General features: G+C 35.4%; 2 protein-coding genes and 1 non-coding gene across 3 annotated transcripts; 2 read left to right on the top strand and 1 right to left on the bottom strand.

Moving 5' to 3' along the window:
• Window positions 1-94672: 94672 nt before the first annotated feature.
• On the bottom strand, window positions 94673-179876 carry LOC150102884 (HUWE1-associated protein modifying stress responses). The gene is made up of 4 exons (XM_090397504.1): window positions 179417-179876; window positions 141944-142015; window positions 122846-123166; window positions 94673-95857 (listed from the first exon to the last, which is right to left on the bottom strand). The coding sequence occupies exons 1-4, from the start codon at window positions 179610-179612 to the stop codon at window positions 95622-95624; spliced, it is 825 nt and encodes a 274-aa protein (XP_090253630.1). The 5' UTR covers window positions 179613-179876; the 3' UTR covers window positions 94673-95621.
• Window positions 179877-180082: 206 nt separating this feature from the next.
• Usp7 (Ubiquitin-specific protease 7) lies at window positions 180083-927776 on the top strand. Its single transcript, XM_090397965.1, has 33 exons — window positions 180083-180478; window positions 246688-246798; window positions 260848-260950; window positions 300386-300484; window positions 325753-325843; window positions 354020-354108; window positions 364350-364458; window positions 394563-394693; window positions 426322-426376; window positions 438902-438982; window positions 457150-457240; window positions 465245-465437; window positions 492708-492861; window positions 511140-511284; window positions 520258-520327; window positions 538676-538807; window positions 559881-559944; window positions 601719-601820; window positions 635374-635473; window positions 653129-653221; window positions 653333-653400; window positions 680571-680725; window positions 695045-695144; window positions 723365-723432; window positions 756714-756822; window positions 768339-768416; window positions 791548-791651; window positions 833780-833948; window positions 862800-862847; window positions 870293-870364; window positions 900366-900465; window positions 911179-911318; window positions 924944-927776. The coding sequence occupies exons 1-32, from the start codon at window positions 180400-180402 to the stop codon at window positions 911283-911285; spliced, it is 3270 nt and encodes a 1089-aa protein (XP_090254091.1). The 5' UTR covers window positions 180083-180399; the 3' UTR covers window positions 911286-911318; window positions 924944-927776.
• Window positions 752083-752193, top strand: LOC150102883 (U6 spliceosomal RNA). The gene has a single exon (XR_016548899.1). It is a non-coding gene; the product is annotated as a U6 spliceosomal RNA (small nuclear RNA).
• Window positions 927777-977059: the final 49283 nt, after the last annotated feature.

The following is a 977059-nucleotide window of genomic DNA, read 5'->3' as shown; positions in this document are numbered from 1 at the left end:
GTTGAAAAAGACACCAATCGCACTTCCAGTAATACAAAAGCCCAGTTAATGGATAAAATTAAAACAGTTTTTGCGGCCCTTCCCAGGGAGACTGTAGCATCAGCTTGTTCGAAGTTCCGAAGCAGAATTGAAGCTGTGATCGATGCTAATGGTGGTTATTTTGAGTAAATCTTGTTGATAGTATTGTAATTAACTCTGCCTGTAATGTTTTTTTGTCAATTCATTAAATTTAATAGATACAAAGAAGATTTTCTTTTTCCTTACGAAACTGTCAAATTTATCCCGAACACCCTGTATGTGTGTAATGTATAATTAGAGTACATGCTTTTTTTACTGAATAAAATAAGAAAATGTGTGAAAATGTGATAAAAGAATAAGCACAAAGTTTATTGTGATAAACATCAAAAAATCAGATATTTTACTGTTTTAAAATTACTAATATAGCTATAATTTCAATTTGAAACCACCTAAATATTTATAAGTGCTCTAAATGGGTAGTTTCAGATCATTTATTGGTGTAGCCAGCATTTTCTGAACTAGAAGGTTTGACTACTTTTTTGGTGACTGCCAGAAGTGATTAATGTTTGTCATTTTAATGACAAACATTTTAATGTGGTGGTAATGTATGTAAGTTAAAAAAAAAGTTGTGTTCTGAGTACGTCAGCATTTTTTTAATCAACTGTATGATGAAAATTCCCACATGACCTGTTTGATATATCTTCTGTTAATTTATTAGATCTAATAGCCTATTACAGCTAATCTTGGCTTTTATGCTATATTAGACTGATTAACCGAAGTATGCTGTATCTGTTGGAGCACGTTTTCTCTGGTCTGTTTTGTTTGTGGTGGGGGCGAGGGAGGAGTTTCCAACTCAGCTGAAAAGCTGTTAAAACTGTCCTTGCATTCTAAATTGGATTTGAACCTAAAACTTTCCAACTAAACAGTGTATCATCACTCAGGTGCTAATTAGCCTGTGCTGATATTTTTTTAAATCAGTATAAGGGACCAAATAAAATTATTCAGGTTAAAAAAAAAAAAAAGATTTTTTCAGGGAGTGCTTTTCCTTGCTTGATAAGATTTTAGTTTTTTAATTTGTTTTTAAAAAAAGGAAAGAGAGAGAGAAAGAGAGAGACTGGATTTGTTGCTGATAATAAAAAACCTTTTCCCCACTTTTTAATAATAAACAATTTGGTTTATTATAAAAGAAAATCAAGAGAAGCAATTTTTGTTTAATTACAAATGTTAATAAGTGGTATTTCACATTTAAAAAAAAAAAAAATACATGCCATTACTTCAATTTTCTCTTAGATGTACATTTTCTGAGTGGCAGGTCAGCAATATTGCAGAAATATCTCCATATGCAAAAATTAACTAAAATACTCAATCTCATATTATTATTAAATCTCCATGGATTCGAAAGACTTATTGTGGGACTTCCCACTGTTACACACACACAGTGTATCATACTGTGCCTTAAATATATTCACTGTCACTGCACTCACCACACTCTCAGGTAATGCATTCCACTCACTCTCCATGCAAAATATCTGCTCCTCATCCCCCCCCCCTTGCTAACATTCTTCTTATACAGCTTCCAGGAATGACCTCTTTCTCCCTGTCTTCATCCATTCTATGCAACCCCCCCCATATTAATCTGGTAATAATCACTTAACAGCTTATATGTCTCTATCATATCCCCCTCTCCTCCTCCTGTCCATGAATTTCTGCAAATTACATTTTCTTAATCTTTCTTCATACTCAACCTTACAGAGACCAGAAAGTATCTTAATCAATCATCTCTGAACCTTTTCCAATACATCTTCATCTTATTGAAAACCAGTGACCAAATCTGTATGCAGTAATCCATATGTAGCCTGATTAAATCCTTATAAAAGGAAACAATAACATCCTTACTTCTAGAAGGCAGTGCCCTCTACATCATTCCTATTATCTGCTGTGCTGTTCTCACAATTTTAGCAATATGTCCCAAAAATTTCAGGTTCTTGTCCACAATCACTCCCAGATCTCTCATCTCTTCTACCTCTTCCAAGGTATTTCTATTGATTGTGTACTCTACATTCCATCTCTGCTTCCCAAATTTCAAAACCTTACACTTTGCAACAATGATTGCTAACCTCACTCATTTACCCATTCAGCCAGGGCATTCAAGTCCTCTTGCAAAGTCACAGCAACTGCTCAACTCCTGATAGTTCACCCCAGCTTTGCATCTGCAAACACTGTATATCACCATTCAGACCTCTCCCAATATCATTTACATGCAAATTAACCAGCAATGCCCAAAGACATTTGGGATGTACCACTACTAACATCCCTCTTCTGGAATTTGCTCCTCCACAGACAACTCGCTGATACCTATCAGACAACCAATCTCCAATCCAGCACACTAAGTACTGTTTAGCTTCATCCATTCCATTTAATTACCAGGTTGTTATGTGGCAATTTATCAAAGGCATTTACAAAATCTAAATATACAACTATGTATACATCATCCTTATCCAATGCATTTGTCATCTTATAATAACTAAGCAGATTGCTAAAAACACGATCTTCCTTTAACAAACCCATGCTGGCCACCAAAGAATATTTTTCTGTTGTCAACCCAATTCTAATATTTGTCCTAAGTAACGTCTCAAACACTTTAACTACAACTCCAGACACACAGACTGGCCCATGATTCAAAGTCTTAGTCTTATCACCTCCCTTATGAATCAGAACAATTTTGTCCTCTTTCCCCACTTGCCCTCATTTGGAACATGACCCAATGTAAGACTCATTTAAAAAGATATGTAAAAGCCTGTTTATAACTCCCCAGACCATTCCCTCAAAACATGTGGTGAAATAGCATCAAGTCCTACAGCCTTATTAACATCAAGTTTATTAAATTCTTCATATACCTCCTCCTTTCTCACTGCCTTCAAGTTCTGCATGATGTCACATTCACAAGAATGAAATATCTTTATAAATTGCTCACTAAATATCTCAACAATATCCTCTGCAGCAGTTATCATTCTTCTATTTTCACCAATCATTGCCATCCTTCCATAATCATTCTTTCTTCTACTGGCTGCTTATCTAAAAAATTCCCTAGGAATTCCTTAACTGCTGCTCGTATTGCACTTTTGCTACCCTTACAAAGTGAGTAACCTTCCTCGCCTGCTGTTTGCACTTCTCATGCAACTGCTTATAATTGTTGTTATTTTAGTTATAATTATATAGTTGTAAATATATAATTATATATTTCCACCTTAATTCTCATGTTGAAATGAAAATATAGTAATCCTTAAATTTTCCAACCACAGCAGGAGAGCAGTTGGCATGATTATGCTGAAGGTTGTATAATCATGCATCACAAAAAAAAAAAAACTGTATATAAATATCACTGGCATGGTTGGCCGAGTAGTTAGCATATTTGCTCTCCAGCCAAAAGGCTGCAGATTCGAATCCTGCCGTGGGCATGGATGTTTGTGATTGTCTGTAAAAATACTAGTAGTGGTGGTGGGCAGTAGATAGCACTGGTGTAGTTGCGGTTCATTTGTAGTTGGTGGGTTTGAGTGGTGGAGACAGAGTTGTAGAGTAGGTACCTACCCTCAATGAGTCCTAGGACTCCCTGGAGGTGTCATGTAATAATAATACATATTCAGTAGTTATTGTTTGTTTTATATTTTAAATTTTCTTCCTTTACTGCATTAAAAATGTTCTCCAATGGTTAATCATGAAAAAAAGGGATTGATGATGGATATGGAAAAGTGAAAGTGGCCAAAGCAGCTCAGATTACCTGGTTATTGAAGAGTAATACTGACATGAAGAGATAAGATTATTATCCCCGTTTATAGAGATTTGGTAACAGGATTGTTGTGCACAGATCTAATCAGCTGGGTTTCCTCAGCGATGAGGAAGTGGTGGAGAGCTGAGAGAGATTATAGGTCTTATAGCAGTGTTTCCCAAAGTGCGGTATGCATTTTAATTTGGATTACTTTTATATTTTTGTCATCATATGTTGCAAATAAGTTCAGTTTATTCTATAATTAATTTTTTAATAACTAAAAAAAATCTAAAGGAAGATTTAAACAAAAGTGACTTATCATGTATCGACTGACATCCATTAGGACTTGCGTTTAGTTAAACAATTGTTCCAACCACACAGTTGGAAATCTCTGCTAAATTTTGGAATCATTCTATCTTAAATTGTAATGGTTCAAGCAATTGTTTCACCATCCATAGGTGCATATATATCTTTTTGATGTGGAGTCCCCGTCTATGACTAAAATTGAGAAATACAGAACCGGATTTCACCAAACTTCTTCCCAACAGAAACAATTTCGTCTCATTAAACATTTTTTTATTAATGAAAAATTATGTTGTTTTTTTTATTTCTACCATATATGTATTGATCTATATAATCAAAAATATATTTCATAATTTAAAATATTGTTTCACATGTTTGTAATTTATTATGATGGAAATGTTAAAAAATAAATATCTTTATAATTATTCGTGTTTGAATGAAATATTATTATTATTACAGTGACCTCCATGGAAGCAGTAGACTCATCGTGGGAGATCCTCAACCAGCAGCATGTCTTTCATATTGAACTTTGAAATCATTTACATTCCCTGCATTCACTATGCACTCTAGCAGTTCATTCCACTCACTAACAACTCTCCATGAAAAAATTACTCTTCACCATATCTTTATACAACTTCCAGGAATGTCTTCTTGTTCTTACCATCCATTCTTTTTATAATTCCTTCTATATTGATCTGGTAGAATCCTTTAACTTGAATGTTGCTATCATATCTCCTCTTTTTTTCTCCTATTCACTAAATCTGTAAGCCCCATTTCCTCAACTGTTCTGCATAACTAATGTTCCAGAGTCTCAATATCACTTTGATCATTTGTCTTTGGACTCTCTCCTGTTTCCACATCACAATGAAAACTAGATGACCAAATTTGAACACACATAGAGGCATCACCACCTTCTTATCCCTACGTGTCAATGTATTTTTTATGATAGCAGCAATACAATGTGCAGTCTTTACAACACTTGCATTGTGCCCTCGGAACTTTAGTCCGCTGTCTACCATTACCAGAAGATCCCGAATCTCATCTATTTCCTAAAGTACAGCTGCACTGTATTGGCGGATGCTTGAACAGATGAGTGGGGTTCTAGTTTTATATTAATAAATGCAAGGTGTTACACTTTGGGGTAACACCTTGCATAACACCACACTCACTATGCTCTAGGTGATGAATTCTGGTGGCCAGCCACTCCATGCATAGAACCTGTTCCTGACTCTCTTGCTTATATCTGCTTTATATAGCTTCCAGGAATGACCTCCAGTTATACTTCTATTTCTCTACTATATTAAGACTTTTGACATTAATTTGTTAACAGCCTCTCACAAACTCATGTGTCTTTATCATATTCCATCTCCATCTGCTATTCACAATTATCTGCAAATTGCATTCCCTCAATTTGTGTTCATATTCCAGATTCTAAAAACCCAGCACTGACTTATTGAATCTTCCCTGGATGCTCTTAAGCTACCCTTTGAAAAACCAGATGACCAGATCAGTGTATACTAGCTCATGTGTGGCCTGATCAATGCCTTATATAAGGAGACTATAACATCTTTACTTCTACATGTTAGTCCTTCTCATTGTTGCCATAATCCACTGTAATGTTCTCACAATTTTATCACTAATTTCCCCATTAACAGTTGCATATTATCCTATCCTTGCCTAGCAGAGTACCTAGACCTTACACTTTGCAACATTAAACTGGTAGTGCTACTCACTTGTCCATACAGTTTCTTATCAACCTGAAAAGCTACACATCGAATCTATTCCTGAGTTCTTCCCAACTTTGGATCATCTGCAAACAGCAGCATATCACTAGTTAAGCCTGTCCCCATATCATTAACATGATTTTTAAACAATAATGGTTAGTAAGACAACACCTCTCCCTTGGCATACTGCTAGTTACTTTCCTTTTTTGGGATAATGTTCCCTTCTGCCGATGCCTATCCAATCCCATCCATTTACAATTTGGTTATGAGCTTGTCATATTACAACTTTTGGAAAATCCAAGTATACACCACTGTACAGGAATCTCTCTGATCCAGTGATTTGTCTCCTTGTTGTGATAAACAGATTGCTGATGCATGACTCCTCTTTACTGAACTCATTCTGACCATCACAGAGAATGCTGCTATTATAAATCCAGTTTTCAATCCCACTCCTCACTAACTTCAGCACCTTAACACAGTGCCATTTGGCCTGTAATTTGTAGCTTCAGTCTTGTGTCTTTGTGAAGTTGAATAATTTTACCCTCTTTCTGCTCCTTTAGGACTTGCCATTTTGCAAGACTTGAAATGAATAGTTATGCCAAGGATGCCACTACTACCTGAAACATTCCTTTAAGAGACATGCAGTGATATCTTGTAGTCTTACCACCTTATTAGTAACTGGAGGTATGTGAGCAGAATATTCTAGCTGCGCACTGATGAAATACCCTGATAAATGGCTATCATTTTCATCCACTAACATTATCCTCCCATAATCACTCTTTCTTCTACTTGCTACAAATTGAAAGAACTCTCTAGAATTTTTCTTAGCTAATTTCTACTAATACTGCACTCCTCAAAACCACTGTCACTATTTCCCCTTGTATGGGCATAATTTTCTTGCTATCAACAGTAGCCCCACCCACTCTGTTCTTACTCTTCCTGTCTTCACTAAAAACATTCTTCCATTTCTGTTCTATTCAGGATATCATCCTTGTACATGTTTCATTTATTGCAACAATTTCATATTTTTTCTGATAAACTTCTGGCATTTGTAAAACTATCGATTCACTTCTTAGTCTATAAAGGGTGCAAAGAAGAGTTACAAAGATGGGATTTAGATTATGAAGACAGATTGTGAGTAGATTAGACTCTGGTTAACAGTAGAAAGAGGGGTGATATGATGCAGGTCTATAAACTTTTGAGTGGGTGTTATAGAATATCGTCTGATGAAATTTTTATTTATATGGAAGGTGGGGAGAGAACACATGGACATCCATGGAAGTTTGTTCACAGTCAAGAAGGGATAAGAGCTAGGTTTTTCTCTCACACAGCAGTGAGTGAAACAGTCTGCCTTTAGGAGTAGTGAATGCAACTAGTGTGAATGAATTTAAGGTAAGGTATGACAGCTGGTTTGGGTAATTCATAGCCTCACTCAATGAGTCCTTGATTCCATGGGGGTTTCAGATAATAATAATAACCAGTCCTACCCATTGCACCCATCATCTGTGACTTTTCCACACCTATTTCTATCTCCTTTACAACCTATTATCCCCCATATGTACAGTTTTAAAATTTGGAAAACAGATGGAATGTAGAATTCACTTTTGGAGAGAACACACTGTTGGAAGAAATAAGAAATCTTGGGGTGATGGTGGATAAGAATCTGAAATTTAGAGGACATATTGCCAAAATTGTGAGGAGAACACAACAAATTCTGGGAATGATGCACAGGACACTGACTTGTGGAGATAAGGAGATTCTGGTTCCATTGTATAAAGCTCTGATTATGCCACATATGGACTGCTCTGCAAAGATTTGGTCACCTGGTTTTCAAAAGGATGAAGAGATGTTGGAGAGGGTCCAAAGGCAATTGACCAAAATAGTTTCTGATCTCTGGAATGTTGAGATGATGCAACTTGCAGAGTCTAGTAGATAGGAGGAAGAGGGGTGATATGATAGAGATGTACGAGTTAGTAAGGGGTTGTTATAGGAGTTATGATACACTTTGTTAGACGTTAGAGGTTTTTCATAAAATGGTGGGAAACTGGGGGAGAACAAAGTCATCTCTAGAAACTTTATAAGGAGGATATGAGCAAGAAAATGAGAAGCAGATTTTTTGCATGGAGAGTTGTGAGTGATTGGAATGCATTGCCTGAGAACGTGGTGTCTGCATAGAATTTGAATATGTTTAAGATGTATGATGAGCTGTGTGTATGACAAAAGGGACCTCCTAGGTGAGTCTGTGACTCCATGAGGTCTTGGGATGATAATAATAATGTATCATCACACAGTCAACTACTCCTCATGCATTCAAGTCTAACCCATTCCTGTGTTGACCTTCCCCACATATACATTCAGTTACTGCTTCCAGAATCCACTCTTAGTTCACACTGTATCTCCCTGTTTATTTTGCATTACTTTTTCTCACATTCTCTCCATTCAGAAATACTTTGGTCATACCTATTCCAGTTTTTTTATCTTTCACATCACTTCTGATGTCCTGTGATCTTTCTAGCAATATTCTTTTCTCTCTCAATGACATTCACGAATTCCATTTAAATTTGACCCATTTCTTTTTTACAGTTCTGTCTATCTCTCAAATGCATCCCTTTCTCCTCACAGCCTTAGTAGCATGCCATTCATGACTATTGTTATTATTTTTATTTCTTTTTATTGTCTCTCTCTTTCCACAATAGTGTACTAATATCCATTCCTCAAGTTCTCCCTGTGTCCATCCAAACCATATATGTTCACAACCACTATTTTCTTGCACACTTCATTCTCATATCCAAAGTATTAATCATCTTGTTTATCCTCCCTCACAGAAAACACTTCAACCCTCTCATCTGCCACAGCTTTAATAATGGAATCTCCATCCAGTGCCATTCTGTATCTCCTGCCTCTGTTTCCTATCTTTCTTTTAATTCTTTTGCATCCTTCCATTCATATCACCAAACATCTAATCTCATTTACATATGTAATTACAAGATTGATAAGTATATGACAAACAGGAGAGATTGCTTGGAGCAATGCCATGACATGAGAAATGTCAAGGAGTGGATTTTGATAATAAGTGCATGATAGGTGGTAAAGGAGCGTTTGGGGGGAGTAATAGCAGACTGCATACATAGAGTTAGGAAGATAAATCGAATAACATTAAATAGGAGCTACAAGAAAAATTTGTGGAGGGAATTTAAAGAGCATGGTGGCCAGCAGGCACATGAGTAGTGCAAACAATAGGCTAGAAGGGCGACCAGTATGGTATGGAAGGTAAAACCAGAGTATGAGAGGAAATTAGTGGTGCATGGCCAAATGCAATCCCAAAGAGTTCTTTTGGTAAGTGGCAAGTAAAAAGGAAGAGTGATTATGGAAGAATAGTAATGGTAGGGAGGTAACCAAAGCAGATGACATAGTTAAATTATTAATGATCAGTTTGACAGGGTATATCATCCATGTGAAGATATTGCATTAACAAGAAAGGCAAGGGCTTATATAGAAATAGATAGATGATATTGAGCTGCATAGGATATTATAGAATATTGATGTGAATACAGCTATGGAATTAGATGGTATACTAGCTTGAGCATTTTTAAAAGGTGCTAGAGAATTGGCAGCACCTTTGACCACATTACTGCAGAAAATAGTTCCACTGCATAAAAGAGGTTCCAAGACTGAGGTAGCAAATTATCAACATCTCATCAGTGGTGGTGGTCAAGGTATTGGAGAAGTTGGTTAATAGAAAAATCCAGGAATGGGATACTATATGGAAATAAGTGTGGTTGTGTGAAGAGTAGGACATGATATCACATGGAATTCTGATAAATATACTGGATATGAATTTAGTGAAGTAAGAGGATGGTTAATAGAGAGATACCAGAAAATATCTATTATTAAGGAGCAGAAGGCCTGCGACTCTAGTGACATGCCACAGGGCTGCTACTATTTAAGTATATTAATGGTATAGTAGGAAATGACCTGAGGAGAAATATTCAGTTGTTTGCCAATGATGCAAACTGAACTGGATAGAGCCTTAGTCAATAAAGATATTAAATTTGCAGGATGATTTAATATACCCAATGAAAATATTTAAATTTATTTTAAATTAAAATTTAAGTTAAAAATATTTAAATATACCAAATAATAATAATGCTAACAGTACTATTATGTATGGGCAAAGAAGAACAGATGTCAATTTAATGTGTATGAGGTTATGCATTTTGGGGTAAAAACACTACCAAGCTGTGTAAACATATTGATGATACTGTATCCCATGAAACTAAGGATTTGAAGTTTAGTGGGCATATTACAAAATTGGCTGAAACAGCTCATCAGATTACATGGTTACTGAAGAACACCCAGATTGGACCTCTTGATAAGACCTCAGCTTGACTACTCTGCACAGATCTGGGTTTCTTTGGGAAGAGGATCTAGAGTCAAGTGACCCAGATAATGGCAGAAATTGGTTGATAGGTGGAAAAGGGATAATATGATTAAGACAATAAATTACTAATAGGTTTTCTAATAGGATTTAGAGGAAATATTTCAGAACATGCCTGGTGGTAAGAGAACTAGGACCATCCTTGAACTTGAGCAAGAATGTGGTTAGCAAGGGTCCGAGGATTTAATTTTTTTTTTCTTTGCATGGAGTGAGTTAAATGTATGGCATAGGATGGCAGTAGGATTGCATGCTTGGAATCCTACTGCCTTTTGTATTAGCAGTTATGGTCAGTCAGTCATGATCTCTTCCTTTCCCACAGTCATGCTCGCTTTTCCTCTTTCCATCTTGTCCATATAATCATATTCTTGGTACTCATATTCCATCAGTCACCATTCTAGTCGATATTATTCCTAATGTTAGGTTTCTCACTGGCTTTTGCCCTTTATCTAAATATTCCCTCCTTAGTTGCAACTCTCATTTAACACTCACTTTACATTCGATCGATATCTTCCAACTTCACTTGTTCAATCTCTCCATAAACACATTTTCTGTATTCCCCAAAGCATGCATACTACACTCATAACAGTGAATCATCTTCAAAAAAAATTATACACATTGTACGGTTCTAGTTCTCACTCCAATATGATCTTTGTTTACCATAAGCTGCAACTACACAAAAACCGTGACCAAACATACCACTAAGACAAAGTCCATCTCATCTATTACTAATAAATAAAATTTCACAGAAATGTGAACAGCCTCACTAATATTATATTGGTGTTATTGTATAGGGATTTGAAGTTGAGAGAGCATATTGCAAAAAAGTGGCAAAGACAGTTCATCGGATTACATGGTTACTAAAGAGCACTGATAAGCCAGGCATAAGCAGGTTATTATATCTCTTTATAGGGCCTTGATAAGACCTTATCTTGACTAGTATGCACAGATCTGATCACTTGGGGGGGGGGGGGGGTTTCTTGGAGATGAGGAAAGGCAGAGGTAAGTGACCAAGATGGTGGCAGGTTTATGAAATACACTTTATTGAGGATAAGTTGAAGATTTGTATATTACAGTAATTGGTTGGTATGCAGAAAAGGGCTGATGTGATTGAGACATACATATTAGTAAAACGTTTTTACAGAATTAATATTGAAGAAATTTTTCAGAAAAGGTCTGGTGGTGGGAGAGTTGAAAGGGTTTTTTTTTTTTTTTTTTTTTTTTGAGATTTGTGAATGAGTAGAATAGGTTCCCAGAATCTGTTATAAACACCATGACTATGATTGAATTCTAAGCAAAGTGTGATAGATATTGCATAGTGCTTGCCATAATATTTAGGACCTCCTTTGATTAGTCCATGGAGTTGCTTGAGTAATAATATTGCAACGAAGACAAATTTATGCTGGTTTTAGCATTTTTACCAGTTGTTCTCCAATGTCACCTCTTTGGCACTTTGTCTTTTCTAGATTGTTATTTCTACTTAAAATACAAATCCTTGATGAGCCTGATGCTAAGTAGGTGTGGAGATATTTTAATTTTCACCTTCCACTTATCCATTTACGTTTGTATTTAATTATATCCATGGTATGTCTTCCATTTGTTATATATATTCTTCCCTATTCTTTTAATGTTCTTTAGTTTTAAATTTTTTTCTACCAATTCAGCTTTCTGGAACTTATAAAATTGTACTTGTTTAGTCTTGGCATTGTTCATCTTACAGAAATAATGTACTTTATTACAGTGGTGTAGCTACAGCTTTTGCTGCCTGGGACGGTCCCTGAGTTTGCCACCGCTCTCAATACACACCAAAAATACTACAAAAAGTTAAAACGATGTACAGTGAAATAAATTAAAACATTGTTTATTTTTGAAGTAAAACTTTAATTCCAACATTCTAAAATGTTATTTTTCTTGCTCTTCTGTTAGCAAAATCATCGATGACATTGTCGAAGTCTATCACTCAGTTGCTGTTCTATAGTCAGCATGGCAAGATTTCTTAAATGCAAAGTGCCACCCGGGGTGGACCGCCCCCTCCCCCTTATCTATGCCACTGAGTCTACATCATTATCAGTTCAAACATTGACTGTTCTTGTTCTCACCGCTATGAGTTCAAGGAGTGGTATGATAGACTTTGCGCTTCCTAGGAAGGACCTCCTGCGATAAGTCTCTTGACACCATGAAGGCCCGAATAATAATAATAAATGCTATGTCACATTGAAAATGTGTTGTTGTTGTTTTTTTTTTTTGGTTTTTAATTAGTGTTGTTGTAAAGGATGCTTATCCCAAAATGCCACCATAGTTTTAGTTTTCTATAATGAAAATTGTGAGTGGTAAATGAATTCTGCATACAGCATATGAATTTTGTTTAACAGTCTTATAAAGTAATTACTCCAGACATTCAGGATATCTTTATCTTCAGATTTTATGCTACCTTTGCAAATGACAAAAGATGCATAAAAACTTATTCCTCTTACAGTATTACTCCTTTCTCATCTTTCCCTTACATGCTAGGCTCAGTGGCCTGTAATGGTCGAATTTGACACCCTGTAAACCTAATTAATGCTATCTGCCTTAATTACGTATGAAAAATTTATGCATTCTCAGAAAGAGTGTGCAACTTGGAGGGAAAGTTTAGGAAATGCTGGTTTATGCCACAGAAATTAACCAATTTTTAATTCCAAACTTAATTTTTACATGATAATTTGTATTTTATTAGGGAAAAGTTTTATTGTAAACAGATCTTTAAATAAACAAGAATTGCAGCTACTCACAGAGAGCATGCACATAGACCGCACACACAGAGAGACAACCAAGTATCTGAAAGTGTCTGTTTTGACAATATAAAATTTGCCTTCCCAGATATTTTCTTGGGGATGGGGGAGGATTATGCAGGTCTAAGAAAAGACAGCAGCTATAAGAAAATTATAATTTTGTTTAAAAAGCATTTCACATTTTAGTGTTTTCCTATATCTATAATTAATGCAAATAAATCTGATCTATGAAGTTCCATTTTTGGATTATTTATATATATGTACATCAGTAATTTTCTGTATGTACTGTACATATATAGTGCTCGATGACGGTAATGTGTGAAAATCATATTGAAAGCTTTTTAAAATAAAAGGTTGCAATTCATTTTCATCTTATATTGTTATGATTTTCTTTCTTTTAGAAGTATATAATGGCAGGGGATAGAAAATGCTGGTCACATCTCAGATACACCTGCAAGTTCATCATCCCTTGCTAACAACACATTTAAAAAAACTTCCAGGAATGATTTTTTCCCCTTATGCTCACCACCATCTGCATTCCACAGAAACTTTGTTTATTTAAGTTCTAGTATACTCCTCTCATTAGTTGAAAGTTTTTTTTTTTTCATATAGTTATACTATAAATTAAAGATACCAAGAAATTATATTCTTGGGTTAATCCTTTATCCAAGTGTAAGCAAACAAAGTTTGCATGTGAAGTATCTCATGATTGGGCTATTTGTATATAGAGGCTAATGACTTCACATCAGTTGCCTTAGTATGCATCTGATGTGAAGTCATTAGCCTCTACACACACATCACATCAGTTACCTTGGTATGCCATAATGCAAAACGCACCCGCTTAAAAATGTGTATGATGCTATTGCATTATGGGAAGGGCCACTATGCGGGCTGGTTTCTTGCAACGGCATCTGTTTTGTGAATGCTCTGCTAATTTTCAAACGGGAATCCATTTCTTTTGGTAAACTTTCATCTATATATAATATCCTGTATCCAATTCCATATTAAGAGCCTCCTTAGCTCAGTCGGTATAGATCAAGCCCTTTGGTCGGAAAAACCTGGGTTCGATTCCTGTCAGTGAAGTGAGGAACCTTTATCTAGTCTTTTTTGACTAAAGGTGAGTTAGGGGCTTTTTTCACCCAGAAACTCAGGTTTTTTGTCCCCCAAAACAGGCAAACTGGCCCTGTGAACATACATGGATTACAGTCATGAATATGTCCCAGCCATATGCAGGTCCGGATCCTGGATAAAATTGGGGGAATACTGCGTACACGTGCTGGCCAGTATCTCTGAAGATCCATCCTTCCTCAATGTCTGGTTCTCAGATGAATTGCATTTCCATCTAAGCGGTCATGTAAGCAGACGAACCTACAGGTTTCTTGAGACGTGAGTTTGTCCAAGAGAAACCTCTTCACAGTGAGAATGTCACTATATGGTGTGTGGGTTCTGGCCATTTGATAATTGGGCTCTACTTCAATGAAGAGGGTGGTGTAGATATGACCTTGAATAGCGAATGCTATATTGAGAATGTGTGGGTCTGTTCACCCAGGATTTGCATAGGATGTGTTGTGCAAAAACCATTCCATTTTTCCATGCATCACATGGGTCTAGAGTCTATTTATCTGAACGCTTCCCTCGGAGGCTCAATTTAAGGTTCACAGAATTCCCATACCATTCACATTCTCCTGATTCTTTCATTTTGAATATGTTGAAGCAATGGATATTCCACCATGACCTGCCTTCTAATCTTGTGAACTAAGGGATAAAATTACATGCCGTGTCCAGCAGATGTACCAACCCTTGTTCTTCAAGATAACAGAAAACTTTCACATGTGCTACAAAACCTGTCTTGAAAGACAAGGTGCCCATTTTGAGCACGTAATCTGTTGTCATTAAATGCTTTATTCAACCAAGATTCCACCACTAGTTGTGGATGTACATATCATGTGTAAACATATATCATTGTAGTTAATCAATACTTTTTTCTTTTTCTTTTTTTTTGCACCATGCTGTATAAGGCTTGATCCGACCTTTTATATGGATTATTATGCACAGATTTGGTCACCAGGTTTTCATGGTGACGAAGATTTGTTAGAAAGGGTTCAGAGAAGATTCACAAAGGTGGTCGTAGTCATTGGAATGTGAAGTATGAGGACAGATGGAGAGAATGTAAATTGCAAAGCTTTGTTAATAGGAGGAGTGGGGATATAATTGAGACATAAATTAGTCAGTAGCAGTCTCGCTATTGAATGATTGATTTATGGGGGAAGTATTTAAAGATATACATGCTTGTATGTCCATTCTAAGGTATGATGATTTTCAGCAAAATATTGATCCTCAGCCATGACAGAGAAGAGTAAATTATAGACTAAAAAGTTGAATGAGTATGCTAGCCGACTGAAAAGCATGTTATCAGGTTAACATGGAAAAGATTTATCATAGAATGGGAGAAGGGGATAAAACAAGAGGCCATCCCTGGAACTGTATAAGGAGGGTGTGAGTAGGTTCTTAACATGAGAGTGGTTGGTGAGTGAAATGTATTGACTGAGTGTGTTGTGAATGAATCAGGTTAAGGGACAGTTGGATGAGCTTTGTGTAGGATAGTGTGTACCTCTCATAAGTCTTTTACTCCACAGCAGTCAGATGCTAATAATAACATAATATGTTTACGCATCTTTTCACTGGAAGCAACAACACCCTTACTTTGAATTTTATCTGCCAATAAAATCAAATAATAGTTATAAACAGTTTATCATTCACAGTGAAACATCTGAACACAAAGAGATGTAGCAAGCAACATAGTCATAAACAAACATTCATGAAAACTGTGCATCAGTTGAATTCATAGGAGCATCATATGAAGGAATGCAGTGTCATAAATAGGCACCGGTAATTGAAAAGTGTATGAATGGATTGTCATAAGACAACATATTTACATATATAGTAAAACCTTAAGTATCAATGAGGGCAAAGAGTTTTTAGCATTAGTTAATTCAGTTTGTCAGAAAATTATATAGAATTTAGGATATATTGAGTCCTTGAACTCCTGGGAGGTGTCATAATATTACAAAGGAAAGAAAAATTTCAACTAAGAAGAGCAGAAATGCTGTAGAAACACAGTAGGTAGCAATGCATTTGAAGCTAGTCATGTTACACAAGAGGACAATAGAACAAAACATAGTTGCTATTCACCTCCATAGCATATTTTTGAAAAACAGTGGGACTTTGCCTGAATAATATTATCATAATGAGAGGAATCTTTATAGTGATTTATTGAATTGAAGGTGTGGAATCTAATCATATATGGAGGTGGGAGAGTTTGTGGTTTTTCATCCTGCCTACAGGCAAATCAGAAACATTCAATTAACAGACAAAAAATACATCCCAAGCACTTAGATGAGGGAAAGGTATATACTGCAATTTTCTTAGACTTAGCGAAGGCATTTGACAGGGTGCCACATGGGTCTGGATGTCAGATTGGTCAACTGGATTTAGGATTGGCTGTCTGATAGGTTCAGAGAATTGTGTATAGTGAAACAGTTTCAAGGAGGCAGAGGGTTACAAGTGGGGTCCCACAGGGCTCAGTACTAGGACCTATATTGTTTAACCTTTATATCAATGACATTGCCAGTGGATTGCAAGGGGATATTCAGTTGTTTGCAGATGATGCGAAGCTGGGAAGGATTATTAGTAATAGTGCAGATGTGGTATCCCTGCAAGAGGATTTGAATAAGCTATATAGATGGGCAGATGAATGGGGGTGTCAGTTTAATGCAGCAAAATGTAAGGTCTTGAGGTTTGGAAAACATCGATGGGATGCTGCATTCTCTATGGGAGGAGTTATACTGGAGGAAGTAGGGGAGACAAGAGATCTGGGGTTGATGATTGATAGAAACCTGAAATTTAGGGGACATATTGCAAAGGTGGTGAAGGTAACACAGAGAATTACTGCAATTATGAGAAGGACACTGATCTGCAGAGATAAAAGGGTTATCATTCCGTTGTATAAGTCTCTGATCAGAACACACTCAGATTTGGTCCCCAGGATTTGAAGGGGATAAATTAACTGTGGAAAGGATACAAAGATGGTTTCAGGACTGTACAAGGATAGTTATGAGGATCGGCTGAGGGAATGTGGACTGCAGAGTTTGGTGGATAGAAGAAGGAGAGGTGATATGATTGAGACTTTTAAACTGTTGAGAGGTGGTTACAGGGTTGACACTGGGGAGTTCTTTCGCTTGGTTGAACAGCGGGAAGGAGTGATGACAAGAGGCCATCCCTGGAAGTTACGAATGGAAACTGTGAGCAAGAAAGTGAGGAGTGGTTTCTTTGTGTGGAGGGTGGTTGAACCGTGGAATGCATTGCCTGATGGAGTGGTGAGAGCGAGAACGGTCAATGAGTTTAAGGAGTGGTATGATAGACTTTGTGTTTCTTAAGGGAGACCTCCCCTCGATGAATCTTGACAGACTTTATGTTCTTAGGAAGGACCTCCCACAATGAGTCTTTTGACTCCATGGAGGCCTGAATAATAATAATAACAATGAGAGTGCTCTCTCATGATAAGCGCTTGGAGGTGGCGCGTAATACTAAACCAGCAGGTGCAACAGAAAATGCAGATGGCATATTGGCAAATTAACTCAATGAGTGCAATTAAGTAACTGTTACTGGAGAATTTTAACTATGGGGATAGAGATTGGAAGAAAATGGAATTTATGCAACTACTAAGAGATAATTACTTGAACAGCATGTGATAGAGGGGATCTGGTATTTGAGATTTTGGTGACAGCATCAGATTATTGAGAGATTTTAACACTCCCATTATGATTTTTCTGTCAAAATTTACAAACTTATGCTGTCTTTTTTTTTTTTTTTAATTTCTCCCCACACCAGATTCCCTTGAAACACTTGAACCTGTCTATCGTTCTCTGTTCTAATTAGCAGGCAGTCTTCTCACCATTTATCCCAAACATGCTTATCCTTAAAATGTTCCCATGAGGATATTGTCCTTAAGAACATACCATTCTCCCTTTGTATATTGCTGTTACTAAATTTCTGGTATATATAAACAGCATATTGTTATTCCTCAAGATAAAGGCTATGGAGAATATCGTATGGTGCACACATTGCAGATTTGAAAGGTAGATATATTAAAATTGCATTTGCACATTGAGGCCATCAACTGCATTATATATTTAAACTACATACATACGCTCCCTCACCAGGTTGCACAGCAATGTCAAACATGAAGTACATCCTTGTCTTTAGAAACCTCTACTAGGAGAATCAGAAAATACATTAGATATAACTATATTATTATTATACCCTCCATGGAATCAGCTGTACGAGGTTCATTCAACTGATAACATATTTATCATACCGAATGATATGATAAATATATTTTATCATATCATTCAGGGACCCGGGGCGGCCCCTGAATTCTCCATGTAAAAAATTCACTACACACACACATACACACATAACTTCCAGGAATGGCCTCTGGTTTTCCCCCTCTCATCTGGATTAATCTGATAAAATACTTTTGCTAACTTAAATTTCTCTATCGTATCACCTCTTTTCCTCCTATTCACTAAACACTGAAATCCACATTTCTTCTACCCCTTTCCATAGCCAGCATTCTAAGGTCTTAATATTGTCTTAATCACTCATCTCTGGACCCTCTGCAATGTTTCCACTTCACACAGAAAACCAGGTGACCAGATTTGAGCACAATAGTCCAAGTATGATCTGACCAGTGCTTTATACAGTGTAACAACCACTTATTCCTACATGTTAGAGTACTTATCATAGCTGTGCTACAATGCACACCCTTTGCAAAACTAGCAATATGTCCTCTAAACTCAGTGGCGTAGCTAGAGCTGTTGCCGCCCGGGTGGTCCCCGAGTTCGCCTCCCCTCTCAATACACACCAAAAATACTACGAAAAGTCAAAACGACATACAGGGAAATAAATTAAAACACTATGTTTAGTTCTGAAGTAAAACTTTATTTCAACATTTTAAAATGTTAGTTTTCTTGCTTTTCTGTTAGCAAAATCGTCGATGACATTGGCGAAGTCTATTTCATAGTAATGTAGGTAATTCTTAATCAATTTTATTTAGAAAAAACTCCTCTCACAACTAGCAACACTTCAGCAGTTGTGAGGAAAATGCGCAGTGGTATTGCAATAGTTGGAACTGAGTTCTCGAGACTGTATTTTAGAATTAACTGCAAAAGTTCAAAAAGGTTCAAAGTGCCGTCTGGGGTGGACCACACCCCCCTAGCTACGCCAATGTCTAAACTTCAGTCTACTGTCAACAAATCACTCCCAAATCTCTCATCTCATCCTTCCTGTACTATATTGACAGTACAGCACTGTCAATATAGTACACAACCTTATATTTCTGCACTCCAACATGCAACACCCTGCACTTATTAAAACCACAACCCCACTTCTTTGTCCATGTCAAAAGTCTATTCAAATCTTCCTGAAGGGAATTAACATCAGCACTGCTACTTATAATTCTCACCAGCTTTGCATTCATCAGCAAACAACTGATAGATCCGATCACCACCAACTGTCTTACACCTCCTCCTCAGCATTTTCTTTTCCAGCACAGCTTGCTTGATTTCACTGTTCATTCATTTCACTCCTACTCTATTCATTTGCTTAACCCCTGGTATGCACTTATACATTGGTTGTGTGAAATATTGCCTTGTAAATTCCCATGCATTGTCGACATCTTTTCCACTCAGTTCATCTACCCAACATACCGATGCCAACTGGCTATAGACCTCCTATAATCACCTGCTTTATACTTCCACAAATATGGAAGCCTCCCTTGATGAGTCTAATGACTCCCTGGAGTTGCCTGTAATAATAATAATATCCATTTTTGGCAGTAATCTTTTCTTGTTTCACCACTTCCCAAACGAGTACCTCATGATCTTTCTCGCCAACCGGCAGCAGTGTCAACACCTCATTAACAACTACATCTTGTGAAGTTGTCACCAAATCCAAAACATTAAAGCCTCTAGTTACTGCAGTCACATGCTGCTTAGGATATTTATCTCTCAGAAATTCAACAAACTCACTCTCCTTGTTCCTATACATTATCTCCTCTTTCTTTCTGTATTCCTATAATTAAAGTCTCCCACCTTTTTTACATGCCCAACTAATTTGCCTAAACATTTCATAATCAGTATTCTCTGCATGCTCTGACCTATGACAGCATCCTATCAGATATACTAGCCTGTTAATTTCAACTGCACACACACACATTCAAAATCTGTGCATGCGCTATTAACTTCCACACTTTGTGGACACAATTCGTCTGCAATCATTAACAGCACTCTCCTCCTCTTTTCACCTTTATGTATTTCCGAAAAATTATGTATATATATTCCATTTTTATTCTCAACATCACATCCTCCTCAGACAACCAAGTTTCACTTATTCCAATTATCTTTGGGCATCCTGACTCAATGTAACAAACTCAGCTCTCTTGTTTCAAATACTCCTCACATTTGTGTACAAACGTAACAATCCCTGTGTCTTTGAGGCCATTCTACCAGCACCAACATTCTCTATTCTAGCTGCTATATCACACCTCTCTTCGGTCTGACCACTCCCGTGTTCCTGATTCCATCTCATCCTCACCTTTCACATTCCATTAAATTGTGCTGCTGCAACCACATCTTCCTTGTATTCTTCTTCTTCCTCCTGTCGTGCAGTCCGTTTAATTGTGCTATGCTGCTTCACAAGCAGACCCTGATCGTTTACTACTTAACTCTGTTCCTTCTCAGAAAATAGCCTTTCTAAATTCCCAATGCCAAACCCATTCAAATGCATTCCATCAACTGTGGATTGCATTTGAATGCATAACAAAATTTTTGTTTCTGCTGCACTCAGTAATTTATGGTTGAACTAGCCTAATTATTGGTATAATTACTGAGTGGAGTAGAAACAATAATTTAGATAACCATACTATTAATCACACAGAAAAATATACAACTATCTGAATGAAGAATTCTTAGGAACATTAGAAAAATTAAGAATATGACATGGTGATTCAAATCATGAAATTTGGCTTGCCACCTCCAGCTATACAGGAGCAAGAATTAAAGATATAACTAATGTAATAAATAAAAGTAAAGGAGATGGTAACAATTGTGACAATTAATGATTTAATTAGTGATATGAAAGGATTGCTGGAAGAAACAAAGAAAACACAGAATAAAACTTGTTAGCTCATTACCAAGATATGACAGAACTGAGTTAAGGAAGAGGGCTATGATAGCAAATTATTCAATGTGCAGACCGTGTAGAAGAAATGGATATGAATTTTTGAATGTGTACAGTTGAGTTTGTTGATAGGAAAGATTTGTATAAGAGGGATGGCCTGCACTGGAATGATTTGGCATCAAGAGCCTGGAGAAATTATTAATTGGAGTGAGACCTAGTTTCCCTGATTAGACCTCGAATCAGGGAAACTAGATCATGGGAGACTGCATGTGTGTGTAGTTATGATATGCAAACATAATGCTATGAATGTCATTGAACATGATAATGAATCTGGTGAAGGGATACAAATTTGCTCTTTGGGTTCAGACTTTTTGAAGATGGAAAAGAGAAAGTCGTCCAATTGGACCAAGAAGCTAAAAATTTAAGTATAGGGGAAAAAACAAGAGATAACTTATGTCTATACACAAATGTTAGGAACTTCAGAGATTAAGGGATAGTCTGGCACCTTGGTGAATATATTTTGGTATTAGTAAAACCTGGCTACCAAAGTCAAATGTAATAAATGGGATAGTATTTTTAGAAAGGATAAAAAGCGGGGTGTACTACTCATGATATCAGATGATTTGTGTACATTTAGGTAAAAACTCATGAAAGTGATAATGTCCACATAGTACCAAGTTTGAGGCTATCTGGTGTAAAGTCAAAGCTAACAGGATGAAATATATGGTTGTGTGTTAAAGTGGTTCGGCTATCGATAATTTTGTTCATACAGACCTGTTGTTCAGGATTAGGGGTCTATTGCTTGCAAGGCTGCAAAGAACTAAAAGTAAACTTAGTATTAAACAAAATATGTGAATATTGAAAGAATGGAGAGCATATAAGTTTCTACGCGTTATGGAGCCCTTCTAAGTTGTACCCGTCCTGAGGATAAGGTGACTAGCCCTATGCCTCGTGGTATATTCTATGGCTGTAGCTGCGTGTGTTTACACAGCCAGTTTGCCTGCTTGTGGGAGGAAAAACCCCAGATAAACTGGGGAGAAAAACCCTGCTGTCCATGCCCAAGATCGGCTATGTCTGAGCAAGATCCTTAAACTCCTCACGTCGATGACAGGAAGCGAATCCAGGACACTCCTTTCCCAGACATATGGTTGCAAAGCACACACGCATCCACTAGGCTAACCAGACGGGCATATAAATCAGAGACAACAATGGAAAAGACTAAATGAGGCCCTAAATCCTTGGAAGGTTGATGATAGTAAAGTTTTGCACAAAGAACTAAAATCAAACACCTGTCATATGTGAACTCTAGACTGAAATACATATAAATAAAAAATAAAACAAATCCACTAAAGCTGTTATTCCCCAAAAGGAAAAGGCAAGGCCGTTTTAGGAGACCAAGAAGCAGTGAGTCAGTCTCAACTGTCCAATCAGAAATAGCTGGTCCAAACTCTCAGTTGATTTTATATTATTCAGTGAAGAGAGTACTGCAGACAACTGCCACCACCTTTTGGTCCTAACACAATATATTGTCTGAAAAAGTAGGTTCTTAAACCGGTTGAAGGAAGGTTTAGAAAATGTTTCCCTAGTTGGTGACTAGAATCGAAAAACAAGCAGTTCTTTTCCACTGAGTACAAAGGAGAAAATAGTTTAGTTGACTGCACCAAAGAAGAATGTGATGAGGCTATCTGCAAAAATAGACAAACTGGAATGTATTTCCAGAGGGTATTGTGAATGCAGAAACTGTAGATGAGTTTAAGGTATAATGACATGTTTTAGTAGTTGAAAAGAACCTCCATGAGTCTGTTCACTCACATATGCTAATTGTCTTAAGAGGCTTGAGCAGTGTTTAACCTATAGTATACATTAGTACTACAGAAAGGTGAGTAAAAAGAAGAAACTGGTGAGCTTTGGATTTGAAGACTTAGATTATCTCTTTAAGGAAAAGACTGTTCTAAAAGAGTAGTAGTAGAAAGAGTAAATGAAGAACAATCTGTTTGTCATTTGGGGATACAAATATGGAGGCACGACAAATAAATGCTGTGCGTGTGTAACACTTAAAAGAGAAAACCAACAGTTAAACTGAACTGTGGGAAAGATATGAAATAGAGATGGACCATTAATCAAATGAATTGATCTCTTCTGTACTGAATCAAGTATTTTAGAGGGTTCTTACGATACTCACTACTTCAAATTAAAAAACAGTATTCAATGGTTAGATGGATTTTTATAGAGTTAATGACTGTTCAGAGATAAAGCAAATGAGAAACCTAATTGAAGTTATAGCAAAATTTATTTAACTCGAATTATCGAAACGGAAGGTTACGTTTAAAAAGGTCAGTGAATACAAATTGCTAAAAACTAGGTAGTCATGGAATTATATTTAAATATATTAGGAGTTTTGAACTTTTTCAGAGTTCTAAATCATAAGCAGAACATATAATTTTTGGATACTAAAGAGGTAATACAGTGAAAAGCCAAAACGTGACCAGTACGTCTTCATACAAATCGAAGGAACTTCAGGGAAACGATGCCATGTGTACAGGCCATGAAAGAATATAAATAACCTGATACTGCACTTTGTTAATCAAAGTTATTCTTGTTCTTCAGATGGAAGAGACAGCAGACTTAAGCGAGTTTGGCAAAGTCCCAATTGTGATGGCCAGATGACTTGGTCAGAGCATTTCCAAGACAGCAAGGCTTGTGGGGAGGGGGGTGCTCACAGTCAGCCAGGGTGAGTACCTTTAAAAAATGGTCCGAGGAGAGGAAAAACCATGAACTGCCGGCAAGATGTGAACCAGCCACTGATCATCGCTGCTCGAGGTGAGCAAAAGCTATATCGGATGGTACGAGCCAACAGAAGTTACCGTGGCACAACTCGCCAGTAATTTGAATGCTGATGACGGGTGTAATGTGTCACAATACACGGTACATCGAACCTTGCTGAAAATGGGACTGTGTAGCTGCAGACTGCTCCAAGTATCTGTGCTAATCTCGATTCAAAAGCTCATCAAACACCTCAAATAAACATCATCAAAACGATAATGTTCATCTGAGGTGCTTTCTAGCATCAAAACTGAACTTTGCATGAATAGAAGGTCGTCTGGTCTGATGAATCCCTTTTCCTGTTGCACCATGTTTATGGCCGGTTACATGTATCACGTTACCTTGGGGAAGTACTGGCACAGGAGACACTGTGGGATGAAAACAAGCCAGTCAGGACAGTAATGCTTTGGGCAATGTTCTGCTGGGAAAGTCTGGGTCCAGCCATACTTGTGCAGGAAACTATGATATAATACCACCTACCTAAACATCACTGCAGACCAGGTACATCTGTTTATGGCAACAGTATTCTTCTCTGATAACCATTCTTGCACAATCCAGACAGGATAATGCACAATGTCATACTGCCCGGATTTAGCGAGAATAGTTTGTGAAACATGAGGAAAACTTTGAGGTTTTGCCCTGACCTCCAAATTCTCCTGCCCTCAATGCAATCGAGCATTTGTGGTTTGTGTTAGAACATCACATCCGCTCAACCACGTAACTTACAAGAGTTAAGGATTTGCTGGTTATGTGTTGGTATCAAATACCACAAGAAATCTGGTAGCATCGACGCATTGTAGGATAGCTGTTTTGGCGGCATATGGAGGACTAACATCATATTGGGTAGGTGCAGGGCTGTGCTTATATGGCACACAAGGCCCCAAAAAATTGGGCCAATTAGGGGGCCAATTTTGTAGTGCTTTCTAATTGGGCCAATCAGAGCACTCTAGCACCTTGGGAAAAGGAATTACAGTCCTAGGTATTTGGTCATAATGTTTTGACTCTTTGGTGTATGTTTAAGGAAAAATTAAAACATACTCTGTACAGCTTGGCAGGTAAGAAAAAATGTGACATGACTGAGACATAAAAGATGGTGAGAAGAGCCTACTATAAAGATATAGGGAAAATATAGCATAAGATAAGGTGAGGGAGCACAGAAAGTCATGCCTGCAAATTGTATGAGACATAACTGAAATGGAGATGTCTTACATGTACAGAGGTGAATGAGTTAAACTAAATACTAGATCGCGCAAAGGTGAACAATATTGAAGTTTTCATGGCAAGGTATGGTGTGTCTTGCGGTTTATTAGTTTGGTCTCTGCAATGAGTCATTCGACTCAATAGCACAGCATAGAAAATACTAAATTCATAACTTTTCTACCAAGGCGTACCGGCACCATTCATTCCACATAATGGATTAATGATGCCCTATTAGAAAATCTTTCAGCATTAATTTATATCAAAGGTGATCATTTTAAATTCTTAAAAAAATATGTAAATTTCGTTCCACTGTCTCAGTAAACTGGTGATGGACTGAGATTCTTGAGAGATATAAAACGAGATTTCAAGAAATGGCATAAGTGAAGAAAACATTGTCAAAGACTTATCCAGGGCGATTAAAATAGACAAAATTTTAGGAAATAATAGTAAGAGAGAAACAAATCGGTAGTTGTTTTGTTGTAAAATATCAGTGTCGTACAGGCATGTCAAACGATAAAACAACCTAACCATACAAACAGTAAAAATAAAACCAAAAGCACTACAAGATATACCTAGTTGGAACTCATTATTCATCCTCTTGTAAATTTTGAAAAAGAAAAAAATTTCGAGATACATCCCTATGTGTAGCTCAATGGAAGTAGTGCTTGCATCCTCTGCACTAAACCGCACAAAGACAGACACTAAGTTCAAGTCTAGTCTCCAATTGGAGGCACTTTTCCTAAGCTTTTCTTCGACCTGTTCAAGAGTTAGTCGATCTCTGACACAGACAAGCAGTTTATTTCCTCGAGTAAACTCAACAAAATCGACTGTAAAAGCAACATCACTTCAGGCTAACGTATAATGTTAGGGTTACGTACCAAGAGATAGCAGCCCTTATAATTAGTGATAGTCATGGTCCAACTCTCTCTCTAAATGGCTACTCAGTCTCCGAAAGCTAGATAGAATTAGAAGGCCTCGTCTACTCCCTATAAGGGAATAAAACACGTTAGCTGATTTTTGAGGTCGACTATTCTAAATATCAATAAATGTCTTAATCAAATAATTATCGCAAACCGACGTATTCCTTAAATACAAGTAATTAAAATCAAAGATTTGTATATTCCTAATATGGCATCATTAACAGAATCATTCCACAAAGATCTTTGTTCCACCTTAGATTAACTCCGTTCATATTCTTGAATGCTGAGAAGTGTAGTTCATTCCTGATATCTTTATTTTAATATGTTTTTACCATTAATGCAATTTGTTCTTCCACCATGCTTATTCCCTCTTATCTGGCTTCTCATCTATTTGAACTCAATCCTCTAATTCATAAATGAAAACTAGTTTGAATATTGTTCTGTATTGTAGTTAGGCTAATTTCTCTTTTATTCTATATTAATTTTTTCATCTTGTGTGATGAAATAATTGAACAGCTATATTTCTTCTGTACGAGTACGTTCTCTTGAAATGCGGTTGATTTCCATATTCCTGCCTATTTTCATAACTTTTGTCTTTTTATTGTGGGTTTTCAGGACAAATTTATTACTGTAGTTTTTCAATGTCGTTGAGGAATCTTGAAGACTTCTGATCGTTTTAATTAGGATCATAACATTATTACATGAAGTATATAACTGAGTTGAATATCGCCAAATTTAATATCAAGTTTAATACCACATTTTTTCATAATGTGACATACACAGATTATCAAGAACAGGAGATAGGATGAACCATTGTCTAATACTGGATTGGATTTCACACGAAACCATCTTCATGCACTCCTTCAGTTCTAACTGCTAACTTGCAAATTAAATATAGAATATATATGACTAGTTTTCTCAATTAAATGTAGTATTTTGATAGTTTCCCCTCTTGGCATTTCTTATGCCCTCTATTCATATAAACTTAAATACAGAACCTTGTCACATTCCCTTGATTTCTCAACTATTTTTGTAAAAGTAAAAATCTGGTTCTACCATTCTTATTTAGCTTGAGCCCGTCATTTCTTTTCTAAATTTCTTTATCGGGTTTTCTTAGTCTCTTTTTACGTACACTATGCTTAAATAACTTATACCTGGGGTGCTCCCAACAGAAATATTCCTTTGCAGTTTTAACATTCAGTTTCTTACAAACAGGTATTAAGACAGTTCTTCCTCGGTCATAATAATAAAAATTCAGTTTTATTATTACACCATCTACCGCCCACCACGAACAGTATTTTTGTCTGTAAATTGTCCATGTGTGTCCTCTCAGTCGATATGCCCGTATTCAGAATGAGAAACAATTTCCCGGAGGGAAAGGGGGGGGAGACCTTCTATATCCGTGAGAAATAGGCTAATTCACTTTCAATTGAAAATGTCCATATAAAGATTTTCTCAATGGATTTCTATTCAAAGTGCTTGGTGTATATTTTTCTTGAATAAATTGTTAATCTGAGTGTACATTTAATCTCTGAATGTTATACACAATATATATAAGCCTTTCAAAGTCTGACCAAATTAAAAAATGCTGCGGATGTACTTGATCAGTTGATGACGAGGAAGTGCACCGTGAAATCAACCTCGCAGGCCATTGTAATTATCAGAACATTGATTGGGGAGTAGAGAAATCTCGTGAGAACAATGAATCAGAATTTATTCAGATGTTACGAGCTGTGCATATTCAACAAGCAATGCAATAATTTGAAAGCAAATAACAAACAACCAATAATACTACAGAAGTTATCTTAGCATCGTGCCGTTTGACAATCGTTGCAGAAAAAATTTTGACCACATACTGAAACGTAGTACATGGAACGGCCAATTTATAAGACTATCTACCTAAAAAAAAAAAAAATTTCGACTCCTATAAAGAACGCGAAGCATTTTTATCAGTACTTTTCAATTGAAGGCGAGCTAGTATTATATTATAGGCGAATTTAAGCGATAGCGCGAAATGATTGTGAATAGCGCAGTTGACGGTACGACTGAGTGCTTGAGATAGCGATTTTGGTTGGCGTAGATGATGACCAATTAGCGGCGGTCAGCAAGCAAAAGAGTTGACACGAATGATTTTGCTGGTAACAAAAAAAATGTAGGGAAGAATCTCATGAGGCTGTTAATGATGGATAAGAGATAATGGTGTGGTAGGTGAGGTGGTCGGCATGTTGCCCAGGTATGATAATGATGAGTTAAGAAGGGGAGGGAGATTATGATATGCTAACAAAGTTGTGCGAGGAGAAAGGAGTATATTTTGTAAATAGGTGGGATGAGTTTGAGGGGAGGATACAGCTGTATAAAAGAAATAGCTACATTTTAATGGATATAGTGTAAGTTAGAGAAACTGTTGCCACAAGAGAGAATGACTGAAGACAGTGTAAGACCTGAGAGAGAGCAAGTGGAGGTGTGGAAGAACAGGAGAGTAGGAAAGTTTGCGAATGAAAAGAGAATAAGACAGAAGGAACGCGTGGTGGACAGGGAAACGGGGAAGGTCAGGGGGACACTACAGGAAATGTGTAGATGACGGTTTCAAGAGTAGATGTGTGAGCATGCAAGTCATATGCCTTTTCCAGATCTACAAACTTAAATACAGATCTTTGTTATATTCCCATGATTTCCCAACTATCTGTCGTAAGGTGAAAATGACAGCCTCTATTTGGCCTGAATCCAGGTTGTTCTTCACCAAGCTTCTCAAGCATACTTTGCATAAACCTTACCAGGAACACTCAGAAGGGAAATGCTTCTCTAATTCTCACATTCAGTTTTAATTCCCTTTTTATATATGGGTACTATGAGAGCTCTACTCCAATCATCGGTAATTCGTCCCTCTGCCCAGGCCTTTTGAACTATACAGTGCAGCCACTGTAAGACTTTCATACCTCGATACCTGAGCATTTCTGGGCGAATGTCAAGTACTCCTGTTGCCTTTCCACATTTCATTCTTCTGATGGTTTCTTCTTCAGGTATGAGTGTTTCTTACCACTGTACTATCACTGCTTTGTTTCATTTAGCAATTTTTCGAAGTAATTACTCCATACCTCAAGGATATCTTTTTCTCCTGTTTTCATGTCACCTTTATCATCTCTAATTCCTTTTACAGCATACTCTTTCCTCCATTTCTGAGCATCTTCAACAACCTCCAGAATATCTTGCCACCTTCTTTATATTTATTATCTATGTTCTTACCAAAGTCCTCCCAAGACGATTGTTAGCTAGTTTTATACAGAATTTAGCTTTCTTACAGTTGTCTCTTTATTCTCTAAGAGCACAATCTGACTTATTTGGCAGGAACTTTTGATATGCTTTATTCTTTTCCTTCACTGCCTCTTTAACTTCCTGTGTCCACCATGGAGTTCTGATTTTTCTATCCTTGCAGACAACATCATCACATGCCTGTCTGGTTGAATCAATCAAGGTTTTCCACTGAATCTGTAACGTTTGGTTCATTTTTTCTTGAATAATATTTGTGTATTTTAATCTACAGTTCACATGTGAGAGCTGCTCAACTTTTATTCGCTTTAACACTTTCTTACATGTTCTTCTTTTCAATACGAAATTCAAATTTATCCTGCTCAAGACTAATAGTGATCACTTCCAATTTCAAATCCTCTGTACACTCTGGAGTCCTGCACCAGGGAGAAAACATCACTATTAACAATAACATAGTCTATGAGACTTTTCTTATTCCTTGCCTCTTCTCTCCATGTGGATTTAGGTGCACATTTTTATGTTGGAACATGGTGTTAGTAATAACCAGTCCATGTCCTGAGCAGAAATCCAACAGATATTTACCATTATTATTAGCTTTGCTCTTTTCTCCAAATTTTCCAAAAATATTTTTATATATCTGACAATCACTTCCTACTCTGCTATTTAAATCTCCAACAAGGACCAACTTTTCCTTTTTCATTGTGTCAGTTGCTTTTTCTAAAGCCTCAAAAGATTCCTCAACTTCTACCTTAGCAGAATCTTCTATGAGAAGATTCTGCCAATTACCAATTCTGATATTTGCCCACATCACTGTACTTGATATTGCTTGCCATGCAAGAAGATTAGTCTCGTATTTAGTGTTGAATACTATGGCTACTCCTTCTTTTCCTTGATTGTCATTGCCTGAATATAACATTTTGTATTTATTGCTCAGAAAGATCTCACCAGTTTTTGTCTTTTTTGTTTCAGTCACCCCTGTTATGTCGATCTGGTATTTATTCATTTCCTCAGCTAGCTCCATTTCATTGTCATTCAGGCTTCTTATGTTGATAGTACCGATCTTGACCTCTGGTGATGTTGTGTTGTGGTGAGTTTTAGGATTTGTTCCAGTAGCTGACTCTTCGCTGTTTGCCCTGGTTCCCTGACAAAAACAATGGGGGCCTTGTTTAACCGGACGACGCCCCAGCCAGCATGAAATTCTGTCATGTTGTACCATCATTTGAAATTTTGGTTTAAGCCAATAAGAATACAATTTGGTTGGCTAAATTCCAAATTGCCAGCCCATCCTCGTTTGGCTACTATCCATGTTGATACCTAACAGGGTGTACCATGAGATGAAGATTGGACATTAGGTCAGAAGCCCTGTTCGGTTCTCTGCATTCCTTTAAAGGCTATGTGGAGGTCCCCTCTCAGTTATATAACTTTGACCCTTAAGCACCCCGAAAAGTACTCATGCTGAATTAAATAAATTTTGCTGGTAATGTCATTAAACATTCTGACATTTTTCCTTGTATATAATTTCACTGAAGCAACGGTTCAGGACTAAACGCCAATTGTCTGTATGTGTACATGCGCGCGTGCTTTTAAACTTGAATAAATAATAATTACGTATTTCTATTGCTTTATTTATTTTATAATTTATAGCTTGAAAGATTTAAGTTTCTTCCTTAATGGTACTTCACTTCGAAATGATAAAGAGGTTTTCGTGCACCAGGGACCTCAGTACCTAATTTACTCGTAATGTAGGTACTCCCTAGCTGGGTATCCTATTCGGCAAGGCTGCGAGTTTTGCATAGTTACCTCACCAAGTAAAAATCTCTAACCCAGAAGCCTTAAACGGGAAATTCATCGGACAGAAATAATAGATTACGACCAGGTAAAGCTAAAGATAAGATTAAAAATCTCGGACATTCTAAAAAAGGTTGCTGCGTGGATTGTAAGAAGTATAACAACAAAATAATCGAAATCATGGAGCAAAAATATTAACACAGACAAGATAATTAACAGAAACAAGGGAAAAGAAAGAAAGAGAAGATATGTTATATAGCGGAGTAGACCAACTTATCAGAGCTTCGAGTAGCGTGTCCATTTTAATTGATGATAAATAGAAAAAATAAAATACAAAAATACACTTTTATAAATGATCAAATTAAAAAGAAATGGCATGTACACTGCTTTATGAGAGAATTTAGAGGAGAAAAAAAGAAAAAAAAAAACTTCCGAAATGCTACGCACTCGGTACAGTACGAACCAACGCTACTTAACTTGCTGTGTTGAGTATCATGCCAATACCATCTGGTACACCTGCTTTCACGCGTTCATTGTTTATTTAAAATTTCATCCGCTGTATCTTTTTTTTTATTGCCCTCATGTTAAATAACTTAATCGTTAATGATAAAATTTTTGCCTAAGTGATACGTTCTACATCTCTGTCTGAGTTACCCCTGTCCAGACTTCTGCAGGTCGGAAGTTGATACAAGTGTAAATTGAATTCTCAATCGACTGCTCACGTGCCATTATCTGAATATTTATATTTTTAGAGCAAGTGGGCGCAGATCGCCATTTGGGAAATGCTGATTTGGGTTAAAAGGTGTAATTTACTGTACAATTTAGCGATTGATACTTTGCTATAAATATTTTCATTCTTTACTGATGTTTTACGAAAACAAGGCCAGATCAAGTGATATAACCAGCACAATAACAAACATCAAGCAGTTTTCAATAAACAATTACTGAACACCAGCATGAAGTAAATATTATTATTACTCATATTATTACATGAAACCTCCAGGGAGTCCAAGGACTCATCGTGAGAGGGTACACCACTTCGCTAAACACATCTCATCCTTTCCACTACTATACGACACTACTACCATCAACGCCATCTATCGCCCGTCATCACCAACAAGACCAGTACTTTTTGTCTATAAATTGCGTGTGTTCTGAAGGCCGATTTGTCTGCACGCGGGATGCAAAATCCGAGTTTACGGGAGGGAAAAAACCCTGCTACCACCATATGAGATCGGCTAACTGATCTTCGACTGAAAAAGCTCATATAAGGATTCCCCTCGTCACGACGAGGCCGAACCCAGGTCTTTTCCAATCAAATGCCACTTGCGCTACGGTGGCTATATAATACCGTATTTCCCCGAAAATAAGACTTAACCGGAAAATAAGCCCTAGCATATTTTTTCAGGATGCTCATAATATAAGCCCTACCCCAAACATAAGCCTCAGTTAAGATCGCCAGCCAGACGGACGCATTTAGTACATCTGTTGCAACACACGACGGACGTATTGAATTATAAAATAATAATATTAATATATAATTAAATAATATTATTGACATTAATACTTAAAATAAATGATAATATAAATTATAAGTATTTGTAAATACCCAAGCGGGCGCCTTTGGACGAGAGGTAAACGCCTTTGTAAACAGATGAACTCTAACCTTATTGCCGAATGACCAATCGGAGTACAGACACAACGCACGAATAAAGTGCGCACTTGATAACGAACGGACGTGGTTGTGTCTAATATGAATCTTCATAATTCAATACGTCGTGTGTTGTAACGAACGTACTTAATGCACTCGTGTGAAATAAAGAAACGTTTACTGAATTTTGGTGGCTGCAGCTTTTCATCGCTTTTGTGTGGACCATCATTCTTAACTGTCAGTCATTTTTGTTGCCACTCCTGTCTCGTAAGGCTTCAATTAATACTCGATTTAATGGTAGATTTAAAGGGAATAATTTTTGACCCCCAGACAAGATGAGTGCAAAAAGAAAGACCTATTCCGTCGAGTACAAGAAAGGAACCGTGGAGGGCTCCTGGGGCAAGAATCTTACAGCTTTCTGCAAAGAGAAGAAGTTGGATCTCCGAATGGTTCCGAAAATTGCGAGCGGAGTACGATAACCTCAGTCAACAGGTGAACGAGGGAAATGCTAAGAAGCGCAAGTGTGGATCAGGTCGGCAACCATTATTTTCTGAGCTGGAAGACATCTGTGAATGGATTGCTGACAGGAGAGCAAAGGCTTTGGTTGTGTGCAGGGCTGATATTCAAGCATTTGCCCTTGCAATGGCACCACAGTTAGAAATATCCCCAGAAGAATTCAAAGCATCACAACACTGGTTGGATGGCTTCCTTCAGCGATATGAACTGTCTCTAAGAAGATCGACAACACTGTTCAAGCTGGAAGATACTAAAGCTATTAAACGTGCACTTGCATTCAAGTCCTTTGTTTATGGCATCGGCTTTTCTAAATACCAACTCTCCAACATGATTGCTATGGATGAAACTGCAGTGTTTATGGGCCAAGGATCTCAAACGACAATTGATCAGAGGGATGCCTCTTCAATCTACATTCCCTCCACTGGTTGCGAAAGTGCACGTGTTACCTGTATTTTGGCAATTCGTCTGGATGGAAAGAAAGCCCACCTCTAATCATCACTAAAGGCAAGAAAGATAATATTGAACGTGTCTCAGGCATTCTTGTTCTTGAAATCGAAAAAGCCTGGTGCACACAAGCAGTTATAAAGAAGTGGGTCGATTTAATGTTGCCACTTGTTTTGCGAGCTGCCCAAAGAGGTCTGCTACTCTGGGATTCAACCAGCACTCACCGCATGAAGAACTTCCTTGCAGAGAGAAGAAGAGATCAAATGATTCCTGCAGGAATGACTGCCTATCTCCAAACTCTTGATATTGCAATAAACAAGCCATTCAAGGACCATTTGCGCATGGGAATCAATGACTACATTGAAAATAGAATGGATAGAAATCAGCGTGGAAATTTTGTGAAGCCTAACCTGCAAGAGGTCGTGACTTGGGTGAAGAATTCATGGGATAAAATCACTGACAGCTGTGTTACCAATGCACTACGAGTAGACTACACGGACAAGAGGAGCTCGTTTAAGGAGAGCTCTATTGCTGGACATGAGAGATTGGTGCCAATGGTTCTACCGGAAATGGAGTCGCAAGAAATTCAGGCCGGAATTTGGGGTTTGGAGAGTTATGACGATGTTCCAGAAGAAGATGACATGACTGTATTGGAATAAATGTAGATTGCTGTACATGAAAAAATAAGACAACCACTGAAAATAAGCCCTAATGCGTATTATGGAGCAAAAATGAATATAAAATCCGGTCTTATTTTCGGCGAAATACGGTAGTAATAATATCTTAATTAAACAGAAACCAACATACTTTCCTCGTTTTACTAAGCAGCGTGCTTTTATTTAACTACAATAATAAACTAAACTGATTTTCTAGATATATTGTTGAACTATTATTTCTTTTCCTTCAAGGCGATGAAAACAATGCAATTTAATTTCATTTTGAACAGAACTGAAATATATCTTGAACGCGTTTATTATTTTCGGTTACACAACATGAACCAAGAAAAAATTCAGTTATCAAAAAACTCAATTATATTTATCACACCAATATTTAAATACTTAATTAAAATAGCAGGGACATTCTCCACTGTCTTAAAACAATATGAACAGATCCGGTTGTTTTGGAATACGGCAGAAGAAACTAAAACCATGAGGTCAGCGTATTAAGTCATCTTTTCGATGTTTAGGAGAAGGACTATCTTACTACACGAAAATTTGCATGTGAAAAATTAGCTATTGTAGCATAAGTTATCCAATTTGTAACAACTGAAGATAAAAGTATATATATTACAAAGAAACTTGCAATATCGTTGTAGCCAAAATCCTATTTCACTACAACAATCAACAACCACGAGGATGACACCGAACTAAATATTATGTGGAACAATAATCAAAACGCACCGAAAGCATCTCGTATATCTTATAGTCACTCGTAATCAACTCGAACATTTAAAATACAGGGGCTATCAAAATAATGGAAACACAAATTGATTGGAGAATTTTTTTTATTATTATTAATAAGTCGTATGCCCAACTCGGGCTGTTAGAACACCATGAATTCGACGTGGAACAGACTTCTACCTGAAAAAAATGTCCCAACTGTGCCAGTGATGCTGCAGGCAAAAAATGTGATCGAACCGTGGAGAACCGATTAGAAAATATATATATATAGTGGATGACCATTGGAGAAGTAGACCTAACCCCTCTCCCATGAGACCGTAAGGTCTACTACCAAGAAGCCTTCACCCACCCAGCGGGGAAAATGAAGGCTAAATAATATATATAACAGGGGCGAATATTCAGGGTGTGCTAGGTGCGCATCCATTGAATAGCAATATGACCAATATTGTATTCTTGCATTTATTCCTGGAAAAGACTTCCCTAATGGTTTCCTGGCTTCGCGTGATTCCTAAAAATAAACACAATGCTTCACAAAGAGGACACTTTTTGACGCCTAAACATTGCATCACATACGCGTTAATAGCCCGGGTGTGCTTTCAAAATGCATACACCTTTGCGCCCTTTGAAAAGATATAAAGAGGGCGTAGCGGGTCAATTTCTTAGAGTTCTAGTAAATTTAAACCGCACAGAAGGCGAGGCAGAGTGAACTCTGAGACGATAAGCATCTGGAGGATGTAATTGGTTATTGTGTCAACCAATCCAATTGAACGTTGTCATTTGTCACGAGTTGCTGTTTTTGTTTTCTGAGTTTCATCTGTTTTGCGCGCGTGAAGTGAACTGACGTGGTAGGCAAGTTTTTATATACAATATAGACAAGTTTTTAATATATAATTTTCGATAACTTTATAACTTTTTGCCCATATTTATGATGAGGAAACAGTATATTGTAGTCGAAGTAGGTAACCTCCTCTTCCAAATTTTACACCTCTGAGTAATTCAAATACAACAAATAAAATATGCCATTCTCCTTCATTATTGTTTTCTAATATACAGTACCTTAAAACAAACACGTCCTCCCCACTCTGCGCAGATTTATTTACAATTAATTGATAAATTAAGTATTCCGTTATTGTGCAATTAATTGCATTAGACCAACTAAGATGAGCACTGATGTGCTGCACACTCTTAAAACTTTCACACACCACTAAAAATGCAATCATACGACAAAATTCCGTGAATTTTGTAGCGCTGGTTTCGTAAGCCACAACAGCACACCCAACCGAAATGGACACTCGATGCCACTGATACACACACACAATCTACCAATAATTGTCTGGACATCCCTGTTATTTGAAGTTATTGAATATTCCAGTTTTGCTAATAACATAAAAACCGGTGTACAGATAGCAAGAAGCAGTATTTCATCGTAGCAGTTGAATATAGGTGGTATGACAACACGACGTGAACTCAGTGACTTCGTGAGAGGTGTCATCGTGGACTTCACATTGACACTCAATTGGAGCATCCAAAATTTAGTTGGCGATGTGATCGACATATACAAATGGAGTCGTTTTGGCATCACTAGTGCAGGAAAACACCCGGGGCGGCTGCCAAAATGACTGACAGGAAGGTGTTAAAATGAGTGACACGCAAAAACCAGTTACAACCGACACAAACCATCCTAGATGAGTTCCAGAACGCCATGGTGAGTACTAATACTGTACGAAAAAACTCCATTTACCGGACTTCCAGGAAAGAGCAGTGGCACACAAGCCGAACATCAAAACAATGAACAATGAGGCTCATCTGGCCAAGTGCAAAAAGCATGTGAACTGGACAATTGACCAGTGGAAAATGGTACCGTGGGCCGATGAATCAAGGCTCACCTGATTCCAGTCTGATGGCTGGGTGTGGAGGCACACTGTTAACAAGGATTCATCCTTGTTACCAGTGTGTTGTACCCACAATAAAATTTGGTGGTAGCGGAGTAATGGTGTGGGCTGCATTCAGTTGGTTTGGAGTAGGACCACGAGTCGTTGTCCATAGTTCCATGAAGGCAGCTCAGTACCTTGATATTCTGGATAATCGGGTGTTGCCTACACTGTAGAGTTTTTATGAAACGGACCCATGTTACTATCAAGACAATGCCCATGCCATAAAGCTGCAGCTGTTATGGAATGGTATGAAGAGATGGTTTTTAAACGACTGCCCTGTTATGCACAGAGTCCTGACCTCAACCCCATCGATTACCTGTGGGACGAATTGGAGCGGCGATTCAGGTCCAGAGCAACATGTCCTCGATCCGTCACTGAACGCAGTGCATGCTTGGATGGAGGAATGGAGAAAAATTCAAGCTGATGTCTGTTGCACATTGGTGGAAAACCTCCTTCAAAGCGTGCAGGAGGTGACCAAAACCAAAAGTGGACACACCCAATATTAGGGTTCGCCTGCTGGTATCAACTGTAAATTACTACAGTGTCTGGAGGATTATTAATATTTATCTGAAGAGATTCTCTTAGAAGGTAATCCCATTTATAGAAACCAAATTAGTTTCCATGTTCTGTGAGAAATCATTGATAAATATCTGCATTACTTAGAAAGAACTAACGAGGTCGGGGTGGCGAACCCGTGGTACGAACCAAATTTTTTGAACACACAGAGTTCAGAGCCCTCTAGAAAATCTTTCAACTTCGAAACACATCACATCAGGAACTCGATCCACCTTGAGTCAAGACCCGAGCCCGCATGTTCTCTCTTCGAGGCTGTAGTGGTGTCACACGATTCAATTGGGAGCAGTATTCATGAAGTGATTTGCTTGAAGTTGGCGTAGTGAGACGTACTGAAGAAACTGTGACAAAATTTAATTTGTTTCTTTTTGTGCAGGATTTTATTTAAGTACAGTACCTTTATTTTTATTATAGCATGTTTTTTTAGTGCTTCCTCCGTTTTCTATTTTTTTTTTTTTTCAATCTCCTGTCTAGATTCTGTTTCCGAACATTTTTTGTTAAAAATTCGTCGAATAATGAACTATAAGGCATGTGGAAGGAAAATGTGTGTGGCAAATTTTCGTTTTGCTTTGAGAGGGATATACCTTTCAGGTCACTTATATACTGTAAACTACTGTTTATGCGACTTTGTTCGGAAAGCGATTTTTTTGCTGGGCGATATGAAGGATCGTTAACTAGCTATACATTGCAGTAAATGATATCCACTGAGGCAGATATAGTAGAGATGTTAAATGAACATTTCATAAATGTTATTCATCCTCGTGAAAATAACATCCGGCAGAACTTGAAGTCAATGGGGAGGGAGGAAGAACACTGATGGTGAGTGAGTTGGGGGGGGTACACATGAGAAATTGAGTATAAACTATATCAATCAGCATGCAGAATTTGTTGATATATCACCGTGTGTCTTGAGGCATTCCCTTTGATGAAAATCATGGGTTTACTAAAAGAAAATCGTGTTTCAAATAACAGCAGAGCCTGTGTAGCTCAGTGGATGTGGCGTTTGCACACCACGGCGCTTGACCGCACGAAGGAAGACTTGGTTTCGAGTCTAGTCGCGACTACAGGAAATTTTTCTAAGCCTTTTTTCGACCGGTTCCCGAGTTAGTCGATCTCTGGCACGGGCAAGCAGGTTTTTCTTCCCGGAAACTCGGGTTTTTCATCTTGTAAACTCAAGAAAATCGACCGTAGAACCCACATTATTTCAGACATTAAATATATTGTGTTAGGGTTAGGGACCACGAGATGGCGGCACATTTGAGCCGTCTCTCTTCACTGTGTACCGCTTAATTAGTGATAGCCTTGGGCCATCTATCTCTGATTGGTACCAGTGGAGATTGAACTGCCCACTCAGTCTCCAAAAGTTAGATAGGGCTAAATGGCCTCATCTACTCCCCGTATACGGAAATAAAAAGGCGTTAGCTGATTTTTTTTATTATTATAACAGCAAGACAGGTGAATTGGGAAAACGGGATGCGTACACCGATTTTGCTACATCCTTTGATAGATTGCTAAATAACAACCTGGTATTTAAAGTGGAACAGATGGGATTGGGTAATACAGTACATTAGTGCACTCGACTGGAGATTGGCTGTCCGATAAGTATCGGCAAGTTGGGTATGGGGGGGGGGGGTACGAGTCACTAGTGGTGTGGCCCAAGGACTAGTTGGACATAACAAGCTGTACGAGGACTGAAAAGTTCTGATAAACACCTAGAACAAAAATCATATTCAAGCAACTGATATAAGCCACAAAGAAGAACATATCTTAAAACCCTTTAACACCCATATTTCCTCAAATCTTAATTATTTATTATTTCGGATATGTAAGAAGACATGTTAGAAGTTTTGAAGAAATTCGAAGACACAGAGGTGCGGGATCAAATTTTTCGTGCTGCAAGAAAGGTCTGCTACTGAGATTCAACAAACTTTGTGTGAGACTTTAGGGGACTGTTCCCAGTATAACCAACAATTGCTAGATGGATGGCTAAGTTAAAAACTGGGCATCCTGAGACACAGATGCTCCCAGGTCAGGGAGACCTTCCACAGCGGTCACACCTGAAAACATCGATGAAGTGCATGCCGTGATCCTTGATGAACAAATTATTATTATTACGGGCAGCTCCAAGGAGTCCTTAGACTCATCGAGGGAATACCAACCAAAAGCATCGCAAAGACTCTATAGATATTCAAGGAACGAGTCGCGGTAATTATCCACCAAAATTTGAACATGCAGAAACTCTCAGCGAAGTGGATCCTGAAAGGTTTGAATGCCGACCAAAACAGAAAACGTGTACTGTCATCTCAAGGGATTTTTGATCAATTTGAGAAATTAGGTGCAAATTTTTTGGCTCGTATTCTGACTGTTGATGAAACATGGCTTCGTCACTATGAACCAGAGAACATACAGTCGATGGAGTGGAGACACCAAGGTTCTCCATGGCCAAAGACGCTTCGAACCAAAAAGTCAGCATGGAAGGTTCTTGCCATTGTGTTTTGGGATATGGATGGTATAATCCTTACGAAGTACCTCAAAAAAGGTGAAAGTGTTACAGCAGCTCTGAAGTAATTGAAGGAGGTACTGAAAAATGGGATTGAGCAGAGGATGTCGCTTTTTCAGGATAACGCACCTGCTTATGAAACCAAACAGACAATACAGAACTTGGGCTTTCACTGTCTCCCTCACCCACCATATTCGCATAATACATTATTAGTCTCTTGACTGAAAGTGTTAGAAGCACATTTCAAAACATAGAATGAGTAAAATAATTCCAACATTACGATTTTAAAATTTAACTGTTTGATGGAATGACATTGTTTTCTTGTAAAAGTCCGAATTTTACATAAGTGGACTGTAATTATTATTGGCACAAATTGTAGGAAAATTGCATCAATTGCCACCGATACATTTCTGAAGGCTTGTATTTCGCACTTAACAATCGCGTTTACCAAAATTCACGGTGCTTGCGCTTGCATTTAAAAAATGCAGTATACCGAGAAGTAAATCTAGGTCAGTTTCGCAGAAAAGAACCGCTTTTGTGTAATTTTATGTTAGTGTTGACTGCCATATGTCAGCATCTAATTGACATTATTCAGAAGTGGGGAAAATGTACTTTTTGAAATCTTTTGTCGGCAAATTCAGGATTTTTCTTCCATTACATTTCACACCAGATGTTATTTTAGTTATTAGCAATGAACCTTTCACTTCCCTCATTTATATGTAATACTTAAACACCATTAATTCAATATGAAATTATGAATGAAAATATGAAACTTAATTATGAAAAGCTCAGGAAACAGCTTGCGATAATAAATTGGGAAAAGGAACTGGATGGAAAGGATATCAATGCTGCTTGGGCCCTACTCAAGAACTATGCGGTGGAAGCAATATCAGAATGTATTCCAAAGGTTAAGAGAGTAAATAGAGCAGGTGTGAAATGGATGAATCAAGCGATAAGGTATGCAATCTGGAAGAAGAAGGTATAATGGAAGAAACACAAGGCATTCAAATAATAAATTGGGAAAAGGAACTGGATGGAAAGGATATCAATGCTGCTTGGGCCCTACTCAAGAACTATGCGGTGGAAGCAATATCAGAATGTATTCCAAAGGTTAAGAGAGTAAATAGAGCAGGTGTGAAATGGATGAATCAAGAGATAAGGTATGCAATCTGGAAGAAGAAGAAGGTATAATGGAAGAAACACAAGATGAGTTGCATGAGAAGGCGAGGGAGGTGACTCGCTTGATAAGGGTAGCAAAGGTGTGGTACGAGCAGCAGTTAGCTAAAGTGACCAAAAAAAAAAAAAAATACTAAGAACTTTTTTCGATATGTGGCCAGTAGAAGAAAGAATGATTGTGGAAGGATGCGATTGATTGGTGAAAACGCAGTAATGAAATGATAACTATATCCTATAGTTGAGATATTTAATGATCAATTTATAAAAAGGTATTTCATTCTTATGAATGTGACATCATGCAGAACTTAACAGTTCCTCCTCCTCTTAAGTGAACAGGATGTTTACGACGAATTGAATAGACTCGATGTAATAAGGCTGTGGGACTTGATGCTATTTCACCACGTGTCTTGAGAGAATGTGCCAGAGAGTTAACAACAGCTTTTACATATCTTTTCAACATAAATCTTTCACTGGGTCAAGTTCCAAATGAGTGGAAAGAAGGTAAAATTGTTCCAATTCATAAGGGAGGTGATAAGAGTAGGGCTTTGAATTATAGACCAGTCTGTGTGTCTGGATTTTGGTTCAAGTATTAGGGAAGTAAGTTAGGACCAAGATTCAGAATAGGGCTGACAACAGGAAAATACTCTTTAGCAGCCAGCATGGATTTACTAAAGGAAGATCGTGCTTTAGCAATCTGCTTACTTTTTATAATAAAGTGACAGATACGTTTGATAAGGGTGCAGCTTATACAGTGGTATATTTAGATTAAGCAAACGCGTTTGATAAATTGCCACATGACAAGCTGGTAATTAAATTGGAACTGATGGGGCTGAACAGTAGATTAGTTCGCTGGCTTGGCTGTCTGATAAGTATTAGACAGTTGTCTATGGAGGAGCGATGTCAGAAGAGGAGTCACTAGTGGTATACCCCAATGGTCTGTTTTGGGTACATTGCTGTTTAATTTGTATGTAAGTGATATTTGGAGAGGTCCGAATGGTGATATGCATTTCTTTGCAGATGATGCAAAATTGGGGAGAGCTATCAGAAGTACAGCGGATGCTGCAGCTTTGCAATCCTCGAATACACTGGCTGAATGGGTAAATGGGTGGGGATGTCAATTCAATGTTGCAAAGTGTAAAGTTTTGAAATCTGGGTAGAAGAGATGTGATGTAGAGTGCACAATCGGTGTAAATACCTTGGAAGAGGTAGAGCAGATGAGAGATCTGCGAGTGACTGTGGACAAGGACCTAAAATTTCAGGGACGTGTTTCTAAAATTGTAAGGACAGCACAGCGGATAATGGAAATGATGCGGAGGACACTGAATTATAGAATTATGGATGTTACTATTCTTTTGTATTAGACTTTGATCAGGCCATATATGGATTACTGTACACATATTTGGTCACCTGATTTTCCAAAAAAGATGAAGATTTATTGGAAAAAGTTCACAGACGATTGACTACGGTGGTTTCTGGAATGATGGGAATGAAGACAGATTGACAAAATGCAATTTGCAGAAATTGGTGGATAGAAGGAGGAGAGGGGATTTGATCAAGACATATAAGCTGTTAAGAGGTTATTAGCAGATTAATGTCGGGAAGGTTTTGCACAGAATGGGTGAGGATAGCAGGAGAAGAGGTCATCCCTGGAAGCTGTATAAGAAGGGAGTGAGGAGCAGGATTTTTGCATGGAGAGAGTGGTGAGTGATTGGAATGTATTACCAGAGAGTGTGGTGAGCGTAGAGACAGTGAATATATTTAAGGTGCGGTATGATAAACTGTGCTTATAACAGTGGATCTCCCATGATGAATCTTTGACTCCATGGAGGTTTTTATAATAATAATAATAATAATTTATTAAGTGAAATGTGTGAATTTCAACCCAAGTGTTATTGTTGAAAGGAAGGTATGAAATAGAAAAAAAAAGTTGATTCGGTCTTAGCATATTTACGCGGTAGATATTTACATAGGGAAAGACGTTTAGCTTCTGGTCAAATGATATAAAACCACGTAATCAACTCGAAAACTCCAAAACAGAAAAATCAACTTTAAGAAACATCTCATCTAGAAAATAAAAAAAACTACAAAAAACATGGGTGCGAATGTATAAAAAAAAAAAAGAAAAAAAAAAAAAAAGAAACCACTCCTCCATTTTTAACTTATTTTCTACAAAACTACAGAAACTGAGAAGAGAAAAATTCTACACCACCTCATTTAATGAAACTGCTGAAAATGACTTCAGCATCCTACTTTTATCGAGGCTGCCAAGAGCCTTTATCAGAGCGTTTCACTTGAAAGTGAGTTAGCCTGTCTCATGCAAGGATGGAAGGAAAATCTTCCATCCTCGCATGAGACAGGCTAAAAAGTTTTTACAAGTTTTACACATTTTTGCAAGTTTTTTTTTTTTTTTTTTTTTTTTTTTTAACTAAAAACAGGCTAAAAACAAGTTTTTCTATTCGGTTCACTTGTTTTTCGGCAAGGCTGAAAAACAAGTGAACCGAATAGAAAAACACACACAGTGATTTAAGGCCAGTTGATTCGGCCCGAATTCAAAACAACTGAACCCAATCTCATTTTTCTTGCGTGCTGTGTTTTCTAACTGGGATCCGCCGACCACTGGCATCCGTCAGCAGTTCGAATGCGACTTCCAATCGCTGCTCGTCTAAATATAACAATAGATGAGCATGATTCAAAAAGCTTTGTAAGTTTGTTTGTTTTTTCTGATACTTTATTCATCATTCCTGTTTTATTATTTTCCGAGGGAACTTTTTTTTTTTAACAAACAGCATCGATCACCTCTACAAAACCCAGAAATGTAGCCACCTGTATACTCATCAGTATTCCTACTTTAATCCTCACCTTATTAACTGAAATTACTTGCCTACGAGGAAATTTTGCGAGATATTTTGTCGTTCAGGAATAAGAGAAGCAAGAGTAAATAAGTGAAACATAATTGAAAAAACTTCAGGAATGATGATTTTTTTTTTCAAGTTTTCCAATATTTTTACTCTGAATTCCTGTATATTTTATTATTATATTCTGAGAAATCCTTTACATCAAAGGATTAATTAAAATATTATTATTAGTAGTAGTTGTAGTAGGTACATTAATGACGTTCATAACCTGGCCACACGAAGTCAAATATACAGGGTGTTCGGGATAAATTTGACAGTTTCGTAAGGAAAAAGAAAATCTTCTTTGTATCTATTAAATTTAATGAATTGACAAAAAAACATTACAGGCAGAGTTAATTACAATACTATCAACAAGATTTACTCAAAATAACCACCATTAGCATCGATCACAGCTTCAATTCTGCTTCGGAACCTCGAACAAGCTGATGCTACAGTCTCCCTGGGAAGGGCCGCAAAAACTGTTTTAATTTTATCCATTAACTGGGCTTTTGTATTACTGGAAGTGCGATTGGTGTCTTTTTCAACTGCGCCCCATACAAAATAATCCATGGGGTTAAGGTCTGGGGAGTTTGGAGGCCAAACATTTGGACTGGTGAAGTCGTAGAAATTTTCAGACAACCATTTTTGACTTTTCCCAGAGGTGTGGCAAGGGGCCGAATCCTGCTGCCATACATACGGCCTACCATTGGCTACCCTTGTTATCCAGGGCTTGACTACAGTTAGCAACTCCACGAACAAAGCCCGAATTCCAATGCCAGGGTTCTTCAACACCTGTTCCTGCAGATTTGCGAGGAATTCTGCTGTACGAACGCAATCAGATCGTCTGCTAGGGATCTTTCTTCTTGCTACATCCTCGTAGTCACCATTGCAAGTCTCTAGTTCATGCCTGATTGTTTTTACTGTATTCAGGGAGCATTGGGCAGCAGTCGTAATATCCTTATTTTGATGGCGGGCACGAATCATCATGATACAAGTTATTCTCTTCCATGATTCAGGTGGGTTCCAGCTATCCATCCTTTCTGACATCTTGTATATGAATGAAGAAGGGTCCAAACTTTTAAATGAAGAGAAGTGTGTGTTAATACATGTAACTTACGGAAAAATATACTTAATTATAAATATGTCAAATTTATCACGAACACCCTGTATCAGTACGGATGACACTACGCTACTAGCAGTCCACACAGACATCAACATGGCTCTCTCCAAAGCACAAGATCTAAATGAAATCACAACTTACTTCTACCAAAACTCAGTTATAGTCAACGGCACCAAGATACAGATGCTAATTATACATAATCCGAGAATCATGCGACCCGCACCACTCTCACACATTCCACTGCATCAACAACAAAAATAGCAAATCTCAACTCAGGTACGGTGTATACCGTACCTGAGTAGAGATTTGCAGTCTACACAAACACATCAAACAGCCACCTAACAAAATTAGAAACATTACACAGGAAAATTGTTTCAATAGTGTTTTGGAGGCTTTAGATACAACAGAAAATACCCGATCCACTGTGGCGATACACAGAATCCTGAGCATAAAAAATCTGAAACACTACACAATGTTACTAAAGAATTACTTCAACATCGCCTATCATAACAACGGAGAAACATATCGCATAACACGACCCACAACAACTCTTTACATCCCTAGACCCTTATAAAAAAACTGATATGGTTCTTTTGTGAGATCACATCTGATACCCACGCTACTCAACAACCCACCAAGAAATTTAAAACACATAGACAACTATAGAACATTAAAACAAGAACTCTGGAAGCTATACCAACGTGGTTAATATAACTTTAACACTTATATACACCTCACAAATAATCAGAATTCAATGCCTACATTCCATCCATAAACAGTACCAAACAACATAAATAGTGAAGGCTAATCCCACTCTCTTCATAAAAGCTAACCCTAGCTTCGAAGTAGGCGGGATCATCCTGCCTCGGTCAACTAATCCTCATAATCATAGACTGCAAATTACTGTAATGTATATGCCAATACCATGTATAATAATAAATGATGATACTGATATGGGAAAAAAAATGTATATATTTATTCAAAGAAAAATATATTAAAAGCAATTAAGATTAGAACTGTGTACAGTATTTTGTACAGAGCAGAAAATGCAATGTTTTAATTGATATATGTAAATACTCCGTATGATAATAATAAAAATATTGTAATAAAAAAAGCAGTAGGTGTATTATTAGTAGTAGCAGCAGTACGTGCATTATTATTGTTAGCAGTAGTAGTAGTAATAATAATGATGATGATTAATGCTATTCCCCCTCAACCTAAATGATTGGTGGGATAGCAATGCTACTTTACTACGGAATAATTATAGAACATATGGTTTCTTATTGACTTTCTTGTCCGACAACTGTTTCATGTCTGTGGATAAGTGTGTTGGGAGTGATTTGCCTGTTTCCCGGAGGAAAAGCCCGGGTCTTTCTAACTAAAGGGGCTTCGTTTACAGCGACTGAACTACGAAGACTCCATTATTATTATTATCATTACTAGCAGTAATATGAGAAGTCAATACAGTAATTATTACGAGATGAATTTTACTCAGTTTCAGTACTTGAAACTTTTACGATCCAGTTCAACTAATTCGGGGTTACAAAGAAACAACGTGTCGAAATTATGCATTACAAAAACTCTCTGACTTAGCGGAATTAGTAGAAGTTGCCAGAGCAAGAAGCTGTTTGCACGGTTCAGTTTTTGTTTTAAATGGATCACTTTTATCATAACATTTTCGTAAAAGTTCCGAAATGATATTGGCAACTCCGCTCTGGCTGGATGAAATTTTACAGTTAAGATATATATATTCAAGTTTTAATTTCAGTCTGACTATTGTTGTCGTGACAAACTTTGGTAGAACGAAATTTGTTCTCTACAGATAAATCGCTATATGCACAATGAAGCAGGATGTACACTTATACAAAACGTTCTTCCAAAATGCAATAAAATAATTACTACGTTTCAATGACCTCTTCCATAGGTTGTTTATATCTTGAGTAACGTTGGTATTATTACCGAACACTTTTGAACAGTGGTTTGCAAGAAAAATGACTTTTCGATGAATTATGAAAGATTCATCGAAAATTTTTCGGTGAATTGTTTATTCGGCGAATTGCTTTTTCGATGAATTTTCATGGAACCGTAAATCCTAAGGATACTCAAAACCTATTAGTAAATCAAATATTTAAATCTTTTCCTGATATTATAATGCCACAAGAGACAAAAATTTGTTCTATAGAACCCGTACAACAATTAAAAAAAAAAAGTACAACTGTCCATTATATCCTAATTTGCAAATAAAAATAAAAGGGGTGGTTTAATGACATTAATAAAACGTAACCTGGACATTCAGTTACTTTCTCATGAGATACTCATAAAGTGTTAGAAGTTGATACAGTGTTGGAAAACAAAGTATGAAATCCCATTAATGCAGTCATTCTCAACCCATGGGGGCGCGAAGAAAGTGGAAATCAAAGGAAAAACTACTTTATTGAAACAAAAGCATTTAATGAAACATTTATTGACACAAAAACATAAAATACACTCTGAAAATAAAATAATAAAATGTATAAAATCCACTATATTGAATAAACTAGTTACGCTTACGAGAATATATCAATATTGCAAAATATACCGAGCAACTAATTAAAACTAAACAATAACAATGAATCTAAAAATTAATGACTTGCTTGGTGTTGCGGAGCAAAACTTTTCATATGATGGTGATACATTGGAAATTGACACTCTTAGTTCTCTTTCTATACATATTTAACTGAGATCTATATTTTGTTTTTAAGGCAGCCACTGCAGAAAACCAGATTTCACAAAGATAAGATGTTGGAAATGGCAAAAGTGCACGAAAAGCTCTTGACTTTAGTGCAGAAGATTTATCATCAACACCGGCCCAAAAAAACAGCGTTTTCGATGCAAATTGTCTTTTGATTTCGCCGCTTGACGTGAAGTCTATACATTGTTCCTCTTCTTCAATTGAGAAATCTTCAGGGATAATTTGAAATCGGTTTCTAACCCATTCGTACATTGCCATTACGTTGTCATCAGTTATAAAATAATTTCCAAAATTCTTCGTCAACATTGTTAAATGATTTTCAATAGTTGCAAATAAGACCTATGTGTTGCTCTTCTGCTTTATTAGGTTTTGATAAATTCATCTCCATTTGCAAACATTTCTAATTTTTGTTGCTTTACCTTTTTGTTCCATAACTTTTTTTTTTTTTTTTACAAAAAGCTTTAACTTTGTCACTCATCTCGAAGATATGTGTATTTTTTCCTTGGAGTTGCACGTTTAATATATTTAGTTTCTCGAATTTGTCCACCGAGTAGCTCAATTTCATCACAAATAAGTGGTCTCTAAACTTCTCTGCTTCTTCCTAATTTTCCTCTTCCAAGAAGATTGCTATTTCGTCTCTTAATTCGTAAACACACTCCCTGTGATAATCATCTTGTCTCGCAGTAAAATAGTAACGCTGAATGTTCCGCTCCAGCCATGTCTTTGCAAAGTTCAGAAAACAGTCTTGATTTCAAGGGCCACATTTTTATATAATTCACCACGTTTATAACTGTTGTTAACACAATGTTTACACCAGGACTCATTTCCTTTGCAACAAAAACGTCTGTATGAATCATGCAATGTGTCTAAATACACTGTGGGGATTTTTCCCTCACAAGGGCTTGTAAACGCTTGAGTTATACCTTCCAGATATAACTCAAGCATCATCAGTGCAAATTCCAACACAATTTTCAAACTGTATGTTTGCCTTACATATAAAATCGTCCAATATTTTGAACAATTCAGGTGCTCTTCTTTCTATTGATTTAGAAAATAACTTTTCAACTGCTGATAATCCATCGCAAAATCGAACATAAGTAATTAATCCTTGTTGCTATCTGTTGCCTCGTCAAGCTGAATTGAGAATAATTGGTCACAAAGCTTCGACAAAAGTTGTTGCTGCATATCTTCACATATATCACCAATTCACAGAGCAACAGTATCATTTGATAGAGGTACGCGGTGTAGTTGTTTAGTAAAACGTTCTCCAAGCATAGTTTCCACAATGTCAATCAGCTGGCAGAATTAGGTCTTCTCCGATAGTGTGAGGCTTTTTGCACCTAACTATTTTATATGCTACTATGTAAGACGCTAATAAAGCTTTTTGATTTACATACAAAGCTTTTTTTAATGCTAGAATTTTGCTTTTCAAAAAGTTCAGTTTGACAGCAAAGACCTTTCGAGGTTTGTTAACATACTCCTTATGAAGTGTCTCAAGTTTATTCGGTTTCATGCCATCAGCCGCCAAAATTTTCGAACAAAACACACAGTGGTCTTTCTTCATGATTGTAAAATCGAAATCTATAAATATTCTGCTGCGTACTTTCTTGATTTTAATTTCGAAGTGATATTCTGTGAACTTGAATCTGTTGACGTCGCCGCTCCACAGTCGTCAGATGCCCCGCTTACGTCCAATTAAAAATTTATCCATTTTTCTACACTAGAAAAGATTGTTTTTATACCGTGTATTACAGTCGTTGAGAATAGGAGTAAAATGACGCCGACCATAGACTTCTCACTGTTGCAGTGTTACTGCCGTCTTGCCATTTTAAGCCTTATTTATACTCGCAGAAACATTTCCAGAACATTCGAGACTTCCTGTGATGAAATCGCGAATGTTTTCGAAAGGCCAATACGATTCAACGGTCTGTGCGGTGATACCAGATCTATACAATTTTCGAAAGATTTGATTACGTATTTAAATTTTTATGAGTATTTAAAATTTTTTTATTAATTCCTAGGTTTTTTTGTTTGTTTGTTTTTCCAACTGTTATGGGTTTTGTCAGTGTCTCATCAAAATAATTACAAGGGGGCAGGTGGGGCCGCCACAAAAACTAATATCAAAAAATGGGGAGCACATGAGGCTGAGAAACACTGCATTAATGTATATAGGTCAACAAAACCTAAAGAAAAAAACGTTTTGGGAACAAATAAAACATATGTTGCACAAAAAAATATTGTCAATAGTACAGGGAACATGAATTTCATAGAAAATGAGATAAAAGACCAAGAAAAAAAACAGAATTATCAGAAAATGACTGCATTAGTATCTGTAAAGACTGCAGACTTACTAATCGGTTCAGGTTTTTATATCCGATGAAAACCAAATTCATCCACATTCTACCCTGTCGAGATGTAAGTGTTAAAAGCCTTATTAGACATACTCCTATCGTCTTCAGTAATCACCACACGGTAGAGGGCAAACTTCAGTTTTCCTAAATATATTATTCATTAATCGGAACTTTTCCTTACGGAAATTCAATCAAAGCCTAACCGAGGAAAGTGAAAAATAACAGCTGAAGCAGAGAAACTTAAAAATGCAATAAGGCATGGGGAATGTTTAAACTAAATAGGAAGTAGAAAAAGAACCAGCAGAACAGAGAACAGGAAGTAGATCTAAAAATAAAAATTATGTAGCCTATACTACTCAGACAGAACAAAACGGACAAGTAAAAACAGAAATAATAACATTATTTTACGACATTTCCACAGATTTCCACAGTAAACTACATGAAAAGAGTTGCTCCATTGCTAAATTTCCTAGCAACCGTTTTTCTTCCAGATAATACGTTATCTGTCAAGAAGCCAATATTATCCAAAATTATATTTCTCTTTTCTAAGGAAAGTATTACTGTTTCAATACATGTAGTAACAAAAAACAAAAACAGTATCTGAGTGTTGGATGCATTTTTCTAAAATTTCAACTCAACTTACTTTTTAGTCTTCATTTTTTTTGTGTTCATTTACATATTTTTAATAAGTAAAAAGTATTCGTGCTTTTTAATTAAAAAGCGATATTTCCGAGTAGTAGGTTAATACATAATGAATGGACTTTTCTTTTCCTCTAAACATTTCCATCTAACTACTTTACTGTGTTTCGGAATGTAGAATTAAAATTTAACAAACAGATATTTTTAACGTATTCAGTTTTAGCCATTTCAGCTAGTTTATTATTATTATTATTATTATAAACCTCCATGGAGTGAAAGACTCATCATGAGAGGTCCACTGTTATACGCACAGTTTATCATACCTCACCTTAAATATATTCACTGTCTCTGCGCTCGCCACACTCTCGGGCAATGCATTCCAATCACTCACCACTCTCTCCATGCAAAAATCCTGCTCCTCACTCCCTTGCTCGCACCTTCCTTATAGAGCTTCCAATTGCTTGCTCACAACTCCCCACCATTAATCTGGTAATACCCTTTGCACCAATTTCTGCAAAGTACATTTTGTCAATCTGTCTTCATTCCCATCATTCCGGAAACCACCATAGTCAATTGTCTCTCAACTTTTTCCAATAAATCTTCATCTTTTTGAAAATCAGGTGATGACCAAATCTGTGCAATAATCCATATGTGGCCTGATCAGAGCCTTACACAAAGGGATCCTTACTTCTACAAGTCAGTGCTCACTGCATCATTCCCATTATCCGCTGTGCCGTCCTCACAATTTTAGCAACACGTCCCTGAAATTTTAGGTCCTTGTCCACAGATAACTCATCTCATCTACCTGTTCCAAGGTATTTCCACCGATTGTGCACTCTACATTCCATCTCTGCTTCCCAAATTTAAAAACTTTTCACTTTGCAATACTGAATTGACATCCCCACTCTTTTACCCATTCAGCAAATGTATTCAAGTCCTCTTGGAAAACCAGAGCATCTACTCTACAGCTGATAGCTCCCCCAAACTTTGAACTCTCCTGCAAACAACTGCAAATCACCTGTTTGCTACAGGTGATTTGCAGTTGTAGGACACAGTTGCAGTTGTAGGACTACAGACATAGGACACACCAGGAGGCATGGGACCAACCACCTTATCCTTGAGAAGGTCACAGTTGTGAAGTCCATAGCTAAAGAACTTCAGTGAAAAAGCTCAAGACAAAAGCCAACTGAGACAAAATTGCATTGTAAAAATTGCAAAATATTTAAAAATAACAGGTGTAATTAACTCTATATTTAAACCAAACCTAGTTCAAAAACAATCCAGACTAAAAGTAGACAATACATTAGCCCTACCGGTCTTAATGTATGGAAGCGAAATCTGGACAATAAAACAAAAAGACAAACAAAGATTAACAACAGCAGAAATGAAGTTTATGAGAAAAACTGCAAAGTATACCCTATTTGATCACAAAAGAAACGAAGAAATTATGAAAGAATTAAAGTAGGAATGAGTAATAGAAAAAATTAAAAAATATAAACATAAATGGATGGAACACGTTCAAAGAATGAAAACAGAAAGATTACCAAAACAAGCCTTAAAGTACAAGCCATTAGGAAGAAGAAAACCAGGACGTCCTCTTAAACGATGGCTTCTAAGGCCGGAACAGGCCATGCTAGGCCTAAATTCTTGATACGCATGATGATGTCTAAAGAAATATGGTCAGCCTATTCATAAGTGAGTTCTTAATGTCCATTGCTTTGGTGCTTTCTAACTGAATTAAATCAAAGAATAGTGTTGTAACATCACCACCATTTATTGCACCCTGTATGTACACTGGCAGAACAATTTGATTAGATAAGGATGTACTTTCACCCAGAATAGTACAAATTTTGGTTCTATGGTTTATAATGCTGTCCGCAATTTTGTGTTTCATTTGTTTTGCAATATGATTCACTATCTCAGTGCGTATCACATTACTATAAAGCACGTCCCACATCTAGTCCATTAAGAATCTGAAGATCAATTAATTTTGGATGATCTACAAAAGGATGATTATGCTTTGCAATATGATACGCAGTGCGAAACACACGGCACGTGATTTCGTGAGCTAAAGAGTTCTGTTCTTCTACAATGTGTCGCAACGAATTCTCACCTTCACTTCTAACAATTGCTTCTGCATTCTCTGGGTTCGTCAATTTTCTTTCCGAGTTGCTTTTGTTGGCATTGTTGAGACCCTTCCCCTTTAGTACGTATTAATCCATTTATCCACCCTGATGCTAAGTGGATACCCCTGATGCGAAGAACTTGCACCTAGGGTCTGTACCTCTGCGCGTGTTATACACCCCGAACCTCCGTCCTTACAAAACCGTCTTTATTTACCAGTGAATGCTCTCCACTGGTCGAGTGTCCAGCAAGTCGGCAAATCTTTTCTTTTGTTCAACGCATTAATATTATCGCTTCGCAACTGATGGGAATCCTGTGATTCTGTGGATTCGTTACAGACTTCTTTCTTTCCGAAACCACCCACAAACTGTCATTACAAACTCGTTTTGTATTATCGCTGTCATCCGAGCTATTTTTCCGTTTAAAGAAGGTATTAATGTACTTACCCATAATTGAAATAGTAGGCCTACGTAAACACAAAAATATTACACGATTTTCGTTGTGCTTCTCACAATCGCGAGCTCTGATAAACAACTGCTAATCTGCTGTTCTATTGTTGGTTACTGACTGTTGGTGACAGTGTTGCCAACCAGAAATGACAAAATAGCATTACGAGTCTGTCAAAATTCCGCTACACTACTCTGCAATAATATTTACTTGTCAAACATTACTGCAGCGTAGTGTAGCGGACTTCAAACTTGCCCCTCCCTTTCACATCGCGCATTCATAAACAGGCGACTGTTCATATTGACTTTATATACACATTCAAAACTGTAAACAACTGTTGAATAACAACACAATAATGTAGACCTAATTACTGCAAAAGAAGAAAAATCACAAAACAGGTAAATGTTCCTGCTCCGGTGAATAAAAAAGTTCCGGGGCCAAGCCCGGCTGAATTTAACCACTGCCACCACACAAAAATATTATGCATAGAGAAATCTACATCACCATCTCCCAAAAATAAACGCACCCAGCCAGGAAATCCTCCTGAGGCTAAAGGGATACAAAGACATCCCCCCCCCCAGGGGTCAATGAACAAGTACCTCTTTCATTCCACCACTCCCCCCCCCTCTCCCCCATCAAAGTCATCAGCTCTCTTCCTTCGATTAAACAAAAAAGCACATTGAACGTTCATTGAAATATCTAAGGGATACCGGTTTGTAGAAAAAATTACAACATAGAAAAGTTATCACATGCCAAATCACGAGCAATATATGCAAACGTTTCTAGATTCATTTTCCCAATATCTGAGCACCGAGAACAAAATCGAGGAGAGATCATTCAAAGTGCATCATGCATGTTTCCCGACCAAAATGTGGGTTGTGGAAAAAGTAATATAGTTGGATGGCCCTGTATCTTGTCATTTTTGTAAAGAACAGGAAACACTTTACCACATGATTATTTATTATGAAAAAGCGAAAGAAATCGGGGAATGTTGTGAAACAATGGATGTCACAGTAATAAACGAAACTGTTTTCTTTTCGCTAAATGAGAAGAAGCTAAGCAGGGTACAAATCATAATTATTATAACTATGTTTACTATTTGGTCATACAGATGTAACTATATGTATGAAAGAAATGGCTGTGAAAATATCCTAAAAGTTCTATCAATATCTTCAAGATGCAATGAGGAATAAATATCCTTTCGAAAAAGAGCACAGATGAATAAGAATCCTTAGGAATTCACTTCCCATCAAATTAAGTCAATCACCCAGATAGTGAAACAAGAGGTACTTATATATATACTCTATAATATAAAATGATAAGCCTTTTTTGTAACGTTTTTGTGTCACGTTTTTTGCCAAGTTATTTGAAACGTTTTGAAACTCAGGGGATACCCTGAGTGTTGAGTGTTCAAAATTCGAGTCATCAGAATTCAAGGAGAACAGGCCTACCAGTCCGGAACTCGGGGGGGAGGGGGAGGATTCCCCCTAGTATGTGTGTGTGTGTGTGAGAGAGAGAGAGAGAGAATACCTAAAAAGAATCATGAAATTCAGCTGACAAGACAATTTCTGGAATACTACGTGAACTTACAATGGGTAATCAAGCGACAGTGCACTAAAGTGTTTAACAATTTATATTATCATTAATAATAGTAAACCAAATGGGATAAATGTGCAAAAGTGAATGTAATTATTATGTAACTATTCTTACGTAATTAGAAATTACGTATCGAAAATCCCAAGGGTGTCACAAATGCAATGTCTTAAATATAAAATAAAATAAAGAATTGGTCAAACGAAAAAGCAGGAATGAAATTATATAAAAGCAATGTTGGTTTTTAGACTATAGAATTACGAGAAGTAATTTAACAAAATTAAACAGTTGTAACAAACAGTACCTCTCAGGGTAAAAAGGTATCCGTATACACGGTAAATATTATTTACTATGATGTATACATTTATTGGTGATCCCGCCTAGTTGGCCGAATGATTGGAGTAAATCTCCAGTCAACAGGCTGAGTGTTCGAATCCCGCTGGGGGAACGGATGTTTGGGATTGTCCCACTAACCCTTTGTGGAAAAGGAATCTGCGATCCCATCACTTGTAGTGGATGGTTCACTCCCAAATTCCAATGAGGTGCAGAGTGACTATACAGAGTCAGAATGACTTCACATGAGAATAACTAACTAGTAAAATAGTCCCGGTGGACGTGCCGTGTGCATCCGCAGCACTAAGCCACCTGAAGAAAGACCTAATTTCGATTTTAATCGCAGACTACAATAACTTCTTCCGTGCCTTTCATCCACCACTTCCAAACTTAGTCCAACTCTGGCACGGGCAAGCAGAATTTTTCTCCCTAAAACTCGAGTTTTTCATTCCTAAACTGAAGAAAATCGACCATAGAACTCACACTATTTCTGGAAATAAATATAATGTTAGAATTAGGGATCACGAGATGATAGGGACCTCTCTTCATCGGATGCCGTATATAATTAGTAACAGTGTTGTGTTAGCTTCCTCTGATTGGCTACGACTCAGTCTCCACGAAGTTAGACAGGACTAAACCGGCCTCGTCTACTTGCTATAAGGAAATAAAAGGCGTTGGCAGTTTTGTTACAGCTAGATGAACATAGCATCATAAATTATTAAGTGAAATTAACAAGAAATGAACTTTTTTAATTGTATTAATGCTTATAAGTATCGAAGTGCGACGAATCATCAGTGATGTGTTACTAATACATCACACGAGTTGCGATTTCAGTACAGATATGGTTCGGTTATCGATGTAATTTAGCTTTTGATTAATTTGGAATATTTGTGAATGTTTATATACATTTAACCCTGTTGATCTGAAACAAAGGTGCTTGCGCGATCACTAGTTTTCTTTATTCGTATGCGATTATGAAATCAGCCTGCTACATATTACTACTGGACGAAGGCCTCTCCCAGAGTTGTCTTCCCTCTCAAGGACCATCCTCTTCTATTTGTTTAAAATAATGTTAAATAATACCTAGTTTAAATATCGGAACAATAAATAGCGTAAACATAAATGACAAAGATCAAACAATGAAGATGTGCTCACGAATTGTATCTCACACAAAAGTCCTTGCAAGGACCAGTAACTTGGATTAAATTCTGGCATACAAGTTTAAGCCTGTTATGTCACAAGCCTGTCTTATATGGCTAGGACTGCGTATTATCTGCAGATATACATGCAGATACAAGCTATTCGATTGCTAGAGGAAAAAAAGAAATGTAGATGGAATTGCATTGGCAAATTAGCATGATGAGTAGAGGCTGAGTAATTGTTATGGGGACATAGATTGGGAGAAGGAATAGTCACAAGGAATGAAATGGAGTTTATACACTTGTTAAGAGATAACTACCAGAGACAGCACATAATGGAAGGGAGAAGAAGAAGTTCGAGAGGGTTGGATCTGGTCATAGCATCTTAGAACATATGAATAACCAATTCAGTTACACTGTTTTCACTTGGGGAAAGCGATCATGTGGTCTGGGAGATTGTAAGAACTGCTGAATATATGTGGAATTACAAGACTAATGATTATGACAAGCTGAGAAGTCAGCTTTCAGCAGTGCCATGGCATGAGAATTTAAAGGGGAAAAATGTTGATAGTGCATGGGAGATTATCAAAGACTGGTTAAGGAAAGCATTATTAGACTGTATTCCCAGAGTAAGGAGTAGAAATCAAGTAGAAGTAAGATGGGTGAATAGCATTATCAGGGCAGCGCCATGGGTAGGAGGCGCCCTTGTGCAAAACTTTTTTCAGCGTCCCCACAAAATAAGTTTCCATGAAACATTTTTGCAAAAAATTTTACTTCGTTAAAAGTACAAAACAGTTTATACGCATACATAAAAAGAAATGTTATTTAACAGTAGTAGAACATTGTAATCACTGAAATTCATTAAAAAGGAATTTTTAATAATAAAAATTTTCAAAAATGTTTATTCCCTAATATATAAATACAACAGAGCTTATTTATATATATATTCTGTTGTATTTATATATTAGGGAATATATATACAGTATATATAAGTTTTTTTTTTTTTTACCTTGGGAATAATGTATTATTAGGGTTACCAAGTAATTTTATAAACTTGGTTATTTTACTCCCAATCCCAAGTAAGCAAACAGTTAAGTTTGCGCCTGAACGTAGTTCAAGTCTAAAGGTGGTGCAACACCAGGGCAACTCATTGTAAAGGTGGGTAAAGATCTGATCACTATTCTTAGTATTTTTCGTAATGTAAAGCACATCTCACTAAGAGATGTATACTGCAACACATTATGGGTAATGTATTGCAGTAAAATTATTGGATTAGGAGTAAACTAACCAAGTTTATAAAATTACTTGGTAATCCTAATATACATTATTCCCAAGGTAAAAAAACTTATTTACATCTATATCTCCTCCAGAGATTCTTATTTAAAATAAAAATACCTTGTAGCAACTTCTATATTACTAAAACCTTGGTATTTAGGGTCTAGCTACTCACTGAGGAGACCTCAAAAAAGGTTGAAATCGGTCTGGGTAGTGACCCCACCCATAATGTATTGCAGTATATATCTCTTAGTGAGATGTGCTTTACATTATGGAAAATACTAAGAATGGTGATCAGAGCTTTACCCACGTTTACAATGAGTTGCCCTGGTGTTGCACCACCTTTACACTCGAACTACGTTCAGGCGCAAACTTAACTGTTTGCTTACTTGGGATTGGGAGTAAAATAACCAAGTTTATAAAATTACTTGGTAACCCTAATATATATATATATATATATATATATAAACAAAAATTACATTTATTTTAATATAAAAAGAAATATTACATAACAAAGATAATTTGGAGATATGCTTTTAACTATATAACAATTAGTATAAATGTAGATTTATTTTACATATTTATCCGTCTTGCTTTTGCCGCCACAAAATTTTTAATATCTTCAATGTCTAATGAATCCATAATACTATTTTCAATTGATATATCCTTTAGATGCTCTCCATACTTTATTGACCGCAAATAATTTTTTTTTGTTTGTTTTGAAAAACTTCTTTCCCCTGATGCTACGGATATTGGTAATGTTAAATAAATACGCATCACAACAATCGCAGTATTCGGAAACGTATCAGTTAATTTATTTTTGTATATATAATTTAAAACATCCTGAGGAGCCGACTCTTTTTAATAAAACATTGCAAAGTTTTTAATTCCTCGGATAAAGTCATACCATCAATATCGCGATTGTCGGAATCTTGATTGTCGCTCAGTTTTAAGTGCAAATCTTTACAATGTTTCATTAAATCTTCATCGCTCCAATCTTTTAATTTGCTAATGTCTCTTATAACTTTAAAGTCCTCGCTATGTAGTTTTAAGAGTATGAATCTTTCCGTGACTGAAGTTATTGTCGTGTCTAAAATCGCGAAGATAAAATTTATTTTAAAATTTTGTTTAGGATCATGCGTTGTCTCATCTGATGCTTCGTAACCAAACATTTTTGTTTTTGTTTGCACACCACCGCGCTTGGCCGCACGAAGGAAGACTTGGTTTCGAGTCTAGTCGGCGACTAGAGGAAATTTTTCTAAGCTTTTTTCGACCGGTTCCCGAGTTAGTCGATCTCTGGCACGGGCAAGCAGGTTTTTCCTCCCGGAAACTCGGGTTTTTCGTCCTGTAAACTCAAGAAAATCGACCGTAGAACCCACATTATAGTTAGGGACCACGAGATGGCGGCACATTTGAGCCGTCTCTCTTCACTGCGTACCGCTTAATTAGTGATAGCCTTGGGCCATCTGTCTCTGATTGGGTACCAGTGGAGATTGAACTGCCCACTCAGTCTCCAAAAGTTAGATAGGGCTAAATGGCCTCGCCTACTCCCATATACGGGAATAAAAAGGCGTTAGCTGATTTTTTTTTTTTTTTTTGTTTAGGATCATGCGTTGTCTCATCTGATGCTTCGTAACCAAACATTTTTGTTTTTGTTCTTTTGCGAATGTCTGGAAAAATAGGATCAATATTAAGTTTACTACTTCTTTTGCAGTTCTAATAATATTTTCAAAATATTGGTCTATTCGGCAAGTATTTAATTCTTGTATAACATAATCAAGATTTTCTGTAATTTTTCCTATATCAAATGTCCGATTCTGCATTATTTTGCTTGCAACATTTACGAGACTTAAGATTTCGTACCAAACATGAACAGAGCAAATAAATTAAAACTAATAAATCTTTGAAATTAAGTTGTCTGCCTGAACTCTAGAATCGAAATCTTTAGTTTCACCTTCCGTAATATCAAAAAGGTAAATTTCCTTGATATTATTTTTAAGTGGCTTTATTGCTTCTACTCTACTTTCCCACCTAGTAGCAGAAAGTGGTTTCAAATTTAAAACACGAATATGTTTTTTAATATACGTTTCACATATATTGAAAAATAATTATATAATTCCTGTATTACCCCAAAAAATTTACAGTTTCACAGAATATCTCAGCTGCATCATTAACTACCAAATTTAATGAATGAGCAGCACACGGAATTAAAAAAAAAAAAAACTTCAATTTATTTCAAGGATATTTTCCGCAGTCCATTATGTCTGCCTCGCATATCCGAAATGTTAATATTCAATAATTTTAAATATTTTTTTATAAATTGAAATAGTCCTTGCCCAGTGGTATCTTCTACAGATTGAAAACCCAAAAAATGTTTATGAATTTCTGCTATATTTGCATCTTTATTTTGATTAACAAATCTAATAACAATAGATAATTGTTCTGTGTAGCTTATATCCGGAGCAGTGTCAAGAAATAATGAATAATATTTCGCCTCTTTAACCATTTCTAAATTTTTTTGTTTTATAGCTTCAGAAATTATACGGATAATTTCATTTTGTATTTTATCACCTAAATAATGAGCAATGTTCCTTTTTTTGTGATGTTTGGATGCGATGCAAATGTTCTGCAATTATCGAATCAAATTTGGCGACAGTTTCTACTAACTTTAAAAAAATTGCCGTTATCATTTTCAAAAAGTTTTTGTGAAGAACCTCTAAAAGCTATACACTGTCTTGATAAATATTGTATTATGTAGATTAACCGTTCTATATCAGATTGCCAATATTTTTTCTCAGTTTCGTATAATCTTTGTGTGCAATCAATAATGCATTTCTTAATCAACGACATTTTAAGTTCGCTGAATTTTGAACAGTTTTTAATGTGCGCGGAACTTGTCTCGTGTATTATATGACTCAAATATTGCCAATCGTTACAACCGTATTCGTTAGTAAGTTGGGAATTGTGAATACCAAATATTTTGCAATAATAACAGAAAACAAAATTTCGCGATTCTGAATAAACTAAATAACTTCGCAAAAGTTTTTCTCCATTTGCTGAAATTCGATAATAGTATGAATCGGAAAACTTGCGGCCAGATTCATCTTGGAAATTCTTTATTAATTACTTGACGCGGGCAATGCTCAACTAAACAATCTCTAACTTTGGTAGTTATATGATTCGGCCAAGTACCTGGATCATTAACATTAAAATTTAAAGTAAAATTTGAGGTTTCGTGTTTCGCTGAATCGGAATCCAATATTTCTTCTGCTGCAACTTCTGTAGACAGTCTAGTCAGGCCAGTTTCATTTTCTCATGTAACATTTGTTTCTTCATAGTTATCTTATGTCCTCTCTTTTTCTGTAGTAGAGCTACACGGAGTACTTGCTTCGTCAGAACTTTCTGTTCTTCGTTTTTTATGTGATCCTGAAGTTAAAAATTTATTCAGCGATCCAGCCAATTTACATTCCAGTTGTACTCGTTGCAAGTGTTTTTTCCTGTTTTGTGCACCAGATAACTTCTTTGCCTTTTTTCCCGATATCTAGGGGTTAACACACTTGGTTAGACTTTAAAATAAGAAAAGCGTTAAAAGTTGTCCACCAAAATAATAATAATTTCTAAAATTTTCCCTTAAACTTATTTTTTAACCCCTTAACCGACTATTATTTTTAAGGTGAACGGCCCAAGACCGACTATTTTTTTTTTATTACAGAATTTGATTTTTCAGATGTTTTGAATAATACATATGCTTACATTTTAGGTATTTTTGAAAATTAACATGTAGAGATATTAGCCACTGATTGATTTCTCAGTGATATTTATTTAATAATTAAGAAATTTCTAGAATATTAAAATTATTTATTAAAGAAATTAGTAAAATGACCCCAATGTCTTCCAACCAGAACAAGAACGAATATATAAATAAATCTCTTATTGAAAATTATTTATTTTCTAGACGTCTACCCAACATAAGATAAAAATCTTTTGTTTTCAAAATAAGATAATTAACTAAAATGAAACTTTCAAATTTTCATTGATTTTCAAACTTAGCAAAAATATAATAGATGTACTTACTTTACGTGAATAATAATCCAAATTCACAAAAAATTTACTAAACAACATTAAATATATTTTATAAAACAAAAGGCAAATGCACAGTAACACTGTTACTGTAACGCACAAAATGAAATGATGCAAAAATACACCAAAAAAGTATGAAGAAAGGGCCAATTGCAGTATGTGTAAACAAAGATCATCTAAAGAGTTCTACAGCTCATAAATAACCTATGTTTATTAATTTAATTCGAGCCGCGTCAGCCTGACGCGCTGATAGTCTATCCTGCATATATACGGGAATTTTAGCTATGGTCCCTCAGCTGATTAATATGTTTATAATTTATAAACTATTACACAGTCCAACACAATTTTTGCTGACTTTTATATGAGACTTGTTTTTTACTAATTTGGGTGCGCTGATTTCAAATATCAAACCCATTTTTCTCTATCACGTCAGGTTTTTCCTCTATGGCATTTTCTTTTTGCTAATTTGTAAGTTTTTGATAGTTTTAAGGAGGCAGTACTATTTAGAGGATCAAAAAAATAGATTTTTTAATATTATTTTCTGAAAGTATGTACTTTTAAAAATCTGTTCCTAACTTTTTATCAAGAAATTCGAAAAATTCCCGAAGATATAGCCTATTATTCAAAGCGGTGAGCAGATCAGAATCGGAGCGCTCACCGCTCTCGCTTGTTAGTAAACGAATAAATGTGTAAGAACCTGCAACGGCACGTACTGGCACTTTAAATGCGAGAGAGGCCGATAATTAGATACATAACTACTTAACAATATTCATTAAAAATTACAAGAATATTTATTAAAAAATAACAATTTTACTTACACACGAGTTTCAGGGAATAAATTTTTGTTTGTAGCAATTTCTGCTGTGTGTTCTGTTTTGGCAATCCCTTTGAATACTCCAACAGTAGTCGGCCATCATGTGAGAATCCCATCTTCCTTGGTACCGATCTTCCATAGTTTTTAAGTCTTGATGAAATCTTTCGCCTTGTTCATCGCTTACAGCACCTAAATTCTCGGGAAATCTATCAAGATGACTGTATAGGAAATGAAGCTTTATGTTCATGTTGCAACCTAGGCGCTGGAAATTTTCAAGCATTGTTTCCACTAGATCTTTGTAATTGCACGCTTTTCTGTTTCCAAGAAAATTATTCGCAACCATCGTAAATGAAGTCCAGGCCTCTTTCTCAATTTCGTTCATAGAGTTGATGAAATTTGGATCTCTCATTAAAGTTCTAATTTGCGATCCATCAAATACACCGACTTTAATTTTTTCATAACTAAGTCGTGGAAATTTTTCACATATGTATTGGAAACAGTCACTTTGTAAATCTAAAGCTTTAACATACTGCTTCATAAGACCTAGTTTGATGTGCAGAGGTGGAAAAATGATTTTTTCTCTGTCGATTAAAGGTTGATTTATAACATTCTGTTCTCCAACATTTAAGGATATTCTAAGAGGCCAATGTTTCTGACTCCAGTGTTGGTTTCTAGCTCGACTATCCCAGAAGCATAGAAAACACGGAAACTTTGTATATCCTCTTTGAAAGCCAAGTAAAAAGTTCACCATTTTAAGATCCACACAGATGATCCAGTTATGGTCTGTATATTTTAATAACTTCAGAACCTTTTTAATGTCCTCATATGTTTCCTTTAAGTGGACTGAATAACCAATAGGAATTGAGCCATATACATTCCCATTGTGTAGTAAGACACACTTGAGACTTCTGCTTGAACTGTCGATAAATAAACGCCACTCATTTGGATGATATTGTACAACACTCGTTTCAGTTAATAAACCTGACACATTGTTACAGTAAACAAACCCACACTCGTGTTTAAAATATTGTACAAGATTACTTTCCCCGCTACGATAAAAAGTTATCTTCGTATCTTGCTCCAGTAAGTTTTTTTTCATTTAATCTTGAAGCTAACAATTCCGATGATTCCTTTGATAGGCCCAAATCTCTTACTAAGTCATTCAATTCCACTTGAGTAAAACGTTGCGGTCCAGAACTAGAAATTAAAATTTCGTTGTCTAAATCAACATCCGGGTCTTGCTCCTCAAGAACATCTGGCATATCCCGATCATGCTCGTTCTCAAGTAAAGGAAGTCCTTTATAAATTGGCACGTCTATTTCATTGGAATGAGCAACTGGCCGAATCGAGATTTGGATACACAATTTTTTTCTTATTCTTCTTATTATAACCAGAAGTCTGAACTAAACAAAAATAGCAATCATCTACGTGATTTTTCGGTTCACGCCAAATCATTGGAAAGCCAAAAGCTAATTTTTGGCGTTTTCCCTTGCTCCACTGTCGTAAATTTTCTACACATGACTTACACACTTTATTTGGAGCCCATGACTTGTCCTGATCTGCAATTTGTACGTCAAAGTATGCAAAGTACACTTTATTAACGAAATCAGTGATATTTGTCCTTTGACTGGGAACAGTAAAGCTGCCACAAATGTAGCAGAAGGAATCTACACTATTAACACAATTCCGAGTAGTAGACTTTATGTATTTTCTTCAATGTCAACTAACATGCAATTAACAAGACAAAAAAAAAAAAAAAAAAACAGGGACTTTATTGAAACGTTATAAGCGCTCATCATACTTTCACGATCGATTAACGATTGACTGATTTCGATCGTTCTTTGTCCGCTATGACGCATATAGCATTCATTTGTTTTAGGCAGGTGTCATCGCCTACTTTTCATCACCTAAATGTATCAGGTCGGTTATCGGCCTCTCTCGCATTCAACGCGCCAGTACGTGCCGTTGCAAGTTCTTACGCATTTATTTGTTTACTAACAAGCGAGAGCGGTGAGCGCTCCGATTCTGATCTGCTCACCGCTTTGAAAAATAGGCTATATCTTCGGGAATTTTTCGAATTTCTTGATAAAAAGTTAGGAACAGATTTTTAAAAGTACATACTTTCAAAAAATAATATTAAAAAATCGATTTTTTTTGATCCTCTAAATAGTACTGCCTTCTTAAAACTATCAAAAACTTACAAAAGAAAATGCCATAGAGGAAAAATCTGACGTGATAGAGAAAAATAGGTTTGATACTTGAAATCAGCGCACCCAAATTAGTAAAAAACAAGTGTCAGATCATAATCAGCAGGAAAAAAAAAATTTTGTTGGCCAGTGTTATCTTTAAAATTTTAATTGTCTATCAAAAATCCAAAAAATAAGTACACAATTAAAATCAAAGTCAAATTGTCCAAAGTCACTTAAACACAGAATACACGATACACTCAATATGTTTCACATTCAAAATTGAAATGACGTCGAAAAAATGAAAGTAGTGCATATTTGAATAGACGCTATTTCGTCTATCCAAATTCGAAGCAGAATTTAAGAAAACGAACATTCAGACTAAATAAATTTAGTTTAATCCTTTATCCAAGTGTGAGCAAACAAAGTTTGCGCCTGAAAATATCTTCAGGACTGGGATAAGGTAGTACAACACCAGGCAACTCGCAGCAAAGGTGGACCAAGCTAACATCACTCCTATCTCAGTATCTCCCATAATGCAAAACACATCTCCTTGCGGATATGTATACTGCTATGCATTATGGGAAGGGCCACTACCCAGACAAGTTTCGACCTTTATTGAGGTCTCATCAGTGGGGCCTGCCGCACTGAAGAGCCCTCAATCAATGAGGTCTCTTTTATTATCAAAAGATCGCGCGACACAAACAAAACAAGCTGACAATTGAATTGAAATGCTAATTCTCTTAAACCGATTTCCATAATATGTGAAATGCATTCACTATATATTTCTTAGTTTTAACACGTTCATGACGGCGTAGTGTCAAGCAAAACCATATGTTGCACCTGCTGTATATAGCAGTTTCTGATGGAGGGAAGATGTGATTCATTAGTTCGTGTTTATATTCCCAGTTGTCTGTTATTGCACTATTTGCAGGGCCGCATTTATACTTTTGGAGGCCCTAAGCACAACTTCATTATTAGGCTCAAAAAAAAAGCATTTTTTTAGTTTATTGAAATAAAAAGTCAAGATTTCCATAATAACTCATTTGAATAACACAATACAACATTGGTATACATATATTTGCATTTTAAAAAAAGTATAAAAATAAATCAGTTCAAATTTAAATAAAAAAAATTAATAACCATAAGTTTTTTTTTTCTGGCTCTGGTTTTAGCAAATATATCTATAATGTCATCATAATTGATCGAGTCCATTACATCTGATTCAATGCATAATAACGACAGGTCACTTGTTTCATTTTGGTGCAAGTTCCTTCTTAAATAATTTTTTATTCGTTTCAACACTGAAAACAAGCGTTCAGCACTTGCATTTGAAATAGGCATCGTCAAAAATATTTTTAAAATGTTTCTGAACACATTCGAAAAAGTAGACCATATGTCGCCAAATTGAAGCCTTTGGCTTTTCATATATCTAATATTTTTAAAATGTTTCTGAACACGTTCGGAAAAGTAGACCTTAACCCATAGTATATAAATTTTTTCATATTTTTAATCTTCCTTTATCATTATTAAAAATTGCTTAACTTCATTAATAAATTTTTTGGATCAATATCAGTACCATAAGTTTGTAAAAATTTATTAATACTAGTCTTGTACTTGTCTTGATCCATATGTTTCTTCAAAAAACGTCAAACGTATCTAATATGTCGAAATAGCTTTTTGTACTTTCATTAATTCCAAAATTAGATTATCGCAAATGACATTAAAAGTGTACACAGCGAAATTTTCTTTCCCATGCAATATAATCTCATTGTCATCATCATCAAATTCCTGCCATGTACCCTCAAGGGGTGTACAGGATGTGATAGTATTACATGAAAAAAATTACATCATTACTAACTTCCTATTTACAATTTTCCTCCAAATCAGTCTGTTACTTGTCAAGACTCCAACATTATCAGATCTTATATTTCTATCATCTAAGGCACTTTGTACCGTATCAATCCACCTATATCTTGGTCTCTCTCTGGGTCATTTTCCTGCCAACCTGGCAGAGAACACTTGTTTTGCTAATCTTTCCTCTCCCATTCTGTTTAAGTGACCATACCACCTGAGATTAGCTCTGCTAACGCATTCCTGGATGTTGACAATGTCAAGTTCTTTCCTAACCTCTTAATCTCTAACTTTCTTAATCTCATTGTTAGATTGTGAAACTTCGTCACTCATTTTTTTTCTTTTTCGTGTTTTAACTCTCTCCTTTTCATCTTTAAATTTTGTCTCATCTGTTAATAAATTCACTTCTTCATTTACAGCAAAACTATTTCTTATATCTAAAATAAAACCAACTAAAGACTGTAACAAATTATTAGCTAAAAACAAATCCATGTCGGAATCTTGTAGAGATTTACTAGTAGCATGTATTCGGTGTAAAATTTTGTCCCACATAACTGTTAAAATTGCTGTTTCTGGTTAGTCAAAATGTTCAGCCAATGATGAGCTCTCCAATTTAGAAATTGGTTTTTCATGAGGAGAAATGGATAGTTCAAGTTTTGCGTCTTTAATTTGTTTATATCCACGTTTCAAAGCCAACATAGCGTCAGCTTTTGCGGACCACCTCGTTTCACTTAGTCTTTTAACTGTTAAAGATTTTTTTTTTTCTAAATGTTTTAGGAGTACACCCCATCTTCTTGTTGAAGATGAAAAGTAATTATATACATTTTGAATAAAACAAAAATATTGCACTGCTTTCGGACAAGATTCCGCGGCATAGTTGCCAATTAAATTTAAGGAATGACTAGAGCACGGTATATATGTGCAGAGGGACTACGTTTTTTCAGTCTAGCTTGTAAACCAGTATAGATACAATTCATATTGGCAACATTATCCTAGCTTTGCCCTCTGCACATTATCATATCCAAAGATAATTCTTCTAATTTTTTTAACACTACCTCTTCTAAATATAATATAAGGAATTATGTTGTATAATACTGATTAACCCGAAAAATGTTTCTCTAATTTCAGAATTTGCGGCAACATATCCAAATATCATAGCTAATTGGTCATTATGGGCAATGACTCGCGTTGAATCGAGTATTATTGCAAAATACGCAGCTTCTTTAATTTCTGGTCTTAATATTTCTCTTGTTTCTTTAGCTATTAACGCTATGAATTCATCACAAGTATGGTAAGAAAGATAATTTGATCTGCCAGAACCACAGATGGAGTACAATTTCATGTGATGTTTTAAAAAATCATCAATATATATATATATATATATATATATATATATATATATAGGATTAATTCAGTTCCAACTTTATCGTATAATTATTAAGATTAATTAAACTCCAGCTTTGATTTTTTTAAGTTGCAGTAATAAGCATAATAAAACCAGCTTTAGTTAAAACGAAGAGGCAATAAATAGTAACAATAACTTGCTATGCTCGCTAGCATCCACTGTTTACTCGACATTTTACCCTAAAATAACTAGAATCTTGATGCTCAAAAAAATGAACCGAAAAATCAATTTAATTTATAATTAATAATAAACTTGAAAATCAAATGCTCTGTTTATGTGATATAGAAACTGCTCTTACCCAACTAATTAATACAAATAGCAGTAGCATGCAGAAAAACTTCTGTTGTCTTAGGAAGACGTTTCAATATGATCGCAAATTCAATACTCAGCGATCTGTTCTTTCCTGGCAGGATTCTGGGAAATCACAGGGTGAAATATTTAATCTCTGGATTAAACTGCTAAGTCAGTGATTGGTCAACACAAGCCAAACATTTGGTAAGAGAAAATTTCCAGAGAAGGGGATTGGAATTTAGTAATATTGATAAGAACAATAGTCCAGGTAGTTCAGAAGCGAAAACCATCTGCGACAAAATGAAACTAGTTTATTTAATTAAAAACACAAAAATACAACCAATTTATTAAATATATCTTTATAGAGTTCATAATTAAAAGGACTCTAATAATAATAATAATCATAATAGATTTCTACAGATGTGTCTCATCTTGATTTGGTATTATCAAAATTATCAAGTTATTCTGAAGCATTATGAATTTTGCTATTTTATTATTATGCTGCTAATATTTCTGCAAATGAGACACTTTTTACAACAAAACTGGCTAAGTTATGTTGAATATATCTGTTCGTAATTATCCTCAAAATCCCTTTGACCTAATAAAAAGATAAAATGCTGATGAAACTTCATCAGCATTTTATCTATTAAAATGCAAAAAAGACCAAATTTCATAAATTTGGTCTTTTTTGCATTAATATCTAATCCAAATTCTTTACCTTCAATTAATAGCTGCAGTAATTTGATTAATTTGTTTCGTTTTCTGCTATTAGAATGATATCATCGGCATATCTAAGATTGTTGTATTTTATACCATTGATACTAATTCCTATTTTTTGTTTTTAAATCTTTTTCATCACTATCTCACTATAGATATTAAATAGATTTGGTGAAAGGATACAACCTTGTCTAACTCCTCTTTTTATTTCCACTACAGACGTCTCAGAGTTAAACAGCTGCATTTTCTGTTTGGTGTAAATCATTTTTATAGGCTTAAGTACATGATCTTCTGTGTCTAATTTATCTAATATATTGAACATTTTATCATGCTTTACCCGGTCAAAAGCCTTCTGAAAGTCTATGAAGCATATGTAAATATTCTTATTTCTTTCGAGTGATCTTTCTATTAATATTTTTAGCTCCAGGATAGCATTAATGGTTCCCATTCCTCTTCTGAATGTTGTTCACTCAATTCACCGCCTATGGCTCTTCCTGTTTGTTTGTTAACAATGTTTTTAAATAATTTTAGATGCATGGGATATTAGGCTCACAGTTCTCTAATCCTCGCAATTTCGTGCATTATGTTTCTTTGGAATTGGTATGCAGATAGATGTTGTAAAAACTTCAGGTAATTGTATTGTTTTATAGATCTCCTGAATGGATTACACTAAATAGTTGTTATTATTGCCAGTCAAAGCTTTCAACAGCTCAGCAGGAATATTATCACACCCAGGGGATTTATTATTAGGAAGATTCTTGATTGCGTGTTCTACTTCCATTCTTGTGACTGACTTACTTTCTATAATAAAGTAACAGTGGAGCTGGATAAAGGAAATCCTTACTCAGTGATACTGCAGGACTATGCAAGGCATTTGACAGGATTCGACATGGAACTCCGTTTCATAAATTGGAGCAAATGGGAATAGATCCGAAGCTGGTGATCTGGATTAGAGGATGGCTGATGGGCAGATATCAAAGTGGTTTATGAAGGAACTGAGTCTAGTAGATAGCAAGTGACTAGTCGTGTACGTAGGGCTTGGAACTTGGACCTCTGTTGTTTATTTTGTACATTAATGATATTGGAAATAATATGAAAGTAAATATCGACTTGTTTGCTGATGATACAAAACTAGGAAGGGCGGTAGTCAATTCAAATGATGTAGATATCTTGCAGGATGACTTAAATAGGCTGGCGGTATGGACTAAGGTAAATTGCTATTAGTTTAACGTGGCAAAGTGTGAGGTGATGCACTTCGGGAGGATGAGATCACATGCTGTGTACTATATTAATGGAACTTAAATGCAAGACGATGACGAGGCTGGGGACTTTGGGATTACTGTGGTCAGAGAACTTAAAGTTAGAGGGAATATTTCAAAGGTTGCCAAAATATCACATCAAATTACATGGTTGTTGAAGTACACATTGTGAAGTAGGAACAGAGACAGGGCCGTCGCCAGATTAGATCGCGCTGTGAGGCAAACAATTAAATATCATCCCTGATGGATTATAAGACAAAAATATAAGAAAATCTCCAATTGCTACTTTGTTTTTATTACAAGAGAAACATTAATGCAAAACGATTACATAATAATATTAATTAAATGTTTGCTTTACGGGGATATCACACAATAAAACTGTTTATAAGCTCTTCGAAATTTAAATTATAAGCTATGTCCGCCGCTATCGATATAGTTGCTAGACCAAGCAATCTAACTTGGGTCATTGCTATTCGCAAATAATTTTTGATCATTTTAAGCTTGGAAAAACTTCTTTCCGCATTTGCTACGCTAACAGGAATTGTTAGCATAGCGCAATATGGTTGAATGTTGCTATGCCCTGTCGACGGTACTGGACAGAGAAGTTATTGTTCCACTTTATAAGGCATTAATAAGACCACATCTGGACTGTTGAGCACAGATCTGGTCACCTGCATTTCTTGGTAATGAAAAAATGGTGGAGAGGATCCAGAGGCGAGTTTCGAAGATTGTTGCAGGTCTGTGGAATGTTTCATATGAGGAAAGACTGAAGGTCTGTGGACTCTAAAAAGTAGCTGATAGACGTATGAGAGGAGATATGATAGAAGGATTTAAGTTATTGAAGGGATTTTATACGATTTATACTGATGACCTTTTTTCTGAACAGTGCAGGAAGGGAGAGAACGAGGGATCATCCCTAAAGATTGTGTAAGAGTGTAGTTAACAAGGACGTTAGGACTAGATTATTATTATTTATTTATTTATTGCTTGGAGGGTGGTGAATGTGTGGAATGCGTTTTCAGAGGTGGTCATGAAAGCTTCCTCTGTTACTAAATTTAAGAAGTATGATAGGTATTGTGCGAATAATAGTTAGTGTGTCAATGTAGGGTCTCCCGCAACGAGTCTTCTGACTCCATAAAGACACCGTTATAATAATAACTCGAACTGGGACGTAAATGAAGCACAGTTCATTGCCCCTAATTACGTATAATTAATTAATGAGTTTAGAATATTCGATTAGTAATTTCTTTCTTCTGAAAGGTTTCAGTCGCTACTAATTCACCTATGAAAATGCTTTCTGTTTTTACTATGAATTTTAATTGCTGCTTATTTTAATATGGTTTGGAATAAAACTTCACTATGTGTAATAACGTGAAATCGTAAAATAAAGCTGAGTGAAACAATAAAATTATTCACTCATTCCAGTGCCGTCTCGATCTTGAGGTTGACAGCCATGACACTCCACTAATTCCTGTCTTGTGCCTAAAGATGTAATTCAACAAATTTGAATTTTAAATATCGATAGTCGCAGTCCTAAAATAACTTGCGTATTGACGAACTTAATATGTTCAGACATTTTGAGAAACTCGACTAATGATATGAAATACTTTTAGTGCTTCTTTCAACTGTCTACTACTTTCTCTTGCGATTGATTCATTCTAGTAATTGGTTAAAAAACAAAAAAAAAAAAAAAACGCTAACGACTTTGATTCCTTTGCAGGGAGCAGGCGTGGTGGTTTTAGCCCTATCTAACTTTCTGGAGACTGAGGGACTAATTCGGTCTCCACCGGAGGTCAATTAGAGATAGCTGACCGAAGACTATAACAAGCAATATCCTGCATCCTGTGAAGAGAGGTAGCTGACAAGTGCCATTTCGTGGTCCCTAACACCATATATTTATTGTCTGATATAGAGTGTTTTACGGTCGATTTTCTTGAGCTTACAGGACAAAACAAACAACGTTTCTGAGTGGAAAAACCCGCTTACCCGTGCCAGAGATCGAAGAAATGCTTAGAACACATTTCTCTAGTCGGCGACTAGATTAGAATCTAGGTCTTCCTTCGGACAATCAAGCGCCGTAGAATGCAAATACCACTTACACTGAGCTACAGAGGCTCTATTGGTTTATCATTTTTAATTTATTTGTTTCAATAATGGCTTCTTTAAGTTCATTTCTTTAATTTCATTGAATCTTAATTTCATTACCTTTCACTTATCGGGAAAAGAACTCAAACAGTTTTAACTTGGGATGAAGAATATTAAAGGAAATTAGTGATAGAGTTGGGCAAGCTTTCTCTAATTGGCTACCGGTGGAGAGTTAACTTCCCTCAGTTCCCATAAAGTTAAATGGGTTGAAATAACCTCGCCTACTCCTTATAAGGGAATGAAAAACGCGTTAATGGAGATCAAACGAATACATAGGCCGACAATGTTTGCATACAAACATTGTCGGCCTATGTAACGAACATTTATTTGCTTTTAACGTTGTATTATAGAAATTTTTACTTGCTTGCTCTTCAAATCGAAGTATTGCTGAGGACTGTAACAGCGAGTGATGCTGCATGTCTCAATGGGATTCACTGAAGTTTGATAACAATTGTTGCCATCACAAATTTTCTAATAAAATTTTAAAGAAAATTCACAATTTTCATTTCCAAAAGAAAGGGAATAAACAGCGCCCATTCAGAAATCTGCTGATAAGTCTTTGCCGCTCCGTTTCACATGCTACACAACACTGTTTCTAGTCCAGAATGCTATTCATTTGTACTTGCGAGTGTTCCATTCCAAGGTTCTGCTTGGTTGTAGTTAATTCGAGTTGCTTCAGGAAGAAAAACCTGCTGTCTCACCAAATATCGACTTATTCTGAATAAACATAAAATAAGGCCTACAAGAAGTTCTAGACGACGACATAGAAGGGTCATTCTTCTGAAGCCCATGCGTCATGGAAGATATAAAGCGGCCTGTCTAAAGGTTATGCAGACCAGTTTGTTACGGCATCAGTAACTTTTTCATAATAATAAAGAAGTACAATGATAGAAAAACTTAAAAGGCAACAACATTAACAGTCCGTACATGCAAGTTTGTTCTTTCCCCTTTTAATTTCGATGCAGTTTTACACTTTATGTTAATTATAAGCATTGTGCTGATAGTGCCGACGGCAACTTCAACTGTGGAAACACGTCCTGCCACAGTAGTAGTTAATAGTTACCGCCTCCGATGGTTGAATTGATTGTGCGAACTTCCTCAACACTTCGTAGCTGATCTTTCATCGACTGCAGTATGAACCTATACCAGGGGCGCGCCGGCCATATGTGCAATGTATGCGACGCACACAGGCGCCAGGATAGTAAAGGCACCAAAGAGGAGAAAATACTTTAAAAAGAACGTTTTTTTTAAAGTGATTTTTTTTATTGGAGGGGGGGGGATAGGGGTGCCAACTAAAGTTTTGCACACAGGCGCGTCCCTGACCTATACCTTATTCGGGACGAGTAATGCTACTGAAATCAATGTCAAGAAGAGCAGATGCGTCATAAAAAATAAACGCATTTTTACAAGGCAGATATACCACTCAACCATGTCTCTCCCTAAAAACACGCTTCCAGAAAGCAGTCACCAACGGGACATGGCACCCTTCAACTGGATAGGACCTGCTGACGAGAGGAATATTTATATGGATTTCTTCAAATGAATGCGAGTTAACGAGTCTCATACAGTGATATCACGATTTTCTCTCTCCCTGATTTTTTTTTTTTTTTTTTTTTCTGCATACAGGAAATCGTCAGTGTAAATGAAGCAGTGTAAACGGTGGGGTTTGTGGTATGCAATGCGCTCCCTCAATGAGTCCTTCGACTCCTTGGAGGCGTCACGTAATAATAAGAAATGGCAATCATCGATAGCAATTTCTTGTTTAGGGAGGGCTTACATTATCAAAATGTAAGTGAAATATATATATATGTATATCCTATAGAAACTGTGGCCCAGAGGAAAATAACATCAGCAGGATGGAAGTAGCAGAGATAAGAATGCTCAGGTGGATGTGCGGTGTGACCAGAAAGGATCGTCTGAGAAATGACTATGTGAGGGGAACAGTGAAAGTTACGAACTTAGGAGCGAAGATACAGGAGGCAAGGTTGAGATGGTTTGGTCATGTGATGAGGAGGGAGGACGAATATGCGGAAAGAAGGGTCATGCAGATGGATGTGCAAGGAAGGAGGAAACGTGGGCGGCCAAAGAAGAGATGGAGGGAGCTGGTAGAAGAGGCCTTGAGGATGAAGAACTTGGATGTGGTGACAGCCCAAGACAGGAGGTTGTGGAGGAGACTCATCATCAACAGTGATCCCACTTAAGTGGGAGAAGCTGCAGAAGAAGAAGAAGTGAAATATATCTAATGATTGCTTTATTTTTTGGCTACAGGTAAGAACAATCGAACAGACATGAAATCATTCACATGAGTAAAAAAGACAAACGGTAAGCTATCTTAAGTTTCAACCCAAAACAGTGTCTATTTTTAATTTATTTTTTAATAACAAAAATATATGCTCTTTATATTAAATTAAAATTTTCAGTTAAGAGAAAAAAAAAAGTTCTTTCTCTCTAAATATTTTAAATCGTGTGTACTGCGAGGACTTGCATGGCGTAAAATGCAAACTGCGAAAAAAAAAAAAAACTGCTTTGCTAGGACCAGCTGAGGCCACCACTTCTCAAATCAGCTAACTTATTGTCATTTTTTTTCTTAATGTTCTTTGAGTTAAATACGCGCGCGTGTTGGAGGGTAGATTAATTTTACATGTCAGTCCACTAGGAAACGTTAGTAACCTACTGCTCTACATCACTGACCTTTCTGGTTAAGAGTGTATAACAAGAAACTAAGTGTGCTTTAGTGACTTTATCCGCAATAATAAACGTTGTTCGCATTACCGTGCGCAAACTAAGTAATAAATAATCCACAACCTTCCTCTCCGGAGACTTATGTAAAAATTTTCAAGCGTTCAATAAACGTGGGGGGGGGGGATTAGTCTCCAATCAGATGATGAAAATCGTCTACATTCTCAATTTTAATCGCCCACATGAAACCAACCGTAATTGGGAATGTGAAATAGGAGTTATTTCCATCATAATATTATTTGGTAACTTCCATGGAGTCAGACTCATCGTGGGAGGCCCACTCAACCAGCAACTTGTCTGAACTTTGAAGGTACTTCCAGTGGCAATTGTATCAGCTTCAGAGTATTTTTAGTTATGTCCACTTGAACTCAACAGAGAAGGGGTAAACGAGTTTTGATATTCACCTTGGAGACCATAAAGAAAAACAAAGTAAATGTTTGCTTTGGGAAGGGGGGGGTAACCAACAAGTAATGGTGAACTACTTTAAAAAATAGAAGGCGCTTAAACAGTGATGAATGGCCAACACGAAAGAAATACAATACTATCATAATCATAAATAAAAATTAAAAATTTAAGCGTAATGCAAATTAACCATACTGAGTCATCCTTTTGGGTCTTTCTACTCAAGCCAGTTTAATCAGTGAGAAATGAATATAAATAAATAAGTGCTCTGACTTGCTAATCTAGACAGGGCTGTTACGATTGTGGAGACAGAACACTGTTTTGAATTAATCTCTGCAGGGCCGTTCCGAGAGTACCTGATGCCCCTCGTTAAAGAAAATGTAGTCACCCCTATACATTGTCTCTCTATATATTTTGTCATACTGACACAAGCACATGTACACCTACACACGTGGATATTTATAAAAATAAATAATCTTCCCTAGGTGATTGCCTAGGTTCACCTCATGATAAAATAGGCCCTGAATCTCTGTAATCAAATTTCAAAAAATTACAATAATTATAACACTTAAGACCAGAATGAAAATACGATATTAAACAAAACGAAGGTAAGTTTAGAAGTTTTAAAACTGAGTGCAGTGGAATTCGCCATAAAATAGAATGCCAAACTAACCCTACTCACGCTATTGCTACAATGCTTTCTTAGGAGGATCAGTTAGCTGTCAGGCACGTACAATTCTGAAGTTGGCGCAGGGGAAGATACACTAGCGGTTTGAATTCTGCACGAGGCACAAAGTTGTTTGCAAAAGCCTGCTTAGGGTGGGTTTATGGCGTTTCGACTTTATAACGCTTACCTTTATAATAATCGTGAACAGTGTCCCTGAGGATGAAGCAGCGCATGGTGGGATGAATGCATGTCAACTTGGCAGCCAAAGTTTAAGGAATAGAAGTTCATACCTGTGCACTTCCTTGAGTAGACGGCTGGGATGAATTCACACTCGGTAGACTTATTACATCAGAATTCTGGTGTTCTCCCGTTTCCACATGTGGCAAACTGTCTGTGACACTACAAATTATGAATGACGTGGACTGCGAAAGTTGGACACAGACAACCCTTAGCAATACTGCAAGTTCTCGAACGCACAAGATGATTCGGAAACAGAATGACAGTTAATACACGCACACGGAATAAACCTCTGAAATCTACGTTGCTGTCTGCAGGGAACTTCGCACTAATCTAATCCGCACCGGAGGCATCCGCCACGTTCATTATATGAAATAGGGCATTGTTATTTCCTATAATGCTTGCAGTCGCTGTTTGCAATCTTAGATCTGTTTCCGGATCTAGAATTGCGAACAGAAACATGAACAGTAAGGATGGGCTTCGAACCCCTAAAATAATTAATTAAACTTATGGCAAAAATGAATTAATTTCAAATAATTCAGTGCTTGCAACTGTTTATTATTTTATTTGATTGTTTTTTTTTTTTTTTTTTTTTCAGTTTAACAAATCCCGCAATGTTATTCGGAAACAAGTTTGCGGGATTATTCGGATCTGAACGGAATCGTGATTTCAAATTTTGACATCGTTCATAACATTTCGAGAACAATCATATTTATCTCTCTCTAACAAATTACTTTTCCCTGCGTCACATCCCTTTCTCGTAAACTTATTTCGTCCCATGTGCGAATAGAAGACTTCCAGATTTACCATAAGGGGCATTAGGTGCAGGCTGGGGCCTCACTCTCTATGGGGCCACGTTTTTAAAACTTACATTTGAACAAACATTTGAAAATTCGCGAAAAAAAAAATCTTCTATATTGTTAGTAAAGTGAAAGAACATAAAATTGTCTTGTTCCATTGCACTGATTTAAAGAATAAAAGACAGCAAATTTACTTTTACTAAATATATTCATTGCGAAGGTTGATCTCTGGTCATTTCAGAGTTGATTATTTTCGCACATGTGAAATTCGTTTTTATTTTTGGGAAGCGACACAATAAATAAATTGTGCAGCAAAAAAAGGTCAAATATATTAGGAGATGAATGAAATTCCAAGTAACACAGTACACGTAAGACAAGTGACAAAAAGGTCGCTCCACCTCAGTTAATCCGTTAGAGGCTCTAAAATCGCCGTTCAGTGGTTAACGGCAAGCAGTGTAATTACATGATAAAAGATAGAACTGATGAAGTTTTGATCCATGAAAAATGCTAGGGTGGTCTAGCTATTTCATCCACCTCGGCCAGTAGGGAGGTTAAGTGTCGTTCGTACTCATGCGTAACAGCTGATAGTTTGGTTACCGTTATTTTGCGAGTATTTGTAAAGTAGTATACAAGTGTATATACCTAATTACTGTATATGGTTAAAGTAGTTTCTTAACGCAGTCAGTAAGAATATATTTTTCAATGAATTTATTATTCTTATTTTACTATTACTAGTTTATTTTAACAAAATCAAGATACTACTGTTTCTATTTTTGCATTTTTTTCTAGCTTTTAACTTCATCATCATCATACGTATCAAGGATTTAGTCCTAGTATGGCCTGTTCCGGCCTTAGAAGTCATCGTTGAATCGTTTAAGAGGACGTCCTGGTTTTCTTTTCCCTAATGGCTTGTACTTTAAGGCTTGTTTTGGTAATCTTTCTGTTTTCATTCTTTGAACGTGTTCCATCCATTTATGTTTATATTTTTTAATTTTTTCAATTACTGGTTCTTGGTTTAATTCTTTCATAATATCTTCGTTTCTTTTGTGATCAAATAGGTTATACTTTGCAGTTTTTCTCATAAACTTCATTTCTGCTGTTGTTAATCTTTGTTTGTCTTTTTGTTTTATTGTCCAGATTTCGCTTCCATACATTAAGACTGGTAGGGCTAATGTATTGTATACTTTTGGCCTGGTTTGTTTTTGAACTAGGTTAGGTTTAAATATTTTGCAATTTTTATGTTTATATCTTTTTCATTTTCATAAGTGATCATACATCCTAGGTAGTTAAATGAATTCACCTGTTCTAAGATCTTGTTATCTAATACTATTTTAGTTCTTGCTGGATCTTGTCCTTTAAAGGCCATAGTTTTTGAATTTTCCGTTGATATTATCATACCATAATCTTTGGATATCTCATTTAGATTTAAAATAGCTTTCTGTAAGTTATCTTCAGAATTTGTAATTATTATTTGGTCGTCTGCTAAGAGGAGAGTGTTTAAGTTAACTGTAGGTGAAAGTTTAATTCCTTGATGTAAATTTTTACTCCATTTTATTATTATTTCATTTAAGTAGATATTAAAAAGAGTTGCTGAGAGGGGACATCCCTGTCGGACCCCTTGGTTTATCTCTCTTGTATATGATAGCTCATGATTTAATCTTATTTGTATTTGATTATTTTCATATATACTTATGATAGCTTTTAGGATATTATTTGGTATTTGTCTTTCTTTTAATATGTTAAATAATATGTTTCTTTTAACTTTGTCCAATGCTTTTTCAAAGTCAATAAATGCAGTATGTGTTTCTAAATTATATTCTCTTCTTTTCTCTAATATTAATTTTAGGCAGAAGGCTGCGTCTATACATGATCGTTCCTTTTCTAAATCCATTTTGTACCTCTAGAATAAAGTTTTCGGAATATTTCATTACTTTGTTATTTAAGATTCTGCTGTATATTTTGTAACATTAATTTAGTATACTGATACCCCTCTATAGTTTTTAGGGTCATCTCTATTACCTTTCTTAAAGATAGGAATCACAATTACTTTTTTCCATTCTATTGGTGGGATACCAGATGAGTAAATTTTATTTAAAAATAATAAGAGTCTTCCTTTGAATCTTGTTCCTGCGTATTTATATAGTTCTAAACCTAGCTTATCTTCTCCAGGTGATTTTCCGTTTCTTGTTTCTTTCAGGCTGATTTCTAATTCTTCTTCAGTTATTTCCTTTTCATTTCCGTTAATTGTTTGCCAGTTGTCTTTTTTAAAATATTTGTCTGTCCACAGTTCTGTGTAGTAATTTAGAAATTTAGCTTTTAACTTAATTATTTATTTTATTTATTTATATGTTTTTATTTTGGGTTCAATAAATATTTATTTCGCTTTTGATAGTGTAATACACATAGTAATGCACCAAGAAAGTTTTAATCGGGAGCTAGTAAAACAAAACGACTTAGAGAAAAGAAAAACACCTAAATAGTCAAAAGTGGGCAATTTTGTTTTTCTTACGTTCTTCTGAAAACGAAGGAAGTGAAGAATTTCACAGAACTGAAGTTGTACCTCAAACTTATCGGAATGAAAGCGAAACATTGATATCAGTATCAGGAGGAGACCAAAAATGAAAACCACAAAATAATGTGGTAAACATAGAACAAGAAAAAGAAGTAAAGGAAACAAATCAAGAGGGTTTTGAAGAAAATTTTCAATCGGAGTCTGTACGTACTTACCAGCAAGCAAGCTGTCTCTTATATTACCGATATAGCAGTGTGACCAGTTAGTATTAATAAAAATTTATCGAGCATATTTTAATAAATATGCCTCAGTATGTTTGTTGGTAAAATCAAAAATTTTAATAAAAAATAAATAAAAATACACAGAAACAACAGAATATATCGCAGAAATGTAAATAAATCATATTTTACTGTAAAAAGGCGAATGGAACAAAGAAGAAACGAGAGTGGCTAATTTTTTCAGAAATCAACAAAGCAATTTACTGCTTTGTTTGTAAATTGTTTTTGTAAGTCAAATAATAGCTCAATGAAGGGTTTTATTGACTGGAGAAATATAACACAAACCTTATGTGATCACAAGCGTTCTGCTAAGCATATACGAGCGATGTGAACATATAAAAAAAGAAAATCACGTTCCGTAAATCGTCGAATTGATTCTGAATTGATGGAACAAATACAATCTGAAGAAAATTATTGGAGAGATGTTTTAAAAAGAATAATAGCTAGCATTAAGTTACTGACTGAACTAGGGCTAGCATTCAGAGGCAATACAACTGATTTTTTTTTCCTGATTCTTGTGGAAATTATTTATTATGTTTACATTATTTAAGTGAATTTGATGATTTTTTAAAACATCACATGAAAATGTATGCCAACTGTGGTTCTGACAGATCAGATTATCCTTCTTACCACACTTGTGATGAATTCATAGCGTTAATAGCTAATAAAACAAGAGAAATATTAATATTCAGAAATTAAGGAAGCTGCTTATTTTGCAATAATACTCGATTCAACGCCAGACGTTGCCCATAATGACCAACTAGCTGTTATATTATAGTTACATTTATCTGGTTCATCAGCATTACACAACATAATTCCTTATATTTAGAAGAGAGAGCATTAAAAAATTAGGAGAATTATTTTTGGAAATAAAAATGTGCAGATGGAAAAGCTGCAGTAACTGCCAATATGATAGGTGTCTATACAGGTTTACAAGCTAGGCTGAAAAAACAGTCTCTCTGCACATTATATACCATGCTCTAATCATGCCTTAAATTTAATTGGCAACTATGCCGCGGAATCTTGTCCGAAAGCAGTGCAATATTTTTGTTTTATTCAAAATGTATATAATTACTTTTCCTCTTCAACAAGAAGATGGGGTATACTCCTTAACCATTTAGAAAAAAAAAATTTAACAGTTAAAAGACTAAATGAAACGAGGTGGTCCGCAAGATCTGACGCTATGTTGGCTTCGAAACGTGGATATAAACAAATTAAAGGCGCATTACTTGAACTATCCATTTCTCCTCATGGAAAACCTATTTCTAAATTGGAGAGCTCATCATTGGCTGAACATTTTGACTAACCAGAAACAGCGATTTTAACAGTTATTTGGGACAAAATTTTACACCGAATAAATGCTACTAGTAAATCTCTACAAGATTCCGACATGGATTTGTTTTTAGCTAATAATTTGTTACAGTCTTTAGTTGGTTTTATTTTAGATATAAGAAATAGTTTTGCTGTAAATGAAGAAGTGAATTTATTAACAGATGAGACAAAATTTAAAGATGAAAAGGAAAGAGTTAAAACACGAAAAAGAAAAAAAAATGAGAGACGAAGTTTCACAATCTAACAATGAGATTATACTACATGGGAAAGAAAATTTCGCTGTGAACATAATGTCATTTGCAATGAGCTAATTTTGGAAATTAATGAAAGAACAAAAAGCTATTTCGATATATTAGATACGTTTGACATTTTTTGAAGAAACATATGGATCAAGACAAGTACAAGACTAGTATTAATAAATTTTTACAAACTTATGGTACTGATATTGATCCAGAAAAATTTATTAATGAAGTTAAGCAATTTTTAATTATTATTATTATTATTATTATAAAAACCTCCATGAAGTCAAAGACTCATCGTGGGAGGTCCACTGTTATACACACAGTTTATCGTACTGTGCCTTAAATATATTCACTGTCTCTGCACACACCACACTCTTGGGCAAAGCATTCCAATCACTCACCACTCTCCATGCAAAAAACGTGCTCCTCACTCCTTGCTCACACCCTCCTCATACAGCTTCCAGGAATGACCTCTTGTTCTCCTGCTATCCTCACCCATTCTGTGCAAAACCTCCCCGACGTTAATCTGGTAATAACCACTCAACAGCTTATATGTCTCAATCATATCCCCCCTCCTCCTTCTATCTACCAATTACTGCAAATTGCATTTTGTCAATCTGTCTTCATACTCTACATTCCAGAGACCAGAAACCACCTTAGTCAATCGCTTCTGAACTTTTTCCAACGCAATTTCATCTTTTTGAAAACCAGGTGACCAGATTTGTGCACAGAAATCCATATGTGGCCTGATCAAAGCCTTATACAAAGGAACCATAACATCCTTACTTCTACAAGTCAATGTCCTCCGCATCATTCCCATTATCCGCTGTGTTGTCTTCACTATTTTAGTAACATGTCCCCGATATTTTAGGTCCTTGTCTACAATCACTCCCAGATCTCTCATTTCCTCTACCTCTTCCAAGATATTCGCACCGATTGTGTACTTTACACCCCATCTCTGCTTCCCAACTTTCAAAACCTTACACTTTGAGACATTGAATTGACATCCCCACTTATTTACCCATTCAGACAGTGTATTCAAGTCCTCTTGCAAAGCTACAGCATCCACACTACTCCTGATAGCTCTGCCCAATTTTGCATCATCTGCAAACAATTGCACATCACCATTCAGACCTCTCCAGATATCATTTACATACAAATTAAACAGCAATGGACCCAAAACAGACCCTTGAGGTACACCACTAGTAACTTTCCTCTTCTGGGATATCGCTCCTCCATCGACAACTCGCTGATACCTATCAGACAACCAATCTCCAATCCAGTGAACCAATCTACTGTTCAGCCCCATCCGTTCCAATTTATTTACCAGCTTGTCATGTGGCAATTTATCAAACGCCTTTGCAAAATCTAAATATACTACTGTATATGCAATACCCTTATCCAACACATTTGTCATTTTATTATAAAAAGTAAGCAGGTTGCTAAAGCACGATTTTCCTTTAGTAAATCCATGCTGGCCACCAAATCATATTTTTCTGTTGTCAATCCAATTCTGAACTTTATTCCTAACTTCTCTAATACCTTGACCACAACTCCAGACACACAGACTGGTCTATAATTCAAAGCCTTACTCTTATCACCTCCCTTATGAATTGGAACAATTTTACCCTCTTTCCACTCTTTTGGAACTTGACCCAGTGAGAGACTCATGTTGAAAAGATATACAAAAGCTGTAGTTAACTCTCTGGCATATTCCCTCAAGACACGTGGTGAAATAGCATCAAGTCCCACAGCCTTATTTACATCAAGTCTATTCAATTCCTCATATACCTCCTGTTCACTTACTAACAGTTCCCCCTCCTCTTCTTCTCCCACTACTTTCAAGTTCTGCATGATATCATATTCGCAAGAATGAAATACCTTTAGAAATTGCTCATTAAATATCTCAACTATAACTTCCGCAGCGGTTATCATTCCTCCGTTTTCACCAATCAATCCCATCCTACCATAATCATTCTTTCTTCTACTGGCAACATATCGAAAAAACTCCTTAGGAATTTTTTTGGCCGCTTTAGCTAACTGCTGCTCATACTGCATTTTTGCTACCCTTATCAAGCGAGTCACCTTCCTCGCCTGCTCTTTGTACTTCTCATGCAACTGGTTGTTATATATACTCATTTTGTTTCTTCCATAATACCTTCTTCTTCCATATTGCATACCTTATCTCTTGATTCATCCATTTTACACCCACTCTGTTTACCCTCTTGACCCTTGGAATATACTCTGATATTCCTCCACCAAATAGTTCTTGAGTATGGCCCAAGCAGCATTGATATCTTTTCCATCCAGTCCCTCTTTCCAATTTATTATCGCAAGCTGTTTCCTGAGCTTTTCGTAATTACCAGTCTTATAATTCCACATATATCCCTTTCTAACAGACGTCCTCGAATGACTGGTCACCCTGCATGTGATCACCTCGTGGTTACTCTCACCAACTGGTAGAATATTTGACACCTCATTTATAATAACATCATCTGATGAGATGATCAAATCCAATACGCTTGATCCTCGTGTACCCTCCGTTACGTACTGCCTAAGGTAATTATCTTTCAAAAACTCCAAAAATTCATTTTCTTTGTCGCCAGATGTAGTCTCTTGCTTCCAGTCTATATTACCATAATTAAAGTCACCCATAATGATAACTCGTTTCTTGCAAGCTAGGCCAATTTGCCTATACATTTCCTTATCATTACCCTCCATATTGTTGCTATAGGCCTCCAAGGTCTATAGCAACACCCAACTAAATATTTCCTCCTGTTAACCTCTACCTCACACCATACGGCCTCAAAACCGTGACCACTATTTGCACCTTGCAATTCCACCTTAGATGGGCACAACTCATCTGCTACCATTAACAGTACTCCTCCTCCCTTTCTTCCCTGTCTATCTTCACGAAAAATATCATATCCATTCATCTCTATTCCTATCAGGATGTCATCGTCATCTAAACATGTCTCACTTATACCAACAATTTTGGGGCGAACAGACTCGAGCAAAGCAACAATTTCGTTCCCCTTATTTCGAATATTTCTATCATTAGTGAATAAACATAATAAATCATTACTGCTTCTACAAGTCCTAAGAACATCACTCCTGCGATGTGACTCTTCAATACCTTCCCCTGTCATTTCCTCTATATTACTACCAATTCTACAACTTTCTTCACACCTAAACTCTTTCCACCTATCCCAGGTCATCTCAATTTGTGTTTGTCTGCTTACACATTCACTTCTGAATTAATTATAATACATTCATTAATAATGAATGATATATAATCTAACATATCATTCATTAATAATGATAAAGGAAGATTAAAAATATGTAAAAATTTATATACGATGGGTTAAGGTCTACTTTTCCGAACGTGTTCAGAAACATTTTAAAAATATTTTTGACGATGCCTATTTCAAATGCAAGCGCTGAACGCTTGTTTTCAGTCTTGAAACGAATAAAAAATCATTTAAGAAGGAACTTGCACCAAAATGAAACAAGTGACCTGTCGTTATTATGCATTGAATCAGATGTAATGGACTCGATCAATTATGATGACATTATAGATATATTTGCTAAAACCAGAGCCAGAAAAAAAAACTTATGGTTATTAATTTTTTTATTTAAATTTGAACTGATTTATTTTTATACTTTTTTTAAAATGCAAATATATATGTATACCAATGTTGTATTGTATATTATTTCTTTTATTTCAATAAACTAAAAAATTGCTTATTTTTGAGGCCTAATAATGAAGTTGCGCTTAGGGTCTCCAAAAGTATAAATGTGGCCCTGCATCTCATCCAATAACAGCAGCAGAAAGAAAGGTCGACATCGAGGATTTATATAAAACTTCCTCGAGTGATCCCAATTTTGGTTTCAGTAGGAGGTTGGAATACGATGTGGTGTCCAGTATCACTGATGCTACTTCACAGGAAAAGTGAACATAGAAATATCTATAGATATCGCAAGTTGCTGCGAAAAGAGAGTAGCGAATTTGTGAGGGATTGGTAATTAATCGTTCTTATTACTGTTTAAGTTAAGGGATATTACATCCCATATAGTTTCTCAGCCGAATAAGAAACTCAAAGAGTTTCGTGCCGAAAATAGTAAAAACTATATATATATATAATATATATATATAATATAATATAATATAATAATATATATATAATATATATAATATAATAATATAATAAAGTTAGGCGATTCCAAGCGTAAGCAAATACCTGGATATACTGCAGCAACTGACCCTAAAAGTAGTGCAAGCTGAGGCAACTCGTGTCAAAGGTGGAGCAAGCTCCGATCACTATTCTTGATATTTACCATAATGTGAACTTAGCTCCTAGGAGCTGTATTATTGTTCGACATTATGAGAGAAGGTCACTACCCAGACCGGTTTCAACCTTTATTGAGGTCTCATCAGTGAGTAGGCAGACCTAGTTAATATCAAGTTTGTAGCGAACAGAACTTACAACCTTTCTACGAGTTTTGCCATGAGGTGTCCTAATAAATTATTAGATATATGAAGAGCCAAAGGCTTCAATTCGGCGACATATAACTTGTTTAAGTTAAGGGATATTACATCCCATATAGTTTCTCAGCCGAATAAGAAACTCAAAGAGTTTCGTGCCGAAAATAGTAAAAACTGTATATAAAGTTCGGCGATTCCAAGCGTAAGCAAATACCTGGATACTGCAGCAACTGACCCTAAAGGTAGTGCAAGCTGAGGCAACTCGTGTCAAAGGTGGAGCAAGCTCCGATCACTATTCACCACCACCCCCCCACCCCAGGAGAAAGATTAACCACTCTGTCTCCCCTAGCCACAAAGCTTTCGCTGGCACGGTTTCTTTACTCCAAACAAGGGGGGGGGAGAGCTGAGAACCCGGGCGGCGAAGGCTTACTGCGAGGCGGTGCAGCTCCTCGTGAGCGGCATCTCCCGGGCCAGTCTCTTCCCCATTCTAAGTCCCAGTGGTACCAGGTATACAAGTTCCTCAAAAAGTTCCTATTCACTCCTACTTACCGGACCTTAAGTCCTGTTATTTTAGATTTAAAATAAATATTTAAATAAGTACTATTATTTACATCTTGTCTTAAAAAAAAAAAAAAAAAAAAAAAAAAAAATTACCTGGAATAAAAATAAGGATATTATATCTAGTAACATAAAAAGAACCTCCATTAACACTGGAGTAAATCATTACTTTAGATAAAATAATATGTGAACTATAGACAAAAGTCTATCTTTAACCTTTTTTCTGAACAGATAAATTGAGTTATATGTTACAGACCAATTAGCCATTAAGGCTAAACAGGTTGACTGAGGCCTCTTTTTACCTCCTACTATCCTACTCTATCTTATATCATACTCCTCTTTTACTGTCTGCTGATCCTCAGCATGCTTTATTCTCCAAAGGCCAATGATGAGAGACATAAACTCCCATTCTACCTCAATAAAGGTTGAAACCGGTCTGGGTAGTGACCTTCTCTCATAATGTCGAACAATAATACAGCTCCTAGGAGCTAAGTTCACATTATGGGTAAATATCAAGAATAGTGATCGGAGCTTGCTCCACCTTTGACACGAGTTGCCTCAGCTTGCACTACCTTTAGGGTCAGTTGCTGCAGTATCCAGGTATTTGCTTACGCTTGGAATCGCCGAACTTTATATATAGTTTTTACTATTTTCGGCACGAAACTCTTTGAGTTTCTTATTCGGCTGAGAAACTATATGGGATGTAATATCCCTTAACTTAAACAAGTTATATGTCGCCGAATTGAAGCCTTTGGCTCTTCATATATCTAATAGTTCTTATTACTGTCTTCTATACTGAAAGAATTTTAGGTAGCTCCTAAGAGCACCATCCTTAGATGTAAACAGCTTTCAGTGGTTGACGGATTAGTGATTTGCATTCAAGCATAAAGCAAGTGAAAGTGAAAATCTAATTGCTTACATGTTGACCAGACTTGTATAAATGCTAGTTTTTCAAAAGGAAAACACCTATTCAGTTTCAGCCACACCTTTCTACTGTACGCAGTGATATGAGCAGCAACTGCCAAATAACCATTTACCCTTCAAATATAGCACTATTCTACTGTCCCTGTTCAAAGAAAGCATTCACAGGTTCGTTCCCTTTTTCCTGCCCTCATATGGTAGTATGAGGGCAGGAAAAAGGGAACGACAGATTCTGAAACCTTTCTTGCGAGGGAGTGATATTACAAAAAAGAAGAGAAAAACTCCACGGAGGAGATATTGTAAAAATAGTCATAATTTACAATCTTGAGTCTTTTTACAATCGTTTATGTATGTTAAATATTTTGTTAGTTTTGGTTTCATCACCACTTATAATTAGGCTGACCATATTTTCTTGAGACAAAAACGGGACATTGGGGATGGCAAAAACGGGATGAAGGTTATGTAATATTCTGTATTCATGAAAAAGACTATAAAAAATAGTATTACTCTGTCCAATACGTATAGTGATAAAACATTGGTAATTAGTGCTTCTGATTCGGTATGTGCTGAATAAAATTTTGGTTCATAAATTTTATTTATCAATGTCGACAAGCAGTCATTTACGCGAAAACTTTGGCCTGACCATAGTATGATAAGCAACAAGAGCTTCACTTGCAGCAATTTTATCACTTTCGCTATCACCATCACGTCTCACCATAAACGACTGATGTTTTTAACTGAAGTCAGTCTTTTCAGCATCCATGTTTTTGCCTACGCAGATGTTGGTTAATGTCGCTTCTGCCTCCACGATCAACGGTAAAATGGATATTACAATTTTGGCATACCACTTTTGTTCAATCACTACACAGCTTGTCCAGTTTAATAAATTTGAATTCTTTCTAGAGACCGTCATTAAAACTGCAGTTTCGCCTCTTTGACATTGCAAGGATAGACTTAAAATTTAAAAAAATAAGACATAGAAGTTAAAAAAAACTTTTAAGTTAGCATACAAGCAAAACAAAAACTAACGCTACAGCAGAACAGACGCCTCGTCTGAGACGCGCAAGCGTTGCCAACATGTATTTTTTGTTTTCTCTGAATAATTATGTTGGAGGTTTAATGGATTTTTTACAACACTCAAAAAGAATTAAAATAGAATTTAATACTTCCTATATTTCGCCTAGTCACTAGGACATTACGGGGATTACAAAAACAATTAATGTAACATGCACACAAAAACTTACAATACTAAGCCCAACCATGTGGGTGACACTAAAGTCCTATCTAGGTGGAGCGCCCTCTAAGGGCAGTAGTAGGTGGCCTGGAATGTAAGGTGGGACCTCTGGTGATGAGTGTTTCCCAAATCTTCGGAAGCTTAATGCAACCGTATTTGTTAAGATTTGGTTGGTTTCTGAGAGCTGCTGCTTCTAAGAAGTCTCTCTTTCTTGAATTTGCTGTGGTGGAGCGTGGTGGTTTTCTTCCATGATACTCTGTGGGTGGTGTCCAAAACATGGTCAGCCAAGCCTGAATGTCCATAGTTGTGTTTAACGATGTACGACTTGTGTTCCTCCAGGCGGATGGATGCTGATCTGCCTGTCTGTCCAAAGTATGCAAGTTTACAGGAACAGGGTACTTTGTAAACTCCAGGCAGAGAGAGGGGAGGGAGCTGATCTTTCGTAGAACGGATAAAGGTAGCAAGTTTGTGGTAGGGCTTATATGCTGTGTGTAGGTTATACTTTTTTAGTATCTTGGCTATTTTTTCCGAAGTGCCACGGATGTAGGGTATGGTGATGGCATTTTTAAAATCTTGTTGAAAAAAAAACGTGTTCCAGACATTTGCTAAGAGGTCACCCTCACTCTGCCACAGAGCACAAAAACATATTTTTGAATATAATAACAGCAAAATGTAATCAATGCACCACGACAGGTCAGCTTGAAAATCGGCTACATTCAAGCAGATATCTAGACAAACTGTAGCAAGGTACCTGCAACAAGTAGGCCTGCGTCCCTTTATCCAGCTCATCGTAGAGCACGTTTTCAGTGGTGTTGTATCCATAAAAATTAGACAAGACACCAGGGGCGAATTCTCCATGCTTGCTACGCAAGCTCATTACTTGAGAAAGAAGTAATATTTATTTGTTAATAAATGCATATAAATGTACATAAATTTCTAAATAGTTTTAAACGGTCAGTAATTCATTATTCCACAAATCAGACTTCAATCACACCTCACTCCCTGAATGATAAAAGCGTGAATTTCAAAACCAGCATTCGCTCCTGCAAGACACCCTCCTATTCTAGACTCTTGATATCACAAGAACTTTCTTGAAAGGGATGGATACAACTGTGTTGGAGTCATGGTGTGGGGGTATTATGTTTAATGGAAACTCCAGCTACAAGTACTGGAAAAATGGACTATGACTGGTGAATAATATTGCAGGGAAGTTCTTCAATGTCACAAATGTTCTATGGTACTGTAGTGAAGTCATTTTTATGTATGACAATGCCACACCACATCGTATATGAGTAGCAGAGATGCTTCTTGAGACTTGAGGATATTGAATTGAGTGGCCAGCACACATCCCAGATCTCAACCCTATAAAACACATTAGGGACATTCATTGCTGCTTAAAATTCCCCTTCAGAAAATAGAATCAAAATCCAAACTTTCAGAGCTGCATCGCAGTTCAGGGGAAAAGTATTCCATAGCAAAATGTGTCTCCATATAGTCCTCTAAGCACAATACATTAATTCCTTAACTATGTCCTTATGAAATTAGTAACTTTTGCTAAAAATGTGTTGCAATTTAATTTCTACGAAACACGTTTTTTTTGTAATATAATTTTTATTAGCATGCTGGCAATAAATTTGTCCACATTTGGCTGTAATCATGAAATTTTTTTCATATATACAGGTAAAAATGTAGTTTGTCCTTAGCTTTTGGACATCTGTGTAGTTACACAGACTTAATAATTAATAGCATAATGTTTATTTCCATATAATGGAAATAAGCATTATGCTATTATGCATTAAGCAAGCAATCAAATTCTGCATTTTTGACACGTTCTGAGATGTTTTTTTCTTTAACCCTGCAGAAAAAAAAATAATAAAATTCTAACTTGTAAACAAGTAATAATAATATTTAGGGGAATATCAAGTTGAGGAAGGATGAAAAAAAAATAAATTCATGAACTGCTAGAACAGAAAATAAGGCAATAGTAAAGTATGGAAATCGCCAGCTGTCGTTGAAGTCTACTATGTTGAGAGATCTGATCAGAGATTTCTTTATGTACTTAAAGATGAGATTCTGGTTTCTGTTGAGGGAGCCACTTAAGTAAACGACCAGTGATTGCTCGATTAGAAATGAAAGGAAGTTATCCCCAAGACAGATAGGACATAGTGGTCATATCCAAGTTGATGGCATAATATGTAGTTCCAAATATTTCTGCTCTTGTATTCTACATATATGAGGGTGGTTCTGAGTTACACCATAGATTGTAACACTACTGGCAAGATTCCCCCCCCCCTAAGTTTGTACATCTGTCATAAGCATCCATGTGAAATTGCAAGTTATTCTATCAAGTTTTATACAGCTGTCTGAAGCAAAAGTGTTGTTTGTATCCCTTGAAATGGATAAAATTGAGTCTCGCGTGGTTATAAAATTCTCCGTAAAAGAAGGTTTAACGCCAAAAGAAATTCATGTTTATGGGCACTCTTCTCCTTAGTTTTCGACAATTAAGAAATGGGCTGCCAAGCTTAAAGGTGGCTGTACCAGCCTTGAAGATGATCAGCCTCAAGCACGTCCAAAAAGTGTAACACCACCAGAAATCACTGATCAATTGCACGATATGGTATTGGATTACAGCAAGTCAAAGTGAGCAAAACTGCTGAGACTATAGGCATTTCAAAAGAACGTGTACGATATATTTTGCATGAAGAACTGCAAATGAAAAAGCTTTGTGCAAGATGGGTGTCGTGCTTGCTCACAGCAGATCAAAAACGTACTTGCATGAAAATCTCTGAACAGCGCTGCGTTTTAACAAGAATAAAACTGATTTTTTGCGCTGATTTGTTACTGTGGATGAGACCAGGATTCACCATTACACACCAGAATCCAAACAGCAGTCAAAACTTGCCTGGCAAAGGTTGGTTGATTGGTAGAGCCTCTGCTACTAATGGCTCAGTTAAGTAAGTTTGAACGCGGTTAGTAGTTGGAAGGGGACTAATCATTCGATGCTGTTGGCACACTCTCCCTCGATGAGTCTTTGGACTCCCTGGAGGTGTCAAATAATAATAATAATAAAAACAGTGGATAGAAGCGGTTGTTCAGTGCCAAAGACAAAGTCGGTTCCATCAGTAGGAAAGGTCATGGCATCAGTGTTTTGGGATGCTAAAGCATTTTGTTTATCTTGAAAAGGATAAAACAATAACCAGGGAATATTATTACGATTTTTTTAACCAGACTAGACAAAAAAATTTGAGAAAAGACCCAGTTTGCAGAATTAAAAAATCATCTTTCATCAGGACAATGTATTTGCCCACAATGGTGTTTTGGCAATGGGAAAACTAAATTAAGGGATCTGCACTATGAATTGTTGGAACATCCACCCTATTCCCCAGATTTGGCTCCCTCTGACGTCTATCTCTTCCTCGCTGGTCAGCATTTTTCTTTGAATCAAGAGATGATTGCAGCTGTAGAGGTGTATTTTGCAGATCTCACTGAGAACCACTACAGGGACGGGATAATGGCACTGGAATAAATGTATTAGTGTTAAGGGAGATTATGTTGAAAAATAAAAATAATTTTGAAATTATAAATCCGTTTTTTCATTGTTAGGCTAAGAGCTTTTCAGACCACCCTTGTACATGCTGAGATGTTCATTTTTTCTTATTTCAAATCTCCTAGAATTCTTCAAACACTCAGATGTTTGTAAAGGGTTCTGCTATATTTTGTGAGATCTACAAACAGTTTGGATAGGCTTGTAAGCTACTTGGATATTATGACTCTTGAGAAGGGCAGAAATCCTGACAGGTAAGACAACTGTATAATATAATATATACTGCACTCATTGAGGATATAAATAAAAAAAAAAATTTCGTTGGTTAGAAAAATTCTGATTAAAACAACGTGAATGGGTTTGTTCAATAGCAGAGTAGAGGCAAGTCAAAAGCAAACAGCAACGTACAGCAAGTGATGGAAAAGTAATCAATGCCATTTTAAGTTCACTATTACAAACAGTAAAAAGCTCAAAAACCTTCCCAATAGCACATTTGCTATCATGTGACATAAGGGAGGAAACCGTACACTGACAACAGAACAAAACAAATTGCGTTAAAAAGAATGAAAATCACACAAGAAAGAACACAGAAAATGGTGGGAAATCACACATCGACAAAGAACTAGAGTATGAAAAGAACAAAACTTTTAGTAATGGTTAAAATATTAGAAACATCAGCTTAATGTCAGTGACCTGAAATCACAATGAACTAAACATGTGAAGACTGTACTATTAAAATCAAAAATTCAAATTCTAAATTCAGCAATTGACAATTTTTTATCCTATGGATAAAAAATCTTTCTCACACAAAATAAGCTGTTACCCAAATTTCACAACTTTTAATTTTCAAATTAAAGAAATAATGTATGTTGTGCATTTTATATATGTGTATATTAATTTACATTTCTAAGAGAATAAGTATAATTTGTCAGCTGTATATCACTAGATCTCTATACAAGTAGGAAGCTGACATTCACAATCAGGTTGATTAATGTTCATCAATTCTTGGAGACCAATTATAAAGTCTACTGACTGCTGAAGTTTTTAAGTAATATTTGACTTTAATGGTAGATACTGCATTTATTTAGATTATGAAACTATCAGGAGACAATTTAAGCTAACATATGTTGATTAAATAATTCTGATTTACATAATTTCATACTTTTCTAGTTACTTCTTAACTTTACCATTACTGTATTTGTACTTTTGTATGCTTTTAAGCACGGTCCCTGCCCATGTTCTGTTTCTAGCAATTTCTTTTGTTTCTTTCTCCCCCCCCCCCGCATTGTCCCTATTGCTTTTGTCATGTTCATTTTTCTTTGTTTTATGGGAATAGAGAACAGCCCCCCCCCTCCCCCAAATCATTATAGTGATTATTGTATCTTCTGTACTGAAGCTTTCATCTTTTTAATAATAGTTTTTATTATTGAGAATACCAATTATAATAATAATTAATAATTATTGTAATTACATACGATAATTAATAAGACAAAATATAATTTAAGATTTTGATACAGTTTTAATATTCATAAATACCAAGTAGATAATGTGGCAGAATGAAGATAATGTTCTATTTCTATTAAATAGTCTTGCTCATGTTTTTACCTGTACTGTTTTGTATACTTGTATGAAGAAACAAATGTTTATGCATGTTCCTATTAAAGTTACAACTGTACAAGACTTAAGAAGGAAAAATTTTCGTTTTTAAATATGAATTTTATATTTATTTATCATATTTATTTATCAAAGTCTGCTGCTACTGAGTTTCTGTTCCAAAATGAAGAGCAACTGCAGTCTGTCAAGTGGTTAAACTGCTAGTGCTATACATCTGCAGATGCACTTATGGAAACATAGGAAAAAAATTAAAACCATATCCACCAGGAAGCATTATATTCCACATATCTTACAAATTAAGTATACATTTAATGAAACTACATCATGATATAACTAAGATGTAGTCATATATCTTGAAAAAATTGATAAAAATGTCTACAAAGCATCTGTGTCTTGTGTGCAGTAAATTTTATCTCATGACATACAAAAAGTTATTTTATTGACACCAATTCTGAATAATGGTTGATAGCTAGGATGATGTATTTGTAGCATTTTTCAAGCTTTATACAGTTATTAAAAGTATAGAGAATTTTCACATGCTAACAATTATTTCAGAATATTTTTAAGCTTAAATTCACATGAATCTTAAATTGGACAGGCTTGTTTCATTTTATGCTTTTATAACAGAAATACAACTGTTTGAGGTGGGGGGGGGGGAATTTACAATCCACTGTGAATAAAAATTTAATGATGTATGAGAGCAATTCTAACATATAAAAAGGTCAATTTTAAAATAAAATCTTACATAAGAAATTTTGTTTCATAATTTCAATGCACAAAGTGCATATTTATTTACATTATGAGCAACTTTATGTCTACTATTATAAGAGCATGTTTAGACAGTCTAAACACATTAACCTTCAAGAAATTAAAAAGTATTGTGAAATGACAGCCTTGACCAATAATGCCAGTTTACTCAATAAGAGAAGGTATGGCACTTCTAACATGCAAATATTCAACATTTGGTAAACAAATATTTTAGTGATTATAAATAATTCATGGTAAAAGTGTTCCCCCACCTCGTTTTTCTCTTGTTCTTTCAATCACATAAAGTGATAACAATTTAACCCAACATAATCGAAGGAGTGCAATTACAGAACTTAACTGCAAATTTGTAATCGTGGTGCTATAAAGACAAGTCAAATAAATCAAAAATACAAAGTTCCCCAAAAACTCATAATTAGACATCACCAGTTATGACATGTAATTCATGTCAGTCGGCTGCGTTTATGTGTTGGGGAGTCCATGATAACATCCATTGAAGGTGTTCGTTTTCTGGAGTCCACATGACGAGTAAATTCTTCTGTAATGAAAGCATTGGATTCTGGATGTGAACTAGTGCTCTGATTACAGCTCCGACTTCTAAGGCGACAAAATCCACTAGGTGAACATGAGCCAGATGTATGCTGCCTAGCTCCTCCAGCAGATACTCCACAGTTAAATCCTGATAATAATAAAAAGAATCCACAGTTAAATCCTGATAATAATAAAAAGAATTAAAATTGGACTACAAGGATTACTTTGCGGAAAAAGAAAAAAAAAAAATCCACAACAGAAATCATAAAAGAGAAAATGATTACTGAGGAGAAAAGAAATAAAACCGGAATTCAGAATAGCAAATTACTGTATCAACATGAAAACAATCTCTCATTAGGGCAACAAACATTTACTCCAATTAGTTTTTGTATCTTCTGTAAAATTTTCTATTGAATGCTTTTAGCATATTCCTGCATCTTTGATCAAATATCTTTACTTAAACAATATTTTGTGAATCCCCCACACAAGATTGTAAACCTAAATAGCACTTTCTAGTATACCATGTGGAGTAAGGATTAGATAAGCTGGTTCCAATGGCCTAGACATGAAACTTCCTTTAAAGCTAATTCAGACCGCCAAAAAAAAAGGATGGTAATCCCACACCACGTGATAACAAAAATCTACTACATGGAAACATTCACAAACATCTATGCTTCATCATCATCAAATTCCTGATATGTATCCTCAAGGGGTGTCAGGATATGATAGTATTGCATGAAAAACTTACCTCATTATTAACTTCCCCTCTACAATTTTCCTCCAAATCAATCTGTTACCTGTCAAGATTTCAACATTATCAGATCTCATATTTCTATCTTCTTCCTCTGGGTCTTTTTTCTGTCAATCTGACAAAGAACACTTGTTTTGCTAATCTTTCTTCGCCCATTCTGTTTAAGTGATCATACCACCTGAGATAAACTCTGTTAACACATTCCTGGATGCTAACAATATCAAATTCTTAATTAATATCCTTGTTTTTAAAATGACATTGCCATCTGTTCACCCCTCTAATCTTTCTCAGGATTCTCGTAGCTGTGGTCTCTAGTCTTTGGTCGTGTGTTATTTCTAAGCCAGCACTCAGATCCTTAAGTTAAAATTGGCTTGAACACTGTCTTGTATACAGCTAATTTAGTGTTTTGACTAATTTCTTTCTTATTCCACATAAATTTATTTAGTTGACTTCATACCATAGCAGCTTTGTTGATTCTGTTGTCTATTTACATATTTAATTTGCCATCTTCACTAAAAATTGTGCCCTAAATAGCTGAAATGTTAATTGAAACAACTTGTTCTATAAGTTCTCCATTCACAATGTAGTTGATATTTTCATTGTCTTTGTCTTGTTACACCTGATATCTTAGGAATATAGTATTCTCAGCTATCATGGTGTAACATGAAGAATAAATATCATAAATTAAAACCCCTGCATAAAAAAATGAATTATTTAATGGAAAATTTCTTGCATCCAGTAATATGTATAAAACGTAAGGGTTGTTGTTAAAGTAGCTGATAAAGGAAGGAATGTTTTAATATTGTAATATGACTTAAAATAAGGAATTCTAACTAAATAAGTAGCTAACAAAGGAAAGCATAGATTAATATTGTAATACGATTAAAAATGAGAGAGTTAAGTAAATAAGTAGAAAGGAGTGAGTCATAAAATATATTATGTGAGAGATTAAGTTATTAAGTAGAATTCATAGAAAAAGTTTGAAAGGGGATTAAGTCAGGCTAGCACAAGAAAAGCAAAGCTATCGCTTAGGGCCGATCCCCGGATTGAAACATTGAGAACGGGCTTGCCGATCAAATGACGTTTGGCGAGAAAACGCCACCCTAATTGGTCGATGATACGCCACCCGAATTGGTCGATGATTAAAAAACAAGTAGAAGGAGGAGAAAGGAAGTAAGAAAAGGTGCCGTTAGGGTAGCCCCCCCCCCCCCCAGGACTTTTTTTTGGATAGTCGCTTTTGGCCTTGGAATTTGGTTTCGGTGGAGTTCACAGGGTTTTCCTGAGTGGTGACAGGGATGATATCTCCTCGTCACAACACAGAAACGAAAGTGAGCGGTATTTCGATTCCCGTTTTCCTGAGTAGGAAGCAAAGGAAAAATTGCCATAGGGTCCTAGAAAAGGAGGGATCTTCTTCGTTTCGACGCTAGTGATAACTACGCAAAGCAGAAAGCTGTAAAGAGACCGATGTCCTCGTTGCTGATAGTAGAGCAAATATATGTGTGTTAAAGTATTCCAGAGTTACGAGAAGTTATACCAGAGGTTTTCGTTTGGAAAAGAATAAAGGCCCATACGAAGAGCTCAAGAAAGGTACTGTAAATCATAACCTATGTTAGCTAGAAATTTGTCTGTGAAAAGTATCGTGATTCCAATACAGAACTATTGAAGTTATACTAGGACTTTAGTACAAGATAGAATGTGTTATGTGTAGATTGACTAGTGTCAAAGATTTGAGAATGATTAAGAGTCCTAAGGTATTTTTGCATGTCTATTATATTGCACAAGATATTTAAATGACATAATTGTGTGTTAGTGCAAATAACGGCATAACGGAATAGTGTGAATTAAGTAATTACGTAACCTAAGAATTAAATGCCTAATGTAATGTATAAAATAATTGAAACGTCACAAGTATGTGTTAGCAGTGAATAATTTGTTAATCTACTTCAGTATGAAAAATCAGATAGTGTGAATTGATCTAATTTGTTCACATCAGGTGAATTTATGAACTAATGTGTATGGCGGCATAATCACAAATAGCCATATTGCTTGTAATGATTTAATGTTAGTCCATAAGTATTTTAGTTTAGTATTTGAATTGTACCATGTTTAGAAACTTAATAAACCTTTTGTTCAATGATAAAAGAGTTGTCTGATGTTGCTAATCCAATGCACCGCTTAAACTCATCGTACCTAATCACGCGGGAAAATTTAATGTTGAGGAAAGAGATTAAGTCATGACTGCAATAATATTTAAATACTAAGAGATATATTCGAGATTGACTTTCTCCCTATTTATGACAACATAAATGGTGCAGTTGATAACCACTTGAAAATATTGTACTTAGTCACGTGGAAAATTTAAGTTGAGAATCGAGTTAAGTGTCACGATGCAATAGTTACACTTTCAGATATATTTGAGTTCTTTCTCCTTGTTTATGTATGTAATATCCTAAACTAAATATCCCAAAAGGCGCAGTATAAATACAAATATTAGGGGTACTACGGGGAGCAATAACTTAGATATTGGTATAAGTTTTGGTAAAATCTCGGGCATAGAAGTTAGAAGAATATAGATAAATGTAAATGGAATTTGTAAGATTAGAGTAGAAATCGTAAATTGGGACACAACATTATCCAATTTAAACAGGGAATCTTGCACACTTGTAGATTTATTTAGAAGTATAATATCATCTGCATAGAATAAAGAGTTGAGATTAACATCTCCAATTTTGAGATCAGGTTTAATACGACTTTCCTTCATAATGTGATCAATATAGATAATAAATAACAGAAGAGATAATGTACATCCCATGTCTGACACTAGATTTAACATAAAACCATCTTCCTGTACTTCCTTCAATTCTAACTGCTGACTTACAACTTAAAGAATAAGTATTGCTTGATATAATACTCCATTGACATCATACAACTGTAGCAGCACTTTGAACAACTTCTCTCTTGGCACCCTGTCATATGCTTTTTCCAGATCTACAAAACTTAAATAAGATCTTTGTCATACAGCAATCCCTCGATTAGTATGCTCTTTAAAACGGGTGCATTAATCTAAAATGCACTAATTGAATATAATAACCTATGGAAAAAAGTATAATTTGTTCCTCAAATTTCTTTTTTGAACCTTAATTTTTTATAAAAGAATTAAGGTATGTCTCAGGGCCTAGTAAAAGGAAAACCATAAAACTGAAAGACAATAAAACATATTCAAAATATAAATTTTATTATTCTACTTCTTAAAAAAGAATTGAGCTAACGTAGTCTGGCGGGCATTTTGTTTCTTTTTTTCATACAACCGACGGTATAGACCTATTGCCTCTTCTACTCTTCTGCAAATTTTATTACTTCTCTCTTCATCAGGTCAGCTTCTCAGCATTGCTGCTTAAAAATTTTGATTGTACAAAAAATATTTTCAAATTGTTTCTTTGAAATCTCTTTTGGCTGACCATCAGTGGTTAAATTTTCTTCATATTCTTTGGGATCTTCCTGCTGTGCATCTAAATTTAGCAGGTCAGAATCACTCAATTCTTCAGAATGAGATTTAATTAACTCTTGGACGTTACAATTGAAGGGGAGAAAGAAATGAAGGCCGTACGAATTGGTCGCCAACACGTGAAATCATGTGCTTTATAGATAAAATTTCCCAACTGGTATACAAGCAAAATAGTTACCACTTTAAAAACTACAATGATCATAAAAGAGAAGTTAATTTTCCGACGCGTAATAATAAAAAACTCATCCCAGAAGACGGATTGATTACCCTATTATCGGAATGGATTCTCCTTTTTGTGACATGTGCAGAAGTGTCTCAAATCTGTGAGCGTACTATAGCAGACAACATAAATTTTGACAGTAAAAATTTGGAACACAGTATACATGGAAGTAGTGTAGTATGCCATTAAAAATAATTTTTGTAAAATGTTTTAAACCAGTAACTAAATTATTTCATTATGGTGAGTTATTTTTTAAAATAACTAACCATAAAAATGTATAGATAGAAAATTTTTAAAATCTGTAACATTTATTTTTAAAATGTATATAGGTGCACTAATCGAATTCGGGTATCGAAAAAAAATGACGCACTAATCGAGGGATTACTGTATTCCCATGATTTCTCAACTATTTGTTGTAATGTGAAAATTTGATCCAGCATTTATTTGGCCTGAATCCAGCTTGTTCTTCACCAACCTTTCCTTCCACAATCCTATTTAACCGTTTCTCAAGTACACTTGAATAAATCTTACAATGAACTCTCAGTAGGGAAATTCCTCTGTAATTCACACATTCAGTTTTATTTCCCTTTTTATATATGGGTACTATGAGAACACTACTCCAATCATCTGGAATTTGTCCCAGGCTTTCTGAACTATGCAGTGCAGCCACTGCAAGACTTTTTATACCTCCATACTTGAGCATTTCTGGTCAAATATCATCTACTCCTGCTGCCTTTCCACATTTCAGGCTTTTGATGGCTTTTTCTACTTCAAGCATGGATATGTATTCCTGATTTGAGTGTTTTTTTACTACTGTGCTGTCATCACTGCTCGTTTCATTTAGCAATTTTTCGAAGTCATTACTCCATACATCAAGGATATTTTTTTCACCAGTTTTCATGTCACCTTTATCATCTCCAATTCCTTACAGCACTCTTTCCTCCATTTCTGAGTTTATTCAACAGCCTCCAGAATATTTTGCCACCTTTTTCATACTTATTTTCTATGTTCTTACCAAAGTCTTCCTATGACTTTTGTTTAGCTAGTTTTACACAGTGTTTAGTTTTGTTATATTTGTCTCTGTATTCTCTAAGAGTGCAAGCTGACTTATTTGCCAGGAACTTTTGATATGCTTTCTTCAGGATTTGCCACTGACTCTCCAAGGTTTGGTTCCTGTTCTCAAACTCATTCGTTTTTTCTCGAATAATGTTTGTGTATTTTAGTCAGCAGTTTACATCTGAGAGCTGCTCCACTTTTATTTGTTTTAAAACTTTCTTATATGTTCTTGTTTTCAGTATGAAATTCAATTTTATCCTGCTCAAGATTAAATGGTGATCACTTCTAATTTCAAATCCTCTGTACACTCTAGTGTCCTGCACCAGTGGGGAAACATCACTATCAACAATAACAGTCAATGAGACTTTTCTTATTCCTTGCCTCTTCTCTCCATGTGAATTTGAGCACATTTTTATGTTGGAACATTGTGTTAGTAATAACCAATATGTCCTGAGGAGAAATCCAACAGCTTTTTTGCCATTATTATTAGCTCTGCTCTTTTCTCCAAATTTTCCCAAAATATTTTTGTATGCCTGACAATCATTTCCTACTCTGCTATTCAGATCCCCAACAAGGATCAACTTTTCCATTCTCATTGTGTCAGATGCTTTCTTTCTCTAAAGCCTCAAAAAATTCCTTCACTTCTACCTTAGCAGAACCTTCTGTGGGACCAAAGGCTCATTGTCCAATTACCATTTCTGATATTTGCCCACATCACTGTACTTGATATTGCTTGCCATGCAAGAAGATTAGCCTTGTATTAGCCTGAATATAATACAAAATATTATATTCAGGCAATGACAATCAAGGAAAAGGAGTAGTAGCCATATCCTTGATTGTCATTGCCTGAATATAATATTTTGTATTTATTGCTCAGAATTTTGTCACCAGATTTTGTCTTTTTTGTTTCAGTCACCCCTATTATGTCGATCTGGTACCTATCCATTTCCTCAGCTAGTTCCATTTCTTTGCCATTCAGGCTTCTTATGTTGATAGTATCGATGTTGAACTCTGGTGACAAGTTGGGATGTCTTTTGGGATTTTTTCCAGTAGCTGACTTTTCGCTGTTTGCACTGGTTCCCTGGCCAAAACAACGAGGGCCGATGAATTTCAAGACATCAGAGATGCTATCCACTTGGTCAACTAGGTCGGTAACAATGTTTTTTTTTTTTTTAAACAAAATGCATAAATGAATGTAATAGGTACTATTACATTCATTTTGTCCATCCTGAAATCTACTGGATGGATTTTATTGATGTTTGATATTTCGAATTTAAAAAAAAAAAAAAAAAAAAAAAATATATATATATATATTCAGTTTTCATTTAAAATCAGACTGCAAAACAAAACTTTTCCAGTGTCTAGCATAGAATGATTCTTGCCAGGGCACTAGACAAGAATTTGACAAGTTTTCCCTATGTTTTATTGCTTTCAGGATAAGTAACCAATAATTAAGAGAATTTCTATAATTGGTTATGTTTATATTTCTAAGAGATATACATATTAATTTTAACTTGCATTAATCTGATATGAACTGTTTGTGCATGACTTATTTATTCGTATGATGAAATAACGGTCATGAGGCCCCTTTTACAGTAAAGTATGGCATCATCTCAATCCCCCCAAATTTTATCTGGGCTCGGGATGGGCATAGCTGATGAATCAGGCCTATGGCTGGGTCTTAAGTATTCCTGACTGTAATCCGTGTGTTCACGGGGCCGGTTTGCCTACTTGCAGGAGTTAAACCCTGCTGTTCATGCCCAAGACCTGCTAACTTGGCTATGCCCGAGAAAGATCCTTAAGCTTCTCACGTCAGTGACGAGAATCGAACCCAGGACACTCCTTCACCAGGCATATGGTTGCGAAGCACATAACAACTAGGCTAACTGTACAGATTTGTGCATGACTACTAAGCCTGGTTGGCTGAGTGGTAAGTGTACCTGCTCTCCAATCAACAGTCTGCAGGTTCAAATCCTGCCATGGGCATGGATATTTGTGATTTTTTTAGATGGCAGATGAATTTCATAGTCAGGTGTCAGACCACTGCCCTGAAGGCCTAAAGGCCCACCAACACTGCAAAACATACTCTAGCTTTGCAAATAACTTTTTGTGAGTTGGATCAACATAAAGAAAAAAAAAGCCAAAAGAAAAGAATATACATTAATGCAAATAGATTTCATCATCGTCAAATACCTGGTTTGTACCTTTGTGGGGAGGGCACAGGATATTATGATAGTATTACATGAAAAGTTACACCATTGCAAACTTCTGATCAATAATTTTCCCCGTGGATGAATTGCTTTCATCCACGCATTCAATTCACCGTGGAAAAAGAAAAGGCTGGCTGATACTTTACCATTTTTGGACATCCTTCTTACGCACGCAGCCCCTGGTAATTTATCAACCAGCGTTTATCGAAAACCTACCTTTACTGGCAGATACATTCGTCAAAAGTCTGTTCATCACACCTCTCAAAAAACTGGTGTTATCAAGTCTTTAATTAATAGAGTACATAAGGTGTGCTCCTCTCCCTCACGCTTACAAGAACTTCTCACCATCAAAACATTAATGGAATTTAATGGTTACAACCCTAATTAAATTCAGCAGATAACTGACTCCTATGTATCTCATTCCCACATATTTTCCTATCAACAAAATTTCTCATCTGTTTACCAGATACCTTGTGAATGTAATCTAACATATTTTGGGCAAATAGGCTGTTCTGTGGAAAAAAGAATTAAAGAACATCAATATTATATCGAATACATGAAACTTCAAAGGTCTGATCTTGCACAACATAGTATTGACACTATACACAGTGGGATGAAGCGCGTCTTCTCCACAGAAGCAAGTTTAAATATGAATGGCTTTTTTCATAGAAAGTTGAGAAGCTCTTTCACATTAGCAAAATCTGAATTGGAACGATTGTCTCTCTCCCAAAAGTTTAGGAGATTCTTATCTTATGTAACCATCAAAAATAGTTTTAATAATATTATTTATTAATATTAATTTCTAGCACACAGCAACAGTTTTTAATTGGTAAACCACTGACTCTGTATGTACCTCGTATTCCTGTTCCTTTGATTTGTTTGTTTCCAAACACTGATATTGTGCTGTTATTTTTAGTACGAAATATCTGTACTTCCATTTCATTAAAGTTAATTACTGTGGTTATTGTATAATTTACTGTTCTTAGTAAATGTATAGATTCCATTTCCTTCATGCCATGTGATCTCTCATTCTTCCAATCTACACTCATTGTATTAATACCAATTTGCTAATGCATGTCTTCCAGATCATCCCTGGAACTCCCTGACCTATAGTGGAAACCAAACATATATATTGTCTTCTGGCCTTGATCTCACACCAGACTGCTTTAAATGAACAGCCCCCCCCCCCCACTGATCTCTTATTCATTTTGGCTGCAATTCATCTACTATCATTAGCATTCATATATAAATATATATAGAAACTGCAGCATCACTTTAGGCCACCATCCACTTTTACTTCCTGAATTGACTACTCTATTCAATATTTTTGCTTGAGAGAGACTAGATTCTGCACTTGCTCATTTTCACTCTCATTTGCCTCATGGGTGCCTTCACACACAATCACTTCCATCCACCCTAACTGTTTAGGTTTTCCTTAATTTGTATTTCAGCATGCTTGGTGAACAAAGCTCTCTCTCTCTCTTCATAGACACCCAACACCAAAACCATTTAGATGAAGGTCTGTCAGCTTTATACAAATTCTTCTTTCCATCACACACTGTGTATTAATTTGTTTGCTATTAATGTCCTACTTCTCAATTCACCTCTATCATAGCTCTTCATCCAACAACTCCTTCACATCTTCCCTCATGGAATACCTCTCAGATCATTAGTGCCAACCAAGACGGTTCTTGCACCTTACCTTTTTTGCATCTGGATGGCTTGACTATTATCATTAAAGTTTTGAATCACAAAAACATGATTTTGTTATACTTTCGTTAAGTACTCCTCTGATCACTGAGTTCCCGCACATAAATTTCTCCTTACCATGTTGCACTCCTGATCTAACATTAAACCATCTTCAATTCTAACTGAAGACTTACAGCTTAAATGCAGCCTATGTACTGTTTGATATAATGTCCCATTTACACCATATAACTGCAGAATTTTGAAGGGCTTGTCATAATGCCATTTCCAGGTCTATGGAAGTTAAATACAAATCCTTGTTATATTCTCAAAATTTCTCAGCTATTTGTCTTAAAGTGAAAATTTGATCCTGACAACCTCAGAATCAGATTTGCCCAGAATCCAGGCTTGTTTTTCACCAAGCTTCCCTCCCACAATTTTTTTAAGCTGTTTCTCAAGTCTAGTGCATGAATCTTACCAGGAATAGTCAACAGAGAAATAACTCTGTTATTCTCATATTCAGTTTTATTTCACTTTTTTATAGATGGATACAATGAGAACTACTCCATCTGGAATTCGATTGACCAGGCATTCTGAATTAGGCAGTGCAGCCACGGTAAAACTTTTATGGGCATTTCTGGTCGAATTTTATTTACCCCAGCCGTTTCCATTGTTCAGGTTTATGATGAATTTTTATACTTCAAGTATGGATACACATATTTCTGAATGCATTCCTATTAGGAGTTTTCTAACAGCGCTGCCATTGCTTGCTTCATTTAGCAATCTTTCAAAATAATTACTCCAGACACCTAGAATATCTTTATCTACAGTTTTCATGACACCTTTATCATCTCTGATTCTTTTTACAGCACTCTTTCCTCCATTTCTGAGCTTTTCCAGTAACTCCAGAATTATCATCTTCCTGATATTTTTTTTTATGTTCTTACCAAAGCTTTTGTTTAGCTAGTTTTACAGTGCTTTGCTTTCTTATATTTTTCTCTGTATTCTGTTAGAACACAAGCTGACGTACTTGCCAGGAACTTTCAATATGCTTTCTTTTCTCTGACCACCTCTAACTTCTTGAGTCCACCATGGAGTTACGATTTTCGTAATCTTGCATGCATCACCACATGCCCTTCTTACTGAATCAGTCAGTGTTTTTTTCAGGGTTTGCCACTGAATCTGCAAAGTTTGGTTCTTGTTTACAAAATCCTTTCCTTTTTTTTTTTTTGAATAGTATTTGTATCTTTTAGTCTACAGTTCACCTCTGAACTGTAGACTAAAATATGGTTTGTTTTAAAACTTTTTACACACACTTGTTTTCAATAAGAAATTCAATTTTATTCTGCTAATAACTAAACAATGATCACTTCCTATTTTAAATCCTCTGTATACCATTGTGTCCTGAGCCAGTGAGAAAATATCACCAACTATAACATAATGAATGAGACTTTTCTTATTTCATACAGCTTCTCTCCATGTGAATCTGTGCACATTTTTATGTTGGAATATGGTATTAATAATAATTTGTCCATGTCCCAAACAGAAAACCAGCAGGCACTTACCATTATTCTTAGTTGTGCTCTTTTATCCAAATTTTCCCAAAACATTTCTATATGTCTGGTAATAATTTTCTAACCCATTGTTTAGATCCCAGGCAACTTTTCCTTTATCATTATGTAAGTTGCCTTTTGTAATGCCTGGAAAAATTTACCCCATTTCTCCCTTTGCAGAATTTTCTGTGGCACTATAGGCACAAATAAGTCTCATTATCCAGTTCCTCAATCTGATATTTGCCTGCATTTCAAGATTATCCTCATATTTAGTGTTGAATACTACAGCTACTCTTTTCCCCTGCATGCTATTACCTGAATATAACATTTTGTATTTTTTGCTCAGAATGATCTCACCTGTTTTCATCTTCTTTGTTTCACTCACGTCTATTATGTCAATCTGGTATTTATCCACTTCTTCTGCTAGTTCTATTTCTTTTCCATTGATGATTCTTATGTTGAACTCTGCTGATGTTGAGTTGGAATGTGTGCTGGGATTTGTTTCATTAGCTGACCTTGCGCTGTTTGCCCTGGTTCCCTGATGAAAACAGCCTTGTTTAACCAGGTGATGTCCCAGCCTGCATGAAATTCCCATGTAGCTGGGCTAACATTGTTGTACCATCATTTTACATTGCAGTTTAAGCTAATAAGAATACAATTTGGTTAGTTAAATCCCAAATTGCCAGCACATCCTCGTTCATTCAGCATCCAGGTGGATACCTAACAGAGTGCACCATGAGAAGCTAAAGATTGAACATTAGGTCAGAAGCCCTAGTCAATTCTATGTGTTCCTTAAAAAGCTATGTGGAGGTCTTTTCCCAGTTATACAGCTTTGACCCTTATTTGTTATAGATAAAGCAATATCCAATTTACAGTGTAATAAATTACTATGATAGGGAATGAATTGTACGTCATCCTATAAACTCTAATAGTTATTCATGGGCCCAAGGACTGAACCCTGAGGCACACCACTGGTTACCTTAAATCTGGTAGATTCACACCCACTGTATACCACTTTTTGATATCTGTCTGTTAACCATCCCCTGATCCAAATCAATAGATTATGTTGCAATCCCATTATGATGAGCTTCAATTAAAGAGGGGAGGGATTTGTGAATAAATCCTCACCACTGCACAGCAGAGGAAACAATGGATAAGAGAAAATTTTATAAGAATTTTTAATGAACACACTGTTCTTTAGTACTAAGAAAGAAGTGACTTTAGTTTTTGGAAATGCATGTTTAAATTTCCGTAGCTGTTGCTGTATTTATGTTTATATTGACATCGACATTTCTGGAACATACAGCTCGTAGACATGTCTATGCAGTTTATTTTTTGGAATTTACTTCCAAGAAATCCAACAAAAATCTGGCTAAATCGAAAAAAATTAGCAAGGTTTATCTTGTTTTTGGAAAATATTTTTGTGAGGTATAACAGATGAAATATGGAACTGCAAATCTTAATGTGAAATCAGCATTCTTAAACTTCATGACAAATTTTATCTTACAGGATTTTGAATTTTCTTCCGCATATGATATGATGTTTGATTTATTTTTGTTGGCTGAACTGGAATGCGAATTCAAACTATTCATTATGTAAACCATAATATTCAGTAGTAGTATATAAAATGATTGAAAATTCAAAGCATGAAGTGATAATTCAAATACACATTTTCAAAGCATGTATTTATTAAATTTATAGGGGCCACCTGTGGAAGTTTTGTAAGAGTGTGGTTAGTAGGGGGGGGGGAGTGAATAGATTTTTTTGTATGGAGAGGGTGAGTGAGCAGAATGGATTGCCAGAATTGGTTGTGAGATCCCTGATGGTGAATGCATTTAAGGAGAGGTATGATAGGATATGTATGTAAAATGGTTGATTTGGGTCTTCCGCAATGAGTCTCCAGACTCGATGGAGATACCATAACATAATAATAATTAACCAATGTGCAGCTTTTGTGAAATGTTTGTTTACAGCATTGTTATATACATGTGTTTTGTTGTGAATTATGTACTGTTTATAACTATTATTTTATTTTATCGTTGTTAATAATGACAGATGAAATTCAGAATAAGGGTGCTGTTTGCTTCCAGTGAAAAGAAAGCATGTAAACCTATTACATACTAAGATTAAATCCCATATATGTAACTATCTTATTGCTCAAATGGAAAAGTTTATTGGTGTAATTGATGGCCAAAATGGTTGGCACGTTCCCAAACATATTATTCTAAATTTTTTATTTACATATCTGACATAGTACTTTATTTGCATCATTTACACACATCACTGCTTAAAACAATTACAACATCGTGGCAAACTCTGAAGGAAACATTGATTGATTCTGCCAGAGAGGCATGAAAAATCAGAACTCCCTGGTGGACACAGGAAGTTAAAGAGGCAGTGAAGGAAAAGAAGAAAGCATATCAAAAGTTCCTGGCAAATAAGTCAGCTTTTACTCTTACAGAATACAGAGACAAATGTAAGAAAGCTAAACAGTGTGTAAAACTAGCTAAACAAAAGTCATGGGAGGACTTTGGCAAGAATATAGAAAATAAATATCAAGAAGGTGGCAAAATATTCTGGAGGTTGTTGAAGAAGCTTAGGAATGGAGGAAAGAGTGCTGTAAAAGGAATTAGAGATGATAAAGGTGAAATGAAAACAGGAGAAAAAGATATCCTTGAAGTATGGAGTAATTACTTTGAAAAACTGCTAAATGAAACAAGCAGTGATGACAGCACAGTGATAAAAAACACTGACCAGGCATGCAGTCAGGAATACATATCCATACTTGAAGTAGAAAAAGCCATCAAAGGCTTGAAATGTGGAAAGGCAGCAGGAGTAGATGATATTCGACCAGAAATGCTGAAGTATGGTGGTATAAGAGTCTTACAGTGGCTGCACTGCATAGTTCAGAAAGCCTGGACAGAGGGACGAATTCCCGATGATTGGAGTAGAGCTCTCATAGTACCCATATATAAAAAGGGAAATAAAACTGAATGTGAGAATTACAGAGGTATTTCCCTACTGAGTGTTCCTGGCAAGATCTATGCAAGTATACTTGAAAAACGGTTGAGAAGAATTGTGGAAGAAAAGCTTGGTGAAGAACAAGCTGGATTCAGGCCAAATAGAGGCTGTCAGGATCAGATCTTCACTTTACGACAAATAGTCGAGAAAGCATGGGAATATAACAAAGATCTGTATTTAAGTTTTGTCGATTTGGAAAAGGCATATGACAAGGTGCCAAGAGAGAATCTATTTAAAACACTACAGTTATATGGTGTCAATGGGACATTATATCAAGCAATACTTAGTCTTTATTTGAGTTGTGAGTCAGCAGTTAGAATTGAAGGAAGCAGGAAGATGGTTTAATGTTAAATCTGGTGTGAGACAAGGATGTACATTATCCCCTCTGTTATTCATTATCTATATGGATCACATTATGAAGGAATGTGGTATTAAACCTGATATCAAAATTGGAGATGTTAATGTCAGCTCTTTGCTTTATGCGGATGATGTCATACTTCTAAATAAATCTGCTACAAGTCTGCAAGATTCTCTGACTAAATTGAATAGCTCTTGTAATAGATATGGTATGAAGGTCAGCAATAAAAAGACAAAGACAATGAAAATAGGCAGAATCATTGAAAATGTCAACTGTGTTGTGAATGGTGAACCTGTGGAACAAGTAAAACATTTCAGCTACTTAGGCACAATTTTTACTGAAGATGGTAAACTAAATATAGAAATAGACAACAGAATCAGCAAAGCTGGTATCGTGGGAAGTCAATTGAATAAATTCATATGGAATAAGAAAGAAATTAGTCGGAACACTAAATTAGCTGTATACAAGACTGTGTTCAAACCAATTTTAACTTATGGATCTGAGAGCTGGGTCAGAAGTAAAACACTTGACCAAAGACTAGAGACCGCAGATATGAGAGTCCTGAGAAAGATTAGAGGCATGAACAGATGGCATCAATGGCAATATCATATTAAAAATGAGGATATTAGGAAAGAACTTGACATTGTCAGCATCCAGGAATGCGTTAGCAGAGCTAATCTCAGATGGTAGGTCACTTAAATAGAATGGGAGAGGAAAGATTAGCAAAACAAGTGTTCTCTGCCAGGTTGGCAGGAAAACGACCCAGAGGAAGACCAAGGTATAGGTGGATTGATACGGTACAAAGTGCCTTAGACGATAGAAATATAAGATCTGATAATGTTGGAGTCTTGACAAGTAACAGACTGATTTGGAGGAAAATTGTAGATAGGAAGTTAGTAATGATGTAATTTTTTCATGTAGTACTGTCATATCCTGTACACCCCTTGAGGGTACATGGCAGGAATTTGATGATGATGATGATGATGATATCTTTAAAAAAAAAAAGGGCAGTGATTTGCTATATGATGGTGATGTGGAACCTAACATGTCTTTGACCAGGGTTGCATTCATGAACGTGTAAAAATTTGCTTGCTCAGTGTGGAAAACCAGTACAGTACAGTATGTGAATGTGCTCATAAAATTCTGAATTTTTTTTTTTTATCCACAAACTATTATGATTTGAATCCTCTTCATGGAAGACTACTGGCCTATAGTACATTTGTATTGGTACTATGGATGGATTTGAAGATTAAATAATCAGAAAATCCCCCTAAAGACTAAATATGTCATTTCAGGCCCCACTCCCTTTCCAGGCACTTAGGTCTCCAATGAGTAGGGTATTGACCTTGCATCAAGTTTGTTTGTTTGTTTGGTGTTTTATGGTGTAAGGAAGGAAGTGGTCATACACTGCAGTAAATGATCCAAGTTATACAAGTTAAAAAAATAGTAAAGTACGACAACCTGATATAGATAAATAATAATGTATGCAAGGGAACTCCCATTATATGTGGGGGTTGTGTTCTAGAGAATCTCTTTGTACATGGAAAACATATAAAATAGGAAACTTATAACATGGGATAATAGCGGTTAGGTTTCCAAAAGAGTGAGATTCAGATCTTTTACTAGGATTAATTTAATCAAAATTATACCTATTTTGAATACATATTAAGGCAACATATTAAGGTACGACATGACAAACTTTCATGCCGGCTGGGGCGTTGCCCGGTTAAACAAGGCCCCCGTTGTTTTTGCCAGGGAACCAGGGCGAACAGCGAAAAGTCAGCTACTGGAACAAATCTGAAAACAAACCCCAACTCAACATCACCAGAGTTAAAGATCAGTACAACATAAGAAGCCTGAATGGCAAAGAAATGGAGCTAGATGAGGAATTAGATAAGTACCAGATCGACATAATAGGGGTGATTGAAACAAAAAAGACAAAAACTGGTGAGATCTTTCTGAGCAATAAATAAAAAATGTTATATTCAGGCAATGACAATCAAGGAAAAGAAGAAGTAGCCATAGTATTCAACACAAAATACGAGGCTAATCTTCTTGAATGGCAGTCAGTCTCAAGTAGAGTAATGTGGGCAAATATCAGAATGGGGAACTGGACAATGAGACTTATTTGTGCCTATGGTCCCACAGAAGGTTCTACTAAGGTAGAAGTGGAGGAATTTTTTTGAGGCTTTAGAAAAAGCAACTGACACAATGAAAAAGGAAAAGTTGGTCCTTGTTGGGGATCTAAATAGCAGAGTAGGAAATGATTCTGAGACACAAAAATATTTTGGGAAAATTTGGAGAAAAGAGCAAAGCTAATAATAATGGCAAATATCTGTTGGATTTCTGCTCAGGACATGGACTGGTTGTTACTAACACCATCCAACATAAAAATGTGCACAAATTCACATGGAGAGAAGAGGCAAGGAACAAGAAAAGTCTCATTGACTATGTTATCGTTGATAGTGATGTTTTCTCCTGGTGCAGGACACCAGAGTGTACAGAGGATTTGAAATTGGAAGTGATCACTATTTAGTCTTGAGCAGGATAAAATTGAATTTCATATTGAAAAGAATAACATGTAAGAAAGTTTTAAAGCGAATAAAAGTTGAGCAGCTCTCAGATGTGAACTGTAGACTAAAGTACATAAAGATTATTGAAGAAAAAATGAAAGAGTTTGAGAACAGGAATCAAACCTTGGAGATTCAGTTGCAAACTCTGAAGAAAACATTGATTGATTTTGCCAGAGAGGCATGTGGTGAGGTTGTCTGCAAGGATAAAAAAATCAGAACTCCCTGGTGGACACAGGCAGTGAAGGAAAAGAAGAAAGCATATCAAAAGTTCCTGTCATATAAGTCAGCTATTGTTCTTAGAGAATACAGAGACAAACGTAAGAAAGCTAAACAGTGTGTAAAACTAGCTAAACAAAAGTCATGGGAGGACTTTGGCAAGAAGATAGAAAATAAATATCAAGAAGGTGGCAAAATATTCTGGAGGTTGTTGAAGAAGCTAAGGAATGGAGGAAAGAGTGCTGTAAAAGGAGTTAGAGATGATGAAGGTGACATGAAAATGGGAGAAAAAGATATCCTTGAAGAATGGAGTAATTACTTTGAAAATTTGCTAAATAAAACGAGCAGTGATAGCACAGTGGTAAAAAAACACTGACCAGACATACAGTCAGGAAGACATATCCATACTTGAAGTAGAAAAAGCCATTAAAGGCTTGAAACGTGGAAAGGCAGCAGGAGTAGATGATGTTCGACCAGAAATGCTGAAGTATGGTGGTATAAAATTCTTACAGTGGCTGCACTGCATAGTTCAGAAAGCCTGGACAGAGGGACAAATTCCCAATGATTGGAGCAGAGCTCTAATAGTATCCATATATAAAAAGGGAAATAAAACTGAATGTGAGAATTACAGAGGTATTTCCCTACTGAGTGTTCCTGGCAAGATCTATGCAAGTATACTTGAGAAACGGTTGAGAAGAATTGTGGAAGAAAAGCTTGGTGAAGAACAGGCTGGATTCAGGCCAAATAGAAGCTGTCAGGATCAGATCTTCACTTTACGACAAATAGTCGAGAAAGCATGGGAATATAACAGAGATCTGTATTTAAGTTTTGTCGATTAGGAAAAGGTATATGACAAGGTGCCAAGAGAAAAGCTATTTAATACGCTACAGTTATATGTTGTCAATGGGGCATTATATCAAGCAATACTTAGTCTTTATTTGAGTTGTAAGTCAGCAGTTAGAATTGAAGGAAGTACAGGAAGATGGTTTATTGTTAAATCTGGTGTGAGACAAGGATGTACATTATCCCCTCTGTTATTCATTATCTATATGGATCACATTATGAAGGAAAGTGGTATTAAACATGATATCAAAATTGGAGATGTTAATGTCAGCTCTTTGCTTTATGCGGATGATGTTATACTTCTAAATAAATCCGCTACAAGTCTGCAGGATTCTCTGACTAAATTGAGTAGCTGTTGTAATAGATATGGTATGAAGGTTAGCAATAAAAAGACAAAGACAATGAAAATAGGCAGAATCATTGAAAATGTCAACTGTGTTGTGAATGGAGAACCTGTGGAACAAGTGAAACATTTCAGCTACTTAGGCACGATTTTTACTGAAGATGGTAAATTAAATATAGAAATAGACAACAGAATCAGCAAAGCTGGTATGGTAGGAAGTGAATTGAATAAATTCGTATGGAATAAGAGAGAAATTAGTCGGAACACTAAATTAGCTATATACAAGACAGTGTTGAAACCAGTTTTAACTTATGGATCTGAGAGCTGGCTCAGAAGTAAAACACTTGACCAAAGACTAGAGACCGCAGATATGAGAGTTCTGAGAAAGATTATAGGCGTGAACAGATGACATCAATGGCAGTATCATATTAAAAACGAGGATATTAGGAAAGAACTTGACATTGTCAACATTCAGGAATGCGTTAGCAGAGCTAATCTCAGGTGGTATGGTCACTTAAACAGAATGGGCGAAGAAAGATTAGCAAAACAAGTGTTCTCTGCCAGGTTGGCAGCAAAACGACCCAGAGGAAGACCAAGATATAGGTGGATTGATACGGTACAAAGCGCCTAAGACGATAGAGATATAAGATCTGATAATGTTGGAGTCTTGACAAGTAACAGACTGATTTGGAGGAAATTTGTAGATAGGAAGTTAGTAATGATGTAATTTTTTTCATGTAGTACTATCATATCCCGTACACCCCTTGAAGGCACATGGCAGGAATTTGATGATGATTAAGGCAACAAAAATAAATAAATAAAAAAAAAAAGCAAGAAATTATGACCACTTGAGGGATATGCTGGATTCTGTGTCATGGTATCAGTTATTGGATGGGAAGAATATCAGCAGTGCATGGGAAGTGTTTAAAAAATAAATGATACGATATCAAAATGTGTCCCTAGAGTTCGAAGAATAAGTAGAGTAGGAGTGAAACTGATGTGTAATCTAAATAAGCAAGAGATTCGTAAGAAAAGATGATGTGGAAGGCATAGGATGATGTCAGTTATAGGACGTGTGCATAGGATGATGTCAGTTATGATAATTATAAGCTGCAAATCAGAAGAGTCACAAGTGATGTACGGAAAGCTAAGTCCGAGTATGCAAAGAAACTGGCTCTGCAAGTTAAAGACAACCTAAAAGAATTCTGTCGTTATACTGTAAGTAAATGAAAGAATGAAATTGAAAGAATAACTCTAATGAATGCAGATGTAGAAGAGGCTCAACTAATGAGTGCCCATTTTGCTAAAAGCTATCAACCTGGTGTATGCAACGTTGAGTTCGCTGCTACCTCTTCATTTGATGAAGACTGCACAAACTTAATAAGAATTCTGTAATAGGAACTGATGGGATATCAGCATGGATGCTAAAAGAGTGTTCAGCTGAACTGGCTAATCTCTTGACTAGGCTATATAATTTGAGTCTCAGAACAGGGAAGATTCAACAGCAGTGGAAAGAATGCATGGTAATTCCATTGCACAAGGGTTGTTCAAAGATCCATGTATCCAACTATTATGTTTGAGGCTTAATGGATTTTTTTACAACACCCAGAAAGGATTAAAACAGAATTTAATACTTCCTATGTTTCGTCTCAGTTACTGAGACATCTTCAGGGATTACAAAAAAAAACTAATGTAACATAAGATGTCTCATCAGATGTTGCATACACCAGGTTCATAGCTTTTAGCAAAATGGGCACTCATTAGTTGAACCTCTTCTGCATCCATCACCCTCACATCATCTGCATTCATCAGACTTATTCTTTCATTTACTTGCAGTATAACGATAGAATTCTTTTAGGTTGTCTTTAACTTGCAGAGCCAGTTTCTTTTCACACTCAGACTTAGCTTTCCGTACATCACTTGTGACTCTTCTGGTCTGAGGCTCATAATTATCATAAGATGTCCCCTGAAGATGTCTCAGTGACTTAGACGAAATATAGGAAGTATTAAATTCTGTTTTAATCCTTTCTGAGTGTCGTAAAAAATCCATTAAGCCTCCAACATGTCTGCACTTAAGCCTCTACACACATATCCAACTATCGACCAATTAGTATCTCAGGAGCGGTGGTGAATATTTTGGAAAAGTTGGTTAGGGTTTGGGGTCAGAAACGGGTTGACAGAGAATCTCTACTTTGCAATAAACAGCATGGGTTTACTACGAGAAGGTCATGTTTTAGCAAACTGCTCACATTCTATAATAATGTTACTACTGAGTTAGACAAGGGCCATTGATACACCATGATACTTTTTTTTTTTAAATTTTGCTAAGGCTTTTGGCAGAATACAGCATGGAATACTGTTGCATAAATTGGAGAATATGGGATTGGATTATAAACTATTGGCATGGATAAGAGGATGGATGACTGACATATCAAAAAGTGGTATGTGGGGGAGTGCAAGTTTCAAGGTAACCAGTGGCGTGCCTAAAGGATCAGTCCTTGGTCCATTGTTATTCAATCTATGCATTAATGACACTAGGAAGGATTTGACATGCAACATACAGCTATTTGCTAATGATGCAAAGATAGGTAGGGGTAATCAGGAGTGCTGCTGATGGGGAGTAGTTGCGGAATGATTTGAATAGGTTGGAATTGTGGGAATGAGAAAATGGCTGTCATTTCAATGTTAATAAATGTAAGGTAATGCATTTTGGTGTGATTAGACATCCAATGTCATATTATACTAGAGTGGTCTGAAAAGTGGTCTTGCAGAAAGCTTTTTCATTTGCAATTCTTCATGCAAAATATATCATACACGTTCTTTTGAAATGCCAATAGTCTCAGCAATTTCGTGCACTTTGACTCGCCAGTCATCCAATACCATATCGTGCACTTGATCAATGATTTCTAGTGTTGTTATACTTTTTTAAACGTCCTTCACATGGATCATATTCAAGGCTGGTACAGCCACATTTCAACTCGGCAACCCATTTCTTAATTGTCAAAAACGAAGGAGAAGAGTGCCCGCAAACTTTTATGAACTCCGAATTTCATTAATAAGAATGAACCACGTCATTCTATCAAGTTGTTTGTTTTATACAGCTGTATAAAACAAACTACTTGATAGAATAACGTGCAATTTCACATGGATGCATATGACAGATGTACCAACTTAGAGAAAAAAAAATCTTGCCAATAGTGTTGCCATGTACGGTCGATGCCGAGAACTTTTCAGACCACCCTAGTATTAGTGGGATTATGCTTGAAGAAGCATAATCCCACTGATGAGACTAGGGATCTTGGAGTTTTAGTAGACAGGAAGTTGAAGTTCAATGGTCATATAGCAAAAATTGTAAATATAACTCAGAGAATAATGGTAATGCTGAAACGAACCTTGACATAAGGAAGTCATTTTGCCTCTTTACAAGGTCTTGATAAGACCTCATTTGGACCATTGCACGCAGGTCTGGTCTCCTGGTTTCCATAGTGATTCTGATACAGTGGAGAGAGAGAGAGAGAGAGTGCAAAGAAAAGTGTCAAAAATGATATCAGGATTGTGGAATACAGATTATGAAGACAGATTGAGAATTTGTAGGCTGCAGATACTAGCAAACAAGAAAAAAGAGGGGTGATATGATTGTGACTTACAGACTTCTGAAAGGGTTATACAGAATTTCAGTAGATGAAAATTTTCATTTATGGCAGGGAAAGAATGCAAGAGCATTCTTGGACAAGGATGTTTGGACAGCCTCTAGTCGATAGAGTAATGTAGGTGAAGGAAGATGGATCCATAACCTCGGTACAAGGATTGGCTCTGAGGACCGGGGGTTCGAAGCAGGTATGACGCTGCATTAGGAGTGGGCAAAACTGTCCAGTGATGGAACAGTTGAGCTCGGACCAGTGTTGGTGCCTTCTCGTGGAATGTCTCAGCTGTGCGGCATGCCAGATAGCCCATCTGGCGCAGCCGTTTTAGTGTCTCAGAACTGGTACCGACCAGGGGAATCCGAATGTCTAATTAAAACAAAGCAATTTGATGGTCGTTTGAGAGGTGTTGCCATGATGTGGTTTCTGGCCAGTGGTGTGAATGTTTAAGTGAAAGAATATCAATGAAGGTTTCTGGTAACTAGCAGGAATAAACACGACTCTCAATGAAGCGGACTTTGAGCTAAATGTGGCAGATCAAGCCCTAGATCAAACAGTTCTTAAGCTTGTTTTGAAAATCCTGGTGGAAGACCAGGTCAGGAATGCCCATAAGGAGTCACCCATAGAGAAACATGTGGAATGCTGCTCTTTGAATCGTGGAGTTGGTCACCCACCCATGTGCCATAAATATTGTTACAACTTAAATAGAAAACAAACCTTTAATCTATCAGTAAATCATTTACAGCTTTCAACACACACACGCACGCAATTGCATATAGTAGCACTTAATGTTCGAAATGTCCCACTTTTGCCTTCACACATGTCCGAAGTCTGTGAGGCAACATTTAGATGGTGGCACACAACATCCAATGGAAACAATGCTACTGTTCAATCCAAATTCACATTCACCTTAGCTATACTGGGATGTCATTTCTTGCAGGATACTCTCTCAAACTTCGACCATAATTTGAAGTCCAACAGATTCAGATTGGGACTTCCAGATGGTGATATGCGGTCGGACACATTTGCTCCCAACCACTTTTGTTTGGTCCTAGGACCTTCCAACAGGACACCATGCTGGTACCACAGGTTCCAGCATGGTGTTGTGATACACTTTGACAGAGGTTTCAACCCCTTTCTTGCAGAAATGCAACTTGGGCACACCCACCTCACCAAACCACCACTGATGTGAGGTGATAACATCTCTGAATCCCAGGTTCTATGACATGTGCTGTGTGACATATACCCAGGTATATGTCCCAGTGATCTGGGGTATATACCCAATCATTTTGGCAGTTAAATGGCTCTTCAATGGTGAAAATCTTCTCATTTGTGAAGAGCACATATCTGTGTCTTGTTTGCATACTGCTGGAGAAGTGGCTTTGACCCTTTGCCACATAAGTTGTAGTGTTAGGAAGTGTACAGTAGAACAATGATAGGTTCATTGTTCTACCCCTAGATCATCAGTTAGTATGCGACACTGTCCTCTGTGAAATGTTCATCTCTCACGGCACCACTTTCTGTTCTCACAGAATCACTGGCAAGCCTTCACAGTCATCACAAACTGTTACATCCTAACACAGCATGTTTGACTTGTTCTTTGGTGGTCAAATACACAAACATCGTACTGATACCAATACCTACAGTGTTTTTTTAGCATGTTAGATACAACATGTGGCTGCATTCCAACCTTGTGAATTGTTATTACAGCTACATAGTTCTCATAATCTCCCTATTGCATGTTAACTCATACAGCTAGACAATCTCTCTCTACTGATAAACACGTGAATGTTGGCTGTGCACAGTGCTACTAATGGAACCAGGTTCACACAATTCTGTGGGCAGCTCGGGGTTGTGCAGAAGTTGTAACAGTATTTATGACAAGACCGTGTATTCAGCATCTGGGGAAAAATGCAAGAAATGCATGAGCAAAACTATATACATACTGACAGTTCAGTTAACCAATTGACAGCACTATATGCGAGTAAATACAAGTTCCTAAGACCTCCGAGAGAAGGAATGTATGGGGCAGTCAGTGATATGATGCACAGTCTTCACAGCACCACACATGCAATAGGGAGACTGCAAAATTTCCAAATGAATCCTGGAGGTTTGATTGAAACATGATAAAATAAAATAAACTCTAATTTTGCATAAACTCAGTTTGATTTTCTCAATCCACTCTCACCAAAGTTTTCTTAGCCTCTTCTCAAGTTTGCTTGCATACATCTTACTAAGATCTACAATTTTGTTTCCCAAAGTCTTCATAAGAAGACTCTGAGAACAGAATGGAAGATGAATGCAGTTTGTTTAGCTAATTTCTGTTCAGTTACTTTCACTTAAAACAATTTTCTTATATTTTTCTCTGTATTCTCCTAAAGGCCCATGTCAACTTAATTGCCATTAAGGAATGACATCCAGGACTGCTAATAAGTTCTGATTTTTTTTTTTTTTTTAATCCTTGCAGACTATTTCATCACATACCTACCTGACTAAGTCAGCCAATATACATTTCCTTTTTGATACTTCATCTCATAATTTCTTTTACTTATTTATTTTTAAATGCTCAATTTTCCCCCAGTAATATTTGTACATTCCAGTTTACAGTTCACATTTAAAAACTGACTTTTTACTTTTTAAAATTTTGCTTAATTTTCATGACATCTTTATTCTGATCAAAACTAAATGATGATCCCATCCTTTTTCAAATCCCCCAATATCACTATAAACCATAACATATGACTATTTATTGTGTTTTCTCTCCATGTAAATTCATGCACATCTCATCAGTAATGGCTCATTCATATCATTAGAAAAAATCCAGCAGTTATTATTATGAGCTGACTCTTTAATCCAATTTTCGCAAAAATTGGTTTGTGACTATAGACACAAAAAATGTCACTGTTCTATTTCTGAAATTTGCCCACATCACTACTTGAAATATCTTTGTGTTTGGTATGGCATATACTAATACTCCCATTTCTCCTTGATCACCGTTGTCTGAATAAAACACTATATAGTTATTATTGTATCTCACTGTTTTTGTCTCAGTAATACCTTTTTCCAAATTCTTTTCCATTAATGCTGATGATGCCTATCTTCAATTTTTTTAGTTTCACGGTGTTCTAGTAGCACTTTTCAGTGTTTCGGTTCCTGGACAAAAAAAGCGGTGGTCTTTCTAAACGGGTGATATGATATCACAACTGGCATGACATTTCATCATGATATACCAATCATATCTGTCAATGGTTAAAACTACAGTCTGCCCACTGTTGAGAGAACCATAGCTGGCAGAGTGCCAAGAAGTCACTTCATGTTGAAGGGGAGAAAAGAATAAGGAATGTACGAATTCATCACCAACACACAAAATCACGTGCTTTACATGTAAAATTTTCCAACTGTTATACCAGCAAAATAGTTACTACTTTAAAAACGAGAATGTTCATAAAAGAAAATCTAATTTTCCAACATGTAATAATAAACACTTATCCCAGGAAATGGACTGATTACCCTATTATCAGAATGGATTCGCCTTCTGCTATGCACAGAAGTGTCAAGGGTTATCTCATCTGTGGCCGGACTATAATACAGAATATCATCCAGCTGGCAATTACAAACCCATCCTTGTTTATTCAGTATCCAGTTAGATACTTAATATTTGGGTGCATCATGAAAGAGAAGGAGCAGATATTGGGTCAGAAGCCCTGCTTGTTTCCATGTTCCTTACAAGCTATATGGAGATCTCCCAGTTATCTAGGTTTTAATCTTTAATCAATTCACACATTTTTTAAAATTATTTTTATTTTATTTTTTAATATATAACTGATCATTATGGGAAGCAGAGAAAAAACCCAACATTTATGTTCTCATTATTTCCAATTTAGGTACTTGTCTGGATATGATAAAGTTATGTGAAGTGAGGATTGGTGATGCTGATAACACCTGTTAACAATAATGATCATTTTACAACAATAAATATGTGATCCTTTTAGCGGCTGCTAAGTTGCATACTTAGCAGGTAACTAAATAATAACTTGCATACTTAGCAGGCAACTAAATAATTGCAAACCAGGTAACCTGGTTTGCAATTATTTAGTTGCTACAGCTTTGGAAATGTCATAGACTATATCTTTGGTTTCATACAATTCTTCATTTAGAGCACTGACATTTTTTTTGAGAAAGCCCTGCGTAGGTAGTGCTAATCTGTCACTAATATTACATTCGTGCTCAAGTTTTCAATTTGCAAATGCCAAGGACTCTTGCAACTCTGTTTAAATTCCACATAGGTGGCTATCCTATGATCAAACAGGGAGGTGAAGGGAAATGAATGACAAATCAGCCTTGCTCACAGTATGCAGTTTCTACAATGGAGCATGCAGTCCCTAAATATTCATGGCTACATAAACCTTGTTCTAGGAAGCAGTCCAGAAACTCTTCCAAAACATTCTTGATAGCCTTCTTCCCCATTCCCCAGATATATAATTACTCTTGCTCACTAGACTAATAAATCTCCTTCTATGCATGTACTACTGCAGCATTATAATCGCTTTAATACTACTTTGATTATAGCCATAAGGTGCCGACAACAGCCAAGAAACTTTTGCTTGAAATAAAAGCAATTATGTAAGTAACTGGTTCAGTCTTTATTAAACATCACACATATAAAACAATATACTGAAAAAGTTGAATTGGCACACTTACATCACAATATCGATTTCTAATAAGTGTCTTTTCAAGATAATGCATGTGGGAAAAAAAAAAAAAAAAAACTAATTGATATAAATTAATATGCAATAACCAGATACTTCTTTGAGGAATTTAAATGACCAAAATTTTAGTGAAATAACATGTGTGCAACATTAACTTATTATTCAGCATCTGTTGAGTTGTATAGTTGAGAAATTACCATATTTAATAATATTGAAAGCACCATTATATATATATATATATACACACACACACACAATCGATTCTCATTATAGCAAATGCACAAAAACTAAAGGAATAGTTCAATAAGTTGTTATAACAAGTTTTTTTAGAATAGAAAACTGTTACTACAAGAAGTTTAGGGTGGAATTTTTGACAAGCCCAAGGAAAGAGTTCATTATAACTTCATCTTTCACTGTTACAATACAACTAGCATGGTAAAACAAATCCTACCAGAAAAAGCTAATGCTTCTCGAAATGTTTGAAAATTGCTGTCTGCTGATCCATGTGGAAGTAGAGTATCAGATTCTGGTGTTGGTAACCTGGTATGAACATGATGAGGAGGGGTTCTCATTCCTTCAAGTGAAAGTCTCTGTCTAGGAGAGTTCCAGTTGCGCTGTGCAGGGGAGATCCTTCCAGTTAAAAATGCTATTAAGTCCTCTCTGCGAATGTGGCGTTTTCTCTTTTTAACCCAGGCTAGCAAATCCTTATTTCTCTTTTGATAACCACATTGAAAACCCATATCCACTAAATGCTTATGAGATTCAATACAATCTGCAAAAAAAAAAAAAAAAATGTTCAATAACTTATGTTTTATATACTAAAAGCACAAACAAAACATAGAAGAATAAAATTACTACCCATTACACAAGAGGTATTTATTATTCAGAACCCAAACTAGTAATTAGAACATTCATATTCAAGATGAAATATTTTATTACATCATACACCTATCTTGGGAGCACATCTGAACAGTATATGAAACATTTTTAACTATATAAATGCAAGGACACACGGCTTGTCTTTTTCATAAAAGATTGTATGCATTTGTATACTATTTTTGTCAAGGAAGCAGGGTGAAACAAAACTAAGTCAGAAGAGTAGATAATAAGCACCATAAATGGAAAAAGTGTCAAACTGGCAGTATTATTAGCAGGGGTGGCTCATGCAGAGGCACAGCAGAATCTCCAATTTTTCTTGATATATAAATATATTTATTAATTTATTTATATTTGCTTGTAATATTTAATTTAATCATCAACAATCCCATACAATTCTCTTATTTTGCATAAAAAATAATAAATATCCATCTTATAGCACTTAGGAGGGCAAAGGATGCTAGCAGTACCGTGTTTACCACAGTGTCATATTGCTAGTATTTGCTACGAGCAAGTATATGTACGTCATAGTGAGATGCGAGCTATTAGCGTAATGCGGCACTGTCCATCGTGCAGTTCCACTGTTGTCTATATGCAGTTTGCGCCAGTAGTAGAGTGTTCATAGTGCTTATCATATTTACTGAGTCTCTTCAAATATTTGGACATTACAATTAAAGACATAACATTTGTTATAGTTTTTATTTTAGAACATTATTAGGGTTATGATAATGAACAATATTTTTCATGAAACAAAACAAGAATATATTTTATTTTTAAGTAATTTTGATAATATAATTTTATTGATAATAAACAATATTTTTTCATGTTTAATTTTTACCATAATTTTGATATTTTATACAAACACATATACACCGTACTTACAATGTGTATGTATATTTCGAAAGTTGCAGCACCCCCAAGATTTCAAGCCACTAGCCGCCACTGATTATTAGAGAAGTATTACATTGATGTAGCTGATACTAGAGGCAAGATTGTGCTAAATAAAAATCTTATAGTATGGAAATGGTGATGAAAGAAAGAAGTAGTTACAGCATCATCATCAATTTCCTGACAAGTATCCTCATCAAGGGGTGTACAGGATATGATAGTACTACATGAAAAATTTACATCATTACTAACTTCCTATCTACAATTTTCCTCCAAATCAGTCAGTTACTTGTCAAGACAACAATATTATCAGATCTTATATTTCTATCGTCAAAGGCATTTGTACTGTATCAATCCACCTATATCTTGGGTCTTCCTCTGGGACGTTTCCCTGCCAACCTGGCAGAGAACACTTGTTTTGCTAATCTTTCCTTGCCCATTCTGTTTAATTGACCTTACCACCTGCGATTAGCTCTGCTAACACATTACTGGATGGTGACAATGTCAAGTTCTTTTCTAATATCCTCATTTTTAATATGATACTGCCATTGATGCCATCTGTTCACAGCTCAAATCTTTCTCAGGACTCTCATATCTGCAGTCTCTAGTCTTTGGTCAAGTGTTTTGCTTCTGACCCAGCTCTCAGATGCATAAGTTAAAACTGGTTTGAACCCTGTCTTGTATATAGCTAATTCAGTGTTCCGACTAATTTCTCTTTTATTCCATATGAATTTATTCAATTGACTTCCTACCATAATAGCTTTGTTGATTCTGTTGTCTATTTCCATATTTAATTTACCATCTTCACTAAAAATCATGCATAAGTAGCTGAAATGTTTTACTTGTTCCACAGGTTCCCCATGAATAACACAGTTGACATTTTCAACAATTCTACCTATTTTCATTGTCTCTGTCTTTTTAATGCTGACCTTCATACCATATCTATTACAACAGTTATTCAATTTAGTCAGGGAATCTTGCAAACTTGTAGCGGATTTATTTAGAAGTATAACATCGTCTGCATAAAGCTTAACATCTCCAATTCTGATATCATGTTTAATACCACTTTCCTTCATAATGTGATCCATATAGATAATGAATAACAGAGGGGATAATGTACATCCTTGTCTCACACCAGATCATTAAACCATCTTCCTGTACTTCCTTCAATTCTAACTGCTGACTTACAACTCAAATAAAGACTAAGTATTGCTTGATATAATGCCCCATTGACACCATATAACTGTAGCGCATTGAATAGCTTCTCTCTTGGCACCTTGTCATATGCCTTTTCCAAATCGACAAAACTTAAACACAGATCTCTGTTATATTCCCATGCTTTCTCGACTATTTGTCGTAAAGTGAAGATCTGATCCTGACAGCCTCTATTTGGCCTGAATCCAGCTTGTTCTTCACCAAACTTTTCTTCCACAATTCTTCTCAACCGTTTCTCAAGTATACTTGCATAGATCTTGCCAGGAACACTCAGTAGGGAAATACCTCTGTAATTCTAACATTCAGTTTTATTTCCCTTTTTATATATGGATACTATTAGAGCTCTACTCCAATCATCGGGAATTCGTCCCTCTGTCCAGGCTTTCTGAACTATGCAATGCAGCCACTGTAAGAATTTTATACCACCATACTTCAGCATTTCTGGTTGAACATCATCTACTCCTGCTGCCTTTCCACGTTTCAAGCCTTTAATGGCTTTTTCTACTTCAAGTATGGATATGTCTTCCTGACTGTATGTCTGGTCAGTGTTTTTTTTACCACTGTGCTATCACTGCTCGTTTTATTTAGCAAATTTTCAAAGTAATTACTCCATTCTTCAAGGATATCTTTTTCTCCCATTTTCATGTCACCTTCATCATCTCTAACTCATTTTACAGCACTCTTTCCTCCATTCCTAAGCTTCTTCAACAACCTCCAGAATATTTTGCCACCTTCTTGCCAAAGTCCTCCCATGACTTTTGTTTAGCTAGTTTTACACACTGTTTAGCTTTCTTACGTTTGTCTCTGCATTCTCTAAGAGCAATAGTTGACTTATATGACAGGAACTTTTGATATGCTTGCTACTTTTCCTTCACTGCCTCTTTAACTTCCTGTGTCCACCATGGAGTTCCGATTTTTCTATCCTTGCAGACAACCTCACAACATGCCTCTCTGGATGAATCAATCAGGGTTTTCTTCAAGGCTTGCCACTGAATCTCCAAGGTTTGGTTCCTGTTCTCAAGCTCTTTCATTTTTTCTCGAACAATGTTTGTGTATTTTAGTCAGCAGTTTACATCTGAGAGCTGCTCCACTATTATTTGTTTTAAAACTTTCTTATATGTTCTTGTTTTCAGTATGAAATTCAATTTTATCCTGCTCAAGACTAAATAGTGATCGTGCACTAGTCAATGAGACTTTTCTTATTCCTTGCCTCTTCTCTCCATGTGAATTTGTGCACATTTTTATGTTGGAACATGGTGTTAGTAATAACCAGTGCATGTCCTGAGCAGAAATCCAACAGGTATTTGCCATTATTATTAGCTTTGCTCTTTTCTCCAAATTTTCCCAAAATATTTTTATATGTCTAACAATCATTTCTTACTCTGCTATATAGATCCCCAACAAGGACCAACTTTTCCTTTTTCATTGTGTCAGTTGCTTTTTCTAAAGCATCAAAAAATTCCTCCACTTCTACCTTAGTAGAACCTTCTGCGAGACCATAGGCACAAATAAGTCTCATTGTCCAATTCCCCATTCTGATATTTGTCCACATCACTCTACTTGAGACTGCTGCCTGCCATTCAAGAAGATTAGCCTCGTATTTTGTGTTGAATACTATGACTACTCCTTCTTTTCCTTGATTGTCATTTCCCGAGTATAACATTTTGTATTTATTGCTCAAAAAGATCTCACCAGTTTTTGTCTTTTTTGTTTCAGTCACCCCTATTATGTTGATCTGGTACTTATCTAATTCTTACACTAGCTCCATTTCTTTGCCATTCAGGCTTCTTATGTTGATAGTACCGATCTTTAACTCTGGTGATGTTGAGTTGGGTATGCTAGCATTCAATAGTAAACACAAACTTCTTGACTGGTAGAGAATTTCAAACATTTAGACTTATGTGTCAATTTAAATTCATTATTAGGTTTAATGAATCCTGTATTTTGTTTTGGCCACCAAGAATACAATCTTAAAATTGTAACACTCAAAACAATGTGGAAAAAGTTAGACTAAAAGCTTCAAGTCCTAAGAGGAGGCACCTCTATGGATGCTGTTGGCTAACCTTAGATGTCGAGCAGGAGGCCTAAAGTTTCCCTTATCTGCTGCCAATTCTCAGAGAAGTCTTTCAAGTTTACATTTGCTATGGTGAAGCATAGTAACCCCCCCCCCCAAAATTTGAATCTGTGCAAAGTCTCCATGGCATGGTCAACTAGACCTGACTGACCGTAGTTATGGCAGCTGATGTATTTGTGCTCTTCTACCAAAATCTCTAAAGAAACATAATCTCTGTGCAGCTTTCAAGCCTCTGAAGCTGGCTCTCCAGGGATCCACTCTTCCCCACCCTCTCTTTTCCAGGTATTTACAAAGCTGCTTATATTTGCAAATTATCTTCAATCAACAGCAGATTTGGGAAATTACTTCTTAGGTATCCTTGCCCAACAGCATCTATAGAGGGACTCCCCCCCCACTTATTAGTTTTAAGTGTTTTTGTGTGCACTTTTACAATTTTAAGATTTTTTTTTTGGGGGGGGGGGAGGAGTGCTTAAGGGTCAAAGCTGTATAACTGAGAGGAGACCTCCACACAGCCTGTAAAGGAATGTGGAGAACAGACCAGGGCTTCTGCCCAAATGTCCAATCCTCACCTTCTTGTGGTGCACCCTGTTGTATATCTACCTGGATACTGAACGAACGAGGATGGGTTGGCAATTTGGGATTTAGCTGACCAAATTCTATTCTTATTGGTTAAACCAATCCCAGCATGAGCATGGATGTGTGTGATTGTCTGTGAAAATACTAGCAGTGGTCGGCTGTAGATGATGAAAGTAGTTGCAGTTCATTGTAGTTGGTGGATTGAGTAGTGGAGTTGGAGAGTTGTGAAGTAGGTGCCCTCCCTCGATGAGTCTTTGGACTCCCTGGAGGTGTCATATAATAATATAAAAAAAATACAAAATGATGGTACAACATGACAAAATTTCATGCCGGCTGGGGCATTGCCCGGTTAAACAAAGCCCCCCTTGTTTGCGCCAGGGAACCAAGGTGAACAGCGAAAAGTAAGCTACTGAAACAAATCTGAAAACACACCCCAACTCAACATCACCAGAGTTAAAGATCGGTATTATCAACATAAGAAGCCTCAATGGCAAAGAAATGGAGCTAGCTGAGGAATTAGATAAGTACCAGATCGACATAATAGGGATGACAAACAAAAAAGTCAAAAACTGGCAAGATCTTTCTGAGCAATAAATATAAAATGTTATATTCAGGCAATGACAATCAAGGAAAAGAAGTAGCCATAGTATTCAACACTAAATACGAGGCTAATCTTCTTGAATGGCAGCCAGTCTCAAGTAGAGTAATGTGGGCAAATATGAGAATGGGGAAACTGGACAATGAGACTTATTTGTACCTATGGTCCCACAGAAGTTCTACTAAGGTAGAAGTGGAGGAATTTTTTGAGGCTTTAGAAAAAGCACCTGACACAATGAAAAAGGAAAAACTGGTCCTTGTTGGGGATCTAAATAGCAGAGTAGGAAATGATTATCAGACATATAAAAATATTTTGGGAAAATTTTGGAGAAAAGAGCAAAGCTAATAATAATGGCAAATATCTGTTGGATTTCTGCTCAGGACATGGATTGGTTATTACTAACACCATGTTTCAACATAAAAACGTGCACAAATTCACATGGAGAGAAGAGGCAAGGAATCAGAAAAGTCTTATTGACTATGTTATTGTTGATAGTGATGTTTTCCCCCTGGTGCAGGAACCAGAGTATACAGAGGATTTGAAATTGGAAGTGATCACCATTTAGTCTTGAGGAGGATAAAATTGAATTTCATATTGAAAGAAGAATAAGTAAGAAAGTTTTAAAGCGAATAAAAGTTGAGCATCTCCCAGATGTGAACGGTAGACTAAAATACACAAAGATTATTGAAGAAAAATGAAAGAGTTTGAAAAAATTTGAGAAAAGGAAAATGGGTGGAAAATATGTTGATAGGTGTATAAGTGCCTGTTAGATTATATTTCTTTAGAATTCTCGAAATTGGTTCTGAAATCACAGAAATGTAAGGAATTGGAACTCGACGTATTGAATCTTGGTTGTTCTGTGTTGGTTTGAAAGAATTGAAAAGATGTGTACTCTTTTCGGAGAAGCCATTTAGTTTCATGTGATGTTTGATAGTTGAAAGTTCCTTCCGTAATAAATGAGAATTTGAACAGTTAGTTTTGGCAAGGGCGATGAGCAGATTCTTTGAGAATATAACGACCTGTGAAAGTTGGTTTTCTGTAAACTGTTGTTGTAAGAATACCAGAAGGTGAACGGATGAGAAGGATGTCTAAAAAGGATAACTTGTTGTCTTTTTCAATTTCCATGGTAAACTTTATACGACGATGTAAGGAATTGATACTGCTTAAGAAGGAAGGTAAGGAGTCTCTGTCGTGAGGCCATATAGTAAAGATGTCGTCTATATATCTAACCCAAAAGGATGGTTGAGGGAATATAGATGAGAACAGGACTTCATCTAGATGTTCTAAATAAAAGTTTGTAAGAGCAGGAGAAAGTGGACTTCTCATGGCTGTTCCTTCCACTTGGTTGTAAAATTTATTTTGACATAAGAAATATCCAGTATGGTTGCTTCGATATAGAATCTTTATATACGAATGTACCTCTCAAAGACTCTTTGGAATTACTAGCTGACATCTTCCAACAAGATATTATAAAACTATTTGATTTCGTAATGCACTCTGGATATTTCTTATGTCAAAATAAATTTTACAACCAAGTGGAAGAAACAGCCATGGGAAGTCCACTTTTTCCTGCTCTTGCAAACTTTTATTTAGAACATCTAGAAGAAGTCCTGTTCTCATCTATATTACCTCAACCATCCTTTGAGTTAAATATATAGACGACATCTTTGGCCTCACGACAGACTCCTTACTTTCCTTTTTAAGCAGTATCAATTCCTTACATCCTCGTATAAAGTTTACTATGGGAATTGAAAAAGACAACAAGTTATCCTTTTTAGACATCCTTCTCATCCGTTCACCTTCTGGTATTCTTACAACAACAGTTTACAGAAAAGCAACTTCCACAGGTCATTATATTCTCAAAGAATCTGCTCATCACCCTTGTCAAAAAACAGGAGTCACAAAATGTTTAATCCGACGAGCCAAAACTAACTGTTCAACTTCTCATTTATTACAGAAGGAACTTTCGACTATCAAACATCACATGAAACTAAATGGCTTCTCTGAAAAGAGTACACAACATATTTTCGATTCGTACAAACCAACACAGAACAACCAAGATTCAATACGTCGAGTTCCAATTCCTTGCATTTCTGGGATTTCAGAACCAATTTCGAGAATTCTAAAGAAATGTAATCTGACAGCCACTTATACACCTATCAACAAATTATCCACCCATTTTCCTTCATCTAAAGATAAACGCTCAACCTAGTCTCTACCTGGTGTGTATCAAGATCCTTGTAATTGTAATATTTCTTACGTTGGACAAACTGGACGTTCTATAGAAAAAAGAATTCAAGAGCATCAGTCATCGATTCAACACAACAAACATGAGAAATCTGGATTAGCTCAGCATGGATTAGAAACAAACCACAACATCCTTTGGTCCAAGAATCTCCTCCTACACAGATGTTGCTACAAATTTGAATGTTTATTTAAAGAAAGTGTAGCAATGCCCTAACTTGAATCGTAACGACTGTATATCTATATAAAAATTTGGGAAAGTTTAATCAGGATAACACATTAAATTTTTTATTTTTTAATTTTTATTTTATTTTATTTATTTATTTTTTATCAGTATAATGTTATTTAAGATCATTATAGGAATTTCTGAATTAATATCTTTAATTATGTTTTTTTAAAAAAATGTTTACTCTTCTAATACTTAGCGATATGACATCAGGCGTTGCGTTCTATGTATGAATGATCAATTGTTTATATTCAACTTTGTTTTTTAAAACTATTCCTATGTAGCCACTGAAGATGGTCTGTAATATTCAGACCGAAATATTTGGCAAATTAAACATTATTCTTGTGTTAACGTGTTTAATGTTAAATCTGGGGTGAGACAAGAATGTACATTATCCCTTCTGTTACTCATTATCTATATGGATCACATTATGAAGGAAAGTGGTATTAAACATCAATCAAAATTGGAGATGTCAGCTCTCTGCTTTATGCAGACTATGTTTTACATCTAAATAAATCTGCTACAAGTGTGCAAGATTCTCTGACTAAACTGAATAACTGTTGTAATAGATATGGTATGAAGGTCAGCAATAAAAAGACAAAGACAATGAAAATAGGCAGAATCATTGAAAATGTCAACTGTGTTGTGAATGGAGAACCTGTGGAACATGTAAAACATTTCAGCTGCTTAGCACGATTTTTAGTGAAGATGGTAAATTAAATATAGAAATAGACAACAGAATCAACAAAGCTGGTATGGTAGGAAGTCAACTGAATAAATTCATATGGAATAAGAGAGAAAAATTAGTCGGAACACTAAATTAGCTGTATACAAGACAGTGTTCAAACCAGTTTTAACTTATGGATCTGAGAGCTGGGTCAGAAGTAAAACACTTGACCAAAGACTAGAGACCACAGATATGAGAGCCCTGAGAAAGATTCGAGGCATGAACAGATGGCATCAATGGCAATATCATATTAAAAATGAGGATATTAGGAAAGAACTTGACATTTTCAGCATCCAAGAATGCGTTAGCAGAGCTAATCTCAGGTGGTATGGTCACTTAAACAGAATGGGCAAGGAAAGATTAGCAAAACAAGTGTTCTCCTCCAGTTTGGCAGGAAAACGACCCAGAGGAAGACCAAGATATAGATGGATTGATACGGTACAAAGTGCCTTAGACGATAGAAATATAAGATCTGATAATGTTGGAGTCTTGACAAGTAACAGACTGATTTGGAGGAAAATTGTAGATAGGAAGTTAGTGATGATGTAAATTTTTCATGTAGCACTATCATATCCTGTACACCCTCAAAGGGTGTACAGGATATGTACACCCTCAAATTCATGGCAGGAAATTGATGATGATGATGATAAATTTTTTTGAAAGATTTGAAAAAAGAGCAAAACTAATAAAAATGATAAGTAAGACTGGCTTCCCTTCTTGAACTTTACAAGCTGGAAAAGAAACCAAACTCTTTGTTATCAGTAATGATTTAATACAAATTATTCACCAACCCAACAGAATTCCATAATCCACATCATTCTCGCAACACCCTGGGCTTTTTCTTAACAAGCTCATCCTCCCAATATGCCACAATGTCACCTCTCAGTGTGTTTATTAAGACTTAAGCTGGGAGAAACTAATGTTAAATAGTATTTAATTCTTTCAATATGAGACTTGTAACACACACACACACACGGATGAAAGACTAGTCCTAACTAGGTGGGGGTGCTCTCTGTGCAACCTAGAATGTAAAATGGGATCTTGAAGTGCTAGTGTTTCCCATATTTTGAGAAGTTCTATGCAACCGTATTTATTAAAATTAGGCTGATTTTGTGTGTGTGTTACAAGTCTCCTATTGTACTACCTGATGTCCCAGTGACTGAGATGAAATATTGCAAGAATTAAATACTATTTTTAATCCTTTGTCAATGCTGTTTCACTCCATTAAGCCTTTAACAGTATGGTAGCTCTCTTCTTTGCAAGTCTGATTGTAACCTTGTACGCATCTCCTTTTCTACAAATTACCATCCTCCCAATCATTCTCAGCCTTTTATCCTGTAACACTATGAAGATGCCAATTGAGATGCTTTCAGGACTTCTATGCCTTGTTTTCATAGTTTAATTACTACTTCTGCTCTTCGAATCCTCACATACTTACTAGGATGAGTACTTTTATTCTCCCTATTAAAAACTTACAACCCCCTTTTTTTCTTTTTTTAACAATTGTGCTAAAGCAGGCCAAATCAAAAAACAGCATATGCCCAACAGTGACAGTCAAAACGCCCAGCATTTCACTGTTTGTTTGTTTTTTAAAAAAGAAGCCCAAAGTTGACTTTGTTAGGGCCAAATGTAGTAACCCTGTCTCCTGTCTAGATGGCAGTTAAGCCTTCTGGTCCCTCACCAAGGTTTCAATGTTTCCACCCCGCTCTCAGATCTTGATGGCAACATTTCCCAAAGATACGGCATCAGTTTTATCCTCTAACCCCTATATAAATGACCAATACACTCTACTCCCACTATTCCACAAGTTGTCATAAGTTTGCTGAATGACTGTCCTCTCCATTCCTTATTTTCATTCTCAAATCCTTGGTGCTCAGAGAATTCACACTTCAAGATCTTCTTTAACCAATACCTTAAACATTAATTGACTTGTCATTTATTCTCTAGTACAATGAGGATAACCTCATGAATTTTAATGGAAAACAATTCTGTCTCATTTCACTCATCACTTTTCTCATCTTGGTTTAACTCTCTCATATCTGACTATCCTGGCACGAGGTTCACAGTCTCTTCAGCTTTCCCGTCCCCCTCCCATACAGTACTTCTCTCCTGCTAAACTCCTGATACTTTAGAAAGTGCAAATCTGCCTAACCTCAGAATGCTGTTACTGCATTTTTGGTGTGCAGCTAAGTCCTTCCTCAGAATGCTTGGTTGTATTCAGAAGAAGACAAATTAAACCCTTCCTTTACTGACTCTCTCCAGCTGCTTTCCCATAGATGCTCTGTTACTGCATTATGGATCTTCTATAGATATTTCCGTGGGTTCTGTTCCAATGAACTGGCTGATCCGACCACTTGTCTCTAATCATGTATGAACATGAGCAGCTGCTGACATACATCCTCTGTCCAAAAAATAAACCGAACTTTTGATAGAAAATAAAACACAGGCCAATTATAATTATTCAAATCATTTATTTCAATCAATATACTCTCCCTCAGCTTCGATAGTGTTTGGCACGGTCAATTAATTCGTTAAATGAATTTTTTTATATCATTTTCTGGGATACTGTGGAGGGTCGTGGTTACTGCCGCTTGTATGTTTACAATGGTGTCACATCGCTTTCCTTTCATCAGCAAATGAAGTTGGGAGAAAGAGAAAGAAGTCACAGGGTGCTAAATTAGGTGAATATGGCGAGTAATCGAACACAGAAACTGGGTTTTTGCTCAAAAACTGCCTCACAATGTTCAAATGATGAGATGGTGCATTATCGTGCAAAAGTGACCAGCTGCCTGCATCACTATATTCATGCCATACGTGACGAATTCTCACTATCAATCACTTCAAAACTTCGAGATAAAACTCACCACTGACCGTTTGGCCAGACGGAATGAATTCCTTGTGGATAATGCCCTTGGAATTGTAGAAACAAATCAGAATGCTTGAAAAATAAAGACAATGTCTTTACTTCTAACTTCTCCAAGCGACTTTTTTTTCGGATGCCCCTCTTCTGGTGATCTCCACTCAGCACTCTGGCGCTTTGCTTCAGGCTCATATTCAAAACACCAAGTTTCGTCACCAGTAACGATCATTTCAAGGAAGTTCGAGTCCTTATGAGCGGTTTTAATGAGATCCTTGCAGTGTTCAATTCGATACATTTTTTAGTCGTCGGTCAACTTGTGAGGAACAAATCGCGAATTCAATTTACGAATGCCCAAACTCTCGGTCAAAATGTTGTGCACAGTTGATTTTAGAATCACAAATTCATCTTCAAGCAATCGTAGAGACGATTTCGGGTTTTCTTTGATGAAATCATACACTTTTTGGATGCTGACTTCGCTCAGGCCAGTTTTTGGACGGCCCAGCTTTTTGTCATCTTCAAGCGTCTCGTGACCATTTTGAAATCGCTTAAACCACTCGTAAACTTGAGTACTGGATAAGCATTCATCACCGTATGCTTTTTGAAGCATTTAATGTGTTTCGGTAAAACTTTTACCAAGTTTAACAGAAAAGTCAATCGCAGCTCTCTGTGTGAAACTCATTTTCTGACCGTTCGTCAAAACACTGTCCCTCTTGGCACTATAACTCGGCTACTAATGAAACAAATGTCATAAACAGTTGACAACACTAATGAAGGTTGTCGCTTTCGACAACAAAAAGATACAACAGGTGTCGCCACTAGTTTCTTCTATTTTCGAAAAGTTCGATTTCTTTTTGGGCAGAGGGTGTACAGTTCAAACTCATTGAACTAACTTCTCATCCTCTGCTCTTTGGAAGAGTCTTCCCCATGCTACTTTCCTTAATGATTACAACTCTCAGGTCTTCAAGAAACACATCAAATTCCTTTCACCCTTCTAATCACATGCCCACACACAGCAGCGTTGTGTCATAGGTGTTGAGACTGCTCGTGTGTAGCTGATAAATAAAAAAAGTACGGTACCTGTTGGATTTCTTTGAGACATGGTTTAATCATTACTAATACCATTTTCCAACATAAAGAGAGACAAATATACATGGTGAAGAGATGCAAGACAGTCTTATTGACTATATTATTTTTAATAAAATATAAAAATAGCAGGATAAATATTAATATTATACTGAAAAGCAAAACGTGTTATCAATTTTTAAAAAGAATGAAAGTTGCGCAACTTTAAGAAGTACCCAACTTTTATTCTTTCAACTGTGGAGTCAAATGCACAAATAATTAACAAAAAATTAGTTTGAAAGCAAAAGCCAGATGCTGGAGACTAGAAAAACATGAAAGATTGGCTGATTCTGAAGGAGATTAAAGTTGCAAGAACAAAACATCAGAAGTTCATCAGGCACTCAAGAAGATAAAGAGTGCAGAGAATCAAAAGTTCGCACCATGCAAATCAACACATTCTTGAGAGATACAAAGGAAAATGTCAGGAAACTATGTAAAAGATCCAAATAAGTCATGGGAAGAGTTTGATAAGAATATAGAAGATAATGTGTATCTTACATATGGAAGCGAAACCTGGAATTATATTCAAAATATGGTTCACAAATTGAAAGTCACTTAGTGAAGAGTGGAAGGGAATATGCTTGTTGTGACACAAATACAGGATACTCTTCCATTTGATAAGATTGAAAGCAGGTGTTATAGTTACATAACACATTTAAAATGGAGATGGGTTAGGCACATTGCAAGATATAACAAAACAAAATGGCTTAAATTATTGACAGAATGGAGATTTATGAATGCTGGAGGAAGAGATGGTAAGATGAAATCATTAGGATTACTGAAATGAAATGGATGAGGGAAAAGAAAAAAAAAAAAAAAGAAGAAAATAGATTGGAATGGAGAAAATTGGGGAAGACCTTTGCCCAGCAATGGATCGATCCAGGTTGAAGAAAAAAATATTATCAATGTGGGCAAATAGTAAAAAAGAATTAGATTAAGTAACCAGACCATAACAGTGAAAAGGGAGTTGCCATCATTGTTAATAAAAACATAAGTAAAGCAGTAAAAGGATACAACGCAGTAAGTGACACAATCATAACAGTAAGATTAAACACCAACCCAATTCCAACAACGCAGATACAAGTTTATGCACCCACATCAAATGCAGAGATGAAGTAAGTGAGGAATTCTACAAAGACCTAAATGAAACTATGGATATAATACCAAGAAAGGACATTTGAATAGTTCTAGGAGACTTCAATGCACATGATGATCACTTATATGGAATCACTGGAAAATACGGACTGGGAATTCGAAATGAACGAGGTGAAAAACTATTGGAGTTCTGCATTGAAAGGGAATTAGCAATCACTAACACTATGTACAAACAGCACAAGAGGAGACTATACACATGGGTAGCACCTGGGAATCTATGTAAGAATCAATGTGACTACATTTTAATTGACAGAAGATGGAAGACACTAATCAATAACACCAAAACATTGCTAGGTACAGATTGTGGATCAGACCATCTATTATTAATATCTAATTTAAAGATCCATCTGAAAGCAAACAAGAATAACAGCAACAAAAGATATGACTTTTCACAAATGAACAACAAATTTACAATGGACATTGAATCAGAGCTCAAGAAACAAAAAAGGACACCTCAGAAACAAAGCACTGAATCATACTGGACACACACACCTAAAACAAACCATTGCAAAATCTGCAGCCAAAAACATCCCAATAAAAAAGAAGAATGGTAGTCCATGGATTACAAAAGAAACCCTAGAACTAATTGAAAAAAGGAAACAAATTAAAATAACAGATTGGCAAAACCCAAATTACCTGAACCTGAATAAAGCTATTAAGAAATTTTGTCAAAAAGATAAAAATAGTTATATCCAAAACATCTGTAAAGAAATAGAAAGACACTCCAACTCTAACGAAACAACAAATTTATTCAAGAAGGTTAAGACTCTAACCAAAAAATTCAAACCAAAACTTAATATAATTGCAGAGGAAAATGGCAACATCTTAAATGACACAGCCAGAAGATGGAAAGAGTATTGTGCCGAGCTTCTGACCCAGCTATTCAAAGAAGACTAAGGAGCTAAGGAAAACATGGAAACAGAACTGGAGATCCTCAAAAGTGAAGTAGAACAAGCAATCAAAAAATTAAAGAAAAACAAAGCCCAAGGAGCTGATTCAATACCAGCTGAAATGTTGAAAAACCTTGGAGAGAATGCAGTCAACTGGATACATGATTTATGCAACAAAATCTGGAAGACTGGACCAATTCCACCATTATCCCAATCTACAAAAAAGGCAATCACAACAACTGTGAAAACTACTGCACCATTGCCCTCATCTTACTACACATTATTAAGGAGAAATTACAAAGTTTTATAGACCATCAGATCTCAGAAGAACAAGCAGGATTCAGAAAAGGTCGAGGGACTAGAGATCATATATCTAACATCAGACAAATAATTGAAAAAGCAAGGGAATCCAACTTAAGCCTTTATCTATGCTTTATAGATTACTCCAAGACCTTTGACTACATGAGGTGGGATATCTTATGGGATATCATGCAAGAATCAGGAATACCAAATCATCTAATAATCATCACAAAGAACTTATATCAACAAAATCAAGCAACAGTAAGAACTGAAAACTCACTGTCCCCTGCACTCCAATTTGAAAAAGGATCAAGACAAGGATTCATACTCCCACCATTACTATTCAGCCTTTACAGCAAAACTATAATAAAAAGATCTCTAGAAAAGTGGAATGGAGGCATTAAATTAGGTGGCCGAACAATCACTAACCTACGATATGCAGATAATAGCAACAAGCAAACAGGAATTAAAATCCATCCTAAATCAAGTAGAATGGGAAAGCCTAAGCCCCGGTTTACGAATAAATCAAGATAAAACCAAAATAATGATTTTAAACAATGCAGAAGAGATAGATATAGAAGGAATTGAAATTGTTGAACATTTCAACTACCTTGGAGTGATAATAACAAAAAAAGATGGATGTAAAAAAGAGATAAGAAGAAGAATAGCACTTGCTAAAAAGCAATGACTGATTTAACCAAGATCTGGAAAGACAGGCACATCTCCAAAAAGACGAAAATTAAGATTGTGGAAGCCTTAGTTTATTCAATCTATACTTCTGAATCTTGGACAATGACAAAAGATGACAGAAGAAGAATTGAGGCATTCGAACTCTGGTGCTGCAGAATATTGTTAATAGTGTCTTGGACAGAAAAGCGAACAAACAAAAGCTCTAGAAGAACTGAATATCCACACAAGACTGATAAACATAACTGAAAAGAGAATACTGCAATATTTTGAACACATATGTAGAAGGGAAGGCAACTGCCTGGAAAAAGTAATCAACCAGGGTAAACCGTGTGGGAAAAGAAAAAGAGGAAAACTCCCCAACAGGTGGACTGACCAAATATCAGGAATCAGTGGACTTAAACTAGAACAAGCAATAAGAGAAACATAAGAGAGAAAGAAATGGTGAAGCATCAACAGGGAGGTCACGAGTCCTGAGACATGAAGAGATTCGAGAGAGAGATAAGTTTCATGACTTGTAATGGACTGAATTTCAAATGAAAATCAGCAATAGACAAAAACTAGGAAAACAAACAGAAATATGGAAAATTTAAGGTATCCTGAATGAAGAACCCATAGAACAAGCAAAATATTTCAGCTTTTAGGCATGCACCGATTTTAGTGAAGATGGCAAATATAGAAACTAACAAATGATCAAAGCTGATATAGTGGGAGATTAGACAAATAAATTTATATGGAATAATAGAGAAATGAGTCAAAACTTAGTTAAAATAACTGTATACAAAACTGTGTTCAAACCAATTTAAATGAATGAATCTGCAAGTTCAGTTAGAAATAAGTCGAAAGCCTAGACCAGAAATGAGAATTCTGAAAAAAATTATGGGAATGAACAGATAGCATTAATGACACAATCATATTAAATGTAAAGATATTAGGTAAAAACTTGACATTGTTAGAAACTTAGGAATTTGTGAGAAAAGCTATCTGAAGTGATATGCTCACTTAAATTTACAGAATAGGAAAAGAAAGGTTATCAAAACAAATGTTTGATATTATGATGGTAGGGAAAAAAAAGGATCATAAGGACAACCAACATATAGGTAGAAAGAATGATGTAGTCAGAAATGCCTTAAGATCTGACAATATCAGATCTCAGAAACTGTGCAACACAGACACCAACACAACAAAACAATACATTCAGCAACATTTAATGTTGAAGTTCCTGCCTCATTCCACCTTGCCTATTCAGCACATAAAAGGCATGATATGAATTTTTATGCTAACCAATATTGTGCAGATATGATTTTACACAAACTATATATTTAAGATATGAAAAATATTTCACGACTACGGCCAAATGTGATCAATTTATTACCAGTATACTAATACTCGTAAATTATATTATGCAAAAAAAAAATGTGTTATAAATTTACTAAGGATGTAGTTAAGGAATTAATGCACAGTGCTTTACAGAAAACAATGCAGACACATTCCACTCCTCCTTCAGAGCAAGGATAAGGCCTCTTGTTTGTTTCCTGGAGAGGAATTTTGAGTAGCAATGCATCTCCCAATTGTACCCCAAATGTATTTTATGAGGTTGAGATCAGAGATTGAGAGAAACTCAATATCCTCAGTGTCCAGAAGCATATCCACTGCTCGTGTATGATGTGGTATGGCAATGTTATCCATAAAAATGAAGTCTTTGCCTACAGCACTAGAGCAATTGAACATGACATTGAAGGACTCCATTGCAATATCGTTCACTAGTCATGGTCCCTTTTTTCAGCATTTGTAGTTTGGGACATCCATTAAGCATAATGACTCCCTACACAATGACTCCAGAACTGCCATATTTATCTCTTTCAAGAACATTCTCGCAATGGTAAGCAGTACCACTTTCACATCAGATCAAGTGTCATCTAGAATCAGAGGAAAGACTGAATGACTTATCTGTAAAGGGTACATTAACCTATTGGTGTCTTGTCCAATTCTTATGGATATAACACGACTGAAAAGGTGCTTTATGATGAATGCAGATAAAGGGATGCAGACAGCAAGCCTTCAGACATATAGGTCTAGTTGTCACAATTTGTCAAGATATCTGCGTACCTGTACCTGAATGGAGCCAACTTGCAAGTGGACTACCTACTGTGGTGTGTCGATTACATGTTGCTGTTATAACCAAAATTCTGTCTTCATGCTCCATGGTAGAGGATGTTCCACAAATGTTCCACACATTTGCTAAGAGGGTAACCTCTTAGCAAATGTGTGGAACACATTCCCTTGGTTTGAAATGCAGCTCAGAGAATGGATACAACACTTTGCGAAACTTCAAAAATCTTTGGCAATATCAGTAATTCTGCAGCCTTCAAGCTTTCAAATAATTTTTTCCCATGTGAAACCATCTAGATGATGTCCTTGAGATGTTCAAGAGACAAGACATCCAAGTTTGCAACTTTATTCCTGTACGAAAACAGCTTCCTTCAAACAAAATTTGCTAAGCGCAGCCTTTTGTCTTTTATCCTGTTGAGTGCTACTATGTGACCCCTTTTGCATGCAATTCAAATATTTCCATGCGTACTAGCTTTCTACTCGAAATCATCAATTATACAAATTGCCACAAGCTGATTTGTCATAATCTTCAGAAATAGTGTTCATCCTTAGATTTTGGATACCAGTGTATTTGTCCAAGGTCCAAAGATTAGGAGGATTAGTTCATTCCATTTTACTGCCACAAACACCTATGACTTGTGGATCACACTTTGTATATCACCTATATTTAAGGTGCACACATCATTCATGTATTTCAATGTTCCTGCTTTTAAGCATTAGTAATGTGCACCTGTGTGTATGTATATAACTGCAAGAAAAATAAATAAATAAACTACTCCTCCCCATTCAAGGATTTTATTTATTTATTTATTTTTAAGAAACTCAATTACATCTTCATCAGATGCACTAGCAGATGTCTGTGAGGTATTCAGAAAAGATTTAGCATTTATTAATTTACTGTTCTGTTCTTATGTACACAATGACCAGAAACTACAGATTAGCAAAATATTATAAAGCCAGATTGATGTTAACTTAGAGCTAGCTGCATTCATATCTTACCTTTATAAAGAGTTGTTACACTGCTTGCTGCATTTTGAAAGGGAATCCATAAGGAAATACCATTCTGACGATCTAAAAAATAAGTGAAAAAAAAAAAAAGTTTCCCCTTTATAAATAACCAGAAAAAAAAACATTAATACATTGCATGTCTCAATAGAGAATACTTGCTTGCAAACAAGAAACACAGGTAACAAATTTGCCATTTGTTGGCCAAGTGGATAGAATTCACACTCTTCAACCAACAGGCTGCTAGTTTGAATTTTACAGTTGGTTGGTTGGTTGATATAAGGGTTTATTAGCATAAGGACAGCAAAGCTCATACTGCACCAAACCAAAGGTTACAGCCGTACTGAAGGTCATGGTAAACAGTAATAACAAGATAAATTAGTAAATATCGTGTTATGTACAAAAAGCAATCTGATAAAATTTAGTTAAGCAAAACAGTATTCATATATAAATAGAATATTTATATAACCAAATATGGTTGTATAAATGAATTCTTTTCAAAAATTTAAAAATTTCATGCAATTTGCCAAGTCTGATAAACTCTGTATGAAGGTAATATGGCTCAGCTAGATTAGTAAATGCCAACAGTAATGTTAATAGCTTGCATTGTCTCTTTAACATGGCATACCAAAGGAATGTGTGTAATATTGAGTCTCCCAATGCAGAGGAAAGATACTAGTTCATATAGGATGTTCTAGAAGAGTATTTTTAGGACATAGCTGAGAGAATATATGATATTCTGATGATCGATGAGGCTCAACCATCGCAGGCTGCTCTGCCTTGCAGAATCAACCATAGCCCTGAGATCAATAATCCAGCTTCGAACACAATAGAGATGAAGCAATGAATACTGATCTGCATGCCATTCATCAGAGGACAGAGTACAAAGGAGATTCAATGTTCTCTTGCACTTTTCTCTTAGTTTATGAATGTGTGCAAGTAATGTAAGCTTTTTGTTCAAGATGAGTCCTAAGAAATTGGCTTCTGTTGCTATTTGAATAATAGTTTGTCGCATTCTTAACTCGGGATCTGGATAAAGAGTAGATTTTTGGCACAAAGACTTTTTTCTGCTGAAAGTCTAAACCTATTACTAAGGGCCTACGAAAAGCATTATCGACTGCTTGCTGAAGTTGTCAACATAAACAGCATTCCTTGATGTGGGAGGAAGCTGTTCACTGATTGAATTAACTTTGATAACAAAGAGTGTCACACCTAAGACAGAGCCTTGAGGAACACTCTTTTCCTGATGATGTGGCAAAGATAATGTGTTTTCCACTCAGACTTGGCTGGAGAGTTCCTTTCTAATAAAAAAGGAAGGTGTATGCAGTGACCAAGATTAAAGAGGTCTTTTAATATTCAGTATCTCCAGGCTGTGTCATAAGATTTCTCTATGTCACTGAAGACAAACTACATGTTCTTGTTTCAGGAAACCATCTCTCATACAATACAATACAATGGCAACTGACTTATGCCAAGAATCTGCAAACACTTTCTCTGCAAGTATTTGGTTGTATAATAAGAGAAGGAAATCCAGTGAAGGTGACAGAAGATGTTTTACCATCTCAAAACGGATGTCATCAGGTCCTACTGCACTGGTATAAAAAAAAGAGTAACGAAGTTCTTATTAGTTCCTCCTTAATATTAAGAATGGCTGACTGTTTGTATCTAAACCATTTGAAGAAAAGTTTAGGTACTGTTTCTCTTATGGTACTTTCAATATTAAAAATTCAGGAGGTTATGAAGCCGTTTTGAAACTAGCAAAACTTTCTCCCAAAATGTCGACAATGGCTTTGGGTTCATCAACAACACATCCATTATGATCTAAAGGTAAATAAATAGTGTTGTATATCTATCTTTTATTTTCTGGTTTTATCTTATACAATTTTTTGAAACTTCTTGTATGATTAACAGATAAAATAAATAGATTCCAAGAATGATTTTGACTCGGACGTCTAACATAATGTGCTTTGGATCCCAAGCATGTTTGAAACAATAAGATTTTAATGCAGTGTGATATCTACAAAATATCAGCCATTCTCTGCCCTGATCTCTTTTGGATGCTTGCCACTTCGGGTTCCACCAAGACTTTGGAATCAATGGAAATTGGGATAATGTTTTTGGAATTACAGCTGTTGCTGCCTAAACAATATAATCTGTCTTCAGTGATATGTTTGACTGCTTCCACATTAAATTCTGCAAGATGGGAAAAAGTATTCCAGTTAGTTTGTCCATTTCCAGATGGCAATTTATGTAGGAACATGATTCATGTAAGGACAGAGCGCAAATAAAATTCTCTCTTCCATGTATGTTTTCTTTGACATTCCAAATGAGAAGTGGAAAAATTGTAAGGGAGCAGATTTTGTCTATTACAAAATATAAGCAGGTAGGCATATAAAAGAAAGTACTGAGTCTATTATTCAGAAAGGAAGGTCATTCTTGTCACGCATCCTCAATGATATGACTTTGTTAATTTCTGTTGGCATCACCCCACAGAGTGTTGTGCCCATTAAAGTCACTCATCAAACATACAGGCTCAGGAATTACAAAATAAGGTTATCACGATTGATTTCATTTAACTCCGAACCCGGTGGGAGATGAATGGAACATACTGCAATAAGAAATCTCATAGATAGGCAAATCACTACTGCTTCTAGAGCAGTATTACGTTGAACCTATTTGAAGTGTGACTGCCCACTAGGTATACCAACTCTACCATGAGTAGGACCATCCGAGAGTGAAATTCCTTAAGGTGAGGTCCTGACTGTTTTAAATATGTTTCATGCACACAAAAACAGAATAGCTTGTGTTTCTGCAAAAGGATCTTGGTATCAATATTTTTCCAAAACTCACACTAAAATTTTCCTTGTTTTGGTTTTGAATTTGTCTAATTTCCAGGAGGGCGAGGGATTATCATTATCAACTGATTTTGAGAAGTATAGATGTCTCCATCTATAGTGTCCATCTATTCCTCTGGAAAAATGTTCATTACATCATCTGATGTGTAAAGTTCATTTCTGTATGAATAACAGAAAAATATTAATACAATGCATAGAGAATATTTGTTTTCTTGCTCATTTAAGAATTAGCAGAACTCTGAAGTTAGCAATGGGATATATAAAAACAATCTTGGCCAGCTCAGAAACCAGAAGCTATTTGTAAAGATGTTCTTTTCCCCCTCTTTTTTTTAAATTTAATGCTTTGTATATAACATATCCTCGTCACTCCCCGTTGACATATTTTCAGTCTTCTCCCGGTTAATTTTCACGCCTCTCTCCACTCTTCCAGGGTATTTTCAAGCTTCTCTCGGGATGATTCGCATAGAACAATGTCGTCGGCAAACAGCATGCTCCATGGTGCCTCCTTGACATCCTCCACTAGTACATCCATGACCTAGTCAAAGAGGTAGGGGCTCAGAACTGACCCTTGGTGTAGCCCTACGACAATGGGGAATCCTTCTGTCATGCCGACACTAGACCTGACCTGAGTTTCTGTTCCCTCATACATTTCCTTCACCATCCTCACATACTTCTCCGACACCCCCTTCTTCCTCATACACCTCCATACCTCCTGCCTGGCCACTCTGTCGTATGCCTTTTCCCAGGTCTATAAACACCATGTGCAGCTCCACTTGCATCTCTCTATATTTCTCCATCAATCGCCTTAGTGCAAATATCGCATCCGTTGTCCCTCTTCCTGGCATAAATCCAAACTGCTCCTCACCAATTTTCGCTTCCTGCCATATCCTCCCTTCAATTACTCTTTCCCATATCTTCAATGTGTGTGACATCAGCTTGATCCCTCTATAGTTGCCAGTCTTGAACATCTCTTCCTTTGTAGATTGGGACAAGAATACTTTTCCTCCATTCCTCTGGTATCTTTTCCTGTTGGGCTATTTTCCTCATCAGATCCCATAACATATCCATGCCTTCACTGCCCAAACTTTTCCACACTTCCCCAGGTATCTGGTCTGCCGCCACAGCCTTTCCATTCTTCATTTTTCTCAGTACCCAACCCACTTCCTCTCTACTTATGTCTTGCACCGGTCTCTCGTTTTCCTCTCCATCCTCACACCTCTCTCTCGGATTCTCATCATTTAGCAGTTTACGGAAATATTCTTTCCATCTTCCTCTGATTTTGTCCTCTTGTAATACTACTACTTTATCTGCTTGACTGATGTTATGTCTTTCGAGGTCTTATCTCTGGCTTTCAGGGTGAAAGGCTAATTTCAGGGAAGAAATTCAAGTACCTTGTGTCGGTCGTCGAGAGGAATGGTAACCTGGATGAGGAAATACAGCACTGAATAACATGCGGCTGGATGAACTGGAGGAAGATGAGCGGGGTCCTGTGCGACAAGAGAGTGAGTTGTAAGAGGAAAGGAAAGCTGTATAAGATGCTGGTGAGGCTGGCGATGCTTCATGGTGCGGAGACGTGGCCTATAACAAAGGCACAGGAGAGGAAGATGGAGGTAGCGGAGATGTGGATGTTGAGATGGATGAGTGGTGTGACAAAGAAGGACAGGATAAGGAATGACTACATCAGAGGGACGGTTAAGGTGGGACCAATTGGCAAGAAGATACAAGAAAGTAGGCTGAGGTGGGTCAGACATGTAGAGAGGAAGGGTGAGGAGTATGTTGGTAAACGAGTGGAGTATATGGAGTTGGAGGGAAGGAGGAAAAGAGGCAGGCCCAAGCTCAGGTGGAGGGATAAGGTGACAGAGGATCTTAGGGAGAAAGGATGGAGTCCAAAGGATGCCCTGGACTGGAGAACTTGGAAGAGGAAGGTTAAAGATCGGTGCACCGACCCTGTTTAACATAGGATAAGGCATAGTGAAAGAAGAAGAAGATATAACATACGGTGTCTGCTTAATGGTAAAAGCTAGTAGATGACTGGGATACATCCTCCACATAATATGGAGAACTGACTAGGGCATCAGACCTTATGTACAATTCTCACCTTCTGGTGTGCCTTGCTAGTAGTTATCCATTGAATACCAAATGAACAAGGATAGTTTGGCAATTTGGGACCAGACTTTGCAAGTTGTATTATCTGGTATGGCTTAAACCAATAACAAACATGATTGTACAACATGAAATTTCTTGCTGGTTGTGCTAGTGCCCAATTTAAAAAAAATACCTTGCTATTTTCATCTGGGGAACTCAGGTAAACAGTGAAAAGGTAAGCCACTACAGCAAACTCAATGTCAAGAGAACTGAAGACAGGCAGACACCATCAGCACAAGTATCAGCAATAAAGAAGCTGGAGTGGCAGAACAACTAAAAAAGTACAACATAATGTGTTACTATTACAAAGAATATTGTAATAGGCAAGATCCTGCTAAATAAATATAAGATGGTATACTTGAAGAGTAGTGTTGAAGGAAAGGAAGGAGCAGCAACAGCACTTCCCACCAAACACAAAGATAAATTTCTTGATTGACAAGCAATTTCAAAATGGGAAAAAAGGAAGAAGTGAAGGAATTTTTCAGATTATTAGAGATGGCAGATGCACAAAGAAAATGAGACAAGCTGGCCCCTTTCGGAGATTTCAGCAGCAAGGTAGGAAACGAATCTCATGCACATAGAAATGTTTTTGAAAAATTTGGTGAAAGGGACAAAGCTAATAAAAATGGTAAGTGCCTGCTGGATTTCTGTTCAAGACAGACTAGTCGTCATTAATGCCACGTTTCAATAAAAAAGATGAGTATAAATCCACTTGCAGAGGCAGAGAAGACAAAGTCTTACTGACAATATTATTTTTAATATCTTCACACTGATTTAGAATAGGAGTATACACTACTTGGAAAGAAGCGAATGGATACCTTCCACGGGCAAGGTGCATTGTGCCATGTAATGAATCGTGTGTTTGTAGCCAATATAAATTGAAGGAATATGATGCTTCCAAGTAAGTGCAACTGTGTTTGGGTGAAATGGCTGTGGGAAGAAAACTGACTATGATAGGATGACATGTTGCAGGCATATCTGTTTGAAAAACTGTTGACAAATTGGCCATTCCAGGCCAACAATCAGTTATAACATAATGAGATGGAATAGCAGGGAGTCAATTGCAAGTGCTATTGACTATTGATACCACACTTACCAAACATAACCATAGGGTGCTATGCAGGACATGTAAAAACCACCATTCGCCAGCTGACATGTTGAATGTAGAGTTCTGGGCATCTACTGGAACACAAATCTGCACAAAAGCATTCAGAAATGAGGCTCACAATATGCAAGCACTACATTACCCGAACCGACATGCAGCATTGTCTTCAGTGATGCGAAGAGCATGTACAGCGGGATGTGGAAGTGTTATGGAGCAAATGAATCATGCTACAACCTCTATCGAGCAGATAGACAGGTGTGGTGGAACGTCTTTTACTAGAGTATGTAACCCCAACTATGAAATTCAAAGGTGGTACTGTGATGGTATGGTCCAGTATTTGCTGGTTTAGCCTCGGACTTCTGTTTGAAATGCCACGAACATTGAAATCCAAAAGGTATCTGAACATTCTGGAAAATACAATGCTTCCTACTTTGTGGCATTTCTATAGAAATGACCATTGTCTTAGCAAGACAAAGTACTCTGTCATAAGACTACTGCTATAACTGCATGGTTTGTGGACATGAATGTCATCAGACTTGACTGGCCTCCACAGTCTTGATATCAATCCTACTGAACATTTGTGGGATGAACTGGAGCATCAGGTGAGGTTAAGGGATATCCACCTCACCACAGTCCAGGACCTCATTCCATAGCTACAGGAAGAATGATCCAAAATTCTGTGATTACTATTGTATACGTGGAAAGCATGCCCTACATCTTATTAAGGTGGATGCCATGGTGGTTTGTTCCTCACACTATGGTGTCCACTGACTTCTTTCCAAGGTGTGCATACACAGAAGATAAGAAATCGATCGGAATCATCTCTTAATTTTAAGCAGGATAAAAATGAATATCACACTGAAAATAAAAATTACGATTGCATTCACACTATACAGCTTGGACATTACAGCCGGTCACATACTTTACTGGTCCAATGATAGTCATTTGATAGCTTCAGCATTATATTTTGTAAGATGGGATAAAATATTCTGGTCAGCCTGTTTCCTTTCAGGATGGTGCAAATAACAGGAAAAGGATTGCTTCCATATATGTTCTCTTCAACATCCCACATGAGAGGAAAAATACGGAACAAGGTATTGAGTCAATTATTAGAAGGGAGAAGTCATGATTGTCAAGCATTTACTCAATGACATGACCTTGTCCATTCTTATTGGTACTACCCAACAGAGTGCTCAGTTCATTAAAGTCCCATGTGAGAGGTATGGGCTGAGGCAGTTGCAATAACATTATCAAGTTCGACCTCATTTAACTCACAATCTGGTGGTAAATAAATGGAACATAACGTAAAAGGTCAAAAATAAAAACCCCTTAGATAAAACAAAAAATTTGCTGCCGAAAAGAAGACAACTAACTCATTGGAGAAGAAAAGAAATAAAATAGAACTTACAGAAATAAATAAAACAATCAGAAAAAAATAGTGAAGATAAAAAATACAAGAAACAATAGACAACAACAAAAATACGAAAGTAGTATGAAACAATCTCACAATAGGGAAAAAAAAAAGAGAGAAAGAAATAACACTAGAAAATGAAAGCGGACGAGATACTAAAAGATAAGGCATAGTAGAAATGATGGTTGGCTGTAAAAGACTGGTGAGAAGGAGAATATGAGAAGTGAAGAATATGGGAATAAAAGCAACATAAAAAGAGGAAGCATGAAACAGAACAGTAACACCACTGGGAGTCCCCTCCACAAAACTGTTCAAGCTATATCAACATTACTATCATGAATAGACAGAAAGGTAAGGAGAAAGAACTTGCACTAAAATTAAAGCTTCCTGGGCTGAATGAATAAGAATGACTTTAAAGACACTTGTGGTATTCGATAAATAATTTTTAACTCCCAAATGATACATTCATATTAAAATGTTCTGGTTTAGAAAATACAGAGGTGAGATTGTTAGCAATCATAAACCTGTCAAAGAATAGTCTGAAGATTAGAATTTGGGGTTGCAGAAAGTGGTTGTGGAAATTTTGTGCATTTCAGAAGTGCAAAGTAATGAATGGATTTGCAATTAACTGGAAAAGAATACTGAAACAAGGAAGTAAGTGAAAGAAGTCACATGACTTTGCATTCTTGTTTAGGATAAAATTATTTATTGTTTTATAATGATTTTTTCAGCCTTTGGATATCTATTTTTACATCCTTTTTTGTCCCAGTTAGGAACCCACAGGTAGTCTAGCAGAGCATGAAGCTGACAAACATCACAGGATCTTCTGGTCTATGATTTGACTGCTATATACCATTGCTTCTTCAAACATGAACTTTTGTTTAACTAGAGTGCTGATGCACATTCGGTGCTTGGAGGCAGTATTGGGCCATGTTACGCAAGGAGACCAGGTGCTCCCTGTATGGTTTACATAAAGAGTATCTTATCTCCTCTCTCAATGCATCGGTCATACTCTCATAATCAACTATGAAAAGTACAATCACAGCATTGCTGCAATTTAAATTAAAAAATTCCCAAGTACAAAAAAATCCAACAAACTCATAAAACAATTCTAACCAAAAAACTATAAATGTGAAAAATACCAAATCTCAAAATTTGAAATTTTGTTTATTCCTTATGGAAATAGATAAAATGACATTTTAAAGGAAATTTACTAAGTGAATTTCCTTTGGAAATAAGCACTGTAGGAACTAACCACTATAATTAGCCATAGCACCTATGTAGTACAATTGGAAGAATGATGGTATGTTGTGCCCTTTGATTGGAAAAGGCCTAATTCTTGTTGTGACAAGAGGAATCGTTACGTTTTTTTTTTTTTATTTTATTTTCAATTGAAGGAGAGTTAGCTGATCTCATATGGAAAACCCATTAGCAGGGATTTTCCATCCTCAATGAGACAAATTGGCCTTGAGAATACATGCAATTTACAGACAAAATTGGTGGTGGTGTGTGGTAGATGGCACTGGTGATTCGTTGCTGTTGGTAGAGATGGAGAGTTGTAGAGTAGGTGCCCTCCCTCAATGAGTCTTTGGACTCCTTGGGGGGTCATGTAATAATAATTAACTATTCTGAAGTTCCTTAAGTTTGGCATAGTGAGAGTCAATTGTATATGATTTTCATCACTCAGTGTGAGACTGCTACTCTGCTTATGCAAGCAAAGCGATTCTCATTCAAGTTTTAAAGTAGCTTGAAAAAGTACATTTAGTCTCTAAGGATTTTTCAATAATTTACAGACCACCAATGGTATTAAATGTTGCATCAGGGGTTCTCTCAGAACAATTCAAAAAGAACTACCCCCCCCCCCCAATCACACGAATTAATAATCCCAGATAGAAATTTTTTCTGTTATGATTTTTTTTTAATCTATTCTAATTGGAACAATTTATTTGCCCCTCTGAATATACATTCTGGTTAGGAGCAAAAAAAATGTTCTCTTTTGCTCAGACCATATGATATATATAACATATGGTCATAACAACAGGAATAGAAGTCGCTGGGTATAGCATTTTTCGTCAGGATAGGAGGGGAAAGCGTGGTGGTGGGGTACTGCCTATGATAAGTGATGACCTATGTCCTCTAAGAGTGGAGGCTTTGGAAAGAAGTGAGACAAATGATTTTGACAGCGTATGGTGTGAGGTAGAGGTAGGCAAGACAGGATATTTAGTGGGGTGTTGCTACAGACCCAGGAGCACAGAGGATGGGTACTAGGAGATGTTTAGACAGCTAAGTTTGGCAAGTGCAAGAAGAATGATTGTTATGGGAGATTTTAACTACAGTAGTATAAATTGGAGAGAGGAAGATGCATGTAGCAATAGGGAAATGGAATTTCTAGAATTCTTGAGGGACAAATGTCTTAGGCAACACGTAACAGAGGGAACAAGAGGTTCAAGAGTTTTGGATTTGGTTATAGCATCAGAAGAGTTGATAATAACTGAGTTGACATCTCTCCCACCAGTTGGAGAGAGTGACCATATGGTTTTGACTTGGAAAATGAATAGACATGCAGGAGTATCAAAGTAAATGGGAACTTATGTGGAATTATAATGCAGGTGATTATAATAGTCTTAGACGTCAACTTCGGGAAGTTTCATGGAGGGAGGGATTTCATGGAGGGAGGACGTGGGTGACACTAAAGTCCTGGATAGGACTTTAGTGTCACCCACGTGGTTGGGCTTAGTATTGTTTGTTATTTGTGCATATGTTACATTAATTTTTTTGTAATCCCCGTAGATGTCCTAGTGACTAGGACGAAATATAGGAAGTATTAAAGTCTATTTTAATTCTTTTTGAGTGTTGTTAAAAAATCCATTAAGCCTCCAACATGATTACAAGAACATTAGATGAGGGAAAAGCATATACTGCAATTTTCTTAGACTTAGCGAAGGCATTTGACAGGGTGCCACATGATAAGCTGATATTTAAGTTGCAGCACATGGGTCTGGATGTCAGATTGGTCAACTGGATTCAGGATTGGCTGTCTGATAGGTATCAGAGAGTTGTATATGGTGGAGCAGTTTCAAGGAGGCAGAGGGTTACAAGTGGGGTCCCACAGGGCTCAGTACTAGGACCTATATTGTTTAACCTTTATATCAATGACATTGCCAGTGGATTGCAAGGGGATATTCAATTGTTTGTGGATGATGCGAAGCTGGGAATTATTAGTAATAGTGCAGATGTGGTAGCCCTACAAGAAGATTTAAATAAGCTAGATAGATGGGCAAATGAATGGGGGTGTCAGTTTAATGCAGCAAAATGTAAGGTCTTGAGGTTTGGAAAACATCGATGGGATGCTGCATTCTCCATGGGAGGAGTTATACTGTAGGAAGTTGGGGAGACAAGAGATCTGGGGTTGATGATTGATAGAAACCTGAAATTTAGCGGACATATTGCAAAGGTGGTGAACGTAACACAGAGAATTGCTGCAATTATGAGAAGGACACTGATCTGCAGAGATAAAAGGGTTATCATTCCGTTGTATAAATCTCTGATCAGAACACACTTAGACTATTGTTCTCAGATTTGGTCCCCAGGATTTGAAGGGGATAAATTAACTGTGGAAAGGATACAAAGATGGTTTCAGGACTGTACAAGGATAGTTATGAGGATCGGCTGAGGGAATGTGGACTGCAGAGTTTGTGGATAGAAGGAGAGGTGATATGATTGAGACTTTTAAATTGTTGAGAGGTGGTTACAGGGTTGACACTGGTTTTGCTTGGTTGAGCAGTGGGAAGGAGTGATGACAAGAGGCCATCCCTGGAAGTTACGAAAGGAAATTGTGAGCAAGAGGGTAAGGAGCGGTTTCTTTGTGGGGAGGGTGGTTGAACCGTGGAATGCATTGCTTGATGGAGTGGTGGGAGCGAGAACCGTCAATGAGTTTAAGGAGTGGTATGATAGACTTTGTGTTTCTTAAGAGGGTCCTCCCCTCGATGAATCTCGACAGACTTTATGTTCTTAGGAAGGACCTCCCACAATGAGTCTTTTGACTCCATGGAGGCCTGAATAATAATAATACCTTTTAATCCTGCACATTAGGAAATTGTTTTAACATTGTACTGAAGTCAAACATTGAAAATTTATTATTGTAATTCTGCAAATCATATTACCATAGGTAGACTGAGCTTTTGAGCCTCCGTAGCTCAGTCAGTATAGACAAAGCCTGATATATATATATATATCTTTTAATCCTGCACAATAGGAAATTGTTTTAACATTGTACTGAAGTGAAACATTGAACATTTATTACTATAATTCTGCACATGAAAGTTTGCACATCATATTACCATAGGTAGACTGAGCTTTTGAGCTTCAGTAGCTCAGTCAGTATAGACAAAGCTCTTTGGTTGGAAAGACCTGGGTTCGATTCCCGTCAGTGATGTGAAGAACCTTTATCTGGTCGCTTTCGACTAAAGACGAGTTAGCCGGTCTCATATGGAAGTAAAGGGTATTTTCACCTGGAAACTCTGGTTTTTCGTCCTCCAGAACAGGCAAACCAGCCCCGTGAACACACATGGATTACAGGTCATGAATACATCCCAGCCAGATGCTGGTCCTGAGCCCGGATAAAATTGGGGGTTGGGGAAAGCAATGGTGAACTACCCTGTAAAAATCTCACCAGGAATACTTTGTGGGCAATGCCTACAAAGTCACCTAAGGTCAGAAACGACTGAAAGGGAAAATCAGATCAAATCATATACACATATATATATATTTATTGACTATTGAAGATTAACTCAAGAAATATGATAGTGAAAGGAAAAAAAATGATGCAAACATACTATTTCTTTATTTATTGTTACTATTAACAAGGAAAAAAGAATACTGCTAATTTACATTTATTGAAATACAAAATAGAAATAAAAGAAAAGTTTTTATTCATAGAGAAGATAAGCAGCATGTGTGTGTTTTGTCATTTTTTTTTTTTTTTTTAAATAAATGTATATATGTTTTTTCAGATGGGGAAAGATTTTTGCTCCAAACTGAAATGATTTACCAGTGCAAAAATTGCTCCTCTGGATTAAATCCTCAAAGTTAGATATCCTAGAATCTAAACATCAATTATTTCAGTAGAATAGAATAACTGTGAGGATTTAAAAGGATTCGTTCCTTGGATATATATTGCATCCCTTAGTATGCATGGTACTAAATGTATATTTTTATGGCTAGGAATGATATAAAACTGATTTAAATCTGACAGGCCAGGCCACACTGCATGCATGTATTTTATGTATAAGCCTGAAGATTGCTTATTACATTTGTTCAATAATGTCAGAAGTCTAAGGAACCAAAGGAAGTAGTTGGTTATTACTTGTACATGCACTGTAATAACAATAATAAATAAAGATTATTGATTAGTGGACTCGGCTAATGGACAAGAAATAGAATGCGAAGAGGACAGACAGCATTTTCGGGATGGCAGAAGAACTAAGCCAGACAAGAGTGATATGAAGGCAAAGCAAACAAACATAAAATTATAAAACAGTTGGGCATTGAATGAAAAGATTATCAAGTTATTAGAAAATTACTTCAATGGGTATAATGTAAGTAATCATCATGGGTGATTAATTATGAAGACAGTAACCAGAAGAGAAAGAATTCACCGAGTTGTTGAGAGAGAGAGAATAATCTGGTTATAGCACTGAAGAATGCCGATAAATGGCTTCCCCATACTAAAGCATTTACAGAACCGACTGCCTTTCAGAACAGAACTGCATGTAGGAGTTTCACAAAACTGCAAAGAAAAGAAGTCAGAAAGAAATGCACAGGTCAAGAGGTGATTGGAGAATACATTCCATAAGTCAGGTTAAATAGAGGAGTTAAATGGATGTGTAAACTTGTTAGCACTAGCTTTACAAAAAAAATGTGGAGGACTGAACAGTATAAAGTGGGTTAGATGAGCCACAATAAAGTAAGGAAGACAAAACTGGATTACGAGATTTGGACAAGCGGGTCAAAAACTCCAAGAGAATGACTGCAAAAGAATAACTATAATGAATATAAATGATATTCTACCAGAGATTGCAAATTCATACCACCAGAAATGAAAACCACTAATTTAGAATGGAAAGATATTGACTATCAAAAAGAGATGGATAAATATAGACCAAAGGGAAAGGGAGGGAGAAAGAGTGGAAGATCAGTTGCAAGATGGAAAGACAAGTGAAGCTGGAACAGGCAAATGTCTAATCCTTGAAGAGAAGAATATATATATATGTTGACAGATTTCAAAGAAATTGAACTATTAAGTGAACATTTTGTGAAGGTCTATCACATAGGTAGAAATAACATGGTACCATGTACTATGGCAGGAACAGCACAGACAAATACAATAAGTGGGCAGGAGTTAAGATGAGAAATTTGGATTTTTATTGAATGCCATTAAGATTACAATTAGTAAGAAAGGCTGAAACTAGTAGTCTATTCCACCACAGCAGTAAGATGAATGAATAAATGAAGATAAATTCTAATGTTTCTCTGTGTTAGAGATGAAATGAATCTGTCACAGAAACATTGAATGTTCTCTGATAAATACTACCTACAATTTTTTAAGTTTTAGAACACCCATTCAAATAGAAATACTCCATTCTTTAGGTGGATTTGGAAGTTAAAAAGGCCCTTCTTTTTTTTTTGGATACTTTATTTTTCTTTATACAGGAGAAAAGGATTTCTTTCTTTCTTTTTTTTTTTTTTTTTTTGTGAAATAATCCAAAATTAGCTTGTAAAAAGATTAAAAATTGACTAGCTATTGATTTAAAGAGTACTGAGTTGGCATTCATACAATCTTAATGGGTTTGTATATTAAGAACTTTGAGGAATGATCAGGAGACATGAGCATACTGACACTACAAAGCTATGAATCAAGTTGGTACTGAAAAAAAAAAAAAAAAAAACACTGGGTAGAGAAGCAAGAGAGCAGACTACCAGACTGCAAAATCATAGTCTGGTATAGTATGAGTTCAAAGATGTAAGTTCAAATTTAATCACCAATGAGAGGAACTTTTTCTAGGTCTTTCTTTGACTGGTTCCTCGAGTTAGTCGATCTCTGGCACAGACAACCAGGTTTTTTTCCCTCCTGGAAATTTGGGTTTTTCATCCTGTAAACTCAAATTCTACCACAGACGTACACTATTTCAGACAAATATAGTGTTAGGATTAGGGACCACGAGATGGTGGCATTTGTCAGCTGCTTCTCATCACTGGATGCAGTTTATAATTAGTGACAGTCTTGGGTCAGCTATTTCTGATTGGCTACTGGTGGAGGGTTAACTTCCCACTTAGTCTCCAAAAGTTATATAGGGCTAAAATAGCCTTGTCTACTCCCTGAAGGGAAATGAAAGGCATTAGCAGATTTTTATTTTGCAATCAAATCCACACAGATGCAAAACCTATCGCACATCACTGTCATCTGGGCAAAAAGGTCAAGGAGAAAGAAGGAATCTCAACGTTTCTTGAACAGCTGAAGCTTGCAATCTTTAGGGAAGAGAATCAGAAAGGACAGAGACAAACAGAAAGGAGGAGGAATTGATTCTGAAGTTTAGAAGCAGGTCAGTAAATAGATATTTACCTGTAGCTGCTTGTATTCTTAATGTTGCAAGAGTGGTAATGGTTCAGCAGAATGCTGCCTGAAAATACCTATAGAAGAGGCATGGAACACACTATCTGAGATAGTGAATGGAGTGGATCACTGAGAGAGTATATGGTCATGTTAATCAGACTGCCCACCTAGTACCATTATCATGCTTAAAAAGGGCCCTAATGACCAATTCTACACACAAACAATTTTCTAAGATTAGGAGGATTTGGTATTTATACACAGCAGTTCTGCAGGTGAGCAGTAGTGCACCAAGTGTACTTTTAGGTGAGATGAGTTTGTGCCAGGAAAGGCAAAATGTGGGAGTAAGCCTTTGTAGAGAAATCTGATCATGTTTGGAGAATACTTTATTTCCTTTTGCTGAAAAACATAAAGGAGATTAGAGTTTAAGTAAATAATTATGAAATATCTTGAAGCGTTGAATGATTGCACTCTACAAGGTTTTTCAAATGAACAGGAATGTAGTGTACTTTATTATTGGATAGGATTTAACATCAATGAGACAAGACTTCTAGATAGGAAGAAGAGTGGGTTAAAGTAGAAAAGTTATGGGCTATTTGACATTATGAGGATATCTGAGGACAGGAAGTCATCTACCATGACATGTAGCAGGCAACCAGAGAGGTCACTGGCAATCCAGTGGCGCAGGATAGAAGGTAGATCATACGATAGTAGCTTGGTCAGCTATCCTAAATTTTTTCCATTTCCTTTCAATCATATCTTATGGGCTATCTTCTTTCTAGTTTCTTGTTCTCCAAAATTTGAAATTGATTTTTTTTATCATAACAGAAAAAAAATCTCCTTTACTTCATTCATTTTTAACTTATGCACACCATATCTTATCCTTACATTTTGATTTTTAATTTATTTTTTACTCATATGCCATTCTCATTAAAGTGTGGCTCTTGTTAAGTAATGATCAGATCCAACATCAGCTCCTTACCTTAACATGTATTAGAAGAGTGGACTCTTAAATTTACCCTTGATTGCAAATATGACCAATTTGGTTTTTATTCTAAATCTGATGATATCCAGACATGTCTTTATAATAAACTTCCTTTCACAAAATGCTACCACTAAGTCACCATTCTCATTTCTTTGACCACATACTTCATCTAACTGTTCTTTATCCTCAATATTTCTTTTACCAACTTTAGCATTTGTGTAACCAATGAGAATAATCATGTCATGGTTTTGTATTTGTTCTAACACGCTTCTGTAACTTATCATAAAAGATCTCTTTTTCTCCAGGATCCTTCACATTTGTTGGTGCATAAGCCTATTATTATGGTTTATGTAATACACCTTACATATAATATTATTTGGTCATTTATGGGCTTCTAATTTATCTAGCTTTTACTTGTCTTGCCACTCAACACATGATTTTCATTGGCTGCTGAATACAGTATTTCATATCTATCTGCATTTCTCACTCTTCTCAATCCTGTCTATCTTAGGTCACTTATTCCCAAAACTATTTTATACTTTCTTATTTAATTATTATCTTCTTTAACATCTCCTCCTTTTTCCTAACAGAATTCAGTGGCTACCTTTGAAAATTTACTTGTTTTTAGTGGCTCCGATTAAGAGCCCTGTGTTCAGTTTAGTCAAGTTTTTTTATATTGTCTAGCCATATTTTTCTTCTTCCAAGTTTTCTCTTCTCATTAATTTTACCTTTTTTATGTTGAGCCCATACATGAGAGATTGGTAGATCAACCTATAACACATTATTACCGTGTATGGGTTGAAAGTTTTGGAGGCGTCAGGTATCGATCCTGGTACCTCTTGCATGCTAAGCGAGCACTCTACCATCTGAACTATGCCTCCCCAAGAGAATATTATATTTATGGTTTCTCATTTCGATGTCATACGTAGGCAGTTTTTCTTCTTTTCACAATATTGATTAATTATCAATTTTTTTTTTAATTCTTCCCAGTACCTCTTCATTCTTCACCTTTTCTGTCCACAGGATCTTGAACATCCTAAATATCCTCATTTCAAAGGCTTCCAGTTATTTGATTGCATTAGCCTAAAGTCCATGTTTCAACTCCTTATAGTAAACTACCCATATGTAGCACTTCATCATTTGAACTCAAATTTCAATGTTTAAGCCATTGTTACAAAAAATGGGTTTCTTGTTGATAAAGGACTATCTTGCAATTTCAATTCTTGATCTTACCTCCATTTCAGTTTGCACTTTCATTTAGCCAGGATCCCAGGTATTTGAATTTGTTCACTTGTTTGTTTTTATTTCAGTTTAGAATTAAGTCATCTGTTATCGAAGAGTTGTTGCTTATCATAAGTTTTGTTTTTTTGGTGTTAATTTTTAGGCCCATTTCTGTGCTGTTTTTGTTGACATATTCTAGGAGTAGTTGAAGATCTTGTTGTAATTAAAGCATCATCATCTACATTGTGCAAGCTATTTATTAACTGGCAGTTTATGATCATTCCTTCCTTTCTTCCTTCTAAGGCATTGAGTAGATGTTAAACAGAAGTGGAGATAGTACACATCCTTGTCTCTCACCTCTTTCAACTTTGCTATTGATTGTCCTGATGTTGTCTGTTAGGACAGACACAGTCTGGCCACAGTAGAAGTTTTTAATGATTCTAACATCCTTATTATCTAGGCCCAGTTGTTCTAAGATGAGTTTATTATGTTTGACCTATCAAAAGCCTTTCTGAAATCAATAAAATAAAACAAATATAAAGGTCATTTTGTTGTTCTCTGCATCTTTGTGCTAAGATATGGGGAGAAAAGTGCTTCTCTTGTTTCTAGGCCATTTCTCAAACCCAACTAAGTTACACTAATGAGACCATCACATTTTTGGTATATTCTGTTATGAATGATTTTTAACAATATTTCGAGTCCGTCTCATTAGGCTAATCAATCTAAAATCTTACAAGTTTTTGTATTACATTTTTTAGGCAATGCAATGAAGATTGAGTTCATCCAGTCAGAGGGTAGTTTATCAGTATCATAAATTCTGTTCAATAATTTTACAATTTTATCAATATTACTGTCATTGATTAGTTTAATAATTTCTGCTGGTAATTCATCATGTGGACCCGATGAATTACCAGCAGAATACTATTTCTTGATAATTTGATCATCTTTACTACTTCAGATTTCAAGATAGGTGGGCCTGTGACTATATTCCTTGAATTTCTTAAGTCTTGTATTATCAGAAAGTAATGCCTTAATGTACACCTAAACCTCTTTTTACACGATTGATACGTTCCTAAAAATTACACGTAAAAAGAACTACTGACTCCATAGAAAAAGTGAAGATTAGTTCCAAACCTGAAATATAAGCAAAATAATGAAAAAAACAAACAAACATTAAATTCGTTAGGATCATAAGATTTTTATTTACATTTCATGGAGAAAACACATACATACAATGAATTTTAATAACTTTAAAAAAAAAACATATCCATTTCAGTTGTTTGCTAAGGATTCTATAAAAAAATTATGTTATTCACTATCAGTTTCTGACAATAAACGCGAAAGCTTTCGTTTTCGAGAGCCTGTAATATCACTAGAACTACTAGATATGGTATTATCGTCATCGACCTCCACATCAACTTGTGAAATTCTTCTTGTCATGTCTTGAACAAAACTACCACTGGTTGTTTCAGTAGTTTTAGGCATGAACTTAGTTATTAATTGCTGTGCTGATGCTTTAGATAAGTTGGGATATAATTCTCTGTATGAAGACATTAACAACTTAAGCTCACGTGAAAACTTTCCAGCACGTTCTTCATTTGGATCATGTCGGGCAAAATAATTGCCTAAATTAGTGGCGCCAGTTTAAGACCTCCTTTAATAATATCAGCAGTAAAAGTAGGATTATCTTGATCATTATCATTAACTTCTTCGCTTTCAGGAGTCACAGAAACAATCTCCACTATTTCGTCTTTGCTAAGAGGTTTATCGATTAACAATCCTTCGATATCTGCCAACATAAGATCATCGAATCCTTCTCTGCCAATTTCACATGCAAAATTTATTGGATTGGGGAACAGGAGCATTCTCTTTAACACATGCGGGCCAAATAGCTTTCCAACACGTATTCATAGTTTCTGGTCTCAATTCAGATAACGATAATCGAACCTGATCAATACAATCCATAATTGAAAATGTTTTCCGCACATCCATAACTGACAGTGTTTCATCATCATTTAGCTTGTTCAAAACGTACTGAAATGTTCGTCTGACATAATATGTTTTAAAAGTCGCAATTATACCCTGTTCTAGAGGTTGTAGCAATGATGTGGTATTGGACAACGAAAAAAAAATTGCACATTTCGGTGTTCTATGGCAGGATGACTGGGTGCATTATCAAGAATCAAAAGCACCTTAAATTCGAGACCCTTTTCATTCAAATAACGTCTAACTTCTGGCACAAAATGTTTGTGGAACCACTCAGTGAAAATATCAATGGTCACCCAAGCTTTTTTGTTGGCCATGAACTGGCAATTTTTGAAAATTTATGCCTTTCATTGGCTGTGGTCTTAATGATCGTTTATGAGCAGTGGTTTTAACATCCGATCTCCTAAAGCGTTCGAACAAAATAGGAGTGTTATGCGATCCTTTGCTGCTTTAAACCCACCAACAGTTTTTCGCATTTTTGATACGTAAGTACCGTTTGGCATTTTTTTCCAGAAAAGGCCGGTTTCATCCATATTCCGAACTTGTTCACGACTATAACCTACATTTTCAATTATTTTAGTAAGTTTTTGTGGAAATGCTTTAGCAACTATTTCATCAGCAGAAGCCGTTTCACCTTTAATTTTTATATTATGAAGAGCATGTCTTTTAATAAACTTAGCCAGCCAACCATTGCTTGCATGAAATTCATATTTTGTCCTCGATTGTGATGAAGTATCTGGCTGCAGTTTTTTAATCTGTCCATAAAATCTTAATGCTGATTGCTTGATGGAATTTCCGTCAACTGGCATTCTTTTTTGTACATTATCTTCTTTCCACATCACTAAAGCTTTTTCGGCCTTTTCTAGAAAAACATCTCTTGTGTATGATGATAATTTCTCACTCAATTTTGTACCAGAACATACTGCTTTTCTAATAGCCTCTTCATTTTTCTTTATACATCTGACAGTTGATTCATGGACTCCAAAATGCTCACCCACAGCCATCGCACCTTCCCCAGTTTGTAGATGATTTGAATTTTTATATCCAAGGAAACGGCTTTCCTTTTTTTTTTTTTTTTTTTTTTGGTTATCGGCAACATCATGTGAGGGCTGGATTAAAATCTTTGGTTAATGAAATGAAAGTTTTGAAAATTACATATAGCTTACCATTTATTATTTCTTGGCAAAATTATTAATTTCATAATGCGATTTTTATTTTAATTTCACTTAAAAAATGCGGTAACTGTGTTGTCTACTCAAACAGCTAAGAACTTCTTTTTTATGCGCAGTCAGTTATGTAATTCGGGGAAGTCCCAATAAATGAAATTCGTAAGGATTTAGAATTTTCTTAATTGAAACGAGAATGCAAAAAAATATAAAAAAATTCTCAGAATTTTCTTTAATTACGGATTTTTTTCTAACTTAGACTTTAGGTTGGTCATGTAAAAGTAAAAAAAAATCATTTTTGATATCCCAATTCGCGTAACTCCGAATTCGTGTAAAAAAAATTCGCATGAAAAGAGGTTTAGGTGTATTTATTCTAAGCTTGTTCTTTCTTTCTTAAATATTTCTAGGATTATCTCTCCTTCATTAGTCCTAAGTAGCATAGGATTTTTTCATCAATCTTGAGAATTCTTTAAATTTTTTTTTGTGAAGATTGAAGTCATGTTTTTTTTTTTTTTTTTTGTAGATCCTCAATTTCCTTACTTTTTTCTTTCATCCAGTTTTCATTGGCTTTTTTTAATTTAGATTTTATCCTGACCTATAACTCTTTATACTTTCTAGTATCTTTATCTTTATGCAATCTGCACTAGTCTATAAGGATTAAGATCTCAGCAGTCACTCAATCCTTCTGCTTGTGAGTTGTACTATAACCCAATATTCCTGTACTTATTTTTAATAATTCTTCTTTTAGTTTCTTCCATAATTCATTCACTTCTAATTAATACTCATTGGAGTTCCAAGTAATTTTTCTATTTTCATGTTCTTTAAGTTTTTAAAATTATTATATATTATCTGCTGGCTGAAAATAGTCATTCAGATTTGAAAAGAAGAACACAGCATCTTACATAAGAATCTGTATCAAATCTAAATATATACCTCCTCCCCAAACTTCTTTAATCCTAAGTATGGCTATATCAAGTTACCATCAAAAATTTAAGAGAGTAATATCTTTTAGCCTAACAGTCTAGGGGTCAAAATTAACTCTTAGTGCAGTCACTCAGTGGGTTTAAACAGTTCTTGTTTATTCCATTACAATTTGAATTTCACCACTGTATAACCAGCTGTAGATCCTCTGCTGTCTCTGTTTAATGTCTTGAGGTGGGAGATCAATTTCATTGAATCGTTTGAGATGCCTATACTATGGCTTGAAAAACTTTCCTGTTTGGTCTCTAGCGCAAGGTTTCTGAATTATGTAAAAAATAGTCTACCAATGGTATGGGCTTTACTATAGGTTTACAACCTTTTGTAGGTGACAAAAAATTAAATTAATAAAAACAATTAAAAAATCTGCCCAGCTCAGTTGTTTGCCAGTTTTGTTATCAATTTTGATTAAATAGGAACTATATGCTATTTTCACAATGATGTTCTAGACTATGTGAAGTTCTTGGAATAGTTCGTAAGATGAAGATTACTATGCATGATAGGGCAGAATTATTTTCCTCACACTTAACCATATAGTTTGAGATATACAGAAAGAAAACAACAGGTTTGTGTGTGATGAGAAACTACAGGAATTAAAACCTCCTACTGGCCTCTTTTATAAAGATGATTAAATTCTTTATTATTGGTTGAAATTATGTTAATAGCATCAGTTAAAAGACTGGCAAGTGGCAATGAGACTAGAGCTGCATACATGGCAAAGAGATTATGTCCAAAGGTAGTTACAAAACTAATTCTTCATGTAACAAATCCAGGTACAATTACTCTGTACAGCTGCTTCTCTCTATCACAAGTGTATATCAAGTTTCAAACCACTGTGAGGTAACATGTACTACACAACAGGATGACTACTTTTCATTCTCGGAAATTCAAGAATGATGAAATTTCCTGTAAATATAGTGTATCATCAAAATAATCCAAACTATATCACATATCTGAGCAGCTCTAAGATGTGGGTTAACTACTTTCAAAATTATTTTAAGATTTGATGTAGTATTAATAGATAATTATTTAAATGGAATTTTATTCTTAGAATTATCTATCATGGCAAACCAACTATAAATATGAGAGCAATGTTTGGCTATCTGAAGTTTATTTTTTTTTCAATTCCTCACCTACCTAGTGCAATATCCCACTAGGTAGGTGCAATCAATCCTAACATCAAATAATCATTCACATGAAACCAAAAACAAACCATTTTTTTGTGAATTAAAGAATGCTCTTAATTCTATTACATGATCAACACCGCCACTTTTAGCTTTAACTTATTCTGTTTAGGTTAACTTTAGAACAGTACTGCCTAACTTTTTTTCTGAATTCAGAGAGCCTTAGTATGAAAGCTGTATGAAGGGCGTGCAGGGAAGTGAGGAGTAGGTTTTAGCATCGAGCGGTAGTGGATTGAAATGCAATGCTTGGGAGTTTGGTGAGTGCAGAGACAGTTAATGCATTTAAAGCATGGTATGATGAGTTGTGTGTCAGTTGGACCTCCAATGATGAGTCTTGCCTTCATAGAGGTCTGATGATACAGCAATATATAAGAGTGTGTATGTGTGCATATGCGTATACACACACACCTCTTAATACATCTATATATTGATAATATGCTCATGTTATCTATATATATTAAATATACAAGGTATTGCTCAGTTATATAAGACACATCGAGATGTGAGATTCAAAAGAGGTTAACTGATGAACTGAAGGAAACATCCCATGATGAGATCAATGTGAAGATACTGAAATATGGTGGCAAGGAAATGACAGATGAATTGAACCGGTTGTGTAACAATGCATGGGATGAAGGGAAAGCACCAAAGAGAATGGGCAATGATTCTAATACCAAATTAAAAAAAGCAAAATGGACTGCAAAAACCAAAGAACAACTGCTCTAACGGAAGAAACTATAAATGATGAGCAAGCAGGATTCAGATGAAACAGGAATACAATGCCCCAAATATTAATGTTAAGATTAATTGTGGAAAAAGCTATATATAAAAAAAAAAAAAAATATTCAATTTCACATGGATGCTTATGACAGATGTACCAACTTAGAAAAAAAAAAATCTTGCCGATAGTGTTGCCATCTATGGTCCGACCACCACTTTTCAGACCACCCTCATATACATAAGATATACAGAAATGTATCAGAAAACAATAATGAATGAGAATGCTATATTTGGTTGGCTTATTTGAATTACTCAAAGGTGTAAATATGTGAACGATAATTAATATGTCACGTGAGAGCAGAAAATGTACAATACTTTCATCAATAGCAAACGAATTATTAATACTTGACATTTGTGATATGAGTGTCCTGTAAGTAGCTGGGTAGAGCAAGTAGTATGTGATTCTATTAAGACTATACATGAGTAAGTGAATTTATGATCACTATTTAAAAAAAAAAAAAAAAGGCAAGAAGAGATTTGCTTGCAAAGTATAAATAAGTAACCAATAATAAACAGCCACTATAGGGAAAGACTAATCCAATGAACTAATAATGTTGATCAGTCAATTCCTTCAGGCGTGGCAGGAATACACATGGTTTGATGGAGCAGCAAATCATTTCGTAAAATTTGTTGTGCATGTTATGTGTATTTCTCTGGTTTATGAATATTTCGCTTCGTTTTCTAAGAATTTCATTTTGTTTACTGAGATTCGGTATACATTTCATGCAATAATAGGATACATAATATCCAATGATCGGAATTAAACACTGTTGGGAATCCTACATTCATTAGTTTTATTTTATTTTATTTAGTGTCAGCGACCCTTCTGTCTGATCGATAATAGATATCTCACACATGCTGGTAGTTTTTTATCGATCAACAATTTTTCATAATACAGAAGTATTCATTTTTATTCAGGAATAGATCAATTTTTACTACATCTGTTGTTTCCGAAAACTAGAATAAAAATATCCCTATACCCTTAAAAAAATATTTTCCAACTTTAACAGATGCTATACTGAACAAGTAAGATAAACATGTAGCTTTGTTTACCACAAAATACAGTAAACAGACATTTAACATCTGTCTCCTATATTTAGGCCAATTAGTGTAATTAGAGACAACTCGAACGACACACTTAATGAAAAAACACTCAAGTCTTAAAGAAAATATTCCACAGGGCCAATATCATTTTGGTAATCCATCTCTGAATCAACTTCCAAATTCCAAGAACACAGTGGTGCAGTATCAAACACTATATCAAAACTTAAATCATAACCATGCTTGGTTTCACCAAGTTGCTGTAGTGCAATCTTGCCATCATTTACTACTGCCCTCCCTAACTTAGCATTTTCAGCAAACGACTTGGTAATTGTTTCTCTTCATTATTTCCAATATAATTAATATACAAATTAAACACTGATGGATCAACTGTCTTATCTATGTCACTAAGCTTTATATCAGTTCTCATTTGCTCAGTTTACTTTAAGATTTCTATGCATTATTCATCAAATGCCTTTTTAAAGTCCAACATCAATATGGCCATTCCCTTTAACTAAACTGTCTATTACAGAATGTAAATTACTAAGGTAAGACATCCCCTACAAAATATATGTTGCCACTTAGAGTAGTAATTCCTGTCTTTTCAATTCATCACACACTCATACACCCACAAAAATCAATTTCCATTTTTTAATAGACCTCTCCTCATTTTTCTGATTCTGGACAATATATTATTATTAGTAGTAGTAACAGATCCCCATGGAGTCAGTGATTCACTGTAGGAGGTCCTCCATCACCCACACCTCATTATACTGTGATTTGAATGCATTCAACTCCTCCATACTTCCAGGCTATGTATTCAAACCTACTCCTTATAGAGCCTCCAAGGATGGTTCTGTCTCCACCTATTCCATGAAAAATCTGATCCACATTAATCCAATAATAATCATTACCAACTTATTTGTCTCGATCATGTCTTGCCTTATCCTTCTATCCACTAGACTCTGCAATTTGCATTCCCTCAATCTGTCTTCATACTCTACATTCCAGAGACCAGAAATCACCTTAGTCAATTGTCTTTGAGCCTGTTTCAACATTGCTTTATCCTTTTGAAAACCTTGTCACCAAATCTGTGTACAGTAATCCATATGTAGTACAGTCTAATCAAAGCCTTATAGAAAGAAAACCATTACATTCTTACTCCTGAATATCAGTGTTCTACACATCACTCCCATAGTGAGCAGTGCTGTCCTAACAATTTTAGCAAATTGTCCCCACAATTTCAGGTTCTTATCCATCAACACCCAGAGCTCCTTCATTTCCTCTAAGATATCCTCAGAAATCTTATACTTTGCATCCCATCTGTCCTTCCCAAACTTTAAAACCTTGCACTTTGTTATGTTGAACTGGCAGCCCATTCAAAAAGCCTATTCAAGACTCTTGCAAGGCTACAACATTCACTGTACTCCTCATAGTTCTTTCCAATTTTGCATAATCTGTAAAGAGCTGTATATCATGATTCAAACTTTTCCAATATCATTTACATACAAATAAACAACAATTGACCCAAAACAGATCCCTTCAACACATCACTAGTGACCTTCCCCTCTGTGATGTTGCTCCCACATATGCAACTTGATACCTATCAGACAGCCAATCTCTAATTCAATGCATTAATCTACTATCCAACCATATCTGCTCCAGTTTAATTACCAGCTTGTCACATGGCAATCTATTAAAGGCTTCAGCAAAATCTAAATATGCCACTGTATATGTTTCCCCTTTATCCAATGCACCTGCCACTCTGTTCTAGTAGTTCTAGTAAATCTAGTAGACTGTTAAAACACAGCATGAGTTTCCTTTAGCAAACTCATGCTGTCCATCAAAGAGAATGTTGTCATCAACTCAATTCTGAATCCTGGTTCTCACTAGATTCTCTAACACCTTTAGCATAACTCCAGACAATCTGATTGGTCTGCAATTCAAAGCCTTAGTCTTATAACCCTCTTTATGAGGCAGAACAATTTTGCTCCATTTCCACTCCTTTGGAGCTTGGGAAAATCTAACAAATCAATTTAAAGAGGTATGTTAAATCAGTTAACTTCCTGGAACATTCTCTCAAGACGTGGTGATATACCATTAATTCCTACGGCTTTACAGATATCAAGTTTACTCAATTCCTCATATATCTCCTGCTCACTCACCATTAGTGGCTCCTCCTTTCCCACTTTTCAAGTTTTGCATGATGTTACTTTCCTGAAAATGAAATACTTTTATGAACTGCTCATTTAGCACCTCTCTTGCTCAAAAGCTCCCATATAAAAGTTAACAATGGGGGGGGGGGGGAGTAACTTCATTTAAAAATAAAAAATAAACTCAATTACAACAATGCTATAGCCATTCCATACATTAAAGGGATATCAAATAAAAGAAACAAAATACAGAAATACAACCTTAATGCTACCTTTAAACTTCCTGCAAAATTAAAGAAATTATTCAACTAATCCAAGGATCCACTTCCTCTACTAGCTCACCCTGGAGTATTCCGTATTCATTGTACCTGTAATCTGCCCTATATAGATGAAATAGGATTAATAATTCCTATCAGAAAAACAGGCACATAAACGGCAGATTAAATTTAACAACTATGGTAAATCTGGCCTTTCTGATCATGCCCTGAATACTCTACATAGAATTAACTGAACTGAATTAGCAAAACAAGTGTTCTCTGCCAGGTTGGCAGGAAAAAAAAACCAGAGGAAGACCAAGATATAGATGGACTGATACGGCACAAAGTGCCTTAGACGATAGAAATATCATCATCATCAAATTCCTGACATGTACCCTCAAGGGGAGTACAGGATATGATAGTACTACATGAAAAATTTACATCATTACTAACTTCCTATCTACAATTTTCCTCCAAATCAGCCTGTTACTTGTCAAGACTCCAACATTATCAGATCTTATATTTCTATTGTCTAAGGCACTTTGTACCGTATCAATCCACCTATATCTTGGTCTTCCTCTGGGCCGTTTTCCTGCCAAACTGGCAGAGAACACTTGTTTTGCTAATCTTTCCTCGCCCATTCTGTTCAAGTGACCATACCACCTGAGATTAGCTCTGCTAACGCATTCCTGGATGCTGACAATGTCAAGTTCTTTCCTAATATCCCCGTTTTTAATATGATACTGCCATTGATGCCTGTTCACACCTCTCTCAGGACTCTCATATCTGCAGTCTCTAGTCTTTGATCAAGTGTTTTACTTCTGACCCAGCTCTCAGATCCATAAGTTAAAACTGGTTTGATCACTGTCTTGCATATAGCTAATTTAGTGTTCCGACTAATTTCTCTCTTATTCCATATGAATTTATTCAACTGACTGTCTACTATACCAGCTTTGTCGATTCTGTTGTCTATTTCTATATTTAATTTACCATCTTCAGTAAAAATCATGCCTAAGTAGCTGAAATGTTTTACTTGTTCCACAGGTTCTCCATTCACAACACAGTTGACATTTTCAATGATTCTACCTATTATCATTATCTTTGTCTTTTTAATGCTGAGCTTCATACCATATCTATTACAACAGTTATTCAATTTGGTCAGGGAATCTTGCAAACTTGTAGTAGATTTATTTAGAAGTATAACATCGTCTGCATAAAGCAAAGAGCTGAGATTAACATCTCCAATTTTGATATGATGTTTAATACCACTTTCCTTCATGTGATCCATATAGATAATGAGTAACAGAAGGGATAATGTACATCCTTGTCTCACACCAGATTTAACATTAAACCATCTTCCTGTACTTCCTTCAATTCTAACTGCTGACTAACAACTCAAATAAAGACTAAGTATTGCTTTATATAATGCCCCATTGACACCATATAACTGTAGCGTATTTAAGTTTTTAAGTAGCGTATTTAAGTTTTGTCGATCTGGAAAAGGCATATGACAAGGTGCCTTTTCCAGATCGACAAAACTTAAATACAGATCTTTGTTATATTCTCATGCTTTCTTAACTATTTGTCGTATAAGATCTGATAATGTTGGAGTCTTGGCAAGTAACAGACTGATTTGGAGGAAAATTGTAGATAGGAAGCTAGTAATGATGTAAATTTTTCATGTAGTACCATCATATCCTGTATACCCCTTGAGGGTATATGGCAGGAATTTGATGATAATGATGATGAATTGACTGAAAAGGACCTGTTGTTTACATCATACCAAAACATGGAATGAGCATAAATTTAAGGAGGCTGTGAAATTCTTATCAACCATCCTAATCTTAACAATAATGGTGACCTAAAAACCCCAGAATATGGATGGCGCATATTCTATCCACATAACCTTTTGGTCAAAGAGTTAATTATAGTTAGGACTATAAGTAATCTAGGATCTTAACTCTAATATAACATCATTCATGTTAAATTATGGATTAGGTCACCACTTTTGCTGTATTATAACTAACTATCTATATCTATCCGCGCGGTTAGCCTAGTGGCTTTCTGCTTCGCAACCATATGCCTGGGGAAGGAGTGTTCTAGGTTCGATTCCCGTCGGTGACGTGAGGAGCTAAAGGATCTTCCTTAGCCATAGCCAAGTTAGCCAGTCTTGGCCGTGGATAGCAGGGTTTTTTCCTCAGTTTATTCTGGGGTTTTTCATCCTGCAAAGCAGGCAAACTGGCCTTGAGAACTTAACACTACAGGCCATAGGATATACCGGGGCATAGGGCTGACCACCTTATCCTGTAAACGGATTGAGGTCCGATGATCAATGGACAATCGACACCGCAAGGTAAAAGAGGGTATAAAGAAGATGCGATGAGATGAGATATCTATATGAATTTGTTCTCTGATGATGTTAAAAATAGAATGTAACTTTGATGTAGTTTTTCTGTCTTTCTTTTTTTTTTTTTTCTCCACTAGAGGTCAAGCCAGTAGAATAATGGTTGATTAAATCATTGTCACTTTATCACACTGTTTTTGAAATGTAATATAGCTTGTCTTTGTATGTATATATATATATATGTGTGTGTGTGTGTGTCATCTTGTAAACTCAAGATTACCTTAACCTGGTGTTAGTAAGGTGGGGTGTCACAGACCCCCAAAGATATAGAAAGAAATAACTGACACTGCCACCTTACTAATGCCGAGTTAACATAAAGGTCAAAACGTCAGGAAATTAAAGTAATGATTCCTAACATGGTTGTAGTCTCCATAATTTTACTGAAATGAATGCTGATCATTGTGTAACACCAAAGGAAAGGTTGTGTAAACCATTCCTTTGGGTGTCTAAGCTATGAGCTTATCTGAAAAGTTTCTGCATACTGCACAATACTTATGTGCTGGTCTGGCTGGTTAAGTGGTTAGTGTGTATTAGCTTTCCAATCAACAGGCTGCAGGTTTTCATCCTGTCATGGGAATGGATGTGTACAATTGTCTTATTGGAGACCTGAGGTGTCTAAATGTGGCATGCTTAGTCTCTAGAGCAGGGTTTATAAATTATCTAAAAAAAAAAAAAAAAAAATTAATTAAAAAAATGCTTACTTCATTTAAAGTATTAATGCACTATAGCATCGGTTCCAAACCGGTGGTATGCGTACCCCCGAGGGTATACAAGAAATTATCAGTAATGGCGGAAAAACAATCATTTCCACTATTTTACATTAAGATGGGCATTGAACAAAAGTGTCAGTATTTAAAAACAACGGGTACAATTTATAGAAATTTAAAAGGGGGTACACAAGTGGAAAAAAGGTTGGGAACCACTGCACTATAGGTTTACAATGTTTTGTGGGTGGGAGCCACAATGACCTTTTATCAAATTTGCCCAAATGTATTTGAGTATGTTCATAAGACCAAAAAATAATTTTTCCCTAATTTCAAGAATTTAAACAAAAATATGCATAATTGCTACTTCCATTTATCTATTTCATGTCATGGGTGTGGCTTTGATGGAATTTTAATTTTTATTCATGAGGTGATGTGCGGGTGGCATAATACACTACAAAAACAAATTAAAGTACATCTTTTGGGAAATTTTATCTCAGAAAATTAGTTAAGACGTTTAAAAAACAAAACAAAAAATGCATAAAACTATTTAATGATGACTAATAAACTTGAGTAGTGGGAAACAAAATAGGCTGAGTTCAACCATTAATAAAACTGGGGGGGGGGGGGGGGGAAGAGATATAAGACTGTGAGAAACAGCAAGTGCAGTTTATGGTTAAGAAATATTCTTCTCTATTTACCCCCCCCCCCCCACCTCTCTTCATCCAAAGAAAATTTCAAAATTTCATTCCTGTCCAATACCTCATTTTCTTAGCCAGCACAATTCTACCCACGCCTAGATAATATACAGCCTTATCTTTTAATATTAGTTAAATATCGAGTTTGAATTTGCTGTTCTGAAATAACAGTCAGTGCTTCAAATTCATACCTGATAATATACTCCATTAATCTTATTTGACAAGCCATGCAATGTTCAGACAGCAAGCTTTAATATCATCTGCAACCAATTTCTTAAACATCTCCATACATCTTTCAGTGGGACAAGGATAACTTGATCACTTTTAATATCATCAAAATGCAGTCCTGCCTTTTTCTCTCACAAAAGAAGTCTCAGGTCACCTATCCCTACAATTTTGTAATATACAGTCATGATCTCTTTTCTCAGACTAGCATTTATCTCCAGTCTCTCTTGATATAAAGAGATCACATCAGCTTCCCTAGCATCCAAAAACCTAAGCATTCCCTTCCACCATTTTATACTTGCTCTGCTACTGTTTTGTTTATATGATATCCAGTTATTTTTGACTTTTGGTGATCTTATGAAAAAAGGCTTTTCATTCGACTCGGCCTCTTGTCCTTTCTTTTAGTAACTAAGTTCAAGTTGGCAAGTTCTTTTATGTTGTCCATCCAACTTTTTTGTGGTCTTCCTCTTCTTCTCATTCCCTCAATCTTCCCCAACATAATTGCCTTTTCCAATAATTTGTCTGCTTGCATAATATATCCAAAGTATATCAACATTTAGCAATCATTGACTTGGTGATCTTATGAAAAAAGGCTTTTCATTTGACTTGGCCTCTTGTCCTTTCTTTTAGTAACTAAGTTCAAGTTGGCAAGTTCTTTTATGTTGTCCATCCAACTCTTTTGTGGTCTTCCTCTTCTTCTCATTCCCTCAATCTTCCCCAACATAACTGCCTTTTCCAATGATTTGTCTGCTTGCATAATATATCCAAAGTATATCAACGTTTAGCAATCATTGACTCCAAGGAGCATCCTTGAAAGCAATGATCGCTCAATTTTTTTTTGGTTATTCTTGCAGTCCATGAGATTCTTAGTAGTCTCCTCCACAGCCATAATTCAAATAAATCAATTTACTTTCTATCTTTCTTCTTAATAATTCAGCTTTCACATCCATACATTACTACTCAAAATATCACTGCTATGATAATTCTCTTACTTACACCTCTATCTTTCATAATTTGTTAGGTTTAATATAGCTTTTTTTTTTTTTTTTTATTTCTCATAACTATCCTTTTAATTTCATCTTCACATTTATCATTATTTCTGGACCCCAGTAAATCATAACTTACAACAATTTCTATTTTATCTCCCTCTATTATAAATTCATTTAAATTGCAAAAGCCATCACTTTTGTTTTGCTGATGTTTAAATTAAGCCTGTCTTTGTTACTTTCTGTTATGAGGGTTGTATTATCTGCATATCTTAAATTATTTATTTTTCTGCCACCAATCTTAATTCTAGTTGGATCTTTGTCTAAATCAGCCACTCATAACACATTCACTATACATATTAAAAAGGTAGGGTGACAATATACAACCCTGCTACACCCCTTCTTCCACTCAAACTGTCTGTTTCTCCGAAGACTTTTTTTTACTGAAGCTTATTGGTTGTCATGCAGCTGTTATCAAGAGAATTAAATGTTGGGGTAATCTCACTGACCTCATTACAATCCACAGTCTGTTGTGATCCACACAATCAAAAGCTTTCTTATAATCAATAAAATGGATGAATACCTCTTTCTAAAATCCTCTTGTTCTTTCCATAATCCATCTCATGTTTGCTATTTGGTCTCTAGTTCCTCTACCTCGCCTAAAACCTGCCTGTTCCTGTAGCATTTCTCTATTCACATATGACTCCAACCTTTGATGGATCATTTTCAGCATAACTTTACTTGTATGTGAAATTAAAACAATGGTTCTATAATTCTAACAATTTCTAACATTTGATTTTTTTTTGAGATTGGAATGAATACTGATGTTTTCCAATCTCTAGGTCACTATATTTTCTTCCAACCTGTTGACAAATTTCATTCAATATATTCACTACATCTGACGGTTAGCCTAGTGGCTATGTGCTTCGCAACCATATGCCTGGGGAAGGAGTGTCATAGGTTCAATTCCCGTCGATGACATGAGAGGCTTAAGGATCTTCCTCAGCCATAGCGAAGTTAAACAGTCTTGGGTGTAGACAGCAGGGTTTTTCATCTGGCAAACAGGCCCCATGAACACACACAGATACAGTCACGAATATCACCATTAGGGGATGCAGCAGAGGAGTGGCAAACCTGCTGCATTAATACGCCGGTAACCCCTCATTAGGAGGGGATCAATCCATCCTAGACAGAGGAGAAGGATAGGATGGATATTCACTACTTCATCCCCAGCTGCTTTCAATAATTCCACTGATACCATTAGCCCCAGGAGCTTTTCCTTTTGGTAGCTGTTCTATTGCTAGTATCACTTACTTTTCATTATCATGGGTTCCCTTAAAAATTTTCTCCTTCAATATTATTATCTTTCTTGTACAAATCCTCTACATACTCTTTCCATCTTTTTTTTCACTGCTTTTTCCATCAGATTTACCTGAATTACTTTTTACAACTCCTAATCTAGGGATAACTTCTCTGTAACATCATTTATTTTTCTAAACGGATCTCTTGTTCTACCCATAATATTGCTTTCTTCAAATTTCTTGCACTTTTTGTTTACTCCAGGCATGGGCAACCTTTCCTAGTTCGGGGGCCAAATTAACATTGTCTCCGAGTCAAGGGTCGGACCAAATTATTAAATAAAATAAATTAATATTAAATGAATTAAAACAAGTTGCTACTTCATATTTCATTTATTTATAATATAATGCTTTAGTATAAAGCTCTACATAAATTTTATAATATCATGAACGACATAACAATTGTACTTCAACTATGAGACTATCAATATTGACGTTAATATTACTCAAGGATAATTGCATAGAATTTTCGAGGTTTTCATCTGTTATTCTTGTCCGAATTTTTGATTTATCGTATTTCATCCTCAAAAAAAAAAAAAAACTGTTCACACATATATGTGCTGCCGAAAAGACAAATGATTTTTCTTGAAAAGGCGCGTAAATTTGTATATTTTTCTTCCACCAAATAAAATTTATAAACATCCATCAAAGCAATGTTATTAAATTGTGATTTTAGCACTAAATCTGCCTGAAGCTCAAAAAGTTCCACCTGTAAGTTTTCTGGCACATTATTTACAGCAGCATCCATCGGACGAGCAAATGTAGCGAATGTAGAGTCTTTGTTTTTGAAGTCGGCAAACCTTGTATCAAATTGCTCTATTCAGTTCAGTGCCTTCAGTTCATCTCCATAACAATTATAAGAGATATTTTTATGAGTTGCTAGAGAAAATGATAACAATTTTTAGCTCTTATCTGACTTTCCAACAATCTTAGTTTATTACAAAAAGCTTTGACACGTCCATGCAGTTAATGAACCAATTGTCCTTGTTTTTGCAATTTAAGACTCAGTTTGTTTAGGTATCTGGTGACATCTACAAGGAATGCTAAATTACACACCCACCCATCATCTTTTATTTGGTTAATTGTGTTTCCTTTTATGTCCATAAAATAAGCAATGTCTTGTCTCAGATCATAAAATCGTTTTAACATTTTAACCTTTACTCAACCACCTCACTTCACAATAAGACAAATCTTCATAATCTGAAAATAGGTCTGCCAAATACTCCTTAAATTGGTGGTGATTAAGTGCACGTGACTTAATAAAGTTAATACTGGCTACTACTATACCATAACATTTGTGAATTTAATCAATTTCACACAGATTTTGTTGGTGGATAATGCAGTGAAAATTTGTTAAATTTTCTGGATGGATCTGTAGTTCTATTGCTCTTTCATGAACTATTCCAATAAATCCCTTCTGTGCACCAACCATTGCAGGGGCTCCATCAGTGCATATACCAGATAGTGAACTCCATTTAAGCCCAAATCTCTCGAAGACTGTGTTGACTCTTTCAAATATATCTTCACCGGTAGTTGTTCCTTTTAACAGCTGAAGTGCCAATAATTCTTCTGTGATGTTGAAATCTGCATCCTCGAATAAATAAAGCAATTGAAAATGCTTCCAATCTAGCAATCTTCTCTTTTAAACTTTTTTTGATATCATCAGCCATAATTTCTATCCATTGGACAACAGTACATCTCGACAAACGAATATTCTCAAAGTCTTTTTTCTTTTCAGGACATATTATACTTGCAACATCCAGCAGACATTCTTTGATAAATTCTCCTTCAAATGACTTAGAATGCTTAGCGATTTTTTTTGCCACAAAGCTGGCTTTGACAATGCTGAGGTGCTGCGTTCTTTGCTTGTTGAACATTTGCTGCTGGGTATCCAAGTTCTTCAACTTTTGTATTTCATCTTTTTGTAGTTGTCCATCAATTTTTGGGTGATCCGCATGTCTCGAAGTAAAGTGTCTCTTCAAGTTGTATTCTTTGTTGACGGATATGGATTCGTTGCACAGCAAACATACAAGCAAACCTTTATTCAGAATAAAATAATAATTCTCCGTCCAGTTGTCTTGAAATTGACGATTCTCTGCATCTACTTTTTTTTTTTTTTTTTGCAATAACCCCTGACATTGTCCCAAATTTATAAGCAATATTCAGAACTGTCAAACAAAACTGTCTTCTACACCGCAGGCACTGAACAGAACACAACATCAACGCAGGCGCTGAACAAAGCACAACACCAACGCAAGTACCGACCTGACATGTTCACACACGCAGCTAGTCAAAGTGAGAAAGAGACCTTGGTTGTAGAAAACATAGTGTGTTTTGCGCAAATCATATGATGGCAGCTTAATGTGAGTTAGTAGAACACATCATGTTTTCTCCCACCATGAATTAGACAAACTTTGCTGAAATAGATTAAGGCCAGATCCAGCCTGCCCATATGCTTTTCTATTTCTCTTCCTGTCTTCTCCAAACTTTTTAATTTCTTTCCGACTTCTACTTTAAATGCTTCATTTATAGGATCTAAATCAAATCTGATACTGTCCGTTTGTTTCTTCTTAGCCCTCGATTTCAATTTAACTTCAGCTAACAATAATTCATGATCTACTCTGCTATCAACTCTATTGAAATCCCAAATCCACCCATCCTCAGAATTCTGCTCACATGTTTGGGGCAGTGTCCCTAAAACCTTCCTAAAAATTCTCGATGCCATTCCTTGAGAACAATTCGGTTCATGGATGATATCCCTTTATTAGACTCACTTCTATCACGGATGCAATGTTTAGCAGTATCTATTCTACAGATAGTTCCATAATCGCTGCTCCACTAAATGGTAACACCATTTCTTCACTTTGATGGGTTATTAAAACAAGAGTAGCCAAATGCTCAGCATCCCTTTTCAGTGAAATTGCAAATACAATGAAAGTGCTTCACACATTCCTTTTTTGTACCACTTGTCTCAGCCTTACAAAGTATCCCCAAACAACAACTAGCAACTCTTAAAGAAAAGCATCAATAAACTTTCTCAATATTCACATGTACTCCACACATGGCACTGACATGCTTATAAGTTCTTCAATCTCTTGTTTATTATAATAAAATATTATTTTTTTTGGTAGGAAAATTGTCTTTCATATGAATTTTAATGGAGCACAAACATGCAATGCTATATTCAAAAGATATATGTCTGAACATTAACAAGTTACTTTGTCAATTGCTACTTATTTGCCAAGTGACAGTTTGCTTTTTCCATACCTGAGAGATTCTGGCATGGATGGGAAAATAAGTTGTAAACTTTTTGTTTAAATTTTATTGGTTCATCAGTAATGTTAAAACTTAGTTCTATTCTCCTTCCTCACAGCTCAATAAAACATAAACCATAATCTGGTTTATTGCATGATATATGATCAAAATTTTAATACAATCAAGATGATGAATGCACATAGCATGTGACATTTATAATGTTATAACTCAGTGAATGAATTTCATATACTTCATAATTTAATAAATATATCATGGTCATATTTTATTAAAAAACTTCCTACTGGAATCTTCTCTTTATCTGAAAAATAGGGAAGTAAAAATTTATTCTGTGCGGAATAGTTCACGTTTAGTTGGTATATGATTATGTGGGACATAATCATTTACCATCAACAGTGAGAAATAACACCCATCCTCCGCACCAGGAAAGGGTTTGGACCAGCAATTTAGCTTCAGATAAAGCAATAATAGTATATAACAGAATATAATATAATAAAACGAAGGCTGATTTTTTTAGCATTTTTAGTAACAACTTATAGACTGTATTGGATAACTATTAAAATATGGTCATATAGAAGCGAATAAAAACAATATGTATAATTTCAAATTATTGGACTACCTTCTTCACAAATCCAACCTTCTGTTCATCCGCACCATATGCGAAACAAGCATGTCGGATCAGCTGAATAAGAATTCTACTAAAATACTGATTTGATCACGGGCTTCATTATGTGCACAATAATTTAAGCCTAATGAATGAAACGTAAGAGGGACGGTTATACACTCACGGATTCAAAATTTTTCACGCTTCTATCGATTATGTACAATACAGTCAAGAAATGTTTATTATCTCTAGAAAAATAACTGTTTCATATTTACGGGCAGTTCGCGAAGCGGTATTCTTCATCCTTCCAAAATGAGGTACTTAAGTACATATACTCACCTTTGTACAATTGGGCTATACAAGTTGCAGCATTTTGAAATAACAGCCACAGTTTCTGAACTACGCAGTCTTTTTCATTCCGAATTTCATTTTCCATATCTGGAGTGCTTTCTACTTCTTCAATGCATTGCTGTTCCCAATTCGATAAACTTATCCACGGTTCAAACCCTTCATCTTGCTCGTGTTCTTCACTCATTCTGAATACTTGTAATGGGAATGCGCAGTTACCATACAAACTCGAATTCTTAATATCATATATTCCTATACTCAGTAACAAGCGGATTTTTCAAGTTGGGATTTTCATGTTTCTTTTTCCGGCCGACTAAGCGTAATTTCAACTGATTAACCATGAAAGTTAATTCTTCATATATAATCAACAAAAAGACAAACGACAAACTAGTCGCCTAAATAAAACAGAAGTAAACTAGCTGCGCAGCTTCCGAAATATTCACTAGGCTGTTCCCAGTTTCCATGTACTGAAAAGAATTATGGGAATTTTTCATTATTGACAAAATTTGATAAAAATAACTCAGAAATATTTTAATATAATATAAATATATTTATTTATAGAAAATATAACAAATTTTGTGCACATTTTTATTCATGCAACTGTTTACGGGAGTTCCCATCATTCACCGTAAAGTATAATCCGCCATTTTGTTTATTTTCATAGCAAGATGCTGTATTGAAGGGTAAGGTGAAAGTGATCGTCGGTTACGTTCTGAGTTGAGAATTTTCTTTTTTTTTTATCTCTCGTTTAGTACTTATTTGTTTTCTGGATTTGAACTGTGGTGTTTGGGTGTTAATGCCTTCCCCTTTCTGGGGGGTTGACACCAGCAGACATTGGGCGAATAGCGAGCAAGCACTTCAAAGTGAGCGTGTCCGGAAAGAATTTAGCGACAGGATCGGGGAAGGAGCGTGGAGGCTTAACTCCTGTAAAATCGAAGAAATCTCGACAAACTAATTCTCCTGTCGGTTTAAATATGAATCATTTGACTCAAGGAAGAATACACGAAAAGGACAATCATCTTTCAGAATCAGAGGATATGGATACTCGAGAAGGTAAATTTTATTCCTGTAGGTTAATAATTAGGCTTATGTTATTTTTGTTGTAGTGTTCTTTATTAATATACCGAACGGAGAATATATGCGTTTTAAAGTTCACTTTATTGAGCGGGAGAATATGGGTTCTTAAAAAGGAATGGTGTTTTTAAGGGTTACATGAAGTTATGTCAGGACAATAAAACAAAACAAAAAACCCCGGCTTAATTTTTTAATTCATGTCAATATACAGGGAAAGAGATAAAGTCAAGAAAGAATTTGAATAACAACTTGGTGTTGAAAATATAATTAACAGTTCTGTAATTTTATATAATAAAAGGTTTCTTTTTCCCCCTCAAAATATTGGAAATATTTTTTTCTTCCCAGAGTCTTTCAGAACACAAATGACCTGATTTGCAGTGGTCACAAATAAGTTATTACTTCTGACTTGTAGACAGGTAATATTTATTTAGGTTTAATGTCAATCTTGATAAACTAAAAAAATCACCTGGATTGGGAAGAATACAATCCCAATGCTGAAAATAAATTTAATCATGATTGTTTATATTAATAAACAGAATATATAATTTTGGTGAATTACCCCAAAAATTAAGTTAACATCAGACCTCCATGGAGTCATTGTTGTGGGAGGTCCACTCTTTCATGCATAAAGATCATTGAGCTGTGTGAAAATTAAATGTGCAGTTCCTGCACTCACCATACTTGCAGACAATGCATTCCACTGCCAGAAAACCCACTCTTTACTACCTGCTCACACCCTTATACATCTTCCAGGGATGGCCTTTTTGTCCTACCCATGTCTCTCTCTCTCTACTGTATGAAAAATCTCCTCCTCATTAATCTGGTAACAATCCCTCACCAACTTAGGTGTCAATCATATCTCACTCTCCACCTGTTCAAAAGTTGCATTCCTGTAATCTGCACTGTTATTCCACCTTCTATAGACATGAAACCTGGCTTTGTGAACTTTCTGTAGTCTAATAAATCCTTATCTCCTTGAAAACCAGGCAACTAAATCTGTGCACAATAGTCCATATGTGGACTGATCAAGGTCTCATACAAGGAAACTATAGTCTCTTTGCTTCTACATATCAAGGTCCTCCTCATCATTGCCATAATTCATTGTTAATGTTTTTAGTTTTTGCAATATGACCAGTAAACTTCAAGTCTAATTATACTATTGCATATGCTCCTTGCTTATCCATTTAATTTGTCACCTTGTAGTACATACGGAGATTGATAAAACATGACCCCCCCAACAAACCCATGCTAACCACAATAGAAAATACTTCTCTCATCAACCCAATTCCGAATTCTAGTGCTAACTTCTCTAACACCTTAACAACAACCCCAGACACACATCTGTTTATAATTTGTAGCCTGTCTTATTCCTCTCCTCCCTTGTGAAGTTGAACAATTTTATTCACATTCCACTTCTTTTGGTCTTGCCATGTTGCAAGAAATGCTGTGATATGGTTAGCATCACAGTTTACTTAATTCCTCTTATACCTTCTGCTCACTCACCATCAATCCCTCCTCCACCATGCCCTCTACACTCCAGCTTCTCATGTCACCTTGCCAAGAATGAAATACCCTGATAAATTGCTTATTGAATATCTCATCCATATCCTCTGCATCAGTTACCAATCTACTATTGCCATCAACTAACGCCCTCCTTCCATAGTTATTTTTTCTTTTACTTGCCACATATCAAAAGAACTCCCTAGGATTTTTCTTGGCTTGATTGTCTAATTTCTGCTTATGTTGCACTTTTGCTGTCTTCTTTGCAACTGAGTTATTTCTCTGGCTTGCCCTTTGTATTCTTCATGCAATTGATTATTACCAACATTCATCTTGTGTTGCTTTGACAATGCTGCCATCCTTCAGATTTCATGCTTAATTTCTTCATTCATCCATTTTTTATGGTTAGACTATAATAAATTTAGTTTAATCCTTTATCCAAGTGTAAGCAAACAAAGTTTGCACTTGAAGTATCTTCAGGACTGAGGCAACTCGTGGTAAAGGTGGACCAAGCTCTCATCACTCCTTGTTTCAGTATCTCCCATAATGCAAAGCATACTCCTTTCAGATATGTATAATGCTATGCCTTAAGGGAAGGGCCACTACCCAGACAGGTTTCAACCTTTATTGATGTTCAAGTACAGGTCAAACTCAGCATTGTTCTGCTCAGTAACAGGCTCACCCTGCCACTTAGAAGAACTCTCAGAACCGGTTGACTCTACACTGTGGCAGGCTCACCCCACCACCGAGCAGAACCGCTGATTTGCTCATATCTCATCCGAGGGGTAAAAGCAACAGCCGTGCCTCAGTTAACTTAAAGGGCTACAGCATTGCCTTTCATTATCCCCCCCCCCCACCCAGGACCTGGGTGACAGCAACAGCCAAGCCTCAGTTAAAACTTCATGGGCTACAGCATTGCCATTCATCACCCAAGCTTCTAACTGGTTTCGACCTTTATTGAGGTCTCATCAGTGGGAGCCAGTCTCAGAAGTGGCGATACTAAGGTAGAATCAATGGAGAAGTCATATTTACCTATACGAGTTGCCAAAAGGTGTACCACCTTTTGGCAGCTTTTGTTACACTTGGATAAAGGATTAAACTAAAATTATTATAGTCTAACCAAGTGATAAAAAACTTCCAACATCTTTATCTAAATCCAGAGTAATTTAATAATAAGATGGTACACCTTTTGGCAACTCGTATAGGTAAATATGAATTCTCCATTGCTTCTGCCTTAGTATCACCACTTCTGGTTCTGGCTCCCAGTGACGAGACCTCAATAAAGGTCGAAACCGGTCTGGGTAGCCTTTCCTTAATGCATAGCATTATACATATCTGCAAGGAGATATGCTTTGCATTATGGGAGATACTGACACAAGGAGTGATGAGAGCTTGGTCCATGAGCTGCCTCAGTCCTGAAGATACTTCAGGTGCAAACTTTGTTTGTTTACACTTGGATAAAGGATTAAACTAAATTTATTATAGTCTAACCAAGTGAAAAAATAAACTTCCAACATCTTTCTCTAAATCCAGAGTAATTTAATAATAAGGTGGTACACCTTATTATTAAATATTATTAAATAAATAATTAATAGTAATTAATATTATTAAATAAGTTTTACAGATTATGTTATGACTGATGAGCAGCTCATATCCTTCAATGTTTTAATGCTATAATCATTTACCAAAGCATAAGCAAAAACAGGTTTGTATGTGAAGTATTGGCATGACTGTAGTACTTGCATATAAAAGCTTTGACTTTCATTCCATTTATTCATTTTTGCTTCAATTCATCAATCTGTTGACGTCACATTAGTATTGCATTATGGGATATTGAGGTAATTGATGTGAAGTCAGCATCTTCTTTATACAAGTAGACTGGTCATGAAGATACTTCATGCACAGGGTTTGTTTACATTTAGGTAAAGGATTAAAACAAGAATAATTTCTTGCCAAGTACAATATAAAACCATGGAAAATGACTATCAGAAGTAGAATGGTTATAGGTAACAAAATAATTGAACAGGTCCACTCTGCTAATGCCTTTAATTCTTTTGTTATGGAGTGGATGAGACCGTTTTACCCTATCTAACTTTTGGGGAATGATGGGCCAGTTCAATCTCCACTGGTAGCCAATCAGAGATAGCTGGTCCAAAATTATCACTAATTATAGAGAGCATCCAGTGAAGAGACTACCAAATGCTGCCATCTTGTGATCCCTAATCCTAACACCATATTATTTTCTGAGATAGTGTGAGTTTTTTGGTCAATTTTCTTGAGTTTATGGGACAAAAAAACTGAGTTTCCGGGAGATAAAACCTACTTGCCTACTTGGAACCGGTCAAAGAAAGGCTTAGAAAATTTTCCTCTAGTTGGCGACTAGAATTGAACCTAGGTCTTTAATTGGGCATTCAAATGCCTTGGATTTAATTATTTCGACTCTAAAATGTTACAGTAAAGCATAATCCAACCAAATAAATTACTAAAGTAAATGGGATAATAAACAAAACAGTATGACCAGTAATAGTCATTAAAAAAAAAGTGGACTAAGAATGTAGAATATTTTAACAAAACTAACATTATATGAAAGACAAGACTAGGTAATGAAATGATAACAAAATGAAAGTACATGGAAACAACTAAACCAGACACCAGTAATGGAAATAATACAAGAACATGAAGTAAATGGAGAGGTGGGGGGGGGGAATCAAGCAAGAATACAATATGAAATGTCATCCAGGAAGGGATGAATTACATGTCATTAATGGTAAACTTATGAAATATTGGACTGAGAGTGAAATTGGCCCAATTTCATGAAAGGAAGCCATTCCTTTCATTTGAATTTTTAAAGGATTTTTCAGCTGTACTTTTTAGTAATTTTCATGATGTAATTCACAACAAAAAGAACTGTTTTTTCAAGACATTTTTACCATCAGTGAATAATCCATGTACTGATGCTAATAGCTTTTAGCTTCTCATATTGATCTCATAACTGATCATGTTTGCAATATATAATTTGTTGTAGTTCCCTGAGTTGTCAGCTATGAAGATAGAATTATTGATGGCAGTGGTAGTTCATCTTTTATTGTCAATAGATTTAGCTCCATTAATAGCAGTTCCTCCTCTAAAGAGATTTTTTCCAGTTTGAGAATCTTTTTTTATTCCATTCTGCATTGAAGATTTTTTTTACAAAAAATGTGAATGTTGTGCATAGTTTCTTTCAGAACTCTCAGACAAGTTTTATGCCAGCCTTACTATCAATCATCATCATCATGCTGTTTCTTCTAGGTCTTCTTCCCTAGGTAAGTCAATTATTCCATCATCTGAAAGATACTTTGTAAATTTGGGATAGTTGGGAGTTTTTCTGGATTGAAAACAAGATGTTATCCTTAGGCTCTGTATAAGAAAGGTGTGAACAAAAGAATAAGAAACAGGTTCTTTGCAGAGGGGGTTGGTGAGTGAAATTCATTGCGATAGTGTTGTGAATTGGACACATGGAATGAGTTTAAGACATGATTTGATGAACTTTGTGTGTCATAGCGTGTACTTCCCGTTATAATTCTTTGACTCCATAGAGGTCTGATGTTAATAATAATAATTGCACAGTAATAAATGGTGAAAAGTATTCTGGTGGTTGTGGATTTATTTCACAACCACCAGAATAACTATTTTAAAACAGAATTTTGGTAATTTTACTTTTGATACGTTTTGTGTTGTCTCCATCAGTTGTATGCACATGTTGAAACAGTTGATTAATATGCTGACATAAACACCAGTGTTTGGCAAACCTGTTCTCTACAGATCTGCAAAAAGCAGTACAGCAGACATCAAGTCAAGATCTCCTAATTGTAATGGGGGACTTAAACTCAAAAGTAGGCAAAGACAAGTAGGATACCAAAGTTGGACGCCTGGCCAAGAGTAATCGGACTGTTTGGGTATGGAGAAAGCAATGAATGTGGCAAAAGACTGCTAAACTTCTGCTTAAATAATAGACTAACAATAACCACACTCTCTTTAAACAACCAAAACCTCAAAGAAAATGGACATGGATATTACGACAGACAAAAACCAACATTATGATAGACTATATTCATGTAAACCAAAGATGGAAATCAAGTATCCTAAATTGCAGATCAGACCATAAGCTAGTACTAGCAAATAAAGTTAAAATCTGAAAGGACTTTTAGTCAAAAGGAGACTGAATGTAAATAAACTACTAGACAATAATATTATAAGAAAATATCGACTAGAACTAGATTAAAACCTGAAGGAACTATTCAAAACAGAATATAAGCATCAAAGAACATTTGGTGCAAATTAAAGGAAATAGTATTAAAATCGGCAGAAAATACAATAGTTTTCATAGAAAGAGAAAGTAAAAAGGATTGGATCACTAATGAAGTAAAAAGACCAAAGGAAAAACATGAAATTAAAACTGAACTGTAACAGAAATGTAATAGATTAACCAGAGAAATTAAAAAACTAGTTAAAAGAGACGAGAATAACTGGTTGGAAGAAAAATGCAAAATGGCAGAGAAGCTGTCAAAAGAAAATAACCTCCATGGATTATATAAACAAATAATCACATTAGTAAGACACTGACAACAAAAATGATAATGATCAAAAACAATAAAGAACAACTAATTGAACATAAAACAAAAAGAATGGGAAAAATACTTGAGAGGTTTATATAATAAAAACAGCTCTCAGGGTATTATTATTCCAGCCACTGAAATGGAAGAGGAAACAAATATCTTTACTAAAGAAACAGTAGCACACAGCATAGATAAGCTTAAAACTAGGAAAGCACTTGGTATTGATCAGATACATGCAGAATTCTTAAAAGCAGGAAAGGAACAATTTCTGGAACCATTAAAAACATTATTTGAAAGGATCTACAAAAGAAATAGGTAATGAAGCATTACCTACTGATTGGACCAAATCAGTTATAACTCCTATATACAGAAAAAGGAGATGAAACAGAATTAGCTTCCTCAGTATTCCAAGTAAGGTTTTTATGAAAGTACTCCAAAAACAAATTAAGCCATGTATAGAACTAACATTAGGAGAAGAAGAAGCAGGTTTCAGACCAGGACGAAGTACAATTGATCAGTTATTCACCTTAAGAGAGCTAATAGAAAAGACTAGAGTACAATCAAAGTTGCTATATAAATTTCATAGACTTTCATCAGGCATTTGATTCAATCCGTAGAAGAGAGCTATGGAAGAATTTGGAATTCCCAACAAACCTATTAGAATAATAAAGAATCTGTACGAGAAATCTGAAAGTGGAGGACACCTTAACCAACTGGTTCTACACAGAGAGTGGAGTAAGACAGGGATGCAATCTGTCACCAGATCTGTTCAGTCTTACACTGGAAGAAGCAAGTAAGGTATATGGGAAATTATATGGGAAAAATATAACAAACTTGAAATTTGCAGATGACATTGCATTACTTACAAACACAGAAGATCTACAATGAATTTCTGATATAATAAAGGAAGAATGTATGAAATTTGGATTAAACCTAAATATAGACAATACAAAAATTATGCAAATAGGAAAAAGAAACACCAATCGGAAAATTGAAGTTCATAGTAAGAATCTAGAGCAGGTAGAAAACTTCACCTACCTCAGAGGAATAATTGAATACAATGGTGAAATTACAAAAGATATAAACAAACGAATTAGCCAAGAATCCCAAACTTTTGGATGACTAAATAAAATATGGAAGTCAAGAGACATCGAATAAGTAACAAAAGTAAGAATCTATGAGACAATGCTCCTTCCAATACTTCTCTATGGAAGTGAATGCTGGAATCTCAAAAAAGCGAAGAGAAAAAATTATTAACTACTGAAATGGGTTGGCTGGAAGTGGAAAGAATTCATTCGGCCTCATCATCATCCGCAACCGATGATGGAAGAGAGAAGTTTGGCAAACCTGTCCTCGTCAAGAAACCCTTACTACCTAGAATCATCTATAATGGAAGGGGGAAGGGATATTTGAAAAATTTGTCATCAGTTTCCTGATATGCACCCTCAAGGGGTGTTCAGGCTACTATGAGAGCACCACATGAACATTATTTACTACATGACACCTCCAGGGAGTGCAAAAACTAATCAAGGGAGGACATCCACTCCTCAACTCTCCAATTATTATTATTATTATCAATAATAATTAATGGAGATTATTAATTATCTCATTTCAGAAAATTTCCAAAATTAGTCTATTATTTGTCAGCACTCCAATATTGTCATATCTAACATTTCCTACCTTTAAGGCACTTATTACTGAACCGGTTCACCTAGACCTTGATCTTCCCTCTGGGTCTTTTTCCTGCCATATTATCATCAAATACCTGTTTTGCTACCCCCCCCCCTCACTCTGTTTAAGTGACCATAATACCTTAGGTTTAGTTGGTGCTTTTTTTCTGGAAAAAAGGTGCCGGTACTCACCATGAAGATATTATTACAGCAACTTTCACACTTTTAACATATCCTCTGATATGCCCTCGTCGTCTCGCTTTGTGCACTGCACTCTCCTTATGATTGTAAATCTTTTTTCTTAATGACATTAACTGTTGTTTGTGAGATTCCCCAAAATGACTGATTTTACCATTTGACCACTCTGCTGAAATTTTCTTTCCCATGTGTTTATCGACGACAAGACTTCCAACATCACAGCACGCTTTTGCAGCCCAACATTTTATTTTTGACATACAGCCACTCATTTCTCTTGCAGAAGTCATTTTCTGCAAAAATGTCCAACATTCAGGCCAATCATTATCAGAAGCTGCTTCCTTTTGACCACGTGGATCTTCATCTTGGTTTCGTGTTCCTCTTCACCAAGTGTATTTTCGATGCTAGTGTTCTGTTTTACAGGATCACAAGTAGATTCAACAATTTCTGCTTCTTTAGCCTTACTTTTTTCCTCATTGGCATAAAGTAACTACTTATTTTACTCATTTTGAACAATGATTGCACTGATTTAACTTAGATTAATTCAAAACTCACATGAACACCTACTTGTTGCAGAGTGAATATAGAATTGATAAACCGATATTGGAAGCAATCGGAAGTGAAAACAACTTCCTCTTTCCGGTTACGTACCAACCTATGAAACAGGAAAGCAGGGTACCAATGTATGAGTAATCAAAACTGAAAATTCAATTCACGAACACAGTACCACCTGCCAGAATATTTAAAATACATTTTGCTGTCAGTAAATCGCAAATTTTTAAAAACTTAAGGAAAAAGGTGCCGGTACTGCTTACCACCAGGAAAAAAGCACTGGGTTTAGTCATGCTCACACTTTCTTGGTTGCTAACATGACTTCATTTTTAATGATTCTGCCATTGATGCCATTTGTTCACTCCTCTAATTTTTCTCAGAACCCTCATGTCTGTGGTCTCAAATCTTTGAAGTGTTTTATTTCTAACCCTCCTCTCAGATCCATAACTTAAAACTGGTTTAAACATTGTCTTGTATACTGCTAGTTTAGTGTTTTGGATAATTTCTCTCTTATTCTGTATAAATTTATTCTGTTGGCTCTCCAGCATACCAGTTTTGCTTATTCTGTTGTCTATTTCTAAATTTAATGTGCTATCTTCACTAAAAGTTATGCCTAAATAGTTGAAATTCAGCAGGAGGTTTCTCTGTTCCTGCATATTTTCATAGTTTTGGTCATTTTATTGCTAATTTTCATACCACTCTCAGAATCATAACTTAAAACTGGTTTGAACATTGTCTTGTATACTACTAGTTTAGTGTTTTGGCTAATTTCTTTCGTATTCTGTATAAATTTATTCTGTTGGCTCTCCACCATACCAGTTTTGCTTATTCTGTTGTCTATTTCTAAATTTAATGTGCTATCTTCACTAAACGTTATGCCTAAATAGTCGAAATTCAGTAGGAGGTTTCTATGTTCCTGCATATTTTCATAGTTTTGGTCATTTTCATGCCAAGTTTGTTACAGCTGTGACAAACGAGGTTATTACAGCTGAAAAAATTCAGCTGTAATAACCTTGCACTGGATGTATAGGATGATCAAAATTAAAGTATCCCTGGTTTTAAGCCCTTGTTGAGCACCACCGTGAAACCTTGCAGGAATGGATTGTGCATCATGCAGAAGCAATATCTGAGAAAAAAAAGTTCAAAAATCCACCACCAGAGTCACTATATGTTGTACCAAATGTAGATGTAATTTTTCTATACACATAGTATACTATATACTACGTGTGTAAGGAGAAGAAAAGCGACACTGACATAACACATTTTTAATCACTTCCATAATTCATTCATGGGCTGTACTGTTGAATGTGCTGTCCTTTCTGGTATGCCACAAACTTCATCCTTTGCACAGTGTATTCAATGGCAGAACACAGCTTGTGAAGACTGCTGTTGTGCGTATGCTGCATTATGCTGTCTTTCAGCGCTGGCAAGTTGTTACGATGATCCCGATATTGAAGAAATCCCCAGAAGTCATAGGAGTCAGATGAGATGATCGAGGCAACCATGCAGTATGAAATGCATTGCTGATCACTCTGGCTTCCATATCATGTTCTCGAAGAACCTCCTGTACAGATCAACAGTGTATAGAGGGCCCATCCTGTAGGAAAATGACTGAATCCACGAACAGGCACTGCTGTAGCACAACAAAATTGTTTATGATATCACAATACCGCTTGGCAGTAACCGAGCAGGTTACAGGACCAAGACTGGCGAATGTTTACGAAACTGTAAATCCTCACCAGACAGTAACTTTGAGTGAATACAAAGGAATTTGTTGGATTGCATACAGGTTTTGCATAACCCATACTTGGCAATTATGGGTATTGACAACTCTGTTCAGGTGAAAGCGAATCCCACAATCATCCTCGGCCATGCAGCATCAAACTTCACTCATGCAAGGAATGTTCAAGCAAATGTCAGTTGACTTTCATTGTCCTATGGGTGCAACTCCTATGTCAGGGGTTATCTTGAATGGGTAGAAATGCAGAATCTTCCATGGAATTTTCCAGACATTTTTGTAAGGCACATCCATGTGTCTTGATACATCACATTCACTGCAGGAACCAACAATGTTATTCTTGGCCTGCTCCACCCCACAACTGTAGTAGCAACTTCATTCACTTGTGAACTGAGGTTTGTGACCTCTGTTCTAAAGATCTAACTCCAAACATTCCTGTTTCTTCAAAATGATTAATCGTCACAGAGCATGTGGAGATAGTGGATCTTGTTGACATTTTTTCAATGCATGAAATTAGAGGAGTGCAGCAACAGCATTGCAATTGTTTAGGTCGTACACCTTCACAAGCAGAGTATGTTGGGGCAAGGTTAGTGCCATTACTGTGGACAGTAAAAACATAATGAAAGGAAAAATCCTGTGTCCATCCTTTTAAACCCTCCTGGAACCTCCCGAGTATTGCTGTTTACATTGCTCCCTGGTAGTGAACGATTACTTTTTTTTTTTATTTATCAGAAATTGCTTTTGCATCGCACACAATGTAATCAGCATTTGGATCACTGGATGGCACTCCACAAGGCCTAAAACAAAGGTACGTTCATTTTAATCATGCTGTATTTAGAAAGAATACAATATCATCTGCATAAAGCAAAGAGCTAAATTTGCTAACTCCAATTCCGATTAAAAATAAATGGCATTAATATCTTGTTTAATGCCGCATTTCTTTCATAATATGCATCTTTTTCTCACATCTGATTTAACATCGAACCATCTTCCTGAATTAAATTCAAGCCCTGTGTTATTCTGTATAATGTTCCATTTACCCCATATTATTGTAGTGTTTCAATCTTTGGGCACTTTGACATATGCCTTTTCCAGATGTATAAAATGTAAGTATAGATCCTTGTCATATTTTATGATTTCTCAACTATTTGTTGTAAAGTAAAAATGTGATCCTGATGATCTCTATTTGGCCCAAATCCAGCTTGTTCTCCCAGTTTCTCTTCCACAATTTTCTCAATTTCTTTTTTAGTATGCTTGCATAAATCTTACCTGGAACACTTAGTAAAGAAATTACTCTGCAAGTCTTGCATTCAGCTTAATTTTCTTTTTTATGAACTATGAGAGCTTACTCCAATCATCTAGAATTTAACTTTCTGACCAGATCCTCTGAGTTATGCAGTTCAGCTACTCCATATTTAAGCATTTCTGGTGAAATATCTACTCCGTATGCCTTTCCTTATTTCAAGTTTTTAACAGCTTTTTTATCTTAAGTTTTGATATGTATTCCTGTTTGCATTCCTCATGAAAATTTTCTACTATGATTCTGTCACTGCTTGGTTCATTTAAGTCTTTAATTGCTAAGACATCTAGGATATCTTAATCTTCAGTTTTTATATACCATTATCATCTTTGATTTCTTTTTACAGTACTCTTTCCTCTATTTCTAAGCTTTTTTTTTTTTTTCAATAGTCTCCAGAACACTTTGCCACCTGCCTGATATTTATTTTTCTATGTTCTTACCAATGTTTAGCTACTCTTACACACATACCTAAGCTTTTTTACATTTTTCGTTGTATTCTTTTAGGGCATGTGCCGATTTATTTGCTAGGAACTTTCGGTATGCTTTCTTCTCTTCTAGGATTGCTTCTTTAATTTCTTGCGTCTACCATGGTGTTTTTTTGTTTTTTTTTTCAGAATTTTCTGCTGAAACTCCAAGGTTTGGTTCTTGTTTTCGAACTGTTTCATTCTTTCTTTGATAATGTTTGTATAGTTAAGTCTACAGTTTACCTGGAAAAGCTGCTCAACTTATAATTCTTTTAAAACTTTCTTACATGCTGTTGTTTATAATGTGAATGGTTACTTCCAATTTTAAATCCTCTGTACACCCTTGTATCTTGAACAAGCATGAAGATTATCACTATCAGCAATAAGTCAATGAGGCTTTTTCTCCTATTTCTTGTCTTCTCTTCATGTGAACTTTTGCACATCTATTTGTTTGGAGATGGTGTTATTAATCACTAGTCCATCTTCTGACCAGTAATCTAGCATTATTACCATTATTATTAGCCTTGCTCTGTTCTACAAATTTTCCCAGAACAGTTCTTTATGTCTAGTGGGATTCACTCCTACTCTGCTTTAGATCTTCAACCAACCAATATCACTTTTTCCATTTTCTTTTTGTCAGCCACCTACTCTAATTCCTCAGAAACTTCCTGCACTTCTTCTTTTGGGAAACCTTCAGTGGGACCATTGGCACAAATAATTTTCATTGTCCATTTCTCCATTTTGAAGTTTGCCTGCATAATTACTTGAAACTGCCTCCAGTCAAGAGGTTTATATTCATGGTGTTGAATGCTAAAAATCCATCATTGTCAAAAATCACTTCTTTATGATGGTTAATTACTTTATGTTAGAATTCAATGATTAATAGAAAAAGCACTGTAATTTCACTTAAAAAATATTTTGCTTACAGTAGCTAATAAATACTTTTCATATTAAAGCTTTTTTATGAAGCATTTGTATGATTGGAAATTCCACAGTTGTTCCACTGGTAATTTCAACCTTATTATTATTATTTTGTTTGTCATTGTGCAGCTTAAGTTACAATTGATTTGACACATTTTGTTTCCTTAATGATTTTACATTTGTTACATTGTCACTGACATTGTTTCATAATTCTGATGTCAAAGTGATAGTAAATGAATATTCAACAACATTTGTAACTGTCAATACCCAGCATGGAAAATCTCTTAATCATCTATAATCATGCCAAATTTCAACTTTTGCAATATTGCAAAGTACCATAGTTATTTTTGACATATAAGTTATTTATAAATAAACTATAACTGATGTTAGTATTATTTTAGTTTATACCTACCCACTGCATCCTGAACATTCTGTGATTTATTGTGTAGAATTATAGAGACAAATTACCTTGCTAGATCACTTACTTTACTTAAACTAAGATAAAATAACATGACATTTTGACCTTCATCATCATCATCATCAGGAATACATGTACATTGGAACACAATTTGGGATTTGTCAACCAAATTGTACGAGAATTCTAGTTTGGTCAGCAGAACCAAAAATACTGATGATTGTACAGTATGATGAGATTTCATGCTAGCTGTGGCATTGCCTATTTAACCTTTTCTCTGTGTACAAATATTTTAACGTTAACCGTGTACAGGGGTGTAATTACACCCCAAGCATTTTCAGTGCAAAATGTAAAGAAAAAACTTTTGCATAAAAGTTCCAATATATATTAGATTGCCAATCATAGTATAGATTTCATCAGAATCATACCAAATACAGGGTCGTTTGTATTGCTGTGGATTTCTGAATGCATCATTATGATCTCTGGCTTTTCTGTTAGTTTCACACACAGTCACGTTTATAATTGTTTGAAACAGTTCGTTGCGGAACGTAGATTTTGAGTTAGTATTGCTCCAGCAATTCCTTCTCTTTATTGAATTACTTGAAAGTCAGGAACTTTATGTACATCAGGAGGAACATTGGTCCATCTTCTGTTCATTTTTGAGTTTCTATTTGGATACAGAACATTTTCCAGGATATTCTCAGCAGAAGAACCAGCAGCTGAAGCGTCCACAGTAGCTATAGATTCCGCCTTTGCTTCTTCTTCTCTTAATTCTTCATCTAATTGTGGTATATATTCTTCAGCAACATTGTCAAAAGCTGAGAAATCGCCATCAAAAATATCGTTTTCTAATTCCACATCTGAATCATCTTTATCGCTTGGCATATCTGATGAAGCAACTGTCGACACTTCCTCTAAAAGATCTCTCAACTCTGAACTGGTATGACGTCTTTATCTTCCTGTCATAATTATCTAAAATATCCACAGAAAAAAAAAATTCTATGAGAACTAGAACAAAAAATAAACATCACAAAACAAACTTACAAATTTAGTAGCAATAAGTAGTAGTAAAATAAGCAATAATGAAAAACAGCAATAAACACAGCAGATAATAGTTCGTAATTTGCAAGACAATATGAAATATGAAAACCATAAACGCTTATCACTACTAATTCTATAAAAAAAGATATCTTACTTTTTGAAACGCAAGTAAAGACTAAACTGAAACTGCATCAAATCATTCTAGAGATAATGAAATTACGCTACAGTCAACACTGGTAAGCTGAACAAAAAATGACTAAAAACGAAGAAAAATATACATGCTCATGCAAGAATCATACATAGTTCCCGAGCGAATATGGTAGCAAAGCAAAAAATATATATTTCAGGCAACAGGAATGTAAATACAAAACAAACTATGGAAAAACACCAATGCAGCTGCTTACAAAAACCGGTTTTTGTATGGAGAATATTGGGGTGCATATTCACCTTTGTACACAGTTAAGAACTCAATTGCCTTTTGAAGCCTTACTACTACATTCAGATTCACCGATTTCAACGAAATTTTTTCAAATTGTGTGTGAAACATATCACAGATAGCATTCCTAAGAAAACTTTGGAAATTTTCCATTTGGCAACTTTTTATTTACGTTTTTATTAGCCTGGGGTGTGTTTACACTCCTGTACACAGAGAGAAGGTTAAAAAAATGATTATTATTACATAACACCTCCAGGGAGTCCAAAGACTCATTGAGGGATGGTATCTACTGTACAAGTTTCCATCTCCACCAACCACAACTACCTTCATATCTACAACAACATGATCTACCACCAACCAGTACCACTAGTATTTTCACAAACATCCATGCCCACGGAGGGATTCGAACCTGCAGCCTTTTGGCTGGAGAGCGGATATGCTAACCACCCGGCCAACCAGGCTGGCTGAACAAGTCTCAACCGTTTTTTTTTTCAGGGAACTAGGGCAAACAGTGAAAAGTTAGCTACTATAACAAACTCCAATTCAACATCTAGAACAACAAACCCAATGTCAGAAGAATTGAAAATAGTAACCATCATCATCTTAAGAAGAATTAATGGAAATAAAATCTAACTTGCAGAATAACTGGGAAAAGTGCCATTGGTGTTACAGAGCTAGAAGACAAGAGCAGGTGAGATCCTATTAAATAATAATTATATGATGTTATATTCAGACAATAACAATCAAGGAAAGGAAGTAGTAGTGATATTTCTGGAGTTCATCACAAACATGAAGATGAACTTCTTGAATGGAAGGCAGTTTCAGGTAGAGTTAAAAAGGCAGGCTTCAGAAAGCATTGATTGCAAAGGAGATGATATGAGATTATGCAAGCCTAATCTCATATCATTACTTTACTATCACCAACAAATGACAGCTTAATCTAGACTTTAACTTAGCCATCTGGGCATTAGCACAAGCAGATATAAGGCTTCCTTTCCGAGCTTTCATCATGTCTGAAAAATCCTGTGACTCAGCTAAAGGACAATGGCAGAAAATCAGTACCTTGGTGGAATGACAAACTAACAGTCTGAAGAAAAGCTACAACAATCAGAATTTAAGGCAGAATAGACAATAGAAGTATAGACCCAAATGCACTTATCAATCCAAAATTACAATGTCAGAACAGAATAGAAAAAAAAATTTTTTTTCTTTTGCACTGAATCCTTGGAACTGTATATATAAATTAGCAGCAGGCCAAAATAAACAACACTCATATTATCAACTAATAACAAATGGCTCTTATGCAAGGCGGTCCATGTCATGAAGGGGTTTAAACACATTTAATAACTTTTTTTTATAATTTTTTTCTTTTTTTGTTATGATGAAATACAGAACCTGGAGATTTTTTTTAAAAATTAGTTATCGGTTATTCACATTTTAAACCCTTTCATGACATATGGGCCACCCTGTACTAAAAACCTTTGCAAAAACCACTGCTATTATGATTTTTATGGTGCTATTATTAAGTTTATTCCTGATGATGCCCAATCAGTTCACTAAACATACAGACAAAGAATAGAAACATATAGATACTATTAATGACGATGACTTTGAATCTAATAAAAGTGGTCCAGTGGATCCAAGAAAACCCCGGGGAATTCAAGAATGTTTCTTGAATTCCCTGAATTTATAGCAACAGTTTACAATGAATGCCTTAACAAAGGATGATTTCCCTTATCATCAAATACTCTAAAATTGTATTGATAATCAAAAACTCTAGGAAAAGAAGCATCTGTTAAAATTATTAAATACAGGCCAATTAGTCTCATAAATATTGCTGATAAGGTACTAGAAAAACTTCTTATAAATTGGATAATGCATTTTGACTATTCAAGAGGCCTATTAAGCAGCAATCATTATGCATTTAGACCTCAATCAAGGGCAGTAGACACCATTATGGAGGTTAAAAACTTCACACAACACAGTCTACAGCTAAAAGATTACGTACTATTGATATCACTCGATGCACAAAGTTCCAAAATACCTAAGAGTAACAATAGACGACAAATATAACTTCAACAAGCACATCTCATATATTGATGGAAGAAACTTACAAATTGTAAACCTAGCTAAGTCAACAAGGATAAACTGGGAACTATGCCATCGAGTGCAGAAAACAATATATACCGGAGCTATGCTGCCTTTATTGATGCTGTATACGCTTGGAAAGATTCACTCAAATCTAAGAAAACAACAAAAGTTAGAGTTCAATGCCTTATAGCCATACGAATAATTAAAGGATACAGGACATTGAAACAGCTTGTGTTATTGCTGGTCCAAAACTGTTGAAAGTTTTTTCCCACTTGGTTAGACTATAATAAATTTAGTTTAATCATTTATCCAAGTGTAAGCAAAGCAAGTTTGCGCCTGAAGTATCTTCAGGACCGAGGCAACTCGTGGTAAAGGTGGACCAAGCTCTCATCTCTCCTTGTCTTAGTATCTCCCATAATGCAAAGCACATCTCCTTGCAGACATGTATAATGCTGTGCATTAAGGGAAGGGCCACTATCCAGACCTGTTTCGACCTTTATTGAGGTCTCGTCAGTGGGTGCCAGACCCAGAGGTGGTGATACTAAGGCAGAAGCAATTGGAGGTCATATTTACCTATAGTATCACCACCTCTGGGTGTGGCTCCCACTGACGAGACCTCAATAAAGGCCGAAACCGGTCTGGTTAGTGGCCCTTCCCTTAATGCATAGCATTATACATGCCCGCAAGGAGATGTGCTTTGCAATATGGGAGATACTAAGATAAGGACTGATGAGAACTTGGTTCACCTTTACCACGAGTTGCCTCTGTCCTGAAGATACTTCAGGTGCAAACTTTGTTTGCCTACATTTGGATAAAGGATTAAACTAAATTTATTATGGTCCAAAACTGATCTGTCTGTAGAGGTAGGAGCTCTATCTTATATATGAATTCACTTCTGGAAGTTTTAGTGGAAATGCTAATATTGATCCAAACCATTATGGACTTCCACTTCACACTACACTAAGTGGCCTCACCTAATATAGAAAACATATATTAAAGAGAAGGAAAGCACTAAAAAGTAAAGAATGCACGTATATATTGATGGGAGTAAAACAGAAGGAAACTCCAATTATTCCTTCATAGAATATTACAGATAGTCCATTATACGAGAACACTGTTTTAGACTGCATCCCTCTGCTCAAACAGAACAACCTGCTATAGTTAATCCACTCGCATATCTCTGGGAATTAGAACTGAATACTTGTGATCAAAAGAACTTCAATAATTTACAATGAGTAGAAGCACCATTGATGGCACAAAAAACTAGAACACCCACCTATCCTTGATAGAGCAGACACGAAAGTTCTGCTAGGTGAGGGTGCATATACTGGGGTAACAGGAAATTAGAGGCGATCATCTGGCTTAAGTGGAATGGTTAGAAATAAGCTACCAAAAGTACCCAAAATCAGCTATAAAAACATTGACAGAAGAAATAAATCTAAACTTGTGGTAATAAAACTGTAAAACATCTAAAAATGGATCAACAACAAAAGAATTTGTGCCAAGTATCAGAAGCAGACTCCAGTTGAAAATGGACACCATCTTTCCAGTTTTAACCATGCTAATAATTGCCATAGAAAATTAAGACATTATCTAAATAAAATTCCATATTCTGGAATCATCATTTTTCATATGTTGTCCACACCTTCAACAAACTGTTGATCACTTTATGACTGTTAGGGGCATTCGGATGAAATCCGGAAGTTAATACAACACATTTGTATTGTATGGCCAGATTGTAGATGAGTGGCCAGTGTCAAAACAGAGACTTATCCAAAAGCATTGCTCAAAATTATTTCATTTTTCCAATAGGATCAACTTCCAATCACTGTAATGTAATACAAACTACTCATAATGTTTCGATTATATAGTGCAAAATATGCAGATTATATATTTAACATATAAGTAAAACATACATCTAAAAATCTAAAAGTAAATATGAATATTGATACAAAAATATAAATGTTAATCAGTTATTTACAAGCTACTTTTTTTTTTTTTAATATTAATCTCGTACATGAAAGGTTGAGTGACCTGTAGGCACATCAAATGCCATGTATATGTGAGATGCCGATGATTACTGAGATAAAAGTTTATTTTTTTATTATTATTTTATTTATTTATCTTTTTTTTTTTTGAAGAATTGCAGGTTGTAGTTGGTTGGGAATAATTCTTCAGGAAGGCTGTTCCAGAGGAAAGAGGTAGAAAATAAAAGAGGACGAATATAAGCAGGTTTGGAATGGTTTGCAGTTGCATAGTAAAGGGATACTGGGCAGCTGCAGCTCATGTATTAACAGGTGCAACAGAAAGTGTAGAAATTATGGTTGCCAGTTTACTGGAGTAGTGACTATGGAAATACCTGCAGAATAGGCACAGTGCTGAATTATTGTGCCTGTGAGATAGAGGTTGAAGAAAGTCTGTAAGACAGGGATCATCTGTGAGCCTAATTGCATGCCTTTGGATAGTGTTAAGGAATTTAAGGGAAGTTTTAGGTGCACCATCCCGAACATGTGAGCAGTATTCTAAACATGGACAGATTTGGGATTTGTATATAGTGATGAGTTGTTTGGGTGTAAAATAGGCACTCGAGCAAAAGAGAATGCGAAGTTTCCTGGATGCTGAGGAGATTATTGATGTGGTGTGTTTATGCAGGAAAGTCTGGAAGTAAATATCTTGTCTGGTGATTTGTGTATTACCGAGGGCTAAGGGTAGGTGAGCTGGGATCTATCTTGCATGAGAAAAGGCAAGACTTTGTTTTGATGGCATTGAACAAAAGGAGGTTGTTCTCGCTGCATAAGAGATAGTATGTAAATCAATATTTAAGGCACCGTAGTGTTGGGTCCCATTTTACGATTTTTATTCTATTTTATAATTTCTGCTTATCTATGTTCAACTATTATCTACGCACGAGATATTACCAAAATTTTTACTAATACTTAAGTTATTTCTCCCCTTAGTACCCCTAATATTTGTATTTATACTGCACCTTTTGGGATATTTAGTTCGAGATATTATATACAAAAACAAGGAGAAAGAACTCAAATATGTCTGAAAGTGAAACAATGTTGCAGTCGTGACACTTTATCTCATTTCTTAACACATTAATTTCCCGCGTGATTAGGTTCGTATTTTTCAAGTGGTGCATTGGACAGCAATTTCAGACAACTCTTTTTATCATTGAACAAAGGTTTATTAAATTCCTTAACATGGTACAATTCAATTTTTGTGATTACTCATACTTATAAACTAACATTAGCTTATTACAAGTAATTAAGCTATGATCCTATAATGGGTATTACGATCATGCCGCCATAACAATTCAACACATAAATTCATTTGACATGGACAAATAAGATTAATTCACACTATTTAACTATTCAAACTTAAGTAGATTAACTAAACCTTTTTCTGCACTAACACACAACTATGATATTTTAACTTTCCTATACATTACAATAGACATGCAAAATTCTCAGGACACTTAATTATTCACATAACATTAACACTAGCCAGCTTACTTTTAATATATTCTGTCAGATACTAAAGTCCTAGTATAAATTTTCCTTGGTCACTTCAACAGTTCCGTATTAGAATAATGATACTTATTACAGACAAATTTTAGTTAACATTAGATATATTTTACAGTACCTTTTCCTTCTTGAGTTTTTCATATGGGCCTTTACCTTTTTCTGATTGAACTAGCTTGGTATAACCTCTCCGATAATCTGCTACTCCTACGTTCCTTTTGGAGTTGAACTATGCTTACACGGTCTTAAACTTTCGTAATTCAGGACACACTTTGAATCATCTATATGACAGCTGTGCGACTCGCGACGTGGATATCGATATCTTTATAGCTTTCCCTTTCTCGTGGTTGTCACTGAAGTTGAAACACAAAGAATATGTTTCCTTTTCTTTGACTCTATGGCATTCTTCGCTTCTTGCATAGGAAATCTGGAATCGAAATCCCGCTCACTTTTGTTTCCATGTTGTGACGACGGAGATATAACCCCAATCTCCACTCAGGAAAACAGCGTGAAACCTATGCCACGGAGCTCATAGAGAACTCCTCGGGAACAGAACCAAAACAAAAACCAAAAAGCCCTGGGGGGGGGTCCAACCCTTTTATACCTGCTCTCCTAACGGCACCTTTTTTTTTTTCCTTCTTTTCTCCGCCCCCTTCTTGATTTTACTTCACCGACCAATTAGAGTGCCGTTTTTCTGCCAAACGATGTCTCAATCTGGGAATCGGCCCTGAGCGATAGTCTGTTGTTTTTCTTTTGCTAGCCTCTCATTTAATCCCCTTTCCAAATTTTTTCTATGAATTTACTTAATAACTTAATCTCTAGCCTCTCACATACCATCTCTTATGACTAATCCTTTTCTGTCTTATTTATTTAAATTTTCTCATTTAAATCATATCACAATATTAATATATTCTTTCTTTTGTTAGTTAGTTTAACAAAAACCTTTATTTTATATATATTTTATTGGATGCAAGAATCTTTCTTTTTCTTTTAATTAATTCAACTATTATCTTTTATGCAGGGTTTTTAATTTATTTTATTTATTCTTCATGTTACACCATGATAGCTGAGAATTCTACATTCTTAAGATATCAGGTGTAACAGTAGATATCTTGTAGCCTGGGATGTCAGAGTCATGGTATGTCAAATGAGTAGGATGAGTGGAGAGTTCTGTTGTCTACAAAGCTGCGTAGGATTAGTAGTTATTGTGAGTAGGTTATTTATGTACAGGAGAAAGAGTAGCTGATAGGACAGAGCCTTGAGTCCCTCCAGCATTGGTGGTGACTCGAAGAGGAAGAGCCATCTACCATGACTTGCAGAGAGAAAACTGGCTACTCATTTATAGGGTAACAGGGAAACCGAAGGATGGCAATTTGTTTAGTAGGCCTTGATGTCACACACACATATAAGCTTTGGAAATGTCAAGGGTGACAGCAGAAGTTTCTCTGTACCTTTCGATGGTATGTGTCCAGTTGGTGTTGATGTAAGCTACAAGGTCAGCTGTGAATCGAGTGGTGAAATTCATATGTGTTGTAGCTGATTAATTCATGTGCCTCTGAGTAGTGGAGGAGTTGGCTATTGATGACTTTTTCGATTATTTTGGAGAGGAGGACAGAGGTGGTAGCAGTTGATCAGTAGTTTGATGGTTGACTTTTATCACCCTTTTTTTGGAATAGGATTTGCTCCATTCATTGGGATAAGGACCAGATATGTATAATAAATTATAGAGATGATGATGCAGGATGAGTGTTAGCTATGGAGCACAATTTATGAAAACAATTGGGGAGATGCCATCAGGACCAGAAGACTTCACTATCGAAGTTATTTAGATGACTTTTTGTTGAAAAACTATAGGAGTCATAAAGTGCTTAGAGGGATGATCTTGGTCATCTTTGCAGGAGTTTGAGGAAAAGACTGATGCCAGGTCAGCTTTACTTTGGATGAAGTAATAGTGGTGCCATCAAGATAAGACAGAAGTGGAAGTGCAGGTGAACAGAAGTTGCAACTAATGGCCTTAGCAAGCAACCAAAAGGTACAGCTTCCATTTGGACAGGAAGCGAGTTTTCTGCTGGGGACCTTTATGATTTGGATCTGCTGATGACTGATTTGTATATGTTGCATGCTTTGGTATAGGCAGAGTATGAAGCTGCAGGTCTTGATGCTAGCTACATGCTGTAAGCTAATTTTTTTTTTCTTCAACTGATTTGATATATTTTTGGTTAAACACCAGTGCTTGAAAAGAAGCAAGGATTATGGCTTTAATGGGGAATGAAGGCCTTCATACCAGTAAGAATAATTTCTGTGACTTGTTCACAGCAGGTGTTGGGCTTAGGTGACTGGAAGCAGTTATTAGACCAAGGAAGGAGGAGTTGAAGTTCTGCAGTTTATCCCAGCTGGCTCCTTTGTGGTGTCAGAGGATGCGAGGTCAGGAGGAGGGGCTTTCTGTGGGAGATGAGACTTGTATGAGATTGTTGTCTTAGTTGCTGAGAGGAGAGTTGACCTCTACAGTATATCTGGAAAGATAACCAGTCAAAAAGAGATCCAGAGCATTTGGAGAGTAAAGAGGGTTATCCTGGATTTTGTTAGGTCATTACTTATAGCAAAGACTTCTGCTTCTCGTCCTGCTGATTGGTTATGTTGGAGTAGGGAGAGCCAGTTGGAATTGTGGACATTGAGGTCATGCAGGAAGATGACTTCACTATTTGGATAGCTGGATTGCAGGTGGTTGAGTTTTGTGGAAAGGAATGTGAAAAGATTTGAGTGGTTATCAATGTTGGGAAACTGGTAAATGCAGCCAATTGAATATTACTAAATGGGGAAAGGAAACCTTGAGCCAGAGAAGGTCAAAAGTAGGGGATTTTAAATGAACCATTCTCTGGCATCCTTCATCAGATTTTACAAAAGTGCTGGTTCCACCCTTGCGATGAAAAAAATTGTGAAGTGTATAGTTTTGGCACTGTTAGGGCTTGTAGTGTCCGGTGCCTGTGTTCAAAACTTTAGTTGGCACCCCTATACACCCCCCTCCCCCCAATTAAAAACACTTTATAAAAACGTTATTTTTAATATTTGATGCCAATAAAGTGAGTACTTCATTTTGAATTTCATTTCTTAAATAGGAGGGCATATTTTTAAAGTCAGGATCATTAGCTACATGTCGCGTGTGTTCTGATATAAAAGGATCAAACTTTTCTAACATCTCAATGCATTTTAAAAAATTGTCATTGTTGTGATCCTAAAGTTTATTACTTTTACCACGAAGAGCTAGATTTTGTTTGCCTAAAAACTGTACTACAAAAATTATTCTTTTTATAACTTCATACCAATGTTTTCTTTCATTATCTAAATTGTTTGTTGCAAATGATCAATACAAGTTTTATTTTTTAAGGATGTAATTAATTCTGTCCATTTTTTGTAATTGTTCAAATGATTTAAATTTTTCTCATGACGATTCAGGTATATTGCAAGATGTTGCCTATATTCTGCTGATAACAGCAGAATATAGAATAAAGTTAAAAACTGCAGCAGATTTTCTTGTATATGTTTAGAGCAAATGCGAGTGTGAACAAGATTAAACAAATTCAAACGCGCGTCATCCTGTAAACAGTAAACTCAGGCAAGTTAAAGTTTTTACTTGTTTACCCTAAATTACTTGATAGAACTAGGATCAGAATAAACTAAGATCTTAAGGAATAAATAATTTGTTTAAGACAAATCTATAAAATATAATTAAAATTTAAACAAAAATGTAATTTATTTTGATATAATTAATTAATAATTTTTTAAAAGTATTTCCTCCTCGCCTGAAATCTTTGGCGCCTTTACTATCCTGCCGCCTGTGTGCCTTGCACATATTGTCGGTGCACCCTTGGTGGTTGGGGCCACATTTGATGTAGCTGCGATTTGGATTTTTGTCAGCAATGAGGTATTTGGTCTGAAAGACTGCAAGTGATGATGAATTTATTTTTTTCTTTGCCATCTGGTTCTATCTGGTCATTTCTGTCATAAAAAATAGAATAAAGAATGTTATTTGTTTGTGTTAATGCTACAGATGTTAGTCAAGTGGATGCGAACATACAAAAAGTCAAAACATACAGAACATGATTTGTATGTTTTGACTGGTTGTGATGTGACATTTTGGATGGGATTAGTTTAAGAGGGAGATTTGCTTTTGTCACAGTGTCACTGTTATTGTTTGTGAGAGTCTCCATAAGTTTGATTAGATTGAAGGATATAGTGGGAATGTGCAGTGAGAGAAGATAGACGCTTGAACACGACATCCATACAGAGAGAAACCAGATTCCATGCCATGATGTCGCCCCAACAGTGTCCTCCACACATCACTATTTTGACTCCCTCTCCAAGCACTACCTGGCAGTGTGTGGTAGCAGGATTATGTATCATTTGATCTTGAAGCCCCCCTGACTGGTTACTTTCAGGTTCAGGCCCAAGCACCAACTAGTGGGTGGCTTGTGGCACCACCATGTTAACTGATGTAACCTTGAAATGGAGGAATTTCTGGGTCTCTAAGTATGTTTATCTTGACCTTGAAGGGTATCACACTGCACGGAGAAGAGGGAAGTTGGGGACAGAAACCAGAATCCCTGCTCTGGAGATCAAACATCACATTTACTACTTCAAACCTCCAATAAGCTCTGCAGTGATATTTCACTGAGCAATGAATAACATCTACCACCTAGTGTCTGGTTGACATTTCCTCCAAATAAGGTATCCCTTTGTAGCAGGAATACTTGCTGGTTTCTCTAGAGCCCATTTTGTGTGGCCTGTTGATAGATGGTGTTGACTCAACAGAGAGAGAGGCTGTATATTGTTCATCCCTGCCCATTTGTGGCCCACATATTATATACATGTAATATATGCATTGTATGCAATATAGCATGTAGGAAATAAATTATACCCTGGTAGGGTTACTATTGGGAGGACCAAAAAATTAAAAAACACTTGAAAATGGGTAAATGGATAATGAATGTTACTTGTGCCCATGACCCCCACAGAAAGTTCTTATAAGGAAGAAGGGAGGAATTTTTTTTTACGTCATTAAAACAGGAAGCTGACGGAAAAAGTGGCCGTTGTTAGCGATCCAGACAATAGAGTAGGGAAAACGAATCCACCCAGCGGTGTTACCTCTAATCTACATGGGTATGTGGCCTTGCAGTGATGAGATACTTCCTGTCACACCGACCAGATTGTTGTTGCACAGCTGAAATTTTCTTTTAAAAACACTGATAGTTCTAAGTCACTATTTACATGATTGTTTTTGCTTTTTTTTTTGTGAGGCTCTATGTATTCTAATTGGTTCATCAACTACTGTAGGATTGGTCCAGTTCATGTGATCTTGGCTGGCTGACGCACCTCGTTATGGATGAATTAGTGGCCTTTTTATTTTCAAGTGGATGTGAAAGCAATGACTGGCCGGAGCGACTGCTTTACTAGAATTAAATCTATCTAGACTAAAATCTAGCTGCAGAAATCTGAAGTTATGTGAGATAGATTCAAAGCCCAATACGAAAACATCATTTTGTAATGTTGTAACAACACACACACACACACACAAAGTGTTACACAGTCATCAGGTTGTGTAAAAATTTTCACCTTAGAGCAGTAGTAGGTCTGCATGGCTGTAAAAAGAAATATTAGAGTAAATGTTGTTCATCAGACATATAGGAATGTTTTGGGAAAATTTGGAGAACAGGGCAAGGCTAGTAATAAGTACCTGCAGAATTTCCATTCAGGATATAGGATAGTCATTACTAATGCCATATTCCAACATTAAAGATGTGCACAAGTTCATGAAAAGAGAAGACATGGGAAATAAAAGCTACATGGGATGTGTTATTGTTGATAGCAATATCTTCGTGCTAATTCTGAATGCTAAAATACAGAGGATTTGAAATTGTAAATGATCATCACTTAGTTTTAAGTAGGATAAAAATAAATATCACATTGAAAAGAACAATATATGAGAAAATTTTAAAAAGAATGAAAGTTGAGCAGCTTTTACAGAGAAACTGTAGACTCAGCAATACAAACATTATTGAAGAAAGAATGAAACAGTTTGAAAATAAGAACCAAACCTTGGAGTCTAAATGGCCAACTGAAGAAAACATTGGTTGATTCAATGAAACAGTTTGAAAATAAGAACCAAACCTTGGAGTCTAAATGGCCAACTGAAGAAAACATTGGTTGATTCATCTAGGGAGGCATGTGATAAATTGTCTGCAAGGATTGAAAAATAATTCTGGAAAAATACAAATGCCAAAAGCTCCTAGCAAAGAAGTTGTCACGCACCCTAAAAGCATACAGAAGAGATGTAAGCTATGTGTTAGTAAGAATATAGAAGATAAATATCAGGAATGTGGTAGTATGTTCCGGAGGCTCTACTATAGAAGAAATCGAAGATAATAATTGCCTCTAATTATATATTGGGTTTTATCCTTTATCCAAGTGTTAGTTAGCAAACAAAGTTTGCACCTGAAGTACTTTCAGGACTGGACAACTCATCGTAAAGGTGGTATAAGTTCTCATCACTTGCCTTAGTATCTCCCATAATGCAAAGCAATCTCCTTGCAGACATGTATAATGCTATGTATTAAGGGAAGGGTGACTACCCAGACCGGTTTCGACCTTTATTGAGGTCTCATCAGTGGGAGCCAGACCCAGAGGTGGTGATACTAAGGTGGAAGTAATGGAGAAGTCATATTTACCGTAGTTGTCAAAGAGTGGCAAGTGATGAGAACTTATACCACCTTTACCATGAGTTTGCCCCAGTCCTGAAAGTACTTCAGACGCAAACTTTGTTTGCTAACTTGGATATAGGATAAAACCCAATATATAATTAGTAGCATAGCCAAGTGAAAAAACTTCCATAATAATTGCCTCTTTATAAGACCTGACTTGGACTATTATGCGCAGGTCTGTTTTCCGTTGTGATTCTGATATATTGGAAAGAGTGGAAAGGAAAGTGTTAAAAATGATATCAGGATTATGGAATATGGATTATGAAGACAGATTGAGAATTTGTAGACTGCAGACACTAGCACACAGGAGGGTAATATGATTGAGACTTACAAGAGGGCATCCTTGGAAGCTGAGAAGGAATGCTGCTAAGAAGGGGGGGGGAGTGCTAGATTTTTCTCTCATAGGGTGGTGCATGATTGGAATGGATTGCCATTGGAGTTGAATACAAGCAGTGTGAATGAATTCAAGAATAAGTATGATAACTGGCGTGTGTGTGTAGTATGTGGCCTCCTCTTACTCCCTGGAAGTGTCTCTTAATAATAATAATAATAATAAGTGGCATAGAAACTGAAGATAAAGATGTTCTGGATGTCTGGAATAATGCCAAGGAGTACATATCAAGCAAAGCTATCAAAAGCCTAAAATTGGGAAAGGCAGCTTGAGCAGATGAAGTAGATGATGGAGGTATGAAAGTTTTGCAGGGATTACACTGTTTAATTCAGAAGATTGAATTCCGCAGCTGTTGTAGGTCCGATCTATGAAAAAGGAGAATAAAGCTGATTGTGAGAATTACAGAGTAATTTCTCTATTAATTGTTCTAGGTAAGATTTATGGAAGCATACTTGAAAAGTTGAGTTCAGGCCAGAAGTTGTCAAGATCAGATTTTCACTTTACGACAGTTAGTTGAGAAATCATGGGAGCATAACAAGGATCTGTGCTTAAATTTTGTAAATCTGGAAAAGGCATGTGACAAGGTGCCCAGGAAAAGCTTTTCCAAACTGCAATTCTTCTTCTTCTTTCTTCGTCTATGATCTCTTATGCTTTTAAGCGTCGAGATTTTGCCAAAGAGATTTCCGTGCCATCCTGTTCAAGGTTTGTTGTTTTGCTACTTTCCAGCAAATTCCCTTCTTTTCCAATTTTTCTTTAATTTCCTTTTGCCAACCTTTCCTGGGTCTGCCTATGTTTCTTTTTTCTATTTTCTGGCTTTCATATACAGTTTTTGCTATTCTTTCATTCGATTAAGATGTCCAAACCATCTCATTTGGGCTTGTGTTATGAATTGATTCAGAAGTGCAACTTGAAGGCAGTCTCTTATGGTTTGATTTCTTATTCGGTCTAGTCTTGTTTTTTGTTCCACTTTCCTGAGATATTTCATTTCAATTGTATGTAGTTTATTTGTATTTCCTGGTTTTAAACACCAAGACTCATAACTGTATGTTAATATTGGTAGAAACACTGAACGGTACACTGCCATTTTGGTATTCTGGGTGACTTCTTTCTTATCTAAGAGTGGGCCTTTCATTGCATAGAATAGATTTGTTCCCCCTCTTATCCTGTTGTTAATTTCTGTGTCTAGTCTACCATCTTCTTGTATATATGATCCCAAGCATTTAAAGGAGTGGACTTGTTCCAGTTGTGTTTTTGTTGGTTTCATTTGGTATGAAGAAACAAAGAAAAGGAATATGACCATAAATATAAATAAAACTAAAACAATGATCATATCTAGAAACCAACAAAAACACAACTGGAACAAGTCCACTCCTTTAAATGCTTGGGATCATATATACAAGAAGATGGTAGACTAGACACAGAAATTAACAACAGGATAAGAGGGGGAACAAATCTATTCTATGCAATGAAAGGCCCACTCCTAGATAAGAAAGAAGTCACCCAGAATACCAAAATGGCAGTGTTTCTACCAACAATCTATAAAACATGAATGTAGTTCTTTTCCATATTCCAATGTTTTCTCTGATATTTGTCTATGACTGAAGATAAGATCCTGCATGCTTCTATTTTTTCAAAAGCCATATTGCATTTCATCCAGTGTATCTTCTATTTGATTCCTAAGCCTCACTTCTAAAATACGGGCATATAATTTTGCTGGAACGCTTAAAAACGAAATTCCTCTATGGTTTTCACATTTGCGGTTGTCTCCTTACTTAAATATAGGGATTATTATAGCTACTTCCCAGTCTTTGGGAATAATTTTCTTTTTCCATACGACATTGAATAGGTGTAAAAGAAATTTTATGGCTTTCGTTCCTAAATTCTTTACCATTTCTGGTGTTATTTGGTCATGGCCTGCTGATTTGCCCAGTTTTATTTTATTTATTGCTGCTAACAGTTCATTTGCATGAATTTCTTCACTCTGATCTTCTATTTTGCTTGTGTGTTCTATTTTAGGGTTCTATTTTTTCCATGTTCTGCATCTTCCAATAATTCATGAAAGTACTGTTTCCATCTTTCCATGATGTCTTCGGAATTTGTGAGTAACTTTCCATTCTTATTTTTGATAAACTTTATGGGGCATTCTTCTTAAAACATTATAGAAGAGTTTTTGGTTTACTTTAAAATTTTGTTTTAAAATATGTCCGAAGTCTTCCCAGCATTTTCTTTTCTCTTCTTTCACTAAGGTTTTAACTTTATTTCTTTGGTTGTTGTATAGTTCTCTATACAACAACCAAAACTATACAATCAACCTGCAGCTTTGATGTTATATATCTCTTCCATAATTGCTTTTTCTTTTTAATTTCTTCTTTTAGTTCTTCTGTCCACCAGGGTGTTTTATGTTTCTTCTATTTATTATTTAATGATACACCACAAATTTCTTTGCTTGTTTCTAGAAGTGTTTTGAACCTGTACCATAGGTTTTCTACATCTTGGTCTTCATATATCTATTTTTCTACTTCTTTCATCTTCTCTTCTATTTTACTTTTATACTCAATGGCTGTTTCTTCTTTCTTTAGTTTGTAGGTCTTTATCTTAACATTTATTTCCTTGCTACTTTTTCTACATTTTTCAACTTTTCATCATCATCATCATACGTATCAAAGATTTAGGCCTAGCATGGCCTGTTCCGGCCTTAGAAGTCATCGTTTAAGAGGACATCCTGGTTTTCTTTTTCCTAATGGCTTGTACTTTAAGGCTTGTTTTAATCTTTCTGTTTTCATTCTTTGAACGTGTTCCATCCATTTATGTTTATATTTTTTAATTTTTTCTATTACTGGTTCTTGGTTTAATTCTTTCATAATATCTTCGTTTCTTTTGTGATCAAATAGGGTATACTTTGCAGTTTTTCTCATAAACTTCATTTCTGCTGTTGTTAATCTTTGTTTGTCTTTTTGTTTTATTGTCCAGATTTCGCTTCCATGCATTAAGACCGGTAAGGCTAATGTATTGTATACTTTTAGCCTGGTTTGTTTTTGAACTAGGTTTGGTTTAAATATAGAGTTAATTACACCTATTATTTTTAAATATTTTGCAATTTTTACGTTTATATCTTTTTCATTTTCATATGTGATCATACATCCTAGGTAGTTAAATGAATTCACCTGTTCTAAGATCTTGTTATCTATTACTATTTTAGTTCTTGCTGGATCTTGTCCTTTAAAGGCATAGTTTTTGATTATTCTGTTGATATTATCATACCATAATCTTTGGATATCTCATTTAGATTTAAAATAGCTTTCTGCAAGTTATCTTCAGAATTTGTAATTATTATTTGGTTGTCTGCAAAGAGGAGAGTGTTTAAGTTAACTGTAGGTGAAAGTTTAATTCCTTGGTGTAAATTTTTACTCCATTTTATTATTATTTCATTTAAGTAGATATTAAAAAGAGTTGCTGAGAGGGGACATACCTGTCGGATCCCTTGGTTTATCTCTCTTGTATATGATAGCTCGTGATTTAATCTTATTTGTATTTGATTATTTTCATATATACTTGTGATAGCTTTTAAGATATTATTTGGTATTTGTCTTTCTTTTAATATGTTAAATAATATGTTTCTTTTAACTTTGTCAAATGCTTTTTCAAAGTCAATAAATGCAATATGTGTTTCCAAATTATATTCTCTTCTTTTCTCTACTGTTAATTTTAGGCAAAAGGCTGGGTCTATACATGATCGTCCTTTTCTAAATCCATTCTGTACCTCTAGAATAAAGTTTTCTGAATATTTCATTGGTTTGCTATTTAAGATTCTGCTATATATTTTGTAATAGGAATTTAGTATACTGATACCTCTATAGTTTTTAGGGTCATCTCTATTACCTTTCTTAAATATAGGAATCACAATTGCTTTTTTCCATTCTATTGGGGGGATACCAGTTGAGTAAATTTTATTTAAAAATAGTAAGAGTCTTTTTTTGATTCTTGTTCCTGCATTTATATAGTTCTGAACCTAGCTTTTTCAACTTTTATTTTATGAATTGTTTCCAATACTAATAAGTAGTGGTCACTGCCTATTTCAGGACCTCTATACTCTCGCATTTTTTGTATGCTTCCAGTACGATCTGCTTGTGATGGCGTAGTCGATTATAGATTTTTCATTTCTACTGGGCTCTTCCCTGGTAAACTTATGGATTTCTTTATGCTTGAACATAGTATTTGCTATTACTAAATTATTTGTAAGGCAAAGATTTATTATTCTTTCTCCATTATCATTCCGGGTTATTTCTCCTTGTGATCCCAACACTTGTTTCGTTTCCTCATCTACTTGATTTCCTACCCGGCCATTAAGGTCTCCTAGTAGTATGATATGCCCTGAACTTCTTCAATTTTTTTTTGTAAGAGTTTGAAGAATTCATCTTTAATTTCTTTATTAGCATTATCGTTTGGGCCATATACAACAATTATAGTGAATACTTGGTTGTCTGATTTAAAATCTATAGTGATTGTCAACAACCTTTCGTTTATTAGTTGCTATTTAGTAATATATTCTTTGAGATCTGGTTTAATTATGCAAGCTACCCCTTGTTTTCCCCATTCTCTTGGGTTTACCCCTGAATAGAAAAGTATATACCCATCTTTCATTTTCTGGCAACCTTGACTTTTTTTTTTTTGTGACTGCTAGCAGATCCAATCTTGATTTTTTTTAAATTCATCTATTAATTCGTTTTCTTTTCCATGTAGACTTTTAATGTTCTTCCATGTTTCGTATCTCATGTACCTTTTTCCTCGCTTTGTCGTTAACCATTTAGGCAGTTTGGCTATCTCTTTGTTATTTCTTTTAATGGGTGAAATTTTAAGGTGTGCAGGGGATTAGCCTTCAGCACCTGAGTCTGGTGGTGGGGCTGCCACCTTCGAGGCCCCAGACCGGCCTATGAGGGAAGTGCTATCCTGTTGGTCCGCAGGAGGTATTTTATTTCCCTCCTACCTTCATAGTAAACTATGACAAGAATTCCCCGATCTGCCACCAGGGGATGTGCCCGATGGGGGTTACAGGTGTCCCCACACGGGCAAACTGCAATTATATGGCTGAATGGAACATTATATAGAGTAATGTATAATGTTCAACTTAAATCTAACATAGGTTAGATTTAAGTTGTCAGTCAGCAGTTAGAATTGAAGGAAATACAAGAAGATGGTTTGATGTATAATCAGGTGTAGACAAGATTGCACACTATCTTCACTCATATTCATCAAAATGGATTGCATGATAAAAGAAAGTGCCATTAAACCTGATATTAGAATCAGATATCAAACTTAGCTCTTTGCTTTTATGCAGATGATGCAGATATAACACATTCAGTGCAAGTCTCTAGAATTCTGAAATTAAATTGAATAACAGCTGCAAGAAATTTGGACTTGAAAATCAGCAACCAAAACTGTGAAAATGGGTAGGACCACATGAAACTTCAGCCACATTCTAAATGGAGAACCTATACAAGTAAAATCAGAAGAAGGTACCAAGCATAAAGTTGTATTTACATCTGCTCCTGTGTGTAGAGTTGATTTAAAAAGTTTCTTTTAAATAAATTATAATACTCGAATCAACTCATATAAAAAAAAAATTAAAAAAGTTTCAGTGTTTAAGTTCTTTTAAATTAATTGTTCTACTTGTGAAGTTGGAAAAAAAGTTGACACGTGGTTCAGTTACTGATTCTCAAAAAAGCTGGTAATTAAAAATCTCCATTGTTTCAGCAGATTTGTTTCACAACTGCGCTCCATTGTGAGCACAGCGGTGAGACAAATCTTCTGAAGATGTGCAGTTGACTTTGTAGTTCATTTATTTAATTTACTAGTTTTTGGAAAGCTGGTAATTAAAAATCTCCATTGTGAGCACAATGGTGAGATATCTGCTGAATGGAGATCGTGGAGGGAGGGGTGTGTATAAGCCCTTTAATGTTCATGTGCCCTACCTGCTGACAGTATTCCCAGTAATCTGCTTGAAGGTCATTACCAAGAGCCATGCTTGCCCAAAACTGCAAGGGCTGTATAGGTGCGGCTTATGAAAAAAACAAATTGCTACAATGCTCACTGGATATCACAATTACTTTCACTCTCTGTGCATTGATATGTTTGAAACTAACTTTCAGAAGATGTTTAAAGATGAGAATGAAATGGAAACGATATATGCACCGGTAGTTATTCCCCTCCCCCCTTATGTGATATACTCTGTAGGAGAAAAAAATATTCACAAATGCAATTCTACCAGAGCTTTAAATAGGGATGAAAGGGAAATTATGGCAGAATTAAAAGAACTCTTAAGAAAACCGTGAGAGCAAATACAAGAAGACATTGGTATGAAGTAAGAAATTAAAGTACACAGTTCTGCAATAAGAAATGGAGAAGCTTCTCAAATCTAAAATTAATTATCTGAAATCATCGATTCAATTTTGACTGTATTCAAGATTTAAAGAGTAAATATGATATTGAAAAATTAAAGAATAGCCAAAACAAATGCATATCTTCTTCTTCTTCTGCAGCTTCTCCCACTTAAGTGGGGTCGCTGTTTGTTATGAGTCTCCTCCACACCTTCCTGTCTTGGGCTGTCACCACATCCAAGTTCTTCATCTTCAAGTCCTCTTCTACCAGCTCCCTCCATCTCTTCTTTGGCCGCCCACGCTTCCGCCTTCCTTGCACATCCATCTGCATGACCCTTCTTCCCACATATTCGTCCTCCCTCCTCATCACATGACCAAACCATCTCAACCTTGCCTCCTGTATTTTCGCTCCTAAGTTCGTAACTTTCACTGTTCCCCTGACATAGTCATTTCTCAGATGATCCTTTCTGGTCACGCCGCACATCCACCTAAGCATTCTCATCTCTGCTACTTCCATCCTGCTAATGTTATTTTTCCTCAGGGCCACAGTTTCTATAGCATATGTCATAGCTGGCCTCACTACTGTCCTATAAATTTTGCCTTTCAGATTGATCGGCACCCTCTTATCACATAACACTCCAGCCATCTCCCTCCAGTTCCTCCAACCTGCTTGTATCCTGCATCCCACTTCCTTCTCACCTCCTCCATCTTCTTCCACTGTCGAACCTAAGTATCTAAAGTCTCTCACCTTCCTGATGACATTTCCTTCCAGCTCCAGGTCTGTCTCCTGGCCACCGCCCACTGCGCAACACATATACTCTGTCTTACTTCTGCTCAGTCTCATACCTCTCTCTTCCAGTACTTTTCTCCATCTTTCCAGTTTAGTTTCCGCTTCTTCTCTTGAATCTACACACAGCAAGATGTCATCTGCATACAACATTGTCCAAGGTGCATCTGCTCTCACCTCCTCTGTTACCACCTCCATCACAATATTAAACAGAAACGGACTTAATGCTGACCCTTGATGCAAGCCAACTGTTACTTGAAAACTTTCTGTCTGTCCCAAACAGGTCCGAACACTTGTCTTCACATTTCTGTACATTTCCTGCACCAACCTGACATATTTCTCCGGCACCTTCTTCTCCCTCAGACACCTCCAGACTTCTTGCCTTGGCACTCTATCGTATGCTTTCTCCAGATCAATAAATACCAGATGTAGCTCCCTTTGTTTCTCTCGATATTTTTCCATCATCTGTCGTAACCCAAAGATAGCATCTGTTGTTGATCTACCAGGCATGAAGCCAAATTGTTCCTTTGCAATCTCCACCTCCTCCCTCAATCTACCATCAAGAACCCTTTCTAGGATCTTCATTGTGTGGGACATCAACTTTATTCCTCTGTAATTTTTACAGTCTTGTGCATCCCCTTTACCCTTGTAGATGGGAACAAGAGTACTCTCCCTCCATTCCTCGGGTATATTTTCCTGTTGGCAAACTTTCATGAACAGGTCCCACAGCAGGTCAATTCCCTCTTCCCCCAGTGCCTTCCATGCCTCCACTGGAATTCTGTCGGGGCCCACCGCTTTTCCATTCCTCATCCTCTTCATGGCCTCCGTCACTTCCATTCTACTGATGTTCTGCACCATCCCCTCAGAAGGCTGCCCATTTCCTCTGTGAGTCCTTGCATTTTCCTCATTCAGAAGTCCCTCGAAGTATATTTTCCATCTGTTTCTTAGGTCCACATCCCTCCATAATACTCTTCCTTCAGCATCTTTGATCTGCCTCACATGTAAGATGTCCTTAGCTGCTTTATTTCTACATTTCGCTAGTTGGTAAATTTTTCTCTGTCCTTCCTTTGTTTCTAATTGATCATACAGATCTTGATATGCCATGGCCTTCGCCTGTGCCACAACTCTCTTGGCTTCTTGCTTTCTCTCTTTGTACACCTCTCTGTCCTCTTCCACTCTTGACTCATCCCACTTCTGCTTTGCCTTCCTCTTAGCTGTCACTGCCACTTGTACATCATTATTCCACCACCAACCCTCCTTCTGCTCTCTAATCTTTCCAGATGTCTCACCAAGCACCTCGATTGCACAGCTCAGGATTACTTTTGAATTATGTTTCCACCAATCTTGTACACTTTCCAGTCCATCCGAAATCCTCTCTAACACTCTCTCCCTAAAACGATTCCTCACACTCTCTTCTTTTAAGCGAAACCACTTAATTGTCTTCATCCCATGGCAACCAGAAGTTCTTATCTTTGATCTTAATTTAAAGTCTGCGCACAGCAGTCGGTGTTGTTGTGCTACTTGATCTGTTGGAATTACCTTACAATTTGTCACAACCTTAAGATGTTTTCTTCTAGTCAAAATGTCAATTTGTGAGCTGTTGTTACCACTTCTAAATGTTATCAAATGTTCTTCCCTCTTGAAGAAAAACGAGTTCACAATTGCCAGATCAAACGCTACTGCAAAGTCCACAACCCTCTCTCCTTCCTGGTTCATCATTCCCACTCCGTGGCCACCATGCACCCTTTCACAGTCTCTATTCTGTCTTCCTATGTGCCCGTTCAAGTCTCCTCCGACAATCACCATCTCATTTTCTTCCAATTCCCTCATTTCTTCATCTAACACGTTCCAGAACTCATCTTTTTCCTCTGCTGTACAACCAACTTGCGGGGCATATACACATAATACAACCACCCGCTCTTCTCCAAGACCCAATTTCATTCGCATGATCCTGTCGTTCCTTCTACCCACGTCCAGTACTTCTCCCTTCATTCTGCCACACACCACAATTCCTACACCATTTCTTCCCTCATTATTCGTTCCAGAGTAGAACAATTTATATCCATCTCCCAGTTCCTTTGCCTTTCCACCTTGTCTCCTGCACACATAAAATGTCCAACTTCCTCTTCCTCATCATGTCTGCTACCTCTCTTCCCCTTCCAGTCATGCAATAAGAAATGGAGAAGCTTCTCAAATCTAAAATTAATTATCTGAAATCATCGATTCAATTTTGACTGTATTCAAGATTTAAAGAGTAAATATGATAATGAAAAATTAAAGAATAGCCAAAACAAATGCATATCTGATGAATGAGAATAAACTGTTTAAAACAACAGATACACAATCCAAAATGGGAAATAATGATATATAGCAATGCCCCAAAGTCATCAAATGAAAATGCGTCATAAATGTTAAGCTAGGTATCATGGTATTGTTACTGGGAGTAGCAAATATGGATATAGTGCATACACATGAATTCCAACCAACAGGAAATCAGACATTAAATTACTTATTATCCAACTACACAATAAAAATGCCAAAACAAAATGGATGGAGGAGGCTAAGAAGCTACAGAAAAGATTACAAAATATACTTTACTTCCAATTCTTCATAGCTTACATAGATATCAATATGAGGGAAGTGAATAACAAGGTAAATTGTATAGATCATACATTTGTAAGAAAAATGTTGTTCCTATATTGTTGGCAGTATATTTTAGCAACATCTCACACCATCATTCTGTATTACTGATCCTCTCATTGCCACATGCTGCCAGATCAAACTGTGCTGATCATCATGAAGAGACACAAATTGGGTTCATTTACAACAGTTTTTGACAAATGTATGAAACGGTACACAATAAATAAAGGAAAAAACTCGCGTAGAAAGATTATTTATTAGTATAATTTTCGCCTGTGTGTCACAGGCATCTTCAGTACATTAAGCTCAAAATTAAACACTAACTGACAATTCCAAAAAGCGCCACCTAAGTAGCTGGTGTAAGATAACTAAAAAAGTCAATAACTTTCCTAAAAAAAAAAAAAATTAATACAATAAAAAGTTAGGAAAGATTAGCTGATTTGTAAAGTACTATCTCCCATAAAGGGGATAGACGTAAGCCGTCGGATCTGTTTAAGTTAGGAGAATGAAGTAGAGTTTCACATGTTTCTTTATAAAGGCGTTCCATGAGAAACTGACTTTTGTGAAGAACTCTTGTCTTTCTCCAGTGAACTCTGTGTCTAGTGAAGATGGCATATTCAGAAAGTCCAGACTTTTCAGGTTTAAAGTATTCAATATAAGATTGGTATTCTTCTAGCCGAATAGAGGCAGATCTTCCCGTTTGTCCGAAATAAGATAATCCACAAGAGCACGGAATCTGGTAGACACCTGGATGATTAAGATGTGGAAGCTTGTCCTTAGGAGAAGTGAGAAAGGTGGAGATTTTTCTAAACGGTCGAAAGGCAACAAAAATATTCAGTGGTTTTAAAACTTTTGCTATACGTTCACTGATGCCTTGTACATAAGGGATAGTAATGCGCGTTATTTCCTCTGTGTTTGAAGAGGAAGACATATTAAAACTACTCAAAGTTCTTTTAATGAAGCAATTCTTATAACCATTAGATAGAAAGGAAGAAGGTTTTTTTTTTTTTTTTTAAGGAAAGTTATTGACCTTTTTAGTTATCTTACACCAGCTACTTAGGTGGCGCTTTTTGGAATTGTCAGTTAGTGTTTAATTTTGAGCTTAATGTACTGAAGATGCCTGTGACACACAGGCGAAAATTATACTAATGAATAATCTTTCTACGTGAGTTTTTTCCGTTATTTATTGTGTACCGATATGTCTACTCACGGTTTACCTCTTTTAAAACTTAAATGTATGAAACATTACCATCGATGACATGATGAGCAATGTAGATCAATTATATAATTGACTGTGCTAATGATAAATTAAAATACTACAAAAAAATAGTGAAAAGATACATAATTTTTGGATAAATGACTAATTAAAAATATAAGGATGAAAGAAAAACTACTATAAGAATAGAAAGAATCCATATAATCTAGCATGGTCAAGATCCTGTCATACTGAAAAACTTGATCCAGCATTGAATGAAAGCTGCCGCTTAATTACAGGATGCCTGAAACCAACACCACTAAAAGACCTGTATACTTTGGCTGGTATTGCACCCCCCCCCCCCCTTTTTCAATTCGAAGATTTGTATTCTTAGCTGATGAAAGAAGCAGACAAATGAATGCCACCCGCTACACGGCCAGACTGCAGTGCCCCAAAGACTAAGATCCCGACATAGCTTCCTGGCAACTGTTGAACCACCTAAAAACCTCCCAGAGACAAGACTTCAACAATGGCTTCCACTATATCCTGAAAATAACACTGGTATTTCAACAGCCGAACATCTTCCATGTGGTGCCCACTTGGACTGGAATACTTGGAAAAGTCTCAACAGACTTCGAACGACAGGACGCTGCAAACAAAACCTCATCAGATGGGGCTACCTCACTGGCCCACACAATTGTGAGTGTGGGACAACCCAGTCCATGGAAAACACCTTCTTTCTTGCCCCTTTCTTCCATCACCTTGCACAAAAGAGGACCTTATATCCTGCACAGAAGGAGCAGTTGATTGTGTAAGATACTGGAGGAACATCTGACCATATTTATTGTATATAAGTTATGTATAGCTTCCTTTTTTCATATTTAATTATTATTTCCCTGTATAATTCGCCTACCAAATCTAAGCTGATCTCATTGTAATGTATCCTAATTTGTTGTAAATCATGTTGTACCCACCTACTACTGTACAACTTGTGTTTAGATATGAAATAAAATAATCTAGTTTGTGAAAATGAATATAGGAATTTTTATGAAAACTTTAGAGGAAAAGATGAAATGTGCAAAATAAAACCTTCTAAGGAAATTCCTACTGTTTGAATGACAAGAGTACAAATTTGGAAATTAGTTAATTCTGTAATTGGAGAATAAAATGCCAATATAATTTCAAAACAGATGTCACAATAGTGGAATCACCACTTTGCCAGTTATGGTAGTTGCAACTTTGATCTTATGGACAGGACAAGTTACAAGTCATCTTTCCTGGATAAGTAACTATGTACTTATGCACAGTCAACGAGGAAGAGGGAAGAGAATATTAAACACCTTAAAGGTAAAAAGACAGGTTATGATCAAATTAACATTAAAAAAAAAAACTACAAATTATAACTAAATACAAGTTCAAGTTTTTAGCAAATATTATAAATAAAGCAATTGAAATTGGAAAATTTATTAACATTTAAAAGTTGCTATAGTAACACCACTATTTAAAGGTGGAGATAGTATAGGTATATGACTGTCATTTTTCGTTTCATTACTATAGATGTTCTCTAAGGTTATTAAGATTTATTAAAATAATTAAGCATTATTTTAATTAAATAATGCTTAAACCACTATCTGAATACTATTTTTTTTTTATCAACTTGCTCAGTACAGTCTTAGACCTGATGTAAACATAAAAAGAGCACTGTTGATTTTTATGGAATCAGTATATAACAGAATAAGCAATGGGAAATATTAGACACCTGAAGCATTTGACTGTCCATCATCTGCTCTTACAGAAAATGTGTAGATATGGTATCAGAGAAGTTGTAAATTATTGGTTTTAATCGGTGATTTTCAACCTTTTTCATAATATTGCACATCTAGACTAATTATTAAAATTCTGCAGCACACTAAAAATATATTCTTTTAATTTTTTTGAAGATCTGGCAAAGAATAGACATAATTTTGATTGATTCATGAACCGTAAGTTTCGTAAATTTTAATTAGGGAGCTTCAGGTGCAGATGGAAGACCAGACACTAATAAATAAATGCGCAAATAATGTGCCACGAAATTTGTGAAAATCTTGTGGCACACCGGTTGAAAATCTCTGGTTTAAATCATATTAAGCTAACAGAAAACAGTTCATTAACTTTGGCAAACACAGTAGTGAAATACAAAATATGACATACTGCAAGGATCAATATTAGGACCTGTTCTGGTTTTAATCTATGTAAATAATCTGTATGGCTGCATCTTATTTGACAAAATACTGTCTCTCTGATGTCACAGTTATGATTTACAGTGGAGTTAATATCGATGCATTAGAAAACCCACATTGATTGTTCTGTGGTGCTGTGGGCAAAGAATTCATTTTTTGGCTGACAGTGCCATACTGCATTGTACAAGAGCATCATCAAATTCCTGATATATACCCTCAAGGGGTGTACAGGATATGATAGTACTACATGAAAAATTACATCATTACTAACTTCCTATCTACAATTTTCGACCAAAATTGTAGATAGGTCTGTTACCTGTCAAGACTCCAACATTATCAGATCTTATATTTCTATCTTCTAAGGTCTTTTTCCTGCCAACCTGGCAGACAACACTTGTTTTGCTAATCTTTCCTCGCCCATTCTGTTTAAGTGACCATACCACCTGAGATTAGCTCTGCCATTGCATTCCTGGATGCCAACAATGTCAAGTTCTTTCTTAATATCCTCGTTTTTAATATCATATTGGCATTGATGCCATCTGTTCATGCCCCTAATCTTTCTCAGGACTCTCATATCTGCAGTCTATAATCTTTGGTCAGGTGTTTTACTTCTGACCCAGCTCTCAGATCCATGAGTCAAAATTGGCTTGAATACTGTCTTGTATATAGCTAATTTAGTGTTTTGGCTAATTTCCCCACCCTATTTCATATCAATTTATTCACCTGACTTCCTACCATACCAGCTTTGTTGATTCTGTTGTCTATTTCCATATTTAATTTACCATCTTCACTAAAAATTGTGCCTAAGTAGCTGAAATGTTTTACTTGTTCTGTACTCGACTGATTCCCTTGCAAAATCGTCACTCAGTAGCTTAACAACTTTGATGGTAGCTCTCTACCATCATCGGTCTTCCTTCTACTTGCCATATAATGAAAGACACTCTTTGGAATTTCCTTTTGCCTGCTTGGCTAAGTTCCTCTCATAATCTGATTTTGTCTTCCTTACCATGCTGGTTGTCTTTTTTGCCTGGTCTTTGTACTGTTCATGAGTTAGCTGGTCACCTTTCTTATATATATATATATATATATAAACCCTCCGCAACATTTTTGCAGTTCATACTTAGTGATACTACTCATCCATCTAACTTCTACCCAATTTACCCTCTTGACCATGGGTATACTCTGTGATATTGCTTCCTTCAGATATCCATTAACTATCCTCCATGGATGTATGAACATCTTTCCTTTGGGGATCGCTATGCTATGTTACTGCTTCAAGCTGTCCCCTAAGTATATCATAATTGCTTCAAGCTGTTCCCTAAGTATATTACGATCACCTTGCCTTTTACTACCTCCCAAGTCTAGACCACATGGTCACTTTCTGCAATTGGAGACAATGAATTATGAAGTACAGTGGCATTCAACCTAATGTTGTTATCAGAGATATCAAATTCAGCTCTTTATGTAGATCATGTATTGCTAAACCAATCCATTGCACGTGTCCCGTATTCGCTAACTGGAATTGAATAACAGCTGTAACAAATTTGGCATGAATATCAGCAGTAAAAGACCAAAACTATGAAAATAGGCAGAAATATAGAAAACGTAGTCTTAGAACCTATAGAACAAGTAAAATATTTCAGCTGTTTAGGCACAGTTTTTAGTGATGATAGCAAATTAAATTTGGAAATAGACAACAGAATATGCATAGCTGGGATGGTGGGGAGCCAGTTGAATAAATTGGTATGGAATAAGAGGCACAATAGCCAAAATATTAAGCTAGCAGTATACAAGACAGTTTACCAGCTTTGCTAGTATGTTGTCTGTCATATTACCTCTCCTATCTACCACACTTTGCAGTCCACATACCTTCAGTCTGTCCTTATAACTGTTCAGTCTTGATACCATTTTTGTTATCTGCTTCTGTACTTTTGCTAAAGTTAATTTGTCCCCTACAAATCCTGGAGACCAAATCTGAGCACAGCAGTCCAAGTGTAGTCTGGTCAGCATCATTCCTACTGTTGCATGAATCCTATGGGCTACCTTTACTTTTGCAGTATGTCCCCTAAACTTCTAGTTTCTATCAGTCATCATCCCAAGATTTCCTCCAGTACAGTTCCTCCAACAGAGTATGCAGCCTATCATCGATGTATCCCAAACTTCAAGAATTTATATTTAGTTGAATTTAACTGACAGCCCCATTGATTTGCCTATTTGTCCAGCTTTTTCCAATCCTCCTGAAAGGCTACTATTACTAATAATCATTCCATCTTCAGATCATCTTCAAACAGCTGAATATCCTCTGCAATCCATTGTCAGCATCATTGATATAAAAGTTAAACAATACAGATCCCAATATCAGCCATGTGGTATCCCACTTGTAATTTTCTGCTTCCTTCATACACAACTGATATATATATCAGACTATATGATATATGATATCAGATATATGAGATATATACCAATCCAGTTCACTAACCCAATATAAACCCATGTGCTGCAACTTAACTATCAGCTTATCGTGTGGCACCCTGTCAGATGACTTTGTGAAATCAAAAAAATGGCAGCATGTGCCTATCTCTCTTGTTACTTTATTATGAAAAGCAGTCAGGTTACTAAACATGAGTGCCCTTTTACAAATCCATGCTGACTCTCATAGATAACATTACCCTCATCTGCTGAACATTGTATATGATTTCTCACTCATGTCTCCAAAATCTTAGGATGAAATACAAACTGGTCTATAGTTTGACACTTTCATTCTACTATCATCCTTATGTGATGCCTCTATCTTACCTTAATACCCCCTTGGCACCTTTTCCATAGACTCTCATTGAAAAACCAGGTCAACAGATATTGTGTTTCCTCAAAACCTCTGGCAAAATCCCATCCAGTACCATTGCTTTATTGATGTCTAGAGTACTCGATATTTAAAACACAATCTCCTCTTTCACTTCTGAACTTTGAACTGGCCTCACTCCTCTAGTATTAAGTGTTCATCAAACACCACTATGTTTTCTGCATCAGTTGCTCTACTCCTATCTTTGTCTAACAGTGTCATGTTAGAGGCATAATGGAGTGAAACAGTGTTGAGAAGGGATTAAAAATATTTAATTCTAATATTTCATGTCAATCACTGAGATGAAATTTTTTTTTTTGCTGCTGCTCACAGAAATCAGCCTAATTTAAATAAGTATGATTGCATTGAAATTCCTAAAATATGGGAAACACCAAAACTTTGAGATCGCAGTTTGCATCCTGGTCTGCCAACAGATACCCACAGAGGGTGCCACATTAGTTACGACTCTAGTCTTTCATCCATGTGTTTCACTTAGTTTTGTATCGTGTCTCTCTCTCTCTCTCTGTGTATGTGTGTGTGTGTTGCAAGTCTCATATTGTACTTCCTGACAATATCTCAGTGACTAAGATACTGACTCAGTGCTGTTTCAGTACATTAAGCCTCTAACATCAGTTTTCTTAGAACTCAAGCCTTAACACAGATTATGACTGTTCATAGTGAAGATATAACATGCAAGGGAAACATTGCGGTAAGTTGAAATGTTGACTATCTAGGGAATTAAACACGCTAGACTTTCTCAAAAGATGTTGGGATTCAAAAATATTACCCAACTATATGAAATTTAAAGTTAAGTTCAAATCTAAAATGGCCCTCCATATTCACAAGTGTGTTAGCGTTACTGTACTATGGAAACAGATCGCTGCTATGCATACCGTTCTTGCTGCTAACAATGCAGCCATTAGTTTATTGCTCTGAGCTCACAGCTATTCTGAGCATTGAACTCTGTACAATTTTCTTTTATGTTTCAGAAGCCTCTGCATAGAATTCTAAGAAAAAAAAAGTACAGCACTTGTTTGAATTCTAATCTTTTACCTCTAGTTCACCCTCTTCATACAGTAGGTTAACATGTCAAAAAGGCTTATCGGTGCTGCCATCAGTGCCTTAGTTATAATTTTGCAGTTGCTCTGAAACAAGTACCAGCACTAGTCCTAATGTTCAACATCAAATATGATATCTGTAATTATCTCCAGAAATAGCAAACAACATTAGACTTGATGTCGCCATCATTCTTTCTCAAGCTTCTCATCCTAAAAGAAATTTGTCATTTCCAATGGACAGAAAGAAGATCAGTCACCATTTGCATGGAAGAATACAAAAAATCCATCCACAGTTATGACTAGGATCAATTGGACTTTGTGGACCATGTTTTAGATATGACTAGTAGAATCGTTTGGAGAAAGAAGACCATCATGCTCTATCATAGTAAATTTAGATGAAAAAGTCTATTTTTGGAATCTGCTGCTGCTCTCAGAAATCAGCCTAATTTAAATAAATATGGTTGCATTAAACTTCCCAAAATATGGGAAACACTAATATTTCAAGATCCTAGTTTACATCCTAGACACCAGCAGGTGCTCACAGAGGGGCACCACCTAGTTAGGACTCTAGCCCTTCGTCAACGTGTTTCACTTTGTTTTGTGTTGCATTGTGTTGTTGTTGTGCATGTTACGTCTCATGTATTCTTCGATGATCTCTCAGTGACTGAGATGAAATAACAGAAGAATTAAATCCTTTATCTGAATAAAGGATTTAATTAAATATTTAATCCTTCAATGCTATTTCACTCCATGAAGTTTCTAACATGAGTTTTTCCCAGCACTGAAACTCTAACATGTATAACAATGTCATCCTTCCACAATCATTACCTCTCTTGCTGGCTATATAGCAAAATAATTCTGTAGGATTTTCTTTGGATTCCAGCAGGGCCAGTTTGTTCTCATATTCCAGTTTTGCCTTCTTCACTACACTAGTCATTCTCCTAATCTGAGTCTTATATTCTTCATGCTTCTGCTCTCTAGTCATCTTGTTATCTCTTCCATAACTTCTTTTTGAATGATAAATGCACGTAAACACAAGAAAGATATTTAATTAACCAAATATTTCAGTCTGGAAATAGCAGACCATCTTCAGTGGTATTACAAGAACAGTTTTAAAAAATACAAGCTAGAATACTAACAATAGATCGTTAAAAATAGAACACCCCACGTGATGTTATATCACTAAGTATTAAGTATAAAACGGAACATTTTGAAGTAGAGACATGATTGAAAAAAAAATTAATGAGTAATCTTGATTAGACTTTCCCAGATTTTTGATATAGATATACAGTCATTACGATTCAGGTTGGGACAATGGAGTTAAGGCCTCCACGCTTTCCTTGAACAAACGTTCGAACCTATAACGGGATCTATGTAAGAGGCGAGTCCTGGACCAAAAGATGCTGTGGTCAGTTTCAATCCCATGTTGAGCCAATCCAGACTTTTCAGGTTTGTTGTGAAGAATGGAGGATTGATGTTCTTGGATTCTTTTTTCAAGAGAACGTCCAGTCTGTCCAAAATAGGAAAGATCACAGTTGCAAGGAATTTGATAAACAAAATGAGAAGACAATTTGTTAATAGGTGAATACGTAGTTGTTAAATCATATTTCTTTGAAACTGTATATCTATATCAAAAATCTGGGAAAGTCTAATCAAGATTACTCATTAATTTTTTTATTTTTTTTATTTTATTTATTTTTTTTCAATCATCTCTCTACTTCAAAATGTTCCGTTTTATACTTAATACTTAGTGATATAACATCACGCGGCGTGTTCTATTTTTAACGATCTATTGTTAGTATTCTAGCTTGTATTTTTTAAAACTGTACTTGTAATGCCACTGAAGATGGTCTGCTATTTCCAGACCGAAATATTTGATTAATTAAATATCTTTCTTGTGTTTACGTGTATTTATCATTCAGTCTTATGTCACAAGTATCCTTAAAACAGTAACTTCTTTTTCACTTTCAGTTCCTGTTTAGTATAATTTTTCATCAAGTTTACACCAAATTATGTTCTCTTTTTCACTTGAGTTATATAACTTACCATTGCTGCTAATAAATAATTCTTCACCAGTTCCCATGCACTTCTGAAATCTCCAGCCTTCCATTTCCTCCATCCATGGAACTTTCCCAAGTTGATTTCTAAGATTATTATAATCACCTGCCCTATAGTTCCACATAAATTAATTTCTTTTTGATACTCTTGCATGTCTTTTCATCCAAAACCACATGGCTACTCTCCGTTGGAGGCAGAGATAGCATATAAGTTAGATACAATTCCTCTGATTCTGTGCCCATATCCAAAACTTTTGAACTTCATGTTCCTTCTACTACATGGTACCTAAAACATTTTTCCCTCAAGAATTCCAAAAATTCCATTCCATTACTATATGCAGTTTTCCTCTTTCCAATTTATATTGCTATAGTTAAAATCTATCGTAATGATCTTTTTTCTTTTCTTTTTTTTTTCACTTACTAAGCTCAAATGCCTAAACATCTCCTGCTCTTCTCACTCTATGCTTCCTGGCTTATAGCAATATCCCACTAAATATCTTGTCCTGTCCACCACCACTCCTAATATGCTCTCAAAACCATCAGTGCTAGTGTCCCACAGTCTGAGAGGACACAACTCATCATAAGCAATATTCCACCACTATGTTTGCTCTTCCTATTCTTCCAAAAAATGCTCTACCCTGCTGCTTCTATTCCTGTCAGTATATTATATTATCAGCAATGTCTCACTGATCCCTACAATCCTTGGAGAGGCTGAGGCTATCAGACTGCCAGTTTGTTTCCTTTATTTAGAACACTCCTGGCATTAGTAACAAGAAAAATCAACACATTGTCTGTTTCTGTACCTAACATTTTTCCCTTCAAAGTCCAATGAATGTTGCATTACACCATGTTTTTAATATATGGTTCCCACCATTGAAAGGTTATTAGTAAACCAATGGTACATTTGTACCATGGGAGAATTCAGATTTTTTTTTTTTTTCCCTCTCGTCTGCTCTTGAGGCTAAACACAACTTTTTCAAGCCACTTCAGGACTCCAGTAAGCATGGCTGGGATCTCACAGTGCATGATAAAATTCATCTCTTACATAAAGACAATCACGAATATCCATGGCCACAGTGGAATTCAAACCTGCAACCTGTTGGTTGGAGATCGGCTATGCTAACCATTCAGCCAACATTGTCTTGTCTGTACAGACAAGACAATGAAACAATGCTCAGAATATCGGAAACAATAGCTATAAAGTGTGACGCGAACTCGATCAACATACACAGGCCCTACATAATCTCCGAGGTTTGGAAGCTTCACAACATTAAATTGAGGTCACAATCCCGACCAATAGGAGACAACACAAACACCTCTGAAGCACCCACCCGACCTGACATAGCTTCCACTTTCCCAATATGTTCCGATGATGACCACGAATAGTCGAAACGGTCCACACCCCATCAACTACCTTTCCCCTTCCCCCTCCCTATTTTAAAAAATTAACCCTTTCACTTTTTCCCCACCCTATATAAAAATATATGTTTCTATATATTACGAAAAAAACCCGGGTTTTTCTAACTTATTCTACCAAGCTGCCTACCCCCCCACACACACACACTCTGCAGTTCTCGACATCGCAGACAGAGGAAAAGCCACAACACCCAGAAAAAGGTATGTGCAATTTTCTATTCCTTAAGCTACATATACTTTTTAGTACATCTACACTCATAATGCCCTAAGAACCCATGAGTAAATAGCCAATGACATTTAAACAGGGGTACTCCTAAACTGAAGCAGGCAAAATAGCTGTAATTATAATAGTTTATAATGAGGAGTAACATGGGAGTTTTCCCAGAAATAATATACATAATACATCATAAAAAAAATTGCACTACTGTCCTACTACAGATGCGAGAACCCTGGCTGACAGATTGCCAAGAAGAGTCATTTCATGTTGAAGGGGAGAAAGGAATAAGGCAATGTGTGAATTTGTCACCAACATGCAAAATCTCATGCTTTTTACGTAAAATTTTCAAACTGTTGTACAAGCAAAATAGTTACCACTTTATAAAACTAGAATATTTATAAAAGAAAAAGCTAAAAACACTCATCTCACAAAACAGATTGATTACTCTATTATTAGAATGGATTCGCCTTCTTCTGCCATTTGCAGAAGTGTCGAGGGATCTTGCACCGAACAGTAATTTCATCAACAAAATAAAAATGGAACTTTTATTTTAAATTGTGAAATAGATAGAATAATTATAAAATTAATAATCAAAATGAATTTGAGATAAATTATGATATAGAAAAAGGAATTTTTTAGCATTTCTGAGAGTTGTCTGCCTGGTTTCTTCAAAAACATTGCTAGCTTCTGATAAAAAAGCTTAATGAATATTAATAATAATAATATGCCGTTACCTAGTCACCGTAATATGCTGAAAGAAATTTTCTCTGAGAAATTGTACTGTGGAATAAGTTTACTCGTTAGCCTTAGAAATCCTCCTCCTTGAATAGTTGAGCATGGCCTGTTGTTATCAAATTTAATTATTTTAGCCATACCATACATAATACAAAGATTTTTCCTATTTCATGTACATCCTTTTTTTTTTTTTTTTTAAGATTCTTTGATTTTAGATTTTTTTTCTCTTTACATTTTGTAGTTTGATGAGCAAGTTTCTCACATCTTCATTATCCAGTTCATTAAATTCAAGTTCTTTTCCGATTGTGCTGATTTCTTCAATAATGTTAAAACTTGGATTTTGTCCACAAAAAACTCACATAGGCTTGAGTTTAAAGTCGCATTTTGTATTGCTTCCTAATAAAAGTGTAAGACGATCTTTAGACATTTTGTATCCTGGATGAGATGCTTTAGTTTTAGCTAATACGAAGGTCGAATTAGCTTCCAAAACAGACCAGTTTCTTCGACGTTGAATATTTGACGATCGTCATAATCAGCCTCCTGAATTATTCTTAATCAAGCACATTGCTGCTTGAAATTCCCCTCCAGATAACAAAGGCTAATCCTTTCTTAGAAGAAGGATTGGGAGGTTGCCTCAAGAACTCCTGTATCACTTGGTGCTAAGCATGGTACAACATTGTGAGAGCTGCATCGTAGTGTGGGGTGGACATATTCCATAGTGAAATGTCTCTCTGTATAGTGTTTTGTAATTACTGTACATTAATTCCTTAACTGCGTACTTAGGAAATTTGTAACATTTTGCCAAGAAAATGTTACAATTTAATTTGTATGAAATTATATTTTTTGCATAATGTAATATATAATTTGTGTAATGTAATATTAGTTTGCTTGCAATTAATTCATGTCCACATTTGGTTATGGTGATGAAAATTTTTTCATATACAGGTAAAAGAATAGTTTGTACTTAGCTTTTGGACACCAGTGAACTTTAATTTCCTGATGTTTCGACCTTCGTATTAAGTTCATCTGTAGTACACACATGTATACAGTGACAAAAGTACATTACATTGCAAACAGTATGCCAAAGCATCAATGATTTAATAGTTCTCTAGTGGGGGAAAAAACTACATCAAAGCTATATCCTATTTATTTATAACGTGGCCATAGAACAAATTCATATTAATACTTTTAATACAGCAATAGTTGTGGCCAATGTTCCCCCTAATTTTTTGCTGTGAGTGTGTGCAAAATTTGCCTTCTTTTGAAAAGTATGTGCGCACCCATACGAATCACCATACTGATCATTTAAGCAAAAAAGTTAAAAGATTTTAGTTCACTCTTTACCTTCTGGTGTCAATGGGACGTCAGCCAGGTCACCCCAACTCCCCACCATGTTCCCACACACGGCAGTAGCCTCCCCAGTAAACAGTCGGAAATCACAATTCACAAGCCTTGGGCTGGACTCGAACCTGGGACGTCGCGCATGTGAGGCCATCATGATACCGACTGTACTAGATAGGATTCTAAGTATGTATTATTACCATCACCAAGTAATTTGTGTGACATCAATCACAGAGCTAACATAAATATTTTATATGTATTTAATATTGATCTGATTAGAAGTAAGAAATGAAGTAAAAAAAAAAAAAAAGATAACACTAGTGACTAATTGCCTTTAATTAAATTTTCTAACTTTGCAAATAACTCTAAACATACATAATAAAATTTTCCCATTACTAATTCTCACCTTGTTAAACATTCATAATAAGTCCATTACTAATTCTCATCTTGTTTTACACACTATCTAAATTAATTGAATTTCCATATAATTGGTAACTTTTTACTATTAGCATATCCAAATGACATTCCCCTAAACCGTTTCTAAGTTGGTTTTTTATTTGATTCATTAGACTAAAACCTCGCTCACAGTCTGCACTAGATGCAAGGAAGATTCCTCTAATATCCATCAACTTTGCCAAATCACAAAACTGCTCATTTTGAAGAGCAAATACAACCATTTGTGTAAAATTTGATATCATTTTGCATTTCATTTTTTCTTGTACAGAAAATTTGAAATCATTAAACTGACAAATTATTTCTTTAGTATCATCCAGAAAATCATGATATTTAAGACAAAGGGCATTAACATGTTCACTACCAAATGAGAAATCACAATGTGAAATAGAGGAGATATCAAACACTGACCATTCTTGTATATCATTCTCAGGGAATCTCCCCTCCAAATGTGCACATAAACAATTTATAAAATTTAACAGGGCCTAGTATCTACTAGTTCAGTCTCTTCTTTGTTTAAGTAAAGCATTTATTCTATCACTCCAGCAAGCGTCACCTTCTAAATACTGATTCCTGATTTTGTTAATCTTCCCTCCTGTAAAATGATGACTGTCTAGTGGTGTAAGGTTACTCCTTTGTAAGATTTTGCACAGGGAAGCCATTTCTCGAAAACATCACCTAAAACATTAACAGCTACTTTGAATGTTAGTTAATTTATTGTGACAATAATTAACCACGGGATCATTTGATTTGTCTTTTTCAAAATATGTGATCAGTCCCTCATAGTTTCTTATTATTGCCTGTAATGCAAAATGTCTGGATAGCCACCGCACTTCATTGAGTGGTCTGAAGGCAATAGTTTCATTTTCAGATGCCTCGACAATTTCTTTAAATTCATGTCTTTTCACTGTGGAACGAGAAAAGAGTGTGTACACTGTTCTCATTAATGTATCAATATCTCTGATTAGTTTAATTTCCTTCCATGTATCACAGATCCTCACGGTGAGCTACACAGTGTTGCTGGACAAGATGTGGAACTTCTAATTTAAGTTTTGCAGCGATACCATTAACTTTGCCCAGCATCACTGCGGCTCCATCAGAGGTAAACATCACCATTTTTTGGAGATCAAGTTTCTTTTACTGATAAAACTGTTTAATAGCTAACACAATGGAGGAGGCATCACATGCCTGCAACTGAATTATTCTGCCAAAATATGTTTTATATTCATTACAATCTTTAGGTCTAAACTTAAAATAGAGAATGAGACATTTGTTAACAGTTATATCAGTGCTTTCATCAATGGTTATGATGTGGAAATTTGCAGATGCAATTTGCTCAAACATGTAATTTTCAACAATTAAATTGATTGTTTCCAGAAATTCAAACACAATTTTTGCTTCGCCAGCTGTCTAGGAGTTGAACATACTTTTCCATATGTTCATTAATATGTTGAACTGAAAGTAAAGAGTATTCATCTTAACAACTAATAAGACACTGTCAATAAGAACTTTGATCTGCTCTGGGTTTGATCGTTTTCTCTCTTGGTCATCTGAACTTTCACGTAGCATACGCAGTACTGCTGTAACTGGCAATGAACAATTTTGTTGCCTAAGTTTGTGTACACCATCCAGATGCATTTTACTTGTCAAATGGCGTTTCAAAAAGTCCAACTTCCAAGTGACATCAGACTTCTTCCCATTAGCAAAATCCCCAGCAACCTTTGCATCACAACAATAAATACAAACAACACCAATTGTAGCATCATACATAAATATTTCATGCAGCTGAATGTTTATCAACTCATGATCTTTTGGCATAGCAGTTTTCACTATTTCATCCAGCCATTCACTTTTAAAAGCAGCTAGCAGTTTGTTTTCGCTTCACACCTTTTGCTTCCTTTGAATTTGACATGGTGCATCAGTTTTTTGCAATTTTGTTATTTGAAGAATGTTTTTTTGTTTTTATAAATTTACAAATGTACACTATTCACTGAATAACTTGGCAAGGCAAAAGCTGAACCAACACTAAACATTGCCGAGGGCAACACAAGAGCTGAAAGATATGCCTAGAGGCTAGATTTAATTAACTTGGTTGTATCTCAATGCATGTGCACATCATCAAATTCCTGACATGTACCCTCAAGGGGTGTACAGGATATAATAGTACTACATGAAAAATTTACATTATTACTAACTTCCTATCTACAATTTTCCTCCAAATCAGTCTGTTACTTGTCAAGACTCCAACATTATCAGATCTTATATTTCTATCGTCTAAGGCACTTTGTACCATATCAATCCACCTATATCTTGGTCTTCCTCTGGGCCGTTTTCATGCCAACCTGGCAGAGAACACTTGTTTTGCTGTTGCATGTACACGAATGTTATTATTTAGTCTACTATTTTAAAATTCCTTTTAAAAATTAGAGAATTTTGAAACACTACAATATTTTTAATTGTACTCTAATTTAAGTTTTTAAAAGTATTTAATTATTTTTATTAAAATTATGAAACCATTGTTTTAATTTGTCATGATCTTGAACTAATTTGATCAGCCAATCACGTTTGGGAATTTTTCATGAGTCAGACCTGAGATATAAACAAACCGTGTGCCATTCTATATGCTACTTAAAAATTACACATTTAAGCCATACCCCTTTCACTTTGGCATCAAATCGCTAGCCTCAAATAGGGTGACTGTTAATAATTTTTAAGTTTTGTGTAACTTCGAGAATGTAATAAAAAATGCGAGGTTATAGGCTTGAGCATTGCCGAGTTACCGTATGTTTTAAAGAATTTGTAGGTTAATGTTTAGGTGGAACTTCTTTAATTAATAAATTTTAATTTCATCTTGAAAATCTAGTGTGCGCATATTTTTTGCTTTGCTAGTTGTAAAACGTGCATGCGTGCACACATGCACACAGCTTAGAGGGAACATTGGTTGTGGCCTTAATCAATAATTTAGCTATTATATTCAATTATAGTTAACATAATTAAATTATTGATTAGGCCACCACTATTACTGTATTAATAGTTTTTATTAAATAAAGTTTTTTTATTTTAAAATTTATTAAATAAAGATTTTATTCTATTACTGTATTAAAAGTTTTTATTAAAAGTAAGGGTTTTTTCACTAAAGGTCAGGCCAGTAGAATAAATGTTCAAATCATTGTCACTTTGGCATATAATGTTTGCAATGTAATGCAGCATGTCTTTGTATTTATATGTGTATTGTCTAGATGGTGATCTTAATATGAAGGTTGAAATGTCGGGAAATTAAAGTAATGATTCTTAACACAGTTGTGGTCTCATAATTTATCAAAATGAATGCTAATCACCATGTAACATTAAAGGAAAGCATGCCCACAGCAGAATTCAAACATATAGCCTGTTGGAGAGCAGATACACCTCCAGGCTAACCAGGATAGACAATATAATGATGACCTATTTATATTACCTTCTTTCATTGTTTAATGACTAGCATAAAGAGACAGTATTAATGTCACATTAATCATAGATGGATCATTAAAAAGCTACTTCATCTCAATAATGCTGTGAGATGTTTTTCTCAGAATTCTCATATATATGGTCTCAACTCTTTGATAGCTGTTTTATTTCTAACATACTCTCAATCCCTAAGTTCAAATGGTTTCAAAACTTGATTCCGTATAAATCTATTATACCGGTTCCCCACTATACCAGCTTTCTTATTATATTATATATTTCTATATTTACATTTTACCATTTTCACTTTAGGTTGTGCCTGAATTGTTCAGTTGCTTCTTGTTTCCTTGTTTTTATGCAACTCCCACAGAAGGTTATAAACCTCTAGTACATTAGTAATCTAGATGGGCTAAGATTTTTTTTATATTATTATTAAATTTTATAATTTTTTTTTATTTTATTCATTTATTACCTGAACCAGAAACCGTGCTCTAGAAACAAAACATGAAACTTTTCAAGCCACTTCAGTCCTCTGATAAGTGGAATAGCAGTCTCCCACCAAGTGATGAGAATGATGTAGATGTTTTTTTATTGCTTATATTCATGTCAAATTTTTTATAGCAGTTATTCAATTTAGCTAAGTAATTCGGAAGACTTGAGCTGGATTTAATTTGTGGTATGTCATTATTGCATAAAGAGCTGATTGACAAGACCTGGTAGCCTGTCTTGTATACAGTGAACCTTTATAATCAGTATTTTTTGTTTAATGGAACAAAGATAGTACAAGAAATGAATTTAGCATTGGTTTAATGACTAGTATTTCATCTGTCAGGGACGGAATCTGGAATACAGTATAAGAATTGTAATATGCCCACAAACAATATGAAATCAAAATATGATTAGACCCAAGCTGAATGTCCTGGGAGGGATGTCTTCTATAGATTCTGTTAGGCAGTCTAACATTGTTGTTTGTATATACAGTGAATTCTTATGTATAATGTAAAAGATGAAATATTACACCCATTAAACTGTTTAATTCCTTCCACATATTGTCTTCACTCCATTAAACCAAAAAAATTAGCTTTGGCTGACACTTAAGCCTAACAATATGACACAATCTTTACATCGATTTTTCAGCTGAAAGTGAATTTCCAAGATTTTTAATTCTTGGAAACTTATTTTTCAACTCTGCAAACCAGCTAGAAGAACACAGAATTTAAAACAAGAAGGTAATGCCTTCTAAATAAAAAATAAATTACATGATAACCACAGTAATTAACTTTAATGTAGTAAAGGTATAGATATTTTGTACTGAAATTTAACAGTACATCATCAGTGTAGACAACAAGCAATTCAAAGAAATGGAATATAAAGTTCATAACAGTCGGCAGATTACCGATTAAAAACGTTGCTGCGTGCTAGAAATTAATATTAAAAAATAATATTCATTTTATTCTTACAAAAAAATGCACATTTGACGTTCGTAGATGCTGTACCTCACATGGTTTTCGCAATGATGTCTTCTGCTAGAATAAGTGGTAGAGTCGCAGATTCTCTTTCTACAAAAAGTTTGTAGGGCAATCACAAACCTCCATGCCCACGGCAGGATTCGAACCCTCAGTCTCTTGGCTGGACAGTGGACACACTAACCAGGCCGGCTTTAAATTTTCGCATTTGATGTCCATAGATGCCGTATGGTCACTGCCATACCTCATGGTTTTTTAGCAATGATGTCTTCTGCTAGAATAAGTGGTAGGGTTGCAGATTCCTTTTCCATACAAAGTTTGTAGGACAATCATAAACATCCATGCCCATGGCGGGATCCAAACCCACGGCCTCTTGGCTGGAGAGTGGACACGCTAACCACTCGGCCAAACAGACCGTCAATTTTATTCTTAAAATCTTCTTTTTTTTTTTTTTTTAAATCTTATGCAACCATAAAAAAAAAAAATCCTTTTTTTTTTATGGTTAAAAAAAAAGTGATGGTTACATACGATAAGCATCCCCCAAACTTTTGGGAGAGAGAGAGAGAGAGAGACGATCGTTGCGATTCAGATGTGGCTGATGTAAAAGAATGCCTTCTATGTACAAGTAGCCTACACACACACACACACACAAAAAGCACATCCTTTCAGGTGTGTATAACACTATACATTATGGGAAGGTCTACTATCCAGACTAGTTTTGACCTTTACCGAGGTCTCATCAGTGGGAGCCAGAACCTGAAGAGATACCAAGATTGAAGTAACGAAGAAATTATATGTTTCCGATATGCAAGTAGTTAAAAGATGCAACACCTTATTAAAACATTCTGGATTCGAGTCAGTTGTTGAAAGATTTTTCACTTGGTTACAAATTAAACATGCCAAGAAATTATATTCTTGTTTAATCCTTTTATACAAGTGTAAGCAAACAAAGTTTGCACATGAAGTATCTTTATGACTAGGCTACTTCTATATAGAAGCTAATGACTTCACTTTAATTGCCTTAGTATCCCACAATGCAAAGCACACATCCTGTTCGGTGTGTACAAGTAAGGCAATTAATACTGTGTATAACTATAACTGTATAAATTAATATCGTATTGCTAAGGGCACTGATTTACTAAGGCAATTAATGTGAAGTCATTATCTTCTATATACAAGTAGCTTGTATATAGAAGATATACAATCTTGATGATACTTCAAGACTAGGATTAAACAAGAATATAATTTCTTGGCATCTTGAATTTTACCACCCTATTCTAGTAAATTAAGATTAGGTTACAGAAACTGATATTTGGCAGATGAGTATTTAAAGGTCCCGAAAAGACTACATTAGTAATCTAGTATTAATGAATACTCATTATTCCATTCCTCTTGAATATTTTGTACTACTGTTTATTCATTGAAGACACTTTCAAAATAATTAGTCCAGACATCTAGAATATCTAACTTTAGTCTTTATGTCACCTTTATCATCACTAATTGCTTTTACAGTATCCCTTCCTCCAATTTGAAGCATTTTCAATAATTTTGAGAATATATTTCCACCTTCCTCATCAATATTTCCTCTAATTTTTGCTGGCCTATGTGCACATGTAAAACTTTTGTGCACAAGTAATTTGAATGAATTTGCTGTTCTTTTCCACTGTAATTTCACAGTAACATTTTGAGAATTTAACACAATAAATCCACTAATCTAATATTTCTCATATTAATGTTGTGCCCTTTCTTCGTTTAGCTATAACCTGTAAAATTGTGATTACTAAATTAAGGTGCTTAAATCTGCATAGCTACAAAACTCAATACCCATTTGCATGTGATTATACTGTCTAGACCAGTGATTCTCAACCACTGTGCCGCGAGATTTTTTAAGTGTGCCACTACTGCGAATACCCATACATAAGCAGCGTCAGACAAGTGTTTCAGTCAGTTCTAGTGGGGACTGGCTGAACCAATGCACATGGCTATTATAGTTCTGGCTACTGGCTAACAAAGCTACATATTAGTTTAGTGTACTAGTCGCCCGCTTGATGTGTGCATATGGTTAGTTACAACTTATATATTCGTTTTTGTACGTGCAATACCACAATATTGTGTAGTCAAACTTAATTAAAACGGATTCAAAGGCAATATACAATATGTCGTTTTTAATAATTTTTTGACAAAATTATTTTTATTTTCAATGAACCCCCTAAAATGGATAAATGGATAAAAAAAAAGAAAGCTTGATAATGATGATACTAGCGATCATGTTAACGAGCCCAGTACAAGTAAAGATGTTTCCTCTGTCAAAAAATGTAATGTTCATCGTAAGTATAATGATGACTTCTTAAAATTTTGATTTACATCTACAATGGAAAATGATAAAACTGTTCCCGAGTCTGTGGTATGTGGTTGTAAATTATCAAACAGTGCTGTGGTTCCGAGCAAGCTCCAACGTCACCTGCTCACTAATCATCCTTCGCTAGCATCAAAAGACAAAGCCTCCTTTCAAAATTCATTACCTGCAAGATCCAAACAATTAAAGATTTTTATAAAGTAAATTAGTGTGTCTGAAAAAGCTCAGATAGCTTCTTATGAAGTGGCTGAAATATTTGACTATAAAAGATTACTTGAAAGGTTATATTCTCACAACCGAAATAAACCATTTCAGAGGACTTCCCTTATGTCCCAAAAGATAGACAAGCTTTCTTGTCCCTTGCTAAAGACTACTGGATAATAAAACTCATGCACTTTAATATACTTCCACCTCTCACATCCAGATGACAGCATGATATCATCCAAAAATTAGGTTGACCTCTTGACATCAGTCCTCTCCTTCAAAGCTTGTACAGGTGAACAAGAAGTCATATCTCTCTCTCTCTCTCTCTATATATATATATATAGTAAATGATTCACTAAAGAAGACTTGTGTCTTCATTAATTTTTACATGAAAAGCAAGTTCTGAGATTGAATACAACTGCCTTCCAGTCCAGATGGGGCTTGTAATTTTGCTCAAAATTTGAACTCCAGAATTAACACCTATCCTGCTTTGCCTATATATAAATTGGCATAATCATCTGTCAATATACAAGTGGCAATCTTTTTTCCCAGAGAAATCAATTATTAATCCTACAAAACAATAAAACCAGTTAGAATATGCACAATTAACAGATATCATACACTGCCCTTGCAGTGTTGCATGCTCAGGCTGTAATTCCAACTCAACTAAGTCATTACACATCCACTGCATCACCAAAAAAGGGAAATAAAAATCAAACTATCATCCCACTACTCATACCCCAATCTTCTAGAAAACAATGAAGTCATCAAAAGCCAATCTCTTCACTACATAGAGGCCCAACAATTAAATGATGAGTGATCCCAGTATGGATTCTGCCACTCAATGTCCAAGTAGTCTCAGTTCTCACAAAAATCATGGAGAAGGTTCATCAATAGCTACTAGAGGCAAAGCAGCTAATTAGTGACTAGCACATGGAATTTTCCATTCTCAATATCCATAGCAGATCTACTGGCCGACCTCTTCTACATTCTGACAAAAGCCATTCAAAGGTCTGGAAAAACTGCTCCTCTCTTAGCATTTGACCATAGAAGTCCAATTTCTTCTATGGTCAATTCACTGCATACTGTGGTGGACAGTTTCCTCTCTGGATTTCTCTGCAAATGCCAAAGTACCCAAACTTCAGTACTTTCATTCATGACCTTCTTCTACTAACCTAAAATTCTGGCCATGGCTTTTGCTCTGGTAGTAGCCTCCACTCCATTCTTTCAACAAACTTGCAGTGCTCAAATGATTCAAGTTTGAAGATATATATTAAACCTAATATACAATTGGTAGCATAGCCAAGTGAAAAAACTTCCAACATCTCTCTCTTTCTAAATCCAGAGTAATTTAATAATAAGGTGAGACACCTTTTGGCAACTCGTATAGGTAAATATGATCTCTCCATTGCTTCCACCTTAGTATCACCACTTCTGGGTCTGGCTGCCACTGATGAGATCCCAACAAAGGTCGAAAACGGTCTGGATAGTGGCCCTTCCCTTAATGCATAACATTATACATGTCTGCAAGGATATGTGCTTTGCATTATGGGAGATACTAATGCAAGTAATCAGAACTTATTCCACCTTTACCACGAGTTGCCCCAGTCCTGAAAATATTCAGGTGCAAACTTTGTTTGCTTACACTTGAATAAAGGATTAAACCTAATATATAATTGGTATATAAACCAATGTCTTAAACAGAGATCACCTTGATCTCCTGTGGAGTTAGGCTATAATAGTATCTACTTCATGGCTGAATCAACACTATGAGGCCAATGTATTATGTAGTCTGTTAATTGCAAAAGTTCTTCTGGCCAGTTTACCTGTTTTGTGGGCTGAAAACCCCTTAGTTTTAGAGAGGAAAACCATGTCACCACTGTACAAGACTGCCAACCCATCTTTCATGGGCTAAGATAATTTACAGAACTTCAATGCTACTAAAATACACCCCTATCATGTTTCTCAAAAAAAAAAATTTCACTTTATTGCTATTGATACTCTTTAGATTTGCAGTCAAGAGATTTCTCTTCCTGGACCGGCTTTCACTTCTTATCCTTTGCTAGCACAAACACATCATACCAACAGCTTCTCAATCTCAAAAAACTGTGTACTTCCACTTTTCAAGGCACCACTTCTTCTCTGCACAACTAGCATTATATAAATCCAAATTTGTCCAACCTCAGACTATTATTCTCATATTAATTATGGAAAGTAAAAACCTTCCTGAAAATGCTTTATTCTACCCAGAAAAGTCCAAGGTGCTTAAGAGATGAGCTTTCTCATCTTACACACACAACTTTTTCTCAAATTATTTTCGCAAATAGTTTTTTCTTCATTTTGTCTTTTCTATAGGTATTTGAGAGGGGCTTCACCACCATGCTGGCTGCCTCCACTCTCTATTCTCCTCTAAATATGTAACAACATGAGAAATGGCTGGTCAGTATCCATACACCATTCTTCGAACATATCCAATCAACATAAGGACTTGATAATGTCAGTTGCCCAAGCTCCAGTCCAAGTGTGGGCTTGACTTGGACAGTGTCCCTACACGAGCATGATCATAACCTGAAAGGATGCATGAACATCAGAAACAGCCTTTTGCTAAAGATAATTTTCAGCCATTCAATAAACACACAATACTGGTGTGCAAGTTCTGCAATTTCTCTTCTCATGTGGTGTGGAAATGATATTAAAAAACAAATTTGGTGGGTTTGCTCATTATATTAGAACTTAGCTGTCTGTGTTGTTGATAGGTTTTTATACTGCAACAATGCTAAAAGATAAAGTCAGACGGTATTTTCATTAAACTCATTAAAAGGGAATGTTCATAGACAAAATAGTACATTTCATAATAGCATTCTAGTACTGTAAAAAAACCTACATCTTAAAGTGAATAATGTATGACAGTTTTGCTTTGCTTAATTTTCCCACTAAAATGGTGTGGCTGAAACCAAAACTGAAATGATTCAAAATTTTGTTAGAGAGCCAATATAAAATTTCATTAAATTCCATCAAGCAAGGAGAATTATTTCACACAGATTGTTTTACTGATAAAAACCAGTACAATTACTGGGGAAAAGGTATTGTTAATCAATTTGTCTTCAATTAGACTGTTCAATTGTAGATTGAAATTACTGTGCTGTGAAAATTACTGTACAATATATGCATACAGTATTCTTAAAACACTAAACAGATAAAATACTGCATGCATTTTCTTGACTCGCAAATAATCACAGCAAAATTAGTCCTATCTTTAATGTCCAAAGTTTGAAAGATAGCTAAAGTGCTAAATAATTTGATCTTCACAATACTTTTAAACCACACAAACTAGCAACTGATGCTTTCTTGTAAGGCTAAAATCCATCCTTGGACATATCCTGGAGAGTGGTTTATGACTGCAGGTAAGCCTAAAACATACAGACAAAAACTGCTGGCATGTGATCTGAAGAACATGACGGTCATCATCATCATAAATCAGGATTGGCAGGCCACATGCCAGACATTTCTTTGGATAAAATTAGATGGAAGAAAACTACAATACTACATTGAAGCCATTACAAGCCTGGTAATGGCTTCTGTTTTTAGTCAGCATCAGCAATGTAATAATCCCTGAACATGTACAGCTGCATTACTTCATGTAAAAGTTGGAAGATAATAATTTTGAAAACATATTCAGATGCATTCAGGATACCACAAGATGCAGTTCTTTTCTCCATTACAATTCTTTTGGTTTACATGCCTTGTGTGATAAAAATTTTTCTGAGAATGATGGTTTTAAATACACTGAAATATCAGTGGGCTTCGATTTATATTTCAGTGCATAGGCTTCCGTGGAGATAGGACATTCAAGGATTTTTTTTTTCTTCCCAGTATTTTTACACAAAAATAAAGTATCACAAAGGGGAAAAAACTATTTTTATTATTTTTTCAACTAGTTTCACTTCATCAGGATAATTACATGAATAAACTAAAAAACAAGTAATAACAGTTAACAACCCCTGGCAAAAATATTTGAACATGAATAACTATGGAAAGTATGCATTAGCTATGCTTTGGCTGTTCATTCGTGGATTGCTGTATATTACTGGTAGATACAAGTGTATAATGATGAATTAGTGAAGGCTCCGTGCAGTTAGCCTAGTGGCTGTGCGCTTCGCAACCATATGCCTGGGGAAGGAGTGTCCTAGGTTCGATTCCCGTCGCCAACGTGAGGAGCTTAAGGATCTTCCTCAGCCATAACCAAGTTAGCCGGTCTTGGGCGTGGACAGCAGGGTTTTCCCCAAGTTTATCTGGGGTTTTTCATCCCGCAAGAAGGCAAACCGGCCCCGTGAACACACATGGATCTACAGCCATAAATACTTAACCCCCCCATGAGGGGGCTCAACTCGCCCCAATAGGGACAGGGGAGAAAAAGGGAGGAAACTCCATACGAATAAATAAATAGTGAAGGCTGAACTTGAGATGAAATCCTTTTTTTTGTTGTTGCACTGTAGAAGATGTTTCATCATTTCAACTGATTCTATGTCTTGAGAGAAAATGATAATCCATGTGGAGCATTTTTGTTTGCCATACTACAGGATGTTTTATTTCAGTTGTATGTACTGACAGTCAAGTAGTATGAGATGATTTTACATCAAGTTTGGTCTTCCCTAATTCATTCATCATGACACACTCGTATCTAAAGAAAAAATTTAATAAATTTTGGAAGCACATAAGGTAAGGAGCTGAATTTTATAGTCTGACTGATATTGTTCTGATTTATTCACATGAGCTTCATTTTAAGTCTGGTTTATATATTGCCTTTTTTATTTCATTCTGCTATTGAATTGCTTGATAGAGCTGCCCATATGTAATTAAGTTCTAGGCCTTGTTTCTTCTTGTACTGCATATAAGTGAGAATCGTTTTGACTACTGCTAGATTACAAAATTTTCTCTTGCTAAACCAGATTTATTTGCCCATTTTCTTATACATCTTTGATATTTTCATGCATTCTTGATTTCTCCCAAGCATTCTATCCTACTACTCTGCAGATCCTGTGTATCCTAAAGTTGCTTTCTGATTAAATTATAAATGAAACTTTTAAGGATAACTGTGGTTCAGATATATATATAGAAACACCTAAACTCAAATTATTATTTATTGACTATTTCATCAAATATTTTAGAAATATCCATCTGCTGTGAAATAAAGACAACAAGCCAGTGTAATTAAGAATGTGTAATGGTCTGCAACTATTAAGATAGAGATGATGTGTATAACAGAAAGGAAGATAAAATGAAACTTAGCATGTGAAAGCTAGTGGTAGAGATTAAAAAAAGATAACTAATTACAGCTACTTAAAATCAGAATCTGCCACATATTCATTCATTTCATTTCAAGTTATTCAGTCCAATTCCATACAGCCTCAGAACTTTTCTTGAAGAAAGCATTCATGTGTAAAATGGTATCTGTGCCATGTTGAGCTATACATACATATGTGTGTGTAGTTCAGTTAACTAATCCTCTTCTCAGAACATCTGATTTGCGCAAAGTGTGAGACAAGCACAGGTAACCTGATACACACCAAGTAAAGAAAGGGACAGCAGCTTGATGTTCATGATGGATGAAAATCCCAAAAATTGTTATAATATATGAAGATGAAGGAAGCTGAAAATTCTTCATTTTGGCAGACAAACACAGGAGTGTCCCAATTACATGTATGCTATATATATATATAAATGACAGAATGATCATTGACTCGGTTAACATACATAGTTTTATGAAAAAGTTGAATGACTAGAATGACTGTCTATGTTGTTCATAGTCTTTTAACCCTCAATGTTTAGTGTTTTTTCTTTTATAATGTCACCTGAAGAAGGCTGTTACAGGCCGAAACTAGTAGTGTGTTTATATTAAAACCTTTTTAATTAAATCTTGGTTCTAGTCATTCAATTTTTTCATAAATATATATATATATATAAATTTATTTATTATTTTTTTAATAAATAAATTAGAATCCTACTCAAACACCTGAAATGTACAAAGTTAGAAATATTTCTCAGTGGAAATCATACAAGAAAAAGGGCTGTTAATTAGAGCAAATATGCAAGGTACTGCATATGAGTGATCATTCATTTCTGGTACCCTGCACTTTTGCTCTTGTGCCTGGTACAATAAATGAGTGCAGCTCATGCTTGTTTATTAATAGACAGCTGCTGGTTTGAATAACTTGTCTCTGCTGTTTAGCACATCACTCATAACTTAAATGCACTAGTTTCTTTCTACTAAATATGATATGCATTATTGGGAGGTACAGAAGCTAATTCACCATTCCACCACCTGTATAACTTATACTTGAAAGATTCTGTTCTAGTATGAACTTACATTAATTCATGTTACAAATTGTCTGATTTTTATCCAAGGAATATAATAAATCAGCATGTTTACAATAAAAGATAAATTTAGTGTATGATGAATGAAGGGAGAGAAGTATGAGCACAGACACAGTAATTTATTAGGTAACTTTCTTTCACCTTCTGTACTTTTAGAATACTCTTTATACTCTTGTTTTCACACACAAAAAAAAAAAAAACCCTTTCAGAACTACTTCCAGGAAAGATGTCTGCAAACTGTTACTTTGCAGAAAAACTGTTAGGGAAAGAAGTCTCAGATAAGAGTGTAAAGGGGAAGTCTTTAAATTTTATGCTAGCAATAATAACAATAGTAAAACTTCTTTTTTGTTATTCTTTTATATTATACTGTTTCACTGTGCCTCCTGAAAATATAATTTTCAGGAGGCATCTTATTTATGTTGTTTATTAAATGCTAAACATCATCGTGAATAAGAATTGTGAAATTTTGTTTGATATAATCTCATTATTATTATTATTGAGTCAAAATTTAAATTACTTCATGGGATGTTCTTGTTGCTCTCACATTTTTGAAGTAATATATAATTACATTAAAAAGACAAATCATCACTTTAGTGTGCAATAGAGGAACTTGCTTGAGTAAAATATCTTGCAGGTGATTGTTCATTGTGAATGAAAATTTTAATAGGAATTCTGCCAATAAAGAAATACACTGGTTTCCACAAATTAAGGAATAAAGAGAAAAACACTGTAACTCAAAAATTTTTCAATGAATTTTTATGCAGTTCAGTGAAAAGACTGTATAAAATGTGAAAAATAGAAATTAGTTGACAGACAGAAAAGGGATGATATGATTGAGACATACAAATTACTGAAGGATTTTTAGAAGACTAATACAGAGGAAAGTTTTCAGAACAACCCATACATGATACTAATGTACTATAGGTTGATCTACCAACCTCTCATGTATGAGTTCAATATAAGAACATGTCTGGCAGTGGGAGAACTAGGGTCCATCCTTGGAAATTGAGCAATAGTGTAGTTAGCAGGGGTGTCAGGACTAAATCTTTTGCTTGGAGAGTGGTGAATGTGTGGAATAGGTTGTCAGAGTCTGCTGTGGGTGCCATGACTGTGAATGAGTTCAAAGCAAGGTATTATAGTTATTGCATGAATGTTGGATAGTGCTTGGTATGATGTTTAGGGCATTTTACTGATGTACCATAATTAAGACTCAGCTACTTTATTGAAGAAGGAAGCAGTTTTGAGTTTGAAATTTCTGATTAAATGTGTGAAATTTTATTTAAAAGAATGCCTAAAAATGCTTCTTCTCTAATATAGTTTGAATTTAAAGATTAAAACTTTTATCAGTTTTTTAAGAGCTGATTTCATGTTTTTTTCTGTGATACTTGTTTTTTTTACTGATACCACATATTTTTCACAAGATGAAAATGGCCAAAACCAAACTGATGGTGGTAGAGGTGACGACAAGTATGTGAACGGAGATATTCAAGATAGTGGACAAGGTGATCAGGATGAGACAATGGATGATGAAGGTACTATTTGTTTAATTATGTTAACCATATGTGTGTAATTTAGTGTATAAATAAAATTTTTTGCAGTTAATTGAATAATGCTACTGATCCATTTTATTATTGTGAATTCCATGTATAAATTTGAGTGATTTTCTGAAATGGAATACAGTTTAAAATAAATGAAAATTCCTAAATAAAAGGTATTTGCAACTCAGCATTTATTGAACATTTTGAGCATTAGGTAAGGAAAATAGTTTAAAAAGTGTACTCTCACACACCATTAATTTTTGTTTAAAGACATTGAAAATAAGTTAATTGTGAAATAACTTATAAAATTATTAAAAAATAATTACTTATTAAAGTAAAATTTTTCAAAATTGTATATATTACACATACCATACTTGTTACAAAAAATATTTTTCAATACAATTTTTATGTAATGTCAAAATACTGTACCTTCGTATTATTACAGTAAATAAGTACACTGCTTGGAAAGAAGTCAACAGACATCGCCATTGGCAAGCTGCATTGTGCCATTTAATCAGTTGTGTTTGTAGCTGATATAAATTGGAGGAATATGATGCTTACAAGTCAGTGCAATTGTGTCTGGGTGAAATGGCTGCAAAAAGGAAACTGACTGAGTTTGAAAGAGGCATTATGATAGGATGCCACATTGCAGCCCTATCTATTTGGCAAATTTTTGACATGTTAGGCCATCCTAGGTCAAAATCAGTGATACCATACTGAGATGGAAGCCCAGGGATTCAACTACAAGTGCTACAAATGATAGTATGTAAAAACCGTCAACATGTAGGCTGACGTGTTGAATGCAGTGTTCTGGGTATCGACTAGAACATGAATCTGCACAAAAACAGAGAGTCACAACATTAGTTATCATTGTAGGCAAGCAAGCTGCACGTTACCTGAACCAGCGTTGTCTTCAGTGATGCAAAGAGCTTGTACAGCAGGATGTGGAAGCTTGGAAAGCTAAGTTATGGAGCAGCAAATCACACTACACTCTCTCTCTCTCTCTCTCTACCGAGCAGATGGACAGGTGTGGGTGTGGTGGATGTCCAGTGAACTTCTCTTACCAGGTTGCGTGATCCCAACTAGGAGATGGTGGTGTGATGGTATGGTCTTGTTTTTCCTAGTTTGGCCTCGGACCTCTGTTTGTAGTGCCATGAACATTGAACTCAGAGAGGTATCTAAACATTCTGGACAATGCAATGCTTGCTACTTTGTGGCATTTCTACAGAACTGACCATTGTCTCTTTCAGCAAGACGATATACCGTGTCATAAGGCTGCTTCCCAGAGCCCTGATCCCAATCCTATTGAATATTTGTGGGATAAATTGGAGCATTGGGTGAAATCAAGGGACATCTGCCCCATAATAGCCCAGGACCTCATTACATGCTTACAGGAAAAATGATCCGAAATTCCCATTGTCACTATTGTATGCTTGTGGAAAGTGTGCCCTACAGGATTGCTGCAGTCATTTTTCCTCAAACTATGGTGTACATTGGTTGAAGTATAAGCATTACTTTAATAAATTAGAATTAAATTAGATTAAAATTAAATCAAAAGATATAGAACTTGACATTTCACTAGATTTTTACAGTTCACATTATTACAGCTATTCTTGTAAATTGTGTGATCAGTAGTTAAATACTTGCATCCTAAGGATGGTTATCGCTGTTGCACTTGGAGAGGAATGACCTTGAATAGCAAACCGAAATTGATCAGTATTCTGCATGTAGTACAAATTATCATATTCTTGATAATTACTTCTCATCTTTTTACTTGTGTTACCAGAATGTTTAATGTTTCTGTAACTCTCAAGAAAGAGTATTTTGGATTGGAATTTTGTTCTTTGCAATCATTTAATACTGTACTGAGTGACAGTGATCATCTTGAAACATCTTAGTAAATAAATATGACAGGATGAAATTACCAATAATGTGATGATCATTATTACTGATTATAAATAAGTAAATTACAAGTTATAACTCACCATCCAAGAGCACTTCTCCAAAGAAGCTAATCACTGCACAACAGTTTTGCACGTCTCTTGAAAACATGTTTTACTGCTCATCATCCCATTATAAACAAACCATTATTGCATAGCTGTTATTGGGTCAGTGTGTATTGGTGTGTGTAAATTGTTGATGATGATAGTTGTAAAAATCGATAAAATCTAGTGAGCTGTATACTATTTAATCTGTTATTAAATTAATCTTATCACTTAATTTGTTTAAGTGATTCAAATTCATAGTCACTGTAAAGAGTCTGTCCTGCAAGCTTAAGTTTGCATTGAGTGCATTCTTTTTTAAGCTAAAGACTCATTTATTTATTATTATTTTATTTTATTTTTTTAAACTAATTTTTATCTATAGCAAAATGATAAACCCTCTTATTGGCATGACTGCCTTCTGGCTTTCAATGAAATTTGTTAACAAAATTTTAATTATAGTTAAAAAAATGTTTCCCCATTTAGTCATTTCAATAAGACTACATATTTTAAGATTTACTTATGTATTTTATTAAATAATAAATTTTTACTTGTTTCACTGTAATGTTTTCAGAGAGTTAACAAGACTAGAAAAATGCATAATAAAAACTCTGGGAACCTCTAACAAACCGCCACTTTCCAAAATAGTATTTAAGAATTTCCACAGAGACACTCATTGTGGGTGGTCAAACTCCCACAGTCCATAATAACTATCTTACTTGGCCTTGAAAGCATTCTGCATTGGAGCATTTATTATCCACTCTTGCAATGCATTCCACTCATTTTATACTTGCCATGAAAAGAGGGAAAAAAAATTCTCCTTTACACTTCCATATATGACCTTTGTACAGTTTCTAGTGATGACTTCTTATTATTTCATTACCTATTACTCTGTGTAATAATTTCCCTATATATCTATAGGCTCCTCTCACCATATGAATCAATTATATCATCTCTCCTGTCTTCCAGGTTCTGTTTACCACATTTCCATAATCTGTTTTCATAATAAACATTCCATATTTCTGAGATTTAGTTATTTTCCTCTGCTCTCTTACTCTAATGCTTCCTCATCACCCATTTAACCAGCTCACCAGATCTCTTCACAGAAATCCAATCATGTCTTGATCAGTGCCTTATACAGTGAAACAGTTCCTAATCCCTGCTTGTCAGGATTCTTTTATTATAGCAGGCAATTTTTTGGGTAACCACTGCAACTTGCACTTTTTCTCCTGAATATCAGCTCCCTTGCCTCCTTCAATCATATTGCCTTGAGCAAAGTTCCTCTAGTATAATAAACGTGATTTATTTTTTCTGACCGAAGGGGATAACTTTATACTTAGTAACATTGAAGCATTGTCCCTGTTCTTCAGCCAAAGCACCAACATATTCAAATCCTCTTGCAACATAATATTAGAACTTCCTGACATTGCTCTTCCTAATTAAGCATTGTCAGCAAACAACTGAATATATTTTCAAGCCTTGATCTGTATTATTGATACTGTATTCACTTATGTATAATATGTATTCACTTATGTAATTTGCCCTTTTAAGCTTTGGCACTGTATTGTGCAAATTCAATATGGACTTAGTATGTTTTTATTTATTATACTTTTTTTTATTAGGGATGACAATTCATTAAAGCAAAAAAAAAAAAAAAAAAAAAATACAAGTTTTACAAATTTTAATGTTGTAATAAAATCTAAAAACCAATATAGATATTAAAACATACTAACAAAGAGCATTTATTGCTTTTAAAGTTGTTCAACTGTTCTCTATCTCCATAATATTCTGGTCATCTTCTGGTAGTTTTGGGCAATACTAGTGGATATTACAATAATGGATGGATATTTGATTTCATTTCATAAAATTTGAAATGTCAATCTTTTGTCCTCCTCCAAACTGTAGACCCAGTTTAACTCCTTGAACCTGTGAATATTCATTTTCTGCTACCATATCTTAGCTTGAATATGAATTGCCACTGTTCACGTCGAGATTCCTTGTTTTATTTTGTATATGATCCACTCAATGAGAATTTTCTGCATCTGGATATTGAGTTACTATTCTTTGAATAGCGTATTTTCTTATGGTTGGCTCTTTCAGGATATTTCTGTTTCTCCAGAGATGAATGTTGGTTTCCTTGATACTGAATTCTGAACTGCTATCCTGTTACCATTGGATGAAGCTGAGTTTGTTTCTTTCTGTACATGATTCTAACTGCTGTCCCATGGTGGCAGTATATGTTACCATTTGACCAATGGTATTCAGATTTGCAGTAATTCGAAATTTGAATCTCAAATCTTGTATAGTAATTTTAACAACTTCATAACATTTGTTTGCTAACAGCTTGTTAACAAACAAAATGTAATGAAGTTGTTAAAATTACTATACAAGATTTGAGATTCAAATTTCGAATTACTGCAAATCTGAATACCATCAGTCAAATGTAACAATCTATACTGTCACCATGGGACAGCAGTTAGAATCATGTACAGTAATCATTGTATAGTAATTTTAACAGCTTGTTAACAAACAAAATGTTTAGTATCCATTTTGACTGGCTAACGTCTCATGAAAAATATGTTTATATGGGACGGCTGACAAACTGTCTTGCAAAAATTGCATATTACGTTGAAGTCTCCCAGGAATTACACTTGCTATATAGCAAATAGGGCCAATTCAGTTTTCCTGCTTGGTAAACCATCTCTAGTTCACTGTATCTAGGTGACAGTGCTTGTGACTGAGTAACATCCTTTAGTGTTAATTAAATTGACATTTTTTATTTTTACTTCCGTTATGTTTTTTAATGACAATTTCACCATTTTCTTGAAAATTTTCAGATTTTGTGGATAATATGCATCCAGTTTTTGAACTCCTTAGGGAAGTAACGTGCACATTATACATAAGGTGAGGATTATATATAAATGAAAACACCAGTGGTCTTGGAAAAGAACCCTGGTTCCTATCAGTCAGCTATTCCTATAACCAAGCTACCAATTAATTGCCCATCATGCACGAATTCAACAGTAGTTAATTTTTGGTACTTTTATCAAACCCTTCAGCACAGTCCAGAAAAATGACTGTGTAAGCATCTCCTATATGCAATACACTAGTCACCCTGTTATAAAATATAACAAAGTTATTGAAGCAAAGCGAGACTTCTGCTTAACAAACCCATGCTGCTCTCTTGAAGGATTTCCAATCTCATGAATCTGTGTTTGTATTCTCTCTCTCTCTCTCTCTAACCAGCTTCTCTAACATCTTCACCATATACATACTGGCCTATAGTTATGAACACTATTGACTTTGGAAGTGATCACTATTTAGTCTTGAGCAGGATAAAATTGAATTTCATATTGAAAAGAATAACATGTAAGAAAGTTTTAAAGCGAATAAAAGTTGAGCAGCTCTCAGATATGAACTGTAGACTAAAATACACAAAGATTATTGAAGAAAAAATGAAAGAGTTTGAGAACAGGAACCAAACCTTGGAGATTCAGTGGCAAACCTTGAAGAAAACACTGATTGATTCAGCCAGATAGGCATGTGGTGAGGTTGTCTGCAAGGATAGAAAAATCAGAACTCCATGGTGGACACAGGAAGTAAAAGAGGCAGTGAAGGAAAAGAAAAAAGCATATCAAAAATTCCTGGCAAATAAGTAAGCTGGTGCTCTTAGAGAATACAGAGACAAATGTAAGAAAGCTAAACACTGTGTAAAACAAGCTAAAGAAAAGTTATGGGAGGACTTTGGCAAGAATATAGAAAATAAATATCAAGAAGGTGGCAAAATATTCTAGAGGTTGTTGAAGAAGCTCAGAAATGGATGAAGAGAGCTGTGAAAGGAATTGGAGATGATAAAGGTGACATGAAAACTGGAGAAAAAGATATCCTTGAAGTATGGAGTAATTACTTTGAAAAATTGCTAAATGAAACAAGCAGTGATAGCACAATAGTAAAAAAACACTCAACAGGCATACAGTCAGGAATACATATCCATACTTGAAGTAGAAAAAGCCATCAAAGGCTTGAAATGTGGAAAGGCAGCAGGAGTAGATGATATTCGACCAGAAATGCTGAAGTATTGCGGTATAAGTCTTACAGTGACTGCACTGCATAGTTAAGGAGGTGTGGACACAGGGACGAATTCCCGATGATTGGTGTAAAGCTCTCATAGTACCCATATATAAAAAGGGAAATAAAACTGAATGTGAGAATTATAGAGGTATTTTCCTACTGAGTGTACCTGGTAAGATTTATGCTAGTATACTTTAGACGGTTGAGAAGAATTCTGGAAGAAAAGCTCGGCTAAGAACAAGCTGGATTCAGGCCAAATAGAGGCTGTCAGGATTAGATCTTCACTTTACGACAAATAGTCAATAAATCATGGGAATATAACAAAGATCTGTATTTTAGTTTTGTCGATCTGAAAAAGGAATATGACAAGGTGCCAAGAGAGAAGCTATTCAATATGCTACAGTTATATGGTGTCAATGGGGGCATTATATCAATCAATATTTAGTCTGTATTTGAGTTGTAAGTTGGCAGTTAGGATTGAAGGAAGTACAGGAAGATGGTTTAATGTTAAATTTGGTGTGAGACAAGGATGTACATTATCCCCTCTGTTATTCATTAGCTATATGAATCATATGAAGGAAAGTGGTATTAAACCTGATATCAAAATTGGAGATGTTAATGTCAGCTCTTTGCTTTATGCAGATGATGTTATACTTCTAAATAAATCTGCTACAAGTCTGCAAGATTCCCTGACTAAATTGAGTAACTCTTGTAATAGATATGGTATGAAGGTCAGCGATACAAAGACAATGAAAATAGGCAGAATCATTGAAAATGTCAACTGCGTTGTGAATGGAGAACCTGTGGAACAAGTAAAACATTTCAGCTACTTAGGCATGATTTTTAGTTAAGATGGTAAATTAAATATGGAAATAGACAACAGAATCAACAAAGCTGGTATGGTAGGAAGTCAATTGAATAAATTCATATGGAATAAGAGAGAAATTAGTAAGAACACTAAATTAGCTGTATACAAGACAGTGTTCGAACCAGTTTTAACTTATGAATCTGAGAGCTGGGGCAGAAGTGAAGCACTTAACCAAAGACTAGAGACTACAGATATGAGAGTCCTGAGAAAGATTAGAGGCGCGAACAGATGGCATCAATGGCAATATCATATTAAAAACAAGGACATTAGGAAAGAACTTGACATTGTCAACATCCAGGAATGCGTTAGCAGAGCTAATCTTAGGTGGTATGGTCACTTAAACAGAATGGGTGAGGAAAGATTAGCAAAACAAGTGTTCTCCTCCAGTTTGGCAGGAAAACGACCCAGAGGAAGACCAAGATATAGATGGATTGATATGGTACAAAGTGGTTTAAATGATAGAAATATAAGATCTGATAATGTTGGAGTCTTGACAAGTAACAGACTGATTTGGAGGAAAATTGTAGATAGGAAGTTAGTAATGATATAAATTTTTCATGTAGTACTATCATATCCTGTATACCCCTTGAGGGCTTGGCAGGAATTTGATGATGATGATGTCAGTTCTTTTACATGTTTCCTTAATATATGTGGCAATATCCTCATTCAGTCACACACAGCCTTATGAACATTAAGGTTAATAAAAATTCAAAAACACTTATCATTCTTGAAATGTCGATCCTTTGTTCTCCTTCCTATTGTTATTAAATACTACTCCTAACTCCCCTGCCTCTCTTCTACATGATATACACTAATGAAATATTAAATGAACATTTCTGCTCTGTGCTTAGCAGATGTGACTTGTTTTCCATATCTATGCTTTCTTCTACTGTCAACATAATTGTAGAATTCTGTAGAGTTTTACTTTACTATTTTACCCAGTCTTTTTTCAAATGCCAATTTCTCTTCCCTTACTACACTTTTCATCACCTTCCTTGTCTGCACCCTATACACCTCATGCTGTTGATGGGTGTCCTCTTCTTTATACCTCCTCCATAACATCCTCTGAATCTTAAGAATACAATCTAACATTGCATAAGTAATTCATTCCAGACCAAATCTCAGTTACTGCTGATTTCTGTCCCTTTCAGTTGATCAAGTCACTACACAATTTATCATAATCCCCCCCCCCCCCCCAATCTATAATTCTACACAACTGTTTTGTGAAGCTTCTACCTGCCCAGCCACTTCCCACATTCAAACCACATGATCCTTTCTCCCAGTTGGTGGTATCATGGTAACATCTTCTGTTATCACTGTATGGGACAATATCGTTAAATCCAACACTTGTGTCCCATGTATCACTTCAAATTCATGTTAGAGGCAAAATTCATGTTAGAGGCTTAATGAAGTAAAATAGCTGAGAAAGGGTTAAAAAATATTCAATATTTTCGTTTGTCACTGAAACATAATCAGGGAATACAATATGAGACTTGTAACACATACATACAGGCAACACAAAACTAAATGAAACAGATGGACTACAGGCTAGAGTCCTAACTAGGTGGGGGTGCCATCTGTAAGCACCTGTTGGTAGCCCAGGATAGTAACTAAGATCTTGAGATATTAGTGTTTCCCCTGTTTTGGAAAGTTTAATGCAACCATATTTATTTAAATTAGGCTGATTTCTGAGAGCAGCTTCAGATTCCAAAAATATTCTTGATCATATAAATTTACTTTGATGGAGCATGGTGGTCTTTTTCCAGCTGATTTGTGAGCCATAACTAAAGCATGGTCTACAGTTCACTATGGAAATAAAGTAATAAGTCTGCCCTTCATAGATACCCTAGTTACAAGGAGACCAGGTAGATCCTTAGCCTTCACTGTCTATAGAAAATCCATTCACCACACATAAGGGTGAGTCACCCCCCCCCCCCCAAAAAAAAGTACTGCATTATCAAAACCCAGGGCAGGGCAGAATTGATTTACTCTAATAACACTGCACTCACTATTGAACTTAGCCATATACAAAACATCTTTTTCAGCCAGTGGTTACACTTCCCACCACATAATGTGTGGAATGAGTTCGATGGGCGAAAGGACTTATATAAGATGGATGGGTTACATTTGAATGGAGTTGGTGTACGGAGACTTGAAAGAGTGTTGATGAATGATGTGGAAGTGGATGTACAGACTCAGGGAAACTAGATTTATTAAGAGGGGGGGAGTAGATATGCAGACTTTAGGGGGGGAAGTTAAGTGTATGAATGAGTATATTATGCCCGGGCGAGTACGACGGACAACAAATCAGAATGGGATAATTAGTATAAGGAATCAAAGTAGGGATGGGACAAATGGGCTTCTGCGATTCATGTACACTAATGCCAGGAGTATTAGGAACAAGAAGGAAGAGTTTTTGGCCATGGTTGGCACTTCCAGGCCACAGGTTGTCGGTATTAGTGAAACATGGCTGACAGAAGATGATAAAGCTAGTGGGATTGAATGCGATGGGTATAGCGTGTTCAGGAGTGACAGGGTGAATAAAAAGGGGGGAGGAGTGTTATTGATGATAGCTGATGAGCTTCAGCCAAGGAGTATAGAAGTTGAACTGCAGGATGGGGAAAAAAGCACATTTGAGGCTGTTTGGTGTGAGATACAATCTAGCAGAACAAAATATACAATTGGGTGCTGCTATAGACCGGGTGATGGAGTGGATGGTGGGAATAGTATGCATAAGCAAATAGAAGAAATGAATGGAAGGAGGGTAATTATTATGGGTGATTTCAATTATGGTAATATTGACTGGAAAGAGGAGAGGGCACATGGGAGGAAGGAATTGGATTTTATGCAGTTATTAAGGGACAACTATCTACGGCAACATGTATTGGAAAATACCAGGGGGCAGAGAGTGCTGGACCTAGTAATTGCAACTGAGAATGTGGCTGTAACGAACATGACCTTGTTGCCACCAATTGGTGAGAGTGACCATAAGGTCATGACTTGGGAGGTGGCTAAAGGAGTCGAATTTACAATTAAGACAGGGTATATGTGGAATTACCGGGCTGGTAAGTATGACAAGCTTAGGTGTGTGCTTGGCTCAATGCCATGGCATGTAAAACTGCAAGGGCTGGATGTTGATGGTGCATGGGAGGTGGTCAAGAACTGTTTGCAGGAGGCAATGGTTGACTGTATACCAAGAGTCCGAATAATAAATCAGGTAGGGGTTAAATGGATGAATAACACTATTAAGCTTGAGCTGCAAAAAAAGAAACAATTGTGGAGGGAATTTAAGGAGAAGGGTGACCATCAGGTGCATGAACAGTATAAAGCTCAGGCCAGGATGGTAACAAGGGTGGTAAGAAAAGCAAAAGCAGACTACGAAAGGAAATTGGCCATGCAGGCTAAAGAGAATCCCAAACAGTTTTTTCAATATGTTGCAAGTAAAAGGAAAAATGCTCATGGTAGAATGATCTTAAAAAATGCTGAGGGTAGGGAGGTAACTGAATCAGTCGATGTTGTGGAATTACTGAGCGAACACTTTGCAAGAGTATATCATCCAGGTGGTGGCTTTGCGGAAATGGAGGAACCAACAGCTTATACTGGAATTGTGATGAATGAGGTAGAGGTAACTAGTCTATTACAGAACCTCAATGTCAATACATCTGTGGGATTGGATGGTATACCAGCTCGTGTCGTACGTGAAGCGGCCAAAGAATTGTCAGTGCCCTTGACCATTATGTTTAATTTGAGCCTCAGGACTGGGTCAGTCCCAAGGGGGTGGAAAGAGGGGAAAATAGTTCCACTGCACAAAGGTGGTTCCAAGGCTGCTGTTGAAAATTACCGGCCAATCAGCATAACAGGAATCATTATCAAGGTCTTAGAGAAAATAGTCAAGAGGAAAATACAAGATTGGATAGAAGAAAATGGGATACTGTATCGGGGACAGCATGGTTTTGTGAAGGGTAGGTCATGCCTCAGTAACTTGCTCACGTATTATAACACAGTGACGGCTGAACTGGATAAGGGTAATGGGTTTACAGTGATTCTGCTGGACCTTGCTAAGGCCTTTGACAGGATACCACATGGAATTCTAATCAGTAAATTGCAGCATATGGGAATGGACATAGGGTTGGTGAGATGGATAGGAGGGTGGTTGACGGAGAGATATCAGAGAGTGGTTTACTCAGGAGTAGAGTCCACAAGACGGCCTGTGACTAGTGGTGTACCACAAGGATCTGTTCTTGGACCACTGCTGTTTAATTTGTTCATAAATGATATAGGAAAGGATCTGAGAGGAACAGTTCATTTGTTTGCTGATGATGCGAAGTTGGGTAGGGCAATAGTGAATGCAGATGACGTCAAAATTTTGCAGGATGATTTGGATAGATTGGAGGTCTGGGCTAGGGAGAATGGATGTCAATTTAATGTGGCAAAATGTAAGGTTATGCATTTTGGGGTGAAAAGATGGGAGGCAGTTTACTGCATTGGTGGAACCGTGCTCCAGGAAATTGATGAGGCACGAGATTTAGGAGTGTTGGTGGATAAGGAATTGAAATTTAGGGGACACATTGCAAAAGTGGCCAAATCAGCTCATCAAATCACTTGGTTGCTGAAGAATACGTTGACAAGCAGAGACAAGCAGGTTATTGTTCCTCTGTATCGAGCCTTGATAAGACCTCATCTCGACTACTGTGCTCAGATTTGGTCACCTAGGTTTCTTCTTGATGGGGAGGAGGTGGAGAGGATCCAGAGGCGAGTGACCAAGATGATAGCAGGTCTGTGGAATGAACCGTATGAGAACAGGTTGAGGATTTGTGGGTTGCAAAAATTGGTTGATAGGCGGAGGAGGGGAGATATGATTGAGACATTCAAATTACTGAAGGGTTTCTATAAAATTAATTCAGAAGATATTTTTGAGAACAGGGCTGGTTGTGGGAGGACTAGGGGACATCCATGGAAACTGGGCAAAAGTGTGGTTAGTAAAGGTGTTAGAGCTGGGTTCTTTACTTTTAGAGTAGTGAATGAGTGGAATGCGCTCCCTGAGTCTGTGGTGGATGCTGTGACAGTGAATGAGTTTAAGGCGAGGTATGATAGATACTGTATGAATGTCGAATAGTTGTGATGAATATGATTTGGGGCCTCCCTCGATGAGTCTAATGACTCCCTGGAGTTGCCCGTAATAATAATAATAATAATAATAACAATAATAAAAAGAATATTAACATCTCATAGCCACCCACCTCTCTATAACCTCTGGATTTTCGTAAGGTCTACCAGGTACCCTGCAGTTGCAAACTTTCCTGTTGTGGCTAAACAGGCAAGACAACCAACATTAGGGTACTTATTTATTTATTTATCATATGATGTACAGGTCTCAGGATATTACATAAAACAGCATAAAAACAATTGTAAAAATCATATTAAAAGGAGTACAATAGGTTGAAATGATTAAACATCAAAATTAAGAATCAGGAGTCAGAGGTTAATCCTTAAATCCCAGATCCACTCCAAGGATTCTGGGGTCAGTTTAAAAAAGTCCTCTTTAGTACCTGAGAATGAGTAGAGAGGGCACACAAGCAAAATGTGATTGATAGTCTGGATCCCTTTTCTACATTCACAGTTTGGAGTATTGGACCAGTTCCATTCATTTATGCAAGAGATGCTTACATGTCCTGTTCTGATCCGCATTAAAGTGGTCGATACATGTCTAGGGAGATTGAAGTCCTCCAGACGAGATGCTGGATTTGGAAGTACATTGAAGCCAATACTCGCCCCATGACTCGCATAGGTTGAAATTCTGGTCGTTCATTTGTATTGCACTCCTCCAGGCAGGGCATCTGGATTTCAGTCTTTGTGAAGTATGTAAGGAAATGTCTAGGTGGATAGGCAAGGGAACTATTTCCAATTATTTTTGTCCATAATTTGCTTAAGGCTTAGTTCCTGCAAAGTGAGAGAGGAGCTATATTACTGAGAGTTGGGAGCCAGTAGCCACTGGAGCACCATGACTACATATGTTTCCACCACTACAGTAGCTCAGATTCAGCAGACTATGCCTTGGATACCTGCCACAATATCTGCTGTAAAAAAAGCCACATTATTCATTCAAAAGAAATTTCAGTTTGAGAGCTTTTCCTTGAATCTGCTTTTGCTCTCACTAACTATCCTAACCTCATCAAATATTGTTACATTAAAGTGCTTCTTATCTGGGGAACTCACCTGCAGAAAATCAGGCCAGTGACCAGGAACATTTGATCAAAGTCACTAGTGATGTAATTCAGGATTATAGGCCTCCTGTATTTCTCCTGTTCATCATACTCACTCACTTATGTAGTGCATATAATGCATATATTGATACTAGTGTATTATTCCCCTTACGATGCCAATTTAATTTTGGCAAAATATTGGAAATAATAAGTACATTTATTTAGTTTTTATATTATTTGTATTGTTAATTTCCTTAACATTGAGTAATAATCAGTGTATATGCTTGAATGCCAGAATTGAAAACTAATAGCCTAAAGATTTGCATGTTACTTTTTAATTTAATTTGTAAAAGAAAATTTGATGTTAACTCAGCAAGGAGAGTTTGGCCTGACTGCTTTTCTGTCGACAATGAAAAGGTTAATTATGTTAAACCAAAAATAACAGCTAATGTCTAAGTTTGCCTGTAATATTTAACCTACTTGAATTTCCTCATGGAAATATAATTGTACGTAACTTAAGCCTTGGGGAATCTTGGGCTAAATTTAAAAAAAAAAGGGAAAAAAAAAGAGGCAAATTCTTGCTTCCCAGTTATCTTGAAAATCAGACACTTTCAACCATTGTATCTTGGAGTTCTTGCCATATTTAAATTTTTATTGACTTGTTACAATTGCCTTATTTTTGTAGAAGTAGTTAAATTTTTTTAATATACACGATGGCTCCAACTTTGGTGCAAGTTGTTTTTGAGTAGTATTTAACATTTGTTTATTAGGTTTTTCTAACAAATATTTGCATAACTATTACAAAAATGTGCTTTAATTACTTTTCATTATTTGCAGGAAAAACATTTAGAATTGTTATGTATTGTGCACATAAATTTAATGAATGTTTCAGTAATGTATTAAAACTGATTATTTACAGATGAAGCAAGATCAGAAGCAACTTTCCGATTTGTAGTGCCTAATTTTAGTAAGCTTAGGGAGACGTTGCTCAGTTCTCCAACCTATGTTAGAAATCTTCCATGGTAATATAGTTTTTGTCTTTTTTATATATATATATATATATATCATGTAAAGTATGTTTATGTTCAATAAGAAATGAATTATAACAGTGTTCTTTCCCTCCCACCCAATCAGCAAGAATATTTTTTAAGGTTTGCATTTTTTTTGTGTTAACACATGCATGGCTGATTAGAGAACTTCCAGAAGTATTGGCAGGTTTGTAATTGGCTTCAAACAGTAATGCGTTTTGTCATCATGTATTACAAACTATTATCTGAACTATAATTACAAAAGAGTTTTAAGAAAGGCTATTTCATAGCTTTAGTTTAAAAGTTGTATGGGTTATTCTGAACTTCCTAAAGAATAAATGTAAACCACAACTGAGTATTTCAGAAATCAGGGAAAGGTCACAGTTTAATTTAGTAAAGAATAATTATTATACAGGAAAATTTTGAAATAGTTTTGAAAAATTTTATAGTTCAATTTTATGATTTTAGTATATATACTTAAAATATTGACATGTTCATAAGCTTGCAGGTTGTCTGTTTTAAACTGATCAAAGCTGTCACATATTTGATGTTTTTAATATATTTTTGAGAAATTTGTTCACCTTTCTAGGTGATATTTAGAGAGCAAGCAGATGGCATCAGTGGCAGAATTATTATATTAAAAATGAAAATATTAGAAAGGAACTCGGCATCATTAGTATTCAAGAACTAATCTTTGCTGGAATGGTCCTTTAATCAGAAAGGGAGAAAAAAATTGAAACAAAATAGAAGAGATCCTCTATGGGTTGGATTACCATAAAGTTAATTTTGAGAAGTCAGAATATAAGGTCTTAAAATAATAGTCTCCCAGATCTTTGGTAAACTAATACAACTATTCTTGTTGAGGTTAGGAGAGTGCTGATTTATAGCTGTTGCAGATTATAAAAATAGTCATCAAATAAAATAGCCAAAGTTCTCTGCAGATATGATCTCTCTGCTACCTTCATGCATTCTCCTAAAGATCAGCTGCATCCTCTTGAACATCTGAAGGGCACAAAAACTGTGTCTGTGATCATCTTTATGGCAAGTCAGAATTGGCAGACCATCTGGATGCTCCTTCACATAGAATCAAATGAATGAAAGCATCTTTATTACATAGTCATTATAGCTATGAGAGACTATTTTTAGAATCAGCTATGAAGCACTCTCCTAACCTCAACAAGTATGGTTACGTTAATTTACCAAAGATCTGGGAGACTGTTCTTTTACGATCTGATAGCCTGACTTCTTTAAATCAACTGTATGGTTATCTAACCCATACAGAGTGCTATCTAAGGACGTTAGTTCTGTTCAATTTATTGCTATGCCTATCACAGTTATAATTGCACTCTGATGATGCTGGTTAGAAAACCAGCAAAATATTAGTGACTTTAATAAATATATTTTTCCCCTTCTTTTCTTCTTCTTTCACTGCACGTTATTCCCACTTCCTATGCAGGGTCCACGTATTACTTAAATGTGATTACTTGTTAGTACCACTCCCAACCAAGCTGTTGCCTAGTCTGCCGCTGGAGGGGGATATATTTTTGGCTGTAGAAGCATATGTTCACGGGGCCGTTTGCCTGCTTGCGGGATGAAAAACGGCAGATAAACTGGCGGAAAAAACCCTACTGCCTGCTCACAAGACCGGCTAACTTGGCTATGCCCGAGGAAGATCCTCAAGTTCCTTATGTCTTCGATGGGAATAGAACCTGGGACACTCCTTCCCCAGGCATATGGTTGTGAAGTGCAAAGCCAGTAGGCTAACCATGCAGATCCTTTCCCCTTCTTTTGGTATTGTTTATACTGCCAAACATATTAGGGATCTGGATAGATTTAGTTAGTAATTTGTTGGAAAACTAAAATATGAGTCACAGAGTAACAAATAACATGAGTTTGGAAGAAAATTTTTGATAGGAAGCTGGTAATAATGTAATCTTAATCACATAATGTTTTGTCTTAGCTTTTCGCAAACCATTGAGGTTCTTTAGCTGTGGACTTCAAAACTGCAACCGTCTTGAGGATAAGGTGGTTGGCCCTATACCTCCCAATGTGTCCTATGTCTGTAGATGAGTGCGTTCATGGGCTAGGTTTGCCTGTTTTGGGGAACGAAAAAGCCAAGTTTTCAGGTGAAAATACCCCTAACTCCATATGAGACCAGCTAACTCTCCGTGAGTCGAAAGAGGCCAGATGAAGATTCCTCACGTCACTGACGGGAATCAAACCCAGGTCTTTCCAACCAAAGGACTTCGTCTATACTGACTGAGCTATGGAGGTTCTTTTAATTACATAATACTTTAATAATATCAGACTAAAGAAGGTGATATTTTGATAAATAAATGATGTTATCTTAACAATAGTGATTGTTAAGATAACATCATAATATAAACATGAAGATTACTTCAATTACAGACAATTTCAGCTACTTAGGAGTTTGAGAACATGAATCAAACCTGGAAACTCACTGGCCAAATTTGAAGATGACACTGATTGATTCAGCTGGATAAGTGAAGTGAAGTTGTTTGCATAGTCAAACAACTTCACTTATCATTATTATTCTGTACACCCCCCCCTGAAGGGGGTGTACAGAATAATAATGATAGTACTACATGAAAAAGTTACTCCTTTACTAACTTTCAATCATTAATTTTCCTCCAAATTTATCTATTATCTTCAATATTATTAGATCTTATATTTCTATCTTTTAAGGCACTTTTTACTGTATCAATCAATCTACATCTTGGGCTTCCTCTGGGACTTTTACCTGGCAAAGGACACTTGTTTTGTTAATCTTTCCTCTCTCCCATTCTGTTTTAAGTGACCATAATCACCTCAGATTAGCTTTACTAACACATTCCTGAATACTAACAATGGTGAGTTCTTTCCTAATATCCTTATTTTTTATTTGATACTGCCATTGATTCTATCTGTTTACTCCATTAATCTTTCTCAGAACTCTCATATCAGAGGTCTCCAGTCTTTGATCAAGTTTTATTTCTTACCCAGCTTTCAGATCCATAAGTTTGAACACTGTCTTGTATACAGCTAATTTGGTGTTTTAACTAATTTTTTTCTTATTCCATGTGAATTCATTCAGCTGACTTCCCACCATACCAACTTTACTAATTCTTTTGTCTATTTCCATTTTTAATTTTCCATCTTCACTAAAAACTGTGCCTAAATAGCTGAAATGTTTTACTTGTTCTGTAGGTTCACCATTCAGGATACATTTGATGTTTTTAATGTTTCTGCCTATTTTCATTGTCTTTGTCTTTTTATTGCTGATTTTAACACTAGTTATTCAATAGTAGTTATTTAACACAGTAGTTATTCAATTTAGTCAGGGAATGCTGACTTGTATTATATTTATTCAGAAGTATGAGATCATCTGCATAAAGTAAAGAGCTAAGATTAGCATCACCAATTTTGATATCAGATTTAATACCACTTTCCTTATAATGTGATCCATGTAGTTAATGAATAACAGTGGAGATAATGTGCACCCTTGTCGCACAGCTGCTTTTACCATGAACTATCTTCCTGTGCATTCTTCAATTCTAACTGCTGACTTACAGCTTAAATAGAGACTACATATTCCTCAATAATGTCCCATTAACACCATATAACTGTAGCATTTTGAAGTGCTTTTCTTGTCACCTTGTCATATGCCTTTTCCATATCAACAAAACTTAAATACTGATCCTTGTTATATTCCCCAGATTTGTTAGCCATTTGTCTTATAGTGAAAATCTGATTCTGGCAACTTCTGTTTTTTGGCCTGAATTTTCTTATTCAAACTTTCAAATTTTCTTAGCCATTTCTCAAGTATACTTAAGGAATTGGACAAAATGTAGGTGAAATGGGTTAAAGAAAGCTGATGTTCTCTTCATCAGCCTGAGTGTTTGGATCTAGAGAATGGAAACAGTAATCAAATCAGAGAAATTTAGGGTAAAAGTCATGGGGGGGGGGTTGTCCCATTTGGTAATTTATAATGGAAGAAGGCATGAGACTGAAAATGGCTGAGTCTCAGTTTCATAGTGAAGGAAATTTTGATGAGGTTATCTCAAATACCAAGAGAACTGGCAACTGTTATTGTATTAGTAAGGATAGCTTGTTAAACAGAGGTAGTAAGGTGTTGCATGATGAAGAAGGTGATCTGATATTCTGATGTATAATGGACTGTATGTTAAGTTAGCGTGAATGGCAAATATGGCATTGTTGTGTGCTTGAATACTGGAATTATTTATTTATTTTTATTTTATCCACGGTAAAACTTTTGTTGCATTGTCTTTATTTTTTTTTGGTTTGGCGAAAGAGTAAGGGCATACACTGAGAAGAAGTGAATGACTCAAAACATGATGCCCACACAGGAGGAAATCCAGTCTCCTGTCCACACATGGCCTCATCAGTTCCCCCTTCATACTGCCATATTTGGGCCCCACCTCCCCAGCCATGAACTGGCAGTATAAGTGGCAAAAGGATTGTTTGATAGCATCAGGAAGCCAGCCTAAGTGTACTCGAAGTAGCAGTTTTTCCATTTTTCCTTTTCTTGGGGAGTGGGTCTGTTGGAATGTTACTAATTGCCTGTAATATCCTCTTTTTTTAGTACTTGAAGGTGTTATTTGTTCTTCTTTGTGATGAGAATTCTTGCCTGTCTGGATATGGTTCTGTAGTATTATGATGTGTTTGCCTTTTCACCACTGTGGTTTTGGCCTGTGAACATTTTGTACTCTTAGCCAGTACTGGCACATTTCTTGGGAGGGGGGTGTACTGTTTGTGTGAGCTTAATTACCTGCAGAATTTTCTCTACTGAAAGCATTGTTGTGTCCCAATTTACTATTTCTACTCTAATCTTACAAATTCCTTTTATCTATATTCTTCTAACTTCTATGCCCGAGATTTTACCAAAACTTATACCAATATTTAAGTTATTGCTCCCCATAGTACTCCTAATATTTGTATTTATACTGCGCCTTTTGGGATATTTAGTTTAGGATATTTCATACATAAACAAGGAGAAAGAACTCAAATATATCTGAAAGTGTAACTATTGCAGTCGTGACACTTAACTCGATTCTCAACTTAAATTTTCCGCGTGACTAAGTACAATATTTTCAAGTGGTTATCAACTGCACCATTTATGTTGTCATAAATAGGGAGAAAGTCAATCTCGTATATATCTCTTAGTATTTAAATATTATTGCAGTCGTGACTCTTAATCTCTTTCCTCAACATTAAATTTTCCCGCATGATTAGGTACAATGATTTTAAGCGGTGCATTGGATTAGCAACATCAGACAACTCTTTTATCATTGAACAAAAGGTTTATTAAGTTTCTAAACATGGTACAATTCAAGTACTAAAATAAAATACTTATAGACTAACATTAAATTATTACAAGCAATATGGCTATTTGTGATTATGCCGCCATACACATTAATTCATAAATTCACCTGATGTGAACAAATTAGATCAATTCACACTATCTGATTATTCATACTGAAGTAGATTAACAAATTATTCACTGCTAACACATACTTGTGACATTTCAATTATTTTATACATTACATTAGGCATTCAATTCTTAGGATACGTAATTACTTAATTCACATTATTTCGTTATACCGTTATTTGCACTAACACACAATTATGTCATTTAAATATCTTGTGCAATATAACAGACGTGCAAAAATACCTTAGGACTCTTAATCATTCACAAATCTTTGACACTAGTCAATCTACACATAACACATTCTATCATATACTAAAGTCCTAGTATAACTTCAACAGTTCTATATTGGAATAATGATACTTTTCACAGACAAATTTCTAGCTAACATAGGTTATGATTTACAGTACCTTTCTTGAGCTTTTCGTATGGGCCTTTATTCTTTTCCAAACGAACCTCTGGTATAACTTCTCATAACTCTGGAATACTTTAACACACATATGTTTGCTCTACTATTAGCAACGAGGACATCGATCTCTTTACAGCTTTCTGCTTTGTGTAGTTATCACTAGCGTCGAAACGAAGAAGATCCCTCCTCTTCTAGGACTCTATGGCAATTTTTTCTTTGCTTCCTACTCGGGAAAACGGGAATCGAAATCCTGCTCACTTTCGTTTCCGCGTTGTGACGAGGAGATATCACCCCTGTCGCCACTCAGAAAACCCCGTGAACTCCACCGGAACCAAAACCAAATTCCAAGGCCAAAAGCGACTATCCAAAAAAAAGTCATCGGGGGGGGGGTTGTTACCGACCCTTTTATAGCTGCTACCCTAATGGCACCTTTTCTTACTTCCTTTCTCCTCCTCCTACTTGTTTTTTTTAATCATCGACCAATTAGGGTGGCATTTTCCTGCCAAACGTCATTTGATCGGCAAGCCCGTTCTCGATGTTTCAATCCGGGGATCGGCCCTAAGCGATAGCTTTGCTTTTCTTGTGCTAGCCTGACTTAATCCCCTTTCAAACTTCTTCTATGAATTCTACTTAATAACTTAATCTCTCACATAACGTATTTTATGACTCACCCCTTTCTACTTATTTACTTAACTCTCTCATTTTTAATCGTATTACAATATTAATCTATACTTTCCTTTGTTAGCTACTTATTTAGTTAGAATTCCTTATTTTAAGTCATATTACAATATTAATACATTCCTTCCTTTATCAGCTACTTTAACAACAACCCTTACGTTTTATACATTTTACTGGATGCAAGAAATTTTCCATTAAATAATTCATTTTTTTATGCAGGGGTTTTAATTTATGATATTTATTCTTCATGTTACACCATGATGGCTGAGAATACTATATTCCTAAGATATCAGGTGTAGCAGCATATCTGTAATTCTTGGAATCTTCAGAACCTCTTGTTCCTTTTTTTTTTTTTTAGCCAATTTGTCTTTACTAACTTTTGCCTTTTTATTATTCCAGAAGAAGCTGTAAATAATGTCTTCTCCAGCCTTTTAATTTGTAGTTTGCTGAGTGGAAATGAAGCTGTGTAGTATTTTATCAAGGGGATCATTAACTGTTTTGATGATTTGTGCTTTTCCAGTGGCAGTTAGATGTACAGATTGCCATGTTTCTTTTATACAGGTGATTTTTTCTTAATTATTTCTTCTTCATTTTCAAGTTGGCCTAGGTGGTTGAAAGGAATTCCTCGTTGGTGCTGGATGCTATGTTGTGCCATCTCCTAATACTTTTATTTTTGTTTTTGCTTTGTTGATCTATGATCTTGTTATTCTGTTGTACTTTTCTGTTGTCTGGAAGAGAGTCCTAAGGGCTGTGTTGTTGGTTATGATACAAGTGACATCAGCATGTATAACACATTTTATTTTGTTGGGGTTATAAATCCTTTAATTTCTGAGTTCTCTCTGATCATTTTTTGCAAGCAGCTCAATTTGTGTTTGTGTTATCTATAAAGCTGGTGAAACAGGGCAACCTTGCTTTACACCTTGCATTATGTTGATGTTTTCGGAGAGATTGCCATTGATGTATACTTTACTAATTATGTTGTTGTAAAGGCAGTTTATCATGTGTAGGAAGTGTGGGCCATAATTATGTGCTGTTAGGGTTGCTGTTAAGAGTTTGTGGTTAACACTGTCAAATGCTTTGCTTTGATCAAGGGAAACCAATTTGCATTTATTTTTTCTTTCTGGGTGTACTGGATGATATCTCTGATTAAATTGGAAGGTATATCTGTCTAGTATAGCACAGGTTTGATTTGTGTGGATTATCGCTTTTAGTGTTGGGCTCAATCTGTTAGTTATTATTTTGGCTAATATTTTGTAATCAGTGTTTAGTTAGGTGATAGGCCTCCAATTGCTGACCTGCAATGTGTCTGTTAAGTTTTGGGATTAGGGTTATGATTCCTAGTTTCTGTGAGGGTGTTAACTCATCATCTTTGATGACTGTGTTGTAGACTTGTGTCAGGATGGGAGCTAGGTTGTTTTTAAATGTTTTATAAAAAGTGCTTCCCAGTTCATCTGAGCCTGGTGATTTATTTACTCTCGGTGTGGAGATTGCCTGCTTTACTTCTATTTCTTTAATTTCTCTTTCCAGATCCTCTGTCTTCTTGTGGTATCTTAGGTAGGTTGCTGATTATTTCTTCCCATTTCTTCTTGTTTGATTGTTTTGTGGTATGTAGTTCTCTGTAGTAAGCTGTGAAAATTCTACTTATTTCTATAGGACCTGTAACTGTTAGGCCTAGGTGTTGTATTTTGTCTATTTCCTGTTCCTGTCATTTTTTAATTTGGTTGTAGAAAGGCTTGGTGAATTTGATCTGTTGATATCTTTAACTTTAGAGTGCTTAGTTGTGTTTCTTTAATTCTTTCTATTTCTAATTCATACTTTTTGATCATGTCCTTCATTCTAGACATGTTGTGGTTATTTGAACCAGCTTTTATTATGTTGATTTTCTTGTAGAGTATGGAAGTCATCTGTCTTTGTTCTTTCTTTTTGTTTTTTTCCCATTCCATTATGATTTTATGACATTCTTCCTTCAGGTTTTCCCACAATTCCATTAGTGGTCTTTGTGTTTTACTTAGTTCTGTTTTTCCTGTTTTCCACTTTGCACTTACTGTCTCTTCCAGTGTTACTAGTAAGTCTGGCTCTTTCATTAGTGTTTGGTTCATGCTCCAGAATCCGGGCCCATGATTTGGGGGTTTGTACTTTATGTTGATGATTACCATCATGTGGTCTGATAGATTTTTAGTGTTATTTACTGAGACTATATCTGTTGAGTCTAGGAGATGATGTAGATTTTTAATGAGATAAAACCTGTATTCTTGTGGATACTCTTCCATTGGTCCAAGTATGTGTGGGGGTTGGGTTGTATTCAGGATTTTGTGTGGTTCTTCCAGGCTGTATTGCTCACATAGTGTATAAGTTGGTTCTGCCTTGTATTCCTATATGGGTGTTGACTCCTGTTTTATCTGATTCATCTGTTAAGCAGTTGAAGTCACAAAAATGTGCTCATATGACCCTTCCATGTAAGTGTTAAGGTTCTTGAAGAAAAGTGATTTTTGGTGTCCATTGTTGGATGCATATATATTTGTGAAATTTACTCTTTGGTTTCCCAGTTTGGTTATTACAGATATTATCCTTCCTTCTTGGTCTCTTGTGCTGGAAATGGTTTTTCCTTTCCTGAGAAGTTTGCTGCCAGGATTATGGCTGTTCCCACAGTAATGTTGCTTCCTCTGCTCCAGTGCACTGTGATGTTGTGTATTTTCTCCATTTTCTTGATTTCTGAGAGTTTGGTGAAGTGGGTTTCCTGAGAGAACAACACATGGATGCCTTTTATTTTCATTTGATTGGTCATTGCCTGTTGTTTTTGTAGAGTTATACAGTCCCTTGTGTTTACGATGCCTATTCTAAGAAGTGATCTAACCATTGTTAATTGTTAGGGCTTTTGACATTCTATTTCATATGGCATATCTAGAATGTCAATTTCTGCCATGTTTTTTCTGTGTGTTGGGCAGTTTTCCAGGCTGCCGTCTTTTGTTTCTGAATGGCGGCTTCTGCTCTGCTATTAGTTTTAGTGTGATCCTTTGTTTCTTGGTATGAAGATTGTTCAACATTCTGTGTTGCTCTGTTCTGTTTCTTTATATGATATACAGGGGTTGCTTTAGGGTTTAGGTGTGCTTCTGTTCTGCTTTGGGTTGTATTATTTTGTTTTGAGGATTCTCCTGGCTTGCTGTTGATCGTTGTAATGTGTAGCTAGCTTGGGAGTAGTGGATGAGTTGGACTGTGAGATAGGCAGTGATTGTGTTTCACTGCTTCTCTTGGTTTTAATTTTATCATTAAGTAGGTCAGTTCCCCCCCTTTTTTTTCCATCAGTGTTATTGTATTCTATTGATTTTGGAGTTATCAGCTGCATAGAGCTATTTCTATAATTTCCTACTGTATGATCCACATTATCTTGAATTTCTCCTCTATTTGTTATTGGCATTCCTTCTTCTGAATTTGGTTCTTTTTCTGATTCTTTATATTAGGTGATAGCATTTGTAGGTTTAGGTGCTGGTGGGTTTTTGGTTGTTTGAGTGCCTTGGATTTCCCTGTATCGACATATTTTTTAATAAAATGTCACTTTCTGTTTCTGAGGTTGCTGAATTTTCTGGATAACACTGATGATCTTGTCTCTGTGTTATTGAGGTTTCCTGACATACGTTTGTGGTTGTCTTTGTTTTCTCACTATCTGTAGGTAGGTGTGTAGGTTTGTGGTTGTCTTTGTTTTCTCACTATCTGTAGGTAGGTGTGTAGTACTTCTTGTTAATTTTTCATTTTGTGCCTCCTGTGTTTCATCACTTGTTGTCAGGGTGGTATTTGGTATGCTATTTTCAATTTTGTTTTCTCTGGACGTCTTTTCCTACTACATTTGGCTAAGGTTTGCTTGAAATATAAAAATTAAAATGTTGAAAATGGCACCAAATTTTTTAGACATCCTAGGCTACATCGCTACCATAACTTACCCAGGAATGATAAAAGTATGTAGTAGATGTTACCAAGAAGGTAACATCTACTATAACATCTATTATTCAGGGTGGTTGATTTCTAGCTGATTGCATCAGCAAAGGTTTGGATTTGGCACTGATATGCCCTATGATCTTGAGTGCCACATTTCCTGCATGATGCAGTGCATGTTGGCTGGGTATGGCCAATGAGAGAACAGTTCCCACAGTGTGAATTTGGGCACGCTTTTGCGAGATGACCTTCTTGGTAACATCTACTACATACTTTTATCATTCCTGGGTAAGTTATGGTAGCGATGTAGTCTAGGATGTCTAAAAAATTTGGTGCCATTTTCAACATTTTAATTTTTATATTTAAGATCCCATTTTCTACTGTGGGGAAATTCTTGGATACTAGCCTCTTAATACTGAGTACCTGTCTATATTTTTGAAGACAGTTTGCAAATTGTCATCACTAATTTCTACTGGTAGCCTTCTGATTTGTCACGGTTACAATGCTTGTGGCAACTGAACTGATGGTGTAATTTTTCTGGTTGTAATTTATTCCATTATCTATCAATATCTCTTCAGCTGACATGTTCCTAACTGTAATTTCAAACCTTCCACGTGCTTCATCCCAACAATTTAAAGCCTTCATATTATCGATTCCCACTATTTCCGCAACAGTTGACAATAAAACATCTTCATCTACACGTTGTTCAGAGGAACCCGAGCAATAAAACCGCAACTTATTTTTGATTGTGCCATGGTAAAGTGTTACCAGATATGGCAGAGATAATGTTCATGGAGCTAGATTATGCACTCAGGAATATGTTCAATGCAAGGAAAGGAATATGAATGCATATATATATATATACAGGGTGTTCGGGATAAATTTGACATATTTATAATTAATTATATTTTTCCGTAAGTTACATGTATTAACACACACTTCTCTTCATTTAAAAGTTTGGACCCTTCTTCATTCATATACAAGATGTCAGAAAGGATGGATAGCTGGAACCCACCTGAATCATGGAAGAGAATAACTTGTATCATGATGATTCGTGCCCGCCATCAAAATAAGGATATTACGACTGCTGCCCAATGCTCCCTGAATACAGTAAAAACAATCAGGCATGAACTAGAGACTTGCAATGGTGACTACGAGGATGTAGCAAGAAGAAAGATCCCTAGCAGACGATCTGATTGCGTTCGTACAGCAGAATTCCTCGCAAATCTGCAGGAACAGGTGTTGAAGAACCCTGGCATTGGAATTCGGGCTTTGTTCGTGGAGTTGCTAACTGTAGTCAAGCCCTGGATAACAAGGGTAGCCAATGGTAGGCCGTATGTATGGCAGCAGGATTCGGCCCCTTGCCACACCTCTGGGAAAAGTCAAAAATGGTTGTCTGAAAATTTCTACGACTTCACCAGTCCAAATGTTTGGCCTCCAAACTCCCCAGACCTTAACCCCATGGATTATTTTGTATGGGGCGCAGTTGAAAAAGACACCAATCGCACTTCCAGTAATACAAAAGCCCAGTTAATGGATAAAATTAAAACAGTTTTTGCGGCCCTTCCCAGGGAGACTGTAGCATCAGCTTGTTCGAGGTTCTGAAGCAGAATTGAAGCTGTGATCGATGCTAATGGTGGTTATTTTGAGTAAATCTTGTTGATAGTATTGTAATTAACTCTGCCTGTAATGTTTTTTTGTCAATTCATTAAATTTAATAGATACAAAGAAGATTTTCTTTTTCCTTACGAAACTGTCAAATTTATCCCGAACACCCTGTATATATATATATAACTGGCGGTCAAGAACGTAGCACGATAGTAGACTTCCCAAGAGCTTCACATTTACATATGCACAAAGGATTGAGATAACATTAAACAGTCGCAATTATGCTGAACATACTCCATGTGGTTGCCAAGCAAGAGAGGATGTTAAAAGGAATAATGGACTAAAAAAACAGTTTTTGGTATTTTCCAGTATTGCTCACAATCGGCCAGCAGATTGATGCCGAAAAGTTATTATTACACGGAAAATTTTAGGAAAACTACTTACTTTTAGAAGAGCACTCAAATCAGCACAACAGCACCTGGTGGTATGACTACAGAAATGTACAGAAAAATCTGAATATCAACTCTGAATATGAACATGTCAGCCAGCCACTTTAGGCCTCAGTAAGGCAATGGTTTTTTCACCATGCTGTTAAAGACATCTAACACTTAAAAATTATACATAGCTGTTCTGGTATATTTAAGCTTAATATACCATTTATTTCTGTAGTAAGTTTTTTCTGTAAATTGTGATCTTCTTCTTCTTCCTAACATGGAATTTTGGCCAAGTGGCCTGTTCCGATCTCATGCCATCTCTTTCTTGGTCTTCCAATTCTTCTTTTTCCACTTATTTTGTATCTGTATAATATTTTTGGTAATCTGCTGTTGTCCATTCGATTTAAATGTTCTAGCCATTTTTGTTTATACTATTTTATATGATAAATTATATTTTTGTTTATATCCTTTAGTATAAGCAAGTCTGACTTCATGATTGGCAATTAACTTCTCAAAATGCGCAGCATCCTTTTTTCAGATGTGACCTCCATATGAGGTTTCATCTATGGAGACCTCAGTATTTTCATTATGTTGTACTGGATATTGTATGTCACTGTCTTAAAGATGAGTAACTTCTAACTTTCCATAAAAACCAATTTTCCAACCCATCTGATATTGTGCAGCTGCGTGGTTCATGCCTGGAAAATGCTGCACTAATCAAAGACAGTTATCCAAAACAAAATTATTTGTAATAGGTGTATGCTATGTGCTTTAATGAACTATAGAAAAATCTCAGCCAAGTCCAATAGAACCAGTATCATTTTAAGCACACTATTACAAATAGTAAATGATCAATCTTCACAATAGCAGACTGAATTTCCTAGCAAATGACACCACAAACCATGGACAAAGGAAATGGTGGGAAATTATACATTAATGAGAGAACAGTCGTTATGTATACAGGAGGAATCATCATCATCATCATCATCATACGTATCAAGGATTTAGGCCTAGCATGGCCTGTTCCGGCCTTAGAAGTCATCGTTTAAGAGGATGTCCTGGTTTTTTTTTTTCCTAATGGCTTGTACTTTGAGGCTTGTTTTGGTAATCTTTCTGTTTTCATTCTTTGAATGTGTTCCATCCATTTATGTTTATATTTTTTAAAATTTTTTCTATTACTGGTTCTTGGTTTAATTCTTTCATAATATCTTCATTTCTTTTGTGATCAAATAGGGTATACTTTGCAGTTTTTCTCATAAACTTCATTTCTGCTGTTGTTAATCTTTGTTTGTCTTTTTGTTTTATTGTCCAGATTTCGCTTCCATACATTAAGACTAGTAAGGCTAATGTATTGTATACTTTTAGCCTGGTTTGTTTTTGAACTAGGTTTGGTTTAAATATAGAGTTACTTACACCTGTTATTTTTAAATATTTTGCAATTTTTACATTTATATCTTTTTCATTTTCATATGTGATCATACATCCTAGGTAGTTAAATGAATTCACCTGTTCTAAGATCTTGTTATCTATTACTATTTTAGTTCTTGCTGGATCTTGTCATTTAAAGGCCATAGTTTTTGATTTTTCCGTTGCTATTATCATACCATAATCTTTGGATATCTCATTTAGATTTAAAATAGCTTTCTGTAAGTTATCTTCAGAATTTGTAATTATTATTTGGTCACCTGCAAAGAGGAGAGTGTTTAAGTTAACTGTAGGTGAAAGTTTAATTCCTTGATGTAAATTTTTACTCCATTTTATTATTATTTCATTTAAGTAGATATTAAAAAGAGTTGCTGAGAGGGGACATCCCTGTCGGACCCCTTGGTTTATCTCTCGTGTATATGATAGCTCGTGATTTAATCTTATTTGTATTTGATTATTTTCATATATACTTGTGACAGCTTTTAGGATATTATTTGGTATTTGTCTTTCTTTTAATATGTTTCTTTTAACTTTGTCAAATGCTTTTTCAAAGTCAATAAATGCAATATGTGTTTCCAAATTATATTCTCTTCTTTTCTCTATTATTAATTTTAGGCAAAAGGCTGGGTCTATACATGATCGTCCTTTTCTAAATCCATTCTGTACCTCTAGAATAAAGTTTTCGGAATATTTCATTAGTTTGTTATTTAAGATTCTGGTATATATTTTGTAACAGGAATTTAGTATACTGATTATATGATATATGATACAGGAGGAATGATACATAAAAAAGGAAGTCATGGGAAATCATGCATTGTTGACAGAATACAAAGGATTGGCAGAAGCGAAACATAAAGAACACAAAACTACAACATTAAAAAAAAAAAAAAAAAAAAAAACTGCGAATGCGAACAATAATGGGAGAACAACATGGAATTATGAAAATGTAGAATTAATGTTAAATTTCAAAATGTTACCTTAGTTTAATGTCGCTTATCTGAAATCTTCATAATGAATTAAATATGTGCAGACCTAACCATTCAAATCAAGAGTTTAGCTTAAAAAAGTCAATTCTAAGTCAGAATAATTTTTTACCTTATTAATAAAGAATCTTACAAATAATAAAATGAACTGTTATTCAAAGAAACATCTAATTTAAGAAATATTCTATATTGTGCCATACATTTTTAATTTAAAGGTTTAATTTACAAAGATCCAATGATGGGTGTTATTTAAGGCCTTTAAGCTGACTTAATGCAGGCTAACATTTATCGTGTCCTCCTTTTAACTTGCCATACAGCTTAATTTACCATCTTATCTTATTTATACTTAAAGAAGTGTTTTGACAGCGAGTGCCAGTTAGGTGGTGAGAACAAATCTAATCTTAATTGAGTAGATAGTATCGGCAGTAAAATGTTAATGTCAGAATTAATATTGAACATGCTGTGGTAGAAATACAGAACAAAATAGACCTAAATAAGGAAATGGTGCACTTACATGTTATTATTATTATTATATAACACCTCCAGGGAGTCCAAAGACTTATCGAGGGAGGGTACCTACTCTACAACATCAGTCTCCACCACTCCACCAGCTGCAACTACTTTCATCATCTATACCAATGCCATCTACCGCTGACTACCACCACTAGTATTTTCACAAACAAACATCCATTCCCACTGCGAGATTTGAACCTGCAACCTTATGGCTGGAGAGCTGATATGCTAACCACTTGGCCAACCAGTCCTTTATCCTTCAGGACAAAGCGCGACATCAAAAAGTTGCAAAAGTGTCTTTCTCTTCTGAACCCTGCTAAGAGATTAGCAGGGTTCAGAAGAGAAAGAAGGATTTGATCCCGGGTAAAAATTGAGATCAAGTCAACAGACGAAAAAATCAAGGTAAGGGGAAAATTATGTATGAGGGATCTATAAACAGAGGAGTACTTAACAAAAGTGTAACAATCGTGTTTTCCAAGCAGAAAACTTAATGATATTGTTATGCAATATTGTTATGCAAAAACTGAATGCAAAAAAGGTAAGGTAAAAGAATTAATTATCTTGTTGGCACTAATGATTTGAGAGGTTAAATGTAAGGAGACAAAAGAGATTGCAGAAATTACAGACCAATCAGTTTACTCTCTCACACACTTATAAAATATTCATAAGAGTTATGCAAAATAGATTAAAAAGCACCTATGAAGAACTGATAGGCACAGAACAAGCTGGTTTTCGAGGAAACTATTCAACAATAAACCAATTTTTCACGTTGCACCAACTAGCAGAACTCGGCTTTGCAGACCAAAAAATACTATATTGTTGTTTTGTGAACTTTAAACAAGCTTTTGATAGCATCAACAGAGAAATTCTTCTTAAAGTTCTACTAGAAAAACAGTAGATTAATATATAATACAGTTTCTGATAAAATATTACTCAAAGACCAATGCAATAATTAAAAAGGACACACACTCACAACAGAACCCATAGAGATCCAAAAAGGAGTAATATAAGGATGTCCACTATCCCCATGCCTATTCAACATATATCTAAAAGAAGTAAAGAATGCAGTAGATAATGAGACTGGAATCAGTATCAATGATTTAAATATAAATAATATCAATACAGATGATCTTGTTCTTATCACATGAACCACAAATGAACTACAAAGATTGATAAACAAACTAAACAAAACCTGTAAAATATATGACATGATAATAAATATGCAAAAATAAATATGCAAAACTAACACCTCAGTCACCCTAAATGGAGAACAAGTAGATAACCTTATATATCTTGAATCAAAACTAACTGAAACAGTAGATGCACTCAAAACAATAAAACACAGAATAGCAATAGGATGTTCCACCATGGGAAAATTACAGAAAATCTGGAAAACAAACAAGATATCTAAACAAGCCAAAATCAAATTATATGAATCAATAATTATACCAACAATTATGGCAAATGATTCGATGCGTAGGCTGTAGAAGGAATGGATGCAAGTTTTTGGATGTGTGGAGTGAGTGTGAGGGAAGATTGGATTTGTATAAGAAAAACAGCCTACACCTGAATGCGTTTGGTATCAGGATTCTAGAAAAACTAAAAACTGGTATGAGACGTAACACAGAGTCAGGGAAACTAAATTATAAAGGAAGGAATGGTGAGAATGTAAGTATAAGAGCGACTATGTTATATATCTGTGTTAATGATGGGAATGGGCTTTGTCTTGGAAATGTTGACGAGGATAGAATGATTTTGACTTTGTGTTCGTCCAGTTCGAACCCATCAAACGTGTGCAAAGATGTATAAGGCACTAGAGAAGAATAGAGATCTGTAAGTTGTCCAACGGCGTCATGCAGACTTCACACAAGAGTATACGAAAGAACATGCAGGTAGATTATTATGTCTGTATTCGAATGTTATAAGTATCAGAAACAAAGAGGTATAGTTTGTCACCTTAGTCAATATGTTGGGACTTCAGATTGTGGGCATGAGTGAGACCTGGTTAACAGAATCAGACATACTAACTCGTATCGAGTGTAAAGAGTATACTATTTTTAAGAAGAATAGAGAGGAGGGCATGCTGCTAATGATATCAGATAATTTGAATCCAGTTAGAGTTGAGACCTATGAATGTAGGCACCCCACTATGTAATCTCGTTAGATGCCACTTCACACCAAATGGCTTCAAACTCAAATCTAACGAGATCAATTACATAGTGGGGTATTGTTACAAACCTGTTGGATCGGTTGCTAGTGATGAAGAAATGCATCACAAAATAAACAAGAACAAGATAAGTGCAAAAAGAGAAATCATAATGGGAGACTAATTATCCAGATATTGATTGGGTCGCAGTAGAATCTCATGAGAAGAATGCATTAATTGAGCTGTTGCCAGGACAACTTTCTCAAGCAACATGTGAGAGAAGGAACTCAAGGTCAAAGAGTGTTAGATTTGATTATAGTGTCAGAGGGCTTTTTAATTACAGATGTAACTATTCTGTCTTTGGTTGGTGACAGTGATCATGCATTACTCACTTGGGAAGTGGTTAAGTTTATAAATGTTCCATTCAGAAAAGATTACATGCTGAACTACAAAGCAGGAAATTATGACAACCTGAAGGGTATGTTGGGTTCTGTACCAAGCTATCAGTTGTTCGATGGGAAGGATATCGACAGCATGTGGGAAGTGTATAAAAAATAATTAATCTCATCTCATTCTCATTTTCCTTTTACCCTCTTTCACCTTGTAGTGTCAAGGGTTTATTAATCATCGTACCTCAAACCATTCACAGGATAGGGTGGTCACCCTACGCCCCAGTATATTCTATGTCCGTAGGGTTGAGTTCTCAAGGCCAGTTTGCCTGCTTTGTGGAATGAAAAAAACCCCAGGATAAACTGGGGAAAAAACCCTACTGTCCAAGCCCAGGACAGGCTAACTTGGCTATGGCCGAGGAAGATCCTTCAGCTCCACACGTCACTGATGGAATCGAACCTAGGAGACTCCTTCACCAGGCATATAGTTGCAAAGCGCATAGCCACGAGGCTAACTGCTCGGACTGAAAAATAATTAAATGATGCAATATTAAAATGTTTCCTTAGAGTTCGAAGAATAAATACAGTAGGGGTCAAATGGATGTGTAATCTTATTATGCAAGAGAGTGGTGTATCACAAAGATCGGTGCTTGGTCTGCTGTTATCCAATCTGTGCATTAATGATATTGGGAAGGATTTGACAAGCGACATGCAGCTATTTGCAGATAATGCAAAGCTCGGCAACAAATTCCTGATATATATACCCTGAAGGGGTGTACAGGATATGATAGTATACTACATAAAAAATTTACATCATTACTAACTTCCTATCTACAATTTTCCTCCAAATTAGTCTGTTACCTGTCAAGACTCCAATATTATCAGATCTTATATTTCTGTCTTCTAAGGCACTTTTTACTGTATCAACCCACCTATATCTTAGTCTTCCTCTGGGTCTTTTTTTCCTGCCAACCTAGCAGAGAACACTTCTTTTGCTAATCTTTCCTCTCCCATTCTGTTTAAGTGACCATACCACCTGAGATGAGATTAGCTCTAGTAATGCATTCCTGGATGCTGACAATGTCAAGTTCTTTGTGTCTAGTGTTTTACTTCTGACCTAGCTCTCAGATCCATAATTCAGAATAGACTTGAATACTTCATATACAGCTAATTTAGTGTTTTGGCTAATTTCTCTCTTATTCCATACAAATTTATTCAGTTGACTTCCTACCATACTAGCTTTGTTGACTGTTATCTATTTCCATATTTAATTTACCATCTTAACTAAAAATCATGCCTAAGTAGCTGAAATGTTTTACTTGTTATATAGTTTCTCCATTCACACAGTTGATATTATCAGTGTTTCTGTTTATTTTCATTGTCTTTGTCTTTTTAATGTGGTCCTTCATACCATATCTATTACAACAGTTATTCAATTTAGTCCAGGAATCTTGCAGACTTAGAGTCGATTTATTTAGAAGTATAACATTATCCACATAAAGCAAAGAGCTGACATTAACATCTCCAATTTTGATATGATGTTTAATACCACTTTCATTCATAATGTGATCCATATATATAATGAATAAGAGAGGGGATAATGTACATCCTTGTCTGACACCAGATTTAACATTAAAACCACCTTCCTGTACTTCCTTCAATTCTAACTGCTGACTTACAACTCAAATACAGACTAAGTATTGCTTGATATAATGCCCCATTGACACCATATAACTGTAGCGTATTGAATAGCTTCTCTCTTGGCACCTTGTCATATGCCTTTTCCAGATCGACAAAACTTAAATACAGATCTTTGTTATATTCCCATGTTTTCTCAACTATTTGTTGTAAAGTGAAGTTCTGATCCTGTCAGCCTCTATTTGGCCTGAATCCAGCTTATTTTTCACCATGCTTCTCTTCCACAATCCTACTCTACCGTTTCTCAAGTATACTTGCATATATCTTACCAGGAATGCTCACTAGCGAAATACCTCTATAATTCTCACATTCAGTTTTATTTCCCTTTTTAAATATGAGTACTATGAGAGCTCTACTCCATTCATCTGGAATTCGGCCCTCTTTCCAGGCCTTCTGAACTATGCAGTGCAGCCACTGTAAGACTTTTATACCTCCATACTTGAGAATTTATGGTTGAATATCATCTATTCCTGCTGACTTTCCACATTTCAGGCTTTTTCTACTTCAAGTATCGATATGTATTCCTGACTGCATGCCCGGGCAGTTTTTGTTTTACAACTGTGTTATCATCACTGCAATTTTTCGAAATAATTACTCCATACTTCAAGTATATCCTTTTCTGGTGTTTTCATGTCTACTTTATCATCTCTAATTCCTTTTACAGCACTCTTTCATCCATTTCTGAACTTCTTCAACAACCTCCAGAATATCTTGCCACCTTCTTGATATTTATTTTCTATGTTCTTACCAAGGTACTCCCATGAATTTTGTTTAGCTAGTTTTACACAGAGTTTAGCTTTCTTACAGTTGTCCCTGTATTCTCTAAGAGCACAAGCTGACTTATTTGCCAGGAACTTTTGATTTGCTTTCCTCTTTTCTTTCACTGTCTCTTTAACTTCCTGTGTCCTCTATGGAGTTCTGATTTTTCTATCCTTGTAGACAACCATACCACATGCCTCTATTGCTGAATCAATCAGTGTTTTCTTCAGGGTTTGCCACTGAATCTCTGAGGTTTGGTTCCTGTTCTCAAACTCTCATTTTTTCTTGAATAATATTTGTGCATTTTAGTCTTCAGTTTACATCTGAGAGCTGCTCAACATTTATTTGCTTTAAAGCTTTCTTACATATTCTTCTTTAAAGATGATATTCAATTTTATCTCGCTCAAGACTAAATGGTGATCACTTCCAAATGCATAGATAGGTAGGGTAATCAGGAATGCTGCTGATATGCCGTACTTGCAGAATGATTTCAATAGGCTGGAATTGTGGGCATGGGAAAATGGATGTCAGTTCAATGTCAGTAAATGTAAAGTCATTCAGTTTGGTGTGATTAGATATCCAGTGTTGTATTATGTTGGTTTGATTATGCTTGAAGCAAATGATGAGTCCTGGGAACTTGGAGTGTTAGTAGATAGGAAGTTGAAGTTCAGGGTTCATGTAGCAAAGCTTGCAAATACAACTTAAATGATAATTGCAATGCTGAAGTGAATGTTCACAAGATAAGGATGTCATTTTGCCTCTTTACAACACCTTGATAAGACCTCACTTGGGCTATTGTATCCAGGGATGGTCTCCTGGTTTCTGTTGTGATTCTGATATATTGGAGAGAGTGCAAAGAAGAGTGTTAAAATGATATCAGGATTATGTAATACTGATTAAGAACACAGATTGAGAATTTGTAGAATGCAGACACTAGCAAACAGGAGAAAGAGGGGTGATATGATCGAGACTTATAAACTTCTGAATGGTCATATAGGATTTCAATTGATGGAATTTTTCAATTTATAAAGGGTGGGTGAAAGGACAAGAAGACATCCTTGAAAGTTGAGAATGAATGCTTTTAAGAAGGGGTGAGGGATAGATGTTTCTCTCATAGGGTGGTGTGTAATTGGAATGGATTGCCATTGGATGTTGTGAGTGCAGGCAGTGTGAATGAATTCAAGAATAAGTATGATAGCTGGTGCGTCAAGTATGTCGCCTCTGTCAATGTGTCTCTGACTCTCTGGAGGTCTCTCTTAATAATAGTAATAATATGGTTGATTGCTGATTTAGGCCAGGCTGTTCCATGGATGACCTGGAAGACATTCATCAGCAAATTAATACGAGTGCAGGTCAATTGATTATTACAGTGAACTTTAACAATGGAGATATAGATTGGAAGGAGGATAAATCACATGGCAGAAGAAATGGAATTTATACAATTAGTGAGAGATAATTACTTGAGGCTGAGGAATTAGATAAGTACCAGATCGACATAATACGGGTGACTGAAACAAAAAAGACAAAAACTGGTGAGATCTTTCTGAACAATAAATACAAAATGTTATATTCAGGAAATGACAATCAAGGAAAAGAAGGAGTAGCCATAGTATTCAACACAAAATACAAGACTAATCTTCTTGAATGGCAGGCAGTCTCAAGTAGAGTGATGTGGGCAAATATCAGAATGGGGAATTGGACAATGACTTATTTGTGCCTATGGTCCCACAGAAGGTTCTACTAAGGTAGAAGTGGAGGAATTTTTTGATGCTTTAGAAAAAGCAACTGACACAATGAAAAAGAAAAGTTGGTCCTTGTTGGGGATCTAAATAGCAGAGTAGGAAATGATTGTCAGACATACAAAAATATTTTGGGAAAATTTGGAGAAAAGAGCAAAGCCAATAATAATGGCAAATACTTGTTGGATTTTTGCTCAGGTCATCGACTGGGTATTACTAACACCATGTTCCAACATAAAAATGTGCACAAATTCACATGTAGAGAAGATTCAAGGAATAAGAAAAGTTTCATTGACTATGTTATTGTTGATAGTGATGTTTTCTCCCTGGTGCACAAAGGATTTGAAATTGGAAGCGATCACTATTTAGTCTTGAGCAGGATAAAATTGAATTTCGTATTGAAAAGAATAATGTGTAAGAAAGTTGTAAAGCGAATAAAAGTTGAGCAGCTCTCAGATGTGAACTGTAGACTAAAATACAGAAAGATTATTGAAGATAAAATGAAAGAATTTGAGAACAGGAACCAAACACTTGGAGATTCAGTGGCAAGCCTTGAAGAAAACCCTGATTGAATCAGTCAGAGAGGCATGTGGTGAGGTTGTCTGCAAGGATAGAAAAATCAGAACTCCATGATGGACACAGGAAGCTAAAGAGGCAGTGAAGGAAAAGAAGAAACTATATCAAAAGTTTCTGGCAAATAAGTCAGCTTGTGCTCTTAGAGAATACAGGGACAAATGTAAGAAAGCTAAACATTGTGTAAAACTAGCTAAACAAAAGTCATGGGAGGACTTTGGCAAGAACATAGAATATAAATATCAAGAAGGTGGTAAGATATTCTGGAGGTTGTTGAAGAAGCTTAGAAATGGAGGAAAGAGTGCTGTAAAAGGAGTTAGAGATGATAAAGGTTACATGAAAACAGGAGAAAAAAATATCCTTTAAGTATGGTGTAATTACTTAGAAAAATTGCTAAATGAAACAAGCAGTGATAGCACAGTGGTAAAAAACACACAGCAGACACAGTCAGGAATACATATCCATACTTGAAGTAGAAAAAGCCATCAAAGGCTTGAAATGTGGAAAGGCAGCAGATATTCGAAATGATATTCGACCAGAAATGCTGAAATATGGTGGTATAAAAGTCTTACAGTGGCTGCATAGTTCAGAAAGCCTGGACAGAGGGACGAATTCCCGATAATTGGAATAGAGCTCTAATAGTACCCATATATAAAAAGGGAAATAAATCTGAATGTGAGAATTACAGAGGTATTTCACTACTGAGTGTTCCTGGCAAGATCTATGCAAGCATACTTGAGAAACAGTTGAGAAGGATTGTGGAAGAAAAGCTTGGTGAAGAACAAGCTGGATTCAGGCCAAATAGAGGCTGTCAGGATCAGATCTTCACTTTAAGACAAATAGTTGAGAAAGCATGGGAATATAACAAAGATCTGTATTTAAGTTTTGTCGATCTGGAAAAGGCATATGACAAGGTGCCAAGAGAGAGAAGCTATTCAATGTGCTACAGTTGTATGGTGTCAATGGGGCATTATATCAAGCAATACTTAGTCTGTATTTGAGTTTTAAGTCTGCAGTTAGAATTGAAGAAAGTACAGGAAGGTGGTTTTAATGTTAAATCTGGTGTGAGACAAGGATGTGCATTATCCCCTCTGTTATTCATTATCTATATGGATCACATTATGAAGGAAAGCGGTATTAAACATGATATCAGAATTGGAGATGTTAATGTCAGCTCTTTTGCGGACGATGTTATACTTCTAAATAAATCCGCTACAAGTTTGCAAGAATCCCTGACTAAATTGAATAACTGTTGTGATAGATATGGTATGAAGGTGAGCATTAAAAAGACAAAGACAATGGAAATAAGTAGAATTGTTGAAAATGTCAACTGTGTTGTGAATGGGGAACCTGTGGAACAAGTAAAACGTTTCAGCTACTTAGGCACGATTTTTAGTTAAGATGGTAAATTAAATATGGAAATAGACAACAGAATCAACAAAGCTGGTATGGTAGGAAGTCAATTGAATAAATTCATTTGGAATAAGAGAGAAATTAGCCGGATCACTAAATTAGCTGTATATAAGACAGTGTTCAAACCAGTTTTAACTTATGGATCTGAGAGCTGGGTCAGAAGTAAAACACTAGACCAAAGACTAGAGACTGCAGATATGAGAGTCCTGAGAAAGATTAGAGGCATGAACAGATGGCATCAATGCCAGTATATCAAAAACGATGATATTAAGAAAACTTGACATTGTTGGCATCCAGGAATGCATTAGCAGAGCTAATCTCAAGTGCTATGGTCACTTAAACAGAATGGGCGAGGAAAGATTAGTAAAACAAGTGTTCTCTGCCAGGTTGGCAGGAAAACGACCCAGAGGAAGACCAAGATATAGGTGGATTGATACGGTACAGTGTGCCTTAGATGATAGAAATATAAGATCTGATAATGATAAGATTGGAGTCTTGACAAGTGACAGACTGATTTGGAGGAAAATTGTAGATAGGAAGTTAGTAATGATGTAAATTTTTCATGTAGTACTATCATATCCTGTACACCCCTTGAGGGTACATGTCAGGAATTTGATGATGATGAATTACTTGAGACAGCATGTGATGGAGGTGGACTTGAGGTGAAAGAGTTTTGGACTTGGTCTTAGGATCAGAAGAGCTGTCTGTAACTAATGTGGCTAAGTTGCCCCTGATTGGAGAAAGTGACCATACAGCCTTTGACTTGGGAGATTATAAAAAATGAGGAATATTCTGTTAAGAAAAAGTATATGTAGAACCAAATGCCAGTGATTATGACAAGCTTGAAGCTGTACCATGACATGATATTGCATGAGATTGCTAGGGACTATCTAGGGGAAGCCGTATTAAACTGTATACCTAATTTAAGGAAAGTTAATCAGGTAGGAGTTAGATAAGAAATATCATTAAGCATGAGCTGAAAAAAAAAAGTTCTATAGGATATCTAAGGAGACAGGTGAGCAGCAAACTCATGAACAGTACAAGGGTCAGGCAAGAAAGGTGACCAGCATGGTAAGGAATGAAAAATCAGATTATGAGAACAAGCTAACCCAGCAGGCCAAGGGAAATCCCAAAGAGTTGTAATGTGGCAAGTAAGAGGAAAAATGACTATAGAAGAATAATCTTAAGTGTTGAGAGTCACATAGTGACAGAAGTAGATAAAATAGTTGAGTTACTGAGTGACCACTTTGCAAGGGTATATTATCCAAGTGAGGTTAATTCTGTTATATATGTGACAGACTTATGCGGGTACAGTGGTGGCTGAATTGGAGGTTCTTAGGATAAGCAGAATCTCAATGTAAATGTAGTTGTTGGATTAAGTGATATATTACCTTGCTATTTTTTGGTGCGAATGTGCAAGAGAACTAGGAATGCCTCTGACTAGGCTCTTTAAGTCTCAGTTCTAGCAGACTTCTAAAGGAGTGAAAAGAGGGAAAAATCATTCCATTGCATAAAGGAGATTCTAAGACTGTGGTTGCACATTATAAACCAATCGGTATCTCAGGAGTGGTGTTAAAAGTACTGGAAAAATTAGTCATAAAGAGAATTCAAGAATGGGTGAGTTAGAATGATACTCTGTGAGGTGCAATATGACTTTGTGAAGTGGTGGTCATGCCTTAGTAATTTACTCACTTTTTATAATAGTCTGTATTAAATTTGTCAGCCAGCAGTTAAAATTCAAGGGAATATAGGAAGTGGTTTGTTGTAAAATCAGGTGTAAGACAAGGATGCACATTATCTCCGCTCTTATTCATCATTATATGGATCACATTATGAAAGAAAGTGGCATTGCCAGCCTGGTTGGCCGAGTGGTTAGCATATCGGCTCTCCAGCCAAAAGGCTGTGGGTTCGAATCCCACCACGGGCATGGATGTTTGTGATTGTCTGTGAAAATACTAGTGGTGGTGGGCAGTAGATGGCACTGGTGTAGATGATGACAGAGACGGAGAGATGTAGAGTAGGTATCCTCCCTGGCGGTGTCGTGTAATAATAATAATTAGACCTGATATTAGAATTAGAGATGTTAAACTTATCGCTTTGCTTTATGCAGATGTACTTCTAAACACTGCAAGTCTCCAGGATTCTTTAACTATAACAATTTGGCATGAAATTCAGCAATGAAGGACCTAAAAAGACCAAAACTACAGGGTGATTGTAAAGTTGTGCAATCGAAAGTTTGAATTTGTACCAATTGTTTCCAAATTATTCTTTAAACTACTAGATGCCACTTCCATCATATTATTACAAATTATTGGAGATGCCGAGTTCACTGTGACACATATAGGTTCTCAGTGTAGCTTTGTTCATTGTGGAAGTGAAATGTCTTTTTTTCCAGCTGCAATAAGTTTTCATTTTGGAATTGCTAATTGCTCTTGCACATGTGTTGTTGAGAAAGTTTGCGAGAAAAATCTGGGTACAGCAGTCCCTCAAAAGTCAACGATAACAAGATCAGTGCAGCATTTTCAGGAAACTGGATCTGTTGCAGATACAAATAGCTCTGAAAGAAATCTGCCATGCAATCATCATTGTCATATGGTAGTGCTCAGAAAGCTGCAAGATTGTTACATTTTCATCCATATCGTATGCACTCAGTCCATGAACTGAAGGACCTAGATAAAGGTAAATGTATTATCTTATGCAGATGGTTATGCTTATTCATTGAAGAATGTAGTTTAGAGATGTTTGATACAGTTTTCTTCAGTGATGGGGCCTGGTTTCACCTCAGTGGGTATGAGAATAGTCAAACAATAGGATTTTTGGTCATATGAAAATCCACATCCTTTTTATGAAAAAGTTCTGCATTCTCAAAAAATTGAAGTTTTATGTGCGATATCATACCATCATATAGTGGGACCCATTTTCTTTGAAACTATGGTGAATAGTACCATCTGCCAAAACATCATCACACAGTTTCTGGCACTGCTTGATGTCATTGATTGCCATTATTGGTTCTAGCAAGATAGTGCCACATGTTCTATAGTACTGTACATTTTTTGCTAGAATTTTTCGATGACCATCTCATTTCGAAAGAATTGTGGCCTCTAAGATCCCCAAATTTATCACCAGCAGATTTTTTTTCCTCGGGGGAGGGGGGGGGGAATCTCAAAGGTGTTGTTTATCGAAATAATCCTCACACTGCATGAACTAAAATGAACATTTTAAAAGCGATAGAAAACATCTGTGTGCAGGTGCTTCATAATGATAAAAAGGCATCCTGGTAAAAAGAGCATGAGTTTGTATTCATGAAAGAGGTGGCCACTTTCAACATATACTATAATGAAGTTCCTATTCTTCTTTTGTTATAAAAATCCAATTATAACTTGTATTTGTAGCTGTTTAATTTTTCATATACCTGTAATTAACCTTGAAATGTGTTATTTTTGGGTTGCACGACTTTGCGATCACCCTGTATGACAATAGGCAACAATATTAAATACATCAGTTGCATTCTGAATGGAGAGCCTGTTGAAGAATTAAAATATTTCAGCTGTTTAGGCACGGTTTTTAGTGAAGATGGCAAGTTATATCTGGAATAGACAACAGAAAAAGCAAAGCTGGTATGGTGAGTAGCCAACTGAATAAATTTATATGGATTAAGAGAAATTAGCTAAAACATGAAACTAGCAGTATACAAGGCTGAGTTCAAACCAGTTTTAAGTTATAGATCTGAGAGTTGGGTTAGAAATAAAGCACTTGAAACTAAAGCATTTGTTCTGAAAAAATTAAGGGAGTGAACAGATGGCATCAATGGCAGAATCATATTCAAAATAAAGATATTAGAAATGAACTTAATATTGATAGCAGTGTGATGCTGAGATGTCAGGAAAGAGACCCAGAGGAATACCAAGGTCTAGGTGAATTGATGCAGTCAGAAGTGTCTTAGAAGCACAAAATGTTAGATATGATAATATTGAGTGCTAACAAGTAATAGACCAGTTTGGAGGAAAATTGTGAATAGGAGATCAACAATAATGTAAACTTAATCATGTAGCTGTCATAGTAGCCTGTATACTTCTTGAGGGTACATATCTGGAAAATGATGATGATTTATAATAGTGACTTTTTATAATGGAGCGATAGCTTAGTTGAATAAAAGAAATGGCTACATGATGATTCTGCTGGATTTTTCAAAGGCATTTGGCTGGATTCCACATGGAACTGTTATGGGAATGGATGTGACACTTATGTGGATGAGAGAGAGTGGTTGCTGAACAGATATCAAAAAGTAGTATGCTGAGCTCAAGGCAAAGCTAATGACTAGTTGTCACTGCAAGGTTCATTGCTAGGATTGCTATGGTTTAATTTGTACATAAATGATATAGGAAATAGCCTGAAAGGAAATATTTAGTTCTGTGCAGATGAGGCAAAATTAGGTAGAGCAGTAGTGAATCAAGGTGGATTTTATATGGTGATTTAAATAGGCTGTCAGTATTGGCAAAACATAATGGGTGTCAGTTTAATGTGCAGAAATGTAAAGCTATGCATTTTGGGATAAACTGATTACATGCTGTGTACCACATTAATGGAAGTGTATTCCAGGAAATAGATGAAGCTAGGGATTTAGGGGTGTTGGTAGAGAGAGAATTTAGAGGACATTTTGCTACGGTAGTTCATAAGATTACTTGGGTGTTGAAGAACACACTAAGTAGAGATAAGAAAGTTATTATTCCTCTTTATAAGGCCTTCATATATTCACATCTGGATTACTGTGGGTTTCATCTCCTGGGTTTCTTGGGGATGATGAAGTTGTGGAAAGGATTCAAAGGTGAGCAACCAAGATGATTCGTGGTCTGTGTAATGTTCGCTATAAGGGTAGATTGAGGGTGTGTGGAGACCTCAGAAAGTGGATTGATAGGCATAAAAGATTCGATATGATAGAAACATTTAAGGTACTTAAAGGTTTTATACGACTGATGCAGGGGAAATGTTTCAGCACTTGGCTATAGGTTGCAGAATAAGCTGTCATCCCTGGAAGTTGAGTAAGGGTGTGAGAACTAGATTTTTCGCTTAGAGTTGTGAATGAATGGGATGGGTTGCCAGAGTCAGTTGTTAGTGGTTTGTTCAAGGAGAGGTATTATAGATTTTGTGGGTAGTTTGGATTTCCCATGATGATTCTTTGATCTCCACAGAGGTGCCTGCACAATAATAATAGTAATAATAATATAGCAATTACCTGATTAGTGTGGTTAATGCATACCTGGAAAGTGTTAATTCAAGCTGAATTTTCAGGTTATTTTTGATTTTAATGGTACAGTCTGTAAACATTTTGCTTGTTGTGAGGATTTCACCTAAGTGAAATCCTCACAACAAGCTAATATAACATTTTGGAATTTGAACATTAATTCTGCATTTTCATTTTTATATTCTTTTACTATATTTACTCGAATCTCACTCGTCCTCACATATATCTTGCACCTCTGATTTTTCTTTATGAAAAAAGAAATTAAAAAGTTTTGCAGATATCTCGCACAGGATAAAAAAGTTTCTCATATTCTCAACTCACAAGCTTCTGCTTGTGAGCTGAAAATAGGATCTGCAAACATATCCCATCTTTGTTTCTTTATTTATATTTTTATCTAAGTCGTTTAAGTAGATGGAAAAAAAAGAGTGGGCTCAAAATGCTGCCTTGAGGGAATCCCTGCCTTATTTTCACTTTCTTGGAAAAGATATTATTTATTCTAACTCGAATTATTCGGTTTCTTAGAAAGTCATAAATCCAGTAGAACTTTCCCTTCCATGACAAAGTTTGGAAAAGAGTTTCTGCCTTCACACCTTGTCAAAGGCATTGCTAAAATCTATAAAAGCTGCAGTGGTGGATTTGGTAAGTTTGTTATGAAAGTTATCTTGAATTGACTGGGTTAAGTGGAAAAGTTGATCAGTTTGTTGAGTGATTTCTTCTGAAGGCAGCCTGAAAATGTGGTAGTATATTATTTTTGTTTAGATAGTAATTCAAACGTTGGAGTATCATTTTTTCCATCAAGTTGCCTGGAATTCGAGGTCAGTGAAATTAGTCAATAACTTCCTGGTTGGTTTTGAGATTTGTTAGGCTTCAAAATTGGTATGATTGTGGCTGTTTTCCAGTCTTTTGGAGCCTTTCCTTGTTTTAGGCTATTGTTGTATATTTGAAGCAGCCAGTCTAGGGCTAGAGGAGGAAGATGCTTGATCATAATTCCTTGTATGTTATCTGGTCCACATGATTTATTTATATCTAGTCTCCAAGGCATCTCTCAATTCAGAGATTGTAAATGGGTCTGAGAATAATTTGTGTTTATATTTTGGGGAATTTGTAGCGTTTTTCTGCTGTTGAGCCTGTTTTGATATTTGATGGTCTTTGCTAGTATTCATCTCTAGTTTGCTTATATTTTGAAAATGAAAGGCCAGGGTATTTGTGATCTCCCTGTCTCCAATTTTAATATTTCCATCTGGATCTTTTAGCGTGTTAGTCTCACTTGCCTTTGGTAGGTCTCTTTGTAAATTAGTAGTCAAAGTTTGGTATCAGAAGTGTTTGAATTTAAGTTATGGCAAAATTCTTGCCAACTGGTTCTTTGTAATATATTTTTGTTTAATTGTCAGCATTTATTGTGTACTTAATCCTGGTTTCTGTAGGGTTTCCGATTTTTAAGATGTTAAATAATTCATTTCTGTTAGTTATTTTAAAGGCAAGTTCCTGGTGAACCTTTGTATAGTTTGAAATAACTTTTCTCCTGCAGCCCTTTGGAATATTTTTCTTTGCTGCATTTAGGATAATATTCTTCCAAGTTATGTAGTCTTTATCTAGGTAATCATGGTATGTGTGATCTTTCAGCATTTTGTTTACTTCATACATATTTCTCCCAATTTGTCTTTTGGAAGTTCCAGTGATATTTTCTTTTTTGGGTGGGTTTGGTCATTTTTAGGTTTAGGTTAGTTAATATTGGGGTATGGTCGATTCCTAGTGGTTCCAAAACAGACCAAATAGCTTTGTCATAAAGATCTGGAGACACCGCAGTAATATCTATGGCATCTTTTGTATCATAAGAATGAGACAGATAAGTGGGTTTTCCTCTGTTGAGAGTTATTAGTCCTGTTTCATCTGAGAGATTAATCAGGTTTTCTCCTCTTAAGTTTATTTCCTCAGAATCCCATAACAGGTGTTTGCTATTCATGTTTCCTAAGAAAATGGAGTTTTCTTCAATGAGTTGGGATAGGCTGGAAAGATTTGGGCCAGGTTTGTTAGGAGGATAATAACAATTGAATATGTTTAATGGTCTTTTAGTTGGTTCCAGTACTTGGATTCCTTGTATTTCAGTTCCTTCTGCTACTATGTCTAGTTCAACAACTTTATATCACAAGTTTCAGATTAGTGTCAGAAGCCCTCCTCCATTTTGGTCAGTAGGCCTATATTGTCGTATGATATCATAGTTTTTAATGTTTTGTCTGCTGGTTTGTCAAAGTTTGGTTTCCTGGAAGCAAATAATATCAGCATCATGTTTGTCAGCTAGTAGTAATAGTTCATTTAGTTTTTATTTGCTTGCTGGAGTAACAGTACCATTTAAATTACATTGGATTATATTAATATTTCTTGTAATGGGTAGAATGATTTGCTCATTTCTCAACTCTGACATAATTTCCAAATCAAGAGTTGTATCGGCTGCCCCGTACGCGGTAGCATAGTTATAACCAGTGAGATTTGTCTCCATGATGGAGGAAAAAAGAAATTGTTATTTTTTTATTACTATATTATATATTCCCTCTATAGTATATTAACTTTTTTGTCTACCGGCTGTGCCTTTGTTAATAATTATACTATATACTTATGAGGTGATTTATTATATAAATCTCTTTTACTAACAATTATTTTTATTTTGACTCCGAGTGTCCCTATATGTTATTATATTGCACAAAAGTTCACTCCAATTGGTGCAATGACTTTAACTATCTCCTTCAGAATCCAACTAATCATTGATTCAATACCAAGTACAAAATAAACACATTTAATAAAACTAAAACAATATATATACACTTCTAGCAATAATACATAACTATAACTACAGATTATATGGATCCAAGGCCTTATTTAAAAATATAAACTTACTCTTAAGACTAAACACTTTTTCTTTCACAATCACAAAAAAAAATGTTCATAGTCTTTTTCTCTTTCTGTTAAGGCTCTTTTCCAGAAGTTACAAGGTTCTGTACTTCATTTTCAGGATCCTTTTCATCAATCAATGTAACATAAAGTCTTCTTGACTATATCCTGTTTTCCTTTTAGTAGTAATACTCATCAGATCAGGCACCTTTAATACCTAAAAATCTTCTTAATCAATATATTTTCTAAACTTTCACTTTCAGGCATTCTTAATACTTATAAAACTTCCTTATCATTATTTTCTCTAAGAAAAACATTCACTTTAGAATGTAAGCAACAAGTTCTCCTTTCATTCACAATACTAAATTGACAGTCTTAACTTATTCCACCTTAAAAACTTACAGTTTCAAGATTTCCTTTTTATTCTTTACTTATTCCTGCTTGAAACCTATTATTTTCACTATTCCCTTTTCGGAATACATTATGAAATTTCCTTTTGACTGCTGCACAAAAAAAATCAAGTTCCTTCCAACTTGAATATATCTCGGCCAGTTTATAAAAACTTATAGTTTCAAGATTTCCTTTTTATTCTTTACTTATTCCTGCTTGAAACCTATTATTTTCACTATTCCCTTTTCGGAATACATTATGAAATTTCCTTTTGACTGTCGCACAAAAAAATCAAGTTCCTTCCAACTTGAATATATCTCGGCCAGTGTTCTAAAAACTTTCCGAACGCTCTCTTGTTTACAACTGTAACTTGGATACGCAACGCTTTCCTTGTCAGCTGTCAATCACACATCAAATTCTCTCCGGGAGCATGCGCACTTCACAAAAGTCAGAAACTACGCACTGCAATAAAATGGCTGACTCGCTATATCCATCAGCGCTAAAGAAAGTCTTTCACAAACACAAAATTCAACATTTTAAAATACAACAAACTTTCTTATAAGTAACACAAATAATCAGTTTAGTAAGTACTTCAATATTTTTACTTCTTTATATATTACCTCTAATATAACATTTTCATAACGAGCACATCACAAGTGCAGACACTGCGTGTATGAAAACAAAAACTAACAAGCATAATTAATACGTAAAAATATTCAGAATTTTTCCTCCATGATGGAGGAAAAAAGAAATGCTGCTATCGTTAGATTATCCAGAGGGCACCACGAAGAGGTGACAGTCAGATTTTGCGCTCCACCCTAAAATTATGGTTATAGAAACCAATCTGGGTAGTTCATAGGCCTTAAAGGCCTGTAAATACCACGGATTATGTTACTATTATGAGGTGAGGGAAATCAGTCAGTTATTTGATGGCAAACCATTATATTCCTTTCTTGAAGTTGGTTGAATATATGATTGCTTCCATTCTTTGCATAGGTGCCATCATATAAAAAATTGTGAAGATGATATAGGAGTGTGTGTTAGTTTGAACACAACATTTGGGAAGATATAGAGTGTACCAGAAGAATCTTCAGTGTCTAAGTTATTTTGTATTTTTCTGTCTTTTTGCCAAAATCTGTGAGAAGCATATATATGGGAAGCAATTGAGTCTGGGGAGGTATTTTGAGTAAAAGATTATAAAGATGATCGAAGAGGAGGTGTGGGGAAGTCATAGATGAGAGAGGTGTCATGGGTTATAAACCAAGAAATTAATTATTATACTTATTGAGCAAATGCAATTTGCAGAGCCTTGTGAATTAGATAGAGAGGGTACATGATTGAGACAAGTTGGTGAGGGGTTTTTATCAGATTAATATGGAGGAGAATTTGCTTAGAGTAGATTGAGGCAAAGTTAGAACAAGAGGTTTTCCCTGGAAATTGTTGAAGAAGGGTGTAAGCAAGGGAGTGATGAGTAGATTTTTTGCTGGAGAGTAATTGGTATGTGGAATACTTTACTTTTTAATTGGTGAGCGCAGAAACAATGGGTTTAATGCACTATTCATTGATCTTTTAGTGCAAGAGTATGAACTTCCTATGATGAGTATTTTAACTTGATGTAGACCTGATGTTAATAATAATGATATGGTTCTATCTCTTATTGTGGATGTGGTACGAGGTAATTTACCTTGGTCATTTGTGCAGGAGTTGGAGACATGATACCAGGAAGTATCACTTCTCCTTTAGATTTATCTTCAGGTGCTAAATGGTTCCATATGGAGAAGATAGGAGGAGGGAAGTGCAGGTGAGCAGAAGTTGTATTCGCTGGTCTTTGCAGGCAGCCAGAAGGCATGAATTCCTCTGGACAGGAGGTGTTTTCTGCTATTGGCCAACAGTCCAATTTGGATTTGCTGATGGCTTTTGCATTTACTGTATGCTTCAGTATAATTTTGAATTCTTGCAGTATTATTATTATTATTATTTGACACCTCCAGAGAATCCAAAGACTCATCGAGGGAGAGTGTGTGCCAACAGCATCGAATGATTGATCCCCTTCACTACTAACTGTCCGTTCTTGCAGTATGTTTTGGTTGTTAAGTGGGTGGGATTTTTTCCATGGAATGAAGCAAACCTTCATATGGGTGCATATAATTTCTATGTCCAGAGCAGATGTTTGGATTAGAAGAGTGGAAGTGGTAATCTGACCATGGAAAAAAAAAAAAAAAAAAAAAAATTCTGAACATCATCCCATGTGGTACTTTTATAGCATCAAAGTACATTAGGTGGAAAATTGCAGGAGGAAGTTCATTCAGTAAGAGTCGAAACTTGCTCAAAATTATAGTCTGAGTTACTGAGAGGAGAGGTTAGTTGTTGTTCTGGAGGGAGAACTGAATAAGAAAAGATAACGAATATTGGGTGAGTGGAGAGGGGTTATGAGGTATTTTGATTGGTATATGTGCAGTTTGCATTAGATCATTGCTTATGGCATATACTTTTGCATCTTGTTCTGCTGGTCAGTAAGGTTACCTAGGAAGATGACTTTACTGTTTAGTTAGATGAATTGCAGGAAGTTGAGCTTCAGGGATAAGAAGGTGAAGATGTTTAAGTGGTTTCAGAATTTGAAGAGCAGTCAATATGGCAGATGAATGTTACTGAATAGAGAAAGGAAACCTTAAAACTGAAGAGGTCAAAAGCAGTGGATTACTTCAATATAAAATGATACCTTTAAGATAAAATACTCAACATTTCACCTTTTGTGTTAAGGTCGTGATCATCTGCAACACACGCACACACATATATATGAAGAAAGGTATCATTACAATTCACTATTGTATGTTACAGTGTTATTTAATTTGTCAAGCCCAACCATTTATCTTAGGGTGATCTTCTTGGGGGGAAAAAAATAATAAAAAAATTTTTTTTTTTAACATGATCTCAATTACCTCACCTTCACATGATCAAACGTAAGTTAAATTCTGGAATGGCTTAGCACAGTGGTTCCCAAACTTTTTCGATTCTCGGCGCCCTTGTTGAATCCAGGTTTTCCCAAGGTGCCCATGTCAAATTCTAACAAGTACACTTTGCGAAATAGTGAATAATTTTTTTTTAATTAAAGGGTTAGATAAAAATAAATAAAACACATTTAAGATCACAAAAAAAGTAATTGAGCAAATCCAACTAATTATCATTAGTGGGATGGATGAGCCTGTTGATCACCACACATTTTTCTCAAATCTGGGAATCAAACTGGACACAGCCACCTTCATTTCCTTCTCCACATTGATTTTTGCGCGATTCTTAGTTTTTATGACAGCGACTGCCGAAAATCCAGCCTCGCACAAATAAGAAGTCGCAAATTGAGTTAAAATTCTCTGAGATTTTTCACTCAAAAGGGGATAATCATCTTTTACTGATATCCAACAACACAACTCAGTAAAATTCTCTTCTTCTGCAGCAGTAAATTCAGATGGAGCACTGGCATTAAATGGATCTTGAATCCATGCAAATTTATCGATATTATCATTTTGAAAATATTTCTCAAACCAAAGTAATAAGTGTTCTTCAGAAATGGATGTCATACTTCGAGAGAAATCAACTCCATTGGAGGTCAAAAACTGTTGCAACAAGGGGAAACATTCTTTGCCTCTGTCTTCATTCATTTTTCTTTTCCATAGTTTTAGTTTTTTTATAAAAGCTGAAATTTTCTGAATCGACTTTAAAAGGTGCATGTTGCATCCCTGCAGGGTGAGATTCAGAGCATTCATCTTTTCAAAAATATCACATAAGTATGCTAATTTACCAAAAAATCTTCATTCACAAAATTTTTGGTATACTTGTGGTCTTCCTCTTTAAGAAAAATATAAATTTCCTGTCGCAGTTCAAACGTACGAGACAAAACATTACCACGAGAGAGCCATCGCAAAATGCTGTAGTACAACAAAGACGTGTGCTCGGATCCCATATCCTCACATAGTTTTTTGAAAAACCTTGCTTTCAACAGCTGAGTTTTTATAAAGTTTACTACATTCACTACATATTCTAAGACCTGGTTCAATGTAGGACTCAGATATTTTGATGTGAGTGCTTCCCTGTGAATAATGCAATGGGTCCACAGTGCATCATGGGCTTTGCTTCGAATAAGTGCCTGCAATCCTCCATAACAGCCGAACATAGAACGAGTACCATCAGTACAGACACTTAGTCCACTTCAAATTATTTTCGGATATAATAGTCTCGGGCATCTCGAACAACTCTTGAGCCTTAGCATTAGCAGTGATACTTTTACTAAAGAGAAGGTCTTCTACAATGTTATTACCATCTATAAGCTGTACATAGCAATCTACCAAAATCTCCCAATACATGAATTTATTCCAGATGCTTTATCTAATAGACTAAAATCCAGAAGACCTACCATAAAAACTGCCCATAATCTTCTTAGCCAGAATGACAGTATGGTGAGTAGTTGGGATGTACTGTGATCCCAAGCAGTATCACCTGAAGTTCGCAATCACATAAACATCTTCCAAAAACCATCTGGATTTGACCTGCCCAAGAATATATGGATGACGGCTCATAGAATTCGTATGGGCCATGGTGTATGTGGAGACTTACTTTCAAAGTGGGGTAAGATACCAAATCCCCACTGTCCCTGCGGAGCCAAGACCCAAACCATTTACCATATAGTACAGGAATGCGAGCTGACAGCATATCCAGGTGACTTTAAGGATATCTTTGACCTATTCCCAGAGGTGATGAACTGGATCAAAAACCTAAAAGTTAAAATATGACTAATCTTCTGTCTGATGCTTGTCATAAATTTCATATTTGTATTTGCCTGAATGTAGACTTTTTATTTTTTATCATATATGTGTATCTTATCTATACTCGTGTATTATATCTTATTGTCTTTTAACCATGTGTACAAGCCATATGATAAATAAATAAATAAATACATAGCAAATCAAGTGAGCATCATCATTATTATCTGTGGCCTCATCCAGCTGCCATCCAAATTCCTTCACTTTTATTTTTTCAATTAATTGATCATTGAGGTCCTCCACTATGTGCTGCATTCTGTGACTGATTGTGTTATTGGACAAAGGCACTTTTGAAAGCAGCTTCTCAGCAGACTCACCGATCATAATGTTCACCATATCTACAGCAGCCAGTAGAATGAGTTCTTCTTCGATGGTATGAAGCTTCTTATATTTTGCGATTCTATGTGACGCCTTGTAAGATGCTGGCAAAGCATTGCTTAGTATTGACGCCTGCTTATAAAAACCACCTTTTTGTTGATTTAACTCTTTTAACTTTCTGGTAAAGTAGTCACGAGATGTACTAACCATGCTGGGATGATTGGTTTCTAAATGCCATTTCAACTTGCTTGGTAGCATGCACTCTGGTGCCAAAACTGTCATACACAGTACACACTGCGGCCTCCCTTCACTGTTGACGTAAAACCAAAGTCCAAATAACTGTCATCATATTTTCGATATTTACACTTCTTCACACTCTTGCCACTATTTGACTGTGTGTCTTCTTTATTTTCTCTCTCACAATGCTTATTACTGTTTAGTAAAATCCGATCCATTTTTAAAAATACATACGAGAAGAAATACTTCAAAAACTTCACTTGACTAAATCACAACAATATTCAGTTGATACAATCTCCGAAAACTAATTCAACACTAGGACCACACGAAACCGACAGCTGTTTATATATGAACACAAAATACCGAGAAAGTTCGAGAAACTACTAAAACAATCGAGAAATTTAATTATTGTATAGCTCCATCAGTAACCATTTGTAGAGACTTCTCCGAACAGTTATTACTAAATGAGTTACTGGTTTGCACAAGGTCTGCCAGATGTCGCGTCCTATCACATTGAATTGAAAATGGAAATAAAATTATGAAAATTTTGTAACTGCGGTGCCCCTGTGAGGAAGCCGCAGCTCCCCAGGGCGTCGCGGTGCATACTTTGGGAACCACTGGCTTAGCCTGTCAATTATTTGCTTGTCAGTTATCAATCAGGATATTAATAGCCAAAGGTGCAGTTACAAGGTCCTGTACACATGCACTTACAAATGTATGTATACATTTTATGATTAAAAATAAAGAGTTCAGACTAGAATAAGTAATTAGCCAAATTAGTAAATCTGTAATATACGCTGGCAAATTATAATATAGCTTGTTTTGTTTGTGCATATATATGGATGTAATGTACTCCTGATGGGTAATTAATTTATCCAAAATTCAAGTTAATACTCTGACATGTAGTTCTTAATAATTTTGCCATAATGAGTACTGATCAGTGTGTAACAAGGAATGAAAGGATTAATAGAATTAATTTCCAGTTTTTGGGAAGTAACAAAAAATATTAAAGTTATAAATTAAACCTTAAATTAGCATTGTTAATGTTGATTACATTGTTTAGTTATGTTGATGTTAAAAATCGCATAATACATGCATTCTCAGACTGTCTCTTTACAAATGTGATCGATATGCAGGAAGACGTTTTGTATTATATATGTAAAGAAAATTATGAAGTGACAAATAATGATAATTCAAGTATTTTACTTGCAATCTGGTACAAATAAACTCAGTATAGTTTCCTGTTATTTCATTTAGTAAAGTAATTACTATCATGTTAATAATTTAATTAAATGCATTGAGATTTCTTTAAATAATTTTCTCCTTGAAATCTGTAATTTTTCTGTTTCAATTTAGATATTAATGAACTCTACTTATATCTTTGGTAAATATATATATATAGGAAAATTATGGTCATGCCAAGAACAAATCAAGGACAAGATAGGCAGCCTACCAAGAGCCTTGGATTTTTCTTGCAGTGCAATGGAGAATCTGAATCTTCGTATGTATCTTTTTGATTAATTTTGTTGACTTGATAATTTCAGTGTAGTAACAAATCAGTCATCTTGTGTTAATTGAATAAAAAGAACATAATCCATAGTCATTCTACTAAACAAATGTAATGTTGTGACTAATTCAAGATTTATCCAGATCTTTTAGGTGGAAGTTGAATTTTATTGCATGGTGTTGAGACCACTGCCATGCTTATTTGGAGACCTTCCAGATTATGTAAAAATAAAAAACTATATTTTATCAGCTCTCCATACAATCAAGACTCGTCATGGGAGGTCCTTCCCCCCTCCCCCATCACAAGCTGCTCTCGAAATGCAACATACACTATGTTGCTAAAAGTGTATGGACAGCAATTGTTTATTTCCCGGTAGTGTTGCTGTCAATACAAGGTCAGGCAGCCTTTTGCTGTTGTTACCACCATTACCATCTGGAGTAGGCTCTCCACTAAGTTCTGGTAAACTTCTGCTGGAATTGTTTCCATTCACCCCCCTGTAGTATGGCAAACAGCTGATGGGTATTAGTTGGACAAGTAGGTCTGGCATGCCACCTTTGCTTCAGCTCATCCCAAAGATGTTAAATAGGGTTGAGGTCAAGGCTTTGAGCTGGTCAGTTTAGTTCTTCCACCTCCGTGTCTTCAAACCACATAGCTAGGGCTTTTGCATTTTAAGCAGGGTGTTATTGTGCTGATATAGAAAAGGGCTTATCCAAACTGTTGCCACAGTGTGAGAAGAATGGAATTATCCAAAATGGCATTTAAAGATCCAGATGCAGAAACCAGTGGACCCAGTCCAAACCAGGAAAAACAACCCCAGACCATTATGCTACCACCACCAAATTTCACAGTCGATACAAGACATTCCTGTAATTATCATTCACCAAGTATCCTCAGAGCCAGACATCTCCATTGGATTGCCAGATTGTATACTGCGATTCATTGCTCTGCAGGATCCTCTTCCATTGATCCACAGTCCAATGATGATGATGATGATGATGTTTGCACCATTCCAGACAATGCTGGGCATTGGTTGGGTTTGTGAGGGTTTGTGAGCTGCATCATGACCATGAAACCCAAGAGCAAACACCTCTTGGATAATTATTTTGTCACTGGCATCCATTCCAGACCTCGTGCAGAAGTTGTTTGCAATGGTTACTGAGACTGCCTTGACGATTTAGTAGGATAGCATGTTTGAGAGTTTGCCGATTTTGATTGTTCAGATCCTTGGGCCTACTGGTTTGGGGAAGGGGATTTGGTGGTTCCATCACGTTTCCATTTCACTATAACCTCGCTGACAGTAAACTGATGTATGTGCAATGTGGCAGAAATCTTTTGGATTGAATGACCAAACTTGTGGACTCAACTCTTTCTTTCACTCTTCTTGATGGCAGAGAATGTCTACACTGCTAATGCCCACATGTCTGTGCTTTTATAGCATTGCGGACATGTATCTGCATCATAAGAGTGAGGCAATGTAGAGTTATGGGGATGTTCAGACGCTTTTGGAAACATAGTGTAAACTACTAGCCACAAAAATATTTTACTCACCCAAGTTATTGGTCTGGTTTATATACATATTGTTATAGAGCAGCAGTTCTTAACCTTTTAGTAGTTGCAGCCCCCTAGTTTGTAGTAACATAATAATAATGATAATTAAACTTTTTAAAAAAATAGTGATTTTATTTTCTGATTGTAATGACAAAAAAATCAGAAAACAGTAATCAACTTTACTTAAATATTACTGTAAAAACTTTACTGTATTTATATTTAGGAAATCAAATAATGTTCTTTGTTTGCTCATTTTATAAGGGGGTAAATTTTGAGAAATAACAAATCAGTATTACAGCACTGAAAGTTTCGAAAAGTAAGTGCACTCAAGTAGCACTTAACAGTGTTATGTTCTATGCATTTTTATTATTATTATTATTATTATTATTATTACCATGGGCTACTCCAGGAGTCCTTAGACTCATCATCTAAGGACTCCTGGAGGGAGGCCCTAAACATCATGTTCACGCAGCTGTTCAACATTCTCACAGTATCTATCATACCTTGCCTTGAACTCGCTCACTGTCATAGCACCCACAACAGACTCTGGCAGCTTATTCCACTCATTTACCACTCTAAAAGTAAAGAACCCAGCTCTAACACCCCTGCTAACCAAGCTCTTTCCCAGCTTCCATGGGTATCCCCTAGTTCTCCCACCACCAGTCCTGATCTCAAAAATATCATCTGAATTAATCCTATAGAATCCTTTTAGCAATTTGAATGTCTCAATCACGTCTCCCCTTTTCCGCCTATCAACTAGTTTCTGCAACCCACAAATCTTCAACCTGTTCTCATATGGTTCATTCCATAGACCTGCTATCATCTTAGTCACTCGCCTCTGGATCCTCTCAACCTCCTCCCCATCAAGAAGGAACCGAGGTGACCAAATCTGGGCACAGTAGTCGAGATGAGGTCTTATCAGGGCTCGGTACAGAGGTACAATAACTTGTTTTTCTCTGCTCGTCAAGGTATTTTTCAACAACCAAGTGAGTTGATGAGCTGATTTAGCTACTTTCGCAATGTGCCCCCTAAACTTCATCTACCTATCCACCAACACTCCCAAGTCCCTGGCCTCATCAATCTCCTGGAGTACAGTTCCACCAATGTGGTACACTGCTGCCAATCTTTTCACTCTGAAATGCATAACCTTACATTTTGTCACATTAAATTGACATCCATTCTCCTTAGTTCAGAACTCCAATCTATCTAAGTCATCTTGCAAGACTTTGACATCTTCTGCATTCACTATCGCCCTACCCAACTTTGCATCATCAGCGAACAAATGAACTGTCCCACTTAGACCCTTCCCTATATCGTTAATGAACAGATTAAACAGCAGTGGTCCAAGAACAGAACCCTGTGGCTCACCACTAGTCACAGGCCGTTTTTTGGACTCTACTCCTGAATAAACTACTCTTTGATATCTCTCCATGAACCACCCAGCTATCCATCTCACCAACCCTATATCCATTCCCATATGTTGTAGTTTACGGATTAGAATTCCATGTGGTATCCTGTCAAACGCCTTTGCCAGGTCCAGCAGTATCACTGTAAACCCATTTCCCTTATCCAGTTCAGCCGTCACCTTGTTATAAAACTTGAGCAAGTTACTGAGGCATGATCTACCCTTCACAAAGCCATGCTGTCCTCTGTACAGTATCTCATTTTCATCAATCCATTCCTGTATTTTTTCCTTGACAACGACTCCTGATATGCTGATCGGTCGGTAATTTGCAACCATAGTCTTGGATCCTCCTTTATGCAGTGAAACTATTTTCCCCTCTTTCCTATGATCTACCCTTCACAAAGCCATGCTGTCCTCTGTACAGTATCTCATTTTCATCAATCCATTCCTGTATTTTTTCCTTGACAACGACTCCTGATATGCTGATCGGTCGGTAATTTGCAACCATAGTCTTGGATCCTCCTTTATGCAGTGAAACTATTTTCCCCTCTTTCCACGCCTTCGGGACTAAGCCAGACCTGAGACTCAGATTAAACAACATGGTCAAGGGCACTGATAATTCATTAGCCGCTTCATGCAAGACCCGTGCCGGTATACCATCCAATCCCACAGATGTATTCACATTAAGGTTCTGTAATAGACTATTCACCTCCACTTCATTCATCACAGTTCCCATATAAACTAATGGTTCCTTCATTTTTTCAACGTCACTACCTGGATGATATACTTTTGCAAAGTGCACGCTCAGTAACTCCACTATATCGACTGGTTCAGTGAACTCTTTACCATCGTCATTCCTTAAAATCATTTTGCCATGTACAGTTTTTTTCTTGCTTGCAGCATATTGAAAGAACTGTTTGGGATTCTCTTTTGCTTGCATAGCTAGTTTCCTTTCATAATCGGCTTTTGCTGTTTTTACCACACTCGTTACCCTTCTGGCCTGTACTTTATACCATTCATGTGCCTGCAGGTCACCCCTTTCTTTAAATTCCCTCCATAGTTGTTTCTTTTTTTGCAGCTCAAGCTTAATGGTGTTATTCATCCATTTAACCCCTCCTTGTTTCACTATTCGGACCTTAGGTATACAATCAGCCATAACCTCCTGTAAATGCTCTTTGATCGCTTCCCATGCTCTATCGACGTCCAGCCCTTGCAGTTGTACATGCCATGGCACTGATCCAAGCAATCTCCTAAGCTTGTCATACTTGCCAGCACGGTAATTCCACATATACCCTGTCTTAATCACAAATTTCACACCTTTAGCCACCTCCCAGGTCAAGACCTTATGATCACTCTCACCAATAGGTGGCAACATGGTCATATTCATTACAGTCAAATTCTCAGATACTATTACCAGGTCAAGCACTCTCACACCCCTAGTATTTTCAATTACATGCTGTTTCAGATAGTTATCCCTTAATAATTGAATAAAATCCATTTCCTTCCTCACATGTGTCCTCTCCTCCTTCCAATCAATGTTACCATAGTTGAAATCCCCCATAATAATTACCCTCCTTCCACTCATTTCATCAATTTGTTTATGCATACCATCTCCACCATCTATTCCATCACCTGGTCTATAGCAGCACCCAACTGTATATTTTATTCTGCCAGTATCAATCTCACACCAAATAGCCTCAAATGAGCTCCTTTCACTATCCTGCAATACTTCAATTCTCCTTGGCTGCAGTTCATCAGCTATCATCAATAACACCCCTCCCCCAATTTTATTCTCTCTGTCCCTCCTAAACCTACTATAACCTACACATTCTATCCCACTAACTATATCATCTTCCGTCAGCCATGTTTCACTAATGCCAATAACCTGTGGCCACGAAGAGCCAATCAAGGCCAAAAATTCTTCCTTCTTGTTCCTAATACTCCTGGCATTAGTATACATGAATTGCAGTGTTCCCTTTGTCCCACCCCTATCTTGATGCGTTATTCTAAATATCCCATTCCCATTTTTTGTCCTTTTTGCTGGCTCAGGTACATTATATACATTTTTACACTCAACTGTCTCACTGATGTCTGGATATCCACTTCCCCCCCTCCTTGGTAGTTCTAGTTTCCCTGGTTCTGCACATCCATTTTCACTTCATTCAGCAACACTTTTTCCAGTCTCCGCACACCAAGTCCATTCAAATGCAGGCCATCCATCTTGTATAAGTCCTTTCGCCCATCAAACTCATTCCACACGTCCACAAATTCCACACCACACCATCCGCATAACCTGCGCATAATATCATTTGCGATTATGGCCCTCCTTCTAAACTCCTCTCTGTCATACCGCTGTAACAGACTCACCATTCTAACTCTGTCACTCTTTTCTTTCGCTACCTTTAACAATACTTTCAAGTCCTCTCTCATAAAAAATTTATCACCTTTCAATTCATTCGTACCAGCCACAATTGTTATTTCTTTCACCCTCTGTTTTTGCACTCTAATGCTCTCACTTACATCCTTAAATTTCGCACCCGGTAAGTACGATTTAGTTACACTCCCATCTATTACTCCTTTTTTTTGTACTAGTATTGTTTAAAACTTCAGAGAATCACTTCTATCACACGTCCAGTAGGCAGACATCACGACTAGCAGCAGTAAAAAGTCGACTTGTGGCACCACCACAAAAGGAACTACGACATTAAACTGCATAATTCAAGATTACTAATACAAATCGATACAAGTTTGAAACAAATTTAAATAAAAAGAAAAAAATAATAATTATTTTAAGAGATTTCAAAATTTTAAAAAAAATCAGAACTCCCTGGTGGACACAGGAAGTTAAAGAGGCAGTGAAGGAAAAGAAGAAAGCATATCAAAAGTTCCTGGCAAATAAGTCAGCTTTTACTCTTACAGAATACAGAGACAAATGTAAGAAAGCTAAACAGTGTGTAAAACTAGCTAAACAAAAGTCATGGGAGGACTTTGGCAAGAATATAGAAAATAAATATCAAGAAGGTGGCAAAATATTCTGGAGGTTGTTGAAGAAGCTTAGGAATGGAGGAAAGAGTGCTGTAAAAGGAATTAGAGATGATAAAGGTGAAATGAAAACAGGAGAAAAAGATATCCTTGAAGTATGGAGTAATTACTTTGAAAAACTGCTAAATGAAACAAGCAGTGATGACAGCACAGTGATAAAAAACACTGACCAGGCATGCAGTCAGGAATACATATCCATACTTGAAGTAGAAAAAGCCATCAAAGGCCTGAAATGTGGAAAGGCAGCAGGAGTAGATGATATTCGACCAGAAATGCTGAAGTATGGTGGTATAAGAGTCTTACAGTGGCTGCACTGCATAGTTCAGAAAGCCTGGACAGAGGGACGAATTCCCGATGATTGGAGTAGAGCTCTCATAGTACCCATATATAAAAAGGGAAATAAAACTGAATGTGAGAATTACAGAGGTATTTCCCTACTGAGTGTTCCTGGCAAGATCTATGCAAGTATACTTGAGAAACGGTTGAGAAGAATTGTGGAAGAAAAGCTTGGTGAAGAACAAGCTGGATTCAGGCCAAATAGAGGCTGTCAGGATCAGATCTTCACTTTACGACAAACAGTCGAGAAAGCATGGGAATATAACAAAGATCTGTATTTAAGTTTTGTCGATTTGGAAAAGGCATATGACAAGGTGCCAAGAGAGAAGCTATTCAATACGCTGCAGTTATATGGTGTCAATGGGGCATTATATCAAGCAATACTTAGTCTTTATTTGAGTTGTGAGTCAGCAGTTAGAATTGAAGGAAGTACAGGAAGATGGTTTAATGTTAAATCTGGTGTGAGACAAGGATGTACATTATCCCCTCTGTTATTCATTATCTATATGGATCGCATTGTGAAGGAATGTGGTATTAAACCTGATATCAAAATTGGAGATGTTAATGTCAGCTCTTTGCTTTATGCGGATGATGTTATACTTCTAAATAAATCCGCTACAAGTCTGCAAGATTCTCTGACTAAATTGAATAGCTGTTGTAATAGATATGGTATGAAGGTCAGCAATAAAAAGACAAAGACAATGAAAATAGGCAGAATCATTGAAAATATCAACTGTGTTGTGAATGGAGAACCTGTGGAACAAGTAAAACATTTCAGCTACTTGGGCGCAATTTTTACTGAAGATGGTAAACTAAATATAGAAATAGACAACAGAATCAGCAAAGCTGGTATCGTGGGAAGTCAATTGAATAAATTCATATGGAATAAGAAAGAAATTAGTCGGAACACTAAATTAGCTGTATACAAGACTGTGTTCAAACCAATTCTAACTTATGGATCTGAGAGCTGGGTCAGAAGTAAAACACTTGACCAAAGACTAGAGACCGCAGATATGAGAGTCCTGAGAAAGATTAGAGGCGTGAACAGATGGCATCAATGGCAATATCATATTAAAAATGAGGATATTAGGAAAGAACTTGACATTGTCAGCATCCAGGAATGCGTTAGCAGAGCTAATCTCAGATGGTATGGTCACTTAAATAGAATGGGAGAGGAAAGATTAGCAAAACAAGTGTTCTCTGCCAGGTTGGCAGGAAAACGACCCAGAGGAAGACCAAGATATAGGTGGATTGATACGGTACAAAGTGCCTTAGACGATAGAAATATAAGATCTGATAATGTTGGAGTCTTGACAAGTAACAGACTGATTTGGAGGAAAATTGTAGATAGAAAGTTAGTAATGATGTAATTTTTTCATGTAGTACTGTCATATCCTGTACACCCCTTGAGGGTACATGACAGGAATTTGATGATGATGATGATGATTTGATGATGATGAAAATTTTAAAAACTAGAAACATTTATAAATTTTTTGCATCATCCCAGTTAAGAATCACTGTTATAGAGGATATTTTTAAAAACTAAATATTATAAAGGGAAATAATAAAATTAACTAAAACAACAAGAAAGTAGGTAGCACCTGCTATGGAGCTGGAATCACTTTTGACACACACACGTTGACTTCACTTTGCAGTATAATTTATTTTTTAAATAACAGTATTAAAAACCCTTTTTATAAGTACTGTAGTACATCTATACGTTTTATTTCTCCAACACCTTTAAGTTGGTCACAATTGTAATATAGTAATGTCCAAAGCTTATTTTCACAGCTCATAACAAGAATTAGCTTAGTAATTAAATACTTGAACATTTTTTAAAAAATTATAATCATAAAAAATTATAAAAAAAGGTTCAAGTTTAAAAAATTATAATCATAAAAAATTATAAAAAAAGGTTCAAGTATTTAATTACTAAGCTAATTCTTGTTATGAGCTGTGAAAATAAGCTTTGGACATTACTATATTACAATTGTGACCAACTTAAAGGTGTTGGAAAAATAAAACATATAGATGTACTACAGTACTTAAACAAATTGATCTAATTTTAATTCTTGTGTATGTAATAACTTTTTTTAAAGAAATTATATTGTGAGAAAAGTACAATGATTATTATTTTTTTAAATAATAGATTTAAATAATCTATTACATGTCAAGAGATTGTTTGTTACATTGTATAAGATTGTCTATTACACATTTTTCACTTGTGTGAATGAATGTATGAAGATAGAAGACATTCATAAACATCCACGCCTAGGTGGAATTCAAACCCGCAGCGTCTTTTGGCTGGAGATCGGCTACGCTAACCACTCAGTCAACTAGGCCAGTGGTTCCATTTAATAAGATTTTTAGCATTGAGAATGTAGTACAGAAAATAATGGAAATCAAAACTAACAGATTATTAATTCATCTCTTTATTTCACTGAAACTTCCAAATGAAATAAAAAGCAATGATTTTAGTGCTTAGACCAATTCTTTTTACTTAATCTCTAGTGCTAATTAGCTGCCATAATGCAGTAGTTTTTCCCTCAGTAGATGACAACATAAAATTCATGATATATATATATATATCATCATAATCATCAAATTCCTGCCATGTACCCTCAAGGGGTGTACAGGATATGATAGTACTACACAAAAAATTTACATCATTACTAACTTCCTATCTACAATTTTCCTCCAAATTAGTCTGTTACTTGTCAAGACTCCAACATTATCAGATCTTATATTTCTATCGTCTAAGGCACTTCATACCGTATCAATCCACGTATATCTTGGTCTTCCTGTGGGAATGTAGTCAACCTTTTCCTGCCAACCTGGCAGAGAACACTTGTTTTGCTAATATTTCCTCGCCCATTCTGTTTAAGTGACCATACCACCTGAGATTAGCTCTGCTAACGCATTCCTGGATGCTGACAATGTCAAGTTCTTTCCTGGTATCTTCTTTTTTAATATGATATTGCCATTGATGCTATCTGTTCACGCTTCGAGTCTTTCTCAGGACTCTCATATCTGCGGTCTCTAGTCTTTGGTCAAGTGTTTTACTTCTGACCCAGCTCTCAGCTCCATAAGTTAAAGCTGGTTTGAGCACTGTCTGTATACAGCTAATTTAGTGTTCCGACTAATTTCTCTCTTATTCCATATGAATTTATTCAATTGACTTTCTACCATACCAGCTTTGTTGATTCTGTTGTCTATTTCTATATTTAATTTACCATCTTCACTAAAAATCGTGCCTAAGTAGCTGAAATGTTTCACTTGTTCCACAGGTTCTCCATTCACAACACAGTTGACATTTTCAATGATTCTATCTATTTTCATTGTCTTTGTCCTTTTATTGCTGACCTTCATACCATATCTATCACAACAGTTATTCAATTTAGTCAGAGAATCTTGCAGACTTGTAGCGGATAGAAGTATAACATCATCCGCATAAAGCAAAGAGCTGACATTAACATCTCCAATTTTGATATCATGTTTAATACCACTTTCCTTCATAATGTGATCCATATAGATAATGAATAACAGAGGGGATAATGTACATCCTTGTCTCACACCAGATTTAACATTAAACCATTTTCCTGTATTTCCTTCAATTCTAACTGCTGACTTACAACTGAAATAAAGACTAAGTGTTGTTTGATATAATGTCCCATTGACACCATATAACTGTAGCATATTGAATAGCTTCTCCCTTGGCACCTTGTCATATGCCTTTTCCAAATCGACAAAACTTAAATAAATATTTTTGTTATATTCCCATGATTTCTCCACTATTTGTCGTAAAGTGAAGATCTGATCCTGACAGCCTCTATTTGACCTGAACCCAGCTTATGCTTCAAGCTTTTCTTCCACAATTCTTCTCAACCGTTTCTCAAGTATACTTGCATATATCTTACCAGGAACACTCAGTAGGGAAATACCTCTGTAATTGTCACATTCAGTTTTATATCCCTTTTTATTTATGGGTACTATGTGAGCTGTACTCCAATCATCGAGAATTCGTTCCTCTGTCCAGGCATTCTGAACTATGCAGTGCAGCCACTGTAAGATTTTTATACCACCATACTTCAGAATTTATGGTCGCATATCATCTACTCCTGCTGCCTTTCTACATTTCAAGCCTTTGATGGCTTTTTCTACTTCAAGTATGGATATGTATTCCTTACTGCATGCCTGGTCTGTGTTTTTTATCACTGTGCTGTCATCACTGCTTGTTTCATTTAGCAGTTTATCAAAGTAATTACTCCATACTTCAAGGATATCTTTTTCTCCCTTTTTTATGTCACTTTTATCATCTCTAACTCCTTTCACAGCACTCTTTCCTCCATTTCTGAGCTTCTTCTACAACCTCCAGAATATTTTGATATTTGTTTTCTATGTTCCTGCTAAAGTCCTCCCATGACGTTTGTTTAGCTAGTTTTACACAGTGTTTGGCTTTCTTACACTTCTCTAAGAGCACAAGCTGATTTATTTGCCAGGAACTTTTGATATGGTTTCTTCTTTTCCTTCACTGCCTCTTTAACTTCCTGTGTCCACCATTTAGTTCTGATTTTTCTATCCTTGCTGACAACGTCACCACATACCTCCCTGGCTGATTCAATTAGGGTTTTCTTCAAGGCTTGCCACTGAATCTCCAAGGTTTGGTTGCTGTTCTCAAATTCTTTTATTTTTTTGTCAATAATCTTTGTGTATTTTAATCTACAGTTCACATCTGAGAGCTGCTCAACTTTTATTCGCTTTAAAACTTTCTTGCATGTTCTTCTTTTCAAAATTAAATTCAATTTTATCCTGCTCAAGACTAAATAGTGATCACTTCCAGTTTCAAATCCTCTGTACACTTTGGTGTCCTGCACCAGGGAGAAAACATCACTATCAACAATAACATAGTCAATGACACTTTTCTTATTCCTTGCCTCTTCTCTCCATGTGGATTTGTGCACGTTTTTATGCTGGAACATGGTGTTAGTAATAACCAGTAATGTCCTGAGCAGAAATCCAACAGATATTTACCATGGAAAGACTTTTATTAGGATTATATTGATCAAGTGCATATAATAAACTTAGTTGTTTATTATATGCACTTGATCAATATAATCCCAATAAAAGTCTTTCCAGAACTTTTTGGTGAAGAAAATTAAACATTTTTTTAAGATATTTACCATTATTATTAGCTTCGCTCTTTACTCCAAATTTTCCCCAGATATTTTTGTATGTCTGACAATCACTTGCTACTCTGCTATTTAGATCCCCAACAAGGACCAACTTTTCCTTTTTCATTGTGTCTGTTGCTTTTTCTAAAGCCTCAAAAAATTCCTCCATTTCTACCTTAGTAGAACCTTCTGTGGGACCATAGGCACAAATAAGTCTCATTGTCTAGTTCCCCATTCTCATTTTTGCCCATATTACTCTACTTGAGATTGCCTGCCATTAAAGAAGATTAGACTCATATTTTCTGTGGAATACTATGGCTGCTCCTTCTTTTCCTTGATTGTCATTGCCTGAATATAACATTCTGTATTTATTGCTCATAAAGATCTCACCAGTTTTTGTCTTTTTCGTTTCAGTCACCCCTATTATGTCGATCTGGTACTTATCTAATTCCTCAGCTAGCTCCATTTCTTTGCGATTAGGCTTCTTATGTTGATAGTACCGATCTTTAACTCTGGTGATGTTGAGTTGGGGTGTGTTTTCAGATTTATTGCAGTAGCTGACTGTTAGCTGTTCGTCCTGGTGAAAAATGGGGGGGGAGCCTTGTTTAATCGGGCGATGCCCCATTCGGCATGAAGTTTTGTCATGTTGTACCATCATTTTTATTTTGGTTTAACCAATAAGAATACAATTTGGTCTGCTAAACCCCAAATTGCCAGCCCATTCTCGTTCGTTCAGTATCCAGGTATATACCGAACAGGGTGCACCACAAGAAGGTGAGGATTGGACATCAGGTCAGAATCCCTGGTCGGTTCTCGTTCTCTGCATTCCTTTAAAAGCTATGTGGAGGTCTCCTCTCAGTTATACAGCTTTGACCCTTAAGCACCCCATTATATATATATATATATATATATATATATATATTCTCAAATGATATACAGGATACTTCATAGTATTATAGGATTAGGTTTACCACTAGATTTCTTATCATTAGTTTTTTTTCTCAAATTAATCATTTGTCAAGGCAGGGATATCTTCGTTACTGTTATTACCAGCTACCACCTCACCCTGCTATCTATGTTGGTGACATCAACTCTCATCACACCGTGTGGGGCTATTCCTCTAACAACCGGGACAGTAATAATATAGTTAACTGGATGGGTACATATAACCTGTATTTGATTTACAATGCCAAGCAGGAAGGCACTCTCCACTCAGCCAGATTGAACAGAACCTACACCCCTGACCTGTGCATAGTTTCTAAAGACTCTGAAGACCACCCTTTGCCAACAACAAAAACGACCTCAACAGATTCCCTAATAGTCAGCATTGTCCTACACTAATAGAGACAGGCACATCAATCCCAGTCATCAGCAGAACACCAATCTCTAGATGGAACCTTCGTAGGTCCAACTGGAATGCATTTCAGAAACAAATCGAGCAATTCCATTCTCCCCTAATTGCTATTCAACATTTGTCAAACTAATCAAAACTGCAGCCAAAGCCTCTATTCCTAGAGGTTACAGAAAACAATACATTCCATGCTGGAGTAGAGAAACTGAGGAATTTTAGCCAAATATGAAGAGACTGAAGACCCATCTGTTGCTAAGGAGCTCATAGCAATGCTGGATAAAAACAGAAAGGAAAGGTGGATCTCAACCATCCATGAACTCAATTTCACCACATCTAGCCAGAAAAGCTGATCTCTTCTGAGAAAATTAGGTGGGGGCAGAGCCAACAACACACAAAACAACAGAGATAACTCCTGATCAAATGGCTAATCATTTATTGAAAACCTCCAAGATATGTTCCAACTCTATCAGGAAAATTACTGTGCAATCTTCCATCAAACCAATCCTGAAGACAGGCCCCGAGCTTCCTGAACTTGTACGCACAGTATCTTGGGAAGAGGTACAGGTAGCCTTAAAACTCACCAAGAATGGTAAGGCTGCAGGAATGGATGGTATCCTCCTTGAGTTTCTAAATCATCTTGGTGAACAAGACCAAATATGGCTATCCACCCTTTTCTCAAAAATTATTATGACTGGAAAACTACCAAATCTGTGGTTGGAAGCTGAAATAATTGCTGTGCCCAAACCAGGTAAATATCCAAATGATATCAAAAATCTATGACCTATCTCCTTGCTTTGCTCCATTTTTAAGCTCTTTGAAAGAATTCTCTTTATAGGAATTTCACCACTCATCAAAAGAGCACTCCCGATTGAACAAGCTGGCTTCATCCCGGGAAGAAGTTGCTGTGACCAGGTCCTGGCCCTGACAACACAGATTGAAGCAGGCTTCCAGAAGAAACTTAAATCTGGAGCCACTTTCATTGACCTAATATCAGCTTATGACACAGTCTGAATCACCTTATCACATTTCCTCCTAAAGCTAGGAAATGTTATAAGGTGCAAAAAAACTTTCCAGCTTTTTCAATCTATTCTCTCCAACAGAAAGATCCTGGTCCATATTTGCAGAAAGAAGAGCAGGCCCAGATTCCTTCACAATGGCCTCCCACAGGGCTCTGTGTTATCCCCTTTACTCTTTAACATCTACGTGCATGACTTACCACATACCAGCTCAAGCAAGTATACGTATGCTGATGACCTAGCGATCCTACATCAATCTACCTCCTTTGCCAACCTGGAATCAACCTTGCAGACCTGAACATCCTGGAAGAGTATTTCAAGCAGTGGTACTTGAAGCCAAATCCAACAAAGACTGTGTCCACAGTATTTCACCTGAGCAATGCTGAGGTGAATCGACACCTCAACCTTTCTTTCTGTGGACAAATGGTAGAATAAGAGCCTCACCCGAAATACCTTGGAGTGTGAGCCTGTCCAACAAAATTAAAACGAGAAACAATATCATTTCAAGGCTTGCTGGAACAACCTGGGGTTGTGGTGCAGAAGTCCTAAGGTTGTCTGCACTAGCCTTCACATTCTCTGCAGCAGAATATTGTGCCCCTGTCTGGGAAAGAAGTGCACACTCTAACATTATAGACACCCAGCTAAACTCTGCCATGCACACAATTAGTGGCACAGTGAGAAGCACCCCTCTCTCCTGGCTGCCTGTCCTATCTAACATTGCCCCACCAAACATACGGAGAAGACAAGCCTCAATTATAGAATTTAATAAAGCAATGAGCGACTCACTTCTGCCCCTGCACCAGACTCTCATAAATCCACCTAGTCTTTGCCTAAAATCTAGAAAGCCTTTCTGGTCCATGGACGAACTCTCTTCAGCTGCCCTGCCGTCATTCTGTTTCCACCCAATCCACCAACTATAACTAACCACATCTATACCAGTGGCATTTACTGGCCACCACCGCCACTAGTATTTTCACAGACAATCATAAACATCCTTGCCCCCAGTGGGATTCGAACCCGCAGTCTTTTGGTTGGAGAGCAGATACGCTAACCGTTCGGCTAACCAGGCCGAGTTGGCCTTGGATTAGAGAAATAATCCCCATATTATAATAAAACTGAAATAAAGATTTTCAATAATAATTTCATGCCATGTTATGAAATAATAGCATGAAAATTGTATGCTATCTAAAGATTGCCATCAGCATACATCCCCAGAGTGGAATTTGAGTCTGCATACTCTAGGTGGGAAACGATGAGATGCTATTCACTTCTTTACTGCCTAATTACTTCCAAAAGCATACATGCCCGAGTTGGATTTGAACCTATATTGCAGTTTGGAGAGAGATAGATGCTAATTTGTTGTCTAAGCCAGCAAGCTATTACAAAGAAATGGTGTATTGTTGAAGTTGATAAAATAGGGCGACTATCATTTGCTTTCATTGTAAAGCATTGAATACTATGGGAAATTAAAATATAAATTTAATAATGTTGCCTTTTATTTTGTGGAAGGGGAAGACTAAAGGAATTAAATGAAGGAGGATACTTCATTTATCTTTAAAATTTTATATAGATTTGATATATTTAAAACAGTTCAAAAATTGATGTTATCAAGAAAGTTTACAAATTAAGTAAGCATACATCATAGAGTATTTGATCTGATAAACATTTGCCTAATCAAATTTCACGAAAAGTATATGTTTACAGAATTCAGATATTTTCACAGCTCTCCAACAAAATCATTATTTGTTTGTGTTTATCACTTGTTAAGAATCACTTTTTATTTGTTAATTGCCAAGGGAAAACGTTAGAAGAAATTGCACTCACTGAAACAACTTTACAGCAGAGCTGTATGTAATAGAGCTTGCACTAAAATACATCATCCACCAAAGCTGCATAATATATTCGGATTTATTTAGAAGTATAACATCGTCCGCATAAAGCAAAGAGCTGACATTAACATCTCCAATTTTGAAATCAGGTTTGATACCACTTTCCTTCATAATGTGATCCATATAGATAATGAATAATAACAGAGGGGATAATGTACATCCCTGTCTGACACCAGATTTAACATTAAACCATCTTCCTGTACTTCCTTCAATTCTAACTGCTGACTTACAGCTTAAAGACTAAGTATTGCTCGATATAATACCCCATTGACACCATATAACCGTAACATTTTGAATAGCTTCTCTCTCTTGGCATCTTGTCATATGCCTTTTCCAAATCTACAAAACACAACTTATATAGCATATAATTTTTAGTTTAAGTGTCATTTAAATTTTTATGTACTAATGTCATCATCAAATTCCTGCCATGTACCCTCAAGGGGTATGCAGGATATGATAGTACTACATGAAAAATTTACATCAATACTAACTTCCTATCTACAATTTTCCTCCAAATCAGTCTGTTACTTGTCAAGACTATAATATTATCAGATTTTATATTTTTATCATATAAGGCACTTTTTATCGTATCAATCCACCTATATTTTGATCTTCTTTTGGGTCGTTTTCATGCCAACCTTGAAGATTAGGAAAACACTTGTTTTCCTAATCTTTCTTTGCCCATTCTGTTTAAGTGACCACACCACCTGAGATTAGCTCTGCTAATGCATTCCTGTATGTTCACAATGTCAAGTTCTTTCCTAATATCCTCATTTTTAATATCATATTACCATTAATGCCATCTGTCATCATCATCAAATTCTTGCCGTGTACCCTCAAGTGGGTGTACAGGATATGATATTACTACATGAAAAATTTACATCATTACTAACTTCCTATATACAATTTTCCTCCAAATCAGTCTGTTACTTGTCAAGACTATAATATTATCAGATTTTATATTTCTATCATATAAGGCACTTTTTACCTTATCAATCCACCTATATTTTGGTCTTCTTTTGGGTCGTTTTCCTGCCAACCTTGAAGAGAACACTTGTTTTCCTAATCTTTCTTTGCCCATTCTGTTTAAGTGACCATACCACTTGAGATTAGCTCTGCTAATGCATTCCTGTATGTTGACAATGTTAGGTTCTTTCCTAATATCCTCATTTTTAATATCATATTACCATTAATGCCATCTGTCATCATCATCAAATTTTTGCCATGTACCCTCAAGGGGTGTACAGGATATGATATTACTACATGAAAAATTTACATCATTACTAACTTCTTATCTACAATTTTCCTCCAAATCAGTCTGTTACTTGTCAAGACTATAATATTATCAGATTTTATATTTCTATCATATAAGGCACTTTTTACCTTATCAATCCACCTATATTTTGGTCTTCTTTTGGGTCGTTTTCCTGCCAACCTTGAAGAGAACACTTGTTTTCCTGATCTTTCTTTGCCCATTCTGTTTAAGTGACCATACCACTTGAGATTAGCTCTGCTAATGCATTCCTGTATGTTCACAATGTCAAGTTCTTTCCTAATATCCTCATTTTTAATATCATATTACCATTAATGCCATCTGTCATCATCATCAAATTCTTGCCGTGTACCCTCAAGGGGTGTACAGGATATGATATTACTACATGAAAAATTTACATCATTACTAACTTCTTATCTACAATTTTCCTCCAAATCAGTCTGTTACTTGTCAAGACTATAATATTATCAGATTTTATATTTCTATCATATAAGGCACTTTTTACCTTATCAATCCACCTATATTTTGGTCTTCTTTTGGGTCGTTTTCCTGCCAACCTTGAAGAGAACACTTGTTTTCCTAATCTTTCTTTGCCCATTCTGTTTAAGTGACCATACCACTTGAGATTAGCTCTGCTAATGCATTCCTGTATGTTGACAATGTTAGGTTCTTTCCTAATATCCTCATTTTTAATATCATATTACCATTAATGCCATCTGTCATCATCATCAAATTTTTGCCATGTACCCTCAAGGGGTGTACAGGATATGATATTACTACATGAAAAATTTACATCATTACTAACTTCTTATCTACAATTTTCCTCCAAATCAGTCTGTTACTTGTCAAGACTATAATATTATCAGATTTTATATTTCTATCATATAAGGCACTTTTTACCTTATCAATCCACCTATATTTTGGTCTTCTTTTGGGTCGTTTTCCTGCCAACCTTGAAGAGAACACTTGTTTTCCTGATCTTTCTTTGCCCATTCTGTTTAAGTGACCATACCACTTGAGATTAGCTCTGCTAATGCATTCCTGTATGTTCACAATGTCAAGTTCTTTCCTAATATCCTCATTTTTAATATCATATTACCATTAATGCCATCTGTCATCATCATCAAATTCTTGCCGTGTACCCTCAAGGGGTGTACAGGATATGATATTACTACATGAAAAATTTACATCATTACTAACTTCTTATCTACAATTTTCCTCCAAATCAGTCTGTTACTTGTCAAGACTATAATATTATCAGATTTTATATTTCTATCATATAAGGCACTTTTTACCTTATCAATCCACCTATATTTTGGTCTTCTTTTGGGTCGTTTTCCTGCCAACCTTGAAGAGAACACTTGTTTTCCTAATCTTTCTTTGCCCATTCTGTTTAAGTGACCATACCACTTGAGATTAGCTCTGCTAATGCATTCCTGTATGTTGACAATGTCAGGTTCTTTACTAATATCCTCATTTTTAATATGATATTGCCATTAATGCCATCTGTCATCATCATCAAATTCCTGCCATGTAACCTCAAGGAGTGTACAGGATATGATATTACTACATGAAAAATTTACATCATTACTAACTTCCTATCTACAATTTTCCTCCAAATCAGTCTGTTACTTGTCAAGACTATAATATTTTCAGATTTTATATTTCTATCATATAAGGCACTTTTTACCTTATCAATCCACCTATATTTTGGTCTTCTTTTGGGTCGTTTTCCTGCCAACCTTGAAGAGAACACTTGTTTTGCTAATCTTTCCTCGCCCATTCTGTTTAAGTGACTACCACCTGAGATTAGCTCTGCTGATGCATTCCTGGATGCTGACAATGTCAAGTTCTTTCCTAATATTCTCGATTTTAATATGATATTGCCATTGATGCCATCTGTTCACGCCTCTAATCTTTCTCAGGACTCTCATATCTGCGGTCTCTAGTCTTTGGTCAAGTGCACTGTCTTGTATACTTAAATATTTAGTGTTTTTGCTAATTTCTCTCTTATTTCATATATAAATTTATTCAGTTGACTTCCTACCATACTAGTTTTGTTGATTCTGTTGTCTATTTCCATATTTAATTTACCATCTTCACTAAAAATCATGCCTAAGTAGTTGAAAGGTTTTACTTGTTCCACAGGTTCTCCATTCACAACGAGTTGACATTTTCAATGCTTCTGCCTATTTTCATTGTCTTTGTCTTGTTATTGCTGACCTTCATACCATATCTATTCCAACAGCGATTCAATTTCTGTCAGAAAGTGAAGAATTACAAGAGATAACCATTTTTCTTCTAATTATACACATTTGTATATAATTAATACAAATCATATTTGTATTAATTATATATAATTAAAAATTATATATAATTTTAATTTAAAAAAATTGGATTATGCACAGTGGTGAGCTATGAAAATTTTAACGAAGGGCTCACATCGTTGAGCAAAAAAAAAAAAAAAAAAAAGCCGTATTTCACAAAAAGTTTTATTAATACAGCTTGTGTACAAATTCCAATCAAAAAGTGTGAGAGGACAATCAACCTCTAAAGATTATCATATTTAAACAAATATTTCATGATCTAAACATGAAATATTTGCACACAACTGTGCTAATTTATCTTATATGAGAAAAACATTTTTTAACTATCAAAATATAATAAGAATGAAATGTTTTATAAGGTACCTGAGGCAAATAAAGCCCAGCGTCTAATAAAGCCAGTTCAAAAAAAATCACATTTACGGTAAGTTGTGCCAGTTTAGTTTCTTACACACACACACACACACACACACACAGAGGACATAATAAGCAATGGCAAATCAGTGGCGCCATATTGATACAATACAATCTAGCGACTGTATTGTATCAGTTTGACCTAGACCTTTGTGGGAGGTGTTTGTGTCTTCCTCTTTAATAATATTACGCCGCAATAATTTGTAAGTTTTAATTAAAAATATTGTTTCTTTTCGCATTGTTTTTATATTTAAATTGTTATTTCAACATTCAGTTTTATAATAAAAAATGTTTTAATTGATTTGAATTCATATTTTACGTGAAAATAGATGTGATCTAATCTAGTTCGCGGTGGTTAATAAGGTCCTGTAAATTTGTTGATGGGCCTTATTAAACTTCTGGGTTGAATGTTAGCAGGCGTCTAATTATCTACGACTCCGATTCTTCTAACACGAGCCCAAGTCTTATGTCTCTCAGCTAAGACATCAACATCGTCCGTTTCGACTCTACTTCTCAACATCTTTGGATTCCGACAATGAAACTATCGAGCCAGTACCAAGATGGGAACAAACAGCAGAAGAGGCCGCATCAATAACAGTACCTGTAAGAACATGTCCTAATCCTCCATCTTGTGATTCAGATAACTCCAATGATGATATTCCATTGGCAAATCTAAAAACAACGAACTCTTTGAAGTCATCGTTTCAGGAGTTAATGCCAACGCCAAATTTTGCAGTTGCAAAGGCAACACCACGAAGAAAAGCGTTAAATTATAAGGGCCAGAGAGTGACCAAAGATCTTTTCAAAGAAAAGGATAGTAAGAAAGTGAAGGCTGCCACTAAAAAACAGGAAGAACCAAAAAATAAAAAATAAAGGAACAAACAGAGTGTCAAAACAGGGATGGTATTGCCATGGATGCAGAGAAGAAAAGGTTGCTGATATGAGGCAATGCACATGGTGTCTTAAATGATACCATGAAGAGTGTGTTGGTCTCACCAAAGAAGAATGTGGCATATTTGTATGCCCTTATGACTGTTTTTAAGCTAATAGTTATGATTAAAATTAATAATAATTGTTATATTCTTTTTTAAATATTTAATTTTGTTCAAAGACTTTATTAAACTACTATGGTTTAATAAGGCCCACACAAGGTGTTTTTTTGAAGGCTTGATTAAAATATAAATTACTGCAAGAATTGTTCTTATTTGTGTTTTTTTTAATTAGTGATAATACAAACTTTAATATGAACACAGTTGTTTCAATTAATCTAAACAATTGTCTAACTTATTCAAATTTTAAATAAGGTCGGCCTTATTTGTCTCATGTACTTTAATCTTTTATAAAACATTTGATTGGCTACTGGTTTTACCATACGATTGGCTACGCGAAGGGTAAAGATAGCGCATGTGCTTATTTTATTTTCAGACTTGGGGGGCATTCATTTTAGAGGAGTTGAAACAATAATTCCAAATAATATATACACTGCCGAAAAGACTAATTTTTGTTAGGTTACCGTATGAGTTTGTCACTTAATATGTTTCAAAAAAAAATTTTTTTTTTTTGAAAAAATAATGGAAACAGGAAGAACAATGGTCTCGCAAATTTGAGAAAAATTTAACAAAGACTCTCTCGAGCCCCTTATAGCTCACCACTGATTATACATAAACCTGCAAAAAACAAAAATAATGATAACCTCAAAATCAGACATTGAAACCTTAAAGATACAAATCGACAATAAACAAATTGAGAATGTAAACAAGTTCACTTACCTTGGAAGCATGCTGAGTCAAGATGGTCGTTCAAAATCCGACATTAAATACCGAATTGCTAAGGCAACTGTGGCCCTACAAAAGTTAAAACCATTGTGGAGAGATAACAGAATAGCAATCACAACCAGACGACACTTTGGTGAATTCTATCCTCTTGTATAGTTGTGAGGCCTGGGATTTATTGAGGGAAGATGAGAGGAGACTCCTGGCTTTTGAAATGAAAACCTACAGAAGACTTTTGTGAATTCCAATGAAAGACCAATGAAAATGTTCGGAAACTGATTAATTTAATAGACGGAGAAAAAGGGAAATTATTCTGACAGCCAGAAGAATACAGATGAAATGGTTTGGACATGTGGAGATGGCTAATCGCATTCCAAAGCAAACACTAGGAGGAATCGTTCCGGGATTAAGGGTTAGGGGCCCAACCTCGATTAAAATGCACTGACAACATCAAAAAATGGACAAAATCCTCCCTTTCTCGACTGATATCATGATCAACAGACCGAGATGATTTGAGGAGGATAACAAAGAACATCATCTACCAGCTCTGAATGACCCAACGGTCCATTTAGGCTATGGGAGAGAAGAAGACTCAATTTAGTCAGGGAATCTTTTTAGAAGTATAACATCATCCGCATAAATCAAAGAACTGACATTAGCATCTCCAATTTTGATATTAGATTTAATACCCCTTTCCTTCATAATGTGATCCATATAGATAATGAATAACAGAGGGGATAATGTACATTTGGCCTGAATCCAGCTTGTTCTTCACCAAGCTTTTCTTCCAAAATTCTTCTCAACCGTTTCTCAAGTATACTTGCATAAATCTTACCAGGAACACTCAGTGGGAAATACCGCTGTAATTCTCACATTCAGTTTTATTTTCCTTTTTATATATGGGTACTATGAGAGCTCTACTGAAATCATTGGGAATTCGTCCCTCTGTCCAGGCCATCTGAACTATGCAGTGCAACCACTGTAAGACTTATACTTCAGCATTTCTGGTCGAATATCATCTACTCCAGCTGCCTTTCCATATTTCAAGCCTTTGATTGTTTTTTCTACTTCAAGAATGGATATGTATTCCTGACTGTATGCCTGTTGAGTGTTTTTTACCACTGTGCTATCACTACAAGTTTCATTTAGCAATTTTTCAAAGAAATTATTTGATACTTCAAGCATATCTTTTTCTCCCGTTTTCATGTCACCTTTATGATCTCTAATTCCATTTACAACACTCTTTCCTCAATTTCTGAGCTTCAACAACATCCAGAATATCTTGAAACATTCTTGATATTTATTTTCTATGTTCTTACCAAAGTCTTCCCATGACTTTTGTTTAGCTAGTTTTACACAGTGTTTGGCTTTCTTACACTTGTCTCTGTATTCTCTAAGAGCACAAGCTGACTTATTTGCTAGGAACTTTTGATATGGTTTCTTCTTTTCCTTCACTGCCTCTTTAACTTCCTGTGTCCACCATTTAGTTCTGATTTTTCTATCCTTGCTGACAAAGTCACCATATACCCCCCACTGGCTGAATCAATTAGGGTTTTCTTCAGGGCTTGCCACTGAATCTCCAAAGTTTGGTTGCTGTTCTCAAACTCTTTCATTTTCTTTTCAATAATCTTTCTGTATTTTAGTCTACAGTTCACATCTGAGAGCTGCTCAACTTTTATTCGCTTTAAGAATTTCTTACATGTTCTTCTTTTCAAAATTAAATTCAATTTTATCCTGCTCACGACTAAATAGTGATCACTTCCAATTTGAAATCCTGTGTACACTCTGGTGTCCTGCACCAGGGAGAAAACATCACTATTGACAATAACATAGTCAATGAGACCTTTCTTATTCCATGTCTCTTCTCTCCATGTGAATTTGTGCACATTGTTATGTTGGAACATGGTGTTAGTAATAACCATTCCATGTCCTGAGGAGAATTCCAAAAGGTATTTGCCATTATTATTAGCTTTGTACTTTTCTCCAAATTTTCCCAAAATATTTTTTGTATGTCTGACCATCATCTCCTTCTCTGCTATTTAGATCCCCAACAAGGACCAACTTTTCCTTTTTCATTGTGTCAGTTTCTTTTTCTAAAGCATCAAAAGATTCCTCCACTTCTACCTTAGTAGAACCTTCTGTGGGACCATAAGCACAAATAAGTCTCATTGTCCAGTTCCCCATTCTGATATTTGCCCACATCATTCTACTTGAGACTGCCTGCCATTCAAGAAGATTAGCCTCATATTTAGTGTTGAATACTATGGCTACTCCTTTTCCTTGATTGTCATTGCCTGAATATAGCATTTTGTATTTATTGCTCAGAAAGATCTCGCCAGTCTTTATCGTTTTTGTTTCAATCACGCCTATTATGTCGATCTGGTAGTTATCTAATTCCTCAGCTAACTCAATTTCTTTGCCATTCAGGCTTCTTATGTTGATAGTACCGATCTTTAACTCTGGTGATGTTGAGTTGGGGGTGTGTTTTAAGATTTGTTTCGGTAGCTGACTTTTCGCTGTTTGCCCATGTTTCCTGGCGAAAACAACGGAGGCTTTGTTTAACCAGGCGACTCCAGCTGGCATGAAATTCTGTCATGTTGTACTATCATTTATGTTTTGGTTTAAGTCAATAAGAATACAATTTGGTCGGCTAAATCCCAAATTGCCAGCCCATCTTCATTTATTCAGTATCCAAGTAGATACCTAACAGGGTGCATCACGAGAAGGTGAGGATTGGACATTAGGTCAGAAGCCCTGGTCGGTTCTCCACATTCCTTTAAAGGGTATGTGGCAGTCTCCTTTCAGTTATCCCGCTTTGACCCTTAAGCATCCCATGTAGTAATGTATATATGATTATTTTGTGCGCCACTGTGGCCTCTGACCTTATGTGCAGAGGCCACAGTGTCCTCTTTTATTTTATTTTTTATATTTTATTTATATACAGTGTCCTGCATATAAATAAAATTACGACAAAGTTTTGCTGTAATTTTATTTATATGCAGGACACTGTATAACTTTGTACATGTTTGTATATATCTTTATTTACTAATGTATCTTTGACTATCTGTGTGCAGTTGTTGCCTTTGCTGTCATTTTGTCTATTTGTAAATACTATTTTGCTTAATTTTTTGTAACTTTCTATAACCCTTGTATTGTTGCAAACTTTGTTATGATGCAATATGACTGTTGTAGTCTTTGTATCAATAACCAAACAGACCAGTCTTTTTTGTGGTTATATCAGTTGCTTTAATATCATTTTTGTTCTAGGTGTTAATCAGAACTTTGCAGCCTCTACCCCTGTGTATATAGTTTTTAACTTATAATTCTCTTATTTATTAAATGTGTTTTTTGTTCAGTATGACCAAAGCTTTTCTTGCACCATTAAACTCAAAAACAAATAAGCAAGCACTTGATGAAATTTAAAATATTTTTTAAAAGATTCTCAACAACATTTACACACACACATGCACACACCAAAGGTATTTCAGTATTAAATGGCAGGCAGTGTTGTTTACAGACATCTGTTGCATTATTATAGCCAAGTTACATTTAATTTTCTTCCTATGTTTTTTTTACTGAAGTTAATTTACTTATGATTTTGTATTGTTTTAGATTTTTTTTCATATGATTGAAATTTAATGAAGCTTCCATGTTTTGACTGTTAAATATTGAATAACCTTTGAGTGAAATGTGTTCATTAAAAAAAAATGCTTAATTTCAGAACTTGGTCATGCAATGCTGTAGCAGAATTAAGAATTATCAGTCAAACAGAAGGAATAGAAAATTTTACTCGAAGTAAGAGATTTTCTATGGTTAATTTTTAAGTTATGGTTTCTTAAAAATAAAAATTCATGTTCATTTATATTTAATGAGTTCACAGTAAAATATAGAAAATTGCTGTTTATTGTCAAGATTAACTGTACAAAAATATTTCAGATAAGCAATTTTATTGATGGAGCAAATTTCTTTTTATTATTATTATTTTTTTTTTAGCAATTTAAATTGCATGTAACTGTATCACTTTTTTTTTTTTTTTTTTTTTTTGTAAAAACTAGTATTCTGGCTATAAAATCAGTATTGCTATTAAAAAAAAAAAAATGTGGAGGAAGAAAGTATTTTTACAAGCAATCTAAAGTATACGAGCTTTTCGCTCCTTACATTAAAAGACCAATATTATTATCACAAAGGATGACAAACGTAATGCCAATGTTGTTATTGATACTACCGAGTATAATAATAGCATATATTATTAATGGTGTGCTCCATTTTTAGGTGTCCACTTGCTACCGAACAAATGAGAAGGACTGGCTATTTGGGACTTAGCCAACCAAATTGTACTTTCTATTGGCTTATACCAGAAATACATTTGATGTTACAACATGATGAGATTTCAACTTGGGTGTTGCCTGGTTAAACAAAGCACCTGCTATTTTTGTTAGGGAACCTAGCAAAAACATCGAGTTTTGTTGAAAAGTCAGCTACTGGAACAAACTGTGACTAAGATGATGAAATAAACCCAATGTCAAAATAACTGAAGATAGGAATCAATATAAGGAGTATTAATGGAAAGGAAAATTAGACTTGTGGAAGAACTAAAAAAGTATCACTTGGACATATTTGGCATTAAAGACAAAAAATAGGTGAGATCTTACTAAATGATAAGTATTGGATGTAATATTCTGTCAATAATAATCAAGGAAAGGGAGGAGTAGCGATAGCATTCAACACCAAACACAAAGATACAGTTTGATTGGAAGGCAGTTTCAAGTAGAGTTGTGGGCAACATCAAAATGAAGAAATGGACAATGACACTTATTTGTGATTATTTTATAGGCATTTATCAGAACTTTCTAGACCTCCCCATATGCAAGAAAGTTTTAAAAAGGATTGAAGGCGAACAACTTTTATGGGTAAACTGTAGTCTCAACTCTGTAAACATCATTAAAGAAAAAAACAAAATGAAAGCAAGAATAAACCTTGGAGTGTCAGTGACAAACTCTGAAGAAAACATTGATCATTTCAGTTAGGAATGTATGTGGTGAAGTTTTGTGCAAGGATAGCAAAGTAAGGACAACATCGTGAACTCAAGATGTTAAAGAAGAAGCAGTCCTGGAAAAGAAGAAATCATAAAGAAAGTTTTTAGCAAATATACATTGGCAGATGTCCTACAAGAATAAAGAGAAGAATGAGAGAGCTAACTTTGTGTAAAAGTAGCTAAACAAAAGTCGTGGAAAGACTTCAGGAAAGTGACAAAATGTTCTGCAGGCTATTTAAAAAGCTTAGAAATGGAGGAAAGAGCAATATAAATGGAATCAAAGGTAATAGAAGTGACATGAAAATTGAAGGTAAGGATACCCTAGATGTCTGGAGAAATTACTGGACGTGCCCAGAGAAAAGCTTTCTAGATTATAATTATATGGCGGTAAATGAAATATTATACAGAGCAATACATAGTCTATATTTACGTTGTCAATCAGCAGTTAGTATTGAAGGAAATACTTGAAGATGGTTTGATATAAAATCAGAGGTAAGACAAGGATTCATATTATCTCCACTCTTATTCGTCATTTATATGGATCACATTATGAAAGAAAGTAGTGTTAAACCTAGTATTAGAATCGGAGATATCAAACTTTGCTGTTTGGTTTTTGCAGATGATTTAATCATAAACACATCCAGTGCAAGTCTCCAGGATTCTCTAACTAAATTGCATAACAGCTGTAACAAATTTGGCATAAAATTCAGCAACAAAAAAACCCCCAAAACTATGAAAATAGATATTAGCATAGAAGATATCAGCTGCATTCCCAATGGATAACTTATAAGCAAAATATTTCTGCTATTTAGGCACAACTTTCAGCGAAAATGGCAAATCAAATTTGGAAATAGACAACAGAATATGCAAAACTGGTATGGTACGTAGCCAGTTGAATAAATTTTTATGGAATAAAGGAGAATTAGCCAAAACACCAAACTAACAGTATACAAGACAATGTGCAAACCACTTTTAGATTAGGGATCTGAGAGTTGGGTTAGACCTTTAATCAAAGACTAAGATCACAGATAAGAGAGTTCTAAGAAAGATTAGGGCAGTGAACCGCTGGCAGCAATGGCAGAATCATATTAAAAATAAAGATATTAGAAAGGAATGTGATACTATTAGCATTCAAGAATTTGTGAGCAGAGCTAATCTAAGTGTTATTGACTATCTGCTGCACTCAGTAGTAGACTACTGGCTCTCACTTACCGCCTTACAAAACATTTTTCTTATCATCTTTGGAATCTCACTGGCCACACATTGACTTTAAAGAAAAAAGTAGCCTGTCTAGCTAATGAAATTATGGTTTTGATGTAATCTTCCTGCTCACCAACATCATGCTAGAAGATTTCAATTTTTGCAATCTAATATTCTTGAAGATATTTTAAAAATTATTTAAATTCACCATCATTGTAACTATAAATTCACACGTATACCACAGCAATTAAATTTTATAATATGTAAATATTTCATCTTAAGTATCTTAAGATATCATCAGTATAGTTATTACTGTTCAAAAGCATGCGCACTAACTGTTCCTTTGAATTATATTCAAAGGAATAGTTAGTGCTTACATTGGAATCCCTCTATGCATACAGTAGCGTGTTTGATGACCCCCACCCCCAAATAATTTGGCTGTAATTAAAATTAAATTTAAATATATCTGATAAATTTATTTTATACAATTGAGGATAATAATTTCCCAGACTTTTGGGATAGTGAGACAATCATTATGGTTCAGATTGGGTCTGTGATGTAAGGCTTCAATCCTTTTTTTTTATATAACCGCTCATGTTTTTATTTAAGGATCTATATAGCAGCTTGGTATTTTTCCATTGGATCCTATGGTTAGGGTTTTCAACTCCATGTTGTGCAAGGCCGGATTTTTGCAGTTTGATAAGATGGATGTGGTCTTGATGTTCAGAGATGTGTTTACTTATAGATCTTCCTGTTTGTCCATAGTAAGATATTTTACAAGAACATGGAACTTTGTATATGCCAGGTAGCATCATAGGTGAGAGTTTGTCTTTTGGAGAAGGTAGCAAATTGTAGATCTGATTTATAGGTAGTGGCGAGATTGTATTTCTTCATAATTTTTGACAGACATTCCAAGATGTCTTTAATATATGGTATAGGAGTCCTATGGGTTTCTTCTTGTTGGGGTTGATGTATAGGGAAGTGGCTGATGATTTTTTGAGTTGGAATTTTGGATTGTATCCATTTAATAAGGCCGTATCTTTAATAATTTCCAATTCTTGTCTTAAAGATTCTTCAGAGGAAAACAAAACTGTATCCTTCGCACAGTGTGTTCAACAGCAGAATTCAGCTGGTTGGGACTGATGTTGCATTATGCTGTCTTTCAGCACTGGCAAGTTATCAGAATGACCCCAATAAACCCTGTCTTTGAGAAATTCCCAGAGCCAGAAGTCACAGGTGGTCAGATCTGGTGAACGATGCAGCCATGCATTGGGAACCACATGGCTGATTACTTTGGCTTCCCTGAAATGTTCTTGAAGTGCTTGTACAGATCAACCAATGTGTGGAGGGGCACTATCTTGCATGAAAATGACTGAATCCACGCACAGGTGCTGTGTGGCAAAAAAAAAATTGTTTATCATGCCACGATACCTCTCAGAAGTAACTGAGCAGTTCACAGCACCTGACTGTTACCTTAACATCCTTAACAAAGAATGGTCCAATGATAAACGAAGCTGTAAACCTGTACCAGACAGTAATTTTTGGTGAATACAAAGGAATCATCTCAAGTCCTGCAGGCACATTCCTGTGTCATGAATGGGTAGGAATGCAGAATCTTCTGTACAATTTTCTTGACAGTTGTGTAAGGCACATCCATGTGTCTTGGTACAGCACATGCACTGCACAAACCAATGCTGTTATTCATGACCTGCTTCACAACGGCAATAGCAAGTCATTCACTTGTTGGGAACTGATTAGTTTGCGACCCCTGCCAGGCCTAACTCCTAATGATCCCATTCCTTAAAAATGACTAATCATTCACCACAGAGCACATCCTGATAGTGGACCTTATCGATGTTCATTTAGGTGACGAAACTTGCATCGTACAGCAACAGCATTGCAGTTGTTTTGGTAGGACAGCTTCATGAGGAAACAAGTTGTGGTAAGGTTAGTTCCATCACAGTAGATGGTATTAACAACCAGAATGTAGGAAAAAATCCCATGTGTATCTTTTTAAACCCTGTTGGCACCTGCCAAGTTGTATGATATGCAAATTCTATGCATTTGGTATGTACCACTCCCTTGATGCTGAATTCAGAACTGCTTTTTTTTTTCTTCCTTCTCAGATATCGCTTCTTTCATGACACACAATGTATTCTTGCAATGTTTTGCAATATGTGGATCACTGGATGGCACTCTGCACGGCCTTAAACAGGGATACCTTAATTTTGATCACCCTGTGTATAAAAAAAAAATTTAAAATGAATTCAATTTAAACAGCATGTACAAGTGAACTGTAGAATGAACTACAAATATTATTCAAGAGAAAATAAAGCATTTGAAAATGAGAACTAAACCTTGGAGTCTTAGTATATACTCGGAAGAAAGCATTAATTCAAGTATGGAGAGATGTGGTGAGTTGTCTGTAAGGGCAGAAAATTGGAACCCCATGGTGGATGCAAGACATTAAAGAAAAAAGCTCTTAGCAAGCAAGTCGACAAATGCCCTAAGAGAGTACAAAGACAAATGTAATAGCTAATCTGCATAAAAATAGCTAAACAGAAGTCATGGGATGACTTCGACCAGAATATAGAAGATATGTATGAGGAAGGGAGCAAAACATTATGGAGTTTATTAAAAAAAAAAACTTGGAAATGTAGGAAAAAAGTACAAAAAAGGATTCAGGTGATAGATACGACATGAAACTGAAACTAAAGATTTTTTTAAAATGAAACAAGCACTGACAGAATAGAAAAAAGCATTCAAGAAGAAGGTAATCAGCAGCAGCATGTATCAATACTTTAAGTAAAAAAAGTCCCCAGACACCTTGAAATGTGGATGTTTGATAATGCTGAACCAGAAATGATAAAATTTTGAGGTATAACAGATTTGTGGTGGCTACACTGCATAATTCAGATGGTTGAATTAGACTGGAGTAGAACTCTCGTAGTTCCCATCTATAAAAAAGGAAGATAAAACAATGTGAGAATTACAGAAGAATTTCTTTACTAAGTGTTCCAGGTAAGATTTATGCATGCATACTTGAAAAGAGGTTGAGAAAGATTGTAGAACAAAATCTTGGAGAAGAAGAAATATATAAAATTAAAGAAAGGAAGAAAAAGAAAATAGAAAAAAAATCTTAAGCCAACTCTTGGTACAAATGTGCTATAGGTTTAGAAGAACCTTACATTGGTGGTAGCCACATGAGGAAAAAACAGATATACACTGAGTTAGCTTTGCATTAGGAACACCCACCCTGATTTACATATTCAGCACAATAATGAAGTGCTACAGATATCAGTGTCATGTGCAGCTACTATAAATGGGAACACCTATCCTCTATATGTAATCAGTAAACATTTGCCAGTAATGAGGAAATGTGGTAATATAATTCAATTTGACCATAGGCAGATAGTTGGGGCCCAGAGGACAGGTGTCAGTATTATGTAAACAGCCACACTTCTTGGTTTCTTCCATATTATTGTATCAAGGATGTACCAGGACTGCGATTAACCATGAACAAACATCCAGCAGAAGGGCTCACATTGGTCAGCCATGCGTGGTTGATCCTAGAGGTGAGCATTAGGTGTCATGACTGGTATCTCAGCAATGATTTGCAACAGTCACGCAGCTCACCCACCAGTACAATAGTAGGGCAGTTTGGCCATTTCCACATGCACCATGCACCGTACCTTGCTTCGCCTGGGCCACAGCTGGAGACAAACAAGAGTACCCGTTGATGACAGCCAGGCATCGACATTGTCTCACATGGGCAGTGGACCTTCAGCAGATGGAAGAAGGCCATCTGGGGTGATGAGTCTCATTTCCTGCTGCACCATGCTGATGGCTGGGTTTGCATTTGGCATTATCAGCATGAAGCCCTATTCCCTGGTTGCACAGTTGGGGTTCAGCAAGCCCATGGAGGTGGTGTTATGGTCTGGAGATCTTGTTTCTGGCATGCCCTAGGTCCGTTGGTTGTCATCCTACAAACACTGAATGGTGAACACTACAGGAACCTGTAAGCTACCCATCTCCATCCATACCTGCTGGAGTTCTACCCTGACTACAGTGCCATCTTTCAACAGGACAACACCTTGTCATTGGGCTTGTACAACTACTGAGTGGTTGGAGGAACTTGACAATGAATTTGCCACATTGCTTTGGCCTCCAAACTCCCCTGACTGAAATCCAATTGAACTGGTATGGGGTATGCTAGAATGGGATGTGAGAACTGCTGATCCTCCTCCATGGAATGAGCACGAACTAATGGAGGTGCTTCAGCAGACCTGGAGTTATGCATGGAGGAAGTTCAACACCTTGTGGAATCTCTTCCTAGGTGTCTGCGAGCTGTGATTATTACAGAGAAGTGGACAAACGCACTATTAGGTGGGTGTAATTTGATACCTCTCACTAATTCATCTCAGTCACCCCCTTATAGATGTTCTCCTTCCTTATGCCTATTTAGGTGTTTTCTTAGCTATTGTTCTTGGTGTTCTTGTTACCTGGCCAACATTATTCCACTCTCTACAAAAGCTATGAGAACATTAGCAACAAATTGTCAATATTCACATACTATCCAGTTTTAAAACCAATAAAGCAAGTGTTTGCCCTCCTTTTTTATTTCACTGACTTTCATTCTTTGATTCAGTTTTCCCCTGTCTTCTCTGAATATTACAACTCGGCTATTCAAGAAATGAAGAAACATATCAACAGAATCCTTCACCTTTATTCCCCCACCACCTCCACAGGACTGATGTATTGAAGATACCTTTTGTGGTGGTGGGGGGTCACATAAAAAGAAATAAACTTATCTTCCAACTTCTATTAATAACTTTCTAATTCTTTTTGAAAGCTATACAAATTCACTGCTTCAATAAGAAGTACAGGACATTTTTGACATTTTATTGTTGTTCTCCCCCCCCCCCCCCCCCCAGAAAGGAACGAGGGAGATAAATAAATATAAGGATATTCTGTATGTGTGAATTAGTTACTTGGAAAAATTATTAAATGAAACAAGCAGCAGCAGAGAGCAGTGTAGAAAATATCTGTGAGGTGTGTGGGAGTACATATCGATACCTGAAGTAGAAAAAGCCATTAGAAAAATCTGAAATGTGGAAATGCAGCTGGAGTTGATATTTGACCAGAAATGCTCAAATATGGAGGTATAAATTTTTATAAGATTGTCACTGCATAAGTACAACATCACTGAAGTACTTAACAATTTTTTTTTTTAAAGAGACTCTCATAAGAACATCTATGTAGTAATTTGGTGTTATTTCAAATGATCCTGTGGCTCTAACGCTTCATTTGATTAGTAATCCCATGTCTACGAGAACTGATTTGTTCTCTTTCTTAAAAGAAATCTAGGATTGTTGTTGAGAGAGGTGTATAGAAACAGATCATCCTGTTTTTCTTTTAAAACAACAAGCTGATCTTGATTATTTTTTTCTTTGAATTAATCCAAAACCTTTGATATGGCTTCACTGTATGAATGATATCTTTGATGTTTGGAATAATTCATGTGAACAACTAAATATATTCAAAAAATCAATAATCTTCATCACAGAATCAATTTCACTATGGAACTTGAATCAAATGGAATTATATCTTTTCTTGATGTTCATATAAAAAGAGTATAGGATGGTTCCTTATCAAGATCTGTTTTTTGCAAACCAGGTTACATCCAGGGGCAAATATTCCGGGCATGCTAGGCGTGTGATGCTCATCCATTGAATAGCAATATGACCAACATTATATTTTTGCATTTATAATGTTGGTTAATTGTTTCCAGTCTTCACCCGATTCCTAAAAATAAATACAATATTCTAATGCTTTATGAAGAGGACACCTTTTGACATGTAAACATTGCATCACCTTCACGTTAATAGTCTGGGTGTGTGCTTTCAAAATGCATACATCTTTGAGCCCTTTGAAAAGATGTACAGATGGCAAATGGGTCAGATTCTTAGCATTCTAGTAGTTTTAAACCACTCAGAAGGTGAGGCAGGGTGAGCTCTGAGACAGGTAGCACTTAGAGGCTGTGATTGGTTATTGTGTCAACTAATCAAAATGAATGTTGTCATTTGTCATGAGTTGCTGTTTTTGTTTTTTGAGTTTCATCTGTTTTGCGTGCATGAAGTGTGAATTGACGTGGTAGGCAAATTTTTATATATAATAAAGACAAGTTTTTAATATATAATTTTCAATAAATTTATAACTTTCCCCCCATATTTACGATGGGAAACAGTAGTATTATAGTCGAAGTAGGTAAGCTTCATCTTCCTATTCCAAATTTTACATCTTTGAGTAATTTAAATATAACAACCAAATTCCCCTTCATTATAGTTTTCTAATATACAGTATTTTAAAATAAACACATTGTCAAAGTTATCCTACAATTAATTGCTTTAGACCAATTAAGATGAGCACTGATGTGCTATGCAAAACTTTCATACATCGATAAAAATGCAATCATATGTCGAACTGACATGAATTTTGTAGCGCTGGTTGCATAAGCCATGACAACACATCATCATCATGCATATCAAGGATTTAGGCCTAGCATGGCCTGTTCCGGCCTTAGAAGTCATCTTTGAATCGTTTAAGAGGACGTCCTGGTTTTCTTTTTCCTAATGGCTTGTACTTTAAGGCTTGTTTTGGTAATCTTTCTGTTTTCATTCTTTGAACATGTTCCATCCATTTATGTTTATATTTTTTAATTTTTTCTATTACTGGTTCTTGGTTTAATTCTTTCATAATTTCTTCGTTTCTTTTGTGATCAAATGGGGTATACTTTGCAGTTTTTCTCATAAACTTCATTTCTGCTGTTGTTAATCTTTGTTTGTCTTTTTGTTTTATTGTCCAGATTTCGCTTCCATACATTAAGGCTGGTAGGGCTAATGTATTGTATACTTTTAGTCTGGTTTGTTTTTGAACTAGGTTTGGTTTAAATATAGAGTTAATTACACCTGTTATTTTTAAATATTTTGCAATTTTTACAATGCAATTTTGTCTCAGTTGGCTTTTGTCTTGAGCTTTTTCACTGAAGTTCTTTAGCTATGGACTTCACAACTGTGACCTTCTCAAGGATAAGGTGGTTGGTCCCATGCCTCCTGGTGTGTCCTATGTCTGTAGTTGGCAACACACCCAATCGAAATGGGCATGCGATGCCACTGTTGCAGGCATTCCTTTTTGGGTCAATATATCCATCAGTCTTCGGCTTATATCCTTCACAAAAATATGGCATTATTCAATGCATTCTTATTTTCATAGCTCTCACCATCTGTGTTCTGATCTACTTCAAAAAGAAATTTCTAATAAAGTAACTGCCATTCTCAGTTGGCTTTTGTCTTAAGCTTTTTCACAAACCACTGAAGTTCTTTAGCTATGGACTTCACAACTGTGACCTTCTCAAGGATAAGGTGGTTGGTCCCATGCCTCCTGGTGTGTCCTATGTCTGTAGTTGCATGTGTTCACGGGACTGGTTTTCCTGTTCTGGGAGACAAAAAACCTGAGTTTCCAGGTTAAAAAAAACCCCTCTCTTTGTATGAGACTGGCACTCACCTTTAGTCAAAAGAGACCAGATAAAGGTTCCTCACGTCACTGATGGGGATCAAACCTAGGTCTTTCCAACCAAAGGACTTCGTGTATACTGACTGAGCTACGTATGCTCGCATTCTCAGTGGTTATGATCCCATAACAGTAGAGAAGATTATCAATAGTTTTTTCCTTCCACCTTTTAGTAGAAGAGAAGATTCAAACAGAATTGCCATCCTATACATTAAACACATTTCAGAGTGTGTTTCTTGTATGTTAGAGAGGTAATATTTCTACAAATTTGAAGCTCTTAAATTCAATTAGCTCATTGATACCATCTCCAAATGATAAAATTCCATCCCTTCTGCTGCCTGGAGTCTAATCAGTTACACCTAACTGCAAGTTATTTTACTTTGGACAAACTGGCTGGTGTTGTATGTGTCCTACAGATAAGTATTTTATTTTATTTAATATTAATAATTTTAGTAATTATTTTTGGTTATAACTTACTTTGGACTGTAAAGGTGTGTGTGTGTGTATATTTGAAATTTAATACAGGATATTGTTTAGAAAGCATTTTTTCATGCTACTGATGCATACTAGGAAAATACGGGCCAAGGCATCCTTTCTTCATCAAGTTCCTTCATCAAGATGGAGGATTTTGGACAATGCAGAATATGTTTTAGGTATTCATTGCCAAAAGTGAATTGGTTATGGTACTAAAGCAAGAGTGGAGAGAAAGAGTGTGTTGTAAATGTTTCGTGTGCGAGTTTAAGAAATGAAAGTCATATGGAAAGCAGGAAAATGAAATAGTAAATATTAATGATGTAAGGATAGCAAAAGTGTTCTGGAGAATGTGACAATATATGAATAAGAGCATGAAAGAAGTGACTGAAAGTAATGTGGATGATGAGGTGACAGTAAGGAGTGAAATAGCATGTTCACGCAGCATCCTTCACCAGACAAAATGGGCACTTGAGAGATTGCAGGAATGATTGCCGTGTGGTACAGCAGGGAGGTGAATTAGAGGGGAAAAAGTGAATGGGGAAAATATGAAAGGGTGAGAAACTGGAAATAAGGAGAAGGTGATGAAAGTATGTTTCCCAGGTTCAAAGATCAAGTATGTTAGTGAAGCTGATAGTTTGCAGAAGGGAGAAATGAAATAGTTCATTGTTTTGGCAGGAACAAATAATTTGAAAGGGAAGAAATGATAGAGGATATGAAAGAGTTGTTGAAAGAAGCAAAAATTGTGAGTCTACTTTCTCTGTGTGATAGGACAGAGTTGAGAAGAGCCATGATTGCTAATGAGTCAATGAGAAGATTGTGCAGAAGGAATGGTGTGCAGTTTATTGTTGTATAGAGTGAATTTGATGGATGAAAAGACATATACCTGATGGACTATATTTAAATAGTGTAGAAGTTAGATGTTTGGTGAAAGTATAATAAATTTAGTTTAATCCTTTATCCAAGTGTGAGCAAACAAAGTTTGCGCTTGAAAGTATCTTCAGGACTGGGGTAAGGTGGTACAACACCAGGGCAACTCGTTGCAAAGGTGGAGCAAGCTACCAACACTCCTGTCTCAGTATCTCCTATAATGTAATGCAAAACACATCTCCTTGCGGATATGTCTAATGTTATGCATTAAGGGAAGGGCCACTACCCAGACTAGTTTTGACCTTTATTGAGGTCTCTTCAATGGGAGCCAGGCCCAAGCTGAGATACCAGGCAGAAGCATTCGCAGGTCATCTCTACCTATAGGAGTTGCCAAATGGTGTGCCATCCTTTTTTAATAAATTACTCTGGATTTAGAGAAAGATGTTGAAAGTTTATTTTTCACTTGGTTAGAGTATAATAAATTTAGTTTAATCCTTTATCCAAGTGTGAGCAAACAAAGTTTGCACCTGAAAGTATCTTCAGGACTGGGGTAAGATGGTACAACACCAGGGCAACTCGTTGCAAAGGTGGAACAAGCTTCCAATACTCCTTTCAGTGGGAGCCAGGCACAAACTGAGATACCAGGCAGAAGCATTCGCAGGTCATCTCTACCTATAGGAGTTGCCAAATGGTGTGCCACTCTTTTTATTAAAAAAGGGTGGCACACCATTTGGCAACTCCTATAGGTAGAGATGAAGAGACCTCGATAAAGGTCGAAACTAGTCTGGGTAGTGGCCCTTCCCTTAATGCATAACATTAGACATATCCGCAAGGAGATTTGTTTTGCATTATAGGAGATACTGAGACAGGAGTGTTGGTAGCTTGCTCCACCTTTGCAACGAGTTTCCCTGGTGTTGTACCACCTTACCCCAGTCCTGAAGATACTTTCAGGCACAAACTTTGTTCGCTCACACTTGGATAAAGAATTAAACTAAATTTATTATACTCTAACCAAGTGAAAAATAAACTTTCAACACGTTTGGTGAAAGTGTTGTTTTAATGAGGGTTTAGAAGTGTAAAACCAGACAAAATAGATATTAGAGGAGATGCAATCAAGCATCTGTCTGGCCACCTCTGGAATAAATGTGTGTACAGAAATAATTTCACAGGTTTCCGATTCAAATGGGTTGGTTATGACCATGCAAAAGTAATTGTGCATCTAAAGTAGATGTTGAAATGCATGTATGAATTCAATAAGTATCAGAAGTTTTTGGCATTGGTCAGCTCGACTAGGTCAAAAATTATAGGTATCAGTTAGAACTGTTTGACTTAAAATGATATAGTTACAGGAATAGAATGTAAAGGGTATTGTAGTTTCATGGTGGAAAGAGGGAATAGCACAGGAGGTGGGGTATTGCTGATGAAAGCTGAAAAACTTCAACCAGAAAAATTAGAAGTTAAATAGAATTTTAAGTTTAGTAGAGATGATTTATTTGAGACTATCTGGTGTGAGATAGAGGCCAGTAGGACAAAATATATTGTTAGTTGTTGTTGTAGACTATGAGGACCACAGAATATTCCTTGGAAAAGAGACACTTTAAGGAAAATACTTCATGAAATCGGATTTTGTTTTAAAAAGTCCCAGAATAAAAGGAAACTTATCATGGAGCGAAATGACATTGTTTTATCTAGAACGCAGCATTTGAGAGCAATAAGACGTTTCAGGGAGGAGAAAATACTGATTGTGTATCTAGATGAAACTTGGATTGATAGTAATTTAATTTATGGAAAAGGTTGGCAGTCTAAAGAAGAATGTGGAATGCTACAAACCGGAAATGCCTCGCGGTGCATAATAATTTTGTGTGCGGGTGGAGAAATGTTTTTTTTTTTTTTTTTACAGAATTCAAAGTTACTATACAAAGCCAATTCAACTACTGGAGATTACCATGGGCAAATGAATAAAACGATCTTCGAAAAGTGGGCAGAAGAAAAACTGATTCCAAAGCTTCCTAAAAAGGCTGTTGTTATAATTGATAACGCTTCATATCATCACTCTATTTGATTAAACAAAGTTCCAAATTGGTCTAATAAGAAGCAAGTTCTTATGGATTGGTTCTCTGCAAATAACATTTCTCTCGTTCCCCAGATATGCGAAAAATTGAATTGCTTAATTTGGTTAAAAGAAACTCGCCCACAACTAAACTATTTAAATTCGACACGATGCTCAAAGAGCATGGATTTCTAGCTTTGAGGCTGCCACCATATCATTGCGATATTAATGCTATTGAGTATGTTTGGGCAGAAGTGAAAATTTCATTCGCCATCGCAACATAACTGGGGATATTGACATGTCGAAACTTTTTAAGCTTTCAGAACAGGCGATTGAAAGTATTACAGTTCAAAACTGTGGAAAATATTGCTCTCATGTCACCTCATTGGAAAATATGTATTGGGACAGAGACGGAATTATCGAATAATTATGCAATCCTTTGGTGATTAGTTTAAGTGATGCCGATTTGGACACCGATTCAGATGACTGAAGATTAAAAGGATTTGATAATGGTATTTTTTTTCAACATTTTTTTTTTGCATGGGTTTGTTAAAAGAGTCGCAACAAGTCATAAATAATTAATCGGTTTAGGACATTAAAGTGTCTCGGTTCTCTCAACTGTAAGTTTAGAATATCTAAGTTCATTTGAAAAAATTTCTGTTTTTCTGTATAATTATTTTTATTTTATAGAAAACTTTCTTAAAAATAAACTTAGTTAAATTTTTGTTTTATGCTATACCTTTTTAATTTTGTTAATACTCTATGTACATTTTTCCAAGTGTTATACAAGCAAAATAGTTTAAAAACAGCAACGTTCGTAAAAGAAAAGCTAAATTTTCTGACTTGTAATAATAAACAAACTCATCCCAGAAGACAGATTGATTACCCTATTATTGGAATGGATTCTCCTTTTTCTGACATGCGCAGAAGTGTCGAGGGATCTCTAATCGGTGGGCGAACTATACCGTGCCAACAAGAAGGGGTGGGTTACCACTGATATTACATTGGATTGGTTTCAAAACTGTTTTGTTCCTGAGGCTAGAGCTCACTGTAACTCGGTTGGATTAGACCCTAATTGCAAGATACTTCTTATTTTAGACAATTGTTCGGCACATCCAAAAGCCGATCTTCTAGTGAAAGATAATGTTTTTGTTGTCTACCTCCCACCCAACTGCACATCACTAATTCAACCACAGGACAATGGTATTATACGTTCTATGAAATGTAAGTATCGATCCCTGTTAATGAGGCACCTAGTGAGTTCAGTTAATTCAGGCACCTTAGTACAGAAGTTCATAAAAGAATTCAACATTAAGGATGCAGTGCACTGTGTTGCCAATGTGTGGAAGTCTGTGAAAACATCAACACTGAAAAATGGATGGCATAAATTATGGCCAAGTTTAATGTTTACTTCTCATTCTAACGAAGACTCTGAAAATAATATTGCAGGGTTTATGGTTCCCAAAGAAAAGCAGCTTGTACAGAAACTTCTTGCTTATGTTAAAGATGTGGGGGGGGGGTGGGGGGGGGGGGGGGTGGGGGGGGGGGGGGGTGGGGGGGGGGGGGGGTGGGGGGGGGGGGGGGTGGGGGGGGGGGGGGGTGGGGGGGGGGGGGGGTGGGGGGGGGGGGGGGTGGGGGGGGGGGGGGGTGGGGGGGGGGGGGGGTGGGGGGGGGGGGGGGTGGGGGGGGGGGGGGGTGGGGGGGGGGGGGGGTGGGGGGGGGGGGGGGTGGGGGGGGGGGGGGGTGGGGGGGGGGGGGGGTGGGGGGGGGGGGGGGTGGGGGGGGGGGGGGGTGGGGGGGGGGGGGGGTGGGGGGGGGGGGGGGTGGGGGGGGGGGGGGGTGGGGGGGGGGGGGGGTGGGGGGGGGGGGGGGTGGGGGGGGGGGGGGGTGGGGGGGGGGGGGGGTGGGGGGGGGGGGGGGTGGGGGGGGGGGGGGGTGGGGGGGGGGGGGGGTGGGGGGGGGGGGGGGTGGGGGGGGGGGGGGGTGGGGGGGGGGGGGGGTGGGGGGGGGATTATCTAAAAGAAGCCCAAATTGGTGCAGAAATAGAAGAAGAGTGAAAAACTTTAATAAAGATCATTCAAAAGATATTAAACACTGGAACAGAGATGTAGAAAATGCAATAAAAGATAATCAAATTGCATACAAATCATTCCTTCAAAAACATATAAAGGAACAGAAGAAATATAGTTAAAACCATAGTATAGAAAGTTCACCAAGATTCTGAGGACAGATTTATTAATAAAATAGAAGGCATACATGAAAGACAAGACATAACCTACAAAATATTTAGGAAATTAAACATTGAAGAAAGAGATACAGCCCAAATCAACATAATACAAGAGAAACAATGGATAGTACATTATAAGAATTTATGGTGTGACCCATATTTAATAACAGAAGCTTCTTTTAGTTCTTCCCATAAAATTTGAAGAACTAAAAGAAGCAATAAAGGTATCAAAAATAGAAAATCAACCAGATTAGATGGCATGAATACAGAGCTTTGGAAATATGGCTGAGAATATTTACATCACTGATTCTTAAAATTAATAAATAACTCTTGGAGGAAATGTGAGGTTCCATCAGTTTGGTTAAAAGCTAAGGTTATATCTATATTTAAGAAAGGAGACAGAGATGATTTTGGAAATTACAGCCTGAATAAAAGACTTAGAAGAAATATTGCAAACAATCTACTCTCAGAAGAACAAACTGGCTTCAGACATTTAAGATCATGTATAGACAGTATTTATGTATAAAAAAAAAATTAATTTAAGACTTTATAGATTGAGAAAGCTTTTGATAAAATATACAGAGAAAAACAATAGAATATAATGAAAAACAAGGATAGCATTATATCTGGTACAAGCTATCTTCTTCTTCTTTCACTATGTCTTATCCCATGTTAAACGGGGTTGGTGCTCCGATTTTTAACCTTCCTCTTCCAAGTTCTCCGGTCCAGGGCGTCCTTCGGACTCCATCCTTTCTCCCTAAGATCCTCTGTCACCTTATCCCTCCACCTGAGCTTGAGCCTGCCTCTTTTCCTCCTTCCCTCCAACTCCATATACTCCACTCATTTACCAACATACTCCCTCACCCTTCCTCTCTACATGTCCAAACCACCTCAGCCTACTTTCTTGTATCTTCTTGCCAATTGGTCCCACCTTAACCGTCCCTCTGATGTAGTCATTCCTTATCCTGTCCTTCTTTGTCACACCACTCATCCATCTCAACATCTGCATCTCCACTACCTCCATCTTCCTCTTCTGTGCCTCGGTTATAGGCCATGTCTCCGCACCATGGAGCATCGCCAGCCTCACCACCATCTTATACAGCTTTCCTTTCCTCTTACAACTCACTCTCTTGTCACACAGGACCCCGCTATCTTCTTCCAATTCATCCAACCGCATGTTATTCGGTGCTGTATTTCTTCATCCAAGTCACCATTCCTCTTGACAACTGACCCAAGGTACTTGAATTTCTTCCCTGAAATTAGCCTTTCACCCTGGAGCCGTATGGCCATATCCTCGTCACTCCCCGTTGACATATATTCAGTCTTCACCCGGTTAATTCTCATGCCTCTCTCCTCCAATGCCTTTCTCCACTCTCCAGGGTATTTTCAAGCTTCTCTTGGGATGATTCACATAGAACAATGTCATCGGCAAACAGCATGCTCCATGGTGCCTCCTTCTTGACATCCTCCACTAGTACATCCATGACCAGGTCAAAGAGGTAGGGGGCTCAGAGCTGACCCTTGGTGTAGCCCTACGACAATGGGGAACCCTTCTGTCATGCCTGACACTAGACCTGACCTGAGTTTCTGTTCCCTCATACATCTCCTTCACCAACCTCACGTACTTCTCCGACACACCCTTCTTCCTCATATACCTCCTGCCTGGCCACTCTGTCTATGCCTTTTCCAGGTCTATAAACACCATGTGCAGATCCACTTGCATCTCTCTATATTTCTCCATCAATCGCCTTAGCGCAAATATCGCATCCGTTGTCCCTCTTCCTGACATAAATCCAAACTGCTCCTCACCAATTTTCGTTTCCTGCCTGGTATATCTAGTACAAGCTATATAAAGTTACAAAAATATAGTTATAGTTAGGTAATAAAGTAACAGAGGACATTGAAATAAATCAGGGTGTCAGACAGGGATATAGCTTATCTCCACCTTTATTCAATATATATCGATCAGATTATTGAAATGTGGAAAACTATAAAACAAGGTATCCATTTAATCAGAACTGTTATTAATGTGATGCTGTATGTAAATGATCAGATTACAAGACAATGGAGATGACCTTCAAAAATTAGTTTTATGAATTAAACATAAGCCAACAATACAATTCAAAAATCTCACAAAAGAAAAAAGTCATATCATCTCAAGGTCGAGATCATGTTAGATCAAAAATAGTTTTAGAAAATAAAATAATAGAACAGATGACACCGTTTAATTATTTAGGCTGCATAATAATATATCTAAAAGATTAAGATATAGACGAAGAAATAAATCGATTTCAGAAAGTCTGTGGAACAATTAAAAAGGACACTGAATAAAAAAACAAGACAAGAAAGAAACTCAGCTAAAATTTTATAAAAGGATGCACAAAATTAGACCCTATAAGAAATGAAGACATCAGAAAATAACTAGATATTTATAATATAAATGAACAAGGAATGTATAGACAAATAGAAAGAACATCTATTTAGGATGGAAAGACTTTGGCTACCAAAAGGAGTGGAGAGATATAGACCAAAGGGAAACAGGCAAATATCTAATGCTTGAAGACAAGCAGTATAAATAACAGATCCAGTAAAGATTCATTTACTCCTGAATAAAAATGAATCAGCAAAATATTTACTAATTCAATTCCGGTATGAAGAAATGACTGCTCTTACATAGCATACCAGAGGTACATAGGTTAAAATACCTGAGAGCTACCTAATCACATGTTATCAAGAGTCACTGTGCTTTATCATTTAAAGAAATTGTCAGTAATAATTTCAAATTATCAGTATTTCAGTTGCTATTAACAGACTGTATGTCTTTGCCTTTCTTAATGAAACGTATATTTTTATTCCATAACACATTGTGCCGGGCAGCATTTGCATGTGCGTAAACCACTTGTGTGAACTAGCTTTAGAATATGTATGCCTTTTCTGCATTGAGTGGTCTCATTTCCACAAATCTTATATGGCACATTAGTTGCAACTTTTTGGTAGAATTTTATTTGTAAAATTAACATTTGTGAATTGTCTTAATGATATCAAATCTCAAATGCAACTCTGATTTCAAGTTTCTCTCTCCCTGTACCCAATGACTACATTATAAACATCTGATACATGTATTTTCTGCAACTGAAAATTTCAAAGAGGATGTTAGGGCAAAATGTTTGATTAGATGGTATGTTTATTCCTACAATAAATCTGTTTTGCTTGCATGCATGCACATAGTGTCTGTGGGAGAGGAGTGTTTTTCATTACGATAAAGAGCCAAGAGGCTGTTTTTTTCCGGTGGCGTAAATTAAGCTAAGGGGATAATTAATCCCTCATTATTTTTAAAGCCCGATACAAAACTCGGAGATCAAAATCTAAGAGTTTCATGCTGAAATTGGTATTATCTACCTACTCACTGATGAGACCTCAATAAAGATTGAAACTGGTCTGGGTAGTGACTTCTCCTCATAATGTAAAACAGTAATACATCTCCTAGGAGCTGCATTTTACATTATGAGAAAATATTAAGGATGGTGAGGCAGCTTGCTCCACCTTTGCTCCGAGTTACCCTAGTGTTGTACTACCAGGTGTTGACTTACGCTTGGACTCACCGATAGTTCTTCGGCATGAAACTTTTAGATTTCGATCTCCGAGTTTCGTATCCGGCTTTAAAAATAATGAGGGATTTATTATCCCCTTAACTTAGTGTTTTTCATTATTGAAGTTTCATTCCAGTTGAATCTAATTGCACAAATTGTCAAATATTGTGCATAGACTGTAAATGTCTCTACTTTATTTGGTGAAACAATAAAATCACTCGTGTTTCTTGCTTCTGCAGTATACAGTGTTGGTATGTCATGAGTTTCACAACACTATAGGAACATTTTTATTCCAGTTTTCATAAATAACAGATCCAGTAAAGATTCATCTACTCCTGAATAAAAATGAATATTTCTATGTATTATAAGAAGTGGTTTATCTACAGCAAAATACTAGTATATGCTAGATATCTGTTATTGATAAGACAAAGAACTGCTGGAAAAATTAAAAAAAAAAATGTTGGAAGTTTATTTTGCACTTGGTTAGACTATAATAAATTTAGTTTAATCCTTTATCCAAGTGTAAGCAAACAAAAATTGCGCCTGAGGTGTCTTTAGGACTGAGGCAACTCATAGTGAAGGTGGACAAGCTCTCATCACCCCTTGTCTCAGTATCTCCCATAATGCAAAGCACATATCCTTGCAGACATGTATAATGCTATGCATTAAGGGAAGGGCCACTATCCACACCAATTTCGACCTTTATTGAGGTCGCGTCAGTGGGAGCCAGACCCAGAAGTGGTGATACTAAAGCAGAAGCAATGGAGAGGTCATATTTACTTATACAAGTTGCCAAAAGGTGTACCACCTCATTATTAAATTACTCTGGATTTAGAGAAAGATGCTGGAAGTTTATTTCACTTGGTTAGACTATAATAAATTTAGTTTAATCCTTTATCCAAGTATAAGCAAAGTTTGCGCCTGACCTCTCCATTGTTTCTGCCTTATTCGAAACCGGTCTGAGTAGTGGTCCTTCCCTTAATGCATAGTATCATACATGTCCGCAAGGAGGTGTGCTTTGCATTATGGGAGATACTGAGACAAGGAGTGATGAGAGCTTGGTCCACCTTTACTATGAGTTGCCTCAGTCCTGAAGATACTTCAGACTCAAACTTTGTTTGCTTACACTTGAATAAAGGATTAAATTAAATTTCTTATAAAAAAAAAAGTAATGAATGGGGGAGGGGGGTAATTCTGATGATGACCAGAAATTATTTCATCTGTTGCTATGTTAAAAAAAAAAAAAAAAAATGCTGATCATCAGTGAACAAAAGAAAATTTTTAGAAAACCAGGCAAAAATATAATTTTATTTCCTGCGACACCTAAGTGGCAGGTTTTAGTCTTGCGATAGTTATTTACTGAACTACAAAATGCATACAGCAGCTGTTTATTTTTGGCTAGCTTTTATATTTCACAAAAGAAAAAAAACTCTTTCCCTTTCCTCAATACTTATATTTATTTTTTATTATTATTTTTAAATTATGCATTCATACATGTGCATAAGCATGCCTATTTGCTCCACCCAGCAACTTATAGGACACTATCACAAATGTTAATAAATAATAATTAACATTTGTGATATTGTGTCCTATAAGTTGCAGGTTTTTTTTTTTTTTTTTTTTTTTTTTTTTTGTTTTTTAATTATTGTTTTCTAATACATCCTAAAACACATTAGACCACCCATCCCAACTCTATACGGGTTTGTTTGCAACCGAAGAGCTGTCATGATAAGTAGCATGTCTGAAGCAAGCACGAAATTGATACTGGTCATGGTGTTTTCTCTCACTCCACCAGATATCTAGGGTGGTGGCGAGACAGGTCTAATCACCTTGACATGAATCTGTTAATTTTATGGAAGGTTTTAGTCAGTATTATTTCACGACTTTGAATTTTCCTCCATTTCTATCCCCCTCTAAATTACATAACTTCTTGGCAACAGTATTCATTTAAAAATATATATTTTATAAATAATTAATGCTGTGTATGTGTTTGTTTTTCACTTGAAGAAACATTTAAGAAATAAACAATTGCCCATAACATAAATGTTGTGATATATGATTTTTTCCTTATAGAGAAAAAACGTAAGTGTAGAAATTAATCATTTATTTTGTATGGTAATTTTGATTGTTGACTAGGATTATAAATAATATTAGAAAACAATTTCACGAAACTCCAGATATATACGTGATTCTTCAAGAACATAGAGTGCATATTTAGCTAAGCATAATTAGGCAACTTTAACATGCACATAAATCTCACACGTAGCCTTATCTACAATCTGATATACTACTATGGTATGAAAGGTTTTGTCTGTAGTCCGCGCGGTTAGCCTAGTGGCTATGCGCTTCGCAACCATATGCCTGGGGAAGGAGTGTCCTAGGTTCGATTCCCGTCGGTGACGTGAGGAGCTGAAGGATCTTCCTCAGCCATAGCCGGGTTAGCCAGTCTTGGGCGTGGACAGCAGGGTTTTTTCCCCAGTTTATTCTGGGGTTTTTCATTCCGCACAGCAGGCAAACTGGCCTTGAGAACTCAACACTACAGGCCATAGGATACACCGGGGCATAAGGCTGACCACCTTATCCTGTAAATGGAGTGAGGTCCGATGATCAATGGACCCTCGACACCGCAAGGTAAAAGAGGGTATAAGGAAGATGATGATGATAAGGTTTTGTCTTGCTGTGAACAATAATAAAAATATATGAGACACTGAATAATTTTAGAGTATCTCATATCTCTGCTTAATAGAGCCACCCAGCATACTGGGAGGAATTGTGCATTTTTTGCTTTTAGTTGCAATGTCTCTGAGATGCAGTTATGAATGAGAGTTAATAACTGCATCTCAGAGTTAAGTTTTTTCATGAGTGTGAATGATTATCACAGCTAGTTCATGCCAGGCAGTGCCTGAATGTTCATAAACAGTTGACAGGAATTAGCTTTAGCATATGTATGCCAATTCCACATTGGCCTATAATAAATTTAGTTTAATCCTTTATCCAAGTGTGAGCAAACAAAGTTTGCGCCTGAAAGTATCTTCAGGACTGGGTTAAGGTGGTACACACCAGGGCAACTCGTTGTAAAGGTGGAGCAAGCTACTAACACTCCTATCTTAGTATCTCCTATAATGCAAAACACATCTCCTTGCGGATATGTCTAATGTTATGCATTAAGGGAAGGGCCACTACCCAGACCGGTTTCGACCTTTATTGAGGTCTCTTCAGTGGGAGCCAGGCCCAAGTCGAGATATCAGGCAGAAGCATTAGCAGGTCATCTCCACCTATAGGAATTGCCAATTGGTGTGCCACCCTTTTTTAATAAATTACTCTGGATTTAGAGAAAGATGTTGAAAGTTTATTTTCCACTTGGTTAGAGTATAATAAATTTAGTTTAATCCTTTATCCAAGTGTGAGCAAACAAAGTTTGCGCCTGAAAGTATCTTCAGGACTGGGTTAAGGTGGTACACACCAGGGCAACTCGTTGTAAAGGTGGAGCAAGCTACCAACACTCCTATCTTAGTATCTCCTATAATGCAAAACACATCTCCTTGCGGATATGTCTAATGTTATGCATTAAGGGAAGGGCCACTACCCAGACCGGTTTCGACCTTTATTGAGGTCTCTTCAGTGGGAGCCAGGCCCAAGTCGAGATATCAGGCAGAAGCATTAGCAGGTCATCTCCACCTATAGGTGTACCACCTTAACCCAGTCCTGAAGATACTTTCAGGCGCAAACTTTGTTTGCTCACACTTGGATAAAGGATTAAACTAAATTTATTATACTCTAACCAAGTGGAAAATAAACTTTCAACATCTTTCTCTAAATCCAGAGTAATTTATTAAAAAAGGGTGGCACACCAATTGGCAATTCCTATAGGTGGAGATGACCTGCTAATGCTTCTGCCTGATATCTCGACTTGGGCCTGGCTCCCACTGAAGAGACCTCAATAAAGGTCGAAACCGGTCTGGGTAGTGGCCCTTCCCTTAATGCATAACATTAGACATATCCGCAAGGAGATGTGTTTTGCATTATAGGAGATACTAAGATAGGAGTGTTGGTAGCTTGCTCCACCTTTACAACGAGTTCCCCTGGTGTGTACCACCTTAACCCAGTCCTGAAGATACTTTCAGGCGCAAACTTTGTTTGCTCACACTTGGATAAAGGATTAAACTAAATTTATTATACTCTAACCAAGTGGAAAATAAACTTTCAACATCTTTCTCTAAATCCAGAGTAATTTATTAAAAAAGGGTGGCACACCAATTGGCAATTCCTATAGGTGGAGATGACCTGCTAATGCTTCTGCCTGATATCTCGACTTGGGCCTGGCTCCCACTGAAGAGACCTCAATAAAGGTCGAAACCGGTCTGGGTAGTGGCCCTTCCCTTAATGCATAACATTAGACATATCCGCAAGGAGATGTGTTTTGCATTATAGGAGATACTAAGATAGGAGTGTTGGTAGCTTGCTCCACCTTTACAACGAGTTGCCCTGGTGTGTACCACCTTAACCCAGTCCTGAAGATACTTTCAGGCGCAAACTTTGTTTGCTCACACTTGGATAAAGGATTAAACTAAATTTATTATACTCTAACCAAGTGGAAAATAAACTTTCAACATCTTTCTCTAAATCCAGAGTAATTTATTAAAAAAGGGTGGCACACCAATTGGCAATTCCTATAGGTGGAGATGACCTGCTAATGCTTCTGCCTGATATCTCGACTTGGGCCTGGCTCCCACTGAAGAGACCTCAATAAATGTCGAAACCGGTCTGGGTAGTGGCCCTTCCCTTAATGCATAACATTAGACATATCCGCAAGGAGATGTGTTTTGCATTATAGGAGATACTAAGATAGGAGTGTTGGTAGCTTGCTCCACCTTTACAACGAGTTGCCCTGGTGTGTACCACCTTAACCCAGTCCTGAAGATACTTTCAGGCGCAAACTTTGTTTGCTCACACTTGGATAAAGGATTAAACTAAATTTATTATACTCTAACCAAGTGGAAAATAAACTTTCAACCACATTGGCCTGTCACATTTTCACAAAGCTTATATACAGGGTGTTCGGGATAAATTTGACAGTTTCGTAAGGAAAAAGAAAATCTTCTTTGTATCTATTAAATTTAATGAATTGACAAAAAAACATTACAGGCAGAGTTAATTACAATACTATCAACAAGATTTACTCAAAATAACCACCATTAGCATCGATCACAGCTTCAATTCTGCTTCGGAACCTCGAACAAGCTGATGCTACAGTCTCCCTGGGAAGGGCCGCAAAAACTGTTTTAATTTTATCCATTAACTGGGCTTTTGTATTACTGGAAGTGCGATTGGTGTCTTTTTCAACTGCGCCCCATACAAAATAATCCATGGGGTTAAGGTCTGGGGAGTTTGGAGGCCAAACATTTGGACTGGTGAAGTCGTAGAAATTTTCAGACAACCATTTTTGACTTTTCCCAGAGGTGTGGCAAGGGGCCGAATCCTGCTGCCATACATACGGCCTACCATTGGCTACCCTTGTTATCCAGGGCTTGACTACAGTTAGCAACTCCACGAACAAAGCCCGAATTCCAATGCCAGGGTTCTTCAACACCTGTTCCTGCAGATTTGCGAGGAATTCTGCTGTACGAACGCAATCAGATCGTCTGCTAGGGATCTTTCTTCTTGCTACATCCTCGTAGTCACCATTGCAAGTCTCTAGTTCATGCCTGATTGTTTTTACTGTATTCAGGGAGCATTGGGCAGCAGTCGTAATATCCTTATTTTGATGGCGGGCACGAATCATCATGATACAAGTTATTCTCTTCCATGATTCAGGTGGGTTCCAGCTATCCATCCTTCTGACATCTTGTATATGAATGAAGAAGGGTCCAAACTTTTAAATGAAGAGAAGTGTGTGTTAATACATGTAACTTACGGAAAAATATAATTAATTATAAATATGTCAAATTTATCCCGAACACCCTGTAGTATGTTAGTTTTATTTTTTTCAGTAGAATTTTATTTGTAGAATTTGCATTTATGAAATGTCTTCAATTTTTTACGCACACACACACACACACACCTGCATTTACATCTTTGTTTGCTTTAGAAAATTTGACAATTTTACATAAATTGTGTGCTTTCTGCACCCAATAGCTGCATTAAAAACAGCTGTTACACATATTTTCTGTGACTGAAAATTTAAAAGAGGATGTTAGGACATATATTTAATTATGTACTGTGTTTGACAGCACAATAAAATTGTTTCAGACATGCATGTAGCATACTGTTTGTAGGAGAGACGCATTTTTCATTACAATGTGTCATTGTAATGAAAAATTACACAAATTGTTGCTAATAGTGCACAGATAATACACAGACTGTAAATGTCTGTACTGTGTTTAGTGATACAATAAAACTAATTTTTCTTATGTCTGCAGTGTAGTGTCTGTTAGGAAAGAAATGTTTCCATGTGTTACAGGTAAATATGAAAGTGTGTAAATGATCAGCCAGCACAATTTGAAGTTCACAGCATTTAAGGACTATTAAATGGGACCTAATGTGTCACATGAGAAGGCTCCCCAAATCATCACACAGCCACCAGCTCCTTGAACAGAGCCGACATGGCACATAATGGGATCATAGCCTTATGCTGTAGATGCCACACCTGCACCCAACTGTCAGCTTGATACAACCAATAACGGGATTCATCAGACCACATGACTGATCCACTCTGCAGAGGTCCAGATTTGATAGTCGAATCACACCAGGCGAGGTGCAGTGTCCAGTGACGAGCTGTCAACTGTGTATACGATTAGGTTGTCGGCTCCCATAGCCCATGGTATTCAGGATACAGCGTATCCTGAATGCCATGTAACCTGACTGTCAGAGTGTACCCCCTTGCTTGCTGATGCTTCTTGGATCTCCAACATTGAAACTGGATGTGATTTGTACAGACCACCATTGCACTGCAGTTGGTTTTTACAAGCCTGGACAGTATACACCATCGATGGCATGTGGTCAGCCACTACTTGTTCAATGGGCGCTGGTATATCCATTGATGGTATATTCACTGTAGACCCTTGATGGATATGGTTGCCCTCAAGAACCCTAGGGTTCTTACCACTTGGGCGATAGAATGTGACCCATCTCTCTCTCTCTCTCTCTCTCACACCAATAATACATCCACAAAGTTGCTAAGTTTGGCACATTTACCCATGTTCGTCAGTTGCGATACTTGGAAGCTTCAATGTCTGTCTAATTACTGTCTGCATTTGGTTTGGGTCGGTTTCACTCTGTGTTTGGGATGCCAATGTCAACTTCCCATCACTCCTATCTGTAATGTTTTGTCCATTGAAAAGTGTATACTGATCACCAGTGAATGAAAGAAAATTCTTAGACAACCAATTGAAATATAAATGAAACATAGAAATAAATACATACAACAAATTTTACAAGATTTTGTCCAAGAACCCACACGTATTCCTTCCATACCTAGATGAATCACCTGATTACTAGTCTTTTGCTCTAATTATTTACTGAGCTATCAAATGTATACAGTCACTGTTTATCAGTGGTTATTTATTTATATTTCACAAACAAATCTCTTTCACTGTCCTCATAAGTATTTTTGCCATCATTATGTTTATAGTTTATTACAAGATTGTTATTCATGTTATTCACTCCACCCAGCATCTTATAGGACACATATATCACAAATGTTAATTAATAATTTGTTTCCAGTAATGGTTCACATATTTGCACCATTTAGCAATTCAAATATACCCACCAGATATAGCATTATTCTTGATTATTATTTTTGAATACATCTCAAAACAAACACATTAGTCCCCTCCATGCAGATTTGGTTAGGTTAGAGTGGCAGTGAGAGCATCCAAATAGCCTCAATGTGAAAAGAGTGTTAGAGATAATTGATAACTTGCAATTTTGTCATTGTTACTAAGCCTCTGTAGTTCACTTTGCATTCATGTTTTGATGTACATGAAACTCATCAAGTTGATTAATCCCATTCAGGTTAGTTGAAGCAAATGGACTTTGGTTAGAAACAATCCAGGCACATGTACATGACTTTTTTTTTATGCTTGGGTAAAATTAAATGACACGACTATAATAATCTTATTTTTATTTTACGAAAGCAGAAAAGAAAAAAAAAAAAATATATATATATATATATATATATATTCTTCTGCATGATATAATTTTCAAACTAGTGAAAAGCCTGCTACAACTATCTTTCATTTGTGGTGTGATAATAAAATGGCAGTATGTTACTATACTACTGGTATGTGGAAAAATGACTTCTGCATCAGAATAGCTTCATTTCCCTTAGAGACAACAAGTGATGAAACCATTCTAGATAGTGACAGATCATAATGTATGGCATTATATATATATATATATATTTTTTTTTTTTATATTTTTTATAAAGAGATTTAATGACTAAAACCGAGAATAATTGTAAGGCTTTAATGATATAAAACACTACTAGTTTCGGCTTTCGACAGCCTTCAGGTATCTTCTAAAAATAGGAAACAGCAATAAAAACACTGAAGTTTAAAACTGAGAAGCACAGGAAAATTGCAGTACATAATTGACATAAAAACGTATTTACATTTAAGTTGTTCTTTCAAACGTGGCATTGTTTGTTGAGTGAGTGCTTGCAGACTCTCGTGAACGCCAGTACTGAACAACAGCAGAGTGGCTATCAGGGATATTGTAGCTCAAATTGTTATTTAAATGTTCACGTTTTATGTACAAGTCTTTGCTCATACTTCAGATAAATAGATGGAAACAAGAAGATAATTTCTTGTTTAATATGATATACTTTCAACTCAGCAAATAATTTCAGTATATGATAAATGTAGACAAGTATTGAATTAATGGTTTCATTACTGATAAGAGGAATGAAGTATGATTTAAATTTCAATCATTGTGTGTTGGTATGATTGAACTTTTGAAATGTGTATGTTTATTTAGGAAGTTCTTGATATTGAAAAAGGTTACATCAAAGATGATACTATCATTTTAGAGGTATGGGTTTGTGCTGATGCACCACATGGAGTAAGGTAAGTTACTTTATATAATGCTCTGAAAATAAAATATGTTATAGTTGTCATAAATTAATTTGAGATGCAATTTTATTTAAAACATCATTAATGGACAGTTGGAAGTAAATAAGTCAACTCATAAACAGTGAATTTGAATAGAAATTTGTTACATTTCAGAGGTTACAAATTTTTAATACATTGCAGTATGTTTTGAGGAAGGTGTAGAGTATGCATTGCATAAACAGTAAAATTTTTTACCTAGTGCATTGTAATTCAATTTTAGGATACCATAGATATTTTAGGCGAAATATGTGAGGTTTGAGAATTCATCCTACAAGTTTGATTTTTAGAAAGTAACTTTAAATATGATCATCAGTCATAAAAAAGTTTGGGTGTAACAAACATGAATTCAAAATAAACACTTATAGGGTAGAAGCAAAATGAAATATTTAATATGTTCACATATTAAATTAAATATGTTCACAAAAGCTCATATATAGTGTACTTAAAGGCAAAACTTTTATTAAAGTAGCATCTATCCTTCAGCAAGCAAAAATAAATACTTAACATTAAAATTCAATCATTAGTGATAAACTACCAGGCAGCTAAAAATTTTAGGCTGATACATTCATAAAAGAAGAAGTCATTGCAGCAGTTAGCTCCTCAAAACTAGGAAAATCACTGGGAATTGATGGTGTTACAATGGAACTGATACATGAAGGAGGTGAAATCATCATAGACACCTTGCTAAATTTATTCCAGGATGTATGGAACACAGGGACTTGACCTTCTGATTGGCGGAGTCCTTGTACCTATTCCTAAAAAGGAAAACAGCAATAAATGTAACAACTACAGAATAATAAAGCCTTATTAGTCATCCAAGTAAAATTCTTAAAAATACTATTGTCAAGAATCGAAAAGAAAATAGAAAGCAGACTATCAGATGAACAAGCAGGTTTCCGGAAGTCCTGAAGTGCAATCTATTATATTTTATACATACTTTTCACATGCTAGGCGAAAAATACATAGAACTTAACAAAATAATCTGTCACAACTTTTTAGACCTTCAAAAAGCTTTTGATTCAATATGGCACAAGGCATTATGGAAAATTTTAGAACATTATGGTATTGACAACAAAATCATTAGGATTATTAAATCTCTTTATTCCTCATCTGATATGAAAATTAAAAATTACAGCAGTGAACCGTTCCAGGCAGAATGAGGGGTAAGACAGGGATGCATCTTGTCCCCTCTTCTTTTTAATTGTTTTCTGGAATATGTCATAGATGAAGCTCTTCATGATTATGACACTGGAATAGTAGTTGGCAGGCTAAGAATAAATAACTTACATTTTGCAGACGATATCTATCTTCTGGCAGAAAGTGAAGAAGAATTACAAGAGATAACCAGCAGCGTTTTCGGAACGTTAAAAAAATGGATTATTCATAAACCTACAAAAAACAATGATAACCTCAAAATAAGACATTGAATTCTTAAAGATAGAAATTGGCAATAAACTAATTGAGAATGTAAATAAGTTCACTTATCTAGGAAGCACATTGAATCAAGATGGTAGTTGAAAAACCGATACCGAATTGCTAAGGCAACCGTGGACCTACAGAAGTTAAAACCATTGTGGGTAGATAACAGAATAGCAATCACAACCAGACTAAGACTAATTGACACCTTGGTGAATCCTATCCTCTTGTATGGTTGTGAGGCCTGGACTTTATTGAGGGAAGATGAGAGGAGACTCCTGTCTTTTGAAATGAAAACTTACGGAAGACTTTTGAGAATTCCTTATACCGCTCACGAAACCAGTGAAAATCTCCTGAAAACTGATTGATTCACAGATGGGAGAAGAAGGGAAAATATTCTGACAGTCATCAGAAGAAGACAGATGAAATGGTTTGGACATGTGGAGAGGGCTAATGGCATTCCAAAGCAAACACTAGAAGGAATCGTTCTGGGATTAAGGGTTAGGGCCCGACCTCGATTAAAATGGACTGACAACATCAAAAAATGGACAAATTCCTCCCTTTCTCAACTGACATCAAGAACAAAAACCGAGATGATTGGAGGAGGCTAACAAAGAATATCACCTACCAGCCATGAATGATCCAGCAGTCCATTTAGGACTATGGGAGAGAAGAAGACATTCAATCAAATTTTTGACAATTTGATTTTAAGCCAAAGTTTAGCCAAACAAGTATTTCAAAATTTGACAGGATGGCAACCATTGTTAAAGATGAAATTCTTTTATCTTTCATAATATAATTTCATTCCTTCTTCATCTTAGAGTTTTGACTTCAAAATCCCTCTTGAAGATATTCCAACCAGAATGAAGACAATTCTTGATCCTCGAAAATATGCTGTAGCAAAATTTACAACACTAGAATGTTTCACAATGAAATGTTCGTTGTGAAACAGTCTAGTGTCATAAATGCTTTGCACAAATCAGTTGGTTTCAACACCAGCTGACTGCATTATGAACAGATATGACCACATATTTTCTCACTGACTGAAAAATTTGAAAAATGTTGTCAGTACAATATATTCATCTGGATAGTTAAGATAGTATATGTTTGTCACTGCAATTAAGCTATTTTGCTTGCTAGTATGTAGTATAGTGTCTGTGGTAGAGGAGTTATTTTTCATTATGCAGGGTCATTTATATTTGTTATTTCTAATGACCCTGATTGTCACTAAATATAGTACAAACTCCAATTGTCACTGTTCTCTATTTAGCTATAAAATAAAACTACTTGCTTCTGCAGTGTTGGTTGTGGGAATGGAATGTTTATTTACTATTTCATTCATTATAAATTTTATGAGAAGGCGCAAGGGAACTGGTGATACCTTTGATTTGGTGGTGTAATTTAATTCTCACCTCTGGTCAAGTCCCAAGGATGTGGAAGAAGGGAAATATAATTCCTTTGCATAAAAAAGTCTGCAGTAGCAAATTATAGACCAATCAGTATCTCTTAAGAGATGGTAAAAGTACTGGGAAAGTTGGTGAAAAATAGCATTCAGGAATACATACATACAGACATACAAAAATAATTTGGGAAAATTTGGAGAAAAGAACAAAGCTAATAATAATGGCAAATACCTGTTGGATTTCTGCTCAGGACATGGACTGGTTATTACTAACACCATGTTCCAACATAAAAATGTGCACAAATTCACATGGACAGAACAGGCAAGGAATAAGAAAAGTGTCATTGACTATGTTATTGTTGATAGTGATATTTTCTCCCTGGTGCAGGGCGCCAGAGTGTATGGAGGATTTGAAATTGGAAGTGATCACTATTTAGTCTTGAGCAGGATAAAATTGAATTTCATATTGAAAAGAATAACATGTAAGAAAGTTTTAAAGCGAATAAAAGATGAGCAGCTCTCAGATATGAACTGTAGACTAAAATACAGAAAGATTATTGAAAAGAAAATGAAAGAGTTTGAGAACAGGAATCAAACCTTGGAGATTCAGTGGCAAACTCTGAAGAAAACATTGATTGATTCTGCCAGAGAGGCATGTGGTGAGGTAGTCTGCAAAGATAGAAAAATCAGAACTCCATGGTGGACACAGGAAGTTAAAGAGGCAGTGAAGGAAAAGAAGAAATCATATCAAAAGTTCCTGGCAAATAAGTTCGGCTTTTGCTCTTAGAGAATACAGAGACAAATGTAAGAAAGCGAAACACTGTGTAAAACTAGCTAAACGAAAGTCATGGGAGGACTTTGGCAAGAATATAGAAAATAAATATCAAGAAGGTGGTAAGATATTCTGAAGGTTGTCGAAGAATCTTAGGAATGGAGGAAAGAGTGCTGTAAAAGGAGTTGGAGATGATAAAGGTGACATGAAAACAGGACAAAAAGATATCCTTGAAGTATGGAGTAATTACTTCGAAAAGTTGCTAAATGAAACAAGCAGTGATAGCACAGTGGTAAAAAACACTCAACAGGCATACAGTCAGGAATACATATCCATACTTGAAGTAGAAAAAGCCATCAAAGGCTTGAAATGTGGAAAGGGAGCAGGAGTAGATGATATTCGACCAGAAATGCTGACATATGGTGGTATAAAAGAGGAACGAATTCCTGATGATTGGAGTAGAGCTCTAATAGTGCCCATATATTATAAATGTTTTTGGTCGTAAAATGTTACAAAATATAAGACTTATTGTTAAACTGACCATAGATTTTTAATTCGTACGTATGTTGGTACAATATTGCCTACCAGTTTCACTAGTAGCTGACTAGCTTTTTCAAGGCTTGCACAGTACAAAAAATGCGAAAAAGGTTTCAGAATACAAAACAACGTTAGTACCTGGTAGGTAGCTAAGGTAACACGTTCGCATGGCATTTCAGTATCATGAACATACGTTACATGCAAACGCGTAATATGATTATTCGCGTACTGTCATTCTGTTGAACTGAGGGAATTAATTAGATTTTTCCAAGTATTGTCCAGTATGGTCCCTTGATTTCTGTTTAGGTTGCTGCCTGTACGTAGCACTACTGCTACATCTTTAAATAAATGATGTCTATAATCTTTGTCTACGTAGGGCATAGAGCTGTTATTCCAGTCTATAATGTGGTTCGAAGTCGAAAAGTGATGTGCTAACCCTGAGGTGATCGTTCTGTTGTGATTTACATCGCCAACATGTTCTTTCTGTCTTATTTCCAGGCTTCTCGAAGTTTGTCCAATGTAGGAAAGACTGCACAAAAGAAATGTAGGAAAGAAATCAGCAGTAGTGCTACGTACAGGCAGCAACCTAAACAGAAATCAAGGGACTATACTGGATGTGTTACCTTAGCTACCTAACAGGTACTAACGTTTTTTTTTTTTTATTCTGAAACCTTTTTTGCATTTTTTTGTACTGTGCAAGCCTTGAAAAAGCTAGTCAGTAACTAGCGAAAACGGAAGGCGATATTGTACGAACATACGTACGAATTAAAAATCTATGGTCAGTTTAACAATTAGTCTTATATTTTAGTGCCCATATATAAAAAGGGAAATAAAACTGAATGTGAGAATTACAGAGGTATTTCTCTACTGAGTGTTCCTGGCAAGATCTATGCAAGTATACTTGAGAAACGGTTGAGAAGAATTGTGGAAGAAAAGCTTGGTGAAGAACAAGCTGGATTCAGGCCAAAGAGAGGCGGTCAGGATCAGATCTTCACTTTACGACAAATAGTCAATAAATCATGGGAATATAATAAAGATCTGTATTTAAGTTTTGTAGATCTGGAAAAGGCATATGACAAGGTGCCAAGAGAGAAGCTATTCAATACGCTACAGTTATATCGTGTCAATGGGGCATTATATCAATCAATACTTAGTCTGTATTTGAGTTGTAAGTCGGCAGTTAGAATTGAAGGATGTACAGGAAGATGGTTTAATGTTAAATCTGGTGTGAGACAAGGATGTTCATTATCCCCTCTGTTATTCATTATCTATATGGATCACATTATGAAGGAAAGTGGTATTAAACATGATATCAAAATTGGAGATGTTAATGTCAGCTCTTTGCTTTATGCGGACAATGTTATACTTCTAAATAAATCCGCTAGAAGTTTGCAAGATTCCCTGACTAAATTGAATAACTGTTGTAATAGATATGGTATGAAAGTCAGCATTAAAAAGACAAAGACAATGAAAATAGGTAGAATTGTTAAAAATGTCACCTGTGTTGTGAACGGGGAACCTGTAGAACAAGTTAAACATTTCAGCTACTTATGCACGATTTTTAGTGAAGGTGGTAAATTAAATATGGAAATAGTCAACAGAATCAACAAAGCTGGTATGGTAGGAAGTCATTTGAATAAATTCATATGGAATAAGAGAAAAATTAGTCGAAACACTAAATTAGCTGTATACAGTTTTAATTTATGGATCTGAGAGCTGGATCAGAAGTAACACACTTGACCAAAGACTGGAGACCGCAGATATGAGAGTCCTGAGAAAGATTAGAGGCATGAACAGATGGCGTCAATGGCAATATCATATTAAAAACGAGGATATTAGGAAAGAACTTGAAATTGTCAGCATCTAGGAATGAATTAGCATTGCTAATCTCAGGTGGTATGGTCACTTAAACAGAATGGGCAAGAAAAGATTAGCAAAAAAATGTTTTCTGACAGGTTTGCAGGAAAACCACTGAGAGGAGGACCAAGATATTGGTGGATTGATACGGTACAATGTGCCTTAGACCAGTGCTTCCCAAACTTCTGGATGTCACGGCCCCTTTTGCAAAAATTAAAATATTTCACGGTCCCCCTCGAAAAAAAATCGTAATAGAGAGATATATTATTATAATATTTATTGTATTTATATTCAATACAAAACATACACAGCAAATATTGCAAAAATCAAATGCATATATTACATTTTTTGCTTCTTACCGTTTGGTTCTGAGGACGATGCAGGCTGTTCTGGTAAAATATGAAATAATGTCTTTTGAGTCTTTCTGCTTCTTCTGATTGTTCGCGGGATTTTTTTAAATTTTTTATCAGCCACTTATCCATCTCAGTGTTAAATTTTTTAATGTAGAATAGATCAAATAATATCACCACTTACCGATACTGGTACACCACAGACTGATAACATGAAATTAGTGAATATTACCTGAATAAGGGAATCCCCGAACAAGGAATATTTTTATTTTTTGTGATTTTTCTCCCTTTAGGGTAATTAAGCCTAACGCGAAACAGACAGCAAAGGCAGGTTATTAAAACGTGCATATGATTGGTGCTGTATTTACAAAAGATCGCACAACCGAAAGATAAAAGCATAACTGACAATTGAGTTGAAATGCTAACTCTCTTCAACCGAATTCCATATGAAACTGCCATAACATTCATTATGTATATATATTACTTAGTTTTAACACGTTCGGTTGAATTTTATTGCTGCCTTGGGAAATCGAACTCACACACATCTAATTAATAACAATAGTTTTTACTTAGATACTGTGTTTGCCCATGCAACATATGGTTTTGTTTCAGTCTATATATATACAGCATAGTTTCTGTATGAGGGGACATGTGATTCATTAATGAGTGTGTTTTTATCCCAGTTGTCTCTAATTGCACTATTTCTTGAGAAATATATTACACAGACTGCTCATACCTTATTCACTGGCATAATAAAAGTACTTGTTTTTATTGCCTCTGCAGTATAGTGGCTGTTAGGGAGGGGTGTTGTTTACCACTGCAAGCGAGTTACTATCTCCCCACATGAACTTGTTTAAGCTTTTTTCATGTGTGAAGTATATGCAAAACTTTTATTGTAACAGAAAACTAGCTCGGATGACAGTGATAATATAAAACGAGTTTTGATATATATAAAGTCAATATCAATAGTGCCTGATTACGAACGCATGATGAAAGGGACAGGAAGATTTGGAGCTTCCTTGTAGAGCATTCGAAGTAAATACAATTAACCACTGCTTTGAAATGAAACATATGAATAAGCAATATTTACTAATATTCATTAAGCGCCGAAATACGCAGAAAGCAAAGTTTGTGAACCAACACCGATGTGTGAATTTTTCCATTAAAATATAAAAAATAATGAAATAGAAATAATAAATAATAAAAGTTAAATACGTTTCTTTTAAAATAAAAAAAAATCTACTTAGTCTTTAAAACATTTTAAATTTGTTTTCATTATTTCACGCCCCCCCACCTTCAACAAAACCTACTGCCCACAGTTTGGGAAACGCTGCCTTAGACGATAAAAATATAAGATCTGATAATGATAATATTTGAGTCTTGACAAGTGATAGACTGGTTTGGAGGAAAATTGTAGATAGAAAGTTAGTAATTATGTAAATTTTTCATCTAGTACTATCATATCCTGTACACCCCTTGAGGGTATATGTCAGGAATTTGATGATGATGAAAAAAATCACTAACCATAGAGCCTATCACCTTTGTTCCAATAACACCTCTCTTGCAACAAAACTCAGTCATATATACCACAGTTTTAAATCTAATTTCTACATCTCCAATAGCATCTAAAAAATAATCAGTCCTTCTCCCATTCACCATCCTCTATATCTGAGGCACATCAGAAAAAGTATTCAGAATGTTAAATACAATCTTTGCTGAACTTTCACGTCCCATTTAAAAGTAGCTACCCTGATCCCCTCCACTAAGGATGAACTCCCTCCCTTCTCATTTCTAGGTTTATATATAGATTTCCTTGTTCTTATAAGTTGGCCTACAATGGACAGATAGGAAGATCAACTACCAAACCCTCTATCCAAAAAAGGAACTGAACTTTTCGAAAGTAGAAGAAACTGGTGGTGCCACGTGTTGTATATTTTTGCTGTTGAAAGCAGCAACCTTCATTAGTGTTGTCTCAACTGTTTATGACATTTGTTTCATTAGAAGCCAAGTTATAGTGCCAAGAGTGACAGTGTGTTTTGACCAACAGTCAGGAAATGAGTTTCAAACGAGCTGCGATTGACTTTTCTATTAAACTTGGTAAAAGTTTTACCAAAATGCTTAAAAAAAAGCATACGATGATGAATGCTTATCCCGTATTCAGGTTTACGAGTGGTTTAAGCGATTTCAAAGTGATAGTGAGATGCTTCAGGATGACAAAAAGCCAGGCCGTCCATAAACTGCACTGAGCAAAGTTAACATCCAAAAAGTGCTTGATTTCATCAAAGAAAACCCGAAATCGCCTGTGAGATTGATTGAAGATGAACTGGGGATTCCAAAATCAACTGTGCACAACATATTGACCGTGATTTGTTCCCCACAAGTTGACTGACTACCAAAAAAGTAACGAATTAAACACTGCAAGGACCTCATTAAAACCACTCGTAAGGACTCAAACTTCCTTGAAACGATCGTTAATGGTGACAAATGTCATGTTTTGAGTATGAGCCCAAAACAAAGCACCAGAGTGCCTGAGTGGAGACCACCAGAAGAAGGGCATCCAATAAAAAGTAAAGACAATGCTGATTTGTTTCCATGATTCCAAGGGCATTATCCACAAAGAGTTCGTTCTGCCTGGCGAATCGGTCAATGGGGAGTTTTATCTCGAAGTTTTGAAGCGATTGATAGCGAGGATTCGTTGCATATGGCATGAATATCGTGATGCAGGCAGCTGGTTACTTTTGTACGATATTGCACCATTTCATTGTTCGAACATTGTGAGACAGTTTTTGAGCAAAAACCAAGTTTGTGTGTTGGATTACTCGCCGTATTCACCTGATTTAGCACCCTGTGAGTCTTTCTCTTTCCCCCGACTTCTTTTGACAATGAAAGGAAAGTGATACGACACCATTGAAAATGTTCAATCGGCAGTAACCACGACTCTCAACAGTATCCTAAAAACCAATATAAAAACTCATTTAACGAATTAATTGACTGTGCAAAATGCTGTATCGAAGCTGAGTTAGTAAAACGCTGTATCGCAAAATGAACATCCTGATCCATCACATTAAATTTAGAAGATAAAGATTGTTTTTAGAATCTGATGCAGCTCTTAAAAATCAGCCTAATTTGAATAAGTATAGTTGCATAAAACTTCCGAAAATATGGGAAACAGTAATAGTTTGAAATCAGTTTATATCCTAGTCCTCTGATAGGTGTCCATATACATGGTGCTCCACCTAACATTTCATCCAGGTGCTTCAGTTAGTTTTGTGTGTGTGTGTCACAAGTTTCATTTTGTACAATGTCTTCCTGACAATGTCTGTGTAATTGTGCTGAAATATGGAAGAATTAAGTACTATTTTTAATCCTTTCCTAGTGCTGTTTCATTCCATAAAACTTCTAACATGTCTTGTCATCTGTGTTTCTTGAGAATGAGGAAATGGGGAAGAGGATCCAGAGGCAAGTGACCAAGATGGTGAGTTGTGTTTGGAATGCTCACTGTGAAGATGGATTCAGGGTTTGTGGGTTGCAAAAGTTGGTTGATAAGCAAAAAAGTGGGATATGATAGAAACATTTCAGGTACTTAAAGGATTTTATAAGATTAATGCCCAGAAAATATTTCAAAACTTGGCTAAATGAGAAAGAACAAGAGGTCATCCCTGGAAGTTGGGTAAAGTTTGGTTAGCAAGGGTGTAAGACCTAGATTTTTCTGTTGGAGAGTGGTGAATGAATGGAATGGATTGCCTGAGTCAGTTGTGAATGCTTTCTCTCTTAATAGTTTTAATAATAAAAATGTTAATAAAATTACCTCTTTCTAGTATGCTTTATTTATTATTACTATTATTTATTTATATATTTTAAGCTGGGATTCTAAGAAACACACAGGTTATGTTGGATTGAAGAATCAAGGTGCTACCTGTTACATGAATTCCTTGCTGCAGACACTATTTTTCACTAACAAGCTAAGAAAGGTAAATATTTTGAACTTTTCAGTAACCATTGCAATTTTTCTGGTTTTAACCCTGACAGTACTTTTATTTATTATTTTTTGTGAACCATACCTCATAAATATTGCTAACCTATAGTATTATTAGGGTGAGCAAGCATCTAAGGATTTTTTTTTTTTTTTTTTTTTTTTTGTCAATGGCTCATTTAAAGTCACTTCAGGTCTCCAAGGGCTGGAATCTCACACTAGGGAATAAATTTCATCGACCTAAAGACAACCATGAATTAAATTCCAGCACATGCCTTTGCTGGAATTTAAACCTGCAACCTCTGTTGGGTTTACAATGACATGCTATCCACTCATTCAACCAGGTTAACAATAGTTTGTGGAAACCATATAAAAGGTATGTGTTTTATACTTATGACTGGATTTGTTATAAGATGCAGTGGGTAGCAAAGAATCTTTATCAGGGTTTTACAATTAAAGGTGAGTTATCTGGTCTCATATGGTGTAGGCCAGGAGTTCTCAGTCTGGTTGTGTTTGCAGGTGCATTTGAGATTCGGAAGAGAGTGGTGGGCACCAGTAATATTTTCTATGAAAATTTATACTTGCTTATCATATTAAAATGATAACAATTAACAAATTAATTAACTATGAAAGTAGGATAAATACACATGTAGCATTTATTATAGAACTAAATTAAACTATCGCATAAGCAAAAATATTTCTCTTTACTTTGGATAAAACAATATTCTTCTTCCCATCATTGAATTTATAGATTCATTGTGTTTTATTTGGATTACTCATTTTGGGGCAAATTTTTTCAACATGAGAAAAACAATGTATGATCAAAGTGTACCGACAACACCGGTGAAGTGGTGATACGTCCCTCAAGCACACATTTGCTTTTAGACTAAATACATAAAACATACACAAAAAATTGCCACTGGTAACACTCACACTCAAAGACAGAGGAATTACAAAATGTTTGTAACATAATATAAATGTTAACAATTTTTATGATTTCAATAAAAATAGTATTACTAGGAGAAGACTTATGTTTTCCAGTTTTAATTTTTTTTTTTTTTTCTCTTATTTAATAATTGATGGCAGGCACATGCAAATAGCTCTGCTGGTGCAAATGTGCCTGTGGGCACAGGTTTGAAAACTTCTGGTGCAGGCAATGATTTTCCTCCCAGAATCTTTTATTTTTCATACTGTAAGACAGGCAAAATGGCGAGAATTTACAGCCATAGCAGACACTGCAGTTAACAGGATTAAACAATGCTATCAAAAGCACTAATCATGTTTCTAAATGTTAAGTTACTTGGCTCTGACAGGTCACTGAACCTAACAGGAGAGGAAGATGAGTTAGATTACAAAATTTTTATAATTTTATTTCCATTTTCAATTCATTGTGATAGGACGTGACATCTAGCGGACTTAGTGCAAACCAGTAACTCACTTAGTGATAACTGTTTGCAGAAGCATCTACAAATGGTTACTAGATGGCACTCTACAATAATTAAGTTTCTCGAACTTTCTCGGTACTTTGTGTTCGTATATAAATAGCTGACAGTTTCACATGGTCTTAGTGTTGAATTAGTTTTCAGAAATTGTATCAACTGAATATTTTTGTGATTTAGTCAAGTGAAGTTTTTGAAGTATTCTCGTATGTATTTTTAAAAATGGATCGGTTTTTACTAAACAGTAATAAGCGCTGTGAGAGAGAAAATAAAGAGAGCACACCGTCAAATAGTGGCAAGAGTGTGAAGAAGCATAAATATCGAAAATGTGGTGACAGTTATTTGGACGTTGGTTTTACTTTGACAGAAGTCAATGGTGAAGGGAGGTCGCCGTGTGTACTGTGTATGACAGTTTTGGCACCAGAGTGCATGCTACCAAGTAAGTTGAAATGCCATTTAGAAACCAATCATCCCAGCATGGTTAGTACATCTCGTGACTACTTTACCTGAAAGTTAAAAGCGTTAAATCAACAAGGTGGCACATCATCATCATCAGCCATTATCGATCCACTGCTGGATGAAGGCCTTTCCAAGATTACTCCAACAATCTCTGTCCATGGCTCTCCTCTTCCATGCCACTATTGCAAATCTGATGATATCATCAGTCCACCGTGATTTAGGTTGGCATCATGGTCGTTTTTCCTCTCATGGAATCCAGTCCAGTACTTCTTTTGTACATCGCTGATCTTGTCTTCGGACAATATGCCCAGCCCATTGCCACTTCAGATGTTTCACTCTTCCTATGATGTCAGAGACTTTGGTTTGATTTCTTATCCATGTATTCCTTTTGTGATCCAATCTTGTGATACCAAGCATACTTCTTTCCATACTAAATTGTGTTGTTCTTAATTTTTGAATTTCCTTTGCATTCAGTGTCCATGTTTCACAGCCATATGTCAGTATAGGAAGAATACACTGGTTAAAAACCTTTCTATTCAGGCATAATGGTAGTTGTCTTTTGATTTTTTCCAAATGCTTTCCACCCAAACATCGCATGCCTTTTAATTTCATCCATAATATTTTGTTCCATTGATATCTGTTGTCCTAAGTATATGTAGTGATTACTTGCTTAATTTCTTCATTATTGATTTTTATTATTTCTGGTTGGACATAACTATTGAACATAACTTGGGTCTTCTTTAGGTTTATCTTTAGGCCTGCTGTTCTGCTAGCAATTTGGAGCTCATGGATACGAGTCTGTAATTCATGTGCAGTTGAAGTAAAGATAAACTGTCATCTGCAAAGCGTAAATGGCTTAAATATCTTCCATTTATCTTCATACCTTTCCCTTCCCAATCAAGAAGTTTGAATATTTCTTCTAGTCACACTGTGAATAATTTTGGAGATATTGTGTCACTCTGTCTTATACCTTTCTGTATTCCCACAGTAGAGATGCTTCCATTGAAATGAATTGCTGCTGTGGCATTGGTGTATGCTGATTTGATGGTTCTAATGTAGGGCTCCTCCACTAGTTGGTTTTGTAATGCTTTAAGTATTGCACAAGTTTCAAGTGAATCAAAGACTTTCTCATAGTCAATTAAACCAAGACATAGTGGTAATTGATATTCATTACACCATTCAATAATCTGTTGTACAACTTGAATATGGACCATTGTACTAAAGCCCCTTCAAAAGCCTGTCTGTTCTTTTGGTTGTGCACAAAGTCTATTAGCTAAGACTTTTGTAAACCACTAATAGTAGACTGATAGGTCGGTAGTTCGTCAAGTCTTCTGTCTCACCTTTTTTATGTAACTAGGGTAGGAATTAGGGTAGCCTTCTTCCATGTTGTTGGTACATCATTTTTCTTCAGGCATAAAGTAAATAGTTTTGCTAAGAGTTCGTAGATTATTTCTCCATCTGTTTTTAGAAGTTCAGCTATAACTCCATCCTCACCTGCAGCTTTACCATTTTGGAAGCTTTGGATGCTCTGCATAACTTCTTCTGGTAGAATCTGTGATACTTCAGCTGTGTTGTAGTTGTCTTCTTCTTCATTTAATTCATCATCCTGGTATAATATTGAGTAGAATTCTTCAATTCTTTTTGCTATGGCATATCTATCTCTGGTGATGGTCCCGTCTTGTAGTTTGACTGCAACCATCTGCTGTTCATCAATTGCTGTTTGGCTTTTTTGAGACTATGGTTGTTTTCAATTGTTTGTTGTATGAATTTACAATTGAATTTTCTTATTTCTTCTGTGATACGTTTTCTGATTGTTTTACACAATTCCATGTATTCAATTTTATTCTGTAGGTTAATTGATTGTTTCATAAGCTGTTTTGTTTCTTCAGAAATTTTGTCTTGTTTCTGTTCTGTGGTACCAGCTATTTCAGGTGAGCATTGTAAAAGGTTTTGGATAATAATGTCATTACTTTCTGATAGATCAGCATTGTCATCTACAGTAAGATGTTTAAATCTATTGTTTATTTCGTGTTGGAATACATCTTTTTTAATGTTGAGTTTGTGTACATCTATGTTTTGCTTTGATTTCCGAAACATTTTTCTTCTTTCTTTTTGGCAGTTTATTTGAATCTTACTGCATACCATACGATGGTCACTTCCAATGTTGAAGGTGTTTATAACAGAGCAGTCTTGAAAGATGTTTTTCTTATTGCTGAGGATAAAGTCAATTTCACTAGCTTTTCCATGTCCACTTTCTATTTGTTTTTTTCTTGAAGAAGGAATTCATGATATACAGGGTTTTTTTTTCTGCAAATTCTATTAACCTTGCTCCTCTGTCATCTCTCATGCCATATCCAAAATTTCCCATTGAGCTTTCATTGGAATGTTGAATACCAATTCTAGCATTAAAGTCTCCCATTACAATTCGGAAATGAAGTTTTCCTTTATTGTACAGCTGGGATATATCATGATAGAAGGCTTCAATTTCTTCGTCAGTATGACTTATTGTTGTGCATAGACTTGGTGGTTTACATAAAACAGTGCAATGATATAACTGAGGAAATACTGATAATTCATTAGTTATTTTTAAAAAAAAATGAAAATTATTGATGTATGATTAAAATAACTTTCTCATATCTCAGAGAGAGACAGTCATTCTGATTTAAATTCAGACACTGAAGTAAGGCCTCGGTGCTTTCTTTAAACAAGTATTCAAATTTTTACCGACATCAATGAACTAAGCTTGTTTCAGACCATAGAATGTTGTGGTCTGTATTTATTCCATGCTGTGCCAAGCAGGATTTTTTAGATTTGCTGTTGCTAATGTAAGATTGTTGTTATTATATTCTCTTCTCTCTAGCTGTCCACCAAGTTCCTTCTGACTTATCATTGTTACTTTCGACAAATTGGATACTCTGTAGAAAAGAGAATATAACAACAACAATCTTACATTAGCAACAGCAAATCTCATAGTAGCCACTAAAGTGTATTTCTTAAGAATTCTGGAAATGGGTTCTGAGATGCCAGAAATGCAAGGAATTGGAACTCGATGTACTGTTTCTTTATTATGTATCCAATACATGGCCTGCAAGGCCAGATTGACTGTATTTGGATTCAACCCACAGAATTTCCTCAAAGAAACCACCATGCTTGGCCATAGTAAATTTCAAAAGGAAAGACCAATTTTAGAATCTACAGCTGCACTCAGGATTCATCATCATCACATTCCTGCATTTACCCTCAATGGGTGTACAGGATATGATAGTACTTCATGAAAAATTTCCATCATTACTAACTTCTTATCTCCAATTTTCCTCCAAATCAGCCTGTTGCTTGTCAAGACTCTAACATTATCAGATCTTATATTTCTATCGTCTAAGGTACTTTGTACCGTATCAATCCACCTATATCTTGGTCTTCCTCTGGGTCGTTTTGCTGCCAACCTGGCAGAGAACACTTGTTTTGCTAATCTTTCTTCACCCATTCTGTTTAAGTGACCATACCACCTGAGATTAGCTCTGCTAACGCATTCCTGGACACTACTGCTAACAAAACCTCGAAGCAATTGTAATAATTTGTTATTAAATACTACAGTGGGAATAACTCCAAATGCAATTTATTGACGAGAAATTGCATGTGGAAAGAAACATGATTGTGACATTAATCGCATGAACGTAAACATGCAGAGTCTTAGTAAAAGTTTAATTCAACGCTAGGAAGAAATAGTCTAATTTCATATTCCACCGTATGATTAAATAATGCAATCAGGCAGATGGGCCAAAGTAAATAGCATTGCGGGACGCATATTGTGCATGCCTGATATAGATAATGAATAACAGAGGGGATAATGTACATCCTTGTCTCACACCAGATTTAACATTAAATCATCTTCCTGTACTTCCTTCAGTCCTAACTGCTGATTTTCAACTCAAATAAAGACTAAGTATTGCTTGATATAATGCTGCATTGACACCATATAACTGTAGCGTATTGATAGCTTCTCTCTTGGCACCTTGTCATATTCCTTTTGCAGGTCTGCAAAACTTAAATACAGATCTTTGTTATATTCCCATGCTTTCTCGACTATTTGTTGCAAAGTGAAGATCTGATCCTGACAGCCTCTATTTGGCCTGAATCCAGCTTGTTCTTAGCCAAGCTGTTCTTCCACAATTCTTCTCAACCGTTTCTCAAGTATACTAGCATAAATCTTACCAGGAACACTCAGTAGGGAAATACCTCTGTAATTCTCACATTCAGTTTTATTTCCCTTTTTATATATTGGTACTATGAACTTTACTGCAATCATCGGGAATTCGTCCCTGTGTCCACACCTCCTTAACTATGCAGTGCAGCCACTGTAAGACTTTTATACCGCCATACTTAAGCATTTCTGGTCGAATATCATCTACTCCTGCTGCCTTTCCACATTTCAAGCCTTTGATGGCTTTTTCTATTTCAAGTGTGGGATATGTATTCCTGACTATGCCTGTTGAGTGTTTTTTACCACTGTGCTATCACTGCATGTTTCATTTAGCAATTTTTCAAAGTAATTACTCCATACTTCAAGCATATCTTTTTCTCCAGTTTTCATGTCACCTTCATCATCCCTAATTCCTTCTACTTTTACAGCACTCTTTCCTCCATTTCTAAGCTTCTTCAACAACCTCCAGAATATCTTACCACCTTCTTGATATTTATTTTCTATGTTCTTGCCAAAGTCCTCCCATGACTTTTGTTTAGCTAGTTTTATGCAGTGTTTCGCTTTCTTACATTGGTCTCTGTATTCTCTAAGAGCAAAAGCCGACTTATTTGCCAGCAACTTTTGATATGCTTTCTTCTTTTCCTTCACTGCCTCTTTAACTTCCTGTGTCCACCATGGAGTTCTGATTTTTCTATCTTTCAGACTACCTCACCACATGCCTCTCTTGCTGAATCAATGAGGGTTTTTCTTCAAAGCTTGCCACTGAATCTCCAAGGTTTGGTTCCTGTTCTCAAACTCTTTCATTTTTTCTTCAATAATCTTTGCGTATTTTAGTCTACAGTTCACATCTGAGAGCTACTCAACTTTTATTTGCTTTAAAACTTTCTTACATGTTATTCTTTTCAATATGAAATTCAATTTTATCCTGCTCAAGACTAAATAGTGATCACTTCCAATTTCAAATCCTCTGTACACGCTAGTGTCCTACACCAGGGAGAAAACATCAATATCAACAATAACATAGTCAATGAGACTTTTCTTATTCCTTGCTTCTTCTGTCCATGTGAATTTGTGCACATTTTTATGTTGGAACATGGTGTTAGTAATAACCAGTACATGCCTTGAGCAGAAATCCAACAGGTATTTGCCCTTCAACCTAACTTAAATAATACTGTTGCATAAAACTTCCAAAATTTGGGAAACAATAATTGTTAGAGGTCCCACTTTATATCCTAGGCTTCCTACCAATGTCCATAGATAGCACACTACCTAAATGGGACTTAAGAGTCACCCACATGTTTCATTTAGTATTGTGTTATCATTTGTAACACACGCACACAGTTATTTCTAATCCCTGAAGATATCTCAGTGACTTATACAAAATATTAGAAGCATTAAAATCAGGTTTTAATCCTTTCCTAGTGCTGTACATACACCACCTTTACCACGACTTGCCGCAGTCCTGAAAATATTTCAAGGATTAAACCAAATATGCAATCTGTACATATTCCATTTTTTAAAATTTTTTTATTTCCTATCCAAACACAAGTAGTACAGTAGTAAGTGGTACAACATGATTCACACCAAATTAGGATACATTACAATGAGATCAGCTTAGATTTGGTAGGTGAATTATATAGTGAAATAATAATTAAATATGAAAAAAGGAAACTATACATAACTTATATACAATAGTTATAGTCAAATATTCCTCCAGTATCTTGCACAATCAGCTGCTCTTTCTGTGCAGGATATACAGTCCTCTTTTGTGCAAGGTGATGGAAGAAAGGGGCAAGAAAGAAGGTGTTCCATGGACTGAGTTGTCCCACACTCACAATTGTCTGGGCCAGTGAGGTATCCCCATCTGATGAGGTTTTGTTTGCAGCGTCCTGTCGTTCGCAGTCTGTTGAGGCTTTTCCAAGTGGGCATCACGTGTAAGATGTTCGTCTATTGGAATACCAGCATTATTTTCAGGATACAGTGCAAGCCATTGTTGAAGTCTTGTCTCTGGGAGGTATTTAGGTGGTTCAACAGTTGCCAGGAAGCTATGTCGGGATCTTAGTCTTTGGGGCACTGCGGTCGGGCCGTATAGTGGGTGGCGTTCATCATTCATTTGTCTGCTTCTTTCATCAGCTGAGAATGCAGATCTTCGAATTGAAGGGGATGCAATACCAGCCAAAGTACTGGTCTTTTAGGGGTGTTAGTTCAGGTTTCATTAAACCTTCAACATGCTGTCCTCTCAGAACTTAAGCCTTAACACATGAATTAAAAAACTATTGCATAGTTCTTTCTTCATTTGGGACCAGATAGCAAAAATGTCATCTATATAATGAACCCAAAATGAAGGACGAGGGTGTATGGATGAGAAAAGGATGTCTTCAAACATTCTAAATAAACATTAGCAAGTGCGGAGAGTGTGAACTTCCCATTGCGCTTCCTTCATCTGGGCTTGTAAACCTTATTCTGACAAATAAAATATCTGATAAAATATTCTACTCCTTTGTTCACTATCAAGTGAATTAATTATGTGAATTGAAGCCTACTTTCACTGGATGCTACATTCAACAGCAATCAGCTCACCATCCATAACAGAAGACTGGAATTATAAAAACCTTATTGTGATGTGGTGTGCTCATATTATTTGTTGTACACCTCAACTATTACAGCAGAAACTCTTAAACATCAAATGGTATATGAAACTCTGTGACTTCTCAGAAAGGACTATTCAACAGCTTTTTGATTCCTATAATTCTAGCTCAAATAACAAAGAAACAGTACATTGAGTTTCAATTCCTCACATTTCTGGTATCTCAGAACCCATTTCTGAGAAATGGGAGAATTCTTGAGAAATGCAGGTTAGTTGCTACTTTTCTTCCTGTCAACAAATTTTCAGCATTGTTTCCATCTTCAAAAGACAAATGGCTCCTAGCTCTCTCTCTGGTGTGTACCAAGTTCCTTGTGACTGTCATCATTCCTACTTTGGACAAATTGGATACTATGTAGAAAAGTGAATACAAGACTGCTAATCTCACATTAGCAACAGTAAATCTGAAAAATCAAGCTTGGCACAGCATGGAATAAATACTGACCACAACATCCTATGGTTCTGAAACACACTTATTTAAAGAAATCACTGAGGCTTTACTTCATCATCCAAACTTAAATCAGAACAACTGCCTCTCTCTATCTAAGATATAGAAAAGTCTTAATTAAAAGAAACGCACGTATTAACCACAGCGAAAATTATTTAATTCTAAATATTTCATCCTAAGTATCTTAGGACATCATCAGTACAGTAGTTTTAAACAATAATAGGAATAACATACAGTTATTCCTATTATTTATAGTGTGTTTCTTTTAATTATGATCGCACCACAGGTTTTGTTATTTAAAAAAAAAGGAAAATCTTTTAATCTGACATCAATAATTTTTAATTTATTTTTTAGTAGCTGATTAATTATTATATTGCAATATTTCCTCGTTTATACTATTGTGTTGTTTTATGTATAACATCATGTCTCTTACTTTTTCAAATCGATTCATTATTCCTGTTCTACTTTGTAATTTATTTTGTAATTAACTATTGGCACTGATGATGGCCTGTAATATTCAGGCCTTAAATGAATAGTATTACTTATCCCTTTGTTTTGTGTTAATTGAAGAAACCTCTCATGGCACAAGTATCTGTTAAACAACAATAAGATAACATTTTATGTGAAAAATACTATTTCTACCAGAACACCTAAGCCTTTCAATGGTGGTAAGCATTAACTCTGATGTACTTCAGAAAGTATTCCAGGCTGGTGTCCAGCTTTTGAGGGAAAAATTGGAGCACCTGTAGACAAACTTAATCCCAAATACCAATGGTTAAACCATATAATTGCTTGCTAATTGTCTTGCTAAATTCTCAGATTTGAATATGATGGTTTGCTCTTTCTCACATTGACCATCCCTTTATCTTGTCTTTCTTCCTTATGTACAACAGGAACAGGATTATTTGATGCATTTTATTTAAAACTCAGTGTACAAAATTACAGCCATGTTTGAGTTTGCTTGAAATGGGTAATTCCTAATTATTCATTATATTAAAGATATTATGCAGATTATATGACAGACTCAAATCCCTGGATAAACAATGAGATACTAAATAGCATTTCTTTAAAGAATAATCTCTGAAAGTGATTAAAAAATATCACCTAATTATGCCCAGTTAAAATATTTTATAAACTTACAAGAACATTTTATAAACAGCCAAAAATACACTCTGCCGAAAGACACTACTTCCTGAAATTTTCTTCAGACACTAGCAGTATGAAACAAACAGTTGACATTCAAAGCATTGTTAAACAGAAAACTTTAAGCCCCTCCATGAGACATCAGCCTTTTTGGCCAAGGCACTGAATTACAGAATCCTTCAACCAAAACTTTGTAAACAACATTACTCTACTCAAGAGAGAGACATCAGTCAAATCACACCCAGTACAAAACTAATTCACCACAGTCAACAGCAAACTATATTCTTTCAACTGTTTCCAAACTCGAAAGATTCTCTACATTAACTTAATCCTAAAACTTGCCCGGCGATAGACATTAGGTTAACCGACCTTATAACACATTTTGATCAGTTATATCTTGCACTTTTGAAACTAATCAATGCAATTCTCTATAAGGGTATTATCTCCCAACAAATTGAAAACAGCAGTAATTATACCTCTCTACAAACACAGTAAAAAATGACATAGAAAACGACAGACCTATTGCCAGTCTACCTATCATCTCAAAAATTCTAGAAAAATAATACACACTAGATGAGAAAATTACTTCAGTCAGTTAAAAATGCAACATAATCTCACAAAAACATTAAAAACATTAATCATCATCATCATCATCATCATCAAATTCCTGCCATGTACCCTCAAGGGGTGTACAGGATATGACAGTACTACATGAAAAAATTACATCATTACTAACTTCCTATCTACAATTTTCCTCCAAATCAGTCTGTTACTTGTCAAGACTCCAACATTATCAGATCTTATATTTCTATCATCTAAGGCACTTTGTACCGTATCAATCCACCTATATCTTGGTCTTCCTCTGGGTCGTTTTCCTGCCAACCTGGCAGAGAACACTTGTTTTGCTGATCTTTCCTCTCCCATTCTATTTAAGTGACCATACCATCTGAGATTAGCTCTGCTAACGCATTCCTGGATGCTGACAATGTCAAGTTCTTTTCTAATATCCTCATTTTTAATATGATATTGCCATTGATGCCATCTGTTCACGCCTCTAATCTTTCTCAGGACTCTCATATCTGCGGTCTCTAGTCTTTGGTCAAGTGTTTTACTTCTGACCCAGCTCTCAGATCCATAAGTTAAAATTGGTTTGAACACAGTCTTGTATACAGCTAATTTAGTGTTCCGACTAATTTCTTTCTTATTCCATATGAATTTATTCAGTTGACTTCCCACGATACCAGCTTTGCTGATTCTGTTGTCTATTTCTATATTTAGTTTACCATCTTCAGTAAAAATTGTGCCTAAGTAGCTGAAATGGTTTACTTGTTCCACAGGTTCTCCATTCACAACACAGTTGACATTTTCAATGATTCTGCCTATTTTCATTGTCTTTGTCTTTTTATTGCTGACCTTCATACCATATCTATTACAACAGCAATTGAATTTAGTCAGAGAATCTTGCAGACTTGTAGCGGATTTATTTAGAAGTATAACATCATCCGCATAAAGCAAAGAGCTGACATTAACATCTCCAATTTTGATATCAGGTTTAATACCACATTCCTTCATAATGTGATCCATATAGATAATGAATAACAGAGGGGATAATGTACATCCTTGTCTCACACCAGATTTAACATTAAACCATCTTCCTGTACTTCCTTCAATTCTAACTGCTGACTCACAACTCAAATAAAGACTAAGTGTTGCTTGATATAATGCCCCATTGACACCATATAACTGCAGCGTATTGAATAGCTTCTCTCTTGGCACCTTATCATATGCCTTTTCCAAATCGACAAAACTTAAATACAGATCTTTGTTATATTCCCATGCTTTCTCGACTATTTGTCGTAAAGTGAAGATCTGATCCTGACAGCCTCTATTTGCCCTGAATCCAGCTTGTTCTTCACCAAGCTTTTCTTCCACAATTCTTCTCAACCGTTTCTCAAGTATACTTGCATAGATCTTACCAGGAACACTAAGTAGGGAAATACCTCTGTAATTCTCACATTCAGTTTTATTTCCCTTTTTATATATGGGTACTATGAGAGCTCTACTCCAATCATTGGGAATTCGTCCCTCCGTCCAGGCTTTCTGAACTATGCAGTGCAGCCACTGTAAGACTCTTATACCACCATACTTTAGCATTTCTGGTCGAATGTCATCTACTCCTTCTGCCTTTCCACATTTCAAGCCTTTGATGGCTTTTTCTACTTCAAGTATGGATATGTATTCCTGACTGCATGCCTGGTCAGTGTTTTTTATCACTGTGCTGTCATCACTGCTTGTTTCATTTAGCAGTTTTTCGAAGTAATTACTCCATACTTCAAGGATATCTTTTTCTCCTGTTTTCATTTCACCTTTATCATCTCTAATTCCTTTTACAGCACTCTTTCCTCCATTCCTAAGCTTCTTCAACAACCTCCAGAATATTTTGCCACCTTCTTGATATTTATTTTCTATATTCTTGCCAAAGTCCTCCCATGACTTTTGTTTAGCTAGTTTTACACACTGTTTAGCTTTCTTACATTTGTCTCTGTATTCTGTAAGAGTAAAAGCTGACTTATTTGCCAGGAACTTTTGATATGCTTTCTTCTTTTCCTTCACTGCCTCTTTAACTTCTTGTGTCCACCAGGGAGTTCTGATTTTTTTTATCCTTGCACACAACCTCACCACATGCCTCTCTGGCAGAATCAATCAATGTTTCCTTCAGAGTTTGCCACTGACTCTCCAAGGTTTGATTCCTGTTCTCAAACTCTTTCATTTTTTTTTCAATAATATTTCTGTATTTTAGTCTACAGTTCATATCTGAGAGCTGCTCAACTTTTATTCGCTTTAAAACTTTCTTACATGTTATTCTTTTCAATATGAAATTCAATTTTATCCTGCTCAAGACTAAATAGTGATCACTTCCAATTTCAAATCCTCTGTACACTCTGGTGTCCTGCACCAATGAGAAAACATCACTATCAACAATAACATAGTCAATGAGACTTTTCTTATTCCTAGCCTCTTCTCTCCGTGTGAATTTGTGCACATTTTTATGTTGGAACATGGTGTTAGTAATAACCAGTCCATGTCCTGAGCAGAAATCCAACAGATATTTGCCATTATTATTAGCTTTGCTCTTTTCTCCAAATTTTCCCAAAATATTTTTGTATGTCTCAAAATCATTTCCTACTCTACTATTTAGATCCCCAACAAGGACCAACTTTTCCTTTTTCATTGTGTCAGTTGCTTTTTCTAAAGCCTCAAAAAATTCCTCCACTTCTACCTTAGTAGAACCTTCTGTGGGACCATAGGCACAAATAAGTCTCATTGTCCAGTTCCCCATTCTCATATTTGCCCACATTACTCTACTTGAGACTGACTGCCATTCAAGAAGATTAGCCTCGTATTTTGTGTTGAATACCCATCTGACACTCTTGCCCACCAAATATTACTGGACAAATTACACTCCATTGGAGTCTTCGGGAAACAATATGCCAGGTTCAGGAATTACCTGTCAAGGTCAGCAATAAAAAGACAAAGACAATGAAAATAGGCAGAATCATTGAAAATGTCAACTGTGTTCAAACCAGTTTTAATTTATGGATCTGAGAGCTGGGTCAGAAGTAAAACACTTGACCAAAGACTTTCATATCTGTGGTCTCTAGACCACAGATATGAAAGTCCTGAGAAAGATTATAGGCGTGAACAGATGGCATCAATGGCAATATCATATTAAAAACGAGGATATTAGGAAAGAACTTGACATTGTGAACATCCAGGAACGCGTTAGCAGAGCTAATCTCAGGTGGTATGGTCACTTAAACAGAATGGGTGAAGAAAGATTAGCAAAACAAGTGTTCTCTGCCAGGTTGGCAGCAAAATTACCCAGAGGAAGACCAAGATATAGGTGGATTGATACGGTGCAAAGTGCCTTAGACGATAGAAATATAAGATCTGATAACGTTGGAGTCTTGACAAGTAACAGACTGATTTGGAGGAAAATTGTAGATAGGAAGTTAGTAATGATTAATTTTTTTTCATGTAGTACTATCATATCCTGTACACCCCTTGAGGGTACATGGCAGGAATTTGATGATGATGACAAAATTCAGTTAACAAAAATAAAAACCATAGTGCAGGTTTTCAAACCAAACACAGACTCCCTCAAGGTGTAATACTACCCCACCCCTTCCTCTAATATATACATAAACGACATTCACAACCTCCACATACAGAGCCAGATACATTAGTATGCAGAAGATGCTGCACTACTAACAATCCACAAAGATATTAACATAGTGCTCTCCAAATCACAACAAGACCTTAATGAATCAATGAGATATTTTCATAACAATTCGGTCATAATTAACAATACCAAAACCCAAATTTTGGGTATTAAAAATCCAAGAGTTGCCTCCTTCTGCTCAGTCTTGTGCAAGAGTTGCGTATCTGATACCAGTTACACTACACAATCACATATCATTGTGTTATCAATTCTAACACTTGCCATTGTCCTGAAACTACATCCATTACACGTTAAATACCTGGCCCTTTTTATTGACTGTCAGTTAAAATTGATTAAACACATTGAATAACTGGAAAAAAAACAACAAAACAATCAAACAAAAAAAAAAACTGCATTATTAGTGGGAAATTGGTTCAAGTAAAGGACTCGAACCAATCAACACAAGTATTTACCATAGCATCTGTGAAACAATACTAAGATATGGCATAACAGTATGTGAGCACAGCAAAAAGTCATCTGTCCTAATTAGAATCATTGCACCAAATAATAATAATAATAATAAAAATGATTATTATTAAGAGAGACCTCAAGGGAGTCAGGGACTCATTAAAGGATGCCACATACTACATGCATCAGCTATTATACTTATTCTTAAATTCATTCAAACTGCTTGCACTCATGACTTCCAATGGCAATCCATTCCAATCACGCACCACTCTATTAGAGAAAAATATAGCCCTCACCCCCTTCTTAGCAGCATTCATTCTCAGCTTCCAAGGAATGCCCTCTTGTCCCACCCCTCCATCATTCGAAATCTTGTCCCTTTAAGAAGTTTGTAAGTCTCAATCATATCACCCCTCTTTCTCCTGTTTGCTAGTGTCTGCAGTCTACAAATTTTCAGTCTGTCTTCATAATTAGTATTCCACAATCCTGATATGATTTTTAACACTCTCCTTTGCACTCTCTCCAATATGGCAGAATCACAACAGAAACCAGGAGACCAGACCTGTGCACAACAGTCCAAGTGAGGTTTTATCAACGCTTTGTAAAGAGGCAAAATGACATCAATATCTCTACATGTGAACATTCGTTTCAGCATTTCAGTTATCTTTTGAGTTGTATTTGCAATCTTTGCTACATGGCCTGTTCACTTCAACTTCCTATCGACTAATACTCGAAGATCCTTATCCTCATCAGTTTCTTCAAGCATAGCCCCACCAATATAATATGACATTTGATATCTAATCATGCCGAAGTGAATGACTTTACATTTACTCGGATTGAACTGATACCCATTTTCCCTTGCCCACAATTCAAGCCTATTCAAATCATTCCACAAGTACTGCATATTAGCAGCATTCCTGATTACTCGACCTATCTTTGCATCATCAGCAAATAGCTGTATGTTGCTTGTCAAATCCTTCCCAGTATCATTAATGTATAGATTGAATAACAGTGGATCAATCACTGATCCTTGTGGAACACCACTGGTTATCTTAAATCTTGCAGACTCACATTCCTCTTATACCACTTTTTGATATCTATCAGTCAGCCATCCTCTTATCCACACTGATATTCTATAACCCAAATCCAGATTCTCCAATTTATGCACCAGTCTGCTATTATATTAAATTATTTCAGGAAATTACAACATACACCGAATATTAATTAAAAGAAAACTTTAATCAATACTTCCTATATTTCGACAATATCACATTGACGTCTTCATGGGAACATAAAACTATGATATGTGTCCACAGGCACTAACAACGAGCAAATGAGGCCCAAGAGAGGAACTAACTTTGTTCCTAGAGTCCAAATGTTACCACCTAGTGGGCTAAATTGGGTTGACTTGGCTGTTGGGCTGATGTTCTCATGATGCAAGCTTCCCAAATTTGGGGCAGTCTCATGCACCGGATGTAGTCTTTGTGTTCTGATATCTTGATATTAGGTGTCCTGCCTGTTTTTCGCCATAGTAGGACAATTACAGGTGCAAGTGACCTGGTATACTCTAGGTAGGTCTAGGGGAATTGGCTGGTCTTTGGTGGAGTGGATAAGGGATGCTAATTTCTTATATGGTTTGTAACAGGTCGGCAGGTTATGTTTTTTTAGAATTTTGGTTAACTTTTCAGAGGTGCCTTGGATGTAAGGAAAGATGATACTTTTAGAGTAATCTCTGTTATGAAGGCGGCGGCGGCGGCGGGGGGGGGGGGGGTTGTGGTTAATTGATTTTAATATTTTTTGCCGGGTTTAGCCATTGGCTACGAAGATGTTGAGAATATGGTTAACTTTGGTAGTTATGGCATTATCATCTGAACTGATTGATTTTGCTTGGTTATATAGGGTTTTTATAATCCCATATTGTTGGGGGGGGGGTTGTGATTGCTGGTGAATGTTTTTCTGTAAACAGAGAAAGCCAAGGATCCCTCAAGCTGGCATGTAATCAGAGTGTCTAGGAAAGGAAGACTGTTGTTATTTTCCTTTTCAAAGTTAAGCTGGATCCTGGTGTATTGATTGTTTATGAGTGTTAAGAAGTTGTAGAATGTATCCAAGTGTATCTTTGGACACCTGCCACAAAATACGCTGGAAAAGAATCACTTTACTACACCGCAGCAAGTATAAATATGCGTGATTATTCAGCCTCAGCTCTAAAAAAAACTCCCTAAACCTCAACAAATTTGGATGCATGAGACACCCCCCCCAATGGGAAGCTTGCATTCTAAGAACATCAGCCCAGCAGCCAATACAACCCATTTGGCTCACTAGGGGGCACCTTTAGAATTCTAGGACCGACCTCAGTTGTTTTCTGCAGCCATATTTGCTTCGTGTTAGTGCCTGTGTGCACATATCATAGTTTTATGTTCCCATGAAGATGGCAATGTAACATTGCCGAAATATAGGAAGTATTGATTAAAGTTTTCTTTTAATTAATAGTTAGTATACGTTGTAATTTCCTGAAATAATTTAATAGTCATGTGTTACCAACGTATAGCTTATTTACAAGAATTACTATCATCCACGGAGATTCTATTGCATGCAAGGCCCGCCAATAAAACAAATTAAAGCTAAATATATCAAGACAACTAAATCATTTGACCTTCTTAAAATGCTGCCAGGATAATAAGGTAATCCCAAATCACAGAAGGCTCTCCACATTTATGAGCGTGCAAGCTTCTCCCTACTACGCGAGCAAATTGCCTCTATCCACGTTCTATTGGCTGACATCAACAAGGCTATTCAAGCGTTAGAGGAAGAGCTTGCTGCTATTCTGAACCACGACCTTTGGACGATTCTCTACGATGTCTCGTGTACTTCAGCAGAGAAATAATTTATAAAAATACAATGTCGGCACATTGAAAAATTTGAAAATCTGAAAAAGAACTCTACCTTTGATCCTCAACTACCACTCAGCATGGTAATTAACCTGTCTTCCCTTACCTTGAAGCCTGAAGCATTCAGTGCACTTACATGTGGCCACAATTTCACCATAGCACCAAAGAAACTGCCTTCCGAAGAAATAATGATACAGGTGGAATGTTGAATCCACAACCTTCCCGACCATACTTCCAACAATATCAGACTAGATGTAGCCAGTGTTCTTACCAAAGCAAAACCACTAAAAACCAACCTACCACAGAAGAATATAAAGCTCTACAAGAAATGAAGAACAACAAAGAAATAGTAATCACCAGAGTGGATAAGGGAAATGTCACTGTGGTTCTCAACCAAACAGACTATACAGATAAGCTTACTTCTTTATTGTTAGATCAATCTACCTACCTCCCTATTGAATATGATCCCACCAACTTCCAAATCAGAACACTCCAAAGGCTCCTTAAGAAGGTTACTTCTTGGCCTGTGGAAGTTACTAACAAACTAAAGTCTTTTAACTCTAGACCCTCTCCCCCGAATATATGGACTACCAAAAAGCCATAAACGAAATGTGCCATTCCGTCCCATTGTAGATGGCATTGATTTCCCCACATACAAATTAACCAAACATTTATCCAAAGCACTCACACACTATACTGGCAACACACCATCACAAAAAAGCTCAGCACACTAACATAATGGTCAGTTTTGATGTTCCCTCCCTATTCACGAATGTCCCACTCAAATATACCTTAGAGCTCATCCAAGCCAAATTTCCTTCCAATATCTCAGCCCTATTTCAGTTCACAATGAACTCAGGCTATTTTGTTTGGCAAGGAAAAGTCTACAAACAGATAGAGGGAACAGCCATTGGTTCATCACTCTCTCCACCCTGGCCAAATTCTTTATAGAGACTTTTGAAGAAAAAGCCTTAAACTCAGCCCCCCAAAAACTCACTGTTTGGCTGTGCAACGTGGATGATGTGTTTGCTATTTGGCCACATGGCTCAGATACACACCACATCTTCTTAACACCCTTAAACAACCAACACCCCCCCAGAATCCAATTCACCTTGGAAAAGGGAAAAAACAACCGTCTTCCTTTCCTAGACACTGATTACATGCCAGGCTGATGGATCCTTGGCTTTCTCTGTTTACAGAAAACCTTCACATATCGGTAGATACATTCACTAGCAATCACAACCCCCGTCTCCAACATTATGGGATTACAAAACCCTATATAACAGAGCAAAATTAATCAGTTCAGATAACAATGCCCTAACTACTGAAGTTAACCATATTCTTAACACCTTCGTAGCCAATGGCTACAACCCCCCCCCCCCCAATATTAAAATCAATTACTCCCCTTCATAACAGAGATTATTCTAAAACTATCACCTTTCCTTACATCCAGGACACCTCTGAAAAGTTAACCAATATTCTTAAAAATGCAAGCTTCCCATTGGGGCAGTCTCGTGCATCCAAATTTGTTGAGGTTTAGATAGTTTTTCATAGCTGAGGCTGATTCCAGGAATAATCTCTCATATTTATACTTGCTGCGGTGTAATCTTTCTTTAGCATATTTTGTGGCGGGTGTCTGAAGATGCACTTGGATACACCCTACAACTAATTAACACACTTAAACAACCAACACCCCAGAATCCAGTTCACCTTGGAAAAGGGAAAAAACAACAGTCTTCCTTTCCTAGACACTCTGATTACATGCCAGCTTGATAGATCCTCGGTAGATACATTCACCAGCAATCACAAACCCCCCCCCCCCCCCTTCCAACAATATGAGATTACAAAAACCTTATATAACAGAGCAAAATTAATCAGTTCAGATAACAGTGCCCTAACCACTGAAGTTAACCATATTCTTAACACCTTTGTAGTCAATGGCTTCAACCCCCCCCCCAAATATTAAAATCAATTACCCCCCCCCCCCTTCATAACAGAGATTCCTCTAAAACTGACCTTTCCTTACATCCGGAGCACCTCTGGGGGGGGGGGGGGGGCAGAATAGTTTAATCTTTAACTGAAATGCCCTCTGACATTATAATCAAACCAACACTCTTTGACCTCAAGTTCCTTCTGTCACATTCTGCTTGAGGAAATTTTCCCGCAACAGCTGAATAAATATATTTTCATTCTTCTCATGAGATTTTAGTGCTACCCAGTCAATATTTGGATAATTAAAGGCTCCATTATGATTACTCTTTTCGTGTTCATCTTTTTTATTTGGTGATGCATTTCTTCATCACCAGCAACCGATCTGCCAGGTCTGTAACAACACCCCTGCTATGTAATATATGGGCTTGAGACATGGAGATGCAATCAGAAAGAAAGACAGAAGTCAGCGTATTTGATATGAAATGCTTAAGAAATGACTCAGCTGGTCAGAACACCAAACAAATGATTAAGTCAAAAATGAACAAAACCACAGAGAAAATATAACAGATGCTCGTGTAATTCTTAAACATCAATTCAAATGGTTTTGGACACCTCCAGAGAATGTCTTCTCAGAAATTACCAGTCATAGCCTTAAATGGAATAATTGGAAGATGATGATGAAGAAGGAGACTACAGTCTTTGATGGAAAGGTCAGAATTATCCAGCTTCAGAGAGTTGAAGAAATGGCTATAGATAGAGCCAGATAGCTATAATTTGTTCATAGAGGATTCCTCTCACCATCCTGTAGTTTAGAACAAAGACTTTTACACTTAGCTTTCTTGATTGTCCTGGGAAAAAAAAGTATGTAAAAATTTTTTAGTAGGTAAATCAGTATATTAATAGGAAAATACAGAATTCTCTCATGACATATGTTGATATACTTGTGAAGACTCTGTAACTCTCCTTACTGTCTATCCTTCCTTTCATTTCATGACTTGAAAGGCATCGTCCCCTCAAAGATACAGATATTATGCTCAGTTTAAATATAGCCCCCATTTCATGCATCCCTTCCCAAGAAACCACTTCTTATTTAGACTCTTTTTCATACAATTTATCCTTTATTCACCTTTAGGAATGGTGGGGGGGACTACAAATAGATTGCAGAGATATAGCTATGAACTCCCATCTTGTTAAACATTTCATAGAACACTGAAAAAATTACGCCAACCATTCCACTCAAATGAACACCACCTATGTAACACAGAATATTGTGATATGATATGATAAACATTTTCAGCACACCTTTTGATCTAGAATCTGTTTTACCATTGAAAAAGGAAAGAATTCTCTGCAATTCTTTCATACCTGGCTATACAGTGGATCCTTAAACTTTCTTTGCTAACAAAAAAAAAAATCTGATAAACCTTTTGCGTCTTACCAGTATCTCTGCTAAAATCAGTGAAAATCTCCTTGATCATTTGTTTTTTTAGCTTTTAGCTAATGCTTTTCCCCCAAAAGAACCACCAAAACTTTGCATTCTCTCCCAAACCAAATCCTACCCAACAACCAGATCACAAAATAATTTGTCATCTGTCACGGCTAGGCTATCTTAGAAAAAATTGCACATTTGTGAAGAATATTTGCACTTTTTATGAGTTACCACAAAGTACCACTATCCATTCAAAAGATCTTCTCCATTACCTAGATAATCCTGACATGGTCCCTTGCTGATGCAAAATGACGTATTTTTACAAAATGAAAGAGCAGATAATATTCCAATGATGAACATGAAAATATATCCAGCATCTACGTTATAACTGCTCTAGGGTTATCTGGGATCATCAGATTCTCTGTGGGGAAAAATTCTTCTGTACAGATGTAAAGACAAACATGAGAGATACGTTCTAAAATATGCAAGAGCTCTACAATACTTCCCTAATCTAAACAAATTTGGCTGCCCTCAGTCTACCAGAAACCTCAGAGACTTAGCACCTGTCAGCTGAATGAACAAGATTCCCCCCCCCCCCTCCCCCATTGTGTCCATAAAGGATAGTAGGATTGTGCCATTTTGCATTCAGTTTGCTTTCTTGTGGTTGTTCCTGAATCATGTACATCTTACCTTCATGCCTATGAAAATATCAGTTATTTATTTAATAAAAAATTTATGAAAGTTAATAATCAAGGTAAAATAACTAAAGAATAAAATAATTAAAATAAAAACTTGAATAAGTTTTAATGATAATTTAATGATTTTCCTTAGATATCAGTTTTGTGTCTGAAGCAAAAACAAACCAGTGTCAGAATGTCTGTAGTATGAGAGTTTATCACATTTGAGAAATCCATACTACTGTTATTGTAGTAATAAATGAATGGAAGAAACTTATATATCTATAACATTCTGAAGTCCTGCATTAAGTTTGAGATTTTGCTAGTCCACAGCATATATTAAATTAACATGGTACTTTAGAAGAACCATGTAAGTTACTTGGACTACCATGAGCTGGCATCTTAAACAAATGACAAATTGTCCTACATATATAGTCAGTTAAAAAAATAATAATAATAAATTTTTTCTGACACCAGTCACCTGTTTTGCTAAACCTTTCTTTTACCATTCTGTTTAAGTGATCATTACACCTGAGATTAGCTGTGCTCACACATTCTTGAATGGTAACAGTATCAAGTTTCTTCCTAATATCTTTTTCATTATGATTCTACCATCGATGCCATCTGTTCACTTGCATCATTTTTCTCAGCATATATTAAATTAACATGGTACTTTAGAAGAACCATGTAAGTTACTTGGACTACCATGAGCTGGCATCTTAAACAAATGACAAATTGTCCTACATATATAGTCAGTTAAAAAAATAATAATAATAAATTTTTTCTGACACCAGTCACCTGTTTTGCTAAACCTTTCTTTTACCATTCTGTTTAAGTGATCATTACACCTGAGATTAGCTGTGCTCACACATTCTTGAATGGTAACAGTATCAAGTTTCTTCCTAATATCTTTTTCATTATGATTCTACCATCGATGCCATCTGTTCACTTGCATCATTTTTCTCAGAATCCCTATATATGTAGCCTCTATGTGTTAATCAACTGTATTTCTAACCCAGCTCTCAGATCCATAAATTAACATTGGTTTGAATACTGTGTTGTGACCTGCTATTTTAGATAATTTCTCTCTTATTCCGTATTTAATTTGCCATCTTCACTAAAAATTGTGCCTAAATAGGTGTAATGTTTTACACTTTCTTTGTTCTTCTTTTAGATGGTATATCAAGTTATCCATGTTCATGCCTATTCTCATAGATCTGATCTTTTTTTTTGTTTCCAATTTTCATGCTATGTTTGTTATGGCCACTATTCATTTTTGTTGGAGAATCCTGGAGACTTAGACTGGATTTGTGTAGGAGTTTAACATCATTGGCATAAAGTAAAGAGATGATTTTGATATCGGAGTTTGACATCAGGTTTAATGCCACTTTCTTTCATAATAGGATCAACATAGATGATGAATAAGAGTGGAGACTGTGTGCATATTTGTCACATGCCTGATTTTACATCAAACATTGTCCTTTCTCCATCTCTTGAGGTTGCTGTAGACTCAGCTGAAAAAATTTCCAGTGAGATGTTAGTAAGAAGACACAAATTCAAGAGGACTTGATGCAGTGAAGCCAGTGGTTTGTATCCCATTATCCAGAAAATGGGACTCATCAGAGAACAACTATTTTAGTCTACAAATGGATTCTGTACATCATTTGATCTGGAGAGAATGAGGTGTGCAGTACCATCCCTGCAATATCTGCAGAAGGAACAATGATGGAGGCAGTGTTCTCCTGTGGAGCAGAATAATGAAGATACCATAACTGTGCAGAGGTACTGGGAACAGATCCTTGAATCCCTATGTGCAACTTTGTAGGGTTGCAGTTGCCCCAGATTTTCGTTTTATTGCACGACATTGGCACTGCCTGTAGAGCTCAAATAGTGAAAGAGTATCTTGAAACTGAAGATCTATTTACTGCCATGGCCATTAAATAACCAGACTTAAATCTATAATAGTTCTTCACAGTACAAATAACAAGAGAAGAAATAATTAATTACATTTTTTGTGTCAAGAAATCTGAGTATTCTACCACAGAAGACTCGGATTTATTGCTACAGAATCATAGATATCCTTATGTCAAACTTGGTTCACCACTATGAACTCCTTCGAGAACCATAGGCACAGATATGTTTCATTGTCCAATTCTACATTTTAAGAATTGCCCGTATAACTATTTGAAAGTCTGCTCGTTCAAGAAGTTCATCTTTGCATTTAATAATAGTATTTTTTAAAGAAAGTACAGTGTAGATTTAATATTAATTAATACTTCTGATATTTTGACAAAGTTATTTGATTGCATGAAAGTGCTCCAAATTTGGGAAAATAATGCTTCCCAAATTTGGAACACTTTCATCCAATCATGTTGAGGTTTGGGTAGTTCCTTAAGACTGAGGCAGAATCAGGGAATGGCATCTGTATTTATATTTACTCTGATGGATTAAGGTGGACTTTTTCCATGATATCCCCTGCTGGGTGTTCAAAGCATGTTACAAGTCCTGATTGATAAGTGGTAGTAATAGATGTATTCGTTATGCTTGCTGATTCTGATGTTGACTGTCCTGCCATGTTAGTAATAGGACAGTATACAACTGTATGATACCTGATAAACATCTGGTTGCTGTAGGTACTGTGCTAGTTTTTAGAGCAGTAGATAAGGGATGCCAGTTATTTTGTATGGTCTAATTCAAACCTGCTGATTGGAGAGCAGGTATGCTAATCACTCGGCCAACCAGCACCGCAAATGGTTGCTGGGTTTTATTTTTTTATTTTATTTTATTTTTTTATAGGATTTATGCTGGGGTGCTTAAGGGTCAAAGCTGTATAACTGAGAAGAGACCTCCACATAGCCGTTAAAGGAATGCGGAGAACTGACCAGGGCTTCTGACCTAATATCCAATCCTCACCTTCTCGTGGTGCACCCTGTTGGGTATCTACTTTGATACTGAATGAACGAGGATGGGCTGGCAATTTGGGATTTAGCCGACCAAATTGTATTCTTATTGGTTAAACCAAAATAAAAAATGATGGTACAACATGACAAAATTTCATGCCGACTGGGGCGTCGCCCGGTTAAACAAGGCCCCCGTTGTTTTCGCCAGGGAACCAGGGCGAACAGCGAAAAGTCAGCTACTGGAACAAATCTGAAAACAAACCCCAACTCAACATCACCACAGTTAAAGATCGGTACTATCAACATAAGAAGCCTGAATGGCAAAGAAATGGAGCTAGCTGAGGAATTAGATAAGTACCAGATCGACATAATAGGGGTGACTGAAACAAAAAAGACCAAAACTGGTGAGATCTTTCTGAGCAATAAATACAAAATGTTATATTCAGGCAATGACAATCAAGGAAAAGAAGGAGTAGCCATAGTATTCAACACAAAATACGAGGCTAATCTTCTTGAGTGGCAGTCAGTCTCAAGTAGAGTAATGTGGGCAAATATGAGAATGGGGAACTGGACAATGAGACTTATTTGTGCCTATGGTCCCACAGAAGGTTCTACTAAGGTAGAAGTGGAGGAATTTTTTGACTCTTTAGAAAAAGCAACTGACACAATGAAAAAGGAAAAGTTGGTCCTTGTTGGGGATCTAAATAGCAGAGTAGGAAATGATTATGAGACATACAAAAAATATTTTGGGAAAATTTGGAGTAAAGAGCAAAGCTAATAATAATGGCAAATATCTGTTGGATTTCTGCTCAGGACATGGACTGGTTATTACTAACACCATGTTCCAACATAAAAGTGTGCACAAATTCACATGGAGAGAAGAGGCTAGGAATAAGAAAAGTCTCATTGACTATGTTATAGTTGATAGTGATGTTTTCTCCCTGGTGCAGGACACCAGAGTGTACAGAGGATTTGAAATTGGAAGTGATCACTATTTAGTCTTGAGCAGAATAAAATTGAATTTCATATTGAAAAGAATAACATGTAAGAAAGTTTTAAAGCGAATAAAAGTTGAGCAGCTCTCAGATGTGAACGGTAGACTAAAATACAGAAAGATTATTGAAAAGAAAATGAAAGAGTTTGAGAACAGGAATCAAACCTTGGAGATTCAGTGGCAAATTCTGAAGAAAACATTGATTGATTCTGCCAGAGAGGCATGTGGTGAGGTTGTGTGCAAGGATAAAAAAATCAGAACTCCCTGGTGGACACAGGAAGTTAAAGAGGCAGTGAAGGAAAAGAAGAAAGCATATCAAAAGTTCCTGGCAAATAAGTCAGCTTTTACTCTTACAGAATACAGAGACAAATGTAAGAAAGCTAAACAGTGTGTAAAACTAGCTAAACAAAAGTCATGGGAGGACTTTGGCAAGAATATAGAAAATAAATATCAAGAAGGTGGCAAAATATTCTGGAGATTGTTGAAGAAGCTTAGGAATGGAGGAAGGAGTACTGTAAAAGGAGTTAGAGATGATAAAGGTGACATGAAAACAGGAGAAAAAGATATCCTTGAAGTATGGAGTAATTACTTTGAAAAACTGCTAAATGAAACAAGCAGTGATGACAGCACAGTGATAAAAAACACTGACCAGGCATGCAGTCAGGAATACATATCCATACTTGAAGTAGAAAAAGCCATCAAAGGCTTGAAATGTGGAAAGGCAGCAGGAGTAGATGATATTCGACCAGAAATGCTGAAGTATGGTGGTATAAAAGTCTTACAGTGGCTGCACTGCATAGTTCAGAAAGCCTGGACAGAGGGACGAATTCCTGATGATTGGGGTAGAGCTCTCATAGTACCCATATATAAAAAGGGAAATAAAACTGAATGTGAGAATTACAGAGGTATTTCCCTACTGAGTGTTCCTGGCAAGATCTATGCAAGTATACTTGAGAAACGGTTGAGAAGAATTGTGGAAGAAAAGCTTGGTGAAGAACAAGCTGGATTCAGGCCAAATAGAGGCTGTCAGGATCAGATCTTCACTTTACGACAAATAGTCGAGAAAGCATGGGAATACAACAAAGATCTGTATTTAAGTTTTGTCGATTTGGAAAAGGCATATGACAAGGTGCCAAGAGAGAAGCTATTCAATACGCTACAGTTACATGGTGTCAATGGGGCATTATATCAAGCAATACTTAGTCTTTATTTGAGTTGTAAGTCAGCAGTTAGAATTGAAGGAAGTACAGGAAGATGGTTTAATGTTAAATCTGGTGTGAGACAAGGATGTACATTATCCCCTCTGTTAATCATTATCTGTATGGATCACAATATGAAGGGATGTGGTATTAAACCTGATATCAAAATTGGAGATGTTAATGTCAGCTCTTTGCTTTATGCAGATGATGTTATACTTCTAAATAAATCCGCTTCAAGTCTGCAAGATTCTCTGACTAAATTGAATAGCTGTTGTAATAGACATAGTATGAAGGTCAGCAATAAAAAGACAAAGACAGTGAAAATAGGTATAATCATTGAAAATGTCAACTGTGTTGTGAATAGAGAACCTGTGGAACAAGTGAAACATTTCAGCTACTTGGCACGATTTTTACTGAAGATGGTAGATTAAATATAGAAATAGACAACAGAATCAGCAAAGCTGGTATGGTGGGAAGTCAATTGAATAAATTCATATGGAATAAGAGAGAAATTAGTCGGAACACTAAATTAGCTGTATACAAGACAGTGTTCAAACCAGTTTTAACTTATGGATCTGAGAGCTGGGTCAGAAGTAAAACACTTGACCAAAGACTAGAGACCGCAGATATGAGAGTCCTGAGAAAGATTAGAGGCGTGAACAGATGGCATCAATGGCAAAATCATATTAAAAATGAGGATATTAGGAAAGAACTTGACATTGTCAGCATCCAGGAATGCATTAGCAGAGCTAATCTCAGTTGGTATGGTCACTTAAATAGAATGGGAGAGGAAAGATTAGCATAACAAGTGTTCTCTGCCAAGTTGGCAGGAAAACGACCCAGAGGAAGACCAAGATATAGGTGGATTGATACGGTACAAAGTGCCTTAGACGATAGAAATATAAGATCTGATAATGTTGGAGTCTTGACAAGTAACAGACTGATTTGGAGGAAAATTGTAGATAGGAAGTTAGTAATGATGTAAATTTTTCATGTAGTACTGTCATATGCTGTACACCCCTTGAGGGTACATCGCAGGAATTTGATGATGATGATGTTGAGGATTTATGCTAGAGTGTGGGAATGGTCAGTCGATTTGGTGTAGTGTCTGTTCCAGATGTTTTTTGTATGTGGGTGTGTGTGGGGGGAGTTCATTGTTTGGTGTGGATTGTAGCATTGTATAAGGTGTTGCGAATGTGACCAAATTCAGAGGTGATGGCATAGTTATCAGAACTATTATTTTGCTCTGTTATATAGAGTTTTTTATAATATCATATTATGGTGAATTTAGCTCCTCTTGTGTGTGTGTTGGTTTTCTATGAATTGATTATTCCAAGTATCTCTCACGTTAGCACTTTGCACGTAATTAAAGTATCTAAGATGGGGAGACTCTTGTTTTCTTCTTCTTCTAAGGTGAACTGGATCTTGGGATGTTGATTGTTTAGGTATGCTAAAAAAAAGCATTGAGAATGATGTGGCCAAATGGCAAAAATGTCATGCATGTATCATAGCCGGACAGTGCATCTCTGTGGAGTACAGTTCATAGGCTTTTTCATCAGACTCTATATTGATTACTATGGTTAGTCTTTCCTTTTCCTGATCCCTGTTGATCAAATATAACATTCTCTATTTACTGTATGTCAGGATTTTACCTGTTTTAGTCTTTACTGTTTACATAGAAGTACAATGTTCATATTATTATTATAATTATGTGACATCTCCAGGGAGTCCAAAGACTCATCGAGGGAGGACACCTACTCTACAACTGTCTCCACCATTCAGTCCACCGACTACAATGAACTACAACTACAGCAACGGCGTCTACTGCCAACCACCACCACCAATATTTTCACAGACAATCACAAACATCCATCCCCACAGCGGGATTCGAACCTGTAGCCTTTTGGCTGGAGAGCGAATATGCTAACCACTCAGCCAACCAAGCTGGCCTTCTAGTGCTTCTGCCAGCTCAACTTCTTTTCTGTTAATGATACTTTGTTTAAATTCTGCTGATGCTGAGATTGTTTGAACAGTAGTGGACAGTTCATTAACTGAGCAGTGCCATAGTCAGCATGACGTTATGTTGTATGCTGAAGTCATGTCTCTGGTTTAATCCAATGTAAAATGCTATTTGGTTGGATTCCAGTTCCAAGTTGCCAGCCCATCTTGTGTTTATTATCCATTGGAAATATCTACTAATGGGATGAGCTGTGTTATGGTGAGGATCAGAGATTAGTTCAAAAGCCCCTGTTCAGTTCCCAGCATTCTTACAGGCTGTGTGGCGTTCTCCCATTGCTTTATCCCTTAAGCGACTTCTTTCAGATAATCACATTTTGAATGTCATTTAAAATTCTCACATTGTTCTTACTTAAAGGAAAAGGAGCATATGAATTTATTTGGATTTAATCAAAATTCTCAAAATTACATCATTATTCATCATAAATGTGAATATTGATGTAAGCTGACATATCTTTGTTAGAGAAAGAACAAATGTGCAATTGTCCTATCTGTATCTATAGAGTGTATTTCTTCTACCTTCATGAAAATCACTTAACTTATTATTATTTATTTGTTTGTTCAAAACAAACAAATGGGTGGCATAACCAAGTGGGTAGCATATCAACTCTCTAGTCATTCGGGTGCAGTTTAAATCCTGCCATGGATGTTTGTAGTTGTCTTTAGGTGGAAATGAATTTCATTGCCTGGTGTGACATCACCAATAAATAATATTGGAGGAGACCTGAAATGGTTTAAGAAACTTCCATGTTTGGTCTCTGTTTTTTAAAAAGTGAATTAAAAATACCAAAATTATTAGAAATAATAAATAAAAAAATCCTTAATCCACGCATTGCTCTGCACTATAGGTTTGCAAACTTTCGTGGGTGAGTCGCATAAAAAATATTTAATTTTTCTCTCCCCTTATGATCAAGTAACTCAATTATATACTGTTGAATGAAACTGTGGTGAAGCATTATTGAATGTGATTTTCACATAGCTTATTTTTCATTTTTTAAAACCAGTGTGCATATTCTCATTTTTTATTTTTCATTTTTTAATTACAGGCAGTTTATCAGATACCTACTGAAAGTGACGATTCCTCTCGCAGTGTAGCATTAGCATTGCAACGTGTATTTTATGAATTACAGTTTTCTGACAAACCTGTTGGCACAAAAAAACTTACTAAATCATTTGGGTAAGCTTATCTTGGATGCTTTTTATAAAATTTAATCATGAAATCTCTCTCTCTTTTCTGTATATATAGCATACTTAAGTATAATTTTCTTACTTGAAGAAGAATTTTTCTTTATTGTGCATTAATGCTCTGAAAGTTCACTGCACCAATTATTTGCTGGCCTGGTTGGCCAACTTTCCAACTAGCAGCCTGTGGGTCAGAATCCCCAATGTTGTCATGGTTGACAAAGAGTGTCTTTAGGTGGGACATAATTTTCATTGCTTAGTGCAAGACTATCACCAATGTTATTGAAGTATTTAATTCAAAAATAATTTTCACTGTTTGGTCTCAACAGCGGGGTGTCCAGATTATTCTGCTCTGTTGGTTTCAGCTTTTCATGAGTATGATTCACATTTAAAAACAAAATAAAGATATAAATGACATTAGTCTTACACAAGAATTCTATCCAAATTACTGATATAATATTGATTATTCTCACCATAGTAAACCTGTGGCGACTAAAGGAGTAGTTTCTACAAGGATGTTTAGTGAATTTCCTATAATATAGCTTTGATGGTATGAGGTTTGGGCTGGCACAGTAACAATAATTTGAGTACATGAATTCACCATAATGATGTTTTATATTTATCTAGTGAGTTTACTGTCATTCTTCAGTGTTTCCAATTCATAGTATTAGAATTCAGTAGATGAACTCTAATACTGTGGATGTAATTGACATGCATCAGAATTCTCTCTCTCCCTCCCTCTCTGCCTGTGTGTGTGTGTGTGTCAGAGTGTATATCAGATATTATGATAGTCCAGCGCAATATGTTATGACTAGTTAGTTATCAATAATTTTCTCTTAAATTAGTTTGTGATTTGTGAGGTAGACGTCTGATTTGATCTAATTTTTAATTCTTTTGATCTTAAAGCACATGGTAATTAAATCAAATTGCCTGTGTCTTTTGATGATCAAGTACTTGTTTTGATAACTTTTCATCTCTCATTCGAAATGATTTTGTTGTATTTGCTCTGTTGAAAAATTTTTGATTGCTAATAATGTCAAGTTCTTTCTGATATCTGCATTTTTAGTGTTTCTACCGGTGATGCCTTCTGCTCATTCCCTTACTTTCCACCAGAAGTATCAATGACCTGCATTCTCCACTAAGTTTTTATATTTAACCCAACATTCATATCGATAATATAATATTGGTTTGAAAATTATCTTCTGATTCGAATGCCTTCCCACTATCATCTTTACACTACTTTTCTGTACATTCTTTAATTATGTTTCCTATTTATAAATTTAAGTTATAATCTTTGCGATTCCTTTGATGTGAGATCATATTTACACTGACTTAGTGTTTAGACCTTCTAAAGTTTCCTTTAGAAGCTCATTGTTATGCTTTTCAAGAACAAAAAGCTTAAATAAGTCTCCTTGCTTGATATGCATGATTCTTGATTTATGAATTAAGTATAATCTACGTAAATTTATCTTTATTCTCAAGCAATTTTTCTTTTCTTGCATAATCCTTTCCTAAAATGCCTATTAAGGAAATTCTTCTAACTATCACATTTTATTTTCCTTTTTTTATAAGCTGGAGAATAAAAGACATCAGCTGATTTATTTATGCTTGGAGACAACTTTATTGTTTTTGTGGCAGGATGTCACCTGCATCTTTACACTACTTTACAGAAAGTCACCTTTTGTTTCAGAATTTGCCACTCTCTTAGATTTTGTTCTCCAATTCCGTGTGAGTTTGTATTGTGGATCAAGCTGAAGATATTAAGCTACTTCAACATTAACATAACTGGTGATTCTTGGAGGGTTGAGGATTTTGCTGTTTTAGCCATGCAAATTTATAATATTTATGTTGAAATATTGTGTTAATTAATAACACAGTCCAACACAATTTTTGCTGACTTTTATATGAGATTGTTTTTTACTAATTTGGGTGCACTGATTTCAAATATCAAACCCATTTTTCTCTATCACGTCAGGTTTTTCCTCTATGGCATTTTCTTTTTGCTAATTTGTAAGTTTTTGATAGTTTTAAGGAGGCAGTACTATTTAGAGGATCAAAAAAATCCATTTTTTAATATTATTTTCTGAAAGTATGTACTTTTAAAAAAACCCGTTTCTGACTTTTTATCAAGAAATTCGAAAAATTCCCGAAGATATAGCCTATTATTCAAAGCGGTGCACAGATCAGAATCGGAGCGATCACTGCTCTCGCTTGTTAGTAAACGAATAAATGCGTAAGAACCTGCAACGGCACGTACTGGCGCTTTGAATGCGAGAGAGGCCGATAAGTAGATACATAACTACTTAACAATATTCATTAAAAATTATAAGAATATTTATAAAAAAAATAACAATTTTACTTACACATGAGGTTCAGGGAATAAATTTTTGTTTGTAGCAATTTCTGCTGTGTGTTCTGTTTTGGCAATCCCTTTGAATACTCCCACAGTAGTCGGCCATCATGTGAGAATCCCATCTTCCTTAGTACCGATCTTCCATAGTTTTTAAGTCTTGATGAAATCTTTCACTTTGTTCATTGCTTACAGCACCTAAATTCTCGGGAAATCTATCAAGATGACTGTATAGGAAATGAAGCTTTATGCTCATGTTGCAACCTAGGCGCTGGAAATTTTCAAGCATTGTTTCCACTAGATCTTTGTAATTGCACGCTTTTTTGTTTCCAAGAAAATTATTCGCAACCATCATAAATGAAGTCCAGGCCTCTTTCTCAATTTTTCATAGAGTTCATAGAGTTGATGAAATTTGGGTCTCTCATTAAAGTTCTAATTTGCGATCCATCAAATACACCGGCTTTAATTTTTTCATAACTAAGTCGTGGAAATTTTTCACATATGTATTGGAAACAGTCACCTTGTAAATCTAAAGTTTTAACATGCTGCTTCATAAGACCTAGTTTGATGTGTAGAGGTGGAAAAATGATTTTTTCTCTGTCGATTAAAGGTTGATTTATAACATTCTGTTCTCCAACATTTAAGGATATTCTAAGAGGCCAATGTTTCTGACTCCAGTGTTGGTTTCTAGCTCGACTATCCCAGAAGCATAGAAAACACGGAAACTTTGTATATCCTCTTTGAAAGCCAAGTAAAAAGTTCACCATTTTAAGATCCACACAGATGATCCAGTTATGGTCTGTATATTTTAATAACTTCAGAACCTTTTTAATGTCCTCATATGTTTCCTTTAAGTGGACTGAATAGCCAATAGGAATTGAGCCATATGCATTCTCATTGTGTAGTAAGAAACACTTGAGACTTCTGCTTGAACTGTCGATAAATAAACGCCATTCATTTGGATGATATTGTACAACACTCATTTCAGTTAGTAAACCTGACACATTGTTACAGTAAACAAACTCACACTCATGTTTAAAACATTGTACTAGATTACTTTCCCTGCTACGATAAAAAGTTATTTTTGTATCTTGCTTCAGTAAGTTTTTTTCATTTAATCTTGAAGCTAACAATTCCGATGATTCCTTTGATAGGCCCAAATCTCTTACCAAGTCATTCAATTCCACTTGAGTAAAACTTTGCGGTCCAGAACTAGAAATTAAATTTTCATTGTCTAAATCAACATCTGGGTCTTGCTCCTCAAGAACATCTGACATATCCCGATCATGCTCGTTCTCAAGTAAAGGAAGTCCTTTATAAATTGGCACGGCTATTACATTGGAATGAGCAACTGGCCGAATTGCTGAGTCGAGATTTGGATACACAATTTTTTTTCTTATTCTTTTTATTATAACCAGAAGTGTGAACTAAACAAAAATAGCAATCATCTAAATGATTTTTCAGTTCACGCCAAATCATTGGAATGCCAAAAGCTAATTTTTGGCGTTTTCCCTTGCTCCACTGTCGTAAATTTTCTACACATGACTTACACACTTTATTTGGAGCCCATGACTTGTCCTTATGTGCAATTTGTATGTCAAAGTATGCAAAGTACACTTTCTTAACAAAATCAGTGATATTTGTCCTTTGACTGGGAACAGTAAAGCTGCCACAAATGTAGCAGAAGGAATCTACACTCTTGACACAATTTCGAGTAGTAGACATGATGTATTTTCTTCACTGCCGACTAACATGCAATTAACAAGACAAAAAAAAACAAGAGACTTTATGGAAATGTTATAAGCGCTCATCATACTTTCACGATCGATTAACGATTGACTGATTTCGATCGTTCTTTGTCCGCTATGACGCATGTAGCATTCATTTGTTTTAGGCAGTTGTCATCGCCTACTTTTCATCACCTAAATGTATTAGGTCGGTTATCGGCCTCTCTCGCATTCAAAGCACCAGTACGTGCCGTTGCAGGTTCTTACGCATTTATTCGTTTACTAACAAGCGAGAGCGGTGATCGCTCCGATTCTGATCTGCGCACCGCTTTGAATAATAGGCTATATCTTCGGGAATTTTTCAAATTTCTTGATAAAAAGTTAGGAACAGATTTTTAAAAGTACATACTTTTAGAAAATAATATTAAAAAATTGATTTTTTTGATCGTCTAAATAGTACTGCCTCCTTAAAACTATCAAAAACTTACAAATTAGCAAAAAGAAAATGCCATAGAGAAAAAACCTGACATGATAGAGAAAAATGGGTTTGATATTTGAAATCAGCGCACCCAAATTAGTAAAAAACATGTGTCAGATCATAATCAGCAGGAAAAAAAATTTTTTTGTTGGCCAGTGTAATTAGTCTGTTTCCTGAAGAGCAATCTAGCAAGTATTGTTATTTGTCCTGCCACTTTCTCTAAATTCTCCCTAAGTGAACATTGAGTTGGTATAACACCTCTCACCATTTCCGAGTTCCTGTATCTAAATAAATAATCTTATTATTTAGAAATACTTTATTTTTTGTCTTTTTAGACTCAGTACACCATTTCTGTTGATATGGTATATTTTAAAATTCTCCTACCAGCTCTGTTTCTTTTCCTTTATACTGATGGTACCTATTTCATGTAGTGTTATAACACATCATGTATATGTCATAAAAATACACAGGCCAGCAATTTTGAGCAGATTGAGGTAAATAAATTTTGAAAAAAGTATATTGGAGAGTCAAATGTATTTGTGCTTATAGTCTCACCAGTGGTTCTATGAAAGAAGAAGTTGAAGGATTTTTGGAGTCATAAGAAATATTCATTTCCTGTTCTAAACAGCAGAGTAGGAAATGAATATCACACATATACAAGTTTTTTGGAAAAAATTGGCAAAAACGGCAGAGATAATGATAAGTACTTGCTGGATTTCTGTTTAGGAAATGGATTAGTTATTACGAACACTCTTCCAATATAAATTTAACTATGTATAATGCATTGCATTATTGGGAAGATAACTACACCACTGGTTTTAACCTTTATTGGAGTGGCATTAATAAGAGCTAAACCTACGGAGATATTGATAGTACATGGTGTTTTAAAAAGAATGTCCCGATTTGAAAATTGTATATCTCTGTTTTCATTATTAATTTTCATTATTTGTTAAAAATAAAGAGGATATTATAGCACAGCCTATGATATAATATAATATATAATATATATATATATATATATATATATATATATATTATGATATAATATTATATATATTATATTATATCATAGGCTGTGCTATAATATCCTCTTTATTTTTAACAAATAATGAAAATTAATAATGAAACAGAGATATACAATTTTCAAATCTGGACATACTTTTTGAAACAATCTCCATTTCTTCTGCATAAAAAACATGTTTAAGTAATGTTTGTCATTATTTGAAGTAATATGAAGGTCTTGTAATATAAGCTTTTTTTATTGTTATGTATTTTATTATTGGAGATGTTAATGTCAGCTCTTTGCTTTATGCAGACGATGTTATACTTCTAAATAAATCTGCTACAAGTCTGCAAGATTCTCTGACTAAATTGAATAGCTGTTGTAATAGATATGGTATGAAGGTCAGCAATAAAAACACAAAGACGATGAAAATAGGCAGAATCATTGAAAATGTCAACTGTGTTGTGAATGGAGAACCTGTGGAACAAGTAAAACATTTCAGCTATTTAGGCACGATTTTTACGGAAGATGGTAAATTAAATATAGAAATAGACAACAGAATCGGCAAAGCTGGTATGGTGGGAAGTCAATTGAATAAATTCATATGGAATAAGAGAGAAATTAGTCAGAACACTAAATTAGCTGTATACAAGACAGTGTTCAAACCAGTTTTAACTTATGAATGTGAGAGCAGGGTCAGAAGTAAAACACTTGACCAAAGACTAGAGACCACAGATATGCGAGTCCTCAGAAAGATTCGAGGCATGAACAGATGGCATCAACGGCAATATCATATTAAAAATGAGGATATTAGGAAAGAACTTGACATTGTCAGCATCCAGGAATGTGTTAGCAGAGCTAATCTCAGGTGGTATGGTCACTTAAACAGAATGTGCGAGAAAAGATTAGCAAAACAAGTGTTCTCTGCCAGGTTGGCAGCAAAACGACCCAGAGGAAGACCAAGATATGGGTGGATTGATACGGTACAAAGTGCTTTAGACGATAGAAATATAAGATCTGATAATGTTGGAGTCTTGACAAGTAACAGACTGATTTGGATAGGAAAATTGTGGATAGGAAATTGATAATGATGTAATTTTTTTCATGTAGTACTATCATATCCTGTATACCCCTTGAGGGTACACGGCAGGAATTTGATGATGATGATGATGATGTATTTTATTATTAATAAAATATTAATTTTATTTAAATTTTAAAATACTAATTATTTTAAGACATATTGTTAAATTAAGGTATTTTTAAAAATTGTCCCAAATTCTTACAGTACAACATAGAGCAGCACTAATGTAGAACTTAGAAACAAGAATCTTTATATTAATGATATAAATGAAGAAAAATTAAGATATGCAATTTCCAGATTAAAAGTGATTATTTGAAAATCAACCAGAGAGTTAGAGAAAGTGACATAAACGTTGTGACAAAAGTAATTTTAAAACAGAAAAGAAAAGTAAAAGAGATGGTAGTGCCTTTTTGCAACTAATGATTCAAGTGGTGATGCATGTATTATGAGCAAGGATATGGAAGGCTTGATAGAAGAAGCAAGAAAGAAAAGTGAAAAAGTAATGAGTTAAGCAGGAAGGCTATGATATAGCAAATGATTCAATGTGCAGGCCATATCAAAAATATGGTGTGGGTTTTTGGATGTGTGAAGTAAGTTTGATGGTAGAAAATACTTACAGCAGAGGGATTTACTGCACTTCAGAAATGAATTATTGGTAATGACAGCTAATGCACAGAGTCAGGGAAACTAGATCATCTTAGGAGGAAAACTGAACACGTGTAAATTTCACTAGGGTGTGCAGATGTAATTGGGATATGAATGTAAATGAGCTTAGTCACAAATTTGCTGAAGGGATGGACTTATGCTTGTGTTTGAGCATTTTTAGTGTGTCTATTATATGGGAATGGAAAAGAAATTGTTTTCCAGCCAAACTAAGCAGACTGCAGATGTAAGTATAAGTATACAAAAACAATAAGAAGGTAACTTTTATGTCTATACACAAATGCCAGGAGCATTACAAACAAAGTTGTTGAGTTCATTGCTTTGTTGAATATAGTATATTGTGGCATAAAATTGTTGGCTTCAGTGAAACCTGTGTTCCTTCAGTACTCACCGTCATGTGCAGTAACTGTAGAATTGAGTGTAAAGGGTATAGTATTTTTAGGAATGATAGAATATATAGGAGAGAAGTGGAAGTAGTGATATCAGGTTACTGGAGTCCAGTTGTGGTAGAAACTCATAAAAGAAATAATTTCCCATTTAGTACTGAGTTTGAATGGTGGGGTATTGCTACAGACTTGGTAGTTCATTTGCTAGGGGCAAAAATACCCTGATTGTATACTAAATGGGAATTTTTTGTGAGTGACTTAAATTATCTATATATTAATTAGGTAGCAGAGAAAACTCATAAGGAAAATGAAGGAGACTTTATGAGCTGTTGCAAGACAGCTCCTCGAGCAACACATGAAAGAAGCATCTCAAGGACAAAGAGAGCTAAATTTGATCATAGTGTCAGAAAGTGTCTTGTTTAAGGATGTGACTGTTTTGCCACCAGTTGGTGACACCATCTTCCATAAATGAGCCCGAGCCAGTACAAAGGCCAGGATATCAGAATGGGATAGTTAGGGGTGGGACAAATGGACCACTGCATTTCATGTATACTAATGCCAGGAGTATTAGGAACAAGAGGGAAGAATTTTTGGCCTTGGTTGGCTCTTCCTGGACACAGGTTATTGGCATTAGTGAAACATGGCTGACAGAAGATGATATAGTTAGTGGAATAGAATGTGTAGGGTATAGTGTGTTCAGGAACGACAGAGAGAATAAAATGGGTGGAGGTGTGTTATTGATGATAGCTGATGAACTATAGCCAAGGAGAATAGAAGTTGTATTGCAGGATAGTGAAAAGAGTTCATTTGAGGCTATTTGGTGTGAGATTGAGACTAACGGAACAAAATGTACAGTTGGGTGCTGCTATAGACCAGGTGATGGAATAGATTGTGGAGATAGTATGCATAGACAAATTGATGAAATGAGTGGAAGGAGGGTAATTATTATGAGGGATATCAACTATGGTAACATTGATTAGAAGGAGGAGAGGACACATGTGAGGAAGAAACTATAACATTGATAATTAATATTTAAATGCATTCATTTTATAAATAATGTGAGCAGTTATAATAAATTATAATGAATACTGAGGATTTAATTATAATCATCAGTTTAGTTTTTTTCTGAAAATCCCTGCATTTATAAACACGATTTTTTAACTTTAAATTTGGGGAAAAAAGTGCGAGTTATATTTCAGTAAATACAGTATACTATTTAAGATTACATAATATGACCTCTAAACCATCTCTCAAATTTTGAAGTGAAACTTGGAATTCTAAAACAAAGACTGGTCAGTTACTAAGGGATAACTATCTGAGACAGCATGTAATGGAAAATACTAGAGGTTCGCGAGTGCTTGACCTAGTAATAGCAGCTGAGAATTTGACGTAATGAATATGACCATGTTGCCACCTATTGGTGAGAGTGATCATAGGGTCTTGACCTGGGTGGTGGCTAAATGTGGGAAATTTTCGATTAAGACAGGGTACATGTGGAATTACCGTGCTGGCAAGTATGACAAGCTTAGGAGATTGCTTGGGACAGTGCCATGACATGTTAAACTGCAAGGGCTGGATGTTGATAGTGCATGGGAAGAGGTCAAGGAGCATTTACAGGAGGTTATGGCTGATTGTATACCTAGAGTCTGAATAGTAAATCACATAGGGATTAAATGGATGAATAACACCATTAAACTTGAGTTGCAAAAAAAGAAACAACTGTGGATGGAATTTAAGGAGAAAGGTGACCTGCAGGCACATTACCGGTATAAAGTGCAGGCCAGAAGGGTAACGAGTGTGGTAAGAAAAGCGGATTATGAAAGGAAATTAGCCATGCAAGCTAAAGAGAATCCCAAACAGTTCTTTCAGTATGCTGCAAGTAAAAGAAAAACTGTACATGGCAGAATGATTTTAAGGCATGCTGATGGTAGGGAGGTCACTGAATCAGTCGATATAGTGGAATTACTGAGTGAGCACTTTGCAAGAGTATATCATCCAGGTGGTGACATTGAAGGCATGATGGAACCATTAGTTTTTATGGGAATTGCGGTAAATGAAGTGGAGGTGAATAGTCTATTACAGAACCTTAATGTGTATCTATCTGTGGGATTGGATGGTATACCAGCACGGGTCTTACATGAAGTGACTAAAGTATTGTTAGTGCCCTTGACCATATTGTTTAATCTGAGTCTCGGGTCTGGTTTAGTCCCGAAGGGGTGGAAAGAGGGGAAAATAGTTTCACTGCATAAAGGAAGATCCAAGACTACTGTTGCAAATTACCGACCGATCAGCATATCAGGAGTCGTTGTCAAGGTCTTGGAGAAAGTAGTCAAGGGAAAAATAGAGGAATGGATTGATGAAAATGAGATACTGTATGGGGGGCATCATGGTTTTGTGAAGGATAGATCATGCCTCATTAACTTGCTCAGGTTTAATAAGACAGTGACGGCTGAACTGGATAAGGGTAAAGGGTTTACAGTGATACTGCTGGACCTGGCTAAGGCCTTTGACAGGATGTCACATGGAATTCTAATCCATAAACTGCAACATATGGGAATGGATATAGGTTTGGTGAGATGGATAGGAGGGTGGTTGATGGAGAGATACCAGAAAGTAGTTTACTCAGGAGTAGAGTCCAAAAGACAGCCTGTGACTAGTGGTATGCCGCAGGGTTCTGTTTTTGGACCACTGCTGTTTAATTTGTTCATTAACAATATAGGGAAGGAACTGAGAGGAATGGTTCATTTGTTCGCTGATGATGCAAAGTTGGGTAGGGCAATAGTGAATACAGAAGATGTCAAAATTTTGCAGGATGATTTGGATAGATTGGAGGTCTGTGCTAAGGAGAATGGATGTCATTTTAATGTGGCAGAATGTAAGGTTATGCATTTTGGGGTGAAAAGATTATCAGCAGTATATCACATTGGTGGAACTGTACTCCAAGAGATTGATGAGGCCAGGGACTTGGGAGTGTTGGTGGATAGGGAGTTGAAGTTTAGGAGGCACATTGCAAAAGTGGCTAAATCAGCTCATCAAATCACTTGGATGCTGAAGAATACTTTGACGAGCAGAGACAAGCAAGTTATTGTTCTTCTGTATTGAGCCTTGATAAGACCCCATCCATACTACTGTGCCCAGATCTGGTCACCTAGGTTTCTTCTTGATGGGGAGGAGGTTGAGAGGATCCAGAGGTGAGTGACCAAGATGATAGCAGGTCTATGGAATGAACCTTATGAAAACTGGGTGAAGATTTGTGGGTTGCAGAAATTGGTTGATAGGCAGAAAAGGGGGAGATATGATTGAGACATTCAAATTGCTGAAGGGTTTCTGTAGGATTAATTCAGAGGATATTTTTGAGAACAGGACTGGTGGTGGTGGTAGGACTAGGGGACACCGATGGAAGCTGGGCAAGAGTGTGGTTAGTAAGGGTGTAGAGATGGTTTTTTTACTTTTAGAGTGGTGAATGAGTGGAATAAGCTGCCAGAATCTGTTGTGGGTGCTATGACAGTGAATGAGTTCAAGGTAAAGTATGATAGATACTGTGTGAATGTCGAATAGTTGTGATGGACATGATGTTTGGGGCCTCGCTTGATGAGTCTAAGGACTGCTTGGAGTCGCCTGTAATAATAAATAATAATAATAATAACCTGGATATGAATTTGGCAGTAATTTGGTGACAGGTGTTATATCCACTTTTTTAGCTAAAGGAATGTGCAGCAGAACTGGTAAGGTCTTTTGACATATTTGTGTAATTTGAATCCTAGCTCAAGAAACGTCCCTGAATAGGAATGGAAAATCTGCATTACAAGCCCCATTATGTAAAGGTGGTGCAAAGATTGGTGGAGTGATTTCAAGATTTTAGAAACTTGGTAGGAAGTTGCATATAGCAATGGGTGGATTAACAAGCTAATACTCTGCAAGGAATAGCAGGATTCACTGACGGGAGTACGAGCAGTTTGCTCGTATTTTTTAATGTTATGGCTGAATAGCATAGAGGAAATGGATACGCTATGATACTGTAGCACTTTGCTAAGACATTTGAGAAGATACCAGATGAAATGCTATTGCATAAACTAAAGAATATGGAATTTGAATATAAGCTGTTGTCTTGGATAAGTGGATGTTTGATGGACAGTAATATATTGGGCAGAGGGTGGGGGGTTGAATCTTCTAGATTTAAGGTTACCAGGGAGCAATCCTAGCACCGTTGTTGTTTAATCTATATATTAAGGATGCTGGGAAGGGTATTACCAGAGATCTTCCATTGTTTGCTGATGATGCAAAGATAGGCAAGGCAGTCAATCAGAGATACTACTGATATACAGCATTCTATAGGCTGGAAGTGTGGGCAAGTGATAATAGCCGCTAATTTGATGTTAGTCAGTGTAAGGTTATGTACGTTGATATGATGAGATATTCAATGGCATATTATATTGATGGGATTATGCGTGTAGTAAATGGTGAAACTAGAGATCTTGGAGTTATGATGGTAGATAGGAAGATGAAGTTCAAGATCACATAGCAAAAAGTGCGGATACTACTCAAAGGATAAATGTAATATTAAAACAGACATTGGCATATAAGGATATGGAAGTAATTTTGCCTCATTACAAGGTTCATGCAACCGCATATAAATTACGATGTGCATATTTAGTCTTCTGGGTTGCAGAATGGTCACGAACTATGGAAAGACCTAATGCAAGAATTACAAATATTATATTGCGATTATGGAAATGTAGATTACCAGGATAGCTTGAGAGTATGTGAAATGCACACTATTAGACAAGAAAAAGAGGGATAATATACTAGAGATCTATGAACTGCTAAACGATTGTTACAGAATATTAGTTAAAATTTTTCATTATATAGAAGGTGGGGAGAGGACCCACTCTAGGGCTCACTCTAGTGAGTATGGGAGTGGCAGCTGATGCTGGACCATGTTCCTCCTCCCCAGTGAGGGCAGTTTGATTGCTAGGGGTAAATCTTTCCTATTTTACTATTTCTTTTTGCTTTATGCAGTGGGAGTCTGCCTTCTCTCCCAGGTATTTACTTCACTTTATAGGCTTAAGTCAAACCCCACCTGGTCAACGTGGGATGATTTGGACCTTCCCCACCATATGTGAGAAGGGCTTCTGCAACCCTACGACTTTTTTTCTTACAGTGACTCACTGCAAGAAAATAAAGTAGTAGGGTTGAAAAAAAGTACTAATTACAATACATCTTGTGCTCATGTTGTGCAGCATGATGAAAGCCACTTTCGGGGCTTAGGCAGAGGGTCTTGTTCAAGAAATAGTTACAGTGTCCAACACAAGTTATTGTGAATGAGGAATACAGAAGATATGGAATTAATCTCAGAGGTGAACTTTATATCGGCACTTGGAATATGGGGTCTACAGGTGGGTACCTTTGATATTGTCTGTAAAGAAATGGAAAGATATAAAATTGACACCCTGGGAATTACAGACATCAGATGGAATAGGGCAGGTCATTTCAAAAGACAGGATAATAAACTAGTTATTTATTTTGAAGGTTTTTTTCCCTATTCTCCAACTCTTTCATTTTTTCTTGAATAATGTTTGTGCATTTTTAGTCTACAGTTCATATCTGAGAGCTGTTCAACTTTAATTTGCTTCATAACTTTCTTATATGTTCTTCTTTTCAATATGAAATTCACTTTTATCCTGTTCAAGACTAAATAGTGATCACTTACAATTTCAAATCCTCTGTAAACTCTGTTCTGCATCAGGGAGAAAACATCACTATCAACAATAACATAGTCCAGAGTTTCTCAAAATAATATTTATATATTATATTAAGAAACCCTTATAATATTTATATTATAAGTACTTAGGATGGAATGCAGACTTTTTAATCTCTTATTGAAGAACACCTTCAATAAGAGATTTCTTAATACCAAAATTAAACAAAGTGCCTTGTCTCTTATTCATATTAGAATTTAAATCTGTATTCCTATTACTTTAAAAAAAAATCACAGCACTCCGGTTTCAGAACAAGCATTAACCCACTGCAATACGAACTTGTGAAGAAAGTATTCAGTATTAATAGATTTGAGAACTGGATACAGACTACCTTGATCTTCAATTTCAGTGGAAAATTTTTCTTTATACTTCCTTGCTGATTGGTCACTGACATTTGCAACACAGATGTTATTTCGATCAGTTTTGAGAACATGCCGCTCATTGTTGTAATCGGCTTGCAGTCAGTTTTTACGATCGGTCATAAATGGCGGTATTCTCTCTCTCTCCCGATTGTTGAAAGATTTCGATGTGTGAAAATTAACGATAATTCTTGATCATCATCATCAAATTCCTGACATGTACCCTCAAGGAGTGTACAGGATATGATAGTACTACATGAAAAATATACATCATTACTAACTTCCTATCTACAATTATCCTCCAAATCAGTCTGTTACTTGTCAAGACTCCAACATTATCAGATCTTATATTTCTATCATCTAAGGCACTTTGTACTGTATCAATCCACCTATATCTTGGTCTTCCTCTGGGTCTTTTTCCTGTCAACCTCGCAGAGAACACTTGTTTTGCTAATCTTTCCTCGCACCATTCTGTTTAAGTGACCATACCACCAGAGATTAGCTCTGCTAACGCATTCCTGGATGCTGACAATTCAAGTTCTTTCCTAATATCCTCATTTTTAATATGATATTGCCATTGATGCCATCTATTCACGTCTCTGATCTTTCTCAGGACTCTCAGATCCATAAGTTAAAACTGGTTTGAATACTGTTCTATACAGCTAATTTAGTGTTCCAACTAATTTCTCTGATATTCCATATGAATTTATTCAATTGACTTCCTACCATACCAGCTTTGTTGATTGTGTTGTCTATTTCCATATTTACCATCTTCACTAAAAATCGTACCTAAGTAGCTGAAATGTTTTACTTGTTCCACAGGTTCTCCATTCACAACGCAGTTGACATTTTCAACGATTTTACCTATTTTCATTGTCTTTGTGTTTTTATTGCTGACCTTCATACCATATCTATTTACAACAGTTATTCAATTTAGTCAGGGAATCTTTCTAACTTGTAGTGGATTTATTTAGAAGTTTAACATCGTCCGCATAAAGCAAAGAGCTAACATTAACATCTCCAATTCTGATATCATTTTTAATACCACTTTCCTTTCCTTCATAATGTGATCCATACTGAGGGGATAATGTACATCCTTGTCTCACACCAGATTTAACATTAACCTCCCAAACGGCCAGGACGTCTATAGACATCCAGCTAAATCTTGATATGATTCAGCCCACCTGTTGAAAGGACAGGGATAAGAAGTACAATTTGACCGTCATGTCCATTAGAAGGTGTGATAAATCCTCAAGCTGAAGAGAACAGTTAATCGGATTATCTCATGTTCGTAGCTGGCTCTCAGTTGCCATATAACAAGAAATGAACTTCCTTGTTCTATGCTGGGTAACTGGATCTTAGTTATATAGGATAGACTAAAAATATCGAAATTATTTATATTTTTGTTTTCTTTTTTTATTGTACAATCTAATTTTAATGTCTGGACAAAATAAAGATCTTGCATTATTTCTTCACTGAAATATAGCCTTACCTTGGAGAATTAATTTTAATCTTAATTTTTTTGCGCAAATTTTTTTCTAATCGCTTACTCGACAAAATGTTTAATTTGTTCTCGAAGAAATTCACGATAATTATTTGAAATATTATTTTAAAAAAAAGAAAACTAGCTGCCGACGTTTCAGATTATATTATTTTTATTGTTATTCTAAATCATCGAAATCGAATAATACTTCACAGATTTCCTTTAGGACATGCTTGAGTAACTTTGCTTTATAGATAATAACATGAAATTCTTTAATCATATCACTAATTTTTTTTCTTTAGAGGTGTCATGAATAATAATACTAATTCTCGAGTTCTTTGTACTTTCACTTTCTTGGTTTCCTTGTATAATTGGTCATTACAAAATGAAATCAACAGTTATGATTTAAATTTATATGTATATATTTTCTGTATAATTCAGATATTATACTCCAGTTTTTAAAGTATGCTATACATTTGCTTATATTTTATCATTCAAAATATGTATATCAAATGTGAAATTTCATTTTCATATTTTTACAATGGAATTGAACTTTATTTCGCCTTTGATGGTTTAACCCCCCCCCCCCATTGCATCACTATCACACACCCGAAAACTGTTATGAAACGTAGATGCAGTTTTTATTTAATTCATTATTTCTCTCTAGTAATTGCCACATAACTTTAATTTTTCGATACAGAAACTATGTGGTGATTATTATAAATTAGCAAATTATAAATCAGACAATATACATATTATTTCCTGATTATTATAAATCAGGAAATTATGTAATATTCAGTTATAGGCAAAATTAATATTTAAAATCACTGTCATCCTTCAAATGCAATATCAGAATAAAGAAAGATGGAAAACCCAAACAAGTAATTTCTGCCTGTAAAATATTCAGATATTGCTTGAGGCTCTTTAGTGCGCTTCGTGTTCTATTGTTCTGCTTCTCGGCGGGGGTGGGTTAGTAATCTCTGTTAGCTTAGAGCTGGGCAGAAAGGAATAATTAGTAAGTATACCCAAGACACAATTCATTTACGAGATGGCAAGCAGCAGTAACATTTAGGCTAAGCAAAGGAAACTTCGTGCGATGCAGAAAAGTTGGAGCCTTTGCCTTCAGCTGCTGTCATTCTACTCTGTAATGAGGAAACAGCATAAAAAATATTACAAAAAAGTGTTTAGACATATATCGGATTATGTTATTTGGAACAGTTTCCTCCTGCACAAGAAAATATGTTTGTCTACCATAACATATCTAGAATACAGAATAGAAATTGCGAAAGCAATGCTTCATGCATACGCACATTCTTCAGCAAGCAGAGAAACAGGCAATCCTGTCAGGCATCTGAGGTTGAACGCTGCTAACTCCAACCATTATCCCAAAAATCTACCATCAAATCTAATAAAAAAATAAATAAAAATTCTGCATGAAAATTTTATGTATGTAATAAAAAAAATATCAGAAAGGAAACTAAAATCTGGTGCCCTGAGTGTAAAACTGCTTTGTGTGTTTGCCCTTGCTTTAGGGTGTTCCACAGTGTTCAAGAATTTTAAATTCTGAAGAGTATGAAATAAAAAATGTTTCTTTTCAGGACTACAAATATTGATGGAGGGATACATGAATGTACTGTTTCCTTTTCATCTTGAAGGTGAATTTTTAAGTTCTTTTTATAACACAGAATTATATTTTCGTATTTTCGAAGGAATAAAATATAAGAGGAACTGGAATACTCTTTACAGTTCCTATTAAACTGGAAAGAGTATACCAGGTAAACTATTTCACCAAAAAAATAAATAAAATATATAAATAATAACGCGAATATTTTTCACCTTGCCAACACTCAACAGCGATGTTATATGGGATCCAAATTTCTTGTTTTGGAGATATATATATATATATATATATATATATATATATATATTACAAAGTTTTGTAATAAAAATTTCTGCTACAATGAAGTTTGTCAGAATCAACAATATTATTACTACCTTATTTCTGTTTCTCGTGTGGGAGAAAAACGGTAAAATGTCACTCTTATAATTATATCAGATGTTATAATGGCAAAAATAGTGAGAAAAAAATCATTTGCACTTTCTCTTCAAAACACAAAGAAAGAGCATTGTAAATTCACCCAGTGGAAAAGAAAATACTACATATTTTTCTTCCGTTATCTGATTTTTTTTTTTCTTTTAGTACAAAGAACACTGCATATAACATGTAGTATGCAGGAGGGAAAAAATCCGGAAATTGGTTTCATTATAATGAATGGAGAAATCATGTCTGAAAAAATTATTCACGTAACATTCTAATATCAGCTGACATAACATTTTCTTCTAGGTTAGATATCTGAAGTAACTAAACCTTTGCTACTATTTTACACTAAAATGAATGGGTATGTGGTATGTTCCCCAAGTGATTTAGGTTTGTAACAGTTGTCTTTCAACGATTTATGAAATATAAATTCTCTGAAATATCTGCAAATTGAAAAGGTCTCTTCCCCCCCCCCCCCCCCCCAATTAAAAAAAAAAAAGATTATGAAATGCATATGCACCTTTTCTTTGAAAATAATTCAAATAATCTTTTTCAAGATAATTGTATGAAATAATTTATAATTTTTTGATAATAAACGTGAAACTAATCATAAATTAAGAAATTATTTCGGCATAAATAATGTATCATTATAATTAAAATAAAAACTGATCATTATAATTTAAGAAGTTTACGGAATTAACAATGCAAATGAAGTATATTAATTAAAGGTAACTTTAATGAATCACTTCTATATTTCGGCAACGTCACATTGCCATCTTCAGGAGCATAAAGATATGGTATGTGCTGCAGGCACTAACACAAAGCAAATGAGGAAGAAAGCAAGAAACTAATATTGTTCCTAAAGTCCTGATGGTGCCCTCTTGCGGGCTAATTTGGTAGTCTTGGCTGTTGGGCTGAAGTTCTCATAATGTAAGTCTCCCAAATTTGGGGTAGTTTCATGCACCCAAATTTGTTGAGGTTAGGAACGTTTTTTAGAGCTGCTGAAGATTCTTTGAATAATCTTTCGTATTTAAACTTGCTGCGATGAATTATTTTTGTTTTTTTTTCCAACGAATTTTATGGTGGGTATCTAAGGCATGGTCTGCCAGCCCAGAGCGGCTGTACTGGTGAAACCGGATGTAGTCTTTGTGTTCTGAAATCCTGATATTAGTTGTTCTGCCTGTTTGGCCAAAGTAGGACAATTTGCAGCTGCAAGGGACCTGGTATACACCAGGTAGGTCTAGGGGAAGTGGTTGGTCTTTGGTAGAGCGGATAAAGGATGCCAACTTTTTATATGGTCTGTAACAGGAAGTAAGGTCATATTTTTTGAGGATATTGGTTATTTTCTCAGAGGTGCCCTGGATGTAGAGGATGGTGATAGACTTGGTGTAATCTTTATTGTGGAGGGGGGGGAGGGGGGTTGTGGTTTACTGGTTTTAGTATTTTTTTGGGGTTATAGCCATTGGCTAAGAAAGTGTTGAGGATGTGGTTTAGTTCAGTAGTCAGGGCCTTGTCATCTGAGCAGATTAATTTTGCCCTGTTATATAGTGTTTTTATAACCCCATATTGTTGTGAGGGGGGGGGGGATTGCTGGTGAATGTATCAGCCAGTATGGGTGGGTTTTCTGTAAACAGAGAAAACCAAAGATCCATTAAGCTGGCGGGTGATTAAAGTGTCTAGGAAGGGGAGGGTGTTGTTTTCCTCTTTTTCTAAGGTGAACTGGACTCTGGGGTGTTGGTTGTTTAAGTGTGTTAGGAAGGAGTGGAGTGTGTCTGAGCCATGTGGCCAAATAGTGGGTTTTTGTGGGGCAGAGTTTAAGGCTTTCTCTGCAAATGTCTCCATAAAGAAATTGGTGGGGAAAGTGGTGAACCCACGGCTGTCCCCTCTATCTGTTTGTAGAACTTTCCTTGCCAAACGAAATAGCCTGAGTTCATTGTGAACTGAAATCGGGCTGAGATAAATCTCAGCCCTATTTAGATAATATCTAAATAGGGCTAAATAGGGTTAATCAGCCCTAAGATAATATCTCAGCCCTATTTCAGTTCACAATGAACTCAGGCTATTTCCTGAATTAATTTTCTCCTTTGCTGTGTATTTGAATTACTAAGTTTTTAACTATTTTCCTTCTACTATCTGATTGTGAGTGAGATGCGCAATTAGTATCAGGAAAACAGCCCTCATCCTTCAATATTTTATTCATATTCTATTCATCTTGATTCAAATGATTATCCCTAGATGATTCATCATCACCAGATCCTAGAGATCTAGATAAGTAATCAGCTACTATAATTCTTTTTCATGACAATATAAGCCACATTAATATTATAGTCCTGCAGTTCCAGTGACCATCTAATTATACGTTGATTTTATCCTTCATAGTACTTAGGAATGACAGAGGCTCGTGATCAGATCTTATATTGATAGGTTGTCCTGACAACACGTATGTAAATTTTCTCAAGGGAAACATTATTGCTAGTGCTTCCTTTTCTAAGGTCAAATAGTTCAATTCTGGACCTGATAATTTCCTGCTAATAAAAGCTACTATCTTTCTCCTTTCTGTTCTAATACAGCAGCAATGCAGCCATTTGAAGCATCAGCAGAAAAATAAAAAATTTCACCAAATTTAGGATTAACAAGAACTGGAGCTCTAGTTAATGCCAGTTTTAAGTTGTGAAATGCTTCTTGTTGAGCTTTACTCCAATTGAGTCTAACACCTTTTCTTATCTAGTACACTATGGACCTCAATAGCTGCAAACAATTAAGAATAAATTTTCTATAGAAATTTAACATGCCAATGAATTTACAAATTTGCCTAACTGTTTTTGGAGGTTTGGCTGATAATATACCTTCTACATTTGGCTGAGTTGACATAATTCCTTTGTTGCTGATTTTATGGCCTAAATACTCAACTTCTTTTAACTTTCTTTTAAGAAAAATTAGCATTTAGAGCACTTTAAAGATAGATATGCGTCATCTAATCTCTTTAAATCATTCCACAAGATTTTACAATGGCTATCTAGATCCTTTGAATAAATTACATTATCTGATATATAAATTATCTGATAACACAGAATTCATTAAAGACTGGAATGACATGGCAGAATTTCTTGCACCTTGTGGTAATCTACATGGCTGATATTTTTGCCATCTAGTAGTAAATGCAAAGTATTTTCTATCTTCTTTCTTCCAAAGGATCTGAGGGTACCCAGAATTGAAATCCAGTTTTGTAAAAATGTTGTGCTCCTTCCAAGCAGATCAATAATTCCTCAATCTTACAACAGAGGGAAATGATTGAGTAATAGGCTTTGTAATCTTATTGATGGCTCTCAAGTCAAAGACAAACCTTAGGCTTCCATTTGTTTTTTTAATTAAGATGTATGGGCTATTCCACTGAGAATTTGACTTCTTAATTATTCCTGCCTTTTCATATTCCTGCATTAGTTTCTGAAAATGCCCCATATATTTCAGTGGAGTTTGATATTGCCTGTTGTAAATAGGAGATTGAGTACAAATCTGCACTGAGTGTTCTACTGCATTAATGCAAGACATTGAAACAATATCCTCTTGTGAAAACACCAAAGAAAAATTAAAGGAAGATTTAAAGAATTTCAGAATTCTTTTCCTTTTTTTCAATAGTGTCTGATATCATTGAATTCTGCACTAGGTTCTCTTTTAATTCTTCAATGTTTTCCTACTCATCTTTTTGTAGAGTCGTAATATTAAATACTTGATCTTTATCATCAGTGTTTAAAAAATTCAGGAGACTGCTCTAATTTTTCTTTGTCACCTGATGTCCTGTCAAAACAGTATTCTAATCCATACAAGGACACTATACCATCAACAGAATTGCATGCAAAAGCATGCCGTTTCAGAAAGTCAATTCCAATTATTACTTGTACATTTGGATTAGAGGATTCTGGAAAAATTATTAATGGATGAAAAACTTTCAAAGGAAAACAAGGAATTGAAATAAAAGCATTTATTCGCTTATCAGCCAAAATTTCTGATTCAAATACACCCTTCTGCTTAATTGGATAATTTAAAACTGATATGTCATTTGGAATTAAGATTTTTAATTCTGTTAAACAAACTATAAGAAATGAGTGAAATATGTGCACCTGTGTCAAGTAAGATTGCAGAAGGCATATTTTCAATAAATCCTTGTAAAACTATCAAAGGATAATCTCTATTGGCATAAGTAGCTAATGGCACATCAAACTCTTTCATTGTTTGATGTGCCACTACTATAGCTGCAATGTCTAATGAGTAGTTTATTTCTGTCCTTGCCAATATGATATTGGAATAATAAATTTTTCCAAAATTTTCTATATTCTCGATTTCTTATGTTTAAAAGAAAGTTTATCCCTAACATAACAGTCTTTAGCATTATGACCAGGTTTATTCCATCCAAAACATCTTAGAACAGACCTCTTTTGAGATGTTTTATTCCTGTCAAGACCAGTGGATTTGCAAGAGAAAGACTAATTATCTGTAGGACTCTCTGCTATTATTAAATCAGATATTTTAAACAAAAGTTCCTGTCCTTTCACTATTGGTCTCTGCCATCTTTCTATCTCTTCACTAAGAAATATTTTTAATTCCTCCAATTTCCCCAAATCGTGTGATTGTACCTTGGACTCAGATTCTGGAACGTATTCAATTAAATTCACAGAAATTTCCTTAGACTGTTTTGTTTAATTTTTGAAACTTCCATTCTCTCACCTTATCTGCAGCCACAGTGTTAGGAGAATAAGTTTCATTATACTGAAAAGAGTTTACCTGTTTAGTGTTTGTGGAATGAAATATATTTCTAAGTCTCTCTTCCTTTTCTCTAACAAGTTGAAAACAGTGTTCAGCATTTTAAACATTTTTCTTGTATGCTGTTTCAAATTATCTTTAAGGCCAAGCCTAAATTGATTAAACAGTAACCATTCTACGAAAGATCTGTCTTCAGTTGAAACATTCAATTTATAAGCAGTGCTCTAAAGTCTATGGTAATATTCTGAAAGAAATTCTCTATTACCTTGAATGCACTGATGAATTTTCCAAATGTTAGGCCCTAATTCTCCTACACTTGAAAATTCTGATAGTAGCAAACTTTTAAAGGTTGCATAATTGTCACAGTTCTCTCAATAAAAGGGACATGTTTAAGAATGTTTTGGCTTTTCCCAATAATTTATTATGAAGTATAATTAACAAATGGAAATCTGACCATTTTACTAAATATAACATTTTCTGCATATCAAAAAAAAAAAAAAAAATGTTTCTCTGCTTTCGTGACTATCACTTGAGAATGAAGATATAAGATATTACAAAGTTTGGATTAACTAACTGAAATTTCTCATTCTTAACTGAAGAAACTTCACTACTATAGTCACAACTGTTGTACAGAAAGTAAAGTCTGAGTATGAAAGGAAGCTGGCTCTGCATGCTGAAGACAACTGACAAGAATTCTATCGATATACTGCATGTAAAAGAAAGAATGAATATGAAAGGATAATTCTTCTAAATGCAGATGGCTAGAGGGTTGCAAAGCATAAGAGATTGTTCAACTAACGAGTGCCCATTTTGTTAAAAGCTTTCAACCCGGTATACACGACATTAAGCTCACTGCTACCTCTTCACCGGATGAAGAAACTCAGGTCTATGAGGACGAGGTATTAGAGCTGTTGCACAAATTAAATAAGAATTCAGCAATAGGGACTGATGGGATATCAGCACGTGTGCTAAAAGAGCATTCAGCTAAACTGGCTATTTCTTTGACACCAGGCTGTTTAATATGAGATTTCAGAACAGGGAAGATTCTTCAGGAATAGAAAGAATGTATTGGCAATTCCATTGCACAAGGGTAGTGCAAAGACTGACGTATCCAAGTATTGACTAATCGGTATCTCAGGAACAGTGTTTACTAAGGAAAACTTTTAACTTTTGAACAACACGTGTTTACTAAGGGAAGGTCATATTTAGACAAGGGGAATGGATAGACCATGATACTTTTAGATTTTGCTAAGGCTTTTGATGCAATACAGGATAGTAGACTGTTGCATATATTGGAAAATATAGGATTGGATTATGGACTATTGGCATGGATAAGAGGGTGACTGACTAACATATCAACAAGTTGTGTATCTGCATGTGAATCTGCAATATTCAAGGTAACAAGTGGTGTTCCTCAAGGATCTGTCCTTGATCCATTATTATTCAATCTGTATATTAATGACATTGGGAAGGATTTGACATGTGACACACAGCTGATGAAGCAGAGATAGGGTAATTAGGAGTGCTGCTGATTATGCAGTACTTGTAGAATGATTTCAATAGGCTAGAATTGTGGTCATTTGAAAATGGCTATCAGTTTAATGTTAGTAAATCTTGGTGGGATTATTCTAGAAGAAACTGATCACACAAGGATTCTTGGAATTTTATTTAGTAGACAGGAAGTTAAAGTTCAAGGGTCATATAGCAAAAATTGTTAATATAACTCAAAGAATAATTGCAATACTGAAATGAACCTTGACATGTAATGATAAGGAAGTCATTTTGTCTCTTTACAAGGCCTTGATAAGACCTCACTTGGACTATTGCATGCAAGTCTGGTCTCCTGGTTTACGTGGTGATTCTGATACAGTGGAGAGAGTGCAAAGGAGAGTGTCAAAAATGACACAGGATTGTGGAATACTGATTATGAAGCCAGATTGAGAATTTGTAGGCTGCAGACAACAGCAAGTAGGAGAAATTGGAGTGATTGACCAATATGATTGAGTTACAAACTTCTGAAATGGTTATACAGGATTTCAGTTGATGGAATTTTTAAATTTATATCGGGTGGGGAAAGGATGCAAGGGCATCTTCAGCAATGGGGTGAAGGCTCGATTTTTCTCTTGCAGAGTGGTGTTTGACTGGAATGGATTGCCTTTGGATGTTGTGTGCACAAGTATCATTAATGAATTCAAGAACAGGTATGAGAGCTGATGCAAATAGTCTAGCATTCCTCAATGAGTTCCTGACTCTCTGGAAACCCCTTTCATAATAATAATAATATCTTTTGCTTGAGTATTTTTTACTGTCTTATTTTCCAGACTGCAATCATTGAGTTCTAGCAGTCTGCTGCAATGTTAGCTGTACAGTATGACCATTGAACCATCTTGAAGGAGGATCCTAGTGGCTCATACACATGTTTTGACATGTCTTGTCAGTTTATCAAAAAATACGGTTCTTCTGGACATGGTTAGGATTGTTCAGATAGTGGGCTTGCCTGAAATGAGCAGTGATCCTACAGTAAGCCTTCTTTCCAATGGACAGAGTCAAAAGTTTTGCTTGTGATACTAGTATCCCCCTGGGATAGCCCTTCTGTTCCAAGTACAGTCATTGCTTCCAGACAGTTAAATGTTGTCCAATGTGTATGCGTGTTTGTGTGGAGAACTCTGGAACTGAAGCTGAGTGAGTCTTTAATTCTCAAGTTCATCAGATCCCTTAAACCCATCTAAGCTCCGGATCCATTGCTACTTCTACTAATAGCAAAAAGAATAGTAGAAATATCTCGATTAAAAGAAATTATTAGAAAATTCAACCAGAGAATTGGAAAAATGGAAAAACGTTTGACTAAACTTAGACATGATAAGAACCTGTTCTTGTTCTGATCCTTTTCTGAAGGATCAGAACAAGGAGGAGGAGGAGGGCAATGTTAGCAAATGATTTCACTTGCAGGCTGTGTAACAGAAATGCGAGTTTTTAGATGTGTGGAGTGTGTTTTATGGCAGAAACGACTTCAGAAGAGCGTTGGAGTTGCTCATAGCATCGAACATGGCTATTTTATCCCAATTGGTGACAGTGATCATGTTGTTCTTTCTTGGGAAGTATCTAATTGTATTAATGCTCCGATTAAAACGGTGCATGCTGAACTACGAAGCTGGAAATTATGATCAACTTAGGAGAATACTATCTTTGGGCCCATGCTATCGGTTACTGAAGAGGAAAAATGTCAGCAATGCATGGGAATGTTTGAAAAAGTGCTTAAATGAGGTGGTATCTGAATAAATGTATCCCTAGTATTCAAAGAATAAATACATAGTGAGTGAAATGGATGCTCAACCCTGTTAAGTAAGAGATCCACAAGAAGAAGATGTGGAAGAAATATCATGAGAATAACAGTGAGAGCAATTATAAAATATATAAAGCTCAGGCAGAAAAATAATGAGTATTGTGTGAAAAGCTAAATTGGAGTATGAAAAGAAATGCAATCTAAAAGAATTTTATTGTTACACTACAAACAAAAGAAAGAACGAATATGAAAGAATAACTTTATTGAATGTAGATAGGACTCGAGTGTCGGAAGCTAATGAGATTGTTCATTTAATGAGTGCTCACTTTGCTAAGATATATCAACCAGGTGTATGTAACAGGGTGCATAGTGCTACATTGGATGAAGAGTTAGAGGTTCATGAAAATGAGGTTGAAGAGCTGTTGCATAACCTGGATAAGAATTTCTCTATAAGGACAGATGGAATATCAGCCTGTTTGCTAAAGAAATGTTCAGCCGAATTGGCTAGGCCTTTCACGTGTTTGTATAACTTGAGTCTCAGCTCAGGAACGATACTGCAGTAATGGTAGGAATGTATGATATTTCCATTGTATAAAGGTGGTGCAAAAATTGAAGTCTAATTAACTAACCAATCAGTATTTCTGGTGTGGTAGTGAAGATTTTAGAGGAGCTTGTAAGAACTCGCATACAGAAATGGTTAGACAAACAATCCATAAATGAAGGGCTGTTGCATAAACTGGAGAATACGGGATTGGAATATAAACTCTTGACTTGGATCAGGGATGGTTGACAGATAGATATCAAAAAGTTGTATACAGTGAATGTAAATCTGACAGATTTAAGGTGACCAGTGGTGTACCTCGGGATTCAATCCTTGTGCCATTATTGTTCAATCTATGCATTAATGACATAAGGCTGGGGTCTAACATTAGATGTGCAATTGTTTGATGATGATGCAAAGATAGGCAGGGCAATCAGGGATGCTGCTGATATTCAGCACTTACAAAATGAATTGAATAGGCTGGAAATTTGGGCAAACGAAAAGGGGTTGTCAGTTTAATGTTAGTAAGCATAAAGTTAATCACTTCCAGTGGCATACTATATTAGCCAGGTTATGCTACAAAAATCTGTAGAGGCAAGGGATCTTTGCGTGCTGGTGGATTGGAATTTAAAGTTCAAAGTTCACATAGTGAAAGTTGCAAATACAACTCAGGGGATAATTGCAATGTTGAAGTGAACCTTGTCATGTAAGGATAAGGAAGTCATTTTGCCTCTTTATAAAGCTTTGATAAGAGTACACCTGGTCTTATCACACCTGTGTGCAGATTTGGTCTCTCGGGTTCCAAGTGGATAAAGAAGCTGTGGAAAGGGTGCAAACAAGAGATCCAAAGATTATATCCAGATTATAGGATTTAGATTATGAGGACAGATTGTGAGTATGTGGACTGCATATTGCAGAATTGCAGATTAACAGGAGAAAGAGGGTGATGTTATAGAGGTCTATAAACTTTTGAATGGGTGTTATAGGATATCATCTGATGAAATTTTTCATAATATGGAACGTTGGAAGATAATACAGGGGCATACATGGAAGTTAAATTTATTTACAGTCAAGAAAGTGGTGAGAGCTAGGTTTTTCTCCCAGAGAACAGTGAGTGGAATAGTTTGCCTTTAGGGGTATTAAGTGCATCTAGTGTGAATGAATTTAAGGGATGGTATGACAGCTGTGTTGGGTGATTTATAGACTCCCTCGATGAATCCTTTACTCCCTGGAGGTGTCAAATAATAATAATGTGATTGTCTTGTTGAGAAAACTGCCACTTATCTTTATCTCAAGGAGTTTAGAAGCGTTCAGAGCATCTCCAAAATCCATTAAAAAAAAACTTTGTTCAGAGATAGTTTAGTTGAAATATCTTGTGAGAAATATTTCTAGTGACTTTTTTATGCAAAATTAGTACTGGTAAATTACCATTTATGTCCACACCTGCACCCCAGACACAAAAAGTTATGCACTTTTTCAGAGGAGTTTTGTTATCTGCTGAATCTCTTTGATGTTCAGGAATCAACAGATTAAAGAGTCATAGCTACAAGAAGAATTTGCATATATAGGAAAATGCCATCCTTACACCTAACGTTCAAAACCTCCAGTAAAAGCAGCATATGTGAACTGCTCTGTCAATTTTCTATCTCAAATGTTTGTGCATTTTCAAATGCTAGAAGTACAGGCATGCTCAAACTGTATTTTGCATCTCTGTCATCTGTGCTTAGTTCAGCAGTAAAGAGCATGCCAAAGGTTGGATCAGTACATTTTCTCTTTACCTCCTGATATTGAATCGAACTGTCTTGATCTTTCAAATTGCCGTTACATCCTTTCATTGTTTTCCCTTGTTTAGCAAAGATTAAAAAATAAAATTTAAAATAACCCATCTTCTGTGGATCATTTGCTTTGCCTCTTCAGCAGAATTTTATGTTAGCATGGGTTTCTGAATTTCTGACAAAAGACAGTTGACATTGACTTTCCAAAGCTTATCCCAAAACTTTTTGATCCATTCTCCCCAAAAGAAAGATCTAGGTCCATATTGGTGGAAAAAAGAGCAGGCCCAGATTCCTCCTCAACAGTTTTCCACAGGGCTCTGCGTTATCTTCTTTACTATTTAACATCTACGTCTGACTTACCACATACCAGCTCAAGCAAATATATATACACCGATGCTCTCGCTATCCTACACCAGTCTACTTGCTTTGCCAAACTGGAAACAATCTTGAACAGAGACCTGAACATCCTGGAGGTGTACTTCAAGTAGTGGTACCTGAAGCCAAATCCAATAAAAACTGTGTCCACAGCATTCCACCTGAACAATGCAGAGGTGAATTGACACCTCAACCTATCTTTCTGTGACAAAACGGTAGAACACGAGTCTCACCCAAAATACCTTGCAGTGAGCCTGGACAGAGCCTAACTTATAAAAGGCAAATACCAACCTGTCCAACAAAGTTAAAATGAGAAATGATATCATCTCATAGCTTGCTGGAACAACATGGGGTTGTGGTGCTGATATCTTAAGGTCGTCTGCACTAGCCCTCGCATTCTCTGCAGCAGAATACTGTGCCCCTGTCTGGGAAAGAAATGCGCACACTAACATTATAGACACCTAACTAAACTCTACCATACGTACAATTAGCAGAACACCGAGAAGCACCCCTGGCTGCCTGTTTATCTAACATTGCTCCACCAAATATATGGAGAAGACAAGCCTCGATTAAAGTATTTAATTAAATAATGAATAACCCACCCCTGCACCAGAGTCTTATAAATCCAACTAGTATTCACCTAAAATCACGAATCCCTTTCTGGTCCATGGATGAACTCTCTTCAGCTGCTTTACTGTCAACACCTGACATCTGAAGAGAACACTGGTCCGGCAATCTTCCAACAAATGGTTTCCTGGTTGAAGATCCCTGTGCTCCACAGCCTTGTTTTTCCCTTCCTAGGAAGATTTGGTCATCTATCAACAGGATCAGAACTAACCAGAGCAGATGTGGCTACCTACTGCATAAGTGGAGACTATTAGACCACCCTTATTGTGACTGTTCCCCTGCGGCCCAGACGATCACTCATATTGTGAATGACTGCCCAAGGTGCCAATTTCATGGTGGTGGCCTCCAGGACATCCACGAGGTGGCAGATGAGGCGCTGGATTGGCTTTCTGGTCTGAACATTGACCTGTAGCCGCTTTTGCCATAAGAATAAATAAATCCCAAAACTTACACAAATTACTATCCTGTTTCTTTTACTAGTTGCTGTGCAGTATCTTGAAGAAAATGGTTTGCTCTCTTATGGTTTCTAGAGCAGTGCTTCCCAAACTTCTGGATGTCATGGCCCCCTTTGGAAAAATTAAAATATTTCACGGTCTCCCCTCAAAAAAAAATCGTAATATAGATATATGTTGTTATAATATTGTTATATTTATATTCAATACAAAACATACACAGCAAATATTGCAAAAATCAAATGCAAATATTACATTTTTAGCATCTTACATACACATTTGACATAGCACATTATCTCATATTTTTATATAGATAGATATATTGTTATTGTACATTTGCAGTACGAGCACATGAAATGTAAAACGATTAGTAATAACAATTTAATGTGATGGATGTGTTTCAATATTGCTACACAAAAAATAAATATCAGGTGAAATATTTGAAACTGCAACTCTTAGATTTCTGCTTTGAAATGAAACTTATATGAATAAGCATATATTTACTAATATTCATTAAGCGCCAAAATGCACAGGAAGCAAAATTTGTGAACCCGCACCAATGTGCGATTTTTTTCCATTAAAATATAAAAAAAAATAACAAAAAAGAAATATTAAATAATAAAATTAAATACGTTTCTTTTAAGATAAAAAAAAACTACTTAGTCTTAAAATATTTGAAATTTGTTTTCATTATTTTGCCCCCCACCCCCCCCCCCCCCCCCCCCCCCCCTTCAACAAAACCTACGGTCCCCAAGATGGCCACGGCCCAAAGTTTGGGAAGCTGTGTTCTAGAACATACTAACTTTTTTTTTTCTCACAAATCATATTCTGACTTTGTGAAAACATTATCCAACTTTAGATCATATCATTTGACTGGAAGCATTTATCAGAGATGCTTTCCTTAAAAATTAGCATCTGATATTAGTTTAATTTGATACGGGAAAATGTCGATGAGACAGCTTGGAGGTTAGGCTTACTGAAATATCTATACAACTTAATTCTTAGATAGGACTCTCATTCTGTCAAAAAAAATTTTCTCTTATACTAAATCTTGCAAATATGCTTGGGGAATCTCCCCCCCCCCCCGAATTTCTCCAAGAGAAGGGTGTCCCACATTGGCTCAGTTTTTTTATGCCACTTGCATTCAAATGGAACAGTACAACTTTCTTTTGCCATTCAAGCGATATTGGAGTTATAGGTAGATAGTTGCAGCAAGCCATTTTCTGCCTTTCCATTTGGGTGCTTGAATTGAGTTTAGGTTTTCATCACAAAAAAATGTTTGTATACACTTTGCTGTAAATGCAAACAGTGCCTATTTGACATCTTTGTTTATGGTTTTATACCAAAGAAATAGTTCTAAAAATGTCCTGTCCCTCACAAGAAGCCTACATAATGAGATAGGAAAGAACGAGAAGAGCATGAAATTATAAAAATTAAAATCCAACATTAACATTTAAATTTAAAATGTTAAGTACCTGCAAAATCTTCATAATGTACTAAATATGCAAAGAGTGTCTTATCAAAATGAGAAATTTAGGTGAAATTTTTAAATAAAAAATCTGGAATTTGTTACATTGTAAATAATGAATCTTTCAAACACAAAATGTGCTGCCAGCCAAACACACTTCCCCAATTTTACTTAAAATTAAAGAAATTATGTATATTGTGCAATATTTTTCTATAATGTATAGAGTATGCATAAATTGATACTATTCTCTTAGAACTGTAAATGTTTAGAGAAATATTGTACAATATTTAAGAACCTGACATTTGCACCTGCTGTGTCAATCACTTTTCCATTAGCTTTTAGGTTGACAATGCAGATCTTCATTACTTGTGGTGACTAATTATCAAGTTTACTGACAGCTGAAGATTTCAGGTTATTTTTAACTTTAATGGTATTGACTGCATATGCAGTTTTCAGGGCATCTCCACATTAAGCCTATATAACATTTTGAAATTTAAAGCTTAATTCATGATTTTCATTTTTGTAATTTCATACTCTTCTATTATTTCTTATGTCTTTTATCATTATTTATACTTTGTTCATTTTATGTGCTTTATATTTATATATAGTTCTGGCTCTGTCATGAGTGTATGATTACCTTCAATTTCTTTTGTACCCTCTCCTGGTGTCTTTTTTTTTAAATCTCTTTATTTCCATTGTTGTTTGTTGCATTTTCATCTGTAATTTTTTGATTAATTTCCCACGATTTCCTTTGTTCCATTTCCTGCAATTTTTTTGTTATGTTTTCTTATGGTTATCCTATTAAGCTCTCTTTTTTGTCATTTCCTTTCTTTTATGGGAATCAAGTTGGAGTTATCAGTATTTTATTTATTTTTTTTTTGCTAAATTCACTCTCTGGTCCTTAGGTATTTACCAGTGTCTACTGCATAACAGAATTTTTATGATATTCAAAAATAAGATTGTTCACTTGACTGCTATCCATATGCTTATTTATATAAAAACAATTTATTTTTTTAGATGGGAAACATTGGATTCCTTCATGCAGCATGACGTTCAAGAATTATGTCGTGTGGTATGTAATTTTTTCTTTATTAATGGTTAGGACGTTATTATTTCATAAAAATCATAATTTACATGGTTTTTTCAGTGTGTGCATGTGCACTTGAATGCGCATCCAAAAAAAATGATAAATCAGTGCCTCATCTCAGTTTACTTGTTTGTTTTATTTTCGAAAAGGCATTTTTTCCCTCAGATTTTGTTAAATGTTCTTATCAACATGAATTTTAAGTAAAGCATTCTATTTTATCACTCTTCATTTTACTTTAGTTATGTTGAATATTTCTGTTAAAAATGACAATATCGACAACATGACATTGTGTATAACATGTTCACCCAATATGGAAATATGTTTATTTATTGTGTGCATATGTGTATGTCCGAGTTATTATACAAGATGATATTTATGAAGTTAATGAAAGTTAATACTGACCATTTAGTGAATAGACAATTTTGTCCATGATTTAATTAAGAAAGCTAGTAAATCGAAGATTGAGCTAAGATTTATTAAGTGGCAAACCATAACAAATCCAGATTTGTTATATGCTTGAGGGATAGCATTATTTGAAGCCACAGGTTCAAGAGGTTTCTCAGCTCAGAGAACTTGTCTCAATATTTTATTTTTTGAAAGTGCACATTTGCAAGAATGCACGGAAATAATGCTTTATTATTTACTATCACAAAACTTTTTTACAAGGTATATGTTCAATAGGTTTCCAGATTGTCTTGCAGAACATTCTTTCTGCATTGCATTGATGAAGTGATGAAAAAATTTATTGACATAACAGCATTTTGAGAAAGGTCAGTTTCTCTATCTCTTGTTTTAGTGACAAGGTAAATATTCACTTCCCCATGACATGGCAGTGGAATCTAATAACTCAGACATACACATATGCACACAATAAATACACATATTTCCACATTGGGTGAACATGCTATACACAATGTTATGTTGTTGATATTGTCATTTTTAATAGAAATATTCAACATAATTAAAGTGAAATGAAGAGTGATAAAATAGAATGCTTTACTTAAAATTCATGTTCATAAGAACATTTAACAAAATCTGAGGGAAAAAATGCATTTTTGAAAATGAAACAAAACAAAGTGCACATGTGCAAGAATGCACGGAAATCATGCTTTATTATTCACTATCACAAAACTTTAATACAAGGTATATGTTCAATAGGTTTCCAGATTGTCTTGCAGAACATTTTTTCTGCATTGCATTGATGAAATGATGAAAAAATTATTGACGTAACAGTATTTTGAGAAAGGTCAGTTTCTCTATCTCTTGTTTTAGTGACAAGGTAAATCCGTGTGTAAAGGCTTAAGTGCTGTGAGGACATCATATTGGAGGCGTAATGGATTGTATAGAGCACTCAGAAAGGATTAAAACAGAATTTAATACTTCCTATATATTTCATCTCAGTAAATGAGACATCTTCAGGGATTACAAAAAAACTAATGTAACATAAAAACAAATAACACACAATACTAAGCCCAACCACGTGGATGCCACTAAAGTCCTATCTAGGTGGAGCGCCCTCTAAGGGCTTTCATAGGTGGCCTGGAATGTAAAGTGGGACCTCTGGTGATAAGTGTTTCCCAAATCTTGGGAAGTTTAATGCAACCATATTTGTTGAGATTCAGTTGATTTCTGAGAGCTGCTGCTGATTCTAAGAACAGTCTCTCTTTTTTGAATTTTCTGTGGTGGAGTATGGTGGTTTTTTTCCATGAGATCCTGTGGGTTGTATCCAAGACATGGTCAGTCAGGCCTGACTGACCATAGTCATGTTTGCGGATGTATGACTTGTGTTCCTCCAGGCGGATAGTGCCTGATCTGCCTGTCTGTCCAAAGTATGCCAGTTTACAGGAACAGGGTACTTTATAGACTCCAGGCACTGAGAGAGGAGGGAGCAGATAAGGGTAGCAAGTTTGCAGTGGGGCTTAAATGCTGTGTGTAGGTTGTACTTTTTTAAAATCTTGACTATTTTTTCGTATGTGCCATGGATGTAGGATATGATGATGGCATTTCTAAACTCTTTCTGAAGAGAAGACCGAGGAAAGGGGGAGGACCTGATTATTTTTTTAATGCTGTGATTGCTGTAGCCATTGGAGAGGAAAGTGTTGTGTATGTGGTCAAGCTCAGTTGTAAGGGCGGTTGCACTGGAACAAAGATTGTGGGCTCTCTTGGTAAGAGTTTTAATAATGCCATATAGTTGAGCGGGGTGGTGGTGGGAGAGATTGTGAATGTATTTGCCTGTGTGCGTGGGTTTTCTATATATAGTGAAAGAAAGTGTACCGTTGGGAAGGCGTGTAACTAAGGTGTCTAGGAAGGGTAAACAATTGTTCTTTTCCTTTTCCATTGTTCTTGGATGTAGGCTGTTCAGGTGACTGAGGAAAGAGTCTAGTGTGTCTGAGCTATGAGGCCAAATAGAGAACACATCATCTACATATCTTAGCCAGATAGAAGGTTTGAGAGGGGCTGAGTCTGTGACTCTTTTTTCAAATTCTTCCATATAAAAATTGGCAAGAGGAGGTGAGAGGGGAGGGGGAACCCATGGTAGTTCCCTCTATCTGCTTGTAGATTTTGTTCTTCCAAGAAAAGTAACCAGAATTGATGGCAAAGGAAAAGAGATCTAAGATGTCAGAAGGAAAAACGTTTTTTAAGAGTGTTAAGGTATCAATTAAGGGAATATTGGTAAACAATGAGGAGATGTCAAACTTACCAATATGTCTGTGTTATTTAAGATTAAATTTTCTATGAGGGTTTTAAAATGAGTAGTTTTTTATATAGGATGTGGAAAGTCCAGTGAGGGGGGGGGGGGTCAGAGAGCTGGCCAGCTGTTTTGACAGCTTGTACCAAGGTGGGTTAGTGGCATCTACTATAGGTCTTAGTGGGGAATAGGGTTTGTGGATTTTTGGTAGACCGTATATTTGGGAGGGATGGGTACGGAAAGGTTTGAATTTTGTTGTGATTTCCGGGGGGCAGGAAGACACTTTTTTAAGTAAGTTTTTTAATTTTTTTAAACGACTGTGGCATTACCCTTATCTGCTCTGGTGATGACGATACTTGTTTCTTTTCGTAATTTCATGAGAGCAGTGCATTGGGCGGACGATAAATTACTTTTTGGTGGCAGAGACTGGGCAAGGATCTTGGTGACATCAAGTTTGATGTTATTTGCTATCTCTGGCGCTAAATGACAGATACCGCGTTCGAGAATTTGAAAAACGAGCCATAGACTCAGCCCCACTCAAACCTTCTATCTGGCTAAGATATGTAGATGATGTGTTCTCTATATGGCCTCATGGCCCAGACACACTAGACTCTTTCCTCAGTCACCTGAACAGCCTACATCCAAGAACAATGGAAAAGGAAAAGAACAATTGTTTACCCTTCCTAGACACCTTAGTTACACGCCTTCCCAACGCTATGCTTTCCTTCACTGTATATAGAAAACCCACGCACACAGGCAGATACATTCACAAACTCTCCTGCCACCACCCCGCTCAACAATATGGCATTATTAAAACTCTTACCAAGAGAGCCCACAATCTTTGTTCCAGTGCAACCGCCCTTACAACTGAGCTTGACCACATACACAACACTTTCCTCTCCAATGGCTACAGCGATCACAGTATTAAAAAAATAATCAGGTCCTCCCCCTTTCCTCGGTCTTCTCTTCAGAAAGAGTTTAGAAATGCCATCACCATATCCTACATCCGTGGCACATACGAAAAAATAGCCAAGATTTTAAAAAGTACAACCTACACACAGCATTTAACCCCCACTGCAAACTTGCTACCCTTATCCGCTCTACTAAAAATCAGCTCCCTCCTCTCTCAGTGCCTGGAGTCTATAAAGTACCCTGTTCCTGTAAACTGGCATACTTTGGACAGACAGGCAGATCAGCCACTATCTGCCTGGAGGAACATAAGTCATACATCTGCAAACATGACTATGGTCAGTCAGGCCTGGCTGACCATGTCTTGGATACAACCCACAGAAGGTGGAGCATGGTGGGAAAAAACCACCATGCTCCACCACAGAAAATTCAAAAAAGAGAGACTGTTCTTAGAATCAGCAGCAGCTCTCAGAAATCAACCGAATCTCAACAAATATGGTTGCATTAAACTTCCCAAGATTTGGGAAATGCTTATCACCAGAGGTCCCACTTTACATTCCAGGCCACCCTACGACCACCCTTAGAGGGCGCTCCACCTAGATAGGACTTTAGAGTCACCAACGTGGTTGGGCCTAGTATTGTGTGTTATTTGTATGTTACATTAGTTTTTTTGTAATCCCTGAAGATATCTCATTTACAGAGACGAAATATATAGGAAGTATTAAATTCTGTTTTAATCCTTTCTGAGTGCTGTATACAATCCATTAAGCCTCCAATACGATGACAAGGTAAATGTTCACTTCGCCATGACATGGCAGTGGAATAGGATGGAATGGAAACCTACCACATTTATATAAATAAAAAGAAAGTTACAACACTTGTTCAGAATGATGGAGAAAGTTTTTAGGGATACAGAAATGTTTTACTACTGATTTTTCACAGTGAGCATCAAATAGTACTGCTTGTTATATTGCTGCTTAGTCAAATTTGTATTCTACAGGGAGAGCCAAAAGTTCCTAGGTGATTTGAAATAGTAATAACTCTTGCACATGAACTTTCCGAAATTTTAATTACACAAAAAAAAAAAAAATAAATAAATAAAATAAAATTACAAAGAATTAAGATTTTTTTTTACATCAAGTGCGAAAAATTACATCACATAAATGTCTTACGTTTTCAGCTTCCCATGACTGCTCGATGTAGGGTATTCTCTCTAACAGTTCTGAGAGTCTGTCGTGGTAAGGATTGGATGTTGTTCTGCAACTGCTGAATGGTTCCGGATTTGTTTCGGTACACCTTCCCATTCAAATAACCCCATAAGAAGTCAGGCACTGTTAAATCTGGAGGCTGTGCTGGAATTTCAATAATTATTGAACGATTATAAGTATTTTCATTCTCTGGTTCAAGTGAACCTCTTCAAAAATCTCTCAGGGTTGGTAGTTTTACAATCTGGGGGGTGGGGGGAGCCTAAACGTCTTGAAAAAGAGTAATTACTTTTTAAAATCACCTAGGGACACCCTGTACATGCTAAAATAAAAATAAATAAATAAAAATAAATTCTGCATCTTGCATCAAGGATTTCTTTTGTACAGTAATGTGGACTTGTACATTGGAAATAGTTTTAGTCAGATGGATGAGTTGGTGTGTGCATTGTTACTAGGTGTTCAAAAAATCAACCTCTCAAGAAAAGAATTTTAAGCTCTGCAATCAGTTGAAAACAACAGAATAATAATTACCAAGGGCAGATAAGGGAAATGCCACTGTAGTTTTAAACCAATTAGATTACACAGTTAAGCTTGCCTCCTTACTTCTAGATTGTTGTAGAACAATCTACCCACCTTCCTGGTTTTATTTTTAAAACCAGGTTTTGTGGGAGATATAAACAACAAAGTTGGATGTGAATCCATACAGAAATTATATGCAAAAAAATGGATTAAAGAGAAGACCTAACAATAATGCGATTTCTGTTTAAGACATGGCTCAAGGCATAATTTACATGAAAAGAGCAGTCATGATATAAGAAGGTACATGAGATATGCAATAGGAAGCAACCTCACCTCTTGTTGAGCAGGATAACAGAGAGTTTTCTGATGAAAAGAGACATATATACTAAAGTGCTAGAAAGAATCAAAGATGAATACCTTTTATATAATAGTAGTTTTTTAATTTTCAAATATAACTGAGAATAGAGCTACCATAGCTCAGTTTATAATGCTGTTATCCTTTGGTTGGAAAGAATTCGATTCTAGTCCAGTCTAAGATTCTAGAGAGTTAGCGAGTATCATGTGATGCAAAGCATGCAGGATTCTCATTTGTTCAGTATTCAGGTAGATATCTAATAGGGCTTTTTATCTAACGTATCTGTAACATTACTATAAAATATGAGCAAATTGCTGATACATGACCTTCCTTTGGTAAACTCATGCTGTTCCTTGCAGTGTGTAACTTGTCTTTCAACACAGTTCTGTATGGCAGGTCTTACATACCTTTTTAAAATCTTCACAACCAGTCCAGAGATATTGATGGGTTGAGAGTTATATGCATCAATGTTGCCATACCTTTGTGAAATGGGATTATCATACATTATATCCATTTCTGTGGGATCTTTCCAGAGCTGAGATTTGTATCACCTAACCAGTTCGGCTGAGAATTCCTCTAGTATGCTTACTGATATTCCCATTGCAAATTCTTAATCAGGTTATGCAACATATGTAGAACCTCCTTCTAATGCACCTCTATCTCTGTTGAGAGATCTTAGCGAAGATTATTGGAACAATCACATGGGAGTTCAAATAATCAGATTTTGAAATTAAGGTAATCTGCATTTATTACAGTTATTTTTCCACATTCATTCTTTATTCATTCTTATATTTGCAGCATCACAGAAAAATTCTTTTGAGTTGCTCTTAGCCTACACAGGATTTTTTTTTTTTTTTTCTTTTTTCCATAGGCTAACTTAGCTTTTCATACAATACTTGTGACTTTTCTTACCTGCACTTGATATATATATATATATATATATATATATATATATATATATATATATATATAATCATCATCAAATTCCTGCCATGTAACCTCAAGGGGTGTACAGGATATGATAGTACTACATGAAAAAAATTACATCATTATTAATTTCCTATCTACAATTTTCCTCCAAATCAGTCTGTTACTTGTTAAGACTCCAACATTATCAGATCTTATATTTCTATCGTCTAAGGCACTTTGTACCGTATCAATCCACCTATATCTTGGTCTTCCTCTGGGTCATTTTGCTGCCAACCTGGCACAGAACACTTGTTTTGCTAATCTTTCCTCGCCCATTCTGTTTAAGTGATCATACCACCTGAGATTAGCTCTGCTAACGCATTCTTGGATGCTGACAATGTCAAGTTCTTTCCTAATATCCTTGTTTTTAATATGATATTGCCATTGATGCCATTGGTTCACGCCTATAATCTTTCTCGGGACTCTCAGATCTGTGGTCTCTAGTCTTTGGTCAAGTGTTTTACTTCTGACCCAGCTCTCAGATCCATAAGTTAAAACTGGTTTGAACACTGTCTTGTATACAGCTAATTTAGTGTTCCGACTAATTTCTCTCTTATTCCATATGAATTTATTCAATTGACTTCCCACCATACCAGCTTTGCTGATTCTGTTGTTTATTTCTATATTTAATTTGCCATCTTCAGTAAAAATCATGCCTAAATAGCTGAAATGTTTTACTTGTTCCACAGGTCCTCCATTCACAACACAGTTGACATTTTCAATGATTCTACCTATTTTCGTCTTTGTCTTTTTATTGCTGACCTTCATACCATATCTGTTACAACAGCTATTCAATTTAGTCAGAGAATCTTGCAGACTTGTAGTGGATTTATTTAGAAGTATAACATCATCCGCATAAAGCAAAGAACTGACAATAACATCTCCAATTTTGATATCATGTTTAATACCACTTTCCTTCATAATGTGATCCATATAGCTAATGAATAACAGAGGGGATAATGTACATCCTTGTCTCACACCAGATTTAACATTAAACCATCTTCCTGAACATCCTTCAATTCTAACTGCTGACTTAAAACTCAAATAAAGACTACGTATTGATTGATATAATGCCCCGTTGACACCATATAACTGTAGCGTGTTGAATCGCTTCTCTCTTGGCACCTTGTCATATGCCTTTTCCAAATCGACAAAACTTAAATACAGATCTTTGTTATATTCCCATGCTTTCTCGACTATTTGTCGTAAAGTGAAGATCTGATCCTGACAGCCTCTATTTGGCCTGAATCCAGCTTATCCTTCACCAAGCTTTTCTTCCACAATTCTTCTCAACCGTTTCTCAAGTATACTTGCATAGATTTTGCCAGGAACACTCATTAGGGAAATATCTCTGTAATTCTCACATTCAGTTTTATTTCCCTTTTTATATATGGGTACTATGAGAGCTCTACTCCAATCATCTGGAATTCGTCCCTCTGTCCAGGCTTTCTGAACTATGCAGTGCAGCCACTGTAAGACTTTTAACCACCATATTTCAGCATTTCTGGTCGAATATCATCTACTCCTGCTGCCTTTCCACATTTCAAGCCTTTGATGGCTTTTTCTACTTCAAGTATGGATATGTATTCCTGACTGCATGCCTGGTCAGTGTTTTTTACCACTGTGCTGTCATCACTGCTTGTTTCATTTAGCATTCTACTTCAAGTATGGATATGTATTCCTGACTGCATGCCTGGTCAGTGTTTTTTACCACTGTGCTGTCATCACTGCTTGTTTCATTTAGCAGTTTTTCAAAGTAATTACTCCATACTTCAAGGATATCTTTTTCTCCCATTTTCATGTTGTCATCTTTATCATCTCTAATTCCTTTTACAGCACTTTTTCCTCCATTCCTAAGCTTCTTCAACAGCCTCCAGAATATTTTGCCACCTTCTTGATATTTATTTTCTATATTCTTGCCAAAGTCCTCCCATGACTTTTGTTTAGCTAGTTTTACACAGTGTTTAGCATTCTTGCATTTGTCTTTATATTCTCTAAGAGCACAAGCTGACTTATTTGATTGGAACTTTTGATATGCTTTCTTCTTTTCCTTCACTGCCTCTTTAACTTCCTGTGTCCACCACGGAGTTCTCATTTTTTTATCCTTACAGACAACCTCACCACATGCCTCTCTGGCAGAATCAATCAATGTTTTCTTCAGAGTTTGTCACTGGATCTCCAAGGTTTGATTCCTGTTCTCAAACTCTTTCATTTTTTCTTCAATAATCTTTGTGTATTTTAGTCTACAGTTCACATCTGAGAGCTGCTCAACTTTTATTCGCTTTAAAACTTTCCTACATGTTATTCTTTTCAATATAAAATTCAATTTTATCCTGCTCAAGACTAAATAGTGATCACTTCCAATTTCAAATCCTCTGTACACTCTGGTGTCCTTCACCAGGGAGAAAACATCACTATCAACAATAACATAGTCAATGAGACTCTTCTTATTCCTAGCCTCTTCTCTCCATGTGAATTTGTGCACATTTTTATGTTGGAACATGGTCTTAGTAATAACCAGTCCATGTCCTGAGCAGAAATCCAACAGATATTTGCCATTATTATTAGCTTTGCTCTTTTCTCCAAATTTTCTCAAAATATTTTTGTATGTCTCACAGTCATTTCCTACTCTGCTATTTAGATCCCCAACAAGGACCAACTTTTCATTTTTCATTGTGTGAGTTGCTTTTTCTAAAGCCTCAAAAAATTCCTCCACTTCTACCTTACTAGAACCTTCTGTGGGACCATAGGCACAAATAAGTCTCATTGTCCAGTTCCCCATTCTCATATTTGCCCACATTACTCAAGACTGACTGCCATTCAAGAAGATTAGCCTCGTATTTTGTGTTGAATACTATGGCTACTCCTTCTTTTCCTTGATTGTCATTGCCTGAATATAACATTTTGTATTTATTGCTCAGAAAGATCTCACCAGTTTTGGTCTTTTTTGTTTCAGTCACCCCTATTATGTCGATCTGGTACTTATCTAATTCCTCAGCTAGCTCCATTTCTTTGCCATTCAGGCTTCTTACGTTGATAGTACCGATCTTTAACTTTGGTGATGTTGAGTTGGGGTTTGTTTTCAGATTTGTTCCAGTAGCTGACTTTTTGCTGTTCGCCCTGGTTCCCTGGCGAAAACAATGGGGTCCTTTTTTAACCGGGCGACGCCCCAGCCGGCATGAAATTTTGTCATGTTGTACCATCATTTTTTTATTTTGGTTTAACCAATAAGAATACAATTTGGTCGGCTAAATCCCAAATTGCCAGTTCATCCTCGTTCGTTCAGTATCCAGGTAGATACCCAACAGGGTGCACCACGAGAAGGTGAGGATTGGACATTAGGTCAGAAGCCCTGGTTGGTTCTCCGCATTCCTTTAAGGCTATGTGGAGGTCTCCTCTCAGTTATACAGCTTTGACCCTTAAGCACTCTATATACATATATATGTATTTATATATATATATATATATCATAATTCATCTCTCTCTCTTTCCCCCTTATGATATTCCTTCCTCACCATCCTCTTCTTATGGATCTCTTGCTTAAAGTTGCACATCCATTTCAGATTGCGCATCATTTCTGCATTTTTTTTTTTTTTAGAGCTTCCCCTTCCCTCATGATATCTTTCTCATCCATTATCTGATTCTAATGGATGAGAAAGTTAGATGTTAGAAATTTCATCAGTTAGATGAGTTCCTCTAACCGATGAACTGAACATACTATTTTCCTTTGTTTGTCATAATTTTCTGCAAAAATTCAACATGTAACCTGTCCTAATTGGAACATCCATATATAGCTATTTTCCTTGTCATTACTGCATGATTGCCACTGCCGGCTGCTCTGTCTCTAATGGAGAACCCATCCATGAAAAGTTGGTCAGCCAACAGTATGTTAGTACAGGGAATGGATAATAAAGAACTGGTGGCAAAATGGTCACATCCTTAAGTGAAACCTTCAGGTTGCTTATTTTCACATACTGCTTTAGAAAGTTGTCTCATAGCAGCTCTATAAATTCTTCTTTTTATTCTTATTATGAGTTTTTTTGTTACTCACTCAGTATTCAGATAGTTAAATCCACCCGTAATGATTATTTGTTTAGTATTCATCAGGGTAATTTGCTGATACGGTTCTTCATCCCCAGCAGCTGAACCACCAGGTTCAGCAACACCCACAACACTTTTAACCTTTTTTAGTCTCCACTTGACACCAGCAGCCTCAGACTCACTGCTGTATATATCATCAATATCATTAGTTTTACCCCTCAATTGCCAGTCTCATCTCTCCTTCCTAAAAATGGCCTTTACCTCTAATCAAAATATTGGATTCAATCCCTTTGTTCCTGATGCACCTGCCATTTGTGTATAGACATAAGTTAACTCCTAGTTTTCTTTGTCTACTAAAATCTGTAGTCTGTGGTTGGCTTGATTGGGCAACTCTTCCACCCCCAGATACATCTAGAAATTCCAAAGCACAGAGATTCATCCCTTCAGTTGATTCACAGGCATTTTCATTGATATTCATATCATTATCATATTTGCATATTTAACTGAAATTACAATTTTAGCTGAACTACAAATTTTCAGCATTCCTTCCAAAACAATCTAGCCTTCCTCACTTGCTGCATTAGGTCTCATTCAGTAAGAATAACTCGCTTCACACATAAAAAAATACACACCTATTTCTTCTACGCAGTCTGCATGTTAAATCATTTGCTGCCATATTTCTCTTTCTTAACTGAGTACTATTGTATCTAGGTTATAAACTAACACTTTTCAATATCTCACTTTTCTTTATCACTTCTTCTAGCAATTCTTTCATATTTTCTTGCATCACTATTTAAATAATTTGCTCCTGCGAGCACTACCATCTCTTTTCTTCTCTGTTCCATTGGTCATACACTTTGTCTTTTCTCCCTGAGAGCTTTACATAGTGATTCCATCAACAAGTGCAAATTTATTTAGGAGATCACCAAACCATGTTACTTCTTTTTTCTATTCTAATTACCTCATTATCATATTGTTCATTGATAATTTACCAACTTCTGTGCTTCAAACTCCTTATTATTCTCCTTATTTTGATTATCATCATCATCATCAGACCTCCATGGAGTTCAGTAACTCATCATGGAATGAGTGACACTAAAACACATGTGGACCATCATACTAATCCTTGAATGCATTCACTGTCTCTGCACTCACCACACTCTTGTGCATTGCATTCCAACCAACCTTCACTATTCATGCAAATAACCTATTCCTACTCATATCATCCCTACACAAATTCCAGAGATGACCCTCTCCCCTTTGTTATCCATTCCCATTCTATGGGAGGAAAAAAAAAAGTCATCTACACTGATTTGGAACAACCCCTCACGAGGTTATTTGTCTTAATCAAATCTACCCACCCCTCCATCAATTCTGTAAATTGCATTCATTCTGTCCCCATACTCGGCATTCCAGAAGAGATCAGCAACTATCTTAGTCTGACTCTGGATCTTTTCCAAAGCTTATAAATGGTACAATATCAAAGGCACTTGGCAAAAGATTCTCATCATCCATTATTACATCAGATTTATATAGTGCAGCATGGATATGTGCAAGTTATTCCACTTTGGGAAACACACTTTAGTGGTTCTTGTAGCTTGTTGTGTGTGTGCCTATAAAATATTTTTTTTGCGGGCTGCTGAGAAAGACTGGAATAAAGGAAACTGGAAAGTTACCTAAACTACTGTTTGAATATTTGACATACCCACTCCCTTCTAGATGCAGCAAAAATAAATTCTTATTATTAGTATGAAACTATATTTTTGTACCATGTCATGTAATAAATTTTGTTGCAGCAACTTTTTCCCTCTTTCCTTAAATAGCTTCTGGATAACATGGAAAGCAAAATGAAAGGGACTTGTGTTGAAGGAACAATACCTCAGTTATTTGAAGGAAAGATGACTGTAAGTGACTCATTTTGTGTAATCAGTTTTTTCCTGTGCATGTGTAAATGATAATCAATTATGGACGTTCGTCCAGCCAATTCTCATAAGAGTTGACTGTATAAGCAATTATATCTGTTATTAGTGATATATTGTAGACCATCAGATATGAATGCAGATGGTTCTACACTATTTTTATTTTATTAAATCTGTATGCAATATTTTGTTTTTAATTGCAGTTTCTATTGTTAGTTGCATACAGATATTGTGACAAAAAAATTGCTGGAGCCTCTGCTACTAATGGCTCACACAAAAAGTTAAGCAAGTTCGAGCACGGTTAGTAGTTGGAGGGGTTCATTTGTTCGATGCTGTTGGAACACTCGCCCTTGATTTGGACTCCCTGGAGATGTCACATAATAATAATAAATGTGCAATTGACATATTGTTATCCATTATTTATATATATATCCTTTAGTAGCAATAAATTTTAATGAAGTGAACTCACTTGATTCATTATTCAGAATAAGGATTACAGTTTGATCTTTGCATATGCTTAAAATCATAAGTTAGACTTATTTATTTCACTGAAATTGCATTTTTACTGCTTTCAAGTAAAGTGCTGTGACTATAACATAAAGGTATGCCTTGGGTCTCTCACTTGACTGATGCAGAAACTGGTAATATTGTGTGCTGGAGCATGTGAAAAAGTATGGTAACTAGTAAACAGCTACGAGAGCTATGAGAGAGAGATACACAATGGGAAAAATATGGAGTAACTTTTTTTTGACCAAGTTAGTGGAAAGTCCTGTTAGCAGTAATCTTTCATAAACAAAGCAAGAGATTTGAAGTTTTAGCTGCTATAATACAAAAGTAACTAGAATGACAGCTGTGAAAAAATTTAATGAAGTTTTTTTTTTTCATATAGAATAGGAAACATTCATCAGTTGTTAAATGTTCCCAATCAGTAACAATTTAATGGCAGAAATTAGATCTGGCAAGTTAATTTCTAAATGGTTAATTATTTTTCCTTTGAAATCTTTGTAGAGAAGAGAAAAATAGTTTGTGCACATAGAAATAAGGCAGAAAGAAGGTACATATTATGTCACTTTTTAGAAGGCATTAAAACAGGAATGGTGGAGCATTTGAAATTGAGGATTTATTGACCAAGCCTGAACATTTAATTATATGTTACTGTAAGTAGGAATTTTGGTCATCAAGATTTTCCAAAAAAGAATTGTTTCTGATGAAGAATTAAAGAGATTGCTTCATTCAACTTTTATTTGAAGTGCAACTAAATTTAATATACAGTCATACCCCGAAGTTACGTAGTAGGTGGGACCAACAAAAAACGTGTAAGTCGAATTCGCGTAACTCGGTATAATTTTGCATGTAATTTATATATACAAACACACAAAATATTAGTTAATTCGGACCAAAGATTTACCAGAACACCTATATTTTTTAAGAAATATAATCATAATTGTAGTTTTTCGTATATAAAAAAAAAAGTTATTTCGATGTCGACGGTTTCATAAAATCTAATAGATTCGTCTGACAGCATAATGTCTTTTTCTTGTCACGCAAAATTTCTTCATAGCAAACTAATGATTTTTTTATTCCTTGCATTGTGGCTACAATTCGTTCCTCCTTAGAATCTATGTCCTCCAAAATCTGTAAACCTTTCTTTTATGATTGTTCTTACTGTGGATTCCTGTAGATTGAACTTCTTTACTAGCTCACAAATTTTCATTCTGCCTTCAAAATCCTTAATAATGTTGAGTTTTGTTTCCAAAGTCAATGTTTTTCTTTTCTTGCTTGCTGTAGAAGAATCGAACTTGCTTCCTTTGGACGACATTATTATTTTTTATGTGATAAAATTTTTATCAAGAACATAACATTAAACAATCGCAAGGATTGTAGTCTATAAAAATCATGTATGAATGGAGACCGCACGAAACACGTCTGTGCTTGTTCACAGCATGTGTGACACTGGTGAATGCGGCTGGTGCCAGAAAGATACAACTAGAGGTGAAGCAGGACAGGAATACGTACATATAAGAAACCGTGTAACTTCGGATTCGCTTAAGTCGGGGTATGACTGTATATATATATATATTTAAAAATATTTTAATGACTAGAATCGAGGTTTAAAGAAAAACTTCAATTACACTACTAGTTTCATCTAAACCTAGACTTCATGAGGTGTGAGATGAACATATAAATACCAGTAACCAATCTAAAGGAATTGTTTTTTTTAAAAAAAAAAAAAAAACATGGAGTAACATATCTAACATTAAAGAGAATAAAGGCTAGAGTTTAAATAGAAGAATGAACTCTATGTCATTATGCACATGCATGCATATAAGGTCTCAAGAGTGCCAATATTGAATAGTTAAGCTGTGAGAGTCTGGTAGGCTGTAGCTTAGGTTGTTATTAATATGAACGGGATCGATAACTATCTCCTTAGACTCTAAAATTCTTCTCTCTAATTCGTCACAACATTGGTGTACATTAACAGTTTGATTCTAGAGTATCTGATGTGGAAAACCTACATCATTTGAGTTTGCTGAAAATAACAACACATGATTGGACAAGGCACTGGCTTGAGTTCTGTTGTAGATAATGAGTTCCATTTTCCCATTTATCTATAAGTTCTTTCTTGAGTTCAATAATTGGTCTGGGTGCTCTCTTTTTCTGTTTATTTTCATCACTGCACTCTTTAGGAGCCATATTAACTAATTATTAAATAAACACAAATATAAAAAAAACAATACTTTGAATTAGAGAGTAAATTTATCAAAATTACGATATACACAGAGTGGATTCACGGCACTTGAATGGAACCAAACACACTGATGGAATGATCAGCAACTGCGGAGATAATGTTGTATCACGTGGGCAGTGGTGCATTTGTAAAATGAACAATGTTCGCCATTCGGTACAATTATTTTTCAATGGAAAAGTTCGTAAAACGATTTGTTCATAATTGGAGGCATTCGTATAAGAAGGTTTTACTTCTTATATAATTTATAATATGATGTCGGTTATATTATTATATTAGATTGTGGTACAAATTTGAATTACTATTTAAGGAGAGTGTTGAGGCCTTACTTCACGGCCCTAACTTATATCAGAATGACTGCCTATCCTTATCAAAAATATAGGAAAGTTTGATTCAAATAACACATTATTAAAGTTTTTAACTAATTAAGACTAATAATGAAATTTTATAAAGACATAAGGTCTTAAGAAACCAACTAGATAATACATCTATCTGATAAGTTTAGTATGATATATATATATACATATATATTGGCAATTTAACATCACATGGCCCGTTCTATTTTGAATAAATCAATTGTTTGCATTCTACCTTGTAAAACTGTTTCTAAGCCACTGACAATAGTTGTTAATTTCAGACTGAAATATATGGCAGTATATTTAATAAATAATACTTTTACCTTGTGTTTTCGTGTATATATTGTATAGTACTATGGCACACTTCCCCCAGGATCGATTAAAAAATTCCACAAATTATAATCATAAAATTGATTGAGATATGTAATCTTACACCCTTGGAACGCTTTTTCACTCTTAAAATTTTATTATGGGTTGGCCTGTTTCTGCCCACGGCGGGGTAGCCATAGAGCACGTGTTTTATTGCAGCATTAAAAAACACATGTTCCTGTTTTTGGTTCATCTTTTTCTGATTTGTTAACAGTGACCGGTTAGTTTGCCCTCTGTGTCTAGTTAGTTATTGAGTGTGAATTGTAAATTTATAGTGAAACAAATTTAAACAGAAAAATACATTTTTAAAAGGTAAGTGTATGTAATTTAATATTATTTGGCTTGTTAGTTTTATTATTTTTTTGCTTTTAAACCGAAATAATTTAGGATTAATTAATGAGTTGATTTTTAATAAAATATGCTGGTCAGTTTTTTTTATATATATGAAATTGTGCTAAAAACTATTAATTCTGAATACCTTTTTACCCCCCAAGAATTAAAGATCATTAAAATTGATGCAAAATGAAAATAATGTATTTATACTTTACATCGACAAATAATTACATTAAAAAAAAGCTAAAAGACGTTTATTGATGTAATTATTTTATTAAATCAATAATTATAAAAATTTATCGATGTAATTATTTCTCCAAGCCATCCCCCCACCCCCGAGGAAAATTTTCTGTGGGTGCACTTGCATGCATTCGGTCAAATTGACGTGAAATTTGTAGTGAGGGTTGCATAACCCACATGACAGCACACCCAACCAAAATGAGCACGCGACACCACAGATGTTGTAAAAGCAGCTAAGAATTAATGCATATGTATGTACTACTTGGCACTTACCATTGATGACATTGGATTGGAGTGATTCCAAAACTGAAACTAAATTTCTTCAGTTTGTGTGGAGGATTATTAGATGCATAAAGCGAGAAAATACTGAATAAAAATGTGAATAAATAATCTTTTAGTAAAGTTTTTAGAGGATATTTGTCATTGTCTGGGAAAAAGCATGTGTTAACAGAACTATCACCATGCATATAGTGAGGAACCTGGATGTGATGACGGACACAATCTGAATGATGTCATGCAGCATGTGGTTTGATTAGCAACAGGAATAATAGTTGGGTAGCTGAGAAAGGAGAACGTAGCAGAGGAAAGTAAATGCTAAGTATGGAATAATATTGATACAGAATTCCATGAATTAAAGGAATAAATTGAAGGTTTTGTTTAAGAAGTACACAGACATACAGTCTGTTAGGGACAACTGATATATGCTGATATTTTCAAGGAACTTTTTACAGGAATCTGTTCAGTTGATTAAAGTAAAAGAAACTGATAATTCTTGCTGTGATTGGTGCAGAAGGACTAATATATGTACTTCCATTATGTTATGCAAGAACTTGTATTTCTTTATTCGATATGGATGCAGTTTTTGAATATTCTCACAACTACTGGTATGTAGGACTGTTTTGTTCCTTCAGGTAGATTGAAGTGGAATGAACGGATACTAATAAACTTTGAATTCTGGATGCAGAACTGGTTTGATTTAATTTATCTGCTGTGTGTATATTTTAAGTAAAGTCAGTTTGATGAATTAGTATGATGCTGTATCTTGGCTTGCATATGTTGTGAATTTGTTAAATTTTCATCGAATTCAGTGTACAATTATGGTCATTTGTTTGTACTGTTTAATTTGAAAGTGTCTGAGAATGACGTAATATTTTTTTCACAATATAAGATTTGTCCATAGATGTTACTAGATGAGGCATGTATTATAATTACTGCAATTAATGTGATTTATTGAATTATTTTAAATAAACTTGGAGTAAATACTGATCTCAGCTGTAATAGATAATGATTATAGATTTAATTGAATAGAGTTAATACTTGAGTGAAATAAGTAATAGCATTTACATAGGAGACAAACCTGGATAGCATTATGTCAATTAAAATAGATGGAGTACAAGAAAATCATAATAATTTAAGAAGCATTATAATAATAGGAGACAAACCAGGATAGCATTATGTCAATTAAAATAGATGGAGTACAAGAAAATCATAATAATTTAAGAAGCAAATAGCTTCATGCTTTCTTTTAATTGTTAGAGTATCTGTGTAAGAACCGAGGTACGGATAGTCTTACATTTTTCAAGATTGTCATTGTTTAGCATATTTCTTTCTATTCTGTCTTTAGGATTGTAGTTTTTTATTGCTATCAACTACTGGACTAGTTAGTGATGTATTGCTACATTTAGATATCTTCATAAAAATAAACATTTTATTACAATTTCATTTCATTTTTGTTGGGTCAGGTTTTACTATTATGTGTACTACTTTGCTGAATTGCAGCAGGTATACTGAAAGACATAAAAAGAAATTTAATGGACAGTCCTGGACTAAAATATATGAAAAATATATAACTATTTTCTTTTAGAGAAACTTATGCCATAGTTACATGAATTATTTACATGAAAACACAAGGCAAAGGCAATATATTTCGGTTTGAAACTTACAGACCATTTTCAGTGGCAAAAAACAGGAACATTGTGAACATTGTAAATGAAATGTTAGTCATAACTGTAAATATATGTGTGTATGCATAATTTATGTCATACTCTAGAGATCACCCAATAGGTACATCATCTTGTTAATTTCTTGAGACCTTATGTGACTTCATAAAATACCACTTTTGGTTTTAATAGCAAGTATTTAAAAAAAAAACTTAATGATGTGTTATTCTAATTGTACTTTTCCATATTTTTGATCATGATAGGCAGTCATTCCAATTCAAGTTTGGGCAGTGAAGCAAGTCTTCAGCACTCTCCTTAAATAAACATTCAAATTTGTATTAACAGTTATGTAGTAGGCATGCTTCAGGCCAGAGAATGTTGTGATCTGTGTCTTTTCCATGTTGAGCCAATCCAGATTTATTGGATTTCCTGTGGTAAATATATGATTGTTGAGCATCCAATTTGCCCGAAGTAGGATAGATGGCAGTCACAAGGAACCTGGGAGAGGCATTGGAGAGGTTTTATATTTTGTAGAGGAGAAATAACTTGAGACTTTATTGATAGTATAAAAATAGCCACTAAATCATATTTCTTCAGAATTTTGGAATTCTGAAATGCCTGAGATGTATGGGAGTGGAACTCGATGTACTGTTTCTTTGTTGTTTAAGTTATGGGATTGGAACTCGTTAAATCTGGATAAATTTTTGCTGTACGGCCTCACAATAAAGAAACATTAACAACATCTTTAGCTACTATAAATATTTTACAACCTTGGATCAAATTTACTATGGAAATTGAATGAGACAATGATTTAGTCTTAGCTCGTCTTTAATTTGACGAACTAAGACTAAATGTTCGATTCCTCATTAACTACAGGAAGAACTCACAAATATCAAACAATATATGAAATTAAATGGCTTCTCTGAAAGAAATACACATCTGTTTCACTCCTACAAACCTAAACAATAAGGAAAGAGTACATCGAGTTCGAATCCCATATATTTCTGGCGTTTCTGAACTGATATCCAGAATTCTGAAGAAATATGATTTAGTCGCTACTTTTATACTCATCAACAAACTCAATTTATTTCCTCTCTTCAAAAGATGTCTCTCCCAGATGTGTACCAAGTTTACTGTAACTGCATCTCTCCTACATTGGACAAACTGGACACTCAATAGAAAAGAGAATACAAGAACATCAATCATATATTTACCACAGGAAATCCGATAGATCTGGATTGGCTCAATACGGAATAGACACGGATCACAATATTCTTTAGTCTGAAACGCCTACTACATAGCTGTTGATACAAATTTTGAATGTTTATTTAAGCAGAGTGCTAAAGCAAGGCTTCAGCACTCTGCTTGAACTGACTGGAACGACTGCCTGTTGTTATTAAAAATATGGGAATGTCTCATTACAATAATGCATCATTAAGGTTTATTTTTTTTAAACACTTGCTATTAAAACCAAAAATTGTGTTTTATGAAGTCATAAGGTCTTAAGAAACTAACAAAATGCTGTACCTGTCGGGTGATATGTAGAATATGACATAATCACACATACAATACACACACATTATATATATATATATATATATATATATTTACTCTTACGATTAATCTCTTTTCCTCAGTTATAACATAACATTACTGGAAATATAACCTCCCATGGCTCATTCAATTTCAAATAAATCCATTGTTTTCATTCTACCGTGTATCAACTGTTTTTGCAACCACAGATGATCTTTAAGTTTCAAACCTAAATATATGGCCTTATAAAGTGAGTGAGTGGTCTGTGGAATGTTCCTTAAGGATAGATTGAGGATGTGTGAAAGATTTTGCAAACAAGACTCAAACCATGGAGATTCATTCGCAAGAAGGAAACATTGATTGATTCAGCCAGAAAAGCAACTGGTGAGATTATTTGCACGATTAGGAAATTGAAATTTTTCATGTATTGATAGGTTCCGTAACTTTAAGTAAATTATTATTATTATCTGAGACATCCCGGGAGTCAAGGGCTCATTGAGAGAGGCTATAAATCAACCAAACCAGCTGTCATACCTTTCCTTAAATTCATTCATACTAGGTGCACTCACTACCCCCTAAAGGCAAACTATTCCACTCACTCTCTGAGAGAAAAACCTAGCTTTTATCCCTTTCTTGACTGTGAACAAACTTAACTTCCATGGATACCCTCATGTTCTCTCTGCACCTTCCATATAATGCAAAGTTTATCATCAGATGATACCCTATAACATTCAATCAGACGTTTCTAGACCTCGATCATGTGACCCCTCTTTCTCCTGTTAACCAGTCTATAATCCACATAATTGCAATCTGTCCTTATAATGTAAATCCCATATTCCTAATATAAACTTTGTAATTCTTCTTAGCACCCTTTCCATTGCTTCTTTATCCCCTTAGAATGTGGTAAACCAAATCTGCACACAGTAATCAAGGTGCATTCTTATCAAGGCCTTATAAAGAGCAAAATGTGACTTCCTCATCCTTACATGTCAAGGTTCATAATATGGCACTGGAAATATCATCACACCAAAGTGCATAACTTTACACTTACTGACATTAAACGTGGTTATTTTTGTTTGCCTAAATTTCCAGCCTATTCAAATCATTTTGTAAGTGCTGGATATTAGTAGCATCCCTGTCTACCTTTGCATCATGGGTAAACAATTGCACATCTCCTGTTACACCCTTTCTAATGTCATTAATGTATAGATTGAACAACAACTCTTCAAGAACTGAATCCTGAGGTACACCATTGTCACCTTAAATCTGGCAAATTCACACCTACGGTATATCACATTTTATATCTGTCTGTCAACCATATACTGATCCAAGTCAGGAGTTTATGCAACAGCCTTTTCTGTGGTATCCTATCAAGTGCCTTAACAAAGTCCAACATTATCATAGCGTATTCATTCCCTTTATCCTACTCGGTTGTAATGTTATTAAATATGAGTAAATTGCTAAAACATGACCTTCAAACCCAGACTGCTACTTGCAGAGCATACCTTGTTTGCCTACCTATTTCTGAGAATTCTTACCAACTTCTCTAAAATCTTCACCACCATAGCAGAGATACTGATAGGTCAGTAGTTAGACATATCAGTTTTTGCACCATCCTTATACCAGGAACTATCATACATTCTTGTGGTATCATTCCTGAGTTGAGACTCAAGTGATACAAACATGTGAAAGGCCTAGCCAATTCGGCTGGATATTCTTTCTGTCCCTATTGACAGATTCTTATACAGGTTATGCAACAGTTCTTTCATCTCATTTTCATGCACGCCTAACTCATCACACGATGTAGCAGTAGCACTGTCCACCATGTTACATACACCTGATTTATATATCTTAGTAAAGTGATCTAACAGATAAGCTTAGATGTTGACGGTTATTCGTGACTTAACCTAACAACACCAAACTATTTTATAAACATAATAAATTTAGTTTAATCCTTTATCCAAGTGTGAGCAAACAAAGTTTGCACCTGAAAGTATCTTCAGGACTGGGGTAAGGTGGTACAACCAGGGCACTCCTTGCAAAGGTGGAGCAAGCTACCAACACTGCTATCTCAGTATCTCCCATAATGCAAAACACATCTCCTTGCAGATATGTCTAGTGTTATGCATTAAGGGAAGGGCCACAACCCAGAATAGGTAGAGATGACCTGCTAATGCTTCTGCCTGGCTCCCACTGAAGAGACCTCAATAAAGGTCGAAACTTAGTCTGGGTAGTGGCCCTTCCCTTAATGCATAACATTATACATATCCACAAGGAGATGTGTTTTGCATTATGGGAGATACTGAGATAGGATTGATGTTGGCTTGGTCCACCTTTGCAACGAGTTGCCCAGCGTTGTACCTACCACCTTACCCCAGTCCTGAAGATACTTTCAGGTGCAAACTTTGTTTGCTCACACTTGGATAAAGGATTAAACTAAATTTATTATACTCTAACCAAGTGAAAAATAAACTTTCAATATTTGATAAACAGATGTTTTATTAACTTGCTTATATTTTGCTGAGTTTCAAATCAGCATCATCAGAGCACAACACAACATTGCATATGTGACAGTGAGTAAGTGAAGCAGTACAATTGTAATGGACAAAAGATCTAGATTCCTATTTTGATGCCCTGTAATGTTGTAGGAAAAAATACAGCTATGTGGGAGTTGCTCTTAAGATAACAGTCTCCCAAATTTTTGGCAAATTAATACCAACGATACTTGTCCAGATTAGGACAATTCTTCATAGCATGGCTTACTCAAAATAATCTTTTGGATCTGTTACATCTAAATGGCATATTGTTTTCTTCCATCTAATCCTATGTGAAGTGGTGTCAAATGTCCATGGTCTGCCAGTCCTGACTTGCCATAATAATGGTAATGAATGTATTTTTTATGTTCTTCCAGACGGATGTTAACAGTTCTTCCTGTCTGCCCATAGTAGGCCAAGTCACAATCACAAGAAACTTTATACACTCCAGGGTGTACTAGAGGGTGAACTTAATCCGTAGGCAAGCGGATCAGAGTTGTTAATTTTACATGAGGTTTGAATGTGATGCGAAGGCCATGTTTCATTAGTACTTTGGCTGTCTTTTCTGATATTTGATATAGGGAATAGAAATGGTAATGTTGTGTTCCTGTGTATTAGCGGAGGGAAAAGTAATGGGGCTGTGTAGGAATTATCGCCAATGGCCAAGAAAGTATGGCACAGATATTTGAGTTCTGTGGATAGAGCTGTATCATTAGAACAAATGGCTCTGGCTCCATGTGTAAGTTTTAAAATGCCATACTGTTGGACTCAATGAAAATGTGATTATTTATGTAGATATCTTCCTGTGAGTGTTGCCTTTCTGTAAATGGAAAAAGATAGTGATCCATGTGAAAGGCAGATGAGTAATGTGTCAAGAAAATGTAAACAGTTACTGGATTCTTTCATTGGAATGTTGGCTGTTTAGGTAGGTGACAAATTGCATCCAGTCTTGTCCATGGGGCCAGATGGCAAACACATCATCAGTATAGTGTAACCATACTAGGGGTTTGTGTGTAGCTGTGGTAAGTATTTTGTTTTCAAAGTGTTCCCTTAAAAGTTTGCTGGGCATAGCAGTACCATTAATCTGTTTGTAGATTTTTTTTCCCCATGTAAAGTAACCTCCATACATAGTAAATTTGAATAATTCAAAGATATCAGGGGGAAATGTGTCAGGTGATTAATTTTGACTACTTGATCAAATCAAGAGTGTCTATAAGTGGTATGTTGGTAAATAAAGAGGTGACATCAAAATGAACCATCATGTCTGAATTTTTATGTATATGATTTTTAACTAATGATTTGAAATGGACTGAATTTTTTACAAAAGTAGAGAAGTTGCCAGTAAGGGTGGCAAGAGACTTTGCTTACTGTTGGGCAAGTTTATATGTGGGACTATGTATTCTATCGACTATAGGACATGGGGGATATTAGATTTGTGAATTTTTGGTAATCCATAAATGTGGAGTTGTTTTAACATGAAATGATTTTATTATTTTGATAACTTTTTTCAGTAATTTGCAGACTTTTTTCATTTGAGACATAGTCGGAGTCTCAATCTATAATTTGATATGTAGAACCATCACATAGAAGACCTTGCATTTTTTGTTATAATCATCTTGATCCTTGATAACTGCTGCATCTCTTATCAGCTTTTGTAATAATATTTTTATTCAGATACAAATTTTTTAAGACAGCTATTTCATTATGTGGTGTATTGCTTTTTGGTGGTTCAGCCTTGCAGGTGAAAGATTGTACACCCTCTGTCCAAAAAGAAACTGAACTTTCCGAAAATAGAAGAAACTAGTGGCTCCACCTGTTGTATCTTTTTGTTGTCGAAAGCGACAACCTTCACTAGTGTTGTGTCAACTGTTTATAACATTTGTTTCATTAGAAACAGAGTTATAGTGCTAAGAGTGACAGTGTGTTTTGACGAATGGTCAGAAAATGAGTTTCAAACAGAGAGCCGCAATTGACTTTTGTGTTAAACTTGGTAAATGTTTTACCAAAACGCATCAAATGCTTCAAAAAGCATATCATGATGAATTCTTACCCTGTACTCAAGTTTACGAGTGGTTTAAGAAATTTTAAAGTGATCGTGAGACACTTGAGGACGACGAAAGGCTGGGCCATCCAAAAACTGAACTGAGCGAAGTTAGCATCCAAAAAGTGCGTGATTTCATCAAAGAAAACCCAAAATCGTCCAAGGGATTGATTGAAGATGAATTCGGGATTCCGAAATCTACTGTGCACAACATTTAGATCGAGAGTTTGGGCCTTTGTAAATTCAATTCGCGATTTGTTCCCCACAAGTTGACCGACAACCAAAAATGTATCGAATTAAACACATTGTTACTGGTGATGAAATGTGGGGTTTTGAGTATGAGCCCGAAACAGAGTGCTGAGTTGAGGCCACCAGAAGAGGGGCATCCGGAAAATAGTCGCTTAGAGAAGTCCAAAGTAAAGACACTGCTGATTTGTTTCTATGATTCCAAGGGCATTATCCACAAAGAATTTGTTCCGCTTGACTAACCGGTCAATGGGGAGTTTTATATAGAAGTTTTGAAGCGATTGATAGCGAGAATTCATTGTATGGCATGAATATCATGATGTAAGCAGCTGGTCATTTTTGCACGATAATGCACCATCTCATCGTTCAAACATTGTGAGACAGTTTTTTTTGGACAAAAACCAAGTTTGCGTGTTAGATCACTCGTTGTATTCACCTGATTTAGCACCCTGTGACTTCTTTCTCTTCCTCCGACTTCATTTACCGATGGAAGGAAAGCGACACCACCATTGAAAATGTTGAATCGGCAGTGACCACGACCCTCAACAGTATCCCAAAAACTGATATAAAAAACTCATTTAACGAATTAATTGACCGTGTCAAACGCTGTATCGAAGCTGAGGGAGAGTATATTGATTGAAATAAATGATTTGAATAATTATAATTGGCCTGTTTTATTTTCTATCAAAAGTTTGGTTTCTTTTTGGACAGAGAGTGTAGATGCCCTGTTCTACCTTCATCATAATTTCTAATTTTTGAATTTGTTTGGATATGATAGCAAAGTTATCCACCAGGCTGAAAGCATTCTTGACTTCTTCAGTGAGCACTTGTGACCATAAATTTATGAGTATGTGGTCTCGTCGAAGTTGCTATTGGAACGTAGTATGTTGGCGCTGATGTGGGATTTCATATTTTCTCAGGCGTCTGCTTTTTACTTTTGTGAATTATTTATTTATTTATTTTTTTTTTTGCTGCAACTTCGAAGATATGATGTAGGACATTCCGCATTTCAGAATTTAAAACATTAATTAGTTCCTCATGTAGCACAGTGATAGAGCTGTTTAACTAAATATTCTTGGCTTCTTCAGTGAGCACTTGTGACCAAAATTTATGACCACGTGATTTTGTCGAAGTTGCAGTTGGAACATAGTATGCTGGCGCTGATGTAGGATTTCATATTTTCTCAGGTGTCTGCTTTTTTTCTCTCTTCAACTTCGGAGATATGATGTAGGATATTCTGCATTTCAGAATTTAAAACATTAATTAGTTCCTCATGTTGTGCAGTGATAGAGCTGTTGAACTAACTAAGCTCTATGCAACAGCGGCAATTTGTTCTCGGAGAAGTGCTAAACTCACCCGTCAGTAAATACGATGTGCCTTTGCTAAATTTAACTTTTCTTTAAATTAGAAAAAAAAAAAAAGCTGGGATAGTATCACTGTTATGGCATCATTTGAGGAAGGCTAACCACTTCAGTTTTCTTGAAAGTTTCAGTTTCAACTTACTGAACCATGTGCTTTGTATACAATATCTTTTCCATGCAGAATCATCAATCTAATAAATCAAACACCAGGCTTCACACAGGATTAGACAGATGAAAACTAATGTGCTATTTAGAAGTCATTACAGATCCAAAAGATTAGTTTTTGAGTCGGCCATGGCTATGAAGAATCCTCCTAATCTGAACAAACATGGTTGCATTAATTTGACAAAAATTTGGCAGACTGTATATCCTAAGAGCAACTCCCACATAGCTGTATTTTTTTTTTTTTTTTTTTTTTCCCTACAACATTAGAGTGTGTCAAAATAGGACTTGAGATCTTTTGTCTATTACAAATGTATTGTTTCACTTACTCACTGTCGCATATACATGTTGTGTGGTGCTCTGATGATGCTGATTTGAAATAAAGCAAAATATAAGCAAGTTAATAAAACATCTGTTTATAAAATAGTTTGGTGTTGTTAGCAAAGTGAGCACTCATTAATTGAACAATGTCATTAGCTTCTGACACTAGAGTACCATCTGCATTCAGTGAAGTTATTCTTCTACATTCAATCTTTCTTTTGCTAGTGGCATAGCAATACAATTCTTTTGAATTGTCTTTAGCCTTCATAGCCAAATTTTTCCATACTCTGATTTAGCTTTCCACACAATACTCCTTATATTTCTAGCCTGCACTATGTATATTTCAAGACATCTCTCAATCTTTTTCTCATGATATTTTACCACATCATCTTCTTGTGGATCTCTTGCTTTATATGATTGCACATCAATTTCATTCCCAACCTATTTATTCTTTTAACTCTAAGGAATACATTCATATACCACCTCATTTAAGCACTTTTTCAAAGATTCCCATCCATTGGCATGCCCACACAAATTAGCTTGTTCACTTAGCAAAAAAACAGAAAAATATAATTCTTGTAGATAAGTTGGAAATACATAACTGTCAGATTTTAGAGAAAGACTGCATATACTAGAATATTAATTAAAAACTTTAATTAATACTTCGTATATTTCAGTAATGTTACATTACTATCTTCAAGGATCCCAAAATAATAAGTGCATGCAGGCACTAACACTAAGCAAATATGGCTGAAGAAAACAACTGAAGTCGGTCTTATCATTATTTTGTGATCCCTGGCGATGGTAATGTAACATTGCCGAAATATAGAAAGTATTAAAGTTTTTAATTAATATTCTAATATATATTCTGTCTTTCCCTAAAATCTGACAGAGAAAAATGTAAAACAGCGAAACACTCTGTAAAAGTAGTTAAACAAAACTGATGGCAAGACTTTGGTAAGAATATCGAAAATAAACATCAGGAAGGTGGCAACATATTGTGGAGACTACTGAAAAAGTTTAGAAATAGAGAAGAGAGTACTGTAAAAGAAATCATAGATGATAAAGGATACAGGAAAACTAAAGATACAGATCTTCTAGATGTCTGAAAAGGTTGCTAAATGAAAAACAAGCAGTGATAGCACATGCTAGAAAATGCTTAATAGAAATACAATTAGGAATACATGCCAGCCATCAGAAATGTGAAATGTTGAAAGGCAGCTGCAGTAGATAATATTCAACCAGAAATACTTTAATATGGAGGTATAAAGATTTTATGGTGACTACACCTGTATTATTCAGAAGGCTGGTGAGAGAATCAAATTCCAGATGATTGCCGTAGATCTCTAATAATGGTACCCATCTATAAAAAGGGAAATAAAAAAACAATGTTAAAATTCATGATGATTCTATGTTATTTTTGTCCATCTAAACATACGAAAATTGACATAAACTGAGTTTTATTGGCTGAAGGATTTTAATTGATACTAAGTAAGAAATACCAACAAGTTTCGCCAACTGTTTGGCTTCTTCAGGATGAATAAAAGAGATACAAAACAACTTTTCATGAAGGAATGAATTGAACACAATTGTATTTTTTACAAATACAGAAGAACATGTACATCAAACGTATGGAGCATGTATAATGTCAACTGTTGTTATGCAGGAACGTTCTGTAATTAGCAGTGAAATTTAACTCTGGCATGCCTAATGATGTTATGAGGGTCTTCCAAATATCAGCTAGAATTAATCCTTGGTTTCTATTAAGGTTGTGTTAAAACGGATGATTGTTATGGCTTCTTTTATGTATCGTGAGCGGTAATCTTCCTCTAAATAGGGCATGGAGCTTTTGTCCCATTCAGTGGTATGGTTGGTCCTCGAGAAATGAAGGGCTAACCCAGAATTGTCTTCTCTGTTGTTGCTTACATCTCCTACGTGTTCTTTTTTTCTAATTTCCAAACTTCCTGAGGTCTGACTAATGTAATTTAATTCACATGAACAGGGGATGTTATAGACACTGGCATATTTGAAGAAGGCATGACTGTCTTTTGGAGATCTTAAAAAATGGCGAATAGTCTTAAAAGGTTTAAGTCACTCATATTTCATGTGGCTTGAGGAGTGTAGCAATCTTTTTAGAAACTGTTGCAAACAGTCTATCGCAAACCAACCAACACAGATCGTTACTTGCACTTCACATCTTCGCACCACATTTCTCAAAAACTAAATATCGTACATATGCTAAAAAATAGGGCCTCTCACATCACTACAGATGATAAAGATCTCAAAGATCAACTATCCCACATATCAAAAACCCTGATAGACAATGGTTATCCAAAAAAATTGATCCATGAGATACTTTTCTGTGAACCCCCCCTACAACAACAATCTGAGGAAATACGTTACAAATTCACCATCGCCATTCCTTATGCTTGGACTTCATGAACAGTTTAAGTTGTTTACTTTTATTCACCCTGAAGAAGCCAAACAGCTAAGTTGGCAAAACTTGTTGGTATTTCTTACTTAGTATCAATTTAAAACCTTCGACCAATAAAACTCAGTTTATGTCAATTTTCTTAATGTGAAAATTACCAACATTTAGAGGAATTTCCCTACCAAATGTTCCTGGTAAGTATTATGCAAGTATACTTGAAAAAATGAAAAGAGAACAAAAATTGGTGAAATGAAGTATAAAGAAGATCAGACTGGATTCATGCCAAATAGAGGTTATAATCAGTTTCATTTTAAGACAAATGGGTAATAAATCATGGGAATTTAACAAGAATCTGAGCTAAGTTTTGTTGATCTTGTTGAACTGTGATAGAGAAACAGGAAGATGGTTAAATGTTAAATCAGATGTGAAGCAAGGGGGCATATTAACTCCACTCAAGATGTTATTCATCTATATGGATTATATTATGAAAGAATGTGATATTAAACCTAATATCAAAATTGGATATGTTGATCTCAGTGCTCTACTTTATGCAGATTTATTTATTTATTTATTCGTATGATGATATAACGGCCGTGAGGCCCCTTTTTACGGGGAAGTACAGCACCATCTCAGTCTCCCCAATGATTTTATACAATAAAGAACAGGTTTGCAGGATTCCATAACTAAATTGTGAATAAATAGTGTAATAAATTTGGTATGAAAATTGGCAACTATAAGCAAAGACAGTGAAAATAGGTGGAAACATTGAAAACATCGACTGCATCATCCTGAGCGGAGAACCTATGGGTGAGTTGTGCCTAAATAGAATTTCTGCTATTTAGTGAAGATTTTGAATTAAATATATGAATAGACACCAGAATTAGAAAATCTGGTATGGTAGGAAGTCAACTGAGTAAATTCATGTAATGTGTTAGCAGAGCTAATCTGAGGTAGTAACCTTTTTTCTTTCTCCCCCCCCCCCCTTCTTAAACAGAAGGAGAGAGAGAAAAGGTTAGCAAAATTAGTGATTTTTCCAGAATTGAAAGAAAAAAGACCCAGACAAGTTTGAGATCTGTGTCAGTGGGTAAAGTAAGAAGTGCCTTAGCGATCAAAAATGGTTAGATATAATAGTATTGTAGTGCTGAATGATCCTGTTGTACTTTCTTTCAAAATATGACAGAAACACATAATTGTGGAAAGTGCAAACATGAAAATTAGCTGATCCTTTGTAAAATTCCTAGAACTAGACCAGTAGCAGGCTTACCATGTCCTTCTACCTTTGCATAATACTTTTAAAACTGAAATTAATTTGAAAATTGTGCCTTTTTTGTATTCTTATAAATTTATTTGCTTTATTTTATTAGTTTTCTGATGTAGATGCTTGTTTTCATATTTTTAGTCATTCATCCGTTGCAAACGTGGATTATACTTCAAGTAGAGTGGAGCCTTTCTACGACATTCACCTTTTTTTGTATTCTTATAAATTTATTTGCTATTTTATTAGTTTTCTGATGTAGATGCTTGTTTTCATATTTTTAGTCATTCATCCGTTGCAAACATGTGGATTACACTTCAAGTAGAGTGGAGCCTTTCTACGACGTTCAGCTGAATGTTAAAGGGAAAAAAAATAGTGAGTATCTAGTTCATCACAATTGTATAATTGGTTTCTGAATTTATTTCTCTAATGACACACACCGAATTTTTATATAAAAACATTAATAAATGTGTTTAATAATAGATCATAGTGTTCTTAAAGTTTGAAGGTAAGTATAAAAAGTCCGTTTTATACCTGATCCTGGTTTTGTTAATCCTTTGTATAAGTGTAACTATATGGTCCCAGTTTGACTATACTGGATTATATTCATTCATATATCAATATCTAAATTCATTTATGCATCATTATGCAAATTTCAGAGTGAATCCAATGGTTTGAAGAAAGTAAATTGACCTTTTCATGAAAACTGTAACATCATTATAATGCTCTCATATAGTGTCAACTTTCAATTTTGAATTACTGTCTGTAACAGAAGATGAGAAAAAATTGCATTAATGCCTTCTGTTATGTTGAGTGCAGAGAGAGAGAGAATTACAATTTTGTATATTCTTGAGGAGGAGTTTTCCTTAGGATTCCTGAGGAGGTATACTTGTGTCTCTTTGAGTTTTTTAGAATTTCATATTCTACAAAATTAAATATATTCTTGAATAGTCATCTAAATTAAGAAACAAAATACAAATGTGGTCCATTGAATTTCCTTGCAATTTTTGGGCTTTAATTTTTTAAAGACCAAGCTAGCTGCAGATTTTTGCATGTATAAAACTACAACACCCACTATTTAGTTTTAAAGAATTTATGTCTGAAATGTTTTTTTTATTTGTAATTTTGTTGAAGTGAGCTTAGAATTTTTAGTTTATAGTTTTGGAAAGGTATTTATTATTTTATATCCTAACTATCAACATTTATGATTACTTTTTATCTTTGTCATATGCAGTCAGAGTTTCAGGAATTTAAAATTTGTTAAATATCAAATCTTTCATTGTGAATCCTCACAAAAGATAAACCTATTGTACATTGTACTGTGGGTAGATCAAGAGTTAGACACTCAAAAAATCTTGGTGGGAAGACAACCACTTTAGCCTTTCAGAAACTAGATATTGGTCTAACAGTGAGTGATAAATCATAAATCAATCAGACATCCATGTCTAGATGTGAATGTCAAATTGCAGAATTACAACACACACACATACATACATACATACAGTTCTGTATAAAGTTTCATTAAACCATACCATATAATTATGCTATGTTCTCCCCAGGACCATTTGAATGGGCAAACCACCCAGCTGGTTTTACTGACCACCAGGCTAATTAATGTTGTGAATTAACATGGCTAAATAATGTGCAAGAATGGAATAATAATTTGATATTTTTTTAATTAAGTGATGAGAAATCGAACCGGAGAGTCTCGATACTCGTGAGACCAGGTCAATTTCTTGCATTGCAAGCCAATCTCAAGAACTTCGGATATTCACTTTTGATGCACACCAATCTGTATGCGGAAGAAGGCAAAAATAGGGATCTCGAATACAACAGTATCAGTTAAAAAGATCTTTTACGAAAGATACATAATTTTGATGTTTGAAAGAAATAAATTGTGAAAAATGAGCGAATTCGAATTGAAGGCAAAAATTGATGTTAAAAATTACATTTATTTTTCTTAATAATGGTTTTTCTCTGAAGATTGTGAGTCAAGTATTTAATATTTTATTTTGTAAAAGAAAATAGACCTGCACATCAAATATAGTTGTGATCTCAGGGAATTCTCGAAACTCTCGATGACTATTCCATCAGTCTTGTGATACCAATTCCCATTCCTAGTAATTAATACTTATAAATAGTAAAATTGTCTCGGGTATTACTGTCAGTGCACAATTCAGTGATTTGTTCTGATTAATTTAATAATAATGATATTTTGTATTTATTAAATTACCCCATAATGAGTAAAAAGTTAAGTCAGAAAACCACACTCCTAAGTTATTTTAAGAAGGTTGAAACCGATAAGCATAGTAGCGAAGACGCCAAACCAACAACAGAATTGTCTATTTTTATGAATAGGCAAATGAGACTGAAGCTAGGCTATTCATGGAATCAGCCTCGGCCCTTAGGAACATGCCAAACCTCAACAAATTTGGATGCATGAGACTGCCCCAAATTTGGGAAACTTTTATCAGAAGAACTTCAGCCCAAAGGCCAAGACCTACCAATATAGCCTGCCAGGGGGCACCATCAGGACTTTAGGAAAATGCTAGCTTCCTAGCTTCAGTCTCATTTGCTGTTATTAGTACTTGTGTGCACTTGGGAACTTACTTTGTAGTAAGTTCCCAAGAAGATGGCAACGTGACGTTCGCCGAAATATCGGAAAGTATATATTAAAGTTTATTTAATCTATATTTCTAGTATACGCTGTCAATTCCTTAAATATTAGTTATCTTAATGTTGGTAAAAATGCACATTATACCTCAGAAAGAATAATGCAAGAGTTGATTGATATTTTAGCATCAGAAATTAGATCTGAAATACTGAAAAATATACATTCTGCAGATTATTTCAGTGTTTTATGTGCTGAAACTACAGACATTTCAGTTTTAAAACAGCTGATTGTGCACATTAAATATGTTTATCAACTTAGAAAAGAGGTCAGGGTTAGTTTTGTATCAACTTGCAATATTATTGATGGGAAAGCTGAGACTATAACTAACAAAGTAATTGAAACCCTTGACAGTCTAGGCTTAAAAACTTGTAATCTGGTGGGCCTAGGATCTGATGGAGCAGCTGTCATGATTGAAAAGCAAAAGGAAGTTGCAAAACTGCTCAAAGATAAAACAGATGGACTCATGGTCAACTGCCATTGTGTAAACCACCTACTGGCTCTTACTGGTGCCCAAGCAGCTGCTGAAGTGCCTTATTTAGTCATGTTTAATGATATCTTAAGGCAATTGTTTTTCTTCTTCCAAAATTCCTCAGTCAGGATGGCTGTTTTAACCAAATCCAAAATATACTGAACAGTTTTCATGTTAAACTTAAAATGGCTAGTGACACTAGCTGGCTCTCTCATGATTGTGCAATACAGTCTCTAACAGAATGTATGGTGAGTGTTATAGCTGCATTGGAAAGAAAGGCAACCGAATGAAATGATATCACAGCTGAAGGTTTAAGTAAATATATCAGAACATACAATTTCGTAGCTTCACATACAATTTCGTAGCTTCACTAATGATGCTTTCAGATGTGTTACTGCATTTATCTAACTTGTCTAGATCATGGCAAAGGCAAGATGACCTAACTGAAATAGAGCCAGTCTTAGAAGCCAGAACACTATCCATCATGGAATTGAAAGATACTCCTTGTAGTCATTTTCAAAATCTTCATCAGCATTTTTCAGGAATGGTCAGACCTTCACATTGATTATTCAGATTCTAATGTTATTACGTCTAAGGATACAATATATGATAAATATATAGGCACAGTTATTAAACACCTAGAAGCAAGATTTCTAGATATGCCAATCATTTCATGCTTTTCAAGACACTTTTTCAATGCAGAAAGTCATGATCAACGTGAGACTTCTGAGATTCTTTTTGATTATTATTGTAGAAATGAAAGTTCTGCAATTTTAAACTATGAAACTACTAAATTAGAATGGGCAGTTGCATCAAAAATGATTAATGGACAGTCATACAAAAATCTAGATCCAAGACAAATACTGCTGAAATTAGCAACAACATCTGAGCTCAAAGAGTCTTTTCCAAATTTAGCAAAACTAGCTGCTGTTGAACTGGCCATCCCTGTGAGCACATCTGAACGTGAAAGGGGTTTCTCTGCATTAAAAAGGATATAATCCTGTATGAGGAATCTCATCAATCAGAACACTCTAAATAATCTGATGCTGATTTCACTGGAGGGACCAGATCCTACATTTTAATTATGAAAAAGCTGCTGACAACTGAGATTTTAAGAAGAAGAGAAGAATTAATGCATAGAATTTTAAGCTGTGAGCATTACAAGGTTTTTCATTATTTAATGAGAAAATAAGAAAAATCCTAGTTGTGTTTGTTATAATTACTATATAAAATATTATCCTTGTTTGGAGTAATTTCTAATATAATTACTGTTTTAAATTGTAATGAAAAGGGGTCTTTCTTAACTCATTCAAAATTTTTGCATGCCTGGCTAATGCTTCATTCCACCCTGCTGGTAAAAATTTCTGGGGAGAACACTAGCATTCTGAACAACTTTTTCCAGTGGCACCTTATCATATGCTTTTCCTCATATTCAAGATGGATCTGTTACATTCTTGTGATTTCTCAGCCATTTCCCATAAAGTAAAAATCTGTTCATTACAATTGGTATGTAGCCTGAACACAGCTTATTTATTGTCATGTTTCTCATTCACAATTTTTCTTAACCGCATATTAAGTAGGTCTACATAAATCTTACCTGGAACACTCAGTAGAGAAATTCCTCTGTAATGCCTACCTACAGTTTCATTTATTTCACTTTTTTAGAAATTGGTACTATAATAGGTCTACTTGAATCATCATACCTTCTAAATTAAACCGCTGGGAAGTTTAACCTCCCTCTTTGAGTATTTCTGGTTGAATGCTGTTTACTTGCTTTCCTCTGTTTCATGTCTTTGATGGATTTTCTACATCATGTTCATGGGCACTCCTGATTTCCTACTGAAAATTTTTTGCCACTCTTCTAGCAATGTTTCTGAAACTTCTTGAATGTGAAATTTAGATTTTGAGTCTTCGTGGTCTGGTTTTTGTTCAAACCATGGCCACTGGTGTTACCATTTCATTTTCTTGTTCATCTGCAGTTAGAGGATGACAATCAGATGAATTTCAAACTATCTAAAAAACACTCCTGTCTTCTGGAACAGATGCACTTAATTTCCTGTTATACCACAAACCCCTCTCAATTTAATTCCATTTCTTTTCCTGGCAGACATTTATACACCTCCAAATCAAAAAGTTAGAATAATCAAAGAAAACGTGTTGAATGATTCGAAATTCTAATTTATTGCATATAAAATTATTACCAAATATGAATTAGCATAATCTAAATCTACATACTTTGTAGATTATATAACCATGTAGACACATAAAAATGTAATATAAATTATAAAATGTTATTTTGAAACATTCACGAAATTAGAATAATTTTTAATGTGGTTTAAAATATTAGAATAATGCGATAATAAATGCACTAAAATTACAGTCAAAAGGAAACAACATTGAAATTAGTACTTTGTTACATCCCCTTTAGCCTTTATGGCAGTTCATAAATGGTTGGGCATACTATTTACTAGCGGTTCAGTCTTTTTTTATCAAAAACATGCCATAGGGTCTGCAAAGTAGAAAAAACAAGTTCATTGTTATCTCTTGGGGCAACTTCTTGAAGATGTTTCTTCATAATTTCCCACAAAATCTCAAAGGGGTTTAAATATGGTGAGTTTGCCAGCCAAGGAATTATATTGATTTGCCTTTCTTTGAATCATCTAGTAGTAGTCTTGGAAGTGTAACAAGAAGCTGAATCTTGCTGAAAAAGGAAATCATCGTCACATAAATCTTCCGATGCCAGTAACATATAGTAGTCAAGAATTTCTTGATACACTTTGGAATTTTTCCTAATTTTTCTCAGAACTATCATACCTGTGAACCCCTGTCTTTGATCAGATATTTTATTTCTAACCCAACTCTCAGATTGATGAGTTAAAATTGGTTTTGAAAGCTGTTGTTTTGGCTAATTTCTTTCATTCCATATAAATTTATTCAACGTACTCCACACATAACAGCATTGTTTATTCTTTTATCTGACCATTTAAGGATTTTTTTTTTTTCTTGCATGAAAAATTGTCTTAAAATTGCTTGATATACAAAAAGGATTTTCTTTCTTTTTATTGATGTGATGCTTCCTCAAAATCTAAAAAACTAGGCATTCTCAAGAAAAACCTCTTTCTTTCCTCTGAACAGCTGTGTCTGTTCTACAGGTACTTCCATTGTCAACTCCATTTAATGTACCATTCCTTTCTCTTCTGTTGAGTCTGTTAAAATAAGAGTAGCAGCAGCTGCTTTAGCATCCCTATGAAGTGCAACTGCAAACATATTGAATTTAGTTTTCCTTTTCCCCCTATTCCATCTACAGTAGCAAACAAACTAATCCAAACATGCTGAATTTTCAAGTTTTTGGTTTACTATTTTTGGTTTTGGTTTCAGTACATCATTTTGGTTGAGTGTTGTGTGTTTTAACTGTCTCTGTGAAGTTTATTAATAGTGTTTTTATTTTTTTAATAGCGTAAACAAGTTGACATTCATAGTGTTTTGTTCATTTTGTGTAGCTATAAGGATACATCTACAAGAAAGCATTCAATAATATGTACCTTTTCTCAGCACACATTCATGACTCAAAGACAAATTGCCTATGAGTGTTAATACGATTTTAAAGAGGTTTAGGGAGACCAGATACCTTTTCTCTTAATGGGAAAGGAAAATTACACTTAATCAAGATCATTTACTAGTTAGGAAAAGCAAAATGAATTCAAGATTGCATGACTTAAATAGAGACTTAGCAGCGAGTGGGATTAATGTTTCTGACATGACAGTCCATCGAAGATTGCTGTAGGTAGGGAGGATTGCCCACAGATTTAAAAAAAAAAAAAAAAAAAAAAGGCTCCAATGTGCAAAAGTGTACAAAGATTGGACTGATAAGAAGTGGAAGAAGGTCATATTCTCAGATTAGAGCTATTTCGTTTTTTTTTCAAGTAGAATGAGTACCCTATGCTTGCAAATCAGCTACTGAGAAGACTTTTCCTGCCCACTTTTAACAAACTTCTAAACACCCAGCTAAAAAAGATGTTCTGGAGTTGTTTTACATGGGATGGTCCAGGATCACTTGTACCTGTTGACGGTATGATGAAAAGTAACCATTTAATAAAAATATTGGAGAAAAGAGTAGTCCCACACATCCAGATAGACAAAGAACTCATCTTCCAACAGGATCTTGCTCGTGCCACACTTCAAAAAAAAGTGAAAGAAGGCCTCACTTCCAATTGGCCAGGCAACTCTCCTGACATTAATCCAATAGAAAATTTGTGGGTCATAGGAAAAAGAGACTTGTAAAATTAACATGTGATACAAAGGATAACTTAGTTCAATCTGTTCTATGTTGGTAGAGTCCATGGCTAAGTGAATTAATGAACTTATTAGGAACAGAGGAGCACATATAAATGATTAGATAAAGGTGGAGGTTAATTTTTGTACTTATTTTCTTGTGTGATTAAAATTTTCTTTAAAATGTGAGTTTTTGAATTAATTTGTTCATTAATGTATTTCTGTTTTCTTGAACAGCCTTCGTCTTGAAGTGTTCCCAAACAACCACATGTAAATATTCAAGAGAAATATCAATATACTACTTTATCAATTCTTACCCCACACATGTAACACTGATATGTTATAGGTTCTTTGACATCTTGTGCATGAGATTTAAAGACACATACTTCAAGTTTCGTGTTAATTCTCAAATCAATGAATTATCATACCTACATTCCCAGAGTAAGTTATTTATTGATTACGATTGCTACAAATAATACAAGTAACAAATTTAGAAATCGCATGACAGTTGCAAATAAACCTTTTCTATAAAACATGACAAGAAACTTCTCAGTTTTAACGTAATGATAGATTAAAGTTTGTATTCCATTCTTGAGTTATCAAAATGCAAAATATTTGAACATAGTCTGTAATTTTTGGGGATTGTTCATGAAGAACATTTTGAAACTCTTCACATTTAATGACAAAGCAGGCATGCAGAATTTTAGTGACTAAAACAACCAGTTCAGAGCTAAAACTAAGCCCAATTTGAGGCTTAGTGATACAACTAACTAATCACTAACCATTTAGAGGCTTGATGTTACTTATGCTATTGTATCTATAAAATTTTAATTCATTATGCTGATAGTTATAATGGATTTGGATATGTTTTACTTACTCTGTTTTCCTTAGTTAATTTTTCTTGTTAGCTATTAATAAATAAAACTGCATATCAATTTCTAAATATTTTATGTATATCTAATAGTATATGAGTCCTTCAAGGATTACTGTGCAGTTGAAACACTTGATGGTGAAAACAAATATGATGCTGGAGAATATGGTTTACAAGAAGCTGAAAAGGGGATTATCTTTGCCTCACTTCCACCTGTTCTACATCTTCATCTATTGCGATTCCAGTATGACCCAGTAACAGATACAAATATAAAAATAAATGATAGGTGAGCAAAAAATAATTTTAGCGTTTGTTGCAATTTTTGATTTCCACACAAATCAAAGTGTTTGATTTGTGTGGAAATAAGAACTGATCACACCATGCTTTCCCCCCCCCCCCCCCAATTTTCCAACAACCCTCATATATTATAGTTTAAAAGATATTTTTACCTCATCTTTAGGGGCTTTGCATGATAATTGGGCGAGTTTTCTTTTTTTACAATGTACTGTTGCATGTCTTTACTTTAAGCCACATATTAAGTCAGTTTGCGTAAGCATTAAATTAATGCCAGATAAAAAAATAGCATATACAGAAATCAGTTTTAGAATGAATATAATCATCAACTTCTATTTACTTTTTTTTAAAAAAAAAATTTTATTCACTTCTTTTACTTTAATTCATTTCTGTTTATTTTTTGTTGGTGTGTGTAATTATTTTTCTTTTTATTTATTTATTTTAATTTTGTTGATTAATTTAAAACTATGAAGAGTATTTTTCTAAACTTTACTTTTTATGTGTGGTGTATTATTTACAAAGTAAATAACATAATGCTGATCTCAGGTGAATCATTAGCAGTACAAATTGCATGGAGGAGGCACAAATACAAAGAGCATGTATCAGATCTGACCCTAATGCCTTATTATATTAACCACCTTACTGGCCATTATGGATCAAATACGCATCCGCATATGCTTCGTATCCATCATATATTTCAATGTAATATTAATGATGTTACAATTTTAATATGCACTTCACATCGATGATAAGTCTTGGCCGGTAGCGTGGTTAAACATTTTTTTTTTTTTCATTATATACGTAGAAAGTTTTATACCTTGAGTATACTATACATTAAAGATACCAAGCAATTTTATAAACTTGATTTTAATCCTTTTTTCCCAAGTAAGCAAACAGACAAGTAAGTCAAGTTTGTGCCTGAACTATGTTCAGGTCTGAGGCAATTCGTGGTAAAGGTGGATAAGCTCTGATCACTTTTCCTGAGTATCTCCCCTAATGCACAGGACATCCTCTTGTGGAGATGTATGATGCTATGCATTAAAGGAAGGGACCACTACCTAGACCGGTTTCGACCTTTATTGAGGTCTCGTCAGTGGGAGCCAGACCCAGAGATGCCAAGGTTGAAGTAATGCAGAGCTTATAAATTTTACCTAAACAAGTTGTCACAAGGTGCTTTGACCTTATTAAATAAAAATCTCAGGATGAGAAAGATGTAGACCTTATTAAATAAAAATCTCAGGATGAGAAAGATGTAGAAAGTTTTTTACCTTTGGGTATACTATACGTTAAAGATACCAAGAAATTTTATAAACTGCAAGGTTATTAGTTGGAAGGGGGACCAGTTTTTCGATGCTGTTGGCACTCTGCTGAGGACTGGCCATTCTCAGTGGTTAACTTTGGCCTGTAAACTGACGTATGTCAGACCTCTGTACCCTCGAGGGCACATGTGGATATGACAACATATCAGAAATTGGCTGAAAGCATGTCCTTAAGGGTAGTTGCTGTCATTCAGGCCAAAGGTGGTTCCACTCGGTACTAGAAATATAATTATAATGTGTGTGTTTATATAAATATATAATATTAATATGTTTGTATATAATATGATTTGCTTGTAAAAATATTATTCATTACACAAATGCTAAATGAAGTATATATGAATATCTAGCTTTATTTCTGTTTTATGATTATACGTGATTGTTATCCACATAAACTTCAAAAGAAATCATATCAGTCTGTAGTCCCCACCATGTGCCAGTGAGATAAACATTGTGCAGGAAAGTGGTATTAAACCTGATTTTAAAATTGGTAATGTAATCTCAGTTCTTCACTCTATGCGGATGATATACTTCTAAATAAATCCAGTACTAGTTTGCAATATTCCCTGACTAAACTTAATAACTCTAGTAATAAATTTGGTATGAAAATGGGCAATAAAAATACAAAGTCGGTGAAAGTAGGCAGAGACATTGAACACATCAACTGCATCCTGAAGGGAGAACTCACAGTAGTAAAATATTTCAGCTATTTAATTGCAGTTTTTAGTGAAGATGGCAAATTAAATATGGAAATAGACAACAAACTTAGGAAAGCTAGTATGGTAGGAAGTCATCTGAATAAATTATATAAAATTAGAGAAAAATTAGTCATAACACGAAATTAGCTGTTTACAAGAAATAAAACTCTTGATCAAAGATCAGAATCCACATATATGAGAAAGCTTAGGGGAGTTAATGTATAGCATCAATAGTAGTATCATATTAAAAATTGAGGATATTAGTAAAGAACTTTCCATCGTTAGTAGAGTTTATCTCAGGTATGTGGGAGCGGAAAGAATAGCAAAACAAGTGTACGTTGCCAAGTTGGTAGACAAAATACCCAGATGAAGACGGAACTGTAAGTGGATTGATACAGTAAAAGAGACTTAGAGAAGAATGAAATATAAGATCTGATTATGTTGGAGTCTTAACAGATAACAGTTTAATTTGGAGAAACATTGTGGATATGAAATTAGTTAGTAATGATATAATTTTTCATGTAGTACTATCATAATATCTGAAGAGTTACTTCATCTCTGAACAGCTGCTAAGCTTATGCAAATTAAACATCTACCTAACTATTACATACTGTTATTGGGGCCAACTCACATTTGGAGTTGGCCCCTAAGAGTGCACTCAAAATGCTTTAGTCAATACAGAGGAAGTTAATTATATTGATTGATAACCCATATCTTACCAGCTCACTCTTCTCACTTTTGCACATTAGTTTGGTTTCTGCAGTGTATGTATTCTATAAATATTCCACGGCAAATGTTCATCTGAAATAGCATCAATATTTTCTCCACTCGCTACTAAGTTTGCTGAAACATGTGCCCTGCATCCCTTCACAATACATCTTGAGACCCACAGAACAAGTTCCTTTTCCTCCTCCATCCCTGGCACTGCTGTATTGTAGAACAGTCTTCACCCTGATATGTTTCCATGGAATATAATATACAGGCTTTTAAATCAAATGTAAACAAGTTTCTCATATCCCAACCCATACACAGTACTAATGTACTATAGGTTGATTAACCAACCTCTTGTGCATGAGCTCGACGTAAAACACTGCTGAAGGTACATATCAGAAATTTGATAATGGTGATTGTGGTATATAATTTTGATTGTCATTTTATTTTATAGTGTATAGCAGACAAAGATATTCAAGAAAAATAACACATCTTATTTTATGTAAATAGCACTGTAAAATGTTAATTTTGCTTTTTGTTTAGGAGAAAGGATTAAAGCATAGGAGAGATTATGAAAATGAAGTGCACAATTGAAGGTCAAGAATTCACGTATTTGAACATCCCCCCCCCCCCCCCCCCCCCCAACAAAAGTGAATCTAGTCTAGAATATTTTTTTTTTAAAAGTAGTTAATAGTTAATGCTATTGCTATCCTTGATAGACACAGGTGTCTGAACGGAAAACTGATACTGCATAAAAGAATTTGGGGACGGGGGTGTAGCCTCAGATTTTTCTGTTTTGAATTGAATTTTGTTGGCACCTATAAGAATTAGGAAGCAGTGTGAGTGGGATGTTTTTGAATCCTTCAGAGAAAGGGGAGAAAAATCACATTTATGTATTTTGGATGGTTCTGGAGTCACTATTGATGAAGAAGTTAAACGTCAAAGCAAATTGGTTAGTCCCCAGTTGTGATTACTCACTAATTCAGCATCCAAACTGAATTAGTGTTGCATTAGGCTAATGTGATGAAATGGTTTCGTCCTTAAAAACTTATCTCGCACACATTTATAGTTCTCTAATTGAGGTGCGGGTGAGAGAGATTTGAGAATTTTGTGCCATAACCACCATAGACTTAATATTACTTGTTGCAGATCGGAAATAATATTAGAGAAAATTTTTGTTGTATGATATAAAAAAAGAAAAGAATACTTATTGTAATTACATGGATTTTTGCCTTCAAAATTTGCAATAGAAACAAAAAAAATTGTGATCCTTTTCTTAAAAGTTCAATTGTTATAGATATCCCCATGCTACATTTTGAAATCATAAGATAATTGCAGGATTGTGTGTCTTCTTCTTATGGTGTCGAGCCATGCCTATGGATTTGTTGCCTCCAACCATGTCTGTCCAGAAATGTACTTCTCCAGTCTGAACAATATAATACATGGGGATGCCTAGGCTCTATTTGGACTGCAGAGCCATAAGAAGACATACAATCCCATGATTATCTTAAGATTTCAAAATGTAGCATAGAGATATTTGTAATTGAAGTTTCAAGAATCTTCTGACTACTGGTGTCTATCTGTTGTGCTCTAGATTTTTCTTTTTGGTCTTTTATCAAGAATATTACTATTTATTCTCTTACAAATGCTGTAATTTTCCATATAAAAACCATGACCTTCCCACTGAATTTTTCAAATTTGATTATATTGGATATTGTGGGTTCTTTATAAAGTTGCTATAACTTCATTGTTGTATCTGAACCTCCAAAGACCATTATCATTCAGTGAGTCAAATATTTTTCTGAGGATATTTCTTTCTAAAGCTGAAATCAGATTCTCTACTCTTGACATTCATAGGTAGTAACTGGATGGATCGTTGACTTATATATTTTTACTTGATCATTCTAATGAATATCTTTTGAACTGTGTGCATGAGAGAGAATAAAAAGCCTGATTACATATCTTTATTCAGTTTTTTTACTTCAGCCATCTCATTTTGTTGGCTAGAAATCATTACACCTAAATATTTAATTTAAAAAGTATTGGAATTAGGCCATTGTCTCTTTAATTCTTCAATTATTGGAATGAGATCTGTTATCATTTTGTATTTTAACCTGTGTTTCTGAATTTTCTGTATTAACCTTGTGTTACTAGCTTATCTGATATTCCAAAGTATATCATCACCGCATATACTTATTGAGAATTAATGAAAATTTTATGAATGTTTACTTTAGATTCCAAAAGTTCTGTGATAATTGTTTAAATATGTGTATCTGAACGATTCTGGATTTGCCTTTGATGACACCTTCTTGGTAGACACCAGCTATGTTCTTCATAATGGGTTTAATCCATTCTTCAATAACAGAGAAGTGCTTCTGTAATTTTCACAATTGTTATCCTTATTATCTGTCAATTGGATCAATTTTTTTCTGTTCTTGTTGCATATGCTTTATGAAAAATTATGCAGACAACTATCGTTTTAGAGCAAAAGTTTAGTTTAATATAAACCAAAATGAACCCTCGACGTTTCGACCATCATATCAAGGTCATCATCTGGAGCATATACAACGAAACAAGCTCCACTACAATCTACATAGTTTTGCTAAAGTTACTGACCAACCGTTACAACAATTATTAGCCTGACCGCTGGTTCAAAAAAAAAAAACCTTTACTGCATCAAAGCTAGAGTCCTATTATTATTATTATCTATTAGATTACAAAATTAAATTGGCTTGGAGAGCAACATGTTTATATATATATATATATATATATATATATATATATATATATATATATATATATAAAACTATGCAAGTATAGTTCGCCCACCATTTGTAGATCTCTCCTTGGCATTTTGCTAAGAATAGTCGATTCATGCTGAAGGGGAGAAAGAAATGAAGGATGTATGAATTGGTCGCCAACATGCGAAATCACCTGCTTTCTTGTCTATCGCTGTACTAGTACTAGCTTGATTTTTGTTGTCGCTTTTTTGCATTATTTTTTTGTTATTAATTTCTGTGATGGATCCAGTACAGTCAACAAGTTCTGTTGTTAAATGTTTCAGTAGCTCTTGCAAAAGAATATTGAATAATGTGTTGACATTCTGCGAAAAAGAATCGTCTCCTTGTTCCCCTTTCTCAAGTCATAAAACATGCAATTGCGAGCGTATCAGGGTCGACTGTTAAGAAAATTCGTAGGGAATCAAAAGGTGAAGGTAAGCCAAAATTTAAATCTCCTAAAAAAAAGCGCCAGAGTAAAGAAAACTATTGAAACCATAGCTTTGAATGATTTTGATGTAGATGTTATAAGAAGAACTATTCACGAATTTTATGTGGTCGAGAAAAGAGTGCCAACTGTTCCGAAATTGATTCCTGTGCTTAAAGAATAAATTAATTTTCCTTGGAAAAGAGAAACTTTAATGAAAATACTTCATGAAATCGGATTTTGTTTTAATAAGTCCCAGAATAAAAGGAAACTTATGGAGCGAAGTGACATTGTCTTATCTGGAACGCAGTATTTGAGAGCAATAAGACATTTCAGGGAGGAAAAAAATCAATCGTGTACCTAGATGAAACTTGGATCGATAGTAATTGAAATTATGGAAAATGTTGGCAGTCTAAAGAAGAATGTAGAGTGCTACAAACCGGAAATGCCTCGCAGCGCATAATAATTTTGTGTGCAGGTGGAGAAATGTGTTTTTTACCGAATTCGAACTTACTATACAAAGCCAATTACCATAGGCAAATGAATTCTACGATCTTCGAAAAGTGGACAGAAGAAAAACTGATTCCAAACCTTCCTAAAAATGCTGTTGTTATAATTGATAACACTTCATATCACTATTCAATCAAACAAAGTTCCAAATTGGTCCAATAAGAATCAAGTTCTTCTGGATTGGCTCTCTGCAAATAACATTTTTCTCATTCCCTAGATATGCAAAAAATTGAATTGCTTAATTTGGTCAAAAGAAACTCGCCCACAACTAAACTATTTAAATTCGACACGATGCTCAAAGAGCATGGATTTCTAGCTTTGAGGCTACCACTATATCATTGCGATATTTATACTATTGAGTATGTTTGGACAGAAGTGAAAACTTTCATTCGCCATCGCAATGTAACTGGAGATATTGACATGTCAAAACTTTTTAAGCTTTCAGAACAGGCGATTGAAAGTATTACAGTTCAAAACTGGGGAAAATATTGCTTTCATGTCACCTCATTGGAAAATATGTATTGGGACAGAGACGAAATTATCGAAGAATTATGCGAACCTTTGGTGATCAGTTTAAGTGAAAGTGATGGCGATTCGGACACCGATTCAGATGACTATGAAGATTAAAAGGATTTGATAATGGTATTTTTTTCCAACCTTTTTTTGCATGGGTTTGTTAAAAGAGTCACAACAAGTCATAAATAATTAATCGGTTTAGGACATTAAAGTGTCTCAGTTCTCTCAACTGTAAGTTTAGAATATCCAAGTTCATTTGAAAAAATTTCTGTTTTTCTGTATAATTATTTTTATTTTATAGAAAACTTTCTTAAAAATAAACTTAGTTAAATTTTTGTTTTATGCTATACCTTTTTTAATTTTGTTAATACTCTATGTACTTTTTTCCAAACACTTTAAAAACTACAATGTTCGTAAAAGAAAAGCTAAATTTTCTGACCTGTAATAATAAACAAACACATCTCAGAAGACAGATTGATTACCCTATAATCGGAATGGATTCTCCTTTTTCTGACATGCGCAGAAGTGTCTAGGGACCTCTAATCGGTGGGTTAACTATATATATATATATAAATTACAACGAACTGGTATGGAATAGTTTCCAATAAAAGCTGAAAATTGCTTCATGTCCTAAAGTCAGGGTATGCTGGAAACTAAGTAGGCTGAATATGTGCCATCCAAATTCTTGGAATTTTTATGCCACCGTTATTGATGAGATTAGGGTGGTTAATCAGAATTTCGCAGGCTTTTTTAAATTTTTGTTCATACCAGGTTTTTGTATGATGTAAAGAGCAGATACTTTTCCAATCACTTTGGTATAGGGTGTTGAGAGCGTGATCTGAGAGGCCTGCTTCACCATAATTGTTATATTTAATATGTCTTTTGAGTTATTTTTTACATATAGGGATTGTATGTCCAGTTTCATCAATATAAGGTAATGCAATAAACTCCAGGATGTGCCAATAGGAGAAGAGTTGAAGGAGTTGAATATGTTTTATAATTTTATAGGTGGTTTTTGTAGTTTTTATTTTTTCACCAGAGGTCAGGCCAGTAATTATTATAACGGTTCATCAGTAACTTTAGCAAACCATGTAGACTGTAGTGCAGCTTGTTTCTTTGTATATATGTATATGCTCCAGATGAGGACCTTGATATGAAGGTCGAAACGTCGAGTGTTCGTTTTGGTTAATATTTAACTAAAGTTTTGCTCTAACACGGTAGTTGTCTTCATAATGTATTCTGATAACCATGTAAGCATGAAGGAAAGGATTGTGGCATATTCTCTTTCTTCCATACAGTTAAAATTAATTCATATTTTTTATTTAGTTTTCTTTCCTTTTGCATTCGGTAACTCTGCAGTGACTTTATCCATTTCTGATTATGTGTTTTTCATGGATGTATGTAATAAAGCTCTTGCTTTATTACATTATATAAAAAAAATAAATTTAGCCCTTGCATTGATGGTAGCTCTATAGAATCATCCTCTAGAAAAGTAGTTGGTATATATTTTGAGTTGCAGAGGTAAGTTCCTTATTAAGCTACTTTGCCAGTATTCCCTCCATCTGTTTTTACTTTTACTTTTTTGTCAGCATGTTTCCTTGTCCATCACTGCATATAACTAGCCCAGGTTTATGTCCTTTAATTTGATTAATCGTATTATAAGGTTGTGTATGATTGCCCTTGTTTGTGCATGCCATTTAATCAAGAGCTTGTTTTTTTTTTTTGTTTTTTTTCATCAACAGATTTTATCTGCCTCTTTTTTCAGCTCTTTATATTTTCCATCTGTAATTCTATAATTGATCTCACAGTAAATTCTTTGTATGCTTTATTTATTTTATTTTTTATTTATTTATTTTTTTCACTGCTTGAGTACATTTTTCATCAAACCAAACTCTCTTATTTTAATATCCCACAGTTGCTGCAGTATTCTGAATATATTGTTTAGTGCAGCCTTTCCCAGATTTTTCTTACGACGGAACACTTCACAAATCTGGAAAAAATCGTGAACATTCTACAGAAACAATTTTCACGGAACACCTTGGTTATTTTGTAATGTATTAATAATTAATTATGGCATAATCATAAAGAATATTAGTATACTTATGTATACGGTGTGACATGTTGACAAATATAAAATTACATTTAAATCAGTTATCAGTCACTGAACTAATGAAATCTTGTAGCATATTGTAGTTTCCTCAGGCCAACATCATTAAATTAATTTTAAATTAAATTAAATTTCCTCCCGATATCTCAGCCCTATTTCAGTTTACAATGAACTCAGGTTATTTCGTTTGGCAGGAAAAATTCTACAAACAGATAGAGGGGACAGCCATGGGTTCACCACTTTCCCCACCCTTGACTAACTTCTTTATGGAGACTTTTGAAGAGAAAGCCTTAAACTCAGCCCCACAAAAACCTACCATATGGCTTCGCTACATTGATGATGTGTTTGCTATTTGGCCACATGACCCAGATTCACTCCTCTCCTTCCTAACACACTTAAACAACCAACACCCTAGAATCAAGTTCACCCTGGAAAAAGAGGAAAACAATAACCTCCCCTTCCTAGACACACTAGTCACCCACCAACCTGATGGAACCTTGGTTTTCTCAGTTTCTAGAAAACCCACCCATACAGGCAGATACATTCACCAACAATCCCATCACTCCCCCCTCACAACAATATGGAGTTATTAAGACACTATTCAACAGGGCAAAAATAATCTGTTCAAATGATCAAGCCCTAACCACTGAACTAAATCACATCCGTGACACTTTCTCAGCCAACGGCTACCCCCCCCCCCCTCCAAAAAAAGAATCCAAAAAATACTTAATCCAGTTATCCACAACCCACCATCCCCCCCCCCCCTTCACAAAAAAGATTACTCTAAATCCATCACCATTCCCTACATCCGAGGCACCTCGGAAAAAAATCAACAAAATTTTAAAAAAACATGCCTTGACCACCTGTTACAGACCACATAGAAAATTGGCATCCCTTATCTGCTCCACTAAAGACCAACCACTTCCCCTAGACCTACCTGGTGTATACCAGGTCCCTTGAAGCTGTAAACTGTCTTACTTTGGCCAAACAGGCAGGATAGCAAATATCAGAATCTCAGAACACAAGGATTACATCCGATTTCACAAGTACAGCCACTCAGGGCTTGCAGACCACATTCTGGATACTCGCCACAGAATAAGATGGAAGAAAGCCACAGTAATACACCACAGCAAGTTCAAATATGAAAGACTATTCATGGAATCAGCCTCAGCCCTTAGGAACATGCCCAACCTCAACAAATTTGGATGCATGAGACTGCCCCAAATTTGGGAAACATTTATCAAAGAATTTCAGTCCAAAGGCCAAGAACTACCAATATAGCCTTCAGGGCACCATCAGGACTTTAGGAAAACGTTAGCTTCCTAGCTTCTGTTCTCATTTGCTGTTATGTAGTACTTGTGTGCACTTGTCTTTGTAATAAGTTCCCAAGAAGATGGCAACGTGATGTTTGCCGAAATATCGGAAAGTATATATTAAAGTTTATTTAATTTATATTTCCAGTGTACGCTGTCAATTCCTTAATTATTAGTTATCATGAAAACATTAAGCTACCTTTTTTGTTTCTCATAATCAAATTCCTATTATATACCCTCAAGAAGTGTATAGGATACTGAGATAGTGCCACATGATTACATTTATATATTATCACTAACTTCCTAACAACTTTTTAATTATCTATTTCACATGATGGTCAGTTTTTATTTATTAGTCTTCTAAGGCTGATAAATAAAGGAACAGTCCATTTAGATATTGGTGTTTTCTGGTGTCGTAGCAGCAAACACTCATTTCATTCACCTCCTCCACCCTTTTTGTTTAAGTTATAATACCACTCATTAGCTCACCTCTCACATTCTTGGATGATGACAATGTCATATACTTTCTTGATATATTGATGAGTATCTTTCCTTTTTTTTATATATATATATATACAATTCTTTTATTACTGCTCTCTGTTCACCCTCCTAATTTTCTCAGAAAACACTTGTGTATCTATGTTTGAAGATTGTCTTGTATACTGATAGGTTAGTTTTTGACTAATTTCTCTGTTATTTCATATAAATTTATTCATCTGACTCCCTATCATACCAGTCTTGCATATTCTAAAAATTAAAGATGCCAAGAAATTCTGTTCTTGGTTTAATCCTTTATCCAAGTGTAAGCAAACATGGTTTGCATCTGAAGTATTTTCAGGACTGGGCAACTCGTAAATAGAAGCTAATTGACTTCACATTACTTGCCTTAGTATCCCATAATGTGAAGCACATATCCTAATGGAAATGTATAATGCTATGCATTATGGGAAGGATCACTAGTTTTGACCTTTATTGAGGTCACATTAGTGGGAGCCAGACTCAGATATGATACCAAGGTTAAAGTAATGCAGAAGTCATATTTTCATATACAAATAGCCAAAAGGTGTCATACCTTATTAAATTACTCTGGATTAGAGATAGCTGTTGGAAGTTTTTTCACTTGGTTATACTATAAATTAAAGATACCAAGAAATTATATTATTGGTTTAATCCTTTATCCAAGTATAAGCAAACAAAGTTTGCACCTGATGTATTTTCAGGACCGGGTAAGATGTGACACCTTTTGGTTACTCCTATATGAAAATATGACTTCTGCATTACTTCAAGTTTGATATCACCTTTGGGTCTGGCTGCCACCAATGAAACCACAATAAAGTTTGAAACTGGTCTGGGTAGTGACCCTTCCCATAATGCACAGCATTATACATATCCGTAAGGCAGTGTTTTCCAAACTTTTCATGTTGGTGACACACTTTTTAGTCGAACATAATTTCACGGCACAGTAATTCAGTCTGATGTGCCTCTCATGGGGCACGTGGCCAGATCAGATGTAGTTTAAGTATATGCTTTTACAATTATATTTTGTATAACTTTTAGAAGGTTTATTTAAAAATCTCTTCCTGTTCATCCGATCCCGGGTTAATAAAAATTCACTATTTATAGTAAGTGATTAATCACTTACTCCTTTTAAAACTGATCCCATCATTACTATAACAAGCAACTCCTTTTGATATTTGATAAGATCAAATATCATATAATTCCTTTAAAGGTTGCGTGATATAGTTAGACTATACTCTTGTCTTGAGGGCATGACACATTCTATTATCAAACCAGAGGTTAAACTTGTTTCACGACACACCCTATCTCATGAAAACCTTTCATTTTTATTAAAAATATATAATACAGTATGATCGAATAAAAAACACATCAAGTCAGCTGAAATGATTCTCTCTTCTTAATTTTTCAATGTATTTAATATAGGGAAAACAGATTTCATAGCTCACTTGTTGAGTTTTTTTGATCATACTGTATTTTTATATAAAATAAAATATACAAAATAAAAATATATAATATATTTATATTTATTTCCAAGATTAATGTCATTGTTATAAGAAATAGAAAGAAAAGAAAGAAATATATAATAATAGAATTTTAATGAGATATATGAGCTTCATGGGATGAACACAGCTTTTCAATATTTGATGGAATAGTAGATAAAGACACTCTCATTTCATCATCAAGCATTCTTAAACTTCTACGTTTCAATGTATTCAAGTTTGCCATCGTTGAAAAGGATACTTCACATATGTATGTAGTGGAAAACTGCAAAAGAATTTTTAATGCTTTTTTACCTATGTTTGGATGCATTTTTGAAACACGAATCCAAAAGTTGTCAAAATCACCCTCTTCATACATCATTAACAGACTTCGATCATTTTTTATTTCATCTAATTCATCTTCTTCATTAAGTGACAAGTTAATCGTTGCAATTGAAAAAATGGATTTCTGATCCAGTCATAGTCTTGTATTTCAATATTTGGGAAGTAGTGATGAATTTTCTCTCCAAGCATTGTTAAATGGTCAACAATTAGCGAGCTGATATCACATTTTAGTTCACAGTCTGCAGTTTTATAAAACATTTCAAAATTTCCTTCTTTCACTTTCCTTTTCCAAATTTCTATCTTGTCTCTCATAGCACAAATTTTATCCACCATCTTGATTCATCTCTTTCTTTGCTAAAGCTGTGAAACATTTTGTTGAACCAACCATTGAAGGAGCGCCATATGTGCATATTCCTACATAAGTTAACCATAGCAAATTATTTTCCTTCATGAAGCAATCTATTGTTTTAAATATATCTTCACCTCTAGTTTTCATTGGAAGCTCTAGACAACACAAGAATTGCTCAATAATTCTGTTAGTATGAATGAAACGTATAAAAACGAGTAATTGCGTTAACTCACTGACATCTCTTGATTCATCTCCTTTTCCTTGCATACTGGTGTTTATTTTATTCAAGTGTTCAAATATGTCAGCAAGATATGCCAATTTTGTGCAGCATAATTTGTTTTGAATTATATCGCAGAATTCATTTTGTTGATTTTCCTCAAAAAGTTTAAGCATCATTTCCCATGATATAAACGACAAAGCACTCGACCTGTCGACAGCCAACGAACTTCTGAATGTAGTATAAGTTTTTTAAATTTTGTCCCCATATCTTCACAAATTTTAGCAAATAATCTTGATTTAAGAGGTCTACTTTTAATGTAATTGACCATTTGAACAACTTTGTCCATAACCTTTTTTAATTCATTACCAGTGGTTTGTGAGACTAGTGCTTCGCGATGTAAAAAGCAATGAGTAATTATAATATTTTCATTCTCTTTCTTTGTTAAAGCTGTGAAACCTTTTGTTGAACCAACCATTGAAGGAGCGCCATATGTGCATATTCCTACATAAGTTAACCATAGCAAAATATTTTCCTTCATGAAGCAATCTATTGTTTTAAATATATCTTCACCTCTAGTTTTCATTGGAAGCTCTAGACAACACAAGAATTGCTCAATAATTCTGTTAGTATGAATGAAACGTATAAAAACGAGTAATTGCGTTAACTCACTGACATCTCTTGATTCATCTAACTGCAATGTAAAAATCATATCGTCTTGAAAAATATCTTTTATATGCAGCTTAATGTCAGCAGACAACTTTTGAATATGTCTTCCAATCGTGTAATCTGCCAAAGGGATTTTATTAACTTCTATCTCAAATTCGGACCCAAACATTGTTCAAACAATAGCACAGCAAGATTCCAACAGTGTGGCTCCTTGTTTTTGGCAATTATTTGAGCAACCAAGTAACTTTCCTTTTGAGCTTTCTCTGATGTCTTCATTCTTTTGGTGAATGTATAGACTGCTTCTTTATAGATTTTGAAAGTTTGATAAAGTATTCTACTGACTTTTCTGACAAATGACTGTGTTTTGAGGTAAAATGGCGCTTTAATTTGTTTGGTACCATACTTTCATTTGCAAGTATCACCCCACAAACTAAACAACTGAGGACAAGGATGGTTTTCATTACCAGAAAATGTGAACCCCAATTTCATATAATCTTTATTGTATAAACGAGGCGTGGAAAATTTTCCTTTACACTTCTTCCGTATTAATGCAGATCGTTCAACAGTTGATTCTTGTGTAGTTTCCTCTATAGTCGATACATTTTGTTCATAACAAACTTCACCTTCAGCTTTTCTTTTATTAATTAGAAACTTATCCATTTTACAGGTAATTCAAGACCAATTTGATAAATAAAACTGTGCGAATTTATTGTAAAGCTTTAACAGTAACTAAACATAAAATAAAAGCACCAGCTCTTCATTTATTCATGTTGCAGTTAGAATAAACATCAATAATAATATTTGTATGAATAAGTGGGACGCTTTATTTTTATTGGTCGAACGATAATGAAACCAAGCAACTACTACGTGATAAAACCACAGGGATGAATTCGGCTGCATTTATTCTCCATTATTTATCAAAATATATTGATATGAAATGTTCTTAAAGGTTAAAAATAATTAAAAGATAGTTTGTATATATAATTTTGAAAGTGAAATTTAAATTCTAGAATGTAAAACATCTTGCAATTACATTCTATTTAAAGTAAAGTATTTAGGGGACTCCTTACTGCGGCTTTGCACAATTTAGCTTCTGTTTATATTTACTGTCACTCATACTTGAATGAACTGTAGAAAACCCCAACGAAAACGAAACTGATAGTGATGGTTGCATGCAAGTTGGTATAGACTTGGGGAGGGGGTTCCGAGCGGCTGACCAAATAGATTCTTTAATAGTGCTAACTGAAAGTCATATCGGTACTTTGCGAAATGGATTCTGCTGTGGAAATTTTCAACAATTATTCTGTTTAACACTTTATGTTCGCACGACACACCTTCACACTGCAGCCGACACACTAACGTGTCGCAACACATAGTTTAGAAATCTCTGCCGTAAGGATATGTGCTTTACATTATGGGATACTAAGGCAAGTGATGTGAAGTCATTATCTTCTCTGTATGAGTTGTCCAGTCCTGAAAATGCTTCAGGCACAAACTTTGCTTACACTTGGATAAAGGATTAAACCAAGAGTATAATTTCTTGGCATCTTTAATTTATAGTATAACTAAGTGGAAAAACTTCCAACAACTTACATATTCTGTTGGCAAAACCTATATTTAATTTGCGATCTTCACTAAAAATTGTGCCTAAATTGAAATTTTTTTTGCTCTGTAGGCTCTCCACTGAGCATAGAGATGTTTTTATATTCCTGCATATTTTCTACATTCTTTTGCCTTCTCTTATTCACTTTGTTTAATTACTCAGCCCTTTACTCCCTACTGGCATAGGAGGATGAAATAAGCTGACTACCATAGCATTTTTCATGAATCAAAACATCATCTGCATTCTACCTTTTATCATGTAATTACCCTCTTTTGCTGTTAATCCCTTAATGGTAATTATAGATTCATTTCCTAACAATTAACGAATTATCTGTATCGGGGTGACCTTTGAGATACTTGAAGTCTACAGTTTTTCTTGGAATTTCCCTCACTCTCCTTTGACACATTTGACCATTTTACTACACAATTTATTTATTGCATCTCTTCTCAAAAATAAAAATGAATTTCACATGTGTGAAAATAAATAATTATCCAATAAATTCAATGAGCATTAGCCTGATTGAATTTATTGAGGTAGTAATAAATTTGCTGTCTTTTATTCTTCAGATCAGTGCAATGGAACAAGAAAATTTATTTTCTTTAATTTGATTTGCACTGAAAATCATTGTTAAATATTTATAAATGTTTTCAAAAAACATTTGTTTAAAGTATTTGTTTAATTTGACAGTGGTAATGAAGGCATGACAGCAAACTATGTGACATGGTCCAGGCACACTCCAGGACAAAACAGTGATGTGGCCAGTCACCGTGGAAGAGACAGGAACCTCACCACATAACCTTCCATAGTAAACCATGAAACTATGTTGGATTTAAGCAATAGAGACAAGGTTGGACCCTCTGCAACTTTTGTATCTTGTAAACATTACAGGGAAGAAGAGAAAGGAACTCAGGAACGTAAGATGGATACTGTGAAAATAGCATATGACAAAGATATCTTAAACCCCCCAGGGAGGGTATCTCCTGATCCTTCATGTCTGAAAACCAAGAATTTTCTCTTAAGGCTTGCAACTTGGAATGTAAGGACCTTATATGAAGCTGGGAAGTTAGATAAACTTATACAAGAACTTGAAGCAATGAAAATAGACATTGCTGGTATCAGTGAAGTCAAATGGACTAATAGTGGAAAAAGAAACAGAAAGAGCCATTCAATTATATACTCATGTGGAGACAGTCATAGGAATGGAGTAGCATTTGCACTAAAAAATAAGATTGCACAATCCTTACTTGGATTTTGGCCCATAAGAGACAGGATAATTGCATTAAAAATTACAGCTCAACCTTTTAATATTTTTATTGCCCAAATATATGCACCTACTTCTGATTACCCAGATGAAGATGTAGAATGTTTCTATGAAGGCATTCAAAATGCACTTAACAACGCTAAATCAGATGAGACAACTATCGTTATGGGAGATCTAAATGCTAAAGTTGGCTCAGAAAAGATCTCTTCCTGCATGGGAAAGCCTGGGACAGAGAAATCAAACAGAAGAAAGATTAATACAGTTCTGTGAAGAAAACTGTAATAGGAAATATTTTATTTAGCCACTCTCCTAGAAGACTTTACACATGGAAAAGTCCTGGAGACTGCTGGACCAGATTGATTATTATAATGATTAAAAAAGATTTTGGAATAACATCTTACAAGCCAAAGTATGCACGGTTTGATATTAGATCAGACCACAACCCTTTGGTCATCACAGCAGCAGCAATAAAATTAAAGAAAACATTGGCTCCCTTAAAAATCAAGAAATACAAGATAAATTTTTAAAGGAACTGGCACAATCCACTGCTGTTAATGCTGTTAATGTTCCTGATCCCACCAAGTATCCTTACCCTAAACATGAGATTGAGGATAGATGGCAGAAATTTAAAGAGGGGCATAAAAAAGGCACTAAAACAAACAGTTCCCAAATTTGAGAAGTAAATGAGTAAACCCTAGATGAATAACAAGATACTGAAAAGGATGGAGGAAAGAAAGAAACACAACAATTGTCCTGAATACAAGAACTTAAACAAGGAGAACAGGAAAGAATGCAGGATTGCAAAAGAACTATGGCTCAACAACAAATGCAAGGAAATTGAACTTCTGGACAAAAAGCAACCAGAGAACTTCATGAAAAAGTTAGGGAGCTTACCAGCAAATCTTGCAAAAGGGTAGGCTCTCATTGCATTGAAGATACCAGTGGAAACATCTTAATGGAGAAAGACAAAATAAGGGATAAATAGGTAAAGTATTCAAAGGAACTCTGCAATCATGATAGAATACATAAGCCAATGCAAGAAGATTTGGAGGGGCATACTATTCTTACCTGGGAAGTAACAAATGCCATTAGGAAACTGAGACCAGAAAAGCTCCAGCAATGAATAGAATTATGGCAGAATATCTAAAGGCTTTAGATGATAAGGCTATAAGATCACTGACATGTAACAAAATATACGAAACTGGACACCTGCCAAAAGATTTTCAGCACTCAACATTCCTACCAATACCTAAAAAAAGAAAAAGACAATCAAATGTGAAGAGTACAGAACAATCAGTTAAATAGGAAAAGTTATGTTATATATCATCCTAGAAAGAAATAAACATAAAATCAAAATGGAAATTAATGAAACACAATCTGGTTTTCAGGAAAATAAAGGAACTAGGGAAGGACTCTTCAACATTAGAACTATTATAGAAAGATATCTGGAGAAGCAGAAAGAAGTCTACTTATGTTTTATTGACTACACAAGGCCTTTGACAATATACAACATGAACAACTAATTAAATGCATCAGAAATTTAGGAGTAGATGGTAAAATACCAGATTACTGATAAATCTATATTGGGAGCAAATTGCCTCAATAAAAATATCAGGAGAAATCTTGGAGGAATTCCCAGTAAAGAAGGGTTTCAGACAGGGCTGTGTTCTTTTTTCCTACATTGTTTAACGTCTATACTGAAAATATCTTCCAGTAATTAGAAGAATTTAAAGGAGGCACGAATATAAACAACTTAAGATATGCAGACGATACAGTACTGCTAGGTGAAAATAACCTACTAGAAGAGACGCTGAAGCTAAGTGAAAATTGTGGACTTAATTTAAACTTCAAAAAAAACTAAAACCATGCTGGTAACAAGAGAAAAATGGAAAATACCCAATATAAATATTAAGATCAGAGGAAATACTTTAGATCAAGTAGATAGTTATATATATTTGGGTCAAATAATTACAGAGAATGGAAAGTGTGATAAGGAAATATTAAGAAGAATAGAAATTGCTAGATAAACCTTCATTAGCATGAAAAACATTCTGACCTGAAGGGAAATTCACACAAAAATAACAATTAGGATGTCCAAATGCTATGTATGGTCAACACCACTATATGGAACAGAAACCTGGACAATATCAAAATATTGTGAAAATAAACTAAAAGCCTTTGAGATGTGGATCCTCAGAAGAATTCTTAGAGTCCCATGGACTGCCAAAAAAACTAATTTAGAAATGTTAGAGATGACTGGAGAAGATAGGAATCTGTTGAAAACCATTAAGAATATTAAGATCAGAGGAAATACTTTAGATCAAGTAGATAGTTATATATATTTGGGTCAAATAATTGCAGAGAATGGAAAGTGTGATAAGGAAATATTAAGAAGAATAGAAATTGCTAGATAAACCTTCATTAGCATGAAAAACATTCTGACCTGAAGGGAAATTCACACAAAAATAACAATTAGGCTAAATGCTATGTATGGTCAACACCACTATATGGAACAGAAACCTGGACAATATCAAAATATTGTGAAAATAAACTAAAAGCCTTTGAGATGTGGATCCTCAGAAGAATTCTTAGAGTCCCATGGACTGCCAAAAAAACTAATTTAGAACAAAAGAACTAATTTAAACTAAAAGCCTTTGAGATGTGGATCCTCAGAAGAATTCTTAGAGTTCCATGGACTGCCAAAAAAACTAATTTAGAAATGTTAGAGATGACTGGAGAAGATAGAAATCTGTTGAAAACCATTAAGAAAAGGAAAACGACCTACCTTGGCCACATACTAAGGCATGAATCCCCACAGAAACACTTCTAGAAGGAAAAAGAAGAAGAGGAAGACAAAGAACAGATTGGACGACAAATATTAAGGACTGGACCTTTTTGTCCTATGAAGAATGCAAAAGAGAAGCACAACACCGTACATGGTGGAATCTCATGGTAGTAAACCTCCTGGAAGGAGATGACATCTGACAAGACATATTCAGGGAATAGAAGTAGCTATGATATAGGGAGCTGGTCAGTGAGACTTATTTGTGCTCATGCTCTCACAGAACGTTCTAATAAGTAGCAGTGAGGAATTTTTTTTAGGCATTAGAGAAGACAGCTGACACAATGAGAAAGGAAAAGTTGGTCTTTGTTGGAGACCTGAACAGTAGAGTAGGAAATGATTGTCAGACATACAAAAGTATTTTGGGAAAATTTGATAAAAAGAGCAAAGTTAATAATAATGGCAAATACCTACTAGATTTCTGCTCAGAACATGCACTAGTTATTACTCACACTCTGTGCCAACATAAACATTTTTCTAAATTGGCATGGAAGGAAGATGCAAGGATAAGAAAAGTCTCATTGGTTACACTGGCCAACAAAAAAAAATTTTTTTTCCTGCTGATTATGATCTGACACTTGTTTTTTACTAATTTGGGTGCGCTGATTTGAAATATCAAACCCATTTTTCTCTATCACGTCAGGTTTTTCCTCTATGGCATTTTATTTTTGCTAATTTGTAAGTTTTTGATAGTTTTAAGGAGGCAGTACTATTTAGAGAATCAAAAAAATCAATTTTTTAATATTATTTTCTGAAAGTATGTACTTTTAAAAATCTGTTCCTAACTTTTTATCTAGAAATTCGAAAAATTCCCGAGGATATAGCCTATTATTCAAAGTGGTGCGCAGATCAGAATCGGAGCGCTCACCGCTCTCGCTTGTTAGTAAACGAATAAATGCATAAGAACCTGCAACGGCACGTACTGGTGCTTTGAATGCGAGAGAGGCCGATAATTGACCTAATACATGTAGGTGATGAAAAGTAGGCGATGACAACTGATGACAAATGAATGCTATATGCGTCATAGCGGACAAAGAACGATCGAAATCAGTCAATCGTTAATCGTTCATGAAAGTATGATGAGCGCTTATAACGTTTCAATAAAGTCACTTGTTTTTTTTTGTCTTGTTAATTGCATGTTAGTCGGCAGTGAAGAAAATACATCATGTCTACTACTCGAAATTGTGTCAAGAGTGTAGATTCCTTCTGCTACATTTGTGGCAGCTTTACTGTTCCCAGTCAAAGGACAAATATCACTGATTTTGTTAAGAAAGTGTACTTTGCATACTTTGACTTAAAAATTGCAGATCAGGACAAGTCATGGACTCCAAATAAAGTGTGTAAGTCATGTGTAGAAAAACGCCAAAAATTAGCTTTTGGCATTCCACTGATTTGGCATGAACCGAAAAATCACGTAGACGATTGCTATTTTTGTTTAGTTCAGACTTCTGGTTATAATAAGAAGAATAAGAAAAAATTGTGTATCCAAATCTCGACTCAGCAATTCGGCCAGTTGCTCATTCCAATGAAATAGCCATGCCAATTTATAAAGGACGTTTACTAACAAGCGAGAGCGGTGAGCGCTCCGATTCTGATCTGCGGACCGCTTTGAATAATAAGCTATATCTTCGGGAATTTTTCAAATTTCTTGATAAATAGTTAGGAACAGATTTTTAAAAGTACATACTTTCAGAAAATAATATTAAAAAATCGATTTTTTGATTCTCTGAATAGTACTGCCTCCTTAAAACTATCAAAAACTTACAAATTAACAAAAAGAAAATGCCATAGAGGAAAAACCTGATGTGATAGAGAAAAATGGGTTTGATATTTGAAATCAGCGTGCCCAAATTAGTAAAAAAACAAGTCTCATATAAAAGTCAGCAAAAATTGTGTTGGCAAGTGTTATGTTATTGTTGACAGAGATGTTTTCCTACTGTTCCAGACACAACAGTGTACAGAGGATTTAAAAAAAGGAAGTGATTACCATCTAGTATTAAGGAGGATAATTGAACTCCATATTGAAAAGAAGAGTGTGTAAAAAAAGTTTTGAAACAAATTAAAGTTGGTTAGCTATTACATGTCAACTGTAGACTCAGATGCACCAACATGATACGAGCAAAACTGAAACAGTTTGAAAACAACAACCACACTTTGGAAATTCACTGGCAAACCCTAAAGAAAACTTTGATTTAGTGGGAAAGTAATCTGCAGAGATATAAAAATCAGAACCCAGTGGTGGTCTCAGGAAGTTAAAGAGGCAGTGAAGGAAAAGAAGAATGCATATCAAAAGTTCCTGGTTATAATCCACCTTTTGCTCTTAGAGAATACAGAGACAAATCTAAGAAAATTAAACGCCGTGTAAAACTAACTAAGCAAGACACTTTGGTAAGAACATAGAAAATAAATATCAGGAAGGTGGCAAAATATTCTGAAGACTGTTGGAAAAGCTCAGAAATGGAGGAAAGAGTGCTCTAAAAGAAATTAGAGATGATAAAGAGCACAGGAAAATGAGAAAAACAGGAAAGAGATATTCTTGATGTATGGAGTAATTACTTTGAAAGATTGCTAAATGAAACAAGCAGTGGCATGGAGATAGAAAGCACTGAACAGGAATGTTATCTGGAATATATATCTATACTTCAAGAAGAAAAAGCTATCACAAACCTGAAATGTGGGTAGTCAACTGGAGTAGATAATATTCTACCAGAAATGATAAATTTTGAGTTATAAAAGTTTTACAGTGGCTACACTGCATAATTCAGAGGGCCTGGTCAGAGGATCGAATTCCAGATAATTGGAGTAGAGCAGCACACATAGTACCCATCTATAAAAAAAGAGAATAAACCTGAATGTGAGAATTAGAGGAATTTCTCTACTTAGTGTTTCTGGTAAGATTTATGCAAGTGCATTTAAGAAATGACTAAGAAAAATTGTGGAGGAGAAGTTTGGAGACAAATAAGCCGTGTTCAGGCTAAACAAAGTTTGTCAAGATCAGATTATCATTTTAAGACAAATAGTTGAGAAAACTTGGAAATATAACAGCAATTTGAATTTAATTTTTGATCTGGAAAAGGCATATGACAAGAGGAAAGCTCTTCAAAACACTATAGTTATATGGTGTAAATGGGACATCATATCGAACAACAGTCTCGATTTCAGTTGTAAATCAGCAATTAGAATTGAAGGATACACAGGTAGATGGTTTGATATTAAGTCAGGTACATCCTTCTTGTGCACCTGAATTACATTATCTTTACTCTTATTCATTTAGCTATATGGATCACATTGTGAAGGCAAGTGGTATTAAATGTGTTATGAAAATTGGAGATGTTAATCTTCAGCTCTTTGTTTTATGCAGATGATGTTGTTATACTCTTAAATAAATCTAGGGACAAGTCTACAGGAGTCCCTGACCAAATTGAATAACTGCTATGATAAATTTGATATGATAATCAGCATTAAAAAGACGAAGACAGTGAAAATAAATAAACATTGAATACATTAACTGCATCCTGAAATATAGAACAAGTAAGACATTTTAGTTATTTAGGACTTTACAAAAAAATTATTTAGACAATTTTTTTGTAAAGTTGGCAAATTTGAAAATAGACAGCAGAATTTTCAAGCTGGTATAGTAGGAAATCAATTGAACAAATTTATATGGATTAAGAGAGAGATTAGTTGAAACACTAAACTAGCTGTATACAAGATATTGTTCTAACCAAATTTATCTTATGAATCTGAGAGCTGAGTTAGAAATAAAATTCTTGATCAACAACTGGAGACCACAGATATTGAGAGTCTTATGAATGATTACAGTACTGAACAGATGGCATCAATTTCAGTATCATATTAAAAACAAGGATATTAGGATAGAACTAGACATTAATAGCATTCAGGAATGTGCTAGCAGAGCTAATCTCAGGTGGTATGGTCACTTAAATAGAATGGGAGAGGAAAGATTAGCAAACAAGTGTTCTCTGCCAGGTGGTTGGTAAAAGACTTAGAGAAAGACCAAGATATAAGTGGATTGATACAGTAAAAAGTGCCTTAGAAAACAGAAATATAACATCTGATAATATTGGGATGTTGACAGATAAAAGGTAATTTGGAGGAAAATTGTTGGTAGGAAGTTAGTAATGATATAACTGTTCGTGTACTGCCAGCATAAGATCCTGTACTCCCCCTCCACTCCCAAGGGTGTATGACAGGTATTTCATGCTGATGATAATGATATTTATGGAAATAAATATGAACTTTGTGTTCTTCCCTTGTGACCATTATATTGATCATAATGCTTCACTTTTAGAAATAGGTTGCTCTGTTTTCATGAACAATGAATTATGTTAAATTGCATTACTTGCTTTCTGATTGTAAGACTTCTTTTAAATATTGAAAATTTATATCCAGTGATATTTCAGCAGGAACTCCTTTTATATAAGTTCTCTCCAATTCGTTTGGAGTTCTTTTATTCTGTCATTTATTGCTTGTATTTGTAATTCTTTCCTGATTTCATATTCTGTCTATTCTTGTATATTCTTTTACTGCTCTAAGAAATCTCATTTCAGCTGCTTGTATTTTACTTTCAACCTTTTTGTCTCTATCCATCTTTCTGACACATATAATATTCGTACTATCATCAGTTTGCAAAATTTTGTGTTTCCTTCCTTGTTATGCCTTTTTTGTTATTAGTCTATTTACACAGTTTTCAAGCAGATTGCTTGAAAACTGTGTAAATTATTGTGTATATCAAATGTTATGTCATATCCTAAATATTTAAAATGTGTTAAGGTTTTATATTATGACTTGGTTTTATTATTTTCATTTTATATTTAGTGACTATTTTTGATCATATAGAATATTTACCCAGAATGCCATAGTTTTATTTAATTAGATTTGTAAATTGTATTGACTAGTTAATTGCTGTAGAAGCCAAACGGATCTCTGTAGATTGTTTTCTGATTTTTGTATAATTATTTGATCATCTGCAAAAAAAAGTATTTACTATATTGTGATTTATATTCCTGGCTTTGCTGCAGATTTTCACTTTCTTATTAGATTATCTACATATATATATTAAATAAGGTATGAGAAAGGCTACATCCCTTTCTAATTCCCTGATTAGTTTATATTTCTTCTGCTTTGCATTCATTGATATTTATAATTGCAGTTGTATTGTTACACAGGCTCTTAATTGTATTTAGTAACTGTTTTTGATAGCCCAGATCTTCTATTATATTCCATGATTTCTTTCCTGTTAACTCAGTCAAAGGCTTTACATAATCTATGAATGCTAGATGAGTCATAAATTAAATTTTCCTCTTTTTTTTCTTTGAGTATTTTTAGTGTGAATATATCATTGCAACTTCTGCCATTCCTAAATCCAGCCTCTAATAACAAGTGGGAAGTCTTTAGTTTAAAATTTTACTGTGTAATTTATATGCTATATTTAATTAACTAATACCTCTGTTTTCAAAAGCTTCTGTTTCCCTTCTTAAAAACGGATATTATTTTAGCCTTTTTCCATTCTTGGGATATAGGTTGAGGAAACTTATTTTAGAAGAGATATCACTATACTTAATTAACTCTGAGATGATTCCATCTGTTCCTGCTGCTTTTCTAGTTTTTGTTGATAAAGCTTCTTCCAATTCCATCATCTCAAATAAGTATATTCTTGTATTACTTACATTGTGTTCTATTTCTTTATTACTATGGGATGGATGTATCATAGTTTGTAATGCTCTATCCATTCTTTTGAGATTTCAGAAATTTCTGCTATATCTTTTTCTGATTTAACTATAGAGTAATGTATAAACAGTAAATACCTTTTTTATTATATAAATATTTAATTTAAATTTAATGTTTTATTAATTTATAAGTAATTTTTTTTTATTTATTTTATTTTAGAACCCTGAAAACTCAAAATAGTCACGTGTTGCTTGTTTTATGATTGAATCTCCATACCAAATATCCTTATTATTATAGTTGATTTTACCCACTGGATTATCCCAGTTACATGAAATATTAATGATTCATTGCTTGTTTGTTTCTCCTTTTGGTGCTCACCCTTCTTGTCCTTTCGATGCCTGTATAATCACTTTTCCAACTTTTTCCAATTCCCTCATTACCAATCTAACAATTTGCTTTAGTCTGGATATTTCTAAAGTTAATTGATACTCAGTATCCTTATTAGTTTCTAAAATGGCATGATACTGTGCATTGTGACAAGTCACTTTGTCTTTGCTGCTCTGTGGTTCTTGCAAGGTAATGACACCATTTTATATTATTTTAATATTGTATTCCAACAATATATGAAATATATTAAATACTATACATACATGAAAACCAGCAGTAATATTACTAATATTACTCTAAAAATACTAATTATTATAAGAAAATAAAATTAAAATAGAAGGAAAGTCACTAATTTCAGAAGAGTTTTAAACACGCCAACCCATTCACACTATATAGCCTCCAGTTTTTTTGTAAAAAAAAAAGAATATAGAATAATTATGACAAACATAGATGTTTACTTATATTACCACTGAGTTTTTTAGATGTTGATAAGCTCTTTATTCAGTCACAGCTCGTTTTATCCCCATCACTCGAATTTATTTTTTCAAATGGATGAAAAATGAGTTATCTATATGTAATAACTCTTAACAGTACATTTCATTCTAATTTATTATATTGTGCATTCATTTTTATTGTGACTTATATTGGCACTGTGGTTTTATAGTTAATGAATAGTTGCTTTCATTGTGATAAGATCTCATCCTGATATGGGATGTGGGCTTCAGTTATGAAATAATTTTAATTGTGAAATTATCCTTGTAGAAACTACTAAATGAATAGATATTGTGGTTTCATATGTATGTAGTAGAATCTGTTAATTTGCACCATTGATTATAGAAGTATAGGGATAGGTGAACTTTCACAGTTCACTCAATTTTTCACTGTAATCAGCTGTTTTAAAGTCTGGGTTAAATCCCCAGTAATGTGGATATCTGAGATAAAGAAAATTCACTAATATATTGAATGTTAGCTGCATTCAGTAGGTTTTCTTGCTCTTATATTGAGATTTCTCTCCCCCCCCTCTCTCTCTCTCTCTCTCTCTCAAGGTTATAACGTTTCTTTCATTAGAACTAGGTTACGTAGGTAACCTAGTTCTAACTAATTACTAAATTTTCAATTAATAATATTTGATAATTCATTATATTTAAAAAATGTAATGTGTTAATTAAAAAAAGTGTTCATTTTTGAGAAAAAAATGTAATTTAAATTTAAATAATTTACTTCTTTTGGAAATGAATGATTTTATAAAGTATGTTATTGAAATTTTCAAATTGTTTATGATCAAATGGTTTATGCCATTAGTTTAGTGTGTTTATACAATAGTGACTCTCATAAAAAAATAAATAAATAAATAAAAACTTTCAAATAAAGGGGTAGACTCCCCCAAGCCCCCCCTTCCTCTTCACAGGAACAAAACTTCCATAATGTCTTACACTTTTTAGATGAGCACATTTAATTATTATTACTATATATATACACATATATATCGTATGAAAAATAATCTTAACATATTTTTATTTCTTCAGGTTTGAATTTCCTGAAAAATTGAATTTAGAACAGTTTCTTCAAGAAGGAGAATCAACCCCTGCTAACTATCTTTTACATGCTGTATTGGTGCATAGTGGAGATAATCACGGAGGGCATTATGTAGTTTTCATTAATCCTAAAGGAGATGGCAAGGTAAAGAGAACTGAAAAGCTAATAAAATAATTTATGAAAATGAAATATTTCCATTTTATAATGAAATTTTTAGAAGTTCTAATCATGAAACGTTTTTGTTTTAACTTCAGTTGCTTTATAATTTATCATCATCATCAAATTCCTGCTATCTACCCTCAAGGGGTGTACAGGATATGATAGTACTACATGAAAAAAATTACATCATTATTAATTTCCTATCTACAATTTTCCTCCAAATCAGTCTGTTACTTGTCAAGACTCCAACATTATCAGATCTTATATTTCTATCGTCTAAGGCACTTTGTACCATATCAATCGACCTATATCTTGGTCTTCCTCTGTATCATTTTGCTGCCAACCTGGCAGAGAACACTTGTTTTGCTAATCTTTCCTCGCCCATTCTGTTTAAGTGACCATACCACCTTAGATTACCTCTGTTAATGCATTCCTGGATGCTGACAATGTCAAGTTCTTTCCTAATATCCTCGTTTTTTATATGATATTGCCATTGATGCCATCTGTTCACGCGTATAATCTTTCTCAGGACTCTCATATCTGTGGTCTCTAGTCTTTGGTCAAGTGTTTCACTTCTGACCCAGCTCTCAGATCCATAAGTTAAAACTGGTTTGAACACTATCTTGTATACAGCTAATTTAGTGTTCCTACTAATTTCTCTCGGGGTGCTTAAGGGTCAAAGCTGTATAACTGAGAGGAGACCTCCACATAGCTTTTAAAGGAATTCGGAGAACCGACCAGGGCTTCTGGCCTAATGTCCAATCCTCACCATCTCGTGGTGCACCCTGTTGGGTATCTACTTGGATACTGAACGGACGAGGATCGGCTGGCAATTTGGGATTTAGCCGACCAAATTGTATTCTTATTGGTTAAACCAAAATATAGAATGATGGTACAACATGACAAAATTTCATGCCGCTGGGACGTCGCCTGGTTAAACAAGGCCCCATTGTTTTCGCCAGGGAACCAGGGCGAACAGCGAAATGTCAGCTACTGGAACAAATCTGAAAATAAACCCCAACTCAACATCACCAGAGTTAAAGATCGGTACTATCAACGTAAGAAGCCTGAATGGCAAAGAAATGGAGCTAGCTGAGGAATTAGATAAGTACCAGATCGACATAATAGGAGTGACTGAAACAAAAAAGACCAAAATTGGTGAGATCTTTCTGAGCAATAAATACAGAATGTTATATTCAGGCAATGACAATCAAGGAAAAGAAGGAGTAGCCATAGTATTCAACACAAAATACGAGGCTAATCTTCTTGAATGGCAGTCAGTCTCAAGTAGAGTAATGTGGGCAAATACGAGAATGGGGAACTGGACAATGAGACTTATTTGTGCCTATGGTCCCACAGAAGGTTCTACTAAGGTAGAAGTGGAGGAATTTTTTGAGGCTTTAGTAAAAGCAACTGACACAATGAAAAATGAAGAGTTGGTCCTTGTTGGGGATCTAAATAGCAGAGTAGGAAATGATTGTGAGACATACAAAAATATTTTGGGAAAATTTGGAGAAAAGAGAAAAGCTAATAATAATGGCAAATATCTGTTGGATTTCTGCTCAGGACATGGACTGATTATTACTAACACCACGTTCCAACATAAAAATGTGCACAAATTCACATGGAGAGAAGAGGCTAGGAATAAGAAAAGTCTCATTGACTATGTTATTGTTGATAGTGATGTTTTCTCCCTGGTGCAGGACACCAGAGTGTACAGAGGATTTGAAATTGGAAGTGATCACTATTTAGTCTTGAGCAGGATAAAATTGAATTTCATATTGAAAAGAATAACATGTAAGAAAGTTTTAAAGCGAATAAAAGTTGAGCAGCTCTTAGATGTGAGCTGTAGACTAAAATACACAAAGATTATTGAAGAAAAAATGAAAGAGTTTGAGAACAGGAATCAAACCTTGGAGATTCAGTGGCAAACTCTGAAGAAAAAGTGATTGATTCTGCCAGAGAGGCATGCGGTGAGGTTGTCTGTAAGGATAAAAAAATCAGAACTCCTTGGTGGGCACAGGACGTTAAAGAGGCAGTGAAGGAAAAGAAAAATGCATATCAAAAGTTCCTCTCAAATAAGTCAGCTTTTACTCTTAGAGAATATAGAGACAAATGTAAGAAAGCTAAACAGTGTGTAAAACTAGCTAAACCAAAGTCATGGGATGACTTTGGCAAGAATATAGACAATAAATATCAAGAAGCTGGCAAAATATTCTGGAGGTTGTTGAAGAAGCCTAGGAATGGAGGAAAGAGTGCTATAAAAGAAATTAGAGATGATAAAGGTGACATGAAAACGGGAGAAAAAGATATCCTTGAAGTATGGTGTAATTACTTCGAAAAACTGCTAAATGAAACAAGCAGTGATGACAGCACATTTTTAAAAAGCACTGACCAGGCATGCAGTCAAGAATACATATCCATACTTGAAGTAGAAAAAGCCATCAAAGGCTTGAAATGTGGAAAGGCAGCAGGAGTAGATGATATCCGACCAGAAATGCTGAAGTATGGTGGTATAAGAGTCTTACAGTGGCTGCACTGCATATTTCAGAAAGCCTGGACAGAGGGACGAATTCCCGATGATTGGAGTAGAGCTCTCATAGTACCCATATATAAAAAGGGAAATAAGACTGAATGTGAGAATTACAGAGGTATTTCCCTACTGAGTGTTCCTGGCAAGATCTATGCAAGTATACTTGAGAAACGGTTGGGAAGAATTGTGGAAGAAAAGCTTGGTGAAGAACAAGCTGGATTCAGGCCAAATAGAGGCTGCCAGGATCAGATCTTCACTTTACGACAAATAGTCTAGAAAGCATGGGAATATAACAAAGATCTGTATTTAAGTTTTGTCGATCTGGAATAGGCATATGACAAGGTGCCAAGAGAGAAGCTATTCAGTACGCTGCAGTTATATGGTGTCAGTGGGGCATTATATCAAGCAATACTTCGTCTTTATTTGAGTTGTAAGTCAGCAGTTAGAATTGAAGGAAGTACAGGAAGATGGTTTAATGTTAAATCTGGTGTGAGACAAGGATGTACATTATCCCCTCTGTTATTCTTTATCTATATGAATCACATTATGAAGGAAAGTGGTATTAAACATGATGTCAAAATTGGAGATGTTAATGTCAGCTCTTTGCTTTATGCGGATGATGTTATACTTCTAAATAAATCTGCTACAAGTCTGCAAGATTCTCTGACTAAATTGAATAGCTCTTGTAATAGATATGGTATGAAGGTCAGCAATAAAAAGACAAAGACAATGAAAATAGGCAGAATCATTGAAAATGTCAAACTGTGTTGTGAATGGAGAACCTGTGGAACAAGTAAAATATTTCAGCTATTTAGGCACGATTTTTAGTGAAGATGGTAAATTAAATATAGAAATAGACAACAGAATCAGCAAAGCTGGTATTTTAGTCTACAGTTCACATCTGAGAGCTGCTCAACTTTTATTCGCTTTAAAACTTTCTTACATGTTATTCTTTTCAATATGAAATTCAATTTTATCTTGCTCAAGACTAGATAGTGATCACTTCCAATTTCAAATCCTCTGTACACTCTGGTGTCCTGTACCAGGGAGAAAACATCACTATCAACAATAACATAGTCAATGAGACTTTTCTTATTCCTAGCCTCTTCTCTCCATGTGAATTTGTGCACATTTTTATGTTGGAAATGGTGTTAGTAATAACCAGTCCATGTCCTCAGCAGAAATCCAACAGATATTTGCCATTATTATTAGCTTTGCTCTTTTCTCCAAATTTTCCCAAAATATTTTTGTATGTCTCACAATCATTTCCTACTCTGCTATTTAGATCCCCAACAAGGACCAGCTTTTCCTTTTTCATTGTGTCAGTTGCTTTTTCTAATGCCTCAAAAGGTTCTTCCACTTCTACCTTAGTAGAACCTTCTGTGGGACCATAGGCACAAATAAGTCCCATTGTCCAGTTCCCCATTCTCATATTTGCCCACATTACTCTACTTGAGACTGCTTCCATTCCAGAAGATTAGCCTCGTATTTTGTTTTGAATACTATGGCTACTCCTTCTTTTCCTTGATTGTCATTGCCGGAATATAACATTTTGTATTTATTGCTCAGAAAGATCTCACCAGTTTTGGTCTTTTTTGTTTCAGTTACCCCTATTATGTCGATCTGGTACTTATCTAATTCCTCAGCTTGCTCCATTTCTTTGCCATTCAGGCTTCTTACGTTGATAGTACCGATCTTTAACTCTGGTGATGTTGAGTTGGGGTTTGTTTTCAGATTTGTTCCAGTAGCTGACTTTTCGCTGTTCGCCCTTTTTCCCTGGCAAAAAGCAATGGGGGCCTTGTTTAACCGGGCGATGCCCAAGCCAGCATGAAATTTTGTTATGTTGTACCATCATTTTTTATTTTGGTTTAACCAATAATAATACAATTTGGTCGGCTAAATCCCAAATTTCCAGCCCATCCTCGTTCATTCAGCATCAAAGTAGATACCCCACAGGGTGCACCACGAGAAGGTGAGGATTGGACATTAGGTCAGAAGCCCTGTTCGGTTCTCTGCATTCCTTTAAAGGCTATGTGGAGGTCTCCTCTCAGTTATAAAGCTTTGACCCTTAAGCACCCCTATAAGTCTTTCAAAGAGTTTATAACAACAGCTGAGGAGAGTAATAGGTCGGTAACTTTCCGGTTTATGATTAGGCTTACCAGGCTTTAAAATTGAAAGTACTTTTGCTTTTTTAAAAATTGTGGGAAGTTTACCAATTGTAAGAATGTCAGTGTAGAACTTTGTTAACCATAATCTTGCATTTCTTCCCAGATTAATCAAAAATTCTGGATGAATGTTATCAAAACCAGGAGCCTTACCAGGCTTTAATTCCTTTAAGGCTGCTTCAACTTCTTGCTGCGTAAAAGGATGTGCAAAATTTGAAGTTATAGGTGAAGACTTGCTAAATTCTTTTAATTTTCTCTTTATATATCTTGTATGCTTTTTATTGATTGGGATACGTGATAGATTAACAATATGTATAGCTAGTTGATCTGGGGTGATTCTTGGTTGTTCTTTATTCAAAGGAGCACTACCACCTAGTTTCCTAAGAAGGCTCCAAGCTTTACGGATGGAATAGACAGCTAATAGACCTCCGAAGGTCTAATAGCTGCCATGTGTTGCTCGGGTCATCCTTCGTTGGCTGGCTCTGAGTCAGGTCTCGTGACTGAGTTGTTCCGTTCTCTGCTATCAGATACAAATCAGGAAATGGCTGGAACTATGAGCCTTCTCCGCTCGCTCGGGTGGGTCATTCAGCATTTGGCACCATTCTGCATGAGCTGCCGATTTTCATACGGATATCCGTGGAATACCTCTCAGCGCAAGTCATGAATATGGCCGGCTGTCCGTCGACATAGCCCCCTCGGCTTGTCCTATCTCCAATCACTTGTCAAGAGTCCTCGATCTCCAAAATCCCGGAAGAAACAGAAAAAAGCCTAGAGCTTGGCGCGTATTGCCTTAATTATTCTTTCTCGGTGCCCTCTTTTTCTGTATTGTTTTTTCACACGATCCATAACTTACATCGCTCTTAGGTTGATCCCTTTGCTTTCCCTCCTTGCTATTAGGTGTTGTTTTTGAGGAACGGCACTTTTGTCAGCCTTCGGCATTATGACAGGCACTTGCGGCTTAGATGTGACCATTGATCCTATTAGTCATTTCTTACCCGACGACTTACGATTGTTTTGATACCTTAATATCCTTCGTTTGTTTGATACCTTAATATCCTTCGTTTGTTTGATACCTTAATATCCCGTCTACGAGAATGATACCTTAATAATACATAAATTAAGCCATTATTCCGTTACATGAATTGCTAATCTGACATAATTCTTGATTTTAGCTTTCCGTTTGGCAATAAATAATTCCAATACATTACACATACTGATATACACATTCACACACAACAACTTAGGTGTTTCTCACCTTCCGCTGGTAAGAAGGTACCATGCAAATTTCTTTGTTATTTTGTAAAGCTTCCAAGTTAGTTCCTGAATGAATAACTTGTCAAGAAGTTCTCCATTCAATATCTAACACTAGGCTTCTTTTCCATATTAATACAACCTCTTGCTTCTCTTTCCTGTTCTTGCATTAAGCTGTTTTTAATTTTGTTTTTTAGTTTTATCTTCTGCTTTAATTTCTAGAAATATATATTTCTCCTCTCATTGTACTTTATTTCTTGCAACCATTTCAGAATTTCTATACAACTGTATGCTGCCAATACCTTGCCATGTAATTGAATGTGGACAAACAATATACTGTCTCTTGAAAGGGACCAACACTATTCATTCTGAGAAGATCTGAGTTATGGTTCCCATATGTCAAGAGAAGTAGCGAGAGAAAGTGGATGCTTAAAGTTATGCTGGATAACTACAGATACAGCTCAACAAAGTCACACGTTATAATGTGTGTATTTATGTTAGTGAAGAAAAGATTATTTCAAGCTACTAGAAATCAAGTATTACTTTAATAAAATACACAGATAGCCAGACGTAGCACATTGGCAATATCTTCTTGCTAAACAGCACTTTTCTTGTCAAACAATATGTGATGTTATGCATTCTTCACTAGCAGAAAAATTTGATAAATAAAACCATACTGCATCCATAGTCACACATCACTATTAATAAAGGTGTCGGAATGCCATACCATCCCAAAAAAATCACTGATGATAAGTAATCACTGAACAAAATGGTTTTAATAATGACTTTCATATGTGTGTGTACACATGCACAAACAATTTAAAAACTGCTTCAGATCTTTAATAGAGGCAATTATAAAGCAATTATAAAAATAAAAACTGGTGAGATCTTTCTGAGCAATAAATGCAAAATGTTATATTCCGGCAATGACAATCAAGGAAAAGAAGGAGTAGCCATAGTATTCAACACAAAATACGAAGCTAATCTTCTGGAATGGAAGCAGTCTCAAGTAGAGTAATGTGGGCAAATATGAGAATGGGGAACTGGACAATGAGACTTATTTTTGCCTATGGTCCCACAGAAGGTTCTACTAAGATAGAAGTGGAGGAACTTTTTGAGGCTTTAGAAAAAGCAACTGACACAATGAAAAAGGAAAAGCTGGTCCTTGTTGGGGATCTAAATAGCACAGTAGGAAATGATTGTGAGACATACAAAAATATTTTGGGAAAATTTGGAGAAAAGAGCAAAGCTAATAATAATGGCAAATACTTGTTGGATTTTTGCTCAGGTCATCGACTGGGTATTACTAACACCATGTTCCAACATAAAAATGTGCACAAATTCACATGGAGAGAAGAGGCTAGGAATAAGAAAAGTCTCATTGACTATGTTATTGTTGATAGTGATGTTTTCTCCCTGGTACAGGACACCAGAGTGTACAGAGGATTTGAAATTGGAAGTGATCACTATCTAGTCTTGAGCAAGATAAAATTGAATTTCATATTGAAAAGAATAACATGTAAGAAAGTTTTAAAGCGAATAAAAGTTGAGCAGCTCTCAGATGTGAACTGTAGACAAAAATACACACAGATTATTCAAGAAAAAATGAAAGAGTTTGAGAACAGGGATCAAACCTTGGAGATTCAGTGGCAAACTCGGAAGAAAACATTGATTGATTTTGCCAGAGAGGCATGCGGTGAGGCAGTCTGTAAGGATTAAAAAATCAGAACTCCCTGGTGGACACAGGAAGTTAAAGAGGCAGTGAAGGAAAAGAAAAAAGCATATCAAAAGTTCCTGTCAAATAAGTCAGCTTGTGCTCTTAGAGAATATAGAGACAAATGCAAGAATTCATATGGAATAAGAGAGAAATTAGTCGGTACATTAAATTAGCTGTATGCAAGACAGTGTTCAAACCAGTTTTAACTTATGGATCTGAGAGCTGGGTCAGAAGTAAAACACTTGACCAAAGACTACAGACCGCAGATATGAGACTCCTGAGAAAGATTAGAGGCATGAACAGATGGCATCAATGGCAATATCATATTAAAAATGAGGATATTAGGAAAGAACTTGACATTGTCAGCATCCAGGAATGCGTTAGCAGAGCTAATCTCAGGTGGTATGGTCACTTAATTAGAATTGGCAAGGAAATATTAGCAAAACAGGTGTTCTCTGCCAGGTTGGCAGGAAAACAACCCAGAGGAATACCAAGATATAGGTGGATTGATACGGTACAAAGTGCCTTAGATGATAGAAATATAAGATCTGATAATGTTGGAGTCTTGACAAGTAACAAACTGATGTGGAGGAAAATTGTAGATAGGAAGTTAGTAATGATGTAATTTTTTCATGTAGTACTGTCATATCCTGTACACCCCTTGAGGGTACATGGCAGGAATTCGATGATCATGATGAAAGACTTATAATAGAATGAACTCCACAATTTTTAAAAATGTCCCAATAGAACAAGCTGGTTTCATACCAAATCGTGGGTGATGTGACCAGGTTCTCTCTTTGGTAACTCACATAGAAGCTGGTTTTCAAAAAGGTTTAAAACATCAGCAGCATTTATTGATTTGTCAACAGCCTTCGACACCGTTTGGAGACAAGGCCTTCTATATAAATTATATAAAATTATTCCATGTAAAACAGTAGTCCATATTATTAACAATATGCTAAGAGATAGAATATTTATAGTGACTATAGGTAATAAAACTAGCAGCGAAAGGAAGTTAAATAATGGACTGCCAGAGGGATCTATTTTATCTCCGTTATTATTCAATCTGTATATATATATGTATATGATCTTCCCGTCACTACATCAAGGAAATTTTGTTATGCTGACAATATAGCAATAACTACACAGAATAAATGCATAAGTCGTACAGAAGAAATTCTAAAAGCTGACTTAACTATTCTGGATGAATATTTTAAAAGATGGAGACTCTGTTTAAATAGGAGCAAAACGGTAATATCTTGTTTTCATCTAAATAATAACTTGGCAAATGTGAAACTAAAAATTGAATTGAACAACACTATACTTCCATATAATACATTCCCTAAGTACTTGGGAGTCACACTTGACCTTTCTCTCACTTTCAGGCAACGTCTTTCAAACTTAGCATATAAACTAAAGACACATAATAATATCCTACAGAGACTCTGTGGCACTACCTGGGGTTCTAGAGCCTCTACTCTTCGGACAACAGCCCTTGCTTTGGTATCCTCAAGTGCTGAATATTGTGCTCCTGTGTGGCTAAATCGCCCTCACACAAGGATTATCAATTCTCAGTTGAACAATACCTTAAGATTAATTACAGGCTCTATTAGATTGACCCCAACATATTGGTTGCCTCTTTTAGGCAGGCATTATTTCTACAGAACTATGTAGATTGATTTCTTTAGTCCGTGAATTTCAAAAAATTGCTGGTAATCCGAACCTACCTATTCATCAGGATCTCTCAACTCTTAACGTCAATAGATTGAAATCTCGTCATCCATCACTACGAGCAGCAGAAGAACTAGTGCTAAATAATTTTAATCCTTTATCAAAGTGGGAAGAAACATGGAAGAAAAATACGAAAGAACATTTGCATAACATCTTTAAAGGTGATCAAATCATTACAGGATCAGATCTACCTCGCAAAACATGATAGTACTAAATAGAATTCGGAAAAATCATGGCCTATGTGGAGATACTCTCTATAAATGGAACAGACAAACATCTCCAGAATGTGACTGTAGTGCTCCACAACAGACTATACAACATATTGTAACAGAATGTACCTTCTGTGCTTATCAGAATTACTAGAATGACCTTTTTCAAGCTGCTCCTGAAGCTGTGACCTGGATTACGAACTTGATCCGAATTTATAATGATATGTTTTTTTTCCTTATTATAACATATTAAGACTTTTAACTCTTATTTTAATTTTCCAACTTCTTGGATTAGATCTGTGTTTTCCTTCAAAGTATTAACTTAAAATATTTTAAATTCTTCAATTCTGTTAATATATAATGACATCATGATTCATGTTTTTGCCATGAGCTATGTATGTATTTATGTCTGCTGATTTTACTGGCCATACAAGTCATTTGCTGTGGACAGGCAATATAAATATGCAACTTTGAAATGCTAACTTGCCATGCTTTTGTTTCTCATGGGTGAATTATTTCTTCACTTGAATTAAATTTGAATCTTTTGATGACATTTGAACGACATTGTCAGTACTAACTGAACTACTTAATTAGCTTCTCATATAGAGAAGGTTATCTGGTCCTTTTTCGATCATTTCATTCAACAAATACCATTGTCTTTTTGTACTCAAGAAGTGGATAGTGTGGTTGTACAAATATTTTCTGAAATGATTCTATATGGGGATTAGTCAACAGTTGTCCATTTTGAAGTTATATGAGAGGGTGTTCAACTATATGTAGTGTATTTATTGGGCAGAGAAAGATGGAAGAAACTTATCGAAGAAACACGTTAGGTTTAAAAATATTCAGATTGCATTTGTTGCAAAATAAACAGGAGAAAGAATGCTGTTAAAAAGGACAGCGGTATGTCCAGAAAAGAGTTACATTTCATTTGCTGTTGGATGCATAGGAAGTTGAATTAAAGCTTCCGTGGTTGTGAGTTATTTATTCATTATGGTAAATCCGGTATTAACGACAAATAATGGACATCAAGAAAAAATTGTTTAATCAACTTGTTTCAACCTTGTCATTGATATATTTAGGAATAAACTATATATATTATATATATATATATATATATATATATATGAAAGAATGATCATTAACTCGGTTAACATACATATTTTTATTAAGAACTTTAATAAACAGACTGATTTCTGAAGTATGTGCCATACATAGATAAACCTAATACTTGTGAACATCACTTCAGTGACTCATTATTGCATTGTGTTGTATGATGGCTAGAGTTTGTTTTAAACAAAAAACCTTGGTTTTATGTTTTAAACCAACTCTAGCCATCCAACTGTGTTGGATAACATATAACATTTTGGTGGCTTCTTTGACTCTATGGTAAACCCTCGATTTAACGGACTAATAGGGGCTAAGGGGTGTCCTTTAAATCATGAATTTTTTAAAATAAAAATATCGGTAACATTATACTGCAATTTTATCAATATTAGCCCTGTAATCACAAAATTGTTTTACACATAATTTTCATACTTTTAGATAAGTTAATGTTCAATGTTTTGGTGCTTAGTTTAGGTAATCCTATTTTGAAAAAAGTATCAAGTTTTTTTTTAACGTTTGAATTTTGCTGTTTTTTTATAATTATCTCCCTGAAATTACGAAAATGTGTAATAAAACTGTCGCAGAAAGTCACGCCACGCTAACCAATTGCAATAACGTCCTAATCATTCGCTGAACATGTTTTATGAGCGGTGACTCATTTATGTCGGCTAAATCTATAGTGTTTTTCCAACATATAATGGCCTATTTGCCAAAATTTGTTAAAAATAACAATTAATAACAAAAAATAACCTGTTAATTTAATTATAAGCAAATCTTGGTTAAAAGCATTTCAAAAGTAACATGGTGCTAATTTTCACACGTGACATATGGACTGCAAATTTTGTCAGTTAAATCGAGGGTTTACTGTATTTACATAGCTATTGAATTTAATATATGATATTTCTTCAGTCAACAAAGTACCTGATGCTTTTTTTTCGTAGTATGAATTGCTATTCCCAATGCATGCACCCACTATTTTCCCATTTTGAGAGTTCTTTCACACAGATCTTTCCATATTGTCCTCTGTGTCCAAAATAGCAGATACTATATGCAAAAAAAAGTTTGTACGTTCCTGGTCACTTGAGAGGAAAAGAGCTTTACGTGTGATTTCAGTACCATGTAAACTTTTTACTTTGGTGTGAAGGCAACTTTTATGTTGTATTGTTTGAGCACTTCAGCAGTCTTATCAGTTATGATTTTTATTAGGAAAAGAAATCGCATCTTTGTAGTTATTTTCTTGTGTTTATTTGTTGAACTATGTAGTGTTTATTATCACTACATGTTGAACTATGTAGTGAACCTTTGTAAAATGCTACTGATGGTTTTAAGACTGAAATCATTTTTAGCTGTACCTCTGTTAATTAATTTCCTATTGCCTTTTGTTGTTATCGCTGGATATTATGTATGCTTTTTTTTTTTTATTGTTTTAATGATACCTCTTACCTGAGCTGAAGTGAGAGAAGGAGCACGAAAGGTCATCATCATCATCATCAAATTCCTGCCATGTACCCTCAAAAGGTGTACAGGATATGATAGTACTACATGAAAAAATTACATCATTACTAACTTCCTATCTACAATTTTCCTCCAAATCAGTCTGTTACTTGTCAAGACTACAACATTATCAGATCTTATATTTCTATCGTCTAAGCCACTTTGTTCTGTATCAATCCACCTATATCTTGGTCTTCCTCTGGGTCATTTTCTGCCAACCTGGCAGAGAACACTTGTTTTGCTAATCTTTCTTCACCCATTCTGTTTAAGTGACCATACCACCTGAGATTAGCTCTGGTAACGCATTCCTGGATGCTGACAATGTCAAGTTCTTTCCTAATATCCTCGTTTTTAATATGATATTGCCATTGATGCCATCTGTTCATGCCTATAATCTTTCTCATGACTCTCATATCTGCGGTCTCTAGTCTTTGGTCAAGTGTTTTACTTCTGACCCAGCTCTCAGATCCATAAGTTAAAACTGGTTTGAACACTGTCTTGTATACAGCTAATTTAGTGTTCCAACTAATTTCTCTCTTATTCCATATGAATTTATTCAATTGACTTCCCACCATACTTCCCAACATACCAGCTTTGCTGATTCTGTTGTCTATTTCCATATTTAATTTACCATCTTCACTAAAAATCGTGCCTAAGTAGCTGAAATGCTTTACTTGTTCCACAGGTTCTCCCTTTACAACACAGTTGACATTTTCAATGATTCTGCCTATTTTCATTGTCTTTGTCTTTTTATTGCTGAAGTTCATACCATATCTATTACAACAGCTATTCAATTTAGTCAGAGAATCTTGCAGACTTGTAGCAGATTTATTTAGAAGTATAACATCATCCGCATAAAGCAAAGAGCTGACATTAACATCTCCAATTTTGACATCATGTTTAATACCACTTTCCTTCATAATGTGATTCATATAGATAAAGAATAACAGAGGGGATAATGTACATCCTTGTCTCTGACCAGATTTAACATTAAACCATCTTCCTGTACTTCCTTCAATTCTAACTGCTGACTTACAACTCAAATAAAGACGAAGTATTGCTTGATATAATGCCCCACTGACACCATATAACTGCAGCGTACTGAATAGCTTCTCTCTTGGCACCTTGTCATATGCCTATTCCAGATCGACAAAACTTAAATACAGATCTTTGTTATATTCCCATGCTTTCTAGACTATTTGTCGTAAAGTGAAGATCTGATCCTGGCAGCCTCTATTTGGCCTGAATCCAGCTTGTTCTTCACCAAGCTTTTCTTCCACAATTCTTCTCAACCGTTTCTCAAGTATACTTGCATAGATCTTGCCAGGAACACTCAGTAGGGAAATACCTCTGTAATTCTCACATTCAGTCTTATTTCCCTTTTTATATATGGGTACTATGAGAGCTCTACTCCAATCATCGGGAATTCGTCCCTCTGTCCAGGCTTTCTGAAATATGCAGTGCAGCCACTGTAAGACTCTTATACCACCATACTTCAGCATTTCTGGTCGAATATCATCTACTCCTGCTGCCTTTCCACATTTCAAGCCTTTGATGGCTTTTTCTACTTCAAGTATGGATATGTATTCCTGACTGCATGCCTGGTCAGTGCTTTTTAAAAATGTGCTGTCATCACTGCTTGTTTCATTTAGCAGTTTTTCAAAGTAATTACTCCATACTTCAAGGATATCCTTTTTCTCCTGTTTTCATGTCACCTTTATCATCTCTAACTCCTTTTACAGCCACTCTTTCCTCCATTCCTAAGCTTCTTCAACAACCTCCAGAATATTTTGCCACCTTCTTGATATTTATTTTCTATATTCTTGCCAAAGTCCTCCCATGACTTTTGTTTAGCTAGTTTTACACAGTGTTTAGCATTCTTGCATATGTCTCTATATTCTCTAAGAGCACAAGCTGACTTATTTGACAGGAACTTTTGATATGCTTTCTTCTTTTCCTTCACTGCCTCTTTAACTTCCTGTGTCCACCAGGTAGTTCTGATTTTTTTATTCTTGCAGACAACTTCACCACATGCCTCTCTTGCGGAATCAATCAATGTTTTCTTCAGAGTTTGCCAATGAATCTCCAGTTTGATTCCTGTTCTCAAACTTTTTTCTTTTTTTCTTCAATAATCTTTGTGTATTTTAGTCTACAGTTCACATCTGAGAGCTGCTCTACTTTTATTCGCTTCAAAACTTTCTTACATGTTATTCTTTTCAATATGAAATTCAATTTTATCCTGCTCAAGACTAAATAGTGATCACTTCCAATTTCAAATCCTCTGTACACTCTGGTGTACAGAGGATTTGAAATTGGAAATCCTCTGTACACTCTGGTGTACAGAAATTTCAAATCAAAATTTGAAATTTCTAATCCTCTGTACGCTCTGGTGTACAGAGGATTTGAAATTGGAAATCCAGGGAGAAAACTCACTATCAACAATAACATACTCAATGAGACTTTTCTTATTCCTTGCCCTCCATGTGAATTTGTGCACATTTTTATGTTGGAACATGGTGTTAGTAATAATCAGTCCATGTCCTGAGCAGATATCCAACAGGTGTTTGCCATTATCATTAGCTTTGCTCTTTTCTCCAAATTTTCCCAAAATATTTTTGTATGTCTCACAATCATTTCCTACTCTGCTATTTAGATCCCCAACAAGGACAAACTTTTCATTTTTCATTGTATCAGTTGCTTTTTCTTAAGCCTCAAAAAGTTCCTCCACTTCTACCTTAGTAGAACCTTCTGTGGGACCATAGGCACAAATAAGTATCATTGTCCAGTTCCCCATTCTCATATTTGCCCACATTACTCTACTTGAGACTTTCTGCCATTCAAGAAGATTAGCCTCGTATTTTGTGTTGAATAATATGGCTACTCCTTCTTTTCCTTGATTGTCATTGCCTGAATATAACATTTTGTATTTATTGCTCAAAAAGATCTCACCAGTTTTTGTCTTTTTTGTTTCAGTCACCCCTATTATATCGATCTGGTACTTATCTAATTCCTCAGCTAGCTCCATTTCTTTGCCATTCAGGCTTCTTATGTTGATAGTACTGATCTTTAACTCTGGTGATGTTGAGTTGGGGTTTGTTTTCAGATTTGTTGCAGTAACTGACTTTTCGCTGTTCGCCCTGGTTCCCTGGCGAAAACAACGGGGGCCTTGTTTAACCGGGCGACTCCCCAGCCGGAATGATTTTTTGTCATGTTGTACCATCATTTTTTATTTTGGTTTAACCAATAAGAATACAATTTGGTCGGCTAAATCCCAAATTTCCAGCCCATCCTCGTTCGTTCAGTATCCAAGTAGATCCCCAACAGGGTGCACCACGAGAAGTTGAAGATTGGACATTAGGTCAGAAGCCCTGGTCGGTTCTCCGCATTCCTTTAAAGGCTATGTGGAGGTCTCCTCTCAGTTATGCAGCTTTGACCCTTAAGCTCCCCTTCTTGATATAATATTTTTCATATTTTACAATCTCACAAGTTAAGGCTGCATGGTCACTTTCACCAACTGGGTGGGCAATGTTGTCACCTTGGTTATGGATGGCTCTTCTGATTCTATGACCAGGTCCTGTACTCTCCCACGCCTAGTTCCCTCCATCACATGCTGCTTTAAATAATCTTAGCAGGTGTATAAATTCTGTTTCCTTCCTGCTGTGTGATCTTTCTTCATTCGAGTCTATATGTCCATAGTTGAAGTCCACCATAATAATGATTCGATCTGTGCTCATTGTACTAATTTGGTGATGCATGTCTTCCAGATCATCTGTGAGAATCCCTGGCCGAGCACAACAACCAACTATGTTTTGTCTTATTGGTCTTAATCTCACACCAGATTGCTTGAAATGAACAGCCACCTCCTGCCTGTCTCCTGTTCTTTTTGGCTGCAATTCATCTGCTATCATCAGCAGTACTCCTCCCCGCATCCTATTTTCTCTACCATCCCTGAAAAATACTAAAACCCTTCACATTCAGTTCCTGTATAACTACATCATCTGCTGTTAGCAAGTCTCTCTTATGCCTATAACTTTTGGTAAGGTTGCACTAACCAATGGCAAAATCTTCTCCCTCTTGTTTCTGGTACTTCTGGCATTAGTAGATGTGGGTGATTCTTCCCACCCACATCTACTTTCCGAATTGACTACCCTGTGGAATATTTTTGCTGGAGAGAGTAGATTTCTCACTTGACCATTTCATGCTCTCGCTTCATGGATATCTTCACACAAGCTCATTTGTTTCTACCCTAAGTGTTTTCTGTGAATTTGCACTTCAGCATGCTTGGTGAACAAAGCTCTCTCCAGATGCCTAACACCAAAACCATTTAGATGTATTCCATCAGCATTGTACAGATCTTTCTCAGAGACCACAGATCCAAAAATTCTACATGATTCCTTTTACACAATCTACGTATAGACTCATTGGCTATCAATGCCCTCCTCCTCCTTAGTTTACCTCTGTGATAGTGTGGTAGGCGACTTACAATCTTAATCTTCCCACTCTTCACTTTTGCCTCTTCTAACAACTCCTTATATCCTCCTCATGGAATACTTCTCGCCTATGAAATCATTTGTACCAACCAAGAGACAATCATTTCCTTCAACTTACCTTTTTTGCAACCAGGAAACCTGATTTTGTCATACTTTTATTAAGTACTCTCCTGATCATTGAATCTCCATGCATAATTTTCTACTTAACTTGTTTTTCTTGTTTGTTCGGTCAGTCTTTATTATTCCTTTGGATCACATGTTTCTTTATTTTTTCAGCTCTGTTTAACTGTTGCAGCTTCTGGAATTTTTCAGTTTCACCCTTTATCCTATGAAGGATAACATTTAAGGATGCTATTTCTTTATTAATGTCTATTTTGTTCTCCTGTATTTCCACGCGTTCGACATTAATAACATCATTTTCCATCTTGCCATCTGTATTTGTTCCATTTTCGTTACCTCACTGACACTCACTTTTGAAACACTTAATACTTGCTCTCTCTCTCTCCAGTTTCAATTTCCTTTGACGTATTGTTTAATTTTGTTGACGAATACATTTCACACACATTGCATTGAATAAAATCCTGCAAATTCAAATCGGCGGACTATATGCTCTTTGCTGCCAAAGATTTGCCTGGATTTCTGTACAGAAATGATCAGTGGGACAGAACACAGTGGGGATCTTTTGGGCATGATTATTTTCAGTGACGAGTGCACTCTTCATGTAAGTGGGCAAATAAAATCAACTGCAAAATTTTGCGAAGCGAAAATCCACACGGCATCATTGAACATGTTCTTGGCACTCCAAAAGGCATATGGTTTTTGCAGAATAAATAAGAAGAAAGTGTATGAGCCACTTTTATTCGGAGTCTACCATTACTGGTAGTTTTTATCTGGACATGCTGCAAAGGTACCTAATGTACCCAGAATTATAGGACGATGACCACAACAGATACATTTCCAGCAAGATGGAGCACCTCCTCGTTACCTGAAGACGTAAGGTCGTACCTTGACTCCTGTTTTCCTGGCAGATGGATTGTTAGAAGGATGCCTGTAGCATGGCCACTGCGTTCCCCTGGCTTTACACTGTTAGATTTTTTTTTTTTGTGGGTATTTGCACCATAGAATTACTCTTGCCATTGCTGAAGTTACACTAGATAAGCTCTGCCTTATCTGACAAGAAATTAATTACAGTGGGACATTTGTAGAATTACTGGAGGCAGTCATATCGAACTTTTACTGTCTGTGTTGAAACTTTAGGTGTTATGATACATTTGCACAGTAATGAAAATTGTTCATCTATGGCTATCTACTTTCTATTGTCATTCAAAGTTGCATATCCCTCTTTTGAAACACCCTGTAGAATTGTGCCTATGTAGATTTGGATATTTTTAGTAGGCTTGTGATAGCATTTCTTATGAGAGTCTAGATACTTGACCTTCTGTACGAGGTCAAGTATTTTATCTTTATTCTGTTATTATTAATTTCTTATTTATTTATTTATTTATTCAACAAGTTTTGATATTTTAATCAGTTAGTAATTGAATTAAATTTATTTGTTATTAGCAGTGGTGCAAGTTTGATGATGATGTTGTTTCACGGTGTAGTAAACAAGAGGCTGTTGACTATAACTTCGGTGGACACGAGGATGATATAACTGTAAAGCATTGCACTAATGCCTACATGTTGGTGTATATCAGAGAGAGTGCCGTTGGTGAGTTTCCTTTTTTTGGAAAATAAAATTTAACTTATTACATATATATGGAGTTGTAAGGTAAGTTTGTGAATCTTATTGTTCAATGATCAGAGTCAAAATTGAAAGTGATATTGTAAACGGGGGGGGGGGGTGTCTCTATTCTATTATTATTATCTTTATATTTTCTGATGTTTTACCTCTTACTTTTATCTATCTCTTATATGAGCTATTGTAATCTTTTGTCTATCTATCTATCTATATATATATATATATTGCTTTATGCTATAAATTCTTTTCTACTTATTCTAACTGCCTTGTCAACTGCGGCATTGTAAACGGAGGGGGGGGGTTCTCTGTCCTATTTTATACTATCTTATATTTACCTCTTATTTTATCTATCTCTTGCATGCGCTATTGTAAACCTTTGTCTTTATATATTACTTTATGCTTTAACTCCCTTTCTACTTATTCTAACTGCCTTCTTATTCCTCGAACACCAGAAAATTTATTTGATAAGCTGCGCCACTGATGTCCGTTTCCTAGTAATAAGAAGTGGTAAGTGCATCCAGTAGTCTTCCCTTTATATGCAAATTTCCCTTGATTAATTAATATCTGCAGTCGCGGTCTACTATGTACCCTTACTATCCTTTCTCCTGGGTTCCTGCTAATAGGCTCTAATATTTTTTTCGGAATATTTTTTTATCGATACTTCCGATACTAAGATGATACTCTAGGCCAGGGGCTCCCAACCTTTTCCAGTGGTGTACCACTATATTGAATTCAAGATATTAGATGTACCAGTAAGCAAATCTGTTTTCGTATCACCTGGCAGTGGTACGCTTACCATAGGTTGAAAATCCCTGCTCTAGGCAAAATGCACTATTAACGAACTGTTACTCTCTGATTATTACACACATAATCTTCTATTACTTATTAAACATTTAAATCCATTCATTAACTTTCTCAAATTCAGCAGCTTAATCTTAACAGTCCACTATTAAAGTTTTTCTATAATTCAGAAAGTTGAAGAGAAAAAAAAATCCAACTCACTTTAGGACTACTACCAACTGTGTATACTTATTCCCTGGCTTCGAATTGGAGTCCTGACCTTTTTCTCCCATATCAGGTTTTCTCTCCCTTCTTACACTGGCGATAGATTTACTGACGGCTTCTGGGATGCTGTCCTCCCAGCACTCGGGCGAAGATTTTCAGCTTGAGGAGTACTTGCATGCATGTTAAACTAACAGAGCAATTCTTTCCCGCTCGGAAATTCCTCTCTTCAGACGATAGCTCCCAGTGTTTGTCATCAGATCAGTGCTCTGCCTGGTGGACCGGCTCCTGTCATCTTTCTTTCAGACCACTGGCATGACTTCTCCTGAAGTCGCATCCTCGATGGCTTACATCCAACGGACAACCGCTGGGGTACCGATGATGACCTATGGATAACCGATACTCGATCTTACGGCCAACGCCTTTTATTCACCTTCTTTCAGATCCCTGCATGAAGATATGGGACCCCAAATATTTTGGTGCGATCCCTTGTTCTTTCCTGGACACTGACCCTTTCTTTGATCTTCTACTACACTCCTTTAATCCTATTTGTTCAGGCTGCGGAAGTGCATCTGTGAAGTTTTTCGGTCTGTCTGACACTGACCTTGAGTGTTTACAATTGGAATTCACAAACAACTTTCATGTATCCTGTCCTTATAAGGAGCTAACATACAAAGTTTTCTGGTGGCAAGGTATTGCCTTTGTGTAATACATTCTAGAATTTTCCTTTTTAGGGCATTAAGTATAGACAGTCCCTATGGGATTATTTACATTAACAAACTGTTTTAACTATATACAGATATACAGGTTATTTTTATGACATTCTTACAGGGCTTGACTTCTATAAAAATTGATGTAAAGCTTTCTGGCATTATTAAGCTGCGTCAAATTTTTACAATATTACATATCATAATACACTTAGATAAGAAGTCATTTTCATATACGAGTAGCCAAAAGGTGTCACACCTTATAGTATAACCAAGTGGAAAAACTTCCAACATCTGTCTCTAATCCAGAGTATTTTAATAATAAGGTGTGACACCTTTTGGCTATTCGTATATGAAGATACGACTTCTGCATCACTTCAACCTTAGTATCACCTCTGGATCTGGCTCTTGCTGATGAGATGTCAATAAAGATCAAAACCGGTCTTGGTAGTGACTCTTCCCATAATGCATAGCATTATACATGTCTAAATGTAGGTTTCTGTGGTTAAGCAGTTCTGTAGGTAGTTGAGACCACATATTAATATAAAGAGTTGATTAACAATTAAAAACCCGGCAAGTTTCGTGTGTCGTAAGACTTACGTCATCAGAGGTAATGGTACATAAAAGTTTTACACAACAAAAGCTTATTGACAATTAATTAAAAACAGAAAAAAAGGTTCTGTGCCTCGTAGTGTAGTTCTTCATTTCTTTTAATACATATACTAGATGTCATTAATAACTTCACAACTGTTAAATAATTGAGAAACCATAATACAAATGATATATTCGTTACTGTATGCATGCTGGGACATTGCTAGTAGTTTTCACATTCTGTGTTCCCATGTGCTATATCCTAGGTCTGTGGCACTTAAATTTTTGACAAAAGCAGGACATTTCAAATATAGGTTTCAAACTCTGCATGGAAAACATTTTTTTTTTTTTTTTTCATTTTTCAAGACAAATATTTGGATGGGACCCCTCCCCCTTTCTCCAGCTCTAGAGAACCTATTTATGGAAAATTTTGAAACAAATGCACTAAAAGCATATCAAAAAAGACCAAAAGTTTAGCTACGTTTCATTGAGGATATTTTCATTATTTGGCTGGGAACGGTAGATGAGCTGATTGCTTTTAAAGATTATCTAAACAACTTGCATCCCAATATAAAATTCACTATTGAACTAGAACAGCACAAAAAATTACCTTTCCTAGATATCCTTGTTGAAGTAAACGAGGAGGAAAAAAGGCTATCCTTCTCCGTATACAGAAAGTGCTCCACAACAGGAAGATTTTTAAATGCCGCTTCACACACAACCACCATCCATGGCAAAAAATAGGCATAATTAAAACTTTGTGAGATAGAGCATACAATATATCTAGCACACCGATTAAAAGAAATGAAGAACTACACTACCAGGCACAGAACCTTGCACTTAATGATTTCGAACCTAAGATAATAAAAAAAAAAAAAAATGTTTAATACAGCTCCTGCAAATCGCTTATTAAACAAGATTTCAAGAATGCAATCCTTCTGCCATACATCAAAAATGTCTTGGACAAAGTGGCTATGATGCTCCACAAGTGCAACATAAAAGTGGTGTTTCTACCTTTACAAAAAATATCAAGATTCCTATATCCACCAAAAACTGCCACATCACCCCCATGAAAAAATAAAGGCATCTGTGAGATTCATTGCTTTTGTGGCATTTGTTACGTAGGCCAGATGGGAAGGTTAGGAGGAATCCGCACGTCTGAGCATGTAAAAGATATCGAAAAAAGAAGGGAGCACAAATCAGGTTTAGCATTCCACACAGCCTGTCAAGTATTCTGGCAACAGACATGTCATATATTGATAATAATTGTTTCACAAGAAAATTTAAAGAAGCCTCACAAATGCTTAGGATCCCTACACAATGCAATAAAAAATCAAGGCTTGATTTTACATCAAGTGTGGTCTGCCTTCATCAAAAATTTAACTGCCAGGATGTAGCACACGGGTACCACAGAACGTGACAACTAGCAATGTTCCAGCACGTATACATTAACGAATATATCATTTGTATTATGGTTTCTCAATTATTTAACAGTTGTGACATTATTAAAAACATCTAATATGTGTAATTAATTATCAATAAGCTTTTGTTGTGTAAAACTTTTATTTATCATTACCCCGATGATGTAAGTCTTACAACACACAAAACTTGTCGGGTTTTTTAATTGTTTATTTTTAATAAACTATATTAATATGTGGTCTGAATACTGAAAACTACCTACTATACATGCCTGCTAGGATATGTGTTTTGTATGGGATACTAAAGCAAGTGATGTGAAGTTATTGGCTTCTATATACGAGTTGCCCCAGTCTTTAAAGTACTTCAGGCACAAACTTTCTTTGCTTACACTTGGATAAAGGATGAAACCAAGAATATAATTTCTTGTTATCTTCAGTTTATGGTATATCCAAGGGATACTTTCAACGAATAATTAGTAACAATATTAGGCTTTTAATTGTTTATAAATTCATATGCTAAAAATAACAAGTTCTGCGGATTTAGTATCTGTAGCTTTTGCAGGATTCATATGTCACTTACAAAGATGATAGTAGGATAATGATACAAATATGCCAGCAACAAACTGTGGGGGAAAAAAAGTCGTGTTCTAAACATAATTGCCATCAGATTTATCGATTACTTTCAAGTCAATGTTATGCGTCACTAACAGTGATGTCTGAAATATCACAAGATTGGATCAAAGACTTCATACTTTGTGCAAAATTCTTCCCTGGTTTCTATTATAGGTGTTTTGTTAGTGAATCACTTGGTTTTAAAGCTCTGAAATACCCCCCCCCCCCTTCCAAATAACTTTGCCTTTAAATCTCTAAATTCGTGGTAGGTCTGTTAATGTCTACCTTGAACATCACAGAAATTGCATCTTCAATCATCTTTAAGGCACATTGAAGAAGACAGCTGTGGTATACAGAAGTCGCTGCAGGTTATAGCTGAATCAGCACTCAGCTACAAAGCACTTCCTATAACCTCATCATGTTTGGCTGTATTGATTTGCAAAAGATCTGAGAGGCATTCTAAGACCATATATAGTACAAATTTCTCTGAATTAACTTTACTATTATCTCATACCCTAGAGCAGGTGTGGGCAAATTCTTCGGTATTAAGAGCCGCATATAATGCATTTTTGAATGTTCAAAAGCTGCAGAAAATATTTTAAAATTTTATTTGTAAATAATAAAAAATACAACTATATAGTAGTCATACTTACCAAAGAAGAATATGTTTAATCTCTACTCGTTGAAGGCTCTGATTGATTTTTCATTTGTGCAGTAAATAGTTTAAATTCTGGATGGTAGGATGTCAAAGCCATTCTAGGAAGGTGTGGTGGCTGTTAATGAGGATAGCACTATGTTTTGACTTGACAAATTTCATTACAGAGAAGAGAGATTCACAGCGGTAAGTTGTCCCAAAAACAGAGAGTAGTTGGAAGCCAGTTTTCTGAAGATTGGGATACTTTGCTTCTGGTATTTGTTTCAAAAAGTCAGTTACAGATGAGATTTTATGTACTAGGCTTCAAACCCACATCTTCCTACAGCTCAATAAGCTCTGTCTCTGTTGAAGCAACATCACGGTAGGCAACAACAGGACATCCATTGTTGATGATATCAATCACAAAAGGATTCACAAGAAATTCAAAACATGGCTGTAACTTTAGTTTCTCAAACCTATTCTCAAAATCATTATAAAGTGTTTCTAAGTTTGCTCAGTTTACTGAAACAATCCTTCGTATTGTTTCAGTTAAAATCCTCCTCCCATTGTTGGTTAAACACTCATTTCTTGTTTGTATTTCCGTTTTATAACTTTCACTAAAATCAATCTTAATTATTTATTAATCAGATAAGTACTTATCTATACTAAAATTCACTAGATTATTAATATAAAAGTTTAGAAAAAATGGCAATGAAAACCAATATTGTCTCGGGAGCCGCACAGAGTAGCTTTGGGAGCTGCAGTTTGCCCACCCCTGCCCTGGAGGGTGTCTCTTAGGGTATTAATCTGTTTTCAGTTACAAGGAATCTAGAATAGACGATGTGAATTGTTTCTGTAATCTCCTAATTGATTGCTGTGTGTATATTCCAATTGTAATTTGTGCTCTGATGATGCTGATTTGAAAAACAGCAAATTAATATTGTCTTTTTGTCTAGTATTGTTTATATAATGAATCACTGTTATGAATTAGCCACTGCATTTTGTCCCTTGCCCATGATATTTGAATCAAAGTTCACATCAGTGTTTTGGTTCTACTTGGATTATTTTCAGAATTTTTAGTACATGCTATGTTTGCTATAGAATAGTTTTTTTTTTTTAATTCAGTTCAATAGTAGGTCGTGAGTGTGGTCATTGTCTACTTTCGATCCTCATGCTTTTGCATCTTGCCTAAAGCTATCACTATCAGTAAAAACATAATAAGACTGTGTGTGTATTTTCTGAATATAAATTGAGTTTTTTTTTTGTTGTTGTTGTAAAAAGTAGTGTGTTATTATTAATGACTAGTCTTGAGCAGAAATTCTTGACTCCAGTTTTTCCCAGAATATTTCTTTTTCTGGAATTGATGTTCTGCTCCATTATTTAAGTCTCTAACAACAACAAAAAAAAAAAAAAAAAAAAAAAAAAGGATGTACTTTGCTATCTTCCTATGGTACTATCCAAACATAAATCACATTGCCCAATTTCCCATTCTGAAATTTGATCATGTTTCTCTAACTGAAATTGCTTGCTGTTTGCTTAGAAGTATCTCACCTTTATATTCTTAGCCTCAGTAAAAACTATTACTTTGGCTTGATATTTGTCATTATTTTGCTACTTATACTAATGTTGCCTATATTCAATTCTGATGTGTTTCAGTTGTCTCTATATCTTGGCATTTAGTTGGTTATTTTAGTTTCCAGTTATTCCGATTCCCAAACATCATGAGCTTGGTATAATTAGGTGACTATGTAGTTAGAATGAATCTGTTTATGTTTTGCCATCATATGCAGTTTCACTAAGCTTGCAGTAAAGTTTTTGTTTTTAGGCTAAGTACTAAATTCTTAGTCCATCCTCATTCACTTCAAAATGGATACCCCATTTGTTGTGTAACCTTACTCTCTCAGAAAGTGAGATTGCACAGTGGGGTAAGAAACCACACTCATTTCTCAAAATACTTTATAGACTATATGGAATTCTTTAATTTGATTAGCTTTGACTAGAAGCAAACCGTGTGTTGAAGCTTGAGTGCTGGAGGAATTTATGTTGGAGGCTTAATGGAATATATACAGCATTTGGAAAGGATTAAAACTGATTTTAATGCTTCTAGTATTTTGTCTGTCACTGAGACATCTTCAGGGATTACAAAAAAAACTATTGTAATTCACACTCAAATACAACAGAATACTAAGTGAATATGTGGGTGACTCTAGGTGGTGCACCCTGTGTGGGAGTTTGTAGGTGGCCTAGGATGTAAGGTGGGATTTCTAATAATTAATGTTTCCCAAATTTTGGGAAATTTTATGCAACTGTATTTATTTAAATTTGGTTGATTTTTGAGTGCCGTTGCAGATTCTAAAATATTCTTTCTTTTTTGAATTTACTATGGTGGAGCATGGTCGTTTTTTTCCAGGAGATCCTGTGGGTTGTATCTAAAACATGGTCTTGCAAGGCCAGATTGACCATTGTCGTGATTGCAGGTGTATAACTTTTGTTGTTCCAAACAGGTGGTTGCTGATCTACCTGTATGTCCAAAGTAAGTCTGCTTTCAGGAACAGGTTCTGTTCCTGGCACTGAGAGAGGAGGGAGCTGATCTTTGGTAGAACAGATTAGGGTAGCATGTCCGACCATAAACTTGTTAAAACTACTGTCCTGACTTCTGGTGAAAAAAAAAAAACAAAAAAAAAAACATCTGTTTGGTTACAAAAAATAAAATAAGCTAGTGAGCAACACTCTCACATAAGTACACATATAATCAATTAGAACCAAACAGTATGAATGGTGGCCAATAAGATCTGAAATTATTGCTTAGTCCTAAAATCAGGGTTTGCTGAAAAACTTGAGGAACTTAAATGTGATGAATGTGTACCATCCAAATTCTTGGGATTTTTATGCCATCATGTTATGATTAGGATGGTTGTTCAAAATTTCACAGGCTTCTTTAAATTTGCGTTTGTACCTGGTTTTTGCATGATGTAAAAAACAGGCACTTTGTTAGTTTGGTTTGGTGTAGGGTGTTAAGTGTGATTTGAGAGGCCTGCCTCACCAAAATTGTTAAATTTAATGTCTCGTTTGTGTTCTTTTTTACAGAATTGTTTCTCTGGTTTCACCATGCAATATATTCTAGGATTGAGCCATTTGGGGGAAAGGATCCTTAGAGGACATTAATGTTTTTTAATTTTATAGGCAGTTCAAAAGTAGTATTAAGATTATAATGGTGTAGAATTCTATTTTATCTGATAACCCTTTAATGTATGGAAGAGCTGTAGTTTTACTGTAGTCTATTTTTGTATTTTGTAATGTATTTTTTGATGAAGTTTTATGAAGAACTTTATTGATAGTATTTTTTGCTATAGCCATTATTTATAAATGATTGCTAATAATTTTTAATTCTCATTTAAGGGTTTTTATTAGAGCAAATTGTAATGGCTCTGTTTTTGAGGGTGTTAATGACTCCAAGTTTTTGTGAAGGGTGGTGATAAGTGTTAACATATATATGTAGGTATCTACATTCATTCATACTGGCCTTGTAACCATGATAGAAATATATATTTTTCTATTGGATGTATTTGCAGAGTAGGTGATGACAAAAATGAAGGAATTTTTTTACAAACATGTGGATATCTGAAACTTAATCTCATTCATAAGAAGAATTTCTTCTGTACCCATGGGTTTTTTAACAAGATCTTGTCTCTATTTTTGAGTCACAAATCTTCATTATTGTCAGCAAAGTTGAAAATACCTCTCTGGATAATATAGTTTATGTGCAAATGCCAAGCTATAAGATAATTCGTTTAAAAGCACTCTCTTTCATATGTATTCATAAAATCACAGAAATTTTGTTTATATGTTAGAATTTCAGTTATATCCACAACATTTGAATTATATATTTTCTCTCTGAAATATTTGTTCTTGTCACATTGTTTATAACTTTACTGATAGGGACTTAGTGAAGTTTACATAATTAAATGTTTTTAACTAGGTGATGTTTTGCAACCTGTAATAGAGAAGGATATACCAGATCAATTGATTGAAAGATTGCAAGAAGAAAGGTAAATTTATCAATTTCTTCATTTATTGTAATAGTGTAATATCTTTCTTCTCTTTTACTCTATAGGTATATATATGTCGTTTTTATAATGATCTTTTCCTGACATATTCTCTCATATAAATTCCTTATCCTAACTTCAATAAAATACCTTGCTCAGTACATCAAGTTGATATACCTAAATCTCTAAGCAGTCTCAATATTCAATCTGGGCCCTTAACCATTCTTAAGAGAAGTGTACATGGATAGAAGACAAAGGGATTGCCATTGGACAACACCAATTCCTTTGTTTTAATACTGGTGCTGATTCCTTTTTCGGATTCAGGGAAATTTTCTATTATACTGCGCCTCCCTGAATCCTAGATTATTGAACAGTGCAAAATCAAGGAACCAAAACTCAGTTTAGCACACTGTCTTAATTCTCTTAAATACTTTTAATAAATACTAAACCTTATCAAACAACTAAAACTTAATTCACAGTCGTAGCCTCCCTTGTAATTCACTTCCTGCCTTGGTTCGAATTTAATGAGCGGTGCAATTGAAAAGGAATCAGGCAAGTCATCAATTAAACTTAAAGAGAAACATTTAATCACAAATCAGACAGTTTGCACTTTACGGACAAATACTGACATATAATTGCACTAACTTTAAGGAATGAGTATAATTATCCAACTTTTCTAATTCTCCCATAGCATGTAAAGACATCAATTCACGTAGGAAATTCTATCTAAGGTCAGTCATGCATTTTATACACTACAATGCTAAAAGTTATTTACTCATAAATAACAAAAATTAGCTCTACGTTCCTCCACACTATTCCTCCATTCAAAACTTATAGTTCCACTACTTTCTTAAACACAATCTCTAAAGTCCTTTCATTAATCGTTGCTTTCAAAACCTAATGTCCCTTTTACAAATACAGATTTTCTTCTTTAACACAATTACTTAACAAATCAAAGTTTCTACATTACCAAAGGCTGGGGAACTAATTGACCTTCACATACACCTCGACAGAACTTCCGATTTTTGGTCCCTTCTTCAGTTGACTTTATCTGCATAATTTACTGATAGGCCTGGACTAGACATATATCTGCCGAAGAAGGTAAGTGCTCGCCGCTCTCTGGTCATCTGGCTAGGCATGGCTTAGCGATCTCCGTGGTGATCGGGAACTCTGCTCCGCTGGGCTATTCGTTGACCGGCAAACTCCCCATAGACACTTCGGCATGCTCCAGCGGCCTCCGAAGGACCTCTACCTCGAAGACCTCTTCGATGCAGGGGGAAGAAAAAAAAAAAGACTTTGAGCCAACTCCGCAATGCCTTTTGAATCCCACACTCGATGCTTCCTTTCTACATCATCATTCTCTCTCCCTTTACACACGACACCTTACTTCACCCAGCACTTAGCGCCACACTCTCCCCTAGCATGCTTTAGGGGGGGAGGGGGGGACCTGCATGCACATCCTACTTGGTGCACGTGTTTAGCTTTTGGCCATCAGTTTCTAATCCGATTATCTTTCTCCCAGCAATACACAAGAATTTACATAAAGTTCACAGTTAACATAGCTTAAACATTAAAAAATTTACAATAATTATTTACAATACGATATACACATAAGTATTTTCTCAAATTATTAGTGTTTCTGATAAATTACAATTAGCTTTATTCATCTGATATATCAATATTGGCCCCGGAAAAGTTAATGCATGTTAAGTCTGAAGGAAACATAAAACGTATTAAATTTCAGTTTCATTCAGAACTTAACAATGGTAAACAAAAGAAGGAATGTATTTCAACGTTAATTTTATTTTCAGTGTATTAGTCATTTCACATACACAACATAAAATTCTTGGTATGTAGCCTCAGGCAGTGGGGAGTCTCTAGGATATACTGATAGTACTACATGAATAGTATACATTATTTTTCTCCAGATTGTTTCTGGGGCCCTAACAAAGTCCCAAGTAAGTGACGATGCTCCTTTCGATAAGAATCAAAAGACATGATACCAATACAAATGTACCAGTTTTTCTAATCATCCTTGCAACAGGTGAAAAGGAATTAGGGAAAATGCCACCATTCTTCATTCAGAAGGGTCTAGAAGTAGTGGCAGGTTTTACCAAAACAGTTGCACAACTTTCTGGTGATTCCTTCATAGAAACAACATACCAACAACTTTCTGAGAGACTACTCAGAGCTACATCAATGGGTAGAATACCAATAACAGTCACACCCCCTTAAACATTTATTTCCTGTAGAGGAGTGATCTCAGAATGGGATCTCCTACATGTCTCTGTTGAGGAGAGGTTCAGAGCTGAAAGATCGGGGGGGGGGGGGTGATGGTATGAGGCACATTCTATCCTCAGGGATGGTCACCTGGTTTCCACCAGAAACAACATCCTTACATTTTCCCATGCCTTCAACATCTGTTAAAGCATGGTATCTCAATTGTCCTGTTCGACTGTACACCCCTAATCTACTAAGATGCTTCAAATGCCAGAAAAATGGACATGCCCATCATGGTTCTACCACCTGTGCCCAATATGATAGTAAAGAGCATGATAACCAATCTTACTCTGCCAAGAAAACTAAACGTGTAAACTGTCATGGAGAACATCCATTATCATAGATGGTCTCTGATGGTAATCATGATAATAGATGGACAGAGGTCATCCATTATCATGGATGATCTCTGTCCATTATCATCTTTACGATCATGACTGTTTCTGTGTTTAGTGCATCAGTGCTCTAAATGTATGGTTCCATTCAATGAGAACCCACTCTATCACCTAAAGACAAACCACCAGACCCTACCACAGGAAAAAATGGATACTTCAGTATCCACTGAAAGCAACTTGAACTTACCCAGTGATCCTGACACATCTGAAGATGTATTAGATATTTGTCCAGAGGAAGAGATCGGCACTGGTCGTCCATACTTCCTAAAATCTAATGACGAATGCAAACCACTGGAGTTATTCCAGAATCTTCATCATAATTTTAACTCCAGCCAAAGCCTTGGAACCGAGAGTGCAAAGCAGCCAAAAAAGAGATATATATATATATATATAATTTTTTTTTTATATAAAGAATTGAATGACTAGAACCGAGATTTAAGTAAAAAGGTTTTAATATAAAAACACAACTAGTTTCGGCTTGTAACAGCCTTCATCAGGTGACATTATAAAAGAAAGAAAAAACAAAAACACTAAACACTGAAGGTTAAAAGATTATGAACAACATAGAGAGTCTCTATACATAATTAGCATGAAAAAACGTTGTAGTTGTATTTAAAGCTGTTCTTTCGTTTGTTGCATTGTTGGGAGAGTGCATGCTTGCAGCATCACGTGAACGGCGGTACATGATTACAGCTGAATGACTATCTGGGAGGTTGTTGCTCAAGTTATTATTTAGATGAACAGGATTGAAGATGATTTCTCTAGATTCCACGATTTTTCTCTCTAGTAGTTCATCATTGCAATGGAAGATGTTAGTAGATTTTTCCCAGCAGACTTTGTGACTTTGGTTTTCATCATTAGGATTAGCCGAGAAAAGAATATGACTTGATAATGCACTGGCTCGGTGTCTCTTATAAGTAATGTGTTCTTCATGTGTTCTTCCATATGCAATTCGACAGATTTGTCTGTCTGCCCAAAATAAGGAATATCACAATCACACAATATTTTATATACACCAGGGTATTTGAGTTGATCATGACAAGGTTTTGGATGGCTTATTAAGAAACGGATCTTTGGAAGTGGAGTGAACAAGGTTCTGATATTGTATTTTCTTAGAACTTTTGCTAATTTATGTGAAACTGTACTTATGTAAGGAATAGATGCCTTCGAATCTATTTGTTTCTTTTGAGTGATGTCTAGGAGGATTAAGAAGGAATTTTTCATTGATTCTCTTGGGATATCCATTAACTTCGAAAGAAGTTTTCAGATGGTTTATTTCTGTAAGAAGTTCATTTGGGTCATCCAGAAAAGAACGGGCTCTATGTCCCACGGTGGAAATTATTCCAAGCTTATGAGGAGGGAAGTGATGGGACTGACTATGCAGATATCTGTTGGTATGTGTAGATTTTCTATATATCGATATTTTGAGTTTACCAGAAGAGCGAGTCAGTTTGACATTTGTTAGACAATCAGTTTGACAAGTGTCAGAGAACACTTGTTTTGCTAATCTTTGCTCTCCTATTCTGCTTAAGTGACCATACCACCTTCTTTTCCACAATTCTTCTCAACCGTTTCTCAAGTATAGTTTCATATATCTTACCAAGAACTTTCAGTAAGGAAATACTCTGTAATTCTGACATTCAATTTTATATCCCTTTTTATATATGAGTACTATGAGAGCTCTACTCCAGTCGTCTGGAATTTGTCCCTCTGTGCAGACTTTCTGAATTATACAGTGCAACCACTGTAAGACTTTTATACCTCCATACTTGACTGTTTCTGGTCGAATATCATCTACTCCTGCTGCCTTTCCGCATTCAGGCCTTTGATGGCTTTTTCTAAGTCAAGTATGATATGTATTCGTGACTGCATCCCTCTTGTGTGTTTTTTTACCACTGTGATATCACTGTTTCATTTAGCAATTTTTTGAAGTAATTACTCCATGCTTCAAGGATATCTTTTTCTCCACTCTTCATGTCACCTTTATCATCTCTAATTCCTTTTACAACATTCTTTCCTCCATTGATGAGCTCTTTCTGCAGCCTTCAGAATATTTTCCCACCTTCTTGATGTTTATTTTCTATGTTCTTACCAAAGTCTTCCCACAATTTTTGTTTAGCTAGTTTTATGAAGTGCTTAGCTTTCTTAGATTTGTCTCGGTATTCTCTAATTGTACAAGCTGTCTTATTTGCCGCATACTTTCAATGTGCTTTTTTATTTTCCTTGACAGCCTCTTTAACTTCCTGCGTCTGCCATGGAGTCCTGATTTTTCTTTCCTTGCAGACAACCTCACCACATTCTTCTCTGGATGAATCAATCAATGTTTCCTTTAGGATTTGCTACTGAACCTTCAAGGTTTGGTTCCTCTTCTGTGTCAAACTCTTTCATATTTTCTTAAATAATGTCTGTGTATTTTAGTCCACAGTTCACATCTGGGAGCTGATCAACTTTTATTCCTTTTAAAACTTTGTTACATGTTCTTTTTTTCATTATAAAATTCAGTTTTATCTTGCTCAAGAATAAATGTTGATCACTTCCAATGCCCTGTAATGTAATGCCCTGCACCACTGAGAAAACATCACTGGTGCAGGAACTTGCTGTATCAATCCACCTATAACTTGGCCTTCACATGGAGACTTTTCTTCTTCCTTTATTCTTCTCTCCATGTGAATTTTTGCACATTTTTTATGTTGGAACATTGTGTTAGTAATAACCAACCCATGTCCTGAGCAGAAATACAACAGGTATTTGCCATTATTAAGTTTTGTTCTTCTCCCAAGAACTGTTCCCAAGATCTCACCAAAATATTTTTGTGTGTCTGACAATCATTTCCTACTCAGCTATTTAGATCCCCAACAAGACCCTATTTTTCCTTTTTCATTGTGCCAGTTGCTTTCTCTAAATCCTCAAAAAATTCCTCCACTTCTGCCTTAGTAGAACCTTCTGTGGGACTATAGGCACAAATAAGTCTATTTGACATTGCTTGCCATTCAAGAAGATTAGCTTTTTGTGTGTGTGTGTGTGTGTGTTCAATACTATAGTTACTACACCTTATTTTCCCTAATTATAATGAATATACACTAGTGGTCAAAATTGTGGAATCCTTTTGGAAAAGTGTATTTTTGAAGTTTGATGGCTCATAACACTACTTTTGTTTTGTGTAATACCATAAAATTATATATCAATGGAAGGATAATTTAATCAAGAATGTAATGCAACAAAGTTTGTTCAATTATCTGTATTCTATGAAAAAGGTATAGCCAAATAACCAGAAAAAAGAAGCACAACTTGCTTAGGTTGATATGAAGTAACTTTCCTTCATTTGAATGTAGCCAATGAGCATGAGTGTTTAGAGAGCCAATCAGGTGTTATCTTGTTTTGGCAATAAGCCAATAAGATCACAGCATGATTCAGCTATTGATGTCATGTATTGGAGCTGAGAGGAGGATATTTGTCACTTTATGTGATTGCTATCAAGTCGGTTAGGTTTTTTTTGTGTTGTTTCATTTAGTGAGCTTGCAAAACGTAATAAAATTAAAGAAATGGCACAAAGAGTTGATTGACTGTTCACCCAGAAAGCGATGTAAAATAGTACTATTAAGTGAACAAGGCTACAGTTATGAAAAAATCAGAACAAAAATTGGTGGAAACTTAACCAAAGGTGGCATTTCTAAATTTTTGAAGAGGTATAGGGAGACTGTTTACTACAAAACCAGACTGGTAAAGGCAGGAAAAGGTGCACAACAGCAAGTGATAATAGAAGAATTGAGAGACTGTGACTACGTGACAGAAGAAAATCATCTTGGTGTGTGTAAGATGAAATGGCGCCATACAATGTGAAGTTGATTGCATGGACTGTTCGGCGCAGACTGCAGGAATTTGGTCTAAATACTTAGAATTCCATGAAAAAAGCCATTTTTATCTCTCAAACAAAGATTGAAAAGATTAAACTAGGCTAAAACCCATGTTAACTGGAGTGGAACAGTGGGACAGTGTTATTTGGAGTGATGAGACCAAAATCTCCCTGTTTGGTAGTGATGGCATAAAATACGTAAGGAGAAGAATCGGAGAAGATTTGCGTCTTAAACCTACCGTGAAACACCCACTTAGCGTTATGATCTGGGGTTGTATGACATCAAAAGGTGTGGGCAGAATTTGCGTGATTAATGGGAATATAAATGCCCCAAAATACATAAATAAAATACTTGAGCCCAAACTGAAACCTTCCGCACTTGATCTTTGCCAAGATAATGAAGCAATTATATTTCAACAGGATTCAGCTCCATGTCTTGTTGCTGCTGTGTGCAAAAAGTGGTTTCAAGATAATCATATTCCACTGCTGGAATGGCCTGGGAATAGCCCAGACCTTAACCCAATCGAAAATATATGGAGCCGACTAAAGAAACTTGTTAGTCAGAAGTCAGTAGAGAGACTAAAACTGTTTTCTGTATCTCCGTGTGTGTGGGGAAAGGGTAGTATTGCTAACTAGTAAAGGGAGGAATTATGTACATTCATAGTAGAGAACAAGATGGAAGAAGTGGAAAAATAAAGTGAACAGTGCAAGAAAGAGACAAGCAGGTCAAGATGCTTAGTAGGGTTGACTTGAAAATGTACAGAGAAAAGAAATTTTTATGTCAATCACCTAATAAGTGCAAGGAAGATAAATCTCCAAGGGAGATTTATCTTCCTTGTACTTTCCCATTATGAGAGTTTTCAATATGATAATAGAAACTCCTGTTTCTATTATCAGAGGATGAGTCTCAATAGATTGCAATATGGTGGCTGCTCTTCTAAGCACGACACCCAGACTAGTACCTAGTCGTCTGCAGACGATTTGGTGCCTGCATGTCACACCTGAATGGAGCAGCATAGGAAATAGCTGCTGCTGCATAGTCTCAACAGCTACCTTGATGCTTCAATTCTAGTGGCCTCATCGCCAGAGCGATTGCACCGTAATAGTACGAAGGCAACTCTGGCTAGCACTGCCTTTTAACACATGCGGCACGAATGGTATCATTGCAGCGGCTAGATGGGATTCTGACTTAGAGGCATTCAGTCATAATCCCATGGATGGTAGCTTCGCACCACTGGTCACCATGTGTCCAAACCTGTGTTTCCTCTCGTACTGAGCAGGATTACTATCGCAATGACTAGTCACCAGTAGGGTTTCCACAATTTTGGCCACTAGTGTAAAAGGAAAATAGGGTAAAAGAAGTCGGCTGAATGAATTTATATGAAATAACAGAGAAATTAGTCAAAACATAAATTAGCTGTATATGGGATGGTGTTCAAACCAATTTTAACTTTTTGATCAGAGCTGGGTTAGAAATAAAACACTTGACTAATGACTAGAGACCACAGATATGAGAATCATGTGAAAGATTAGGGGTGTGAACAGATGGCATCAATGGCAATATCATACTAAAAATGAGGATATCAGGAAAGAAATTGACATTGTTAGCATCCAGGAATGTGTTCACAGAGCTAATCTCAGGTGGTATGGTCACTGAAACAGAATGTGAGAGGAAAGATTAGCAACACAAGTATTCTCTGCCAAAATGTTACTAGTGTAACATTTTGGCATTTTACATTTATTGTTTAAGCCAATAAGAATACAATTTGGTCGGCTGGATCCCAAATTTCCTCCCCATCTTCAGTATCCAGATAGATATCCAACAGGGTGCACCACAAGGAGGTGAGGATTGGACATTAGTTCAAAAGTCTTGGTCGGTTCTCCACATTCCTTTAAAGGCTGTATGGTAGTCTCCTCTCAGTTATACAGCTTTGTCCTTTATTCCACACTCGGTTTAAAATCCTATCAAGTATTCAAGCCATGTATTTCTGGGTAGTCCAATAAAAGAATCTAGTTTTCAGTGTTTAAGAAGTGCTTAATTGACAAAGCTGTATAACTGAGAGGAGACCTCCACAAGCCTTTAAAGGAATGTTGAGAACCAACCAGGGCTTCTGACCTAATGTCCAGTCCTCACCTTCTTGTGGTGCACCCTGTTGGGTATCTTAGTAGATGAATTTGGTTATGAACCAAATAATAGACCTGAAATTCTCAAAATAGCAACAAAATTCTACCAAGAATTATACTCAAATAATCAAGCAAATAGTTTAACAGACAACCAAACAAATGGAATGTGTGATTATACCTATCTTGGAAATCACCGAAGACTGGTGAGTTCTTTCTGATCAATAAATAGAAAATGTTATATTCAGGCAATGACAAGTAAGGAAAAGAAGGAGTAGCCATAGTATTCAACACTAAATACCAGGCTAATCTTCTTGAATGGCAGGCAGTCTCAAGTAGAGTGATGTGGGCAAATATCAGAATGGGGAACTGGACAATGAGACTTATTTGTGCCTATGGTCCCACAGCAGGTTCTACTAAGGTAGAAGTGAAGGAATTTTTTTGAGGCTTTAGAGAAAGCAGCTGACGCGATGAAAAAGGAAAAGGTGATCGTTGTTGGGGATCTAAATAGCAGAGTAGGAAGTGATTGTCAGACATACAAAAATATTTTGGGAAAATTTGGAGAAAAGAGCAAAGCTAATAATAATGGCAAATATCTGTTGGATTTCTGCTCAGGACATGGACTGGTTATTACTAACACCATGTTCCAACATAAAATTGTGCACAAATTCACATGGAGAGAAGAGGCAAGGAATAAGAAAAGTCTCATTGACTATGTTATTATTGATAGTGATGTTTTCTCCCTGGTGCAGGACACCAAACTGTACAGATAATTTGAAATTGGAAGTGATCACTATTTAGTCTTGAGCAGGATAAAAATGAATTTCATATCGAAAAGAAGAACATGTAAGAAAGTTTGAAAGTGAACAAAAGTTGTGTGCAGCTCTCAGATGTGAACTGTAGACTAAAATACACAAACATGATTGAAGAAAAGATGAAAGAGTTTTGAGAACAGGAACCAAACCTTGGAGATTCAGTGGCAAGTCTTGAAGAAAATCCTAATTGATTCAGCCAGAGAGGCATGTGGTGAAGTTGTCTGCAAGGATAGAAAAATCAGAACTCCATGGTGGACACAGGAAGTTAAAGAGGATGAGTCTTCAAATGAACTGGCTGTGTAATTTGAGCCTCAGAACAGAAAAGTTTCCACAGGAATGGAAAGAATATGATACTCCCATTGCACAAGGATGGTGCAAAGATTGATGTGCCTAACTATCTATCTCTCAGTATCTTTGGTGTGGTGGTGAAGATTTTGGAAAAGTGGAGTTGACAAACAATCTGTACTTTGCAATGAGCTGCATGGGTTTACCAAGGGAGGATCATGTTTGAGTAACTTGATCAAATTTTATAATTATAATGTAACAGTTGAGTTAGACAAAGAAATTGCGTGCATGTGATAATTTGGACTTTGTTAAAGCTTTTGACAGGCTTCAGCCTGTAGGGCTGTTACATAAGTTGGAGGAGTGGATTATAAAACACTAGCTTAGTCTGCCTGCTTTGCCAAGGTGAATTTATACTGCCAGAAGTTCACTTCAGGGTATTTACTCGAGTATAATGCTTTCATCATGGTATAGAATTTTGTATATGAGGCTATTGTCTTTTATTACTTTAACAATTTCTCACTATTTTATGCAGTTTATTCTGGAGTGTACAAAGTGCTGCATAAAGCTATAAACACTATTTTTTTCTCTCTCTCTCTCTCTTTCACACACACACACACACACACACACACACAAAGGTTAATTTTTTCTGATTTCAAAAAGAAAACTTCATGTTATTAGTTTTATTTTAAAAATTTATGGAATTTACAACCGTGCTAGAAACTTTTTTTATTATCTCGACGTTTCAATCTTTACACCAAGGTCATCATCTGGAGCATACATCAACATACAACAAGCTGAGTTACATTATTAACTGTAAGCTAAAGAAACAAGGCTTTGATCACATGTTATTCTACTGGCATGACCTCTAGTGAAAAAGAAAAAATACATCAAGCTAAATTCTATTTACAATGACAGGAATAAACATTCTTTCAGAAACAATGATGTCCTATTTTTAGTATTACAATTCTTATTTTTGCTTTTAAGATACTGGATTTTTTACAGTCCTGTTTATAGTTGTTCTTAGTGAGGAACGTTCCGAGGGTCGAATATATACTTTCTATATGTTTGGGATTTTTAGACCATCATTATTGTTCAGATTGGGCTGGTTGATAATGATCTCACAGGCTTCCTTAAATTTCCGTTCATACCACGTTTTAGTGCGATGTAGACAGCAAGTGCTTTTCCAGTCAATTCTGTGTAAGGTATTCAGGGCATGATCAGAAACGCCAGCTTCACCATAATTATTATATTTAATGTGTCGTTTATGTTCTTTTTGTCTGATAGTAATTGTGCGTCCTGTGTCTCCTATATATGGTATGTTGCAAGTACAATAAATCCGGTATACTCCAGGGTGGGCTAGTGGAGGAAGTAGGTCTTTGGATGAGTTGAGCAAGCTTTTTAATTTTGCAGGAGGTTTGATGGTGGCTTTGAGGTTGTATTTTTGTAGTACTCTGTTTATTTTGTCTGATGTTCCTTTAATGTAGGGAATGGTTATAGTTTTACTGTAGTCTGGTTTGTCTTTGTTTTTTATTGTGGTTTTATAGAGAATTTTGTTAATAGTGTTTTGGGCTGTATCCATTTTTTTGTAAAGTATTAATGATAATTTTAAATTCGTGTTTCAGTGCCTGTTCATTGGAACAGATCATCTGAGCCCTGTTTTTTAGCATGTTGATGACACCTAGTTTTTGTGTTGGATGGTGGTAGGAGTTTGTGTATGTATTGTCCCATATGTGTTTGTTTCCGGTAAACAGTGAAGGAAAGATTCCCAGAGGGAAGACGTGACAAGTGTATCCAGAAACGGAAGTATGTTGTGTTTTTCAATTTTAATTGTGAATTGTATGTGTTTGTGTTGTTTGTTTAGGTGGCTAAGGAATGTGTTTAATGTCTGACGACCATGGGACCAGATCGCGAAAACATCGTCAACGTATCTAAGCCAGACTTTGGGTTTTAGAGGGGAGGAACCTATACATTTTAAGCAACTATAGCAAGTTGCTTAAAATGTTCCATGTAAAAGTTAGCAATAGGGGAGGGGGATAATGGCGAGCCCATGGCTGTGCCTTCTTTTTGTAAGTAGAAGGTGTTTTGCCATACAAAATAACCCAACCGTAATACGTGCCTGATATAGCGCCGTGGAGGAATTTTTTCTGTAGGAGAAGGATTGTGTCATTGATTGGGACATTCGTGAAGAGGGGAGATGTCAAAACTGACTAATAAATCATCTTTTTCTAATGTAATGTCTTTGATGGTGTTTATGAAGTGTTGTGTGTTTTTGGATATAGGAGGGGGAATGGAAAAAAAAAAGTTTTTTAACACGGTTGTAAATTCCATAAATTTTTAAAATGAATGCTGATCACCGTGTAACTCTAAAAAGAAAGGATTCATGTTATTAGCAATTCGTCATTGCATCACATATCTTATCTGTTTTCTGTTTATTATATACCAGCCAACTTAAATTTATGTAGCAGATTATGTAAGATAATGACCGTTTGTAGCATAATTAATCTTGACAACTGCCATTTGGTAGGAAAGTCCTAGCTTCAAAACCAAAATCCTGCCTAGGATGCAAAATCCATTTATTTATTTATTTATTTTATGCAGTTCAATTTGGAATATGCAAAGTACTGTACTTGCACTCTGCCAGTTATACACTTACAAACACCGAACATGGTCAGTATTGAAACCAATTTGGCTGGAAAGGTGTGTTTAAATTGAATTTAGGATAAAAATAACCTTTATAAAGACTTTTTAGTAGGCTAATTAACCAGTTTCAAACAAAGGACATCTCTCCCCCTTCCTCCCAAGAAACATTTTTTCCTGCACAAAACAGCAACACTGACCTGAAGTACAAGCAACAGTGAAGTACATTTGGTTTGTAGCCTTAGTTGCTGTTGCTGAAATTCCAAGAAACCAATAATCCAGTAAAACTTAGTTTTCAGCTGGTGACAAAACACTGTTTATTTTTTATTGCAGAATGAATGCTAGGTCTTATTTACTTATTTGACTAAAATGAATACTTTTTTAGATACAGATTTGGTCTGCACATTAATCAGAGCTAATTGCAATTTTAATATAGCACTATTTAATTTTTATGATATCAATTAATTTTATTTCAAATATATGCCTTTCAAATTTTGTGGACAGTATTTTGGGTTATATGTAGTTGCATGTTGCTGCCTCTAAAAATTAGTAAGGTAATTGTTATTATTATTATTAAGAGAGATGACCTTCAGGGAGTGATGGAGGGAGGCTACATACTACACACACCAGCTATCATACTTATTATTGAATTCATTCACACTGCTTGCACTCGTAACATCCAATGGAAATCCATTCCAATCCCACATCACTCTATGAGAGGGGAAATTTAGCCTTCATCTCCTCTTCTTAGCGGCATTCATTCTCAGTTTCCAAGGATACCCTCTTGTCCTTTTCCCCACCCCTCCATAAATTGAAAAATTCCATCAGTCAAAATCCTATATGACCCTTTCAAAAGTTTGTGTATCAATTATATCATCCCTCTTTCTCCTGTTTGCTAGTGTCTGCAGTCTACAAATTCTCAATCTGTCTTCATAACACCAGTATTCCATAATCCTGATATAATTTTTAACACTCTCCTTTGCACTCTTTCCAATATATCAGAATCACAACAGAGACCAGACCTGTGCACAATGGTCCAAGTGAGGTCTTATCAACGCCTTGTAAAGAGGTAAAATGACATCCATATCTTTACTTATGAACATTCGTTTCAGCATTGCAATTATCTTTTGAGTTGTATTTGCAATCTTTGCTACATGGCACCTGAACTTCAACTTCCTATATACTAACACTCCAAGATCCCTAGCCTCATCAGTTTCTTCAAGCATAATCCCACCAATATAATATGACATTGGGTATCTAATCATACCAAAGTGCATGACTTTACATTTACTGAGATTGAAGTGACATCCATTTTCTCATTCCCACAATTCCAGCCTATTCAAATCATTCTGCAAGTACTGCATATCAGCAGAATTTCTGATTACCCTACTTATCTTTACATCATCAGCAAATAGCTGTATGCCACTTGTCAAATCCTTCCCAGTATCATTCTTTGTAGTACACCACTGGTTACCTTAAATCTTGTAGATCCCCCCCCCCCCCCCATTAACACTTTTTGATATCTGTCAGTTAGCCATCCTTTTATCCACACTAATATTCTATAATCCAAAGCCATATTCTCGAATTTATGCAACAACATACCATGCTGTATTCTGTCCAAAAGCTTTAGCAAAATCCAAAAGTATCATGGTGTATCCATTCCCGTTTCTAGTTCAATGTTTACATTGAACATGCTCACATTCTATAATATTGTTATAGAATGTGAGCAAGTTGTAAAAGCATGTCCTTCCCTTAGTAAACTCATGTTGCTCAATGTAAAGTAGAGATTCACTGTCAACCCATTTCTGAATGCAAGCTTTAACCAATTTTTCCAAAATTTTCACCATCACTCTTGAGATACTAATTGATCAATAGTTGGGTACATCAGTCTTTACACCACCATTGTTCAATAGAATTACTATACATTCTTTCCATTCCTGCAGAATCTTCCCTCTTCTGGGACTCATATTAAACAGCCTGGTCAAAGAAATAGCCAGTTCAGCTGAACCCTCTTTTAGCACACACGCTGATATCCCATCAGTCCCTATTGCTGAATTCTTATTTAATTTATGCAACACGTCTAATACCTAGTCCTCGTACACCTGAGTTTCTTCATCCAGTGAAGAGGTAGCAGTGAGCTTAATGTCACGTATACTGGGTTGAAAGCTTTTAACAAAATGGGCACTCATTAGCTGAACAACCTCTTCTGCATCTGTAACCCTCACACTATCTGGATTTAGAAGAATTATTCTTTCATTTTCATTCTTTCTTTTATTTGCAGCATATTGATAGAATTCTTGTGGGTTGTCTTTAGCATACACAGCTAGTTAGTTTCATACTCAGACTTTGCTTTCCATACAACAGTTGACTATTCTAGTCTGCTGCTTATAATATTCATAATGCACATCATTCTTATGCACACGGTATTCCTTCCACATCATCCTTTTCTTATGAATCTCTTGCTTAATAAGATTACACATCCATTTTATGAGGAAATGATATTAATATGAAATCTGTGGCACATATTATATACAGAAACAGTAGTATTCAGCTTGAATTTTTAGTGAAACCTTTTTTTTTTTAAAGAGCTAGTTTTGGGGTTAAGTTGATTTATGTACATTAATTTGTGTAATTTACTGACAGCAGTTTCTTTTCCATTTGATATTTTAGAACCCAACAAAACAAGTCAATAAAAAGCTTCATTTACAAATACAGTCAATCCTGGTCTGAAAATATTAAATGGAAATATCCAGAAATAAGCAATTCATATTGATTGAGCGGGAGATAGTAAATCCTGTTTTATTTGATTATCTTACAAAGATAATCTGCCGAAAGGCAGATTATCTTTGTAAGCAATTCATATGTTTTAAATTGCGTGCCATCTCACCCATGATGCGAATCACCCCTTTGTCCAGCGTATCCATTCTGTATATGCTACACACCTGTTAGTCACTTAGTAGTGGTCTTGATTATCAGATCGACTGTCACAGTATCTCAGTGCTTGTATTCAGTTAACCCTTACAGTATTGTACTGCTTAATTGCCCTAAAGCATAAGAGTGCTGGCAATTCAGATATACCAAAGAGAAGCCTAAAGTGCTTCTTTTATTTGGAAAGGTGAAAGTTCTTAACAAGAAGGGAAAAAAAAATCATATGCTGAGGTTGCTAAGATCTATGGTAAGAATGAATCTTCTATCTGTGAAATTGTGAAGAAAGAAAAAGAAATTTGTACTACTTTTGCTGTTGTACCTCAAACTGCAAAAGTGATGGCCTTAATACTTAAGTACTTAGTTAGGATGGAAAAGGAATTAAATTTGTGAGTGGAAGATATGAAGAGAAAATGTGTTCCAATTGACAGCAACATGTTGCACCTGAAAGCATTGAGCGTATATACAGGAAATTGCTTGGTCACATTCAAAATGAATGATATCAAGCCATTTGCTGCAGGTAAGGGATGGTTACACAGATTCAGGAATAGGTTTGGACTGAAAAATATAAAAATTACTGGAGAGGCTGCCTCTGCCGATGAAGAAGCTCCCATATTTCTGGCAGAGTGTAAGTTGAAACCGGTCTCTTCTGGAAGAAGATGCTCAATAGAACTTACATTCATATAAGTGCAGAGGAGTCACAGGGTCATGGCAGGGCAGATTTACTCTGGTACTATGTGGCAACACTGCTGGACTTATGATAAAGTCAGGCGTAGTGTACAGAGTGAAGAACCCACATGCTCTCAAAAACAAAAATTATCTTCCTGTGTTCTTGCAATGTAATCAGAAAGCATGGATAACAGCCATCTTGTTTATGGAATTGTTCCACCAATGCTTCATCCTGGAAGTGAAAAAAAATACTTGGAAGAAGTAGTGTTGGAATTTGAAGTCCTTTTAATAATAGACAGTGCAGCTGGCCATCCTGAGCTGCTATGAAAATGAAAATGTCAAGGTTGTATTTTTACCTCCAAATTCAACCTCATTGGTTCAGCCTCTTCACCAGGGCATCATTTGGTTTGTCAAGGCTAGCTACATGCCCCCACCTTGTATTTAATTGCATTTGATCAGCAATTGATGCAGATCTTAATCTGGACATAATGCAGTGCATGGAATCGCTCATTATTGCTGATGCAGTAACATTCATCAAAGCTGCAATGGATTAATTAAAACCAGAAACTGTAAATAATTTCCAGAAGAAAACTTATGGGGGTGAAGTTATGAAATAGTTTTAAAGACTTCCTGGGGATTGATGGAGAAGTTAGGAAAATTATTCATCTAGCAAGATAAATTTTTGGAGAAGGGGATTTGCTGACATGCTTGATGAAGAAGTGGAAGAACATATTGAAGGCCACCGAGAAGTGTTAACAAATGAGGAATTGGAAGAACTTGTTGAGTCATCTACAGAAGAAGATGAAGAAACTGAAGCAGAACCAACAGTGTGAACATTACTGGAATTTGCCACAGTGTTCGAATTGCACAAGCATTAAAGGACAAAATTACGGAATATGATCCTCAGCTAGAATTCAGCATTAAAGTTACCCATATGATCACCAAAGATTACAACTTCTGGAGCAACATTGAACGAAAGGACTAAAACTTTCGATTACAATGTTCTTCCAAATGGTTTTGTCAAAAAAAAAAAAACCTTCAGCTATCGAGTGTATTCAACCATCATCATCATATGGCTTGATGATCCTCTTTCTGATGATACGTCAGGTCAGTAGTAGTAGTCTAATGCTACGTCACAGTGCCTATGTCATTTATCTCGTCACAACTTTTATTGTAGTTATTGTTTTCAGTTTTCTTCCAGTCCATTGATTGGATAAGATAGATTGGGATGGTGGGAGCAACTTTTGGGTTCAGATAATTTAAATACTGCAGATGACCAGATGTAGTGAAATATTTAAATTAATAAAACTTTTAATTAAAGGAATACTTTGAATAGGCCTTTACTTCCAAGATAAAACATCAAACAGACCAGTTTTATGAAAAGAGCACAATCATCCATGGTATGCTCTTTGATTGGAAATATGGCAGAGCCTTACTGTCATTCTTAAAAACCCTTTGGGTTTCACTGTAATGGATTAAAAGAGGTATAAGTTTGTCCTGCAACATTTCTGTACTAAAGAAGTAAACATTTTACTGGGTTGATTGTTTTCAGAATGGCTAACTTATATTCCATATCAGTAATTTTATTACTGCTCAACTCATTATCACTTTTCCATTTAGAAGAAATAAGTTTTTTTTGACAAATCTCACAACAAAAAAATTCAAAGATGCAAATAAAATTGAACTAGCATTGAGTTACCTGCGATAATCATGACTGCTGACATGAAAGAAATAAAATCATGATAGACCATAAAGTTGACATGTATAATGATCTATTGGAAATTGTGTATTTGAAAATGAAAGAAATAAAATCATGATAGACCATAAAGTTGACATGTATAATGATCTATTGGAAATTGTGTATTTGAAATGGAATTTTCTCATGGAAACTTTGGTTATAAGCTGGGGTGTGTACTTGTATTAAAATATTTGTTGCTTTTATTTACTTTTCTTGCATTTGTGAATACTTTCTGTTTTAATAAAGAAATGTAATCTTACAGATTATTATGTGTGAAGCAGTGAGCATTAATTTTGAAGAAGTATATTAAAAATTCTCACACAAAATAATTTTCTGTCAGTTTGTACCATACAGAAAATAATGTATTCTGTGTTGTTCATGACAGTTATACTTACTTACTTACTTATGGATATTATTAACCAACAAAATTCTGCATAATTAAATATTACACGGGAGGGACAACAAACCACTTTCTGATTTTTTTTTTTTTTTTTAATATGTAATCTGGAAACACCTGAAATTTAGTAGGTGCAATGTTACCATCCTCTATATAATTTCTTATTGATTAATAGTTATATAATAATACTGGATTTTTCTTTGTTTTTTGTATCATTTTATTCTGCTTAAATATTTAAGACGACAAGAAGCTTTACGACGAAAAGAACGGAATGAGGCTCATTTATATATGAATGTACAAGTTGTCACTGCAGATAACTTTAGTGGTCATCAGGGTACAGATCTCTTTGATTCTGAGAAAGCAAGTTACCGGTAAGTGTATACCGTACCATATGAATATATATATAAAGCAAAATTAAAAAAATATAATAAGAATAGTTGTGTATATGTGTGTGAGAGAGCGCTCATTAAACAGTTTTCATTTATTTGAGAGTAGGATGAATGAGAGATTAGTGTCGTTTTTTCATGTCTGATAATACTCATTTCTGACTTATCAGTAATCTGTGGATTCTCTAAGGTGGGTTCTCTTTTTTACTGTCAAACTGAATTGTCTTGAATGTGCAACATACACTTAAGAAAATGGCAGTGTGTCCAAGCATAATACAAATATGACAATGAATATTCAAAAGTGAAAGACTTTTCTGGAATTAGCATGTGCTCTTCAGAACACTTTAAGTCTAAATAAATTTTGCTGAAGAAAGTGCCAGAGATATGCGAGACATCTTTTTCTTCCAGAGATAAAATAACTGTATCTGTTAACCACACCATTCAGGCTAAACTTGACCTACACTATTAAATCAGATTTACTCAATATATCCAAACTGCAAAAGTCCCAACCAGAACATTCCCCACAAGCACAATATTATTGCAAAAAAAATTTACCATAATTTACCAACAAACCACACTGATTAGCTTTCTATTAGGAACACCTATCTAATAATGCATTGGTCCACCTCTCTGTGCAGTCACGGTTCACAGGTGCCTAGGAACATATTCCACAAGGTGTTGTTGAACATCTTCTATGCGTAACTCAACCCATCTCCACTGCAGCAACTCCATCAGTTCATGTTCATTCCGTGAAAGAGGATACACAGTTCTCACACCCCATTCTAGCATATCCCACATGTGTTCAATTGGTTATACAGGGGAGTTTGGGACCCAAGGCAACATGGTGAATTTGTTGTTGTTCCTCCAACCACTCAGTTGTTGTACAAGCCTGGCAAGGTGCATTGACCTATTGAAAGATGGCTCTGTGGTCAAGGTAGACCTCTTGCAGATATGGATGGAGATGGTCAGCTAACAGGTCCCTGTAGTGTTTGCCATTCCATTCAGTGTTTATGGGATGATAACTTACCGACCTAGGGTATGCCAGGAAAAAGCTCACCAAATCATAACACCACCTCCACTGGCCTGTTGAACTCCAGCTTGCAACCAGAGGATCGGGCTTCATGCTGTTTATACTAAATGTGAACCTGGCCATCAGCATGATGCAGCAGGAAACAGGACTACACTCCAGTTCCCCTTCTTCCGTCTGTTGAGGGCCCATTGCCAACATTCCTTGGCCCATGAGAGATGTTGTTTGCATTGCTTTGCCACCATCATTTTAGTTTCTGGTCATGAAACCCTAGGCATAGCAAATGCAGTACATGATACAAGAGGAAATGGGTTGTACTAGTGGGTGAGCTGTGTGACTGTTGCATATCATTGCTTAGATACCAGTTGTGACACCCAACGCTCACCTATAGGATAAACGACACATGGCTGAGCATCGTAAGCTCTTCTGCTAGATGTCTGTTCAAGGTTAATCCATTCCTGGTACACCCTTGATACAGTATTGCAGGAGACAAATAAGTCTGTTTCCAAAATACTGGCATGTGCCCTCTGGGCCCAACTATCTGACTGTGGTCAAATTGGCTTATGTTGCCACATTTCCCAATTACTGGCAAATATTTACTGATTACGTACAGAGGTTAGGGGTGCTCATTTATAATAGCTACACGTGATGTTGATATTGCGTGGTACTTCATTACCGTGCTAAATAGTAAATGGGGGGGGGTTGTAACGTAAAGCTAATGTAGTGTGTTTATGCAAGTGTGCAAATTTGCTGTAGCGAGAGTTAACTGTATTTGCTGGCTTCATTGCCTGAGTGAATAGCATACCCACTCTCCAACGATTAGGTTGTAGAAATTGCATCCACAAAACACCCCATTTCATTTTCAGAAATGGGTGTTTTGTGGATTTAGCTGATAGATGAACTCAGTGTGAGCCCATTGCTCTATTCATTGGAAGCCAGAGGTGACCTGCAAAAAAAAAAAGGTGTGTTAAATAACCTGGAACAAGGTTTCCAGGTTATTTAAGCCTTTGCTCACTCATGGTGGTACTAGTACTAACTTACTGAGTTTACAGCTTTTCCTGAGTGCATTTTACATATTATGGTTTGGCAATAATTATACATGTTATCTGTTCCACCTGCGTGCTTCTATGAAATTATGTCTGGATTCACAACAGTAATTTGTACCATTTGAAGATTACATATGTATATTTGCACACAAGAAAAGCTGTATATAGAATATACCATGCTATGTATAAAAATTATTAGAATCATTTTCCTGCTTTGCAGTGTTTGCTTTCAAGAAAGCAAAATTGTATCTAAATTGCTAAAAGGTTTTAATGTTTCTCCATTCAGGATGTAGTCAATGTTTTCAATGTTACTGCCTATTTTCATGTCTTTCGTTGTTCCTTGTGCACACCTGATTTAATATGAAACTATCTTTCTGTACTTCCTTCAGTTCTAACTGCTGACACCTGTGGCATTTGAAACAACCTTACTGTTGGCACCCTGTCATACTCCTTTTCCAGATCTACAAAACTTAAAACACAGATTCTTGTAATATTCCGATTATTTTTTGTAAACTGAAAATCTGATGTCGACAACCTGAAATTTGCCTGAATCCAGCTTTTCAAAGTGACCTTCCACAAATTTTCTTGACTCTTTCTTACATAGACTTGATAAAACTTACCAGGAACACAGTACGGAAATTATTGTGTAAATTTCACATTCAGCCTTATCTTCCCCCCACCTTTTTTTTTTTAAATAGATAGTACTATGAGTGCTCTGCACCAATCATCTGGAATTCGGCCCTCTGAATTACACACAGCCACTAAAACTTTTATACCTCAACATTTCAGCATTTGTGGTTGAATATTACCTACCCAAGCTGCCTTTTCACATTTCAGGGTTTTGATGGCTTTTGCAACTTCAAGTATTGATATGTATTGCAGACTGCATTCCTGTTAATTGTTTCATTTATCAATCTTTAAAAGTTTGCTACGGATATCTGGAATATTTTATCTTGAGTCTTTCATGTCACATTTATATCTTTGATTTCTTTTCCATTACTGTTTCTTCCATTTTTAAGCTTTTTCAACAGCCTCCAGAATATTTTATCAACTTTGTGATATTAATTTTCTACGTTCTTACCAAAGTCTTCCCATGAACTTTTTAGCTAATTTTGCACAATGATTGTTTTGCTGCTTTCTTAGATTTTTCTCTGTATTCCCTGAGCACAAGCTGACTCACTTGCTAGTAACTTTCGATATATACTTCCTTATTTTCCTTCACTGTCTCCTTAACTTCCTGAGTCCACCATGGAGTTCAAATTTTTCTCTGCTTGCAGATTACCTTATCAGATGCCACTGGTTAAATAATATCAATCAGAGTTTTGTTTAGGGTTTACCACTGAATCTCCAAGGTTTGTTTTTGGTTTTCTAAGTCTCTCAGTTTTTCTTGAATGATGTTTGTATTTGAGTCTATAGTTCACAGCTGATAGCTGTTTAATGTTGATTCATTTCAAAACTCACACATCCTTCTTATCAATATGAAGTTCAATTTCCCCTGCTGAACACTTCCTATTTCAAATCTTCTGTATATCCTTGTGTCCTGAGGCAGTGGGAAAAAATCACTGTCGACAATAAAATAGTGAGAATTTATTTATTCCTTGCATCCTCTCTCCATGTGAAGTTTTACAAATTTTTATGTTGGTGGAGTTATCATGTTGGAGGCTTAATGGAATATATACAGCACTCAGAAAGGATTAACATAGGTTTAATACTTCCTGTATTTCGTCCTAGTCACTAGGACATCTTTGGGGATTACAAAAACAACTAATGTAAAATGAACACAAATATTATACAATACTAAGCCCAACCATGTGGGTGACACTAAAGTCCTATCTAAGTGGAACACCCTCTAAGGGCGGTTGTAGGTGGCCTGGAAAGTAAGGTGGGACTTCTGGTGATGAGTGTTTCCAAAATCTTTGGAAGCTTAATGCAACCATATTTATTGAGATTTGGTTGATTTCTGAGAGCTGCTGTTGATTCTAAGAATAGTCTCTCTCTTTTTTTTTTTTGAATTTGCTGTGGTGGAGCATGATGGTTTTCTTCCAAGAGACCCTGTGGGTGGTGTCCAAGACATGGTCAGCCAAGCCTGACTGACCATAGTTGTGTTTAGAGATGTAAGACTTGTGTTCCTCCAGGCAGATGGATGCTGATCTGCCTGTCTGTTCCAAAGTATGCCAGCTTACAGGAACAGGGTACTTTGTAAACTCCAGGCAGAGAGAGAGAGGAGGGAGCTGATGTTTTGTAGAATGGATAAGGGTAGCAAGTTTGCGGTGGGGCTTATATGCTGTGTGTAGGTTGTACCTTTTTAGAATCTTGGCTATTTTTTCGGATGTGCCATGGATGAAGGGTATGGTGATGGCATTTTTAAACTCTTGTTGACAAGAAGGATGGGGAATGGGGTAGGAACTGATTATTTTTTGATACTGTGATCGCTGTAGCCATTGGAAAGTGCTGTGTATGTAGTAGTGAGGGCGGTTCCACTGGACCAAAGATTGTGGGCTCTCTTGGTAAGAGTTTTAATAATGCCATATTGTTGAGAGGGGTGGTGGGAGAGTTTGTGAATGTATCTGGCTGTGTGTTTGGGTTTTCTGTATACAGTGAAGCCAAGTGTACCATTAGGCAGGCGTGTAACTAAGGTGTCTAGAAAGGGTAAACAATTGTTCTTTTCCTTTTTCATAGTAAACTGGATTCTTGGATGTAGGCTGTTGAGATGACTGAGGAAAGGAGTCTAACGTGTCTGGGCCATTAGGCCAAATAGAGAACACATCATCTACATATCTTAGCCAGATAGAAGGTTTGAGTGGGGCTGAGTCTATGGCTTGTTTTTCAAAATCTTCCATATAAAAATTGGCAAGAGGGGGGGGGGGGGAACCCATGGCGGTTCTGGTCGATCCTGAATGGACGAATTTAAAGAAACTATTCATTCAGAATCTAACATGAGAATTTGGCTAACTCAGATAATACCTAATTAACAGCACACCGCTCTAAATTTTGTTGTATAGGAAGTTTTGTAATAACATGTAAATCGCAATAGAAAAATCTTGTAGTTGAAAACTAAACTGAAGGATTATCGGATTAATGAATTTGTAATAAGGAAATAGTAGTATAATCTGGTCCCATTAAGCTGTCTTAAACTTAGTAAGTCGCCAAAGAAGTTAAGAGTACCAATGCAAAGGTTGAATTAAATATGCACGAATCGGCCGTAATGCCGCAAGCTACAACATACGAGGAAGATGATGTAAGCACGATTACCTAGAATACAGCACCTAACGGCAGCTAGGACTTTGAGGATCATCTTGAGGGCATGGAAACTAAGGGGCGTGTGGAAAAGAAGGGACAAAATATAAGGCAATGCACACGATAATGGGAGGCTTTTTTCTGGTTGTTCCTGACTAGTCGATGGAGTAGTGACAAGCGAGAGGGTCTCATTATGCCAGATAGTGGACAGGCCTTCTGAGTAAGAAGGCCTGTAAGATTTCATGGCGAGCAGCATGCGAATCATTGGCCTACGCAGAAATTGTGCCAATCGCTGGATGTCCCACTCAAGTAGGAGCAGAGACAACACTGTATCGAGGCAGTTAGAAGTTCAAGTCCGGAAGAATGTAAAACGGACAGCGTAGTCATAAGCCTATTGCAGAAGCAACTGATCAAAGGAGGACCTGAATAACACGTGGCCGTTAACAGACCTTCGGAAAAAGATTGGGTAACGTAAAGACCTTTACTATATGTTTGAATGAGACAGAATTTAATATCAGATTATATTAAGTGGACAATTCATAGTGGACTATAATAAGGATTTGTATTTTGAGATAGAGTAATTCTGCTGAACAAAGGAATGTCAGGAGTGAAATTTTGGCTGCATGTGACTGAGATTATATGTGAATTTGTAATTTTTGTAGATGATCTATACCAGAATAGTAACGGATTGTGAAATGTCTTTAAATGTAGCATGCAATAAGAGTTTGATTTAGAATAACATAGTTAGCTAGTTTTAATGTTTTATAGTTTGTGTGTGATTAGCAATTTGATCTGTGAGTGTTTTGTTAAATTAGCATTGAGTAACTAACTTAGCAAGTGATTTTGAAAAGCTTAGTATCCTATTCCAATTATAGTTGTAAAGTGTAATTTGTTCCAATAAGCATGTTTTGTTGTATATGCCTGACCTCAAGAATTCAAATTACCACTTGCAAAGAAATTTAGAACCATAGAGGGAGGGAACTTAATGAAAGTATTTGAGTAATAGATTATTGGCCATGATTGCAATTAGTACCGATATCTATTTAGTGTATACTAGAATGAATGCCAATTAACCTAGGAATATTCCCTGAATTTGAATAAGCTCATATTATAGGACTCTGGCTTGCACAGCAATAAAAAATAAATTTGCCAGTGTCCGAAAAGGAAGCATTCCTGGGTGGGGTCGAGTTAGGCACACATAAAGAACCAATATAAAAAAATGGAATATTAACAGTTCCCTCTATCTGCTTGTAGATTTTGTTCTTCCAAGAAAAATACCCAGAGTTAATGGCAAAGGAAAAGAGATCTATGATGTCAGATGGAAAAACGTTTTCTAAGAGAGATAAGGTGTCAGTTAAGGGAATATTGGTAAACAAAGAGGAGATATCAAAGCTTACCAATATGTCTGTGTTATTCACGGTTAAATTTTCTATAAGAGCTTTAAAGTGGATAGAGTTTTTTATATAGGATGTGGACCTTCCAGTGTGGAGGGTCAGAGAGTTGGCCAGCTGCTTAGACAGTCTGTAGCAAGATGCGTTGGTGGCATCTACTATAGGTCTAAGTGGGGAATTGGGTTTGTGGATTTTTGGTAAACCGTATATTCGGTGGGGTTAAGTTTTTTCGTGATGTCAGGGGGCCAGGAAGATACTTTTTTAAGTAAGATTTTTAATTTCTTAACTTGTGTTTTTGTGGGGTCATATTCTAGCGGGATGTAGGTAGCACAATCTCGGAGGATAATATTCATTTTACGATTGTATTCACCAGTATTAAGAACGACTGTGGCATTACCCTTATCCGCTCTGGTGATGACGATACTTTTTTCTTTGCATAATTTCAGGAGAGCTGTGCGTTGGGCATACGATAAATTACTTTTTGGAGGCAAAGAATGAGCGAGGATGTTGGCTACGTCAAGTCTGATGTTGTTGACTATCTCTGACGGTATGTGACCGATCCCACATTCAATGTTAAACATTACATCAAGCACTGGCACTTCCTTCGGAGCGACGGCGAAATTAGGGCCGAGGCATAGGGCGCTTACGGCATCGTCGTTGAGCCTTTTGGAAGTAAAGTTTACTACTGTCTTGAATGATTGATTTTGCGGTTGTGGTTTGTCTTTAACCAGGTTGTTATATTTCTTGATGTGTTTATTTTTTATTTTTTGAAATTCTTTCTGTGCAGTAATTTCCAAAATGACAGAGAGAATCGACCAAAGTTCAGGGTTAAGAATCGTGGAGAGCTCTGAATGTAAGGAGCCAATGGCGGCGTTCGTCACTGAGAGGGTGGCACGAGTAGAGGCGAATTGCTCGCATAGTAATGCCAGGCTGGCACGGTTATATATGCAGAGGGCTTTTTTGGAATGGAAATTGGCTTTTAGTTTAACGCAGTTCGGTATCACTCTTGTATCCCGACAGCTTTTTTAAATAGGCCAGCCTATTTAGTTGCCTACGTGGTTGGGCTTAATATTGTATAATATTTGTGTTCATGTTACATTAGTTGTTTTTATAATCCCCAAAGATGTCCTAGTGACCAGGACGAAATATAGAAATTATTAAACCTAGGTTAATCCTTTCTGAGTGCTGTATACATTCCATTAAGCCTCCAACATGATGTCCTCACAGCACTTAAGCCTCTACACACGAAGTTGGTGGAGTTAGTAATAACTCTTCCTTGTCCTGAACAGAAAGCCAACAAGTACTTACCATTATTATTACTTGTGCTGTTTGCTTTAAATCTTCCCAAAACATTTCTGCATGCCTGGTAATCATTTTTCTACTCTCCTGTTCAGATCTTTAACAAGGACTGACTTCTTTTTCATTGTGTCAGTCCTTCTCTCATGCCTCGAAAAATTCCTTTCCATTTATTCTTCACTAGAACCTTCAGTGGGACCATAGGCACAGATAACTCTTATTGTCCAATTCCCCATCTGATTATCCTTGTATTTAATATTGAATTTATATAATTGATGTTTTTACACCTTGTCATGCTATAAATGAAAGATTTCAAGAAATTGTATTCTTGGTTTCATCCTTTATCCAAGTATAAGCAATCAAAATTAGCACATGAAGTCACTTCATGACTGGGCTATTTGTATATAGAGGCTAATGGCTTCACATCATTTACCCGTGTTTCCCGTATTGCAATGTGCACACGTTAATTTAAAGTATAACCAAGTAAAAAAAAAAACTTTCAACCTCTGTCTTTAGTCCAGAGTAATTTATTAATAAAGTGTGGCACCTTTTCGCTACTTCTATGTGGAAATATGACTTCTGCATTACTTCAACCTTGGTATCACTTTTGGGTCTGGCAACCACTGATGAGACTTCAATAAAGTAAAAACAAGTCTGGGTAATGGCCTTTCCCATAATGTATAGCATTATATATGTCTGTAAGGTTTTTTTTTTATGTGATTCCCACACACCAAAGGATTCCAGATATATATATATATATATATATATATTTTTTTTTTTTTTTTTTACATAAACCAAAACCTTTATGTAGAAATCAAATTTGATTTTTTTTTCTTTTTTTCCAAGCCACTTTATGCCTTCACTATGTTTGGAGGTGGTATCATGCAGGTTGATGATATTAATCTCTGACCTAAAAAAAGCTCAGTGTAAGTTTTAATTACACTGCTGCTTAAAGTGGCAGTGTAATTAAAGCCTGATGTGTTCTTTTTTTCAGCAAGAGGTTTAAACCCTCTTGCTGAAAAAAAGTCCTAAACTTCATGTCGTTTACTGCAATTATTAATAATGTACATAAACACTGTTCATTACTAATTATTTTTTTATGTAAAGAATATTTTTCTGTGTACCAGATAATGGAATGAATTACATGTTACCACATAATTCATTCCATTATGAACAGAAACATGAAAATACAAAATAATCTAAATTATTGTGTATTTACATGAGAGATTCATAACTCTACTGTGATGGAGTAGTAACGTTAATGAATAGTAATTAATTCTATTAGATGAATGTTCATCAGTTTGCTGAATAAGTTAACTCACAAGGGCAAGGTATCTGGTAAATACTGGGGCAGTATGGAGGTGGAAGCTTATCCTTTACAGAGCCTAGAGAGGAAGATAGTTTGTTAACCAGATGAAAAGTCACATTGAATTTAGTGGAACTAAATAGTTGGATGATTCTCTTAGAAATATTCTTGATATTAGAAGGTAGTAAAATGGTTGCTGATTTATTTGAGTTCAAGTGATCTAGAACATCCATAACTTTAATGGCCTTGTGTTCCAGATAAGAATTATGTAAGCATACTTGAAAAGAGGTTGGGAAAGATTGTGGAAGAGAAACTTGGAGAAGAACAAGCTAGGTTCAGGCCAAATAGATGTTGTCAAGATCAGATTTCGATTTTAACAAATAATTGAGAAAACAGGAATACGACAAGGATTTATACTTAAGTTTTGTAAATATGGAAAAGGCATACGACAAGGTATCCAGAGAAAAGCTTTTCAAAACTACAGTTATATGAGGTAAATGGAACATTATACAGAGCAATATTTAAGTCCTTATACCTTCAGTTAGAATTGAAGGAAATACACAAAGATGGTTTGATGTAAATTCAGGTGTAAGACAAAGATGTACATTATCTCCACTCTTATTCATCATCTAGATGGATCACAATACAAAAGAAAGTGACTTTAAACTGGATAGTATAATTGGAGTTATCATACATTATCAAAGAGGCTTTTTGCACATGATGATGTACTCCTAACCACATCTAGTACAAGTCTCGATACGAGATACAGTGTTGTCTCGATACGAGACAACACTGTATCGAGGCAGTTAGAAGTTCAAGTCCGGAAGAATGTAAAACGGACAGCGTAGTCATAAGCCTATTGCAGAAGCAACTGATCAAAGGAGGACCTGAATAACACGTGGCCGTTAACAGACCTTCGGAAAAAGATTGGGTAACGTAAAGACCTTTACTATATGTTTGAATGAGACAGAATTTAATATCAGATTATATTAAGTGGACAATTCATAGTGGACTATAATAAGGATTTGTATTTTGAGATAGAGTAATTCTGCTGAACAAAGGAATGTCAGGAGTGAAATTTTGGCTGCATGTGACTGAGATTATATGTGAATTTGTAATTTTTGTAGATGATCTATACCAGAATAGTAACGGATTGTGAAATGTCTTTAAATGTAGCATGCAATAAGAGTTTGATTTAGAATAACATAGTTAGCTAGTTTTAATGTTTTATAGTTTGTGTGTGATTAGCAATTTGATCTGTGAGTGTTTTGTTAAATTAGCATTGAGTAACTAACTTAGCAAGTGATTTTGAAAAGCTTAGTATCCTATTCCAATTATAGTTGTAAAGTGTAATTTGTTCCAATAAGCATGTTTTGTTGTATATGCCTGACCTCAAGAATTCAAATTACCACTTGCAAAGAAATTTAGAACCATAGAGGGAGGGAACTTAATGAAAGTATTTGAGTAATAGATTATTGGCCATGATTGCAATTAGTACCGATATCTATTTAGTGTATACTAGAATGAATGCCAATTAACCTAGGAATATTCCCTGAATTTGAATAAGCTCATATTATAGGACTCTGGCTTGCACAGCAATAAAAAATAAATTTGCCAGTGTCCGAAAAGGAAGCATTCCTGGGTGGGGTCGAGTTAGGCACACATAAAGAACCAATATAAAAAAATGGAATATTAACAGTTCCCTCTATCTGCTTGTAGATTTTGTTCTTCCAAGAAAAATACCCAGAGTTAATGGCAAAGGAAAAGAGATCTATGATGTCAGATGGAAAAACGTTTTCTAAGAGAGATAAGGTGTCAGTTAAGGGAATATTGGTAAACAAAGAGGAGATATCAAAGCTTACCAATATGTCTGTGTTATTCACGGTTAAATTTTCTATAAGAGCTTTAAAGTGGATAGAGTTTTTTATATAGGATGTGGACCTTCCAGTGTGGAGGGTCAGAGAGTTGGCCAGCTGCTTAGACAGTCTGTAGCAAGATGCGTTGGTGGCATCTACTATAGGTCTAAGTGGGGAATTGGGTTTGTGGATTTTTGGTAAACCATATATTCGGTGGGGTTAAGTTTTTTCGTGATGTCAGGGGGCCAGGAAGATACTTTTTTAAGTAAGATTTTTAATTTCTTAACTTGTGTTTTTGTGGGGTCATATTCTAGCGGGATGTAGGTAGCACAATCTCGGAGGATAATATTCATTTTACGATTGTATTCACCAGTATTAAGAACGACTGTGGCATTACCCTTATCCGCTCTGGTGATGACGATACTTTTTTCTTTGCATAATTTCAGGAGAGCTGTGCGTTGGGCATACGATAAATTACTTTTTGGAGGCAAAGAATGAGCGAGGATGTTGGCTACGTCAAGTCTGATGTTGTTGACTATCTCTGACGGTATGTGACCGATCCCACATTCAATGTTAAACATTACATCAAGCACTGGCACTTCCTTCGGAGCGACAGCGAAATTAGGGCCGAGGCATAGGGCGCTTACGGCATCGTCGTTGAGCCTTTTGGAAGTAAAGTTTACTACTGTCTTGAATGATTGATTTTGCGGTTGTGGTTTGTCTTTAACCAGGTTGTTATATTTCTTGATGTGTTTATTTTTTATTTTTTGAAATTCTTTCTGTGCAGTAATTTCCAAAATGACAGAGAGAATCGACCAAAGTTCAGGGTTAAGAATCGTGGAGAGCTCTGAATGTAAGGAGCCAATGGCGGCGTTCGTCACTGAGAGGGTGGCACGAGTAGAGGCGAATTGCTCGCATAGTAATGCCAGGCTGGCACGGTTATATATGCAGAGGGCTTTTTTGGAATGGAAATTGGCTTTTAGTTTAACGCAGTTCGGTATCACTCTTGTATCCCGACAGCTTTTTTAAATAGGCCAGCCTATTTAGTTGCCTACGTGGTTGGGCTTAATATTGTATAATATTTGTGTTCATGTTACATTAGTTGTTTTTATAATCCCCAAAGATGTCCTAGTGACCAGGACGAAATATAGAAATTATTAAACCTAGGTTAATCCTTTCTGAGTGCTGTATACATTCCATTAAGCCTCCAACATGATGTCCTCACAGCACTTAAGCCTCTACACACGAAGTTGGTGGAGTTAGTAATAACTCTTCCTTGTCCTGAACAGAAAGCCAACAAGTACTTACCATTATTATTACTTGTGCTGTTTGCTTTAAATCTTCCCAAAACATTTCTGCATGCCTGGTAATCATTTTTCTACTCTCCTGTTCAGATCTTTAACAAGGACTGACTTCTTTTTCATTGTGTCAGTCCTTCTCTCATGCCTCGAAAAATTCCTTTCCATTTATTCTTCACTAGAACCTTCAGTGGGACCATAGGCACAGATAACTCTTATTGTCCAATTCCCCATCTGATTATCCTTGTATTTAATATTGAATTTATATAATTGATGTTTTTACACCTTGTCATGCTATAAATGAAAGATTTCAAGAAATTGTATTCTTGGTTTCATCCTTTATCCAAGTATAAGCAATCAAAATTAGCACATGAAGTCACTTCATGACTGGGCTATTTGTATATAGAGGCTAATGGCTTCACATCATTTACCCGTGTTTCCCGTATTGCAATGTGCACACGTTAATTTAAAGTATAACCAAGTAAAAAAAAAAACTTTCAACCTCTGTCTTTAGTCCAGAGTAATTTATTAATAAAGTGTGGCACCTTTTCGCTACTTCTATGTGGAAATATGACTTCTGCATTACTTCAACCTTGGTATCACTTTTGGGTCTGGCAACCACTGATGAGACTTCAATAAAGTAAAAACAAGTCTGGGTAATGGCCTTTCCCATAATGTATAGCATTATATATGTCTGTAAGGTTTTTTTTTTATGTGATTCCCACACACCAAAGGATTCCAGATATATATATATATATATATATATTTTTTTTTTTTTTTTTTTACATAAACCAAAACCTTTATGTAGAAATCAAATTTGATTTTTTTTTCTTTTTTTCCAAGCCACTTTATGCCTTCACTATGTTTGGAGGTGGTATCATGCAGGTTGATGATATTAATCTCTGACCTAAAAAAAGCTCAGTGTAAGTTTTAATTACACTGCTGCTTAAAGTGGCAGTGTAATTAAAGCCTGATGTGTTCTTTTTTTCAGCAAGAGGTTTAAACCCTCTTGCTGAAAAAAAGTCCTAAACTTCATGTCGTTTACTGCAATTATTAATAATGTACATAAACACTGTTCATTACTAATTATTTTTTTATGTAAAGAATATTTTTCTGTGTACCAGATAATGGAATGAATTACATGTTACCACATAATTCATTCCATTATGAACAGAAACATGAAAATACAAAATAATCTAAATTATTGTGTATTTACATGAGAGATTCATAACTCTACTGTGATGGAGTAGTAACGTTAATGAATAGTAATTAATTCTATTAGATGAATGTTCATCAGTTTGCTGAATAAGTTAACTCACAAGGGCAAGGTATCTGGTAAATACTGGGGCAGTATGGAGGTGGAAGCTTATCCTTTACAGAGCCTAGAGAGGAAGATAGTTTGTTAACCAGATGAAAAGTCACATTGAATTTAGTGGAACTAAATAGTTGGATGATTCTCTTAGAAATATTCTTGATATTAGAAGGTAGTAAAATGGTTGCTGATTTATTTGAGTTCAAGTGATCTAGAACATCCATAACTTTAATGGCCTTGTGTTCCAGATAAGAATTATGTAAGCATACTTGAAAAGAGGTTGGGAAAGATTGTGGAAGAGAAACTTGGAGAAGAACAAGCTAGGTTCAGGCCAAATAGATGTTGTCAAGATCAGATTTCGATTTTAACAAATAATTGAGAAAACAGGAATACGACAAGGATTTATACTTAAGTTTTGTAAATATGGAAAAGGCATACGACAAGGTATCCAGAGAAAAGCTTTTCAAAACTACAGTTATATGAGGTAAATGGAACATTATACAGAGCAATATTTAAGTCCTTATACCTTCAGTTAGAATTGAAGGAAATACACAAAGATGGTTTGATGTAAATTCAGGTGTAAGACAAAGATGTACATTATCTCCACTCTTATTCATCATCTAGATGGATCACAATACAAAAGAAAGTGACTTTAAACTGGATAGTATAATTGGAGTTATCATACATTATCAAAGAGGCTTTTTGCACATGATGATGTACTCCTAACCACATCTAGTACAAGTCCCCAGGATTCTCTAACTAAATTGAATAACATCTGTGACAAATTTGGCATGAAAATCAGTAATAAAAAGACCAAACTATGAAAATAGGCAGAAGCATAGAAAACTTCAGATGCATTCTGAATGGAGATCTTATATAACATGTAAAATAAACTGGAAATAGAACAGAATAATCAAACCTGGTATTGGCTGGTTACCAGCTGAATAAATTTATATGGAATAAGAGAGAAATTAGTCAAAACACTAAATGAGCTGTATACAAGACAGTGTTCAAACCAGTTTTAAGTTATGGATCTGAGAGTTAGGTCAGAAATCTAACTTTTAAAGCACTTGATTAAATACTAGAGACCACAGATATGAGGGTGCTGAGAAAAATTAGGGAGTGAATCAATGGCAGAATGTTATTAAAAGTGAAGATATTAGAAAGGAACTTGACATTATTAGCATTCAAGCATGTGTCATCTGAGCTAATCTAAGTTGGTATGGCTATTTAAATAGAATGGATGAGGAAAGGTAAGCGAAACAGTATTTGATGCCAAGATGGCAGGAAAGAGATCCAGAGGAAGACCAAGATCTAGATGGGTTGATTCAGTCAGAAGTGCCTTAGAAGCATAAAATGTTAGATATGACAATGTTATCATACTGACAAATAATAGACTAATTTGGAGGAAAATTGTTGATAGGAGATTAATCATAATGTAAACTTAATTCTGTAGTGCTGTCATAGCAACCTGTACTCCCATTGAGGGTACATATCTGGAAACTGATGATGATTTCATATCCTTTGATTTTTTTTAAAAATTATTTATATCTAATTTGTTTAAAAAAATGTTGGGGGTTTGGGGGGAAACTTGAGACTGCATCTGTCATTTATGCCTGACTCACAGGTTTTGATTGTTGTGGTTGAAATTTAAATTTTATACTGCTGATGAAGCCTTGATTGGTGGAAATTCTATAAAATGTAAGTTTCATTATTTTTGTATTAATTATACAACAACGTACATATATTATCAGGAATAGTATCTGCAGTTTGTTGAGTCACATGCATGCCAGTCTCTATGCTTTACTAATTTGTGTGCTACCCAAATTACGGAAATTATCTTAATTGTTGATTAATTACATATCCTGTAACCAAAAAATTCTTTCTCCTTCTATATTATGGCATTTGTTTCTGTAGAATAAGATTAGAGTGCACAATTGTGGAAATTGATATGCTGAAAGTTTTGCAAGTTATGTCAAATGAAAGTGCAGTGCAGTGTGCTGTCATCAAAACTGTACATGGGATTTACTTTGAACACCATTGATTAAGAAGGAAGAGTGGGTGAAAGAATAGAGCCTTATGGAACTCAGTATTAGTTGCACTCATTAAGGATAATGATCATCCTTGAGTATTGGTTGTAGAGTTTAAGGATAATTGTCCATTAACCGTGACTTGTATTTTCCATTCCAACAGAAAACTGATAATTCAGTTCCAGAAGTTAGAAGGCAGGTCATATGATGTGAGCTAACTTAATAGGTCTAGTGCCAAATCCGGTTAAATATCTAAGAGCACTCATTTGAGATTCCTCCCCACATTTATCCAAAGCTGAATGACATAAGAAGGAATCCTCTCTTCATCGCCATTGGGAGCAAACAATACTGGCAATCATTTATTAGCTTATGAGATTTCAAAGTAGTGTATAAATAGAATTTCTTCAGTTAATTCTTCTGATCTGATTCTTATCTAATTAGATAAGAAGTATTCCTTTGTTCAGAATGGGCTGAATATAGGCAAACCTGATGATGTTGGGAGCTCACCTAATAGGTCTAGTGCCAAACCCATTTAAATATAGAAATAGGAAAAAAGTTTTAAAAGTGATATAGGAGTCAACTCAGGCAAACAAAACATAAGGAACAAATGGAGAAATCCTATCAATATTAGGAGACATTTTGGTGTCTAGTTTGGACAAGATTCTTCTAATCTCTTTCTTCTCTTTCTAGTGGAAAATCCGAAGGTGATGAAATATTGCATATTTGTAATGGTGGGATAACAATAAAGATCATCTATACAAGAAATTGAGGAAGAGACACAAGAAGATTAATTTTTCTTTGGGAGAGAGCAAAACTGTTAGAGGAGTATTGGTCAAAAGTTATGCCTAGTACCTTTGGCATGAGACCAGAAAACATCATTGCAATGTGGAAATGATGCAACTTTCCTACTTGTAACTTTTTCAAAATCAGTTATTTAATGCATTGATACTTTGCTCACAACTCTGAGTTTAGTATGAACAGAAAATAACATTGCGATTATGATAAAATTCACTGGTGACTTTCATCACAATCTCTATTTTCTTGGTATCGGAAGAAGGTTGTCGATGTTTCATTCTTGTAGCTTTGACACCCTTCTTCCAGTACCAATAATTTAAACTAGAATGGGGAATAAGAATTGCTTTAGTAATATATAGTGCGAGTGTATGCATCAGAAGACTGAAAGGAATAATTTAACCAAGAAAATGATGCATGAACGTCATAAGCATAATTCCATTTTTCATTCTTGTGATATCAAAAAAATGCTGCCCACATGAGAGGATATCAACCATAAATTGTTGTCCAAATCGCCTAGATGGTATATATTTATTTATTTAGCATATCACGATACAACCTTATTGGTTGTCATATATTTTTATCTGTAAATGGCACATGTTCCATGGCTGGTCTGGATGCAGGACAAAAAACCCGAGTTTCTAGCAAAAAAAAACCCACTTCTGTATGAGGTTGGCTAAACTCACTTTCATTTGATAAATGCTCTTCACAGATGCCTAGATGAGATTTGAACCTACATCTTTATATATTGTACCTATATATATATATATATATATATATATATTTATTTATTTATTTAAAAATGTGGAATGACTAGAAACTGAGAAAAATGAAAACAAAGTTTAATAGTACAACTTGTATCAGCCAGGTGCACATTACAAAAGAAATAACCAGTAAAACATAGAGGAAATAACTGTAAACAGCATGAAAAGTTAGCGTATGCATATTCAATGTAGAAACGTTGAAGTCTGCGCATTCAAAACTGTTCTATTGTTGGGTGTGGGCATGTGTATAGCATCTCGTGAATGCCAGTATTTGACAATGTCAGAAAGGTTGTAACTCAGGTTGTTGTTGAGGTGTAGGGGGTTGAGAATCATTTCTCTTGATTCTATTATCTTTCTTTCTAATTCATCCCACCGGTGAACTCTACAACTGGAACAACAACCTACTGAAAACTACCTCTGAACTACCTATAAACATATAGGTAGTTCAGAGGTATATGTAGGTCGTTCTCTCCATCCACTTATTCCATGATTGACTTCCTAAAATTCATGAAGAAAATACCACACTTCAACCTATCGTAGAAGGAATTGATTCGCCAACATATAAACTTTCAAAATATCTGGCTAAATCTCTCATATGTTTTTCCGGTAAATATACGAAGATGAAATAATGGCTAGTTTTGATATAGTCTCCTTATTTACCAATGTTCCTACGGACGAAGTTCTTTTACTACTCAAAGATAAATTATCTAAAAAGATCATGGCCGTACTTACTCATTGCATCCACTCGGGATATCACCTATAAACAAAATTATGGTCTTGCAATGGGTAATTCGTTGTCGCTTGTACTTGTGAACATCTGTTTAGAAGATCTGGAAGTTAAAGCCATCTCCTCTTATCCTTTAAAACCAGGAATTTGGAAAAGATATATTGATGACATTTTCCTGATTTGGAGCCATGGCTGTGAATCTCTCCTGTAACATCTAAATAATCACCATCCGAACATAAAATTTACGGCTGAGCTTGAAGCTTCCTTTTTTGGACATCAAACTGACCTGTTCCTCAGAGAAATTAAAAATCTCGATTTACAGAAAACCTACCCACACCAACAGATATCTCCACGGTCAATCCCATCATTATCCTCCTCAAATGTTTGGAATCATTTCTACACTATGACATCGTGCTCGCTCTCTTCTTGATGATGAGATAGAACTTAATAAAGAGTTAAATTTTCTCAGGTCTTTTCAACTAAATGACTATTCACAAAAAACAATTGACAAATATCTATTAAATCAATCCACTTGCAATAGAGAAGATACCAATAGGGTGAAAGGTAAAATTTCTATACCATACATAAGCTCTGTCTCACCCAAATTGGCCAAGTTTCTTAGGAAATACAACGTAAGAGCTTTATTTACTCCTCTTCCAAAAATCCGCAGCTTAGTGAGCAGTCCGTAACCTAGACATGACAACCTTAAACATCCCGGTGTTTGCCAGATTTGGTACAACTGCGGTATACCATACTTTGGCCAAACAGAGAAATCAATCGAGCTACGCATTGAAGAACATGAGAGACATCATTTCGAGGAGAATGTGAGCCAGTGCTTTGTCTAGTCATGTTCTGTTCTCGGCTGATTCTAATGAAGAAAACCTTAGCCATACAGTCCTATGGGGCAAGTCTGATAACATTTTCCATTGCCTGGATGAATTAGAAAGAAAGATAATAGAATCAAGAGAAATCATTCTCAACAACAACCTGAGTTACAACCTTTCAGACTGTCATTGTGCTATGGTCAAATACTGGCGTTGGCGAGATGCTATACACATGCATACGCCCAACAATGAAGCCAACGAGAGAACAGTTTTGAATGCGCAGACTTCAGTGTTTTTACATTGAATATGTATATACTAATTTTTTGTGTTGTTTACAGTTATTTCCTCTATGTTTTACTGGTTATTTCTTTTGTAATGTGCACCTGAAGAAGGCTGATACAAGCTGAAACTAGTTGTACTATTAAGCTTTGTATTCATTTTTCTCAATTTCTAGTCATTCAACATTTTTTAATAAATGTATATCAACTGAGTAAATCAATCTTCCTACATATATATATATATATATATATATATATAGAAGGAAGAAAACAGGTGAGGTGAAATAACAGCCTTGTGGGAGATCCCCAGCATTAATTCCAAATGTTACAGATAAAGAACTGTCAACCACCACAAATAATGCATGACTCGAGGGAAACCTGGTAGCAACTCTTTTGCAGAATTTTGAAGAAGACCACATGATATAAACCTGTTTAACAAGCCTTTGTGCTAAACATGGTGAAATGCTTTATGAAGAGACTGCAATTCCAAATAATGTAGCTGTCCTCACATTCACCATTGTCTTCTGACTTCACTATTCAGTGCTGTTTTTTGTGAATTCCATTTTTTCCAATTTTCTTAATGAAGGTTGTGTAAACTTATTGTATAGTATTGGTGATACCATGAATGGTTCTGGATTAAATATATTAGGAAACATGCTCTAGACATCAAATACAGGACCTCCTTCAGGCAACTTCATTCCTTCAGCAAGCAGAGCATCAGTGTCACACATCCGATAGCGAAATTCATCCTATTTCCCCAAACAGCATTCATTCCCAAACCTCCATGATGGGATTTAAACCCACAGTCTGTTTGTTGAATATCTCATTAATTTTTATGTGCATTATTCTCAGTAACATACTGTAGATGTCATTCTTTCCGAATTTACTTCATAACTGGTATTGCAATTTGGATATACGTTGTAAAATGCAGCTGTTGATGACAGTCCTATTGTTCCATTTGCTCCCATCTAATTGCCCGATGGAAATTAATTACCACTTACGGCAGAGCATAAGTCGATATATGAAGTTATTAAAATGGTAGTGAACCTCAATTCATTGACAGAAAGCTGAAATCCTGATCTAAACTATCACAAGCATAGGCTAGTGATAGTTTTAATCAGGATTTCCCAAACTGCGTTCCGCGGAACACCGGTGTTCCGCAGTAATAATAAGTGTTCTGTGAAAAATTATCAGAATTGATATGAGCCTGGAATGGTTTTAAATGCTGTGACAAGTTTAAACATGTTTGAAAATCAGGCACTCCTCACTTTGCATGTGGATTGTGCTATTAAGGCCAGCATGCACTGGCCTTGACTCAGCCGCCCATGGTTGTCGACACCTGTGAGCACAAGTGAAGTATGGAGGTATCTATTCTAGGAAGCATGCGGTCACAAGCAAGGTCAATGCGATGTGTTGCAGCCTGGCATGCCTGTCGTGTGCATTACAGGGAATAGTTTTATGTTAGTTGGTTTTGCCAAATGTTTAGTCTAGAGTTTTGTTGTTGGATTTTTCTCAGGTTTTAGTGAGTGAATTAATTTAGAATTAGTACACAGTTCACTCTCACTAACACGCATTAATGCCTTAAAACATGCATGCATACACTTGTGTTTTAAGGCATCAAAGATTCTTTCCAATTAATGTATTTCATAATTTTATAAAGGCCTTCTGTGTGAAGTATGCTTCAGAAAGGTACTCATATAGTATATTTGAATTCAAACTTCATTATTGATTGAATAAAGTACTATTCATCATGTTGAGGAGTATTTTTTTTTATTGTGAACTAAATCTCTTATTTTGGATGACAAAATCCCATGATTAATACTCATGTTCTAAATAACTTGTTTACAGTTTATAATTATTTCTATCGTTTTCAGAACATTTAAAGTGAAGAAAATGGCCACACTGAGAGAGCTAATGGAATTAATCTCAGAACAAATGGTAAGCAAATGAATAAGTAGCCTGATAACTTTAATAACATATGACAAAAATTATGAATTGTTATTGGCCTAAATGAAAAGCAGATTACATGTTGAAAATCAATAATACAGTTGAATAGACAGTGAACACAGAGCTCCTAGATTACCTTATGGATCCAAGAATTCCTTTCTTGCAAGCTTAACTTTCTCACAACATGGTCTCCACAAGGCACTCAAATTCATCTCTTATCTAAAAGAGTAAAAATAAATGTCCACACCACAGTGGAATTCAAAGCATCATTCTGTTTTGTTTGTAAACAGGCTGTGTGATCTATGCAGAACCTGGGAGGTTGCAAAGTATATGGATGTTGTGCATAGATTACAACATGGCTATTGTACATATCAGAGTAGAGCACATCAATGAATTTTGAAATCTTCTTTTACTTGAAAGTGATATTTGCAAATCTAGGTAAGATTGTTTACATCACAGCAAATGTTTTTGTTCTCTTATGATAAGTAGAATTGGAATGTGAATGCCTTTTGAGTTCTGTATATAAAGATGACATGAGCATTATACATGATAGGAACAAAGAAATGCACTGCCAAATTACCCTGGTGGGTACTTCGTTAATCATTATAGGCAATTAAACTATGCACACATTGATTATGTATTAGCAAAATCTCATGATAAGAATGAAAGAGAATTTATTGATCTGTTATGAGATAACTTTCTCAAGCAGCATGTGTAAATGGAACCTTAAATCAAAGAATGTTAGATTTCATCATAGACTTAGGAGTCTCAGTTATGAATCCAACTATTTTGCCATCGGTGATCATGCCAGACTGACCTAGGAGGTTGCAAATATGGATTTTATTATTAGGGAAGGTTACATGCTAAACTGCAAAGCTGGAAATTATCACAAACTTAGAGAATATCATGTTTGAATACTTGATATCAGTTATTGAATGGGATGAATATTAGCATGGCAGCATGGGAAGCTTTGTGCGAGAGAGAGAAATGCTTAAATGATACAGTATTTGAATATTATCCATGAAGTAGAATAAATATGGTGGCAGCAAAATGAAGGTGCAACTTTATTAAGCAAGAGATCCTTAAAAGATGATATGGTAGGAATATCATGAAAATGAGTGTGGAATGTGGAAAAATAAATATGGAAAGCTAAATGGAAGTATGAAAAATAAGGCATCCCAAAGGAATTTTATTGTGATGTTGCAAGTAAATGAAAGAATCAGTGTGCGAGAATGACTCCACTGCATGCAGACAGTACACTTGTGTCAAAAGTAGATGCAATTGTACACATAATGAGTGCTCACTTCACTAAGATCTCTCAACCTAGTGTATGTAACTAAGTGCACAGTACTACCACTACATTCAATAAAGAGATACAGGTGCATAAGAAGGAATTTCCAGAGCTGTGGCATAACCTGGACAATAATTTGGAAATAAGGGCAGATGAGATATCAGCATAAAGAAATGTTCAGCCAAAATGGCTAGCCCCTTAAGATGCATATATAAATGGAGTCTAACACAGTAACAGAAAGAATGTGGAATAATCCCATTGGAAAGGTCCCAGTCCAGTAGAGTTGTTGTTTAAGGGTGGTGCAAAGACTGATGTGTCTAACTATCAATCTGTTAGTATCTTGAGGGGGTTGTGCAGATTTTAGAGAAACTGATAAGAACTTGCATACAGAAATGGATCGATGGAGAAGCATGCAAAGAACAACATGGGTTGTTTAATGGAGATCATGTTTTAGCAAGTTGCTCATATATTGCAATAATATTACTGCTGAGTTGGCTAAAAGTTATGGATACACTATAGATACATTAAATTGCTAAGGTATTTGATAGGATATCACACGAAAGGCTGTTGCATAAAATGGAGAATATGGGAACTGTTCACTTAGATAAGTTGGTATTGATAATCAGGTATAGGAAAGTGGAAATATGGGATTGTGACTTTGCCATATGTGATGCTACTAGTGGTATTTCCTTGTATTGTTGTTGTTCAATCTATATATCGGTATTGATATTCGGAAGGATCTGAAAGGAGGTCTTCATTTGTTTGCTGATGATGCAAAGATAAAGATGACAATCATACGTGCTAATCGATGCTACTGATATACTGCATGTATAGGTGAATTTGGATAAGTTGGAAGTGTAAACAAATGATAATGGTTGTCAATTCAGTGTAGGTAAGTGTAAAGTTATGTGCTTTACATCATGCAACATCCAGTGCCATATTATATTGGCAAGACTTTGCTTCGAGAAAATGTGACTAGGAATCTTGTAGTTGTGGTTGATAGGAAGTTGGAGTTCAAAGATCACACAGAAAAAATTGCAAATACAACTTAGATGATAAAGATCAGATATTGATGTGTAAGGATAAAGAAGTCATTTTGTATCTTTGTTCTCACTCAACCAGGTTTATCCTGCCATTAGAGTAAGTTCATCTCTCCATCTGGTCTTCTGTCTACTTCGACTTCTCTTTCCCTCTCCAGGTATCCAGTAAGTGGTGGATTTATCCCATGTGTCATCTTGTTTTCTCATCGTGTCCTTCCCATCTCCATTTTAGGAATTTTACTGTTCTTATGATGTCAATTACTTGTGTTCTGTCTTATTTCTAGGGCTCTTATTTTTTTTTTTATCCTTTTGATGTTTAACATGCTTCTTTCCATTGCTCTTTGGCATGTTCTTTGCTTGGTTACTTGTTTAGTTGTGACTAGCTTTGTGATCCATAAGTTAGAATGGGTAGTCTCCCTTCATCCACTCTTTTAAACTCCAATAGCTCATCTAAGATGGAAGGAATACATTCAAGATCTATATGACAAGGAAAATATACCAAATGGGTTGCCATTAGAAGATATAAAGAAGGTAAATGAAGATGATCTAGGCCCACAGATTTGAAGACAGAAGTAGAAATGGCCATTAAAGAACTAAAATGTGGAAAGGCAGAAGGAATAGATGAAATATCTGCAGAATTCCTGAAACAACTTCAGAAGAAAGGAACTGAAGAAATAACCAAAATAATAAATTTAATTTATAACAAAGGAGAATTACCAAAACATTTTCTGCCCTTAATATTTATACGTGTACTAAAGAAAAGTAATGCAGTGAACTGCAAGAATTTTAGAACAATAAGCCTCATTTCCTATACATCGAAAATACTTATGAGAATCTTAACATGAAGAATTACATTTAAGGTGGAAGAATTTCTTGGAGAAGATCAGTTTGGTTTCAGGAAGGGTAGAGGAAAAAGAGATGCGATTGGACTGTTAAGAATAGTAAGTGAAAGAAGTCTAGAAGTGAATAAAGAAGTTAATATCTGTTATGTAGATTTTGAAAAAGCTGTTGACTTAGTAAAATGGGATAAGATGGTGGAAGTAACGGAAAAGATTGGTATAGATCGGAAAGACAGAAGGCTAATTATTTCACTATATATGAGACAAACTGCCATGGTGAGAGAACAGAACCAGGCATCATTGGACAAGGAGTAAGACAAGGCTGTTCTCTGTCACCAATTTTGTTTAAGATGTATTCCGATGCAGTGTTGAAAGAAGCACTGGAGAATTCGGAAGAAGGAATAAAAATTGGAGGTAGACAAATATTTGCAATAAGATGTGTAGATGACAAGGCATTATTATCAAATACTGAAACAGGACTGCAACATCTATTGAACAGATTACTGGAATCCTGTATCAATTATGGAATGAAAATTAACACCAAAAAACAAACAAACAAAGGTAATGAAAATAGCAAGGAAAAGAGGCAAATATGGATATCAGAATAAATGGGGAAAAATTGAATCAAGTAAAGACATTTAAATATCTAGGAAGTGCGATTAACAGTGATGGAAGTTGTAAAAGTGAAGTGACATAAAAGCAAGAATAGCGATGGGAAGAGATGCCTTTAATAGAAAATGGAATTTATTCAGAAGTAAAATGGATAGAAACCTAAAGAAAAGACTAATAGAATGTTATGTGTGGAGTGTTGCCCTCTATGCAGCTGAAACTTGGACATCGAAGAAAGAAGAAATTAAGATTTTGGAAAGGTTTGAGATGTGGATTTGGAGAAGGATAGAAAAAATCAAATGAACAGATAAAATAGCTAATGAAGAGGTCTTTTCAGAAGTAAAATGGATAGAAACCTAAAGAAAAGACTAATAAAATGTTATGTGTGGAGTGTTGCCCTCTATGCAGCTGATACTTGGACATTGAAGAAATTAAGAGTTTGGAAAGGTTTGAGATGTGGATTTGGAGAAGGATGGAAAAAATCAATTGGACAGATAAAATAACTAATGAAGAGGTCTTAAAAAGAACAGAAAAAGAAAGAAGTCTGTTAAGGAGGATAAAAAGAAGAAAGGGAAACTGGATCGGACATATTCTGAGAGGAAATGGAATCATCAGAGATGCCATCGAAGGAAAGATAGACTGAAATAGGTGACATGCTGAATGGACACAGGTACACACAACCTTGAAAGAGAAGGCTCAGAACAGAAGAGAGTGGAAGGAAAGTTTTTGCTACTAAGAGAAGAACCTGCTGAAGAAGAAGCTCCCTCTAAGCATTGGTGATTCTGGCATCTGTTTCTTTTTCCATTTTGTTTTTAAAATAATATCTGGCCCAAATATTTAATATCTTCTTCTTAACTTATTCTGTTTTCAACAGTTATTGGAATTTCTGTGTGGTTAGTCCTAGTTTAGTTTTTCTGTAGTTTATGTTTAATCCATATGCTTTACTTTTATTACTTAGATCTCTAATCATTGTTTCCAGTTCTGAACTATTTTTAGAGAAGAGTGCTATGTCATCAGCAAATCTAAGATTGCTTGAATTTTTGCCTGAGATGTTTAATCTTAATTATCCCAGTTCAGTTCTCTAAATAAGATTTCCAGCAATGAAATGAAAAGCATGGGTGCTATTGGGTGTCCCTGTTTAACTCCTCTTCCTAAGTTGAAGGATGGTCCTGTGGTTTCAAGTTTGATTTCTGCTGTGCTACTATTATAAATATTTTTTAATATTCGGATGTATTTGTTTTCTATACTTTGATTTTGAAGTCCCAGGAAAACAGTGGCTTTTATTCTATTGGGTTGAATGCTTTCACGGAAGTCTATTAATGCTATGTATAGAAGCTTATTATTTTCTTGATGTTTTTTAATAATTTTGTAGAAGAACAATAGTTGAAAAATCTTTACTAAATCCTGTTTATTCATATGGTTGGTTCTGATCTAGTTTAACCACAGCCTTGGTACTGTTTCTGTTTGTAGAATGCCATTGTATAGTTTGAGAAGTTTTGGAAATAGTGATGCAAGTCCTATTTTGAAGAATTCTGCTGGAATTTGATCACGGCCCTGGGGTTTGCTGTTTTTTATTTGTTTGACTGCCTGTTCTGTTTCTTCTTCGGTGATTTCCAAGATAGGTATAATCACACATTCCATTTGTTTGGTTGTCTCTTAAACTATTTGCTTGATTATTTGAGTATAATTCTTGGTTGGTAGAATTTTGTTGCTATTTTGAGAATTTCAGGTCTATTATTTGCTTCATGACCAAATTCATCTACTAAGAAAGGGATCCAGGATTTGCCATTTTTTGCTGTTTTAAAAGATGTGCCTTGTTCTAGAGTTTGTTTGATTTCATTTATGTTGAAATTCCTTAGATGTTTTCTAATTTCATTTTTTTTTTTTTTTTTTTTTTGAATTTCATTAGTTTGTTGAACTAAATTAATTTGTTTAGTTCAACAAACTGTTTTCTTTTGTACTGATTAGAAACCATTTTTTATTTAGTAGTTCTCTTTGTTTTATTCATTTTTTGGTAATGTAGTTATTTTTGACTTTATTTCTCTTGTTGCTACTCGGTGGTTGGTATGCTTACTTCTATATCATCGCAAAGCTCTTGAGTATTATTTAATGTGAATTAAAGTTGAAATTGTTAAAAATTTCAAAGTTACATAGATAAAGTGAATCTTTTAATAATATGGAGCATTTCATTTCTTGTTTTTCTGTCTGGTGAAATCCATGTCCATCTTTTTTTTCTCTTTTCCTAAAGAAGGTATTTCCAATTTTCAGCTGGTGGTTAAAGGCAAATTCTAGGAGTTGCCTTTCTCTTTCATTACTTTTCTAATTTTCATGGTTTCTCAGAGCTAAATTTTCGCCTTTTGTTGCTTAGTGCCTACCAGGACATTAAAGTCTCCCATTACGATTACCCGGGAGTTGTGGGATGTTATTGCTAGTTCAAGTTCATCATAGAACTCTATTTTTTCCTGATCATATCTTGTGGCAGGAGCATAAACCTGTGTTATTGTTAGTGATTTGTTTTTTCCTAATTCTAACCCTAAGAAGGCAATTCTGCTTGTATAACTTTTAAATTCTGCGATTTGCTCTTAATTAAGAAATTAACTCTGTTTTCACCTTCATTATGGTAAAATAGAAGGCTGTTGTCTCTTTCAATAATTTTTTTGGTGTCACGTCTCACCTCTGAAAGTAAGTCCAATGATGTCTCAATTGATTTTTTTCCAGGGCTGCTTCTATTTCTACTAATTTATTCTCCGATTGTAATGCATTCGATGAGGTGATTATTATTGTATACATTTTAGTTATAGTTTTAATAGAAGTTTTTGCGATGTTTTTCCCAGTTCGTTTATTAGAAGTAGACCTGCCTTCAGGGTTTGAGTTTGTATCTTCATTTGCCTGGAGGGATTCGTCAAAATCTGTAAATGACCTTTTTCAGCCTTGGACAGTGTGGCCTTTCTTTTTTCTAAAAATCAAGTGGATATTATACTTTTCTGTTAAGTTTGAAAGTGGTTGCTCCTCTGGAGTCTACAAATAATATAAGAGATCTATGTTATATGAAGTACGATGTGGTCCAGCATCAGGTACCTCAGGTTTGTCGTCACAGTACTCACTAGAGTGATCCCTTGATGTAATACAATTTAAAAAATCATCTGTGTTGAAAATTATATATTAAAACAATGACATATATTTATATTCAACAAAATAAGTACAGACTATGGAATCGGTAATTAAATAAAGAAATAATATAAAAACAAGAAACGGTTATACATAATTCAGTTTTTCAATTTGTATTTGAGTATATCAAAAAGAAAAGGACAAAGCTAATATTAATGGACAGTAAGTGCTGAATTTCTGTTCAGGATATAACTTGATACTTTTGGCAGATCTGTTAATTTGTCAATTTTCTCAGTTATACACATTTTCACTTTTCCTGTGCTAGCAAAAAAAAAAGAAATGAATGAATACATTTGAAAATTTTATATTCATACAGGCTCATTTCAGTAAAATACACACACACACACGAAACCCTCGAATTAATGGACAAAATTTCCAGTCCGTATGTCACGTGAAAATTAACACCCTGTTAATTTTAAAATGCTTTTAAACAAGATTTTTTGTTATTAATTTCCTGTTATTTTTAACAAGCTTTGGCTAACAGGCCATCATATGTTGGAAAAACGCTGTAGTAATTTAGCTGACATAAATGAGTCACCACTCATAAAACATGTTTGACGAATGATTAGGACGTGGTCACACCACTCTCACTGTAAATGCATCTTTGTCACATGATTTGATTTTCTGCAGCAGTTTTATTACACACATTTTAGTAATTTTAGGGAGTTAATTATAAAAAAACATCAGAATTCAAAAGTTCAAAAAAAAAAACTTAGTTGTTTTTTCAAAGCAGGATTACCTAAACGAAACCCCTCAACATTGAACATTAACTTATCTAAAAGTGTGAAAATTGTGTTAAAATTGTGTGTAAAACAATTTTTTTGTTATTACAGTGCTAATATTGATAAAATTGCACATAATCTTGCAGATATTTTTATTTTGAAAAATTCACAATTTAAAGGACTTTCAATTTAATGGACACCGCTTAGCCCCTATTAGTCCGTTAAATCGAGGATTTACTGTATGTATGTATGTGTATATATATATATCATCAAATTCCTGCCATGTACCCTCAAGGGGTGTACAGGATATGACAGTACTGCATGAAAAAATTACATCATTACTAACTTCCTATCTACAATTTTCCTCCAAATCAGTCTGTTACTTGTCAAGACTCCAACATTATCAGATCTTATATTTCTATCGTCTAAGGCACTTTGTACCGTATCAATCCACCTATATCTTGGTATTCCTCTGGGTCGTTTTCCTGCCAACCTGGCAGAGAACACTTGTTTTGCTAATCTTTCCTCTCCCATTCTATTTAAGTGACCATACCACTTGAGATTAGCTCTGCTAACGCATTCCTGGATGCTGACAATGTCAAGTTCTTTCCTAATATCCTCATTTTTAATATGATATTGCCATTGATGCCATCTGTTCATGCCTCGAATCTTTCTCAGGACTCTCATATCTGCGGTCTCTAGTCTTTGGTCAAGTGTTTTACTTCTGACCCAGCTCTCAGATCCATAAGTTAAAACTGGTTTGAACACTGTCTTGTATACAGCTAATTTAGTGTTCCGACTAATTTCTTTCTTATTCCATATGAATTTATTCAATTGACTTCCCACCATACCAGCTTTGCTGATTCTGTTGTCTATTTCTATATTTAATTTACCATCTTCAGTAAAAATCGTGCCTAAGTAGCTGAAATGTTTTACTTGTTCCACAGGTTCTCCATTCACAACACAGTTGACATTTTCAATGATTCTGCCTATTTTCATTGTCTTTGTCTTTTTATTGCTGACCTTCATACCATATCTATTACAACAACTATTCAATTTAGTCATAGAATCTTGCAGACTTGTAGCAGATTTATTTAGAAGTATAACATCATCTGCATGAAGCAAAGAGCTGACATTAACATCTCCAATTTTGATATCAGATTTAATACCACATTCCTTCATAATGTGATCCATATAGATAATGAATAACAGAGGGGGATAATGTACATCCTTGTCTCACACCAGATTTAACATTAAACCATCTTCGTGTACTTCCTTCAATTCTAACTGCTGACTTACAACTCAAATAAAGACTAAGTATTGCTTGATATAATGCCCCATTGACACCATGTAACTGTAGCGTATTGAATAGCTTCTCTCTTGGCACCTTGTCATATGCCTTTTCCAAATCGACAAAACTTAAATACAGATCTTTGTTGTATTCCCATGCTTTCTCGACTATTTGTCGTAAAGTGAAGATCTGATCCTGACAGCCTCTATTTGGCCTGAATCTAGCATGTTCTTCACCAAGCTTTTCTTCCACAATTCTTCTCAACCGTTTCTCAAGTATACTTGCATAGATCTTGCCAGGAACACTCAGTAGGGAAATACCTCTGTAATTCTCACATTCAGTTTTATTTCCCTTTTTATATATGGGTACTATGAGAGCTCTACTCCAATCATCGGGAATTCGTCCCTCTGTCCAGACTTTCTTAACTATGCAGTGCAGCCACTGTAAGACTTTTATACCACCATACTTCAGCATTTCTGGTCGAATATCATCTACTCCTGCTGCCTTTCCACATTTCAAGCCTTTGATGGCTTTTTCTACTTCAAGTATGGATATGTATTCCTGACTGCATGCCTGGTCAGTGTGTTTTATCACTGTGCTGTCATCACTGCTTGTTTCATTTAGCAGTTTTTCAAAGTAATTACTCCATACTTCAAGGATATCTTTTTCTCCTGTTTTCATGTCACCTTTATCATCTCTAACTCCTTTTACAGCACTCTTTCCTCCATTCCTAAACTTCTTCAACAACCTCCAGAAAATTTTGCCACCTTCTTGATATTTATTTTCTATATTCTTGCCAAAGTCCTCCCATGACTTTTGTTTAGCTAGTTTTACACACTGTTTAGCTTTCTTACATTTGTCTCTGTATTCTGTAAGAGTAAAAGCTGACTTATTTGCCAGGAACTTTTGATATGCTTTCTTCTTTTCCTTCACTGCCTCTTTAACTTCCTGCGTCCACCAGGGAGTTCTGATTTTTTTATCCTTGCACACAACCTCACCACATGCCTCTCTGGCAGAATCAATCAATGTTTTCTTCAGAGTTTGCCACTGAATCTCCAAGGTTTGATTCCTGTTCTCAAACTCTCATTTTCTTTTCAATAATCTTTCTGTATTTTAGTCTACAGTTCACATCTGAGAGCTGCTCAACTTTTATTCGCTTTAAAACTTTCTTACATGTTATTCTTTTCAATATGAAATTCAATTTTATCCTGCTCAAGACTAAATAGTGATCACTTCCAATTTCAAATCCTCTGTACACTCTGGTGTCCTGCACCAGGGAGAAAACATCACTATCAACAATAACATAGTCAATGAGACTTTTCTTATTCCTAGCCTCTTCTCTCCATGTGAATTTGTGCACATTTTTATGTTGGAACATGGTGTCAGCAATAACCAGTCCATGTCCTGAGCAGAAATCCAACAGATATTTTCCATTATTATTAGCTTTGCTCTTTTCTCCAAATTTTCCCAAAATATTTTTGTATGTCTCACAATCATTTCCTACTCTGCTATTTAGATCCCCAACAAGGACAAACTTTTCATTTTTCATTGTATCAGTTGCTTTTTCTTAAGCCTCAAAAAATTCCTCCACTTCTACCTTAGTAGAACCTTCTGTGGGACCATAGGCACAAATAAGTCTCATTGTCCAGTTCCCCATTCTCATATTTGCCCACATTACTCTACTTGAGACTGACTGCCATTCAAGAAGATTAGCCTCTTATTTTGTGTTGAATACTATGGCTGCTCCTTCTTTTCCTTGATTGTCGTTGCCTGAATATAACATTTTGTATTTATTGCTCAGAAAGATCTCACCAGTTTTGGTCTTTTTTGTTTCAGTCACCCCTATTATGTCGATCTGGTACTTATCTAATTCCTCAGCTAGCTCCATTTCTTTGCCATTCAGGCTTCTTACGTTGATAGTACCGATCTTTAACTCTGGTGATGTTGAGTTGGGGTTTGTTTTCAGATTTGTTCCAGTAGCTGACTTTTCGCTGTTCGCCCTAGTTCCCTGCCGAAAACAACGGGGGCCTTGTTTAACCGGGCGACGCCCCAGCCAGCATGAAATTTTGTCATGTTGTACCATCATTTTTTATTTTGGTTTAACCAATAAGAATACAATTTGGTCGGCTAAATCCCAAATTGCCACCCCTTCCTCGTTCGTTCAGTATCAAAGTAGATACCCAACAGGGTGCACCACGAGAAGGTGAGGATTGGACATTAGGTCAGAAGCCCTGGTCGGTTCTCCGCATTCCTTTAAAGGCTATGTGGAGGTCTCCTCTCAGTTATACAGCTTTGACCCTTAAGCACCCCATATATATATATATATATATATATATATATATATATATTGTTATTAGGATTGACTCGGGATGTATACATTAATAAAATTAATTTTTAAATGACTAGAATCCGAGAAAGTATAACACAAACTTTAATAAATCACAACTAGTTTCATCGATATCCCGACTTCTTCAGGTGAGTAAGAAATAACACAAAACTTATAAAACTAACAAGGTAAAAAACATGGACTTTCCAGCTTAATAAAAAGAAGAAGAAGAATAGTAACAGTCATATTTGAATAGGTGATCGTGTGCTATTGTTAGCATGAGTTGAATGTGTGTGATAGCTAATTTTATAGCGCCAGTACTGAATTACTCCGCTATGGGAATTCCGCTTTGGATTCTATAATTCGTCCTTCAGATTCATCCTTGCATATATACAAATTGGTTGTGCAGTTCCAATCAACTCGGTGTTGATGTTCTTCGAGGTTAGAGTTGGCGGAGAAAAGAACATTACTGGAAAGGGCTCTCGCTCGTGTTCTACTGTAGGAGATGTCACGTCTATGTTCCTCAAGATGTAGTGAATGAAATAGATTTATCTGTCTGGCCAAAATAAGGTCGACACAGTCGCACATAACTTTATAAACACCAGGAAAATGCAGTTGGTTGTGTTTTGGTTTTGGTCAACTCAGAAAAGAATAAAGTTTTGGCAGAGTTGTATAGTCATCTTTATGTTGAATTTCTTCATAATCCTAGATAGTTTTGCAGTAAGAGAGATAATACATGGTAACTGTATGTGAGTGATAGGGCTGGATTCATTTTCTTGTCGAGGGTGTTGGCGTGGTCTCAAACGTTTAGAGATGTTACGAAATGAATATCCATTATTTAAGAAGGTGTTTTTCAGGAAGTCAAGGTCTGTTTGAAGGTCTTCTTCTGTGGAAGTAAGACATCTTGCACGATGGGCAAGGGTGGAGATGATGCCAAGTTTTTGAGGAGGGAAGTGATGAGAAGAGGCATGCAAATGTCTGTCAGTGTGGGTGGTTTTTCAGAAAATTGAAAATTTAAGACAATCAGGTAATCTACTGATCTTTAGATCCAGAAGAAGAGAAAGCCATTAATCTCTAGTTCTGATGTGAATTTAATGTTCTGATGTTGGTTATTTAAATTGTTTACCCCTTCTTAAATTTTCATTATTTCCAAGTACCCCCTTATCAAAATAATAATAAATAAATGAATAAAGTATATTTCATTGTAAATGTCTATTTTATTTGAATTTAGATGTACAGTACATGCAAACAAAAAATATGATTTATTTTTAATAGAACAAAATTGGTAAAGATACTAGAAATTTTTACTTAATTTAAATAATTTATCATCAATGAGAGGGATACAATATCAACGTTGTCTTGTTGCTTGCAGCTACTTTTATCTGCTATATTGCTCTTTTTTGTGCATTTTATAAATCCAGTCTTTAACCAATGATCCATACTTAAGAATTTGAAAGCTAAAAAAATTACCGTATTTACTCAAATATTACTCGCGTCTTTTTTCCCCAAACTTAAAGCAAAAAAACGTGGTGCAAGATATATGCGAGGATTGTTGGAAACTAAAGTTCTCTGAAAAAAACTGAAAATGAGTATGACTTACCAAGAAGCTCCTATTCGCCATCACTACTTCTGGCCTCGAGAGGTTTCCTTGTGTGCATCGTCAGTCATCTACTCAAATAACGTCATCTTCTTTCCATTATTTCAAGCAAAAATTACCAGTAATTTACAAGACTTGAGATATGTAATGAACAATACTTTACAAATGACTAATGAGAAGTGAAAGCAGAGTGCGAAATGGACAGCATTGGTAGGCCAGTATAGAGAGAGAGAGAGAGAGAGAGAGAGAGAGAGAGCAGCTATGAAGAGGTGCGGTATTAACAAAATGTCGTGCGACCCAAAGACAAAAGCAAGCCGAAAATTGAGTTGCCTCTCATTTCAACAGAACCAAATTGCATAATATCTGAAACACATTCACTACATATTTCTTAGGTTTAACACGTTCACAATGGGGAGTGGTGTCAAACAAAACCATATATTGCACTAGCAACATATGGTTTTGCTTGAGTATACAGCAGTTTCTGTGGGATGGGACATGTGATTCATTACTTAGCGCCGTTTTCATCCCAGTTGTCTCTTATTGCACTATTTGTTCAGAAATATATTAGACGGCCTGCAAATGTTTCTGTACCTTATTCAGGGACTTAATAAAACAAATGATTTTTTGCAGTACATTAGCTGTTTCAGAGGACGTGTTGTTTACCACAGGGAGCAAACTACTATTGCCCCGGCGTGAACGTCGGGCCGTTAGTAACTCGCAATTTGAGTAGAAGAATTCATGTTTAATATAATTTAATTTTTTTTTCCCCCTCTATATATATATAATTTATTAAGAAATATATACGTTTAAATTAATTCTTTTTTTTCTTAGTAATGATTCCATGCGTTAATGATGCATAGCTGAAAATTGCCACATACCCCCTGAAGACCTTTCGCGTACCCCCCCCCCCCCCGGGGGGGGGGTACGCCTACCACACTTTGAGAAACACTGCTCTAAACCATGTTCCCAGATAAGGAAGACATCATCTGTGTAGCGTAACCACAGTTTAGGTTTTAAAGTAGCTATAGAAATGGCTCTCTCTTCAAAATCTTGTAAAAAGGTGTTAGCTAAGACTGGGGGATAGAGAAGTGAGAGCCACTCTTAAAAAACGTTTTTCTTTCTGACATCTTAGATCTCTTTTCCTTTGACATCAATTCTGGTTATTTTTCTTGGAAGAACAAAATCTACAATCGGATAGAGGGAACCGGCATGGATCCCCCCCCTCCTCACCAATTTTTATATGGAAAATTTTGAAAAATGAGCCATAGACTCAGCCCCTCTGAAACCTATGTGGCTAAGATATGTAGACGATGTGTTCCTATTTGGCCTCATGGCCCATTCACATTAGACTCCTTCCTCAGTCACCTCAACAGCCTACATCCATGAATCCCGATTACGATGGAAAAGTAAAAGAATAATTGTTTACCCTTCCTAGACACCTTAGTTACACGCCTTACAAACGGTACACTTTCATTCATTGTATATAAAAAAACTACACACATGGGCAGGTACATTCACAAACTCTCCCACCACCACCCCGTTCAACAATATGACATTATTAAAACTCTAACCAATAGAGCCCACAATCTTTGTTCCAGTGGAACCGCCCTTACAACTGAGCCTTGACCATATACACAACACTTTCCTCTCCAATGGTACAGCGATCACAGTATTAAAAAAATAATCAGTTCCTCTCCCATTCCTGGTCTTCTCTTCAGAAACTGTTCGGAAATGCCATCACCATACCATACATCTGTGGCACATCAGAAAAAATAGCCAAGATTTTAAAAAAGTACAACCTACACAGCATTTAAGCCCCACTGCAAACTTGCTACCCTTATCCGTTCTACAAAAGGTCAGCTTAGTGCCTGGAGTTTATAAAGTACCCTGTTCCTGTAAGCTGGCGTACTTTGGACAGACAGGCAGATCAACAACCATCTGCCTGGAGGAACACAAGTCATGCATCTGCTACCATGACTATGGTCAGTCAGGCCAGGCTGACTTGGATACAACCCAGAGGATCTCATGGAAAAAACCACCATGCTCCATCACATCAAATTCAAAAAAGAGAGACTATTTTTAGAATCAACAGCAGCTCTCAGAAATGGACCAAATCTTAATAAATGCGGTTGCATTAAGCTTCCTAAAATTTGGGACACACTTATCATCAGAGATCCCACCTTACATTCCAGGCCACCTACAACCCCCCTTAGAGAGCGTTCCACTTAGATAGGACTTTAGAGTCACCCACGTGGTTGGGCTTAGTATTGTGTGGTATTAGTGTATATGTTACATTAGTTTTTTTGTAATCCCTGAAGATGTCTCAGTGACTGAGACGAAATATAGAAAGTATTAAATTTTGTTTTAATCCTTTTCTGAGTGCTGTATACAATCCATTAAACTTCTAACATGATCTATTCCTGACACTTGTTGCTAGCATATGGGATTATCCAGGATATCGGTATTGGCATTCACATCATAGATGAGGTATTGGTCAGAAGTTACTACTTTCTAGCCTGGGGCCAATGTAGGTTATTATCATTACCAGAATTGTTCTGTATCTGTACATCTGTTGTCACTTCATAAATCTCAAACCTTCCCAACCTTAGAATAGTGTTTGATGCACTTTGGACCTCCCTCAGAATGCTTGGTTGTGCTCAGAAGCAAGCTAAACACTTAATTGATGACCCACTCTCACCAGTCACTTTCATTGTAAGTTCTCTGTTGCGTGTGTGTTGTCTTATATACAGATATTTCCATGAATGCTGCTCTACCTCACTGACCAGTACCTTTTCTCCACTTTCTTTAAATCATGAATGAACAAACCAGGCACTGGTCAGTACCCGTATACATTTCAGCTCCAAACTTGTGATACCATCTCATCACCCTCTACTTTGTTCATTCCATATACTTCATTCTTTAGAACAGCTTCCTCCATACTATTTGCCCAATGATTACAACTCTCAGCTCCTTGCGTACTGACAATTCTATTATGTCATAGGCCTTGGAGGTCCTCTTGTATGAGGCTGATACTGAAAGAAGAAAAAAAAGCGTCTGTGCCATGCATAGGGAAGTGGTCAAAAATTAAAAACAATCGGTTGTATTTTTAAACAACTGCAGGTTGTAGTTCCTTGGTAAAATTAGGAAGACCATATCACAGCAGTTGACAGTTGAGATAAGAAGCAATGTGAGAGAGGACAAGATTTGATATGTTTGGAGCTGGAACAAATAGTGATTACAGATGCTTGTGTTTTTGTGTTTATGGGTTTAAGTGTGAAATGGAGGAATGGTGCCATCCGGTTTGACTGCACATCATATCACCCATAAGAGGATGAACAACGTAAAAATAGCAGTATGTCTATGACAGGGTAACTGAAATATATCTTTTTGAAAAATCATCAATCACGTGATTCAACTTCTTATGCAGGATGATTAAGTTAATTGTATTAAGCTTTTTTAGAAAGATGTGGTACCAACGAACCCCAAATATAAAAACAGTATTCGAAGATAAGTCAGGTTTTGGATTTATATGGTGTTAGGTGTGTCTGACAGTACTATGACAGTATCAGGTGTTGACTATATATGTAAGTTAGTTCAAAAAGAGATATCTCATATCACATGGAGAGCTGGGTATCATTCTAATTGGCTGCATTGCACGTGACATGGTTGTCTTTGTCCCACTCAAACATGTCATGGAATCAATGGATAAGTCATTGATTGATTGTGGAAGATCTTTTCTCTCAGGAGGTATGTATGCTGAAGGTGTGAGAAGTGGAAAAGAAGTTTAAAGCCTACCATCATTGACAAAACTGTTTGTAGGATCTGAGGTGTCATTTAAATAGGATAAAGAATATAGGCCCAAGTGTAGAGTCCTTGTATACTCTGTATCTTACTAACAATATAGTTAAAGCTCTCCATAACTCATGTTATGGAAAGGTTAACCAAGCTTTTCCATCACTTATGTCCTGTTTGGATGATCTTGGAAAGTGGAAGAATTCATCCTAATGGTCACTGATTAACTTGTAGTCTTGTGGGTAATGAAATTGATTTGTGATGACTGTCTCCATTATTTTTCATAGAACTGGAGTAAGTAATGGATGAAAGGTTGGATGATTGGCTTTTATCTCTTCTGTTGGTACTAAATGTGTATTTAGAAATGAAGGGAACAGATGAGGTACATTTAATGGTATTGATTTACAACACAAAATAATAAGTAAATAATAACTTATCTGCTGATATTTTGCTGGTATTATATCTAGCATCTTCAGAGTACAAGTACAGTGTCACAGTGCACAAAATGATTTGATTTAACAGTGGGACTTAAAATTAGTGGATAACGCAAGGATAAAGCACTAATTGGCACCATTTATTTTTGTATAAAGAGAGCGAAAACAAATATTAATTATCACCATCATCACATTCCTGGCATGTACCCTCAAGGGGTGTACAGGATATCATAATAATACTACATGAAAAACTTACATCATTACTAACCTCCTATCAACAATTTTCCTCCTAATCAACGTGTTATCTGTCAACTTCAACATTATCTGATCTTATATTTCTGTCTTCTAAGGCACATTTCACCGTATCAATCCACTTACATCTTGGTCTTCCTCTTCATCTTTTTACTGCCAACCTGTCAGAGAACACTTGTTTTGATAACCCTTCTTCTCTCATTCTGTTTAAGTGACCATACCACATGAGATTAGCTCTATTAACACATTTCTGGATTCTAACAATGTCAAGTTCTTTCCTAATATCCTCATTTTTAATATATTGCCACTGATTCCATCTGTTCATGCCCCTTATCTTTCTCAGGACTCTCATTTCTGTGGTCTCTAGTCTTTGGTCAAGTGATTTATTTCTAACCCACTCTCAGATCCATAAGTTAAAATTAGTTTGAACACTGTCTTGTATTTACCCCCAACTGGCTGAGGTGGATGAAATAGCCAGACCTCCCTAGCTTTTTTCATGGATCAAAACCTCATCTCCGCCGTTTATCCCATTATGGCTATTCTAGAGCCATTAGTGGCTTAACTGTTGGTGAGTGACATTTGTATCACCTATTTTTACATCTATTGTGTTACTTGGAATTTCCTTTACTGTCCTAAGATATTTGACCTTTTTGCCTTTAAAATGATTTATTGGGTCTCTTCCCAAAAATTGAAACGAATTTCACATGTGCGAAAATAATCAATCCTGAAATGACCACCGATCAGCCTTTGGAATCAATCTATTTGGTGTATTTTATTCTTCAAATCAGTGCACCAGATTGCACTGATTGTTCTTTCACTTATAATATAGAAACAGTTTTTTTTGTGAATTTTCAAAGTTTGCTTTGAAAATATTATGTCAAATATTTATATTTTTAAATAATATTTATGGAAATAAATATGACCGATTGCTTTCTTTCCTAGCAAAATACCATTATATGGATCATAACATTTCAGTTTTAGAAACAATTTTTTTGTTTTGCATTACTCGGTTTCCGATTGTGAGTCTTTTTGGTATCAAAAATTTATATCCAATGATATTTTAGCAGTGATTCTTTACCTTTATTTTTATTTATTTATGATTAAAATTTTTGCTCATTTTGAAGATTTTTTAATGCTTTACCCCCCCCCCCCTTTCCAATCTTCTCCTGGAACTCAATTGCATCTTCTTTTTCTTCTTCTGCAGCTTCTCCCACTTAAGTGCGATCACTGTTTGTAATGAGTCTCCTCCACACCTTCCTGTCTTGGGCTGTCACCACATCCAAGTTCTTCATCTTCAAGTCATCTTCTAAAAGCTCCCTCCATCTCTTCTTTGGCCGCCCACGCTTCTGCCTTCCTTGCACATCCATCTGCATGACCCTTCTTCCCACATATTTGTCCTCCCTCCTCATCACATGACCAAACCATCTCAACCTTGCCTCCTGTATTTTCGCTCCTAAGTTCATAACTTTCACTGTTCCCCTGACAGTCATTTCTCAGATGATCCTTTCTGGTCACACCGCACATCCACCTAAGCATTCTCATCTCTGCTACTTCCATCCTGCTGATGTTATTTTCCTCGGGGCCACAGTTTCTATAGCATATGTCATAGCTGGCCTCACTACTGTCCTATAGATTTTGTCTTTCAGATTGATCGGCACCCTCTTATCGCATAACACTCCAGCCATCTCCCTCCACTTCTTCCATCCCGCTTGTATCCTGCATCCCACTTCCTTCTCAGCTCCTCCATCTTCTTTCACTGTTGAACCTAAGTATCTAAAGTCTCTCACCTTCCTGATGACATTTCCTTCCAGCTCCAGATCTGTCTCCTGTCTGCCGCCCACTGTGCAACACATATACTTTGTCTTACTTCTGCTCAGTTTCATACCTCTCTCTTCCAGTACTTTTCTCCATCTTTCCAGTTTAGTTCCCGCTTCTTCTCTTGAATCTGCACACAGCAGGATGTCATCTGCATACAACATTGTCCAAGGCGCATCTTCTCTCACCTCCTCTGTTACCACCTCCATCACAATATTAAACAGAAACGGACAGAAATGCTGACCCTTGATGCAAGCCAACTGTTACTTGCAAACTTTCTGTCTGTCCCAGACAGGTCCGAACACTTGTCTTCACATTTCTGTACATTTCCCGCACCAACCTGACATATTTCTCCGGCACCTTCTTCTCCCTCAGACACCTCCAGACTTTTTGCCTTGGCACTCTATCGTATGCTTTCTCCAAATCAATAAATACCAGGTGTAGCTCCCTTTGTTTCTCTCGATATTTTTCCATCATCTGTCGTAACCCAAAGATGGCATCTGTTGTTGATCTACCAGGCATGAAGCCAAATTGTTCCTTTGCAATCTCCCATCAAGAACCCTTTCTAGGATCTTCATTGTGTGGGACATCAACTTTATTCCTCTAGTAATTTTTACAGTCTTGTGCATCACCTTTACCCTTGTAGATGGAACAAGAGTACTCTCCCTCCATTCCTCGGGTATATTTTCCTGTTGGCAAACTTTCATGAACAGGTCCCACAGCGGGTCAATTCCCTCTTCCCCCAGTGCCTTCCATGCCTCCACTGGAATTCTGTCGGGGCCCACCGATTTTCCATTCCTCATCCTCTTCATGGCCTCCGTCACTTCCATTCTATTGATGTTCTGCACCATCCCCTCAGAAGGCTGCCCATCTCCTCTGTGAGTCCTTGTATTTTCCTCGTTCATAAGTCCCTCAAAGTATATTTTCCATCTGTTTCTTAGGTCCACATCCCTCCATAATACTCTTCCTTCAGCATCTTTGATCTGCCTCACATGTAAGATGTCCTTAGCTGCTTTATTTCTACATTTCGCTAGTTGGTAAATTTTTCTCTATCCTTCCTTTGTTTCTAATTGATCATACAGATCTTGATATGCCATGGCCTTTGCCTGTGCGACAACTCTCTTGGCTTCTTGCTTTCTCTCTTTGTACACCTCTCTGTCCTCTTCCACTCTTGACTCATCCCACTTCTGCTTTGCCTTCCTCTTAGCTGTCACTGCCACTTGTACATCATTATTCCACCACCAACCCTCCTTCTGCTCTCTAATCTTTCCAGATGTCTCACCAACCACCTCGATTGCACAGCTCAAGATTACTTTTGAATTATGTTTCCACCAATCTTGTACACTTTCCAGTCCATCCGAAATCATCTCTAACACCCTCTCCCTAAAACGATTCCTCACACTCTCCTCTTTTAAGTGAAACCACTTAATTGTCTTCATCCTATAGCATCCAGAAGTTCTTATCTTTGATCTTATTTTAAAGTCTGCGCACAGTAGTCGGTGTTGTTGTGCTACTTGATCTGTTGGAATTACTTTACAATTTGTCATAACCTTAAGATGTTTTCTTCTAGTCAAAATGTAGTCAATTTGTGAGCTGTTGTTACCACTCCTAAATGTTATCAAATGTTCTTCCCTCTTGTAGAAAAACGAGTTCACAATTGCCAGATCAAACGCTACTGCAAAGTCCACAACCCTCTCTCCTTCCTGGTTCATCATTCCCACTCCGTGGCCACCATGCACCCTTTCACGGTCTCTATTCTGTCTTCCTATGTGCCCGTTCAAGTCTCCTCCGACAATCACCATCTCATTTTCTTCCAATTCCCTCATTTCTTCATCTAACACGTTCCAGAACTCATCTTTTTCCTCTGCTGTACAACCAACTTGCGAGGCATATACACATAATACGACCACCCGCTCTTTTCCAAGACCCAATTTCATTCGTATGATCCTGTCGTTCCTTCTACCCGCATCCAGTACTTCACCCTTCATTCTGCCACACACCACAATTCCTACACCATTTCTTCCCTCATTATTCGCTCCAGAATAGAACAATTTATATCCATCTCCCAGTTCCTTTGCCTTTCTGCCTTGTCTCCTGCACACATAAAATGTCCAACTTCCTCTTCCTCATTATGTCTGTCACCTCTCTTCCCCTTCCAGTCATGCTTCCAACATTTCACAGGTTTGAAACTTTTCAAACAGTATTCAAAATCCATTACTTCATTTTACTGTTTTGACAAAAGAAATATACAGCAATAAGATTGTTGTACTGTGAAGTTTCTAATTCTGATCTTAGATTACAATTTCTTTGCAATCTAAAATCAGCTGTTCTACTGTCTGCTGAAATTATTTGAAATTTTAGAAATAATATGCTATATTTTCACCATGCAAAATTGTTTATATGCATACCACACAAAGGAAAGTTCAGTAGTATTATTTTTGTTTGTTTTTCTTAAAAAAATCTAAATATTGCCACTGTTGCTGCTGGTTGCTATTTCTGAAATAATCTACGTCTTAGAAATACGTGATAATATCCTCTTAGCTGGAGGAAAAGCTAAAGGCTTATTACTCTCACTGCTATTGAGAAAGAAAAGAGAGAACACTAAAGTGCCTCAAGCTGTAGCAGAATACATCAAGAATGTCTTGTTTCCTTTTGAATTGTTGATTGGCAGATATCCTAAAAGAAATATTGACATTTCTTTTACATGCTAATACATTATTTATGCCAAAATAATTTCTTAATTTATAATGATCAGTTTCACTTTTATTATCAAAAAAGTATAAATTATTTGATACAATTATCTTGAAAAACAGGATTTGAATTATTTTAAAAGAAAAGGTGCATATGTGTTTCATAATCTATTTTTTTTTTTGTGGGGTGGGGTTATAGACCTAATCAATCTACAGATATTTCAGAGAATTTATTTTATAAATAATTCGCAAGACAACTGTTACAAATGTAAATCACTTGGGGAACGTGTCCATTCATTTTAATGTAAAATAGTACCAAAGGTTTTTAGCTACTTAAACAAACACATAACTAACCTAGAAGAAAATATTGTTATGTCTGCTGATATTAGTACGTGAATTTTTTTTTCTGACATGATTTCTCTATTAGTTATAATGTAATCAATTGACAGATTTTTGCCTCTTGCATTCTCCCATGTTATACACAGTGATTTCTTCTTTGTAGTACAAGAAATCAGATAACAGAAGAAAAATATATGATATTTTCTTTTTTATTGGGTGAATTTACAATGTTCTTTCTTTGTGTTTTGAAAAGCAAGTGCAAATGGTTTTTTCTTACTATTTTTTCCATTATAACATCTGATATAATTATGATTTTGTTCTGCAATAAAGCACACTGAAAGGCCATCACTCAGTTCGCTGGAGGCTTGAAAAAACATTTAGTCTCATCTCTTGATGTTAATTTCCCTACATATAGTAATAACATAGTATTGATACCAAAGTCTTGCAGTTGTTGACATGAAAAAAAGTTTGCACAGAGAAGACATGAGATACTCCCAATGGCTATCCCTATTTTTATTTTATTCCTTCAAAAATGTACTATAAGCCACTTTGAAGGAATAATATGTCATTCTGTATTATAAAAACAACTTAAAAATTTGTCTTCAAGAGGAACTGGAAAGAGTATTCCAATTCCTCTGTCTAATACACTATTAGACATTCCGAAAGAACAATATATCATTCTGTTTATAAAAACAATTCAAACCTTCAAGATGAACTGAAAGCAGTACAGTCAGGTAATGTTCCTTTCTGCTCAGTAATAAGCAGTAAGCTAATGGAGATTACTAACCACCACTGAGAACAGAACAATAGAACATGCCCAGTAGGCAGCACACTAAAGAGCCTCAAGCAATATCTGAATATTTTACAGGCAGAAATTTCTTGTTTGGTTTTTCCATCTTTCTTTATTCTGATATTGCATTTGTAGGATCACAGTGATTTTAAATATTAATTTCTCCTATTATCCAATATCACATAATTTCCTGATTTATAATAATCAGGAAATAATATATATATTCTCCGATTTATAATTTGCTAATTTATAATAATCACCACCCAGTTTCTGTATCGAAAAATTAAAGTTATGTGGAACAATTACTAGAGAAAAATAACGAATCAAATAAAAGCTGTACCAATGTTTCATAACAGTTTTCAGGTGTGTGATAGTGATGCAGTGGGGGGAGGGGGGTTAATCTATCAAAGGCAAAATAAAGTTCAATTCTATTGTGGAAATATGAAAATGAAATTTCACATTTGATGCATATACGTATTTTGAATGATAGAATATAAGCAGAATATCTCATACTTGAAAAATTGGAGCATAATATCTGAATTATGCAGAAAATATATACATATAAATTTAAATCATAACTGTTAATTTCATTTTGTAATGACCAATTATACAGGGAAACTAAGAAAGTGAAAGTGCAAAGAACAGTAGACTACTATATAAAGAAAAAAAAATTAGTGATATGATTAAAGAATTTCATGTTATTCTCTATAAAGGAAAGTCGATCAAATGCATCCTAAAGGAAATCTGTGAAGTATATTTCAATGATTTTGAACAAAAATAAAAATAATATAATTTGGAACACTGACAGTCAGTTTTCTTTCTTTCTTTTTTTTTTTTTAAATAATATTTCATATAATTATCGTGAATTAATTTCTTCGAGAACAAAGGAAATGTTTTGCCGAGAAGCGATTAGCGCAAAAAATTTAAGAATGAAATTGGTTCTCCAAGGTAAGGCAATATTTAAGTGAAGAAATTTTGCAAGGATCTTTATTTTGTCCAGGCATTAAACTTGTATTGTACAATAAAAAGAGAAAACAAAAATAAAAACAATTTCTATATTTTTAGTCTTTCCATTATAACTAAGATCCAGTTACCCAGCATAGAACAAGGAACTACATTTGTTATAGGCAACTGAGACACAGCTATGCATGCGAGGTAATCCGATTAAGTGTTCTCTTCAGCGTGAGTGTTTATCACACCTTCTAAATGGCATCACGGCCATATTGCGCTTCTTATCCATGTTCTTTCAACAGGTGGGCTGAATCATATCCAGATTTAGCTGGATGTCTATAGACGTCCTAGCTGTTTGGCTAGAACATCTGTAGTGTTAATTAGTGTTAAGCTAATTTAGTATTTTGACTAATTTCTCTCTTATTAAATATAAATTTATTCAGTTGACTTCCTACAATACCAGCTCGTTGATTTCCATATTCAATTTACCATCTTCGCTAAAAATCGTGCCTAAGTAGGTGAAATGTTTCACTTGTTCCACAGGTTCTCCATTCACAATGCAATTGGTATTTTCATTGTTTTTGTCTTGTTATTGCTGATTTTTTTACCTAATTTATTACAATGGTTATTCAATTTAGTCAGGGAATCTTCCAGACTTGTAGTGGATTTATTTAGAAATATAAGATCATCTGCATATTGTAAAGAGCTGAGATTAACATCTCCATTGATATCAGGTTTAATACCGCTTTTCTTCATAATGTGATCCATATAGATAATGAATCACATACGGGATAATGTGTACATCCTTGTCTGACACCAGATTTAATATCAAACCATCTTCCTGTATTTCCTTCAATTCTAACTGCTGACTTACAACTCAAATAAAGACTAAGAATTGCTTGATCTAATGCCCCATTAACACCATATAACTGTAGCGTATTGAATAGCTTCTCTCTTGGCACCTTGTCATATGCCTTTTCCAGATCGACAAAACTTAAATACAGATCTTTGTTATATTCCCATGATTTTTCAACTATTTGTCATAAAGTGAAGATCTGATCCTGACAACCTGTATTTGGCCTGAATCCAGCTCATTCTTTACCAAGCTTCCCTTCCACGGTCCTTCTCAATCATTTGTGAAGTATACTTGCATAAATGGAACATTCAATAGAGAAATACCTCTGTAATTGTTATATTCAGTTTTATTTCCCTTTTTATATATGGGTACTATGAGAGCTCTACTCCAGTCATCTGGAATTCGTCCCTCTGTGCAGCCTTTCTAAACTATACAGTGCATTGACTCTTAGACTTCTATACCTCCATACTTCACCATTTCTTATCGAGTACCATCTACTACTGCTGCCTTTCCAGATTTCATGCTTTTGATGGCTTTTTCTAATTCAAGTATGAATATGTATTCCTGACTGCATCTCTGTTGAGTGTTTTTTACCACTGTGCTATCACTGCTTGTTTCATATAGCAATTTTTCAAAGTTATTTCTCCATACATCAAGGATATCTTTTTCATCAAATTTCATTTCACCTTTGCCATCTCTAATTCCTTTTACAACATTTTTTTCTGAGCGTTTTCAATAGCCTCCAGAATATTTTACCACCTTCTTGATATATATTTTCCATGTTCTTACTAAAGTCTTCTCATGACTTTTGTTTAGCTAGTTTTACACAGGGTTTAGCTTTCTTGCGTTTGTGTCTGTATTCTCTAAGAGCACAAGGTGACTTATTTGCTATGAACTTTTGATGTGCTTTCTACTTTTCCTTTACTTTCTAACTTCCAGTGTCAAATATGGAGTTGTGATTTTATATCCATGCCAACAACCTCAACACATGCCTCTCTAGTTGAATCAATCAATGTGTTCTTCTGGGCTTACACTGAATCTCCAAGGATTGGTTTCTGTTTTGAAACTCTTTCATTTTTTCTTGAATAATGTGTGCATATTTTACTCTATAGTTCATATCTGAGAGCTGATCAACTTTTATTTCCTTTAAAACTTTCATACATGTTCTTTTCAATATGAAATTCAGTTTTATTCTGCTCGAGACTAAATGGTGATCACTTCCAATATCAAATCCTCAGTACACTGTAGTGTTCTACACCAATGAGAAAACATCACTATCACCAATAACATAGTCAATGAGACATTTCTTATTCCTTGCCTCTTCTCTCAATGTGAATTTGTGCAAATTTTTATGTTCTAACATTATATTAGTAATAACCAGCCCATGTCCTGATCAGAAATCCAACAGGTAGTTCCCGTTATTATTAGCTTTGCTCTTTTCTCCAAATTTTCCGAAAGTATTTCTGTATGTATGAACATTTCCTACTCTGCTATTTACATCTCCAACAAGGATCAATTTTTCATTGTGTCAGTTGCTTTCTCTAAAGCATCAAAAAAATTCATCCTCTTCTACTTTAATGGAACCTCAAATAAGTCTCATTGTCTAGTTCCCCATTCTGATATTTGCCCACATTACTCTAATCGATATTGTCTTTCATTCAAGAAGATTAACCTTGTATTTAGTGTTGAATACTATGGCTGCTCTTTCTTTTCCCTGAATTGCCTGAATATAACATTTTGTATTTATTGCTTAAAAAGATCTCACCAATTTTTGTCTTTTTTTTGTTTCAGTCACCCCTGTTATGTCGTTCTGGTACTTATCCAATTTCTCAGTCAGCTCCTTTTCTTTGCCATTCAGGATTCTTATGTTGATAATGCCGGCAAAGGTTGGTCGATTGGTAGAGCCTCTGCTACTAATGGCTCAGTTAAATAAGTTTGAGCGCGGTTAGTAGTTGGATGGGGACGAATCGTTCGATGCTGTTGGCACACTCTCCCTCGATGAGTCTTTGGACTCCCTGGAGGTGTCAAATAATAATAATAATAATAATATAATAATAATAATAATACCGATCTTGACCTCTGGTGGTGTTGACTTGGGGTGCGTTTCAGGATTTGTTCCAGTAGCTGAAATTGCTCTGTTAGCCATGGTTCCCTGCCAAAAACAACAGGGGCTGTGTTTAACCAGGCAGTGCCTCAGCTGGCATGAAATTCTGTTATGTTGTACCATCATTTTATTCATGGTTTAAGCCAATAAGAATACAATTTAGTCTGCTAAATCCCAAATTGTCAACCAATCCTCATTTTTTCAATATCCAGGTAGATACCTAACAGGATGCACCATGAAAAGGTGAGGATGGGACATTAGGTCAGAAGCCCTGGTCAGTTATCCAGATTACTTTATTTAAATGCTATTTAGAAGTCTTCCCTCAGTTATATAACTTTGACAGTGATTTTTTGTTAAAATCACTGTCACCCAAATTATATAAATTAAGTGAATATTAAATCCAACATCATTTCAAAGCCAAATACAGAAACTATAAAAGTTTCATGTGAAAATTGACCAGAGAGCTTGCAGGAATACACTCACCACCATACTACACGTTGCCCCAGCCAAACGTTACAGGAGACACGAACACTCAAAGCGCCCGTATATTTGCCTGCTATTGGTCCACTTTGATAAGGTTTCACTGGTCTGACAGCTGTTTTAAACTCATTGGTTTTCATCAGAGACCAGGCAGAAACCTAAGAGAGCAAAAACTTCCAGTGCTAAGGCAATTGACAATTGACATTTATTCTTTAAGGGTGAAGCAAAATGCTTTTCATATTCCCCGCTATCTGTCGTGGTTACAGTGAGGGTAAAATTTACTAGCAGTTTGCTCGCCCTGAATGGGCATGGAGATTATGTATCGCTATAGGAGGCTAATATAGTTTTTGGTCTTCTATATTTAAATATGTCCGTTGGCTCGTATGCTGCAGCTTGTTGAACCAAATCGTTGGGATGTGTGGACGTCTTTAGGAAAAACTTGGATGCTAAGGATTGTAGATAAGAGAGAATATAGGGAATATTTGTGTCTCTGTGGAGTTGGCTGTTTCTAACATACCACGGGGCGTTCAAAATCATTCTCAAGCACTTGTTCTGCACTCGCTGTATCTTAATAATGTTAGTATTAGAGGTGTGGCTCCAGGCTGGAGAGGCATAGGTGATTATAGGACGAATCGTCATCTGGTATAGTTGCAATTTGATTCTGTTGCTGAGTTTGCTATTTCTATTAATTAGCGGGTAGATCTGAGCTATGGCTTTAGATGCTTTTGCACATGCAGACTTGATATGTTGGTTGAAAGATAGCTTTTTGTCGAGAATCACACCCAGGTAATTTGTTTCTCTCTGCCAGGGAATTTTAGTATTGAATAGTAACACATCTCCTGCAGGAGACATTGGCCGTTTTGAGAAGAGAACCGCTGAGCTTTTCAGGGGGTTGACTTCCAATCTCCACTTGGAGAACCAACCCTCCAGCTTTAGAAGATTTTCTTGAAGCTTTCTGGTAACGAAGTGGGGTCTGAGAGATCTGGTTAGTATTGCCGTATCGTCCGCATACAGTGCTAAAATGGAAGTCATCGGATTGTGTGGGATGTCTGACATGTATACAGAAAACAGCAATGGAGTGCTAAGGCACTAGAAGCGTTGGAGAGATGTATTTTCCATAAGCAAATTCTCAGTTGGTGTATAAGGTATTTACTAAAATAAAGAGCCAAAAGGCTTCAGTTCGGCAATGCAAATTTATATAAATCTAGTGGATATTAATCCAACATCATTTCAAAGCTGAATACAGAAACTATAAAAGGTTTATGCAAAAATTGACCAGAGAGCTTGCTTGTTCATGTCTCCTATAAGGTTCAGCTAGGGAAACTCATAGTGTCGCGTGAAGTGTATTCCCGCAAGCTTCCCTAAACGTCTCCCAGATTTTTGGTAAATTGATACAGCCATACTTGTTGAGGTTTGGAGTTGTTTTAAAGATGCACCTGATTCCAGAAACAATTTCTCTGACGTATGACTTTTGTGTAGCAATTTTTTTTTTTTTTTTCCATTTGATCCTAGAACAGTTTGTTATAATGGTTAGTTTGCTATAGTGAATGTCTCTTAACAAAGCATTCTTCCTGTGGAGTTGTTTGTGATATATTATTGCAACTCTTATTAAGGCTTTACCTATTCATGTCAAGCCACCAGCCCATCTTCTCCAGATATATGTGTGAAAAGTTTTTTACCTTGGGGATAATATATATTAAAGATACCAAGTAATTTTATAAACTTTGTTAAACTTGATTTTAACTACGTTCAGGAGCAAACTTAACTGTTTTGCTTACTTGGGAAAAGGGGTAAAAAAACCAAGTTTATAAAATTACTTGGTATCCTTAATATATATATATATATATATATATATATATATATTTTTTTTTTTAAATTTTTTTTTTTTTTTTTTTTCTTCGTATCATTGATATTTCATCAATCCATTTGGCCTATCTCTATGTGCTTATGAGATTTTCCATCTCATAATATACTTTTCACATTATTTTCTGTCATTCTGGCCATGTGAACAGCTTAAAGTTATTATCGTTATTGTTACCATCAGATTCCTCATATGCACTCTTCAGGAGTGTGCAAAATACTGATAGTACTACATGAGGATTTTACATTATTACTGATTTCGTATCAATGGTTATCTTCCAGATAGGCCTTATATACCAGGACTGATGTTGTAGATCCTATATTTTGGTCTTCTAAAGAACCTTGTGATTGCATCATTCCATCTTTATCTTGTCTTCCTCTTGTTCTTTTTTCAGACATTCTGTGATTAAAAACATTTGCTTTCCTAATTTTTCTTGTACTATTGTGTTTAATGATGACCTCACTACCTTGGTTTAGTTCTCCTGGCACATTTTTGTTTGCTAAAATACCATGTTCTTTAATATCTTTATATTTTTGATGCATTTCTGTCATTGGTGCCAAATGTTTACTGTTCTAACTTTCTCAGAACTCTTGTATTTGTGGACTCTCATTTCTGATCATCTGTTATTTCAAGATCAATAAGTTAAGACTAATTTGAACACTTTCTTGCCTACAGTAGTTTAGTGCATTAACTAATTTCTCTTTTAGTTCATATAAATTTACACAGTCAACTCCCCACCATCCCATATAGTTGAAATGTTTTGTCTGTTTTCAATTTGGGATGTAGCTGATTTTCATACCAATTGTTGCAGTAGTTATTCAGCTTAGTTAAGGCATCTTGCAAGCTGGTACTGATTTAAGAGTATAATATCATCTACGTAAACCAAAAAGAAGCTCAGATCAATATCTCCAGTTTTAATAAATAGGTATACATATTTTTCAGATCTATAGAACTCAAAAGCAGTTGGTTTTTATTTTCCCATAATTTCTCAATTATTTGTTCTAAAGTGAAAATCTGATCTGAACACACCTTGTTCTTCAGATTTCTCATTCACATTTTTTTAGCCTTTTATGTTGGAGGAATATAATTAGAGGAGTATAGGTACTAAATCTTAGCTGGAACACTCAGTACCTATATTCCTCTAATTCTCATATTTACTTTTCTTTTCTGTTCTTATATATCAACTCAACTCCACTAATCTGGTATATATTCGACATTCTTGCTAGGTCTTCTAAATTATGCTGTACATCCACTGTAAAAATTTTTATATCCATATATTTAAGCATTTTGGTTGATATCAGTTTTTTGATGAAGTTTTCTAGAAATATTCACATCTTCTGAATGGCACAAAATATTCCTTTGTATATTTTCTCTTGAAAGCTTTATCAGTAGCCTTCAGTTCATTATGCTATCTTACTGGTATTTATCTTGTTTATTCTTACCAAAGCTTTCCGATGATGTTTTTTAGCTACTTTTATGCAGTGTTTTGCTTACTGTCATATTTCTCTGTTCCATCTCTGAGTGCATGCTATCCTTGCTAAGAACTTTCCATACACATTTTTCTTTTTCATGATCCTTTTTCTTTTTCGAGATAGAAAAATATGAAAATTAATATTTTTCTTTCTTTACTGACATCTTTATCACATGCCTCTCTGACTGAATCAGTCGTGTTTTGGAGGTTTCTGCTGAATTTCCATGGTTTGATTCTTGTCAAACTCTAATTTTTTTTATTGATTTATATATGTTTATCTTGATTAATCATATTTTTTTTTATTCTTGATTAATATCTATATATTTGAGTCAACATTTGTCTATATATTTGAATCTTTTTAAAACTTTCTTACATGTCAAATCCTCTGTATACCTTTACAGTGTATTACAGTCAGACTTATTTCTTCTCTTCTCAAAATATGAATTTGTGCACATCTTTATGTTGGAACATGGTGTACATAGTAATATCTCATCCACATCTTGAACAAAAATCCCACAGTCACTTATAATTAGGTTTGCTCTGTTTTCCACCTTTTCCCATTATTTTTTTCACTGGTGTCTGTTTCCTACTATGCTATTTTGATCTTCAGCAAAGGCAAGCTTTTCCATTTTCATGTCACCAGCTTTCTCTATTGACAAAAAATTCCTGCAATTCTTCCTTGGCAGAACCTTCTTTGGGACTATAAGCACAAATAAATCTCATTTCGAATTCTCCATTATGATGTTTACACACACACCACTCTACATGAAATTGCCTACTATTCAAGAAGATTAGTCTAATATTTTGTGTTCAATACTATAGCTACACCTTCTTTTCCCTGATTGTTATTGCCTGAATATAACATTTTGTATTTATTGCTCAGAATTTTGTCTTTTTTCTTTCGGTCAGCCCTAATATGTCGATCTGGTACTTATCCAGTTCCTCTGCTAGCTCCATTTCTTTGCCATTCAGGCTTCTTATGTTAATAGTACGATCTTGAACTCTGGTGACATTGAGTTGGGGTGTGTTTCAGGATTTGTCTCTGTATTGGTCATAGATTTAACTAGTAATCAATAGATTATTATATTTACATTTTTTTTTATAATCCATGAATTGTACAAAGAGCAGACATAACTATGTAATTGAGTGCGCAAAAAAGAATGGAAATAAGGCAGCACAGCAGCACTTTGGGTCTCCACCTACAGAAAAAATTGGACAAACTTGGAGGAAACAAGAGCAGCAATTAATATATGGATATTCTAAAAAACACAAAGAAGACAGGGGAAATGGCCAGGAACTGAAATTGAATTAAAAACTTGGATAGTGGATCAAAGATCAGGTTGCTGCGTATATACAAAGCCGATTATTCAACATGCAAAATTATTGGCAAAATTATACAGGCTCACCATAACGGGCGCTTTAGATTTATGAAGAGAAATGATTTATGCATGCATGAAAAAGGGAAAATATCACAACAAATACCAGACAAATTTGAAAATAAAATTGAGTTTCACAGATTCATCATAAATTATAGAAAAGAAGACAATTTTGAAGATATCTAATATGCATGAAGTGCGTCTGACTTTTGATGTACCCTCGAACAAGACTGTTAATGCTAAAGGTAAAAAAAACGTTATTGTTGAAACTTCTGGTCACAAAAAAAACCCAATATACTGTTGTTTTGTTGTGCTATGTGGATGGAACAAAAGTGCCACCATTTTCAGTTTTTAAAAGAAAAAATTCCCAAAGGAGTTTACTTTCATATTCATCCAAAAGGATGGATAGATGAGGAAGGGGTGAAGTTATTGATAAAGAAGGTGTTATCGGGATGACAGTTTATGTTAAAAATCTGCTTTGTTAGTATGGAATCAATTTAGATGCCATAAAACCAAAGCTGTTAAGAATGAACTTTGTCAAATGAACACAAAAATAGCTGTAATCCCAGGAGGACTCATCTCCACAATTTAACATTTTGATATATCAATAACTAAGCCATTTAAAGGATTTACGAGGGAAAAATGGGTCAGTTGGATGCAATCTCCACATTTTTAGGATGAAAGAAGACCACAGTTTCATAAGTGTGTGAATTTCTTCACTTTATGGAGAAAGGAGGCCACAATTTCATAGGTGTGTGAATGGATAAATAGTTCATGGTAGGAAATGAATCCCAAAATTATTATAAAATCTTTTCAGAAGTGGGGCATTAGTAATTCTCTTGATGGTACAGAGAATGACTTATTATTTCGAGACCAGCGATGACTTTGGTTTCTGATAAAGAATCAAGTTCAGTAAATTTTGAGAGTGAAGATGAAGATGAATAAAGATTTGAAAAGAAGATTAATGAAATTTATAAAATTAGTTTGTTTATATTATGTATTAATTTTTTTAATGATTTAATGATTTCTTAAGAATAATTGTTTTTTGTTTTTTTTTAATCTAATAAACAGATAATACACATTAAATATAAATTAAAGATACCAAGAAATTATTTACTTGGTTTAATCCTTTATTCAAGTGTAGGCCTGAACTATTTTCTGGACTGGGGCAACTCGTATATAGAAGCTTATAACTTCACATCACTTGCCTAAGAATCCCATAATGCATAGCATTATACATCCCCGTAAGGATATGTGCTTTGCATTATGTAATACTAAGGTAAGTGATGTGAAGTTATAAGCTTCTATATACGAGTTGCCCCAGTCCAGAAAATAGTTCAGGCCTACACTTGAATAAAGGATTAAACCAAGTAAATAATTTCTTGGTATCTTTAATTTATATGTTGGAGCTCAGTTTGTTTTCTTTCATATATTACTTAATGGGTGAATTTATATAAATTATTCATAAACAATAAATTAATAGGAAGAGAAATAAAATTCACAAAAGCAAAAAGTAGATAGCACTCAATGCGGAGTGAGATTCACTTTTCATAATATAATCAGTCGCATGATCTTGTTTTTGCACTGCATTTTTTAAATAACAGTATTAAAAAGCATTTTTGTTATATAAAATTTGCAAGCATTTAATTACATTAAGTTAATTTATGATGTGATCTTAAAAAATAAGCTTTAGACAATACTATATTACAGTTATGCACCTACTTAAGAGGTAAAGATGTTGAAAGAATAAGATCTGCATAGATGTACTGCAATATTTAATTAAATTGTACCAATTTTAATTTTTGTGTTTATAATTGCTGGTTTGTTTTGTTAATAAAATTATATTTTAAGAAAAGCACAAATATTATTAATTTTTTAAATAATAGATTGTCTATTGCATATGTCCCAGTCCTGAAAATAGTTAAGGCTCAAACTTGCTTGCCTACACTTGGATAAAGGATTAAACCACCAAGTATATAATTTCTTTGGTATCTTTAATTTATAGTATAACCAAGTGAAAAAACTTCCAACAAATACAATTTTAAAATTAAAAAAAAAAAATTAATATTTGTATGAAAACTTTCTTAATTCATCACTTTCTTTAAATGGGGAACGAATAGAAAGAGTGACAAAGTTTAAATATCTCGGATACTGGTTAAATGAAGAATGCAATCCATTTCTGGATTGCATTCTTCATTTCTGGATTGCATTCGAGCAAAGATCTGTGGACTTAATGCTCTTTGCTGGTTAAATATCTCGGAAATAAAAGTTACAATTGAAATGGCAAGAAAAAAATTTTTTCCTGATGAAATCAACACTGTGTAACTGCAACCTAAACTTAGAGCTTAGAGTATGCATGGTTAAATGCTATGTATGGTCTATACTGCTGTATGGTGCAGAAACCTTGAAGACAACATCAATAAAAAAAAAACTTGAAGCCTTTGAGATGTGGTTATACAGACTAATGTTAAAAATACCATGGACGGCAAAAACGTCCAATCAGGAAGTACTGGATCAAATGAAGAAATCACGTGAGCTTTTAGATACCATAAAAAGAACGAAAACTTCATATCTTGGTCACCTACTTCGTAATGAAAAATATAAAATACTTCAATTGCTTGTCTTCTTCTACATAAAATAGAAGAGGACAAGGAAGACGAAGAAAATCTTGGCTGGCAGACATCAGACAGTGGACTGGCATGAGCTCTGAGGACTGTTTAGAGTGGCTGAGGATCGCTCAAAATTTGCCAAGGTGGTCGCCGACCTCCGATAGGAGATGGCACTCAAAGAAGAAGATGAAAAATTTGATGCATAATTCATGCATGTTATAGTGTGAAGAATATTTTTTTCCTCCCAAAAGGTGAAAAATATGTATTTGCAATGTAAGATAAAAATACAAATATAAGATCAAGTAATATTGGAGTTGTGATAAAGAAGAAACTGATTTTGAACGGAAATTGTCAACACCAATTATGTTGACCTGCTACTTGTTTAATTCTTCTGCCATTTTCACTTCTTTTCATTGATGTTTGTTACATTGATGGGTGCCTATCTTGAAACTCTGTTGAAGTTTGTTACAGTAACTGACTTTTCACTGTTCGTCATTGTGGTTCCCTTATGAGAGCAGCACTATTATACTATATATAGATTTTTTTTTTCTTCCCCCAACATGACTGTCTTTTGATTTAAACTAATACACAGTTCAGTCAGCTATTGTCAGCCTATTCTTTTTGTTCATTATCCGGGTGATTAACCAACTAGTAAGGTGAATTGTGTTGAGGATTAGATATTTGTCAGAAACCCCAATTGGTTCTTTGTATTACTTAAGTCTGTGTGGTGGTCTCTTCCTGGTTATCTACTTTTGATCCTTAAGCATCTTTCCTCTCCCCAAAGTAAAGTAATCTTAATATTTCATTCAGTGTTATAACTTCCGGAAAGAGATCATATAAGTTACATTTTGGAAAATTATGGAGACAACTACCGTGTTTGAGTAAAACTTTAGTTTAATATAAACCAAAATCCACTTTCGACGTTTCGACCTTTATATCAAGGTCATCTTCTGGAGCATATATACTATATACAGGGAAACAAGCTGCACTACAATCTACGTGGTTTGCTAAAGTTACTGACCAACCATTACAACAATTATTGGCCTGATCTCTAGTGAGGGGGAAAAAAAAGACCTTACTACATCAACGCTAGAGTCCTATTATTAATATTATCTATTGGTTGTAAAATTACATTGGGAGCAACAAGTCTATGTATATATATATTAACACCATGATTATACATATAAATTCCAACCAGTGGGTATGAAATGGTTTCTAATACTAGGTTACCTAGAGTCCTGAAGTATGCTAGATACTAAATGTTAAATAGGCTGAATGTGTGCCATCCAGATTCTTGGAATTTTCATGCCACCATTATTGTTGATATTTGGGTGCTTTATCAGAATTTCACAGGCTTTCTTAAATTTTCTTTCATACCAGGTTTTTGTATGGTGTAAAGAGCAGGTACTTTTCCAGTCGATTTGGTGTAAGGTGTTGAGAGCATGATCTAAGAGACTTGCTTCACCAAAATGGTTATATTTAATGTGTCTTCCTGTTTCAGAGCTTGCTGGTTAGAGCAGATTGTTATAGCTCTGTTTTTAAGGGTGTTAATGACTCCATATTTTTGTGATGGGTGGTGGTATGAATCAGAATGTATGTATTGGCCAGTGTGTGTCGGTTTGCGGTAGACCGTGAAGGATAGACTGCCTGAAGGAAGATGTGTGTTCTTGCTTACATATAGGGATTGTACGTCCTGTTTCACCAATGTACGGTAAGTTACAGGTGCAGTGGATGCAATCAACTCCAGGATGTGCCAATGGGACGAGAGGATCCTTAGAGGAGTTGAATATGTTTTTAAGTTTTGTAGGTGGTTTAAAGATGGCATTGGGATTATAATGGTGTAGGATTCTGTTGATTTTTTTCTGATAACCCTTTAATGTATGGGATGGCTATAGTTTTACTGTAATCTAGATTCTTTTTTGATGATGTTTTATGAAGTACTTTATTAATAGTATTTTTGTTTATAGCCATTATTTATAAATGTGTCGCTGATGATTTTTAGTTCCTGTTTCAGAGCTTGCTGGTTAGAGCAGATTGTTATAGCTCTGTTTTTAAGGGTGTTAATGACTCCATATTTTTGTGATGGGTGGTGGTATGAATCAGAATGTATGTATTGGCCAGTGTGTGTCGGTTTGCGGTAGACCGTGAAGGATAGACTGCCTGAAGGAAGATGTGTGACCAGTGTATCCAGGAACGAGAGCAAGTTCTGATTTTCAATTTCGATAGTAAATTGTATGCATTGGTCAGTATCTTTAGCAAACTGTGTAGATTGTAGTGCAGCTTGTTTCTCTGTATATAGTATATATGCTCCAGACGATGACATTGATATAAAGGTCGAAAGTGGATTTTGATTTATGTTAAACTAAAGTTTTACTCCAAAGACGGTAGTTGTCTCCATAATTTTCCAAAATGTATTCTGATTACCATGTAACCCTAAAAGAAAGGAGATCATATAGGGTTTTTATTTCCATCTATTTCGAAGAAACTAGCATTGACAATCTAGGACAATTGTTTCTTCTCCTGTATAAAGAGCAAATATTATCACCAAACAAAATTAAGCCCATCACTCTTAAATAATGATTTATTATTTTATATCTGCCTCTTTTCCGCATATCTTATTAATGGTATTCAATAACAACTGTGTCATTTGGTTGGACAGATCTGGGTCTAATATCAGTGTGTGTATGTATATTTTATATACCACACACAAAAGATCGCAAGACCTTTTGTGTGTGGTATATAAATCAGATTAGTGTCACATGGGTAAGAGGATAAGAAGAAAGGAGGAATCTTTGAATTTTGTTTCTGCAGTTGAAGGTTGTATTCTTTGAGGAAGGCAGAGTGGAGGAGAGACCATTACAAAGAACAGAAGTAGATGGAATGAAAGAGGAAGCAGTGAAGTTAGGTCAGTGAGTTTCAAGAGTATTAGATGGCAGTGGCTCTTTTTCTAATAATTTTAGAGGAATAATAGTGGCCAAGTCCGCAGAGCACTGTCTTTGGAAGCACATCTGTAAAAGAGGCACAAGGCAGAAACTGATCATCTGTGAGAGATGGATTATTAATTAGCTGGACTGCCCTCTTCTGGATAGAATCAAGTGATCTTAGAGAGGATTTTGTTGCATCAGCCAAATATGAGATCAATGTTCCATGTTTGGGCTGATTTGGGATTTGTAAAGAGTTAGCAGCTGTGAAGATCTGAAATAATGTCTTATGTGAAAATGTTAGTTTTTTGGCAGCTGCAGAAGTTATAGTTGAAAAGTGTTTGTTCCAGGAAAGATCAGATGAGTAGGTCAGTAGTTCAAGAAGGGAGATCTGATCGTGTTTGGATATCTTGTTGTTATTGAAGGTAAGAGGGAGGAAGTGAGCTCTTTCTTGCGAGAGATCTGACAGTACTGATTGCATCAAAATCATTCTTTTAAAATCATGATTCTTTTACAGCTGTTGTGAGTTGCAGTTTTAGTCTTGAGCCATTCGCAGTATGCAGAGTTTTTCTTTTACTGTATTGACAGAGTATTTTTGTGATCTTCAGAAAAGTTGCTTTTCTTTGGGTTGTGATCCATTGTATGTGATGAGGAAAAGATAAACAGGAAATGGAGAAAAGCAAACTAACACGCATACCACCCACACAGAATCAGCCTGATGCCTTGTCCATACATGACCTCGACAGGTCTCCTTACAGCCGTTGTACTTGGTCTCCTTCCAGTCATAAACTTGCAAAGTAAGAAGCTCAAGTTTTGAAGCTAGCTCATTAGGAATCCTCCAGATTCATTACTAACTGGTTCATTCCTGTTCACTAACCAGCAGTCTGCCTGCAGAGCCATTTTACTGCTGTACCCTTGAATTGGGGATGGGGGGGGGTCCAGGCCCCCTACAGTATCAGTGGCAAGTCATTGAAGGTATCATTCTTACTGTATGTGGGGAAGGGATACAACAGAACCTTATCTCTGCTGACCAAACATATCTACAGCCACTTCAGATATCTAATAAGCAAGGTCGTGGATTTCACTGGCCGATTAATGACATTTACGACCTAGAGGTCTAGTTGACATTTCTTCTAATTAGGGAACATGTACTTCAGTGGCAGCAGTGCTTGCCAAGTGAGCATCTAATCTTAATTAACGATCTGCCTTGCTCATGCACTTTTGAATGCTAACAATGTAAAATTCCTTCCTGAAAAACATCTTCATTTTTAATATTCTGCCATTGAAGTGATCAGTATATTATCTGCATAAAGCCAAGATCTAAGTTTCATATATCTGATTCCTGCATTAGGTTTAATGTCACTTTCTTTCATAATACAATCCATGTAAATGATGATTAAGAGTAAAGGTAGTGTACACCCTTGTCTTGCACTTAACCATCTTAAATATTAAAATTTTCTTGTGTCTTGGATAGTCACTAATTCAAGCTAAGGAGTGTAATCCTCATTGCTTTATATTTCTTTGAATGTCCTATGTTGTTTTGCTTCAATTTCTTAAAAATCTGCATTTTAATTATAGTATTGAAAACGACTGTTGTTAGATTTAAGTGCTTCACTGTTTCTGATGTGGTTCATGTCTAGTGGGACATCATTGTCATTATTGGTCATTTCTACATGTCCATAGTTGAATACTTAAAACCAGTGCACAAAGCAGTTTTGAATGGCTATGTTGCTTATTCCTCACCAACTGTTAGCAATAAACTCTCTTGTAAAAAATTAACTTGCACTGACCTCCTTAGCAGTTGTCAGAAACCAGTAAAATTTTTCTTGATTTCCATTGTAATTCCATGTCCCAATTCATAAGCCAGTTCTTAAAATATTCAGTTATCAGCCATGCATTTTTGTTCACTTAGTACTGAACTGGTAAACTGTCCATTCTTTTTCCTTTTAAACATCGAGGCCTTGCCCTTTTTCCAATAACTGGCAGCTTTTGTTTACTAGCTCCTGACATATTTGAACAGCATAACACTGTTTAAATAATTGTTTGCTTTCATTGATCCAAACAGCGAAGCTTGTTTATAATACAGGAATTATCCAATGTTCCATGATAAAATAGCCCTGTTTTGACACTATTGCAGGTGTCCCAGCACTGAAATTTTGAATCAAGATTATGCAAATTTTCTAACCCCCCACGGTATGTTAGAAATGCAGATGATGTTGTACTCTTAAATACATTGAGTGGTATCTCCAGTGATCCGTAACTAAATCGCTGGCCTGTTTGGCCGAGTTGTTAGCATATCTCATCTGCAGCCAAAAAAAGCTGCAGGTTCAAATCCCACCATGGGCATGGATGTTTGTGATTGTCTGTGTAAATACTAGTATGACTGGTGGAAGGTAGGTGCAATTGGTATAGTTGTGGTTCGTTGTAGTTGGTGGATTGAGTGGTGAAAACAGTTGTAGAGTAGGTGCCCTCCCTCGATGAGTCTTTGAACTCCCTGGGGTGTCACTTAATAATAATAATAATAAAGGCAAAAACTATGAAAATAGGTAGGGACATAGAGAACTTCAGCTGCATTTTCAAAGGGCAACCTAGAACAAAAATATTTTAGCTATTTGGGCACAGCTTTTAGTGATGATGGTAAATTAAATGTAGAAATTGACAAGATAGTAGCAAAGCAGGTATACTGGGGAGTCAGTTGAATAAACTTATATGAAATAAGAGAGAAATTAGTCTACACAACAAACTAGCAGTTTACAAGACAGTGTTCAAAACCAGTGTTTTAAGTTATGGATCTCAGAGTTTGGGTAGAAATAAATCACTTGATCAAAAACTAGAAACAACAGATATGAGAGTTCTGAGAAAAGTTAGAGGAGTAAGCAGAAGGCACTTTGAACAAGAACCCAGGGGCTTTTCATGTGTAAGCCATACTGTAATGCTATAATTATCAAAAAATAACTTAAAATTTGTCAGTTTTTTGTACATTTCTTTTTGTATATTTTTCCTTCAGGTGTTTATGTATAGTAGTAGTTAGTAAAATGAAGTTTATTTGTTTCTATTAAATATACAAGAGAAATCATGTTGTTTTGTAGTTATATTATTGACTTCTTAATTTTCCTCAAACACACACAACTATTGACATAGTAATTTTTTTTTACAAAATACCACCACCTGATAGAACTGAGACGTTGATAGTGATTTGAACTCTTCTGCTCTCATAAGAGCTGCTATCCCCAATGTCAGTGTCTTGACTACATACCCTACTGAACAGTGGTTTCATATAAACTCCCATCTTCTTGACCTTATTTTATTCATAATATTACTTTTGAGAAAATGTCTTGCTAGAATTATCATATTTTCTTTTCTCATGATATTTGATAATTCAAATGCAGAGTTATCATAAAAAACAGTTTCAGTATATGTGTGAAAAAATGGTCTCAAGTTCAGATATTATACTAGAATATGATTACACTTTTTCTTATGATACTTAAGTGTCTGGTTTTTTATATAGATATCTTAAATCCTGTGCACATTTTTTGTTAAATAAAATTAATTACACACAAGTTTAAGAGAGAGAATATATCAGTACTGTTTTTGAATGGCTAGAATTTGTAGTCTAAAATACTACAACCTCTAGCCCGTTCAAAAAGACATTACTACTTGAGGATTGCTCTTCAACAGTATATATGTTGACAGAGTGAAAGAATGGAAGAAGGTTCAGTGTACTCTCGAAGGATAAGAAGCTTTGTCTCTATATAAATTCTCTCTATTTATTAGTGTCTGACTTACTTGGCATGCTTTTATTACTTACTTTCATTGTTGGCATTTTGGTTGTAGGTATAATTGTTCTGCATGTGACTTAGATAAACTAAATTTGAGATTAATAAAATCTTAAAAGAAAATTAAGTTAATAAAACATATTTGGAAGGTGAGGAAATCAAATGGATCGATTGATGTGGGCTATTGAAACATCTTATAAGTAGGTGCAGTATATTTCATGTTTCATTAAGATGAATTTAGTCCCTAAGATCACTTTGTAATCTGTTGGATAATTAGTTGTATTCTGATTATATTAAAGAGATCAGTCTATCCATGCTCAGTGCTATGTTGCACAGCACTTATTTTATTTTTTACTGTATTTCAGAAATATCCTGTAAGTATGATAAGGCCCTGGCCTATTATTTATCGAAGTAATCAGACTTGTCGTCCTGTTGCCTTAGATGTAGAAGGAGATATAAACAAACCAGTAAGTCAACGTTTTTGTGATTTTTATTCTGATGTACACATACACAAATTCATTTACTTCAGTTTTCTTTCCCTTACTAAATCAGTATCTTCGTTTCTGCATTTTAATTGTTAGTCTTTTCTAAGATTTTTTACTTGGGCATCATATTCACAAATCCTCCCCCCCCCCCCCCCCATTCTCTGCATAGATACTATGTAATTTGACTCTTCCTTATTTGTCCTCTGTACCTTCTCTTATCACACACAACTGTAGATGTTATATTCCCAATTTTGCTTTCACTTTCTGCCATTCCATAGCTCATTTTCATCTTTATTCATTTGCTCTTATATAGTTAATCATCTTTATTCCTAAATTCCTTATTTTGCCTTGCACAACTCATCAATACTTAATTTCCTGCATTATTTTTAATAATATAGAGAGGGGAGAATTCTCTTCTCACTAAATTTTTCTATAGTTCTTGTTTTAATTCTGATGTTATAACTAACTACTCTGCATATACTACACAACTAGAATAAGTATTATAATTGCATTAAACTACAGATGGTGAAATGTTCATGATATTTCTATGAGTTAATATTTTATATTATATAATAATATTATATTATGAGTTAAAATGTTCATGATGTTTCTAAATGAGTTAATGGCTAATGAATTAATTTAAAAGGACAATTTCCGTATGTAATATCTAGGGATACAAATCTGTGTACAAGTGTGTTTGGTAGTTTAGTTTCATGTATTTTCTTTTTATTTAGAAATGCAGGGTTAAATCACTTGGAATGGAGTTCAATTTTACATACAGATTTTTAAAGCAGCCCACTCCTGCTATCACCTCACCTCTACAAATCAGCCTAGGCTCTCCAAAATTATGCATCTGGTGAGCCATCCACAGAGTGCTTCGTTGCAGTTTCTTAATTTGAAATCTGTTGTTATTGGACTAGCTTCCCCTGCCTGCTCTGAGAAATTTTCCACTTAATAAAGCAGTAGTTTTGAAGAATTACTTCTACTCCAAATTTTTTTCTTCACTGTATATAGTAATTTCATATTTTGTACATTTTTTTTTTCAGGATAAACAAAGAATAAAATTAGTTTAACAAAAATACACACATACACCAGGGGTGTGTATGATTCTGGGTGTGCTAGTTGTGTGGTGCGCATCCATGGAATAGCAATATTACTAATGTTATATTTTTTCATTTATTCCCATTAAAGACTCCTCTAATTGTTTCCAGGCTTCGGGTAATTCCTAAAAATAAACACAATATGTTAATGCTTTATGAAGAGGACACTTGACAATCTGCAAACATTGCATTACATTCACGTTAATAGCCCGGGGTGAGCTGTCGCAAATACTGACACCTTTGAGCCCTTTAAAGAGACATGCAGATTGCACAGTGTGTCAAATTCTTGGCATTCCAATGGTTTTAAACAGCCCAGAAGGTGAGGCAGTGTGGTTGCTTAGACACTAGTGCACCCAGAAGTCGTTAGTGGCTGTGATTGATTATTCTGTGAAGCAGTCCAATTGAACATTGTCATTTGTTTCTGTTTTTGTTTTTTGAGTTACATCTATTTTACATGTGTGAAGTGTGAACTGACAAGCTTATGTCACATATAGGCAAGTTTGTTAATCATCATCAAATTCCTGCCATGTAGTCAAGGGGTGTACAGGATATGATAGTACTACATGAAAAAAATTACATCATTACTAACTTCCTGTCTACAATTTTCCTCCAAATCAGTCTGTTACTTGTCAAGACTCCAACATTATCAGTTCTTATATTTCTATTGTCTAAGGCACTTTGTACCGTATCAATCCACCTATATCTTGGTCTTCCTATGGGTCGTTTTCCTGCCAACCTGGCAGAGAACACTTGTTTTGCTAATCTTTCTTCGCCCATTCTGTTTAAGTGACCATACCACCTGAGATTAGCTCTACTAACACATTCCTGGATGTTGACAATGTCAAGTTCTTTCCTAATATCCTCGTTTTTAATATGATATTGCCATTGATTCCATCTGTTCACGCCTATAATCTTTCTCAGGACTCTCATATCTGCAGTCTCTAGTCTTTGGTCAAATGTTTTACTTCTGACCCAGCTCTCAGATCCATAAGTTAAAACTGGTTTGAACACCGTCTTGTATACAGCTAATTTAGTGTTCCGACTAATTTCTCTCTTATTTCATATGAATTTATTCAGTTGACTTCCTACCATACCAGCTTTGCTGATTCTGTTGTCTATTTCTATATTTAATTTACCACCTTCGGTAAAAATCGTGCCTAAGTAGCTGAAATGTTTCATTTGTTCCACAGGTTCTCCATTCACAACACATTTGACATTTTCAATGATTCTGCCTATTTTCATTGTCTTTGTCTTTTTATTGCTGACCTTCATACCATATCTATTACAACAGCTATTCAATTTAGTCAGAGAATCTTGCAGACTTGTAGCGGATTTATTTAGAAGTATAACATCATCCGCATAAAGCAGATAGCTGGTATTAACATCTCCAATTTTGATATCAAAGTTTGTTAATATGTATTTATAATTTTTATAAATAATTTATATCTTTTTTTGACCATATTTAAAATGGGAAGCAGTGTTGACGATGTATTGAATGTCCCATTTTCTGCCAGAGTGCAGATTGTATGATTATAGTCGAATGAGGTTGGACTTGTGCATAATATGTAAGCAAAACTAGTTATTTCAGCCTTTCTTTGGTCCAGAAAAATAATAATTCACCAAGTGATTACTTTTCCCCATTTATGTGCATATTATACGGCTGTATTTAAAAGGTGTATCAAAATTCAAATCATCCGTGTCTCACTTTAGTATTTGCCAGTGATAATCATATCTTACCATGAAGCATAAACCCTTTGTCTTTCTCAAATAATTGGTGTGCATGAAGCATAGCTATTGTCCATTTGACCTTTATCCTTTACATATTTAAAATTATATTAATTGATAAATTAGTTTTCAAAGTTATCCTATAGTTAATTGCATTGGACCAATTAAGATGAGCGCTCACACACTATGCACTCTTAAAAATTTCATACATCAATAAAAATGCAATTGTCATTCAGATTGACATGAATTTTATAGCACAGGGTGCATGAGCCACACAGCAATACACCTAACCTAAATGGGCACTCGATGCCAATGATATACGCTATCTTCCAATAACTGTCCGAACAATTTAGCAATATACCAACAGGTGAACCCCAATATCGGGTGTGTTCACCTTTGGCTTTGATCACCTTCTTCAAGGGAAGCTTTCTGCCAATGTTGGGCAGACATCAGTTGAAATTTGTTTCCATTTCTCCATCAAAGCAGCACTGAGTTCAGTGACAGATTGAGGACGTGCTACTCTGGACATCAATCATCACTCCAATTCATCCCACAGGTGTTTGATGGGGTTAAGGTCAGGACTCTGTGCAGGCCAGGGCAGTTTTTAATACCCATCACTTCATATTCCATAACAGCTGCAGCTTTGTGACATGGTTATTGTCTTCTTGATAGTAACAGGAGTCCATTCCTTTAAAATCACACGATGTAGGCAGGAACTGATTACCTAGAATATCAAGGTACTTAGCTGCCATCATGGAACAATGACCAGTCCCATTCCAAATCAGCTGAATGCACCCTACACCATTACTCCTCTACCAGCAAACTTTACTGTGGGTGCAAAACTGTGGTAACAAGGGTTCACCAGGCTGCCTCCACACCATGTCATCAGACTGGAAACAGGCCAACCTTGATTCATCGCTCCAGAGTACCTTCCACTGGTCAATTGTTTCAGTTCACGTGCTCTTTGCACCAGGCCAGATGAGTCACCTTGTTAGTTGTTGTGCTGTTTGGCTTGTGTGCCCCTGCTCTTCAGGGATGTCTGAACAATTATTAGTAGATAGTATATATACTCGTATGTGTGTGTGTGTGTGTGTGTGTGTGTAGGGGGGTGGGGGGGAGATTGATTTACTCGGTTGATATACATTTTAAAAAAAATTGAATGACTAGAAACCGAGAAAAGTGAAAACAAAGTTTAATAGCACAACTAGTTTCAGCTTGTATCAGCCTTTTTCAGGTGCACATTAAAAAAGAAATAACCAGTAAAAACATAGAGGAAATAACTGTAAACACCACGAAAAGTTAGTGTGTATATTTCAATGTTGAAGTCTGCACATTCAAAACTGTTCTCTCGTTGGCTTTATTGTTGGGCGTATGCATGCGTATAGCATCTCAAGAACGCTAGTATTGGATCGTAGCACAATGACAGTCTGAATGGTTGTAACTCAGGTTGTTGTTGAGATGTAGGTGATTGAGAATGTTTTCTTTAGATTCTATTATCTTCCTTTCTAATTCATGGTAGCAACAGAAAATGTTATTATACTTGTCACGTAGAACTGTATGGCTAAGGTTTTCTTCATTAGAATTGGTCGAGAACAGAACATGAATAGACAGAGTACTGGCTCGCATTCTCCTGTAACTGACATCTCTCATATGTTCTTCAATGCTTAACTCGATTGATTTTTCTGTTTGGCCAAATTATGGTATATCACAGTTGCACCAAATCTGGTAAACAACGGGAAATTAAGGTTGTGATGTCTGGGTTTTGGAAGGGGTGTAAATAAAGTTCTTATGTTGTATTTCCTAAGAACGCATTCTGGCTTTTTTTTATTTAGTAAAAAAACTACATTATCTCAAAAAATTTAACAATCTCTAGATAGTGACAGTTGGAATCTTCTTAAAGTGACAAGTGAATCTCAAGTCACCAGAATTCAAAATGATAATAAACTGAAACTTATTAGAAAATTCAAAGCCCTTAAACAAATTCAACGTAATTTAACCTTGAATAACCTTTCCAAATATCTGGCTAAATTTTTAAAATGTTTTTCCAGTAAGTCATCATCTTTTATTAAAAACTCCGCAGATTTTGTATCATATATAAAAGATATTATTATTAAGGAAGATGAAATCATGGCAAGTTTTGACATAGTCTCCTTATTTACCAATGTTCCTACAGATGAAGTTCTTTTACTACTCAAAGATAAATTATCTAAAAAGATCATGGCCTTACTTACTCATTGCATGCATCCACTCGGGATATTCGGGATATCATCTATAAACAAAATTATGGTCTTCCAATGGGTAATTCATTGTCACCTGTACTTGTGAACATCTGTTTAGAAGATCTGGAAGTTAAAGCCATCTCCTCTTATCCTTTAAAACCAAGAATTTGGAAAAGATATATTGATGACATTTTCCTGATTTGGGGCCATGGCCGTGAATCTCTCCTGAACTTCTTAGAATATCTAAATAATCAACATCTGAACATTAAATTTATGGCTGAGTTTGAAGTTAATGGTTCTCTTCCTTTTTTGGACATACTGTGACCCTCTTCTCGGAGAAATTAAAAATCTCGATTTACAGAAAACCTACCCACACCAACAGATATCTCCATGGTCAATCCCATTATCCTCCTCAAAAGTTTGGAATCATCTCTACACTAGGACATCGTGCTTGCTCTCTTCTTGATGATGAGATAGAACTTAATAAAGAACTCAATTTTCTCAGGACCACTTTTCAGCTGAATGGTTATACACAAAAAAAAATTGACAAATTCCTATTAAATCCACCCACTTGCCATAATGAAGAGACCAATAGTGTGAAAGGTAACATTTCTATACCACACATAAGTTCTGTCTCACCCAAATTGACCATGGTTCTTAGGAAATACAACATAAGAACTTTATTTACACCCCTTTTGAAAATCTGCTCCTTAATGAGCCGTCCAAAACCTAGCCATCACAACCTTAAATATCCCAGTGTTTACCACATTTGTTGCAGCTGTGATATACCATACGTTGGCCAAACAGAAAAATCGATCACATTACACATTGAAGAACATAAGAGAGATGTAAGTTATGGGAGAACGTGAGCCAGTGCTCTGTTTAGCCATGTTCTGTTCTCGGCCAATTTTAATGAAGAAAACCTTAGCCATATAGTTCTATAGGACAAGTCTAATAACATTTTCTGTTGCTACGATGAATTAGAAAGGAAGATAATAGAATATAAAGAAATCCTTCTCAACCCCCTATATCTCAACAACAGCAACCTGACTTACAACCTTTCAGACTGGCATTGCGCCACGATCCAATACTGGCGTTCTCGAGATGCTATACGCATGCATACGCCCAACAATGAAGCCAACGAGAGAACAGTTTTGCATGTACAGACTTCAATGTTGAAATATATACACTAACTTTTCGTGATGTTTACAGTTATTTCCTGTATATTTTTACTTGTTATTTCTTTTTTAATGTGCACCTGAAGAAGGCTGAAACTAGTTGTGCTATTAAACTTTGTTTTCACTTTTCTCGGTTTCTAGTCATTCAATTTTTAAAATACACACACACACACACACACACAGTAAAACCCCGAAGTTATGCGGTAGGTGGGACCAGCAAAAAGCGCGCAAGTCGAATTCGCGTAAATCTGGGTATAATTTTGCATGTAATTTATATATACAAACATACAATTGGGACCAAATTTTACAAAAACACCTATATTTTTTAAGAAATATAATCATAATTGTAGTTTTTCGGACATAAAAAAAAGAAAGTTATTTTGATGTTGATGGTTTCATAAAATCTAATAGATTTGTCTGACGGCATAATGTCTTTTTCCTGTCACGCAAAATTTCTTCATAGCAAGCTAATGATTTTTTTTATTCCTTGCCTTGTGGCTACAATTCATTCCTTCTTAGAATCTATGTCCTCCAAAATCTGTAAACCTTTCTTTTATGATTGTTCTTACTGTGGATTCCTGTAGATCGAACTTCTTTGCTAGCTCACAAATTTTCATCCCGCCTTCAAAATCCTTAACCCCTTAATGTACCAATTAAAAATTAGAAAGCGGTCGTTTTTCTGCCAATTTTTTGGGCGAGGGTGATTTGCTGAATCAAATTCATCATTATTTGAAAAATAATGATGAATTTGTGCAAACTCAAATGAAATAGCTGATACATGCCATTGTCAACTTTTCTCGGCTGAAATGACATAGGCACAAGATTGTCTACCGTCTATATTCGGTTGTCTTTATATGTGAAACCAAAATTCAAAATCAATTTTGGTGCAATAAACAAAAGATGTGTCACAGACGTCTTTGCATGTTAAGGGGTTAATAATGTTGAGTTTTGTTTCCAAAGTCAATGTTTTTCTTTACTTGCTAGCAGCAGAAGAATCGGACTTGCTTCTTTTGGATGACATTATTATTTTTTATGTGATAAAATTTTTATCAAGAACATAACATTAAACAATCGCAAGGTTTGTAGACTATAAAAATCGTGTATGAATGGAGACCGCGCAAAACACATCAGTGCTTGTTCACAGCATGTGGAACACTGGCAAAAAATGCGGCCGGCGCCTGAAAGATACTACTTGTGGTGAAGTGGGACGGGAATACGTACATATAAGAAACTGCGTAACTCCGGATTCGCGTAAGTCGGGGTATGACTGTGTGTGTATATATATATATATATATAAGTAACAAAAAACACCTACACATTTCAGCATTCAGACATGTTAATTTTTAACATATCCTTATGGTTCATATAATGATTTCTGACTTGCAACAGGATGTTGGAACAAGATCCCTCTTTAATTTGACTACTAGCAGTACTCTGTCCTTTACACTCCATGCCAGTTAATGTCTGCCTCTGAGAATCAGGTCTCACTAATATGTATGATCTGACACCACATCATATTTACCAAAGCAACAAACTCTACTCTTTGTACTTAATATTCCTGATATTTGTATGCAGACATAATAATTTATATCTTTTATACCATATAATAGAACCTCTTAGGTTCTTTTATATGCTCGCATCTGTAGTCTGCATGACCGATTTGGACAACTTGTAAATCGCTATTCATATGTAATGCCTCACTTATGCAGATATCTGTGCACATACTAAATAATTCAGTCATATGAGCATGCAACAGTCTATCATAATCACTTCCATTATTAAGCGTGTTTGTCATTAACATAGACGTTCTTACGCACAGATTCTTACCATTCCCCTGATTATGATCTAGTTTACTTGCCCCTCTGTATTAGGTCTCATATCAATAAATAATTTCTCTGGATTGCTTATACCAAACTCATTGAAGTGCAGGCATCCCTCTTATATAAATTCATTCTTCCTTCAGATACACCCAACACTCCACAAATTTCGCAGCCATTCTTTCTTTCTATACAGCCTACACATTGAATTGTTTACCACCATATCTCCCTTTTCTTAATTCATACTATCTCGGTAAGAGATTAATACTTTCAAACTTCATTCTCACATCATCCAGCAATTCCTTTGTATCTTCATGCATATTTATTGCTAGTTGGATGGTTTATACCTGCTAGAACAGTTATTAATTATACTTTTGATATTTTGTTGACAGAAAGTTTAAAGTAGTAGCATAATCATTGGAGAAGAGAATGTTGAAGATAAGAAGGGATACGTCAGAACACAGGAGCAGTATAGAAGAAATTGTAATGAGGTGAAAAAAGCAGTCAGAATGGATAAGATGAAATAATGTCCAATGTAGTAATATAGAACAGCACTATGGAGAGCATAAAACTAGGGAGGTGTACAAAATGATTAGAACCATTAATAGCAGGTGGCAACCAGAACAGACCACAATTAAAGATGAAAAAGGCAAAGTATTGATGAATAAAGATAAAATTGTACAGAGGTGGACAAGATACTGTAGTGAGTTATATGAAGAAAAACTAGATTTATATAGCATTGGGAAACTGACTGAAGAATTGAAGCTGATATCACCATCAAGTAATGAGTATGATGTAGACATTTTAAGAGGAGAGGTAGAAAAAGCAATAGTACGGCTAAAATACAACAAGAATCCTGGTAATGATAACATCACTGGGGAAATTATTAAATATGGTGGTGAAAGTATGGTTACAGGCATGCACAAACTATGTAATATGGTATGGAAAGAAGGGAAAATGCCAGAGGAGTGGATGAAATCAATATTAGTCACATTATACAAGAAAGGAAATAAGCTAGAATGTAAACATTATAGGACAATTGCTTTGACGAGTCACCTTAGTAAGGTGATGATGATGATGATATTGACAGAAAGATTGAGAACACAATTGGAAGCATACCTTGCAGACGAGAAAGCTGGATTTAGGAAAGATAGAAGCACAATAGCAGAGAAAGCTAGGAGAAAAAACAAAAACATATATACCGGCTTTGTTGATTTTCAGAAGGCATTTGACAGTATTGACCAGAAAGTGACATTAGCAGCTAGAATCCTATGGAATTGATAGAAAACTAATAGCTATATTAAGTGATGTTTACAAGAATGCAGTTGCAGCAGTTAGAATAGGTGATGATTTGGAAAAATAGTTTAGAACAAGCAGAGGGATCCAATATCACCAAGCATTTTCATCGCATATTTAGAAAGAGCAATGGATAAAATGAAGGGAGGGTGAAAAGGAATATCGGTACATGGGATGTGAATTAACAATTTGAGATTTGCAGATGACATTGTTATTATGGAAGAAGATGAAAGAAAAATACAGAAAACATTAAAACTGTTAAATGAGGAAGGAAAGAGATTTGGACTTGTTATGAACTTGGAAAAAACAAAGACAATGGTAATTGGTGAGAAGAACATGAAACAAAAGATACAAGTGGATGGAATTGGTATAGAAAATGTAGAACAGTTCACATATTTGGGAAGTAAAATGACATATGATTTAAACTGTAAAAAAGAAATAAAGATCAGGATTGCAAAGGGAAGAACAAATCTGAAAGCCATGGATAACACTGGAAAAGTAAAGTGATCAGCCTGCAAACAAAACTAAGAATGCTGGAAACATGCATCTTTAGTAGTGTACAGTATGGATCTGAAACGTGGGTAATAAATAAGGAATCAAGAAAAAGAATTTTTCTGGGGTGCTTAAGGGTCAAAGCTGTATAACTGAGAGGAGACGTCCACATAGCCTTTAAAGGAATGCGGAGAACCGACCAGGGCTTCTGACGTAATGTCCAATTCTCACCTTCTCGTGGTGCACCCTTTTGGGTATCTACTTTGATACTGAACGAACGAGGATGGGCTGGCAATTTGGGATTTAGCCGACCAAATTGTATTCTTATTGGTTAAACCAAAATAAAAAATGATGGTACAACATGACAAAATTTCATGCCGGCTGGGGCGTTGCCCGGTTAAACAAGGCCCCTGTTGTTTTCGCCAGGGAATCAGGGCGAACAGCGAAAAGTCAGCTACTGGAATAAATCTGAAAACAAACCCCAAATCAACATCACCAGAGTTAAAGATCGGTACTATAAACGTAAGAAGCCTGAATGGCAAAGAAATGGAGCTAGCTGAGGAATTAGATAAGTACCAGATCTATATAACAGGAGTGACTAAAACAAAAAAAGACCAAAACTGGTGAGATCTTTCTGAGCAATAAATACAAAATGTTACATTCAGGCAATGACAATCAAGGAAAAGAAGGAGTAGCCACAGTATTCAACACTAAATACGAGGCTAATCTTCTTGAATGGCAGGCAGTCTCAAGTTGAGTGATGTGGGCAAATAAAAGAATGGGGAACTGGACAATGAGACTTATTTGTGCCTAAGATCCCACAGAAGGCTCTACTAAAGTAGAAGTGGAAGAATTTTTTGAGGCTCTAGAGAAAGCTACTGACACAATGAAAAAGGAAAAGTTGATCCTTGTTGGGGATCTAAATACCAGAGTAGGAAATGATTGTGAGACATATAAAAATATTTTGGGAAAATTTGGAGAAAAGAGCAAAGCTAAATATATTGGCAAATATCTGTTGGATTTCTGCTCAGGACATGGACTGGTTATTACTATCACCATGTTCCAACATAAAAATGTGCACAAATTAACATGGAGAGAAGAGGCTAGGAATAAGAAAAGTCTCATTGGCTATGTTATTGTTGATAGTGATGTTTTTTCCCTGGTGCAGGACACCAGAGTGTACAGAGGATTTGAAATTGGAAGTGATCACTATTTAGTCTTGAGCAGGATAAAATTGAATTTCATATTGAAAAGAATAACATGTAAGAAAGTTTTAAAGCGAATAAAAGTTGAGCAGCTTTCAGATGTGAACTGTAGACTAAAATATAGAAAGATTATTGAAAAGAAAATGAAAGAGTTTGAGAACAGGAATCAAACCTTGGAGATTCAGTGGCAAACTCTGAAGAAAACATTGATTGATTCTGCCTGAGAGGCATGTAGTGAGGTTGTGTGCAAGGATAAAAAAATCAGAACTCCCTGGTGGACACAGGAAGTTAAAGAGGCAGTGAAGGAAAAGAAGAAAGCATATCAAATGTTCCTGGCAAATAAGTCAGCTTTTACTCTTACAGAATACAGAGGCAAATGTAAGAAAGCTAAACAGTGTGTAAAACTAGCTAAACAAACTTGTGGAAGAAAAGCTTGGTGAAGAACAAGCTGGATTCAGGCGAAATAGAGGCTGTCAGGATCAGATCTTCACTTTACGACAAATAGTCGAGAAAGCATGGGAATATAACAAAGATCTGTATTTAAGTTCTGTCAATTTGGAAAAGGCATATGACTAGGTGCCAAGAGAGAAGCTATTCAATACGCTGCAGTTATATTGGTGTGAATGGGGCATTATATCAAGCAATACTTAGTCTTTATTTGAGTTGTAAGTCAGCAGTTAGAATTGAAGGAAGTACAGGAAGATGGTTTAATGTTAAATCTGGTGTGAGACAAGGATGTACATTATCCCCTCTGTTATTCATTATCTATATGGATCACATTATGAAGGAAAGTGGTATTAAACCTGATATCAAAATTGGAGATGTTAATGTCAGCTCTTTGCTTGATGTGGATGATGTTATACTTCTAAATAAATCCGCTACAAGTCTGCAAGATTCTCTGACTAAATTGAATAGCTGTTGTAATAGATATGGTATGAAGGTCAGCAATAAAAAGACAAAGACAATGAAAATAGGCAGAATCATTGAAAATGTCAACTGTGTTGTGAATGGAGAACCTGTGGAACAAGTAAAACATTTCAGCTATTTAGGCACGATTTTTACTGAAGATGGTAAATTAAATATAGAAATAGACAACAGAATCAGCAAAGCTGGTATGGTGGGAAGTCAATTGAATAAATTCATATGGAATAAGAGAGAAATTAGTCGGAACACTAAATTAGCTGTATACAAACCAGTTTTATCTTATGGATCTGAGAGCTGGGTCAGAAGTAAAACACTTGACCAAAGACTAGAGACCGCAGATATGGGAGTCCTGAGAAAGATTAGAGGCGTGAACAGATGGCATCAATGGCAATATCATGTTAAAAATGAGGATATTAGGAAAGAACTTGACATTGTCAGCATCCAGGAATGCATTAACAGAGCTAATCTCTGGTGGTGTGGTCACTTAAATAGAATGGGAGAGGAAAGATTAGCAAAACAAGTGTTCTCTGCCAGGTTGGCAGGAAAACGACCCAGAGGAAGACCAAGATATAGGTGGAATGATACGGTACAAAGTGCCTTAGACGATAGAAATATAAGATCTGATAATGTTGGAGTCTTGACAAGTAACAGACTGATTTGGAGGAAAATTGTAGATAGGAAGTTAGTAAGTATGTAAATTTTTCATGTAGTACTGTCATATCCTGTACACCCCTTGAGGGTACATGGCAGGAATTTGATGATGATGATGATGAAAAAGAATTTTGGCATTTGAAAGAACTTGTTACTAAGAATAGGATGCATACAGAAAATCACAAATGAATAGCTCTATCGGAAGATACAACCAAAGGAGAATCTAATGCAGAAAATCAAAACGGAAGCTGCAATTATTTGGACACATCTGCAGAATGAGTGAGGACCGAATGATAAAGACATTCATGTTTGGTACAGGGAATGGATATTATTATTATTATTATTATTTCGGGTGACTCCAGGAGTCCTTAGACTCATCGAGGAAGGCCCTAAACATCATGTCCACACACAACTATGCGATTACATTCTCACAGTATTTATCATACCTTGTCTTGAACTCGTTCACCGTCATAGCACCCACAACAGACTCTGGCAGCTTATTCCACTCGTTTACCACTCTAAAAGTAAAGAACCCAGCTCTAACACCCCTGCTAACCACACTCTTGCCCAGCTTCCATAGGTGTCCCCTAGTTCTCCCACCACCAGTCCTGATCTCAAAAATATCCTCTGAATTAATCCTATAGAATCCCTTTAGCAATTTGAATGTCTCAATCATATCTCCCCTCCTCCGCCTATCAACTAGTTTCTGCAACCCACAAATCTTCAACCTGTTCTCATATGGTTCATTCCATAGACCCGCTATCATCTTAGTCACTCGCCTCTGGATCCTCTCCACCTCCTCTGCATCTAGATGGAACCGAGGTGACCAAATCTGGGCACAGTAGTCGAGATGAGGTCTTATCAATGCTCGGTACAGAGGTACAATAACTTGCTTGTCTCTGCTCGTCAAGGTATTTTTCAACAACCAAGTGAGTTGATGAGCTGATTTAGCTACTTTTGCAATGTGCCCCCTAAACTTCATCTCCCTATCCACCAACACTCCCAAGTCCCTGGCCTCATCAATCTCTTGGAGTACAGTTCCACCAATGTGATATACTGCTGATAATCTTTTCACCCCAAAATGCATAACCTTACATTTTGTCACATTAAATTGACATCCATTCTCCTTAGCCCAGAACTCCAATCTATCTAAGTCATCCTGCAAGACTTTGACATCTTCTGCATTCACTATTGCCCTACCCAACTTTGCATCATCAGCGAACAAATGAATTGTTCCACTTAGATCCTTCCCTATATCGTTAATGAACAGATTAAACAGCAGTGGTTCAAGAACAGAACCCTGCGGCACACCACTAGTCACAGGCTGTCTTTTGGACTCTACTCCTGAATAAACTACTCTTTGATATCTCTCCATCAACCAACCACCTATCCATCTCGCCAATCCTATATCCATTCCCATATGTTGTAGTTTACGGATTAGTATTCCATGTGGTATCCTGTCAAACTCCTTTGCCAGGTCCAGCAGTATCACTGTAAACCCATTTCCCTTATCCAGTTCAGCCGTCATCTTGTTATAAAACTTGAGCAAGTTACTGAAACATGATCTACCCTTCACAAAGCCATGCTGTCCCCTGTACAGTATCTCGTTTTCATCAATCCATTCCTGTATTTTTCCCTTGACTACTTTCTCTAAGACCTTGACAACGACTCCTGATATGCTGATCGGTCGGTAATTTGCAACCGTAGTCTTGGATCCTCCTTTATGCAGTGAAACTATTTTCCCCTCTGTCGGATAGACGACATAAAGGACTGGTGTGGAATGGATGTACAGAAACTGCAACACTGTCTACTGGACAAAGAAAGGTGGAAGAAGAAGATAGTGAAGGAGGCATCGGACACCAACGGGCAGTGAGCCCATGGTTCGTGTGATGATCATTGGCATATTTCATGTGGATATTTCCATACCATATGACACCCTGCTTTGTATATTCTGCTTTACTTAATGACTTTCATTACACAATATCATACCTGCTTCAGTGATTGACAGCACTATCTTTCTTTTGCTGCTCAACTTTCCTGTCCTTATGTTTCCATAAAAGCATTTTAACTTTCTAATTCCCACAAAGTTGGTCTAATAATTTGTTTCTCTCTTTAGATTTCAAAAGTTAATTAAATTTCAATGCCCTTGTTTGACTACTGGCATGATTTTGTTTATAACTCGTGTATTCAGGTTAGTGTTCCACTCTGTAGCTCACTATTGTTTTTGTGCATCTTTTTTGCTATGGTTTGTGATGATGATGATAATCATTGGCATATTTCATGTGGATATTTCCATACCATACAACATCCTGCTTTGTATATTCTGCTAAAACTAAGAGTGCTGGAAACATGCATCTTTAGTGCCGTACTGTATGGATCTGAAACGTGGGTAATAAATAAAGCTTCAAGAAATAAAAACTCACAGTTTTTTTTTCTCTAAAATTTGATGAATGCTGTAATTGGCTAATTATATTATTCAAGGCATACTGTGAATGCTTAGGAAGTCAGTAACATTATAGAAGGATTTTAATCACCACTAATTTAGCTCCTGTCAGTATTCTAGTGTAAAATCCCTTACTTTGTCATCAACAGCAGAGGTGAAGATTTTTTAATTTTTTATTTATTTATTTTTTTTAGAAGTTATTTATTGTGTTTCTTCTTTATAGTGCCAAATTATTACATATTAATTTGAATTTTTCGACTATTTCTGAACTAATTCCTTTTGCTAAATAAATTATGTTATAATGGGCTTATGAAAAATAAAAAATTGTGTTAATTTAAATGTTATTAAAGTAAATTATTAAGTTATTAAATTAGGGGGATGTACAGTATCTTATGATAGTAAATGTGAAAAGTTAAGTCATTACTAACTTCCTATCAACCATTTTTCTCCAAATAAGCCTGTTATCTGTCACCATTTCAATATTATCAGATCTTATATTTCTGTCTTCTAAGGCACTTTTTACTATATCCATCCACCTACATCTTCGTCTTCCTCGGGGTCTTTTTTAGCTAATCTTTCCTCTCTCATTCTGATTAAGTGACATTAGTTATGCTAACAATTCCTGAATGCTAATGTCATTAACATTCCCGAGAGAGATTTTCGGGCCCGTGACAAGTCTGTGGTCCGGGCCCCACTTAAAAAAGTGCATCACTTTTGTTTAATAAAAAAAGTCACATAAAACATTAAACATTTATTTAAAAAAAGTGTACAATAAATTCAAAATTTGATACATTACATAGGGAACATTAATGTGAATGCAATTACTACCTAACTAGGTAGCATTAACACAGCCGACTGCAACAACCTTGCACGAATGCCTATTGATGTCATCACTTGCTATAACTGCAGCAATCCGCTCCGAGAGAATCGGTGTGTTCCGGACACTCACGGCGAGCTAAAGTGCGTAGCCGTCTGTCTAAAACAAAACACAGTATCATTCTCGATATTCCATTATCCTTTATCATTGTTGTATAATTACGAGAATTAAAACCATGCATTATAAACACAGTTATGTGACACGTCGGGGCCCGACGGTCAGACTCTTTTCGATGCTGAGCCTGTGACAAAAGTCTCGGATGTCACTCCCTCTCAGCTGTCCTGGCTAATGATGTCACATTCTTTCGTAATATCCCTGTTTTTAATATGATTCAGCCATTCATGATATCTGTTCAGTCCCGTAATCTTTCTCAGCACTCTCGTATCTGTGGTTTCCAATCATTGATGAAGTGAATATCATCTAGCTTTCCAAGTGAATATCATCTATCCAGCTGCCTTTCCACATTTCAGGCTTTTAATGGCTTTTTCTACTTCAAGTGTGGATATGTATTCCTGATTGCATGCCTGGTGTGTTTTTTTACCACTATGCTGTCACTGCTTGTTTCATCTATCAATTTTTCGAAATAATTACTCCATACTTCAAGGATATCTTTTTATCCAGTTTTTGTGTCACCTTTATCATCTCTAATTCCTTTCACAGCACTCTTTCCTCTAATTCTGAGCTTCTTCAACAACAACCTCCAGAATATCTTGCCACCTTCTTGATATATACCCTATATAGTCATCCATTGTTACCTAGTATTTCTAAAGCTTGGCTTTTTTTCACAAATGGCAACTGACAGCAGTGAAAGTAGTAATATTTGGATTTATTTTTTAAGAGGGAGAAAGACCCTCAAAACCAAGTTTGACTTTTTATGGAATTAAGTATAAATATTTATTCTTCATCATCAATATCCTGATATAAACTACACATTTCATTACTATGAAATGTGTAGTACCATGACAGCCCTACATGATTAAGTTTACATTATTATTAATCTCCTATCCACTATTTTCCTTCCAATTAGTCTGTTACTTGTGATAACTTAAATATTTTGAGAACTTTAATCTATCCTCCAAATTATCTATCATTTCCTTCTTCTAAGCCACTTTTCACTGAATCAATTAATCAGAAGTGCCTTAGGTGTCTTGCCATCTTTGCATCGTGCACTTGTTTTGCTAACCATTCTTCACCAATTCCATTTAAGTGGCCAATACCAACTTAGATTAGCTTTGCTAATAATGTCAAGTTTTTTACTAATATCTTCATTTTTAATATGATTCTGCCATTGATGCCATCAGTTTATGCCATTCATCTCTGTGATCTCTAGTATTTGATTAAGTACTTTATTTGTCCAAACTTCCAGATCTTTAGCTTAAAACACCATCTTGTATACTGCTAGTTTGGTGTTGTGGCTAATTTCTCTCTTATTCCATATAAATTTATTCATCTGACTACCCAACATACCAGCTTTGCTTATTGTATTGTCTATTTCCAGATTTAATCTGCCATCTTAACCAAAAAACTGTGCCTAAACAGCTGAAATATTTTATTGTTCTGGAGGATCTCTACTCAGTATGCATCTGAAGTTTTCTATGTTCCTGCTTAGTTTTGTAGTTTTGGTCTTTTTCATGCTAATTTTCAAGATAAATTTGATACAGCTATTATCCTGTAATAATCTTGCTTTGTCTTCGATTATTTCTTTAAGTGTTGTGAAATGTCAGCTGCCGCCATTTGTTGCTTTCTGCTATATCTTATTAGTCACACTCTGTTGTCTAACAAATTTATTTATTTTTTCGATTGCGCCAGTTAGATTACGTATTGAGAGCATATTCACCTTTCATTACTCAATCACAAGCAGGTTTGAATTTTTGGTGATAGTGTATTGTCTAAATCAGTCCAGTGTGTTGTTGACAACCATTTAATTAAATCAAGAATTCATATTATACAGCTCGATCCACATTAGCATCATGTTGAAGGCTTAATGAAATGTATACAGCACTTAGAAAGCATTAAAACAAACTTTAATACTTCCAATATTTTGTCTCAGTCACTGAGACATCTTTGTGGATTACAAAAAAATGAATGTAACATACGCTCAAATACCACATAATACTAAGCTAACCACGTGGATGATTCTAAAGCCCTATCTAGCTGGTACGCCTTGTATTTGCAAGCTGCTGCAGATTCTAAAAATAGACTATTTTTTGAATTTACTGTAGTGAAGCATGGTGGTTTTTTTCCAAGAGATCTTGTGGGTCATATCCAAAACATGGTCTGCCAGGTCTGAAAAGCATTAAAACTAACACTAACAACAGTACACTTAATTAAAACATTAAGTGTACTGTTGCTGATCTACCTGTCTGTCCAGAGTATGCCAGTTTACAGGAACAGAGTACTTTATAAACTCCAGGCACTGAGAGAGGAGGGAGCTGATCTTTGTTAGAACGGATAAGGGTAGTAAGTTTGCGGTGGGGCTTAAATGCTGTGTAAAGGTTGTACTTTTTTAAAGTCTTGGCTATTTTTTCTGACATTTCTTCAAGAAATCCAAGCCAAGAATTATCTGAACATTTGGATTTTGAGGTCTCAGGGAGCAATCAATTCCAGAGAAACTGTTCAAGGAAAGCATGGAATGCTTTCCTTGAACAGTTTCTCAGGAAATTTCTCTTGAAGTACTGTTTGTTTTCCTTAACGTGGAAATCTCAGTCTCAGGGATACTTGTCGGACTGATTGGATCACTCAGTCTAATAATGTCATCAGGGATTAAATCCTTAATCTGGTTATAGATATGTGGTCCCATATCCAACAGAATCTCACAAGACATATCTTCTAGATCTTTTATAACTGTTAAGAACTTTTCATTATTATCATTTGCAATTTCAGAATTATCAAGCTGATTATACCAGTTATAATTAAATCTGCTAAGCGGATTATTCAGTTACTAACCTGATATTTGAGTAATCCCTTTCTTTCCCTATAATCTAACCTTTTCTTCTATAATTATATCTAGCTAAATGCCCTATTTTGTTACAGTTAGAACACCTAAGCAGAACTCTTTCCTTTTATACTTCTATAATTACTCATTCTCACTAGATGATTCATCTGACATGTTGTTGGAGTTGTTAGTTAATTTAAGTTCTAACATTTTGATTAGTCTCTATTACCCTTTTAATATCAGTCTTTTTGTTTCTCTACCATTTCTTAATAAAATCTTTTAGCAACTCTAGTTTCAGAGAATCTGATTATCTAGTCTTCAAATTAACATCTAAACTAGCATCTATATTGCAACAAAAATCTTCAACATTTCTTATTATTTCCTTCATTTTTGGTTCACATGCTTTTCTGAATGGACAGAAAATTTCTTATGGACATAGATATACATCGATACACATTGATGTCATATTTCATGCATGACAATGCTTTAACAAAGCTTTGTGATTAAGTTATTACACACAAAAAGATTTATTTTAAGAATACAAACAATGACATTTCTTTTCTGTGTAATTTCTTTAAAAAAAAAAAAAAACTTGAAACGAACATGATAAATTCTTTTGATATGATAACACAATAAAGTAATTAACATATCACATGATAAATCATTTGAGATGTTACAATTCAGTTTAATTAGAGAATTCTAGAGTCTTGTAATAAATATGTTTAGAAGAACATTATCATATGCATAAAGCAAAGAGTTAAGTTTGACATCTTCAATTCTAATATCAAGGCTAACATTCTTTTAATGTGATACATGTAGATGAGGAATAAGAGTGGAGATAATGTGCATTCTTGTCTTACTACGGATTTTGTATCAAACCATCTTCCTGTATTTCCTTCAATTCTAACTGCTGACTGATAACTTAAATATAGACTATGCATTGCTCTGTATAATGTTCCTTTCACCCCATATAATTGTAGTGTTTTGAAGGCACCTTCTTGTATGCCTTTTCCAGATCTACAAACCTTGCTACAGATGCTTCTCATGAAAAGCTTTTCTTTGGGCACCTTGTGAAATGCCATTTTCAGATCTGCAAAACTAAAGTACAAATCCTTGTCCAATTCCCATGATTTCTCAACTATTTGTTAATCATCATCAAATTCCTGAAATGTACCCTCAATGAGTGTACAGGATATGATAGTACTACATGACAAACTAACATCATTACTACTTCCTATGTACAATTTTCCTTCAAATCAATATGCTACCCGTCAAGACTCCAACATTATCAGATCTTATATTTCTGTCTTCTAAGGCACTTTTTACTGTATTAATCCACCTATGTCTTGGTCTTCCTCTAGGTCTTTTTCCTGCCAACCTGGCAGAGAACACTTTTTTTTTTTTTTTCTAATCTTTCCTCTCCCATTCTGTTTAAGTGACTACACTACCTGAGATTAGCACTGCTAACACATTCCTGGATGCTAACAATGTCAAGTTCTTTCCTCATATCCTTATTTTTAATATGATATTGCCATTGATGTCATCTTTTCACACCCCTAATCTTTCTCAGCACTCTCATATCTGTGTTCTCTAGTCTTCAGGTGTTTTATTTTAACCCAGCTCTCAGAGACATAAGTTAAAATTGGTTTGAACACCGTCTTGTAAACAACTAATTTAGTGTTTTGACTTATTTCTCTCTTATTCCATAAAAATTTATTCAGTTGACTTCCTACAATATCAGCTTTGTTGATTCTGTTTTATTTCCATATTCAATTTACCATCTTCACTAAAAACGTGCCAAAGTAGCTGAAATGTTTTACTTGTTCTATAAGTTCTCAGTTCAATGCTTATGTCTATTTTCATTGTTACTATATTCTTAATGCTAATCTTTATATCAAATCTATTACAACAGGTATTCAATTTAGTTGGAGTATCTTGCAGACTTGTAACTGGATTTATACAGAAGTATAAGATCATCTGCATAAAGTAAAGAGCTGAGATCGACGTGCCAAATTTTGATATCAAGTTTAATACTACTTTCCTTCATAATGTGATCCATATAGATAATGAATAACAGAGGGGAATAATGTGTAGACCTGTGTCTACAACACAGGACTACAAAACTTAAATACAGATCTTTGATATTTTCACGATTTCTCAACTATTTGTTGTCAAATGAAAATCTGATCGTGAAGCTCTCTATTTGGCATGAATCCAGCTTGTTCTTCACCAAGCTTCCCTTCCACAGTCTTTCTCAATCATTTCTCAAGTATACTTTGCATAAATTTTATCAGGAATATTCAGTAGGGAAATACTTGTAATTCTCACATTCAGTTTTATTTCCCTTTTTGTATATGGGTACTATTAGAGCTCTACTCCAATCATCTGGAATTTCTCTCTCTGTCCAGGCCTTCTGAACTTTGCAGTGCAGCCACTGCAAGACTTTCATACCTCCATACGAGCATTTCTGGTCAAATAGCATCTACTGTTGCTGCCATTCCACATTTCAGGCTTTTGATGGCTTTTCTACTTTAAGTATGTATATGTATTCCTGACTGCATCCCTATTGAGTATTTTTTTGCCACTGTGCTTTTTCAATTTTTCAAAGTAATTACTCCATGCTTCCAGGATATCTTTTTCTCCAGTTTTCATGTCACCTTTATCATCTCTAATTCCTTTTACAACACTCTTTCCTCCATTTCTGAGCTTTTTCACCAACCTCCAGAATATCTTGGCACCTTCTTCATATTTATTTTCTATGTTCTTGCCAAAGTCTTCCTGTGACTTTTGTTTAGCTAGTTTTACACAGTGTTTAGCTTTCTTACATTTGTCTCTATATTCTCTAAGAGCACAAAGTAACTTATTTGCCAGCAACTTTTGATATGTTTTCTTCTTTTACTTCACTGTCTCTTTAACTTCCTGTGTCCACCATGGAGTTATGATTTTTCTATTCTTGCAAACAACCTCTCCACATGCATCTCTGGTGGAATAAATCAGTGTTTTCTTCAGGGCTTGCCACTTAATCTCCAAAGTTTGGTACCTGTTCTCAAATTCTTTCATTTTTTTCCTGAATAATATTTGTGTATTTTAGAGTGCACTACACATCTGAGAGCTGCTTAACTTGTATTCTCTTTAAAACTTTCTTAGATGTTCTTCTTTTCAATATGAAATTCAATTTTATCCTTCTCAAGACTAAATGGTGATCACTCACAATTTCATATCCTCTCTACACTCTTGTTGCCTTGCACAAGTGAGAAAACAATACTAACAACATTAACCTAGTCAATGAGATTTTTGCCTCTTCTCACCATGTGAAAATGTGCATTCATTTAAAAATTTTATGGAATTTACAACCGTGTTAAAAATTTTTTTTTATTATCCCGACATTTTGATATTCATATCAAGATCATCATCTGGAGCTTGAGATTGAAAAACATAACGCACTTCTGTTTCTAGATACACTTGTTACACGTCTTCCCTCTGGCAATCTTTCCCTCACTGACTACCGGAAACCAACACATATGGGACAATATATACACAAACTCCTCCTACCAGCACCCAACACAAAAACTAGATGTCATCACTCTAAAAAACAGGGCTCTGTCGATCTGTTCCAGTGAACAGGCATTGAAAGGCGAATTTAAAATTATCAGCAATAGTTGCCAAAAAAAGCGGATACAGCCAAAACACTATTAACAAATTTCTCTACAAAACCTCAATAAAAAACAAAGACAAACTAGACTACAGTAAAACTATAACCATTCCCTACATTAAAGGAACATCAGACAAAATAAACAGAGTACTACAAAAATACAACCTCAAAGCCACTATTAAACCTCCTGCAAAATTAAAATGCTTACTCAACTCATCCAAAGACCCACCCCCTCCACTAGCCCACCCTGGAGTATACCGTATTTACTGTACTTGCAACATGCCATATATAGGAGACACAGGACGCACAATTCCTATCAGACAAAAAGAACATAAACGACACATTAAATATAATAATTATGGTGAAGCTGGCCTTTCGGATCATGCTCTGAATACCTTACACAGAATTTACTGGAAAAGCACTAGCTGTCTACATTGCACTAAAATATGGTATGAACAGAAATTTAAGGAAGCCTGTGAGATCATTATCAACCACCCCAATCTGAACAATAATGATGGTCTTAAAATCCCAAACATATGGAAGGCATATATTCGACCAGTGGCGGCCCGTGAAGTTTTAAATGGGGGTGCTGCCTCTACAAAAAAAATTTTTTTTTTTTCATTAGAGGTCATGCCAGTAGAATAACGTGATCAAATCATTGTTTCTCTTGCTTACAGTTAATAATGTAACTCAACTTGTCTTGTATATTTATGTATGTTCCAGATGAAGATTGAAACGTTGGTATAATAAAGTTTTTTTTTTTTTTTTTTTTTTGTTGTTTTTTTTTTAGTGTTACATGGTGATCAGTTTGAATGCTGATCACCATGTAACACTAAAAGAAAGGATGAAAATGTGCACATATTTATGTTGGAACATTGTGTTAGTAATAACCAGTCCATTTCCTGAACAGAATTCATGACTTATTTTTAATGGTATTGACACCATCAAACAATTTTATCAAAAGATTTTTTTATTAATTGCTTATATTTTGCTGAATTTCAAATCAGCATCATCATCAGAGCACAACACAGCTTGTATATGCAAGAGAGAGTAATTGAAACAATAAGATTGTAATGAACCATGGATCTAAAAAAAAAAAACAAAACACAACAGCTATGTGGGAGTTGCTCTTAAGATAATAGTCTCCCAAATTTTTGGCAAATTAATGCAACCTTATTTGTTCAGGTTAGAAGAATTCTTCAAAGCCATGATTGACTCAAAAAATAATCTTTCAGATATGTAATGACTTCCACATAGCACATTCGTTTTGTGTGGACACCCCGTCACACAGTCATGTAATCCTATGTGACGGGGTGTCCAAAGCATGGTCTACCACTCATGACTTGCCATAGTAATAGTAGTGAATGTATTTTTTATGTTCTCAGGCGGATGTTAACCGACCTTCCTGTTTGCTCATAGTAGGCTAAGCCACAGGGAACTTCATGCACCCCAGGTGTATGTGCTAGAGGGTAAAGTTTATCCTTAGGCTAGCGGATCAGATTTGCTGGTTTAACATGAGGATTGAATGTGGTGTGAAGCCCATGTTTCATCAGTACTTTGGCTATCTTTTCTTATGTACCTCAGACATAGGGAATAGAAATGGTAATGTGTTCCTGTGTATTAGGGGAGTGACAGGTAACGAGGCTATGTAGTATTTTATCAATTTTGTAGGAATTGTAGCCGTCGGCCAAGAACGTGTGGTGCAGATATTTGAGTTCTGTGGACAGAGCTGCATCGTTAGAAAAAATGGCTCTGGCTGTGTGTGTAAGTGTTTTTAAATATAAGCAGTTAATAAAACCTCTTTTGATAAAATTATTTGGTGTTGTTAATACCATTAAAAGTTAATACCAATAAAAAAACAACTAAGCTTATCTGTTAGATTCCTGAGCAGAAATTCAACAGGTATTTGCCATTATTATTAGGTTTGCTCTTTTTTCCAAATTTTCTCAAAATATTTTTGTATGTCTGACAATCATTTCCTACTCTGCTATTTTGATCCCCAACAATGACCAGCTTTTCCTTTTTCGTTGTGTCATTTGCTTTCTCTACAGCCTCAAAAAGTTCCTCCACTGCTACCTTTGTAGAACCTTCTGTGGGTCATAAGCACAAATAAGTCTCATTGTCCAGTTCCATGTCACTCTACTTGATAATGCCTGCCATTCAAGAAGATTAGCCTCATTAGTGTTGAATACTATAGCTACTCCTTCTTTTCCCTGATTGTTATTGCTTGAATATAACATTTAGTATTTATTGCTCAGAAAGATCACACCAGTTTTTGTCTTTTTTTTGTTTCACTCACACCTATTATATTGATCTGGTAAAGTCCGACCACAGTAGTGAGAGCTGTCGTTGGCAGGCTGCCAAGAAGAGTCAATTTATGTTGAAGGGGAGAAAGAAATAAGGGCGATGTACGAATTAGTCATCAACATGCGAAATCACATTCTTTATATGTAAAATTTTCCAACTCTTATACAAGCAAAATAGTTACCACTTTAAAAACTGCAATTATAAAAGATAAGTTAATTTTCCGACGTGCAATATTAAATAACTCATCCCACAGTACGGATTGATTACCCTATAATCGGAGTGGATTCTCCTTCTTTTGACTTGCTCAGAAGTGTCGAAGGTTCTCCATCTGTGGGCATACTATACTTATCCAATTCCTCAGCTAGCTCAATTTCTTTGCCATTCAGGCTTCTTTTGTTGAACGTACCGATCTTGAACTCTGGTGATGTTGACTTGGGGGGTGTGTTTCAGGATTTGTTCCAGTAGCTGAATTTTCACTCTTCTACCTGGTTTACTGGCAAAAACAACAAGGGCCTTGTTTAACTGGGCAGTGCCTCAGCTTGCATGAAATTCTTTCATGTTGTACCATCATTTTATATTGTTGTTTAATAGGAATAAGAATACAGTTTGGTTGGCTAAATCCAAAATTGCCAGCTCATCCTTGTTCGATCAGTATTCAGTTAGATAACCTACAGGGTGCACTACAAGACGGTGTGTATTGGACATTAGGTCAGAAGCTCTGATTGGTTCTCCACATTCCTGTAAAGGCTTATGTGGTGGTCTCCTCTCCGTTATACAGCTTTGACTCTTAAGCATCCCCTTTTTACAACTATGTGTTAAGTGTAAATCTGATCTTGGCAACCTGTTTTTTCCTGAACCCAGCTACTTGTTCTCCAATTTTTTCTTCCACAATCTTTCTCAACCTCTTTTCAAGTATGTTTGCATAAATTTTACCTTGAACACTTAATAGAGAAATTTCTCCCTAATTCTCACAGTTTTTTTTTTTGTTTTTTTTTAATAGATGGGCACTATGAGAGTTTTATTCGAATAATTGGGAATTCAACCTTCTAAAATGTGCATTGTAGCCACCGCAAAACTTTTATACCTCCATACATAAGCATTTCTGGTCGAATATCATCTCCTCCAGCTGCCTTTCCACATTTCAAGTTTTCAACAGCTTTTTTACCTCAAGTATTGATATCTACTGCTCTTTGCACTCCTCTGGAAAATTTATTTTAAAGTACTGTTCTGTCACTGCTTGGTTCGTTTAATAGTTTTCAAAGTCATTACTCCAGACATTTAGGTTATCCTTATCTTCAATTTTCATGTCACCTTTATCATCTTTGATTCCCTTTACAGTACTGTTACCTCCATTTCTAAGTTTTTTCAATAGTCTCCAGAACATTTTCTCACCTCCCTGATATTTATTGTCCATACTCTTACCAAAGTCTTCCCATTACTTGTTTAGCTACTTTTACATATATCTTAGCTTACTTACATTTTTCTGTGTATTCTTTTAGGGGACATACTGACTTATTTGCTAGGAACTTTTGGTGTGCTTTCTTCTTTTCTCAGACTTCATCTATAATTGCTCATCTCTGCCATGGGGGTTTTATTTTTCTATCACCACAGCTGAAATAATCAATGTCTTTTTCAGAGTTTGCGACTGAAACTCCAAAGTTTGGTTCTTGTTTCTTTTTCAAATCGCTTCATATTTTCTTCAATAATGTTTGTATAGTCGAGTCTACAATTTACCTTTTAAAGCTGCTCAACTTTAATTATTTTTAAAACTTTCTTACATACTCTTCTTTTCAATGTGATATCCATTTTTATCCTGCTTAGTACTAAGTCAGAGGTCTTCAACCTTTCAGACATTGCGGGCCGCATTAAAAATTTCGGTGGAGCCCACGGGCCACTAAGCTATACTGCGGTATTTAGAATTGTAAGATGCTTTCCAGATTCACAAGGAACACTGTGCATTTGATGCTTTATATATAAAATCCTATAAAAATAAACTCAGCTTTAAGAGCATAGGTAGGAGTTGGGTTCATGATAAGTAAATACAATCGGTACTTGAAAAAAGATAATTTAATGAAGAAAACATTCATTTTTTACAATGTCAATGGGCAACTTGGCAATGTTTTTCCATGACCAGCTTTTCAGTGTTGGAAGTTGCTATACGCAGAGTATTCTCGAGATGTTGATCCGTAATCTGAGTTCTTGTCTTGGACTTCACATGCTTCATTCTGGAGAAGAACTGCTCACATAAGTATGTGGTTGCTAACAAAGCTCACATCTTCAAAACATGCCGGCAAAGATTAGGGAATTCATCTTCAGAAATGTAGTCTTTGTAAAATGTCAGCAAGGGCACATTGAATAATTTTTCTCTCAAAGAAGAGTTGTTTAGGAGTTCAAGCAGCTTCATTTTTACTGAGCCTGGCATTCCGGCAGCATTGACACTGAATGGCTTTGAAAATAAATCTAAAGAAGACTGTTGGTTACGAAAATCACATAATCTCTCTTTGAACTCACTTTGCAACATGGTAATTTTGTAGCTTATTCATCAAGAGATGAACAGTTGGACTCAGCGAGAAGCTGAAAATGAGTTAAGTCTTTTTTTTGCGAGTTGTGCCTCCCAAAGTTTGAGCTTGGCCACAAAAGCTTTGATGTGATCAAAGAGAGTGTGCACCAGTTGAACTTTGGATTGTATCCACATGTTTAGGTCATTCATATGCAATGATATGTCAGTCACAAAGGCAAAGTCTGTCATCCACTTCGGATCATTAAATTCCACAATCGGATTCCCCTTGGTTTGCATGAACTACTGTATTTCGCTCCTTAAAAAAAAGGAAAAACAGTTTTCCTTTTTTTTTTGCGAGTTGTGCCTCCCAAAGTTTGAGCTTGGCCACAAAAGCTTTGATGTGATCAAAGAGAGTGTGCACCAGTTGAACTTTGGATTGTATCCACATGTTTAGGTCATCCATATGCAATGATATGTCAGTCACAAAGGCAAAGTCTGTCATCCACTTCGGATCATTAAATTCCACAATCGGATTCCCCTTGGTTTGCATGAACTACTGTATTTCGCTTCTTAAGTCAAAAACTCTTTTAAGAACCTTTCCCTCTGCTCAACCAATGCATGTCACTATAATAAACCACATCGCCCTGATCCGCTTCACACTCTTGGGTCAAAAACTCTTGGAATTGATCTTGCCCTAATAATGTTGACGACAGTCCCAATAACTTTCATGATATTACCAAATTCAATAGTTTTAGTGCACAAATTCTGATGGATTAAGCAGTGGTAATGGACAAAATCTTTTCCTTCTACTTCCGGTTCTTTCCTTAGCAGGGGCGCCATCAGTTACCACACCCTCGAGGTTGGTTAAGCTGAGGTTGAAACACTGGAGTGTTTTCTTGGCGGCTTCAAGAAAATCGGCGCCTTTCGTTGTTCCCTTCATAAGTATGAGTGCTAGCGGTTCTTCTGTCACATTGAATTGTTGATCAATGCCACGGACAAAGATAGCCTGTTGTGCTATATTCTTCACATCTGTGCTCTCATCTAAAGCAAGTGAATATGACATAAATTCGGGCGACCTTTTTTTTAAAGTTCCTTCAATGTCATTAAGCCGTTAACCCTTAACATTAAGTAGTTAACCCACACAAACTCAATTTTTTAAACACTTCCTTATTATTTGGGCAGAATATCCCCAGCAGCAATGAGACACTCTTTCACAAACTCGCCGTCCAAGAAGACTTTTGATTTTTTAGAAATTTTTTCAGCTATTACATAACTTACTTTGATGCACACTTTGCTCTCTTCCCTCTGCCTTTTAAATGCATGATGACTAACCATATAACAGAATTTTGCAAGAAATCAAAAAAAAAAAAAAAAAAAAAATTAAATTATATTTATATCAATAATTGTTATTTGTAAACCTGTTATTTATAAATATCAACCTAATGATTTTCAGCTTAAGAATTTGAAAACAGCATGAATATAATTTCTTCAGCATTGTCAATTAAATGAGAGAAGTTGATTCATTCATAGTTATGCAAACAAAGCTGACAAGTATTCCAATTGTCAATATATGTACCGCTTGACACATTTCAAAATAGATAACTTATCATCAAATTCCTTACGTACCTTCAGGGAATATACAGGATATTTTGATAAATTAAAAAGTTAGACCTTTGCTAATTTCCTATTAACAGTTTTCCTTTAAATCAATAAGTTATCTGTCATGGCTTCGGTATCATCAGATGTTATGTCTTTTATGGCACATCTTACTATACTATATGAACCAACATAGATCTTGCTCTGGGTGTTTCTTTTTTTCTGCCATATTCTGTCAAAAACACTTTGCTAACTTTTCCTCTCCCATTCTGTTTAAGTGACCATTCCAAATGACCTCTACTAACACATTCCTGAATGATAACAGCATCAAGTTTACTAAAATCTTTCCTTTTAATATGATACTGCTATTGAACATGTGTTCACTACCCTAAATCTTTCTCAGAACTATTACATCTGTGGTCCCAGTCTTTGATAAAGTATTTATTTCTAACACAGTCTTGTAATACAGCAAGTGTAGTGTTTTTGGTAATTTTTCTCATATTTCATAAAAATTTATTCAGTTTGCTTCCTACCATACCAACTTAGCTAAGTATGTTGGGTATTTTCATATTTAATTTTCCATCTTCACTAAAAATTGTGCCTAAGTAGCTGAAAAGTTTTACTTGTTCTATAGGTTCTCCATTCAGGAAGCAGTTTAGATTTTTTAATATTTCTGCCTATTTTCATTGTCTTTTTATTGCTGATTTTCATATCAAATTTATTATAACAGTTATTCAATTTAGTCAGAGAATCCTGCAAACTTGTACTGGATTTATTTAGAAATATAACATCACCTGCATTAAGTAAATAGCTGAGATTAACATCTCCAATTTTCATATCAAGTTTATTAACACTTTTCTTTATAATGTAAGCAATATAAGTGACATATAGCATTGGAGATACATTGTACCCTTTTCTCATATTTAATTTACAAGCTGACTTGCAATTCGAATATAGATTATGTCTTGCTCAAAGTAATGCCCCATTTACTTTAGCATTTTGAACAGCATTTCTCTTGGTACTTTGTTAATACTATTTCCAGATCTACTAAACTTAAATTCAGATTCTTGTTTAATTACAATAATTTCTCAACTAAAGTGAAAATCTGATCCTGATAACTTCTATATGACCTGATGCTATCTTATTGTTCTTAAAACTTCCCTTTAAAGATTTTTCTTTACTTTTTCTGAAATATACTTGCATATATGTTACTGGAAATCGGTATATGTCACATATAGTTTGGTTTTCTTGTTTTAGAAGGGCACCATGAGAGCTCTATTGCAATTACATGGAATATGACCTTCTGACCAGACTGTCTGAATAATGCAATTTATTTTTATGGCCAAGCCACTGTAAAACTTTTAACCTCTGTATTTGAGCATTTTTGGTTGAATATCACCTACCCCAGCTGCCTTTCCACATTTCAGGTTTTTGATGACTTTTTTTGCTTCAAGTACTGATGAGTTTCTTCATTCCTGTTCAGTAATTTCTGCTACTCTCCTCTCACTATTTGTTTCATTGGGCAGTCATTCAAATTAATTACATCACATTTAAACTGTTTAGCACATCCAGTATTTGGATCACTTGTAAGCAAAAGTGAGTAGAACCTCTTCATCATCATCATCATCGTCATCACTTTTTTATTTTTCATCGAGATTCTGAAGGACAGCTTCTATTATTTCATCATCACTAACAGCCTTGTCATCCATCAATTCCTCAATATCTGCAGATGAAAAATCATAAAATCCTTCTCTGCCAACTGCACGTGCTAATCCAATGATATTGGGATATTCAGTTGTATGCAAATATACATGGTTTTTCTTTTTTCACACATTCTAGCCAAGTAGCTTTCCAGCATGCATTTAGAGTTGATGGTTTCAATTCTGATACTGATAATGCCAACATAGCAAGTTATTTGCAATCCAAAATAGAAAATTTCTTCCTCACATCAATAACTATCAGTAAATTATCCTTGTCTAGTTTATCTAAAATATATTGGAATGTTCTTCTTATGTAGGAAGTTTTGAAGGTAGCGATCACACCCTGGTCTAGTGGTTGTTATTGAGTATGTTGTATTATGTGGCAAAAAACAAAATTCCGCCTTCGAGTGTTCTAAAACAGGATGGACAGTCACATTATTTATAATCAATAAAACTTTATAAAGTCCAGACTTTTTTTCCATCAAATAGCCTTTAACTTCTGGAACAAAACATTGATGAAACCATTCATTAAAAATTTCTTTTGTAACCCAACCTTTTTTTTTTTTTTTTAATTTGCCTCCCCCCCACCCCCCCACAATTCAAGTTTTAGTCACATGCACCGTACTAGGAAATGATAATTATAATAGAGGTACCCTTTTTAACAGAACTGAATTCAAACAGAAATTTTAAAAATAAGCGCCATTTGAACCTGTGTTAAATCAAAATATACAGTGTAAAAATAGATTTGTTTTTGTTTTCTCAACCATGTTATTTCAAAATTGTTTAAAAAAAAAAAGCCTTGTAAAAAGAGAATTAACTGTACTTGTATTATCACTACTCATCAGAGCTTTAAGAACGAATACAGAATCCTGAGACCTGCACATCAAATATTTACTGCATTGTATTATTAACTAACAATAATGTATTTTATGAGTTTTAAAATTAGGTATATTCATCACACTCTACTATACTATCCCACTGCACTGCCTTGCTTACTTGAGGTAGGAGTGGTTCCAAAAAACTTTCTGGCTGGATCTGTGCATGGTAATACAGATATGGTCTGATGAGTGTCCTTTGTATTGCAGTAATCCACTGATTTGTCTTCTGCACATATAATACGGCCTTAGAATTTTCAAATTTTCCTCTGTTTCTTTTAGTATTGCTCCATATATAAATTAATCATGCATCTGTCTCTGAATATCATTGAGCAAAACCTTGTATTTATTGTTGGAAGCTTTTATCACATGCCTACTTTCTGGCTTATTCAGATCATCCTGAAGAGCTGGTATGTCAGCATTATAATGCTGATGTATTAGCAGATAAACCTCCTCATCCAAACTGCATCCAGTTACATTAAACTGCACTTTTATTGTTCCTGGAAGATGATGATATTTGACAATAAAATGTTATCCTTCTGTCCTCCTTAAATTCCTAACACTGGATGCAAAGATTTTATGTAATAAAATTATTGCATTCATACCAGCCACATGAAGATATGGCAATTCAGAAATTGTCATATTTCAGGAAATTGAATTAGCATTATTAGCACTCAATTCAGATATGACATGACATTTAGATATTTTTCACAAGTTTAAAATAAGTACGATTAGTAGGGACTTGCCAAGAAGAATTTAAGGGCCCTATTTTAGTTTTTTTTTGTTTGTTTGTTTGTTTGTTTTATACTTATAACATTTTTCCTATAATAGGGCCCTTACATTCTTCTTGGAAAGTCCCTACTAATTGTACTTATTTTAAAATGAGCTGCAACTCTAAATTTTTTATTTCATTTCTTTTTGCATTTGTGATATGACATTTGGATTCATTGCAGCTATATTGGAAAATTACACATCTATTTTTTAACTGATTTTTTTAAATTGATTACAGAAGCTGCTAGGAGAAATTGTGGGGTAACAGGAATATGGTTTCTAACAACATGAGGCAGTGAGACCCAATATCTCTGACCATTTTTATCATGCTTTTGGAATGGGCAGTAAATGTCATAAAGGATAAAATGGAATTTCAATTCAGGGTACAAAAATCAGTAATTTACAATTTGCAGATGATACAGTCAGTATTGAAGTGAAGTGAAGAAGGAAAGAGATAGATTGATGAAAAATATTGAAAGCAAATAAATGATATCTGAAAAGAAGAGAGTCTGTAAAGAAAAGCAAATAAAGGCCAACAAACATGAGCTGGAATCTGTTAGAAACTTCATGCACCTTTTGTTGTCTACATTGTGTGCAACATGACACACAATTTATTCTATAAAAAAAGAGGTGAGATTGTGGATAACAAAAGCTAAAGTAAATCTGCAAGCAGTGCACATGATATGGAAAAGTAAATCAGTGAGCTTTCCGATAAACCTGAGACTTTTAGAACACATGTTCACAAGCACTCTGTATGATTGTGACACATGGGTGATGGTCAGAGACTGTGAGGTGAATATTGGCTTTTGAAAGAATATGTTATGGAAAGATTCTGTGAATTGGATGATTGCAAAAGGTAACAAATGAGAATGCACTGCAGAAAATAATTCAAATTAAACTTATGCATTTTTGAACATACCTTCAGGATGGATAACAGTAGAGAAAGAGATTGAAACCTTAATGTTTGGTACAGTGAATGGTATAAACAGAAGAGGAATGCCAAGAAACAAGAGTAGATAGATGGTGTGAATGAATGATCTGGAAAGAGATTGTAGGATTTGAGTCACCATGCAATGAACAGAAAGAAATGACAAATAATGGTGAAAAAGGCATTGGACACCAATGGGCATTAGAACCCTGGGCACTGATGATGATAAAATACTATAATGTGATCATAATATATGGTGCTCAGTTATTTCATGGTTAAGACTATCCACTTGTATAATTTTTATAACTGTTCTGATAACTTACTGGTTTTACTTTGTTTTAAAGGTAATAGATATTGCAGATAATGCTAATCCATGGACAATCTTTCTTGAGACCGTGGAACCCGATTCTGGTGCAGACTCATTACCAGAGTTTGACAAGGAAAGTAAGCAATATTTATTTGTTTTTTATTTTAAATTAATCTGTTTATTTTCTTTTGCTAAGTTATAATTTTTGGAATAAAAGTAATTTTTATTTTGAAATAATTTAAATATTGAAATGTAAATTTTTTTTAAAATATTGATATTTTAAAATAATAATGGTGCAAAGGTGGATTCAATTAAAATTTTACACTGCACTAACTTTACTATATGGAAGTGAAATTCGGACATTGAAATGAAAAAAATAATCAAAAATTAATAGCAGGTGAAATAAAATTTATGAGGGGGAAAAAAGCAACTTTTTCCCCTCTTTCATCATAAAAGAAATGAACTAATGAAAGAATTAAACCAGAACTCAGTAATAGAGAAAATTTTTAAAATGTAAATGCATTTGGATAGTGCATATTAGAATGATTTCAGAAAATCTGGAATTCACAGCATCCTAGCCATAAATAAATTTGCAATATTTTTAGTCGCTGTTTTTAGTGATTCTCCACATGTCTTGGGCTGTAACCACATCCAAGTTCTTCATTCTCAAGTCCTCCTCCACCAGCTCCCTACATCTCTTCTTTGGCAACCCAAGCTTCCGCCTCCCCTGCACATCCATCTGCATGACCTTTCATCCCACATACTCATCCTCCCTCCTCATCACATAACCAAACCATCTCAACCTTGCCTCCTGTATCTTAGCTTCTAAGTTCATAATTTTCACCATTCCCCTTACATAGTTATTTCTCAGATGATCCTTTCTGGTCACACCACACTTCCACCTAAGCATTCTCATCTTCGCTACCTCCATCCTACTGATGTTATTTTTCCTCAGAGCTGGCTTCACTACTCTCCTGTAGATTTCACCTTTTAGATTGATTGGCACCCTCTTATTGCATAGCACTCCAGCCATCTCTCTCTCCAGTTCCTCCATTCAGCTTGTATCATGCATCCCACTTCCTTCTAGCCTTTCCATTCTTTTTCACTGTTGAACCTAAGTATCCAAAGTCTCTAACTTTCCTGGTGACATTTCCTTGCAACTTCAGATCTGTCTCCTGACTGCAATCCACTTTGCAACACATATACTCTGTCTTACTTTTGCTCACTCTCATGTCTCTCTTCCAGTACTTTCCAGTTTAGCTGCAACTTTTTCTCGTGATTCTGCAAACAGCACGATGTCATCCGCATACAACATTATCAGAGGCACGCCTTGTCTCATCTCTGTTACCACCTCCATCACAATAATAAACAGTTTAATATTCCCAGGTGTACAGGGAATGGGGAATTACACAGTATGTAATGATCATTTAGAACGAGCCTCAGTCACTCACAAGTCTTGGCGACACGAGTGTGTTATTTGTAGTTTTCTTCATTTGCTCAATTTTTTAGTTAATTTCTTTTTAACTATAACCCTTTCACTTTTCCAATAACGTCAAAAAGAAGCAATTATGTTAGAGCAAAAATACCAGCCATCAAGCGAGTAACACTGTTTAAAGCTCATTATTCTGAATTCTGAAACTCAAGCAGTCTTAGGTATGGCTAACCAGTTGCAAATGGAAGTTTCAGAAGGCAATGTTATGAGCTGCTTTAATCTTGCACTATGAAATTTCATCCAATACTTTCCTTGAATTAGAGTAACAAGAAAGAAATGAAGAAGAAAGAGACAAAGAAGATAACAGATATGAAGCTCCAACTCAGTTTCTCACTTTAAAAGACATAGAAGAAGCATTTAAACTTCTTGAAAAAGCTCAAGCAATCTTTGAAACACAAGATTCAGAGTTTGGACGATTTAGTAAATTTCCCTGTGAAATGAATAATGCTTCTGCCTGCTATCGAGCTATTTTAAACAAAAAGAAGCGAAAGTCAACGAAGCAGATGATTCTCGAGGCCTTCTTTGAAAAAAAAAAAAAAAGATGCACTAATATATATCTCCTATTAACACAACGACTGCCGATTCGCTCGGTGATATAGAAATGAGCTAATTTTTTTCAAAGAATCTTTTTTTAATTTAAAATTTTTCTTATATTTTTTTTTATATATGTAAATCTTTGGCCAGTAAAGTCTTTTCTTATCCTTAAATATTCATTTTATATTTTACATATTCCTTCTTACGAATGTAACTCTCACTTATAGCATTATTTCTATTGCAAATAAATTTCCACTTTACGAATAGTCGCCGGGAACTATTTAATTCATAAAGGCGGAAACTACCTGTATATAATTTCTTGGTATCTTTAATTATAGACTCAATGAGTGGAGGACAGGTAATTATTATGGGGGATTTCAATTATGGTAACATTTATTGGAAAGAGGAGAGGGCACATGGGAGGAAAGAAATAGAATTTATGCAGTTACTAAGAGATAATTACCTGAGACAGCATATAATGGAATATACTAGGCGTTCGAGAATGCTCGATCTAGTAATTGCATCTGAGAATTTGTCTATAATGAATATGACCACGTTGCCACCAATTGGTGAGAGAGTGATCATATGGTCTTGATCTGTGAAGTGGCTAAATGTGTGGGATTTTCAGTTGCGACAGGGTATATGTGGAATTACCAGGCTGGTAAGTATGACAAGCTTAGGAGATTGCTTGGATCTAAGGAGAAAGGTGACCTGCAGGCTCGAACAGTACAAGGCAAATGCCAGAAGGGTAATTAACGTGGTAAGAAAAGCAAAAGCAGATTATGAAAGGAAGTTACCAATACAGCTAAAGAAAATCCCAAACAGTTATTTCGATATGCTGCAAGTAAAAGAAAAAACATACACAGCAGAATGATTTTAAGGAATGCTGATGATAGGAAAGTAATTGAATCAGTTGAAATAGTAGAATTACGAAGCAAACACTTTGCAAAAGTATATCATCTCTGCGGTGATGTTGAAGCAATGATGGAACCGATGGCTTATACGGTATTGAAGTGAATGAAATGCAGGTGAATAGCATATTACAGAACCTTAATATGAATACATTAATGTGAATTCACAGATGTATTCACATTAATGAATTAATGTGAATACATCTGTGTGATTGGATGATATACCAGCTCGAATCTTACGTGAAGTGGCAAAGGAATAGTTATTGCCCTTGACCACATTATTTAATCTAAGTCTCAACTCTGGGTTAGTTCCGAGGGAGTGGAAAAAGGGGAAAATAGTTCCATTGCATAAAGGAGGCTCCAAGACTGCTGCGGCAAATTACCGATCAGCATATCAGGAGTCTTTTTCAAGGTATTGCAGAAATTAGTCAAGAACAAAATACAGGAATGGATAGATAGAAATGGGATACTCTATGGAGATGGGGAGCAGCATGGTTTTGTGAAGGGTAAATCATGCCACAGTAACTTGTTCACGTTTTATAATACAATGACGGCTGAATTGGATAAGGGTAATAGGTTTACAGTGATACTGCTGGACTTTGCTAAGGCCTTTGACAGGATACCACATGGAATTCTAATCAGTAAATTGCAGCATATGGGGTTTGATATAAGGTTGGTGAGATGGATAGGAGGGTGATTGATGAAGAGATATCAAAGAGTAGTTTATCTAGGAGTAGAGTCCAAAAGAAGGTCTGTGACGAGTGGTGTTCCACAGGGTTCTGTTCTTGGACTACTGCTATTAATTTGTTCGCTAATGTCATAGGAAAGGATCTGAGAGGAACTGTTCAGTTATTTGCCGATGATGCAAAGTTGGGTAGAGTAATAATGAATATACGTGATGTGAAAATTTTCCACGATGATTTGGATAGATTGGCAGACTGGGCTAAGGAGAATGGATGTCAGTTTAATGTGGCAAAGTATAATTTATCCATTTTCTTCCCCTCATATGACTTGCTCTCCTTAGTCTGGGGGTGTAGATAGATATTACTTCTTGCATTAATTTTTTGAAATGAATCATAACCTGAACCAGTTCTGCAGTATTCTGTAACATATCTTTGGGAATGGGGAGATATCTCTTTAAAATCAAAAATTGAATGTTTTCAAATAAAACATTGTCTAACCCCTAAAATTTTATGAAATGTTACATCAATAATTAACATAAAGAATAACTATATTTACTGTAAGGAGCAAGACCTCCACTCTTCCCTTTCATTTGAATGCTCGCTGATTAGGAGATTTCTTATTAGGAATCTATAGCATTTACATTTATGTGGCTTGTTGGGTGATTTCGAATACTTTGAAACATGGACAAAGACCCACCCATATATTAGAATCTGTTATAGGATATTTACCATTTCTAGAACTTTGGAGGAGCAAGATAATTACAATAGAAAGAAAGTGACATGACCAAAAACAATGATAATAGAGATGAAATAAAAATTGGAATAGGTCTCACATATATTTCATATAAAATGATATTTTTGTTAAGCTATGTTTGGAAGAAAGACATTTTTGAAAAATTATACAAGTTAATATTATAGTAATGAAGATGTTGAATAAAGCTCTTGAACATAATTTAAGAGGGTTGGTTGAAAAGTTTGGTAAATTTCCAATAGACGGTGACACAATTCGTTCATTCATACCAGTGCCTGCATGTATCATCTTTTTCACAACCCCTGGCAAAATTTTAGCGAAGTGCAATGCTTAGTTCTCGTTTGGCAAACATTTAAAATGACCGTGTTCGCATTTTTTTATAAAAATGGAGAACAACGAGTTTCGTGCAGTGATAAAACACTTTTCTTTGAAGAAGTGGATGTCCATTCGGGTCAAAGCCGAGTTAGATGCAGTTCATGAGGACCGCACCAGCATTAAAGACTATTTATTTTTGAATAAATGGGTTTAAATGTGGTCGTAAGTCCATCGAAGATGAAGCACGCTCTGGATGGCAGACTTAGGTCACTATGAAGGAAATGATTGACAAAATCCATGATATTGTTATCGAAGACCGCCAAGTGAAAGTGCGTGACATTGCTGAGATTGTAGGCATCTCAACTGAATGGGTGTATAATATCCTACACGAAAAATTGCACATGAAAATGCTCTGGGCAGGATGGGTGCCGCAATTGTTGACTGTCGATCAAAAACACATGTAAAAAGACATTTCAACGCAGTGTTTGGCGATGTTTATTCGCAGGTGCATCGATTCATGACTGTAGATGAAACTTGGATCCACCACTACACCCCTGATTGCAGCAGTCAAAACAGTGGACAATGCCCGGTGAAAAAGCAAAGACTGTTTTGTCAGTTGGGAAGGTGATGGCTACTGTTTTTCGGGATTCCTAAGGAATTATCATGATAATTCCTTGGGAATCCTTGAGGTTTGAATTGGTTCCACATCCACGGTATTCGCCGGACTTGGCCTTTTCTTGGCTTCTTCTTGTTCCCAAACTTAAAAATTTGCCTCAGTGGGAAAAAAATTTCTTCGAACAAGGATGTCATCAAGGCTGTCAATGACTATTTTCCACAATTTGACAAATCCTACTTTTTAGATAGGATGAAAAAATTGGAAACTCTCTGGACCGAATGTGTAGACCTCAATGAGACTATGTTGAGAAATAAAGGTGATTTTTTTCCAACAAAAGTGTAACTTTTTTTTTTTTTTTTTTTTTTTTTTTTTTTTTTTTAATCAAACAACCCTCATACAGAGAAATGTGTGATTCCCTTTAGATCAAGATATGGGAACCAAATATGCTGTATATATATGTATTGTCTGTGTTGATCTGAAGATGACCTCTCAGTAGTTTGAGTCAGGATATATTCTGAATCTGATTTCTTTAGATTGGGTCTAATGGCTATTATTGGACTTGTGTGATCAATATGTGTATTAGAGAGATTTCTTAAGCAAGCATTTAAATATCTATTTCTATTACAATTCTTTTCTTGTAGAAGATTATAATTCTTTAAATGATCATTTCAATAACTGTCCTGTTTTCCTACTCATGACCACTTCTAATAAACACTTTTGACCAGGCAGAGTATGTTTAAAAGTTTTAGTAATTTCAGCTTCCACAAGACCAAGAAATGGAACAGTTTCAGTAAAAACTGCTGATTAATCATGAATGGTTATTCTACGCATGCCTATAGAGCCTTGTAATAAATCATCAGATCTGCTGAATAAAGACTTGCAGGTTTGATTCTAGTTACCAATGACATGAACTTATTTACAGTCCTTTTTGCAATAGATTCAGAACTAGTTTATTTTTTGCACATTGTTATTGTGAATTTTGCAAACAGTTACAACAGTCCATGGATGTCCTGACCAAAGTTTCATAACACGACATTCTAATTCTCTAGAGCAAATTTCCTACTATAATTATTCCTAGACTCTATAAGTGTCCTAGAGTAAGAGCTAACTGCATATGCAATATTAATGCAGAATTAAATTAATAAACTGTTAGATATACTCTGCCTGGTCAAAAGTGTTTATTAGACACTTTTGACTAAATGACTAATTCATATGTTGCAACTTAATTAGTAACTAGTCGTGGCATTCTGTTCAGCACTTTTGCAAAATCTAGAGTATATTCTTTCCAGTCATCTACTTACCCTGGTATTACAACATAATAATTGATGTAATATTTGAAATTTATTAATTATTACTTTTTAACATCAATTTTAGAAATGTTTTTGATGTTATAAGGTTTATTCTGATTTTATGTGTAATCATCTTTGTGAATAACCTATATATTTCAGAAGTATTCCAAAAGGTATATTAAACTAGTATAATAAAATAATTTTCTGTGTGGTCATACTACTTTATGTTAATTATAGTGCAATTAAAATCAAATGAATAAGTGTCTAATAAACACTTTTGACCAGGCAGAGTATATCTAACAGTTTATTAATTTAATTCTGCATTAATATTGCATATGCAGTTAGCTCTTACTCTAGGACACTTATAGAGTCTAGGAATAATTATAGTAGGAAATTTGCTCTAGAGAATTAGAATGTCGTGAAATATTCCAAAAGGTATATGAAACTAATAGAATAAAAAATCTAATTTTCGGTGTGGTCATATACTTTATGTTAATTATAGCGCAACTAAAATCAAATGAATAAGAGAAGTGCAGTATGCTATCATCAGAATAAGAAAAGTGCAGTATGCTGTCATCAGTACAACTGACTGTGGATAAATTTCCAGTTGTAAAAATTTTCCAATTTTTAATTTAGAAAATTGTAGATATATAGAAGAATGAGATCATTCTGATTTTTTGTGTAATCATCTTTGTGAATAACCTATATATTTCAGAAATATTCCAAAAGGTATATGAAACTAATAGAATAAAAAATCTAATTTTCGGTGTGGTCATATACTTTATGTTAATTATAGCGCAACTAAAATCAAATGAATAAGAGAAGTGCAGTATGCTATCATCAGTAGGACTGTGGATAAATGTTCAGTTGTAGAAATTTCCCAATTTTAATTGTAGAAAATTGTAGATATATAGAAGAATGAGATCACAGAAATTAGAAATAATAGAGCTTTGCAGAACTCCACCTTTAGTTGTAAAGTTTGAGGATATTGCAACAACATGTATCACGTGAAATGTCCATCAAAAGTGAAAACTGGCAACTCATTTGTTGAAGTGAGAATACCAACAGCTTGATGGGAGCATACTTAGTAGGCCGGTGCATCAAAAACAGATGCCTTAAGGACATCGGTATTTATTTGATAAGACTAACTTTCCAGCCATGATATTGATATTTGCCCATTTGGAGAACTACATATAAGTAGAAAGATCCCATGTTGATCAACACTGGTTTGTAATCCCTTCTGTGACAACTTTTGGTATAGAAAGATTTCCAGGTAGTATAGACATTATGTGTTAATGGTTTTGTTTAACACAATTGAAATGAGAGATACTGAGCGCTGATAGATACTAATGGTATATTTCCTTCTTAGGAATGGGGTGAATATGGGCTGATTTTTTGGACTAATAGGTGTATGCACATGAACACACACACACTGATGTAGAAAATAGGAGACGATAGAATAAGAGGCAACTCTAAAATAAATCCTTGAGAAGAATTTAGATATACTATGAGGACAAACCATAAAGGGTTAAAATTGGATATCAGTTTCTGATATCCAATTTTAACCCTTCCATGGAAAAAGCAATCTGTTCTTAGTAGAAGAGACCACCCAGTGATGGTACAGTCCATTTAATCTCTTTCTCCTTTCCACCCCGCCTCTTTTTTTTTTATACTTCAAATATATCCTTGCAGTACTTTTGAGTCTTCCTTACTCTGTTTACCAGACCAACATCATTGGGATCTGATGCCATGTTTGTTCTATGGTGCAAACCATCATGGACATCTAAGAAGGGAGATCCTGGATATCCTAGTCAGTTTGGCTTGCCCTTAAGGATCAGTGGGGTTGCAGTGTCTCCTAGCCCATGATCAGCGGACAGAGTCCAAGGTTTGGTACATTGCTATATAGTGGGCATCTGTTTACAACTCTGTAGTGGATGGGATCTGTGGTGCTGAACCAAAAATCTCTCTGAACGTAAATTCATCCTTTTTCAAAACCGTGTCCAGGCAATTCGAGGGAAAAACTTGATCGCCGACAATTCATCTCGGAGACTATTCATCATGAGAAAATTCATTGCACGAAAATTCTTCGTGGATATATGTGTGTGGGGGGGGGGATTTCCCGTATGAGAAAGATTTTTTTTAAAAAATGAAATATTTTATATATTTAATATTTCGATTATATTTAGTTTTCTGAATATTTTTATTCCATATAAAGTTATTAATATTCTTTCGTACTTCATACTCTGTAAATGGAATATTAATTGTTACAGAATTAGGATAGGATGGTTAGGGAGAAATATTTAAGATTATTTAGGGATAATATTTATAGTTAACTATAACAGTCTCCCTATTAGGGAGAATAAAATATTTAAGAATAGTTAAGGAGAAAGGGCATAATATTTAAGAATATTTATTCTTCTAACCATTTACTATTTTTCTGTTCTGCACATTTAGACATCCATCCAAGTTTGATATATATATATATATATATTTTTTTTTTTTTTATTTCTACTAATTCAGAAGGTGACATGTTTCAGTTATTGAATACAAGTGTATTTTCGACTATTCCTGCATATGAAAGACATGTTGTACACTGCTATTTTTACAGAGCTAGTTTAAGATCATAGGTTCACTTTTGAGTAATTATATTAAACAAAATTATAATAAAATTACATAAATCTTATGTAAATCAGCATAAGCTAAATTGACATCTGCAGGTGGAATATTAGTCTTCTCCTTTTCTTTCAATACTAGTATTTTATAACTCTAAGAAATTAAAAATTTTATATTTAGTATTCTATACTAGGGAAAAAAAAAATATATATATATATATATATATATATTTTTTTTTATATATATATATATATATATATATATATATATAGATGAATTGCTACCAAAGTGAAATAAATAATTAATTACTTGTGAAATGTTCAAATATAAACTGTAATCAGAAATAACATGTCACTAACAACTGGCTAGGTTCTTCCACCAATGAGCTGTGGATTCGAAACTCGCAATGAACATGGATGTTTGTAATTGTTTTTAGGTTAGAGATGAATTTCGTCATCTGATATAAGACCACAGCATTGCTCATTGTAGGCCTGAAGTGGCTTGAATGGTTCCCATGTTTGGTCATGGAATTTGAGCAGGATTTCCGAACCAGGCTAAAATGAATGAAAATTACAACGAAACTGAAATTAGGAAATGCACCGATCAATAAATATATTACTTTCATTTTATAAGAATATAAATATTATGAAAATCTAATTAAAATCTAAACATTCTCTGAACATATTTTGTGAAATTTATCTTGAACTGCATTTACTTTTATATATTAGTATTAATTTTCAGTGAATACTCTTCGCAGTGAATTATCCGTGAATCTTAGGTTCAAATCCTGCTGTGAATTTGTAATTATGTTTATGAATTTCTTTGCACAGTGTGAAATCACCACATCTCTTATTGGAGGCCTGAAGTAGCAGATTTTAGTTTGTGCTTGGTCTCTAGATCAGAGTTTCCAAACAATTTAAAATGTAAGCCGAAAAATGCAAAAAAAAAGAAGTAAAATAAATAAAATTCCTTAGCCTGCCCATGGTGCTGATATATATATATATATATATTTTTTCAACCTTATGTGGGTGGGAGATACATTAAATAAATAAAAAATACAGATACATTAACTGATAGCAGAAGTAAGAAAAGGTATCCGCCAAACATATAAATACCATTGTTTCTCATTATCCTTGCAAGAGATGTAATGCTTATGGAGAAAAAGTTTCCATTTTTTTCATAAGGATTTAGAAGAATTAGAAGGATCTCCAAAAGCAATTACACTATCATTCTTGTGGTAATCATAATATCAAAAATTCTTTTGTTGTTTGATTGTGCTTGGGATGCAACCATGTTGGAATCAAGGGAAATGCAGCTGAAATGTCAGCTCATACGTTTCGTCATGTACTGCTTATCTATCCCCTATGCAAGCAAAAAACATTGAATTAAAACAAAGTTAATTATCAGTGGCAGTAATCCTGTCTGGATATGCACACAAGTAAACAGACAAATAAAGTGAATGATATTAAGACTGAAATTAAGCACTAGGGACGCTTAAGGGTCAAAGCTGTATAACTGAGAGAAGACCTCCACATATCCTTTAAATGAATGTGAAGAACTGATAAGGGCTTCTGAACTAACATCCAATCCTCACCTTCTCATGTGCTCCCTATTAGGTATCTGGATACTGAACGAACGAGGGTGGGCTAGCAATTTAGGATTTAGCTGACATTGTATTCTTATTGGCTTAAACGAAAATATAAAACAATGGTACAACATGACAGAATTTCGTGCCAGCTGTGGCATCACCTGGTTGAACAAGGACCCAGTTGTTTTCGCCAGGGAACCAGGGCGAATAGTGAAAACTCAGCCGCTGGAACAAATCCTAAAACACACCCCAACTCAACATCACCAGAGTTCTGTATTATCGAAATAAGAATCCTGAATGGCAAAGAAATGGAGCTAGCTGAGGAATTGGAGTGGTATTAAACATAATATCAGAATTGGAGATGTTAATGTCTGCTCTTTGCGTTATGCAGACAATGTTATACTTCTGAATAAATCTGCTACAAGTTTGCAAGATTCCCTGACTAAATTGAGTAACTATTGTAATAGATATGGTATGAAGGTCAGCATTAAAAAGACAAAGACAATGAAAATAGACAGAAGCATTGAAAATATGAACTGCATTGTGAATGGAGAACCTATGGAACAAGTAAAAGATTTCAGCTAATTAGGCATGAATTTTAGTGCCGATGATAAATTAAATATGGAAATAGACAACACAATCAACAAAGCTGGTATGGTAGGAAGTCAATTGAATAAATTTATATGGAATAAGAGAGAAATTAGCCAAAACACTAAATTAGCTGTATACAAGACAGTGTTCAAACCAATTTTAACTTTTTTCAATTTTAACTGGATCTGAGAGCTGGGTCAGAAGTAAAACACTTGATCAAAGACTAGAGACTGCAGATATGAGAGTCTTGAGAAAGATTAGGGGCATGAACCGATGGCATCAATGGCAATATCATATTAAAAACAAGTATATTAGGAAAGAACTTGACACTGTCATCATCCAGGAATTCGTTAGCAGAGCTAATCTCAGGTGGTATGGTCACTTAAATGGTATGTCAGGAAAAAGACCCAGAGGAAGCCCAAGATATAGGTGGATTGATATGGTAAAAAGGTAGAAATATAAGATCTGATAATGTTGGAGTCTTGACAGGTAACAGACTGATTTGGAGGAAAATTGTAGATAGGAAGTTAGTAATGCTGTAAAACTGTACGCCCCTTATGTGCACATGGTTGGAATTTGATGATGATGATGGTGATGAATTAAGCACTGCAATGTAGTATACATAGAATAATGAATTGGTACTTGGTTCTGCATTGGTTAAGTCATTTGATGACAGCTAGGCATGAATAATGGAACATTCCTATTCCCATATACCATATTCTGGTACAGTTCTAGGGCTTTACTGAAGAATGCTGTTTTCTGGCTGAGCTATATGCATTTCATAATAAATGCTGTTTATGTTTGGAAATCGCATCTCGTTTTGGTAGGTTTTGGTTTCTTGTTACCTAACATGTTATTTAGTTTTGCTATTTATAATTACCATTTGTACTGCAGTAAACTTTGCTGTGTCTCCGTATGACATTTGCTGTCCTTGTACCAATAAACAAGAAGAGAACTAGGGTGAACAGTGTACTACCAGAAAACTCAGAAGAATTTAAGGAATTCACCATCACTGTAAGAAGTATATCGGTGGAAAGAACTATACCTCTGAACAAAAAATTAGAATAATCAAAGTAAATGTGATGAATGATATGCAATTCTATTTTATTGCATAGGAAACAATTATTACCAAATATGAATTAGCATCATTTAAATCTACATAATATGTATTATGTAACCATGTAATATAGATTATAAAATGTTATTTTGAAACATTCACAAAATTAGAATAATTTTTAATGTGGTTTAAAATATTAGAATAGTATGATAATAAATGGGAAAGAGAAACAACATGAAAATTAGTACTTTGTTGCATCACCCTCAACTTTTATGACAGTTCGTGAACGGTTGGGCATACTATTTACTAGCAGTTCGGGTTTTTTTTAATCAAAACATGCCTATGTGGTCTGCAAAGTAGAAAAAACAAGTTTAATTTTGTCTCTTGGGACAACTTCTTGAAGATGTTTCTTCATAATTCCCCACAAAATCTCAATGGGGTTTAAATCTGGTGAGTTTGCTGGCCAAGGAATTACATTGATTTGCCTTTCTTTGAATCATCTAGTAGCGATCTTAGAAGTGTGACAAGAAGCTGAATCTTGCTTAAAAAGGAAATCACCAGCACATAAATTGTGGCCTCTCTCGATGAGTCTCTGACTCCCTGGAAGTTTCTCTTAATAATAATAATAATTATAAATCTTTGATGCTGGTAACATATAGTAGTCAAGAATTTCTTGGTACACTTTGGAATTGACTCTTTCGTACACAATACACAGCCTACCTGGACTCCCCGCTGTCATACTAACTAATAAGATGACAGAGGTTGCAAATTTCACCAAACATTTTATGCATTCTTTATCAAATGCTTCTTGCTTGAGATGCCAAACATGTGTCCCTTGATGACCATGAGACACACAAAACATACTTTTAACTCTAAAAAGTACCTTTTTCCAGTCCTCTTGATCCCATAACAGTATTGCACTCTAGCTGCCTTTTGCTTGGAAGTCATAAGCTGCTTCGTCTTAGGCACACATTTCAAATCCAATTTGTGAAGTCATCTCAGCATCACAGATTGAGACACACCCATACCTGGTTCTTTTCATCTCCTGTGAAAATACCTCAACTTATTCTTAACTGTGATCATTATAAATGATTTTGTTTTTATATTGTAGATTGTTTATCAGGGAAATATATATATATATATATATATATACACACACACACACACACACATACAGTCATCCCTTGAGTTAGCAAGCAAGTGTATGATAAACATCTACAGTGGTAACAGCACTTTCAGCAACTACCTCCCTTGGTAGTTGGCACATTTCTTCAACAGTTCCTCTGTTGATTTCGCATTTGAGAAATGGGTTATTTGTGTATTTATCGTTAAAAATTTTGCGATGTTTTGTGCAACATGGCCCCTACATGCACAATCAAAAAACCTAATGAAGAATCAGAGGAAAAAGAGACGAGCAATTGATCCTGAAACGAAGTTATAAAGCAACCTAAAGCTAGTAAGCCGGTCAATGTGATCGCACATGACTTTGGATGGTCTCATTCTACAGTGACAACCATTTTGAAAAATAAGGATCAAATCGTAGAGGCTGTCAAAGCATCTGCTTCCATTAAATGGACTATAGTTACGAAGCAATGACAAGGTCCTATCTGCGATATGGAAAAGCTACTTGCATCATGGATGGAGGACCTGAACCAAAAGCGTATATCCCTTAGCACTGAGACCATAACTGCTAAGGCAGTAAGTCTCTTCAGCATGTTGAATGCCTGATTATGACTATGAATTCAATGCTTTTTCTGGTTGGTTCATGAGATTCAAGCAACGTTTTGCGCGCCGTAATGTGGAAATGTATGGAATCTGCAAATGCTGAAAAGGCTTCCAAGGAGTTTGTGGAAAAATTGGATAAAATTATTACAGAGGAAAATTATTTGCCATATAAAATATTTAATATGGATGAGACATCCTTGTTTTGGAAAACAATGCCCGAGCAGACATTCATTCACAAAAAGCTAAAATCTATACCTAGTTTCAAAGCTCTTAATGTCCGTATTACGATTCTGTTACGGATAATATAAACTGAAACCATTTGTGATATGGCACAGTGAGAATCCACAAATCTTCAAAAACATTATGAAGCATACTCCCAGTTCAATATCAGAGCAATAAGAAGTTGTGGATGACTCAAAAATTGTTTGAGGATGCCTTAATCAACTGCTGGGGGGGGGGGGGGGATAAAAGCTATTGTGTGAAAGAAAATGTAGAATTTGAAATTTTACTAATTCTAGATAATGCTCCAGGTCATCTGTCTTATAGCAGTGATCTTCACCAAGTTCAAGGTCATGTTTCTCCCTCCTAGCACTACTTCATTGATCCAACCAATGGGTCCGGGAGTTCTTGCAGTGTTTAAGGCTTATTATCTACAGAGAACTTTTTCACAAACTATTTCTGCTACTGAAGGAAATGATCAGACTCATGCAATTCTGGAAAACATTCAATATTTATCATTTCAAATTTGGGTTACTTCGTCCCAAACTACAGCAATATTAAAAATATTGCTCTAGTTTGGGACAAAGTGACCTTTCAGAGTATGAGTGGCATATGGAAAAAGACATTAAAAAGGTTTGTGTATGATTTTGGAAGTTTGTAATAGTAGGCCTAGCAAACAATCTGAATCTCAAAGTTAAAGATGACGACATAATTCAACTCATAGAAAGTTCCCCTGAAGAGTTAACCAACGAAGAATTTGTTGAACTGGAGGAACAACTGTTGCAGAAGAGGAAAAACGAGAAAAGGAAGAGGGAAAAGAGAAACAGGAAGATTTAGTTAAACAATTTACCTTGAGGAGTCTTGCAGAAATGTTCTTTGCAGTTGGCGATGTTCTCAAAATGACAGAAGACATGGATCCCAATGTTGAACGCTACTTAATAATAGAAACGAAAGGACACGATGCGTTTGCTTGCTATGGACAAATTTATGATGAAAAGAAGAGGAATATGCAAAGCACATTGGACATTTTCATCACAAAAACAAAGGTAACACTTCATTACCTTCACACAGAGAAGGTAATGAAGATGTGATTGTGGGGGAAGATTTGGATGATTATTCTCCTGTTCTATAATGGCAGTAACACACAGTACAGTTTTATAATAAGGTTTAAAATTAAATTGACAGTATACTAATTGCAGTTGTCTCTAACCCAATAACTCTGTTGATTTAATGTATTGACTTATGTCCTGCAGGATGGAACGGAACCCAGACTCAATTCGAGGGATGAGTGTATATACATAAAAAAATAACTCAGTAAATTTTCATACGTATAGGAATGAGTGCTTTGTAATTTGTACTTTAAAATCTACCTGTAATATGCATGAAACTTTGGATGTTAATTGTAGTGTGTGTGTGTGTGTGTGTGTGTGTGTGTATCAAAGAGAGAGAGTGAGAATTAAGCAATGAATTTGTATTCTTATTGATTGCTGCAAAAATGTGAATTCAGTAATTTTTACCCTTTCCCTAATTCTTTTACTTGTTCCCTAATTGTTAGGGAACCAGTAAGAGATATTTGAATATTTCAATGGATATTTCAGCTCTCTCGAAATAAAAGTGGGTGTATTTAATATATTTCTAATGAGGAAAAATTGCTGCATTGCTCAGGGTGCAAAGATGAGTAAAGGAATGAGAATGTTTTTATAGATGCTTGAACAGATTTTGAATGGAGGAGTGCAAATTATGGATGTCAGTTTTGGTGAAACCTGTGAAGAGACTTGGAGTAGAAGGTAAATTGGATTACTGATAATGGCTTCATTAATCTGGTTATTGACCTCTGTTGAAGCAACAAAAAACACAGTCTTCATTGTTTATTTCCATTAATATACACATATTGGCTACTGAATTACAAACCTTTATGCAGATGTACATAAATGACACCTACCCAGTGTATATGCAAAATACAGACACCTTTTTCACCATGTTCTCTAGGCAACTATTTAAGAATGCTGATAGTCAATAATCGTTGGTAGTGTTGATCACAATGGGAAAAAGAAAAGATCTTTCAGAGTTCGATAAAGGATGATTTGTGGGTGTCCATTTGGCTGGAGCCACGAATTTGAAAACAGCAGAGCTGATTTGTATCTAAAATAGTGAGATGTGTTTTAATCATTGGAAAAATAACCCACATTGCTTGTCTAAGAGGCATAAGCATGTCCTAAAACAGTCTGTCGGGTACAAGACTGCCATTGTCTGAGAAGGCTTGTATGGACAAACATAACTTCCTTTGTGCATCAATTAACCAAAGCATTTAATGAAGACTGTTCCTGATCCATATCTCAACAAACTGTGTGCAGGGAATTGAAGAGATCAGTATTGGAAGTCGCATGCCTATGTGGAAACCATTGATTCCTGCAAATAACCAGAAAGTTCAACACTGACTGGACACTGGAAGAATGGAAACAAGCAAGTGATCCAATGAGTCATGGTATACTCCTTGTTCTCTGCCATTGTTAGGCAGAGAGTTTGGTGGGAGCCATATGACACAATGAACCCAGCATGCCTAGTAAATACAACTCAAGATTCTGTCAATATATCATAATAGGCATGGGGCATGTTGTTATTATGGAACAGGTTCATTGATATTGCTGAAAGATTGGGTGTCCTTCAGAGGAATATGTGAACATTGTAGCTGATCAAGTCCATCCTGCAATGCTGACTTTTAATCCAGCAGGTAACAGGTGTTTAATGGATGAAAATGTTACAGTCCATCACACAAGAATCATTCAGCAAGTGACAATGACCTCTGCCATTCTTTCCCATCACAAAGTCCAGATCTGAAACCCATTGAGAATGTATAGGCATTGTTATAAAAATAGATCCGGGCGCAAAGTCCATTTCCATTCATATCAGCCAGTTAAAGGACTGTCTGGTGAATGCCTAATATGTTGTAGGCATAGATGCAATCCAACACTTTGTGGAATCTATATGCCAAATCGCATATCTGCTGGAATTTGGACTAAAGAAGATCCAGCACGGTAAAATAAGTTTATAATTCAGTAATTGTTGCTTTTAGTATAATTGAATGTTTTAATTTATTTTTTTGAAATTCTACTTGATAAATTTCTTTTGTGTTTCTACCTAAGAAAGTTAGGAACTTCGCATTTGATTCTGTCTATAAAGTACCTTACTGAGACCAAAAGAATACTTAACAAATTTTCTTCAGAATAGAAGTGATATTTTTGGACTTGGGCTGGTTTACAGTAGTTGCTGTTCAATATTCTAAAAACATATTGGAGAGAATGTTTACAGTAAATTTTATATTTATATTTCTGAGTATTTGCTAGTGAAAATATTATCAGTAATTATATTAGTTTCAGCATACATCTTCAAATCATGCTGTTTTTCTAGGTGACGTATTGCTCTTTTTCAAACTATATGATCCTAAGAATAAGAGGATTTCCTATTGTGGACATATATATATGCCTATCAGCGCCAAAGCTAGTAAGTAAAGAATTGTTTTGTTTTGTTTATTTATTTTTTTATTTTATTTATTTTTTTTTTTATAAACAGTTTTTTAAAACACATACAGTGTAATTTTTCCATTTATTGCAGAAGAGTTGGTTCCTATATTGAATGAAAGAGCAGGTTTTCAACTTGATACAGATCTTGTACTATATGAGGTAGGAAAGTGATTATAACAATAATGGTAATAATAATTCTGCTTTTTCATACACTAGCAAAAAAATTAATCTGAGTACTCACATTTTAAAGAAAGTTTTTAATTTTGCAAGAAAATCAGTACAAAAAAATTAAACTCCAACTTTACCTAATGATATATGTGCTCCCCTGTTCCTAATAAGTTCATTAATTTGCTTAGGCATGGACCCTACCAATGTAGAACACATTTTTCTTATTTCTGCATCTTGAAATCATATATAAGTTATCCTTTGTATCACAATTTAATTTTCCAAGTCTCTTTTTTACCATGGCCCACAAATTTTCGGTTGTGTTAATGTCAGGAGAGTTAATTTGATGTGATATTTGAGTTACACTTTCACGACATCTGGTATGGAGGGTGATCCTGTTGGGACGCGAGTTCTTTGTCTTTCTAGATCTGTGAGACCAGTTTTTTCTCCAATATTTTTATGTATTGGTTCCTTTTCATCATAGTTGTCATACTGTCAAAAATTATCCTGGACTGTCATGTGTAAAACAACCCCAGATTGTCCTTTTAGCTGGATGTTCAGAAGATGGGAGAGAGAAGTCTTCTCAACCACTGATTTGTGAACATAGGGTACTTGCTCTCTTTGGACAAAGAAATGGCTCGCATCTGAGAATATGACCTTCTTCCACTTCTCAAAAGTCTCAACTAGCTGGCAAGTCTCTATTTATGTCAGACAATCTTGGATTTATTTTCCTTTTATGTCAGGAGAAAAGGTACCCGTCTCCTTAAACCCCTTTAAAATCACATTAACAGTACCCAGACCAACACCACAATCATTGGCATATGTTTTTGAGTCATCTATGTTTCCTGAGAAAGAGTACATATTTTTAATGCCTTCTTGGAAATGTATCCATTTGTAGCTACATAAAATGTAAATTTAAATATAATGTAAATTTGTCTACATTAAATATTCACAATACTATTAATAAACATTATAGAGATAGTTAAAACATGCTACACTCAACAAAAATAGTGAACTAAAACCAAAACCGAAAATTGTAACTGAAACCAAAACCAAAATTATTGTGAACTGAAACAAAAGAACAAAACCAGAACCAAAAACTTGACAAAATTTTGGCTTGTTCTGATTAATTTGTTCGCTATTGTATATTTAGCTGTTGTAAAAATATTAGGTTTTCTGCTAACTGCATAAGATATCCTTATAAAAGAAATCATAATGGTTTATTCTGTTACTGTGTATATGGTTTTTCAGGTCCATGTACTCAGACTTGATAGATCTTTTTATTTTTATTTGGACTCAGTGCTTGAGGTAAAACTTGTTGACTCAGAATCCAATTTTTTTTATACATTAATGATCACAAAAAAAATTAATTTTGGAGATTTTTACTACTTTACTTCTTGTTTACTTTTACCAGTAATGCTCTGATTATTGGCATGTCTACAATTCTAATGCTAAACAATATTTGATTTGGAATTATCAAATATCTAATTTTTTTTATATATTTTGACATGTTTATGGCTGTTGATTTAAAAATTTTTGTTTTCCAGGACTTACATTCACTTAATAAGAATTAATGATTTTCTTGAAATTTAAAATGAAGCTTAACAAAATTAAGCTAATGTATTTGAGAAAAGGTTTGTGATTGCTCCAATCTATATTTTTCAAGTTTGTATGTGTGGTTGTATTTTGTGGTCATGAATGTGTTAATTTTGTTAAACAGTAGTTTCTGTTTTTGTATTAAATTTGAATTTTTTTTTTAATTTATAAAATATATTTTTGAAATATTTTAATATAATATTGTTCTTAATTTAATTTAATAATTAAATTATATTTTAATATTACATTTTTAATGATAAATTATTTTATTAAAATATTTTATATAAAATATAAAAGGACAACTAGATGAAAAAATGAAATATGTCAAAGAAATAAAAAGTTTGGGAATTTCTCAAGACAGTAGCATCTCAGGAGCTCAGTGCATTAAATGTTTAACAAAAGTATCAAATAAACATAAAAACACTTCATTGATATATTATTCAGCAAATTAAACACAAGTTTGCAGAATGGTGAAACACAAATGAAATTCTTCTAAAAGAACATTGGAAATCATTTCATGAAAAATCTTGAGAGCAAATTTTTTTTGAATTGGGCACTGTTGATAATATATAAATAAGAGCCATCACAAAATCAAGTTTTATTTGAGAAGCCATAACAATGTAATAAGGTTATAAGCTTACTAAGGCTGACAAAGATGCAGTGAGGTTGGGGTAAACAGAGATAATGGTGTCATTCAGAAAAAAAAAAAGGTGGGGGGGGGATTCATAGATTTAGTCTTATCCTCAGTGAAGTGGTTAGTACAACGATGAGATGTTACCTCAACATTAATAAGCATGGAAACAATAGTGATACTTACAATCTTGGTTTGATTCGAATTTATAATATCAGCTGGTAGAAATGGTCAGACATCACTGCAGAACTTTTAGTATCAATTATGATAGCATATTGTTGGATCAAGTGGCAGCAATACTAGCATCATGGCCAATTATTATCAGAGACCTCCAGGGGTTGAGGATTCATTGAGGAAGACTGTAGATTACCCACATTAAATAAGCACTTACTACTTGAACAGTCAAATTGTTTCACTCACTGCCCTTTAACACGTTCGCTGCCACAACTCTTTGGCATAGTTTGTTCCTGTACGCCAAGCAATTTCACTTCTTCAAGGTCAGTACAGTAATCGACATACGAGTATACTCATAACTGGCTTGTGTGGCTCATATACCAACTATGAGTATACTCATAGTTGGCAGCGAACGTGTTAAAAGAAAAATCCAGCTCTCCATTTTTCTCCTCTCTCTCCACCTTCCATATAACAAAAAATTTCATCATTTGATAATCTATAACATAAATTCAGAAGTTTATAGACCTCTATCATGTCACCCACCCCTCATCATCATCATCAAATTCCTGCCATGTACCCTCAAGGGGTGTACAGGATATGATAGTACTACATGAAAAAAATTACATCATTATTAATTTCCTATCTACAATTTTCCTCCAAATCAGTCTGTTACTTGTCAACACTCCAATATTATCAGATCTTATATTTCTATCGTCTAAAGCACTTTGTACCGTATCAATCCACCTATATCTTGGTCTTCCTCTCGGTCGTTTTCCTGCCAACCTGGCAGAGAACACTTGTTTTGCTAATCTTTCCTCGCCCATTCTATTTAAGAGACCATACCACCTGAGATTAGCTCTGCTAACGCATTCCTGGATGCTGACAATGTCAAGTTCTTTCCTAATATCCTCGTTTTTAATATGATACTGCCATTGATGCCATCTATCCACGCCTATAATCTTTCTCAGGACTCTCATATCTGCAGTCTCTAGTCTTTGGTCAAGTGTTTTACTTCTGACCCAGCTCTCAGATCCATAAGTTAAAACTGGTTTGAACACTGTCTTGTATACAGCTAATTTAGTGTTCCGACTAATTTCTCTCTTATTCCATATGAATTTATTCAATTGACTTCCCACCATACCAGCTTTGCTGATTCTGTTGTCTATTTCTATATTTAATTTACCATCTTCAGTAAAAATCGTGCCTAAATAGCTGAAATGTTTTACTTGTTCCACAGGTTCTCCATTCACAACACAGTTGACATTTTCAATGATTCTGCCTATTTTCATTGTCTTTGTCTTTTTATTGCTGACCTTCATACCATATCTATTACAAGAGCTATTCAATTTAGTCAGAGAATCTTGCAGACTTGTAGCGGATTTATTTAGAAGTATAACATCATCTGCATAAAGCAAAGAGCTGACATTAACATCTCCAATTTTCATATCATGTTTAATACCACTTTCCTTCATAATGTGATCCATATAGATAATGAATAACAGAGGGGATAATGTACATCCTTGTCTCACACCAGATTTAACATTAAACCATCTTCCTGTACTTCCTTCAATTCGAACTGCTGACTTACAACTCAAATAAAGACTAAGTATTGCTTGATATAATGTCCCATTGACACCATATAACTGCAGCGTATTGAATAGCTTCTCTCTTGGCACCTTGTCATATGACTTTTCCAGATCGACAAAACTTAAATACAGATCTTTGTTATATTCCCATGCTTTCTCGACTATTTGTCGTAAAGTGAAGATCTGATCCTGACAGCCTCTATTTCGCCTGAATCCAGCTTGTTCTTCACCAAGCTTTTCTTCCACAATTCTTCTCAACCGTTTCTCAAGTATACTTGCATAGATCTTGCCAGGAACACTAAGCAGGGAAATACCTCTGTAATTCTCACATGCAGTTTTATTTCCCTTTTTATATATGGGTACTATGAGAGCTCTACTCCAATCATCGGGAATTCGTCCCTCTGTCCAGGCTTTCTGAACTATGCAGTGCAGCCACTGTAAGACTCTTATACCACCATACTTCAGCATTTCTGGTCGAATATCATCTACTCCTGCTGCCTTTCCACATTTCAAGCCTTTGATGGCTTTTTCTACTTCAAGTATGGATATGTATTCCTGACTGCATGCCTGGTCAGTGTTTTTTACCACTGTGCTGTTATCACTGCTTGTTTCATTTAGCAGTTTTTCAAAGTAATTACTCCATACTTCAAGGATATCGTTTTCTCCCGTTTTCATGTCACCTTTATCATCTCTAATTCCTTTTATAGCACTCTTTCCTCCATTCATAAGCTTCTTCAACAACCTCCAGAATATTTTGCCACCTTCTTGATATTTATTTTCTATATTCTTGCCAAAGTCCTGCCATGACTTTTGTTTAGCTAGTTTTACAGAGTGTTTAGCATTCTTGCATTTGTCTCTATATTCTCTAAGAGCACAAGCTGACTTATTTGACAGGAACTTTTGGTATGCTTTCTTCTTTTCCTTCACTGCCTCTTTAACCTCCTGTGTCCACCAAGGAGTTCTGATTTTTTTATCCTTACAAACAACCTCACCACATGCCTCTCTGGCAGAATCAATCAATGTTTTCTTCAGAGTTTGCCACTGAATCTCCAAGGTTTGATTCCTGTTCTCAAACTCTTTCATTTTTCCTTCAATAATCTTTGTGTATTTTAGTCTACAGCTCACATCTGAGAGCTGCTCTACTTTTATTCGCTTTAAAACTTTCTTACATGTTATTCTTTTCAATATGAAATTCAATTTTATCCTGCTCAAGACTAAATAGCGATCACTTCCAATTTCAAATCCTCTGTACACTCTGGTGTCCTGCACCAGGGAGAAAACATCACTATCAACAATAACATAGTAAATGAGACTCTTCTTATTCCTTGCCTCTTCTCTCCATGTGAATTTGTGCACATTTTTATGTTGGAACCTGGTGTTAGTAATAACCAGTCCATGTCCTGAGCAGAAATCCAACAGATATTTGCCATTATTATTAGCTTTGCTCTTTTCTCCAAATTTTCCCAAAATATTTTTGTATGTCTCACAATCATTTCCTACTCTGCTATTTAGATCCCCAACAAGGACCAACTTTTCATTTTTCATTGTGTCAGTTGCTTTTTCTAAAGCCTCAAAAAATTCCTCCACTTCTACCTTAGTAGAACCTTCTGTGGGACCATAGGCACAAATAAGTCTCATTGTCCAGTTCCCCATTCTCATATTTGCCCACATTACTCTACTTGAGACTGACTGCCATTCAAGAAGATTAGCCTCGTATTTTGTGTTGAATACTATGGCTACTCCTTTTCCTTGATTGTCATTGCCTGAATATAACATTTTGTATTTATTGCTCAGAAAGATCTCACCAGTTTTGGTCTTTTTTGTTTCAGTCACCCCTATTATATCGATCTGGTACTTATCTAATTCCTCAGCTAGCTCCATTTCTTTGCCATTCAGGCTTCTTACGTTGATTGTACCGATCTTTAACTCTGGTGATGTTGAGTTGGGGTTTATTATCAGATTTGTTCCAGTAGCTGACTTTTCGCTGTTCGCCCTGGTTCCCTGGCGAAAACAACGGGGGCCTTGTTTAACCGGGCGACGCCCCAGCCGGCATGAACTTTTGTCATGTTGTACCATCATTCTATATTTTGGTTTAACCAATAAGAATACAATTTGGTCGGCTAAATCCCAAATTGCCAGCCCATCCTCGTCCGTTCAGTATCCAAGTAGATACCCAACAGGGTGCACCACGAGAAGGTGAGGATTGGACATTAGGTCAGAAGCCCTGGTCGGTTCTCCACATTCCTTTAAAGGCTATGTGGAGGTCTCCTCTCAGTTATACAGCTTTGACCCTTTACTTCTGTTTACTGTGTCTGCAGTCCATACTTTTAAAGACTTAATTTTAAATCTTTGTAATCTGCATTCCATAATTGTGATATCATCTTCATTGCACCCATTCTATAGCTTCTTTATTTCCTCTGAACCCAGGATAACAAATCTGTGCACCCGTGCTCTCTTGTAACAAAGCCTTGTAATGAGGCAAAATTGCTCCCTTGTCTTTAAATGGTAAGTTCATTCATTGGTTATATTCCAGTTTTCTCTAATTTATGCAACATCCTTTATGTGGTATTATATCAAATGTCTTTGCAAAGTTTAACAGTATCATGGTGTATCCATTACTTTCAGCCAACTCAGCAGTAACATTATTACAAAATATGAGCAAATTCTTAAAAAGTCATGTCACTTTAGTAAATCTATGTTTTGCAAACTATAGTTTGTCTGTAACAACCCACTTCTAGTAACCTTTACGTAAGTTCTTACCAACTTCACTAAAATCTCCAATACCACTCAGAGATAGGTCTGATGAAATTTTTACCATGAACAAGGGAACTATTCTCCTACATTCCATAGCTTCGTCAGTTTTAGTGATGCCCTTTGGTTTGAAATGATTCTCTGCTTTCAGGGATAGAAGCTGACTTACTTACTAGGAATGTTATGATTTATTGTTTTTATGGCTGCCTCTTTAACTTCTGAAACTACCATGAAGTTGTGTCTTTTCTTTGTTTGCAAATAACCTTGCCACAATGGTTGCATCTCTTTTAAGAGTTTACTACTATGACACCTATGTATCATTCTTGTTTCCAAACATATGATTTTATATGGGTCTACAGTTAACCTTCTGAATGGTACTCAGACACTTTTGCATTTTTCTTTTCAGTATGATATATATATATATTTTTATCCAGCTCAAACTAAAAGGTGATCGTTTTCTGTTTCAGATTTCTTGTATATTATATACTCTTGAATGAGCATGTGAAGATATCACATTCAAAAAGATTATCATGAGACTTATTTCTTGCACCCTTCTCTCTGTGGGAATTTGTTCATGTTATATTGGAACATGGTAGTATTGATTTAATGACTGGTTTGTGTCCAGAACAGAAATCCAGCAGGTGCTTACCATTATTGTTAGCTGTCCTTTTTTATAAATTTTCCCAAACATTTCAGCATGTCTGGTATTCATTTTCTATTTTGCTGTTTAAATCTCCAACATAAAATGAAGACCAGCTCTTCATTTTATTCTACGCGAATTGCCTGTTCTAACGACTGAAAATTTTTTCCACTTTCTTAGTAGACTAGAAAATTCCTTAGTAAAATCTTCAGTGAGACTTTAAGTTGAAATCACTTTTTCCCTATTTTGAAATGTGCCGACATAATGTACCCCACTTTGAATTACCTGCCCATCAAGAATTTATCTTCATGTTTAGTATTGCATACTATTGCTTCTCTTTCCTCTCTCCGATTACTGTTGTCTGAATATAATATATTATTTAACAGAGAAAAATGTGTTTCGTAAAAAGCTGATTTAGTCTTCTGTTTCTCAGTAATATTGATTATTTGATACAATATATTTTTAGTTCTTTATCCAGTTTGACTTGCATTGATGGTGCCTGTCTCCAGTTCCGCTGAATTCATGTGTTCTGCATTTTCATCCTCTGTCCTAATTCTCTGATGAAAACACTATGAACTTGTATATATCACTGAGGGAAAAGATATTGATTATGAAGATGTTTATTTTAATGAATGAAGTGGTCTTGTTCTGTTTTGAGCAATGTTTTAACTTTAAAAAAAAAAACATACATTAATTTTATGGTTAACTAATAGTAATAGCCTGTGCATCACCATTTATTCCCAAAAGGGAAAGTTGACTATATTATATAATTTGTTTGTTATGGCAAGTCTCATATTGTCTTATATAACAGGGTTTGATCTAGCACTTATATATCATCCCCATATACACAATGTCACAAGACCCATTATATGGCTGTAGTCTTGTTTGGAGGAGGGGGGAGAGTGGTTAAATAGAAAAGGAAGTTCTTGTATATGTTTCTTGAAGAGCTAATAGTTGTAATTATTGGGAAAATAGTATGGGAAGCCTATTCCAAAAAACAGGGATGTATTAAATGGAGTAAAGGAATAAGATGGTTCGATGAGTTTGAATCTGAACTGTATATGGGTAGTGTACATTTCAGTGGGATGGCATCTGTTTCAAATATCTGGATGAAATCATTGAGAGAGAGCTTTATCTATTAAGCGGTTATCTTTCTCCATGAGGTTTCAAGTGCACCTCTTCAAATCTGAGAACAATATTCTAAGGTCAGACACATTTGAGATTTATGAGTTGCCAGAGATGAGCAGAAAAGAAATATTGTTCTGAACAACAACAACAAAAAAAAAGGAATGCCAAACTTTTTGGATACTGAAGGCTATGGACATGTTTGTGCCATGATAGGTTAGATGTGAATGTCAACCCAGGAAGAGATAAATGATCTTGGTTTGCAATCAAAATATTGTCAGAAGTGAGAAAGAATAAAAAATGGGCTTCTCCTTTTTTTTTTTTTTTTTTTTTTTCGAGACAGATGAGATTTGTATTTTGGTGGCATTAAATGTCACCAGGTTATCTCAAACCACTTGATAATAGCATGGAGATCTGCATTTAACACATTGATCAAAAAAGATCTTGAAGCCTGGATGTTTTATTAAGGAAGAAGAGAAATGGAGAGCTCTGTCATCTACAAAGTTGTCAGTCTGATTGGATGTCAGCGATGATCATTGCTATATAGGAGAAAGAGTGTAGGTGGAAGCAAATGAGCCCTAGGGTACTCCAGCATTGATCTAAAAAATCTGATTGAAAAACTGTCTACCATTATGCACAATGAGTAACTGAAGAAGAATCTGGCAGTCTTCTCACAGAAGTTAAAAGAAATGCCATAAGAAGGTAGCTTGTTAAGTAGGCCACAATATCTGACTCAGTCAATTGCCTGGGAAATATTTAAAGCAGCCATCAGAGTGTCTTCAATATTTTCCATGGCTTGTGTGCAAAGGTGAGCCTGGGGGGGGGGGACTCTTCATCAGGCTTATCTGTGTGGGGTGCATAAACTAACACAATTGATATCCTGTTGTTAATGGGATTATAATCAAGAAGGGCTCTTGTCTGAACTCTCTTCAGTATCACAGCTACCCAATGATGCTTTGAGTCAGCTTCTGAATAAATAACTAACTTACCATCCTGTCTTTTGAAGTGAGCTTCGATCTGGTCTCTCTGTATTTCCCATGATGTCAAGTTTATACCTCTCCATCTCTTTACAGACAATATCAGGAGTGCCCATTTGTAGACCCTGTACATTCCATGTGCCTATGTAGAACCCCACCCCTCCTCCAAGATTAACTTCCATACCTTATGTGTTCCTCATTTACAATATCACTGACTTTTGTTAGTGACTGCAATATACTTCTTGAATATGACCCTCTGTATAAGCCCTAAGCACAGCTGTGATTATTCTGCATGACAACTGATGCAGCCAGAGATGTATTATAAGATTTTGGAATGAAGTCACTGTAAGAAAAAAAAAAAAAAGTGGTAGGGTTGCTGGGACCCTTTCCACATATCTTAAAGTTTTTGTTCTCAGTTCATCTCACATTGGCCAGGTGGGTTAGGATTTCAGACTCCATTGCATAAGACGAAATGAAATAGCAAAGCACGAGGGTTCGCTCCTATACCTTGAATACTCTAATAGCATTGGGGGGGGGGGAAGCAAGAAAAAAGAAAGGGTAAGGACCAGTCTATAGATAATATAACAGATATATATTACATGAAGTAAGGCATTGTCCAGCATCAGGTACGTTGGGTTTGCCACTCCCATATGCAGAGGGATTCAGTATTATATCATTTATTGATGGGTTAGGAGTCTTTTTGAGGTTGAAATCTGTATAACTGCTAGGACACCTTCATATGACTACACATGCAGCTATTTACATATAAAGTACTTGCTTTACAACTGTAGTTTCTTGCATGTAATTAAGCTTCTTGTTAATGTGTCTGATACTCTCCTAGTTAAGATTTGCCTAATAATTAGGTTATCCTTGGGTGCAAAATGAACAGGGATAGGCTGACTGACACTTGAGACTTAGCTGACTAAATGTTATTGCATCATGTGTAGTAAAAACACTGAACTTAAACAAGAGGTCTCAAAATTAATGAGTAATAATTTCAGAATTTAATGGGAATTACAAAGTAAATGAAAGACTATTTAAAATAGAGCAGTGTGAGGCAATTTCATAATGGAAAATTGAACAGTGAAACAGTGTGCTGTGATTTCACAGAATGTTCACATTGGAAAGAAATATAAGAAGTGTACAGCTGATATATATTGCTATCTGTCAGGTGGCATGTTTGATGGTAGGACTGTGTTTGAAGAGCTCCGAGAGATAAGTTACATATTTAAAAAATAGCATTATTAGTTTAAAGGTTATGCTGGAATTAGAGTATATTGCAGAGTTAATTAGTTTAGCTTAAAAAGTTGGTTTTAAATTTTTAAATAGTGTTAATTTAGATACGGTAAGATAGTAGCGCATTGCACCAGTGCGAAGTAGAGCAATGTCGTCCAAATTGCCGTCATTGTTTAAAGAATTTAATCAAAGGGAGTTCGTCCAGTGTAAGGTCTGCAGAATGTATGCTTTGCCGAGAGTGGCTGGAGTTTGGTTTGAGAGCGTTGGTGGTGGGAAAGTGTCATGAAAGCGAAGATCTAAAGTGTGTCTCGGGTTGCGAGATTGACATAGCGGATGAAAGTTACAATGTGGTAGAAAATTGTGATGCAATACCAGATAGCATTGAGAGTGAGTTTAAAAGTGATACAGTTGAAAGTGAGAGTAAAAGTCTAGAGCGAGAGAATTGTTTGACTGATATAAAAAAAATGAAGAGTTAGCTGCAATGAGGGGATAGCTCGATGGCACAGAGTGATACATATGGCGAAGCTGCAGCTAGAGTGATTACAAAAATGTCTACCAAGTGGATAAGCTAACAGAAAGAAGCAAGTGTGAGATAAGAAAAATGAGAACATGATCAGGAGTGAAAGAAAAATTAGGCAGCGAGTGTTATATGGCGATCCAGTAGTAAAAGGTGTAGTAGATGATAGTTTGACAAAATCGTGCTTTCCTGGTGGGAAAATTAATGATGTAAGTGAGGCTATTAAAGCACAGAAACATAGGGTGAAAGAAATGATTGTAGTGGCTGGAACGAATGATTTTGAAAGGTTAAAAGTTTGCTATGAGAGAAGACTTGAGAGTTAAAATAGTGAGTCTGTTGCCACTGTATAACAGAGTAGAGTTGAGAAGGAGGGGCCATAATTGCCAATGACTCTGTGCATAGGTTATGCAGGAGAAGTGGTGTGTAGTTTGTGAATGTGTGGACTGAGTTTGACGGGCAAAAGGACTTATACAAGAGGGATGGTTTGCATCTGAATGGATTTGGTGTACAAAGACTGGAAAAATTGTTGCTGAATGAAGTGAATGTGCAGAATCATGGAAACTAGAGCTTTTAGGGGGAGGGCTGTTGAGCGGATATGCAGACATCAGTGAGGCAGTTGAGTGTCAGAATGTGTATAATATTTCTGAGTTAGTACGAAGGATAACATACCAGAATGAGATAGTTAGTATAAGGCATCAAGATAGGTGTGGGACTAGAGGACTTTTGCACTTTATGTGCACTAATGCCAAGAGTAATTGGAACAGGGAGGAGGAAGGAGGAATTTTTGGCCTTTTGACTCTTCCTGGCTACAAGTAATTGGCATTAGTGAGACATGGCTAACAGAAGATGATATAGTTAGTGGGATAAAATGTGAAGGGTATAGTAAATGTCAGGAAGAGTGTTATTGATGATAGCCGATGAACTGCAGCCAAAGAGAATAGAGGATCAACTGCAGGATAGTGAAAATATCACATTTGAGGCTATCTGGGGTGAGATTGAGGCGAGAAAAACAAAATGCAGTCATCCCTCGACTTACATCGTGGTTTCGTTCCATCTGGCAGGACGTAATTTAATACTTTAAATCAACAGACTTTTAGGGGTTAGGGACTTAGCAGTAATAAGTATAATGCCATTTTAATTTTTAAATCTTATTATAAAACTGTACTGTGCGTTACTGGAGAATAATCAGCCAAAACTTCCTCCACAATCACATCTTCATTACCTTCCCTATGTGAAGGACCAGGCTGCGGCATGTAACTTTTATTATTATTATTATGAACATGTCCAATGTGCTTTGCTTATTCCTCTTCTTCTTTTCATCATAAATTTGTTTATAGCAAGCAAACGCATCATGTACACGTACTTTCCTTTCTACTAAAAAGTAGTGTTCAACATTTGGGTCCATGTCTTCAACCATTTTGAGAATATCGCTAACTGCAGAGAATATTTTTGCAAGGCCCTTCACTGTAAATTGTTTAACTACCTCTCCTTGTTTCTCTTTTTCCTCTTCTGCAACACGTTGTTCCTCCAGTTCCACCAATTCTTTGTTGGTCAATTCTTCAAAGGCATTTTCTATGAGTTGAATTATGTTGTGATCATTCACTTCAAGATTCAGATTGTTTGCTAGTCCCACTGTTTCTTCACTCAGTTTACAAAGGTCTTCATTTTTTTTTCAAAACTTCCAAAATCATGCACAAACCTTTTTAATGTCTTTTTCCATATGCTACTCATACATTGAGAGATCACTTTGTCCCAAACTACAGCAATATTTTTAATACTATGAAAAATATTGAATGCTTTCAGAATTGCATGAGTCTGGTCATTTCCTTCAGTAGCAGAAATTGTTTGTGAAAAAGTTCTCTGTAGATAATAAGCCTTAAACACTACAAGAACTCCTTGATTCATTGGTTGGATTAATGAAGTAGTATTTGGAGGGAGAAACATGACCTTGAACTTGGTGAAGATCACCAATATAAGATGGATGACCTGAAACATTATCTAGAATTAATAAAATTTTAAATTCTACATTTTCTTTCACATAGTAGCTTGCCATTTCACTCACATTACAGTTAATTAAGGCATCCGCAAACAATTTTTGAGTCATCCATGGCTTCTTATATCTCTGCTAATGAACTGGAAGAGTATACATCCTAATGTTTTTCAAGAATCGAGGATTCTTACTGTGCCATATCACAAATGGTTTCAGTTTATATCAGCCACATCACCTACTAACAGAATCAATCATAACATGGTCTTTAAGAGCTTTGAAACCAGACATAGATTTTAGCATATTGTGGATGAATTGTCCGCTCATGCATTTTTTCCAAAACAAGGAGGTCTCATCCATATTAAATAATTTCCCTTCATAATAATTTTATCCAATTTCGTCACAAATTCCTTTTCATTCTTCTCATCAGCACTTTCAGATTCACCATACATTTCTACATTATGCAGTGTAAAACACTGCTTGAATCTCATGAGCCAACCAGAAGAAGCGTTGAATTCATAGTTGTAATCAGATCCTGCTCTCTCCTTCAACATGTTGAAGAGATTTAGTGCCTTAGTAGTTATGGTCATAGTGCTAAGAGGTATGCGCTTTTGGTTCAGGTCTCCTCTATGAATGAATCACCTATAGGGCCTTGTCGTTGCTTCGTCACTATCATTGAACTTGCAACTTCGTTTCATGATCAATTGCTAGTCTCTTTTTCTGAGATTCTTCACTACGTTTTTTAATTGGGCATGTAGGGGCCATGTTGCACAAAACATAGCGAAATATATAACGATAAATACACAAATAACCTATTTTTTAAACACAAAATCAACAGAGAAACTGTTGAAGCCACGTACCGACTGCCGAGGGTCGTTACCACTGAATGCACAGTTGTCACTGTATTTTTGCTAAATAGAAACCTTTTTACTTTACACTCGCTTGCATCTTGTTCGAAAGTATAGTCGAAAATGTTAATTATTCCATTATGGGATCACGGACATCACTTGAATAAACGTAAGACAAGGGATGACTATGTACAGTTGAGTGCTGCTATAGACCAAGTGATGGAATAGATGATGGAGATAGAATGCATAGGCAAATAGATTCAATGAGTGGAGGACAGATAATTATTATGGGAGATTTCAACTATGTAACATTGATTGGAAGGAGGAGAGGACACATGGGAGGAAGGAAATGGATTAAATGCAGTTACTAAGGGATAACTATATGAGAAAGCATGTAATGGAATATACTAGGGGTTCAAGAGTGCTCGATCTAATAATTGCATCTGAGAATTTGACTATAACGAATATAACCACATTGCCACCGATTGTTAAGAGTGATCATAAGGTTTTGACCTTGAAGGTGGCTAAATGTGTAGAATTTTCAATTAAGACAGGGTATACGTGGAATTACCGGGCTGGTAAGTATACAAGCTTAGGAAGTTGCTTGGATCAGTGCCATGGTATGTAAAACTGCAAGGGTCTTGCAGTTGTCGTTAGTGCATGCAAAGTGGGAAAGGAGTGTTTGAAGAAGATATTGGCTGACTATAATAAATCTACTTTAATCCTTTATCCAACTATGAGCAAACAAAGTTTGCGCCTGAAAATATCTTTAGGACTGGGGTAAGGTAGTACAACACCGGGCAAATTGTAGCAAAAATGTACCAAGCTAACATCACTGCTATCTCAGTATCTCCCATAATCCAAAACACATCTCCTTGTGGATTTGTATAATGTTATGCATTTAGGGAAGGGCCACTACCCAGAACTAGTTTCGACCTTTATTGAGGTCTCTTCAGTGGGAGCCAGGCCCAGAGGTGGAGATACCAGGCAGAAGCAATGGCAGGTCATCTTTACCTATAGGAATTTCCAAACAGTGTGCCACCTTTTTTATTAAATTACTCTGGATTTAGAGAAAGATGTTGAAAGTTTATTTTTCACTTGGTTAGACTATAATAAATTTAGTTTAATCCTTTATCCAAGTGTGAGCAAACAAAGTTTGCACCTGAAAATATGTTCAGGATTGGGGTAAGGTAGTACAACACTGGGCAACTTGTTGCAAGGGTGGACCAAGCTAACATCACTCCTATCTCAGTATCTCCCATAATGCAAAACACATCGCCTTTAATAATCAGGGGTAATTTAATAAAAAAAGAAAAGGTGGCACACCATTTGGCAACTTCTATAGGTAAAGATGACCTGCCATTGCTTCTGCCTGGCTCCCACTGAAGAGACCTCAATAAAGGTCAAAACTAATCTGGGTAGTGGACCTTCCCTTAATGCATAACATTATGCATATCTGCAAGGAGATGTGTTTTGCATTATGGGGGAAACTGAGATAGGAGTGATATTAACTTGGTCCACCTTTGCTACAAGTTGCCTGGTGTTGTACTACCTTACCCCAATCCTGAACATATTTTCAGGTGCAAACTTTGTTTGCTCACACTTGGATAAAGGATTAAACTAAATTTATTATAGTCTAACCAAGTGAAAAATAAACTTTCAACATCTTTCTTTAAATCCAGAGTAATTTAATAAAATAGGTGGCACACCGTTTGGCAACTCCTATAGGTAAAGATGACTTGCCATTGCTTCTGCCTGGTATCTCCACCTCTGGGCCTGGCTTCCACTGAAGAGACCTCAATAAAGGTTGAAACTAGTCTGGATAGTGGCCCTTCCCTTAATGCATAACATTATACATATATCAGCAAGGAGATGTGTTTTGTATTATGGGAGATACTGAGATAGGAGGGATGTTGGCTTGGTTCACCTTTGCTACGAGTTGCCCGGTGTTGTACTACCTTACCCCATTCCTGAAGATAATTTCAGGCACAAACTTTGTTTGCTCTCACTTGGATAAAGGATTAAACTAAATTTATTATGGTCTAACCAAGTGAAAAATAAACTTTCAACATAATGGCTGACTGCATACCTCATGTCCAGAGAGTAAATCATGTGAAAGTTAAATTAATGAATAACACCATTAAGCTTGAGCTGCAAAAAAAAAGAAACAATTGTGGAGGGAATTTAAAAAGAAAGGTGACCTGCAGGCACACAAACAGTACAAATCACAAGCCATAAGGGTAACTAGTGTGGTAAGAAAAGCAAAAAGCAGATTATGAAGGAAATTAGCAACGCAAGCTAAAGAGAATCCCAAACAGTTCTTTTGTTATGCTGCAGGTAAAAGAAAAAGTGTATATGGCAGAATGATGTTAAGGAATGCTGATGTTAGGGTGGCAACTGAATCATTCAAAATAGTCGAATTAATAAGCAAACACTTTGCAAGAATATATCATCCGAGTGATGATATTCCAGGAATTATGGTTTAAGCCATTGGTACAATACCACTGTACCAATGGCTTAAACGGGAATGGAGGGGAATAGTATATTACAGAACCTTAATGTGAATACATCTGTGGGATTGGATGGTATACCAGCTCAAGTCTTATGTGAAGCGGCAAAGGAATAGTCATTGACCTCGACCACATTGTTCAATCTAAGTCTCAGCTCTGGGTTAGTCCCGAGGTGGAAAGAGGAGAAAATAGTTGCATTGCATAAAGGAGGCTCTAAGACTGCTGTGGCAAATTACCAACCGATATCAGGAGTCATTGTGAAGGTTTTGGAGAAATTAGTTGAGAGCAAAATAGAGGAATGGATAGAGATGGAAATGGGATACTCTTTGGAGGGGGGGGGGGCATAGTTTTTTGAAGGGTAGGTCATGCCTCAGTACCTTGCTCAAGTTTTATAATACAGTGATGGCTGAACTGGATAAGGGGAATGGATTTACAGTGATATTGCTAGACTTTGCTAAGACCTTTGACAGGATACCAATATTAATATGATATTGGTATCCTGTCAAAGGCCTTAGCAAAGTCCAGCAATATCACTGTACCAATGACATTGCCACCAATACCAATGTGATATTAATAGACTAGAAATGAACCTCAGTTCAACAGTGCAGATCATTCCAAGGAGCTGATATTGATTTGGACCACAGCTTAGTGATTGCGAATATAAAACTGAAACCGAAATACAAGGGAAAGTTCCAAAAAGCTAGAGACATCTCAAAACTAAATGAAGACAGGCTAAGAACAGCATATAATAACATATTGGAAACTAAGCTTAAGACCCCAAGTGAAAAACAAAATATAAATACAAGAGCAGAACAACTGACTACAGTGCTGAAAAAAGCAGTAGAGGAAGTAATTCCCGAAAGAGAAAATCAACAAGAAACGGATAACTCAGGAAACCCATAAATTGGTCGAAGAGAAAAGAGAACTGAAACTTAAAAGAAATAATTCAGAGACAGCAGATGAGTTATACCGTCAAAAATGCAATGAAGTACGTAAAGCAGCAAGATCTGATAAAGCCAAATGGTTGGAGGACCAGTGCAAAGACATTGAACAAAGATATGGAGAACACAAAACTAGAGAGATTTACAAACTTATAAGAAATGTCAATAGGAAGTGGCAAACAAGATCAGTAGCAGTCAAAGATAAAGATGGTAAAGTATTGATGGACAAGATATTGCAGTGAACTATATATACATCAGCTAAATAATACTGCAACAGAAGTAATCAAAGAACTAAAAGCAATCTCTCTACCAGCAGAGATCTTTGAAAATTACATCTTGGAAGAGGAGGTGAATAAGGCTATAAAACATCTCAAGAACAACAAAAGTCCTGGAGATGACAACATAATAGGCGAGACTAAAATATGGGGGAGAATCAGTTGTAAAAGAAATGCATAAGCTATAATGAAATATGGAGATCAGGGTATGCCCCAATTAGTGGAAAAAATCGGTCTTGGTTGTTCTTCATAAGAAAGGCAGTGCTTTAGAATGCACCAATTACAGAACCATTGCATAAATGAGTCATCTTGGCAAAGTGCTGATGAAAATTCTTACAGAACGCCTGAAAGTTCATGTGGAGGCACATCTTCCTGATGACCAAGCCGGATTTCGAAATGATCGAAGTACAGTGCAACAAATACTCGCACTAAGACTAATAGCAGAGAAAGCTCGAAGAAAGAACAAAAAGATATACTGCTGTTTCATGGACTTCCAAAAAGCATTTGATAATATTGACCAAAATATAACATGAGCTGTCTTGGAATCCTATGGTGTGGACAATAAATTGATCTGCCTGCTGAAATATATCAACAGCCAGGCACAAGCAAAAATCATGATAGCAAGTGCGACTGGAGATTGGTTTGCCACTAGTCAAGACACAAGACAACTGGACCAAATATCACCAATCATCTTCATCACACATCTGGGAAGAACACTAGATAAGATTAAAGAAGAAGGTGGAGGCATTTCAATAAATGGCATGAGAATAAACTACCTCTGCTTTGCAAATGACATCATCTTGATTGAAGAAGACTCACCAAGGCTGGAAGGGACATTGCAAACACTATACACAAAAGGAAAAAGATATGGACTAAATGTCAACTTTGAAAAAACTAAAACAATGATATTTGGATAACAGGAGTTACTGAACAGAGTTACTATAAACAGATTTCAACTGGAAAATGTGAAACACTTCACATATCTTGGATGCCACATGACGCATGACTTGGACCCCAAAAAAGAGATAAAAATTAGGATAGCTAGAGCAACAACTATTTCAGAAGCCATTGACAAAATATGGAAGAGCTGAGTTATGAAGATGCAAACTAAACTGTGCATTGTAGAAATCTCTTCAGCAGCATGCTCTATGGATGTGAGGCCAGGGTACTCCTGAGAGAATCTGATAGGAGGATATTAGCATTTGAGAGGAAGTGCTATAGAAAGATCTTGAGAATAAGCTGGATCCAGAAAGTGAACAGTGAGGAAATCTACAGACGAATAAAACCGAAAGAAAACCTGATCCAGAAAATAATCAAAAGGAAACTACATCTATTTGGCCATATATGTAGAATGAATGATGGGAGGAAAATAAAAATGCTGCTGTTTGGGATGATTGAAGGAAAGAACAAAAAAAGGAAGACCAAACAGAGAATGGAGCGATGACATTGTCAAATGGTGTGGAAACTCTATACACAAACTGAGTCATCTTGCACAAAATAGAATGCAATGGAAGAATCATATCAAGATGGCATCAGACACTTACAGGCATTGGACCCATGGTTGTTGATGATGAATTAGAGCATTATGAAACCAAGAAGTGGAGAAGCCATACATCAAAACCATCAAATCAGCTTATGGAAATACAGATAGGTATAAGACAGGTTGACACAATATCTCCAAAATTGTTCCCAGCATGCCTAGAAGAAATATTCAAACTTCTTGACTGGGAAAGGAAAGTGCAACACAGTTTAGTATAGAAAGAAGTATGCTTGGTATCATAAGACTGGATCACAAAATGAATATGTGGATAAGCATTCAAACCAAAGTCTGACATCATAGGAAGAATGAAACATTGTCTGAAGATAAATGGTAGATATTTAAGCCATTTATGCTTTACGGAGACATCTTGCACAAAGATAACAATATCTTTGTGCAAGATGAAGAAGAACAAAGATGACAATATCTTTACTTCAACTGCACACGAATTACAGACTAACTATCCATGAACTTCAAAACAGCTGGCCTAAAGATATAAACCTAAAGAAGACCTGTGTTATGTTCAATAGCTATGTCCAACCAGAAATAATAAAAATCAATAATGATGAAATTAATCAAGTAGATCATTACATATACTTAGGACAACAGATAACAATGGAACTAAATGGACAAAATTAAAAAATGCATGATGCTTGGGTTGGTAGCACTTAAAAAATTACAGTCGGTATTCAAAAGCCAATTTCCGTTATGCCTGAAGAGAAAAGTGTTTAACCAATGTATTCTTCCTATATTGACATATGACTCTCGAATATGGACACTAAACGCAAAGGAAATTAAAAACCACACTATTTAGCATGGAAAGAAGTATGCTTGGTATCACAAAATGAATATGTGGATAAGAAATCAAACCAAAGTCTCTGACACCGTAGGAAGAGTGAAACATTTGAAGTGGCAATGGGCTGGGCATATTGTTCCAAGACAAGATAAACAATGAATAAAGGAAGTACTGGATTGAATTCCACAAGAGGAAAAATGACCACAATGCCAACCTAAATCACAGTGTATTGATGATATCAGATTTACAGGAGAGCCATGGACAGACAGTTTTGGAGTAAACTTGGAGTGACCTTCATCCAGCAATGGATTGACAATGGCTGATGGTTATATATATATATATATATATATATGGGAATAAATTTTTAACTTGGGTATATTGTATATTAGGATAACCAAGCAATTTTATATGCTTGGTTATTTTAGCTCCTAATCCCAAGTGTGCAAACAATTAAGTTTGCGCCTGAAACAAAGTTCAAGTCTAAAGATGGTACAACACCAGGGCAGCTCATTGTAAAGGTGGTTAAAGCTTTGATCACTATTCTTAGTATTTTCCCATAATGTAAAGCACATCTCACTAGAAGATGTATACTGCAATGCATTATGGGTGGGGTCACTACCCAGACCGGTTTCGACCTTTTTTGAGGTCTCCTCAGTGAGTAGCTAGACCCTAAATACCAAGGTTTTAGTAATACAAAGCCTTATCAACTTTAATTATATAAGTTGCAACAAGGTGTATTAAGTTTTAATAAAAATCTCTGGAGGAGATATTGATGGGAATAAATTTTTAACTTGGGTATATTGTATATTAGGATAACCAAGCAATTTTATATGCTTGGTTATTTTAGCTCCTAATCCCAAGTGTGCAAACAATTAAGTTTGCGCCTGAAACAAAGTTCAAGTCTAAAGATGGTACAACACCAGGGCAGCTCATTGTAAAGGTGGTTAAAGCTTTGATCACTATTCTTAGTATTTTCCCATAATGTAAAGCACATCTCACTAGAAGATGTATACTGCAATGCATTATGGGTGGGGTCACTACCCAGACCGGTTTCGACCTTTTTTGAGGTCTCCTCAGTGAGTAGCTAGACCCTAAATACCAAGGTTTTAGTAATACAAAGCCTTATCAACTTTAATTATATAAGTTGCAACAAGGTGTATTAAGTTTTAATAAAAATCTCTGGAGGAGATATTGATGGGAATAAATTTTTAACTTGGGTATATTGTATATTAGGATAACCAAGCAATTTTATAATTTAGGGTCTAGCTACTCACTGAGGAGACCTCAAAAAAGGTCGAAACCGGTCTGGGTAGTGACCCCACCCATAATGCATTGCAGTATACATCTTCTAGTGAGATGTGCTTTACATTATGGGAAAATACTAAGAATAGTGATCAAAGCTTTAACCACCTTTACAATGAGCTGCCCTGGTGTTGTACCATCTTTAGACTTGAACTTTGTTTCAGGCGCAAACTTAATTGTTTGCACACTTGGGATTAGGAGCTAAAATAACCAAGCATATAAAATTGCTTGGTTATCCTAATATATATATATATATATATATATATATAATATTTTTACTTACTGAAATACAGAGACTCCTAAAATTTATAGGCTATCTAAATATTATATAAGGATTCCTTCTCAGCTATCTTGTGATCAAATGAGTATTGGTTAGACCTGTTACTCTGGAGTGCAGAGGATTCCTTACATTTCTGCTGTTTCACAATGGGAAAAACTAGTAATCACCATTTATTAATATTGAACAGAAATCTCAGCCTATAATGAACTTCTCCTGTAATAATAAAAAGTGAACTTCATCTTCTCTCAAGTCATGGAACATGCCAATTGATGGGAGCTTACACTTAATAGACTCTTGTACTGTCGAAAGCCAATTGTAGAAAAATTGTTGAAAGAAAACTAATGATATCCACATGTGCAATTACAAGGCCTCCAAATGAATTTGGAGAATCGATGATTAATCTTTGTAACTTAATGGTTACATTGTAGTTAATTATGATGTTCAATATAACAGGATCTGATTAAGCTTGATTCTAAGGTAAGCTAACACTTAACTTTGGCTACCTTTCGTTTCACTGCATGAAGCCAACTGGAATTCTCCATTCTCTCTTTAGCTAATCATTTAAAGTTTCGCTGAATACATTAAAAAATTATTACCACTTTGTTTTAGCTTTTTTTCAGAAACAACCATAAGCATATATTTTTATACTTTTGCCTCACATGTTATGTCTGTCGAAAGTTGTCACAGCTGCATGTTATCATCTAAACAGCACAGTTGTTAATGGGAAAGAATGCTTTGTGAAGCATGTATAGTGAGGGACTGTAATGAACATTTCTTTGTTTTCTTTATAGATTCAGCATTCATGCTGTCTAGTGAACCATCGTATTCAGTTTGTTAAAAACAAACTGCTGTAATGTTTTGCCACTATAGTCACTATCACTTAGAATCTATACTTAATGACAGTGAAGGATAGATTTAATGGGACTATATAATAATGCTCACAGTGTAAATGTATACTTCAGGAGATTTTAACTGTCAGATTTTTGGAAAAGACAATGTATACTAAAATATTAATTAAAGAACTTTAATTAATACTTCCTATATATTGGTAATATTACATTCCCATCTTCAGGAATAACAAAATAATGATATGTGCATGTAGGCACTAACACTAAGCAAATATGGCTGAAGAAAACAACTGAAGTCGGTCCTAAAGGTGCCTCCAGTGGGCTAAATTGGGGTGTATTGGCTGTTGGGCTGTGTTCTTAGAATTCCAGCTTACCATATTTGGGGCAGTCTCACGTATCCAAATTTGTTGAGATTTGGGGAGTTTTTTTAGAGCTGAGGCTGATTCCAGGAATAATCTCATATTTATACTTGCTGCAGTGTAGTAAAGTGGCTTTCTTCCAGCATATTTTGTGGCGAGTGTTCAAAGCATGGTGAGCAAGTCTTGATTGGCTGTATTGGTGGAACCAGATATAGTCCTTATGTTCAGATATCCTGATATTAGCTCCCATGGTGGATTGATGAGATCCTGATATCATCAATCCACCTTGATTTAGGTCAGCGTTATGGTCATTTTTCCTCTCATGGAATCCAATCCAGCACTTCTTCTGTCCTGCCTGTTTGGCCGTAGTAGGACAATTTGCAACTGCAAGGGACCTGGTATACTCCAGGTAGGTTTAGGGGAAGTGGCTGTTCTTTGGTGGAACAGATAAGAGATGCCAATTTTTTATATGGTTTGTAACAGGTTGTCAGATCATATTTTTTTTTTTAGGATTTTTGTTAGCTTTTCAGAAGTACCCAGAATAGGAATGGTGATAGATTTAGAGTAATCTCTATTATGGAGGGGGGTGGGGGGGGGTAGATTGTTTTAATATTGGGGGGGAGGCATTGTAGCCATTGGCTACAAAGATCTTAAGAATATAGTTAAGTTCACTATTTAGGGCATTGTTATCTTAACTGATTAATTTTGCCTTATATAGGGATTTTATAATCCTGTATTGTTTTTTTTTTGGGGGGGGGGGGGAATTGCTGGTGAATGTATCTACCTGTATGTGTAGGTTTTCTGTAAACAGAGAATGCCAGGGATCCATCAGACCGGCATGTAATTAGAGTGTCTAGGAAAGGGAGATTTTTATTGTTTTCCTTTTCCAAGATAAACTAGATCCTAGGGTGTTGATTGTTTAAGTGTGTTAAGAAGTTGTGGCCATGCAGCCAAATAGCAAACATATCATCTACATAGCTTAGCCTACCTTTCGTTTGTTATGAAATTTACAGATGCTCCACAAAGAGGTTGGCCAGGGGTGGAGAGAGTGGAGAACCCATGGCTGTTTCCTCTATCTGTTTGTAGAATTTTCTTTGCCAAACAAAATATCCTGAGTTCATGGTGAACTGAAATAGGGCTGAGATATTGGGAAGAAATTTGGCTTGGATGAGGTCCAAGTTATCTTTGAGTGGAACATTGGTGAATAAGGAGGAGACATCAAAATTGACCACTATGTCAGTGTGTTGGAGTGAGAGGTTTTCTATACTGGCTTTAAAGTGGGCTGAATTTTTTTTGTGTGAAGGTGTGTTGCCAGTATATTGTCATCAGGAAATTTTAGTAGTTACTAAGTGATATTGCCAGTAGAAATTCTTGATATCTTGATATTTAAATAAATTTATCAAAATCTAAGTGGTTAAAGTGCGTACTTTCCAACAGGCTGCATATTTGAATCTTGGTGTGAGCATTGGTATTTGTGAATGTCTTGAGGTGCAGGATGAACTTTATCCCCCATTGAGAGGTAACCACCCTAATTATTAGAGGTTAGAAGTTGTTTCAGAAAGATATGTGTTAGTTTCTAGAGTATGGTTTCCAGATCAGGTAAAAAAATTAATAATTAATGAATAAATAAAAACTTAGCCTGGCCACGGGTTTACAAATTTTGTAGGTAGAATTCAAATTGGAAAAATAAAAATATATATATATATATATATATATCTATATATATGTATATCATCATCATCCATTGTCGATTCACTGTTGGTTGAAAGCCTTTCCAAGATTACTCCAAAACTGTCTGTCCATGGCTCTCCTTTTCCAAGTCATTTCTGCAAATTTGATGGTATCATTAATCCACCGTGATTTAGGTCAGCGTCGTGGTCGTTTTTCCTCTCTTGGAATTCAATCCAATACTTCTCTTGTCTATCGTTATTCTTGTCTTGGAGCAATTCCCCCAGTAGAGATGTTTCTTGTATGTGTAGGTTTTGAAATGAATTGCTGCTGTGGCATTGGTGTATGCTGATTCGATGGTCCTGATGTATGGCTCGAAAATCGAGAAAACGAGAAAACATTTTCTCGATGTATGGCATCGAGAAAACGACTACAGCACAGCTGAAGTAAATAGTTTTGCTAAAAGTTTGTAGATTATTTCTCCACCTGTTTTTAGAAGTTCATCTATAACTCTATCCTCACCTGCAGCTTTCCCATTTTGCAAGCTTTGGATGCTCCACATACCTTCTTCTGGTAGAATCTTGGTACTTCAGCTGTGCTGTAGTTGTTTTCTTAATTTAATTCATCATCCTGATATAATATCGAGTAAAATTCTTCAACTCTTTTTGCTATAGCATATCTATCTCTGGTGACGGTCCCGTCTTGTAGTTTGACTGCAACCATCTGTTTGTTGCTGTTCATTAATTGCTGTTTGGCTTTTTTGAGACTATGGTTGTTTTCAATTGTTTGTTGTATGAATTTACAATTGAATTTTCTTATTTCTTCTGTGATACGTTTTCTGATTGTTTTACACAATTCCATGTATTCAATTTTATTCTGTAGGTTAATTCATTTCTTCATAAGCTGTTTTGTTTCTTCAGAAATTTTGTCTTGTTTCTGTTCTGTGGTACCAGCTATTTCAAGTGAGCATTGTAAAAGGTTTTGGATAATAATGTCATTACTTTCTGATAGATCAGCATTGTCATCTATAAGATGTTTAAATCTATTGTTTAGTTCATGTTGGAATATATCTTTTTTAATGTTGAGTTTGTGTGCATCTATGTTTTGCTTTGATCTCTGAAACATTTTTCTTCTTTCTTTTTGGTAGTTTATTTGGATTTTACTGCACACCATACGATGGTCTCTTCCAATGTTGAAGGTGTTTATAACAGAGCAGTCTTGAAAGATGTTTTTCTTATTGCTGAGGATAAAGTAAATTTCACTAGTTATTCCATTTTGACTTTTCCATGTCCACGTGTGTTTTTTTCTTGAAAAAGGAGTTCATGATACACAGGTTTTCTTTTTCTGCAAATTCTGTTAACCTTGCTCCTCTGTCATCTCTCATGCCATATCCAAAATTTCCCATTGAGCTTTCATCTAAGTGTTGTATACCAATTCTAGCATTAAAGTCTCCCATTACAATTCTGAAATGATATTTTTCTTTATTGTAGAGTTGGGATACTTCATGATAGAAGGCTTCAATTTCTTCGTCAGTATGAAATTGTTGGTGCACAGACTTGGATGATCTTAAGGGTGTATCTTTTTGAGATTTGAACAACAATACTTGGTATTCCATCAGATACACTGTCAGATTCTATTATGTTGTTCTTCAGTTTTTTGTTGATCAAGAATCCAACTCCACTGATTCTTTCTTTATCTTAGCCTCTATAATATAGTATGTCTCCATTTGTTAATTGAAGAATTTCTTCACTAATTATGTCTAACTTCGCACAGTCCAAGAATGTCCCATTTTAGTTGCTTAAGCTGTTCAGTTGGTTCAATTAGCCGTGCTTCTGCTCATAGTCCTGCAGTTTAATGTTCCAAGGTCTAGTTTCCAATGGCAGCATGATCTGGTTACCTGGGGATTCTTAGCACCCTCTGCCTTCATGTCTGCCTGCTGCCATAGGTGGTAACAATCTGACCTCTAGGGAATGAGGGCCATTTTATTTCTGTTGGCTTCATCTTGGAAGGTTAGGCCATAAATTCACCACGCTGGCCAAGTGCAGGTTAGTGAATGGCAATATTTTCACATGGGATCGGCAGTTCCAAAACCATTGGTCCACCTAGAGGATGCACTCGGTAGCCCATGGGAGCCCCGAGATATATATATATATATATAATAAAATAACTTGCGTCAGGATAGTCCAAGTTTGGAAAGGATATATATTTGTAAACTGTATGTTATTATTCACTGTATATATCTAAATTCCATCCTCACCTAAAAATATTCCTCTACCTACAAAAAAAAAAAAAGGAAAAAAAACCTGTAGTCTTTACTGGCATTAACTTTTTTTAGTAAATTGTCAAAATAGCATATCTTAAAAATGACTTGAATAATTTATTTCATACAGGTTCAAATATGAATTTTCTTGTTTTATAAAAGAAAAATATATCAATTTTGCTACATTTTCCATGAGCAGTTCTTGTCCTTCTAATGAGAAATGCAAAAAAATCCTCTGCAATCAGAGAAGAAAAATCTTTAGAATATGTAGTTGTTTGTTATTTGCGATTTTATTATTTTAATCTATTTCTTTTTTTCAGGAGGTAAAACCTAATATGGTAGAAATGATTGAAGACCTTGAGATGCCTTTGGAAAAAGTATTAGAAGAATTAATGGATGGTGATATAATAGTATTTCAAAGAGCTGATATTAATCTCAGTGATTGTGAACTTCCTACAGTAAAGGAATATTTTAGGTATGGAAATTACTCTTGTCTTGATTTTAATGAGTTAGCCAGTCTTAATTCACAAATACCAAAGTCATCTGTGAAAAGATATCATTATTATTTCTCTGTTATATATTATAATAATATAACTGTGCTGTCTCCTTTTTTTACACGTTTCACATGATGAGTTGAATGCAATATGTATATTGTGGATGATCTACCCTGTGTTTAGGGTGCATAGCATTTTTGATAACTTGTTTAATATGAATTGCAAGTTCATAAATAAATGACAGTTTTTTATTTTTTATTTATGTATTTATTTTTTTTTAAATATAATAATCTATCATCAAATTCCTGAAATTTACCCTCAAGGGGTGTTCAGGATATGATAGTACATATATCACCACTAACTTCTTTTCTACAATTTTCCTCCAAATCAATCTGGTACCTGTCAAAACTCCAACATTATCAGATCTTATATTTCTGTCTTCTAAGGCACTTTTTACTGTATCAGTCCACCTTTATCTTGGTTTATCTCCGAGTCTTTTTCATACCAACCTGACAGAGAACACTCGTTTTGCTAATCTGCCCTCTCCCATTTTGTTTAAGTGACCACATCACCTGAGATTAGATCTGCTAACACATTCCTGGATTCTAACAATGTCAAGTTCTTTAAACTTATCCTCATTTTTAACATGATGTTGCCATTGATGCCATCTGTTCATGCCTCTAATCTTTCATAGGACTCATATCTGTGGTCTCTTTTTATTAGAAATAAAACACTTGACAATAGAGTTTTATTTCTAACCCAGCTTTGAGATCCATAAGAGGCTTGAACACTGTTTTGTATACAGCTAATTTAGTGTTTTGACTAATTTCTCTCTTATTCCATAGAAATTTAATCAATTGACTTCCAACCATACTAGCTTTCTTGATTCTATTTCCATATTTAATTTATCATCTTCAGTAAAAATTGTCCCTAAGTAGCTGAAATGTTTTACTTGTTCTATAGGTTCTCCATTCACAATGCAGTTGAACTTTTCAATGTTTTTGCCTATATTCATTGTAAGAAAATTGACATAAACTGGGTTTTATTGGCTAAGTAAGAAATACCAACAACTTTCACCAACTTAGCTGCTTGGCTTCTTCAGAGTGAATAAAAGAGATACAAAACAACTTAAACACTTAAACTGTTCATGAAGAAATGAACCGAATATGATTGTATTTTTTACAAATACAGAAGAATGCATACATCAAACGAGCATGTATGATGTCAACTGTTGTTATGCAGGAACGTTCTGTAATTAGCAGTGAAATTTTACTCTGGCATGCTTAATGATCTTATGAGGGTCTTCCAAATATCAGGTAGAATTAATCGTTGGTTTCTATTGAGGTTGTGTTTAAAACGGATGACTGTTATGGCTTCTTTTATGTATCAGGAGCAGAAATCTTTCTCTAATAGGGCATGGAGTTTTTGTCCCATTCGATGGTATGGTTTGTCCTCGAGAAATGAAAGGCTAACCCAGAATTGTCTTCTCTTTATTGTTTACATATGTGTTCTTTTTTTCTAATTTCCAAACTTCTTGAGGTCTGAAGAATGTAATTTAATCCACATGAACCAGGGGATGTTATAAACACCAGCATATTTGAAGAAGGCATGACTATCTTTCGGAGATCTTAAAAAATGGTGGATAGTCTTTAAAGGTTTAAAAGTCACTTGTATTTCATGTGGCAAACTGTCCCAGCATAAGGAATTTTTTTGGATAACCATTGTCTGTTAGGGTTTTTGATATGTGGGATAGTTCATCTTTGAGATTTTTATCATCTGTAGTGATGAGATAGGCCTATTTTTTAGCATGTGAACAATGCTCAGTTTTTGAGAAATGTGGTGCAAAGATATGAAGTCCAAATATCGACCTGTGTTGGTTGGTTTGCAAAAGACTGCAAGACTGAGTCCATCCATTTTTTTCTTAATTAAAATATCCGGGAATGTTAATTCCTGCCCATTGTTGGTTCTTCTCAAGTTCCAAGGTGAACTTTATTTTGTGATGGAAGGAGTTGATCTTGGTAAGAAAATCAAAAAGATCCTTTTCAGTGTTTTTCCATACAATAAAGATATCATCCACGTACCTCCACGACACTGTGGGTTTAGGGTCTAATTGAGACAAAATTTTCTTTTCCAGTTTCTCCTTAAAGAGATCTGCACAAGGGGTGAAGGAAAGAGGGCTGTCCATTGCGAGGCCTGTTAATTGTTCGTAAATCATTTCATTCTGTAAGAAAAAATTATATTTTAAGCAATGATGAAAAAGAGAAGTAATATCTTCCTGGAAGAGATTTCTCAAAATGCTGATTACTTCTTTGCATGAATGTCTGTTTCGGAGATCGAGATGTTCTTCAATTTATCAATGAAATGTGAATATTTTATGTAGGTATCCGAATTACGGATGTGTGCCTTAAGGAGATTTGTGAGGTATTTCAATAATAAGTATGTAGGAGAATTAATTCCATCCACTATAAGGTGCAGGAGTATTCTGACATTATTATTATTATTATTATTAGACACGTCCAGGGAGTCCAAAGACTCATCGAGGGAGGGCACCTACTCTTTCTCAACCACTCAATCGACCAACTGACCACAACTACACTAATGCCATCTACCACCAACCACCACTAGTATTTCCACAGACAATTACAAACATCCATGTCCATGGCAGGATTCGAACCTGCAGACTTTTGGCTGGAGAGCTGATATGCTAACCACTCGGTTAGCCAGGCTGACATGTTTGAATACTTACTCTGAAGTGCGATTTCCTACAATCCTTCTAACCAACAGTGCATTTTTCTTCCTTGGTGATTTCAATTAGCATTTTATTTTTATATTTATATATATATATATTTTTTTCTTTTTATGTTGAACCTATACACGAAAGACTGTATGTTGTATTCCTTGGGAAACGCAATGGAAGACTGTTCCACAATACAGCAGTTGTAGGGATGAAGGAGAAAGAAAAGAAACATGTTCTGTGTGTTTCAAGGTGCACTGTGAAGATATGCTGAGCAGCAGCTGCATGTGTTCCAACGAGCTAAGTGTGGGGATTACTGATGCTATTTCTATTTCAGATGAACATTTCCCATGGAAATATTTGTAGAATACACATTGTACAGAAACCAAACATCTGTGTGAAAATGGGGGAGGGGTAAGAGATGAGTCATTAATAAGTCTAATTGCTCTCCTCTGTATTGAGTCAAGCATTTTGAGGGAGCTTGTAGGAGTTCCACCCCATATGTGAGAGCAGTATTCAATTACTGGGCAGATTTGCAATTTGTATAAGGTTAACAGCTGTTTAGGCATGAAGTAATCTTGAGTGAAAGAGAAATAGTAGTTTTTTAGAAGCTTTTCCACAACTTCAATTTGCTCTTTTTTTTGCTGACTAAGCTGGAAGAGATGCTGTACTGTTTGCTATAAGCAGTATCCTAAAGCTAAATTGATCGTCAACCAGCTAGAATACCCAGTACTTTGGATCGTACTCATTTCTCCCTTCTAGGTACACTGCTGAAATGACCCCTCCTCTTGGTAGTTCAGATCATAACTTCATACCCGTGTCATCTCTAGTGCCACACCCTTCATTTGGCCATTTAAAACCTAGAGATAAAACCCAAGCTTCATGTGCAGCCTACTCTGAAGTCTGCAAGGCTTGCAAAACAATCATTAGGAGTGCTGGATCTGATTTGGAAGAATTAAATATAAAAAGATTAAGAAATGTGATGTCTTAAATTTCTTGCAAAAGCTGTTGGCACAATTTCTGCTCATCGATGCGCTCTCTGAAGTTGATCTCCTGGCATCATTCTTCTCATGCATAGATAACAAATGCATATCACCTCCTCCTTTACTTGGAACATTCCATATCCTTCCTGGGGCCTTCTAGTAGAAAGTCATCAGCAGAATCTTGAACAACTGAGATGTCAGACTGGTTTCTGGTCTTGATGATATTCTGGCCTGTTATACTCTGTTGCACTCAAAAGATTTGCTCCTGAAGAAATACCTGCCCATTATCATCTCTACATAACATTATGCTCAGCTGGCATCCCCCCCCCCACACACACACACAGCATGGAAACAAGCCCATATACAAGAAGAAAAGTATTAAAAGTAAGTTTGAAGCAAAACCACCAAAAACCAACATGCCCAATAAGGAAATTAAACTCTGCAAGAATTAAAGAAAAACAAGGAAATAATAATCACCAAAGCAGATAAAGGGAACACCACAGTATTGCTTAACCAAAAGGATTACACGTGTAAGCTGAATGCTCTATTGTTAGATCGGGCTATTTACCTCCCTATCGAATACAATACCATCTACAATTAACCTGTTAACCTGTTGTTTTAACATCATTGCAGTCTAAAATAATAGAGAGGATCATCAATGTCAACTTCCTCATCACCTGGAAAAAACTGTTTAAAAGCTGCACATAAATAAAATAATAGGTTGGATACCATAAGCATTATTTAAATATTTCTAATTTCTTTCCAGGGATGCTTAAGGGTCAAAGCTGTATAACTGGGAGGAGACCACCACATAGCCTTTATGTGGTGGTCTCCTCTGGTCAGAAGCTCTGGTCGGAGAACCGACCAGAGCTTCTGACCTAATGTCCAATCCTCGCCTTCTCATGATGCACCCTGTTGGGTATCTACCTGGATACTGAACGAACGAGGATGGGCTGGCAGTTTGGGATTTAGCCGACCAAATTGTATTCTTATTGGTTAAACCAAAATAAAAAATGATAGTACAACATGACAAAATTTCATGCTGGCTGGGGCGTTGCCTGGTTAAACAAGTCCCCCGTTGTTTTCACCAGGGAACCAGGAGAACAGCAAAAAGTCAGCTACTGGAACAAATCTGAAAACAAACCCCAACTCAACATCACCAGAGTTAAAGATTGGTACTGTCAACATAAGAAGCCTGAATGGCAAAGAAATGGAGCTAGCTGAGGAATTAGATAAGTACCTGATTAACATAATAGGGGCAACTGAAACAAAAAAGACAAAAACTGGTGAGATCTTTCTGAACAATAAATACAAAATGTTATATTCAGGCAATGACAATCAAGGAAAAGGAGGAGTAGCCATAGTATTCAACAAAAAATTCAAGGCTAATCTTCTCGAATGGCAGGCTGTCTCAAGTAGAGTGATGTGGGCAAATATGAGAATGGGGAACTGGACAATGAGACTTATTTGTGTCTATGGTCCCACAGAAGGTTCTACTAAGGTAGAAGTGGAGAAATTTTTTGATGCTTTAGAAAAAGCAACTGACACAATGAAAAAGGAAAAGTTGGTCCTTGTTGGGGATCTGAATAGCAGAGTAGGAAGTGATTCATGACTTATTTTTCACGGTATTAACAACACCACAAACACTTTTATCAACAAGGATGTTTTATTAATGCTAATATATCGCTGATTTTCAACTCAGCATCATCAGAGCACAACACACATGTAAACGCGACAGTGAGTGAGTGAAACAATATAATTGCAAAAGACAAAAGATCTAAAGTCCTATTTTTGGCGCCCTCTAACGAGAAAAAAAAAAAAAAAAAAGCCGCAGTTATCCACGAGTTTTTCTTAGGATAACTGTCTCCCAAATTTTTGGCAAATTAATGCAACCATATTTGTTAAGGTTGGGAGAATTCTTCAAGGCCATTGCTGACTCAAAAAATAATCTTTCAGATCTATAACGACTCCTAAATAGCACATTCGTTTTCCTCCATCTAATCCTGTGTGAAGGAGTGTCCAAAGCGTGGTCTGCCAGTCCCGACTTGCCATAGTAATAGTAGCGAATGTATCTTTCATGTTCTTCCAGGCGGATGTTCATTGATCTTCCTGTTTGCCCATAATAGGCCAAGTCACAGTCACATGGAACTTCATACACTCCTGGGTGTGCTAAAGGGTGAAGTTTATCCTTTGGCGAGCGGATCAGAGTTGCCAGCTTGATATGAGGCTTGAAGGTGGTGCGTGCGAAGGCCATGTTTCAACAATACTTTGGCTATCTTTTCCGATGTACCTCTGATATAGGGAATAGAGATGGTCATGTTGTATTCTTGTGTATTAGGGGGGGGGGGGGGGCAGAGTAATGGGCCTATGTAGTATTTTTTCTATTTTGTAGGGATTGTAGCCGTTGGCTAAGAACGTATGGCGCAGGTACTGGAGTTCAGTGGTCAGAGCTGTATCGTTAGAACAAATGGCTCTGGCGCTGTGTGTAAGTGTTTTTAAAATGCTGTAGTACCGTTGGACTGGATGATGATGTGATTGTTTATGTAGGTATCTTCCTGTGTGTGTGTAGGCTTCCTGTAAATAAAAAAAGATAGTGATCCATCTGAAAGGCGGGTGACTAATGTGTCAAGAAATGGTAAACAGTTATTTGATTCTTTTTCTACTGTGAAGTGAATTTTCGGGTGTTGGCTGTTTAGGTAGGTGACAAAAGCATCCAAAGTGTCTTGTCCATGGGGCCAGATGGCAAACACATCATCTACATAGCGCAACCACACTAGTGGCTTGTATGTAGCTGTGGTAAGTACTTTGTTTTCAAAGTGTTCCATGTAAAAATATGCTAACCGGGGGGGGGAACCCATATCAGTACCATTAATCTGTTTGTAGAATTCCCCCCCCCCCCATGTAAAGTAACCTGCATTCATGGTAAATTGAAATAATTCAAAAATATCTGGGGGAAATTTAGACTTGATTAAATCAAGGAGTGTCTATAAGTGGTACATTGGTAAATAGGGAGGTGACATCGAAACTAACCATTATGTCTGAATTTTTTTATGATTAGATTTTTAACCAGTGTTTTGAAATGGATTGAATTTTTTACAAAAGTAGAGGAGTTGCCAGTAAGAGGGGCAAAGCGACTTAGCTAAATGCCACGCCAGTTTATATGTGGGACTATCTATGCTATCAACTATGGGGGCGTAGGGGAAACATTAGTTTTGTGGATTTTTGGTAATCCATAAATACAGGGTGTTTTAAAACATGAATTGGTTTTATTTTCCTGATGATTTCTTTGGGCCATGATGTCACTTTTTTTAGTAATTTTCGGACTTTTTTCTTTTGCGACATTGTAGGGTCTCGATGTGTAATTTTGATACATGGAACTGTCACATATGAGATCTTGCATTTTTTTGTTATACTCTTCTTTATTCATGATAACTGTTGCATTTCCTTTATCGGGCTTTTGTAATAATAATATTTTTATTATTGTATAACTTTTTTAGGGCAGTTATTTGCTTATGTGGTATATTACTTTTTGGAGGCTTAGCTTTGTTTATAATACTTGCTATGTCTAGTCGCACGTTATTGGCCATTGCTGGCGGAGAAGATCGTGGATACGCCGTTCTACTTTCATCATAATTTCGAGTTTAGGAATTTGTTTGGGCGCGATGGGAAAGCTATGTCCTACCCCCTCTAAGTTATGTCATGTTAAATCTTGAAATATGGACTGTCCTACAGCAGATCTCCGAAGTTGCAGCAAAAAAAGAATTCACAAAAGTTAAAAGCAAGCACCTAAAGAAATTTGAACTACTACAACAGCGGCAACATACGAAGTCCCGACCGCAATTTCGACGAGACCACGTGGTCGTAAACCTATCGTCGGAAACACTCAATGAAGAAGCCAAGAATGCTCTCAGTTTAGGACATAACTTTTCCGTCGCGCCCAAACAAATTCCTAAACTCGAAATTATGATGAAAGTAGAACGGGGTATCCACGATCTTCCGCCAGCAATGGCCAATAACGTGCGACTAGACATAGCAAGTATTATAAACAAAGCTAAGCCTCCAAAAAGTAATATACCACATAAGCAAATAACTGCCCTAAAAAAGTTATACAATAATAAAAATATTATTATTACAAAAGCTGATAAAGGAAATGCAACAGTTATCATGAATAAAGAAGAGCATAAAAAAAAATGCAAGATCTCATATGTGACAGTTCCACGTATCACATTATACATCGAGACCCTACAATGTCGCAGAAGAAAAAAGTCCGAAAATTACTAAAAAAAAGTGACATCATGGCCCAAAGAAATCATCAGGAAAATGAAACCAATTCATGTTAAAACACCCTGTATTTATGGATTACCAAAAATCCAACAAAACTAATGTTCCCCTACTCCCCATAGTTGATAGCATAGATAGTCCCACATATAAACTGGCACGGCATTTATCTAAGTCGCTTGCCCCTCTTACTGGCAACTCCTCTACTTTTGTAAAAAATTCAGACATAATGGTTAGTTTCGATGTTACCTCCCTATTTACCAATGTACCACTTATAGACACTCTTGATTTAATCAAGTCTAAATTTCCCCCAGATATTTTTGAATTATTTCAATTTACCATGAATGCAGGTTACTTTACATGGGGGGGGGGGGGGGGGGGGGGGGGGGAATTCTACAAACAGATTAATGGTACTGCTATGGGTTCCCCCCCGTTAGCATATTTTTACATGGAACACTTTGAAAACAAAGTACTTACCACAGCTACATACAAGCCACTAGTGTGGTTGCGCTATGTAGATGATGTGTTTGCCATCTGGCCCCATGGACAAGACACTTTGGATGCTTTTGTCACCTACCTAAACAGCCAACACCCGAAAATTCACTTCACAGTAGAAAAAGAATCAAATAACTGTTTACCATTTCTTGACACATTAGTCACCCGCCTTTCAGATGGATCACTATCTTTTTTTATTTACAGGAAGCCTACACACACACAGGAAGATACCTACATAAACAATCACATCATCATCCAGTCCAACGGTACTACAGCATTTTAAAAACACTTACACACAGCGCCAGAGCCATTTGTTCTAACGATACAGCTCTGACCACTGAACTCCAGTACCTGCGCCATACGTTCTTAGCCAACGGCTACAATCCCTACAAAATAGAAAAAATACTACATAGGCCCATTACTCTGCCCCCCCCCCCCCTAATACACAAGAATACAACATGACCATCTCTATTCCCTATATCAGAGGTACATCGGAAAAGATAGCCAAAGTATTGTTGAAACATGGCCTTCGCACGCACCACCTTCAAGCCTCATGTCAAGCTGGCAACACTGATCCGCTCGCCAAAGGATAAACTTCACCCTTTAGCACACCCAGGAGTGTATGAAGTTCCATGTGACTGTGACTTGGCCTATTATGGGCAAACAGGAAGATCAGTGAACATCCGCCTGGAAGAACATGAAAGATACATTCGCTACTATTACTATGGCAAGTCGGAACTGGCAGACCACGCTTTGAACACTCCTTCACACAGGATTAGATGGAGGAAAACGAATGTGCTAAGGGAAATAAAACTGAATGTGAGAATTACAGAGGTATTTCCCTACTGAGTGTTCCTGGCAAGTTCTGTTCAAGTTTACTTGAGAAACGGTTGAGAAAAATTGTGAGAGAAAAGCTTTTTGAAGATCAAGGTGGATTCAGGCCAAATAGAGGCTGTCAGGATCAGATCTTCACTTTACGACAAATAGTCGAGAAAGCATGGGAATATAACAGAGATCTGTATTTAAGTTTTGTAGATCTAGAAAAGGCATATGACAAGGTGCCAAGAGAGAAGCTATTCAATACGCTACAGTTATATGGTGTTAATGGGGCATTATATCAAGCAATATTTAGTCTGTATTTGAGTTGTAATCAGCAGTTGAATTGAAGGAGGTACACGGAAAATGTTTAATGTTCAATCTGGTGTGAGACAAGGATGTACATTATCTCTTCTGTTATTCATTATCTGTATGCATCACATTATGAAAGAAAGTGGTATTAAACATGATATCAGAATTGGAGATGTTAACGTCAGCTCTTTGCTTTATGTGGACGATGTTATACTTCTAAATAAATCCACTACAAGTTTGCATTTTTCCCTGACTAAATTGAATAATTGTTGTAATAGATATGGTATTAAGGTCAGCAATAAAAAGACAAAGACAATGAAAATAGGCAGAGCTGTTGAAAATGTCAACTCTGGGTCAGAAGTAAAACACTTGACCAAAGACTGGAGACCGCAGATATGAGAGTCCTGAGAAAGATTAGAGATATGAAGAGATGGCATCAATGGCAATATCATATTAAAAACGAGGATATTAGGGAAGAACTTGGCATTGTCAGCATCCAGGAATGCGTTAGCAGAGCTGATCTCAGGTGGTATGGTCACTTAAACATCAATGGGCGAGGAAAGATTAGCAAAATAAGTGTTCTCTGCCAGGTTGGCAGGAAAATGACCCACAAGAAGACCAAGATATAAGTGGATCGATACGGTACAATGTGCCTTAGACGATAGAAATATAAGATCTGATAATGATAATATTCGCATCTTGACAAGTAATAGACTGATTTGGAAGAAAATTGTAGATAGGAAGTTAGTAATGGTGTAAATTTTTCATGTAGTAGTACTATCATATTGTGTACACCCCTTGAGGGTTCATGTAAGGAATTTGATGATGATGATGATAATTTCTTTCCAATATATTGATCTACTTTAAAAGCAATGCTATTTTCCCCAGACTATTAGAATTCTTATATTACATTCTCTTGTCTTTATCTATTTAATAATATACAAAAGAAACATTATTTAATAAATATAAAAATGTATAATACAGTAATTGACATAAAAATTTCTTTAATTTACACGTTTTCTCTCTCACCCACCCTCCCATTTTAATTTAAGTTCAGGAATAATATATACAGCAATCCCTCGATTAATGCGCCCCCAATTAGTGAGGCTTTTTTTTTTTCGATACCTAAATTCGATTAGTGTGCCTATATGCGTCTTATAGGCATTATTATAAGATGCATATAGGTGTAAAAATAAATGTTACAGTTTTTAAAAATTTTCTATCTATACATTTTTTATAGCGAACTATTTTAAAAAATCACTCACTAGAATGAAATAATTTAGTTACTGATTTAAAACATTTTACAAAATTATTTTTAATTCTCGTGGAAAGGCTTAGATGTTGGTTATGCATTCTTACTAAATAGCTTAAGGAAATTACAACGTACAATAGAATATACATTAAAATAAATTTTAATACCCTTCCAATATTTCGGCAACGTCATGTTGCCATTATCACAGGAACTTAAATACAAGACGTGCACGCAAGCATAACACACAGTAAATGAGGAATGAAGCAGAAAGCTATTCTTTCTCCTAAAAGTCCTGATGGTGTCCCCTATACGACATGTCGTGCACTGCTGCGGACAAAGAATTTAAAAAAGTACGGGAAGGACACATGAAAAAATTTGAGAATTTAAAAAAGAACTCGAACTCCAAACCACAACTTCCTACCGACACGGTAGTCAACCTTTCATCAATTAGTTTGAAACCTGATGCACTTGATGCTCTCTCATGTGGCCACAACTTCGCTATTGTGCCAAGAAGAATACCTACTGAAGACATTATGATACAAATTGAATGCGGGATATGACACCTTCCAAAGCACGTCGCCAACAATATTAGACTGGATGTGGCTTGTGTTCTGACCAAAGCAAAACCACCAAAACCAACATGCCCAATAAGGAAATTAAATATCTGCAAGAATAAAAAAAAAAAAAAAGGAAATAACAATCACCAAAGCAGATTAAGGGACGCCACAGTATTGCTTAACCAAAAGGATTACCCAGGTAAGCTGAATCTCTATTGTTAGATTGGGTTACTTACCTCCCTATCGAGTACAATCCCACCAACTTACAAATTAGAAAGCTCCATGGGCTCCTTAAGAAGGTCACTTCTTGGTTTGTAGAAGTCACTAACAAATGAAACAGTTTAGCTCCATACCCCCCCCCCCCCCCTGTATATATGGACTCCCAAAAATACATAAAGAAAATGTGCCTTACATCCTATAGTGGATGGCATTGATTCCCCCACATAGGCTAAACATTTGGCCAAAGCCCTCACACACTATACTGGCAACACATCTTCACACACAAAAAAACTCAGCCCCCTTCAAAGCCAGCATAGAAAACCTTGCACTCAAACACTGATGTAATGGTCAGTTTTGATTTGTCCTCCCTATTCACAAATGTCCCACTCAAAGAATCCTTAGAATAATCCAAGCTAAATTTCCTCATGATATCACAACCCTATTTCAGTTCACAATGAACTCAGTCTATTTTGTTTGGCAAGGAAAATTCTACAAACAAATAGAGGGGACAGCCATGGGTTCTCCACTCTCCCCACCCTTGGCCAACTTTTATATGGAGACTTTTGAAGAGAAAGCCTTAAACTCTGCCCCAAAAAAACCAACCATATGACTTCGCTATGTTGATGATGTGTTCGCTATTTGGCCACATGGCTCCGATGTACTCCTCTCCTCCTAATACACTTAAATAACCAACACCCTAGAATCAAGTTCACCCTGGAAGATGAAAAAAACAACTTCCTTTCTTAGACACACTAGTCACCCGCCAGCCTGATGGAACCTTGGTTTTCTCAGTTTATAGAAAACCCACCCATACAGGCAGAAACATTCACCAACAATCCTCCCCCCCCCCTCACAACAATATGGAGTCATTAAGACACTACACAACTGGGCTAAACTTATCTGTTCAAATGACAATGCCCTAACCACAGAACTAAACCACATTCTCACTTTCTTAGCCAATGGCTACCCCCCTCAAAAAAAAATATTGAAACCAATAATCCACAACCCATTGGTTGTATGAAAAAAAGAAACAAAATGGCCGTCAAACTATGTTAGCTCAATTCTTTGTTAAGAAGTAGAATAATAAAATTTATATTTTTAATATGTTTTATTGTCATTCAGCTTCGTGGTTTTCCTTTAACTAGGCCCTGAGACATACCTTAATTCTTTTATAAAAAATTAAGGTACAAAAAAGAAATTTGAGGGACGAATTATACTTTTTCCCATATGTTGTTATATTCGATTAGTGCGTTTTCGATTAATGCGCCTGTTTTATAGAACGCATTAGGTGCACTAATTGGGGGATTGCTGTATATATATATATATATATATATATATATATATATAAAACAACAAACAAAGGAAACAAATTCCTTTAGTAATATGTTCTCTATGATTAAACAGCTACAGCATTTTAATACAGTCCTCCAAACTCTGGCTTAAAGTTAATCTTGTCATACCTCTATAGTTTCATTATAAATAATTCTCAGGAAAATTAACCCTACTACAGAGAGTTAGGCATGAAAGGAAAATACTTAAGAGTGAATTGTTTGCTTTACAGTTCTCTAAACAAATCCTCATTACGAGTTCAATTCCTTTCATTGTCTGAATAATAGTTTTATTCTTGTTTCAGTATTCTTTTACACACAGACCAGAAATGCAAATTTAAACACAAACATCAAAGCTAGTAGTATTGGAATTCTATTTATTATTTTTTCCCCCCAACCTTTAGCTACTCTATATTCCTTTACAACAGAAACAATATTTGAGTCTTGTTTCTAGATTTTTTATCTTCTAGTGGTCACACACATCATTTGAAAGAAAAAAAATGAAAAAAAAAATTATAATAAAAATACTTTCAGAGAAATCCGTAGCTCTCTGGATTTATCCTATGACTCTCCACTTTCAAAAATTGTACATGTAACCACATTACCAAACCTTGTTCCATTCACTGTTCAGATTATATCAAACTCCCTTAGGAGGTGTACCAGATAATTATAATAGTATTTCATGAAAAAGTTACAACATTACTAACTTTTGATCAACAATTTTCCTCCAAATTAATCTGCAATCTGTCAGTATTATCAGATTTTATATTTCTGTCTTTTGAGGTGCTTTTTACTGTACCAATCCATCTACATCCCTTCCTCTTGGTCTTTTTTCTGCCAACCTGGTAGAGAACACTTGTTTTGCTGATCTTTCCTCTCACATTCTGTTTCAGTGACCATACCACCTGAGATTAGCTCTGCTAACACATTCCTGGATGCTAACAATGTCAATTTCTTTCCTGAAATCCTCATTTTTAATATGATATTGCCATTGATGCCATCTCTTCATACCCCTAATCTTTCTCAGGACTCTCATATCTGTGGTCTCTAGTCTTTAGTCAAGTGTTTTATTTCTAACACAGCTCTCTGATCAATAAGTTAAAATTGGTTTGAACACCATCCTGTATATAGCTAATTTATGTTTTCACTAATTTCTCTGTTATTTCATATAAATTCATTCAGCCGACTTCTTTTACCCCTGTCCACATGACATCATTTAATAATTAAAAAGTAACTTATGTAACATTGTATTATTTAGTTGATAGAATATTACCTAAAAGATTTGTTATTATGAATATCCATAATATATCAATTTCTCTGTTCTAGGGATCTGTTCTATAGGGTAGAAGTAACATTCTGTGATAAAACTATCTCTAATGACCCTGGATTTAGTATGGAACTGTCCCTGAAAATGAATTATGACCAGGTATGTAGTTAGCTGTAAAGATTTGAAAAAATAATTTTTAAGTCTGTAGGATATCTGCTATATAGCGATATCTGATTATTTTGCATTAATTTTTAGTGGCGGCTGAATTTGATAAAATAAATAAAAGGGTAAAGATTTTTTTTTTTTTTTAAATCATGTAGTTAACAATTTAAAAAAATGTATAAAAATGCATTATTTTTTGCAATTAGTAATGGTAACATGAGAAAACTTTGTTACTTTGTGATATTTTTATTTGTAAAAAGGTCTCACCTCTAGTGTAGTTTTTTCATTTCTGTAACAAATTTGGGAGAAGAAATTATCGACCTTTCTGATGACGTTTTCATGACATTGAAGAACTGCTAACTTGTTTACAAGCTCCTTTCACTTCACTGCAATGTTGCTTAGCATGTAAAGCGGTGCGTTTTTGCTCAAAACATTGTATGCATCCGAAGATCAAGTTGACTGAGTGCAAGAGAGTAAAATAGAACAGTTGTTGCATTCATTAGAACACAGAAGGAGAGGATGTTCAAAAGAAGGAAGTTGGAAGTTTAGGAGATAGTTTAGGATTTCTCTTTAGGAGATAAATTTATTTTAAAATGCAAATTGTATATAGCACTTGCAAAATATAAACATTCTACACATGCCATTGAAGATAATAGAAAAATCTATACTAATACTATTTGTAAATAAATTTTTGCATTTCTTTTGTCTCTTACTCAGTCTCTTAATTTATCATAATAACAATATCCTGGGTACTTATCTGTGGTATTAACCAACCATTTCTCTTATAATAAAAATTAAAAAAAAGTGGAAACACTGAAAACAAGCCTATTATTAATGGAATATTTTGGGGTTCATATTGTTGTTCCTTGCATATGCTTAGTTCTTCAGAAACAAAGTTTTAAATTTTGATATTATTTATCAGTCAGAAAAGGAGATGATAACAGAAAGAAAGAAATGGAAATCGTTTTTGGATTCAAATCTAGTCGAAATAAACTCTTCCCATGGTCAAGTATTAATAACCCATCTCTTACCAGCTCACTCCTCCCACTTTTGCTCAGGCATTTGGTTTCTGCAGTACGTGTATACTATATATGTTTCCACTGCAAATATTCATCTTAAATAGCATCACTAATTCCCTTACTCACTACTAAGTTTGTTAGAACACGTGCAGCTGCTGCCCAACATCCCTTTACAGTATACCTTGAAACTCACAGAACAAGTTTCTTTTCCTCCTGCTTCATCCCTGTTATTGCTATATTATGGAAGAGTTCACCCTGATGTGTTTCCCAAGGAATTCAATATACAGGCTTTTAAATTAAATGTAAACAAGTTTCTCCTTTCCCAACCCACTACCCATACACAGTACTAATGTACTATAGGTTGATTAATCAACCTCTCAGGTATGTGCTCAATATAAAAGTAATGTAGCTATAAAAATTTAATGAAGTGGATGCATGAATTTAGTTTTTTGTGGGGGGATTATAAATTGCTCTTGGACCTCTTAGAATTATTTCATGCTCAAACAGATAGCTCACACGTGAATCATAGATCGAGCAGTGCACATTTTTGTAGTGGAAACAGGCATTCACATTTATATGTATAATATATGGTATATTTACACTAAGTGAGCAGTTTATTTAAAAATCCTAATAGCAAGTTAACTCTGTGACCTTGCAAAATAGTGTTGATAAACCTGGTATTGACCCTCTGTTTGGTTCCAGGACACACTGCTGATATCCATCTGCAACAAGCCCTTGTCATAAATGATCCAATCTCCACATATTTAAAAAAAAAAAAAAGCTTGCCAGATGTGGTGACTACCCTGTCAGTTTAATTTAAAAAAATGACACTTTGCTATTTTGTTTCTGTAACATGGCCTCTTATTCTGTTGCAAATGTCTGCAAATCTGTAATGTGGAAGGTAAATAAGTTGTCGTCACAAATGTGTGTGTGTGTGTTGATTAGAGTGTGCCCAGAAAGGCAACAAATGACCTACAGAATGAAAACAATCTCAGATTAATTTCAGTGAAAAAGTCATTACTAGTACTAAATTCTCTACTGAAAATTGGGTATCTGGTTTCATATGGAGGCGACACAATTCTCTCTTTCTCTCACTAACTCAACTGTTAGGTTTCATCCCACAGAACATCAGACTTACCCAGAAGAACCTACAATTAAGTCATAATCCACCTAGCCTTAGTATCTTGGCTGTAATTCAAAATACCTTAACTACTGACTTGTATTGTGACCATGGTTTCATTTTATTGTTAATATTTTTTTAATTAAGTGCAATGCACATTTTGTTAATTATTTGTAAATATTTAATTTTCATGTATATATGTGTCATAAATTATTGATAATGAACATACTGTATTTACTCACTTTTTCCCCCAAAATTAAAGTGAAAAAAATCGTGGTGCAAGTTATATGCCGGGATTTTCAAAAACTAAAGTTTTTTAGGGAAAAACTAAACTGATGTTTATTATTAAATCCTCAGTATTCATTAGAATTTATAATTGCTCACATTATTAATGAAATGAATGCATTTGTATTTTAATTATCAACGTTATTTAACTGTTGTCAGTTTTTAAAAAAAACTCTTGGCAATTATTTCTGGCGAAATCATGTCCCATGTTGCACAACAGTTCTAATGATGATCTCTTAATCTTTCCTGTCGGAGTCAGGTCGTAACTGCCAGCTGCCATCCACTCTGTGTAGAATTTTTGTACGTAGTCTTTGAATAGTTTGTTGACCGATACATCAGGGCTGTAGACAACGTGTAAGACTACCAGGGATAATGGCCACATTGGTCTTCACGTCAGAAAGTTATTTTACTGCTTCAGGTCCTAATGGTCCCCAGAACCTATTCTATATGAGGAGAGCCAGGCATCAAAATAAGCCCCTGGCCATTTGTCCCAAACTGTTCTAATCCAATCTTAGCCATTGTAGTGTCCATCCACCCTTTTACATGAATTCCAGGGGGAAATTTCCCCTTCAACATCATTTACGTTTTGAATATTATTTAAGGAGGCAACTTTCTTCCATCTGCAGAAACTGCAAGCATGATTGTGCATTGCTATTTTTCACTATTAGTTGTGCAGATTATTGCACTTTTTTTTTTTTTTCCACTGTTTTCTGTTAATGTTGTTTGGTGCAGCATGTCAAAATTGAGGGGTGTTTGGTGGGCATTAGCTACTTGTGATAACATATAGTTATTGCTCTTCCTAAGTTGAATCACATAGTGATGAAAATTCATCACTTAATCCTCAAATTCTTATGGTCGACGATACTTGAGTTGAAATGCTGATTCTCTTCTACAATTTTTGAGTTATTGTGATTTTTTTTCCTCACAGTAATTCAAAAACTATATGATGAATTTTTATGCAATTTGGTGAAAAATAGTATGATATGAGATGTGAAAGAAACAACCACACAATTGTAAATAAATAGTTTAATTCAATAACAAATAGGTAAATGAAGATAACGTTCAAAAAGAAGAGATTAAAGTGCCTCAATATAGATTGTTGCCATTCCTTGAAGTGATATAGTGCTCACAGTGTTTCAAATTGTTTATATTACATACATTTTGTATGGGTTGGATTTGTGCAAATAAAAAGATAGAAACAGAAAAAATGAATACACACACACACACACACACACACACTAAAACTAGATACTAAAAATCACATTTAAGTTCAGATTGTCTCTAATCCATTGGACGGTGTCTGGAGTAGCCTGGAACAGGTCTGTCATTGTATCCTTAAAACCCCAGTGGGCAGTCCTGGATAATATGATTGATTGTCTGTTGATCAGCGCCACAGTCACATGTTGGGGATTGACACAAGCCCCACTTGTACGTCATGGTAGCACAAAAATAGCTCATTTTGACACGCTTGTCCAGAAATCATTTATTGGCAGTTCCTTGTATTTTTGTTTTAAATCGGAGTCACTAATTAAGTCAATTAGATTTTCATAGTCACTTGCACTGAAGCCTGCTGGCTTAGCTGTCACTGTAAATGGATTCAGAACCCAGGAATTGTCCTCACTGGATTTTGGAAAATATTGCAAAAGGGTTGATTGCAAGTCATGCAAGTGTTCTTAAAATTACGTTAGATACTTCTTCATTTACTTGAGAATTTATTTCAGTCAAAAATTCATGCAAGGTGGTAAAACAATCAAAATTATTCTGTTCAACTGTAGAAATTCAGAATTGCAACTTCCTATCAAAAGATGCAATTTTATCTCTTGTATTAAAAATTGTAATATTTTTTCCTTGTAATGATAAGTTAATTTCATTGCACTTTGTAAAAATATCTGCCAGATACGCAAGACTCATCAACCATGAAGAATTTCTTAATAATTCAATAAAATTTTGTCCTAAATTATGTGACATCAAGAAGACCTTTAACTCACTATGAAGTTCAAAAAGCCTCAATAATGCTTTTCATCTGGATAGCCATCTCACTTCAGTATGTAATAAAAGTGCATTATGTGCACTACCCATTTTATCGCACAAAATTTTAAATAATCTGGATTGAAGTAGTCGAGATTTTACATAGTTGATTATTTTTTCAGTTTCATCCAAAATAGTTTTTAAATATGAATTCTTTTTGTTACTAGTGCTTGTCTATGCAAAACACAATGACTTTTGGTGCTCTTGTAGCTACTTGCAGGATACGTCTTACAACTCCCTTCATCTTTCCTACCATTGCTTGAGCACCATCTGTACAAATATCAATACACTTCTCCCAACCGATTTCCTGTTTTGTAATATAATTATTAATGCAGTTGAATATATCTTCTCCAGTAGTTTCTTGTAGATATTCACATGAGTAAATCTTCTTCAATACTTTTATCAAATATGTAACGAACAAACACTAGTAATACAGCGTGTCCTGCGACATCTGTAGATTCATCCATTTGCAATGAATATTCACTGCAGTCTAAGTCGATGAATTAGCTCTTTTTCTATGTCAGCAGAAAGATCTTTGATGTGGCGTGAAACAGTATCATTTGATAATTGTACTGCAGCTATTGTTTTAGCAACCTGCTCGTTTAACATGCATTATACAATGTCTTTCACGAGGCTTAATGAGCATCTCACCAATTGTATGAGCTTCACCATGAAGTGCAATGTGGTAACTCACACAAAAAGACGCCTCTGTTGCATTTTCAGTTGTAGCAATTGTAGCCATTTGAAGTTTAGATTTTTCTAGCGAGTCACGTCGTCTCTTAAAAAAATGTATATCTTTTCCTTTGTAATTAGTGTGTTTCATTTCGAAGTGCCTACGAAATTTAGCTGGAGCCAAAGAACTGTTTACTAGTATTTTATTACATAAAACATCAGGAGCATGTGTATTGCCAATACACGTAAATCCATAATTTAATTAACTTTCATGGTACTTCCGTTTTGGTCTGTTCTTAGATGACTCTTGTTCTTTAATATTAGCTTTTGAAGAAACCACAGTTTGCAATTCCATATCTTCTCCAATCATATGAATAGATGTGTCAGCAGAAGTTCTTGCTCCTCCTTGTGTTAAAGTTCCTGTCTTTAAACAAGAATCCATGGGTATTTTTTCAATAATATTCAAATTCCAATATTTGTTAGAGCTATAATAAAAACAATAGAATTTTGTTGTAAAGGTAACTTTAGTATGAAAAACAATAAGATTATAAATAAGAAATGTCGAATAATATAAAAGTAAATGAATAATGCAAAATAATAAAAAAAGACTGCAACACACAAAAGTAAATATGAATTGTAACAATACTTGTAAGAAAAGTACTAAACTGTATCAAATAATGTAAAAGCAATTGTAATAAGAATGATTTGATAAAATGTTCAGTAACAAAAATTAAATAGTTCAAAATAAATCAGATATTAATTATAAAATTAGTTAAAAGAGTAAGAAGAATTCTTTTTTTAAAAGTTGCCTCGCCTACTCCCTATATACGGGAATAAAAAGGCGTTAGCTGATTTTTTTTTTTTTTCCGACGGCCCGGTCCCAACAAATTTACTCGTAAATACATTTCCAATTTTTTTTAAAAGTTCATACATTAATTACTATAATTATTATTATATATTATTATATACTTTAATTATGGCATAATCATAAAGAGTATTAGTACACTTATGTATACGATGTGGCATGTTGACAAATATAAATTACATTTAAATTAGTTATCAATCACTGGGCTAATGAAATGTTGTAGCATGTCGTAGTTTATTCAGGCAAACATCATTAAATTAATTTATGCTGATTTTCATTTACATATCCCATTCTGATCACGAAATATATTTATAATATTATTATAAGTACTTACGAGTGAATGCAGACTCCTGTGTGCTGGTAGTTCCCCCTCCTTTTGCATCCTGGAGATCTTTGTGGGCTTCAGGTGGATGACTCACTATCTGTTCCGTCACAAACACCTTCAATAAGAGATTTCTTAATATCAAAATTAAACAAAGTGCCTTGTCTCTTATTCATATCAGATTTTAAAAGTAATTCCTTTTACTTTTAAAAAAATCACGGCATTCCGGTTTCAGAACAAGCACTTACACACTGCAATATGAACTTGCGAAGCAAGTATTCAGTAGTAATAGATTTGAGAACCGGATACAGACTACCTCGATCTTCAATTACAGTGGAAAAATTTTCTTTATACTTCCTTGCTGATTGGTCACTGATATTTCCAACGCAGGTGTTATTTCATTCAGTTTTGAGAACACGCTGGCAATTTTTATGATCAGTCATAAACGGTGGTATTCTCTTTCCTGGTCGTTGAAAGATTTCAATGTGTGAAAATTAACGATAATTCATGAATACTTCCATGTTTAAAAATATGTTGCTTGGTCACTGACATTTGCTACACAGATGTCATTTCCTTCAGTTTTGAGAACAGAAGATATGACACCAATTGTTGTAATGGGCTTTCAACCAATTTTTATGACCCGTCATAAACAGCAGCATTCCCTCTCCCAAATGTTGAAAGGTTTCGATGTGTGAAAATTAATGATACACAGATCTGGGTCTGAGCTTTTCGACATATTCACGAATATCATTCTCCTCAGAATATTTTTACTATAAAATATTTATTCATGAAAAATGCTTAGAAAACTAAAATTACAAATTTCAGAACTTCTCGCAGAACACCTATTCACCTTCCGCGGAACACAGTTTGGGAAACCCTGCTTTAGAGATTCAGTGGCAAGCCTTGAAGAAAACCTTGATTGATTCAGTCAGCCAGAGAGGCATATGGTGAGGTTGTCTGCAAGGATAGAAAAATCAGAACTCCGTGGTGGACACAGGAAGTTTAAAGAGGCAGTGAAGGAAAAGAAGAAGAAAGCATATCAAAAGTTCCTGGCAAATAAGTCAGCTTGTGCTCTTAGAGAATGCAGAGACAAATGTAAGAAAGCTAAACACTGTGTAAAACTAGCTAAACAAAAGTCATGGGAGGACTTTGGCATGAAAATGGATAATAAATATCAAGAAGGTGGCAAAATATTTTGGAGGTTTTTGAAGAAGCTTAGAAATGGAGGAAAGAGTACTGTAAAAGGAGTTAGAGATGATAAAGGTGACATGAAAACAGGAAAAAAAGATATCCTTGAAGTATAGAGTAATTACTTCGAGAAATTGCTAAATGAAACAAGCAGTGATAGCACAGTGGTAAAAAACACTCAACAGGCATACAGTCAGGAATACATATCCATACGTGAAGTAGAAAAAGACATCAAAGGCTTGAAATGTGGAAAGGCAGCAGGAGTAGATGAAATTCGACCAGAAATGCTGAAGTATGGTGGTATAAAAGTCTTGCAGTGGATGCACTGCATAGTTCAGAAGGCCTGGTCAGAGGGACGAATTCCTGATGATTGGAGTAGAGCTCTCATAGTACCCATATATAAAAAGGGAAATAAAACTGAATGTGAGAATTACAGAGTTATTTCCCTACTGAGTGTTTCTGGTAAGATCTATGCAAGTATGCTTGAGAAACGGTGTTGAGAAGAATTGTAGAAGAACAAGCTGGATTCAGGCCAAATAGAGGCTGTCAGCATCAGATCTTCACTTTACGACAAATAGTGGAGAAATCATGGGAATATAACAAAGATCTCTATTTGAATTTTGTAGATCTGGAAAAGACATATGATAATGTGCCAAGAGAGAAGCTGTTCAATACACCATAGTTAGATGATGTCAATTGACTTTCTACTATACCAGCTTTATTGATTTATATATAAAACAGCACCCTATTAAGAGCAAATTAAGAAGGAAAAACCTATTTCCTTCATTTAAGGAAAAATTGCTTATTTGAGTGTACATACAAAGAACACTAATAATAAGACCAATCCCTCGATGAATCTATGGACTCCCTGGAGGTGTCACATAATTTTATAATAGTCCCTAACAATATTGAAGAGTTTCTGAAAATTCATCAACTTTATTGGAACTTTTGCATTCGAATTTAAAAAAAAAAAAAAAATCACATTTGACGTTCGTAGATGCTGTATGGTTACTCCTGTACCTCACCGGATTTTGGGAGAGAAGTCTGCCAGAATAAGTGACAGGGTTGCAGATTCCTTTTCCACACAGAGTTTCTAGGATAAACATAAACAATCATAAACATCCATGGCTGGAATCAAACCCTCAGTCTTTTAACTGGCAAGCAGACATGCCAACCTTGTAAATATAAATAAGATTCTATCATCATCATCATCAAATTCCTGCCATGTACCCTCAAGGAGTGTACAGAATATGATAGTACTCCATCAAAAATTTACATCATTACTAACTTCCTATCTACAATTTTCCTCCAAATCACTCTGTTACTTGTCAAGACTCCAACATTATCAGATCTTATATTTCTATCATCTAAGACACTTTGTACCGTATCAATCCACCTATATCTCGGTCTTCCCCTAGGTTGTTTTCCTAACAACTTGGAAGAGAACACTTATTTTTCTAATCTTTCCTCGCCCCTTCTGTTTAAGCGACCATACCACCTAAGATTAGCTATGGTAACAAATTCCTGGATGCTGACAATGTCATGTTCTTTCCTAATATCCTCGTTTTTTAATATGATATTGCCATTGATGCCATCTGTTCACGCTTCTAATCTTTCTCAGGACTCTCATATCTGTGTTCTCCAGTCTTTGGTCAAGTGTTTTACTACTACTGATGTAAAACGCTCTCAGATCCATAAGTTAAATCTGGTTTGAACACTGTCTTGTATACAGCTAATTTAGTGTTCTGACTAATTTCTCTCTTATTCCATATGAATTTATTCAACTGACTTCCTACTATACCAGCTTTGAGTCTGTTGTCCATTTCAATATTTATTTTTCCATTTTCACTAAAAACCATGCCTAAGTAACTGAAATGTTTTACTTGTTCTACAGGTTCTCCATTCACAATGCAGTTGACATTTTCAACTGCATTGTGAATGGAGTTCTGCCTATTTTCATTGGCTTTGTCTTTTTATTGCTGACCTTCATACCATATCTATTACAACAGTTATTCAATTTAGTCAAGGAATCCTGCAGACTTGTAGTGGATTTATTTAGAAGTATAACATCGTCTGCATAAAGCAAAGAGATGATATTAACATGTCCAAGTTTGATATCATGTTTAATACCACTTTCCATCATAATGTGATCCACATAGATAATGAATAACAGAGAGGATAATGTACATCCTTGTCTCACACCAGATTTAACATTAAACCATCTTCCTGTACTTCCTTCAATTCTAACTGCTGACTTACAACTCTAATAAAGACTAAGTATTGCTTGATATAATGCCCCATTGACACCATATAACTGTAGCATATTGAATAGCTTCTCTCTTGGCACCTTGTCATATGCCTTTTCCAGATCGACAAAACTTAAATACAGATCTTTGTGATATTCCCATGCTTTCTCGACTATTTGTAGTAAAGTGAAGATTTGATCCTTACAGCCTCTATTTGGCCTGAATCCAGTTTGTTCTTCACCAAGCTTTTCTTCCACAATTCTTCTCAACCGTTTCTCAAGTATACTTGCATAGATCTTGCCAGGAACACTCAGTAGGGAAATACCTCTGTAATTCTCACATTCAGTTTTATTTCCCTTTTTATATATGGGTACTATGAGAGCTCTACTCCAATCATCGGGAATTCGTCCCTCTGACCAGGCCTTCTGAACTATGCAGTGCATCCACTGCAAGACTTTTATACCACCATACTTCAGCATTTCTGGTCGAATATCATCTACTCCTGCTGCCTTTCCACATTTCAAGCCTTTGATGTCTTTTTCTACTTCACGTATGGATATGTATTCCTGACTGTATGCTTGTTGAGTGTTTTTTACCACTGTGCTATCACTGCTTGTTTCATTTAGCAATTTCTCGAAGTAATTACTCTATACTTCAAGGATATCTTTTTTTCCCGTTTTCATGTCACCTTTATCATCTCTAACTCCTTTTACAGTACTCTTTCCTCCATTTCTAAGCTTCTTCAACAACAACTTCCAGAATATCTTACCACCACCTTGATATTTATTTTCTATCTTCTTGCCAAAGTCCTGCGATGACTTTTGTTTAGCTAGTTTTACCAGTGTTTTGCTTTCTAAAAGGTGACCTATTTGCCAGGAACTTTTGATATGCTTTCTTCTTCTTTTCCTTCCCTGCCTCTTTAACTTAACTTCCTGTGTCCACCATGGAGTCCTGATTTTTCTATCCTTGCAGACAATCTCAGCACATGCCTCTCTGGCTGAATCAGTCAGGGTTTTCTTCAAATTTTGGTTCCTGTTCTCAAACTCTTTCAATTTTTATTCAATAATCTTTGTATTTTAGTCTACATTTCACATCTGAGAGCTGCTCAACTTTTATTTGCTTTAAAACTTTCTTACATGTTATTCTTTTCAATATGAAATTCAATTTTATCCTGATCAAGGCTAAATAGTCATCACTTCCAATTTCAAATCCTCTGTACACTCTGGTGTCCTGCAGCACGGAGAAAACATCACAATCAACAATAACATGGTCAATGATACTTTTCTTATTCCTTGCCTCTTCTCTCCATGTGAATTTGTGCGCATCCTGCCCTTAAAATGATTTATCATGTCAAATGGCTTGACAGTTTTGTAATTAAAAAAAAAAAAAATCAAGAAATTTGGTATTCGGGATCATTCTTCATATTTGTTATCTCAGCTGGATGTTTTTAATGACAAAATTATGTATACAGCACATAAGTAAATAACAGCTTTAGGTTCAGTTGTTGTGATAAAAAATAATGTTGCTGTACAAATGCAGTTATGAAATGTACTTTTTTAAAATTAAGGTTAAGTCTTGTTTTTATAATTAAATTACTTCTTATAGTACTTTCCAATGAACAATGCAGAATTTCATTGTCACATTTTATGATGTTTAAGATTAGTTCAATATTATTATTCAACATTATCACAATAATAGAAAATTAGTATTATAAAATAGCTTAGCCTTTTTTCAGATTAGGATATAAGTTAGCAAATCTTATAGATTAACATTAAAAACTCCCATTCTTATATATTCCAGAGCTCTCACAGTGTCCCAACCTACCAGTCCTTTTGAGAAAATGTTGAAATAACAAATGATAAAAATAACAAAAAAACAGAAACATCTGGCACATATATGAGCCGCTCACTTGCCAAATCGATTAATTCCATAAAACAAAAAGTGGAGAAAAGTGATAAAATAATATACATTGTTTTTTAAAATTCCTTTTAAAATATAAATTCGAATAAACATTGTAGAATGTATTATTGCGGATGTATCTAACATCATATAAAATGTATAAGATAGAATATCCTTGGCGTAATCATTATTATTATTACAATTTTTGCATGGCTAATGGAGTTAATCTGTTTGGCAAGTGAAAAAAAGTAATAACATCAAATTCAGTCTTCAAATTATTTTTTTATTACAGATAAACTTCATTATCATACATTTTTTATTAAAGATTTTTTGCAAAAATGAATAATAACTGTTCTGTTACTGTTACAATTATTATTATTAGTTTGTTTAAATTGATTCATTAGCAGCATAAATGATGTCTTCTTCGTCAGGTGTATTTGAGTTCCCATCATGTTGATTTGTTCTTTAGTTTTTATAGTAATCATGTTTAATAGGAGGAATGAATTTCAACAGGTCCATCATATCTTTTCTCTTGTCACAGTTCTACCTGTAGGATATAACAAAGGCTGGTCTACATTTTTCAGACCTAGTGGTCTACCTGCTACAGATTTTCTTATATTAATGACATGAAATTCTGAATCTTCGTTAAAGTGATATTTGAATTATATGATGTCGGGTTTCGACCTTTCTGATTTTATCCAGTGCATTTTATGCCAATTTACTGGTAATGATAGAATTTTCTAAAGGATTTGTTGAGAAAAAATTCTGATGAGTCATCATTTGAACCACATTAAATGGTGCTTTCTTTTTACTGGTTTCGATTATATTGTACCAATCATCTGGTGAAAAAATGTTTTGAATTTTTTTCGCTTATGACTCGATAATAGCAAAATTTGAATCATTAGGCAAAGAACTATATCCACTTACCAAAAATTTCATTTCAATTTATTCAGCTCTTATTTCTGTACTTTGAACCAATTTCAATAAACTTAAGACAGTTTTGATATTTCTGTTTTGTCCGGTACAAAAATCTGAGTAGATTATTATTTTTTCATAATTTTTGGCATAAGTCTATATATACTTTATTAGGCATGATGAAATTTCCTGAGACCCACAAGATCCTTCAGTTTCTGGAGAAACGAACATGTGGCTTATATTTTTATTAAAATCGTGGCAATCAAAATTATAAACATATAAATTTCGCTTATAATAAGCTACCAATGTAGTAAGTTTAGGAAAGGCTAAAGCTTTTTCTAAGTCGAAAGAAAATACAAAAAGTTCTTCGGATGCTGCCATTCCATCTGCAGCCATATAACTACGAGCCTGTTCAGCCTCTTGTAAGTGAGCGTCCTTTTCAAGTTTTACCATCCGAATTCCCTTACTATCTGAAGACTGAATTTTTACTTGCAAAGAATCACAAGTTTGGCATGTACCTTTAGATGGTTGCTTGAAATGTAAATTAAATTTAGTGGAGCCTTGTAGTCGTATTTTTCTTTCACCGGTACTATATCTTCATCTTCACATTGCACGATGTACAGTTCATACATTTTCTTAATATTTAGGTCTGATTTTAAATATTTTTGTCTTGGATTGTGAGCTCTTGTGTAGTGACTAGTGTAGGCGGGAAATGATTCTATGTGTTTTATAACATGTGTGTCATCGATTTTATTGCCTGAAACATGGCGTCTGCGACGATCAATCAAAGGCGAAACTTGTTCTTTACAGCAACAGTCGTATATTCGTCCGTCACTTATCTGATAAGTATGCTTAAAATATTTTTTGCAAACATGAATATCATTTTTTCGGCTATTTCAAAAATAATATGTGAAAGAACGTGATCTTGGCATTTTACTGTTATTCTTCGGGCACCTTCTTTTTATTTTGTTAACTTTAATACAACCTCTTAAAAAAATATTTTGCTCAAGTTGACTGTCTAAATTATAAAATGCCTCCATGGCAGCTTCTCTTTCATCCGAAGTAATTTTTTCATTGCACTTCTGACGACATTGACATATTACATCTACAAATGTTTTTGCAGGTATTAAATTTCCTCTTCTATTTCTGTATTCCAAACCTTTTATTCTTCTATGCTTTTGGACATTTCGAGCCTATTTATCAAGATTACAACTTCTTTTCCGCCTAATCAAATTATTTGTTGTAATGTATTCACTGCTACAATCAGATGATGAATCCGAAGAAATACATAAACATTTTCTTGAGCTGAGCTTTCTGCTAATAAATCATATTGAAGAACCATCAGATTCATCGTTTTCCACATCCAAATAATTATTATTAGTCTCATCCATCTTGATATTATAACGGTATAATTTCTTTTTTTCTAAAAACAGCTGACACTAAAATTCACAAATACTTACTTCTGTGCCAGTTAGACTGTAACTGATTAATTATTTTACTTTTTTTGTGATGAGACAGCACTAAACAATTTACCGTTATCATCAAGTACTTGCTTCTGTGTTGGAATTGCATTATTGCAACGATTTACATTAGAGTATGGAGTTAATTAGATTGGCTTCTGAAATAAATTATTTATTATTCAATGCCCAACAAAAATTTTGTCATTTAGTGGTGTTAATCCTTAGTATTAAGGAAATTTATTATGAATATAAAAAGTTAGGAGTCAATCAAGTGCTTTGACACTGAAATTTAAAAAAATTCAAAATGTGGAGTTAATCAATTTGGCTTGTGAATGGCTCATATACTAATATACCATTTTTCTTAGTAATACAACAATTAACATCCTGTTGAAGAAATCAGCTTATCCTTTCCAGGTGGGTTAGATAGGATTTAAGAATCTGTTCAAGTGATGTTGTCAAAAATCATTCAGAGCAGTTCTTTTGTGCAATATCTACTGGGGAAGAATATCAGTTATGGTAAACCCAAATAAAACCTTAACTACTCAAAGAGTGAGAAAGTTGACCTTCCTGGTGATTAAATGGAGATTTGCTGAAATATGAATGATCAAGAAGTGACAACTATAAGATGAATCCTCACTTGCAGAAATGGTAATCTTGTTTTCTCTCAAACATGAATGGTATCCTGAGGTTTGACATTCCAAACTTACATCTTCAGTAAAATCTTTTAAGTCATCATCAATATCAGTTTCCTGCTCTACAAATAGTGCAAAATATAAATAGGAGTTGCATTTGTTCTCAGTAAAAGAGGAAGAGAAGCATTATTAAGGTATTAAGTAGTGTTACGGCAGTAAATGAAAGAGTGATTATTCAAGTATTCAAGAAGAAATGGTTATTCTCTAGCGACTTTGAAGTAATCTTGGAATCAGTACTACAGAAAGATGTAGTCATTGGAGGACATCAGAATGCTAAAATTGGGACAATGAGGAATGGAAAAGAATAATTGGGTAAATATGGTTATGCAGAAAGCAATGAAAATGGAGAAAGAATGCTTTTTGTCTTGAAGCATGACATGATAATTTGCAACATAAAATTCCAGCAAAAAAAGATTGAAGAAGAACACACTAGGCTTGATGCTCATAAACAAGAGATGGATCACATTGGTTCAGCTGTGCAAAACGTTTCAAGGAGAGGATTCAGAGCATACTTAGTGATTGCCAGTATCAAGTTGAAACTCAAACTATAAGCGAAGGCACAGTTTCAGAGTCAGAGAGATATAAGGACTCTGAGCAAGAAAATAACAGGGGAAATGTACAAGAAATTGCTTAAAAAGGAATTATAATCTATTACAGGAAAGGAACTGTAAGATAGGAACAATAAAGTGGTGTTGTACAATGAACATGCTCAGAGATTAAGAGAGATTTTTCCATGGAAATGGGGAAAATGGTATAGAGTAAAATGCTCTTGCTCTCTGCATAGTTCAGACCCAACCAGTATTTATGTTTTTGAACCACATGTGTTGCTCTCTTCCTTCCTTTCACTTGCCATCAGTTCTTTCCTCAAGTAAATTTTTTTGAAGACTAGAGGCAAGAATTGGCACTAATTTAGAACTAAATTATTAGTTCTAATTTAGTGCCCATCATATTTAAAACTTCATTTCTCTTCTTTTGAATCCACGAGATCTTCAGCTTTCTTCTGTATATCCACATCTCAAAATTATTATTATTATTCAGGCCTCCGTGGATTCAAAATACTCATCGTGGTAGGTCCTTCCTAGTCTGTCATACCACCCCTTGAGCTCATTGACCATTCTTGCTCTCACCACTCGATCAGGCAATGTATTCCATGGTTCAACCACCCTCCATGCAAAGAAACCACTCTGTACCCTCTTACTCCCAACTTCCTTTCATAACTTTCAGGGATAGGCCCATTGTCAATACTCGTTCCTGCTGTTCCATCAATCGAGAGAACTCCCCAGTGTCAACCCTGTAACTACCTCTCAGCAGTTTAAAAGTCTCAATCATATCATCTCTCCTTCTTCTATCTACCAAACTCTGCGGTCCACATTCCCTCACCTGATCCTCATACTTCCCGCAGAACAGCATTCCTTAAAAGAGCCAACTTAGCCATTACAAGACATTTTTTTATTTGAAAAGTGAATATTTCAGTTTGTTTTTATATTATGTATTTTTCATACTTTCATATTTACAGTATATATATTATTCAAATACAGTTGGTTAATTTTTTTATAAATGAATTTTTTTTTTAATCACCCCAAAAATGAAAAATATTAAAAATGGAAATATCTGATTAATGGCAAAAAAAATTAATGTAAGACAGCTGTGTGAGTAGCCATTGAACATTTTATTGTATGTATGTAATTTACAAATTAGAGTTACGTGAAGGTTTATGGAATGCATTACTTACATAACATCTTACATAACTATACTCAGTATTTGGAACACACTCTCTTCATGCACCTCTAAACCTTGAACCTGCCCTATTATTCCTCTAGTATTAAAACCTACTTCTCCAGGATGAAATACTTCAATAAAGTGTTCATGGACAACTCCACTATGTCTTCTGCATCAATCACTCTATTCCCATTTTTATCATACAATGCCATTCTTCCACAATCATTTTTCCTCCTATTGTCCACATAGCTAAAAAATTCCCTAGGATTTTCTTTGTATCTTAGGGCCAACCTCTTCTCATATTCCAGTTTGCCTTCCTTACCATACCTGTCACTCTCCTGGCCTGAGCCTTATATTCTTCATGCATCTGCTCTCCACCCCTCTTCCTATATCTCTTCCATAACCTCTTTTTCACCTGTAGTTCATTTTTGATATTGTTTCTCATCCACTCTACACCAAATTGTGTGCTCATCTTCACTTGTAGAATGCAGTTTACTGTTGCTGCTAACAAATATTCCTTCACAATTTCCCATAAACTAATGATATCTCAAAGAACCAGTTCTGCCTTGCATGGAAAACTGCCCCCAGTTGATATCTAAGACTTTAAAACCTACTTCTCTAGGATGAAATACTCCAATAAAGTGTTCATTGGACAACTCCACTACGTCTTCTGCATCAGTCACTCTATTCCCATTTTTATCCCACAATGTCATTCGTCCACAATCATTTTTCTTTCTATTGTCCACATAGCTAAAAAATTCCCTAGGATTTTCTTTGTATCTAAGGGCCAACCTCTTCTCATATTCCAGTTTGCCTTCCTTACCATACCTGTCACTCTCCTGGCCTGAGCCTTATATTCTTCATGCATCTGCTCTCCAACCCTCTTCTTATATCTCTTCCATAACCTCTTTTTCACCTGCAATTCATTTTTGATATTGTTTGTCATCCACTCTACACCAAATTGTGTGCTCATCTTCACTTGTAGAATGCAGTTTACTGTTGCTGCTAACAAATATTCCTTCACAATTTCCCATAAACTAATGATAACTCAAAGAACCAATTCTTCCCTGCATGGAACTGCCCCCAGTTGATATCTAATACTATTATAGTCTTAGATATCAACACACCCACCTTATAATTCTACATATGTTCCCTTCTCTTTGATACTCCTGCATGTCTATTCATCTTCCAAGTCAAAACCACATAGTCACTCTCCAACTGGGGGAAAGAGATGTCATCTCAGTTATAATCAGCTCTTCTGATGCTATGACCAAATATAAAACTCTTGAACCTCTTGTTCCCCTCTATTACATGTTGCATAAGACATTTGTCCCTCAAGAATTCTAGAAATTCCATTCCGTTATGAATACATGCATTTTCCTCAATCATTCTTGCACCTGCCAAGCTCACCTGCCTAAACATCTGCTCCTTGACTTGTAGCAACACCCCACTAAATATCCTGTCCTACCCACCTCTGCCTCACACCATATGCTTTCAAAACCATTATCACTGCCCTCCAAAGCCTCCACTCTTAGAGGACATGAGTCATCTCTTATTAAGAGAGACCTCCAGGGAAGCCACATACTATACACACCAGCTATCATACTTATTCTTGAAATCATTCACACTGCTTGCACTCACAACATCCATTCCAATCATGCACCACCACTCTCTCATAGAAAAATCTAGCCTTCACTCCTTAGCAGCCTTCATTCTCAGCTTCCAAGGATGCCCTTTTGTTCTTTCCCCACCCTCCATAAATTGAAAAATTCCATCATTCGAAATACTGTGTGGCCCTTTCAGAAGTTTGTTAGTCTCAATCTGTCTTCATAATCAGTATTCCACAATCCTGATATCATTTTTAACTCTGATTTGTACTCTCTCCAATATATCAGAATCACAATGGAAACCAGGAGAGACCAGACCTGTGCAAAATAGTTTTTACACAGTGTTTAACTTTCTTACATTTGTATCTGTATTCTCTAAGAGCACAAGCTGACCGCCTTGTGAAGAGGCAAAATGAAATCTTTATCATTACATTTGAACATTCGTTTCAGCATTGCAATTATCTTTTGAGTTTTTGCAATTATCTTTTGTATTTGCAATCTTTGCCATATGGCCCCTGAACTTCAACTTCCTATTTACTAACACCTCAAGATCCCTAGTCTCATCAGTTTCTTCTAGCATAATTCCACCAATATAATACGACATTAGATATCTAATTATGCCGAAGTGAATGACTTTACATTTACTGACATTGAACTGATACTCATTTTCCCCTGCCCATAATTCCAGCCTATTCAAATCATTTTGCAAGTATTGCATATCAGCATCATTCCCGGTTACCCTACCTGTCTTTGCATTATCAGCAAATAGCTGTATGTTGCTTGTCAAATCCTTCCCAATATCATTAATGTACAGATTGAATAACAATTGACCAAACACTGATCCTTGTGGTGCACCACTTGTTACCTCAAATCTTGCAGACTCTAATCACCTGTATACCATTTTGTGATATCTGTCTGTCAGCCATCCTCTTATGCATGCTGTATTCTGTCAGAAGCCTTAACAAAATTCAAAAGTATCATGGTGTATCCTTTCCCCTTGTCTACTTCAGTGGTAATATTGTTATAGAATGTGAGCAGGTTCTAAAACATGACCTTTGTTAGATCCTAAATGAAGGAATCTTGGAAAGAAATCATTCATTTAGGGTCTAACATATAAAATTGGAAACATAGAGAAATACCTGCACATCAGTTGTGCAGGTATTTCTGCACAACTTGCTTGCCTTATAAGTTTTAATTAGTTCAAATATGTTAATCTCTTAGTTCGAGTTTTATTTTGTATTGAGCATAATTGAGTGTATGAATTTTGTATTGTGTTTTAGATATTCCAATAAACATGTCATATTTACCTGAACCTGGGTCATGCTTGATTACGATTCCAAATTACCACTTATATAAAAATAGAACTTATTTTGGTGGGAAGGATTTAGACAGTGAATATAAAATATAGATTTAGGTCACGACTGCAATAATCTGAATCTATACGACAGTTAAAATAAGATATTGTGTAGGTAATCTTCAGGCACTAGTATTGTATCCCTGAGCAAGAATCTTTTCTGCTATAGGATACTGGCTGGTGCAGCAAAATATCAATTTGCCAGTATCTGAAGAGGAAACAATCCTAGATATAAAAATAAGATTAAAGCAAGAGGAGAAAGAATAAATAACGAAAGAGAAATATACATTATTAAATGGATAAAAATCCTATGTTTTTATATAGCCAGTAAGTGAAACTCAAGATCGAGAACTACGATCAATGAGTTTCAATGCCGAAAAATATAAGCACACCTTTATGGCATTCGTATAGTGAAGGTATGTAAGTTCTTTTCACTAAGCTTTGATATCTTCCAGGTCTACCTACTCACTGATGAGACCTCAAAAAAGGTTGAAACTGGTCTGGGTAGTGACCTTTTCTCATAATGTAATGACAATATTACATCTCCTAGGAGCTGTGTTTTACATTATGAGAGAATATCAAGATTAGTGAGGGAGCTTGCTCCACCTTTGCTTCGAATTGCCTTCGCCGATAGTTTTTCGGCATTGAAACTCATAGATCATAGTTATCTCATAAATCGTATGTAAGTTCTTTTCACTAAGCTTTAATATCTTCCAGGTCTACCTACTCACTGATGAGACCTCAAAAAAAGGTTGAAACCGGTCTGGGTAGTGATCTCTTCTCATAATGTAATGACAGTATTACATCTCCTAGGAGCTGTGTTTTACATTATGAGAGAATATCAAGAATAGTGAGGGAGCTTGCTCCACCTTGCTTCGAATTGCCTTTGGCAATAGTTTTTCGGCATTGAAACTCATAGATCGTAGTTCTCGATCTTGAGTTTCACTTACTGGCTATATAAAAACATAGGATTTTTATCCATTTAATAACTATTAAGTTGCCAGAAAACTAGCCGTTTGACTTTTCATTTTAATTAGAGAAATATACAACAATAGAGCAGCAGGTAAGATTTTGATTGAGTAAGGTTTTAGTTAAGAAAGGATAGATATAAGTAAAACAACTTAACAAAAAATTAAGTATAAAGTATCAGCTAATTAAGTATATAAATCATATAGTATCATCAATTTAACACCCTCTCATAGTAAACCCATGTTGTTCATTGCAAAGTAGGGATTCACTGTTAACCCATTTCTGAATGCGAGCCCTAACCAATTTTTCCAAAATTTTCACCACTGCTCTTGAGATACTGGATGTTGGAAGTTTATTTTCCACTTGGTTAGACTATAATAAATTTAGTTTAATCCTTTACTTAATTCTTTGTAGGCAAACAAAGTTTGCCCCTGAAGTAGTTCAGGACTGATGCAACTCATAGCAAAGGTGGACCAAGCTCTCGTCGCTCCTTGTCTCAGTATCTCCCATAATGCAAAGCACATCTCCTTACGGACATGTATAATGCTATGCATTAAGGAAAGGGCCATTACCAAGACCGGTTTCGACCTTTATTGAGGTCTCGTCAGTGGGAGGCAGACCCAGAAGTTGTGATACTAAGGCAGAAGCAATGGAGAGGTCATATTTACCTATACGAGTTGCCAAAAGGTGTATCACTTTATTATTAATTTACTCTGGATTTAGAGAAAGATGTTGGAAGTTTATTTTCCACTTGGTTAGACTATAATAATTTAGTTTAATCCTTTACCCAAGTGTAGGCAAACAAAGTTTGCACCTGAAGTAGTTCAGGACTGATGTGCTTTGCATTATGGGAGATACTAAGACAAGGAGTGATGAGAGCTTGGTCCACCTTTGCTATGAGTTGCCTCAGTCCTGAAGGCGCAAACTTTGTTTGCACACACTTGGGTAAAGGATTAAACTAAATTTATTATATCCTGAGATACTAATTGGTTGATAGTTGGATACATCAGTCTTTCCACCACCCTTGTGCATACCTTGTGCATAGGTATGTATGATAATTCCACCCTTGGAATTATCATACATACCTTCCATACCTGAGGATTCTTCCTTGTTTTGAGACTCGTATTAAACAGCCTGCTCGAAGGAACAGCCAGTTCAGCTGAACACTCGTTTAGCACATGTGCTGATATCCCATCAATCCCTATTGCTGAATTCTTATTCAATTTGTACAGCAATTCTAATACCTCGTCCTCATACACCTGCATTTCTTCATCCACTGAAGACTTAACAGTGAGCTCAATGTTGCATACACCAGGTTGGTAGCTTTTAGCAAAATCGGCACTCATTAACTGAACAATCTCTTCTGCATCTGTAACCCTCATGCCATCAGGATTTAGAAGAGTTATTCTTTCATATTCATTCTTTCTTTTTCTTGCAGCATATCGATAGAATTCTTGTGGGTTGTCTTTAGCACACAGAGTCAGTTTCTTTTCATACTCAGACTTTGCTTTCCATACAACAGTTGTGACTATTCTAGCCTACTGCTTATAATGATCATAATGGATATCATTATTCACACAGTATTCCTTCCACATCGTCCTTACAAATCTCTTGCTTAATAAGATTATACATCCATTTGACTCCTACCCTATTTATTCTTCAAACTCTTGGGACACATTCTGATATTGCATCACTTAAGTATTGTTTAAATGCCTCCCATTCCACTGAACTCAGTATACTCCTTAGTCAATCATAATTTCCTAATTTGTAGTTCAGCATGTAACATTTTCTGAATGGAACATTCATAAACTTAGTCACTTCCTAAGTGAGTACCACATGATCTCTGTCACCAACCATAGGCAGAATTGTTACGGCTTTAATGGAAACGCCCTCTGACACTATAATCAAATCTTAACACTCTTTGACCTCGAGTTCCTTCTGTCACATGCTGCTTGAGGAAGTTGTCCCACAGCAGCTCAATAAATGCATTTTCTTCCTTCTCATGAGATTCTACTGCAACTCAATCAATATTTGGATAAGTAAAGTCCCCCATTGTGATTACTCTTATATAATATAATATATATTCTTCTTCTTTCACTATGCCTTATCCCATGTTAAACGGGGTCGGGGCACCGATCTTTAACCTTCCTCTTCCAAGTTCTCCTGTCCAGGGTGTCCTTCAGACTCCATCCTTTCTCCCTAAGATCCTCTTTCACCTTATCCCTCCACCTGAGCTTGAGCCTGCCTCTTTTCCTCCTTCCCTCCAACTCCATATACTCCACTCGTTTACCAACATACTCCTCACTCTTCCTCTCTACATGTCCGAACCACCTCAGCCTACTTTCTTGTATCTTCTTGCCAATTGGTCCCACCTTAACCGTCCCTCTGATGTAGTCATTCCTTATCCTGTCCTTCTTTGTCACACCACTCATCCATCTCAACATCCGCATCTCCGCTACCTCCATCTTCCTCTCCTGTGCCTTTGTTATAGGCCACGTCTTCGCACCATGAAGCATTGACGGCCTTACCACCATCTTATACAGCTTTCCTTTCCTCTTACAACTTACTCTCTTATCGCACAGGACCCCGCTCATCTTCCTCCAGTTCATCCAGCTGCATGTTATTTGGTGCTGTATTTCCTCATCCAGGTCACCATTCCTCTCAACGACTGACCCAAGGTACTTGAATTTCTTCCCTGAAATTAGCCCTTCACCCTGAAATCATATGATCGTATCCTCGTCACTCCCCGTTGACATATATTCAGTCTTTTCCCAGTTAATTTTCATGCCTCTCTCCTCCAATACCTTTCTCCACTCTTCCAAGGTATTTTCAAGCTTCTCTCAAGATGATTCGCATAGAACAATGTCGTTGGCAAACAGCATGCTCCATAGTGCCTCCTTCTTGACATCCTCCACTAGTACATCCATGACCAGGTCAAAGAGGTAGGAGCTCAGAACTGACCCTTGGTGTAGCCCTACGACAATGGGGAACCCTTCTGTCATGCCGACACTAGACCTGACCTGAGTTTCTGTTCCCTCATACATCTCCTTCACCAACCTCATGTACTTCTCTGACACCTCCCTTCTTCCTCATACACCTCCATTCCTCCTGCCTCGCCACTCTGTCGTATATAATATGATATATATAATAGTATATAATTTCTTGGTATCTTTAATTTATAGCATTTCTGTTTGAATGTTATCTTGACACCGGGGCTTTCCTGTCTTTATTTGCTCTATAGCTCTTAATATTTATTCTTTTAGTATTGGAGGACCATCTTCAAGATTAGTAAACTCTGGTATTATTTATCTTTTCTCATCTCTGAAAAGAGCTGAAATGTATTCATCCAGCCTTTTCTTAATTTAAAAGTTGTGTGGATTATTCACTCTCTTATTCGTCATTTCTTTAATTTTTTGGTGTACCTCTCTGGTCTTCCATTAGAGAATGGAAGAAAATCTAAATGATGAGCAAACAAGAGACAGGAGTACTGTTCACCAAATATTGATGTTAAGATTAATCGTGGAGAAAGTACAAAAGAGAAATATTCATGCCTACTTTGTTCACTTTCAGAAAGCATTTGACACTATGGTTCAGATAGTGGCATGGGCTGTACTTGAATCTTATGGAGTGTACAAGAACCTGATGTGTGTAATGCAGAATATCAGTAATAATGCAGATACTGCCTGGAGAAATTGTGGAATAACAGGAATATGGTTCCTGACAAGAAACATGAAATGTTTATCGTGATTTTGAAAAAAAAAAAAAAGAGAGAGAGAGAGAGAAAAACAGTCAATGTCATATAAGAAAATGCAAGTGGAATTTCAATTCAAGGTACAAAAATCAGTAATTTACAATATGCAGATGACATAGTTGTTACTGAAGAAGAACAGTTCTGAAGTGATGAAGGAAAGAGATAGGATGATTGGTAATAAACATTGAAAAAACTAAAACAGTGACTGAGAAAAGAGGATGAAAAAAAGCAATTTAAATTAAAATTTGTTAACTTTCATGTATCTAGGGTGAAACATGACGTATGATTTATACTATAAAAAAGAGAGAATATTTAGAATAACAAAAGTAAACCTATAGGCAATGGGTAAGATATAGAAAAGTAAATAATTCGGCCTTGCCAGCAACTGCTGGGAACACTCACATGTTTATAAGTGCTCTCTGTGATGTGAGACATAGATAATGGTTAAATACTGCGAGATAAATATTAACATTTGAAAGAAACATGGAAGGTTCTATGCAATGAGTTCAAAAGGTAAATGGATAACAACAGAAAGATTAAAACTTTTCTGTTTCTAGTATAATGCATGGTATAAACAGAAGATGAGCCAGGATGAGAGTAGGTTGCAGTGTGGAAAGAGATTGAAGGATATGATCACCTGACAATGGACGGGGGGGGGGGGCAAAGAATGGAAGAAATTCAGAAATATCAATTACAACATCCTTAAATTTGGGGATCTGATCTTTTGTGATCTTTTTTCTTATCATGCATCGTCTTCTAATGTATGACTTTACATCTGAAATATGTTAAGAATGATCCCATTACATAAAAATTCATTGAATGGTGTGGGTAGGGGGTTCAGATAGCACTGCACAAGGTAAAAGGTTTCAGAAACTGCAGTTCAACAAATTAATATCTCTATACCTAGAGTAAAATCAAAATTCCAAGCATCCCGAATGAAGTCAATTCTGAAGATGTTGAATATTTTTCTTAGGAGGAAGATGTGCTTTCAGACATTCGCTTACCTTCGTCATGACCTTTGGGAATATGGCACCGTTTCTGAACCACGAAATTGGGTGGGTGGGGACAAGGTACTAAGACAAACATATTGTATCTAGGATGAAATCCTCTCTCATAATGGGGACTGCATTGGAAGGTGTCTCCCAGTCAGGTACGAGGGTGGTCTGAAAAGTTCTCGACCATATATGGACACTATCGGCAAGATTCTTTTTTTTTCTAAGTTGGTACATCTGTTATAAGCATCCATGTGAAATTGCAAGTCATTCTATCAAGTAGTTTGTTTTATACAGCTGTCTGAAGCAAAAGCGTTGCCTGTATCCCTTGAAATGGATAAAATTCAGTATCGTGTAGTTATAAAATTATTTGTAAAAGAAGGTTTAACGCCAAAAGAAATTCATTTGAAGTTCATAAAAGTTTATGGGCACTCTTCTCCTTCCTCCTTCGACAATTAAGAAATGGGCTGCCAAGTTTAAACATGGCCATAGCAGTCTTGACGATGATCCACGTGAAGGATGTACAAAAAGTGTAACACCAGAAATCATTGATCAAGTGCACGATGTGGTTGGATGACCGACGAGTCAAAGTGCGTGAAATTGCTGAGACTGTAGGCATTTCAAAAGAATGTGTAGGATATATTTTACATGAAGAATTGCAAATGAAAAAGCTTTGCACAAGATGGGTGCTGCATTTGCTCGCAGCAGATCAAAAATGCACTCGCATGAAAATTTCTGTACAGTGCTTGGTGCGTTTTAACAAGAATAAAACTGATTTTGTGCGTTGATTTATTTTTATTACTATGGATGAGACTTGGATTCACCATTACACACTATGATCTCCAAATAGTAGTCAAAGCAGTGGACAGACGCCAGGTGTTCAGTGTCAAAGAAGACAAAGTCGGTACCATCAGCAGGAAAAGTCATGGCACTGGTATTTTGGGATGCTAAAGGCATTTTGTTTATTAATTATCTTGAAAAGGGTAAAACAGTAACCAAGGGAATATTATTCTGATATTTTAACCAGACTAGATGAAAAAATTTATGAGAAAAGACCCGGTTTGCAGAAGAAAAAAAATCATCTTTCATTAGGACAATGCACTTACACACAAAGGTGTTTTGGCAATGGGAAAATTATTGTTGGAACATCCACCTTATTCCCCAGATTTGTCTCCCTCTGACTTCTATCTCTTCCTTGCTGGTCAACATTTTTCTTCGAATCAAGAGTTAATTGCAGCTGTGAAGGGGTATTTTGCAGATCTTACTGAGAACCACTATAGGGATGGGAAAATGGTGCTGGAGCATCACTGGAATAAATGTATTAGTCTTAAGGGAGATTATGCTGAAAAATAAAAATAATTTTGAAATTATAAAATTGTTCATTTTTAGGCCGAGAACTTTTACCAGATGAACATCATCTGTATTGTAGTTTGTCAGTAGTTTCTTTGAATAAGTGTATACAGGACCAACAATTTCTACCTTGTGTGCTTTTCACAGTCAAGGCAGTGTTGACTCTAAATGGTGTTTATAGTTATCACTACAGCCATACTTGGAACAGTCAGATTCCACATATAGTTATTTAGTCAAGATATCAGAGACAGTTTAATAAGATTGTATTTATAGGTTTACAGCACATTTGTGTTAGATCGTATAGATCATATTGCAAAATGTGGTTGAAAACATTTTCTCTATGATGTGATTGCATCACAGAGCTTCACCACACTTCATAAGGTCCTAAAGTATCTTTATCAAAGCTTTCCTGAAAGACGGATTTCTCAAGATGGACCAGTCATGTGTTCTCATCAGTTATCCAACCTAAATACTGTGGTTTGTATTTGTGGGGTTGTTTGAATCGCTTTTGTACCCTATTTCAGTGGGGAATTTTGTGAGCTGTGGGAACATGTTGAATAAGCATGATGTCATTGAACACCAGCATGGAACTTTTTAACCTGTAAGGTTGCCACATCAAATTCCCAAGTGAATCACAATGATTATAATTTTGAACATTTGCTGTGAGGTATGTTTATCTTACTGTGATTCTTTTTCCCAATTATCAAGCGGGTAGAGGTTTATTTTTTTGCTCTTTGCCTTATGTCTGCATTGCAGATTGTTGGAATTTCTGCTGCCACTACTAGAAATAGCTGTATTTCTTAAAGGGAATGTTTGTTGACCCTTGTTTCAATAAGGAATCTGTGCATTTGAACATGCTGTCAGACTGCTTCTTATTCTTAATGAACAGCTGCTAATTCTTCTGAACTGGCCATTGTAGGTTAGATTGGATACAAAAGATCATAAACAGTAAGGAAACTTAAAAATGCAAAAATCTTTCAGGCAAGGCTGAATGCCAGCGAAAGTTTAACTGAAACCATTAAATTAAAATGATATATTTTATGTGTTTACTTTCCTAATGTAGTAAAGAATCAGCAGAGCAGTAATAGGGTTCATTGATAAAAAAATCCTTAACGTAATAGATTTTTGACATAAATGATGGTGAGATGAGACTAAACATAAATATGTCCTGTGTGGGCTTCTTTTGAAAAACTGTGAAACAGCACTCATCCACCTGATTGACAAAAAAAGGGTGAGGGTATACTATGAGTGCTTTCAATCTCAACTAATAGCTTTGCTAAGGATATAGTTATTGCTTATTGAACCTTGCCAAGGAAAAATTGTCATCAGCATATCTTATAATAGCTTATGACTTTAACATGAATGTTGTGAAGAAGATGTACTTTATTCATAATTCCCCATTAAGCAGTTAGCCATTGCAGAGAAAAAAAGCAATTCTTATCACTGTCCCTTCTCTTTAGCAAACTTGTATCTAAACATGATTGCTAAACATTTGACTTCTGAAAGATTTTCAGCTTTAAAGTTATGTCTGATATTTACTTCGTTTGAATTTTCCTAATCCTTATGAAGTTGGCAATATTTGGGCAGAAATGAAATATTCTTTTTAATGTAAACTTAGTTTCACACTAGAAAAAAATAAATAAAAATAAAGTATATGATGATGTGTATCAAGAATGCATTCCCTCTTATCCTACTACTTATAGATCTTTGTTATCATTATTATTATAGCTGAATTTCAATTCAATATTTAACATCTCTTTACAGATGGCACATGCAGTAGCACAAAGATTAGAAACAGATCCATACTTATTACAGTTTTTCCGAGCTCAGAAGTAAGTATTATGAAGATTATTATTTTTTCCTAAAGCACCCACACATATTGTATTATTATATAATAAAAAAACTAGTTTTTGGATGCTGCAGATCCTTTAGTATATATTTTTGTTATGCTTTGTGGGATATATAGATAAACACCTTGTGGTTTTCGTTTAAGTGCTTATATCTTTCTTCACTTGCATGTTACCTTGTGTCTGTGAATAAAGTTACACACTAAAGTGCATTGATTATTTTTTAAAACATTTTTGCATGTGGGTGTCTCCACACACAAACGTTTGTAAACCTGTAGAGTAAATTAGTACCATGATTATTATTGAAGGATTTTTTAATCATTTATTTTATTTTATTTTTTGCATTTTTTTATTTATTTATAAAAATAATAATAATGATGAAAGACCAATTTCCATGTCTCTGGACCAAACTTTTGCAACCCACTTCTCACGTTGAATAAATGGGCAGTGGCCTCACACACCAGTTAATGAATACAATGATAAACTGATGCCCATAGTGGGATTCAAACACTCTGCAGGCCATGCTTATGTTAATGATATAAATAAAATCACTGACTTTGGTATATTAAGCTTATTAAGCAAGAGATCCAGAAGAGGAAGATGATGTGGAAAGAATATCTTGAGAATAAGAGTGAGAGGAGTTATGAAATATATGAAGCTCAGTCCAGAAAAGTAACGAGCATTGTGAGGAAAGCTAAGTCAGAGTATGAAAAGAAATTAGCCATGCAAGCTAAAGGCAATCCAAAAGAATTTTATAGTTCTGCCGCAAGCAAAAGAAAGAATGAATGAATGGGGAAGAATAACTTTATTGACTGTAGATGGTACTCGTGTGTCGGATACTAATGAGATTTTTTAGTTAATGAGTGCTCACTTTACTAAGGTATATCAACCAGGTGTATATAACATCATGCACAGTACTGCTACATTGGATGAACAGTTAGAGATTCATGAAAATGAGGTTGAAGAACTGTTGCATAACCTGGATAAGAATTTATCTATAGGGACAGATGGAATATCAGCCCATTTGCTAAAAGACTGTTCAGCCGAATTGACTACACCTTTCGCATATTTGTATAACTTGAGTCTCAGCTCGAGAACTCTACACAGGAATGGAAGGAATGTGTGATAGTTCTATTGTACAAGCATGGTGCAAAAAATAATGTGTCTAACTACTGACTCTGGTCAGAATCTCTGGTATTGGTAGTGAAGATTTTAGACAAGTTGGTAAGAACTTGCATACAGAAATGGGTAGACAAACATGCTATACTCTGCAAGCAACAGAATGGGTTTACTAAAGGAAGGTCATGTTTTAGCAATTTGCTCATATTTTATAGCAGTGTTAATGCCAAGTTGGATAAAGGGAATGACACACTATAATAATGTTGGATTTTTCTAAAGCATTTGATAGGATACTATGCAAAAGGCTGTTGCATAAACTGGAGAATATGGGATTGGAATATAAACTCTTCACTTGGATCAGGAGATGATTGACAGACAGATAACAAAAAGTGGTACACAGTGGGTGTGAATCTGCCAGATTTAAGGTGACCAGTGGTATACTTCAGGGTTCAGACCTTGGGCCATTATTGTTCAGTCTATACATTAATGGCATCAGGCAGAATCTGACATCAGATGTGCAATTGTTTGCCGATGGTGCAAAGATAGTCAGGGAAAATCAAGGATGCTATTGATATTCAGTAATTACAAAATGATTTCAATAGACTGGAAATTTGGACAAATGAAAATGGCTGTCAATTTAATGGTAGTAAGTGTAAAGTTATGCACTTTGGTGTGATTAGAGTTCCAGCAGCGTATTATATTAGCAGGGTTATGCTACAAGAAACTGAAGAGGCAAGGGATTTTGGCAAAGGTCACATAGCAGAAGTTGCAAATACAACTCAGTGGATAATTGTGATGTTGAAGCAAACCTTGACATGTAAGGATAAGGAAGTCATTTTGTCTCTTTATAAGTCTTTGATAAGACCACACGTGGATTATTGTGTGCAAATTTTGTCTCCCAGGTTCCAAGGGGATAAAGACGCTGTGGAAAGGATGCAAAGATGAGTTACAAAGATAATATCTGGATTATGGGATTTAGATTATGAGGACAGATAGCGAGTATGTGAATTGCAGACTCTAGTTAACAGGAGAAAGAGGGCTGATATGACAGAGGTATGATAGCTGGTTTTGGTGATTTATAGCCTCCTTCAATGAGTCCTTGACTCCCTGGAGGTCTCAGATAATAATAATGATAATTCAAGAAAACTTTGCAAATAGGAGATATATTATGAGCAAATCAAACATTCAGTGAAGAAGTAGAGTTAGTAGAGAAATCACAGACATACTTATTTTGACTGTTTACTATAAAAATTGCTTTTGCATATTTTTTTAAATATCTCCAAGAGAACGACAGTAGGTTAATCAGAATGTCGAGAGGAATGGGAATGCTGAGGGAACCAGTCTGAATTTAAATAGTTCAATTCAGATCGTGGTAGAATCATACCTTAGGTAACTCATAAATTTTTAATTGCTCCCTCTTCCTGTAGATGATAGTATTATTATTGTAAGTGGAGGTTTCTGTGGTTTAGAAGTTCATAAGGCATATTCCAGTAATTGGACCACATTTTTTTTAGTAAGCTAAAAACACAATAAAGAAAACACTTACGAAACTTGTTGGGCTTTATTTCTTTATTGTGTTTTTAGCTTAATAAAAAAAATGTGGTCCAATTATCAGAATATGCCTTAGTAGTATTATTATTATTATTATTACATGACACCTCCAGGGAGTCGAAAAAACTCATCGAGGGAGGACACCTACTCTACAACTCTGTCTACACCATCTACCGCCCACCACCACCACTAGTAATTTCACAGACAATCACAAACATCCATGCCTGCGGTGGGATTCAAACCTGAAGCCTTTTGGCTGGAGAGTGGATACGCTAACCACTCTGCCAAGCAGGCTGGCAATATGATATGAATATAGAACCATATTTTGGGCTTTAAGTGGTAGCTATATAGGGCTCACTTTTCTGAGAACTGAATGAATTACTTTGCTAGAAGTGGAAATGAGCTGATTGCTCTACCCTCTCTTCTGTTCATAATTTTATAAGGGCTTCACAATATAAACAACGCCATCCTCTGTCCAAAAAGAAACCGAACTTTACGAAAATAGAAAAAACTAGTGGCGCCACCTGTTGTATATTTGTGTTGTCGAAAGCAGCAACCTTCATTAGTGTTGTGCCATCTGTTTATGACATTTGTTTCATTAGAAGCCGAGTTATAGTGCCAAGAGTGACAGTGTGTTTTGACGATCAGTTCGTCGTCACGATATTCATGCAGTACGCAATGAATTCTCGCTAACAATTGCTTCAAAACTTTGAGATAAAACTCACCATTGACTGTTTGGCTAGGCTAACCCTTTGTGGATAATGCCATTGGAACCATAGAAACAAATCAGCATTGTCTTTACTTTTGACTTCTCCAAGCGACTTTTTTTCGGATGCCCTCTTCTGGTGGTCTCCACTCAGCACTCTGGCGCTTTATTTCGGGCTCATACTCAAAACCCCACTTTCGTTACCAGTAACGATCGTTTCAAGGAATTTTGAGTCCTTACGAGCGGTTTTAATGAGGTGCTTGCAGTGTTCAATTCGATAACATTTTTTGGTCGTCGGTCAACTTGTGGGGAACAAATCGCAAATTCAATTTACGAAGGCCCAAACTCTCGGTCAAAATGTTGTGCACAGTTGATTTTGGAATCCTCAGTTCATCTTCAATCAATCTCATGGACGATTTCGGGTTTTCTTTGATGAAATCGCACACTTTTTGGATGTTAACTTCGCCCAGTCAAGTTTTTGGACGACCCAGCTTTTCGTTGTCCTCAAGCATCTCACGACCACTTCATAACCTTGAGTACGGAATAAGCATTCATCACCGTATGCTTTTTGAAGCATTTGATACGTTTCGGTAGAACTTTTACCAAGTTTAACACAAAAGTCAATCGCAGCTCTCTGTTTGAAACTCATTTTCTGACTGTTCGTCAAAACACAATAACTCTTGGCACTGTTGCTCGGCTTCTAATGAAACAAATGTTATAACCCGTTTACACAACACTAATGAATTTACCTTTTGGTAAATATTTACCAAAAGATAAATTTGTGTAACCTCTCTTTTGTCATAGAATACATATTCTGCTTTCCTGGTACTTCTGCTCCAGTCGAAAGAATATTTTCAGTGATGAACAGTTTGTGGTCAGAAGAGAAAAGTAGAATATAGAATTAATTGTTAAAAGTTTGTTGTATTGTAGAATTAATATTGAACTCACCTGCACATAGTTCTATGACAAAATTAAAACAACACACAATTTTTAAAGAAGGTTCACTCAAGTGATAAAAAAGAGTAGTATACTACCGCTCAGAAGGAATAAAGACAGTGGATAAAAATATTATAAACATTGTTTAAAATAATCATTAATCTCATCAACATTTATAGACTAAAAACTATTTTTAAAGTTTAACAGTTTCATTTCAAAAAACGAAATAGACATTTAAAACATACATAATTAATAAAATACTTTTAATTTATTTAACGTTAACAGTAAACCTGTTTTGTTTGCTTTTCTTGGAAGAACCATTCTTAAATGTGCAATTATTTTGATACCAATTAAGCAATTTAAAGTTAAAAGTCAATATTAGTATATTTGTCATGCCAGTTATTGTGTTGTATAGAAGCGTCCTGGTTTGGGAAAATCAAAATATGGTCAGCTTATGGATAACCCTAAATACAAACAAGTACTTGAAAGAGCAGATAATAAAAAAAGTTTACTGATTGAGATCAGGGAAAGGAATATGAAATTCTTAGGACATGTGATAAGAGGACTGACAAGCGTTATACTGACATAAAATGAAGAATATAGGAATGGAAAATAAACTCTTGACTTTTAAAATGGATGGTTGATAGACAGGGATCAGAGTTATACAGTGGGTGTGAATCTCCAGATTTTAGGTGACTAGTGATATACTTAAGGGATGATATTAGGAAGCATTTGATAGGATATATTCAGTTGTTTGCTGATGATGCAAAACTGGGCAAGACACTCAGAAATGCTACTGACTTACAGAATGATTAGTCTAGAAAGGTAAGCAAATAACGATGGCTGTCAGTTCAATGTTAGTAAGTGTAAAGCTAAGCACTTTGACATGATGCTATTGCCAATGGCATATTGGTGGGATTATGCCACAAGAAACTGAAGCTAGTGATCTTAAGTTATTGTGGATAGGAAATTGAAGTTCAAAGGTCACATAGCAAAAATTGAAATACAACTCAGAAGATAACTGCAATGTTGAACCGAACCGAATCTCAACATGTAACAATAAATAAGTCATTTTGCCTCTTTACAAGGCCCTACTTGAACTATTATGTGCATATTTTGTCTACTGAGTTCAGAAAGGATAAAAAAAAAAAAGCTATGAAAAGAGTGCAAAGTAGAATTACAAAGATTTATGTCGAGGTTATTGAATATAAGCTATGAGGATTGAGAGTGTGGACAGCAGGTAAAAAGGAGAAAGAGGGGTGCTATATTAGAGGTCTATAAACTTATGAATTGGTGTTATAGGATATCATCTAACATGGAAAGTGGGCAGAGAATATGGCTCCTTCCTGGAAGTTTGTGCTCCATTAAAAAAGGGGTAAGAGCAAGATTTTTCAAGTTGGAACAGTCTCTGTTGTGGTGAATGGGTTTAAGAAAAGGTATGACATCTGGTGTTGTTGTGTGGTCTCCCTCGATCAGTCATTGACTTCCTGTAGATCGCAGATTATTATAATAAACCTACACTTAACTTTAAAAGACCACTCAATCAAGTACCTGAAAGAACAAACCAAATAAAGGTTTGCCAGATAAGATCGAGAACAGAATGCGAAATTCTTTTGAGTGACATGTAACCTGTCTTCTACTGTTTTTTCATCATTGCCCATGTTTCACTTCCATCAGTAACTACTAGAATAATGCACATATTAAACCGTTTTTAAGCAGATAATTTTATACAGCCAAAACATTTTTCCTTACTTCATTCTTCTGTATTTGCTTTTCTTGTAAAGCTGATTGTCAGGTAAACACAGACATCTGCAGTTTCAATAACAGAAAATAATAGAGTACTTGCTAATTTTAGTTCTATTTGATCTGAATATGTCATCAATTTTATTTAATTATGCCAATATTTAAATATTTTATGCTTTCTTGTCAAGCCCATTTTTCATTTCTCAAGCTTCTCTGTTTTTTTGCTAGCAGAACAGCAAAACTTAAGTGATTTAGATTTCTTCTGTTGAGGTTAATTCAATAGTTTTACCATAAGACATTCCTGTTAACTTCTTATCTTGCTCCTGTCACAATGCCAAATTCCTCTACTGGCTTGTTGAGTAATTTTGATATATAGTGTTTAATAATCTAATATATTTTGCTAGGATAGCTTGTTGTTTTAAACTGTTTTCTTTCTGATTGATACATAGAATCAGTGGCTCTTTCAGAATCTATGAATATTCAAGATGATATTCATATACTTTTTTTCATTACTTGGTTAATAATGCGGATATCATCTGCTGAATGGAATCTTGCTTTGAAGCCTTCTTTCATACCTGTTTTACCTTCCGTAATTTCTACATGTCTTGATATATTTCATTGTGTCATGTAATTCACATTTAATACATTTTTAATTAATAATCCTGTTTTATTGATAATAATAAACTTGTGTATTATTTATACATTAGTTCTACAGCTTCACCATTCAGGATATTATTGTTATTTGACACCTCCAGGGAGTCCAAAGACTCATCAAGGGAGGGCACATGCTCTACAACTCTGTCTCCCCCACTCAATCCACCAGCTGACCATAACTTCACCAATGCCATCTACCACCAACACTACTATTTTCACAGACAATCGCAAACGTCCATGCCCAGGGCGGGATTCTAATCCGCAGCTCTTTGGCTGGAGAGCAGATAACCACTCAGCCAGCCTGGCTGGCTGAGTGGTTAGCGATTATGGTTGAGGTTTTCAGTGTTTCTGCCTATTTTCATTGTCTTTTGTCTTTATATTGCTGATTTTCATACCAAATTTATTATAACAATTACTCAAACATAGTCAGGGAATCTTGTAGACTTCTGCTGGATTTATTCAGAAGTATAACATCATCTACATAATGTAAAGAGCTAAGATTAACTTCACCAATTTTGATATCAGATTGAATACCACTTTCCTTTATAATGTTATCCAAATAGATAATGAATAATATTGGAGATAATGTGCACCTTTATCACACACCTGATTTAACATCAAACCATCTTCCTGTATATCCTTCGATTCTAACTACTGATTTACATGTTAAATAGAGACTATGTATTTCTTGATATAATGTTCCATTTACACCATACAAAAGTACTGTTTTGAAGAGCTTTCCTCTTTTCACCATGCCTTTTACAAATTAACAAAACTTAAATACAAATTCTTGTTATATTCCCAATATTTCTCAACTGTTTGTTTTAAAGTGATTATCTGATCCTGACAACCTCTGTTTGGCCTGAATCCAGCTTGTTCTCCACCAAGCTTCCTTTCCACAATTGTTCTTAACTGTTTCTCAGGTATACTTGCATAAATGTTACCAGGAAACTCAGTAGGGAAATACCTCAGTGCCCTGCTTCAATCATCTGGAATTCAACCTTTTTACCAGGCCTTCTGAATTATGCAATGCAGCAACTGTACAACTTTTATACCTTCATATTTGAGCATTTCTGGTCGAATTTCATTTATTCTAGCTGCCCTTTCCACATTTTGGGTTTTTGATAACTTTTTCTGCTTCAAGTATGGATATATATTCCTTTTGGGACTTTCTACTGCCGTGCTGCTTGTTTCATTTACTAGTCTTTAAAAGTAATAATCCAAACATCTAGAATATCTTGATCTACAGTTTTCACGTTACCTTTATCATCTGAAAATCCTTTTTTAGTACTTTTTCCTCAATTTCTAAGCTTTTTCAATAGCCTCCAGAATATTTTACCACCTTCCTGATATTTAATTTCTGTGTTCTTTCCGAAGAACATGATATCCCTACTTTTGCACAGTACTTTGCTTGCTTACATTTTTCTCTGTATTCTCTAAGAGCACAAGCCGACTTACTTGCCAGGAACTTTTCATGTGTTTTCTTCTTTTCTTGATGGCCTCTTTAACTTCATGAGTCCACCATGGAGTTCTGATTTTTCTAGTAGACATCCTCACCACATTCTTTTCTAGCCAAATCAACCAATGTTTTCTTTAAGATATTCTATTGAATCTCTATAAAGTTTGATTCTTGTTTTCAAACTCTTTCATTTTTTCTTTAATGATTGTGTATTCGAGTCTATGGTTCACCTCTGAAAGCTGCTCAACTTTGATTTGTTTTAAAACTTTCTTATACACTTCTTTTCTATATGAAATTCAATTTTATCCTATTCAAAACAAAGCAGTGATCACTTTCTATTTCAAATCCTCTTGTGTCCTGAACTAGTGAGAAAACATTGTTATCAACTTTAATATAGTCAGTGAGACTCTGGGAGCAGGAATATGTGTCGATTGACTGGACAGCCTCCTGACTCATTAACGATTGGTTATCTGGTAGCAGGTCTGCCATACCACTATTTTTACTGATATCCCTTCAAAATTGAGTTGTTGTTTTTTTATTTCTGAGTATTGGTGCCATGCCCTTAAAGGGTATTGCTCGCACTGCCTGAAAGGGTGAAGAAGCAAGTAACACCTCTACAAATGTGAACTGAAAGAGGTAGGAATTTCACATACATATATAGGGACATGACATCATTTAGACTATAAAAAAAGGAAAGAAATGAGATAACAAAAGTAAGCCAAGAAATAATACATAGCGAGGTTAAGGTGTTGTTCGTTATTCATAATGCTAAATGTTATAACCAACACCGAGAGGGGAGAAAATACATTTATTAAACTCACTAATATTTTGCTGCATAGAATCATCAGAGCACAACTGTGTCACTGTTACAGTCATGGGCATACAGCACTGTGTTACAGTGCTGTGTGCCAGTCACAGTTATGATTGTGGTCTGGTGATGCTAGGTAGCAAAATATTGGTGAGTTTAATAAATGTTTTTTTTTTTTTTCTCTTGAAATCTTATACTGTTAAGTAGCAATAAATCTTGAAATAAAACACAGTGTATTGGAAATATGCTTATGCATGAGCGCACTCTGTGAATGCAAGATATAGGTAATGATCAAAGACTATAAGACAAGAAGATTTAAAAAGATCTGGCATTTGAAAGAATATTCTACTCTGTGATAAATCAAATCGGAGATGTAATGGATAAAAAATTATATAGAAAAGTAAATTGGATAATCACACATAAAAAATAATTAGAAGAAATATCAATCTTTTTGGATATGTCTTCTGGCTGGATAGTAGCAGAAAGATGGAAACGTCTATTTTCAGTAGAATGGTTGGTAAATAGAAGGTGATGACCCAGAAGGAAGTGAAGTGAGTATGTGATGTAAACAAGGGTGTGGAAAGAGTTAGTGCAAGCTAAGCCACATAGCAAAAGAAAAAAATAGTGAAAGACTGCATTGGATAGAACAGGCATTAGATCCAAGTGCTTTGCTGATGACGACAAATATGTTTTTTCATTAGATGTGATATTGTTGAAGAAAATCTTCCACCTGTTGAAATCTTGTCCAGCATAATTTTATTTATATTACAAGAAGAACACGGAAGTTTTCCCTGTTTGAAATGCATCAGAAATGCATAAGTAAATACTTCTTTGAGGCTATAAATGTACAAGCCCTTAAGTAAATGGAGTAAACAGTCAAAAATAAATTAATTGATTTTGATTTTGCACTATATGGATGAATTTATTACATAAAATGTACATTTCTTCATCTACATATCATAACAAAAATAAAATTAAAATTGCCCATTTTGAAAAAGAAATTTAATTTACTTTATTAGGTAGCAAACATGCCTTGGAGTAAGTATATATATATTAGAAAGTATATCCATAATGAAACTTAACGGTATAACTAACACCAAGAGGGAAAAATACATTTATTAAACTCCCTAATATTTTGCTGATTTTCTACCCGGTATCATCAGAGCATGATGATAACTGTTACGGGCACACAGCACTGAACCAAGTAATTGTAGAAACAATTTAAATTTTAACCGACACCTAATGTCCTTGCATCGCACTACATTAGAACATGCATGCATGCGCACACACATGAGAGTTCCAGGAGCTATAACATGTATAACTTGACAGTGCCATTGTTAGAAGAAAGAAAGGAATTTGTCAATCTATTTTTGAAGACTGAAGGTCATGGGAAAACAGTTTTGGGTAGAGGTGTACACAATGAAGGCAGAGAATAAGAAGTTGGTTCAATGACTTTGGAGTTGAAATGATGCATGTGTGTTGGTCAGAAGTTGCTCATTTTAGAATATGAGAGGAGAGTGGAGGTATTACAGTGCCATGGGCACCACGAAACCTCATTTTTTGATTTTTTTTTTTTTTTTTTTTTTTTTTTATGGTGTAAAAACATCAAAGATCATACTGCGGCAGGACACGAGTCATAGCAGTACATATGGTGATTGGTTAGTAGGACAATCACAAACATCCATGCCCTTGGCGGTTGAATGCACAGCCTCTTGGCCAGAGAGCAGCTGTACTAACCATTCAGCCAACCAGGCCGGCTGTTGGATAGTGAAAGTCAGTTTGGATGATGTAATCAGTTAAGCAAATTGCTCACTTCTGAATACAGTTAGTCATTCTGATGTAAGCCTTAGGAGCACAATCGCAAAGGTGGGAACAGTACTCTGAGTTTGGGCAGATTTGAACTTTGGGACTAGTGTCAGAAGCTGAGCAGAAGAGAAACACTGTTTGAAAAAAAAGAATACCAGAATTTTTGGAGACTATGGATCTAGTGTGCTTATGCCGGGATACATAAGATGCGATAATTAACCCAACAAGAGGAAACTGATTCTAGTTTGCAAGAATATAGTTGAAACTGAGAGAGAGAGAAAGAGAGAGAGTCTTTCTTTCTGGAAATGATACAGGTTTGCATTTTTGATGGCATTAAAATTCATAAGCTTGTCTTTGGCCTACCTGAGAATGGCTAGGAGATTGGCATTGAAGGCATTTGCTGTAGAGGATCTCGTAGTATCAGTCATCTGATCACTATGAAGTATTGAGAACGTAAAAGAGAAATGGAGAATAGTCTCATCAGTAGAGCTATGAATATGATGAACTGTAGAAAAGAAGACATAGATAAGGTTATGGTCAAATTTGCCTGAAGAAGAGACTAACATCAGTAATGTATTTGGAGGGAAAACTGGTTTAGAAACTGTCCAAGGCATTGGCCGAATTATGAGTATTATCTGGAATTCTTGTGGATTGTTGAACAATTTGTATTAAATGATTACTAACAGTATCAAAACTACTCAGCATCTTTTCTAACTTGGTCTATAAGTTGGAGAAGGGAAGCCTGTCTGAATTGTGGACACTGATATCACCAAGGAAGAGTATTTTGCTGTTAGGGTAATTAGTTGAATAGGTCAGTGAAGTCATCACAGTTGAGACAGTAGAGGCAGCAAATGAAGAAAACAAAATGAGGTAAGGTAATCTTGAGCCAAAGTGGATCATATAATACCAGGTCTTGATAACATTTGGCATGTGATAGCAGACCAGACAAATGAACAGTAAGGTTTTTCTTATGGAAGTTGTTAAAGTTGAGGTGAAAAGTTAGTGCAGAGGATTTATTGGTGATTAACATATTGGTTTTGAATGTCTGTAGGTGGTGGTAGTACACATCATTGATATTAGAATTAAGACCTCCAATATCATTAAAATCAGTCTGAAAGTCTTTCAGACTGATTTTACTGATGGGGGGGGGGGAATCCCATGTGAGGCATATGATCAGTATCATCCAGTACAAGGTACATACATCTTTTTTTGTTTCTTTTTTCTGAGCTGCTAAGAAATCAGTGTCTTCCTGGTGTAGCAATGCAATTTCAATTCCTCTCATTAGGGATCTAATTTGGTTACCTGTAGGTGCACCACCAAATACATTGGTATCTCTAATATATGCAGACTTTCCAAAATCTATGGGTACCTGCTGTATTTGATGTGCACATTCCCTAATAGGTGCTAGTAATAGTGCAATTAGTCCAACTCTGTTTTGAAGTCTTCGCTGATGATGAGTCTTTTGACTCCATGGAAATATCTATATATAGTGTGAATATAGTACAAACACTATTGGGTCTACATACTGTATATAGCAACAAATTTTATTTTATTATATGTAAATGGGAGATATCTTGCATGAAAATTCAGCTGTGCAAAATGATAACTTTCATCTCACAGACACTGTACATGAAGATAATACTAATTTTACAGTTTAAATTAATTGAAAGCATTCAAATTAGTATGCCATATATTTATTTGAAACTTTGTAAAAATAGACCTGTGGAATGTGGAAGGAAAATAATATATTGTCAAGTTAGCTCTTGAAGGAAGATGCAGGATGCTACATCACCTACCATGAATGTGTTGAAGCTACGAAATCCATGAGATACTGTGATATTTTCTGTTATGTTTCATTTTAAAAAATGTTGATTGTGACTCACTGAACTGATTTTAGGGTCCACTAACCAGTAGTAACCTGTAGTTTGAAAGACACTGCTCCAGAACATTTTTCAGCCTTCATTGATATTTATCTTGTATTCTCTTTCCAAAGTTTTGCTGTGGTTTTACCTTGATTTACATTTCTCTTCATTCGCTAAATGTCTAATTACATAATAATGCCATTAAGAACAAATCTTATACATGAAATGTTGCAGACTATGTTGCATTCTATTACTGTGGTTATGCATATGAACTTTTTAAATCACTGCGATGATTTAGGTGATCCATATATCATGTGCAACAAGATAAAAAGCTACTTTATATCAATCTGTTTTAAGATGCATGCTATTCTATCTTTAATTTTCTTGATGACAGAACTTTGTAATATTGCTTCTATAGCATAGTTGGAACAATAGTGGACTTTGCCCCATAACTTGGAAAAGATCTCTTTAATTCTCATTATGATGAAAATGAATCTTTATATGGGCTTTTTCAATCAAAGGTGAGTTAGTGAATCTCATGTGGAGGTAGCAAGGTTTTTTCTCCCTGAAACTTGGATTCTTCATCCTACATAATCATATTTGCCGTAGAACACACAAAGATACTATTAGTATGTGATAGATGGTAGCAGTAGCACATTCTTTGGGGGGGGGGGTACAAGTTGCAACACAAAGGTTTAGTCACAATTAATATAAAGCAGCTACTAATAAATGTACCATGCTGATTTTAGGTTAAACATCAAAGTAGATTCCTTCTAACTGAAGCACTAGTTTATGTTCAGGCAATTTGTAGATGCTATCCAGAAATGCCTTTTTCAGAATGTTGCTTTTCAGCTCCCTTGTAACTGTATTTCAAATCTCATTTAGTGTTTAGAAATGATGGGCCTTTACGAAAAATTTCAGCTTCAAGAAAAGATAATAATCAGCCTGCTCAAGATCTGTTTGGTGAAAAGGGTGGGTGTTGAAAGCAGTGACTTTTCTGATTTACACAACTGCAGTATTGTCATGAAGGAGGAACCAGTCATTGGATTATTACAAAGCCAGTTTCACTCAATTTATCCTTTGCAAAAATTGCATTGATCTTTTGACCATTAGTTAAATGAGTCATGATTAACTCCTTCCACATCAAAATAAACAATGAGAGACATTTTCAGTTGAGATTTTTGAAAATGCAGCTTCTTGGGTTTGGGTGAATTTTTTTCTGCCCACTGTGCACTCTATTGTTGAAAGTTTTTTCACTTGGTTATGCTATAAATTAAAGATGCCAATAAGTTGTATTCTTGGTTTCATCCTTTATCCAGGTGTATAATTGAGGTCTTATCAGTGATACCAAGGTTGAGATAATGCAGAAGTCATATATGGAAATATAACTTCTGTATTACTTCATCCTTGGTATCACTTTTGGATCTGGCTCCCACTGATACTTCAATAAACGGTTGAAACCAGTAGTGGCTCTTCCCATAATGCATAGCATTATACATGCCTGTAAGGATATGTGCATTGAAATATTATGAAATATATTATGGGATACTAAGGCAAGTGATGCGAGGTCATTAGCTTCTATATACAAATAGTTCAGTTGTGAAGTGACTTCACACACAAACTTTGTTTGTTTACACCTGGATAAAGGATGAAACTAAGAAAATAACTTCTTGGCATCTTTAATTTACTGTATCCTATTTCACTATCATATTCAAAACCACATTTCGTTACCAGTAACGATTTTGTTTAAAAGCATTCTTCTTCTGCCATTCTTAAAAAGTCTTGACATGAAGCAACCTGATCTTGTCACTGCACCATCATCAGGGAGTGAAAAACTCTAAATTCCCCACCATCATTCGAATGTAATCTCTTTACCAATATTCAGCATTTCTACGATCACTCTGAGATACATACAACGATCCTCATCTAATAGGCAACAAAGTGATTTAACATTTTTCATCTTTACATGCCATCAAATGGCATCTGCTTTTAGTATCATGTTTTACAGCTATTCCCTCTATTCTATTATCTATTCCCTCACAGAAGTATGATTAGTATGATTCAGTGCTTCACTGCATATGCATTTTGCATCATTTTCAGTGTTAAGCACTTTTACTGGCCTTTAGACAGAACTTTGTCGCTGCTATCTGTTCCTTCATTATGTCAGATTGGTGTGCACAATGTTCTTGAGGTGACATTAGTCTCAGACCTCTTGCCCTGCTTCCTGTAATTGTGATTTTTTACTTAGGTTTTGTGCAAGATCCTATCTTAACATACATCATTATACTTTTGCAATGTGTGCAGCCTTTATCAAAACAAAGTACTATGGAAGAATAGTGGGCACTTGTGAATGTCAAGAGGGATTAGAATATTATGCATAAAGCAGTTATCTTCTTTAACACATTTATATCAGGGAGTGTTTCACATGTTTATTGTTCCCATGGGACTTCTCATTGCCATTTGTGTGTCGCTTCCACGTCCCACGGGCAGTCTCACAAATTAGCATTTGTGATCTGTCTTAGTAACATTGAAAATTTCAAATACAAATAAACAAACTTATTTCATGTAGCTGAAAATTTGGACAAATGTTAGGACAGTTGTTTTTAGTTAGATACTATGTTAAGTGGTACAACAGATGGTTATGCTTGAATCTCTGCAGCATAGTTTCGGTGAGAGGGGACATGTGTTTCATTAGATAGTGCTATTTTTATCCCAGTTCTCTCTGATTGCACTGTTTATTGACAAATATATTACATTGATTTCAAATATCTCTCTACCTTATTCAGTGATATAATAAAACTACTTGTTTTTCTACAGTATACTGTATATCTGCAGTATACTGGCTGTTGTGGGAGAGACATGTTCACTATATAGAGACAGCTACTTCCAGTCTTTGGCCAGTATACACGTAGAGTGTAAAAATTTATCTATTCCTAACTGAATATAAATCCTTCTATCTCATATGACAAGGAATATGTTTCACAAAGTAAGGTTTCTGAATTTTCATTATTAAAAATTATAGAAACACCTACCATGTTATAGAAAAACTTCAGTTTAATATAAACCAATTTAGTCACTCAACATTTCTACCTAACATATCAAGGTCATCATCTGGAGTATACACACACACACACACACACACATATATATATATATATATATAAAGAAACAATCTACATAGTAAGCTGAAATTACACTAATTTGGTCAACTGTTAAAACTGGTGGCCTGACCTGGTGGAGGGGGGTGGGGGGATCCTTACAGCGTCAAAGCTAGAATCCTGTTATCTATTTCTTTCAAGATCCAAAATAGAATTAATGTTAGATGCTAAATCTTTTTTAGTCGCCCGAAGTTGGTTCCTTATCAAGGAAAAACTTGGATGAACGTAAATTGCGTGAGCTCTAGGAGTCTGAATTGTTTCTCTAAATCTAGCAAACGTAGGAATGACATTCGTATCACGGCATTTTTTTTTTTGAGAAAGGCAATCCGTGCGTGACTTTCCTAATTTTCCTGTTTGTTTAGCGAGTTTTTCTCCGTGAAGGATAATAAGGCTAATCTTTAGAGTTACCTGTGGCATAATAAATTAATAATGGAACACGTATAGACCACAGTAATTACCTTAATTAAATAAAGGTACAAATATTTCATACTGAAAGTAACAGTGCATCCTCAGTGTAGAACAAACAGTTAAAGGAATGGAATACAAAGTACAGTACAGTCAGTGGATCACCAAATAAAATTGTTGCCGCGTGCCAGAAGATTAATTACTAAAATATTATTAAATAATTCTTTAAAGATAATTATTTCATTGATGGTTGCATAAAATAAGACTCTCCTAAACTTTTGGGAGAGACAGTCATTTCGATTTAACTTTGGCCGATGTAAGAGGGCTTCGCAACTTTCTTTAAAAAGGCGTTCATATTTAAACCTACATCTGTGGAGAAGACAAGCTTTATCCCACTGGATATTATGATTAGTGTCAATGCTATGTTGTGCTAGACCAGACTTATGAGGTTTCATGTATTCGATATAATATTGATGTTCCTTCATTCTTTTTTCCACAGAATGGCCTGTTTGTCCATAATATGGCAAATTGCATTCACATATATCTGGTAAACTCTAGAAAATGATAAAGGTGACAGTATGTCTTTTGTAGATGGCAACAAGTGAGAAATTTTGTTGATAGGAAAATATTTGGGAATAAGATGATAATTCTTCAAATTTACTTTCGTGCAAGTTTTTCCTTGATACAGAACCAACTTCGGGCGACTAAAAAAGATTTAGCATCTGTTATCTATTTCGTTACAAATCATTAAGAAATATGTTAAGCTAAAGAACAACATAATTACTTGTATAAATTAGAACAAAACAGTATAGATGGTGGCCAATAATAACTGAAATTATTGCTTAGAATCCTTTGCTGGAAAACTTTAAGAACTTAAGTGGGCTGAATGTGTGCTATCCAAATTCTTGGGATTTTTGTCATCACCGTTCTTTAAGATTAGGATGATTGATCAAAATTTCACAGGCTTCTTTAAATTTGTATAATGTAAAAAAAAAAACAGGTACATTTAGATCAGTTTGGTGTAGGATATTAAGAGCATGATATATGTATGTATATATATATATATATATATATATATATATATATATATATATATATATTTATTTATTTATTTTATTAATTTTATAGGTGGTTTAAAAGTTGCATTAAGATTATAATGGTGTGGAATGTTATTTATTTTATCTGATAATCCTTTAATGTGTGAGACAGCTATTGTTTTTCTGTAATCTATATTATATGCATTTTTTATGAAGTTTTATGAATAACTTTATTAATCGTATTTTTGCTATAGCCATTATTAATAAATGTGTTGTTAATAATTTGTAATTCTTGTTTATGAGTTTGTTCATTAGAGCAAGTTGTTATAGCTCTGTTTTTGAGGGTATTAATGACTCCAGATTGTTGTGAAGGGTGGTGATAAGAGGTAGCATGTATATATTTGTCACTGGCATCGCATGCCCATTTCGGTTGGGTGTGCTGTGCAACCTGCTCTACAAATTTCATGTCAAATTGACATGAAATTTGTAGAGATGGATTGTAGTCATGGGCGTCCGCAGAAAATTTTCTGGGGAGCTTGGAGATAAATAATTATATCAATAAATTTTTATAATTATTGATGTAATTACATCAATAAATGTTTTTTTATCGTTTTTTGATGTAATTATTTGTCGATGTAAACTATAAATGCATTATTTTTATTTTGCATCAATTTTAATGATCTTTAATTATTTGAAAAAAAAAAAGTATTTGGAAATAATAGTTTTTAGCACAATTTCATATATAAAAAACATTGACTAGCATATTTTATTAAATATAGACTAATTAATTAATCCCAAAATCCTAAATTAAATTATTTCAGTTATTACCTTTTATATATTTATATATATAGTAATGAATATTTTTTTCACAAATCAGAAAAGGATGAACCAAAAACAGGAACACGTGTTTTATTGCTACAATAAAACACGTGTTCTATGGCTACCCCACCGTGGGCCGAAACAGGCCAACCCATAATAAAAATTTTAAGACAGAAAAAGTGTCCCATAGTTGTGAGGGTGTAAGGTTACATACCTTAATCACTTAACGATTATAATTTGTGGAATTTTTTACTCGATCCTGGAGGCCTGCCTCTTCAGATGCACATGACCATATGATTGCATTTTATCGATGTATGTAAGATTGAGAGTGCATAGCGCATCAGCGCTCATCTTAATTGGTCCAATGCAATTAATTGCAGGATAACTTTGAATACTTCTGCAGTGGGTGAACAATCGTTTTGTTTTAGGATTTATTAGAAAACAACAGTGAAGGAGAATGATATTTGGTAGGTATGTTTGAAATACTCAAAGATGAAAATATGTGAACCACCATTTATAAGACGTGAGACGTGAGACGCCTGCCTCTTCAGATGCACATGACCATATGATTGCATTTTATCGATGTATGTAAGATTGAGAGTGCATAGCGCATCAGCGCTCATCTTAATTGGTCCAATGCAATTAATTGCAGGATAACTTTGAATACTTCTGCAGTGGGTGAACAATCGTTTTGTTTTAGGATTTATTAGAAAACAACAGTGAAGGAGAATGATATTTGGTAGGTATGTTTGAAATACTCAAAGATGAAAATATGTGAACCACCATTTATAAGACGTGAGAATAGGAAATGAAAGGAAAGAATAAGTGTGAGTAGAAATACTTTCATTAATGCTAAACGAATTATTGATAATTAACATTTGTGATAGGAGTTGCTGGGTAGAGAGAATAGCACGAACCTATAAAGTCTAGACATGAATAAGTGAATTTATGATGGCATAATTAAAAAAAAAAAACTTATGAGAAGACAGAGTATGGCAGGAATAAATATGGTTTGATGGAGCAGCCAATCATTTCGTAAAATTTGTTGCCCATGTTATGTATATTTCTCTGGTTTGTGTATATTTCACTCCCTTTTCCAAGAATTTTCTTTTGTTTACTGAGATTTAGTATACATAACATCTGATCATTATTGGAATTATCCACACTTTCGGGAATCCTACATTGATTAGTTTTTTTGGGTTTTTTTTTTTTTAGTATCAGTGCTTTGTCTGTCTTATCATTCTCACATATGCTGGTATTTTTTTGTAGATCAACAATGTCTTATAATACACGGAATATTCATTTTTATTCAGGAATAGATATTTTTTTTACTGTCTGTTGTTTCCGAAGACTAGAATAAAAATGTCTCTATACCATTAAAAAAATTTTTCAACCTCAACAGATGCTATACTGCATAGCAAGAGAAACATTTAGGTTTTTTCTCCTAACATCTACTTTCATATTTTCAGTTCCAGAAAAAATATGTAACAACTGTTTGTAATACAGCCATCGGATACAGAAACGCTCAACTCATGAGAAGTGACAACATTCAATTTGATTGGTTGACACAATAACCAATCACAGCTGCTAGGTGAGCTCACCCAGCCTTGCCTTCTCAGCAGTTTTAAAATACTAGAATGCTAAGGATTTGACCCGCTGCACCCTCTTTACATCTTTTCAAAGGGCACAAAGGTGTATGCATTTTGAAAGCACACCCCGGCTATTAACTCAAATGTGATGCAATGTTTACTTGTCAAAAAGTGCCTCTTCATGAAGCACTAATGCTTCATTATCCTCATGAAGAGGACAAAGAACCATTAATATATTGTGTTTAATTTTAGGAATCACGCAAAAAACAATTAGGGGAGTCTTTAACTGTAATAAATGGAAAAATATAATATCGGTGATACTGATATTTCATGGATGAGCACTGCACACCTAGCACACCCAGAATATTCTCCCCTGATATATATATATATATATATATATATATATGTAGAAAGTTTTTAACTTGGGTATATTATGTATTCAAGATACCAAGTAATTTTATATAAACTTTGTTTTTAATCCTATTTCCCAAGTAAGTAAACAGACAAGTAAGTCAAGTTTGCACCTGCACATAGTGAAAGTCTGAGGCAACTCGTGGTAAAGGACTCGAACTACGTGCAGACGCAAACTGAGACTTACTTGTCTGTTTGCTTACTTGGGAAATCAAGTTTATATAAAATTACTTGGTATCTTGTATGAATACATAATATACCCAAGTTAAAAAACTTTCTACATCTATCTCTCATCCTGAGATTTTATTTAATAAGGTCAAAGCACCCTGTAGCAACTTGTTTAGGTAAAATTCATAAGCTCTGCATTACTTCAACCTTAGCATTTTCAGGTCTGGCTCCCACTGACGAGACCTCAATAAAGGTCAAAACCAGTATGGGTAATGACCATTGCGTTTAATGCATAGCATCATACATCTCTGCAAGGGGGGATGTGCTTTACATTAGGGGAAAAATACTAAGGAAAGTGATCGGAGCTTAATCCAGCTTTACCACGAATTGACTGGCACTATGTACAGGCGTAAACTTGACTTAGTTGTCTGTTTGCTTACTTGGGAAATAGGATTAAAAACCAAGTTTATATAAAATGACTTTGGTATCTTGAATATATATATATATATATATATATATATATTAGGATAACCAAGCAATTTTATATGCTTGGTTATTTTAGCTCCTAATCCCAAGTGTGCAAACAATTAAGTTTGCGCCTGAAACAAAGTTCAAGTCTAAAGATGGTACAACACCAGGGCAACTCATTGTAAAGGTGGTTAAAGCTTTGATCACTATTCTTAGTATTTTCCCATAATGTAAAGCACATCTCACTAGAAGATGTATACTGCTTAAAGCTTTGATCACTAAGAATAGTGATCAAAGCTTTAACCACCTTTACAATGAGTTGCCCTGGTGTTGTACCATCTTTAGACTTGAACTTTGTTTCAGGCGCAAACTTAATTGTTTGCACACTTGGGATTAGGAGCTAAAATAACCAAGCATATAAAATTGCTTGGTTATCCTAATATACAATATACCCAAGTTAAAAATTTATTCCCATATATATATATATATATATATATATATATATATATATATATATATATATATATATATATATATATTGCTGGTGTGTGTAGGCTAGACAGTGAAAGATAGACTGCCTGAGGAACAATGTGTGACCAGTGTATCCAGGAAACGAAGTAGTTTTGATTTTCTATAGTAAATTGTATGTGCTCGTTGTTTGTTCATTTGGCTGTTGTGTGACCAGATAACAAAAAGATCGTCGCTGTATCTAAGCCAAACTGTATGTTGAAAGTAAAGGAATCTAGATGTGTTGCTCAAAAGCTTCCATATTGGAAGAGACAGCAGTGAGTCCGTGGCTGTACTTACTTTGTTTTTGTAGGTAAAAATTATTTTGCCAGATGAAGTAACTTGAACATAGTACGTGGGCAAAATAGTTATAATATTGGACAGAAATTTCTTCTGCAAGAGAAGAATTCTGTTAGTGATTGGGACATTTGTGAAAAGAGCAGAAACATGAAAGCTGACTAATAAATCATCTTTGCCTGTTTCATTATGTTTTAATTTTTTGTTTATGAAGTATTGTATGTTCTTTATATAACATCTTTTAATAACCATGAAGGAAAGGTTTTTGAATTTTAAATAACAAAATTATGTATATATTATACTACCAAAGACTAGAGACCCCAGATATGAGAGTCCTAAGAAAGATTAGAGGCCTAAGCAGATGGCATCAATGGCAATATCATATTAAAATCGAGGATATTAGGAAAGAACTTGACATTGTCAGCATCCAGGAATGCATTAGCAAAGCTAATCTCAGGTGGTATGGTCACTTAAACAGAATGTGCGAGGAAAGATTAGCAAAACAATTGTTCTCTGCCAGGTTGGCAGGAAAATGACCCAGAGGAAGACCAAGATATAGACGGATTGATACGGTACAAAGTGCCTTGGACGACAGAAATATAAGATCTGATAATGTTGGAGTCTTGACAAGTAACGGACTGATTTGGAGGAAAATTGTAGATAGGAAGGTAGTAATGATGCAAATTTATCATGTAGTACTATCATATCCTGTACCCCCCCCCCCCTGAGAGTACATGTCAGGAATTTGATGATAATGATGATGATGATGATTATACTACTACGTAAAAAAAAAAAGAACTGATCATTAGTAAATGAATGAATTATCCGAAAACGAAGTGAAATATATATAAAAAGAAAGAAATAGACATAACAAACACAGTAAATTGTACAAGATTATTTGCTCCTACATCAACCTGTATGTATTCCTGCCACACCCACACAAATCACTAGATCACAGAATAAGCCCCTTCTTTACTGCAGTTATTTACTGAGCTGGCAATGTATACGATCCCCGTTTCTTATTGGTTGTTGATTTATATTTTGCAAATCCCTTTCCATCTATTCGTAGGTTTTTTTTTTTTAATTATGCCAGTGATAAATGCAAATATGGAAGATTAGAGTTCATTTGGATCATGTATTCTTTGCCCACCCCCCCTCCAAATACTTATTACACAATCATACATATATCGCAGATGTAAGTTATTCGTAATGCATTTTACAATAATCAAAACATTTTTATTTATGCCTATTCTTTCTCTTCCTTATATTTGCTATTCTTTACATCTTTTATAAATCAAGTAATAATCAAATATATCGTTCTCTTTAATTATTTTTTTTTAATATATTCTGAAAAGAACATTCCTTCTCAACCTATTTTCCACCCTGCTATGCAGGATTGGTTACAATCGAAGAAAAGTAGCACGCCATATGTCATGCAGGAATGAAATTGCTGGTAATTTCACTCGCGTCGCCAGATGGTTAGGTTCTTGACGAGAAAGCAGTGATCTGTGATGTAACGTGTTAAGCATGATGATAACATGCATAGCTAACATTCAAAATTATAAATGCAAGTTTTATAGCAAAAATGAGTGAGCTGCTGCAGTTCAGGAATGCTGATAATTTTTTTATTCAGACTTCATGTGAACAGTTCACAATAAAACTAGCAACCTCAATCTATTAATATGTTTTCATCTGGCAAAAAAAAAGAAAAAAGTCAGAGCCCAACTTAAATCCAAACGCTCATTTCTTTTTAGACTGTTCTGATTAGACAGAATAATGATAGGAAGGAGTACTCCCCTCCCCCCAAAAAATACACAAGCGCACACGCACACACGCGCGCGCACACACACACACACACACACACACAGTTTATTCCTGTTAAGTGCATAATATATACCTCTATTTAGACATGTTCTCATGTTGAAGTAAACAATCATAAAAATATGGATTAATTTCTTAGAACTGTTTTGTCTCATACTCTTGAAAAGTCATAAAATTGTAGTAGATCTGTCACATGGGTAAACAACTTTTTAATAATGTGTTATTTTATTTAATTGTTTTGTATCTTTAATATATTTTGACATCCGAAAACCCATGCTGTAGAGACCACATATGGAACTTTTTCAAGCTACTCAAGGCCTCCAATAAGAAAGGCAGCGGTCTCAGATTGGACAACAAAATTCCTCTCTCTCACAAATACAATCACAGATACTCATCCACATGGTGTGTATACTTACTGCTTGGCCAACCTGGCTAGTAATTTAAAATATACATCAACATACCTACTTTGCGCAGTTGTTAGGTAAAAACTAAATGAACTAACAAATTATTAAATCGCTCCACTAATTGAAATATAAATATGTTTAAATGTAAAAAAAAAAAATTAATGCAATGGGAGACGACCTTATAAGGTGTGATCAAAAAGTATGGTGAGTGTAGCTGCAGTGCTTGATCTATTAACTCCTTTACGTACCAATTAAAAATCAGAAAGCGGTCGTTTTTCTGCCAATGTTTTGGGCGATGGGGATTTGCTGGATCAAATTCATCATTATTTGAAAAATAATGATGAATTTTTGCAAACGAAATAGCCGATACACGCTATTGGCAACTTTTCTCGGCTGAAAGGATATAGGCACAAGATTGTCTAGCGTCTATATTCAGTGGTATTTATATGTGAAACCAAAATTCAAAATCAATTTTGGTGCAATAAACAAAAGACGTATCACAGATGTCTTTGTATGTTAACAGGTTAAAGGAAGAGAAATGCTAAGAGGAATCATCTATCCATCTGTCAGTCGCATGATGAGTTTCAAATTGATTAATTCAGCTGTTTAGTTTTTTGTAACTGTGTTTTGCATCATTTTTGCAAAAATGGAAAGCGATGATTAGAATTACGTGATCATGTTACTTCAGATCTGAATTACTTCCAAAACGTGATGACAAGAGATGGGATTCAAAATTTGCAATGGGAGGGCCCAACTCACCATGGCCAAAAATCAAAGTCCTGGTGATTGTCTTTTTCAGTCTGGAGAGAATTCTCCAGGCAGAATTCATACCTAGAGGTGCTACATTCTCAATGTATATTATATAAGAATACTGGAACATTTGTGGAACGATATACGTCAAAAAAGACTGCAGAAGTGGGTGAATGGTTACATTTATTTGTTCATGTGCTCCACGTTCCTTGACCGTCCCTTAGGACTGGTTGAGCCTTCCTAGTGAGGGATTCTTAATCTCCTTTGACAGATGTCAAAGGAGATTAAGTATGTATTTTATGACAGTAGAACCATTTGTGTTCATGGGCTGGTTTGCCTGTTCTGAGGAACGAAAAACCCAAGTTTCTAGGTGAAAATGCCCTCTACCTCTGTATGAGACCAGCTAACTCACCTTTAATTAAAAGAGACCAGATAAAGGTTCCTCATGTCATGGACAGGAATCGAACCCAAGTCATTCTGACCAAAGGGCTTTGTCTATACTGACTGAGATATTTCATCATGACAATGCTTTGTGCTACACGTCTCTTTTATTTGACAGTTCTTGTTGGACAAAAAGGAATTTCTGCCTACACTGTATTTGTCCCGTTCAGTACTCTTTGACATCTAGCTCTTTTTAACGTTGAAATCGACAATGGATAGAAGTCATTTTCTATCAATACAAAAAAAATTAAATGGCATAACAATGTGCCTAAAAGAATGAAAGAAAGATGACCTCCATAACTCATTCAAAAAGTGGAATTGAGTATAGTCTAGATCACGGGTGGCCAAACATTTAGACGTTGGGGGCTACTTACCTAGTAAAAATTCTCTGCGGGCGACTATAGATCTGATAGAAAATTGCGGAATATTTTCGAGATTTTTAAAAGTTTATAAGGCAATAAATATAACAAAAAAAAAGAAAATTTATTGTTCATAACTTTATTTAAAAAATAATAACAATAAAACAAAAAACTAAATAAAATTATACAAACAGAATTGAATATTTTAATTTAATTGGACGATACCTGACACATTGCATAGATGCAGCTAAGCGATCATAATCTTGATTGTACAAACTTAAAGAAATTCATAAACATGATCCCAGATGTTGATCACTTAGCTGCGATCTATGCTTTGTCTTAATAGCATTCATACATGAGAATGCCGATTCACACAAATAAGTTGATCCAAAAAATGCGTTAAAATAAGCACCGATTCTCCAAATATTTGGATATTTACTTTTGTGGATCAACTTCCAAAAACTGCTATTTGAAGCAATTGATTTGAGGTGGATATCGCATTTCATATTTATAATTTCTTCTTCCAAATCTACTCTGTTTGTGTCAAGAAATTCATTCAATTTTGAAGCTGTATTCTCAACATTAATATTTTCATTGAAGGGATATGATAAAAAAGTAGTGATATCATTGAGCTTACTGATTCCTACAAATCTTACCTCAGATTCGTTCATTAAAAGTCATGCTTTCAGCATGTTTATTAAATAAAGATGACGTTTTGTATATCCCTTGACTGGTCAGCCAAATTTTTAAAATCTTTCAATTCGCACCACTTTAATTATATTTCAAGCATGTTTAATTTTTCCTTGAATGATTTTAAGGAGCTTATTATATCAATGATTGTTTTATTTTTTCCTTGTAATTCTGAGTATGTTATTTAGTTTTTCTGTAATGTCACAGAAAAAGGTGAGGTCAAGTAGCCATTCTTTATCATTTAATTCTGGATGTGAATCATCTCTGTTTTTCAAAAACGAATTTTTTTTATGCAAGAAGTTCTCTGAATCTTGCTAAAAATGTGGTGTGACTTAACCATCTTACGTCACTATGTAACAATAAGTCACTGTGCTCACTCTTGCATTCTTTTGGCAAAGCCTGAAATTGATGACGCAGCAAGCTATTTGATCTTATGAAATTAACAATTTTGAAAGCAACATTCACAACATGATTGAATTTCAGTACTTTTGAACACAAGGCCTGCTGATGGATGATGCAATGATAGTCCACAAAACTTGGTATATCTTCATCGTTTTTACAAAGAGTGACAAAACCGATTTTATTACCTACCATTGCAGGTGCTCCGTCCATAGTTATTGATACTAGCTTATGAATTGGAAAACTTGTACGTACAATGTAATTCTTAAATAAATCATAGATTACTTGACCTCTTGTTCGTCCTTGAATTTGAATAATGGTTAATAATTCTTCTGTGGCCGACATATCCTCAAAAACCATTCGAATAAAAATACATAATTGTGCAGTACCAGCGTAATCAGTAGACTCGTCAAACTGTAGTGACAAAAAATTGCACTTGCTTATGTTTTCATGCAGAATCTCTTCAAGGTTCCGGCTGATTTCTTCTGCTCTACGCATGATTGTGTTTCGTGATAATGACATATTGTTAATAGCAGTTGTTATTTCTGATTTGTTCTTAAAATTTTGAAATAATATTTCACCAGCTTTGATGAAGGCTTCCTTCCATAATTCTCCATCTTGAAACGGCTTATTACGTTTAATTAAAGTTTCAGCAACTTGGAATGATGCAATTGTAGCAGCCTTTGCACCTGTATTGTACTTGACGAAAATATTTTATTGTGCTGTCAGTAGTGTCTTAATTTGATGTACCTTTGCTTTTCTTAAGGCAGTGCCCTGTGGATAATCTTCTTCATAGTTTTTATGAACAGTTCAATAGTGTCTTTCAACATTTGCTTTTTTAGGTAAAGCCACATTCGCATTGCAAATTATACATACACATTTGTCTTTCATCATAATAAAGAAAATATCTTTTTCCCATTCTTTATGATAGTGATAAGTTTTTATTTTTTTTTTCACACTTGTTTTTGGCTCACTCATTGTTATCCTTTTTTTTTTTTTTTTTTTTTTTAACAATACTAATTGCATTGACTTGCTTAATTTAAAATAATACACACTAAAGATCGATAAACGGAAAACGATTTCATGGGATTACTCGGTACTAAAATACTTGATAATGGGACACTTTGGCTGCAAGTCTTGATCAAGAACAATACACAGATGGACTGTCAACTGCCAGTGTACACATCATCAAACATGTTACCATTGGGCACGTTCAGAATAGTCAAGCGAATGTTTCTGGACGAAGCGAATTCACGTGACTGCTGTAAAGCGATGGCTTTGTTGTTAACCGCTAAATTATAAACTTTACATCAGATTAGAAATAAATTAGTTTGACAATTTTTTTATCAATTAATAATTTTGATTATCGTCTGTCTATTCATTTTTAATCTATTTATTTGTTTAATTTGCTACATTCAGGTGCCTTGCGGTCAACGTCTTGGCCACACCTGGTCTAGATTGTTCATTGCACTATATAGCTGCAGGTGTTGGTTTGGCCAAAGCATAACAAACCACCAGTGTGAGGAATTTTATAGACAACAGAGTTAGCTGAAGGGGAAAGTTTTCCCTTTGCAGAGCTTAGAAAGAGGAAAAGTTTATTAATTGAATAAAAAATCACTTTGTGACCAGTGGATTTAAATAATTTGGAGATTCTTTCATGGTCACCTTTAACATAGGATGACAATATAGTTGACAACTGCTTGGAGACTAGTAGTGTAGAAACTTCATAACTGTTAATAACCTCGTTTACAAAAGATTCACTGAGTTAAGGTGGTTTTTGATGAAAGTGTATTTGTTGTGTTAATAATGTCGAAGCACAGTGAGCAAGCTTATTAAATAACAGATTTAACAGTTTGCGTTTTGACCTGAGCTAGCATGTTAAGTCCAGTGAGGGGTTTCTTTCTAAAGACAAAAAATTGAAGGCTATCTTCTGGCAGAAAGCATTAGCAGGTCTAAAAAGGAACTGTGCTGTTGCTCCTTTTTGACTTTGAAATTTGATATTTGTGAAGTTCAGACGTGATGTCTTTCCCATACTGAAGGATTAGGATGAATGTTAGTTACTGTTCAATCTATTCCATAAAGTAATTCAGAAGGGTAAAAGAAGAGGTTTACCTACAAAAGATATTCTTGATATCTTTCATGAAATTTTCATATATGTCTTCCATTTTATTAACTTTTTTTTATTCTTAAATTATGCATAATGTGGAGTGAAAGAAACAGCCTAACCCATTTGGTATACAAATAAAGATACCACTGCCAAGTTATTTTGTACTTGCTTCAGCAGTACATATACTAAATTGGAACGATACAGAGAAGATTAGCAGAGCCGGCCCCCTGCGCAAGAATGACACTCAAAATCATGAAGCCTTCCACATTTTTATGAGCCTGTGTAGCTCAGTTGATGTGGCGTTTGCACGCACAAATGAAGACTTGGTGTTTTGAATCTAGTCAGCGACTAGATGAAATTTTTCTGAGCCTTTTTTTTTTGCCAGCGTGGCTGGCCGAGTGGTTAGCGTGTTCGCTCTCTAGTCAAGAGGCTGCGGGCTCGAATCCTGCCGTGGGCATGGATGTTTGTGACTGTCTGTGGAAATACCAGTGGTGGTGGTCGGCGGTAGATGGCGTTGGTGTAGTTGTGGTCAGTTGATGGATTCTGAGTGGTGGAAGCAGAATTGTAGAGTGGATGTCCTTCCTCGATGGGTCTTTGGACTCCCTGGAGGTGAGAAATAATAATAATTTTTTAAAAAAATATGCTGTTATTTGCAGATGATCTATTTCCCCAGGAAAATATCAACACAAGCAAACAACCACCAATATGTTGCTCTAATTAGTTGTCTCCGTAGATGCTGAAAGTTAAATGCCATACTTTTATGGGATTAAAAAAAAGAAAGGATCTTTTCTCCAACATCAGAAGATCTACAGAGATCAGTAAAATCATTAAATGAAAGTTCAGAATAATATAATATGAGAACATCAAAAAGTACAGGCAAGAATAATGGCTTTCAAAGGAAAAAACTCAAGAAGTAAAATAGTGATAGATATTAAAATATTAGAACAAATAAATACCTGACATGTGACATCATATGAAGATGAAAAAGAGAGACATTAAAATATCAAATTTTAACAGCATAATAAATAATATATTTAAGCCCTCTCTGGTACAAACACACACCAGAATCAGACTATATTATGTTCTCTCTAAACCAACTTATGGAAATGAAACATGGACAATAATGAAAAACTGATTCCAACAGCAGAAATGAAATTTCTCAGAAAAACAGCTGGATGTACCAAGTTGGACCATAAATGAAAGAAATTTTAAAAAAACAAATGAATTTTTTTACAAAACCTGAATATATAAAAAAAATCATTGTATAAGTAAATATAAACAAAAACGGTTAGAACATCTAAATCGAATGGCTAATAGCAAATTGTTAAAAATAATATACAGATATAAAAATAAATGGAAAAAGAATTTGAAAACCAAGAAAGTGATGGCATGAGACTGGAACTGGCTGGTTGGCCTAAAATCCATGATAGGAAGAACAAAATGTGCATAATCATAATGCATGAAACGTTGCTTCCTCCACCACACACATATAGATATATTAGATGTCTTTGATTGGACAGAGTATGGCGAGTCCCATACCTCAAGTTTTGGAAATGAAATTCCTGTGAGAATTATTGATAGTGTTGTAGATGTTCTTTTATATGCAGAATGAATAAGATGATCACAAACATCCATGTCCACTGCAGGAATTGACCTTGCAGCCAGTTTGTTGTTTAAGTGTTAAATATCCACTCACCCAACCAAGCCGGTGGTTTCTACAGGATATGGGGAATTCACCATAGTTATCTAACTTCTTCTTCTTCTTCTTCTTCTTTCACTATGCGTTATTCCCGCTTCCTCTGCAGGGTCCGCGTGTTACTTAGATGCGACTACTTGTTAGTGCCACTCCCAAACAGACCTGTTGCCTAGTCTGCCGCTGGGAGGGGGGGGGGATATATTTTTGGCTGTATAGGCGTATGTTCACGGGGCCGGTTTGCCTGTTTGTGGGATGAAAAACGTCAGTTAAACTGGCGGAAAAAAACCCACTGCCCATGCCCAAGACCCGCTAACTTGGCTATGGCTGAGGAAGATCCTCAAATTCCTCATGTCTTCGACGGGAATCGAACCTGGGACACTCCTTCCCCAGTCATATGGTTGCGAAGCGCAAAGCCACTAGGCTAACTATGCAGACACCATAGTTATCTAACAGTTTACTGTATTCAGAAATTATAGTTCAGAAGTTAAACACACAAAAAAGTCTCCTTTTAGTTTTGCTCATGGATGAAAATTATAGATATAATTTCGTATATGTGGAATTAGGTATTAGAATTGAATTTTTATTTAAGAAGTATGAGTTTATAGTAAGAATTTCTATAATAAATAAATAATTATATAATGTGTGTAAATGATAAATTAAATACGGAAATAGACAACACAATCAATAAAGCTGGTATGATAGGAAGTCAACCAAATAAATTTATAACTATTATGATTACAGCTATATTGCCTGCTACAGTTTAGGAGTACCCCTGTTTAAATGTCATTGGCTATTTACTCATGGATTCTTAGGGCATTATGAGTGTAGATGTACTAAAAAGTATGTGTAGCCTAAGGAATAGAAAATTGCACATACCTTTTTCTGGGTGTAGTGGCTTCAGTTGACAACTAGCGGAATTATTCCTGGCACATATAGAATCACTTCTACTCCACCCTTCCCTTCCCCCCGGCATCACCTTTTGTGGCAGATACGTAGACGATATTCTGTGCATTGGTAATCCCACACACATCACCACCTTAAAAACATCCCTAAACAGCTACAGCAACAGATTAAAATTCACCACAGAAACCGAACAGAACAAATCCATCAACTTCTTAAACTTGACATTAACCAGAACACACAACAAAATAGCCACGAAAATATACCACAAACCCTCACACATCGGAAACTACCTCCATTTTCACTCATACCATCCGTATTCTGTTAAAAAATCCGTCATCTTATCACAATTCATAAATGCTTACAAATTTTCAACCAATCAAAATAGCCTAAACGCCGAAATAAAAAAACTAACACAGATCTTCCTAAATCGCAACTATCCTACACAACTGATTAACTACGCAAACAAGACGGCAAAAAACCGCCAAAACAACCCAAGTACCAAAACGAACTTCCCTACACAAAAAATTATCAAGCTACCATACACCCAAAACACATACAAAGCCTATAAATACATCTTCAAACATACTGACTACAAACTGGTATTCACCACTAGCCAAAAACTGGCAAACCTCCTAAAATCCACCAAACCTCACACACAGAAAGAAATATTTGAACAGCACAATGTAGTCTATAAATTTCCCTGCCAAAAAGACTGTGACATCACCTACACAGGTTCCACCATCAGGTCTCTATGGGCAAGACTACAAGAACACTTCCGTGACTGTAACATCCCTATTCCAGAACATTTAAACACTAAAAAACGCAACATCAAAAAGAAAAATCGTATACAAAACACAGGAAAAACGGAAATAGCTGTTCACGCCCTTGAACAAAAACACACCCCCGCAGATAGACAAGGCCATCATAATAGACAGACAAGACAATGAAACAATGCTCAGAATATCGGAAACAATAGCTATAAAGTGTGACGCGAACTCTATCAACATACACAGGCCCTACATAATCTCCGAGGTTTGGAAGCTTCACAACATAAAATTGAGGTCACAACCCCGACCAATAGGAGACAACACAAACACCTCTAAAGCAGAAGCACTCACCCGACCTGACATAGCTTCCACTTTCCCAATGTGTTCAGATGACGACCACGAATAGTCGAAACGGTCCACACCCCGTCAACCACCTTTCCCCTTCCCCCTCCCTATTTTAAAAAAATTAACCCTTTCACTTTTTCCCCACCCTATATAAAAGTACATGTTTCTATATGTTACGAAAAAAACCCGGGTTTTTCTAACTTATTCTACCAAACTGCCTACCCCCCCCCCCACACACACACTCTGCAGTTTTCGACATCGCAGACTGAGGAAAAGCCACTACACCCAGAAAAAGGTATGTGCAAATTTCTATTCCTTAGGCTACACATACTTTTTAGTACATCTACACTCATAATGCCCTAAGAATCCATGAGTAAATAGCCAATGACATTTAAACAGGGGTACTCCTAAACTGTAGCAGGCAATATAGCTGTAATCATAATAGTTTACAAAGAGGAGTAACATGGGAGTTTTCCCAGAAATAATATACATATATTTTTTAACTATTTTTTCTATAAATTTATAGAAATTTATAAAAGATGGAGATTAGTCAAAACATTAAATTAGCTGTATACAGGACAGTGTTCAAACCAATTTTAACTTATGGATCTGAAATAAAACACTTGACCAAAGACTAGAGATTATAGATATGAGAGTCCTGCGAAAGATTAGAGGCAGGAACTGATGGCATCAGTGGCAATATCATATAAAAAACGAGGATACTAGGAAAGAACTTAATATTGTTAGCATCTGGGAATGTGTTAGCAGAGCTAATCTCAGATTTAAACTTAAACTTAAAGGTTAGCAAAACAAGTGTTCTCTGCCAGGTTGGCAGGAAAAAGAGCCTGAGGAACACCAAGTTATAGGTGGATTGATACAGTTAAAGTTCCTTAGAAGACATAAATATAAGATCTGATAACGGTTAGTCTTTACATGGTAACAGACTGATTTGGTGGTAAATTGTTGATAGAAAGTTAGTAATTATGTAAATTTTTCATGTAGTACTATCACATCCTGTACACATCTTGAGGGTACATGTCAGGAATTTGATAAAGATTATATAATGTTTAATTTGTTTCAGTTACAGAGATGGTCCAGGTAGTGCCCTACGTTGTACATATGAAGGGACATTAAAAGACTTGCTCGTTTATGTGAAACCAAGGCAACCAAAGAAGATATACTATCAACAGGTTAAGTAACGTTTTTGTTTTAATCGTTTTTTTAGTTTGTCATTTGTTAGTTATCTAAAACTGTTTCATTTAAAATTGTTACATAATACAATTGATTCATGCATTTATGTTATCAGTCCGAATATCTCTCTGTCTCACACACACAATGGAGAGGGATGGAGAAGAAAGACTTGAATTAAATTATTGGTTAATTATGATAGTATTCATTGTGTCATTCTACACATCTCTTCAAAGAAATTTGTCCTTTTCTACTACAACATAAAATGCAAAATTGGTGCACCATACATTGAAACTTTTCTCCATTTATTAACTGTGAGTTTAAAATAAAAAAAACCATGTATTGCCATATTTGTAAAATTCTTTAGTTCAGAGATAGTTGTATAAAGTTTTTTCTTGGTAATCAAGAGAAGTATAATAGATATGAAATTATATTCTGGTTTTAATCCTAACCTAAGCATAAGCAAACTAAGTTTGCAGCACATGCAGATGTTCATGTTCTTCTTGTAATGCAACGTATACATCCGAAACTTGCATTTTAGTATGCTAAGACAATTGATGTGAACTTAACCAGTGCCGTAACGAGGGCGTGGACGCCCTCGTTACGGCGTGGCACCTTAATAAATAAATAGATATAAAAGTCCGCTATTTTATATTGTATTTTTAATTTTCGGCAATGCGCTGCTTTAGACACACAAATTCTGCAACACACTGCAACTCATTTTGTTGGGGTTAATAGCAAGTATTTAACATATTGCATTTAGTAAAATTTAACTTGTGACATTTCAATTTTTCAAACTTTTTGTCATTTTTGGGTTGGGGGGGGGTGCAAGTTAGACACTTGCCACAGGCACTTCATACCCTCATTACTGTACTGAACTTAACAACCTAAAATATATACAAGCAGCTGCCAAAAAATGACTGCAAGAACCCCTGTCTTACATCATCATCATCATCCACAATAAGCCTGAAAATCTTGCCTCACACAGCATGGAGTGGACACTCCATGATATCCTCTGGTCCATTACATGCGTGTTACATTAGTGCCGTTTTAAGTTTGCATTGTTTAATGATAGTGCTGTATCGTTCTACACTGCCCAGACTTAAAATTAAGTACTGTCATACATAGCAAAAATTTGGGCGAGTCTCATCCTGATAAATGGCAAACAGTACTCCCCCCCCCCTTTTTTTTTTTTCATATCGTTTTAATTATTTATGTATTTTTCTTTTTTATCACTATTATTTTAGTTATTTTTATATATGCATCATCTGTTGTCTGGTTGCACACTAGCACATGGCTCATATCTATGAAAGGAGAAAACATCCTTTTTTACATTGATGATGGCTCAATAATTTCAGACCGAAATACTTACTGCAATAAATTATTAATTTTTGTGTCTGCATATTTCTAATAATCATTACAAGTAGCTTGTTTATGAAGATAGTTTACTCCCAAATGTCTTTTGCCTACATTTGAATATAGGATTAAAAACAAGCAGCAGTACTGATGAATAACTATGATATATGTTATGGAGTAAACTGGTTTATTAACAAAAAAATATATATTTACACATGCACGTATGGTGGAATATTGTTCAAATAAAGCATTAATGACACAAGATTACACGCTCGAAATGGGTACCTTGTCGTTCATGTTTTGTAGTGCATGTGAAGGTTCTCTGTCATCTTGGAGAACAAGGGTTGGGATATATGCTGGGCATAACATTGATAGTGTTGTAGATGCTCTTTTATATGCAGAATGAATAAGATGATCACAAACATCCATGTCTACTGCAGGAATTGACCTCGCAGCCAGTTTGTTGTTTAAGTGTTAAATATCTACTCACCCAACCAAGCCGGTGGTTTCTACAGGATATGGGGAATTCACCATAGTTATCTAACTTCTTCTTCTTCTTCTTTTACTATGCGTTATTCCCGCTTCCTCTGCAGGGTCCGCGTGTTACTTAGATGCGACTACTTGTTAGTACCACTCCCAACCGACCTGTCGCCTAGTCTGCCGCTGGGAGGGGGGGGATATATTTTTGGCTGTATAGGCGTATGTTCATGGGGCCGGTTTGCCTGCTTGTGGGATGAAAAACGTCAGATAAACTGGCGGCAAAAACCCTACTGCCCATGCCCAAGACCGGCTAACTTGGCTATGGCTGAGGAAGATCCTCAAATTCCTCACGTCTTCGACGGGAATCGAACCTGGGACACTCCTTCCCCATAATTTTATGCCTTAGTTCATCAAGGTTTGAAGGTAGGTCATGGTGGAATACTCATTCCTTCAACATACCCCCAAACAAAGGCATCAACTGATGTGAGATCAGTAGAATGTGAAAGGTACGGGAATTCTATTAACCTCAGAATGAACCTCTTGAGGAAGTGTTCGGATAAATTAGCTCTAAAACCAGTTATGCGTCACAGGTTGCACCATCCTGTTGGAATACCTGTGTATGAAGTGGAATGTTTATTGCATGATGCATCCTAGCAAATCCTGAGTGAACAGAACCAACACATTCTTGATATAGCATTTACTATTCGAGGTCATGGTTATACCACCCTGTTCACTGAAGTAGGGTCCAATATGCCATGGTCAAAACCTGCACACCATGCAGTGACCTCACTGTGAAGAAGTTTCTCTTGAACAAATTCATGTCTGAATAAATCAAGAAATAGGTGTGTCTGTTTACACGACTGCTTAGATGGAAATGTGCTTTGTCCAAGAACCAGATGTTATTGAAGAAGGATGGATCTTCATAGACATTGGCCAGCTACTGGTCAGTTAAACACTGACCCACCTGAATGACATATAAAAAGGCGCCCATTTCCTTAAGGATTCTCTGTAGTGACCGCCTCGGTATCCGAAGGATGTAATACTTGCTCTAGCACATCCTCTTGATTCTCGTTTGTGTTAACATTCCATGATCTCCTGCTACATAAGAACCTCTCGATTAAGGCAATGGTGACACTATTGCTTGGGGCACACTTATAGAAACAATGAGCAAACCACTAATAAACATATCATAGGCATGGATCATTTGTTCTAATAATTCTGTATGAATGAATAATACTCAATAATCAACATCTTTTCTTCAAACAACAACACCATTGCTACAGTTAAATGTAATGGTGTAGACTCTGTGCATGCCTTGTATTAAGAGCTATTTCAAGCGCTATTTTAAAACCCAAACTGTAGCTGCGATACATGGATGATATCTTCCTCATCTGGGAATATAGTCAAGAGAATTTACAAACCTTCTTAGATCATTTGAACAATCGCCACCATAACATCAAATTCACATTCGGAACTCGAGGTGAACGCCGTCCTCGCCTTTTAAGATCACTAGGATGCCTGATTGTCTGAAATTTTTGATTTTTTTGAAAAATAACTCACACAGATACATACTTACATGCCTCCTCTCATCACTTCCCTCTGCAGAAACTCGGTATTATTTCCACTCTGGCCCATCGAGCGAGATCTCTAATTTCAGAACAAGAAGAAGATCTTCAAATAGAACTTAACCACCTCAAAAGCATCTTCCTAAAGAATGGATACCCACCTCAAAGCATTGCAAACCATCTAGAACCCACATATGCCAACTCAGCAGGAAGATAACTCCAATTCTATTGCACACATTCAATTACCATATGTAAGTTCTCTATCACCAAAATTGGCGAAAATTATGAAGAAATTTAACATTAGAACTTACTTCACTACACTACCCTACCAAAACTTCGTTCTTTTCTAAGTCAACCCAAGCCAAAACATTACCAACTTCAGTTCCCATGAGTTTATAAAATCATCTGCAGTTTCAGAAAACCATATTATGCGTTATCAGTCTCACTATGTCTCGAAGAGCATCAACGTGATATCTCTTACAACAGAACCTGTGCAAGCTCCTCTCCAGTCGTGTCCTTTTCTCTGCCAACTCTAATTTAGAAGAGCGTCAACACCAGATAGACTGGAATCTTACTACAAATATCCATAAATGCCTTGATGAACTAGAAAGATGCATCTTAGAATCAAAAAAAAATAGTTCTGGACCCCTCACACATGAACAGCAATTTAAGTTATAGCTTACCTGACTCACACTGCGCAGTAATTCAGTTCTGGTGCTCTCCAGATAGTTCCCACTCACTAACGCCTCATGCTAGACCTGTCATGCGGATGTCAGTTCAGATTTGACTGTTGGTATTCCTAACTTATTTATATGTGAAGTCCATGTTTTATCTTGCTATTTTCCAAGTTTGTGATAATTTGTACACCTGAAGAAGTTGGCCTTCCGACGAAACTAGTTTAATTAAAGTTTTTATCTTACCTTATCTCAGTGTTCCTAGTCAGTAAAATTATGATTTAAAATGTCTACAATCTGAGTAAATACCAGTTACAATAAATAAATAAATACACACACACACACACAGTAGATATACAACACCTTTAAAGAAGTCAAAGGATACCCCTATGGACAAGGTGCATCATGCCACGTAAAGAATCACATGTTTGTAGTTAGTATAAATTGGAGGATATGGTGCTCCCAAGTCAGTGCAACTGTGTCCGGGTGAAATGATTGCAAGAAGAGAGCTGATGGAGTTTGAAAGAGGTATTGTGATAGATTGCCATGTTGCATGTGTATCTGTTCAGCAAGTTGTTGATAAATTGGACCATCCTAAATCAACAATCAGTGATGCCATACTGAGATGCATAGGGAGTGAACTGCAAGTGCTACCTGCAGTGGGCTACCCACCACACTCACCAAACATGACTGTATGGGCTATGAAAGATAATATGCAAAAACCTCCATTCATGACTGACACGTTGCATGTGGAGTTTCAGGCATCAGCTGGAGCAGGAAACTGCACAAGAACATTCAGAGCTCTCACAACATGAGTTACCATGATAACTGCAATATGCAATCCCCACATTACCCAAACCAACATGCAGCACCATCTTTAGTGGTGCAAAGAGCACATACAGTGAGACGTGGAAGCTTGGAAAGCTGTGTTATGGAACAATGAATCATACTACCCTTTCTACTGAGCAGCTGGATGGATGTAGGTGTGGTGGATTCCTGGAGAACATCTCTTATCGGAGTGCATAACCTTCCCACCCCCACTATGAAACTCGGAAGTGACAGTGCGATGGTATGGTCCTGATTTTTCTGTTTTGGCCTCGGACCTCTGTTTATGATTCCATAAGCATTGAATTGTGAGAGCTATTTGAACATTCTGGGCTTAGGAACTGACCCTTGTCTCTTTCAGCAAGACAATTGCACCGTGTCATGAGGCTACTGCTGTAACTGCATTGTTTGTGGACATGAACATCACCACACTTGACTGGCCTCCACAGAACCCTGATCTCAATCCTATTGAACATCTGTGAGATGAACTGGTGCATTGGGTGAGGTTAAGGGACATCTTCCCCACATCCCTGCAGGACGTCATTACATTCTCTGGAAGAATGGTTCAAAACTTCCAATGATTGCCATTGTACAATGGCAATCATTGGAAGTTATTAATACTAGTCTAATACTGATAAATACTAGTCATTGCAGTGAAAGGAAGTCCTACCTCTTATTAAGGTGGTTGCTGTGGCCACTTGTTCCTTACACTATGCTGTCTGTTGATTTCTTTCCAAACACTACGTGCACGTGTACACAAACACACATTTATCCTCTATGCCATCACAGGGAAGAGAACTGAAAAAATGTCTCAATTCGTTTATAACAATATAGAAACATATCTCTTATCAAAAGTTTCAACATCTATTTTTAATATGTTTAAGACACCGCTTCTTCAAAAAAAAAAAGTGTTAAATTAATGGATGTTCTACTAAAACTTATTTGACTTGTTTGGGATTTGAACACATCATTTTTTATAGAAACTGAAAAAAAGGTCATTAAAAATATTACACAGAGCTATTAATGTGAAAAAATTGATTCTGATTTGATTGTTATCAAAAAAGTAAGGTGAGATAAACTAAGAATACTATCGAGATCGAAATGTTATTATTGTAAAGTTTTGGAGGCTACTACTGTGAATAATAATCTACGTTACAAACAAACAATTGTAAAGCATCACTAATTTGCCAACTAGCATGGCTTGAGATCATATTCGGTCATATTATGTGTTGATGAAAAATACTAGTAAATGCTGCAGCATTAGTGGTAGTATAATCACCGTTTAAGGGCTGATGTTTATTAGTGTTAAATTGTGCCTTTCCTAATTATTATGACCTGTTAGAACAAAAGTTATGTGGGTTGAATGTGTGCTGTCCATATACTTTAGATTTTTAGGCCATTATTATTGTGGAGATTAGGCAGGTTCATTAGTAGTCCCACAGGCTTCACTAAAGTTATACGCATACGTAGTTTTCATATGAGCGTTTTCTGGCATCATAGTGAAATTGAAATCTTAAGTACTACTTTAAAAATTTTCTGTGCCACTTTTCCTCTCAAAAAAATAACAAATAAAATAAAATGATTCCTTTCTTGTGAGTTCCACTATAAAGACTACATAATTTTAAGATAAAATTTTATTAGTTTTCACTTCTCTTCTAGTTTTGTACACTTTTTATGAATTTGTTACATATCAGTCGTCATTTCAGATCATCCTATTTGTCTCATAGCATGCATTTCATTAATATTTGATTTTATAGATCCCCCCCCCCCCCTTTGGTTTTGTAAGTACTGGAGGAGGTGGTTTAGGAAAATGTAAAAACTTGAGATCTTGCATTGTGGGTGGGTGAAAGTTACTTTTATCTCATGTTTTCAAAGGCTCGATGATTCTATTAACATAAGAGATTTTACTCAAATTTACTTATGTAAAAAATGAATAGCTTTTAATGACTGCAAAATTTCTGGTTAAATTTATTGATAATTTTCAGTTATAATGCAACTAAAGAGAAAATATAGAATTACAGTTAATGATAATAAACATGTCAGAATATATGGTATTGTATTCAAATGAACTTGATCTGTAATCATTAGAGTCCAAGGAAAATGAAACTGAAATTACTGTTAAAAAATGAATAAATAAAAATAACACAGTAGTGAGGGATATTAAGTAAGATAACCTACTAAAACTGTGAAAGTTGTACACTGTTATTCTATTTAAATTTAATTGGAGAATAAAGCACTACATAGTTTTCTTTATGTAATCTAATAAACAATGGCTTTTGATGTGACACTTTTGACATTGAAACCTGTGTCCTGTAGAAAGTTCATGACCAGCAAGAACTAATATATCAGCCATGTGGGAAGGCTTATGTGTTCGTTGTACATGCTGATTAATTTTAATGGTATACATGAGAACACAGACTGATAAGAAAATAACTATTTATTAACTTGTTGCTGATATTTTGCTGGTATTCTATCCAGCGAAATAATATCAGCAATATATGTGTTTGTCTTGCATACTGTGACAAAAACAGTTTGTCACACTATGCAAGACAAACACAATCTGGTATAACAATGGGAAATAGCTTGAATAATTGTAATGTACAACACAAAGAGACTGAAGTCCTAATTAAGTGCCATCTGTGTTGAGAGAAGAAAAAAAAAGTGAGAAAGTTGGTTGTTGTTGTTTTTTGGATTAATTTGGTCTTAAGATGACTGTCTCCCAAATTTTTGGCAAGGCAATACTTGTTGAGGTTTGCAGTATATTTCAAGGCTTCTGTCGATTCCAGGAACAACCTCTCTGACTTATAAAAGCTTCAGTGCAGCACTTTTTGGTTTTTTCCAATCAATCCTGTGTGCAGGGGTATCTAAAGCATGGTCTGCGTAATGATAGTGCCAGATGTATTTTTTATGTTCACTGAGGTGGATGTCAACAGTTCTTCCTGTCTGTCCATAGTAAGCTCAATCACATGAACAGGGCACTTCATAGGCTCCTGGATGTGATAAAAGAGAGATTCTGTCCTTGGGGTGAATGGATTAGAGTTACCAATTTCACATACAGTTTAAATACGGTGTTTAATTGATGTTTATTAAAGCACTCTAGATATCTTTTCAGATGTGCCTTTAATATATGGGATGGTGACAGTTTTGTTGTAATCTTATGTGGTAGACAGCGGGGTGGAGGTGATTTCTGGGGAGCATTTAGTATTTTGTCTATCTTATGGGGGTTATAGCCATTGGTCAAGAAAGTGTGACATAAATGAGTTCAGCAGTGAGAGCAGTGTCATTGGAACAAATCCCTCTAGCTCTGTGGGTTAGTGTTTTTAGGATGCCATATTGGTGAGATAGGTGATGGTGTAATTAATTGTGTAAATATCTCCCTGTATGTGTGGGTTTTCTATAAACTGAGAATGGTAAGGAACCACCTGGAAGACATCAATATTACATAGCTAAAGCCTTGGCATGGCTATATTGCTGTTTAATCTATACCGTTAAAATTAATTAACATATAATATATCAGCCTTATGGTTTGAATACAGTCTTGGTGCTTTTCTAAACAAGTGCCAGCCTGGTTGGCTGAGGGGTTAGCATATCTGCTTTTCAACCAGTGTGCTGACGGTTTAAATACTACAGAGAGTGTGGATGTTTATGATTGCCTTTAAGCAGGAGGTGAATATCATCACCCGATGTGCAAGATCCCCCCCCCCAACACACCCATCTTGACCTGAAGTTTACAGATTATGTAAAAATGAATAAATTTATAAAATTAATGAAAACAGTCAAAAATCCTTAGCTCAACCTTAATTCTAATATACTATAAGTTTTTAACCTTTTGTATATAGCAGATACATTAAAAAAATAAAAATGAACCTCTGCAAATCTACCTGTCTGTCTATAATAGAAGAGACTGCTAATCAAATTGTCCTTTAAGCTGCTGGACAAAAGAGAAGGAAGTTGATACTTTTAGGCACACAGAAATGAAGTTGATGTGTGAAGTGGATGAAAACAGACTTGAAGATTTATTCGGCAGAAGTCGGGTGAGATTTTTAGACAATACTCATGACATGGAATATAGACTCTGGAAGTGTCTGCTTGATGAAGATGAAGGCTGTGGGTGTCTTCTATTTTTGAGATAAGAGACGAAAGTAGACATGATAGATGACAGTTCACCTGTAGTGCATAAGGTGAACTGTCAGATGAACCAGTATTGTGATGACGCATCGCTTCTGAGTTTGGAGGATGATGTGAAGAAACATCAGTGTATGTTTGTATTCTTTGGTGCATTCTATGAGAACATCTAAGAAAGGACGGATCTTGATTGTATGCTTTTAGAATAATTTAGAAAATTTGAATTAATTTTGTGAAGAAAAATATCTTAGTCTGTCAAGCATGATTTCCAAACTGTAAAGATATCGACTACTTGAGAGCGATATATAAGGATGCCTCTCATCGTCTATCTCAGAAGTCAGGCATTAACAAAACATCATGCTCACACTTTATATTCCACAGATTGCCTTCTAAAACAAGAACTCATTAAGTCTCCTATTGTCTATTCCTTCCTAATTTTCTCATCTGTCCCTTAGGAAGGGTATAGTCGCAGTCTCCTAATGAGGTGTTTGTGATAAATAATGCAGCTGGCTCGTCATTTCTCTGCTGCATCCCCTAAAGGTAAGTATTCATGACTGTAGATTTGTGTGTGTTCACAGGGCCTGAAGGATGAAAATCCAAAGTTTCTGGTTGGAAGACCCTCTACTATCAGACTAGCTAACTCACCTTTAGTCAAAAGAGACCAGATAAAAGTTCCTCACGTCATGGACAGGAATCGAACCCAGATCATTCTGACCAAAGGGCTTCATATATACTGATTGAGCAATGGAGGACCTGTATTGTCTATCGAAGTTTGATATATCATATTAAAGCAAATGATATAATCGCAAGAAAGAACATATCTTATATCAAACTTTAATCCCCATGATTCATCAAATTATAATAATTTGTTATTTTTATTTTAGAATGCATAAGAAGACATAAAATTAATTTATGTCCTAGGTGTTTATAATCACTTTTCAGGACCCCCCCCCCCTTCATATAATTTGATATATTTTATATATAATTTTCATTATATTTCAGACAATTCTTGTTTATATCTTTATACATTTCCTATTGTATTCCCTACTGTCAGAATGTATATAAAAAAAACATATACAGGTATCCCTTGCTTAACGCAGCGAAATTAATTGCGGCAATCCCTTGATATACGTGGCAAGAGTTTTGATTAACACGCCTTTAACCCTGCAGAGCTCACAGCTGATCTGACAGATACATACAAAATGTTTAATATAAATATTCTTACACAATTCAGTGTATAGCTTGGAGGTCATGAGTAGCTGTGCATTCATATGTTGTGAGTGATGTTCCGCACTGTTGTTTGCTGTCAGTTTGGGTTAACACATGTTATGTAAAGGTTTGTGATATTTGACAGTAAATTGTATCTGAGAGATACCACGACCTCCGATGTCAGTACAGTATGGTTTAGTTTTTTATTATTTTTTATTTTTTTATTCTTTGTTCAATAATTTCTAGATCGTAATTGAAAATAAATATCCCTCATGTATTACTGAAATAGAGAGCCAAAGAGGCTTATTTATCATACATATCCTCTAGGAGATGTGCTTTACATTATGGAAAATACTAAGGAAAGTGTTCTGGAGCTTACTCCATCTTTACTACGAGTTGCCCATAAGTTTGCCTATGCTTGCATCTGCCGAAACTTTTAGTTTCTATATATTCGGCATGAAACTCCTGTAGTTTCTATATTCGGCTATGAAATAATATTGGATTCAATATTCACTTAATTTGTACCATCATGTATTATATTTGCAGTGTTTTTTCTTTATATTTTATTGCTTGTTTGCCGAGGTCTAGAGAGTCATTCTGCTTGTTATTGTAGAATTTATACTGATAAGAAAAAAACTAAAACTGTTCAAACGACTCTTGATAACTTCTTTTGATAAAAAAAAATGCAGTAAATAATGTAGGTACTAGTATTCATTAAACATTTACTTTGCATTCATTTTTTATCTTTCCTTAAAAGAGTACCATATAAAACGAATTATTAATACAGTAATCAATCATGGACAAATTGTACTTTTTACCATTGATTATTATATTTGATTAACGCAATTTTGATATATGCAGTAACATCTAGGGATTAATTAACTGCGTTAATCGAGGGATGACTGTACTATCTAAATAAGTGTTTTTATGTACTTACTTTCATGCTTGAATGTTTTTTTTTTTTTTTTTTTTTTCAATTTTTATCCAGTAAATTGTTTTATATGGGGCATTCATTTCATAAAGTGATGTTTATGAATATTTCCCCTCATCAGTCTAATTTACAGTTATGTATCATCTAGTAATAAAACTTCAGTACTAGTTAACTGAAATATCTGATTGGTGTGTGTAGTAAATTTTGATAATCTGATCTTTCTTAAGAAATGGATAATTGAGATCATCTTGAATCTTCTATTGCAAACTTCCTCGGTTTGTACACAAATGAATACCTATTTTTTTGTTTATTTATTTTGATTTATTTATTTATTTATTATTATTTTTTTGCAGCTTAATATAAGAGTCAATGAATTGGAAAACAAAAAACAGTTTAAGTGTGTTTGGGTAAACAACAAGCTGAAAGAAGATGTAAGTAATGTCTTCTTACTTTTAATTAAATTAATTTGATTATGAAATACTTTTTTGTGTATCCTTTTTGAGAGTGCCTCTTGCTAGTTCATTTTTTTTTTTTTTTTCGAATTCAGAAAAAGAAATTCTTAAAAAAAAAATGTACAACATAACAACTTTAATCTTAAACTTCCTTAATTTCCTGTTTATTAAAAAGAAAAGTGTTAGTACAGAAACAGGCAGTTATTTAGGCCTTTAATGTTACACATTTGTGGGAGTGTTATTTGAAATTCGAGTTTTTCTTACATATATAAGAAAATTAAGGATGTGCAATTATCATCAGTAAAAATTACCATTGACAAAGTTAACATTGACATGTTAAAGCATTATGGAGTGGGTAGGGATAACTAATGAAATTTATTCAGAGCCTCACTTGTTCTCTCTCAATACCATGTTTTTGCGGTGACCTGCCATTTATACACTCTCCAAAACCCTTATCATTCATGGTATTTATTGAGGTGAGAAGTTTGACAGCATAATAATAATTATTATTAAGTTGTTACGTGCATTCTCTGCTGCTTGTCTATATATATGTAGAAATATGCTAAAATATAATGTAACATGAAATAAGTAGCATAAATTGGGGGTGGAGGGAAGGCTGTAAATACAATTTAAGCACCTTAAAATTTTCAGATTCAGAATATGAAGGCTCTTATAATGACATTCAATAATAATAAAAAATTGTCCTTGCGGTTAGCCTAGTGGCTATGCGCTTTGCAACCATATGCCTAGGGAAGAAGTGTCTTGGGTTCGATTCCCATCGCCGGCTGAGGACGATCCTTAAGGAGCTTAAGGATCTTCCTCAGACATAGCCAAGTTAGCCAGTCTTAGGCGTGGACAGCAGGATTTTTTTCTCCCAGTTTATCTGGGATTTTCATCCCGTAAGCAGGCAAACCAGCCCTGTGAACACACGGATCTACAGCTATAAATACTTAACCCCCATGAGGAGGCTCAGCTTGCCTCAATAGTAGGGACAGGGGAGAAAAGAGATGTAACTCTGTAGGAATAAATAAAAATAATAAAATAAGTCATTTTCTAATTATAATATTTCTTAGGGAACTGGTATAGAGTGGTATTATACATACCATGTCTTTCTGCTTTAAGAACTTCATTTTATAGTGGGAATGCTCATTTGCAGTTACTTTACTATGCAGTATTGATGTTTATTCTTCCTTTTATGCATTTAGTTGCTGAACAAATCTATATTCATTCTGCCTTTTTAAAGTATTAAGCAAAATCTATTTATTTGCTGTTACTTGTTTAAAAATATTACTGTTTATTATTCCTTTTAAAAAGATTTCATTAATTTCAGTATTTGCATGAATTAGTTATGTCCTTAGTTAATAACCAGTTTATCACTTGAACTGTGAAACTGAAAGTTTGTGCAAATTGTAATTTTTTCTGAAAGATTACACTTCAGCTTCATGCCTATAGGCAAGAAGTTGAGATATATTTCCATTCATCATCATCATCAAATTCCTGCCATTTACTCTCAAGGGGTGTACGGGATATGATAGTACTACATGAAAAATTTACATCATTACTAACTTCCTATCTACAATTTTCCTCCAAATCAGTCTGTTGTCAAGACTCCAACATTATCAGATCTTATATTTCTATCGTCTAAGGCACTTTGTACCGTATCAATCCACCTATATCTTGGTCTTCCTCTAGTTCATTTTCCTGCCAACCTGGAAGAGAACAATTGTTTTGCTAATCTTTCCTCGCCCATTCTGTTTAAGTGACCATACCACCTGAGATTGGCTTTGCTAATGCATTCCTGGATGCTGACAATGTCAAGTTCTTTCCTAATATCCTCGTTTTTAATATGATATTGCCATTCATGCCATCTATTCACGCCTCTAATCTTTCTCAGGACTCTCATATCTGCAGTCTCTAGTCTTTGGTTAAGTGCTTTACTTCTGACCCAGCTCTCAGATCCATAAGTTAAAATTGGTTTGAACACTGTCTTGTATACAGCTAATTTAGTGTTCTGACATGTTTTGATTCTGTTGTCTATTTCCATATTTAATTTACCATCTTCAATAAAAATCGTGCCTAAGTAGCTGAAATGTTTTATTTATTCCACAGGTTCTCCATTCACAGCACAATTGACATTTTCTACGATTCTACCTATTTTCATTGTCTTAGTCTTTTTATTGCTGACCTTCATACCATATCTATTACAACAGTTATTCAATTTAGTCAGGGAATCTTGCAGACTTGTAGCAGATTTATTTAGAAGTATAACATCGTCTGCATAAAGCAAAGAGATGATATTAACATCTCCAATTTTGATATCATGTTTAATACCACTTTCCTTCATAATGTAATCCATGTAGATAATGAATAACAGAGGGGATAATGTGCATCCTTGTCTCACACCAGATTTAACATTAAACCATCGTCCTGTACTTCCTTCAATCTTAACTGCTGATTTACAACTCAAATAAAGACTAAGTATTGCTTGATATAATGCCCCATTGACACCATATAACTCTAGCGTATTGAATAGCTTCTCTCTTGGCACCTTGTCATATGCCTTTTCCAGATCTACGAAACTTAAATACAGATCTTTGTTATATTCTCATGATTTCTCGATTATTTGTCGTAAAGTGAAGATCTCATCCTTACAGCCTCCATTTGGCCTGAATCCAGCTTGTTCTACACAGCTTTTCTTCCACAATTCTTCCCAACCGTTTCTCAAATATACTGGCATAAATCTTGTTGGGAACACTCAGTAGGGAAATTCCTCTGTAATTCTCACATTCGATTTTATTTCCCTTTTTATATATGGGTACTATGAGAGCTCTACTCCAATCATTGGGAATTCGTCTCTCTGTCTATGCCTTCTGAACTATGCAGTGCAGCCACTGTAAGACTTTTATACCACCATACGTAAGCATTTCTCATCGACTATCATCTACTCCTGCTGCATTTCCACATTTCAAGCCTTTGATGGCTTATTCTACTTCAAGTATGGATATGTATTCCTGACTGCATGCCTTGTTAGTGTTTTTTACCACTGTGCTATCACTGCATGTTTCATTTAGCAATTTTTTGAAGTAATCAAGGATATCTTTTTCTCGTATTTTCATGTCACCTTCATCATCTCTAATTACTTTTACAGCACTCTTTCCTCCATTTCTGAGCATCTTCAACAACCTGCAGGATATTTTGATACCTTCTTGATATTTATTTTCTATGTTCTTGCCAAAGTCCTCCCATGACTTTTGTTTAGCTAGTTTTACACACTGTTTAGCTTTCTTACATTTATCTCTGTATTCTCTAAGAGCACAAGCTGACTTATTTGCCAGGAATTTTTGATATGCTTTCTTCTTTTCCTTCACTGCCTCTTTTACTTCTTGTGTCCACCATAGAGTTCTGATTTTTCTATCCTTGTAGACAACCTCACCACATGCCTCTCTGGCTGAATCAGTCGGGGTTTTCTTCACGGTTTTCCACTGAATCTCCAAGGTTTGGTTCCTGTTCTCAAACTCTTTCATTTCTTCAATAATCTTTGTGTTTACAGTTCACATCTGAGCACCACTCAACTTTTATTTGCTTTAAAACTTTCTTACATGTTATTCTTTTCAGTATGAAATTCAATTTTATCCTGCTCAAGACTAAATAGTGATCACATCCAATTTCAAATCCACTGTACACTCTGGTGTCCTGCACAGGGAGAAAACATCACTATCAACAATAACATAGTCAATGAGACTTTTCTTATTCCTTGCCTCTTCTCTCCATGTGAATTTCTGCACATTTTTATGTTGGAACATTGTGTTAGTAATAACCAGTCCACGTCCTGAGCAGAAATCCAACAGGTATTTGCCATTATTATTACTTTGCTCTTTTCTCCAAATTTTCCCAAAATACTTTTCGATGTCTGACAATCACTTCCTACTCTGCTATTTAGATCCCCAACAAGGACCAACTTTTCCTTTTTCATTGTGTCAGTAGCTTTCTCTAGAGCCTCAAAAAATTCTTCCACTTCTACTTTAGTAGAGCCTTCTGTGGGATCTTAGGCACAAATAAGTCTCATTGTCCAGTTCCCCATTCTTTTATTTGCCCACATCACTCAACTTGAGACTGCCTGCCATTCAAGAAGATTAGTCTCGTATTTAGTGTTGAATACTGTGGCTACTCCTTCTTTTCCTTGATTGTCATTGCCTGAATGTAACATTTTGTATTTATTGCTCAGAAAGATCTCACCAGTTTTGGTCTTTTTTTGTTTTAGTCACTCCTGTTATATAGATCTGGTACTTATCTAATTCCTCAGCTAGCTCCATTTCTTTGCCATTCAGGCTTCTTATGTTGATAATACCAATCTTTAACTCTGGAGATGTTGAGTTGAGGTGTGTTTTCAGATTTGTTCTAGTAGCTGACTTTTCACTGTTTGCTCTTGCCCTGGTTCCCTGGCAAAAACAACGGGGTGACTCCCCAGCCGGCATGAAATTTTGTCATGTTGTACCATCATTTTGTATATTGGTTTAAGCCAATAAGAATACAATTTGGTTGGCTAAATCCCAATTTTCCAGCCCATCCTTGTTTGTTCAGAATCCAGGTAGATACCCAACAGGGTGCACCACCAGGAGGTGAGGATTGGACATTAGGTCAGAAGCCCTGGTCGGATCTCTGCATTCCTTTAACGGCTATGTGGAGGTCTCCTCTCAGTTATACCCTTCTTAAGTGTATAATTTGTGTTTATGTATACATTCAATGTGGATAAAGAAGTCAACAGACACACCCATGTGCAAAGTGCATTGTTCCATGTATTGAGTTAAATGTTTGTAGCTGGTATAAATTGGAGGAATATGATGCTCTCGAGTCAGTGCAACTGTGTCTGGGTGAAATGGCTGTGAGAAGGGAACTGATGGAGTTAGAAAGAGGCATTGAGATAGGCTGCATGTTGCATGCCTATTGGTTTGGCAAATTGTTGACTAATTGGGCCAGCCTGGGTCAACAGTCAGTGACACCATACTAATATGGAAGTGCAGGGACTCTTCTGCAAGTACTCCTTCATTTGATGAGTTACCACACTCATCAAACATGGTGGGTAATCCACTCTGATACAAAGGATAGTATGTAAAAACCACCATTTGTCAGCAGTCACATTGAATGGAATGTGGTGTGTTCCACACATTGACTTGAACATGAATCTGCACAAAAACATTCAGAACTGAGGCTCACAACATTGTTTTCCATGATAGGACCGCAATATGCAAGTCCCACATTGCCTGAACTGAAGTTGAAGATGTACACATACAGTGGAACATGGAAGTTTGGAAAGCTGTGTTATGGAGTGACAAATCATGCCATGATACCCTCTCTACCCAACCAATGGATGGGTGTGGTTTGGCAGATGCCTAGTGAACATCTCTACCAGAATGTATAACCCCCAACTATGAAATTGAGAGGTGATGGTATGGTCCTAGTTTGGCCTTGAAACCTTTGTTTGCGATGCCACGAACATTCATTTCCGAGAGGTATTTGAACATTCTGAACAGTGCACTGTGTCATAAGGCTGCTGCTGTATCTGCATGCTTTGTGGACATGAACGTCACCACACTTGACTAGTCTCCACAGAGCCCTGATTTCAACTCTGTTGAACATCTGTTGAATGATCTGGAGTATCATGATGTCCCATGACCTCAGTCATGGGACATCAGTCTCGCAACATTCTAGCACCTCATTACTTGTATACAGGAAGAATGGTCCAAAATTCCCATTGATCGCTACTGTAACTTGTGGAAAGTATGCTTGTGGGATTTTTGCAGTCATCACAGCAAAAGCAAGTCCTTCATCTTATTAAGGTGGGCATCATGGCTGCTTGATTCTCACACTATGGTGTCTGTTGACTTCTTTCCAAGCATTGTATATACTGTTATATACACACATACCTACCACTGAATTAGACACCTTTATGCAGAATGCTTATTGCTGTTCCTGACTGTGTGTTCTAGGTTATTATTTAATAATGTTGCTGGTCAATAAAGAATCTTTCAGAGTTCAATAAAGGGTGTACTGTGGGTGCCTGTCTGCTGAATCCATTATTTTGAAAACAACATAGCTGACTGGTTTCCCAAAAGGTGAGATATCACTGGTGTTTATTCAGTGGGGAAAAAAAAAAAAAATTGCTCGTCTAAGAGGCATAACTGTGGTTTTGAGACAGTTCTTCAGGAACGAGATCATCATCTGAAAAGGCTTGTACAGACAAATAGCATTTCCTGTGTGCAGCAATTGACCAAACCATTTAATGAAGGCTGTTCCCTCATATCTTACCATACTATGAATAGGGAATTCAAGAGGATTGTTATTTGCAGTTGCATGTCTATATTTATTTATTTATTCTTATGGGGTTACCCCTCCCCATTCCTCCACTGTCCCTTAGGACTGATTGAGCTCTCCTAATGAGGGATTAAGAATCATATATATATAATCAGCGTATAAGACGACTCTCAAATACTACAGAAAACCCCTCAAAATCATGGGTCATCTTATACAGCGAGTATAAAAAGGGAAGCTTAATTTCTTGGATGAACATTTAGGTAGTTACAATACATTGTTATATAAGAAAATAGGCAGCATTTATAAACAAATTAGATTATTTTTTTGTTACATAAATTTATTTAAAATATTACAATAGATCATCATCAAATTCCTGCCATGTACCCTCAAGGGGTGTACAGGATATGATAGTACTACATGAAAAAAAATTACATCATTACTAACTTCCTATCTACAATTTTCCTCCAAATCAGTCTGTTACTTATCAAGACTCCAACATTATCAAATCTTATATTTCTGTCATCTAAGGCACTTTGTACCGTATCAATCCACCTATATCTTGGTCTTCCTCTGGGTCGTTTTGCTGCCAACCTGGCAGAGAACACTTGTTTTGCTAATCTTTCTTCGCCCATTCTGTTCAAGTGACCATACCACCTGAGATTAGCTCTGTTAACGCATTCCTGGATGTTGACAATGTCAAGTTCTTTCCTAATATCCTCATTTTTAATATGATATTGCCATTGATGCCATCTTTTCACGCCTATAATCTTTCTCAGGACTCTCATATCTGCGGTCTCTAGTCTTAGGTCAAGTGTTTTACTTCTGACCCAGCTCTCAGATCCATAAGTTAAAACTGGTTTGAACACTGTCTTGTATACAGCTAATTTAGTGTTCCGACTAATTTCTCTTTTATTCCATATGAATTTATTCAATTGACTTCCCACCATACCAGCTTCGCTGATTCTGTTGTCTATTTCTATATTTAATTTACCATCTTCAGTAAAATTCGTGCCTAAGTAGCTGAAATGTTTTACTTGTTCCACAGGTTCTCCATTCACAACACAGTTGACATTTTCAATGATTCCGCCTATTTTCATTGTCTTTGTCTACAATAGATGTAAGTCTTATAAAACAAATAATAATTATTAACCTCAATTTTCATGTTACTGTTCTTCATCTGTTGAAAATGGTTCTTCAGATTCATTGTTTTAATGATCATCATATGATCTCAACAAATGATCCTGACATATCAGATGATGTATTAAACGTTTTTTCAGAGGAAGAAATGGACACTAGCTATCCATACTTCACAAAGTCAGTTGATAAATATAAGCCTGACTGAGGTAAGCCCTCAACTTCTCAGAAATCAGATAACTTTGCAAAGCTAAAAAAAGTAGATAAATTTTTCCAATTGAACTATTGTGGATTCTCCATGGTGAAGTTGCTGTCTTACTGGGCAACAATACTTGTTTCCAACATGTCTAGTTTAATACTGCTCTGGATGAGATTGCCAGTCATCTGTATCTGGGATTTCTTATTACAACATGATCCATATATTTAACACAATGTTCAGAGTTAAATGACATCAACCTTGATAACTTGATGACCTTAACAGCTGATAACATTAGACTTCAAAACTTCTTACGAGTGACAAACACTCTATTGAACAGTGTCAACACGATGGACTAGTCCAGATCTTTGACTATATGCTCGCTGATAATGGCATCTTTCTCCTTAATAATAGACTTGGTACCTTCTTTCACATGCCTAACCACTCATATTCTTCAGCAGATCTTACAATTTACTCTCCTGCCATTCTTCTAAAATTTTATGGGATATCGAAAAAAAACAGTGATATAGAAGTGATAATTTTCCTGTGATTTGCACTTTGTCCTACATAGATGCTCAGTTAGAAAATTTACCAAGCTAACTGGAATACTTTTTCCCATCTTGCAAAATTTAATGCTGAAGCAGTCAGTCAAACAACACCTATCAGTGAAGTAATGATGTGTGTTAACAGATTGCATTGTCCAGGCAACAATAAATGCACCCAAAAACATCATTTTACCTTCCACTTTATCCAAAGCCTTGGTGAATCCTGAGTATGATGCAACCAAAAAAAGAGATCAAGACGGAGCATGAGGTATGTTTCGTAGCTACACTACTACATCAAATATGCTCGGGCCAAAGCACATTGTGTTAGATATTAGAGTCATAAGCAATCTTGAATCAGATTTACACTATCTGCTAATTAAATGAGTGCAAAAATTGTATTGGATAAAATTTGGTTTATGAAGAGTAGATACACACCATTTGTCTACCTTGGAACCTAATGGATGTGTTCTGGTGAACTCACAGCCATTTCGGATACTTTGAAGAAAATTTTGCTAGAATCTCTGTGTCATATCCTGAATTTTTAATATTGAAAAGATCAACAAGAGAAAAACAGTGGCTAAACTTTACTAGAAAATAGGCTAGAGCTATATAATCAGCCATTCATTGAGAAATTACTAAAGAGGACTCTCTATCTCACACAAGTTCTTGCCTTTGTGTGTATAAAATAAAAGTATCTTAAAAACATTAATAATAATAATTATTATTATATAAATCTTAATATAATATAATCTTAATAATTTTTTCTTTAAAATTAAATCAGTTAGATAATTAATGACATTCTGCAATAAAATAACTTAATCACACTTTTGATAAAACTTGCCGATTTTTTCAGTTGGAATTTCTGGCTCTTATAGCATAAAGATCCACTAGCCATTGTTTTGCTGCATGATCATTCTGATTATTTTATTGAATACTTGTTAATTTGTGCAACTGAACAAATTAAATAAAATAGTAAGCTAGATAACTTGGAGTCATGTATTTAGCCTTGTAATGAATGAAGGGAACCACTGGGCTTTTTACCTTATGTCCACTCCTCACCTTCTTGTGGTTCATCTTGTTATGAGGTTTCTGCTTGGATTCTAAATGCACAAGGATAGGCAGACATTTTTTGGTTTAGCTGAACAAATTGTATTCTTTATTGGCTTAAAACCACACAACAATAATCGAAAGATGAAAAGTCATATACTGGCTGAGGCACCCATCCACTTAAATAAGCCCTACCTCCCCTGCCCAAATGTTTTCTCAAGGAACCAAGACGAGCAGTAAAAAGTCAAATGCTGGATCAAACCCAAAATTTGGCATAAGCAGAATTCAAGATAGTCACAATAAACAAAAGAAATGTCAACAGAAAAGAAGTGGAAACTGGGCAGAAGAATTTTAAAAGTACCATATAAATGCAATTTATGTTGTGTAAACAGAGATGATAAAAATGGGTGAGTCTCTTCAAAATAACAACTAGGAGATGTTATTTTACAGTAAATGATGATAGATCTAAAACAGCAGAGTTTTGCAAAGATTTGGAGAAAAGAGCAAAGCCAGATACCTGCTGGATTTCTGCTAAGGATATGGACTAGTTATCACTAACACAATGTGCACCATAATGTTGTACACAAATTTACATGGAGAGACAATATAGAAATAAAAGTCTCATTGACTGTGTTATTTAGGTCAGTAATATCTTCACACTTCTGCAGGACACAAGGATATATGGGGATCTGAAATAGATAATGATAATCATTTAGTTTTAAGAAGAACACAATTGCATATTGTATTGAAAGGAGAAATATCTAAGAAAGTATTAAATATAGAAAGTTGCAGCTTTCAGGGATGAACTGTAGACTTTAGTATACAAATCTTATTTGAATCAAAATGAAAGAATTTGAAAACAGTAATCAAGCATGTAGACTCAATAGTAGACTGAAGAAAACATCGATTGATATGGTGAAATTGCATGCAAGGACAGAAAACATGGTTTTTCTACCTCCATTGCCTTTCTTTTGAATATTTTCCACCATTGCTCTGTCACTTCTTATCTCATTCAGCAGTCTTTCAAATAAATTATTCCAGACATCCAGGATATATTTATCTTCAGTTTTCATGTCACTTTTATCATTTCCTTCATTTTTGACTTGCCTCCAGAACATTTTACTACCTTCCTGATATTTATCTTGTGTATTCTTATCAAATTTTTCCATAATTTCTGTTTAGCTAATTAATGCATTGAGTCATTTTCTTACTCTTCTCTGTATTCTCTCAGAACACATGCTCACTTACTTTCTAGAAACTTTCAATATACTTTCTACTTTATCTTGACTGCCTCTATAACTTCCTGAGTTCTTTATGGAGTCCTGAGTTTTCTCTCCTTGCAGACAGTTTCACCACATTTATCATAATTTAGTCTGTGTTTTCTTCAGTTTGCCACTGAGTCTCCATGGTTTTGATTATTCTTTTCAAACTCCCTCATTTTTCTTCCACTAATATTTATATACTAAGTTCACCTCTGAGAGGTGCTCAACTTTGATTATTTTTAAGATTTCCTTTTGCACTTTTCTTATGATTTTCAATTTTCTTCTGCTTAAAAATAAATGGTGATTACTCTTGTGTCCTGAACTATTTTGAAGATATCATTATCCTGAATAACAGTCAGTGAGACTTGTTTTTCTTTCTTTTGTTTTAAAAAATTAAATTTGGAAGTGGTGTAAGTAATGACTAGTCCATGTTCTGAAAACAGAAATCCACCATGTACTTATTGTTATTATCTTTGGCATTTTTTTCTAAACATTTCTGTATATGCATTATTCATTTTGTACTCTGCTTTTTAGATCACTAACAAGGACCAGCTTTTTTTATGTCTGCCTTCTCTAATGATGTGAAAAATTCATTTATTTCTTCTTTAGTAGAACTTTCTGTAGGACCAATACTCATTTCCTGATTTGTCATTTTAATATTTGCCCACATAGCTTGATGTTTGTCCTTGATAATGCCTGCCATGCAAGAAAATTATCTTCCAGTTTAATGTTGGATATTACTCTGTATTACCATTCTAGATAGAAAGTGCTGTACTTGGATCAGAACTCGGACTAATTGAGAGACATTTTAACAGAGAAGATTTAACACTCGAAGATGGACAAAATTGCTATCTGAATAGCATCCCAGAGATGGAAGGAGAGCTACATTAGACCAAAGAGACAGTGGGTGGATTAGATTAAAGGGATGGTTGGAATTCAGTGACATAGAAAAACTCAGGACAGAAGTGAATGGAGAACTTTGAGGAAGGTCTTTATCCAGCAGTGGACAGAAAATGGCTGCTGCTGATTATGATTATTTTAGCCACTCTCCTTCTTTCCTTCCTCTGGTCATTTTGGGTTCTTGTAGTTGTTGTTCAATGGTAGACTGAACTTTCTCAGAAGTTTGCCTAGATTCTCTTTTTTGTTTCAGTAACACTAGTTATTTCACCATGGTACTTCTCTAATAAATTATTTACAATTACATTTATGTAAGTCCATTTTGTTTTGTTTCAACCCAATGCAGAATACAATTTTGCTTAGTATCCAGGTGGGTAGGTAAGTACCTATGAAGAGAGTACACCACAAGAAAATTAGGATTGTACATAAGATCAGAAGCCTCCAGTGTGTTCTCTGCATTCCTTAAAATCTTATGTGAGGTCTCCTCCCAGTTATCGAGCTGTGATCCTTAATGCACTCAGAAATTTTTCTTTATGAAGCTATGAAAGGCATTTTAAGAACAAAAATATTTAATGTTCTTGTGATTTTAAATGCAATATATTAATATATAGTCAGATTTGGGAGGCACGAAAAGTCTTTACAAGATTTCTTAAAGGAAATGATATTCGTGGTTTAATATAGTAGTCAGTGTTTGTGCTATGATCATCTAGTCCCAACATACCATGTTTTTGGAAATGGATGTGCTCCACATGTTCTTCATATACAACCAGTTTGAGCAGAGTAATTGACATCATATGAGCAGAGAATTCTCTTTACAACTGGCATGCACTTTCCTTGGTAGAAGGGAAGAAGGAAGAAGTAGAAAAATTATGCTATTATTATTTGACACCTCCAAGGAGTCTAGGGACTCACTGCAAGAGGACTATCTGTAAAATCAACTATCCATATTACATTATCAGCCACCTACTAGTAGTGTTTTTGTGCTAATTGCATCTGTTCTTTCTCAGATTTATGTATGTGTAGGATGTAAAGCTTGAGTCTAAGTAGGAGGCTTACTACTAATCCACCTTCACTTGAAAATGTCTATACAAAGATTCTTCTCATCATGAAGAAAATCAGACTCAATTCTTTTTGTAAACAAAGAGCACATTGTTCCACGAAATGTATATTTACATTGAATGTGAGCATTTCCATCAGTTTTTTTCACATAAAGCAAATAGTAACCTTCAAATTAAATATTAGATGTGTACAAAAAATAAATTAAATTAAGATGAACATTTGTATAGAAAGTGAGGAGATATGTTCCATAACACTCAATTAAATAATTACATATTTTTCAAAAAATAAATTTTTAAAAATTTACAGTTTAAATAATATAGTAATACTCACATTAGCTTGTGGACCAATTATAATAATAGATCATTATTATACCTCGTTGTTCCAGGTATAATAATGATCTATTATCATCATCATCATCATCATCAAATTCCTGCCATGTACCCTCAAGGGGTGTACAGGATATGATAGTACTACATGAAAAAAATTACATCATTATTAATTTCCTATCTACAATTTTCCTCCAAATCAGTCTGTTACTTGTCAAGACTCCAACATTATCAGATCTTATATTTCTATCGTCTAAAGCACTTTGTACCGTATCAATCCACCTATATCGTGGTCTTCCTCTGGGTCGTTTTGCTGCCAACCTGGCAGAGAACACTTGTTTTGCTAATCTTTCCTCACCCATTCTATTTAAGTGACCATACCACCTGAGATTAGCTCTGCTAACACATTCCTGGATGCTGACAATGTCAAGTTCTTTCCTAATATCCTCGTTTTTAATATGATATTGCCATTGATGCCATCTGTTCATGCCTATAATCTTTCTCAGGACTCTCATATCTGTGGTCTCTAGTCTTTGGTCAAGTGTTTTACTTCTGACCCAGCTCTCAGATCCATAAGTTAAAACTGGTTTGAATACTGTCTTGTATACAGCTAATTTAGTATTCCGACTAATTTCTCTCTTATTCCATATGAATTTATTCAATTGACTTCCTACCATACCAGCTTTGCTGATTCTGTTGTCTATTTCTATATTTAATTTACCATCTTCAGTAAAAATCGTGCCTAAATAGCTGAAATGTTTTACTTGTTCCACAGGTTCTCCATTCACAACACAGTTGACATTTTCAATGATTCTGCCTATTTTCATTGTCTTTGTCTTTTTATTGCTGACCTTCATACCATATCTATTACAACAGCTATTCAATTTAGTCAGAGAATCTTGCAGACTTGTAGCAGATTTATTTAGAAGTATAACATCGTCTGCATAAAGCAAAGAGCTGACATTAACATCTCCAGTTTTGATATCATGTTTAATACCAATTTCCTTCATAATGTGATCCATATAAATAATGAATAACAGAGGGGATAATGTACATCCTTGTCTCACACCAGATTCAACATTAAACCATCTTCCTGTACTTCCTTCAATTCTAACTGCTGACTTACAATTCAAAAAAGACTAAGTATTGCTTGATATAATGCCCCATTGACAACATATAACTGCAGCGTATTGAATAGCTTCTCTCTTGGCACCTTGTCATATGCCTTTTCCAAATCGACAAAACTTAAATACAGATCTTTGTTATATTCCCATGCTTTCTCGACTATTTGTCGTAAAGTGAAGATCTGATCCTGACAGCCTCTATTTGGCCTGAATCCAGCTTGTTCTTCACCAAGCTTTTCTTCCACAATTCTTCTCAACCGTTTCTCAAGTATACTTGCATAGATCTTGCCAGGAACACTCAGTAGGTAAATACCTCTGTAATTCTCACATGCAGTTTTATTTCCCTTTTTATATATGGGTACAATGAAAGCTCTACTCCAATCATCTGGAATTCGTGCCACTGTCCAGGCTTTCTGAACTATGCAGTGCAGCCACTGTAAGACTCTTATACCACCATACTTCAGCATTTCTGGTCGAATATCATCTACTCCTGCTGCCTTTCCGCATTTCAAGCCTTTGATGGCTTTTTCTACTTCAAGTATGGATATGTATTCCTGACTGCATGCCTGGTCAGTGTTTTTTACCACTGTGCTGTCATCACTGCTTGTTTCATTTAGCAGTTTTTCAAAGTAATTACTCCATACTTCAAGGATATCTTTTTCTCCCATTTTCATGTCACCTTTATCATCTCTAATTCCTTTTACAGCACTCTTTCCTCCATTCTTAAGCTTCTTCAACAACCTCCAGAATATTTTGCCACCTTCTTGATATTTATTTTCTATATTCTTGCCAAAGTCCTCCCATGACTTTTGTTTAGCTAGTTTTACAGTGTTTAGCATTCTTGCATTTGTCTCTATATTCTCTAAGAGCACAAGCTGACTTATTTGACAGGAACTTTTGATATGCTTTCTTCTTTTCCTTCACTGCCTGTTTAACTTCCTGTGTCCACCAGGGAGTTCTGATTTTTTTATCCTTACAGACAACCTCATCACATGCCTCTCTGGCAGAATCAATCAATGTTTTCTTCAGAGTTTGCCACTGAATCTCCAAGGTTTGATTCCTGTTCTCAAACTCTTTCATTTTTTCTTCAATAATCGTTGTGTAGTTTAGTCTACAGTTCACATCTGAGAGCTGCTCAACTTTTATTCACTTTAAAACTTTCTTACATGTTATTCTTTTCAATATTAAATTCAATTTTATCCTGCTCAAGACTAAATAGTGATCACTTCCAATTTCAAATCCTCTGTACACTCTGGTGTCCTGCACCAGGGAGAAAACATCACTATCAACAATAACATAGTCAATGAGACTTTTCTTATTCCTAGCCTCTTCACTCCATATGAATTTGTGCACATTTTTATGTTGGAACATGGTGTTAGTAATAACCAGTCCATGTCCTGAGCAGAAATCCAACAGATATTTGCCATTATTATTAGCTTTGCTCTTTTCTCCAAATTTTCCCAAAATATTTTGTATTAAGAAAGGTAATAGAGATGACCCTAAAAACTATAGAGGTATCAGTATACTAAATTCATGTTACAAAATATACAGCAAAATCTTAAATAACAAACTAATGAAATATTCCGAAAACTTTATTCTAGAGGTACAAAATGGATTTAGAAAAGGACGATCATGTATAGACCCAGCCTTCTGCCTAAAATTAATAATAGAGAAAAGAAGAGAATATAATTTAGAAACACATATTGCATTTATTGACTTTGAAAAAGCATTTGACAAAGTTAAAAGAAACATATTATTTAACATATTAAAAGAAAGACAAATACCAAATAATATCCTAAAAGTTGTCACAAGTATATATGAAAATAATCAAATACAAATAAGATTAAATCATGAGCTATCATATACAAGAGAGATAAACCAAGGGGTCCGACAGGAATGTCCCCTCTCAGCAACTCTTTTTAATATCTACTTAAATGAAATAACAATAAAACGGAGTAAAAATTTACATCAAGGAATTAAACTTTCACCTACAGTTACACTTACAGTTACACTCTTTGCTGACGACCAAATAATAATTACAAATTCTGAAGATAACTTTCAGAAAGCTATTTTAAATCTAAATGAGATATCCAAAGATTATGGTATGATGATATCAACGGAAAAATCAAAAACTATGGCCTTTAAAGGACAAGATCCAGCAAGAACTAAAATAGTATTAGATAACAAGATCTTAGAACAGGTGAATTCGTTTAACTACGTAGGATGTATGATCACTTATGAAAATGAAAAAGATATAAACATAAAAATTGTAAAATATTTAAAAATAACAGGAGTAATTAACTCTATATTTAAACCAAACCTAGTTCAAAAACAAACCAAGCTAAAAGTATACAATACATTTAGCTCTACCGGTCTTAATGTATGGAAGCGAAATCTGGACAATAAAACAAAAAGACAAACAAAGATTAACAACAGCAGAAATGAAGTTTATGAGAAAAACTGCAAAGTATAACCTATTTGATCACAAAAGAAACGAAGATATTATGAAAGAATTAAACCAAGAACCAGTAATTGAAAAAATTAAAAAATATAAACATAGATGGATGGAACACGTTCAAAGAATGAAAACAGAAAGATTACCAAAACAAGCCTTAAAGTACAAACCATTAGGAAAAAGAAAACCAGGACGTCCTCTTAAACGAATCAACGATTACTTCTAAGGCCGGAACAGGCCATATACGCCTAAATCCTTGATACGTATGATGATGATGATGATGATTTTTGTATGTCTCACAATCATTTCCTACTCTGCTATTTAGATCCCCAACAAGGACCAACTTTTCATTTTTCATTGTGTCTGTTGCTTTTTCTAAAGCCTCAAAAAACTCCTCCACTTCTACCTTAGTAGAACCTTCTGTGGGACCATAGGCACAAATAAGTCTCATTGTCCAGTTCCCCATTCTCATATTTGCCCACATTACTCTACTTGAGACTGACTGCCATTCAAGAAGATTAGCCTCGTATTTTGTGTTGAATACTATGACTACTCCTTCTTTTCCTTGATTGTCATTGCCTGAATATAACATTTTGTATTTATTGCTCAGAAAGATCTCACCAGTTTTGGTCTTTTTTGTTTCAGTCACCCCTATTATGTCGATCTGGTACTTATCTAATTCCTCAGCTAGCTCCATTTCTTTGCCATTCAGGCTTCTTACGTTGATAGTACCGATCTTTAACTCTGGTGATGTTGAGTTGGGGTTTGTTTTCAGATTTGTTCCAGTAGCTGACTTTTTGCTGTTCTCCTGGTTCCCTGGCGAAAACAACGGGGGCCTTGTTTAACTGGGCGACGCCCCAGCCGGCATGAAATTCTGTCATGTTGTACCATCATTTTTTATTTTGGTTTAACCAATAAGAATACAATTTGATCGGCTAAATCCCATCCTCGTTCGTTCAGTATCCAAGTAGATACCCAACAGGGTGCACCATGAGAAGGTGAGGATTGGACATTAGGTCATCAGCCCTAGTCGGTTCTCCGCTTTCCGTTAAAGGCTATGTGGAGGTCTCCTCTCAGTTATACAGCTTTGACCCTTAAGCACCCCCTATTGGAATAATGATCTATTATACCTATTATAACAACTGGCATGAAATACTTAATAGCTGTATACTGCCAATGGATATATGATCCCTGCATAGCTTGTTAATATAACATACATTTTTTGTTATTCTTAACTTGTGTTAAACTGAAATTGTACTATATAAAAGAAAAACTTGTAGTGAATATAATGCAGCAATTCAAACAAAAGTCTGTCTGCATATAACTGCATTTACATACCAACAGTGCTCATTAGATCAAATACACATGCCTGGTTGATAAGCATTGACTCCAAGTTTCTTGTCAGATGGATGATGAATGTCAACATAGACACGTCTTCTAGTAAAAGTAAGTCTTCTGCAAATGAAAAACAAATCGGGAAGATTATGTATGAAATAATCAGAAAAGGTAAGGAATTGTTGCTTTCTATTTCCGTTCTTAATATTTATTAATGTTGATAAAAATATCAACAGTTCTTGATATTTTTATCTAAGTTGAGCAACATGATTAGTTTATGTCATCAATCAACTTATGCTTACTTTTAGTAGATGATTTTTGGATCATCTGATCATCTATTTGTATGTCATCAACAAGCACTCTAAAATCTTTCAGAAGAGAAATATTAATATTGTTTGTGTATATATTATTCAAACTCATTAATATATAGTAAAAGGGATAAGTGTTTGGCTAACACCTATATGTGAGCATGTAGCCTGGGACATGTATAGATATTCTCAATTGCTGCTTTCCTTATCTGTGAGTCAGATAACTTCTCATCCAATTATTATTCTTTCAGTGCATATCATAAGACCTAATTTTTTCAAATAGCAAATCCTGGTTTGGCAATATTGCCTTGGACAAATCTTTACATATCCAGACCATACTGATCCAACTTAAGATTATATTTTGTATGCAGAAAACTCATCTCCTATACAAATAAGTCTTCTGTCATTTGCCAGAAGAATGATTCCAGATCTCCTGACATCATTCTTCTCTTCTATCCATCTCTTTCTCTCCCCTATTGATGACAATGGCAAAATTACCTTCACATTACCAATTATAACTTGTATCATGTCTCCTCTAGTCTTTTGAGAGAATGAGATCAGAAAAATCCTAAATAACTTGGGCACATAAGTCATCTGAGCATGATGCTAAAAGCATGTTCTGTAGATTGAGGCTATTTCATCTATTCATTCTTTCTTACATTACTGGTATTTCTTATATAGCAATAAGCCTATCTTTGTTCCATTCCAAAAGTAGTACTACTACTACTTTTAAATGGTAAATAAAAAACCATTATCCACTTTCTCACCTCAATTCTTTCAAAAATCATGAAAAAGATCATCATCAAATGTTTGATATGGATCATCAGAGGATGTTCATGATGTTATGATAGTATTACATGAAAACGTTATTCATTATTAATTTCCTATCTATAGTTCTCCTTCGAATTAATCTAATATCTGTCAGGACTCTAGTATTATCAAATCTTATATTTGGTCTTCTAAGCACTTCTTGCTAGATCAATTGCTCTTCTTTTGACTTTTTTTTTTCTTTTTTCCCATCATACTGAAAAGTGGGAGAAAGTTGTTTTGTTAACCTTTTCTCACACATTCCTTAATGCTAACGATGTTATGTTCCATCCTAACATCTTCATTTCTAATATGATTCTGTTTACTTACCTAATCTTTCTCAAAACTCTCATAATTGTGATCTCCAGCATTTGATTGAGTGTTTTATTTCTATCCAACTCTCAAGTCGATAAGTTAAAATTGGTTTGAACACTCATATATACAGCTAGTTTAGCTTTTGGCTAATTTCTCATAGTCCATATAAATTTATTCAGATGTCTTCCTATCATACTTCTTTGCTAATTCTGTTGTCTACATCCATATTTAATTTACCATGTTCACTAAAAATTCATTCTGTAAGGTTTTGAGACATGGTGTGAGATAGAGGTGAATAGAATGAAATACTTAGTCAGATGATATTGTTACAGACCTCATAGTGTGGATGGTAGTGACCATGAAATGTATAATCAAATTAGTTAAGCAAATAAGAAAAGGGTGATCATTATGGGTGATTTTAATTGTGGCACTGTTGACTGGGATAATGATAGCAACCAGCAGTAAAGAAAATGAGTCTCTTGTGTTTTTGAGGGAAACTACCTCAGGCAGTATGTAACAGAGGGCACACAAGGATTTCAGGGTCTTGGATTTGATCATCTCATCAGAGGATTTTATTATAAATGAGATATCAAATCACCCTCTAGTTGGTGAGCGTGACCATGAAGTGATTTCCTTGCTGTTTGCCAACAGTGTGAGGAAAGGGTATATGTGGAACTGCAAGGCTGGTGATTACAAGCTCAGCAGACAGCTTGTGTGTAGCATGGAATGTGGAGTTGACTGGAAAGGAGATCAGTGCAGCTTGGATGATATTCAAGAACTATCACAAGGGGTCAGAAGGTTAAATAAGGCAGGTGTAAAATGGATGAATGAAGAGATTAAGCATGCGCTACAGAGAAAATAAGCATTAAAAATAAGAACGATTATAGGAGGATAGCATTGATTGGAGAAAATGGTATAAGGATGCCTGCTGTGGAGGATATAGTTGAGATATTTAATGAGCAGTCCATAAAGGCCTTTCATCCTTGTGAATATGATATCATAGAGAGCTTGAGAGCAGTGGATAATGTGGAAAAACTGACTAAGTGAGCAAGAGATAGGTGAAGAATTGAGCAAACTTTATGTTAATAAGGTTGTGGGACTTGATGCTATATATCACCATGTATTTTGAAGGAATATGAGAAGGAGTTAACATCTGCCTTGACATATTTTTAATATGAGTCTTACTTTGGGTCAAGTTCCTAAGGAGTGGAAGAAAGGCAGGATTGTGCTGCTTCATAAGTGAGGTGACAGATCTCAAGCATCAAACTATAGGCCCATCTGTGTGTGTGTGTCATCATTGTAATTAGTGTTGGAGAGGCTGGTGAGTTCCAGAATCCAGAATTGGGTTGACAACAGTGGTATGATCTTTGATGGCTAGCGTGGATTTGCTAAAGGGAGGTCATGTTGTAGCAATATGCTTAATTATCAATAATTAAGGTGACTACTTCATTGGACAAAGGAGATGGATATACAGGGGTATACTTAGATTTTGCAAGGGCTTTTGTTAGATTACTGCATGATAAGTTGATAGTCAAACTAGAGTGGATAGGGTTGGATATTAGACTAGTGCATTGGATTAGAGATTGACTATGTGATTAGGTGTCAGCAAATTGTGTTTAAGGGAGCAATATCCCAGAAAAGGAAAGTCACTAGTGGTGTGCCTCAGGGGTCTGTTTTATGGCCATTGCTGTTTATCCTGTATATTAAGGATATTGGGAAGATTTGGATCTGGGGATATTGAGTTGTTTGCAGATGATGCAAAGTTGGGATGAACTATGAGGAGTAGAGCAGATATTATGGCCTTTCAAGTAGACTTGAATGGAATTGAGTGGGTGGGTACAGGAGTGGGGATGCCAGTTCAGTGTTGCGAAATGTAAAATTTGGGAAATGAAGAAGGGATGTAGAATTTATGCTTGGTGTGGATATATTATTGGAGGTGGAGGAAATGAAAGATCTTGGGGTGATGGTGGATAAGGATCTAAAATTTAGAGGACACATCACCAAAATTGTGAGACAACACAACAAAAAATTCTGGGAATGATGTGCAGAACACTGACTTTTCGAAGTAAGAAGATTCCCATTGTATAAGACCTTGTTTAGGCCACATATGCTGTGCACAGATTTGTTATCTGGTTTTCAAAAGGATTTAGAGATGTTGGAAAGAGTCCAGAGACAATGGACTAATATAGTTTCTGATCTCTGGAATAGTGAATATGAAGAAAGGTTGCGAAGGTGCAATTTTCAGAGCCTAGTGGGTAGAAGGAAGAGAGGTTATGTGATTGAGATGTACAAGTAAGTAAGGGATTGCTATAGGATTAATATTGAAGAGGTTTTTGATAAAATTCTGGGAGATCAAGAAAGGAAAAGAGGTCACCCGTAGAAGATTTATACGGAGGGTGTGAGCAAGGGAATGAGAAGCAGATTTTTTGCATGCGTAGTTGTGAATGATTTTCCTGAGAGTGTGGTATCTGCAGAAAATGTGTTTAAGGCAAGGTATGATGAGCTGTATGTATGACAAAGGGACCTCCTAGATAAGTCTTTGACTCCATGGAGTCTTAGGATAATAATAAAAAATAAATAAAAAAAATGTTCCTAAATAGCTGAAATGTTTTACTTGTTCTATAGGTTCGCCATTCAGGATACAGTTGAGGTTTTTATTGCTGATTTTCATACCAGAGTTTATTACAAGACTTATTCAATTTAGTCAGAGAATCTTGCATGCTTGTGCTGGATTTATTCAGAAGGATATCATCACTTGCATAAAGTAAAGAGCTAAGATTAACATCATCAATTTTTATATTAGATTGAATACCACTTTCCTATATTTATTCAGTTGCTAATTCTGTTTATTTTCATATTTAAATTGCCATCTAAGCTTATGCTTAAATAACTGAAAAGTTTAACTTGTTCTATTGATTCTTACAGATTTGTTACTACAAGTTATTCAATTTAGTTAGGCATTTCTGCAAACCTCTGCCAGATTTATTTAACAGTGTAACATTATCTGCATATAGTGTAGAGCTGAAATGGATATCTCTGATTTTGATTTCAGGTTTAATACCACTTTCCTTCATAATATGATCCATGTAAATGAAGAATAGCAGTGTAGATAATGTTCACCCTCGTCCCACCTGATCACACTTATCTGTCTGTATCTCCTTCAATATAGACTTCTCACTTAAAACTTTAAAACTGACTGTGGGTCACTGATTTAATGTCTCATTTACATTATATAATTGTAGCATTTTGAAGCTTTTCTTTTGGTACATTTTCATATGCCTTTTCCAGAAAAGGCATATGAAAATGTACCAAATCAAGTATCAAGTGTGCTTTTATAAATCTTACTAGTAACACTCATTAGGGAAACTCCCCTGTAATTCCAACTTTCAGTTTTATTTCCCTTTTATAAATGAATACTGTGAGAGCTCTGCTCCTGTCATCTGGATTACAGCCTTGTTAACAGGCCTGAATTATGCAGTGTAGCCACTGTAAATTTTTTATACCTCTTTATTTTTCAGTATTTCTTGTCACATATCATCTGCTCCAGCTTTCTTACGGTTGTCACTGCTTGTTTCAGTTAAGAATCTTTCAATGTAATTACTCCGGACATCTGTAGCACCTCTATCTTCAGTTTTCATGACACCTACATCATCTCTTCCTTTAACAGTATTCTGCAAATGTGTACATTCAAATAATCACCCTGTCTGTTAACCATTCCTTAGCGTATGTTAGCATGTCATCCGATCTCTTGCACCACATGAATGTACTGTGTTACTTATATTTTTCATTTAACTGAATCTGCAAGTCAATGATCCAACATAATTGGATAATTGAAGGATTACTGTATAATGAAATATTTTACTTATTGCTTTGTGGGTGTTGTATTATCATTCTGTTAATGTACAGATTAACAGAATAAATAATATCGATTTTATACAGGTTTTGCTACAATTTTTGTTTTCTATTTGCATTATTATTTCCCTCCCAGAAGGAGTTGGTGTTATATCCTAGTAAAAATGGTTGTGTAGCTGATCTACTTGAAGAAGCAAAGAGTCAAGTTGATCTCTGTGAAGGTGGTTCTGGAAGACTAAGGTAATTTTCATGTTTTTAAAAACTTTGTCATAAGTTTGTGGTATACCTCTTTCCCTTTTCATTAACATCATAAATTTTCAATTTATATGTTAATGAATTGGCCACATCTTTGATAAAGAGTAATGTTTGTAATGTTACACTGAAAACCAATTTAAATAGGTCACACACACACACACACACACACACACACACTAGGGGGATATATCTACTCTCTATATATAAAAAGATAAGGCGAAATTTGAAACGTTTTTATGTCACGTTTTTTGTCTTACCGGCTTACCAGCCCAGAACTCGGGGGGTTAGACGCTGGGGGGGGGAGCCACCCTAGTGTGTGTGTGTGTATATATATATATATATGAATCTATGGTAACATGCATTGAACATTAATATTTGTAATATATCTCTTCAGTCTTTGCAAATTACAGAAATCTTGTAGAAACTTGGATTTTGCATCTTGGAAACTCAAGAAAATCCACAATAAAACCCACACCCTTCCAGACAATAATAAATAGTGTTAGAGATAAATACCATGAGATGGCAACAGTTGTCTGCTGTACTCCATCCCCAGTGGCAATTAGTTCCATTTAGGAGTCTCACTCATGCTCAAAGTTAACACTCTTCACAGATAAAGAACCTTGTTCTGCCTCAGTGGACTTTACTGTATGCAAGTATCAGAAAATTACCCTGCTCCAAAATGTTATCCATGAAGAGAAAATCCTTACAGTAAACTGTTGGGTTTACAGATCTCTAAGTAGATCTTTATTACATGAATTCATTTCATTTCATTGTCTGAATAATACACTTTTCTTCTCGTATTCAGTATATTATAATTAGTATTGTTGCTTGTCATGGGCCAAGTATTTTGTGATTAGTTGAAGTTTGTGGAAACTCAAGAAAACAACCATAGAACCCGACACTCTTCCAAACAATAATAATATGTAGTGTTAGAAATCATGAATGTCATGGTCTCTAATGTTAAAGACCATGTCAATATTATTGATAGTTGTGGGCCAGATAGTTTGTGACTGGCTAAGGTTGTAGACTATCTGTTCACCAGTCTTCGAAAAGTATGTTAGAACTCAATGGCCTTGCTTACTCGCTTTGTGGAATAAAAGACATTAGCAGTTTTATTTTTGTCAGTATCATTGACAAAATATATATGTTTCCATATATTTCACATCATTCTCTCTACAGCATTATGTTTAAAAATGTATGACATATATGTATGTAATTTTTAATTTTCTGTAATATTTTTGTTTATTCCCACACCTAAAAAAACGTAGGTTAGACTTGTACCATTGGTATTATTTTAGTATTTCTGATTCCTATTTAATATATTTATGTACCTTAAAACAAATCTGGTTTTCTCAAACTTTTAAAATCTCATATATTACATTCAGTTGTCTTATAAATGAACATCCCTTGGGGATACATGTCAAGAAATTGATGATGATAGTCTTATAAATAAGGCAATAATATTGTTTAATAAATATAACTGTGCAAATGTAATTATTTACAAAAAATCTGTTTAAAAAATATTTCATAAGAGATAATTTCTCTCTGCAACTCACCCATTTAAATTTTATTTCAGGAATATAAAAAATCATGAAACAACCAAGAAAAGAAACAAATTGTTTTACTATACTTCTGCATTACCTTAATATCAATTCGGAATCAGGCTCCCACTGAATAGACCTCAATAATGGTCGAAACCAGTCAAGTAGTGACCCTTCCCATAATGCATAGCATTATACATACCCGTAAGGATATGTGCTTTGCATTATGGGATATTAATGCAAGTGATATGAAGTCATCAGCTTCTTTATGTGAGTTGCCCCAGTCTTGAAAATACTTCAGGTGCAAACTTTGTTTACTTGCACTTCGATAAAAGATTAAACCAAGTATATAATTTCTTGGTATCTTTAATTTATAAGTCTCTCTAGGATTAACGACTATAGCTTTTCACTGCAATTAGTTCCAATTTAGGAGTCTCTTTTTCCATTTTCTGCACTTCCTTTCGCTGGAATCTTGTGTTAAAGACCATCACATGGTCCACAGCAAATTCTCACCTCATTCGTTTCTTTCTCCAAAACCATATTTTCCCATGGCGCTTTCCCAACCATGATTTTCTGTTCCAACTTTGGCATTCCACTCTCCTTCTGTAATTAATACATCTTTCTTTTGTATTGTTTCTATTGTCTCTGTCAGGTCTTTGTAAAATAAATCAATATCCTCACCTGTGCTGTCAGATGTGAGTGCTGGACTGTTGATATATTAAATGGTTTTTGCTTGAAATCTTGCTACCACAATTCATTCGTTGACTCGCTTGTATCCTAACATTAATTACTTAGTCATATTTTTAAAAATTCAGCTGCATCTTTGAAATCAGGAACATATATGAAATTTCCTATAAAACAGGGAGATACCATTCCACCTAAATTATTTACAGCAGTTCTAAAAGAAATTTTAAAAACCTAGATTGGAAAAATAGAGGAATGTTTCATGTTCTCTTCATCTGTCAATTCCATGTTCTAGCACTGCAAATGTCACTTTCTGGTCGACACTGTCAAATTCCTTCTGAAAATCTCATTTTGTAAATGAGAAAGTATTAAATCACGATTTGCTGATGATATTGTTCTTTTAGGAAACTGCAGAAGAACTTCGACATATGATCACTGAATTGAATGCAGAAAGTATTTTTAAAAAAAGGATTAAATATAAACAAAGGCAAAACAAAAATAATGTATAATAAATACATTACCAAAAAGCCAGTACAAATGGAATACCAGGAAACAAATATAGCAACTTATGTTTACTTAGGGCAGAAAATCCCAGTAGAGGGTGACTGTAAAGAAGAAATTATATATAGAATTCAACTTGGTTGAATAAAGTGATGGCAAGAACTCAGTGGCATAGAAAAGCTCAAGGATAGGAAAGAATAGAGGACTTTCGACAGGGAGATGCCTTTTGTCCTCCGGCAGACAGAAAATGGCTGATAATGATTAACTAAATATTTTCAACTGTGTCTACACATTACTTATTCAGCATTTGAAAAACAATGTGAAGAAGCACTTGAAGGAAATATCCCAATCTGCTTTAAAAGAAAACTATTCGACAGTTATATAGTTCTGACCATGACATCAAACATGGACATTGACTAAAAAAATTTACCAACAAGTTTAGGATTGATTTCCCAGAGGAAAATGGAAAGATCATTACTCAATATTACCATTCAAGATAGAAAGCTAATTATTGAATCAGAGCTCAGACTAGGATGAGAGACATTATAACAGCCATTAATGGCAATGGGCAAGTCATATTGCAAGAAGTAACATTCAAAAATGAACAAAGTTGATATCAGAATGGTATCCTGGAGATGGAAAGACAGCCAGAGGAAGACTTAGAGATGTTTGGTGGGGGGGGGATTAAAGTTATGGCAAAAACTCAGTGGCATAGAAAAGTTCAAGATAGGAATGAATGGAGGACTTTGGGGCATGTCTTTGTCCTGCAGCAGACAGAAATGGCTGATAATTATTATTATTATTATTATTATTATTATTATTATTATTATCCAGGCCTCCATGTAGTCAAAAGACATATCGTGGGAGGTCGTTTTTAGGAAATACAAAGTCTGTCATACCACTCCTTGAATCCATTAACCGTCCCCACTCCAACCACTCTCTCAGGCAATATATTCCAAGGTTCAACCACCCTCCATGCAAAGAAACCACTCTTCACCCTCTTACGCACAGCCTCCTTTCGTAACTTCCAGGGATTTCCCCTTGTCATCACTCCTTCCTGCTGTTCCACCAAGTGACAGAACAGAACTCTCCAATGTCTACCCTGTAACTGCTTCTCAGAAGTTTAAAAGTCTCGATCATATCACCTCTCCTTCTATCCACCAAACTCTGCAGTCCACATTCCCTCAGTCGATCCCCATAACTCATATTGTACAGTCCTGAAACCATCTTTGTTATCCGCCTCTGTACCCTTTCCACAGTCAATTTATCCCCTTCAAATCCTGGGGACCAAATCTGAGAACAATAGTCTAAGTGTGGTCTGATCAGGGCCTTATACAACAGAATGATAACTCTTATCTCTGCAGGTCAGAATTCTTCTCAGTATTGCAGCAGTCCTCTGAGTTACCCTCACCATCTTTGCAATATGCTCCCTGAATTTCAGTTTTCTATCAATCATCACTCCCAGATCTCTTGTCTCCCCTACCTCCTCCTGTACAGCTCCTCCAATCGAGTACGCATCCTCCCATCGATGGATCCCAAACCTGAAGACTTTACATTTTGTTGCATTGAACTGAAATCCCCATTTATTTGCCCATCTGTCTAGTTTATTCAAATCCTCTTGCAGGGCTGCCACATCTGCACTATTACTGATAACTCTTCCCAACTTCACATCATCCGCAAACAACTGAATGTCCCCTTGCAATCCATTGACAATATCATTGATATAAAGATTGAACAATACAGGTCCCAGTACTGTGGGACCTGTATTGTTCAATACAGGTCCCACAGTACTGGGACCTGTATTAAGGTTAGAAGTGGGGTTCCACTGAGCCCTGTGGAACCCCACTTGTAACCTTCTGCTTCCTTGATATTGCCCCATCGTACACAACTCTCTGATACCTATCAGTCAGCCCATCCTGAATTCATTTGACTAACCTGACATTTAAACCCATGTGCTGCAACTTAAATATCAGCTTATCATGTGGTACCCTGTCAAATGCCTTTGCAAAAAAAAACGGCAGTATATGCCTTTCTCTCATCAACTGCTCTTGTTACTTTATTATAAAAGACAATCATATTACTAAAGCAAGAGAGCCCATTAACAAATCCATGTTGATTCTCACAGATAATATTACCCTCTTCTACCGAACGCTGTATATAGTCCCTCACTAATTTCTCCAAGAACTGACACACAAACAGGCCTATAATTAGACACTTCTAGTCTGCTACCGCCCTTATGTCGCGGCACCATCTTACCTTCCTTCCATTCCCTGGGTTCCTTTCCTTCAGCCAGACTTTTATCGAAAAGCCAGGTCATTGGAGCTGTCAGTTCTTTAGCACATGCTCTCAAAACCCGTGGTGAAATACCATACAGTCCAACAGCTGTATTGGTATCCAGAGTACTCGGTATTTGGAACACACTCTCCTCTTGCACCTCTAAACCCTGATCCTGCCCTATCCTTCTAGTATTAAAACCTCCTCCAGGATGAAATACTCCAACAAAATGCTCATTGAACAACTCCACTATGACCTCTGCATTAGTCACTCTATTCCCATTTTTATCTTGCAATGTCATTCTTCCACAATCGTTTCTCTGCCTACTGGCCACATAGCTAAAAAATTCCCTAGGATTTTCTTTGGATCTTACTGCCAATCTCTTCTCATATTCTAGTTTTGCCTTCCTCACCATTCTGGTCACTCTCCTGGCTTGCATCTTATATTCGTCGTGTATCTGTCCTCCACCCCTCTCCTTGTATATCCTCCATAATCTCTTTTTCAACTGCAGTTTCTGTTTGATATTCTTTGTCATCCACTTTACACCAAATTGTGTCTGCTTCTTCACCTGTGGAATACAGCTTACTATTGCTGCTAACAAATATTCTTTCACAATTTTCCAAACACCAATGATATCCTGGCCTTCCAATTCTGCCCTCCATGGAACTGCCCCTAGTTGATACATAAAACCACTATACTCCAGCCAAAAGGCTGTGGGTCCAAATCCCACTGTGGGCATAGATGTTGTGATTGTCCTTGGAAATGCTAGTGGGGGGGGGGGGTAGATGGCGTTGATGTAGTTGCGGTCAGTTGGTTAGACAGAGTTGTAGAGCAGTTGCCCTCCTTCGATGAGTCTTTGGACTCCCTGGAGGTGTCTAATAATAATGATAATAGTAATCACCCGCCTTATAATTCCACACACGTTCCCTTTTCTTTGATACACTTGCATGTCTGTTCATCTTCCAAGTCAAAATCACACTCTCTCCAACTGGTGGGAGAGATGTCATCTCACTTATTATCAGCTCTTCTGATTCTGTGACCAAATCCAAAACTCTTGAACTTCTTATTCCTTCCATCACATGTTGCCGAAGACATTTGTCCCTCAAGAATTCCAGAAATTCTATCCCCGTCTTACTACTTGCATTTTCTTCTTCCCAGATTATACTGCTGTAGTTAAAATCTCCCATAACAATCATTCTTCTTTCACTTGCCAAGGTCAACTGCCTAAACATCACCTGGTCCCCACCTCTGTGCTCCCTGGTTTATAGCAACACCCCAATAAATATCCTGTCTTGGCCACTTCTACCTCACACCATATGCTTTCAAAACATTTTGTGCCTTCCAAAGCCTCTACTCTAAGAGGATATAAGTGATCACTTATCATAAGCAGTACTCCACCACCACCATGTTTTCCTTTCCTATCCTGCCGAAAAATGCTGTACCCTGCCACTTCAATTCCGGTTATTATATCATCCTCCGTCAACCACGTCTCAGAGATCCCAATAATCTTTGGCCAGGTTGATGCTATCTGCCCTGCCAATTCATTTTGCTTTATTTCAGATACTCCTGGCATTAGCATAGAACATGAAAATGTCACTGCTTCTATACCTATCATTGTCCCCTCTTGACCCCCCCCCCTGGGCTGAATGTTTCCTGACATCGTCCCCCTTCTCCCAAGCACCAGTTCCTACAAGAGGCTATCCCTGCTACCATCCGCCCTGGGAATTCTAGTTCCCTGCATTGACACGCTGACTCATTCAGAAAACAACAATCTTTCCAGATGCCCTCATCCTTCCTCATTCAAATGCAAACAGTCTCTAGCATACAGTTCCCTTCTGTCTTCAAATGCCCTCCAAGCATCCACGTATTCCAACCCTCTCTTCTCACACATTCTGGCTATTATGTGATTCAGTATTGCTGCTCTTCTGCTCAGCTCGTCACTGTCATTCCTGGGCTACACACACACACAATCTTCCCTCTCTGTGTTTTCTTTTGCACAACTTCAAGCAAGAATCTCAGATCTCTCGCTGCCCGATTTACACTTCCTCTTAAGTCATTCGTGCCCACCATCACATTCATCTCATCCATCTTTCACCCCTCTTAATTGCCATAGCCACATTCTCTATTGTTCCTCCAGGCAAACACTCCTCTCGCATCCTATCTTGCACACCACGGATCATTGAGTCACCATACATTACACCTCTCACCATTCCCTCTCTCCTCCTTCATCACTCCCATAATTCTCTCTCATTCCCTCTTCCACTTATCCTGTTCTCTCCTCTTGTGTTATTTCCATAACTCTCTGTCATTCCCTCTCTTCTACTATTCCGATTCTCTCCTCTTCTAGCATTCCCATACCTCTCTCTCTCTCCTACTGTTTCCATTCTCACCTCTTCTATCATTCCCAAAATGCTCTCCTCTCCTATCTTTCCCAAAACTCTCCCTCTCTCCTACTCCAATTCGCCTTGCATTTATCTCTTCCATTCTGCTCGTCTCATCTCATTCACAAGACATTCCACCTCCTCTTTCAACCCATCTATCTCCCTCTGCAAGTCAGTCATTCTAAATTGAAATTCACACTCCCAAACAAAACCATCTCCAAAACTTTCACAGTCACTCACACCTTCCACACTATCGACTATTATTTTCTCATTCATATTTTTTTCTTCATTCTCTCCTATCACACTACTCATCTTCCAATATTCATTTCTTGTTCCTGGAGCAACTAGGTCAGTTATTGATATATCTATTTCATTTATTTCCTCCCATTGCCAGCATTTCGCGCGCACACGCACTTCCTCCCCCTCTCACCAGCCACATATCCAACTCTCAAGACGCATACATGCTGCAAGTACTGCATGTCACAAAGTCCCTTATTATATTACTTATAATGGAGTTCTTAAATGGCAGAGGACTTGGTGAAATGCCTTTGCAACTGCAGCTGACACCAATGATGGCAGTCGCAAACGGCAACTATAAACGGTAAATTTATATATACATATATAACTTATCTTTTCTTCCGCTGCCAATACTCCTGACTGTGACCACGCGTTCTCGGTAACTCAAAAATAACATAATATATAACATGAAACTCTAAAGCAGAACTTTTAAAGAACACTTGTGTCACTGAGGGAAAAAAAATGGAGTTCAAATCCACTGCCGCATGCTTCCTGGCACAATTTTATAATGATGAACTAAATATTTTCAACTCTGTCTGCATGTTACTTATTCAGAATTATTAAGTCATAGTTATCTCTTAATAAACATATTGCTTGCTTTTGTGACATAAATGCTGAGTTTCAAAGAAAAAAAATTCCTGTGAGACTGGTCAACTCACATATTGAATATAAGACAAGTTCTTTAAACTTTCACTGGATTCAAACTTAAGCGTTTCCAACCAAAGAACAATATCAGGCAATGGCAGACTGGCCAGTGTCAGCTAGCATGATGGCAAGTGAGCTCCAGTGGCAAATACGGGGGGGGGTCACGTGAGACACGCTTTTATTTTTTGACGATTCTTTTATTTATGTTAAATTTGTTATTTTTTTTTTTACTTAATTAATAATTAGTTTTTAACAACTGTACTTACAACCAAAATAAATTAAGCATAAATATAACAAAACTGTTACATTTCCCTATCATACTGTAATTCAAATTCTTAAAAATAAAAACATGTGGCACAGCGATTGCTTTGTTGGTTATTGCTTATATTGTGGCAGCTACTTCTCAGCAGCAGGCACCACATAGTCAGTACACGTTTGCGAAAACGTTTTTTTTTTCTTCTAATTTTGTGTATAACTAGGGCCATCGACAGTCTTTTTAGGTCCCTGGTAATAATAATATTTCTGCGGTTGCCTATTATATTAGGGTTTTTGCTTAACCCTTTTGATGCGTTTATGCAATGTATAAAAATTAACAAGCATGATTCCGTTTTTACCTAAAAATATTAAAATGTCTGATTCATCATTAACTTTTTTTTTAATCTGTTACACATTTATATCATTTGGGTTGTTATCGAAACCATTGAAAATATATTTATTGTATTGTTTATGTATGATTAGTCTGGAACAGAGGTGGGCAACCCTTGGCATGCCTGCCAAACATGGCACGCCCACGACTTTTTTCTGGCACGCAACCCAGGGCTCGCCTTAAAAATAAATAAATACATATCCATCAGCTTTGCTGACTTGTGTGTTTTAACTTAATTTAATACAATTTTATTAAGTATAGCGATACCAAATAAAAATGCAATAAAGAAACAAACCCTACCAACTCTTTTAGTAATAATAAGAAACAAAGATCCTATTTCCAAGCCATTTATCATTGCGATATACTGATGTACAAGTTTCGTCCAGTTCAGTTGTTTCATCATTCGTCAGGCAGCCAGATGTGGCGTGACTCCTTTATCATCATTTGATATATCTTTTCGTGTTTCCTGAAGAACGTATCCATTTTCTAAAGTGTGTATATATGTGGATTTGGATTTTATTAAATCATAAGTCATTAAAATATGCACTGGAAGCATTTATTGTCAATTAATGTTTTATTTATTAGATATAAAAGCAAATTTCCTTTACACTGCCATAAACCTACCATGTTTACTTGTATACATCTCACACTTTTTTTTCCCCAAAAAATAAAGCTGAAAATCATGATGCAAGATATATGTGGGGATTTTCGGAAACTAAAGTTTTCAATTTTTTCCAAAAATCCGTGCATATATCTCACACCACGATTGCTATTTCTGTCTGGAGAGCAGTTTTCTTGTGTGCATCCTACCCAAATAAGTGCCATCTTCTTTCCCATTATTTCGAGCAAAAATTAACAGTAATTTACAAGACTTGAGATACTTAATGAACAATCCTTCAAGAATGATGACGAATGTGAAAGCACTTATCATTAGTCATTGAAAGCAGAACGCAAAACAGACAGCTATGGTATTAGGCCAGTAAAGATAGAGCAGCTCTGAAGACATGCATGTAATCGGTGCAGTATCAACAAAGTTTGCAGGACTCAAAGATAAAAGCAAGCTGACAATTTTTGAATTGAAATGCTAATTCTTTCCAACCGAATTCAATATCTGAAACTGCCATAACAACATTCAGTATATGTTTCTTAGTTTTAACATGGTTGAATTTTATTACTGCTTTGTGTTTGAGCTGTGGGGAAAGATTCCCACACATCTAGTTTTTAGTTAGGTATACTGTGTTTGCCAGTGCAACATATGGTTTTGCTTGAGTCTAAATAGCATGGTTAATGTGGGAAGGGGATATGTGATTCATTAGTTAGTGCTATTTTAATATCCCAGTTGTCTCTAATTGCACTATTTATTGAGAAATATATTACACAGACTGCAAATGTCTCTGTACCTTATTCATTGGTACAATAAAACGACTCATTTTACTTGTGTCTGCGGTCACTATTGGGAGGGCGTGTTTACCACAGGAAGCGATTATTAGTGCTATTTTAATATCCCAGTTGTCTCTAATTGCACTATTTATTGAGAAATATATTACACAGACTGCAAATGTCTCTGTACCTTATTCATTGGTACAATAAAACGACTCATTTTACTTGTCTGCGGTCACTATTGGGAGGGCGTGTGGTTTACCACAGGAAGCGAATTGCTATCGCCCTGATGTGAACATGTTTAAACTTTTTTTTTGTGCAAGAGGTATGCGAAACTTTTCAATTTCTTTTTTCGTAAAATAACATTCAGGGGTGCAAGTTATATGCGAGGGTGAGTTATATTCCAGTAAATATGTTAAGTTATTTTTAAAGCTATGTGAAATCCATTATCGATATTCAGGATTATGAAGTGTTATCTGCACATGATTAGATTGCATGCATACCCTTCTCTTTCGTTTGCATGTGTGTAAGTTGGCTTGTAATTGTAGTAATTTTTGGTTTGCTTAAACTTGGTTTGGTATATGCAGAGAGTGATTATGGTGAGATTTTCCGAGGCCAAATTATTTTTTTTTTGTCAGTGTCTATATCTATATGTCTTTGTCCACATTTTTACACCCCATAATCCGATTTTCATTCAAGTGAAAAGCTGTATGAAGAAAGCAATTATTTAATTGCTTTCTTATATATTTATTTATTTGCTTCCTGCTCTTTACAGATTGAGCAGAATGCCACAAGCAAAGAAATATAGGCATTCAAATGAAAAGGATATTAGAGAATTTAAAGAATACTGGACTGAAAAATTTGGAATTGTTAAGAAAGTAATAAAGCATTATGCATTTTATGTTCCAAATCAGTTGTTTGTAGGACTTCTTTAAAGAGACATTTTGAAACTGTTCATAAGTGATAAAAGTGAGCAAGAACAAAGAGAATTAATTTCTCGTGAACTGAGCAAGACAAAAAAACAGTCCGATACTTTGATGAAATTTATTTCAGGAATATAACTCCAACTTAGTTGCTGCTAGTTTTGAGGTTTCAAAAGTTATTGCCCAACATGGGAAACCACTGTGATGGGGAGTATATTAAAAAAGCATGGCTAGAATGTGCTTCTTTCCTTTTTGACAATCTTTCAAAAGAGATAAAAATTATTCAGCACATTAAAGAATTGTCTATGAGTAGAAAATCAATTAAGGATAGAATACTTATATTGGAAAGGAATACAGCAAAAAAATTAACAAAAGATTTGGCTTCACATAAGTTCTTTTCTATTTCTGTTGATGAGATCACAGACATCACATCATCAAACAGGCTAGCAATTGTTGCTTGATTTTGTAGGGTTGGTGAAGTATGCGAAGAGATTGTAACCTTGTAATACTACCCGAGGGTACTACCAGTGGGGTTGAAATATGTAAAGCAGTTATGAACGAATTATCTATTCGGCAAATTGATATTTCAAAAGTAGTATCCATCACAACAGATAGTGCAGCCAGCTTGATTGTTAAGGAAGTAGGATTTGTAAATCTGTTTGCAAAACATGTTGGTCATAGTAGATTTTCATGTAGGTTTTCATTGCATCATACATGAGGAGAATTTATGTGCAAAAACTGGCCTAAAGAAACTTCAAGAAGTGAAGCAAACAGTAACCAAGGTTGTTGATTACATTTCTGCACGTGCTTTGAATAAAAGACAATATCAGAATCTATTGAATGAGGTGGATTCGGAGTACAAAGGACTAATAATGTACAACAATGTTCATTGAATTAGTTGAGGTCTTGTTCTGAACCAATTTGTTGAATGCCTGGATGCGATAAATCTCTTTTTGACTAATCGACAAATACATTATAAAGAAATGTATGACATCGTGTGGGTTTGTAAACTGATGCTTTTTGTAGATTTTTGTGAACATTTAAATGACTTGAACCTCAAGTTACAGGACACAAAAACATCTACAAATAAACTTTCAGATGTTTTTTTGGATAAATATGGATGATTTTGAAATGCAGTTGATTGATTTTTCAAAGTAGCTCAATTTGGATGCAGAAAGTTGTTGACCTCAAAGTTGACTTGGAAAATATTGAAAAGGAGCAATTAGAGACAGGAGTAACAGAGAAGCTGAAAAAGAGGTACTAAGAACTTGGAATGCTATTCCCGAAACTTTGTATATTTAAAAACCCTTGCAACAGCATTATTATCAATTTTTGCATCTACATATTTTTGTGAATCATTGTTCTCAGTGATGAACTTTGTTAAGTCTCATAACAGGAGTAGCCTTACTGATGAAACTAGTAGTGCATGCACATCTCTAAAGATTACAAAATATAAACCTGATATAAATTATCTGTCATTAGTGATGCAGCACTGATGCTACATAAATAAAATGTCCACTATTTTTCTTTCTCTAGTTTTGATTTGATGTTTTCTGCCTAAAATGGTAAAGATTAACTTCTGTTTAATATATTATATTATGTAAGTAAAATAACAATTTATTTTATCTGTAATTTTTATGTATTACTCATAAAGGATTAAGAATTAATAAAATTATATATTTAATTTTATTTTCTTTTATTGTGCTTTAGGCAAGTAAAACGATTATGAGATTGTGCACTGCAATATATTGGAAAAACTTGAAAAAAACTTATGTCTGATTGATCTTTATTTAAAAAAAATCAGAAATATTGTCTACTCTTTTGCTGATGTTAAAAATTGTGTTTTCTTTAAATTGTGCAGTTTTATATGGCAGCTAGAATTACACTTAAATACAAATTAAAAATATTCACACTATCAACAGAGTAGGACTTTGTTAAGTAAAAATTGCATCACTAATTTTTACATTCATTCAATCTTACATGACATAATAATCACTCTTACAATATTCTTTGATTTTACCATTCTAGTGTGATTTCTGATTATTTGAAACTGTCTTCCCAATACTTAAAAGACACCAAATAATCACATGTTTGACAAAATTTCGGTTGGCATGTGAGAAGATTTGGCGATTTTGGCACGTACACTTAAAAAAAGTTGCCCATCCCTGGTCTAGGGACTAGATTTAAACAAATCTATCATACTGCTGCGTTTGGGAGTTTACGACGATCAGGGAGCTGCAGCGAAAATGCCTGTTCCGCCCCCCCTAGTCTGACCAGTGGCGACGGCGGCTAGCTTCAGATTGTTATAATTTGATCTCGTTAAGTGCGTGTAATATATATTTCTGATTTTACATTGTTCTGCTTTGTTTTTCTGAGGTGAGGTGAGAATTACCTAATACCTTGTGTTTTAAGAAATCCTGCCATAGTGTCTATAGAACAGCAACCGAGTGATGCAATAGACTTCTACAATGTCATCGATGATTTTCCTAAAAGAAAAGCAAGAAAAATAACATATTAGAATGTTGGAATTAAAGTTTTACTTCAAAATAAACATAGTGTTTTAATTTATTTACCTGTACGTTATTTTGACTTTTTTGTAGTATTTTTGGTGTGTATTGAGTGGGACGGCAAACTCAGAAACCGCCCCAGGCAACAAAAGCTCTAGCTATGCCGCTGGTGGGCCCCCTTAAACATTAGACAATATGTTAGAAATGTTAATGACCTCTTAGTAGGTTGAAAATATAATAGAAGTTCCAGTACTATTACTGTATGCAACTAAAATTTACGTTGTATTACTATTTTAATAACAATAATAATAGAATAATTTTTTGAGGATACTTCATATTTACGAATATAATAACTCTGAAAAATAATTCTGATTCGGGTTATGTGAGGCCGATGCTTACGTTATATAGGCTCGGATCTTTAATATTGCGACTGTACGATGAAGCTTAGCTGGGAATCCCAGCCTGGAATTGTGACGTGCAGCCGGAGTCAACTTTGTATTGAGCTATTGTATACATTGCAAAGACAGCAAATATTTTTCATTGTGTTGGCCTCAGTTTGAATTCTTCATCAGCTCTTCACCTCGTGCTTGCTGTGTTTTATAAAAAGTATATATTTAATTAATACTTTTCATATACTGTGGCCTATGTCCTTTAATTTAAATCTAATGTATTTTCTTTAATTATATAAAATTAGTATAATAATACTAGATAGTAAATATATTTAATATATCTCAAATAATAATATATACGCATAATGTTCAGTTCAATAAATAATAATATCTTTTATATACTCTACAGTTAAAATTACTGTGATTGTTAAAATTGTTGTTAATAATAGATGCATCTGTAAAGCATATTTCCATTGATATATTCTTGTGGCAAGGTCTATTATGTATTTCTAGCAGAAATACATAATATTTTGCTTGAGAAACAGGCCAAATGAACTGATTTTGGTTTTACGACAAATAGTTGAGAAATCATAGGAATATAACAGAGGTCTGTATTTCAATTTTGTAGATCCGGAAAAGGGATATGACAAGGTGACAAGAGAAAAGCTATTCAAAACACTACAGTTGTATGGTGTCAATGGGGCATTATATCAAGCAATACTTATTCTTTATTTGAGTTGTAACTCAGCAGTTAGTACTGAAGTACAGGAGATGGCTTAATGTTAAATCTCGTGTCAGACAAGGATGTACATTATCCCCTCTGTTATTCATTATCTATATGTATCACATTATGAATGAAAGTGGTATTAAACCTGATATCAAAATCGGAAATATTAATCTCAGCTCTTACTTAATGGTGGTGATGTTATACTTCTAAATAAATCCACTACAAGTCTGCAAGATTCCCTGACTAAATTGAATAACTGTTGTAATAGATATGGTATGAAGATTGGCAATAACAAGACAAAGACAATGAAAATAGGCAGAAGCATTTAAATTATCAACTGCATTGTAAATGGAGAACCTATAGAACAAATAAAACATTTCAGTTACTTAGGCAAGATTTTTTTTAGTGAAGATGGTAAATTAAATATGGAAATAGGCAACAGAATCAATAGATGAAACGCTATGTAAAATTAGCTAAACAAAAGTCATGAGAAGACTTTGGTAAGAACATAGAAAATAAATATCAAGAAGGTGGCAAAATATTCTGTAGGTTATTGAAGAAGCTCAGAAATGTAGGAAAGAGTGCGGAAAAAGGAATTAGAGGTGATAAAGGTGACATGAAAACTGGAGAAAAAGATATCCTTGGAATACATTGTAATTACTTCGAAAAATTGCTGAATATAACAATCAGTGGTAAAAAACACTTAACAGGGATGCAGTCAGGAACACATATTCATACTTGACTTAGAAAAAGCCGTCAGCTTCTTGAATGTGGAAAGTCAGCAGGAGTAAATGATATTCGAAAGGAAATGCTCAAGTATGGGGGTATAAAAGTGTTACAGTGGCTGCACTGTATAGTTCAGAAAGTATGCACAGAGGAACGAATTCTAGATGACTGGAGTAGAACTCTCATAGTACCCATATATAAAAAGGGAAATAAAACTGAATGTGAGAATTACAAAGGTATTTCCTTACTGAGTGTTCCTGGTAAGATTTATGCTAGTATACTTGAGAAATGGTTGAGAAGGATTCTGGAAGAGAAGCTTGGTGAAAAACAAACTGAATTCAGGCCAATTAGATGCTGTCAGGATCAGATTTTCACTAAACAAATAGTTGAGAAATTGTGGGAATACAACAGAGAACTGTATTTAAGTTTTGTAGAATACTTAAATAGAGATATGACAGCCAAGAAAAAAACTATTCAAAATGCTACAGTTATGTTTTCAATGGAGCATTATATTAAGCAATACTTATTCTTTATTTGAGTTGTAAGTCGGCAGTTAGAATTGAAGGAAGTAGGAAGATGGTTTGATGTTAAATCTGGTGTCAGACAAGGATGTACACATTATCCCATCTGTTATTCATTATGTATATGGATCACATTATGAAGGAAAGTGGTATTAAACCTGATATCAAAATTGGAGATGTTAATCTCAGCTCTTTACTTTATGCAGATGATTTTATACTTCTAAATAAATCCAGTAGAAGTCTGCAAGATTCCCTGATTAAATTGAATAACTGTTGTAATAAATTAGATATGAAAATCAGCAATAAAAAGAGAAACACAATGAATTGAGGCAGAAACATTGAAAATATAAACTGCATTGTGAATGAAGAACCTACAGAACAAGTAAAACATTTCAGCTACTTAGGCACGATTTTTAGTGAAGATGGTAAATTAAATATGGAAATAGAATCCACAACGCTGGTATTGCAGGAAGTCAACTGAATAAATTTATATGGAATAAGAGAGAAATCAGTCAGAACACTAAATTAGCTGTATACAAGACAGTGTTTAGAGCAATTTTATCTTGTGGATCTGAAAGCTGGGTTAGAAATAAACACTTGACCAAAGACTAGAGACCCAAGATATGAGAGTCCTGAGAAAGATTAGGGGCATGAACAGATGGCATCAATGGCAGTATCATTTTAAAAACGAGGATATTAAATAAGAACTTGACATTGTTAGCATCCAGGAATGCATTAGCAGAGCTAATCTCAGGTGGTATATTCACTTAAAATGTGTGAGGAAAGATTAGCAAAACAAGTGTTCTCTGGCAGGTTTGCAGGAAAAAGACCAAGATATGAGTGGATTGATAGGTAAAAAGTGCTTTAGAAGATAGAAATATAAGATCTGATAATGTTGGAGTTATGGCAGGTAACAGACTGATTTGGAGGAAAGTTGTAGATAGGAAGTTAGTAATGAGGTAATTTTCATGTAGTATTATCATATCCTGTACACCCCTTGAGGGTACATGGCAGGAATTTGATGATGGTGGTGGTCAGGAGCGGCTTGTCTGTAGTGGCCGAGCGCCACCTATATTTGTATAACTAGCCCAATAATTGTAGTTTTAAAAAATGTGTCATGTAATTATTATTTTTTGATCTATTTCCAACATGTTTTATTGTTTTTTAAAAAAAAATTACTGTAGCATTTTGTGGCAATATTGTATTTAGTACGGTCTTTGGGGGCCAGCCGCGGATGGGGCTATTTTATAAGTGTAGAACACAGGGATGTGGAGCACGTGCACTAGCGATCATGTTTGTTTACCTGGCTCAACGCTTATCTTGGGGCCAGTTTAGTCTGGCCTACTCACTGTGTTTGTGCATAAATAGTGCACGATTCTTTCGTTGTCTTATTATTTATTCTCGTTGTTGATCTGTTTTATTGTTTTTAGTGTGTTTAATTATTGTTGTCATTTTTTATTATAATTTATTTTAAAGTTTAATTACATCTTTATTACATCCATATTTTTATTATATATCAATTTTTATTACATCCATAAACAATACATTTTAACTATGAACAAAATCGATAGTTTATTGGAAAAACGTTTCCCCTTATCTTATCTAAGTTACTTAGACAGGAACAATAGAGAAGAACAAAGAGGAATACTTTCCCAATGAACAGAAACATGCCAGCACTGAAATTAATGAAACTTTTGAAAATCGTCTCTTTCAAAACCTCAAGGCAAACAAGTTACTAGAAGGAAGTAATCTAAGTAACTTCACAACTGGGTTACTTATATATACAGAATGATGGCTTCAATATTCCTTCTGGGTCTGGCTCCCAATGATGAGACTTCAATAAAGGTCGAAACCTGTCTAGGTAGTGATCCTTCCCATAATAGTTAGCATTATACGTGTCTGTAAAGATATGTGCATTTCTTTATTAGACACTAAGGTAATTGATATGAAGTCATTAGCCTCTATATACAAGTAGCCCAGCCGAAGTTATTTCATGTGCAAACTTTGTTTGCTTACGCTTGGATAAAGGATGAAACCATTACACAATAATATCTTACCTGCATTTATCTTGTTATTTCTGCTTTTGTTGCTTAACTTTGTTTCCTTTCTATTTTCCTCTAATTACTTCATGACTTTTTCTAATTCATGTATTGTCTTTCTAGTAACTTGTTTGTCTTAAGGTTTTGAAAGAGACAGTTGTCAAAACTTTCATTAATTTCATTGCTTGCATATTTCTGTTCATTGGGCATGTATTCCTCTTTATTCTTCTCTGTTCCTGTGTGTTTTGGTGACCATTTGACAGCACTACTTTAATTGCATATTTCAACAAAATATCAGGAAATATATGAAATGTAATACTTTTTATGGACATTTTAAGTTTTCAAAATCATCTACCTTTGCATGTAAATACTATTATTTTCAAACTAATCATCCTTTAACCTCCCAACCGGCCGGTGTGGATGAAATATTCAACACTCCCTAGCTTTTTTTCATGGATCAAAACTTCGTCGGCATTCTACCTTTTATCATGCCATTACCTTCCTTCGCCGTTAATCTCGTTACGGCTATTCTATAGCCATTAGTGGATTAACTGTTGCTGAGTGACCTTTGTGTCCCTTCCCTCTGTCTTTACGTCTATTGTGTTGCTTAGAATTTCATTTACTGTCCTAAGTTATTTGACCTTTCTTGCCTCTAAAATGATTTATTGAGTCTCTTCCCAAAAATTGAAACGAATTTCACATATGCAAAAAAAATCAATCCTGAAATGACCACTGATCAGCTTTTGCAACGAATCTATTTAGTGATAGTAAATTTGGTGTATTTTATTCTACAAATCAGTGCACCGGAAGAGTTGCACTGATTGTTCTTTCACTTTACGTATAATAATTGAATTTTTTTTTTTTTTTTTCGAATTTTCAAATGTTTTCTTTGAAAATATTATGTCAAATATTTATATTTTTAAACAATATTTATTGAAATAAATATGTCCTTTTTCTTTCATTTCTAGCGAAATAGCATTATATGGATCATCACATTTCAGATTTAGAAACGATTTTTTGTTATTCATAAAAACAAAATAAAAAAAATGTTAAAATGCTAAATTGCATTACTCGGTTTCCGATCGTGTCTTTTTGGTATCAAAAATTTATATCCAATGATATTTTAGCAGTGATTCTTCGCCTTCGTCGTTTATTTATTTATTTGCATTATGCATATTACGATAATATCTAGTGCATAACCTCGTAAATGTGTTGAAAATATAATGTGAAAAATATCATATACGGAATGATTCAACATTTTTACTCATTTTGAAGATTTTCTAATGCTCCCCCCCCCCCCCCTCCTTATTCTCTCCTGGAACTGAATTGCATAACTAATCTAAATTTCTATACAGGTTTGAAAGCTTTTCTAGACAGCATTCAAAATCAATTACTTCATTTTACCATTTTGACAATAGATATATGGCAATCAGATTGTATCCTGAAGCTTCTAATTCTCTTCTATTTATTTGCAATCTAAAACCAGCTGTTCTACTGTCCACTGAAATTATGTGAAATTTTAGAAATAATATGCTGTATTTTCACCATGCAAAATTGTTTATATGCATACCACACAAAAGAAAGTTCAGTAGTATTATTTGTGTTTGTTTTTCTTTAAAAAAAATCTAAATATTACTTCTGCTGCTGCTGAAAGCTATTTCTGAAATAATGTACGTCTTCTAAATACTTGGTAATATCCTCTTAGCTGGAGGAAAAGTTGAAGGCTTATTACTCTCAGTGCTATTGAGAAGAAAGGGGAGAACACTAAAGTGCCTCAGGCTGTAGTGCAGAATATGTCAAGAATGTCTTGTTTCCTTTTCGATTGTTGATTACCTATATCCTAACAGAAATACTGATATTTCGTTTACATGCTTATACATTATTTATGCCAAAATAATTGCTTAATTTATAATGATCAGTTTCACTTTTATTATCAATAATTAGAAATTAAATCATACAATTATCTTGAAAAAGAGGATTTGAATTATTTTCAAAGAAAAGGTGCATATGCGTTTCATAATCTTCTTTTTTTTTGGGGGGGGGGGTATAGACTTAATCAATTTGAGGATATTTCAGATAATTTATTTCATAAATCGTTTGCAAGACAGCTGTTACAAACTTAAATCACTTGGGGAACATACCCATTCATTTTAGTGTAAAATAGTAGCAAAGGTTCAGTTACTTTAGATATCTAATCTAGAAGAAAATGTTATGTCTGCTGAGATTAGAATCTTACATGAATAATTTTTCTGACATGATTTCTCTGTTCGTTATAATGTAACCAATTTCCAGATTTTTTTCCCTCCTGCAGACTATATGCAGTGATTTCTTCTTTGTACTACAAGAAAAAAAATCAGATAACAGGAGAAAAATAGGTAGTATTTTCTTTTCCACTGGCTGAATTTACAATGTTCTTTCTTTGTGTTTTGAAAAGAAAGTGCAAATGACTTTTTTCTTACTATTTTTGCCATTTTAACACCTCATATAATTATAAGAGTGACATTTTACCGTTTTTCTCCCACACGAGAAACAGAAATAAGGCAGTAATAATATTGTTGATTCAGCCAAACTTCATTGTAGCAGAAATTTTTATTATAAAACTTTGTAATGTATATATATATATATATATATCTCCGAAACAAGAAATTTGGAACCCATATCACATCAATGTTGAGTGTTGGCAAGGTGAAAATGTTCCCGTTATTATTTATATATTTCATTTATTAACTAGGGGGCTATGCCCAACCCCCCGTGTTCCGGTATGTTAGACCAGTTCTCCTTCAAGTGTGATAACTCGAAAGGGGGTTCTGCCCCTGAATTTTGAAGACTCGACACTCAGGGTAGCCCCTGAGTTTCAAAACATTTCGATAAACATGACATAACAAGGCTTATCATTTTATATATATATATATATATATATATATATAGGGGGTGCTTAAGGGTCAAAGCTGTATAACTGAGAGGAGACCTCCACATAGCCTTTAAAGGAATGCGGAGAACCGACCAGGGCTTCTGACCTAATGTCCAATCCTCACCTTCTCGTGGTGCACCCTGTTGGGTATCTACTTTGATACTGAACGAACGAGGATGGGCTGGCAATTTGGGATTTATCCGACCAAATTGTATTCTTATTGGTTAAACCAAAATAAAAAATGATGGTACAACATGACAAAATTTCATGCCGGCTGGGGCGTCGCCCGGTTAAACAAGGCCCCCGTTGTTTTCGCCAGGGAACCAGGGTGAACAGCGAAAAGTCAGCTACTGGAACAAATCTGAAAACAAACCCCAACTCAACATCACCAGAGTTAAAGATCGGTACTATCAACGTAAGAAGCCTGAATGGCAAAGAAATGGAGCTAGCTGAGGAATTAGATAAGTACCAGATCGACATAATAGGGGTGACTGAAACAAAAAAGACCAAAACTGGTGAGATCTTTCTGAGCAATAAATACAAAATGTTATATTCAGGCAATAACAATCAAGGAAAAGAAGGAGTAGCCATAGTATTCAACACAAAATACGAGGCTAATCTTCTTGAATGGCAGTCAGTCTCAAGTAGAGTAATGTGGGCAAATATGAGAATGGGGAACTGGACAATGAGACTTATTTGTGCCTATGGTCCCACAGAAGGTTCTACTAAGGTAGAAGTGGAGGAATTTTTTGAGGCTTTAGAAAAAGCAACTGACACAATGAAAAAGGAAAAGTTGGTCCTTGTTGGGGATCTAAATAGTAGAGTAGGAAATGATTGTGAGACATACAAAAATATTTTGGGAAAATTTGGAGAAAAGAGCAAAGCTAATAATAATGGCAAATATCTGTTGGATTTCTGCTCAGGACATGGACTGGTTATTACTAACACCATGTTCCAACATAAAAATGTGCACAAATTCACATGGAGAGAAGAGGCTAGGAATAAGAAAAGTCTCATTGACTATGTTATTGTTGATAGTGATGTTTTCTCCCTGGTGCAGGACACCAGAGTGTACAGAGGATTTGAAATTGGAAGTGATCACTATTTAGTCTTGAGCAGGATAAAATTGAATTTCATATTGAAAAGAATAACATGTAAGAAAGTTTTAAAGCGAATAAAAGTTGAGCAGCTCTCAGATGTAAACTGTAGACTAAAATACAGAAATATTATTGAAAAGAAAATGAAAGAGTTTGAGAACAGGAATCAAACCTTGGAGATTCAGTGGCAAACTCTAAAGGAAACATTGATTGATTCTGCCAGAGAGGCATGTGGTGAGGTTGTGTGCAAAGATAAAAAAATCAGAACTCCCTGGTGGACACAGGAAGTTAAAGAGGCAGTGAAGGAAAAGAAGAAAGCATATCAAAAGTTCCTGGCAAATAAGTCAGCTTTTACTCTTACAGAATACAGAGACAAATGTAAGAAAGCTAAACAGTGTGTAAAACTAGCTAAACAAAAGTCATGGGAGGACTTTGGCAAGAATATAGAAAATAAATATCAAGAAGGTGGCAAAATATTCTGGAGGTTGTTGAAGAAGCTTAGGAATGGAGGAAAGAGTGCTGTAAAAGGAATTAGAGATGATAAAGGTGAAATGAAAACAGGAGAAAAAGATATCCTTGAAGTATGGAGTAATTACTTTGAAAAACTGCTAAATGAAACAAGCAGTGATGACAGCACAGTGATAAAAAACACTGACCAGGCATGCAGTCAGGAATACATATCCATACTTGAAGTAGAAAAAGCCATCAAAGGCTTGAAATGTGGAAAGGCAGCAGGAGTAGATGATATTCGACCAGAAATGCTGAAGTATGGTGGTATAAGAGTCTTACAGTGGCTGCACTGCATAGTTCAGAAAGCCTGGACAGAGGGACGAATTCCCAATGATTGGAGTAGAGCTCTGATAGTACCCATATATAAAAAGGGAAATAAAACTGAATGTGAGAATTACAGAGGTATTTCCCTACTGAGTGTTCCTGGCAAGATCTATGCAAGTATACTTGAGAAACGGTTGAGAAGAATTGTGGAAGAAAAGCTTGGTGAAGAACAAGCTGGATTCAGGCCAAATAGAGGCTGTCAGGATCAGATCTTCACTTTACGACAAATAGTCGAGAAAGCATGGGAATATAACAAAGATCTGTATTTAAGTTTTGTCGATTTGGAAAAGGCATATGACAAGGTGCCAAGAGAGAAGCTATTCAATACGCTGCAGTTATATGGTGTCAATGGGGCATTATATCAAGCAATACTTAGTCTTTATTTGAGTTGTGAGTCTGCAGTTAGAATTGAAGGAAGTACAGGAAGATGGTTTAATGTTAAATCTGGTGTGAGACAAGGATGTACGTTATCCCCTCTGTTATTCATTATCTATATGGATCACATTATGAAGGAATGTGGTATTAAACCTGATATCAAAATTGGAGATGTTAATGTCAGCTCTTTGCTTTATGCGGATGATGTTATACTTCTAAATAAATCCGCTACAAGTCTGCAAGATTCTCTGACTAAATTGAATAGCTGTTGTAATAGATATGGTATGAAGGTCAGCAATAAAAAGACAAAGACAATGAAAATAGGCAGAATCATTGAAAATGTCAACTGTGTTGTGAATGGAAAACCTGTGGAACAAGTAAAACATTTCAGCTACTTAGGCACAATTTTTACTGAAGATGGTAAACTAAATATAGAAATAGACAACAGAATCAGCAAAGCTGGTATCGTGGGAAGTCAGTTGAATAAATTCATATGGAATAAGAAAGAAATTAGTCGGAACACTAAATTAGCTGTATACAAGACTGTGTTCAAACCAATTTTAACTTATGGATCTGAGAGCTGGGTCAGAAGTAAAACACTTGACCAAAGACTAGAGACCGCAGATATGAGAGTCCTGAGAAAGATTAGAGGCGTGAACAGATGGCATCAATGGCAATATCATATTAAAAATGAGGATATTAGGAAAGAACTTGACATTGTCAGCATCCAGGAATGCGTTAGCAGAGCTAATCTCAGATGGTATGGTCACTTAAATAGAATGGGAGAGGAAAGATTAGCAAAACAAGTGTTCTCTGCCAGGTTGGCAGGAAAACGACCCAGAGGAAGACCAAGATATAGGTGGATTGATACGGTACAAAGTGCCTTAGACGATAGAAATATAAGATCTGATAATGTTGGAGTCTTGACAAGTAACAGACTGATTTGGAGGAAAATTGTAGATAGGAAGTTAGTAATGATGTAATTTTTTTCATGTAGTACTGTCATATCCTGTACACCCCTTGAGGGTACATGGCAGGAATTTGATGATGATGATGATGATGATGATATATATATAGGGTAGATTTTATTTCATTATTTTTTATTGTTTTGATTAAATACTTTACCTGGAATACTCTTTCCAGTTTCTCTGTGTCATAAAAAGAACTTAAAAATTAGCCTTCAAGATGAAAAAGAAACAGTGCATTCGGGTATCCCTCTATCAATATTTGTAGTCCTGAAAAGGACTGTTTTGATGGCCTTGAAAACAAACATTTTTTATTTCATACTGTTCAGAATTTAAAATTCTTGAACAACGTGGAACACCTTGAAGCAAGGGTAAACACGCAAAGCAGTTTTACACTCAGGGCACCAGATTTTTGTTTCCTTTCTGATATTTTTTTTATTACATACATAATATTTGCGTGCAGGTTTTTTTTTTTATTAGCCGTTGGTGGTAGATTTTCGGGTTAATGGTTGGAGTTAGCAGCGTTCAACCTCAGATGTCTGGCAGGATTTCCTGTTTTTCTGCTTGCTGAAGAAGGTGCATGTTCATGCAGCAATGCTTTCGCAATTTCTATTCTGTATTCTAGATATGTTATGGTAGACAAACATTTTTTCTTGTAGAGGAGGAAACTATTCCAAATAACAAAATCCAAACACTTCAAAATTCAAATAACATGTCCAAACACTTTTTTGTAATATTTTTTATGCTGTTTCCTCATTACAGAGTAGAATGATAGCTGCTGATTGCACCTGTCGACTCAACTCAGAGTGTTGTTGTATGCACACACACAGCAATGGGTTTTTCTTTCTTCAAATCATGCTTCTCCACAGATTCCGTTGATGGATTGTGCAGGGAAGATAGCAGAAAACATCTTTTTTGGCTTTCCAACGTAGTGCAAAGACTTTCCCTTGTTGATAAGTTCGGATTTCCCCCTTCGATAGCTTTCCTGAAGCCAGATCTGGAGGCATATCTCGCCTTTTTGCATTTACAGTACCATAACTATCTGTACGATGCTGTAAAAGCAAATCAGCGAGTTCAGTACACATATATAGTAATTATCCATTATAATGCAGTAACCTTTCCCCAGTAAAGGGTCTAGTAACTGCATTACTGCACGCATCGACAAGGGGAGATCCAAATATTTATCGTGCTCGATTACAGTTTGCTTTCCCGTATAAGGTTTGAAATCCCAAAGATATCCACTTTCCAATTTGCAAAGCATAAAAAATTTTACTCCATACTTCGCTTTCTTTTTGGGAATATACTGCTTACATTTCAGCCCACCTTTGAATGGCATAAGGTTTCATCGATACTCAAGTCTCTCTCAGGAATGTAGAGTGATCTATATTTTTGACGGATTTTCATCAGAAAATCATAAATTTTGTTGAGGACTGGGCAAGGATGTGTTGCCGGATCGTATTCCTCATTATTCTGAAAATGCAAATACTTCATGATGAGACTGAATTGTTTTTCGGTCATAACATCATGAAACATTGGCATGTTCAGAATCCAGTCTGTAGACCAATACATTTCGAGAGCGGGCTTTCGAAATGTATTTCGAAACTTCGAGTTTTCCACTTTCTTTATTCTGATATTGCATTTGAAGGATGACAGTGATTTTAAATATTCATTTCACCTATATCCGAATATCACATAATTTCCTGATTTATAATAATCAGGAAATATGTATATTGTCTGATTTATAATTTGCTAATTTATAATAATCACATAGTTTCAGTATCGAAAAATTAAAGTTATGTGGAACAATTACTAGAGAAAAATAACGAATTAAATAAAAACTGTACCTATGTTTCATAACAGTTTTCGGGTGTGTGGTAGTAATGCAATGGGAGGGGGGGTTTAAACTATCAGAGGCGAAAGAGTTCAGTTCTATTGTAAAAATATGGAAATGAAATTTCACATTTGATATACATATTTTGAATGATAAAAATAAGCAAATGTATCGCTTACTTTAAAAATTGGAGAATAAAATATCTGAACTATGCAGAAAATATAAATTTAAATCATAACTGTTAATTTCATTTTGTAATGACCAATTATACAAGGAAACCAAGAAAGTGAAAGTACAGATTACTATACAACATGAAGAAAAAATTTAGTAATATGATTAAAGAATTTCATGTTATTCTCTATAAAGCAATGTTGCTCAAGCGTGTCCTAAAGGAAATCTGTTAAGTATTATTCGATTTCGATGGTTTTGTACAAAAATAAAAATAATATAATCTGGAACGTCGGCAGTCGGTTTTCTTTTCTTTTTTTAAAAGAATATTTCAAATAATTATCGTGAATTAATTTCTTTGAGAACAAAGAAAAATCTTTTGTCTAGTAAGCGATTAGAAAAAAATTAGCGCAAAAAAATAAATAATTAAATTGTTTCTCCAAGGTAAGGCAATATTTAAGTGAAGAATATGCAAGACCTTTATTTTGTCCAGAAATTAAAATTGTATCGTACAATAAAAAGAGAAAACAAAAATATAAATAATTTCTCTATTTTTAGTCTATCATATATAACTAAAATCCAGTTCACCAGCATGGAACAAGAAAGTCCATTTCTTGTTATAGGCAACTGAGAGGCAGCTACGAACGGGAGATAATCCGATTAACCGTTCTCTTCAGCATAAGGGTTTATCACACCTTCTAATGGACATGACAGTCAAATTGCACTTCTTATCCAGGTTCTTTAAACAGGTGGACTGAATCATATCCAGATTTAGTTGGACGTCTATAGACGTCCTAGCCTGTAGGGAGATTAATTCAGTCTTTCCTCTTAAGTTTGCATTTCTTTTGATGTAACAAAGAGTTCCAATCCAGTGTTACTTTGATTCTCTTTTATTTTTTGTAATGCTTGATAAGCAGTGGTTGTCCACTCAACTTAAATTTCTCTAATACATATATATTTATTATAATCTTTAGGTGGGCATTGCCACAAAAGGATATATTCCCTAGTTGGAGGAAATACCAACTAGACCCTTCTAGTTAGTAAATGTCTTTCATCACCTGGTGAAATACTGCCACCTTGCTTATTAGAGACTTGAAGTGACTGTAGTCATGTTTGGTTGCTAGAGCGGGTTCCAGTTTTTTGTCCTCCTCCTCCCGCCTCTTCCCACTTGCAGTGAGAGTGATACCATCAATGACATACCAATCTCACTGTAGGGGCCCAGACCCCCCCCTCTCCCCTCCATAGGATGCAGCAAGAGGTGACCAGTCTGTCACTTCTCACTGCAACCCCTACCTCCTCTTTATCTCTTCCTCACCAAACACAATATATCACAACCCAAAGAAATATGATTTTACTGCAGATATCAAAAATTCTACCACAAAAAATAGTTCAAAAAAAAAAAAAAACATTAAAAAAATCAAATTTTTAAAAGTTTTTGCATCCGCTTCACCAACATCTGTGGCCTAAACAGCAATATAAACAATGTGTACTGCCTACAGTCATCTAAACCAGAACTACTATTCCTATCAGAACCCCAACTGGCAACCTCAACAGCCCCTTTCCTATTCAGTTGTGCAAACTATGCATTATACAGCCCTTTCTGCCACAAGGGCAGCCTTGTGCATTCATCAGAAGCAATATACCATGCAAGAGAATGGTATCCTGCAAATCCCCGAATTTCCACTGCTCTGCTTTGGCTCAAAATTTCTCTACCAAATCAACCTACCATTTTCATAAGTAGTTGCTGTTTTGTGTCAGGCACAACAGTTTGTTAGCATTCTTGATTTCATTTCCTTTATCATAGAAATAAAATAACTAATTGCTTGGAACTGTTATAGTTTCTTTTTGTTGTTACAAAAGAGTTGCTATTGTTAAATTTAACAGCTTATACCTCCAATTTTTTTTTTTATTTACTCCCTTTCCCCCTCAAGAAAATAATTTTTCTGACAAGTATCTACATACATAATTTAAGATATCTGTGGAAGTGGATTAGAAACTAGTAACTCTAAGCTGGCAAAACATTGGCTCTTACTTTGTAAATTCATTTTCTCTCCTATTGTATTTCACACAAAAAAAATAAACATCCTCTTTTTTATACGATGCATATGCTATAATAAAACAAAATATAAATAAAAATAAAATGCAAAAATTCTATTCAAAATGTCAAGCTTATCGTTGTCATATACTCTGTGTGGAGCTCTGGGAAAGTCAAATATTTCTTATGAAATGAACTCACACCTTCACTTATGTATGAGCACTAAGCAACATTCTAAGCAGTGTAACAAATTTTCATCCTCAATACAATTTTAGTTATATGTTCCTCAATATATATGCCTAATTTTATAAATTATACATTATGGTTTTATTTTTCATAAAATGCAGTAAACATCTTCAACTTGCCTGAATTTTTCTGTGAATCTTCAGCTATATAACTTTTTGTCTTCTTTAAGTCTCCTGGAGAACTTACAGTTAGTGGATTAAATTATTCAAATTGGTCGTCATCATCATGCGTATCAAGGATTTAGGCCTAGCATGACCTGTTCCGGCCTTAGAAGTCATCGTTTAAGAGGACGTCCTGGTTTTCTTTTTCCTAATGGCTTGTACTTTAAGGCTTGTTTTGGTAATCTTTCTGTTTTCATTCTTTGAACATGTTCCATCCATTTATGTTTATATTTTTTAATTTTTTCTATTACTGGTTCTTGGTTTAATTCTTTCATAATTTCTTCGTTTCTTTTGTGATCAAATAGGGTATACTTTGCAGTTTTTCTCATAAACTTCATTTCTTCTGTTGTTAATCTTTGTTTGTCTTTTTGTTTTATTGTCCAGATTTTGCTTCCATACATTAAGACTGGTAGGGCTAATGCATTGTGTACTTTTAGTCTGGTTTGTTTTTGAACTAGGTTTGGTTTAAATATAGAGTTAATTACACCTGTTATTTTTAAATATTTTGCAATTTTTACATTTGTCTTTTTCATTTTCATATGTGATCGTACATCCTAGGTAGTTAAATAAATTCACCTGTTCTAAGATCTTGTTATCTATTACTATTTTAGTTCTTGCTGGATCTTGTCCTTTAAAGGCCATAGTTTATCAGTCATACCATAATCTTTGGATATCTCATTTAGATCTAAAATAGCTTTCTGTAGTTTATCTTCAGAATTTGTAATTATTATTTGGTCGTCAGCAAAGAGGAGAGTGTTTAAGTTTACTGTAGGAGAAAGTTTAATTCCTTGATGTAAATTTTTATTCCATTTTATTATTATTTCATTTAAGTAGATATTAAAAAGAGTTGCTGAGAGGGGACATCCCTGTTTGACCTCTTGGTTTATCTGTCTCGTATATGATAGCTCGTGATTTAATCTTATTTGTATTTGATTATTTTCATATATACTTGTGACAGCTTTTAGGATATTATTTGGTATTTGTCTTTCTTTTAATATGCTAAATAATATGTTTCTTTTAACTTTGTTAAATGCTTTTTCAAAGTCAATAAATGCAATATGTGTTTCTAAATTGTATTCTCTTCTTTTCTCTCTTATTAATTTTAGGCAAAAGTCCGGGTCTATACATGATCGTCCTTTTCTAAATCCATTCTGTACTTCTAAAATAAAGTTTTCGGGATATTTCATTAGTTTGCTATTTAAGATTCTGCTATATATTTTGTAAATTGGTAATTATCATTAATTCAGATATTGATATCCTTTGCTTGGGAAATCTTTCGGTTGACCAACTGAAATCATAATTTGTACATGTGATTTTTTTAATGTATTTTAACGAACGTTCCCCTGCCCTTTCATCCATTAATCACAATAGAGAGCACAACTGAGATCACTACTTAGTGTGGCCATGATTAAATCATTCCTGTAGTTACTACTGATTAAATAATTTGAAGTGTGTTTGCCTAGGACAAAAGGTCACATTAGAGGGTTACTGTAAAGAACAAATTATATGTAGAATTCCACTTGGTTGGATAGTATTTGGAAAACTGTGAAGCACTCAATGGAAACATCACAATCTATCTGCTTTAAAAGAAAAATATTCGACAGGTGTATACTTCTGGTCATGACATATGGAAGTGAAACATGGACTTTGACTAAAAAAATTGACCAACAAGTTGAATTCAGAGGGAAATGGAAGGATCATTACTCAATATTAGAACTCTAGTTATAAAGCATAATTCAGAGCTCAGACTAGGGTGAGAAACATAATAACGGCCAATAAAAGATCCAAATGGCAATGGTCATATTGCACGAAGTAGCACTCAAAAATGGACAACCTGTGATGTAAGAAAATTATTACAATACAAATATGCAAAAGCACACATTTGATTAATAAGTTTTCTGTCCTGCAATTACCTTGCTTTGTGTGTATTAATGCTCTGACTTCCCAACAGAAGCATTGCTATGTTTTTGATGTCCTTGACAACATGGCTATGTATATTTTATTACAATAATTCTTAAATTATCATTACTGGCACTCTTAACAACTGTCCTCCTGCGATAGTGTTCCGATTCCAATGGTCACAAACAAACCACAGAATAATTAACTCCATGGCACAGACATAGTAAATGAAGCTCTCAGTTATCATTCTATAAAAGTGAATTTGTATGCATTATTTATATAAGTATGGGTATTTCATAAGACATGTAGGCTGTTTATGAATCAGTGGAGACAACAGTGTAAGAAACAATTTGATATGCCAAACAAATCTTTAAATAACTGCTGCATGATATATAATGAGCAGATTAACTGAAAGAGAAACAAGTGTGCTTTGAACATGTGCAGTGAGTGAAACATTATTTTATTGTTATATTACAATTTTACATGTTAAAAATGGGCAAATCTCTAGTTTGACCTAAGTTATCAAAATATATCCGTTACCATCCACTTGTCAGTGTTTCCACAGCTGTTCCTTTGAACTCTAATAGTGTAATATCTTATACTTCAGTTGAAACTGAGACACTAACTGATTATGCATGATTTATTACTCTTTGTGATTTATGTTTTGATTGTAGTTAGTGGTCTCTCTCCCTGACAATTTCCACATAATGTTGGATGAAATAAGTGTTGGAGTTTTTGAATGAAATTCTGTAAAATTTTTGTTATATGTAAGACATAAAAGCTATTTTAAAGGATTATTAAGTATAATTGATATAATCAAGAATTAACTTTAGCTGAACTGCATTAGAAAAATTTGAATTACATCTAGCTAGGAATAAAATTAATCCATAATCTTTTACAAATATATAAAAAGAGAATAATGAAAATTAAGCATGAACAATTCATCTAGAATAATTTTGAAAGATCCAGATGGAATGGTAGGTGAATTTAAGTATTTACAAGTATCATATATACGAATACTGATCAGTTTGAAGGACAGGATTTACCAAATGGTTAATGCAGGAGGAGCAAGAAATATTTTAAATCATTTAGCAGTTGATAAGTTTGTAGATACTGACATTTTTTCTGTGGTAGTAAACTGATGTATGCCTGGTTAATTAATCCCATTTTGATCATCTTCAATGACTTGCTGAGGTCAGGACTTTGTGGTTGGAAGTTTGCATGTGTTATAACAATTCATAAAGATTAGTTATCACAAAGTGGAGAATTATAGACCAGAATCTCCTTAATGTTATCTGCAATAGAAAAACTAAGGAATCATATGATCATTCTTGACAGAATCAAGAATATTTTTGAACATGGCAGAACATTCGCATTTAGGGGGAATTGTGACAAATCTGCTCGCCTTTTATGAAGAAGTCATAAGAGAAATACACCAGTGTTAACTATTATGTGGTTTATATGGATTTTAGAAAGCTTTTGATAGTTTTCCATATAAGATCTCAATCAGAATGAACCAAATCTAGTGAAAAGAGTGTTGAATTGGTTCATTAATGGTTTCCATAAATTAAGGAGCAAAGAGAAAAATCAATAACTCAAAAATTTATGACGACTTTTCTCCTTAATTTATGATAAATATTTATATAATTCAATAAAAAGCAGTATGGTATGAGATGTGAAAGAAACACCCACAAAAATTGTAAATAAATAATTTAATTCAGTAACAAATGGAGATATGAAGACAGTGGTCAAATGACACGAGACTCAGTTAGGTGAAGGGTTATTACACAGTAAGGATTGTGATCATCCCTCACAGTAATACAGCTCACAGTGATGTTTAATGCTGTTTATGGTAGGGCTCAATAGGTAATAATAATTGTCCCCCAATGTTTTGGGGAGGAGTGGCAGTTTAGAGATTAGCAGAGTATCTCCTAGAACATCCTAGACATGCACAATAGGATTTTCATGAGACCAGCTGGCCAATCCATGCATATGATAGTCTTTTTTCTTTACAACAGAAACATTGTTGTCTATTTATAGTAGCACTTCTATTTTAGCAAGCAGATAATAGGAGATAGCAGTCACCATTGTGGTTGTAACCCAGCAGAATAAGACCGAGATCTGTTTCTTCCAGATACCTCTATCCTGAGCCACCAGTTCAGCTCTTCCAGCCATTCTTCTTTTCTTTTCTGTCATTCTCTGCCAAGTTAATTTAGGCCTTTTCCGTTTTCCTTTTGAGATCCAAAGACACTTTAGAAATCTCTATGCTACCCATTCTCAGTATATGTCCGATCCATTTCTGGTTCCATTTTTTTTATTTCATTGTGACACTTTTTGCACAGTCAGCTGCCATCATTTGTTATATGTTGAGGCCAAAATTTTTAATATTTTACACAGCCATTTGGTTTGAAAACTTTTTAATTTAGTGTTTCCTGTGTTTTGATCGGCTTCCATGTCTCTGATCCATATAATAATAAAAAGCCTTAGCATTGCTATTGAAGGTCTTTATTTTGCTTTTATTGAGGTATTTTGAAGATTTGCATACATTATTAAATTTCTGGAAGCAGTATAGTATTAGTTTTCATCAGTCTTTGCATTATGTTGCTGTCAGTTCCACCTTCAGTATCTGTATTTGCTCCCAAGTATGTAAAATTCTTATTAATTATGATTAAGACTATGATTAATAATTGTGATTATTTTTTTTTGCTAAAGCATATGACATTCTGTCATAATACTTTAGCAAAATCTATAAAATTTAGGTATAATGAGCTTCAAAATTCTATGATTTGTTCAGTGATGTTCCTTAAAGTTAAAATCTGATGTACAGTACTCCCTCTTGTTCATGCCTTAATCTCTACATAATTTTTAATCCTATTTATCAATATTCAACAAAAAATTTATTCAGGTACTGGCAGTCTAATTCCTCTCCTCATTCTGCTTTTTTAGGGATTATAATTATCATTGCTTCTTTCCACTGTTTAGGTATCTTTTCAGTCTCTAACACTTTGTTATATATCAGTTGCAGTTTATCAGCAGCAATTTCTTTAGCTGTCTTAAAACCATTTTTATTGCTATATTATTATTGCCCAAAGCTTTTCCACTTTTCATTTACTCTATTATATTCATTATTTCATTTTTTGGATATAGGTTCTAATGTTATTTTAAATGTTATCAGATACACCTGTTATGCTGGGTTTTAGCCTTCCTTAACTTGATATAACTTTTGAGAGAATTAGCCAGTTCTTATGACTAGAGGAATAATTAAATTAAAATTTAGTCATGATGATGGTTGTTTAATTTGGCAATATTGAATATTTGGCAGTGTTGATTAGTATTGTTGTGTCTATCTATAGATATGTATTTAAAATAAAAAATAAAAAAAGCAGGAGAATGAATAAAGGAAAGATAAGCTGAGTGAAAAAGCACAGAAGTTCATTGTATGTTATTTGGTTTGACTGCGGAAGTAATTAAGCAGCTTATGGTTTCACCTGCTGTTTCGTGGTTGGAAGTCCTATGATAATTATATTTTTTGGATTAATTATTAATGGGACCTGATGATATGTCTGACCCAGTTAAAGAAACCAGTACCTATAAGCATAGGTTACATCATTATGATTTTCTTGATTATACTTTCTATGAAATATTCTGTTCTACTTTGCTTGTTTTTTTGATATCTTTATAACCTGTACCAGTTGATGTGATACCAGATTAGAAATTTTGCAGAAAATTCATTTTATATAAGGAGGGGTCTTCTGTAAATAATTTCATTATATCTTTATCTCTAACCACTCGGCTGGCCTGGTTGGCCGAGTGGTTAGCGTATCCGCTCTCCAGCCAAACGGCTGCAGGTTCGAATCCCGCCATGGGCATGGATGTTTGTGATTGTCTGTGAAAGCACTAGTGGTGGTGGTTGGCAGTAGATGGCATTGGTGTTAGATGATGAAGGTTGATGGAGTAGTGAGACGAAGAGTTGTAGAGTTGATACTCTCCCTCGATGAGTCTTTGGACTCCCTGGATGTGTGATATAAAATAATAATAATTTGTCAAGTTCAAGTATACGGTCATTAGCAAATCACACTAATTGGTAATAATTGAAGACAGTTTCTAATTCTGCCATCAACCAGACACTGCATTAAGATACATTTACCAAAAATCGATTTAAATCAAGAATACCAATTTAAATAGAACTCCTCTTCAATAAATTATATTCTTACCTAAGTGTGCAAGCAAACTTTGCACCTTAAGTATCTTTACGACCGAGCTATTTGTATGTAGAGGCTTTTGACTTCACATCACTTACATTAGTATCCCATAAATACAAAGCTCACTTCCTTTCAGATACACACATTGTTTTGTTTTATGGGAAGGGCTACTACCCAGATTGCTTTCGACTTTTATTGAAGTCTCATCAGTGACAGTCAGACCTAGAAAAAAATACCAATTGAATTAATGTAAAAGTCATGTATTTACTATATTTTGCTACATGTGTATGAAAAATATGACATTTACATCAATTCAAATTGGATGTGCTTTCCCAGTAATAAATTTTTATAGTATTGTTTACAAATATAGTTGTTTCCCCTTATTTAAAAAATAATACTGAAATTATAATTTTGCATTTTTACGTAATGAAGGTATATATGCATAGTAAGACTGATTTAATGTTTACAGTATGTGATCTTCAGGTGGGGCAATGCATCACAATCCATTTCACAACAGTGCTTTATCTATATGCTACTTTGTCAAATGCTTATGATAAACTGAGGGCTACATGTTTCGTTCCCCTACCCACCCCTTCAATATAGCCATAAAAATTATGTGCAAAAAATTACACTCTGGGTGCTTTGTTAAAAATCATATTTTTTGGCATCAAATAAAATCTCTGGTGCATCATCTAATTTCAAAATGCTGGTCTTGCATTTTGCTTCATGATTAAAGGCTTAGCAAGCACTTTCTTGGAAATTAACTCCCAAACTGAAGTAAGTCTCTTCCTTGCAAAATTTCTTAGGGAAAATGAAAGAAAATAAAAGAAAAGAAATAAATAGACATAATAAATGTCTATTAATAAAAAAAGGTGGCACACCTTTTGGCAACTCCTATAGGTAAAGATGACCTCGCTATTGCTTCTGCCTGGTATCTCCACCTCTGGGCCTGGCTCCCACTGAAGAGACCTCAATAAAGTTCGAAACTAGTCTGGGTAGTGGCCAATCCCTTAATGCATAACATTATACATATCCGCAAGGAGATGTGTTTTGCATTATGGGAGATACTGGGATAGGAGTGTTGTTAGCTTGGTCCACCTTTACTACGAGTTGCCCGGTATTGTACTGCCTTACCCCGGTAAGGTAGTACAACACCATATTCAGTCTTGAAGATATTTTCAGGTGCAAACTTTGTTTGCTCATCACACTTGGATAAAGGATTAAACTAAATTTATTATAATAAATGCCATTTATTTCACTTGTACTAATATCTATATATAGGCTATACAATCAGTGCACACAGATATTGATTGTATGATAAGTTCTCCACCAATGTATACATCTTTCATGCCACTCTCAAATGGATCTCCTTATCTTACACATCCATGGTCAGATGTGTCAGATCACGTCCATAAACAATGAACACACATAGGCACAATTTGTCTTATTTTTTGAACAAGAATCTCTCTATATACAGTCATACCCCGACATATGCAAATCCAGAGTTACACGGTTTCTTATATGTATGTATTCCCGTCCTGCTTCACGCCTCACTACTAGTTGTATCTTTCCGGCGCAGGCCGCATTCATCAGTGTCGCACATGCTGTGAACAAGCACTGACGTGTTTCGTGCAGTCTCCATTCATACAAGTTTTTTTATAGTCTTCAAACCTTGCGATTGTTTAATGTTATGTTCTTGATAAAAAATTTTATCACATAAAAAATAATGTAGTCCAAAGGAATCAAATCCGATTCTTCTACAGCTAGCAAGAAAAGAAAAACATTGACTTTGGAAACAAAACTCAACATTATAAGGATTTTGAAGGGGAGATGGAAATTTTTGAGTTATCAAAGAAATTCGATCTACAGGAATCCGCAGTAAGGACAATCATAAAAGAAAGGGTTACAGATTTTGGAGGACATAGATTCTAATGAGGAACCAATTGTAGCCACAAGGCATGGAATAAAAAAAGTCATTAGCTTACTATGAAGAAATTATGTGTGACAAAAAAAAGACATGCCGTGCCGTCAGATGAATCTATTAGAGTTTATGAAACCCTCGACATCGAAATAACTTTCTTTTTTTTATGTACGATAAATTACAGTTATGATTATACAGTATTTCTTTTAAAAATAGGTGTTTTTGTAAACCTTTGCTCCCAATTAACTAATATTTTGTATGTTTGTATATATAAATTACATGCAAAATTATATCCCGAGTTACACAAATTCGACTTACGCGCTTTTTGTTGATCCCACCTACCACGTAACTTCGGGGTATGACTGTATATGTTTCTTGTTCTCTTAATAATATAGATGTACAATTATTCTCTGTTATTGGTTCCAGTGTATATGTATTCATTCTCCATCCCACAGTATTTTATTGTACTGCTCCATATGACAGTGAACATTCTCTAAGTTATTGCAAATTATTTTTCTGTATTTGAATATCTCACTCCATCTCCCATGTCTTCTTTTTCTTTCCTCCTTAGAGCTCCACACTTGTGCACACAGGATCCATGTAGGAAATTAATTTGTAATTTCTTTCACCCTTTAGTAGTCTAATGATCTAAATACAGAACCTCTTATTTATGGTTAATGCGCCCAGCCTGGTTGACTGAGTAGATATTATCCTTACTCTCCCACCAACAGGCTACAGATTTGAATTTCACTTTGGCCTGAATGTTGGTGAAAGTCTTTAAAGAGTAAATGATTTTCATTACTATTGTGAGACCACCACCACCACCCTGCTTATTGGAAGTCTCATCTGACTTGAAAATATTTCCTAGTGGGGATCCCATATTATTATCCGCATTATTAATGCCCTGTAACTGTGGATTAAAAACCACATCATGCATAGGTGGAACTGAGATTTATTTAACAGCATTCTTTTGGAAGATAGTGGTCTACTTAGGGTGGCAACATAAACACATGAATTACCCAAAACTGTTCTTTATATTTTACAGTATATAAATATTTCAGAGGTCATTTTATGCTTATGATTGGAAAACCATACAGTCCGTGACTGATGACTAATATGGAAATAGAAGTTGCAGGAAGCACAGCGGCTGAAGTTTATACTGAGTAATTACTTCTATTACCAAAATTAATTTGGTTTCTGTATATTTTCAATTATATTATTTCTTACTCTCCTTCATTCTTAAGAATGTTATAAATACACATGTTGATTCAATCAGTAGACATAAATTTTTGTTTATGTAGCTTATCACACCCAACATTTATCACTTGTATATACAAACTAGAATCATCTGTGAGTTTCATGGAACATTAAACCAATCCTGAAATGAACAGATATTTTACTGTCTACTTAGTTCTCATTTCACTGGATAGCACACCAGAATTAGTCATATCTGTCTGATATGTAATAGAAAGCATAGGACATTTAATTGAAGTTGCTCCTATGAGTCAGTACACTTTGAATTAACACATAGTAAAACTGAATTTCACTATGTTTTATTAGGCTAGTTTGTTTCTTTGCAGGATGAAAACCCAACTATCTGGGATTGATAGGATTTCATATCCATATAAGTCTGGTTAATACATATTCAGATGAAAGAGTTGTTTAATGTCTGAGAAAGTGCATAACATCAGTGAGAATCAAACCCAAACATTGGATGCATCTATCATCATCCTTTCAACTCGTTTACAGCAATAGTATAACAATAACATTAAAATAGTATTAAATTGACCATGCGAAAATCATATTTTTGTTGATCCTGGGAAAGCTCCTTTTAATATTGGTATTGTATGTCTGTGTATCGTCTGATTCTTTGTTATGGCTTGATTATAATTTGTGATATTTTTTGAAGCTAAATTCATGTGCCCTGCACTGCATTACTCTTCTCCTAATTACAATATATGTAAAGTGTTTTAACCGAATTTCTTCATTAAATTGTAGAAATTTAAGACTTAATGCAGTGGTTCCTACTAGTGGATGTGTGTAGGGAGGGGGGGTGACATTTGGCTTGTCTAGTGGAGGTTTTTCAAAAATTTGCTTTGAGTGTCACTTCTGGCCTAGCAAGTGTAATACATATCTAATAGATAGACTGAATTAAGCAGTTTTAAGTCAAACAGTAAAACTAGTTGACTGCATGTTAGGTTGGTATTTTTTTTTTATAAGAAAAGCATCTGTTTTAGTTATATTATGACTCAGATATTAGCTGTTGTAATATTTCAATGCTATCACAGTTTTTAAAGGGAAAAATGTGCTATTTTAGCACTGCTAAATACAAAAATGTGAAAGGCTGAATTTGTTCATGGTAGCTTTGCCATGGATTTTAAATTTCTCTGTTTAATTTTTTCACCTCATTAATTTATTTGAAATGCACATTTTTATTGTCAGATTTCTTTGTTTTTTTGTTTTAAAAAAGCCAGTTTTTTTTTCATTTTATTTTCAATTTATTATTTGTTAATATAGCATTGTGGCTCCCTATCACAAATAGAGTTGTATGTAGAAAAATGAATCCACTTAAACTTGCTAAATATGGAGTATATTAAGATTTTTTTTAAAAAATTAAACATTTTATATTTTATTCTAGTATTTATCATGGATAATAAGGAATATGCCTTTATTATCATCATTATCATCACCAGAGACCTCCCATATCAAAGGGAGTCAAGGACTCATCAAGGAACAGTGTAATTCACTCATGCTCTCTGAGAGAAAAATCTAGCCCTCACTCATTTCTTAGACACACATAAACTTAACTTCCTCAGATGCACCCCTTGTCCTCTCCCTACCTTTCATTTAATGAATAATTTCATTAGTTGATAACATCCTTTCAGAAATTTATGATACCTCTATCATATTTCTCCTGTATATGAGTTCCTGCATTCCACATACTCTGGTAATCTACATTCCATAATGATGCTTATATCACTCTTCTTTGCACCCTTTCTGCAACTTATCTCCTCTGAACCCAGTAGACCAAATCCAGAGTCTATCAAATAAAAGCCTTGTAATGGGGTAAAATTGTTTCCTTATCCAATGATGAGGTTCATTTCAGCATTTTGATTATCCTCTGAGTTTTATTTGCAGTTTTAGCAATATGATCTTTCAACTTCAGTTTCCTTTTCATAACTCCAAGATCCCTGTCCTCATCAATTTATTTTAACATAATCCCACAAGTATAATATATTGTTGGAAATCTTGTCATGCCAAAGCACAAAACTTTACACTTACTAACAATTAATTGATAGCCATTATCATTTGCCCATATTACAAGTTATTCAAATCATTCTGTAAGCACTGTATATGAGTAATCATAGACTTAAATTTATTTCAGCAGTATGAAGTGATTTAGTTACCAACTCATCTTATTCCAGGATCAGGTGCCATCCATTTGTTTCCATTATTTTGACTTAATTTTATAATGCTGTATCTGTATATTAGATGAAATAATAATATCTTATAAAGAACAAATTACACTATAACCACAATTAACTTTAATTACAGATATTTCATACTGAAAATAACAGCACATCATTAGTGTGTAGAAACAAGCAAATCAGAGAAATAGGAATACAAAGTACATACAACAGTCGGTGGTTTACCAATTAAACACTGTTGCTGCATGCTAGAAATTAATATTAATAAATAATATTATTAAAAACTATTTTTGATGGTTACATAAAATAAGAATCTCCCAAACTTTTGGTAGAGAGAAAGAATCTTTCCGATTCAGATTCAGCCAATGTAAAAGGGCTTTGCAACTTTCTTTGAAAAGGTGTTCATATTTAAAACTGCTTCTATGGAGAAGACCAGCTTCATCCTGGATACTGTGTTTAGTATCAATACTATGTTGTGCCAGACCAGATTTTGAGGTTTCATGTATTCAATATAATACTGATGTTCATTAATTCTTTTTTCCACAGAACGGTCTGTCTGCGCAAAGTATGTTAGATTACATTCACAAGGTATCTGGTAAATGCAAGCTAATGATAGAGCTAAAAGTTTGTCTTTTATAGATGGCAACAGATGAGAAATTTTGTTGATAGGAAAATATGTGGGAATAAGTTGGTGCTTTTTCAAAATTCTACCAATAGGTTTCAGAGATACCAGAAATATAAAGGAAGAATTGGGGGTGTCAGTTGAAGAATTTTGAGTTGTTGGAACACGAGTCAATTATCTGCTGGATTTGATTATGGTGTTGTAACCATTAAATTCCAGGTATCTTGTAAAAAGATACTTATTACTTCTGACAACACTCCTACTAATAAACTAGAGTATTGGCTAAAGGCCATGAACTTGACTATGACTGGTAAACGATATTGCATTGAAGTTCAACGTTATGTTCGATTGTTCTGTGGTGAACAATTCATTTTTATGGATGACAGTACTACACCACATCATACACAAGCAGCGGAGGTACTTCTGGAGACTGAGGATATTAATCGAATCTAGTGGCCAACACACTCCCCAGATTGCAATCCCACAGAGAATGTTTGGGACACAATAAGGTGATGTATTGCTGCTTGAATTCCACTTTAGAAAACAAGCATGGCCTTATCCTTGCTCTGAAGGAAGAGTTGCCATTTCCCTACTCCTGAATCACTTAGTGCTGAGCATGATATGACCCTGTGAGAGCTATATTGCAGCTCGCAGTGGACATAATCTATACTGTCTCTCCACATAGTTTTCTGTTAGCATTGTACATTAATTCCTTAACTACGTCCTTAGGCAATAAATTTATGTCCACATTCAGTTGTAGTCATAAACATTTTTTTCATTTACGGGTAAAAATAAATGTAATTTATCCTTAGCTTTTGGACACCAGTGTATTAATCTTTGGTATCTTTCGAATGCCTTTGCAAAGTCCAGCAGTATCATGATATATAACCATTTCCCTTATCTAATTCTGCTGTCACTCTATCATATAAAGCATTAGTAAATTACTAAGGCTGAGCCTCCCTCTTACAAAACCATGCTACCCACCTTAGAGCATTGTATTCCCATCCATCCACTGCTGAATTTTGCCTTTAACCTACTTTTCCAATACTTGAACCACTTCTTATGAGATGACCTGTAATTTGCTACTTCTATTTTGTAGTCACCTTTATGTAATGGAACTATCTTACTCTCTTTCTACTTTCTTTTTAGCAAATACTTTGAAACATTACACAGATATTTTCTTAAAGTGTGCAATAATTTCAATTTTCACATCATGAATACAGTATTCATTTTACAGGTTATTAGAAGTTATTAGCTACAAGATATTTGCGGTCCAGAGAGAAGATGTACAGCTTGAGTGCCTCAGTAATACTGGAACAAAAACTTATCGAATAGAAGAAATTCCCAAAGATGAATTGGATTTGGCAGATGATGAACTATTAATACCCGTAGCTCATTTTTATAAGGTAAAATGAGAATGTTTATATATATATAGATTTAAAAAAATATTTATACAAATCTCTCAAGTACTTCAAAATTTATGTTAGTTTCATGTAACTTACCCTGATAATTTGACCCATGAAAAGATCAAAACCTGTATCTTAATGCATCATGAATGGACTACAGATTAAATAATCCAGAAACTCTGCCCAGAGAACACTTGTGGTCTTTTTTCAACAAATTTCAAATAAAAAAATTGATTATCATACACTGCAAAAATTATCACATCCATCATGTTGCCTGTTTACTGTTTTTCGTTGGAAAAAAAAAAATAGATAAGTTGGGTTGCAGAAGTAATGGAAGAAATTGAAAATAATTGCTTGGAACCTAAATTCCTACGAAAGTTTATTGGCTGTATATGCTAGTTTCCATTCTCAGTTAATAAGTGGGAAGCCTGACAATTGTAGCATCCTATATCTTGGACAGTTTCATATGTACTTATTTAATTTAAATTAATTTTTAAAAGCAGCTGTACATAGTATCCATATATTTGCATATCATATTTGTAATCTAAATATTGCTGTTTAGTAGGTAGCCTTGGCCATGGAGTGGGAAGCTGTTGAGTCTTGCTAAGTTAACACAACCATATTTATTTCTGTGTGTTGCTGTTTTCATTTAAACCATAACATATGAAATTAAAAATGAGAGTTTCATCTGGCACTTGAAAATAGTACATTTCTTTAAAAGCCTAGTCATGCTTTATAAACTTTCAGATATAGGAGTAGTAACAGAATTACCAAAAATTCTGGTATGCTGTGGACCGGGCGGAGAGGAAGATGGATTTGATTAACATTTGAGAATATGGTTGACTTAAACGTTTCAGGATTTATGACCAGAACAGAGAATAGTGGCTCTGTCAACTATAAATTTTATACTTCAGTATTTTTGAGAAGGAATGTGATGGAATTGTCTTTATCTGCTTGTATGAATACATTTTCTGACTATGAAAAAAGAGTGCCACTGGAGAGCCACATTATTAAAGGATTGAGATGTGCCTAAAACATTTGGGCATTATTTGCAGTCAAATATAGAACATAGCACTGATATCTCTTAACTAGATAGTAGCTTACTGATTGCAATGTTTCCTAAACTATTTCAGGTACAAGTGGACTGGAGGAGTGCACTTTTTTTATTCACTGTTATCATCAAATTCCTGATATGTACCTTAAGGAACTTCACAGGATAGACATGATAGTACCACATGAAAAAGTTTCACCATTGCATCATAGGAAGTTATGAGTGAAACTCATAACTTCCTATTAACAATTTAACTCAAAATTAATCTGTTATCTGTCAAGACTCCAATATTATCAAATCTTATATTTCTGTCTTTTATGGAACTTTTTACTGTATCAATCCATCTACATCTTGGTCATCCTCTGGATCTTTCTCCTGCCAGTCTGGCAAAGAACACTTGTTTTTCTGATCTTTCCTCTCTCATTCTATTTAAGCAGCCATACCACCTGAGATTAGCTTTACTAACATATTCCTAAATGCTAACAATGGCAAGTTCTTTTCTAATATCCTCATTTTTAACGTGATGCTGCTATTGATGTTATCTGTTTATTCCACTTATCCTTCTCAGAGGTCTCCAGTCTTTGATCAAGTGTTTAATTTCTAACCCAGCTCTTAGATCCATAAGTTAAAATTGGTTTGAACACTGTCTTGTATACAGCTAATTTAGAGTTTTGAAGAATTTCTTTCTTATTCGACATAAACATATTTAGCTGACTTCCTATCTCAAGAGCTTTACAAAATTTGTTGTCTATTTCCATGTTTAATTTGCCACCTTGACTAAAATTGTGTCTAAATAGCTGAAATGCTTCGAAACTTGTTCTACAGATTTGCCATTCTGGATAGATACAGTTGATATTTTAAATGTTTCTACCTATTGTCTTTGTCTTTTAATGCTGATTTTTCAGCCAAATTTTATTACAACTGTTATTCAGTTTAGTCAGGAAATCTTGCAGGCTTCTGCTGGATTTGTTCAGAAGTATAACATCATCTGCCCATTTTCTTGGATTTAGTGAAGGCATTCATTATTTAAATTGTAGCACATAGGTTTGGATGTCAGGTTGGTCAACTGGATTCAGGATTGGCTGTCCGATATATATCAGAGAGTTGTGTATGGTGGGGCAGTTTCAAGGAGGCAGAGGGTTAGGAGTGGGGTCCCACAGGGCTCAGTACTGGGACCTGTATTGTTTAACCTTTATATCAATGACATTGTCAGTGGGTTGCAGGAGGATATTCAGTTGTTTGCGGATGATGTGAAGCTGGGAAGGGTTATTAGTAATAGTGCAGATGTGGTAGTCATGCAAGAGGATTTGAATAAGCTAGACAGATGGACTTTGTGTTTCCTAGGAAGGACCTCCCACGATCAGTCTTTTGACTTCATGGAGGCCTGAATAATAATAATAAAGAGCTAAGATTAACATTGCCAATTTTGATACAGGTTTAATGCAACATTCCTTCATAATGTGATAATGAATAACAGTGGGGATAATGTGCACACTTGATTTAACATCAAACCATCTTCCTATACCTCCTTCAATTCTAAGTGCTGATTTACAGCTTAAATAGAGACTATGTATTGTTCGATATAATGTCCCATTCACACTATATAACAGTAGCTTTTTGAAGAACTTTTCTCTTGGCACCTTATCAAATGAGTTTTCTAGATTAACAAAATGAAAGTATAACACCTTGTTATATTCCAAAGATTTCTCAACTGTTTGTCTGAAAGTGAACATCTGATCCATGCAACCTACATTTGGCCTGAATCCAGCTTGTTCTTCAGCAAGCTTCCTTTCCACGATTTTTCTTAACTGTTTCTCAAGTTTATTTGCATAAATCTTACCAGGATACTCGGTGAGAGCTTTACTCCAATCTTCCAGAATTCGACCCTCTGAGTAGGCATTCTGAATTATGCAATGCAGCCATTGTAAAAATTTTATACCTCCATACTTGAGCATTTCTTTTCGAATTTCATTCTATTCCAGCTGCCTTTCCATCCTTCAGGTTATATTTCCTGTGTTCTTACCAAAGACTATGACTTTTGTTTAGCTAATTTTACACAGTGCTTCTCTTTCTTACATTTTTCTCTGTATTCTCTAAGAGCACAACTGACTCATTAGCCAGGAACTTTCTATGTGATTTCTTGTTTTCCTTGATTGCTTCTTTACCTTCGTGCATCTACCATGGAGTTTTAATTTTTCTATCTTTACAGATAACCTCGTCAGATGGTTCTCGTTTTCAAACTCTTTCATTTTTTTCTTCGATGATGCTTGTGCATTTGAGTCAACAGTTCTTCTCTGATAGCTTCTCAACTTTGATTCATTTTAAAACTTTCTTACACACTTTTTGATATGAAATTCAATTTTATCTTGCTCAAAACTAGATAGTGATTACTTCCTAGTTTCAAATCCTCTTGTATCCTGAACTAGTAGGGCAAATCATTGCTATCAACTAGAACATAGTTAATGAGACTGTGACTGAGTATATGACAGCAGGAATATATGCTAGTTTTTCAATGTTATCTTTAAGATTTGCCATTGAATCTTCAACGATTGGTTCTTGTTTTCAGAATCTTTCATTTTTTCTTCAGTGATGTTTCTGTATTTGAGTCTATAGTTCACCTCTTAAAGCTACTCAACTTTTATTCGTTTTAACTTTCTTACACAAGATTCTTTTCAATGTGAAATTCAATTTTATCCTGCTCAAAACTAAATGGTGATCACTCTTGCATCTTCTCTCCATGTGAATTTGTGCACATTTTTATGTTGAAACCAGTGGCGTCGCGTGCACAATTCGGTTGGGTGTTCTGTCATGGGTGAGTGCGCTACCTACATACCACTGGAACACAATCCCACAAAAATTCAAGTTAAAAAATTAAAAAACCTACTTTAAAATATTTCTTCCTGGCCTCCTGACATTACAAAAAAACTCAAACCATTCTGTTCTCGTCCCCCCCAAGATATATGGTTTACCCAAAATCCACAAACCTAATTCTCCCTTAAGACCTATAGTAGATGCCACCAATGCACCTTGCTACAAATTATCAAAGCAGCTAGCTAACTCTTTGACCCCCCCTCACTGGTCTTACCTCATCTTATGCAAAAAATTCCAGTCATTTTAAAAACTTAATTGAAAATCTTACTTGAAATAATACAGATATATTGGTCAGCTTTGACATCATCTCTTTGTTTACAAATATTTCCCTAATTGACACCTTAACACTCTTAAAAAACGTTTTTCCTTCCAATATCTTAGAGCTCTTTTCCTTTGCCATCAACTCTGGTTATTTCTCTTGGAATAGCAAAATCTACAGACAGATGGAGGGAGCTGCCATGGTTCTCCCCTCTCACCCCCCCCTCTTGCCAATTATTACATGGAAAATTTTGAAAAGCCAGCCATTGATTCTTCTTCTCTAAAACCTTCTGTCTGGCTAAGATATGTAGATGATGTGTTCTCTATTTGGCCTCATGGCCCAGACACATTAGATTCCTTCCTCAGTCACCTCAGTCTACATCCAAGAATCCAGTTTACAATGGAAAAGGAAAATAACAATAGTTTACCCTTCCTAGACACCTTAGGAACATGCCTTCCTAATGGTAACCTTTCTTTCTCTGTATATAGAAAACCTACTCATACAAGCAGGTACATTCACAAACTCTCCCACCACCACCCCTCCCAGCAATATGGCATTATTAAAACTCTGACCAATAGGGCCCACAATTTTTGTTCCAGTAAAACTGCCCTTTCAACCAAACTCAAACACATACACAACACCTTCCTTTCCAATGGCTCTAATGACTACAGAATTTAAAAAAAATTAAGTCCTTCCCCATTCCCTGCCATCTCTTCAGAAGGACTTCAGAAATGCCATCACCATTCCTTACATCCATGGTATTTCAGAAAAAATGGCCAGATCATTAAAAAAGTACAACCTCCATACAGCTTTTAAGCCCCACTGTAAACTTGCTACCCTTATCCGCTCCACTAAAGACCAGCTCCCTCCTCTTTCAGTGCCTGGTGTATATAGAGTACCTTGTTCCTGTAAACTTGCCTACTTCGGACAAACAGGCAGGTCAGCATCCATCCGGTTAGAAGAACACAGTTCTTACATCTGCAAACACGATTATGGTCAGTCTGGCCTTGCAGACCATGTTTTGGATACATCCCACAGGATCTCCTGGGGAAAAAACTACCATGATCCATCTTAGTAAATTCAAAAAAGAAAGACTATTCTTTGAATCTGCATCTGCACTCAGGAATCAACCTAATTTAAACAAATACAGTTGCATTAAACTTCCCAAAATTTGGGAAACTTTAATTATCAGAGATCCCTCTTTACATCCCAGGCCACTTGCAAATGCCCATAGAGGGCGCATCACCTAGATAGGACTTTAGTTTCACTTTGTATTGTAATTGTGTGTGTGTTGTTACAAAAAGTTTTTGTAATCCCCAAAGATGTCTCTGTGACGGAGACGAAATATTGGAAGTATTAAAATTAGTTTTAATCCTTTCTCAGTGCTGTTAATATTCCATTAAACCTCTAACATGAGCTATATATCTCTTCCATATATCAGCTCCATTTGTCCTAAGTTAGCTAAAGTTCTCAAGAAGACTTCTTTCACTCCTCTGCTTAAACTCTGTTCCTTGCTTAGTACACCTAAACAAAAACATAACGGCTTAAAATATCCCGACATTGCCATCATTGGTGCAACTGCAACATGCCCTATTTTGGTAAGACTGAAAAATCCATTGAATTACATTTGGAAGAACATATGAGGGACATCACTTATGGCAGAACTAGATCCAGTGCACTCTCTAATCACGTCCTTAATTCTGCTGACCCTAATGATGAAAATTCTGTCACTCATCCAGTCATTTGGAACAAATTAGAGAATATCTTTAGATGTTATGATGAACTCAAGAGAAGAATTGTGGAATCTAAGGAAATTGTCATCAGTCCATTACACATCCATGAAAAAATCAGCAAACATTTTTAAATGCTATGACGAACTTGAGAGAAGAATTGTAGAATCTAAGGAAATCATCCTCAATTCATTACATCTTAATGCTAACGACAGCTATAATCTCTCTGATTGTCACTGCGCTGCTATCTAACTTTGCCAATCACAAGATCGTGACCATATTGTACTTGCCCAACAACACAGTGGTATCCGGAACACCTTTAAATGTCAGTAATACGTTGGTGATCTAATTTGTAGCTTTTCTCTTGCCAATGCTTTTGTATTTTTCCATTCATGTAATGCACCTGAATTATTCCAAGTAGATGAAACTAATTGTTCACTTTATTAATAATTAAAAATAGTATTTCTAATGCATCAATCCATGATGCATTAAAAATTGGAAGACCAAAATTATAAACTTGGTCTTCCTTTGAGCCTTTTTCCTGGCAAAGAACATTTCTTTTGCTAACCTTTCCTTTCCCACTCTAAGTGGCCATACTACTTAAGAATAATTCTGCTAACACATTTATGAATGCTAATAATGTCAACTTCTTTTCCCTATAATCCCATTTTTATTGGCATTAATGCCATCTTTTCCCTCTCCTAATATTTCTCAGAACTCTCAGATCCATGAAGTTAAAATTGGTTTGAACATTGTCTGGTATATATCCAGTTCAATGTTTTAACTAATTTCTTTGTTTATTCCATTACATTTACTTAGTTGCTAATTCTGTTTGTTTTCACATTTTATTTGCCATCATCACTAAATATTGTGCCTAAATAGTGGTCAAGTTTTACTTGTTCTATAGGTTCTTTAATCAGGAAGTAGTGGATGGTTTCAATGCACAGCATATTTTGATTGTCTTCATTTTTTTTTTTTTTTTTTTTTTTTTAATTGCTGATATTCATGCCATTCTAATTACAGCAGCAGTTATTCAGTTTACTCCATGAATCCTGCAGGCTTGTGCTGGATTTATTTAGAAGTATAACATCTCCAATTTTGATATCAGATATTCATAATGCCATCCATATAAATCATGTATAACAATGAAGATAATAAACATGCTTGTCTCAGACATGATTTAATATGATCCCATCTTCCTACACCTCCTTCAATTCTAACTGCTGACTCACAATTCAGATATTGACTAACTATTGCTTAATATAATGTCCCATTTGCACCATATAACTGAAGTGTTTTGAACAGCTTTTCTCTTTGTACGTTATCATATCATTATCATTGAGCAGCTCTCAATGTGAACTGTAGACCAAAATACACAAACATTATTCAAAAAAAAATGAAAGAGTTTGAGAATAGGAATCAAACCTTGGAGATTCAAAGGCAAATCTTGAAGAAAACATTGATTGACACAGCCAGAGAGGCATGTGGTGAGGTTGTCTGCAAGGATAGAAAAACCAGAACTCCATGGTGGACACAGGAAGTTAAAGAGGCAGTGAAGGAAAAGAAGAAAGCATATCAAAAGTTCCTATCAAATAAGTCAGCTTGTACTCTTAGAGAATACAGAGACAAATGTAAGAAAGCTAGAGAGTGTGTAAAACTAGCTAAACAAAAGTCATGGGAGGACTTTGGCAAGAACACAGAAAATAAATATCAAGAAGGTGGCAAAATATTCTGGAGGTTGTTGAAGAAGCTTAGGAATGGAGGAAAGAGTGCTATAAAAGGAGTTAGAGATGATAAAGGTGATATGAAAATGAGAGAAAAAGATATCCTTGATGTATGGAGTAATTACTTTGAAAAATTGCTAAATGAAACAAGAAATAATAACAGCACAGTGGTAAAAAAACACTCAACAAACATGCAATCAGGAATACATATCCATACTGAAGTAGAAAAAGCTATCAAAAGCCTGAAATGTGGAATGACAGCGAGAGTAGATAATATTTGACAAGAAATGCTCAGGTATGGAGGATCAAGTACAGATGATTAGAGTATAGCATGTCATAATACCCATATACAAAAAGGGAAATAAAACTGAATGTGAGAATTACAGGGATATTTCCCTATTGATTATTCCTGGTAAGATTTATGCAAGTATATTTGAGAAATGGGTGAGAGAATTGTGGAAGGGAAGCTTGGTGAAGAACAAGCTGGATTCAGACCAAATTGAAACTGTCAGGATCGGATTTTGACTTTACAACAAAAAATTGAGAAATCGTAGGAATATAACAAAGATCTGTATTTTAGTTTTGTAGATCTGGAAAAGGCATATGACAAGGTGCCAAGAGAAAAGCTATACAAAGCGCTACACTTATATGATGTTAATGGGGAATACTTAGCAATACTTAGTCTTTATTTGAGTTGTAAGTCAGCAGTTAGAATTGAAGGAAGTACAGGAAGATGGTTTGTTAAATCTGGTGTGAGACAAGGATGTACATTATCCCCTCTGTTATTCATTATCTATATGGATCGCATTATGAAGGAAAGTGGTATTAAACCTGATATCAAAATTGGAGATGTTAATCTCTGCTTTATGCAGCGATGTTATACTTCTAAATAAATCTGCTACAAGCCTGCATGATTCCCTGACTAAACTGAATAACTGTTGTAATAAATATGGCATGAAGGTCAGCAATAACAAGACAAAGACAATAAAAATAGGTAGAAGCATTGAAAATATCAACTGCATTGTGAATGGAGAACCTATAGAACAAGTAAAACATTTCAGCTACTTAGACAAGATTTTTTTAGTGAAGATGGTAAATTAAATTTGGAAATAAGCAACAGAATCAACAAAGCTAGTATGGTAGGAAGTCAACTGAATAAATTCATATGGAATAAGAGAGAAATTAGTCAGAACACTAAATTAGCTGTATACAAGACAGTATTCAAACCAACTTTATCTTATGGGTCTGAGTTAGAAATAAAACATTTGACAAAAGACTAGAGACTGCAGATGGCATTATTGTATTAAGCACGAGGATATTAGGAAAGAACTTGACATTATTAACATCCAGGGATGTGTTAGCAGAGCTAATCTCAGGTGGTATGGTCACTTAAACAGATGCAAAACAAGTGTTCTCTGGCAGGTCGGCAGGAAAAAGACCCCCGAGGAAGATCAAGATATAGGTGGATTGATACAGTAAAAAGTGCCTTAGCAGATAGAAATATAAGGTGCGATAATTTTGGAGTCTTGATAGGTAACAGATTGATTTGTAGGAAAATTTTAGATAGGTTAGTGGTGATGTATGTTTTTCATGTAGACTATCATATCCTGTACACCCCTTGAAGTTATATGTCAGGAATTTGAGCAGATGGACAGGTGTAACAGATGTCTGGTGAACATCTCTTTCCAGAGTGTTTCACACTCTGGAATTTTGAATGTGGCAGTGTGGTGGTATGATCCTGTTTTTCATGTTTGGCCTCGGATCTCTGTTTGTGGTGGAACAGAACTCCAAGAGGTATGTGAACATTCTGGACAATGCAATGCTTCCTAGTTCCTACAGAACTGACCATTGTCTCTTTCAGCAAGATAATTCATTGTTTTAAAGCTGCTGCTGTAATTGCATGGGTTGTGGACATGAATGTCACCACAATTGACTGGCCTCCACAGACCCTGATCTCAACCCTGTTGAACATCTGTGAGATTAATTGGAGTGCCAGGTGAGGTTGAGGAACGTCCTCCCAGAACACTTCAGCACTTCATTACATGTCTACGGGATAAATGGTCCAAAATTAGCATTGACAGTATTGTACACGTGTCGGAAGTATGCCCTGTAGGATTGCTGCAGTCATCACAGTGAAAGAAAGCACGAAGCCCACCTCATCTTATTGAGGTGGACTTCGTGGCTGCTTGTTCCTTGCACTATAGTGTCTTTTGACTTCTTTCCAAGCAGTGTATATGTTGTTTAAGAGATACTTGTGCCATGAGAGGTTTTTTCAAATAACATGGAAAACACAAGGGATAAGTAGGTCCTTTTTTGTTTCAAACGAGATATTAATATATGAAACTCAGTGGCTTCTCAGAAAGGACCATCGGCAGCTTTTTAATTCCTATAATCCTAGCTCAAATAACAAAGAAACAGTATGGTGAGTTCCAATTTCTTACATTTCTGGCATCTCAGAACCCATTTCCAGAATTCTTAATAATTACAGTTTAGTGGCTACTTTCTTCCTATCAACAATTATCAGTATGGTTTCCATCTTCAAAAGATAAACAGTTTCCTCTATCTCACCCTGGTGTCTTCCACGTTCGTTGTGACCCTCATCATTCTTCCTTTGAACAAACTGGATACTCTGTAGAAAAGAGAATACAAGGACATCAATCTTACATTAGCAAAATCTGAAACACTCATACTTCAATGATGTTGGTATAAATTTTAATGTTTGTTCAAAGAAAATGCTGAGGCCTTAATTCAGCATCCGAACTTAAATCGGAATGACTGCCTCTCTCTAAGTTATGGGAAAGTCTTATTTTAATCACACATCAATAATATATATATTTAAATTGTTAATGAATTACCAGTATTGCAATATTTCCTCAGGTATACCATTATGTTGTTTTATGTACAGCATCATATGGCTCTTACTTTTTCAAATTGATCCATTGTTCTCATTCTACTTTGTAATTAACTATTGTTGCCACTGCTAATGGCTTGAATATATGGCCCTAAATTAACAGTATTACTTATTCTTTCTGTTTGTTTTTTTTTTTTTTTTTCAAGTTAATTGAAGAAAGCAGTGTGTGTAAGAGAGAGAGAGGGAGAGAGATACTTTTCCCTGTGTTTACATTGATAATTTATAAGAGAGAGAGAGAGATGTTAGTTTGGAGCCATGTGTTCCAGATTGATTTCCTCTGTGAGTTCTTGAATTGTCTTAACAATCAATACCATTTACTGCAGGGTTCAAATTTAACAGTTCTCTCTTTTGTTCCTGGATGTCAACTTACATGGGTGTCAGAAAAATTGAAGATCTGTATTCACAGAAATTTAACATATACAATACATGCCTTCATGTGCAGTCACATAATTTCGTACCCAAAAAAAAAAAAAAATATGTATAAAAATTTCTGCTCTACGTAAGCTCCATTATCAACTAAGAAGAAATCACCAAAGAACTAAAATTTATTCTAACATTTCAGAAGACAATTATAACAAGAAGACTATTAATAAGCTCCTATTTAATCCACCTGCTCATTGTATATAAGATAACAATGATGTAAAATATTTTATTATTTTACTTCAGTGTATCAGACCCATTTCACCAAATTTAGCCATAATTCCCAAAACATATAAAATATACACTCTTCCGTCATTCCTCTAACCAGGAATGACAGAAGAGATGTTCCTTGCTTCATACAGAAAAACCAAAATGTGCCCTTCAAATATCCAGGAATTTCTGGTAGTCTTTGGTGTAATTGCAATATACTGTATTTTGAGCAGACAGAAAAATCTGTTTTGATCATGTATAATGGATCCTGTGAGACACATCAGTTGTGGCCAGACCACCACTTGATACAGTCACATTGTTAATTCTGCTAACCTTTCATGATGAAGATTCTATGACTCAACCAGTGATTCGGGATAAATCAGAAAACATTTTTACATGCTGTGATGAGCTTGAAAGAAAAAACTGTTGTGTGAATAGAGATGTTCATCAAACTGGTCCACCTTAATATTAACCTAAGACTTTTTCAACCGTTCTCAACTTTTGGGGCTCGTGGCACACTTTTTAATCACCAAAATATTGGTGGTACAACAGGGAAGTAATTATTGTTGGTGAATTCAAGCCATAAATTGTAAACAGCTTTTTATTAAATTCACAGTTAAGTAAATACAAACAATATCACACAAGGCATAATAAAAATGCCTTTAATTACATTATAGAAGAAATTCAAACACTAACAAAATGAACACAAAAATCACTTATATAATAAATGAAATTACAATGTTTAAAAAAAAATTCTAATTTAATCTTAATGTTCTGTCAACTGTTAATGGTATCAATTCTTCTTCTTCTTCTTGGATAGACAAGTCAGAAGTAGTAGTATTAGAAACTGAAAATAGATTTCCTGTCCAATTAAATTTTCCAATTTCTAATGGGAAATAGCTTTTTACATTTTTGATCCAAGATTGCAAATGTTCTTTTACTTCTTTTATTATGGATTTTGTACAGTCTCTGTTAATCGATGGAAACATTTAAAAATCATATCCTAAAAAATTCAGACATAATGGTTAGTTTTGATGTCACTTCTTTATTTACCAATGTACCATTTATAGACACTCTTGATTTAATTCTAACCTCCCCCCCCCCCCTGATATCTTTGAATTATTCAAATTTACTATGTATGCAGGTTATTTTACATGGGAAGGAAAAATCTACAAACAGATTAATGGTACGGCTATTTCATTTCACTCCTCCCATTTCTTCACAAACTTTTACACTATGTTGATGATGTGTTTACCATTTGGCCCCATGGACAAGACATTTTGAATGCGTTTGTCACCTACCTAAACAGTCAACACCCCAAAATCCACTTCACAGTAGAAAAAGATTCTAATAGCTGTTTATCATTTCTTGACACATTAGTCACTTGCCTTTCAGATGGATCACTATCTTTTTTCCATTTACAGAAAGCCAACATGCACAGGAAGATACATACATAAACAATGACATCATCATCCAGTCCAACAGTATGGCATTTTAAAAACACTTACACACAGAGCCAGAGCCATTTGTTCTAACGATACAGCTCTGTCCACAGAACTCAAATATCTGCTCCATATGTTCTTGGCCAATGGCTACAATTCCTACAAAATAGATAAAATACTACATAGCCCCATTACCCCTCTCTCTCTCTCTCCTAATACACAAGAACATAAAATTACCATTTCTGTTCCCTATGTCAGAGGCACATCAGAAAAAATAGCCAAAGTACTGATGAAATATGGCCTTCACACCACATTCAAATCTCATGTTAAACTAGCAACTCTGATCCGCTCACCTAATAGACAATGAAGTTTATCCTCTAGCACATCCTGGAGTGCATGACGTTCCCTGTGACTTGGCCTAGGCATACAGGAAGATCAGTTAACATTCGCCTGGAAGAATATGAAAAATACATTTGCTACTATTACTATGGCAAGTCAGGACTGGAAGATCATGCTTTGGACACTGCTTTACACAGGATTAGATTGAAGAAAACCAATGTGCTATTTAGAAGTCATTACAGATCTGAAAGATTATTTTTTGAGTCATCCATGGCTTTGAAGAATTCTCCCAATCTGAACAAATATGGTTGCATTAAATTTGCCAGAAATTTTGGAGATTATCTTAAGAGCTCCCACATAGCTGTATTTATTTATTTATTTTTACAACATTAGATCGTGGCAAAATAAGACTTAGATCTTTTGTCCATTACAATGATTTTGTTTCACTTACTCACTGTTGTGTGTACAAGCTGTGTTGTGCTCTGATGATGCTGATTTGAAATTCAGCGAAATATAAGCAGTTAATAAAATATCTTTTGATAAAAGTTGTTTAGTGTTGTTAATATAGTTAAAAATAAGTCATGAAGTAATTAAATATATCTGCAAGGTAAGATAACTTGGCACATCATATTTATCTTTTTATGTAAGAGAGAAACAAACTGTAGATCAAAAATTACAAATATTCTTTAAGTTCCAAAACTCGACATAACACTTTTTTTGATCTCATTCTTTTTTGATCAAGATTAACCTTGATAGCTGTCTTCTTCCAACCTTAAGTAATGTCATGAACATGGATGATTTTACTATCATCTTTGAATCATACAATATGGAGATGATGTTAGAAAGACATCTGCTACAAGCATTTGCAAATGGCTTCAGATTTTCATCACAGAAAACTGTTTGGTGTACATTTGGGGGGGGGGGGGGCAAACAGTTTTCATCCCAATTCTAAATTAAGACTAAGACAAACTTTAATCCCTGTTGTAACTGAAGTTAAGTTTTTGGGACTTATGTTTAACCAAAAAAACTTAGCTTTCTTCCTCATATATGCTATTTGCATGATAAGTGACAGATGCTCTTTGCTTTATATTATGCAGTTATCAGATTGAAAACCATATTATGGGTCCCAAGTCTATGCTTCTATTAGAACACACTACAGTGGTTGGATCTTCTCTTCCATGAAGCAGTCAGTAATACAATGGGAACACTTTTAACTTCACTGATTTTTAATCTTTACCTTAAAGGAAAGTGAACCTCCTTTGTCGCTTCATTGTTAACAGCTGGCCCTTTTATACATAACCGAATTAAAATCCCTGCCAGTTCATCCCACATAGCAACTATTTGTTGTCCCCATTGGAAGAATTTATATGCAGAATATTCATGTTGTAACTGCCATATGTCCCTTTGATTTGTGAACAGAAACATCCCTTGAAGCTTTCGATATGCAGGTAGACATCATTGCATGGCTGCCGTACCATGAAATTCTTGCACACCTCAATGCAGCTTTCATTTGTGCAGGTTACCCAAACATTATTCATTCCCCCCCCCCCCCCCACTATGGTCTATCAGCAGCTCTTTCAACCTCATTGAACATCAGAAACCCACTTGAGGCTCTAGTGGAATCTACAGCTGTCTTCCCAGACATCATATCTAATCAGAATGTAGCAAATTTACGGCTGAGCTGCATGCTGTAGTGCTTGCATTAAACTATACTCTTTTTCAAGTTATCTTGAAAGTAAAGAAATATACTACAGGCCGTACCGCTTCTGAAGGTAGCAGGATATTAGTTCACTGTTACTATGGCAACCATGAAGCATGTTGCGTTTGTAACTATGCACATGCATAGAAAATCCCCTAAAAGCCATCATTGCCTGAATCACACCATTCTACATATAACATTACATTATGATTGCTAATATGAAATTGCACAGCCAAGATGACTCTATAAGACTGTGTGCCTTTGGATTTTCTGGAATTAACCGATAGACTGTAACAAAGTAGATGTCATATAGTTTATTATAAATTGGCTTAAGATAAGCAGTGATTGTTTACGTTATGAACTTCACTTGTCACAACGCACATTTCCGAACATGATATATTTCATTACAATAATATATACATAAACACTTATCCCTTCATTAATTTAATGAGGAAGCTCCTCAACACCATTTAGGCTGTAGGTAATATCATCAGATTGTGCATCTTCACTAAATAAAGATTCAGAGCTGTCATCTACTGTGAAAAACACGTTTTCCCACCACCTCATCTGTCATTCCATCAAAGGTCTGGAATTTTTCTTCTTCTTCAATAATATGGGTTATGCAACATTTCCATGTGCACTCAGTAATTTTTTGAAATCCTTCTATGACCAGTTTTTCAACACTGAAAAAACATGTTGCAACTAAAAATACAACTTTCAAAAGTTGTATTTTTAGTTGCAACATGCCCCTTAATTTGTGCCCAGATGAGTTCGATGGGGTTCAGTTCACAATATTGTGGTGGAAGCCAAATTACTCTGTGTCCTTTCTGTTCACCAATACTTTCAATGCGATATTTTTGAAACTGACTGTTGACATTTGCCACCAAGTTCAGTAGTTCTGTTTTCACCATATCAGAAGTAAAACCGATTCCTTTTTTGTATGTAGCCTGAGATGGCACATTTTCCAGTTGGACGCGAATGGTAAGGCACATTGTCCATTACAATAACGTAACGCTGTTAGGCTCAATGTTTGGCAAAAACATGTTTGTGAACCAATGTTCATAGTGCTTTCCATCCATTTCCTTATGATAATCACCTTGTGGTTTCTGTGCTCATAAAATTTCAAGGGCCCCCTGATACAAATCGGTCTTCTCTGCCAGCGTGCGTTATGGCTATTCGAGACCCCTTTCCCCTCAGTGCTTTCAGGCCTATCATTAAGCCAACAAAAATGTTTGACGAGCACTTTTTGCTGTCATGTCCTGGAGAACTTTAGTGCAGGTGTAACGGCCATTAACCCGGGTTTCATCTCTATAATAAATTTTTCATCCCTTGCGACGATATTTCCTGATGGAACGCAAATACTGGCAATGCCATAAAATTATATCTTTGCTTTCAAGTAATGCCGATGATTGCTGTCTTGTGGTGTAAACAAAACCAAGGTTCTTTATCAACCAGTAAGTTGTTGTTAATGAAATGTTATGAAATCTTCATTGTTTACAGTAGTCATTACCTTATATATTGTAGGAATTTTTTTCTTTCAGAAGAAATTGTGCACTTTCTGATGAATTGCTGACACCTTAAAGTCATATTTCACTGAGTGCGTGTGTGTGTAGTCCTACAGCACTAGGCCTCTTCTTCCTCAGCATATGCAGTTGTCCCGTCGTGGTCAGTTCCTTCTTCATGTGGTATACTGTCGTCTTGCTTACACTGGTCAATTCCGCTGTTTGCTTCACGATATTGCTCACTGTTTCATCAGGATTTCTTGTCCGTAAACCAGCGTAAACATTTAGCATGTTGCGCTTTTCAGAGCTTCTCAGAGGTTTACCTTTAAGATGCATTACTAATTTAGGACTGCCATCCTAAATCTGGGAATACAAGAAACAACACCACCAGTCATGGTGGTGTTGTTTTGCATTTTCCAAATTGCATTTTCCAAAAATAGGTTCCGTGTAACAATTTAATGGTATGAAACTTATAATTCTAACATCGGCAAGTAAGGAAGTAGTAAAATAATTATATACTAAGTACCACATGATGTGATAACGTAAAAAATTTAAGAAATTATTTTATGCAGCGTAAGCCTATAATGAATAGTAAGAAAAGCCCTTATTCCGTTACTTCCAAGATAACCTGAAAAAGAGTATAGATAAAATTGCAATGCTGCCAAAAGGTGCATCATTTATTCACTCACAAATCTCATTACAGGCAAAAAAGTCTGGAACTCTCAAAACATCTGATGCTCTCTCTTATCCAACATCTCCTCTTTCACTTACTAAGCTACATCTACACATGCACATCTGTTGGATCCAAAGCCACATAGGGATTAAGGGAAATGAGGTTGCAGATTCCCCATGTAAGTCATATCCTCTGTTCTGGAGAGGGTATTGGGATTTTATTTTGGATATGGTAGGAATTGTAGCTAATGGCTAAAAAGGTTTAGTGAAGCTGGTCAAGTTCAGGGAACACTGTTACCTGAACTGATTAATTTATTAGTTTATAAGTTAATTCCATACTACTGGGAGTGGGGGGGGGGGGTGGCTGTTTGTAAATGTATGTACTGGTGTGTGTGGGGGGGGAGGGGGTCTGTAAAAAGAGAATGTTAAGATCCATCAGTCTGGCATGCAATTGAAGTGTCCAGGAAGGGAAGAATGTTGTCAGTTTCTTTTTTGTAATATAAACTGGTTCCTAAGATGTTGATTGTTTAGATGTGTTAAAAATATAACTATAAATTCACACATATGCCACAGTAATTTTTTATAATATGTAAATATTTCATCTTAATTATCATAAGACATCATCAGTACAGTTCTAAACAACAATAGGAATTATATTTTTAAAAAAAAACAAAAAAAAAAAACATTACATCGGAATCCCTCTGTATACAGTAGAGGATAGAGGATTCCAATGTAAGCATGAGCACTAATGTTTTTTTGTTTTTTTTTTTTAATGTAATTCCTATTGTTGTTTATAACTGAACTGATGATGTCTTATGATACATAAAATGAAATATTTACATATTATTAAAAAGTTGATTACTTTGGCATATGTGTGAATTTATAGTTATGAATACTTCACAGGTTTCTCTGCATAAAAAAACTGTTAAAAATATGCTCTGAGCATCCAGGCCAGATGGCCAAATTGAGAACACATCATCATTTGAATTAGTACATTGGCAACATCCAGTCTGATGTTGTTAGCAATTTAGTACGAGGGCTGAGAATCACACATTCAATCTGAATCATAATTTCTTCTGCAGGAATTTTTTTATAAGTGCAAGAGCATGCCTCCAGTTTGAGGGTGAAGGAAGAAAACACTAGTGTTTACTTGACATTGTTGAGGATTGACAACATTTTTTTTTAAAGTATAGACAATTGGGTGATGCGCCGATTATTTATTTTTAGATATTCTTTGGGAGCTGATGCATTAGGGACTTCTGAAAGGATTGTCCAAAGGTCAGCATTACAGCCAACTCCTCTTCTAGTGTAAACAACTTTATTAGTGTCAGCAAGTAGAATACGAGTAGCTAAACACTATTTGCCTTGGTTGATATGCTTCGTCTTCTTTATTTAGTGAAGTGCTTGCATGCACTTATCTTATTATATTTTGTTCTCTGATTATAGCAATTTGACTTTGTCAAACTATTACGAGTATTAGTTTAATTTATTTTAGTTACCATATTAACCTAAGTTGTAATTTCCTTGAAAAATGCAGTTAATTTTTACTTTGTGTACCTCTCTATCCTTTGAATTGGCACAGTATGATCTTTGCTGTCCCATTGAACCTAACCAGTATTCTTATTTTCATACTGTTAAAATCGGATTACCTTAAAATTGTTCTATGGTTTATAGATATGACATAATACTTATACAACGATTTTGTAATGGACTTTGGATCGCAGCTTTTATATAATTTCTAACATCTAAATGCACTAGATGTTTATTTATTGTGAAGGTTTTCTCTATTACCTAAAGGCTTATATCCATTTTCACAATAGGATTTGAGTTTGAAGCTTTTTCGTTGGGTTGTAGAGACCTTCACCACTTCGCAACCCACTACCTGAAATTAAATTCATCAGATTACTATTTGACAAATTAGTACACAAATCATCATAACTAAATAAATAATTATTAACTTACACTTACAAAGTTTTTCAGTGGCTACACTACATAATTCAGAGAATTTGATCAGAAGGTCGAATTCCAAGTAATTAGAGTAGAGCTCTCATAGTTCCTATCTATTAAAGAAGGGGGGGGGAGCTGAATGTGAGAATGACAGGGGAATTTCTCTATTAAGTGTTCTGTGTAATTGAAAAGTGGCTGAGAAAAATTGTGGAATAGAAACTGGGAGAACAATTTGGATTCACGTAACATAGAGGTTGTCAGGATCAGATTTTCACTTTATGACAAATAGTTGAGAATCATGGATGCATGACCAGCTTCCCAGAGAAAAAATGTTCGAAACACTACAGTTATATGGAATAAATGGAACATTATACAAGGCAGTGCACAGTCCATATTTAAGTTGGAAGTCAGCAGTTAGAATTGAAGGAAATACACAAAAGTGGTTGATGTAAAATCCAGGATAAGACAAAGATGCACATTATCTCCACTCTTTTTCGTCCTCTATATGGTTCACATTATGAAAGAAAGTGGCATAAAACCTTATATATGAATTGGAGATATCGAACTTAGCTCTCTGCTTCATGCAGATGATGTTATACTCTATGTACATCACTTGATAATACCTATTTTCTCTGATGAATGAATGTATCTGCTTGTAAAGGTTGACTGTTCTGCCTTGATTAGAATCCAATAACATCAAAACTATATTACATTTTTAGAATCTGACAAGTCTGCCTTGCTTGTATGGATTGTAAGGATAATCCTGAAATTTTATTCTTGAAATGTGCTGAATTTTTAATGACAGATACAGAGTTTTCTGTAAAAACCGAGAGAAGATTAGATAGATATCTTGAGAGTTTATAAGTCAAACAACCTATTCAGTTTCCTAAACAGAAAATTTTCTTTATGTAACTTGGAATGACCATCTGGGAGGTTAAAGCTTTTAGTGTTTTAATGATTTCTTTATCTCATGAATGAACTTCATCTAGGAGACAGCTGGGTTTATTAATTTATAATTGAGTAGGCTCTTTATCACTGCTTCTGTAAGTGGTATGAACTTGAAGTAGAAGACTAAGTTGCCTGAAGTAATTATTTTTATCAGGTACAACAACTGCATGATATTTGTCAGCTTTTCTAATAACTATGTTCTTATTACCTTTTAGAGAAGATAGAGCTGAAAATCATTTTTAGATGGATTGCCTTGAGGAGATATTGATTTTAAGTCTGCGTGGTTAGCCTAGTGGGAAGGTGCGTCCTAGGTTCGATTCCTGTTGGTGACGTGAGGAGCTGAAGGATTTTCCTCAGCCATTGCTAAGTTAGCCAGTCTTGGGCGTGGACAGTGAGGTTTTTTCCCCAGTTTATCCTGGGGTTTTCGTCCCACAAAGTAGGCAAACTGGCCTTGAGAACTCAGCACCACAGGACATAGGGCTGACCACCTTATCCTGTGAACGGTTTGAGGTCCTATGGTTAATAAACCCTCAACACTGCAAGGTAAAAGAGGGTAAAAGGAAGATGAGATACTTATTAAAATATAATTTTACTAGCTACAGAATATGAAAGTTTATGAAGGTCTTCATCTTATACTATGCATAAAGTCCATAATAAGAACGGTTTTTGGAGCTGCAGCATAATCTAACTCTTTCAATAATAGTAAGATTTCATCATTAGATAAAGGACAATCCAAAATATTAATGACAGTTCATGAGGAGTTATTAACTGGCATTTTCTGCTGAGTCAAACGAAATCTTGTAGACAGATAAAACATTGGATAATTCCATTATAATAGAATTAACATTACGATTTTTTTTTAGTTGTTTTTTATCAATCAGGAATTCTACAGAAATAAATAATACATTTACATAAGTGACTTCCATAATTATTTATTATTATTGTCTTCCACTTACATCTCGATTTTTAAATTGCATGCTTTACAGAGAGCATATTTCCAATAAAACATCTGCATTAGAAAAGAACTATTGAAGAGCTAAATGTGATAATTTTTATAATAATATAATTTTTGTAATAAATGTGATAAATGTAATGTAACAATGCTGCAAGAGAGCACAAATAATTCAAATTTTCTGTCAATAAGTTTTCATTCTTCTCATGTATGTCACTCAACCAGGCATGCAAGTTTTTCTTTTACCAATTAATCAGATCTGTAAAGTAAAAAATAATAATATTTTTAAGAAATATTATTTATTAAATATTTATAATATTAAATTATTAAATATTTTTAATATTTATTTAAAAAAATAATATTTTTGGCGGAACATTTTAAAAGGAATTCCAATGGGTTTCCCATTTCCCCTACTCTAACTAATTACTTCATGGATTGTTTTGAACAAGATATTCTCAATTTTTTTTTTCACATAAGCCATCAATTTGGTACAGATATGTTGATGTTTTTTGCTATGGAACTCTTCTTTGTTCTATGTCCATGAATTTCTTGAGAAAATTCAGTAAACCCAACATTCCAGGCATTCTCATTCTGCATCAACCTAATGGCAGGCTGCAGTTCTTTGTATACAGAAATTCAACTCACACTGGCAAATATATTAATGCTTACTCACATCACTCCTGTCAGAAATATGGTGTAGTTAAATCTTTAGTTGACAGAGCTCATAAAATTTGTTCAGTTGATTCTCTTCTAAACAATGAACTGTCTATTATCAGTGATCTTTCTACGAAAGATCTACGAAAGGCAGCGAGAGAGGTGGGAGCAGATTTTTCTATGAAAGATCAGCTCCCTCCTCTCTCTCTCTGCCTGGAGTTTACAAAGTACCCTGTTCCTGTAAGCTGGCGTACTTTGGACAGACAGGCAGATCAGCATCCAGCATCCATCCGTCTAGAGGAACACAAGTCTTACATCTTCAAACACAACTATGGCCATTCAGGCTTGGCTGACCATGTTTTGGACACCACCCACAGGGTATCATGGAAGAAAACCACCATGCTCCACCACAGCAAATTCAAGAAAGAGAGACTTTTCTTAGAAGCAGCAGCAGCTCTCAAAAACCAACCAAATCTCAATAAATACGGTTGCATTAAGCTTCCGAAGATTTGGGAAATACTCATCACCAGAGTTCCCACCTTACATTCCAGGCCACCTACTACTGCCCTTAGAGGGCGCTCTACCTAGATAGGACTTTAGTGTCACCCACGTGGTTGGGCTTAGTATTGTTTGTTATTTGTGTATATGTTACATTAATTGTTTTTGTAATCCCCGTAGATGTCCTAGTGACTAGAACGAAATATAGGAAGTATTAAATTCTATTTTAATTCTTTTTGAGTGTTGTAAAAAATCCATTAAGCCTCCAACATGATGTCCTCACAGCACTTAAGCCTCTACACACGTATTATCAGTGCTACTTTCATCTCTAATGTTTTTAAGAAAAAAAAATCGATAAAATGATAAATAATTATGGCTATCAACATAATTTCCCTCAAGAAGTTTCTACAATTTTTCCTCTATATGTTAAAGGACTATCAGAAAAAAATAGCAAGACCTCTGCACCAGATTGACTGACAGCAAAAACATCAATTCCTTGTCTCTCCAAAAGACAAATATCAACCTCTCTCTCTCTTATCTGAGAATTTACGGAGTCCCTTGTTCATGCAGCCTATGTTATTATGGACAGATTAGTCATTCCACATAAATATGTCTTGGAGAACAACAAGAATATATTTCACTTAAAGAGCTTGATAAATCTGGTTTAGTGAGCCATGCATTGTCTACAAAATGCAGAATTTGGTGGAATAATTTTTGTGTAAAGTTTCTAAAGTTCTACACAAAAGTTATTTTCTTCTGGAAAGATTGTACCAAGAAAGCTGCAAAGCAAACATTCATAATCTAACCTTAACAAAAACGATTGCATTAAACTTCCTCAATTTTGGGATGTTATCCTAACTAATACTCACCATTCATGTGTTTCATAAAAATTGTAATTAATTTATTCCTTAATATCTATTAATGTAGATGGAGATATCCTCCTGTAGTAGTCGATAGCACATATAATATCACATGCTTTTAATTTAATTGTTATTCAGTTTTCTGTTTATCTTTTGTTGCTGTAGTTTATCAAAAATGGTTATAAAACAGCTGAACATTCTTCAGAAATAAGTAATGCATTTATGTAGTGACTTCCATAATTATTGTTATAAATAATAATAATTGGAATACATTTTAAATAATGAACTATTAATGTATACTATTTTGCAAAACTAAGAAGATTATTTCATCCCTTTCCCCACTGTCTACTAACATGCAGGCTTACAGAAAGCTGTGAAACATTTCAAATCAGTACCAGTCCTTTATCTTCTAGAGGACCTTAAGAAAGGGATGGAGAAATACACTGCTTCCTTAAAAATAAAATCTGCTCTTCATTCCTAACAAGGAGCATACTGGATTCACTACTGATGTAAAACAGACAGTCTTTATCCACTAGGATGGAGAAAAACCAATGAAAGACTATTTTGGAAAGCAGCATATGCCATCCTAGTATGCTGACTGCACCCTTAAGATGTAGTCAGGATGTTAGAGTAAATATTTTACTCATTCATAGTGAACCACAATAAAACACACACAAAATACTATGTTTCCAATACCCAATCAAATATGTACTCTACCTTCTTACAAGATATGTTCAAAGGGTCATAAAGAGACTTTTCCTTACTAACATTAGACTCTATCAAGATCACTAGCAAGGTATCTGAATTGTTCCTGACTAAATATATTTTGTACTCAAATGCTCTTCTGTATTTCACATTAGTGGTATTTGCCATTTTTGTGTTTACTTGGCGTTATTAAAGTAATAAAAGTTTATAACATATAAATTGATATAATTAGTCATAATATATATAAAGGTTTCTGGCTAAAACTTTCAAAAAGAAAGGTAAACAAACAAATAAATATACTGTATTTTTATAATGATACAACTGGTTTTTGTTATTGCAAAGGATTTCTTTCTGTATGTGGAGAAAAATATGAAATTATTAAAAAGCTGCTAATGGAATGACCAATTACTCAAAAATATGGTATATAATATTTGTGGTCATTCAAATTAGTTGTGTGCATATGCTTATTATTGTGCATGGACGTGTGTTTCTGTTTGTATAGCAGGCAGATTGTTGTCATATTAATGCTTAGAAGTACTCTGAAGTCCACTGAGTATTCTTGGGTATGAATGATCTTTGTAGACTCCCAGATTTTTCTTTGTTTAGTCATTACAAAATTATTAGTATTATTATTCAGGCCTTCATGGAGTCAAAAGATTCATTGTGGGAGGTCCTTCCTAGGAAACACAAAGTCTGTCATACTACTCATTGACCGTTCTTGCTCTCATCATTCTATCAGGCAATGCATTCCATGGTTCAACCATTCTCCATGCAAAGAAACCACTCCTCACCCTCTTGCTCACAGCTTCCTTTTGCAACTTCCAGGGATGGCCCCTTGTCATTGCTGCTTCCCACTATTCCACCAAGTGAAAGAACTCTCCAGTGTCAACCCTGTAACTGCCTGTTAACAGTTTAAAAATATCAATCATATCATCTCTCCTTCTTCTATCTACTAAACTCTGCAGTCCACATTCCCTCAGCTGATCCTCATAACTAACATTGTACAGTCTTGAAACCATCTTTAATATCCACCGCTGTACCCTTTCCACAGTTAATTTATCTCTTTCAAATCCTGGGGATCACATTACGTGATCCCCAGGATTTGAAAAAATGTAAGATTTCAGGCGTATTCTAAAGAAATTTCCTCTAGGTTATCATGTGGATTGGCTGAGGGTAATGAGCAATGCATGAGACCAACTGTACCTTCAACATGCATAATCTCCCAGCAACATTCTTTTTAGGTGTATGCTAAGTATATTAAAAACAGTAAGTGAGATGTATGAAATAACAGTTATAAGTTGGTATCGTGGATATCAAGCTTGAAGTTTTTGATTGCACATTTGCTAGCCTGGTTGACTGAGTGGTTAGCTTATCTGCTCTCCAGTCAAAAGGCTGCAGGTTCGAATCCTGCCGTGGGCATGGATGTTTGTGATTGTCTGTGAAAATACTAGTGGTGATGGTGGTGGAGGACAGTTGGTGGATTGAGTGGTGGAGACAGAGTAGTAGAGCAAGTGCCTTCCCTCAATGAGTCTATGGACTCCTTGGGGGTGTCACGTAATAATAAAAGGTTATCAACCTATCTTATATACTGTAAGTATCACGAGCAGGGCTTGAAAAATTTTGTGCAAGCACATCAGATCTTAGTGTATTCTACTATATTCATCTAATATATCATAGTGTTACATGTCTATTATTATTATTAATACCAGTATCTCTATGGAGTCAAAAGACTTATCGCAGGAGGACAAGGACCGATACTACCAATTATTCACCATTGGGGCACTCACAACCACCTCTAGCAATCCACTCCACTCACTCATCACTCTCGAAGAAAAGAACCTAGTCCACACACCCCTTACTAACCATCCTCTCAGACAAATCCAGATGTGACCTCTTGTTCTCCCCTAATCTTAAAATTTCAAAAAATTTCTTTTGTGTCAATCTTGTAGAATCCCTTGAGTAACTTTTTATCATATCCCTGTTCTTCTGCCTGTCACCTAAGCTCTGCAACCCACATCCACGGATTACTCACCAGCTTGGTCATTTATCTCTGAATCCTCTCCACCACTTCCTGATCTTGGCTAAATCTGTACACAGTAGGCAAGATGTGGCCGAATCATAGCCTTATAAAAACAGATAATAACCTCCATAACTTTACTTGTCAGTGTTTTCTTCAACATCCAAATAATCCTCTAAGCCAGTGGTTACCAAAGTGTGCACCACAGAGCCCTGGGGGGCTGCAGCTTCCTCACACAAGCACCTCAATTAAAAAATTTTTATAATTTTATTTCCATTTTCAATTCAACATCTAGCAGACCTGGTGCAAACCAGTAACTCACTTAATAACTGTTGGCAGAAGCCTCTACCAATGGTTACTAGATGGCGCTCTACAATAATTAAGTTTCTCAATTGTTTTAGTAGTTTCTCGGTACTTAGTGTTCTTATATAAATAGCTGTCGGTTTCGCATGGTCCTAGTGTTGAATTAGTTTTCGGAGATGGTATCAACTGAATATTGTTGTGAATATTTAGTCAAGTGAAGTTTTTGAAGTTTTCTTCTCGTATGTATTTTTATAAATGGATCAGTTTTTACTAAACAGTAATAAGTGTTGTGAGAGAGAAAATAAAGAGGGCACACCATCAAATAGTGGCAAGAGTATGAAGAAGCGTAAATATCGAAAATATGATGACAGTTATTTGGACTTTAGTTTTACATTGACGGAAGTCAATGGTGAAGGGAGGCTGCAGTGTGTACTGTGCATGACAGTTTTGGCACCAGAGTGCATGCTACCAAGTAAGTTGAAACGCCATTTAGAAACCAATCATCCCAGCATGGTTAGTACATCTCGTGACTACTTTACCAGAAAGTTAAAAGAGTTAAATCAACAAAAAGGTAGTTTTTATAAGCAGGCATCAATACTAAGCAATGCTTTGCTAGCATCTTACAAGGTGGCACATAGAATCGCAAAATATAAGAAGCCTCATACCATTGCAGGAGAACTCATTCTACCGGCTGCTGTAGATATGGTGAACATTATGATCGGTGAGTCTGCTGGGGAGCTGCTTTCAAAAGTGCCTTTGTCCAATAACACCATCAGTCGCAGAATACGGCACATAGCAGAGGACCTCAATGATCAATTAATTGAAAAAATAAAATGGGAGAAATTTGGGTTGCAGCTGGATGAGGCCACAGATAATAATAACGATGCTCACTTGATTTGCTATGTATGGTTTATAGATGGTAATAACATTGTAGAAGACTTCTCTTTTGTAAAAGTATCACTGCTAGTGCTAAGGCTCAAGACTTGTTCAAGATCCTTGATACTTTTATATCCAAAAAGAATTTGAAGTGAACTAAGTGCTTTGGTGTCTGAACTGATGGTGCTTGTTCTATGTCTGGCTGTTATGGAGGATTGCAGGCACTTATTCGAAGCAAAGTCCCTGATGCACTCTGGACTCATTGCATTATTCACAGGGAAGCACTTGCATCAAAATATCTGAGTCCTACATTGAACCAGGTCTTAGAATATGTAGAATACGGCATGTATAGATCCTACATAATTGAATGTAGTAAACTTTATAAAAACTCGGCCGTTGAAAGCACGATTTTTCAAAAAAAAACTGTGAGGATATGGGATCCGAGCACGTCTTTGTTGTGCTACAGCACTTCGCGATGGCTCTCTTGTAGTAATGTTTTGTCTCGTACGTTTGAACTGTGATAGGAAATTTATATTTTTCTTGAAGAAGAAGACCACGGGTATACCGAAAATTTTGTGAATGAAGATTTTTTGGTGAAACTAGCATACTTATGTGATATTTTTGAAAAGATGAATGCTCTGAATCTCTCCCTGCAGGGATGCAACATGCACGTTTTTAAGTCGATTGAGAAAATTTCAGCTTTTATAAAAAAACTAAAACTATGGAAAAGAAAAATGAATGAAAACGGAGGCAAAGAATGTTTCCCGTTGTTGCAACAGTTTTTGACCTCCAGTGGAGTTGATTTCTCTTGAGGATGAAATCCATTTTTGAAGAACACTTATCACCTGGTTTGTGAAATATTTTCAAAATGATAATATTGATAAATTTGCGTGGATTCGAGATCCACTTAATGCCAGTGCTTCATCTGAATTTACTGCTGCAGAATTCTCAAATCTTGATTCCAAGATTTGAGAAAACGTGCGGTGATCAACAGGCTCATCCACCCCACTAATGATAATTAGTTGAATTACTTTTTTTTTTGTGATTTTAAATACGTGTTTTATTTATTTTTACCTAACCCTTTAATTAAAAACAATTATTTGCTATTTTGCAAAATGTACTCGTTAGAATTTGACATAGGGTGCCTTGGGAAAATCTGGATTCAGCAAGGGTGCTGAGAATTGAAAAAATTTGGGAACTACTACTCTAAGCTATTTTGCCAACTCTTTTGCAGTATGTCCTCTGAATTTCAAATCTTTATCTACCCTCCAGGTCCCTAGCATAATCAGTTTCTTGTAATCCAGTACCACCAGTGTGATACAAAGTATGTAATCTTTTCTTCATGGAGTGTGTTACCTTACATTTTATAACATTAAATTGACAACCATTATCATTTGTTCACACTGCCACTTATTTAAATCATCCTGCAGGATATCTACATTGCCTTTACTTACTATTGCCCTCCCCAGTTTTGCATCAGCAAACATCTTTCAAATCTTCTGCTGTACAAATTAATGGCTAGTCATCCTTGATTGCCTTAATTCCACTTCACCAACACGATCCTCTGATGTCTGACTACCAGCCTCATATCCATTCCCATTCACTCCAAGTTATGTAATAGTTTTCCCATGCAATATTCTGTGAAGTGCCTTTGCAGAGTCCAGCGGTATCATGAGGCCTTTCCTTTATTCTTTTCTGCTGTCATCTTATTATAAAATGTTAATAAATTACTAAGGCAGGACCTACCTTTCACAATGCCATGCTGTCCCCACCCTATAGAATATCATATTCCTATCCACTCATTCCTAAATTTAACCTTTAAAAAACTTTCTGAATACCTGCCACTCCACAGATACTAATTGGTTTGTAATTTGCTATTTCTGTCTTGGAGCCACCTTTATGTAATGGAACTTAATCCTGACCCGGAGTATGCAGCCTGATACTGCCTCTCTCAAAGAATCTAATGACTTCCCATGCACTAACGACATTAATTTCATCTAGCTTCTTATGTTGTGCACTGTTTAAGTTATTGTAATTGTTTCTGCAGGAATTTTTAAATTCATGGTAAACTGTCTACAAAGAGCTCATATTTTTGGATAATGCATTTTGTGTTATGTGTGAAAGCAGTTTTCTGTGTATGGACCATGAAGAATGCTATAGGGAGATGGAGATGGAGTTAGTGATTTATATATGGTAGATTTATTTCATTTATATACTTACTGTTATTTCTAATTTTCCCTCCTACTTCTTTTTCTTTACAGGAAGTATTCTCAACATTTGGAACGCCTTTTCTTTTAAAAATAAAACATGTGAGTAAAATATATTTTATAGTTTTTTTTATAAGTAGCTGTTAACATTTATTTTTCTATTGTGTATAAAAAAAAGTTTTTGACATAGAAAAAATAGTTTCGTCAATCAACTTAAACTGTACTTTATAAAAAATAAAAATAAAAATAAAGTGAAATGATAAGCATATCTGCCACTTAATTTTCCTGAATACAGAAACTTGTTCAAGGTATTTTATTATTATTTTATTTCTTTTAAAGATTGCTTCAGCTTTGTTATTACAACAATTCTCATCTTCCTCCTCCTATCATGGATCTATTCCCCAGTCCAGCACTTCATCAGTCTGCCTCTGTTTCACTGTCCTTTTGGTTTGTAGTTCATCTTTCTGGGTATTCTATCAAATGCCATTCCTTCTAGATGGTCTTTACATTGGGTTCTGTAATTTTTCTATGGTTACCATTATTGGTGTTTGGTTTAGTTCTTTCAGTATGTCTTCATTTCTCTTTTTGTCTAGTTTTATATAACCTGCTGTTCTTCTCATATATTTCATTTCTGCTGCAATGATTCTTTTATTATATCTTTCTCTATGGTTTGTGCTTTACTGCTATATAATAATGTCGGTTTTCATAAAATATTATACATTCATAGTGTGCTTTTTTTTGTTAACTATTGCTGGCCTTATTGTTTTGTTTATTATTCCATTTACTTTGGAGAATTTGTGAAATTTTGTTAGAAATATCTAAATTATTATTATTACATGATGCCTCCAAGGAATTCAAAGACTCATTGAGGGAGGACACCTACTTTCCACCTCCACCACTCTATCCACCAACTACAGCAAACCACATCATCTCCAAAAATGCCATCTACTGCCCACCAACACTAGTATTTTAACTCTATCTTATTTTATTTTCACTGTAACTTATAGCCTTAATAATTAAAATTCTTGACTAGGTAAATTATTTTGTCTATTGCTGTTTTAGTTCCATTGGGCATTTTTCCTTTGAATGACATAGTTTTAGTTTTTTCTTGAGAGATTGACATTATATTGTTTTATTATTAAATTCAGTTTATGTACAGCTTTTTGTAGAGTGTCCTCAGTTGTTCTAAATATCACTTGGCCATCTGCATAGGGTAAGTTATCTAAGAAAAATTATTTTCTGTATGAATTCCTTCTTTGTTGGTTAACCTCCATTCTTTGATTATTTTATTCATATACAGGGTGTTCGGGATAAATTTGACATATTTATAATTAATTATATTTTTCCGTAAGTTACATGTATTAACACACACTTCTCTTCATTTAAAAGTTTGGACCCTTCTTCATTCATATACAAGATGTCAGAAAGGATGGATAGCTGGAACCCACCTGAATCATGGAAGAGAATAACTTGTATCATGATGATTCGTGCCCGCCATCAAAATAAGGATATTACGACTGCTGCCCAATGCTCCCTGAATACAGTAAAAACAATCGGGCATGAACTAGAGACTTGCAATGGTGACTACGAGGATGTAGCAAGAAGAAAGATCCCTAGCAGACGATCTGATTGCGTTCGTACAGCAGAATTCCTCGCAAATCTGCAGGAACAGGTGTTGAAGAACCCTGGCATTGGAATTCGGGCTTTGTTCGTGGAGTTGCTAACTGTAGTCAAGCCCTGGATAACAAGGGTAGCCAATGGTAGGCCGTATGTATGGCAGCAGGATTCGGCCCCTTGCCACACCTCTGGGAAAAGTCAAAAATGGTTGTCTGAAAATTTCTACGACTTCACCAGTCCAAATGTTTGGCCTCCAAACTCCCCAGACCTTAACCCCATGGATTATTTTGTATGGGGCGCAGTTGAAAAAGACACCAATCGCACTTCCAGTAATACAAAAGCCCAGTTAATGGATAAAATTAAAACAGTTTTTGCGGCCCTTCCCAGGGAGACTGTAGCATCAGCTTGTTCGAGGTTCCGAAGCAGAATTGAAGCTGTGATCGATGCTAATGGTGGTTATTTTGAGTAAATCTTGTTGATAGTATTGTAATTAACTCTGCCTGTAATGTTTTTTTGTCAATTCATTAAATTTAATAGATACAAAGAAGATTTTCTTTTTCCTTACGAAACTGTCAAATTTATCCCGAACACCCTGTATATTCCAAATAATATTGGAGAAAGAGGGCATCCTTGTTTAAGACATCCTGTTACTTCATATATTTTGGTTCTATTCTCACCTCTTTTTATAGGCAAGTAGTTTTAGTATATTAAAGAGTGTATCTTATCAAAAGTTTTTTTATAATCTGTGCATGCTAGATGCATTTCTGAGTTGAATTCTCTTTTTTTTTTTTCTCAAGTAGTAGGTTGTGTTTGGTCTGAGTCTGAATATAAGGTCTATGCTGCATCTTCCTTATCTAAAACCATTGTGTTCTTCAGTATTTTGGCATATATCTTATAACATGTTTAATGAACTTATTCCTCTGTAGTTGTCACTGTTGTTCTTTACTTTTTTAAGTTGGGAATCATAGTTGCATGGTTCTAGTGTTATATATTGTGTATTAAAGTAAGAAATTCTTGTTGAAATTTATTTCCTACATATTTTATAAGTTCTGTTGAGATTTTACAAAAACAATTAATGTAACATGCACACAAATATCATACAATACTAATGAGGACATCACATTGGAGGCTTAATGGATTTTTTACAACACTCAAAAAGAATTAAAATAGAATTTAATACTTCCTATATTTCGGCCTAGTCACTAGGACATCTACGGGGATTACAAAAACAATTAATGTAACATGCACACAAATATCATACAATACTAATGAGGACATCATGTATTGTATGATATTTGGGTGCATGTTACATTAATTGTTTTTGTAATCCCCGTGAATGTCCTAGTGACTAGGACGAAATATAGGAAGTATTAAATTGTATTTTAATTCTTTTTTGAGTGTTGTAAAAAATCCATTTAGCCTCCAACATGATGTCCTAAAGTGAATACAATCGTAAAATGAACATTATCCTCCGCGATCACGCTACCTACATCCCGCTAGAACACGACCCCACAAAAACACATTAAGAAATTAAAAATCTTACCTAAAAAAGTATCTTCCTGACGTCACGAAAAAACTTAAACCTTTCTACTCCCCCCCCCCCCCCACGAATATACAGTTTACCAAAATTTCGCAAACCCAATTCCCCACTCAGGCCTATAGTAGATGCCACCAATGCACCTTGCTACAGACTGTCTAAACAGCTGCCCAACTCTCTGACCCTCACCAGAAGGTCCACTTTCTATATAAAAAACTCGACCCACTTTAAAGCCCTCACAGAAAATTTAACCTTGAATAATGCAGACATATTGGTAAGCTTTGATATATCCTCTTGGTTTACCAATATTCCCTTAACTGACACCTTATCTCTCTTAGAAAACGTTTTTCCCTCTGACTTCTTAGATCTCTTTTCCTTTGCCATTAACTCTGCGTATTTCTCTTGGAAGAACGAAATCTACAAGCAGATAGAGGGAACCGCCATGGGTCCCCCCCCCCCTGCCAATTTCTATATGGAAGATTTCGAAAAATGAGCCATAGACTCAGTCCCACTCAAACTTTCTATCTGGCTAAGATATGTAGATGATGTGTTCTCTATTTGGCCTCATGGCCCAGACACGTTAGACTCCTTCCTCAGTCATCTCAGTAGCCTACACCAAGAATCCAGTTTACTATGGAAAAGGAAAAGAACAATTGTTTACCCTTCCTAGCCACCTTAGTCACATGCCAGCCTAATGATACACTTGCCTTCACTGTATACAGAAAACCCACACACACAGGCAGATACATTCACAAACTCTCCCACCACCACCACCCCTCTCAACAATATGGCATTATTAAAACTCTTACCAAGAGAGCCCACAATCTTTGTTCTAGTGGAACTGCCCTCACTACTGAGCTTAACCGCATACACAGCAGCTTTCCTCTCCAATGGCTACAGCGATCACAGTATCAAAAAAATAATCAACTCCTCCCCCATTCCCCGTCCTTCTCGTCAACAAGATTTTAAAAATGCCATCACCATACCCTACATCCATGGCACATCCGAAAAAATAGCCAAGATTCTAAAAAAGTACAACCTACACATAGCATATAAGCCCCACCGCAAACTTGCTACCCTTATCCATTCTACGAAACATCAGCTCCCTCCTCTCTCTCTCTGCCTGGAGTTTACAAAGTACCCTGTTCCTGTAAGCTGGCAGACAGGCAGATCAGCATCCATCCACCTGGAGGAACACAAGTCTTACATCTGTAAACACAACTATGGCCATTCAGGCTTGGCTGACCATGTTTTGGACACCACCCACAGGGTTATCATGGAAGAAAACCACCATGCTCCACCACAGCAAATTCAAGAAAGAGAGACTTTTCTTAGAAGCAGCAGCAGCTCTCAGAAACCGACCAAATCTTAATAAATACGGTTGCATTAAGCTTCCGAAGATTTGGGAAACACTCATCACCAGAGATCCCACCTTACATTCCAGGCCACCTACTACTGCCCTTAGAGGGCGCTCTACCTAGATAGGACTTTAGTGTCACCCACGTGGTTGGGCTTAGTATTGTTTGTTATTTGTGTATATGTTACATTAATTGTTTTTGTAATCCCCGTAGATGTCCTAGTGACTAGGACGAAATATAGGAAGTATTAAATTCTATTTTAATTCTTTTTGAGTGTTGTAAAAAATCCATTAAGCCTCCAACATGATGTCCTCACATCACTTAAGCCTCTACACACAAATTAATGAATTAAAGGCATGGATGGAGGGTTGCCAGCCTGTTTGGCCAATTGGTTTAGCATATCTGCTCTCCAGCCGGTGTGGGCATGGATGTTTGTGATTGTGAAAATAGTAATGGTGGGCAGTAGATGCCTTTTGCGTAGTTGCTGTTCATTGTGGCTAGTGGATTGAGTGGTGGAGACAGAGTTATAGAATAGATGCCCTCCCTCGATGAGCCTTTAGACTCCCTGGAGGTGTTACATAATAGTAATAATAATAACACTCAGGCAGAACTTTCCAGTCACCCCAAAAAACTCATCCACATTAATCTGGGAATAACACTTAGTAATTTATATCTCTATCCTAACCCCATCTCTCCCTTCTCCCCCCTATTCACTATACTCTGCAAATTGCATTTCTTCAATATTTCTTGTGTATATTAAATTAGTGAGTCAGATAGGTGATGTCATTCTAGACATGTAAACAACCTTAATTTTCATCTTTGAACCATTTCTAATATCTCATCCTTTAGAAAACTATCATCATCAAATTCCTGATATGCTCCCTCATGGGGATACAGGATACTATGATAGTACTACATAAAAAAGTTACATCATTTCCTTTGATTTGCCTGTTTAAGAAGAATCTTGCAACAGCTCAAGTCCCAAAAGATTGGAAGGAATTGAAATTATTCCATTACACAAAAGTGTTGATAACGCTAATGCTACAAATTACAAGCCAATCTGTATATTATATCTGGAGTATGGTTAAGGTGTTGGAGAGAGCTGAGATAGAGAAGTGGATTAATAACGGCATTCTCTGTGATTGTTAAAGGGATGTCATATTTTGCCAAATTTCTTATGTATTGAACAGGAAAGAAGGAAAGACAGTGGTATACTGTGAGAAGGAAAGTGAAGAAACTTGAACTACTACTATTCATATAAAATTTAGCTGCTTATTATTTATTAAATTCTATCATTGATTATGCCATTTGTAAAAATAGACTGCCAGTGGTATCAAATTTCTATACTGAAATCTAAGCACACATATATTTTACTATGGGTTAAAATTACGACATGTTAATTACATCCCATGTTAAAATTACATGAATCACTCTCTGTAATTTTAACATGGGAAGTGGAAACTTATGTAAGAGCTTTAAAAAGTGATATGTTGATCTATAAAAGCAAGTGACTGTGACAGATTGAGAAGGCAAGTTGAAACAATGCCTTTGCATGAAAAACAGCATGAAGTGTAAGTTGGAACTAGTGAAATCCCATTGATGAAAAATTCGTTTGTCACATTTTCCAAATGTAAAGCATATCAATGAAAGTTTGAATAATGAAACATTTAGTACTACATCGTATATAAAAATCATAGACACACTATTAGTTTTCTTCCCGCTTTCAAGATTTTGCGACTTTAGAACCTGTTGTTAGATTTTTCCTAAATCCATTTAACGTTACTGAAGATGATGTACCCTAAAATTTCCAATTACTTTGAGCTAAGTAATACAGAAGACTTTGACATGGAAATAATTAATTTATAAAACAACATAATTTTAAAAGCTCATCATGATGACAAAATGTTCTGGAAGTTAGTAGATAGAAATACTTTTCCTATTCTGAGGAAATGCTAGCTAAAAATTTATTCATATTGTGCAACTACATACAACTACGAGACCCTGTTTTCAAATATGGCATATTTGAAATCAAAATATCGATCTCAACTTACAGACTCACATTTGGATAATTGTTTAAGAGTAGGTACTTCAAACTATATGCTTGATTATAAAAAATTAGCAGATGATGTACAAGGCCAGGTTTCTCTTTAAATCCTATTGAATTTATATTTTTTGTATTCAATTATTATTTTATTTTTTATGGTGTTTTATATTCATTCATATATGACAAAAATATGTTGCAAAAGCGAGTTAAATAAAATAATGTTAAAGTTTGAAATCTCATTTTTTCTTAAAAACAACTAATCATAGAAAGGAGATGTTGATAACAACAGAACAGACAACTCAGGTCTAGCCCATCATTTCGTGATTACTATTCTCCTTTGGAGAATCTTCTGCGGAACCATAAAGTAGAAATAAATTTCGTTGTCCATTTCTCCATATTGAAATTTGCCAATTGCCTTCCAATGAAGTTGATATTTGTGTTTGGTGTTGAATGCTATCGCTTGATCATGATTTCCTAAATATAATATCCTGTATTTCTTATTTGGTTAGATCTCAACTGTTTTGGTCTTCTTTGCCTCACTAATTCCAATTGTCTCCATGTGAACCTCTTCTAGTTCATCTGTCAACTTGATTTCCTTGCCTCTGAATACCTTAAGTTAATGATGCGTATCTTCAGTTCTTCCAACATGATTGTTTGAGGATTGACAGTTCACCCTTATTCTGCAACAAAAATGGTGCAGGGGGGGGGGGGGTTTTGCTGGTTGAAATTTCATGTTGTGCCATCATGTTTGTTTCTTGTTAACAAAATAAACAGTCACAAATGATTTGGTATTAATTCCAGACAGCAGCAGTTATTTATAAGAACTGAACTTGGTTTACATAGGATAATATATTACGTGAAAATTTATGTTCATTTCATGCGATATTTTAGTTGTGAATTTGTTGTCACCATGCTAAAATGTTTTGTTGCATTACTTAATTTAAGGGTAGTGTATTATTAATTAATAAATTGGTGGTTTTTCTTTTTATAGAGAGAACTATTTTCACGTGTAAAGGAAAAAATTCAAAAGAAACTTGATATTCCAGATAAAGAGTTTGAGAAGGTAATGATTTATGAAGTAATAAAATCTCTATACATATGTTGGGGATACATTTATCTCAACTCTCAGTTTATGAATATATAAATAAAAGTGTTATATAAAAGTATTGTACTATATTTGAATACAGTGTAACCTTGCACTGTGATGAAATTATGTAGGGTGGAGGTGAACTGATTATTTCCAGAAACATTTCCCTTGGCTTTATTCTCCAGATTTAATTTCCTCAGAAGTATCAACATTAGTTTTAAGCATTAAACAAATATATGATGACTAAAGTAAAATCCCTTGACAGCTTTTCATTTGATATTTAGTATTACTTTATAAAATTAAATAACAGATTTTAAAATGGAGGATATTATGGATCCATCCATATTTATAGAAACTTAAGTTCATTCTATATTGGGCTATAAAAACATGGATGGATCCATAATATCCTCCCTTTCAGCTCTATACTTCTGTAATTAATTAATATATTTTATATAAATTTTTGCATATGACATTAAAGTAGCTCACATTCTAGAAAACAGTTTTAATAAATTTGGCACTATTTATGAACTTTTGAAAAGTCAAAAGGGCACTTTATCACGCACTTCATATGATAAAGGCCCTCAGTGTGATAGAGTATGTGGTTTGTCTTTAGATCTATAAATCTGGATTGCTAATGAAAACATTAGAGTAAGGGCAGGTAGTTATTTGATTAGTTTTCTGTTGTGCTATGGATTTTTGGATGTTAGCTGTTTTTACATACAATAAAAATGTGTCTAATATATCTGGATCATGGAACTAAATAGTAAATAAATACATCATCTTCAGCAGACAGACCTTTGGTTTTAGTAAATCTTTGTAGAGTGCTTGATTCTCTAAGTGTTCTATATATGAATTGGCTTAAGGGATATGAGATAAACCCTTATTTTGTTTTTGTATCTTTTTTCCCTTTACATGTGAAATATGCACATAAATTTGAATAATTCAGCTATGTCTGGAAAGTAGGTGGGGTGGTAATATGGGTGTTTATCAAATCAAGAGTCTCTCTCAGATATTACTTTGCCATTTACTAATATAAATGGTGAAGCAATATCAAAACTAATCATGATGACTGAATTTTTTAGGACGCATTAATGCATTTTAACAGCCAGTAATCAAAAATCCACTACATCGTAAAAAATAAAGAAAGAATGAAATAATTGTCTGTCCTTCCCAGACACATTAGTCACATTCCTTTCAAATGGTTCATTATCTTTTTCTATTTATACACACTGGAAGGTGTTGACACAGTACAATACCACCACAGGCCATCACACCATCATCCAGCCCAACAGTACAGTTGCATGAAACACTAGCATACACAGAAAGAGTGCTGTTTGTTCAATTGATGCTGCTCTTGCCACAAAACTCGCCTCCAAAAATAGATAAATTACTAAGTGCCATTTCTACCCCCCCCCCCCCAAAAAAAAAAAAAAGAAAAGAAAAGAAATAAAATACAGAAGTCTACTTCTGTATCAGGGCTCATCTGAAAAGATAGGTCATAATGCCTTCATAAATATAAGCTCCACACAACGTTATCCAGAGTAGTACTTGCTAATTCACCTGAAGACAAACTCTGATCTTTATCATCTGGGAGTGTGTGAAATGTCCTGTACTTATGAAGTGGCTTACTATGGATAGGCAGGAAGATCCATTGATAATAATTTCAAGGAAGAACATAAGAAATCCATTTGCAATCATGAAGGCAAGTTGGGACTGGCAGACCATACTTTAGAAACTCCTTCACACAGGATGATTAGATTTAAGAAAACCAACGTGTGCTACACATGTCATATTAGAGAAGTCAGAGAAATTGTTTTTAGAATCAGCAGTTGCTATGAAACATTCTTTTAACTTCGACAGGTATGGCTACATTAAATTATCAAAAATCTTTGAAATTAACATTTTAAGATCAGCTTAATATTCGTAAACTCATCTAACAGTAGATGGTGCTAAATTAGGACTTTAGTTCTGTGTGTGTGTTCATTTTAAAGTTATCCCATTATAACTGATTGTTAGTGTTTGTGTAGTGTGATATCATCTGTGCTCTGGTGATAGTTATAAATCCAGTGAAATATCTGCTAAACATAGTCATTCAAACCAACTGATATATATTAGCATCTTATTTTTAGTTACATACTTCCCAATCTTCTTAATTGACATTTTATATTAATGATGCTTTTGACATGGTACACCAATTTAATAATTTGCTTTCATGTCTAGTCTTTTCATACTTAAGACAATGGATAGGTCATCTTCAGTTCTTGAACTGTACAAGGAAATCCAAAATAGAAATAACTACATCAATGCTAATTCATTCTCCTGTCCATAAATGGGATGACCATCAAAACTTAAATCCAATTTTTAAGGTCAAGTATTTGTATAGTATTTCTATCTTTACAAGAACCGTCAGTTCTTATATTGCATTTATAACATCTCATTTTTGGCTTATATGTTCTAGACCAGGGGTCAGCAAACTTTTGAGACAGAAGAGCCAAACCTGTCCCTCACAACAATTTAAAAATTATTCGAGAGCCATCAATATATTTTTACAAATAAGGAAAATTTAAAGTAATATTATAGTACATTTATAGCAATATATAACAAGTTATAATATTAATTATATCTTTATTAAATGAAGAAAAAAATCACACAAAAAATTGCTCTCATTGGTTTTAATCAGTGTGAACAATGAGCTTGCATTTCCTTAGAAAGTTTCTGTATGTGCGGTTTGTAATTAGTCTTTTTTAATTTAAGGCACGATTCCAAGTTGGCATCAGTAATTTGGTTCCTCAATTTATATTTAATGAAATTCATGTTAGAAAACGATTGCTCACATAAATATGTAGACCCGAAGATACTGAGAACACCAAACGCAAATTTTTTCAACTCATGATATGAGTCCGAAGACTATTCCAAGTATTGAAAATCATTGAGTCTGCCTTCTGTAGTTCTTTTATAGCAGTCTGCGTGCGCTGTGAAATCAGATTGCATTTTTCTTTTTCCAGTTCTTCTATTTTAGTACCAAGACGTACTAATTTTGAGCTCCATAAGTCTTTGCTCGTCAAGTCCAGCAATTGTATTTCAAAATTAGCTATGTCAATATCAAATGGAGAAAAATTTAATTCCTTCACATTGGCATTGAGAGGATTTGTAATAAATGCTAGAGTCGCTTTATTATTTCTGAATTCCTGAAACCTTTGAAAAAAAGATTCTCTCATGTTTAAAACTGCTGTCTTGAAATAATCTTTGTTAATGAGGGCATTGTTTTCGTGGCGATATTGAGAGAAGTTTGGGAAATGAACTAAATTTCCCCTGTCTAAATCTTCAGCAAACAGAATTAATTTCTTTTCAAATGAAATAACTTTCTCTAGCATTGAAAAAGCAGTATTTCCCTTGCCTTGTAATTTACGATTGAGCTGATTCAGTTATGATGTAACGTCCACCATAAAGTACAATTTTTACAACCACTGATCTTCTGTTAATTCTGGATATTGAACATCCTTGTTGTTGAGGAATAGTTTGATTTGTACTGGAGAAGATCTGAATACTCGCTGTCCATTTCACTTAGCAACTCTTTAAATTGTCTATGGTTAAGTCCCCTTGCTACAATGGTGTTGGTAATCTTAATTACCAATTCCATAATTTTACCAATTTCTTCTGTAAATGTTTGTGCACAAAGTACTTCCTGGTGGAGTATACAATGGAAAGTAATCACTTCATGATTAATTTTTCCTTTTAAAATTGAAACAAAACCCTTTTCACTCCCGTCATACTTTTTGCACCATCGGTTGCAATTGACACAATTTTATTGAGTGGGATATGATTTTTTTCAATGCATTCAAGAGTGGCATTTGCTATGTCCTCTCCATGCATTTAGCCTTTGAGTGGCAATAATCCCAGAAGTTCTTCTCTCGGACCCTCAGGTGATACATACCACACAAAAAGGATAACTGGGGCTGTGTCCTTGATGTCACAAGACTCATCTACCCCAATTGATAAAGCTGAAGCTAATTTAACATCTTCGACTTGTTGGTTGGTCACATTTGAGGACATTGTGACTGTCCTATCTGCTACTGTTTTGGCAGATAACGGTATGCTTTTAATTTTATTTAAAATCTCTGCTTTGTTTTTGAAATCCCGAAAAAGTTTTTCAGATGCATTAACAAAACAACATTTTATGTATTCACCATCTGTGAATGGTTTTCCTCTCTTAGCGATCTCCTGACTCACTACAAAGCTTGCAATATTAACATCATCGGCAGACTCTCTCCAATAATTAAATACAGAACTTGATTTTTCAACATTTTTCTGAAGTTCTTCAACTGCTCTCTTTCTCGTGTCACCAACAGGAAATTTTCTGACAAATGTGGCATGTTTTGTCGTGAAGTGTCTCTCCAAATTTGACTTTTTGTTGTGTGCCAGTTTTTCTTGGCAAATAAGACAGGTTGGAAGGCCATCTGAGTTCGAGATAAACGTGAAAGATTTAGTTTTAAAGCCACGATGCTCATCTGTTGTTTTTCTTAGTTTTTTCTTCGTAGTCATGTTGAAAAGCACCCTAAACAATATATTTTATTTAATATGTTATATAAATACATTATATAAAAAGAACTAAATGATTATTCAAAATAATAAATGACAATAATTCGAAAAATAATAAAAATAAATCTCGCCAGTAGCACGTTTTATTGTAACAGTTGCACGTGAAATAAAACACGGCAATCCCATAATTAGTGTGCCTAATGCGTTCTTTAAAACAGGTGCATTAATCGGGTATAAGCACTAATCGAATATAATAATCTATGGAAAAAAGTATAATTCGTTCCTCAAATGTCTTTTTTTACCCTTGATTTTTTTATAAAAGAATTAGGGTATGTCTCAGGGCCTAGTTAAAGGAAAACTATGAAGCTGAGAGACAATAAAACATATTCAAAATATAAATCTATTATTCTGGTTGGCATTCTGTTTCTTTTTTTTCCAAACAACTGCCTCTTCTGCAAATTTTCCTGCTTCTCTCTTCACAAGGGCCAGTCTCTAAGCATTGCTACTTAAAAGTTTGTAGGAACTTTTAAGTAGCAATGCACTTAAATGGTTGCACCATTTAAGTGCATTGCTACTTAAAGGTTGCACGAAAATATTTTAAATTTGTTTCTGTGAAATCTCTTTGGGCTTGTCAGTAATTAAATTTTCTTCATATTCTTCAGGATCTTCCCGCTGTGCATCTAAATTTTGCAGGTCGGAATCACTCAGTTTCTCAGAATGAGATTTAATTAACTTCGATTCATTTGAAAAGCCTCTAAAATCATTTGTACAATGTGGAAGAATGTGCTTCCAAATGGATCGCATATTGCTAGCAGTAATTTCATTCGACTTTGCGACTTTATAACCAGGCTGAGATTTCTCTGATTTGGCCAGAAAAGTCTTGGAAGGCATTGGCTTCTAAAAAAGAAGACCAGTTTCATCGACATTATATATTTGTTGGTCACAATAACCCTCTTCTTATACAATTTTCTTCAAATCTCTGGATAATTTGCGGCCACCTCCTTATCGGCACTTGCAGCTTCGCCTGTGATTAGAACATTATGTAGACTATTTCTCAAACCACCCAGCACTAACGTGGAATTGTAGATAGGAAGTTAATAATGATGTAAATTTTTCATGTAGTACTATCATATCCTGTACGCCCTTTGAGGGTATGTGGCAGGAATTTGATGATGATGATAAAAAATGTATAGATAGAAAATTTTTAAAATCTGTAACATTTATTTTTAAGATGTATATAGGTGCACTAATTGAATTTTAGAGGCGCACTAATCGAATTTCGGTATCGAAAAATTCACTAATCGCCCTAATCGAAAACGCACTAGTTGCAGACGCATTAATCGAGGGATTACTGTATATATGTATATATATATATATCAGTCGTGTGTTCATTTCGGTTGGGTGTGCTGTCATGTGGATTATGAAACTCGCACTACAAATTTCATGTTAATTTTACCATATGCATCGCCGTGCGTGAGCTGAAAATTTTCCACTGCGGGGAAGCTTGGAGACAAATAATTACATCAATAAACGTCTTTTAGCTTTTTTTGATGTAATTGTTTCTTCGTGTAAACTATAAATACATTGTGGTCATTTGGCATTGATTTTAATGATCTTTAATTCTTGGAAGAAAAAAAGGTATTCAGAATTAATAGATTTCAGCACAATTTCATATTAAAAAAAATTGACCGGCATATTTTATTCAAATGCAATTAATTGATTAATCCTAAATTAAATTATTTCAGTTTAAAAGCCAAAAAAAAATCATAAAACTAAGAAGTAAAATAATATTAAATTACATTAATTACACTTACCATTTAAAAATGTATTTTTTTTTTTAAATTTGTTTCACTATATTACGATTCACACTTCACTCTGTAATGCACACACAGGACAAACTAACTGGTCGTTCTCCACAAATCAGAAAAAGATGAACCAAAAAGAGGAACATGTTTTATTGCTGCAGTAAAACAGCATATCTTGCAGACTACTCAAAGAAGAAGAAACAGGTATAGCCATCACCTCTCATCATAATTGGCCCAATGCAATTAATTACAGGACAACTTTGAATACTTCTGCATAGAGTGGGGGAACAATCTGTTTTAGGATTTATTAGAAAACAAGAATGAAGGAGAATGCTATATTTGATTGGTATATTTGAAATACTGAAAGATGAAAATATGTGAACCATCATTTATAACACATGTAAGAATAGGAAAAAATAAGTGTGAGTAGAAACACTTTCATTAATGGTAAAGGATAATTATCATTTGTGATATGTGTGTCCTATAATTTGCTGGGTAGAGCGAATAGCACGATCCTATAAATTCTAAACATGAATAAGTGAATTTATGATGGCATAATTAAAAAAAAAACTTATGAAGAGAGTGAGAGAGAGAGTATTGCAGGAACAAATACGGTGGATGGAGCAGCAAGTGATCTCTTAAAATTTGTTGCATATGTTATGTGTATTTCTCTGGTTTGTCTATATTTGGCTGTGTTTTAAGAAATTTCTTTTGTTTGCTGAGACTCAGTATACGTAACATCCGATCATTATCCGGAATTATTAATTAACTTTAATTAATACAAAATAAATTGCAGAATTTTATTGAGACAAGTTTAAAAAAGAACATAGAATAAACATAGAGTTCATAAAAATGAACTCATAATTTGACATACACATTGTCGTATACAAATCAATATCAACCTGTTATCAATTTATTAATATCAATATATCAATTTATTAATGAGATTTTTGCTGTTGTACATTAGATCCCAAATGCTTATATCAGGTTCATATTTTGTCACTTTTACTAATACACATGTGGAACTAGATTCATCAGTCATTCTATTTCTTAAACTGTCTTTTATAAATGTTGTATTTTAGCTTGACAATTATTCATAAGACTATTACACTTTTTTTATATAATCTTTGTCAAGTAGCTTTATTTTGTCCTCCTACATGTTGCGCCAATTTTTCTATTGGCATCCTCAGGGAATACAAGCTAGTAAGCTAAAATGAAGGTTACAGACTAGGTTATAACTGATGGTTCTAATTCATACAAAAAATTGGTATTGTGCATGACAATGTGCGTGTCTCGTTAATGTGATTTATTCGTTATGGCTCATGATGTAATTGTTATGAAAGTTCATTTCTTTGATGTTTAATGATCTGATAAAAGTTTTCCAAATTTCTGGTAAAATTAGACCTTGATTCTTGTTTAGGTTTTCAGTTTTACGGGCGACTGTAGCTGCTTCTTTAAAGGTTCTTGAATGATAGTTATCTTCTGTGTATGGCATAAGGCTCTTATCCCACTCAATGTGATGGTTAGTAGAGGCAAAGTGGCATGAAAGGCTTGAAATGTCTTGTCTGTTATTTCTGACATATCCTATGTGTTCTTTCTTTCTCGTTTCAAAGCTTTTAAAGGTCTGACCTACGTAACTAATTCCACATGAGCAAGGTATATTATATACTCCAGAATACTTGTAGAATGAGTAAGGATCTTTTGGTGATCTTAAAAATTTCCGAATAGTGTTGATTGATTTGAATGCCACTCTGATCTTATGTGGTTTTAAAAGGTTAGCTAATTTTTTGGAAATGTTGCTGACAAAAGGAATCGTAATTGTATTGATGTATTGGACGTCATCACGTTGTCGATGTGGTATATCAGTAAAGAGAATCTTGTTATATAGTCTTTTTGGGTAACTATTTAAAGAATTGTTTAATACTATTATGATTATGGCATAATCATAAGAGTATTAACACACCTATGTATATGGTGTAGCATGTTGACAAATATAAAAGTATGCATTTAAATTAGTTATCAATCAAGGACTAATGCTAAAATATTGTAGTTTTCTCAGGCCAACATCATTAAATTAACTTGTGGTAAGTTTCATTGACATATCCCATTCTGATCACCAAAAATTTATATTATTCAGTATAAAATTATTGATTATTGTATTATTAAATTGGTTTTAATGATGTTGGCTTGAAAGAAGAAAAAAAAACGGTAGTGAGAAAAATATTTATGCATTGTAACTCACCATAGAAGTCAGCGGAGCAGGAGAAGCAGCAGAAGGATTTCGACTTGTCAGCGAATGCTTACCATCGAATATAACTTGCCCTCGCGTATAACTGGCACCCCTGATTTCACTTGACGAAAAAAGACATTAAAAGGTTTTGCATATATATATATACCTCCCACACATAAAACAACATGCCCTCCCCCAACAACCATTATATACTTTAGATGCAAGAAAAAAAAGTTTTATTGTATCCCTGAACAAGGTACAGAGGCTTTTGCAGTCTGTGTAATATATTTCTCAACAAATAGTGCAATTAGAGACAGCTGGAATAAAAACGGTGTAACTAATGAATCACATGTACCCTGTATAGGCAAGCAAAACCATATGTTGCACTGGAAACACAGTATCTAACTAAAATTATTGTCCAATTTTTCAATTACATGAAATAAGTGTTTGTTTGACTGCATTTGAAATTCTCAATGTCATTATCACAAAGGCTAACTTCAAATAAAATTCTACCACGAATTGAAACATGGCATATAATGCTTATGAGAGTTTCCCTTCCAGCTCAAATGCAAACAAGGCAATAAAAATCAACCAAGGGTTGAAACTTTGTATGAGTTGAACCCACCGGTAATGAGAAGTTCTGTCGGAACGATAAACGACACCCCGTCGTGAATGTCTTAAAACTAAGAAATATATAGTGAATGGTGTTATGACAGTTTTAGATGTTATGGAATTCAGTTGAAGAGAATTAGCATTTCAACTCAAAAATTGTCGGTTCCATTTGTCTTTGGGTCGCGTGATCTTTTGTTAATACCACACCAATCAAATTCATGTCTTCATAGCTGTTCCCTCCTGTAAAACAAAATTTAACTTGTACGTATTGTAACAATTAAAAAAAAAAGTGAAATAATTTATAAGCGTATAAAGGGATATCATATGTACGTTGTTGATGTGCCAGCAAAATTCTCGGGCATGCCACAGGTTCGCCACCACTGCTCTATAGCAGTGTTTCTCAACCTGTGGTCAGCGGACCACAGGTGGTCCACAGGCAGACTTAAATTAACCAAATAAATCTATATATTTTAATTCCAAACAAAACAAATTAAAATTGAATAAGTAAGTAAAAATTATATATTACATTCCTTGCTCCTGTGGTCTCGCCTACATCGGACAAACTTCACGGAGTTTGAAGATCAGACAGAGAGAGCACGTTGGTGATGTAAACCACAACAGAAGTATTTCTTACGGCTTAGCACATCATTTCTGTATATACGTCTAACCACATGATAGAGTGGCAAAATAGCTCCATGCCATATTTAACCGACGATTATAGACATCGTTTATTCAAGGAAGCCGCAGTAGTGTTAAAAACTGGCAGAAATCTCAACAGAAACCAGGGTACTATTCTTAACAGTTCATGGAAAAACCTCATCCTCTCTCTCTAAATCCATGTGAACTACAACTAGCTAGTAATCACATTATGCGTTTACAACAAACACGTGTGCGTGATAATGATTAAGAACAATAAGTCCACTCAGTCTCTGTCACGTGAACGTGCAACCTTAGCTACTAGAGTGTTTACAATGTTTTTAATGTTCCTTTCAATTTGCATTTACTAGTATTTTTTATACTTTTCCGTCAACGGCTTGAAAAAGGTAGCGAAATTGGTAGGCAAAGAATGTTAAAATATTTGTATATGGTCAGTATTAAACAATGAGTTTTTTATGCTCAAGTAAAAATTATTAAAATAAAATGAATACTTAAAAAAATAAAAATAGCGGCAGAATGTTCATTCCATGAACATTCTGCTGCTGTTTTTATTTGTAGTGGCAGAATGACAAGTAATAAAAGAGGGGTGAAATGAACAACAATATGATTTTTTTGCTTTAACCCTTCCTTGCTGTTTTGTCAGATTCGAAGTGAATACTGTTATCCACATGACCGCATTTCAACCAATTGCTTGTTGTTTATTGATTTTTATTGTTGAAGGTTTTCCTCCTTCAACCAAGGCTCGATATATCTTCAGAAGTGCTAAGTAATATTTGAACAAAGTGTGTTGTGAGTTAACCCAAGTATTTATATATTTTTCAGAAATCGCGAGACTGAAAGATAAAAGCATGCCATCAGTTGAGTTGAATTGCTAACACACGTGCGATCACTTATTAGTTACTTTGTTGCTCTGCAAATGACCTCAGATGTCGAGGCACCCTAAAACCTAATCCTAATTAGTCACTTTCTTTGGCTGCCATGCCTACCATGTGCTCAACCATCCTCTCCACTCCCTCTGTATAATCTTTAAAAATTTTATAAATGAAACTATGATAGTTGTATTTTTATTTTCAATTTTACTTCAGAGCCACATGTATGTACCCAAAGAGTGGCATGTGGCTTGCGAGCCGCAGTTTGCCGACCCCTGTTCTAGTCATATAATTGTCATAATTTTGTTTTGTGTATACAATACCACCACAACAAATGACCCAATTGAAACCAAAATGGAAGTAATTCAAGCAGATTTTAATAGCTGCTAAGCAGAAGCAGATTAAGCTGGCTCGTGGGTCCCTTGTAAAATTTTCCCCTTAAAAAAGTGTCTATATATATGTATATGCTGCAAAGAGAACTATGACTTCACTATGACAAAACATTAAACACATAATATGTGAATTAATATTTTTTTTTTCTTTTCAAAACATTGGAATAAATTTTTCTTTATAACATCAGCCATAAAATATACAGAAAAATGAAAATTACAACAAAATAATAAAATAATTTAAGAAAAAAAAAAAGAAAGAAATATATTGGAGTAAAAAGTTAAATAAATTTTTTTCTAGTAAATTCATCAATTATTTTTGAAGTATCAATGTTATTTAATACTTCTTGTTCCATATACAACAGTACCATACGGTTTAACCTTTCTTCTGACATATTACTTCTTAGGTAGCTTTTTACCCTTTTTAAGACAATGGAACATATTTCTTCCAATGAATTGAAAATAGGAATAGTCAAAAAATTTTTTTTAATTTCTACATTTGGAGAGTTGATGACATTTCAGCCTGGTATACTTGTATGGTAGTATTGAATTTTCTTTATCTTCTTTGAAACATAGTAGAAACTGTTCCAGTTCATTATCAAACTGCATCAATATCTGTATCGTTCTTATAGATCTCTCTTAATTTTTCCACATAGTTCCTTTTTTCTGGATTAGGCAAGCTTAAATCAAAGAATATTTAAAATTTTTCATATTTTCTTTTTTACTAGCAATTTCTGCTATCATACTGTCACAAATAACATTAAAATAATTAAAAATGCAATTTTCTTGTGATGAAAACAAATGCTTTTCTTCATTACTTTCATCAAAAAAATATTTCCTTTTTTGTGGCCTACGTATTTGATCCTGTTCATCAAAAGTTAAAGATGTCATATTAATTACTTCTTTTTCTACATTTAAAAATTTCATCACAGAATTGTTTAATGAAATTTTCTAACGATTTTAATAAAGCAGATCCTTTAAATAGTGTACACTCAATTTATTGCATTGATTTGCCAGTAGCACTACAGTTATTTTTTTCCCTGAATTTGAATCACAAATGTGGGATAAGGCCTCTTTTATATGTTTATAACCAATTTTTAATACCAGTACAACATCTGCCCTCACTAACTATCTAGTGTCAGATAATTTTTTTTTTTTGTTTTTACTGTTAAAGCATTTTCACACTTCTCCAACTTTCTACACAAAATTTGCCAGCGATCAGTGCAGTGATACAACTCTCTACAGCAAAATTGCCCACTAAATTTAAAGAGTGACTAGTGCAAGGAATGTAAACCGCACTCGGAGTCTGGTCTTTAATGTGTGCCTGTAATCCTGAGTGCTTTCTCAACATGTTCGCAGTGTTGTCATATGTTTGTCCTCAACAAATTTTAATATCTGTACCTAATTTTGTTGTATGTTCTTCAGTCAGCATGAATCCCAGAAATCTTTCTTTTATATCACCATTTGGCAATACATATCTTATAACAAGTGTCAGGTGTAGAGTCGAGTATAAAACTGTAATAATTTGCAGATATAATTTCTTCTACTATACGTGCTGATACATTTTCGCTAATGATGCCTATAAATTCATCGCAAATATTGTGTGACAAATAATTAATTTTTCCTCGTCCTTGATTGCCATATTTTGCAAATGTAATTTCAAAAAATTGTCATATTCACTTAGGTATTCCAAACATGCCAAGTTGTTTCCTTTTCTGTTTGAGTTTTGATCTTCGTCGTGACCTCTAAATGCTAGTCCTAATCAACTTATTAATGTTATAGTTGATATCATTCTTCTCAACACTTGTTTTTAATAACTCTCTTCATGTTCTCTCTGCTAATAACAGAATTAGTATCAACTCTGTTATAAGTTGAAGATCTTTTATATATAATACACCTAGGTGACATACTTTCTTTTGAAAGTTCATCGTCAGACAAAGTTGTAATAATAGTTTTCCAGTTTTGGAAACCACTAATTATCTGAATTTCAATGTGGAAAACATTTTGCAAGGAAAGCAATATACATACTTCCTTGTTTCTGAAAAGACCATCCAATTTCTCTCTTCTTTAATTCCATTTGTTTTTCTACTCCAAAAATGATTGTACAAAACACCTCTGTTATACATTTGATCCCTATCATTATACACCAATTTTAAAGATTCTATGTTTCCAACTTTTTTGGTTTGTTTACAAGTTTATGATCAATCATTGCATCAGATAACACTCTAGTCCAAAGAGCTATATCATCATTTATGCAAGACTCTGATTTGATAAATTCTCTTGAACTATCCTTTAGCATTTTAATTTTTGACATTTCCTCTTTATTATAGGACAGTGTTTCAGTCTCACATTTATCTTTGTCTGCTTCTGTAGATAGGTTTTCAATGATAGGGTTGTATGATGAAGATGGGTTACTCATCTATATTGAAGACGAGAATTATGCATAGCATTTTTCTGGTCTTGAAAAATTTCTTAACTTCATCTTAATTTTTTTTTTTTTTTTTTTTTTTTGCTCCAGATTGATATTGTTTCATTTTTATTAATTATATATTGGGTTTTATCCTTTATCCAAGTGTAAGCAAACAAAGTTTGTGCCTGAAGTACTTTCAGGGCTGGGGAAACTCGTGGTTAAAGGTGGTATAAGTTCTCATCACTTGTCTTAATATCTCTAATAATGCAAAGCATATCTCCTTGCAGACACATGTTACTGCTGTGCATTAAGGGAAGGGCCACTATCCAGACTGGTTTCGACCTTTATTTAGGTCTCATCAGTGGGAGCCAGACTCAGAGGTCAAAATCAGTCTGGGTAGTGACCCTTCCCTAATACATAGCAGTATACATGTCTGCAAGGAGATGTGCTTTGCACTATGGGTAGTGCCGGATTTACGTATAAGCTAAAAAAGCTACAGCTTCGGGCCTCACAATCTGCCGGGGCCTCAAATAAAAAAAACAAAAAGACCAGCTGACTGATGTAATTTAAAACAGTAGGGGGCCTCTGGGTTTTGTATAGCTTAGGGCCTCAGCAAGTCTAAATCCGGCCTTGACTATGGGAGATACTAAGGCAAGTGATGAGAACTTATACCGCCTTTACCACGATGCCCCCAGTCCTGAAAGTACTTCAGGTGCAAAATTTGTTTGCTTACACTTGGATAAAGGATAAAACCCAATATATAATTAGTAGCATAGCCAAGTGAAAAAAACTTCCATAAGTTTCATTTTTATGTTTTTACATTTTTAATATGTGAATTTTCAAGCATTAATGAAATGGTTAAAAATTAAAATAATCAATACTTATAAATAATAAGGATCATACTTTGTCAAATATTATTTTTATATTATTAATTATAAAATAATAATGAGGTTACCTCTGATGACGACTGGGAGATGATGAAGATTGAACTGGTTTGCAACATGCCAACACTTCTTTTACTATTTTTGCACTTTACAGAAGTAAAAAGGAAAAGTTTACCTGTTTGTTGCTTGTGAATTGTCCCACATTGTGTAAAAGTGAAGGTAGCCAGCAACAGTATGGATTCAACCATTTACTTTCCTTGGGATCCATATATCCTTGTATTCAGTCAGGCAGGGGACAGAAATCTTAGACTTGACTCTTTTACCAGTAGTTGTAGGGAAAAAAATAAAAATAAATAAATAAAATAAATGGGACGATTCCCGAGTATTACACTATTGAATTGAGTTTTTCTAGGAATAGAGTTTCTCTTTTTAGCTCAGTAAAGTGCAAAGACGGTAAAGGAAGTGTTGACACTCTGCTAACCAGTTCAACTCTCACCATTCCCATCGTAAGTCCATGGCCATCTAGTTAAGCACTAAAATATCCTTGTTTTTTAACTCTATTTTATTTTATTTTATTTTTTGTAATTTACTTTTAAGAAAATATTATTTACTGTAGTATGCACTTGTTTATGAATTCTTTTTATTTCATTTTATTTATTTTTTTGACTATTGATGAAATCTCCCTCCGTCTGCAATGTTTTTATCAACATATTTCAACATAAAAAATTGATAGAATGTGAAATATTCTGGTTGGCCGAGTGGTTAGCTTATCAGCTCTCCAGCCAAAAGCTGCGGATTTAAATCCCACCGTGGGCATGGATGTTTGTGATTGTCTGTGAAAATACTAATGGTGGTGGTCAGCGGTAGATGGCATTGATGGTGAAAGTAGTTGTAGTTAGTGGATTTGAGTGGTGGAGACGGAGAGTTGTAGTAGAGTAGGTGCCCTCCCTCGAGGTGTCATCTAATAATAATAATAATATTTTTTGCAAACAGATAAATCTCTAATTTTTTACATCCATAAGCAAAAATAAACGAAATTGCAGGAATGTATAAATATGAGAGTTAGAAATTAGTTTCCCTTAAAAAATTGCTTCCTATATTTTGTAAATTGTAATTAAATTGAAAGTTTATCTCATTCACAAATGATATTTAAAATTATTATGACTCTTTATACTTACCAATAAAAAATTTCACAAATATAGAAGAGTAACAGCGAACAACGAACTTCAATTTTTCATAAAAAACAAAAAATTATTAACCTCCCAACCGGCTGAGGTGGATGACATAGCCAGACCACCCTAGCATTTTTCATGGATCAAAATATCCTCGGCATTCTATCCTTTAGCTTCCTGTAATTATCTTCCTCCACCGTTAATCCCTCAATGGCAAATTTAGAGCCATGAGTGGATTAACGGGAATGGAGCAACCTTTCTGTCACTTGAATTTACGTGCACTGTGTTACTTGGAATTTCCTTTACCGTCCTTCGATATTTGACCTATTTTGCTGCACAAATTTATTGTTTCTCTTCCCTAAATAAAAATGAATTTCACATGTGTGAAAATAAATAATCGATCCTGAAATAACAAGAGATCGTGCTTTGTAATGAATTTATTTAGTAGTAGTAAATTGTCTGTCTTTTATTCTTCAAATCAGTGCAATGGAACAAGACAATTTATGTTTTTTCATTTGAATGACAGTATAGAAGCAATTTTTTTTTGTGCATTTTCCAATGTTTGTTTGCATTGAAAATTATGTTAAATATTTATATTTTTAAAATAAATTTATGAAAATAAATGACCTTTTGCTTTTTCTTCCCTTGCAAAATACCATTACGAGGGTTGTTTGAAAAATTTGGTGAAAAAATAAGTTAAACACATTTTTTGGGGAAAAATCATCTTTATTTCTCAACATAGTCTCCATCGAGGTCTACACATTTGGTCCAGCGAGTTTCCAATTTTTTCATCCCATCTAAAAAGTAGGATTTGTAAAATTGTGCAAAATAGTCATTGACAGCCTTGATTACATTCTCGTTTGAAGAACGTTTTTTCCCATTGAGCCAAATTTGTTAACTTTGGGAACAAGAACAAGTCACACAGGACTACGTCCTGAGAATACAGTGGATGTGGAACCAATTCAAACCTCATTTCTTGCAATTTTGTCATTGCAACAGCCGATATGTGGGATGGTGTATTGTCTTGATGAAAGAGCGCTCTTTTGTGCTTCAGTTCTTCTTTTAACAGTCCAACAATGATGCATAATAAACTCCTGTTATTGTCTTACCCTTTTCCAAATAGTCTATCATTATAATTTCTTGGGAATCCGAAAAAAGAGTGGCCATCACATTCTCAGCTGGCAAAACGATCTTCGCTTTTTTCAGCTGTTTCACTAGGCATTGTCCTGGTGAAAGAGCCAGTTTGAACTGCTGGTTGGACTCAGGTGAATGAAAGTTTTGTCTACATTCACGAATCGACGAAAAAATCCTACAAATTGCTATTAAATATCGCCAAACACTGCATTGAAATGTCTTTTCGCATGTGTTTTGGATCAACAGTCAACAATCACAGCACCCATCATGCACATAGCTTTTTCGTGTGCAATTTTTTGTACTGGATATTATACACCCATTCAGTTGAGATGCATACAATCTCAAGCACTTTTGCTCAGCGGTCTTCGATAACGATACCATGGATTTTGTCAATCATTTCCTTCATAGTGACCTCAGTCAGGCGTCCGGAGCACGCATCATGTTCGATGGACCTGCAAACCACGTTTAAACTTATTTATTCAAAAATAAATTGTCTTTAATGTTGGTGCAGAGTCCCCATGAACTGCATCTAACTCGGCTTTGATCTGCGTGGCCGTCCACTTCTTCAAATAAAAGTGTTTTATCACTGCATGAAAGTTGTTTTTCTCCATTTTTATGAAAAATGCGAACACGGTCATTTTTAATGTTTGCTAAAATTTTGCCAGGGGTCGTGAAAAAGATATGTGCTGACACTGGTATGAATGAAGGAATTGTGTCGCTGTCTATTAGAAATTTACCAAACTTTTGAAAAACAACCCTCATATATGGATCATTGCATTTCAGTTGTTTTTATGAACACCAAATCATGTTAAATTGCATTACTCAGTTTTTGATTGTGATGTAAATATTCGCTTTGTCTTAAAATCCTGTCATATTTCTTATGAGCCTTAAATGTCATGAACTGTCGACTGCCTTAATTAACAGCTGCCGCCATTAGTTACATTCTACTATATCTTATTTGCTAACACTCAGTAGTCTAACAAATTTGTTTTTTGACCTGCATATCTAGTGTGACATTATAAACTGAAGACAAAGCAGACATTGTTCTTATTCCATGCTTACTTTAACATTTACATCAGTTGTGGATTCAACTTAATCTCTTAATCTAAGATAGACACTCAACTTTTCATTACTCAATCATATGCAGGTTCAAATTTTTAGGGGATAGTGCATTGACAAAATGCACTATCCCCTAATCAGTTCAATGTGTTGTTCGCAAGCCATTTAATTAAATCAAGAATTCTTATTACACTGTTCGAACCACATTAGCATATTTATGCAATTGAATCTCAACTCCTAGTTACGTATAGATGTTTCTAAATTAGTTTTAGTTCTCCTACATTTTTACTCTTAAAGGCTAAATACAACTTGGTACATCTTACTGGTCATTCTTATACAATTTCAATGTAAAGCACCTCTTGAGTCAGCCTAACTCAGTATTAACTTACTCTATCTCACAGTACTCTTCTTACCCTTATAATATTAGCCTACACAATCTTGTCATAATTATTTACGTCATCACAACTGACCGTGAACAGAGAGAGCACTTGACGTGAATTGTGTGGAATTATTATATATCAAGTACTTAACTAAATACTATAAAGATTGCAACTCATTGTGAGTTGCAATCTTTACAGTATTCTCATTCAGCTCTGTCCATTACTCATTACTCCACACTATAGTGCTCACTTCTTTCTTTGTTTCTTTCTGCTGGCTCGTTTTTGATCTCCCCCTGAACTTCTCTTTTGTCTAGGTCGTCGACAATTCTGCATCCTCTTGAACCCTTAAATCAGTGATGTGGCAGCAACAATTACATGACATACGAACTTGATAAATTATTTATCATGTGAGATTTTACAGTGAGACTCTTTAATATCAAAAATTTATATCCAGTGATATTTCAGCAGGGACTCTTTGCCTCATCTTTTGTTTAAAATTGCGATGGATGATTTTTGTAGGTTGCAGATTACTATAATATATATATATAGTTATCTGTCTGTAATAGGTACTAATGACTTAACTGGCAATAACTTCAGTATGAGTGAGGACATAAAAGGGTTGTTGGAAGATGCGAGAGTGAAGAGTGAGAAAGTGAAAATAGTTAGCATTTTACCTTGCTATGATAAAAATGAATTAAGAAGAAGGGCTATGATGGCAAACAATTCGATGCGCAGGCTGTGTAGAAGGAATGGATTCGGGTTTTTGGATGTGTGGAGTGAGTTTGAGGGAGGATTGGATTTGTATAAGTGGGACGACCCCTACCTGTGTTTGGTATCAGGAGTCTAGAAAAACTAATAACTGGTATGAGACCTAACACAAGAGAGCCATGGAAACTAAATTATAATGGGGATAATGGTATGAATGTGAGTGTAAGAGCGACAATGTTATATAACTATGTTAATGACGGGAATGTACTTTGTCATGGAAATGTTGGCAAGAAGAGAACAATTTCAGCTTTGTTCATCTGGTTCGGACTTATCAAACATCTGCAAAGATGTCTACATGTGTAAGTTATCGAGTGTAAAGGATACAGTATTTTTAGGAAGGATAGAGAGGAGGGGGGGGGCATGCTGCTAATGATATCGGATGACTTGAATCCAGTTAGAATTCAGACCTATGATTGTACTACTGCTACTAACAACAGAAGGAACTGGAGGGCAAAGAGTGTTAGATTTGATTATAGTGTCAGAGGATGTTTCAGTTAAAGACTTCATGATCACAGTTCTGCTAGTGATCATGCGGTACTCAATTGGGAAGAGTTTATGAATGTTCCACGCAGAAAAGGTTACATGCTTAACTACAAAGCAGGAAATTATGATCAACTGAGGAGTATACCGATTTCAGTGGAATAGGATCGGTTTCTGGATGAAAAGATTATCGACAGTGCATGGGAAGCGTTTAAACAATACTTGAATGATGCGATATCAGAATGTGTCCCAAGAGTTCGAAGAATAAATAGGATAGGAGTCAAATGATCCATAATCTTATTAAGCAAGAGATTCGTAAGAAAAGGATGATGTGGAACATATATACTGTGTGCATGAGGATGACATCCATTATGAACATTATAAGCAGCAAGCTAGAATAGTTACAACTGTTGTATAGAAAGCAAAGTCTGAGTATGAAAAGAAACTGGCTCTCCGTGCTAAAGACAACCCACAAGAATTCTATCGATATGCTGCAAGTAAAAGAAAGAACGAATATAAAAGAATAACTTCTAAATCCAGATGGCGTGAGGGTTACAGATGCAGAGGAGGTTGTTCAACTAATGAGTGCCGAATTTGTTAAACGCTATTAACCTGGTGTATGCAACATTGAGCTCACTGTTACCTCTTCACTAGATGAAGAAATGTAGGTGTATGATGACGAGGTATTAGAGCTGCTGCACAAATTGAATAAGAATTCAGCAATAGAGACTGATGGGATATCAGCACGTGTGCTAAAAGAGTGTTCAGTTGAACTGGTCATGTCTTTGACAAGGCTGTTTCATATGAGTCTCAGAACAGGGAAGATTCATCAGGAATGGAAGGAATGTATGGTAATTCCATTGCAGAAGGGCTGTGCAAAGACCAGTGTATCCAACAATCAACTAATTAGTATCTCAAGAGTAGTGGTGAAGATTTTGAAAAAAATTGGTTAGGGCTCACATTCAGAAATGAGTTGACAGTGAATCTCTACTTTGTAATGAACAACATGAGTTTACTAATGGAAGGTCATGTTTTAGCAGCTTGCTCACATTTGATAACAATGTTATCATTGAACTAGACAACGGGAAAGGATCCACCATGATACTTTTGGATTTTGCTAAGGCTTTTGACAGAATACAGCACGATAGATGGTTTCATAAATTGAAGAAAATGGGTTTGGGTTATGGAATATTAGTATGGATAAGAGGATGACTGACTGACAGATATCAAAAAGTGGTATACAGGGGATGTGAGTCTGCAAGATTTAAGGTAACAAGTGGTGTACCACAAGGATCAGTGCTTGGTCCACTGTTATTCAATCTGTACATTAATGATATTGGGAAGGGTTTTGACAAGTGACATACAGCTATTTGCTGGTGATGCAAAGATATGTAGGGTAATCAGGAATGCTGCTGATATACAGCACTTCCAGAATGATTTGAATAGGCTGGAATTTTGGGCATGGTTAAATGAGTGTCAGTAAATGTAAAGTCATTCACTTTGGCATGATTAAATATCCAATGTCATATTATGTTGGTGGGATTATGCTAGAAGAAACCGATGAGGCTAGGGATTTTGGGGTGTTAGTAGATAGGAAGTTGAAGTTTTTTAGTGGTCATGTGGCAAAGATTGCAAACACAACTCAAAAGATAATAGACATACTGAAACAAACGTTCACATGTAAAGGTAAGAATGTGATTTTGCTTCTTTACAAGGCCTTGATAAGATCTCACTTGTACTATTGTGCATGGTCTCCTGGTTTATGTTGTGATTATGTTATATTGGAGAGAGTATAAAGCTGTTAAAATTGATATCTGGATTGTGGAATACTGATTATGAAGACAGAGTGAGAATTTGTAGGCTGCAAACAAGAGAAAAGAGGTATGATATGATTGAGACTTACTAACTTCTGAAAGGGTCATACGGGATTTCAATTATTGGAATTTTTCAATTTATGGAGGATGGGGAAATCACAAGAGGGTATCGTTGGAAGCTGAGAATGAAGGCCACTATGAATGGGGTGAAGACTAGATTTTTCTCAGAGGGTGGTGTGTGAGTAGAATGGATTGCCATTGGATGTTGTTGAGTGCAACAGTGTGAATGAATTCAAGAATAAGTATGATAGCTGGTGTGTAGTATATGTCCTCCGTCGAAGTCTTTGACTGCCAGGAGGGCTCTCTTAATAATAATAATATCCAGTGCTTACTGTAGATATGGTGAAAATATATGAAGGATTGATTTAAAATTTATGCTCATTTTGAACATTTTCAACTGCATTCCCCTCCCTCCCTTCTCTCCTGGAACTGAATTACATCGTCTGTCTAAATTGCTACTGGTTTGAAAGTGTTCACAAACACTTTCAAACCAGTAGCTAATATTCAAAATCTATTACTTCTTTTCATTGTTTTGACAGAAGAAATAAGGTAATAATGTTGTTGTTGAAATAAGAAATAATGTTGTTGTATCTGTCAAAGCAGGTACCTCTAATTCAGGACTATTTCTTTGCAATCTAAAATCAGCTGTCTGTCTGCTGAAGTCATTCCAACTTTTAGAATTACTGTACTCTATTTTCACCTTGTAAAATTGTTTGACATGCATGCCACACAAAAGGAAGTTCAGTAATTCTAGTTTTTAAAATCACCACATAAAATGTTTATATTTATGGCACAAAAAATAAAATTCAGTAGTGGTATTTTTTTTTTTCTTAAAAAAAATTAGTAATATGTAGAATTTTTTATTACTACTTTTGCCTCTAGTTGCTATTTATGAAATAATCTGTCCTAGAATTACTCCATAATCCTTTCAGCTGAAGGTAAAGGCTAAAGGCTTAAATTACTCCCACTGCTATTGAGAAAGACAGGAGAGAAAACACTCAGAATTCACACTAAAGTGCCTCAAGCTATAGTGAAGAATACATCAGCAATGTCTTGTTTTGTTTTCAGTTGTTGATTAGCAGACATCCTCAACATAAATACCAATATATCTCTTACGTGTTTATACAGTATTTATGCTAAACTAATTTCTTAATTTATAATAATCACTTTCACTTTTATTTTCAAAAAATTGTAAATTACTTGATGCAGTCATCTTGAGAAAAAAAAAAAAAAAGGATTTCAATTCTTTAAAAAAAAAAAAAAAAAAAAAAAAGTGCATTACATCATCATCATCATCAAGCATATCAAGGATTTAGGCCTAGTGTGGCATCTTCCGGCCTTAGAAGTCATCGTTTAAGAGGACGTCCTGGTTTTCTTTTTCCTAATGGCTTGTTTTGGTAATCTTTCTATTTTCATTCTTTGAATGTGTTCCATCCATTTATGTTTATATTTTTTAATTTTTTCTATTACTGGTTCTTGGTTTAATTCTTTCATAATTTCTTCGTTTGTTTTGTGATCAAATAGAGTATACTTTGCAGTTTTTCTCATGAACTTCATTTCTGCTGTTATTAATTTTTGTTTTATTGTCCAGATTTCACTTCCATACAATAAGACTGGTAAGGCTAATGTATTGTATACTTAGTCTGGTTTGTTTTTGAACTATGTTTGGTTTAAATATAGAGTTAATTACACCTGTTATTTTTAAATATTTTGCAATTTTTATGTTTATATCTTTTTTATTTTCATATGTGATCATATATCCTAGGTAGTTAAATTAATTCACCTGTTCTAAAATCTTGTTATCTATTATTATTTTAGTTCTTACCAGATCTTGTCCTTTAAAGGCCATAGTTTTTGATTTTTCTGTTGATATTATCACACCATAATCTTTGGCTATCTATTTAGATCTAAAATAGCTTTCTGTAAGTTATCTTCAGAATTTTTAATTATTATTTGGTCATCGGCAAAAAGGAGAGTGTTTAAGTTCACAGTAGGAGAAAGTTTAATACCTTAATGGAAATTTTTATTCCATTTTATTATTATTTCATTTAGGTAAATATTAAAAAGAGTTGCTGAGAGGGGACATCCCTGTCGGACCCCTTGGTTTATCTCTCTTGTATATGATAGCTCATGATTTAATCTTATTTGTATTTGATTATTTTCATATATACTTATGATAGCTTTTAGGATATTATTTGGCATTTGTCTTTCTTTTAATATGTTTCTTTTAACTTTGTTAAATGCTTTTTCAAAGTCAATAAATGCAATATGTGTTTCTAAATTGTATTCTCTTCTTTTCTCTCTTATTAATTTTAGGCAAAAGGCAGGGTCTATACATGATCGTCCTTTTCTAAATCCATTGTTTACTTCTAAAATAAAGGTTTCGTAATATTTCATTAGTTTGCTATTTAAACTTCTGCTATATGTTTTGTAACAGGAATTTAGTATGCTTATACCTTTATAGTTTTTAGGGTCATATCTACTACCTTTTTTAAAGATAGGAATCACAATTGCTTTTTTCCATTCTATTGGGGGGGGATTACCAGTTGAATAAATTTTATTTAAAAATAATAGGATTCTTTCTTTGAATCTTGTTCCTGCATATTTATATAGTTCTGAACCTAGCTTATCTTCTCCAGGTGATTTTCTGCTGATTTCTAATTCTTCTTTAGTTATTTCCTTTTGATTTTCATTAAATGTTTGCCAGTTTCCTTTTTTTAAATATTTATCTGTCCACAATTCTGTGTAGAAATTTAGAAATTCTTCTAATTTCAATTCGGTGTTTCAAAATCTTATAAACATTGGGTCTTATTTTATTTAAATCATGTTCTAAATTAGAAACAAATTTGTTCCATGATTCTCTGTCTTTTTCTGACTTCTCTTTTAGCTATGGCTCTTATTCTTTTATGTTCTATTTCATCTTCTAATCTTTTACTGCTTAACCATTTATGATAGGCTTCTTTTTTCATTTTGATTATTTCTCTGGTTGTATCATTCCATATCTTCAGTTTTTTCCTTTTATTGAATTTTTTGGTCTTTCCTAAGCTTTCATTTGCTGCTGCATTTAGTATCGTTTTTATATTAAGACTTTCTATTTCTTCATTTTGTTTTATTTTATCTAGATATTGGTTAATTCTTTGTTCATATAGCCATTATATATTTATGTCATTTAATAGTCTAGTTTTATAAACAAATGTTTTAAATTTTCTTTCTGTTCTTGTTACTTGTAGCCATTTAGGTGGTAATCTTAATTTTATTTTCAACAGGTGTGTAATATGCATTACATACTTGTTTAATTTTGTTTGGGGAGGGGGGGGGGGAGGTTGACCTATTAAACCTGCAGATATTTCAGAAAATTTATTTTCGAAATCATTCGCAAGAGAATTGGTACAAACGCAAATCACTGGGGCGCATTCTCATACATTTTAGTGTAAAATAGTAGTAAAAGTGTAGCTACTTTAATGCCACATGGCTAAACTAGAAGAAAATGTCTTTGTAAAATGTTCAATGATATCTTCTTTGTACTACAAGAAAAAAAAAAAAAAACATAATTATAGTAAGATGAAAAATATATAGTATTTTTCTTTTTCATTGGGTGAATTTAACGATATTCTTTCTTTATCTTTTGAAAAGAAAGTGCACATGATTATTTTCTTGCTATTGTTGCCAACAGAACATCTGATAAAATTAAGAGTGACATTTTACCATTTTTCTCCAACATGAGAAAACGAAATAAGGCAATAATATTGTTGAATCTGTTGAACTTAATTGTAGCAGAGTTGCAACCTTTATTGTGACCTCTTGCTCGTGACCTGTGGTGGCCACCAGGTCTGACACCTGCAATTCCCTCCATTCGGTGAAGAATTCTTAATATTGGTGTAAATTGTTTGGCTAGTGATCTGATTAAAACCGAAATCAAATTGATTTTTATGTGACTCCCATCCATGAAAGGTTGTAAACCTGTAATACATTAGTACCTTTTATCTCAGATAAAATCTTTACAAAGTAAAAGTCTTTCCACCCAAAAAATCTACTCCATACATTCTTATAACCAAACTCTTACACAACTTCCAGGGATGATTTTAAAATTACAATTTTTTTTTGTAGGTTGCACATTACTATAATGTTCAGTGCTTTAACACTGTAGATATGGTGAAAATATATGAAGGATTGATTCAAAATTTATGCTGATTTTCAATTCTAGTTTTCTGTCATATCCTCTCTTTTCCACCTATCCTCTAAACTTTGCAACCTCTATAATTTCAGTCTATCCTCATAGGGAGCATTTCATAGACTTTTGAAAGTTTATTTTTCACTTGGTTAGAGTATAATAAATTTAGTTTAATCCTTTATCCAAGTGTGAGAAAACAAAGTTTGCGCCTGAAAGTATCTTCAGGACTGGGGTAAGGTGGTACAACACCAAGGCAACTTGTTGCAAAGGTGGAGCAAGCTACCAACACTCCTGTCTCAGTATCTCCTATAATGCAAAACACATCTCCTTGCGGATGTCTAATGTTATGCATTAAGGGAAGGGCCTAACATTAGACATATCTGCAAGGAGATGTATTTTGCATTATAGGAGATACTGAGACAGGAGAGTTGGTAGCTTGCTCCACCTTTGCAATGAGTTGCCCTGGTGTTGTACCACCTTACTCCAGTCCTGAAGATACTTTCAGGCGCAAACTTTGTTTACTCACACTTGGATAAAGGATTAAACTAAATTTATTATACTCTAACCAAGTGAAAAATAAACTTTCAACATCTTTCTCTAAATTCAGAGTAATTTATTAAAAAAGGGTGGCACACCAATTGGCAACTCCTATAGGTAGAGATGACCTGCTAATGCTTCTGCCTGGTATCTCAACTTGGACCTGGCTCCCACTGAAGAGACCTCAATAAAGGTCGAAACTAGTCTGGGTTGTGGCCCCTTTCCTTAATGCATAACATTAGACATATCTGCAAGGAGATGTGTTTTGCATTATAGGAGATACTGAGACAGGAGTGTTGGTACCTTGCTCCACCTTTGCAACGAGCTGCCCTGGTGTTGTACCACCTTACCCCAGTCCTGAAGATACTTTCAGGCGCAAACTTTGTTTGCTCACACTTGGATAAAGGATTAAACTAAATTTATTATATTTCATAGACTTGTTATCCAGCTTGGTTACTCGTCCCTGGATCCTCTCTATCACTACCTGATCCTCAAGAAACCCAAGTTACCAAATCTGTAAACATCAACCAATTCACCTCGTGAGTAAAAGTCTTAGTTACGGCCTCAACCGGGTCGATGTGTTGAGGTGAGGCTATGGAGCTGGCTGGTATCTGCAGCTGATGATTTTTTATAAAATCGCTGATTGTGGATCTAGTCTGGCTTCAGTTGATTTGATTTTGCAGAAGAAAGTTTCATCAATAGCAGCGGCACTGCTCCAAGTTTTCAGTGCATTTTTGTAAGTTCAGGAACATTTTACTGGAGGGAGGTACAGTGAGCAGAAGAAAAGCTAGTTAAAATTCATGAGAAGTTTATATACCAATTGATTGATTTTTATGTGGTGAGCATGTGATCATTGGCAACAAACATCGCATAGAGAAAAAAAAATCTGCTAATGCTTTTTTATTCCTGTAATAAAGGCGGGGCCGTTTTAGCCCTATCTAACTTTGGAGACTGAATTGACGTTCAATCTCCACTGGTACCCAATCAGTGATAGCTGGCCCAAGACTCTTACTAATTAAGTGGCACGCAGTGAAGAGAATGGCTCAACAAGTGCCGCCATCTCGTGGTCCCTGACCCTAACACAATATATTTAATGTCTGAAATAGCGTGGGTTCTATGGTCGATTTTCTAGAGTTTACAGGACAAAAAAAAAACCAAAGTTTCCTGGAGAATAAACCCGCTTGCCCATGCCAGAGATCGACTAACTCAGGAACCGGTCGAAAAAAGGCTTAGAAAATTTTACTCTAGTCGCAAACTAGACTTGAAATCAAGTCTTCTTTCATGCAGCCAAGCGCCGTGGTGTGCAAATGCCACAGGTCCTTTTTTAAAAAGGTCTTTTTACTTTGGTGTCTGTGATATAGTCTACAGCTGTGTTAGCTATGTCTGGAAGACACTGTTTTCATTGGGCTTTGTTTCTGCCATCTTTGCTTATGCAACATATACCTAGCCCCAGGGATATGTTGCATCTTTTTTAAAAAAATTTGGTTAACCTTTTTATCAAAATACATCTCTTGGTATGTACAACTGACTGTTAGGATCACATATGGTTGATGGCACAATCACTTTCAATCCATGTGCTTTTAACTCTGTTCATTGAAAGTTTATATTCAAATAGTTCAAACCTTGTGGTTGAAACTCCTCTAAATTTTGAATCATTTGTATCTGAAATTGTAACATGCCTCATTGATTGTTTCACCAGTCATGTGCATCTATACAGTTGGGTAGAAGTTGATTTTATAAGTCTCCCAAATCTAAGATCAACCTCCTACACAATTCTAATACTTTTTTACAACATTAAAGAGTGCTAAATTGCTACTCTGTCCATTACAATTTGAATTGTTTCACTTGCTCATTGTCACATGTAGACTGTAACATGTTTTGTCTGAAGATTCTAGTTTGAAAACTAGTGAAATGTAAACCAGTTAATAAACATCTTTTTATAATTTAGTTTGTTTCATGTTGTAATACCGTTAAAATATGTTATGAATAACATCCAACGTCTAACCTTATTGATGCACCCAGTTTCCTGGATTTAAAAATTACCTTCAAATGACTTATTTTCACCACCATGTACAAACACACGCACACACTGCACTATAGTCTTCTAGGCTTAATCTGTCAGAATAACTGGTGGCAAAATTATGCATCAGCTAGATAGAAAGTCTTCTAATGTATAACTACTTGACTACAGTACCTTTAAAATGCCATGGGTCTCATTAAATACCCTTAAAGGATATGTCTGCAATATATAATTGGAAAGGAAGTAAATTCCAGAGGTCCTGCTCTGTATGCCCAATGTAACTTGAGCCACTACATGCATCCGATATGTAAGGTGGAATCATCTTCTACCAGAAGGTCTAGTTTTGTCACATTTCTTTGATAAAAACATAAAAACTAGTTTTATGTGCTAGAGTTCCCAGAGCTTTGTGAAAACAAGCCACCCCAGTGAACAGGTTGTTTTAGGTTTAGTAGGAGAGGATATACAGTGTCCACTCAAAATATTATCACCACCACCCTAATAATTCATAGCCTCCCACCCATCCTTTGTACCATGTTGTTAGAATTGCTTCCCATATGCCTGCAGGTGTTTCAGATAGAAGATTCAAACTCTGGTATATCAATCCACATAATCAAGATGTTCTGTAGGATTCAGGTTCAGCAGACCACTCTCTCAAACATTAATGTGGTAGGATGCATTATCTTATTTTGGAACACATCTATTCCATCTGGAAATATCATTGTGTGGGGGTTCACTGTTTTCAGTCACATTTGCTAGGTACTTCATAGCATTCATGTCACAGTCTATGGATATCAGGGTTCTAAGGAAAAAATTCCCATTTTCCTTGACAGAAAATCCTCACCCCATACCGTAACATGACTCCTCTCTCTGTATAGCTTTTTGCCTAAAACTCAACCTGTCATCCATACAACATAGCTGGAAATATCGTTCATCCCAAAAGGTAACTGTTTTTCTGTCCTCACTAGTTCAGTGTTATCTCGCAGGTGCATACCGTAAATGTATTAATTGATAAATTGGCCTATGCATGGATACCTTGATTGATCACCTGTATCAGAGCCATTTCGAAATTATGTTGGATCATTCATACCTAGTGAATTCCATATCAGGCATAACTTTTTTCTTGTTTATGGACTTGAATAAGGCAGGATAACCTGCATTCACTACAAGTACCAGTGAAGCATGGGTGCCCACTGTTGGCTTGGTGGTAGCTATTCTGTCTGGTATCCTTCCACCCTTGGAATACCTTAACTATAGCATTCCACAGATAGCCTACAATATTGGTGGTTTCATCGATACTGCCACTCTTCAACCAGTGTCTTACAATCTTGCTTTTTTTTTTTTCTTTGTTTGTTTGAAATCTATCAGATTATGTCCCTTGCCCATGTCACATTCCTCTGATATCCTATATACTGACTTTCACTATGATATGAATGCTGCCTAGTGAAGTTGTCATAATATTTTGACTGTATTGTGCATGTTGTTCATCCCATGAGTTCCTTAAATTGGTAATGATATTCATAAACTTGGTAGTTTGACTATTCCTCATTTGAATTACATGCAATCTATTATTTTTTTTTTACTTATATCTTGTAGTCTACCTATTTTAAGCTGAAGTATCTTCTATTTGGAATTTTTTGAACAGAAAGAAAAAAAATGGTACAATCGTTTTTTATCTGTTTACCAGTCTCAACTACCCAGATAAAAATTGATTGGCTTTTTTTTTCCCCAATAATATAAATATTGGTGTTGGTTAAATAATCTTAACCACGTGATCATTTGTTATTTTATTACAACAGCATGAATTTAATGCATATACTTTTATGTATGTACTTTTATGCATATACATTTAATGCATATACAATGTATATAATGCATATACAATTGCTTTCTTACAAGTAGAGCATAAGTGCAGATATATTTCTTGCTCATCACTGAATTTGTTTTTTGTTCTCAGTTGTTAATGTTTTCTTGGTATATCTTTTCATAGTATAAATTTGCCATAATTGTAATGGGAAGGCCACAGTATATAAATGAAGAAACTGAATATCAGGTGAATCTCCAAGATTTTTTACCTCATCCTCAACAAGGTAAGTTGGAAAATATACTTCTCTTTTCCACAGAGTTATTTAATATCTAATATTATTTCACTATTATAGTTCTATGATTATAAGGGATTATAGCTTCAGTCCTTGTACTTCTTCCACCAGTATACTGTCATGCAAAGGTGATTGCCATAATTGAGATTATGATTAAATAATAAAGTAACACGTAAAAACCACAGTGAAATCTTTAATTAGTAAAAAGACAGATATTTCGTACTAAAAATAATAGTACATCTTTAGTGTCTGTAACAGTAATAGGAATGGAATACAGGCAAACGTTCAGTGGATCACCCATTAAAATACAACTGTTACCGTGTGCTAGGAAATAATAGAAATAACAAATTTAATCTATTAAGATAAATAGTTTTTTACATAAGATAAAAGTCTCCCAGATCTTTGAGAGAGACATACAGTCATTTCTATTTAAATTCAGTCAGTGTAAGATAGTTTCACAACTTTCTTTGAATAAGCGTTCATATTTAAATCTGCATCTATGGAGAAGAACTGCTTTATCCCAATGGACACTATGAGTAGAGTCAATACTGTGCTGTGCCAGACCAGACTTCAGAGGTTTGTTATAATCAATATAATATTGATGTTCTTTTTCCCAAAGAACGGCCAGTCTGTCCAAATTAAGAGACATCGCATTCGCAAGGTATTTGGTAAATGCCAGCTAAAGATAGAGAAGACAGTTTATCCTTTGTGGAAGGTAATAAAGAAGAAATTTTGTTGATAGGAATATTATGTTGGAATCAGTTGATACTTTTTCAGAATTCTACCTATAGGTTCTGAGATTCCTGGAATGTACGGAATAAGAACTCTGCAGATTGTTGAAGAAACTGTAGGTGTTGGAACATAAGAGTCAAGTATCTGTTGGATTTGATTGGAATTGTAATCATTTGATTCCATTAACTTTTTAATGATGGAAAGTTCTTGTTGTAAGATTATTGGGGAAGAGCAAACTTTATTTGCTCTATGAATTAGAGATTTAAGAATGCCAAATTTTTGAGACGTGGTGCATAGACTTTTTGTGAATGTATCTGCCAGTAAAAGTGGGTTTTCGAAAGACGCTTGTAGATAAGGTACCAGAAGACGTTCTAGTAAGAAGGATGTCCAAAAATGGTAAAGTACCAGAGTTTTCTTTTTCCATAGTGAATTGGATGCGTGGGTGAAGGTTATTTATCCGTTGTAGAAAAGTGGAAAGTTCATCTTCAGTGTGTGGCCAAACAGCAAAAACATCATCGACATAACGGTACCAAAGAGATGGATGAGAACATAGTATCTTCGAATTGTTTCAAATAGTTTTACGTGTTACTTTATTATTTAATTACTATGCCACAGGTTCCACTAAAAATGAGATTATGATATTGTAGCCTTCAGTTTTTTTTTTATTTTTATTTTTAATAGTCTTCAGACCAGCAGTGAGATATTGTTTATGGTGTAGTAGTGACTTACTGCAGCAAAAAATATTTATATTCTATAAAACTGAATGAATTGAGGTCATCCTTTCCCGAAACATAAAGATATTGGCATTCATGCTAATGAGAACACTAATATACTGATGGTCACAATAAAGCCCCATAGAATGTACACTCTTCCCTGAGAATTTGAGTTGTTTTATACAGCAATCCGTCCTTGAGCAAAATTCACTCTGTATTGTGAATTTTGCTCAATTCCTACTCCTTTCTTAACCTGCCTACCAGTGTGGTGGATGAAATAGTGAGACCAAATTGCACTTCTTATACATGTTATTCAACGGTGTAACAATATTGTATCCAGATTTATCTGGATGTCTATAGACGTCATGGCCAGTTGGGGGGTGAATGACAATGTTTGCATATTCCTTGCTAAAATATATCTCCATTTCTGAAGATGGGAACAGGATGCATCTATGAGTTTTTAATGGCATTCTGACATAGTAATAATTATTAGACATTTATTCACAGGAATAAACCAAGTGAAAAATAAACTCTCAACATCTTTCTCTGAATCCGGAGTAATGTAATAATGAGGTTGCACACCCTTTGGCAACACCTATAGATTAGGATGACCTCTCATTGCTTCTGCCTTTGTATCTCCACTACTGGTCCAGGCTCCCACTGACGAGACCTCAATAAAGGTCGAAACCGGTATGGGTAGTGGCCCTTGCCTTAATGCATAGCATTACACATATCCGCAAGGAGATGTGCTTTGCATTATGGGAGATACTGAGATAGGAGTGATGATGGCTTTCTCCACCTTTGCAACGAGTTGCCTGGTGTTGCACTACCTTACCCCAGTCCTGAAGATACTTTCAGGTGCAAACTTTGTTTGCTCACACTTGGATAAAGGATTAAACTAAACTTATTATACAGTGACTTATGCTTTAGCCTTTGAATTTAGGCTTCCATTATTTCATCTGTTTAATATGGATATCTTCAAAGAAATAGGAAGCAGTATCTATGTTGTATACAAGGAAAGTACAGAGTGATGGAGAGGAACTGTTAGATTCTAAGGTGCCCTTTTCACACATACATACACAGCAGACTGGAGTTCTGCCATGCTTCTGCCGAAAAGGACACTCAGATCTTAGGAAAGGAAGCAATTGATGCTGCCATATTGTTGAGGTACTGAGGGGATGGGGTTGACATTCATAAAACTAAAACCCTACTTCTACATGTAGTCAGTCAACACTTAACAGAATTATTAATCGAACAAAATAACAGAGATACTCCTACAAACACAAACTATTTAAAAAAATAAATAAAATAAAAACTCATTTTAAAACAAAATCAACAACTTAACACCTAAGCGTCATGTCACATCATTATTTACTAAGATAAAAAACATTTCAGCTTGTAAAAGAAAGATTTTGATCTGATATTTTCTTTCTACAGAAATCATGTATAAGCAAACAGTTCCGGGATCTTCCGATCCTTCCTGCTCACCAGTTTCTGTATGCAAATGTCTAACCAACAGATGCTTAGTTCTTGTCTACATCCTTCCCCTCCCCCAAGAACTAGTCATGTCATTATGATCTAAGTTCTTTTTATATCAAAATAATGAACATCCAAGATTAAAGTTCACCTTACAAATGGATTAAACAGACTCTGTTAAACTTTAATTACCAGACAACCATGTGACATGTGGGTATTAATTGTTTACAGAAAATGAACATATTTGAGCTGACATTTAAGCACTTCTCAACCCAACCACCCATCCTCAAAAAGTGTGAAATTAGAAGTATTTACTACAGATTTAAAATTAAAAAAATAAAGGGGAAAAACACGAGAAACCATTTTCATCACAAATTATTACAACCCATTAAAAACCTCATTATTACTAACCCTAAACTTAGCTTTAAAAAATCACATACTTTATAATATTCAAAATTAGCATCCTTTATCTCCTTGCTCAAGTATCATCTGTAATCTACATGTGAACAAACTGCAGATGGCCATAATCCACCAGGAAGAAAATAAAGACCACAATAGACTACTAAATAGTATTGCAGGTCAATCTTAGCTATGTGCTGGAAAGTAAATATAAAATCAAATAGAAAAAGACTCATCTATCCATTGTATCACTCACCCCCAAGATATGGGAAAAACATTATCCTGCAGAAGAATGGCAAGGCTCCAGAACTCAGTAACCATGTCAAATATATAATACTCCATACACTATTTGGTCATATACTTATACTGCATTGTAGTAATTCTCACTCTTTTTATTTATGTTGATTCCACCCACAAAAGGCTATAATATAAACTTCTTGTTTATATTATAGCCTTTTGTTTTATATTATATACTTCAGAAGACAGGGTCTTGCTAAAGATCTTGAAGACCGGCAGGAGAAACTGCATGAAATTGCACAAGTGGTGAACTTCAGTAAGTCCTCTGTATACAAAATTATTCACAATGTCCTTGGCTTTCGAAAGCTGTGTGCTCCCGCTGCCCTGACGATTGTCAGAAAGCAACATGCATGGAGATTCTGTTGCAATTCAGCAACAAAGACGAGGATTTCCTCTCACACCTAGTCACAGGAGATAAAATGGGAGTTCATCACTTTACCCTGGAGAGTAAACATGACTCCATGAATGAAAACATCCACAATCTCGTGTGGGCAAAAAAGTCAAAACTGTTCCTACTGTCCAAGAAGTCATGGCCACGATGTTCTGGGATTACCAAGCATTCTTTTGATGCCAAACAGAGGAACTTCCACTTGTGGGACAAAGTGAAAGCCAACATTCGACACAAATGACCAGCACTCCTGGCAAGTAGCATGATTTTGGTGCACAACAGCACTATTCCACATACTGTGCACACCACTCATGAGTGGTCAATGGTGTTTTTTTTTTTTTTGGGGTGGGGGAACTCTGGCACATACCTCCCCTAGTGAAAAGGTGCAGACTTAACACTTTCTGACTTGTGTGTTCGGCCTCCTCAAGAAACATCCTTCCAAAAGGCATTTCACAATGAATGACGTAGTTTCTCAGGCAGTGCAATGTTGGTTACCAGGTGTGGGAATAGACTTCTTCAGTACTGGTATTGATAAACTGATCTATCATTAGGATAAGTGCATCAGCAAATTGGGAGACTTTGTGGTAAAAGTAGTGCATTTTCACTTATTTCTTGATGTATAATTTCATCTTCCTATTATTAAACATCCTCAAGAAAAAACTTCACTTTAATTTTACTTTTTGGAAACCTGTTTTATATCATACGCATTTTTTTTTTAATGTGTTAATTCCAGCTAAGTAGATATGCCATCATGCATCCATTGCTGAACTGTTTTTTTTTTTCAGCCAACTTTCTGTCAAAGATGTGTATCAAAGGGTTTGCAAAACTAGTATAGAATATCACAACTAATAGTTTTTTAAATCTTAAGTTCTAGCATTCTCTCCCAAAGAAGTATACCAATGAGTGTACAGAACTACTAGAGAAAACAGAACTTTATTTTTTTTTATTATTTGTATTATATAGACCTTATACCAGAACTTTCAAGAATTTCAACATATTCATAGAAATCTCATAAGTTCCTTTAATTCTCCCTTAGCAGAACTTTTTTAAGATTGTAGGCACAAATGATACTTATTTGTGCCTACAATGTCCGATTTTCCATTTTGACATTTTATTCTTATTTTTTCTGTATCATCTCTATGGAGACAGACTAATCATAAGATGCTTGTACTAACCATTATTTGCACTGTACCCTTCATGTTTCACCTTGAACTCACCAGTGAAACTTACAGCCTCTCCCCTCCCATGCAACTCATTCTACCCATTTTTATTTTATTCGTGTAGGGTCCTCCCCCCATTCCTCGACCACCCCTTAGGACTGGTTGACCTCTCCTAATGAGGGATTAAGTACTATATCCTATGACTGTAGCCTGTGTGTTCACAGGGCTGGTTTACCTGTTTCTGGGATGAAAATCCCCAGATAAACTGGGGGGCCTGCTGTCCATGCCCAAGACCGGCTAACTTGGCTATGACAGAGAAAGATCCTTAAGCTCCTCATGTCATCGACAGGAATCGGACCTAGAACACTCCTTCCCCAGGCATGTGGTTGCAAAGCACATAGCCACTAAGCTAACTGCATGGACATTCTACCATTAATCACCTACCAAGCAAAAAAAACTTGTAACAACATTACTAACCACTCTTTCCTGGAGCATTTACTCCTTCTATGCCTTCCTTCTAGGCATTGAAAAATCTTTTGTGTCAATAATATAAAACCTTTAAATAAATTGTATTTCTCTTCTGTCCTATTTACTTCACCTATCAACTAGTCTTTGTGACCCACAGACATGGCATAATAACACCACATCTGGATCACTTGGTAGACTTTTAAACAGGAATAATAACCACCCTATCCCTGCTTGTCAGTGTACTTCAGGCTCCAGGTAATCTGATGTGCAGTTTGGCCACCTTTGAAATATATCCTTTAAATTTAACTCCCTTTCCACATACAAACCTCTAGCATAATCAGTTTCCTGTAGTCAATTTTCACCAGCACTTAATAATTTGCCACACTAAACTTGCAGTACTATAATTTGTCAATACTGCCAGTCTGCTAAATCATCCTACAGAATCTCTATATCATCTTCATTGATTATCACTCTTCTTAGCTTTGCATTATCATCAGCAAACATTGACTATTTTTTTCTTAAATCATTTCTTATATCATTGATGGACAAATTACAGACCTGGTTGGCAGAGTTGTTAGCATACCTGTTCTACATCCAAACAAGCTCTGAGTTTGAATACCACCGTTAGATGGATGTTTGTGATTGTCTTTAAGTAGAGATAAATTTCATAGTCTGTTCTGAGAATCAGCTCTTTATGTTATTAGATATGTGAAGAGCCAAAGGCTTCAATTCGGCGACATATAACTTGTTTAAGTTAAGGGATATATTACATCCCATATAGTTTCTTAGCCGAATAAGAAACTCAAAGAGTTTCATGCCGAATATAGTAAAAACTATATATAAAGTTCGGCGATTCCAAGCGTAAGCAAATACCTGGATACTGCAGCACTGATCCCAAAGGGTAGTGCAAGCTGGGGCAACTCGTGGTAGAGGTGGAGCGAGCTCCGATCACTATTCTTGATATTTGCCCATAATCTGAACTTAGCTCCTAGGAACTGTATTTTTGTTCACATTATGAGAGAAGGTCACTACCCAGACCAGTTTCGACCTTTAATGAGGTCTCATCAGTGAGTAGCCAGACCTAGTTAATATCAAGTTTGTAGCGAACAGAACTTGTACCCCTACTACGAGTATTGCCGTGAGGTGCTCTAATAAATTATTAGATATGTGAAGAGCCAAAGGCTTCAATTCGGCGACATATAACTTGTTTAAGTTAAGGGATATAGTACATCTCATATAGTTTCTTAGCCGAATAAGAAACTCAAAGAGTTTCATGCCGAATATAGTAAAAACTATATATAAAGTTTGGCGATTCCAAGCGTAAGCAAATACCTGGATACTGCAGCACTGATCCCAAAGGGTAGTGCAAGCTGGGGCAACTCGTGGTATGGGTACAAGTTCTGTTCGCTACAAACTTGATATTAACTAGGTCTGGCTACTCACTGATGAGACCTCAATAAAGGTCGAAACCGGTCTGGGTAGTGACCTTCTCTCATAATGTGAACAAAAATACAGTTCCTAGGAGCTAAGTTCACATTATGGGCAAATATCAAGAATAGTGATCGGAGCTCGCTCCACCTCTACCACGAGTTGCCCCAGCTTGCACTACCTTTTGGGATCAGTGCTGCAGTATCCAGGTATTTGCTTACGCTTGGAATCGCCGAACTTTATATATAGTTTTTACTATATTCGGCATGAGACTCTTTGAGTTTCTTATTCGGCTAAGAAACTATATGGGATGTAATATATCCCTTAACTTAAACAAGCTCTTTATGTTATCCATATGATGTACTCCTATATAAATCCAGTAAAAGTCTTTCATTATTAAATTGAATAAGTGGTATAACAATTTTCTTATGAAAATCAGCCATAAGGACAGACTATGAAAATAGGTAGAAACAAGGATGCTGACATTGTTTGTTGAGCAGTGCTAACCCTAGCTGGTATGGTCACTTAAATCAAATGACAGAGGAAAGTTAGCAAAAAAAAAATTTTTTTGACCTTCAGGATGACAGGGGAAAAAGACTGATGAAGAACAAGATCTAGATGGATTAATCCATTTAGAAGTGCATTAGAAGACTGATATATCATATTTGACAGTACTGGTATTCTGATAGAAAATAGATTCATTTAGAGGAAAATTGTCAATAGGAGGAATTTAGTAGTGATGTAAAACTTATGATATAGTATTATCCTTCATCTAAGGGTACATATCAAGAATTTAATGATGATGATGGCTGCTTCTACTATCACCTGCTGTCAACATTTAATATTGAACAATAAGAAACCTCACACTTCCTCTTCTGTGATATAATTCACTTTTTATTTAAACATTTTGGTTGCAGTATGTGATGTTGATGTACTAAAAGGAATTATACGAGGATGTGCTGAAAAGTTCTTGTAATTCTCAAATTTCTTCAAAACCTCTGACATGTCTTATATATCCTAAAAGAAAAAGAAGAAATTATTATAATTTGATGAAACGTTGGCTTTAAAAGGTTTAAGATATGTTCTTTCTTATGGTTATATTAGATGCTTTAATATCATTTTTGTTCCAAGTGTTTATCAGAATTTTTCAACCCCTCCCCCCCCCCCATAACTCTAAAGAGTTATTATAGTAAGTTCAGAATGCTGTTGATGTCTTCAGTATTCCTGTCTGTTTTCATAGTTTGATTTTTGTTTATGACTGATTTTTACACACATTTATTACAGCAGTTATTGAGTTCAGGTACTCTCACATGTGTACACAATCTATTTAGGAGTATATATCATCTGCAGAGAGTAAAGAGCTGAACTGAATATTCTGATGTTAATGTGAGATTTAATTTCATAATGTAATCCATATAGATGATGAATAGCAGTTAGAGCATGCCTTGTCTTTTACTTCATAATACACAAACTTTTCTTTCTTTGTCTACTTGCATTCTAGCAGCCCATTTAAAACTCAAGTATAACTGAGAGGAGACCTCCTCATAGAATTTAAAGGAATGCGGAGAACCAACCAGGGCTTCTGACCTAATGTCCAATTCTCACCTTCTCTTGGTGCACCCTGTTGGGTATCTACCAGGATACTGAACGAATGAGGATGGGCTGGCAATTTGGGCTTTAGCCAACCAAACTGTATTTTTATTGGCTTAAACCAGTATACAAAATGATGGTACAACATGACAAAATTTCATGTCAACTGGGGCATCGCCCGGTTAAACAAGGCCCCCCTGTTTGTGTGTAGAGGCGTAAGTGCTGTAAGGACATCATGTTGGAGGCTTAATGGACCCACGTGGTTGGGCTTAGTATTGTAAGATTTGTTGTGTGCATGTTATGTTAATTGTTTTTGTAATCCCCATAGATGTCCTAGTGACTAGAACGAAATATAGGAAGTATTAAATGCTATTTTAATTCTTTTTGAGTGTTGTAAAAAATCCATAAAGCCTCCAACATGAAGGCCCCTGTTGTTTTCGCTAGGGAACCAGGGCGAATAGCAAAAAGTCAGCTACTGGAACAAATCTAAAAGCACACCCCAACTCAACATCACGAGAGTTTAAAATCGGCACTATCAACATTAGAAGCCTGAATGGCAAAGAAATGGAGCTAGCTGAGGAATTAGATAAGTACCAGATCGACATAATAGGGGTGACTGAAACAAAAAAGACAAAAACTGGTGAGATCTTTCTAAGCAGTAAATACAAAATGTTATATTCAGGCAATGACAATCATGGAAAAGAAGGAGTAGCCATAGTATTCAACACTAAATACGAGGCTAATCTTCTTGAATGGCAAGCAGTCTCAAGTAGAGTTATGTGAGCAAATATCAGAATGGGGAACTGGACAAATGGACAATGAGACTTATTTGTGCCTATGGTCCCTCATGCTCCTTCAACATCAGATAAGCATATTTTTACAAACTATTCAATATATATGGCATGCTTGTTTCAGTTTTTCAGTAGTTTTATTTGTAAAATTATGAATTGTCTTAATGATACAGAAAATTATAAATTTAATGTTAAATTATATGAAGTCATATTAAAAAAATGCTTTTTTGAAAGTTTATGTTAAAAAAATCAACTGGTTTATGCACCTGATGATGTACATATAAATAAATTCCCCTTATATTTTTTGAAATCAGTTTTTTTTTAAGTGGGTTGCCCTTGATCACAGATCAAGGGCAACCCACTTCAAAAAAGAGCACAGATCAAGCACGTGGAGCCATTTCTGTTGCCATTGATCATACGCAAATTGTTCATGTCATTTTCAATTTTGAACATGTCAAAATGCTGTATAATGAATAACTTTTATTTGTAATTTAAGCTAATACTGTATAAAATTTGGTCAGCTAAGTCTAAATATACCAACCCAATCTACTTAATTTAATATACAAATGGATAGTGAATGAAGCCAGATTGGACATTAGATCTGAAGTCCTCTGTCAGTTTTCTGCTATCTTTACAGGTTTGATAAGAATCTTGGAGATTACCTGCCAATTATTTAGTTTTCCCTTAAGTTAAATTTAATATAATAATTATTCTGATTATTCAGTGATTATGAGTGAAACTTTTATTAAACTTATTTATTATAAGTAAAATTATTTCAAAAGATTTTATTACCCAACATATTTGAAATTTTCGCACAAGATTAAAGTGGGTTGCTCTTGAAAATAATTTGCAAGGGCAACCCACTTGAAAAACAGCTGATTTCAAAATAATAAAAGAAATTTATGTATTTATATATACATCACTGGATGCAAACACCAGTTGATTTATTTAAACAAATTTTCAAAAGCAATTTTTTATGACTTCATATTAAAAGTTAACATTACATTTAAGATTTTCTGTATTTTCATTGGTTATCAGTGAGAATGCCATTGGCAAGGTATGTGGCCTAATTAACTGAACTTACTTAATAATTTAATTTAATTATTTCTTAAAGAAAAATTTGTAAATCTATGAAAATTACAGTGGAAGTTATTCATTGACCCACTGCACTCAACGAAGATATTTTATTTTTAATTTTTTGGTAATAGATGTTTTTTTGCAATGACAATACATGGTGGTGGTTGTTTAAATTGAATTTGCAGGTGGAACAATGCAGCCAAGGCCGTGGCTTGGGCTAGAACATATAAACAAGGCTCCTAAACGATCTCGTTATAATTACCTGGAAAAGGCTATCAAAATTCACAATTGACAGTGGCGATATACCTCTCTAGGATACTGTAAGGTAATTTACTTGACTTTTTTTGTGAGTCACCTGGAATGTATTTTATCAAGATATGCAAATTACTTTTACACTTCTACAAAATATCAGCATCACTACATGTGGTTATGGTTTAGCATATTTCTTACTAAATTAATAATTTCTAAAATTAGTCATTTATCAATGTAGTATTATATTTTGAACTTTTATTTTGGCTGCATTAGCTTACATATGTTCATTGCCTGCTTGATGAATAGTTTCATCTGTCAATGGCTATTCCAGGAAATAAAAAAGATTCTTCCTTTACCAGTATAGGTAAATGTTTGGCTGACTATAACATCATCACTCAATGATGTGCTGTGGGCATAGATATTTATAAATATCTAGATGATGGATGAATTACGTTGCCTAGTCTATGACCATTTTGCTTATTGTAACTGGTGTGGCATGATAAAGTTTCATAAGTCTAGTGAAGGAGTTTATCTAAATAAAATAATAAAGCATTATTATTATTCATTGTTACAATGATACTGATTTTTAGAATGGTGGAGGAGAAGGCAGGGAGTGCTTTCTTTTCTACATACTCTAGGGAAGTATGTCACTTTTTTTTGCAAAAATTTTATCAGGTAACGTATGATTTAAAGAAATTACAATATAGGATATGTTCTACTTCTTTACGTGCTATTTCCTAATGGAGTTCAGCTACCACCTTTGCAAATTTACTTCTGTCTTTAGTGACTCTCATTAAGAGCTCTGTGTTCAGTTTAGTCTAGTTGTTCATATTGTTTAGCGTGATAGTTTTCTTCTTCCAGGTTTTCTCTTCCCATTGATTTTACCTTCTAGTATTACATGGAGAATGTTATTTATGGTTTCTCATTAGATGTCCTAAGTAGGAAGTTTTTCTTCTTTTCACGATGTTGATTAATTCTCGATTTTTATTTATTCTTTTCAGTATCTCTTCATCCTTCACCTTTTCTGTCCATGGGATCTTTAGCATCATTCGGAATATCCACATTTCAAAGGCTTTTTCACATAAAATCTCTTCCCATTGATTTTACCTTCTAGTATTACATGGAGAATGTTATATTTATGGTTGCTCATTAGATGTCCTAAGTAGGCAGTTTTTCTTCTTTTCACGATATTGATTAAGTCTCGATTTTTATTTATTCTTCTCAGAGTCTCTTCATTCTTCACCTTTTCTGTCCATGGGATCTTTAGCATCATTCAGAATATCCACATTTCAAAGGCTTTTTCACATAAAATCTCTTCCCATTGATTTTACCTTCTAGTATTACATGGAGAATGTTATATTTATGGTTGCTCATTAGATGTCCTAAGTAGGCAGTTTTTCTTCTTTTCACGATATTGATTAAGTCTCGATTTTTATTTATTCTTCTCAGTATCTCTTCATTCTTCACCTTTTCTGTCCATGGGATCTTTAGCATCATTCAGAATATCCACATTTCAAAGGCTTTTTCACATTTTCAAGTGGTTTTTTTTTTTTATTGTATTTACCTTTAACGTCCATGTTTCAACTCCATGTAGTAAACTTGACCATACATAGCACTTCATCATTCGTACTCGAATTTCAATGTTATATAAAATGGGTTTCATGTTGATAAAGGACTGTCTTGCAATTTCAGTTCCAGATCTTATATCCATTATTTCACAGTCTGAACTTTCGTTTAGCCAGGAACCCAGATATTTGAATTATTTAACTTGTTCAATTTTATTTCCATTTAGAATTAAGTCGGCTGTTAGCGAAGGGTAGAGTAGATGTTTATTATCATAAGTTTTTTGCGGGTTTTTTTGTTGTTATGTTCATTTTTAGGCTCATTTCTGTGCATTCTTTGTTGACTCATTCCAGGAGTAGTTGAAGATATTGAATATTTTTTGTAATTAAAGCAGTATCATCTACATAACATAAGTTATTTTTTAATTGGCCATTTATGATTACTCCTTCCCTTCTTCCTTCTAAGACCTTGAAAAATAAGACTTGTGAGTAGATGTTAAACAGAAATGGAGATAGTATACATCCTTGTCTCACATCTCTTTCAATTTTTACATTGTTTGTCCTGATGTTTCTATTAGGACAGATGCAGTCTGGCCACAGTAGAGGTTTTTAAAAATTCTAACATCCTTATCATCTAGGCTTAGTTGTTCTAAGATATTTATGAATTTATTATGCTGGATCTTATCAAAAGCCTTTTTGAAATCAATAAAACAAATATAAAGTCAGTTTGTTGTTCTCTGCATCTTTGTGCTAAGATACGTGAGCAGAAAAGTGCTTCTCTTATTCCTATGTCATTTCTGAAAGCAAACTGAGACCATCACATTTTTGGTATATGCTATTATAAATAATTTTTAGGAATATTTTGAGAGCGACTTATTAGGCTAATTAACCTAAAATCATCAAAAGATTTTGAATTGGGTTTTTTACGCAATGCAATGAAGATTGAGTTTATCCAGTCAGAGAACGGTTTATTATCATCAGCAAATTCCTGACATGTACAGGATATGATAGTACTACATGAAAAACATACATCACCACTAACTTCCTAGTTACAGTTTTCCTCCAAATCAATCTGTTACCTGTCAAGACTCCAACATTATCAGATTTTTTATATTTCTGTCTATTAAGGCACTTTTATCTGTATCAATCCACCTATATCTTGGTCTTTCTCTGGATCTTTTTCCTTCCAACCTGGCAGAAAACACTTGATTTGCTAATCTTTCTTTTCCCATTCTGTTCCTTCCTTACCATGTGATGGTACAGTAGCCTTGATCCCCTTTTTACGTGTGGAATATAGCACCATCTAGTTCCCCCAAATTTTATCCGGGCTCCGGCACTGGCTGACAAATCAGGCCTATGGCTGGGTCAGTACTCCTGACTGTATTCCGTTTGTGTTCACGAGGCCAGTTTGCCTGCTTTGTGGGATGAAAAACCCCAGATAAACTGGCAGAAAAAACCCTGCTGTCCACACCCAAGACTGGCTAACTTGGCTATGGCTGAGGAAGATCCTTAAGCTCCTCCCATCGAGAGGAATCGAACCTAAGATACTCCTTCCAAGGCATATGGTTGTGAAGCGCAAAGCCACTAGGCTAACCGCACGGACTCCCATTCTATTTAAGTGGCCATACCACCTGAGATTAACTCTGCTAATGCATTCCTGGATTCTGACAATATCAAGTTCTTTCCTAATATCCTCGTTTTTAATATGATATTGCCATTGATACCATCTGTTCACACCCCTAATCTTTCTCAGGACTCTCATATTCGCGGTCTTTAGTCTCTGGTCGAGTGTTTTACTTCTGACCCAGCTCTCAGATCCATAAGTTAAAATTGGTTTGAACACTGTCTTGTATACGGCTAATTTATTGTTTTGACTAATTTCTCTCTTATTCCATATAAATTTATTCAGTTGACTTCCTACCATATCAGCTTTGTTGATTCTGTTGTCTGTTGCCATATTTAATTTACCATCTTCACTAAAATCATACCTAAGTAGCTGAAATGTTTTATTTGTTCTATAGGTTCTCCATTCACAATGCAGTTGATATTTTCAATGTTTCTACCTATTTTCATTGTCTTTGCCTTGCTATTGCTGATTTTCATACCAAATTTATTACAGCAGTTATTCAGTTTAGTCAGGGAATCTTGCAGACTTGTACTGGATTTATTTAGAAGTATAACATCGTCCTCATAAAGTAAAGAGCTGAGATTAACATCTCCAATTTTGATATCAGGTTTAATACCACTTTCATTCATAATGTGATCCATATAGATAATGAATAACAGAGGGGATAATGTACATCCTTGTCTGACACCAGATTTAACATGAAACTATCATCCTGTATTTCCTTCAATTCTATCTAACTGTTGACTTAATACTCAAATGAAGACTATGTATTGTTTGTTATAATGCCCCCATTGATGCCATACAACTGGACTGTTTTGAATAGCTTTTCTTGTCATATGCCTTTTCCAGATCTACAAAAGCTAAATGCAGATCTTTGTTATTTAACTAAAGTGAAAATCTGATCCTGACATCCTCTATTTGGCCTAAATCCAAATAGAGGATGTCAGGATCCAAATTCAAGTATACTTGCATAAATCTTACCATGAACACTCAGTAGGGAAATACCTCTGTAATTCTAACATTCAGTTTTATTTCTCTTTTTGTATATGGGTACAGTGAGAGCTCTACTCCTTGTTCTTCTTTCCCTATGCCTTATCCCGTGTTAAACGGGTTTGGCGTTCCCATCTTTAATCTTCTTCTTCCAGATTCTCCGGTCCAGGGCATCTTCCTGACTCCATCCTTTCTCCCTAAGATTCTGTTCCACCTTATTCCTCCATCTGAGTTTGGGCCTGCCGCTTTTCCTCCTTCCCTCCACCTCCATACGCTCCACTCTTTTACCACCATACTCCTCACTCCTTCTCTCTACATGACCGAACCACCTCAGCCTGCTTTCTTGTACCTTCTTACTGATTGGTCCCACCTTGGTCATCCCTTTGATGTAGTCATTCCTTATCCTGTCCTCCTTTGTCACACCACTCATCCATCTCAACATCTGCATCTCTGCCAACTCCATCTTCCTCTCCTGTGCCTTTGTTATAGGCCACGTCTCTGTGCCATGGAGCATCGCCAGACTCACCACCATCTTATACAGCTTTCCTTTCATCTTACAACTCACTCTCTTGTCGCACAGGACCCTGTCAATCTTCCTCCAGTTCATCCAGCTGCATGTTATTCAGTACTGTATTTCTTCATCCGGGTCACCGTTCCTCTCGACGACCGACCCAAGGTACTTGAATTTCTTCCCTGAAGTTAACCTTTATCCCTGGAGTCGTATTATCATATCCTCGTCACTCCCCGTTGACATGTATTCAGTCTTTACCCGGTTAATTTTCATGACTCTCTCCTCCAATACCTTTCTCCACTCTTCCAGGGTCTTTTCAAGCTTCTCTTGGGATGATTCGCAGAGAGCAATATCATTGGCAAACATCTTGCTTCCTGGCACCGCCTCCTTGATGTCCTCCACTAGTAGATCCATGACTCAGAGTTGATCCCTGATGGAGCCCTACGACAATGGGGAAAACCACTCTATCATGCCGACACTAGGCCTGACCTGAGTTTTCGCTCCCTCATACATCTCCTTCACCAACCTCACGTACTTTTCCGACACCCCGCCCCTTTCTTCATACACCTCCATACCTCCTGTCTGGCCACTCTGTCGTACACCTTTTCCAGGCCTATAAACACCATATGTAGCTCCGCTTGCATCTCCCTATATTTCTCCATCAATCGCCTTAGCACAAATATTGCATCCTTTGTCCCTCTTCCTGGCATAAATCCAAATTGCTCCTCACCAATTTTTGTTTCCCGCCGTACCCTTCCTTCAATTACTCTTTCCGATATCTTCAACGTGTGTGACATCAGCTTGATCCCTCTATAGTTGCCACAATCTTGAACATCTCCTTTTCCCTTGTAGATTGGGATGAGAATGCTTTTCCTCCATTCCTCTGGTATCTTTTCCTATTAGGCTATTTTCCTCATCAGATCCCATAACATGTCTGCACCCTTGCTTCCCAAGCTTCTCCAGGTATCTGGTTCGCTTCCACAGCCTTTCCATTCTTCGTTTTTCTCAGTGCCCAATACACTTCCTCTCTGCTTATGTCCTGCACCGATCCTTCATTTGCCTTTCCATCCTCACACCTCTCTCTTGGATTCTCCTCATTTAGTAGATTACAAAAATAATCTTCCCATCTTCCTCTGATTTTGTCCTCCTCTTGTAGTACTACTCCTGTGGTGTCCTTTATCTGCTTAACTGATGTTGTCTTTCGAGGCCTTATCTCTAGCTTTCGCTATTCTCAACAACTTAGCTTCACTACCGTTTCTCTCCAGTACTTCATAAACCTCTTCAACTGCCATAGGTCTCTTTGCACTTTTCTTCACTAATCTATATACCTCCTTTTTGGCTCTGGTTCCAGTCATGGCCTATTTTTTCTTTGCCTCTTTCTTTTCCCTGATCTCCAACTGCACCTCCTCATTCCACACCATGCCTCCTTATCCTCGGACGTCCCCTTTCCTGATGTTATACCGAGCACCTCTTCTCCAATTTTTCTAATATTCTGACTATTTACGTCCCACCATTCTTCCACATCCTCTGGTAACTTCATTCCTTCCAATATCCTTTCTTTAAACTCATTCCTTGGACCTTCCTCTTCCAATTTCCACCATTTTATTTTCCTATCTTTCCGCCTATTCTTCTTTTCCCCTTTTATATCACAGTCTACCACAACCAACCTGTGCTGTGCCGCTACACTTTCTCCATTAATCACTTTACAGTTTTCACCTCCTTAAGATGTTTCCTTCTGCACATAATATAGTCAATCTGCCTCATCCTTTCCCCGCTCTTATAAGTTATCAGGTGTCCAACTCTCTTCTTAAACCACGTGTTAGCTATAGCCAGGTCGAAGGCCACTGCATGCTCTACAATTCTTTTACCTTCTTCATTTCTTTCACCACCACTACAACCCCAGTGCACCCTTTCTTTACCACTTCGTCGCCTTCCTACATGCCCATTCAGGTCTGCTCCAACGATCACTCTCTCACCATCAGGGATTCCCATTACCACCTGGTCTAGTTCTCTCCAGAATGCCTCTTTCTCCTCCTCATTACAACCTACTTGTGGAGCGTATCCACACACTATCACAGCCTCGCTTCCTCCAATCTCAAGTTTAACACTTATAATCCGATCGTTCTTCTGGCACACCTCACAGACTCCACCCTTCAGCTCCTTGTCAATGATGATTCCAACTCCGTTTCGTCCATTCTCATTAACCCTACTGTAAAACAGTTTATATCCTTCTGCCAGCTCCTTTGCTTTATTGCCCTTCCACCTTGTCTCCTGCATGCACAAGATCTTCAGCTTCCTTCTTCTCATCATGTCTACTATCTCCCTACTCTTCTCATTCATCGTACCCACATTCAGCGACCCGATTCTTACTTTACATAAGTAAGAATCGGACTCGCTTCTTTAGCCGAACCCGTCCTTGGTTCGGTAGCCCAAGCCCACTTCTCACAGTCCTCGGGTGACAGAACTGCATGTCGCTTACAGGGGATGCCCTAGCCGTTGTTCTTTCTCTGTTATTCAACATTTCATCCCTGGTTTTGGCAGGTTTTTTACAGCCGGATGCCCTTCCTGACGCCAACCCTCCCCATTTATCTGGGCTTGGGACTGGCACTGAGATGCGCTAACTTTCCCTCCCCAGTGGCTGAGCTAGTGAGAGCTCTACTCCAATCATCTGGAATTCATCTCTGTCCAGTTCTTCTGAACTATGCAGTGCACCTGCTGTAAGACTTTTATACCTCCATACTTATGCATTTCTGGTTAAATATCATCTACTCCAGCTTCCGTTCCACATTTCAGGCTTTTGATGGCTTGTTCTATTTCAAGTATGGATATGTATTCCTGATTGCATTTAGCAATTTTTCAAATTAGTTACTTCATACATCAAGAATATCTTTGTCTCCAGTTTTCATAACCTTTATCATCTCTAATTCCTTTCACAGCACTCTTTCCTCCATTTCTGAGCTTTTTCAACAGCCTTCAGAATATCTTGCCACCTTGATATTTATTTTCTATCATCATCATAACACTAATTATGGGTATAGACCATATTGGTCTGTTCCGGTCTCATTATCCATCCAATATCCTTTTTTGAAGTCTACCCTGCCTTCTCTTTCCAATTGGCTTATATTTTAATATTTCTTTAGGATGTCAGCCATTCGGTTTACATGTTCAATCCATTTTTGTTTATAATTGTTTTGTTTTTCTTCTATTGATTGTGTTTTTAGTTCTTTTAAAATGTCTTCGTTCCTTTCTTGATCTAATAATGTGTATTTTGCAGTTCTTGTCATAATTCTCATTTCACTTGTTTTTATTCTTTGTTTATCTTGTTTGTTTATTGCCTAAATTTCACTGCCATATAATAATGTGGGCAGTGCTAAAGTATTATATATTTTCAAGTGTGTTTCTTTTTGTACTATATTTGGGTTGAGTGTTCTATTTATTAGGCCTATAATCTAAAAATTTTTAAGTTTTTAATTTTGTCTTTTTCTCCTTCATATGATATTTCACATCCAAGATAACTCAAAAGTATTTATCTGTTCTATTATTTTATTATTAATAACTATTTTGCTTCTAACTGCAGTTTGTTCACAAAATGCCATTTTTTTAATTTTATGTATGGAAAATTTCATTCCAAACTGTTCTACTATAATGTTTAAATTCTATATTGCTCTTTGTAAATTGTCTTCCTCATTGTATTATTACTTTATCATCTGCAAATAATAGCATATTTATTTTGTTATTCCAGGAAATTTCTATACCTTATTGTTTAAGGTGCTCCACTGCATTAATATTTGATTAATGTAAATATTGAAAATTGTTGGAGACAGAATGCATCCCTGTCTTAGGTTTATAGATTGTTTTTCAGACAACTTTTCATTTATTGTTATTTTTATTTCATTATCTTTATATATATTCAATATTGCATGTAGTAAAATATTAGGTATATTTATTCTTTGTAATATATCAAACAGTATATATCTTTTTACTTTGTCAAATGCTTTTTCGTAATCTATAAACAAAAGATGAGTTTCCAAATTAAATTCTCTTCTTTTTTTCTGTAAGTTGTTTTAAACAGAAAGCTGTATCCAATGTAGAGCGTCCTTTTCTAAAACCATTTTGACATTCTAATAATATTTTTTCACTGTATATTTTTAGTTTTTCATTAAGTATTCTACTATATATTTTGTAGCATGTATTCAGTAAACTAATACCTCTGTAGTTAGCAAGTTTTCTTTTATCCCTTTTTTAATGATAGGTATTACTATTCTTGTATTCCATTCTATTGGTATTTGTCCATTTGTGTATATTTTATTTAAAAATTTTAGTAACCTTTGATGAAATTTTTTTCCAGCAAATTTGTACAGTTCAGAGTTACAATACAAGTCATCAGTCCTAAAGGTGCCCCTTAGCAGGCTAAATTGGGTTGTTGGGCTGATATTCTTAGAATGCAAGTTTCCCAAATTTTGGGCAGTCTCGTGCACCCAAATTTGTTGAGGTTTGGAAAGTTTTTCAGAGCTGAGGCTGATTCAATGAATAATCTTTCCTACTTGTACTTGCTGCAGTATAATAAAGTGGCTTCTTCCAGCATATTCTGTGGTGGGTGTCCAATGCCTGGTCAGCAAGTCCTGAGTGGCTGTATTATGGAACCAGATGTAGTCCTTGTGTTCGGATAACCTGACATTGGCTGTAATAGGACAATTTGCAACTGCAAGAGACCTGATATACTCCAGGTATGTCTAGAGGAAGTGGCTGATCATTGGTGGAGTGCCAATTTGTTATGTGGTTTGTAACTACTTGTGAGGTCATATTTTCTTAGGAATTTTGTTAGTTAGGTTTTTTTCAGATGTACCCTGGATATATGGAATGGTGATAGATTATGGGGCACCTTTAGGACCTATATTACCCTGGAAGCAGTAATAATGCCCACCAACATGGAGTAGGAATATTAATAAGTAAAGAAACATCAAAAGTGTACTCGTATTCCATTCTTTGATAGGTTAATGTATCTACAACTCAAGGCCAAGCAGTCCTAAAGTTCTCCCATAGCAATTTGGATACTTTTAAGACTCTCTGACCGACTTCAGTTGCCTTTCTTCTGCCTCATTTGCTTAATGTCAGTGCCTGCTTTCACATATTGTTTTTTGATCCCTGAAGAAGATGAAGATTTACATTATTGTTTCAAAAAAATTAGAAGTGTCTCATTTGTTATTTTGAGAAATTCTTTCAGTTGAGGATAGAAAGGTCAGTTTCTACATCATCCTTTTTTACTTGGAGAGTGGTGAATGAGTGGAATAAGCTGTCAGAGTCTGTTATGGGTGCTGTGACTGTGAATGAGTTAAAAGCAAAGTATGATAGATACTGTGCGAATGCTGAATTGTTCTGGACTTAATGTTTAGGGCCTCCCTCAATGAGTCTAAGGAGTTGCCTGTAATAATATACCTTTGAAAAGTCCAGCAGTATCATGTCGTAGCCATTTCTTGTTTGCAATTCCACTGTGACTATATTATAAAATGTGAATAAATTGCTAAAACAGGGCCTATCTTTTACAAAGCTATGCTGCCCACTATAGAGTATCATAACATGTATGGAATCGATCGTTTTCCTGTAATTTATGATATCTTCATAAGAACCATGTTCTTCTACTCGGATATCTATGCAGAAAATGGATCATGCTGACTGGAATACTTTTTTCCATCTTGTAAATTTAATGCTGATATCAATCAAACACTTATGAAACAGTAAAGTTTGTAATTGTTGCTGTCTGGACATTAGATTGTCCAGACAGCAACAGCCTCAATTCCAAAAACATCTCAATTTCCACTCTATCTAAAGCCTTGGTAGAACCCAGAGAGGCAGGCAGCCAGAAAAGATAGTGTATGGGGAGCATATCATAGATACCCCATCACATCAAATTTAATAAGTTTTAAATGTGCTTGGGCCAAAGCACGTGTTTTGAGACATCAGAATCAAAAATAATAATCTTTGATCCAATTTACTACATCAGTGAATCAAAAAAAAAAAAAAAAAAAGTGGAAAACTTGTGTTTTTGCACATGCTCATTAACTAAGAGAAAGTGTAAGAGAGCATTGAATCTCCTTTGTGTACTTATATACTCAAAGCTGGATTATGGGTCTCAAGTCTATGGTTCTGCAAGGCAAAATAGTGTGCAATAGTTGGATCCCATCCATAATCAGAGTATATGGATAGCTACTGGTGCCTTTCACCCATCGCCTGCCCAAAGTCTTTAGACCGAGGCAAATGAACTGGTTCTATCAGAACCAGTTAAATAGAAGCAGTTGTCTCTTAACTATGCCCTAAAAATAGTCTCTTCAGAACATCCTACTAGGATTAGTCTCTTTTCTTTACTTTGATAGGCTCATTATCACACATCAGACCACCATACATCCTTTTGGTATGTGTGCTAGAGATTTTGCAAGCTATTGGCATAAATGTTGACAACATTACCTGCACCAAACATAACAGCATTCTTCCATGCGAGGTTTGCATACTGTCTAGCAAATTCTCACTTTGTCACTTACAGAATTCTCATACTCCATCTGTCTACCTGCCATTCTTTAATGCACACAGTGTAGCCCACTCAGATTTCTATCCCATCTATAATGGTTTAAAATCTGAGACCCCTGATGGTTGTGCTGCTGTGTTTCCTGGTAGTACTATCTCTAATCAGATGGCACTTCATATTTATACAGTAATTATACAGGAGAGTTACATAACATTCAGCATGCACTTGTGCATATAAAAGAAAACCGCTGCCAAAAAGTGTATACAGACTGAGTTCCTAACAGGCTATCCCCCTCTCCTGTTTATAATCTGCATCCAGTACTTCGTGAGGTTTTACAAAAGTCGTGATGTATTCGTAGCCACATTGGAATTAAGGGAAATGAAACTCTAGATACAAGTATTATATATACTGCTTTTTCCACATACTGTTTGACAGTATCGTATACAAACTACAGACTGTTTATAAGATCAAAGCTAATTTCCCAGTGGTGGTAGTCATGGTAGGAAGCATTGACAGTCTAGTCAACATACAAGACAGATAGTTTTTCTTGTCTAGCTCTGCATGAATTACAGTCAACTTATAAATTCTTATTTACTGAGGGCTTATGACCCACCTATGTGTGAAAAATGCAACATCTCATCATTTGTCACATTCACATTCTGATGGAGTTGCAGCACTTCACATGAGAGAAGAATGAAATTTTACTTATCTGGCCAAGCCATATATACTCAGGCAGATGTTATCAAAGTCGAATAAAGTGCACGAAGTCTAACATTTTACAAAGAATTAATTTATGCAAACATATTTGATTATAAATTCTATTTATCTGTAGATACCTGCATTGCTTAACTTAATTTTTTGTACATACATATTATTTACTAATTTATTTCTTAATGACTTTATTAATACTTTGTGTACTGTGCTATAACTTTGATAATGGTGCTGTGATAAGGCAGTGTCTGACCTTTATTGTCCTTACACTAATAAACCATAACCAACCATATCAGGATCTGAATCTTGTTTTGGTATTCATGTTGTTCAAATTTCTTCTAATGTCTTTCTGTCTGAAAGCCACATGAGATATTCAATGCAATGTTGTATATAAACAATGATGTGATTTGCCTTGACTTTTTGTGCATGGGTTGAATGAGAAGAATGGTGCCAGGAGTTAAGGTTTTTGTTTAAGTGTTGTAATAGATTCACCTGGGTGAGAAAGAGGTAGAAGCAGATGGAGTAAATTTGTGTCCAAGGGCTTTTGCAAGGAACCAAAAGGCTCAAGTTCCATGGCACAGGTGGCAGGTTTTCTACATTAAGCTCTTTCAAAATCAAACTTAGGCCCTCTGAGTGATGGTTTTACAAGTGTTGCTAACTTTAATATAGGCTGTGAATGAAGCTAGAGTTTTTGTTCGAAGCCACTTACAATCAGCTGTTTTCCTTTACTGGACCATACTTGGAAAAAGTGCTGCCCAGGAAAGTATACAGTTTGGAAAACCATGGCTTTGGATATAAGGTGGAAATTTTGAACAGTAGGGAACGAAGGCCTTCATTTCATCATGAATAATTTCTGTAACAGAATATCACAACAATTATCTGTATCTGAAGAACAGCAATATTAGTTTGGCCATAGAAGAGAATAGTAAATGTTCTGGAGATCCTCCCACTTGACATTGTTGTAGTGCCAAAGTACATGAAGATGTGAATAGCTGAGGGGTGGGTGTTTCACTTCAGATGAAACTTGGATGAGATTATGATCTGCATTGCTATGAGGAGCAATCACCCCAGCAGTACTTAAGAAAAGATTTAGTGTTGAGTGAGTGGAGAGTCCTGTCAGATATTCTGGTTGTGGTAGATTAACAATTTGCATTACATGATTGCTTATAGCAAATATTTCAGCTTCAAATATTCTCAAGCTTGATTATTGGAATTGGTAAAAGGGAAGCCAGTTGGATTGCAAGAAATCATTTATCACAGTTAAGAAGCCAAAGAGGTGATTTTGATTTTGGGGTATGGTGAAGACTTCAGATGAATATATAATGAGGTGAGGAAATCTTTAGTCACAGAAGGTCAGAGAAGAGAGTCGAGGTAAGGCATCCTCTGGTATGGAATATCAAATCACACAAAAGTGCAAGGAGTTAGGCTCTTATACATGTCACCCATACAGAAAGCATTCAGTCTTCATGACATTAAACATTATCAAATGTTTTGATAACATTGGCTGACTGTCTCAGGACTTTAAATCTATTTTTGCTCCTGCTCTTTATCTCTTTTGCAATCACTGTCACCAAGGAGATTCCCATGCATTTTGGGCTTTCAGTTTTGCTATATCCTTTGTGTACTCTGAAATATTTTGCTGTTTTTGTATACATAAAAACACACTAATTATTATTTTCATAAGTAAAAATTATACTGCATTTCATATATTAATAATCAATTTATAAATTTTTTAATGTTTTTGGATATGTAAACTGTAAATAGTCTTCTCTTACAGGTGACAAAATATTTCAGCTATACAACATCAGGCTGTGTCTATGTTACAGAATATTGCTGTGATCAGGTCATCACATCTGACTGCAACTTTCTTGGTTGTTACAGCATTTTTGTAGTGTCCATTTGAGGAGTTGTTTCCTCAGTCTAACAGCTGGTAAGGCAAACCCTTGGATAAAGGATAAGGTGTTCATTTCACCTTAGTGCCCTTATGCTTCAAGAAAAAAAAAAGTGAAACATGGGGTTTAAAGAAGCATATGTAGGAGAGGAATGATGCAGATGTAAAATAGACTAACTGCTTCAAGCCTGGGCATCCCGATTTAAAGTGAGAGGGAAAAAAGGCGCAAAATTAGTTCATGTTTCTTTTAAAAAAATAATAACAAGAAAAGTTAAAATGCCTTGACATTCTGCATGTGCTGCTACTCTTTAAAATTTGAAAGAGTAATACCAGTTTCTGGTATTTCTGTCTGATTATTCTTATGTTTCCAAATAGACTTCTGTATGAAAACAAAATTTACATTATATGAGCTATTTATAGTGTTACTGTGAATTCAGGTCAGGTGTCATAATTGAAGGCTTATTTACAGAAGAATTTTTAAAGTCATTGTCTTTTTCATTGTCATGTTTATTAGCAATATTTGTGGTTTGACAGTTTTTGTTTTAAGGGATAATTTATGAAATTTGTGATATCAACATTCACTGTGATGAAATGAATGTTGCAAAACTTATAAAAATCGTGGTAGGTGTGACATGCATACATGCGTGCTCGTGCGCACGCGCGCACACACCACACACAACAGAAAGAGGGGAAAATTTTAAAGCATGAACTGACCAGGCAGTGCCTACTTTAAGTGGATGAATGCTTTAATGCAAATTATGGCCATTAGAAGTGTGTGCCTACTGCTGCTGCATATTTATCTTATATATAGCATCATTGCACTGAGCTGGGTATCGCATGCTGCTGTGCAGATGTTATGTGAACACTTTAAAATCCCACCCTCCTTTATGAAGAACTGCCTATGAAAGGAAATTTTCCATTTTATTATTTTGTTACAATTATCATTAAAAATGTATTATATTTTTCCTGTAGATAATCCTACCAGGTAACTGCTTTTTGTTTTATTAAAATAGCATAATAAAGATGTATTTTGAAATTCCTGTTTTATTACTATTAGCCTATTCTTGGTATGAAATATCCTGTAATGAACGTTTTTGTTTCATTAAATTAAAAAAAAAAAAAAAAAGTGTTCATTACATACAAGCGAAATTTAGAAAAGTTTGCCTGAATTAGAAAAGAGAAGTTATTTGCTGTTTTAAACTTCCTTAAATTTACTTTCATAATAACATTAAATAATTAAAATTAAACTGGATGTTCTTAATTCTATAATAGTCAAGATTCAAAAGAAGCATATGGTAAATGAGGGCATTACTCTAGAATTATCTGCAGGAATTAGTCTGTTTACTGAAAACATATATTCCTAGTTACAATATACTAAAGAGAAATACATGCAAACTAAAAATTTTAATTTTGCCAGGAAAATCTTATAATTTTTGAAAAGTCTGTATGTGGGTTTTATTTAAAAGTATAAATGGGGTGAAAAAAACTAAAGAAATATAAACAGTCTTTTTCCTTTTTTATCTTTTCCTTTGTCATATTGACAACTTACTAATGTTCATGTTGCTCTTCTAGTATAAATAAACATTAGAATTCTTAATTTCCTCATTGCTTAACATTTCCTGGTCCTGAATACACAAATGCATACTTTTCTTCAGGAATCCTTATCTGTTGTTTCCTTGAGTTTAAAGAAAACCATAAATTGTGCCTACAAAAAAAAAAAAAAAAAAAAAAAAAAAAAAAAAAAAAAAGTGATCTTTTGGATGGAAACATCAGCTTTATTTAAAAAAAGCCTGTATTGCATTTCATAAGCACATAAATAATTTTTTTTTTTCATCCTTATAAATAAATACATTTGTATTAGCATATTTGTACAAGCAGTAAAACTTGCTAGCAATGAAATTTCACCCATAGTGTATAAGATATGGTAAATAAAGTACTGTAACATTTTCCATTCATGTGAGCATCTATATTGTATCTCAAAATTGTATAAGCTAGTATCGCACTAGTCACAATCACTTTTGGCTTGAATCTTTTGGGAAAGTTCTTTTCAGGAGGATAGAGCCAAAAGGTTTGATCTTGATAAATGTAATTCAGCCTTGTAAAGAATAATAAAAATATATATATATAAATTCCTATTTCATAACTAAGCAGAGGTAAATTAAGATTTGTGCAGTGAAACTAAATTTTTGATATTGTCAAAAAAAAAAAAAAAAAAAATACAACTGAAATTTGGGTTCTGCTGTATTTCACTTTCTATCAGAAACTTTGATTTCACAAAGAAAATGTTTACCTTTACTTGATTAAGAAATACAGAATTTTTACCTTATTGACTTAAAAAATATTGTATTCACACAGTAGTATTTCCAGATGCAAAAGTCATTGAATAATTTCTACCTTTAGGAATTGTTCCCTCTTTTAGGCCTTTGACACATACCAAAATATTTTCAGTCTTTGTACAGTATAACTTCGATATAATGCTCCTCACAAAGAAAGAAATTTTGGTATTACAACCTGGAAGCGTTATACCGGATGTCACTAAAAATTATTATTTTGTATACTTACACGTTGCAAAGTTCTTTCATCTGGGTCAGTATGCTTAAAATTCATAAATTTATAATAATCTTTATAATAATATTTAAATTTGAGTTTAAAATGTATAATTTATACTGTACCATAAATATTGTAATATACAATAGTAATAAAGATTACATAGAACATACATCATTTATTATTCACTACATTATTATTATTATAAGTACAACTTTTATTACTGATAATGTACTGTAATAGTGTATTAAAAAAAGGATTATACCAAAGGATTAAATACTTTGCCAGAGGAACTGAAAAAATTTCCTAGTTTAAATGAGAATAATATTGCACTATGCTTAACGACACCTTATTGAGCTGGGGCTTTCTTCTTAACATTTAAAATTTTGCTCAGCTTTTGACTGTATTTTGTGTGCACACAGTAAGAAATCACCAGTAGCATTTACACAAGAACAGTTTCACTTGTGTTCTCTGAAATTTGTATACAATACTATTGGAAATTAGAATATTGTATTTAGAATTCAATTCAAGAATTTAAGCTATCCATTGCTCGCATGAAATTTATTTTTGCTGAGCTTAGTAACCATCAGATGCTAAAACAAATTTTTTTTTTTTTTTTTAATATTTCATCCATTTATTGAATTGATGAAAGGAACTGAGGTAATTATTGATACAATAACAAATAATTTCTTCAGTAATTTTCTATCTCAACTTTCTGCTTTTCAAAATCAGCTTCTTTTGAAGTTTTCAACTAAAAAAAAAAAAAAGAATGGCTAGTTGTCATTACATGACTAGAAACTGTAAATATAAATAAATACATTTCCTGCAAAATGTGATTTCTCTACAAATTCCTTTATGGTCAGAAATGAAAAAGAACTTGAATATACTGCTTTCTTTTAAAGAAACCAAATATTTGCTCCTTGGTAACTGAGGGATTACTTTTGCCTTTTGTCTTAATTTTGTGCTAAGAGTTTTTCTATCTAGGAAAATTGAAGTCATTTAATCCTCTTGTTTCTGCAAATATACTTGAAGTTATGTGTCATCACAGGTGCCAGAATGATTGTGAAATCCTGATATCAAGCTTGTCAATGTATCCAGATGTGTTATAACGAAGTTATACTGCATAATAAATAATGTTTATTTGTAATATTATTGAACCAGCTATCAGCATGTAGGTTATTAAAAATAATCTTGTTTTGATCATACCTTATATCTGTAATTTAGAGACTGCCATCCTTTCCCCTCCTAGTTCGTATTTAGCCAAAAATTATGCTGTCTTTTTCGGTCACAAGTGATTCCTTAGAGGTATCATTTACAAGTTAATATTTATATGCATGCTCTCCCGGAGACTGAGCAAATTTGTGCTACCACTGTGTGATGTATAGGAACTTAAACCAAAATTTAACTTTGAGATGTAACTCCCCACCCTGAAAAAAGTTGGAGTACTCAAAATTTTTCTGGATGACTAAAATTTGTAAACATATGCATAAGGAGAAACACTGGAAGTAAAAGTAGCATGTCTGTAAGAGGTACTCGTAAAAGAGAAATACAAAAAAAGGACATAAAGTATTTTATTATTAGCTGTTTGTGAATTAGGTGATAATATTGAAATTGGTTGAACAGACTGTGATGCTAATTTAGAATTTAAAAAAAATAAATAAATCATAAAATGCTTTACCACCTATAGTAAGAGATGCAATCCTTTCCCTGAATGGTTGACTTGTCAATGAGCAGCATAATGGATACTTTGCTGACAAAGACTGAACTATAATTTGGTGTATATGTTTCTTTCATAATTTAGCATTATTGCTGTTGTGATAATGAAAATAATTGTTATTTTGACAGTTAGCAAATTAAACATTTGTAAAACATTGTTATAAACTGTCTAAGAAAAGTTAGTCATATTTTTCTGCAATTACTTTAGAAATGATGTCCTGAAAGACTGATGATCATTATCATTCTATGCCTTAAAAACATTCACTGTCTCCTCACTCACCATCCTCTGTGGCAGTGCATTCAAATAACCCACTGATTTCCATGCATAAAATCCAACTCCTCAACCCCTTGCTAACACCCTCCTTATACAACTTCCAGGGATGACCTCTTATTCTCATCCTGTCTCTCCCATTCTATGAAAAAATCAATCTCTTTAACAAAAATCTGGTAATAAATCCTGAATCTGTCTTCATACAATGTTCCAGAGACCATAAAACACCTTAGTTGGTCATCTCCAGACATTTTTCTAATACCTCCATCCTTTTGGAAATAAGGTAATTAAATCTGTGCACAGTAATGCATATATGGTCTGATCAAGGTCTAATGCAGTGTAACCATAATATCCTTACTTCTATAGGCATCATTGCCACAATCCATTATTGTACTGTACTCAGAGTTTTATCACTGTGTCCCTGAAATTTTAGGTCCATATACACCATCATCCCATCTTTATTTAAAGGATTTTCAAGCCTTACACGTTGCTATATCAAACTGGTAATTCCATTCATTTGCCCAGTCTATTCAGGTCCTATCATAAAGCCGTATCTGCTCTTCTCAACTTTACATCATTTGCAAAAACTGCTTATCACTATTATACAAACCTGTCTGGTATCATCAACATAAACTTTAACAACATTCCCAAACACCCCCATGGTGGCACACATCACTAGCAAATTTCTTCTTCTGGGATATTTCTCCTGCTCATGCTCACTAGAGCCAATCTCCAATCCTGGTAATTAAATATTCAATTTAATTACCAGCTTGTCATGTAGCAGTCTATCAGTCTTTTGCAAAAGCTAAATATACCACAATGTATGCATCTCCCTTCTCCAGTGCATTTGTTATAATTGGTAAAGCATGATCTTCATTTTGCGAACTTATTTTGTCCATCAAAAAAGAATACAGTAATCCTTCGATTAGTGCATCATTTTTTTTCGATATTCAAATTCGATTAGTGCACCTATATACATCTTAAAAATAAATGTTACAGATTTTAAAAATTTTCTATCTATACATTTTTATGGCTAACTATTTTAATAAATCACTCACCAGAATGAAATAATTTAGTTACCGATTTAAAACATTTTACAAAGTTATTTTTAATGGCATACTACACTACTTCCATGTGCACTATGTATACTGTGTTCCAAATTTTTACCACCAAAATTTATGTCATCTGCTACAGTCCACAGATTCGAGACCCTTCGGCACTTCTGCACATGTCACAAAAAGGAGAATCCATTCCGATAATAGGGTAATCAATCCATCTTCTGGAATGAGTTGTTTATTATTACATGTCAGAAAATTAACTTCTCTTTTATGATCATTGTAGTTTTTAACGTGGTAACTATTTTGCTTGTATAACAGTTGGGAAATTTTATCTATAAAGCACGTGATTTCGCGTGTTGGCGACCAATTCGTACGTCCTTCATTTCTTCCTCCCCTTCTAAATTTAGCAGGTCGGAATCACTCAATTCTTCAGAATGAGATTTAATTAAGAGTTAATTAAATCTCAATCTGAAGAATTGAGTGATTCCCACCCTGCTAAATTTAGTTGCACAGTGGGAAGATCCCGAAGAATATGAAGAAAATATAACCACTGATAGTAGCCAAAAGAGATTTCACAGAAAACATTTGAAAATATTTTTCGTACAATCAAAGTTTTTAAGTAGCAATGCTTGGAGGCTGACCCTGATGAAGAGAGAAACAGTAAAATTTGTAGAAGAGGCAATAGGGCCATACTGTTGGTTGTATGAAAAAAAGAAACAAAATGCCCGCCAAACTACGTTAGCTCAATTCTTTGTTAAGAAGTAGAATAATAAAATTTATATTCTGAATATGTGTTATTGTCTTTCGGCTTCATGGTTTTCCTTCAACTAGGCCCTGAGACATACCTTAATTCTTTTATAAAAAAATTAAGGTTCAAAAAAGAAATTTGAGGAACAAATTATACTTTTTCCCATAGGTTATTATATTATATTCGATTAATGCGCTTGTTTTAAAGAACCCATTAGGCGCGCTAATTGAGGGATTGCTGTACTGCTGTTCTACTGTGGGTTATGTTTTTATTACAAAAATATATGTTGTGAAGTAAAAAAAAGTCCGTAATTTTTTTAGTTTTCTTTTCACATCTTGATAATTTTCAATTTTCCTGCTGGCAGAGAATGACTGCCAACGCCTATTGTTTTGTGTGTGTGTGTGTATATAACATAACATAGTTCATCCAGAGTAACTTTGTACACTGCAAGATGTACACATTATCAAAGACAAATGGACTTTGGTCGGAAAGTGATAGTGGTGGGAGAGTGTGCCAAAAATGCTATGAAAGCAAGGGTCAGAAGAAGTACTGGTCAGGTTGTGAGATTGAAGGTGGATAGAACAGAGAATGTGTGTGAAAATGTGACTGTGTAACAGAAGATAAGATTGAAAGAGAGATTAAAAGTGACAGGATTGAGAGAGAGAGAGAGAGTAAAAGTGGTGATCGAAAGAATAGTAGTATGACAGATGTAAAGATTGAAGAGTTGGAGACAGTATGGGCACACAGAGTGATACACAGAACGAAGCATGAGTTGCAGAATGCAGAAACACTTGGCAAGTGGTTCAGCTGATAACAGAAAGAAAGTAGTGCAAGAAATGAGAAAGGAATGTTTGACTAAGAGAGAAGGGAAAATTAAGTAAAGAGAGTCTTGTACGATGATCTATTGTAAGAAGTGTAACTGGTGAGAGTGACAAAATTGTGCTTCCCAGGTGCAAAAATTAATGATGATAGCAAGGCTATTAGAGCATAAAAGGGTAAAGTGAGAGTTGATTGTTTTGGCTGGAATGAATGATAACAGCATGTATGAGAGAGGACATGAAAGAGTTATTGGAAGTAGCAAAGGAAAAGAGTGGGAGAGAGTTAAGATGCAGTGGCGGCCGGTGAAAATTTTAAGTGGGGGGGGTGCTGCATATACAAAATAAAAATTTTTTAATTATTTTTTTCCTAATCAGTAACCAATTTATTAATAAATAAATTTACATATTAAAAAATTGCTTTTATTAAAAATATTTCACCCTCACCACAACCAAACACCAATAATAAAAGTTGTATCTCACAGAAATAACGCGCGCAAGCATACGATACACTTAAGATGTGTGTGTATATAACATAACATAGTTCATCCAGAGTAACTTTGTACACTGCAAGATGTACACATTATCAAAGACAAATGGACTTTGGTCGGAAAGTGATAGTGGTGGGAGAGTGTGCCAAAAATGCTATGAAAGCAAGGGTCAGAAGAAGTACTGGTCAGGTTGTGAGATTGAAGGTGGATAGAACAGAGAATGTGTGTGAAAATGTGACTGTGTAACAGAAGATAAGATTGAAAGAGAGATTAAAAGTGACAGGATTGAGAGAGAGAGAGAGAGAGAGAGAGAGTAAAAGTGGTGATCGAAAGAATAGTAGTATGACAGATGTAAAGATTGAAGAGTTGGAGACAGTATGGGCACACAGAGTGATACACAGAACGAAGCATGAGTTGCAGAATGCAGAAACACTTGGCAAGTGGTTCAGCTGATAACAGAAAGAAAGTAGTGCAAGAAATGAGAAAGGAATGTTTGACTAAGAGAGAAGGGAAAATTAAGTAAAGAGAGTCTTGTACGATGATCTATTGTAAGAAGTGTAACTGGTGAGAGTGACAAAATTGTGCTTCCCAGGTGCAAAAATTAATGATGATAGCAAGGCTATTAGAGCATAAAAGGGTAAAGTGAGAGTTGATTGTTTTGGCTGGAATGAATGATAACAGCATGTATGAGAGAGGACATGAAAGAGTTATTGGAAGTAGCAAAGGAAAAGAGTGGGAGAGAGTTAAGATGCAGTGGCGGCCGGTGAAAATTTTAAGTGGGGGGGGTGCTGCATATACAAAATAAAAATTTTTTAATTATTTTTTTCCTAATCAGTAACCAATTTATTAATAAATAAATTTACATATTAAAAAATTGCTTTTATTAAAAATATTTCACCCTCACCACAACCAAACACCAATAATAAAAGTTGTATCTCACAGAAATAACGCGCGCAAGCATACGATACACTGCCCAAACGAGCAGTGTCAGAATCACTTGTCATGTGCAATGACAAGTAAACGAATATCAGCGAGTCTAGCTGCAAATGGCGCAATAATTCTCATGCTGCGTTATGTCGCAGTGCATTTGCTTCATGTAACGATAATTGAAAAAATATAATTATTTTCAACAGTGACATTCGTCATAATTCAGCCTTGTATCTATAATAAATAAATAATTATATGTTATTTTAACAAAATAAAATAAGATTTACAAAAAATAGTTCTCCCTCACCACAAACACCAACAATAAAAGTTTCGTATCTCACAGAAATAACGTGCGCAAGCATACGATACGCTGCCCAAACGAGCAGTGTCGGAATCACTTGTAATGTGCAATGAGAAGCGCAAACGAATATCAGTGAGACTAGCTGCAATTGGCCTAACATGATAATTCTAACACTGCGTTAGATCGCAGTGCATTTGTTTCGTAATCTAAATCGAACAATTCCAATTATTAACTGTTCAATCAATGTCAAAACATAAGTTGTAACCTTTAACGTGTATTGCATTTATATAATGTTGTAAGCATTGTTATTATTTATAAACACAAACAAAATTCAATTTTTTTCCTTGGGGGTGCTGCAGTGTTGCAGTGCTTATGTATGAACCACCACTGTTAAGATAGTAAGTCTCATGTGACAGAGTTGAGAACGAGGGCCATAATAGCGAAAGAGTTCATGTACAGATTATGCAGGAATAGTGTGGAATTTGTGCATGTGTGGAGTGAGTTTGACAGACAAAAGGACTTATACAAGAGTGTTGGTTTGCATATTAATGGATTTGGTGTTCCAGGTCTGAAAAAAGTGTTGAATGAAGTGACTGTGGATGTGCAAAATCAGGGAAACAAGTTGTTAGGGGAGAAAACTGTTGAGTGGGTTATCATTGAGGCAATGGAGCGTAAGAATGTGCATAAAATGTCTACGTTAGTATTGTTGGTAACAAAGCCGAATGGGATAGGTGGTATAAAGTGTCAGGACAGCAGTGGGCCTAAGAGTTTTTACACTCTATGCACACTAATGCCAGAAGTATTGGGAACAAGGGGAGGAGAGTTTTTTTTGCTTAGTTAGTTCATCCTGACCAGAGGTTATTGTCATTAGTGAGACATGGCTGACGGAAAATTTTATAGGTAGTGGGATGGAATGTGAAGGGTATAGTGTGTTCAGGGAGAATAGAGAGAAAAGAATGTGGGGAGGAGTATTATTGATGATAGCCGATGAATTGCAACTAAACAGAGTAGAAATTCAACTGCATGCCAGCGAAAATATGCATTAGAGGCCATCTGGTGTGAGATAGTGACCAACAGAATAAAATATACAGTTGGATGCTTCTATAAACCAGGGGATGTAAAGGATGATGAAGTTAGTGTGCATTGGCAAATAAGTTCAATGAGTGGAGGACAAGTTTATGCAACAGGCTTTCGTGTAGTATCCTATCAAATGCCTTAGAAAAATCGAGCATTATTATGGTGTATCCATTCCCCTTTATGCACTGGGCCATAAAATATGAGCAAATTGCTAAAACGTGACCTTCCTTTAGTAAACCCATGCTGTTCCTTGCTGAGGAACAGCATGCCATGTTTGTCTACCCATTTCTGTATGCAAGTTCTTACCAGCTTCTCTAAAATCTTCACTTCCACACCAGAGACACTGATAAGTCGGTAGTTAGACACATCAGTTTTGGCACCACCCTTGTACAATGGAACTATCATACATTCCTTCCATTCCTGAGCTGAGACTCAAGTTATACAAGCATGTGAAAGGTCTAGCCAATTCAGCTGAACATTCCTTTAGGAAACAGGCTGATATTCCATCTGTCCCTTATAGACAAATTGTTATCTAGGTTATGCAACAGCTCTTCAACCTCATTTTCATGAACCTCTAACTCTTCATCCAATGTAGCAGTAGCACTGACATACACCTGGTTGATATTTTTTAGCAAAGTGAGCACTCATTAACTGAACAATCTCATTAGCTTCTGACACTAGTACCATCTGCATTCAATAAAGTTATTCTTCCACATTTGTTCTTTCTTTTGCTTGTGGCATAACGATAAAATTCTTTTCATTTGCCTTTAGCTTGTATGGCCAGTTTATTTTCATACTCCGAATTTGCTCTCCTCACAATACTCGTTACTTTTCTGCCCTGAGCTTTATATATTTCATAACACCTCGCTGTTATTCTCACAATATTCTTTGAACATCATCTTGTGGAGCTCTTGCTTAATATGAGTTGTAAATGTTGTCCCAACCTATTTATTCTTCAAACACTGGGGATACATTCAGCCATCTCATTTAAGTTCTTTTTCAAACATTCCCATGCATTGTTGACATTTTTCCCATTCTGTAACTGATAGCATGGGACCAAATGCCAACAATCTTCGGCCACATCATATTCAATAAAGCAACAAACTCGAATCCCTTTGTTTCTAATGCTCCTGGCATTTGTGTATAGACATAATAAATTACCACCATGTTGTAGAACTTTCTCTTTTCCCTCCTCTGACATACTTGAAAGGTCTGAACCCAAAGCATATTTTTCCACCCCTTCGCCACATACATAACCATGCTTGAAGACTCATATTTTTATCATATTTGCATACCATAGCTGAGCTTTCACACACAATTTCTCCATTCCTCCCTTGATCTAGTTTCTCTGACTCTCTCTGCATTAGGTCTCATACCAAGAAGTCATTTCTCAGGCTTCTGATGCTAAATGAATTCAAGTGCAGGTCATCCTTCTTATACAAGTCTTTTCTGCCATCATACACACCCCACGCATCTAAAAACTCGCATTCATATCTTCTACACAGCCTGCATGTGCATGTGCTATCATTGCCCTCCTCCTTAACTCAGATATTACCATATCTGGGTAATAATCCTACAGTTTTTACTTCCTTACTTTTTCCAATAGACCTTTCATATCTTCTCTCATACTATATTTGTCACTACTTAAATTAGTACCTACCAGAACTACCATCTTTTTTACTTTTTTTTTTTTTTGGTTTTCAATTACAAGAAACTAGAAGTGATGACTCCCTCAGCAAGCACAAATTTTAAAATTGAGTCACCATACTACCATATCACTTTTTTTTTTCTTAGATTTTAACTGACTTACCTTGTTATTATTAATATTTTGATTATCAAGTTCAGTACTTTCCTGCCTGTTCTTATTCTGATCCTTTTTCTTATCCTGTCTAAGTTTAGTCAAACATTTTACCAATTCCCTGGTTGATTTTCTAATAATTTCTTTTAATTGAGACATTTCTAATGTCAACTCATCCTCAGATAAATTATCATCTTCACTGCAGCAGTACTACTTTTGTTTGTCAGGACAAATGCTCTCCTCAGTAGCAACAACTTGAGCTTTAGACACTGCCTTGTTATGACGAGTTTTCAGCACTATTTTTAAGAGTAGAAAAAAAACTAATATTTCTGCAATTATAAAATATATTGTAAATGCTGCAGTACAATAATTACACTAATAAACTACAGTATATACTAAAAATACACAATTAACTATAAGAAAACACTTAAATAAACAAAAATCACAAACCTTTTAAGCGCTCGCTAACAACATGTCTTTTCACCTGATAGCCTCAACACTAAATTACATTTACAAGATTAATATAGAGGAAATTTTTCAGAACAGGTCTGGTGGTGGGAGAACTAGGGACCATCATCCTTGGAGTGAGCAGGGGTGTAAGGACTAGATTTTTTGCTTGGAGAGTGGTGAAGATGTGGATTAGGTTGCCAGTCCTTTGTGGGTGTCATGACCTTAATAAGTTCACAGCAAAGTATGATGGTCACTATGCAAATGTTGGATAGTGCTTGGCTTAATGTTTAGGATCTCCCTCGATGAGGCTAAGGACTCCATGGAGTACCCCATAATAATAATAATAGCTCTATTCACGTCCAGAAGGAAGTGTGCTTTGCATTATGGGATATTAAGGCAATTGGTGTGAAGATAAAAGTGGATTAAACATGAACAGAATTTCTTGACAAGTTGAATTTAATTCACCATTAGTCCCTCCTCTTTCCCACTGCAGTTGAGATCTGCATGATGTCACATTCATAAGGAGGAAATAGCTTTATGAATTTCTCATTTTGATATCTCAGCTATATCTTCTACATTCTGCCATTTTAACTAACCAGTATCTTCCATAATCATTTTTTCCTCTACTGGACTCCTATTGACAGAACTCCCTGTCCTCGACTAATTTCTGTTCACATACTACCGTGCTAACCTTCCTCACCTTTTCTTCATACTCCTTATGCTGCCTCCATAAAACTGATTTCCTTCTAGACTGCATGCTTAATCTCTTCTTTTACTCATTTCACGCTTGCCTTATTTAACCTTAAGCTTTGACACACGTTCATATGTTACATCTTCTAGATAGTTCTTGAGTACAGCCTATTAAGCATAGATCTCCTTTTTGTGCAATTCTCATTCCATTATGCAAGCTGTTTTCTGAACTTTTCATAATCAACTTTATATGGACATACATACTCACAAAAGTCCTCATATGGCTGGCCACTCCAAGTGATCACTTTATGGTTCCTCTCATCAACTGGAAAGTATAAATGCTTATATTTTCTGATAAGAGTATCAAATACAAACCCTTGAACCTTATGCACCCTCTAGTACATACTGCTCAAGGTAGTTGTTTCTCAAAAACTCGAGAAATTCATTCTCTTTGTCCTCCCAGATGTCATCTCTTCATTCTAATTTATATTACTATAATTAGAGATAGTCGTAATTACCCTTTCATATTTCCTAGGGTAATTTGTCTAAACATTACCTTCTCATTGGTCTCCACGTTCCTAAGTCTCTAGCAACATCCAACTAAATATTTTATCCTCTACCTTGCACCATACTTCCTCAGACCACTGTTACTACTTACCTTTTGCATATCCACCTTGGATGGGCGACTCCTTTGCTATCATTAATAGCACTTATCCTCCCTTTCCCTGAAAAATATTATACCTTTCCATCTCTCTATTCCTGTTAGGATGTGGTCCTCATCCATTCAAGTCTCACTTTTCCTACACTTTTTTTTTTCACTGTGTGGACTTAATCAATGTAACAGTTTCATCCCCTTATTTCAGATACTGTTGACATTTGTAAACAAACATTATAGCTAATTTGTGGGGTGAATAACAAGTCGATCCAACACCACTTCTGAAATGTGACTTCTCTCTGCATCAGCATGGCCATTCTTCTCCATTGCTACCCATCCTGCAGAACCTCCCCAGGCAGCAATGCCTACACATCCCAAGCCATAAGATTCCTTTCCTGTCTGCTCACATATTCATGTGTGCATTGACTCATTCACATGTATAAACCATTTTTATATTAAATATGAAAATGGGAAACAGCTCTTAGATACACATAACAGTTATGGATTAACATGTTTATAACTGTGTCCATTGTTACACACCATACATTAAAATAAAATAAAGCATCACTTTAAATTAAATAAAAATCTAAAAGAAATCTAACAGGCATTAAAATGTTTTTTGTGAAAACAACTAGTATTGCAGTCTGATTTGAATGTTAAACACATCAGTCACTATTAGTTGGATGTTGTGTAGTCCCAAAATTAGAGAAACACTTGCCTAATTATTTTCTTGCATTGTTTCCTATCTGAAAGAAGACTGGGGGGAAAAAAAAATTCTCATCCCAGATGTATCTCACTTAGTACATTAATATACAGTCTTCTATAGACTTCTACCCATAGAAACAATGCATCATAATTCTTTTTTAATTTTTGTTTAATAACATGTGAAGTGAAATACCTATACTTTCACTCCTTTTTTCATTAAGTAAAAATAAAATTGGTTATTTTCATGACTACATATTCATTTACATCATTTATTGTGCTAAGAAAATTGTTAAGCTCTCTGGCTTACACACACACACACACATTCTATATGTATATGTTAAAGATGCCAAGCTATTTTTAAACCTGGTTTTTACAACATTTCCCAAGTAAGCAAACAGACAAACAAGTCAAGTTTGCGCCTGCCCGTAATGCAAGTCTAAGTGACCCGCAAAGTAGTACAAGTCTAGGCAACTCATGGTAAAGGTGGAATAAGCTCTGATCACTATTCTTAATAATATAAGTGACCCGCAAAGTAGTACAAGTCTGGGCAATTCGTGGTAAAGGTGGAATAAGATCTGATCACTATTCTTAATATTTACCCTTAATGCAAAGCCCATCTCCTTGAGGAGATGTATGATGTTATGCGTTAAAGGCAAGGGGCCACAAACCAGACCGGTTTCGACCTTTATTGAGGTCTCATCAGTGGTAGCCAGGCTTAAAAATACCAAGGTTAAGTAATACAGAGCTTATAAGTATTTTACCAAAACAAGTTACCATAAGGTGTTTTGACCTTATTAAATAAAAATCTCAGGATGAGAAATAGATGTAGAAAGTTTTTTACCTTGGGTATAATATATGTTAAAGATACCAAGCTATATACTATATATTATACCCAAGGTAAAAAACTTTCTACATCTATCTCTCATCCTGAGATTTTTATTTAATTAGGTCAAAACACCTTATGGTAACTTGTTTTGGTAAAATACTTATAAGCTCTGTATTACTTAACCTTGGTATTTCTAAGCCTGGCTCTCAGTAAAGGTCAAAGCCAGTCTGGGCAGTGGCCCCTTGCCTTTAATGCATAGCATCATACATCTCCTCAAGGGGATGGGCTTTGCATTAAGGGTAAATATTAAGAATAGTGATCAGAGCTTATTCCACCTTTACCACGAGTTGCCTAGACTTGCATTACGTGCAGGTGCAAAGTTGACTTATTTGTCTGTTTGCTTACTTGGGAAATGCAGTAAAACCAGGTTTAAAAATAGCTTGGTATCTTTAACATATATTATACCCAAGTTAAAAAACTTTCTATATATATATATATATATATATATAGCTACCTGTAGAGTCCAGTAATGAGTTATTTGGATTGTAAGAAAACATTGACAGGAAATTAAAAACATGATCATATAAACTCAGTATGATCCTTGTTCTGTCAACCATTTGGTCTTTATGTTGCTCCCATCCACAAAAGTTAATCGCCTCCGTAGCGCAATTGGAAGAACGACGGTACATTGCGCCCTTCGATTGGAATAGGCCTAAGTTCGATTCTCGTCGCGACGGGAGGAATCTTTATCTGGTCGATTTCAATCGAAGGTGAGTTAGCCGATCTCATACGGAGGTAGCAGGGTTTTTCATCCCGCATACATACAAATCTGCCCTTCAGAACACACACAATTTACAGACAAAAATTACTAGTTGTGGTGGTGTTGATGGAGATGATTCGTAGTAGAGGTTAGGTGTAGAGACAGTTGTAGGTGTCCTCCCGCGATGAGTCTTCGGACTCCTTGGAGGTATCAGGAATAATAATAATAAAAAGTTTTGTAAAATTGTAGTGTATTAAGGATTTTTTTTCTGCTTTCATTATATTATTGTATTTTTAATTTTAACATAGTCCAGAAAACCATGCCCTAGATCAGGGGTCGGCGGGTCGCATGCGGCCCAAACGTGCATTTTCGGTGGGCCATACTTACATGGCATGTGGCCAGGAAAATTTTATCATCAAGAAAAGACGTTATGGATATTCCAGAGGACGTTATCTACTACTCGACTGTTGGTTAAGTATAGGTGCTGTGCTAAAAAGATTTTTTTATTTACGTGAAGAAATAGATATTTTCATGACGGAACACGAAAATACTGTCCCACAACTATTGGATAAAAAAATGGATTATGTCTTTCATTTATGGTAGACGTTACAACTACCATAATGAACTTAATTTGACCCTGCAGGGCCAAGGTAAATTACTAGCAGAACTGTTTTCCTGACATAAAACCTTCTAAAGGCAAACTATGTCTGTTGAAGAAACATACGATGGAAGAAAATCTACATCATTATATATGTTGCAAATCTACATATACAATTGGATGGCAAACACAAAAGGAAACTTTTGTTGGTATTTAAGATTTACAAACGGAATTTTCAATACGATTTGTGGATTTTCATAAAAATCGTATCAAAATGCGATTATGTTTGCACCCTTTTAATGTCGACATTGATGACGTACCAACCCACTATAGACGAAAGGTTTGGAATTACAACACAATGAAACATTAAAAGAATGCATTTTCGTTAGAAAATATCCAAAAATTTTATCGATGCTTACAAAAAAATTGGAAGATTTAAGCATTTTCGCAAAGAAGATGATAGTCGCATTTGGAAGCACATACGTATGCGAACAAGCATTTTCTGCCATGAGGTTTAGAAGAAAAAAAAAATTTCTTCTCGACTGATGGATGAACATCTGCATGCTTCGATTCGAATTTTCACCTTAGGTTATCAAGTGGATCTAGATAATTTGGTTAAGAGAAAACAGTCACATTATGCAGAGAGACGCATATTGTGATGCATAAAGTATATTACTTTGTTTTTATGATAATTTTTCATTGAGTTTCATTTTCATTGTTTCATATCTCGTGCTTGAAATATTTCTGTGTGTTTTAAGATTGATATAATAAAAATTGATAACTTAAGTATTTTTTTCACCCGCTATTAATTAAACGCTTGCGGCGCGATTATTAAAAATAAAAGTTGAATGTGGCTCGCAAGTCTGAAAAGGTTGCCGATCCCTGCTCTAGATGAAATATGGAACTTTTTTAAGCTATTTCAGGCTTTGAATAAGTGGGGCAGTGGGCTCACTATTAAGTTCATCTCTCAGACAATTACAAACATACATGCCCATGATGAGATTCGTCACACCCTGTTGGTTAGGGAGCAGGTACACTAACCATTCATCCAACCAGGCCGACATTATGTTATAGACTACAGAAAATTTGCTATTTAGTAAAGGTATAACTAATAATACGTACATGTAGAGCACGCTGCATTATACAAAATAATCATGAAGAAATAAGCTATCACAAAATGATTAGCAGGTCATATGTAGCAAAATCAACTTTCTTTATTTGTTATAGTCAGTTTTGGTTGATTTTTACAGTGGTCTTCAAACTTGCCCCTTAGACAATCCATATCTCAAAAGAACTTTCTCACAAACTTGCTGGAGACAATTAAAAATCATGCAGTTAGGTTTTTCTGCATAATATATTATGTAATACATTGTTATATTTTCTTCTATATTTTGTGTTAAGCAAAGCAAGAATCAACCTAATTAAGCAGAGTCATTTTGTTAAGGAGAGATCAATTATTAACCAGTCTGTTAATATTTATGGTAGTGGTCATGAGGAAAATAGCTAAAGGTAATTTATTTGTATTTCAGGAAAGCTTTTGATAGTACTCAGCATATGAACCTGCTGAAAATCTGCCTGATTGAGTAATGATCACCTAATGAAAGCAAATCTTCAGAAAAGGTTATATAAAGTTATAATACATTAGGACCGTTGTCTGTGCGGCGGCGGCAATGGTGGGGAGGGGGGGGTTAACGGTTAGTTAAGCAAGTTTGTAGTTACATCCAGTAATGAAATTACTACCTGAAAACATTCACACAAGCATCTGTCCACAATAGGATTCCAAACTGAGCTATTGGTTGAAAGAGGGAAGCACTATCTTTTTCTACTTAATCAAATATTTAAATGTAGCCCTTGAAGTTTGGCAAAGTAGTATGTTAGTTGCATAAAGTAACCTCATTTCTTTATATGCTGATCTTAACAAATTGGAGTAGTGGACTGAAATGAGATTTAAATTTGAATTGTGAACAAATTTGTTTGTGTGTGAGAGAGTTGGTAAGAAGTATTAGATGAATGGGGTGAATGAATATGTTGAGAAAGAGAGAGATAATACAAGGATTTGAATATTTTATTGTTATATGGGCACTACCATGGAGTTCAAATACTCATCACAAGAGATTTTGGTTGGGAGAGAATTTCTATCCAGGAACCATGCCAGCCATTAGTGGGCATCCTTCAGGTATTAAAAAACAAAGGATGGGCCCAAAAATTTTTGATTTAGCAAACTATTTTGCATTGACTTGTAACAGTAACAGGTGGTGTATTGTGGGTGGCTGGAGTGGTTATTAGCGCTACCGAAGGATAAGTAATGTTTTCTTATTTCTGTTGATAATATTAGGTTAATTTATTGTAGCTTTTGTTTTATAAATGTGTATGATTGACTGAATTATTTAGTTTGAAAGTAATCCTTGTATTTTTTCCTTTAAATACAATATATGGCGCCAATGTTCTTGCATGGTAGAACAATGGCGGCAAAGACCACGTTGTCGGGTGATTTAAATATACGTACATTTTTACAGTGTGTGTGTAATGTATTCTAAGTGAAAATTAAAAGATATGTGAAAGAAATTGAAATTGGAGAGAGAGTGTATTAAATGTTTCAAAAGTGAGTGGCAATTAAGTGATGAAAATGCAACGAATGGTAGTGGTGTGGACAGAAACATTGGTTGGCACAAATGATTTGAGAGGTGAGAATGTAGAGGAGGAATTAGAAGAGGTAAAACAGAAGAGCGAGAAGGGGAAGATTGCAAGTCTCCTGCCACCCTACGAAAGAAGCGAACTGAGGAGGTGGACATTGAAAGTTTTTCCACTTGGTTATACTACGAATTAAAGATGCCAAGAAATTATATTCCTGTTTTAATTCTTTATCCAAGTGTAAGCAAACAAAGTTTGCATGTGAAGTAACTTCACAACTGGGTAACTCATATCTACTCTCTCTCTCTCTATATATATATACATATATAAAGATAAGTCGAAATTTGAAACCTTTTTTGTCTTACGAGCTCGGGGATTGGGCGCCAGGGGAGCCCCCCCCCCAGGATATGTGATTTGCTTTATGGGATACTAAGGTGAGTATCCCATAAATTCAATTTAATTCTATGAATTAAAGATGCCAAGAAATTATATTTCTGCTTACACTTGGATAAAGGATTAAGCAAACAAAGTTTGCATGTGAAGTAACTTCACAACTGGGTAACTCATATCTACTCTCTCTCTCTCTCTATATATATATATATATAAAGATAAGTCGAAATTTGAAACCTTTTTTGTCTTACGAGCTCGGGGATTGGGCGCCAGGGGAGCCCCCCCCCCAGGATATGTGATTTGCTTTATGGGATACTAAGGTGAGTATCCCATAAATTCAATTTAATTCTATGAATTAAAGATGCCAAGAAATTATATTTCTGCTTACACTTGGATAAAGGATTAAACCAGGAATATAATTTCTTGTCATCTTTAATTCATAGAAGAGGGAGGACGTTATTAACTAATAAATCAGGATGTAGGTTGTGCAAAAGGAATCGTAGGAATTGTGGATCTTTCTTCTGTGTTTCATAGAAGGATTTATACAATGTTGATGGACTGCATTGAAATGGTTTTGGTATTAAGTGAATAGAGAGAGAACTTTGTTCACCAAGCATGATGAAGAGCAAATTCAAGAAAATTTAAATAATTAGGATGGAACCAAGCAAGTTTGTGTAAATGCACCCTTGAAGTGAGGGAGTGGAAGAATGACCAAATGCAGAATCTAGTCTCTCAAGCCAAAATGTTGAACAAGGTAGTCAATTCAGAAGTAAAGGTGTGGGGGGGGGGACTAAAGGGATGTTGCAGTTTTTATATACTAATGCCAGTAGTATCAGAAACAAGGCAGAGGAGTTTTTGGCATTAGTGAGACATGCCTAACAGTAGAAGCGTTAGCCAACTAAGGGATTGAATGTGAATTGTTCAGTAATTTCATGGAAGATAGACTATGGGGAAGGAAACTTCTGATGGTAGCAGACGAATTGTAGCCAAAAAGAAGAGATAAGGAGAAGGATGGCTATTCATTTGAGACAATCTGGTATCAGATTGAAGGCAATAAGGCAAAATGTAGTTTGTTGTCACTATAGGCCTTGGGGTTCCAGGGATCTGGAAGTTATGGGAACTTTAACTAAGGAAATATAGATCAAAAGGAAGGAAGATCACATGACTGGAAGGAAATGGAATTTATACACCTAAGAGAATTACTCGAGGCAGCATGTAATGGAGGAGGTGTGAGCATTGGACGTGGTCGCAGGTTCAGAAGAGCTATCCATAAGCAAGATGGCCACTGATTGGCAAAAATTATCATGCGGTCTTTATACGAAAGATGTGAAACAGGAGTATTCTGTCACAAAAGGATATATGTGGAACTACAAGGCAGGTGATTATGATAAGCTTAGCAGGAAGCTCAAATTAGTGCCATTGCATAAACCCCTGCAAGAGAATTACGTTAATAGTGCAAGGGAGATAGTTAAGGGGCATCTAGAGAAAGCAATATTAAATTGTATACCTAAGGTAAGGAGTGTTAATCAGGTTAGAGTTAAATGAATGACTAATATTAAGCATGAGCTGTAGAAGAAGAAAATGGTAAGGAAGGTAAAATCAGATTGAAAAGAATCTAGCCAAACAAGCCAAAGGAAATCCCAAGGAGTTTTCATTATGTGACAACTACTCCTGATATGCTGATCGGTCGGTAATTTGCAACAGTAGTCTTGGATCCTCCTTTATGCAGTAGAACTATTTTCCCCTCTTTCCACACTTGCGAGACCAAACCAGACCCGAGACTCAGATTAAACAACATAGTCAAGGGCATTGATAATTCTTTAGCCGATTCACGTAAGATCCATGCCGGTATACCATCCAATCCCACAGATGTATTCGCATTAAGGTTCTGTCATAGACTATTCACCTCCACTTCATCACAATTCCCATGAATTAATGGTTCCTTCATTTTTTCAATGTCACCACCTGGATGATATACTCTTGCAAAGTGCTCGCTCAGTAATTCCACTATATCGACTGATTCAGTGACCACCTTACCATCGACATTCCTTAAAATTATTCTGCTGTGTACAGTTTTTTTTCTTTGCTTGCAGCATATTGAAAGAACTGTTTGGGATTCTCTTTAGCTAGCATAGCTAGTTTCCTTTCATAATCCGCTTTTGCTTTTTTTTACCACACTCGCTACCCCTCTGGCCTACGCTTTATACCGTTGTGTGCCTGCAGGTCACCTTTCTCTTTAAATTCCCTCCACAGTTGTTTCTTTTTTTTTGCAGCTCAAGCTTAATGGTATTATTCATCCATTTAACTCCTACTTGTTTTACTATTCCGACCCTAGGTATACAATCAGCCATAACCTCCAGTAAATACTCCTTGACCACTTCCCATGCTTTATTGACATCCAGCCTTTGCAGTTTTACATGCCACGGCACTGATCCAAGCAATCTCCTAAGCTTGTCATACTTGCCAGCATGGTATTTCCACATATACCCTGTCCTAATCGAAAATTCCACACCTTTAACCACCTCCCAAGTCAAGACCCTATGATCACTCTCACCAATAGGTGGCGACATGATCATATTCATTATAGTCAAATTCTCGGATGCTATTACCAGGTCAAGCACTCTCAAACCTTGTATTTTCAATTACATGCTGTCTCAGATAGTTATCCCTTAATAATTGAATAAAATCCATTTCCTTCCTCATATGTGTTCTCGCCTCCTTCCAATCAATGTTACCATAGTTGAAATCCCCCATAATAATTACCCTCCTTCCACTCATTTCTTCTATTTGCTTATGCATACTATCTCCACCATCTATTCCATCACCTGGTCTATAGCAGCACCCAACTGTTTATTTTGTTCTGCCAGTCTCAATTTCACACCAAATAGCCTCAAATGAGCTCCTTTCACTATCCTGCAATACAACTTCAATTCTCCTTGGCTGCAGTTCATATATTATATATATATATACATACACATATAAATATATATACACATAGAGAGAGATTAATGTAACCACGACTGAAATAATTCAAGAGCTTTGTAAAAATAAAAGAGAACTGGATTTTATTCTTTAAATAAATTTTTATAATCACCTAATGAATTTTATTGAATTAATGAGATTTAACGAATTTTAGTTGAACGGATAAAAATATTTTTAATGCAAATTCATTGTATTAAAAATATATTTATCAGTTCAACTCGCCCCCCCCCCCCCAAAGATTAAATCCTGGGTGCGCCACTGGGTATGACATCCAAGTGAGATTACTGTTGTGTATGTAACAGAGATAGATAATTTGGAGGTTCTTGAATATTGCAGAATCTCAGGGTAAATGTAAACATAGCTGCGGGATTCCGTGGAGAAAAAAAGAGTGCTTATGATAAAAACTGAAATGGTTTTATAGGTTTAAGGGAGGGGAAATGTTTCAGCACTTGGCTAAAGGGATCATCCCAGGATGTTGAATAAAGGTGTGGTTGGTTGGGGATGTGAGGACTGGAGTTTTTTTGCTTGGAGAGTTGTGAATGAGTGAAATGGGTTGTCGGGGTCAGCTATGAGTGCTTTGTCTGTTAATGGGTTCAAAGAGAGGTATATAGATTGTGTGGATAGTTGGGTCTCCTGTGATGATTCTTCAGACTCCATAGAGGTGCCTATACAATAATAATAGCACCATGATGAAATTTCTAATTAACCTGGGTTTTTTTTGTAAGTTTATTTGAAATAGAAGTAAATTCACATTAAGTCAAAGTTGTTTACTTGAAAAAATGGTAGAACAGTTTTTATATTATTACTAGAAAATAAAGTATATTGCATGTTTTTATTTATTTATTTTGTTTTATTTTTTTTGATACAATCAAGTGGATTGTGCCATTGTATATTTTCTAGTTGAATTTTGTGATTCAAAAAACTGGTGCCATTAATGTTAAATATGTAAGTTATAATAAACTCCTGTTCTCAAGTTGCACATAGATTTGTACCCTGGTTTAATGGCCAGTTTTCTTGAGATAATGAAGGAAATGGAAATGGCGTTTCCTTCTGCAGTACTAGAGATCAAGAAAGAAAGATCGCTGAAATTTTGAATTCTAGTACGGTTAAGGAAATGCCATTTCCACGTAGCAACATAAACACTATAACGGTGACTAACCATCTGCAAAAGAAAGGTCAACAATTTGGCAAACAGTCCTTTGAATTTTAAGATAGGTCTTAAGTGTACTGCCAAAAATGTGACAACAGTATTCCAAGCTTCAGTGGAATTTTAATTTGTACAGAATACCAAGAGATGAAAAAGTACGTTATTTAGAACAGGATGCCATAGAGGTAATGTGTTTGTCAGGAAAAGCTATGTGAGTCTGAGATGCATCTGGTCTGAATACAGCCGAGCATTGCCATACATGAGAGGGATTAAAAGAAAACACATATTTTCGAAGAATTAAAAGGTCAGTAGGCCCTTAATCCATTGTAGGATGGTAGATATTCTAGAATTAGTAACAAAATTGTGATTAGGTTTTGAGATCAGTGGAAGGATCATTAATAAGAAAGTGAAGGGGAAATTCGTTACAAACATTTAAAAAGGGTGGAAACAGACCACAAGAAAGCAATTTGCTGAGAAGCACTCTTGATGCCAAAATATTAAATCTCTTAGAAATATTGTGTGCAACTACACACAAGATTCTCCTTGCTTTTCCGTGGCACTTGTGAAAAAGTTGAGGTTTTTTTTAATGAACTAGATATGAATTGAATAATATATATTAGTATAATATAAAGTTGAGATAAAGACAAAATTAGTTCAGAAGCACAACTGATTTGATAACATCAGGAAGGAACCTTTTGGTATCTATTTCAAGATTATTCTGATTTTTATAGAAGGCATTCACCATAGTGTTCTGGGTAAAGTAGGTACTTCCCTCGGTCGTCACTATAATTAGATGAATGAGGCCAGCCTTTATAATGTAATACTGGCATCTGGGTAAGAAAGCAAATTGGCAGAAGTTTTTAACAATTTTATTATTATATAACACCTCCAGGGAGTCCAAAGCCTCATCGAGGGAGGGTACCTACTCTACAACTCTTCTTCTCCACCAATCGCAGCTATGTTCATCTACACCAACGCCATCTACCGCCGACCACCAATCCATGCCCACAGCGGGATTCGAACCCGCAGCCTTTTGGCTAGGGAGCGGATACGTTAACCACTCGGCCAACTAAGCCGGCAAAAGGACAATGGCATTTGTTAAGGACATTAGAAATCGGATTTTGCCCGTTAGATATTGCGGTGCAGGCTGAAGATGTGTCTCAAGCACTTTAAGATTATATATATATATTTATTTATATAATGCTTTGCCACACTTTGAAACTCGTGGCTTTCGGACTAGGAAGGAATTATTAATGAGAAGTCTCTCATATCAACATATATAATTTCTGTAAAATGATCACAAGTAGGTGGATGTGGGGAATGGACGCGATGGAAAGGAATAAGTGTCATATATTTCATATTTTGCTGAAGTGTCAAATCATGAAGTGAATGATTGAAAGGAAGGTATTCAATTAAAATTAGTTTGGACGAGATTATTGTATGAATTACTAACCGGAGAAGCCAATATAATTGTAAGAAATTATTAATAAACGTTATGCATGATAAAGGTGAGCACCAACAAATTTTCCCATATCAGAACTTACATCACACATCTCTGGATATGCCATGTAAAAGTAAAAACCTGTGCTCTTGTATTTAACATTTCCAGTGCATTTGATATGGAATGGCACTTAGGACTTCTCAGCCATTACCTTCCTCCCTTTGCAAATGGATTGTTTTTCTCTCAAGTTATTCACTTCATCGAAATGTTTTCTCTTCATATTAGTAAGTGCTGTCAGGCATGTATGGCCTTGTAAAGGTGAGGTTTGCATCCATAGCACTAGTCTGTTCAAATAAAGACGTTCTTAGGTCGATTCTAATCACAAAACTTTTTCTAATCCTTTATTCGACAATAAGCCACTTCAAATCAAATTTCAGACAAAAAATAAATAAATAAATCGAACTTTATCTGTGCCTACTTCTATTACAACTGAAATATATATACTGTATTTTTTTAAACTAGAGAGATAATGCAAGGAGTTCGCATTCATCGAACTAAGATGCCCAAAGAAAGCTGTTCTTAGTTGAAATCTAGCCTCTGACAAGCAGAACGTTTTCTAACTCATTCTTTGACCGGTTCCCAAGATAGTCAATTTCCGGTAGGGGGAGGGGATTGTCACCAGGAAACAAGAAAATCGACCGTAGAACCCACACTATTTCAGACAAATTAGTGTCGACATTTCGTGGTCGATATCGTCTGTCTCTTCACTAGATTCCATTTATAATTAAAGATAGATTTGGGTTGGTATTGGTGAAGATCGAAACTCTGTCGAAGAATTAGGGCTGAGACGGAATTGCTGCCGTCCTATAGAAGAATTAAAGCATTAACTTTTTCTTTTTTTTTAAACGGAATACGAGTTTACCATCCCACTTGGGAAAATTGTGACCTTGCATGTGTTAGTAATATGAGTGAGGTAAAGTTTTAAAAATTGCATTTCTTTCTCTATGTAATTCGAAAAAATGACTATATAGATTACAAAGAAATTTTTTTTCAGGCATTCAATGAACGGAGCAGGTGTTTTCCCCCTGGCGACCAAGTTCTTCACCCGCATACAAACCGTTGAAGACATTGTCTAGTTGCCAACATCCATAGCACTAGTCTGCTCAAATAAAGACGTCCCGTCTTTAGGTCGATTCTAATCACCAACAAAACTTTCTCTAATCCTTTATTCGACAATAAGCCAATTACTTTCCTTTCTGGATTGCTCCCTATTATTGAAAAACTCTCTAAATAAATTAAGGAAAAATGTTTTTCCTACTAAGTTTACTTCTTAAAGAATAACGAAGATTTTCTATATTGTAATCCTACAAGTGTTCTGTCAATTACTTAGTAATCATGTCAAAGCAATACCGTTCTCCCTTAATTATGAACGTGAACACAGCAATCACTTTTGAAGTCTGTTGTAAGTATTATTATTATTTGACACCTCCAGGGAGTCCAAAGACTCATCGAGGGAGAGTGTGCCAACAGCATCGAATGATTGATCGCCTTCCAACTACTAACCACGCTCAAACTTGCTTAGGTTTGAGCTTTTTTTTTTTTGCGTGAGCCATGAGTAGCAGAGGCTCTACCAATCGACCAACCTTTGCATAAATACTAATAAAATCTGGAAAGTACAGTATTGACAATTCTTATGCATCAATATATGCCATAATTTCTCTTCAAAATAAATTGCCTTTATTATAACATCAGTTTCAATAATAATATATAATAAAATATTATATAAAACCCACTGTCTGATAATGCCTTTTATTCGCCGTATACGGAAAATACTAAAGAATACATATATATATATATATATATATATATGACCGCTTTTATTCCCTGCAGTGCGCAAGTCGATTTAGCTCTAATATTTGCAGATCTAGGCAGCCAGCTCCAAGCTTAGTGAGCACAGACATTTGCTGGCATCGCCTCGGCCATAACCCTATATATTGAAAGAAACACGTTGTTGCTGAATTAACAACCTGAGAGTATAGGTTAATAATAATAAATGCATGGCAATGCTAGAAAGATAGAAAATGTTCATCTATTTTCCTAACTACACTCGAACTAATAACGTTCGTTCTTCAGCCTGTCATTATGGATGCGAAGCTATTTGCACAGGGCTTGCAGACAACATATACACAATGTAATCAAAATTAAAGTATCTTTGTTCAAGACCTTGTATAGCACTATCCAGTAATCCAGATGCTCCGAAACATTTCAGAAATACGCGTCATGCGGAAGCGAGTACTGAATGATTACAGTGTAGTTGTGCTCTATACTGTTTATTTCCAAGGAAACAAAACAGTATAGAATTACATGAGTATTATTATCAACTTTTGACTTCCATGGAGTCAGAGAATCATCATGGGAGGTACTACTATTGCATACAATGCTCATCCAACCGTCTTAAATTGATTCAATGTGTCCACAACGTACTCAGGCAGTGCATTCTACTCACCAACCACCCTCCATGCAAAGAACCTGATTCTCACTCCTTTGCACGCACCCTCCTTATAGAGATCCAGCAATGGCCTCTTGTTCTATTCCCCTCTCCTATTCTATGAAAAATCTCTTCCATATCTACCTGATAACAACCCCTGACCAGCTTATCCCTCCTATCCACGAGGTTCTGCAAGTTACATTCTCTCAATCTGTCCTCGTGCTCTACATTCCAAAGACCACTGACTACCTTTGTGAATCTTCTGTGTATCCTTTCCAATATATCCTCGTCACCGTGATAACTAGCGACCAAATATGTGCACAATAATCCATATGAGGCCTGATCAAGGCCTTATGCAATGGAATCATAACCTCTATATTTCTGCATGTCAAGGTTCTCCACATCTTTCCATTATTTGATGTCTTTATAACTTGTGCAGTGTGGCCCCTGAATTTCAGGCCCTTTTCCACCATCACTACTAGATCTCTCATCTCCTCTACTTCTGTTAAAGTTTCCCCACAAAGTGTATACTTTGCATCCCATCGTTGCTTACGAAATCTCAAAACCTTACATTTGGCAACACTGAACTGATAGTTCTACTTACCTGCCCATTCATGCAATCCATTCAAATCTTGTATGGAATTAACATCAGCCTGACTGCGCATTTCTCTCCCCAGTTTTGCATAATTCGCAAACAGCTGGATATCACTAGTTAAACCCAACCCAGTACCATTAACATACAAATTGAACAACAATGGCCCCGAAACTGACACCTGAGGCACACCACTGGTGACCTTTCTCTTTCGAGATATGCACCCCCCCCCCGTATATACAATTCTCTGATACGTATCTGACAGCCAGTCACTGATCCAACACAGGAGTCTGTTATCCAAACCCATCTGTAATCCTTTGCAAAATTCAAGTACACCAGAGTATATGCATCTTCTCTGTCCATGGTATTTGTCACCTTGTTATAGTACATAAGTAAGTTAGTGAAACATGATCTCCCCTTAACAAACCCATGCTGATAATCACAGAGAATACTGCTGTTATCAACCCATTTCTGTATCCTTCTTCTCACCAGTCTCTCCAGGACCTTCACTCCAGATATACAGACCGGCCTATAATTTGAAGTTACTGCCTTTATGTGGAAAAATTTCACCTTAAGATGTGTGGTGATGTCATCAAATCCTATTGCCTAATTAACATCAAGATTATTTATTTCCTCAAATACCTCCTGCTCACTCACAATTAAGCTATCCTCTTCTATGTCCTCTACACTAAGTTCCTCGTTATTCCATCCTGATCAGGATGAAACACTTATAAATTGATCACTGAATACCTCAACAATCTCTTCTGCAGCAGTTAGTTACCATTCTACCACTTTCAACCCTTAACTTCATCTTTCCACGATCATTCTTCCTTCTACTTGCCACATATCTAAAAAACTCTCTAGGGTTTTTCTTAGCCTGATTTGCCAGTTTCTGCTCATACTCTACTTTTGTTTTCCTTAATGAGTCACTCTCCTGGCTTGTTCTTTATATTCTTCATGTGACTGATTACCATTATTCATCTTTCCATGAAAAAGAAAGTACTTCCTCCAAAGTACTTTCTTTTTCCAGATTTCACGCTTAAGCTCCACACTACAAAATATGTTTCATACTTTCTGCGGGTTGAAAAGTGCATTGTTTCACAAGAAATCTCCATGGCTATTTCCAACTAATTAGTTCCTACTGCTAGATCTTGAATGATGGTTCTATCAAGAATAGAACTGCACCATTCAAGATTTAACAAGAACAACAATATCAAGCAAAAGCACACTTGTATTCTTGGCAAAACAGACATAATATGTGAAAATTCAGATGTTAACTTTGCTTAAGAAGGGAATTAAACTATAAAGGAAGAAATTGAATCCTACATTAAACTGAAATCGAAGGGAAAAAATCAGCTAAAGCCTTTTTATTCCCGTATACGGGAAGTAGGCCAGGCCATTTAGCCCTATCTAACTTTTGGAGACTGAGTGGGCAGTTCAATCTCCACTGGTACCAATCAGAGATTAGATGGCCCAAGGCTATCACTAATTAAGCGGTACACAGTGAAGAGAGACGGCTCAAATGTGTCGCCATCTCTTGGTCCCTAACACAATATATTTAATGTCTGAAATAATGTGGATTCTACGGTCGATTTTCTTGAGTTTACGGGACGAAAAACCCGCTTGCCCGTGCCAGAGATCGACTAACTCAGGAACCGGTCGAAAAATGGCTTAGAAAAATTTCCTCTAGTCGCCGACTAGACTCGAAACCAAGTCTTCCTTCGTGCGGCCAAGCGCTGTGGTATGCAAACGCCACATCCACTGAGCTACACAGGCTCCCTCAAAGAAGGAAATAATAATTAGATTGTGCTATGTTTAAAGTATTGTATAAAATAGATGGAAATCTTAAACTTTCAAAAACATCAATATTAAGCTATGCATTGTATAAAATCGCGTATTATCGTGCGAACGAAAGTTCAAAGGTTGCAGTTTGACCACCAAAGATGACGTAACGAACGATGAGTAAGCATTCGTGGAAGGCGTTCGAAATTTGCTTTCCCCGAAGAGAGCGATCCTCGTTCAGCGAGGAGGTGACATCGTTCGGTAACGGCAAATAGGAAAGCGACGTAGACAAGCTTGGAGTACGGAAGAGGGCGCTATAGAAGAGTTTAAAAACGAACTCATATGGCTTGAGACTCTCTCTTTTGGCTCCTTTTACGTTTCTGGTTTTGGTTCCTGTGCTGTTCCACGGTCGCGTGTGTCCTATACGTGGGTTTCTGTCTCGTAGTCCCGAAGCGGGTCAGCATGGCTGATATCCGATCAGACGGCATAGCGGCAACGTGTTTCCAGTTGCTTAATGGCGTGAATCGAAGAAGTATAGCACGAGATGACGGCAGTGTTTCGAGTTTTGGCCATCGGTCTGGTTCTAACCGATGAGAAAGCAGCAAAGGATTCCCTCTGAAGATAAATTGTGTTAAAAGCGGCGACGCGAAAAGATCGTAAGACCAGAAGAAACAAGGGCTAATTTGGGAAGAGCATGTGACTCCATGTGGGGGCAGATCACCGTACAGAAGGACAATCCATAACAAAGGACAGACGGAAGGATCGAGAAATCGTCTAACAAGGTGGTAACGTACAAATCTTCATTTTATATATATATTACCTATTAGTGACGAATATGTAAAATGGACAGAGATTAGAAAAGAAGATAGTGAGATTTTAGAGACAGTTTCCTGTGTTATGTTGATTGAATTGGGTCTACGTTCATAAATTGTCTAAATTCAAGTTAATGTGTATGGGCCGTGAGTAGCAGTAATCATTTTGATACCGAAGAGAGCCATGTTTGTGATTTAGATGAATCATGAGTGTGTATAAATAACTTGCCTGTTTGATTACCATTGCCTTGCTTTACTTGTAATTTAGTATTGATCTTGATTAGCTTTGAATATATCCGTTGTTCAAATTGTAAAGTTCTTAGATAATTAATATACATGCTTTCCCATGTATACCTGAGTTTGTCTGAGTAAGAGATTGAATTTTACCACTCACGAAAATATCGAACCTATGCTTAGAGGGAAAAGGGGAAATTTAAGATTGTCAAGGCCATGACTGTATACTGAGAACTCTGAAATTTACTTACCTACTTAAACTAGATAAAGTATTACTTGATTTCTGGGAAGGTTTCTCTGGATAAGAATTTCTATCTTATAGCTCTGACTGGCGCAGCATAAACAAATAAATTTTGTCAGAGCTCAAAACGGGAAACGGCCCCATAAGGTCAGTTTAGAAGTTATATCTCAATAGGCACAAAGGAGAACAATAGAGGTGAATTATAGGAGAAAACGACGACGTAACACTATGAGCCTTTTAATTCACAACATCCTTTTCCCCAAAAGAATCTGTGTTTGGAAATAAGTGAGGGGAAAAAAATTATTTTGCTGTTTGCTTAAATACAAGTAAATGAAACTCCAGTCGATAATTACAGTAGCAAATACAATATTTATCGTACAATGCATTACACCCGCCACTATCGATAGGTCCTCGATTTGTTATACTCTACACTCCATTATCAACAATGATAACACACTTTGGCGAAGAGCCATATAGACATCACATTTTTAGGAATGATGTGGCATGTTGGATGTTACCCCAGCGGCAGAGGGAAAAGAACAAACCAGACCTCTTCAGAAGTTGAATAAAATTGTAATATGCCAAGAACTGGAGAGCGGAATTTTCTTATGGTAAACACACTGATGATGATGAATGGAACTTACAATTGGCATCCACAATGAATCCTGGGACACTGAAAAGTATCTCTTTACATGCAGCATGTTCTTCGTTTGGTGACAAACTATATGGCCGAGTTGTTAGTGTATCTGCTCTCCAGCCAAAAGGGTGTTGGTTCGAATCATGCAGTGGGCATGGATGTTTGTGTTTATCTGTGAAAATACTAGTGGTGGTGGCGACCAGTCGGTGATGTTGGTGGTGAAGATGGAAAGCTGTGGAGTGCTTGCCCTCCCGCGATGAGTTTTTGGACTCCTTGGAGGTGTTGTGTAATAATAATAGATTATATGCTGGCTCTAGGGATGTCCTCCCCCCGATGCAATTTAAAAAAAAATAAATATAATTAAAATTTAAAGATTAAAAACTCAAAACAAATATTTTTTATGTAAAATTGTGTACTGTACTTTGAAAAATACATATTAACAACACAGCAAAAATTGCAAACCACCAAAAGCACATAGACTAGAATTACAGATACATAAGTTGCCGATTATTGGCTATGAGTTATAACTAGAGATGCACAAACTAGTAAAATTACATAATAACAAGAGTCATTTAATTTTTAATATAAAAAAAGGAAGAAAAGCTTTAATTATGTGAAATTTTACTTTTCTTGATTTTTTTGGAAGCAAATTTATCCAAAATTTCACTTTTCTAGTTTCTCTAAGATATCACATTCTGTTGCGATCATTGACAGTCCAAGCAGTGTTTTAATTACTTTCAGTCTTGAAAATGATCTACTGGAGGTGTCAAAAACACTCGAAGAGAAATCTTTAAATTAATAAACAAACTTTCTAAGTCATTTATGATGTCTTTTAGAATTTGTATTTCATTACATAGTTTAGTGGCACAAATATCGTTTTCTTCACCATCAGTCAGCGTAACTTGTAAATGATCACAGCGTTTTCTTATTGTCCTCATTCATATTTCTTCAAATTGGATTAAAACTGAAATATGTTAAAGTGACTTGTCATGAAATCCAATCTTTTAGCCAAAGAATTAATAGTGTCCACAATTGGAAGAAAACATGTAACTTTAAAGTTATATTGCGTATCGACTGGCTTTCGTCCGAACAGAACAATCTTTTCTTACGTCTGCGTAATTAACTCAGGAGAAATTTTTAAATCAAATGCTAACACTTTTGCCGATTCAAATATAACATTAAAATTTTCATCCAATCTAAATTCTTTAGAAAATTCGATTACCTTATTTAATGATTTTATAAAAAAAAAAAAAAAAAAAAAAAATCGGCTAACGCCTTTTTATTCCCGTATACGGGGAGTAGGCGAGGCCATTTAGCCCTATCTAACTTTTGGAGAGTGAGTGGGCAGGTCAATCTCCACTGGTACCAATCAGAGATAGATGGCCCAAGGCTATCACTAATTAAGCGGTACACAGTGAAGAGAGACGGCTCAAATGTGCCGCCATCTCGTGGTCCCTAACCTTAACACAATATATTTAATGTCTGAAATAATGTGGGTTCTACGGTCGATTTTCTTGCGTTTACGGGACGAAAAACCCGAGTTTCCGGGAGGAAAAACCCGCTAGCCCGTGCCAGAGATCGACTAACTCAGGAACCGGTCGAAAAAAGGCTTAGAAAAATTTCCTCTAGTCGCCGACTAGACTCGAAACCAAGCCTTCCTTCGTGCGGCCAAGCGCCATGGTGTGTAAACGCCACATCCACTGAGCTACACAGATTCACTTAAATTTGTGTTTAGAAATTGTATTTGTGTTCTGAAGCATTTTACATACCAGATTATAAGTGAACATAAAAATCCATAAAGACCATAATCATTAATTTTCAAAGCTAATGTTTTTGCTTCATATTTTGTACTATTGTCAATTTGAATATTATCATAATGTTCCACAAAAGACTCTAAATGTCCAACTTAAAACATTGATAATGTTTTAAGTACAAGTTTGGTGTACTTTTTCAATACATGACATCATTTAGTCAGAGTACCAAAGAAATTATAAATTTTTTTATAATTTTATAATGTGTGGGCTGCGCTCGGGACAAAGAATGATCGAGGGGTTAATATTCGGTATGTATCTCTGAAAGCCGCTGTGTTTTCCTCTCATGTTCGCTCCGTTGTGGTATCCTTGTCTCTGCAAAATTTTAATATATATAAATTTTAATCTTTTAATTTATCTAAGAAGTACTTGGATAAATGTTTTGAGAAATTTAGTTACTGCCTTTTCTGTTTCTCTTTTTCAAGTTCTTTTACCGCTTTTCTTTTTTTATTTGCAACTCCGGATAATTTTTTTTGCGTTTTCATAATATGCCCAAATTTATTCTGAAGTAAAAACTCTATTGAACAAAAAATCCGGCAAGGCATACAAAATAAATGTAAATAATAATTAAAAAAAAAAAAAAAAAAAGAAGAAGAAATGCATAATTTTTTCGTTTATTTGTAAAAGGCTTAGATTAAATTTTGCATCTACTTACCTCAGCGTGAATTAACGACACATTCATTATGCGTTTAACAAGCAATAATTCGATTATTTAAAAACAAGGCTTGAGGTCTGTTCCACAAAAAATGCCCAAATGTCACTTCGTGATAGAGGTTAAGCCGGATGCACCTCACGTCCTAACTGACGAATGCGCGCTGCGTGCAAAAAAAAAAAAAAAAGTGGATAGTGTTGTCGCCCCTTATAACACGACGCCCTGAGCGAGCTTCCGCCAACTCTATACCACACATAGCGAAAAAAACCTGCATGTTATTAAAAATCGCAGTATATTTAGTGCACATCACATTTAATAAACGCTAATATTAAAACGTGCTATTATTTTATTTTTTCTACTCACTTCAGCGCCACTTGAAGATGACGCCCCGATGCGACGTATTTTCTGCTTACCGTGTTAATCCGGCCCTGATCATGAGTTTGTGTAGCTCAGTGTTCAATCTCAATTGTTCGAAGTGTCATGGCGTTTCACCCGCCCTCAAAGCAATGCTAGTCCAAAGCCATTTCATTTGCTTTCAACAGCGAAGGTTGATATAACAATAAATGTAGGCAAATTTTGTGCTTCATTTATTGCCTAATTCTGAAGATATGAGAATGGAAACTAATAACGTTCAAACAACGGTACAGCTAATGCTAAATTTAAATCGCAACGAGGAAAGTATACATCGCCAGTGATAGAAGGGGCTTTTGTAATCCAAAACAGAGAATGATGAAAATATGTCACTCCAAACATCAAAACAACAAGAAATAAAAGAAAGGAGTGAAAATATCCGTAAAACAATAATCTAAATAACACACATGAAAGTTATGGGTCTAAATTGTAATGTGTATATCATAAGATTACTCAAAACTTACTAGTAAATCAAACGTTTACATCTTTTCCAGATATCATAATACTACAAGAAACACTTACCCTAGTGAAAAATCCATGGAAGAAACAAAGAGTATTGCATTCCTTCGGAAAGGCCTCAGCTCTTATATTAAACACGACAATATCTTACTGCATGATAACTGGAAATAGGAACCTAAAATGCTAGCAAGAATGTCAAGAAAAAATTACTTACCAATGCTAGGAATCAAAACTGGAGCCCGGATACTTATGTAGATCAGTGGAAGGAGTTGTACGACGCAATGTCCAAGATAAATAAATAAAATAAAATAAAAATAAGCAATATGCAAATAAGACATTTCTCTGTCAGAGGCAAAGCCAGGATTTGTAATATGTACTTAGCCTCTCGACTGTGGCACAAAATAACCTAGACCACAATGGGTAGATAAAATTCATAGGCTCTTTGAGACATACGGGGTTCACAATATCAACCAATGCGCCGTACAACAGTCTTCCACGAAGCTAGGGGTCTAGGCCTACCTGATATACACATGAATGCACTGGTAACCAGAGCCATAACTGCAGTAAAAGCACATAAGTCATACCATGGACAGGGCCGTACATACATATGTACAGGTGCACGAGGCTGTATCTGGGGTGCCCCAAAACAACGAGAGAGGATCCCTGAGCACTTTAGCGTCTCGGGAAAAGTGCAGCTATGTCCCTCACCAAGGATATGAAATTGGCTTTCTACAAAAATGTCTTCCTGACAGAGTTTTCAGTCTCTTCCTTTGATTAAACAAAGACCATCTAGAATGTTCATTCATTGAAATGGCTAAGGAATATTGGCTTGGAAAATAAATTACAGCATAGAGACGTTAGTAAATATCAAATCATGAGAAATACATGCAAAGTTTTCTAGATATCTAATTTCCCTACATTGTCGCACCCAGGGGGTAAGGGACCTGTCCCCCCCCCCAAAAAAAAGGGAAAAAAAAGGAAAAAAAAACACTAGAAAAATTTCCCAAAAATCTTTTTCTAATTAAAATTAATTTTGTTATTTATGTTGTATCGTGTCTTCTATTTCTATACTACTTATGAATTAATGGTCAAATGAGGTGAGAATACCGTATAGCTCTCGGGAATCAAGGCAAACGAAATAGTGCTTGGGCGGATCGAGCGCTAATTTCATTTGCACGAGCCGTGGTAGAGGAGATCAGGGCCAGCTTTACCGACGGTGCCAGACGTGCATTTGCACTGGGCAACAAATTTTTTTTTGGGCGCAAATTTGGCATAAACTATAAAAATAATGGAGAAAGGGCGGAAAAATATGCTACTGCACTGGGCGGCCCTGGAGGAGATCACGGGTATCATGTGTTGGCGATCGTTGCAGATGCTCAGTCATAGGTCGTATGCAGGGCCGGCGGAAGCGGGCATGCAGAGCATGCGGGCGTCGCTACGAAGGGGGCGCCGCCGCCGGGGACCCGTTCATAAGTTCATTTTTAAGAGACATAATTTTTTATCACGAAAACAAAAATTCTTAGAATGATCAATATTAAAATATTAAAATAAATAAGGCCGGGTACACCGAATAAAAATTTAAAAAATTGTATAATGCCACCTTTTTGATCAGCCAGCTGTTTACAATTTTGCAGCGAGAGCAGGCTAAATGCTTGCCTACAGAATGTTGTCTAGTGCAGTCTATCTAAAGTGAAACGGTGAACAGTTTTTATGCGGAAACGAACTTTCGTACAAAACATTTGTTGCTAGTTAGCCAGTCATATGGTATCATCTCAGTAGGCTACTGACAGTAGCGCAGTGCGGACTATTATTTCGTTAATAATTTCTTGTGGGTATAAAATAGAAATGGAATCAAAAATTTTAAAAAAAGTTATCCGGTGCACAAAATCGTAAGCGTCATGCTGCGAAAGAAGCAGATGTTAAGAAACAAACTGGGGCTTTTAATAAATTTGTTAAAATATTAAAATATTCTGATGTCGATTGTAACCAACTCGATACATCAGAAATCAGAGTTGACGAACCGTGCACATCATCCAGTTTGAATGAAAGTACTATTGCAACTATTGAACAAGATAACAAGATGCAGGATTTAAGTGAAAAACAGTTAGGAGATTTAGTTGTAGTTGACCACGAAACTAATACATTGTTAGTCTCTGTAAATTTAGAAGATCCAGGGGAATGGGGAAATATTGATGAAAAATTACGAGTTGTTTTAATTGAAATAGGGCCTGTTCAAAAGAAAAATGTAATAAATCCCAGAGATGCATATGATCATAAATTTGGCGACACGTATTATAATAGAAAAATGGAAAACGGTGAGCTCGTACCAAGAACATGGCTCATTTATTCCAAAACTTTAAATTGTTTTTTGCTTTTGTTGCAAACCTTTCGCACCTACCGAATCAAGTAGTCTTGTAGAAGGTTATAACGATTGGAGAAATGTAAGTACAACTTTGCATAGACATGAGACTAGTTTAACTCACATGAAAAATTTCTTAAAATGGAAGGAAGTTGATAAAAATTTAAAAAACAAAACTACTATTGATTGCCAGACTCAATGGAAAAGAAACATTGGACGAGTGTTTTAGAACGTTTGATTGAAATTATAAAATTCCTTGGCAGCCAAAATTTAGCTTTTCGCAGATCATCTGATAAATTATATGAAAGGAATAACGGCAATTTTTTAAAATGAGGCGAACTGTTTGCGAAGTTTGATCCCGTTATGGAAAATCATGTTGAAAGGGCCCTACAACGAAACAACAGAGTACATTATTTGAGTAAAGACAGACAAAATGAAATATTGGAAAATTTAAGTAACGCAATCAGGGATACAATTTTATTATCAATTCGAAAATCTAAATATTATTCCATAATTTTAGACTGCACACCTGATGTAAGTAAAACAGAACAAATGACCATTATTATTCGCTTTGTTTCTTGTGACAATGGAATTGTCAAGATCAGGGAAAACTTTTTAGGTTTTGCAGATATATCAGATTCCACATGACGTGATTTATGTGCAACAATAATGGAACAACCAGAAAAATGGAACATTCCCATTGAAGACATGCGAGGTATGACAATGGGGCAAATATGAAAGGGAAAAAATATGGGCTCCAAAATTTGCTTTTAAACAAAAATCCTCGAGCTTTTTACGTGCCATGTGCTGCTCATACTCTAAATTTAATCATTAACGATGCAGCCAAAGTGAATACAGATACAATTAGTTTCTTTGCAATTATTCAAGAAATATACAATTTCTTTTCATTCTCTTACAAACGTAAGGCAATCCTTTTAAAGTTCGTAAAAAAATTAACATTGAAACAGCCATCAGAAACGCGATGGGAAAGTAAAGTTAATGCAATCCGCCCTCTACGATATCAGTTACGAGAAATTTACGATGCATTTTTTGGAATTTTAAATAATGAAAATTTTAATAAAGAAACTCAGCATGAAGCACCAACATTGTGTGCTAAAATGAAGCACTATTTATTTGCTCCCTTATAACTGGGCATGATTTATTTAACAGAATAAACCCTGAGTAAAATGCTTCGAGACAAAAATATGAACATTACACTTGCTTTAGAATCTATCAAAAACTTAAAATATTCTTACAAGAGTATCGATCAGACACAAATTTTAAAGAAGTTCTAAAACGGCGAAAGAACTGAGTGAAGAGGTGGACGGAGAACAAGAATTTAAAACTGGTACGGAAGTCCGATGACAAAAGAAGACATGACAATTTGACTACGAGCATCATGACGAAACGCCACAATCACCAGAAGATAAATTTAGAGTGAATGTGTTTTATACACTTCTAGATGTTGCAATGTGTTCGTTAATAGAACGTTTTGAACAACTAAAGACATATTATGATAATTTCAATTTCTTGTATAGATTACTACAAATTAATAACGAAGATTTACGAAAATAATGTGACGATTTAGAGATTCTCTTGTAGGACGGCGACAATCCGGGATATTTTTCGGAAGGATAATTTAAATATTCAAAACCCTTTCGATATTCTTAATTTTATTGTGTCCAATAAAATTAAGAATATCGCTTTAAGAATACTATTAACCTTACCTGTTAGTGTAGCGAACTGTGAACGTTCCTTTTCCAAGTTGAAATTGATTAAAACCTACTAATGAACAAGTATGTTACAAAAAAGGATTGTTAGTTTGGGTCAATAGCTATTGAAAATGATATATGTGCGGAATTAAACGTTAAGACCATTATTTTAATTTTATGAATATGAAATCAAAAACCCTAAAATTTTAATTTAAAAAAATTCAAGTATATTTATGTAATTTAATTTATTTTCTGTTATTCTGTAAAGATGTGATTTTTTGAATACTTATATTAAATGTTCTAATTATTTCTGAATTATTTTCTTATTTTCTCATCTATCTTGAGTTTCTTTTATTTTCCTAAAAGGTAGTTCCACTTATAAAAATTATTAAAATTTTTTTACAAGTTACTAAGAATTTAGTAACTTGTAAAATGCAAGAATTTTTAAACTTTAGTTCAAATAAATTTTAACTCTAATTAAAATTCATTTTAATTTTGTTAGCGATGCGGGTGGGTGAGAAGGCTTAATCCCTGTATCATTATATTCAACGATTAAAGTGAAGTGGCTTTACCAAAATTTGCTTTAACTTTTGAGAATTTTTTGAATATTTGGGTTTTTAACGATTATCCTGCCTAGTCAATACCCACGCTTCGTTACATTTAGCGAACCAACGTGTGGCTGTTCTGTCAAAATTTATTTAAGAAATTTCAAATAATTTAAATTTTTATTATCGTAAAAGAACCACACATGCCCGGATCGTTACAGGGGCGTTTAGATAGACATTGCATGCGGGCGGCAAAGACCCTAGCGCCGGCTCTGGTCGTATGCAATGCGTAGTGTGTATTCTCAAATCATCTACTCCACTCGGCCACCCAAGATTATATCTTGAGTACTCGGCACCCCCAAGATTAAATCCTGAGTGTATCACTGTTTCCTTATACACCAGAACAAAAACAAAGAAGAGGGGAGATCATTCTATGACCAGTTTTAAATAATGAATTCCAACTTCCAGTAAATCCATTCTACAAAAGCTTTTTCTTCAAAGTGCATCATGCATGTTTGCCAACCAAACTGTGATAAAAGGCATACAACTGGATGGTCCCAACCTGTCAGTTTTGTAAAAGAACCAGAAACAAATTACCTCAGATTCAAATAGGTGAAAATGTACTATCAGAAGGAACTTTTAATGTGTATGTTAGGGTGGATGGGTGAGAGTGTATCTCTAAAAAGAAGCATTAAAATCAGTTATGAATACAATTTCTGGAAGTGAACTTTAGGAACTTCTGTGCTATTAAACAACAGTGTACAAATTGATTAGCAATTTATATTAATAGTAAAACAAATGGAATAAGTGTACAAAACTAAATGTAACTAAGAATATAATCATTGTTATGTAACTATTCTTATGTAATTATAAATAAGTATGGAAAATCAAAATGAAATGTCTTAAATTATTTTATCAAATAATTTAACAAAAATTAGCAGAAATGAAATGATCTTACTTATAAACCAAGATGGTTTGTAGGACTATAGAATTGCGAGAAGCAATTTCACAAAATTAAATACTTATGAAAATAGTCAGGGGAAAAGTAGCTGTATATATTGTAAATGTTATTTACTACGATTAATATATCTTATAGATCATAGTAAGTAAATAAATAAATATATATTTACTGTGATGTTATAGGCTGTCATACACCCTGTGTCCATAAAGAAACCGAACTTTTCAAAAATAGAAGAAACTAGTGGCGCCACCTGTTGTATATTTTTATTGGCGAAAGCGGCAACCTTCTTTAGTGTTGTGTCAACTGTTTATGACATTTGTTTCATTAGAAGCCGAGTTATAGTGCCAAGAGTGACAGTGTGTTTTGACGCACGGTCGGTCGTCACGATATTCATGCCGTACACGACGAATTTTCGCCATCAATCGCTTAAAAACTTCGTGATAAAACTCACCACTGACAGTTTGGCCAGGCGGAACGAATTCTTTGTGGATAATTTTGAAATCGTAGAAACAAATCAGCATTGTCTTTACTTTTGACTTCTCCAAGCGACTTTTTTAAGGATGCCCATCTGGTGGTCTCCACTCAGCACTCTAGGCGCTGTTTCGGGCTCATACTCAAAACCCGACGTTTCGTTCACCATAACGATCGTTTCAAGGAAGTCTGAGTCCTTACGAGCGATTTTAATGAGGTCCTTGCAGTGTTCAATTCGATACATTTTTTGGTCGTCGGTCAACTTGTGGGGAACAAATCGCAAATTCAATTTACGAAGGCCCAAACTCTCGGTCAAAATGTTGTGCACAGTTGATTTTGGAATCCCCAATTCATCTTCAATCAATCTCACAGACGATTTCTGGTTTTCTTTGATGAAAGCACGCATTTTTGGATGTTAACTTCGCTCAGTCCAGTTTTAGTACGGCCCGGCTTTTCGTCGTCCTCAAGCGTCTCACGACCACTTTGAAATCGCTTAAATAACTCTTAAACTTGAGTATGGGATAAGCATTCATCACCATATGCGTTTTGGTAAAACGTTTACCAAGTTTAACAGAAAAGTCAATCGCAGCTCTCTGTTTGAAACTCATTTTCCGACCGTTCATCAAAACACACTGTCGATCTTGGCACTATTACTCGGCTTCTAATAAAACAAATGTCATAAACAGTTGACACAACTGTTTGTATCAACGATGAGTCTTTGGACTCCCTGGAGGTGTCAAATAATAATATTATTAATAAAGGTAGCCGCTTTCGACAACAAAAAGATACAACAGGTGGCGCCACTAGTTTCTTCTATTTTCGAAAAGTTCGGTTTCTTTTTGGACAGAGGATGTATTAGCATCTTGAAGAGAAGTCATGCAAGAAAAAAGTGGTAGGGTTGCAGAGGCCATTTCCACATTCCACATATCTGGGAAGTTTTGTTCCGGAATTCATCCCACATTGGCCAGGTGGGTTGGGACTTCTGGTTTGTCAGATTTCCACTTCATAACACGAAATGAAATAGGAAAGATTCACCCCTAGCCCTCGAATAACTATTCTTATGTAACTATAAATAAGTATGGAAAATCAAAATGTTACAAACGTAATAAGAAGTCTTAAATATAAAATAATTTAACAAAAATTGGTCAAATGAAAGCAGGGCTCAAATGTAATAGAATTACATTTGAGTCATTTCTCTTTAAATGCGAAGTGTAGCATATCAGGCAATTTCTTACCTTTCAATGATAACAGCGCAATTCATTGAAATTGGCGCTCGTTATTTGTTTTTGAATGAATCCATTTCCAAAATCGGACTCTTTCCCTTCCAACGGGCGGTTCGTTAACATGGCAGTCTACGGAAGACTAGAACGGACGCATTTTTATGTGCGAGATACCCCGTGTTCGTTCGCAACCGGATGTGACGTCACCAAAAGGGGATGAAACCAGTAGTTACGCCAAGTGACGTCGCCGTGACGTGCAGTACGGGAATTTGCGGCAGACCGTTGGTTAGGTTAGGCTACGTTCCAGCGAGATGCTTTCCACCTAACCGAATCAAATGTAATTTATCTACTCAACTGTAATCGATGGTTAGGTTAGGAGGAAAGCATCTCGCTGGAACGTAACGTAACCTAACCTAACCAAAGGTCTGCCGCAAGTTCCCGTACTTCACGTCAACTCGGCGTAACTGCTGGTTTCATCCCCCTTTTGGTGACGTCACATCCGGTTGCGAACGAACACGGGGTATCTCGCACATAAAAATGCGTCCGCTCCGGTCTTCCGTAGACTGCCATGTTAACGAACCGCCCGTTGGAAGGGAAAGTCTGATTTTGGAAATGGATTCATTCAAAAACAAATAACGGACGTCAATTTCTATGAATTGCGCTGTTATCATTGAAAGGTAAGAAATTGCCTGATATGCTACGTTTCGCATTTAACGAGGAATGACTCAAATTAATAGAAACCGAAAGCAGAAATGAAATCATAAACCAAATGGTTTGTAGGTCTATAGAATTTGTAATATACACTCCCCCTGCAGAGGTGGGGGGGGGAGCAAGAAGAAAAGAAGGGGTGTGACCAACCTACAGATAATATAACAGATGTATATTACATGAATTAAGGCATGGTCCTGTATCAGGAACCTCGGATTTATCACTCCCGCACTCACGAAAATGACCCTTGAGGTAATACAATTCCATATTGAGTGTATTCCATACAACATTTAGCAAAATTTATTCCCTAAACTGTAAGGCAGTCATTTCTTTATAAATTTGGCTCATAGATTATAATAATGATGATGATGATAATTATCCAGGAAGTCAGGGACTCACCGAGTAAGGTCATGTATAACAAGCATCAGATGTCATAACTATTCTTGAATTGATTCTCACTTGCACTCGCTTGCTAATCCCCAAATTCAGTCCATTCCAATCATGAAAAATATAGCTCTCAACCGCTTTCTTGACTGAATTCATTCTCAACTTCCATGGATGTCCTGTCCTCCATTCCTCACCTTCCATAAAATGGAAAAACTCAATCTACTGGTAGCCTATATGACTGTCTCAGAAATGTGAAAGTCTCTCATATCACCCCTCTTTCTCCTTTTTGCAAGTATCTGCAGTCTACAAATTCTCAATGTCTTCATTATCTGTATTCCACAATCTTGATATCAACTTTAACACTCTCCTTGCACCATACTCTTCACTACGTTAGCATCCGTGGTGATGCTAATGTAGTGAAGATCTTTGCAGAATAATCCAAATGCGGTTGTATCCTGGCCTTGAAAAAAGGCAAAATGACTTCTTTATCCTTACTTGTCAAGATTTGTTTTAGCATTGCAATTATCCTGTGAGTTGTATTTTCAGGGTGACAGAGAATGAACAAAGTAATTGAGGACTTGTCCAACCAAAACAAATGATTTGGTTGGGCAAGGGAGAATGTGAGGATGGATATTGGGAGATTATTGAGGAGAGTGAAAAACAGGTATGACAATGTTGCCCAGTTATGATGATGATAAGCAGCAGAAAGCAAAGGTCTTAAATGGAATGTTAGCTGAAATGTGCAAACAAAAAGGAGTGATAAACTGTATTTAGAAAGATTGTTGCTGAAAGGAAGAGTAATGAGCAATTCAAAGTATCAGTGGAAGTCTGAGGTGATGTAAATGAGCAGGAGATTGGAACAGTTGATTGTTATTGAGAATGTGAGAACAGGAATGCAAGCTGGAGAGGGGAAATAGGGGTGGGCCAGGGATGTCAGGAAGACAGAGTGTAAGGAGAGTGAATTCTGAAAGTAGTAATGAATACATGTATGTGGATTGTCAGCAAAAGGAATGGAATGCCTGGAATACATGTGGGTTGAGTTGGGGGAGGGTATATATGGGACAGAGAGCGAGAAAATAGGAATGTAAAAATTAAACAGTAGTGGTCCTAGTACAGGGCCCTTGGCACTCCACTAGTCACCCCTCATTTGACTTGACTCCACTCAACCAAAAAACCACCCTCTGAGGTTCCCCCCCCCCACTCCATGCCACCATCCTGATATCCTTCCCATTTGCTTCAGCTTATGTAAAAATTTTCCATGTGGCATTCTGTCAAATGTCTTTGCAAAGTCCAGCAGTATCATAGTGTAGCCATTTCTTTTATCTACTTCCACTGTCACATTATTATAAAACGTGAAAAAAATTACTGACACAAGAATTATTTTTTAAAAAGCCATGCTACCCCCCTGCTGAGTTTCATATTCCTATCCACCCATTACTGAATTTTACTTTTAACCAACTTCTCCAATACTTGAACCACCACTCCAGAGATACCAACTGGTCTCTAAATTGCTACTTCTGTCTTAGAGCCACCTTTATGTAATGGAACTACCTCACCCTCTTTTCACTCCCTTGAAACCTTGCCAAAGCTGAGACTAAAATCAAACAACTTTGTAAGAGGCACTGCCAGTTCACTTGCACATCTTCGTAGCAAATGATCTGACATACCATTCCCTGTTGTATTCACATCGATATTTTTCAATATACTAAGTACCACCAGTTCATATACCTCAAATCTTACTTCAGTCTTTGTCACCTCAGTAACTACAAAGTCACCACTTGGATGATATACACTTACAAAGTGATCACTTAGTAACTAAGCTATTTCTTCTGCTTCTCTCACTTTCCTACCATCAGCATTGAATGAAGTTATCTTTCCATAGCTATTATTTCTCTTACTTGCTACATAGTGAAAAAACTCTTTTGAATTTACTTTGACTTGATTAGCTAATTTTCTCTCGAAATCTGATTAAGTCATTCTTATCATATTAGTTATCCTTCTTATTTGTGCTGTATACTGCTTATTTGTTGTTTATATTTCTTTCACAATTTTTTTTTTTTTTTTCAGCTCTTGCTTTATATTGCTAGTCATCCGCTTGATCGTTACTTGATTTATCCTCCTGACCCTGGGTATGTACTCTGATACTGCCTCAAATAATCCTTCACCACTTCCCATGCTAATGACATTCATTCCATGTAATGTCTTATGCCATGGCCATGACTGCATGGTCACTTTCCCTGATTGGAAGTAGAGTTGCTACTGCTCTTTTATATATATATATATATATATACACACACACACATAGATCGTCTGATGCTGTTACCAGATCCAACACTCTCAAACCCCTGGTCCCTTCCATCATGTACTATCTATCCCAATGGCTTTAACAGGCCTTTAAGGCCCACAACCTTCCAAGCATGCTTGGATTTCGTAACCGAAGTACGAGGATAGAATGGTCACTCCTATGCCTCTAAGTATTCCTGGCTGTATCCCTGTGTGTTCACGGGGCCGGTTTGCCTGCTTGCGGGATGAAAAACCCCAGATAAACTGGCGGAAAAAACCCTACTGCCCGCGCCCAAGACCGGCTAACTTGGCTATGGCTGAGGAAGATCCTTCAGCTCCTCACGTCTCCGACGGGAATCGAACCTAGGACACTCCTTCCCCAGGCATATGGTTGCGAAGCGCAAAGCCACTAGGCTAACCGCGCGGACTCCATCATGTACTGTTTCAGGTAATTATACCTTAGTAACAGTATATATTCCATTTCGCTATGTACCCTTTCAATCTATAACACCATAGTTGAAGTCTACCATGATAATTACTTGGCCTGCACTCATTGTTCTAATCTCTGATGCATGTCATCAACATCTTCTTCTGGACCTTCATATCTATAGCAGCAACCAACAATATATGTTGTCCTACTGGCCTTTATCTCACACAAGACAGCCTCAAATGAATCATTTCCATCAGATCTACAATCTTCCTTAACTTCTATTTTTGTTGTTCAAGTTCTTCAGATATCATTAACAATACCCTCTTCCTGTCCTATTTCTTCTTCCTCTTGAATAAAATATCCATTACACTGTGTCCCTGTAATTACATCATTCTCTGACAACCAGATCTTGCTGATGCCAATAATTTTTGATACTTCGGGCATCCATGTACATGCATTCCAACATCCCCTTGGGCTCACAGTTGCCATTACATAATGTTAATACCTTCCCATTCAGATTCAAAACTGGGAACCTGCATCTAGCCTTTTGCAATCATTCCTGTACTCACACTTATTTGTCCCAGGGATGGCTAGACACCTTTGATTGCTTACCCCTGTAATTTCTCTAGTTTCCCTGGTTTTGCACTTCCAAACTCTCACTGAACAACACTTTCTCCATGTCTAAATCCTACTATCAGGCGTATATAGGTCCATCAAATTCACTCCGCACATCAATAAACTACACACCATTCTTCCTGCACAATCTTCTCATTGATAATCATGGCCTTTCTTCTGAATTCTGTTCTATCATACCAACAACTCTTTTGTATTTTCTTTCATTGCACATTTCTCACCATTCAAATCATTTTGTTTGCCAAAACTCGTTCTTCTGCAAACTTAAAGCTTCACTAATAAAAAACAATGAAATTCACGTTCATTATTTATGGAAATGTATACAAAACGAAATCATTAATATATTGAGTAATGAAATTAAAAAAAAAAAACTGTATCTAAAATAATGAATGCTAAGTATTTTTCAATAATTGTTGATTGCACCACTGATATTTCGCAGCTGGAGCAAATGTCCTTAATTGTAAGATATGTTTCTATAAAAGAAAAAAAATGAAGAAACCCAAGATATTATACAAACAGAGGAAAGATTTCTAGATTTTATTAAAATTAATAATACAACACAAAGTGGTATGACTGAAGTAATTTTAAAATTATTAGAAGAAAAAAACTTAAATATTTAAAATATCCGTGGTCAGGGATATGACAACGGGTGGTGATCGATAGAAACCTGAAATTCAGGGAACATATTGCAAAGGTGGTGAAGGTAACCTAGAGGACTGCTGCAATACTGAGAAGGATGCTGACCTGCAGAGATAAAAGCATTGTCATTCCATTGTATAAAGCCCGGGTCAAATATGAAGGGGAAGAAGGCAGGGGTACAAGCACTTTTAAGGAACAAAAATCCTAGAGCATTTTTTGTTCAGTGTTGTACGCATTCCTTGAACTTGGTATTGAGCGATGCAGCAAGTTGCAATGTAGATACGGTTTTATTTTTTGACATTATTCAGTCAATCTATAATTTCTTTTCTTCATTGCAACTTGCTGCATCGCTCAATACCAAGTTCAAGGAATGAACTTGATATTGAGCGATGCTGTTGGAGGAGCTGTACTGAAGGAAGTAAGGGGAGACAAGAGATCTGGTGGTGATGATTGATAGAAACCTGAAATTCAGGGAACATATTGCAAAGGTGGTGAAGGTAACCCAGAGGACTGCTGCAATACTGAGAAGGATGCTGACCTGCAAAGATAAAAGCGTTCTTCTAAACTACATCCAAAATTTTACTTTAAAACCTTTATCCACGACGAGATGGGAAAGTTGCGTTGAAGCTGTAAAAGCAATACGAAATCAAGTAAAAGAAATACATGAAGCTTTAATTTTCATCACAGAAGATGACAGCTTAATTGGGCAACAAAGCATTAAAACAAAATTGGAAGCTAGTTCGTTAGCAAAAAAAATTAATTCTTTCAAGTTTATATTTGGCACATTTGTTTGGTATGACATTCTAACTGAAGTCAATGCATCTAGCAAACAATTGCAAAATATCTCTTGCAATATTATGGAAGACTTGAAATCATTAGATGTCACGAAAAAATTCTTGACGTCATACAGAAGAAAATAATTTTTTGAAAGTTCAGCACCAAGCCCATAACTTTGCTCTAAATATTGGGTTAAATGCTGATTTCCCAACAGCATACGAACTCGACATGTAAAATCTCAATTCGATTATGAATGTCCTGACGAATCTATTACTAATTTTGAGCGACACTTTCAAATTAATTTTTTAAATGTAATTCTTGATTCAGCAATAACATCAATTCCTGAGAGATTTGAGCAGCTGAATAAATAGGAATCAATTTTTTGGGTTTCTGTTTAACATTGGGAACTTAAATTTTGATAATGATACAGTAAAAAAGCTTGTTTCAACACTCAGAAACTGTTCTGTCTGATGGTGATCAAAAAGATATTTCAGCAATAGATTTATTAGATGAATTAAAGATATTGTCTCGGAGGATATCAAATAATTATTCTCCCAAAGAATTAAATTATATTTGTGCAAATAACTGTATAAGTCTTTTTCCTAATGTGTACACATATCACTACGAATTCTTTTAACAATCCCAACTACAGTTGCAAGTGCAGAGTGCAGTTTTTCTAAATTAAGACTTATTAAAAATTATTTGAGGTCCACAATGTCCCAAGAGAGATTAAATGGCTTAGCCACTTTATCTATTGAAAGTGATATAGCCGAGACATTAGATCTTGAAGAAGTAGTAAAGTCTTTTGCCGAAATTAAGGCCAGAAAGGTTTCTTTTTTTTAAATAATTAAAACTGTTAATTCTTGATTTAGATTTTTTCATATTTGTTTTGTCATATTTAATGTGATTTATGTAGTATTCATAAATTGTGTTAAAATTATGTACTCATTATATAATAAACAAAAATATTTTTTAAATTTATTTATTCACTATATATATATATATAATTTTTATATATACATATACAATTTCGACAGAGGGGTGGAAAAAAAAAATCTTGTCCAAACTCACAAATTTGCTCAGGCCGGTGCTGCCAAGGAGAAGGAAGGTAAGATAGTGCCATTGCATAAGGGCGATAGCAGACTGGAAGTGTCTAATTACAGGCAAGTTTGTGTTTCATCAGTAGTTGTTAAGATCTTGGAGAAATTAGTGAGGGACCATATACAGCATTGGGCAGATCAAAATAATGTTATCTGTGAGTGGCATTTGTTAAGGGGAACTCTTGCTTTAGTAATATGATTGCCTTTTATAATAACATGACAAGAGTGGTTGATGAGGGAATGTCATATTCTGCCATTTTTTTTGATTTTGCAAAGGCATTTGACAGGGTGCCACATGATAAGCTGATATTTAAGTTGTAGCACATGGGTTTAGATGTCAGGATAGTCAACTGGATTCAGAATTGGCTATCTGATATGTATGGTGGAGCAATATCAAGGAGGCAGAAGGTTACAAGTGGGATCCCACAGGGCTCAGTACTGGGACCTGTATTGTTCAACCTTTATATCAATGACATTATCAGTGGATTGCAAGGGGGATATTCAGTTGTTTGCAGATGATGTGAAGCTAGGAAGGGTTATTAGTAATAGTGCAGATTTGGCAGCCCTGCAAGAGGATTTGAAGAATAAACCAGACAGATGGGCAAATGAATGGGAGTTCAGTTTAATGCAGCAAAATGTGAAGTCTTGAAGTTTGGGATCCATTGAAGGGAGGCAGCATACTCTGTTGGAGGAACTGTACTGAACGAAGTAGGGGAGACAAGAGATCTGGTGGTGGTGATCGATAGAAACCTGAAATTCAGGGAACATATTGCAAAGGTGGTGAAGGTAACCTAGAGGACTGCTGCAATACTGAGAAGGATGCTGACCTGCAGAGATAAAAGCATTGTCATTCCATTGTATAAAGCGCTGATCAGACCACACTTGGACTAGTGTTCTCAAATTTGGTCCCCAGGATTTGAAGAGGATAAATTAACTGTGAAAAGGGTACACAGGCAGAAAACAATGATGGTTTTAGAACTATATAATGTTAGTTATGAGGATTGACTGAGGGAATGTGGACAGCAGAGTTTGGTAGGTAGAAGAAGAGGTGATATGATTGAGAGGTAGTTAGGGTTGACACTGGAGAGTTCTTTCATTTGGTGGAATAGCAGGAAGGGGCGATGACAAGCGGCCATCCCTGGAAGTTACGAAAGGAAGCTGTGAGTGGTTTCTTTGTATAGAGGGTGGTTGAACCATGGAACACATTGCCTGATAAGAGTGGGGAGAGCAAGAACAGTCAATAAGTTCAAGGAGTGGTATGATAGACTTTGTGTTTCCTAGGAAGGACCTCCCACGATGAGTCTTTTGGCTCTATAGAGGCCTGAATAATAATAATAATTACCTTAGAGACTAGATTCTGTGCTTTTTGGTCATTCTCACACTCACTTGCATCCTCACCACAGCTATAGTTTCCCTGACCTTGCACCCTCACAGTGAATGATGCTTTCTTGAGACACCTAATTATAAATCTATTTAAGTAAATGCAATCAATCATACAATAAGTCCTTCTGTGCATCAAATTCAGTCCAAACTACAAACTGCACATCATTCCTTCTTTAACATCTACAATGACTCATTTGCAATCATGGCCTTCCTTTATTCGTTTTATATAATTATGGACTCTACAACCAGCAACACTTTCAGCAATACTTTGCTAAAAAATGTTACAGCCAAAATACTATCAACAAAATTCTCTACAAAACAAAGATAAACTAGACTACAATAAAACTATAACTACGAGTTGAAGGAGTGGTATGATAGACTTTGTGTTTCCTAGGAAGGACCTCCCACGATGAGTCTTTTGGCTCCATAGAGGCCTGAATAATAATAATAATTACCTTACCTTATTAAATACTTTCCTAAAAAATGGTTACAGCCAAAACACTATCAACAAAATTCTCTACAAGACCTCACTAAAAAAAAAAAAAAAAGATAAACTAGACTACAATAAAACTATAACCATTCCATACATTAAAGGGACATCAGATAAAATAAACAGAATACTTCAGAAATACAACCTTAAAGCCACCTTTAAACTTCCTGCAAAATTAAAGAGCCTACTCAACTCATCTCAAGACCCACTCCCTCCGCTGGCCCACCCTGGAGTATACCGTATTTATTGCACCTATAATCTACCCTATTATAGGGGAAACAGGGTGCTCAATTCCTATCAGACAAAAGGAATATACATGACACATACCTTTCTGATCATTTTGCATAGAATTGACTGGAAAAGCACCAGTTGTTTACATCACACCAAAACATGGCATGAACGTAAATTTAAGGAAGCCTGTGAGATTCTTATCAACCACCCTAATCTTAACAATAATGATGGTCTAAAAATCCCAAGCATATGGAAGGCACATATTCTACCCACGTAACCTTTCTCCCTAAGAGTTAACTATAAATATGACCATAAGTAATCCAGAATCTTAAATCTAATATATATCAATTGTCATGTTAAATTAGGACATCATTGTTATTATAAGAAAACTATCTATATGAAAGAATGTTTCTCGGATGTTATCTTAACAGAATATAGCTTTGATATAGTTTTTAATTAAGTAATTAATTTATTTTTTATTTATTTCTTTAATTTTTTTATATTCTATTTTCACTAGAGGTTATGCCAGT

The sequence above is a fragment of the Typopeltis vanoorti genome, chromosome 9 (genome assembly GCF_054136105.1).
Source record: "Typopeltis vanoorti isolate ZY-2024b chromosome 9, IOZ_Tvanoo_1.0, whole genome shotgun sequence".
Classification (NCBI taxonomy): Eukaryota; Metazoa; Arthropoda; class Arachnida; order Uropygi; family Thelyphonidae; genus Typopeltis; species Typopeltis vanoorti.
The sequence above is the reverse complement of the archived record's forward strand: the minus strand, read 5'-3'. Positions and strand labels throughout refer to the sequence as shown.

Bases quoted from the DNA above. Each gene is read 5' to 3' on its own strand.
- LOC150102884 (XM_090397504.1), bottom strand. From the start codon at position 179,612: ATGAGTGAAGAACACGAGCAAGATGAAGGGTTTGAACCGTGGATAAGT. The intron at 123,167-141,943 runs GTAAGATATGAA...TTTTTTTTGCAG, and splicing joins TGTAACAACTCTTTATAAAG to ATTGTATTGAATCTCATAAG. The intron at 95,858-122,845 runs GTAGGATTTGTT...TATTATTATCAG, and splicing joins AGAAGCATTAGCTTTTTCTG to GATTTAACTGTGGAGTATCT.
- Usp7 (XM_090397965.1), top strand. From the start codon at position 180,400: ATGAATCATTTGACTCAAGGAAGAATACACGAAAAGGACAATCATCTT. The intron at 394,694-426,321 runs GTAAGCTTATCT...TTATTTTTTTAG, and splicing joins AAACTTACTAAATCATTTGG to ATGGGAAACATTGGATTCCT. The intron at 756,823-768,338 runs GTTAAGTAACGT...ATTTTTTTGCAG, and splicing joins AGAAGATATACTATCAACAG to CTTAATATAAGAGTCAATGA.